The sequence below is a fragment of the Chlorocebus sabaeus genome, chromosome 22 (genome assembly GCF_047675955.1).
Source record: "Chlorocebus sabaeus isolate Y175 chromosome 22, mChlSab1.0.hap1, whole genome shotgun sequence".
Lineage (NCBI taxonomy): Eukaryota > Metazoa > Chordata > Mammalia > Primates > Cercopithecidae > Chlorocebus > Chlorocebus sabaeus.
The window spans coordinates 76498805-77433639 of record NC_132925.1 but is presented as its reverse complement, the minus strand read 5'-3'; the positions used below and the strand labels follow the sequence as shown (position 1 = coordinate 77433639).

Genomic DNA, 934835 nt, shown 5'->3' with positions numbered 1-934835 from the left:
GTGGGTAAGGAAGTTAATTATTGACAGGTGGAAAAGCATACGCAAAGGTCCTGTGGCTGAAAATGCACCATGCTGATATGTTAATAGACCCTTAAAAACACAGTTTCTAGGCCAGGCACAGGGCTCACAGCTGTGATCCCCTCACTTTGGGAGGCCTAGGCCAGCAAATCACCTGAGGTCAGGAGTTCGAGACTAGCCTGGCCAACATGGTGAAACCCTGTCTCTACTAAAAACACAAAAATTAGCTGGGTGTGGTGGTGGGCGCCTGTAATCCCAGTTACTTGGGAGGCTGAGGCAGGAGAATCGCTTGAGCCTGGGAGGTGGAGGTTGCAGTGAGACAAAACTGCACCAGTGAGGTGATAGAGTGAGACTGCATCTCAAAAAAACAGAACAAAACGCAGTTCCTAAAAAAAACTTTTTAAAATTTCTTGCTGTTCTCTAATTTATTGACCTGGAGGAAGATGGAAAGAATATAAATCGAGCACATACCTGAACACTTGACCTTGACATTTTGCCCCACATAATGCTATTTTAGTGGCAGACAAAGCTCTAAATCCATTCTGTTTGAAGATGACATTCTTAAAATTGAGACTGCATCTTCTCTTAGAGTGCCTAGTCTTGAGTCACTTAATAAAGTACCACAAATAGTCAAATTAGTAGGCACTAAGAAAGAAGAGCTAGGTATTCACAACATAAGAAAATTCTAATTAAAAAAATGTCAAAGCATTTCTTTAGTCCCACATAAAAGAAAACAAGCAGTTGATTGCTGAACAAGCAGTTGATTGATTCATACCTTATTGTATCTTTTTTGACATCAGTAGAAGCTGTGTATCTACAAGAGGAAAAGTTTGTTCCCAACTCCTGAACCAAAATTTGTCAATGCCTTCAGCAATGACTTCCTAAAATGTTTTTGACTACAACCCACATTAAGAAATCTATTTCAACTGTGACTTGCCACAAACAGACATATAGAAAGACATATAAATAAAACAAGTTTTGTCTTTCAAATAGAACAACTGGGCCAGGCATGGTGGCTCACGCCTGTAATCCCAGCACTTTGTAATCCTAGCACTTTGGAAGGCTGAGGCAGGCAGATCACCGGAGCTCAGGATTTCGTGACCATCCTGGCCGACATGGTGAAACCCCGTCTCTACTAAAAATACAAAAATTAGGCGGGCGTGGTGGCATGCGCCTGTAATCCCAACTACTCAGGAAGCTGAGGTGGGAGAATAGCATGAACCTGGGAGGTGGAGGTTTCAGTGAGCCAAGATTGCACCACTGCAGCAAGACTCCATCTCAAAAACAAAAACAAACAAACAGAAAAAAATAAAACAAAAACCTGTAAAAAGATTTTTAAGAAGAATCAATTTGGGAAAGTGGAATACAGATTAGATATTACATTAAATCATATCATAATTATTAATTTTTTAAAATGGGGTCTCACTCTGTTGCCCAGGCTAGAGTGCAGTGGGAAGATCATGGTTCACTGCAATCTCCAACTCCTGGGCTCATGCAATCCTCCTGCCTCAGCCTCCTGAGAGCCGGGACTCCAGGCATGTACCACCAAGCCTGTGAATTTTTAAAATCTTTTTGTAGAGACAGGGTCTCACTATGTTGCCCAGGGTGGCCTCAGACTCCTGGCCTCAAGCAATCCTCCCAAAGTGCTGGGATTACAGGTGTGAGCCACTGCACACCTGGCCTATTATTTTCACTAGTGATCATAATCAATACACTGTGGTTATTTTTTTTAAATGTTTATACTTTTTAAAGATACATATGAAGTCTATGGTGAAAAATGATTTCATACTTAGGATTCCCTTTAAAATATATTTCATAAAAGAAAAAAACAACAAGCTAATGTGAAAAAGCTAATATGGGAAAAACTTAGTTATTTGATCTGGGTGATGGATACGTGGGAGTTCATTAAACTATTCTCTCTAATTCTGTATATGCTTGAAATTTTTATAATATAAAACTAAGTTTGGCCGGGTTTGGTGGCTCACACCTGTAATCCCAGCACTTTGGGAGGCTTAGGTAGGTGGATCACTTGAGGCCCAAGAGTTCAAGACCAGCCTGGCCAACATGCAGAAACCCCATCTCTACTAAAAATACAAAAAATTAACCGAGTGTGGTGGGGTGTGCCTGTAATCCCAGCTACTTGGGAGGCTGAGGTGGGAGAATCACTTGAACCCGGAAGGTGGAGCTCACAGTGAGCTGAGAACATGCCACTGCACTCCAGCCTGGGTGACGGAGTGAGATCCTGTCTCAAAAAAAAAAAAAAAAAAATTAAGTTCACAGCCGGGCATGGTGGCTCATGCCTGTAATACCAGCACTTTGGGAGACCGAGGCAGGTGGAATCACATTAGGTCAGGAGTTTGTGACCAGCCTGGCCAACATGGTGAAACCTCGCCTCTGTTAAAAATACAAAATTAGCCAGGCGTGGTGGTGCCTGTCTGTAATCTTAGCTACTTAGGAGGCTGAGGCAGGAGAATCACTTGAACCCGGGAGGTGGAGGTTGCAGTTAGCCGAGATCTCGCCATTGCACTCCAGCCTGGGTGACAAGAGCAAAACTCCGTCTCAAAAAATCAAAAATAAATAAATAAAATTAATTTCAAATGAAATGAACCTACTCTATGTACAATGCCCTCTGATATTTTATGTTTCTTTTTAAACTAAATAATAGAAGAAAAAAAAAATGTTAATAATGAGCCCAGGTTGATTTCATGATGCACTAAAGCCTTGTGATGTACGGTTTGAGATGCTAGCTACCTCTGTCTCTGCTCTGCTCATACAAAATCACTGTAACACAAAAGACACTTTTTGGTCACTTGAATGCAAATTCAAAACAGAAAGCCTAATTCTGTTTCCAACTTCCAAAAATGTAATGCTTCTTGACATTTCCATAGTTGTCTATTTAAGTTCAATGTAAATAGCTGCTGCTACTTTGGGAGTGCCTGATAATGTCTATCACAGTACAAGGATGTATGTCTCTCTGGTGACATCTAAATGTTGATCTTGTAAATTCTGCAGCAACACATAATGTAGTACAAAGATATGCCAAGCAGCATCAAAGACATTTTTTTTTTCAAAATCTGAGTTTAATCTAAATGTCAAATTAAATTTAGAGGAAAACAAATTACAAAATGTCTGTAGATGACTTCAGCTAATTAATTCTCCCCATTGATAATATTTTGAACTTTGGACACAAAGGTTGTTAAATGCTTTATTTCTGTTGTTACTTATAGTTGCTAATTTACAAAGCAAGTTAACTGTATAACCCAAAATTTTTTAAAAGGCAAATTCTATTTTTACACTAAGTGGGAATTTCCAACATTAAATCAATCTATCTATACCCAGTGTTTTTATTGTGCTGAGATTTACATTTTGAAAAGAACCCTCTAGTTCAAAAAATAAATATATCACTCTCTACCTTTCTTTTGCTAATGGGGGAAACGTGTCCATCGGTTCTAAAATGTCACTCTGATTTTGTGACTACCTTTCTCGCCCTCTTTCCTAAAACCCTATGTAGCAGAAACCATTGGCTGGTTATCTAACATCCGTACTACTCAACTTCCCCTTACTTAACTGCAACTAAATTTTATTTACATGTCATCTTTTTCCAAGACATTGAGTGCTCCAGGGAAGCTGCTCCATCCTAATTGATAGTTACAGGGGCTGCACACCAACTGATCTAAACCAGTCATGCTAATCCCCTTCTCCTTGCCATTGATTGATTTAGGACTAAACATGTGATAAAATTCTGGCCAATGAAACAGAAGAGTAAGTTGTCAAAGAGGGTTTCTGGAAAACGTTTTCTGCTCCAAAAAAAAAGAATATTTTATTTACCTGGACATTCTCAGAGCTGCACACGAGGCCAGTACTCCTGCAGTGTCTTTCTATCAGCCTCGAGGAAAACCCCACACAGAGGATGACCAGTCTAAGAGAACACAGAAAGAGACTTGAAGCCCCTACTTCTGGGTTTCTTGTAACATGAAATAGTCAGTTTCCTTATTGTTAAGCCACTTGCATGTTACTTGCAGCTAAGAGTTCTAAATGATACATTCACTTTGTAGAACTTCAGGCAAAACTTCGAATCCATTATTTGTTAAGCAATTTGTGATATTAAACAGAGAGTGGATCTGTGTAACTCCCAAACAGCTGGTCATTTCAATTCAAAAACAAAAAAATGGCCAGGCACGGTGGCTTCCTCCTGTAATCCCAGCACTTTGGGAGGCCGAGGTGGGCAGATCACTTGAGGTCAGGAGTTCGAGACCAGCCTGACCAACATGGTGAAACCCTGTCTCTACTAAAAATACAAAAATTAGCCAGGTGCAGCAGTCCATGCCTGTAGTCTCAGCTACACGGGAGGCTGAGGTAGAAGAATAGCTTGAACCTGGGAGGTGGAGGTTGCAGTGAGCTGAGATTACGCCATTGCACTCCAGCCTGGGAGACACAGGGAGACTCCATCTCAAAAACAAACAAATAACTGTATGAGTTGATAAAGTATCAAGGAAAGATCATAATGCTACAGGTCTCTGAAAAGTTTAGGGGTACTTTGGCAAATGAAGTGAATAGAAAGAGCAAAAAAGATAGACAAGTAGAATGATGACTAAGTTAACCCTATTAGAACAAGGGGGAGGGAAAAAAACCCTCACACATCTGAATTTCACTCTTCATTATCCTCAGTGCATTTGAAGGCATGGCTATAAGATTGTCAGCTACTACTGGGAAAGAGTTTAGCATTCTGGCCAATTATGAGACAAGCTATACTCTTAAAAGATGTCCAAATGGTTAAAGTTCTGAACACATATACAAGATAGGTTGACCTACATATTTCATTACATGGTACTGCACAGTATGTATAAGTAGGCAATTTCTGAACTTAAGTATCAGCAGAGAGAGATGCTGCTCTAATGCCTGGAGAGACAGGATAAAAAGAAAATTGAATATTGACAACAGATCTTTTTATGGTAAAGGATAGACTAGGCCACTCTCATTCTGCAACTGATGAGCAATTACTGGGCAAAGAACTAGCAGAATTGCTGTATCACTCTGTCTTCACCAAGGACTGTATAATTACTCCTTTCCATTTCTAATTTTTAGAAAAGCATGCCTGGTGGAAGAAAAGGTAGGTAGGACTTGGTTTCCATTTTCAGGGGGATAATGTGAAGATAATGTGTTTTGACTCTAGAAACATCTTGAGCTCCTTGAAAGAAAGGAACTATGTAATTTTAAAATGAGAATAATTATATATTTTATGTAAAAGAGTTATATGCTTGGCTTATGATATTTAAAGCAAAATGATCACAGCATATGTTTGTTTTATATGATTTGGGAAGTGACATTCAATTTTAGAACATTGGCTGGCACATAGTAGGCACACAGATATTAGTTGAAGGAATATTTGTTAACTAATTGCCAGAAAAAAAGTTTAAAAGAATAAAAATACATTGTTTATTCATCTGAATAGGGAGGAAAAGCCTTTTTTAACTTCTAAAACTTCTAAATAAGTTTAAAGTCTTTTTTTTGCATGATATAACTTTAGAATAAATTATTTCTATTATTACCTTTGGGTTTTTTTTTAAGCTGACAATTTTTAAAACTAGCAAATATATTTTTAAACAGTTTCTAAAACTAAATTAAGCTTGATAATTAGGTGTAAATTGAGATGTGAGTGGCAATTCTATTTAAACTCTTTAAAAATCCATTCTATACTTGTCAGTATTCTTAATAGAACATTTGGATTTTAGAAGAATTTGAAAGGAGATAATGTTTAGGCATATCTGCCTGCTTATGGAGGCTTCCATGGATTTATTTCAAAAGGCTTTTGCTTTATTTTTAAAAATCCCATAAAAAAGTTTAATAATTCAATAGGATTTTCATTAATGTGGCAGGACATTATAAACCACATTTGAAACCATACACAGTACATTTAATTCTAATCTGACCCATACATGTACTATTTCTTAAAAGCTTATCAAATCCAGACCTTTGAAAATGCATACACTGTAACAGATTTTTTAAAAACATGATGGAAAATATATACCACCCAGCTAAACACTCTCTTGATTTAGAATCGAGGCCTATATGTTTCTATTTCCATAGTGACTATTGCTGTGGAATCGACATGTTTTAATTTAGATATGAGATTATAAACATCATTTGGAGGCAGAATTTATTTTTTTCTCCTACAATTTCTGAAAATTGATCAGTCTAACTGCTGAACAGAAGCAAATTCTGGAGCAGGATTTAGAAATTATTTGGCTTTTGGGGCATTTGTGACTAACAAAAGATGAGTTTTCACAGAAACTCATGGCTTTTAAATCTTTAATCCTTAAAAAATATAACTTTTCATACTTTATAAAACAAAGAAGAAATTCTTTATCAGGACTCCTTCAGAAGCATTTAAATTGTGCTAACATATTGTTTCAAAAAGGAAAAAATCAGGGCAATTAGATAAGTACAGATTCTGCTTGTATTTTTGTCTAAAAATATCCCAAAAAGTTGAAATGAGACATTCTACGGTCATCAATTACCTAAGAAGAGTAGTTAGGGTGTGACACACATTTAGGTCAAACAAAAGTTAGCAACCCAAATCACTCATGAAAGAAAAAGAAGGAAAAAAATATATTCATTAACTTTTTTCCAAGAATTTTTTTGAACCCCTACCATTCCTGGTTAAGAAGTTCATAGATGAGGGTGGGCCATGAAGAGGAAACAGGCAAGTGTAGCGGAGGCTCGTGAGTGCTCCCGTGGAGAGAAGCTGAAGGTGTTGGCAGAGCACACAGGAAGAATGCAAAGGGTGGAGGAAAGGGTCCTGAGGGCTCTACAAAAGAAAAAGTTGTAGACACTAAAAGGGACTCCTTCTTTAAAAGAAAAATAATAATAATAATAATAATAATAATAAAGACGAAACACTCAGACAACTCTGCCTGATATGGTGGAATCACAGAGCCCAGCTGGCACATAAGCAGACACCATCCCATTCCTTAGGACCGGAAGTTATTAAAAGCCATACTATTTCAATAACCCTTGAAATGCAGCTTTTGGATTTGGATGAATAAAGTTGGAAAAGGCCTTCATAAATTCATTCTATACTTGTCATTCTTCTTATAGTAACATTTAAATTTTAAAAGAATTTGAAAGGAGATTTTTTAAACATCTCCAACTCTTTCTGATCACTTTTTGTTTTCCCTCGTAAGGGTAGAGCAAATCCAAAAGTTTACACAACTCAAAGATTGCTAGAATTGCCCCGCCTTCAGAAGCCAGCTCCTTAGCCCAGGGATAATCTATAACAAAAAGAAACTGTGGGTCTGCAGAGGGGAAATCACGATAGACGTCAGCCATGAGGGGAGAAAAAAGATGGCAAGAGAAGACATTATTTTGTTTAACTGATGATCAGTCAGACTCATCAATGACAACAGAAAGCAAAAAGCTAAAGCTTTCACAGCATTATTTCGGGCTTGAATTTTCTCTGAAAGTCCTGCAGGTGTTTGCCGAAGATCTTCTCCAGTTTAATGAGGTGTATCTAGTATGCTCTTTGAAAAGATCATATTTAGGTCAGACATAGTGGTTCACTCCTGTAATCCCAGCACTCTGGCAGTTGTATCACTTGAGGTCAGGAGTTCGAGACCAGCCTGGCCAACATGGTTAAACTCCATCTTTACTAAAAATACAAAAAATTAGCCAGGCATAGTGGCACGTTCCTGTAATCCCAGTTACTTGAGAGGCTGAGACAGGAGAATTGCTTGAACTCAGGAGATGGAGGTTGCAGAGAGCAGAGATCGTGCCATTGCATTCCAGCCTAGGCAGCAGAGCAAGACTCCATCTCAAAATAAAATAAAATGAAAATACCATATTTAATATATATTGTCAGGCTTTTTTACTCATTGAAATGATATTAAATGAAGACTTGCTGGGACTCTGGAGGTTATGAAAAGCAATGGGGCAGATCAGAAGGGACAAGACAGTCGTTCATGAAATATTTACTGAACACCCACTATGTGTTGGGTACTATTCTGGGATCCAAGGAATGCAGAAGTGAAGAGAATGTATAAAGATCCCTGCCTTCATGAAGCTTACACTCTAGTAGCTGGATAAAGATAATCAATAAAGCAGGGAAGGGGGACAGGTAGTGTGTGTGTGGGAGGGGAGAGAGAGAGAAAGAACGTGCCATCAGGGTAGATTTCATATTTCAAACAGATCTGTAGAGGAGTAGATTGGTAGAGGAAAGCCTGCCAATATCTCAAAGGGCAAGATCTGAGCAAAGACATGAAGGAAGAGAAGGATGACCCATGGGGAAAAGGGTTCCAAAGAAGGCACAGCAAATGCAAAGGTCCTGAGGCAGGAATGTGGTTGGCATGTGAGAAGAACATAAGGAAGCCAGCATAACTGTAGTGGAGGAGAGGAAGAAAGTAGGTGAGCTCAGAGACATTCATTTGAAGGGATGGGGGTGAGGGCCTTGCAAGTCACAATAAGCCTTTTACTCTGAGTGGTAAATGGTAAAGCATTGGAGAGTTTTGAATGGAAGAATGACATGATCCAATATGTTTCAACAAAGACTGTCTGCACATCTACTGTGAGTCAAGTACTGTGCTGAGCCACAAACTTAGGTGCTAAGAATATACTAATAATCATGACAGACACAGTCCTGGTCCTGGTTGACCTTATATCCCAGTGGGAAAGAAAGAAAGAAAAAAAAAGTAAAACAACACACAAAAAAGAATTTCTACTTGTGATAAGGCTACAAAAAACAAAAACAAAAACTCAGGCACTTGAATAATGAGAGATGGGGTGAGAGGAGTGTATGGGGAAGTTTACTTTGTGTAGGAGCATCAAATAAAACTTTCCTGAGGAGGTGATATTTGAGGTGAGTCTTAAGAGATGCAGAGGAGTTAGCTCTAGCTAAATACAAAGTTGGGGAGAAGTATATCAAAGAGAGGGAACTGGATGTTCAAGGGCCCCAGGAAATAAAAGGATGTTTGTTCAAGGGCCCCAGGAAACAAAAGGTGGCTTGTTACAAGGAGAGAAAGAAACCAGTACAACTGGTCTGCAGAACATGCGGAGAGAGAGGAAGATAGGATGAGACTGTCGCTATAGGTTGGAGCTCGGCCAGGATAGTAAAGGGACCTGAATATGAAACTGATGACCCAAGGTAGACAAAATGTCAGACATCATAAGAGAGCTATAGATTTTTTTTTAAAAAAGTAAGTTTTGAAGAAAAACAGCTGTCATGGGCATTTGGAAGGAAGTAATGTTGAACTATACGTTGTGGATGCATAGAATCTGGCCATGTTCAGAAGGGAAGACGACATTATGAGAAGAAAACATGGGGGTGGGTCGGACTTGCCTTCAAATGCCTACTCAGCCAGTAACAGCTGTGGCTAAACTGACACTTTGAGAGCCTCTGTTTTCCCCCACCTGAAATGATGACATGTGCCTTGCAGGTGTGGGAGAATTAAAAATAGCATTCATAAAACTCCTCATGTATTGTAAGTGCCAAATAAATGATAGTTATGATAGAATATGAGTTCTGTTGATTTGAGTTTCTACTCCCCAGCTTGAGTGAAAGCACAGAGCCAGTGACAGCCACCATCTGAACCTTGCAAATCATTTTCAACACATCACTTTATTTGTACCTCCAGCCTAGATTTGTTAAGTGCCTACAAGGTGCCAGGCATGAGCTTGGCATTGGAAATACACTGCTGACAACAAGCCCCTGCCCTGTGGTACTTCCAATGTACTTGGGAAGCAAACAAAGGAATAAGGAAATATATGACTTGTGATAAGTACTGTGAAGGAAAAGAATGAAAGAAATGTGGAATCAGTGGATAAGGATGGAGGAAGAAGAAAGGAAATCTAGGAAAATGATGTGAAGTAAGGGGAGACAAAGGCTCTTTCTAAAGTAAGCCTCTTTGTAAGATAAGCTATCCCAAGTGTTACTACAATTGATATTATTTAACTCCCTCCTTTTCAGGAAAAGCTCTTCTGAGTACCCTATACTCTGAAGAGGAGAGAGAGCCAGCCAGCCACAGGAAAAGTGAGGTAGAGGAGGGAGAAGGATTCTCACTCCTTGGGCTCACCTCAAAACACTAGAGGTGGGAAACAAACTAAGGAGGAAATCAGCCTCCATTAAAGGGCTCATAGGGAAAACTGAAAACTCCCAAAGCTCTTTTCTCTAGCAGACACTTTGGCATTTATTTTCCCAGAGGACAGAGTATATAACACTGACTTCCAAAGCCATTGATTTCCCATGATCTAACCAGAAGTGATGTGATGAGTACTTTAAGCTTAGAGCAGCCACTTGTGAGTTCTACAAAGCACCCCTCGAGGGATGCAATGGCAAACATCAGTACGTTATTTTACAACACAATATTCCTTTGCAGTAGATAGTTGTCTTATGTCAATTTTATAGATATGAGAGAAAAACCGTAGAGACCTTGTGCGTCTTCTTCAAATTAATCCTAGACCTACAGCTTAAATCCCATGTTTATGCTGGCTCAGGCAGAACCTCCAACTCTGCTCTGCCTTCATCCCCAGAGAAATCCTGCAAATTTGATCATAGATGTATAAGATATGAGAAATTTATATGAGAGAAAATTTTGGCCAAGAGGGCAATTTTACTAAAAGTCATGCATTTTTATGAATCAGTCACAATAATCAGAGAGCTTGATTTCCTTCATTTCTTTTTCCACAAACTGTGTCATGACTGAAGTTGTCTGGCAGCTTCTAGCGTTATTGGGCAACACAATTGGTGCTAGCCTTTAAGAACTTCATCTTACAGGTTAAGGCTTATGAGCCTATATGAGAGCTTATGAACACATACTTCACAATATTTAAGGTTGAAGAGGTAACTTGAAAGAAAATCTGATCAAGGAAGCTGTTGTATTTGTTTTCTGATGTCTCTTAAAGATCAGCAGTACAATATAATCCATTGTCCTTTCCTTTTTCATCTTAGGCCTTAGGAGATTCAATGTCTATTGAACCAGCCTTCTTTCTCAGTAATCTTTGTAGCTACTGTATTTTTCTCTTATTTGTAACCTTGTTTTCTATTTATACTAACAACTTTATTGAATATATGGGATCCTTATTTGAATATATGGAACCTTGTTGAATATGTAGGACAACCTTATTGAAATATGTATTCATTTTTGGAAAGGAACAAAGGATAGATACAGAAAACTTCTTCCCCAAATGTACAAGGTTTTAGGATCTGTGTTCAGTTAACAAAGCACAGACTTCTAAACTCAGACTCTAGAAGCTAGTCTTCCTCCCATCTCACTGCTTGGCCTCAGGCAACTATCTTTCTAAAGTCTGGGTTGAGATGTTCTCTTTTTCAATAGACTACATTTAGCAACTTGTTCCTACATCACAGGAGTGCTGGGGTGGGGGGAGATAAACAAATTATTTCCTAAGAACTCTTTCTAAGAAAAACAATCCTAACTCCCATTATTGTTGTGCTATATTTTTAACTTCTCTCTTTCCTAAGCTGTTTGACCCAGTATCAGCCCATCTTACCCTAAAGACATTTTTATTCTGAATATAAATATGGGGTGTGAATAGTGTTTTCTTCCTCCAAAATTTTTTTTCAAGAAGCAAAGCAGAGCACTGAATGTGTAAGCGTGTAAGCCACGCTGCCTGAAAGACCCTCAGGAGTATAAAGAGGGATTCAGGTAGACAATAAAAATCCTGGAAAGGGAAATTTAATCTTGACTGTGAGATGTTCTGGTTCCAGGACCAGAAAGAGAAGGCGGGTCATGGAAGGAAGATGACTATACTCATCTGCATCTTTGGTGGCAAGCCATAGAGGACAACACTGTCCGATTTATGTGAAAAAGGAATTCACTGGAATGTTATTGGGCAGCTAATAGAACAAAACAAAGGTTGTAATGCCAGATTTGGAAAGGCAAAAATTAGAGCAACTCAGGATGTGTAACTAACAGGTCCACAGTCTTCTTAAAATGAATTGATTCACAGTCTCCTTGGAATGAATGAGCATCAGTTATTTATAGTCTTATCCCTCTGCTCATGGGTCAAATTCCAGAGAAAGCATCTGTATGACCTAGCTTGGGTCCCATGCCTGTTCCTTGACCAGTGGATATGGCATGGGGGGAAGGACAGACTGCTTCACAACAGTTCCAGTGGTCTGTGTTCAGTGAAGAAGAGCAGCTATCCCAAACCAAATTAGAATGCTGATAACCAGAAGAAGGAAAAGTGGATGCTGCTCAGGCAAAACCAAACAATAAATAAATCATCCTTGTGTTTAGGAATTGTTCATTAGTGACAGTCATTGGCCCTAAGACATCCTACAAACCTCATCATTCTATGAGCTTGTGTAACAGTTCACTCTGTCGTTCCCTTCTCCTGACACTACAGCTAGGTCTCCGACTTCTGTGACTTCAGGAAGTGTGAGAGAAAGAGTGGTATCCTGGAAAGCTCTCACCCAAAAGTCTGTTAAGAGTCTCAAGTTCCTAAGACAAGCAACCACCTCCTTGTGGAAAAATATGGCCTACCCAATATAACTGTTAAACAGTCACATTTAAGTCAAGGATGTGTTGCTTCGGTGATTCCATCTGGAGACTTGGCTGGGAAATGCACGGTTTAAAAACATGGCAGCAGTATCTCTTTCTATAAATTTTTTTACTTTGATCAATTACCATTCCATTCAGTGGGAAAATGGTATGTGGGTCAATGGCCTACTCCACCCACTGGCCAGGAATGCTCTTTGTTTTCTGTTGCATACCCTCAAAAACTCCTTTTCTGAGTCCTAAAGCAGATTTGAGCTGGATCAACCAATGGGCAATTTGGAGCTCTGGGGGAAGGGAGGCTTTTTTATTAAATCCAAGTGGATTAATTTGAGGGGCCAACTGGAGTTGTATTGATGCTTGTCTTAGTTCCTGGGTGCATCAGAGACTTAAATTGCACCAAAACTGGTACTGGCCACCTGTTTTAAAGTAGCCTTCTCCCAGATATGTCCTATCTGGTCACTCTCTTTTATTTCCTTCCTGGTATTTACTATCATCTGAAATTACTTCATGTTACTTGGCATGTTTATCATGTGTCTCCCACCATTAGGATGTGAGCTCCACAAGGTCAATCTGTCTTCTTTACAGTTGTGTCCCTACCGCAATGCCCAGCACAGACCAAGCCTTCAATAAATATTTGTTTTATTACTAAAGTGCTGCAGAATGGAGTGCAACATGGCTATTCATAACACTAGGTTTGGTAACCTCCCCACCCATGGGGAGGAGTGAAAGCTGATATCCACCGCTTAAATGTAGTATACCCACTAAATGCCAAATACAGGACAAAACATAGCCAACAAAGCAGGCACAGTCCCTGCCCTTATAGTTCTTATAGCATTTTATTTGCTAAAGAACACTGGAGTCCTATTTGCTCTGCCAACCAAGTATCCCAAGATTAGAGTGGTAATAACATTAGCAGTAGTAATTAATCATAAGAGTAAATAGCTATAATTTATTCAACATCTATGTGCCAGGTACTCTGCACATTTTATGTCATTTAAATCCTTCTAACAAGACACTGGGGACGCCAAAAAGTGGGAGGATGAGGAGAGGAGCAAGAATCAAAAAATTGCCTATCAGGCACAACATTCACTATTTGGGTAATGCGTATATTAGAGCCCAATTCTCACCAGATCAGTATGCAATATATGCATGTAACACACAAGCACATGTACCCCCCAAATATAAAACAAAATGAAATATCTGGAAAAAAATATTTCTAACAAGTACCCTATTAATATTTAAGATTTCAAAGATGAGACAACTGGGTCTCAGAATGTTAAGAGGAATCACCTACGGTCATGGAGCTGGTAAGTGTTGAAATCAGTTGGTTTATGTGACTCCAAAGCCCATGACGTTTCGCCTACCTCCTACTGCTTCACTCAGAAACAGGCAGGCCTCAGCAACTGTTCTCTCTGCCCTAAGACATCTCTAGCTCCAGAAGTCAACTCCACTGGATTACTCAGGAAATGTAGAATGCTGTCCAGTCACTCCCTCGTAAGGTCCCTCACCTTCCAGCAATAATAATTGCGGTCACTTAGCTAAATGCTAGCAATGGATCAGGTGTTAGACTTGTCCTATTGCATTAGATCATCGTAACAGTCCTGTGCAGCAGATGTTATTGTGCTCATTTTGCAGATAACGGACCTGAGGCTTAAAGAGGGCAAACCTCTAGCCCAGTGTCCCACAGCTACTCAGAAGCAGAGCAAGGTTTCAGAGTCAGATCTGTTAGCACTAAATCCAGCCAGGTCAAACCTCATCTAGTTGCCATCAACTTCCTGTCTTTTTTTTTTTTTTTTTTTTTTGCTTCTGTGCTTTCACTTAGGTTGTCAGAGATATCTTTTCCTCCATAGCGAACACCTGCTGCTCTTTGAAATCTCAATGTAAGCATCACTTCCTCAAGAGAAGTATCTTAGACTTCCCTGTCTTCTGCCCAGTATCAGTCAGGAATCTTGGGGTTAGAGCAGAGAGACTGCATTTAAGCAAACACGTAAGTCAACATGTGCCTTTGGCTTCAGTGATACCAGGATCCAGTGAGGTCAAGGACCAGGTCTCGACTCTTCTCACGCTCTACCTCTAACATTCTCAGCACAGGAAGGTCTTTCCTAACATTGTAGCACACCAGATCCCCAGACTAACATCTAACTATAACCTACTTATCAACCCAGAAGAAAGACTTCTGCTCTGGCAAAGTCCTGGGTAGAAATCTCATTGGCCCTATTTGGGTCAGGTGCCCAGTTCTGGGCCATTCGCTGTGACCAGGAAGGTGCTGAGCTCTGATTGGCCAGGCCTGGGTCACATGCCCATGTGGAGGGCTGGAATAGCTTCCACCTTAACCGTACGGAGTGAGAGTGGGGGAGGGGTGATTTTTCCAAAGGAAATATTGGGTGTTGTTACCAGACGGGAGAATGATGATTAGCAGGCAAAAATAACAGATGTCCACTACACACACCAACCCAGACTAGATTGAATGCCCAGTTTCATCTCCTTAACCACACACTGTATGGGGATTTTTATTGTATGTGTTTTTCTCCTCCACTAAACTATAAACCTCTCCAGGGCAGAGGCTATGTTCTCTTTTTTTTTTTTTTTTTTTTTTTTTTTTTGAGACGGAGTCTCGCTCTGTCGCCCAGGCTGGAGTGCAGTGGCGCGATCTCTGCTCACTACAAGCTCCACCTCCCGGGTTCACGCCATTCTCCTGCCTCAGTCTCCCGAGTAGCTGGGACCACAGGCGCCCGCCACCACGCCAGGCTCATTTTTTGTATTTTTAGTAGAGACGGGGTTTCACCGTGTTAGCCAAGATGGTCTCCATCTCCTGACCTCGTGATCCACCTGCCTCGGCCTCCCAAAGTGCTAGGATTACAGGCTTGAGCCACCACGCCTGGCCCATCCTCTTCTTTTTTGTAACTCCAGCACCCAACAGACTGCCTGACACATAAGAGATGTTCAAGCCATATTTGTAGAGTGAATGTCAAATGTATTAATTTAAGAAGAGCTGATGGTATTTCATCTTATGTCTTTCAAAGGCAGCACCATGGTGAAGTAGAAAGAACACAGATGCCAAATCAGTGTTTTTCAAAGTATAGTTTTGGGAACCACCTGCATCAGATCAAATGCAGGTTCCTGGGCCGTAAACCAGATCCGTTGACTTCGCATCTCATGAAACGCTAAGTTTCATGGGGTCCAGAAATCTCCATTTTTAGCAAAATCTTTATGTGATTCTTATGTACATTCCTGCTAGAACCATGGCACCACTATCAGACAATCATCTGAGTGTGAGTCCCAGCTTTATTGTGTTTATTGTATCAGTTATGTGAACTAAAGGGAGTCATACCCTCTCAGCAACTCAGTTTGCTCCCTTTTAAAATAGGGCTAAGAAAACTGCCTCATAAATATGTAGTAAGCCGGCTGCAGTGGCTCAGGCCTTTAATCCCAACACATTGAGAGGCTGAGGAGGGAGGATTGCCTGAACCCAGGAGTTCGAGGCCAGCCTGGGCAATGTAGCAAGACACTGTCTACAAAAATTTTAAAAATTAGCTGAGCGTGGTGGCGCATGGTGGCACATGGTGACGCAGGCCGGCACATGCCTGTGGTCCCAGCTACTCAGGAAATTGAGGTGGGAGGATCACTTGGCTGCAGTGAGCTGTGGTCAAGCAACCACATTCCAGCCTGGATGACAGAACAAGACACTGTCTCAAAAAAAAAAAAAAGAGTAATGAGGAGTCAACAAGATAACACTGGTAGTTTCTTTATAAAGTGTTGTATAAAAGTTTTAATACTTGAGTTTTTCTAATAGTAATGGCCTCTGGAATGCTTAGTATATACACACCAGTTGTTGTTCTACAGTTCTAATTGTAATGTGTTAACTCATTTAACTCTCCCAACAACCCTGAGAGATAGGTATCCTTAATATTTCTGTTTTGCAGATGAAGACACAGAGATAAAAGCTGTTTTCTGGCAAGTGGCTGAGACAAGATTTGAACTCAGCTTGCTCTTATGCCAGACCTCAGGCTCCTAACCACTCACCACTTTCTTCTTAAAGATAACATGCCATCCTTCCTTAGGCAATTAAGCACCAGCCACTTCAGTGGCAAAGTGAAGACATTTGGAAACTCTGGGGACACCATTGAAACTTTTTGAGGCAAAATAACTCCAAATAAAACCCAGGACTGAAAAACACTGAAGAAAGGAGAGAAACAATGACAGTCATGTTGGGCCATGTAGCTTTAACAGGATGCCTTGGTGAAGAATTAACTGTATCAGATTCTGGTCTCTCTGCAGTAGAAAAGTCTCATTTTCACCTCCCTTTCCTGAAACACACCTTCTTGATTCTGTAACACTTCTGTGCTTTGAAAACCAGAACTAGTCTCTAATCTTAGATGACTGTTTTTATTTTGAATTTGGTATACTTCTTCTTCCTCCTTTCTAACTTCTAGACACTAATATATTTTTTTTCCATGAAGCATGAGCAAAGCCTGGAAGTGCAAGCCAAGCCCTCAGAAATGTGATAGCTGTTACCAAGGATTTGAGAGTAAGAATACAAAACCTAGAATCAAGATTTAAATGCTGCACTCTAGTATCTGAGATGGCACCCATCCACCTCAATGATGGAATCAACAAGGCATTAAGAAACCAGAGAATTTGTTCTGGGTTGCTTAACTGATGGACTAAACTTAAAAACCCTGTTACACCTCTAGGTTCTGTTTACCTGGCTCTGCTGAACACCGAGTGTAAAAGAACTTCTTTAACACTTCTGCTGTTGGGATGCCTGGACGTTTATGTTTAATTAAAATGTAATATGTGTCTCATATAGACATATACTGTTGACCTACTTTGTTCAAAAAAGGAAACATTAAAATGAGGTAGTTTCTTAAAGCCAGAGGAACAGCTATAATAATTTAAATGCTTCATGACCTATTCCACAAAGCCGTGGCAGGATCAATGTCTTCATTTCCTTGCCATCTCTGCTCCATGCAGAATTAGGAAGGCAATCACCTAAGGGTGAGGGTTTTGAATGGTCACTAGGACAAAGGAGGGTAGAAAAACTGCATGTGAGCTGGTAACATATGGTGCCCTTGGGAGGCCTATGGGTCTAGAAGAGAGGGGGGTGGCTTGCTGATTGCCAGCAGCTAATTACCAAATTATCAGAACTTTTGGGGAACCTTCGAATGCTAGCCTGATACATTCATTTTTCACTCATGAAAGAAACATCCAGAGGGTGGGGGATGGGCACCAAGAGCTTCAAATCAGCACCTCCAAAGGCCTGGGGCCGGTGGCTGGAGTTTGCTCTGCCACGGAGAGTCAGTCCACCCTTCTGCTTATTTCCTAACTCTTGGCCTGTTGAGTTCTTCACACTATCTGTCCACTGTCCACCAAGAGGCCTGGCCGTGGTTCCCTTTTCTTGGGCTATGTACTTTCAACCAGTTTTGAGCAGCCCCATTTCAGATTGGCCTTTTTATGTTTGATATAAAGAATAGTTGTTGGCCAATTTCATCTTTTCATCGCTGTTCTCTAGGCCTGAATCCAAGCAGTTTGTCAGATGCTCATTAACTCCCCCTTTGGCTCTTTCTAGTGTGTCTCCTAAGCTCATTGTGCCAAGAACTAACGCTTTCTTTTACACGATTCTCTTTCTCTGCTCCATCAGGGAGACAAATTACTTTCCAAAAGGGATCGCCAGGGATGGTTTAATGAGAATTTCTTTGGGGCTAGGCATGGAACGCAATGTAGTTAACATTCGGTGGACTTAATTGGACTTTTCTTTTCTGCCTCTTTTAAAAAAAATCTGAAGCTATCCTGTTAATCTCTCATTTGTAATCAATTGTGTTGACTAAACAAAAGTCTAGGTCGTCTTTTCTTCCTGTCCCAGACAATCCTTTGTTGCCTCTAAATGCCTCATTCTTGAGTGATCCTGGTCGCGTAGATGGGCCCGATTGTTGACAGTTCATTATTGCGCTTTTGTCCATTTAATCTTTCTTGCTGTGTTTTGCATGTGCATGCCTTAATGAGCTCCGTTGGCAATTAACATGTTTCTAGGAGCAAACTGGTTGCTCAGACGTTTGAGAGGGAAGTGCAGGGAAAAGGGCAACGCAGCTGCCTTGAGGTTGTTTATTTCCCAGCGTTTTCTCAAGACTCCTGTCCTCTCTTTGGCAGCCCCCCCACCCTCCCTCTTATCACCTCTTTCCCTCCCCCGGCCCACTCACCACCAGCACACCTGGATGCCTCACTGCTGTAACTCTTGGGCCTGGCTCAAGCAGCCCCCTACTCGCTTGTGAGCCAAACAGCAAAATGGGGACCATCTAGACCCACTTCTGCGGCTAAGGCAAGAACGAGCACAGTGCCCCCCAAAATGTGTCTGGGATGTTGGCAACTTTTCTGTGTCACTCTTTGCAGAGAGGAACCTCTAACCCGCCTAAGGCAATAGGACTGTACAATCTGTTATGTACGAGGCTGTGGCTTTGGAAGAAGGTTTTTTTTTTTTTTTTTTTTTTTTTTTGAGTCTTGCTGGCAAGATTGCTGAAGTGTGAGCAGTCATGGACAGAACAAACATCTTGTAGGGGAAAAGATAATTGGAGTCTTTTTTGTGTCTGTGACAGGATTCCCCTCCCCCGCAATTTGATTTTTTAAAAATATTTTTTAAGGGCAGCCTCTTCAATTTAATCAAGGTTAGAATATTAATATGCAGCTGATGACTACCTTGTTTAAGTCATTTATTAATATTGTAAACTACAAGTCATGCAAACAGTTTAATTTTAAGAGAGAGAAAAATCAGAAAACAGAGCCTTTCACCCATCAATTCCGATGCATGGTGAATAACTAAGAAGGATGAATAGCTAAGATGGTTACTGAAAGGGCTTAGTGTTGGCTTTAAAACTTGTGCTGGCTGTGAAAGGTGTTTTGTAATTCAGGCAGAAGATTCCCTTTCTCCTCGTACTACTTTTCAGGTGAAGGAATCCTTTCCTGAATCCCACACCTGAAGGAAGCTGACATCTTAAACCTGGGAGTGACTTCAAATTTGTGGAAAGTAGAACTAAGCCCTATAGATAACAGAGAGCTCTATTTATCTACAATTAGCGCCAGATGTGAAATAACACCTTCTCAGGTGAGAGTGATTGACAGAAGCTGGTGTGGAGGTTAAGTAACAATCAACTTATGAGGAAACAACCTCAAGGATGTTGAAGTGTGCAAGAAACTCTACTCAGTTATACCCCTGAGCTACAGTTAATGTTCCTCCCCCCACCACTGCAGAGATGAGCAGTCCATGAGAGAAATGCCTCCACCTCTACGCATGAGTTTTTTATTATTTGCTGCCTAGTTTGCAAGCAAGCACGCCCCCACCCCTCTTCAGAATTGTAAGCCTGGAAGCAAATTTCTCCAGTTTTACGAGATGGGGGACCCTTGGAGTCTCTCTCCGTGAAAACTTAATACAGAAGTTCTCAAGGAATGTTCTCTCACTTGTAGGTTAGGAAGTTGTATCCCTGGGCGGTGGTGGGGAGGGCAGGCGTTCCCTCTTTTATTTATCTTTCCTTCTTAAAGAGAACTTGACCCGGATTTCCACATGCAGGCCAACTTTTCCCATAACTTTTAAAAGAGAAGACTTTGCATTAAATTTTGTGGTATCTGTCCCTCACCCATAGTTTTTGGAGCTATTTAAGAAAAAGGTGAGCTTGCCCTGGTCATTGTCTGGTCTTCAAGAACCGCGTTTGCAAAGGATCCTCTCCAGAGGAAGGAAAAGATTTTGGTTGACATGGCTGTCATAGGGCACTGTCACAGAACACCCAAGATCTCCCATACATAATGGGGGGGAGAGCGCTAATAAAACACTATTGTACTATATGAGGACAAGGAAAGGGAGCTGACTCCCTAAACCGGCCTGCAATCTCCCTGGGGATAGATGTCTGGGAAAAGCAAGGCGATATTTTCATATCCTTAGCCGCCAAGTCCTCCTCGCCCATCCTGGGGTTTCCTGGGGTTTGTGGCATCCACCGAGATTTCGGAGTTAAATCTGCATATTCCTCTGGGTCCCAATCTCCCCTCAGCGAACTGCAGCCAGAACGAGCTAACATTTAAATTCCCCCTCGCTTCCTCTTCCCCCCTCCCCTGGCTGCGTCTTCCTAGACTTGAGGGGAGGAGGGGAGGAATACAAAAAAACGAGGACGCTCTCCTTTCAGGAAATGGAATTCTAATGTACGCGTTCCTATTTCTGAATCGGAGGTACTAAAAATACCCCCGCGACAGCCTGAGGAAGCTGTCGCCGTCCTCTGTGCAAACAAAATCGACAATTCTCCTTCCCCGCGCAATGGGTCCGCGAATTGGGCGGCGGGCGGGGACAGAACCGTTGGCTGACCGGGACAGAACCTCCACCCTGCCCCAGAGCGTCTTTCTCCCAGCCCCAACCCCGAGATTCTTCCTCCATTGAAGCGTAGGCCTCCTAAAACCCCCGGAGTTCGAATCCTTGCTCTACCAAGCCTGGTGACCCCAGGCATGTCACATAGTTCGTCTCTGCCTCTATTTCTCCGTCTGTAGAGTGGGAATAATCACGCCCAGCTTGAGGGTTATAGTCACCGTTGGAGAGGATGTGTGTTAAGTTCCTGACATAGAGCAAGCCCCCGGGAGATGACAGGGTTTTCGCTCGTGGAAACCACTGGCACGCTCAGCACTGAGCGCCTACTGTATACCACGTGTTTGGGAAACCCGCACTCGAATCACTTTCCGAGTTACTTGGGGGACTGAAGGGGTGCCCTTTGCGTTAAGCATCTTTCCCTCCAGATAGTCGCCTCCCGCAGTGGAAATCCGCGTGGGGTCAGCTCCCAGTCACACTCGCCCCCTCAATGGGGAGGTTGCGTGGAAGCGCACTCCCGGGCCCCGCGCCGCACTTCCTCCTGGCGCTGGGGAACATTGTTCCAAAAGACGTGGGCTGAATCGCCGCGCGGATATTAAAAGTGTGTGTGGGGGGAGGCCCGGCGCGACGCGCCAGTAATCCGAGCTCTTGATTATCCAGATTCGGATCAAACGGGGCGGCGGCGGCCGGCCCCCTCCTGGGAATGATTAGATGATTAATGTAATGCTGTTTGAAGGGTCTCTGTTTTCTCTCTTAATTTGGGTCATTACTTAGAAAGCAAGCGTGAGATCATTTCATCAGCGTGCTCGGCGGCAGAGATAGCTATTCAGGAAATGGGCTAACGGAGCGGTAATCAGGACCCAGGAGGCGGCGGCGGCGGCGGCGGCGGCGGCGGCAGCGAGCTCTGGGAGCCAGGGCGCGCCCTCCGGCGGCAGGGCTCTCGGCACCGGGAGGCCCGCCCCAGACCGAGAGCGCAGGCCAGTGAGCCCCGAGGCTCTGGCTGGGCTGGGGGACCCTTACCCTCCAGTTCTTGACGCCAAGGGAGATTGGGAGCGGTGGTTGCCCTCCTTAGGTCTCCGGGAGAAGGGGACGTGCCCAGAAGCGCTCCGGTGGGGTAGGGCGTAGACCACTTACCCTCACGGGGCGTGGCGCTTTGCTCAAGGACGTTCCCAAAAGCTGCTCCCTAACACCCAGTCGCTTTTAACCCTTTTCTTTGAATTTGCTTACCCAAATAAGGCAACACCCAGAATCCCAAGCGTCTGAACAGTCACCAAATAAAAACTTGGCACCTGCTGTAGGCCGACGTAGGCCTGCTCGCCCTCACTCCTGGGGGCCTTAGCACACAAGCGCAGCAAGAACACCGGTTTGGCCTCAACCCTGGCCCCAGCGCCCCAAAGTTGGTGCATTTAGGAAGGAAATGCTATAAATGCCTAATTCCTTTTCGTTCTTTGGGGTTGCTGAGCTGACCTCGCCGCGAGGGGAGAGGGGGAAAAAAACGCGCACTAATGATTCTGTTTATTGAGTTATATACGTATATATTCCGTGTTCGCTTGTACAGGAGGATTTACATGGCTGTATAAAGATGGTTAGGGGCGCCGCGCTCTTCTGGGGCGCTCACGGTGACAGGCTGGGGTTAAAACTGGCTGCCCCAGGAGAAGCGGAGGCCTGGAATTAAACACGTTTCGGCGCACTGGATTTAAATAAGTTTCCTGAATATACAAAGGTGGGGGCCACGAGTTTGCTGCCAGTCATCGAGGAAACATTTAGCTTTCCAAAAATATGCTGGTTTCGATAAATAGATTTTAGCCTCTCTGCTATAGTTTTTTTTTTTCTTTTAATTTTAGAAATAAGTTTATATGTGTGATCTGTTTTCAGGTGGTACAGGGAGGGAAGGAAGGGCAAGGCAGTAGCTCTCAGCTCTGCACTGTCCTAGTCAGGTCCTTTGCGGAGGGGGCAGCAGGGCCCACGCTGTCGTGGAGTTTGCGCACATGTTTCTTTAAGTCAAAGTTTCTGCAAAACCCTTTGCCGCAAGTGGCGCACGTGAAAGGCTTCTTGTCGTTGTGGGTGTGCATATGGAAGGTTAGGTTGTAGACCTGGTGGAAGGCCTTGTTGCAGATGGTACATTTGTACTGCTTCTCGCCGCTGTGGGTCAGCTTGTGGTTCTTGTAGTTCCCTACAAGAGATCAAGAACAAAAAACGTGGGGGTATGGAGTAGAATGGTGGGGAGGAAGAGGCGGGCATCCCAGGGGCAGCCCAGGTGCCTGCTCAAAAAAGGCGACGCTTGGCTAGGCGGGCGCGACCTCTTTGAGTGCAGAAGTTGTCAAACTTCGTAAGCGTCAAGCCGGGTGCTCTCCCGACAAGACTGAGACTGAGTCCCGCAGAGCCGCTCTGCGCTCCTGCTCTGCGGGCCACAGAGGCTGGTGCAGCGTCCCTCCCGCAGCGCTCCGCCGGCCGGGAAACTTTTGCGTAGCCCAGAGACGCACCGAGTCCTTCTCCTGGCTGATGCCTCGCTAGAAGAAATTCGCACGAACCCGGGCTTCGTCCTTTTTTTTTTTTTTTTTTCCTCTTCTTATTTTTAAAGTTACTTCTTTCTCGCCCCCCAACTACCACCTGGAGATCCAAAAGTGCCTTGGAAAATCCGAGCCGGGGCAAGGATCATACCGGTTTCCCCCAGTCTTAAATTGTTCCCGGGAGGGTTATTTTGCCTCCAATATTTTTTCATTTGAAAGGGAAGTCCCAGATACAAACGGAACCCTTTTCTATAGGGCAATACCCTCTCCTTTTCCTACATCCCTTCCCTCTGTCTCCGTACTTCCTTCCCACCTCTCGAATTCGAGTCTCTCTGTGCACCCAGCCTGCATACAGCGTGGTCTACTAACCCCGCTAGGAGAGCTTCCCCCTACACCAGGCACAACCCGATTCTAAAGAAATGCTGCACCCGCGCCTGCAGCTTTCGCCTTCTCTCTCCAGATCCCTCTTTGCCTTCCTGCCAGCCAGCCGCGACCCAAGTCTTGAGGTGAGGTGAGAAGAGATGGCCTCGCCCGGCACGTTACCTTTTTGGTGAAAGCCTTTGCCGCAAAATTCGCAGACGAAGGGCTTGTAGCCCGCGTGGATGCGGATATGCGTGTTGAGCGTGGAGCTGCGGTTGAAGGCTTTGCCGCACTGGTTGCATTTATGCGGCTTTTCCTGCGGAGAGGGGCGAGCACACAGTAAGGCCAAGACCCTGGCCCAGAGGCCACCTCGGGAACACCTGGAAGGGACACCCCCTCCCCCCACTCAACCCTAGAGGGTAAGGGATAATCTTTGGCCATCCTATCCCCAGTGTTATCACTAAGATTCTGGGGGTTGCGCGAGGGCTGGGCCCGACCCCGGGGGCCACGTACCTGGGTGTGGATAATTTTGTGCCTGCAGAGCGTGCTGGCCTGGCGAAAGCCTTTGCCGCAGACTTTGCACACGAACGGTCTGGCTCCGGTGTGGACCGGCATGTGGCGGGTGAGGTTATAGTGAGCATTAAACACCTATGGGAAGACATGGGGGGCCTATGTGGTGCGTCTGTCCGAGGGCCTACAATCAGTCGCGGGGGGACCACAGCCTACCTCCCCCAACCAATACTCCCTTCAGAAACCAGAGCCTTTTTCAGTTTGGAAAGTGCTTCCCAAACTCCTGCTTACACCGATACTGTGTGACCGCTGACAAGGGCATCCCCATTTTACAGAATAGGAAACTGAGGCCCAACTAGGCTCCCAATTTGGGTAGTCAACTACTGGGGAGCTCCTCAGCTTGAAGAAGGGCATTCCAGACTGCCCCAAGGAAGCCGCCGCCGCCGGTCGCCCCTCCCGGCTCCCCGAACCCTGGGCCTCACCTTGCCGCACACCTCGCAGGTGAAGTTTTTGGGCTTGCCATCTGTAGAGCCCCCTGGCAGCTTGCTGTGGCCCTTGACGCCTCCGCGCTCGGCAGTCAGGGCCGAGTTCTCCTTCAGTACCTGCTCCAGTGGCGCCGGCAAGCGCTCCTTATGGGGATAGGGAGCCGGATGGGGGAACTTGTCCGCAGCCAAGCCGGCCAGCTTGGCGTTCTCCAGCAGAAAGAGCTTGGGGTGAGCAGCCAGAGCGGCGGGGGCCTGCGCATTGAGGAGGCCAGACGGGAAGAGGTGGCCGCTGAGGAGCTCAGACGGCGGGTACGCGGTCGAGTCCAGGTAGTTGAAGTAGTAGAGCGAGCCGCTGGCCGGCAGCCCCACAGCCTGGTTGATGACCTGCGGCTTGATGACCCTGCCCGCGGGCAGCGCAGACGGCGCCAGGCCCAGCTCGGCCTTGCAGCACACGCCACAGTTGGTTTTGCACAAGCCGCTGGCGCCGCACACTGGGGCCCCCCCGCCACCGCCGCCGCCACCGCCGCCGCCTCCGCCGCCGCCTGCCCGGAGGCTGCTTTTCCAGAGCTCGGAGTAACTGAGCAGTGTCTTTGACGGCACCTCGTAGCCTAGGGGCTGGAGGGGGATCATACAGGGCAGCGGCGAGCAGAGGTTGAGCAGTTTCTTGCCCTGGCTGCCGTCCGCCTCTAGCGCTCCAGGCCGGGGCTCAAAGGGCGCGCGGGGCTCCGACGTCTTGGCCATGATGCGCTCGATGGAAAAGGCTAGTGTCTTGGAAGTGGCAGGCGACGCTCCGGCGCGCGGGCAGGCCGGGGGCACCATGGTCTCCAGGGAAGCCGAGCTTGCCATGGCGCGCGGAGCTGAGCCGAGCCAGGCTGGGCCAGGGCGCAGCCTCTCTCCTCTAAGTCTGCATTCCGGAAAAGGCAGGGGGGAAAACTGCAATTTAATAAGCACCTAGTCGGGCCCGGGTCACCCATTTGCATTCAAATGAACGAGGGCAAAACAAAGTGCACCCAAGGGTACCAAATTACCGCCCATTAACCCGGCGCGCAAAGGAACCCACCAGCCCCTGCCCTGGGACTTTGAAAAGGGGAAGAAGGGGGAGGGTTTACAAAAGAAAGGGGGGGGCGGTGAGAAAAGAGTCTCAAATTAACCCCCCTGAGCCCTTCCCTGGACCCAGGCCTCTGCCACGCGTGCTGGGAGCTGGACAGTGAAGGGGCAAAGTTAAAGAGGACCGGAGAGCCACCTCGCATTTACCTCTTTCCCCCACCACCAAGGAGATGCGTTCCGAGCCATGCAGCGTGTCTCTTCTGTCACATTTTGATGGCAAACATCTTCCCCTCCGCGTGAGATCACTGTCTTTTACATTCAGCTGACATCACATGAAGTCACTTGAAGTGGAATGACATGGGCGGCGGCGCGGCTCCCGTAGCGGCCCCTGTGTTCCCCCGCGCCTGCCGGCCGCCGCCACCACCGCCCCTCAAACTTTAAAAGGAGGCAACTGGCGCCCGCGCTCCCCTCGGGAAAGTGCGAGCGGTTTGCGAATCGGGAAAGAGGGAAGAGACGGGAGGGGGAGGGGGAGGAATCGTGATGGTTTTGCCGGTGGAAGGAAAGGGGGGGGACCCAAACCCAAACCTAGGCAGAGTTCCGTGCGTGATTCACAACTTTGGAGGCCTGCAGGTTTGGGGGACGCGGGGAGGGCGGAGGGTCCCGGACGCGGCGCCCCCAAAGGGCCCCTGGGTGTAAGTCTAGTATCCGAAGTATCCCTTAGCCCTCCGCAGCCGAGCTGGGCATCGTGCTAATAAACTGCCATTTACCCACGGAACCGGCGCCAGCCCCGAACACGCGCAAATGATAATTACCTCATTAGGATGTGGCGCATGGACGCGGGCGCCGCGTTTGGAGGGGGGAACTTGTTAATGGGGAAATATTAATTTATGCAAAAGCAATGAGCTCGCCTTGGCTGGCGTCGGAGGTCGGGAGAGAGCTCCTACTGCCTAACTACGACCCCGAAGCGTCACGGAAAGCAAGGCCGCGCGCAGGGATCTCGGGGGCCTCCGCGCAGCGCAGGTGCGCCTACGGCTTCATGGCCGGCTCTGAGTCTGAGGCTGGGGAAGACTAAACCAAGAGGTGGAAGACTTTTGGAGATCCTAATAGATCAGAATTGTTGATTTATGACCGGGTTTCTGAGGCAAAGCCGGGTTCTGCTTCTGGTTTAGGGCTGCGTGCGGGAAGGATTCGGAGGGCAGCTCTCCCAGCTGATGGGTACTTACTGTTTGTATAATTGAGAACGTCCAATCTCCACCTGTTTAAGGAGCAGATTGAAACAGCAGAACCTCCCCTGGATCCTATTAAAACGTTTTTCCTCCTAAGGCCATTCAGTCGAACCAATTTTCCGAAGTGATTCATAGAGCTGAATTCTGCCAAGGCAGCTCTTTCACTTTTAGCCACTAAAGCACCGCGTGGAACCGGGTTTTGTGTTTTTCTAAAATAAAGAGAAGGATTATCAGAGAGGAGAGGGAGGGGGCCTGAAGGGGGGCGGGCAGAGACTTAGTGTGGCCAGAGGTACAAGCAGAGGGAAGAAAAGACCCTTTTCCAGACAGGCCCCAAGTAAGTTCGGAGGAATTCAGCGTTTTGTGCCTGGCGCACAAAAGCAGCGCGCTCCGCGCTTGGTTTGGAGGGGCTGAATTCATCTGTTTGCAGACCATTCCACCTGCGTATCACAACAAACTGCTCAAAGACGCTCCAGCACTTTCAACAGGCCGGGTGCTCTTGGCGACAACAAAAGTGGTCGAGGCTGAGGGTTCTTATGGAGGGGGATGGTGGTGGCTAGCAAGAGAGCGAGCGAGAGAATTAGGTTTAGGAAAGGGGGAGGAGGGGTGCAGGGGTTTTTTGAAAAGTTTTGGCCGGTTTTGTTCGCGGGACAATTATATCTTGCTAGCCAGCTTTTGCAAGACCACGAGCTTTGTAGCCTCAACCACAGTTTAAGAGGATTACGGTGGGTATAATATGAGCAAACAGGGTTTGATAGTGAATTCCATCTCCAAAGACACACGATCATGTGAAGCCAGAGAAAGTGGTGGTAGAGGTAAACCCTCTGTTTCTTCACCCAGGAACAAGTCTTGAGGGGGCTGAGTATCCCGTCCTAGGGCCCTCCGTGCTGCGAAACATCCCTGGAAAACGTTAAGGGACGGGGCAGAAAAGCTCTAGTTTTAACTTCAGGCAAATCACTCCCTTTTTCCCTTCAAAACGTCTCTTTCCTTCTACTCACCCATCCAGTTGCCGCTCCTTTGAGGTGTAATTTTAGACAGGATTTGGACATAGCAGGTAAGGAAAAGGAAAGGTGTACTTGGAAAGAAAATAGAGGGAACAGAGAGAGGTCCCTGAGGGAAAGTGGCTTGGAGGTGGACTGCAATAGGCTAATGCTCTCACCCTGCCAAACTCTGAAACTGCCCCTAAATTCCACAATCCTAAGGCTGTTCCGGTAACATCACCCTCCCACCCCCTCCCCAAACTACCAGATTTCTAAGCCAAGAGCCTTGCTCATCTGGAGGAGATCATTTCCATATAGCCCATTTAATTTAGAAGATGTTCAGAGAGACAGAATTCCAGACCCAGGGTACCCCCATCCCTATGTTAATGTGAACACAAGAGCACAGATTACTCCCTCCTCCCACCAAACATGAAGCAAACCAACTCACCCCAACATTGAAACAATATCAATACACCTGCAGCATCTCAAGACCCGATTTTCTATCCCGACTCTCCTGTGGATCCCGTTTGCCACAAGTACTGCACCCCAACCCTTTTTCCAAATTGGGTAATTGTTGCTCTCCGCAGCAGCTCGAAAGATCTGCTGGTTTGAAAGCTTCATCAGGCTGAAAGGCTTCCAAGGGCTTCCCATGAACCTGCCTTGCCATTTCTATCGCTTTTTGTGGCTGCATAAGCCATCTTTCTCTCTCTCTCCAGCATCACAAAGGAGTGCTACCTCCACAGAAAGAAAACATTTGGGTAAAAACAAGTTGCCCCTAATGTGCCTCTCTTTCCAAATGTTGGGTGAATACACTGGCTTTTATGAAAGTATTTAATTAGCTTCCACAAACTTCTCCTTCCCTCGCCTGCAGATTATATTGAAGTGGAGGGTTGGAAACTATTTTACACCTTGCCACTCACATGTTAATTAATCTCTATCTAACCCTAATTGCAGTTTATTCAAGCACCGCTCAACAGCTCACCCACACAATAAACACTGATCCTACTTTTATACATATTACTTCACGTTAACACATTGAGTAATTAACTCCAGTACCAACTAATAGTGCAAACAAATATTTTCTGTAAACGAGATGATTTCAGGCAGAATAATAGAGGACTGGGGAAATGTGGCGCATGGTGGAGGGAGTGCTGAGATTTCCGTTCGCTGTCCCCAAATCCTCCAAATTCATTCTTATATACAGCATCTTTTTTTGTTTGTTTGCTTTAAGGCTGGGCTTTCTTTTTCTTTTCTTCCTTTCTTTTTCTTTCCTTTTTTTTTTTTTTTTAAGAGGGACAACTACAGAAATTAAAAGTTCACAGTTTTAGGGAGTTGGTGGAAGGGTTCTGTGGGATTTGGGGTGACATTTTTTCCACCTACACATTTTCAGTAAAGGAAAATCCAAAATAACTCGACATGAAGGGCAACTTGGGGCTCCAGGGCTAAGCAGATGTTTCAGGGATGTGCATTCATTTACGGAAAATAAAGTCATCTTATCCCTCCCTCCCCAAGAAGTCTGTCCCTCAAAGCACGATTTTCCAGTAGAAGTGAGCTGAGGCTATGGTGACATTCTGGAAGTCCCAGTCTCTTTCCCAACGCAACAGGTACACAAGCTCCACGTTGGAGGTGTTGGTGCCTTCGGGTCAAGAGTAGGACCCAGCAAACCGCCTGACCCAGAGGCACGCGGTGGCGGCCCAAGCGAGGCCTACTAGGCCGCAGCACGCGCTCCGCTCCAGGGCAGGAGTCCTAGGATGCCCTGTGTAATCTCCGGGCGCCCAAGCCTGTGGCCGGCCGATTCGTGGGCTGCAGCCTGTCACGCACGGCCGCCGGACCCGAATCCACCTTGGCGCCTTCCCCAGCCCGAGGTCTCAGCCCCAGGCCTATTTCATTCGGAGCGCCTCAGCCGAGAGCCGGATGCTTTGGCTTCTTCGCCATCTGGCCCTAGGTTGGGCCTCAAACTCCCGGCGGCGGTAGGGAAACACACCATCAGAGTTAGGCCTGAGGCCCCTCGGCGGCCTCTGTCCTTCACACGCCGAAGAGCAGGTCGCCGAGGCCCGGTGCATCCGCGGGCTCTGCGGGGTCTGACCCGGGCGGCGACCTCTGGAATCCGCGGCGGTGCGACGCCGCGCCCTGGCCAAGCAACCCGCACACCACTGACTGGGGATCCAGGCCCAACCTCAAGGACTGGAGCGCAGTGTTTTAATTGAAATCGCAGGTTTAAGCACAGCTGGCAGCTGTCTATTGATTTTACAGGAGCTTCTCTTATGGGAAGCATATTAAATATGACTGGCGCGGCTAGAGCTGAGCCTCTCCTCCCGCCCCTTCCCTCTGGCCATTTTATGGTCACTAACCCGAAGCACTGTAATGATGACTTTTATTTAAAAAACATTTTTTTAAAAATGCCAGAAGTCGCCCTCACTTTAGGACAAATTAGCAGATGCCTTCTTGGGGTGTAGACAACCTCGGAAGAAAATCCCTTTATTGCGCAAAAAGCTCACACATTTGCACCACGGAAGAAAAAGGCAAGCATTTCCACTCCAAAAAGGTGTTCCAATTTCAGCCCCGGTGGCATGCATATCTTGGTTCTGGATGACAAGGGGCACTATTATTTTAAAAACCGTTATTAGTTTCTCATCTGGTTGCAATACATAACACATCGCCCTATATATGCCATCTCCCCAGGAAGCAGAGCAGCTTGGAGGGAGAAGGCTTGCTCGCGGCTCCCGAGTTTGGGGAAACACAGGCACTGGGGACTCCGCTCCTTCCTGACATTTTTTGGGGGGGGGGGGTGGAGGGGGGGAACCAACCCTGAAACAAACAAACTTTATGGTTTAAGGGATATCTTTTCCTGTTCCCTCCCTCCCTCCTTCTTCCCTCCAGCTCTCCTTCTTTCCTCCCTTCCTTTTCTTCCTTCTTTCCAAAGGAACATTTAGAATCTGATTTACTTGGTGCCGCGCTTAACCGCTGCTGAAAATAGATTAACTTCTAAAGAGAAATTCTTTTGCTATCCTCTCTTTTTTCCCCAGGAAGCATTTTATTGAAAACATTCGAACTGGCTTGCCCGTGGCGGGCTTGTCCAAAGCACCGGGGCCTCCGCCTTCGGTGCGCGTTGTTCTCAGGATTAATGCTGTCGGGAGACAAAGAGCCCCAGATACCGGAGGCCGGGAGCGCCGGAGAGCTCCCAGGTTTCGGGTACCCTCGCGGAGCACGCGAGCACAGTCCCAGGCCTTTAGGGACAGATGGGCCAGAGCCGTCTGCATCTGCCCGCATCCTTTGGGAGGCTGCGATGATCGCAGCCAGGGTGGCCGAGCGCCCGGCCCACTGCACCCGGCGGCTGTTTTGCAGCGCCCCTGGCATTCAGGGACTGGTTTGCAAATCTCAATGCACCACAGACTAGTTTTCACCCTGGAGCAGGAAAGGCGCGTATTAGCCAAGGGCGACCGGCTTTGCAGCCCGGGGCGGGGGCGTAGGGGGAGGGGCGGTGGTGCAAACCTATCATGATTTCCAGGATCCTCCCAACTCCCTCCGCGATCACATCAGAGGACATTCGCTGAGTCTTCGGAAATCTGGGCAGCGTATACACTTCTAGGCCAGAAGAACTCTCCTGAAAGAGCAGATCTGCAGTCTATCCGTGCAAGCTTAGTGCTCTCCTCTCTGCCCTGGATGCATATATATTCACAAACATATATATGCAAATCATATATATGCATATTGTTTATATGTATGTACGTATGTATATACTTGTATACTATCGACAACTCATCGCTAGAAATGCTATTTAATTAGGAATCTGATCCAATACCCGCGTGCAGCAATTTGCCAGCAGACGTGTCATTTTGTAAGGCGCAGTGAGGGAAGGAAGTCGTCTCGCCTACCTGGGTTTTCCACTTGCTACGCGATTTTGGTGTGCAACCCAAAGGAAATAATCGTTTAAAGAGAACGATGATGATATATTTTTATATATGATATAACACACACACACGTGTATGCATGTTTGAAATTAAAAGGCGTTTTGGTGACTGACTGGCCCTGCGTAGTTGAGAGATGTCGGTTTCCGACTCCCTGGGAAGACGGCTTAGGATCCTCCGCGTTATTTAACTTGGCAGCTGGTTAAACTCCGCGGTGGAGCCTGCCCAAAGGTATTAGCGTTAAGTGCTGAGAGCAGGAGTTAAGCCGGCAGGGAAAAGGGACCGGAAGGGGTACAGGGGTGAGGGAAACCGATTTCAGACTTCCCCCAACTTCTGTAAGTTTGCCAGGCAGTGTGGATCTGAGTTGGATGGTGCATTGAATAAGAACCTGAAGCGTTGTGATCGCCTTGCAAGCGAATCTCTCAGCTCTGTTTTGTTTGTTTGTTTGTTTTGTTTGGCTTTGATAAGAACTTCTCGTGTGTACCGGCAAACGGAAAAGTTCTCTCTTGCCCGCATCTCTGGAGCTCTCAGTCGAATCCCATTTTTCTTTACCTGGGTAAAGATCCCTGATGCTCCACCTGGGAGTTTATAGTCTGACTTAGGTGAAGACAAAATGAGAACTCTAAAATACTGCGAAGAGCCCATCAATCAATCAGAAAAGGAATCAATCTCTTCTTTCTGCTTCCATTGCTGCCTTCATCACACACACAGACTCTCCCTCTTTGCGGATGAATCTAGGGTAGCAATTAGTAGATGGTTACTTATTACTGAGGGCCTATTACATGTCACAGCACTAAGTTTAATACCCACCCTAGTCAGTCCTCAACATCATCCTGTGAAGCCAGTGTATATAATAGATATCTCCATCATACAAATGTGAAAATTGAGGCTCTTGGAAGCTGGGTAGCATGTCAAAGCTCGTGTAACTGGTAAGAGGTTTTCAGAGGTGTACTCCTAAGCACCATGCTAAAAACCCAAAACTAAACAACTGGCTTGTGCTGCTGGTGGAATGGAAATAGGGACAAACGCTTTGGAAAACTGCATGGCGGTATCTACTATGGTTGAGTGTTTGCATTATTTATGACCCAGCAACACCACTCCTAAGCACATACCAAACAGAAATGAGTACCCGTATTCACCAGAAGACATGTACTAGAATGTTTACAGAAGCACTATTTGTAATAGCCCTAAATTGGAAATTGACTGAATAACCGTCAAGAGTGGAACCCATAAATAGTGGTATACTCACAAAATTAAATACTATACATCAATAAGAATCAACAAACTACTGCTACACTCAACTTCATGAATGAGTTTCAAAAACAATGTTGAGCAAAAGCAGCCAGATCCAAATACTTGGTACTGCATGATTCCACTCAAAATAGGCAACATTTGGGGACAGAAGAGAGGGAATTCTGGGGTACCGAGAAAGGTGTGTTTCCCGATCTGGGTTCTGGTTTGTGAATGTTCATCAAACTGTGTACACTTATTATTTGTATACTTTTCTAACTATCTGTTAAATATACTTATTTATATTTCTATATACATATTATAATATCTATATATCTGTTAAATTAGCAGAGTTAGTTTGACTTGCTCCCATCCCTCAATTCCCCAAAGAGACACTACTCCTCACCTGCCTCTTGAGTTATGCTCTGTTAATTTCTTTCTCTGGACCAGACAACCACATCAATTAATTGGCCTCTCATCTAGACTTTTAAAAACAAGCTGCATCCAGACTTCTAACACAGTGTCTTTGGAGCCAGGCAGTTAATCCAGCTTCTCAGGGAACCTGCAATAAGCTCAAGAATGCTTAATCAAGGGAGCTCATTTGCAGCATTCTTCTCACCCACAACCTAAGCAGAGGAGTGGCAGCTGTGAACTTGAATCTGTACCCCTTGCCCCGGGGTTCTAGGTGAATGACTTCAGGCTAGAGACTGCCTCAAACTTTCCAGAGACACTAGCAGGTTGCCTTTGGAGGTGGAGGATCTGGTTGAGGTTAGGAGGACAGGGTCTGGGATGTTTGTAGGAACTGGCATTAATAGAAAGCCTTGGCAAGTCCTTAGAGCTCAACTCACTGGGTCTTGGCCCTAGACAAGACCAGGGAAAAAATGACAAAATCTTGGCTCCTTGGCAAGTGACCCAGTTAACAGAACTGGCAATTTTGCTCTGGGAGAGGGTGGGGAAGTTTATTTTAGCAAGAAAAAGCCTTGGAACACAGAAACCAAACCAAATACTTGACAATCCCTTTGTGCAAACCCATGGTGAATCCTGCCAGGGACACAGGTTACAAATCCGACTTCCACACTTCAAGAAAGATATCAAGAACCTACAGCTAAAGCAATTAAGGTGGGGGAAAGCAAAAGGTAAGAGCTGGTGCTCCAATTCACATAAATGAAAAAGATAATTCTTGTCCCAAAAAATTGAGAGGAGATAGGACCTAAGGCAATATAATTCATTCATTAGTTAGCCATCTTGAGCCTTTAGCTATCTTAAGCCTTTCTATACTGGGCACCATCTAGATGCCATTCAGAACAGTGCTTCCTGAGATAGACACAATCCCTGCCTTCATGGAACTTACATTCCATCATTCAACCAATAGGAATGCGTAAGTATCCTCTGTAAACCAGCTATTTGCTGTTATTGGAGTATTGGAGAATGGATGATGGGCATGGTGGGGTGATATAAGACTCTCAAAAAGGATGGAGTTAAAAAAAAGTACAAGCAACCAGAAATAAACCCAAAGAATTCCCTGGCAGTAAGGTTAACAAATTTTCAAAACTTCTCACTCCAGCAGAAGTTACAGGCTAAAATCACAAATAATGACTTTCTGCAGGCATTTCCATGATGTGTGGGTAGATTCACCCTTTGGCAGCTCATTGCTTGGTGCTTTTTCTAGAGACAGATTTCTGGCCTGGGTGGAACTTGGGTCTCCTTGGAGCAGGGCATTTCTTAAAACGTTATGACACAACATAAAACTCCTTTCTGGGCTTTGTAGGGCTAAGTGTCTTTGAGGCAGTGTGGCTTCTGCAATCAGATCAAGATAGAAGCCTGGCTTGTCCGTTCTGTGTGTTCACAGGCAAGTTAGTAAACCTCTCTGCAAGGCTGAGTTTCACATCTTTGACAGGAGAGAAATATCTGCTTCATCATAGGTGAGGACTAAAAGAAAATGCACAGAAGGATCTCAGCACTTGTAGCTGGCCAATACAAAACAGAGTATTCACTGTTGTGGTTATAACAACTATTTTTGATAACAATGGTTGTTCAGGCTGACTAGAGGAGGAGAGGAAAGAAGAGGGCAAACAAATTCTTATTCTGTTCTTTACTTTTGTTTGATTTTGTAAATAAGGTGGGGTTTTTTCTGATTTAAAAAGTAATCGATGGAGCAATTTTGGGAAAAGTAGAGAATTACAAAGAAGAGAAATTAAAATTGCACAAATCCTACCACCCAGAAACCACAGACAAGTCTTTGGTGTATATTCTTTCTATGCATTTACAAGATGACATCATATGATACATGCTGCTTTATAATCTGCTTTTCCATTTAATATAGCAATATAGAATATTTTCCCATGCTTTAAATATGCTACTAAGACATTATTTTAATGTCTCTGTAGCACTTCACTATATGTCTTTCATGTGAGTTAGTCCTTTGTCATTGGATATTTAAGCTGTTTACAATTTTTTTGCAAGAGTTCCATCAGGAACATTCTCACACATGAATTTTGTGCATAGCTAATCCTGTAGGACAAATTCCCAGAAGCAGAATTACTATGGTAAAAGATATGCACATTTTTAAAGCTTTAGATACCAACTGACAAACTGCCCTTCAGAGAGGGGATACATATTTAGTCCCGCTCCAGTCAGCAGGACGTGACAATTCCCTGTTCCCAGTACCTTCACAAATACTAGGTATAATCTTTTAAAAAATCCTTCCCATTGCTTGAGCCTGGGAGGTGGTGGTTGCTGTGAGCAAAGATTGCGCCACCTCAATCCAGCCTGGGTGTCAGAGAAGACCCTGTCTAAAAACCAAAACAAAACAAAAGACTGGGCTCAATGGCTCACATCTGTAATCCCAGCACTTTGGGAGGCGGAGGTGGGCAGATCACCTGAGGTTGGGAGTTCGAGACCAGCCTGGCCAACATGGTGAAACCTACTAAAAATACAACTGGTGAAACTCTACTAAGAATACAAAAAATTAGTTGGGCATGGTGGCGGTCACCTGTAATCCCACTTACTCAGGAGGCTGAGACAGGAGAATTGCTTGAACCCAGGAGGCGGAGGTTGCAGTGAGCCAAGATCACACCACTGCACTCCAGCCTGGGTAACAGAGTGAGACTCTGTATTTAAAAAAATAAAAAATAAATAAAAAATCCTTACCAATTTGATAGACTCCAAATGGTTTCTTATTGCTGTTTCTGCCCGTATATTCCTACCCAGGGCAGACTTGGGTGCCAAATTACAGAGAACTTAAAATGTAGAAAGAACAGTGCACACCTAGGTAACAGAAAAGAGGAAGACATGTGGGAAAAGACATCCAGAGAGAGAAGCATCCAGAGAAAAAGGAGACCAGTGTCACATCCCTTTTGGCATGCAGATGGTTACAGATTGCTTTAGGCTGTGAACATTTTCTTGAGAAGCCTTCTCACTTCCCTGCTCTTGAGAACCCCCTAGTCAGAAAATGGGCTGCTGACTCTACCCTTCCTTCCTTCTTTCCTCCCTCCCTCCCTCCCTCCCTCCCTCCCTCCCTTCCTTCCTTCCTTCCTTCCTTCCTTCCTTCCTTCCTTCCTTCCTTCCTTCCTTCCTTATTTCCTGCCTCCCTTCCTTCCTTCCTTCCTTCCTCTATTGCCCAGACTGGAGTGCAGTGGCATGATCTCAACTCACTGCAACCTCCGCCTCCCAGGTTCAAGCAATTCTCCTGCCTCAGCCTGGCGAGTAACTGGGATTACAGGTGTGTGCCACCACACCCAGCTAATTTTTGTATTTTTAGTAGAAATGGGGTTTCACCATGTTGGCCAGGCTGGTCTCAAACTCCTGACCTCAAGTGATCCCCCTGCCTTGGCCTCCCAAAGTGCTAGGATTACAGGCATGAGCCACCTTGTCTGGCTCCTCTACACTTTCTAGACCTTCTGTTCTACATCTTGCTCGTGGGTGCTCATCTGGCCACCTGAACTTGAGCCCAGTGAGCGGGAGCCCAGGGCTAATGAGGCCATGGTGGTCTGTGTCTCTTCCAAAGGGCTCCCAAACAACTGGGTTCTGGCCTTGGCCAGATGTTTTACAAATGCAGCCTGACTGGCCAAAAGGGAGGACACTCATGAGAACAGCTGGGCCAGTGCAAACCTCTCACCATGACTACCAAGCCTAGAAAAAGAATCAGGAGCTCCAGCCAAAGGAAGTACTAGAAATGAGAAGAGGGGTCCTGCCCATACCCCACAAATAGAAGAGAAGGTACAAACAGGAGGATTATTTACCTGCACGAGCTAGACTTTTGTGCTGAATTTGAGCTCCCATGTAACCAGAGAACTGCATGCTTGTTGTTGCTACTCTGATTTCTGCTGTATCTCTTGTTGTGATTTAAAAATAATCAAATCTTATTATGAGGAATTTCAAATATATACAAAAGAAGCACAGACTAATATCATGAACCCGTATACCATCACCGAGCCCCAATAAGATCAATCCATGGCCAATCCTGATTCATTTACATATCTATCTATTTCCTCCTCATATTATTTTAAAGCAAGCCCCAGACATAATACTTTGTTATCCACACATTATTTAAAGACCATCACCTAAAATACAATAATTCTTTAACATCATCAAATAGTGTTCACATTCCCAATTTTTAAAATAAATGTCATAATTTAAAAATCCTCTGTGATATGAACAGACATTTCTCAAAAGAAGACATTCATACAGCCAACAGACACATGAAAAAATGCTCATCATCACTGGCCATCAGAGAAATGCAAATCAAAACCACAATGAGATACCATCTCACACCAGTTAGAATGGCAATCATTAAAAAGTCAGGAAACAACAGGTGCTGGAGAGGATGTGGAGAAATAGGAACACTTTTACACTGTTGGTGGGATTGTAAACTAGTTCAACCATTATGGAAAACAGTATGGCGATTCCTCAAGGATCTAGAGCTAGAAGTACCATATGACCCAGCCATCCCATTACTGGGTATATACCCAAAGGATTATAAATCATGCTGCTATAAAGACACATGCACACATATGTTTATTGCGGCACTATTCACAATAGCAAAGACTTAGAATCAACCCAAATGTCCATCAGTGACAGACTGGATGAAGAAAATGTAGCACATATACACCATGGAATACTATGCAGCCATAAAAAAGGATGAGTTTGTGTCCTTTGTAGGGACATGGATGCAGCTGGAAACCATCATTCTCAGCAAACTATCGCAAGAACAGAAAACCAAACACCGCATGCTCTCACTCATAGGTGGGAACTGAACAATGAGATCAGCTGGACTCGGGAAGGGGAACATCACACACCAGGGCCTATCATGGGGACGGGGGAGGGGGGAGGGATTGCATTGGGAGTTATACCTGATGTAAAGGACGAGTTGATGGGTGCTGACAAGTTAATGGGTGCAGCACACCAACATGACACAACTATACATATGTAACAAACCTGCACGTTATGCACATGTACCCTAGAACTTAAAGTATAATAATAAAAAAAAAATCCTTTGTTTAGATTATGGTGCAGATAAGGTTCACATATTATGATTCGTTGTTCTGCCTTTTAAGTCTCTTTTAATTTATAGATTTCTCTCTCCGTTTATTTATTTTATTTTTTATTTTTATTTTTTGTCCTTGCAATTTACTTCTTGAGAAAATCAGGATGTTTGCCATGTAGAGTTGCCCACAGTCTATATTTTGCTGACAGCATCCGTGTGGTGTTGGCAATTTTAAAGACTCATTTCTTAGGATGCTGTCCTTCTTTCCACCACCCCTTTTGAACATTCCTTTGCAAATAAAACTTTGCCATTTAAGCCCCCTGGCCTGTGAACTCCTGGAGAACAGGGGTCTGTCTGGTTCAACTTTGGTCCTTGCAGTGTCATTCATCACCTGGGCCGTAGTTATGCTTGGTTTCTTGATGCATCAAATGACTCAAAGAATTTTGCTCTCTTTTCTTTATATTTCTAGCATGTACACCCTTGCACTCAGCTTATAGCAGTGTATTTTGTACAACTGCTTTTCTCCCCATATGTGTGTTCAGTGTTGAAGGACAGGACAAACTTCACGTTAGTTTAAATACGGAGACCTTTTCCCCACAGTCCTGTAGACAATGCTCAGTGCAAATCAAAATTTTTAGTCACTGTTGGTAACTAACAGGCTGACTGACTTTCCATTTTCTTCGGTTCCAGAATGTTGTATGCTGGTGCTTTCATTCTCCTTACTAATATTTTATTTTTTACTTTTATTTTTTTCCTTTTCCTTTTTTGAGATGGAGTCTCACTCTGTTGCCCAGGCTGGAATACAGTGGTGCAACTAGCTGGGACTACAGGTGCCCGCCACCATGCTCGGCTAATTTTTGTATTTTTAGTAGAGACAGGGTTTCACCACGTTGGTCAGGCTGGTCTCTGAACTCAAGTGATTCACCTGCCTTGGCCCCCCAAAGTGCTGGGATTACAGGTGTGAGCCACTGCACCTGGCCCTTACTAATATTTTAAAAGGTGCTAAGTTTTTAACTGAAGAGAAGGAAGTCTTCTCAGACTGTCCCACCCACACCTCCATAGGTTCCTTGGGAGTGGAAGTGGTACAAAGTAATGTACAGGAGGAACTTAACATTCTATGAATAAGGGCTTGCTAGGAGAATCAAAGGAAAGCCGATCAAGACCTTATTGTTTAATTAACTTTGAGCATCGGCTTATTTAACAGAGTTTGCTGTGGTAGGTATTCTCTTTTGATTTCTGTTTGTAGATGAAATTAAGTTTTCACTTAGCATAAAGGAGTAAATAAATGAATACTGATTAACTATGGGGCTATTAGTAGATTAAAGTTTTGTGTTTCCTCACTTTTTCTTGGATGCAATAATAATAATCGCTAACTCTAATTGAATTCAAACAATGTAATATAATATGTAGTGAAAATCAGGTCTCCCTTCCACCTCAAATCTCTAGTCTCTTTTTCCCCAGAGGCAATCACTGTTACTGGTTTCTGCACCTGTGGGTATGGTAATCATGTGCAATGATTGTTATTATTGTATCAACAATGTGACCCTATAAAGCAAGTGGACTGGTTATCCTCCTCTTCAGACGAAGTAAGTGAGGTTTGGTGGGTATTAGTGATTAGTCTAAGGTCACATGTTTATTTGAATGGCAGAGTGGAAACTCATAGTTAGCCAGTTGAGACCACCCTGCCCCCCTCCTTGCTCATAACCACTAATTTCATCCATTCACAGTTTCATCCTTCCAAGAAACACAAAAATATGACCTATTAATATCCTCAAACAATAAACCAGAGACTATCATTTGTTGAATTGTTATGGCCAGTTTGATGGTTTGACTTTCTTTCAAAAAAATGTCAAAGTAGGCCAGACACAGTGAATACACCTGTAATCCTAGCTAGTCAGGAGGCTGAGATGGGAGGATCTCTTGAGCCCAGAGTTCGAGGCTGCAGTCAGCTATGGTTGCACTGCTGCACTCCGGCCTGGGTGACAGAGTGAGACCTGTTGCTAAAAACAAACAAAGAAAGTAAAAGCATACAGCTTATGTGCTTTGTACAAAAAAAAAAAAAAAAAAAAAAGAAAGAAAGAAAGAAAGAAAGAAAGAAAGAAGAAGAAAAGGACACTGTTGCTACTTTATAGGTAAATAAATTAGGATAAGAGTCAATGGATAAAGCAAAAAGTGAGATGAGGAAGAGAAAGATGAAGAGCTTTGGCAGATGCTCTCAAGTTTTCTGTGTGTGTGCACACAGGCACTACACCATGGACCCCACTGGCAGTCCAGTAAGCCTGCGGACCCCTTCTCAGAATAATGCTTTCATTTTGAAAAATTTTGTTATTATAATTTTAGAGATAGGGTCTCCCTCTGTGGCTCAGTGCAATGATGCAATCTTAGCTTGTTGCAGCCTCAAACTCCTGGGCTCAAGCAATCTTCCCACCACAGCCTCCTACATAGCTGAGACTACAGGTGTATACCACTACGCCAGGCTAATTTTAAAATTTTTTTGTAGAAATGGGGTCATGCTATGCTGACCAGGGTGGTCTTGAACTCCTGGCCTCAAGTGATCCTCCTGTCTCAGCCTCCGAAAGTAATGGAATGACAGGTGTGAGCCACCATGCCTTGCCCAGAATAATGCTTTTAAATGTATAAGATAAAATATATAGGCTTTTAAAAGATATCAATTATATTAATAATGTAGCTATCAAAATCTTAAAAAATAAATGTGTGATACTGTGATATATATGCTTCTTTCTTTTTTTTAAATTAGATTTTAAACTTATTCATGTTGCCTAACTGAAACTTTGTACCCTTTGAAGAATATCTGTCTGCATCCCCTACCCCTTGTTCCTGGTAACCATTGCTCTACTCTCTGCTTCCATGAATTTGAGTTTTTTAGATTCCACACATAAGTGAGATCACACAGTATTTGTCTTTCTGTGCCTGGCTTATTTCATTTAGCATAATATCCTCTGAGTTCATCCATGCTGTTACAAATGACAGAATTTCCTTTTTTTCAAAGGCTGAGGAGTCTTCCATTTATATAGACACCAATTTTCTTTATCCATTTATCTATTTCTGGGCACTAAGGTGGATTTCATACCTTAGTTTTTGTGAATAATGCTACAATAAACAAGGGAGTGCAGATAGCTCTTTGGTATGCTTCTTTCCTAATGCATGAAATAAGATCTAGTGGCAGATCTAATAATAAAGGTAATTTAGCAGCACTGACCACTCAGAAATCATAACAACTGTAATGTGATAGAGATTTCCATTGGTCACAGAGTCACAAATACTACAAATGCTACTGTAGTTTGCTGCCTCCTGTCTCCACCCCCATTGAACTTCATGAACCTCTTGAGTCCTAGCCAAACTCTCCAGGTTAAGAAGCTCTTCTTTGTAAGAGGACCTGAGCAGAGGTTAGAGGGTGATACTTAACCTTCCATCCTGTGTCTGCTGCTAGGACTACACTTTAATTCTACATTTTTCTTGTCCAGGTACCGCCTTTATTGGTACACTTTTTTTTTTTCCTTGAGACGGCGTCTCACACTGTCATCTGTGCTAGATTGCAGTGGCACGATCTCGGCTCACTGCAACCTCTGCCTCCCGGGTTCACACGATTCTCCTGCCTCAGCCTCCCGAGTAGCTGGGATTACAGGCGCCTGCCACCATGCCCAGCTATTTTTTTTTTTTTTTTTTGTATTTTTAGTAGAGATGGGGTTTCACTGTGTTGTCCAGGCTGGTCTCGAACTCCTGAACCTGTCATCCGCCCACCTCGGCCACCCAAAGTGGTGGAATTACAGGCATGAGCCACTGCACCCGACCAGGACACTTTTTAAAAGCAAAGCTGTTTAAAATGCAATCTTTTAAAATGTTTTAAATTTGAAAGAATGGTAAGTGCACGGGGTTGAAATAATCAAACAATAATAACATTAAACACAAATTGAACTGAAAAATAAATCTCCTTTCCATCTGAAGTTTGCCATCCCCTTTCCCAGAGATAACCACTCTTATTAGTTTCTTCTAAATTTTTTTCCTACATCAGCCATTGCTCTCAGTTCCCAACAGTAGAACTTGACAGCAGAAAAGGAGTTTACACAGTAGCTCCCAGAATTGGCTGAAGGCCGGGACATAGGCTCCATCAGGAACCAATGGACCAGTGAGGTGAGGCACAGCCAAAAGCAACCACAAGGCAACTCTGCGTGGGCTGCTGCTGCTGGGCCCACTCACCAGTTCCTGGATGCCCCTTAATGATCCCGAGGCCCAGGGAGAGTTATTCAATGCTGCCATGCCTTTTGGTCCTTCTCTCAAGAGTCAAGATTCTGAGCTAGAGCATCTGGTTATTAGGCACATTCTAGTTGTCAGGGGCAGGGAGAGGGAACATCCCTTCCCCTTCAGTTTCCATGGATTTGGATTCTGGGAAGCCAAAATGATAACTGTTCATTTGATTTATTGAAAAAAAATACACACACATAAATAGATTTGCTTATTTTTTTAAACAAATGGGAGAGTTCTTTAAATGCTGGTCTGCCTCTTGATATTTTTTTAACTTAATAAAATATCAGCAATATATCTTGAACATTTTTCAGTACCAGTGTTTATATATCTACTTTGTTCTTTTTCCTGGCTCCATTGTATTCCACTGTATTGAAGGCTGGAATTTATTTCACCACCCTTGAGAGCCTTCCAAATCTAGCCTAGCCAGGCAATGCTTCCGGCAGGAGGACTGCTAATTCTGTCTTGCTGTTCTTAGACCAACATTGACCACAGACTGTCCTGGATTGCAGGGATGATTGTAGCAGATAATGTTGGTGTCCTGCCCACCTCTCTTACCGCTTCGTTGCCACTGGGCTTGACTTCTCATTGCTGTTCTTGTACTTATTTGTCTTAGGGCTTTCTGTGATGATCAGAGTCTGCTTTGCCCATCAGCCCTGCCTGTCTGAAATGCTGGAGAATTAACATCGCCTGCTCTCTCCCCTAAGCTGTCCTTGACCAATAATGAAAAAACAGTTGGAGTATAAATACCCCAGCTCTCTCACTCCTCAGGAGGAATAACTGAAAAGTATGTTCTACACTGGCTCCCAGATTTTCCCAGAGAAATCAAACTTCAGTTACCCATAGTGGCTGCATTTCTTCTCAATCTTTTTCCCCCATTCCTCTATTAGTGTTTCCTGGATCACCTCCCAAGTAAACCACTTGCTCTAGAATTCTTGTCTTGGGGTCTTTTTCTAGGGAAACAAATTAAATCAGTGATGATGAAGAAGGGGAGACATGGAAAGAAATTCATTTATTTATTCATTCCTTTAATAATTATTTACTGAGATCCATAGTCAAAAACAAGTGAAGGAGAATGTGAAGAAATGTAGACAAGGGGAACAAATCCTTCCCTTTCAAGGCATAAAAGCAAATGCTAAAAAAAGAAGTGGGTAGCAAGAATACCTTTCTTGACGCTGCTTAACACATTGCTGCCCAATCTACCGCTGATCATGCGCTGTTCTTTTGGGAAGAATTGGAATAAGAACAGTGAGTAGCAGAATTCAGCTTTCTAAGGGTAGTGACTTGGCCATATCTATGATCTGTTCAAAGCCTGAAACATGTGGCAGGCTCTTAAATCCTTAAGAAATTAACAGTAGGCCAGGCGCAGTGGCTCACACCTGTAATCCCAACACTTTGGGAGTCAGGTAGGTGGATCACTTGAGGTCAGGAGTTTGAGACCAGCCTGATCAACATGGTGAAACCCTATCTCTACTGAAAATACAAAGTTAGACAAGCATGGTGGAGGGTGCCTGTAATCACAGCTACTCGGGAGGCTGAGGCAGGAGAATCACTTAAATCTGGGAGGCAGAGGTTATGGTGAGCTGAGATCATGCCACTGCACTCCAGCCTGGGCAACAGAGTGAGACGCTGTCTCAGGAAAAAAAAAAAAAAGAAAGAAAGAAGCTAACAGTAAAATTTCAGCTAACATTTGTTGAGCACTTAGAATGTATGCCTTTTTTTTTTTTTTTTTTTAGCACTTCACACATGGAAATACTTTTAATCTTGATGACAACCCAATGAGCTTATAACAATGGGCAATACCTAGGGTATGATTCTGACTATTTATATCTTACAGATGAGATAACCGAGTCCTAGGGAAATGAAGTAATTTTCCCAAGGTCACATGGATAATGATTACCACTGATCATCTGAAATCTGGATCAAGGTCATCCTGACCCCAGAACCTATCAGAACCTATGCTCACAACCTCTTCCTTCTATTCGCTCCTGTGATACCTGTTGCCCAATGGTCTACAAATCCTGCGGTCTCTTGCTTTCATCTTTACTTCAATATTTAAATAGAATGGTTTGAGCTCCATCATTTGTAATAACAAGATCTAGCCCTCCTTATTCTGAGAGGTCATCTTTCTCTAATTTACTGGGAGAGAAACAAGTGCTTGTTTCAAGATCAACTCCTAAGTCTCTAGTTCCACCTCTGCCCTCAGTTTGCTTTGCGAAAGTTTCTTCCCTAGGACAGCACCAACTTTTCCTTGTGCTCTCCAAGAGCATATTAACCCAAGACTGTGTGTATAGCAGCCTTGTTATGGAAGTTTGGAGATGGCAAAGAGTAGACGCAACCTGAAGTTTATTGATTGTCATTTAATTAGAGCTCTGAAGAGTTCAGATTTTCCAAATACATTGTGATGTCAGTATCCTTCATATGCCTTGGAATTTTTAATCTATAGTCTTGATGTCTGATTTTTAAAATTTTATTCAAAATTAGACTAATCAAACCAAAAAATACTGTGGAAGAATTTATCATGCTCAAAGCCCTATTCCAGGAGGTGTAGGAGATGACTGAGTGAGGTGCATAGTTCAGTGGTCCTGTTTACAATAATATAGTGACATTAGAATTTGAAACCTCGCCATAGCTTCCACATAAACTGTACTTTTCTTTGCACCAAATACCACCAGTATTTGTCTTCTTATGTTGCCTTTGATTTCCTTTTAAACACATTCCAAAATTTCTGACACTTTCTCTGAAATTTGTACTATCTTTAATCACATGTTTCCTGCTTTAAGCAAAACCTTGTTTATTCTTTGCAATTGTATTTGCTGCCCAGGAAACAAGCCAACTTGTTTTTGATGGATAGAGGGAAATATGCCAACTTAACCATGTTTACAATTGCTTTTGGCCATCTCACCATCAATTCTTAGGAAATAAGAAAAATTTTATTTGTGTACTTTTTGCTTGTTGTTGCCTTTGCATTCCTCTTAATTTGTACTTGTGTGTATATATTAATTGTAATCGTTTTATGCCTCTGTTAGCGGGTGGCTGTGATTAATTTGTTGTTCAGTGTTTTTCTTTGACCTTCAATGTACTGTCAGGGTAGAGAACTCTGCTGGCAGCTTGCACCATCGTCAGCCCTTTTCTCATGTTTTGCTTAGTTACGACAAATGCAGAATTACCACTTTAGATGAAATGCATGGTTTCATAAGAAGGAAAACAGATGATAATTTTAGTATTTAGATGAAGAAGCAAAACAACCTTGAATAAAAGATGAATATTGATTTTTAAAAATTTGTTTACCAAGAATTACAGAATTGTGCCTAATTTGACTTAATTTCAGATTTGTTAATTATGTGTCTGATATAAATTAGCCACAAAGAGAACACACTTAAATTTTAAAATTTAAAGGACATGAACTTATTCAATTTCGTGCTTAAACACTAGTCACACAACTCTTGTTGTTTTGTTGATTTCCTAAAATTTTTATAGAAATTCAAATTTATGACAGTGTGGCTGTTCATACCTGCACTGAAAATTGAGGTGAGGTGGATAGATTTTCTAAAACCATCATGATTCCCCACCTTCTTCTGTAATTCCTTCTTTAGTAATTCCTTCCTTATAGACAGAATATATTGCAATAAATTTAGTTTATGTTTTCTTGGTCATGATCATACTCAGGTGTACATTGCTGATGTGCACGCGTTCAATTCAGCCAACATTTATTGAGTGCCTACTACATCCCAGGCACCAGACTGGCATACAGAAATGGATACACAGTCCCTGACCTCAACTAGTTGGCAGTAGTCTAGCAGGGAGACAGACACATAAACAGATAACTGTGATATAGTGCAGTTAGACTGGGTTGGATTTGGGGTGTTTCAGAAATTCTTTAGTCACACATTTTCAAACAGTCTTTTGGGTCACTTCCACAGATGGCTCATTTCCTCCATTATGTTTTGATCCATCCTAATTTCATCCTAGATTTTCAGTTTATCTTATTTTGCTCCTGTTTCTTCTTTGACCAGAAAATCTCCTTAAATACATTACATCCATTACCAAAGTACTGGTCTATATGTGGTCTATATGGTCTATATGGAAAGTCTATATGTGCAGAGGTACAAATGATCCTATCTATACTGATAAATGGAAAATGTGATTTGCCAAATAGTAGGCTCAGGATGATTCTCATTTATATATTGGGATCATTTATATATATATATAAAATCTCCAATATACTTGTATATGATTTGAACATATTTGGAAGAATATATGCCCATCTGTTAGCAATGGCTACTTTGGGGAAATGGGTGTTGGGGGGGGGAGGCTTGAACGTTTTGTTTCATATAATTCTGTTCTATTTGATTTTTTTTAACTTAAAAAATTTCTTTAAATGTTTTGAAAAAATTAAAAATAGTAGTTAGTTCTTGGCTATGCAGACCAACAAACCCAAACTAAGTGGAACTAAATGTCCTCCTTTGACACTTCAATCTACTCTTCCCATGATAATCTCTCCCAACCTCTTGCCTAAGCTTTCCCATGAAGCAGGCTCTCTTAACACACTGGGCATATTCATTAATGTCTTAAGTTAACATGTATATGTTGAGTGTTTACTGTGTGCACTGGGAATCCACCAGAGAAGAGAATAGTTTCCCATTTCTATGGTGTTCCAGTCAAGTGGCACGTCCCCTGGCCTCCATCTGGTCTTGTTCTTGTCCTTCCCAGTCTTCTCTACGGGCTCTTTAAGGCCTACCTCCTCAAGGAAGGCTTCCTCTCCCTCTCTCTCCTCTGAATCTTATAATATTTAGTCTGTGTCTTTGGAAGATTCATACTACCTATACTATAAGTTCTACAAGAAGAGCAACAGATCATCTCCATCCTTGTACTTTCAGCCTTCGTTATTTGTCATATATTTATTGAGTACCTTGGGGACAGGGTGGAGATGCTGGTAAAGACTGTACCCTCCTGAAGTAGAGAAAAGAGATATGAAACATGTGACAATGTACATAACCCATTCATGAGTAGTGTGAATACTAAGAGAAGTAGATACTGTCATGAGGATATATACTAAGGAAATAGATGCTGAACTGAGGGTGGTGTTTGGAAAGGCTTCCTTGGGGAGATCCAGTTTAGTGGGGATTTGATGGATGAGATGAGGTCATTTGGAGGCGGGCCCCGGGTGGGAAGAACTATGGTGCACAGCAGGAAGTTGAAGGTGGTGGGTGTGGATGAACCCTGGGAGTAAGAGGAGTAGGGTTAACAGAAGAGGCTGGAGAAGTAGGCAAGGGTTGGATTGTTCATGGCCTTGAATGCCACCTTAAGGAGTTTGGGTTTCATTCTAAGGGGAGGGGAAGAATTGGAGGCTTTTAATTAGGGGAGGAATGGGATCATACTTGCCTTTAGAAAGGTCTCTCTGACTGATGAAGGGAATGGAATAGAAAGAGTCCAGGTGTTCCTAGCACAGTACCTGCCTGACCAGTATGTACTCAAGTATTTGTGGACCAATTGTTCATAAAGTGAACGCCTTTCTATCAGGTTCACAATTTCCTTGATATCTCCTACATCTAACTGGCACTTTTTCCTGTGGTCTCTTCCTTATCAGCCTTCAAATAGCTCTAAATTTTTCCTCTTATTTAAAAAAAATAAAAAGGAATAAAAGGGTTAAACATGCACTTCACAAAAGAAGCTATCCAAATAAAAAATGTACTTAGCTCTCCTCCAGGGCTCCTGAACATTTTCCTACTTTTGCTAACTTTTATACACTGGCCAGATGCTCCCTCTTTTACTTTGCATGTTTTAAAAAGCCTTAAACTGGCACTTCACAAAAGAGGCTATCGAAGTTCCCAATACACAAGTTCAAAGGCAATCAACTTCATTTGGTAGAGAACTACAATTATAAACTACCACAGCACTTACCAGAATGGCAAAAATTAGAGTGACAACACTTAATGTTGTCAAAAATGTGGAACAACGGAGACTCTAATTTGCTGCTGGTGAGACAATAACTTTGTTCATCCTCTGTGGAAAACTGGCCACATCCTCTGAAAAGGAAAATACCTTTACTCCAGGACCCAGCAATTGCACCAAAACATACGTACAAGGAAATTCATGGCAGCATTATTCATAATACCCCAAAATGTAAAACAATATTTTTATATGGCTAAATCAATTATGGTGTATTTATACCTTGGACTACTATACACCAATGAAAATAAATGAACCACAACCACACCAACTATGTAATGTAGAGCAAAAGAATCCAGACACAAAAGAATATGTACTGTGATTGCAATGACAAAAAGGTTAAACTAAGCAAGTTGATCTATTCTATGCCATTAGAAATCAGATAGTTGTTACCTTTGGGGTGTAAGGAGTGGGTAGAGTTTGGGAAAGAGCATGGACATGGGGTCCTCGGGGGTCTTCGGTATGTTCTATTTCTCAGCTAGGTAGTTGTTCCGCGAGTGTGTTCACTTTATGATAAATCATTGAGCTGTAGGCTTAGGATTCATGCACTTTTTGTATGTATAATAAAAAACTAAAAAAGAAAAAAGAAGATCACTCAAGATACCATCCCAAAGAAACGAAAAGTAATATCAAAGCTGTCTTCTTGGCTTTGCATCTGTGGTCAGAATAAACTGAGGCCAGCAGTGGTCAAGGATAACGTGGTCAGTGCTTTCTGATGTGTTCTGATGTCATTTCCTTCCCCATACCACCTTTCCCAGGGTTGCTGGGGGTGCTATTTAACAGGATCCTCAGTGCAAGGCAGTGGAATCTTTTTTTTGAATGAAGTTTTTAATTTAACCTTGGTTTTGGAGACCAAGTCTTTTCTGGCTTAGTTTTCCTAATGACTTTTACCTCGTGCCCTTTGGTTAGTTATCTAACCCATTCACTTAGCCTTCCTGCAGGGCTCCTGAACATTTTCCTCCTTTTGCTTTCATACACTGGACAGACATTCCCTCTTTACTTTGCATGTTTTAACATTGTAGGCTGGGTGCAGTGGCTCACACCTGTAATCTCAGCACTTTGGGAGGCTGATGTGGGCTGGTCACAAGGTCAGGAGTTCGAGACCAGTCTGGCTAACATAGTGAAACCCCGTCTCTACTAAAAATACACAAATTAGCTGGGCATGGTGGCACATGCCTGTAGTTTCAGCTACTTGGGAGGCTAAAGCAAGATAATCGCTTGAACCTGGGAGGCAGAGGTTGCAGTGAGCAGAGATCGCGCCACTGCACTCTAGCCTGGCCGACAGAAAGACTCCATCTCAAAAAAAATGATAAAAAAATTTTAATTGTTACAAGATATATGATCTCATTTTGCAACTCAAAATATAATGAAAATATGTTTTCAAAAATCTTAGCTGTGCCATTCTGACTTAACTATGTGCCCCTGGGCAATCAAAGTTTTGTCATACCTGAAAGACATATCCCCACCATTTGTATTAATAGTTTTACGCTCTTATCTCTGGATTAATGTTTCTGCATAGAGTTAACTATTGGGCAAGTTAGCATAACCCTTTTGAACTTAATTTCCTAATCTATAATGAGGATAACAATAGTTCTCTCCTCTTATGGTTGTTGTGAGATTTAAATGAGGTAATATATGCAGAATGCCTGGCATAGCATAGTTGTTCAATAAATAGGACCTCTTTTTGTAAGCCCACAACAGCAGAAAGTACTGTTGCCTTGTACCTGCAGACCTCAAGTAAACAGAGCAAGACATGTTGTCTAAAGTGGTTATTTTGTAGAGAACACCTGGTGACCATTCTACCTGGGTCTGTTGGAAAAGTAGCTGTTTCCCTAAAGCCTCGGTCAGCTTCCAGGAAGGATCAGCCTGGTTTAGTGACAGACGCAAATAAAGCAAACAAGGCTACAAAATGTTTAATTTCTTACAAACTTAGGTGATTATATTGCTGACAGGGCCTGAGGAGTGAGTAGAGTACTCCATGTCTTAGAGAATCTTGTAAAATGCTTTAACAAATATATAAGAATCATATATAATTGGCACACACTTTGTTTGAATGCAAACACTGCTGTTAAAGTGGTGCTTAAAAACAGTTTGTTGGCCTTCTCTTCGTACAGGAGAAACATTTCTCTCGTTTACACTACTTACTTGCTTAGCAAACCCTTATTTATCCTATAATGCAAGTGTAATCTGTCCAACATGTCCAAATGCCCACGGATTCTGAATTAGTGGAGTCTGAATTAGCGGAATTTTAGGCAGTCTCTCATGGAGAAATACGAGCATTTGAAAACGACCCACTCCAACAGTTTCAAGAACACTCTATGAAAATTACCTCTTCCCTCCCTTTCCTATTTCTTCTTGTTGTGTTTCAGTTCTGGCATTCAAAGAAGACAGAGAAAAACAGACCCAAACGTATATTCTTAGGACATTTGAATATTTATTGAGAAGCCACAGTTTTCCACACTTCCATAACTGTAGGCTTTATATAAGGCAAAAGCAAGATGGATCCACTACTTTACATGGAAAGAAATAGCTCTGCAGCAAACCCCAGGGTTGTGCAGTTACAGATCAAAATGCAATGTACATGACAGATATAAAAAACAGTGTGGAACAAAATAATTTAAATTATGGTTACAATCTACTGAAGGAAATATCCACATCTTATTATAAACACATTTTTTAGTCTAGGGTTGTAATTTAAATATTCTTTTTTTTTTTCACATACACAGTTGAGACATAAAAGCAAAATAACATTTAAGAGGAGAAAACTTTGACAGAAGACAGTAGTTTTGAACTGTGTGCTTGATGTAAAGTCATGATAGGATTGCCCACTTGCCATGGCAATTAAGAGAATCAATCCATTGGTATGTAGCCATCCTTTTTTGGCTAATTATTTGCGTAAATGAAAGGATGGGTTAACAAGGACACAAGGGGTTCATTTTTTAGTTTTAGGGGAACAGAAAGAATCAAAAGTTGATCGTTGGAGACTTGCCTTTTGTTTTTCAAAAAATAAAAATAAAAACACAAAGCAGATCTATGTGCTTTAATTAATTTATTTATGTACTCATTTAATTAACTGGCATCCACATACGTGAAACACAGTGAATGTACTTGGTATACTTGCCCTCACATCCATTTACCACCAATGCATACACAGTACATGAATGAAGCATCATTGATCTTTGCTGATAACAGGGACACGCCTAGTGGTAAGACTATGTATTCTCCATGAACAGTATTTAAAGAATGGTGCTCCATATTGCTTGTAAACATATAGACATGGACATCAGGAAATCAGTGGATATGAAGGTCATTTGCTAATCTTGGTACCACATAGCTAAAATGGCAGTTGTATTGATAAACATCTCATGGGCATGGTAGTTGACAGAAAATTCCCTAATGGGTTTAACTAACAGACTAAGGACATGCACTGATTACAGGACTCTGTCCCAGCGGACTCTAGGACCAAATGGTCTAATCATCTTCTTCGTCTTCCTCATCGCTGTCCTTCATGCTAATCCCCTGCAGTCCCCCACCTTCGCTCACTGATGCTGTGGCTTCCTCCACAGTGAGACGGTTTCGGATTGTTTCATAGGTCTTGCTGTTTAAGGTGGAGTCCAGGACCCCTTGCAATCGGAAATCTCTGTAGGTTTTCTAAGGAGGGAAAAGATACAGTGATAAGAGAGATCTCATCTCCATGATGGGGTTGGAGAAGGTAAAAGCAGGTGTGGGTGTGAGAGCACTGACCTTCAGCTAAACATCACACTTTATGCATTGTCAAATAAAAAGCCACTGTGCTTAGATTTCACTTGTATTGAAAACTGAGATCCTTTGAATGACAGAAAATAAGAAACAGTGACAGGATAAACTATATTAGATGAGACAAAGCAAAGAACATAAGCTTGTGTTTATTCAGTTCCATAAAGGGAAATGTTCCATAATTGTTTTGGTTCCTTTTGTGGACTGGTTCTTTCTCTTAGGTTAGTGTAATGTAATACGATAGACACAGGAAAGGGCTATAACATAAAAATGATGGATTGAGCGATTATGGTATTTTGTGATTTCTGTTGCAGTCTGGTTTTAGTATTTTTGAGTCTTGTAACTGCATGAGCTGTACTGATATCCCTCTGTCTCATTCACAAGACAGACATATGTATGTTGGTATATGAAACCCATCACAGGCAGCAGCAATTATGAGAAAGATGGAGCGCTAATGCCTCATCAATATGTTGCAGGCATGTGACTCATTTCTTATCTCCTTGGGAAAGAACTGTATCTATTCCGTTCACAACTTTATGGTCTCAGGGAAGAAATTTGGCTCTTTTTCAAGAACAATGGCTCGGTATTACCGCATCACAAGTTCTTTCTTTGTTCCTTCAGGCGGTTTCTCTCAGATTTCCTTAGGTATCTCAAGGACTGTTTTTCTAGAAATCCTTCAGTGTTAATTGAATATGACCAGAAGCATCTGGCTGTTGTCTACTTCGTAATTTTTTTTTTTTTAAAAGGTCTCTCTCTAACTACAACTCTCCTCATCACACTGCATATCATTTCAGCTACTGATTCTGCTGTTTGTTTCTCCTATTGATATAGGAAACTTGCTAAAGAGGTAAGACAAGGAATGCTAACATACATCAACACCACTCCCATCATTATTTCTTTTTTCTTTTTCTTTTCTTTTTTTCTTTCTTTTTTTTTTTGAGATGGAATCTTGCTCTGTAGGCCAGACTGGAGTGCAATGGCACCATCTCGGCTCACTGCAACCTCCACCTCCCGGGTTCAAACAATTCTCCTGCCTCAGCCTCCTGAGTAGCTGGGATTATAGGCACCCGCCACCATGCCCAGCTAATTTTTGTGTTTTTAGTAGAGACGGGGTTTCACCATGTTGGCCAGGATGGTCTCGATCTCCCGACCTTGTGATCTGCCCACCTCAGCCTCCTAAAGTGCTGGGATTACAGGCGTGAGCCATCGCGCCCGGCCCATTATTTCTATTTTTAATAGTCCATCTAATGCAGTCATGATAGTAACAATCATAATGTCAACCCCTCTTGAAGGTCACATGTTGTAATGACTATAGAGTTAACGAGTGAACCCAGTTCAGCTTAGTGAAGTCCAATAACATAAAAGTAATCTGGTTTAGACATTAAATTACAAGGTTATCCTCAGTCATGCATCAACCTGCAAGACTTGCCGAGAAGAGGAAGCTAGATAGCTACCTGAACTGTGTTTTCACTTTGATGGGGACAGGTAAGAGACTGAGTAAATGTTAGGCATGGTGTGGACCAGATATCCAGACAATTAACTTAAATTTTTATACTTTTCAATCATTTGTTCTGTCGCCACTCAGAATAACATAATTGTTGCCAGAATATGATGGGGAAAATAAAGGTAAAAGCATTTGAGTATTCTCTTTTTTATTCAAACTCCATAGCAATGTGTATACCAACTAGACTCTCAATGCCTAAGTGCAGAGACCACATCTAGTCATTTTTGAATCCTCCATCTGGTAATATACAAGTAGAGGCTCACCTAATATTTATCCAATGTTGAATGAATAAATAAATGCTTTCTGAATAATGAATGAATGGATGAATAAATGAAGTGGCTGTTGATGCAAGAAAGAAAACCAATTATCCTTGGAAATTTGCCCTGGAGGAGGAGGCCTCTGGGTGATGTTCTTGGTTTAAAGGTTGTGAATTCTGCTTCATAGCTCTGAGTTGTGGCATTAGTTAAGCTGAACCCACTTTTTGCTAAAGTGAAGGGGTTCCCTTGGCAGTGACATTTCTGTATCCCTTCTCTGTGGTTCATATCACATTTTTTTTTTTTTTTTTTTTTGGCAAAAGGCTAAGATTAAACCTCTCCTCTGACTTATATTTTTCCTTCATAAAATATTGTTAATTTCCAATACTAATCTGGAAATAGAAATAATGGGAAGACAATTTTTAAGTATTAAAATTATATCTTCTTTTCACGTCTACCCAATAAGGGTCAAACAGAAAAATTTCCCAAAGTGTATTTATGCACAGAAAATGGAATTCAAGTGGTCAGGCGACCACTTGACTATTGAGCTGGTCCTAAGGAACTGAAATAAAAAAAATGTGAAAAGGAGGCTGGGTCCATAGTCTGAGTGTATACATTCCTTTTTTAAGAGCTGTAATATACTGCTATCTATAACTTTTCCCGGGCGGATGCTTTGTGAGATCAAATGCAGATAATAATAATTCTCCTTAATTACACACAATGGAACAGCAATTGGTTGTCTGTAAGCTCTGGGATAAAGTGAAATGGTACTGATCCAAAAGAGACTAAGAAATGGGGTGGGGGTGGGGTGCCCAGGAGTGGGTGTTGCAGGGACTTTTGGTAAACTGTTAAGAAATAAGACATTCAGCTACGTTTATTGTTAAAATATTTTAAAGGACTTTGTGCTTTGAATGAGATTTTTGCATACGAATGTTTTAAAACCCTCTATGGTGAAGCATCAAATGGAAACTGAAATGATCAAAAATGTATTTACCCCCTTCTGTGATCTTATTATTTCATGTAAACCACTGAGATTTCACGCTGAAATAATTATCATTAGTCCAAGGCGCACACACAAGAACAAGGGAAAACGCTACTTTCAGGGGATGTTATCTCACCTTTGCGAGCCTTTACATTTGATTGTATACACGCATTGTAAGAGGAACTACTTCAATTAACTATGAGAACAATATTGATTTGCATTCTGATAATGATCACAGGACATATTTAGAAATAGCTGGGGGTAAATATTTCTATTAAATTAATAGTGGCAAAATTTTATTTAATTAAACTATAAACGAAACTGGTAATGGATGTGATTAACATAATGGCACCAAAAGCCAGTTTTTGAAAGTCTAATGCAAAGACACGATGGCCTCTGCAGTACTTTTGCACGGCAAAAACAAAGTATTTTTCCTCTCTGGAAAATGATATCAAATTCATTTGTATTAAATTTCCCTCTGCTGTCTGAGTAACACGTTTATCATGCTTCACAAAACAATTGCATAGGTTTTTCTTGTATGAGATACTATTTTATATGTAAACTAATATTCTTTGTGTTAAGCAAGCTCTGCGGCTTGCCAATGAAATGTATTCCAGTAAGCTATTTGCAAAGAAGAATAATTATTTTTTTCTTTTACCTTTACCATCCTAATTAGTGTTTTCAACTGATAAATGTGAAGCTGTAAGTCCATCCGGTCCGTCAACCAGGTGCAGATCACGTTCATGGAGCTGTTGTACCATTGCTGAAAAAAGAGACAAAAGTTCTCCAGCCAACACATCATGGAGCATTTATAGGGCAGAGAGAGAGCAGGCAATGTTTGAGTACCCCACTCTGTTCCAGGAGGAAACAAAATGGTTAAAGAGAATTTGAGAGCATAGAGATTAATGAACGTTAGTTTATACAAAATTACAAGGTACTGGATACTGGACCAATCTAAGAGAGACCAGTTTGGACTCTGAATCTAATTGAACTCTTCCACGATAGACATTTCCTATGTTTCAATTCGTAAAGACCATCTTTCACTCTTCTGATTCTCTTTTTTTTATTGGTCAATTTTACACCATTTAGATTCAAGACACGAATTATTTCCTAATGTCACTGTCTTTGGTGCCAGAGAGACGAGGCTTCTCCACTGGATTAATTGATGTTCCTTGCCACTTACCATTTGAAAATTCCACATCCTGTCTGCTAAGTACAATACTAGAAATTGGGCTGACAGTCTTAGGAATTTAGGGGCAAGTTTATCTTCATTTACCTGATTGAGAAGTGCTGATAAAGACAATGAATGAAGATTTCTCTTTAAGGGCCAAACTGTACTCTGGGCAGCTTATGTGCCCTTACATTGGCTGTGCAATCTGTTTTAATCTTAACACCAAAAAATTATGGAAGATGAGAGAAAAAAAACCATCTACAAATGAGCTCATTTCAAGCTGTTGAAATCATACTTCCCCTTAAGGGGGTTAAATTTTGCTTCTTGTCTGTGAAAAATGCTTGAAGCTGTGTCACTTTAGACTGCCACCCCTGTGGTGCAGGAAGTCTCTGGTGCAGTATAATTTTGCAGTACTGCTCATATATTCATAAATCTCACTCGGAGACATATGAACAGTGTTATGAAGTGTCAGTATGAAAAAAAATCTAATCTTTTAAACTTCACCAGGTTTCATTACGCTCTGCCGCTTATACCAAACAATTTACAAATAAAATGAAAAGGTGTGGATGGACCTATATATTTATTTATAGGGGATCTATATGAACTGTGCACAGAAAAGATGCAAAAAAGAAAGATTGGTTAGAGAATTGAGATGATGCATACTCTCATGCTAACCAATACACACGCACATGCACGCGCGCGCACACACACACATCGCACACCAGTGGGGATTCGAAAAGCATAAATAAAAACATGTTTCTGATGGTAACTCCACCCTTTCTCACCTAAAGATCATCCAAAATCAGTTTATGCCTAACACTCACAGTTTTTCCGAAGCCTTGTTTCTGACTTAATTTCTTTTAAAAAAAATTAATTTAGGTTTTTACTTGCAAGGTAGAACTGCCAAGTTTCACCTTGCAAGAAATGACACAGTCTCAGCCATGGTGTACAGAAGCCCTCTTTGCAATCTTTCATTTCTAGGCTCCTTCCTCATCAGAGCCAATTGTGGCTCTCCTTGGAGCCCAGCCGCAGCAGAGACCACACTACCCCAATCGAGGCAGCACTGCAGCCTCACAGCCAACTTCTGCTCTTTTAAAGATCATGGAGGCGAAACTGTCAGTTTTAGGAACCTTCTGTCCCTCCCCAGGGAGCAGGAGGGGTAGGAAGTCCTTTTTTTTTTTTTTTTTTTTTTTGGAGATTTGCAGTTCACTCCATGGAGGCAGGGTGTTTGCTGGGGTCAAGCTGCTTCAGGCATGGACAGGTTTTCCCCTCTAGGGGTGAGAACATTTTACTGAAAAAAATTTTTTGATAGTGGTTGTTGGGGGGTGTTTTTGGCACCTCCTGCCTTGGGATTCTGGAGCTTTTGCTGTTACTGCATCTGGGCTTGTTAAGAAGGGGCCCAGGGACAGGGTGATCACTGGGTCACTGGTATTCCTGCAGCCCTGCCTTACTCCTGGCACCTGGGGGGCTCTCTTGTGCTAACCCAAGGCCTCAAATTCCACATTTACTAGCTGTAGCTGACATGTAATCGGGGGGGGCTCAAAAGATCTATTTTGAGAACTATGATCAACCTCCCCTTACCCCCAGTCTCCTGGGACTGGAAGATGACCTTCGAGCAATCCTGGCAACCTCCTGGCCAAACCTACAATTCCAGGGTCTCATCGTGGGTACATCTCAGGGACACAAAAGAGGAGTGTGGCACTCTGGCTTCTAGGCAGAGGTGGCATTTTGCTTTGGCTGTGACAACAGGCAAACCGGCGCTGGCTTATATCACTGCCAGCAAGCCTTGTGCAACATGCCTTTTTCTCTTTGCTGAGAGACGTGCCACCTTTCAGGAAAAAAAAAAAATAAAAAATAACACAACCCCCTGCCGCCCCTCCATTTTATGTAAGCAGTTCCCACTCTTGTAAATGGCTTCCGGATAGTAAAAAATAAAAATAAAAATAAAAAGGTAGGAGACTATCAACAATCTTGCTCGGCTGCCGAAAGGGTAGAGAGGTAGAAATTGCATACAGCAATGGCTCAGTGCACCACACGCAGCCTGCCACCCCAGGAGAACAAGCAAGCCCTGGAACATCCATGCTTTCCTTCCTGGATCTCACATCTAGCAAAAGAAGTGTAAAAAATGTATGATGCCCCATTGGCTACACATTTAAAGAGGCAAAAGGGAGTAAGTCACTCCTTTCCAAACCTTATGCTCAGGAGATGAAATTGGAGGCACTTTTGGATGCAGCACAGTGCTAACTTGGTTTTCCAGAAAGGCGCTTCAAGGCATTTGGATGTCGGAAAAAGCAGGAGGCACTGCCTTCTAGAACTTTAAAATGTTAGAGGTACAGGGGATCTTCCACATTATCTGTTGTAGAGGAGGAAACAAAGGCACAGAGAGGTGAAGTGACTTGCCCAGTGTCACACAGTGAGTGCCTCCAGAAGCAGGAGCTCTCCACGATAGCCACTGCATTGAAAGAGCGGACTGTCTTCCATTCCTCCTCCATAAGGGATGGAGTAGTGTGTTTGCTGGTCATGACAGCCGATCTTGCACATCTCTTCCCAACTCCGCATTTAGGGATATCACATTGATAGCTAGAAATAGGCCTTCGTGGGGATTTTATCATCATGGGAATTGGCAAATGCCACAAACCAGGGCTTTTTGCCTCCCAGAAAGCCAGTCATTAAACATTTATCAGCACAATCTTTGGTGTCTGGGTTGTTCTGCTCTTCCTCACGGGGCTTACAGTGCTTATTAACTGGATTTGTTTTATTTGAGATGGATGGGAATGCAGCAGATTTGTTATGATTCTTCAAAAGAGGAAATTAATAAAATATTGTAAGTCCTCCCCATTTTGTTTAGTCCTTGGTTCAGATATGCCTTTTCCAGAGCTACCCTAACACCTGGGCACTAACTTTTCGGTAAAATATACTCTAAGTCTGCAGAGATAAGAACTGTGGGCTGACGACATGTACTAAGTATTTAAGTATAATTTCTACTCCTTTACTGCCTTCCCTTAATTCAAGTATATTAATTTGAAACTTGCTAAATAAAGCTACTTTAATCCTAAAAAAACACCACTAAAGAAATAAAGCCCCCAACAGCATGGGCTCCTTTAAAATATGCCCTCTGGGGAAAATTCTGTGAAGGTTTTGAACTTGTCACTCAAAAGGATGCCCATCATAGACAACAGGGCTCTTGGAAAGGTGGGAACTTCTTCAATAGCTGAACTGGATCTGAAGGCTCTATTTAAAAGAAGCTGGAAGGCTGATCTAAAAATTTGCCACTTAATTCTTCTTTCTTTCTACAGTGTAGAGGTTAGGAGCACAGGCCCTAACATCCACCTGGGTTTGTGATCTTGGGCAAGTTACTTACATTCTCAGAGACTCAGTTTCCTGATGAAAATGGGGTCTAACCAGCCTTTTATAGGCTTTTTCTGATGGGTAAATGAAATCACGCTCACAAAGCACTCACAACAGTATTTGGCACATAAGGCCTCAATAAATGTTAGCTACCACCACTTCCACCACTGCAATCAACATCATCATCATCATCGTCATCATCATCACCATCATCATCATCGTCTTTCTTCTCTTTTTTCTCTCCCTCTCTCAACCTAAAAGATCCCCCAAAACAAGGGAGAAAGTGGAACACGTTACCAGGGAAAGTCATGTGGTGGTGAAGAAAATTATTCCCACTGGAATATTTCTGGAATGATATGCATGCCTTATAGGACACACAAGTAGCTCCTTAACTGTGCAATTGTGTTGTAAAGTTGTTTTCTGGTAGATCATAACCCAAACTTTGGGTTCCTAAAGCACATTTTAAACTATATTGACCTAGATGTAAGTCTTGAATTAAAAAGATTCAGACACAGAATGAGTGATTTTTCAAACCCTGTAGGGTGAGTTACAGCTTCAGCCTACGTTGGCTACTTATTAGCTGGGTAACCTCAAGGAAATTACTTAATTTTCTGGCCCTCAGTCTCCTCTGGGAGTTAATACCAGTACTTTCTTCACGGGATTACTGCGAGCATTAAAAGAAATCATTTATGTGGGGTGCCTAGCAGAGTGAGTCACATAGCAAGGACTCAATAAAATTTACCCACTTTGTTATTCCTCTCAGAAACATCATAGACACACTTTCTTTTTGTTTGTTTTTCTTTTTTTGAGACAGAGTCTCACTCTGTGTTCAGGCTGGAGAGCAGTGGCACGATCTTGGCTCACTGCAACCTCCGTCTCCCAGATTCAAGTGATTCTCCTGCCTCAGCCTCCTGAGTAGCTGGGACTACAGGCACAAGCCACCATGTCCAGCTAAGTTTTTGTATTTTTAGTAGAGATGGGGTTTTGCCACATTCACCAGGCTGGTCTTGAACCCCTGACCTCAGGTGATCTGCCCATTTTGGCCTCCCGGAGTGCTGGGATTACAGGTGTGAGCCACTGCACCCGGCCCATGGAAATACTTTCTTTTTTTTTTTTTTGAGACAGAGTCTTGCTTAGTCACCTAGGCTGGAGTGCAGTGGCAGGATCTTGGCTCATTGCAAGCTCCGTCTCCTGGGTTCACACCATTCTCCTGCCTCAGCCTCCTCAGTAGCTGGGACTATAGGCACCCACCACCATGCCCGGCTAATTTTTTTGTTTTGTATTTTTAGTAGAGGTGGTGTTTCACCATGTTAGCCAGGATGGTCTCGATCTCCTGACCTCATGATTCACCCAACTCGGCCTCCCAAAGTGCTGGGATTGCAGGCATAAGCCACTGCGCCCAGCCAGACATATTTTCAATATGTGACAGAAAGACGTTTTTTTTGATCCTCCCTTTCTAGTAGAAGCGTAGATCATTAATATGCAGATACACTTGGGTCACCCATTCTGCCCTGCAAACATACTGACTTCATGTAGAGAAATCCTTAAACATAGAATGTTTCTTCTTTAACATTCGGGTTCACTAAGGCCAGGATTAGGGTGAGGGAATAGGGCAGGGTTGTACAAGCGCAGGATCAGATCCTGTCTTTAATTAAAATTTTGATATTTCAGTCATCATGGACTTTTTGCACTAATTTTGATTTTATAAAAATGTTGTATTAAAATGTTATTTATCTTTATTGCTACATTTTTTTGGTTCTCCCTTAAATTTTGTGATCGAAAAGTTGCTCATTTACCTCTTCCTAGCCCTGCTCCTGGGTTCACTGTTCCCCTGGAAACTTCACCCCCTGGAAGGGATGTGGGCTTGAGAGACAAGATGAGTAATTAACACCTTATTGGACATTATAGGATTCACAGAAAATGGGCTTTAATTGAGTTCTGGATAATATCTAATCAGCTATATAGAGTGTTGCCACAATGATTGCTACTGCAGTTATGTCTTCTGTCATGAGAGCCACCCTCATTTACATGAGTCTTAATTCCTGACCCCCAACATCTTGATGTTAATTTGATATCCTAAAAAGACATTACTGTTAATGGTACATTTGTTTTCAGAGCAAGCTACATATCACAGATGAGTGGCAGTGGAAACAGGGAGTAGTGGCTGCGAGGAGACAGCACCGCTGACTGTATTTTCATACTCACTTGTCACAAGGGTAATTTATCCCTTTAACTTACACAAACCCCTGTCAGACCAGACCATTCCATAGGACTTTAGAGTCTACTGTTTTCAGCAAAGTACTATTTTGTAAGGATTCCTAATACACACCCACATGCACTCACGTGCATGTACAATTCATAAAAATAGTTGCCTACTCATTGAACATGGAGTTCTTATAATGTTCAGGCACTGCACAAAATATACTACAAGCATTATATAGTTCAATCATTGAATTGAACTCAAGATGTTGACACTATTAACAGCCTTGCTCTGTAGATGAGAGAAAAGGGCATAGATAGGTTACATAAGCAGCCTATCGTCACACAACTAGTAAGTGGTGGGACAAGTTTTAAGTTCGTTATTTGCCACTAAATCTGTATAGGTTGTTTGCATTCAACTTGGTACTTTATAGAAGTAATGGATTGGTTACACAGAAACAGCTCTAGTCCTAGGTGTCCCTAGAGCAAATTCATTCAACTCTGAAGTTCTCAAAGAAGTGTGTGGGTAGGACAATGCTGTTGAAAGTGTTTCTCTCAGAGCCTGAGCTTGGCATGGTGTTGAAAAGATTCTACATTTTATGAGCATAGGAAGCTGCTAAGCAGAGTGTGGGGACTCAGGGGCATCCCCATGGAAAACCACTCAACAGCCTTAAGAATTGATGGATGAGAGACAATCATTGCTGACTCTTAAGGGAAATGATTAGAAAAAGGTGAACGAGGCTGAAGGCTACTATTTCTTAACTAACATCAACACAATTTTTCTTCTCCCCTATCATTCTACCTCGTCTTCTTATTTTATTTTAGATTGGTAACTCATCAATTGCTAGTGGGAGAAACTAGAAAAGTTGCCTTCATCACAATGATTGAATATTCCTAACAGTTTCAGAGATAGAAAAGCTATAACATTGATCAAAATTTCTGAAAAATTATATATCATAGGCTTTAAAATTTTTAGTGAATAAAGGGAGCAAAATGGTAGAGCCTTTTCAGGTCAAGGGAAAAAATTGTCTCATGTGAAATTAAAAATGTCATCAGGAAGTACTAGAAGAGAAGAGTTTTAGGCAAAGTCACAAATCCAGTCAAAATAGTCTAATCCAAACTCAGTTCTTCCTGTGTTGCTTTTTTCTTCACAGGAAAATTTTACTGAAGTATAAAACACATACATACTGTAGTAAATCACTTTTAGCAACACACACACACATACATATACACACACACATACTCCCAACAAGATATGTTGCCCCATACCTGTAAGCGAGGGAAATATTTAGCCCAATATCATAAAAATGAGCTCTTTAAAAAATAATAGTGTTTGGCCTAAGAACAAATAACCATACCATGCAGAAATGGTATGGTTCACACCTTCACACACCTTCTTTGATTGAAAACTTGTGACTCAGTCCAATATATCTCCATCCTGAGTGATAGGAAATTCACTAGGAACTGAGTTCTCTTGTTAGCTCATTTCTAAACATGTATTTCCTTTGAAAGTGGCATGTTCAAGCCATCTATATTAGGAAAGCAAAGCATTAAATGCCTGGGCAGTTCATGTCTAAATTCTAAACAGTGCTGTAGCTGAATCTTTGCCATCATCCATAGTTTCACTTCACAGATGAGGAAACCGAGACCCAAAAGTAAAGTGGTCTAGCAGCTAGCAAGAGATGGAGCATCGATTTAAAATTCTGAAAGGCAGTGTAACCTGTGGCTAAGAAAATGCACTTGACTCAGACCACTTGTGTTTGGATCCTGACAAATTCCTAACACCACTGTGCTTCAGTTTTCTCATCTGGTAAGAGGAGATAATAATAAAACTTACTTAGGATTAAATGAGTTATTTAGGTGCTGAGTGCTTATTACAGTGCCAGGCACATACTAAGTATTGGGTATTATTATCTGAGCCATGCTGTCCTACCCCACTTCCCAAATAAGAAATCACATCTCCTTAAGTGTGAGCTACTCAGGGTTGTACAAAACTTTCTGAGCGGCAGGCCAAACACAGTGGCTCATGCCTGTAATCCCAGCACTTTAAGAGGCTAAAAAGGGAGGATCACCTGAGGCCAGGAGTTTGAGACCAGCCTGAGCAACACAGTGAGACACCATCTCTACAAAAAATTATAAATTAGCCAAGTATGGTGGTGTGTGCCTGTAGTCCTAGCTACTCAGGAGGCTGAGGTGGGAGGATTGCTTGAGCCCAGGGGTTTGGGGTTCCAGTGCTATGATTGTGCCACTGTACTCCACCCTGTCTCTGAGAAAACAAACAAACAAACAAACAAACCCCACTTTTTGAGTAGCTTCTGTTTTTCTAAAAATGCCTGAACAAGCAGGTAATTTGGTAACTGTTTGGTAACCATCCGGTGTTTTTGAACTGAATGCTGGAAGATTTTTATATTTTCTCTGGAAAGTTTTCTTTCTCTAACCCAACACAGCCACACCTCAGAGACTGGCACAGCATCTTGCCTAGAGGGGCTAATGAAATAACATTTTGTTTGTTGGCAAGGAGTCAAAAAGGAAGATAATACTTTGACCACACCCATGTGACTCAGTTCTTCATTTTGTTTTTGGTGACAAAGTGAACTATTATTTGTTAAGGGAAAAAACCCCTACAACCTATTTCAATTGCTATATTGAAATACTGTAATGAAATATTTTATGTTTGAAGCTTTCAATGCGTATTTCTTCCTTACAATTTGGGCAATTAAAGAACATGTGAAAAGCATCATTCAGGGTTTCTTTAGACTTCCACCAAAGTCGCTGTAGCTTCGTTAGCCTAAGCCAAAATTCCACAGCCCCCTGGGTCTCTCAGGTCTAATGATCACCAGGGATCTGGTTGTATTTGGTGTTCTAATCAAAGATTCACAGAGGGTCTGACAAAGAAACCCTGGCACGTTCAAGCCATCTATGCCAAGTGGGCAAAGCACTAAAGGACGGCATGCAGTTCATAGCAAGTTTCCGAATTTGTCAAAGCTCCCCAAGGGCTGAAGAAATACTTTCTAAAAGGGCATATCATCCAAATGCGTTCAAAAACCAGTATGCCGTTGAAAGATACAATCTTCTGCCTTACTTGAGTGTTGCTATAATTCAGGATTTCATCCTTCAAAACAACTGCTCTTAGAAATGGGTATTTCCCAGTCACAGCTTCAGGACGCGCAGCTAACAGCACAAAGCTATAATCAGACACCAAAACTCTAAACAGACACCGAAATCAGAGGGTACAGATAATCAGAATGACCTTCTCAGCTGCCCTAAGTGTCATTTTTAGTTGAGGGTAGGATTTTTTTTTTTTTTTACATACGTAATTCTCTGGATACCTAAAAACCCATGCCACTGAAGTCTTTACAAAGCTATCAGTGCTGTGGCTCTTCAGGATGGCCAGGTCCTAAAGTTTGGATGGCAGCTCCCTGAGGACTCACTGATGGAGGAGCCTGAGACAACGTGCTACAACCACAGTTTCAGATACTATGGCTTTCCATAACCTGCTGCCGAGAGAATTCAGCTCCTCCTTTGCCTTTAGCCTTTTCTCATTAGGAAGAGATAATGCAAAAGACATAATAATTTAAAAGATATATTTAAATTGTTACTGCTTAAAGTATTTGCTGCTTCTGTAGGAAGGTATAAGGGATTTAGCATTTGGGATCATTATTTTAACCTCCTTAGGAAGGTCCTAAGTATCTTGATTTTTTATTAAGATAAGCAGTTATCTATTCACGACCAAACTTCAACTCTGTAAAATGTGTAATAAGTAATTCTTTAGCATCAAAATTTCAAACGAATAATTAAAGGGATGAATCCACATGTAGACTCCTGACTTAATGCATTTCAGCCTTCTAACCCAAGTCAGTCCTGTTGCATGGGGGAAATTTCAAGGGGGAGGTAAGAGTCCGGAAAGATCCTTTCTAAAAGCAAATCAAGCAGGGGAGTTTAATCCAAAGTTTAGCTTCTCTGAACTGTCTAGGGGTCTCTCTCTGGAAGACATATCTTGTGGGGAATTTTTAGCTAGCCAAAGCCAGAATACAAATAACTATGTTGCTTCTGCATCAATCTGATTGTCTAAAACCCAACAAGTTACAAAATCCCCCTTTATTCTACCCAATCCCACTTTTCAATGTGGCAAGTGGTCATCAGTGAGGAGGTGTGATGGTCTCAAAAAGGCTATCTTTCCTAATAATCATGAGATATTGCTGGAAATGGTGTACCACCTTCAAATGAGAAAACTAAGCCAAAGTTCAACTCATTGATACCGACTTAAAGACACAAAGGCATAAGATGGGAAAGCAGAGGCACAGATGTGAATTTTCAATTAGGAATACTGCCTCCAACCCAAAAGCAAATATCACTCTTCCAGTTCCCACAACCTGAGTAAGTACCTTTATTCTTACTCAAAAGCGGAACTTTTGAGTATAGATGCAAAAACATTGAAAGTAGGATCTAGAAGAGATATTCCTGCATTCATGTTCGTAGCAGCTTTACTCACAATAGCCGGAAGGTAGAAGCAACCCAGGTGTCCATCAGGGGATGAGTGGGTAAACAAAATGTGGTATACGCATACAATGGAATATTACTCTGCCTTAAAAAGGAAGGAAATCCTGTCACATGCTATGATATAGATAACCCTTGAAGACATTATGCAAAATGAAATAAGCCAGTCACGAAAAGATAAAAACTGTGATTTATATGAGATATCTAGAACAGTCAAGTTCATGGAAACAGAAAGTAGAACAGTGTTGCCAGGGGCTAAGGCGAGGGGGAAAAGTGAGTTGTTTAATGGGTAGAGAGTTTCAGTTTTACAAGATGAAATGACGTCTACAGATAGGTTGCGCAACACTGTGAATCTATATAATATTATTGAACTGTACACTTGGAGATAGTTAAGACAGTATATTTTTTGTTACGTGCTTTTATGACAATTAAAAGAAAGATGGTAAATAAAAATCACTTCCCATACTTAAAATGAAACTTTGCCTAAGAAAGAACAGATACGTAGCAATGTACATAGTCTCATCTGGCACACCCAACTACACTTTAAAAAAGCAAACAAAAAAATGTCTTTGTAAGATGAGTTTGGTCATTTCATTTAATCCCAGGACCAAGGCAATTTCTCAAACTCTCAAGGCTCCACGGAATTTTGAGATTATGAAGAACAAAGAACAAATCTGGTAGCATTTGCTCAGTCATTTATTTGGTTTATTTAAAACATGCCACAGGGCCAACATTTCTAAATCTGTGAAATAGAATTAAATGAAGCCCAGAGATGAGAACTGAGAATCCTCATAGAGGATTGGGTCCAAACAACAAGAAAAGGATGCTTTTTTTTACACTGTGTACCACGTCACCTCATATGTTTTCACAGAGACTCCCCTGTCCCTTATCGACCAGCCCCCGCTCCAATTTTTCAAGCACAGATCTGCTCAAGCAATACTCAACCCTGAGACCCCAGTTGCCCAAAAGGGCAACAGCTCTCCATCCAGAATCACTCCCACCACAACAGACTTATTAAGGTTTGGAATGTGTGTTCAGGAAGCCCTTATTTTAGGAAACAATTAAGTAGAATTAGGCTAATAATGCAAGGCAGGCAAAGCTTTTGCCCTTTGCTGAAAAATAACTCCTACGTGGAACAGTTATACTAATAAAAATCATGTATTTCTTAAATGCCTCAAAATGATCTTTGCACCAAGCTCAGCAATTAACACTGTCCCACTGAGGAGCATTTATTCCCCAGGCTTGGGAGGATTAATCTCCCTGTTCGCCCAACCAATGTCTTCTGTTGGTGAAAATACAGTGTGAGGCTTTGGGGTCTGGGAATAGAAATTTCTGCAAGCGGGAATTTTGCAGGAGGCTTAATTCCCTTCTCATCTCAGAGGGTGGCAAGGTGGGAAGGAAGGGCTGGGAGCCCCCCAACTAGGCCCAAATAGAGGCCACACCAAAACTCTTCTCGGGCCTACCTGTTCTTGACCTCCAGGGAGGACGGGAAGGCCTTTCTTCAAGTGGTCTGGGCCTTGTCTACTGGGAGATTGTTCCCAACCCCACTATACCCACTCTCCTCTGAAAGTAGCCATTCATGGGCCTTCCTCTGGGCCAGAAGCAATAGATATCCCAGCTCCAAGTCTGGGCAGGAAGTGACCGCTGGGCAGAAGCGGGACACAGACCCTCCCGTCTGATGCTTTGTCTCCTTGACAACACCCCAGCTGGTGGCCTGAGGCACAGGCTTAATTTCTTTTCTTTCTCTGCCCACCCTCCCCGCCCCATACTTCTTTCCCTCTTTCTCTACACGCAAACGTACGACATCCAACATAAAGTTGCCGAAATAGCAATCTTGTCTCTGAATATATAAATTGCAAAAATTGATATGAATAAATCTGCAAGTAGCACACTGATTGTGGCACATTTTATCAAAAAACGGCGCTCGGTTGCTCGGTGGCTGGGGAGGGGGTTGGTGTCATTACACATACAGAAAAACATCTGCAAACTCCCAGTTTCTTTACTTAGAACTGAATGGAGGCATGACCTCCTGTTCCTTGCCATGAACCCTGAGTTCACACTCATATTTTACATGTTACAGGAAGCCACAGCTCGCCCCAGGGGTGCTGCAAACAGACACGCAGAAGCCAGATGTAGCCCCCCCACTCCTTAATGCACCTGAAGAAGCCGGCAACTCGACATTCAAAAGCTGACATGCTCGTAGCTTAAGGTCACTTCAGATTTTGTAAAGAAGAGGACAAAACCAGGAATGCTTCTAGGGCTGGGCTGTCAGCGGGGAGGCAGAGGGATTACAAGAAACCTGTGACTCTGCCTCTTTCTGCCTTTGCTGGTAGTTTTTTTGTGTGTGAACAAGTGCCATACAACAGATTGAGCCTCGTATAAAGGCCTGAGACTGTGCAAGGGTTCCCCGCTGGGCCTCAGCTGTGCTTGCAATTAGCAATAGGCACGGAGTGATTATTGTTGGGGTAGCGGATGGCAATGCGAAGTGACAAGTTTTATGGGGGAAGTTGGGAGTGGGGATGCTCTGCAAGTTTCTCTTTCTTTCTTTTTTCTTTCCTTTTTTCTTGTTCTGCAAAATACCCTTCCTTGGGAGGTTGCAACCTCCTGTTTCGGTGAAAGCTATTTTTCTTTTTCCCTCGTCATTCAAAAGAATCTTAACAAAATTGTTGAAAGAATATTTTTCTCAGTGCTTCAGAATGCGGGTTTTCTAGGTCAGAGCTTCCTTGCTGCCCTATTTAATGTCAGAAATACCCATTTGCCTCAAATTAGCAGAGAGCTTGGAGTTGAGGGCAGGAGATTAAGCATACAAAATTACTCAGCAGGTGACGGTGGGGTGGATTTGGGGGTTGAGAAGTCTTTAAAACTGACTACAAGACATTATATACTTCTGACAAAAGAACATAGTAATCCTACCTGCTTGCTTTAACCACTGTTGTTTGCCTATTATTATGTGCTTTAATGCTCATGAGAGCAAAACTATTGCTGATACTACTCAATTACCATAGTAACTCACACCAGTGACCTCTTATCACAGGGCTCCCAGCCCAGCTGAACCAATCCAGAGAGTTTGTGTCTTTTTATTTATTTAAACGGTGACATATACTTGGACTGGAAAGCTCCAAATAGAGTCGACTCCTTTCTTTGTCTAGGATAAGAACTTGTTTTGAAATTCTGAGTAAGGGCCTTTCACCTTTTGAATCTGAGGTGGTTCTGAAGTTTATGGATTTGAGGCTGTGGAACGTCTTCAAAAACATGAAGACACTGAACAATGCCCAATAAAAAGAAAAGAACATGTGTGCATCAGAGACCAGCAGTCTCCCAGCTGCAGGAAAAGTCATGTTTCCCACCCAGATCTCCAGCTATGGTCTCTCAAAGTTTGGTAGGAGGAAAACTGGAGGTTCTTCCTGGAAGACCATTGCTATTTTATCTTATCAGTGGGCTAAACACAGACAGGACAAAATGACTACTCAGAGGGATTTAACTCTAAGTTTTAAAAAGGAATTAAAAGTGACATTAGTATACATTTTTCTTCTTTTTTTGAGACAGGGTCTTACTCTGTCATCACCCAGGCTGCTATTACCCAGGCTGGAGTAGAGTGGCATGATCACAGCTCACTGCAGCCTCAACCTCCCTGGGCTCAGGTGATCCTCCCACCTCAGCCTCCTAAGCAGCTGGGACCACAGGCGTGTACCACCATGCCCAGCTAAACATACATTTTTCTAGCTTCCAATTTTTCACTGGCCTGTGAATGTACGTGTGAATACATGTGTGCATACTATATGCTGTAGTCTGTCTGAACACTATTGGTGATTCTGATTTGTCATGCCACATTAGCATATTAAACGCTCTGAGAAGTCCTGTAGTAGAGAAGTCCACTTAACTTTGTGTTTTTCCAAATGTATTTAACGAAATAACTATTTTTCTTTTATTCTTTTTTTTTTTTTTTTTTTTTTGAGACTGTTCTGCTCTGACGCCCAGGCTGGAGTGCAGTTGTGCGATCTCGGCTCACTGCAACCTCCACCTCCCAGGTTCAAGTGATTCTCATGCTTCAGCCTCCTGAGTTGCTGGGATTATAGGTGTGTGCCACCCCACCTGGCTAATTTTTGTTATTTTTAGTAGAGATGGGGTTTCACTATGTTGGCCAGGCTGGTCTTGAACTCCTGGCCTCAAGTGATTCACCTGCCTTGGCCTCCCAAAGTATTGGGATTACAGGCATGAGCCACTGCACCTGGCCAGAACAGAACTATTCTTCATGAGCCACCCATTAAATTCTCTCAGGATGTTTATGTCTCATTGAATTTGATTTGGAAAAAAGTTCTATAGTGACATTAATAATATTGCAATGACTCACACCTGTGATCCCAGCACTTTGGGAGACTGAGGCAGGAGGTTCACTATAGGTCAGGAGTTCCAAGGCTGCAGTGAGCTATGATTGCACCACTGCACTCCAGCCTGGGTGACAAAGTGAAACTCTGTCTCTAAAAAAAAAATAACAAACAACAATAAAAATAACTAGCAATAATAATAATAAAAGTATGCAGAGAACAATGACATGTGCCCATAGTCTCAGCTACTTGGGAGTTTGAGGTGAGAGGATCACTAAAACCCAGAAATTTAAGGCCAACCTGGGCAACAAGTGAGATCCTAGTATCTTAAAAAAAAAAAAAAAAGGAAAGTATTTAGTGAGCACTTATTATGTATCAGGCACAATTCTAAGCAGTTTATATGACTTAAACTCATTTACTTCTCCTAACAACCTTAAGGAGTAATGACTTGTTAAATCCTATTTTACATTTCTATAGTATTTTCTATTGTATTTTTCCTACTTCTGAGCCTTCAGAGATTGTGAAGCCTGAGTGTTCCATGCTTTCTTTTTCTTTTCTTTCTTTTTTTACCTCTTTTTTTTTTTTTTTTTTTTTTTTTTGATACAGGGTCTTACTTTGTCACCTAGGCTGAAGTACAGTGGCAATCTCAGCCCACTGCAGCCTTGACCTCCCAGGCTCAAGTGATCCTCCCGCCTCAGCACCCTAAGTAGCTGGGACTACAGGTGTGCAACACCATGCCCTTATTTATTTATTTATTTATTTATTTGGTGGTAGTTTTTGGTATTTTTTGTAGAGATGGGATTTCTCCATGTTGCCTGGGCTGGTCTCAAACTTCTGAGCTCAAGTGATCCACCAGCCTCAGCCGCCCAAAGTGCTGGCATTATAGGTGTGAGCCACCAAGCCCGGCTGATAAATAATGTTTTCTATAACTACATGAATGCCCTATTAATATCAAGTTAAATGAAGAGCAAGGCAAAAACCTTCAAAACCCTCCCACCTTTGAACTCAAGGTACCCAAATCTCAAAATATACCTTCCCTCCTCTATCTCTTTTGATTATCCTTCAAGGCCCTGCTGCCTTGAAAGAAAGAATCTAACTTCGATGTCAAAATTACATCTGTGTTTGCCTGCACACAACATAACTTCTGAAACTGCGCAGTGTCTAAGAAATTAAATAAAAATGTAACCAATGGTCAAACCCTGAATGAAAAACGGAACATGGGCCAGACACCAGCTTCTCTAATACCCCTGACTCAACAGCAGGACCTATCACAGCAAAATCGGGAAAACTGGATTTTGTGACACGTTACATAGAAAAGTTTTGTAGCAAACATCAGAAGCTGACACCTTACTTTCTGCAAGCAAACCAGGAAACTGTGATATGTAACAGAAAAGGAATGGCTCTCTTATGTACCTGAATTTCTCAGTTCAGACCATTTCTTTCTTCAAGAGACATAAATAATGAGCCCAATGTGATTAAGCCCCAATCAGCTTCTAATCAGGCCTTGTCTGCCACCTGGGTCTCCCAGGGCAGGTGTGCAGTTTGGACATGAACAGACTGACCACTGTTAACAATATCTTTTTCTGGGGCCTATTTTTCTCTGGATATGTTGGGGGATTTATTCATAGGCCTCCCTGTGCATTGAGAAAATGGACTCCCATGCCCTTAGCCTCCATCTTCTCAAAGGAACTTACTGTTTTGAGAAAATGTATGGTTACAATCTGAATTTGCATTTTCAAGTCATCTCAATCTATTAAAGCTCAATTATGTCAAAAACAAAATTCCAGTTTTGGTGGCACATCCTACCACCCATTATCCATGTGAGCAGTGGGAATAATTTATCTGAAAACTATTCTCTGATATGCATACAAGAACTTAAGATGTAGGAGAAGGATTCAGCGTATGAACTGAATTCAGATTGTTCACGAACAGCATCTGCCCACTCCCCTGATCGCTTCTTAGGTATGGGAACTGCATTTAGAGTGAACTGCATTAATTCGCAAGCAGATTGACGTAAGCAACTGAATAAGGAATTTGCATACCATATAGAAATGATTATAGAAATCATACTCTAAAATAAGGATCGTATCTCATGTACAGAACGGAAAGATAAAGTGGAGTGCCAACTTTGCCGTCTTAAAACAGGGTTGGTTAATCATATTAGGGCTAATTTCATAATTTGCACACATTAAACTTTCGAGAGTCATGAATCATTAGAGTTTTGTGAGCCAAAGTTGAAGTTCTTACTTAGGAAAATTCAAATTGACTTTAGGGTGTTGGTTTCCTGGGCTGAGGTGATTTTCATCATTACTCTCAATATACGAACACATGGTGTACGTATGTACATAATTTCCAGGCTATTACATGGAAAAAATTCAGGTGAATAGCTAAATGGAATGCTTTACATCAAACCACACAGCTGGTTTCCAAGCAGATAATGAAAGGACACAAATATACCATCTAGAAGGTACTGTCTGGAATCCCAGAATTTGAGGACAATAAGACCCAACAATTCTAACTGGGTTAAGAACACTTTCCAAAGTCCTCTAAGCAGTTTTGAAATTAGATCTATTTCAGTTCAGTGAACATGAGCTCTTTGGGGAATGATTTCTCATAAGGGAAGAGCATGATCTTTTTAGGAGCTGGATATGGCATTGAGTGGTTTCCAAAAAGCAGTCAACATACAAGGACTGGGTGCAGGGACAGTATTCAGATGGTGGCACAGGAGATGGGCAGGGTGTTTGGTTTCAGAAGAGAAGGCAGAGTGGCATGAAGGCTGGAGGAGGGAAGATGGCAGCAGATTGGGGAGAGCATGGCAGGCAGCACAGGCGGATGGAGAGGGCATCTTGATCTCTTAGGAGGAAACATTTGGGTGTCCATAGTGACTGCCCAATTAAGGAAGTCTAGAAAACAGGTTCTGATGCCTGGGGCCCAGGAATGAGGAAAATAAAGACAAAGTGCTGCTTTTTAAAAGTTAACATGTGTTTTCACGATGTACAGCTGGGTTCTGCCTCCAATGGCGCCCTTTCCTCTTGCTTTATTTTTACTCTCAGGAAACCGTATTCCCCTCTTTCTACTTCTCACTGCATATGACTCTATTTTTTTTTCTCTTTATGGGAGTGAGAATGAACACACACACACACACACACACACACACACACTTGCCAGATCACTTACCCAAACCTTACCCTGGGGAGCCAGCCATCTCATTTCTGTAAAAGGCACAAACCTCAGACCATTGTCCTTATACAAGATACACATTCAACATGCTGGGTGCCCTCGATAGCTACAGATGGTTTGGGATCCACCAGCCAGGAGGTAAGAAGTCTGCGTCAGGTCCCCCATTGAAGTGTTCAGATGGGTCTAGGGCCTGAGCACAGAGAGTTAAACCATAAATTAGCCATGAGTTAATATGTGAGGCCTGGATCACTCTGCCTTGCCGTCAATGCTTCCCGTCCACAAGGCTCCCTCCCCCTTCCTCCCCACACCCCCCACCCTTTTGAGGTGACAGAATAAGAAATTAAACACTTGTGGGTTCATTCGAAAGAGTGAATGAAATTGAATAAGCTCTCAGTACTTGAGGCGCACAGCGAGCGCCTGAATGGGGCAAACCTCCTAAGTTGAATGGAGTGTCTTTTGGGACCAATTTGTCTCTTTTCACTCTTTATTCTTCCCTTTTTGCTGACAGATGTACAAAGGCGGAACTGCGCCGTGCAGCTTATCCGCATGCACCCACAGCAGCTGTCACTTTTGTCGAGCAAGTTAATCAAGCAAATGCCACCATATCCCACTTTCTATAAGGAACAACATGTTATAGACAGTAGTCTTGCTAGAAAGAGACTTTATTTTAACTTTGATTGGCTTGGTTCCCCCACCCCTCCCGACGCTTCCCCCTTTTCCCCCCAAAGGAGGGGGAAGGGGAGACTGCCCAAGCCAAGGATTTGGCTATGACAATGTCAGATTTCATAATAATATTGTGTGTGAGGCTGGAGACGCATTTGGAGTTCTTTACTAGGGACGGAGGGATGCCCCGGGTCTGGATTTTTTTGGAGTGTGCTATTGTTTGTGCTGGACTGTTAGGCTGCTTGTCTCAAGTTATAAAAAGAAAAGCCGAGGGCAGAAAATAGTATTACGCCACGAATGTCTTGGATTAATTTTATTCTTTTTTCCTTTGTAAAGCAGGTTGTGTTATTTACATATTTCTTTTGATAAGCCTCCTTGCCTGGCCAAGCTTACAAAGACTGTGCTAAATACATAATAGCATTTCTTTGTGCATCTTGTCGTTAGTGAGTTCTTTAAGTTGAATGCCCAAATTTATTTCTAATGTGCACCAACAAATGCAAGCAGGCCTCCATTTCTCTAATTCTGTGTAAGCCAAGTGGGGAGCCTTTACAAGAATTCCCTCACGCCCACATCCACTTACCCTTCTGCCTCAGTTACCACTATTTGATGGTGTTCAGAAACCACAGGCAAGAGTGAGCTTCATTAAACGGTACGCAGTGCTGACCTCAGCTACTGCCCCTGAGCCCCCAGCCTGAATGCCAAAACCAGACATATTTTGAATAAACAAACTCTTTAGAAACAATGCATATAGACCACTTTCCAGTGGCCAAGGGATTTGCCACTTTCAAGAGTTGGCTAACAGCTGACGATCTATCTGGTAAGCTCTTTAAAGTTTCAAGAGAAAAAAACAACTCCCTTTTTTTCTTTTCTCCTTCCTTCCTTCCTTTCTCTTTCTTCTCTTTCTTTCCTCTTTTCTCTTCCTTCCTTACTTTTTTTCTCTTTCATCACCTTGTCACATTGTTTAGTGTAAGCTTTGGTTAGAAATAAATCAAGAAAGGACTTTGGTGATACCTGATCACAAATTTTCACATTGCTGACATCTTTAGGCATTATTGGATAATGACCACGTAATGATTTAGTTGCAACTCCATTTGTATTATGCACAGATTGTATAACCATGTTATTCTACAATTGTCGATTACTCACCTCCCCTCTCCATAAAGTACTACTAATCTGTGAAACCTCATAGTGCCATTGAAAACTTAGCTATGTAGGTAGGTTAAAAGAGTCAACAGTACCTCATTGGAAAATCTTGAGCATTGTTGTTTAATAATACCACTGTGTCAAGTTTTGCTTAAGGAACTTAAACTGCTACCCTAAACCATTTATCAACTGTCTGGGATGTAATGGTATTATGTTACCATCATTTTACTCCCCAAAATAAACCACAAAACTTTATTCTTATGGGATAAACGTTCTTAGATAGAACACAGAGGGAGAGATAGACTGAAAGCTGAGACCCACCCCTTAGTTAGGCCTAGGTAGAAGTAGATTTTGCAGCATATATGGTATGCAAGATTCCCTACTACGCTCTAGTCTTTTTCAGCTGAGGATGGGGTTTCACCCTGAAGTGGGTTACAGAAGTGCTTTCTGGGATCATTTTAGGACCAGGGTCTGCTGGTATTCATAGAGCTTGAGTACAGTGACAATGTCCTCACATTCAGGAAAAGACCTGCCTTAGTGGGGTTGAATTTTCATTAAGGGTTCTTTGTGATTAGCTATGCAACGCCCATCATTGTTAGTGGACAAGCTGTCACTAACAAGGCATGTTCTAGATAGAGGGTCATAGAAGCACAATTTCTGTCTTCTATCCTACAGTGGTGCCATGAGGGAAATAGTGATTACGGCAAGAACCCCAGTGGATGAATTTGGGACACATAGCACTTGGTATAGTGAGGGCTTTTAGGGGTAGGGAGAACATATTTGAATAGTGTAAAGTTTTTGCCTAGGACATTATAGTTACATGGCTACTCTTGTGGTCAGAAAGAAAGAGGTTGGAAAGACTACTTTCCAGGCTTCTGAATTTGGCGAAGTCTGTCTGCCAGTTAGTAACCCAACTTCTTCATCTATAAAAACCTACCTCACAAGGAGATCATGAAAATTACATGCATTATTACACTTAAGTGTCTAGAACAGTACCTGGTACAGAGTGCCCAGTGAATATTGGCTCTCAATGGCCTCAATACCTGTAACACGGAGATCACGAAGGTTCCTATATCCTAGGGCTGCTAAGAGGATTTAAAAGAAATAACATGTTTAACAAGATGGTGCTATTATCTCTAATGTACAGTTAGGAAAATATATATTTAAAAAACTCTAAATAAATGTTATAATTATTATGATTAAACAGTCATTCATTAGAAACTTCAATTAATTGGAATCTTTCCTCCTGTTTTCCTCTTAGGAGAATGCTGTATTTTTTCTCCCCCTAAAAGCCCTCTGTGGGATTTGTATCAAAAGAGCAGCTTTCAGAATGTGACTTGGGCTGACGAACACTGTAGCCCCATCTTCTAGAGGCACAGAGTATGGCAGAAAGAGCACTGTATTCAGAGTTGGGGAAATTATTCCTGGTGCAATTCTGGATAAATCAACTTTTTTTTTTTTTTTTTTTTTTTTGAGGCAGAGTCTCGCTCTGTCGCCCAGGTTGGAGTGCAGTGGCGTGATCTTGGTTCAGGTGATTCTCCTGCCTCAGTCTCCCGAGTAGCTGGGACTACAGGTGCCCACCACCACACCCAGCTAATTTTTTGTATTTTTAGTAGAGATGGGGTTTTACCATGTTAGCCAGGAGGGTCTCGATCTCCTGACCTCGTGATTCGCCTGCCTCGGCCTCCCAAAGTGCTGGTATTAACAGGCATGAGCCACCGCGCCTGGCCCAACAGTCCACTCTTTTAACATCTTCAAGACTGGATAGCGACACTTGGGGTTAAGTAGTGTGAAACCAGAGTCCTAAAAGGTCTTGACCCAGAGAATTAGACTCAGCTTCACATGCTCAATAAGGTGGAAAACAGAACTAAAACATGTACAAAATTGTTTCAAAAGTTGTCGAAACAGAAAAGGTTTTCTGATGAATCTTCAGATTCACCAAAAAATCAAGTGGGCCAAAGCGATTCATTCCCCATTACATGAACCAGAATACTATATTTGCAAGGCTTACAAAAAATCAACTGACAATTGCAAAACTCGACAGTGAGATTCTTTAAGAACTTAATTCACGTTTTTGAGTTAGAACTGGAAACCGAAAATATACTTGACAAAGTACACAAGATACTATAAGGGCTAGGAAGTCACCAATACCTATTTAACAAATGGTTATTGAAGCTTACATATGCCGGACACTAGTGGTGAATTAAGTAGACAATAACAGTGCTCTCAGAGGCGGGGATGAAAATACCATAGTTTCAGAAGTAAGGGCCCTGAGGATCTGGGCAAGTTCATTTCGGACCTCAAGTTTCCTATCTTAAAATGAAAATAATACTATCTCTTCCCATCTCTTCACAGTGTTGCTACAGAATAAATAAAGTTATGAAGTCTTGTAGGATACAAAGTAGGAGGGTATTGACAGAAATAAACATGTATTTCAGTATCTTTTATCCTTAAAATCAGGGTTCAGCCACCTCAGCACTATTGACATTTTTGCAGATAATTATTTATTATGGGAGGGCTGTCTTGTTCATGGTAGGATGTTCACCATCTACCTATTAGATGCCAGTAGCACCCTCCCACCACCAGTCTAAGCTGTCTCCAGACATTTCCAGATGTGCTGTAGTGGACAAAATCACCCACAATGGAGAACCACTGCTCTAAATTAGAGGTTCTTGACCAGATTAAACTCTTAGAACTTATTTTAAAAATAGCCATCTAATCCCTACCTTAGATCTACTGAATCAGAATAGTTAATGTACAACTGGGATTAGTACATCTTTAAAATAAAAAAGTGTGTATGTACTTCTGATGCACACCTCAGGTTAAGAAGCAAACATTAAAAGACAAAATGACACATAATATAAAAAGAATTTAGCCCTCAAGGTTCTCGAGCAGCAAATGCCTACAAAGCAGATACCTACATGCCTAGATTGGAGTCATCATAACCGGGTTGAAGCCATCCTTTGTTTAAAAGTGAATAGTGTAATTTCTGAAGGAATATTTCCAAGGAGAAGCCCTGTTAAGGCTAATGAAGATATGGTGTTGGTAAGTCAAGGATACTCCCAAAGGAAGCAATAATGTCTCCTTGCTTAATGCCTAAGCATAGACTCCTACCTCTTTCGCCTCCCCAAATCCTAGACATCTTTAGATCAAGCCCAGTCCTGTCTCCTGGGGCACCTTCTCTGAGGCTTCCATCTCACTGGAATCTTACTGTACTCTTCAGCAATACTGCGGTACAACTGAGCGCTCTGCTACCTGGTATCATGTTTTCTGATCATTTCATCACCAGTAAAGATCCCTGTTGGTGTGGAATGTATCTCTACTTTTCTCTCTGCTGTAAAGCCTACCTTAGTATTAGGAAAGGGTGTGGGGTGTGTGTTGTTGTTGTTTTAATTTTAATTTTTTAGATAGAGTCTAGCTTTGTCACCAGGCTGGAGTGCAGTGGCATGATCTTGGCTCACTGCAACCTCCACCTCCCAGGTTCAAGCGATTCTCCTGCCTCAGCCTCTGGAGTAGCTGGGATTACAGGCACATGCCGCCACGCCAGCTAATTTTTGTATTTTTAGTAGAGATCTACCCACCTTGGCCTCCCAAAGTGCCGGAATTACAGGTGTAAGCCACCGCGCCTGGCCATGTGTTGGTTTTTCACACTGCTACCACTACTGATGACAACAAGAAGAAGAAGAGATATTCATGGGGTCATTTCTATGTGCCATGCACTGTGGTTTGTGCTTTACAGGCATCACCTCGTTTAGTCCTCCTAATTAAAAAAGCTACCTACTGTTTTTATCCACGTTTTTTTACAGAAAAGAAAAATTGAGTTTTAGAGAGGGTAAACTAACTTACCTGATGTCACACAGCTAGTAAGTGGCAGACCCAGGAATTAAACTTAGGAATATCTGACTGCAAAGCCTATACTCCTAACATCTGCTTGATAAAAAGAAACGAGTCCCTTGAAAAGTTGACAGGGTGACCAGGCACGGTGGCTCACACCTGTAATCCCAGCACTTTGGGAGGCCGAGGCAGGCAGATCACGAGGTCAGGAGATCGAGACCATCCTGGCTAACATGATGAAACCCCATCTCTACTAAAAATTAAAAAAAAAAAAAAAAAAAAAAAAAAAATTAGCCGGGCGTGGTAGTGGGTGCCTGTAGTCCCAGCTACTCCGGAGGCTGAGGCAGGAGAATGGCATGAACCCGGGAGGCGGAGCTTGCGGTGAGCAGAGATCAGGTCACTGCACTCCAGCCTGGGTGACAGAGCAAGACTCTGTCTAAAAAAAAAAAAGAAGAAAAGAAAAGAAAAAGAAAAGTTGACAGGGCACCTTTCAGTAGAAGGAGGCTGTAGTGACTCATTGAACTGACAAGATCTGAGTTTTTGTTGAAACATTAATGCTCCATGGGAACTATACATGGGTAAGTGTTAAGTTCAAGCTGACGAAATTAGGTGTTAATGATTCTTTTTACTTTTTAGCTCCTAAAAAGATGTTTTTGGAAGACGGTTGTCAAAAAGATTTCTGAGACGAGTTTCTGAGACATCTACCAGGTAGAATATCCTTTAGAGACAGTCACTGGAGTCCCACAGATCATGCTCATGATTTAAACTCAAATAATCCATTCACTAAAGAAAAATGATTTGTGTAGGTGGAAGTATCATCTAGAGCATGGTTTTTCAATCTCTCTACACTATTGATATTTTGAACTGGATCATCCTTTACTGTAGGGGCTGACCTGTGCACTACAGGAGGTTCAGCACTGTCCTCTGCTTGCTAGAAGCCAGTAACATGTCCCCAACCCCCAAGCTGTAGCAAACAAGAATATCTCCAGACATGGTCGAAAGTCCTCTGTGGGACAAAAATTACCCCCCAGCAGAAGCACTAACTCAGAGTTCCCCAAACTAATGAAGCGCTTAATAATTGAGTCTTTTCTCTTTAACATGATGATTTCCTAGGCCAAAGAATGAATTTTCTGAACAAAAGGGAGTGATATTTCTCTTCCTTACAAGATGATTTTAAAGAATTCCACTAGAAAGCAACTCATGCATTTAACTTTGCTTACTTTACATATTATTTGTTCTTTTCTAAAAAAAAAAAATCTTTTTTTTCTACACAAATAATGAGAGGGGCTTTATACCTTGGTTGGCATACAGATCTGGTAATTAATAATACTCCCATCCTGGGCAAGACCTGGAGCTTTGTTGGTATAACTGGCTTTAGTCCAGGGATGGTCAGAATGGAAAATTCTGCCAAAGGCAGTCAAGGCAACCCAATATGGCAAGTGACACTATCATTGTAAGCCTTTTGATACAGGAATATTCACACTGGAGGCAAATCACTAGACTCTATTAACTGGATTTTTAGTCAACTCAGCAGGAGTTTAACAGAAGAACAGGAGGCTGTTAACTGTTCTCTTCTGAATTGGGAGTTTGGAATGAATGAAGTATTTAAGTTGAGCCTTCTTTTCAGGTTTCTGGACACACAAAAATAATTTGCAGCCACCTGGTGGAAGCAAGACTCTTTTTTTTTTTTTTTTTAAATCAAGGTCCGGGTGGAATTGTAAAAAGGAAAGGAAAGAGAAGTAATCAAGGGAGGCCAAAGCGGAAAGCTGTATTGCTGATCTAACATGCTGTTCCAGTTCCTTTGGCTCCAAGTGGGACTATTCTGGATACAGTCAGGGGAGAAGAGGGTCCTGGATGTCTCACAAGCTTTTCCCATTATGGCATGAAGTCCTCCAAACATAATCTCCTTCAGAGACTGGCACAGGCTCCCAAGCTAACTCCCAGATGGACACATGGACTTCTTGAGTAATCATTTTAACAATTCCTAAGCTCGACTTTGTTGTTGCTACATCATACTCATCATGTTTTTGTGTGATAATGGGGGTAGCAGAGGGCTGTATTGCATCCAGAGAGGAAGGGCTACCTGTACACATTTAGTGGTAACCTCTTTTCTAGCTTGTGCAGATCAGTGGTTCTCAAATGGGTATGATTTTGCTCCCCGGGGGAAATGTGGCCATATCTGGAGACATTTTCTTCATTTTGAAAAGGACAGTGGCTGCTACTGGTATCTAGAGTAGAAAACAGGGATGCTGCTCAACATCCTTTAACACACAGACTAGCACTCTACAACAAAGAATTATCTGACTCAAACTGTCAGTGGTACCAAGGACGAAAAATTTTGCTTTAGAAGTATTTTTGAAACTGAGTATCGTAATCTTATTTGTGTGTAGTAGAATCATTTTATCTGCTACCACTGAAATTTCTGAAAGAAAAAACAGGAAATATCAGACTGCATCACATAAATACCGTTTTATAAACTTTTGTTTCGTGTGTGTGTACATACAATCTGGGTTTCGATGTAAAATTTGTTTCTTATTGTGAGTTGGGGCAAATAAGTTTGAAGTAATTGATCTTGCCCACTATTTGTCAAACTTTTACATGCATTTGAATCAAAGAGACTCTTGTTAAAATGCAAGAGTCTGATTCATTTGGTCTGGGGTTAGGGCAAACTTCCAGATGATGCTGATGCTGAGGGCCTGTGGATCACACTTTGAATAACAAGAACCTATGCAAAATTTAAATTCATTCATTAAAATAATTAGAGCAGTAACTATGTATCTCGGTATTGATTGTGAAATCTTTTGATACCCTATCTGGAGCCCAGCAGGGGAGAGAAATAGTTACTTGTTTAATAAATGAGAAGTATTTGAGGATTTAGCACAGCTCGTCTCCTGAAATGCAATGTGATAATATTTGTTCCACAAAATGTGCTTTGGCTACTCTGTGTGTTTGTGTGTGTGTGTGTGTGTGTGTGCGCGCGCGCGCGTGCGTGTATGTGTGCACACGCATACTTGCACATGTGTACTGTGTTTGAGTCTGTCGCTTACTGCTTCCATGCCATAAGTCTGCCATAAGAAAAAAAAAAACCCTGTTCTAAGACACAGAAGTGTTGTGTGGGTCATGTTAACAAGAATACTGTGACCTTAACGTAACAGAGCAATCAGCTTGGCTTCTTAGAATGATTAATGGAACATTCTCCTCTGGAAAGGAAAACAAATTAACTGTCTTCACCAAATGTCTTCTGGAACACAGAAAGCTGTTCTGATAAAGACACTTAGCAAAACTCTTCATTGCCTACAAGCTCCAGAGAAAATTCAAGACTGGCTTTTTATAAGGTTTGCCCAAAAGCAAAAGAGATCTATTTCTATGAATGGCTTTGGAAGGAAATAGCTAGATTTGAAAACCACTTGAAGATATGCTACAGAAATGTAAATCTGTGAGGATACCAACAAAAAACTCCTCAGTTTCTTTTGGATAGTAATAACCCATTTAACATGATTAATCCAAATCTGTTAATGCCCCTTATCTTTTTTGTATGCAGGATTGCTGAAAGCTCAAATTACCCCGGCATGCAGTGAAGCATTCCCAAGTCCATGCGGAATGGAATGTGTTTCTATACCTAAGACTCCAAAAGCAAAGGAATTAATTGTTGTCATTTACTTGTTATTGTGAAGCCCATGGAGAAGAGGGGATTGACATTTGAATAGTATTCACTGCAATAGCGCATCAGAAAAGCACCAAAACACTCTGTTCATCTCCTCTCATCTAATAGAAGAGGAATTATCAAATCTGTTAAAAGCAGATTTGGACGGTGGGAGGTAGAGAAAGCATGAAGACACTGGGAATTTGAGTGGCACTGGAGGGCATAAGTCATGAAAATGAACTTGGATTGTTTTATAATTTTAGCTTGGAAGTATCCTGAGGTTCACTTCCAAGAATCCAAACAGAGCTTAGATTGGGACTGAATACACGGTTTTCCTCTGCCAAGGAAACTTAACTCCCTAATAAGATATATATCTTAACAAATACATATACATACATACACACCATATTTTAAAATATATATCTTATATACAGATACCCGTTATGTAACAATATTTAGTAGGTAATGTTACCAATCAAGGTGAGTGATGGGCTTCTCATTTCCCCCCAACTTGCCTCCAGTTTCTGTGTTCTTTTTGGGAAATGACACTCTGCAGCTATAATGCATGGCCTAGGGCATGACTTAACTGCCAGAGTTCACTTTGGGGCTCAAAAATAGGTGAAAGAATCAACTGTCTCTTCTTCCTCTAACTGCCTTTCCCAGTTCATTTGGATTAGCTTTCCGGTTTCAACATACATCATCTCACAGATTCTAAGGGATGTCCTAGCAGCCTGGCAGACATGCGCTTTAGCTTCATAATTGAGGATAGAGATGAGGTCACAGTTCAATTAAAATTTGATCTAAAGAGTATGGAAAAGCTCAGCTTCAGACTGATTGGGAGGGCTTAATTTCAGATTGATAACCTCAGGGAAAATCCCAGGAGAATTAACAAAGAAACCTTCCCAATAGTATGGGTATGTGTGTGTCAAAGTCACCAGTCTAATACTTCAAAGCAGTTACAGTGACACAAGAAATGCTGGACTGTGACCCTCTGATTTACCCACCCAGCTCAGATAGCTGTGCCTTACTCCAGTAAATAAAATCTCTGTACATCTTCACATGGCCACCTTGTACTCTGGCCTCTGTGAGTTTCTTACAGTTTAGCCCCCCACTCAATCTTTTTTTTTTTTTTTTTTAAACTAGCTTCGGAACTTTTCCTTACATACAGAGAACAGCTTAAAAAAAAAAAAAAAAACCCTGGTTGAATTCTGCTAAGTTACTAATTATGTTTAAAAGAACTACTTGGTTGAATTCAGCTTGATTTTTTTTTTTTTCTCAGCAAATCAGTTCTATGTTTAGATAGTAATAAACTCCTCCAGTCTGCAGAACAATTGGCACGGCAGTCCCTATAACAAGTCAAGATCATGAAAAAAGGGCCAGTGCTAGTTCAAAATAAATTTAAGGGGCATCACAACCTTACCCTGCATCAAATCCTGGTTTGCACAAACCAGCTATAAAGAATATTTTGGGGACAAGTGGGGAATTTTGAATACAGTGTATTAGAGGAACATTTACTGGCATGGGAAATAGTGATCATTAACTTTAAAAAGCAATTTTTTTGCTTACTCATTTTAGAAAAAAAGTACATAGTATATACATAACTATATAGAAAAAGATTTTTAAAAACCCACAGATAATAATCTGTGGGTGCTGGGAACACAACATTTTAATCTTCTTATTTTTTTGGTTAGCTATATTTTCTAAATGTCTACAATATACATATACAGCATCTTAATAGTAAAAGGTATTAATTACTCCCTCCCTCCCTCTGCCCCCACCTCCCAAAACCCTGAAGTTCTGAAGGTTAATTCTGATTTATTTGGCAATGCAGTGTAGTTTTGTTGAGGGGGTAGAGCTAGGTTATTTCAAAATCACTTGAAAGAACAAGTAGTTCTATGAGATGGTAAGGATGATGGTGATAAAAGACTCATTGAATTTTTAACTATGTCTATGTACGCTCATTACATCATTTTGTCCTCGCAAAAACTCTAAGAAGCCAGTTTCTTGACAGATGGGGAAATTGAGGCTCAGGGAGGTGAAATAACTGACCCCAGGTTAGAAAGCTCGAAAGGGGCAAAACCAAGTTTCCTCCTTCAGTCTGTCTTACTTCAAAGCCCCACTCCTGACCATCACTATTTAGCCTGTTTCAGAAAGATGTTTTACCAAAAGTGAAAAAGGTACCAGGCTGCTCTACATCAAGCAATTCTAAGCAAGCTTGGGGTTAATGTCTTAAAGTGATGGGGAGACTCTTATAGCGCTTTAACATGAATATGAAGCTTTGCTTAACAAGGAAAAAAAGAGGGCTGGGAAAAGCATTTCCATTTTGATGATGCTGATGATAGTGATGATGATGATGGTGGTGGTGGCTAACACTTACCAATGCTTCCTCAGAGCTCAACGCTGCAGATGCATATGGCATTTCACCCTCATAATAACTCCACGATTATCATCCCTGTTATATAGATGAATCAGCTGAGGCTCTTAGAGATTAAATGCCTTGTTCAAGGTCACCCAGCTAGTAAGGATCAGGTCTGAAGGTTCCAGAGGCAGGGCCCATGATCACTGCACAGTAAGTCCCATTCAGGGCACTCAAGTCTGCTTATTGCTTAGAGAGGAGATAACTCACTGTCTCAGTGTCTAGAATGCCATATGCCTTGATTTTCTTTAATCAGCCCCTTAGAAGTGCAACTTATTGTATTAGTGAATCCTATGTACCTCTCCCCACTTCATATTTTTGGAAGTGGTTTCCCTTACCTGGACAGTTGGTGATATACCTTGCAGATATAGTGTCATGCTCTCCTTGTAGCCTATTATTCGGTACTTTCATCCTCCAGCAGTATGATTCCTACTTTGATTGATATATGTTCACAGGTATGGTGCTTGAGTAATTTAACAAAGTTGTTAAAATAAGATTATCTGTGGTTTCATATATAAATATAGCAAATATATTTTAATAGGCAAAGGTTTCATGTTTCAAATTACCCTTTTCAAGGGAAACAGTCATACTCAATTATTGTTCTGCCACATAAACTGGACAAATACACGATTTGAAAATGGAACAGCAAATTAAAATCCGTGCGAGGCAAAGAATACCAAGCAGCAGCCCCTTCCGAAGCTGACCACACTGCCTGATTAAGTTCTTATGAGGCGGTTTGGTAAGAGGCCCTTTCCTGATCTGATAACTGCCACGGAGAAGCCAAATGCAGAGTCAATCTGCAAATACTTAATCCTCCAGAAGGCAGATTAAGTGTATAATTGACCTATATAATCCATGTATCATCTCCAGTCAAATGTTCCCTGGGCCTGGTTCACAACGACACGGGGCCTGAAGAAAGCCAGCGCGGATGCGGCATTACCACCAATGTGGATTCCATCCAAGTTCGAGATGGCTTTTTAATCACTCATCTCTGAGCCTGTGAGGTTTAAGCAGATGAATTCACCCTAAGCACATCTCTTTTAATCCCGATTTTCTTCTCAGTCTGTGTCTTCAAGAAGTACAAGGAGGAAAGAAAATTAATTTTTTTTAGACCTTGAAATCTTAGGTGCTTCTCTTGATGATCTGATCTCTAATTTCAAAAAGCATGTTTTTATTTTGGGGAAGATGTTGCATTAATCACTAGAGAAGGAGGGAAAAGCCATCTGCATGATTTATGGACACTCCAACTTTAAATCACTGTCTTCAAGTTATTTCTTGAGCTTGTGCTTTCCTCTGTAGCTGCTGCTTTAGGAATATGGATATTATTTCATATCCATGTTTTATATTTTCTTTGAATGTCAGTAATAATTTTCAAGAAGGCTAAGCTTCCACTTGAGTCTCATAGCAGTATGATCTTCTTTTAAAAATTCAGCATCTTTAATATATTTGAATTCATTGTTTTTATGTATATTGGAATATTCTCTTGCTTTAAATCTCAGAATGTTTTGTTTCAAAATGTTATAAACTGTTATTTTGTAGCAACTGAAAACCATATACAATTATACTTCATTTTTTAATGAAAAAATTATAAAAACGCAGACAAAAGATGTACAGCTGCACATCTGAAATATTATGGGAAATGGTTTGCCGATTCTTTTCTGATCAGCACTTTGTCTTGGATTGGTTAGTTTTTTTCTTAGGTGTGTTATCAAGAAAGTCATTAGTATTTTATAGAAAGACTAGGTAAACCAATTATATTAACAGACAAAGAAATCTTAACTGCAAAAGCAACCCAGTTAGGTAACATTAGGTCCAAATGTATTTCTCCAACAAACCTAAAGAATGCTTGGTTAAAAAAAAAAAAATCGGTGAAGATGAATTTGGAAAGTCTGTTCTTAAGTTACGTAATAAAATAGATAAAAATGCAGAACATCAAATATAGAGTCCCAAATGCTATGCCGATAATCTCCCACAAGCACCCACTTCCAGCCAAAAGTACAATGACGTGGCAAAGAGAAAACTAGCTCAGAGAGCACTGGGTAGGGGCCTAGTTAAAGCAGAAAATGCACCGTTAAATGACCAGCTATTAATCCAAATATTCTCAAATACAAACACACACTAAAACCATCCAGCCTTTTCTACAACGGCACACTCAGAAGGGCAAAAACAGGAACAATACCAAATAGCAACAACTTAAAGGACTTATCAGGTAAATAAAACTGAGACTTGAAACACAGTTAAAAACACAACAGGAACTCTTAGAACATGCCTCTGAATGACAGATGCCAGCAGGAACTAAAAACCAGAGAATGACACAACAATCAGAATCAACAACCCCCAAACAGCAAACAATCTCGGAGATATATGTTTTTTTCTTCATTCAAAATGTTAATTTGCTATTATTCATTTTTGCCATTTATCAAAATGCAACGATTTGGAAGAAAAATCTCACAGATCAACAAGTCTTTCTCACTAGGTTTCTGCCAATTGTTTAGAAACTTGCCCCAGGACCACTATGATTAAGCAATGGGATTTAAATAATAAGTTCATTTGCAGCAAGAAATTTAGAGTGGCAGCTTTCACAGACCCTTCTGCCTTGATATTCCTATTCCCTTGTTTAGTTTGGTGGACACACGAGTTTTGCAGAGCATATATACAAAGAAATAAACACCATGCTTGAGGAAACAGAAGCCGAAAATAATCAAACATGTTGGTAATCTGATGTTTTGCTGCTAGATTATAGAAAAACAGTAAGTACTGAATTAAATTACTGAGGCTGCATGGTAATGAAGCTTTTTGAGAAGCTCTGGGTTGTTAAAATGACAAATGTTTTAAATCCATGACAGATTCAATAACTTTTTTTGCACTACATCAGTTAGGTTGCCTAGCACCAATATTCTGTAAATTAGGAGATCAGGTTATTTAGAAAGTAAGAAAGTAAATGGCAAAGAAACTTGTTATAGCTAAATAAGCTCCTGAAATTTTTTTTTTTTTTTTTCCCATGGGGCCGGGAGTGATATGCAGTGAATGACTGTGACAGTTAAACCTTTACAATCAAATATACTCAGGACGGTATAACTAAGACTGTGTTGGGAAAACCAAATTGGGACAACATCAGACTAAATTGTAGGGGTTTCCACAATGTTACTGATGCTATTTTATGCTGGTCAGTGGAATTCAACAAGGGATTGGAGGTACTTGTGAATTTTTGAATGTCGCTAACTATAACTTGCTTTTGGAAAATAAATATGCTCAGTAATATTTCTTTTCACTATTAATTTACATTAAAGGCTGGAAGGCTTGAATTTTGCCTGTGGTCTTCAACAGTCAGGCAAGTCCAGTTTTACCATCTGTACTAGCCAAGGCTGTACCTTTACTTTTTAAATGAAGATTTGGTTGCACTTTCCTTTAAGAGCCACAAAAGAGATAATTTGCCTTGCTGCCTTCAGCAAGGCTACCTTGCTTGTACTTCTAATTTTAAAAAAAGAAAGTCAAGGGTGGATTATTTGTCAATGAAGTGACAAGCTAAACTGCAGATTAAACATCAAATTCAGTACTAGATTTAAGTTTTAGAGAACATAAGGTTATTGGTTATTTACACACACTCACACAGTAACACACACACACACACACACACACACACGGGCCACATAAAACTGAGAATCGGAAGATACTGATCAAAGGAAAAAAAAGGCAACCTAGGCATTGAAAAGAACAACCCACAGGCTTCTTGAAAATTTGTGGTTTGAAATTTAATTCAATGGAGATGGGCAGAGTGTCCACACTCCTAACTGCAGACCCGAGGGTCCTGCCTGTCTCTGTTTTCAATGCCTATTGGATGGTGATTGTGCCCCAGACATTCTAGGCTCAGTACTTTCATATAAGGCATGCATGCAGAGAAGGGGGAGGACCCGCTGGTGAGCTTTATGCATGTATGAGGCATTCTCAGTGGATGTGGGTCATGCTAGAAGATGTACACAGGAAGATTATTTGATTCTAATTCATGCCACTTGATATAATGTGATAAAACATTTGACATGAGAGATAAGTTCCATTTTTATCTGAGAGAGGACGGGTGGGAATTAAAAAGTAAGAAGGGTTTTATTGAGGAAAGGTGATGCAGGGGAAAGAGAGGTATCAAGCACAGAAAGGGGATGATTGGAAAAGAAAAAAAAAAAAAGAAAGGAGCCTTTCAACACACGAGGAAAGCAAATGAGCTGGAAGACAAAGCATATAAAAGTCAGAAGCCGCAGAATCAGAAAACGGTGCCAACAATGAGCTCACTTAGCTGTGGAACAAAAACACACACACATACACACACACACAAACTCAATATAAATTGCTGAACACAATCACAGAAAAAAAAAAATAGAAACACGGATTCCATAGTAGACCAAAACATTAATGTTCGCATTGGCACTAAAAATATGGAAACCTGGACAGGAGGAGCTCACGTTTCACAAGACAGAAGTAGGCTGCACACTCAGAGCCACAGGGAGACAAGAACATCAGCTTCCATGCACTCTGGCCGGGTCTATACTGGCAAATTCAGTGGAAACCCGAGACGAAATATCGGGCTAAATTAGGTAGCCCCATCTGCTTTGGCCTGAAAGAGACAGGCAATTTGAGACGGAAGCAGATTTCTTTTTTTTTTTTTTTTTTTTTCCTTTTTGCCTCAGTGGCTTGCTTTGCGTGCAGATGCAGTCCCAGTGGAAATAAGATTGCTCAAAAATTATTAACCCTTGGTAATCTGCATTTTCTGAATTTTGATCTGGGTCCACAGCCCAATGTACTCATTCTTTGTATACCTGCTTCTAGTAAATTTTCAGCTGGGTGGGTGGGCAGCGGGCACCGTGGTTTAAAGCTGCAACTGACTGAGCAACTGTAATGTAAGTGTTTGCCGAAACCCAGGGTAAGGATTTCGAGTCTTCCAGGAACGAAATTATCTTTGAAGTGATAACGATGTGACGTTTACTGCACATCTGCATGCCACAGCTGGTGTCAGGGAGGCGCCACCCCCAGGAGAGGGAATTGGTCTCAGCCTCCCTGATAAGAACATCTCCCTAAAGTGGGGCCAGATTGCAAGGAGGAAAACCATGACCAAGAAAGGTCTTTGCCAGTTAGAGAAAGCTGCCTCGCAAGCTTCGTGCAGGAATGAGCCTGCTTGCCGAGAGGCTGTGTGCCGTCCTACGTATCACACAGATTGGGACTGAGACACTGCCACACCAGAGTGGGTTCAGAACAGACACAAGACAGATAAGAGCCTAAGGCAGAGGGAGAGGAGAAGATTTAGTCTGAATCAGAACCAATCCATTTTCTCAAAATGTGACTTATCCTCCTGTCGCTTATTTTGTCACATTTTGGAGGGTCTCCTCCTTGGTTTTCAAGGAGGAGAAGGCATTTACTTACATCAAATAACCTTTCTATGTACATCTCCTCATTGACCTTATCACGCAGGACATCCTGAGAATGGCGGACGAAAGTCACGTAGGCGTCGGCCACGTCCATCCCAGGTTTCTGTAAAGAAACAGGAAAACATGAAAATGAATTTTCAGACAGCCACTCTTCCCTGTTTACCATTCACTTTTACCCTCTACTTGCCCTCACACACTCTGAGATGCTTCTGCTGGATCACCTTTGTAGGCATGGAATTGCTGTCCACAGCCTGGGCTGCTAGGAATTGATATTAGAACTGCTTCCTCTTTCCAGAAATCAAGCCTGGCTAAGAAGGGCATTGAGCTTGTAGGATTTTGTAAATATTTTTCTATGATTAATTCTTTCCTGGCAAATTTATCTAATGGATAAATCTTTACTGCATAACTCAGAGATGTTCTCTGACTTTGCCTTGGATTGAACCACCATTAAAGAATACCCAAACATACTGTTTTCCACCGTCCTTAATATATTATCAGAAGGGTGATGGAACTTCCCATTCCTTTTTCCTCTTTTAAAAACTTGAGAAAGCACTAAGTAAAAAAAAAATGTATTTCAATCTATACCCCTTCCTACTCAAGTCTCATTTTGTGTGTGTGTGTGTGTGTATAGTTTAACCTGAGTGGATATAGTATTTGCTCATTAATTAGTTCACTCAGAGGAGACACTAAACAATTTGTCTTTGCTTCCAGTGCAGCCTTAAAGTCTAAGGATTAAAAAGAAGAAGAAGAAAAGAAAAGAAAAGGCAGGGTAAGGAGGAGAGGATTTGATTTTTAAATAAATAAGATTTTCAGGAAAGGTAAGCAGGTGGTTCATCCTGCAGTTAGGAAGTGATTTATTGTAGGGAAGTAAAAAATAAATAAATAAATAAATAAAAAAAGATAGAAAGAAACTCAGAAAGCACACTGCTTGAGATGTCACAATCAAAGTTATCTCCAAAGAAACCTATTAAAACACTGTAATATAGGTCATTAGGAGAGTGGCCACAAACCCCTCAAATTTCCACAGTAGATATATATGTTTGCTAATAACTAAAAAGATTAGTTTTCATTACTGTGATTTACCTTAGATCACAAAGTATCATTTCTCTACTAGACGTGACTGTCAGGCACTGTAAATTGAAGTTAGTTAACACTTCTGTGTAATTTCCAGGGTGAAAATGAGGAAGGTTTAGAAACAGTAGGACTGTATTTTTGTTTCCTGATACAAAGCAAACAATTATCAAGCAAAGGGCCAATGCTTGGCCCCTGGGATGCTAGTAACATTTCTTAACACCTGCTGAAACAATGACAAGGTATTAATTTGAAAAACAATGAGGACAACCCAAAGCCACAGTAGTCAAGTGTTACACTTTCAAGCAATTTTCAGCGAATGGATTGAGCAGGTTCCATGATGGTCCTATAACTGTTGCAGTTTTATTATACAAAACAATAGAGGTTCTCCAATGAGATGTAAGCGATAGCTATCAGTTCTAAGCAGGCACCTCTCTCCTTCTCTCCTTTTGGCAACTGCGCATCAAAGGCCATTCTCAGTAGGGATGGGGATCTCTACCTGGGGGACTTGAGAAACTCATTATTATTGTTTCCATTTCTCCCCTGGTGATACTTGTGGCGATATGGCCTTCTCCTGGGCACATGCAGCCATCTTAGAGCTAAGGTGCAAAGTCAAATGCCGCAGATCTATCAGTAACCCAAAATGTTAGAAGAAACAGTTATCTACAGTGATGTGTATTTGCACCATTCCTTCTCTTTTCACAAAGTTTCACCGTCTTCCAAGGGGCATTTCATTCAAGTTTTAAAAACTCTGATATTTTAAAAAATCAGTGTGGTCCATCTTACCCAGGTAGTTAAGAAATCCCATGATTTGCTCTCTTATGACTCTTTCTTTTTCTTAACAGCACTTACCAATAGCTGATATTGCATTATATACTATTTGTTTGTCTGTTGCCTGTCTTATCCCACTAAAACATAAGCTCTATGAACACAGGAACTTTGGCCTATTTTCTATTGTATCCCCAGCATACAACATGGTACCTAACACATAGTTGGTGCCCAGTAAATATTTGCTGAATGGGCAAATTCAAGAATGAATGAGAAAATCCTTTCTCCACCTCCTTTTTCAAGCTCTTCAGTCATACTGCATGGAATTTTACTGGATCTCCCACAAACTGGAATTTGTGCATATCATTTAAACTTTTCTGTAAAATAAGAGTTAAAAAAAACTTCTCTGGGCCTTAATTATGCGATCTATAAAAATGGGATTACTAACAGCTCCCCTACTTACCTCTAAGGACTGTTATGGTCATCAGTTAGAATAGTATATGTAAAAATGTTTTGAAAGCCATATATTGTAATGCAAACATGAATTACTATGATTTTTCCCCCATAATATTATACCATTCCACAGCCTTACCTACCTTTAGAATCTACTCTAGAACCAAGAAGAAAAGGGGGCCTCAGAGGAGCTAACGTCAAAATAAAAATGATAAAAATCTCAGCACAAAATATGTGTAGTTTCCTCATAACAGAGTCCTCAAGCTCCCACTCCCATCCAATTCCAACAAGTTTGGTTTCCATTCCTTGATGGAGCAGAAATAGGGAAGAGGAGGGATTGTTTGAAAAAACTGCAGATAAGAGAGAGCTATCATTTTTCCTTATGCCTGACCGTGAGGGAGGAGGCTGCCCAGCTGCAACACCAGACATGTAGACTCACCAACCGCTGGGGTTTGGGACTATCGAGGGCAGAGGCAAGCCTCCCCTATATCTTGGGAGGCCCTACAGGGAAGCGGGTCACTATGCAGCCACTGGGGAAAGACACGGTCACAATAGTGATCCTGGGTCATTGAGAAAAGATTATAGTCAGTACCCTGTTTAAAAAGGCAGGAAGGATGTATAACGCATTTTAAGTAGATTTCCAATCAAAACAATTAAAATAAAAACTGTTCACAAACAAGCTAACCCCCTCATTATAGCTGGAAAATATACTTGACCAGACAGCTGATACTATTAAATTGTGCTTTTGTATCATAGTGCTACCTGCACACAGTGGGACAAACTTTTAGGTGTTTTTTAAATATCTCATAATGACATTGTATATTTTAAATGTGGCTTGGATAGACTGATAGGATATGACATAGATTTTAGAAAACCTTTAAACAAATATCTGTATAGTTAACTGCATCCATGTGCGGAAGACATAATTTGCGAATAAGCTACTCTGTGGCTCAGGAAAAGAAGAACATTTTAATCTGAACTTGCCCCTACCAGAATACTTCTGAGCTTGAGAAAAATGAGCTCAAATTTTCAGCATCCTAAGTCAGCCCTAATTATGAATGCAAATCTCCTACATATACCAATGGGTCAAAAACTATATCTAAGACAAAGACATATGCTTTGGGGATTATGCAATGTTTTAAGTGACTGGTACTAGCACTTCCCTCCAGTAGTGTGGATAGTTAAGAGACAAATCTCAAAGGTGACTAACTGCTGGTGCCCACATGGAACTAAACCACTAAGTGTTCTAACAAAAACCTCACAGGGAAATATAGGTGAACTCAGAGACTTCAGAGGTAGAAATTAGTTGAGAAATGATTTTATCGGAAGGTTCTTAAGCCTGATTGCAAATCTGAAGGACCTGGGGAGCTTTAAAAATACTGATGTCTGGGCCCTGACCCCCAAAGATGCCGTTTCCATTTCGTCTGGCAAGCAACCTGGGCATTAGTGCTTGCAAAAGCTCCCTAGGTGTTTCCAATATGTAGCCAAGGTCAAGAATCACTGATTTAGTCCATTGGTTTCCAAACTTGTACTACGTATCAGAATCATGTGAAGAACTTAATGGAAGGCAATATCCAGGCTCCACCCCAGAATGACCGCATCAGAATCTCTGGAGGTGAGGGCCTGGGACTCTCTATTAATAAAACAGAAACAATTATATGTCTATTAAAAAATAATAAAATAATAATAAAAGCTAAATAAGTTAATTAATAAAAACCAAACCAAAAAAACTTTTTTTTGCTAAGTATTACTGCTGCACATTCTGGTTTGGGGACTGCTGACTTAATAGGTAATAGTTAGTTTTATGCTGGTAAACTGGCTCTTCTTTTTTTTTTTTTTTTGAGATGGAGTTTCGCTCTTGTCGCCCAGACTGGAGTGCAATGGCACCATCTTGGCTCACTGCAACCTCCGCCTCCCAGGTTCAAGCGATTCTCCTGCCTCAGCCTCTCCAGAGGAGGTAGCTGGGATTACAGGCGCATGCCACCACATCTGGCTAATATTTTGTATTTTTAGTAGAGGCGGAGTTTCACCATGTTGACCAGGCTGGTCTCAAACTCTTGACATCAGGTGATCCACCCACCTCGGCCTCCCAAAGTGCTGGTATTTTAGGCGTGAGCCACTTTGCCCAGAAAAACCAACAACAAAACAAAAAACCCTGATTTGTAGTGCTTGCCAGTTTGCATGGTGTAAATACTCCCATCAATACTAATTGTGAGCTACCAATGTGCTCTCATTGAAGACAAAGTTGGAGAGAGATGCACATAATTGACTCTTGGGAGCCAGTGCTAGCTACTCTACCACACCCCTGGAAGTGCAGGCTTTATGGTCCAACTGACAGCACCTGATCTTCACACTCCGCTTACTCACCAGGTGACCTTGGATATGCTAATTAACCTCTTTGTGCCTGAGATTCCTCAGCTATAAAACAGAATGATAATATTAACCCCCTCCTAGGATTGATTTCAGAAGCAAATGATTACTATTATCTACCATATATAAACAATGTACATATAGAATATATGTGTATTATGTACTATTGTTTTCTATAAAATTATTTACTAAAAGGTTTATTGTAATATTATTAGCTATTAAAGTATATGTTAATCAACTTAAAGTTTAGCTTTGTCCCAAGTCATTAATAGCTGGAAAAAAAATACTTTTTCTAATATGCACTAAAATAATTACCACTATCCAAATCAAGGTGTTTGTTTATACACTAACTGAAATTATCTTGCAGTATGGCAGAATTTTTAAGGGCATTGGCTTAAATTTCAGCTCTTCCACTAACCCGATGTGGGGTCCTGAGCAAAATAACTTCTCTGTGCTTTAGTTTCCTCATATTCCTCATATTTAAAGCGAGGTTATTGTGAAGATAAAATGTAAACTGTCCTAGTGAGTGCTTTATCAAGCTTGGTTGTAGGAGCAGTAATAGTAGTAATTATATTTTGTATCACCAGTGGTAAATGTACCACATTTTGGAACATGCTGCATCAACTACTTCTGCCCTCCAGAGTGTGAAAACTCTACTAATTCAATTTGCTTCTTCATAGCCTAATGATATGGTTGGGCTGTATCCCCACCCAAATCTCATCTTGAATTGTGGTTCCTATAATCCCCAAGTGTCGTGGGAGGGACCCAGTGGGAGGTAATTGAATCATGGGGGTGGTTACCTCCAGCCTGTTCTTGTGATAGTGAGTGAGTTGTCAGGAGATCTCTTGGTTTTATAAGTGACTTTTTCCCTTTCACTCATTCTTCTTACCTCTGCTGTCATGTGAAGAAAGACGTGTCTGCTTCCCCTTCTGCCATGATTGTAAGTTTCCTGAGGCCTCCCCAGCCATGCTGAACTGTGAGTGAATTAAACCTCTTTCCCTTATAAATTATCCAGTCTCTGGTATGTCTTCATAGTAGCATGAAAATGGACTAATACACCTAATAAGTCTTCTAATTTAGCATAATTAATCCATAAACACTTAATGAGTAGAGATCAGGGCACCCTGCATTTTGATATGGAGTCCATTTACTGCCCTCCCATCTTTATAATAAATCTGAACCTAGCTTGTAGGAATTATTAGATTGAACCATATGAAATGGCTGATATTTGACTTCTTTGACCTCACCAATATGCCAATTTCATGTGATTCAATCTAACATAACCTGATGTTAGTACCAATGACTGGATCAAGTTTCTTTAGGTGTTTGGGCCTTGTCTATAAGACACCTGTTCAAACCTGCCTGAGGATACCCCCTCTGCTCTGGATCCTACAGAGAACAGACCACAACTACCAAATCTTTGGGTCGAAAGCCTAGAATTTCAATTTCTATCACTGTTGAAGATCAGTGGAGCCCAAGGCTGATGTCTGCAAATTCATCCCCCATCCACCTATATGCAATAGAGTGTGGACATCACACTACCACCACCACATGTGTCCTTCTCCTGGACTGAAGTTCCTAATAAGTGCCAGGTATGGTGCTGGACGTTCTATGTATGTTGTGTCATTTAATTTGCACAGCAAACCCATGACTTAGGTATTATTGTCATCTCCATTTTAAACATGGAGAAACAGGGCCAGAAAATTTAAGTAGTTAGTTCCCTGTGAAGGGAAAGTTTATACTTTGGGGGCTTGAGAAAGTAAATTACTTAACTTCTCTCCCTGCTGCAGTTATGTGAGCTTTTGCCATTCTCCATTATAAGAACTGTCTACCTGAAGGAGTCTGAGGTTTGTTGATGGGAATATTATATAAATTCAAAGCATAATTATTGATTGTACATTCTTTCATTAAACAAACAAAATATATACTAACACTAAATTCACTCCAATTTTCTATTTTGTCTTCCTTTGAGAAATAAGCCAATAAACCATTACACACTTAGCTTCCTGGGGAAATGAATTTAAATGTTAATATAAATCCTTTTAGAAAAAAACAAATTTTAACAAATAAGTATTTGAACAAGGAGGGTACTTAACCACGTTCAGAATGAGAAATGCTTAGTACAAGACCCTTGGTGGTTGTTGAGATAAGCTCTCTAAATTTAATATTTTATAATAGACTCACACCTCTTTTGTTAGAAATGGAGAAACAAAATCATTTTCTTTTTCGCTTTATTGGAATATATTAAAATCTCTCCAATTTTATCTTGCTAATAGGCAGGGCAAAGTCTGTCTATGAATGTATCCTGATTTACCACAGGTAATCCCACACTTTAGCATTCATGTGTTGTACTTAACCTCAATTTAAATGTAAATTTTGGGCAACTTTGAGTGCTTTATCTGTGAACTTTGAGAGCTCTCTTCATTAATGAGGCCTGTACTAATTATAAGCAGTTTTGTGAGGTTTCCTTAAAACAATTGCAAAATTGACCCCAAAATGAACAAATTTAGGATTTATTTGTTTTTTATTAGGTTGGTGCAAAAGAAATTGCGTTTTCCACATTTTTAATTGCAAAACCACAATTACTTTTGCACCAACCTAACAAAAAATACTGTCACCCTTGTGCAAGTTTCTAGCTTCATGGCTGTCCTCCGAAGGTGTGCACACAGGAGGGTTGGTGGACATGAGGAAAACAGAATGAAACACCAGAGAAACCGATGAAAATGAAAGTGAAAGTGAAGTGGGACCTTTCTTCCTGAGGAAAGAAACCATACCCTCTTCTTATCTGGAAAAAAAAAAAATTCTACTACAAAATAGTCTTGGCTTCTTTCTGATGATCCAAGTCAGGAACACACAGTTTAGCTAGCAGCAATTCATATGAGTAGCACTATCAAAATTCTCATGAAAACAAAAAGTAAAAATGAAAAATAAACAAAAAAACCCCGCAAGAAACAATTTTCAAATACTCACAGGTACATCCACATATTTGGAAGCTGCCTTCACCTAAAGAGGAAAGAAGAGGATGGAAGTGAGGCTGGTGTTTACGTTTAATTGTTCACTGCTCAATGCTGTATCCCCATCAGAATCAAAACAACAGGCTGGCACGTGGAGCTGACCAGGAAAAACAGAAAGGTACTAGAAAATAAAATCTGTTTGCTATTTTTTCAAGCCATAGCCACTGCTTTGCAGAAACAGAGAATGCACACTCAAATTTACTGATTCAGATTCTGTTGCTGGAGCGGGAGCTTTACATTTTCCTCCCTCCCATTGAAAAAGAGAAAAGTGACTAGCTAAACCCAAATGGATCAGTGGGGGGCTTACCAGTCTAGAGAAGCAACTAAGATTGCTGTTACTTCTCGTACCTTGGGTCTTTGTATAATTTGGCTGCAGGTTGTCCTAACTAAATAACAAAATACCTCAGTTCTCAGCTTTCATTAACTCAGATTTTTAAGAGGAGGATGGACATCCTCAACCCAGAGGGAGATGTTGTCTGTGGGTAGGGGAATGAGAACCTTTCAAAACTGTCCAAAGGCTGCTTTTATGTCTCCTGATTTTAGGTGCTAAAAATTCTAGATGGGAAGTGCAGCAAGTGGTTATAAAATTTTTAGTTTTGTGGGGAGGGAGTATGGTAGTGTGCTAGAGTGTTATGTTTGAGAGCATGGAGTTTGGAGTCAGACCTCGGTTCGAATCCCAATTCTACCACTTAGAAGCTGTGTGACCTTGGGCAAGTTACTTCATCTCTCTGAGCCTCAGTTGCCTCATCCGCAAAATGGAGTTATTATTAGTAATAGTGCCTATTTCCACAGGTTGATAAGGATGAATTCACACTTAGCCACAGGATGTAAGCACAGAACAAATGGCAGCTAAGATGATGAATTCATAAGCAAATGTGGGTGAGCTCTGAGTACTGTGAGAAGCCAATAAACAGCTGGGTTTGAGAAATATAAAGCCTATAGGAGTATGTTTAATATTCTATGTGTTTCATTTTGACTCAGGTCACACATGTTATCTAGGCACAATTAAGACCAAGGGGTCACATCTGGAGTCAGAGAGGGTTTCCTGTGTTTACTGGGAACTGCAAAGACTGCAATGCACAAAAAGCAGTTAGGATGTCTTTTCACATCTCAGCCAGGCTTCCTCCTGCAATTTGGCTGAGATCAATATTAGGAATCACAGCTTCACCCAAATGTCTCCCAGAAAAGTACCCAGGGGAGTGATTTCCTCTATTGCTCTTTTCTCAACGCTAGTTTCCAAAATGTCAGCTCTCAAGAGAAAACAGCCAATGAACCAATAGGGTGGGGTGGAAAGAGCCCAGAATTTAGAGTCAAAAGTTCTTTCAGTGCCAGAACTCATTGACCCTGGGGAAATCACGCCAAGTTCCTTAGCCTTGGTTTCCAGATTTCTAGACCAAGGTGACAATACTGTGTACTTTGCAGGGCTGAAAGCTTGATGAAATGAGAAAACACATGAGAAAGTGTTTTGTAAACTTTAAAGCAGGGAACACACATCAGTTAGGTAATTATCGAGAGGGCAATGCATTCTACCTTCTTGAATCATTGCCAGCCCCCAAGATGATTCCTGGAGTCTCCTGTTATAGATTCTCTTAGAACCTTATATTTGTTCTTTGCAGCATTGATTGCAATTCCACCGATTTTTTTTTTTTTTTTTTGCACAATGTCTATCTCCCATATAATGTCATGAGAGCAAAGGCTATCTTGGTCTTGCTCATGGCTGTCTCCTCAATGATTCACCTGGTACCGGCTTAGAAAGGGAACTCAGGGAAAAATTATAGAGGGAAGGAATGAGAGAAAGCTAATGACCAGTTCTGGCTTCATGATGATTGGGAAGTAAGCAGAGGCAAGACTGGATCAAGGAGCCACTTCACTGATCAGTCCAAAAACCAACATAGTTGTATAGAAAGCTGACTGCCTGCAGAGGCTGGTGGGTAAAGGAAAATACTCTTAGACCTTGCAGGGATTTGAGGCAGGCTCTCCAGATTTTGCACAATTATCATTTCTACTAAAAGATTCTAAACCTCAAATCTTTCCTCTTCATTTCTATGCTAGAACTTAGTTCAGGAAAGAAGGTGGCTTGCCTTTTTTTTCATGTCTCCCCCATGTATACTATTATCTAACGTTTCTGTGATATTTTTCATTTGCAAAACACTTTCACAAACAGTTTCTTCTTTAAGCTGCCCTGCAAAAAGGGGGTGATTCAATCAGATGCATTTACAATCAAGAACCTAAAATCCATAGAATTTAAGGAATTTATTTGCTCATGATCACAGACAGGAGGCAGAGAAGCCAAGACTCCCACGTGGTCATCTGAGCCCAACTTTCTCCCTTCGAACTCTTGATCTCCTCAATACTGGTAGAAAAGTATGAGGAATTCGAGCATCAGTGGTCAGAGCAGGTGCTAGCAAAACAATTCTTCTCAGCTAGAAATTCCTCCCGTACTCTGTGACGTTGATGCTTAGCAGTTGGTAGGGGTTTTGCTACAGCTGAAATGATCAACCTTTAAACACACCATTTACCATTTACCACTAACATGCAGTTACAATCTGGAGAATGACACCAGTATAATTCTATTCCTTTAAAGGCATTTTGGGAAGATGAAGCAAGTTTCTGTCACGAATGAAAATCATCCACTCTCCTTCATGCACCAGCCCTCGGTTTGCTAGGATTGTTCTTTTATTTAATAAATGATGACTTGCACTTAGTCTTAGTGATCCTCCTCCCATCCCATAATAACAGGAAAAAAACCCCAGGGTAAATTGTGGTCTATTATTTGTTAGAGACATGTGTGTATCATTTTTGATTCTGGATATTGAACATTTTTTTTGCGGGGGGCGGGATGGAGTCTCACTCTGTCGTCCAGGCTGAAGTGCAGTGGTGCGATCTCGGCCCACTGCAACCTCTGCCTCCCGAGTCGAAGTGATTCTACGGCCTCAGCCTCCCGAGTAGCTGGGATTACAGGCACCCGCCACCACGTCCAGCTAATTTTTGTATTTTTAGTAGAGATGGGGTTTCACCATGTTGACCAAGCTGGTCTCAAACTTGTGACCTCAGGTGATCTGCCTGCCTCGGCCTCCCAAAGCGCTGGGATTATAGGCAGGAGCTACATACCCAGCTGCTGGATATTGAACTTGAAGAAAGACGTTGATGATGAGGAAAAGGGGGAGTCTGGCTGTATATTCTATACGGAAAGCGAAAGAAAAGGCATCTTGCCTAGAAAAAGATGGGCTAATTGCAAAGAAAATCATAATATTCATGTAGTTAATTAAGGAGCTTTAGTGCAGAAGAACTGAATTTGTTCACAATGGTTCCAGAGCATAGAATCAGAATGAATGTGTAAAATTACAGGGCCCTAGAAAAAGGTCTAAACAGCTATCACAGTCCAGTTAGGAACTGGCCATGTCTGGTGATAGAGACCTCCACCTCACTGGAGAAGCTCAAGCAGAGGCTAGTTAGAAGGCTCTGGACCTGTTTTTCTTTTCTTTTCTTTGTATTTGTTTCTTTACCTACATGAGACGTTATCTCAAAGGCTGCTTTTCATTCTCTGATTCAAGTCCCCTTAAGAGGTAGGAAGTTGTCACCAGTTACATTCCTTAGAGTAGATAAATGTAGCAGAGTGGAGAAACTGACAGAACCAGGATCAGAATCTTTTCCTGTATAATGTCAGCAGTGCTCCCTTTTTAAGGATCACCTTTTCTTAAGTTATCCATATCCATAGGAATATGTCTTTTTGCCAGCTATACTCTAGGTAGTAGGGAATGACCAGATTCTCCCGACCCACTAGAGCTTTGGAATTTTTGCCAGAAAATCCAAGCATGCACCAGGCACTGTATCTAGATCAAATAACCAACAGCTCTCACCATCTATACAAGACTATTTTACATTATAATTAGATATTGTTTTGATGAATAAAACACAAATTTCTTTAAAAGCACTATATAATATAGTAGCTTTTTGTCTTAATGTATTTTTTTTCCATCAATGGTTGTTAAAAGAGTGTGTGTGTGTGTGTAATTTTCTTTTCTTTTTTAACTTAAAATCTAGCGAAGTGGCTTAGAGAATGGGTTCAGGATTAGCTAGGTTAAAACTCTGGCTTTGCCATTTTTTAGCCTGGTGACTAGCCATTACTTAATTTCTCTGAGGCTCCTCTGTAAATGGGACAATAATAACGCTACTCAAAGGGTTCAACTAAATGTAGCTATGCTTATCTTGATTACTGGTAATATTGGTTTACCAGTGTAGACAAAGCACATGCTCCTCAGCCAGGTGGTGATAGTCAGTTTCACTCTCCACCTCTGGCCCATGGGCAATTTCTTGCTATAAAAAGGATGCTGGAATCTCCCCAGGTTACCAACAGGTATCTGAGCTGATTCTCCGTCTGGCATAGTTTCTGCCAGTTCTGTGACACCCTATGCACTGAGAACTCACCCTCTAAATGTTGAGGCTGACAGCGAAGAACTGTTCTCTTCCCTAAGTATGACTGAGTGTGGGCATAAGTGAGAGGGCAGTTCCCCAGGCCAGTGCCCTGGGTTATAATCAGCAACACAATCCGTTACTCTCTGGGACCAAGTCATAGCCATGTACCCTAGGGCACAGGAAACAAAGGGGAGGGGGTAGGGCTTGCCCCAGATACCTGGTCTGGCATCGCTCTTGAGCAAGGTCTCAACTGCCTTCAAAGTAGAGGCAAGAACTGTGACTTCAGCAGAACTTCATCTCCTGGGACTCCCTGCTTTCTGACCATCCCTTCTGGTAGGACAACCCATATCCTTTCTCTAGCAGCATTCATGAACCCTCTTGTCCCCAACTCTCCAGATAGAGCCAGTTCTGGAAAAAGCTTAGAAAAAGAGACACAAATCCAGAGAGGCTGATGGAGGCTAAGGATAAAATTAGGGGGAGGTGCTGTCAGTGAGCAATTATTCATGTTTTCATGTGCCTGAAACAAAGAACACTTACTATGTACAGGTGCCACATTAGGAGCTGTAAGATGAACGTGCTTCATGATTTCTGCCTCAAAAACCTTTTGAGGGGGATCCCATTAATATTCCCATTTTACAGTTGAAGAAACTGAGGCTTAAAGAGATAAGCAACTTGGCTTGAAGGCACACAACTGATAAGTTACAGCTTTGGACCTCCCATTCCCTAAGCTGCCTATTATCCTATTATTCAGTTTTTTTAAAAAAACTATCAAACCACTTTTATTAACCAGTTATATTTAAGTCTTATTTTTTTCTTGTTTATGTAGATGTAACCTTAAATAGCTTCTCCAAAAAAAAAAAAATGTATGAGGGACTTGAATACATTTGAGTCAGTGCAGAAGGTCCAAAATAGTTACTCTGGCCTGAATGTCCCAGCTAATTACCTCGACCCTCCACCTCACTTAGCCAGTGTAGACAGGCTTAATGGTTTCTCTATTGAGCTCTTCCATTATTTTTCAGGTGCCCAAGGTAATCTTTTCATTGAACACTCACCATTCTGGGATTTTCACAATGCTGATGACTAAGGGATTTTCTTCTGCCTGGCCCTAAAAAGGGGACCTGAGTTAATCATTGTGCAGCTTTGATAGGGAGCGCGGCAGGGGCTTAAACCACTTCTCTTGCTTCATTAGGGGAAAAAGCAACCCAGGTGCAGACCACGAGGACCTCGGGGTTTGATACTATTAAATCAATGCACAGACAAAAAAAAAAGTGGATTAGGCCCTTTTTGCAAACAGAAATCTGGTGGGTAAGACTCAAAGATGGAAGAAGAAAGAAGTCTGAACAGATACCACCGCATTAGTGACTGCCCGAGCGCCCCATGGTCTCTCAAAAAAAAAAAAAAAAAAAGAAGGAAAAAAACAAGGAAATGATTTATTCTCTGCATGAGCTGACTCCACCCCTGCCTGTTTGACTTCACAAGAGCTCTGCGTTAATTTTTTTGTCCTTTGCCTAGAAACTGCAGACCACACCACCATTTCAAAGGGCTAGCAAAATTTACTTCAATGTTTGGCCTTTGACATTTCTGCTGCAAGGTTAATGATGCTACTTTGCTCCCTTTTCCACTTCCCTAACTCAAGCAATTTAGAAATGTAGATTTTTTTGCATCAAGGCAATTCAGTATGTAAAAATGTTACTCAGTACCATCCCTAAAATCATTTCATCTGTTGGTTTGATTTTTCATCTCTCACCAGCCTCATATCTAGACTGTAGGTGCTCTCTCTCCTTAGGGTCTACACTGCCTGGCATATAGTAGTGTCTCAATAAAAATATGTTGAATGAATGAACTTTAGAGAATGGCAGTCTTTACTCAGTACCCAGGGTAGAGGTTAGAGGTTTCTAGCACTTTCTTACGGTAGGTATTTGAGCTGTAGCACTCTTATAGGATGACTAAGAAAGTACCACTAGGCATGATCAGTTCAAAAGGAACTGGTATTTGGTGCCTGTATAAGAAGAGCTTAAAGGGTCTCTTGTTTTGGTATACCCTAATTAGTGCAGCATACAAGGTAAGGGCTTGGGATCAGCAGACAGATGCTTGATCTGGCATCTGGTTTCATCACCCACTAGCTGTGGGCCAGGTAATTAACCTTTCTAAGCATCAGCTTACTTTTTGGAAAATAGAGATAATGATAATAACAACAGTAGTTCTTCCTTATAGGGTGGTTGTGTGGATTATTAATTTTTAAAAAGATGAGTTTCTCAAGTGCTTACCACAGGTGGAATATTATTCTAAGCATTTTCCCTGTATTAATTCATTTACTTCATGTAAAGGGTTAAAGGAGCTAATACATGTAAACATCTTTGCATAGAGCCTGGCACACAGTATGTGTTTAATTAGTGTTGGCTATTATTTTTATACTCCTTTTCCCTCCACTTCCCAAGGGTGGTGATTGGTCAGGTTTCAGTGCACTGGCTGGGCTATGTTCCTGTAGTGGTTGGGGTCATTAAACTTTACATATCTGAAACTTGGGTGTGCTGCTTCAGTTTCAAGGTTAGAATGCTTCAGGTAAGAGCGTGGGACTTATCCTGCAGTAAAAGGCCTGACTATTCTACTTCCTCTCCTCTTTACTGGCCATGTTCCAGGTGTGCTGTAGACCTTCTCTCTGATTCTATTTCTCGCTGGCTTATCAGGCCTAACCTCATAAAAAGAGATCCCTGGAGACCACTACGGGTCTGTGGAGTTCTCTGCATTGGAATGTAGACCTGAAGTCCAGTTCACATTGTCATAGTTTGTTTCCAAAAATGCTTGCCATCAATTCTTTCGCTTCCCGTAGGCGCATGCTCTTCCCTCACTGAGAAATGGAGTCTATTCCTCCATCTGCCTGGAGTCTGGGCTGGTCTGCAACTGCTTTGACCAAGAGGATATAATGGAGGTGGTGCCATGCCAATTCTGAGCCTAGTCTTGAAGAGGTCTGGCAGCTTCTGCTTCCTCAGTCTTGAAAGCCAGCTGCCATGTAAATGTAACTACCCTGAGACTACCATGCTGCAAGAAACCCAAGCCACATGGAGAAGCCCAGGAGGATGAGATCTCATTTGGAGAGAAAAAAGCCACATAGAGAGACACCAAGTTATCAGACATTCAGCCCCAGCCCAGCCTATTCATAGGGAAGTGGTTAAGAGCATAGACTCAAGCTGGACTGCATGGGGCCATATTCCATTAGGTTGCTGCAAAAGTAATCGTGGTTTTTGCCATTACTTTCAATAGCTCTGCCGCTTACTTGACAAGTTACCTAACCTTTCTATGCCTCATTTTCCTCATGTGTAAAATGAGGATAATTGTATTGTTCATAAGGTTATTGAGTTATTGACTGAGTTCTTAGAACAGTCCCTGGGCATAGTAAGAACTATGTGCCAGCAATCATTGTCATTTCTGCTGGAAAATCAGGTTGTTCTAGTGAATTGTACGTGTATATTAAGGTTGGTCTGACCCTACACGTGTGGCTCCCTAAATTTAAATAAATTAAAAGAAAATACAACTAAAATTCAACTTTTTAGTTGCACTAGTCACAGTTGAGAGCTACATGTGGCTAGTGACAACTACTGTGGACAGCTCAGATACAGAATATTGCCATCATTTTAGACAGTTCTATTGGACAGTGCTGGTCTAGACTCAAGGGACACTCATAAATATAGGTTATTGCATTTTTAAGTGATATGAGTTAAGAATGCCTATGTTAGAAAATGAAATTGGAGGAGGAAGCAGGAGAAGAAAAAAGATACGGGTGTCATAGTCTCATTTCGTGGGTGAAACAGGAAATAAAGGTGGATGGGTACAGCTTAAAGTTATAATGGTACCAAGACAGGAAGAACAATACTGGTATAACTGTAACAGGAGGAGAGTGGAGGAGAAGTGGGTGATGTAAAGTGAGCTGAAGCTCTATTACAGTAGGGAGTCAAATAATCATTAAGACTGACCAATCAGGAAATGACTACAAAGGCTGGGTGCAGTGGTTCATGCTTATAATCCTAGCACTCAGGGAGGCTGAGGCAGGAGGATTGCTTGAAACCAGGAGTTCAAGACCAGCCTGGGCAACATAGGGAGACCTCTACAAAACAAACAAACAAAATTAGCCAGGCGTGGTGGTGTGCACCTATATTCCCAGTTACTCAGGAGGCTGAGGCAGGAGGATCACTTGAGCCCAGGAGTTCGATGCTGCGGTGAGCTGTGATCATGCCACTGCACTCCAGCCTGGGAGACAGAGTGAGATCCTATCTCCAAACAATAACAATAAAAAAATATAATAACAGTACTTAGCACTCCAGGGGTTAAAAAATTGTTAAAAAGTTTCCTTTTGAAGGAAGGGATTGAGAGCAGAAAGGAGTAGGACAGAGAACCGTGTCTTTTTAAAAAAAAAATTATGAATGTTTCTGTATCGTTTTATTTTTTTAACCATGTGCCGATATACTTTCATTAAAAATTATTGAAAAAAGGAACAAAAGTGATAGAATTTTCAATGTTCAATTCTAGTGGAGAAAGGGATTTTGCAGGAAGAATGTATCTTTCACAGGGTAACTTTCTCAAGGTGTTTGGTTGATGAAATCATGGTTTAGGGATATGTCCTCTATAAAGGCAAAACCAAAACCTAACAGAAACAACCCTCAATACATAATCTGGATGCTCTAAGTGCATCTTGGGAAGATGAATAAATTTTAAGTGCCAACTGAGGGACCGACTGCTTGGGTGAGACAGAATGTGTGAGTGGGTGGATGTACTGGGACTGCGTGTGCGGGTGAGCAGTTGAGCAAACCTCAGTGGCTTCTGCCTGGGGCCAAGTGACAATTACAGTGAAAGCCCCTTCCAATACTTTCTGAGGACTGGAGAAAAACACAACCCTTGAGGTGTATCTGGAATCATAGACAGCACGATGGATTCCCAGGGCTCGGTCACCAGAGGGCCTAAAATGTCTTCTTAGCTTACTGAACGTCAATACTGTGCTGGGCCAATTGGGAGCCACTATTTCCATATGAGCACTGGGTCAAATGCTACATGGACGCACATACATCACGAGGCCATTGTCCCTTGCTTCCTTTTTTAAGAAGGCCAGAGTTTATAAATGCCATTTTTACAGAGGTGGGAACGGTGACACCAAAAATTTCTCATGGGTGGCTCACCAGATATCCATCACTTGAAAAATGACCACTGGCTTTCAAAATTTGATTCCCATTTGAAAGAAAAGAGTTAAAGTTTGAGATGTTTAAAAAATAAGGTTTCTCTAAGTTGCCTATAAATGGATCCAGCGTTAAAAACATTTCAGATAATGGAAAAGAGAATACTGACCAAGTCTTGACTCTTACTCCTACTTTCTCAGTTAGTGTCTATGTGACCTTGGGAAAAGCAATGTACTCAGATTTCTCATGAACAATACAGAAATATTTAATAACTGATAGTCCTATGTAAAATCATGAATGCATTTACCAATGATCAAATACCTAATTTACAGTGTCCTATTCACATCTTCTAAGAACTTGTCTCCTCCCTTTACAAATGAGGAAACTGGGCTCAGAGAGGATAAGTTGCTGTCCTCAGGGCACACAGTCAAGAAGTAGCAGAGCTAGGATTTGAACCCTAGTGGGTGGGCCTGACTTCAAAGGATTCCCTACTGTATCAGGTTGTCCCTACACTGCCTTTTCACAAGACAATTTAACAAAGTGTGAAGGGAAAAGTCCTACCATGACTGTGGAAGTATTTTGAACAACAAAATGTATTACAATATTCACTGACCACAAAAAAGACCTCATATATATAACTGTAACCATCAAGGATAATATTCTGAAATGACCTCTGTGAACCACTGTAGAGCTTCACAGGGGGCCATGGGAAGGTGAGAGAGAGCCCAGGCTTTCCTACAAAGCATCCTTAGGCAAGAACATGAAAACTGAGTTGCAGGGCTACTGGTGGATTGCACGGCTTCTGTGCATGTGCATAAATATTGATTGTGATTAAACTATTATCATAGTAATGAGGGTAGTAATGCCTCCTACAGCCCATCCCACCACACTCCTCAAAGTCCCTACCTTTTATGAAACAAAGGGCTGCTGGCACTGCTGGGGAGTTGGGCAAGAGGCAAGGAAATGATCTCTATTAAGCAAACGCATTCTATTCCATGCTCCGATTAGGAGCCGCAGCCTCATTAACGATGAGAATTGTTCTCATCTCCTGTTGTTCAGGGTACTGTGCTCTGAGACTAGATCCAGGAAGTGTATGTTCTCATCTCCCCCCACCCCCCATCCCCTGGGGCTTCCAAACAGATGCCTGATTGAAGTAGACCTGTTTTTCCTTCCAGTTTTCCTTTTCCTCATTTCTGTCCCAATCCCTCATTCCCAGAGATGATTTTTCCAAGGCCCAAGGGCTCCTTCAGATCCACCCTCTTAACACTGCTGTACTTAACAATGGTTGCATGCTTACTCTTTGCCTAGCATGAGGCTAAGCAATTTATCAGGAATCCACCCTCACAATGGTGGGCATGAAATTCTCATCGCTTACAAATGAGGAAACTGAGGCTTGGAGAGGTTAACCGACCTCTTAAAAGATCCACAACTAGGCCGGGCGCGGTGGCTCAAGCCTGTAATCCCAGCACTTCGGGAGGCCGAGACGGGCGGATCACGAGGTCAGGAGATCGAGACCATCCTGGCTAACACGGTGAAACCCCGTCTCTACTAAAAATACAAAAAACTAGCCGGGCGAGGTGGCGGGCGCCTGTAGTCCCAGCTACTCCGGAGGCTGAGGCAGGAGAATGGCATAAACCCGGGAGGCGGAGCTTGCAGTGAGCTGAGATCCGGCCACTGCAGTCCAGCCCGGGCTACAGAGCAAGACTCCGTCTCAAAAAAAAAAAAAAAAAAAAAAAGATCCACAACTAGTGACATTATGGAGCTGGTATTTGAAACATGGTTCCCTTGGACTCCAGGGTTTGCCCTCCTAATGGCCACATTGTATGCTTTTCCATTTCGTTGATTTTTGTGACATGATCTTGTTTTAAGAGAAACTTGGAAGTGCAAATTGGAAAGCTCTAATTTTGTAAGATCTCCAAGCAGACATGTAAGCTTATTTGACTTTTCCTGCAGGCTGCTTTAGCCTGAATTTGAAGGTATAAATTATGTCACTGCTGCCAATGACAACTTATCTATCATAGCCTAGGTTTGTAACACAGTGGTTTGGTTTCTCTCTCTCTCTCTCTTTTTTTTTTTTTTTTGTTTTCATTTTCTCAGGAAAAGAGTGAGGAAAACAAGCAATCCCAGAGAGGATTTTTGCAAGGCTCAAGGGATGAGTTAAGAGGTCTGAGTTCTACTAAACTAGCTGTGCAAGTCATTCTCCTTCTCTGGTCTCAGTTTCCGCAACTGCAAAATGGAGTGGCTAGAAAGTACCAGTACTTCCCAGACTTGCAGCATCAATACACCTTCCTGATTTTGGCTACAACCCATGAACCATCCGTGTTATAGTTACTTATTATTTCTCTTTAAACTAGCTCACTTTAAAAATACTTAATTATAAAGGGAAACATATTACTACTATAAATGAAAAAGCAATATCACTCTCAATCAGAAAAAAGCCAGGGTGAAAATAAATACAATATCACTAAAATAATGGTAGCAAATTCTGGGTAGACATGGTTGCCTGCTAAAGGTCCTGATCCTGAAGCCTCCCCCCACTCTGTTACAAATGAAAAATTGAGATTTTTAGAAAGGTGTGAAAGACAAACAAGCACCAGATGGAAACTTTCTTCTTGATATAAGGATAAAGATGAAAAGGGAATTAGAAAAATAATAACCCTCTCACAATGTGATTGGTCTTATTTAATGATGAATTTTTGGAGCATCTAACACCAGCAGCATCTAAGGTCCCACGTGGTACATATCCTACACTTGGGATATACTCAGTGGTATGCTAGTTTCTGAAAGGCTCACTCTCTCTTTCCTTTCTCTTACTCTATATCTCTCTCAAAAAAAAAAACCCAGTATAATAATGTACTGAAATATAAGTAATAGAGTGTTTGCCAATTTCAGTAAAATACTCCTGCTGTGGTCAGTTTTAGGCTACCAATGTGACATCCCTAACTTTGAACATAGGAAGAGAAAAGAAGTGGCTCTCACCAGCAGGTAGGAGCCAAGCAGATTCTAGCATATCACTGGAAACACTGAACCAGAAAGTCCAGAAAGTTCCTTCTATTGAATGCACTCTAGACAGTAACTTCCAGACAGTAGAGTAAGATTTTTGTTTTAAATCTCTCTCTACCACTCTTAGTTCATAATTTACATACAGCAGCGGCTGATTGAGTAACTGATGCTAACATTGGTGCTCCGTGATAGAACCACACCAATAATTACAATAATCACAATATCTAACAAGTATCAAATACTTACTCCAATCCACCATTTTCTCATTTAATTCTACCCACACCACATAATGCAGGTCTTATAGTTCCCATTTTACAGATTAGGCAACTAAGGTCAGAGATTAATCAATCTAAGATTATACTTTAGGAAGTGGCAGAACTGGAAAACCGAGAAACCTCAGTGCACACTGAAATAAACCTGATTCAAACCAAAATATGCTTGGAGAATGAGATATTCAATTCTAGTTAAGCAAACATTTTGATTAATAAAGAGGTATTTTAGAGACTATGTAAAAATGAAAAATTCTTTTTTTTTTCTTTTTCGTTTTTTCTTTTTTTTTTTTTTTTTGAGATGGAGTCTCGCTCTGTCGCCCAGGCTGGAGTGCAGTGGCACGATCTCGGCTCACTGCAAGCTCTGCCTCCTGGGTTCACGTCATTCTCCTGTCTCAGCCTCCCTAGTAGCTGGGACTACAAGCGCCCGCCACCAGGCCTGGCTAATTTTGTGTGTGTGTGTGTGTGTGTGTGTGTGTGTGTGTGTGTGTGTTTTTTAGTAGAGAGGGGGTTTCATCACGTTAGCCAGGATGGTCTCGATCTCCTGATCTCGTAAACTGCCTGCCTTGGCCTCCCAAAGTGCTGGGATTACAGGGGTGAGCCACTGCGTCCGGCCGAAAAATTCTTTTAGTGTTAAAATAAAACACAAAATGCTAAAAAAAAAAATACTAAACATAATGGAAACATGTCTTTGATGAATCAAATTTTTGCATGCAAGAATGTGCTAAAATATAAGTCACAAGAGTTTTGGTTGACCTTGTCATGGATAATAGTTTGGACTGCTTACAGGAGAAATGATTGGTATGCTAAGACTGAACTGGTAAGAAAATGGAACCAACCCAAATGTCCATCAGTGATAGACTGGATAAAGCAAATGTGACACATACACACAATCGAATACTACACAGCCATAAAAAAGGATGAGTCCATGTCCTTTGCAGGGACATGGATGAAGCTGGAAACCATCATTCTCAGCAAACTAACACAAGAACAGAAAACCAAACACCGCATGTTCTTACTCATAAGTGGGAGCTGAACAATGAGAACACATGGACACAGGGAGGTGAACATCACACACCAGGGCCTGTTGCAGGGTGGGGGCTAGGGGAGGGAGAGCATTAGAAGAATTACCTAACGTAGATGACGGGTTGATAGGTACAGCAAACCACCATGGCACATGTATACCTATGCAACAAGCCTGCACGTTCTGCACATGTATCCCAGAACTTAAAGTATAATTTTAAAAAATAAAAATAAAAAAAGCACCAGGGTCATGTAAACTTTCTTACAGTTTTGAATAATTTGACAGTAAGGCTAAGAATGGCTATTTATGGAGCACCTACTTACTATATACCAGGTGTTATGAAAGGCCTACTGTTTATCTCTTATTAGCCCAGTGGCTCTCTGAAGCAGCTATCAGCATTCCCACTCTACGGATGAAGAAACCAAGGCTGAGAAACGGTCAATAGCCTGTCTATGTTTCTGTTAGTCTGGGCTTTACAGTCACACCTTTATCTTAGTCACTCTCTAACTTTCTGGTGATAAGCTTCCCACTGCATGTGATTTGGAGGTCAGCATAGAATCTATAGTTAATTTCATGACATCTATTTCCTGTTTGAAGCCATGTACCTATTCATTAGGTATTTCTTTTTTCTATTTCTTTTTTGAGACGGAGTCTGGCTCTGCCGCCCAGGCTGGAGTGAAGTGGCGTGATTTCGGCTCACTACAACCTCCGCCTCCTGAGTTCAAGTGATTCTCCGGGCTCAGCCTCTCAAGCAATTGGGATTACAGGCACCTGCCACCATGCCTGGCTAATTTTTGTATTTTTAGTAGAGATGGGGTTTCACCATGTTGGTCAGGCTGGTCTCAAGTTCCTGACCTCAGGTGATCCGCCCATCTCTCCCTCCCAAAGTGCTGAGAAATACCCACATTCATTAGATATTTCTTTTGTAGCTAGCATTTCTGTGACCTGGTCACTCAGACCACACAGCCTGGAGAAAATACTGTGTCTGTCTTACGTTTGTTTTGAATGATATCCAGCTGTTCACTACACAGTATTAAGTGAAATGGTTAACTTTGGATACTTATCTTTTCTCTTCTGCAAAGCTTCTGAAGGGTTGCTTCAGACAGCAAGTGTGTTAATTGTTAACTCCATTTTCATGGCATCAACTGGAAATAAGGATGTCCTACTAGGCAATAAAATGATCTGTCACAGACCCCAAAAGGGATGTCAAATTCTGAAACACTAGGGAGTGGCTGATGAAAGAAATTGATAGAAGATATGGCAGATCAGTGTTTTAGAGTTCTCTAAGTTTTTAAAGTGCAGCATTTTTTGGTTGGCCCATATGAACAAAATACTTTAGAAGAAATAAATGGTGACTTCCATTGGAAGGTGGCCCTTAGCTCCAACATCAGAAGACCAATAAGCCCAGCTGGCTTATAACAGGGAGCTGGTCTCTCTGTGACCTGTCTTAATTTCTCCAGCTGAATTGATTTTGGTAAATTCCCTGCTCAAAACCCTTAAAGTCTGTACCATAGGCAAGCTCCTTCATGATCAGGCTCCTGTACTGATTGCTCTTTAACTCTATCTCTGCCATTTCTCTCCCACTGGCCTGGCCTTTCCCTGAGTCACAAGGAACTTATAGTTCCTAAAGTGTACTAGACCTTCCCTTTTACCTCCAGGTCTTTGTATCTTGGAATACTCTTTTCTCTCTCCTTTGCCAAGCAAAACTCCACTTATTCTTTAGGTCTTGGCTCAAATGTCATTTCCTTCAATGGTCTCCCAGATGAGGTTGGGTCCCTTTGGTCCATAATTGCACTGCATTGGTTACTCTCTCTTTCTGAGTAATCACCATGCTTGTAAATTACTTATTGAGAATATGTATCTCCCTCATGCAAATGTCCAATAAACAGTATTTTATGTCTTATTCATCGCTAACCCCCCAGTGTCTAGCACATAGTAGGCACTCCATAAACAGGCATAGAATGAAGGACTAATGTAAAATGAATGATTATCTGGACAGCACAAAGGAAGTGGGGAATTCTGAAAGTCTGTTACTTCAGTGTTACGGTAAAATAGCTGGCTGTTGACTAAAATCTTTATAAATTATTTTTGCTGGTAATATATGAAAAACAGAGGACTCTTTTTCTTAGAAGTGGTATCAGCTAGTGGATAGTTTCTGGAAAAGCCACTAATTGACTTCACCTACAGATTTCTGTGTATCTATGGGGAAAAACATTTTTCTAATAATAAAGGAGCAATTTAGGGCAGAGTCTTAATAGCTATGTGACTTTGACAAATCACTCAACATCACTTATCTATAAAATGGGGATGATAATTAAATCAGTTGCATAGAGTAATTGTGAGGATCAAATGAGAAAATGCATGCAAACACTTAGCACAGTGTCTGGCACATAGTATGTGTACAATAAACGCCAGCTACTACTACTACAGTTGGTGCTTCTGTCCAAGGCAGAAACCTCCACTCTGAAATGTAGAAGCCAATTGACTTAAAAATTACATGTATCTGGCAGTGAATAATCTGGTGATGTTACCCTCTGGAGGGTAAACCAAAACCTCTGTCTGCATCACTCATCATCAACCCACACTGTAAAAAGCCATCTCTCCTACCCTGGACATTCCCTGAAGCCAAAGCATAAGTGAAATGCCATCAGAGAAAATACTAACAAACTCTGAGGGATATTCACCCCATTCTAGAATTCAGATTGCCTCTTAACCAAAATGTTCTGTGAACAGAAGTGAATTTCATTGATCCAGTTCCGGCTTTAGACGCAGGTGGCATTCTCGTTCTAAGGCATGGCATCAAGAGCTCTGCACAAAAGCAGTCGATGCTACTGATTTACACAAACTCCAACTCTTCTCACAGATGCTAGTGGGGAGAAACATATCTGTTTTGTTTCATTTCCAGGTGGCAAGACAATCAAAATGCTGGTAAAAGGAAAACAGGGCAAGTGAGGGCAACTTAAGACAAAGAAGACTGGACATATGGTAGGTTTCAGGCTCCTGACAGCCCTAAGATAGGTTTTATTCTTCCTGTTGCGAGTGGCTTCCATGTTGTGTTGTGACCACCTCAAATGGATTTGTTTGATCGGAGGAGGATGTCTGAATTCTAAGGGACTTCAGAGGACTTGATATAAAGTTCAGACAGAACTTGATACAGGTTCTATCTGCTTTGAGGTGGGGCCTGGGCTACTCCTACATCTTTATTCCTCTGCAGGGGCCCCAGGGTTTAGTGAAGGAAGAATTCACGTGAGCTGGGGGGGGCGCTTAACCCTTCCGAGCCTTAGTTTCAACATCTGCAGAAGAGTGTTGGAATGGGATTGTTCTGAGGATTCAGCAGGAAAAATACATCTAAAGCAGGTAGCTTTGTGCCAGGCACTTAGCAAATGTTTAAGGAATAGGAGCTGTAGCTCTTATAGTTATTTTAGACTTCTGAATTCATCTAATATAACCATCACCATATTACACTGAAGGAAATTAAAAGCCAAGATGTGGTCCCTTGTTCCAGGTCACACAGCTCCTTGGTAAGGGGCCGAGCTGGGTTACCATCCCAGTTCTCCCTACCCTGTGCTGTCTTTTTTACTGTACCCCATGGACTCTCAGGACTCATTAGCTCAGCTGAGCTCTTCAGTATATCATAGTTCTCAAGCTTTCCACCTTTGCCCTCTGCAGTCAAGTCTCCACCCTCAACATTCACTTAAACCCTAAACCATGTTTATGTGACCTCTAGAATATCCTGCAAAAATGCCTCCTGCTTTCCTGTCTCCTGGCTAATGCAGCTGCTATTCTGTCCAGAAGATTCTCCCCTCTTCTGTATCCATCACTGACTCCTTCAAGCTTGAGAGCTCAAGTCTCTCATGTCATCTGCAGAGAGAACTTGCCTGAGCATCCTGGCTGAAGTCATATCACCTCCCCACTTTCTCTTGCTCTTCAGTTTATGTCCTGTGGAAACGCTTCTCCCACTGGATAATTTTCTTTCATTTTTAATTGCCTGTCTCCTTTACTAAATGTAAGCTCCCAAAAGGGCCGAGAACACACCTTTCTGGCCTATTGCTGTGTCGCTAGCCCCTAGCACAGCACATGACACATAGGTGCTCAGTAAACAGAAGTTGAGTAAATGAATGAATGAATTTCAGAACCAGCACATTTGTTAACACTTGCAGAGGACAGAGGAAAGCATTGTCATTTTCTGTGGGTGGAACATGGGTACCTGCTTGTCCCTCTTCTTGGCCTCCTAAAAGAACAGCAAGTGGCTACCCACAAGACAGGGACCCTTCCAAACAGGCATCCCACGCAAAAGCACATCTTGCAGTCAAGGGAAATGGGCAGATAGTTGCTAATTGCGTCTTCCAACTGGGCTGATCTTTCAAAAGTTCGAAAGGCGCCTGCCTCCATAAATCCCAGGCTGCTACTGCTGCTGAAGCTGGTGAGGGAGGAGAGGAGGGTGCGCTTGGGCGCCTCTCGGGCTGGCACGAAGAAGCCACATCTCATCCTCCCTCCTCCCCCCAGCTCCTCTCCAAGAGAGGAAGCAATGCAGATGGAGACGAGAAATAAATATTCCTGCCTGCTCCGTGCCACTGCAGACGTTTTCCAAAATGTCTGGCTTGGACCATGAAACAAGCCCACCCAGGAAAGGAGGCGCTCAGCGGGAGAAAGAGGGGGAAAGGGTGGCATATTTGTCGATACTCGTCAGCTTTCTGGGGGGCAGAGCACATGGCTCATCCTTGGCAGCCCTGCTGAGGTGGGGACGTGGTAAGTGCACAGTAATACTTGAAGAATTGAATCAGAAACGGGAGCGGAGTTAAGGAACTCATGCCAGAGCGTCGGCACTCTCTCTGTGCCTCTGCACAGGGTCCTAGGACTCACAGCTGGTTCGTTCACAAGTTTCAAGCTCTTTGCACAATATACCTGCTGCCTCTGCTCAACCCTTTGACTTCCACTCGACTCCTGGGGAATTAACACAATTGGGCTGATGGAAGCCTTCAAAGGCCATTTGGAATTTGGGCAGGAACTCAGAATCCATGTGTGGAGATATTCCTGCCACCTATAAACACAGTTCACTTTCTCTAATACTGGAATACTGGCAGGAGATGAGAACACGGGCTGCAAATGATAAGTGGGTGCTTTTGGTCTGGGGTGGCCAAGTGTGTGGGAGAAGTGTCACTAAGGAGGGAAGTTACAGGCCCAGCAACAGGCACCGAAGCGTTCTGCATTACACTGCCTTTGCGAGGCATGCTGTGAGGCTGCAAAATGTCTCTGAAAAGGGAGATGAGAGGATGGGAATTTCAGTTTGAACACTTCTGCATAGGATGCTCTGGGTGTCCTGTCTCTAACCCTCCTGTGAGACTCCCTGATGCCCTGTTCTTGATATCACTGCCCCTGGACCACCTTCCCATAGTCCTCTTGGTAGGCCAGTAATTAGGGTGGGGCCCTTGGTGGATTGAATTCTGCTCAGTAAAGAGCAGAGGAGCTTTCCTGGGTTTTACAGGTTCAAGTCCAATGCAACAAAAACAGTTGCTCAAAATGAAGATGCAAAGAAAGCAATGTCTTCCGTGGGTGTCAGAGAAACATTTTCCAGAAATGTTGCATTGAATTCTGTTTCTTTTCACCATTTCCAGGACTTCACTGAGGAATGAAACATTGTCTAATATTTCCCACTCATGTGCCCTGAATCCTTCTTTATGAATCTTCCCCTCTCATTTGCCCATCTGCCGTCCAGTGCCAGGCAATTGCCAGCTGAATCCCACTCTCTCCAGGAAGCACTCAGTGGTGGGGGAAAGCTGGCAGGACACAATGGTTCCTGTCCCCACTCCGCCCATTGCTGTGTGACCTTAGACAAATCACTCCCCTCTCTGGGCCTTGGCTGCTTTGTTTGTCAAAGGATTGGGTTGGATAGGTTTCCTTTCAGCTGTGACATATTATAGGAGGTTCTATAGAGTGAAATTGGATGGAATTCCTACTGTTGTTATCCCCTTCCCACCTCACCTTCTCCAGTAAAGCTCCAGGGATGGGGGCCATCACACCTCTGGGATTGAATTCAATCCTTATACCTGGGAAGGTCAGAACTGCATATCAGAAGAAACTGTTTTAAATGTTTTCTGTCTGTATTTCCCTTAGTTCCCCAAAATATTAATGTATGGGTTGGGGAAAGATCAAAGTAGGGTCTATTTGGAAAGAAGTTGTGTGCATGTATGTTTGCATTTTATAATACTCATATTAGTTACTTTTAAAAAATAATAGTTGCCATTTATTGAAATCTATTATGAGCTAGGCCTATGCTAAGCTCTTTCACCTACATTACTATCTTCATGATAGCTCATTAGGGAAGATATTATCTGTCCCGCACTCCCTTACAAACGAGAAAACTGAGGTTCCAAGGGGATGAGACACTTGCTAAAGATCACACAGCTGTTAACATTGGCAATGGGATTCGAGCCTGGCTCTGTTGGATTCCAAGGACGATAACGTGCTATCCACTACCCTGTGCTGGGCCTTGTCTTGGCATTCAGTCACTATCTGGGAGATTCTTCATACAGTGAGGCTGTTTTAAAGACCCATAGGCAGTGGGTCCTAAATTGATTCCCTTTCCTATGGTGTTGTCAGAGGAAAACAGCTAGTCTCAGAGCCAGCAGGAACCTGCTGTCAGAAATGGCAGGGAGCATGCAGCTGTGGTGCCTGCCTAGCATCGGGAAGAGTGGGAGAACTGGGCCCCTAAAGCAGCCCATTTATAGCAACCATCTCCACTGATCATTTATCTGTAGAAAATAAGGCTGGTTTCCGCCCAGCCTTAGCTACCTCATTTCTATGCCCTTGTCCAATTCTGGCACAGAATCAGAGCCTCTTGGAATTTGCAAATAATGAGATCATATGTCCCAGAAATTGTAAACTTAAATGGCTCCCAAGCCCAGGTAGGTATGTGAATGAGTGAAATAGCCAGGAGGGAGTTATAGCAAACTGTAAACACATGTCCAGTCTAAGACCCCCAAGACACAGCTCCAGCAGACTTGCTGTGCACCTAGCATGCTATGCAGGCACCCCCAGAAATACAGAATTTTCTGTGAATTCTCCTGATTTTTAAATGTAGGCAATTCAGTTAAGAAGAACGTACTTGACACAGTCAGGACCGTATAGAACATATCTGCAGGCCTGTGTGCAGGTCTTCCTTTACAAACTCTAAAATTAATTTTTCTCATTTACAGATGATGAAACGGTGGCCCACATTAAGTCATTTGCCAGAGCTAGCTAAGGTGGGCTTAGGTAGGCAACTCTTTGGATGCATACATATAGAAAAGTGTGTGTGTGTTCATAAAAATACACACCTATTGTACATTTACAAATGATATAGAAATGATGTTGGATTATCTGCTGTTATGAAATGTTTGGCTTTTCACATAGTGTTAATATTATACAATAGTTGACGGTAATTAACACACACACCCATCCCAAAACAAAATGACACGACATAACTCCTCTCCCAAACCAAAACCAAAAATTAAAACAAAAGCCAGGAAAGAAAGAAGCTCTTTACTTACGGTAAATGACAGAAACGAAGAAAACAAAGTCCCTTCATCATATCTGGATAATTTTGCCAGCACTCCTTCCAAGATAGTAACGAACTAGAAAAACAGCAAAAAAGAAAAAAATGTTATTTCAAACTATAATTGTTCACCATAAAGCACATCATTTCCCAACCACATAAAGGCTGGGATCGAGCCCTCCGTTCATTTCTGCAGTCTATTATTTGATTCCCGCCTTCGGAGAAAGGAATAGACTGCCTTTACATAGAAATATTTGACTTATCCGGCTTTCTCTTCATTATTATGTGATTGCAAATATAGAGTGTTACAGAAGTGCAAAGTGACAAAATATTATTGAGTTGCATATAGCATGCGATAATATTAAATGCACTTTTTAAATTCCAAAACTGCGCAAAGCAGTTTCTACGTTACATATTAGCACTACATTTAATCCAATCTATTTTTATTTGTATTTTATCAGTAATTTGGGGGAAACAGAAGTTTAGCACTGGCAAATATAAATGTCTTCCCATTCAGCATTACTTAGTTAAAATTCTATAATTCATGAGGGTGACTGAAATAGCTTTATCTGACTTTTATGTTTTATTATGACTCTCACTGCATGTGAAACTAGAGGAAAAGGGGTTTTCATGATGGCAGAATTCCTTATTACCGTTTAACTTTCTGTATTTAAAAATCTAACTTTGTCAGTGCTGAAAAACAAAACAAACATTTCCTGTATAACCTAGCGCGACGTTTGGGGACAAATTCTTATTAAGTTAACATATGCCACTTCATCAATTTATCTTCACACGGCTCGAGATCATCGGAAAATCATTTAGAGCTGAGGCTGGGTGACGTACAATCTTGTTTCCTGAGAGACGCAAGTATCCAGCTCAACTTTTTAACGTGTTACATTTTAATGGAAACGGAGACATAACAAAGCAGTGTTCACAATGAAACATTTCACCTGAAGCTGGAGGTTACCTTTGCAACCAAGAGTGTTATCATTTCTTTAACAGTTTCTTCAATTAGTTCGTCTATTTTTGAATGGTATTGATGCTAAGAACACAGAAAGACAAATATTAGCATGTTTGGGAGGTGATGGCATTGCATCCGTCAGTAATTTTTAGACAACATAATTTATAAATAAAGCCTGGCCTGCAGACCCAGTTTATTTCCTTAGTCCCAGAAATATCTGTAAGATCCTGACTCCAGTTCTTTGATGGAGAGAAATCCGAAGCTCTTAAAAATATTACCAAGTTCATTGTTCCTCACTTAAGGCTTTTGATGCCTCTAATGTGTGTAGACACATAAACACTTTTACAAATAGCACACATGAATGACTTAATGACCCAGCAGTGTGTTGATTTGGATCTTACAAAGCAAGATACTGTAATAATTTAACACAGGAGATTAAAAATTATCTTTGGAAAACTGCTGGGGGTTGTGGCTTAGGTAGTAGATTCCCTTTCCAAAGGGAATTTGATGAAGACACTGTGACTAATTTTGTAAAAACTGTTCTGAAACCCTCAGGTTCTTTGGCTTAATACCTCAGAACTCCTCGTTTTATCTCCAAGTCTTGACTCAGTGTAAAGGCAAAGTGTGTCTTTCTGAACCCTTGTGGCAAGCCATCGTTTTCTCCATTCATGGATAAGCAGACCCAGTATTCGAGCCTACCCTGAGACCACTGCTAAGTTTTAAAATTTCTCTAACTGTGCCTGTCAATTACATTTAAACAGTAATGTGAAAACAAACCCCCACACAAATAAAAATCTGCTGTAAATGCCAGGGAAAAAGGAAAAGTGATTTCAACACAAAATATTATATGCCAGCTCCTTGACATTTATTAGATCATTTTAGTATCCATTTGAATTATCCCATATTTCCTTGACAAAAAATAACAATGCAAAACATTGTTATTTGAAAAGGAAAATGCACTTACCCACGTTTTAGCAAACTTTCAGAAGGATGATTAATTAGGAACAGAAAAAAAAGGATCAGTGCAAATAAAAATTAGGACAAAAGGACACATGAGAAAGTAAAAATTAAATAAAATATTCAAAAGTCTATGTAAACATATGGATATAAGCCATAGTAATGTGGTTTAATATTCTGATAACTGGCAATCAGAATTATTGAGAGTGAGCAAAGGGATGCGAATTAGGTAAATCCATTTAGAATCATAGGCAAGGTTTGTTTGTAATTGGAAGACCTGGATAAAGTGTCAGTGCAAAGTTGGGAAGTCATGTTACCTATGAAAATTTAACTCAGTTTCCTTATCTGTAAAAAAACAAACAAAAGAGATAATAATACTATCATCCTGGGCCAATGAGAAGGGAGAAACCAGTATGAAACTCTGATTTTGAAACGGGAACAAAGCCAACCCTGTATAAAGATTTTTAGTGGGTCTATGCTAATATTATTATTTTAAAAACCAGTGCCCGAGCCCTTTCCTGGCAGTCATGCTTTCAGACTCATAAGTCTCTGTTTTGGAGATCAAGTGAGAGTCTAGATGTGAAAATATTTTGTCAACTGTCATTGTGATTCAGATATTATTAGTTATTCAAGTTCATCAAGTAGAAGATAAGCGTAGAGAGAGACAGTCTTATTACTTAGTCATCTCCTCCAGTTTCATTTTAATTGATTAGAGGAAAAACAATACAACAAATGGCTTGTATGTTGTAGTCCCATTGAATCAGAACCCATGTTGGCTATACTGCTAGATTCAAAAAGGAATTTACTCCTAAGTGGCATAAACCTGAAGCTAAATGCAAAAAAATTATCTGCAGAATTCTTTGCTAGAAACACAAAGAAAGATGTCACAGCAAAAGAATTCAGGAAAATTGACAGGGCTCCAAATTCATTTTTAGGTCTTGAGATAAGATCCAGAATCGCATGCTTACTTTTCCTCCTCATGTGACTGCCTCACTCGTCTAGGTTTTCTTTGCATTGCTATAAATGATTCACATTTATTAATTATGGGAATAAACTAAATCACAAAAGCTAGCCGTGTGTAAAATAATATGAAATACAAAATGAGGGCCTTCTACCCCAAGCAAAGAAGAACATCATTGAGAAACAAAACACTCTCTTGAAAAACTGGGCTGAAGTGGCAAATAGAGACAAGAGTAATTGTTCTCCACACATCAACAAAGATTTAGGGTCTTACTCTGAGGAGTTAATGATGTCATTCTTTCTCCCAAGAGAAATAAGGTTTCTCTTCAGGAGCTAGGAACCTCAAACCCTTTCATAAGGAGACATGGTTGAGACACTGTGGCTTATGGAAATATGATGGTTTATGGGAACCTCTTCCCAGTTCAATTCTTCCATGCCAAACTTGGCCTTAATGTTTTCTCCAGGCAGTCCCACTATCTCTCCCTTTCACTCCATACAAATATTATCATCTCCATTCGTCTTCTGTTATAATGAACATTTCTTTTTTTCTGCTTATAAAACAAAGTATTTTGATATGATTATTCTGTCTCTCCCTCCCAGGGGAAACTTTAGCATGTCAATCTCTGTTGGTCTATTTCCTCATTTTTTGCAGTGGGGCTAGAATGATAACTTGTGAATGCAGACATCAGATTCACCTAATCAAATAATGAAACAGTTCATGGAAACGTGGTTTAGAAACTGAGAAGTGCTATGTGGCAGTATTACTACTACTACTATTATTAATAGATTAACATGGTGGTTGCATGTGTATATACATTTCTCTAAACTCATCTAAAATCTCTATATTTTATTGTATGTAAATTATGCCTCAATTTAAATAAAATATTTTTGGGGGAAGATAGCAGAGCAGGGTAATAATTACTATTTATCATGTAGCAAAGAGGTAAATATCAAAGCAGGCCTATTCCTATTCAAGTTATTACAGAATACGTGAATCCCTTTTGCCAGTTTTCCATGATACATGAGACTTACTGGATTAACTTGCTTTTCTGGAGCAATAGTGAGAACTCTGCTTTCACTCCTTGATCTTTCTTGGTAGATATATTGTTCTGTGCAGATGTGAAGCTCCGTGAAGTGGTATATATACCACTGGGGCATCTTTCAATTACCAAACATTCCTACTAGACAATGTGGTTATAAAATCTCTTGCAGTCTGATTGACTATCCAGATATGGTACAAAGAGGGAGCTTTACCATTTTCCAGTCCTCTCTGTTGCCCACACCCCCAATTTTTTTTTTTTTGAGATGGAGTCTCGCTCTGTTGCCAGGCTGGAGTGCAGTGGCACTTGGCTCACTGCAACCTCCGCCTCCCAGGTTCAAGCAATTCTCCTGCCTCAGCCTCCCAAGTAGCTAGGACTACAGTTGTGTGCCACCACACTCAGCTAATTTTTTTTGTATTTTGAGTAGAGACGGGGTTTCACCATGTTGGCCAAGATGGTCTCGATCTCTTGACCTCATGATCTGCCCGCCTGGGCCTCCCGAAGTGTTAGGATTACAAGCGTGAGCCACCACGCCTGGCCTCTGCTGCCCTTCTTGGATTAACTTGCCCTATACGCCTAAATTATATCCTGAGGGAACTACTAATATTCAATGGCCTGGAAAGTTTGGTCAGTTCACTTTTGCTTCTGATGGGCTGAGTTGCAAATTCACAATTACTGTGTGAAAATCATTCCACTTGACTTCCTGTGCTACACATTTTGCCTTGTCATAGAACAGATTGTGTGTATGTTGTCTTTCTGTTAAGACCATCTGACCTTGGAAATGAGATGAAAACACACTAGACCAAGTGAGAAACTATTTAATACACAATTTCCCTTCTATTGGTACTTCACAAATTTTAATGAAAAAAATAAATATTTAAGATGGAAAACTATGCTTAACAAATGTTTCAGCAGCTGCCTTTAGATGTGATATTACCCAATGATGAAATCCAGGATGTGATCTTAAAATTGGAGATTTCATCACCTGGCCAGTATCTAATCTAAAGCAGGTTGAGGGAGTTGGGACCCAGGTGGAGGCTGGTATTAGTAGCTAGGTCTACAATATGGGCTTCATATCCCATACTCAGAAATGCAGACTACATAAAACATTGGACTTTCGTCTATTCTTATCCCAGTTCCAGGATGTTTCCAGATATTCTTGTTAAATCTCATTTTAGCAACTCAGCTTTACTTTGGAGATGAATATTCCCATTCTACAAAGTGAGAAAAATCAAGGAGGAAACATTTCCATATGACTTTCCATTGAAGTTCTGATTAAGGTTACAGCCACTGTGCTAGGCCACTTAGAAGAAGTACATATTTACAGACAATTAAGTCAAGCTAGCTTTATTCTCACCTGTTCTCAACCACTTGGCATTCAAAGAAGCAGCCTCATTTCCCACAGCTGGTCATTTAAGTGTCTCTGATTCAATTATACTAAGGAAAAATGTCACAATAGCTCTCTCTAGGATGGCTTGGGAAAAAACTAACAGCCTTACAATAAGAATCACAGACTAGGATGCATTATTTAGATGGGCCCTTAATAAAGATATTTAGTCTAGACGTGTGTGTGTGTGTGTGTGTGTGTGTGTGTGTGTGTGTACGTGCGCGCGCTATTTTGGGAGAAACAAGAAATGTTTACAAGCCTCAGTTATTTGTTTTCATTAAAAAAATTATGTTGAGTCATATGGGGAGAATATGGGTAGTCTTTTCTACTTTATCAAATAGAACAATGTCTAGAAAGAAATAGACACTGCTCTTTCATGTCAAAAATGTTACTGCAAGTCCAAGACAACTTTCTGATTTTATATCCAGAATTAGGGGACTTTAATACCCAATTTTAAGAAACTACATACTTCCCACAGGTTGTGTGTTGTATGCTATATTCTTCATTCAGCAAATGATGACACATTGTTTGGCAGCTAAGGTATGGAGTCCATAGGATGCCATGATTAAACCAAAAAACAACTTATTCTTCTACAAAACCAGACTCCCAGGTCAAGCTAAGGTCATTCTACCTTAGCCCAGAAGTGATTAGTGGTAAAGACAAAAGAAGGGTCCACCATTGTGATAAAAGTCAACTTGTTCTTTCTCATCCTCTGTCTCCAACTGGGGTCTATGGTTTGGTCAAGGAGGTCCCCAGGTCCTCTGAAATTGGAGAGTAATAATACGTGAAAGTATTTTTTTCCCTGAGAAATTGCTCCATGCCTTTTTTTGTATTCTCAGTGAAGTTTGTGACAGCAACTCCCCCACTCCCACTACTCTCCCTAAACCCCCACCTCAAAAAGAAAAAAGCCCAGATCAAAGTGACTTGGTTTGTTTGGAAGAATTGTTTTGCCATCTGACCAGGTATGTGGGAACTTTTGAAACATGGCTATTATTGAATCAAGCTGGAGAGGGACTGCAGAAGCTGCTGAGGAGAAGGCAAGACCAGTCCTGTTGTATCAACCTGCACCCTGGCCTATTGCCATCCTTAGAAAACTCAGTGAAAATGTTCATCTCAAGAAGACTTAAGGGGAAATAGATCAATTGGATTTCATTTAATTTAAAAGAAACCTGTTGTGTTTTAAAGGATCCCATCGAGAAGATGAAAAAGAAAACCCACAGGATGGGAGAAAATAGTTGCAAATCATATGTATGATAATGGTCTAGTATCCAGAACATATAAAGAACTCTTACAACTCAACAATAAAAAGACAAATAACCCAATTTTTCAAATTGGCAAAAGATTTTGAATAGGCATTTCTTTAAAGAAAATATGCAATGGTCAATAAATATATACAAAGATGCTAAACATCACTATGAATAAAAAACTATAAGAGATACTTCATACACATATAGCTAGGATAGCTACAATAAAAAAAGACAGATAATGAATATTGGCTAAAATGCAGAGAAATCAGGTTTCTCATATAGTGCTGGTGGAAATGTAAAATGGTGCAGCCATTTTGAAAAACAGTTGGAAGTTCCTCAAAAAGCTAAACACAGAGTTACCATGTGACCCCACAACTCTGCTCCTAGGTATGTACCCAAGAGAGTTGAAAGCACAGGTCCACATGAAAGCTTGTACATGAATGTTCATAGCAGCATTAATCATAATAGAAGCAACTCAAATGTCTATCAACTGACGAACAGATAAACAAAATGTGGTATATCCATACAATGGAGTATATGACTCAGCCTTAACAAGGAGTGACCAATACAGGCTACAGCATGGATGAATCTTGAAAACATTATGCTGAATGAAAGAAGCCAGACACAAAAGGCCACATATTGTATGATTTTGTTTACAAGAAATGTTCAGAACAGGTAAATCCTTAGAGACAGAAAGTATTTTGGTGATTACCTAGGGCTGTGGAGAAGCGGAGGTGAGTGAGAGTTAATGGGTACTCAGTTTTTCAGGTGATAAAAATGTCCTAAAATTGACTGCGGTGATGACTGCATAACTTTGTGAATAAACTAAATCTTCTAAATGGCACATGTTAAACGGGCGAATTTCATGGGTATGTGAATTATATCTCAATTTTAAAAATAGTAGCTCCAAGGGGAGAAAAATTAAGGAGGAACAGGATTCTGGAAAATATGAACTCAAAGGGATCTCAATGAACTTTTGAGATCACCAAAAACAGGGCCTTTAAAGTGGGCTCTAAGAAGCCTAAGAGATTGTTTAGATATTCCAGAGCAGCTCAGGTGGGTGGTGGGCAGTGAAGAGGTGCAGAGCAGAGGGCAACCTGGCAGCTTGGACTCTAGGCCCCCTCCTCCCCTCTCCATCCAGAGCAGCTGTACTTGTGTGTTACATGCTGGCCTTCTTGGTTTGGTTTGAAAAACAGATTGTGCCACTAAAAACAGCCTGAATAAAACTAGAATAGTGCTATCATTTTACAGATGAGGAAACTGAGGCCCAAAGAGGTTGAGTAATTTGTCAAACTCCAGCTTTCAGCTCAGCCAGGGGAAGAATCTAGGTTTCTGAACACCGAACCCAGGTCTTCCCCAAGGGGGCCATCTTTCCTACCTGAGTTCTTCCCCTGACATCAGGTTTACATACTGAGTATCCAGCTCAGTGGTTCTCATAGTGTGGTCTCTGGAGCAGCCAGCAGCATCAGCATCGCCAGGGAACTTGTCAGAAATTCCAATCCTTAGACCACACCCCAGACCTATCTGAAACTCTTGGGTGAGACTCACTGATCTGGGTGTTCAGATGCTCTCTGGTTGAGTTTAATGTACACTGAAATACGAGAACCACTGCCGCAGATCTTTCACACGAGCACATGATGCTGGGACAGAGAACCAAGGGCACCCTGAATTTGACTCCAGTGCCTAGAACGTAACCCCCAGGAAAAGGTCCTCGACAAGAAAATCAGTCGGGAACAGAGTTAACCAGGGTGGGGGTGGGGGCTGAGGAAACTGACTTGTAGGGGAAACAAGGTTGAAGATGATCTTGCCAGGAAGAGAATACCACCAACCCACATTTAAAAATGGAAGGTGCCGAAAGAGAAAATAAATAACGAATAAGGAGCAAATATAATTTAGTAAAAATTCTGAACATGTAAGGCTGGTATCGAAAGATCTGATTTAGGAGCAATTTATGCCAATTGGCAACAACATAGAGTTGCCAGAAATGCTTCTGAATTAATTCTAAATTGGTATATGAATATCTAGCTGGCTTAAGGCCATCAGAGAAAAATGATCATGATAGTCTTTAATCAAGCCCAAGTTGCTGTTTCCTTCTCCTTTACATTTTAAATACTGCTTTGGAATTGCAAACTTAGCAAAGGACTAAACTTTTGGTCAGGAAAGATTCACGATCAATTCAGTCTAAGGAAAATTGAAAGTCTGCAAATTTTTTTTTTTTTTTTTTTTGGAAATTCAGAACCTGCTGGCTGGGGATTGGGTAGCAGGGTGATCTAACATTATACATCCTGGAAGTTGTTTGATGCAAGAAAAGACTCTCTTGCTGTCCAGATGTTCAAAGTGATAAAATGCACTTCAAATGTGTAAATGACTTTCATTCTGGCAAACACAGATCTGTTGGAGACACCAGCCTAATAAATAAGGTCGTCAAACTTCATTTAGCTTAGAGGGAACTTTATGGCCACCCCAACTCCAGCCAAGAATCACTTCCAAGTGACTGACATTCTCATCAGCACATGCCTTAGAAATCTACTTGACAAACAGATACTGAACACTCATCCATGGCTTAATCCACAAATGTTAGAGTGTATTTCTGAAACTAGCAGACTAGGGTAGATGGAAGGAATTTGTGAAGTTTTCTTCTACATGATCAATGAAGAGGGGAAAAAAAAATCTGTATTTTTTTTTTTTTTTTTTTTTTTACCTCTTGGCCCATTTCCATGCTGCAAAGTTTTGTTGATTGAGCTTTGGCATCAACCATAACATTAAACATGGTGCATATTGACTGTGGGACTCGAAAATCTGTTGATCGACTGGTTTTTTGCAGCTTAACTTCAAATGCAATCCTGGTTCTATTAAAACAAAGTAGGAAAAGACCAATTCAGTGTTCAGATGGCAGCAGGTGGAGGAGATATTTTCTGAGAGGTCAGTGAAAAAGAAAATTGAAGGCTGTAATCAGTTTCAGTCAACAATGACTTCACATGTGTTCCCTTTTAAATGACTTTCCCAACTAAGGAAGGCCTATTCATGGAGACAGCCATGCACACCCTTCTTTTCTCGGCAGTACACGGAACACCTGTAGCTTGGCATATTTCTGTCTATAGTTTACATGCTATGGAGAACCTTAATTGCAGGAGAATGAATGAATTCACAAAAACTCGATTATAGCAGTATAGCATATGTAAGTTCTCTCACGTTGGCAACTGCCTACCTTGAATTACTTCATTAATAAAACAAAACAAACAAAAAACCAAAGCAGTTTTTAATTTTCAAAACCTCGTGGTGGGGAAAAAAATCTTAAATGACGTTTATTGCTGTGGGTTTTTATTTTCCCGTTTCTGGTTTTGAAAGAGACAAAAATTTAAAATCCAGCAAGTTTATTACATTGCTTTAAAGACTAAAAAATTTTTCTTCCTTGTTAAAGGACATGAAAAGGAAATACACCAAGCTGTTAAAGACGGCTACCTTTGAGGAGGGGTGTGAAATTAGGAGACGTGGTATTGGGGAACTTCCATCATGTTTTGTTTTCAATGTCAATGCATTATTTTGCAATAAAATACATTATTTTATGATTTAAAATTATGCTTAATACACATATACAAATTCAAGAATTGTGTGATGGTGGAATCTGAATGTAACATAATTCTGACATTGGTCAAATTATGATCTCAGCAATGTGCTAACAACTCATAGAAAAAGCCTAGCCCTACATGGCCAGCTGGTAATACAGGTGTGAGATCTTATCCGTGACATCAGCATTGTAAAAGGGGCCTAATTATATTTTGAAAGGTTTCAGGGAAGTGAGTGATATCATCAAATGTCTTTAAAGAAAAGCACCTGGTTAGTAAGTGGCTTTATTAAAGCCCCATTTGTCTGATGCATCTTTTTAGCATTGTTCGCTGTCAAGTTCTGGAGATCATACAGCCACCAGGAAAGCATTGCTTTAAGAGGAATTTGTAGCAGTTTTCTAACAGTGCATAGGAGGACCACACAGCTAGTTAGCTCAGGAAAGGATGCCAGCTTGCTAACACACCCTGAGTGCATGCAGGGAAGCCAAGTATAATTTCTAAGGTTGGGAGCCCAGTTCTTAAGAAAAAAAAAAACCTAAAAAACCCAAACCCTTAAAACACCCCTATATATTATATGATCATGTTAAAGATAAATGTATCTTGGCTTTTGAAGACTCAGTGCACTGAAGTAGCTTTCTAATCATGATGATCATTTTAAGCTACGCTGAAAATACATCATTTGCCGGTTTTGTGAAAAGGAGGCCTGATGAGGACCGAGTTGGACAGGTCCCTGTGCTGATCTTCTGAGGCTTGTGTGCCAGTTCCGGCCCAATTTGAGAAATGGAAATGCTAAATTGCTCCCTTCCAATGAAGTAATCGTCTTCAGTTTTCACAGGAGAACTGTTCATAGCCCTTGGAGTGCAGGGCTGTGAAAAGAGGAAGCTGAATGCAAAATTAATATGACTGAGAGGGCTCTATAGGACCAAAAAAGCCAGAAAAGGAGAAGTCATTTAACTCAACTGACTGCTTGAGGGCAAAAGACAGCATGCCTTGTTTTATGTTCAGCACAAGTAACCTGATATAGACCAGACTGGAGACTGCAAATGTCTGTCAAATTGATGAATTAAATTTCTGGAGCACTGAAACATGAGGAGTGCCTTATTGACTTTTTGGCATTGCATATTCATACCTACGAAACAATGTCCTTACTATGTTGGCCTAGAACAAGGGTTATAGAATCTGTTCTACTGAGGAAAACAATGGTTCTAGGCTCTTCTAATGTACATTCTATGTATTAAAACATCCAAGAACTCCTCCATGCTCTGTCCTCTGAATCTGTAGGTCTGGGGATATTTCCACCCATTTTTGCTCTTGTCTGCTTTTGAGCTGATTTAAAAGGGACATTAGGAAATTTAAGTATCCAGGCCAGCCATCCGTGTGCAGTGGAGCAACTTCTGTCAGTAAAAGGTTGCTTAATAGCTACTGTGTGCCAAGCATGGTGCTGAGACCTGGGGAAGGTGAAGAATGCCAAATGAACAAGATCCACTCACTGGCTCTGTGCAGCTCACCCTCTTTAGGTGTCTGAACCACGAAGATATGATTACAGCATGGTAAGGGATAAGAGTCCCTATCCACCTGTGACATCCTCATCATATCTTTCCATTTTCTGTGAGCATCTTCCCATTTCTTGCTCCCTACCCAGGAGACTGGCTTCTCAGTGAAGGACACACATCTTTTTCTGCACAATTAAGTGCACAGTTTAGGAACTGATACACCTTTACTATAAAGCATTTCACCCCTAGGACAGATCACTCAAAGTTTTTTTTATGGAATGGTTTGGCCATCGGAAAAACATTGCTTTTCCTAAAATTGATATAGACTATCTAGGAAATCATGGAATTCAAGACCCTAAGGAAATATTTTGACCTTGAGTTTAAGAAGTAGGCCTGCCTTCAGTTCTAAGAGTGAGAATAAAAGAACAATTCTAAAAAATCTGGATCACTACAACTTTAAGCTTCTGGAAGTGGCCTCAAACACCTGCCCAGATTCTCCATTAGTGCATCGTTCCTTTCTCAATTCCTGCTGAGACGCTGTTCACCTACCTGGGATTGTATTATTCTTTTGCTTTTTTGGTTTCCAGTTCTGATGATATTACTTCACCTTTCCTCTTCCAAGATAGGAAATAATAAATTCAAAGAACTTCCAGGCAAACCCAGCCCCCATCACCCACAACTGATCCATCAACGAAGCTATACAACATCTGGAGATTTGGAGTAGCCTGTGCTGCTTGTGATCTATTTTTTTTTGAATGAGGAAAAATAATGGAACAGTTATGAACTAGAAAAGGAACTTGGATGTGTATCTGGGGGTAGACAGGGTGATGATGATGATGTCACATCAGTGGAATTTTATTTCTATATTTAATATAGAGACACTCCATGAGGAAAGGGATGCAGTCTCTCATTCTTCATTGTATGCCAAGAATTTAGCCCTGTGCCTGGCATATGGGAGGAGCTCAAATGATGTTTGCTGAATGGACGAATACTGTCCTCATTTTTTTCCCCTCACCTTCTCAGAACAGTCTGCCTGGGAACTCAAGTGCAGCATTCCTACCCTAGTCCTAAAAGCCACAGTGACAAAACAGGGAATCTGTGTGCAGGCAAAATGTCATGTTCAACGTCTCATGACTCCCTGTTGAAATCCAGCTAGATTTTCAACAAGACAACTACAAGGTGGCCCACATATATGCTCATCTTTTATATATAGAGTGAATGATGATGCTGAGGCCCTATCCACATGGTTAGAAAATCATTAGATTTCTGCTACCTATCCTGGCTATGCTGGCTCCAGAATTGCATATTCTTTTTTTCCCTTCTAATTGTCCACTTAGGCACACATTCATACATTTAACAAATACTTACTAGGTAAGTATTTTGTGCCAGACACTGCTAGATATCAGGGATACAAACAAGAATGGACAGGGATCTCTTCCTCTTAAAGCCAACAACCATGAAAAAATCGGCAGCCAGATTATTTTTGGGTTTGGGACAGACGGAGGGCAGGTGAATGGAAGTTAGATGTTGACAGCCACTACTCCAGCTGACTTTGACAAGCAATCACTTTCTCCAATTAGCTTCAAATTACAGCCAATCCAAAGAGCAGCCATCTACCCTTCCCTGAGTTTGTGTATGGTGGGGAAGGCGTGCAGAACCTGTCCAGCCACCTATGCTTACCTTTTGACACAAGATTCGATCATGTCACTTGCCATCAACTTCAGCCGTTGTTCCAGGTGCTTTCCAAACTCTTCTTCAGGCCAGTGCAAGTCCCGAATGAAGGTCTGAAGGGCGTCAAGTTTCCAAAACAGATCTTCTGAGGTGCCTGACCCATTGCTGGCAGGATAAAAATTAGAAAATGAGAGTCACCCAATGGCCTCAGGCTCTACACAAACGAACACAGAGACAACTGGGGGCTAGAAGGCAAACAGCAGCTTCAACATACAAAACAACGTGTGTTGGCGGTGAAGGCGGGGGCGAGTCTCCACCGGCAGATTTTGAGTTTTACCATACATGACTTAGTGTGCTTTGCTCAGCCAATTACCCCAGACGAGTGAGAAGTCTGGGGAAGGTGTTGCCCCGTAACAACCAGGAGAATGGTGTATGGTAAAAATCAGCCTTCTTTTAATAACCACATTAACACATGTGATGATTCAGATGAAGGCCACGAACCAGGGGGAGAAATAAGTCTCAACAGATAATAACTACATGGCAACATGCAGTTATTAAAATTCAGGGTTTCATGCATTTCCCCAGCTCCCCTCCAGAGTGGAGGCCTCTTGGAAATTGCACAAGACTTTTCGTTATCAAAGGACAGTGCTAACAAAGTGGTGAGCGAGGACCTGCTTTCTCTCTTGAAGAGCTGGAAAGAAATTAGGGTGACTCAGATCAAGAGGGGTACACCTGGATACCTTGATTCCAAAATTCTAGATCAGTTTGGTTACTGTTCCAATTTTCATAGACCAGCCCATTGCATAGGCAGGGTCCTCACCAGGATGAGGTGAGTTGGGGCAGGGGAAGTTAGTGGACAAGTGATATTGTCAATGCTTTAGGGCTCAAAACCTGAGCTCTTTTACCGTTGCACCATCTTACCCAGTCCTGTGTGCAGTTGGGGATATTGGTCTTGATGCCTTTCTGTATGATGACGTCTAAGAAACTTTTACCTTGGGCATCTACAAAAGCCTGTGTATGAGAAATGCTCCACCTCTCACCCTCCTGCCCTTCTCTAGCTGGCTGTCTCTTTTGTAACAATCCCATTTGGAGCTCTGAGGGGTGTCCTTCCCCCCACCCACTTCCTCGCATACCACTAATGCTAACACAGTAATTTATAAAATGTCCAACACACCATGCATTACCACTTGTTCTGACATCGTCTATAGAAACAGATGAGAGTGGGTGTTTCTATTGTGACAGATGCCAGCTGCATTGAATTAATGCTTCAGAGAGAAATATAGCTAGTGCATAAATGCATACACAGCTACTGCAGGGCGGGGAGGGGGCACACGCCCAAACATGCTGAGAGGGAGCCTACGGCCTGGACCAACAGGGTAGTTTTCAAGGACAGACCAGTCTGAGGTCAGTACGTAGATGTATCTGACACGAAGGAGCAGGTAACATATCAACACGCCCTTAAAATGAAAGGTGGCAAAGGAAGAAACTGGAATTATGAAAAGATATAGAATCAGGCATTTCCTGGTGGGTGATTGAGAATCCACGCCTTCTTTTCAGATACTGCCGTAAGCATTGTTCAAAAGTGGGGGAATGTGTTGTTTCTCTGTGAAAGTTCAGCCTTCCCCCTACCCCAACCTATGCTTGGGAAAAAGAAACCCCAACTTTGTCTAGTCTAAGCCCCGTTTTGGAACTGCATGGTTGTATGTTTTAAATCATTAAGTACATATGAATGCAATAATTGGTATTTATTACAACAACATTTTGACACCCATCTGGTTTCAGAGTTTCAAAAAATTCTTGTAGGGTTTTTTTTTCTTTGAAGAGCTTATTATTAAGTTTTGACATGAGGAAAAGAATATTTTCTTTTTATTTTTAAGATAAACTGTTAATGTTAAGGCAATAGCACCAAGATTATTTTGATTGCTGAGCAGTTACCAAAATGTGTTCCCACTCATGCCTTAATTAATTGAACGGAGACCATTATCTGCTTTATTACAATGTCTTGATTCATATCTTTTCAAAAACAATGTCACAGAGCATGCACAGAGGAAGATAAGAGAAGCTTTCTGATATTTTTAAATTTTTCACAGATACTACCTAATCTAATTTTTTCATATAGTCATCTTAGCATGAATATGATTTGTGTTCTTTTATGGATTTTTTTTCAGATATAAATTTTTGGAGGTTTTAATTTGCCTTTAAAAGAGAATCAGACACATTGACCATAGATTTCATTGTGAACTTGTGAGCAATTGTAGGTTGTAAAAATATTAGGCAGCTTTGGAGGAGCCAGATAGAGCAGTCATTTTAATGGTCTGTTCTCCACCTGGATTACTGCAAAAATAAAAATGCTGAGGGCCGTCTTGATGAATGTGATTCTGAGATTTCAAAACATCACTGCCAGTTTCAGACCATTTTTTATTCCTTTGATAATAACACTTCCCTTTGAAAATGTGCCAATTTATTCTTTCAAGAAAAAGCTTATCTGGCCTATAATTAGCTGTGGTCTAAGAAAAGGATCAAAGAAGGGTACAGAATCGCTAACCCTTGTTTCACTTATTAAATCATGCACGTGGTTCTAATTTCCCTGAGGTAGAATTTAGGGGTGCTCGATCTTCTTGCTAACCAAAAAAGCACAGAAGATTCATTTTCGAAGCTAGAAGAAATGGCTTCTCAACCCTCACTCGCCCAAACTGCTGGCTTTCAAGAAGTGGCCCATGCAACTCTGACATTCATGTGGATGAGTATATCAGATGATGTGGCTACCAAAAATTTAATTATTTGTTGTTTGAATCTTGGGTTTAGAGAATTATTGAACTTCTCATTACCTAGATCTCAAACCACCATATTGTATTGTGACCTTGGAAAGTACATAATACATTTTTTACATAACATTTACATGACTAAGGCTTGATCCATTCAGAAATTTTCATTTAGCCCTGAACATACTGTTACTATATCCTGCCATTTGCTGACACCAGAAATATGCTTTATGGTTTAAACATTCTCTAGGAATTTTTTATTTTTATTTTAAAAAAAACCACCCCAGATTCTAGGTAGGTGTGCTTCCTTCTTAGATTTGGATCAGGCCACAGATGACTGGCCAGCCCATCAAAGAGGTTTCCTCTACTATTTTTGGATGTCTAGCTCCTAAAGTCATGTCACCTGCCAAAAAGGGTAGAATCCTTTTGCAAAAGAATTCAGGAAGTGAAACATAGTCCTCCAGCATTCAGTGGGCGTAAGACAAATTGTTAGTGCTGTATATATAGCAAACATCTTACAAACATGATGTATGCCAGAAATAAACAATATTGTCTCTATATGATCAGCAAAATATGTCTAATTATCCATCTCCATCTCTGTTATATAGGATGTATAGAAATAAACAATACATATCCATGCCAAGATCACTTAAATTTAAATGAGATCTAATGTGAACTGAATACACACTCCGCATCATATATAGCAGCCATCCATGACGGTGCCGAAAAAGTAGGCATTTGTGGGATGCCTAGAGGGATGTTAACTGGTAGATTTGGTACTTTGGGAAGGTTCACATTGGGTAGGTTCACATTGGGTAGGTTACTGGTTAAACTCCTGTGGAAGAAACAGACAGAAAGAAAAAATACCATCACAGTGACAATGCAGATGTGGCAGAAGCACACGACAATTGTAAATAAATTGACCAAGTCCAGAGCAAGACAACAGCAAAAACTCAAGCGACACACTTCAGAAAGCAGCTTACAGATGGGAAGCTGTGGTGTGGCTCTGTATCCAGAGAAATGACAAAAATTAATGGAAAAAAAAATTAACCACACAGTGACTTAAAAGTGCGGACAGTTGCGGAGCACCCATACACAATGATCACATGCCTTTGGGAGGGGCCTTTGGTTTCCATATCCATTGCCATAAGAGTCTAGAACTTTTCTCATGCTAAGAACTTGAAGTTCCTGGAATTCTTGGTGTGGCTGGGGCTGGGGTTGCTGTGAAGTCACTGGGATTGATAGAAATGGTGGAGCGCTTCAATTTTCTTATTTTTAAAACAAATTATTGTTGATGGAGGCATATTTCTCAATCAGACATTAGATATCAAATAGAGTAGGAAGTTCACCCACATGGAGACACATATAATGGTGATGTACAGAAACCAAACTCTTTCCAACTGCTACTTCTAAAGACAGATATATGGGCAATGAGGTGTCAGTTGATGGTGAAATTACAAAATTGTATCAAGAAGAAGGATCAGATTTGAATAATTTTATAGAACATTTAAAGAAAATAGAAACTTTCTCTCCCAAACTAAGTTCAATAAAAATGCAGAAATGTTTATACACAGAAACAGAAACCAAGGAAATGAAAACAATCCCCAATTCAGCTCTTGTATTAGACTCTTTGACCAAAAGTGGATGTAAAACGTGGCTTTATATCATAACAGTTACCCTTGGAAGTGGGACAGGGACTGGGAGAAGGCATGACAGGGACTTCTGGAGAGGTCCTGCTTTTTGATCTGTGTGATAGCTTACATGGGTGTGTGTTCAATTTGTGAAAATTAATCAAGTTGTGTATTTTTCTGTAAAAAGTTAAAATAAGTTAAAAGTGACTAAAAAGTTAAAAATATTACCTCGTATCAGCCTTTTGTTTTTGGACAAAGATGGATCAACTGATGTGATGGAAGAGAGATGGATGGTTTTGTAAGTAGAGGGAGAAAATAAAACAAAACAAAACCCCCAATTTGAATCAACTGTATTTCTTTGGAAGGACTGTGTCATACACGGCTCCACAGGCTGGCACTGTGTGTCTCAGTAGTGGCATTTTAAGGGTGTTCCATCCAGCCAAAGTCACTGGCACGGTAGAGCCCAGCCTAACTCTGCATCTGAGAGGAGCCTTCCTGTTTAAGTGAAGTTGACAGCACTTTGGCAAAGAACTTGAGGTTCTCTTTTTGGATCTTGCAGGAGAAGAGCAAGTTTTGCCAAAGCAGCTCTGCCCTGGGCAAGCTGTGTTTGACTAACAGGACTCCTGCAAGAGCTGGAGCTGCCTCTGGGCTTGCTTGGGTGGGGAAGTGGGGGAGTAGGGGAGTAGGGGAGCGGGGGAGTAGGGGAGTGTGGGAGTTGGGGAATGGGGAAGTTGGGGGGTGGGGGAGTGGGGGTGGGTACATGCCTTCTGCTAAGTCAGAAATTCTGGACCTTGAAGATCACCTGAACGCCTGTCTCCCTCTAAAAACAAATTGTTCTTTCACAATGGCAATATAGCTCTGGCTCAAAGACTGAAAAACCTAGAATGCGAAATTGTCTACCTGGTATTCTCTTCCGTAATCAAAACAGGTGTCTCATAGATTTGTCCTTTACACCTCACGCTTTGGGAAAGCCAATTATACATCTCTACTTGAAACTAAAGGGTGCTCTTGTGGGAATGGTCAAGAAAAGATTAACTATATGACTATTAAATAGAAGGGAAAATGGAACTTTTCCTTTTATGTGTCTCTGTTTAACTGGGGAATTTGCCTTTGAATTCAGTCCCTGGTGGCTCTCAGTCTTAAACACTGCCATGTAACAAAACCGTTGGCGATTTCCACTGAGACATGTGTAAGCCTATATAAGCAAATGTGATCATTAAATGATACACACACTGAATAATGATCAAGGAATTAGAAGATCTTAGAGATGGCAGCCTGGAAAGTTAAAATGTCAATTCTGAGCAAATTAAAAGTAGCTAGGAGTGAATAACATACAAACGTATGCAAAAGCAATTTAATTTAAACATATTAGCGGGTGGCGGGTACACAAATTAGAAGCGAGCTTCATTTTGCACATGAAAATTAAAAAAAAACTTCTATTAATCAAAACATATTGTATTTGTAAAATATGACATTTCAGCTGGACTACTGCACTGGACTCATAGAAACATTTCCTTCATGTGACATTTTATAATGCTCTACTTTCAAAAGGATAAAACATGCTTGATATTTCTGCTCTTAGAAAAATAATGTAGTGTATTACTAGTGTTACTAATACTTCATTTGGATATTAACATAAATAATCAAGGAGGTAATTCTAAGCATAATATTTTACTAATATACATGTGAAAAGGGGGAATTTTCAAGTAGCACTTAGTTCCAATGAGGCTCCTGGAACTGCTGATGACTATAATGAATTATTGCTTTAAAGAGGGCTCTTTTAGCAGCTACCTTAAAACAAGTTAGTCATGCATCTCTGAGAGAATCATAATTGGATATCTCTGGATAGTACAAGAAGTATGAATTGCAATCCTAACAACTTGTACGCATTAAAATTTACACTCTTTCATTCGTTTTGGGGACTCTTGAAAAAGAATAGCTTCCATTTAGGCCAAAGTGCCCATCCGTGGATGGTTTAGAAACATTCTCATCTACTCATTCTTACATGGATGAATGTCACAGATGTGCGCACATCTCATCACTTCTATGGATGGAAATGAGTGGAGGTGAAGTCATTCCTGCTTCTAGAATTGATTCTAATCAAGACACTGACTCCACGCAGAAGGGATATTGTTGTGTCTTTCTCAAAGATTTCGACTTTAGATTTAAGGATTGGGTTGGGTTTAAGACACAAAATGCCTTCTACTTTTATGAATCAGTTGTTGCATGCATATATGCAGTACATCTTGTCTTTTCTTAGTGCTTTGAGGACTGAAGCCTCTGTCAGTATTTGTTCTTAGGTCCAATGCCTGCTTTGGGGCAGGAGCACTCTCCAATATCTTCCTAGAATCTAGAGCAGTATTTTATAATCTTTTACTCATTATCATCCTGCCTCACAACTTCCTTCTCCATGAAAATTTAATACCACAGATATATAGAATATCTGTTTATGTACTATATGTAGATCCGTGCTTTATATGTAAAAAGAGTAAGATGTTTTTAAGCCCCGCCCTCTCTCCCGAGTCAATTTTCACCAACTTATGGGCTGTAAAGCCCCCATTGAGAATGTATCACCTACAGAAAAAATTTCAGACTTCATGGGACTTTAGAATCTCCCAAACATCTCTCCAACTTTATGGCTTGCCTTTATTATAATCCATGCTGGCAAAAACTCAGCGTTTGCATGCTCTGCCTCCCTCGTATTTCTACCTTTGGACATCTTCTTTCCCAGCATTCCTACCCCTTTTGAAATCTTGCCCTCAAGCTATGCTTTCCATGACGCCTTAGTGGAAATTGATTCCCCTCTACTCTTATGTCCTCATAACTTTTCCTTATGGTATTTGTAAATTTGTACATTGGCAAATAAAGTCATTTTTCTTTTTTCATAATTTTGACATTTCATAAAGTCATTTTTCTTGTGTGTATGTTGCTCAGACCCAACTAGATTGAGACCCTCATCTGGGGAAACATCCCCATAGTTTTCCCATTACATCCTTATAATTTTCAGCCTGTGTGGGTTCTTTAACAAATATGGCAATTAATCAACAAACATTTATTGAGTACCTGTTATGTTCCAGGCCCTGTTGTAGGTATTAGGGAGGCAATGATGATCAAATGTGTATATGTGTCTGAATATGGAGAGTGATATTTTCAGGAATGTTAGTTTTAGAAAAGCTTTGGTTATTCAAAGTCCTTGTTTGACAAAGTAGGACACTGAACCTCAGGGACGTGAACTGAGGGAGGATCTCAACCCAGAAAACTTGGTGGCCCAAGATAACCCAGCAAATTATTGGCAGAATCGTGAGATGTGACACCAAGTACATTACTTGTCTATTTGACACCGGGCCACCTGCATATTGCTAAGGTGTCTTTGGTCTGATTGTTTATTATCAGTAAGATGATTGATATGCTAATATGTTTCACCATAGTAACAATTTTACTACATATGTCTCTTATGGCATTATGTTTTATATCTTAAATATACACAATAAAACTTATTTTCAAAAAAGATATTGATGGCCGGGTGTGGTGGCTCACGCCTGCAATCCCAGCACTTTGGTAGGTCAAGGCTGGTGGATCATGAGGTCAGGAGATCGAGACCATCCTAGCTAACACGGTGAAACCCCGTCTCCACTAAAAATACAAAAAATTAGCCAGGCGTGGTGGCGGGCACCTGTAGTCCCAGCTACTCAGGAGGCTGAGGCAGGAGAATCGCTTGAACCTGGGAGGTGGAGCTTTCAGTGAGCCGAGATAGCGCCACTGTACTCCAGCCTGGGCAACAGAGTAAGACTCCGTCTCAAAAAAAAAAAAAAAAAAAAAAAAAAGATATTGACATCTATGACTATTTGGAAAGTGACATTTAAAAATACTTTTTGTATGCATATCTGAGGCAGAGTGAGAAAGTGCATTTTGAGAAATGAGAATCTTGGATTTTACAGTGTGCATATATTAAGAAGCAGTGTTTAATTCTACCATTCAGAGCTGATGCAGGGCAAGTAAGCCCCAAAGTAGTGCTTAGCCCATGAGGGTTCTTGGCTTCACCCAGGAGAGAATTCAAGGGTGAACTGATATTATTGAAGTGGTAGTGTAAAAACTCCGGTGGTATTACAGTGCTGTGACTGCTCCTGCAGAGTAGGGCTTTCCCACAGGCAGTGTGCTTAGAGTAGCAGCTCAGGGCAGTTGTGTAGTCATATTTACACATGCTGTTAATTACATGTAGATTAAGGAGAGGTTTATGTAAGATATTTCTAGGCAAAGGGTAGTAACATCTGGGTCATCAGGTCATTGACATGGAAATGAGCAGTAACTCCATGGCAATGGTAAACTGACATGGCACACTGGTGGGCATGTCTTATGGAAAGCCACTTTTGCCCCATCCTTGTTTTAGCTAGTTCTCAATTTGGTCTGGTTTCTGAACCCCATGTCCAGGGTTAAGTCCTTGCTCTTACCTCAGGGCAGTCCTAACCTGAAGTGGACAACCATGTAGCCAAGGATTCCCCATGCTTGGAGGTGTTTAAGTAAAGATTGAGTGACCACCTGTCAGGGAAAAGGTAGTAGGCAAGGGTGGCGGAGGTACTAGACTCGGTAAGACTTTGAATGAGTTGCTTTCTAGGTTTTCTTTCATACTGAAGGCCACCATGGCTTATTACCAATGAGCTAACACTGAAGAGTTGATGGAAATGTCCATTTCTCGTTAGGACCAAAACCTCTTATTCACAGCTGCCAGAAGGATTGTGAGCAACCTGCCCAACTGTGAGTGGTGACCCTACTATATGTCCTGGTGGAAACCAATGAGAGGGCCACGGGCTCCAGATTTTATTGACACCTTGGGACTGTCTTTGAGAAGCTGACTATCTTCAGCTGTGGTTAGAAGCAATGAGATGACATTTTCCACCAATTCATAGAGATTCTAACCATGACTGTGTCTGGCTTAATGGAAACAGAGATGTAGCCTCCTTTTTCTCTTTTTGAAGAGGTGGAAGACTGTCTTTTTAGGGAAAGGCTGCCATAGGACTCAGCCATTTTACCCTTTCCATCAAATAACTTCAGTTATTTTTGTTGTTGTTGTTTTCGTTGTTCATCTTAAATAACCTCAATTGTAACAAGCTTAAATGATGATATCTCTATTTTCTTTTACAGGGCCATATTTTGAAATAAGCAAATCTGAAGGATAAAGAATATTTTTAATTCCCTTTTTAGCAAACTCAATACATCAGTAGTATTTTCTTGTCAGATTGCTATTTTTCTTCAGTATTTTGAATGCTAGTTATTTTGAAGTAAACATTATAATGCATTTCTCATTTTACTTATAACCAGGTGCTTATAAATTTTGAAAAGTAGAAGAACAGAACTATTTGAGGATAACAATTGTTTGAAAGAAAGGCTCTGTGTGTGTATGTATGTGTGTATTGGAAGATTATGTGGTAAAAATGGAAAACACTGAGCAAACTAAATCTATTTACCTAAGTTAGTTTCTTGTTTTGGGGTGAGCTTGATGAGAAGTATGCCAAAAAGATCATTCTTCACTTGGAAAAAAAATCCAAGAAAAGAAATGAATCTGCCTCTTCATCAACCCATCAATAAGTATTCAGATGGAAGTTCACATTTTATTTCTATTCACATGGTAGGAAGCATAGAGAGACTCACTCCTCTTAGCACATAACATGTCTCCAAGCTCTTTTTTACACTCCATTTTATTCCATTCTGCAAAGCTGTCCCATGGCATCCATACTCTGTTTAAAAATTGGCTGAGATAATGTGTGTGGTAGCTTGTATTTTAGTTAGCACTGTTTTTGTTTGTTTGTTTGTTTGTTTTGTAAAAATACAAATAGGGTCTCACTCTATCACCCCAGGCTGGAGTACAGTGGCAGGATCATGGCTCACTGCAACCTTGAACTCCTGGGCTCAAGCAATCCTCCCACCTCAGCCTCCTGAGTAGCTTGGACTACATGCTGCGCCACCATGCCTGGCTACTTTTTTATTTTGTAGAGATGAAGTCTGGTAATGTTGCCCAGGCTGGTCTTGAACTCCTGGCCTCAAGTGATCCTCTCGCCTTGGCCCCACAAAGTGTTGGGATTACAAGTGTGAACCACCACACCCAGCCCTTAGTTGGCACTTTAAAAGATCTCCACGTACTCTGAAAGGCATATACTATTTAGCAGGAATTGAACAAATCACAATCATATTCACTAACAGCACAATTTTGGATAGCAAAAAAGCTACTAAAAAACACACACATATCTGCATAATTCTCAGGTTATTATTCACAACTATTATTCCTTTATTCACAATTTGCAGACCTTTAAATTGCCCATGCAAGGGTTCAAATTTTATTTTTTTAATTGGTAAAAAAATTCCCAAGAAAGCATTCCTAGACTAAGACTTTCAGGTATGAAGATGATTTTGAGTCTATCTTTATTTCTGATAGTATTAAGAATATTTAATGCCCCCAAAGAAGTAGCACTCCTGTGTTTAACTTTTTTTTCTTTTTCTTTCTTTTTTTTTTTTTTTTTTTGAGATGGAGTCTCGCTCTGTCACCTAGGCTGGAGTGCAGTGGAGTGATCTTGGCTCACCGCAACCTCCGACTCCGGGGTTCACTCCATTCTCCTGCCTCAGCCTCCCGAGTAGCTGGGACTACAGGTGCCTGCCACCACACCTGGCTAATTTTTTGTATTTTTAGTAGAGACGGGGTTTCACCGTATTAGCCAGGATGATCTCCATCTCCTGGCCTTGTGATCCGCCCGCCTTGGCCTCCCAAAGTGCTAGGATTACAGGCGTGAGTCACTGCACCCGGCCGTGTTTGACTTTTAAGAAATTTAACAGATTATAAAATGACTTAGTGACATTATCACAAGGTTTTACAACAATTCTCAGACACCGGATAGGCACATTTTGAAAACTTCAGTTTTGCAGGGGAGCAAACAAGTTCATAGAGATTTGAACCCTTGACTTCTGGCTAGTAAATGGAAGACGGGGCACTAAACCTAGGGCTCTTCAAGGAATAGTGAAGGATACCAATCGTTCTCTTCCATGTGTGTTACTAGTAGTAGTCTCTGTATTTAAATGCAAGTAAGTAAATGTTATTTCAAGACCACTGTTATTTTAAAATGTAAATTTTACTCATTTTAACATTTTCCTCTTAATAGCTATTGTCCCACACAACTGTCTTGATTGTATTGAGCATTAAAAAAAAATAAAGTCTCTCATTAATAACTTTCCATCAAGGGACCCAGTTCTATCCTCATGAGTTAAAAGTCAGTAGGGCCATATTAAGAGACTGTTATAAACTGGAGAATAACAAACTAAAATTTAAATTTCTTGGTATTCGCAAAGGAAGAGCTACTGGTTATTAACCTCCTCTCAATAGGGAAACTTCTCTTGTGGCTCAGATGTGGAAGGGGGGCATAAAAGCCTATTTTGCATTAATTTATCAGTGAGAGCCTTATACAGTATAACATTAGAGGAGGGTCTCAGTTCAGAAAACTGCCTTAAAATAGGCTGCAAGTCAACGCTTTCAAACTGAGGAAGGCCTCATGAATATTTGTTCTGGAGTTCCTAAAATGTGCTTGTAACATCCGTCTACTTTACTCCATACTGTTCGCTGCATCCCAAAGATGTAAAAGACTAGCATGAACAAAATGATTTCCTTTAAAAAAAAAAAAAAAAAATGAAAGAAACTAATCTAATAGGGCAAATCCAACACTAGGCTTTACTGGAGCTTTTCAAACCATCAAACCATAACCACCAAACTCTCCATATAGGAGTCTCTAGTTTTTCAGAAAGGGGAGTCTGAGACTGACCCTCTGGAACCTCAAGTCAAGCCCTCTTCCCATCTGGGGAATGGAGATGGCACCAAGCCTGCCAAACATTTTCAAATAAGACCTAAAATTTGCCAAGCATTTGTGGAAATTGGCAAACTTGCAACCCACAAGATTTCCCATAATTTATCCTGCAGGGTATATGTCCCATTTAAAAAAAAGCACACTGTGGTCAAATACTTTTAGGAAAATCTGGGTTAAACAGAGTTACACAAAATTCTAGGTCAGTGGAGTAGGTATTGTTTCCTAAACATACTTGGCCATAAAGGTTTCTTTAAAAGGTGCATCTAAAAGGCCTAGACCAGGGAATGGCAAACTATGAACCTGTTTTGTTAACAAAGTTTCATTGGAACACAGCTACCCTCATTCTTTTACATACTGTCTATGACTGTTTTCATGCTTTCACACTACAGTGACAGAGTTGAGTTGTGACAGAGATTATGCGGCTCCAAAAGCCTAAGTATATATTATACGGCCTTTTGTAGAAAAAGTTTGCTGACCTCCCTGCCTAGACCCCTACCAAACACACTTTGGGAAACACTGATTCCTAGAGATAACACGATTAGAGTAAGACATACCACACAAATATCACAGCCAAGTTTATATTCCTTCTTCCTTATTTATCTTGTGCAATAAGAGATTTCATTTCATAAAATATTTTTTCAACCTCTTCCTGCACCCTGCCCACCTCCTCCATCCCCCACCCTCCTGCCATTTGGGCAAGGAAGCTATGAGCATCATAGTAGAAGAAATGTATGGTGTTTCTCTCTGCCTGTACTGACAATGAAACCCATATGACATCATTAATCCATTTCTGTATTACTCTCCAGCCATTTGTACCCAAACTCTGATGGTATCAAAAAAGGTTTCCTTACTTGACTGGTTCCCATGACTCCCGCTCAAAGCCCCTGTGAATGGATTGTGCAATTGAGGACTCCATCAGATCCACATATCTAACAACAAGTGGGGCAAACAGGTCTTGCAGGTGTTTGTGAAATTTTCCATTGCGCAAATTATCTAGGACAGATAAGCAAAAGCTTGTTAAGAACCCACAGCTACTTTATCAATGTACAACACACACATACAGAAGATTGATTGTCTTCTACATTAAATATACTGCTTCTAAGGAAGCCAAAAAGAGAAGAGAAGGAAAAAAGTACATAAAAACATTGAAATGGAATTCAAAAACACTTTACCCCTTGGTATTGATCTTCTAAAAGCAAAAATGATCACGCTACTTTAAGAAACAACAAAAACAACAATTCGCACCATTTTTTTTTTTCTGTTTTCCTTGCACCCACTTCCCTTCCTCCCATTAAGTTACTAGGAAGAAAGAACATTCTTTATACTCTGCCCTCCTTCATCACCCTCTCTGGGGAGGAAGGTCTATTTTATGGCTGTTGTTGCTATAACATAGTTCTGAAATGCTTGACATGTTATTCAGCTGGATTTTTTTTTTCATCTAGAAAGCATCTTTTGATAAAAATTGCAAAATATGAAGAGGTTAATTAATTTGAGAGCCAATAAAATATACAAAAAATGGATGCCTCTTCTCACATTACTCTCAGGTTATTCTGTCTAGTTAAGAGAGAGCTTCCCTAGAACAGGACACTTTTTGGAAGAAAGGGAATATCCTTCAGATGTATGTTTCTTTTTTGGGGTGGGGGGTTAACAATAATAAAACCATGAAGAATTATGTCAAGCCTGTAGTCTGCTTGGGATAAAGACATCTTAGCAATCGGTTTATCTGCACACTACTTAGGAAAGTCAAACAGTCAAAGATAATACATACAGTCAGTACGGAGAAAATCATTCAGCAGCTGAAACAGTGGAAAACTGTCCCATGTATCTGGAGGTTGCACCTCTAAGGCTGCATCCATGTCTACTGCAAAGAGTGACAGGAACGTCTCTGCATGCTCCACCATTAAATCTGACCACCACGCAAAGGCCTTTGAAATTTGGCAGAAAAACAACAGACAAAGAGGTGATGAGGTTCTTTCTCGGACATAAGATGTGAACTCTAGCCCTCACTTTTCAAAATTAATGGTGCATCCAGCAGGGTTTGGTAATTTTATTGTAAAGAGAACAGAATTTTTGATACAATTTGGGCGCTAAGTGTCTAAGGCAGTGCTTTGTGTGATTCCAGGCCTGCCATAGAGAGCCTTTATTCTGACCTGTGGGTCAGAGGATGCTGCAGTAGAAATGACAGACGTGGAATATCTGTTCAATTTACAATAACTCAGTACGTTTTGAGTCATGCTCTTTGTCATTGCTGTTGGCTAGTTCTTGCTCTAAGGTATTAAAATCTGGGAGTTTCTTCACTGTGTTTATGGGTTTTCTGCTGGTCTAACTTGAAAATTTGCAATTATTGTTCACTTATATCTACATATCTGGGGCTTGTCTATGGTCTCATACAAAAACTCAAGAACTCACGTTTCCTATACATTGGAAATGTTACTCCTATTTCATACTAAGTCAAAGAAAACCATTGTTGCAATTGTCACAAAACTTTTGAGTTGAAATCTTTTTAAGCAAGGAGCCTTTGGTTTTGTATCCAGTCTGGAGGAAAGATCAGGCTTAGGCTAGAAAACACTGAGTAAGATCAGGACTTATTTTTCTGGGGGTTGGAGACATATGTACATTGAAAACCAAAAAATATCAGTGAAGTAACTCATTTTCATGCACATGGGCCCTTGGAAATCATTGTGCGGGGTCTCAGGGGGTGACATTCACATCAGACTGAGCCAGATGTGAATTCAATTTAAAGGCATGCATGCATGTTGACTAATCATTTCTGGCAGGGAGCATGCAGAATGAGTGGCAGTGTCAACAGGCCCTGTTTTGCCGATTTCAAAGAGAGCAGAAAAACAAAAACAAATTGCCAGCCCCTTCTGGTCCCCCACATCCCCATTCAATGCTGCAAAGTATTTACATTGGAAACACTTTCCGGAGCATTCACCAAAAAAAGATGGGAAGGCATTTGAAAATATGAAAGATGATTATGGAAATAATTCCATAAATGAAAGGGTTTGTTCAATGACCAAGCTCTTTTGTGATCTATTAGTTATTAGAGGGATATTCTAACAGCCACTAGGAGGCAGAATAGGGGTCCACCTCTCTTCTTTCACCAGATTTCACTTTACTTACTTCTCCTTTATCAACATGTGGCTGGTTTGCAAATTAAATGAAAAAAATCAAGTCATGGACCATTCTGCAAGGTTGGCTTGGCTGGAAATAGACACCTGCTGTTTCCATTTTAATTTACAGTAAAACCTCACTGATTCAGAGTAATGGGAGAGGGGAGATGCTGGCCTGTCAGCAGAAAAAGCCTAACTTATTGGACTTTCTAAAAAGAGATATCCTTTTACTGTTTTTGAATGTAGCCTATAAATGGACACTAAAGTAAAAAGTATTCATTAAGTCTACATTAGTTATTAATGCATCATAAGTGTAAAAGTTTTTTATAGGTAAGTTGACTTATAAATTGAAGTCAAAGAAACAGTAGATTTAATTTCATAGATCCTAAGATGGAAAAAGGGTATTGGATTCCTCTAACTTGTAAGAAGAGTCATTAGAATTTCCTGAGAAAGTTGAGATCAAGTCAAATATATTACATAAGAAAAATTTAAAAAGTCACATCTGCAATTGAATTGTCACAGATTCCAATATTTGAGTCTGAACCGATGAGGTTTTATTGTAGTTTTACCACCTGCAGATGAGAGCCCTGGGGTTTAGGGCTTACTCCACTGATTACCTAGCTAAGTCCAGTAGATAAAGTAGCCCTCCATGCCACCCCCAGAACTTTCCCAGCCACCAGTCTTTTAGGCAGAGACCATCTAAATCCTGGAACTTGCTGGATGAAGTTCCATCTCCACCCCTATATGGAAGGCTGATTCTCATCAATCCTGATTCCAGATATTTGAAAAATTCACATAGGTACACTAAATGTTGGCTAGTACTTATTCTTCAGTTATTCAACTAACTTTACATCTTCAGGATGAGTCCAAGAAAAGTTACTGGGAAGATTGAGTTGCCTCCCCAGACACAATTTGCCCTAGAATGACAGGAAAAAACAAAACAAAACAAAAAAACGAAGCTTGAATGTTTGAAATTAAAAGTTTCTTAAGTTTCTTAACCCAATCTCGTATCTGGCTCTCATCAGCAATTTTTTTTTTTTTTGAGACGGAGTTTTGCTCTTGTTACCCAGGCTGGAGTGCAATGGTGTGATCTTGGCTCACTGCAACCCCCGCCTCAGCCTCCTGACTAGCTGGAATTACAGGTGCCTGCCACCATACCTGGCTTTTTTTTTTTTTTTTTTTTTTTTTTTTTTGTATTTTTAGTAGAGATGGGGTTTCAACATGTTGGTTAGGTTGGTCTCAAACTCCTGGCCTCAGGTGGTCTGCCTGCCTCGGCCTCCCAAAGTGCTGGGATTACAGACATGAACCACCGTGCAGGACCTCTTACCAAATTTTTTACTTAAAAGTTGCAAACCAGAGGTCATAAGAAGTGTCACTTCTACGATCTATAGAGAATTTAGTCCCTCATTGTAATTTAATATATTATTGAGCAACTATTTACTATCCTTGCATTAATAATCATTTAGATATTAATAGCCCTGCAAAGAATGATGACTACTGTTGTATGAATCATTGCTACTGGAGTCTGGTAGAACAGTTTAGGTATCTAGTGAACCAAGAGAATTTAAAGTTGGGGACTGTAGAATAAGTGAGGATCAGAACTATTTTTGTACATTCAAGGAATTCTTTTCAAAACCCTGTAATCAAACCTGACTCTCCAAGAAGAACAAAATCATTCTAGCAAGGGCAGCAACAGCCAGAAAGCCAAAGTGTAATTCCAATTAAATGAACAGAATCTGTGTGACTGGGTTGGGAAAGGCCAGGCTTAAAAAATATTTATTTTATGCTTGCTCACACAGGTGAATGCTATTTTTGTACTTGAGCTAACTCACAATGTTCATGGGCATCTAAAGTCTTATAAACCTTTTCCAAAGACAATAAGGAGAATAAGGAGTTATACTTTGGCTACTAAATACTTACCCAGAGTTTTTCATTATTCAAAGACAAAGATGTGTGCTTTAGGGGTACAGTCTACATCAGAAGCACTGTATATTTTGCACACAAACTAACATGTATATATGTACTCATCTAGATACCACAATACATATATACATATACATACGTATACATAGAGAGAGATTGGGAAGGTGTAGCAATCATACATGAAGGCATAATTTGTGTGTGTATGTTTGTGAATAGATTAGACTCTGGAAACAGAGTTAAGCTGCAATTAAGAGATAAATGTGACCACTGCTACCATATACTGCATGTGTGTACATACGATGTATTCTTAGCTGGAGAGATTTCTTTCCTTGGGACATTTAATTACTTTATCTTGGAATTTAAAATGTCTTTAAGGATTTTTTTTTTTTAGGTGGAGGAGGTAAGCCTACTAGTTACTTTGATTTGAGTGATACCAACAAACAGCATGGCCACACAGCCAAGATCCAAGCTTAGGATTTAGTCTTTTTTTTCTTTTTTTCTTTTTTTTTTTTTAGTTTACTGAGCACCCAGAGAACATGGTAGTGAGTATTGATCGGTAGAAAACAATTGTCGTACTTTTTCTTCTGGGAAAGAAAAAACCCATGTTCAGTGTGCCAGAGGTAATGCTATGTCTTCTACTGTACTCCAGCCAGTCTTGACCCTGGTTGTACACTGGAATCACCTGGGCAGCTTTTAAAAATTACCCATGCTCAGCACCTCCCTGGAAGATTCCAATAAATTGAGCTGGGGCAAGACCTGGGGATCTGAATTTTCAAGAGCTGTCCACGTGATTTCAATCTGTAAGTGAAAGTTGAGAACAGGTGGTAGTGCCTTTCTGGTCCACTGCACTTTGAAATGAATCTGTTCTCAACACATTCTGTTTATTCTATTCATTTGGTACTTTCCACACAGGTTTTGTCACTTTGATAATTAGATATTCTTATATTTTGTTTCCTTAGCAATTTGTTCCTAGCAACACAAGAGCCAGCCTTTGTGGGGTGCTCACTTTGTGCTGGGCATAACACCAGTTGCTTTACTGAACATGGCCTTCCACTCTAACAATGACCATCTATTGTTGTCTACACTTTACAGGATGAGAGAAGTTATCCTGGAAGAGAAGAGGCAAAGCTGGGATTCAAAGTCAAACTTCTCTGGCACAGAGCCTAAGCTCCTGGACACCCTGTGTTCTGTTGTTTGAAGGACAGGCTGTCCTATGCCTAGTTGTCTTTCAAAAAGCACCAAGGTAGTTGCCTCGCTGCTCAGCAGATAGAAGATGCCCAATAGGTAGCTTTTGATTGATGGAGAATATTTTGTGATTGGGTAAAATTATTAATTTTGGAAAGAATTCTGTACATTTATCTAAAAGAAAATTTGGTCTCAGGCACTCCAAAGTATGCTGAAGTTTTCATTACTAAGTTTTAAAGTTGGTAATGGGAATTGAGTTGATGTCTACCCTATTTATTTGCTTGGAATGGCTTTTGAATATATAAGATTAAAACATTTTGTGATGATGGTTATTAGGGCAGTTTAGGATAAGGATTAACACAGTGAAAAAGGGCTTTTTGGAAAAGTGAAACGTGCCTTGTTTAGCATATAAGCCCTCCTTTGGTGTTTCTTTTGAGTAATTTAGAAAAATATACATCCTTTCTTAGCCCTTAGCAGCCTCCAAAAATAACTTGATTATAAATCAAGTATATCTGTCATTTTTCTTCTCCTCTGATTCACTTAAAAGCACAATTGTGACTGAGAAAACTGTCCTCTTTGTATTTATGTCTTCAAGAATGTGTGGGTTTTGTCCAGCATCATGGGAAGAGCCTCAACCACTCAGATCAGAGGAGGGCAGGCCGGAGCCCCTCCATGCCTCTGGAGATGACTTTGAAGACACCTGAGAAGAACACACTTACCATCACTGGAACCCTAGATGCCTGCAGTCTGAAAAGAACATCCTATAGGATAGCATAGGAAAAATATTCTAACCCACTTAATTGTTTACATGTTTGGAGGTTATCGATTTGCTTTTCCTTATCACTCATGGCTGTGCATTGTGGATAGATGCTGTATGAATTAGTTCTACCTGCCTCAAGGGGTCTTACCCCCATTCTCTGAGGGTTTTCAGGGAAAAAATTCTTCAGCACTCTCTCTATATATAAATACTGTATATATGATTCACATAGAGACGGTTGTTGAGGAAGATTAGTATCACTCCGGCGAGCTACTGGTTACTCAGTTTGGTACTCATCTGCTGTAATAAAGGTAAGTACAGACAGACATAGGAAACTACACCAGGCTAAGGACAGAATCAAGGCAGGTAGGAGGCGTTGTGTTGGGATGTAACTGCAGTCGTTGTTAAGTATATCAATTGCTTCATGCACGCACAAGAGAATCACCCACATTGACCCTGATGTGGAGGGTCACCCGTTTCACAAGCAGTCCACTGGAAGTTGCTGTTACATTCCTTGGGTCAGTGTTAGAAAGCAGGAGCACCAGGAAAAGTCCCATTAGAAGACATGGTACTGGAAGGGCATGCACAAAGTATGACAGCAGGTGGCTGGTTCATTCGGTTTAGTCACATACCTCTTTCCCCTGCCACGATCAGCCAAGATTGAATAAAATAGTAGAAAAACAGGGAGGAAATTTAAATATGCAATCAGGCATTAGTCGGGATGGTTGGATTTATGGTGTATTATGTATTATTTAACTATACTGGCAATTTCCATTTAGTCATGGAATGGTCATTTTAGGTACTTGAGAAATTACTTTTAGGAAATATCATTTTTCCCCTTTGTTGTCAATCTGAGTGTAGAGATAGGGGGAGAATTATGCCATTTTCAAAAAGATTATTTTAAGACAGATGATTTTAAATCTCAATTTTGAGATGAGCATTGATATAACCATTTAACCATCATGAAATTTTGGAATCTTTTCTTGAAAGTGTTAGGTTAAGTCCTTATAGGTTTGGGATTTAGTTAGCCTTGAAATCCCTTGGTTTATAATTATTATCAAAAGGATCGTTTTCATAGTAGTTTGTTTAAAAAAGTAAGCTATATTTATTTAGATGTATGTTGGAGAATCGACAAGTTGCACAACACAGAATAATTTGCTTCTATCACTGTGTTTAACAACCCAGGCAATCTAAGATTAAAAAAAAAAAAAGAAGAAGAAGACTCTAGTACAAGCAGAGTAAGTTACAGAAATAAATTGAGAAACAAGGTCTCTTGTTCACACACTAAATAACTACTAATAAAAACAACAGTGGTGGCAACAAAAACAACCACAAAAAAACAAAAAATATTTTGTGTTCTGGACAATGATAACCAGATGCTGCTTGAATGATTAAAAAGCACTCACCTCATTTGTTTGTTGCTAGAAACATCTGAAAACTTAGGCTGAAACATACAACATGCAACCACTTTTTGGTTGTTCAAAATAACCTTCCAAAGACTTCTTGCAAAACTTCCACTTTCATTCCCTTTGTAATCCCAGTTAAAAGAAAATGGGTGTTAAGGCATTTTATTCACAATCCAGATGGGAAAATCAGCTCTGCAAGCTCAGCTAAGGTACAGTAAGATACACTTCCCACCAAGCCTGCTCACCTCTGCATGGTGCTCCTCATTTTGCTGAAGAACTTCAATGACTAGTTCAGCAAGACGTATTGTATCTTCAAGCTTTTTGGCAGGAGTGATTAATCGGCCTACATTTTCTGTAGTACAAGAGTTTGTGTTAAAATTCAGCGAAAGTGGCAGGCTAATTTTATGGCCATTAGAACTAGTGGATAAGAAATTGAGAGTAGTTATCAGTTTTTTTAAAAACAAAATTCATGCAAATGTTAAGTGCCATGTAATTAGTGAGCAAACCATAAAGCCATTTTATTATTATCACTATCATTATAATACATATTAGAAAAAAGCAGTGCTCCAGCTTCAAATTTGCATATGAAGCTATAGTAGGTCTATGACAGCCCATTTCAAATTTAGTGACATTTTGTACACATGTTCTTTAAAGACAGCATAAAGGTACTATATCACTGTCTAGATTATATTTACGCTACCTGAAGTGGGAAGGTTAACAGGAGTTTAATATTGATTGTTGTTACCTTTGTTTTTTAGATTAGTTATTAAATGCTACAGTGTAATTTTTCATTGCAGGCCCGCGTATGTTGAACGTTCATTTTGAAAATGCAGATTCAAATGTCTGCTTCAAGTTGTCCAGGGAGGAGACAGAAAAGAAAAATTGGATATGCCTGGGCCATTAGTCAGGAATAATAATTGTTAAAAGGGTGTTAGGAGTAGATTATTGAATGGGTTGTGGTAGTTTGTGCTACTGGTTGTTACAATTGAAATTTTATCAGTTAAATTGCAACAGTGTACTTAATTGTTTTCTTTGTTTTTAGTTTCTCTTAAACTGAAAGTGTTGTATTTTTACCCAGCTCAAGAAGAACCTGAACCCTGGCTTATTTTGCCCTCTTTTTAGAGCTGAGTTCATGAGTTTGACAATGTCATTATGTTCCAAAAAATTACAAACTGTTTTCCTTTGGGAAAAGAGTAATATTTAAAACATAAAGGAGGTTTTCTTTTTCTTTCTTGTGATGGAGTCTCATTCATTCTGCCTCCCAGGCTGGAGGGCAGTGGTGTGATCTCAGCTCACTGCAAATTCTGCCTCCCGGGTTCAAGTGATCCTCCTGCCTCAGCCTCCCAAGTAGCTGGGATTACAGGCATCTGCCACCATGCCTGGCTAATTTTTGTATTTTCAGTAGAGACGGAGTTTCACCTTGTTGACCAGGCTGGTATCAAACTCCTTACCTCAGGAGATTCGCCCATCTCAGCCTTCCAAAGTGCTGGGATTACAGGCGTGAACCACCGTGCCTGGCCAAAACATAAAGGTTTTCTTGGCCAATGAAACTGTTTGGATTCAACCAGTTTGAATTCCAGGGGAACTTGTATTTCATGTTTAGCCCCCTTCAAACCTTAAAGCCTCAGAGTCAGAGCACATGGGATATAGTGAAATAAACATCATTTAGTAGAATTCCCCAAGTAGGTACATACGTTTGCAAAAGAACTGGCAAAACTTATTTTCATCTCTTCATCTGAAGCAGGTATATTTTGGCTTCAGGATGTTTCTTGCTAGAAACAATTACCTATTACTAAATAGGACGGTTTCTGGCAGGCAGCAGGGGTTGGGAGGAAGTAGGCAGACTTAAACAAAATCACAAGAGATTGCTAATTTACAAAAACAAAAGTTTCTCAATATTCTTTTATGCATTTCTTAGTTGGTAATGAACATATCAGGTCATTAGTAATTTAGGATTTAATAATGAAAAATAAATTCGGTGAGACACTAAGCAAAAAGGGTGTTCTAGCAAATGGGATGTAAGAGTGATTAGTGGGACAGGGTAAGATTAGCCAGGTGTTGAAAGTCTCAGTCTAACAAGGCCTGATGGCTAGTGTGAAAATGGGCTTCCTGGATTCAAGTCAATGGAAAGCTCCATTATCTCTGCCATACCCAGATGGAACTGTGGCTGGATATGGTTAGAGCCTGAAGGTGGGGCTATGGGAAACATACACATGTGGATTAGGCAGAGAATAACCAACACTCAGAATAAGGAGATGTGGGAGCTTAGGTGCTGACATCCCATTGCCTGGTCTAGAGCAATATATATTTAGAGAAAGAGTGTATGACAAGATTGACTTCTGTGCTTTTGGGGGCATCTGACCTGTTAGTAATTTGATAAATAGACTATCATAATTTCATTCATAGACTTTCAGGCATTTCTACAAACATACTGTGTATATATTTTTGGGTAATATGTGTAGAGTGAGGTATTTGCATTTTGATAGTAAATATGCACAGGCTACTATTTTTTATTAGTTGATATTCACATTTACACATCAATTTGCAAATTCCTCATCCTATGCTTATTACCCATTCGACACATACACCCACATACACACATCACACACTTACATACATTTTCTAGTAACAGACAAGCCTGCACATTAATACAAATCTGCAGGAAATCCCACCGGGGGCACATCTTTGAAATCTCTTGCTTTACAAATAGAGAGCTTTGTCCTTTTGGGTGAAACACTCACCAAATCTAGGGGAATTCTGGCTGTTTATGACATATGATACATAAATAATTCCTACCAATATTTTTATGCACTTAAAAAAAAAGTCAATAATTTTTATGTTTGGAGAAATCCAAGATGTTGAAGTTAGGACCACCTGAAGATTTGTTTTAATAGGCAGTACTCTTAGATTGACTACAATAGATATCAATAGATACACATAAATTGTGCATGTGCATGCAGCCATTCTATGAGTGTTTGCACATGTACACAGATATGTGTATGCCTGATGTATATATACAGACAGTATGTTTAATAAAACTCTTTGCAATTTTACTTGAACAAAAAACCATTAAAGTGAGCAGGTTAAGGATTCTTTAATCTACAACACTTGATCTGCCAATTAACCCATGTAGTCAGTCTTTTATTTACTATTAATTAGCCTTGATTCCATCATCTGTAGATCGAGCCACGTTAGTGAGACACTGCACTATTTTCCTGTTTGTTTGCATAGCTGCTGTACTACTAGCTAAATGGCAAAATGGAACTAAAAGTAAATTCTCTAAGATGTTGTCTTTAAAGAAAACATTGTGCAAAATCCTTTAGCACTTCTTCCTTCTCCCCAACAGAAGTCAAGGAGAAATTTGTGCTTAGAAACGACTTTTTTTTTTTTTTTTTTTTTTGGCCACTTGTGCTGTCTTCAAATGAATTACAATATTCCTATCCCCCAAGCTTGCACTAGCTGGAGCACTGATAAAATGGAACTAAAAATATAGTATACTTAAGAACCATTTCATACAATAGAATTAAGCTCATAACACAGAAAAAATTGTCATGCAAAATGTTATGCAACAACAATGTTATTTTGTGCTGACATTGAGATTTGAAAATGTTGCATATGTCAGACATAGCTAGACAAAAAAAAATGTGGACATTTGGAAATAAATGCTCTCTTTTGAGTATCTCAAAACCCATAAAATTATACTTGAGAGCCCGAGTCTCAGCTTAGTGTTCCAAACTGAAACAAAATTTCAAGAAGAAAGGTGAACAGAAAAGCAAACTAAACTAGAAAGCTGCCAAGTAGAGGAATGATGAAAGTTTACGGTACTTGATTTTGGCCTAGGCATGCCTTTGAGCCTCTGATATAACATGCTGGTCTGCGTTTGGGTGGGTGGAGGAGGAGGCCCAGGAGGTGGCAGGGGAGCTGCTTGGGTAGGTGAAGAGAGACAGTAAAAAAGTAAAGACAAAGTGACTTTAACACAGGGTGACAAGTAAGATGACAAACTCTGAAAAGAACAACCAAATAAGCAAAAATGATAAAACACAAATGGAGAGCTGCTGCTTTCTTGGCGATACTTCAACACTACAGAGGTGTGACATTGTTCGACAAGGACTCTTACCAGTGTCACCAGCAACCCCCACCCACCACCACCACCACCGGGACACTCAGAGGCTGAATGCAAATACCAGATGCTTTATCCAGATGGATACACATGAATGATGGCAGCAGCAGCACTGACCAAAAAAAGATACACTTCGTACAATGAAGAACACCTATACGTTAATAGCTGCTTCTTCCTTACAGATGACCAGAAATAGGACTTGATATATTAATAGTTGGAAGATCTGGCTTGTCATCTCCCATATGTTACTTACTTTCTACGTAACCTTGAATCTGCTACTTGAGCCTCTCTGTGCTTTAGTTTCCTCATCTATAAATTGAGAGTATCTTTTCTGTATATCTTACAGGGTTGCTGATAAGAGCAAATAAAGCAATCTATGGGACAGATCTCTGTAAAGCTCGAGATGCCTACACATGTTTATTGTTACCTCCACATTGTGAGAAGGCTGCAATTAATTGCTTTGCAAAAGCAGATGAAGGGCCGTTATTAGTTCAAGTGAGCTAGGAAATATTCTTGCTCCCTTTGTGGAATTTCAACATGTCAAAATCTGTCATTTTGGGGGAAAATGTGTGGTATCTGATTGTTTCCAGCTCATTTAATTATTTTCAATTTGGAATTCTCGTGGCTTTTATATTGTGGGTTGAATCATATATAAAAACTTGCCAGCTTATCAAATATGTTACTTGCTATTCCAAATGTTAGAATACTGTAATCAGCACTTGACCCATCTGTCATGTGGTTTACAATATCAGCACAGCAAACATCTTATAACAATAGCCTCTCCTTCAATACAGGCACAGAGCACTATCAGCTTCTGCAATTCTCTCTCTTTAATGAGTGTCTCATTAACCTTGGACCTGCTCCTTTCTAATAGTTCTGGTTTATAAAGCAATCTGTATGGTGAGAGGGACATACTCCATTGCCAAGTTTGCTTTTTGGTTTGCTTGAATTTTCAACTGGGAAAATGAATTTTACTGCAGGCATATAGGAAATGGAATTCTAGTGACATTAATAAAAAAAGATTGAGAAATATGGATAAAATATAGTATTCTAGTAAAAATTATCATTAAAAACAAGAGTTGGTGAGATCCTTTTCTTGCTGGACCATTTTAATGTTTAGAATACAGGACAAAAAAACTACCAGTTTCCTCTTATTCAAATTGTTTGGGGAAAAATGTGTGCAAATAGAATTTGCAAGACTCAGTTTTAAATGATAATCATTTAAAAGGAAGCAACTACTAATCCTTTTATCATAAAAAATAGTACTCCGTATTTTATATTTTGTTAAAATCTGGTTTTCCACTGACAGTGCAGCCTAAAGTTAAGAGAATTTCTGGTAATTCATCCTCATGGCTCTTTCAATGAATGCATGTTACCTGCATGTGCAATTCTCATGGAAATTCCTGACTCATTCTCACCCAGTTAAGTGAGCCTGGGTAGAGAAACACTTGATCTGGTGGTGAATAAAACAATAAAGCGCCCCTGGGTTGATCCATCACCCATGAGGCAGCAGATACATATTTCAGCTAAATGGGTCTTGATGAGAAATTCATAAAGGGATTTCCTCCTGCCAACTGTCTGTCCAGAATTCTGACAGTGAGGTTTGCCACCATAGAAAAACAAGTTCCCTATTTTTTTTCCTCACAGAGCAAAACAAAAACATCATACCTTGGTTTCCAACTTCATTTACCCAATTACCATTGCTCATGTTTACACAATTAAATCTGCTTGGCTTCCAGAGAGAGAGTTAAATGTGACTGCAGAAAAACAAAAAGAGAATTCCGCTGCATGCTCATCTAAGCCAAGGAAGGGATGCATCCGGGAGTGAGAGACACTCCAATTAGCCCTTAAATAACCTGACCATCTCTGGCTCCAGCTAGTGAATTGCCAGTCTCTGAAATATCATATGAGAGATGAATATGATTGATGGAAACTCACTTGTTACCAAGTTCCAGCCTATTGATGTGTTGCTGAAGATGTTAGTGTTTGTATTATGCAATTACAGAAAATAACTAGCCTGTAGCAATTTGCTATGATTTGGGGGTGGGGGTAGATAAAAGCTCAAGTAGGAACAGAAAGCTAAGCAGATAGCCACATCATACTATCCTGAATACCCAGCTTCCCTAAAATGATGGCTACATAGGCTAAAAACATGCAAGGTTGAAATCTAATACAATTTCTTTAGTGAGATTGTGTATTATGTATACCTGATCCCCTTGATTCTCCAATATCCACTCCCTTTCAAAAGACTCCAGCTCTAGGTCAGTCTAAAGTATGTGTTAATAAAGGCTATTGGATGGATCATGGATTTTTCCTATGTTTTCATTGGAGCCATCATTGTCTCTTCCCTGTAAGGACTTAGGTGGTATAGCTTGTCTAGTCTACCTTCAAAATGTGTCTTGATTTTATCTCACACCATACTAGATCACGTGCTCATCCACACTCTTGCCGAGGGGGTGGGCATGTGACTCAGGTCTCATCATTTCCACCTCAACTGTTGCTAAAGCCTCCAAGGCAGCCTTCAGTCCCTTTTCTCTTCTGCAGTTCATTCTCTGCCATGCAGCAGTCAGAGTGATCTCTGTTAAGCACACATCTGAACTTGTCATGCTCTTGCTTAAAAACCTTTGAGAGCTTCCCTTCATGATAAGGGTTATGCCTTCATATGCCATAAAAAGAGAGTGCCATCATAGCAAAGGTTCAGCTCCTCTGTTGACTCTTCTACCTGAGCACTTCTGGCCCTTGATAACAGCAAATTATATACATTTGTCTATCTCCCCCTCTGCCAGGGAATTCTGTATTTCTAGGGCCTACAGCAGTGCTGGGGCCAAGGTAGGTCATCAAGTATCGGGAGAAGGGAATCCTCAGTGGATCCTGTCCAATGCAATGCTTTCATGAAAAATAAAATACTCTGTGTTTTCAGTATACACACAAACTACACAGGAGTTCTTATCTCTTATCCAAAGTTCCTGGTTACTTAACAAATGTACTAAGCTGAATTCTGAATAGTAAACATCATATCTTAAGCTTCCAAGCCAGAGAATAACGTCAGGTGTCTAAATTCAATTAAATACTATTTAAGACAGCTGGGCACGGTGGCTTATGCCTGTAATCTCAGCACTTTGGGAGGCTGAGGTGGGAGGATCATGAGGTCAGGAGTTTGAGACCAGCCTGGCCAACATGATGAAATCCCGTCTCTACTAAAAATACAAAAATTAGCTGGTCGTGGTGGTGTGCACCTGTACTCCCAGCTAGCTACTCAGGAGGCTGAGGAAGGAGGATTACTTGAACCCAGGAGATGGAGGTTGCAGTGAGCCGAGATTACACCACTGCACTCCAGCCTGGGTGACAGAGCAAGACTCCGTCTCAAAAAACAAAAACAAAAACTATTTAAGATAATTAAAAATAATTTTACTTAAGTTAATACAAATTAATTTAAATTAAAGAAAGAAATAACACTCTTGCGATGGTTTTTCTTCTCTAATTTGGTATCGTATGCCAACTCAGGCTTCGTTCCTAGGGCTCCAGCTGTTGCACATAAGAAAAGTGAGCTTAATTCTGCATGGACGTTGTGTTGGAAATCTGTCCTTTTATGTGCAAGAACCTTGCTCAGGGGAGTTACCTTCTCTACTCCATGTTATTTTGGTGGGACTTCCAAGGAAAGTATCCTTCAGAGACAGTCACATGAGCTACACCTGGCCAACCATAGTACCTCATACCATCATGAGTACTATTATTGGCTCTGGGGTTAGCATGTGACCCAACCTGGGCCACTGTGGCCCTTCTCTGGAATTGTATACAGTTGCTTGGAGAGGAATGCTCTTTTTCTTCTGGAGTCATTAGCTAGGATAAAAGGCTGGTGCTACCTGTGGTCCTGTTGCTTCCCAAACTTCAACCATTAGCTCCAGTCACATTAAAGAAGCCTGTTAGTAGTTGGAGATATGAAAACACATGAACATTTTTCATTTCTGAGGCCAACTCCTCCATGGATTTCCTAGCTACATGAGCCAAAAAATTCTCCTTTTTTGCTTAGGCTATTTGAGTTCTTTTTTTCTCTGATTCAGTAGTACTACTAAGTACCCACTTAGTCCCCAAATAAACTTTTATGTACATTGCCACAAGCAGTCTTGGGCAGGAGCTTGGAGCATCTGGAGGGATGGTGAATAGAGGAAAACCCTGAAACAAGGCTAGGGAACACCCCAGTCAGTTCTTGGGGGTCCAGTCTTTGACCTATATCATGCCCTTCTCTGGCACTATCCCCTGCTCTGCAGTGCATCAAAGACTCTGGCCGGGGTAAAATCACCTTGTACTGCATTCCTGTGATACCTTGCTTCTTCCCTTTACTATCATCATCAGATTGTGATTGCTTATTTCATGCCTGTGTTTTCTACCTTTTTTTTTGGTAAGTTCAACAAGGGTAGGGAGCATGACTGCTTTTGCTCATCACACACTTCCCTGGTATCTGGTATAGCTCCTGGAACCTAGTGGGTATTTGACAAATATATATGGAGACTGCAATGTTGTGTTTGAAATTCATGATAGAAAGACAATTTGAATACCTCTTATATTCCCCTTGACCCTCAAAGTGCCATCCCTGGATCAGCAGCTTCAGCATCACCTGGAAGCTTGTTAGGAATGCATATTCCCAGGCTCCACCCCAGACCTGCTGAATCAGAACCTACATTTCAACAAGATCCCCAGGGATTCAGATGGACATTAAAGTTTAAGAAGCACTGTTTTATGATTCATTTCTGAAATGAAATGATACCTTTATACTATACATTTCAACTTGGAAGAACATCCTTTTAAATACTTTCAAACAAATTATATATATATATATATATGAAATGAGCACTTACTATGTGCCAGGCATTTGTGTTAAGAGATTTATTTGGAATATGTATTTTAATCTTTGCAATAATCCTCTGGGGAGGAACCATTATTAGCACCTTTTACAGAAAATAAAAGTGAGGTTACAGAGGTTAGAAAACCCAGTGGAGGCAAGAGAAAGATTTGAATTTGGGGTATAACAAATCATTGAGTGCTTAGGCTGGTTTTGAGGTAGTGTTTTCTTGGAGTTGCACATATATGATTCTAACATGTGGATGCTGGATGTCATCGAGTGTCCTACTGGACGCTCAGACCAGTTAATGGATTGTGGATGGGGCCATTATGTCTTGACTGAAAGGTAAGGAGGCCTTGTGGGGTGGTGACGGCTCTTGAATAGCATACAGGACAAGAGACTAGAGAGTCACTGACTACTCATTTTATTTTGAACCTGGCTTCTTTTCTCCGGGCCTTGATTTTTCCACCTGTCAATGATCAAGAAACCTCTTTGTGTCATACAATTTCGTTGCTAAAAAGTCACAGGCATTTTAGAGTGTAGAAGTTGAAAATGTGGACTTTGGAATTAAACAGGGTCGTGTTCAAATTCTGACTCTACAACTAATCAGCTCTTTAACCTTGGGGAAGTGACTTAACATCTTTCTACTTCAGGATTTCCATGCATGAATGTGTAAGTTCTTATTTCATTGGAGTAAGAGGCACATTTTAACATTTCTGAAATCCGGATGCATCTCATGTTTGATAGCATGTCATAATATAGTATATGAATGGCGCATCTTATAATTGATGGACCTTTAGATTCAAGGAAATATGGTAATAAAACACTTATCTCACAGGGTCATGGTGAGAATTAAATGAGATATGCATAACTACTTAGCACATTTTCAGTTCTCAACAAACAATGTTTATCATCATCTGCAACATCACATTTTTTTTTTTCTGATAGAAGAGAGAGACACTGATTTCATATTTGTGGGTTCACGACATATTTTAACACATCCTTTTTATTTTTATTTTCCAAAATCTTTCTTGGTGACAGTGTTTAAAACACGTTTCTCTTTGTCCCCATCGCTTATTGTAAAGTATAGATGAGGTGCTAGTCCACAGAATAATCTGGTCTTGGAAACCCTGATTCATGCACCACTGAAACAAAAAGGGTGGAAAAGCTGGGTGTGGTGGCTCATGCCTGTAATCCCAGCACTTTAGGAGGCCGAGGTGGGTGGATCACTTGAGGCCAGGAGTTCAAGACCAACCTGGCCAACATGGTGAAACCCCGTCTCCACTAAAAATATACAAAATTAGCTGGGTGTGGTGGTGTGTGCCTGTAGTCCCAGCTACTTTGGATGCCAAGACAAAAGTATTATTTGAACCCAGGAGGCAGATGTTGCGGTGAGCCAGGATCCTATCACTGCACTCCAGAGCAAGACTCTGCCTCAAAAAATAAAAAAATAAAACAAAAGAGAAACACTTAGTCCCTCATGTATAAGACATGAAGCATGAGATGGTCCTCATCTCAGAATGGCCATCTCGTGGGGATGAGATTCATTATTATTGAATTCACTATTATTATTGGTCCCTTTTGGACGACTGTGGGGTGGTGGCTTGGCTCTATGTTTTAGTGGGTTTTACCAGCTTGGTTCTCTTTCTCTCTTTCAACAAGCCTTAGATCTGTAGGAAATTTGGCTGGAGACAGAGAAAGATACAAAACCTCAACATCACAGAATCTTTCTGGAAGTCCTTTGGATAGATTTGACCTGATCTAGAAGGTTTCTGTCAATTGGAGAGAAAAAAAGTCCACAGTTCTTTGACAGCCTTGGGGAAATCTCAACTGCCCTTGAGAAGACTTTACAATGTAAAGATTTTGTCAATGATTCAGTTCCAGAAAGGACTGCTCTGTTAATTTGTAGTCTTCCTATGTGAAAAGTGGTAGGTATTATACTTTTGACCTTATCCATTGAATGAATGGATATTGTCTAAATGCTCACCACACCAGCTAAAAAGTCTACATGGTAGAAAGAGACAAAAATGCATGGTATTTAAATTCAGACAGACCTGAGTTCAAATCCTGCTTCAGAAAGTTACTTATCCTGTCTGAATCACAGCTCCTTCATCTGCAAAGGGTGCAAAAATAAAGCCTTCCTTATGAGTCTAAGGTTAAGATTGAATCAGAAGCCCTTAGCACAGGGCCTAGGCCCATAGATTCATAGGAGGCTGCTCTCTTCTCTCTCTCTCTCCCCACCTACCCATCATTCATCCATCCACCCACCCACCCATCTACCCGCTCTCCTCTCCTCTCCTCTCCTTTCCTCCTACCTATCTATTTCTGTATCTATCTATCTATCTATCTATCTATCTATCTATCTATCTATCTATTATCTATCTACCTACCTATTTATTCTGTCTATATCTATCTGCTGTCTATCTACAAATCATCATCTGTCTGATTTTGCAAATCCTTGGCATATTTGAAGGAAAAAGTTGTTTTATTTCAAATTCCAGTGGAATCGTTATGATGCTCAGAAAATTATGCAAGTATTTAGCCAAGAACTGAGGCAAAACAGCAATAGTAGTGTAGACTTTCTCAGAGCTTTCTGGTTCAGAATGTGTGACGGTTTAAATGGAAATGTATTTAAAATAATAGAATTCATTTGCAGGAGTCACAGCTTTTCTTTCATAGACTAGCAGGCTTTTGCATCTTTTTTTGGAGGTACTGTAATTAAATTGAACATTTAATTTCTAATAATGCCACCAGACATAAAGCATAAGTCCACCAAAATGCCATCTGCATAGCCCTGTAGATTCTTAAAGCATAGTCTGACTAAAAGACTCAGCAGCTGTCCATATTTCAGTCCCCAGTATTCTATCCACCTCCCCACAATTTGCACATGTAACTCCGGTGGTGCCCTACCACCTCCATACAGTTGGTTATGCAGACCTATCCATAAATTTGTGCTCTATTCTCATTAAGAAAATTGAAAGGGAAGGGAAGGGGTATGAAGAAAAAATTTAAACGCCAGGGAAGAAGTAATTATGATTATGATTGCAATTGAGACCTGATATACTTAGAAAAAACTTCACTATACCAAGCTTCAAACCCATCTCTGCTTTAACCTTAACTTTTAAGTCCAATTCTACCCTATTCCCCCTCTTCAGTCCTTTCTCTTAATTCCTGCTAGTGTGATTTTTCTGCAGTGTAAACCACCAACCTATCCCTTTGCATAAACAGCCTTCAGTGACTCTTCATCACCTTTGCAGCTGAGACCTGTGGAATCTTTCCTCTGAAAAAATCCATATGCATGCAAAAGTTGGCATGATTTTCAAGTTAAGAAATTTTGAACCACGAGATACAGTCTGAACTCAGCATTATTATGGCATAGAAAGACCTTTGAAGTCCTGTCCCTGCCTACCTTGCCATCATCAGCACCCACCCACTACTATCATCATTTCACTCTGTTTTGCAGATATGTTGAATTAATTACAGAGTAGTTAAAAGGGTGGCTTCTGCCTGGGCTCAGATTCCAGCTACTCCACTTATACTTCTGGATGTGTGTTTTTAAAGTTCTGTGCCTCTGTTTGCTCATCTGTACAATGGGAATAATAATAGTTCCCTCTTATAAGGGCTTTTGAGGAGAAATAAGTTAATAATATGCTTAGAATCATACCTGGAACACGATATGCATTAAATAAGCATTCATTATTTTTTATTAGCTATCTGGTTTTACATATTTGCACATATTACTCTCTTGATGTAGGATGACTTTCCATTCCCAATCCTAGCTCCCCTTCGTTTATTCTAATTCATCTCTCAAGATACAGTTCAATCCTTACCATCTCTTGAAGACTTCCAAGGTTTTCTGACAATGCCCCATCCCTCTTACACATAACTCTACCAATAGGCTTTGCAATATACTTATTTACATATATACACCCATTTGCACACATACTCCATGAGGCTAACAGCTATTTCCCTCTTGTTTACATAGTCTCTGGCTTTTAACACTGTACCTGCTACAGGGTGGGCTCCCACTAACCATTTGTCTAATAAATGAATGAATGAGTGAATAAATGATTGAATAAGTATCTTCCTACCAGAGAGAAAGGTTCATATGTCTTGAACATAGGTTTATGAGTCTTCAAATATTTATCGGTATCCGTATGCTTGGAATGTACTCAGGAATGCTTTCTGAATTGTTTTGAAATGTGCTCAACTGTTAATTTGGATTAACTGATAGTTATTTTTGACAACCCTTTAGACTATAAAAACGATGATCTGCATTCTAATTTATTAAAGTTTTAAGTCAGACCTAGTCTCAAAATAGGATCAGAAGTTTTGGGACCAAACAAGAAGAAAATTTCCAAAGCCAGAACTTTCCAAGAGCTTTCCTCTAATAAAACTTCCAGCAACAGCCCCTGTTCGGTCATCCTGTCCATGCTTCCTGCTTTATCACGCGATACATACAAGAACAACATGGACACAACTTCTCTTTGTCTTGGCTGATAAACATTCATCAAAGAACACGAACTTCTCAATAGGGCAGAAAACAGAAAAAAGAAATGAAAAACAAAGAGGAAGATTTATTTGGTTAAATAACTTTTTAAAAAATGCACATGAGGCCAAATCACTGGAATCCCATAACCAAGGATGAAATGAAGCTCTGCAGCAAACCAGAATTCTACTCCTTTAAAGCTTATGCCTTTTCAGAAATTCTGCTCTATAAAGGTCAACATCAAATGGGCATGAGATGTATTTAGACAGCACAAATTAACTCCTTAAGTATTACTGCAACTCCACATGGCTCTCTGGGAGTACATACCTTAAGGAGCTATTGAAAAACAAAAACAAAAACTGAATATAACTCAACAGTCCTGATAATTTATAATGCATATACAATTGGTTCACCTGCATCCTTTTGATTCTCTATTTGAAAGAGAGAGCACAACAAGGAGAGAAGAGAGAGAAACAAGAACACATATGCAGAATTAATGAGCAAGTGGACCAAAATGCCCCCCACTTATGTGTGATACATGATATTGGAAAGAAAACGTTGCCCTTGGGTTCCCACCGCCCCGAAGTTTGGGGGCCAGCAAAAAAAGTCTCCTTCACAGAGGTGGAAAATGCTGCACAAATAGAAAATTAGTAAAATTAAGTTTAATGTGAAATCAAGCTATGAAACATACATGAACTCTCCAAGTGACAATTAAGTCATATGTTCTAGGCAAAGTTTAGAGGACAAGGACAAGTCAAAATCTCCAGAGGGAACAAGGAAAAGCTTCCCAGCTTGATAGAGAACAGACAGGAGGCATATAAGATCTAATTTTTTACAAAGAATGGACCACCTGATGTGATCTCATACCCATAATAATTTGGCATCTTAAACATGGAAAAGAAGGCATGATTTTGCCCCAAATGTCCTTTATCTGACACCTAACGCATTGCTCCCCGGCCTAGCTGCTACCTTTTGATTGTGTACCAGTGACAAGCACTTCACAAATTAGGGTTACACACAAGCAAAGTAAAAATGCATTCAGGTCACAGACAGAGAATAACTGAAAAACTTACAGACAAATCTGAGTTTATCACAAACAAATGGCTTAATTGTCTAACCTGTTTTAGGCTGCTAAAAAGTGACTGGACTTCTCACACTGGGTTTCACAGACAGAACCAACAGACAAGCCAATGCTAAAAAACTTGAAGCAAGGAGAGTGAGTTGGTTTGGATCTGGATTTTCTTGAAATAATGAAAACAGAAAGAGTGAAGACAGCATGGTGAGGAGGTGGTAGGTACTCACGAATGGTTAAATCCATCACTTGGGAGGCCAAGCAGAAGACAGGATGCTCATACATTTCTCTCTTTTTCCCTATAAAAGAGGATTTGGGCATGCAAGAGGCTTAGGTCAGAGGTAAAGAGGTTAAAGGTCATAGGTTAGAGGAAAACGTTACATTAGCTCAAAGAAAAATAGCCACAGAGTATTTTGGGATAAACACAGGATAAAAGAAAAAGGAGCTTCAAAATTGGAGATCTACTGGATTAACCATTCAGCATGCCGTGAGTCACGAGAGAGATTGTGACCATGATTTTACACGTCTCTTTAGAGCTGTTTGCAAGAATACAATGACCAAAACATCATGAGTAAAGGGAAACAAAATTTCATTGATTTAGGCTCCAAGATACTAAGGATTTCAGACTTTAGTATCTAAGGCTCTTGAGGTATTTCTTCATAAACATAGTCTCCAGCAATATTACTACAACTTCTTTCCAGAATTCTCAGATAACTAAGCTGTTAATTCTCACAGAGGGGCTCAAATGTAAAAAGTGAAAGATTTCTTCGCTGCGGGTAGGATCAGAGGCTTGTAAAAGAAAGTTGTCTGTTAGTAATATCTTTCAGGCTGCAATGTCTCAGCCTGTGGTGGACTATGTTCATGAAAGAAAACCTGACACATGCAGCCAGAGGATGTTGGGTTGTCTGAATTAACAATCCCAGCATGCTTTGAAATTGGTGTCTCAGACACTTTTGCAGAGGTCACATTAAAGTGGCTGAACCAATCACGGACAAGGAAGGAGAGAAGCGGAAGAGAGCAGGTAGTGTGCAATGAGGTACTTCTCTGAAAAGAGAGTTGAAAAAAAAGAATTGGTTTCTTCAAAGAATCCCCAGACCTAAAAGTCACAGTGCAAAAGATAATTAACACAACCAAGAAGAATTGAGGCACAAAAGGAAATTACAGACCAGCTGATCTACTTTGGAAATGAATGCATTTTTACTTACAGATCTTAAAGTTTTTGGATAGATTTATCTGAAAGAAGAGAGCAGATCTTACCAAAAGACTAGTAATAGCTAGACCAAGACCTCTGAGGCAGCAGCCATGGCAGCAGAACGTTTCTTGATCCCATCCCATCTCTGGCCTTGCCTAGAATTGTTAGGTACCTGGCTGACTTTACCAAATACAACCAATCATTACATCCTGGGACAGTAAATGCTGGAACAATTATTTGCTAATATAGCCCTTTAACAACCTCTTGTTCCTCTATTTTTGTCACTCATTACCAAGTCAAGAGTTGATAAACATCCTTTTGGTGCCCAATTCTTAAGTGTTTCTCCCTGGATGCATAACAATGAATTCATTACCACTGGTACACAATTTGCATTGTCAGACAGACAAAATTGAGAGAGGGAGGATGTGTAATGTACAGAACACTGTGAATTTGACATACTCTTAACCTAATTGTCTAAGGAAACAAGGATTTTGGCAGAGTAAGTGATGGGGTCTGGGTGGCTGGTTAGTTTCTTTTCCCCCCAGTTGTCTTGAGGCAGACAATGCGCATTTGCTAGTTTTAGTCAGGTGTCATGTTTCACGTGTGAGAGAACATCAGATTCCAGAATGCGGACACATTGAGTTTTGCACACAGAACTTCCACATTTATACACTTACACCACTGGTCAAGTTGGGTGTGGCTTTCAAATCACCCTATAGCAGCCAACAGGGTAACAATGAAAAGTGATTAATACCTTCGTGAATGAATAGGTCCCAAAGAACCATATCTTCTCAAGTAGAGTTTACTCAAAACGCCTTTGGTGATTACTGGGTCATCAGTGACCACTTCCCTAAAACTTGAAAGGGCAGTGGTAACAAGCATCTAAGGTCTGGTGTAACAACAATGAATGAGATCTAAAGCCAACCTGGAGCCATCATAGATGGCTCAGCACTAACCTGCCATTGAGTTTGAAACACTACCAAAGGACAAGGTACTTTCAGGGGCAAGAAAGAGGCAAAACCTTGATCTTGCTCTTTGCAATTCTTGTAATGCTTCCAATAGTATCAGCAGCGGACAACAGACTGCTTTATTTTCTTCTGTTTAAAGAAGGTGGCAATTCTAGAGAATTCCTTTATAGGAAAACATCAGACACAAAGCCGATACTTAGGGCCAACACAGACTCTCAGAAGGACCTTAGTTATCTGATAACATTCTGTTTTCAATATTGTTCCCTTACAAAGGCTGTTTTCTGAGCCCCTGTGATGTCTTTTAATTCATTTCCTTGGCCACAGCCAAGGAAACTTCCACATTTCAAGTGCTTCCAGGTTTCAGCTTAATATACTCAGATGGACCACTGTTTTCGGGTGCCCTTCAGAAAAGAGAAAGACTTCCCCAGGGAGGCATAGCGAAATTTAAATTCAAAACTGGGGGCAGAAGGGAGCCTTACCTTCGATTTTGGCATACTCTGAGAGCCGAGAATAGTTGACTAATGCAGCCTGTTCCAGACATTTACGGATGACTGTTTTCACCTCCTCTTGTGGCACTGGGGTAACAATATCTTTCATCAAAACCTTCAAGTAGGAAAAAGAGGGATAATTAAGAAGGTTCAAGCAAATGTGTCACTCATCCATACTTCTTGGAAGCGTGAAAGTTTAAAATCAGTTCTTTGTGACTTAATACGGATTGAGAGCCATGCTTAAAGAGAAAGCACCAGAATTGCAAAGCATTGGCAAAGGCCGCCCATTAATCAGGGAAGGGCTAGGAACATATCTTCTGTACATCCCATTTGGGAGTTTGAAGATAAAATATCAAGAGTTTTGGCAGTTTCCTCGCTTCTATTCTGATATTTGATGAATGGTAAACAAATCCTATAAAAATTACAACTAGGTCATTCAACCAAAACATTTCGTTACAATTATGCTTATGTCTTTTTATATATATGTGATCTATCTTTTACTTTCATTCTTACCCTTTCCAAGAGTGAGAGAGTAGCTTTCAAAGCACCTTCAGGTCGACCAAATGGAAAGCAATACCTAAAAAAGACAAAATTCTTCAGGTTGCCTAAATTATTACATTTTAGCATGAAATATGCTGCAATTTGATTCCTATAGCAACTCTCTCTGAGGAATGGAAAATGCTTTTTATTTTGTCACGTTGTGTTATGTTAATCTGAATTCACACCATATATGTGTGTATATAATGTATATATGTGTATGTGTGAATAATGACTAAAGAGGGACTCTGCAAATGTCTGCAGCAGAAAAGAATATTCAGAGTGGTGACATAAGGCTCTGTTTAGATTTCTATTGTGAAGGAGAACTATTCGTTAGCTCAAATGTGACCTTATATGTTATTATCGAGACCGGCATTAAAAAAGTATTAGTTAGAACAGGCTGAAATTCAAATATACTTACTTAAGACCCCAAAAGATCGATATATGGAATAGAAAAGTGGATTTAGAGCAAATTCATGATTCTGCTAGCCGTCCTTCCCTGCTTGTGGTTTCCTATTGTTATGGACCTTCTGCTACTGGTAATGCATTTTACACATAGTGTATGGTCAGTAAAGATTTATCCAGGAGGATTTTGATGCCACAGAAAAAAACTATGTCAGGTACCACTACGAGTTCCAGTGACTGGTTTCAGGTTGTCACCGGCCCTTCAGAACACTGTGCCTGGGACAGAGAGACTAGCATGGCTACTGAAACCCGGACTCTCTTATATAAGCATCCCACTTCTTCCACTTGCCAGCTGGATTGCCTTGGGCAAGTTCCTTAACCTCTCTCAGCCTCATTTTATTCCTGGTTTAAATGGGGATTATGATAACAAAGTTGTTATGACATGAGTTAATACTTCTCCAGCCTCCAGTTCTGTATCGGTATATAGGAAGTATTTAATAAACAGAAACCATTAGAAATGCTATTATTATTTTTCAGTTGCTATTTCAGGATCTCTGGTCCAGAACCACCAGGACAGCACTAAAAATACCTAATTTGCTCCAAGGGAGAAGTGGGCTATGTGGCGTAAGGTTCAAGCACAGAACCTGCTGGCTGTCTTGAGTATGCAGGGGAGATTCAACCCACCCAAGCTGATCCAAGGTTCACTCTTTCCCTGTGTAGCCAGCTAGTCCTATTTCTGAGGTAGTGGAGAAAGTGGAGACTCTCCTAGGAGTACCACTGCTTTCCTTCCTTGTTCACTATGTTCTGATTCACAAGATTTTTTATTTATTTATTTTTACTTAGGACCCTTGAAGAAGCTTCAAATTCAACTTTTTATAATAGACTGATGACCAGGGTGAGCTCAAACATGGAAGAATTTGTTCTTTAAGTGGAAATAACATGAACTTAAGAATGCGAAGTTTCCTGGTTATTGCGGAACCATGTCTGATTGATTTGCTTGTTCTACTCAGTTATTTCGAAATATCCAATGTATCCTCTGGTAGATTTACAGTTTTGGAAAAACTAAGCCCTTTAGTTTTCCTTCCCACTCTCATCTCCTAATTAAAACCCTCCAGCCCCAGATCCTTACCTAAAATGTGTAATCTGATTTTCTAGCAGAACTCGGAGCCTCTCTTTGATTTCTTCAAAACGTTCCTTTTCTTCAACAGTCACAGTTCCGATTCCATCAGGCCTGAAAGAAGACATGTCATGAAATGACGGGAACCTCATATGCTGACACCATCAAATCAAATCTCTAGCAGGAGGAAACTGTCCATTTTAGAAGAAACAACTACAATGATCGATGTGACCTAAGGAGAAGCCCAGCTATTCAGGGCTGGCTTCCAAAGCGGATGGGTTGTGTTTGGGTTATCATTTTGGAAACATGTGCAGAGCTGTAGCTCATTTCATGTGAAATGGTAAAATGTACAAACTGGTGGCTTGAAGGTTAAGTCCAGCCCCTGAACTTGTTCAGTTTGGCTCACAGCTTTTTAAGAAATTTGAACCAGTTGCCAACATTTTTTTAAATTGGGGAAGTTTGAGAATGCAATTCTGATTTCTGTTTTCTTGAAAATTTGGAACAGCTGGCATTATCAATTGGTGGCTAACAGCTTCTTCTGTACCTGGGACAGACACTCACCTGGTCCATATTGCTAAATTGTATTACCTATCTCTCTTGTAGGCGCTTGGGTTTGGGGTCCCTAAATTACGCACAAAAATTCCTACAAAAATCAGGTGACCTGTGTTTGTCTTTCCCAGTGTTAAACGTCTTAAATGGCTCAATTTCCTGCTTATAACTACAGATGTTCAGATTTATTTAAGTGCTCATGTGTTCATTGAAGAACAAACCACATATTTTCCAATTGTAGCAAACTGTTACTCATTGTAATAAAAAGGACTCCAGCTTAAATAAATGATTTCAGTTTGATCATTGTATTCTCATGGTTCTGTGCCACTTTTAGGTGTGTACATATATCCTCTATTTGTTATGGACCATTCAAGTTGAAAATATAAAGGGAGGATACATATTTATAGCCCAAATTTATCTGTTCCAAACTAAATGCAGGATAATCTGACCCATTCAGAGCCTTCAGCTTCCCAGATCTCATAGTGACTTGTTTTGACTACTGGCTGAGCCAGTTTGCAGATTGGTGTGTCACCATAAAACTTCTATTGGAACATTCTTCAGTTTGCAAATGCAAGTCATCTTGAGACCAAACAAATGGTCTTATTTATAGGCCTTCTCAAGGATCCAGCATAAGTTGGGAAAATCCTTTATACCAGACCAGTCTGACTGCACAAAAGACTTGGCAAATGACAGCAATGTACCTCCTGCTACGGGTTAATCGTCAGCTTTCCTTCTTTTTTGATAATAAAAACACCCTATTTGAAATATGAGAAAATTTCCTCTCCCCCACTTTATAAAAAATACCCCCAAACAGTAAAATCCTGTTCAGTCCATTTCTTCACACTCTTCCAAGGAAAGGAAGAATGATAAACCACAGGTAGGTTGTCTTCAAATTCTCTGGTAAATCTCAAATGTTAATTTACAAAGTTTATTTAAATATTTTTTTAAGAGACAGGGTCTTGTTCTGTTGTCCAGGCTGGGGTGCAGCAGTGTGATCATAGCTCACTGCAGCCTTGAACTCCTGGCCTCAAGTGATTCTCCTGCCTCAGCCTCTTGAGTAGCTGGGATTATGGGTGCAAGCTACCATGTTTAACAACAACAACAAAAGTTTTTCACATGAAATGTCCATGAATCTACAGTTAGATATCAGGATGAATTTATTGGCCTCCACAAAACACATCATGCTTTTATTTGTAACTTTTCACGTATATGCTACAATCTACAACTTCCTTAAGCTGTGGTTTTAAAATTTCTTTAACCAAAATTCAGCTTGTTAATGAACTGAACACCTATTTGTTTATGTAATTAGCATGTGCATGCACACACTCAACTGGGGGAAAAATGGAGCAATTTAAAGCATTTTGTTTCTTAGTGGGGAATTAACCTAGAGAAAAATGCTGTTAAATATAATTTTACAGTTCGGAAAGGGTTTACGTATCACAGCAAAAAGCATGGAGACTGTTTAACATGAAGAGCCAGGATATATGTGGTCACTGTTAGGAGATAAATCTCTCTGTGAATAAAACCATTCATTCATTACCCTACAAGCCTTCTAAGGCAATTAGGCAATTAGAAGGCAGCTTTCTGCTTTGTGTCTGAGATGATAAAAACTGAACATTTAGTGTATGCTTGGCCTTCTCCGTCAATTCTCACGATAAAGGATATTATTACAAACCTAACATTGGATTATGTTTTTTCCTTTTGTTCTCATGATTCCCATTTGTAATTATTAAAAGTATCAGATAGCAGCTTCTGCTTCCCTGATAACCTCTCCTCAGACTACTTTCTGAACACCATTAATCTTGCTATTCCAATAAAAGTAAACAACTAAAAATTAGTATTGTTGTCTCTTAAATTTGCTTCTTGATCACCCATGTCAGCGTGACTACTTTTATTTTAAATAAAACAAACTCACTTGACTAAGTCTGTAAGATACAAGTACAGAGTTCACCCATAAAAGCAGGTGATAAAACAATTTGATGTCGAATGATTTTGACATAAAATGTAAATTTGTTTGTAACTGCCAGAATTGCTCTGAAATGGTATTGGTAACAGGTGCTGCTGCTTTACCAAGTGAGGAAAAGACATGCAGGAATAGCAATTGGTCAAAGATCACAGGTTGTAACCAGGTCAGTTAAAAAGCAAAAAGATTCTCTTTTTTTGTTTGATTTTGCTTCATTGTTTTAGAAAATTCTGTCAAACATCAATTTCTTGTTCATTGACCCCTATAATTCGGCAGTGTTAACTATACAGGTTTGGATAGGTCTCTATAGAGTTATTAACTGAAAAACTCAGGTTTCGTGCTTTGGAGAGCACTGTTTTTCCACCGAAGCAACAAGATACTTTTTCTAGAGCAATGGTTCTCAAACTTGAGTGAGCCACAGGATCACCTGGTGACAACCTGGATTGGTGGGTCCCTTGAAGTTGCTGATTCAGTAGAGCTGGGGTGGGGTTTCAGAACTTGTATTTCTAACAAGTTTTCTGGTGCTGCTAGTGCTGCTGGTTCAAGGACCACAATCTAAGAACCATTGTTCTAGAGAAAAAAAAAAATATTAGGTGGGTGGTTCTTCCAGTGGCAGAGAGGGTTTTGATTCAGGGTTCCTGATTTCTCTTAGGTTGGAGGGGATTTGGAACCCAAGATATTCTGCAAGAGATACATGATATTATTTAACTATGAATCCTTTCCAAAAGTGGCATTTGTATTGTTTACAAGGTGCCATTCCAAGTAGTGCTGGTTGCAAAATAAATAGTAGAACTATATTGGTATCTTTCAGACGCCATGCTTTTGTTTTGTCTTTCTGAAAATATTTGGGGGTGATTCTACAACTGTCATAAAACTAGCTCTGTATCTTTTTCCTTTCTCAATACTAACTCACTTAAGGAGACACAAAGAGTGAAAGAAGAGGAGGAGTGAAGCTGGATTTTAATCTGCGAGCTAGAAAATTCCAGGCTGATATGTGTCTCTATATAGAACACCTATCTAGAAGCCTGACTCTCTCACCCTCTTGTGTCCTGACTGTGAATATTCTGGTCTTCTTGCTTTCAGGCTTCTTAGTATCCATTGCCACTTTCTAAGCCCTGGATTTGGAGGAGTGGCCTCAGCCACATTCTGACCACTCTCGTGTGAGAGTAAATGGAGCTGCCCTTCCCCTACTATTAATGCTGAAGGGCTTCCTAGAGGCCAGCCCCTCCCTTTCACAGCCACTCCATATCTAAGGTGGACTATGGCCTCAGTTCAGCTACCAGGACACTCTCCTCTGGAATCTTTACATTGAATAAATGATACAAGGCTTGAAGAAACAGATGGAATTTGCATGTTCCAGCAGCTGTGCCTTGACCAGACTGTCCTTACAGGTCAGTAGTTTTTGATCTCGTCTGTTAATTAGAATTATGAATGGTCCCATCCTCAAAGCTCTATCTATCTATCTATCTATCTATCTATCTATCTATCTATCTATCTATCATCTATCAAGACAGGGTCTCATTCAGTCCAAGGTGGAGTGCAGTGGCGCAGTCTCGGTTCACTGCAGCATTGACATCTCAAGCTCAAGCGATCCTCCTACTGCAGCCTCCTGAGAGGCAGGGACTGCAGGAGCATGCCACCACACCCAGCTAATTTTGTTTTTATTTTCTTCAGACACAAGGTCTCATTATGTTGCCCAGGCTGGTCTCTAACTCCTGGGCTCAAGCCATCTTGCCACCTCAGCCTTGCAAAATGCTGGCATTATAGGCATGAGCCACTGTGCCCAGCTTGACATTGGCATTTTTAAGGTTTCCCATGTTACTCTAACATACAGTAAGAACCATTGCATCAGTCCTGCTTTCTACTCTTCCATAGCTGACTTGATTCCAGCATTCCATTCCCTGTCTTTGAGGCCCCCAGCATCATCCTAATAAATTCTCCTTTGCTTAGATTATCCAGAGTTAGTTTTTGTTACTTATACTGAACTTGATGTAAATTCATAAAGCCCATATCCCTTCCTTCACAATGTTCCAAATTTTAATAGACGATGCCTTTGAACTTAGCTTTAGAAACCCATACACACGTGTGCACACACACACGAACATAGCCCCTGGTCTCTGGTTCCACCTAACTGCACACTGGCTAACAACTCACTTCTTGTATATCATGGTCCCGCAAACTTGAGACAATATGCAGGTCAAGTGCAGTCATTTTTGGAGCTGTGCTGAAGACTGGAAGCTCTCCCACCTGCAGGCCATCACTGGAGCCAGAAATGGGTCTCTCCAGCCACAGCAGACTATATCGCATCTGACACGGCGGGCATCTCCGGAATCCACCTTTCAAGTTTTCGGCAAACCATTTTCTCACTGTCCTTCACAAAGTTGACATTTTCGGCAGCATGATAGGAAAGATGTCATGTCGGCTGCTCTTCAAGTTCTTGTCACAGTGGTTAGCACCAGTTCTGTCATCTTCACTCTCCTCACAGTCTCCCATCTTGAGCCATGTCACAAATAATAATACATCTAGAGTTGTATTTTTCTGTTTTTTTTTTTTGTTGTTAAATTGAAACTACCATAACCCAGCTGCCCATCCTTTGAGTGACTGCTTATGCAAATTGTTTTCTTCTTCCCAAATGCTTCTGACCTGGAGCTTATTAATTAATATCGATTATAGGATTAATATAATTAAGTACTGAGCTTTTAATGTGAAACATTTTAATATTTGAAATTAAGTGTGAACAGTGTAGTCAAAGAATTCAAGATTCAATGTGTTTTGTGAAATGAATTTACCTCTTTAGTGTCATTAAATTGTCACTACACACCCAGGTGAGCACACAGATCCTTAGCAGTTCATTATCTTACTAGAATGGTTCTCCATATTATGTTAAAAGCTGGGCCACAAAACCTTCTTTTGAAAGGCAAGATGTCTCTTCAAGAGGGTCAGGATGCTAAATTAATTCAAAGCTTACAATGATCTATATGTTCTGATATTGCATCTATTTGGTGATTAAGGGCAGAATCCAGGTGTAAAAAAAAAATGTATGAATTCAACAGAAGAGGAAAGAGTGTCTGGTCCACTGCTCTGCATACAACCAGCTTTCAGGCTCCAGTCACTACCAACAAGGGGTAAAACTCCAGCTGAAGAGGGAATATACTTTCATCTCCAAATGCAAATGTCCACATATGCTGGTGCAGGCACCGTAAACATGATATATTCTCTCTCTCCAAATGGATGCATGCCTGCAGACCGCATTATGGATCCATGAAAATGTCCTTAAACAAGCATGATAACTGAATCCTACTTGCTACGAAATTGTTCCAGCCCAGAAACACGAGAGCTTAAAGGGACAGAGAGGGACAGAATATCTTAGTAGATGTTCTTTGCAGTGCTCCCTGAATAGGACACTTAGACCAAACATCCTCTTTTAATCTCTGACTTAAAAAGAAAAAGACTTCTCCTAGAAACTAACTCTTTATTACTTCTAGTTTTAGAATGATACCTTTGAATTTAATCCTTGCATGGAACGTTTTCCTTTGTCTCTTTCAAGTGCTTAACAACTACAATTTCAAGACAGCACCAAAGCATTATCTTCTCAAAAGGAGATATCCCTGCTTGCTCATCTATATGGTTTATACAATCCTATGTTAATTATAAATTATAATTAGGGCTCTCACATCCCATAGTTACTGCTTCATTATGAAAGCCAGCCTCACCCCTTCCTCTCCTTTCCTTCCAGCACATGCCCTTTTCTAATTATGCCCTGATGCCCTGGGGCTCAGACATGCTGCTAAAACAAATATATCAAAGTGTTTGTATCACAAAGAATAAGATAGGAAGCAACAATAAGCAATTTCTACAATATTACAAGTGTGCATTGTAGCTTCTTGGGTCTATTAGTTAATTTCAAAACCAGGCTTGGAAGGGGCAAAAATATACCAGTGAGGACTGTCTTGACTTATTTACAGTTCTTCTAAATATGTGGTTTTAACCCAACAGTATCAGAAGATGTCATTAACTCTATTAAAGGATGAAAGTAGTTGAGAAGTCTCTCTCTACTGAACAATCACAAAGAATATGGATGCTATGGGCACAAGGACATTAGTCAAAGTGGCTCAGGCTCAGTCCAGGTGTTGAATGAAGCAAGAACACAATAGATGATTAGAGAAATTGTATAAAATGCAGGAAAGCATGCATTTTACCCCCAAGAGGACCAATTTAAAAAATTGGCACTACATAGATTTTTCCCGTTGAGGAATAAGAGACATGTTTCTTTATTTTTAGACAAATATAGACAATTAATCTTTAGATTCCATTCTGAAGACATTATATACACAATTCTGAGTGGTCAGACCAGTAGTATGTGTGACTTTTTGATATCACACCCACTCTAAAAGGGGTGTGACATCTGAAAATATGTTTTTGTACCAGTTAATTCAATGACCATGGGATAAAGACACATTGTTGGAATTTTAAAAGGAAAAAACACATTATTTGATGGTTTGTTATGGGCCAGAAAGATTGTACCAATGGAAGAGGTAATTTAGCATATTTCACAAGATTTCTTGTCTCGATAGGAAAATCTGCTGTTCTCATGGGGAAAGTCAGGAGGAGAGTCACGTGGGTTAAAAGGAGACAAGTTCCAAAGAGAATTTCTCCTTGGACATCTGGGATGCCTACTTATACTTGAAATTTGTTTGAAAATTTTTCCCACTTTCTCTTCCAAGTACTTCCTATTAAGTAAAGCTGGCTCCTTAGAATTTAGAGAGCATGACTCAGCCATGTGCAAGGCCTTGCTCAGAATTGGAAGGCCAGCTAGCGACATGCTCATGTTCACAAGTGCAATAATCCTTGTGGTCAGTGTGCAACATGAGACCAAGAATGTGGGGGTGTCTGTTATACTGCATCCATGCCTGCCTGCTATATAAAGTGCTATATGCAGAGGTCAGTAAAACAGAGCTATCCCCACTACACAGTTTTTGCCCTTTATCTTTGTGGGAAGAAGAGCTGAGAAGCACCAGACATAATGTCGTTGTGTGTGTGTGTGTGTGTGTGTGTGTGTGTGTGGGTGCGCATGGGTATGAGAAAGAGAGAGGAGGGAGTTAGAGTGAAAGAAAAAAATGTGTTACTCGTTTGCTACTAGGAAGGCATTCACCAAAAAGAAATAAAAGGAACCATTATGTGATATGAATTGAAAGGGCCGCCCAACATTGGAGGCAAGGGCACAGTCAATAAGGCAATCATTGTGGTCCAGGGGAGAGAATATAGAGACCTAAACTATGGTAGTGACATTGAAGAGAGGAAGAAATGGATGTACTTGAGAGATACTTAAGGGCATTGTCAGGATATAGAAATTGAATTGTTGTGACATACTAGGGAGAAAGAGAAGTCAAGGATGGCTCTTGAGGTTCTATCTTGGGCAACTGGGAGGATGAAATCACTTACTTAGGAATCCTAGCAGAGTAACAGGAGAAAAGTGAGTTCCATTCGATTGTTTGTTTACTCAAATCTTAACCTACAAGGGATCACGTGGTCTCGGAACATGGGCAGCACCTTGGCTCCAAATACATCTCCCAAAAGAAATCTTTAGAGCACACTTTCAGAGATTTTTAAGATTCATGCCATCTTACATCTGCTTTACTCATTAATCTATGCAGCTTACTTTGGATTGGGGCGGTTGGCATTATAGATTTGTTAATTGCTGATACAATGTACTTTCTACACAGGCCATATGTGAAGAGCAGCACTGGCATTCAAGAAATGTTAAATAATAATGTAAATGAGAAAAATTTCCAATCCCAATAATAAAGGGATCCAAGGAACATTGACGCAACTTGTAATCATCAGAGCTGTTTGATTGCCTTGTCACTGTGGGATAGTGACCAAAGTGATGCTAATCTAAATGTCATCTAGAAAGAATACTAAAAATATTATGGTGAGAATTAAGTACTGCAACCTTAGAAGCTGATTTAAAAATTAGAAGATGTAGCAATTTACATCTGTGGATTTCATGATCGCCAAATGCAACCAGCTGAACATACTCACATTTTCCTTTTTCTTCCGTCTCTCTTTTCAGAAAATGGGTTCAGTTTTAAAGAGTTAGTTCAAACTAATGTTCCCTCAATCAGTGGGTCTTACACTTTGCTACATATTTGAATTACTTGAGATTTTTAACTCACGATGTTTGGGCCACTTTCCAGATTAATTAATGTCTGCAGGTGGAGCCCAGATATTAGCATTTTTAGCCTCTCCAAGTGATTCTAGTGGGCAGCCTAGTTTGACAACCAAAATTCTAAATATGTGTGATCTAAAGACCAAATGCTTTAGAATCATGGCAGAGAGGGGTTATTAAAAGTGCAGATTCCCAGCTCCATTTAAGACTTGCCAAAAGAAATTATTTGAGGATGGGACCTAGTACTCTGCATTTTATCAAATCCCCTCATGATTTATGTGCACACTAAAGTGTGAGAACCACTGTACAAATTGAAAATCAGTGGTGGTACCTGTTATGCTTTTAGACATAGGGTAAGTCTTGTGTAAAAGAAACAACAAATCCATGTAACAGAAAAATTCAGCTCATCACCAGGGAGTTGGGTTTAAAACAGGGTTTCTTGACCTTGGCACTATTAACATTTTTGGCTTTGTTTTCAGGAGTCTCTCCTGCATGTTATAGGATGTTTAATAATATCCCTAGCCTCTACTTACTAGATGAAAATGGTACCACTCCTCCCCAGATGTGGCAATCAAAAATATCTCCAGATATTGCCAAATGTCCTGTGTGTGTGTGTGTGGGGGGGGGGAAGGTGGTTACCCCCAGTAATTCTAAAAAATGCCAAACATGTGGATGGTTCCATATACCCCAGAGTTTGAAATTATGAACAGCAAACATCTTCCTGATTGACCAGATGTGTCTACTCTTGACTGCAGTAACTGTGATTCATAGAACACAGTTTTTCATAGAGATGGTGCACAAGCTTCCAAAACAGATGGGAGAAACTTGGTCACTGCCACCTCAGTGGTCATTAATGATTTCCAGCTGCAGCAGGGCGAGGTTCTGCCTCTGTCTGTGGAAATGCTGAGTTAATAATAAGGAAAAAACATCTTTTTACCTAATCTGAATCTGGTTGTGAGATCTCAGTGAGAATGGGCTCTATTCCATTAAAGGCAGTTAAAGGGCCATTGCAATTCCCTTTTTTTTTTTTTTTTTTTTGAGATGGAGTCTTGCTCAGTCCCTCAGGCTGGAGTGCAGTGGTGTGATCTTGGCTCACTGCAAGCTCTGCCTCCCGGGTTCATGCCATTCTCCTGCCTCTGCCTCCAAAGTAGCTGGGACTACAGGCACCCGCCACCATGTCTGGCTATTTTTTTTTGTATTTTTAGTAGAGATGGGGTTTCACCATGTTAGCCAGGATGGTCTCGATCTCCTGATCTTGTGATCCACCCGCCTTGGTCTCCCAAAGTGCTGGGATTACAGGCATGAGCCACTGAGCCCGGCCATTAATTCCTTTTAAATCTGGAACAAAGAATAGATAACATCTCCACATCCAAATGCTGGTCATGCTGGTGAAAGGTTTGGAATGTGGTTTCCCCAATCACAAAGGCGATTAATTAGTGTTTAAAGGAGACTCTCCCCTTAGGTGGTATAAAACTTCAGATAAACTCTGGTTTTCTCCACAGAGCTAAAATCTCCAGGTAGGCCATGTTAATTCTGGCCATCTTCAGGCTTCTCTTTAATTCAGATGACTGCTGTAGCATCTCACCTGGAAATGTTGAAACAAATATCGAATGGCTGGGTTTGGCATCTCACACCATATACAAGAGCTAATCTTGGACAGGTGGGAAGGTAGAGTGGTTACAAATGCAAGTGCCAAAGTCAGAATCCATGTTTGAATCAGGCTCAGACAGCTATTTGTTATGAGCTTCAGGCAAGTGGCTGAATTTATGTGAGCCTCAAGCCCTCATCTATTGGGTGAGATAATAATGATACTTATCTCATATGAATGTAATAAGGATAAAATGAGATAACATATATCAACAGCACTTCACTTAGTGCCTGGAATATAGCAAGTAATTATTAAATGGTAGTGATTATCCTTATTTTAATTAAACTTTATTTATGATTGTTTAAATTGCACCTTTGAAAACACTTTTATTTATGAAACCTGACGATGGACTACTTCATTTGCTATTGTAATCCATAGAAGATAATTTTAGAGGTTAAAGGGATATTTCAGATACTATGATTCAGTCTGCTCATTTTACAGAAATGAGAAAACTGAGGCACAGAAACAGGATCTGATACTCCCAGATTTATGCAGAATAGGCTCTAACATTCATGTCTTCAGCATATAAGTACAGTCCTGATATAGTGTGAAAGGAAAGAGCTTTGGACTTAGAACATCTAGGTTTGCTACTTAAATTTACAGATGTTTGACTTTATCATCATCTGCAAAATGGATATAAAAATAGCTAATCTGAACATTTTACAGCAAATGTCTGAAAGCACTTTGTAAACTGTAGAATATTACACAACTGCTACTTAATATTATAATATCTTCTTTATTAAAAAAATGCAATGCAAACACAGATTCTGAAACACACACATAAGCCTCAATAGGACCGGTCAAGATCATTTTGGTTATCTTTTCATGGCCTAGGAAACAGATCAGGTTCAAGCAAGTGTGCCTTTTAACAGTGGCCATTTGTTCTCTGCTCCCCTTGGATGTTGAGCCTTCCAAAAGCAGCACCTTGGACAGCAGCCAGGAAGGCTTCCTCTCTGAAGCCTTGTCATTGTGTCAGACCTGACCTTCAGGCACCTACAACATTCTGCAAGCACTTTCTTCCTAATTGCAAGTTACTGTTGCCTTGCGATCTAACTTTTACAGTGAAACACAATCAGAAACTGCATTTCACCTCTATCCTTAAATATTGTGGTGAAGGAGATGGATGGCCCCGTGGAATCAGAGTTTTCTTTGACCTTCCCTATTGGACCCGCATATAGTGACTGACAGCCTGCCACATTCTCTAGAAAGCAAAAGTTTGCATTTTCATTTGGCCTGTCAACAAGTGAACTGTATACATTTCAGGACTTAGAAATATTCAGTGAATAAATTTATAATGATGAAGCATACAGCATACACGCTTGAGAATTTTGGGTAGCTTGGCAATGCCAGGATCAGAGTCATCAGTTCTAAAACTACAACAAAAAACTTTAAATTGTCAGTGTTAATTTTGGGTGAGGGTATAAAAGGTGAAGAAGGACACAGAATAAAATTGGAAATAATTAGCAAACCTAGTTTAAAAGGGAAAAATTTTCACCAATTTGCCAATTTATAAACCCACAAAGAAAGGACGTAGGAAACAGGACAGGATAAACAAAATTTTTGAACTTAAAAGTGCCTTAAAGATGATCTCAGTATTTAAGTGATTCTACTGAGAAGCATTAATTTGGTAATAGAATTTATCTTGTGCCATTATTATAAATCATTATTTGAGATGAATTTCTTTTTATGAGATGAATGTAGAACTAATGGGTATTTGCTGAAAATGATGGCACTACTATAAATGCATAGGCCTATCTTATGCCAATCCATTTTTTTGCTCCTTAAACATAATTTCAAAATGATAAAGCATGGGTTGCTTATTATGAATGACTTGGTAAGGTACCAGGCCCCTAACTGGATGCCACTAAAAAAGCAATCTGACTTACAATTCTGTTTACATATTGCTCAATTAGTCTTTTCAATATAAACATATTTTAAAAGTTGCTGAACACTTGACTCAAATTTAGTCCCAATACATGGTATTTTTGCCCATTGCTAGAATTTTTTTTTAATTGCACCTTTGAAAATGCTTAAAGAAAGAGAGACTTTAGGAATACTCAAAGCTTGCAAACGTGGAAGTGATGGCATGGATGGAGGCTTGGGGAAAGGGTAAAGATATCACAAACACAAGCCAATACACACGTAACTTCTTACCTTTTCGGCTCTTGATTTGCCTGGGTTTTGGAATCTTTTCTTTTTTTGGATTCCTTTTTGGTATCTTTTTTAGCCTCTGGTTCAGGTGGGGAGGGAGTTTTGCTCCCTTCAGGGTCTGCATTTGGTGGCAGCCCACTAAGGTACACATGCATTTGTTGACTTTGGAGAGGGGGTGGTCGCATGAGGCATGCACAGAGTGTGGCCAGCCATAGGAGAATCAAGAGCACGCGCACATGCACAAACAAAAGAAAGAAAAAGAAGGGTGCATGAAAAAGCAGGCGCAAATGCATTCAAACTAAAATAATAAGAAAAAAAGATGCAAACTTGCATAAGGAAAATCAGAACTGAAAAGAAAATAAGATATCCAAAACTGTTTCCATGACAAGATGTATAAACCTAACTGTGAATCAAGTGGCAGTCTTACAATATGAAATCCAGACAATGTGTATCATAATTCATGATGATGTTTACCAGGGAGTTTACAAAAACACTTCATTATTTTATAACACTTTCTTATTCAGTAACATATGTAGAATACAGTGTGACAACCCAGAGAATATAATGCAACTTCTCTCTCTCTCTCTCTTTAAAAAATTCAGTCCAAGAGGCTGTAACAGATAGTCATCAAAGTGTACATATTTATAAAAAGCAGAATTATGCACAGATGCCCCCCAGGTATCAGAGGTTTCATGAGTATCTTTTATGCAAATAAAAGGTTACGTGCTGGGCTAGCAAACCTTATAACAATGGGAGGTGATGATAACCTTGTTGCCTGTTAAATATTCAAACCTACAATGCTATTGTTATCTAGCTCTAAATGTTGAAGTTGCATTTCATAAAAATATACCAGTGCTAGAAGGAGGAAAAGCACAGAAAAAATCCTACAGAGATTTTAGTTGCATAGCTTGGAAAGATGAAGATGACTGACACAGTTCTGATTTAAAATAAATGTAGTCAATTTTGGATTCTCCCACATGTGGATTTCTCCAGAGCAGCGACTTTTGCATCTGAGGCTGGGTTTGTGAAGCCACCTAGTGTTTCCTGGGTGTGGCTTCACTGGCTGTTGGTTGGGGAGCTTTGGGATAATATAGGCTTGTCTTTATACTAATGCAAGGCTACATACATTGAGATAGTAAACTGGCTGTGGCAGTGTGGAAATTTATTCCATGTCTCCAGAGCCAAATGGCAATGTTCTTAAATTATTTGCTGCTTTGCATTATTCAGAACATGGATCTTTTCCTCCAGCAGCTGGGCAAGGTCTAAAGAAAGAGAGTACTTAGTACAGAGTCAGGAGACTTGAGGTTCTGGGCTTGTATATAAAACCTACAAAATGAGGGGGTTGATTAGACTGTGATCTCAAAAGTTCTTCCAGGCTCTATGGCTAAATTAAAAGTGCTGTCATCATCTTTGCCTTCCAGCTTCACCTAGCTTGCTTCAGCTCTGGAAATGTACTTGGCTTCCTCCTTCTGCAGGACATTTGTACATGCTGTTCCTTTTGCCTGGAACCACTCAACTCCTACACATACTTTAGTTCTCAGCTCCAGCATCACTTCCTCAGGGAGGTCCTCCTTGCCATCTTGCCATTCCATCTGAGTCATGTTTCTTTATTAAATTTTGTCATGGAATTTTATTCCCTTTCCTCAGAGTCAGAGCACCAATCTGAATGTAACTCTGCCCTTGTTTGATGTCTGGCTTTTACTCACCACACATACTAAATGTGTATCAGAGTGACTGACACTAAGGACATAATCATTAAGCAATTATGAAATAAATAACAAAAACAAAGGCAAATATTTATTGTTTTTGCCATGTTTCAGGCACTATACTGAGCCCTTTATATGTACTTGCTTTCTTTCAACAACCCCAGGGGTATACAATCATCCCATTTTACAGATGAGAAAACCGTGGCACAAAGGGTTTAATTACCAACCAGGTTATTGCTAGTAAATGGAAGAACTACGATTTGAACCCAGATTGGTCTAACTTCCGAGCTTGCCCTAGAAAGCCCTGCTTGCAATTTATTTTAAGTTTCTTGAAAGCAGAAGAAAGTTAGTGCCCTTTGTGTGTGTGTGTGTACGTGTGCACATACTACTGAACGAATGAGGACAGGCAGATCCTAAAAGCAAGACCAGCCATAAACCATTGCCAGTACTATTTCTTAAGGATCACCTCTAGACACATGAACACACACTTACCTGTTCCCATGGACATGGGATGCACAGAAGGCAAAGCTGTAGTGAAGAAGGGTGGGGTCGATCATGGCGCCATTTTCTGCCCGTTCAAGCAAGTCTCTGAGGTAGCAGAGATGTCGGTGACACCCTCGGACTCCATTTCGGGCGCAATACTCGTCTAGTACAAACACCTGGCCAGGACTGAACCAGCCCTATATAAAGAATAAAGGAGAGACTTTCTTTTAAATACAGGTTGTTTTCTGGAGAGCTGCTAGATTTGGGAGTGGCTAGAGAAGGGGACTGAAAAATAGCCAGAGCTAACACTCCTTGATTGCCTATTATGTGCCAGCCACTATGCACAGCACATTGTGGTTTAGTCCTCATAATGGACCTATGAGGTACATTCTGTTATCCCTGTTGTAAAGATGGAAAGATCGAGTTCAGGAGGGCATAAAATTTCCTAACGAGTGATGGAGCTGGATTAGCAGACAGCTTGGTTCCAGAAACAGAGTCTCACCTACTGCTCAAACACTGAACCATACACGTTAAAGGAGTATTGGGGTGGGGATGTGGCAAAGTCGTGGTTACTGGTAAGAGGAAATCATAACATTAATGTTCTACATTGATATAGAGCTTTACACTTAACAGAGAACTTTCAGTTGAGCCCTATAGCAACTCTGTAAGGTAGACAGAGACGGTTTATTTTACAGACAAGAAAATGAAAACCCTGGTGGTTAAGTGACTCACAAAGATAATACAAAACAGAGGCAGGACTCAAATCCAGCTCTGTCTTATTCCAAGTGTTCTTATTTTCTCTACTCTAGAGCATGAAAAATTTTAGGGTTGGTCTACATACATGCCAGGACTTCATAAATCCTTTCAATTTGGAAGGAGTGTTTTTAAAATTTTTAAATGAAGGTAATAACACAACTCTCCAAAGAGAACAGCATGACTTAGTTTTCAAGTTGTGAATCAGATGTAATTCCACTAAACTGAGAGGAACTTCTTGTGTCTGGTTTACAGTTTTATTTTCTCTTCTGATAATTGTTTATATTCTTATTATTTACTGCTTGCTATGGGACCAGTCCAAACTCTGCTACACAAGAGAATGGGAATTCAGATCTCCAATTTAGAGCAGGTTTGGTGGCATGATGGTATGCAAATTGCTACCCCATTATGCACTTAAGAAAATAGGTGCTCAGAAAGGCCAAGTGAGTTGCCACTCAAGGTCACCCTTGAGCAGAGCCTGAAATAAAATTGTGTTTTCTGGTTTCAGTGTCTGTTCAAAGAAATAAATAAACCAATTTAGGTGGTACTTTGTAAGCTGGAAATTTGGGGCTATTTTAAATATAAACTTAATTTTACTTGGAGGGTCTTCTCTGAGTCATCCATTGAATACTGCTCCATCTTCGGAGAGAAAAGGCAAAAACAGAAAGTGACTAGGGAGCAGGTAGAGGCCACAGAAGTACAGCGAGAGAGGCCTTTGCAACACTCTAATCTTGTATTAGGGATCTGGGAATCTTCAATTGACAACATGCAGCTCAGTGATGCATCCAACGAAAGACGGCATCTTTCCTATTTCAAATTATAAGTTACTGCAGAGGGCGGAGAGTAGTCGAGGCAGTGGGCTGCCCCTATAGGCAACTTCTTTGCCACTCCATCTGCTACCCCAAATGCTAAATCTTAGAAACAACACTGCTGTGAAAGATTAAAATATATTTTCTACGACTCAGATGACACCAAGTCTTTTGTAGATGCCAAAATAGCTGCTTTGAAAAGAGTTGAAGAAATATCAATTAGGAACTCAGTCGAAGACACAGAAAAATTTATGTATCCCTGCTGGTCGGTCTCCAAAACTAACTGAAAAAAAGATTGTAATAATGAGAAAATGGAATATATAGAGGCAGGAGATAAGGTCCTTTTTAATTTCTGTTATTTTCTGAAATTTTGGAATAATGACTAATATATACAGGTATACAAATAGGGAAGGAAGCTATTTTATGCTATTCATAATTAATTTTAGATTCTGGACCATAATTTTAAGCCTATAAGTAACTAATGGAAAGCAAGTTTTAATATTTCATTTCTGGTTTAATTTTTTAAGAAAGCATTTATAAACTCTCCTTCACAGTGAATCTCAAAGAAAATTGTTGTAAAAAATGATAATGTGAAAAAGTCTTGAAAATAATATACCTCAAAAAAATTCCTTAAGGGAATAGTAATTACATATAAAAGGGAATGATTTAAGTTCAGAGGCATATTCTCACAAGTTTCATGAATGCCATTTATAATTATGTGAACAATCACGTAATTGTACAAAACACATTTGAGAAAAATTGCCTTGCAATGCAAGGTAAGCTTTTTACTTTTTTTTTTTTTTTTTTTTTTTTTTTAAGTCAAAATGATGTGTTCCCTTCCAATTTGGCAAAGTTCAGATTCTTTTGATGAAGGAATTCTAAACCTGAGATAATCAATGAATCTTTCATGAGATACAGATTAATAAATTATTCCACATAATTCTGTTTCTGTTTTTAAGACTATTTTATCTACTTTTTTTATATCTTGGCTTTTGGTACAAAAAATAGAGAAATTTAAAAATTAGAAAAGAGAAAGAGATTGTCATTTTACATATTAGTATCAGTAATATGTTAACCTTAGTTATTATGTAGTATAAATATTATATAGACATATATTTCTCAATTTCAGTGTTTAGAATCAGGGATGAGTATTTTCCTCTATATAAAGACATTTCATCATTTTCCCTCATCTTTCTCATCTATAAAGTGGGATTAATAGCATTTACTTTTAAGAAATGAAATAACAATTTATGGCTTGAGAAGGAAGTAAATTGGGTCTTTTTTTAGGCTTTTGAATTTGATAGTTTAAAGCCAAAAATGTATCTTCAGAAATCCAATAAAGATATAATAGCACTCCCTTGAATTTAAATCATTTAAATCATTTAAATCTAGCTTTAAAATAGGATTTCAGGAAATATTGATACTCCTGCTGGATAGATAGCTGAATTTCCAAATAACTAAAGCACCATAAAAAATTCCCTCAAAGGGTGAAAAAATGCTGTGAATATTGTGAAGAAAAAAAAAAAGCCATCCAAACAAACAAACCCAAATCAATTTAGCTTATGAAAAATAAAGTTTATTTACAAATCATTTTAACCTTTAAGAAAATACACAAAGAGAATACATTCATTTAATGAGATAGAATTACCAGATCTGGGATGGGGAGGGAAGGGCATCTTAAACTCTAAGCTACTGAGGCAATTTTTACAAGTTCTCCACAAGCAGGTGCCAAACTCGATTACCCTCTTGGGAATATTTCTCATGTAGCAGCTGAAAAGGGGGAAGCTAAGATAGGGAGGCTGGGGAATTGGATCTGTTTCTACTGATAACTTCCTCCCGCTCAGTCTTGTTTCTTTGGTAAGTAAAACTATCTCAACCCAGGAAATCGGGAACACATTTATAATTGTTAAACGGATTCTGTAATGGAGAAAAGAGCTTCTGACATAAAGGTAGATAAATATTTAAATGAAAAAAAAATGTTATGTTTAAATTGCTGTAGACCAAAGAATATACTTGCCAGGCAAGAATAGGAATCATTAAGTCTGTGATCCAAAGTAAGGCGTTGTACCATCTCAAAGAGGGAAGCGTGGTCAAAGTTACAGGGGTTGGAAGAGATAAATTCATCCATGCCATGTTTTTGAGCTCTATCTGCGTCTGTTCATTTATACATGTAGAGAGAGACACAATTTAGAGAAACACATCACATTTTCTTTGACATTTCAAATACACAGGAATTCACTAGACATTATGAACATTAGCTGTTTCCCCGTTGCCTCCCACCAACATCCCCAAGATATTCTTTTTACCTCCCATTGTCAACTTGCATCACTTACTGGTGAGTTTATTGCATTTAGGCAAAAATATATTGGCATCAACATGTTTATCAAATGATCACATTTCCAGTGCATTTATGTTGTTCTTTAAAAACTAAGCACAAGACGGTAACTTCGCCTGCATTTCACCAAACACTGAAAGCAGATCGGATCTTTGCTTAAGATAGCCTATTTAGCTTTGTTGGTTTTCAATAGATTCTGCCATTCCAGTGGTTATGTCTACAGCAATTTCTCTGCAATTATTGGGATTATCTGAAAAAAGGGTTATGCTGATTTTCAGCAAAGTGACAATATTTATATCCTCTTCTTCCAAATCCGCGTTGCCAATTTGGTTTCATAAAAGGTTTGAGTCCCCACCCTCCAAAATTAAAAATAAAAAAAAAGATTTTCATTGAAACCTGGAGATTAAGTTAAATGGGAATTTAGTTTATGATAATCAAGGACATTCCCTTATAGTGTGCTTACTCAGTTAGCAAAGCTTAGGAAAGAGACAAACAAATTTACTCAGCAAGGGCTATGATCTGCCATTTATTGTGAATTAATAGTCTCAATGTATTCACACTTTTCCTTACGGGGTGAAGGCTGTAGGCAAAACCTCCTAAGGGCTAACTAATTAATCTCAACACGTGTAACTAAAATACACTATACTCAACTGGCAAAATAACTCAGAGAATTCAACTCGTGTGTGACCAGGCAAATCCTAAAGAGGTAGAAATGAAGGTGCTCTCCATTAAAGAAATTGGCTTACTCCACCTCATCTTTACTGACTCTTCTGATATGCAGACTATGGAGAAAAAGAATCTTGTATGAAATCGAGCGAAAGATTTTATTCATCCTTTTGCAGGAAACATTCTACTGGAATACGGGGACCTGCCAGGAACTAGTGATGCTGTCAGGACACAGGAAAAACCGATTTCTGACTTGGGACTAGTTTGGATAATATTTTCATATGTGGCCTCGGTCCCAAGCAGCTTATTTTTTTTTTTTTCCTCTCCCATGCTTGGGGTATGGCTGTAAGCTTGGGTTATGGTTAGCAGTGTGACTTTCAGATGATGATTTCTCCTATTATTACTGGTATTGTATTAATAAATCACTCAAACCTAAATGCATGGTATTGTCAGATTTATATCTCCTTATTGTTTGAATTTTTTAAAAAAAATGTTGCCATTTTTCATAGAAGCAGCAAGTGGTCCGTGTTTGAACGAGCTGTGTCGTTTATGCCCAAGACTCACAGAAGCAACGGTTTCCAGAAGGCAAGTTGAAGAATGTGTATTTTAACAGCCAAATCGCTCCATTAGAATAATAAAACACAGCTTTTGGAAAGGATATCAAATGCGCAGGAATTATATTAGAGAATCTGAGAGAATCCTCCTTGCTGCATTAACTGCCTTAGATTTATCCTCAGGAAAGTGCTTTCAACTTGAGGTTGGCTGCTTCATCTAGGAGGCTTCTTTCAGTTCGGTTGTTTGGTCTCCAAACTACATTTCTTCTTTGACTTAGGATGACCAGGAAGTTGTTGCTCCCGGGAAAGCTAGCTGCTTCTAGGGCGTGTGTGTGACTCCTCTGGCCCAAGGCAAGTGTCTTAAACTTGCTCCAACTGTAGTCTCCCCTGGCATAATGACACTCCTGCAATCCAGGTGACATTTCCCTATCCCCTTTGATAGACTCTGTCCTCTCACCTCCAACCTATCAGTCCCAAATCAATTTAACTCAGGAAAAACTAAGCGTGGGGTATGCACGAATTGCTCATGCTGTTTCATCCTCATAAAAAGCCTCATCCATTCCTCGCCTCCCAATTTTAACAGATAGATCAGGCATTTTGGCTAGCAGCAGCTTCTTGCTCTCTGATTTCTCAGAAAAGGCTGCAAGCTGACAAACCGGCCGGGGCCTTACTCTGCCAGTTTGGCTTGGCTATTTTATTGCCTTCAATTATGATGGTACAACTGGTCATTTAGCTTAGAGAGAAGGGGGCTCTTTTGTAGCTGTTAAAAAAATATGGCACATGTTTCAAGTCTCTTACTCTTTGTTTGTTTGTTGAAACTCTTGAAAACTTTGCTGATGACCTATTTCGCTTTGCTGGCCACTCAGGAAATGGATCTGAAAAGGCGACTTGGCTCCTCTATGGAGACCTGGATTCAGACCCACTCCCCACCCCCCAGTCCATCACAATGGCTCAATGAATGCGGCTTTGTGGTGCTAATTCTAGGCTAAGAGTAAGTCTAACTAACAATTTCGTTTTTTACTAACATTTTAAAGCAAGCTTACAGAAAAGCCTAAAATCAGTCTGCTTTCGTTTTCAAAAAAGTAACCATGTCAAAACAAAACTTCCTTTTCCCTTCTTCCTTTCTCTCCTCTTTCTCCCCATCCACTTGTAGCATGAGCATAGGACTGGATTTAGGAGGTCTGGATTTTAATTTGAGCTCTGTTTTTAAATAACTGTAGGATGCTGGCTGAATTGTTTATCTCTCTGAGCATCAGTTTCCTTGTGTGTAAAAGGAGCAGAATTTTCAGTTCCCTTCCTGCCGTCATAGGCTGTAACTTAATGATCTTTAGATCCCTTGCGCACTATGTGTGGAATGGAGCTTAATGCAGTGGGAATTTCCAGCAAGTAAAGCGAGCAGCCTCTGGATTTTACTTTCCCCAAATTATCGTTTACTCAAAATTGGGCTCATTATTCTAATGGTTCCAACAACTCAAGAGCACTTACAAGGGTGGCTGGCTCCCACAAAATCTTTGAGTTTCATTGAGTTTATTATATTTACTGAGCTTATTATGTTATTAAAAAAAAGGAGGAGGAGTAAGCCGGGAGTGCTGTTTCAAGGTGCTAATGAAAATAATCTGATGTTTAAGCTCATCCAAGCATCGGTTTTCATATTTTTTGTTTTTGCCACATTCCCAGCCCTAGAACAGTACCTGGCACATAGTAGGCACTAAGTACAAATTTGTTAAAATCAGAATTTATCTTATCAGAATAAATACAGAAATTCACTCTATTAACAAATATTTTTCTTTTTTGATTTTATGGAATATTTATATACTACATTGATTGGAAACAGCTTATTTAGTGGGAGCTAGCATAGCAAGTGGTTAAGTGGCTGGCCATAGGCAGGTCACAAAGATTAGATTTGAGACTAGCTCTGCCACCACTAGATATGTGATATGAGGCAGGTTGCTTAATGCCTCCGGGTCTCCTTGGCCTCATTTGTAAATTGAAGGTAAAATTCAAGTCTACCCCCAGAGGACTGTTGAGAGGATCTGAAGAGAAGCACCTGGAAAGTACCTAGGGCCCTGGCATATATTAAGGGCTCGATAAACATTAGCGAGGAGTAAACAAGCAGGATCTTTAGTGTTTGAAAAGCCAGTTTGTTTCAAGTTGTTAGTGAGCCAAGGATGTCTCTGCATTTATAGCTAACGTTCTATTCCTTCTTTGCTTCTTAAACCTTATCATTTCTAGGAAGCTGGGAGTCCTTCCCTATCTCTCTGCTTTAATTCATTTCTGCCCCTGTATAACCAATTTCTACATACTGTCTCCGTGTTTTCACTGGGTTATTTTCCAATTTCTCTGTGGTCAAGACACATACATAAAATTGAATCCCTTGGTAGATAACATGTTCCATGAGGGCAAGTTTCTAATCTGTTATTTCCCCTGCCAGGTCTTAGAGGAGCCAGGTCCTCAGGAGGGGTTATTAACTGACTTACTCTGACACCTTCATCCCAGGAAACTTCTCATTGACTTTATTAAGGAGTCACACACATGGGGATTCAGATGGTATCTTGCAAATCCAAAAGTAGGAACATGTGCTCTTAGGGGAAAAAAATCTTATAGAAGGAAACAGAATTCTAGGTGCAGGTGTCTTTGGATACCATTCAGATTGTCTGCCTGTGTCTCCATACATGTCTAGGACCATATGCATTACATATGTTGTCTATTTTAAAATAAAACACTGCAGTGGTCCAGCTGTTCCAAATTCTGTTTCAAAGAACTTGTGGGCGCTTCCCAAGCAACACCATACAGTCATTCTTGCACTGTCCCGGTCTGTTCTTCCACAGTGTCAAACATAAAAAAAAATGTTCTTGCAACTCCATTTTTCCCTGTACAAACAGTTGGAATTGGTTGATTAAAGCAAAAGAAAACTCCAATGTTGACATTAGCAGAGGGAAAACAGCCCAGAGCAAGAAGTATGAAAGAGTCAATTCCCGAATTCAGGACATTCTGGGATCACTTCCTTTGCCAATATTTGGCATGTGTCAAGAGAATAAAAATGAATGTGAATATCAGGTTAAGCAAAAAGGAATTAGGAGGGTAAAGTGGCTGCTTAAAACCCCAGTGATGTTTGGATGATCTCTTGCTTTGGGAGATGCATCTAATGCTCTTTTTCGTTAGCTGTATTTTTCTAGAAATCAAAGATTGACATTTTAAGAACCAATTTCAATCATCTTTACCTTTGTCAGACCTAGCCTTAGGAAGTAGTTCCTACATCCTGCTTGGTCTTCAAGGGCTCCAGATGTACTGATGTACTGAGAGTGAGCTATGTGATTTTATAGGCTCTGCAGCTAGGGCATAATTCAACACACCTTGCAAACATTGCTACCTGTTTCACTTCGGGGGTTTACTTGCATAAGGATTTTTTAGTCCTTTATGACATGGGCATAGGAGACTGACTTCAAACTAAGCTTGGTTGGATAACGCTGATATTGGTACCTACATTAAGAAACTTCAAGAACTGTCAATGATATCCATGACACAGATGCAGGTGATGAACATACAGACTTATGGAGAGCAGATGCACTTTCAAGCGGAAACTAGTCTAAACCTTGCCCCAAGTTTGCTTGGAAACAATTTTGACTTGACATTTAAGGAATGTTGGGAAAACACTAGTTCCTAAAGTGATACTATTATGTGGGTTTTATACTCTCATGTCATTTAATCTACTTTATTAAAATTCAAGTGATATGGTCCCTAATTGACTACTCTGTCATTTATGTTGTTCTTTGATCATGATATTTGGGTTCATTTCATATTTGATAGGCTTTTCCTTTTTTCCTCCCTCACAAGTGAAAAACCATATACTGTTTTTCATGATCTATTATCTCAATATCAAGCATACTTGATGTGATCTTGCTTCTAACATATATATTTTTAGATAGACTTGCAATAATGTCTAGCAAATAAATGTAATTTTCCTGGAAGAATATAGTTTTCAAATTTTCATTTTATTGAAATTTTCCTATTATTCCAACAGGTTAGGGATTGAAGGTAAAAGGTCAAATCTACCTTTTTATTTTGTAATATTACATTTTGGAAATTTTTCTGGGCTAGTGAAAAATTCACTGTTGAAAATAATTATGATTATATTATTAACAAATTGTCTGAAAGAGGCTCTTCTCTCTCATGAATCCCTTTTGCAATAAGCTAGAGGTAGCTCTTTTAACATTGAAATTTAGAGCACAGTTATGGCTGTTGCTACTCCTGATGGATGCTAGAGGCAAGAGAATAGCTAATGCAACTCTAAAGTCATCTGTGAACCCAAACTGCAAATTAAAAGGTGACTTTGTATCTCTCTTATATGGAAAATGTGTGCTTGTCATATCTGCTTGACAGTACAAGAGGGAATGTATGGTTTGGACAATAACGAACAATGACAGTAGTCAGCCTCATCAGAAGACATGAAATAAAGAAATGACAATGATTGATGGCAGCTGGTTGTTTATGGATTTTTCTAGAAGAGCTTTTCTTGGAATACTCAAGTAACCAGGGGATGTTGTGCCCTGCCTGAGCTCTGCACAGCAAGCAAAAGACTGGCCTCACGTGCCTGCTGCCCAGAGGCACAAATGGACCACTTAATTGAGAAACAACTTAATTGCTTCGTGGTCCCTTCAGCTAAACTGGGGTAATATGAATGGCCAAGAGAGGATGGTTTCTTTGGAAGCTCTCAAGGCTCACATTGCATCATGCAGAAATCTTGAATTTAAAACTACTATGGCAATACCCCCAAAAGGATAAGTGTGTGATGTTTATTTCAATGTTAATTTCTATAATTGTCAGACAATTGCTTTGAGTAAAAATCATAATAGAGATTTTGTCAATGATCTCAAGCAAAATAAATAAATGATTTTAGTTTTTCCCTGCTGTTGTTATATTAACTTACAGAGTACTCGATGTTTTTACATTCACTTTAACAGGAGCAAAAATAAATTGTCTATACCTGATTAATAATCTTACTAGAAATCACTGTATGGCATGAAAATACTCAATTAATTAACTAGTGAATAATATGTTAAATATGTCTGAAGTAGTTAACAGTGAGGTAAACCTTCATTTAATATGGTCTGTTTAGATCAAATCATGGTATTTGGAAAATTTTAGACCTGATTGTGGGAATCTATTCTTTTAAAAAGTGATTTACTCTTACAGTGAGAAGGGACATGATTTACAGTATGGTTTTGGGTCATCCAAATTACATTAATATTGAATTAATTATTTGATATTGCATTACTGCAACGTAGCAACTGCAAGTTGACAATATAAGAAGAGATAGCAAAATTTTATGAGATAAAACTATAGAAAGGAATTAAGGCAAACAACTGTTTAAAAATCTACTAGGATAGCAATGCGTTGTTGTGCAAAATACATGTAAATTTGTTTAGAACAGAATCCATTCAGTCATCTATTCATCCATCCTTTCTTTCATTCTTTAAAAAAACTATAGCAAAATCCTAAATTCCCGCTAAGTTTACATTCTATGAGAAACCTTTCAAAATGCCTCATCAGACATTCAAGGAAAGTAAAGTTAAATTAAGTATCTGCTTGAAGTGGTGAAAAAAGTCTGTCTGCTAGCCAGGGGTACATTTATGCAAAATAAAAGAAAAAAGAAAGGGAGGAAAAAGCAAATTAAAGAAGGAAACAAAAAGAATTTGAAGAAAAGACTATTATTAAATGGTCAGGAGAAATGATATGACCTAGTTCTTCTAAATTGGCATTCAGAATACTCGAATACATAGTTGCCTGCTCTCTTGACCAATTTTTCTAACTCCCTCTCATGCCAAGTCTTTCCTCAACACATTTTTGGTTGATAGCTTTTTCCTACATAAATTAAGGAAGTGTGTATTCTTTTTTATTAATAACTCAAATAGTGAAGAGAAAGATTTTTCTAAAGTTTTAAAGTTTCCTTTTTCTCTTACATGGGCATTTTTAGAAAAATTAATACAAATACAAATGATGTCAGAAAAGTTATTGTTGTCATTGTTCTTAGGGGAGTAGCAGAATGACATTTGAGACCAGAGGTTCAAACCCTCCTTGGCATTGTAAGACTGTGAATCCAAAGCATTTGTAAATGAGCGACATGGATTCAGTCATGTCCTTAATTTCCTGTTTTTGTGTGTGGTAGTTCCATGTATTGTAGCTCTCCTTTCCAAATTAATACTCTATTGGATCTTACATTAGAGCACACCCTTAAGCCAGGTAGAATGAATTCTTTAGTGTTCAAACAATGCATTTGCTTTCTTAATTGTATTTTGCAATTTCTTCCAGTCTTGCTCAGTTAACATCTCTGGGTTTCCTACCCCACTTATTTTTTAAAGTATCCATGGTTACCACACCATTGGTACTCTGACCATTCGAATCTTTGGAATGGGAAAGGAAAAACAACAACAACAACAACAACAGCACATTATCAGAGTGCAAAATGATCTGTTTTCAGGCATTAAGCAGTCAGGTAGCTGTGAATTCCATGAAACAAAAGTATTATTTGCCATTTTGTTGTGATGTTAATTAATATTCTTGGAATGAACAAAAAATTAGATGTTAATGGTTGGCTTTACTCAGAGGATCATTTGATGCCAATATGAAAGCCAAGGAGAGGAGGCAATTATGCACACATCACATGCATCCTAGTTTCAGTATGGAAGCTTACATTTCAAACCTAAGGTCAGGAAAATAACATGAAAAGTTGTACTACAAAGTCTAGACATGAGGAAGATTTAAGGGGGAGGGAAGCACATTGCAGGTGTCAGATAATCTAGTCTGATTATCTGAGCTGTGCTAGCTATAGGGGAGCACTTACCCTTCAGTCCAGCTAGAAGTTAGCAGGGTAAGAAGGAACAAACCAGAATAACATAAAGACTAGCAACAAGGCTCAGGAAAGCAGACAGGAGTTCTAACCTAGCAGCCTAAGTTCTTGGGTTCGAGCAAAGATTGAACAAGAAAACTTAAACAAAACAAAACAAAAAACAAAATCAACCTCCCCCAAACCAACAGTAACCCAAATCCCCCTAACTGTTGAAGACGTTCAGGTGGTAGCAAAAAATAGAACAATTCTCAAAAATACCCAACTTTGGGGTTCTATGATGGGATTAACAGTTATTAGTTGAGAAACAGACATTAAAATGACTCATTGCAAGTGATATATTAAATAACCATTGACCAAATGTCAAAGCTTAAAATACCCTCTTCCCTCCAACCCACCCTAATCCAAATGAGAATTGAGGCACTAATTTTTACTGTTCCACTAACACATAATGGACAGGGGATAAAGTATCTCAACGAGAGGCCACTCGGCATAGTAAATCGTGGAACACTCAACTACAGATTTGGACATTGTTTCCAACGTAAGAAGCATTGGCCTTAAAAATTAGAGAATTGCAAGTATTTGTTTAAAAGCATTGTATAGCTAGGTACTGACTTAATTTTGTTAAATTTTAACAAAAAAGAAAAAAATAAATCAACAATGACACACACAAAAAAACTACAAAAGAACAAAAAAGTGTTAAAGGTTGGTGAAACCCTCCCAAAAATCTCTGTAGAGTCACACACAAACTAATGAATAGCAGGATCTATTTTTTCAGTTTTTACAATTCCACATAAATACCCCACTCCACTCTTCTCGATGTGTCTTTTCATTTTAAAATTGAGCTTTTGAAATTGCAAAAAATAAAAACTGTTAAACTTAATTTAGAAAGACCCAAATAAACTCACAATTACTCCCAAGTTTTCCAAACTATAAAAATGGTCCATTCTTAAGTTTCCCTTAAACAGACAGCGACATGACAAGACTGGAGTGTTTATTTTTCTCTACCCCAAAAATATTTCTATATTGCTTCCCTTCTCTATGTAGTTTTTCATTTCTATGTAGCTTCCTTTTGTCTTGTAAATACTAATAAAGTGATTATAGAGTTAAGTCACTGAAAGACTGTTGTTCTTACAAATTATTCACTAGCAAGAATGGCAAGTACTTTGAACAAATATTCAAAAATAAGATTTAATGAGATGTGTGCAGAGTTCAGTACTTAACAATGACCCTTACCTTTTGGCAGTCAAGGAAACCTTTTTAAAATGCAATACTTGATTTTTCTTTTTTACATTTTTGTTAGCTAGAGAATCTGTGATCGACTTCATTTTTGTGATGTGACTCGATTAAAATAAATCAATGTATAGATTGGCAACCAAATGTAAGTGAAGAATGAAAATTTGCTCTTCACAACTATGTTATGACTGTTTTTCATCTTTCTTGCTTGGTAGTACCTGGTGACCAATCCGTCCTGCTTTGCTCAGGATTGAGGGGTTTGCTGGGACACAGGATTTTCAGTGCTAAAAGGAGAGACGTCCTGAGCAAACTAGGATGAGTTGGTTACCGTAAGTATGAATCAACACCGTGGGTTTGACTGAGTTACCCATGCGTAAGGCTTGATATATTTAGTAGTGACGGTTCGAATTTTACAAATTACAGAAACTGTGAAGTAATTATGACCTTCTATGGCAGACTCCACTAATAATTATGATATACAGCCAGCTCTCCAGTATCCATGGGTTCTGCATCCATGGATTCAACCAGTGGTGGATTGAAAATATTCAGAAAAAAATTACATCCGTACTGAACATGTACAGACTTTTTTTTGGTCATTATTCCCTGAACAACACAGTGTAATAACTACTTATAGAGCATTTGCATTGTATCCAGTATTATAAGTAATCTAGAGATGTTTCAAATTATATGGGAGGATGTTTATAAGTTATATGAAAATACCATGCCATTTTTAAAAACGGACTTGAAAATTCATGGATTTTGGTTTCTACAGGGGATCCTGGAACCAATTTCCCATGGATACTGAGGGAAGACTGTATTCCCTCATATTTAGCCACTTTTTTCCCTTTTGGTTGCTGTGCATAACTACCCAATGATACCATGGAATGTAAAATTCCTGGTTCCTTTCTTGATCTTTTTGCAGATGCTCAGGCATAAAGTTTGGGTTGATTAAATCCTAACTGGATGTCTCTGCTGGCTTGTAAATTATAGGAACAGAAGCCACACTGGCTGGTACTCTGGCTGCAGTTTTTATTAAGTGCTTAAACTAGCAATAGATAGAATTTGGAGCAGTATTGAGGCTCTGTTGCAGGGATAATAAAGTAACCATGGGATGACTGGGATCCACACTATTGGACTGAAGTTCTGGGTGAGGGTTGCCATTTATTACATGGCCACTGTGTAGAGTTGTGCAGATTGGGTACTGCAGAACTCAATGGGTGCATTCACATTTTTGTGTATGTGCAAGGTGTTTCCTGTATTACACAGTCTCCATAGCTGACTGTAATGGCTTGTTCTTTTAGAACCTGGTAGATGTAGCAGAGCCTCATGCTCTCTGGAGAACTCCCATTCCTAGGCAGTAATAAAGGAGACAGTACAGAAGAAGGTAGATCTAACACCAGGTACTGATAAATCCCAGAGGCATGCATGATCTGGCTTTCTCACTGATCTCTCAGCCTACTTTACATATTCCCTAGGGATATCATTTACCCCCTGAAATTCTAACTCTTAGGAGTTTGCTTCGGATGCTCCATTTAATAAAAGTTCCTTATTTCAACTAGAGTAGTGATACACATCAAGCTGTGTGTATTCAATTGAATCTTTCTGCTGATGTCTAACAACTGGCATTCTAATTTCACAACTAAATGAATCCTATCCACAGAGAGAAATCTACATCAAGAGCCCCCATGCATTTCCATGAAGAGACATCTCTTCTTCAGCACCTTCCATCACAGGTTTTCTTTTTTAATCAGTGTCTTGTCTCTAATTTTATTCCTGAATGTCCTTCGTCTTATACTGGTGAGGAAAAAGTGGGGTCAATAGCAAACTATGTAGCAGTTTCTTAATCTGGGCAGATGATAGAACAGAGACACTGAATGTAGGGTGAAATGACTTTAGAAGAAATGAAGATTATTTGGAAATAAGACCAGTATTTTCCAAATATCACCTGAGATACATGCTTTATGAGGTTGATTTGAATGGTGATTATAGTTAGAATTTTTTTCTGATACACAGGTAATTCCTTTTCAAGAGGTTATGATAGGATGTGCTGTTTCCAAATGTATTACAAAGGAGCATGTTGGGCAAGGTGAAAGGAGGGATTTTTTGTCTTACTTTTTTTTTTTTTAAAAAACACAACAATTAAACAAATACTGGGTATGATTTATCTCAACTAATAACTATTACTCTCTTTACTGCTGTCAAGTAAACCTAAATGCAGGAAGATGTTAGAGAATACAAGAGTGGAGAACTTGGTGGTAGGTGTGGGCAGAAGGCTACTCCTTTTCCCTGAAGTCTTACCCCAATCTTTCTTATTCTTTCATGATTTTCTGTGTGGAAACTCACAGCAATTATATGATTATTTACACTGTTCCACAAGGGCATGCATCACCATCAGTACTGGACAGGAATTCTTGGGAGCATCCGATAAATAGAATTTGCGATCCAAAAGAAGTTGTATTTCCTGATCAACAAGGGTGTTGCAAGATGTAAGAATATAGTCTTGTTGGACAGAAATGGACATGGCAGTAGAATTCACCGAAATGCAAGTTTACCTCTATTTAGTAGTTATAGTTGCAAAATTATTCCACCCACTTTCATATTCTGTTTAAGAGCAACAGAGGAGAGATCGTGCAAGCACTGTGTTAGAGGTTAAGTCTCTGCATTTGCATTTGCTTTTCCTTCAGCTGCAATTCTCTTTCCTCAAATATTTGTGGGGCTGACTACCTATCATTTGAACTGAAACTCAGGGAAAACTTCTTTGATTGTCTAATGTCTCTCCTTCTCACTCAGTCACCACTAAATGACATTCTTCATGGTATTTACCAGTGTCTGAAGCTCTCTTATTTATCTGTTCACTTGTTTACTATCTAGGCTTCCCCATGGGGATGCAGGTATTATAAGAGCTGGTACCTTGTCTGTCCTTCTCATTAACATGTCTGATTTCTAGACAGTTGCTCAATGACCTAGAATGAATGAGTGCGTTCCACACTAAAGTAATAAATCATCATGATTATTGCTAAAAATGACTTGTACCCATGTTATCTCTAATTGACTTGATATCCAGGGTAAAGCAAAAGACTCTATTTAGAATGAATGTTTGGAACAAAAATGAATTACTTTATTTCTCCATTTTCTTTGTTTTAATAAATATTTCCAAACATGTACTGGCTTTCACCTCACCCTGTGTATCAGAAGTATTGACAGATAAAAGCCATTTTAGGTAGCAAGAAGACATGGAAAAGGGACAAGAAATTAAATGTACGCAGAGGTAAGAGGAGAAAAAACTTGAATATGAACTGGGGGTGTTTAAGGAGACAGTCTCATTTTTGGGTCTCTGGTATTTTAGCTCGGAATGGGATTTTAGGTACCATGTTTTGTGGTTTTTTTTTTTTTTTTTTTTTCCACTGCATGTGATAATGTCATCATTTATTTTTAAATGGTTCTAAATTGCAGATTTAAGTTGATTTCAAATCAATCCTATTTTTAAATTACTTTTAATAGGAAGAAATGAAGCAAGGACATACATAATCTACTATATTTGAAGGACTCAAACAAATACATGTTTGGCTGTGAATTCTGTACTCTCACCAAAACAGAGATAAAAATCCACCTAAAATACACTTTCCTTCATTTAGTCCTTGTGGGAGAAGGTCAAGTATTGCACTTTAAAATTACTTTCATCTAACATTTGTCCCAACTTTCCCCCTGAATTCACTATATGTTTTCAGGAAACACGATTTTATAAATTTTAAATACAAAAGCAACTAGGTTTTCTAATTCAACTTTGGAAGGTTTACTTTACTGAGCTATTTTTGTAAAATGGCATATTTACTTACAAAATTGAGAGATAGGGGCATCCAGCTGAGGCACATTTCCTCCCTTGGCGTTGAGTTTCTGGACTTGGGTCGGGGGCACAGGCTTGTGTGACTGCCCCGTGGCCCGGTACATGGCCTGGACCCACAGGATGCGGTCTTGTTCATCGTCACTGGCAAATATCACGGTGTCTCCCTCTTTGACGGCATTGAAGAAGGCTCGGCCACCCTCCAAACCTGGAAGAAAAGGGAGTAACAACTTCTACTAAGCTGAGCTGTGATGTTCTCAACTGGACTCAGTCCTTGAAAGAGTAGTTTCTGCTGCTTTTCCTTGGGACAGAAGAACGGGGGTAGCAATTAACCTAGGATGGGAAATCTGAGACTCACTTGGTCACAGAGTGGGATTGTGATGTTGAAGAAGTATTTCTGAGCCTGGATCTTACCTTTTTGTGTCCTGATGGGGATAGAACTGTCAAGCAGGCTGCCTGCTTGGGGGACAGACATCCGCTTATAAACATACTATTTTCTCCCTCATCTTTAAAGACAAACAGAACAACAAAAAAAACATCTCTTTACCCCATCTCTCCCTTCAGCTACTGTCCTATTGCTCTTCTCTTTACAATGAAGGGAAATCTCTACCAAGGCTTTTCCAATTTTAGTACCCATATGAATCCCCTGGGCATCTTGTTAAAATGCTGCTTCTGATTCAGTAGGTCTGGAACTGAGCTTGAGGTGCAGCATTTCTAAGAAGCTCCCAGATGATGCAGATGGTGCTGGTGTGAGGACCCCATGTTGAGTAGCAAGGGTCTCTCCCCTCCTTTTCTGCCTTACAACGCCTCCAATCAGGCTGCTGCCCCACTGAAACTTGTCCAGGTTTCAGTGGACACATTGTTGAATGACCAGTGACCTCCACATTGCTGAATCCAATGACTGATTCAAAGTCCTCATTTTATTGTGCCCACCCACCTATCAGCAGCATTTGCACTCCCCTCTCTTCAAGATGCTTTCTTTACTTAGCTTTCAGGAACCCTTACTTTCCTTCTACCTTCCTGGCCGCTGTTCCTCAGTCTTGTCTGGTGGCTCCTCCTCTTCCTGATTTTTAAATGCTGGCATGCCCCGGCCTTCTGTCCTTGCCCTTCTTCTCTTCTTTAGCTACACCCTCTCTCATGGTGATGCCATCCAGCCTTTAAGTACCATGAGTACGCTGATGGCCGTCACATTTCTCCCTCCAACCTGAACCTCTCCCTCGGACTCCAGGCTTGAATATCTTTCTTGACTTCTCCCCATGGACATCTGATAGACATCCCAAGCTTGTGAAACCCAACACTGAACTCCTGGTCTTTCTCCCTGACCTCCTCAGCAAAGCTGAGCCCATCTCTTTTGCTGCTCAAGCCCCCAATCTTGGGGTCAATTTTGACTCTTTACTTTCTTTCACTACCCACTTCCAATGAATCATGAAATTCTGATGGTTCTACCGTTAGGACATTACCAGAATTTGACCACTTCTTCCATCTCCAGTTGCGGCCATCAAAAATGTACCCATGATCATCCCTGGATTATTTTAATAGCCTCCTATCTGACCTGTCTGCCTCTGTCCTCACAAGGCAGCCAGAGTCCTGGATTTAGCACTAGAGTCAGGTCATGTCACTCTTCTGCTCAAAACCTGCCAGCAGTTCTGTGTTCCACTCAGAGGAAAAGCGTTGGTTCTGACAAGGCTTGAAAGGCCTCCATGAACTGGTCCTCTGCCACCTCTAACCTCCTCTCTTAATACTCTCTCTCTTCCTCTATGCACACATGTACTCACTTCATTGTAGCCACACTGGCCTCTTGCTGTTCCTTGAACACCCAGGCATGTGCTCACCTCAGGACTTTTGCAATTGCTTTTCTCTGTGCCTGGAGCACCCTTCTTTCAGGTATCTGCATGATTCACACCTTATCTCCTTTGTGTCTTTTCCTAAACATCACATTCCTGTTGAGACCTTCCTTGACCTCCACTTCTTGTGACCTATCTCTTATCTTGCTTAATTTTTCTTTATTGCTCTTATTACTTTTTAGCAAACTACATAATTTACTTTGCTTCATAAGTGCAGGTAGTTTTTGTCTGTTTTGCTTACTGCTGTATCCCTGGTGCCTAGAATAGTGCATGGCACATAGTGGGTATACAAATAATTGTTTAATAAATGAATATGCTCTAGATCCATCTGTTTCCATGGGCAGTTCTTGAGGTTAAAATTTAGAGAGAAGTAGGTGGAAACTTCTCTTTGGGTTCGGGCCAAAGCTATGTTGTGCCCATCAACATAATCCAGAAGCCTGTATTTTAGATCACTGGGTACTCTCTAGCTGGAAATAATACTTCATGTCTTCATTAGGTTCCTCATCACCTCCTCAATTATTAAAAACTAAGAGGGGAATGAATGAGTGATTAGCATCCCCAAATTTCCAATGAGGTCCAGCCAGTAATCTGTTTGATATTTGTCATTGGAAAAGATTTCTGGTAACATTAAGACTTCTTCTTCTTCTTTTTTTTTTTTTTAATTATACTTTAAGTTCTAGGGTACATGTGCATAACATGCAGGTTTGTTACATATGTATACTTGTGCCATGTTGGTGTGCTGCACCCACTTCTTCATTGTGCTATTTATTGAGGTGTCTATGCTGCAAGCACAGGTGTCTGTTGGTAGTTTTGCACTTGGAATGGCCAGGGATTTAGGACAATAAATAGCTACCTCTTTATATGGAGGGTCTGATAATATCACACTAATAAAGCTTTACTAAAAGATTTTTGGTGGCTTTTATTATAAGGGACTATTTTGCTTAATTTTGTATGGAAAGTTTTAAAATACGTAATTTGGTACGATGATGTGTAGCTAGCAAGTTGGGGAAACCTGATAAACCCAATGAACAGCACAATAAAAAGGAAAATTCTGAAAGGGGAAGGAGGAGGAAGAAGAGCTCTGAGAGTTGCTTTAAACCTGAAAAGTGAGCAATAAAGAGTTAAAAGGAAGAGAGGATCAATAGACCTGTAGCCTAGTCTCGTGGTATCCTTAGGAATAAGCTATTTTGCTACAGTCAGGGAATGCCAGGACAGACATGACCAGGTATCACTTTTACTAGCCCCAAGCCTTCCCCCTCCCCCAGGGTCTGCTGCTGGGGTGGGGATACTGTATTTCTGGAGCTACTGTCAGAAAGTCAGTTCATGGAGTTACTTTGGGGAAGTGGATAGCCCTCTCCACTGTGCAGTTATTTAGATGTAGAGATGGAAAGACACGAGGAAGTTTTTATATTTTTATTCAATCCTCCCAACAGCCTTATGATGTAAGTACTGTTATTCCATTTTTACAGATGAGGAAACTAAGTCATGGGGAAGGTGGTAACTAGCCCATGGACACAAAACTGGCTTGTATGTGTCAGAGCTGGCTTTTGACACCTCTGCTGTTTGACTCCAGAGCTGATGACTATAACCATTGTGCTACACTGCACCAAAGCATGAATCCAGGGCCTGGCCTTCACTAACAGCTCTCTTAAGAGTCATTATGAACAATAAAATGAAGCCTAATTTTGGAGTGAGTAAGGGCAAAGAGAAACATCTAAAGCAACAGCAGCAATGACAAGCACAGCAGCAGAAAGCAACAGGGCTTTTTCAGAAAGCACCAGAGGCTGAGGACACACCAAAGAAAGCAAGAAGGAGATAGAACAGCGACAGATGAAAGAGAACCAAGAGAGGAGAAAGCAAAGTGAACATTCACAAAGTGAAGACCCACATGTGCTGCAAGGCCATCAGTCTTAGAAAAAGCAACAATTCCTGGGGACTGAATCTGAAGAATGTGATATGTGACCTTGCATGGGCTCTCCTTGGAGAATGAGGAGCACAGTCCCACAGGTCAAAGACAAAGACACATCTGGGAATAGATGGAGGCAGACCAGGCAAAGGAATGCTGGCCAGCTCTCTAGGAGAAACGGAATTCACTTCCAACAACTTGCATGGCCGAGGTCCATTTATGAGGGTAAAAAAGGTCTTTATGAATCGTGTAAGAATAATTTAGTTGTTTGATAAACTGTGGCATTGAATTATTCTGGATTAATATTCTTTTATTTGAAGACTTCATTATCTAATCGGATAGAAATTGAGAGATTGCCTCAAACTTTCCAAACCATACACAGGGAAAGGTAAAGTGAAGCATTTTTAGTTTTAGCTTAAAAGGAGTAGCTTGTAAGTGAAACTTACATTGCCAGTTCACCAAATTAAACATCAAAGACCCAAACAGGTAGAGTTTATTTAGTGAAAATGCTTGTGTCAGGGGGAACCACCTAGACTGTAGGCTGGTACTAAGGCAACAATATTTAGTTGCATCCCTCCCTTCCATGGCAGAGAGCAATAGGCCACAGGGGTTCTTAGCCCATAAAATCACCACCAGTGGGGTCCACTGACAACCAGGATAAAATCAAGAGAAAGAGGGAGAGCGATAGAGTCTGAAGTCCTCCCCATTTGCACACTCACCTTTCAGGGAGCAGTTGAGGAGACTCCTCAAATCTGAGGACATTGGTTAAAATGCTTGGCTCTCCAGCTGGCAGATGTTCAGGAATCCCCTGCAGTGCTTATTTAAATACAAAGATTCTGACCTCTTCCTCTTTCTGGTTCACAGGTTAGAAGTGGGGCTCAGGAGCATTTATTTTTAATAATTACTTTTTTGTTGTTTGTTTGAGACAGAGCCTCTCTCTGTCGCCCAGGCTGGAGTGCAGTGGTGCAATCTTGGCTCACTGCAACCTCTGCCTCCCAGGTTCAAGCGATTCTCCTGCTTCAGCCTCCCGAGTAGCTCGGATGACAGGCGTGTGCCACAACATGTGGCTAATTTTTGTATTTTTAGTAGAGATGGGGTTTCACCATGTTGGCCAGGCTGGTCTTGAACCCCTGACCTCAAGTGATCTGCCCACCTCAGCCTCCCAAAGTGCTGGGATTACAGGCGTGAGGCACCGCACCTGGCCAATAATCACTTTTTTTTTTTTTTTTTTTTGAGATGGAGTCTTGCTCTGTCGCCCAGGCTGGAGTACAGTGGCGTATGGTCTCTGCTCATTGCAAGTTCCACCTCCCAGGTTCATGCCATTCTCCTGCTTCAGCCTCCCGAGTAGCTGGGACTACAGGCACCCGCCACCACATGCAGCTAATTTTTTGTATTTTTTTTAGTAGAGACGGGGTTTCACCGTGTTAGCCAGGATGGTCTCGATCTCCCGACCTCATGATCTGCCCTCCTCGGCCTCCCAAAGTGTTGGGATTACAGGCGTGAGCCACCGTGCCAAGTTAGACTTTCCCATGACAACTGGGAGAATTTAAGTCTCCATTTTCAATCAAACATTACTTGGGGAATAAATAGGACTTAGCACATGGAAAGATAGAGGAAGCTGCTTATTATTCTCAAGTACATAATTGATTTACATTTTACATCTTTCCACTTACATCTTTCGTAAGGAAATTTATAAATTATATCCTATGGGATCGATGTAAAAAGAAATAAGCTTTAAAAATATATGTGCACAGTTACTTCTTACACATGTAGATAGAATAGCTCTCTCCACTCCTGCCCTCCCCACTGAGGGAAGATAATTTTGCTTTCATCTGATAAAGTAACAACCATAGCTTTGCTATAGCTGTTCATGCAGCTATGCTTTATTGCAAATGCCAAAGCATGACATGGGTTAGACCCGGAGTTCCAGCTCAGCCACCAGGCAGTCTCAAACAATAGCCTTTGATATCTCAGAATCTCAGCTTCTTCATTTACAAAATGGGGTAATGATCTTGGTCTTATCCACTTTGTGGGGTTACCATGAGGGCTAAATACAATCACATGGGGGGAAAGGAAAATGAACTGGCTTAAAAGGAATTATTGTCATAAGATGGTATTGATTTCCCTTCTCATACTGGCCCTTTAGCTTCCCATTTTATGTTTTAAAATTTATTAATTTTTACAATTCTTTCTATTTTTTGAGTTGGGGTCTATCTCTGTCACCCAGGATGGAGTGCAGCAGTGCAATCATAGCTCATTGCTGCCTCCAACTCCTAGGCTCAAGCAATCCTCCCACCTTAGCCTCCCTAGTAGCTTAGACTACAGGCGTGTGCCTCCATGCCTTGGTTATTTTTAAATTTTTTTTGTATAGATGGTGTCCGGCTCTGTTGCCCAGGCTTGTCGTGAACTCTGGTCTCAAGCGATCCTCTCACCTTGGGATTACGGATGTGAGCCACCACGCCTCACCCGAGCCTTCTACTTAAACATAAAAGTCCTAAGGAGGACTGAATCTGTTTTTCTGAAGGAAACCCAATGACTTAAGAAGAACACAGACCGTCACAGAATGCCCTAAGGAGTGGTTTCCTAAGGCAGGAGCCCCATCCTTTCCATGAGAAGTTGCATGAAATTGTTTGTTTCCAACTCGTTGGTTCTACTCATTATGAAGGATTTCCAGGCAAAGCATTTGATTCATGCCTTATGTGGTCAGCTCTGTATTCTGCTCTGGCAGGATGCAAATAACATATGAAAGTCCGAAGGGGTGGGGCTGGGACCAGTCACTCGGTTGAGATTCTGAGGGTGCTAATTTTACTAAGTGGGCTGGGCTCAAGGTCTTCCCTGCCATACCTTTTCAGGTTAGCACCCCATCTTCTCTCAAACTCTGTTTTTCTTTTTTGTGTATTTTGTTGCATGTGGAAGAGCAATATGGGAGTAGAAAAAAAGGTTTTGGGCCAAATAATGCAGTATGGTTGGAAATGCTTTCCTTGTGCAGATTTGGCATAAAAATAAACTTCTCCGGGAGAGGGCTGTTGGTGCTTGTTGTTCATTAATATGCTGAAATGATTTCGCACCCCCCTCCCATTTTGAAGGTTCTTTGAGGCTGATTTCTATTCATTTTTTTTTTCTGGGAAAAAGATAAAATGGGTAGGGGGAGAGGTGCGAGGGGGCAGGATGTAGAACTTATGCAGTGTAGAACTTTTAAGAAACACTACCGTTTGTGTAGCTTTCTTAGTTACATAAGGCTTAAGGGCTTCATTGTCTCTGCTTGTGGATTGGTGTCTTCACAGGAAAAAAGACATTTAGGGAGGGTTTTCAAGTGCTGCCAGCTAACCTTATGAGCTCTTGAATTGTAGTTAGGGAATATGGATATATTGGGCAGGCTCACTTGGTCACTGAAACCTGCCAAGCTCACACATCACTGGTGAAACAACACACACTCTCTCTCTCTCTCTCTCTGGTGTACATGTAGGACTACTTCTTTTTCAGAATTTTTTTTAAGCATTGTATGGTGGAGTCCATATTTCATGTGGATACAGGTAGGTAAAAGAAAAATGCTCGTCCTTTTTGGTTTTAAATTAGAGAATCCCTTGAGTAAAACCAAAACCCTAGGTTAGGATGGCATTTAACCAACTGGGATGGAAACGGCATAATATCAGGGATTGTGCCATTGACAGCTGAAACCCTTAGTAAATTGACTTAGTGCCTAGCATGGAATAAGTGCCCAGCAATTATTAGTTGACCATTGATTTGGGAAGGCTGAGGGTTTGTGGGCTCGTGGCCTTGAGGGTCGGTGGGTACCTGGCTGGGGGTCGGTGTAATCCACAGTGTAGCCATCCAATTGTAGAAGTTCCTGAGGCTCCGCTTTCTTCTCCCGATAACTGCACATGGCAAATGTGTACTGACTGACCTGTTAAGGAAAAGCAGACTGTGAGGTTGACCCCTAGAGCCTGTCTTCTCCAAAAAACCCTCCCCCATGTTCTCTCCTCTGAGGATCTGGACTGAGTGGTTGGGTTCAAATTGAGTTTTGCTACCTCCTGGCTGTGTGACGTTGAGCATGTTACTTAACCTCTCTGGTCCTTTATAACCTCGTTTGTGGACTGGATACAACCTTAGAACCTACCTCATTGGCTTATTGTGAAGACTGAATGAGTTCACATGTGGAATGCACTTAGAGTCTGTTCCTGGCACTTACTAAGTGCTTGATGAAGGTTAGCTATTATCATTATTGCTTTTAATATAATTGGGTTAAGCTACATGCGATTGCCATTTTTGTAGGTCAAAAGTGGTTAAATGACAGCAATTTTGTATGTTCTACCTAATGTGACTGTGGCCTTGGCTGAGACTGCTATGCTTACAGATACAACATGGGCCTTTTGGTCAGAAGTTAGAGGCTAGACATTCATTTATTCATGCCTTTTTATTTTAGTATTTCATTTTTTGCACCATTTTGATCAGCGTTAATCTACATGTTTCATCCCCTTCTTCTTCCTGCTGAAAGAGTACTTCGGTTGCTTTGAAGTCTTCTTTTCATCTCAGACAAGTGCAAGAGTGACACGCTGTCACAAGCAATGAGTGCTTGATCGCTAGGTGCCAGTCACAGTAGAGCAATCCTCAGCCCCCCCAGTGGCGTGGCTGTTGTCACTGGTGCCCTAATGGCAGCCCTCACTCCACCGACACAAACCATGCCAGTGCAGGGCGGGTGCTCACAGCTGCAGGCCCGCCTTCAGGACCCTGTCGCTCTAGTGCATCCAGACCCAGCACATATACTTAGCATTTCTACATCTGGCTTGTCTGCAAGGAGCCCGTGGGAAAGCAAGCATCCTCCCAGCTTTGGGCTAAAAGCTCTCAGGCATATTTACTATCCATGGATGTCAAATGTCTTGGAGAAGGAGTGCCACATCCCTCATCCCTTAGTTTCCTTTATTAAAAGAGACACTTTCTAAGTGAACTTTGATCCCAGCGGGGGACATTTTTAGCCTCTTCTACGGTGAGATTTGTTTTTGCTGTTTTAATGATGATACGAAATTGACGTTCTTGAGCGCTACATGCATCTCCCCCACTGTCTGAGGCGTGAGGGTCCCAGTGGAGAGATGCAGGGTGTCCGCAGGAGGATGTTTTTGGTAGTTGGTTTGTCTGTTGCTGCCCTCTGTTGGCTCCTGATGGAAACTTTACTGCCCCACTTGGGTTTCTCCATAATGTAAAGGGTTTGCAGAACTTCTTCCTTATATCGCAATGCCAGGGGAAACCTAAGGCTGGGTCACTGAGAGTATTTTCATAAAGAAACACATATAAATTACTTGCAATAAAGAAAATAACCAATAACATACTCTTCTCCTAAAATGGAAGGATAAGAGTGTAGGCTGGGGGTTCCATGGGCCTGGGGTCCCATCCCAGTTCTGTTAAGCTGTCTGTTCTCTAAGCCTCAGAGTCTTCATCTGTATTTACCTGCATCTTATTGTTGCTAGAGAATTGAGTTTTACATACCATGTGTGATACCCATAGAGCAAACACTTCATATACATATGCATTTTTACAGGCAGCCTCCTTGCATTCGACACACATTCTAATATAGCATAGCTCAATAGGTGGATTTACCTACTGGATTATAAATTCATTGAAGGCAGGTCTAGGTAGTCATATGTCTTGATTGTATTTTCACTCCCATGAGCAAAATCTGCCATATAATGGACATTCACTAGTTGACTCTGATTGGTTCTAGAAAGTTGAGTACATACAATCCAATCAAGAGGTTTTACCCCCAGAATTTACAGGGTATTCCAAGTATAGCACCAGGCCTTTCCAACTTGTTATTATTGATTCTAGGGATAACAGATTTCCTGTGACCCTTTGCATGACAATGATCATAGATATTGCTGGAATGGTCATATGGAGTTTTTTTTTTTTTTTTCTTTTTAGATGGAGTTTTGTTCTTATTGCCCAGGCTGGGGTGTAATGGCATAATCTTGGTTCACCGCAACCTCCGCCTCCTGGGTTCAAGTGATTCTCCTGCCTCAGCCTCCTGAGTAGCTGGATCACAGGCATGCGCCACCATGTCTGGCTAATTTTGTATTTTTAGTAGAGATGGGGTTTCTCTATGTTGGTCGGGCTGGTCTCGAACTTCCGACCGAAGGTGATCCGCCTGCCTCAGCCTCCCAAAGTGCTGGGATTACAGGCGTGAGCCATCGTGCCCAGCCAGATTTTTTTTTTTTTTTTAACCTGGCATTTCTCATCTGGCAACATGAGAGATGACATAGTTTGTTAATGTGATTGGCCAAACAGAGTTGCCGACACTCGCTTGAGATTAAAAAAAAAATCACAACAGAAGGGTGTTATTTCAAGATTTATGCATTTACTATTACTACATGGTTTAGGCTTTTTGATTTTTTTTTCCTTTTCTATTTCAGTGGCTTCCTTCTTGGAGAGCTGTATGCTGATGCCCTCTTCTGGTTATATTGCTAAAGTCACTCTCCACAAACTGAACTGGTTTGAGTTGGTAAACCAAATTGAGTTGGTTTATTGGGAGCGTCTTGATTTAGGATTTTGCAATGTACTTTAGGAAATAAAGGAGGGGAGAAAGAATGATTTCTCTTTGAATGATTCTGATTATTGGAAATTTTTTGGGGAACCTCAGTTTTTCTAGAGCGCTTGAATGGTGGGAGAATTGCAAAGATTTGGAAAGCTTTACATTTATTTTTTAAACTTCCACAAGACCACACTCAGTAAAAGTCATTCCCAATGAAATGTATGTTCCTCTTTCATAGAATTCTTTTAAAACTGTGTTTTGTTGACGAAAAACTAAGGAGGCAGCGAGCACTGTTGTAATAAAGGCACGGCAGAGCCTGGAATGCATGTTAGAAGTGAGAAAGTCAGCCATCCTTGTCAGAGAGCCTGGCCTACAACAGAAAGCATAAAAATCTAGTGATCTTAAACAACCAGCAGATATCTGAAAGTGCACTTTGGAGAGAAGGGCATAAAGGACTATGTTTTTCCCATCCTTGGGATTTTCAGAGGGTAGGTACCTTCTCATAGAATCATGGGACAGACAGTTGGGACTTCTGAGGGAACAGTCAGCAAGGTTTTATTTTAAAGGTGGCTGCACCTCAGATACACCTTTAAAAACCCTTAGCTCATTTCCAGTCACTTGTTTAAACTAGAGAATGCTTTGAAATAATGTTCCTTAAAGAGCGGGTGGCGGGCTGGGCGCAGTGGCTCACGCCTGTAATCCTAGCACTTTGGGAGGATGAGGCAGGTGGATCATGAGGTCAGGAGTTTGAGACCAGCCTGGCCAACATGGTGAAACCCCCTCTTTACTAAAAATACAAAAATTAGGTGGGCATGGTGGCAGGCTCCTGTAATCCCAGCTACTCTGGAGGCTGAAGCAGGAGAATCGCTGGAAATGGGAAGGCAGAGGTTGCAGTGAGCTGAGATCGCACCACTGCACTCCAGCCTGCCAGAAAGAGTGAAACTGCATCTCAAAAAAAAAAAAAAAAAAAAAGAGTGGATGACAGCAGCTGCCTTTATTATTAGACAGTGTATGTGTGGGGTGAGGGGGCGGATTAGGTTGTTAATATGTAGCTACATTCTTTAAGTCAGACCAGAATCAGAAACTCAGTTCAGAGTAGGTCTTAGGATTATACATTTTTCATAATTGTCTCAGATTCTCTCTCTCTCTCTCTTTTTTTTTTCTCTCTTTCTCAAAATAGGGTCTTGCTGTTGCTCAGGCTGAAGCGCAGTGACACAGACATGGCTCACTACATCCTTGACCTCCTGGGCTCAAGTGATCTTCTTGCTTCAGCCTCCCCAGTAGCTGGGACTAGAGGCATGTGCCACCATGCCTGGCTTTTTTTTTTTTTTTAATTATTTTTGGTAGAGATGGCGGTGTGTAGGGGGCATGATGTCTCACTATGTTACCTAGGCTGGTTTGAACTCCTGGGCTCAAGTGATCTTCCCATTTTGGTCTCCCAAAGTGCTGGGATTACAGGCATGAGCCACCACACCTGGCCAGATATCTCTTAATACATGCTAAAGTGTGAGAACCACTGTTTTAATATATAGGAACTGTCCATAACCTCTAAGATTGATCCTGAGTTTCAATTATAGTTCGCAAGTAGATTCCAGTCATGAGATGAAAACGTTAGACCTTTCTTGTCCCCAACTCTCCCCTCCCCTTCTTCTTATCACCTATAGGAGACTAAAATACTTGGACATAGAACAGTAGAATGTATTTTGTCTAAATCCCCTTTCCTTGCTTTTACCATCATTCTTTGAAAATTAATCAGCTGTTATTTTTACTGAACCCTGGTCACTAGCCCTTGTCCAAAATTCACATACATATTTTAGAAAAGAGTTGTTTATAATAGATGCATTCATTGATTCAACAAATACGTAGGTAGTGTGTTCGGTTTGGGGACTATAAACATGCAGAAAACCAGACATGATTCCTGCTCTCATGTCTAGTGTGAAGGTAGACATTAATCATGTTATTTCAGAAATGTGTTATCTTAATAATGGCAAATATTAAAAAGAGAGGTATATCATACTGTAAGAGCTTGGAGATTTGGTCTAGATGGGTGGTTGGGCAAGGAATTCCTGAGGAAGCATTGACGGATTGAGCCAAAATCTGAGGATGGAGAAAATTTTTATGGTGTGAATCACACAGTTCCTGGAGACTAAGGACTATTTTTAATGTGATGTAGTTGCGAATGAAGGATCACAGTGTCTAAATCCCAGATTCCTGATTGGCACTGAAGTGAAGGCCATTTGGTGGAGGAGAAGGAGAATAGATTTTAGAGTCATGGAGAACTGGATTTGGTTTTCAGATCCATTATTTTCTATGTGAACCAAGACAGTTCAATTAACTTTTCTAGGACATGGTTTTGTGATCTATAAATGGGGATGATGATAACATCTGTGAGACATTTCCTTTTTTGATAATTAAAAGAGAATTTATTTCTTGTAGACATGGGGTCTCACTATGTTGCCCAGACTGGTCTCAGACTCCTGGCCTCAGGTGATCATCCCAGCTCAGTCTCCCTAAGTGCTGGGATTATAGATACAAGCCACTGCTCCTGGCCTTCTGTGGGGGCATTTCTTATGTGTGCATGCAGGGCATTCATTGCCCTCCCATAACTGAATCCTGGTCTTCCTCTGGGAACCACTCTTTTTTCAATTTTCAATGCAAGTGGTTTGTGTGGGCCTAACAGTATGTCTAGCTGGAAGTATGGTGAGTAAAACACTTGTACTGGAACAATTGGAAAAGAAAAGTTTTCTCTGGGGCTGGTAAACTTTTGTAAGGCTTGAGCTGCCAGAGATCATGCCTGAGGGTGAAGTCAATTCAGAGGAAATCAGAGCCAAGGGATTATATATATTGAGAGACAGAGGCTTGATAATATTGTTTGAGTCCTTGATCTAGCCACGACAGAAGACTCTCCAGTTAATTACTAGTTTAATTAGCTAACCAATACAATTCTTCCCCTTTTAAAACTTAAGGTTGTTTGGGTTGATATCTGCCATTTGCAACCAGAATATAAATATAAATGTCTTCTAGAGCAATTATGGAGTTGAGTGGCAAAAACAAACATTCAGAGCTACAAATTCTTCCACTACTCATATGTCTTACAATTCATTTTTGTGGTTAACTTATTTCAATATTGTATTCCCAGGTGACTACTACTGTATTCCAAGGCATTATATATTGTCTAACAATATTTTGTCTTGTTCTGATTTAGCTATTTTTCTGAAAGCTAGAACATAGTTTTTGGTAACATTCTTAGTTGGGAATCAGAAACAGAGAAGCCATGTTGGTTCTGAGTAATTCAGTTCTAGAACATTCTTTTAAAAATGTTTTATTTTAAAATATTTTATTTTCATAGGTTTTTGGGGAACAGGTGGTATTCGGTTACACGAGTAAGTTCTTTAGTGGTGATTTGTGAGATTTTGGTGCACCCATCTCCCAATCAGTATACACTGAACCCAGTTTATAGTCTTTTATCCCTCACCCTTTTTCCACCCTTTCCTCCTGAGTCCCCAAAGTCCACCGTATTATTCTTACACCTTTGCATCATCATAGTTTAGCCCCCACTTATGACTGAGAACATTTGATGTTTGGCTTTCCAATCCTGAGTTACTTCACTTAGAATAATAGTCTCCAATCCCATCCAAATTGCTGCGAATGCCATTAATTCATTTCTTTTTATGGATGAGTAGTATTCCATCATATATATAACATTCTGTATGCATTGATCTCTTCGGGTGCCGGTCCTGTCTAAGTGCTTGGAGTTACTGAAGGCACTTACAATCAAAAGACCTGTGTTAGGTTTCTTTCTTTTTTTTTGAGAAAAATTCTCGCTTTGTTTCCCAGGCTGGAGCGCAGTGGCGCGACTCGGCTCACTGCAAGCTCCGCCTCCTGGGTTCACATCATTCTCCTCCCTCAGCCTCCCAAGTAGCTGGGCATACAGATGCCTGCCACCACGCCCGGCTAATTTTTTGTATTTTTGGTGGAGATGGGGTTTCACCGTGTTAGCCAGGATGGTCTCGATCTCCTGAGCTCGTGACCTTGTGATCTGCCCGCCTTGGCCTCCCAAAGTGCTGGGATTACAAGCATGAACCACTGTGCCTGGCCTGTGTTAGGTTTCATATTTGGCTGCTTATAAGCCATTGACCTTGGGCAGGCCACTTAGCCACTCTGAGCCTTAGTTTCCTCTAATGTGAAGTTGAGAAAAGCCTTGTCCTCACTGTAGTACAGAAAGGTTGTGAAGACCAGCTTGACGAACACTTTGTAAACTCTAAGAAACCGTATAAATACAAGTGATTGTCCACATTATTAGAGGAACCACATAATATTACTATTTGTATAGTGCTAAAATGGGGGAAAATGTCTCAGAAATTATTTGAACACCCATCAAAACAGTAGATTTTAACCAGAAATCTTTTTTTTTTTTTTTTTTTTTTTTTTGAGACAGAATCTTCCTCTGTCACCCAGGCTGGAGTGCAGTGGAGTGATCTCGGCTCACTGCAACCTCCGCCTCCCGGGTTTAAGTGATTCTCCTGTTTCAGCCAACTGAGTAGCTGGGACTACAGGTGTGTGCCATCATGCCCAGCTAATTTTTGTATTTTTAGTAGAGATGGGGTTTCACCATGTTGCCTAGGCTGGTCTCGAACTCTTGACCTCGTGATCCACCTGACTCAGCCTCCCAAAATGCTAGGATTACAGGCATGAGCCACCATGTTCAGCCATGTTCTGGAGATCTTTTGATCATAGAATAAAAATATTTTTTAAATAAAAAGATGATAGCGTTAAGACTTTCTAACCTGATATGGGTGATAAGTTGGCCTGTTTTCACTGCTCTCCTTACACACACAGGGTGGGGCATTCTGGCTATCCAGTGGTGCTCTAAGGAATTGGCACCTTTATCATTAGTGTTGATTTGGTCACATTAGAGTTACTAACAGTAGTAATCAATGTGCTTGGTTCTCGCCATGGACCCAAGGGTTTAGAATGAGGCCCCAGTAATTTCTTGACTCAGGGTACTGAAGGCCCATTTCCCCTTAATCTCTGGATTAGGGTTTGCAGCCAACCAAGTTTATAGGACATATATTGGAATTTCAAGGAACATGGCAAGAGGAGGCTTTATCATGCCATTTGAACATAGTCATCTATTTAGCTACTCTGATGCTTGGTTCCATAGAGAACATAAACTCCAAGATGGTGTCCTCTGAAGGGAATAAGACCTTTCATTTAAGCAGGATAATGACCTCCAAGGCAGTGTTTCTCCAAGGGTGGCCTTTGGACCACCTGCATCAGTATCTCCTGGGGTGCTTGTTATAAGTACAGATTACTGGGCCCCACCCCAGACTTACTGTATCAGAGTCTTCTGGACGGCACCTTGGGGATCTGCATTTTAAACAACACCTGATGCAGATGGTCCAGGCCCACAGTTACAGACATCATCTCATCACACAGGAATGCTTGAATCTCTGGCACAGAAGCTCCTTGCAACTGCTTCATTCCCTTCACAGTTGGTAGGGTAGACTCTAGCCACATCTATAATAATTTTAGCTCTGATCCTTAAGAAATGGGAATTGCTACTTTGGTCCAGCACTCCTCTGAGTATGTCCTTTATCCCTGACTAGTAGAAAGTCCCCTTATAGCTAACATTTTGTTCCCGCAGACAGTAGCACTAATAGGAAATCTCAGTCAGGGAGAGTTTTAATTGTTACGTGTTATAAGCAAAAAAGTAGACTCTATGTGTACGTGTAGGAGATGAATTTTGAGGAGACTAATGTTCGATGTCCTCTCTTCGTCTTTGCTTTTTTCAGACAATTTTCCTTGTTTTAAATCTAATGTATTAAATCATAATTGTGTTGGAAATTGTGTGCTCCTAGCTCTCTATATAAATACGTTCCATAAGATCTAACATCTGAACTGAAAGACACAAAGATTCAGTAAGTCACTTAGGTAGATATAATTTCTGTTCGGTGGTTTCCACACTGTTTTCCAGGGAGTTCCCTCTAAGGCTGCCCAGGAGCAAGGGCGGGGTTAGGGGAATCTTCTCCCTCTCCCAGAACCCTCACCATTCTGCAAATTGAACCAGGGTGGTTCTCTGGGTTTCATGTTTGCATTTTGAATTTCAAAGTAAGTGTTGGTGGCTAAAGAGAAACTGAAAATTGCTTGTACATATGACTGAATTCAACATTGCATGCAGCTATTGGGGGCCAATTGTCACCACTTGGACTGACGTCCTTTTCTTCAAACAACCTGGGACATTTTAGCTTCCTCTGAACTGGACCAGCACTGGTGCCTTGAACTTTCCTCCTGCAGCTCTGATGGCATTGGGGTTGTTTCAAAGGGAGCGTGTTTTTTTCATTATGATATTGATAAAGTGCTTCTAAATGTGATCACTTAAATAGTGGAGAAGAAAAAAAATGGAAATAATTTAAAAATAATGCAGTATTTTCTGGGTGTGCCAGCAAATTGCTTTTAGACATTGTCGTGGTGAGTGGGATAAGAATTGAAAGAGAAGACCTGAGTTGTCACCCTGGCTCCCCCATTATCTTTGTGATGATGGGACTCTCATGTCACCTCTGTGTGTCACAGAGGTTGTTAAGGGAGAAATCTGATTCAGGCTGAAACAGATTTTTTTGGGGGGATGGATGTACCCAACATACGTTGACAGCTCTTTAAAGTTAATGAGAATCATATGTACGTGAAAAATTTCACAGAATTCTGAACTTATTTTCTCCTGCCTTTCTAGGAAAGATACTGAACTTTAGATGAGAAGTACCCTTTTATGACTCTTAGAAGTGAGCACAGAGCTTGCTTTTTAGCTGCTGTGTGACTTTCATCTTCTCTTGGTAGAAGGCTCAGTGTGAAGGCTTTAACACCTGTGTTCCAGTTGTCTGAAAAAATCATTCTCTCCCTTTTGGTTCTCCCTATACTTACTGTACAGACATGGCTTTACTGATGTTTTCCACACATTTCCTCTTGTTTTTCCTGAAGAGTTTCCTCTCCCGAAATAAGAGGTCATCTACTTCTCCTAAGTACTTAATCATATCAGAAGTTCTCAGAAATCTGAGAATGGTTGTCACCAGCCACTTCTCAGAGCACATGATCTCTTCTTTTTCAGCACCACCCAAGGTACTGCCTGAGCTTTTCTCCTCTCTCTTCCTTTTTCTTTTCTCTTCCATGAGCATTTCCTGACTGCCTGTGCCAGACACTGGGCTAGGGACTGTGTCTGAGTGTGGTGGAGGAAAGAAGGAAGGGCACAAAAAAGAATCAGAAACAAAACTGGCCCTGAAACAGTGCACAGTCTATCGGGGAGGCCAGGCATGCTCCCAAGTGATTCCAAGACAGACTGCTGTGCCAAGTGCAATGAGAAGCACTGAGGGGCGAGAACCATGCATGACTCAGCACTGCTTTTTTATTTATTTATTTTTTTTTTAAGACAGAGTCTCACTCTGTCTCCCAGACTGGAGTGCAGTGGCGCAATCTCCACCTCCCGGGTTCAAGCAATTCTCCTGCTTCCGCATTCCCCGTAGCTGGGATTACAGGCACAAGCCAGCATGCCTGGCTAGTTTTTGTATTTTTAGTAGAGATGGATTTTCACCATGTTGCCTAGGCTGGTCTCAAACTCCTGAACTCAAGTGATCCGCCCACCTCCGCCTCTCAAAGTGCTGGGATTACAGGCATGAGCCAGTGCTCCTGGCCAGCACCGTCTCTTTTGATGTGTCTTGTCTTCCCATTTACATTGTATGCTCTTTAAAGTGGATACCAGTTATTTTTACCTTCCCAGTATCCATTTCTCCTTCTGGTAATGGCATCCTGATTTTGCATGAAAGGCAATCCAGTGGGACTGTCAATCCAAGTGCCACCCCTTCTTCCTGCTAAAAGTTGGGAGTGAACAAGGTTGGACTAAACCAATTCTCCCTCTATGAAATTTGACCCTCAAGGAGAGATGCAAGGATGGAAAGTGGTCAGAGCCAGTCTGTCTCATGACCACACCAGCAGCACTGGCCATGGTTCCAGGACTTGTGATGGTTAATATAAGGTGTCCACTTGGTTGGATTGAAGGATGCCTAGATGGCTGGTGGAGTACTATGTCTGGGTGTGTCTGTGAGGGTGTTGTCAGAGAAGATTGACAGTTGAGTTGGTGGCCTAGGAGAAGACGACCCATAACCAGTGTAGATGGACACCATCCAATCAGCTGCCAGCGCAGCTAGAACAAAACAGGTGGAAGGAGGTGGGATAAGTTTGTTTGCTGAGTCTTCAGGCTTTCATCTTTCTTCCCTGCTACATGGTTCCTTCTGTTCCTAATGCCCTTGGGCATCAGACTCCAGGTGCTTTGGCCTTTATACACTGGGACTTGTACCAGTGGCTTGCTGGGGGCTCTTGGGCCTTTGGCCTCAGACTGAAGGCTGTACTGTTGGCTTCCTTTGTTTTGAGGTTTTCAGACTCAGAATAAGCCACTACCAACTTCTTTCCTCCCCTGTTTGCAGACAGCCTATTGTGTTGCTTGGCCTTGTAACCATGTGAGCCAGTTCTCCCTAATAAATGCCTTTTCTTATATACATATATTCTATTGGTTCTCTCCCTCTGGAGAAGCCTAACACAACTTGGATTTTTGGAACTATGCTGGCCCTGTTCTTAACATGGATGGGTAATTCAGACTTTTTTCACAATTCTATGAGTTAACTCCAAAGCCTTCCATAGATTCATTTTTTAAACCTTAATTAGCTTGAGTCTATTTCGGCTGTTTGCATATGTAGAACTCTAACGGATTCCTTTCTGGAAGCTAAATACCAGACCTTAGTTCTTCTCTATGTCCTCTCAATGTGCTCCACACAAAGTAGGTGCTGAATAAATATTGGTCAGTTAATAGTCTGAGGAAATGTACTGCAAGCTACAATAGCTTCAATTGCTTAGCCATGCATTATTTTAATTATTTATTTTTTTTGGAGACAGAGTTTTGCTCTTGTTGCCCAGGCTGGAGTACAATGGCACAGTCTCAGCTCACTGTAACCTCCACCTCCCTGGTTCAAGTGATTCTCCTGCCTCAGCCTCCCTAGTAGCTAGGATTACAAGCATGCACCACCACGCCCGGCTAATTTTTTGTACTATTACTAGAGACAGGGTTTCACCACGTTGGCAAGGCTAGTCTTGAACTCCTGATCTCAGGTGATCCACCCGCCTTGGCCTCCCAAAGTGCTGGAATTACAGGCGTGAGCCACCATGTCCGGCAGCCATGGGTTATTTTGAGGGATGGGCATCATTCCAAAATGTTCTTTGTGGCTAAATCACTTTAAGGTTTTGTTCTACCCTACAACAATATTGAAAGCAAAGATTACCTCTTGCTTGTTAGGGTCAGAGAGCTGCATTTTGCCTTAGTGGCACAGCAGAGACTTAAGTAGATCTATAGACAGTCTAGTCTTAGAAGTTCAGAGTTGGTGGAACGCTCAAGGTCATTTAGACCTAAAAGGGAGTTGCTTTATAGCCAGGTCTCCGAGTATAAAGTACTCTAAATATTGGTAGCACTCCAAATATTAATCCTGGTCAAGTAACCCAATAAGCACCTTTGTCACTCAGTTCCAAGTTGACTCACTTTGTGAAATCTTTCAGAGTACAGCATAAATTAGATTTCTGCAAATTGAATTATAGTTTAAATGCTCCGGTGGAGTCTGAAAATTAAAAAGAGGTACTGGAAAATTTCTTTGTAAACTGAAAAATCCTGATGCAAAAAATAAATACCCCTCCCCAACCAAAAAGATGGGGTCTTTCAAGGACAGGTATTACTATTTCTGGAAAAAAATTTAAGAAATGCTCAACAGTAAAGGTATTATTTATATATGACTAATGTATTAACATCAATATCTGCATCTACATTTGTATCCACATACACAGATGTTCCCTGCAGTATTAAGAATAGTCTAAATTGGGAAAGTCCAGAAGTCTATCCAAAAGGGAAAAGTTTACAGATATTAGAGCCAGAGTTATGTGTGTAAACATTGAAGGTATCTAAACAACTTGTGTGGAAAAAGCAAGTTGCAGAACAACTTGAAGAATTTGGTTTGTTTAAGTAAAAAAAAAAAAAAAAAAGAAGAAGTTTACTAGAAACATTTATTCTAGACATTAAACATAGTTACGGGACATTGGCTAAGACTTTTGGAAGCACCAGGCACCAAGAAGAGTAGAGCACTTCCACACAGGTAATTCAAATTCAAACACACTAAATAATAAAATAGAGGCAAAGAGTCCAACTAAATTCTGACTTTACTCATAATGCCTATCTCAGTTCTTTTCAAAATACTACATTGTTTTCAGCCAAAGTCAATGTCCCTGTAGCCCTCACCTGGCATGAGCTTGCTCCCTCCTGGAATCCTTCATCCCTGGCAGGAGACCGGGCAGTGGTGGGAGTCTACTCTCCCCAACTTATCTCACATATTTCTGTATTGTTCGAATTAAAAAATTATGAGTACCCATTAATTTTTTAAAAATTTAAAGTGATATAAAAATAGAGAATAGAGCACAAGGGAGCCCTTTGGGTACTGGAAATGTTCCATATCCTCCTCTGAATGGTGGTTACATGGATATATGTAAAAATTCATTGTGCTAAATGCATGAGCTCTGTGTATTTTATTAAAGTTATACTCAGTTAAAAAGCATTCATTCATTCTAGCAAATCTTTAATACTGATGTCTCTTAAGACTGATATTATTAGAGTTGAAGAGTTAGTTACCTGCACCAATACAAAAAATCTTTTCTTCCATCTCTTCCAGACATTCTTACCAATGGCCCATAAATACCTAAGGGAAAGGAGAAAGACCAGAGCTGCATTAATGCGTGAGTGAGTGAATTGTTGAACACACTTTGCCATGAAGCTTGATACTTATAAACATGGAAATGCACATGGCTCAGGAACAGGGCACAGATTTTGGAGCCTGTGGTTGAGCGTAAGCAACAGCAAGCACTGTTCACTTCCACTTACGGGAGGAATTGAGGCCTATCGTGAGACTTAGACTCCTTGACTGATTCCAGAAAGCACCTTGGAAAATGTTATGCTGCAACTTAATTTGTGTACGCGCTAAAAGTCTTTTAGGTAGGGGAACTCCTGAAAGACTGCACGCAAAAGAAAAAAGAGGGTGCTAAATCTCACAACTCTTTTGCCTCTTGTCAAGTTTCATTCAGGAAAACCTTCCCTTGTTTTCTTTTGCTGTATTGCAGGTGTATTACACGGAGAAACGCGGGTACATTACAGGGAGGATGTTCCAAGTCAACACAGGAAGTACTACCCACTTCCTTCCTCCTTCTCCAAAAGCTCTTCTGTTGAAAGAAATTAATTTTTTATACAGGAAAATAAAATAAAAAGGAGGGTTGAGAACTACAGAGGCAGAGCTCAAAGCTATCTGGATATGTTAAGATAAGTATTACTGTTTTTTTTTTTTTGAGAAGGAGTTTCACTCTTGTTGCCCAGGCTGGAGTGCAATGGTGCGATCTCAGCTCACCGCAACCTCCTCCTCCTGGGTTCAAGTGATTTTCCTGTCTCAGCCTCCCAAGTAGCTGGGATTACAGGGATGCGCCACCATGCCTGGCTAATTTTGTATTTTTAGTAGAGATGGGGTTTCACCATTTTGGTCAGGCTGGTCTCAAACTCCTGACCTCAGTTGATCCATCCACCTCAGTCTCCCAAAGTGCTGGGATTACAGGTGTGAGCCACCGCGCCTGGCCTAAGATCAATATTACTAATCAATTCATGTATTATCCTATCTGCTTTGTGGATTGTTACATATTGAACTGGCACCGATCTAGGAATCGAGACTGGCATTTTTCAGGCTCTATCCAACTAAGAAAGGAGAGATCTGGTCATACTGAAATACATTCAAACACTGAGTTCTAAAACTGGCTTTACCTGTTTATTGTCATCAATACCCACTGGAAAACTTCCAAATCCTCACTTCACCTCAAATCAGACAGAATTTCTGCTTTGGAACATAAAGAAGAATTCACCTAATTAAAATTTTTCCTGCCTGACAAATTTCGGCGGCCCTTAAGAGTGGCTGGCAGCCAAAATCTACTCAGACCTTCAAGCCAGAAACCCAGGAGTCATCCTGGGTCCTTCTGTTTCCTCATCCTTATTCCTCGGTAGCCAAGTGTAGTTGAGTTTTTACCTCCTGGGGAGTTCCTCACGGCGCCGTCTTCCCTCTTCCCACTTCCACTATTTCAGTCCCCACCCACATTTTTTGCTTCCATGGACAATTATAGAGGAACCTCTTAATTGGTTTCAGGGACACGAGAATGATTTTCATCCTATTCCTGGAAATGAGACAGAGCTTACCACCTGCAAATCTTATCATGCCTTTTCCATGCTAAAATTCCTTCAGTGCCTATCCCCTTCCCCTGCCATTTATATGAAAAGTGCCTCAAACTTTGGCCTCTTACATTTCATTTTTATGATTGGTCCCACATCTGTTCACCTATTCTATTGATTTACTTGATATTTTTCTTTAAATTAACTTACTTAACATGAATACATTTATTTTGAAAAGGAAACTATATTATAGGCTTGATATACTAATTATACATTATGTAGCACACATTAAAATATATAAATGATTACACTTGTCCCTCAGCATCTACAGGGAATTGGTTTCAGGACCCCTGCAGACACCAAAATCCACAGATGCTCAAGTCCCTTACATAAAATGGTGTAGTATTTGCATATAACCTAAGCACATCCTTTTTAAAAAAATTTTTTTCTTTTTTTGAGATGGAGTCGCACTCCGTCACCCAGGCTGGAGTGCAATAGCATGATTTCCTCACTGCAACCTCCACCTCCTGGGTTCAAGTAATTATCCTGCCTCAGCCTCCTGAGTAGCTGGGATTACAGATGTGTACCACTATCCTGGCTAATTTTTGTATTTTTAGTAGAGATGGGGTTTCACCATGTTGACCAGGCTGGTCTTGAACTCTTGACCTCAGTTGATCTGCCTGCCTTGGCCTCCCAAAGTGCTGGGATTACAGGCATGAGACACCTCGCCTGGCCCCTCCCATATATATTAAATCATCTCTAGAATACCTATAATACGTTGTACAATGTAAATACTATGTAAATAGTTGTTCTACTGTATTATTTTTAATTCACATTATTTTTATTATGGTATTTTTATTTTTCATTGTTCCCCCCCCCCAAATATTTCCCATCCATGGTTGGTTGATTTCTCAGATGTAGAACCTGTGGATAGGGAAGGCCAATTATATCTGATCCATGCTCGTCTGTATATCATTAAAACAATCTAGTGGCATGAATGCACTCAGGAAAACCTTAGCCTATAGGGACAAAGTCCAGCATCTTGACCTAGCCTAAACAACTTTTCATTTTCCATCTCTGCTTACCCCCCTGACTTGGTTCCCGCACATTGTATTATCTACATTGTGTATCTGTAATTCCTGACCACACCATAAAAATTCACACTTCTGTAACTTGGTACAACCTATGCTGCCTGGGATGCCTTCTCCCTGTTGCTCATGGGAAAACTCATATTCTCCCTCAGTTTAAACCTTTACTTTGATGTCATCATCTCCTAGGCCTTGTAGATAATTCTGCTGTTACAATTATCACACAGCTTTAATTTATTTGTGGTTATATTTATTGTTACTATTGAACTGTGAGTTTCTGGAGGGAAGGAACTCTGATACTGCTTTCTAAATACCTAGCACAGAACCATGTTCTTCTTTCTGAATTACTATCAGTTCCTGATATATGGTAACTGGTCAATAGACGTTTGTTATAGTTCAGTTGGTTGTAAGCGCCATGCTCTTGAGAGATCAGAGCAATCTTTCTAAAGATTTCTGATGAGATTTTAAAACACTGCATACAAAACATGTAATCCATTGCCAAGTTCTTCAAGCTTGCCTTCCCAAATGTACCCCATATCATTCCATCCCTATTGCAACTACCCAGTCAAGTCACCATCAACACTACCTGGACCATGACAGGAGTCTGCTAACGGACTTTCCTACTTTCCTTCTTGTGTCTATTCTCCATTCATCCTGCGGTAGCTAGACTGACCTCTTAAACGGGTAAATCAGATCGCCAGTATGCTTATTCTAAATATGAATGGGAAACTATGGAAGGGTTTTAAAAGGGGGGGAGGGGGGATACAATCATATTTCTATTTAAGAAGATCTCACTGGCTGCTGGATAGAGAATACACTGTAGGAGGAAGGGGGTGGCAAGAGAGAAAGCAAAGAGATCAGTGAAGAGCTGGTCACAGGGGCTCAGGCAAGAGAGGTGATGGCTGGACCAAAGCTGAGGCAGGGAGCACTGACCGGATGACTGATAAGTTTATCAGCCCTGTGCTGCGGCTGAGGCCGGTGCAAACAGCTCTAGGGTTACATAGATCATCTAGCTGTCCTGGTCAGTGCTTAAAATAATATATTAATGTATTCATGGACTAAATGGACATAAGAGGGAGGTTCAGCTAGGGCTAAGGAGAGAGATTATTGGCTTGTAACAGTTAAGAGTATAATCTTTCAGTTCTAGTTCTACCAGTTACTGTGAGATGTTGGTCAAGATGCTTAACCTCTTGGTGCTCCATAAGACAGATCAGTAATGGTTCCTCACTAATATGGTTGTTGTGAGGATTAAATGAGACAGTGGTTGTGAAGTATAAGCATGAGGCACGTCAGGAAGTAGATGCACAATAAATGCCAGCTTTATTACAAAATCTCTCTATGGGCAGAGGAAAATGTATCATTTTAGCACCAAACAGTAAGTTAAATATGTGAAAGGAAATCTTGAACTTAGGTACATAGGGAAGTAGATGATGTAAAAAATCAAATTCAGGAAGTGGGCAAGAAATTTTGTAGTTTTTTTAGTAATGACTAGCAAGATTGTAACAGCCTCACACTTTTCTGGAATTATATCTGGCAGCTACTAACGCTTTCCCTTTACTTTGCATCCATAGAAAGAGATTTGCAACAATGAATACAGCTACAACATCTATTGTGTATATAATCATAATACATGAGAATAAAAGTAGAAAAAGAAGTTCATAGAACCCATAAAGTGTAATTCATATTGAATCGTTAACTACTCCCTCATAATAAAAACAATAACTACTACTTAGTGAAGTGTTACAAGTTTTCTGTGCTGTGCCAGGCACTTTGTGTGAATTTATTACACTCATCTGGAGGAGTTAAGAGCTTAAATCCGGAGATACCCAGATTCATGTGCAACCTTGGGCAAATAAATTACTAGAGTTATCTCTACTTTGGTTTTCTCATCTATACAATGGGGATAATAATAATGGTATCTACCTCAAGGGTGTGAGGATTAAAGTAGAAACATAAAGTGCTTAGAACAACAGCTAGGTTAAAGTAAATACTTACTATTAGCTATATCATTACATACTATTAATCCTGTTTTACAGTTGAGGGAGCTGAGGCTGAGAAAGTTTAAGTAACTTTCCCAGGTTCCACAGCGGATGAAGGACACAGTCAGAAATTAAACTCAGAACAGTCTGACTCTAAAGCACCCTCTTCTTCACACTCTTCCTCCTCCTTTCTAGATGACAAACTTTGGTTTCTTTTTTTGAAGTAAGAACATGAGTCACGATTCTAATTGAACAGAGGGGATTTCTGGTTAAAGGCTTCTGAATGGGAAAGCTGGTGGGATCAGAGAAAAAGCAACAATTTTCCTTCGGAAAGTCTGCTTGAGGGAGGGGCTTTCCCTCTGAGGTTTTCCTCAGAATTTATTGCTAATTTGGCACATACCAGAAGGTGTCAAAACCAAGAAAAACTGAGGGCTGAGATGTACTGTTTCTGTCTAGTCAGCTCCGGCTCTGCATTTTCTTGGGTGGAAACATGCTCATTAAATAGGATGCACAGTACCTGGAGCAGATGGAAGTTCTGTTATTGCAGACATACAGGTGGCTTCCCTCCTAGCTCCTCACACTACAGGCAGATCTATTTGTGTGGGCATTAATGGCCCTGAACTCTCTGTCTTCAGGCTGTCCGGATATGTGGAAATCTGGATTTACCAATAGATAAAGCAGTATTCTAATGTACTAAGAGGCAGTTTAGACCAGTGGTTAGATCTCAGACTAAAGGAGAAACACCTAAGTGGCAACTTTGGCTCTGTCATTAACTTTCCTTTGGCTTAGCGGCCCTGTGCCTCAGTTTCCTTAGCTGTAAAATGGGGATAACATAATAGTTACTTTATAGAGTTCTTGTGAGAACTCATGAGGGTGATATGTGTCAAGCACTGAGCATGCTCACTGGCACGTGGTAAGGGCTGGATAAGTATTATTGTTGTTGTTGTTATGTGTGCTACTATTTGTAGTAGTAAAAACAGTCCTCACAGTGGCTCACACCTGTACTCCTAGCATTTTGGGAGGCTGAGGTGGATAGATCAGTTGAGGTTAGGAGATTGAGACCAGCCTGGTCAACATGGTGAAACCCCATCTCTACTGAAAAAAAAAAAATTAGCTGGGCATGGTGGTATGCATCTGTAGTCCTAGCTACTCAGGAGGCTGAGGTATGAGTATCAGTTGAACCTGGAAGCAGAGGTTACAGTGAGCTGAGATCATGCCACTGCACTTCAGCCTGGGTGACAGAGCAAGACTCTGTCTCAAAAAAAAAAAAAGAAAAAAAAAGAAAAAAAAAAAAAGCAGTCCTAGTAGAAAGAGTAAATAATTACCAACTTTGCAAAGGGTTTCTCTTTGGATTCTTTATTTGAATTCACATTCAACTTTTGGGTGCACATCTGTTGAGAAGGAAAGTGAGGTACACATGTCTGGGTTTGGAGCTCCAGGCCATATTTTGCATCATGATTTGAATATATCCTCTCTTATGACATTTTTGTAAAATTCTTGCTACTGGGTCACTGACATTCATGTTATTCACTGGGGACATTTTAGTTATATGAGAGGCCAGAGTGAGCGACCTACAAAGGATTAAAAAAATAAGAGGAAGATTCATCTGTGTTCAACTTAAGTTCCAGGAATCCCCCAAAATTGCTGAATCATGGAAGACCACCCTGGCCTCAGTGTCCCTCTGCTCTGGGACTACTTGGCAGTGTAGCACCCATGGCAATGCTTGTAACTTTTCATTTGAATAAAAAAAGGGACAGTCTTCTCTCATATGATATTTGTGAATTTAATGTGAATTAGTAACATAGCTCTCTTTATTAAATATCTACTCTTGCAACTGTCAAGTATACAATATATTGTTATGAATCATAGTCATCATATTGTACAATAGGTCTCTTGAATTTATTCCTCCTTGTCAGAAATTCTTCATAAGAATTTCTTATAAGACTAGAAGTCACAGTGAGACAAGAACCATGATTCCTACAGGGATGCTTTTGTCCTCTTCTTGGGTGTGAAGGAACATATGCAGAGCAGGGAGACTCCAGGTACCTCAGCTATCTTACAGCAGCCCAGCAAGAAGAAGCATGGGCTGGGGAAAATTACAAAGAATAGATGAAAGCAAATAACAATGATGATTACAACCAATACCACTAACAACAACTCTTCTATAGCTGTAGCTGTTACCATGTATCAGACCTTGTTCTAAATACTGTACATGTATTAGCTCATTTAGTCCTCACAACAACCCTACAAGACAAACACTATTGTTATTTCTGTTTTACATTGAGCAAAATGTAGTCCAGAGGGGTTAAGAAACTTGTCTATAGCTAGTACGTGGTTGTGGCAAGAATTGCATTCCAGGCAATTTGACCTAATTGGCATTTAGGGATAGTAAAGAAGACAAAGTAGAATCACAAAGATATTCGGCTAATTCCAAAGAAGGCAGAAAAATAGGAAAAAGGGAACAAAGATCAGATAGGACAAACAGAAAATAAAAAGCGAGGATGACAAATAACAAAATAAGTTTAAATCTATCAATAATAACATTAAATGTAATTAGGCTAAATATCTCAACTAAAAGGTAGAGATCTTCAAATCTGAGTTAAAAACTTAGACCGCATTCTATGCTGCCTATAAGAAATGCACTTTATAAAAGACACAAATAGGTTAAAAATAAAAAGATAGAAAAAAAAGATTTACCATGCTAACACTTTCTTTATTAAAAAAACTGGAGGGGCTATATCACTGTCATACAAAGTAAATTGCAGGAAAAGAATATTGCTGGGGATCAAGATGATTATTTCATAATGATAAAGGAGTAAGTCAATCAAGAAGACATAGCAATCTTAAATGTTTATGCAGCTAACAACAAAGCTGCAAAATATATGAAGCAAAACCAGACATAACTACAAGGAGAAACAAATTTAAAATTGTAGTAAGAGATTGAGAGCTTCCTCTAAATGAATGACAGAAAATCAGTAAGGATATAGATTATTTGAACAACACTATAAACTGACTTGATCTAATTGACATTTATAGATAAGAAGTCAACAAGGGAGATAAAATGAAACACTGAAGATATTTAATTAGTCTAGTCCAGTATCCTGGTTTTAGAGTCTGTGCCAGAAAGAGTGGTGTCTTGGAGACCTATGAGGAAGAGAGAAGTGTGATGATTTTGAAGAACAAGAGGTCTAGAACAGTAGCACAGCTACAGAAATGGAAGGGGAAAAGAGATTTTAAGAAGATAGCCGAGTGTTACAAACTGTATTCCTTTTGAAGTTTGTTAAAAAATAAAAGGATAATCAGAATTGCTGCAAATTACTCCTGGTTGGTGGACTGTGATTTATTGAATGAATTCAATGTGGAGCCATGAGGAACTCTCTATTTTAGTCAAGCTTCAGGCCCTCAGTTAAGGTTGGATTGCAAGCAATAACTCTGGACCCAGCTCTAATGCTTACTCTGACTTGGGCAAGACTTTTAACCACTTTAAGCTCCAATTGCTCTAAGTGTAAATGGGGGTTCATTTATTCACTTATTCATCTAAACAATAAATAATTCACTGGACTTTTGCTACATGTCAGTCTCTGTATGAAGGTCCTGTGAAAAAAGGGGACAAATTTCCCTTCTGACAAGGAACTCACAGTCTAGTGGGAAAGACAGACAACGAACTAACAAATAAAGAAGTATATGATATAAATGATAACAGCTCTGGTGAAAACAAAACAGAGTAAGAGAGAGAGGGAGGACACAGGTGGGCCAGGTAAGGCTTTCTGATAAGGTATAGAAATGTTGGAGATCTGGGTGAAAGAGAAGGGAAACAGCCGGGACAAGGGCCTTGAGATGGGGGTGTACTTTGTGCCTGGGAGGAAGAGCTAGGAGGCCAATGTGGCTGGAACAGTGATCAAGACCAGGTAGGCAGGGTCTCATAGTCATGGTAACAACATTGGCTTTTACTCTGAATGAGATGGGGAATCACTGGAGGTTTTCGTGCATTCAAGTGGCAGGATCTGACTTGCGTTTTTTAAAGAAAATTCCCTTGCTTCACGGTAGGAAATAGAATACGGGGAGGCAGGAGCAGAAGCAGGGAACTGCTTATGAGGCAGGAGCAGCAAGTGAAGGGAAGCAGCAATGGAGGCTTGGAGGCCAATGGTGAGATGGAGGCAGGGGTGAAGGGTTGAATTCTAGATTTATCTTGAAGATAGAAGGAAAAGAATTTGATGATGGCCAGGTTTGGTGGCTCATGCCTGTAATCCCAGAGCTTTGAGAGGCTGAGGGGGGAGGATTGCTTAAGGCTAAGAGTTTGAGACCCGCCAAGGCAATATAGTGATATCCCATCTCTATAATTTTTTTTTTTTTTTTTTTTTTTAAATCTTAGCTGGGCGTGGTAGTACATGGCTGCTGTAGTCCCAGCTACTTGCTACTTGGGAGGCTGAGGTGGGAGGACTGCTTGAGCTCAGGAGGTCAAGGCTGCAGTAAGCTAAGATTGTACCTTTGCACTCCAGTCTGGGTGACAGATCAAGACCCTGTCTCAAAAAGAAATACAAAAATTGATGGTGGATGAGAAAGAAAAATATCAATGATCACTTCAAGGTTTTTGGTCTGGGTATCTGGGTGAAGGGGGGGTTCATTTATTAAGATGGGAGAATGATAATACCTACTCCTTGTGAGGCAGTTTCAGTGATAAAATAAGAGAATGGATGTGAACGTACTTCCTGAACTTGAAAACACAAATACAGATAAAAAAGATGAAAATTAGAAAGGCACCTAGGAGTTGCTGATTCTCAAATATGCCCAGATACTAACATTTTAAGGTCAAGAAGCAGTGTTGATTTTTCCCATTGACACATTTCTATTCAATAAAGCTATTCTGAATGGCCCAGTGGCTCATTCAAAGAACCACAGTGCACACCAATATTCATAATTCCCAGTGATTCTTATGTTCCTTTTATGTTTACAAAAACCTTAATGTGGAAACAATTTATAACCTCAGCTATGCTTCTTAAAAATTCCTTTTTCGGCTGGTCACAGTGGCTTATGCCTGTAATCACAGAACTTTGGGAAGCCAAGGCAGGCAGATTGCTTGAGTCCAGGAGTTTGAGACCAGCCTGGCCAACCTGGCAAAACCTCATCTCTACCAAAAAATACAAAAATTAGCTGGGTGTGGTGGTGCACACCTGTGGTCCCAGCTACTTGGGAGGCAGAGGTGGGAGGATGGCTTGAGCCTGGGAGGCAGAGGCTGCAGTGAGCAGAGATCACGCTGCTGCACTCCTGCCTGGGTGACAGAGCCACACCCTGTCTCAAAAAAATTTGTTTTTCCTTTTTCTCTCCCATTTTCTAAGCTGTGACATTGCTCTCATATTTCTATCCTTCTTTACACAACTGGGCTCAGTAAAACTATTTTAAGTTTAAATGGAAACAATATTGTAGTCCATAAACATTTTTATTTTCCCTGAATAGTCCCTTAGGCAACTACAGTTGCTCACCCCTGATTTAGGCCACATTGGGTCTGATGGTGTTATTAAGGTATCCACCGTTCACTTTTCAGAGCTATTTTAAGTTCTCTTGGTGTATTTCCTGGCAGGGATAATTTTAAAATGGAGGTCTAGCAATATGAAATAGCTATGAAACCTGTCAGAAGTGAGTTACATATTTCTTCTGTCATCTGTAGGGTCAAGGTAGCCTGAAATATGTTAATAATTTTACAAACAAATCAACACAAAAATTCCCCAATCCAAATCAGTTAGTTCAGTTTCCAGCAGAGTGAATGAAGAAAATGTGGGAAATGGGAATTCATCCAATAGGGAAAATAATACCTGTGTCAAGTGGTTGCTGTGGAGAATAAGTGACAGAATAAAACTCCTAGTACAGTGCTTCAAAGGGGACTCGAATGTGGGTTGAGGCACTGATCATCTTTTTAAAGGAAGTTGAAAAAAAAGCAGTTTAGAGGACAGATACATTCATTCATATTCTGTTCTCTATTTTCTCTCTTTGATCTGCCCTATCCCCTTTGTCTCTCTCTCTCTCTCTTTTTATGTCTGTTCTGCTCACTCATGTGCTGGTTCCTTTAGCAAATATTTATGGAGTATTTATGAGGCAGGATTTTGCTAAAGATGCAGATCTTTCCTTGTGTACTACAGAAACCTAATTGAATTATCAACCCCTTTGTCTTGAAAGTAGGATGTTCATCACAGAGAAGGAAGACATATTAGGGAGAAATTCCATGAATATTGTCAGAATATATACCAGGAGCATGATAAGAAGGAAGAACGGTAGACCTCAGCAATGTTTCACGGCATTCTAATTTAATTGAAGAAAATCTGGTTGTACTTTATCCTGGACACTTGACAAAGGACTGAGTATATACTTAGGGCCCTGCATACGCTCCTATGGCGTTTTCACACCCCAGGTAGAAGAGCTTTGCCCTAATCCCATCTCAGGCTTGGAATAATTTGGCCTCAAGACAATGCAAAGCAAATTCTCTAAATCCAAACCAAACCTGGCGTTGAGTCACTGGTCTCCAGCTCACAGGTGACCTTTGCTTCCTCTGGAACCCTTCATACCTGAACCTCTCTGGTGCCCTGACTGGTAGGTCTTTGTTTTTCTCTGGAACCTTGGGCATTTTTCACTTCCTAGAACTCCGAGGTACTGTGGCTAGGCTCCCGTTTTTACTCTCTGACTGCATGCTGCTGTGGTCTGCTCATCTACTGGGAAGTTCAATTCCTGTCCTGGACTGCATGTGAGCTTCTGTTTAATCCTGTCTTAATTACGGCTAGGCCCTGAAATTGGGTTTCTGAATTCCCCAAACCTCTAGCACATCTAACCAACCCTCTTTTTTTTTTTTTTTTTTTTTTTTTGAGATGGAGTCTCACTCTGTTGCCCAGGCTGGAGTGCAATGGCGCAATCTTGGCTCACAGCAATCTCCGCTTCCCGAGTTCAAGCAATTCTCCCGCCTCAGCCTCCTGAATAGCCAGGATTACAGGCGCCTGCCACCATGCTCAGCTAATTTTTTTGTATTTTTAGTAGAGATGGAGTTTTACCATGTTGGTCAGGCTGGTCTCAAATCCTGACCTCAGGTGATCCTCCTGCCTTGGCCTCCCAAAGTGCTGGGATTACAGGCTTGAGACACTGTGCCCAGCTGTAACCCTCATTTTTAATGGTACTTTTAACACTTTGAGCCCTATCATCAATATATATACACCCAAAAAAGAATTAATGAGACCTCTCTAGGGCCCAGAGTGGCTGAGCAGAATGATAGCCAGTTGGCAGTGTACCTGCAGAATACCCGCCGAACACTCCATTCCCTTCTACCAGTTAAACTCTCCCTTTTCAGAGTTACATGATTATCATGTTTTCTGAGATAATGAGATCCATGTGATTTAGTTTAATAGGTCATGGCTCCCCATATACTCAGTCATCAACGAACACTTTCTAGAAAAATCACTGGTTTTATTTGTAAAAAAAATATATAGCATCTTACCTATTCTTTTTACTTCACTTGAAATTAATTGGTCATTTTTCTCAAACCTTAAGAAAATGAAAATGATCACAGATTTTCTATTTTTCTTCATTCATTTAAATGCTGCACTAAATACTAAAATATATTAAATGTGAATTGATTGAAGGTGGCCTGTCCCTGCTGCTCACACCGCGAAGATGTGGTTGCTGACTGAGGTGTGAGTGAGTCATATGCAGAGTCTAATGATCTGGATGCCTCTGACAAGGTACACAGAGCCTACAGGACCTCCCTAAACTAGAATCACCTAGCATGCTGCTTAGACATTTTTGAATTGTCCTAGAAATGCTATTAGAGAAAGAGAAGGACATTTTTCTATCTTGACAGCAAAAATGCAAATACAGTCATCCTAAGAATTGAGGGAGATTACAGTAAATATCAAAGTAAAATATTTTAATATGGCTCCTTTATATTTCCTTCTACATAGTTCTCTGAAGATCTTGTATTTGCTTCTGTTTTTGTTTTGAGAAATGAACAGATGTGTGTCCAAAACTGCTAGTTGGGGAAGAAACACTTACCCAGAATGCTTCATGTTTTGAGGCTTATCCATTCGGACAGCAAGTTTGATTTTCAGATCTTGGTCAGGGCAGTTTTTGGAGACTGTCATTTTGTGCCACTCTGACTGTTTGGGGCTGTTCGGGGTGGGATGGAGAATAACCTGTAGGGGAAAAAGGACAAGCAGCTAGGAAAGAGAAGCACCATTATGTTTTTATAGATGAGAAACTTTGATTCTGAGTAGTGGAGTGACTTGAACAGTTCTCACTGTGGAGCAGCCATGCCTGGGTACAGAAACACATTCTTTTGCTCCTTCCTTCTCTTCCTGGCAAATTTTATAAAAGTAAAGTTTTCTGTAATTCTGTAATGATCATTCTGTCATGAAAATCATGATTTCTGTGATTCTGCTTTGACTTTTCTAATGTTCAGACGTACTAAACAAACCCAGAATGCAGAACATTGTCCACACATTATTCTCTACATCTTTGTATAAGAAGATGGATGTATAAAAGGAAGAAATATGCTTATATATGAGAGAGTCCTTTTTCTCCATTCTTTAGGATTTCTTTCACTTTTCAAGAGGAGAAATTCTTCAAGGCCCCCAGGGGAAAATGGAAGGAACCTTATTTGATGGATGAGAAATGTGGGATTCAGGGAAGGAAAGGGACTTGCTTGGAGGCACACATTTCAACCTGATTTCACCTGGTCTGGAAATCTTATCACACAACACCCAACTTTGCCCAGGCATGGATGAAAGCACACATGACTTGAGGAAGGATGAGCTCTTAGGAAATGCCTTTCACCAGTGTGCTTCAGAGATGGCAGTTTAATTTGGGTCTTCTGCATCCATTCTTATTGTCTGGAATTCTGAGAGTGAAACAGGAAGTGAGTAACTCACTAAATCCACTTTTTCGCTTTGTGATCACAGAGTTCTCAGGAGCCACAAGGGATCTGGGGAACATGCATTTAGGGAGGAATGGAATATTTGGAAAATCCCTGAAACTAAGGGAACACGAACTAAATATAGGCACAACAAAAGCTGGGCTTGCTAAGATTTGCTTCTGTGATGGCAGCATGCCCTGGTTTGTGGCTGTTTTCAAAGTATTTATTTTCTCCAGGTGCAGGGACGGCAGGCCCCTTTCCTGGGCTTCTTTCACCTCTGGAGGTGGCCGTGAGGGGCTCACGGTCTCATGGGGGGACACTCTGGCCTTCTAGATGCTGTATCAGCTTCACTAGTCATGCAAGCTTGGCCCATGCTTGAAGGGTAGACACGTATGGCTTCCTGTGTGATTGTGGAATAAGACTGCTGAGAGGAGGAGGAGAAGGCCATGGCAGAGAGAAAAAAAAAAATCAGCCCACTTAGCTGTGCTTCATTTATGCTGATTTCTTAGCCCTTCTCTTTCTGGGCCTGACCCTTTTTCTTCATTAAATTCCTTATCTCCGATGAAATATACGTTCTTGCTAACCACAAATTTCAAGTCTTCCCAATGTCTTATGACATGATTGAAATACAGAAAAGCCTGATTTTTCAGAACAGAGGCTGTCAATGTTTTATGATCATGCACTATTTTAGTATAATGTTTTTGAGCAATTAGCCCAGTATCTATATGCTAACATTTTATATTACATAAGTTTACTTTGTGTTAATATATTACCTTATTGCATATGTCATAAAATATACACAAATCAAAGATGGGCTAAAGATTTAAAAATCCATATTTTGGAATAACTTGTGAATTGTGGTGGTTGTGGTATTATTAGCTATATTTAAGGTACCACATAACCTTTAGGGCAAGGTACATTGTTGATGACATTGGTTATAAATCCATAGTTCGAATAGTCTTCTAAATAATTTCATCATGTCTTGACTGACATCTTGTCCCATCTGATTACATTGGCATTGTTTTTATCTCATGATATGAGTGACAGAATGTTTGCTAGTAGGTCAGGTGTTGGCTCCACCATTTTCTTGTTTGCCAGGCTTGCTTTGCTAGTACTACCTCCAAATCAGAGCTTTTGTGCAGTTATCTTCTGAGGCCGCTTGTTTATTTTGTAAGGGTTCATTCAGTTCCAGTTCCAGCATAAAATGTATAAATTCACTTAACTGGCACCAGAGAACTGCAACATGTCATAGGACAGATGCTGGGAGGAAATGAGTGAGTTAGGGCACTGCTGGGTCGTGGAGACCTCTCCCTTTTCTCCAGGAACTGCCTGTTCTTACATGTCACCCTGTATCACGTGCCACATCCCGAGGCCCGACCCTTTGAGGCAGCTGCTGATCTCAGTGACGCTGACCCTGCATCCTGAGGTGGTCTGGCCTAAGAGAGGTAGTGGTGAGATGTGCTGGGAAGTCAGGAAGGGAGGTGCTGGTAAGAGACACCCCATCCAGGGCCAGAACAGCAGTAAGTAAGAAAGGCCCTGGGCTTCTGTCTGCTCCTGCCTATTTGGCAAAATCACAGAGGGAGCAGTGCTCTGGGCACCCGGAGCTCATTAACAGGCCTTTCGCCATATGGATTCTGGGCGTGCTTCCCACTGGCAATATGGTGTCCATTCGTGATGCAATGGCCGCAGCTCATTACCGGCTGTGCCACAAAGACTTCTTTCCGTGTGCAATTGCTTGCTGGGGAGACCTCCTTTCCAGGGTGGATGGAGAGATGAAGTGACCACAGCTCTCTTCTGTCTTTGCCCGCACCCTGGATACCCCTGACAGGCTGATGACTCATTTGTATGTGTCAGTGATGCTGAATTATGAGGGTCCTTCTGGGTGCACATGAGTCCCAAGCAGACCAGACACCTCATCTGGACATTCCAGGCTGCTAATCAAGTACTTTGTCAGTTCAGCCGCAGACCATGTGTGCTGTGCTTTGATGTGGGGATGCTGATGTGGCCGCCACGACCCACCCCCTGCAGTAGCTGCACTCCAGCCAGCCGTGGCTTCTCCTAGTTGCCTGGGCACACAAGGCAGGGCCTGCTGGGGGACTGCTTTACCTTCAGCCTTTACCTGATGGATGCCCTTCTCGACTTAGCTTATATCTCTCTCGGTACCTCTTGCATACCCCAGGAAGGAATCCCTGCCCCTCAGTCTGGATGACTGGATTCTGCCTTCTTGCTAAGTGCTTCATTTCCAGGTGTTTTTTTTTTTTTTTTTCTTTTTGGCCTAACAGAACACTTCCCATGTTGCACTATAATTTCTAGTTTTATGTCTGTGTCCCTTAAGCTTCTTGAGGTTAAGGGTTTTTACCTGTCATCATTCCTATTTGCTTTGTGCATAGCACAAATGATTGGACACAGCAGGCCTACAGTCCTATAATATTGCAGGGTTGGGAAGGATGCAAGAAAACAGGCACTCTCTTCCGCCTTTTGTGGAAGGATCAATTGGTGCATGCACTTTAGGGGACAATTTGGCAGCAAATTTCAGTCAGCAAAATATATTTTGAAAACTTATTCTATAGATATCCACACATATACAAAGAAATAAATTCAAGGCTAGTCACTGAAGCATTGTTTATATAGCCAAAGATGAAATAATCTAAAAAATCATCAACAGAGGATTTGTTAAATAAAATGGATCTACATAGTGGAATATAATGCAGTTATGTAAAAAGGAGATAGGTAAGTCTAGGGTCATATGAAAACTACTCACTAAATACAATGATTTCAGGGACCATGTAGAGAAGCGTGGATATAGAAACTTCCAATTGTGCTTTTTTAAAAAGAGGGGGAATATATGCTTACATATGATATGTTTGTACATGCAGAGACTATTTGGGGAAGGATAACCAAAAGTTGAAAAGAATTTTTTTTTTTCTGGGAAGGGATACTAGGGTGAGATAGAAGAGATAATCACTTTTCACTATATATCAATTTTAACTTGTTTTCACAATGTACCTGAATTTTTTTTTTAATTAAAAAGGTTATTAAAAACAAAACACAACACTAAAGAAACAAACCCAAAAGTGGTTGAATGAATACATGTAACACCAGGATTCTAAACATGGGTCTGCTAAGTGTGGGAAGAATTAGAGCATAGAAACACTCTCTCGTGAGGTCCAAGTGTGGCTTCACTGCACTCCTGGGTCACCCAGCTGCTGCCCATGAAGATGCTGCCAGCAGAGGGTGTCCAGCCAGCACAAGGGCCAGGCAGGCCAGCTCCACTGCAACTGGCAGAAAGTTTCTTTGGCACAAAGGAGGGGTAAACTAGCATCTGGGGGAATGTATGAGGGGCCTGAAGAAGAGAACGAATCATTATGAAATTAGTGTGTGTGTGTGGCTGTGGCAAGCCCATGACCTTCACCACAGCAGATCCCAGGGTTTTCTTTTTGTGTAGGGACAACATAGTGTAGTGCAAATAGCCCTGGAGGTGAGGCAACATTTCTGAAGGAACTGGACCCTCTGGGCCTCAGCATGCTCTTCTGTACAAAAGAAGTGATGACTGTGGCTGCCTCAGCAGGGTTGTCTTGAGAGAGCACTGAGGGGCTGTGCACAAAGTCTTTGGGATAGTGGCCTGGCCCATGCATGGGCCCCTGACTGGCTGGATGGCTCTGGAGAAGTCTCCTGCCTTCCATGGAAGCAAGTTTTCTCATCTATAAAACAAAGGATTTCAATATGCCAGTGGCCTTAACTTTTCTGAGTAGAAATGGCTTTGAGAAGTCGGTGAATGCTTTGGTAGCCAGTCCAGAAAAATGCATATAGGCCCAGGCACAAACATATTTGTAAACTATTTCCAGGCTGGGTGCGGTAGCTCATGCCTGTAATCCTAGCATTTCGGGAGGCCGAGGTGGGCGGATCACTTGAGGTCAGCAGTTCTAGACCAGCCTGGCCAACATGATGAAACCCTATCTCTACTAAAAATTCAAAAATTAGCCAGGTGTGGTGGTACGCGCCTGTAATCCCAGTTACTTGGGAGGCTGAGGCATAAGAATCACTTGAACCTGGGAGGTAGAGGTTGCAGCGAGCCAAGATCATGCCACTGTACTCCAGCTTGGACAACAGAGAGAGACTCCAGCAAAAACAAAAACAAAAATAAAAACAAAAAAACAGAAAACAAACAAACAAAAAAACAAACAAAAAAAAACCCCAAAACATCCAGGGCATTCTGGATCCTGGGTCTTCGGAGGCTCATTGTGGACCCAGGTTGAGCATCCTGGGCTGGTCAGTTACACTTGTTCCTTCTAACACTAATATTCAGGGTCTTTGAGACTCATGATTCTTAACATCTGCCTTCTTGGAAAAGGAGAAATTTGAAGAAAAATGAAAGGCAGGATAATTCCTCCACTCTATGTGTGTCTGTCTTTCCCTACGGACAGAAATGAGTATCTATCATTTCTCAAAGAAAACAACTAAACCTTTTCTTTCATCATCTCCTCCTCCCACTTTTCTGGGTAGGGACACTGTTTTTTGCTTTTGCTGTTAGCTTTATTTACTTTTCATTTTACCTCTATTTGCAGTCTATGCTGTAGTAATACGACTCCAGGTTGATTCTATAGATGAAAGCCAGATTGGAAAAATGGGTGAAAGAAAGGAAGAAAAAAAGGAAGCACAGGAAATGAATTATTGCTGGCATTGTTAGGCGTGTGTGCCTGTGTGCTTGTTAGGGGTGGTCTCTCATTATGCTCTAGATGTTATATCAGAGGCTCAGAGAGATTGTCTGGGCTGAGATCACTTAGCTTTCAGGAGTGATTATGCATTAAACCAGAATGAAATAAAATATTTATTTATTTATTTATTTTATTATTATTATTATTTTTTGAGATGGAGTTTCACTCCTGTTGCCCAGGCTGGAGTGCAATGGTGTGATCTCGGCTCACTGCAACCTCCGCCTCCCGGGTTCAAGTGATTCTCCTGCCTCAGCCTCCTGAGTAGCTAGGATTACAGGTACCTGCCACTATGCCTGGCTAATTTTTTTTGTATTTTTAGTAGAGATGGGGTTTCGCCATGTTGGCCAGGCTGGTCTCGAACTCCTGACCTCAGGTGATCCGCCCACCTCGGCCTCCCAAAATGCTGGGATTACAGGTGTGAGCCACCGTGCCCGGCTGAAATAAAATTTATTGAAAGCCTATGTGCTGGGCTCTGGGTATAAGGTAGTGAACAAAATAGTTTAGGTTTCTATCTCCATGGAGGTTTTACAGTCCAGTGGGGCAGACAGAAGCCTGAATTTCTGTCAGTTCTGTTCCTTTCTCTCATTGGTGGTCACTTCAGTAGTGCATGTGAACAAGGAGCTGAGATAGCAAATGAAGGGGACTGAGCTGTCAGGAAAGGACTCTCCAAGGAGGTGGCGTTTATGCAAAGAAGGCATTTATGCTTTTTGAAGGTTGGGAGATGGGGAGATGACAAGAGATAGAGAGAAAGTTCCCCGAGGAGGGAGAGAATTTGGTTTATATGAGGGATTGAAATTTGGCCAATGATGCTGGGGTATAGTAGGCGGGGAGGAATGTGGCAGCAGATGGGGGTGAAGAGGTGAGCAGAAGCCAAATTAAACGAGTTCGGATTTTGCCATAAGCAGGTGGGGCAGGTTATTGGCAAAATCAACTTGTGAAAATATTACTGGCTTCTTGGGGCAGAGTCAATGGTTCAGATGCAAACAGAAATTTCACTATTATCTCAGTGGTTTTCAAGGGGGTTGGTACCACCTCTCGGGGGTGTCTCAGAAATTTTAATGACGTTTTGATTGACAAAACAATGGGTGCCAGTCCCTGTTGGCAGTGAGTGGGTGGGTCCAGGGATGCTAAACATCCTGCAAGGAATGAGATGACGCTCCCTAGTGAGGCAACTTCCTGCATCCCTTCTGACTTTTGAATATTCCCATGGGATATTAGTGGAGGTGAAAAAATCTGTTTATAATGAACTACATGGAGATCCTAACTCTTGTCTTACATTTCAGATCAAAGTCTTTTTGGCACACTTCTAAGGAAATTAAGGACACTTTACTAAGTATTGTTTAACATTTCAGTAAATCAGTTTACTGATGCTCAGGCTTAGGAGTCACCAGTACAGCACATCTCCACACCTCACAGTGGGTTTTGTAGCTGTCACCCTCACAGTGACTCTTCACATGGGAACAAGCAGAGCACTCCTCTATTAGATCTTTGAGTATTTACATTTTGAAGTTTTTTACTATTAATTTACTTCCTTTTGCTTCTCTCTTATGTCATTGTGTTGACTTTAACATTGTCAGGTGGGTAGGCAGTTACATCGTCTAAGAATTCCACTTTAAGACAGTAAAAGACATTACAAATCTTAACTCTAAAGGATGTTTGGGTCTGATAGTATTGAGAACTCCTGCTCTATCTCCTGTAGGGCACACTCTTGTTATCCCAGCTTTGTAGAAGAGAACCTGAGGCTCAGAGTGGTTGAGGAACTTGTTCAAGGTCACCCAGCTAATGTAGAGTGGAGTCCAGGATTTAAAGTTCAAAACTGAGCCTCTCAGCACTTGGCAATGCTGCCTTTTGGTGACCTGTGCACTGGAGACCTAGCTGGGGAAATCCTCTCTCTGGAGTCCCCCTTGTGATGGGAAGCACTTACCCGCCCGAGCTCCTTATCCTCCAAGGCCAGGACGCCTGTGCTCTCTGTGAACAGCTTCACCTTCACAGCTGGCAGTGCATGGGTTGTGGAGAAGTCACCCTGGGTGCCCCAGCTGCAGACAGAATCAAAGCGGTCATTGTAGACATATCTGCCTTGATGAGTCTAAACTATTCCACTGTTTCCAGGTCAGGTGAATGCAGGGTTAACCCAAGGCAGCATTAGCTGTCACATCTTTCTCTCCTCCCCTTCAAAGCTGCCAGAGTAACAAAAGTGTTAATTAACTTGTTAGGCAAATGCAAGACAGATGCTCAGAAAGTTGCCATGGTCTTCACAGAGCACTATAAGGAATGACTTGAAATTAGCATAAACTCAAGTTGGTGAGAACTTGTTCCCATGCATTTGCTGTATCTACAAACTATTCCAGGGAAATCACTAATATTTCATTGCATCCTTTGACTTCCTCATTCGTGAAAACTGCAGTTGTAGATTTTGGGATGGGGCTTCAGTTGGTTCAAGCCAACACCTGACTTTCAAATGAGACTTCAGCAGTAGTGGTGGGGAGGTGGGGAGCCCCATTTTCACTGGCATTCAAAGATGAATTGAATAAGGAGATTATGGAGCTCCACCCTGTTAAGGTCAAAGAGAGATTGAAGGGAGAAGGATGAGGATGTGGGAATGCCATTCCCTGCTCATAGTTTGTGGATATCTGAGTCTCAGTTTTCCCCAGATGGGAGCCTGGCTTACCCAGAATCTGGGTAGAGCACCAGGTGTGGCTCACATGAGCCACAAATGCAGCCTCTTCATTCACTCATTATTATTTTTACAGAGAATTAATCTCTCTCCATTCTGTGCCTGCAAGCAGTGTGATCTTCCAGAAGTGTTAACTGGATTGCATTGAGCCCCAGGTCCATGGCACCTGTTCCATTCCTGTTGCTACCTATGGACTGTCACTCATCTGCTCCAATTTCACAAGCCTCCTGACTCTGCCATCTCAGGCCTGTTACATGTATGGTTCCTCTGTTGGCAATGTTTCTCCCCACCCCACCCATTCACTGGGCTACCTCTTTGGGGCTCAGCTTAAAACCACTGTCCCTTGATCTCCCAATCTACACTGGGTTCTGGTATTAACCTCTCTTTAGCATACTACTTAATTTTGCATTCTAGCAATCATTGGATTTATAATTATTGATTTGTGTCATTATTTTAGAGCAGAATCCCCTAATATTCTGTAAACTCCATGAGCATAGCGACTGTGTTTTTATGTTGCATACCCAGAACTTAGCACAGTGCTGGACATATAGAAGGAACTTAACAAATATTTGCTGAATAAATGAATGATGCCAAATATAATGTCTTTTACAGAACTAGAAAACAGCATAGATACTCATCATTTACAGAAGTTTTTCATTTTACTTTATACAATGACTAACTTCTATACTTTAAAATGTTCATTATAATTTTTAATGATTCTATATTATATTTTCTCTATGTACCATAATTTATTTAGCCATTCTTCTATTATTGAAATAGAATTGAACATTAATTTTGTTTTGTTTTGTTTTTTGAGATGGGGGTCTGGCTCTGTTGTCCAAGCTTGTCTTGAACTCCTGGGCTCAAGCGAGCCTTCTACTTCAGTTTCCTGAGTAGCTAGGAGTTAGATATTAATTTTTGATTTCATCTCTGACTGTTTCCTCAGGATAGAGACCTAGCTGGGAGATCATTTCTTCTTTCATCAACAAAAATTTAGAGATCTTACACTGTTGCAGGAGCTGTGCTCATCAATGCACACTTTCAAGGCTTGAGATGCCTATTCCCAAAATGCTTTCCACAAAGGCAGTGACTATCCTGCCACCATTTGGGAATGAAAGTGCAAATCACAGGGCTTCCTTCTTGCCTGTTCTGAGTGTCATTACTCACTTTTTCTTCCGGCCTATTTTATCATTGTTGTTTTCATGGATATTTTGTTGACTACTAGCGGGCTTGAACATTTTACCCTGTTTGTATTCTTGTTTTGTAAATTATGGAAATCTGCATCCTAGTCTCAGTGTTGTCTTCAATCAAATAAATGCTATTAACTCAAAGACACAGGGAATCTAGTGAGAGTTGACAAAAGAAGACCAGAAAAATTGAGATGAGGGGAAACCAGATCCATGGGGATCTCAGTGCATGAAACCACTGAGAAAGCACAACAGTCATAGTAGAGAAAGAGAGGACATGGAGGAGGCCATGAGATATGACAAAAAGTGACAGGTTTCAAACACATCAGCAAAATGTTTGAGGTACAGATAGAAACTCCTAAGTGGTTGTCAGCAACTGCAGCAAGACCCCAAGACAGGGAAATCTTTGTCTTAGCAACAGCAAGGGTTTTGAACCAGATACCTTTAGTTCAAATCCTGGCTTAGTCACTTGCAAACTACGAAATTTGGGGTGAGGAATTAACGTCCTTGTCAGTTTCCTCAGCTATAAAATAAGCTAATTTCACAGACTAGTTGTAAAGAAGAAACAGCTGCAAGTTTGGAACAGGTTGGGAACCCAACAAATTTTGGCTACTTTCCCTTCCCAAGGTAAGGAGATGTATTCTAGTAATAGTGATTATTGCTCATCACTCTATATTTGTTTATTTAATGATTAGGTGACATGTAACAACTGTACATATTTATAGGTATGATGGTTAATACTGAGTGTCAACTTGATTGGATTGAAGGATACAAAGTATAAATCCTAGGTGTGTCTGTGTGGGTGTTGCCAAAAGAGATTAACATTTGAGTCAGTGGGCTGGGGAAGGTAGATCCACCCTAATCTGGTGGGCACAATCTAACCACCTTCCAGAGAATATAAAGCATGTAGAAAAATGTGAAAAGGAGACACTGGCCTAGCCTCCCAGCCTACATCTTTCTCCCATGCTGGATGCTTCCTGCCCTCAAACATACTCCAAGTTCTTCAGTTTTGGGACTCAGACTGGCTCTCCTTGCTCCTCAGCTTGCAGACAGCCTATTGTGGGACCTTGTGATTGTGTAAGTTAATACTTAATAAACTCCCCTTTTTACATATATGTATACACACACACACACACACACACACACACACACATATATCCTATTAGTTTTGTCCCTCTGAAGAACCCTAATACAATGGGGTACAGAGTGCTAATTTTTTTTTTTAGACAGAGTCTCGCTCTGTTGCCCAGGCTGTAGTGCAGTGGCATGATCTTGGCTCACTGCAACCTCTGCCTCCCGGGTACAAGTGATTCTCCTGTCTCAGCCTCCCAAGTAGCTCAAATTACCCGCCTCCATGCCCAGCTAATTTTTTTGTATTTTTAGTAGAGACAGGGTTTCACCATGTTAGCCAGGCTGGTTGCGAACTCCTGACCTCAAGTGATCCACCCACCTTGGCCTCCCAAAGTGCTAGGATTACAGGCATGAGCCACCACACCTGGCCCAGAGTGCTATTTTGCTACATGTATACAGTGTATAATAATCAAGTCAGAGTAATCAGCATATCCATCACCTCAAATATTTATCATTTTTTGTGTGTGTTGGGAACATTCAAAATCCTCTCTAGCTATTTGAAAGTATGCTATAAATTATTGTTAACTATAATCACCCTGTAGTACTATAGAACACTAGAAATCAGTCCCCTTATCTTGCTATACTTTTGTATCCTTTGTGGCTTCTATCCAACACATGTTTATCAAGCACTTACTAAGTAACTGACCCTGTGTAAAGGAAGCAAGATTGACACTGCCCTTTCTACTATACAGATGAATGGTAAAATAGCTATTATCATTGCCATTTCATAGATGAGAAAACTGAGGAGACACTCAAAGATCTTGCCTATTTTATTCCAGGGAATTATGACCAAGTTGGGCCAGAACCCCAAATCTCATTTTAAAGCTATTGCTGCTATTATTGTAAAAATGATCAGTAATAAGCATTATTAGTGATTAGCAACACTGGCAAAAAATGTGACCATGAATTTACTTACGATTAATTGTACTATTAATCTCTTTGCATGGCTGGGTGTGGCGCCTTACTCCTATAATCCTAGTGCTTTTGGAGGCCAGGAATTTGAGAGTAGCCTGTGCAACATAGAAAGACACAGGCTTTTTATATTTTCTACAAAAAACAAAGTAAAATAATTAGCTGCATCTGGTGGTGTATGCCTGAAGTCCTAGCTACTTGGGAGGCTGAGGCCTAAAGATCACTTTGAGCCCAGGACTTTGAGGTTACAGTGAGCTATGATCACACCACTGTACTCCAGCTTGGGTGACAGAGCGAGACCCTGTCTCTAAAAGAAAATAAATAAAAATAACATAAAAGACACCTCTTTGGGCATTCATTATACTTGGTCATGGGTATGAGAAACGTTTCTGCTGGAAACCAAAAGAGTTCTGAAATAAGAAGCTTTAACACTAAGCCACAAAGAGAACTTGAGCCCAGTGTCCTGGTGATACCCCACTGTGTGTTTCCATGCTACTGTCCTCAGTGTGGATGTATTTCCTGGCATGTTCAGTGGGTACCAATCCAAGATGCCTGAACCCCTGCTGCTACCAAAAGATGCGCAGCTCATAAGGCGTGTAACAAGAGTCCAACTGTGGGGCAGTCAATGCTTCCGAGAACCCATCAGCTGGACAGAATTCAGGCCGCTGGAGGCTGCCCTGACAACCCCCATTCTATTGGACACTGAGTTACTTTTCCCTTCCACCAGGCCTGCAGCTGTGCTTCCCACCATGATCCTTGGCTCACCTCAAGCTGTCAGGTCACTAATGAATCCCACTTTAACTATTTAACTATCAGATTTCAAAATGGTAACCTGGTCCAGAGAAGCAAGCCAAAAGAGAAGTTCTCTCGTCTAATCAGGACTGGCTGTGTAATTTTCAGGGCCCAGTGCAAATAAAAAATGCAGGTCTCCTTGTTAAAAAAACAACAAACTCCAAAACTCCAAAACAAAACACACAGAAAAAGTGCCATTAAAGGTACTAAAATGTAAAGCATTTTCATTTTCTTGATTATTTCCTCTGCTCAAATCCACACCCCATTGTTCCATGGGATGTCACAAACACAAGCTCAAAGATAAAATTATTAAGAATTTCCATGGCAACAAAACAGCATTAAACCAAATGGGGGCCCCTTCTGAGTGTAGGAGCTGTGCAGCTGTACAGGTCACATGCCCATCAAGCTGGCTGTGATCCAATGCCACCCCAGTCTGGCTAGCCTGGACTAAGGAGTGGGTGTTGGCTAACACTGGCTGTTGACATGAAACTTTTGGTCTTAGCCACAGTCACTGGATTCTGTGAAAATTCTGGCCTCTTTTTGTCAATGCTTCCTACTCTTAGGAGAATCAAGAAGGTTTAAATATTTGCACCCTTCTTTATATTCCTTTCCCCTGTAGAAAAAAATGTCATGAAAAATATTCATTCTTTGTCCTTTTCTAGCCACAGAGAGATCTGGCTATATTTGTAATAGAAATAGCTAATATTTATTCAGATTACTATGTGCGAGACACAAATTCCTATCTCAAAAGTGTGACACAGTCATACGTGCATTTGATCATTTGAAAGCCTCTTGGCCATCCTGTGAAATGCCTACAATTATCACCTCCAGAGTTATAAGTGAGTCACAGAGAGGCTGGGTAATATGTTCAGGGTCACATACCAGGAGTAAATGGCAGTCAGACCTCAGAATTCAAACTCCTAATCAAGCCACCATGTTGCCTCCCTTGCTCATTCCGTCATTCACTGCTTTATGTCTTGATTAAATCAAGAAGAGTTACCTCTGTAACTGAAAGGGAAAGTTCTGTTTCAAGACTGGTGGGACTTTGGGCCACGCCGGCTTTTTACTTTGAATTTATTTCACGTGTTCAATATACTTCACAGAGCATTATATCCCAGATAGACAAATTAGCCAGTGGAGGAAGCATCAAAAACCTTGGCCTTTGATGGGGCTACACACCCCAAAATGAATCTATTTCTCATTGTTACATTGTTCTCTGCCCATTTATTTGCCCTTGTTGTACAATTGATTATGGCTATTAAGATGAATACCTCTTTAAAGTGTCCCAGAACTGAAATACAATTGCATTTTGATTTGAAAAGACCAGAGGTGGATAATATTTATTGCAAGCTGAAGTTGGAAAGGTTAACTGACTAACTTCTCTCTGAAGACAAAGTAGATAATGTAAAACAGGTTAGGTGTCCCTATTCTGTGATCCCATCCTTTCTACCACTGTACTCACACTGTATGACTAGCTTACATAAACATTAAAAATAGCCACCAATTATTGAGTACTTACGATTTGCCAGGCCCTGGGCTTAGTGCTTCTAATGAATTATCTCAGTTAATCTTTCTGACAGCTCTGTGAAGTATATTCTGTTATTACCCATACTTTATAAACAGAGAAACCAGGGTTTAGGGAAGTTGAGTAACTGGACCAGGATCTCAGGTGATCACAGAACTGGGCTTCAAACTCAGAGTTTCTGACCTCAAAGCCCACGCATTAAACAAGAGTGCTTTACTGTGGTTTTTTGTATGTGTATATACGTATATATACACACACATATATATACATATATACATATGCATGTGTGTATATGTGTATATATACATATACATATACGTATATACACACGTATATATGTATATATACACACATATGTGTGTGTATATATGTGTATATATATAGCACCCAACACAGGGCCTGGAACACAATAAATATTTGCTCAGTAACTAGGAAAGTGACAAATTCAGAATAACCATGTCACTAAATTCAGGGGATTGTAGAGGGATGAGACATGTGAAATAACCAAAGGTGTGACTGCCCCTTTCAACTGAGGAACTGAGGGCTTTATCTCTTTGAGGAGTTGATTTTTTAAAATTTTTATTTATTTTTTATTTTTTTAGCAAACAAACTCTCTGAAGTGCACACAGCAGCTGCAGCATGCAGAGGATACTCAGCATACGACAGCTCTCTAGGGAGCAAGGCGTCAATCCATGAAGGCTGAGGAATGGTTCTCCAAGGGCTGGCAGCAATGTGGCTGCCAACGGTATAGTGATGGAAAGTGCCACCAAGTTATATAATAAGCTGCTATTATTACTTTTGGTCTTTTCAGCCACAAGCACATAAGCAGAGACTGTAGAAATGCCATCACCCATAGTGGCACCTCCAAATATGAAGGAATGTGTATTGGGACATGTGTGTCTATTCCAAACCAAATACTTCCTGTAAGAGGGTGGCAAATAAATAGATGAACAGCGTAAGTGACTAACCTAAAAGCGCCATATTGGCATCAGATGAGGCTCTAACTTTCACTGCTTAGGGATTAGATCTCCAAATAGTGCTTCATTTAGGAAACACTTCCTGAATGTCCACTGTGTGGAAATCACTATGATAGGCCCTGCTATGGATCCAAAGGTGAGTGAGATGTAAGTTTTGCCCTCATGGATATCACATTCCTTTGGGGGAGATGCCGTGTGCAGAAATAACACTTATAAGGTGTGAGAATGTCTCCGTTTTCACATCTATAAATTGGGGATGATATTTAGTTTTATTATAAATATAGCCAGATGGGAATGGTGGTCTGCACCTGTAGTCCCAGCTACGCAGGATGTTGAGGTGGGAGGATTGCTTGAGCCCAGGAGTATGAGGCCGGCCTGGGCAACATAGTGATACCCCCTCTCTTAAAAAAATAGAACTGACCCAGAAGATGGAGTCCTTAATGGAAGGATATGTAGGACATACGTTATTGCGTATGCGGTGTTTACCTCACTACGTGGCACATAGAAAGCACTAAAAAATGTAAGTCTTCATTTTAGGATTATAGACCAGGGGTTGTTAAACTATGGCCATGGGTATGGGCCTGCTTATGTATGGCTCATAAGCTAATAATGGCTTTATATTTTCAAATGGCTGAAAATAATCAAAGGAATATTTGAATATTATATGACATTCAAATTTTGATGCCCATCAATAAAGTTTTATTAGAACATAGCTAGCTTACTCATTTATGTTTTGTCTATGGCTTCTTTTGTGCAGCAATAACAGAATTGAGTAGTTATGACAGAGACCATATGGCCAACAAACTGAAAAGTTTTACTTTCTGGTCATTTATAGAAAAAGTTTGCTGATCTCTGTTACAAACAGGTAAATTGCTGACTTGACCTAATGGAAATACTTACATTTTCATTAGCAGATTAGCAGTATGCTCATCTGGGCATATTCACAAAGACAAACTATAAACATGCATTTACAAGGACAGCTCACTCCATGGGGATCCAATTTGCTGCTCTAAATTCTTCATGGAGCTCTTTCTAGCACTGTTAGTTTATTAGAAAATTGGGGCTTGTGTATTATAGCATTTCAGACACGTGGTGCCCAAATGCTGCTTCCTGAACGACTTGAGCTGGCTGACTCATTTCGTCACACTACATCATTATTAATATCAAATAATAAACATGAGTAGCAGATAATTCATATTTGGGGGGATGGGGATGACTTTTAAAGTCACAGCACATTATTTCTCCAAACCTGTTCCACAGTGCCACCACTTTGAAAGTGAACACTTTGATCTGGGGGAGAAAAGGAGGGAGAGGAATATGGTTTTGGGAGAATGGAGCTCAGAAAAATCTATGGGTAAAACAACCTTGTTCTGTGTGTTTGGGGAGCATCTGCTTGATCACAGTCACATCTCTGTTTACTATTTAAAGCCTCCTATTTGCGGAAGCCTCCTCAGACCATATGTTATCAACAAATGTTGCTAATCAAATACACACAGTAATTTTCATTAGAATTTTCCCCCCACGAACAAAAAACAACATTTGCCACATAGGGAATAAACCTCCCAAAATGACAGTAAACATCCACTGCAAACCTTTGACAACAGAGTGATATTTACGAATGCATATGTGAGTAAGCCAAGAACACATCCACGTTAGGCAAATAAGGACCCTTGGAGAATTGGATTTTGTGCAGGTTGGTGCTGGGGTCGGGGGTGGGGGGACGTCATTAGTTGCCATGGTGATGCCCAGCATAAGGCCATAATTCATGTCTCAGAGACTGGATTTGCATTTATTCAAGGTATATGGCTCATGTGAACTGGGTGTTAAATTGGTGCGGTTCATAAAATTAACTGCAGGCTTTAACGAGAGAGAAGTGTCATTTCAAGGAATGAAAGTGCCGTGGTCCTGTTGCTAAGAAGGAAAGTTAATAATTGCCTGGAGACAGCTGCATTAAAATCTTCTGGCCTGCCTTTGAGGCAGACTGCATGATATTCCATTCCAAGGGAATCAATTGTGCCATCACAGTGTGTCTCATGCAAACTAATTGATAGGCTGGGCTTTGGGTTCTTTAGTGTACTAGAAAAGCTAAGCTACTTCTTATCTACATAAGTGAGGCATTTGCTTTGTAGAAATAGGGCTGTCTGAGAGGCAGAGATGAAGGCTTTGGTTTGCCTCCTTGACATTTCCACTGGAATGTCTCCTCTCCAGGAGTCTGAGATCAAATGTGTCCAAACCTCAGCTTGAACTGTTCTCCCTCACATCTGTTCCTCTAAGGCTCCCCCGGCTTAGTCAAAGGAACTGCCAGCCACCCAGACATCATTCTTGTTTGCCTCTCTTTGCCACATGTCCATCTTGTCACCAGATCTTTCATATCCCCTACATATATCACAAATCTGATTATTGCAATGAAGGAAAAGAAAGCAGAAAATGGAATTTGGAGGTACCAGGAAGCAGGCGGGGGGGATATTTAAATAGGGTGGAACATTAAAACTTCTCCACAAAGCAATTGTCACTTGTATGATGGACTCCTTTATTTGTTTTGTTGGTTGGTTTGTCTCTGGCCAGAACGTAAACTCACAAAACTCACAGGGCAGAGATCTATGCCTGTTTCCCCCATTACTGTGCCCCTGGCTTCTAGCACATTGCGCAGCACATGAGCACATTCAACGGGCATTTGCTGAAAACATGATTTCACGAAATTCTGATTTCCTCCACACACACACAAATGTGTGGAGATGAGATTCAAGTTGAAAATGAAATTTAACAATGTTTAATAATTCATGGACATTATTTGGTATGGTTAAAGAGGAAGTGAGTAAAATTCTATGCTATAAACTTCATAAGGACAGAGAGCAAGTCCATCTTACCTATTGTTATATTCTAGTTGTTTAGCTCAGTGCTCAGTACAGAGGAAACTTTCAATGAATGCCTATGGAATCAAGGCTGGAGGGAATAATGTATACCACACTTTATGCACATATAGAAGACCCGCATCTCAGTCCTTATTTTCTCACTAACTGTAACCTTGGCCAAGTCATTGGCAGAGTCTGTTTGCATACCTGTATAATGGAGGAGGCGGTTGATGTTTTCCTGTCCTAAAACCAATAGCCTGGTGTTTGATTTTTAGCATTTCCTTTTGGTTCTTTCTTAGAGCTTCCATCTCTTTGCTTATATCACCCACCTCTTCTTGCACTTTTTCCATTTGAACTCTAAGCATATTGATCATAGTTTTTATACATTCTTGGTTGGATAATTCCAACATCTCTGCCATGTCTGAATCTGGTTCTGATGCTTGCTGTCTGTGTGCTGTGGGTTTTTTTAAAGTATGATTTCTAATTTTTATTGAAAGCAAATTTTTGTTGATGCACTGAGCAAAAGAAACCCAGCACCAGCTTCAGTGGCAATTTCTGCTCTTGGGCTTCTGCTCCAGTAAGGTGTGATTCTCTGTACCAGCCTGCCTGTCTCTCCAATTTTGGGGGCAGTGGTTTGCCCTGTAACCTCGATTCTCTGGCAGATCTAAGAAGAGATGCTGATTTTCAGTTTGTTCAGCATTTTCCTTGTGGTGAGGTCAGGAACAATGACTTCCAAGCTCTTCACATACAGGACTGGGAACTGGAAGTCCGGCTGAGCCTGTATTATTTTGAGATCCTATTCAGCTGTGAAAGCTTCGATTGCATTATTCATTGAATGTTGACTCATAAGAAAATACAGAGCTGGGCAAGAGGAAAATCTACATTTTCCAAGGTTGGAGCTAAGTAACAGGATGGCATAGGGAGGAACTGTCAAAGGCTAAATTAGAGAGATGACAGCACATCACCTGATTTAAATGTCAGTGTTGCCTTCTCTGAAATGGAGCTCATGGTGTAGCCCAAAGATCTCCCCTTTTGTTGTAAAAGGAGATGAGATTTTTGTCCTTGGAAATATTGGCTCTGTCTTCCCAGTCTAGGGCTCTTCTGCCCCATCTCCATCATCTAGCTGCCTTCTTCTAGACATCTGTTTATCCTTAGTTCCTGAGTATCTTAAGAGAAAATGAACTGCTCACTGCATGCCAGACATAAAAAGGAGCTCCCATGAAGTTACAGGGAAAGCATTCTTTTATTCCCTCCTCTCAGCGATTCTGCCAACCAACTCCTATTTAATTTCCAACACTGGGTGTTTTCCTATAATTACTTTTGTAACCTGAGCTGGTTGTTATGGTTGCAACTATGGTTCCCATAAATAACTGGGAGACTGGCTAATTGTGTCTTTTGAACTTGAATCTGCCTTAAGACACCTTACAGGCTCCAGAAGACTCAAAAGTTTATAAAACCTACCCTACAGCCAGCTAGGCAAAAGCCACTGACAGGCTTGGGCCAGGGGAATTACAAAATGTATTGCAAACCCCTTTGCATTCCAACCAGCTTCTCTGAAAGCATGAACCAAATGAGGGGTGGGGGGAGGGGAAACTGGGAGAGACAGAACAACAGCCTCTAAGCTGAAAGAATTCCTGAAGACAACTTTAGCTATGCCCCTCATTTATAAATGAGGAAGCTGGTGCAGTGGGGAGGAATTTTGGAGTAAGACTGTTCTATATGTATCATCTAACAGCTTTATGATCTCAGACATATTTATTAGCCTCTCAGGTCTCAGTCTTCGTGTCTGTAAAGTGGTCACATGAATAGCACCTACCTTATAGGGTTTCTGATCTGCCTTGCCCCCAATTAAGTGGGAGAATGTAAGTTCTTAATACAAAGCAGTCAGCATTATCTGAGCAGCACAGGATTAAGAGTGCAGGCTCTGGAATCTGGCAGCCTAGCTTCTACATCCAGCTGTGCCACTTTCTACCTGAGTGATGCTCAACAGCTGACTCTCCTGCAGACTCTATTTTCTTACTTGTAAAATGGAGATGTCTATAGTGCTTCTCTCCTAGCTTTCTTTTGTAAGATGAGGAAATATGTCCTAGCCTGATTCTCAGTAAATCCTAAAAGTATGGTGATAATTATTCAGCGACATCTCAAAGATGTACAAGTAGTCCAAGTGCCAGTACTGGAATCAAACATCATGAAATGAGCTGACCTTGCAAATGTTTTCCAAACCATCTGAGCAATGGCTTTTGTGTTTTCTCAGTCTGGGAAAAATAAAATTGGGGCTTGAATTTGGGTCTGATTTTTTTGGCAGCTATGGCAAAAGGATTGTTCTCATTTTTCTGACTTCCAACTCTGAGTGCCTGAAACACTTCCTCTCACTTCCAATCCTCTTATCTTCCTTCACTGGCCCTTCCTGACCCCAGGGGATAGATGAGATTATTGTTCGATGGGATTCACACTCTCCTGCCTTCTCTAAGAGAGGAGTTTTCTTCCTGCCAAATTGATGTTGGATTTGTTCATGGGATTACTTCTTCTGGCCTCTGCTATGGTTTGAATATCGTCCCTTCAAAAACTCATTTTAAAACGTAATCTCCAATGTGACAGTATTGAGGAGTGGGGCCTTTAAGAAGTGACTGGGTCCTGAGGACTCTGCCCTCATGAATAGATTAATATATTTATGGATTAATGGGTTATCAAAGGACTGAGACTTGTGGCTTTATAAAAAGAGGAAAAGAGACCTGACCTAGCATGCTCGGCCCTTTTGCCATGCGATGACTTGTGCCACCTTAGGACTCTGCAGAGAGTCTCCACGAGCAAGAGTCCCTCACCAGATTCAGCTCCTTGACCTTGGACTTCTCAGCCTCCATGACTCTAAGAAATAAATTCCTTTCCTTTATAAATTACCCAGTTTCAGGTATTCTGTTATAAACACCAGAAAATAGACCAAGACAGTCTCCTAGGCAGAGTATACATCCCTGCAGCTTGACTTTAAAATTACTCCTGTGACTTTCTTTGGCCAATGGGGCATTAGCAGACGTGATGCAAGCACAAGCTTAAAATGGTGCTAGAGTAGTTGAGCTTTTTCTCCTTGTCTTTGTCACCACTGTGAGCAAAGCCTCCTCCAGGTAGCTGCTGTCCTTTCAGCCTGGATCCCAGAATGAACCATGTGGAGTAGGTCTGGGCCCAACCCACAGTGAGAATCCAAGGCCAGCCAGACCCAGAACTTAAAGCAGAGTCATTCAGCTGAGGCTGGCATGGATCAGCCAACCTCCAACTGATTTTCAGATGACAAATGAGAGTAAATGACTGTGGCTTTAAGCCACTGAGTGTTGGGGTGGTTTGTTACACAGCAACAGTGAACCAATACAACCTCTTTATCTATCACACCATCCTGTTTCTGCTCTATGTTCTGTTGGTCTGTCTGCAGTCCTTAGTTAGAATATCACATTATGCAGTGCCCAGACATATTTTATAGCCCTTGCATATTATATAAAGTCCATGGCAGTCACTCAATAAACACCTGCCTAATGACTTTAGTGGCTTGAAAATGATAGCTCTGTTTTGCCAGTGTCAAATGAAGCAGGATCTACCCACAGTGTGAGAGCTGCACTGAGGCCTGGTTATGCTGGCCAAGCCTGCCACAGGCACTGTCTAGGTTCCCGAATAAGCAAGTGTGTCAACACCTCCCAGGGCTAAGGCAGGCAGCCAATGTCTCTCAAATCACGAACGGTCAAGTGCTCCCAGGAAAAGCCCTAACCACATCAAAGGCACTCCCGATCAAGCCTCCCACATGGAAGCAATGACAACAAAGCCAACCTCAGTAGCACTTGAGTGTCCCCAACATTTGTGTCTCTGAATGGGGACCCAAATTGTGGTGGGCACACAGAAGCAGTGCTTAGGGGTACTCAGGGATAGCCATTCAGGGCTTTGGCTGCCCTCCAAGCAGCCAGCCCCATCCCGTGAGACCTCCCGGTTGCCTTTGATAGAGGGGATTATGGAAGCTGTTGTTGGTTTGCATTGGGGCGGGGGTTGGCTGCTTTCATGGGCTGGGTTCCCATCGTCCTACTGAAGGGGACCCCTGAGGACACTGTGAGCCATGCTTGTCTCTTTCCCCAGGGACTGGCTTGTGGGTTTGGTCTTTATTTTCTCTTTTCAACACTTATGAGAAACCACTGGGAGTGGCCATGAATGCCAGGAATCTCAAAAGGAAATGATGAATGAGGCCAGCTGGCTAAATGCCCTTCAGTAAGGACTGAGGTGTTGTCTTAAAGAATTGGGGAAATGGCTCTGGAGGCCAAGTGCATGACATAGGCTCAACCTGGAGCCAGAGAGTTGTTCTTGAAAAGTGATGAATCTCAGTTGTAGAGAAATAACTGGACCCTGGTATACTGACACCATCACAGCACAGTGAAAATATTACCTGAGTTCCCAGTTGCATCTGGGGCTCCTTACACTGACCACTGGGGCTATGTTAAGTTCATCACAAGGCCTAGTCACTCTTACCGTGGGACCCCACATCCACAAAATAACAAACATACTAAAAACTATCTTTAAAAACAACAACAGCAACAAAAAACTGCATGAAAGTTGTTTGTTGCTGCTTTTTTTTTTTTTTTCTTGAGACAGGATCTTGCTGCGTCACCCATACTGGAGCATATTGACACGATCTTGGCTCACCTCAACCTCCACCTCCGGGGCTCAAATGATCCTCTCACCTCAATCTCCTGAGTAGCTGGGACCGTAGGCATGTGCCGCCATGCCAGGCAAATTTTTGTATTTATAGTAGAGATGGGGTTTTGCCATGTTGCCCAGGCTGCAAACTCCTGGGCTCAAATGATTCACCAGCCTCGGTCTCCCAAAGTGCTGGGATTAGAGGCATGAGCCACTGCACCCAGCTGAAAGTTGAATTGAGTTGTAATTGACTAGTTGATATAGGTTAAATTTAAAAGACGTATAATTAAATATTTTTTATTTTATAGTTATCTTTATATATTTTGGAGTTTATACAGTTCCTTTTAAAATTTAGCTTCCTAAGCTCTTGAAAAACATTTGGGCCCCACTGGCCAAATGTCTTAAGCGCACACATAACTAAAATTTGATGACCGATACTCAATTTTTCCTCTGAAATAATAAATTTGAAGGCTTACCAACTGATAAGAGCCAGAATTAACTTCAATTTCCTTGAATGCCAACTTGTACGTCTTCTTCCAACAAAAATTATCTTCATGTCCTTTGCCCAGGTAAAGTTAGTGAGCAGATATTTTTGTCATGCATGTTCTCCTAAAAGGTATTCATACTGTCCTTTATCTCAGTCCCAAGGAGACATAAACATAAGGGAGGGTAGGTTCAACCAAGAGTGTCTGAAATGCCCAACACAAGAACCAATCACTCACCCCTGGAACTTTTCTTTCAGTGAATTTGACAATAACGAAACTTGTTTTCTTTAACCCTTGGGATAGATGATTGTAAAAAACCTTTTAATGCTTCTAAGGGTTAGTCGATCTTTTTTCAGTGGATGCTCTTTTTTTTTTGGTGACACTTCCAGCCTGCCTGCTTTCTTCTTTCCTGCATCCTCCTCTCTCCTTTCTCATGTTAGAGATGGATTCACAGTGTACAGTTAAATCACCTCTGCATTCCCACTGCTCTGTTTGTCAGGTACTTGGTTTTACCTTTTAAGGTTTCCACCACACTGAGTGAGGCTCAGGGCTTTGGAAAATTAAGTGGCATAGAGTAAAGCCAGGCATAGCCAGTGGGGAAATCTAGAGAGGCTGTGGTTAGAAATGTGGACTTCGTAGGAACTGGGTGATTGTGGCCAGGAAATGTAACCTCTGTGACTGTCAGTTTCCTCATCTGTACAATAGGAATAAGCAAAGCACCTGCCTCATGGGGTTGTTAGTAAAGATCGAATTAGATGATTCAGGCAAAGCATTAACACATGAACACATGGTATGGCTTGAGTGAAGAAATGTAGCGACTTTAATTAACAAGGTTCTAGAAGTGACAGAAGTTTAAAAGGCCCTTTAAAAACCCAAGTAGAGGGACTGGGTCCAGTGGCTCACACCTGTAATCCAAGAACTTTGGGAGGCTGAGGCAGGTGGATCCCTTGAGCTCAGGAGTTAATAGAACAGCTTGGGCATGGTGAAATCCCATCTCTACAAAAAATACTAAAAATTCGCCGGGATTTGTGGTGTGTGCCCATAGTCCCAACTACTTGGGGAGCTGAGGCGGGAGAATCGCTTGAGCCCAGGGGGTCAAGGCTGTAGAGAGTCAAGACTGAGCAACTGCACTTCAGCCTGGGTGACAGAGTGAGACCCTGTCTCAAAAAACAAACAAACAAAAACACCCCCAAAAAACAACCAAACAAAAACAAAAAAACCCAAGTGATTGAATTTGGAGGTTTTCTTTTCTCTCTTCTCCTTCTCCTTTTTTTTTCTTTTTTTCTCTTTCTCTTTCTCTTTCTTGTTCTCTCTCTCTCTCTCTCTTTCTCTTGCTCATTCTCTCTTTCTCTCTCTATTTCTTTCTTTCTTTTTGGAGTCTTACTCTGTCACCCTGGCTGGAGTGCAGTGGCACAATCTTGCTCGCTGCAACCTTCGCTTCCCAGGTTCAAATAATTCTCTTGCCTCAACCTTCCCAGTAACTGGGATTACAGGCACCCACCACCATGTGTGGCTAATTTTTGTATTTTTGGTAGAGACGGAGTTTCACCAGGTTGGCCAGGCTGGTGTTGAACTCCTGACTCAAGTGATCCATCCACCTCAGCCTCCCGAAGTGTTAGGATTACAGGCATGAGCCACCATGCCTGGCCAGAGGTTTTCTTGAGGAAGGCCATAACTAAACTTAAAAACACCTTTCTTTGGTACAGCTGGATTGTTCAGTACCAGCCATAATCAGCTTACCATCTATGCTCCATGATGGACTTGCTTGTAGAGGTCTTTATCAAGATAACTACTAAGAATCATTTGAATAGCAAGGGGAGTGTGAGACTTCCTCTTCTGGCTCTCCCCTGTCTCACCAGCCAGGCCTCCTCAGTCCCCTCTGCTGATTTTCCTCATCTCCTCTCTAAACCTTAGCACACTTAGCCGACTTTAGACCTCTTCTTTTCTATCTATACCAATGGTTCTCAATTGGCAGGAAGGTGTGTGTGTGGGGGTGATTTTGCTCTCCAGAATACATTTGCAGTGTCTGGAGACTCATTTTTCGGCTGTGACATGGGGGTGTGGGGGAGAGAATACAATTACTACTGGCATCTAGTGAGTGGAGGCCAGGGATACTGCTAAACATCCTACAGTGTACAGGGCAGTCCCCACAGCAAAGAATTACCCAGCCCAAAATGTCAGTAGCACTGAAGCTGAGAAATCCTGGTCAGTACTGACCACCCCACTGTCTCATAGGCACCCCACATAACACTCGGCTTCTGATCTTCCCCATCCCAAACTCACACTGGCTCTTCTGATGGCTTCCTCAGGTCAGCAGTTGGCAGCTCCATCCTTCTAATTACTTAGGCCCAAAGTGTAGAGTCATCCGGTACTCTGTTTTGTTGCCTACATCCCACACCCAATACCTCAGCAAACCTGTTGGTCTGATCTTCAAATTATAGGCAGAATCTGACCACTATCCACCACTTACACCCATTCCAACCTGGACCAAGTTTCCATCATTTCCTCCCTGAATTATTGCAATGGCCTTCTAACTTGTTTTTCTACATTTGCCCTGTTTTCCCTAGCCCCCAGAAGCCAGAGTAATCCTTTAAAATGTAAGTCAGCTTTCACCACTCTTCTGTTCAAAACCCTCAGTGCATTCTTTTCACTCAGAATGAATGACAATGTTTTCACCATGGCCTACAAGGCCTTACATGAGTTGGACCTTCAGTGTCTCAGACCTCATCTCCTACCCCTCTCATTCTGGTTCATTTAGCTTCACCTACATCAATCTCTTATAGCTGTTCTTTAAAAATGCCAAGCATGCTTTCCATTCAGGGTCTTCATACTTGCTGTTCCCTGTGCATAATCTGCTCTTCCCTCAGCTCCCTGCATGAATCACTCAGCTTGTTCCAGGAGTGCTGGGGATGTTACTGTATGCGAGGATGGTCAGGAAAGCAAAGTCTTCCCTAGCGGTCCTTATTCTCTTTCCCTGCTCTTTTTTCTCCTTATCACTTATTGCCACCGGACATATGTTTTATTTCTGTTTTTGTTTGCTTATTGCCTGTTTCCCCCAAGTAGAAGCCAAGCTCTGTGGAGGATAAGGACTCTTGCTTGCTTTGTTCTCTGTTCTACCTGTGTCTAGGTCAATGTCTGACACATTTCAGACACTTAACAAATTTTTTTGAGTGAATCATCAATTTTGAAATAGTTCTGCTGAAGAGTTACAATGTCAGAATGATTTTCATTCATTACATACAGAATGTTCCAAGTGGGAATCACTTCTTTGCCACTTAAATGCTATATAACTATGAGAAGCTACTTAAATTTTTTGGGCTTCAGTTTTCTCACCTGAAAAGTTATCAGAGTTCTTATGAAGTTCAATAAAATCACATATTAAGGTGTTATGAGGTTAAATGAAATAAAACGCATAAAGCATTGGGCGCATACAAAGCACTGAATAACTAGTAACTGCCACAGTGATATTAAATGGTGCTACACGTAGGGATTTTCTCTAGTCTGTACAAGAGCACACTAAGAATTTCCCCTCTAGCTGCCCAACCTCAATGGACTCTACCAGAATGGTGCCACTTGCCCCTTCCCCATTCATCCCTTGTGGGACTTTCCAGGCTAGTTCCAGTGTCCCCTAGGCTCCTGAACCCTCTGATTCCACTTATTTTAATCTAAATAAATTAATTGAGTAAGGGGCTCATTGCTGAAGGCAATAGTTAAGTCTGTAATGGAGATGAGTCACCAGGTACCAACCAAATGACTTCTACTGTGGGCTTGTGAGGAGCACAAGATGAGAGCTGGAGCAGTGATAGAGAATGGGAGACAACAGGGATTGATTGGACAGCTGTCCTTGTTGTATCCTCTGGGTTTTCCAGTGAATGGGGGCAACAGTACTGATTTAGCCTCCTTAGTCCACATTTGTTGATGTTCATCCATTCATCCATTCACCTACCTGTCTAATCCATAGTGAGCACCCAAGGCACTATTCTGGGCTCTGGCGAGACTCAATGAATAAGACAGAAAATCCTTGCACTCGGAAAGGAGTTCACAGTGTTTGGGCAAGACAGACAATAATCAAATAAATGAACAACAATGACAGAAGTTGTGAAGACAGTAGAACAGGGTCAGGACACAGGGAATGACTGAGGCGGGGTCACATTTGGTGGGGTATTCGGGGAACATCCTGCCTGAAGATATGGTGCTCAAGCTGAGACCAGATGGAGGAGGGGTCCCCATCAAGCTGCTCCTCCTTCTCTGTTCCCTCCTTTAGTGACCTAAAGGGATAACAGGGTGTGGACACACAGCTTCAAACTCAACAGAAGGAAGGGATCTACTTTTAAACCCCTGATCTTCACTTTGTCTCTGGAGTCCAGCATCCTAAAAGTATTTGTTGAGTGACTAAATCCATTTGATTGATAATCTCTCTCTGTGGCTCAGCTCCAGAGTTCCTAGGTGGTAATACCCAAGCATGGGCAGTTTAGTTAGCAGGAGATACAGGTGTTTATGAGAAAGAAGGGTCTTATGAGGAAATAAGTTCAGAAAATGCTGGCTTGAACAAAGATCAGTTCCTTCATGTAGGATTTCTCAGAGCCTTTATTACGTTAATGTGCCTTCCAGATTTTCAAGAGAGGCCACAGCATACAACATTTCCCAAATTTTTGTGACTATAAAACCCTTTTTCCAAAAAGCATCATGAATGAATAGTGTTTGGTGGAGGACACCTTGACAAACCTGCAAGAGTTTGACCAATGTACCAAAGAATTTCTCAGGAGCTAATAATCAGTTTTAGATAACCAAGATAATCTCTAAGGGATGTTGAGACCAGGGGTATCCTCTCCTAGACATATATTGGTGTCTTGGTGAAATTTGCTAAAACCGATAGCTGAAATGCAGGAGAAAATAATCAGACCACTTAAAAGGCTTGGTTAGAAGAAAGGAGGGCAGCCATTCAATTTGCTGTGGGTGGAGTCATTGGTGGGATTTATCTGGGAGATACAGAGAAAGGAAGAGGAGAGACCTCTATCTATGCATCTTTCCCTACTCCCCTCTTTGCTCCCCGAGTGACTGCCAGTCTGCTTGACCCTGAGAGAGTGCTCCCACCTCCAACTCCCTGCCTGCTACAGAGGAGGGCCTGGGAAAATCTCAGATTGTTAAACTCTAGACTAAGATAATATTTTAATTATTAATCACTACCATCATTGTCAATTCAGCCTAACAGCTTCTATTTATTGAACACTTACTATGGGCCAGGCAATGTTTCAAGAGGTTTCCACATATTATTTTATTTAATCCTCACAGTGATGTTTTGGGTTGGTGAGAGCTGTTAGTCCTATTTTACAGATGAGGGAACTGAAGCTTAGGAATAAATAATTTGACAAAAGTCATATGTTTTCTAAGTATATGTGACCCTCCGCTTGTTCCCCATCTTATGTTCAAGTCCCACTCTTACCCACTTTACTCTGATGAATCCACTGCAGGATCTCAGGGTGGCTTACTTCAGTCAGTGATCCTTGTTGAGCGTGTTTATGATGATTTTCTGAAGGCAGAGAGGCAAGGATCTGGCCGCTATGTTTGAAAAGCATCATACCTGGGCAAGCAGGAAGCTTACACACTAAAAGTATAGCTCCTATATCTTGTCCCCTGCCCCAGCTTCAGGCATCTGTATTCTGTATTTGTTGTCTGGTCCTTGTAAACATTTACGTTTGTGATCCCTGTTGAAGGGAATAAGGTGTCTTTGGCAGGGGCATGATATATTGATTACTGTGTAGATATGCGCATGATGTATATGCATATAATGTGTACATAATGATGTAATTATCATCATGTAACATTTTTAAGCTGTAACTCTGGAATCAGACATACCTGGGTTTCCTGTGCCAGGCATTGGTGTCTATACAGGTATGGCAAAACCAGATATATGCAGATCACTAACTAGCTATGTGATCTTGGATAAGTACCCTCACCCTTCTGGGCCCCTCTTTTCTTGTCTGTAAATGGGAACATAACATCTCTGTCTCTTAGGGAGGTGAGAATTAAATGAGAGAATGCATGTTAAGGGCTCAGCAAAGTGTCAGATACCATTGAGAATTCTCAATAAATGTTAGCAATATGTGATTTAGGATGAAAATTTGTCAAGGATACAGGAGCTCAGAGTAAGGAGAGGCTGGGAGCATGCAATAGCTTAGGTGGGACAAGAGAATGGTCTGAGAATAATGGTTTGCAGGGAGGATGGATGTTGTACTGAAAGAGATTTCTAGGTTCCATTCCATACCTATCATGCAAGACAGGTCTTGGTCTCCCAATCATGAAGGAAGGAAAGAGTAATTACTCAGTTTTCTTGAGATGCTGACCCCAGGCAAACCATCTTCTCTAATTTTTAGCCATTAATGGGCACGTTAGAACATGTGGGAATGGCAGCTTTGAAAGGGTTACTACAAGAGTGACTCTTAGTTGGGAATTATACTAGTGACTCTCCCACTTCCCAGCAAATGATCATGACAGTAACAAAGCAACGGCTGAGTGCTTACTCTGAGCCAGTGACTGTGTTAAGTGCTTTTACATGGATCATCTTATTCAGTAAATTAAGAATTGAAGCCGAGTTGAATGAACGTTGACTATTATATGTCTCACAAGGTCAGCCACAGTCAACAAGGCTTGATTCACGAAGCACATCTGGGACCCCAATTTAGACTCAGTTTCTGAAAAACAGCTGGATGAGGAGAGAATGCTTTGGCTAACAGTGACTGTCTGTCTCACGTCATTGTGGGAATATCAAGTACCCAATGGATGCAAGGTCAACCACACCCCCACTACACACACACACACCCACACACACAGAAGAATGAGAGAAGAGAACGAGAAAGTGGAAGAAAAAATGCATTTGTCCTAGAGTAAAACATTATGATAAGTAAATTTGTTGAAAATCAGAATTCTGTGACTATTCATATTTTGAACTCTCCTCTTACAACTTTCAGATTTATAGGAATAACAAGACAACCCTGCAACCTTCTGAGTGGTGTCATATAGCTTCACCTCCCTTCCCATGACGGAGAAGAACAGATTCGATACTGCATCACTTTACAGCTAAACTCCAGTCTCCATCCCTCTCTAAAGACGTCTAAGTGTTTTTTTTCCCTTTGCCTACAAATGTTTTTCCCCTTTTCTATCAGTAGCTTAGGCTCTGACAATTCATTATGAGCGCAGTAAAATCTGGTTTATTCCCTCCATCAATCATCAAATAAAATTCATAGAATTGTAGTCATTAATTTCATCACTTTAAGCACAGAATGATAATTTCATTATCCATTCTGATTGCTTGTAAACTTTTATGAATTATTTGCACCATTAAAAATTTGACATGTGTCCAACATGAAAATTCAGAGCTGTTTGGATTAGACAGACTTATTTTTTCTCCTTCTGTCTTGTGTCAGGCACGTATATTGATTATGCTTAGTGTGTTGAAACTTTCTCTTCTCTGTGGAGGGTGGCAAAAAACAAAGTTACGTTCCTGGTAAGTGAGAGAAAATGCCAAAAAAAAATCCGATACATGACACAAATGAGTGACTGATATATAGTTTAGCTCTTCCTACAGCAGTGGTGTTCAGGGACTTATATTCAGATGTTACCATGTGGAGTCAGATTGCAATTTGCTGGTCATGTCCAGGGACCCCGGCTTGGTCAATGTTTTATCTGTAATCACGTTACAGCACGTCTTGTTTGCAATCCCACATTTTTGTATATTAACATCAGTAACATGCATTAAATGTTTACTATGTTCTCAACATAATGCTCAGCACTGTACATATAGCATATGATATATGTGCAACAGTCCTGTGATTGGGATATGATTCCTTCTATTTTTACATATGAGGTGTCAAAGAGACTCACCAAGGCTGAGGAAAGTTTCTGTCTAATGCTACAGATACTTATCATAAGATATTATCTATATATTGTTATTATGTCCCAAATTTTAAAAGTTTGCATTAACTTAGACATGTTCTTTCTTAGAAATAATTTGTTTTAATCAGATGTTCCTTTAGTCCTGTAAAAAAAATCCTGCAGACAAAAACTGACATCTTAGATTTTATAATTTTATTTTATCCCGGCATTTTGGGAAAAGATGTATGATCAATCTCTCAATAAACATTAATTGATAATCTACTCTTTGCACATCACAATGTTAAGTTTCAGAGTGCTGCAAAGATGTCTAGCTCCTGTTTTGTCTTATTTTATTTGAAGAACTGAGTAATTACCTGAACAATTAGAGAGCAACACAGAGGAACTAAACAGTTTGATATAGTTCAAGAAATGTCCCAAGTCAGAACACAATGAGCCAATAAATGAAAAATAGTGCTAATGAACACTGTGGTGCAGAGAATGAAATTGATGTGGTAGCAGGGATTTGGGAACCCATTACTGGGGGTAAGGGGCAACTAGAATGGGTCTTAAGAATGGAAAAAAATGTATGGATGAACAGAGTAAGTATATTGGAGATGGGAAGTTGAAAGCAATTGTTATTGAGCATCCTTAAGTATTTTCCTTTTGCTTTCAAGATAAATTTCAAAGTCTGTGTTTATTTCTTCAATCAGTAAATATTTATCAAGTACCCTCTGTGCTTAGAGTTAGTGTGGACATGGTTTCTACTTTCATGGGGCTCATAGGCTGGTGGAGAAACCCCAAAATGAAACAAGATATGTGTGATGAGATTTATGAAGGTGAAATTTGAGGGGCTAAGGATCATATAACGTGGGAGCTTATTTAATTTGGGGATGAGAGAGGGGAAGGCTGTTCAGTATCCCTGTAAGGACACCTAACACACATGGTGTCAGTTCTTTCCTTTCACAGAGAAGTGCTTGTGGTTATGGAGGTTGGCTGACTTAGGTTGCTGAAGAAAGGGTAGAAACCTGTAGGTTGGGTAGGATGAATGAGCTATGAGAGGGTAGGCAGAGTTTGGAAAATTGGTGAAGTAGGCAAAGTTCATGAACATCTGTTATTTTTGCCTGCTCAACATCCTTGCCCCTGCTTTTGTTCACGGCATTCTAATTCTTCTTTGGGACTACCTCTCCATGAACTTGGTACACATGGTTTGGGTGAAGGTGACCCCACCCCTGAATTGAGAGGTGGTCGTTCTTGACACTGCATTTCCTAGGCCATGGACTGGTTAATGGGTGGATATCTGACTCAGGTGACTCAGTAAGGGTCAGCCACAAAATTTAGGCTGAAACCACAGGGAAGGGAAAGCTATTCCTACTGGAGTTAGTCCATTGCAGAATGCAAGTCATGAGTTACTGGTAGCAACCAGCTTGCCTCCATGAGGAGAAAGGCTGCCTAAGACTAAAGACCACCCAGAGGAAAACAGCTGAGGGAAGCAGAGAGAGAAATTCTTAAAGTCATCATTTGAGTATCTGGATCCAGTCATGCCTATAGCCCTAGACTCTTCATTTGTATGGACTAATGAAATCCTGTCTCAGTTTAAGCCAATCAGAATTGGGGTTCTGCAACTGTTGGGTATGAAGTTTATGGCCTGAGTGATGGCATCACTGGGACCCCAAGCCTCAGCATCGTGCAATTTACCCATGTAACAAATCTGCATATGCTCCCTTTATAATAAAAGTTAAAATAAAGAATTGGAGTTCTGTTAATTGCACCAGAGGAAAACCAGTAAAGCAGAGCCCCACCTATCTGTATTTCTTCACCTGACTCCTGATTTTTCATTTTCTTCTTCCCATCTTCCATGTTCCATGCTTTCCTTTCTTTCAGATGCCAACTGTTTCATTCTCAGAGGCTGATATTTTGCTCTTCCCACTGGGCTGGCACTACTGCATTATTTGGAATTTTCTTAAGAACTGTTAAGCAAACCTCACCTCTCTTGAGTTCCATTCCTTCAGGCTTCTAATAAAACATAGAGTAGTTTGAGAAACTAAAATTTCCTTTATATATGCATTCGTTTGTTGGCACCTAGCAGGCCTAGGCATTATGCTAGACATTTCAAGTACTAGATAAAAAAGATCCCTGCTCTCATGGAGCTAACAGTCTGGATTGTTGTACAATAATCTTATCTTAATTAGGTATTGATGACTAGGGATGGTCTAATACAGGAAATGGCTAACTAAGGCCCTAGGGCCAATTCTGGCCTATTGTCTGGTTTTGTAAATAAAGTCTAATTGGAGCATGTCCATGCCTATTTACTTACATAACCTCTGTGGCTAATTTCACACTACACTGGCAGAGTTCAATAGTTGCAACTAAGATCGTATGGCTTGCAAAGTTGAAGTATTTGCTATTTTGCCCTTATAGAAAAGTCTGGTGACTACTGGTCTAATTTGTTTCCTTATAATGGTACCTGCAGCATAAATGAGATCCCAAGATATCTAGTGTCTTAGTTCAGTTCTTAATGGTGAAGGTGAATAAAAGGTAAACTTGAACCCTCAGGAGCTTGGTGGCACCATGTGAAATCCCACACAACAAGCACATCTATTTGAAATATTCTGGTCTTACCAGCCCTACATGTGTTGCATTCTACCCCATAACATGATTGCTTGTTTCAATCTAAGAATGTTTCAGATTTTACCAATACATTGATATGACAAGAAGATGCTCTCTGTTGAACTCCATGACCTCAGGTTCCAGCTTGAAAAAACATGGCCTGAATTAGAAATAACATATCTCTAATGTGGGACTTTTCACACTGTGGCTTAGAGAAGAGGAGGCTTTCTCTAGTCCCTGCAACCCCTCTGCCTCCCATTAGAGAGACAATAGCAATCAGGAAAGACCACTGTTTCTAGGCAATTTTTGGCCTCAGTATGTCCCATCTGCCTCTTTGGAATACTTGGAAATTACAAGGGACAGAGAAAAGTTTTTGTTGTACTATTTGTTTAGGTTTTTAAAGTGTTACAGTTTTCCTAATGAGAGGAGACATTCTGATATTATTCAACATACTGTGTTGTCTTTTCTTCCCCCAGTGACCGCTCTTTGAGGTGCTTTGTTGGAGACCATCAATATATTATTTGTGGACAGAGGCTGCTTCAGGACACATCTCTTGGTTTGAGGTTATGATTATGGATTATTTTGTTGCTGTTTTTTGGCGTGCTTGGTGGTAGAAAGACTGCTGTGTGGTTGGAGCATTGCATTTGTTATTGATGCACAAAAGGACATTCATTATATATTGGGTGCTATTGATTTTTTTTTTAACTCTTGGGAAACTGGGATCTGTTCCTATCATTAGGTTTCATTTAACCGTATTGGAAAGATAATCACTTAATTAGAAAGAGCCAGCTTTTCCTGTTGTTGGAACAGGGATGGCAGGCAGGGCTGAGAGACTGCTGTCATTTAGGAATCTCTTCCAGTTCACTCATTAAAGACATTGATTGAAAGCCTATTATGTGTTTGGTGCTGTGCTAAGTGCTTGTGCTACAGGATCTCATTGACTCAGCACCACAATCACAGCAAGGTGGAGCTTTTACTCCCATCTTACAGATGAAGACGTCGAAATTTAGAGTCTCTAAGTAACTCGAGCAAGGTCATTCAACCAAGCAACAATGAAAATAATGATTATAATTTAATGTTTACTGAACACTTAATATACTAGGTACTGTACGAAACACTTCAAACACAGTGTCTTGTTTAATGGCCACAACAATCTTATAGAGCAGGTACTATTATTGCTTCCATGTTTTAGAACAAGACACTGATGTCCAAAGAAGTCAGAGATCCTGCTCCAGGTCCCCAGACCAGTGAGGAGTGAAACTGACATTCAAGCCCAGTTTGACTTCAGAGTCATTTTTAAAAAACCTGTGCTAGTATAGATGTCCTTGCTTGTTGGGAGTGGAACTGGCTTTCAGCAAATGCAGCACCCTTTGAAATCAACACCTTTGCTCTCCCATTAGAGCTGGCGTCCACCACCTGGGAGAGCCTGGTACCTGTGGCTGAGGGCCTGGAAGGGATTCCTCACTTCAAGCAGGAATTCCACAGTGGGAGACAAACTCAGCCTCCCTTTGCCTCTCTCAGGATGCAGAGTGATGGATTAGAAGGAACACTGGACTGAGAGTTTGGAGGCCCAGGTTCTAGCCCCTCTCCAGTCGTGTGTAATGCTCTGGCAGTCATTTCATCTGTAAAGTGAGAAGGTTGGACAGGACAAACTCAACACTCTCTTCTGGATCCACCATCTTTGTTCCTGTTATTTAATCTCTGTCCAAAGTGTCATAGGTTTTCCTATAAATCTTGTGTGAATTAAAAGTTAGACAAATCTCTAGATATAGGGGCACCACAGATAGCTCTGTGAAGTGAACTTTGATTGCTGTGTTCTTGGAACCTTGGTGCCATTCCCATGTCCAGGGGACTATTACCTGGAGGGAAGCATGGAGGATCGGGGAGAGGAACAGAAAGAGGATGCTGGTCCGTGAAGCTGCTTAGAGGAAGTTGAGTTGTGTGTGTTCCTGTGGCAAATCACAACGTCCACCTTCAAGGCATGGGAATGTTTAGTGGGTTGGCCGAATCCCAGTGAGCAAAACTCTCCTTTTCTCACTCCGAATGGTGACTTCATTCCACCACAAGCCCCAAAGTCCTATTCACTTCTTTTTTAAGAAATAGATATTATTTTGTAATTTTAAAACTTAATGTATTATATGTATACATATTTATGTGATACAGTTTTTAACATCTATATACACAATTACAATTTTCAGGTGTTCTTTTGGGTGTTTTTATTTTTTTAAGTTCAGGGGTACATGTGCAGGTTTGTTACATAGGTCAACATGTTTCATGGGGTTTTTTTGTGCAGATTATTTCATCACCCAGGTATTAAGCTTAGTATCCTTTAGTCATTTTTTCTGATCCTCTCCTTCCTCATACCCTCTACCCTCCGATAGGCCCCAGTGTGTGTTATTCCCCTCTACACCTCCATGTGTTCTCATCATTTAGCGCCCACTTACAAGTGAGAACACGCGGAATTTGGTTTTCTGTTCCTGTGTTAGTTTGCTCAAGATAATGGCAGTCCTACTCATTTACAAACCTTTCTGGAGGCTGCCTGCTCCAGCAGTAATGGCTCTTCACTTCCTTCTTATGTAAATCCCACTCATCCCACCCATCCTCCTCCAAGTTTCACGTCCTCTGTACACCTTTCTGGATAATTCCAGCCCTTGCTCATCTCCTCTTGCATTCAAACTTCCCATGCATATTTTATTTCTCAGCTGCCTTTCATTGGTTCCCCGGGTTGGTTTGGCCTGCAGCTGGTCTGTATCTCCAGGGAATCAGCCCTGGGGTGTATGCAGGGTGAGCCCTCCTGGCATCTCAGAGGGTCTGGGGTTTAAAAGGGAGATGGGATGGAGTTCAATGTCTCTGACTTTTGGATACTTCTCACTCTCAACTACAAATGTTTGTTGAATTTCTACGACGTCCAGGGTTTGGTGCTAGGGATTCCACAGGGAGCAAGACGAACATAGCATTGTTACTTGTTTCCCAGACCTTTTAGTTTTTTTCTGGGCCACTGAAACTTCTTCCCAAAGCTGAACAATCAGGCCCATATGAATATGCACATCTGATATGTTTTCCAGACATGGCCATTGTAGGCTTTCCTATTTTAGCTATGATTTTAAAGTTAGGGAGCTAACCTTGATGAAATAAGAAATATTTTTAAAAGTCTTAGAAATGGAAGGGGCCAAAGAAACATCAAGTGCTAGTATTTTTAGGGATCCTGGTTCCTTCTTTTATAATTCCATGTTGTTTATCCCTGAGCTGAGCTGCATGGGTACACTGGTCCACTTGATGATTTGTTCCCTGATTAGACGCCGAGATATAAAAGGTGGCTGAAACCCAGGAGAAAAAAAAGAGTCATGATATAATTTAGCCACTAGATGGCAATCCCAGGCTGTAAATGTTCCCCTAAGTTTGACAATAGCCAACTTCAAAGACCTGCGCTAAAATTCAGCCACCGTGCATTTTTAATCCTGCGCTTCCAAGTACATTTCCATTTGCTGCAGAAATATGTCAGCCGATTTGGAAATGTTCATGAACACACTAAGTCCTTTGCATTCTTCACTACTTTTTAAATTCAACCAAGTAGAGTTAATCAACCAATACAGAGGAATTGTAATTACGGCTAATATTCAAATGTAATTTTGAAATGTACCTTTGTGGCCAGGCGCAGTGGCTCACACCTGCAATCCTAGCACTTTGGGAGGCCGAGGCGGGCGGATCATGAGGTCAGGAGATCTAGACCATCCTGGCTAACACGGTGAAACCCCGTTTCTACTAAAAATACAAAAATTTAGCCGGGCGTAGTGGCGGGCGCCTGTAGTCCCAGCTACTCGGGAGGCTGAGGCAGTAGAATGGCATGAATCTGGAAGATGAAGCTTGCAGTGAGCCGAGATTGCACCACTGCACTCCAGCCTGGGCGACAGAGCGAGACTCCGTCTCAAACAAACAACAAAAAAAGAAATGCACCTTTGCTATTTTTTTAAACAAACTTTGATTCTGTTTTATGACAATGATATGGATACAGTATAATAGTGATAATGGAAGGTAAGTGTATCTCAAGAAAAGTCCATTCCCTTTTTCTGGGAGTAAGCCCCACATGTGGCATGAAGATAGGCTCTTGGGTTTACATCTAGGCCATGTGGCTCTGCCCAGAGCTGACCCAGAAGAGAGAGGTGACCCAGAAGAGAGAGACACAAGGTCAATACAGAGTGATTCCAGGTCTTATTCTTTAGAGAATAAGAAACTTAGATCAAGGAGACAGAGAGACGGGGAGTAGACTTTTTGGAATGGAAAGCTCTACTAGATTATTCTTTATTGGTGGCTGATAACTCCTTCTGATTTAATTAGCACTGATATACAATCCCTCCATTTCCTCTGATTGAATCATTTAAATCAAGTCCTATCCCTGGATACCATTAGGAAATAGATGACACAGGAATGGATTTCTATTTATTTTTGGTATATAAGAGATAATATGACCCAAGAATCAAGCCCTAAATTGATTTACAATAAATTCCTAGCCCTCCTGCTTGCTACCTGTACCTTGGTCCCTATTTGTCAACCGTGTGAGGAGTGTTAGACCCTGGAAGGATGGTTTTTTTGAGCTAACCACTAGGTAACTAGACTTTTCAGCACTGTCTTTCATGAAAATGTTGTCAACAAGGACAATGACCATAAATTGTAACTTCCCATGGCTGAACAATCATTGTCTTAAACCACTGTTTCAGTCAATAAAAATAAATTTCAATGGTTTGATATCATAAATAAAAAGAATTCTTGGCTAAAAGAGATGATTCTCAATTGGGGGTGATTTTGCCCTTCCACTCCCTGGGGACATTTGGCAATATCTGTTGACAAGTTTTTTTTTGGTTGTCACCACTAGGGATGGGGGTGCTCCTGGCATTTACTCAGTTTATATTTACAGATTTCTTTCTTCTCTAGTCTTTTTATGCCATCTGAGAACCTTCTAGAACTTTTTAAAGTCCAGAGATGCTGCTAAGCCTCAATACAATGCCCAGGACTGCCCCCTGGAACTGCCCCCAAGAATTAACTGGCCCAAAATGTCAACAGTGCTGAGGCTGAGAAACCGTGGGCAAATCTTTCACTTTCATCCAGTGGTAGGGAAATTTTAGGTAGTTCTAAGAGTTGCACAGGTCCCTGAAGGGATGATGGGGTTGTTTGTATCTGACTGCTTTGGTGGAATACAATGTTTGGGCCCTAAATCTCTGTCCTTCTGAATCTCTTCTCCTCATTCCCGTTCCAGTGTATTTACAAACCCTTCCCAGTTCCAGCTGTTGGTGAGTTGCACCAGACCATCCATATGTTTCAGAAAAAAAAAAGATGCCAAAATGCAAGTGAATTCTTCTCTGTTAAGTATACAGCTTTGCAAAGAACCATTTAAACTAGGGCTGATAATAGATTTTTTTTTTTTATAAAAAAAAACTATTCCAAAATATCTCCAGTCTCTTAAAAGAGTCGCTGAAAAAAAAATCTCTGGTTAAGAGATTAACTTGCCCATCTTTTTTCAGATGAACTTACTTCCTGTTTTACTGAGAATTTGGAAATCCCAAGACACGGATTTGCTTATCTTCTTTGCTTTGTGCTTTCAAGTTTCTTCCCCTTCCATAGGGCAAGCTACCTGATGGTACTAAGTCTTGGTTTTCCCTATTTGTAAAGTGGAAATGATAATATCTACTTCACAGAATTGTTCTGAAGTGTGGTGTGTAGATCAGAGTTATCCTTTCTCTATGATGCCACCTCCATGCCCTGGCTTAGACCTCCAGGAGCGATGTCTGTGGTACACGATCTTGCCCTCCTGGCCACAGCTGCTTGATCCAGGTATGAGCACCTGACTCAGGTCGAGTCAATCATTGCCTCATTCTGAAATTTGTAACTTACAATGGAGAGTCTTATTTTGTTTGGTGATGAGCAGAGAGGGCGTGTGGGATCCATGGGAGACAGAGTGGTCCCTTCTTCTTGGGTTGACTAAGCTTGTTGGAGATGTGGGTAAGGCACTTAGAGTCTTTGCTCCTTTGTTAGTCTGAGGCCCCATGCCAAGTTTCCCTATGTAACAAAACTGCACATGTAAACCTGAATTTTAAATAGAAGTTAAAAAAGTGTTTTCAAAGACTACACACACACATAAAAAAAACAAAAAAAACAAAAAAACCAAAAAAAACTAGTCAGTTCCCACACCAAGAGAAAACATGGTTTTAGAGCAGAAACAAAGAAACAGATTATTCAAGTATAATGGCTGGAAGCTTAGATGCATAAACATTGTAAAATTCAATGTCAAAATGTATGACTAACAATGTCATTTCAATTTTGTCATAAAAGTTTCACATACACACACACACACACACACTCACATAAATGGAGAGGCACAGAAACAGGACACCACTGGAGCCGGGTCACACTGGGTCAGGAGCTCTCTGTCCCCAGTGTTTATCTTATCTCTGCTAAATGTACTTGTTTCTTTAAGCTCTCTTCCTCTTAGTTTCATCTGCAAAGCTCTTTTATACCTTGACTCAGCCTATATTTATAGATTTCTTTCTTTTCTCTTCCTCCTTTTATACCTCCTTTTTAGAACCTACGCTCCCTACACAGTACAGCACTTCTGAGACTATAGGTGTTGGCAGATACTACTTCATTTTGCTGGAATGCCCTTCCTACCCTCTCTGTACTTGCAAATGCTGCCTAGCCAAATTCAAGGGCCATTTTCAAGGGCCATCTTCTCCAGGACAATTCTTTGGTTTTCTCAACAAGAAGCAATCTGCAGTTTTCCCCATAATTGAATCTTTACTGTTTTATATTTAGTACTAAATGTACATGATTTATTTCCCTGTTAAGTATGCTGCATCCTGAAAACAGGGTCTTTGCTCTTTATTTTTTAATCATTGGCATCTATAGTGTTTTACACCTTGTAGATAATTGAAATTTATCAAATAAACAATTTATTCATTTTATTTATTTGTGTCCTGGGAACTTTGTCAATAATTGTCATCTCATCTTTTTCAAGGCTGTAATAAAATGCTAACGTCTATCAAAATAAAATTCGGAGAAAAGTGAGAGCCTCTGTTAAATGTTTTCCTCCCCGAAGCTTTCATTGGTATTTCCATTAAGAATTAACACTTTCACTTGACATTTCATTCAGGTAATTGAGAAGACAAAGCCAGCTAAGGAAAAAAATGTTTTCTTTCTTTTGTCTTGAGTGTTCACATTCAACAACATTACTAATTATATCTTTCTCATTCACTTCACTTTGCAAGCTGGCATGGAAAGATTTACTGAGAAGAAAAGAAACCATGGAATGCTGTAGGAAAACCACCCAAAAGGATAAGTGTAAACCAGAGAAATTCACAGACTATAGTGAAATTATTCAGCAAACAGAGATTGAGTATTGTGACTCTCAAAGCACAGATCTTGTACCCCTGGAGATGATTTGAGGTGGCACAAAGATGGGACATCAAATGGCACCGTGAGACAGTTATTCTCTTCTGTTTCTCCTGATTACCCCAGGAAGAAGTTCTCAGTGTGAAAGAAGAATGTCTTAAATTTGCTAAGCCTTTTTTGTTCTACAAAGAAGGCAATTTTGTTGACGTTTGGAGCTCCTTCTGCAGGGAACAGAATAAATCTAGAATTTACTAACATTGTTTTTACTGAAGTTATTTTTATGGCTACTCTATATTTACAATCAGGCAGAACAAGATTCCCTTTAAAATCTAAGTTAAAAAGTGAAAATAAATTTAAAGAAAAATATAAAACAAATAATAGTATCAATGGTGTGCCAGTATGTTGTGAGGGATAGACTGAAATGATTGAAGTTTTAGAAAAATGTAGCTAGTACTTTACCGTGTATATTTAACTGCAGTGAATGTTAAAGACGTGTCAGATTTGAAAAAGAGAGGGCGTCTTACAAGTAGATATATGTCATAATTATTTTCAAAGCCATATTTGGAATAGATTTTCCTATGAAACCTCATCATTAATATGTATATATGAGGATTTATTCTTAATGTTAAATTCCTAATTCCTTTGAATCATTTCCACGTTACATTTTACTTTTCAGTTGTGTGTGTGTGTGTGTGTGTGTGTGTGTGTGTATCCTGAGTTAACAGAAGAGCAAACATTAATTGTCATATTCTGATTCTGAGAAATTATGCAAACCTCCACCTAATCCAATTATTCAGTATAATTAAAGCAGTTAGTTTTAAATTATAACTGAGCTCAATTTTAAAGGAAAAAATAAATCTCTCTTTTTAATTTTCTAGTGCCTTAGTTTTATCCAGCTTTGCAAATTGTACTTATGGCCTGTCTATAAAAATAAACATAATGTAAATTATGATTTAAATCCCCATGGGCAAGCTGTTCTGCCTTCTTTGTTAGAAAGCAAATAAGACCTACTTTATGGCCTGTTTACGAAACTGGAAATTTCAAATGTAGGGATTTAAGAGACATCAACTATATTGGTGTTGTAAGTATAGAAATGACTACACAGACTAATTCTTTCAGGATAATCTGAGATTCTTTAAAACAGACCATTATTTGATATTTTTCTTTTAAATTATATGGTAATACAGAATTTTAAAAATGTACATATCCACATTACTTATGCTCACCTCCTAAGCTGTTAAGAATCTATATATTCAGAAGACTCTAACCTGTGAAGTTCTGGTAATTTAGTTTTGATCCTCATGCTCACTCAAGTCTGCCTTTATTCCCCTCCCTCCCTTGTCTGGATTGTGTCACTACTGATGCTTCCAAAACCAATGGGAAGAAACAGGATTCCCCTTTCCTCAAAAAGCCATTATATTTGAGGTCTCAAATATATTCAACCTCAAACTGTCATGTGAAATTCGAATTGAGGAGCCTCATGGTAAGCAATGTGTTCATAAATCAGTCAATCCATCCCTTGGCCTCACAACATTTTAGCAGGTGAAATTCTCATAGTAATCCTATCTAAATACCTAGGTCTTCTCTATTGTGGATAAAGTAGAGTGTTCCTCCTCTGTTCAGATTCACGATTTAGGAAGAAACAAAGTAGGAAGGTGTTCTGCTGTGTGACTTGCTCCCGCAAGCATAACCAGATTGGAAAGAAACACTCCCTGACACGTGCAGAGGAGTAAAGCACTAAACCAGTTTGTATTACTGCAACAGGGAACGCTTCCTTAGCTGCAGTCACTGGCTGGGGGCCTTCACACAGATATGGAAGAATGCAGCTGAGATGAAATTCTTTGTACATGTTAGCCATCATTCAATCATTTTCTTCTGGGCTCAAAAAAAAAAAAAAAAAAGGCTTATAAAAGTACAAGAGAATTACAGAGATCTTAATATAGAGATAACTGAAATTTCTATATTTAATAAAATTTTTTGTATGTCTGCAAAATCTAGTAATATGCTTTGTACTGATAGTGACTTTTCAGGTGGGGTGACAAATTAGTAACCTGATCTTTTGCAACTGTCTGGTTGCTCAACCTCCAAACCTAGATGCTGTCCTTGATTCCTGCCTTGCCCCTACTGCTTCTACTCCTTTACACACCCACCCACACACACAAACACACACACTCGCTCGCTCTCTCTCTTTCTCTCTTAATTCAATTCAACCATAAGACTTTTTTTTTTTTTTTTTGAGACGGAGTCTCGCTCTGTTGCCAGGCTGTAGTACAGTAGTGCAATCTCGGCTCACTGCAACCTATGCCTCCCAGGTTCAAGTGATTCCCCTGCCTCAGCCTCCCGAATAGCTGGGGCCACAGGCACGTGCCACCACGCGTGGTCAATTTTTATATTTTTAGTAGAGATGGGGTTTCACCATGTTGGTCAGGATGGTCTTGATCTGTTGACCTCGTGATTCACCCGCTTCAGCCTCCCAAAGTGCTGGGATTACAGGCATGAGCCGCCACGCCTGGCCAACCATGAGCCTTTAGTATCGTTCTGTAAAACATCTATTTGTCTTCACTGTCAATCCAGCCTAAGCCACCATTGTCTCTTGCTTGGAGGACTGCAACAGGCCCCCTACTTCTCTCCTTATGTCTACTCTCTTAAGAAAAGAACATATGTAACATGGATAAAATTTTCTCTCCTGATGATTTTTTTAAATAAAAGCTTTAGTGAGAGATCATTTACATATCATAAAATTCATGCTTTAAGTGTATAATTCAATGACTGTTTTTGTAAAAATATAGCATTGTGCAACTATTGCTGTACTCCAATTTTAGAATATAACCATCACCCCAAAAAGATCCTTTGTGTCTGTTTGTAGTCAACCACACTCCCACCCACAATCTTAGGCAACCACTAATCTACTTTCTGCCTCCATAGATTTGCATTTTGCTTATAAATGGAATCAGATAATATGTGGTCTTTTGCCTCTGGCTTCTTTTACTCCGCATAATTTTTTGGAGGCTTATCAATGTTGGAGCATGTGTGAGGACTTCAATCCTTTTTATTGCTAAATAGTACACCCATAGATGTAATTTCCGAAGCACGATAGTTAAACATCTGGGAGGCCATCACTCAACTTTGAACTAGAATATTACAAAGCCATTAAGTACCCTGCGTTTCCCTGCAATCCTTTTCCCACAAAGGAACCAGTGCCATGGCCGTTCTCTGTATAAGACTCTCTGAGGGCTTCCTGTTACAGTTAAAATGAAAATCAAAGTCCCTTCGTGTCCTACAAGGCCTCCACGATGTGGTCCTTCCGTATGTCTCTTATTACTTTACCTCTTGCTCACAGACTCTGGTCCACTTTTATTTATTTATTTATTTTCCTGTCCCTTGAACATTACAAGCTTTTTCCCACCTTGGGGACTTTAAACTTGCTCTTTTTCTTCCTTGACTGTTCTTCCACTTGATCTTCAGGTGAGTGGATCTTTGACATTGAAGTGTCAACTCAAATAGCTCCTCTATAAGGAGGTACTTTGAAACCAATCTCAAGGGAGATTTTCCCATCATACCAGTGATTTCCCATCATACCACTCTGTTTAATTTTTTTTCATAGCATTCATTGTTGTCTTAAATTATTTCACTTGTTTACATACTTTTTTTGTCTCCACCCAGTAGAATATAGGGTTGCTGAGGGTGGAGACTGTGTCTGTCTTGTTCATTGGTGTACCCCTTGTGTCTAAAGCAGTGTCTAATACATATTTTGATGTAAGCATGTACTGAATATGGAAACAGGTAACAGGCTAAATCAGAATGCAGAGTGAATCTGGAGAGTTAAAACACATAAACAGTAAATCCACATCAAACCATAGTCTTCAATTTGGTTGAATTGATAATATATTTGAATCTGAATCTGTACCTTTCCCCCACCTTTTTTTTTTTTTTTTTTTTTTGGGAATGGAGTCTCACAGTATCACCTAAGCTGGAGTGCAGTGGTGTAATCTCTGCTCACTGCAACTCCCACTTCTCAGCTTCAAGCCATTCTTGCATTCTTGTGCCTCAGTCTCCTGAGTAGCTGGGATTACAGGTTTGCACAACCACATCGGCCTTTTTTTTTTTTTTTTGTATTTTTTGTAGAGACAGGGTTTCACCATGTTGGGCAGGTTGGTCTTTGAACTCCTGGCTTCAAGTGACCTGCCCACATTGGCCTCCCAAAGTGCTAGGATTACAGTCATGAGCCACCGTGCATTTTCTTTTTAAAGTAAGTATTCCCATAAAGAAAATATAATCACTTGTCCCTTGATTGGTTTGACCTCATGCAGATAAAGTATGTACTTGTGATTTGTACTTTAGGCATAAAAAAATCGTGCAAATAACATATTATAATGCTGATTTGGAGTTTTGTATGATTTACTCCCACTTTTTAACAAGGTGTTTGATGTAAATTTTAAGAGACTTGTGGTTTCAGTCACTCTGACAATCTAGGCTTAGAATTAAGCCCTATTAACTGATTAGCTGCCTCTCTATTTTGAGTGTCCTCAAGGTTATGCAGGTTTCTCATCTTATTTCCCAAGTGCCTGAATTTTTCATTTCAAATATGGGTCAGACCTTTTTTTTTTTTTTTTTTTTTTTTAGTTTACTTTAAAAAGGAGTCAATAAAAGCTGAAATGAAGAGACTTCTTTCCTCAAATTATAAATGCATATTTTAAAAACTATATCTGTGTAATACACACACACACAAATATACACACACACTTATTTTTTCTATATGTAACACTTTTTCCTAGAGCCTGAAAAAATTTAGGTGGTAGGTAATGAAGTTGGTAGCTAATCTGAGTTTACTGTAATTAAAACTAATTGTATTAACCTTGGTTTTAATACTTTCTTGGCAGACCCATTGTCACTTAAACTTAACATGTGCAGTATGGATTTGGTGCCCTGATCACTGATGGATATTTAAAAATTAGGAAGAAACTAACAAAAACACTCTATTTACAAAAGAACTTATACTGTTACTAGTTCTTGTGAAAGACCTGGAAAAGTCCCACAATGACTGTGTTTGTTTCATATGCATTCTTTCTCTGAATATTTTAATCCATGGCTTTGTTTTCTCCTGATGCTTCCACCCAACATCCTGCACAAATATAACTAAGACATTCATTGCCCTCACTTCCATGTACAAACACCACAGTGGAATCTGCTTGCTTAGTTACATGAAGTATCACTCTGCTGTTTATATAATAGCTCTAATTGTGCAGCTTTTTATGTATCCAGACAAATGGAGCAAATTGAGATTGCTCAGTGAGACTGGGCAGTGACCTTCATTTGAGCAGAATGATTTGCTTGCTGTTTGTATACAAACAGCTGAACCACATCTTAATTCCAGGCTCAAATTTAAAAGCTGCAATGAATTGTCTGAGGCTGCAAGACAGAGACAGTTTCCTAATGGTGGAAGCTGAAGGGATAGAGGTCTCCCCAAAACAAATACAGCAAGTGACCTTCAGCCATTCACTTTCTCCCAGTATACAGGATGATAGAGGTTGAGCAGATGTGATGTATTCACTAAAATAAGGTAACCAACTGTCCCAGTTTGGAATGAAAAGTCCTGGGTAAACTATAATGATTTGGTCACCCTATTCACCAACATACAGGAAGTAACTAGCTGTGAACTAATAATATCATTTCCTAGGAATTGATGCAAAAGGAATAATCATATGAGTATACAGGTTTTCATACAAGGTTATCTATCATATGCATATATCTGTGGATGGATGTGGACACACCCACATATACAGAAAAACAAACTGGAAAACAATGCCAAAACATATACTGTGATTATTGCTGGATATAGGGGATCATGAGTAATATTTAATTTTTCCTTACACTTTTCCTCAATATTCTGCAACAAGGATTATAACTTTTTGGTCAGAAACACATAAAATATTATTTAAAAAATGTAGCCAATAATACCGATCACACTACTTTATATAAAATAGTTATCAAACAAATATTATTCGAAGTGTATGCACAAAATATGCATTTTTCCTCCAGACTTTTTAGCAGTTGTGTCTGTTGCGAGAGTCCTGGGTCCAAGATTCCACTGTAGAGTTGGAGTCAAGCCTGACTTATTTACATGTAATTAAACATCATCCTCATGAAAGACTTCAAGTACCCAACACTAACATTATCTACAGAGAACAGCTCACTCGCTCAGTGGGACTGGGCTCACTGTAGGTTATTTCTCAAAATAGTTTCCCGTTAATAATACCTCCCTACCCAGCAGCGAGCATGACCACAAGCACAGTGCAATCTGACTTATAAACCAAGCAGGAAAGGAAATCTAGAAGGGGAAGGGAATGTGTTTTCTTTTTTTGGTTTGGTGTCAATGTCACCCTGATGTCAGCATGTAACATTCTGTAAAAGACACGTCTCTGCTAAAGTGGAAAAAGAACAAATTTGGTACAGCTGTAGAGTAATCATTGTAGGGAATAAATCGGCCAGCTTGAGAATTCACTGCCCCAGTTCACAGCTGTACATCCACTACTCACATGGTTGTGAGAGATGCCAGGTGACTTCAACTCACTCAAGGCCATTCACCGAGACACTAGCACTACAACTTACAAAGTGGCAAGCAGTGTGTGCAGAGCAGCATTTGGTGGTAATAAACAATTGCAATTCCGGAGAGAAGAGCCAAGTGTTGTCCACTGCTAGAATGCAACCTCCAGAGGGCATAGTACCACCCTTGGAAAAAGAGCAGACAATGGGAATGAAAAGGAGAGAGTTTGGGCTCTACATCCCAATGTATCTTGACCCTGTCGCTCTCACTTGCTTTCCTCTGCCATCATCGACCACCATCCTCTCTTACATGATGACAGCCACAGCCTCCCAACCGGTGTCCCCACTCCCATTGCTGCTCATGCCTCATGCAGTCATTCTCCATATAGCAGCCACACTGATCTGTTAAATACGTAAATCCAACCAGGTTACTTTGGGACATAAAACCCAAACCTCCTGCCTTGACCTCCAGATTCTGTGGGATCTGGCCCCGCCAGCCTTGCTGACTTGCTGTCTTCTCCTTTCCCTCTCCCTGTGCTCCACACTCAGGTCTTTTTCTTGCCCTTCACAGGCGCCTTCTTGCCATAGGGTCCTGGGACTTGGCGCTTCTCTCTGCTCACCATGCTCTTTACATAACTGGCTCCCTCTTGTTTAGGTTTAAGGGCAAATGCCACCTCTTGGGGATATTCTCTGACCCCTCTAATTAAAACAGCTTCTCCCCAACTTGGTAAATCTCCACCAAATCACCACCCTACATCTTTGCTTCATAGCAGTGGTGGAGGGGCCCTGAACCCACATTTTGGCTGAATGCTAAATAGGTTGAGGATTAAAAATGAATATTTGGCCAAAGCCAAATATGGATGTCACTGAATAAACTTCTGAGGGTACAAGAATAAACTGAAATTAACACTTTAGTTATTATTACAATGTTATTATTAAAAACTTAATTAGCTTAAATTTAAACTTTTGTTACTTCCCCCTGCTGCCTCTATACAACACATTTAGGACAGATGCCAAATGGATATCTACTTTGACTTGAGCTCGGTGGGAAGTGAAATATTTTGGGGCCAGCTCTTTCAGTATGGCCGATTTTTGACAGTGACATTGACAGTGAGTTGTTAAGCTTTTTCTCCTTCCAGAGAGGAAGGAATTAAGGTAAGCCTTATCTTATTTCATTTAATATGATGAATGCTAGTGCCTCAGACAGGTCTAGAGAGATTAGCATTATGATATAACCTCATCTTTACTTTTCTGCTTTGCATCATTATTTAAATTTTTTTGAAGATTTCTTGGCTCAAAAGTGATATAACATTCTTCTTAAAGATATCAAGTTGTATTCTTTTACTATGTATCTTCTTATTCATTTGTTTACACATATAAAATAGTTTTAATGAAAAATTTTTACATGTTAAGATGCTAATATATATTTGTATATATTTTTGGAGCTCCACTAATATAATTCAACATATAAAGCACATATGAAGATTTTTTACCCAAACGTGCATTTGGAACGCTCACCTATTTTAAAAATGAATATTCAGATATTAACACTAAGTCAGAATGATATGCCTTGCTTGTGTTACAGACATTATCACATTGATTGGGTATGATGATTATCTATGTGTTTCCATGATCACTGAGCATGCACAAGCCCAGAAATTTCAGAAATGACTTTGAAGTAACACTTGACTATTTGGTCTCCCAAAGGCAAGTTGAAGACAAAGGTATATAAGAGATTTTAACTGAATAATAAGACCAAAGCCAAACTTGACGGTATCTCCATCCAATGACTTAAATGTGCCTTGTATATTGTTTGTGCCATTAGATTGTGGGTGCCATAACAGCTACATTTCTGCTTTTGTTCACTGTTGTAGCCCCAGTGCCTCAAAGGCACAGTGTTTATAGGACACGGCAGCCACCCAGATAAGTGAGATGAAGGAAGGGCTGACTGAATGAACCCAGGAGTCTGGCCAGTAGCATCTTACGCACTTCTCTCTGTGATTTGATTCTCCCCCTGATTTATAAGTGTTTGTTAGATCTGCGTGGGATGCTCGGTTCTGATTACAAATGACAAAAATTGCACACTGAGTTCTTCTAGAGGCTGCCATTTCTAGAGACCAGACTGTTTTTGAGATTCATTTCATTTGAGGTCTCTTTAAAGCAGGAAGGTAAAAGAGAGAGAAACATTTTCTAGGTTCCAAGACCTGCTACATTTGGCTCAACAGAAAATCACCTAATTCTGCTCTTGCGGTAGAAATAGGTTGAGTGATTTGACACAGCAGGGAGAAAAACAAGGTGACATCACATGGCAGGGCAGAACTGGGACATCACACCCAGAGCCTCCTGCCTCTAATAGTCCTCAATGATTGATCCCGCAACTCTATTGTACTACTGCATGTATAAAGTCATGGGAGACAAGAGCCATTATTAGATTGTATAGCATCTTACTTGCTGAAAGTCAAATTTACAGAGATTTACTTGTGTTGGATCCAGCAATTCCTTGGTGTGTATATTTGTAGGTGTGTGTATGTGTTTTATTCATTACTTAATAAGTGACAGTGATTTGGTGTCAAGAACTCATACAATGGATTCATTTTACTTTTTGGGCTTTCTCTGTTTTTTTTTTTTCCCCTCCCCACATATTTTGCAGCCATCTTCTGTTCTTTTAGGTATGGAGCCTCATTTAGATGGAGAGATCTGCACTATAACTATCTTTATGGTCATCAGTACTGTAAAGAGGTTTTCAAGCCCATCACATTGGGCCCCTTCTCAGCTTTTCCATAACCCTTTACCACTTGCTGCTAAGGTTTAGCTCTGAATCAACCAATATTTATTAATCATCTTTACATGTAAGGCATTATAAGAAAACTAGCCTGATATATAGATTTTTTTCCAACTACAAGTAAGGGATCTACATATAAATGAACACATTCCAAAGGAAACTAAAAAAGGCATCTGAGAGATAAAGTGTCTTTAGCTTCTTTAGTTCACACCAACTGACTTTGATGGTCTGTGCTGTTTTCCTTTTTTACCCTGGGTCCACTGACAGCAATAATGATTAAAATAAGAATAACATCTCTCACATCTGTGCCAAGTGCTTTGCATATGTGAAATTTGAAATGTTATTAAGCAGCCTATGGTGTAGGTATCATCAGTATTATTTTGTAAGCGAAGAAACTGGGGTTAGAAGGATTTAGTAGCTCACCCACCATAACAATGACAGTGGCACAGGTGAGATTCAAACTAGGGGTTCTATCACCCCAAAGTTTTTGCTTTTATGCCTATGCTGAACCTTTATTTTTTGTATAATTACTGAAATGTTTCCACCCAGACTGCAGCTGTTAAAGACTGCCTGAAATAGCTGCCTCTTTCCAGACCATCTAAACTGGAAGCTACAGGCTGGCATGAGAGCTTTTGAATTCTTACCAAGGAACCCAGGTGACTCTGAAGGACTCCAGAGTTTAAATAGCAGAGCCCTAGAAATTTCCAAAGCCCCTGATAATTGGCATCATGCCAAGATGCTGTGTCCTCCCTGAGGGCCCACATCCATCTGCACCCTTATAGTGAGGCGAGTTCCATATCCACAGCACAGGGGCATTGCTGGAAGATAAATAAGTAACTGACAAACACATAGAAAGTATTACCTTAGCTGCACTCTAGCCTCTTGAACAATGGCCCTGATCCAGAAAGAAGCCAGAACAACAGGCTTGTGGAGACCCAGGCTGTAGAGGGCTGTGCCTCTGGAGGAGGACTCATGGAGGATGCTGCCTTTTGGATTCCTCTTGCCTTTGAGAACTAGTTCTTTCATCATCAAATCAAACGCAGTCCACCCTCAGAATATGTCCTCTGGCTCTGGAAAGCATTTTGGCAATGGTACTCACTTCTACTTTGGCAGCCTTGGCCGTTTGATTTCCAGGTGTTTGGAGTCTGGGTGTGTGGAGCTGTAGGATTTGGGGGCAGGCTTCCTAACTTCTCTGAGCTTCTCTTTTTTCCATCTATTTCTTAACAGTATCATGTGGAATTCAGTGACATTATAGTGAGTTTTTAGCTATTAATACTATTTCCTGAGAGGGTACAATATGCTGGTCATTGAACTCTGCCCTTAACATAGATCAGATTGATTTTCAACAACAACCCCATGGGGCAGTTGTGTTCTTGTCTTTCTTTCAAATTCAGGGAAATAGAGACTTAATGGGGAGAAGCTACTCGGTCAAGGTTACCCAGCTGGTGAGTGGTGAATCTGTGATTTAAACCCAGGTCTGTCTGACTCTTAGCCTATGGTTCCAGCTAGTTCAGTGCCTGGTACTTAGATTTCAATAAATGATAGGGGCAGTTGTTATTGATAATGATTCCCTTGAGGATGATGATCATTATCATTAGTGCCTTTCTGGGACTGTGTAAATGTCTCAAGGGCAGAGATCCTCTTTTTAGACTTGCATGTGTTACACCTCACAGTGCTGATGTATGTGGGTCGAATGACGCCTGCTGAGTGTGTACACTGATGTGGAACACCTGTGCCGGTGTGTGCGTCAGCACATTCATCTCCATTTAAATATGGCTGGGTTTTAATCCACAAAACAACTGAATTTATGGAAAGGAAATGCACACTTTTAGATAGTTTTGTTGAATATCCAATGCTAATTAAGTGACTCTGTTTTAGAGATCTAATTTCTTTTAGAAAGGTGGGGTGGCAGAATGGATAAAAAGTACAGGCTTTGGGTTTGTCTTTTGGCTTAGCTATTAGATCTGCAAATTGACTAAATCACTTCACCTTTCTGGATTTCAATATTTCCATTAGTAAAATGGGAATAACAATAGTACCTATCTCATAGGTTATGGCAGGGCCTTAAATAAAATGATGACTGTGAAATACCTAGCATGGCACCTGGTCCATAGAAGATACTGAATCAATGTTAATGATTACTGTTTTAGACTCAGGCCACCTTGTTTCCCGCTATGTCCCCTTCGTCATCCAAACAAGAATAAAGCCATGATTATAATAGTCAATAGAACTACTATCTGCCCAAGCATTGTTTTAAGCATTATATATATATGGTAATTAATTTTCATAAGAATGTGGAAATGGAGGCACAAAGAGTTAAGCAGCCTGCCCACAGTCACACAGCGGAAATATGAACCCAGTGCTCTGGTTCCCAATTTTGTACTCTTGTCCATGACACTATACTGCTTCTGAACACTGATGAATCTAAATCAAGTGTCTGTTGTTTTCTTATTAGTGAGGATTTAGAATTTCTAGACCTCATTCTGTCATTACAGGCAAATAACTCCATGACATTCTTTCCTATGTTCTCCCTGATCACTAAATAACAAGTACAGTGGCTTTTCACACTTGGGAGAGAAATGTATTAAATTGGATTTCTTCTGAACAGTGATAGAAAAACAGTCCAGTTCTTAGATTACTCCAGATATCAGTGGCAGGTAATCTTCTCAGGCAAGGTATTAGAGAAGCTGAATCAGAAAGGAAATGACCTATAGTCACTTAGTCCCTAAGGGTTTTTTAAAAAGAGTACCGCCTTGTTTCATAGCTACACAAGATTAGACTACTCGTGAAATCAGAACTTTCATAGATTTTTCATGTTTAGATGGAGTGTCAATGTCTGACTGACAAACTCCAGCCACTACTTGATCATCTAATTCTGAAACTCCAACTAATTCCAGAAATTTCATCAACTCAGAGTTAGCTGCAATTTCTGAAAACTCTGTCTTAAGTTCTGTCATTATGGTTCTTCTGTGGGTCAGTTAGTTGGATGAAATAATTACAGAATTGTTGAGGTAGAAGGGACCTTCGATTCCACTTTTCAGGACTTGGAGAAGTTGGAAAGCTTGGTGGCTTACATAAGACAGGTTGGCAAATTTATGATGGAGCCGGGAGTGGACCTAGGAGCTTTCTCTCCAAAACTTGTTCCCTAGCACCTTGATTCCTTCCCACTGTCTATCCTACTGTCTGTTGTCCTACCAGTCTGCCCAACTTCACCCTTCAGCTCACAAACACACACAAACTGGTCTTAAATAAACATTGGGAATTCTGGACCAAGCATTCTGGTCTGAGAGGCAGGACAGTGTCTGAGCATCCCAAACTATGATTATAATTTTACTTCCTCCCATCCTACGTATCTTCTGGGAGCCTAGCAAAATTGAATTTCTGGGTCAGTGTTGACTTTTACCATTTATGATTTAATTAACTTGGAAAGAAATTAAACCTTTTTCCAGAAGGAAAAAACAGAAGAAATGGCATCTAAGCTCCACGTTCTCACTACATAATGTCTCTACATAAATATCTCCTGGACTGTGAACTTGAGCATGGAGTGTCAAGACAGGAAAGGAGCTGATTCTCAGGAAGCCTCATTTCCTTTCCCATTCAGTGGCCTTTGAAGTTCTCAAAAGCTACCGTGGCTCCTGGAATATAGACCATGCCCAGGCACTCAGATATTTCCAATCAACTCCCCTCCATGGGTGTACAACTTCAAAGGTCACATCTGTGTTATCCCTCAGTCTAACATTAAGGCCTGGCAAATAGTATGTGCTCAATAAATACTAGTTGACCAATATATGGTTCCAGGTTTACTCCAGTCCTTAAAGATATTTCAGGTTTCAAGATGGAAATACAATCATATTTTCCCTGGCTTAAACTCCAGCAATAGCTTCTCCAGGGTCTTGGAATAAAGTTTATTCTGTGTGTGACCCTGTGTGTGGCCCCTAGGACCCCTAAGTTGTCTGGTCCTGCCCTGCTCTCTGCACTGTCCCTGTAAATACTCTCCTTCAATGACCGATGTCTAGGTACACTGTCCCCCTCTCTGGTTCAGGACACTTCAAGCCTCTCCCTACCTCAAAGCCTCACACTTGCTGTTTCCTCTTCCCTATGCCCCCGCTACTCTCTATCACAGCTGCCTGCTCATTTCTTTCAGAACACAAATTAGAATCTGTTGTTACCCTTATATATTCATTTGTTCATTTGTTTATTGCCTGTGTCCCTTACTGGAATGTTTGATCCACAGGCCAAGGCTTGAGATATGTTATTCATAGCTGTAGCCCCAGCACCGGTTGGACACAAGGAAAGCATCCTGTGCATGCACTTGCTGAAGGAATGCAAGTATCTACCCTTTCATATCATCATGTCACATCTAAATATCAAAGAAGCCATTTAGGACAGATATTCTGCCTCCTATTTAAACTATTCCAAGGCCCAGTACACAGAAAACATTTTGGTTAAATTGAAAAAGGAAGCACTATTAAGAACATAATAGGTGAGGCAAGCAACTGGAGGGAACAACTTCCTTTTCTGACTTTGTAACTGACTTAATGTGGGAACAATTTAATAGAACTCCATTTCTATGAATAATTTGGGCATAATAAGCCTGGCCCATTCTGCACTCTACCATGAGGATGAATAATATATTTCACAGAAGAAAAATGTTACAGGAAGTTGTTGTGTTTTGTGTTGTTTTTGTTTTTTGTTTGTCTCATCAGATGAGATGTCGTTGAAGAACACTAGGGCCGTGACAAGATTTCCCAGTTAGGGCATTTTATTTTCTCATTCCCTTGGAAAATACCAAGTTTCCAAGTTTGGTTGTGTTTTCTAATCCCTGGCAATAATGAAATTCATATGTCACGAAGCCCATGTCCTGTCAGGAAGTAATGAACTTGCTAAATAATCAAATGCCAAGTGGCATCTTTGGTTTCAATTCAGTAGAATATAATTTCAGATACATTAGCACAATCCTGGGTTGCTAATTAAACTTCCTTTCTTTTCAGCAAAATTATTTAAGTGTTCCAGTATTTAATCCTTGGGGCATGGTTATTATAGAGGGTAACTTACATTGTACAAAACTACCAATACATATAATTTTGGAATATATTTTCTACTCAGGGAATATGTCAGGTTTCTTTACATCAATTATTTTTCAAATTAACACAATTTGCCTACCATCTTCCCAATCTCTACCATTTCTGTATACCAATGCAAGATACTTTCATGATTACTTTTCATCGTACCCAGGTACCACCTGTGCTATTATGTACTTAATATATTTTATTTAAATTGATTCACTTTTTAAGTGTTACCGTATTTCTTTAAAAAGAAATCTTATGTCATCGCTACAAAAGACAAAACAGCACCACCAGCCATGAATGGAAGGTAATCGTAATGGGATCTAAACAAGGCTATGAAATCTTAACTGGATGCTGTTGTCTGCAGAAGGCTCTGAGCCTGAGACCCGTGGAGGTGTTAATGACCTACTAGCATCATATTAAAATGTTCTCCTTGATCTTATCAGAAAAATTGAAAAATAAATGGAAAAGGAGTGCCTTTCTTTTCACATAATTTCATCTCACAATGCCATGTTCTGGTATTACTTAACATAATCTCTGTTCTTAGTAAAGGTAAGAGTGCCACCCTTTGAAATATATCACCTTAGAGCAAGAACAGCCCTCTGCTCTAGTTCAAAGAAAGTGGGAAAATACATTCCAAATGCTTTGGAATCCCCAAAGCATTCCCCTTCTCCATCTCCATGCCTTCCTGAGGCTGCTGACCTAATGGCAGGATTTGAAGCACTTCTGCCTAAGTATCCCCATCGGTTTCCCATCAGAAGCAAAAACAACCTGTTGCAAATGGAGACCGTATTGTAAAATAAACACATCTCATGAAAACTTGGCCATACATTCTCCTGGCTTGCTATGTTAAAAACGCAGGAGAGGAGGACAACAGAATTGAGAGGACATAGTCTGCTTGAAAATAACTCACAGGTATCAAACAGATTGATCAAGTGAAGGATGAATATAGGCCACAATTTAGCTGAGAGTGTAAGAGGCTGCCCCGCCTTCACCACACACACCATTTTTTCCAACCACAAAGTATTAATATATTTAACTAATGAACACAGTGTTGTTATATTATACAACTGATTCAATATGACCATGCTGAGCAGGGTCCTGGCTATAAGTGATGAGATGGCACTCTTAAAGGAGGTGAAGGATGGGAAATGTCAATTCCATACATGAGGATTCCAAATAACATACTCTTAGACAAACTGGGTTATGTTATGTATGCATGAATTTTTGGCTATACTTGAGAAAAAAAAGACAACAGCCAAATTCCTTGTAGACATGTGCTATGGTACAATGTTAGGGTTCCAGTTATGGGGTGTAGTACTTGGTAGCAGTAACCATGGAATTTGAGTAATAAGCACGCTCAAATGGAGTTTTGGTTTTAGAATATATAAATAAAGCATGGGCACCAGCTGGCTGTAAAAATAGTCAAAGACAAGATTCAGAAGATGAATAGGGCAGGAAAAGGGCTAAGCTTGTCAGAGGATGAAGTGGAGTTATTAGGACAAATTAAAGATAATCCCTGAAAGGGAAATTTCTGGAATAATCAAAATCAAGTAGCAGAGATGACAGCTGGAGATTAGTAATAGGAGAAAGTGTAAGTGGGAGGGGAGAGAGTGGAGAAAAGGAGAAGAAATAAAACTTCAAAGAAAAGAGATGATGAAGAGGCTTCTGAGTAAGTTAGAACTAGGGAGGCAGGAAGAAAATGGAACTGCACAAACAGGCTGGTTCATCCTAACAGATAAAACTGGAGGCAAGCCAGGTGCAGTGGCCCATGCCTGAATCCCAGTACTTTGGGAGGCTGAGGCGGGAGCAGATCACTTGAGCCCAACAGTTCGAGACGACCAGCCTGGGCAATATGGTAAAACTCTGTCTCCACAAAAATATACAAAAATTAGCTGGGTGTTGTGGTACATGACTGTAGTCCCAGCCACTCAGGAGAGTGAGATGGGAGGATCACCTGAGTCCAGGTTGGCCAAGGCTGCAGTGAGTTGTGATTGCACCACTGTACTCCAGCCTGGGTGACAGAGTAAGACCCTGTCTCAAAAGACAAAATAAAATAAAACTAAAACCCCAAAACAAAACAAAACAACTTGGAGGCAGAGGAAAACTACTGGAAGTGAAGTGTGACAAAGAAAAATGGTTAAAAAGAGTCTTGAGTACAGAATTGTGGATTTAGAAGGAAAATAAATAAAGGATATAGGAGAGTCTACACGTAAAGGATAGACAGGAAGACACATGAGTGTTGTACATTTCAAGCTTCCAGTATATCCCTTTGGGATACTATAGAAATGGAAAATACAGGGCACTTGTACTCCTTCCTCTCCCACGGCAGATATTACAAGTTGACCTTGGCACTATTTTCCTCTGAGTATGGATTTGGCCTCGAACACTTCTCAATACAGCACTTTAGGTAGCTACCACTGATTGATTTGACTTGACTCTGGTCACGAAACCTGAATCCTTAAGGTATTACAAAACAAACAAATCAACAAACTTATTGACTGAAGAGGAATCAAAAATGTATACTTCTTGCTGGAAAAGCAAAATGTTTCAATGTGAGCTGTTTCTGTTTATAGACATCATAATCTGCATGTGTAGTTATGAGTAAGTATGTGTATGAAACATGAATATTTCAAGCAGGTAGGCCCAAGCATTCTGTAATTATTTGTAATATGAAATTCTGTTTTAACCATTTACAAGCACAGGAAAATCAACTCATCATTTACCCTGGTAACTGAAACCATTGCATCTGATCAAATGTTACAAACTGTGTTTTGAATTGTAATAGCTCATATGAAACAACAGTCTGTTAGAATAATCAGAACTTTCTCTTTCCTTCTTAATGTTATAACACCATATTGGGCCCAGCATCTTAAAAAGTAGGCAGAAATACCAAATAGGTTGTTCTTCCCCCATATATCATACATTTTTAAAAAGCACAAATAAATAGTGCAGTATAACATAAGAGCATGGAAAATTATCAGACCGTTTGAGGAATAACTGGGATTTCATCAATGGCAGTAAAAAAGAAAGCACATTCATTGTCAGTTTGAAACTCGGTTGTAAAAAAAGGGAGGAAGGGTGGTGTGTGACAAGGTGCACTGGTTTCCATTTCCTCTTGTACATACTCATTAATTTCTCCCAGCTTCTGAGCATCTAAGGCTTTTGCCTATTCATGCAAAGAGCCACTTGAAGGCATACAATGCCATCAGATTTTCTCTAGTCCAGGAAACATTCAGCGCTTTCTTTGAACTATTTTGTTTGAACATCCTGGTAAGTTATTCATGTTCTGCCAAACAGCTCATAATGCTCTGGGGGAGGAGAGGCAGTGAGCTACTGGTTGGGGTTTCTCTTTTGATGACTCTCTTATGAATTAACACCAACACAAAAAGATGCTCATTAGTCTAGATGGGCTTACTGAGATAGAAAAGGAAGGGAGAGAAAAGTAGTGGGTAGGGAGGGAAAGGAGCAATGATCTCTCAAGAATCTTTGAGGTCTGAGAGTCTATTGACCCTAATGAACGAACCCATTATTGCTCCTGTGGACCACTGAAACAGGACCCTAACTGACCTCCTGCACAACCCTGCCCACCCACTCTCCACCCACTGCAGCGAGAGTCATCTTTTCAAAATACATCTCCAATCCATGTTTTCCTTGCCAAGGCCTAACAACTTCCCCGTGGTATGGCCCTGCCTGCCTCTCTGGCAGCTTATGGCACCCCTTATTCTCCAAACTCCAGCCCCACTGGCCACCTTTTAATTTCTCCTTGCCCAGGGCCTTTGCTAACCACAGGACCTTTGCACAAGCTGTTTACTCTGCCTAGAATGCTCTCCACCCATCCCCACTCCCATTGCTCAACTTTAATAATATTAGCTCAGATACCTCATATGTCCTAAGGAAGGCCTATTCTGCATCTGTCCTCACAAACTGGTTCAGGTCCCTCCTGCTATCTCCTCTCAAAGCGTCCTTTGTCAGCATTTATAACTATCTGTAATTATATATTTGTGCCATTACTTTTCTGATGGTCCCACGAAACTGTGAGCTGTGGAGGGCTACACCAGTGACTACTTTCCTTTCCACCATGCACTAATACCTTGTACACACACATAGTAAGCATTTGACACAATTATATTGATCCAATGAATTAATGTATTATGTAACATACTACCTTGCTAATACATTCAGAACTATTACATATAGGAAAAAATTTAGACAAAAACCTAAATATTGTATGTTCTCACTAATAAGTGGGATCAAAGCTATAAGAATGCAAAGGCATAAGAATGATACAATGGACTTTGGGGACTCAGGGAGAAAGAGTGGGAAGGGGGTAAGGGATAACAGACTACAAATTGGGTTCAGTGTATACTGCTCAGGTGATGACACCAAAATCTCCCAAATCACCACTAAAGAACTTACCAATATAACCAAATACCACCTATTCCCCAAAAATCTATGGAAATTAAAAAAAAAACTTTAAGTCTTATACTGAAAACCAAATATTTAGAAAATTTAATAAAGTAAACTTATATCAAACGTTCCTGCACATTATATTGATGAATGGAAACTGTGACTAATCTCTCGAGGGTGAATACTTAAAACCACCAGAAAGGAGACTGCTTCTTTAATTTTCTTCAGTTCTCTGCTTTGAAGGAACTAGAATCTTTGCTATGGTTGCCAAATAAAAAGGTAGGCAAATCATCTTTTGAAAAATAATCAAGGTTTATGTCTTCTAGGATCTCCTGGGGAAACCAGATCTTTACCTCGGAGTTGGCCAAAATGGAACTAATGGCAGCAACCCTCTATAAGATGGACCCTGGAGAAACATAACTTACGTTGGTTTAGAAGCCTCGGCCTGATCAGTCTGTAGTTTCTCTCCTCCTTCCACCTCCATTGTACAATATACGATGCGATTTGGAGCCAAAGATTTCAGGCCTTGGACTTCCATGATTACCACCTGAAAAGATAATTCCACATAATCGAGGTTATTGGCAAGGCCCCTGGCAGCATCACCCAGAGGAAAATACATAAATGGGAAGCTACAGAGAATACCAACAGGTATCTGATGGCTTCTATTAGGTTTGTACCAGTCATGCTGGGACCAGTCTAGCACGAAAATGCAATTCCTCATAGTGTAGCTGATTGCCTGCCAGACAGAAAGACAAGGCTCACTAATTCAAATGCTCACAGGGGTCAGACAGGCATATAAAATGGGCTACTCTTTCTGTGTTAAGCAAATAAGATCAGTTTTTCATTTCTACCAAGAAATAGGCTCTTCTTTTCTTTTTTTTCTTTTTGAAATGGAGTCTCAGTCTTTTTTTTTTTTTTTTTTTTTAGAGTGTGGGGTGGGAAATCAGGGGTCTCACAGCCTTCAGAGCTGAGAGCCTCGAACAGATTTACCCACATATTTATTGACAGTAAGCCAGTGATAAGCATTGTTTCTATAGAGTATAGATGAACTAAAAGCATTTCTTTTTTTTTATTATTATTATACTTTAAGTTCTAGGGTACATGTGCACAACGTGCAGGTTTGCTACATATGTATACTTGTGCCATGTTGGTGTGCTGCACCCATCAACTCGTCAGCACCCATCAACTCGTCATTTACATCAGGTACAACTCCCAATGCCATCCCTCCCCATAATAGGCCCCAGTGTGTGATGTTCCCCTTCCAGAGTCCAAGTGATCTCATTGTTCAATTCCCACCTATGAGTGAGAACATGCGGTGTTTGGTTTTCTGTTCTTGCGATAGTTTGCTGAGAATGATGGTTTCCAGCTGCATCCATGTCCCTACAAAGGACATGAACTCATCCTTTTTTATGGCTGCATAGTATTCCATGGTGTATATGTGCCACATTTTCTTAATCCAGTCTGTCACTGATGGACATAAGCCAGACTATTTTTAAAGAAAATAAGAACCTGGCCAGGCACGTTGGCTCATGCCTGTAATCCCAGCATTTTGGGGAGGCCGAGGTGGGAGGATTGCCTGAGGTCAGGAGTTTGAGACCAGTCTAGCCAACATGGTAAAACTCTGTCTCTACTAAAAATACAAAAAAAAAATTAGCTAGGCATGGTGGCCTGTGCCTGTAATCCCAGCTACTGTAAAAGTGTTCCTATTTCTCCACATCCTCTCCAGCATCTGTTGTTTCCTGACTTTTTAATGATTGCCATTCTAACTGGTGTGAGATGATATCTCATTGTGGTTTTGATTTGCATTTCTCTGATGGCCAGTGATGACGAGCATTTTTTCATGTGTCTGTTGGCTGTATGCATGTCTTCTTTTGAGAAATGTCTATTCATATCCTTTGCCCACTTTTTGATGGGGTTGTTTGTTTTTTTCTTGTAAATGTGTTTGAGTTCTTTGTAGGTTCTGGATATTAGCCCTTTGTCAGATGAGTAGATTGCAAAAATTTTCTCCCATCCTGTAGGTTGCCTGTTCACTCTGATGGTAGTTTCTTTTGCTGTGCAGAAGCTCTTTAGTTTAATTAGATCCCATTTGTCAATTTTGGCTTTTGTTGCCATTGCTTTTGGTGTTTTAGACATGAAGTCCTTGCCCATGCCTGTGTCCTGAATGGTATTACCTAGGTTTTCTTCTAGGATTTTTATGGTATTAGGTCTAACATTTAAGTCTCTAATCCATCTTGAATTAATTTTCGTATAAGGAGTAAGGAAAGGATCCAGTTTCAGCTTTCTACTTATGGCTAGCCAATTTTCCCAGCACCATTTATTAAATAGGGAATCCTTTCCCCATTTCTTGTTTTTCTCAGGTTTGTCAAAGATCAGATGGCTGTAGATGTGTGGTATTATTTCTGAGGACTCTGTTCTGTTCCATTGGTCTATATCTCTGTTTTGGTACCAGTACCATGCTGTTTTGGTTACTGTAGCCTTGTAGTATAGTTTGAAGTCAGGTAGCGTGATGCCTCTAGCTTTGTTCTTTTGACTTAGGATTGTCTTGGCAATGCAGGCTCTTTTTTGGTTCCATATGAACTTTAAAGCAGTTTTTTCCACTTCTGTGAAGAAACTCATTGGTAGCTTGATGGGGATGGCATTGAATCTATAAATTACCTTGGGCAGTATGGCCATTTACACGATATTGATTCTTCCTATCCATGAGCATGGTATGTTCTTGCATTTGTTTGGGTCCTCTTTTATTTCACTGAGCAGTGGTTTGTAGTTCTCCTTGAAGAGGTCCTTTACATCCCTTGTAAGTTGGATTCCTAGGTATTTTATTCTCTTTGAAGCAATTGTGAATGGAAGTTCATTCATGATTTGGCTCTCTGTCTGTTACTGGTGTATAAGAATGCTTGTGATTTTTGCACATTGATTTTGTATCCTGAGACTTTGCTGAAGTTGCTTATCAGCTTAAGGAGATTTTGGGCTGAGATGATGGGGTTTTCTAAATATACAATCATGTCATCTGCAAACAGGGACAATTTGACTTCTTCTTTTCCTAACTGAAGACCCTTTATTTATTTCTCTTGCCTGATTGCCCTAGCCAGAACTTCCAACACTATGTTGAATAGAAGTGGTGGGAGAGGGCATCCCTGTCTTGTGCCAGTTTTCAAAGGGAATGCTTCCAGTTTTTGCCCATTCAGTATGATATTGGCTGTGGGTTTGTCATAAATAGCTCTTATTATTTTGAGATACATTCCATCAATACTGAATTTTTTGAGAGTTTTTAGCATGAAGGGCTTTCTGCATTTATTGAGATAATCATGTGGTTTTTGTCTTTGGTTCTGTTTATATGCTGGATTACGTTTATTGATTTGTGTATGTTGAATCAGCCTTGCATCCCAGGGATGAAGCCCACTTGATCATGGTGGATAAGCTTTTTGATGTGCTGCTGGATTCGGTTTGCCAGTATTTTATTGAGGATTTTTGCATCGATGTTCATGAGGGATATTGGACTAAAATTCTCTTTTTTTGTTGTGTCTCTGCCAGGCTTTGGTATCAGGATGATGTTGGCCTCATAAAATGAGTTAGGGAGGATTCCCTCTTTTTCTATCGATTGGAATAGTTTCAGAAGGAATGGTACCAGCTCCTCCTTGTACCTCTGGTAGAATTCAGATGTGAATCCATCTGGTCCTGGACTTTTTTTGGTTGGTAGGCTATTAATTATTGCCTCAATTTCAGAGCCTGTTATTGGTCTATTCAGGGATTCAACTTCTTCCTGGTTTAGTCTTGGGAGAGTGTAAGTGTCCAAGAAATTATCCATTTCTTCTAGATTTTCTAGTTTATTTGTGTAGAGGTGTTTATAGTATTCTCTGATGGTATTTTGTATTTCTGTGGGGTCAGTGGTGATATCCCCTTTATCATTTTTTATTGCGTCTATTTGATTCTTCTCTCTTTTCTTCTTTATTAGTCTTGCTAGCAGTCTATCAATTTTGTTGATCTTTTCAAAAAACCAACTCCTGGATTCATTGATTTTTTGGAGGGTTTTTTGTGTCTCTATCTCCTTCAGTTCTGCTCTGATCTTAGTTATTTTTTGCCTTCTGCTAGCTGTGTTTGCTCTTGCTTCTCTAGTTCTTTTAATTCCGATGCTAGAGTGTCAATTTTAGATCTTTCCAGCTTTCTCTTGTGGGCATTTAGTGCTATAAATTTCCCTCTACACACTGCTTTAAATGTGTCCCAGAGATTCTGCTATGTTGTGTCTTTGTTCTCATTGGTTTCAAAGAACATCTTTATTTCTGCCTTCATTTTGTTATGTACCCAGTAGTCATTCAGGAGCAGGTTGTTCAGTTTCCATGTAGTTGAGTGGTTTTGATTGAGTTTCTTAGTCCTGAGTTCTAGTTTGATTGCACTGTGGTCTGAGAGACAGTTAGTTATCATTTCCATTCTTGTACATTTGCTAAGGAGTGCTTTACTTCCAATTATGTGGTCAATTTTGGAGTAAGTGTGATGTGGTGCTGAGGAGAATGTATATTCTGTTGATTTGGGGTGGAGAGTTCTGTAGATGTCTATTAGATCCACTTGGTACAGAGAGGAGTTCAATTCCTGGATATCCTTGTTAACTTTCTGTCTCGTTGATCTGTCTAATGTTGACAGTGGGGTGTTGAAGTCTCCATTATTATTGTATGGGAATCTAAGTCTCTTTGTAAGTCTCTAAGGACTTGCTTTATGAATCTGGGTGCTCCTGTATTTGCGTGCATATATATTTAGGATAGTTAGCTCTTTCTGTTGAATTGATCCCTTTACTATTATGTAATGGCCTTCTTTGTCTCTTTTGATCTTTGATGGTTTAAAGCCTGCTTTATCAGAGACTAGTATTGCAACCCCTGCTTTTTTTGGTTCTCCATTTGCTTGGTAGATCTTCCTCTATCCCTTTATTTTGAGCCTGTGAGATCTGCATGTGAGATGGATCTCCTGAATACAGCACACTGATGGGTCTTGACTGTTTATCCAGTTTGCCAGTCTGTGTCTTTTAATTGGACCATTTAGTCCATTTACATTTAAGGTTAATATTGTTATGTGTGAACTTGATCCTGCCATTATGATATTAACTGGTTATTTTGCTCATTAGTTGATGCAGTTTCTTCCTAGCATCGATGGTCTTTACATTTTGGCATGTTTTTGCAATGGCTGGTACCGGTTGTTCCTTTCCATGTTTAGTGCTTCCTTCAGGGTCTCTTGTAAGGCAGGCCTGGTGGTGACAAAATCTCTAAGCATTTGCTTATCTGTAAAGGATTTTCTCTCTCCCTCACTTATGAAACTTAGTTTGGCTGGATGTGGAATTCTGATTGAAAATTCTTTTCTTTAAGAATGTTGAATATTGGCCCCCACTCTCTTCTGGCTTGTAGAGTTTCTGCCGAGAGATCTGCTGTTAGTCTGATGGGCTTCCCTTTGTGGGTAACCTGACCTTTCTCTCTGGCTGCCCTTAACATGTTTTCCTTCATTTCAACTTTGGTGAATCTGAAAATTATGTGTCTTGGAGTTGCTCTTCTCCAGGAGTATCTTTGTGGCATTCTCTGTATTTCCTGAATTTGAATGTTGGCCTGCCTTACTAGGTTGGGGAAGTTCTCCTGGATGATATCCTGAAGAGTGTTTTCCAACTTGGTTCCATTTTCCCCCTCACTTTCAGGCACCGCAATCAGACGTAGATTTGGTCTTTTCACATAATCCCATACTTCTTGAAGGCTTTGTTCATTTATTTTTTCCTTTTTTCTTTAGACTTCTCTTCTCGCTTCATTTCATTCATTTGATCCTCAATCGCTGATACTCTTTCTTCCAGTTGATCGAGTCGGTTACTGAAGCTTGTGCATTTGTCACGTATTTCTCGTGTCATGGTTTTTATCTCTGTCAGTTCATTTATGGCCTTCTCTGCACTGATTATTCTAGTTATCCATTCTTCCATTCTTTTTTCAAGATTTTTCGTTTCTTTGAGCTGGGTACGTAATTCCTCCTTTAGCTCTGAGAAGTTTGATGGACTGAGGCCTTCTTCTCTCAACTCATCAAAGTCATTCTCCATCCAGCTTTGATTCGTCGCTGGTGATGAGCTGCGTTCCTTTGGAGGGGGAGATGTGCTCTTATTTTTTGAATTTCCAGCTTTTCTGCTCTGCTTTTTCCCCATCTTTGTGGTTTTATCTGCCTTTGGTCTTTGATGATGGTGACGTACTGATGGGGTTTTGGTGTGGGTGTCCTTCCTGTTTGTTAGTTTTCCTTCTAACAGTCAGGACCCTCAGTGGTAGGTCTGTTGGAGATTGCTTGAGGTCCACTCCAGACCCTGTTTGCCTGGGTATCAGCAGCAGAGGCTGCAGAAGATAGAATATTGCTGAACAGCGAATGTACCTGTCTGATTCTTGCTTTGGAAGCTTCGTCTCAGGGGTGTACCCTGCCATGTTAGGTGTGGGGTGTCGGTCTGCCCCTAGTGGGGGATGTCTCCCAGTTAGGCTACTCAGGGGTCAGGACCCACTTGAGCAGGCAGTCTGTCCATTCTCAGATCTCAACCTCTGTGTTGGGAGAGCCACTGCTCTCTTCAAAGCTGTCAGACAGGGTCGTTTGCATCTGCAGAGGTTTCTGCTGCTTTTTTTTTTGTTTTGTTTAGCTGTGCCCTGTCCCCGGAGGTGGAGTCTACAGAGACAGGCAGGCCTCCTTGAGCTGCTGTGGGCTCCACTTAGGTCGAGCTTCCCAGTGGCTTTGTTTACGTACTTAAGCCTCAGCAATGGTGGGCGCCCCTCCCCCAGTCTCGCTGCTGCCTTGCCGTTAGATCGCAGACTACTGTGCTAGCAATGAGGGAGGCTCCGCTGGTATGGGACCCTCCTGGCCAGGTGTGGGATATAATCTCCTAGTGTGCCGTTTGCAAAGACCCTTGGTAAAGCACAGTATTGGGATGGGAGTTACCCAGTTTTCCAGGTGTTGTGTGTCTCAGTTCCCCTGGATAGGAAAAGGGATTCCTTTCCCCCTGGCGCTTCCTAGGTGAGGCGATGCCTCACCCTGCTTCAGCTCTCGCTGGTCAGGCTGCAGCAGCTGACCAGCACCGATTGTCCGGCACTCCCTAATGAGATGAACCCGGTACCTCAGTTGAAAATGCAGAAATCACCGTCTTCTGTGTCGCTTGTGCTGGGAGCTGGAGACTAGAGCTGTTCCTATTCGGCCATCTTGCTCTGCCCCTGGAGTCTCACTCTTTCGCCCAGACTGGAGTGGTGCAGTGGCATGATCTCGGCTCACTGTAACCTCCACCTCCCTGGTTCAAGCAATTCCCCTGTCTCAGTCACCTGAGTAGCTGGGATTACAGGCACAGGCCACCATGCCTAGCTAATTTTTTTTTTGTATTTTTAGTAGAGACAGAGTTTTACCATGTTGGCTAGACTGGTCTCAAACTCCTGACCTCAGGCAATCCTCCCACCTCGGCCTCCCCAAAATGCTGGGATTACAGGCATGAGCCAACGTGCCTGGCCAGGTTCTTATTTTCTTTAAAAATAGTCTGGCTTATGTCCATCAGTGACAGACTGGATTAAGAAAATGTGGCACATATACACCATGGAATACTATGCAGCCATAAAAAAGGATGAGTTCGTGTCCTTTGTAGGGACATGGATGCAGCTGGAAACCATCATTCTCAGCAAACTATCGCAAGAACAGAAAACCAAACACCGCATGTTCTCACTCATAGGTGGGAATTGAACAATGAGATCACTTGGACTCTGGAAGGGGAACATCACACACTGGGGCCTATTATGGGGAGGGATGGCATTGGGAGTTGTACCTGATGTAAATGACGAGTTGATGGGTGCTGACGAGTTGATGGGTGCAGCACACCAACATGGCACAAGTATACATATGTAGCAAACCTGCACGTTATGCACATGTACCCTAGAACTTAAAGTATAAAAAAAAATAGTCTGGCTTTTGGTTCAGCACTTAAAAGGCTCACAAATTCACTTTTTTCTTCACAATAAGATAAGTAGTAGTGCAAATACTAAAATAAAGGGCAAGTACTATTCAGCATTAGATTCAGAGCTGCAATAGGGAGTAGTGGGGACTATGGCAAACTGGAGAGCACATGCTTCTTCTAAAGGGAGCAGCTACCAGTTACAACCCATTGTTGCCTTGTCTTTTCTCAGTTTAGAGTTACCAGATACTCCAATTTTGCCTTCCAGAAAATGGAAAACTGAATCAGAGTCACAGTGAGAAAGCTGATTTTGAAATGTTGACAATAATTCAAATAGAGAAAAATAAAATACACAAACTCTGTACAGGCCAATATTATTGAGTCAAAACAAAAACATGTCTGCAGCTGCATAGTCTCTGGTCCAGACTGAGAGAAAAAGCTGGTGTCATGACGGACCAAGATGTAGCATTTACAGTTTCTGGCACTTCCTACCACCTCCCCAAACTCCGTGTAATCACCTACTATTCTGATATTTAGCAGTATACCTTGTCACAAGAGAACGGGGAGGGAGAAGAATGAGCAAAGTAGAGAAGAAAGAGATCAATTAAAAAATCTGAAACAAGTGACTCACATCAGAGATATACAATTAGTCATTATATATGAAAAAATCATTCAGTTGTACTCCAAAACAGGTAATGGCATTACACAAGAAGAAGAACGTGAGTGTGCAAAATATGTATACTTCCTTAGTGGATCAGATTCAAGAAAGTACAACAGGGTTAGCGGTGAACCAGGATTTCACAAGTCACAGTTTTGCTACTGGTTCTCAAACTTAATGTGAATCAGAATCACTTACAGGGCTTGTTAAACCAAAGACTGCTAGGCTCTATGATCCCCAGAGTTTCTAATCAGTAGGCCTGGGTTGGAGCCTAGGACTTTCCATTTCTAACAATTTTCCTTGTGATGCTGATGCTGCTGGCCCAGCAGCCATACTGACCCAGAACCATTGTACCCAGAACTGACCCAGAACCATTGTACTACTTGCGTGATGTTGAGTAAATGATTTGATGTTGAAGTCACTTCATTTTTTTTTCAAATCTCCAGGCCTTCAGTTTCCTGATCTGTAAAGTGGGGGTAATAATATGTATCCTGCGGCTGTTGTGTGAGGATCAAATGAGATGATGTATATAACTAACATTTTTACACTGGGAAGAACATATGAATAGAAAGAAATGGAAGGCACGATGAAAGAGCACAACTTTTGGAATTTACAATATCTGACTTCACATCCTGATTATGCATCTTCACAAGCTGTGTCATCATGTACAGGTTTCTCAACCTCTCTGAGGCTTAATTACTACACCTGCAAATACCTGAAAAGACTATTGTGAAGATTCCCTGTGTTACCATGAAAAAGCACCTGGCCCATAGTGGCATTCTACAAACACCTGTTGCTTTCTGTTAGCGCATGTCCTTTGCCCAAGGCCCAGCTGCTGGGCACCCTGGACCTTCCTTCCCTCACTGTAAAGTTCATTACTACCTGGTGTCCCCTCCAGCCATGAAAGTGTATAATTACATAAAATATGTCTTGCACCAAGCTGCAAATTCAAATCCTAGTCTGCCCTGATGAGATGGAGATGACAATCCTCTTTCTCCCTCTTCTTGCCTCCCCCATTGTGCCCGCCAAAACATATTCGCAAACAGATGTGCAATGGTTTTTGCTGGCAGTTTTCTATGATGTGCAACTCAGTGTTCTCATTAAAAATTATTTGGGAATCCTAGGACATTTCTTTCTGAACTTTCAATTACAAGTCAAACCATTTGAATCATGTACACATAGGAATATGGACTTGTCTACATCTATATTTCAGATAATCAGCTGTGTAATATTGAGTATTGACAAAGAATTAGAAAATTACAGATTTAGCAGGGCATTGTGGTGCATGCCTACAATCCCAGCATTTTGGGAGGCTGAGGTGGATAGATAGCATGAGTCCAGGAGTTCATGAACAGCCTGAACAACATGGCAAAACCCCATCTCTACAAAAAATACAAAGATTAGCTGGGTTTGGTGGTGTGCACCTGTAGTCCCAGCTACTTGGGAGGCTGGTTGAGGTGGGAAGATCACTTGAGCCCAGGAAATTAAGGCTGCATGCAGTGAGCCAAGATTGCACCTGCACCACTGTACTCCTGCCTGGGCAACAGAGTGAGACCTTGTGTCGAAAAAAAAAAAAAAAAGAGGAAAGAAAATTACAGATTTAAAATATTCATGAAAATCAACAAACCACTTCCCCCCCCTTTCTGTAGGAGGACAAGAGGCAGTAGGGAATAAATTGACGCCTTTAATTGGCAATAATCAAATTCAGACACCTAAGAAAATACACTCAGTATCTCAGGTGGCAGTATTGCTTTTTAAAAAAGAAAGTTTCTGTGAAATTACACTGATGATTTTTTCACACACTAAGTGCTATATATTTAATTGAATACTGCCTCTTCCAACTGCACAATACATGTTGAAAACACTAATGTGAGTATCTCCATCCAAACTTAGCACAGAAAAACAAATTACCTGCAGTTAATTCACAGCAGGCTTTAATGATGTTCTAGAAAATTGATTTAGTCTTTACACATTCTAATTAATTCCACAGAAATTTGATCTCTTCTTTTGGTCTCCCCATATCTAGGGTTATCATAAAACCCTTGTGGGGTTTTGAACTTTAGTAAGTTGCAAGTGGTTCTCAAATTTTGGAGTGGATAAGAAGCATGTAGGGGTTGTTAAAGTATACAGTCCAGGGCTGAACCCTGTCTAGAATTTTTTTTTCTGATGACTTTATTAAGGCATGTTTTATATATCATATAATAGACCCATTTTAGATGCACAATTCAGTGATGTTGGTACATTTACTAAGTTGTGTAACCATCATCATAAATTAGTTTTAGAATGTTTTTAGTTCTCCTAACAAGATTTCTTAAGCCCATTTCCACCCCCTGCCCCAGGGAACAATAATCCACTTACTATTTCTGTAGATTTGCCTTTAGGACGTTTTATATCAAGGGAATCATACAATATGCCATCTTTTGTGTCTGACTTTTTTTTTTTTAGACAGGGTCTGTCTTTGTCACCCAGGCTGGAGTACAGTGGCACGATCATGGCTCACTGCAGCCTCAATCTCCCCAGCTAAACTGATCCTCCCACCTCAACCTCCCAAGGAGCTGGGACTACAGGTGCACACCATCACACTCAGCTAATTAAAACTTTTTTTTTTTTTTTTTTTGTAGAGATGATGTCTCATTATGTTGCTCAGGCTGGTCTTAAACTCCTGAGCTCACGCAATCCTCCCACCTCAGCCTCCCAAAGTGCTGGGATTACAGACATGAGCCACCATGCCAAACCTGGCTTTTTTCACCAGGCATATTTTTGAGGTTCATCCATGTCATGGCATATATCAGTGGGTTGTTCCTTTTAATTGCTGAGTCATATTCCATTGTATGAGTATACCACATTTTGCTAACCATTCATCAGTTGATTGACATTTAGGTTGTTTCCATTTTGGGCTATTATAAATAATGCTGCCATAAATACTTGCAGTCAAATCTTTGTGCAGACATGTGTTCTCATTTTTATTGGGTATCTGACAGTGGAGTTGCTAGATTATATGGTAGTTTTATGTTTAACTTTTTCAGAAAATGCTAACTTATTTTCCAAAGTGGCTGCACTATTTTATATTCCCATCCCCTCGAGATCCTGGCTTAGTCGGTCTGGGTGGTACCCAGCAATCTGCATAGTGAACTACCTTCCCAGGTAATTCTGACATAGGTAGATCAGAACTACTTCTTAGATTGTATACATATGAAAAGAAAATGTGTGAAGAGAAATGATAGAGAAACTTATTGACATGTTCAGCATTTTGCCACAATACTAGCCTGAATGGGTACTTACTTTGGGAGCTGAGATAAACGTAAAAAGCCTCCACCACAGGGGACTCTCTACCTTGTAGCCAACAGGAAGGATGATGGGAAAGAAAACTTACAACTCGCCACAATATGATGCTAGCTTGCCTCTCTTATACCTGTAAAACTGGTTGCCAAAATTTTTAACTTTCTAAATTATACCAGGTCTTTATAAAATCCTTGAGCACTGTTTTAAGACAGAAAGTAATGCAAGATTAAATTTATTAGGTGGCTTTCAGATTGCACTTCCTTAAGAAAAATGTGGGCTCCTGGAGATGGGGAAATCACTTGCTGATTAGCTGACCTAAGCTTAGCATGCTGTTATTGTAATAACTGCTCCTGGGGTGCAAAAGAAAAAACAAGCTGATTGTGATGCATCTAATCACCCATGTCCTACTCGCTGTGCCAAGAAACTTTCAAGGGCTCAGGGCTTTTTACCTCCAATGAGAAAGACAGCACGACGTCTGACTTGGAGAGTTGGTTCTCACTCTCCTCGCCCATGTCGATGATGGAAGCATTGTGGCTGCGTTTGAGTTTCTGGAGCTTGAACTCCCCACCTTTGGATACTGGCATGCTCTCCAAGTTGGCCATGAGCAGGTTGACAGATGACTTCAGCTCCTCAATGTACATGTTTTCCATTTCTTTGGATACAAACTTGGGAAATTTGCGTTCCTTGGGAAGAAAAAGAGAAGTATGAGCAGAGGAGTAAATAGGGAGCTGATTTATATAGAAGGTCTTTGTCTCATGGCCCAGAGTTAGGATCACATCTACTACTAGTGAAATTCACCCAGATTTCATGGCCTTGTGCTAGAAAAATGTTCAGCCTAGTTGAGTAGACAGCTGCCTGCCTGCTTGTTATTTATACATCCTAATAGGTAAGAAACACACACATATAGTAAGAAACATTGAAATGCTTTATTATAGTTCTATTTTTCCCCCAGTTTTCTTCAGCAAATTTGATTTGTAGGAAGAAAAATGGGGTGTTATTTTTCAAATCTGGTTTCAGTTCAGGTTTTCTTTTTAGTAAAATGCAGTCATTTGTTTTTAAGTGAGGGAAACAGAAAGAGACCCTATTTCTGGATATCTACAGAGATTTTCTCACATGAATAATTCAAAAGAAGCTCATTTGAGATGTTTCAAACATAGTCTGTATCTATTTCTAAGAATAATAGTTACTGTTTTCAAGAAAAATTGAACCAAATTAATGAAGTGATGAAAAATGTGATTAAAATTATTTAGAAGATAGAGCAATTTGGTATCATAACTGACCTCTATGTTTTCCTTTCTTGCTTATAAATTTAGATGTAATTGCAACATTGCTAACCATGCTATTTGTTTCTTCATACTTCTAAGTTCCCTGGAATATGCTTGGGATCAGTCACCTTCCCAAACAGTCATTTACCACTTGAAACATAAACTTGCCCTCCCAAGCCCTATTCCATAATTGATGGAGCGAGAAGCAAGCCAAGTCAGACTGACTTTTTTTTTTTTTTTTTTGGAAGTGACAGAAAAATCCAACTCAAACTGGCTTAAAACAACAAAAGAAAAATATCCTAGGGGTAGACCCAGCTTTAGGAAAGGCTGGACACAGGGCTCAGGTGATATCACCCAACTGAGATTTTTGTTAAAATCTTTGGTTTGGTTCCTCTGGGGTGGCTTCATGCTCAGTTTAGCTCCCTTATTGTCACAGAAATGTTGCTAAAGATGTGAACTGTACAACATCACATCATGTTGTCTAATGGAAGAGTGAATATTTTCTCTTGTAATATGCAAGGAAGATGGAGGCAGTCTTTCATCCCCAAATTCTCACCCAAAGTCTTACTTATGTACATGTCCAATTGGCCATATTACTGGCCAATTTGTATGGCTGTGCTGATTTGCATAGGCATAGGTTATGCCCCCTGTCCTTGTGGCTGGGAGTAGAACTAAACCTAGATCCCACGGAACATGAATTAGTATGCCAATTTTGTGTGGCAAAAAAATAAGCTGCTAATACACGGGCATCTGAGTCAAGATGAACCAATTAATTTTATCAAGTGCCCAGTCATCAATCAGATTTACTCTGTCAAGCAGTTGAACTAGCCTGAGAGACATTGAGACTACAATTGCCTGGTAGAACTGAAACAGTAACATCTTGCAGACTCAGGGTTGGCTGCCACACTGGCAGAAGAAGACACTTAAAAAGGAGAGAGAGAAAGAAGTAGAGACAAAGAGAGAGAAGTAATGGAGGTACGGACTGAAGGAGGGAGGAAAAGGGAGAGAAAAGAAAAGAAAAGAAAAGAAAAGAAAAGAAAAGAAAAGAAAAGAAAAGAAAAGAAAAGATGCTGTCTAGAGTTACAGAAAGGAACTCTGACTTTTATCATTTTCTAATTTCCACAGGCCTAATTATTTCTCCTGTACGTTGGTTCCTTAAGAATTTATTTTTCTTTCAGTAATTCCCCCACCCACCAGTTAGTTAAAAGGGTTTTTCTTCCTTGCCACCTCACAGCTTCAGTCAAATACAGAGAGTGGTTCTTCTCCATGGAGCTTAGAGATGTCGTTGTGCTGGTCCAGTGCCAGTCTTCTTCCTACATGAAGGCTGTCATAAGTCTTGTTCCCCTCTCTCCCTACCTCCCTGCATAACTAACAGCCTTCTTGTCATCTTCCATATTTCAGCTTCAAAATTTCACTTCCCTGGTTAGGTCCTCCTATTATACTTGCTAACTCACTTTCTTGGTAGCAGTTATTGAAATGGATTGAATGTTTGTGTCCTTGCATAATTTATATGTTGAAATCCAATCCTCAATGTGATGGCATTTGAAGATGGGCCTTGGGAAGGTGATTAGGTCATGAGGGCTCTCGTGATGGAATTAGTGCCTTTACAAAAGAGGCCTCAGAGAGCTGCTCATTTGTTCCTGCCAGCATGTGAAGACCTGGTAAAAAGACAACCGTCTGAATCAGGAAGTGGGCCCTCATCAGACACTGAATCTGATGGTGCCTTGATTTTGAACTTCCCAGCCTCCAGAACTGTGAGAAACAAATTTCTCTTGTTTATGCCAACTATGGTATTCTGTTATAGCAGCCTGAATAGACTAAGACACTTGCTATAATTATAATTAATGAATCAATTGTGAAATTTAATGTCTGTCTTTCCTGCTGGACAATGATTCAGGACCGTATCGATCTTAATACTCCTGTTGAATTTTCTGTTTCTAGCATAAAGTTTGACACATAATAAGTATTCAATACATACAAATTGAGTGAATGGATCAATGGCTTGTCAAAAATGTCCATATTAAATATCAATGTAGCTAAAATTCAGTTGTGAGGAGGAGGTGGAGAGATGATAAATTAAGTTCTGGAAGAACACCGAGATTCTGCTTTTCCATGTGAATAAATACAGGGGTTTGAAATCCACTCCACAACCTCACAGTACCAGTTCCTTCTGGAACTTCTTAGTATAATCACGTCCTGCTTTTAAGACTGGGCTCAGCCCACTGTGTGGTGCTTTCTGAACACGCTGTGGGTGAATGTGAGAGAAGGAGCAGGATGGATGCTTCTGAAATGAGATGATAGGCTGATGATCTTAACAAGAGCTACTAATGATTCATCACAAAAGAATCTCAAAGGTCATATTTCTCTAAAACTTCCTGTGCAGTGGCCTTGAAGTTTTATCATTCTTGGACTTGATCAGGGACAAGTGTGAACCTCAGAACTTGGATATCTTTTATGCAAATCCATCAAGATGCCAGGACTTGGTTGCTGGGTCCCCATCACTTGGAAAACATTTACTGCCACATACACTGTGTATGGCACAGAGTTAGGTATTAGGGGGATCACGTTGAGAGGACGTAAACTATCTTCCTTGTGCTTACAGCCACTGGGGAGAAAGATCTATAATGGAACATCAAAGTAGGCACTGTAATGGAAGTATAATATGATGCAAATCCTTTCTGAGAGAATCAAGGGTGGCTTCCCAGAGATAGTGACCTTTGGGATGAGGGTCTGATGGATAAAGAAGAGTTTGCCACTAGGTTGAGTTGGCTGAGATAGGGTCACAGCTCTTTTTTCCTTCCCATGGAAAATATTATAGGCAACCATGAATCCAAGAAGGTCTATACAACTGTACATAGTCACACAATATTTCCTCATATTTTTTGGAGAGAGAAGGGAAGAGTGAGGTAGGTTAACTCTCTGGAGAGAGAAGGGAAGAGTGAGGTAGGTTAACTCATGGTCTGAGAGTAGTCCTTAGGCCCCATTAAAGGCTGTCATGGAGCAAAGTTTACGCCCCAAGAGCTTGAAGCTCATTACACTGACCTGTATCTTGCCTCCTGATACTGGGGCCAAAACCTCAGTGAACTTCATGGTATTTGGTGCGGGTGGGGGAACTTCGTAAGTGGGGAATTTCTGATTTTAATGCCAGTTGCTGGCTTGGTAGTTGCCAGGAGGATGAAGAAAAGAGCTAGTATTTGTGAAGTGGGTTCTTCTTGCTAATCAACTTTGAGAGACTGTCTTGTCAAGTGCAGTTCTTTCTATCACAACTTGTCTTAGGGACTCACTCAGTGCCTTTTAACTCCACAGTCCTGAGATTTTTGAGGAGACCCAGTGGTTACAGATACCACCATGCTGACTGAGAGTTAGCTCCAGCAAATTCTATCTAGCAAAATATTGGAAAAATCCAAAGAATGATCACTCGTCCCAGAACTTGGACAGTTCCTAATGACACCATAAAAAGAGGCTCATAAAAACTGAAGTCTGCAAGGAAAACAAGGAGATTTTTCTGGTCCAAGTACTTAAGCCTTGGGAAGAAATAGCATTCTATCAATCCAGGCTGAGGTTCTTGAGTGGAGCTTTTCAGTGGCAGACCCATTACAAACACATTTCAAAGCTGAAATTGTGCCAAAATAAGGAAAATGCAGTCGTCCATCTCTATTGCTACTTTTTCAAGCACAAAAATAGATTAGTCTTGATAGAAGAATTGTTTATTCATATTGCTTTATGAGAAACATAGCATATGGGTGGGCAAATTCCTCCAAAAAAAAAAATCTTTGCTGGCCATTTATTTTTGTTTTGGGCTGATAACATCCCTCAGTGGAGATAGCCTCCCAAGGACAATTCTCACTAGGGTTATTTATGCTCTGAGAGATTTTGGAACATCTTGAAAAATAGCATTTGAAAGTTCTAATGCCTCCCTTAGCTATTGGCTTTTCTTTTCTGGTTTTGGATTTTTACCCAGAAAGGATGAATGGGGTATGTGTAAATGATGACAAGCCTGCCCGCACTCAGAGTGAGGTTCCCTATAGACCCCAAAGGCTCAAATGACAAAAGCTGGTGGGTGATCAGAAGGAGGAATGTGACAGAAGGCCCATGCAAGACACTGGAGCTCACTGACAGTGCTGCAGCTATTTAATTCAATATCTCAGACACTTCCTGGGCTTCTGTCATGTGTCCGGTGGTATGGCTGTCACTGGAGATGGAAAAGCCAGCCGAGAGGTGATGGTATGGGGGGGCATGCCAGAAAATGACCAGTTAGTGACACATGAAGTAACAGAGGCGTGCAGAGTACAAGGAGGGTACCAAGGAACTCATCCAGTCCATGACAGTGAAACAGACTCGACCCTGAATGCTGGGTCTGCTGCTCACTAGCTTTGTAAGTTTGGACACATTTCTTCACCCATCTGAATTTTGGTTCCCACATTTGAAATGAGGACAATAAACCTCATAGAATGATTGTGAAAAGTGAGAGATCATAACATGAATACGTTTTGATCACTGACACACACAGCCTCTCTTTATACACACACACATACACACACACCCCTTGCAAGCACTATGCTACTTACCATCACTACTACAAACAACAATACTACTAATAATGATGGTGCCTACAGTAAAGATAATAATGGTAGTTGGCACTTACTGAGTGCTAACTATGTGCTGGACACTAGGTGAAACACTTTACATGCTTTATTTTACCTCGTCTAATCCTTCCAACAACCCACCGATGCCCATGCTGTTATTTATCCCTATTTTTTGGAAGAAAATGAGGCAGAAATGTTAAGCAATAATTAGTAGAGTTAACCTTGAATCCTAGCAGAGTTTTTGTTCTTAGCCATGATAGGATAAGGCAGAACTATCTGGCTCCAAATGTCTATAGAGCTAAGGTGACTCTAGAGGTTCTCTCTGCATGGTGCACCGTGTATGCATCGCCTCATTTCATAGTGGTCAGCAGAAGGCTGGTGACAGCTGAGTCCTCCACAGCAATGGCTGTTCCACCATTGCCCAGCCAATGTGCACTGTGTAGGGTTAAGCACAGGGAGTAATGAGGACGGGGCCAGCAGACTAAATGAGAGAAAGAGGTCTTGGTATTAATTTGTCAAAGTCAGCATCACAGACATTAAAAGGCACTTTGGACTCAGGCATTATAGTTTTCTAGGCTAGCTTATTTACCCATTTGGTCTTATTTCCTCAGCTTTTATAAACTGGATGGACTTCCTTCCACTTGAACAAGCTTCAGAGGACCTCCCTGGCATTTATATTTTTCCATGAGCTCAGGTTTCCCTGGATTTTTAGCTACTGACAAAGGCCAGAGTCAAAGAGGGGCTCCCTGCACACACATTTTTTTTTTTAACTTTTCAGGCAACAAATTGAAATAAGTTCCTACTGTGTACTGGACACTTATGTTACTTCAGAACACAGCATGGATGCCACATCCAACATTATTTTGAAAGTTGGGGGTTAGTATCTTTCTCTGGTAGGAGAGGATTCCATTTGCATCTGATTTCTGGCAATGTGTGGAACAGAACTTTTCCATCAGAGAAATATTTGGATATTATTTCTTATTGATATTTGCAATAGGGCCATGATATGAGCTACTAATTGTGCTCTGCATGGAATAGGGGTCTAAGTGGCATTTCCATATTTAAAACAGTGGCTTGAAGAACCAATGGTGTTTTGCCTCTAGACCTCTGCCATTGACACTACAAAAACTGTATGATTTGTCTTAAATAATTAGCCCAAGAATTTTGGAATTTTACACTAAAATTCGGCCAAAAGAACTGGCAAATATCACAGCAGCACTAATGCCACAATCTGTCTGCTTAAGCTCAAATGTCAACTTTTGATCACACAGTTTAAATAACTTAGACTTAATTCCTGGGTGAAATTTGGGAACACTTTAATATCAACATGAGAGGATTTGGGAAAATGTTTGAGCAGGGATTACTAAGTCTTTTCTACCAGATTTAAAAAAATGCATTCATATCTCTTTCTGGAACTTTTAAGGCAGCATGACTGATGTTCACAGTGAGACCGTCTCAGTCTGATGTTCTTGTGCAGCCGTCTCTGTCTGATGATTCGTGAGATGCTGGTGTGATTGAATTGATAGATTACAGTGCAAGGTCGTGGGTAAGGGAAAGTCAGCTTGCTCTTGCCTCCCTTTCCTCCTAGGAAGAGAGGACAAACATGTCTTTCAGTGGAAATATGTGATGACGAGGATGCTACTGGCAAAATAACCAGGGTCCCTACAATGTCTTTCCCAGATTCTAAAAAAAATCAAAGTAGAGAGGATTCTGAGTTCTAGGAGCCAAATCTGCCTAATGCTGCTGCTTCATTTGGGCTTCTGGATAAGCTGCAGGGAACACACAACTTCTAGTGGAGAAAAGAAAGCAGTTTCCAGGAGAGGGAACCAGCAGGGAGTGAAGAATGGTGGGGAGTCCTGTCCTGGAGTAAATTCCTGCCTCTCTTCTAAGGATTCTAAAGAAATAGCATGAAACGTGGAATTAGACAACTCAGTTTTCTGTGTACTAGCTGTGTGAACTTGAACATACGTACACTTCTTGATTTACCTGTACTTGGGAGAATTAATGTAATGCCAAAGATTGTTCATCACGGATCTAAATGAGATTTTATGTGAATTGCACAGCCAGTGTCTGACTGACACATTTAATAAAGGACTGATCAGCAGAGAGAGAGGTCAGGATGAGGCAAGGTAAAAGCCTGGGTAAAGGGCATAATGGATCCTTGGATTGGTATGAGGAGGAAAGTGAGGGCCTATATTTGTGAAGATATTTTGTAATGATAGTATGCATACTGGTTAAGAGTGCAGACTCTGGGCCATTGAGTGACCCTGGTCAGATTCTCTAATGTCTCTGCTTTAGCCTCCTCATCTGTGAAATGGGGATAATAATAGCATCTTTCTCATTAGGTTGTTGGAGGGTTAGATTCTCAAATGTAAAATGCTTAAAGGAGTATCCGGCACATAGGAAAACACTAGGTAAGTGATAGTTATTACTATTGGGTACACCTGGAGTGTTTCCCAATTCATAATGTCCACTCCACCCACAGTCCCACTTCTTCCCACCCTCACCCTAAATGATACATCCCCAGCATCCATGTATTCAACAAGACCTTCACCCCTTTTCCACAGTGGATTGGTTAACTGCACCAGGGGTTGGCCCTTGAACCAAGTTGGGCCAGTGAGAGTTCTGATTCTTAGCATTGTGAATTTGCAGGGGATAAGAAAGAAATGATAATGAATGTGACACATGGAGATGGGAGATGCAGAGAGAGTCCTGATCACTCTGCATGTCCTGGTTGTTCTTTCCTGGGTTCTGGCTGTAGTTTCTCTGCAGGCTCTGTGAAGTACTCCTCCATCTTTGATCTCCTCTTTTACATAAGCTTGCTTGAGTTGGTGCCTCTTATTTGCAATCAAAAGTGCTCTACCCATCTTTTAATTCAGAGAACAGAGTGAATTACATATGATGGATGACATCTATATCTAGGAATTTCTGGTTATGATATTTACAGGAGCTGACGTTCAGCCATATGGGTTGAATTGCACATCCTCACGAAAATTCACTGATGCTGGAAATAGAAAAATCGGGGCATGCTGAAAAGAAGCAGAGGTGCTTTGTCTCAATATCTCTTCATGAACTAGCCAATATCTGAGATCTTGATATTTTATTTAACATTTAGTGGAGGAGATATTTCACAATTTTCATCAGTATTAGCCAGGCTGGTTTAGGCAAGGGAAGAATTTATTTTTCTTGGGATCTGACTAAACTAAGGGAAAAGCAGGTACACGGCTGAAGCTTAAGAATAATTAGAATCAGGGACTTAAACGGATGTCCTCAGGATTGAGGGCTCCTTGACATCTCAGTGTAGACTTTGTCTCTGTTTCTATGTGTTGGCTTTATTCTCTCATCATCTTTTCCCTATGTGGAAGAATTGAATATTGCTACAGGTATCTTTCTACTACTGGAAAACAACAGCCTTGCTGACTCATAGTCCACAGGCCCTATAGAGGGATTCATTGGTTTAGTTTGCATCAAGTTTCCATTTCTGGACCAATCACGTGTGGCCAGGGCAGGCCGGAAACTGTGACTGGTCCCACTTGGGTGAAGAAGAGCTCACTCCAGGACCAGTTAGCTATAGCAAGGGGGCCACTGGCATGAACCAACATTGCAGAAGAGAGTCAATTTCTGCAAGAACAGGAGACAGTAGAGGGCACTCTATCTCATAGAAACCCTCAATACCCTATACAAGGACCCTCTGTATATACTGAAATCATTTTCCATGCTCTGTAAATAATAATCAAGATCCACTTTAATTGCCTACTTCATTGTCTAAGAATGCTTAGTTATAAATTCTTAAAAATATCTCATTTAGCTTCAGAATACTTAGTGTTGGGAGTTGGGGGAGAGAGTTCTTTGATTTACCATTCAGAGATGAGCATCTTGGCTCATCTACGGTCTATTAAAAATTAAAATTACCCTAACACCAGTTTCTTAAATTACCATGTTAAGCCTTAAAGTAAACAAAGCAACTAAATGAAAGGTGCCATGAGCTTGTTTTTGAGGTGTGTGTGATTTTTATTTAGACGGGATGAATACTTATTAGTTGGGAATATACTCGTTCTCTAAAAGGCAGATGAATAGACCAAATGACCTCCATTTTCTGGATAATCCACCAGTAGAAAACATTTTTACAGGAGAAGTAAATTCTAAAGCTTTATTAATGTTTACCCTCACATTAAGTGGGATTTTAAAACATAACCTTTTATAATACTTTTAGCCAAATCCATAAGCGCATACTATTTTTAGCCACCAGGCTGACTGGATTATAAACTTTAAAGATGTCCAAAAACAAGATGCAAAACATTTCAGTAAAACTGCTTAAGCACAGGGGGATTTCGATGCTTCTTGGACTCTCTCTGGCTTCTCCTCCAGTAGGATCCTTTTCTATACCTCCAAGTCCAGAGAGACCTCTTTCCATAAAGAGAAAAGCTCTACCCTGTGCCCACCCTCCCTGCTGTTTCTAATAACCCCCACTCTCATAGGCACACGGGGCCTGTGAATACAGTAGGAATCAGCAGGAGCCTGTTGCTATTTACAATTTTTATATTTTATTATTCATGGATTTTTTTGGTATTAATTATAGTTTAAAGATACTTTACTAAAATATTGCTTATTTTGATTACCGGAGGTCTGCTTAAATTTTGCACCTAAGAGAAGCCTGGTGCCAGCCCTGATATTCAGACAGACTTGAGCTTAGGGTGTGGCACAACCTCTTTGCTGGTGCCCAGCAGGTTCAACCTGGACTTCCCCATCTCTAAACCAAGAATGATAACTGAAATATCCTCGGAGGGCTGTTTTGAGGATTGACTGAGTTGGTACATGTGAAGCATTTAGCATGCTAGACACAGAATCAGCACTCAACTAATATGACTGGCATGACTACTATTAATAATACCACAGATGGCAGGGATAGCAATAATGGTAGATAACATTTAGCTGTAGTCATCAACAGTAAGACATAACCTCAACCCTTGAGGAGTTCAATATACTGGGAGACTCAGACATATAAACGAATGATCACCATTCAATAAGCTGCTATAATAAAGGTTGATATGCAGTCTGACGAGAGCACAAAGGTGGAAAGGACTAACTGCTAAGCTCTTAGAGAAGGTGTTTTAAGTCAGGTACTGAAGGCTGAGTAGGTGAGTTTGCTAAGTGGAGGGGAGAAAAATGGTTACTCCAGGTTGAGACACCAGTGGGTATAAAGACACCAAGCCCGGAAAGGGTCTGATATATTCGGAGGGAAACATTCTCTGTGGTTGGACTGGTGAGTTCTGGTGGGAAAGTTGTGCAAGGTGAGGCTAAATGAAAGGGTAGAGTCTGTTGGTTAAGAGTCTTGAATATCATTCTAAAGAGGTTAGATTTTTTCCTGGGAGCAATGAGGGAATCTACTGAAGGATTTTGAGGTTCCCTTTTGAGGTGTTTATATATGAGTTTTAGTATGGCAACTGTGTGCAGGATGGATAGAAAATGGGGGAATTGGAGCCAGGGATACCCATTAGGAGGCTATTGTAACACCCAGGTGCTGAAGATGAGGGCCTGGATCAAAGCACCAGTAGTAGGGCTGGAAAACAGTCAAGAGATCTGACCCAAATTTAAGAGGCAGTCACTGGAGGGAGGGTGGCTGATTGAGTGTGGAACATTGCAGGGAGGAAGGAGAAATTGACAATGGCTAGGAGGTTTCATCCACAGCGATTGGGTAAAGAACACGAGAAGAGGAGTAAATATAGTTATGTGTGTGGGGTGGGAGGAAGAAGACAAGGAGCTAGATTTTGAACACATTCAACCTGAAATGCCAGGAAAATGTTTAAGTTGAAACGTTCAGTAGACTGTTGGAACTGTGAGTCTGGAACTCAGAAGGAAGGTTGGAGGTCTGAGCTTGGGTATTCACTGGAGCATAGGAAATGCATGAGGTATCTCTGGGAGAGCTTGCCTTGAGAAAGGAGGGTTGAAGGCCCAATGAGGGTGATTGTCCTCATCTCCTCTCTGCTTCTCAGCTTTATCCTTTAGAGGCTGTCAATAATCAGTGTGCTTCCTGAATGGGACTTTGGCCTGGACCCCAGCAAACAACCCCGATGTCTCCTTACCCTGGCTATTTGGTCTGCCATTTGTAGACGTCCATCCAGCTCTCGTCTGATCTGGGCTGCTTGCTCGTCTGGATTGTCCAGCTGCACAAAAGCACAGACATTGAGACTTTCAGTTTGGGTTACAAATGCCAATAAACTCAGGACATTCCATTTTACACCCCCTGCACTGTGCTCCATGGACATATTTCAGTTACAAAAAAATTATTGCAACCGACAAATCCAGTCTGAGTGAAATCCCAAGTTAATTCTTCTAGGCAGAGCATGATGTGGTAGGCAGTTGCTAAGACAGGCATTTGAATGACCTTGAAAAAGAATCATGAATCTCTTCTGAACTGTTAGGGAGCAGTGTTTCTAATGAGGACCCAATGCACACTTCTTTTTGGCCCAATGAAGAAAGTGCTTATACGGCAGATGTACAAGGAAGGAGATGGGAATATAACTATTAGAAATGTCAGAAGTGGACATAGTGCATATCCCCAGTGCACACATGACACGGGTCCAGCCGTTCTCCACCTCTGGACCATGGAAGATTAATAAGTCATTGCATTCCTTCTCTTTGAACCCTGAGACCTCAACCAGCCCTCCAGATGGCTACTTCCAATCAGCTGGTGTTGATATCTAAGTTGAAATCTATTCCTGTCCTCCCTGATGATGAGAGCTATTTGGATATAAAGATCAGAACACCCGGGCACAAGTAGGCCTGGACAATTCCCTAACTTCTCTGTTTTCAGTTTTTCTATCTAAAGAAAAAGGAGTCAGGTATGTAATCTTCATCCCTTTTACATATTTCTATGACTCTTTGAAAGGACTAGCAGACATTTCTGTAAAGGGCCCTATATTCAAAACTTTAAGCTTTGAGGGTCATAAGATCTCTGTTGCAATAAATCGACTCCTTCCTTGCAGATGAAAACAGCACTAGACAATATGTAAGTATAGATAATATATAAGTGAATGTAAGGGCTGTAAGTGAATGAGACCCACTGTATTCTAATAAAATTTTATTTACAACAGGTAGCAGGCCATAGTTGCTCATTTCCATTTTATGAGTTGAAACTATCATTTCCAAGCAAAGCTAGCATTGTCTTTCAAGTTGTATTGAGTCTGCTTATTCAGCAAATTATATTTTATTCACAGAAAAGTTTACTAAGGAGCAGTGGCATTCAAATAAATTGGTTTTCATTCCTCTTCTTAGTATGTATTAATTCAAAACAAAAAGTAGCATAAGAAATATGTGAGTTTTCTAAGTCCCTTTCTTCTAAAATCAGTTTTAGAAGAATGTTTTAAGCTCCCTGCCTACAAAAAAAAAAAAAAAAAAAGATTCTCACCTATGCTGTGAAATGATATAGCAAATAAGTTATTTGGAATATGATATAAACAATAACACTAGAAAATGTATGGTCATACTTTTGAAGCATCATGATTAATCTTCTTTGGTTTATTTTACGAAACATATTGAAAATCCATCTGGCTTTACGCTGTACATTTTAATCACCCTGTTCAATTCAGGAACCGCATCACTTTATCTTCCCCTTTCCACAGTTTGGGAGAAGGACTATTCCTTAGATCATGAAAACTAGATTGCAGCATTTGGCTAAGTATTCTAAGGTAGCATTTTCCAAAGGGTGTTCTGTTACAAAGTCTTTGAGAAACTCTGCAGTAAGAAAATTTGTTAGACTTTGACCAACTCAACTATTTATTTTTTTCCCCCCAAGATTGAGTCTTGCTCTCTTGCCCAGGCCGGAGTGCAGTGGTGCGATCTCAGCTCACTGCAACCTCTGCCCCCTGGATTTAAGCAATTCCCCTGCCTCAGCCTCCTGAGTAGCTGGGATTACAGGTGTACACCATCGCACCCAGCTAATTTTTGTATTTTTAGTAGAGACAGGGTTTCACCAGGTTGGCCAGGCTGACCTGCGAACTCCCGACCTCGCGATATGCCTGCCTTGGCCTCCCAAAGTACTGGGATTACAGGTGTGAGTTACTGTGCCTGGCCCCAGTGCAACCATTTTTAAACTGAAGCTAGAATTTTCATTTTTTTCGCATAATGCTCATAGAACATGAGTTGGAAATTCTATTCTAAACAAATGTAAAGCACACCACCCAAAAGCAGTCACATGACTGACCAGTGGTCCATCCCAATAACCACTTGTTGACAGATACACACACGTGGGAAATACAGTGTCCTCAGTGCTGTTTTTAGGCTCCAATGAGCTGCATTTCTTTTTATTCCCTTGGGAAGCCCAAGAGTTCTTCAGCTCTAAGTGCAAATCCACTGGGAACACTCAGAAATGTCTTGTTCAAAATACATATGCAAATGAAACATTCAACTGTTTCACTGGGAAGCAGCAAAATGATTTGGTTATTGGCTAAAGTTGGTTAACAGCTAAATGATTTGATTAGGAGAATTTCATCAGAAGATATGGTGCTCATACAGGTTAAAACAGAAGCGGTAAAATACAGCCCAACAGAACCAGTTCCGTTACTAAATTTTCCAGAGGCATTTGGGTTCTCCTACTGGCTTCATAGAATGCAACTGGAAACAGCAGAAAATGCTGGTAATGAAGACGAGTAGGCAAGGTCTACATTAAGCTTAATTTATTCTTTTATTCATTAGTTCACTGATTTACTCATTCATTCATTAAATTTTTATGGAATATCTTGATATGTCACGATATTGGAATAAGAATGGAACAAGTCCCTGACTCCATGGAGCTTAAATCCAGCAAGAACAGACATGATTTGGGCATAAAGAAGAAGGGATTAGCATTTATTGATGCCTGTACCAAACACCAAATACTCTATGACCTGTTTACAGCCTTTTCTAAAGGGTACCAAGAAACAGAGGCTAAAGTGCATTCACACACGAAAAAGGATTCTGGGGTGAGGAAATGAAGATTCCTCTTGAAAATTAGTAATATGTCAGCATAATCAAGACTTTGAGAAATTCTAGAGTAAATAATTGTTTTTAACTGCATTTAACCTTGTCTTTTACACAGTTATTCCACCAAAAATCAAACATTCCACAGAGCAGTTTAGAAAATTCCACATGTGAAACAACAACTTTGTTAGGTTGGTGTCATTATCCCGATTTGACAGATGAGGAAACTGAGTCTTGGTAAGGTAGAGGAACATGGCCCAAATCACACATCTGGTTAAGTGGTACTAGTCACCTGAAACCAAGTCTGCTCTGCCTCAAACTGGAACTCTTGCTCTGCATTATGCTGGCTTCATACTTAAGTGCCTTGTTTGGTTTTTCTAATTGATCCTGACAGTTAACTAGCTCAGCAACCTCGCTTTGTTCCTTGTAGACACGTGCCAGTTTTACCCATAGAGCCACCACTGGGGGCAGAGAAATGTCAACCCTCTGTCATTTCTTTTGGAGAGGCTGTAGCAGTGCTGGATTCCTTCTTAAGAAATAATAGCAATGGGTGTGTCCTTATCCTGGTTGTGCCACTTAGTAGCTGTGTGACCTTGGGCAAGTTACTTAAGCTCTCTGTGCTCCAGCTCTTCTTATCTGAATAATCAGGTTAATGAGACCCGAGGTTGTCATGAGAATCAACGGAGACAATGGATATAAAGTGCTCAGTCCGTGGCTTGTCATGCAGCAAACCCTCATGAATGGTGGCTGCTGCTCCTTGTGTTGTTATTTTAGAGCAGTCCATGTTGGCTGCATTTCTGACATGGGCCACAATGGGGCGTCAAAGGTTCAGAAGAGAAGGCACCAGATGGGACAGTGTCCCTCGCTGATGTGAATGTGGGGTCTCGGTCTGACAGTCTGTGCAGCAGAAATTATATGATCAGAGGCTCCCATTTCTTGACAAATTTCCCTGGCTTTTCTGTCGCCTACTTTCTCTGGGGTCGAGTCCCCTTGCTCTGTTAGACTTTAATTAGCAGGAGTGACCAGAAGGTGGCCACTGCTGCCTGACAGCTAATGATCTGAAGAGAGGATGAAAAGGGAAATGCAACTGAAGCTCCCTAAAATAGCTTGGCATGATAGAGAAGGCCATCCTCGCGTGAGGAGCTTGACAGCTCCACTGTATGAAATCCCAAAATATAAAGAGAAATCAAGTAATTACCTTTTCAAGGACTGGAAAGAAAAAGTTAGAGAGTGAGCTTCCATGGAAACGAGGTTCTGTTTATTGCGCTGGTCTTTTCCACCGAGGAAAGGAACGATCAGCTGGAGAACCGAGCCAAGGGCAAGCCTTTCACATTGACAGCTCATTAGGGTTCAAAAATGTACACGTGCATAAAGGCTCTTTACCTAATTAGACAAATAATCTTCCTACTAGAAGAGGTCAAGCAGAGGCTGTGTGGTTGTTTTGACTTGTCAGTCAAGCAAAGGGAAATATTTCCTTGGGCTTTTCCTTTAAAGTGATGGAGAACTAAGCCCAGCACTGCATAAGTATAGACAGGTATTGCTTGAGCCATCAGTTCAAGCCTACCAGAGGCAACTGTCTCTAGCTCACGGGTGGTACTCTTTCATCAATGCAGAGATGAAAACTCTGTCCTGTCATTGTAGGGCCAATTTAAACACAGACTTGAGATATAGCAGAGTGGAGCTGCACCCTTGCAACCTTGTCAAGTTTCTTAACCTCACCACGTCTCAGTTTCCTCATCTGCAGAGTGGACATCATTTTGTCTTGCATAGCTATCTGAAAGGACAAAAAGACAAAATGTGCTGCATTGTCCAAGGGAAGTTAGACTGACTTGGTTCCAATCTTGGCTTTTTTTTTTTTTTCAATTTCCATACTGACAGGGATTGAACAAGCAATTGAATGTTTCTGAGCCTCAGTTTCCTTATCTGTAAAACTGGGAAAAGATACCTACCCTGGCATGTTATGAGGATTAAGTCAGATGATACACGTTCAAAGCACCCAGTGAGGTAGGTGTTGGCACATAGAGGTCCTGCAGTTTAGAAAAGTTTATAGAGTTATCCCCTATTTTAGAATGGGGAGTCACCAGATGTTAATTCTCCTCCCTGCCTTTACGGTTTATGAAAGAAATCAGACCAGGGTTGGGAACCCTGGAACCCTGGAATGAATGTTAGGAACCTGTGTTCTGATCCTTAGTCTGCCTTTAGCTGTGGGATCTTGAGCCAAAGTCATGACCTCTCTATGTGCAGTCCCTTCATCTGAGAGAAATGACAAGGTTTCAGCTATTATGTTTCAGGATTATCTGAAAAGCCTAGACTGGTATTTCCCAAAGTTATATTCTAGGGAATATCAGTCCTGCAGGTTCTCTAGATCCTCGATGAGAAAGGATTCTGTGGTCAAATAAAGTCTGGAAACTCACTCTATCCCATTCCTGGAGACACACAACACACACGAGCAAGAAATCCTGCACCAAGGCAACCTCATGCAGCCCCACATTCCCAAAAGGATCTGATCATGTGTTCCCAGGAACACATTCTGGGATGTGCTCACCGAGGCAATTTTCCTGTGTGCTTCATTTTTCTCATGTCTGAAGACAGATTTTAGGGGTGGGGGGAGACAGGGAGGAAGCAATCCTACTATGCAAATAGGTCTATGTATCAGCAGAAAAGAATTCACACCTGGGAATGCCCTGTCTGACCTCTAGGGTGATGAAGAAATTGTCACAGGTCCTGGGCCTGGAGTCTCCTCATTAGCTTCAGAGGCCTTGGAGAATTGGCCTTGACAGCACACCCGGGAGACATCCTTGGGTACCAGCTACCTCCGGGGATGCCTGAATTTTCTGGTGCTCCTGTGCTAATGATGATAAGGAGACAACTTCAACACTAGACTCTTCCAAAGTCATCAGTGTCGCTGGCAAGAGGCAGCCTTCGGTCAACCAAAGAGAGGATGTGATTCAAATACATAGAAAATGTAAACAGAAACAGGCAGATTACTTTATGCATTATTTGAATAATGGTTCTGTTTTCTGGAAAAATCTATCGTTCTCAGCCTCAGAGTAAATGAACCAACTTCAGTCTCAGGACTAAAATGATTAGTGATCCAGACTGGCTGGAAGGATTTTCAGGGATAATGTAGTAACCTCAGACTGGGGGTGTGGCCCCCTGCTGAGCTCTGCAGCCTTGTCAGGCACCACATCCTCTCTCAGTATGCTCCACTGGATACTTCGCTCAGGCTTTTGGGAGGGCTAGCTTTCTTCTGCTGCAAGGTTTTTGCAGAGGCTGTTCCTGATGTTCGGAGCACTCTTCCTTATCTCTCCCCTGACTGGTAACCCTTTCTTATCCTTCATCCTTCAGCTTTGCAGCAACTCTGCTCTTCTCACCAGATTTGTGAATTTCTCCTGTCTCTCCTTATAATTAAGCACCTTTTCCTTTCCCTTACTAACATATATCACCACGTAATTTACATATACTTATGTGATTTGATGTTTGCCTACTAGGCTGTAAGCTCCATAAGTGCAGGGATGTGTGTTATTTTGCTTACCTCTGGATCCCTGGTACCTCCTTATGTAGGTGCTACTTGTACATTACAGTGGCAAATACAGAGTGGGCTCTGGGTAAATGCCTGGCAGATGAATAAAATGACTGCATCACTGGCTACAGGACTGAGTTAATCAGCTGTGACCCGAAAAGGGAGAATGACCTACCCACAGTCGCACAATGATCAGTGAGGGCTGGGACCAAATTCCCAATCAACTCACTTCTACCTTGCTCTGTATTGCTGCCTAGTGGCTGCGTTCCAGCAAGTGCCATTCTCTGCAGAAATCGGTAAAGACTGAACTTTGCTGGCCTATAACCAGTCTCTTTCCCGATTAAATCTTTCCTTATTCTGGGCTTTGGGGGTAGAGACAGGGTTCTCTACAAGCAGCTGCAGTGCAAACCACCTGCTGACCTGGGTTTAACTCAGTCTGTTCACTTTGTTTTCTCTCTATTTCCCAGTGTGCCCCCTGGGTTCCCAGGGATTAGTGTCTGAGATGGAGGCTGCCAAGAGCCACTGCAGAGGAGGGTGGAGGCACCTCCCCACAAAGCACTCCCATCAGCTGGCAGGGCCCTCCTTTCCTCCACAGTCCCATGTTTTTTTATCCTCCTTCAGAGACAAGCTGCTCCAGCAAATGCTGCCTTCCTGGTGCACTGCAGTCTGGAAAGTTACAGCTGGGACAGTGTCAGTTCCCAACCAGGAGATGGGGGTGCCCAAGCTCCTGCCACAAGACTGCACTGGGGTTTGAACTGTGGCTGTTTTGCAGCATTCAAGGCCTGGCTGCTGCCTCCAAATTCCTTCCTCTTATCTCCTAAAGCCTGTCTCTTGTGTGTCCACCTTTAATGTAGAGCCTGTAAAACACAGTCAGCAGGTGCCCCCACTCCACTGTCCAGGTTCAAATCTTTGCCTTTCCACTTTAAAGCTCAGCAATCCTAGGAAAGTGATTGGACCTCTCTGAGCCCTAGCTTTTATTTTTTTTCCAACTCTTTTAACTCTAAAATGGGAATAATAATGATAATACCTACCTCACAGGATCGATAAGAGATTAAATAAAATGGATGCGTATGACAATTAGCAGAGTTCTTGGCATGCAGTCACATTCAGTAAATCTTAGCAGCCATTAGTCCTTGGCATTCCACAGCCTGCATATATTCTCCCTTACACAAATTCTGATTCTGTAGCACTTAAAGTAGTATAACAGATTTCCTCCCCTTTTGGGTAAGAAACCAAGCTTTAAAAGGTTAAGTAGTTTGCCTGTGGTTTCAGAGATAATTAACTTGAGATAGAGGGAATAATCCTTAGGAAAAAAAATCATAGATTTCAGAATCAGAAAACCTTGAGATCTAATGTTGCCTGTGACACATATTCACTGTGTGATCAGGGCCAGATGCTTAACCTCTTGGAGCATCTATAGCTGCAGCACTAAAATAATAACCTCAAAGGACTATTGTAATGATGACAATAAATATTCTCAGACAGCAGAGGTTCAATACATTGTAGGTGTATACAACTCTATTATTATTACTGGAAGAGAATCTGATGAAATCTGCAGCCTTGCCATCCATCCGAGGCTTCACTAAGGGCTCTGTTTCAGGGTTATTTGTAGAAAGAACATGGAGTTTGGTCTCCCATGCAGTCAATTACATTCTGTTTTTACAAAAAATCATCCAAGGAGATGATACTACCTAATTTGTGGAAGAGCTAAAATAAGATCATTTGTGTCTTTCTTTATCATGCCTTATTTCCTCTCCAAGAGAAGACCTTGGGTAGGTCAAAGTTTCCATTTTGAACAATGTACTTCTCCTTGATTGCAAAATGCAGGGTTTAGCTCCCAAGTTTTGCCAGCCAATGACAACCCTGCCTGCATTTGAGTCACCAGTTTTATGTCTTTGCTGGCTTCTGGCAATGCAGTAAATATAACCCAAGAGCTCCAAATGCAGCAATTTTCTGAGCAAGCAGCAAATAAATACATTAAAAAAAAAAAAACCCAAACAGAAAACCAATCCAGTTCTTTATGATCCTGTAGTGCTCAACCAGTCTTCCCCATCTTCCCCGCAGTCCTGAAATGACCTCCCCTCTTCTTTCTACTATTTCAAGTCTGATGTGTCATTCAGAATTTGGCTTCAGGCCTTTCTTCAAGAAGCCCTCCTTGATTACTTTAGACAGGCATCAACCCACTTTTATAGGAATTGCTAGCAAGCTTTCTATGTGTCCTGTGCCTTAGTTCTCTCTTCCACTCCAGAGCAGCCATAGCAGATGGTAGTCAGAGACCCAGGAGCTGGAAACAGATCTGGCTTCAAATCCTTGCTCTGCCACTTTCTAGCTCTGTGACATTGGACAATCTACTAAGCTCTCTCTGTCTGTGGCCTTATTTGCAAAGTGGGAGTCCTAACAGTAACAATGCCAATAGCAGAGGCTAGTTATGAAAATGAAAGAAGAGAGTACTCATAAAGTACTTAGCATAATGCCCCAAATATGATGGGTTACAAGGTTAAGGCTATAATTTAGTACCATCGAGGCCAGAGACTATGTTTTTTATCCAGCATAGAGGACGCAGCTGTGTTTTTTTTTAATGGATTATCTTAATGATCTTTATATCTGGGGCTGGGAGACTGTCCAATTCACCTGCACTATCCTGAAGACATAGGGAACTGAAGCCATTCAAAGAAGAGAGTGGGTGTTGTCTTTCTGTGTGAATGTGGCAGCCGAACCCCAGGGTATAGAGGAAGCAGGTGGTTTAGTGAAGAAAAATGCAGGGGACTATGCCTGGTCTATCCCTTCCTAGCTGTGCAGTCACCTCCTAAATATCTCTTGAATCCATCTATGCTGTGTATTCACTTCCCTAAGCCAGGCTGCCATCATCTCCATCCTCAATCACCAATTCCACATTCATCCTCTCTTGCTTCCCTATGATACACAGCAGTTCTCCCTCCTGGCTGCATATTTGAATCCCCAGAGAGAAATAAAAGGCAATCCTAATGTTGAGGCTGCACCCGGACCAACTAAATGTGATATTCTGGATTGGGGCCCAGGCAGCAGTATTTTTTGTTTGTTTGTTTGTTTTGAGATAGAGTCTCACTCTGTCACCAGGCTGCAGTGCCAGTGGCGTGATCTCAGCTCACTGCAACCTCCGCCTCCTGAGTTAAAGTGATTTTCCTGCCTCAGCCTCCAAAGAAGCTGGAACTACAGGTGCATGCCACCATGCCTGGCTAATTTTTTTTAAATTTTTTTATTTTTAGTAAAGACGGGATTTCACCATGATGGCCAGGATGGTCTCGATCTCTTGACCTCGTGATCCACCCACCTCAGCCTCTCAAAGTGATGGGATTACAGGTGTGAGTCACCACACCCAGCCAATTTTTAAAAAGCCCTCCAAGTGATTCCAATGTGCAGCCAAGGTTGAAAACCTCTATCAAAATCCAGTGGTTCTCAACTTTGATGCCCATAAAAATCAACCAGAGAACTTGTTAAAACACAGAGTCCTGGGCCTCACCCTGGGAGAGTTTTGATTCAGTAGGCTTGAGGTGACAACCAAAAATTCATCCTTGTAAACATCTCCTGGGTGGTGCTGATGCTGCGAACCACATGCCATGAAGCAAGAATTTAACTCATGCTCTGCAAGGCAGGCTGCTCATCTTTTTGGAACGTGCATTTGCTCATGTTACTCTCCTGCTTAAGACCTGTCAATAACGTTCCATTTCCCTTGGTAGTAGGAGCCTGAGATCCTTATCAAAGCTTTGAGAGTTGTTGCCATCTGGCTCCTGAACAGCTTTCCAGGCTCATCTCCCACTACTCCATCTTGTTCTCTAGGTTCAGACCATTCTGTACTTCTAGGTTTGCAAACATGACATACTCTTGCTTGGCCTCTGGTCCATGTGAATTCTCTTTCCTCTTCTGTCATCATTCCCCCCCTCCCCCCCACCCCGAGACAGGGTCTTTCTTTGTTGCCTAGGCTGGAATGCAATGTTGAGATCATAGCTCACTGCAGCCTTGACCTGGGCTGAAGTGATTCTTCCACGACAGCCTCCTGACTAGCTGGGACTATAAGCATCATCATGCCCAGCTGATTTTTGTATTTTTTGTAGAGACGGGGTCATGCTACATTGCCCAGGCTGGTCTTGAACCCCTAGCCTCAGACTCCCACATGGGCCTCCTAGAATGCCGGGATTACAGATGTGAGCCACTGCACCTGGCCCTCTGTCATCTTTGTCTGGTTAACACTAAATCATTAACCCAAAGTCTAGTCTCAATATTACTACCTTAGGGGCCTTCTTGGTCTCAGCCAAGGTCACCTCTTCTAGGTCACCCTAACATCCTGAATCTCCTGTTTTATCACTCCCATCACATTTGTGTGATTTGCTTCTTGGCATGTTCTGTGCAAGACTGTAAGTGCCTTTGGCAAAGACCTTGTCTGTCTTGTTCATTATAAAAATAGCCAATAACTGATGTATGGTAAGGGAGTAAGAAATATTTGCATAGTTAAATTTGAGATAGAGACAATAATATCTATGTAGCAGGGATGTTTTGAGGAGTTAATGAGATGTTTTTCCAGGCACTTAGTGTGGTGTCTGACACTTAATAGGTGCTCAAATCATGACCTAAACAGAAATCTGAACGCAAATGGTTTAAACCTATTAAATTCTGTTGAATGAGTAAATGAAAGTGAGTATTTAAGTGCAGAAAGGACAGAGAATAACTGACTAAAGTGGTGTGAATAATAGAGGTGTGAACCAGTTAAACTCTGGGAGTCTCTGCTTCCTCACCTGGAAATTGGAAATATTAGTATTCAACTAACCATTTAAAATATTCACTAAACATTTGCCTTGTTTCAGGCATTATGTTATTAACTGTGAAAGCAGGATAAACACAGAACTTGATAACTTTCAGAATTCTTTCAACAAAAAGAAGAGTTATTTTTTTCAAACTAAAACATTACATATATTTAAATAATTATTTTCATTGCCATTCATTTTTGAATTTAGTTTTTACTAATTTCTGAAATTTAGTTTGGGTAGTTGATTTGATGGGTAATGTTCACTTTTTCAAAACAAGCCAAAGGGGATTATATTCTCTGGATATTTTGACATAAACATTACAGGAAATAAAATGCCTTTTTGTACTGTTAAATAATTTTGCTCTTTAAGCAGCATCAAGTCATGGTAAAAAGCATTTTATAAATGGCAAAATAATGTGCTCAACAGGAAGTCCAGAAAAACATCCAGTGATGTTTAAAATACCTCTAATCAAATCGAATGCTTTTGCTAAAAAAAAACCCTGCTCTTTATTTTAAGGAGAAGTGAATCTCATTTTCAAGCACTGGTAGCACAGTATAAAATTACTGACAAGGTCAAAATGAAATTGAATTTTCCAGCTTCTGCAATTATGGCTTTAGTGAATGTGTATGTGCATGCAGGTGAGTGGTGTGTGTGTGTGCAGGTGTGTAAGAAAGCTCTCAAATAGTAAAAAACATTCAGATCTGTAAATCACAGAGCTGCCCATGTCAATTAAAACTGAGGTGAATTAATTAAATTAAAACATTTCCAGGGTACTTGAGAACTGTCACATGCACCAGTGTTTCCTTTGAGCAACATGTCACAAATATAAGATGTGCTTAATTTCCAGCCCCAGGCTGATCATTAAACAGTAGCTGGTAGAAACTGGGTCTATTCATAAGTCTACCCACATATATCATTATCTCATTTTGCCTGCTCTGAAGAGTACGTCTGCTGTGGGGTTGCCATTGTTCAAAGTCAAAAATATTTAAAAAGGGTGAGTTTCACCTTGATTAAGACCTGTCAAAGGAACAGTTTGTTCCTGGTATCAAATCCATAACCAAGTAGATTTTTTTTTTATTAGTTCTTTCAAAAGTATCTGTGCTTAAGAAGAGGAGGTGGTATTAAAAAGAGTAAGCGGCCAAATTCTCCAACAGATGGGAGAAAAAGAATGAACTAAAAAACCCCAAATTACATTATTGGCGTTTATCAAGTATGTCCTGCTTATAATATACTGCACTGTGTGCAAATGCACAAAGGTATCAGGGTATCATCTACTCTAACACATGAGACCGTTCTTATTTGTTGGACTATATAGATGCCTACTCTCACTATATTCAAGAAGTTGGAAGTAGATTTTATATGTTTGACGAAGCTGAGGTCCATAACACCATGTCAATCATAAGCAAGGATAATCATGTATTATACTGAAAACAAAATAAATATTGAAAAATAAATTTATAAGGGAAAATCAATTAATTATGATAGGTTAATTTATTCCATGGTAACAAGTTAATCCTGAAATCTCAGTTGCTTAACACAATAACCATTTATTTCTTGCTTACTCTACTTCCCCAGTGCCAATTATGGGGGACTCTCTTCCACAGAATCACTCAGGGATTGAAGCACATGGAAGCACCACCATTGTGTGACTCTGCTACCTCAACATGTGGCTTTTGGGCTCAATGTGACAGGGAAAACACAACACGGAGGAGTCAAAGCCAGTTTGCTGAAACTAATCATATGGCCCTAACCTAACTTCAAAGAAAGTTAGAAAATGAAAACAAAAAGACATAAAATATTTTATAAGCATTAGTGTGTCTGCCTCAAAAAGATTGTAGATTCTGGTTAAAGTGCTTAAAATATAGAATCTATTTGAAAATCTAGAAATTGCTTGATTCTGTAGTTTACCTGGCCTATGTGGACACGTATACATCTAATTTAAACTTAGCTTGAGTTTAAATTACCTCAAGTGAACGTGGTGTAATATAATTTAATTTGCATTGTGAAAGGCAAATATGACCTTGGCTTAGAGGAGGGAAATAGAAGAACGTAGTAATCTCCTCGGAGAGAGAAACCTGCAAATAAGCAGTATTTTAACCAGTATAAATTAAAACAATATTGGTTGCAATACACACATTCAGCACTGGGGAAGTTCCAATTAAGGTGGCCCTAGGGTCTCGTAATCTAATTTACTTCTAATGTATCTACAAGTTCCCAGCCTGAGAAACACTTTAAATGGTAAACCACCATCAAGACAGATGACTTCTCATGTCTTGAAATTGTATTTGTAATCCAGACACCAGGCTAATCCTCTGTGAAACTGTTTTTAAGATTAGGTAGTTCACCTGATTATGTAGTCTTTTTATATTTCAAAAGCTAAGAACATGCTTTTTAGGGTCTTCGGAGAAAACATTCTGTAGTGATTATAGCAAATCTCTCCTCTCCTCCTACCCCAATTACTGTAAAATCTCAGAAGGAACAAAAACATATCCAGGAACCTTAAGTAACCACCTTTACAAAAGGAACTTGTTTTCACAAGAAAGTAAATGTACGATGATGGCAATTGTGTTTTTAAAAAGCAATACCAAATATATATATCAGATCAATACACTGTCCTTTTATGCTAACATTCCTAGACACAGAATTGATTTGTAAAATGATGCCTTTCAACAAGAATGCTTTTTGCATTGTAAGGTAAGAGAGTGGAAAAATACATTTTTGAGAAATGGCTTCAAGATGAAGTGAAACCCAAATGATTTTCAGGTTAATATCTCAGCAAGTACCTGACACAAAAGGGGTGTTCAATATATATTTGTTGAGTGATTGCCTATAAATATTTTATCCTCCATGTAACAGGGAATTTTCAATATCCTAAGATGATCTATGTGATTTTTTAAAATTGAAAAATTATCTATGCTTTTATCATTCAACCCATAATGGCCATCATTATCAACTCAATTGATTAAGGATGATAGGATCAGATACCTATTCATTTTATTTCATAAAAATAAGTGGGTGATCTGAAAGTATAGGGTTTGGGGAAAATCAGATACCTAAATGGATGTGAAAATTTTTCCAGAAGTTGAAAGGACCGTTCAGAGATTATTATTGCTGTTGTTGATGGTGTTTCACTTCCTTTAAAGTCCTGTGGGCATGTTGCTGACATTTCAGCAAACTGTGTACTCCTGTGAATTTTTTATTGTGAAATTCTGCCATAGAGATATCAAATCATGATGCCACAAGGCCCCTGCTGGTTTCTGACGGTGCTTAATAGATTCTGTCTCTACAGCCTGACATGTGCAGTTGAGTTGGAAAATGGCTGATTAAAAAATTTAGAGTCAACATATGCAGCCAGCCTGCATGGAACAAGATAACGCCCTGGGTGACAGGCTGGGGCTTTGATGCAGGAGGGTTGGAAGGGATCTTACACTCCTGATAGGAAGTCAGACAGGCACCCCAAGGGGAGAAAATTCTGAAAAATTCATAAGCTTCCTTATCATTAATAATTAATCTCTAAACCAACAGGCACTGGAAATTTATACTGGCCAATACTGGAGAACAGCCAAGGGTTGGAGCTATACCTCCCTCTGCAAACCCCTCTAGAGTGATTAATTTCATGGCAACCTTCAGTTTCTTATCAGAGAAGCAGAGTTGCAGAAATTCAGGACAGTCTTCATAAACTGTGACATTAGCCATCACAATTTATAAGACAAAGGGGTCAAGTCTCCATTAACCAGTCTCTTCATCTTCCTCCTCACCACTAGCACCAAAAACAAAAAACCAAAACAACAACAACAACAACAACAACAAACCCCCAAAAAACAAAAAAAAAATCCCACAAAGGTTTAGATTTGAAACTAGCTCAGATTGGGATTTTTCTTACAAAATTCTGTGATCTCTATGAGTTCTCAGTAGTTGTCATTTGGATAGGGAAGGGGGAGCAATTTTGTCCCTAGGAGACATTTGGTAAAGTCTAGAGACATTTTGGGTTGTCACAATGGAGGGAGAGAGGTGCCACTGCCAATAGTGGGTAGAGACCAGGGGTGCTGTTCAACACCACGCAATGCACAAGACAGTTCCTGCAACAAGGAATTATCCAGCTTAAAATGTCATTGGTGCTGAGGCTGAGAAACCCTGCTGTAGATGCTGACCTCAGGAAAGTAAGATATTTGCCCTGACAACATTTGATTATGGGGGCAAAGAGAACATTACTACACTGACATGGAGGCTTAACTTCATAATGTTAATCCTCTAGCTGTTAAACCCTTCCCAGTATTACCAGCTGGGCTGAGATCTAAAATAATTTGAGGAAGAAAAGAGATAAGAATGAGAATTTTGACAGTTCATATGTGGTGAAAAAATTTGTTCAAGAAGGCACCACATTTGCAAGAACAATCCAGACAGGTATTTTTGGAATTCTGCTTTGGAGTGCTTTGGAGTTTTTTTTCACTGAGGTATATAATGTCTTACACAGGGGTTAAACTACTAGGGTCTTGCTGATCCCTGTGTTGTATGCATATTTATGTCACAAGTCTCCTAATTCCAGGAGACAGCTGCAATAGAGTGACTGGAAGCATTCACTGTCTTCTAACATTCTGTCACACGGATGCTGATCCCGACACACTCACAAATCACACCTTCACAAACCACACCCTCAACCTGTTGCTTGCAGGGAAAGGGTCATGCCAACACATAATCCCCTCTCCTTGATTTAAAAGCCTGAGCTGCTGCACAGAACAGAATCAGAACAAGAGAGGTAGAAAATCTGGGGATGGGGTAGAAGTAGGGGCAATGAGGAGGTTTCTAGAAGGCAATCATACTATTTCGTTATTTACTTCACTTTAAGATAAAAGTAGAAAATCCCCACTCTTTTTCCAGTAAGGCAAAATATATATTGCCCTCCTTTCTCACTAAATTCCATTTTTAGTTAACTTTTTAGGTTTGCTAATGTCACTATTTCATAAGGAAGAAAAAAAATTAATGCTTGAATCTAACATCTGTGTTTCTCAGGAATTTTTTCTTTTCACTGGAATGAGAAACCACACTTATCTTGTATAGAAGAAAGAAATTGCAATGAATTCATTTTACAGAAGAACGTCTTAAACTAGTTTCTCTTCCCTGATAAGTGGGGGAGAAGTTGAGATTTCTGGGCCCCAGGTTTATAGCATTCTTTCCCTGCTAAAAAATGTTTTAAGCCTAAATGCATGCATATTATTACACACAATTTTTACATGAACAAAATTGCAAAAGAGAAACCGTGTTGACCTCAGGAAACTTCTGCAGCAGGGTATTGAATGGAATTCTTCCTGGTGTTCAGGAATTGGAGACATGAATTTTGGAGGAAAATTCATACCCTCCAGGGCTTGTTAAAAGGTGTCCAGCCTGGCCCTACTATCCCCAGTTATCATTCCAGTGACTTTCCTCACCAGTTGTATATGAGAAGAAAACTGTGAAAGGAGAGGAGAGGGACCAGTTAGAAAGAAAAAGAAATCCCTCAGGGTTCCCAAGGCGTTAGCCTGAGAAAAGAGATTGCTGTGGCTTTTCTTTACCCCACCTGTGGTGCTTCCTGTTGCTTCCCTTCAAGAAAATAACCTTTAGAGATTGGGATTCCGAAAAAAAAGGGAGCATCTTGTTTTCATGGTTCTTTGGAAGTCTGCTTTGCAGCCAGCTGGTTGACCTGCCCTTGTGTCTAGTTGAGCAGATCTAAAACACAAAGAATTGGAGGGAGACAGCCAGCTGGAGTGAGGTACTTGTGGCTCTATTTCTACTGCCACTATTTGGTGTGTCAACGTTGTGTGGGTTTCTTATGGGTCAAATGCACACTGAGGAAGGTACTGTAGCTGAACTAGGGCCATCTTACTGGAGCTTCATCCTAGAGGTGGATGCTGGCCCACGGAGTCCCAGCTATAGGAAGCTCTAAAAAGAAGTCGCAGAGATGGGAGCTCACGTGTGGTTGGAAGACAGGAAGCTGATGAATATCTCCCTAAGAGTAGGGGCTCCCACTGATGGGTTCCCAAGTAACTCATCCATGTCTCTCATGAGAGCACCAGCACTTAGCTGCCACCACACAGTGAGACCAATGGAGAGGTAGTGAAATAACTGGAGAGGAGATCGCAGTCACCAGCCCAGTTAAGTAAAATGAACTTTGCCTTTTCCCCTCAGCACTGCCCACCACTTTTCAACTCCCTGCATTGACCCTGGAAAAGCTAGTCACAGAAGAGGCAGGGAGGTGATGAGCTTTAAGTTGGACATAAGATTGACATTGTAAATGAGACTGTGTTTTTGAAAGTGACTGGAAAGCTAAGAAGTCTATACAAGGAGTCATTAGGAGATGGAAGAGGGAGTTCCCGCACAGCAATGCTGAAGGTAAAAACTGGAAAAAAATAAGGCTGTCTCATATTGTCCTCCACTGGGTACAGAATCATTGATAAATTAATTATAATTTATATCAAGATCCTTCCATAAACTTTCCTTTTAAAAAAACTGTTATATACCTCTAAAAATAGAAAACTACCTCTACAGGCAATGGGGAGCCATTAAAGGTTACTGAGGAAAGGAGCACCATAATCAGGTTTGTGTTCTGGATTACTCTGGGGGCAGTGGAAGACGGAGAGTAGGCAAGGAAAAAAAAGTTGAGCAGCTGCAGAAATTGTCCAGGTGAGATATAATGCACAGTGGCTAAGAGCCAAGTTGTGTCAGCCATTTGGAAATTCTGTGCTTGAAAAAGTGGCTTCATGTCTATAAGCCTAATTTCCTTTTCTGAAAAATGGGGGTAAGCACAGCACCTTCCTCTTTGGGCTGGTATGAGGATTCAGTGAAATCATACAGATGAAGTGAACACATCAGCCCACCCTACCCCAAGCTGGCCCTCAGGCAGAATTATCTATTGTTATAAATGGCTTTGGCTCTTCCAGGCACTTAGGCCTGAAACCTCAGCATCTCCTTGACTTTCTTCTCTCATTGTCACACACATCTAATCATTTGCCAAATGCTCTCCTGTCCTCCTCTGTCTAGCAGCTCTTCATACATTTGTGTCTTTCTCTTTATTACCTACTTCTTCCTTACTTCAACCCTTTAACATGGCTCCCCTGGACTACTGTGATAGTGACTCAACTTGTCCCCCTGCCTCCTATCTTCCACTGCCACAGATTGATCTAAAGCACACATCTGATCCTGTCTCCCACTGTCCATGAAGATGATTTTCAATTTTTAAAAAAGCAGTGTAGCTCTTTTAAAAATGGAAGTACCATCCAGATGCTCATAATACAAAATTATGAGAGCAAGAATTTCTCTGTGTGAAATAGTGACAATATTGGTGGTGGTGGTGGTGGTGCGAGTTTAGAGGCTCATTCCTATACTACAGCCCTGAGAGGTTCTGAAAACATGTAGATTCCACGAGACAATCTTTAAAAATGATGAGGACGTATTCTGGTTCTTTATGGTCTAGGCTCAGCGCCCACCTTTCCAGCCTCCACTCCCGCCATGTTCCCTGTGATCCTGCTGAATTGGTCATTTGATGTTTCCCTCACCCTCCTCCGTGCTTTCCCCTTCCTTACCTTTGCTGACACAGTTTTCTTGGCTGGGAACTCATCTCTGCCTGATTAGGATCTCCTGGCTTCAGAACCCACCTCCGATGTGCTGTTGCCCTGTCTAACAGGCTCCTCCCCTACACTTCCCTAAGTTGGCACCTGTCATCCTTCTGCCCTAGGGCAGGCTTTTCACCAAAGCTTGTCTCTCTCAGACTCTTCTCAAAGACTTTCAAAAAAAACCATGCCCTCTCCATCACAGAACCAAGGTTAGTTTGTAATTGTACATCTGTTGGTGTGGTCACCTGACTGACATCTATTTCTCCATTAGGGTATGCATTCCATGGCTTTGCTCAACATTATAACCTTAGAGACTGGCACAGGGCCTGGCCTGTGTTAAAATTTCAATAAATAGTAGTAGTGGAAAGAAAGAAGAAAATGGATCTTCTTTCTATTGCCCTTCCACTAGCCCTCACTTTGTTCTATCTTGATGTTATTATTATTTGCATACACATCTAATCCTCCTACAAGACTAGAAACTTCTGAGGGCAGAAACTATAACTGGCTTCTCTCTTGATCTTCATAGGGCCTACAAGAAAGAAACAAATGGTGGGCAAGATTTTTGTTGTTTGACATGTCTACATGAACAAAACCTACACTGGATTCCCATGTAGTACAGTCCCTCAGGGGCCTTGTTACAGAGTGTCATTTTGAAGAGCTCAGGTTCTCCAGTCACTGACTCGATGACTATAACATGTCTGCATCATCCCCAAGATTCCTCCACTTTATTCTACATTTTATTTCAGACTGACTTCTGTAACAGGTAGGGGAAAATAAAGGGTGCTGGGTGTGGATGAAAACTGAGGGAGAAAATGGCACTTCAGGCCTTTTGTTCTTCAGAGGACCTCATTTGGGGGAAAATCATGACAAAAGAGACACATAGTGTTTGTATCTGTTGATGCATTATGAAGTATTTATTGTCAGGCTGCCTTATTAACTAACAAATTCAAAGGCACTAAGAAAATAATCAGAGGAAATACTATCGAGCAATTTTTGGCAGCACAAGGGACAGACACAATTTGGAAAGGTGGAGCCTTCCTTCTTAAGTAATTGGAATCCTATTTCACAGTCCACAGATTCTGTGACTGTACCACAATACAAATATTTCTGGAATCAAAGAAAGAACTCCACTTTTTTTGGAAATTAAGGATAAGTGCAAGAGCTATTTTTTTCACTGTTTATTCTACTTTAGCACACAGAATCTACACCCCTAGGAAGCAGTGAATCACTAAATGACCAGAAAATGCCAGAATGGACTGGAGCTTAATTGGGAATTCTTGCAAGGAAGCCCAAAAAGCACTAGAGATGCTAACTACTCATGACTGCCTTGTGTACATCTTCTGCAAGCACTTTCTTCCCACTCTAAAGTTTAGTGCTTCAAAAGTCATCTGTGAAATCTCTAGTGTTCAGTGAGTGACAGGATTTTCAAACTAGTCCATTTTAATATTCTCCCTCACTTTGCTACTGAAGAGAATTGGAAGCTGAGAGGTCAGGAAACTAGTTTAACATTTCAAAATCCTTATTTAAGAGATCTGGATCTCTAGAAAATAACCAGTTTCTAAAAACGATGGTACCAGAGGCAGTTTCTTCTTTCCTTCCTTCTCCTTTCCCTTTTTTCTCCAAATGTTTATTAAGCACAGACTGTTCCAGACAAGGTACGGGTCCTGAGAATACAATGAAGAGCATAGAAAGAGCCAGAAACTATTCTTTCCTCATGGAATTGATAATCTAGTGAGGAATGCAAACATTAATCAAATAACCATGTACATTAATGTAAACTTATTAAGAGATAATTGCTGCAAAGGATGAAAACAAGATTCTGTGAAAGACGTCTGGCCTAGCAGCTCTTGAATTGGGAACTAAAGATAAATAGAGGTTAACCAGGCAAAGAGTAGTGAAGAGCAATTCAGACAGGAATAGCATGTCTTAAGGGCCTATGGCCAGAGGAAATGTTGGAAGCAGGCCAGTGTGGCTGGAGTAAGGGTGAGGAGGAGAGTGAAATGGGGATGGTCTGGGAAGGCAGGCAGGGCCAAGTTGTGTGTGGAGTCTTGTAGGTCATGGGAAAGCTAAGCGTCGCTATGAACATGCTAGAAGTAATAAGACGTCATTGAAAAATGTAAAGCTAGAGAGTAGGGTGAGACATGTTGGGAGGATGGGTGAGAAGTTCAGATGAGCATTACATAAACATCATTCTGGCTCATGCAGAGGATGGATTGGAAGGGTTAAGGGTGAATACAGCTATTGCCAATGGTGGCTGAACCGACTAAACATAAAAAGTGCCTATCATGCATAGGCTAGGCACTTTATAGCATACAAAGGCTCATTTGTGATTACAATTCTGTAAGAAAGATTCTTTTTTTTTTAAATTAAATCAGCTGTTTTAGAATCATTTTGGATTTACAGAAAAGTAGCAAAGATAGTACAGAAAGTTCCTGTCTATCCCACGCCCAGTAGCCCTTCTTGTTAACATCTCACATTACCACGGTACATTTGTCAAAACATATGAACAAACACTGATACTTCATTATTAACGAAAGTCCTTAATTTATTTGGACCTCATTAGATTTTTTTCCAGCATCCTTTCTCTGTTCCAGGATCCTATTAAGGACACCACATTACATTTTGCTATCATGTCTCAGACTCCTTGGGCTGTGACATTTTCTCAGACTTTCTTTGCATTTGATGACCTTGACAGTTTTGAGTACTGGTCAGGTATTTTGTTGAATGTCCCTTGATTTGAGTTTGTCTAGAGTTTCTCTCGTGGTTACGTTTATTTATGGGTTTGGGGGATGAAAACTACAGAAGTGAAGAGCCATTCTCAATACATCAGATCAAAGGTATATGTCGTCAACATGACTTCTCACTGATAGCAAACCTGATCACCTGGATAAGGCAAAGGTTTCCAGATTTCTTTACTGTACAGTTACTTTTTCTCTCCCCCCACTCTATACTGCTTTCTTTGAAGTAAGTCACTACAGAGAGTCCAAACTTATGGGGCAAGTTTCGTTCCACGTCTTTGGGGTATATCTACTTATTTGAAATTCTTTCGGATGGGAACTTTGTTTTCCATTTCTGTCTCCTTTCTAATTTATTAATTCAACCAATTATTTATTACAGTATGGACTTAGGAAAGTTTATTTTATATTTTGAGTTATAACTCAGTATATTATTCAATTTCTTGCTCAAGTTTGGGCATTGAGAATTCTTTCTGTTGGCTCCCAGATCCCCTTGACACATGCCCATCATTTGGGGAGATTTTTTGGAGCACTTTTCAACTTTTTGGCTCTAATGATGATCCAGGCTCAGCTTGTGTATTGAGTACCCCAGCCCTAGAATCAGCCATTTCAAACAAGGAGCCCTGGCTCTTTTTATGGGAGAAGGATATTGCAAACTAAGATGTGGACACTGAATGTACTCACTGTTACTGGAGAAAGAAAGATTTTTTATCCTCAATTCAGATGAGAACATTAATGGTTAGGGGGTTTAAGAGACTTGCCCAAGTAAAGGGCACACCCAAGATTCAATTAAACATCCTTTTCTCCATTTTAATTTGTAAAAATATCCTAAATTTCAATCCATATCCACCATTTCTCACGTGGCCTATGCACTTTGGGGAAAGCTGAACCCATCCTCAGTTCTAGGTGAGTGTCTTCCCCAGTTTAAGCCATTCAGCAGATTCTGTGCACCTGGTCACAGTAATGGAATTAGGGACAGGATACTTTAGTAAAGTACAAACACCAATCAGATGCAAGATGACATTTGCTAGAGGGTTTCTGGGAAAGGGGCTTTCAGACTCATCTGAGAAAAATTCTCTCTTCCTGGTAGAAGTGAAAGGAACTGTAAGAAAATCCTATGGCTGGTTAAGACTATGCAGCTCACTGTGAGGGAAACTCTGTCCCTGAACTTAATAGTTCACAATCAAAGTAGATTGATTTTACTACTTTGATTTCATAGAGTTGAAAATTCTGCTATCAATGAAAGACAGTAAGGGATTCACTCATTTGATAACTATTGAAATTCACAGCACATCTACTTTGCTTCCACAAAAGCAAACAAGGCACAGTGCAACAGAGACCTCTGAATTAGATGAAAACTGGGAGTGGTGATTCACTCAAAAACTTCGACTAAGGAAACTTACTGAAATTGAGCAAAAACAAAATTTTGAGTTCCTAACTTGGCCTGGCAATACACACTCAGGCACACACACAGATAGACATTCCTGACACAAGTGATCAAGATTAAGGAATCTATAATCAAAGAAACAATGCATAGAGTTTCTATGGAAGTGTTTGGTGAAGTATAAACGTACCATATAAATCAAAAAAGTGGTGATAATAATGTTAATGTTTAGAAGAGAGGGGGACCTTAAAAACAGACTAATCCTAATGTTTCAGTTGGAGGGTTAATCAACTGAAGTCCAGAATGTGAAGTGACTTATCTATATAGCTAGAAAGTGGTGGAGTCAAGAAAAAAAGCATACAAAATTACAGCTAGATAGGAGAAATAACTTCTGGTGTTTTATAGCAGCAGTCCCCACCCTTTTTGGCACCAGGGACCAAACTTCGTGGAAGACAATTTTCTCATCCGGGGGGTGGGAGGATTGGTTGGGGAGATGAAACTCTTCCACCTCACATCATCAGGCATTAGATTCTCATAAGGAACACACAACCTAGCTTCCTCACATGTGTGGTTCACAGTAGGGTTTGCACTTCTATGAGAATCTAATGCTGCCACGGATCTGACAGGAGGCAGAGCTTAGGCAGTAATGCCTAGTACCTGACTGTGGCCTGGGGGTTAGGGACCCCTGTTTTATAGCACTATAGGATGACTATAATGAACAATATGTTATATAGTTTCAAATAGCTAGGAGGAGGATATTGAATGTTTCTCAACACAAAGAAATAAAATCTGACATGATGGACATACTAATTATCTTGATCTGATCACTATACATTGCATATAGCAAAACATCACTATGTAACCCATAAATATGTACAATTATTATGTGTCAGTTAAACAAATTTTTAAGCAAGACAACTACAAAGAATGAGTCTAAGAAAATAAGTTAACTATATTCCAGTGAACAAACAAAAAACCCTGCATGTTTTGGCAAACAGAACATTTTTTTCTCTGTGTATTATAACATTCAGAGGCATAAAACATCTACGTCTTCCTGCAGAGGGAAAACAATAATTTAAAAAGCCCATCCATTTAAAGTTCTTTCAGAAAGTCAGGTAGGGGAGGAAGTCAATGGGTCAGCTGACATCAGTGGGCAGAAAGGCGTCTTTGGCCCCCAAATAATACAAATACATTTAAATGCTAAATGTGAACTTGAAGTTATTTCCCTTGAATTTCTGAAGTTTTTCTCTTTTTTTCTGTGACTAGAGGGGAGAAATGGAGCTAATGTACATTATAAGTGATGATATAAGATAAAAATATTGTCAATCTGCAGATCTGCAGACAAGCAAAGGCTAACATAATCCCCAGATTTCATAATAGCATGTACTTAAGGATGTGCCATTCCCATTCTTTCTGATTTTGCCTTTTTGAATGTCCTGTTTATGGAATATACTTCATAATGTACCTTGTCTTGTGTTGGTGACTCATAATAAGTAAAGCCCAACTCAATTGTATTTTAGGATTTTAAAATGACCTTTTATTTAATATTATGCATTTTGATAGCATCTTTCGCTTAGACAGCCTTCCCAGAATGCATTGGGTAGTTAGGCAGAAATGTATTTTAAGCCATCAGGGACTAGAGAATTTGTCATTACTACATGTATCCTTTGCTCCTCCCCACACAGTAATGCTCAAAAGGTGGTGCTAGCCTCATGCTAGTTCTTAATAAAATGATTGCAATCATGGTGATAGCTGTGCGCTGCCACCAAGTAGCACATCTTCAGCAGCTGTAGCAACAGCCTGGGAACAGCCACAAGCATGGCTTGCTTCCTTTATGACCAAGGGCAAAACACCAAAAGGAGATTTGTTATGGAAGAGAAGAGGGATCAACAGTGTTATTTGCTTAGATCAGGGTTGAGGGGGCCCAACGCGGGGGTGGCAAATCCCTCCCATCTGTTCTTGTTTTTCTGGAGGGCTGATGTCACTGAGCAATTTAAAATGGCTAAATTCACTGCTTGAATCAAGGACAGAAAACTGCCTTCAACATCAGATCATAGGTTTGTAAGTTCACGATGACCACCTCAGGGAATTTGTGAAATAGTCCCAAATGGGGCAAGAAATACTGCAAAATGCCATTTGATTCAAGTAGAAATAATTTCTATCAACAGCCAGGGGCATTTTATTGAGTGACTGTTAATAAGATATAAGAAAAAGCACTTAACTGCTGCCAATGAAAGGATTTTCTCGTTTTTAATTAAATGACTAGGAAGTAAATAATCAGAAAGGGAAGGCTGTGAGACCCCAGGGTACCAGGGACTTAGGGCCAGGATGAATTGGTTTGAAGATTTTCAATTTTCAGGGGTGATTATCATGAGTACTTTTTCTTTCTGCTAATATTATCTATTGTGTATACTGAAATCTTATCCTTAAATTTCAACATTATGTGTTGAGTTTTCATTGCTACTTCCTGAGTTCCCTTCACACATACATATATATTGGCTTCTATCTTAACACTTGCTTCTATGGTAAAAAGCTCTTATTATGCATTCTTTTTCTACAATTAATAAAGAACTTTCAAATACATTAGTCCACCTAAACTGCATAACAACACTGTGAAGTAGGCACAAGTGAAGAAAGTCACTAACCCATTTTACAGCTGAGGAAATTGAGACCCAGAAAGGTAAAGAAAAATTCCTAAAGTGAAACAATTCATCAAATTCTTTTCATCATTTATTCAACAAGTATTTATTGAGCATGTGCTATGCTAGGTGCCCATTTATATTATACTGGTCAGGTGGTAAAGCACTGTGGTTAGAAGAAAATGCTTGGAGGCAGAGATTAGGATTTAATAAAAAGTTTCCATCAGTTAATTAAGAATCAAGGTTTTACCATTGCAGCACTACTAACATTTTGGAATGAATAGTTCTGTGTTGCAGGGCCTGTCCTATTCATTGTAGGATGTTTAGCAGCATAGTTGGTCACTACCCAATGTAAACCAGTAGCTTTCCTTCCCCCGTCGTGCTAACCAAAAATATTCCTAGACATTGGCAAATGTACCCTGGGTGGGGGGGGGGGGGCAAAATATTCTCAATTGAGAACCATGGAGCTAAGTGAGTTTTGTGAGTCTCTGTTTCTCATCTTTAAAATGGGAATAATGGTCTCTAATAGCATTGCTATAGCTAGTGAATTGTCTGGAAGTAGTCAATATGTGGGAGATGTTGTTACTGTATTGCTATTACTATCTAGGTCATCAGATATTTTTAAGGTGCCTACTATGTGCCACTGCAAACAGGAAGGTGGAGACAGACTCAGGTGTCAAAGTCAGGTCTTAACTTCCACACAGAGTGTTCCATCTGCTCTGACAGTTGCCGACTCTTCTAAGGCACTTGGCTAGTTAAGAGCCTCCTTTTATTCTTGCTCTTGCCATCTTTAAATACCTTCCTGTCCTAGTCTGTCATCATCTCTTGCTGCCAAAGTTGTAAGGAAATGTTCAAGTTTTGAAAAGATTTTTCTCGGGCTGACCTCTAAGAACTTGCCATCCTCAGACACTCAGTGTCACCTTGCTCTCCCTTCTCACTAATAACCCTCACAATGGATCATAAAGCCCTCAGAGTGTCTGGGTGGCAGAAGGGATTCAGGAGACTGTAATCCACTTTCCACAGGGCATCCATGGTACAGCGATGGGTGATGTGTGAAGAGAGGAAGAGGACAAATCAAGTTGACATTGACAGCAATGTTTTCCAGATGAGTCTCAGAAAAAAATCTTTCCAGCGTGTGAATAGGAATAATAAATAGTGTCACAAATGATGCTTCTTTTGACTTCCTTTGTTACTAGGCTGTGATTTGACAGCTTTCAAGAGTTTTGGTGATATTTATTTGTAGAAAAATTTCTTAGTTCTAACAATGAACACACATTGAATAAGGAATGGCTGACATTTGATTTCCTTCAAGCATTAAAATGTTTTTCTCTAGGCAGAACAGCGCAATTAATTTTTCCATGCTGCACTTGAGCTGGAAAAAAAAAAAAGAATTCCTCCATTCCATTTATTTTCCTGTTACGACCTCAGGTGGCCTAGAAACATTTTCCTTATAAGAGGAAATGTGAATCTAAAGAGACCATATACGATGAACTTTCAAATTGTAATGTAAACATAATCAAGAGATAATGCCAAGAGAATAGGATGACATCTTGAGGTTATGACCTCCAACTGCTGAAAAAGTGTGCAAGGAGAAGCAAACCGATGTCTAGAAATACAGGATGGGTGTTAGCCAAGACTTTCACTTGAATGCCGTGTCCTGGGGCTCCCTGAATGATAACTGAATCACTGCTTTATAAAATGTAGTGTTTTTATATACCATTCTCTGGAGAGGCGTTATAGGGCATAAAAAGTTAGTTTGTATTTGGATGACATGTTTGTATAACACTTTGGACACAAATGTACTTGACATCATAGAATTTCTTCCTGCCAAGTCACCGAAATTTATCAGACCCTTGTACTAATCTTTTAAAGCCTTAGGTTTTGCTTCTGGTTGTCAAATCAATTCACACAAATGTGTTAATAGCTCCTTGAGTCATCTTTCCCAGGAGATAGGTTTCCCTTTTAATCACTGGAAAAACTTCTAGAAAGAAGTAGCTCCTGAGATGGGAGGATGGATAAGATTTCAAAACGTGACAATGAGAGATGAGGGGAGGCAGCTGTTCTAGCAGGAGAAAACAGGATAAGCAAAGTATGTTTGAGGAAATTCCATGGCAAGTTCAGCAGAACAATGACTAGTCTGGTTTGGACACAGGGCAAAGCTGGAAAGGAGTAATAAGCATTTTAACTGGAGAGGTACTGATTCTTCTCTGGACTAGAGTCCCAAGCAGCTACCATGTCAACCATGTTTGGAGTAAAGGTGTGTTTGACCGTACTGGGCAATCTACATTTTTTTTTTTTTAATGGAAATTTTTGGCTTCTCTTGCCTTTCTGGAAGATCTGTCAGCAATGCTGGAGCTGGAGCTGATTGGCAGCTGCCCCTGTGAAGTGGGATACTAATTGTTCAGTTGGCCACAGTTCCTACCATTCCAAGGTGTCCTCCCAATACACTGAGAGCGGAAAAAAAAGTTATGGTTTATTGTCAGGTTTTTCTTACGACAGATTATCATAATCTCCAAGATGATGTATGGTTGTCTTGCTTTGTTCTTACGCCGTAGGTCATGGAAAATAAAGTTAACTTTTATTACATCAAACTCACTTCACTTGTTTATGCGAACTTTTTCAGCATTAGAGATCATGAGCCCTGCTCTAGATAGGGAAAAGCTAAGTAACTTTCCAAGGCCACAGGGAAGTCAGTGCCTGACTTGGCAATAAAACGCAGCAGCTCCATTCTCATCTCTGCTAAGTTAAAAAGAGCACCTGGGCTGTCGCTCTGTTCATGCGGCATCGTAGGAAGCACACTCCTGCCCACCAAATTCTGCTTGGTACCCACCAACCTTGCTGGGTCCTGGATCTTAAGATTGCCATCCAGAAACCTAAATTAATGCTTAAGCTGGATTACTGCATGAGTCTAATAGAGGGGTGATGGCGAGAACCCACCCGCCTACTCACAGAATTTCCTAAAGGTCCATCCACCTGCACACAGAAGAAAACACACGTCAACAATGATTCCTTCTACTCCTTGGTATTTACCCAAAGGTGTCAAAGCTTGTGTCCACACACAAACCTGTACACAGATGTTCATAGGAGCTTTATTTGTAATTGCTAAAACTTAGAAGCAAACAAGACATTCCTTAGTAGGTAAATGGATAAACTGTGGTACATTTAGACAATGGAATATTATTCAGCACGAAAAAGAAGTGAGCTATCAAATCTTGAAAATATGTGGAGGAAGCTTAGACGCATGTTGCTGAGTGAGGAAAGCCAATCTCAAAACGCTACACACTGTATAATTTCAACTATATGACACGCTGGAAAGTGCACCTATGGAGCACTTTACTTAAAGTATGGAGCACTAAACTTAAAACTAAGGTTTACTTAAAAGAATATTCTTTCAACAGCAGTCAGTAATGGTGCTTCCTTTCCTGGAGGTCCCTGAGTTAAGACAGTGAATAAAGAGATAGCAGACAGCCATAAAAAGGAACTAGATCATGTCCTTTGCAGGGACATGGATGGAGTTGGAAGCCATTATCCTCAGCAAACTAACGCAGGAACAGAAAACCAAACACCACATGTTCTCACTCATAAGCAGGAGCTGAATGAGAACACATGGACCCATGGCGGGGCAACACACATTGGGGTCTGTTGGGGTACAGTCCGGGGAGGAAGAGTACCAGAAAGAATAGCTAATAGATGCTGGGCTTAATACCTAGGTGATGGGCTGATCTGGAGCAAATCACCATGGCACACATTCACCTATGGAACAAGCCTGCACATCCTGCACACGTACTAAACTAAAACTGAACTAAAAATAAAAGTTGAAGAAAAAAAGATAGGATTTTTTGATAATAATATGGTCTTATCTTATGAAATAAATTTATAACTCCAGAGGCATGTGATTTTCTTATAGAAACATTGTCATTTAGTATCCATCATCTGAAATTTTCAACACCACTGTCTACAAAAACTCTTGAAATATGGACGATGGTATTTTAGATCAGGTCCTCAAACTGGTCAACATCGGAATTGCCTTGGAGTTTGTTAAAAAATTTATATACAGCTACTCAGAACTCGCCCCAAAGCTTTCGATTAAAATTTCAAAAGGATGAGGTGCCAGTTCCTGCATTTTAACCCCACTTCCAAGATAATTCTTCTGCTCAACAAAGGATAAGAATCACTGAGGTGAAAAGAACCATTTAATCCAGAGAAGGCAAATGCCTGGCACACTTAAGAGTACATTTTTCCCTGCATAGCAGCAGACATCACTAACTCATCTGCATTCTTTCCCATGAGCCTCAGAATTGCTCACCACAACTACCATTTGAAGAGAGAGTTGGCTTAGGAGATAAACCTATTTGTTGGCCCAGGAGCTAAAACTTATGCATATATTATTCTAGTCTTTTGGAAATCCATAAGCCTACTTCTCACTGGCCTCTCACAAACATAAATCTGACCCTATAGCCATATTTTAGAAAGATGCCATTCCTTTCAACTCTCACTGCCATCAACCTAGTCCAAACTACCATAATTACCTACTAGGATGGTTACAATACCATCTACCTGGTCTCCCTGTTTTGATGCTTGACTCCTGTAATACACACATGGTCCAAATTAGGTTTTTAAAACAATAAAATAGAATCTGCTGTTGCTTTTAAATTAGGATGACTTCAAATTTTAGATTAATTTAGGGAGAGCTGACATCTTTGTTATGTAAAGAAGGTCATGTCATGCCCATACTTCAAAACCATCCAGGTCTCTTCTCATCTGTATCTAGAATGATCATGGACTCTTAGTAGATGATGTGACCTCTACTAAGCTTGCTAATATCCTCTCTCATCTCGAGGCACTCTCTCTTTCGCTGGTTGTTTTTTCTTCAACCTTTTATCAATTTTTTGGCCATCAAGTTTTCCCCCATCCCAGAGCCCTGCCTACAATTTCTCATCCCCCTCTCAGGAATGCTCGGTCCCTCCCAATTTCCACCCTAGTTCCTGCCCCTCCCTTCAAGCCCCTGCTTCAGTCCACTTTCTTAGAGGGGGTCCTCCCTGACCATTTCATCCCCAAGAGTGCTCATCACCCCCACCTCATTGCCCTTTGTAACTCCCTCTGTTCCTTTCCTTCACAGTCCTTCTGATGAGCCACGATTATTTTGTGTATTCACTTGCTCACTTTTAAATGGTCTGCCTCTCACCCTGGGTTCTAAGCTACACACGACAAGGACAGGGACAGTATACATCATGCTTATCAATTGTATATACAGAAGCCAGCCTCATGCCAGACACAGAGCAGGTTCTCGATGCATATTTGATGAAGAAATTGATGGGAACATATTTTAAATTCTATTTTTGCTGGGTGCAGTGGCTCACACCTGTAACCCCAGTACTTTGGGAGGCTGAGCGGGGGAATCACCTGAGGTCGGGAGTTTGAGATCAGACCAGCCTGGGCAGTACGGTGAAACAAAAAAAAAAAAAAAAAAAAAAAAGATTGCATCACTGCACTCCAGCGTGGGTGACAGAGTGGGACTCCACCTCCAAAAAAAAAAAAAAAAAATTCTGTTTTCCTTCATTTCTACCACCAGGATGAACTAACGATAAAAACTCTTGAGTTTCTTCACTTGCTATTTTGTGACCCTATCTGCTAAGTTTATGTTCATCAGTTCTAACACATTTCATTTGTGTTCTGCATGAAGGCTCACCAAAGGACAACCACAGTCACAAAGGATATCACAAGACAGGAGGACAAAGTTACATGTTCTGCTGATGTCACTAAGCCTCTTTACCTGGTCACCCCAGTGCTTGCTCAATGGGCCCAGGTACTCAGTGGCCATGGTGGCAGGGACAGAAGCTACACACGGACTTAACCCAGACTTCCCCTCACTAAGGCTGGCCTAGCTAAGGCCACTGCTGAGTGCCTAGTGATGCTCTTAGAAAATCTCTTTGGCAATAATATTAAGATATCAATAATCATGTGAAAATAATAATGTTTTGATTATCAAAGTCCATTGGATCAGGTCATAGATAAATCTATGTTTAACTGAATTCTGTGCCATAATTGGTTTGATCATGCTCTAAGGTATTTATCTTATTGGTGCATTTATTTAATGGTGTCCTAACTAATTCTATCACTGTCAATGTTGTTTAAACTTTTTAATTGTCTTTGTACTTCAGTTAGCACAATTAGGCAAACCCACAGCCCAACACTGAGTCCTTAATGTGGCACCATATCCTGGAGGAGTAGCCAGTCAGTCACACGGGGGCAGATTGATTACATTAGACCCCTTCCATCATGGAAGAGACAGAAATCAGCCCTCATTGTAATATTCTGGATATGAATTTGCCTTCTTGGTGTACAGTGCTTCTGCCAACACTACCCTATGGACTCACAGAATGCCTGATCTACTGAAAAGCATTTTGACAGCATTATGTCTGATCCAGGAACTTATTTCACAGCAAAGTAAGTGCAGCAACAGGCTTCTACCCATAGAATTAACAGGTCCTTACCCATACCCCAGTATCTGAAAGGAAATGACTTAACTTAAAGGTAGAATGGTTTACTGAAGACTCAGTTATATTGCTGGTTAGGAGATACTACCCTAAAAAATGGGGCTCTGTCTTACAGAATGAAGTAGATTCTATCAATCAGAGAATTATATGGTGCTGTTTTCTCCAGCACCACAGAATTCACGGGTCCAGGAATCAAGGGTGCAAGTGGGAATGTCTCCTCTCACTGTTAAGCCATTCACAGAATATTGTCTTCCCATCCTGTAACTTTGAGATCTGCTGGTTTCCACGTCTTAGCTTTTCCTTCCACTCATTATATTATATGAGTTTTATTGGAGATTAAATTTACAGTTTAGTCTTTAGATAACAGAAAATTCAGCTTTTAAGGAATGCACAGAACCCAAAGACAGATGTGATGATTCCTGAGATTTTTTTACCCCTTGATTTTGGGGTTAGGGAAAGAATATTTTCAATTGTACAAAGGATAGTTGCATCTTATAAGGAGAAGACAGTTGTTTTGCTGTTGTCTGGAAATTCAAATATACATATGAAGGAAATAAAAATATTCTACCCCCCAGTATATTTATTTGACATATTTTGAGATTGCTGCCAGAGAGCCAGAAAACAGAAGTGGCCCTGCAAAGCTGTCTTTTATAGGGGAAATTTGCCTCTCTAGAGAATCTGCATTAATGCAGCCAGGCCTTTATCCACATTTAGGAAAGATAAACTGAGTCTGACACCTTAAAGATCTGAAAGAAACATTTACCTGACTATCCTCTCTAAGAGTTGGTACCTGTGAAATTTCAGCTATGATACATAACAAGATCACCTTTGCTAGCCAAAGCCTCCACCTTTCTCCTTCCTATAAGTTGTCTTGTCACTAAAACCTAATTTGTCATAACTTTTTGGTTGTTTTTTGTTTTGTTTTGTTTTTGAGACAGGGTCTCACTCTATCACCCAGGCTGGAATGCAGTGGCATGATCATGGCTCCCCACATCCTTGACCTCCTGGGCTCCAATGATCCTGCCTCAGCCTCTCCAATAGCTGGGACTATTGGCATGTGCCACCAGCCGGGTCTTCAAACTTGTTTTTGGCCATGCTCTGAACCCATATTATTTCTGCAACTTCAAGTTGGTATATAAGCTTCTGAACCTCTTTTGGGGGGTTGGGTCTTTATTCTGAAGGCTACCACGTATACACGCTAAATAAATTTGTATGTGTTTTCTTTGATTAATCTGCCTTTTGCCAGTTAATTTCTCAGGGAAACTTCAGGGAGCCAAGGGCCTTGGCCCTTACATATAAAATAGTGGGTCTTGATGTCCAGTAGTCAAGGAGGTGACCTGGGCCAGTAATTGAGTTACTCTCCCTCAGCTACAAACCCTGTATTTGGCTCTGTGACACTGGGGCCAGGATTCTGCAAACCAGGCTTCTGCTCTGCCAGCTGCTCCTTGCTGGGCTCTGTCAATAAGTGATGCTATGGGGAAAGCTGCAGGGTGGAAGAGGGAACAGGTACTTGCTCCTTCCTGGTTTCTTCTTTTGTATCCCAGCAAACCCCCTGCCACTGGCAGCAGCAGTGCCTTCCCCAGCAGCAGTGGACTCCAGTTTGCCACATTTTCAACACTTGTAGATGCAGCCTCTTTACACCTCATTGCATCCCTACCTCAGAAGTCTGGGTATTAGAACCATAGGGTCCTGCCTCTGAGGTCAGAGGCACCAGCATCAGTGCCCAGCATCTCTCCTCAGAGGGCTGGTTTTCCTCTTTGTGTGTCTCTACCCTCCCTTAAACTAAGTTTAAATAATTCCAACCTATTCCCTTTGTTTCCTCAACTCTAGGGGAGCTGCCTGTCACTGCTGCCTATACGATATCTTAAAGTTATCCTTTTACCTTTGTAGTTACCCAGTTAACTACTTTATATATTGCTAACAATTCTTGATGTTAGATTCTCTCTGTTCACATAACAGACTGGCTTCTCTCTCTCGACTGGCCCTTACTGACCCAGTAAGGCATCCTCATCAATTAGGGGACACGGGATTGGCTGACCAGAATAGGATCATTTGCGCATGAGGATGTTCTTATCAATAACATTTCTAGAGCACCCCTCCTCGAAATCCTGGAAAGTGAAAATTGACCTTCTGTGACAAAGCCTGACATATGTACAGTACCCTAGTATTTATAACACATATTCACAAATTATCTGATTCAATCCTTGGAAGAACCCTGAGAGAGGTAGCAAGGCAGTCAAGTATACTGACTTTGGAGACACAAAGGCTTGAGTGCAAACCTTGCCTCAATCACCTCCCAGTCATGGGATCTTGGGCAAGTTACTTAAATGTATTTTTTACATTTTTTATTTCCATAGGTTTTGGGGAACAGGTGGTGGTTGGTTACATGAGTAAGTTACTTAGTGGTGATTTGTAAGATTTTGGTGCACCCTTCAGCTGATTATTATACACTGAATCCAATTCATAATCTTTTTTCTCTTACCCCCTCCCCATCCTTTCCCACGGGTCCCCAAAGTCTACTGTGTCATTTTTATGCCTTTGCATCCTCATAGCTTAGCTCCCACTTATGAGTGAGGACATACGATGTTTGCTTTTCCATTCCTAAGTTACTTCACTTAGAATATTAGTCTCCAGTTCCATCAAGGTTGCTGAAATGCCATTAATTCATTCTTTTTTATGGCTGAGTAGCATTCTACTGTATATATACCATAATTTCTTTGTCCACTTGTTGATTGATGGACATTTGGGCTGGTTCCATATTTTTGCAATTGTGAATTGTGCTGCTATAAACATATGTGTGCAAGCATCTTTTTCATATGATGGCTTCTTTTCCTATGGGTAGATGTCCAGGAATGGGATTTCTGGATTGAACGCTAGATCTACTTTTAGATCTTTAAGAAATCTGCACACTGGTTTCCATAGTGGTTGTACTAGTTTACACTCCTGCCAGTAGTGTAGAAGTCTTCCCTTTTCACTGCATCGACACCAATATCTATTTTTTTTTTTAAATTTTTAAATTACGGCCATTCTTTCAGGAATAAGGTGGTATCACATTATGGTTTTGATTTGCATTTCCCTAATCATTAGTGATGTTGAGCATTTTTTCTTGTTTGTTGGCCATTTTCATATCTTCTTTTGAGAGCTGTCTATTCATATCCTTAGCCCACTTTTTGATAGGATTGTTTTTTTCTTGCTAATCTGAGTTCCTTGTAGATTCTGGATATTAGTCCTTTGTCAGATGTATAGATGGTGAAGACTTTCTCTCACTCTGTGGGCTGTCTGTTTGCTGACTGTTCCTTTTACTTAAATATTTTGATCCTTAGTTCCTTCATCTTTAAAATGGACGCTGCAGCATCATCCACCTTAGGTCTGTTGTAATGGCTGAGAGACAGAAAGTATCATTCAGAGAGAGAACATAAAGCACTTAGCATATTGCCTCATACAATAAATGCTCTAAAATGTTTGCTATTGTTTCGTGAATGAGAAAAGAGGGAGCTGAAGAGCTGAATATACTTGCCCAAAGTTACTACATGAGGCATCCAGGACTTGCACTTGTCTCTTTGCACTCAAGTTACTTCCCACTGTTTGATCTGTGACGCAGTTCTTCTGGAAGCCCTTCTACGAGGGGTGCAGGACCCTGGCCTACCCATGTACGGTGTTCTGCATAGGCAACACTTTACATTTATTTTCTGTTTGTAAATACCTGCTCAGGTGCATCTTTCTGGTAAACATCAGCTGGTCCAGGCACACCAATGTGGGTGTGACTCAGGCCTCGTCTTTTGTCCTGTGGGATCTCAATTTCCTTAAGTAGAGTCATTATCTCCCACATTAGTGGTCGTTCTTGTTCCTGTTCTTGCTCTTCTCCTCCTTCTCCTCCTCCTTTTCCTTCTTCCCTTCTTCCCTTCCCTTCCTTTTTATTTCCTTCCTCCCCACTTTTCTTTCTTTCCTTCCTTCCTTCCTTCCTTCCTTCCTTCCTTCCTTCCTTCCTTCCTTCCTTCCTTCCTTCCTTTTCCTTTTCTTTCTGTTTTCCTTTTTCTTTATTATTATTATTTTTTTTGAGACAGCGTCTTGCTTTGTCACCCAGGCTGGAGTGCAGTAGTATGATCACTGCTCACTGCAGCCTTGACCTTCTGGGCTCAAGCAATTCTCCTGCCTCAGCCTCCCATGTAGCTGGGACTACAGTCACATACCACCATGCCCAGCTATTTTTTTTTAATTTCTGACAAATAATAATTTTGTTTTTTTGTCACTATGGCACAAGCACTTTATTTTTACTTCAATAGGTTTTTGGGGAACTGGTGGTGTTTGGTTACATGAATAAGTTCTTTCATGGGGATTTCTGAAATTTTGGCACACTCATCACCCAAGCATTGTACACTGTACCGGATGTGTAGTCTTTTATCCCTCACCCGCCTCCCACCCTATCCCCCGAGTCCCCAAAGTCCATTGTATCATTCTTATGCCTTTGTATCCTCATAGCTTAGCTTCCCCAGCTAACTTTTTAAGAATGTGTTTTGTAGAGCCAGGGTCTCACTATGTTGCTCAGGCTGATCTTGAACTCCTGGGCTCAAATGATCCTCCTGCCTCAGTCTCCCAAAGTGCTGAGATTACCAGCGTGAGCCACTGTGCCTGGTATCAGTGGTTCTTCTTAGCTCTGGCTGCACTTTGGTATCACCAAGGAACTTTCTTTAAAACAAATATTGATATTTGGGTTCTCACCCCCAGAGATTCTAATCTAATTGAACTGAGGTGTGACCTAGACTTGGTCATTAAGAAAAAAACCTTTGAGTCTACTGTAAAGTCAGAATTAATAAACATTGTTCATCAATGTCCCCCTGGGTCAAATCTGGCTGATGACCGGTTTTTGTAAAGTTGTTTTGTTTTGTTCTGAGACAGAGATTTGCTTTGCTGCCCAGGCTGGAGTGCAGTGGCGCCATATCGGCTCACTGCAGCCTCTGCCTTCCAGATTCAAGTGATTTTCCTGCCTCAGTTTCCTGAGTAGCTGGGATTACAGCCATGCGTCACCATACCTGGCTAATTTTTGTATTTTTAGTAGAAATGGGGTTTTACTATGTTGACCAGGCTGGTCTCAAACTCCTGGCCTCAAGCGATTCGCCCACCTCGGCCTCCCAAACTGCTGAGATTACACCATGCCTGGCCTGTTTTTGTAAAGTTGTATTGGAACACAGACACACCTATTTGTTTACATATTGTCTATGGCTGCTTTTGTGCTGTAACAGCAGAGTTGAGTAGTTGCAACACAGACCATGTGGCTTGCAAAGCGTAAAATATTCATTAATTGTTCCTTTACAGAAAATGTTTGCCAACCCCTATTCTACAAGTCTGTGTACACTCTATGGGTCCTCTATCTCTACCACGATCTATGATTCCTATGTGATAAGTTAAATAATATAAACCACCCAGAGGAGTGGCTTTCAAACTTTTTAGGCTACAACCTACGGTAAGAAATATATCTTACATCTGTAGTGGTTTAAAACACATGTCTACAAAGTCTTTGATGGTCTTCCCTTCAAGAGGTGGAGCTTAATTCTTCTTAGTATGGGCTGGACCTGGCGATATGCTTCTAAGGATTGTAATTCTTCAGCAGAAGTGATGGTTTGTGACACCGAAAACTTGGTCATAAAGAGGCATTTTGGTTTTCATCTTGGTAACTATCTCTAGGATTAATCAGGTTATTAAGTTAGATAATGCAGGTCGGACGTTTACTATTGTGTTTGGTAATAGTAAGTGTTCCTTAAGTAAAATCTTAGTTCTCATTACTATAATGGTCTTAACGAAATCCCTAATAGTGAGTCATCCTACTAGAGATGATATGTACATTTTATAGGGAGGAATTGGGGACCTAATCTTATGACTCGTTGGTGACATTAAAGTGAGAACTCTAGAACTGACACCCTCATCTCTATTTACCTCTTGCCATGCCTCAAGAAATGCACTTGCACCTCACGTGCTTTGTTTCCCTTAATTGTCACAGTGACTCTATGAAGGATACACCATTCTTATCCTCAGTTTAGGGTTGGGAAAACTGAGCACAGGATTTTTAATTAAAGTCCTCAAGGCTACACAGTTAGTAGTAGAGGCAGCATGGGAACTGTCTCAGTCAGTTTGGGCTGCTATCACAAAATACCATAGCCTGGGTGGCTTATAAACAACAGAAATTTATTTCTCACAGTTGTGGAGGCTGGAAGTCTCAGGCCAGGCTGCCAGCATTGTCAGGATCTGGTGAGTGACCCCTTCAGACTTGCGATGGCCAAGTTCTTGTATCTTCACAAGATGGTGGAAAGAGCAAGAGAGCTCTCTGCTCTCTGGGGTCTTTCAGAAGGGCACTAATCCCATTCATGAGGGCTCTCTTCTTATGACCTAATTATCTCCCAAAGGCCCCACCTCATAATACCATCACCCTGGGGGTTAAGATTTCAACATATGAATTTGCGGGGAGGGACACAAACATTCAGTCTAAAATAGAAACCCTTAGTTGGATCCCAGAAATTGCCATTTCACGCACATTACTCTTTTAGGACAAGAAAGAGAAGCTATTTTGGGGAACTGTCATTAATGCTAATGTCAGTGGTCGTGGGGAGTGGAGCTGCAGGACTAGAAGATCCCAATACATGGGCCGAAAGCCACCCCACTTAAGGTACAGGTATGAATGGAATGTGGATAACAGCACTGCTTCTGGACTATGACAGGGAACTCTGCGACCACTGAGGAGTCTCTTTCCAAAGCCCAAGGGCAAAGTGATGCTTAGAAAAGATGCTCTGAAGTCCCAGTTACTCAGGAAGAATCGCTTGAACCCGAGAGGTAGAGGTTGCAGTGAGCCGAGATTACACCACTGCACTCCAGCCAGGTGACAGAACAAGACTCCGTCTAAAAATAAAAAAAATAAATAAAATGCAAAGAAAAGAAAAGAAAAGATGCCCTGCTTGTCCTCTGATTTCAAAGCACCTGCAGGCTCACACCTGTAGGCACTGCCCCAGGGCATAGATGTGGTTTAGCGAAAGATGCCTTGTAGAATGAATATGAACCAGATAGAGCCTCCTATTCCCTGGCAGAGCATGATTTGCTCATTTATCCATAAATCTGTGAAAGGAAAACAAAAACTCGGACCCCAACTCACTATGTCAAAAGGAAAGGTTAAGCTGAAAGTTGAGTCATGCAAAAGACTGCTTTTCCTTTTATTCCTAAGCAGATACCTATAGATAAAAGTTAAATATCTCCACAGGTACTCTATGTTCACCTTACCTTATGTAAAATGCTTATTTACCAAGTGCCAGATGTATACCTAATTGACTATTCCCCTACCTGCTTCTTTTGTCTTGCAACATGTGGATTCAGTAATGCTACCGTACCCTCACTTTTTCCCCTCCAGCCTGCTTTTCCCTTTTAAATACTGAAGCCCTCAAAATTACCTTTGGAGAAAGTCACAAACCTCTTTCCAGGGCATGTCCTTAACCTTGGCCAAATAAACTTCTAAATAAATTGAGGTCTGTCTCAGACACTCTTGCTTTACAGATTCATTCATTCATGCAAACATTTGAATGCTTACTATAAGCCAAAGATTGTGGGAGATACAGATATAAATAAAATGTGGCCTCTGCCTTCAAGGAGCATGAAGACCAAGGCTTAAGTTGCCACTTCCAATTCCAGGAACTGAGCCTGTCAGGGGAGGAATGATAGTGGGGTTCAGGCCTGGGAGACTCTGGAGGGTGCCACAGAGGAGGAGAGACATCAGAAGACCAGTAAAGCAGTATCATCAAGGAATAAATGAGTTGGTGATGATGGGAACACAGAGAAGGGAACAGACATGAAAGGTAAGGACTCAATAGTACCTGGTGACTGACTGCATGGGAACAAAGGAAATGTTGGAGTTGTTGGGATGGTTTTAAGTCTGTTCTGGCAATCTCTGTCCAATAGAACTTTCCGCAATGGTGGACATGTTTTATCTGCCTTGTTCATTATGGCAGCTACTAGTCACACGTGTCTGTGGAACACTTGAAATGTGGCTAGTGCAACTGAGGAATTAAACTTGCATATAATTTTAATTAATTTAAGTTTAAATCAGTTCTGTATGGGTAGGGGCTACCATGTTGGACAGCATAGTTCTATAGTTAAGCACTTTACATGAATTACTTCATTTAATCCTCACAATGATCCCATCCAGTTAGGTATCACCATTAGCCCCATTTCATGGGAGAGGAAGCTGAGGCACAGAGAGGTGAAGTCTCTTGCCCAGGATGACATAGCCAGTAAGTGGGATTTTAGCTGAAATATCCTGGTGCCAGAGCCTATGTCTTCGATTGCTTCATAATTATGTCAGAATTCTGTTCATACACATATTTTTACAGATAGAAGCACCATTGTATAACAAATATTAAAAACTTGTGAGATTTTGACATTAGAATTATTTATAAGGTATTAAAGCAGCTTACTCTTTAAATAAATTCACTGTGTACTCCCTTCAACTCTTTGGGAAATCTATGAGCATTTACTTGAGACAGTTCACATCTCTAGCTGAATGACCCTATGAATGAATAAATTCTGGGAACTCCAGCTGCTTTTCTACCAAAAGTCACTTAATCTAGGGAGGAAGCTCTTGATAGGAATAGAGAATGGTCCTTAGTTAATCTAAGGAAAATCAATGGGTGTTTTTTGACTTCTAGTGTAGGGAATTGGCATTAGAGCTCACAGCCAGGGACTCTGTTGTGTGGATTTGAGAAAGCTTCTGGGAACGTCTTTCTACGGTCCTCAAAGATTGCTGACATTTGGTCTGTCCTACGAGGAAGCTAAAATTGAATTCTAATGCCAGTTTTTTCTTCAGTGGGATTAGTGGCAAGTTGAAGAGAAAAATCTTAGAGGTGACATACCCTGGGGAGGGAGTTAGAATGAATCACAAGCTCTAAAATAGATTTGAACCAGTGGCTCCTAGGGTAATGTGGCACAGCTACAGGAGACCAGCAAAGGTCATATAATGTGTTACTTCAGGATGAAAAGCAGGAAAATTGTGCTGAGATGAAATGCCCGGTCATATTTTCCCTTAGTGGCAAAAGGTGTAATTTTGAAAGAAGAGTAAAGATCCCCAATGCAGCAGTCGGTACTCATAAAAAACAATGTTCAGTCCAGTTGACCCATCTTCATAGCAAAGCATGTTCCTCTGAAAGTTCCCTCATCTATAATACGGTGTACACAAATGAATTCCTGGGAACATAGGGAATTTTTAGTCAAGCAATGTCAACTCATCATGCCGCAGGACTTAACTCTGACTTCATTCCTTCCTACCACAAGGGATATTAAGTGCAATTTTAGGTACTGGGGACTTGGCAATGAATGAGTCAAACAAGGTCTCTGCTTACTTGGAGCTTATATCCTAGCAGGGGAAAAAAGGCAATAAACAAGAACATTAAACCAAGAAGAAAATTTCAGATAATTATACCTGTGCTGCAGAAAATAAAATCGGATTTGAGACAGTAGTTGAATTGTATAGAGGCATTTCTCCTGGCCTGAGTGACAGAAAGTAACTTCATTCTTCTTTACCCTCAGAGAATATTCCTTCCTTGCTCTCTCAATCTGTTCCACCAATCACTCCTGGTAAATTATAGCTGTGAGATGCTTGTGTGTGCTATAATCATGTGAGTATAAATTTGACTTTCATTTGATTCATCCTGTTGCTCAGATACGATTTAATGATATCTAAGGAAATGTGGTGGCATCCATTGGGGTTCTATTTACTTCACTACCATTTTATTTATTTACTTTTTGTGCCCCCAACTAGAATATCTAATTTGGTCTACCTTTTACCTGGCAGGCTTCCTTTCTTCTGCTCACTCTGCATTGGATTTGGTCATGATGATGGATTTGCTATATGGAAGTTGAAGTTATCATCATTGACAAATGCTGGGGATTATTTGGAATGGTTTATTCCTCTTGTACAAAGTAAATAACATCAACCAGCCATAGCACCACTGGATGTGTAAAAAGTTGCCATCAAATTTTATCAGGTATGGAAGGATCCAGTATCAAATAGCACCTGATAATTTCTGCCTTTTCAGAATTTGTGGGTATTCTGTAGACTATTTTCTGACAATTGTCCAAATCAATTAACAAATCACAGCACGGAAATATCTCTTTCCCTCTCTTTGTTGTATCACTCCTGGAAGGCACTGTATGGGAGAATGCCCCAGTGGAGTCAACAAAGTGGAAAGATCAAGCACATAGGAATGCCCCTCATCAGTGAACCAAGCCCACCGTACCTGCACCTTGATGATGTTTGGGATTCCAGCTTAGCCTTAAAAGTGACCTGTGATAAAATGTAAGATTCCTTCAAGTAAGACACAGGAGGGGCTCTGGGAGACACTGACGGAACTGGTTTCCTTTGCTGTGCCCTCACTTGATGATAGACTTTGAGTAACTAACTCTCTCACCATTTGTGTCCTGTGCTCTAATTGAGGAAACCAAACAGTGTCTGGGGTGAGGTAGTTTGAGATTCTTCTCTCCCCTTTGAGGCGGTGAGTGTCCTTATCCTATAGGTAGCTCCCACAAAAGACAAACTGAGGAATCCTCCTTTGCCCACAGATATCCATCTCTTCCAGCATCTTTCCTCAGTTGCTCCTCATTTCCTACCAGACAGGTAGAACAAGGGATATCCCAGGTGTGATGGTTAAAATTGAGTGTCAACTTGATTGGACTGAAGGATGCAAATTATTGTTCCTGGGTGTGTCTGTGAGGGTGTTGCCAAAGGAGATTAACATTTGAGGCTGGGAAAGTCAGACCCATACTCAATCTGGGTGGTCACAATTGAATCAGCTGCCAGTGAGGCCAGAATAAAAGCAGGCGGAAGAAAATGGAAAGACTAGACTGGCTTAATCTCCAAGCCTACATCTTTCTCCTGTGCTGGATGCTTCCTGGCCTCAAACTTCAGACTCCAAGTTCTTCAGCTTTGGGACTCGGACTGGCTTCCTTGTTCCTCAGCTTGCAGATGGCCTATTGTGGGACCTCACCTTTGTGATCGTGTGAGTCAATACTCCTTAATAAACTCCCTTTTATATATACATCTATCCTATTAATTCTGTCCCTCTAGAGAATGCTGACTAATACACTGGGATTCTCCTCCATTCCTTTCTGCTTTCAGCAGCCAGGGTGGTCTTTTGAAAACATATCACATTATGTCTTTTGCCTCCTTAAAAGCTGTTCTGCTGCACTTAGAATAAAACCCACATGGTTAGTGATGGCGTCCAAGGCCCTGCTGTGTGGCTCCTGGCTTCTCACCCACCCTCAAGTCATGTTGTCACTATCTGGGCTGCCACCCTCGGGATTACATGGCTTCTGACAGCTTCTAGAGTGTGGCAGCTGCTTTTCCACTTTAGGGGCTTTGGTAGGCATTCCTTTTGCTTGGGATTCCCCAGATTATTGCTTCCTTTAGATAAAGACTTGAATGGCACCTCTCCAATGAAGACTACCATGATGTCCTCATCACAGTAAATTTTCTGCCACCCCTAATATTATTCTCAGTCACTATACCTTATTAACATAATTTGTGATTGTATATTTGTTTATTTACATATGCATTGCCTTTGTCCCTATTCACTTGCAATTACCTTTACTTTCCTCATTAATTTGATCACAGACTTTGCAGTAGGGCCCTTCACCACTTGTGAAGGTGGAGGCCTCCCTATTTTGAAATAGGAGAGAAAAGAACTATATGGGTTTGCTGAAACTGCTGTCACAAGTACAACTGACTGGGTGGCTTAAATAACAGAAATGTATTGTCTCTCAGTACTGGAGGCTGGAAGTCCAAGATCAAGGCATTGGCAGGGTTGCTTCTGAGGTCACAAGGAAGAGTCTCTCTTCCATGCCTCTCCCTGGCTTCTGATGCTTTGGCAGCCACCCTTGGTGTTACTTGGCTTGCAGAACTAACACCCTCCTCTTTGCCTCTGTCTTCATATGGTGTTTTCTCGGTGTATCTGTATCCAGATTTCCCCTTTGTATAAGAATATCATCATAATGGATTAGGGCTGACCCTAATGGTCTCATTTAACTTGTTTATCTCTGAAAAGACAACAACCAAGTGTGTGGAATAATCACTGCGGACTTGGAAAGGTGGAAGTGGGGTGAGGGATGAGAAATTACTTAATGGGTAGAATGTACACCATTCAGGCAATGGCTACACTAAAAGCCCAGACTTCCTCACTATGTAATATATCCATGTAACAAAACTGCATTTCTATCCCTTACATTTATACAAAAAAGGATTCTATCTCCAAGTAAAGTTATATTCTATTACTGGAATTTAGGACTTCAACATATGAATTTTAGAGCAGGGGTCCCCAACCCTCTGACCACGGAGCCACTACCAGTCCTTAGCCTGTTAGAAACTGCGCTGCAGCAGAGACTGAGCATTACCTCCTGAGCTCCACCTCCTGTCAGATAAGTGGTGACACTAGATTCTCATAGGAACGCGAACCCTACTGTTAACTGCACATGTGAGGGACCTCCGTTGTGTATTCCTTATGAGAATCTAACTAATGCCTGATGATCTTGGGTGAAACAGTTTCATCCCGAAACCATCCCCTGCAACCCCAGGTCTGTGAAAACATTGTCTTTCATGAAACCAGTCCATGATCCCAAAAAGGTTGGGGAGCACTGTTTTAGGGGGACAAAATTCATAGGACTACATCACCATTACATCCATAACACTCAACACGATGCCTAACACAGAGTAAGTACTGAATAAACCCTTTCTGAATGAATGAATCAAAAGCTGATAGTGGGACCTGAAGGGAAAATACTGGGTTGGAAAGTTTTTATGAAGTTGGGTGACAGAATAAGGTTGTGTTGTCCATTATGTCGTCAGTGGTTCAGTGTAGCTACTGAGCACTTGTAATATGGCTAGTCTAAGTTGAGTTGTTATTGCAAAATATATACCAGAGTTCAGACTTTAAAAAATGTCAACATAAGACAATATAAAATTTCTTAATTTTCCTACTGACCATTGGAAGTAATATTTTAGATATGTTAAATATGTTACTAAAACTAATTTTACCTGCTTATTTTTATTTTCTCTAATGGAGCTACTAGGAAATTTAAAATGACATGTATGGCTTGCATTATATTTGTATTGAACAGTGTTGGTATAAGGAGAGTTGGGAGCACAGACACAGTGTTGTTTTTGTTCGGAGACAGAGTCTCTATTTTATTGTCCAAACTGGAGTGCAGTGCCATGATCTTGGCTCACTTCAACCTCTGCCCCCTGGGCTCAAGTAATCCTCCCACCTCAGCCTTCTGAGTATCTGGGACCACAGGCACATACACCACGGCCAGCTAATTTTTAAATTGTCTGTAGAGGCAAGGTCTCACCATGTTGCCCAGGCTGATCTTGAACTCCTGGGCTCAAGTGATCTGCCTGCCTCAGCCTCCCAAAGTCCTGGGATGACAGGCATGAGCCACTATGCCTGGCCTAGCAGAAGGAAGTGTTAAAGTGGAGAGAAAGAAAAAAAGTAGCCAGGAAATAACAATGATGATATTTGTGTATTATATGCGTTTGTGTGTGCAATGGTATGCAAGTGGATATAGTATTGTTGATGTATATATTATATATGTGTGGATATATATTGTAGTACATATCCAACATTGTGCTAGGTATATGCAAACTGTTAATTTTTATGATCTGATGTGTTATTATTATTATCCTGATTTCACAGATGAGAAAAGTGAAGCACCAAGAAGTTGGGTAACTTGCCCAAGATTACTATATGTAGAGATGAAAACCCAGGCGTCCTGTCCTCTGAGGCCTCTCCTACCGGCCCTGCTTCCTTTTCATAAGAGAGCTATCTCTGTGGAGAGGGTAAAACACGAAGAGGGGCTGAGTTGGGGAATGTAGAACCCTGTAGGAGAATCCTGTCTCCTTCTCAGTCTTTTTTAGGAGAGAGCCAAATCAGACGTAATGAAGAAGCTGAGCCAAGTTGCTTGTGACCCTGCTATAATTGCCTCCACTGTGGGATCAATGAGGAAGCCAAATGCTGAGCAGCTGTGGCATCTGCAGTAGCTGAACAGGATAAAGAAAGGGGTAGAGGCGGAGTAAGAGCATTTCGACTTTCAGGGAAGCCTTGGGACTGCAAGTGAAGCAGAAAGCAAGTGCAGTCACAGAACACAATTAGCTATTGGAGCCTCTCTCTTTGCAAGGGCTCCACCCTGGGAGGAGGCTCCCAATGTGCAATGTGAAGAAATGAGCTCCAATGCTGAAACACCTTCCCTTTCACTGCAAAGGCATTTGAAGGTACTTATAAGAGCTAATTCTAACCACAGCTTCTAGATTCCCTATCCCAACATCTGACAGTTAATACTGGCTTCATTTAGGGTACCTCCAGCTCTGGCTCAAACAAAGGGTGTGTCAAGCAATAATCTAACAAATTGGGTCACTCCCTCTTCTCTTCTCCTAATGCTAACTTTCCTCAGGGGGAAGCCAAACAAAACCACATTTCTTCATGCTTGATCAGACTTTGAAAATTTATATAGACTTTTAGAATTGTAGAAAACGTGTGGCAAAGCTCTGGTTCAGGGTGCAGGGCTTTGCTTTTGGAGAATTAAAGAGACATGTGCTTAAATCTCCACTCCCTGATTTTATTAACTGTTGGATCTTGGACAATTTTTTTGTTTGTTTAATGTCTCCAATCTACAGTTTCCTCCTGTGAGTTTTCTTTAGTACATACCCTTATTGGGTTCTTGTTTATCATTCACTTAGATACTGTATAGAAAGCATTTGGCCCAGCAACTCCTATATTCAGTAGATATTTGTTGCTCTCCTGCTATGCATTAGGTATATGCCAGACCTAGCTTACTTACTGTTCCCTTAAGCAGATTCCTGAGGCCTCAGTCCAGACCTATTGAATCAGAATCTCTGGGTGGAGCCTGGAAGCCGTAATTTCAACATGTTTCCCAAGTGATTCTGAGGATGGACACTGAAGATGGAGGACCACTGGGTTTTATTTTTATTTTATTTTGTTTATTTATTTAGTTATTTTTTTGAGACAGAGTCTCATTCTGTCACCCAAGCTGGAGTGCAGTGGTGTGATCTCGGCTTACTGCAACCTCCACCTCCTGGGTTCAAGCAATTCTCGTGCTTCAGCCTCCCGAGTGGCTGGGACTACAGGTGCCTGCCACCACACCTGGTTAATTTTTTTGTATTTTAGTAGAGACAGCGTTTCACCATGTTGGCCACCTGGTCTCCAACTCCTGAACTCAAGTGATCCGCCCACCTCCCAAATTGCTGGGATTACAGGCATGAGTCACCACACCCGGCCAGGTTCTATGTTAATATCTCAATAGTGGTAATTATTACTTTATTCCCTTAATTAAAAATCTTGAGAACAGAGATTATCTTTCTCTCTGCCCTTACTACTTAGCACTGAAATCTCTGTGAACTTGTTGACTGAATGAATGATTCCATCTCATGAAGCGTGTGAGTGGTTCTCAATCCTAGAGGCACACTAGCGTCAACTGGTAGGGGGAGGGGGCAGATGTTTTTAAACAAATACTGATTCCTCCGCCTTGCTCCAGACAATTAAATTAGACTCTTCAGGGGTGGGGCCAGAAAATTGCTATTTTTTAAAAAGTTGAGATAGAATTTAAAAAAATTGAGATAAACCTTGGGAAAGTTACCCAATGTCTCCATGCGTCACTTTCTTCATAAGCTCAAATCTTAAATATAGAGGTTAATGAATTTTTATATATGGATCCACACATTTAACCACCAGTCAGATCAAGATATGAAATATTTTCAGCCTTCCTGAAGACCCCCACATGCCTCTCTCAGTCAGTAATACACATTATCCCTATTCCCTCCCACTGAGAGAGTTTTAAAACTCCCCAGGTGATTCTGATGCACAAGTAGGGCTCTGAGTCAGCAATTTAGATTGTAGAACAGTGGACTTCCCACCTCTGCCACCTCCCACCACATTTGTGAACTTGTCTCTGGGCAATTTCTTCATGAGGTGATAAAGAATAGGAAATAGTAAGATTAGTCTTAATTAAATTGATTATCAGAGCAAAGAGGAAATTAAACACTCAGGCTAACCTGAGCTTATTATCGCTGCCTCCTCCCTGTGCTTATCACTTCTTTTAATGCCTGACTTATGACTTCCTCTGTACCTATTCCTTCAGGATCCCCCAGTGAATTGCTACCTTTGCAAGGTTTGTGTCACTCCCCCAGAAGCCAGTCACTGTTGCTTCTGCAACAGGAAAGCAAACAATAAAAAGCAAAACATTGGGATTTTTAATTTCTTTGGGGCCAAGAATTCCTCAGCACAGTACTATTTAGCTTATAGAACTCTTTTCAGTGTAAGGTTTCAAAATGCATAAAATATATGATATTATAAAGGCAACCAATTCTATTGATATACATGTATCAGAGTAATTTTAAACATCGTTTTAAATAATAGGTATCTGTTCATTAAATTACAAGATCTAGCAACAAACCTAATATCTATGGTAATCTGGTATAGTGATAAGTGTAAACAATATTTCAAGGTATCAGCAGCAATTGTTAACACGATGTAGATGTATCTGCTAGTATTATTTTGGTTTGTTGCCTACATTCACAATTGAATGAAATGTTACATTTCAGGTAAAGGTTAGTAAAAATATAGATGCAATTTGATTTTCAGTTGAATTCATGGACCTCCTAAACATAATTCATAGACTTCCCCAATATATCTCTGAATTCTCTGTGTAAGATAGTTTCAAGTTCTTGTCTAATTATGATTTTCTGGATTATGAGCCTTAGCTATTGAGGGTCATTAGCTTGGCCAGCTTGGTGATTTTCCCTGCGAGGAAGTTGAGATAGGAAGGCTGAAGTGATTATCCACTGATAACTGAAACTAGTAGGTGAAACTGAATCCCAAGTCTCCCCTCACGTCAACTCTCCTAGCAGCTTGGTTACGATCTGATCTTTCGGTTTGTAGCAGGTTTGCTTATTTCATTTGTTTGTTTATTGATTCATTTATCTATAGTATTGCTTTATATTCTAACAGCTACATGCATGACTGGGGAATTTAGTTTTCTTCTGTTACCTCACTAATCCCATCATGGCCACTCTATAGCAACTTAAAAAACCAACACAATCCCAAGTAAAAGCTTTTCAGTCTTTCTAAAACATCTAGAAACACATATTTATAATACTGGATCATACTGCCAATATATTTTTGACGTTTTTCTATTTCAGGAGATACATACACTTCTTTAATGATGACTACACAAAATTTCAATTGTATTGTTGTATCAAAATTTTAAACAACTTAATTGATGGCATTTTAATTGTTTTAATTTTTTTGCTATTAAAAACAATGTATATTGTATATATATATTTCTTTGATCACATATATGAATATTTCTTTAAAGAAGACTACTAGAAGTGAAATTCTTGGGTCAAATGGTATTTTATAATTTAATTTTGATAGATACCATCTTATTTTTTCTCCAGAAAGACTGTGCCTATTTATATTACCCCCTAGCAAGGTGTGAGGGTACAAGTCCCCTGCACCCTTGCTAACACAGATATTGGTAGTCTTTATTTTAAATCTTTGCCAATAAGGTGAAAAATCTGATACTGCTGTCAAATATGCATTTCTTTGTGTACTCACAATGTTGAAACTTTTTTCATATGCTTGTTGCATGTTTATACTTATTCAATGTTTATGCCCTTTGCTCACTTTCTATTTAGGTTATAGATATGTTTCTTAAATGATGAATTAAAAATGAAGCCTTGCTGTTCACCTCTTAACGTCATTTCTCCAGATTGCATCCTTAATTTGATTAGTTAAGAGTCGAAACATTTGCTACTTATATAAAATATGAGCAGCCAAAAATTCTTTTGGAAAGAGGTAGGGTTATAAATAAAATGCACTTTTAAAAATATGTGAAACATGGTTGTGTGTAACTTGCCTCAGTTCTTCCCTTTGATTCCACTGGAGATGTTTGGCACTAAAATCCATGGATTTCCCTGAGACTTTGACAACTGGTCATAAATCGTGCTCTAGAGCAGTCCTCTGACTTAGCTTGGTATTATTACCACCTTTTGTGAGAGGAGAAACAGGCCAGAAAGGTTAAGACTGAAGGTCCTAAAGTTAATGGATGCAAATGAGCCAGCCTCAAACCTGGCCAATTCTGAGAATTCTAGAGTAAGCACATCAGGACCTTCTCATAGTGAAGGAACTGCTAATGATTATATACCCTTGCAGCATGGCTGAATTGTTGCTCATTTTCTCTTTTATGCTGTAATAGTAATACTGACTACAATTTGCTGAGCTTTTACCAAATGCCACATACTGTGAACGTTATGTATTAACTTCTTTAATCCTCATTAAAACTCTGTGAGATAATGTGATGGGAGTTTGTTTTGTTTTGTTTTTTTGTTGCCCAGACCATTTCTCCTTCTCCTGGTAAAGGACTACCATTTCTTTTAGGGGGATGATCTCTTCTTCACTGTATTTATTTGTGGCGGTGAGGTAGGAGGCAGGGCTCAGGCTCCGGATCAGATTGAAGACTGGCTGAAACTAGGAAGAGACAAAAGCACCTCTCCATAAGACATGACCATCAGGGCCTTGTCAGTTTACCATTGCCATGACAATACCTGGAAGTTATCACTCCTTTTCAGGGCAATAACCTGGAAGTGACCAATTTTTTCTAGAAATCTCTGCATGATCCACCCCTTAGTTTGCATGCAATTAAAAGTAGGTGTAAATATGACTGCAGAACTGCCCCATGGCTGCTATTCTGGGCATGCTGCCTGTGTGTTAGCCCTGCTCTGCTGCTGCTGTACCCTGCTGCTTCCATTAAAGTTGCTGTCTAATACCACTGGCTTGTCAATTCTTTTATGGGTGAAGCCAAGACCCCTCCTGGGCTAAGCCTCAGTTTTGGGGCTCGCCTGCCCTGCATCACTGGGACCTGTCCATTAAGGAGCCTTGTCAAGGAGAGATACTGTAACCCAGCCCTGGTGTCACTCTCCAGGGACTTGGAATCTTTCCTGTTGGAGTTGATGCTTCTCAGGGATTGTGCCCTGAGATCATTCATTCCTGCTACTTATAGCCTTATAGCCACTTGAATTTCTGCCTTTTCTGAACCTCATTTGCAGCTTAAAAATTTTTTTTCTCTATATTCTTTATATTATTTCAATACCTCCACCTTTGGTTAATCAACCTGAGTATTTATATAGTATTATTATCCCCATCTTACAGCTGAGGCCATTGAGACTCAACCAGCTTATAAATTAAGGAGCTGGGAACTACAAAACATCTGTTCAATACCAAGAAACTCTTAAATGCAGGTAATGTAACCAAGGTCACAGCTAGCTGATACAAAAGAAAAGCAAGCAAATAAGCAGACAAGCAAGCAAAAAATCTTGGAAGTTTCTATTAATTTCTTTGTTACAAAGCAGTTGAATTAAAAAGTCATTTTCATAATAAGGGAATTATATATACATTAAATAACTTTGCATCATAGTTAATTCATTGCTCATTTTCCTCATTTTTGTGACTGGGTACTGTGTGTGTGTCTAATGTGGAGAGATCTTTTGGGGAGCCAGAATCTCCATGAGGTCAATTCCGGGGTCCTAATAAGGGAATACTCTTCCCTTCCACATACTGTTTTGGAACTACTGTTCAGCTTTGGTAAATGGAGGCCAGAAAGATCATGGGAAAACCACTTACTGCAGGGCTGTGATTCCAAAGGCAAAGGGAAGAAATGAGGGTGGGGAGCAGTGTGGGGGAAGGGAGGAAGGTCATTTTGTGTAATGTAAGACATAGAATGAAGCCTGCCTGCAAAGTATCAGGTGGTTCAAAACATAAGGTACCCACTTAGAAGGGTAGAAAAAATTAGCTAAAAAAGAAACACTATTTGGCAAAATTCACAGATATAAATGAGATATGACTGGGTTAGACTCCTAAAGAAAAGATGCTTAGGAGCAAAATATTATTGTCATTTTAATATTATTGATGATGATCTCCCAACATGTATGACACAAATTTTTTCTGGGGTCAGTAAAAGTTTTATTAAAAAAATTAAGTTTCTACCTATAGACAGAAAGAGCTCGAGAGAGATAGTACCCAATTCACCATGTATGAACCTCATTCAGAGAACAATTTAAACGAAGTTTCAGAAAATTTCCAGATATACACAAAAACATGGAAATGTGACCATATTTGATAGCAAATGATAAGGAATGTTTGTAAATTTGTTATAGGCATCATAATGGTTTCCTGCCTATGACTATGGGTGGTTGTTCTTGTAAAAATCCTATCTTTTCAAGATACATGCTGAAAAAAATACAGATGACATGATGTTTGAAATCTGCTTCAAAATCATCTGAGGATGGAAAAATGGGGGGCGCCAAGATGAAACAAGAATGACCATGACTTGTTAGGTGATAAAAGCTGGATGATACCTACATGGGGTTTATTATACTATTCTCTTTATTTTAGCATATGTGAGGCATTTATCTGGGACTACAAGTGTCTGCCACCACTCCCAGATAATTTTGTATTTCTGGTAGAGATGAGGTTTTGCTATGTTGGCCAGGCCTGCCTATCTATCTATCATCTATCTATCTATCTATCTATCTATCTATCTATCTATCTATCTATCTCTCTCTCTCTCTCTCTCTCTCTCTCTCTCTATCCATCTATCTATCTTATATATAAATATATATTTACATATATAATATATATATATTTTGCTGTGGAATTAAACATTATATTACATTTGCTTGAGTCACAAAAGATACCATATTTTAGTAAAAAATGGTTTATATGAACTTAAACATTGCCACATATTAACACATGCACATTAAATATCATAAATGCTATAATACTTATGGATAAAGTCTTTAAATAATATTTAAAACATTTCCCTTAGTTGTTTAAAATATAGTGTATGACATTTGGAATACCATCAGACTATGCTAATTCACATTTATCTCTTGCTTGTGGATGACAAGAAAATAATAGATTGTAATATGTGGTACCACATTTCAATTTATAATGATTATGAATATATTTTTTTAAAAAACACTTTTTTTTTTTGAGACAGAGTCTTGTTTGGTCATCCAGGCTGAAATGTAGTGGCATGATCTTGGCTCATTGCAACCTTCGCCTCTCGGGTTCAAGTGATTCTCATGCGTCAGCCTCCCAAGTAGCTGGGACTACAGGCACCTGCCAGCAGCTAATTTTTGTATTTTTGGTAGAGACAAGGTTTCGCCATGTTGGTCTCAAACTCCTGGCCTCAAGTGATCCGTCCACCTCAGCCTCCCAAAGTGCTGAGATTATATGTGTGAGCCATTGTGCCTGGCCTCTGATAATAAGTCTAGATTTAGTAGAGAATGGTAGAAAAGTTTCTGGAAAAATCTAGAAAGCTTAGGGTTCACACCTAATGATAGTTTTGGTTTGGTTTTGTTTTTAAAAATGTGAAGCCAGACCTTTATGCAAACTCAGAATGTTCCATATCATTTGCTTGCTACATGGTCTGACAGATCAAAGCACTTTGCCCTTTTCTAAAGGTGCCATTACATTAGATACTGTCACCCAAACAAGATGACTTTACTGTAATTTTCTACCACTGTCTATATCAAAACCAAATCTTTTAAAAATGACAGAATTGGGACAGAGCAATGACATGATCTTTATCTTTTACATCAGATTTATGGGGTATCAGACCAATTAACCAAAGAGTATAATTGGTCCTCCATCATCTGCTTATTTTGACTAACACCTATCATGTAGTTTGATTTTTTTTTTTTTGGTTGAATTAGTAGATACTTTGAAGACAGTCAAGGCATCACAAGATCTTGAAAAGCTAGTGTTCTTATCCCAAATGGAACAATTTTTCTACTTTCCTGGTGGTACACATACATGGTTCATAAGATCAACTTTAGGAAAGCAGAGATAATTAAAAGACTAGTGAAGCTCATGATGTAGACCATCCAAGCCACCCTTTTAATTTTTGGTTATTTCATAACTTCTTGGTGGCAAGGCAGTTTTCTCTGTCAGCAACAGCCACAGAAAATCTACATACTGGAACAGATTGATTTTGTACTTTTCCTCTATATGCAAATATCTCCATATCATTCACCTGTCACTCAGTATGCCCACTACATTGAAGACTAGACAGATAAAATAACCAATGAAGAGTTGGATTACTAGCTCATCACCAGCCAAGATGAAATCAGATCTGCTAGGGTTCAGTACAGAATCATATGCCATTGTATTAAACACATCTTTGTTGAATGAAAGATAAATGCCAAATGGTCTGGTAACAATGCAAATGAGTCCTGTGATGTTTAGCATTTATTACACAACCCAATAACCCAATCATATTTCTGGCCCTGAGCTTCATGTATATTTAGATGTCCACTTAGATATCTAACCAAAATATCAAAGATAACTTGTACAAAAGAGAAATTTTGACTCTGCCCTCCTCCAAACCTGTTCCTTTCTCATCTTCGAAAGTAACACCTACATTCGACCCATTGCTTATATTTAAAAACCTGGGAATCATGCTTATTTCCTCTTTCCCCTTGCATTCCATATCTAGTTCAGCATTCTTATTGGCCCTGTTTCCATATTGTTCTGCTGAATTTGACAGCTTCTCGATATCGCAAGACACCATCATCTCTCGCTACGTTAGATTCCTACCTGGTCTCCCTACATCCACATTTCAGACCACTTTCCTTAAAACAGCCAGGGTGATCTTCTCAAGGCATAAATGAAATCCTATTACCATTCTGCCTAAAATTCACCAATGGTGTCCTGTTGCATCCAAACTCATCATCATTAACTACCTGATTGACCCCATTAGATCCTACTCACCTTTCTGACTTCATCATTTACTACCATCCTCCCTGTTGCATGTGTTCCCATAACACATCACACTCAGTTTCTTCTTGCTCTTCCTCTACCTGCAAACTTATTTCCCATCTAGCTCACGGCTGCCTCCTTCTCAGTGTTTATTTCTTGAGCCATATGTCACATTTTAGAGTGATTTTTTTTTTCTCTTGACCACTCTAGCTAAAGAAATCATTCCTCCCTTTTCTTGACATTCTATCTATTGTCTTCTTTTACTTATTTCATAGCACTTACTACCATCTGCAATCTTACTTCATTAGTCACATGTTTATTGTCTGTGCTTTCTTAGCAGAATGAAAGCTCCCTAGAGCCAAGAACCCATTTATCACCTTTCCAGCACCATGTCTGACTCATTGTAGGTGCTCAATACATGGTGTCTTGGTGAATGAATGAATGAATGAATACATTTTTTTAAAAAAAATCTACTCATGTAAATGTTTGAGAGACCACTATGAACTAGGAACTTTTTTTCCGAAGCTACATAGGTCAAACCATTTCTACCTGGAAAGCCTTTCTAGACTGTTATCTTTGAACTCAAAGAGAAATGACCAGAGAACTTGCTGTTTTTCTGTACAGGTCCAAAGGGCAAAATCTAAGCTTCTTGTCTTCTCGAGAACAGCCAGGTGGTATTCCTAGAATGCCAGTTGGAGAATCCTAGATGTTTCCTAGTTGAGTAACTATGGCTCAGTTATTCTCATTCATGTGTAGACATGAGACTTGGGTGGGCTCAGTAGGTTGAGTCAGCTTGGCAGCAGATCTACAACCTCCAATCCTCCAAGGTTAAGGAGATGACACATTCCAATCCTACATTTCTGAAAGACAGAGTGCAACCCACATTCCCAGGAGGGAACAACATATTGTCAGCCACATTAGGAGAATTTTGCTCTCTGCAGGCAGTGGCACTGCTGTGCGTGGATATCACATTTCCTTCCCAGAGTCCGTGGGAGGCCTCCTTGAATGTGAGAAGTGCAAACAGAGAGGGACACGTTTGTTGTACAGATGCTGGCTCTGGGCTTTGGGTTTGGAGAGAGGCTCAGGATATTAGCTTTAAAATGTCACAGGTAAAGAACGGACCTGTGATTGCAGAAGGGTTTTGGTGAGGGAAAGGAATCAGAAGGCCTTCCAAACACAGGGACTCCTTTGTACATTCAGAGGTCCTGGTGAAGCCGTCTGGGTTTATATCAATCCCTCACATGAGCTGAGTCCCTCAAAGGCTTCAGATCAGTAGAGATAATGACTCAGATCCTGAAGAGACCTCAGCTGGGATCCGCATGGCTTAGCCCCTGTCTGCCTTTCTGGCACTGTCTTTTATCATACCCCTCCTGGGCCCTGTTCTAGCCATACAGACCTTCTTTCCACCCCTGTGACATCTAGGCACTCTCCTGGCCCAGGGCCTTGGCACATGCTGTTCCTTCCGTCCTAAATGTTTCTCCTGCCCTCCCTACTTCACTTGGTGAAAGCCTACTCATCCTTTACATACCAAACTCAAGCACTAATTAGGAGAAACTACCCCTGACCCCACAGACTATAGCAGATTCCGTCACAGAGCTCTGTTTCTTTCCTTCAGCGTTTTAATCTCAATTTATAACTATAAACTCCCTGGTGTGGTATTTAAATTAACTTGTGTCTTCCTCAATGATCTGTACGGTATGCAGTGCAGGGACTTCACTTGTGTTTGCTTACCATTAGATCCTCAGGGCCAAACACAGTGCCCACCTTTAGCAAGGATTTGTTACATATAAATAATTGGGTAATCTGCAAATAAGGGTGCATTCCTGGAAAATACATATCGTGAAAAATGTAGCCATTGCCTAAGGAAAGGTTCATCCTACCATTACACTAACTAAATGGCTGTGATGGTCATTCATCATTCAGTTGTTAGGAAAGCATTTCCAGCTCTCCACCTTCTGGGAGCATGGTAGGATTTGACTACGTTTAACCTTGGGATTTGGTGGGGTTACATGACTACTTCAGGCCTATGAGTTGTGAGCAGAAGTGCTCTGTGTCCCTTTTAGGCTGAAGCCTGTATTTTCTGGTGAAAGACCCTCCAGAGCTTTTCTTTCCCTGGCACAGTGGGAGCATCATTTGAAACAGGGGCTGCACCATCAGCCTGGGACATAGGCTAACAGAGTCTCTGTCAACTGACGGTGGACACAAAACACAACAAATAAATAAATGCTTCTCTTTTAAGGCGCTGAGAGTTTGAGTTGTAACTGATGGAAGAGCTGAATCTAAACTTCCTTAATCAAAAAGTAACCACAGCAACAACAATAACAATCATAAAAACTTGTTGAAAAGTTATCACATGTCAGATATAGGCTTTATAGGAATTATCTATTTCATTTCAACCTCACAATAATGCAGGAATGGTATCAGGGAGTATTTTTGCTTTTTTTTTTTGAAACATGGTCTCGCTCTGTTGCCCAGACTGGAGGGCAGTGGCAAGATCATAACATTGAATTCCTGGGACTTCTGGGCTCAAGCAATCCTCCCACTTTAGCCTCATGAGTAGCTAGGACTACAGACATGCATGTACCACACTCAGCTAATTTTTAGAAAATTTTTTTTTTTTTGTAGAAATGGTGTCTTGCTATATTGTCCAGTCTCATCTCAAACACCTGGCCTCAAGTGACCCTCCTGCCTCAGCCTCCCAAAGTGCTTACAGGCATGAGCCACTGACCTGGCCCCAGGGAAAAACATTTTTAATTTCAGTATAAGATAGAGAAACTAGGCTTAAGGAAGCCAAGTAAATTATGCAAAATCAGCTTATTTGTAAGAGATGGGGCCCGATTCTGCTTTACTTCAAAGCTCACATATTGTTAATTACCATTCTATCCATAGTGTCCATCATACTGTTAGGTTGTTTTTTTGTTTTTTGTTTTTTTAAAGGTAGAAGAAAAAAGAAAGAAAGAAAGAAAAAATAGATATCCAGGTCTCTGTGTGAGGGAAGAAGGCATAAAGTGCTTCTGCTCATCAGAGCGGCCAGGATCTCAGGATAGTGGGACCATTCTCCCACAAGAGATTTTTGTTGGTGAGAAAACCACCAGGACCCCTAACTGCATATGCCTAACAATACTGTTCACCAGGGGGCATTTTAGCCAGGGTTGACTCCGGAGCAGATTTTATGGAGGAAATTACTTTACTGTGGAGGAGAATTTGTCCTTGTACCCAAACAACAGTAGGAAAGTTGGAAAATTGAAGTTCAGTGCTCCAAGCTGTGGGTAGGTGAGCATATAGATTTGGAGACCACCATATCACTGCCTCCTAAGGAATTCAGAAAACGCTTTAACTGGATTGCTGTGAAGCTTCCTGAAACATACAACTTCCAGACTGTTCTGCTGCTTTACAACATTGTCAGTATCTAGTTTGACAGATCTTTCCAACTTAGATTTAACAAAAAAGCCAAACAAAGCATTACTTACTTTTAGTGAATAATTATTTAAATAATTTATATGACAGTAATTATTATTACTATTGCCAGGCACTATGCTAAAGGCTTTATGCACATGATTCTATTTAATTTATTTAATGTTCACAACAACCTTATGAAGTAGGTACTATTTTAAAACCCCATTTTGCAAATGAGGAAACAGAGGCAGGGGAAGTTTAAGTAATTGCCCAAGTCATGCAGCCAATAGTGCCAGATCCTGGTTGTGAATCCCCGTCTGGCTTTAAAACATGATGCTGATGACAACCACGTAAGAAAAACACCACAGTAATAGAAAGCATTCAACAAATATTAGCTGTGAGGTGCTAGAAACTCCACTACGGATACATGCATCTCCTCATTCAGTGCTCATAACCACCTGATGAGGTTGGCACTGTCATTATAGTTGAGGAAATGCAGGCTTGGAAGGGTTAAGTATCTTGTCCAAAGTCACAAAACCGGTAAGTGGCAGCCTCTGAGTTTTCACTTAGCTTGTCTGGCTCTAGAATGTTCACTGTGGCCTGTGTTGAGCAAAGATTTCACACAGAATTAGGGAGAGGGGCTTCTTCCTACCTCTCTGTGGAAGATGGCCATGCCGACTTGGTAAGGCAAAGGCTGCAGGGCACCTCAAGGCTCTGCAGCTTTGGAAGTCCCTGCAGACAGGATCCTGGAAGGGAGCCAGAACCTTTATGGAGGACAGTGGCCACAGCGGTGTGGTGAAGACCACCCTCAAGTGGCTTCACAAACAAGGACATAAGCCCAAGTGAACATCTCATGAACATCTCAGAAGTAACTGAGGGAGATTCAGGGGCTGGCTGAGATCCTGTGTCACGCAGGTGGAGGCTGGAGCCAGAAAGTGAGTTGTTGCAGTGCTTTCACAGGCTCATTTGCCTTTGAGTAAATCAACTTCTGTCTTTGCTCCATTGAGAAAAATCTAAGATAAACAGCTTCTTTTCTGGCGAAGGTGATTGTCTCTCCAACTATGACCAAAAAATTATTACCCAATAGTTCCCATAATTGAAAGAGAAAACCTGCCCTACTTAGGCATAACCACACATGAACAGATTGATCCAGCATATAGTTTCTCGACCTCATCATGACGGACATTTGAGGCTGGGTAATTGTTTTTTTGTGGGGGTGTGTCTGTGTGTGTGGTGGGGGCTGTGAGGGTCTTGTGCCCTGTGAGACGTTTTGCAGGATGCTGGCCTTTGGCCTCTACTAGATGCCAGTAGAAAAACCCCCATACCCCCAGTTGATAAAAAACTGACACATGTCTGGGAGAGGAAGATGATGGTGTCAAAATTGCCCCCAGTTGAGAATCACTGATGTAGCAGCTACTTTTATTCATTTGTTGAGGACTTAATGTAGTACTAGGCTTTGAGGATGGTAATGGGTGCAAACTGGGGCCATCGGAAAGCTCCCCTGTTTGAGAAAAAGGAGTAGATATTAACCACACAATTATGGGAATAATTTCTTGTAGAAAGTGATACAAAGGAAAAGTACAGTGCCTTTAGCTAGGATGAAAAACATTCTTAAACCCAGCTGCAAGGAGGCAATTCATATCCACTAGATTTTTATCAAGAGAAGATGTTATAGGTCTCCGATGAATGCCAGTAGATTCTGCTGAACCCGAGTGTGACCAGGCTCTAAATCATCTTAAACTCCAAAGCTTTTCCAGTTCAGAGGACCCTGATGCCAGCCTTAAGGTTGCAGATGGGTGGAGGAAAATGGACAGTGTAGACAGCCTTCCTTTCACACAAGAGGGCATGTGGGGCTCACCTCTGCTATCTGAATATACATGAGCTAGACTCTACTATGCATTTGATCTATCAAGTAGCTGTCAGAGACTCCACAGGTCTGGGGATAATGTACTTGGATGTTTATCAGGCCAAATAGAAAAAAAAAAAATCCAAAGGAAAAAAAAAAAAAACATCCACTGAGACCAAGGCAAGGGGAAATATACCCCTCTAAAAATAAACCTGATTTTAATTTCAAACTGGGTCAGTTTGGCTTGGGAATTATTGGGGAGTGTGTCTGAGCGGCTCAGGAGATGAAGTGGAACCCTTGCTAATTTAATTTGCATATGCTGCTTAAAATGCGAGAAGCCTGCTGCTCTGAGCCTGGCAGCTCCCTGCACACTGACACTTCGCTGGCTTCCTCTCCTGCCTCTGCAGGCTCTGTCTAGAGAGGCACTGAGGTATCCACGGTCTCAGAGAGGTCATAATTCAGTGGGAGGCCTTGGAAAGCCTTTGCCTACGGCCACATGCCCAAGGCAGGGTGGAGGAAGAGCACTGGGTGGAGGCTGTCACAGTTCAGATGGCCTCATGTGGGCACTGCTGTGTCCAAGGAAGCTGTGCCTGTGGCTTGCTGGTGCAGTAAGATGGGCGCCAGCTGTTTCCCTGCAAGCACTTAACCTTGATGTATCTGTGCTCAGGAAGAATGCTCAGGAGCTCTTCTGAAACAGGGGCAAAATAGAAACAGGGATGACTCTGCAGCAGGGCTCAAGGTCCTCACTCACTGTCTCTGCTGCACTTTCATTCACCATGGGCTCTTTGGAGACCACCGCCTTTCCTGTATTCCCTCCTCCTTGATTTTTTCCTCATCCACATGTCTACGAGCTTCTATCTCAGTCACTCTCAAACCTGCCTCCCTTTTACCTATAAACTCATCAGCTCTCACCCAGGTACCACTGCGATGGCATGCAGCTCAGAAATTCCCAGGTTTGGGGATTTCATGCACTAAGAAACAATAACAGTTTAAAAACAAATGAATCAAGGCACAGACATACATTTAATTTTGTCTGGTAATGACATAAAAAATTCCTACTATTTACTATTCTACTGTGAACATTGTTTCATAAACAAAAGGAATTTTAGTGCCAAAAAAGTAGAAAAGCAGTAGTTTCCAAATAAAAAAGCATTCTCAAGAAAGTACAATTGGGACTGTTGGTATTCTCATGTATGTGGTGTCACGCATCACACACACACAGCCTTTACCTTCCTCATTTAGCAATGCATCAGTGAAAACTCTGCCAAGAACTGTCATCAGCCCAAGGGCCCACACATGAGAACCAGCATCCTCATTTCCCCAACTCATATTTGTCTCTTCCTCTCCACGAAACCTTCAAAAGATAGCTTCCGAAAAGACACATCTGATCATACCTCTCCACTGCTGAAAACCCTCCAAGGACCCCTCAGCTATCCTCAGGATAAGCTGAAACACACTTGGGGAAATAGATGCAAAATGATCTGCTTGAATTTCATGGCTAATTCTTGGCAGAGCCTGGGTTTGAACCCCAGGCATGTCTGACTGTAGTGAGAGTGCTCTGTGCCAGTGAGCCCCAGGCTCCCCAGGTGGCCTGGCCAGCCTGTCTGCCTGCTGGAAGACTTCCAGTTGTCTGCCTTTGTTCCTTTCCCATACTTCTGGACTACCAGACTTGGAATTCCCAATCTCCTCAAAACCCAACCTGAACTGCTCTCTCTCTTGCATCCTTCATTAAAAATCTAAAATCTAGTAGAACTGTCTGCAGTGATGGAAATAGTCCATGACTGCACTCTCCAAGATGGTAGTTAACAGCCCTATGTGGCTAGTGAGCATCTGAAATGTGTACAGTGTGATAGAGGAATTACTTTGTATTTTGAGTAAATTTTAATTGAAGTTGGATTAGTGACACATGACTAATGACTATGGTACTGGACAGTGCAGGTTTAGACATTTCTCTGTACATTTAATTCCTAACAATAATCTTCAGCCAGGATCAGTTATTCCATAAATGTTCAAAGGAAAAGTTAGTATAGCAGGGCTAGACCCTCCGGGTTTAAACCCTGGCTCTTGTACTAATTAGCTCTATGACCATGAACAGTTTATTTAACAACTCTGTTTCCTCAACCATTCAAGCAAGAATGATAATCGCACCCACCTCACCGGGTTGTATGATGATAAAATGAGTTAATATGTGCAAAATGTTTAGACATTGCTGGCATATAGGAAACACTGGTACCTTCGCTATTATTATTATTTACTTAGTTCATACTATGTGGGAAGCTCACAAGCAAGTCTATACTAACTGCTGAAGAAAAATACACTAGGTCTTGCTCCTAAATCAATGCTTTAGAGCAGTCACCCTAACTCATGGTAGCAGTGGCCAAGGAAAACATGTATCATGGCATTCTACAGGATCTCACTTGACACTCAGGGCCTTACTAGCAGGCATTCTCACCACTCTTCATTTCAAAGACAGGGTAACTGAGGCATTGAGTCATAAGCAGTTTGCCCAAGGTCATGTTGCTAGAACCTGCCAGAGTCTGGCTTGGACACTAGGCTTACCACATGGTGCCAAGTCGCCTGCTCCCTGACCACTGAGAAGGGAGGAGGCTGATGGCCTATGATGAAGAATGCTACTGTGACCAAAGGCAGAGCATAGAACGAAAAGACGAGGGGAATCAACAGGGTGAAGGAGGAACACAGATAATTTTAAAGCTCCATCCTTGGGTAATTGAAGCCTTTGGGCAGTCACTGTCTGCAGCTATTGTTGGTAACTCTGGCCTGGCATAAATCCACCTTGGGAAGGACAACAGGGACAGAGATGTCCACTTCAGGTCCGTGGAAGGGCTTTTGAATCCATTTGGTTGGAAGAATTTCCTTCATTTCTCCTCATAGCGTAAGTAATGGATTTGTTCCTCCTTGACTCTCCTCTATTCAAATTTGTAATAAAATGTTGGTTCCAGACTAAAGGGTTATACCCCTTGGACTGAATGAAAACAACCCTCAGTTTCTCAGTAGACCAGGCCTTAGCCACAAATATCAGGTGGATTGAGTATTTTACCTACTTCTGTCAGGGCCCATGGACTCAGCCGTCACTAGAGAAGACATGGAATTATCTCTACTAGGAAAGCTAATTTGCTTTATCTTTAATTACAGGAACCCAAGATTGCTCAGTGTCTGGTTATGCAGGGGATGTGTGATAGCTTTGAGTGACCCATTAAGTGTATTGATCAATTGCTAATAATAATAAAGGATCTGGCCAAAGGAAGCAAAAACACTATTTACCAAAAGTAATTAACCTTTCTGCTTCCTACCAACCAACAAACCCTCACACAAAAATTCTTCTTTCTGAATGGCATAGTAAGATTAGTAAAACTTTCCACAACAGAGTCAAGTTCTTGCTCTATTAAAGTTTCTATCTGGCTTTGGTAGGCATCTGGGAGTTACATGGACTTATACAGGTTTTTGCATGCAACTCTTTAAAAAGAAGTCATTGCTTTAAGATCACACAGGTAAGGCCTATTTTGGAAATGAAAACAGAAAGCACCTAGACTGTCTTAGATTGCTGGTAGCTGTGCTTATTAGTAAAAGCACCTTGGAAAACTTCCTGGCACTATTTACTAAAGCTGAGTATCTATTTACAGATATCTAGATGTCTGTCTCCAGAATTCCATTCCTGTGCTTCTATCCAAAAGAAATAAGAATTGAGTGCTAGCATATACCGAAGAGCATGTATAGGAGTATTTCAGAACAATTTTATTAATAGTAGCTTCAAACTAGAAGCACCCACATGTTCATCAACAGTAGAATGAATAAATACATTGTGGTATAGTCACACAAACCAGAATACTGCATAGCAGTGAAGGAGAACAAACTACTGTTACCTGCAACAATATAAATAAATCTCATAGATGTGAAGTCGATCAAGAGAAGGCAGACACAAGAGGATATTTTACAATTTCATTTATATGAAGTTAAAAACAGGCAAAACTAATTTGTAAGAACAGGTTTAGTTGGTGAGGAATCTGTGGAGCATTGTTGATTTTACAGGCCCAATACCCAGCTTTTCTCTGATTTTGCAGTTGTCTCCATAGCAATAGTCACAGACTCTAAAATGGGTAGCCTCTTCAACAAAAAAAAACCTGTCATTCTCAACAGCTGTCTGTGAAAGTGTGCAATGCCCTGTTAAGGAGGCACCTGCAGAGATGTGGGGCTTCCTGCTTTTCCTCATTTAGAGGAATTATTTTGCAAACAATAATACGAATACAACACTGGATGAGAAAACCATGGAGGCCTTTTATAACCATTGTCTTGAGGGACAGAACTAACATTCACTTAGAAGCTAACATTTCCATTCTGGGAGTTGTGATTCATCTGATGGGAACTGGATACAGGAAATGGAAATTCTGATGAAGCTTCCCCTCAAATACTTAGCTCACTTATACCCAGAGTGACACTAAAATGAAATGTTCTGGCTGATAATCTTGTTCTTTTTCTGTAAGTTCAGGAGCAAGAGTAGGTTTTGAGAAATGACACAAACTCAATTTTTATTCCGCATGTGTTTGTTTAGCTCTTATCAGATTAGAAATGGCCATATATACATTGCGTCCTTTGATTGTGTTTATAACTTTACAGGGCCAATAGAGCATATGGTACTGTTATTTTTCAGGTGGGGAAATTGAGGCTTATCAACATGAAGTTGCTGTCCAAGGTCAAACAGCTAATATTTAGGCTGCTGCAAAAGAAATTGCGGTTTTTGCAATTATTTTTAAGGGCAAAACAGCAATTACTTTTGCACCAATCTAATAAATGACAGAGCTGAAATTCAAATCCAAAAGGGTCTGTTTGCAAAGTCCATGTTCTTTCTACCATCTGGGCTGTTTCCCCCAGCAAAGATTGTCCTCTTCTGGGACATCTGCAGGGAGGTGGATGTTATATGTTCCTTACTACCTTTAACAATCTGTTTACAACCTAATTAGGAAAGTTTTTCATACATCTAACACTCATCTCACTTTTTCCTTAAATAAATTCATTTAATTTTTCTGGAAGATACTGAGCCAAATCTCAGTTTTCCTTTTTCTGACTATTTCTTCATTTCCTTAACTTTCTCCTTTACAAATAATTGTTACCAAAGGTCTTCCACACCCACCTCAAATATGGCATTGAAAACTGGAGCTGGAGTTTGAGGGAGATTTTGGACTCATTGTTGTTTCATTTCCAAATGTAAATGTTCTCTTAGTGATAATAACATAAGTGACTGAGTTATCTCATTCTGGAGGCTTCTTGGCAAAGCCTGACTGCTTGTGTTTAATATTCTCAGATAACCCCTTCAACCAAAGGAAGAAGAAAGTGAAACATAACTGTGTTTTACTCTCTGTTATCTTTAAAATAAATATTGTGAGCTTGACTTGGGGGCAGGGGGAAATCTAGACAGAGATGACGGGGTATGTTTAAAACTTTAAGCAGCTTCTTCTGCCCAGTAGGGTGGATAACTGTTTGCAATTTGGAATGAAATCTGGAATCCCTCCAAAAACCTGCTGGGTGACCTTGGTTAGTTCACTTTTCACAACTTTTCTCATCTATAAAATGGTGGTATTAACACTAAGATAATGCAAGATAATGCACACTTATACTAAGACCTAGCATAAATTCTAATCCTTTCTATCATTGCTTTTGTATTTAACCCCTTGGCCTTAGCATCTGGATCTACTTCAAGTAGGGTGGTCATAGCATCCAAAAGATTCACATTCCTGACTCCACTATCTGATTCAGTGTGTCAGTTTTCTTAGTACCCAAATTGATGTGGAGCTCATTGCTCTCTCTTTCTCAGTGTTTGGAAACAGATTTTACTTGTTTCTCTGAGCATGATCACCCTCATGATGGAGTGACTAAGGGCTTCCTCCAAATGTTCTAGGAATGGTGGAATCCACTAAGAAAAATTGTCAGGGAGTGGAAAGATAGAAGGCATTTGCAAATGTCCTTAACTGAAACCACAAAGGTGCAGAGCAGGTTACAGGGGAGATAACTTGTTCATTCAACCCCATAATGAGAGAAGGTGGTTTGCACACCAGCCAAACTGATTTATAAAGTGGGGTCTAAGAGCTCAGTCTTTAACATCAGACAGACCTTGGATGAAATCTCAGGTCTGCTACTCACTAGTGTGGTTTTAGGCAAGTTACTTAAGCATTTTGCATCTCAATTTCACAATCTTTAAAATGAAAAGAATAAAAGTATTTACCTTATTGGGTTGTTGTGTGAGAATTGAGTTGTCTGATACATAATAAGCATAATCCAAATTGTAGTCACTATCACCTCAATGTTATTATTGTTGTTGTTTTCTGCCAAGTGCTGGGTAGCCTTGTATATCCTGCCTTTAACACTTTCTCATTCTACATCAACAAGGAAGGGAGACCTTCTTTGCATCTGTGGTGGCCATTAGTGTTGCCTGCCAGATATTTCTGGTTCTCCTTTCTGCTGGGTGTGCGGTAAGACTATACTCTCTACTCTCCTTATATTGAGTGAGTCTAGTTTTGGCCAGTGGGTTGAGAGCACAAGTAATATAAAACTTTTGGCATAAAGCATTTAATTTCTGGTTTGAGACCCTTCAGAGCACTCTCTTCCCTCTGGCATGGCAATTCATGATATTGGATACATTGGCTGCTCCATCAGCCAGAGTCTCTGAAGTAGACTGTGAATCTGTGAAGTATCTGTGAAGCAGAGTCCTTCTGTCACTTCATGATGGTCTTCTTTTTTTTCTTTTTTTTTGAGACGGAGTCTCACTCTGTAGCCCAGGCTGGAGTGCAGTGGCCGGATCTCAGCTCACTGCAAGCTCTGCCTCCCGGGTTTATGCCATTCTCCTGCCTCAGCCTCCCGAGTAGCTGGGACTACAGGCGCCCACCACCTTGCCCGGCTAGTTTTTTTTGTATTTTTTGGTAGAGACAGGGTTTCACCGTGTTAGCCAAGATGGTCTCGATCTCCTGACCTCGTGATCCACCCATCTCGGCCTCCCAGAGTGCTGGGATTACAGGCTTGAGCCCCCGCACCCGGCCCCGATGGTCTTCTTTTTAGCCATTGAAATGATGGGGTTGTAGTTATGGCATATCTGGTCTATCCTGACTGACATCACATCCCTACCCATGGTCCAGTGCTTCCCAACTGGTGGTGATTTAGCCCCTCCCACATCTCCTAGGGACGTGTGACAATGCCTGGGGATATTTTGGTTGTCACAAATAGGAGGCTGTGTTACTGGTATCTAGGGAGTAGAAGTTAGGGATGCCGCCAAACATCCTACAATGCACAGCACAGTCCCTAAAACATCGAATTATCCAGCTGAAAGATGTAGGTAGTATTCTAGTCAAATACTGAGCTCCTCTCAGCCCCTCATACTCCTCACCCTATCTCACTTCCTATGATTGGATAATATAGCTGGAGTGGCAGGTACACCGCAGGGACATCCTCATTTCTTACTAAGCTTCTAAACTTGGTGACCTGGGTCATTGAGAGCTAAGATGGGGCCAATAAACATTCTGCCATGAATATTCTGCAGGCCACTCCTTCAAAGTGTACCTTCAGGGTTGCACCAGACTGGGAGACCAGACACTGCAAGAGAAACAAAACTGCTTTCTCCTGCAGAGGTCTCTTTCTGTTCTTCCATTGCAAAGCTGTTACTTTTGCCACTGAGTTGTATACTTTCCTGATGTCCTCTGACAAAATTGCACAAAAACCATGTTCTAAATCATGACACATTTTAGTTTGAAGGCTTGGAATGGAAGAAGAATTTGGCATAGGTATGAGATGGCCATTTGGGCCCAGGCTTCTGACAGTCCAATAACTGTTAGCAGTTTGAGTTGAAATTCTAATAGACCTCTTTCAAAGACATTGACTAGCAGAAGTTTAAAAATGACATGTCCAAAGTGACATGATTAGAGATATAACCATGACCAGAAACATGACCTGCTCATTCCCTCATCTTTAGTCTTTCTAAATCTATGTTGGAGAGGAGAGAGGGTTTGGTGAGTGGGTGTTGAATACAGCGCATAGAGTAATTAGTTTGGCCTTCCAATTCTGATGGCTCTGAAATTTTGATTTTACTTTATCTGTATTTCAGTCTCCTGTATAAAAGTTGTGATGAGAATTGGGAAGGACATGTGTAAAATCTTTAGTCAATGCCTGGCATGTGGTCATCACTCACTAAATGGTGGCTATTACAGCATTGGGAAATTTAGCCCTACTTCTGGAGTGGAGGGTGGGGCTGAGAGGGATGGCACAGAGGTGTAAGGCTGCTGCCTACTTTGGAGGTATAAAGAAGTCTGGAGAAGGCAAGGTAAGGAGATGGCAAAAATCTCAAATTCAGTATCGTGTGTGATGGTGTCTCAATATTGTCTCATCCTCCAAACTGAGGTAGTCCACATTTGTCATTGTAGTTTATTAACAATTTGTACCCCAAATTAGTTTGCTTTGTTGGCATGTATACTCTCTAATCCCAGAACAAGAAAGAGTCCCCTACACTGGTGCGGTTTTGGGTCTAAACTTCTGAAAAGCCATCACAAGTGCTATCTCTCCAACTGGCAACAATTTTACAAAGCAAATAAATTGCAATGTGAGATAGGAATACAATTTGCCAACACGTATTTCCTGAGACATATTATATGTAAGACACTGGTGAATGAGGAGTGAATCAGACAGGCCAGCTCCTACCCTCATGGAGCTGACTTCCTGGTGAAAGAAACTGGCCATATGCAAAAAAAAAAAAAAAAAAAAAAAGAAAGAAAGAAAGAAGGAAGGAAGGAAAGAGAAAGAAAGAAAGGAAAGAAAGGGTTATTGGTGCTGTAAAGAAAATAAAAGAGTGCTGGGCTAAAAGCATGGCTCAGGGATCATGCCTTCATATTCAGTGAAGGCCCCTTAGAGGTGGATCCATGTAAGCTGAAACATAACAGATGAGAAGGATGTAGGGGCAGTGCATTCAAGGGGGAAAGAACAATCTAGAAAGAGCAAATGGCAGACCTATCAGAACTTTCATAAACATTGTCTCATTTTGAACTTCCTCATAGTCTTGTGAAATAGGCATTCATGGTAGGTAGCTTCTAACAGGCCCCTAATTGTCTCTACCTTGGTATTCATGCCCTTGTGTAACCTCTTCTTGAGTGAGGTCTGGACCTAGTGACTTGCTCCTCACAAATCAGATACAATAAAAGCCATGGAATGTCACTTCTGTGATTAGGTTAGAAAAGACTGTGACTGCTGTATTGCAAGCAGACTCTCTCTTGCTGGTGCAAGCTGTCAAGTTGGAAAGTGTCACACGGCAAGAAAGTGAAGACCTCAGTCCAACAGCCCACAAGGAACTGAATCCTTCCAACAACCACTGAGTGAGCTTGAATATAGATCCAGCCCTAGTTGGGAGGATAGTGACTCCAGCCAACACCTTCCTTGCAGCCTGTGAGAGACCCAGAAGAAGTGGAGTCAGCTGAGCTGTGCCCAGATTCCTGACCCTCAGAAATTGTAAGATAAGGAAAGTGTGTTGTTTCAAACCACTATGTTTCAAGAGAATGTATTACACGGCAAGAGATAATATAGCATTCATGCACTTATTCACTGATTTACTTATTCAACAAACCCCTTTTGAGATTTTCTGCAGGCCAGGCAATGGCCTAAGGAAATAAACATGCATCTTGCAGTCTCATAAACTCGTAGAGGGAATGGTATGCCTGGTACTAAATGACAGGACAAGTGTACTCTGTACTTTTCCAGTGGTCGCAATGTCTTATGGTGGAAACAAATATAAGGGAGATAATAACTCTGTCAGGCAGAGTCAGAGAAGGCAGGAAGTGAGGAGATTGAGGCTCAGAGAGGGTAAGAAGTTGCCCAGGGTCACAGAGCTCTTCTGACACATTCTGCTCTGTTCAGTTGTGATGGAGGGTGTGTGTTTATTTCCAGTGCAAGACTATTTTGACCTACAATAGTCGATGGCTTTTCTCTTATACTCTTTGATAATCTAGAAAGTATATGCTGAAATGCATTATTTCTTGCAAATGTAAACTAGGCAATGGGTTAATCAGGGTTCTGTGACAAAGATTAAGTATACTTCCAATTAACTTTCATAAACCAGAAATCAGGCCACTCTAACCTAACTCATTACTCTGTATGCATTTGATCAGAGTTGGGGTCACCCATCTCTACATAGGCAAATATGCTGGTGTCAGATAGAAAATGACTGAAACCATACTTCATGATGGAATCAAATTAGTAACAGAAATTAGTTACAGAGAAATGTAATGAAGGCAAAGATGCCAGAAGAGCATCTATGGATGCTTCAGAATTTGAAGAAACTTACCTGAGAGAGGAGCCTAATGTTTCTATTTTGTTTTGATAATTTGCCAAATCTGCAAACCTAGAAGGAGTCTAATTAAAGTTAATGAGAAAAAATCTCCATTTTAAAAGTCTTAATAATTTGTTACTTTTGTACAGAGCTCTTGTACATTTTTCTCCTGAGGTCATGACATGTATTACATTCAAAATTCAAATTTAAAAGGCACTGAAATATTTTGTTTTATTCCTTTCCTTTTTTTCTCTTTCTTTTCTTAGTTTCCTTCCCATTTTATGAGGTATATTTATTTTGAAGCATATTTTGTTTATAAGGCATACATACGAGGCAAAATTTTTTTAATTTTTAAATTTTAATTTGGGTAGTTTTTGAGGAAAAGGTGGTTTTTGGTTACATGGATAAGTTCTTTAGTGGTGATTTCTGAGATGTTGGTGCACCTGTCACCCGAGCAGTATACACTGTACCCAATATGCAATCTTTTGTCCCTCACCCAATCCTACTCTTCCTCCCGAGTCCCCAAAGCTCATTATATCATTTTTATGACTTTGCATCCTCACAGCTTAACTCCCACATAAAAGTGAAAACATATAATAGTTGGTTTTCCATTCCTGAGTTACTTCTTTCATTCCGTTTTATGGTGAATAGTATTCCATGGTGTATATGTACAACATTTTCTGTATCTACTTGTTGGTTGATGGACATTTAGGTTGGTTCCATAATTTTTGCAATTGTGAATTGTGCTGCTATAAACATGCATATGCATTGTTTTTCATATAATGACTGTTCAGTTCTTACTAACTTCTTACCCTCTCTGAGCCTCAGTCTCCTCACTTCCTGCCTTCTCTGACTCTGCCTGACAGAGTTATTATCTCCCTTATATTTGTTTCCGCCATAAGACATTGCGACCACTGGAAAAGTACAGAGTACACTTGTCCTGTCATTTCGTACCAGGCACACCATTCCCTCTACGAGTTTATGAGACTGCAAGATACATGTTTTTCATATAATTTTCATATTTCAAAAATAATATTCATTATTTTTCATATAATGACTCCTAAAAGGGCAAGTTTTAAGGGCACAGTTTGATGAATTTTTACATATGTACCCATTCATAAATACCACCCAACTCCAGATACAGACCAATGCTGCACAAAAGAGCTTTCTGTGACAGTGGAAATGTTCTATGTCTGTGTTGTCCATTTTAGCAGCCACAAGTCACATGTGGCTACTGAGTAGTAGATATGTGGCTAGTGTGATTGAAAAACTGAATTTGAAATTTATTTACTGAGGTAGTGGCTACCATTTTGGACATTACAGACTTAGAACAGTTCCATCATCTCAGAAGCTCCCCGCTGTACTTTTAAATCATTACTTATCCGGTGCCCCCTCGTTTTCCCTCTCAAGTAGGTACTATTCTTATTTCAATTGCCATAGATTAACTTTTCCTGATCTTGAATTTCATATAAATGAAATAATAGAAATATCCAACTCCTTGGGTTTGGACGTTTACTCTCAATACAATGTCTATGAGATTCATCTTTTCTGTTGAATGTGGCAGCAGTTGTCCTTCTTTTTAAAATTTATTGTTACTGTATTCTATTGTATGACTATGCCATAGTTTGTCCATTCTACTACTGATGGATAGTTTTTTTCTAACTTTAGAAATAAAACTGCCACAAATATTCTTGTGCATATCTTTTGGTGAACAAATATGCTCATTTCTCTTGGGTATTTACCAAAGGATGGAGCTACTGAGCTTTATCCTCCCCATAGCAATGTAGGAAACATCCAGTTGATTCATTATAATAAAATTTTACATTTGGAACATGGCTATTGGTAAAAAGTAAAATAGTTACTTATATTCTATTCAAGGGAATGTACAACTAATTGAAACATTATGGATACCAAATAACTAACATGCAGATACCTTATGTCCCAGTAATTATACTTCTAGGTATGTTCCCTGGAGAAATTCTTATATATGTGCACAAGAAGTATTTATAACACATTTTTTGTAATAGCAAAAAAAAACCTTATTTCATTAAGTAAATGACAGTATATCTATAGTAAGATATCATCCAGAAAAATAGAGCTACATGTATCAATGTAAATTAATCTCTCCAATATAATGGTGAGTGAAAAAGGCAGCGGCAGAAAATTACAGTTCAATATAATGTATATAAAGATTCAAAAGAGTCAAAACACTACTACAGATCTGTTAAGGGTATGTATATTGGTAATGAAAATATTAAGAAATGTAAGAAAGGGATTAACAGCAAAGCAATAAATGGTTACTCTGTGCTTGGGGCAGAGGGGAGGAAGGAGACTTCAACTGCACCACTACATTTATTCATTAACCTGTGTAATGGGTACACAGGTGTTGATACTACATTAGGTATCATTTTGCATGTCTTAAATATTATATCATAATAAAGAATCCAGAAAGTGATGGAGACTGCTAAGCCTGTGCTAATATCCATTTTAACTCCCTTCTTTTCAACGCTTGAAGCCCTCAACCCGTACAAGAGTTCAACCCAGTACAGAGCTGACCAGCTAGAACTACACTTCTCAGGTTTGCTGTAAAGAAATGCGGTCATGTGACTGAGCTCTTTCCAATGGGATCTGAGCAGAGGTGAGTACAGCTTCTGGGTTATATCCTTAAAAGGAAGCATCTTGCCTATCCCTGCCTCCTTTTCTTTTCTTCGAGCTGAATATGAACATGTTGGTGGTGAGACAGCTTTGGTCGCATGCACACAGATGATACTGTAGCAGATGATAGTGTGATGAAATTGAAGAACTGCTAGCTCAGACTTTTACATCACAGAAGAATAAAGCTCTCTGGGTCTCTTAGGTTATTGCAGCTTATACTATACCCAGCTATTATAATACAGTCAGCTTGACCAGTGGGATCTAACTGATATAACTTATCTCCCTGATTACCATAAGGGGGAGTCAGTTTTAGGGATGAGGCATGGGAAGCACGGCAAGACTGCAAGGATTCACATGTGGAGGCTGACATGTCGGGTTCAAGTTCCAAGGACCTGTGTTACCTTGAGCCAGTCCTTCAACTGTCCAGGTATCATTTTCCTCATCTTTAAGGGGAAATAGGAAGATGTTCTCCTTGCCTTGCTGTGGAGCTGTGAAGACCAAATAAAATAATGCCAACTGCCTAACCTGGTATAAAAGCTAAATGAGCACGAAGAGAAAGATACCGCAGGACCTGATACCATTTCCCCAAAACATTATGTTTTAAACAAATGAAAAACACAGTTCATTCCAATAGGTTCATAAAGAATTAACAACATGAACATATTATTTAAAAGATGATTTACAGGTAAGACATCCACAGAGCAAATCCTGAACACTTAAATGATCATCTGGGGCAGTTTGCAGGCAATTCTCCTAGTAAGCGAATGTTTGAGTAAGCATTTTTTTTATAATTTCTTGCATAAACATTCTTGATCCATAAATTCTACAACTTTCTATCTTACTCCATGAAAGAAACAAATACTTAGAATAAACCTAAGGAAAGTGCTGAGTCATTATACAGGAAAAATTAAATTTCCACCTTTATGTTGTTTGTTTCTTTAAAAGAAGTTAGACTGAATTAGATAGAAAGACTGGGGAAACAATGTCAGAATATGAAAAGAAGTCCTTATTTCTTTCTAGTGGATTTCTTACTATATCCTGCATACCTGTACAACTTGCAGAAATCCAGAAACCATGGCAAACAATTCTATTTCCGAACTACGGATTTACTAAACTTAAAAAATCTAAGTAGCTGGGCGCAGTGTCTCACGCCTGTAATCCCAGCGCTTTGGGAGGCCAAGTCAGGTTGCTCACGAGGTTAGGAGATCGAGAGCAGTGTGACCAATATGATGAAACCCCATCTCTACTAAAAATACAAAAAAATTAGCTGGACATGGTGGCACACACCTGTAGTCCCAACTACTCGGGAGGCTGAGGCAGAAGAATCACTTGAACCCTGGAGGCAGAGGTTGCAGTGAGCCAAGATCACGCCACTGCACTCTAGCCTGGGCAACAGAGAGAGACTCCATCTAAAAAAAATAAACAAACACACACACATACACACACACAAAAAAACCCCAGAATCAAAGTAAATAAGTCAATCTTATAGGAAGCCAAGGTGGGAAGATCACTTGAGGCCAGGAGTTCAAGACCAGCCTGGGTAACATAGTGCCACCCTCTCTCTACAAAAATTAAAAAACAAAAAACAAAAACATAGTAGCCAGATGTGGTGGCACATGCCTGTAGTCCCAGCTACTCAGGAGGCTGAGGCAGGAGGATTGCTGAGCCCAGGAGGTAGAGGCTGCAGTGAGCTGAGATTGCACCACGGCCGTCTAGCCTGGGCAAGAGAGTGAGACCTCTTACAGGAGGTCTGCCTCTTACAGGAAAAAAAAAAAAGTAAATGAAAAAGTCATATCAAGATTCTATAGACGTTGATGGTGTTCTCATCTTTCCTTCTACTGGGCAAATCAGATCTGTCAGTCTCTCACTCATAAACACCTAAGAGCTTCTTATAATCCTTGGAGTAAATCCAAGCTCTGAGCTATGGCCTAAGATGCTCTGTGTGATCTGTCCCCAGGGCAGCCTTCCAAATGCACTTCATTTCTGTTTCTGTTTGGTCTCTGTGCTCCATCCACACTGATCTTATGTCTTGGTATCTTTTGAACCAAGCTTATTGCTTGGTTTCATCAAAAGCACTTCCTTTTCCAGGTGTGATCTTCCCCAGACTGTTCCTTCATTTCCATCAGACCTCTGCTGAAGGGTCACAAACCCACAGAGACTTCTCTATCTACATAACTCAAATACCACCATTATCCTCTGTCCCCTCATTCTGATTTGTTTTTCTTTATAGCCCGTATCTCTCTTTATATGATATTGTACACTTTTTTGTGTGTGTGTGTTGCCCATTAAACATCAATTTTTTGAGAGGAGAAATCTCATCTGTTACATTTGCTGCTATGTCCTCAGTTCCTGGAACAGTGTCTGGCGTATGATAGACACTCAATTCACATTGAATAAGTGCACAGTTGAATGTTGTTTTATCATTAATAACGCATCCAGTCTTACACACCTATTTTCACTCTCACCTCACGTTTGTATGAGGTTTTGCTGATTTTATTGTAATCAAGACAGTATTTTAAGATGGAAAAGCAATGCCTGCCCATTTCAGAGTGACATAATGAAGTAGCTAGTACTTCTTGATGACAAAAGGATCAGAGAGAAAATATGTTCTTTCCTCTTAAAGGTATTTGAAATAACAAACTAATGACTCTCAAAACTGCCAATTAAAAACATGATTAGACTATCTTTCTACATTTGCTAATAATCTCTGAAAAACAAAAATACTTACACATTAAAAAAAAAAATTGATGCCTGGCGTGGTGGTTCACACCTGTAATCCCAGCACTTTGGGAGGCCGAGGCGGGTGGATTACCTGAGGTCAGGAGATCAAGACCAGCCTGGCCAACATGGTGAAACCCCGTCTCTACTAAAAGTACAAGAAAATTAACTTAGTGTGCTGGCAGGTGCCTGTAATCCCAGCTACTCAGGAGCCTGAGGCATGAGAATCACTTGAACCTGGGAGGCGGAGGTTGCAGTGAGCCAAGATTGTAGCATTGCACTCTAGCCTGGGCAACAAGAGTGAAACTCCATCTCAAAAAATAAAACTAAATTGAATTTTAAAAAATGATTGCTTTTTCATTAGGAGTGGCCAATTACCTTCAGGTCTTAATTTCATGTTATATGTAGTGGTTTTATTTACTGTAGCAATAGAAAACATTATTTTATAATAAAACATTGCCTGTTTACTAAAATAAATTGGTAAAATAAGTTGGGTATATATTGGCTTTAAACAATTTTATGCCAGGGCATGTCAACAATAATCATAGTTTGAGGAATTACGGTAGATTCAAAAGTGGCCAAAATCTTTCTCTCTGATTATAACCACACCATTTGCAATGTGAATTTATAGCTCCTCCCATCAAGAGATGGAGTCTGCTTCTCCTCCCGTGAATTTTGGCTGGCCTTGTAACTTCCTTTGCCAATAGAAAACAGTGGAAGCAACAGTATGACAGTTCTGAACCAAGACTTTCAGAGTCCTTGTACTCTTTCACACTTTTACTTAGAACCCTGTCCAACAGCCATGTGAAAAAGTCCAGGGTGTGGAATCATTCCCACTGAAGTTATCCTAGATCAATCCACAGTCATCTGGCCTTCTAATAGAGCAAAGCTTCCTACCAAACCCCACAGCTGACAACAAATACAACAAACTCAATAAGTGAGCCCAGCCAAGACCATAAGAACTACCCAGCTCATTTGTAGGCTTGTGAGCAATAACACATGTTTCTTGTTTTAAGCAATTGAGTTAAAGGATTGTTTGTTATGCAGCAACAGCTAACCCATACAGGTATTATCACAACAGTAAAAGAAACACATCCCTTGTAAAGGCAAGGCTTTGCAGCTTTCTAATGATTTTTGTTAAATCTTTTTGGCTTCCCTATACATAAGGATTTCAGACTTCCTATCTCTTGTCCAGTTTCAGAATCTACTCAGATTTCACCCTTATTCTTGAATAAGGAGGAACTCTATCTAGCTTGAGTTCCTTTACCTCAGCCAACCTATCATCTCCTCCCTTCCAATTTCAAAGAAGCAGTCTTTTAAAGCTAGCATATCAGCATTGATGCCAGGAAGCAAGCACACCAGTATAGTTCAGAAAAGTGGACAATTTAGGTTGAAGACAGAGAATGAAAGAGACAAAGGAAGAGATTCCAGATTAGGACAGTTGCCACAGTAAAGAGAGGTTGGTGGTTAACACTAGAACCCCACTGTAGTTATGCCTGTATCTTACTAGTCATCTACTACTCATAATGCTTACCCATTTTAAATGCTGTCTATGTTCATAAGCTATTTACACAATAATGCTGGATAACAAACAACCCTTGAAATCAGTTACTTACACTAATATATGTTGATTGCCATGTTTATGGGTCTGTGAGCTGATTGGGGGTCTGTTGACCTAGACTGAGCATGGCTGTAGGTTATAGACTATGGGTTGCTTTAGAGTTGGCTTAGCTGGGCTTGGCCCCAGGCTGTGGGTCCAGTTAGATTTGTTTCATTTGTATCATGCAGAGGCCCAGGCTACAGGGGTAACAACTGTCTAGGTCATGGTCTTCTCTTAGAAGATCCCCAAAGTGCAATGGCAGCAAAACCATGTGCACAAGCACATCTCAAGACCTCTGCTCATTTAGTCTGCTGAGAGCCCACTCACAAAAGAAGCATGATGGCTGGGACCAAAGTTAAGGGGTGGAGAAGCTCACTTAATGCCCACTGAGCCATAGTAGGGTGTTTAATTTTAATACACAGCAGCAAAGAATTGAGGTAATTATTTCATTCAACCACATTACACTTATGATACAATTTTGTCTCTACCCTGGTCTATCATTGGTTAAAAGAAGATACCAGACATCTCAGATCATCTCTCTTTATTCAGTCTAAACAATTTCTTCATTATTCAAACCCAGCTCACCTAGTACCTTCTCTGTGAAGCAGCAGCTGACCAATCAAACCCTATTGTCATCTGATAGCTCTAAAGTGCTCCAGCTGTTGAAACTTATACCACTCTGCTATGTCCCCTACTGCCCCCATCACCATGCCACTAACTACCATCACCAACCCAGGCTATCATTTACTGAGTTCCTATCGTGTGACGGGTTCCTTACATACCTTACTTCTATCTGATAGTTAGTAATATCTCTTTGGAGAAAAGTTAATTAACTTGCTAAAGGTCACATAGATAATAAATAGCTAAGCCTGGATTTACACTGCCACTATATATTACAATTGTCTACTGTTTTACATATTGACTTTTAACAGTTAGAATGTATTGTGGATGGATTTTATTCCTTCAAATTGCATTGTATACTTATTGAAGGCTCTTCTTCAGATTGTTTCCTGCCACAATTTGATTAATTGTTTCAATAACTGATTCCAGAGAACCAGCCCACCCTATACTTCATTATTCATTAGAAAGGAACTTTCTTAAGATGTGAGAATTGGATTAATTAATGGTAGCTAATAAAGCTAGCATGAACCACCTTATTAAACAGGTACTATCGTAGTATCCCAGCTGTACAAGGAAGAACTGGTACCATTCCTACTGAAACTATTCCAAAAAATTGAGGAGGGGGGACTCCTGCCTAACTGATTTTATAAGGCCAGCATCATCTTGACACCAAAACCTAGCAGAGACATAGCAAAAAAGGAAAACTTCAGGCCAATTTTCTTGATGAACATTCATGCAAAATCTTCAGCAAAATACTGGCAAACTGAGTCCAGCAGCACATCAAAAAGCTAATCCATCATGATCAAGTAGGACTTATACCTGGGATGCAAGTTTGGTTCAACATATACAAATCAATAAATGTGATTCATCACATAAGCAGTATTAAAGGCAAAAACCACATGATTATCTCAACAGATGCAGAAAAGGCTTTCAATAAAATCCAACATCCATTCATGTTAACAACTCTCAATAAACTAGGTATTGAAGGAACATACCTCAAAATAATAAGAGCCATCTATGACAAACCCACAGCCAACATCATACTAAATAGGCAAAAGCTGGAAGCATTCCCCTTGAAAACCGGTACAAGACAAGGATGCCCTTTCTCACCACTTCTATTCAACACTGTATCGGAAGTCTTGGTCAGGGTGATGAAGCAAGAGAAAGAAAAAAAGAGCATCCAAATAGGAAGAGAGGAAGTCAAACTATCCCTGTTTGCAGATGACATGATCCTATGTCTATAAATCCCCCATAGTCTCAGCCCAGAAGTTTCTTAAGCTGATAAACAACTTCAACAGTCTCAGGATACAAAAATTAATGTGCAAAGATCACTAGCATTTCTTACAACAACAGTGAAGGTGACAGCCAAATCAGGAAAGAACTCCCATTCACAACTGCCACAAAAAGAATAAAATACCCAGGAATACAGCTAACTAGGGAGTGAAAGATCTCTACAAGGAGAACCACAAATCACTGCTCAAAGAAATCAGAGATGACACAAACAAATGGAAAAACATCAATGCTCATGGATAGAAAGAATCAATACTGTTAAAATGGTCATACTGCCAAAGCAATTTATAGATTCAATGCAATTCCTATTAAACTACCATTGAGATTTTTCACAGAACTAGAAAAAAATATTTAAAAATTCATACGGAATCAAAAAGAGCCTGGATAGCCAAGGAAATCCTACCAAAAAAAGAACAAAGCTGGAGGCATCATTCTACCTGACTTCAAATTATACTACAGGGCTGCAATAACCAAAACAGCATGGTATTTGTAGAAAACCAGATGCAAAGACGAATGGAACAGAATAGAGAACCCCAAAATAAGACTTTACACCTTCAAATATCTGATCTTCCACAAACCTGACAAAAAGAAGCAATGGGGAAAGGATTCTCTATTCAACAAATGGTGCTGGGATAACTGGCTAGCTATATGCAGAAGATTGAAACTGGACACCTTCCTTACACCATACACAAAAATTAAGACAGATTAAAGACTTAAATATAAAACTCAAAACTATAAAAACCCTGGAAGACAACCTAGGCAATACCATTCAGGACATAGGCACGGCAAAGATTTCATGATGAAGACACCAAAAGCAATTGCAACAAAAGCAAAAACTGACAAATGGGATCTAATTAAACTAAAAAGCTTCTGCATAGAAAAATAAACTATCAACAGAGTAAACAGACAACCGACAGAATGGGGAGAATTTTTGCAAACTATGCATCTGACAAGCTCTAATATCATGCATCTATGAGGAACTTAAACAAATTTATAAGAAACAAACAACCCAATGAAAAAGTAGGCAAAGGACATGAACACTTCTCAAAAGAAGATATGCATGCAGCCAACAATCATATGAAGAAAAGCTCAACATCACTGATCATTACAGAAATGCAAATCAAAACCACAATGAGATACCATCTCACAGGAGTCAGAATGGCTATTAATAAAAAGTCAAAAAATAACAGATGGGCCGGGCGTGGTGGCTCACACCTGGTAATCCCAGCACTTTGGGAGGCCAAGGTGGGCCGATCATGAGGTCAGGAAATCGAGACCATTCTGGTGAACATGGTGAAACCCCGTCTCTACTGAAAATACAAAAAAAATCAGCCCTGCGTGGTGGTCGGCGCCTGTAGTCCCAGCTTCTAGGGAGGCTGAGGCAGGAGAATGGCTTTAACCTGGGAGGTGCGGAACTTGCAGTGAGCAGAAATCGCACCACTGCACTCCAACCTGGGCGACAGAGCGAGACTCCATCTCAAAATTAAATAAATAAATAAATAAATAAATAAACAAAATAAAATAACAGATGTTGGAAAAGTTGTGGAGAAAAAGAGTGCTTTTGGGTGGAAAAGGTAAGATCTAATGTCCATGGAATAATTTTTTTTTTTTTTTTTTTTTTTTTTTTTGAGACGGAGTCTCGCTCTGTCGCCCAGGCTGGAGTGCAGTGGCCGGATCTCTGCTCACTGCAAGCTCCGCCTCCCGGGTTCACGCCATTCTCCTGCCTCAGCCTCCCGAGTAGCTGGGACTACAGGCGCCCGCCACCTCGCCCGGCTAGTTTTTTGTATTTTTTTAGTAGAGACGGGGTTTCACCGGGTTAGCCAGGATGGTCTCGATCTCCTGACCTCGTGATCCGCCCGTCTCGGCCTCCCAAAGTGCTGGGATTACAGGCTTGAGCCACCGCGCCCGGCCCATGGAATAATTTTTTGAAAGTAAATAATTATTGCTGTTATGATGTGATAATTATTTAATTTAGAGGTTAACAAACTGCAGCCCTTGAGTCAGATATGCCAGCTGCCTGTTTTTGCAAATAAAGTTTAACTAGAACACAGCCACGCCCATATACCTGACATATTATATGTGGCTGCTTTCACCACAATGAGAATTAAGTAGTTGTTACAAAGACCATGGGGTTCACAAAGCCTAAAATATTTACCAACTCCTAGTTTACTTATTAACTGAAAAGCTTTGCAATTTGGAATTTTATGTGTGATGTTGTATGTTCTTCCTCCAAAGAACAACTTTTTAAAAATTTGGCCCAGCTAGGAAAGAAACAACATGAAATGGCTACATTTTTCAGGTCATCCAATTGGCCAGATCACACATAAGCATGACAAGATAAGAAAAACAAGCATTCCCTATCCTTCAACCATCCTCTGAAGGCTGCAGGGCTTTGTTACCTACGTTTTAAAAAATTAAATCAGGAAACACTTGGATTGCTATGATAGAACATAAATGAGCAAAGCAAACAAACCTAACGAGTCTCCATTGAATAGATGTGTCCATTAAAATAATTCTTAGCCAATATACAGAATTGAGTCTCCAACTAAGCTTTCTTTTCTTCCAACAAATTTTAGGGGAAAAAAGAGCAGACCAAATAAAAGAGATTCATAAAAGACTTAGCAAAATACACACATACTTACCACCGTCCTAGAGTCTAGACAGGATCAATAAACTTTCTACTTAATCCAAAAGCTTCTCTATGGAAAAGATGACTACTTAGGAGCTTGCTTTGAAGTCTTGAAATGTTGAGTTCAAATCCAAGCTTTGTTGCTGACTGACTGTTTGACCTTGGAAAAAATTGTCCAACCCCCATTTAGCTTGTTTATTAAAATGTAGGTACAAATGTCTGCTTTAAAGACTTGTTATGAGGATTAAATATGATGATGCATATAAAGTATTAGCCTTACTGTCTGGCACATAGTAAGTGTTTAATACTTGGTAGGTAAAATTGATGTCCAAACTGGAGATCAGAACATAAATTATGAAGCCTCCACTAAGAGTTCACTCTAAAAGAATGATGTAGAATCATTCACTAGCCACCAAGGAAAGGGAATTAATGTATTTTATTCATATTGTCAAAAAAAAAAAAGGATTGAAACACAAAGGGTTAACAACAAAATTTAATCAATACACTATACTCCATTACCCAAGCTTCTGCTAATTCTGGGTCTGAATCACCGAGGAAACCAAAAGGCTGCATGTTGGAAGAAGAAAAATTCAAATTACTAGCATGGGGAATCTGGACTGGTGAAACGTGTTCAAAGGCTAGCAAAATATCTCTATTTGCAAGGCTATGCTAGATGGCTTATAGACTTTGTCATTTGGCAAAAGGTAGAAAAAAGCAGAAAATATTATTTTTTATGTATTTTTCTGAAAGTACACCTCTTTTACATCTCTGATTACAATTTTGTGGCTCAAGGCATATGAAAAGACTGAATAAACGAGCATACTTATGAATCCATTTTGGCAACAAAGGAAAGAGATTGCTGAAATGTCTATAGCAGTTTTGAAGGCTGCATAGAAAATGCCCAATTCCCCGCTCCTTAGATGCAGGATACTCACTATCTCTCAATTTCTACTTTCCACTGCTGTTAGCTTCTTGCTAACAGCAGGTGCAATCAGATAGAAATATCTGGCCATGTGTTCTAGAAACAAGTGATAGAGAAGTAAGAAAAACCATGATGGGGTCTTCAGAAAATTGTTGCTCTGGGAAATTAAATATTGCCCTCTGGCCCTGTACCAACCACATCTTTAATGCCTCTAAATTTGTCGCTAGTAACTGAGTATATGCATCTTTTTGTTTTCTTTTTTTCTTTTTCTTTTTTTGTGAGACAGGGTCTTGCTCTGTCACCCAGGCTGGAGTGCAGTGGCACAATTACAGCTCACTGCAGCCTCGGCTTCCCAGACTCAAGTAATTCTCCCATCCCAGCCTCACAAGTGTGAGCCACCACGCCAAGCTAAATTATTTCGTATTATTTTTTGTAGAGATGGCATTTTGCCATGTTGCTCAGCCTGGTCTTGAACTCCTAGTCTCAAGTGATCCACACTCCTCAGGCTCCCAAAGTGCTGGCATTACAGATGTGAGCCACTACACCTGGCCAGTATATACATATTGATCTATTTTCACATTGGAAGATTGCTGAAATTAAAGTACATCTGACAAGCAAAGTCATTTAAAACTGGCAGTCCCTTGACTATCTAACGACTTTTAGGGGCAGTGTATGACTTTGAAAAGACAAGGTTAATTTCTGTCCTCCTTTGGTCAACCATGTCTTGGAAGAGACAGATTGAGTGTGGTCAGAAGGAAAGTTTATGCCTGAAAGATTACTGTGTCCCTCAGGTAATATCCACATTATAAAACAGGAGTACTGGCAGGTAAATTCAAGCTGAATACTGAAGACCTGTGACACTGCTGCACTTTGTTGAACCAGAAAAAAATGACCAAATGTGCACCTTGTGTGATGTGGGCATTTAAGCCCCTTGAGGCCGTAACTGCCTTGGACTCTGCATTTACTGATTTAGTCAATATTTAATTGTGTATCTATTTTGTGCTGGGCATTGTGCTAAGTGTTGGCTGTACAGTGGTGAACACAACAGACATCACTCTTCCTCATAACGAAATCTAGAAGAAGAGATAGACAATAACAAAGAAAATAAGTGTGCAAAGCAATTTCAGATTGCATTAAGTGCTATATAAACAGGGTATATTTTCAGGAAGGAAAAGAGCAAACACTGAGTAACCCATTTTAGGCAGAATGGTAAGGGAAAACTTCTCTACAAAGGTTACATTTGAAATGATACCTGAAGGAGCCAGCCTTATGAAAGCCTGTGGGATGGGGGAGGGACAATGTGGCAAACAATGTTTGGATGCCTCACACAGTGAGTTCTGCCCTACTACGGTCCCACCCTTGAGTGGGGGAGGAACCTAATCAATAGTATATAACTTCTATCAAGAGTATATGCTTCTAATCAATAGTATATGCCAAGAATGAAGAGATTTTACAGATGTAAAATTCTTAATCAGTTGACTCTAAATTAATCTAAAGGGAGACTAATGTCATGGGCCAGACTTAATCAAATAATTGATTGATTGATTGATTGATTGAGACAGAGTCTCGCTCTGTCAGCCAGGCTGGAGTGCAGTAGTAGGTGTTATCATGGCTCACTTCAGCCTTCACCTCCTGGTCTCAAGCGATTCTCCCACCTCAGCCCCTCAAGTAGCTGGGACCACAAGTACATGCCACCATGCCTGCCTAATTTTTTAAAATTTTGTGGAGACAGAGTTTTCCTATGTTTCTCAGGCTGTTCTCGAACTTCTGGCCTCAAGCAATCCTCCCTCTGCAGTTTCCCAAAGTGTTGGGATTTCAGATGTGAGCCACTGTGCCCAGCCGGGTGATCCTTTTAATAGTGCATCTGGAAATAAAAAATTTGATGCACCAGAGACTCTCTCTCTCCCTGTTGCTGAATCTGGAGATTCTACAGCTGCAAGGAAAGGAGTTTTGCCAACAACATGAAGGAGCTTAGAAGTGGATCCTTTCCTGTTGAGCCTCCAGATGAGAACACAGCCTGGCCAGCACCTTAATTCCAGCTTTGTGAGACCCTTAATAGAGGACCTGGCTAAGTCATGCCTGGACTTCTGACCTAGAAAAACTGTGAGATAATAAATGGGCATTCTTTTAAGCTGCTAAATTTGTGGCAATTTGTTACATGGCCAAGACAACACAAACAATAATCTAAGCAGGACAACTATAAAGTCATTGAGAGATGTGTAGTGAACAAGGAGGACAATTAGTCAGGAGCCACATCGTGGGCCATTGTAAGACAAAGTAGAAAGTTTAGGCTCTATCCTCAGCATACAACACATGATGCCTAGTGCACAGTAGATGCTAAAATCTGTTGAATGAATGATGAAAGTATGTTTCTAAATAAAAGGGTTTAATATTAGCCTTCCATCACCACTTCCCATCTCCAGATTTTAAAATATTTCTTCTGTAGATATTCAGTGAAAGACCATTCATGCAAAGAACTATATTGTTGTTTTAGGATCAATAAAAGAGGTGAAGAAATAGAGTCTGGCCCTCAAAGCAAATGTTCAGTCAACAGACCTACCAGAAACTTCTGGATCAGGAAAAAGCTATGTAGTTATATGGAGATTAAGGGCTCTGTAATGAGGTATGGATACAACCCAGCAATCTGGGTCACAGCTGAAAGCCTGATAATTTGAGGTTTCTCTTCAGAGTCTAATAAACTGTCTGAAAAGCTGCCAAGTGCTCATCAAGTTCAAGGAAGATAGTACTGTAATAAGATAACCACATCATCAAAGGCCATGCTGATGATGGTTTGGAGGAAAGGAAATTAAATGTTAAGAAAATTAGCAGTTCAATAATGATAGAGAATCCAATATTGAAAATGCAAAGGTGTTTATAAATTGAGAAATCAAGTTTCTTGATTTCTTTCTTCTTCCTTCCAGACTTACCTGAAAAGCCTCTAGAAATTCAGAGAGAATAAATGAAGAGATTATTGTCATATCCTATTAGTTGGAGTGTGGATGTTATCCCTGCTGCCAGTTGGGCACATGTAATGGCCAAGGAGAAAGTTGGAGTCATGCTGCACTTAGTTTAGAAGGGAAGAGCGTGATCAGTAACAGAAAAACTAGAAATGTCATTTCAAAGAGCAGAATGGAAACATCGAGATACAACTGACATCCTTAGCTCATATTGACTACATCTCTTCAAAATTAGCTGGATTGCTTCACTAAGAAGTCTATTTGCATTTAAAAATACATGAAGATGTAGACCCTACTCCTTCTAAAATGCACCTCTGAGGTATTTTTCAGGGGAAAATATCCACACAGTTTTGAACGAGGTAGTTAAGGATAACTCACAAACTTACAAAGAGGAGTAGAAAGTAGCAGACAGCTGGTACCACTGAGAATCAAATTTACACCAAATTTGAAGGTCACTAAAGGGAAAGGGGAGAGATGGTGCATCTTGAAAATGTTTTTAAATATCATATTATCATCATCACCATTGCTGTCAGCTTTGCATTTCATGAAGATGGAAAGCAGGTCTGTCTTAGCCTCATTTCTCAGATAATACAACCTATTCTGAAATTATCTCACTTAAAAATTTTTTTTTGGCCGGGCACGGGGGCTCATGCCTGTAATTCCAGCACTTTGGGAGGCCGAGGCAGGTAGATCACGAGGTCAGGAGTTCGAGACCATCCTGGCTAACACGGTGAAACCCCATCTCTGCTAAAAATAAAAAAAAAATTAGCCAGGTGTGGTGGTGGACGCCTGTAGTCCCAGCTACTCAGGAGGCTGAGATAGGAGAATGGCGTGAACCAGGGAAGCAGAGCTTGCAGTGAGCCGAGATTGCGCCACTGCACTCCAGCCTGGGTGACAGAGTGAGACTCCATCTTAAAAAAATAAAATAAAAATAATTTTTTTTTGAGACAGGGTCTCACTCTGTTACCCAGGCTAGGGTGCAGTGGTGAGATCATGGCTCACTGTAGCCCTGACCTCCCAGGCTCAAGTGATCCTCCCACCTCAGCCTCCTAAGTAGCTGGCACTATGGGTACATGCCACCACACCCAGCTAGTTTTTAAATTATTTGTAGAGGTGGAGCCTAGGCTGGTCTCAGACTCTTGTACTTGTGTAACCCTCCCACCTTGGTGTCCTAAAGTGCTGGAATGGAGCTGTGTGCTCAGCCTACCTTACATTTTTTGAGTTACCTTTAGAATTCAACTCAAATAGCTACATAATTGACTGCACCTTCCCAAGGGTCTATGAAAAATAAAAACAACACTGATTCATAATAAAATTTGCCATTTTACTTTGGATATTATGTTGCGTATGAACTTCTTCTATGAGATTTATCCACTAATTCTCAAAGAAACAGAATAGATGCTAAGAAACTCCGTGTGCCAATTCAGAGACATTTGTTAAACTCTCTTGCTTTTCTCTTATATTTTGATAGACATGGTTCATGTTACAACAGACAACTGATATGCAACTGATATAATCGCCCTTTGATAAATGTCATTTCTCATTTGAGAAAAAATGGCAGTTACTGGCAGAACCTTATAAAGAGAGAGCATGGGAACTTTCACAAAGCAGCAGCAGAAATCCGATTACGGCTTCCCCTAGGATATGATACGCATAAGAGGAAAACATTAAGCACATTTTGGGTTTGGGAAGCACCTAGAAATTGCTTTGTTTGGTAAGCAGAAGAAGGTCTGGAAAATTAAAAATTAAACAAGAAACAATTTCAGCAGAGTGAGAATGAAAGTGTTATAATATCGTTTCTGTATTCTTGCTCCTGTGAGTTGATGTGAGTTGGGCAGAACTGAGAGTGTAGTCTGCGAGAAAGTGAGTAAATCTATAATTTCAGACACCTGATGGTAAGGCATGACAGGTACACTATCTTTGCTGCCTGTCTACATACAGCCTGCCAGCAAGGAAAGAGGAGGGAGGTAAATTAAATCTCTGCTTTGCTGCCTGCCTATGCAGACTTCAGATGAATGCTGTTGTGCTCAGTCTGGGGCTATCTTCAGGGATGGAGTCAGAGAGCTCTGTCCCACCAGCCTCAGTGTATCGGGGCACTGGCTACTATCACCATGCCTTCTGCCTCACTGTGGTGTGAGATGATCTAAGAGGGCCAGCCAATGAAAAGTTTCTATTTTAATAGTTAGGTTTCACTTTAATGCATATTATTTTTTGTAAAAAGAATATATCAAAGCTGTGATTTTATGTACATTACCTAAAATAATGACAGGTTTAAAAAGTGAACTTGGGGCCAGGCACAGTGGCTCATGCCTGTAATCCCAGCACTTTGGTAGGCCAAGGTGGGTGGATCACCTGAGGTCAGGAGTTCGAGACCAGACTGGCCAATATGGAAAAACCCATCTCTACTAAAAATACAAAAATTAGCCAGGCATGGTGGTGCGTGCCTGTAATCCAAGCTATTCAGGAGGCTGAGGCATGAGAATCGCTTGAACCTGGGAGGTGGAGGTTGCAGTGAGCTGAGCTTGTTCCACTGCACTCCAGCCTGGGTGACAGAGTGAGACTCTTCATCTCCCAAAAAAACAAAAACCAAAAAAGGTGAATTTGGGAGTTGGTTTAATAAGAAATATTAAATAATCATCCAGGTAGTTAGTACTCAGAAATGGCAAAAATCATGAAGGTGGTACGTCTAGAAGTCTAGAAAACAATTCAGAAGATAATTTTCTTCATATCCCATTCTTCTGATGGTTTCTTTGTTGAGACTTTTGGTATTTGTTTTCATTTACAGAATAACTGTGTTTAAGGTAGAAATTTGGAGTCAGAAAAAAGTATAAATGAAAATCATAAAAATCAACCATAATCCTATCCTTTAAAGAGAAGCACAGTTAACATTTTGTTATTTGCCTGTCCAGTACCTTTTTCCATCTTTTTTTTCCCATAGAAATGGGATTGTGTCTGCATACTGTGCTTCACAGCCAGATTCTCTACTTAGCAATATCTAAGGAACATTTTCCCACATGGCAAGCTTTCTTCTTTAACAATTCTTTTATTGCTGTCCTATTGGATAATGAATATTCCCTTGTATGGTTAAATCAAAATCTAATTAATTAATCCTATACTGTTGGGAATTAAGCATGTTTCCATTTTTTCGCTGTCATATAAAAGGCTGCAATGAACATCTTTGGACTTCACACTCTTGCACACACTTCTGAGTACCTACTTGTAATGAACTCCTAAAGGCAGAGCTCCTAGGTCAAAAGGTTTCCCCATTATAAAGGTGTTCTGCTGCAAACTGACAGATTACAGAAAGGCTGCATTAAGAATTTATTGCCACAGTAAGTTTGGAGAATAGTCATTTCTATATTGTCATAGAAATGGGTATTACATGTTGTGAAATATTATCATGACCAATGTTTTCTTTTAAAATACTTTCATTTGCTAATACACTCCTTAAACTTAGATTACTAAAGACATACAAATCAAAACCATATATTTAGAATTCATGTGTATTTTTGTATGTGTAAATTACATATCTTCTTTTGCCCTAATTCCTATTGATATGAAACCCTGAAACAATAATCAGATTTAGATATGAATAGAGAGTAAAATACTAAACAATAGAGAGTAAAATACAGTAGCCCTGTCCCAAGAAGAAGTACTTTCCTTTATCTTGTAATTTTTTTGTTGGACACAGAGTCTCGCTCTGTTGCCCAGGGTGGAATGCAGTGGCATGATCTCGGGTTCAAGCAATTCTCCTGCCTCAGCCTCCCTAGTAGCTGGGATTACAGGCATCCACCATCATGCCTGGCTGATTTTTATATTTTTAGTAGAGATAGGGTTTCACCATGTCGGCCAGGCTGATCTTGAACTCCCAACCTCAGGTAATCCACTTAGCCTCCCAAAGTGCTGAGATTACAGGTCTGAGCCACTGTGCCTGTCCTATCTTGTAATTCTTTTTGGCTAAGAGTACAATCTTTATTCTGGGGAGAGAAAGTATTATTCTTTAATATTATTTTACTTTTTTCTATTTCACAAAAAAGATGTTGAGGGTAAAATGAGTTGGATTAATTTATTTTAAGAGTACAGTCTTTATTCTGGGGAGAGAAGACAATATTCTTTAATATTATTGCACTTTTTTCTATTTCACAAAAAAGATGTTGAGGGTAAAATGAGTTGGATTAATTCAATTTTTAGGAGAAAAGAGTAAAATATGATCCTGTCACTCAATTCAACAAGTGCAAAAATAGTGAGACAAGACAAGAAGTGGCATAGCAATGGATTCATTCCAATGATGCTGAGGTTTGGGCAAGCACAGAAAATATGCATGATAAGCTGTTGCAATAAGAAGAAAAATTAATCCCTAGAATAATTTTGTACCTAGAAGGTTTAGGAACACTTGACTCTCTCTGTAATTCGGAATCTTGCTTATAATTCAGGTGGATGACTTTTCAATATGGAAGCTATGACACCTTCTTGTGGTGGACATGCTGGTGGAGGTGATAGTGGTGGCGGAGGCTGACGCCACCTGCTTATCCCATTCTAAAACTGCTACATGGTGGGATGTAGTTACATTTTAAATAAAAATGATTAAATTTAATTTTATATTGATATTTGAAATTTCAAAATACTTTTTGACCCATCACAGAAATCTTTCATCTCCAGATTTGTAATCAATGTTTTCAATTAAAGTTGGAGGACATGAAAGTAGACACCACCAATATCTTTGAATGTGATGCATGTGTTGTATTATGAAATGCTAAACAGACTCTTACTAAAGCATCCAGAAAATTCTAGGTTATATATCATAGTTGATAAGACCCTACGTACTAGTTAAAATAATTTTCCATTATCCATTTATTAATTCGATAAACATTTACTGAGCATTCACTATGTGTCAAGATTTTATACACTGGGAATATTAGCAAACAAGGCAAAGATGAATCTCTCTGATAATTCATTGAAGGCGAAGGGCAACATAATTACCAGGAAGGAAGGCCCTTGTTTAAAATGCAGATTCCTGGGCCATGCTCTGAGGCTGCAGAATGAGAATCTCTAGGGCTAGGGGCTGGGAATGTGCATTTTTAAACTGCTCCTAAGAGACACCCAGTAAGAATTCCAGACTGCAAAATAGGCACATAATAAATATTTGTTGAATAAATGAATATAATGCTAAGGTTAGGTAGGATATCAAGACACGAGATACCTCGCTTTCCCGGTCCTCCATCTAGAGGAAGTACAGGCCCATTTTGGGGTGGACCCAAGCACAGCCTCAGCTCTCACTATCAGAACCACTCAGAAATTCATGATGTGACTAATATACAGGTATTAGGCCTTGTGCAAATTTCCCATTTTAAAAAATTTCTCTTGACAGGCAGGTGCTAAGTTCAGTTGTCTTCCCACCTGAGGAAGCACAAGCCCTTCCACTGGCAAACACCAAAGGCAGAACCATATTTTTTTAAAAATTGATTTTTAGCACTTTTGACACATGGAAACCAGACCTTACTCATAGGGCCAACTTACCCATTAGACACAATGAGCTCAGTGCCTAGGGCCCCTGAGACTTTTAGGAGCTCACAGAATTTTTTTTTTTTTTTTTTTTTAAATAAGAAGAAAAGCATGAATATAATGTAGCCTAAATTGTATTCAACTTTTTACCAGTAGAGTAATAAAATATAACTTTTAATCCATTAAAAAAAAATCAAGAAGCATCTCATAGAAGTTGGAATGCAGCTCTGCTTACCCACAGCTCTGGGCCCAGGTGAGAAACGCCTTACCTGGCAGGCATTGTACAGGAGTTGATGTTCGAACTTCTTGATCCCAAGAATGTTCTGGAACATCTCATAGAGTTGCTCCTTGCTCAGAATCAGCTCGGAGGCTGCGCTGGCTGTCATCCGGGCCTGCTGCTTCCGGGGGTCCTCTTCTCCACGGTAGATGGCATCAAATTTGGCCATCCAGGAGCTCAGCACAGTCTCCTTGCTGAGGCCGTCAATCTCGGGCAGGCTGCGCACCCTCTTCTCAATGTGCTTCTTGAAGACCTCCCGGGAGTCATTGGCAGAACAGCCTCCACTCTGCACCATGCGGGCCACACGGTCGCTCTTCAGGAACACCTGAGCAAGAACAGGGACAGGAAAGACAGTAAGAGAGTTGGCCACAGAGGGACCAGTTTCCTGGGGCTGGACACTGGGCCAGCCCACCTCACGTGCATCGCAGGAGGAACCACTGTGGGTCTCGTCTTGCCCTACCACCTCCTGGCTGTGCAAACTCAGACTAGTTACTTACACATTCTGCTTCTGTGTCCACATCTGTAAGATAAGAATAACAATTGTACTTACCAGGTTATTGCAAGGGTTAAATGAGATGATACTATCATGAGAGGCAGCACATAGCATAGAGACCTCTGCCCAGGCTGCATAGGTCTTGCCCCTTAGTGGCTGTGTGACTTTGGGCAAGTTATAAAATGGGGATAATAGTATTTATTTAATGTTCAATTTTCTTTTGAGAGAGTCTTGCTCTGTCACCTAGGCTGGAGTACAGTGACATAATCACAGCTTATTGCAACTCCGCCTCCCTGGCTCAAGTGACCTCCAGCCTCAGCCTTATGATTAGCTGGGACTACAGGTGCATGCCAGCACATCTGGCTAATTTTTTTTAATTTTATTTTTGTATTTTTGGTAGAGTCAGGGTTTCACCATGTTGCCCAGGTTGGTCTCAAACTTCTGGGCTCAAGTAACCCATCCACCTCGGCCTCCAAAAGTGCTGGGATTACAGGCATGAATCAATGCACCCAGCATTTAATTTTTTATTTTAAATAGAGGCAGGACTTTGCTCTGTTATCTAAGTCAGACTTCAGTGATGATCATGATGCACTGCAACCTCAAACTCCTGGGCTCAAGCCATCCTCCTGCTTCAGCCTCCAAGTAGTTGGGACTATAAGTGTGTGCCAGTATGCCTTGACAATTTTTAAAACTTTTTGTAGAAACAGGGTCTTGCTGTGTTGCCCAGGCCAGTACGTAGTTTTAAATGAGGATTAAATGTGTTAACATGTAAAACACGCACAAAATAGTGCCTGGCCCATATTACACTTGTTGCTGTTATTATTATTATATGTAAATGCCTGGCATGATATCTGGCACATAGCATTAAACATTAACCACTATTTGTATCTCCTTTTATCCCTTCAATGACACTTTTAATTGGAAGTATACAAGTATCAGGTAAACATATATTTAATTATCTATCTTCCTTCCTGAAATGTAAACTCTACTTGGGCAAGGAATGTGTCCTTGTTCCTTGCAATGTCTTCAGGTCCTAGAATGTCTTCAGCAGTTGACACTTTAAAAGCGAATTAACGGTGAACATAGGTATTATGTTAAGTTTATTTTGTAGATGAAAAACCGAGACTTCAGAGAGGGGAAGGGACTTTCTTTTGGTAACTCAAATTGTCTAACTACCAATGGATAGTCTTTTTACTTCACCGTGGTTACCTTCCTTCCCGCAGGGTTCTCCTGCTTGATGAAAACCTCTTCCACCTGGTGGAAAATCCCTGGTTGGTCTGCTGGTGCTGCCTGGTTGAGTCCTGGGACCAAGCTTTCTATTAAGAATGTCTTACTTTCGCTCCACTGCCCACCATTCGGAAGCTTACATGAGCTACACGGTTCTGGGGTGTAATACAAGGCAGTGAAGCCGCCATTTCATATTCATGGAGAGGAAGCATCTGACACGTTTGAGCTGTGTCCTGGTCACACTTCAGAAGGTGCATAAATATCCTTCAAGAGGCAGAGCAAACGTTCATTCCCCTGTCAGATTTCAGGAAATGCACTTGTTGGCCATGAGACAGCATTGCCTGGGGGCGTCTCATTGCCTCATGCTTCATTGCAAAGCCTTTCTGGGGTGGAGAAATGTTTTTTTTTAAAAAAGGCTCCAGTTTATTGTTGACTTTAATGAACTAATTTAGAAAGAAGGGCTGAGGGTTTGCCTCACAGGGTAGAGGCCATGGCCTGCCCCCCTGTGAGTGGGAACTGGTACTCAGATGAGACCTTAGAGTTAATTTGAAAATTAATTATAGACAAAAAAGTTTCAAATGAATCCTCAGGCCTTATGAGTCTTAATGAGCTAAATAATTCACCTGAAAACCTGTAACACTTAATGGGGATGGTTTCTCCATCTAACCAACACATTACGGATCTCAAACAACAGCACTTTTAGGCTAGTGGAGGAAGTCTCTGGAGAGGCAATGGAACATTGTGGCAGAAGCTGTAAATCATGATCTCAGGCCAGCTCTGCCTTTAACTTGCTGTGTGACCTTGAGTAAATCATCTCCCCTCTCTGATTCTCTAATTTCTTTCTTTTTCTTTTTTTTTTTAGACAGAGTCTCACTTTGTTGCCCAGGCTGAAGTACAGTGGTGCGATCTTGGCTCACACACAGCAACATCGCCTCCTGGGTTCAAGTGATTCTTCTGCCTCAACCTCCCAAGTAGATGGGATTACAGGCATCCGCCACCATCCCCAGCTAATTTTTGCATTATTATTATTATTTTTAGTAGTAGAAATGGGGTTTCTCTATGTAGGCCAGGCTGGTCTCAAACTCCCAACCTCAAGTGATCCACCCGCCTCGGCTTCCCAAAGTGCTGAGATTACAGGTGTGAGCCACCATGCCTGGCCTGATTCCCCAATTTCTTGTCCATACACCAAAGGAGTTGAACTATAAGATTTGGGGCTATCCTTTTAACTATAATGATTATAAACTTCTCCATGAAGCCATTCATCCCTTCTTTGGTTACTCCCTAGGTGGAAGACACTGGAATAGGTGTCAGGAATACAATGGTGAGGAAGACACAGATTTAGCTCTCATGGAGTCCAACTGACATAATCCTAATAATGCCATGCAAATATGATTATGATCTGGAAAACGTGCTCTCAAGACAAGGGTCCACAGGAACCTATAGCTAGGAATCTATTCTAATATGTGGTCAAGAAAGCCTTCCTGAAAGAAAACACCTTTGAGATGATGTGTGAAAGATGGATAGGTGAATGGAGAACTGTAAGTTATTTTAGAGAGAAGGAAAAATACATGTGAAGACCCCAAGTGCCTGAGGAAATAAGGAGGAGTCAGTGTGGTTGTGGCAATGAGGGCTGGGGGTGATAGATGTGAGATGGGAAGGGAGGGGCCAGAGAGCCCAGGGTGGCATTGAGGAAGAGGAGGTATTCAGGAGGAGGAGGGGATTAGGGTTGTTGGTCTTCATTTTAAGGGCACTGGAAAGCCATTGAAAGTTTTAAGCTGGGACACAGCACAAACCAGTTCACATTCTTTGGCTTTAATGTGGAAAACAGACTGAAGGGAGCCAAGAAAATAGGCAGGGAGGCCAGTTGAGAGGTGCTTGTAGGAGAAGAGGTGAGTGTGATGGCAGTGGGGACACTATGGGGTTAAGCCTTTGTTGTCAGCGCTAATAAACACAAGGGGTGACATGAAAACATTCAATCACCAATGAAGCTATACTCTCCTCTACATCTATGCACAGCAGTATCCCACAAACCCGAAATGCGCCTCAGTTATAAGCTCTCAGCCCCAGATTCTTTTTTCCCAAAGCCCTTCCAGAGCTGCCATCTGCCACTGTTTTTGTGACTGTTTGGTAAATATCTGATCTCCAGCTAGACTATAAGTTCCCGGGAGGCAGGGTTGTCATTGTTTGTTTCTATTACTTCTTAGTGCCTGAGACAGGGCCTGGCATGTAGCTGGTGCTCAGTAAATACTTGCGGAATGAGTGAATGAACTATAAGAGCAAAGCAGACTCCTCTAGCTGGAAAAATATGGAGTGAGACTATGCCTGGATTGGGGTGAGAAGGTCAAGTGGAAAGCAGCACACAGTATATTGGTCTCTTAAAACAAGAGACTTAAGCTAGATTTTCCATGGGACCTGATAACAAGGGGTAAGAAATAAAGATGTTGGCACTTGGGTCCCAGCTGGTGTAACTGGCTGAGTGATGTATTAGTCTGTTCTCACGTTGCTAATAAAGACATATCCAAGACTGAGTAATTTGTGAAGGAAAGAGATTTAATGGATTCACAGTTCCACATGGCTGGGGAGGCCTCACAATCATGGTGGAAGTCAAGGGAGAAGCAAAGGTACGTCTTACATGGCATGGCAGCAGGCAAGAGAGCATGTGCATGGGAACTCCCCTTTATAAAACCATCAGATCTCTTCAGACTTATTCACTACCATGAGAACAGCATGGGAAAGACCTGCTCCAGTGATTCAGTTACCTCTCACTGGTGACACATGGGAGACACGTCTCCTCCATGACACGTGGGAATTATGGGAGCTACAATTCAAGATGAGATTTGGGTGGGGACACAGCTGAACCATATCAGGTGAACCCTGAATCCTGGACATAGCATCTGCTTCACATAGCCCCTTCCTTTGTACGTAGTAGCTTCTCAGTAATATTTCTGAATTACCCCAGTGGAAGACAAGTCACCTAACCTCCACCAATCTCACTCTGCTTCATGGTAAACAATATAGGAATCCAGCCTTTCTTCTTTGATGAGGATCAAACTGAGAAGACTTTGAAAAGTGGAGGGATCTATCTGTCCTGTGTTAAGATACAACTGCCAGATCCTAGAAAGAGGAGAGATGAGTGGAATGACAAGAACATGGAGGAAGGAGTCCAAAGATTGGGGAGACAGTGAAGATGAATTGCCCAAGGGAGATAAGACAGCCATGAGGAGAGAAGGTGGAAGCAGGAAAGTATTTTTCTAGGCACATTATCTGTCTTGGCTTCTCAGTCTGTCAAAGAGGAAGTGGGGCCTGGGCCAGCCTCACCCTATAATGAATACAAACACTAAATACTGATGTGCCTGTGTGTCTCTAAAACAACTGTTCAAACTCAATTGTGCTGGGAGCTCTGTCTGTAGTTTGTATCTGTGTTTGTTTCTGTTTTTGCTTTTTAGTGGCTGCCACAAGAGACTTTAACCCCAAGCCCAGTTCTATTTGGGCACATCCATAAATCCTCCCTGCTTTTCTGCCAACTTCCAGACAGGTCATAATGAGAGATGGAAGATAAACAATAAATATGGAATTGTGAAGGACAGTCAATTCAGCAACTCGACCTCATCCTTCAGTCCTTCCCTCCATCACCAGAGCCAAACAACCTCAAGGTCATTTTAGAAACACACAAACACATCAGTACTTAGTGACTGTTCACATTACGGATGAGGTTGGCCTAGCTCCCATTTGCTTGCTGATAGGCTGAGAAGCCAGGGCAGATTCATTCCTGCTCTGAAAAAGCATATCCTTTCAACATAAAGAAGAAAAACACCTAGATGTTGGAGTAAATAATATTTACAAGAAACACAAACCTCATTGCTATTAACAAATGGACACATAAATAATGAAAGGGGTAGACATCATGGTTAGGAGGATGGGCCCCGGAATTAGAACACCTGGGTTCAAATACTGGCTCTGTGGCTTGCTAGCTTTGCCATCGGAGCAAGTTACTTAATCTCCCTGGGCTTTAATTTCCTCACCTTTAAAATGGGGGTTATAAAAACCTTCCTTTGTAGGATTTTGGTGAGCCCTGAATCCTGATTCAGTGATATTATGCCTGCAAGTTGGTTAGCCTGTTGCCTACTACAGGCTAAATGTAATACAAGTTAGCTGTTATTTTTAAATGGAATATCATGCAGCCATGAAAAAAGATACATATTTTTTCATTAGCATCCAAAGATGTCCGTGATATATGGTTATCATGGACCAGAGTCTTCCAATGGCAGGGGTGAGGTGGGATTGGAGGATAGGAGCATGGATCTGGATTTTGAATACCATAGGAAATAAGACAGTTTACTGATGAGAGTATGTCATTTGTGTGACCTTTGTAAAGGTAGGAAGGAGGTTGAAAACAACTGTGTTAAATAAAAGAAGTGGGTTCTTAATAGTTTGTGGTAATTTCCCACCTTAATATGCAAGCCAAATAGTTATCTTGACAAGCATAGATACATTAAAAGTACCTGGAAAGATATAAACCAAAGTTTAATTGTGGTTATCTAGGATGATGGGATTGTAAGTATTTTTTAACTGTGTAAATGCAGAGATTTTTCTACATTGTTTTATTTTTATAGTGGGCATGTTTTACTCTCACGGTCATTTGAAACACACCATTTCTACCTGGAAAAATACAAATTTTACCTTCTTTGAGGCAAGGTGCATTTTCATTTCTAAAATAAAATGTATTTTCAAGTCTTAAAAATATTCTTCACCAAAAAATAAAGGATTCTGGGCAAAGTTTCAGAAGCAGATCTAGGACCATGACCTTGTGGTAGGTGGTGCTAGGTTAGGAGCAAAAGTACTTTCCCTTCTCTTTTCTATATCCTTCTTCCCTGCTCCATCTTGCACCTCCCTTCCACTATGCCCAGGGAGTGAATTGATTCTATCAACTTTCAACCATCTTCTTCTATTTCTATGCAGCATATGGACACCATACCACTATGCTCATTTCTAACCTTAATATGTTAATATATTCTAACCTCAATGTATTAATAATGGAACTGTCCAGGTATATATATTTAGTCTTGAGAGCAATTAGGCAAGGAAGGCCCTATTACAGATGAAGCAACTAAGGCTCAGACTTGGCTGAGGTACCACAGTCAGTGTGTAACAGGACTAGAACTCAACCCACCTCTATTGGGCACAATTTTTATTTTTAATTTATTTAGAGAGGGTCTCATTCTGTCACCCATGCTGGAGTGCAGTGGTGTAGCTCACTGCAGCCTTCAACCTCTGGCCCCAAGTGATCCTCCCACCTCAGCCTCGCAAAGTACTGGGATTACAGATGTGAACTGCACCTGGCCTTGGACACTAAACTCATCCTTTTAATCACTCTGCCTTCCGCCTCCTGCCTCCTCTTTGCTGGGCTTTCCCTATAAGAATCAATGCTTTAGAGTGGGTAGTGACTCTTCCTCTAGGGATGTACCTGTTTATCATGGTATCTCAGGTACCGTGGAGTAGTTGTAGCCATTCTACTTATTAGAAAATATATTGCTTCATTTTAGAAAAATAGCCAGTGTGACCTGATTTATACTCCTCTTAAATAAAAACGTTCGACCATAAGAACTAAACAAAATGTCTTCTTGCATAGAAGAAACCTGCAGTTTTTGCCTGCCAACTGTTCTTCCTCTTCTGATAATAGTACCTCAGCCTTTCTTCCAAGAACCCCTTTCCCATTGCACATAGTTACAGTGGAATTGTCAATTATAGGACTTTGTCCTTCTTTAGCCAAGTGATGGGTTGGAATTTGAGCTTGGTCAATAAGACCGCTACTTCTCGAGTTCACATTCTGAGTGGGTTGGCATGAGAATGGATTGGGCTGGAGTAGATTTATCCCAATGATGAAGTGTCTGTTATATCTTACTGTCTGGCTTCCTGAAGTTAAACTGCTCTGGTTTCCTTCTTTTCTGAAGCTTAGCTGTTTCTTCTGATAACAACAATACCAGCAACAACAGCAAACTATTGTTTTTGTTGTTGTTGCTTCTGATGTTGTTAGGATGATGATGATGATTAGGGCTCAATTTAACCACAGTTGGTTTCTGTTGGTAGCAACTAAAGAATTCGGTCTGTTGCAACGTTCAAAGCTAGTTTGACAAAAATGAACTGGCATTTATTAAAAAACAAAAACAAAAACAAAACAAAACAAACAAAAAACTAACAACCAAACAAAACAACACTCACACACCCCAAACAAAGCTCAATCATAGCAGCTTCACTGGCTGAAGTTCAGACATAAGATGCAGTGTCCTGAAATGAATTTGTATGTCTTCTGCCACATTTGACACTCCCACTTTCTTGCAAATACCCCCATGTTCACTTCCAGGAAGAAATCTGAGTTTTGTAAAGCTTTTTCATCCACCTATTTTCTCTGATGCCAGGATCAGCATGTGAAGAAATTAAAATCAAGCAGGGAGGTGAGGAGGTGAGCACGAGGAGGTGAGTGTGAGGAGGGAGGGAGGGAGAGAGGGAGGGCTTATATTTTGGACATTTGTCTTAAAAATAGTTAGAAAAGGTGTGGGGAACACAGAGAAATGGCTCTCTGATGCCGTATCTCAGGAACAGGGGTGTGAGACAGAATTGCTGGGCCAGATCTCAGGGCACCCACCCCAGCCCCCAGCCCTTGGCCCTGAAAGCCAGAATTGAAGAGATTAATGGATGAATCTGCTGCCCTGCTTGATCCACTCTGACAATCAGGGCCATCAGGAAAGGACAAAAATAAACCTGTGTGCTCTTGAGAGCCATAGGGACCTTGGTCTCCTTTCTCCCATCCCCACTCATGGCCCAGGCCTCACCAACTTGCTGTTAATGGTGACTAGCTTTGCTCAGACTGGGCTGGATGGGCACAGATGGAAAAGGAATAGCACCTCCTCTCTCTTTTCATTTATTAAAAGGTGATCTTTACTACTGTAGCATGCTGAGAGATCACTGCAGCACTTGGCCCTCTGTATCTGCAGATTCCACGTTCATGCATTCAACCGACTACAGATCCAAAATATAAAAAATAAGAAATAACAATAAAAAGGAATACAAATAAAACCAATATAGTATGACAATAATTTACATAGCATTCACATTGTATTAGGTTATATGAGCTATCTAGAGATGATTTAATGTATAAGGGAGAAGGCCAGGTGTGGTGGCTCATGCCTGTAATCCCAGCATTTTGGGAGGCCAATGCAGGTGGATTGCTTGAGCCCAGGAGTTCAAAACCAGCCTGATTAACATAGTGAAACCTTCTCTCTACAAAAAAAATATAAAAATTAGTCTGGCATGATGGCATACACCTATAGTCCTGACTACTTGGGAGGCTGAGGTGGGAGAATTACTTGAGCCCAGGAGGTGAAGACCAGCATGGGCAACATAGCAAAACCCTCTCTCTACAAAAAATACAAAAATTAGTCTGGCGTGGTGGCATGCACCTGTAGTCCAACTATATGGGAGGCTGAGGAGGGAGGATCACTTTAGCCCAGGAGGTTGAGGCTGCAGTGAGCTGTGATTATATGACTGCACTCCAGCCTGGGTGACAGAAGGAACCCTGACTCAAAAAAAAAAAAAAAGTATATGAGAGGATGTGCATAGGTTATATGTAAATACTATGCTATTTTATATCAGGGACTTGAGCATCTGAGGATTTTGTATTTGAGAAGTCCTGGAACTAATGCTCTGTGGATACCAAGTAATGAATATACTGCCTTAGCAAAACAAGACCAAGATCAAAAACTGACTTTTTAAAGTACAGAAATCCTAGAACATTTCGAGATTACTGCTGTTACACTATTTTTTAATGTCATTGCTGTTGGTAAACTGGAATGTGAAGTTGTGGCATTGTAGGGTGGAGTGTGTGTGTATGTGAAAGAGAGAGAATCTGGAAGGAGGATATCTGTTGGTTTTGTCTGCTGAGCATATATTCCCCCCGTTTTGGTAAAAAGCAGCCTAATGTTTTATTAAGAAACCATTACATTCTTCCTGAAAATGGTTCCATTGGGGCTGAGACTGTACTCAGGTGCCAGAGATGGTGGCTGTCCTAAGCTTTATCCCCCAAGTCTATTTCACCGCCATCCACTGTGATTGATTTAAGAAGGGACAAATGATCCATGTCAGTCCAACTAAGTCACCCCAGGTCTTTGCTAGGGAGCTCCGTAGGGGTGTTCTCTTTGCTACTAGAGTTGCTGAACTGGTAGGATGTGCCCTGGGGCTGCTAAGGTCTTCCACATGGAGAGAAGCTGACCAAGAAGGAAGTCAACACAGGGATGAGCACAGTGGAGAGGTGCGGGGCAGATACCCATCCCGCTGGTAACTTTGGAGCCTCTGGATCCAGCCATGGCTGAATCCAGGCCTCCTTGTGGACTTTTAAGTTACTTGAGGAAATAAATGTCTTTTTAGGGTTATCCAGTATGACCTAGGTATCAGTCACTTATAATCCAAAGAGTCCTGACTAAGACAGGGGCCAACGGAGAAGCAATTGGAGCCCAGAGTTAGGTAGAGGAAGAGACACCAGCTTCTCCATAGCCCAAGAATGAAGGGGAAAGGAGAAAGGAAGGTGTAATCAACTTGGAGAGCTCCCAAGTAAAGTGTTAACCCAGATCTCCTGATAGAGAACCTTCACTTCAGAGGATTAGACTTCCCTGGAAAAGTGAATCTAAGGCTCTGCAAAGTATTTCCTAATGAAGACAGCAGTTAGATCATTAATACCCCACATCTTTTCTTATGTTACTCAAATGCTAACATTAAATATTCAGTAATTTCTCAATGTCTGTGTTCTTACCAGACAAAAACAGAAACTGTTTCAAATAAACTAGCCACTATAGAGGAAAGCATTGGGATCACTATAGATGTAATGGTAATTTCCAGAGACTCATTAGCACGTTGATGACTATTAATTTTCACATTTAATTAATAGATGGAAATGACACTTTCTTTTAATTTATGCCATTAGTCAAATGAGCTTTCTAATTAAGATTTGCAATCTATAAATTTATAAACTCTGGTGAATGACTCTAAATATGGAGAACTATTGATAGGGGTCTGCTTGGCCTGACAAGGCTTCTGCCATTACTCTCCCACTGGCTTTGAGAACTTGAACAAAGAGGGAAAATTAATTTCACCCCTGGGCAGTTTCTAAACAAAACCTTTGTTAAATATATTCAAGTTATTCACTATCATATATCACTGTGATTCCAAATCTCATTTCTACTCCCCATGAAATTCAACCAAAAAATTGTACCACATCAGATAAAGCAGCAAGTTTGACACTCATTGGCGATAATGAATGATACTTGTAAAATTTTTAAAGATTTAAATTTGGACAACTGTGAAAACAAATTTGACTTCTAAAATAGATCCAAATAAAAATTTCATGAAGAAAATGGTGTGTAAAAGGAGTCTGTGGTTGGTCCCAGGAAACATCACGAAGATTATTTACTATTAAATGCTAATTAGCAAACCAATCAATAATATTTTCACAAGATCTAATTGCAGTCTTACTCTCTCCATGAAGGAAGGAGTCAAGTGCTTTAGCAAGTGGGAAGAAGAGTTTTGCCAAATCAGGATTTTGCCTCTACTGAGGCTTCAATCAATTAACATATTGAAAGCATCTGTTGTGGGCTGAATCGGATGGGGAGACTAAGTATGTACTTAGAGCACCAGCAAAGTAGGCACACCAACATTTTTGTTTTGAGATAATTTTCTATCTAATAAATAAAGGAAAGAAGGAAGGAAGGAAATCAGTGAAACAATCCTGGGGGAAAATCAGATTTTGTTAGGTTTTCCTTATACCTAGCTTAAGGTTTATCATTATTACTGTGAATTGTATATAGCAGGATATCATAATCTTTCAGTGCTTAGGAGCTGGGCTCTAATGGTTGTCATCTAGCCTTTACAACACATCAGACATTTGGGGCATGGATTCCAAACACAGAGAGAATTTACCTGGTTCACATTAAAATAGATTAATATAAAATAAAATATCACTCAGTGACCAAATAATCATATTTGAAAATATGTATATGAGGAAAGCATTGCCAATATGAAGGTTTGGCATGTCCATTTCATAATCATGTATAAATAATAGCCAATATACACACTAAGAAAGAACAATTATAAAATTTAAAAATATTTGCAGAAATACAAATCCACTTTACTGATAAACTTCTGAGGTCTAGTGGTGACAATTTACCCGTAATACATATTCAGAACATGTTCTCTCTTTTGTAGATTTTCTCGAGAGAACGGCACTGCATTTTGGACAGTGGTCCCAGCTCCAGATACGCAAGCAGCATTTTAGAAAAAAGAATAAGGAAGTTCATGAAGCCACCACCCTTGGGAGGTGCTAACATCCTTTAAAAATGGTATTAAGTGGTGAGAAAAATACTCCTGACTCAAAGTCATAGGTTGTGATTTTTCATAGCTGTGTGACCTTGAGTAATTAATTTAACGTCTCTGAGCCTCAGTCTCTTCATCAGCAAAATGAAAATACAATCAGACCTAATTCATAAGACTGTTATATCTTGTATGAAATACAATCAGTATATCGTCCGGTATAAAACTCCGTTGTTAAATAGTAGCTTACATTTAGTTTTCCCCAAAACAAAACACTGTTATTTCTTAACATTGTAACCAATCACCAACCCCTTTGCCTTAGGAGGGATGATCTTGTAGTAAACCAAAGCGATTGTCCCCATTGCCCTGCAGCTCAGACTCCCCAAGCCTAGGGCTTGAGTAGTTTCGCTGTTCTTCCGCGCAGCGATTCTCACCTCATAGTAACTCTGCACAGCGTTCATGAAGGCTTCGTCAGCCATGATCTGGGTTTCCCCATTGAGGAAAGCCTGAAACCTGTCCTTGACTGTCTGCAGCTGCTGTTTGCTGATCTGTAAGAAACAGAAAAAGAAGGAAATGTGAGTACTTGTTCCAGACAAGGATCATGGATGTTTTATGCTGAAGATGCCAGGCCCTTTGGTGTACTGGAGCTGGCTTGTACAAGTGTGTGAGAGCTGATTAGGGAATCTGCGGAAACTTCTGTGAGCCAGTGTTAAACACAGCCATTATTTTAAAAATAATATAAATACATTATATTAAAAACAAAGTTAATACACTTTTAATACTTAAAATTCATTGCCTCTTAGTTATTTTACCACATTTCACTTTTCTCAGTGCTTCTGAGGTTACTTACACCTGTGGCATTTGCATGAGGGAAACTCTATGTAAGGGAGTGCTACCACCCATCTCTTCCCAGCTCCACATTCAGTGTTGTCTCATTGGCAGCTTCATATCAGCCAAGGTGGGAGTATTTATGCCATGGAAATTGGCAAATACTAAAAAACAGTTTTTTTTTTCCCCCCCCGAGAGATGGTTGTTAAACATGTAATAGCAAGCACAGCACTGCACATGCCCCTCTGGTGGTCTGAAATACCTTGATAAATGAAGTATGACCATATGCAGTGGTTTTCAAACCTTATTGTTGTTGGTACATCCATGGTCACATGACAGATGATGTTTGGGTACAAGATACACCTCTGGGTTGTGGCATAGAGAATTTGGGTACTAGGTTATGTGCAATTCCTTGCCCATCAATCCCACGTTTCTTTCCTAGGAAAACATTCCTAAAAGATTCATACTCATTCCTCCTCCTCACCCCTTATCTGGTTCTATGTCACCATCCATCAGGTATCAATGCAGGCAGCACTAATTTATGAAGCCCTTCCCAGCCCCTAGGCTAGGGGCAGATCTTCCTGCTTTGTGATTCCACAGCACACTGTTTATTTAACTGCTTGATGATGATTAAATTTGTTACATGATGTGTCTTTTCTTGCTATCTTACTCATCGATGTTTTCCCAGGGCATAGCTAACTGCCTTACATGTGCCAGACACTCAGGGTTGATTGCATGAATGAATGAATGGAGTGTACGCAAGACATGTTATTTTCAGGTATCTTTTCATTGATTCTAATTTATATAAAATATGTATATTAAAAAGTCAGCCAAAATTTTGCTGTTTTAAAAGTTAAAAACTCTTAACTCTGAAAAAGTTAAACTTTTTATAAAAAGTTATGCTTTATAATTGATCATGACAAATTACATCTGAGAACCACTGTTCTAGTGGAAAAAGTAAGAAGATCAGTCCAGTACCAGTTCTGCTGGCCACTGCGTCGTCTGGGAAAAGCTACTTATATTCTGCATTGACCTGTGAAGAGCCAGCCTTTCTGGATCAGGGCTGGGTTTAAATAAATTTTATCTCATCCTTAGTTTTCTCACTTGGAAAATGGTGGTGATTCTAATTACCCACTGTCCTGGATAGTTATAGTTATTCAATAACATAATGAGTTCTTTTAAAATATTAAAACTTTTTATATAAATCCAAGTGATTTTACCATTAGAGTCAATATAATTAGAAAATAAAGTTTAAAGCCTTAGGAGACGCAAAGCCAGCATGAGTTTTGACTCAGTCAATAAACAAAACCAAAACAGAATTTTGTTTGTGACACAGATGGAAGCTGGGTGCTTTCATTAATTTTTGTATCTTTGGAAGAAGTTGGGGAAGAGTGAAATCAAGGGTAGATTAAAAGGGGTTAGAAATTTATCAGACTCATATTTGTTACATTCTAGGGCACCACTATTTAATATTAGCCACATGTATAATTTTAAGTTTTATAGTAGCCACATTAAAAAATAGAAACAGGTGAAATGAATTTTGGTATACTTTATTTAACCCAGTATAGCCAAAATAACGTTTCAACATGTAATCAGTATATAAATTATTAATGAGACAGTTTATGTTAAAAAAAAAAATGCTATGCCTTTGGAATCTGGTGTAGTTTACCCTTACAACATATCTCAATTCAGAGTAACCAAATTGCAAGTGTTCAATAGCCACAGTGGCTAGTGGCTATTGCACTGGACCAGTTCAGACCTAAAGCATGGAATAAACTCACTTCTAAGTTGCTTAAGCTTTCCTGCTCTGACCCATGGCTACTGATATGTGAAACTGAAGAGAAAATTATAGTTATTTTTTATGTGTTTGAAACCATTTGAACTGAAATATTAGGTAGCAGTTGATTTGCTCATAAAAATGATACCTATAACATAAATTTATTTTAAGCAGACCAGCCTTAATCTAGTTCACAAATCCTAACAGTATAGGACCAACCAAGGCATCTCACAGGATTTCTTGCTCAGAATTCCTTTTAAAACAGTGTCAATACCAGCTTTGCGTGATTTTGGGAGTAGGGTGGGATGACAGGGCAGGAGAGGAATGGAGGCCTATAGACCTCGCTTTTGTCTTAAATGATTAAGTAATTGAAATAAAATTATGCACATACCATATGAATGTTCAAGATTGATTGTTGACCCAGACCAAATCTATTATCTCTCTTACCTTTCCTTAAATAAGCATGATACTCAATTAGTTAAGAAATATTTGGCCGGGTGCGGTGGCTCACGCCTGTAATCCCAGCACTTTGGGAGGCCGAGGTGGGTGGATCACGAAGCCAGGAGATGGAGACTATCCTGGCCAACACGATGAAACCCTGTCTCTACTGAAAATATTTAAAAAAAATTAGCTGGGCATGGTGGCAGGTGCCTGTAGTCTCAGCTACTTGGTAGGCTGAGGCAGGAGAATGGTGTGAACCTGGGAGGCGGAGCTTGCAGTGAGTGGGAGATCGCACCACTGCACTCCAGCCAGGGCAACAGAGCGAGACTCCATCTCAAAAAAAAGAAAAAAAAAAAAATTATAGAGCACCCACCCTCTGCCCAGCCCTGCACCAGACACTAAGGGTTCAGTGGTCAACACACACAACCCTGATCTCACCCATTATTTCTTAGGGCTGGGCACTAAGGAATCAAAAGAAATAAGGGCTTTTCTTCAGGGATCTTATAGTCTAAGTGGAGAGGAAAAGGCAAACAAAAAAGCACATAAAATTATGATTCAGGATTTCAGAGAAAAGAAATTACAGAATATAAAACTCTCAATGGAGAAAGGAGCTAAGGAACTTCAGGAACATTAATTTTAGTCAAGTTCAGAGAACACACATCACAAAGCCACACAAAGCATCCCTTGCTTCCCTAGTCACATTAAGCTGTCAGCAGGAGAGTTGGGGGCATGGACTTCAGTGGCAGAACTTTATGTCTGGGTTTTGCCACCTACTGGTTTATAATTCACTACTTTTCTCACCACTAATTCAACAAGCCTAGTGTTTTATTTACTCAACTCACTAGCTGAGTCTCCCTGGGCAAATGACTAACCTCTCTAAAGCTCAGTTTTCTCACTGGTAAAATGGGGCCAATATTGACCTCACAAGGTTGTTGTGAGGATCAAGATAAGCAAAATACTCACTGCAGAACTTAGTACAGGATGAATGCTCAATACATCTTCGCTACTGTGATGATTCATTCTCATCTTTATTTTTTTAAAAACAAACAAACAAACAAACAAAAACAGAGTCTCACTGTTGCCCAGGCTGGAGTGTAGTGGTGTGATCTCGGCTCACTGCAACCTCCACCTCCTGGGTTCAAGTGATTCTGGCGCCTCAGCCTCCCAAGTAACTGGGACTATGGGTGCGCACCTCTACACCTGGCTAATTTTTGTATTTTTAGTAAAGATGAGGTTTCACCATGTTGGCCAGGCTGGTCTCGAACTCCTGACCTCAGGTGATCCACCCACCTTGGCCTCCCAAAGTGCTAGAATTATAGGCATGAACCACTGTGCCCACCCTAATTCTCATCTTTGAGTGTTTGCACATACTGTTCCCTTGAGAATGCCTGCCTCTGGGGACATTTCACATGTACACGTCTTTAAATTTAGTGCATGCACTCCCTTCCAGACTCCTCAGGTGGAGGTCGCTCTTTTCTCAGCATTTTGTTCACAGTCCTATGGGTGCATGTTTTATGTGGTGAAGTAGTTATTTATTTAAACTCAAGTGCTCAGAGGCAGAATCATATCATGAGTCAGGAGTTGAGAGCACAGGCTTGGCGTCCAAGAGACGCAAGTTCAAGTCCTGGTGATATCACTCACTTCCAAGCTGGATGACCTTAGGCAAGCTACTTTCCTTAAGCCTTGGTTCCTCCTTAAAAAATTTGGATGATAAAACCGACCTCCTAAAGTTACTAAAAAGGTGAAAAGGAAATGAGGTAACATATCTCAAGATCTCAGCACATGGCCTGGCAAAAAAGAAGAGCCAAATGATAAGGGGCAGATGATAAACTCAATGGCCTCCAAGGCCCTGCATGACGTACCCTGACTTTGACTTGCTCCACTCTGCTCTTTACTCACTCTGGTAGCCAGCATACTGGTGTCTTTTTTACTTCTCAGCTGTGCCCCGACTTTTCTTGCCTGAGAGCCTTTGCCCTTGCTGTTCCCTTCGCCAGGGATGTTCTTCTGGTTTTCCCCGTGGCTGGCCCCTTAGGATTCAGCTGAGCCAGCGTATCCTGGGAAGCGCTTCCCTGACCATCCAGTCTACAGTAATGTTCCCCTAGCTAATCTCTGTCACAGTGCCCTGAAACCTGAGCATTTCCTGCAGTCATTATCACAGTTAGCACTTATCTTCTCTAAGGTAAAATTATTTAATTATAACATGTACATAGAAAAATATACTTTATCAGCACAGAGTATGAAGAATTCTTTTTTTTTTTTTTTTTTTTTTTTTTTTTTTAAAGACAGAGTCTTGTTCTGTTGCCCAGGCTGGAGTGCAGTGGCACCATCTCAGCCCACTGCAAACTTTGCCTCCTGGATTCGAGTGATTCTCCTGCCTCAGTCTCCTGAGTAGCTGGGATTACAGGTAAGCACCACCATGGCCAGCTAATTTTTGTATTTTTAGTACAGATGGGGTTTTGCCATGTCAATCAGGCTGGTCTTGAACTCCTGACCTCAAGTGATCCACCTGCCTTGGCCTCCCAAAGTGCTGGGATTATAAGCATGAGTTGTTATGCCCAATCAGTATAAGAAATTCTCACGAAGTAAACTTTTCCAGATAACAAACTTTCATATCAAGATAAACGTTACCCAGACCCCAGAAAGCTCCTGCATACTCCCAAAGTCATTCCTTCCTCCAAAAGTGACCACTAGCCTGACTTCTATTATCATCGATGAGTGTTGCCTGTTTTTGAACTTGATACCAATACGATCATACATGATGAGATTCATCCATGTGGTTAGGAGTAGCAATAGCTGGTCCCTTCTCATTGCTGGGTAGTATTCCATTTTACAGGTATACCACAATTTATCCATTTTTCTATGATGCATATTAGGGCCTTCTTTAGTTTAAAATTATACCTACTTTTCATTATCTCTCTATTCACAAGAATGTATGTTTCACAAATACAAGGACCCTATCTGTCTTGTTCACTATTGTGCTTCTTGTTTATAGCTGTACACATCTGTCTCGTTTACTGCTATGCACACAGTGGGCTCTCAACAAATGTTTGCTGAATGAATACATGAGCTTATTAAGGGCTTAATGTATACCAGGCACAGTGTTAAGCTCTGGCGATATGACAGTATCAAGGCACAATCTTAGCTCTAGAGTTTCTCACAACTGAGTCAGAAATCATGTACTCGTCTTTGACTTCTTAATACCCTTTGCCAATTGCATGAGTGAATAAAAATCTTACTTAGAAGCTTGCAAAAGCCAGTCTAAGAATCAACTGTGGGACAGAGTTTGTCTCTGGTTAAAAGTTAACTGGCTTAGATAGGATTAAACCCAAAAGGTGACCTTGCATGAATAAACTGAAATAATTGGCCCAGAGTACCTGACAGTACAACTCTAAATAAACAAATGAGCTTCGATGAGCTGCTTACAGAGAGAATCCTCCTGAAATAGAAGTCCACCTAAAAGGATTGAATATGTATAGAAACCACTTGTGCATCAAGGTCAGAATTCAGAATTGCAGTAATGAATTCCAAGCAGAAAACCTGAAAAGATGGAAGGTGATTATTGTAGAAGAAAGTGCTGTAGCAGCGTTTGCTAGAACTATTCAAGCATTCTTGGTTCCATCTACCTCATTAACCAAGGCCTGAAAATCCCCACTGCATTTCAGGCAGTTTGTAATTTACTGAAGCCTTCTGGAGAAGAGTGAAATGTGATCTACAGTGAGGAGAAAACCACATGTTCTAAGTGTTGGTCTCAGGAGGGGCAATGTTGAAGTCAGAGCAAGCTCAGGTCAGATCCTAGCTCTGCTATGAGACCTTGGTCAAGTAGTTGGTTTTGGGTTTTTCCTCTGTAAATAGGGGAAGGCAATATCTACTTTACAGAGTCTTTGTGAAAACTAGGTGGGATTATATATGCATAATATATATATTTATAAAACGTACAATAATATATAGCATAGTATCTGGCATAGAGTAAGGACTCAATAATAAAAACAATATAAGAAGTATTTTTTTCCCTATCATTTATCTTTTATCTTCTTTCAATCCTTTTTTTATTCACTCAGTCTTTGCACTGATGTGGTATTCCTTACCTCAGTCTTTCTTGGCCCTTCTATTTTAGAGGCTGGAAAGCCAATTACCACCTTCCCAGTTTCTCTTGCAATTATAGGTGGCCATGTAATAGAGGCAGAAAACTACTGGGGGCATCTTCTGGAGAAATATTTGAAATCCTCATGAAAATGAGCATACTCGGTGGTATAACACTTTCCTTTACTGCTGCCCCTTCTTCTGCTGAGAATACAAATCTATTTCTACAGCCATGGTATCTAGCTCATTACCCTCCAGGAAAGGCCAAGAGCATCACAGAAATGTGGTCCTTACATTTTTGGGTGGCTGAACAAATGTTCGTAAACACCCATCTCTGGCTTTTTCGTTATGTGAGAAAAAAACGAATTTCTACTTGTTCAAGTCACTGTATGTTTTCTCTTACTGGCAGCCAAATGCATTCCTAATGGATACACGTGGTTTACAATAATCATGGAAGAATGCATACTTACTAAGATGCTTATTGGCTAATACGTCTCCTATTGCAACAGCAACTGTATCAGAAAGAAAGGGGAAGCAATGCTTACTGTAAAAGAAGGAATCTCAAATACCTGCATTCTAAGCATAGGCAGCAGTGAGTAGAAAAATATCTTTGGGCATATGGAGATGTTCCAGTTATATACATAAATTAGGTCCTTTTCTACTTAAAGTATAACGTCAGCATTGTATATTATAATTTTTTTTTTTTTTTTTTGAGACAGAGTCTTGCTCTGGTGCCCAGGCTGGAGTGCAGTGGCACGATCTCGGCTCACTGCAAGCTCCGCCTCCCGGGTTCACGCCATTCTCCTGCCTCAGCCTCCGGAGTAGCTGGGACTACAGGCGCCCGCCACCACGCCCAGCTAATTTTTTGTATTTTTAGTAGAGATGGGGTTTCACCGTGTTAGTCAGGATGGTCTCGATCTCCTGACCTCAGGATCTGCCTGCCTCGGCCTCCCAAAGTGCTGGAATTACAGGCATGAGCCACCGTGCCCGGCCTACAATTTTTAATATAAGCCATGCTTTTTCTTTTCTTAAAAAAGAAATCATTATCTGGGAAAAAAGGAGACAGGTTTTAAAAGCTTTTCTTTATCATAGGTAACTGGAAAAATGTCAACTCAACAAGTGCTTAAAATCATCAGCTAATCTAGAGATATTATGGCAATGTTTATTTAATTTCTTTTTCTTGAAGACTTCAAAAATTTATATTAGGCCATGAATTTTATTAACAAATAAAATACCCCCTTTCTACAACCAGACCAAATATTTTCTACTCTAAATGAAGTCCTGCTTTTAGAAAATTTAGAAATCGCCTCATCTTAACCAAATATTTACTTATTTACATAAAGTTCTTCTCAGCTTTTATATTATATATATATTTACACAACATACTCTGAAAAAGGCATTTTAAGTGAGTTTTATTTAGCTTGAAGAAAAAATCCGAAAGACTTTATCATGGCAAAATATAAATGAGTAATTCTGAAATGCAAGTTGAAGGGGGAAAAACATATTGAAGGTGGGAAGAATTACGATGAGGCTGTCACCCTGGACTTCCCTTTGGAACATGGTTTCCCAAAATTCAGCAATTCAAATAATAATTCAATTATTTAAGTAATACTCCCATGAGTATATCCTCCCCATGTACTAACTGTACTATTTACTTTTTGTTTTTGCATTAAACATCAAATCACTTTCTTTTTCTAAACTAAAACTTGTTCTAAGCAATAATATCTGAAACCATAAGCTTTATGTAGTTTTATGTAGCAGCTATAGTTAAAATAGATATGTTCCATCCTCTTGCATACCTATACCACATTTTACAAAGTGCTTCTTTAGAAAAAAATGTCAAAGTCTGCTATATATAACAGTTTTTGTTAATTTTTAAAAAATTTAGGGTAGCAGCTGAATATAAGTTAATTACTACTTTTAAAAATTAGCTCAATTTTAAAATTATTTAATAATAGAAAGACCAATCAGCATGCTATTCCTAAAGATCTATTTTGGGGCAGAAGAGAAAGAATAAAGACCTGTAAGTTGGCCACATGATAATCTAACAAAGAGTTCTATGACCTATAGGGAAAGGAACTTGGAGACATAATTTGAACATTGATTAAGATGGGATTCTCCCAACCCACAATTATCTAGTAGAAGAGGAAAAAAAAATAGGAAAAATGCATCTAGAAGGTGAGTTGGGGCTAAAGATTGGATTGAAGATCAAAAGAGAAGAGGAAAAGGATCAAAGGGGAAGAAGAGGAAAAGGAGGTCTATTTTTCACCCTTCCACCCACAAAGCTCTTAAAAGTTGTTCTTTAGTAGGACAAATTTTCTACCCTTGAACCCAATAACATTTTTTAAAAAAAGATTATATTTTTCCAAGTCGGAGGTACTCAGGCAGTACTCACATGGATTCTTCTGGCATGTGGTCAAATAAGGAGTTCTAGAGCCAAAGATCTCATTAAGAGTTAGTTGGCAAGTTGCCATCATTCTCAAACTTTGTGATTTCAAGTCTCTTTCCCCTGCTAAAAATCACTGAGGACTGCAAAGAGGTTTTGTTTATGTAAGTTGTTTTATAGCTATTAACAAATACTATAGTGATATTAAAACTGAGGAGTTTAAAATACTACCTTGTTAAAAAAAACCAAGAAACTCATCATATGTTAAACTGAAATAATACCCTTTTATGAAAATAATATTTTCCAAAACAAAATAATAGTGAAGACTGGCAACATTTTATAGCATTGCAAATATCTTTTAGAGATTGGTAGAGGACAGTTAGATCCTAATTTCTTTCTCTGCGTTCAGTCTGTTGTGAAATGCTGTTTTGGTTGAAGTATATGAAGAAAATCTGGCCTGCCACAGATAGGTTGTTGGAAAACTGAGAGAGACTGTAAGAGCCTTTTCAGATAAATGGGATAGTCTTCCTGATACTATACCAAAGCCCAAGTGGTGGTATTTTCTTGAAAGTTAGATGCAATGTAAAAATCAGACACTATATCAATGAACTTTCTATACTCAATTAAAACCCATTGATCTGTCTTGCTATTTGAATGAATCTTTTACCCATAAGTGGTTTTTTAATTTTATTTTTATTTTGTTTTGTTTTTGAGACAGAGTCTCTCACTCTGTCACTCAGGCTGGAGTGCAGTGGTGTGATCTTGGCTCATTGCAACGTCTGCCTCCCAGGTTCAAGTGGTTCTCATGCTTCAGTCTCCCAAGTAGCTAGAATTACAGGCGTGCACCACCACACCCAGCCAATTTTTGTATTTTTTTTTTTTTTAGTAGAGATAGGTTTTCATCACGTTGGCCAGGCTGGTCTCAAACTCCTGGCCTCAAACAATCTGCCCACCTTGGCCCCCTAAAGTGCTGGGATTACAGGCATGAGCCACTGCTTCTGGCCCATAAGTTGTTTTATTTTTTAAAAATCATACATTGGTCATATCAAAAATGAATTGAGTGAGTTATGTTAATTTTCCAAATGTTCACACATTTCATCACACAATACATAAAAAATCATATGACTATTGCCACTGATATCAAAAAAATCTTTAGGTATTAAGAAACTGTCCAGATTATGGTGGTGATTGAAATCTCAAACTTTATTATTGGCAAAAAATATTGTCAGTTGTTTTTCTTGAAATAACAGGCTGTCTCCATTTACTTTATAGAGAACATGTATGAAATACCTACATTTGTGTGTTGTTTTTCCAAGTAAAAATGATATTCCATTTTTTAAAAAGGCTTGTTTGGTTGACAACTCAGTCAGACAAGTCCCTTCCCATGAGACAACCGTTGTCCTTCCTCATGCTACCTAAGTGCTTTATGTAGTTACCATTTCGTTATATAGAATATTAAAAAGGTGTGTGCCCAAGAATCAACATTTAATAAAATTAACACTTTCTATGGTTTCATCAAGGAATTCCGTGAAGTTGGCCATTTTTAAGCAGGAAGTACATGGCCACGAGAGATATAATGATTACTAGTACAGTTTGGCACCACTACCTTCGTTTGTGCGAAAGTACCAGCAGTCTTCCTCATCATTGCTTTTTCATCATTATTGATAATGTTAACATAGTGAGAAAAAAAAGCATATAATGTCTTGGCATTACTAGGAAAATCACCTTGCAGACTTCCAGGGGCATGTGGACTACGCTTTGAGAGCCACTGCTCTAGTGAATCAATGAATCTGCTAGTAGTGAATCTACTACCAGCAAGGTAGTAGTCAGGAGGAGAGTGCTAGGGTATAGTCTTGGAGAAAATAGCATGAGAATATAATAAGCAGAGAACAGAACACGGTATAGGGGCTTGCATGCCAAACTGAGGAGTTCGGCTTTAATTCAAAGAATGGTGGGAAAGCATTGAAGTGTTTTACATAGGAGAGTGACATGGTTTAAGAACATGTAGAATTGGCCGGGTGCAGTGACTCACGCCTGTAATCCCAGCACTTTGGGAGGCCGAGGCGGGTGGATCACGAGGTTAGGAGATCGAGACCACCCTGGCTAACACAGAAAAAACCCATCTCTACTAAAACTACAAAAAATTAGCCAGGCGTGGTGGTGGGAGCATGTAGCCCCAACTACTCAGGAGGCTGAGACAGGAGAATGGCATGAACCCGGGAGGCGGAGCTTGCAGTGAGCAGAGATTGTGCCACTGTACTCCAGCCTGGGCCACAGAGCGAGACTCCCTCAAAAAAAAAAAAAAAAAAAAAAAAGAACATGCAGAATCAGGGAATAGGAATAAGTTCTAGGGGTTAGCGTAGAATCAGGAGAATGTTTCAGGCTTGCTGTGATATTTGAAGAGAGGAGGGTCCTGAATAGTATCTAGAATCTCAGTTTGCAGAGACAGGGATAGCTAGGAAAAGAGGAAGGCCGTAGGGAGAAAAGGTGAGAGACAGATGAGGAGGGCATTCCAGGTTGAGGGTACAAAATGGGCGAGGAAAGACAAAGATGAGAAACTGTGGGTCCTTCTTGGAGGATACAGCAAGAATCTCTTTTGTCAATTACAATCTATACCCTGCCGACTCCAAAAACAAGGATTAGAGGCGGCTGTCTGAGTATGCACAACAGAGGAGTCCGAAAATAAAGTCCCAGCTATTAGAAACGAAACTGCAGATTGTTCCATTTGGCTGGAGCTCAGATTAAAATACTAGTACAGCAACATATGAAATCACTAAATCTCCACACACCATCTTGGGTCTTATAAGGTTTAATAGTGAACTTTATCAGTAGCAATTATTTCCAGAGAAAAAGTTGAAAAAATCTGAATGCAGTCTGTGTACAGGTTATACGCGGCACTAATGTAACATTCACAAACTGTGACCATGAGCTTCACTGAAATTGATTTAGATAAGAACCTTATCGTGTCAGCATGAACAGGGAGAAGAGGTACAAGTGATTGGCAGTCACTTTTCAGGCTGCTGGGGGATGTGGAGGAATGTGGAGACTTTGACTGGTTGTTCTAACAATCGCCATTCGGGATCCAGAATAGCAGAGAGTAAAAACAGGACAAAGAGTGAAGGTGATCTGAAACTGGGAAATACAAAAAACACAAGTGCACACCCTAATGTAAACTAGGATCTTTAGTTAATAATAATGTATCTGTATTGGCTCATCAACTGTAATAAATAGAGCACACTAATGCAAGATGTTAATGATGGGGGAAACTGTTGGAGGTAGGGGGATACGGAGTATACGGGAACTCTGTACTTTCTGCTCAGTTTTTCTAGAAACATAAAACTGCTCTAAAAAATAAAGTGTATTAGTTAAAGAGACACACACACATGCACATGGAGACCTTCTATAAAGGGATCCAAATACAGCAGCACATGATGCAGGCCTAAGCATACCCAGGTAAGAACAGAAAATTCTATCACTCAAGCCTGTTCTGATATTCAGAAGCAGGGAAGAGTAAAAAGCCATCAGCATTTCTGAGTTTCACCATCTCATGTCTTATGGCAATATGAGCCGACTGAATTGTACTGAGGTTTCAGAGACTTTTCTGCACCCGCAAATGAGTTCTGGTTTGTTAAAATGATATTTATCATTGGCTCACTTCTCCCGCTGTTATTTTATATTATTGATAATTTAAAGGCACAGTGATTTAATGACTCTTGCTCCATTTGACAGAGAAATAGCTTTGGTTCCTTTTGGAAGCAGTGGAGAGGTTGAACTTCCCTCAGGTTGACTGGCACCACTGATCCTATCAATGGACAAACAGTGTATAGTTCATGTATTGGTAAACACGTGGGGATGCTTCATGGAATATTACTGCAATCACTTTGGAGATAGCTCCTTTTCCCCCTTATAATATTTGGTTGCAAGAAATGTTGAGATCATTGTCCCTGTAGTTAGTTAACAATTGTTCAAATTTCATTTTTTAGTATGTCGATTTTTTTTACTAACTCCGCTGATGCATTTTAAAGCTATTAATGCCATTTAAAAGCCTTTCTGCATTTTCCTTTCACTTTCTTTACTTGGCAAAATCTTGTCTATCAAAATACTACTTCAGATCACTTCTCTCTGATGGCTCCTTCCAGCCCCTGAATGATACCTCTTTAGTCTGAACTCCCTCATCCCTGACTCTTGGTATTTATTATATGATTGATACATGGCATGAACTTTAATGTCTATCTTGCATCAGCATTACCCATGAAGCTTGCAGAAAATATTGATGCCTGTACACCCACCACAGACCCACTCACTCAGAATGGCTGGGAATAGAAACCCAGGTATGTACAAGTTTAGAAACTTCACAAGCATTTCTGACATATGCCAAAGTTAAGAGCCATTGCAAGAAACACCTGCTGAATGAACTGAACTATGGTATATTTTTATAAAGGATGAAAGGTATTTCCTATTCTCTTTAGTATGAGTTAAATATTCTGCAACTTCATGTGAAATAGAAACTAGGTTTTTCTTTTTCAGAAAGAACATTTACTTTTTTTTTTTTGAGATGGAATTTTGCTCTGTCACCCAATGGCATGGTCTCAGCTCACTGCAACCTCCACCTGCCAGGTTCAAGCAATTCTGTCTCAGCCTCTCAAGCAGCTGGGATTACAGGCACATGCCACCATGCCTGGCTAATGTTTGTATTTTTAGTAGAGACGGGGTTTTGCCATATTGGCCAGTCTGGTCTCGGACTCCTGACCTCAGGTGATCCACCCACCTTGGCCTCCCAAAGTCCTGGGATTATAATAACCTCTTTTGCTTTCTTGCCAAATGCCTTTGAAGCTGGTGCTTTTGGGGCTGGAGTGTTTTGACCCTTCTGAGAGTCCAAAGGAGGCACTGCCTTCTGGTCTTTGTTTTTCTGGGCAGGAACCTTCTGGGTTGCAGCCTTCTTGCGCTCAGCGGTCATCTTTTTTTTCTGTAACTTTAGCAGCAGCACTCTTAATAGCAGGTGCTTTTTTGGGAGATGTTTTCAGGAGAGCTGCCTTTGAAGCTTCTTAATTTCATTCTTGATTATTCTGTTCCCCATTTTGCCTTCATGACTTTAAAATGATCAAAATCTGCCATCTTGGCTTTCCCTTCTCTGGCTTCAATCTTCTTTGCCCATCATATGGCTGCCCATTTTGTGTTGTCTGCCTTCTGCCAGGCTTGTGGGACATAATTCTGGTGGGTACTGTGTGGAAACTTGAGGATGAAATCAGTGAGCTGCACGCATGTGAAAGGCATAGCCTGTCTCCTTACTTGAGTGCAAGGTCCTTCGACCAAAGCCCCATTCTGATCAATAACATCTACAGTTGTGACCAATTTTCCAACATAAGGTCCAAAGAAGATGTAGGTTACCTGACCAACCTCCACGAAGCTCCTCAACACAATGTCAGTGGCATTCAGTGAGAAGGAAACTAGATTTTTCAATGCAGTTTTAGAAGACTAAACTAGGGGACAGTAGATGGTACAGTGAAGCAGATTCAGGGGTAACATAAAGATAAAATTCTGTTATTTTGAACACTTTAAAAATGAATTAGGTTGCCATTTGATGCAGTTTCTTGTCATTGAGAGTATTTGTTTGTTTAGAAAGGATTTACCATTGAACCAGGGCTAGTGGCTACCGCAGCCCCTTGCACACAGAGTTTATGGTACTTTATTTCATAGGGTTTTTTTTTTTTTTTCTTCTTCCAGGCTGGTCTCAAACTCCTGGGCTCAGGCAATGCTCCTGCTTTGGCCTCGCAAAATGCTGGGATTACAGGCGTAAGCCACTGTGCCTGGCCGCAGAGGTATTTTCCAAATAGAAAAATGATCCAAAACTTGAAAATATAGACTGGGCAACATAGTGAGATCCCATACCTCAAAACTTTTTCAAAAAATTAGCCAGGCATAGTGGTGCATGACTGTGGTCCCAGCTACTTTGGAGGCTGAGACGGGAGGATTCCTTGAGCCCAGCAGCTTGAAGTTGCAGTGACCTATGATGGCACCACTGTACGCCAGCCTGGGTAACAGAGGCCCATTTCAAAAAAAATTAAAATTATAAATTAAACTTGAAAATAAAAATAAAAGATGAACGTGTCACCTAGTTTGTGATGAAGGACATTGTGTAAAAAGTTTGGAGAATGAGGTCCTCTCATTCTCCAGAAAAACTCTAAGTTTGTTTGACTTACTTTTTTTCTACTGATTAGGTCCAGACTCTATGAAGCTAGAAGTTAACTTGTAGAATACTGATAAGTTGCAAATGATTTCTGTCTAGTGGAAAAAAGATGAGCCCCCAAATTATAGCATTATTTATCTAATGAACATGAACCAATTTTGAATATAACTCAGCAAACTTATTTTTGCATTCCTTTGCTGGTTGCCTATATAAATCTCTCATCATTTACTGCTCTTTGAACCAGCTTTTCCATCTTGCTAGTTTCTTCATTAACGAGTTAAATAAATCTTTGATAACGGCTCATTAGATATTTATATGAGTCATGTTTTTAACTTTGTGAAAAATATACTTTGACAATATATAAAGGACATCATAGGGCTTGGCAGTCAAGTGCTCTCCAATAAATGTTAATCATTACCTATATCTTAGGACTCATACATTTATTTTTTAAAAAGATACTATTAGGGTTGATGCTATTAGGGTATAATTTGCTTCATTATCTGTGATTCTCGCTGCTAATATGAATGAGATCTACTGAGATAAGCAACCAAACTTGTGTTGCAGGAGGTGTATTTTTCTGGGGTAAGAGGACAAGTATCACTATATTCACATAAAACATAACTGGGAGGCTCGTCCTAGGGCAGACTCCACAATCTCTCTCAGGAATGTTTGCTGCCCTGAAGGCTTACAGCAGAGAAAGCCACCAGCCCTTTTGCAGCTGGGTTGGCTGCTGCCAAATATAAGAGCAGTGAATCTACTAGCAGGAACAACTTGAGGCCCTGTCAGAATGCATACTCCATGGATACACTCCCATTTAGAAATATAAAAGTCACTCTTACACAAACCTCCTTTCAAAGAATAAGTGGATTTGAAGTTGGGTGCGAAGCCCAGAGAAGAGTAGATATGCTGAATCAGTCTCCTGGGCCTCTGACACATCAGCAGAGAAGGGACAATGACACATGTGACTCCCAGCATGGGCAGCCAAGAATCCATGAGCAGAAATGGACAGGGGAGTAATGTGGGACAAGTCTTCTGAAAAGAGCAAGTTCAGTTTTGTCGGGAGAGACCAAAGGGCTAGACAGAAAACTAATCCTGGGAGTGAGAACACACCCATGATTGTGTGTGGGGGGCAGATGGCAACTGAGGTGATCTGAGATGCCCCATGGAAGCCAGTACTCAAAGCCAAGCAGATGGCAAGATGGTAGGGGAGATACAAAAGCTGCACATTCCAAGTCTTTGCACCTCAAAGACCACCTTTTAGAAGCTTGTCTCTTTGATTACAAAAAAATAAAATAAAATAAATAAAGGACCAGAGCAGACCTTACAGCCTTCACTTCATTGAAATTCTTCATTTGTGTTTGGTCCCCAGAGCCCTCACAATTTGACTGAGACTTTTGAGTTCTAAGAAGCTTCTAGAAAAAGCTAAACATCAATTTCTAGTCACTCATTTCCTAATGTCTCCCTTTACCTACACTCAGTTGACATCTGCACTACTGAGAGATCTGGATTTTTGGTGAAGGTTTAGAAGGACAGAGTCATCATTCTGGAATGTTGGTTAAAAATATACAGGGAAAGGAGAAGATATCTAAAGGTGGGAGACAGAAAAGAAATACCATAGGGGGAAAAAAAGACTTTTCCCCCTCCTGGTAATTTTTGTACAAGGTGGTCATTAATGAAGCCTCTCTAAAGTTTAACATCAGGACTTACTATTCAAATTTCAGAAGCCCTAATCCATTCATCCATCCATCCATCCATCCATCCATCCAAACATCCATCCACTCATGCATCCATCCATCCATCCACCTGTTCAGCCACTTATTAAGCATCACTATGTGCCAAGCACTGCTCTAAGCATTGAAAAGTCAGTGATAATTTAAAAAGCAAACAGCCTTGCCCTTTTGGAGCTACCATTCTAGTTGATGATCGTGAGGCCCAATGGATGATATGGGTTCATGCCCAGCACTTTACTTAATGTGTCATTAAAAGAGGTAAATTTGGACTCACAGTTTTTCATGAAGACACCAAAGGGCAAAATGGCTTCTAAAAAGAATGCAAGCAGAAAAAAATAGGGAGAGAGAAATTCTATACATTAAAATTTGGCCATGACGGATGGTCACATTTCTTTCTCTAAGAGGATGTACAGCATTTAAAGAGCAGAAATATTAGATTACATGGGGGCTAAACCCTGGATCAGAGGAAAGTGGCCTTGAAAATTATCTTTGGTGCATAAGCATGGGATTTTAGGAGTTTTGCATATAGTCTAGTTTTTGTTTGTTTTTGTTTTTTGTTTTGTTTTGTTTTATTTTTTGAGATGGAGTCTTGCTGTGTTGCATAGGCTGGAGTGAAGTGGCCCCATCTCATCTCACTGCAACCTCTGCCTCCCAGGTTCAAGCAATTCTCCTGCCTTAGCCTCTCAAGTAGCTGGGATTACAGGTGCCTGCCGCCATGCCTGGCTAAGTTTTGTATTTTTAGTAGAGATGGGGTTTTGCCATGTTGGCTAGGCTGGTGTCAAATTCCTGACCTCAGGTTATCCACCTGCCTCAGCCTCACAAAGTGCTGGGATTACAGGCATGTGCCATTGCATCTGGCCTAGTCTAGCACTTTTTAATATTAATTTAATATTAATTTAATCTTACATTCCTCCGGAAGATTGCTATGGTTCCAGAAAGAAAACAAACACTAAAAATGTGTGGCTTTCCTTGCACAAAGGTGACCTAAGTGATCGGTCTGAGACCTGGGCAAGCAATGTCAGTGATGTGTGTTCTCTCTGTTTCCCAGGAAAAGGCAAACTCTAGTTTCAAGCATAGGTGGGAATGGTGTACCTCAACTTTTTTTTTTTGAACCACTAAGAACTACTATTGTTTCCTTCTACAGACCCAAGTTCTGAAAGACAACTTCCTAAAACTCTGTATTATCAAGTAATGGTAAACCAAGACTATTTCTTATTTTTATTACTCTGAGCCTCAGGTTAGCATTACCTCTACACTGAACTGATATAATTCCAGGTTTGATGTGTTAGCGGTCCTGGGAAAATTGAAAGACAGCAAATATATATTGGGGGTCCTAGGGTCTGGAGCTAGACAACCATGTGGCACTTGAATTCTGACTCAGCACTTACTAGTTGCGAGAGCTTAGGCAATTCTCTTAACCTATTAGACACAATCATAAAATTAGAGGAGCAAGTTAAAAGATATATGTGCAAGGCTATTTGTTAAATTATTACTTATAATAGCAAATGTCTATTGCTGGGGACTGGTTAAATAACAATTGTGTCTCCACACAATCAAGTACTATACAAGTATAAAAGGAGTGGAGAATAGCTTTAGATACCGATATGGAATGAACTCCATTGGATATTGTTAATTTAAAAATATGAGGTGGAGAAATACATGTATAGCATGGTACTATTTATCTAAGAGAGAAGGAGAGAAATACACACAAGTGTATACATGTGTGAATGCACACATGCATACTTACATTGTAAAAATGGAAGGCAAACCAAAGCTTAAAATGAAATGATGTCTAGACCTCTGAATACCATTTCCTATGAAACTTAACCAGGGTTCCTTGGAGCAATGGCTGATTTCCTGTCTCAAGCATGAAATGTACATGATGACCCTTATCTTACCAGAAATTAAGGAAGCTCTCAAAGACTGCTGGGATTCTATTTAAAAAGAACATAGGAACCAATTAAAGGAGGCTCTCACTGGCCATAGATGGTTTGAGAATGTATAAAAATAATGGCTACATAGTATGTGATGTCAAATTATTTAAATCATAACATTACTCATAAAACCAAATATATAAATGATCACCTTCCAAGGATGTTAAGGTACCAACCCATTATTTTGATAACATAAGTATCAAGCTTTTTGTGTGTGTTTGTGCATGCCATATGAATTGCATCTGAGACTAACTAAATAATTCATGAGAAAAACTTTCTCTTTATAGGCTTTTTCCAGCTAATACATGAAAAATAGAATGATACTCTTCACCCTGTTGCAACTCCCAATGAAATAATGGATGTAGACAATTGTCACTGATGGATATTAAAAGAAAGAGAACTAGTTATTATGTATCTACTGATGGAAGTACAAATACTGCCTCTGAAGTATTCCTGTAGAAGAATCAAATATTAATGTGATAATCACTGGATCCTATTACCAATTTATGGGGGAACAGAGAGAACTATGTTAAATAATATCAAGGGGTGTAACCAGCAAAATCCAGACGGTGGGAAACTCTCCAAGAAAAATGATCTAGTATTTTCAAGAAAAGAATGCAAGTAGAAAAAAATAGGGAGAGAGAAATTCTATACATTAAAAGATACACAAGGGCCACATCAATCCATTACAATGTATGCACCTCATTTGGAATCTGATTTGAATGAGTGAACTAGAAAATATTTGTGAGATCTTTAAGGAAGTTGGAAACTGACTGAATATTTGAGGATATTAAAGGGTTACTGTTAGGCTTTCAGGTATAATAATGGTACAGTAGGTTATGTTTGAAAAACAGATCTTTATATTTTGGAGATTCATATTATAATATCTATAATGTTATGTCTGGAATATGCTTTAAAATAATTCATTTCAGGAGTATGGGGAGCACAAATGAAAGAGATTAACCATGAAGTGATCATTAATAAGCTGGATGATGGGTACAAGAGAGTTAAACTAACCTCTCTACCTGTTTATATGTATATATATTTGATATTTTCATAATTTAGAGTGTTTTAAAAGTTAGTGAGTGATATAACTCTGGTGGGAGTGGTGGCAGGGTCAAAGGCAGGGAATGCCAGTGACCAGGTCTATTTATAGCAATGTAACTTTCCCACCATGATCATGCTTCATCTCAACATGCTAGCACTGTGAGAGTTTCATTTGTTTGTGCCACACTGCAAACATTTTGAAAAGCTGCTTTTTGAATGTCATACACCTTGAGCCTTGCTTTGCCATCCAGCATTTTTGTTGTTGTTGATACCAAAGTAACCTTCTTACAGGACTGCATTACTCACTCAGTACATAATGGTGAGATCTCTGGCCATTCCCAAGACTGAAAGAATGTAATGCGATACTATTCAAGACCCATCAGCTTCCCTGCTCCCATACATGCTCAAGGTGATTAAGTTGGTGATAAGAAGGTAAGCACAGTGAGTAGGAAAATGGCAGAGTCAACACTCTTCCTATTTCTCATTGGTCATATTATGAGGTTAAAACAGAAGAGTTCTTCAAATCTCTCAAGACCAGCCCTTCCCAGTGCAAACAGGAAAAATATTTTATATATGGATCATCATCAACACTGAACCATGCCCTGTGCATACTGTGTCTTGAGACATCAGCTAATGATAGCTTGAAACCATCACAATTAGTAAGTCATAAAAAACCAAGCATCTAGGACAAAAAGAAAAACTCTTTTCAAAAAGAGAAAAAAAGGGCCAGGAGTGGTGGCTCTAGCCTGTAATTCCAGCACTTTGGGAGGCTGAGGCAGGCGTATCATTTGAGACCAGGAGTTCAAAACCAGACTGGCCATCATGGTGAAACCCCGTCTCTACTAAACATACAAAAATTAGCCAGGCATGGTGGTGTATGCCTGTATTCCCAGCTACTCAGGAGGCTGAGGCATGAGAATCGCTTGAATGTGGGAGGCAGAGGTTGCAGTGAGCCGAGATTGTGTCACTGCACTCCAGCCTGGGGCATAGAGCAAGACTCTGCTTAAAATAAAATAAAAATAAAGTTAGTTATTTTCTTGTTAACCATTGAAAAAAAGGATGTTATGCAGAAAGCAATGTGAAAGTAGAAACTCTTTTTGGAAATGACTCTTCTAATGTGTGATGTGAGGATGTACTCAAATATTTGATGTGCCTATAAAAATGTCTAATGGTAATTCCAGCATTTAGGGAGGCTGAGGTGGGGGGATTGCTTAAGGTCAGGAGTTCAAGAGCAGCCAGGGCAACATAGCAAGACCCTATCTCTAAAAAATTAAACACAATGGCTAGGTATGGTGTCACATGCCTGTAGTCCCAGCTACTGAAGTAGGAGGCTGAAGTAGGATAATAGCTTGAACTCAGGAGTTTGAGGTTAAAGTGAGCTATGATCGTGCCACTGCACTTCAGCCTGGGTGACAGTGTGAGAACCTGTCCCTACAACACACACACATACACAGACACACACACACATACACACATACACACATCTTCCTAAAATATTGTAAATGATCTTATAAACTTGATTAATCTGCTCTCAGAGGTTTTGAACTAAGTTTTAAAGAAATTTTCAAAAAAATATAAAGACAAAACTTTTATTGAATAATAACAATAGATTGACACTAGAAAAGATGGCAATTTGCTAGCAGATGTTTTAAAAATCCTGGAGTAACTGGTGGGTAGAATTGAAACACAGATATCTTGGTATCAAAAGCACAGCCAGCAATGGCTATCTTCCATTTCAATCTAAGGATCTTTCTGAGGCATCTTTTTCAGTCATGATCAAGTAATGTTTTAAAAACCTCAAGCGGGGCATACTGGCTCATGCCTGTAATCTCAGCACTTTGGAGGCTGAGGCAGGAGGATCGCTTGAGCTCAGGAGTTAGAGACAAGTTTGAGCAATATGGCAAAACCCTGTCTCTACTAAAAATATAAAAAATTAGTGGGGCATGGTTGCGTGCACCTGTGGTCCCAGCTACTTGGGAGGCTGAGGCGGGAGGATCACTTGAGTCCAGGAGGAGGAGGTTGCAGTGAGCCAAGATCGCACCACTGCACTCCAGCCCAGGTGACAGAGCAAGATCCTGTCTCACATACACACACAAAAAACCAAAAGCCTCACAACTGTGCCTTTGAGTTACTAATTCAGAAAGCTTGAAACAAAAATTTTCAAAAATACTAAAGCACATTCAAGCATATTTTTGATTAAAATATTATTTCATTTTCATGAGAGTGAAAACACTTTCTTACCATTGATAAATATAATATAACCAAAACATTATTTTATCTATGGCTCACCCTTTTAAATGTATACTTTTATCTATATTTTTCCTTGCATAGTATATTAGCATAAGACTAGTTATTAATAAATGAGTGCAAAGAAGAGGGTATCCTCAAAATGTTTTACTGACAGGATGTGTGTTCAAAATAGCTTGGAAACCATGGGTACAGCGATTTAGGGTCTTCTTTTTGGAACTGGACTGCTTACGTTTGAATTTTGAATCTATTGTGGCCTTTGGACAATAGCTTGGCTTGTCTAAGCCTCAGTTTGTCTATAAGACAGGTGTATTAATAGTATCTGCATTGTGACTGTTCCAAAGATTAAATGGGATAATATGTGAAGTTGTAGCTGTGTCTTGGGCACATGGTAAGTATACGACAATGTTAGGTACTAACACCATAATCATTATCATTGTCCTCATCCTTATCATCGTCATCATCATCATGAAATCAAGCTATCAGGTCACAATCATTTATGTTCTAAATATAGTAATAAAATATAAGTAATCTTCAATGTGTCTTTAATGTGTTTCTCACAGTTGCGTAAAAAATGTCATACTTATTTTGGTAGTTTTATTAAAGGTACAGCTGCTCAACTAGGTCAGATGTCCCTCAAGGCCTGCTTGAATGATGCGATAAGAACACACCACACCATCAAATCTGAAATAACTGAAGGGCAGACAGTGAATGCAATACGTTTTCTGATTAGATACCTCCCTTAATTATTTACAAAGTGCATGAATGAAAACTAAGAGGGTCTTGGAAGAAATCGGGCAGGACATAGGCCAAATACTTCTCACCACATGTATCCTCCCTTCAGTTTCCTCTAGGGTTCTGCTTGTGTGGCTGAATCCCTAGTTTTTCCTCAAGTTTTCTCAGATAAAAACAAACTGAGTTAAGAAGAGGTTGAGAAAAGCATGCACTTGACCAGGAAGTCAGTGACCCACGGAAAGTTACACAATTCTCAATGTCTAGATCTTAAATAAGATCGTAAATAAGGTATTAAATGATCTTAAATAAGATCCATGCCTTCAATCCACGTGTTTTAAAGACGTATCAGAATGACCTTGGGACCCCACACAGCTGTATTTGTAAAATTTGCAAAGCTATTGTATGTGTACTTTAGTCCCTGTTTTAGCTTTTGATGTGATATTACTTGTTGGTAGGGATTTCCTGTAGACAGGGTTTTTCTTAAGTAATGGGATTATTAGTATATTTTCAATCAGATGACTTCTCTGTTTGAATGAACTGCTGTCTTGTCCCTCTTTCTGTACTCTACCAGAGAGCTAACAAATATGGGCAAAATAAATATCTCCTTATGAAGGAAAGCAGGATTTTGCCCATATATTTTTCCAAGAGGATTTTAAAAATAAACTCCACTGAACTTTAAATTTGAAAGACTAAGGGCTTAGGGTATGTTTCACTCATCTTAAATAGGACAGCAAATAAGAAACAGAGTTCCAATATTAATCAGGTTCCATATTCAATGCTGGTGATTTCAAAGACATTCTTTCAATGATCACAAAATATGTTCCCCCTGATTTTTTGCTGAGAGCAGGTATTAGTTTCTGAATGATTGATTTTATTGGCCAGATTGTGGTGGTTCAAAGCACAGATTTTGGCATCAGATGGAACTGGTTTCTGGTTACATGTCTGCAGTTCCCAGCTGTATGATCCTAGACAAATAAATTCAAATTCTAGGAAACATAGCACCTATATTCATGGTTGGATTAAATGAGTTAATGTGTATAAATGCATATGGCCTGGCCAAAAAAAGCACTCGTTATATGTAAACTTCCATCAGCATCATGATGAACATTATTATCACCAGCACCATTTGCATGATTACTATGAAGTAGTCTGACACTTTAAAGTGGAAATGGAGATGGCTTGATTGAAGTTTCAGTTCCAACATTTTTCTGAATCTCTAGCACACCGGAAGCATTTACTGTGCAATTTGGGGTCTCATTTTTTCCAAGCAGAAAATGGGCTCAATAAAACCTGCTGAAAGATTTCCCCAGGTGGTAAGCCCAGCAAAATCAAATGCACGAATATATCAGAATTTGGAAGCAAATGTCAAGTCCGTAAAACAGAACTGTGGCAACATAAAACTGACACATATTCATTGTCAATCACTGGTGTTTATGAAGTTCTAGTATCAATGGCAACTATCTGAGCTAGAGTTGGTGCCAAAAGCTTTATATGCACTATCCTAGGCGTTCTTCTTGTCAATCCTGAGAAATAAGCACCGCTATTACAAGTGAGGAAACCAAGACTTAAGGAGACTGAGGAACATGTCCAAAGTCACACAGCCAGAATGGAAGAAGACTCCAAGTTCCAACCTAAAGCCAATGTTCTTAACCCATTATATAGTCACCCCAAAAAGGGAGTAGGAGTATGTGAGTCTAACCAGCACACTTAAAGCATTTTATTGAGAATGGCAGGCCTGTTAGCATTTTCCTTGTTTTTCATAAATGTAATAGTATTTTGCTCAGGCTACTTTGCCCCAGTATGTTGTTCTTCGAGACTCAGTAAATATCAATTGACAACAAGGAAGAAGTTTTACAAATATGCTGGCAAAAAAGTGGGGAGGGGTACAGAAGCCAGCTTCACACTGAACATGTTCCAGAGATATTCAACAACAGAAGTAATCCATATGAGAAAACAAAGGAAGTAACTGGAGTTTTTCGAAAGTTTTATGTTTATTCTTAGATATAGTTTCAAATAAACCTATCAAAATATTGTGGTGTAGTGAGAATGTGAATAATAATAATGCCAAAGAAAGTAATAATTGTAATTAACATGTATCAAGCCTCATTATGTGCTAGGCTCTTGGCCAAGCCCTTAACATATGTTTTCCTGCTCTCACTCCCTTCAACAAACTTTTATTGAGGGTCCACTATGTGTTTGGTCCTATTCTAAACTCTGTGAAATAGAACCTTGGAAAAATAGCCACAGTCCATGTTCTCAGGGAGTTTACTTTTATATATTGTCTTTTAGATACATGAGTACAAGCTTTTTGGAAGAAAGTTTGAAACTTTGCATCAGAAGGCTTAAAATCCTTTAAAATATTTGATTTTTGATATCATCATACAATGAAATAATACTTCAGACACTAGAAACGATTTAGAATTTTATGAAATGATGCAGGAAAATGTTCATAAAGAATATGCAACATATATTTTTATTAATTATGGACACAGAAAAAATAAGAAGGCTACATAATCACCAACTTTATAGTAGTATCTCTGAATAACTGAATTGTGGGTGATTCATATTTTATGCATTTTTATTTGTTTTTTCTAAATTCCTATGATGAATAAGTACTACTGATACAAGAGAAATTACTTTATAAATATTGTAGCCTTATTCATTTCTATTCCAGACAATTTGTTTCAGAATCTAATGTCTCCATATATATTTTGAAAGAGTACAAGGAAATGGAAGTAAACAGTGCTATATTTCAGTGATCACTGTGTCATTTAGAGGCAAAGAGTACAGTGGGGAGTCACAGAATTAGATTCATACTAGTTCAGCAAATATCATTTTGCACCTAGGACCAGCTCTAACTACCAAGAACTTCAGATTACATCTCCTGTTCGAGCCTTCCTTTACCCATCTACAAAATGAAAGGATTGGAAAAAGTGATGTTTAAGGATATTATCAATGATCAAAAGTCATTTTCCTTGCTCTGTTGACAATGACTATGGCTTCTAGACCTTTGGGCATTCCTGCAAGTTCAGTCCTTAACAAAGCTACATATGGAGAAAATTCACATTGTGATTCAAAGGGACCAGAGAGTGTCTATTTGCAGATACACCCTCAGATGTTTTCTGAGTCTAATTAGAACATTTTCAATAAAGTTCTGGTGCTTCTGTCTCTGTCGTGATAATTTTGTGTTATTTTAAAAATGGCGACTTTTTTTTTTTCCTCAAGCTTGGCTCCTAAGTAAAAAAAAAAAATATGTATTTATCAGGATTCTTTGTGCAGTATTTCTGTTTCCCATCAAATGTTCAGGTGACTTACATATGAATAGGACAAAACAAGAGGGGAGACAAAATTCCAGGGTAATTAAATGAGATATGAATGTAATTGGGAATCTTAAAGCAGATTCTTTTTCTATACTCATTGAATATTCTATAGCAGTGTAGTCCAATGGGACGTTTTGGAATGGAAAAAGTGCTGTATATCTGCACTGTATAATACGGTAGACAATAGCTACATGTGGTTAGTGAGTGTTTGCAGTATGACTAGTGTGAATGAAGAACTGAATTTAATTTCAATTAATTGAAATAGCTACCTGTGGCTAGTGACTACCACATTGGGCAGCTCAGGTTACAGCCTTGCTCTACGGAATATGGCTCATGGGCCAGCAGCATCAGCATTATGTGGGAATGACTAGAAATGCAGAATTGTTAGAAATGCAGAATCTCATTCCCCATTGTAACCTACTAAAACAGAATCTGCATTTTAACAAGATCCCCAGGTGATTCATACGAAAACTCATGTATGAGAAACATTGCTCCAGAGAAAATCACTCTACTTTCCATTTCAATCGAGCAACCAGTTGATCTTTCAGTAAGTCAGCGGGTACCAGTATCTGCTCATGGTACCAGGCACTGGATAAGTCACAGCAGGAAAACAGAAAAGATTTAGGAATGTGCACTATGCAGTACAACATGGCAGATAAGACAATTACCTTGGGGTCAAACTGTTCTGGCAATGCCTTTCCTAAATGTGTTACCTTAAGCAAGATAGTTTACCTCTCTGTTTCTCCATCCTTTAAACAGAAACAATTTGTGAAGATTAAATTAGGTAATGTACTTTACGTGCTTAGCACATGCCTGGCATATAGCATGCACCCAATAAATCCTCATTTCGCTGTTGTTTTACTTATCAAGGCTCTTATAACCAAGCTGCAGGAGATTCACATCCTTAAACCAGCTGGACCTTTGCAGAAGATGAGGGTACTAACTACAGCCTATGCTGAAAAGATGCTGAATCTTATGTGGCTTCATTCTCCAGGAATGCTCCACTCTAATCAATATCAGCATGTAGGAAGATAAAGCACCTCAGTACGGATATATTGTTCATTAAATAAAAGGTCACAGATGCTGGAGAGGATGTGGAGAAATAGAACACTTTTACACCGTTGGTGGGACTGTAAACTAGTTCAACCATTGTAGAAAACAGTATGGCGATTCCTCAAGGATCTAGAACTAGAAATACCATTTGACCCAGCCATCCCATTACTGGGTATATACCCAAAGGATTATAAATCATGCTGCTATAAAGACACACGTACATATGTGTTTATTGTGGCACTATTCACAATAGCAAAGACTTGGAATCAACCTAAATGTCCATCAGTGACAGACTGGATTAAGAAAATGTGGCGTATATACACCATGGAATACTATGCAGCCACAAAAAAGGATGAGTTCATGTCCTTTGTAGGGACATGGATGAAGCTGGAAACCATCATTCTCAGCAAACTATCACAAGAACAGAAAACCAAATACCGCATGTTCTCACTCATAGGTGGGAATTGAACAATGAGATCACTTGGACACAGGAAGGGGAACATCACACACCGGGTCCTACTGTGGGGAGGGGGGAGCAGGGAGGGATAGCATTAGGAGATATACCTAATGTAAATGACAAGTTAATGGGTGCAGCACACCAACATGGCAAATGTATACATATGTAACAAACCTGCACGTTGTGCATGTGTACCCTAGAACTTAAAGCATAAAAAAAAAAGGTCAAAAGAGAATCAATTCATGCAACTAATGAGTATGTTTAACTTTTTTTTTTTTTTGAGATAGGGTCTTGCTCTGTTGCCCAGGCTGGAGTGCAATGGTGTGATCGCAACTCACTGCAGCCTTGACCTCTCAGGCTCAAGTGATCCTCCCACCTTAGCCTCCCGATTAGCTTGGACTACAGGCATGCACCCCCATGCCTGGCTAATTTTTAAATTATTTTGTAGAGACAGGGTCTTACTAAGTTGCCAGGCTAGTTTCAAACTACTGGGCTCAAGTAATGCTCCTGCCTCAGCCTCCCACAGTATTGGGATTACAGACAGGAGCCATTGTGCTCAGCCTTATTTAACTTTTAAATGTCATGTCCTCTGCCACAGGACCTTAGTATGTTCTCTGAATTAAATCTCACATTATAATTAATTTACTTAAAAAACTTATTTTTTTTAGAGAGAAAGACACACTCTGTCACGTAGGCTAGAGTGCAGTGGCAAAATCATAGCTCACTTTAACCTTGAACTCCTAGGCTCAAACAATCCCCCTGCATTAGCTTCCCAAGTAGCTAGGACTACAAATCCATGCCACCATGCTTGGCAATTTGTTTCTTATGTTTTGTAGGGACAGGGCCTCACTGTATTTCTCAGGCTGGTCTCAAACTCCTGGCCTCAGGTGATCCTCCTACCTTAACTTCCCAAAGTGCTGGGATTACAGGCATAAGTCATTGCACACAGCTTGCAAATATTTATTGATAACATAGATTGGGGAGAAGGTTTAAGGATGGATTCTGCAATCAGACTTCCTGGATTGGAAGCCCAGTTCTGCCACCTAGTAGCACATTTTAAATCTTTTCTGTACCTGAGTCTCTTCATCTGTGAAATGGGAAAACCACAGTCATGAATGACTTTTTAAAACACTGCCTAAAGGTTGTCAGCATAAGAAGTGTTTGGAAGTACTTTTCTTCACAAATTAGTATTACCCCTACTTTGCTCAGCTTTCAGACCAAATGCTGCAAGAACTTATGAATGCCAAGTGACAACAAGTATTTATAATGCTTGTGAAACATTAACAAACACAATTTAATATGGTGTAGAATGTGGCATCACTATTTATTTAAAATAGGGTCCTTTTGGTATTCTCTGTAACTGGATCTTCTTCAAAGGAATCCAAAACAGACCTGAATTATACACAATCAGTTTCAGCAGTGCTGTTGACCAAATTTATCCATGAACTGAACTAAAACAAAACAAAACAAAACCAAAAAACAGAAGAGTTTGGAGGAAGACATTCAGCATTTGAGCTAATATGTGCAGCAGATCACTCCATTAAGCATCACTTCTCATTTTGCAGCATCACAGTTAAACCAGAATGTGGACTTTTGATATAAACCATTGCTGGAAAATGACTGTATCAAGTAACCGGGTTCTTTCCTCTGACTCATCCTGACCCCAGCTACAGAAAACCAGTTATCTCATATTGATTAGGGATGGGGTTATTTTTGGAGGGTAATTAATCTGCTTTTAAAGAGAACTGATAGTTACATTCATGGAATTTCAGGTACAACTTTTTAAAAATTGAAACCATCCTGAGCATATGGTATGTGTGTGTGTGTGCATGTGTGTGTGCATGTGTGCATGTGTGTGCATGCATACTTATTTGTTTGATGATTTTGTTCCTCAATATCATTGTTATAAAAATTGCAGATAACACTGTGGAAAATCCCTAGAAGAGAAAGAGTTCCAGTTAACATCCAATTTGTTGTTGGGACCTGTGGAACTCCCTGGGGTGTCCTACAGACAAGAAGTCCAGGCAAAACTAAAGACCCTTGGGCTTCCAACTCAATTATCCCTCACCCTCTCAAGTGAACAAGCAAATAAAATATACAATCAAAATCTGCCAAGATACACATGTGAATAAATAGTCTAGCTGAATCCAGTGATAACTCGAATTTAAATAAAAAATATGATGGAATGATGAGTAACAGCTTGGGCTCTAAAATCAGTCTGGGTTCAATTCCAAGCTTTGCCAGTGACTACTAACCATGAAACTTTGGCGCATGATATAAAGCCTCTGAAGTTTTCCTATGTGTAGAATGCGGATAACAATTGTGTCAACTACATACATTTGTTATAATAATTAAATAAGTAGTGATGGAAGCTTGCATTTACATCAGCATGTATGAAGTGCTCCTTTAAGCACTTTTTGTGTATTCCCTAGTTACTCCTCACAGTGGTCTACAGAATATGCAGTTCTCTCCCCTCTGTCTCCACCATACAGATGAAGATATAAATGCCCATATATTTAGTAACTTGCAGAAAAACAACAGAGCTAGTAAGTGGAACAGGTAGTATTTGAACTCAGTAGGCCGGACTCCAGAGCCCACATGTAAACCATACTGCGTGAGATGTTTGCTATAGTCACAGGTATTTAGTAAATAATCATAATCAGTAAATATTAGCTATTCTTGTTAACAAATTTATGGTAGATGGCAATGAAAAATATAACAAAAACTATTGCTAATGTCCCTCATTCCATCATCTTTTTTCCCTAAGGATGGGAGGGCCCTGTGGATACATTTCTGTGGGCTAGAGAATCTGTTGTTCATGTTTACAAGACAGAGGCAAGGTGGTAAAAAAAAAAAATGCAAGAGCTCTTCCTGATGAGTATTCTGGTTTCAGTAGTTTAGGTAAAGAATTTTCAAACATCTAATTTTTCCCTTCTCTTGCACATCAGTTTGGAGAATGTGGATGCCAGTAATTATCCTGTGGTAGGCTCTCATTCAGATCACCATCTCTTTGCCAGAGCACTATGGGTTCTCAGGGGACCTTTCTCTGCAGGCTGCTGAGCCCTTTTGGTCTCAGAGCTACCCACAAGCCACTCATGTTTACTGACATCTTCCTAAGCACTCAGACTCTCCATCTCTCTTGATGGAAAACGGCCATGTAATTAAAGATTTCTGTATACTAATAGATCTCCTCTTCCTCAGAATCTTGAACTCTGTCTCACTGCAGGGCCTTTGCGCACACTAGGATACTCTCCCACCAGCTCTTGGCAAAACCTTCTCACCCTTCTGTTATTTTTGAAATCATCATCTCTAAGAGGCTTGCTCTTCCTAATCTAAACCTTTTCCATTACAACCCTTTCATCACCCTCCCTTTTTCTGTTTCCTCAGGATACTTACTATTCAAAAATACTCTTGTTAGCATATGCCCCAGATGTAAGCTCCATAAGATAGGGCCCTTGTTTTTCTTGTTCGTCACTGCACATTCTATCTTAGCATGTGATGTTCAATAAACATTAAATCAACAAATACATAAATTTGCTTCTCCTTACATTAGCTGGATTCTTCAGACTGTTCTTGCTTACTAAGGCTTGTATTTTTAAGGTCCATCCTACTTTACCAACTTTCTGTTTCAGGTTCTTCTTCGTAGGCCCTCATTCATTCAGTCATTCGACAAATATTGAGTGCCCACAAAGTGCCAGACATTGGGGGTCAAAGAGGAATAAAACATATTCTGGCCCTTGAGGAACTTTGAGTCTCTTGGGCAAGGCACTTGTGGACAGATGATTTCCACAGAACCTTCTGTCTACCATGCATATTATGGAGCACAGACGGGCTCCTAACCAGACTTGGATAGTAGGGAAAGGCCTCCTGCAGGACATGAAAAAGGAACTGATTGCAGAAGGATCAATGGGAGGTAACTGAGAAAACTGGGACCATATTCCAGGTGGAGGGAACAACCTCAGCAGGGGTGCAGAAATCATGATGGTGGGGTCACTCTAAATGATTAAATGTTAGATAGTTAAGTGTGAGGAAGGGATGGCATGGGCCAGGTCATGGAAAGTCTTGAATCATGTGCTAAAAAGCTTCAATTTGATCCTATAAGCACTGGGAGCTATGAAGGCTTTATTCAGGAAAATGAAGGCATTATGTCATTGGATTTTTTTTTTTTTTTAAGAGACAGAGTCTCACTACATTGCCCAGGCTGGAGTGCAGTGGCTATTCACAGGTGCAATCCCACTACTGAACAGCACAAGAGTTTGACCTGCTCTGTTTCCGATCTGATCAATTCGTCCCCCCTTAGGCAACCTGGCGGTCCCTGCTACCAGGAGATAACCACATTGATGCTGGATTCAGCATAGACACCAATTGGCATAGTGCACTACAGCCCAGAGATCTTGGGCTCAAGTGACCCTACTGCCTCAGTCTCTGGAGTAGTTTGGAACACAGGCACAAGCTACCATGCTGGGGCTTATTTGAATTTTTAAGAAGCATGCTTACAACTTCCTTTTCTTGAGCTCATGAATGGCAGCAATTTGCACCTGGTCAAGTTAAGAAAAAGGATGATGAAATCCATGAAGGAGTTACATAAGAAGACAAATGATGTGTTAAAAGACATTAAAAAATTTTCCGGAGAAGGCATATAGCAGAGAGAGTCTAGGCATGGGCATAATTGCAACTCTTATTTATATGGGCATCATTTGCTTAAATTAAGAGATGATTTCACTGATTGGAAACCATTTCTGATTCAACTTAAATGACCTGCGTAGATATTTTATAAACATTCAGGATCAGCATATTTGCAGATAAGCCAGACTACTTAATAAAATGTGTGTTTTAGTGCTGTAGAGAGAAAAAAATTGAATAATTGTAGGAAATGTTGGAATAAAAAAATGTGTGACTGAAATTCCTTGGGTAAACAAACTATTGCTATGAAAACACTGCTTCCCATAATTTAGTATTTAGTAATCACCTACTAATTAAATAAATGCTAGAATATTTCTAAGCTTAAGTCATCATCTTTCTTAAAACTGTAAGCATGCTTATATTTACAATTTCACCAACTGCATATTCTTTCCTTTATTCTAAGAGAAAGAGAGAAGTGAGATGGCTCTGAGACAGCCTGGAGAAATTATTGAACAGAGCTAACCTGTATTATCCAACCCAAAAGTTTTTCTCCCAGAAAATCAGTTTGAGATACTGTATGGTTTTTTTCCTCAGGAAATATCCATGAAATAGCCCTTTAACTCCATTCTTTTCTTGAGGGATGACAGTTACGTTTCTTTGTTCTGTTCTTTCTTATATAAGGGGCCCACAGATTGTGTCCGGTGACTATGTTTGGTTTCCTCATGGGTAGAGACCAAGTCTTGCCTTCTGTGTGACTGCTCCTCTCCCAGCACTTTGCACGCAGTAGACGCTCATAAAATATTTAATGAATAATGAACGAAGTATCCAATCAACTCTCACTCCACTTTGTCTTCTGTTTGATAGAGAACATAGATATTTCCAGAAAGGCAAATTTAAAAGATTTCCTGATCATGTCCTTTGCAGGGACATGGATGGAGCGGGAGGCCATTATCCTTAGCAAACGAATGCAGGAGCAGAAAAACAAATACCACATGTTCTCACTTATAAGTGGGAGCTAAATGATGAGAACACATGGACACATAGAGAACAACAACACACAATGGGACCTGTTGGAGGGTGGAAGGTGGGAGGAAAGAGAGGATCAGGAAAAATAACTAATGGGTACTAGGCTTAATAACTAGGTGATAAAATAATCTGTGCAACAGACTCCCATGACACAAGTTTACCTATGTAACAAACCTGCACTTGTACCCCTGAACTTAAGTTAAAAAAAGAAAAAAATAAAAATAAAAGGTTTCTTGAAAGTAATCTATAACAAAATAATCTTTTGAGACTGAAAAATGTAACACATCTATTTTTTAGAAACCACTATGAAGAAGAATAAATGCAAAACTTAATGTTTGACATTCATTCATTCATGCATTCATTCATTCAACAAACACTGGGCATCTACTGTGTTCTAGGCACTATACTTGGAGCTGTGGATACACAAGTGAGTATGACAGACATGGCAGATAGACAATATACAAGTAAGCATTAAATAAACTTTCCAGATTGAGATAAATGCAATGAAGCACATAAACAGTGTGATGGCTAATATTGAGTGTCAACTTGATTGATTGAAGGATGCCAAGTATTGTTTCTGGGTGTGTCTGTGAGGGTGTTGCCAAAGAAGATTAACACTGGAGTCAGTGGACTGGGAAAGACAGACCCATCTTTAATCTGGGTGGGCACCATCTAATCAGCTGCCAGTATGACTAGGATAAAGCAGGCAGAAGAACGTGGAAGGACTGATTTGCTGAATCTTCCAGCCTTCATCTTTCTCCTGTGCTGTATGCTTCCTGCCCTTGAATATCAGACTCTAAATTATTCAGCTTTTGGACTCTTGGACTTACACCAGTGAAGGCTGCACTGTCAGCTTCCCTACTTTTGAGGTTTTTGGGACTTGGACTGGCTTCCTTGCTCCTCAGCTTGCAGACGGCCTATTGTAGGACTTCACCTTGTGATCGTGTGAGTCAATACTCCTTAATAAACTCCCCTTCAGATACACATCTATCCTATTAGTTCTGTCCCTCTAGAGAACACTCATACAAACAGGGAGATGAAACTGCTACTCATCTTTTAAAGTTCAGCCCAAACGTTACCCCTATGAAGCTTCCCTCAATATCCCTATGATGTGTCAGGTACTTTTTCCTGCTTCCTGTCATTAATCTTTCTACATAGCTTCTTTACACAGTGTTTCACTTTGTGTCCCAGTAACAGGTTGTCAGTATTTATACCAGATTATGAACAAGGATCTCACAGATAGTAGACATTCATTAAGCAATTGTTGAATAAAGAATGAATGACCTATAATGGTTCTTAAAGCAACAGAAGCTCCCAAGTACTGATGGAGAATCCACTACCATGAGTCTCTCTAGACATCAGCAGATATTTTGGCATGAACTTCAGCAGCCATTCCTAGTGTTACCCTATAGAGCTGCTTGTCCAAGCTTTACCTGATGGTCATCTTCCAGCACTCTGCTGTGATGACCCTCCTCTAGATCGCATATGTGCATCATGTGTGCCTAACTTGCCTATGTTCTCCAGGAGAAGATCTGTGCTTCACAGATTGCCCACCACTGTTGACAGCACTTTACTTGGGTGCTCTGAGGAACTGTGCATTTCTTAAACAAAAAGGTTAAGACCCAAATGAGGGGGTTACTGGTCCAGAGCTAACTCTAGATTCTGGCTTTTGTAGCTGAGGGTGCCTCTGTCCAGTGTTAGTCATAGAGCCTGTTGGTGTGCTCTAACTCTGGAGGCAGACTACCTAGATTCAAATCGGCTCTGTCACCCACTTTCTCAACAAGTTCACCTATGAAACACTCTTCCTTGATAACTTGGTAAGAAAAATTATACCTTCACAGACCAATTCTAAATTTATTTCTATTTTTAAATAACTTGTTTCCTCTGTGGAATATATTCAGATCCAAATACATTTTGTCAAGCAGCAAGATAATGTTACAATTTTACAGGCACAAATTCTAGAGTCAAATCAACCTGCACTCCAGTGTTGGCTCTTCCAGTATGTGTATGTGACCCTGGGGCAGTTGCTTAACCTCTCTGAGCCTCAGCTATTTTTTTATGTATAAATGTACATAATACTATATAATTTGGGGTTTATAACGGGGTTGAATGAGATTAGGTATGTAAAGGGCTTGATCATGCCTGGGAAATGGGAGCTCAATAAATGTTAGCTACTGCTACCACCACCACCACCACCACCATCACAGTTGGGAAGTGATTATCCATGATATTTCTACATTTCTTGGGACCACTTTCATTCTTGACTGTCCTTTCAAGGATATTTACACGTCAAACAGTCTTGGAATATAGAGATAGAGCTTCTCTGCAGGGCAGAGGGAAGATGTATTTCCTGACTAGGATAATAAGGATAATGCTTCTCTCCAGACTGAGCAGGTTTGCTAGCAGTACCTCGTAAGACTGGGCTTTCCTAAGCTCAGGGTTCCTTAGCTGTCACACAGACCCACACTGTTTGTAGTATCTGCCTGGGCTCCTCCAAGTTACCCCCCAGGACTTGGGAAACAGGGAAAATGGGTGCCGACAGAAAGCACATGCCTTCTGCTGTGCTGTGAGTAGGACAGTCCTTTGTCACTTTCACAGGAGTTTTGTGTCATCTGCCAGCATTTAGGAAGGTCAGTGGGGTAAAATTGTAGACTCTTCTCAGTTCCTTAAAATGATAGTCATCATCATTATTACCATCATCACCATCATCATCATCCTTTTGGGTGACAAAAATGTTGAAAGCAAATATTAAAGTTACTATCCTAAGTGAAACTTGTTGTATGGTTCAGGGGTACCACTCCCTTCGAAGGTACTAATCGTTTGACTTTAATATATAGACTATGACTAATTTATTATATGCTCTTCCAGAATCATGTAGAAAAAATGAAAACTAAATTTACTGGGAAGAAATTTTAAATGTGAGTTTACTGTGTGTTTACTGAATGTGAGTGAACATGACTTATTAAGTATAGAAATATGTTTAAGTTATAGATTACAGATTTGCATTATCCTTGTTAATATAAACATGTTCATTTATTTCTGCTGGTTTTGAAGGCACAGAATTCAAAATCAGAGCCACCCATGCAATTTGGTATGTATATTGTTGTGCCATGATTTTGTTAAATGTGTTTCTTAATATGCTTTTTATCTATGTCATTTTAGTTAAATGGTTTGGAATAAACCAAAACAACAACAAAAAGATTAAAACATCTCTCCCAGAAAACTCATTTGCAAAACATTCTTTCTCGATGTCTTAGTAATAAAACAATTTTATACCTAGAGCCCCCAATTTTCCTTCTTTCTGTTTTTATAGAAAACCATTATTTTCCCTTCAGGGGAAAACAGAGCTTAGCTATATCTGTTAAGGTGGTAGGCTGGGGTAGATGGTAAGAGTAGAGTCAAGTCAATCAAATGGATCTTGATTTAAGTCCTGTTTTCCTCACTTCCTAGTGCGGTGACTAACCTTGGACTATGAACCTGTTTCTTCATCTGTAAAGTGAGCATTATACTACAAACCTTGAAGAGTTACTGAGAGGCTTAGCAGGTAGTGCTTCAAGAACACTAGTTAAATATGAGCTTATAAAATAAGAAAAGAAAGAACAGATGATCTACTCCATAAATGCCACCGATGCAAGAATTTTTTGGCAGATTTAAAGTTGAATTAGAAATAATCCCTGCCCCACAACTGTTCTTTGGTTTTATGCCTTTGGCTTACTCTGAAAGATTAAAAAAGAAATAAGCACATAGAATTTCTATTTATTTGCCACAGGGATGATGGTAAAGATATTGTCTCCTATATTTCTCAGTGAGACTTCAATGAAAACCCAGGAAAAACATGATTTCATGTATAAGGTCCCAGATAATCTTGTCTTTCCTTGAGGAATTTTTATGCTTTTATTCATGAAAAATAGAATGTGACTTTCCTGTTGTGCTGTGGCTATCAGGAAGCCGTAAATTAAATCTGTGGTTCCACACTTAAAATCCAGCAAATTAGATATTGTTTGATTTTAATTTGATATTAATAACCATAATAGTAGCTACCACTTATTTAACACCAATAATGTGTTGTTCACAAATCATCTGTAGTCCTAAACTGACCTGTGAAGCAGGTGCCATTACCCTGGTTTACAGATAAAAAAAAAAACAGGCTCAGCTGAGTGAAGCTACTTTGTTCAAGGTCACACATAAGGTGAAGCTGAGATTTAAATCCAGGTAGTTCTGACCTCGAAATCTATGTTCTTTCCACAGTTTTAATCATTGAGACTGTTTAGATTTCCCTGAATCTCAATTTTTTTCTTTATAGTTATTTTGTTGGACACAATCGTGCAGACATCACTCTTTGTTTTAACACACTTTGCTTGTGTTAAAACATTGTTTTGTGGCTTCTATCCAGTGAAGTCTTTGCGAGGAGAAAGATTCAGACTGGCAACTTTGCCTCCCAAAGTTGACCTACGCAGCAAGTCTGTTCTGTGTAAGCAAATAACATGTATCAGTGGAATGTGATTAAGCCATAGGACACATAAGGCCAAGTCAAATTTTGACTATAACCTAGTATTATGGGGTGTGGACAGTGCATCATGATGCCAAATTAAGACACACATGCACACATGTGCACACACACAAACCCACATACCTGTAAAACACACTCTCATGAGTTTCTTGAAATATTGCCCCAAAATTCTGCACCTACAAAACCAGCTTGTCTGCGGGCCCATTGTACATGCTGTACTCTTTGCCTGGAATGTTTTCCTTCTTACCACTTTCTTTACCTAATTCACTTCTACTCATCCTTCAAATCTCTGAACAGCCTTCACATTCACTGAGCCACCCCTGACTCACCCCTCTTCAAGGTTAGGTCAACCTCTCCTAATCTCTGTAACAGGTGCCCAGCATCTTCAAAGTGATAGACACCTAAAACATTTTAATTGAATGAATCAGTGAATCTCTGGCTGATGGATGTTTGATGGGGGTTGATTTAGAGACCCTGGATGAAGGCAGTGGTTTCAAAGTGAAAAGAGCTCAAAACATACCTTTAAAATCCCAGGTATGAATGAATTGAATGAATAAACAAACACTGATGGGTTACTTATCCAGTGGACATTCATAATGCTTGACAACTTCACAGTTTTTCAAATCAAGAATCTGAAGTTAGTTCACTATGGTGTACAATATTTTCCAAGGGTCACTAAGCAATTCCCAGCCATCCTTCTCTTTCCTACTATTCTCTGGTCTAGTTCAGAATGTTGATCCAGAGAAAAGAGGCACTCTTCTGTGTCCCCAAATAGGTCATTGCCAGCAATACGTCCGCACTGCTAAGAGGCACTAGTTCTCAGACTCAGATGGCAGTCACCTAGTAGTGCTGAGTGGGCTTTTAAGATGAGCAAGAACACTTAGGAAAGGACAGGACTGAGGCAGAGAACACTGGCCTCTTCTATGCTTTGCCTCCTCTTAGCAACCTCCACTCTTCTGCCTTCCAGATGTGTTTTACTGCGTAGGAGAACTGAACCATGCAACTCCACATTGCTATACCTGCTGGGTGATTTATTGAGTGGGTAGACCGGTAAGATCAAGTATCCACTAGCTGGGGAAGGAGAGAAGCCTTGCTCTGAGATGACTGATCCTTGAAAACACAGAGAAAGCTTATTAAAGAGCCTGTAAGACATTAAGGTAGGGTCATTACTGAATCATGACATTTGAGATGCTTTCCTTTTATTTTTTTATTTTAATTTTTTTCTATATAGCAGGGATTCTCAACCAGAGAGGATTTTGCTCACCTCTTCCCCAGGGCTATTTGGCAAAGTCTGGACATGTTTTTTAGCTGTCACAACTGGAGGTGAGGGGGAGACTGCTACTGGCATCTAGTGGGGAGAAGCCTGTGTTGCTGCTAAACATCTCAAAATGAACATGATGGCCTTGCCCCACATGTCAACAGTGGTGAGATAAGAAACCCTATATATAACTATACGATCCTGGGTTTCTTACCCTCCTTGTGCCTCCATTTTTCATCTGTAAAAGTGGGTATAACAATCATTCTTGTCTCACAAGGTGAATGTGAGTGTTAGCATTGCCATGTGTAAAGTGTTTTTGGCTCATAGAAAAAGCACTCTAAATGTTAACAGAGAGTAAGTTGCCGTGTAGCTTAAAAATCCTCTCATTTTCCCAGGACATGAGAGGATAACTTTCAAGATAACTTCGAGTTCTTCTCCTGCTGATCTTGTCCTACATCCTCTCACCAGTGAAGCCTCATTTGCCAATTTCTAGTCCCTGAACAGATCCAACTTTTCCCTGCCTTGGGGCCTTTGCCCAGGCTGCTCCTTCTCCCTAGGTACCCTTTTCCCGTTTTTCTTTTGGAAGGCCTTCTAATGTCACCAGGAACATCATTACCTCAAAAAGACTTTTCCTGAGTCTTTTTGCCTCAGTAGGACTCTGATTGTATTTTCTCTGGTGCCTCCCTGTTCCTTGAACAGCCCTGGTCACAATCAGGACATATTAATTTGTTTGCTTACTTGATGAAGGTCTCCATCCCCCTACATGTGGACAGGGACCATTATGTCTGTACTGCTTAAGTCAAGGACCACAATAAATACTTGACAGATGAATGAATGGACAGATAAATGAATAAACTGGGGAGCTGGGAAAACTACTCCCCCTTTGAAGTTGGAGGAGATGAAACACACAGTGAAGACTCAGAGCCATCTTGAGGCCAAGGGTATTCTGTTTTAATAGCGTTCTCAAGAGGAAAGGCCACTGTTTCCAGGGGCAATTCTGGGTAGAATAGGGCTGAGTTGGGTGATAGGGGTGAGTGACTGAGAGAGAGGAAATACATTCACATTATGTTGAAGGACAGCCCTTATTTATATTAATGTTTAATTCCACTGACCTAGTTTAGGCTCACTAGCTTTATGAGTTTATTTTTGGCTTTTTTTTTATTTTGGGAAGAGGCTCATCAGAGATTAAAGCTGCAGTAACAACATGTTTCAATGTGTTGCTCCCTGGTGATTTGAAACACCCCTAGAAATCGCTCTGTATTGTGTATTATTGTTGCCTTACAAATCTATAACATGTATTTGACATAAGTGCTTTAATACTGGGTGACTGTAGTTCTGATTACAACATATCACAGTGATTTATATTTTACATTTATTTATATATTTGTTCATTTACTTGAAATTGTGAAAAGACAAAATCACATAGTGTTGAAATGCCATATACACAGTATGTCCTGACCTTTCAATGGGAAGAGGAGAACAAAAATCTCAAATTTACTGAGAGTGAATAAAGTATAAATAATCATGAATTTTAAGAACCAGTATCAAGAAATATAGAGGCCCAAGGATGGAAATACAGAGATGAAATCAGTACAGGGAAGGAGTTCTCACCTCAGAGCTATTGACATTTTGGGCCAGATAATTCTTTGCTGTGGGTGGCAGTCCTAGGCATGGTGAGATATTGAAGTAGGATTCATGGCTTCTAACCACTACATGCCTGCAGCACTCCCCAGCTGTTACAACCCAGAATGCCTCCTGACACTGCAGAATGTTCCCTGGAATGGGGTTAGGGGTCAAAATTCCCCCAGTCAAGAACCGCTCACTGTTATTGAGAATTCATTTGCTAACATTTCTGAAGCACTGCTTTCTGTGCCCAGTGTACTGTATCCATCCTCTCAGTTGCTCCTCAAAGGCAACCTATGAAGTAGGTATTAACCTCATCTCCCTTTGTCTGAGGAAGAAAGTGAGGCTAAGTCATTTAGTAACTGCCTTTGATCACTCCATTAGGAAGCACTAAGGGGTTGGTCTGATTTCACACTGGGGTTGGTCTGATTTCAAATCTTACCTCTAAACTACTATGCTATTACGTAGTGTTTTTCTCAATCTTCATTTAAAGATGAATGGTCTATAGTTTATGAACTGCCTTCAATCAGTTTTCCTTTCCCTTCCTTCCACAAACATGTATCAGCACTAACTATACGTCAAGCAGCTGTACTAACTGAAGGCTGAAGAGGCTCTGCTGCCTATGCTCATTTTACTTCCCTAGATCCATTCTCTTCCCCTTTCCCCTCTGCTCTGCTCAGGGATGCTGATTTCTATAGACTGCTGTAACCAGCTTTCTTGCCTGATGCTTTTCTGTTGAGCTTAGTTAATGAGAGGCACCAGCAGGAGATCAGGGTGGGAAGAGAGAGAGGTTGGAGTATTTAATCTACTGACTCCTTCCTGCCAGATAGACTTTGGCACTTCTCTGTCTAAAACCACAGTTCTTGTTGAGTGGCCTGTCTTTTGTGCTCCAAGTTCTCACCGGTAACTTCCTCCCCTGCCTCTACAAGCTATGGGCTCCCTGCTGTTGCTAGCCCCAGGGTGTTTCTCCATCCCTTATAGCTTTTCCTTGCTCTGTCCAACCTTTTCTAAATAATCCCTTCATTATGTACCCCTCAATTACCCAGTCTGGGTGAGGCAGCTGTGTTCTGCCAGCTGTGTTCTGCTATGACTGATACAGAGGAATGAAAGACACTAATACAGCACAAGAGCCTAACCCTTGCCTGGGAAAATTTGCAAACTATTTGGGAGACAAATTGTTCAGACCAAATAGCTAAAGTAATTACATTCTGAACATAGAAAATGTACAGCATACTAACAATAGTAGCAATAGTAAAGACTTTCATTGAGCATCCACTTTAAACCAGGGCATTCAGCCTGGGCAACATAGCAAGACCTCGTCTTCAGTTAAAAAAAGAAAACGAAAAAAATGAGCCGGGTGTTGTGGCACGCAACTGTAATCCTAGTTACTCAGAAGGCTGAGGCAGGAAGATTGCTTGAGTATGGGAGATCAAGGCTGCAGACAGCTGGGATTTCCACTGCACTTCAGTCTGGACAACAGAGCAAAATCCTATCTCCAAATAAATAAAAAGAAACAGGGCATTAAAGTCTTCCTCTCACTTAGTTGTGACAATAACTCTGTGGGGTGTATGTTACTGGTCCCCTTTATGGTTGAGGAAAAAGGATTAGAGAAATTAGGTAACGTATTTAAGGACATACAGCTAGTAACTGGCAGAGTATGTTACTGAATTTAATGATCAAAGTAGAATTTAACTAATATTAACCTCAATTGCAACCCAATGTGATTTTTTTTAAAAAAGGAAACAAGCAAGCATTTTTGAGAGAACTGTTTGCAGTTGAAAAGGCACTAATTCAAATGACACTAATTTAGAAATTGTCCTTGCTCAGGCAAGGAATCAGGAACTTTTCCTGAATAAGATTCTGGAATAATTATTTCCTCTCTAATATTTATAGTCTCGGGACAGTGAAGGCTACAGTCCAAAAGGGATCACTTTTTCAAATCAAGGGCTTTGAAATTAAAGATGATTTCAATGAGTCTTTAATTCCCATATTTTAAAGATAGTTTGTGTTCCTGATATATTATTGCACAAAATGGGTCTATCAGGGAATAAGACATTTTGACCCAAGCATTTGACCCTGCCATTTCAATGCTACAAATGTCTAAATGTCTTGATTACAAACATTAATCAGACTTAAATCAACACCGGAGAATCTTCATCAAGGCAGTTGTTTCTTGGACACATATCAGTAAGCCAATTTAATTATTTAATCAAATTTCCTTTTTTTTTTTCTGTCTCCCAAGCTGGAGAGCAGTGGCACTATCTCAGCTCACTGCAACCTCCGCCTCCTGGGTACAAGTGATTCTCCTGCCTCAGCTTCCCAAGTAGCTGGGATTACAGGTGCCCACAATTACACCCAGCTAATTTTTGTATTTTTAGTAGAGATGAGGTTTCACCATGTTGGCCAAGCTGGTCTCAAACTCAGGAGTTCAAGTAATCCACCTACCTCGGTCTCCCAAAGTGCTGGGATTACAGATGTGAACCACTGAGCCTGGTCATTATTCTTTAATCAAGTTTCATTTCCAATTTCTGAATCTTTATTTTTATCAATTATTTTCATAGGGCTGAGCTTATTTCTTTTGAAAATCTTTTTTTTTATTTTTTGAGACGGAGTCTCGCTCTGTCCCCCAGGCTGGAGTGCAGTGGCGTGATCTCGGCTCACTGCAAGCTCCGCCTCCCAAGTTCACGCCATTCTCCTGCCTCAGCCTCCTGAGTAGCTGGGACTACAGGCGCCCGCCACCTCGCCCGGCTAATTTTTTTTTTGTATTTTTAGTAGAGACGGGGTTTCACCGTGGTCTTGATTTCCTGACCTTGTGATCCGCCCACCTTGGCCTCCCAAAGTGCTGGGATTACAGGCGTGAGCCACCGCACCTGGCCTGAAAATCTTTAATACATATTTACTTCATCTACCAGTTTTTATTCACAAAGATTTCAAATATATATTGCCACAGTGATTTTTTCATTGGCCATTATTTCTACTGAGGTTCATTTTTCTGGGTCAACCGTTATACATCTAGATTTTGTCAAGAGGGTGCTATTTCCCATCAATTTTTAGGTACTACCAACTTGATATTTCTTTTTTCCTTTTTTTTTTTTTTTCTTTTTGAGACAGAGTCTTGCACTGTTGCGCAGGCTGGAATGAAATGGCATGATTTCGGCTCATTGCAACCTCCACCTGCTGGGTTCATGTGATTCTCCTGCCTCAGCCTCCCGACTAGCTGGGACTATGGGCACACATCACCAAACTCAGCTAATTTTTTGTATTTTTAGTACAGATGGGATTTCACTATGTTGGCCAGACTGGTCTCGAACTCCTGACCTTATGATCTGCCCGCCTCAGCCTCCCAAAGTACTGGGATTACAGGTATGAGCCACTATGCCCTGCCCCAACTTGGAATTTCTAAATGTTGAACATTTCTAAATGGAATAAAATGCTGAATATATCTAAATGGAATAAAAATAATAAATGAGATAAAAAAATGCTAGCCTTATGAGAAAACTGTGGTACAAGATTTTGAGTCTGACTCTCCAGGAAAATGAGACTTAGAGAGGTCAAGAGGCAGAGAATGAGAGAGAAAAAGTAAAAGTGGAGAAAGAAAGACAGGCTGAAGCTCTCCTGGTGGTCTGGTTACCTATTCTTAAAAGTCTCCCGGGTCAAAGGGTGGGATCAAAAAGTCCCGCTTTGGGCCCAGGTTGATTGCTATTTGTCATCATCATTCTTTATTTTCCTTAGTGGCATCCAGCTATGTCTTATTTGTATAACTTCTCTTAGGTTCCAGGGTACCATTCTCATGGTTTTCCTTCAGTCTCCCCGACCTTCCTTCCCAGCATCCATGATTTATTCCGCCTCCTTTGTTTGATGTCAAACGTTGGGGAGTGCCAGGGCCCTGTCCTGGGTATCCTTTACTCAGTGTCCTTTCTCTTTAGATATTATTGTCCAATAGGTGGCCTTAAGTGCCACCTCTTATGCAAATGACACTCAAAACTGTATCTCTAGCCTTGACCTTCCACTAAGCACTAGACTCTTAGACCCAATGCTTAATGGGTGCCTCTACCTCCATGGTGGAGTACAATATGCATCTCAAACCTAACACAGCCCAAACAAAATTCTGAATTTTTCCATCCTAAACCTCTTCCTCCTGCAACTCAGTAAACAATACCACCATGTACTCAACTGCACAAACCAAAAAATGTAGACACTATTCTTGATTTAGCTTTTTCTTTCTTTTTCCTTCACTTAATCCATTGTCAAGTTCTGTTGAGTCTATTGCCAAATATACCTCAGATCCTACTACCTCTGTATATCTGCATTGTTGCCACTTGAGTCCTTGTCACAGTCCTTTGCTGATCAATTGTCCTGTTTCCTCATTGAAATCCCAGCTCCTACTGTTGCTTTTCATACTTCCCAGATGTTAGTGATCTTTTAAAAAAATATATTGAATCATGTCACTCCTCCTGCCTGAAACATCCAATGGCTTCCCATTGCACTTAGAATAACATTCAAACTGTTTCCTCTGGCTCAGAAATATCCACAAGAGCAAACCCCTGGGCACCTCTGTGATGTTATTACCTTTGCCCTCTTTTACTGGATGCCAGTGCCACAGGCCTTCTTTCTGTTTCTCAAGCAAGCCAGTCTCAGGGTTTGTCCTATTTCAGAGCTTTTCCACAGCAATCATCGTTACATTTGCCGGGAACACTCATTCCTCTTATCTCATGTGACTGTTTCCTTCTGTTGTTCAGGTTTCAGCCTAATTGTCATCTCCCCAGACTGCCCAATCTAAAGTAGCTCCCGGAAGGTCTCTATTGCACCACCCAGCTTTAACATTATACAAAGCACTTATCACTATCCGGTATTTTTCTTATTAATTACTTGAGCAGTCTTCTGTATTATTCACTAGAATGTCAGGTCCATAAGAGGAGGGATGAGGTTTGTCTTGCCTGTTGCTGTATTTCCATCCTCTGGCACAGTGCCTGTCATATCATAGATGATACATAATATCCATGAAACAAATATGTGTATGGTAATACCATACACATCAGAATATAAAACTGTGGATGTTTCTTTGATAGACTCTCACCCCCACCATTCTGAATACATACAATTACATCTTGACATAAAACATTGCTTTTTAATTTTGCTGCAATTGCCACAATATAGCCATATCACTCACAAATAATCTTTGAATACCAGGATTATTTTCGAGTGGTCCACATTGGCCTGCATATTTTTTGAATCTACTTACAGCCACAGACCAGGATGCAATTCTAACTCTGCTGCTAAGGACCTGTGTGATGCTGGTCAAGCCACTACCATTAGGGGCCCCTAATATGGGAAATGACCTTCCCTGAGATCCCTTTCAGCTCTAAACAAGCAATGGAGAGTAGTAGTTAACAGCATGGTTTTGGTACCAGATGGACCTGAACTAAAAACCATTTTCCATGTAAGGGAACATGGGCCTCAGTTTTTCCTCTAAAAGGTAAGGACGATGATGTTATCTATGGCCAAATAATTGAGCAATTTTATTCACACAAGCACCCAATATAACTACCAGTTTATAATGAGCACTCAAAGCATATTAGTAGTAGTGGTCATATGATATTATTATTATTATTAATATCATCATCATTAATGAGTATCAATTTCTAAGAAGCAGCTTTTCAAGTACATGCCAACTAAATATTAAAATCATTGGGGGAAATTCTCATGAAAGTATCTTATTAACTTCTTTATTACTTGGATTGGTTTTTACAAATGGTCTGTTGTCTGTTCTTTCCCAGAGTATGAATTTCTGATAATCATGGAGAGAACAAAATGACTTCCATTATCCAGCTAAAATACAGCTCTGTAGCAGAATTAATCCATGTCTTTGCATGCTAAGTCATAGAAAACTGAATAGCTGTATCCTAAAACCATAGCTTCACTCTTGAGGGTCTTTGTTCCCTGTAAGCCTCCTTTGCTGAATATCCCACTGTCATTTCCTGGGTTTTCCACTTCCGGTCCACAAGTAGAAATGCTGCCCATTTGTGATTGTGATGGTGATTGTGAGGATGCAGGGCTCTTATGTGTGTTTGGTGCCTAGCACAGAGCTGCACACAAAGCGCAAAGGAGGCTGTCAGTTAAGCTGAGCTTTCTTCTCCCCCTCCAATTCAAATGAACCTGATACAAAATCCAAAGGAACTGGTACTGGTGGTGGGGAAACAAACCCAGAATAGAGGAATAGTAGTTTATGTAACCAGATTCTGTTTATAAACCAGCCCTTCTTAAACTGGGACCCGTGGTTCTTAGCTTTCATCAAGCTTTCTTAGAGGTTGATGCCCCAACAAAAGCTGAGTCAGTGATGTAAATTGCAAAAGGAGTTGGAGGGAAAGCACATTTGAATAAATCAAGTCAAACGCTCCACAATATTGTTAATATTTAACTAAGAAAGTAGCCTAACATTTTTACCTAATTGCTCTCTCCTCTTTTTTCCACATATTCTACCCACTCCTCCTACCAGCCAATCTTATTAAAAAAAAAAAAATCTGTAAGCCAACATTCTCCTGCACTCCTCCAGAACTGCTCATTGCATAATCACTTCTAGAGTTATCTGCTTGTCATTTCCATCTCTCAGAAGTACACACCATCCACACTGGAAGCCTCAAGAAAATGCATGCATTTGGCACTATGGATTTATATTTGTTGTTTAGAAATAATTGCAAGCCCGCCATTTGTAGATTAAGGAATATGGCATATGACTGCCGAAAGCCCTGCATTATAAAGTCTTATTTCAATCCTACCCCATCCTTCAAAGCCCAGTTTAAGGCTTCCTAAGACCTTCTCCAGCAGTCACTTCTCTTCCTTCTCTGACAGGTGTGCCACCTCATGTTTTGCTCAGGCAGCTGAACAATGGCATCGATGCTGTAACTGGTAATTCACAATTCTTTCATACGGGGCAAGGGCTGGTGCTTATTAAATCCTCATCAGCTGATTTTTGTTAGAAAGTATCTTTCTCCCCAAAATGAGGACATCCGTTGTCTCTAAATTTCATAATTTAAGCAAATTAATTTATAAACTCAAAACAACAGAAAGGACATTATGTGAGAGTATGAATTAAACTTTACAGATACTAGTATTTATTTGTCTTTAATATTTTAAGACCGCTTTTATCTACCTCAGTGTTTTTTAATGGCTTAAATGTCTTTTACCTACCTATATTTCCTCCTAAGACTAAATAATATGTTTATCTTATCTAATGGTATATATAAAAGCAAATTACATTAAAAAGATTTTCATTATGAGGTAAAGTATTTACACAGTAACGCCAAGTAAAAGAGGCAAAATACATAATTATATAGATATAGTTTGGCTTCCACTGTTAAAAAATATTCAAAAACAACTGGAAGGAGGTACACAAAAAAGTTAACATATGATATTTATTTTTGGCGGTGGAAAGACAGGTGATTGTTAAGTTACTTTTGTATACTTTCCTGCATGTGTACATTGTATACAATGTGCATTATTTTACTATATAATCAAGTAAATGCCACTTTTTAAAAAGTCTTTTTGCCTTAATACATAAGGTGGCCTGCAAGTGAGGTGATGCTGCTCAAGCTGTCTGGCTAATACGTCCAAGTTTCATCAGTGAGTGAGTACTAGAGCTGAAATCTGAACACAGAAACTGTCACTCCTTAGAAATGATCCCTTCCTGCTAGAAAATGAGTTAATTAAAAAAGCCATCTTTTCTATTTAGAATTGGGGTAAAGGTATAATCACACATCAGGAGCCATTCAGCTTCAGATGCGCAGGCAATTTCATTTTAAAGGCAGCAAAGAAAATAACTGGCATGTGCTGTTTCGGGCAACATGTGCTGTCTAGATGGTTATATAGGCATTATGCAAGTCACTCATAGGAGCAATTAAATGGTTCAAAATGCATCCTCTCTATCTTCTGAAAGAAAGCTCTTTTAGGAAATTGACGTTGGACCCCTTTCTGAATTATAAGTGAGTGGATTATGCATCTCTCCATATGAGAGAGCATTTGAAAGCATCAGACCGAGGGCATGGGTCTCCAGGCAAATGATTTATGTATGTATGTGTAAGACCCTTTTAGTTAGTGACCCTCCTGATTCTCTGACTTTCTGGTAGAAATTAAATGAGCTGTTTTCTGAGGCTGTGGATGGCGGATAAAGCACAGGATTAGAAGGGCCCAGGACAAAAATGTTTAAACACAAACAAATGGAAAAATATTCCATACTCATGGACTAGAATAATTAATATCATTAAAATGGACATATTGCCTACACCAATCTACAGACTCAATGCTATTTCTATCAAATTACCAATGTCATTTTTTACAGAATTAAAAAACTATTCTAAAACCTATTTGGAACCAAAAAAAGAGCCCAAATAGCCAAAGCAATACTAAGAAAAAAGAATAAAGTTGGATGAATCACATTACCCGACCTCAAACTATACTACAAGGCCACAGTAACCTAAACAGCATGGTACTGGTACAAAAACAGGCACATAAGCCAGTAGAACAGAATAGAGGACCCAGAAATAAAGCCACACACCTACAAGCATCTGATCTTCAACAAAGTTGACAAAAATAAGCAATGGGGAAAGGACTCCTTATTCAATAAATGGTGCTGGGATAGCTGGCTAACCATATGCAGAAGAACAAAACTAGACCCCTACCTTCTACCATATATAAAAATAAACTCGAGATGTATTAAAGACTTGACTATAAGTCCTAAAATTATTAAAATCATAGGAGAAAACCTAGGAAATACCATTCTTAACATCAGCCTTGGGAAATAATTTATGATTAAGTCCTCAAAAGCACTTGCTACAAGAAAAAAAAAATTGGCAATGGGACCTAATTAAACTAAAGAGCTTCTGCACAGTGAAGGAAACTATCAACAAACAACCTACAGAATAAGATAAGGTATTTGTGAACTACGTATTTGACAAAGGTCTAATATCCAGAATCTACAAGGAACTTAAGCAATTGAACAAGCAAAAAAACAAATAACCCCATTGAAAAGTGGGCAAAGGACATGAACAGACACTTCTCAAAAGAAAACATACAAGTGGCCAACAAACAGTAGAGGCTGTGCTTTGTTTACTACCAAATCTCATGTGCTTTGCCTTGTTGCCAACACAGAGTAGAAACTCAATAAATTTTTATCGAATGAACAAATGAATGAATGAATGAAATGTGTGGAACTTTTCAATGAGAGACAGTGGCCATATATCTCTCTTATCTCTGCACACAGTTAGCACTTACTAAATTTATATTAATCTTACTATTGAAGCTTTGAAATAACAAGGTAAAAGATAGTTGCAACTGCACTAAATCTATATAGGCCCTGAAATCCACTGGTAGATGCCAAAAGTAAGCACTTGTAATAGATCACTTGAGAAATTCATTTCCCCAATCCTGTCAAACTCATTGCTTTCTGGGCCAAACCACCAGTCTTTGAAAGGTGATGTGAAGATCTAAAAACACAGTAAAAATGTAACAAAAGTCACATATGTAACTTTAAATTTTTATAGCTCCCTTAATAAAGTAAAAAGAAATAGATGAAATTTTCATAATATGTTTAACTTAATACATTCACAATATTATCATTTAAAAACATAATCAGTACAAACACTCGCTCACTTGGGCAGCACGTATACTAAAATTGGAATGATTACAAAGAAGATTAACATAGCCCCTAGGCAAGGATGACATAAATTCGTGAAGCAGTTCATATAAAAATTTCTTTTACCTATTCAGGTGATAATTTACTTTTTTAATACATAATTTCTTCTAAATCCGTGTGTTTCACATGTATGGTTCATCTTGGTATGGGCTTATAATTTCCACACGTCTAATTCAATCCTGGGAAGAAGTTACACTATGAGAGAACCTGGATTATGGTGGTTCTCAAACTTACAATTCCTTCAAAACTGTCAAGCCATATTCTGAAAATACAACACAAATTTGTTGCTGCAAGACCATGTTTCAAATGAAGCTGGGGTATACTTTATCCTCTGTCATCCTTAGGAATTATCTCCATGAAACTTAATTGCTAAGCACAGGGAGTACCCACTCTTTTCCTCTTTCAACTCTTTTCATTACTCTAAAGATCAAAGCAATTAGTCAATGAAATGAATCACTAAACAAATTGTAACATTTTAAAAGTTAACTCCATTTTGACACAAACTTCACAAGACAGGTTTTGTGGGACTTCCATCTTCTTTTTGGTCTCTCTCTCTTAGCAGAGCTAGTCAATTCCTTTGAAATTGTACTGTCCTTTTTACATGTATATAGTTTCGTAAGACAAATTAAATTTCAATTTCTTAGTATTATGGGAGACTGCTGTTCTTAAAATAAATGAAGATAAAATATGTAGGTAAATATTCACTAACAAGGTACATACAAGATTAATCATGGCAACACAGATTATAATAGCCCTGTACTGGAAACAAGCAAAATGCCAATGAGCAGTAGAATGGGTGAAATATTGTGTGATAGTCAATGGAATTCTACACATACTGAAAATCAACTACTGTTACATAAAAAATTTAACTCACAAATTAGTGAGTGAAGAGGCCAGTCACCGAGACATCACACTATGATTTCATTTACATAAAGTTCAAAACTAGGAAAAATTAATCTATGGTCTGAGAAATCAGGATAATGGTGACCAGGGGTTGGGGAGAAGTGATTGGTAGGGGGGAAGGATGGGTCTCCCGGGGGACAGATAACATTCTGTTCCTTGATCTGGGTGCAGCCTACATGGGTGTGTGCATGTAGGATTTATACAATTCTCTAACATTCATTATGCTTCAATACCACTTCCACAAAAATAATCAGACACATGAGAAAGTTAGAAGCTTGCTATCATATACTCCCGCCCCATGTGTTTCTGTTAAAAATTGGTCCTATTGTGCTGCTTCCTGCTTCTACCTTTTTGAGTTTCTAACTAAATCAAGGCAAAACAACTGATAGGGCTTTTAAGTAAAAGGCATGTTTTTCTCTGAGGTTGTGTCTTTCCTTCTCTCTCACTCTCCCTTCTCTTTCCCATGCCTTCCTGCACCCCCTAGGTCCAGGTCTTTCTCTTCTTCAAGCAAATTTACTTAAAAGAAGGAAAGATAAGTAATAACTATACTTTTCTGATTGGATGAGAACAGCTTTGGGATGTATCTGCAATCTTCAAATTGATCTTTTTATGATGATATGAAGAACTTGAATGGTTAAAGTATTTATTGTTGATTTCTCATTTCATTCTCTGATTTGGGCTATAAGAGAGATCAATTTTTCTCTACCCACTTAACTCCTGTAGAGTGTGGCCATGGGAGATGCATATATTTTAATAAAGCTTTAAATTAACAATTGCATGATACTCTGACCTGCTCTTACTATGAAACTTAGCATACTTATAAGAAATATTCTTATGGCCAGAAGGAAGACAAAATGTGTTATGCATACCAAAGCCTATATGTAGTGGGAAAAAATTCTTTCCTATGTTAACTGTTTCTGAACTGGTGTCTCTTTAGGAAAAGGTTGAGCTAACTGAAGGCTTTGGAGGCAGTCCCCAAGGAATTGACTACTTGTGGGCTTAGAGGTTGTCTCTCACTCACCACCCCCACTGATCCTCAAATACATTTGTTTACAAAAGTGTGTATGTTATTATTCTTCCCCATCCAGGGAAGTAAGTTGGGTTAAAACAACCTTATTTCCAAACATTATATAGAAATTACAGGAGATGACTTAACAACAACAAAAAATTCAATGTGCAGCTTAGGACAGCGATGTAGAGCAAACACATTACTCTGGGGTGAGGAAAAGGAAGAAAACTTCCCCTTGATGATAACTTTAAATATTTATATATATATTTAAAGCAGCCATGGCTAAATGAAGCCTTCCCAGCACTGCTAGATAAACATGACCTCACTACCTTTGCAGGAACCTACCTTAGTGCAGAATTGTAAGAAGCTGTGCATTCAGAAAGCCTCACATTTTTCACAGGAGAGCTTTAAAAATGCAATTTCTCTTGGAGCAAACCAAACAGAGCTGACACATAGTAATCACTCTTTTCACATTTCAGTAACTTGTGCTAACCCTCCTAGTTTTCAAATCTCTTTAGTCCATAGTAACAACGATCTGCTAGTGACCCAGATGCTAAGCTGAAGCCCAGGTTTTCCTCCTCCTCCTTATCAAAATATTCTAACCAGAGTTGTGAATGAAGTTAAGGATCTAGTAAAACTTTTTTTGGCCTTTCTCCACCTCAACCTAGGAGGAATCACATAAAATAGTCCAAGGCCAGGAAGTAAAAGCAAAGGCATATGAAGTCCCTAGAGCAGAGGTTACCTGGAGTCTCTAAGGATTTGAACACCTTACATCACTAGGATTTAAAATATCTCCTCTCTCTTACATAGAGAATCAAAAGTTGACTGAAGAGGCTTTGTAAACATCATGATAACAGAATATTTGATAGACACTGCACCATTTGTTTGCGTTTGCTCTCTAACTTCAGAACCTCATATCTTGAAAGGTCAGGTACACAGTATTGAGAAAGGTGTATTTTTGCTGAATGATGGTGAGTATCGCAAATCAATTTCAGCACACTTTCTTGAGGAACAGGGAAGGGTCTCTGCATGATCTTTCAGGAAGTCACACCATTCAACATTATCATATGAGATACAATCTACACGCCATCTTTGTATTGCCTTAATTAAGGCAGCAGGGCTCCCTGGAAAAGGAAAAAATCTACTGCACAGTTTGGATGTTTAAGTTTGTGGAAACTTTTTGATTCTTTGAATACTCTGATTTTTTTTTATTACACTTTAAGTTCTAGGGTACATGTGCACGCAGGTTTGTTACATATGTATACGTGTGCCATGTTGATGTGCTGCACCCATTAACTCGTCATTTACATTAGGTATATCTCCTAATGCTATCCCTCCCCCATCTCCCACCCCATGACAAGCTCTGGTGTGTGATGTTCCCCTTCCTGTGTCCAAGTGTTCTCATTGTTCAATTCCCAACTATGAGTGAGAACATGTGGTGCTTGGTTTTTTGTCCTTGTGATACTTTGCTGAGAATGATGGTTTCCAGCTTCATCCTTGTCCCTACAAAGGACATGAACTCATCCTCTTTTATGGCTGTATAGTATTCCATAGTATATATGTGCCACATTTTCTTAATCCAGTCTATCATCAATGGACATTTGGGTTGGTTCTAAGTCTTTGTGATTGTGAATAGTGCTGCAATAAACATACGTGTGCATGTGTCTTTATGGCAGCATGATTTATAATCCTTTGGGTATATGCCCAGTAATGGGATGGCTGGGTCAAATGGTATTTCTAGTTCTAGATCCTTGAGGAATCACCACACTGTCTTCCACAATGGTTGAACTAGTTTACAATCCCACCAACAGTGTAAAAACATTCCTATTTCTCCACATCCTCTCCAGTACCTGTTGTTTCCTGACTTTTTAATGATTGCCATTCTAATTGGTGTGAGATGGTATCTCATTGTGGTTTCGATTTGCATTTCTCTGATGGCCAGTGATGATAAACATTTTTTCATGTGTCTGTTGGCTGCATAAATGTCTTCTTTTGAGAAGTGTCTGTTACTCTGATTTTTAGTCCTTTAATCCCTTAGAACCATTAACTATGAGTCAAAACAACTTCCAAACCTGGAGTTTCCTTTAAAGAGAAAATGTCCATGGTTTATTAAATAACTGCATAAAATTATTTGTTTAATCTCTTCTCCCTGTCTTTAAGCAGATAGCTTGTTCAGTATACTGTGTAAATCAGTATGAAAATTCAAGAAATTACCTAGTAGAAAGAAGCCAACATTTTGGGTCAGGGAGGTCGTTTGCTAGGTAAATTGGCACAATGTGAACATTAACACAAGGTTCAAATAGTTTCCAAATCAATTTGATTTAGAAAAGAATGCAGATTGCATGTGGGCTTCCAAGTTCAAATGTCTACATTACCACATTTCCCTTGGAGGGAAGAAAAACAGGATGTGGTTTAGGATGCTGCTGTAAATCAACTCAAGGACTCTTTAATAATTTCAGTAATACCTGTGTGCAGCCCACATTTGGTTTAAGTGACTTTGTCCAATCCTAGGAATTTTCTAGCTTTAGGTCGATGTTAAAACTCAGCGCCAAGTCCGGAGCGAGAAAGAAACCACCTACTGAGAATTGTTTTTCTAATGTTTTCCTTAACAATTTATAATAACCACCAAGCAAGTCTTTGGATGGGGAAATTTCAAGTTAGGGCTGCCAAGTACAGTTGAAGTCTTAGCAAACTGACATCGGACCCATGATTCCACTGGTACTTAAACTTATCTGCACGTCAGAGGCCTTCAGCGACCTGCACTCGATCTACTGTATCAAAATCTCAGGGGAGGCTAAGTCAGGGACAGTATTCCTACAACTCAATAGCAAAAAGTCAAATCACCGAATTTGTAAAATAGAAGACTTGACAACACACCTCAGAAAGGTAGGTGCATGAATGGCTAATAAGCACACAAAAAAGTGCTCCACATCAATAGTTATCAGGAAAATGCAAATGAAACTACCATAAGATACCACTCCACACCTGTTTGAACAGCTAAAATTAAAAAGAGAGACTAATGTTGGAAAGGACGTGAAGCAACCATAACTCTCATACATTGCTGGGAGAAGGGTAAATAGCCCAGCTACTGTACTTTGCATAATGGTTTGGCAGATGAGATAAACATATACCTACCTTACAAGATAGCAACTTCTCTGCTAGCTATTTACCCGAGACATGAAAACATATGTGCACGGAAAAACTTGTATGAGAATGAGCATAGCAACTTTATTCCTAATAGCTAAAAACTGGAGACAGTCAAAATGTCCATCAAAAGGAGAATGGATACATAAATTGTGTTAGAGCCAAACAATGTAAAAGTACCCAGCAGTTAAAAGGGACAATCTACTGATACAACGTAGTTGAACTTCAATAGTATTATTCTGAGTGGGGGAAAAAAAACCCAAACACAGAAGATCATATTGTATGTTTTCATTTTTATGAAATTTTATAATAGGAAAACTAATGTTTAGTAAGAGATAAGAACAGTTACTGGCTCCAGGGGACGGTGGTAGAGGTGGGTGGGCAGGCAGACTGTGGGGGACATGAGGGAACTTTCTAGAGTGGTGGAAATGGTCAATATTTTAAAAGAAGTGTGGGTTATGTGTGTATTTGTCAAAACTCAGTGAACTGTACACTGAAGATCTGTTTGAACAGATGTAAATTATTCTTCAATAAAGTAAAATTAAATGAAAAAAGTCTCCAAGTATATTTACATATTTACAATGTGAACCTATGTTTGTAAACCACTACATCAAGGAATATTAAAAAAAAACACTGCAAAATGATTTTTATTTTTTGCTACAATCCGAAGGTTTTAGTGATGATGCTCACAACATGTTGGAAGATCAAAGTTTGGGGTGAGGGTTAAAGCAATGACAATCTGTGTGTGTGTGTGTGTGTTACAGTAAAGGGTGGATTCAGCAGGTCTATGATGTTCAAATTCTACACATTCCAAAGAAAGGCATGCCCCACCCCCTTCATCAGTTTATGAGAGATAACTTCTAAACCCTTAAAATATCCTGCCTGATAACAGTGTCTTTGTATACCTGTGGCATTGCGCCATGGCAGATGGTTTATGCTAATGATGTGATTAACAGTGGGGTGCTTGGGCTGGAGACTATGTAACAAAGGTCAGTCATATGGGCACTCAATCCCTATGTAACCAATTCCTAATTTTAAAAATCCTGGACATCAAGGCTTGAGTGAGCTTCCCTGGTTGGTAGCATTCTGTACATGTTGTCATACATTGCTCCTGGGAACAGTAAGTACTGTCCTATGACCTCACTTGGAGAGGAAAACTGGAAGTTTGTGCCCGGTCTCCCGTGAACTCTGCCCTATGCACTTTTTCCTTTGCTGATTTTAATCTGTATCTTTTCTGAAATAAACTGTAACCATGAGTATAACAGCTTTTCTGATATCTTTGAGTCTTTCTAGTGGATCATTGAACTGAGGATAGTTGGGGACCTCACACATATGCATGCGTGCACACACACATACACATGCACACACACGATACAAATAAATTGAAATTAAAGAAACAATAAAAAGATGCAATGAAAATGGGTGCAGTGAGTTTTCATAAAAGCCCAATGATCCTGAACAGGCCATACAACCCCAGGAGTATAATCCTGTTTTGGGTTAGGGGAATGGTCTAGAATTTGGTACATTGGCTTCAATCTGAAAAGGTACAGGTGTATACCACACAAGGTGCTGAGATGATCACCGCAGTATAGCTACTGTGAATTTTCAGTAAGGGAGACAGCACTTTTCTGAAATATTCCACAAATAGAGAAACAGACAATCACAGCACCTTCCTTGATCCAACATTGCCTACCCCTCCAGATTCATGGTACATGACTCTCCCTCTCATTTTCAGGATTTTATCCAATACTCTGGGATTTTCTGCCTCTTTCCTATATTTTATCCTTCAGAGCCTACTGTATAAAGTGGAATTATTATTTCTTAGCCTGGTTATGTATTTTTAACCTCTCTTACTAAAATATGAGCTCCGTAAGGACAAGGAAGAGGTCTACAGGTCCTTACTTTGTCTCTAGCACCTAGTTTAGGCCTGACATTAATAACAACACTATCTGAAGGGTGAAAGCCTGAACAGTTGAGTTCCTTGAATGCAGCTGGTGCTTTTCAGTTTCAGGGCCTTTGCATATACCATTCCCCCTTTTCGGACCAATCTTCCCTTTTTCCTCTTTACTAGACAATTGCTACTTACTCTTTCTTCCTCATCTTTTTTTTTTTTTTTTTTTTTTTTTTTTTTGAGACAGAGTCTCACTCTGTCGCCAGTCTGGAGTGCAGTGGTGCGATCTCGGCTCACTGCAACCTTCGCCTCCCAGGTTCAAGCCATTCTCCTGCCTCAGCCTCCCGAGTATCTGGGACTACAGGCACGCACCATCATGCCCAGCCAATCTTTGTATTTTAGTAGAGATGGGGTTTCACCACGTTGGCCAGGCTAATCTCGATCTCTTGACCTTGTGATCCACCCGCCTCAGCCTCCCAAAGTGCTGGGATTATAGGTATGAGCCACCATGCCCGGCCTTCTTCCTCATCTTAAGCATCCCTCTTGGAAAACCACCCTCAGATTAGCTAGATAAGACACTCTTTTCATACTAGTCTGTATTTGTTTGCTATTGTTATATAACAAATCACTTCAAATTTAGGGGCTTCAAACACCACTTATTATACTCATAGTCCTATAGGTCAAAAGTTTGGGCAGGCTTACCTGGGTTCTCTGCTTTAGAGTCTCCGTATTGGTTTTCTAGGCTGCCTTAACAAAATATCATAAACTAGGTGGCTTAAAACAATAGAAATATATTATTTTGCAATTCTGGAGTCTAGAAATCCAGACTCAGGGTCTTGGCAGGGCCAAGCTTCCTCCAAAGGCTCTAGGGAGGAATGTTCTTTGCCTCTTTCAGCTTTTGGTAACTCCAAGAATTTCTTGCCTTGCAGTAGCATATCTCCAGTCTCTGCCTCCATCTTCACATGGCTGTCTTCCCTCTATGTCTGTGTCTTTACATGGCATTCTTCCTGTGTTTCTGTGTCTGCGTCAAAATTTACCTCATCTGATAAAGATACCACTCAGAGTCATGCTGGATTAAGGGCCACCCTACTGATCTCATCTTAACTTGATTAACTCTACAAAGATCCTGTCTCCAAATGATGACACAGGCATAGGCACCAGGGGTTAGGGTTTCAACATACACATTGGGGGACACAATTCAATTTTTGCTGGATACAACTCAACCCATAACAGTCTCACAAGGCTGAACTCAAGGTATCATAAGACCTGGACTCTTATGTGGAAGCTGTGGTGAAGAATTCATTCCCAAGCTCAGTTTGTTAGCAGAGTTTAGTTCTTTGTGGTTCTAGGAATGAGGTCTCTGCCTCCTTGCCGTCTGTCAGCTAGGGGTTGCCCTAAGCTTCTAAAGACCATCACCATGCTTTATCACAGGACCATCCATCCTCAAGCCAGTGTTTGTGCATCAAATCCTTCTCATGCTTGGAGTCTCTCTGACTTTCTCTCTGCTAAAGGCTGGAGAAAATGCTCTTCTTTGAAAGGGATCCTGTAATTAGATTAGGACCACTGAGATAATTTCCCTTTTGCCATATAACTTAACCTTATCAAGGGAGTGCTATCATATTAACAGGTTCTACTCACACACAAAGCAGAGGGGATTATTTAAGGGCAAGTGTCACTGGGGGCATTCTTGTAATTCTGCCCACCACATTGCCCTTGCCAGGCTCTTTTTCACCTTTTCTCAAATGCCTAATTACTTATTAAACATTTGCTTTCCATGTTAGATTATACACTCCATGAGGGTAGAGAATAAATTCATGTTATTCACAGCTGGTGTCTTAAGCACCAGGCATGAGGCAGAGTAGGCACCTGAATAAATGAATCAATGGATGGATGGATGAATGGACGGGGAAAGTGGGTGGATTTCTCCTAAATATTCGAACAGACCTATTAGCTTGCTCATTTGATATAGAAACATTAAGAGACAAGGTTGACCAGGCACAGTGGCTCACGTCTGTAATCCCAACACTTTGGGAGGCCAAGACGGGTGGATCACTTGAGGTCAGGAGTTTGAGACCAGCCTGGCCAACATGGTGAAACCCAGTCTCTACTGAAAATACCAAAAGGTAGCTGGGTGTGGTGGTGCATGCCTGTAATCCCTGCTACTTGGGAGGCTGAAGTAGGAGAATGGCTTGAACCTGGGAGGCAGAGGTTGCAGTGAACCCAGATCACACCACTGCATTCTAGCCTGGGTGACAGAGCGAGACTCTGTCTCAAAAAAAATAAATTAAAATTAAAATTAAATTAAATTAAAAAAATAAAAGAAACAGGTCTTGACTGATTGGACATTTCAGGCAGGAAAATGATGAAAAGAAATTGAGTTTGCAGATTAGGAACACAGATGTCAAGGTCGAGATAATGAACCCAGAGTCTTGACTGACAATAGTCAGAAACTTGCAAATGCTTAAGTTCTGCCACAACATGAGAAATGACCTGCCATTTATTCTGCCACTTTGTCTTGGTTTCTCCAAGAATATCTATTATCTTTTCAAAAATTAATAGGTACAGACAATTGTGTGACAGCTAATGAGAAAACAGAATGTGTGTGTTGTGGCAGCACTAACTCAGGTGGTACGATTTAAACCAACAGACATACTTGTGCTGCTAAGATTAAAAACCTATACTAGGCCCTCAGCTAAAATGCTAAATAGATAAACAGCCTCCTCATAAGTACAAAATTCCAAACCTGCTGGAAAAATATATTTTTAGACATACACTCCTGCAATTTCTGATGAAATAATCAGACTTGTATATTCCAAAGTTAAGCACACTTCCAAAGTTTTTTCTCATTGAGGGCAATACAAATGGCTACTTTAATTATATTTTCCCTTTGGGTGATTCAATGCAGTATGATTTTTAAATGAGTTTTTAAAATATGTTTTTTAAAAAATAAATAAGAAAAGTGGTTGGGGCCAGAGAGCCTGTAGCTAATAGCAGACTTCAAAGAGGGGGAAAGATCAATGTGTATCTTCAGGATTAAAATACACAGCTGTAGTTTGCAAATTCAAATACATTTTAAGTCCACCTCCTCTTTCTACCCCCCAAAGGCTTAATCCTTTGATTGACAGTTACAGTCCTATCAGAAAAGCAGACTACATTTATTCTGGTGCACTGAAGGAGGTAAGCCTTAATCTCTGTAATCGTCTCAACCATGATGTCTTTGAATAAAGGAAAGCAATTACTATTTCAATTCCTGCTGGTTGCGTTTCCTGGGAATAAACTGATTGGGGATCAGAAGTCCTGTCGGTTGCTTCTTGCTGGACCTTAGGGGGCTGCAGGTTTACAAGTTGCATGACAGCCTAAGTTAACACTGCCCATGTTTTTCTGCCACGACTCCTGCTCTGATCCTCCATCTGACTTCTCCTCTTTGCAGGCATTACATAATGTGCAAGGGGAAAAACAGCCTGAAATAATCTCACATCAGGAGGATTTGGACAAAAAACCAAATTCAAACTGATAATCCAAGGCTGAGATTGTCACTGTCATTCAACTATCCTTCTGAAATACTTCTCAGCTTGTGTTTTGGTACCTGTTGCAATAACTTTAAACAAACAAACAAACAAAAAAAAAAAAAAAAAAAGGAAAGAAAGAAAGAAAAAGAATGTCTTCATAGATAGATTTCAAAGCACAGCCTAGATATTTGATAGAAAATTAGAGCTAGTGATGTTTGTTTGATGTATGAATATTCAACAGTTATCATCTGCTAAAAATGGAGTCAACTATACTGTTTATGGCAGCAACAGATTTAATAGCACCTTGAATCTGGAAGTCACGTTTGAGGCTAAGAGAATAAACATAAGCTTTATCATGGGTTGTGAGAGTGTTCCCTCCAATGTTAGAAGTCAGAGAATGTAAGGAGACTGCAGGGGAGTGAGCTAATAAAAAGAAATCAAGGGTTGCATGCAATGTCAGCAAATTTAGGGCACCGGAGATTATTAAAATAATTCTTCAGGTTTATACCTGGGGATCCGCCCTTGCCAAAAACAAATGAACGAACAAACAAACCAACCAACCAAAAACCCAAAAACAACAACAACAAAACCCATCCACAGTGGCAAAGAAAATACTTCGAGTAATTTTCTTTATATTGCTCACAGCACAAGTGAAGTATACCACCAACTGTTTTTAAAAAAAGATAACTCTATAAAGTCTGCAGTTTATTCTTCCATTACAAACTGATGTAATTTGGTGTATTTAAAAAGAATAGCCCAGGGACTGAAATATTTTAATTTGCTTCTCTAATGAGAGGTTCTTTGCAGTTCTTCTAAGAACGCTTGTTTTCCCAAGCTTCCTTCTCCCACATTCTCTCCCACATACACATGCTACAAAACTGTGTGTTATAGTCCTGCTTGGTTAAAATATTACGTGTCAGGGATGAAGTCGGCTTTATGTACCAGCACACACATACACAGTCACATATATCCAGGGCAAAGCCCCTAACCCTAAATTTGTTTTATTTTGTAAAAGAAAATCACTCTCACACTGGGAAATAAGAAAATTGGCTATGGACACTTGTCATATATGCTTGATAATTTCACAGCCTTTTGTTCTACATTGGTTGTTTAGACATGACTTTCTGTCAACCAGGAAGTTCCATCAGTTTCTAGAAAGTCAGAGAACTCAGTTTACTTTATGGGTGGGAGAGGCACCTTTTCCTTATTAGCTTGGAGGGGAACTAGCTTCTCTTGGGTAAATACCCAAAGTCGGATATGTTATTAGGCATTTAATGTCCTCATTTTAGGGGTTCCCAAAGTGTGATCATAAACGGGATCACAAAGGCTCTCAAAGTGTGATATGCAAACCAGCAGCAGCAATGCAGCACCTGGGAGCTTGTTAGAAATGCAAATGTCAGGCCTCAACCCAGACCTACTAACCCTGAAACTCTGGGCGTGGATGTACAGCGAGCCCCTCAAGTGATTCCAATGCAAGCTCAAGTTTGAGAACCACTGTCTTCTATCATGTAAACCTCAGAATGCCTTATTAAGTAGGCACTGTTATCTCCATCTCCAATCCCTTATTGGTGAGGAAAGTGAGGCTCAAAAAGTAAGGCCATTTGTCACATAGATGGGAAATAATGGGGCTGGGATTTAAACTTCAATTGTTCTAGCTTCTAGCCTTAAGCCTTTTCCATGCAACCTTTCATATTATCACTGCTGGCCATAGAAAATAACTTTAAACTTTGAAAACAGCTCTTCGCAGCCTTGCCCTGAAGCAAAGCAGCTTCCTATGCATGGAGGTACGATAGTGCTTCCTATGACTACACCTCCAAGTCAAGCTTTCTCTCCTACTCTCAGGCATCATTCTGACAGAAATACAGAATTATACACTTGAGCTGGGAGGTTTTAGCAGTGCTTAAGGCATCAGGGGAGAAGCCAGGGTGACAATAAGATCTTCAAATTCCTTGACCTCAAAGAATGTAGACTTTGCCAGTCTGTTTATGCACAGGCCATGGACTTATAAATAACTGATAAATGGGCTGCTGTGCTTGATCCTAAATCCTAATGTGACCTTGGGACATAGCTTTTGCCTTATCCCAACAATTCTGAGGCAGATGGTAGAAGATGCAGTGGAGGCAGAAGAGAGTCAGTTTCTTGTGGAACTATTGAGAATTTCTGAGACATAAGGACTTTTGCTTTGGTCATGTATTCAGTTGATAAGACTTATCAAAAAGAGAAAGGAGATCCTCCTAGAAGTTAGGAGAGGGGTTTGTTTCAGTAGGAGATCAGTAGGAGATTACATTTTCCTGAAAATTGGTGTCATGGTACACATAAAACTGGTACACTCTGAGTCAGGTTGATGGACTGTATCAATGTCCATTTCCTGGTTGCGATATTGTATGGTAGCTATGCAAGATGTTATTGTTGGGGAAAAATGAGGAAAGGGGATATAGGATCTCTGTCTTATGTCTTACAACTGCATGTAAATGTACATATATTTCAAAATAAAAGTTTTTTTAAAAGTTGGTGTGATGGTAAGAAGGGCAGAAAGTGGTCTGGGAAAAGTAACTTGTAACTGTGCTATTTCATATCTTTAAATATCATCCTTGATAGGTCTTCAAGTCTCCATAGCTCTTGAGCAACTGAAAGGAAACTCATGACAGAGGGGGCTTTCACATCATTCTTAACCTTTCACGGAAGTCACTGGAACATAATACTCTTACAGTTTAAGTGACACTCCGAGGGAGGGTCTCCTTGCACTGGTAACATGTCTAGCACCCATCCTTAAGTTTGGTTGCTAGGTAACATGGTCACTCTGCTATTTAGGTGCAGCATCTCTAACCTATTCCTTCCTTGAAAGGGGTGGACAGGTTGTAGGGAAAGGATCTTTGTTGGAAGAAAATCTGCTGGTTGCTGCCTTTTTAGTTTTTTTTCCCCTTCTGAGCTGCCAGACGGAATATTTAAAAATACACCTAAGCTGCTGCTGGGAGCCAAGAATTTCACATCAACTGTTAACTGCCTGTTAATGGTTTTGATGGAAGGCTTGATATGAAACACCACATCCCAGTAGATAATTTGATTGCAGACAAGATCAGACAATGTACTGCAGACGGTGTGGGGGTGCTATTTCTTGATTCCCCCCACCCAGGTGTATAAAGAAATCTATCCCATAGCTGGAAATACAATATAATTCCTAACTATATCTTTCCAAGAAGTCTGAAAATGGGATATTTCCATTGGTAGTGAGGTGTGAAAAACAATTCGGGATGGCCACTTTTCAAGCAAATGTTGTAAAGATGGTTGGGTACTGGGGGACACCTAATACCTTACGGGGGATGAACAAGATAAAAGTGTATTTTCATTGAGAACACTCACTGTGCCAAAGACTATCATTTAACCCTCCTAACCCCCATGAGGCACGTACTTTAATACCCATTTCATAGATAACTGAGGATTTGAGAAGTGAGTTAATTTGCCCAAGGTCCCAAAGCCAGTGAGGAAGGGGTGAAGTCAGGTTTCAAATTAGATACCTTTGGTCTCTAAAGTCATACTCCTAGCAGTTATGCTGTGTGTGTTCTGCAGACTTTTCCAAGCCTAGATTTCTAAGACTCTATGAATAATCAGGAAACCGATCTTTCAAATAGCTTTGATATACAATCACATACACTGAGGGGTTTCCAGAGTAGGGAGAACCAAAAGCCCTTAATGAATCAAAACAACCATTTTGTTACAGATGGTGCAGATTAAGCCATATTTTTTTTAAAAAGAGGGAGATTACAGATCTGTACAGTTCACAATTTGTTGTAAAGAGCTTTGCCTCTCTTTGCCACTTAGTGTAATCATTATAATACCTCCCATGTATACAGTGCTTTAGGACTTACAAAGCACTTTCACATATATCATTTGATCTTCATAATGATCCTGGATCATTATGAAATTCAGTAGAACAATTTTACAAATAAGGAAAATGTGGTTCACAGAAGGTAAATAAATTGCCTCAGCAATGTGTCTCAAAAAGAGAACTTCTATATTTTGGCTAGGACACTGCTTCATTGTGTGGGGCTATCCTGTGCCTTGTGGGGTCTGTAGCAATGGTGAGTTCCCAACCATTAAATGCCAGGAGCTCTGCCCAGTCACTGTCATTCAACATTTTTAATAATTGTGCCCTCTGGGAGTTAAACCCTCCATTCCCCATGGAGATCTACTGACACATGGTGCAGGTAAGAGGTTCAGGGGTTTGGGTGTCACGCTTCTTCTAAGTCGTGGAGCCGGGGCTCCAGATGGCAATTCCAGCACTCTTCCTACCATGGCACTATTTTAAACTATCAAATGTGCAGTAGCCTAACCGGGGTTGGGGTGGTCTTCACAAAACTGTTCCCATTGTTTCAATCATCAGATAAATTCTTTTAAAGTAACTGGGCAAAAATGTGGAACTACTGACAAGGAACTGGGCAAATGGCCAATTAGTAACTGAGATAATAGCTTTTGCCATAATGGCTTTAAAAAGAAAAAAATACGTTACCAGAATCTGCACCAAAGGGCAAACACACACAGAAGAGCCTTGTGTAACACAAGGGTGGTTACGCATAGGTTTATCTTGCACATCAGAACATTTTAATATTCTATTTAATTATATATTCACAGTTAAGGGCCAAATTTGATGTTATAAAAAGCATACTTAATTTTAAAAAGCACATTTATTTAAATATGCTTTTAATAACATGTAAATATATACCAGCAGATTTTTAAAAATTATCTTCTACTTATTCTGCTTAGGACTTATTTTAAATTTCAGTTTTGCTGATGAAGTTGCAAACTGGCTGCTTATGGACCCAGTCCTACCATTAAATGGGATGCTTACTTTGGTCTACCTGTGTTCTCTCTTTAATAATTTGATTTTGATTTTCTTTAGTGGACATAAGCACACTCCATTTCATTACCACTTCCAACTGTATTACATTCAGTTTACCTTACTCCTACCTTACATGTGTAGTCCCTGTACTGGATTTGATGGCCTTGTGAACATGCTTAGTCTAGGGCTAATTATCCAAGAAAAGAAGTTTGAGGATTAATAAAAATGGTGGCATATCAACATCTTAGGGACCTGATGACTAATGGTTTAAAAGCGTGCCAACTTTTCACCTTCTGAGACCTTGGTTTCCCAGCATAAAAAATGAGGCTCATAGAGTTGGGCCTTTGTATTGGTGGAATGTGCGTCTGCAGATTCAACCAACTATGGATTAAAAATATTTTTAAAAATAAAACGTAATAATCAAAAATACAAAATTTTAAAATAGAGTATAACAACTATACAGCATTGACATTGTATTAGGTATTATAAGTAATCTAGAAATAATTTAAATCATATGAGAGGATATGTGTAGGATACATGCAGTACTATGCCATTTTATATAAGAGACTTGAGCATTTATAGATTTTAGAATCTGTGGAGGGTCCTGGAAGCTATATCCTCCATGGATACCAAGGGATGACTATATTATAATTTCATCTATGTCACAGGTTATTGTGAATATTGTACAAATAGATAAAGGTAAACACATCTTGATGAAGCTCCACGTGCAGCATTTGTCTACCTATTCATGGTCCCTACCATTTACTAGACACTCTTACAGGTGTAGTATCAAAGTGCAGCATTCACCCTACCCACCAATGGTCTACTATTTACTAGACACTCTCTGGGTTCTGGACCAAGAATAATAAACAGGTAAAGCTTTTGTTGGGCTATTATTGGCTCTCTGGCTTTAAATTCAATGTTAATGAATACTCATTTCTGACAGCCATCGCTTTGATACAGAGCCAAAAAATAGTTCCTACTGAGAAGAATGCAAAATGGAGACAAGAGAAGTCAGAGGATATGCTGCATTTCCACCTCCTACTTGACTGTAACATTCAGGACCTATCCCCGCCCAACAGCCAACTTGTTGTCAATTAACAGGGGCATATCCTCTGCTGAGATTTCTTCCCTTTCTTCTGTCTACCACCACCAGGTGGGTAAGTGGGTGGCTAGGTGGGTGGTTGGGTTCCACTCCCACCACCCATGCCATCCTGTGCTTAGCTCTATGAAGACTCCTATCACCTCATTTTGAAATTGTTCCATTACAGGAGAATACAAGCATCTTCACGTAATATATGTCTCAGATGGAGGTCTGGCACCTAGTGGATCTCCACCTTTGAAATCTGTTGGAAGATCCAACTAGTGCTTATCTTTGAAAATAATTCTCCCCCTCCTCTAGCCCACAGCAAAGCACGTAATCAAAGTTGCTTTTCCGGGTTTGGACATTTTTACAAATCAGGATCTTCTTCAACATTAAAGAGAACATTTACCCCCATCTGAGTTAAAAGCTTTCTCCTAGTCCACTTTAATAGCAATCATCTGCTGACAATCTTTTTCCCTCTTGGATATACTTATCAGCCAAATTGGTACACCAAGTGAGAAAAATGCCGAAAATACTTGTGCTGTGTCTTGGTTCTCCTTGTTTTTCCTTAGAAGAATAAATACAAGAAAAGCAAGTTGAGGGGATAATGGCTACAGGTGCTAGAAGCTGAAGTAATTAGAAACCCCACAATACCACTCGGTCATAAACAAAGTCTCCCTACAGAAAATTGGAGCTTTATAGCTAGCTGCACAGACCTGACTTAAGAAATCTTTCAATACGTGGCCTTGTCAATGATGTTAAAACTATCACACTGACTGATGGGGTGTGCTGGGCCCAGATATTTCTAAGACCCCATATGTTTTGTGGAGACTTGATTAGATTATTCTTACCTTAGGAAAACACATGGACACAAGAGATCTTCTCAACAAATTCTGGGCTACAGACACTGTAGGATATTTCTATTATCCAGTCAGTCTTTTTACAAGTGGATATGTAACATCCTTACATATCCTCATGCAAATTGTGGACTTTGCCAACTGTCAGCCATGGAACAATTCCAATTTGCTGGGGAGGATTTATTCCATCATACTCACAAATGTCAAAATTATTCCATTTGCTAGACATAGAGTTATAGACATATATGTACATTTCAAAGGTTATAACCCAGGAAATGTGCTTGATAACAAATCACCACCATTTTAAGGGGAGGAGTGTATGGACCTCTTTAAAGTCCTGGGAAGTCTTAAAACAGACTACTCACTTCTAATCCTAGATGAGTATTATAATAGCTAAGATCTCTTGTGTGCTGTATGCCAGTTGCTGTGCAAAATTTTACATATACTTAAATCTCATGAAAACTCTTCAGAGTAAATATTATCTTCATTTTCCAGATGAAGAACCTAACACAGAGAGAGGTTAAATAACTTTTCCAAAGCCACACAGCTAGTAAGTGGCAGAGACACTGTCATACCTAGGCAGACCAACTTCAGAAACCATGCTCTTATCCCCTGCATCAGGCTGCTTCTGTAACAACAGTTCCATTGTCACAGTCACTGATTAGGGAATTGGGATAATGGGTTTGTCTTCTGGAATGAGCATTGAAACCTGGACTGCTGGCATGGTTCTATTACCAAATTACTGTGAGGTCTTGGCTAAATCACTTAATCTCTCTTAACCTTCAGGATCTCATTTGATTCAGTATAAGGAAACACATGTATCTCTAAAAATTAAAGAGTCACAGATGTAGTATTTTAGAATGTAAATTCCATCAGTATATTCTCTACAGTATCCTAAATACCTAAAACTATAGTAGGAAGTGCTAAAAAATATTTGCTGAATAAATGAGTGATCCAACAAAGGAAAAATCACTACATAAAAAGCAGTAAGTTCAGCAAAACTATTGCACAGCTGATCTGAATTGAGCACTTACAGGGTGCTATAAGCCTAACTAAATCTTTTTATTAAACTGTAGTACCACACCCTGCAGTGTATTTGAATTCTTGTTCATTTGGAACAGGTGAGAAAACAGGGATACAGACTAGTTAAGAGTCTTGACAAGATCTCATGGCCAACAAGTATCAAAGCTAATCTTTGAATCCAGGTTTCCTCTGGGCAATATGCTAAGCAGACAAAGATAAATTATACATCTGTCTCTTTCCTTAAGAAGCTTACATTTCATTGTTGATAGGTAAGCATGCATGGAAACAACAAATTGGGACCTGTTGGGTTAAAAGTTATAGAAGAAAAACAGAACCAACACAGGAGGGTGAGAGTAATTCTGAATGGGTTTGTCAGGGTTAGTGTTTCTAAATCTTGGCTGCATTTTAGAATCACTGGGGCTTGGTACTACCAGTTTTAAAAATACTCCAGGTGATCCTATTGTACAGTTAAGGTTGAGAGCCACCAATCCACACAAATCTCCTTGAGAAGTGTTTATGTTAAGCTTTAAGGGATAAGTAAAGTGGCATTATGATCTCAGAGGAATAGAGAGCTTAAAGGACTTGTCCAAGGCCACACGGTATAATAATGTCAAAGTTAAAACAGAATCCAGAAACCTTATGCCTAGATCTTAGGGAACATTTGTGAGATAAAGACACTACCATTGCATTAGACAGCATAAAACGTGACCAGGAAGGTAGTTTCATTCCACCAGAGGACATTGTAGAGAATGAATGTGACCTGCAGAGCAGAGTTTTCCCCTAGTGCCATAAATTTCAGCTCGACGCACACTTGTTACCAGTAGGACTAAGACACAGAGAGTGGAGAGGAATCTATTTAGCGCTGCCTCTCCTCACATCGCTCATCATCAGCTTCTGATGTGAAAACACAAAGCTTTGCTTAGTCCATATCTATAGATCCTAAATGTAAGAAGACAAGCTGCTGCCGCTGAGGCGTTGCCTCGCGTGATGGATGAAGCCAACTATTGCAACTGCTGAAAAATCTCCCAGTCTCGCAGTCATAAAACTAAAAGGCAGAGAAGAAGGGGGCCATCTGCTTCATGCTGGCTACAGATTTAGCTCCGCTTGGATGGAATGAAGAACCCCTCCACTCCTTTAGAAAAACAACAACAACCAACAACTTCTTGTTCATTTTTGGAGGAATTGCCTCCTCTAGGTATGGAGTGTTTTAAACATAGTTGTATGTCTGAAATTAGGAAAGGGTAAGAAAGTCACAAGGTGCCTTCTTTTTGGCCCCAGTTCTCTTTTAATGTCTGGTTTTAGGGAAAGTCCAGTCTACTTTTCTAGACTGGGAGAAGGTACGGCACATAATTTTCTACTATTCTTTGATTGATTGATTTGAGACAAGATTTTGCTCTATTGCCCAGGCTGGATTACAGTGGCATGATCACAGCTCACTGCAGCCTCAACCTCCCCGGGATCCTCCCACCTTAGCCTCTTGAATAGTTGGGACAACAGGCACACAACACCATGCCTGGCTAACTTATTTAAAAAATTTTTAGTAGAGATGAGATCTGACTATGTTGCCCAGGCTGGTCTTGAATTCCTGGCCTCAAGCGATCCTTCTGCCTCAGCCTCCCAAAGGGCTAGGATTACAGGCAGAAGCCACTGTAATCCTAGCCCTTTGGGAGGCTGAGGTGGGAGGAGGCTGAGGCTGAGGCACGGAGAGCTTATTGTTAGATTTTTAACAAACGATAGTTTCAACTCTCATAGCTACTGGTACCTTTTAATACTATTTTTATTCCAGAGGAGATATTCATTATCAATGTCCTGGGATTTACACTGGTATAATATATAATGGGATCTTAACTGATTATTAAAGAAGAAGAGTTTTCAAAATGGGTTTCTGCAGAGCCCTGTAGTGCTTTCAATTTCCCCATAGGGGGCATAAGGGAGACAAAGAGAAGCTGGTGCTGAACCTGGGCTCACCACTCTCCCTCCACACCCCTTGCCCCAAAAGGGAGTGTCTCCATCTTTATCTGTTTATCTATTGAGGTTCTGTATAAGATTGTTTTTGAGAAAACTATTTTGGTTACCAAAAATGCTAATTGGGAAAAAATCAAATTATAAATCATGTGTATAGTACAATCTCATTTTTCAAAATAGGTACATACATATGTGCATTTATAACACACAGAAAAGGGGGCACTAGAAATATGCACAGCAAATGATCTCTTCCTGATGTGATTATAATGATTCATATTTGCTGTTTTGCTTATTTGTATTTTGTAAGTTCTCTGTCATGGGTTTTCCTAAGAAAAAGAAAATCACGTGTATTAGTAAAAGTCATGTTTTCAACAAATGTGGACCTTTGAGAACTCCCCAGTGAAGTAAAGGTGTGGTGCTGTCAGACCCCACACAACATGAAGAGGTGCTCTTCCAGACATGTCAGTTGAGGATAATACCCTACTTCAGGCCTGGAAGCACCTGCTTTGGGGCATCTCCAAGCTTACATTTCCATAAGGGGGACAAGCTGGTGGTTTTCAATTGGCCCCATCTACCATCCCTAGAAAGACTGACCATCATTTCCAACTAGATGGGGAACTCCTCACTGCTTATAGAAAATTAGAACTAGATCCTTGGTCCTCTGAGTTCCTCTAAATCAAGTGGGTACTAGCCCTTCATCAGTGATAAACCGAGGCAAGAACAAGTGGTAAGGGCTTCAACTTTGGATTTAGACATTTGTCAGACAGAGCCTTACCCTAATCGGCTGTAACCATGGGTAAGTCGCTTACTCTCTCCACACCTTACTTTCCTCATCAGAAACATCAAGGTCATAATATTACTATACAGAGTTCCTGTGAGGCTTAGATCCAATATTTCTACATATGTCTGCTAACATGTGACGGACCTAGTCCGGGCTCACCAAGTATTCAGTAGTACAAGTATTATTACCAAATTTTATTTGCTCCTCCTTTCTGTCTGCTTTCCCTAGAAGCATCAAAATTGTATTTAATGCTAGGCCCAGCCAAGTAAAGAGGATGATCTAATGGTATAGTAAAGGGCTTACATGGCATTTGGGAAAACTAAGGCAAGAAACTGTAATGTTCTCCCAATTACAATTCTTACATGAATATGCACTGGTAACAGTGAGTAGTATCATAATCTGGCCTGTTATCAGAGTTCAAATAGGGAATTTTACTTCCATTTTCCATGGGTTTGGAAGAGGGGATAATATTTAAAGGAACAGATTCATTGTTTGGAATATAAAGTATAAGAAATCAGACTTTAATATAATTTAAATGGAAAGTTTTCTAAATCTTCGCTAAATATATATTCACTTTATGAAGAAACAATGTCCTAGTAATAGTTTTTGAATTGGAAATAATGTAAATTAGATCACTTTTTTTTAGTTTCATGCAAATAAATGAAGATGTATAAGATAAAGTTACCTTTTCCCATTAAGTACTATCTTGAAATAAAAAAAATAAAGAACGGATATTGCAGGCTACCTTGCAGCAAATTAAAACAATCAGGGAATGATAGGGAGATTGGTGGGTTAAATCTAGAAAATTATTGTAAAATGCCACACTTCAGTCAAATTATCAAAAAACCTATTTTCATCCAGGTGTTCATACAATCTTCAAATTCAATTCTCTTTCACAATGTGTCTGCAAAATGGTACTCAAACACATCCATCTTATTTTTCATAATTGAGTCTGTGATTGGGTATGCTTAGCTCTTTTATGAGAAAACATTGGGCCTTGTAAATTAAACATTAGTTCCCTTTATCATCATGTGTATACACTTTGTAATCATGAATTATGCAGGCCAGTACTGGCTGTCCTATTAGGAGAGAGAGCAGCTACATGAACCTCAAAGAGGGGACGTGGCAAATCATAGAAGGGGCAAAAAATTGAGCTGCATAGTATTGCCAGGAGAAAGTGTCAGACATTCTCCTGTTTACTGTGATGTTTCTCAAGATACACTCACAACATTTCAGGGAAACACAGCTTCCCTATTCTGAGCCTAGGCTTGACAATGCCCAGCAGAATTGAAAGAGAAAGCAGAAACTGAAACTGTTTACATTATTTTTGAAAAATATTTTTGTTACTGGGGGAGTCAAATTCATTAGATGACTTCATCTAAAGCTAATGCAGCTCCCTTCTCTCTCTCTCATCTTTTCCTCTTCGTACTTCTCCTCTCCTTATTTATCTGCAACTGCATGTGTTTAGGCGTATTGCCCAAGTGAGATGTATTGATCAAATGACTGAATCACTACAGTTTTGTTGAGCACCCTCTGGTTAATCCAGTGTTTTCTAACTTTGGATGTGCACATTGAAATCATCTGGGAAAATGTTAAACCTTACAGATGTGTGGGCTTCTGGATCTTTTAGGGCCCCTGAGTGAATCTGACATGCTGCCAAGGTTGAGACTCACTGGTCTAACACGAGCTTTGAAGAGAAATAAGGCATTTCTCTTGTTCTCAAGGAACATATTAAATTATCAAGCTAATCTAGATCCAAATAAACAAAAACCTAAGCTAAAATATTCCTGGAACCATTTCTGCCTTCATTCTATTCTATTCTAAGCCAGAAAAAGAGGCAACCAAGACAGTGTCCCTGTCCTCCAGTAGCACTTGGTCTGGTAAGGACACAGGCAATAAAACTAAGATAGGGAGAAGAATACGCACTGGATTCAAAAGGACCACAAAAGGAAGGCTCCTTGGCCAGCAAGGATGTAAGCTAAGGGAAAAGTGTCCCCTAAGGAGGTAATATGAGATGGAAATTTTCAAGGTTGAGTTGAAGTTAACCTGTGTGTGTGTGTCTCCATACAAAAGCATAAAGGTGAGAAAGCATGTGCATCTCTTGAGCCACAGGTTAATCAATGGGGCTGTAGTAAAAGGTGTCTTTGGAAGCTAAGCTGGAGAAACTAGATTCAGGTTATTTGTAAAGTATCCTGTACCATGCCTGGGAGGTGAAGCTTCCTCCTGAAGGCTGTGGAGAAGCTTCTGAAGAATTTTAAACCAATAAGGTCTGGGCTTTGAGACCAATCCTGGAACTTTCCTTCCCCCTATCCCCCATTGTCATCAGAAAAATGACTGGAATCTTCTTTTGATAAACGAAAGTATCAGGAACACTTTCCTCTATGCCAGGATGTCTATAGAAATTAATTTTTCTGGAAGCTAGCTCCCTCCACCCATCTTTCTACCAGTATAGATGCCTTGCTTGCTCAGCCTGAGTTTATTAAATATTTTTGTAGGTAACTCTTCACAATGAAGGGAGAGGCTTCACACCTTTTCTTAGTAACTGAAAGACATTAAAGCTCCTCTTGCAGGTAACTATAGTAATAATATGTTAATATTGATAACTTCTATTATATTCTATGTTTCAAGGAATTAACATACACTTAATCCTTACAGTAACTTTCATTAAGGTGATGTTTTTATTCCCATTTTACATCAGGAAATTGAAGCTCAGTGAAGTTAAGTAACTTCCCCTAAAATCGCACAGCTTGTATATGACTGAGCTGTGACGAAAGCTCCTATCTGACTGCAAAGTTAGGGCTTTTTCATCTTACACTGCTCAGTTCCCCAACCCACATGGAGAACACCCTTTTTTCCCACTGACCTCACAGGATGGGTTAAGTTGAGAGAACTACAGCATCAGCAATGTGCCAGGGCACTTAACAGCCCTGCAAAAGTCAGTCCAAAAAAGAAAGATGAGGAAAGCGTAGCTGTGGACTGGGCACCTCTTCCAGAAACAATGGTGAATGGCCCCTGATTCATGGCTGGGGCTACTCAGTGTTCCTCCCTCTTTCTACAGCTGTTTCCTTTTGATACAGTGCTGCCCTGTGTCATGTTTCAGAATGAATTATTTGGTGACCCTGTGACAGGATATGAAGATATTGCCATGCAATAGATATCAACATGAGAAGGTCACAGCACAGGCTATCATAGAGCAAAGAGTATGAACTTTAAGTCAAATACAGATTTAAATCTCTGTTGCACCACTTACTAGCTGAGTTGACTTGGGGTAAAAGATTTACCCATTCTGATTGTTTCTTCTTCTGTAAAAATGAAGGAAAATTGTAACTATGAGACATAATGCATGAAAGTCCGAGTGCTGCCACACAGTAAGCCCTCAACAAATATAGAATTTCCTTCTTCTAATGTGATTAAAGATGGATTAATTAAGCATTAGTGAAACAGCCTTCAAAATGCACATGCTGACAGAGGGAATTGGCTTTATATGAATGGGTTAGTTTTTAGGAAAACGAATGTCATTCTCTGTTATGGGCAAGAAATCCATCCATATGCTCTTCAAGTATGCCATCAGGAGTGAACTATGAGATCTCTGCATGAGGTCTCTACATGTGTCCATATTGGAAAAGATGTGGCAACTTGTGGGGCACCCCCAAGATCAGCCTAGGGACTGGTTTCTTTCGGTGTATATATCACTGACCTCACTAATGAATGGGTAATGCCATCATGAGGCTTGGAGATAGCTCAGAAATGCATGTGTCTCCTGATTTGACAGGTGAGCAATACAACTGAAGGTGTTATGGAGAGACAACACTTGATTTATAGAAGGTAACTTTAGAAGTCAAAGTCAGGAGGCAGGAGGGAATGAGTATAAGCCATATGATACTCTCAAGGTCCAAGAACTCTAAGACAGAGGTAGGAAAATCCAGTGTTGAGGTCATTTAGCTGGAGTTCTCAAAGGATTCTTCTCTAGTTTTTAGGGAATCTGTGAAATCCCTAAAACTGTGTGAAAGGGTATGTGGGTATGTGTGGTTTTGGGGCAGAAACTCTACTTCTCTAGATTTTCAAAAGGGTTAAGAATATAGACTCCAAATTCAAATCCTGACTTTGCTAATTTCTAACTGTGTAATTGTTACTTTGTAACCTCTCTGGAAAAAATAATAAAAAGTATTTCATACGACTGTGATGATAAATGAGTTAATATTTCTAAGGCACTTAGAATAGTACCTGGGATATAGTCAGTGTTCATTAATAATCACTATAATATTGAAATATAGAAGGAATTGCTTATGTCCTAGATTACTGGGTGCTGGAAAAATCTTGTCCTAAAATTAATGAGCAAGTCATTTGAGGAATCTGGGCATCAGATGTCCAAAATATAAAATGAAAACCTCCCAGCTCGAATACATTTGAACACTGCTTTGCTCCAGGCTCTGGGGCAGTCCTTCTAAAGATAAAGGTGAATAAGAGAATGTTCTTTCCCTGAAGAAACTCATGACCTAGGTTAGGAAGATAAGTATAAAATAAACACAGATAATTATAATTAGCTGGCAAGTCCAATGACAGATTTATTCAGAGGATTATGGGGATACAGATGAAGATGCTTATTCAGTTGACCTTCAACATTTATCCAGAAAAGTTTTAAGTTGTATTTCTGGGGGAGGAAATCATCAGGGACTTTTTTGTTGTTATTTTGAGACAGAGTCTTGCTCTGTCACCCAGGTTGGAGTGCAGTGGCACCATCTCAGCTCACTGCAACCTCTGCCTCCCGGGTTCAAGCGATTCTCCTGCCTCAGGAGAGTAGCTGGGACTACAGATGCAAGCCACCATGCCCGGCTATTTTTTGTATTTTTAGTAGAAATGGGTTTTCACCATGTTGGCCAGGCTGGTCTTGAACTCTGTGGTCAGGGACTTTCAAGCAGAAAGTATATGCAAAGGCCAAGAGATGTGAAACACCACTGTAAGTGTGAAGGGCCATAGTGGATCCTTGTCACTGGAGTTCAGAATATGGGATAAGAAGTGGTAAGAAGGGCCTGAATGCCTTGGTGAGGAGCTAAGACTCACCTGTAGGGTTTATGTAGAGGAATGAATCTGGCAGGGAGTGTGAAGAATGGGTTGGCAAAAGCCAGCATGGGAGGGAAGGAAACTAATTAAGTGAGATCTGTGAAGTAGACAAAGAAAGAAAGGAAAATGGCAAGAACTAGGGCCAAAGCATTAACTGGATTCATGGCTCAGGGGTTCGTTCCAAGAAGGAAGGCAGATGCATCAAACAGTTAAGAGATAAACATGGAATGACTTGGTGACTGATTACACATGAGATGAGAGGGAGACACATTCACATAAAATTGCTGAGATTTCTAGCTTCGGTGACCAGATGCATGGTGATTTCACCATCTGGGAGGGAGAGCTGAAGTGTGTGTTTAGGGGATGGGCAAGGAATGATGAGCTCAGTAGGGGACATACTGAGTTGAATTAAATTGAGTAAGACATATTGAGTGAATCCAGAATAGGTCTCTAACAAAGATTAAATTTGATAATGTTCATGGACTGCTTCATAAACTACAAAAAAGCTAATTATCTTCATTATTAATGCCATTAGCTTATAGTATGGGCCTCACAAGTTCTTATTTAACCTCTCTCACCCTTAAATTTTCCATCCACTTCAATGGGGATAAAAATCACTTTCCAATTCTAATTCATAAGGATGCATGGGTATAAAATGAAATTGTCTATGAAACATCACATTCTTTCTGGGAAAGATATACAAATCCAACATAATACTATTAAATGACATTAAATTCAAAGAGATGAGACAGTTTACAACAATGATTTATACAATGTTTAATAATGAGAAGACAAGTATATCTCTGAAATACACGGTTTAATACAAGAACCAGATCACTATGATACTTTTAATCATATAAATGAAAACTTAGTTTTTTGAATTGATATATGTCTATTTCTGAGGAGTCTCCCAGAAGACAAAATGTTTTGTATGTTTTTGTATGTGTACACTTTTTTATATATGTATATATGTGTATTTATATATGTGTACACATATATGTGTGTATATATATGTGTGTATGTATATGTATATATGTATGTGTATATTATATATATACACGTATATTAAAAAGTGTACGTGTTTGTGCTTAAAATTGTGCAATCTTTCATATGTACAGATGGGAAATAAACAATTTAGTCAAAAGCCTGAGTCCCTGGAGTTGGTTGCTATAATAAAGCTGAGGCAGTAATACTTTTTATAAAATGTTTTCACACTTTAATATAAACCCTTGATATCCTGGAGCAGCAGAACTGTCTCATAGGAAATAATCAAAAATCATAATTAAGCACTGACAATTATTCAAAGTATTTGGAGAAATCCATTTGGGTCCCAAATGATACAGATTCTTGTTCGCATATCTAATTTTTTGAATTACAGTTAATCCCTTATGATATACTGATGAGGAAATCACAATAGAAACAGTTGGAATCCTGTTTTGTAGTACTAATAATCTTGGTGGCTCCAAAAATCAGACAGTTCTTGTATTCATTTATCTAAAAGTCCATTTTTGTTAGAGCAAATGGGACCTCATTTACTCCATTCCCCATTTCCAGGCAGAGATTCCTAAATTTGTAACACGTTTTACTATTTAACAGTCCTCATCATTGCCAAATATGTCCTCTGAGTCTCATCTAAATCTATTGTTAGGCACTAACCAGAGCTAGAAATGGTGAGAAAAAAATATTGACTAGTAAGTAAGAGAAGAAAACTCTTTAGTCTAAAACAAACAAAAGAAGTTCACTAGGCCAGATTCTCACTGTATATTCCTCACAGCCATATGTGCAGAGGGCATGTGCACCTTCACACAGTGCATGGGCATTTTCCCCTTAGAGAGGGAAAAATTCTTTACTATCAGGTACTTATTTTGGCACTTGGGTCTGCAAAATACAAAATATTTCATATCAAGCCTGGGCATGATGGCTTACGCCTGTAAACCCAGCACTTTGGGAGGCTAAGGTGGATGGATCATTTGAGGCCAGGAGTTCAAGACCAGTCTAGGCAACATGGCGAAACCTTGTCTCTACAAAAAAATACAAAAATTAGCTGGGCGTGGTGGCACATGCCTGTAGTCCCAGTCACTCAGGAGGGTGAGGCAGGAAGAGGTTGAGGCTGCAGCGAGCCCTGATGGCACCAATGCACTTCAGCCTGGGCGACAAAGTGAGATCCTGTCTTACAAATATCTATTTCATATCAAGAGGGAATAAGATGGAAAATCCTATGGCCACATGACATCCCCTTGTAATATTGGTACCTCCCTAAGAAGGCATCTTGGAACTATGTCTGCCAACTATAATTCTCTTCGCCAAATTTGCCAATATATTATTTCCCTCTGGCTTAGGGTTCTCTCTCACTAAAAATGAGGGTTAAAAGGAAGATTTTCTTGAAGTGAAAGCTATTGTTCACTTGCTGAAAATGTTTCCATGACAGTTCTATTTGTGGATCTTAGACATGAATGTAGATTTAGCAACATACATCCTCAAACTAAACATTAAAAATTATTGAAACCACATCTAAGCAGCAAATAACTCTATTTGAAATAAACCAAGATATTTGGGAAGTTTTATACAGAAGGCAAATCTACATGGACCTCATTCATTATGGGTTAAGAGGGTAGAGTGCTCATGTATCCATTTGGCAAGAACAAGAACACTAACAATAGTCACCAGTGCCAACGCTTTACATATATTATCTCATCTAATTTTCAGAAGAACTCAGTGAGGTGGATACTATCGTCTCTGTTTTTCAGATGAGGAAACTTAGGTAAAGGGAAGTTAAGTAACTCATCCAAAGTGACAGAGATGATAAACGGTAGGGATAGGATTGGAACCCAAGTTGTCAAGTTCCAGAATCTGTACTCCTAACCACTATGGAGTGAGGATTTTCTTCAGTAATCTGTCCAATATGCAGCCAATCAAGATAATCTTTTTAATTTCACAGCAAGACTATGTGTTTAATTTTCTGCATGATTGCCTCAATTATCCATTTAATCATCATATTAACAATAACGATAATCAAAGTGTTTTTATTGCATGTCAGTGATGTGCCTTGCACTATAATAGGCACATTGCCTAGATCATCTCATTTAGTTGAATCCTTAAAAAAGTCAATGAAGGCAGAAATTTGCAGAGAGAAGAACTGAGGCAGAGAGGAGGTTTTATCTTCTTTCATAAAGTCAAATACAAGGTGATAGCCAGAATCCGAGCTTTATGACCCATGCCCTCTGATTAGAATGCACTGCCCCATCTCACTCTCTAGACATCTGGAATGATGCTAAAGTTTTATACTTATTTTCATGATGTGCATGATTAATGGTACCTTTGCAAACACATCTGTACTGCATAACCAAGGTTTTCTCTGAAGGTTCACAGACCTAAACCTGAACATAATTGAGTTCATTTTCTTCCCAGTCTCTGGAAAGCATGGTATTTTGTAAAGCACATAACAAATGTGTTTAAAATAAAAATGATGATTCATTATCAAATTTAGTGACACTATCAAGCTCTGGTATAATGTTTTTTTATCTATGTTTCACTGGATAATTAATTTCCAATTTTTTTCCTGACCTGTGAAAACATTAACAGGTAATTTTATGAAGAATGATCTTCCCTGTGACAGAAATGATGCAGTTTAAAGTCAAAATGAATTAATCTTCTAAAATACTATAGGCAAATATTCAACCATTTCAGTGATGGTTAATAATATTAAACAGAAAACAAGATTTAATGATATTTTCTTATTCTTTGTTTATAAGTAAAGTCACAAGTATTTCTGCGTTATTAGTGAAGTTACTAAATATTGAAGATTCAAGGCTATGAAGCTGAAATATCTGAGATTTCTATGTTAAAGACAATTATTTCATGTGTTTTTGTAATAGAAATATAACTGAATTACATAAACCCCCAAATAATCATGATATACACAAGATGGCAGTTGATATGTGTGTGTATGTGTGTTTGTGTGTGTGTGTATATACACATGAAAACTAAAGCTGGAGGAAAGCAGCATAATGTTAGACTCAACCTCATCTGGGTGCCAAGTTACTTCCATTATGTTGCTCCATTTTCAAAACAAAACTCCTGCCTTATAGTACAAGACGCCACTCAAGCTCCAGCCAGTCAGTCCTGCTTTCTAGCCAGCTAGAAGGAGGAAGGAGGGGGAGGCCACTTCCTTAAATGATATTTCCTGGAAGTCACTCAGATAATTCTGCTTTATCCCGTTGACCAGAATCTAGTCCCAATGCAATATCTAACTACAAGAGCAGGACTGGGAAGTTTTGCCAGCTTAAAAAAAAATCAGTGAAAAGAAGAGGAAAATGAATCATTAGAAAGCAATTAAAAGACTACCAGGGCTTAAAAATGTGAAAAGATCAATACTTTCCCTTTAAAATGAGACATTATCCTAAGGCTCTGTAGGTATCCTTACCCAAAAATCTAGTCACTTGGCAAGTATATAAAATCTAAAACCTTAATTCAAATTGCATAATCCAGAACTAAAGATAGGCTTTTGTATATGGGAGTTATTATTATTGTTATGCTGTTTAAAAATGCTCTTTTGTTGAGCCTCTACCACCAATGTCTAGGAAAGGATGCGGGGAAAAGTAGAGACAAATCACAGTTGTAAGGTAAGACTTCTTCTGGTGAAGTTCACGGGCATCAACATCACCCATCAGCACAAACTAGTTCATTTAGTTTACAACATGGAACTGACAAACAGCAGAAATCTTAGACTTGACTAAACTCTAAGGGAAGGGGAAATATGAAACAGTAAAACCATCTGGTTGAGAACAAGAATTCAGGCTGGAATAAACAACCAAAGGAAAATCTGAGGTTGACGCACCTACTTTTTGACATAATTGCCTGTTCCCATGGCTTAGTTCACATTTTTTCATGTTCAACTCACATGTACATTCTCCTGTTCTTTCTTCCCTTCCTTTTATACTTTACTGAGGAACAAGTCACCACTCCCCCAACCCTCATGAATGCCTGTGAAAGCCAAGGACATACAACATCCAAGTTTGGTGAGGAACAACAAATAATCTAAGCGTGAATGCAAATTTAAGCATAGGTATCAGGGTCCATAGTTATCATGACCAGTGAACTATTTGAAGACCAAAACTAGAGACTTAAAGATCTCAGTGGACTAGATTATTCAATACACTAATGCAAGTGGGAAAATAGATTCTTAGTATAATGTGTAAACTAGAGAAAGCAGTCACTACTGTTTTAATGATGAGACAAAGTGACAGGCCCATTTTCAGACAAAGTTGTGGTCAAACTCTGGCTAAGCTAATTAGGGTTCTTGGTTCCAAACAAGAGAAACTAATTCTGGTTAACTAAACTGGAAAAGGAGCTTGTTGAAAAAATATTGGCTAGACCACAGGGTCTTTAAGAAGGCAGAAAGGTTTGGAAAGCAGCCAGGAACCAAAGCTGGGCTGCTGAGAAAAGAGCCATATTATAACTAGAAACAGTCATGGAAACTCGTCATCATGGGGTGGTAGTTTTAGCTCTGCTACCTTTAGCTCCACTGGACACAGGATGCTATTACTGTGGGTGGATTAAGTTCTAAGTGGCTCCTGCTCCTTTGTTTCAACTGTTCTACACTTTTCATCTCAGAAGGGAATGTCTGTCAGGTTGGCCAATCTTAGGTCAGATTTTCAGGCTCTGTCAGAGTCTGAGAGAACAAGTACTTGCCTTCTTGAGCTTCTGTATTAGAAGACTGAGCTGCATATCCCAAGGCTCACATCATCGCGATTTTCCCCAGATAGAAGCGTTAAGGTGTTGAACAGCCAAAAATGGAGCCCTTCACATAGAATCTATGACTTATCAGATGTGTGATTTGAATAAGTTACTTTAAATCTGTGTCTCGGTTCCACCACTTCTAAAAAGGGGATAATACATCTCTCATTAGGTCATTTTGAAGATGAGATAAGATTATATAAGTAAATGTAAGTTATGAGGCCCACAGCAAGTATTCAATACATTGGCCTAAAGTACAGTTGTGAAGAAACAGCCTTTATCATAATTATAGAGGGGATTTGGAGGATTTGGATTAAATGCCAAATTCCATTTACTTTCTGTTGTCCTGAAGGTTTTGGCATGTGATTTGTTATGCCCCTTAAATTTCTTTTAATCTATCGATTTATCTTTCTGTTCCCTTCCCACCTCCCACTATCACCTATCTCTTCCTGTGATATTGTTATTGTTGAAGAAACTTGGTATTTTATTTTGAACAATTTCTGATAGCCCAAATTTTATTGATTTCTTCCCCATTTTGCATGTGGCATGCTTCTCTCCCTGTATTTCCTATGCTTTGATAGTTATATCTAGATGAGTGATATGGTTTCACTCTGTGTCCCCACCTAAACCTGATGTTGAATTGTAATCCCTAATGTTGAAGCAGAGACCTGGTGGGAGGTGATTGGATTATGGGGGTGGATTTCCCCCTTCCTGTTCTCGTGATAGTGAGTTCTCACAAGATCTGGTTGTCTGAAAGTGTGTATCATTTCCCCCCTTGCGCGCTGTCTCTCTCCTGTCACCAAGTGAACACATTTTTGCTTCCCATTCTCCCTTCCACCATGATTGTAAGTTTCCTGCAGCCTCCCAGCCTTGCATCCTATACAACCTGTGGAACTGTGAGTCAATTCAGCTTCTTTTTAAAATAAATTACCCAGTCTCAGGTAGTTTTTTATAGCAATGTGAGAACGGACTAATACAATAAGTGATCAGATTCAGGTTCAATTTTCTGGGAAGACTACTCCATATGCAATGTGTTGTGCTTCCATGTGTAATGTATGAATGTATAATGTTTAGTTATTTCTCTTTTTATGATGTCACTGATCATAATCATTGACTAGACCTATTTGTTCTTTAGGACTTGCAAATGCTAATATGCCAATTCTATCATTCCTTCTTCATGTGTTACTTGAAGCGCTCCTACAAGGAGAAACTTCTCCTTATCTGGTTGGTCTGAAGTACAGTCATGAGGAAATACATGATAAACGCTTGATTCTTTCCTGTGGTTCATCAATTTGCAAAATATGTTAGCTTTCTGTCATCTTCCAAAAGTGACCAAAGAGATGGGTCTTTTTTTTTTTTTTTTTTTTATGAGATGGAGTCTTACTCTGTCGCCTAGTAGTACAGTGGCACGATCCCAGCTCACTGCAACCTCTACCTCCTGAGTTCAAGCGATTCTTTTGCCTTAGCCTCCAGAGTAGCTGGTATTACAGGTGCCTGCCACCATGCCTGGCAAATTTTTGTATGTTTAGTAGAGATGGGGTTTTGCCATGTTGGTCAGGCTGGCCTCAAACTCCTGACCTCAGGTGATCCACCTGCCTTGGCCTCCCAAAGTGCTGGGATTACAGGCATGAGCCACCGCACCCAGCTAGAGGTGGGTCTTTTAGTTAGTATTAAAAACATTTGAATATATTTGATGTGTTTTAAACCACTTTAGTTATTTTCCTTTCTAATGCTCAAACTGTCTGTCCCCTCTTTGACAGTGAGGGCCTATTCTAGTAGCCTCCTAAGTTCTTTTGATAGGACGTTAGTAGCTTTTGATAACTGTTAATTTTTTGACTTTTCTCTTATCAACCTGCGAGAATAAACTTTGCTTTTCTACATGCCAAAATGTTCCTCCCCACCACCTCCAGTTACAAAATCCCATCAGCATTTCCTTTGAGATTACTTTTGCATCTGTCTCTTTCATTTTCCTTTGCCTGGAGTCAAGTTCAATTCATAATGGCCCAATCATGAGGTTGTTAACAGTTCTTCCTTTACTTGGTCCCCTTTTAAAAATCTTTTCTCCTTACCTGAACCAGAGAGACTTATCCAAAAAAGAAAAGAAAAAAAAAATCTGGCCCAGCTGGCCCCCAGTTTACTCTGAATTTCCTGACACCTGTCTCCATCTTCATGACTTTGTTGAAGACGATCCATAATTTCCACTTTGAAACTTCCAGGAACATTATCAGGCCTCAGTTCAAAAGCCACCTCCCTCCAGGAGTTTTACAGGCCATGAACCACCTTTATTTGCCTTTTTCTTCTGACATTTTTCCCTCAACACTTCATATCTGAGTTACTTATTTACATGTCTATCTAGCATTGAATGAATAACTACAAACATAAAATAACTCAGATCAGAGATATGTTACTGTTATTTCCAATATTCAATTACTCCTTTATTTTAAAAAATGTTTAAAAGATACTCGACTAATAACATTTTCTGGCACCCGTTTCCCAATTCTCCAGTGAGATATAAATGAGCTACAGCCCCTAGAAAGTTCATCTAAGCAGTGGCTCAAATGCTTTATCTTGCACTTGACATATTAATTTTGCACAAAGGAAATGAGCTGAATTCCTAAATGAACAGTAGGACAAACGGGAAAATATCACTGTGATCAGTGCCACTTTTATCATGTCTTTCTGGAAGCAGAAGAAAAGAAAAAGAAAGAACTTCCAGAAAATAATTCTACCAGGTCAAGTCAGAATGAGTTGTATTATACTTAATAACATTGTTTTCAGTCTTTATGGCCTATGGTCAAGAATATAGTGATATTCTTGTGAGAAAGCATCTAGGGCCAGGTGTGGTGGCTCACACTTATAATCCCAGCACTTTGGGAGGCTGAGGTGGACTGGTCACCTGAGGTCAGGAGTTCAAGACCAGCCTGGCCAACATGGTGAAACCCCTCTCTACTAAAAATACAAAGAAGTAGGTGGCACAGTGGCAGGTGCCTGTAATCCCAGCTACTCGGGAAGCTGAGGCAGGGTTATCATTTGAACCTGGGAGGCGGAGGGTGCAGTGAGCCGAGATAGTGCCATTGCACTCCAGCCTGAGCAACCAGAGCAAAACTCTGTCAAGAAGAAGGAAAGGAAAGGAAAGGAGAGGAGAGGAGAGGAGAGGAGAGGAGAGGAGAGGAGAGGAGAGGAGAGGAGAGGAGGGGAGAGGAGAGGAGAGGAGAAAGAAAAGAGAAAAGAGAAAAGGAAAGGAGAGAAAAGAAAAGAAAGCATCTAATACATACATGACAGCCAGATCCGGTAGCTCATGCCTATAATCCCAGCCCTTTGGGAGCCTGAGGCAGGCAGATCACTTGAACCCAGGAGTTTGAGACCAGCCTGGGCAACATGGCAAAACCCTGTCTTTACAAAAAATACGAAACTTAGCCAGGTGTGGTGGTGCGTGCCTGTAGTCCCAGTTACTCAGGGGGCTGAGGTGAGAGGATCGCTTCAGCCTGGGAGGTTGAGGCTCCAGTGAGCTGCGATCTTTCCACAGCACTCCAGCCTGGGTGACAGACAGTGAGCCTGTCTCATTAAAATAAATAAATAAATAAATAAATAAATAAATAAATAAATAAATAAAACATACATGACAAAATTAGTAAAAAGAAAGATTGAATTATCTCATATTGGTGTCATTTCATGCTCAACCTACTGCCGCGCCATTCTCTGCATCTGAGCATTTTCAAAGCCATTAAAAAAATATATTTGGAATGAACTAAAATGCAGAAATGTCACTTCAGAAAGTTTTTATAGTTATTTGCTTGTCATCAACTCCAACTCACAAGCTTAACACTTCCTAAATTATATAAATTGAGAGAGAACTTGTGCGGTTGGAATTGATAGAGTAAAATTACGAACCTCCCTGTTAAAACAGTAACTTTCTCTCTATGCATTCCTTTTGTAGTTTTGCCTTGTGAAGGTCACGGCAAGCAATCAATGTATCTGGTGGCAGGAACATTCATCTTTTTTGGTGCGTGAATTTTACTCTATAGTTTCAAATATAAAGAGTGTAATTTTAAGCTTCAAATCACTTCTCTGAAGGAAGACACTCTTATTAAAGACAATACAATGTTGGGATATGACTCTAGGATTGGGTACTCTTTATAGTTGCTTTCCTATGTGATGTGGGTGAGAACTATCACTGGGTGGAGAAAAATCTAGGTTGCAAAAGATTGCATATTATCTTTTGGTTTGCTGGGATTGTGTAGTTATGAGTAACAAGAAGTTCCATTTTTCTGATCTTCTTCCCAATATAAAGCCTCTACATTGAGCCTGAAAATTATTTCCTGTTTGTGCATGATAAATTGTTTATTTGAAAAGGCAAAGAGTAAAATTAAAATAGAGATGGAGTGCTAGTTTTCTAAACTTTTTTTAAAAGTTGACTGTCCTTTATATTTCATATGTTTTTATTTCAAAGATTCAAACATGGAAATATTTATTCAATACAATATATTTTAGTCTGAGATGTGTTTTCATTTATTTTTGGAAACAGAGTCTCACTCTGTCACCCAGGCTGGAGTACAGTGGCGTGATGTCGGCTCACTGCAACCTCCACCTCCTGGGTTCAAGCGGTTCCTGTGCCTCAGCCTCCCCAGTAGCTGGGACTACAGGCACGTGCCATCATGCCTGGCTAATTTTTTTTTTTTTTTTGTCTTTTAGTAGAGATGAGGTTTCACCATTTCACCATGTTGCCCACGCTGGTCTGGAACTCCTGACCTCAGGCAATCTGCCCACTTTGGCCTCCCAAAGTGCTGGGATTACAGGCATAAGCCACTGTGCTTGGCCTAAAATGGGTTCTTTAGAATGAACCCTATTCAAAACAAAATATATATCTCAGCATGGAAGTTGGATTCCTCTCTCTTAAGACATCCTTGATTTTCACTAAATGTAAGTTCTGATTATTTTTCAAAACACCTATAATAAAATTATCCTGATTTTAAATTTTTTAAAGATTTATGTACTGTGTTATCATGCCATGATTAGTAGTAATACAGAAGTAAATATTAGCCAATGGAATTAGAAGAAAAGGTAAAAATATATTAGAAACCAAGCAGTTATTATTTTCATTTACTATAAATGATTGTCAGGAAGCACCAAGAATAGCTTAAAACTATTTGGAATGCCAAGCAATAAACATTTTTTAAAAATTATGGTTAACTTAAAAACATTTAGCTGAAGTAGTGAATCACAAAACGTAAGGAGTCAAATGTCTAGTTTTGCTTATAATTGATAATTATTTGCCAATTTTGGGGGTATAGGATTTCAAGTTTGCCTTTATGTATGAGTTCACTGATTGAAGTTTCATACCCTCCTTAACACACAGCATATCTGGCTATGATTTCCAGTTTTTGCTTCTTTAAAGAAGAGGAAAAAAATTAAGATGCTTGTAGGGCAATATTATCAAAAAATCCTTTAGATTTTTATACCTTTTCCCTAAAAATTTTACTGTAGTTTTGCCCAACTGCAGTTGAATATTTTTAGACAGAATTGAATCTTCCCAAAGATTCAAAAATTGAATCTTTCCCAAAAAATCAACTTGTTAAATATAAACAAAGACTATTCCTTTTTTCCACAATAATATGCCATTAAGTTATACAATATTTAATTACGGAATTTCAGTAACAACTGAAACAGAAGCTAGCGGAAACAGGCTTGGAAAGTATAATTATTCTTGGTGCGCATACAGCTCAGCTGATAGGGACAGAAGTGCTCCGGTGTATTAGAGAATAGCCCATTAGCCCCGAGCTCCTATGTTTTGCAGAGGGAATAAAGAGCTTTGGTTAATGCGAGAAGTTAGTGAAAGAAGATCAAGTAGTAAATGTTACAATTTACTTAGGAATAAATTTAACAATAAATGTATAGGCCATGTACATTGAAAACCACAAAAGTAAATTGAGGTACATCAAAAACTTTTGAATCAATGCAGAGATATTCCTAGTTCCTGGGTGGGGTTTCAATGTCATAAAGATATCAGCTTTCCTTACATTAATCTACAGATACCATGGAATTTAGGTGAAAATCCAAACAATTTTTTATTTTAAAACTGGTAAAATCATTAAAAATTATTTTTCCAAAGAATAAAAAAATGCAAGAAGAGTCATGGATATTCTGAAAAGTGTAATCAAAGGAACTTCATAAATGTAGCCAAACTATCATAAACTTAAAATGATGGAATCACCATAGTTATGATACAGGAAGAGAAAATTAGATCAATGGCTTTCTACCGAGAGCTCAAAAATAAATTCAAATATTAATAATATTGATAATAAGAATTGAGTGCATTTGACATTTGCATTATGCACTTAACACAACTAGAGAGCAAATAGATTTAATCTATGATGTTGAACAACTGGCTAGTCATTTGAAAAGTCATTCATACATCATTCATTACACCAATATAAATTTCAAATGAGTAAAAAATGTAAAGGTAAAAAAATAAAACACTATAAGTAGTAGAAGAAGATATGTATGAGCAGTTTTATAATCTTTGGATAGAGAAGGTCTTTCATTGCATGAAACCCAGAAATTATTAAGAGGAAAAGTAGATTTTACTGCATTCAAAAATTCTGTTCAGCTGAACAAAAATATGTCAAACAACATAACAAACATAAAAACGGTCCACCACAAATGACAAAACTTAAATTGCACAAATATGACAATGTTAATACCACTAAAATAGAAATAGCTCTTAAAAACTAATAAGCAAAACAATGGATGGAAGGTAACAGAATTTGTGAAACAAAAAATATAAAGGGGCAATAAACATGTAAAAAGGAAATGCAAATACAGAATTTTAAAAATAATGCATCGAGTTGGCAAATCAGAAAATAATGTCTAGTTTTAACATGGGAAATGAGACTCATGCTCCACTAGTGGGAGTGTAAAGTTCTACAGATACTTTGGAAATTGGTAACAGTATTTTAAATGTATATATTCTTTACATTAAAGACACATATATTTGGAGAAGTATAGAAAGATAAGTACATAAAGATGCTTACTGCAGAATGTATATAGTAGTAGCAAAAAAAAAGAGAAATCAGTACAACTGGTTAAATAATCTTACATCCATAAAATGGATTGCTACAAAGTCATTTAGAAGGATGACATGGTTTTATATTTACTGACATGGAAACATTTCCTATATATAATGTTGTGCAAAAAAGTAGGTTGCAAAGTAATATATGTAGAATTATTACTTTTATATAAAATTATATATATTAATCTCTATATATCCATGCAGATGTATATATATTATGTGCATAATGGATGTATTTGTGTGGTAAGGTTGGGTGATTATTTCAAATTTCTATTTTATGTATTTCCATATACTTTTCTATAAAATGTTTATTTTTGTTTTTAGAAACTGTAAAATTTAACAATATTTTAATGAATTCATTTTGCTTATCTTTTTAGTTATAATAAAAGTTATTGTGTGCTAAAACATGATTTACATCTACAATGAAGTTTTTGCTTTTTGGTTTTAACTAAATTAAATTTAGAGTTAGGAAGAAAAAAGAAGTTGCTTGCTACAAATAGAATTCTATTTCCACTTTTGTCTAAACATAAATATTCAAAATAAAGAGTTAAACTAATAAATCCCAGAATTCCTGTTTTAAAGAGAAATACAGCAGGAGGTCAACAAGTTTTTACTGTAAATAAGAAAAACTACAGTTCAAACTGACTTACAACAAGAAAATTTACTATTTTATTGGAAGTCCAGATGAAAGGTGGGCTCCAGATCTGGCTTGATGGTGTATGTAGCCCATTATTGTCATCAGGAACTCAAGTTATTTCCATAGCTCAGCAACTTCACTATCTTCAGCCTTGGCTTCAGCCTAAATTGAGTCTCCTCATGGTTCTAAGATGGCTGCCAGTACCAATTATGGTACATGCTTCCTTTCATCGAATCCATCAGGAGAGGAGGAGCAAAACCTCTCCCTTAAGCATGGAATACAAGTCCTCCACTTTGGTCTGATTGGATCAACTTAGGTCACCTGGGCACCTGACCTGTGAGTCAATTGTATTCCAGTATAGTGCTGTGTGTGGATGAGTCTGAACTCAGCTGTATCTACTTCTAAAGCTGGGAATGGGGTATAATTTTTCATACCTGAAAAAGTTACAAGTCTGTTTGGAACTGGGGAGTGAATAACAATTAGGTAACCAATTGTGTCTACTAAAAATGGGATATATAGATATTATATTTAAAATGTACAATAAAAAGCTTCATTTGAATTTCAATTGGCTGTTCATACTGATTAAACACACTGGGTAAATTTGTAGTTTATCCACTTTAATGATATGTGTTGAGTTCAAGGTTATGAAACAAGTGCAGATTCTCATCCAATGTAAATGTCTTATATCATTATTTTCCTCAAAAATCTGCTTTATGATAGGCCAGCTAATTTGCAAATAAAAAAGAAATTACTGTGTTCTAGATACCTTTGTTGCTATCATATTTATAGAAAATGTTTGGATTTTCAAAAAAATCTTAGGAATGAATTGTTATTGTTCTGTTATCTTTGTCAGTGACAAAGGTAGTATTGAGTAATAGATTGTGCTGGAAACAAAAGACTATGCCAAAGGATAGTGATTAGAGAAAGCTTTATATAAAAGCGTTTGGATGAGTACATAAGACAGAAATGCACAGAGTTCTTGCTGCAATTAGGGAAAGGGGAAATGTTCTGGATCACAAATCTCCCTAAATTTGGGCATATGCAATAAGTCTAATGTTGAATTTGGTTTTTCCTTTCCAGCTATCCTTACACTATATTTATTGCCAGATCATAAGGAAGTAAACACATGCTATTAACTTGGTTTAATATTTAACTTATGCTGCAACAGACCTAGCTTTCTTTAGTGAAAAGTAATGGATTGTTTTCCACACACAAGCAAATGGAGGGGGGAACAAGTGACACATTACACCCCTCTTTAAGAGCTCAGCATGGCCTTCTGACTCAAATGCTAATTGAATATTGACTGAAAGATAGCTTTGGGCTCTCCACATAGAAAGAAAACTATGAAAAGCTCTTCGGACTAAATGGCAAATCTACAATTGTTTAGAACTGCTGCTTCAGGGGGAGACATGCTTCTGATTAATTGAAACAAGTGCACATCTTAACCAGTGTCTGTTCATTTTGAAGGTCTATAGTGCTGAATCATAATACACAGCTGTACATAGGCTGCCTGTGGAAAGAAGATAGTAGAAAGAAATCCTTTTCTTTGCTCCACTGCTAGGCAAACAGGAAGGCTGACAAATTATATGGGGCTTTTGTCAAAACTCACAGGGAGTTGTTTCCAATCTGGCCATGGAAAAATGCTGGAGCAAATCATGTACTTTGCAAATGAGACATTGGTTTTTGTTGACAATATTCTTCACAAAATATAAAGCCTCAAGGTGCTTTATGGGAAAACACATCACTTCAAGACAAAGTCAAGGCCAATCACTCTCTATTTGCCAGTCACCCAGAAGTCTACATTATCTTTGATGGACCCTCTGCCTTGGTTTAGTGTTATTTCCATTGGAGCTACTCAGGGGTACAGATCATTTTCAAAGGCTCCCCACTGCCTACCAAATAAAGGACAACTGACAGTCTAGTAGCATTCAGTGTTTACCACTACCTGGTCCTAAGCTACCTTTCTGATCATGCCTTTTGTGTGCTCTTTACTGCAGTTTTGCTTGGCTTTTGTCTTTGCTCATGCTGTGCCTAGCATACCTGTTCTCCTTCCTACCTATGTTCAAATCCTACCTATTTCTCAGCTGCAAATGCAGCCTCCTCTAGGAAGCAGGCCCTTTGGTAAACAGTGTAGTGTTTGGAAGCCTTTCAGATGATGTAATGACCTGGTGACCCAGGAATATCTGAATCTTACCGTAAACCAAAATCTCCTGTTCTCTTAAGAGAGCTATACTGATAGATGATGATGACAAATGGAAAATACCATCATCTCTCAGTATCTGCAGGAGATTGGTTCCAGGACTGCCCCATTCTGGCATATACTACAATCCCCAAATCTGCACATACACCATTGGCCCTGTGGAACCTGCGTAGGAAAAGTCAGCCCTCACTACGCATGGGTTTCACATCCTGCTAATATATTTTCAATCCTCGGACTTGCACAGTTCAAACCCATGTTGTTCAAGGGTCAGCCATAAAATCACTATATTAGAACTTCTGAAGACTGGGCTGGAGCCTTTCTCTACTCCCATGCCCAGATCCAAATCTTACCACTTCTATTAACACATAAAAGATAGAAAAGATGGTACCAAAGAATGTACAAAAAGAGACAAATGATTGGGAATCTTATGCTTCCTATTTATGCAAATAACTCTAACCATTAAATGTGGTCCATCCAATAACTTTTCTGTAATCTTACCACTAAGATAAGATTCTTTCCACTTGTGGAGGAGTGAGAAAGGGCAGGGAGTTTGAAAGTACCCTATTCTCTGGGTGCCTATGCAAACTTAGGTTGGTTTGGGGGATGAAATCATATGGGAGAAAGGACAAATCCAATATTCTATTTTAGTGTGGTTGGGCACACTGAAAGTTTTCTCCCCAGATTCCAAACTGACACCACAAGTCAGGCTTCCTCCTCTCTCCTTCTATGGGCTTGACATAAACCTGGGTTTATTGTGGGGCTCATGCTTTCTTGGGGCTGGATTAAACTCCATCTGGATCCTTTAGGTCAGCTGGAAGCCAGATGGAATCACATGTTCATTCTCTGAAATGATGCCAGGTTCAACCCTATGAGCTTTGTCCAAGTGTCATTATGTGCTTCACAATGTTATGCAGAAGAGTTTTTGCACCTGCAGGGGCGTATCAGAATATCGGTCACTGAAATTAAATATAACTTAAAGGGCAGGCACTTTGCTTTACATTTTTAGAATTTGTGGAAAAAAAAAAAGGAACATTCATAGCCCACACATTGTGACAAGTACATAAAAGTTACTATAAGAAAATGAAGACAAAGGTCAACAATTGCTGTAGGGAAATGCCTTTGAACTATTGATTCAAGACACTTCTACATATAGGCATTGATTTTCTGAGATTTTTCTACAAATCTCCCCACAAAATTATAAAACTGATCTGTGCTGGATAAAACATTCAAGCCTAATTCATGACCTTTTCTTACAGTGTGAAGAAATTTATATCTTCTTTTCTCTCTTTTCCCCATACCTTCCAGACATTTCACTTAATCTTCTTAAAATGCTATGTTGGTCATGTCATTGTCCTGCTCAGAATTCTTCAGCAGTTCTCTATTGCCTACAATGTGAAGCCCCCCACTCCTTAATCCCCTTACCTTGGTGAAGGGCATCTACCATCATGAACCAACCTTTGTTCTTATTTTCTGTCCAATATTGGAATCTTATACAATTGTATTCATCTGTTCATATGTCCTCAAACTTGCTGTGCATTATCTCATCTCTGAAGAGAGTTGAAAGTATCCTTCCCTTCTCTCAAAATATATCACACTGCTATGACTTGATCTTCTCAGTCAGCTTGAGGTTTAGTTCAAACACCACTTCTTCCACCAAGCCTGGCCAAAGGCTATTTCATTCATTAGGCAATAGAGGCATGGGGACTGGAGCCTTGAAACTCTCCAAGGCACTAAAAAAATATCCAAGATCCTAAATATTGTCTTCAAAATGTAGGAATAAACATGAAAAATCTAAATTAATATTCAATTAAGTGACTTCCAAACACATATTGACTCCATTAATTGTTAAATTTAGTCCTCATAAAAATACTGATACCATTGAAAACAATGGTGGTTTTTTGTTGTTGTTTGTTTTTAGACTGAGTCTTGCTCTGTCACCAGGCTGGAGTTCAGTGATGCTATCTCAGCTCACTGCAACCTCTGCCTCCCAGGTTCAAGTGATTCTCCTGCCTCAACTTCCTGAGTAGCTGGGATTACAGGCTTGCACCACCACGCCCAGCTAATTTTTGTATTTTTAGTAGAGATGCGGTTTCACCACGTTGGCCAGGATGGTCTCAATCTCTTGACCTTGTGATCCACTCGCCTGGGCCTCCCAAAGTGCTGAGTTTACAGGTGTGAGCCACCACGCCCTGCCAAGGTTTTTTTGTTTTTGTTTTTGTTTTTGTTTTTTTTTTAAGTTTTCACGGATTCCTCTGAATGCACCATGATTCCTGATAAATCATAGTCATTTATTATATAGACAAATAGCTTCGAAAGCAAGATTGAAAAACATACATTCCAGTCTTTTCAATAACCAAGTAGATGTGTAATGTGACATACATTTAAATTTTTTATGAGGTGAGGTGGACCCTCTAAAAATGTGAATCACTATGACTTTCACAATTCTGCAATAAAATAAAGATTAAATAAAATGAAGCAATTTTTTAAAAAGTCTAAAATGGCCCAGGCCATTCTTATTGTAAATCCAAGACTGACAGTGCAATGGGAAGAAGCCCTAGGTGCAGTTAAGTGGTCCAGGTTGGTGCTCTGTAGCCCATTCCAACCAGTGGGACTTCTCCAGACCTCACTTTTACTTATTACAAAACAGGAATTTATAACTGTCTCACATATACTCAGAGGGTTGTTTTAATGAAGCAATGAGATAATCTCAGTGGATAGGCTACAAATTGTAGAGAATATGTATTACTATTCTGAATAGTTATGAACCAACAATCATGAACTCATGTATCACCTATTTATTGAACACCTATTATACATACATACAATCTGTCAGACACCTGGGGAGACTAAATGATCTCTGCAGAGTCAGGAGAAAGAAAAACAAACAGTTATACATTGAAGTAAGGTGTGCTGAATGCCTCAACGTACTTAACATAGCACACGGTTAAGTGTGAAGGCTAGAGTCAGACTACCTTGGCCCCAACCCATGTACTGTATCTGTGACCTAAGACAAGTTTCTTATCTGCTTTTCCTCTTGGTTTCCTCTTCTGTAGGATTGGGTGATTGATTAGTACCTATCTTATAGCGTTGCTAGAAAGATTAAATGAGATAAGGCTTGTAAATATATAGAAGGGACTACACAGGGTAAAGGGCCAATGAATGCTATTTATTCCTGTACTTTATAACTGAGTGTTACCTTTTACCTAGGAAAGTAATGGAAGGCAAGGTAGAGAGGGCTTTTCAAGCAGGAGTGCAATGATACTGAGGCTCACAGAGAGCAATGAACACCACAGGGATGTTAAGTGGCTTAATGGGCTGAAGCGAAGGGTGTGTGCAGGAAAACTGCAGTAAGTAAGCCTGAATGGGGAGTGAAGATCTACTTTTGTTATGCAAGTAAGTTTCTATTTTATCCTGTGTAGGCAACAGAAAGCTACAGAAGAATTCTCAGCCATTGTTTGAAACAATGGTATCAAATACAAGCCATGACTGTATTTGTGTTTCAGAAGTATCACTCTAGTAGTGGGTAAAGTATGGGCAAGAAAAGGGGCAAAGAGAACAGTGAGAACTTACTGCAAAAGTCCATGCAAGCAATCATGTGGGCCCAAGGCAGGACATTAGTGATGAAGATGAAGTGAAGGAGAAAAACAACGATTTCCTCAGGAGAAACATGGAGAGGACACATGCATTCTTTGGTGGTGAGGATGAACAATCAAAGATTTTTTTTTTTCTTTTTTTTTTTTTTTTTTTTGAGACGAAGTCTTGCTCTGTCGCCCAAGCTGGAGTGCAGTGGCCTGGTCTCGGCTCACTGCAAGCTCTGCCTCCCGGGTTCACGCCATTCTCCTGCCTCAGCCTCCTGAGTAACTGGGACTACAGTCTCCCTCCACAGCGCCTGGCTAATTTTTTTGTATTTTTAGTAGAGATGAGGTTTCACTGTGTTAGCCAAGATGATCTCACTCTCCTGACCTCATGATCCGCCCACCTCAGCCTCCCAAGTGCTGGGGTTACAGGCGTGAGCCATCACTCCCGGCCTGAACAATCAAAGATTTTAAGATGAATTGTACATTTGTGCCTTGGCCAGCTCAGTTATATGGTAGCGCCACTGGGTGGCCATTCACTGAGTTAGAAAATACAAGGGGAAAGAATCTGGATGAGAAGAAAAATTGTATCATTGAATGGTGTGAGGACATTGAAAGGAGATGCCATGGAGGTCAATGCTCCTTCAAGTGTGCTCTGTAGGCCTGTGTCATCTGTGAACTACTTCTTATTGGCCGTCACTGAGATGAAGTGCTTATACCAGAGATTACATCAATTTAATCACCATGCATACTGCTCAATACAGCTGACAACTTTTATAGCAAGACTTTCCTTGCAGAAGAAAGTAATGAGTTGATTTACATTCTAGTCCAAGTTCTTTACAAAGCATTTACTGACCTGCACCTGTCTGTGGCCACACCTTTAGCAGCCCTGATGCAAATGGCTAGATGTATGGGTCTGGCAGTCTGGCAAGAGGCCTACGCTGGAGACAAAAGATTCGCAAATTTTAAGTGTAGAGATGTTAGTAAAGTCATGGTAGCAATGGAGTTGCTGAGAAAGATGGTATGGACAGAAGAAGAGGACTGGGTTTTCTAGGACTGCCATAACCAAGTATCGCCAACTGGGTAGCTCGAGCAACAGACATTGTCAGAGGCTAGGCGATGATCAAGGTGTCATCAGAGTAGGTTCCTTCTAAGATGGAAGAATCTGTTCCATGCCTCTCCACTAGTCTCTGGTAATTTGTGGACTATCTTTGGTGTTCCTTGCTTGTAGAAGCATCACCCCAATCTGTCTTCCGTTTCATGTGGCATTCTGTGTGTGTGTATATCTCTGGGTCCAAATTTCCCCATTTTACAAGGACATCAGTCATAATGGATTATAGCCCACCCTAATGATCTCATCTTAATCTTTCAAATAAAGTCACATTCTGAGGCAGTGGGGGTTAGAAATTTGACATATAAATTTGGGGGGAACATAACAAACCCATAACAAGAGCCAAGAATGTAAATCTAGGAAACACCAATATTTACAATTCAGACACTCACCCTGTCCTGACTTAGTCTACATCAGTGTATCTCAACTTCTCAACCAGATTGCTAGGTTCCTACAGGTCAGGAAGGCCATCTAAAATGACTTTACATGCTTTTTCTACAGGATCTAGTGAGTTTCTTGTACATAGAAGTGGTTCAAACAACATTGTCTGATGATGTATAACAAACAAAACTTGAATATGGAAGAACCCCCAAGAAATGTTTTGAACACAGTATGTTATGACACACTGCCTTATAGACAACAGTTGCTATACTTGTCAGAAAAATCGCCAATGTACATGTTCAGGATGTATTTCAACTCATTTGCTTAAACAACTCTATGCCTACCATTCACACCAAAAGGCTGTTTTTCTACATGGGCAACAGAAGGCATAATTATTTGCAAGAATTTTCAATGTTTTCCCTTTGCTTTCCTAAGAGGCATAGTAGATCCTTCTCTGGACCACTCAGCATGTTTGCCAAAATCCCATTATCTTTTTAAAAGCATTACCACTCCCAGAGGATTTGCAACTTAGCATGTGCTCCTGGAACACTTAGGGATTAAAAAAAGAAAAAAAAAAGTTAACTTCAAAGTATCTCAGAACTTTTTTACTGCACAGAAGTAATTCTGAGAAGCACATGATGAGTTGATATTTTCCTCCCATAGGCTGCTGAAAAGACATCAATACATTATCAATTTATTTCATATCTCTTGATTTTAGAATGGTAGACAGCAGATTGGAACACTTGAGGGCTCGATAATTCAATTTATTTTCAAACCTTTTTCCCACTTGTTAAAATAAAAGGAATAACACAGCAAAACTAATTTTCTTTGACTAGTGAAATGTATCAGAGAAGTCCATATCTAAGAAGCAGTTTTACTTTTTATTGACGTTTTATACATAGCATATTCTTATTACCATATCCAATATGCAGTAGCTCTATAGTTATTATTTATTTATACCTTAACTATACCCAGAAAGGACTTTAGGCAGCTTACAATAAAATAACAGAAAATAATGCCAAAATCTTGTAAGAGAATAAAAGTAGAGAAAATAAGCACATTTATTTATGCCTAAATATGTAGAACTTACAGGTTCTGTGATATAACTTTGGCAACATTGTGGCTGATGGTAAATTAAACAGCCTAATTTTCACTAAATCAAATGAAATGTCCTAAAAAATGCATACCCAGTATGAAAACTTATTTCTTTGGCTTCTGCTGATTTTAATGTTTGATCACTTAAACACACACTATGGTGATTCAACTAGGATTCACCCATCGCAAGAGATTCATAAAGAACATTTCTCTCTATAATGGATCTAGAAATTTGTTACTTTTTGGTATTAACAAAGTTAAGAGGTAATAGATGGAAGGTTTCTGCAACATAACTTATTTTGAAGCCATTTGATAATTGGTTAACTCTGAGAAGCTTTTGTAAAAGTAAAAATTATAGAGACAACGTCTCTGTAATAAAGGTGACTGCATTTAAGACTTTTATTTCCTCTCTTTGGAAGCTCTCTAGGAAATAAAGCATCAGTGTGAAATCTCAACAGTTGAACACTTACTGAACACCTACCACATGTCAGGTACTGTTTTGGGAGATGGGAATCTTACAGTCTAGTGAGTGATAGGCATGTGTAAAAAGGGTAATTTAAATATAAAGTAAAGGAGGTAAAAGGAATGATTGACTAAGGAGTTACGGTAGTACTTAGCCCACTAAAAAGCTTTGAGTAAGGTTTCCTAAAGGAGATAACACTTGAGTTATAATAATTAAAGGATGAACAAGAGTGAATCGTGTGAAGAAAGGTGAGAAAGACATTTTGCAATAAGAAACAGTATGAGCAAAGATACTGTAGTCTGAAATACTGTGGAGGAGTTTGGGGAACTAAAATGCAAGAACACTATTTTTACTGTTACTGATAATATTTGCCCATACACCCCATATTAAAAATTTTAGATAAAGATTTTAAGCAACTAACATGTTTTTTCTCTTACAATGCTTACTATTTTTTCCCCATTTTACCGATCAGGAAACTAGGAAGTAAAGACATGGATAATGTTCCCAGGGTCACAAAGTCAACATGTCACAGAGCTGACCAGGAATTTGAACCAGGGACTGATAGTCTACAGAGTTAGAAGTCTTAGTCTCTGTACTCTATTGCATATTACCTACTTATGCAAGTCTTACTCTATCTAGATATATAAAGTTTTGAACATATATGCTTAGAATTTACTCTCTACACAAACATAAAAGTATTTTATGAGTTCATTTTTAATGGTCATGGTAATAGTCAATATCAATAGTCAATATGGTAATAGTCAATATCATTAGTATAAACCAACATATTTTAAAAGAGCTATTTGGATCGAGGACAAAAATATTAGGACTTGAAAAAGGCAGGTGACCTATTCAATGATAACAAACATAGTGTTTTTCCTCATAGTGGTTATGAAGAAAATAAGGAACTCTGAGGATCCCATCATTTACCAGTTGAGTGACCCAGCACCCCCTTATCTGAGTCTTCTGATAAGCTTGTGGCAAATCTTCCCGTGTACATGTGCTTGACATTAGCCATTTAAAATATCTCCTATGAGTTCTATCCATGTTCCTTTTGTTCAAAGTGAGGTTTTGAAGCCAGACAAATGGGTCCCTGTTTTTTGTTCAAAGAAATACAAGTGAAATGTCTCAACAAAAGTGGAAGAACAGAGATGTATTATACCCTGGACCCCATCTGATTTATAGGTGATACTCTAATCATAACTACCTGCCTTCTGGTATTCTTGCATTTTAGTTCACCAGACTCCTCCATACTGTTTCATGATGATCATCATGATAATAGCAATAATGAATATAAGACTTGTGATAGCTAGTACTTCATATATATTAACTTGGCCAGTCCTTTCAGATAAAAACATTGCACATATCAACTTAGCAATAACAAGAGCTAACACTTGTATTGCACTTACACATTCCGGACGTTGTTCTAACTGCTTTACTATATTATTTCAGTTAATTTTCACAAGAACCCAATGATCAAGGTACCACTGCAATTTCCATTTCATTCATGAGTAAACTGAGCCTCAGAGAGGTTAATTGTCTAAGATCACAGAGCGAGTTAGGGGTACAGCAAGAAAGCAAACCGAGGCATTCTAATTTCAGAGTCTATGTCCTTAACCACTGTCCTTCACTGTCCATCAATATATCAATAGCAAGAGATAGACTCAATGCATTGGCTTAATTCATCCCCCTTTCCTCATCTATTAAAAACAGAAAAGTAATCATATCACATGCCTAGACTGACAAATGAAAAAGTAATAATTCTGATAATCGGCCCTCCAATTTGGCAAAAAGTATAAATCTAATACCAACAAGAAAACTACTATAGTTGCCAGAGACAAGGAACACAGAGTTCTAAATTTCAGCTACTCCTCTTGGATGCTTTACAGGGGCCAGGGTCAGATCACTGATATTTGTTAAGCAATTGTAAAAGGAGATGGTGTTGGCAAGAACCAGATAGCTGGTATCCCACCATCCAGATTTATGTGGTGGATGGGTATCTTGGGCCAATTTAGTTAAAAGTGATTAACATTATATTATTTAAATGATGGTTGGGTAGTCTTATTTCCATTGCTTTTTGCAAATCCATAAAAACTCAGGCCCAGTGTTGTCATATCTTCCACTTGTAAGAGAAGCCAGAAATCCAGATTTTTTTATGTGAAATATTTTGATAGCTTTAAATGTTGAGAACTAATTCAAAATTTGAAAAGTGCTTTGTGGACAAAATACATTTGTGGATCAGTTTCAGCCCATAGGCCACAGTTTACAATCTCTCATGTAGTCTGCAGTCTTATAACCTTTTGAAATTTCACCTTATGTGAAGATTTAGACAGTTGGACTAATGAAATCTACCTTCATCTCTAACCATCTTGGATTCTTTAAGACATTGACTTGTTTTGTAATGTAAAATTGTACCAAACACAAGTTTGAATGAATTTATAAGTCTTGGTAAAAAGTAATCTCATTGTTCAGAAAGAACTATCAACTCCTATATCTGGAGAGGACATTAGAAATTATCTGAAGCTTGTCCATCCCCCTCTCCACATGAAAGATTAAGAAATTATCCCAGAGACTTGCCTACAATCAGTGGTTCATTAGTGGCAGGGTTTGAGCTAAAACACAGGTTTCAAAATACAGGTTGAGTATCCCTTATCCTCAATGCTTGGAGCAGAAGTGTTTTGGATTTTTACAGGATTTTAGAATATTTGCGTTATACTGGTTGAGCATCCCTAATCCAAAAATCTGAAATCCAAAGTGCTTCAATGAGCATTTCCATTGAGCATCATGTCATGATCAAAAAGACTGATTTTGGAGCATTTCAGATATTATATTTTTGGATTAGGGATGCTAAATCTGTATATCCTTTCCCTTCATCATCTAGCTTTTTTCATTCTGTTATGGAGGTCATTTAGGCTCCTAGATCCTGCCATTCCTGCAGTCACTTCTATACCAGTCTCTTCACTTACATGCACCAGTAAGTCACTCACCCTCTTTTTTTGATTTAGCCTGGGTTTCTGTCACTTAGAACTAATAGAATCTTACTGACATTGTCTAACAGGGACTCTTTTCCACATTTCTGCTACCTAGTGTTCTTCTCCAGACTGGAACACCTGTTTTTCCTATGCTTACTCAAATGAAACTAATTTTTAAAGACCTAACCCCAGTCTACTTTCTCTATGAAGACTTTCTTCTACTGTTGTATCCAACTGTGTGTGCATGACTCTTACTTCTTCCTTCCCCACTTTAGTACTTCTAATTAGCGTCTTACAACTAAAACTTTCTTATTCAGCTTATTTAACATATACGTATGTTATCTTCCAAACTAGAAATAAGCTCTCCCAATTCAGGAACCGTATCTCACAGGTACCAATTGCTTCTGTCATCGAGCCTGGGTGAGCACTTGGTGCAATGAGCAACTGGTTAGTTATTTAGAACATATTTCTAAGTTAGAACTGTCATCATTCCAGCTCAAGTTTTATAGACACCTGTCCCCAAATCACAAATACTGGTTATATTTCAATATGATAGCTTATGATTGTTTATTAAATTTGCTTTTACAGTGGGAAGATCCCTAAATCATTTGACTTTTATCATTTTAGTCAGTACAATTCTTCAGGGATGAAACATTTCCTTTGTTCTTCAGTCTAGTTTTAGGGAATCACAAGCCTATTCCAGGTGTGTAATGAAGCAAAAACCTCTCATGGTATTCTGCATCTTCAGAAAGTCTCTGCTATCAGTACATAACAGCGGCTTCCCAAAGCACCAAGGAAAATGGGGAGTTGGGGAATGCCAAAAAGCCCATTTAAATAATTTGGTTCTTCCCCTGATCAAGAGAAAGAATTCTTTTGAAGAAAACTTGGTTTAACAGTCTCTTTGTTCTCTCAAAAGGTAGAATTTTTTAAGAATGCAAATCATATGTTGCACTAACAAAGCAAACATTAAGAATTTTGACTGGTCGAACCAAGTGCCTCAAAATATATCTGAATAGACAACTTTATTATTGATTCATAACACACACATACTTGCACTCTCTCTCACACACATATATAGTTAGCTAGTACTAGGTCTTGATTTTTATGAAAGGTATGGCTTTTGAGTCTTGTCCAAATAAAGCCAAGTAAATGAATAAGGAAAGAATTTCTATGATTATGACTCAACATTAGCCATAATTTCATGGGCAGATATAAGCTGAATCATATGGAAATGAGTAGCTTGAACTTACAAGACATTTGTCCTCTTGAATGAAATAGGAATTGCTGTGTAATAGACAGTTTTAAGGATTACCCTTTTCCCCCATCATACACAGACACACATGTATACTATACCTATGTATGTAGACACAATACTCATTTTAGGCTATTTGAATAACTCCTACCTCATTTAAAAAATGGTCATGTCAATCTAAATATTACATGAGTTGCTAACACTGCCTGCTTTTACATTCCCTAACTATACGTAGCTAGTTCACACAAGGTAGCCACCCATCACCGTTACTACATAATTTAGAAACATATGGTATAGCTTTGCCATGCCAACTTCTAGGTATTCACTCTACCATTCTGACAAAAGAAGAAAAAGCAAAGAACTGCTTTCCAAATTGTCATTTCCGAGCTACTGAAACATACATTATTACATTCTGGTGGGGAGATTTTTGTTTTGGTCATAAATTATTATTGCCACCATGTTATATTTAGATTCACAGTAATGTAACATAATATACCAGTAAATTATAAAATGCTTTTTTCAAATAGTCTGTTTAAAGTCCCCTCTTTAATTGGGAAGATTGTTGGACTGCTTTTTCTCAGTAAAAGTGAAACCAAAGTAATTACCAAAATTATCCAAGTGATGGTAGTCTCCCTCTGTTCCTTCCGAAGTGTTCTTCTGAGCTAAAATCTTTTTCCTTTCAGCTTAAACGACAGAGTAAAGTTGGTATAGTCTAGTGTTCAAATTTACCCACTAACAGCCCATCCCTCTCCTTCATATTCTTTAAGAAGTTAAACCTAAGCATCCACTTTGCCCATAGTGACTATATTTGATGGGTGTCCAGAGGAAGAAAGGAGGACCTCTCTCAATTCAAAGAGAAATAACTCTGGGTAAAGAAGTACACCTGACCTGTTGTCAGGATTCTAGGGTTCTTTTTATCCTAGACTATTTCTAGCCAGTATCTCATGGGATCAGAATGCCTCACACTTCAATTGCCATCTTTTACCCATCTACATGGTGCTTTAGGCAAATAAAATTTCTGAGTCTCAGTTTTTTAAAAAACAAGGATGGCAATCTGTACATTGTTAGAGTTAGGAGATTTAAAAAATGATTTAAGAACAGAAAAAATAACTTCGGCTGAAAACTAAGGAAATCTGAATAAACTACAGACTTTAGTTAATAATAATGTATCAATATTAGTTTATTGTAACCCATGTCCCATACCACTGTAAGATACTAAGAAGGGAAATTAGATATGTAGTATATAGGAACTCTCTGTACCTTTTATCAATTTTTCAGTGAATTGAAAGCTGTTCAAAAAGAGCCTATTCAAAAAATGATCTATGTGCCTTTCACATAGTAGGCACTTTCACATAGTAGAAAAAGTGGTAGTCAGTATTGTGATATAGATTATTTGGTTTCACACGGTGCATTATACTCTGTACAATATGCTCTTTTCTCCATAATTCAGCAATTCCTTTTCATAGATTCTGTCTCTCTGACCTCCATGTCACCCTATCCCTTTCTCTACATTTTTCTTCTTTTTCTAGTTCATCCTTTTCTATCCTACTGCAAACTCACGTTTAGTTTACAACTAGTTTATCTTTCTTCAAGACTAACTTTAGCTCATCAACTCTATTTGTTGGCTTTAAACTTTACCACAGTGATTATGCAAACCTTTTAATTACTCTCAATGATTGCTTATTTTTTAAAAATCAGAGTTCCAAGCTTTCTACTTGAAGGAGCAAAACACACTTTTCTAGAAAGGCATTAAAAACTTACAAATATAGCAGTGAAAAATCTTTTTGTAATAAGGAGATATATATATATAATTTTTGTCAAAATTTAGCTTCCCAGTATAGCCAACAGCCCTGGGATAGCTTCAGTGGGATATGTATTTAGCAACAGTTTGTTGTGATAACTAAAAATAGTTTGACCAAATGCCAGTGTTATCAGTCTGTCCTGGAGTCTCTCTGATGTTAAGGTCACGCGTAAAAATGGAACCAGCATGCCCCTCAAAACCACAGCTTTGCGTGGATTCAGGTAAAACATACAATCAGATCAGAAAAATCTGGCCTCATAATGATCTCTAAGGTGGCTGAAGGTTCTGTTTAGAAGAATGTGTCTCTGTGGGATTTCTTTCTCCATGCTAGCTCTGGACTTAAGCATCTATTTAAAGGACAGCACTCTAGAGACTTTGATAAATGTGTCTAGACACCCCCACCCCCCACCCCTTTCAACCTAACACTTAAAGTCACAGTTTTCATTGTCAAAGGAATGGGATATTTTTGGCTGGTGCTGTTATTACTGGGATAGATTTTGGAAGTTGAAGTTTCCATGCTATAAAGACGCAATTACAACAGGAATTCCAAACTGAAATGTGAAACATTAGGCCCCGTGAACTCAACATCCAACCTTAAAATAATATCCCAAAAACTTTTACTGCTCTGAGGATACTTTTGCTCTACTGCAGTCCAAAATACGAACTGAAAAAACAAGGGGCCACAGATAGAGATGGAGAGCCGTGTGTGTAACCCATCTCCTGTCTCTCACCCTGGAAATGAGTTTTATCTTTTAATGAAACGATATCCAAGCTCATGATGGCTGAAATAAATCATCAGTGCTGGGTGGTGTGTGTACACATGTAAGCAAAACAAACAGAAATCTGTGCTAACTCAGGGTAAGGGTGGAGAAATGTGGAAAACCTAATGCTACTACAGCAACATGTTATTTGGTCTTAAAGGGCAGCAACCGAAAAATTCACTATTTTAAGACACTAGTCTCACAATCTTGATGGGGTTACGACTGGCCTCTCACACTGCCTCTCTGACTGGCTTTTCTGATAGCTCAAGTGCTGCAAATTTATTTAAAAGAATAGAACGCTGACTTTCTTCACTAACTCACTTCAACGGGGTGCCTGACTGCTTCTCTTCTGCTGCCACCCTCCGCCACTGCCCCTCATTTTTCAGTACCCCTCATCCCTTCCTCCAGCTAAAGAACAGCTGATAGAAATAGGCGCCTTAAAAAAAAAAAAAAAAAAAAAATCAAAGGCAGCCCAGAGCTGCTTCAGCCTTGCCCCAACCTCAGACAGAAAAAGCTTTTGATGCCTCTGATTGCGAGGCTTTTTGCAGCTGTACTTTATCAAGGCAGCAGTGGCAGGGCTTGGAGGACCCAGGCGAGCCAGAAGGTGGCGGCGAAGTCACCTTGGGAAGAGGAGAAGAGGGTCAAAGAGAGGAAGGCGGAGGGGCTGACCCGGACGGAAGGACCAGAGGGCGTGCCCCTGCTCTGGGGTCAGTGAGGAAGGGTCAGGGGGACTGGAGAGAACTCCAGCCATAAGGAAGCAGTGCCCCAGGACCCTTTGGCGACGCTAGTCGGTGATCGGCTGACCCGGGCAGGGAGAGGAGGGTGTCCTTCTCAGAGTCACGGGAAGCTTCGCCTTCCGGGCTTGTTTTCTCCCGCCTGCCCCTGCGCTTGCTCTCCGCCCCAGCGAGCGGAGCGCTGCTCCAAGACGCTCTTCTCCCTCCACCTCGGCGCCCCCGCCTGCCGTTGCCCCCGCCCGCCGATCGCACGCCCAGGAGGGCGGGCCCGGAGTTGAGCGCAGCCGCCCGCCGCTGGAGAGCGCTGGGATCCCTGCAAGCGAGCAAGGCCTCTCTGGGCGCCGCGGGCTGCAAGTCACTACCCGAGCCTTTCGGGCCACAAAGCGGGACCTGCCTGCCTCACTCTCCCCAACGCTCCCGGGCTGGGGGGCTCAGGCACGCGGCGCTGCGCTCCGCGGCCCTAGCCGGTCCCAGGCAGCTCCAGGAGCGCTCCAGGCTGGGTTGGGCCGGGCCTGCGCGAGCCCGGCCGCTGGGAAGGGGCCTCGTAGCCCTTTCCCCAGGGCGCGGTCTCCACCTTTCCTGCTCCTCCTCGCCAGCTGCGCCTCCAGCTCCCATTGTTCGCCCCGCCCGCCTGGCGACGTCCGGGTGCTGCTCCCTGGGCCTCCCAGGCGCACCTACCTTCTGCTGCCGGCGAGCCATGTCGGTGGGCTGCTTGGCATTAAAGGGGTAGGCGATGCAGCGCATCACGAACACATACAGCTGCAGCCTCTTCTTCCTCTCCTCCTCCTCTTTCTGCAGCCGCTCCAACTCTTCCTTCTCCTTCTCGCTCACCACCGACGGGCTGGGGCTGGAGGGCCGGCCGCCGCCAGCGCGGCTGCTGGGTTGCAGCCCCCCGGCCCCGCCGCCGCTGCTCGCGCCGCTGCCCCCGCCGCCGCCTGCGCCCACCCCGGCTCCGGCGCCGGCGCCGGCGCCCCCTAGCCCGGCGCTGGCGGCGGAGCCCTCGCTGGTACGGCTGGGAGACAGGCGCGCGCCGGACGCGGCCGAGCCGAGCACCTCCTTGCCGCTTTCCTCCTCCACGATCTCATCCGATTCTTCTTCGCTGGACGAAGGGTCCAGCATAGTGGCGCCTGGGGAGCGGGGTCTCTGGAGCCCCCGGCTTGGAGTGCAAAAGGTGGGGGGCGCTGGAGGCAGCCGGGGATCAGCTCTCCCGGGTGGGCGCTTCTCCCCAGGTCAGGGAGCGAGAGGGCTGCTGCTCAGCCTCGGCCGCCGCGACTGATCCTCTGCCCGGCGGTCGCGAGCTGGGCTCAGACCCAGGAGCGCAAAGGGAGGAGGGGAAGGGAGAGGTGCGTCCGTGGACTCGAGGTGGGCAAGTGGGAGAATCAATTGCAAGCCCTGAGCCCGCAGCCGGATGCCATCTGCGGCCGCTGAAGGAGGCGCCTCCAGAAAAGATGCCGAGTGTTGCAAGCTGTCGATGCAGCCAAGAGCCGAAGAGGCATCTTGCCGATTGGGGAGGGAGCGGCGCTTACGTGTTTATTGGCTTAACTCTCCCGTGTCCGCGGCGTAAAGGGCTGCTGCAGAGGGCTGGAGCGGGGAGAGCGCGGAACGTCCTCAGAGCCTCAGTACTTCTGACCCCAATACCTTGCCACCCTCCTCCCCTGCCCGCTTCGTGGATATTTTTTTTCTTGATCTCTGGCTCTCATTGCCTCAACCCCATTTCCCCTCCCGCGGACAAAAAGTTCTTGGGGGAGGGAGAAATCCGGAAACCAGCCGAGCGGGCTGTTTGGAGACGTTAAATCGAGAGGTCTTACTTAGGAGGAGGAAGTCCGTGAGATCTTATGCGGGAAAGAAAGGGTCCATATCCTTTCCCCAGGCTTCTTTACACCTGGGGCGTGGGGGGGGGGGGGGGGTGGCTGGGCAGCGTATTTGTCCCACCTGTGAAAACTCTGATTCCAGCAACTTATTCCGCATGTGCCCAGTCTAATTAAAATATAAGTTAATCAAATTTTGACTGGATTGGTGTTTCGACCGGGCAACTCAACCATTTATGTAGCGCCCCCGCCCTTGCCTACCCCCCACCCCCAAAATCTGTGATGAATCTTCTTCAGTTCCTAAGACCTGGGAATGCTTTCTGCTGAGGTGAGCCTACTAGAGAAATAGAAGGGTTTCTGGTTGCTTAACCCTCTCTCCATTCTGACTCAGTAGAGGCTTGGGGACCCCGCGATCAGACAAAGACACCCTAAGAACTCAGCGGCGTCAACATCTAATGCGTCGACTGTCGCACTCTCTTCACCCCTGCCTCTTGGGTAAACTATTAATACAAAGCAGCAGATGGTGCCTACCTTCTTCCCCCTGCTCCTTTCACTTAGGCCAATAAACCCAGTAAACGAGGGAGCTGGCCAGCGTGCTGAATGTAACCTGCGACCCGCAGATGGATGAAAACAAACCACCAGCCACCTTCAGAACTTAGGCTATCTAGAGACCTCTCCACTTCATCGCCTATATTTATGTATTTTCTAGTTCCCTGATTATCTGTGGATACTCGTGGGAGTGACTTTAATAGTGTAGAATGAGTTTAAAGTTTAAATCACGTTTGTCTTTACGTATTTTATAATTTACCGTGAGTTTCACAGTAAGCTTTGAGAGTAAACTGACCTGTTTGAGACCTGCAGAGGAACTCAAAACAACTCGTTTCACATTAACCCCAACAATTCTGTTTGATCTTTTGAGTTAAGTACTTGGATGGCTTATATTTGACTTCACCACCATACCTCAAGGGCACAACTTTTGTGACGATCACACATTTGGTAACAATATAAAATTTTTTTAAAAATTGAGCAATGTGGGGATTGTGACAGTTTTGCAGCCTCATTTTTTAATTCTTCTAAAGAAGTAAAGGATGTTCAAATCATGTGGTATTGGTTTTTCTGGAACAGAAAATATAGTAAGCCAATCAATTGATCAACAACCTTTATCCAGCACCTTTTAATGAAGTAATACATTGTTCTAGGTGCTTGGGATAGATAGAATTTTTAGAAGGCATTCTCTTAAAGAGTCTATAATCTCCTTTGGGAGTTACAACATAAACATGTGAAAAAGATTGACAGCACTTATTTTGAGGCAACATATCAACAAATCCAGGTCAGTAAACTGCAAAAAGCTTGCATGAATGAAGCAACTTGAAATGAAGGGAATCATAATTCTCAAAGAAGAGAATAAAATCTTAAGGGAAGAAACCATATACATGGGTGGTGAAAAGAGAAGGTATTGCAAGTGGAAAAAGTGGTTTGCAATGCCATAGTAATAGGGCAAGGGATCAAGTAAGGTTAAAGAGTGTTATGGAAATTAGGTATGGGTAGGTGACAGGAGGAGGAAAGAAAGAGCTGAAATTATAATCCATTTGGCAAAATAAAGGGACCATGTTTAGGACACAAATTAAGGAGTATGTGATTATTTGGGGAGGAGATGCTGTTGAAGGCCAGAAACAGGTCATTTACTGATTAAATATTTCTTCTGAAGTCTCTTTAGGCATTTAAATACTATCACATCAGACATTGGTGGCAAAGTGACCATGAATTCCATCTACAAAAACACTTGGAATTTCGCGATTGCTGTAATAAAGTTTTGTTTGGTATTTTTACAAATTCCTTTGGGATTATGTGGGGTTTTTCCAGGTATAGTCATTAATATAGAAACTTAATATCCACCTTTGGTAAATTACATAAACCTGTTATTTGGGTATTAAACATAACATTGCTTACATAAATCTAACAATCTTCTCAATCCCCCCCAAGAGTATTCAATCAAAGAGACTTAAATAGATTTTACCAGAAATACTTCCATATTTTTTTTCAAATGGTGAGCATTGCTGTCTTTCAAAATATACACCCTTTCAAAGACATCTCTTACCTTAGCTGAAAGTCAACTCAGTGTCCTTGGAGATACTCTAACTATTTGTTAGTGTTGAAGATAAGATATGCCAACCAGAACTTTTGAGGCATCTGAAGTAGGAATTGTGATTTATCTAAATGTACATTTTGATAACCAAGGGAAAAAATGACCATAGAACACATGCAAAGGCTCTTAACTTTTGTCTACCTCTTGTAAATATTTGTGTTCTTATTTTTAAAAATACAATTCCACCATAGATTATGATACATCTAAGAATTTATGTCCTTAAGCTATTTTACGTGCTTGCATGTTTGCCCCATATCCAGTTCTGCTTTGTAGAAAACTTGGATAACCTCAAGATGATGGAATAAGTTTTAATCTACTATCTGGAGACCATATCATGAAAGTAGAAGATATAACACTGAATTTTGTAATCCTACCCCCAAAATCAAAGTCTGCAGAAAATGGAAATGACTGAGACACTAAGCCAGGATTTCCTAATCTAAACCTAGATGATCTCCATCCTTCTATGAAGTGTTTGCCTTGATGTGTCAAAGGCCACAAGTATGGGGAAATATCTGACTTGCTGGCAACTGATAGTTCAGTGAAAACCAACCTCTTCTTTATGTCACACATAAAACACATTTCAATCAAATATAACTGAATTTAATGCCCATTTTGATGTTTTTGTGGGTTTGTTACTAAAAAATAGTTTAGCTAAGTTAAATCTTTAAAAAATCTCAGTAGACTTCATATTATCTAGATGTAATCAATCTCATCTAATCAATATTTAATTTTGTTTAAATTATAAGACTAGCTTGCAAGCTCCAAAAATGGGTTAATTTGATCTTATAGTGTGCCTGTGCCTTAGGTCAAGTTACATGCTTGGCCTTTCAACCCAAACAGTTCGGACTCTACCAATCAATAGCAGAGCTATCCTGAACAAACTAATGACTCACATTCACTATCCTCATCTGTGAAATGGGGGGTGGGGTGGGGTAATAGTACTCACTTCCCCTGGAATGACAAAAAAATAGATGATATATAAAAAGCAATTTTCAACTGATTTTAGCTTTACATTTTTTTCCCAGTGATCGGAGAGGGATGTGCCATAAATGAGATGACAAGAAATTGGACATGAATAATTAGAAGGAAAAGAACATGAAAAATCAAATAATTCAGAAGTTGGTCCTGAAAAATAGAAGAGTTGCTTATTTATTGACTTGATGCCTGTCTGGTTTTAGATAGTATTGTCAGAGACTTAGAAATGGTCTATTTTGTTTGAGAAACCTACTTTTCATCATTACTCTTTATATCATATGAGGATTCTTACTAAAGTAAAATGAAGCAGGTTAGGATGAAATTAAAAGATCATCATAAGGCTAAAAATATAAAAATCAAGCCACACTAAAATATCTTTCACTCTATGCAACAAAACATGTTTTGAAATGATAAATAATATTACTTGCAAGAATTGGTCTTGGAAAGCCACTCTCATTACTTAAGAAGATGAAAAAGAAAAGTGGGACAACACATTTTACAGTAAATATTTAAGTCAAATTCTGAAAGCCAACTATTCACAAGAGTAATCCTGTTTCTTGTGTACACAATTTCTTTTGATAGAAGTGAGAAATAGATGTGGTATGGATTGAAATGCAGTTTACACTGGTATTTACATGGACAAGATGGAGGGTTTTGTCATTTTGCATTGACTCTGAAATACAGTGTCATACCAGCAAATAAAAGGGGTAAAAAGTACCCAAGTAGCTGTTTCCACATCATAAAATATTGGGTAGATAATCTGCCTAAGTAGCCTAACTCTCCAATTAGGTTTGCCTTGATAAATGCTAACATTACATCTTCACCTTCTCAAAAGAATTTTCTGGTTTATGGTTATTTATTTTCACAAACTACAGTGGCTTTGGACTGGAGGCTTTCTTCAGATTGTAAATAGGAATAACTGAAATCAGGGTATTTTCATAATAATCAGTTTGTTTTCAGTTTTAAATAACTGAAATGGAGAGTTCCTTTGTTTAGGCTGCCCTAAAACAGAGGGATCTTACCCAATTTTTTGAAGGAAGAAAGTAAATAAGAAAAGGAGATTGAGAGAGGCTTCATGAGTAAAGGAAAACTAAGAAAATGTAAGGATGAGTCCTGATCAAAGAGTAGATACTGTCATCTGGGTTAGGGGACATTAAGGGCAAATATATTGGGGAAAATTCTCTAAACCAGCCCTGGTCACCTAGGTGCCAAACCAAACTAACAAAAGAGAATTTCATCTATTAAGGCCTGGGCCCTGCTCTTGGGAATGTACTTCTTCCTCTTCCTCTTCTTCTTTTTAGAGTGACACTGACCTTCCATTTTAGAGTCCACTATTCCAGCCCATTGTCATAAGAACTCCATCACTCTTCTCGTTTCTTTCATCAATAAGAGCCTTCTGTCCCAGTCTTTTCCAAAATAGTATTTGTGGAGATACTGACATGCTGTTATTTTTCACTCAGAAGTTGTACCTAATGATTTACCATGAGAATCAAGGGACTTCTAAAAGAACTTGGAGTCACATTATGATAGTTTCATATATTCCAACCAGGCATTTATGAGTGTACCAATCCTATTCTTTTATTGTCTCTTATCCCATGTGGGTCTTGAGAGAGATATACAAAGAACAGTTGCATATAAAAATCATAATGGCATTATGATAACTGGGACGGGGCTCAAAGCTCCCCCAACACAGAACTCTGATAATTCTAAAGTGAGTCATGTATTTTTGGCTTTATATCTAAGCAGAATCTCTACCTTCATCAGCCAGAATTCATATCTTCATGTTTTATCATCCTCTGCTCAGTGACAAGGTACAGGAAATGGAAATAACAGTTCAGTAAGGCAATGCCTGCAAAAAGAGAGAGATTGAAGGTCTTGAATCCACTCACCCCAGTCACATGGGGTGACAAACATTGATGACACACCTCCTTAATGCACAGAGTCCTACCCACTAGCAAACATGCCTCAACTGGCACATGTCACCTAATAAATCTAATTTATATTCCTTCTTCTTGAGGAGGAGATAGAAGAGGGTAGAAAAACAGGCTGACAGAGAATCAAGAGTTTGCTTTTTGTACGGGAGGAAAATATTTCTTTTTTCCTCACCTATTACTAGGTTCATGGCTGAGGCTCCTCTAATAAAAGACAGATTAACAAGAGAAAAGCACACAAATTTATTTAATACAAATTTTACATGACACAGGAGCCTTCAGAAATAAGGACCCAGGCCGGGCGCAGTGGCTCATGCCTGTAATTCCAGCACTTTTGGAGGCCAAGGGGGGCAGATCACCCAAGGCCAGGAGTTCAAGACCAACCTGGCCAACATGGCGAAACCCTGTCTCCACCACAAACGCAAAAATTAGCGAGGCATGTTGGTACATGTCTGTAATCCCAGCTACTTGGGAGTCTGAGGCAAGAGAATCATTTGAACCTGGGAGGCAGAGGTTGCAGTGAGCTGAGATCACACCACTGCACTCCAGCCTGGGCAACAGAGTAAGACTCTGTCTCAAATAAATAAATAAATAAATAAATAAGGAAAAGAAATGAGGGCCCAAAGAAACAGGGAAACCTGTATATTTTTATGCTTAGTTTTGATGAAGAGTGGCTAGTCATAGAGAAGTATAACTGGACAAAGGGAGTATGATCCAATGGTAGTAAACTGAGAGGGACTTAGGAAGGCCTGTTGGTTCATATTCTTCTCTATTTCACTGCATTTTCAAAGATAAGGCCATCCATTTCCTATGAATATATGATGGGTCCTTTCACAGGAGGATCTTATGACCTGCTTTAAAGGAAGTTCAAAGTATTCTTTCCAGGTTTTATGGCTTGCTTTAGGGAAAAAGGGTGTGGGAAGGTGAAACTGACCTTCCTGCTTCTGCTGTTTTCTCAAAAGCTGAGGTGCCATGTTCTGGGGTAACGTGTTCTGAACTCTATTGTGGGAAATGGTGGTGTGTGCCTGTAGTTCCAGCTACTTGGGAGGCTAAGGCAGGAGGATCACTTGAGCCCAGGAGGTGGAGGCTGCAGTGAACCTCCAGCCTGGGTGACAGAGTGAGACTCAATCTTAAAAAAAATCATAACCAAAGCTGCTACTTTTCACTAAGTGGGTTAGCCTCTTGGACTTCTGATTATTCTGCAAACAAGAAAGAATGGGTTTCTCATTAGTTGTATTTATTTGGAATTTTGGCCCTATGCTTGACAATATCTTTGAAGGAGATAATAAGCTAATGTATGCATGTGCTTAGAACAATGTGTAGCACATAGTAAATTTCTCATAAATGCCAGTGGAGATGGTGATACTGTTGAATACAATCTTTTGTTTCAGACAACAAGTCTGACCCTTATTATCTGGAAAGGAGAGGGGCTGAATTTACTAAGGTCAGTGAGAAACCTTTTGCCCCTTAAAAGGGAGGTCACCTAGGACTTACAACATGCAGTAGGCTATGAGGGTCAACACCAGGGCTGCAACACAGATTTTAGAGGGAGTGGGCAATGTGTTCTTTCAGGACAGATTTAATATCTTCTTCTTTACCCATTCTGATATCCTAGACTACTTTTACATTTTTGGAAGGTACCAGCATAAGGAAGAGATTTAAGTGAATGAAAATGACAACTAGTTAGGCTGGAAGACTTGAACAGGACTCTAAGGGGAAGCCATTGGAGTGTGTTTGAGGAGGTACATCAACTGCCATGGAGATACTTTTCCACCTTTTGCTGGCAGGGCATTATTTCATGCCATATAAAGACCAGTATCCAGACTTTCCTTGGACTGGTGAAAATCAATCTCCATTTAAATCAATTTATCATAGGAAAGGCAACAAATGTTTAAAGAATATCCTGCACCCAAAGTCAACTCAGTGAAGAGGCTGCAAAAAGTCAGTTCTAAACCATATGGTCTTATCTTTCCTTGCATTATTATTTATACTGCCCAACAAAATGAGAGTGCTCTGAGTCACCAGGTCACTTGTATTGCCAAGCATGTAAGCAGCACATTTACCACGCAGTAGCTTTAATCCATTTGATTACTTCAGAAAATGTGTGGAAAGGGAAAAGTTTATGTGTGCGATGATGACTTCAGACAGTAGATTCAGTAATCACATAAAATGAAGTAATCACTTTCTTTTCCACCCATGCATATGCATAACCTCTGGTGACTTCATTGTCAGTGGAAACAACCTCATCATGGAGTAACTTCATCCTGTGGTTCAACTACATATTCAGGGTTATTGCAGGTAACTGTCTTCGGTTCCTTGCTGACATTTTACTGGTTGGGTGATAAAAACTGATGAATGTTCAAACTGTACCCAAAGTCATGATACAAAGTATGTGACTTTAATTTCCCTTAGGAGTAACTAGTTCAAAAATACAAGAGAAATTGTAGCCTGATAAGGGTTTTTTCCCCCTAAATTTTTCCAGGTTGAGTGTAATCTAAATGAAAAAGACAAACATCTGACATCCCCTTGATCATCTTGATATTCCACAATAATTACTATAGTCCCAACGTCAACTATCTGGTCTCTTTGTCCCCATAATTACCCTCGTTATTATCGTGCTTTGTTTATTGATTTTTAATTCTTGCAGACAAAGTTCCATGGATAAAACATGTCCATGTACCTTCATTTTATTCATTTAGTTGTCTCTAGAAAGGAAAAGGTCACTTGCCCCAAGACTCGAAAACAGTCAATATTGCAAAAAGAGTACAAATTGTGCCACTGTAATTGGGCCAACCTGAGTTCAAATCCTTGCTTTATTAGCTGTGTGACCTTGGAAAAGAGAGTTGATTCTTTGATTCTCAGTTCTTCAATCTTGAAATTGGCAATAAAATATCAACAACGCATAGGGTTTTTGTGAAGATGATTCAAGTTAATGCATCTAAAATGCTTAGCACATCGAAGTTCTTTGCACACTAGAAAAGAGAAAAAAAAACAAATAAAATGCTAAACACAATGTCTGGTGCATGTTCAGGAAATACAGGTCATTATCAATATTATGCACGAACTTGTGTCCCACTGACTAGGATAACTACAAGAAGAGATATGACCAGCATTTGCCTTCTGCAGAGAGGTCAAGTCCTGTTGGAAAGGCCTCTGCAAAAATTCTACTTTGTTATCAAGAACTTAACCTTCTATCCCTGAACAAAGAGCTACATTTGAGATAGCTTATAAAAATACATGAAGTTATCATTATATATTTCATCAAAATTCATCTCAGGAAGAACTTATTTGCCAAATGGCCATGAAATAAGATGTTATAAACAGACTTGTAATGAGGTTGACATTCCTGAAAGAAAAAAGAAAGAAAAGGCCATTCAAACATTGCTTTTTGAGGGTTCAGCTAAATAGCTTTCAGAAAGAGCTTCCACTAGCTTGTATTTGCATAACAAAAAGATTCCTCCACCTTCCTATAGTCTTATTTGCAGATCCCCAGTAGAATATTTATTAAAGTCTAGATGCAATTAAACCTTTTGTGAAATTTGTGTTTGATCATGAATAGGGGTGAGTCAGAAAGTCTGAACGAGACAGAAACATAAAGGGAAGTATACAAGAAAGCACTCTCATCTTATATTTAGCAATGACATTCAAATGACAAAAAAAAAAAAAAAAGAGAGACAATTTTGGAGTAAGATGAAGTTTTCCATTGAGTGTGTTCATTGCTAATCTTGGTTTCTTTGTTTATTGCTCTCATTAATTCAACTAACTAACATATGCTGGATGTTGGAAGATTTGTTTATAAAGTGGTGATGGGAAAGGTAGTCTTGGTCTAAACTAATCTGTCTGGATTTCAAAAGTGCTTTATTATAAAAGGAAAATATAGTGAGTCGTCAAATAGTATATGTTTCATTAACATAACAAAAAATGGGCTTCAGACTGCTACAGAAATATGCCATAAAACCTAAGATTTTTAAATTTCACTCCAGAAACTTAAAAGTCTGCTCTCACCTCTATTATTGTTCTGAATTAGAAATTCTTTTTAAACTGTCGCTATTTTACTATGAATATTTCAAAGACGTGGTTACTAAAGAGTTTAGCTAACCTGGAGAGGTATTTGGAGGGTCAAACAGGGTGATTTTTTTTTTAACAGAAAGGAAGGCCTGAATTAGTCAAATAATTTTTTCATAATTTCAAGGAGACCAGAGGAGAGCTGTGCATTTGAATGATTTGCTTGAGTAAAAGAGAACAAATTTTATTTTGCTATGATTTTGTAGGTTTAAATTTCTCGATGTAATTTTCCTGCCACCTGACCTTATTTTCTTTTGCAAAGGCAAAACAAATAAACTTGAGAGGAAGAGAGAAGGAAAACAATAACCTATGTTTTCATGTTCTGGGATTATTTGATTTTCTGGTAGGCTTGTCTTGCTTACTTATAATCATACCAAAATATTCATAATTTTTAAATTGGCAGGAAATGAAGCTGCAATCCTTCTGTCCCTGTTGGAACATATAGGGGAATCAGGATTTTCTCCTACCCCAGAGATTCCTTTCAGCATGCGCCAATTTTCATGCCTGAGGATGCTAAGTGACAAGAATTCTGTGTGAAATCATACAGTGAGCCAAGAGTTCTGGTGTATATACCCTGAAAGTGCATTCCAGGACCTCAAAGGCATTTCGATTCTACTAATTGAAAATGTAGATGTGTTTTTAGCAACTGGAAGTAGCATCGCCGTCATTTAAGTTAGATTTTGTGAGCAGAGGCTCTGATAATCCTTATTTATGGCAGGTATATGGGGACTTGTTAAGTGACTCTTGACTTTAGAGTTCAATTATTTTTCCATTGACTTAGTACACATTGGGCCCCTATTCTGTACCAGCTTCTGTGCTAGATCCCAAGAATACAAAGTGAAACAGGTCAAGTTTTCTGCTTCCAAGGAGCTCACAGTATAGTTGTGAATACAGACAATAAAAGGAAAAATGATAGTGTTCTCTGGAATGTCCAAGGATAAAGCTATGTCTTGGGGGTTTCCTGATCACTGAGGAGGAGTACCTGGAGTTGGTATGTGAAACATCATGAGGAAATAGAGAAGAGGTGTTGACAATGGCCAATATCTGTGAAATATGTACGAAACACGGAAATTGGACCAAAGAACGTGATCTGGGGAGAATCTCTGTCCAGTTGAAACATGTCTCTATGATAGTGCCAGAAACATTTTAAGGTGATATATTTCCTGAAGAAGGACAGAGGGGGTTTTCTAGGCAGGGAGAACCCTGGGAACAGAGGCTCAGGAGCAAAGAACTGTATGTACATAAAAGGGTAGGCTCAGATATTGAAACCAGGTAGGTTTGGGTTCAAATCCTGACTGTCACTCTTTAGCTACCATCGAATCATGTAGAAATTTTCCAGAGCAGGTGAATCTACTTAACAGTCTGCTTTGCTATGATTCTACTTTTAATGTAGATTTTTATCATTAGCTTTAGCAAGCTCCGAGATTAAGTAACCTTTAAGATTTGCCATTATTTGGAGAAAAATTATAGTCATAATAATGAAAAATATTGAGGATAATAAAAAAGAAGATGATACACACAATGTTCCTGTATGGAGTATTTGCTTAATCTATGCAGACACTAAGAGCTTGTGATGGTTAATTTTATGTATCAACTTGACTAGGCCATGGGGTACCCAGACATTTGGTTAAACATTATTCCGGGTGTATCTGTGAGGCTGTTTTTGGATGAGATTAATACTAGAACTGATAGAATGTGCAAAGCAGACTGTCCTCCCTAATGTGGGTGGCCCTCATCCTATCTATTGAAGACCTGAGTAGAACAAAAGGGCTGAGTAGAGGGAACTGCACCTGCCTGATTGCTTAAGCTGAGACATTGGTCTTCTCCTGCCCTCCAACTAGAACTTATAACTTTGGCTCTACTGGGTCTGCAGGTTGTCAGTTGCAGATCTTGGGACTTTTCAGCCTTCATAATCACGTGAGCCAACTCCTGACAATAAATGTCTTTCTTTTGTATGGATATAAACATAGATATAGATAGTTAAATATATAATCTCCTATTGGTTCTTTTCCTCTGGCGAACCCTGACTAATATTGCGCTTTAAATGTTTTCTCTAACAAGTTTCCCATAGTCTGGATTTTTTTTTTTTTTTTTTTTTTTTTTTTTTTTTTTTTTTTTTACAGATAGCATCTTGCTATGTTGCCCAGGCTGACCTCAAACTCCTGATCAAGGGACCCTCCCACCTCAACCTTCCAAGTAGCTGGGACTACTGACACCACTGCACTTGGCTCAATTCATGGTCTTGATTCGAATCTGTGCTCTTAGCCACCTCAGCATACTATAGAACAAATGAGATCTAAGAGTACTTCTAGCTTGAAATTTGAATTCCTTTCATTATAAAGGTCATAATTAAAGGCATTATTCCATGGGCATTATTTACTTTCAGAGCTCAAAAGGCATAGCTTCAAAGTAACCATTGTTCCCATCACCTAAAATGCAGATGATGGGTCCATAGGAAAATAATTTTCACAATACATTACCACCCCTGGTGGCCTGAGGGAGAGCCCAAACTCTCAAGGCCATAAAACAACATAAACAAAAGATTCCATGAAACTGAGGGAGTTGAGTTTAGAAAGGAGCTTGGAGCCTCTACAATTTTCAAGGTAAGTCTCTCTCCATGAACTAGGGGAACCAGGACCTATTGCTTGGACAAAAAAGTGGGAGAGAAAATGTAGGATTCCAGCTACTTCTGTCCTTTCTTATTTCCCACCTCAATCAAGTTTGAACAGCACACCTGTTTATGTGGAGCCTTCCCTTGGAGATCACAGGGCATATGTTGGCTGGAGGTTCTACTTTGCCATCTGCCCATGGCAACTCAAGACATTATCTGAAGTAACTACTGGACTATGGTTTTCAAATTTTAGTGTGCATAAAGGATGCCTGAGTACAATCTTTAACATGGAAATTTCTGGTCTCTGTTCCCTAAGATTTTGATGCAGTAGGTCTGAGATAGGTTTCTGGAATATGCGTTTTTACCTTAGGGGAAATTGATGCCTATGGCTATGTCCCTAGTTTAAGAAATGTTCCTTAGGGAATCTTCATTCCCATGACACATGATGGAGGAGATGGGACATAGACTTCAAATTATTCCTGGTGCAGCAAGTGCTGAACAGAACCTGGAAGAGAGAAAGATATTTTCCTCTACATAAGTAGGAAAAGAAAATCCATGGAGGAAAAAAAAAAAAAAAAAAAAAAAAAGGAATCTTAATGACAGTGGCATTCTGAGGAACTTAAAATGAGGAAATATCCAAGCCCAAGAAAATGACAGTGTCCACCCATGTCAAATCACATCCAATCCTGAAGGGTTTCCCTTTTTCTGAAGAATTGGTTTCCTCCCTCTCTTTTCTCTGCTCAGCTATGGAATAACCTAAGTACTACTCCTCCCAGAGTAGGAGAAGGAGAAGCTGTTCATCAAGGACAGCTGGCAAACCTGGACTGGAATATTAGTTCAGGAGTGGGAACTCCCAGGCACAGCATTCAGGTGAATAGCACCTACTACACCAAAGCTTCGGTCTCACTCTTGTTTTAATCCATAGAAAAATGAGGCAGGGCCCACATAAAAATTTTCTTCTGGTTGCTGCTCAATGGGAAATGTATTTTAAGAACAGAAAGCTATTTTTAAGAATTACTTTTATTAGTCTATTGATTCCATACTTAAAAATGGGTCAGCTTTCCTCCTGCGCAGCTGAAGGTATTTTTGAGAAGTCGTTAAATAAATGCAGTCACTAATTTGCTGCTTGGATTCGTGACCCACTCTTAACCTCTGCTGAGGATAAGAGATAGTTTTGTTCTTAGCCTATTTTTCATTTACTGAGAATCTCTGACCTCTCCATCCCAGGTTAGGCAGTCATGAGCCCCTGTGGGATTCTCAGACTCAATCTGTAGTTATTTTAAGAATTTAAATTACATAAGCAAGGCTCTTTTTAGAATCCCTTCTTAGGGTCAGTCCTACACAGGATATCCTTAAAATTGCTGCCATGAGCATGTGAGAAGCTTTTACCATTTAGTCTTTTGTGATTAGGGCTCCAGAGGCTGCTACTTTGAGAAGGAGAGTGCAGGTCATCTGGCCTCTCTACTCTTCCTAGAGAGTTGCTGGGCACAGCCCTAGTAGCACCAAGGAAATGGCAGAGGGAACATCCTGCTTTGGTTGTGAAAAGCAGAATCTCAACTCAAACTGGCTAAGCAAGTAAAGCAATGTTTTGGCTCCTGTAAGCAAAGTGCAGCAATAGAGCTTCAGGCACGGTCTGGTCCAGGGCTCAAGACATGTCCCCAAGTCACCCTTTTCCTTTCAGTTATGCTTTGTTTCATGCAGATCTTATTCCAGGACAGGACTTCTTCATGTAACCTGGCAACTCTAGACAATGTTCTTTCAGTTTAAGTGCTTTGCAAAGAAATATTATTTCTTCTCAAGATCTCCCAAAATTTTGATTTGAAACTCATTGGACTTATTTGGGCCAAGTGCCACTTTTGCTTGATCACCTTAACGAATGGCATGCAGTGCTCTGATTAGTCCATTCAAAATCCCGTGTCAATCTTAGAGTCACAGTCACCTCCCCGAAGAACATGAACTGGGATGGGGAATGAATCGTTTTTCAAGGAAAATATGGGTTTCGTCCTCACAAAAAATATCACTGGATGTTGGAGGAAAAACAAAAAACTTATTATGTATTACTTGATTAGATAGGACAAATAATAATTATGAGTGCCTTGCTGGATTTGAGGGGACAGCCACTATCCCCAGGACCCTTACACCCTCAAATCTCAGGAAGCCTCTGAAATCCAACCAGAGGAAGTAGAAAAGCTAACCCTATCATGATACTACCTGCTTGTCCTGCCCAAGAGTCCAGTGTGCAGGAGACTGAGAATACAGCAAAAGTTCAGTCCATTCTGGTTTTGCAACTCATATAATTTCATTCAAGAGAAAAAAATGCAATTATTTAGTGCACGCCTACCATGTACAGGTGCTATGCTTCGTGCTGCTGCCTCCCCACTGACAGATACTGCCGGCCTGTGCATACCATTTAGAGTCATCAGGATTAGAGGAAGTGGAAGAAGTAAAAATGCTAAAGGCGATGCAGTGATTTTAAAAAAAGCTTTTGAGAGAAGTAAATATATCTTGTTAATTTCCGTATCCATATTATTTAACTGAGCACAGGGTCTGGCCAGTAAGAGAGTCTCAAATGCTGACTGAATTAATACATGCCTGACTAACATCCATTTGGTTTTTTGCTATATTCTGGACATTATGTAAAGTACTTTTTAACCCTTAATTCATTTCATCCTTACCACAACCCAATGAACTGGTTGCAGTTTTTAATCTCTGTTTTACAAACAAGGAAACTGAGGCACAGAGAGTTTACACAGGCAGGAAAGAAAAGAGCCAGCACTCAAACCCAGGCAGTGAGTATACTGGTATACAGTGTGAGTACACTGATATACTCCTAGAGAATATACTAATTCTCATCCATGTAAATGCGGAAGTAGGGATCTAGCTCTGTCACAGTTTTGCCAAAACCACACTGGGCAGAAGGATGGTCCATACCTACACTGCCCAATACATCACTGGCCACATGTGGTTATTTAAAATAAAATTAATTACAATGAAATAAAACTGAAGGTGAGTGTGGTGGCTCACACCTGTAATCCCAGCACTTTGGGAGGCCGAGGCAGGTAGATCACCTGAGATCAGGAGTTCTAGATCAGCTTGGTCAACATGGCAAAACCCCATCATATTAGTCTGTTTTCACGCTGCTGATAAAGACATACCAAGACTAGGCGATTTACATAGAAAGAAGTTTAATTGGACTTAAGTTCCATGTGACTGGGGAAGCCTCACAATCATGGCAGAAGTCAAGGAGGAGCAAGGCCTGTCTTACATGGATGACAGCAGGCAAAAAGAGAATGAGGAAGATGCAAAAGCAGAAACCCCTGATAAACCCATCAGATCCCATGTTGGCCAGGCTGGTCTTGAACTCCCGGTCTCAAGTGATCCGCCCCCCTCGGCCTCCCAAAGTGCTGGGATTACAAGTGTGAGCCACTACGCCCGGCCCCTACTAGAAGTTTTAAGGCAGAAAATCTGGCTGCATGATTGGTGGGAAACCCTGGCAACAGAGGGGCTGGAAACACAACTCTGGGTTTAATATCCTACAAGATACTATCTGTGTGGTAAGCAGCCTAGTCTTTGGAAATATATAGACCTGGGGTCTGAATTCCAGATCACCACATACTAATGACACGACAGGCTCAAGACTCTGAGCCTCACCTGAAAATGGGGTCAACTCCACCTACCTCATATCAGCATATGTCCTTGGCATAGTGCCTGCTGACCAAGAATTGGCAGCTGCTGAGGTCACTATTATGAGGATAACATAACTCAAATGACTTGTAGTTCTCCAGCTTTTGGGGGTCACCCTTATATTTAAAACTGTCAGGACAATACCCTGAGCAAACTCCCAGTATACCATTGTCTTCTCCCTATAGGTGATTTCTGGGACACACTGAAATCTATTTTTCATGGCACCCCCAAAATTTCACTTTACTCTGGACTACAACTTCATAACAACTTGGATCAATTTTGTCATCTTGCAATATTTATTCATTACTAATGTTTTCTCCCTTTCAAGCATGACCATAAACCCTTCCCTTAGTGCTTCAAAGCACAATGACAGCCAGGTTGTGGTATTTAACAGAATTAACTGGAGGCTTGGAGTTAAGGGGATTACAAAGCAGAAAAGAAAATGTCATATTGGATAATAACTATTACTAAATGTAGAGCCCATACATGAAGCATCTCTAGAGGGGTCTCCCAGTTTTCTGGTCTATCACTGTGTTACATGGGCCATCCCACCTCTCTCATATGATAATTATTTTGACCATGATCTTGTTATGCATGATCTAAAGCCAGAGCTGTCTTTTACTCCAGAATCAGTGTAGAATGATCCTGTTCCAACCCAGCTAAATACAAACCAGCCCCCATTCTTGCACTGGGATGACTGATTTGGACAAATAACTTCTATTTCTGTGTCTTAAGAGCAATGGGTAGAAAGCAAGATGGCATGTAGCTGATGAAAGGCCAAGGCAAGGGAGTATATTTTGCTGATTCTTTAACCTCCCTAAACTCACACACTTTATCTCAAAGCGAATTGAAGAAATTTCTCTACCGGTACCCAGCCCTATATACTGCTCTTTGACCTCTCCGTCTGTCCTGGGATGCAGTGCAATTAGAAGTTAATGCATTCATGCTGTGACCTGCAAAGGTGGAAGGTGTCTGGGGGCTCCTGAGTACTTGGCTTCCAATCAAACCACAAGCTGGATCTCTTGTTATCAACACATTTCTGCATCCTTGATTCTAGTACTGAGGCCCCTATTTATCTCTCAGAGAAAGGACAAATGGGCCTTAGCAAAAACACAGGGCTCTGGAGAGGCAAAAATTACAGCTACCCAGTGGAAGAAAAAGCTTAAGTGACCTTTTAGTGAGAAACGCTAGAACTTTCTGAAGAAATTATCATATTCGAGTGGCACTTTACAAACAATAGTTCTCATTTATTAGGTCTCACAATGTGCTATGCACTATGCTAGCACATTTGAAGGCATGATCCCATCTCATTCTTAAATCAGTCACAAAAGTAGGTATAGTGGTCCCCCTTATCCATGGAGGATATATTACAAGACCCTTAGTGCATGCCCGAAACTTTGAATAGTACCAAACCCTGCATATGTTTTTTTCTATACATACATATATGAGATAATGATTAATTTATAAGTTAGGCCAGGCATGTGGCTCATGCCTGTAATTTCAGTACATTGGTAGGATCACTTGAACCTAGGAGTTCAAGACCAGCCTGGGCAACAAAGTGAGGGCCCATCTCTATAAAAACTAGAAAAAAAATTAGCCAGGTGTGGTGGTGTGAATGGGTAGTCCTAGCTACTCAGGAAGCTGAGGTGGGAAGATTGTTTGAGCCTGGGTGGCTGAGGATGGGTGACAGAGTGAGACCCTTTCTCAAAAAATAAAATTAAATAATAAAATAAAATAGGCACAGTAAGTGATGAACAACAATAACTAATAATAAAATAAAATTATAACAATACATCACATCATGACTCTGTGGTTTGAGGTTGTTATTAAGTAAAATAAGGGTTTCCTGAACACAAGCACTGCAGTCCCACGACAGTGTTCTGATAACTGAGCTGATTGCTAAGTGACTAATGGGAGGGTAGTATAGACAGTGTGGATCCACTGGACAAAGGGGTAATTCACATATTGGGTGGGAAGAAGCAGGATTATTTGAGACTTCATCCTGCTACTCAAAATGGCATGTAATTAAAAACTTATGAATTATTTCTGAAATTTTTTATTTCATGTTTTTGTTACTGACATGCCAGGGATTAAGTCTAGGTCCTGCTGCTCATTGCACAGAAAGACAATCACTGAGACAATGGACATTGCCAGGGAAGAAGGCTTTCATTGGGTGCGGCAGCTAAGGAAAATGGAAGATAAAGTCTCAAATCCATTTCCTTGACCAACTGAAATTGGGGGGTTATAGAACAGGGAAGGCAGGAAAATAGGATTTGGGGAAGAGTATGGAAGGAATCATGATTGATGAGAAGTCTGGCATCTCATTGTCTGGATGCGATGATCTAATGAGTTTAAGTTCCTTGCCTGAGGGGTGATTTCCTGAGGAAGGAACTCAGATGAGACAAATGTAAGTTTCAAGTTTTATGAACAGAGAGGGTTAATTTCTTTTTTCTTTTTTGAGACAGAGTCTTGCTCTGTCACCCAGGCTGGAGTGCAATGGTGTGATCTTGGCTCACTGCAAACTCCACCTCCCAGGTTCAAGCAATTCTCCTGCCTCAGCCTTCCAAACAGCTAGGATTACAGGTGCCTGCCACCATGGCCAACTAACATTTTTTGCATCTTTAGTAGAGTTGCGGTTTTGCCATGTTAGCCAGGCTAGTCTCAAACTCTTGACCTCAGGTGATCCACTGCCTCCACCTCCCAAAGTGCTGCTGGTATTATAGGCATGAGCCGCCACGCCCAGTGAAAGGGTCAATTTTTATGTTTATTCAAAAAACCCTAACTATTGGTTACATGAGACAGTTGGGTTGATTTCATTTTCTGATTTCAGTTGACAGTGGGTAACAAACTTTGGAAAGTGAAACCTCAGATAAGAGGACTGGGGAGTGGTTATTACTGTATATTATCCCCTTTTGGGAAGCTGAAGTTTAGAGGGTAAGTAACATGATCAAGATTATCCAGGTAGTAACCAGTAAAGCCACGGTCTGAGTGTGGTTTGACTCAGAGTCTGAGTTCTCAACCTGTATCCTTGTGTTGGCTTCAGTTCTTCCAGGCATGTTATTTCACTGGTCAATGTGAGAGAAAGAGAGCAGGAGGAAGTATTAGTCCTATTTGGAAGACAAGGAAATGGAAGCTCAGAGAGTTTACATAGCTGGCTCAATGTTACCTAGGTGTCCTGGGTTCTAGTCCAAAGTAGTTTCCATTGAGCAGCAAGCGGCTGAGTTGGGATTCCAACTAGAGCTTCCATAATACAAATTCCTCTCCACTGGGCATTTGGAAAGCCTTTAGAGGGTTGATCTGTTTTCATAGCCATCTCTGTGCCAAGGCTTCTGTTGAAGTGTAACATTAATAATCATATAGAAATTGACATTTATTATTAGAAATCTCTGTTGAGCTCAAATTTAAGAGAATAATCTCCCCTTTCCCTAGCAAGTTTTCTGGAAGTTAAAGAGTACTACATAGCTGTGCAGATAAATTGTATTATCATAAATTTTATTATTTGTATTGCCTCCAACTAATTGTTTAGAAAATTACTAGTTCTAAAAGTTATCCCTACCCCTAAAAAAGGAAAGGTTTAGCCTTATGTCTTTTTTTTTTTATTTTTTTTAAAATATAGGTACTTTGATTCTTCAAGATAAGTATCATTAGTGATGGCAAATCTTAGCATTTCAAAGGAGGAGATATGCACCCTGGTTAAGATACTGATGCAGGACACGTGAGCCCCATAATTGGGGCTTAGCCCAGGAGGGTTCTTGGCTTCACCCAGGAACAAATTCACAAGCAAGCTGGTGGTGTTAGGCAACAACTTTTATTGAGGCAGCAGTGTACAGCAGCAGCAGAGGTACAGCTCCTTGTGGAGCAGGGCTACCTCACAGGCAGTGTGCTCAGAGTGGTGGCTCAGAAGCAGTCCTGCAGTCATATTCATACCCACCTTTAATTATATGCAAATGAAGGGGTGGATTATGCAGACATTTCCAGAAATAGGGTGGGAGCTTCCAACTGTTCTAGGTTATTGTACCTTTGTCAGAGAGAGGGGTGGTAACTTCTGGTTGTTGCTATGGCAATGGTAGACTGACATGGCACACTGGTAGGTATGTCTTCAAGGGCAGTGCTTTCACCTCATCCCTGTTTTATCTATCCTCAATTTGGTCCAGGGTCCAAGTTCTGCCTCCAGAGTTGAGTCCTGCTTGCCTCCTACCTCAATACAATCAGAAACCTTTGTTCCTATCCCCTTTTACTAAGAAGTTGTCATGGTGATGAGAGTGGGCCATGAAAGGGCCTAGTGGAGTTACCATCACACTTTGGTTATGAAATCCTGTGAAAAGCTCATCAAGTTTAGGTGGGGACTTTCATCCTGTGACATGGGTAGGGTTTTCTGCCAATAAAATTACTTTGGATTTCATCAGTCTTTGTGTGACTGTATGACTCTTATTGGGGATTCTCAAATATGAAAAGAAGAAAAAATAGATGTTTTTAGTTGTAATAGTTCTAACTGCCTGCACATCTGGATTGCAAATTGGGTTTTCTCCTCAAGCTAGTTCTCTCACTTTGGGGTATCTCTCCTAGAAATAATGCATCTATGCATATCTATGTATATAAAAATGTAGACTTTTCATATATAAATATACATAGATGGATATAGATATTTCTTGTAATGTTGTTGTAGTGAAAAACAATACTAGAAAAAAGCCCACCAATAGAGGGATAGTTGATTAAATTATGACACATTTATACCATGATGTATTATAGCACTGTGCACATATGAAAGACATAAGTTAGATCTGTATATATTGGCCTGGAGGGATATTTATGATATAATTGTCAAATAAAAAAGCAAGTTGCAGGGTAGAGTGATGGATATAATCCCATTTTTGTAAAATATTGTGTCAAAACATGTTTATGAGAATTTATGTTTTTATGTGCTTGAATGAGCATAGATAACCGTGTGGAACAATATCCACTAACCTATTAACATTGCATTGATGATCTGGAGGATGTGGGGAAGGATGCTTGGAGGAAAGAGAATATTATTAACTTTTGTTTGGCTTATTGTGGTAAATACATATTATATTTATACTTAAGAAAAATCCACCCCCCCCATATAAACACAATGACAAGGGCAGTGGCAGGGGAGGGCTTTTAAGGCAAAGGCAGTACCTGTATGTTGCTCCCAGACAGAATTATCTGGTAGGCTATCACAGGTACTGATGAGATTCTTCTGATCTTTAGAACCAACATCTTATCACTAAAAATAATAACAAACCCCAAGAAAAAGGAGGGGAATGAGATGTTTTCTTCTAAATCTTTCCTTTATGATGGCATTTTCATTAAGGAGCCAGTAGAATGGTTACTGTTTAATAAAGACCAAATAGACAAATCTATTATTTTTCTTTCCTCTTAGAAGGCATCATTTAACTGTGGGAGTGTTTCCTAAACTCAGTATTTCTGGAAAAGGAACACTGTCTGAAGCATTTTGAGCAAGAGAAAAAATGCTGGCATATTAAACCAAGCCCCTGGCACTATCTGTTTTTAACAGACCTGTTCTTCCCTCTCTTCATCCTTCCTTCTCTCCTCCCTTCCTCCCTTGTCTCTCTTTTCTGTTTTCTTCGTTCTTTTAAGGAAAATGATTTTCTTTACTTGATGTTTCAAACCGAGACAATGTTAAACTAATGGACTTAATTCTCTGCTTTGCAGGTAAAGAATTAAGTGGTTTAGTCTTTTAAATTATCTTCTTCATTGATTTGTAGTAAGAATGATAATGTATGTATATTCACATAACGATGAAGAGTGAGTATACACCCTCTCTATCCCAGACATACTCCAAAGGGAGTCACAGAATATTCTGTATCATACCTTTAAAATCAAAAGTCCTTTTACATTTCTATCATATGCTAGAACTTACTTTCCTCAGTTTATGCTGAATTCAGCTTGCATTATAATTTTTTTGTTTCAGCTCACGTTTGGGGGAATTACATACATTTCAGCAATTTTGGTGTCTTTGTTGGGCAGTTTATTATAGACACTTTTACAAAAGTGTTAATCACTCTTTAGGTGAAGGAATGATGTATCTACACAACTCCAATTAGCACATGGTAGAGATTTAGTAAGTAACTGATTGATACTAAATAATAAAAATTTCAGAAAACATCCAATGTTCTAAATTTTTTTTTATTTTTTCCAATTGTGAGAGTTTTTGTGTCTTTTTTCCTCTCTCCCAAACAGAGTTAGAATTTGGACAGTCATTTAATTTTCTCTTTCATCTCTAAGTTAGTGCCATAACAGTTTTCTACCTTCTGAAATCTCCATGTTTGTGGTTAGGGCCCTTCCATAGTAGCTTTTTTCTTAGAAACGTCAACTGAGAAATCACAAAGTTCGTAAGTTTAGAAAGGAGAGCTTTATTTCTCATAAAGAATTGCAGTCTGAAGAATAGCCATTCTGTAGTCTGGAAAGCATAGCCTCCTGCCAGAAGTCTGAGACAGGCACTTTGAGGGTAGGCAAGATAAGATATGAATGTATTCTGAACACGTTAACTAAGTATACATATTCAATAAGCTATAGAAGGAGTCATGAATAATTATGACAGGAGAAACATGCATATGTACAATTGAGTATCATGCCTTTTCATGGGTTGCCTGTTCAAAAAATGGCGGCATTATGCTAAGGGTGGTGGCTCATGCCTGTAATCCTCATACTTTGGAAGGCTGAGGCAGGAGTATCCTTGGAGCCCAGGAGCTTGAGACCGGTCTGGGTAATATAGTGGTACTCTATTCCTTCCAAAAAAAAAAAAAAAAAAATAGTCTGACATGGTGGTGCTTACCTGTGGTCCCAGCTACCTGGGAGATTAAGGTGGGAGAATCACGTGAGCCCAGGAGGTCAAGGGGAACTGAGATCTTCCCAGTGTACTCTCTAGCCTGGAAAACAGAGACAGAGAAAAGAAAAGGTAGTGTCAGCATGATCTGAGGGTGGAGTTTTCCGCTCTCTGATATCAAAAGATAAAACAGAGCACATGAAAGCCTTCTCTGCACATCCTCACATCCTCATAGACTGTCCAGAAGGGCTTCAGGGTTGTCAATCTCTTATTGGGAGGGGGTGCATTGTGAAACTGGTAAGCTGTCACTGCAAACTGCAAAGAAAGCGGTGGGGGGGAGTCTGACTGCAGCTTCAGATGGTTGGCTAAATGTTATTAAAGGAATGAGTTGTTCATTTCTTGTTTTCTAGAGCTGGTTTCTGCCTACTCCTTAGGAAAGGATTCTGGATAAAGGTTAATAAAGGGGCATACTGAAGCATGTCTGACCTCCTGTCCTGCTATGGCTGGGAATTCTGTTTTTAAGGTTTTTCTGGCGTCTCCTTGGCCAAGAGGAGTCCATTCAATCAGTTGGGTACTTAGTATGCTATTTTTATTTTTCAGAAAGTTTGGCCTTCTTCCTCCCTATAGGAGGAATATTCATTATGTATTATGAATATTTTTATGATTGTAGATTCTTGAAATCAGGCACAATGCTTATGGACTAAGAAATATCCTTAAATGCCAAGAAAATCAGGAACACTAACTGGAATATTTCCCATGTTCATGGGTGGGTGTTACATATCCCCCAAGGTGACAAGTACTGACAATACAAAGACAAAGTTGCCGGAGGAGCCCTTTATGGACAATGTCTCCTGATTGTGAATCAAGGTCATATTTGCCTCTTCCTCCTCTCTTGGAACCCCACTACATGTTATAGGATGCAGGTTACTATGGTGATAAGGGAAGAAAACACTGAATTAGATGAACATTGCAAAAATATTGTAGTGGGCTATAAAGGGTATTTTACAGTGACTTTTTATTTTTACAATAATTTAACATTTACAGAAAAGTTGCAAAGATGGTACAGAGTTCCTGTACATTCCTCACCCAGTTTCTTGCATGGTACATTTGTCAAAACTAAGAAACTGACATTGGTACATTACTGAACCAACTAAGGACTAAGCTCTGGCTGTATTTGAATTTCACCAGTTTTCCCATTAATGTCTTCTTTCTGTTCCAGGCTCCAATTTAGGGAACTATGTTGTGTTTAATTATGCTTCCTAAGTCTCTAGTTATATTCTCAAATCTTCTGCATCTGGTGACAGTTTCTGATTCTTCCTTTGTTTTAGAAAGATCTTAACCCACACAAAAAGGTCTACTCCTTTGAACTGGGCTTAGATTGTTGCACGACTACCTTCCTTCGTATTTTTAATGGCTCTTATGAAGACAAAATTTCTCTTAGAACTCTTATAACTCCACAAATAGTGTTTTGGTTTTTGTCTTCTTCATATTAATTCTTTAACCCTAGGAGGTCATGACCACTAGGAAGGGAATGTTTCTAGTGGATAACGTTTTCCTTCTGCTAAACGTATAATCTCAGTTCTGACTTAATAAATTTTATAAATAACTTAAATTTCCAATTCCAAAATATTCAAACAGTTTTGCACCACCATGACATATTGTGTAAAATAGTTTTTCCCTTCTCTCCACCTTTTGGCACTCTAAAAATAGATAGTAGTTTCTTTTAACAAGGTTCTTTAAACAATCTGTTTCGTGCCCCACCACAAACCCCACACCCCAATCTGTTGTTTTAGTTCCCTGCTGTTGTAGAGCCCAAGCCTTTGCTGAAGCAGAATGTCCGTAGTCAATCTTGCTGCTTGATTTTTGTTACCATGTCTCCATAAGATTTGTTCTGAATTCTAAATTGAACACTTATTTTGGAAAGCTTTCAGTTTTATCCTCTTCATTTTGAGTACGGGCGCATGCTTTGGAGGCAGAGCGATCTGAGCTCAAATTCCAGACCTGCCACCCACCATAGGACCTCAGGCAAATTATTTATCTTCTCCCAGCCTCTGTTTCCTAGTAAACGAAAGGGAAGAGACAGTTTCTCTCCTGGATCTGATTTTCAAAGCCCTTAATGTTTTCTGGAGTTTTTCCCTTTCTAGCCGTTTGCTATTACCCCGAGGCTAGCAGAAAAGAAGCAATCTAAAAGTAGAGATTGATGTTTCTGGCTTTCTATCTCCTCCCACAACCCTCCAAAACACCAGAAGCAAGAGGGATGTGAGACTGTTAGCCAAGTGTTTGCAAAGGATGGCTTTGAACGGATATCTGGAAAGGTATTGGAGCTGCTGGTAGGCAGATGTGAGGGGCATTCGACAGTAAATTTTAAGGGAAATGTTAGCAGACCTGCTCCATCTGGCAGAGCCATGCTTTAAGTTTTTGTCCATGATAAATCTGGCCTCTGTTTGGATTCTCTCCCTTTATCTCTTTGTGTCAGTGGGACTACTCCAACCATCTTCTGTGTACTTTGGGACCCCTATCTTGATAAATAATCTATAAAATTTGACTCAAGACCCTGTCTCAGATCCCACTTATGTATAATATATATTTTTTTTTTTTTTTTTTTTTTTTTTTTTTTTTTTTGAGACGGAGTCTTGCTCTGTAGCCCGGACTGGAGTGCAGTGGCCGGATCTCAGCTCACTGCAAGCTCCGCCTCCCGGGTTTACGCCATTCTCCTGCCTCAGCCTCCGGAGTAGCTGGGACTACAGGCGCCCGCCACCTCGCCCGGCTAGTTTTTTTGTATTTTTAGTAGAGACGGGGTGTCACCGTGTTAGCCAGGATGGTCTCGATCTCCTGACCTCGTGATCCACCCGTCTCGGCCTCCCAAAGTGCTGGGATTACAGGCTTGAGCCACCGCGCCCGGCCATGTATAATATTTTAACTAACACATTCTTGGCCATTATTTCTGGTGGTTTATAGAAGTAAACTTCAGCTACATCTAGTCTGAAAAATATGTTCACATTTTTACATTATTGTCTTTTTATTGAAAAATTCATGTTCATGAATCCATTTTCACAGCTCTCCTGATTGGGAGGTTGAGTCATTACAAATTTTGCAAACAGTGGGCCCTTTGGGTACCCGCCTATGATGGTTAATATTAAGTGTCAACTCGATTGGATCGAGGGATGCAAATTCTTACTTCTGGGTGTATCTGGGTGTTGCCAGAAGAGATGAGCATTTGAGTCAGTGGACTAGGAGAGGATGACCCATCCTCAGGAAGATCCACCCACAGTGTGGGTGGGCACCATCTAATCGACTGCCAGCGCAGCTAGAAAAGGCAGGCAGAAGAAGGTGAAGGGAACTGACTTACTGAGTCTTCCGGCCTTCATGTTATTCCGTGCTGGATGCTTCCTGCCCTGGAACATCAGGCTCCATGTTCTTCAGCTTTTGGATTCTTGGACTTAACAACAGTGGTTTGCCAGGGGCTCTCAGCCCTTGGCCACAGACTGAAGGCTGCACTGTCGTCTGCCTTACTTTTGAGGTTTTGGGACTTGGACTGAGCCCCTACTGGCTTCTTTGTTCCTCAACTTGCAGAGAGCCTATCTTGCGACTTCACCTTGTGATCGTGAGAGTCAATTCTCCTTAATAAACTCCCAGTTCTGTCCCTCGAGAGAACCCCGACTAATACATTCCTAGATCTGTCACCTCATGCTCCCTACTTTGCAGTAGGAGTTTGACTGTTTGATTCAACATATATTTATGGGGGTACTGTGGAAATAAGAAACTAAAAATCCAAGCTGTTGGAACTTTAAAATATTTTGAGCCTTAAGGGAATGTGATTATGAGATCCCAGTCACATAACAGGCAATTGTAACCCAGGCAGATGTAAACTTTTTTTCTGTGATTAGATTAGCCTTCTTCCTTACACACATTGTTTTGTAAAATGCTGTAAGTGACTAAAGAAAGCCAAGGAAGACCTCTTCCCTCTTCATTGTTGATCTTCATTATAGAAAAAGTTCCTTCTTACCTTTCTCACACAAAATCTTCATGACTATCATGTTGTCTAAGACGAAACATGAAGTACACTCTTTTCAATTGAAAAGGAAATGAAAACAAGCTGTAAAGAAAAGAAAACAAGAGGTATGAAAAAGAAAACAAACTGTAACTAATTAAATTTGTGTAACTCATAAACCAGCCTTGTATAGAAAACGTAATCATCCTACTAGATTTCTTTGTTTTCTGCTTATATAAGCCAGACCGTAACTTTTAACTTTGGAGCACTGACTCCATTTCTCTAAAGTTTGTGTTTCCCAGAGGGCCAAGCCCAGTTTTTCTCTTGAACCCTTTAAAACTAGATTCTGATCCTTTCAATTATTTCAGATTGACAGTACTTACTCTGTGGTAGGCACTCTGTCAGGGGTGGTGCTGGTGTGTTGATTCAAAGAAATAATTATGGAAAGCATGTACTATAGCACTTGTTACATGTTGAATGCTATTTTTTTTTTGCTTTCACTCCCCTTCTCCAACGTTGTCAACATTCATTAATCTATCAATCAGAGTTCTTAACAGTGTCCAGTGCAGAGACTTGCAATATGTATAGAATGAATCAAAGAAGAAATACTGAAAGACTCGTGCTAAGCAAACAGAAAACACACACACACACACACACACACACACACACACCCCACACACATTTCTTTCCACCGTTCTGCCATTTAGAGAAAACATATAGGGTGAGTATAACCAGGGATTAAAAGAGCAGGTGGTCGTTTCAGACGGCTGCTTGAATCACAGTCTGCTTTTTGCTATGTGGGTGACCTTGGGCAAGTTACTTAACATTTCTAAATTTCAGGTTACTCATCTATGAAATAGGGATTACAAAAGTGAATACTTTATAGAGAGGTGAAGAGTAAATAAATAGATCATGTACAACCTTTAACATTGTGGCTCACCTCCAAAAAAGTACTGTACAAATAGTAGGTATATTATTATTATTATAAATGTTATATTCTGGAAAATGGTTACTAATTTCATAAGGTCTTAAGAGTAGAGCAAGCTTCTACTCAAAAGCGTTGTGTAAAAGTTTAGCTCTCCAAGGTAGTTATTTTAGTCGAAATGTTCTTTTTTCAAAATAGCTGCACATATCCATTTTGTTGCCACATGCCAGACAAGGATCTCAACAGGCTGAATGATGCTATTTGCTCCTGGGATCCCCATTCTCCTCCTGATTGTTTAAATTACTTGAAATAAAAACAGAGTGAAATATATATGGCTTGAGAGGGACGTTTGTCTTTCTAGCGAAACAGCACATTTCTGAGACATTTCTACCTTAGGCAGAGAAATCACAAGTTACCTACACCCATTGAAATGGAAATATTAGACTTTAAAAGAATGTTATTATTGTCTAATTAAAATACTTGATGAATGACTCTAAGAAGTGAGGAAAAGATATGATAGGTGATGCTAGGAATAAATTAATAAAAGATTAAATTTCAAGAAGATTAATTTGGAGGCGATTTGTAGTATATAGAGAAAAATAATCCCCAGAGGAAAATCGTTAAGGTAATTATTTGTAATCTAATCTGATTTCCTTTTCTTGAGAGAACCACTAGACTGGTAAACTGGGGATTTTAGTAAATGAATTAATATCCTGCTTTGATCCTTAACAAATTCAAACTGGCTTAAGACCTGCAATATTTTTTTCACTAGAAAATTTGGAATTCGTTGTATTCTACTGCATTCATTCATTCATCCCACACATATTTATGGATGGCCTACTGTGTGCCAGGCACTGTGATGTAGTGTAAATATTTGTTAATGATGTGATCATGGTCCTGGCACCTTTGGAGCATACAATCCAATCCAGTTCTTTCAGTTCTAGTTGAAGAGAAATTTTGTGTACCATTTCGTAATTTCCTGGGTTTAAGCTAAACCTGTTGCACGTTGTAAAGTTCTTAACCACCTTTTTTTATTCAGAACACTAATGAGCTTCTAAGCATCTGAAGCTGGCAATATTTTGGAGAGAAACAATTATCCCAGGAAAGTATTACTCAGGTTAGGAGATAAATGGAAGATTCAGCTCCCAGGAAGTGGGCAGCCGTCATGGCTCAGATTTCCAAATAGCTAAGGTTAGACTGGAGATGAGAGCCAAGTTAAATATGATTAAGTAAGCCAAGAAGACTAAATATAATACTCATTACAAAAACACATTTGATCTATCCATTTCTTAGTAGTAAACCTTGACATTTTGGATAACACTTTAATCATATAAGCAAAGGGTTCTTTCTAGTGCAACTCACCAGTGTAGTCCAAGTAAAAAAGCCAAAGAATGAATTGGTGAATTTGACTTACTTCATTCGCCAGAGACACTGGGGAGAGGAGGGAAGAAGGAATAAATTACTATTAACATAGAATATGATTCCTAGGGGCAGCTATAGCTGTAGCTAACATTTACTGAATACTATGTGCTAGGCACTGTACTGCATGCCTTATGTACATTATTGTATTTAATCCCCAAGAAAACTCTATGAGATAGTATTTTACTTAACAGATCATACATTTTAGGTTCAGAGGGTTCAAGTGACTTATCCAGTCACAGAGCTTGTGAATGGGTGAGTTGGTCTAACTGCCAGGACTTTGCCTAAATATACTATACTACTTCCCTCTGTGGTCTTTCCTCTCTGCAGTCTTCTCCTAGGGTTGGCTAATTAAAAACAATTCCTAATACCTTCTAACTTTCATGTAATCCTAGATTTAGAAACATACTTAACCTAAATTACTTGCATTTATTAGCCAGTGTTAATAAGTGTTTTAGAAGACTCAGGAGAAGTCTGGGATGGCTACAGGAAGGAGGTAAGACTTGAGCCAAGATTGGAAGGATCAGTAGGGCTTGAATGGTGAGAGAGAGACTGCACTGCTCTTGAGAGCTAAGATGCTGAGGCCACAGAGGCAAAGGCTGGAGCCTGAGCTAGCCAAGATAGAAGGCACATGTTGGGGAATAAAGGCAAATGGCATCAGATCAGCAAGATGAAGACAGAGTAGCAAAGGCTTTGCATGGCAGGAAGAGGACATGTATGAAGAAGGAAAAATACATGTATTTGTAGTAGGTTGATTGCATTTTGACTCTGATTAATGGCTTTCTTGTATCCACTGCCTTGGGATGTGACTATGCAGCATCTCTCATCAAGAGATGAAGTCAGGTATGTGCACTCCCTTGACTATTGGCGATCTTTTAGCTTGCTTTGGCCAATGTATATGGCAGAACTGATGGTGTGCTATTTCTGAGTCTGGGCCTCTCAAGACACTTTACATGTTTCTGCTGTCTCTCTTGTGCTCCTAGCGTGCCATGAGAACCAGCTCAGGCTAGGCTGCTGAAGGAGAAGAGATCATATGAAGGAGAGACCAGCTGGTCCAGAGGAGGCCATCCTAGACCAATCAGCCCCCAGTGAATTCACCAGGTGACCTCAGATATGTGAGGGAGCCAAATTAGACCAGCCACACAGTCTGGAGCCACAGAATCACCCAGGTGACCCATAGACTTATGAGCACAAGTGAATGTTAATAGTTATAAACCATTGAAGTTTGGGGGTTGTTTGGTATTCACTATGATTGTGGCAGCAGAAAACTGAGATAGTATTGATCCTTATGGACAAAGATGAAAAACTATAGTTTTTAATCATTTTTTAGTGAGAAAAGTGTAATAAATGGCTACAATTTATTGACTTTTTTTTTTTTTTTTTTTTTTTTTTTTGAGATGGAATCTCGTTCTGTCACCCAGGCTGGAGTGCAGTGGTGCAATCTCAGCTCACTGCAAGCTCTGCCTCCCGGGTTCACGTTATTGACCCCTTTTTTGGGTACTTAACAGTTACTCATATTTTTATGAGATAGTCTATTTCCCCCATTTTATGAACACACAAATCCCCCAAAACAACAACAATAACAAGATCAACAAAACACTTGAAATTTAATGTGTTTTGCCCCAGGTAACATGCGAGATGTGATGAATCAAGGATTTGAACTAAGTATTCTGACTCCAAAGCATTCCTTCCATGAAGCTCTAGGCAATTCAGGAGAATGCCATAGATATACCATGACTGGATTATATTAAATGAATGTACAGATTCTTCCATGAAATCCCAAAAGGAAAAAAAGAATAATCCAGACAGGATAATAGTAAAGCCAGTTGGAACTGATTAAGCACACTTTTCCAGGAGTAACTGTGCCAATCTAGAAATTTATCAGTAGACATGTCTTTAGTATGACTCTGTGGGTGACTTGTTACTGACTAGATTCATGGGTTACACAAAACTGGGAGGAATTCTCTAAACACCCTTATAGATGCTGAGTACCCGAGAAGAGGAAATCAAATACATTTTAAAGAAAGGTAATGGAGAATCCTCCAATTGGTTTGAGTAAATATTCAATAGAATAAATGTGAATTGAGAGTTATTTAGGCTACAACCTAAAGGTGCATGGTGTGTTTCAGTGAGTGGCAGCAGGCCAGAGTTGATGAGAACAGAGGCTGAGTGTTTGGCCCCTAGCACAGGGTTTGGTACTTGGCAAACACACCTGTAGGAAGGAAAAAATGTGGAAGATACAGGGGTGGCGGTGGGAGTGGGAGAAACATAGCAAAAAATAGAAAACAATCAAGTTCCAAACTGATTCCTGAAATGAGTTAAGCAGAGAGGACACTGTCTGTGCCGCACCCAGCTCCCATAGACTCTCCTTTACTGCGCCCCTCAAGGTCATCTTCCTGTGCTGCTGCTTCTAATGGCCAGCACCTGCAGCTCTCTTTGGCCTGGAGCTTCCAGAGCTACTTCAGGTGCAGAAGTGGAAGTGCCTGGGGGTTTGTTTCACTTCCAGGGCAGTGCTTAGCTCAGGACTGACTGGGCTAGGGATAGGAAAGCCCAGCTCCTTGGCCTATAGGCAGGACACATTCTGAGAGGTAAGTTAGACTCCAGACCTCCCTGACAGGATCAGTATTTTTGCCCAAAATAGCATCTTTGATTGACTTTGTTCCACCCACTGTCCTGATTTTCCAAATCCTTTACTGGTTTTCTTCCAGGAGGGCTGAAGAAATCACTAGCAAATGAACCCAGGACTGGGCATCTTCTTCAAAGACCATGATCTTTAAGAGGTCAAAGATGGTACATTTTTCATCATTTCATTGCCAGAAACTGGTAGAGTGCCAGGCTTGTAGTAGGTGGCTCATCACATCTTGGAAGGAAGGAAGGAAATCTTAAAGATTGTGAAGAAAAATGCTGAATGTAAATATAATATTGTCAAATTCTAAATAAATACTGAGAGATATTGGAAAGATTTTTGTGAAACATGATTCAGGCATGTGAAAACCTGCAAGCATAAGAATAGAGAAGAAAGAAAGGTCAGCTGGGCTTGGTGGCTAACACCTATAATCTCAGCATTTTGAGAGGTTGTGACTGGAGGATCCCTTGAGCTCTGGAGTTTGAGACCAGCCTGGGCAACATTGTGAGACCCTGTCTCTCCAAAAGAAAAAAATAAACAAATAAAAAATAAAGGAAAAAAAAAAGAAAAAAATTAGCTGGACTTGGTGTGTGTCTGTAGTCCCAGCTACTCGGGAGGCTGAGGTAGGAGGATGCCTTGAGCCAGGCGGAGGTTGTAGTGAACCAAGATCATGAAAAAAAAAAAAAAGAAAGAAAGAAAGAAAAAAGAAAAAGATGAAAGGAAGACAGTGTGGCGATACCTCAAGGATCTAGAACTGGAAATACCATTTGACCAAGCAATCCCATTACTGGGTATATACCCAAAGGATTATAAATCATGCTACTCTAAAGACACATGCCCCAGTATGTTTACTGCGGCACTATTCACAATAGCGAATACTTGGAACCAACTCAAATGTCCATCAGTGATAGACTGGATGCAGAAAATGTGGCACATATACACCATGGAACACTATGCAGTCATAAGAAAGGACGAGTTCATGTCCTTTGTAGCGACATGGATGAAGCTGGAAACCATCATTCTGAGCAAACTATTGCAAGGACAGAAAACCAAACACTGCATGTTCTCACTCATAGATGGGAATTGAACAATGAGAACACTTGGACACAGGGTGGGGAACATCACACACTGGGGCCTGTTGTGTGGGGGATGGAAGAGGGATAGCATTAGGAGAAATACCTAATGTAAAGGACGAGTTAATGGATGCAGCAAACCAACACAGCACCTGTATACATATGTAACATGTATAACATATACACGTTGGGCACATGTATCCTAGAACTTAAAATATAATAATAAATAAATAAGTAAATAAATAGTCAACCTGGTTGAAGAGATTAGGGTGAGTGGAGAAGGGGAGGCAGTTTGTAGTACTGAAGAGGTCAGAATATGTTTCATTGAAGAGGTGAGATGGTGCAGCCATAAAAAAGAATAAGATCATATCCTTTGCAGGAACATGGATGGAGCTGAAAACTATTATCCTTAGCAACTTAATGCAGGTACAGAAAACTAAATGCTGCATGTTCTCACTTATATGTGGGAGCTAAATGATGAGAACACAGGGACACAAAGAGGAAACAACAGACAGTGGGGCCTACTTAAGGGTGGAGGGTGGGAGGAGGGTGAGGATCAGAAAAAATAACTATTGGGTCCTAGGCTTAGTACCTGGGTGATGAATTCATCAGTACATCAAACTCCCATGACATGAGTTTACCTATATTACAAACATGCACATGTACCCCTGAACCTAAAATAAAAAAAACCTTTTTTTTTTTAAAAAAAAAGGAAATAGAATTTTAAAATATATATAAAATCAAGCCTCCCTTTTAAAAATTTTTTAGATTCAACAGTAATGCAATTATCTGATCCATTGCTATTTTAAAAAACAATAAAAGGTGAAATGTGAGCAAAATCTTGAAGTAAGAGAGCGATTCGAGGGATATTTTTGGCTGAAATATTCCATGTTTAGAAAACATCTAGAGAAATGGCCTAAGGCAAGGCCATGCCTGGCATCTTTAAGGAATATTAAGGAGGCCAGTGTGGTTGAAATGGCATGAGGGAGGGAGACAGAAGGGTTCAGAGAGGAAACCAGAGGACCAAACACCCAGGGCTCTGCAGGCAGCCACAAGGATTCTGGAGTATGGACCCAGTTTCCCACAGATCTTGATAGCATAGGTTTTAAAGCCAGGTAGGTCTTAGTCTGAATCTCAGCTTTGATCTTCCTATGCTACCTTGGGTAAGTTATTTAATTTCTCTGAGCCATTGTTTTCTTGTCTAGGAAATAGGTACAGTAATATCACCTACTTCATAGGGTTGTTGTGAGGATTTGACAGAGCACTTAGCAGGTAGGGGAGCTCAGTAACATTTTGTTTAAAGCAGCAGGTGTCCACTAACTCAGATTTCTGCTCAGACAATGTCAAGACTTGATGTCCCCCTAATGTCACCCACATCTGGAAGTGGTTCTGTGGGAAGAGACAAGGGATTTCACTTAGCTTTCTATAGCTACCCTATATAAAAAGATTTAACAGAGAAGTCAGGGAAAAAGGGCCTCTGTCTATCTAGATGAAGATTATGGGGCAAACACAGAGGAAATCATCAAGCCATCCATGATGAGGGATGGGAGCAGGAATAATGAGCCTTCTCCTTTCTTAAAGAGAGGCAGGATAGTTCATGCTTTTTGCCAAGCTTTACTTTTTCCAAATCTGCACATCCTTTGGGCTGCTTCCTGTCATCCCTCTCCCTACAGCCTCATTGCAGGGAAACTACCCAGCTCAGTACACTTTAGACCATAGTTCTTATAATGTAAGTTCAACTTTTCCCTCTTCCCATCCTCTAGTGTCTGTAGGAAAATGGTTTGTCAAAGCAGATTCTGGGTGGCTCTTTCAGCTAATGATAACTGCAAATGCAGTGCTTACAAAAGGGGGAAAAAAGAGCCTTCATGATGGAGATGTCATGGCAAAGAGATTGGGTATATGGCTTTGGAGTTTGTGTTTCTACTCTACAAGCAGAGGTTCATGGCTGTTGATGCAAATAATTCTTTGTTCAGCGATGCACCAATATTTAGTGGATGAATCTCTTGCATCACAATAACCACAGCTAATATGTATATAGCATTGTTATGTCCAAAACACTGTTCTAAATGCTTTATATTTGGGAATTTTCATGAGCTTCAGACAAAGCCATGAGTATATAATTATCCCCATTTTGGAGACTGTGGGACAGGAAGCTTGAATTATTTGCAAAGTCTCAACAGGTAGTAGATGATGGAGGGGCTGTTGAGGGCAAAGTTAATGTTTCTAACCACTTGGATCTATTGTTGCTCTCAAGCTTTGTCTTGTCCCAATATTCTAACTGGGAAATGTTGCAGACTTTGCTCTGACCTTTGATTTATTCTCTGTCTGCTCTAGATGATATTTAACAGTATCATCTAATACTAACTTGCTAACAAATTGGTTTAATTAGATGACATAAACACTGTGCAATGTTCTGAAACCAGGACCCTAACACATCGCAACCAGCCTCGCAGTTACTTTCTAAACATACATCGCAAAGGAGCTGCACAAAACTCTATCAGGAGTCCCATGCAGAAGTTCTTTTGGCTTAAATTGCTTGAAATCCTATTTAGAGGTCAATGAATGGTCCTTCCAAAATATTACAGCACTGGGTTCATTGCCACCTCATAACACAGGACAATCCAAATCTCACTGGATTGAGTCATAGGCAATCAATTCTGTAATAATTGTTCTCTAGGCCTCTGCTATTTCTATGACTATGGTGCACTCCTACAAGTTTCTTAACAACTAGCAATTTATAGTACTGATATTTTGATGGGAAGAAGGGTTGTTACTTGTAGGAGCTCTCTGGGAGCTTCAAAACAAATCAAAATGTAGTTTTTACTCTTGACTTTTCCCAGTAACTTCATCCAAGAGACTCAAAATTTGGGGTGTGGAAAGAATGTGAGATTGGAAGCAGGAATTCCAGGTTTAGTCTTGGCTCTGTCTTCAGGCAGTCCATTTTCTTCAGGAGGCCAAAGTATTTGATGAGTTACAGGTCTGGCAAACTGTCATTCTTTCATTCATCCAACAAAAATGAACTGTGTTTACTGGGGGTTAGTTCTGTCCTAGACAAGGGAACCAACGAGGGAACCAAACAGGCAGAATTTCTTGCCCTGATGGCACTTATATTCTGTGGCATGCTGTATTTCCCCCAGATAGTTACAGCAATATTTCTGGTCTCACACGTTCTTTTACTATCTTGTCACTCCCCCATCCAAAGTGGAGTCTGATGCCTCTCCTCTTGTTCCTGGGTGAGCTTGTGACTGCTGCAACCAATAGAGCATAGTGGAAGTGATGCCACGTAAGTTCCAGGTGAGGGCACAGGGCCTGGTGCTCTAATTCTGCCAAGATACTTGCCCTTGGGACTCTACCACCATTCAGTGAGAAAGCCCAAACTCACACATGTGCAGTGACCACACAAAGAGGCCCATATAGCTGGGAATGGGGTAAGTGCTTACTAACTATTGGCTATTATTACCTTACCATATAGTAGACAAAAATGACAATATTTTTAGCATGAAAGCAGAAATACACATTGTAAGTTAAATAACAAGCTAAGGAAATATACATCAGTTATCCAAATGACTGGCTAAAATTATAAGTAGTCTGGCAATTCACAGGAGAAAGTGATGGCTGTGGGTGGGACTGGTCAAGGTAAACTTTACTGAAGAGAGTCTTGTAATAGACCTGCTGGATGTGGAAAATTTAAGCATTCAGGAGGGTTTTCCAAGCATAGCATAGCATAAGCAAAGATGTGGAGGGCGGGATGAAGAATAATAATAGCTACCAGTTTTGGAATCAGACATAATATAGTTCTTCTTGTCAAATACCAACCTTGCATCCCTGAGAGAGATGAGCAACCAGGCTCAGAGGGGTTAATTAACTTGTCAAGGCCACACAGCTGGCAAGAACAGAGTTTTGATGCAAATCCCAATCGTGGTTCTAAAGGCCCTTTCCACTACACCATGGAGCTTAATGACTATGAGAAGCCCAGTACTTTATCTTACAGATGTGTAATTCCTATGCCTTTGTTTGTAAATTTAAATTTTCTTTAAATACCTAAGAATTGACTTAAAGTAATATTTTAAATATGCGACTGGAAATGTAGCCATGGACTAAATACATCAGTGGTGTTAGTAAATAGGAAAGTTGAGCAGCATGTTACTCAGTAACTGATGAGGAATAAATATTTAATATTCCTCAACTCAAATATGGCATGGAAATGATATAAATGCATAGTGTTCCATGCACTTAAACGAAAACAAGGATTTCAGAGACACTGCCAACCTTTCATGAGAATCTGTCTCTAATTAAAGACATTTTCTGTAGGTGTATCCCTCTGCAGCTTGCAAGCGGGCACCCAGTCTGTCGGGACTGAGTAATTGGCATTTTACTTTCCTTCTCCTTCTCGGCTTACTTGGATTTCATTTACCATCATTTCTTATGATTGGCAATAGATGATATGGGCAGGCTAAGAATGGGAGGGTGTGAGGCAGGAGAAAGAGCTCTGGAGTGGCAGGGAAGAGAGCTTATTTCTAGATCTAGGTCTGTCTGACTCACTGTGTGACCTTAGACTGGTTACTCAAGCTCTCCAAGCCTCAACTTTCTCAATTGTAAAATGAGTCAAGGTAGTTTGACTGTGAGAGACAAAATACATTTATATTATGTGCCAATTCCAGTTACAGTAGTTTCTCCTTATCTTCAGGGGAACCGATTCAAGACTCCCCCAGTGGATTTTTGAAACTGCCGATAGGACCGAATCCTATGCATACTGTGTTTTTTTCCTACGCATACATATCTTTGATAAAATTTAATTTATAAATTAGGCACAGTAAGTGATTAACAATAACTAATCATAAAATAAAAAAATTATAATACACCATAACAAGGGTAAAATAAGGATTCCCTGAACACAAGCACTTTAACACTTTGGGAATCAATCTGATAACCATTAGGTGACTATGGGTGGGTAGCAGAGACAGCCTAGAGCTGCTGGACCAGGGGATGATTCACACCCTGGGTGGACAAAGTGGGATGGCATTAGATTTCAGCACATTACTCAGAAAGGGGCACAGTTTAAAACTGAAACTTTTTTTATTTCTGGAATTTTTTATTTAATGTTTTTGAACTGAGGTTGACTGTGGGTTACTGAAACCAAGGAAAACAAAACCATGGAGAAAGGGGGACTTCTGTGATTAATAGCAGCTGCCTTGAGGATAGTGCTGAGAAGGATTCTGAGATAAGCATTCTGAGAAGGGTTCTAAGGTGCATATGTGCTAATGTAGCAATGTGGTTAGACAAACTAGATAGGTTGGAAGTGGACCCCAGTGAAGGGAGATCTGTGAGCAAAGGCAAAGAGTAGAAATTTGCTACTGGTGCTTGGGGGATAACAAGTGATATGATGAGATTGACCCTTTTTTTCGTACTTTCATTATAATACTCTCCATTTGCATTTAATTGTGTTTACACATCTATTTCTACTTCTAGACAATGAGCTGCTTGTGGACAGGAGCTATGTAGGTCTCATTCTAGAGATGCAGTGGGAACAACAAGGAAGGTAAACACCCTATTTATGCCTTGGTTTCATCAAATGTAAAATGGATGACAATGTTACTCATGTCCTGTATTTATGATGAACTTAACATTGTTTAGTGCAGGTAAATAGCTTAGCCTAGAACTTGGCCTATGTCTGGCACATGATAAATGTTTGTTGCGTTATTATTAAATTTTTGAGTGTCCAATAAGCTAAAACGGGTCTGGAACATAGTAGAAACACAAACGTTCTTTGTACAAATACATACATGAATAAATGCATGCATGAATGTAAGAATGACCTGTGGAATGTAAGTTGGGAATTCTTATATTTCAGGTCAGGTCCGGGTTCTGGAGGGTCCCGAATATCATAATGTGAATTGTTTCCTGAAGGAACTACAGCCATTAATGGTTTAGAGCAGGAAGATAGTACGCAGCAGACTTGGGTCCCCCTCAATCCACATGGGAGGAAGGAAGAAAGGTGGGCACATTACTAAATGGACCAAGGGAATAGGTGAGGACTGAAGGGTCCTGCCATTCTGCACCTGCACCTGTTGATGGCCTCCCCGGGGTCTTGTTGGACTTACACATGCAGCCAGTACTGAACTGAAACCAGCAATCAGGGAAGACAAATCATTTCTAAAGAAGGTTTTTTGTTTGTTTGTTTGTTTGTTTTTGTTTTTATTATAGCTTAAGTTCTAGGGTACATGTGCACAATGTGCAGGTTTGTTACATATGTATACACATGCCATGTTGGTTTGCTGCACCCATTAACTCGTCATTTACATTAGATATTTCTCCTAATGCTATCCCTCCCCCCTCCCCCTATCCCATGACAGGCCCCAGTGTCCAAGTGTTCTCATTGTTCAATTCCCACCATGAGTGAGAACATGTGGTGTTCGGTTTTCTGTCCTTGAGATAATTTGCTCAGAATGATGGATTCCAGCTTCATCCATGTCCCTACAAAGAACATGAACTCATCCTTTTTTATGGCTGCAGAGTATTCCATGGTGTATATGTGCCACATTTTCTGAATCCAGTCTATCGTTGATGGACATTTGGGTTGGTTCCAAGTCTTTGCTATTGTGAATAGTGTTACAGTAAACATAACGTGTGCATGTGTCTTTATAGCAGCATGATTTATAATCCTTTGGGTATATACCCAGTAATGGGATGGCTGGGTCAAATGGCATTTCTAGTTCTAGATCCTTGAGGAATCTCGACACCATCTTCCACGATGGTTGAACTAGTTTACAGTCCCACCCCCACCAACAGTGTAAAAGCCTTCCTATTTCTCCACATCCTCTCCAACACTTGTTGTTTCCGGACTTTTTAATGATCGCCATTCTGACTGGTGTGAGATGATATCTCATTGTGGTTTTGATTTGCATTTCTCTGATGACCAGTGATGATGAGTGTTTTTTTATGTGTCTATTGGCTGCATAAATGTCTTCCTTTGAAGTGTCTGTTCATATCCTTTGTGCACTTTTTGATGGGGTGGTTTGGTTTTTTTCTTGTACATTTGCTTAAGTTCTTTGTAGATTCTGGATATTAGCCCTTTGTCAGATGGGTAGATTGCAAAAATTTTCTCCCATTCTGCAGGTTGCTTATTCACTCTGCTTGTAGTTTCTTTTGCTGTGCAGAAGCTCTTTAGTTTAATTAGATCCTATTTGTCTATTTTGGCTTTTGCTGCCATTTCTTTTGGTGTTTTAGTCATGAAGTCCTTGCCCATGCCTATGGCCTGAGTGGTATTGCCTAGGGTTTTTATGGTTTTTCTTCTAGGGTGTTTATGGTTTTAGGTTTAACATTTAAGTCTTTAATCCATCTTGAATTAATTTTTGTATGAGGTGTAAGGAAGGGATCCAGTTTCAGCTTTCTACATATGGCTAGCCAGTTTTTCCAGCACCATTTATTAAATAGGGAATCCTTTCCCCATTTCTTGTTTTTGTCAGGTTTGTCAAAGATCAGGTGGTTGTACATGTGTGGTATTATTTCTGAGGCTTCTATTCTGTTACATTGGTCTATGTATCTGTTTTGGTACTAGTATCATGCTGTTTTGGTTACAGTAGCCTTGTAGTATAGTTTGAAGTCAGGTAGCGTGATGCCTCTAGCTTTGTTCTTTTTGCTTAGGATTGTCTTAGAGATCTGGGCTCTTTTTTAGTTCCATATGAACTTTAAAGTAGTTTTTTCCAATTCTGTGAAGAAAGTCATTGGTAGCTTGATGGGGATGGCATTTAATTTATAAATTACCTTGGGCAGTATGGCCATTTTCACGATATTGATTCTTCCTATCCATGAGCATGGAATGTTCTTTCATTTGTTTGTGTCCTCTTTCATTTCGTTGAGCAGTGGTTCGTAGTTCTCCTTGAAGAGGTCCTTCACATCCTTTGTAAGTTGTATTCCTAGGTATTTTATTCTCTTAGTAGAAATTGTGAAAGGGAGTTCACTCACGATATGGCTCTCTGTCTGTTATTGGTGTATAAGAATACTTGTGATTTGTGAACATTGATTTTGTATCCTGAGACTTTGCTGAAGTTGCTTATCAGCTTAAGGAGATTTTGGGCTGTTTGTTTGTTTTTTAAATCTGAATTACTGTATGGTTTGACTGTTGATCAAATTATCTGTATTATAGTCATTTCCACTTCATTTGGGGTTTTATGGAAGCAGTCTTATGCTGCAAGATCAATTGACTGCTATCAGAATATAAAGTTGAAGAGAGAAATTAAAAGGGAAAGAACAACATGACTTGAGTTTAAACAACTTTCATAGTCACGGGGCTAGGATCTTGTCATCTTGGCCTTGTCTTTGCTCTTTACTCACCACATCAAGTGATATGGTGGCAAAAGTACTGATTGTGGAGGATGATGAGCCTAGGCAAGTCCCTGCTGTCACTTAGTAGTCAGGTGATCCAGGGCTATTTGCTTAATCTCTTAGTGACTTAGTGGTTGTATTTGTAAAGGTATAGAACCTATAGGATATTCGAAGGATTCACATTTATGGTGGCCACGACCAGTGAATTGTCTAGCCTATGGTTTCTGGGCACAAAGAGGCACCAAATAGTTATTATTATGTATTTACACAATAAATATTTACTTGTTGATATTATCACTGTCCAAGAGTCTGCCTTGGTGAGAGAGCAGTTGGTAACAAGGAACTGGACCTGCTCCAGCATGCTTAAGAAAAGAGGAAATTTATTGCAAATAAAAACACAGACACTGTAGGCAATCTCTCACATATCCATGGGTCAGCAATAAAAGCCTGGCCACATAAGGACTAGAGCTGGAAATTTGGAACTCAAAATCACTCTCTTTTTCCATAAACAGCTTCAGTGGGTCTCTCTCCATCTCTTGGGGACTGGCTAGTGCTTCTTTCGTTCTTGCAGCTGCAGCCCACAATTCCATGTAACCTCAGGTGATGTCTTTTGGACGTCTCCTCAGGATGGGATGATTGGCTCAGGTTGTCCATATATTTCTTTCTCTTGGGTTAGATATTCACCCTCATCTAGGTGTCTTTGGTTGAGCTGGAATCATATAGCACATTGAACTGTCACTGCCAAAATCAGTGAGAGAGAACTGATTCCTTGAGAAGGTAGCATGGACAAGGCAAAGAAATCAACTGACCCATCCACAGCATAGACCAATGGCTTTCAAATATTTTGGAGCCCAACTCCGTTAGAAGCACATTTTATATCACAACCCATCACTTACCACCCACTCCTTCATGAAACAAACAAGGGTTTTTTAAAGCAACACTGAACTGTGATGATTGCTGATATACACTATTTTTTTTAAATGTTTTATTATGTGTGCATTTTTTAAATGCTTGCCATAACCAATTAATTTGATTTTACAACTTGCTAACTAAGCTGCAACCCATATTTGGAAAAACACTGACATAGACCAGGAAATAGCCCTCTAATTAAACTTCTCCTTCTAGTCCATTCTATAAACTCTTGCTAGATTAACCTTCCTTGAAGCCCAGATTCAATGAAACCATCAGAGTTTCCCCAGTCCCTGTGGAACTGATTAACCCTAAGTGCCTTATCTCACTGTGACCTCTGTACCCTGGCTTCATCACCCCTTGAGGCAAAATCTATACTCCTGTGAACTAAATCTACTATATATTTTCCTGTCTTTGTACCTTTGCTTTCAAGACAGGAGCACTCTCCTAGATCTTGCTTCTTCTAAATCTTGCTTTCTTTTCAAGACTCAACTTTGATTATACCTCCTGAATCATCTTCTTTTAGTTTCTCAACCAGATGTGATTTTTGCCTCTTCTGAAACCACTTCCTTTGTAATTCCCTTGAAGTAATTATCATTGTCCAACCAGTATCAGAAATGCATTATAACCACATAGATACTCGCTTACTGCCCCACTTAGGCTTGTTGGATATAGGTGGAGAGAAAACAGGATGCCTAGTTAAATTTTAATTTCAGATAAACAGTAAGTAACTTTTTAGTATAGGTATAATCCCAAGTGTTGCATGGGATATTCCTACTTGATATTCAAATTTAACTAGGCATTCTGTAGTTTATCTGGCAAGCCTAGCCCCACAGGATTGTAATTTCCTGAAATTAGGTATGAATGATATCTGAGTCACCTTTTAATCTGCCATTCAGGAATAACATTGACCTTCATACCCCTGAAAAAAAGTAGATTATCCTTTGATGTTCTTATTGTTTCCCTGACTGATATTAGAACCTTCTCATGTATTGATTCAAACAAGCTTTTAAACTTGTCACCAAATTACCCCAACAGCAGAAAAGATACTGTAATACTTCTGGTTGGGATTGTGTGATGGTGGGGAATGATTCATTTATCTCAAGCATGAGGCTCACCTGAAGTCTGTGTTTTACCTTAAACACACCACACACATACATACACAAACTCTCTCTCTCTCTCTCTCTCTCTCTCTCTCACACACACACACACACACAGTCTATAATGGCCCTGTTTTTAATTTAAAAGTGTCTTAAATTGCTCACCAAGGAATAAAACTTGATGTTCAAAAAAAAAAAAAAAAAAGGGAAACAATAAAAAGGGAAAAGGACCCTTTTTACTCTGGAACTTTGCATAACTGCAGCACACTATTGCTCATCTCTGGAGAGATCCCAGTAGAAATACCAGGTAAGTTGGTTTGTGTCATAGTTCAGTGATGGAACAGCCTCGGGGTAGCTCAGGCGAAAGATGGGGCCAGGGGTAGTCCCAGTCACAGCGTTGTGTCTCTGGGTAAGTAAAGCCAGTGCATTGTTTTTCAAACCCAGTTCATCAGGAGACTTGCCTGTACAATTAACAAATGCCTTCAGCAATTCTTTCCATTTGGCAAGTTAGAAGCACAGCTAAAGGGTAATCAGGCTTTGTAATCAGGGCTGGATCTCTTTCTTGACTCTGTTGCTTACCAGATAGCTGGATGGTTATGCTTCTTCAATTCCGATTTACCTTTCTGAACCTCAATTTTTGTAAAAGTGTTATTACAATAGTTAGAATAGTTCTTTTTTTTTCTTTTGCAAAAAAGCTACTACTGAAAGATGCTCAGACCCCAATAGGCTTTCTGTGGTTCTGCTTATTCTAGGACAGAGTTACTCAAAATGTGGCACCTCAACCAGAATTGTCGGCATCACCCGGGAACCTAATAGAGATGCAAATTCTTGAGCCACATCCCAGGCCTACTTATAGAAACTCTGGAGGTGGGCTTACCCTAGTCCTATAAGCACTCCTGGTGATTTCAATGCACTCAACTTTGAGAAGCACTGTTCTGGGGTGTTCTGATATAGCTGATTTTAATCCAAATTATCACTTGTAAATTACCGATATTTCTACATCTTTGAGGGATCGATTGAACGGACAAAGCTAAGTCAAGATTTTAAAATAAAAGAACATCTTGTTGATGGTAAGCAGCTATCCAAATTCAAATGTCTTTACCTACTGGAACAAGGGAGTAAGATATTTAAAATAGTCTGCTAGGAAACAGCCCTTTGAGTCATTTGTTCGTATATTCATTTATTCAAATACTTGTATCCAGGGTGATCCAGGAACAGTGTTGGATGCTGGGCAACAGTTGGGAAAAATGAGAATCGAAGAGCAAAATAAAGCTGGTCCTGGTCCCTGTCCTCAAGAAACAGACGGCCTAGTGGGGAAGAGAGACACTTATCAAAAATCCACAGACATATACAAAGTTTCAACCAAAATAAGAGCTAAGGAGAGAAGAGTGGCTGTAATAAAGAATGCAACCCATACAGGAACTAGGTTCCTGCAAGAAAGGACAAGAAGGTCATAACACAGAGAGGCACCAACTGCTGCTAAACCCCATGAGAGAAGTGAGTGTGGATGGAGAGAAAGAAGCAGGGGATGGATGGATTGAAATCTAAATTATCTGGCAAACTGTGGCCAGACCACATTAGTGATAAAGGCCAAGATTAGATGCTGTGCCTTATTCTCAAGAGCAGTGGGAAACACTTTTGTTTGTTCACGCTTAAACCCACATATTGAGTACTTACTGTGTGAGAGCCCTGTCTCTTCTCTATGTCTCAACTGGGGTTGCTTTGCCCCACTCCCCCCAGTGGACATTTGGCAACCTTTGGGGATACTTTTTGGTTGTTATATATTGGGGTGGGAGGGAATTGACATCTACTGGGTAGAATCCCAAATGCTGTTAAATATCCTGCAATGAAGGCTGGGTGTGATGGCTCATGCCTGTAATCCCAGCATTTTGGGAGGCTGAGGCGGGAGGATTGCTTGAGGCTGGTCAACAAAATGAGACCTTGTCTCTATAAAAAATTAAAAAATTAGCCTGGTGTGGTGGCACATGCCTGTAGTATTAGCTACTCAGGAGGCTTAGGTGGTAGGATCACTTGAGCATAGGAGGGTCAAGGCTGCAGTGAGCTGTGATCATGCCACTGTACTCTAGCCTTGGTGACAGAGTGAGACTCTGTCTTAAAAAAACTTATGTATATTTATATGCAATGCATAAGACAGTCATTCACAACAAAAAATTATCCAGCCTTGATATGTTTTGGCTCTGTCTCCCTAGCCAAATCTCATCTCTAATTGTACTCCCCACTTGTCGAAGGAGGAACCTGGTGAGAGGTGATTGGATCATGGAGGCGGTGCCCTCATGCTGTTCTTGTGATAGTGAGGGAGTTCTCATGAAATCTGATGGTTTAAATGTGGCAGTTTCCCCTGCACTCTATTCCTCTCCTGTGCCATGTAAGATGTGCCTTGCTTCCCCTTTGCCTTCTGCCATGATTGTAAGTTTCCTGGGCCTCTCCAGACATATGGAACTGTGAGTCAATTAAACCTCTTTTGTCTATAAATTACGCAGTCTCAGGTAGTATCTTTATAGCAGTGTGAAAACAGACTAATGTAGACCCAAAATGTCAGTATGCTGAGGCTGAGAAACCCTGGGCTAGGTGAAGAAAATATATGTGTGTCTATTTTTTGAGGCCCCCAGCCCAAGAAAAAATTCCCCCAAAGAGAAAACCACTGTGCTATTAAAAAAGCAAAACTTACTGAATCAGTGTTGTTTTTCTTTTTCTAAAAGACAGGCAAACTCTGGCTAACAAAGAATTTGGCCTTAATAAACACACACACACACACACACACACACACACACGCATACACACAGTGGTTCTAACATTCAAGTCGCATTTTCCAATTCTATAACTGATAGGGGAGAATTCAACATAGATCTGATACAGTATGTATGATGGTTAATATTAAGTGTCAACTTGATTGGATTGAAGGATGCAAAGTATTGTTCCTGGGTATGTCTGTGAGGGTGTTGCCAAAGGAGATTAACATTTGTGTCAGCGGGCTAGGAGAGGCAGAGCCACGCTCAATCTGGATGGGCACCAGCTGATCAGCTGCCAGCATGGCTAGGGTAAAAGCAGGCAGATGAATGTGGAAGAACTAGACTGGCCAAGTCTTCTGGCCTTCATCATTCTCCCATGCTGGATGCTTCCTGTCCTTGAACATCGGATTCCAAGTTCTTCAGCTTTTGGATTCTTGGACTTATACCAGTGATTTGCCAGGGGCTCTCAGGCCTTTGGACACAGACGAAGGCTGCACTACTGCCTTCCCTACTTTTGAGGTTTTGGGACTAGGACTGGTTTCCTGGCTCCTCAGCTTGCAGATGGCCTATTGTAGGACTTCGTCCAGTGATTTCTCCTAAAAAACTCCTCCTCAAATATACATCTATCCTATTAGTTCTATCCTTCAAGAGAACCCTGACTAATACAGTGTGTGACCCTGCTTCTGCAGGGAATTTGTTCCCTGAAAACCTATACATGCAAACATAAAAAGAATATGCTGGAGTTTGAGAGAAAGAAAGAAAAAGGCCCTATGCATTTCTGTTATAGAAGAATTGCAGTTAGAAATAGTGATAGAAATAGTGTAGTAACTATTTTCTGGTAGGGAAAGACAGGAGGATGGGGGATGGATTTGGAACATATTTGCACATTTCTTCTTATCAAGGCAGAGAGCAGGAGACAGCACCATGTGCCACGGGAGGGCTTTGCTGAGGGTGAGAGGCAGACAGTCACCTTGAACTCTTTAGTTTGTGTTTAGGTGGAGATATTCAAATGCATAGTGACCAAGGAGGTCTCTATGCCATTCTGTTTTGTTTTAGTTCACTTGGCAGCTTGTTTCCTTGCTGTGTTAACCCTTCCTTCCCTCTGATCGCTGAGTGGACTCACCCAGACATAATGGCCTTTGACCAGGTCACAAAGATACACCAGCTTCCTCAGAACCTGGGGCCAAACCCTCCAGAAAGAAGAGATTAGAGCACTGAAGGAAAAGGTCATGGCAATCACCCACAGCAAGGATTTTTAAAGGCCCCCAGATGCATGTCTGCTTTCATATTTTAGCATCTGCACAAATTGCTCATGCTAATATCTTGGCAGAGAGGCTGTTGCCTCTGCTGCTTGCACAGTTGAAGCTACAAGAAAGTGGCTCAGACATGGGGTCACAATTATTTATTCTTCTTTTCTCCTTCCTTCCCTCTCCCTCTCTTTCTACCCCTCCCCCTCCCCCTCCTCCTCCCCTCCCCTCCCTCTCCCTCTCCTTCTGCCTCTCCTTCCTTCCTTCCTTCCTTTTTCCTTTCGCAGACAGCTTTCTGATGTGAGCCACAAAATAAATGCAATGGGAGTTCAAGAGTTCTTGGGTAAGAGAGACCCTGAAATGACCAAGGACATTTTCTTGGAGGAGGGTAATTTTTCACATCTTAATATCAGATGAAATCTGGATTGGCCTTTGCTGTTCCCCTTTGACAATCAAGGACCCAGATTGCAAGAGAGAGACTGAATTGTTTTTGTCAGTGTACTCCTTCACTGCTTTGTGGAGAGTTTATTTTCCCAACCGCCATGGAAAGAAGACTCTAAAGAAGACTTCTTTAGAGTATCCCCAGGGTCAGACACTTTAACTGCATCTTGAATATTGTGCTGCCACTTAGTTTTAATGGGGAACACCCTCCATCCTTGGCTGTTTGTTTGTTTGTTTAGGAGCTTGAAAAATATTTGGTTTATCAGGGATCAGAAATTCCAAAGAAAAACAATAACTTCCCCCAGTTCCTTTTTCTGAATGATATCTTTCCTTCTTCCTTTAACAAACTCCACAACCCCAACCCTTATCAACTTCTAATGTATGTCATGGTTAAGAGTGAAGATTGGCTGTGCCTCAGTCTCTTCATCTCCAAAAAGGAAATAATACTCCATAATGGGAGCCTACTTCATAAAGCACTTCAAAATGCGGGCCCATGTGATAAAGGTATTATGTAGCAGTGTGCAGAACAATGTATGTAAAGCCTTTAGAATAGTACTAAGTGCATAGTAGGGGGCTGGCACATGATAGCTATTGTTTTTATTAATACACAGAGACTTAAGGCAAAACCTGACCTAAACATGCCCATCCTGGTGGCTACCACAGCTTTTCCTAAGGTAAACCAGCCCACCTCTGCCCCGATGGCTGTGGTGAGTTGTATAATGCTTGTTCTGTCTCTACCACTCCCCCTACAAGCCCCCCAATACACACACACACAATACCTAGAAGTGGATGGATCAGGGATGATCATCCGACCCAGGGGCAGCTGGTCCCCTGGACAGCTCTGACTGAGAGGACCTGGCCAACAAACCCACAAACAAATAAACAAGGCTCTGTCCAAGTAAAGATGAGCTCAGGAAGTCAGACTGTATCTCCAGGGCTTTGAATTGGACAGTGTGAAGCCAACCAGGCTGCTAAGAGTCCCGGGTGAAGTGGAAAGGTACTATTAAGAGGAGCTGGAGCCATGGGGCCCATAACTATGTAGGAGAAGGTATGAGCACTGTATGCAGAAGTTGTGAGAAGCAGAAACCATGAGCAACAAGCTATGAAGTAGAGAAAAGCATAGATTTTGTGGGCAGGGAAGCTGGTTGGCGGTGAGAGGAGAAGCACAAATATACAAAGAAGGAACAAAGAGTACCCAGGTCCCATTTTGGGTGGAGCATTGGTGGGAATAACTGCCAAGCCCACTGCCAAGGTCTCTTGGGTCATTTTGGCTTCTGCTCTTGACTCTCCGATGCCCATTCATACTTAGGTTTCTGTTCTGAGATCCCTGTTTCCCTGAATAACAATAAACTTTCCTGTCTTAATCTGAGTCTCTTCCTCGTGGACAAAAAGCTAGAGTAAAGCAAGCACCAAATATAAACGTAGTTTTGCATGCACTATTCTTTCCTTTATTCTTCGTTCATTTCTTCTTTGTTGCCTCTATTTTCCAAATGATGGACTTTGTAAGAACAATGAGCCTTATAAGAAAAATGTAGCCTTTTAAGAAAAATAGAAGCAAGCCACTGTCATATTTTGTTTGTACCTTTATAATTTACAGATGTCAAAGTTTAGCTTTTGAGCAATATTTATCAGTTTCTGACAATTGACAGTTTCTTTTTCTTGATTTTTAGGTAAGAGAGAGAGCTTGGGCTCTAGAGTTCACGAGGCCAGAGCTGAAATCCTGACTTCTCCAAATCACTGAAACACTTTCAACTTGATACTTCCAGGGAAGAATATCATGAGAATTAAATTAAGAAAATTAAATATCCTACCAGGTAGTTATCATTTAATATATACAAAATCTGTCCCCTCTTTCTTATAGAATTAGAACATTTTGGGTTGCAAGCAATAGAAAGCAACTCCAGGCTGGCAAGGCAGGAGGACTCCTTGAGCCTAAGAGTTTGAGACCAGTCTGGCCAACGTGGTGAGACCCCATCTCTACAAAAAATATGAAAATTAGCCAGGCGTGGTGGTGTGCACCTATGGTCTCAGCTACTCAGGAGGCTGAGGCAGGAGAATCGCTTGAGCTTGGGATGTCAAGTCTTCAGTGAACTGTGGTCACACCAATGCACTCCAGCCTGAGCAACAGAGTGAGACCCTGTCTCAAAAATATAAAAATACTAAAGAAAGAAAGAAGAAAGAGAAGAAGAAAGAAAGAAAGAAAGAAAGAAAGAAAGAAAGAAAGAAAGAAAGAAAGAAAGAAAGAAAGAAAGAAAGAGAGGAAGGAAGGAAGGAAGGAAGGAAGGAAGGAAGGAAGGAAGGAGAAAGAAAGAAAGAGAGAGAGAAAGAAGAAAGAGAGAGAGAAGAAAGAAAGAAAGAAAGAAAGAAAGAAAGAAAGAAAGAAAGAGAGAGAGAGAAAGAAAGAAAAGCAAGCAATTCCTGTCATCTTAAACACAGTGGGAAATACATTGTACAGGTATAGAGACAAATCCTAGGACTCAAAGGAAGTAATGCAACCAGGTTTATGAGGGATTTCAACTACTGAAAAGCCAACAAGAGCATGGGTAGTATTTTCTTAACTTAATGTTTATAATATTTAAAAGTAATTATAAAAAACCCAGCCCTGGACCCTACAGCCGCCGAGATGTTGATGCCTAAGAAGAACCGCATTGTCGTTTATGAACTCCTTTTTAAGGAAGGAGTCGTGGTGGTCAAGAAGGATGTCCACATGCCTAAGCACCTGAAGCTGGCAGACAAGAATGTGCCTAACCTTCATGTCATGAAGGCCATGCAGTCTCTCAAGTCCCGAGGCTACAAGAAGGAACATTTTGCCTGGAGACGTTTCTACTGGTACCTTACCAATGAGGGTATCCATATCTCCGTGATTACCTTCATGTGTCCCCGGAGACTGTGCCTGTCACTCTATGCCACAGCGATCCAGAGACTGGCAGGCTTCAGCCTAAAGGTCTGGAGAGTGAACGATCTATAAGACTCACAAGAGTGGAAGCTGAGAGCTTCCTGTGCCACGGCACTCCTACAGACGGAGTGCCGTACCTCCTGGTGCCGACGAGAAAGCCGAGGCTGGGGCTGGGTCAGCAACCAAATTCCAGTTTAGAGGCAGATTTGGTCATGGACGTGTTTAGCCACCTCAGTAAAATCAGAAAGGATTCTTTTGCATTGAATAGACTTACAGTCAAAAAAACTTAAAAAAAAATTGGAGGCCACTGACGAAGTTCTATCATATAGAAAAATGCACCTTATTTTAAAAGGACACCCTTAAAAATAATGAATTAAGTACCAATACTTTATTCAGAAAAATAACCTACAAGTAAGATACTTCTGGGGCTGCTAATATGAATTAAGTAAAGTGCTTAAAAATGTCAATTAGAAGCACAATAGCAAAGCAAATAACAGGTACATGTTCTGGCAGTATTATCTAATTTATGAGATTCTACAGATTTTCTTGTGTACTGAAATAGTTGTACCTATGAAAATCTGGGATGGAATGTCTCTAATATTGCTATTACCATTGAGGTTGCCATTAAATCTTTGTTTTGCCAACTGCTAATTAAACAAATTAAAAAATGGTGTAAGAAATATGCAAAGCTCCTCTTGGCATGTCTTGTTAATTATTTTGCTGTCTGCTATTCAGATTTTCCTATTACTCAGCTCCATATCATGTGGAGACTGTGTCTACCCAAACACTTCTCAGATTTGGAGACCATGTCTACCCAAACACTTCTCAGATTATACCTCATCCATGTTTTGAAGATAACACAGACTAAACAGCAATCTGTTAATCTCAATTCCAGATTTCCAGTAGAACTACCCCAGTTGGTCCTTGGATGAGGCATCCAACCTTGATAATATTAATCAAGATAATGAGGACAAATATACCAGTCATGGCTGCCAACGAACCAACTCTGTTAAAGAGAGACAGAAAAATGGATCTGCAAGGCTGTATAGTGGTTGAGCATACATTCTAGACGAGGACTACTGGCTTTGATTTCCTGTATCATCATTTACATGTGTGAAGTTAGGTAAGTAGCTTATGTTGCAGGTCTCAATTTTCCCATGTATAAAATGGAAAAGAAAAAAAAGCCTATGTCATAGGTATTGTGAGGACTGAATGAACTGATTTATGTAAATATCTTAGTATGGTGCCTTGCACCCCTTACATCAGTAAGGGGTGGGAAGTAGACGCAAGAGTGTGTCTGTTACAACTGCATTATAGCACATTTTGGTGACTGAATTATGATTCCTGAAAAACATGACATTAAAATGCCAAAACTATGAACTCCTCTAAAATACAGAATCTTTTGTGGGGGCTGTCATAATAGGGGCTCCCAAGGGCTAATTTGGAATTTTACTGAAGTATAATGTGATTTAAGAAAAAAATTTGAGTCAGTTCTCATACGGAAATTACAAATTAAATGAGGTTATTAGTTCCAGAAGAAAGACTTAAACTCTGCTCAAAGTGTTAAATACGGCTCAGGTAGAACAGGAGCTTAGTAGCAATGGCAACTCATTTGGTTCTGTAAAGAGAATTTTAAGCAGAATTTGTACACACAGTTTGCTTTTTGTATAAATTTTTAATCTGAATTTGAGAGTGACATTCTTGCTTTAGAGGCAGTAGATTTGAGATTTGACCAAAGCCATTTTGTCCTGTTATCATAACAAACATCTTGCTTTATAAAATGTAAGATCCCATTCACCCTGGGGCTGGAGTCAACTCTTTTGTATTATGTTAGGCATTTAGGCAGGGGCTCTAATTCCTTCAAGTCAATTATTTTCAGGCTGCAATATTTTTTTATCTACTGCTCAGGGAGACATAAGCCTTGGGGAGAATTAGGTCCATAAAAGCTGTCTCTGAAAGTCTCATTTTTAATGGGCGCTTGGATATAAAGAACTTGATTGAAATCTGGTGATGTGTGTTTATTGGCAAATATGTATGTATGTCTGTGTGAGTGGAAGGATGAATGGATGAATAGATGGATGGGGGGGATAGGTGGATGGATGGGGAGATGGATCATATAATGAATAGTTATTATTATTATTATTATTATTATTATTATTATTATTTTGGTTATCCAGTACCCAGTCATGGCAAGGTACCATGACAATTAAAACTTCTTCTCCTGTTAGAAATGTGCCATTGTGTGCATTCCTGGGACCTGGGAAGCAAGTGGAACCAAATTCATTTTCTTTAGCTCAGGGGCAGGCAATCGACTTCAGCTTGGCTACAGACAGTCTCTTGCTGGAATTTGAATAAGTGTTCCAGGGTGTGGTAGCAATTGGAGGAATGCAGCAGCGGAAGTGACCTGTGAATCTATAAATGGATCTGGTCTGCTGGGAGAATTGCTCTGGTTCCTGAGGTTGGCCCCCTAGAGGTTGCTCGCTTTTTGCTTGTTTTCTAAGCCTATTTCTGCAGACCTCCTGGTCCCCTTCATAAACTCCTTTTTGCTTAAGTCAACAAAATTGTTTCTGTTGCAACGCAGAATTCTGAATGATACAGATATTGAGAAGTAACTAAGTTCCAGGCATATTCTAAGTTCCTTATGGGCATTCATTTATTTGCTATTCACAAAAACGCTATGAGAAGGTACTTGTATTATTCCTGTTTTACAGAGAAGCATATATAGAAAGCTCACACGGTTGCCTGAGATCGCATAGCTACCAAGAGCAGATCCTGAATTTGAATTCTGGCAGTCTGATGCTAGAGCATACTTTACTCTGCATCTTAACGTTTCTGCAATATTGCTTCTGTAAGGATAATAGAAGGAGAGAAAGAGAGAGAGAGAGGCAGTGAAGCAGAGTCTATATAACATGTTAATCAGCGCCTGTTCCTTTTCCTCCTGGCACACAGACTATATATATTTCCCTGCCTCCTTTGCATCTCAATGTAGACATATGACTGACTTCTGTCTGGTAAAATGTGAGAAGTGGATTTGTGTCATTTCCAGGCCAAAGAAGTTAAGTCATGGGTGTGCCTTCCCTGTGGCTCTATTCTGCTCAGCTGAATGAAGAGGAATCTGAGGATCTAAAAGAAAGAAGAACACCAAATGGACAGTAGAAGGCTGCCTGGGCAGGAGTACTCTTATTGGACTGTGATGGGAGTGAGAAATAACCTTGATTTTGTTACACCACTGCAATGTTAGTGTTATCCGTTAATGCCTCTAACTAAGCCTAAGAGGCTATATTAAGTTGATGGTAAGTAGAGAGAGATGACAGAGCAAAGCAAACTTGGATTCCAATTTAGGAAACTGGAAAAAAAAAAGTTTTTAAATAAAAATGGAGTCTCCCTATGTTACCCAGGCCAATCTTGAACTGCTGGGCTCAAACAATCCTCCACCTCAGCTTCCCAAAGTGCTGGGGTTAGAGACATGAGCCACTGTGCCCCACCCCATGGGTAGAATTTTTTTTTTTAATTTATTTATTATTATTATACTTTCAGTTGTAGGGTACATGTGCATAACGTGCAGGTTTGTTACATATGTATACTTGTGCCATGTTGGTGTGCTGCACCCATCAACTCATCATTTACATCAGGTATAACTCCCAGTGCAATCCCTCCCCCCCCACCCTCCCCATGATAGGCCCCGGTGTGTGATGTTCCCCTTCCCAAGTCCAAGTGATCTCATTGTTCAGTTCCCACATATCAGTGAGAACATGCGGTGTTTGGTTTTCTGTTCTTGTGATAGTTTGCTAAGAATGATGGTTTCCAGCTGCATCTATGTCCCTACAAAGGACACAAACTCATCCTTTTTTATGGCTGCATAGTATTCCATGGTGTATATGTGCCACATTTTCTTAATCCAATCTGTCACTGATGGACATTTGGGTTGATTCCAAGTCTTTGCTATTGTGAATAGTGCTGCAATAAACATACATGTGCATGTGTCTTTATAGCAGCATAATTTATAATCCTTTGGGTATATACCTAGTAATGGGATGGCTGGGTCATATGGTACATCTAGTGCTAGATCCTTGAGGAATCGCCATACTGTTTTCCATAATGGTTGAACTAGTTTACAATCCCACCAACAGTGTAAAAGTGTTCCTAATTCTCCACATCCTCTCCAGCACCTGTTGTTTCCTGACTTTTTAATGATCGCCATTCTAACTGGTGTGAGATGGTATCTCATTGTGGTTTTGATTTGCATTTCTCTGATGGCCAGTGACGATGAGCATTTTTTCATGTGTCTGTTGGCTGTATGAATGTCTTCTTTTGAGAAATGTCTGTTCATATCCTTTGCCCACTTTTTGATGGGGTTGTTTGTTTTTTTCTTGTAAATTTGTTTGAGTTCTTTGTAGGTTCTAGATATTAGCCCTTTGTCAGATAAGTAGATTGCAAAAATTTTCTCCCATTCTGTAGGTTGCCTGTTCACTCTGATGGTAGTTTCTTTTGCTGTGCAGAAGCTCTTTAGTTTAATGAGATCCCATTTGTCAATTTTGGCTTTTGCTGCCGTTGCTTTTGGTGTTTTAGACATGAAGTCTTTGCCCATGCCTATGTCCTGAATGGTACTACCTAGGTTTTCCTCTAGGATTTTTATGGTATTAGGTCTAACATTTAAGTCTCTAATCCATCTTGAATTAATTTTCGTATAAGGAGTAAGGAAAGGATCCAGTTTCAGCTTTCTACTTATGGCTAGCCAATTTTCCCAGCACCATTTATTAAATAGGGAATCCTTTCCCTATTTCTTGTTTCTCTCAGGTTTGTCAAAGATCAGATGGCTGTAGATGTGTGGTATTATTTCTGAGGACTCTGTTCTGTTCCATTGGTCTATATCTCTGTTTTGGTACCAGTACCATGCTGTTTTGGTTACTGTAGCCTTGTAGTATAGTTTGAAGTCAGGTAGCGTGATGCCTCCAGCTTTGTTCTTTTGACTTAGGATTGTCTTGGAGATGCGGGCTCTTTTTTGGTTCCATATGAACTTTAAAGCAGTTTTTTTCCAATTCTGTGAAGAAGCTCATTGGTAGCTTGATGGGGATGGCATTGAATCTATAAATTACCTTGGGCAGTATGGCCATTTTCATGATATTGATTCTTCCTATCCATGAGCATGGTATGTTCTTCCATTTGTTTGTGTCCTCTTTTATTTCACTGAGCAGTGGTTTGTAGTTCTCCTTGAAGAGGTCCTTTACATCCCTTGTGAGTTGGATTCCTAGGTATTTTATTCTCTTTGAAGCAATTGTGAATGGAAGTTCATTCCTGATTTGGCTCTCTGTTTGTCTGTTACTGGTGTATAAGAATGCTTGTGATTTTTGCACATTAATTTTGTATCCTGAGACTTTACCGAAGTTGCTTATCAGCTTAAGGAGATTTTGGGCTGAGACAATGGGGTTTTCTAAATATACAATCATGTCATCTGCAAACAGGGACAATTTGACTTCTTCTTTTCCTAACTGAATCCCCTTGATTTCTTTCTCTTGCCTGATTGCCCTAGCCAGAACTTCCAACACTATGTTGAATAGGAGTGGTGAGAGAGGGCATCCCCGTCTTGTGTCAGTTTTCAAAGGGAATTTTTCCAGGTTTGCCCATTCAGTATGATATTGGCTGTGGGTTTGTCATAAATAGCTCTTATTATTTTGAGGTACATTCCATCAATACCGAATTTATTGAGCGTTTTTAGCATGAAGGGCTGTTGAATTTTGTCAAAAGCCTTTTCTGCATCTATTGAGATAATAATGTGGTCTTGTCTTTGGTTCTGTTTATATGCTGGATTATGTTTATTGATTTGCAAATGTTGAACCAGCCTTGCATCCCAGGGATGAAGCCCACTTGATCATGGTGGATAAGCTTTTTGATGTGTTGCTGAATCCGGTTTGCCAGTATTTTATTGAGGATTTTTGCATCGATGTTCATCAGGGATATTGGTCTAAAATTCTCTTTTTTTGTTGTGTCTCTGCCAGGCTTTGGTATCAGGATGATGTTGGCCTCATAAAATGAGTTAGGGAGGATTCCCTCTTTTTCTATTGATTGGAATAGTTTCAGAAGGAATGGTACCAACTCCTCCTTGTACCTCTGGTAGAATTCAGCTGTGAATCCATCTGGTCCTGGACTTTTTTTGGTTGGTAGGCTATTAATTATTGCCTCAATTTCAGAGCCTACTATTGGTCTATTCAGGGATTCAACTTCTTCCTGGTTTAGTCTTGGAAGAGTGTAAGTGTCCAGGAAATTATCCATTTCTTCTAGATTTTCCAGTTTATTTGCGTAGAGGTGTTTATAGTATTCTCTGATGGTAGTTTGTATTTATGTGGGGTCAGTGGTGATATCCCCTATATCATTTTTAATTGCGTCTATTTGATTCTTCTCTCTTTTCTTCTTTATTAGTCTTGCTAGTGGTCTGTCAATTTTGTTGATCTTTTCAAAAAAACAACTCCTGGATTCATTGATTTTTTGGAGGGTTTTTTGTGTCTCTATCTCCTTCAGTTCTGCTCTGATCTTAGTTATTTCTTGCCTTCTGCTAGCTTTCGAAAGTGTTTGCTCTTGCTTCTCTAGTTCTTTTAATTGCGATGTTAGAGTGTCAATTTTAGATCTTTCCTGCTTTCTCTTGTGTGCATTTAGTGCTATAAATTTCCCTCTACACACTGCTTTCAATGAGTCCCAGAGATTCTGGTATGTTGTATCTTTGTTCTCATTGGTTTCAAAGAACATCTTTATTTCTGCCTTCATTTCGTTATGTACCCAGTAGTCATTCAGGAGCAGGTTGTTCAGTTTCCATGTAATTGAGCGGTTTTGATTGAGTTTCTTAGTCCTGAGTTCTAGTTTGATTGCACTGTGGTCTGAGAGACAGTTTGTTATAATTTCTGTTCTTGTACATTTGCTGAGGAGTGCTTTACTTCCAATTACGTGGTCAATTTTGGAGTAAGTACGATGTGGTGCTGAGAAGAATGTATATTCTGTTGATTTGGGGTGGAGAGTTCTATAGATGTCTATTAGGTCTGCTTGCTGCAGAGATGAGTTCAATTCCTGGATATCCTTGTTAACTTTCTGTCTTGTTGATCTGTCTAATGTTGACAGTGGAGTGTTGAAGTCTCCCATTATTATTGTATGGGAGTCTAAGTCTCTTTGTAAGTCTCTAAGGACTTGCTTTATGAATCTGGGTGCTCCTGTATTGGGTGCATATATATTTAGGATAGTTAGCTCTTCCTGTTGAATTGATCCCTTTACCATTATGTAATGGCCTTCTTTGTCTCTTTTGATCTTTGATGGTTTAAAGTCTGTTTTATCAGAGACTAGTATTGCAACCCCCGCTTTTTTTTGTTCTCCATTTGCTTGGTAAATCTTCCTGCATCCCTTTATTTTGAGCCTATGTATGTCTCTGCGTGTGAGATGGGTCTCCTGAATACAGCAGACTGATGGGTCTTGACTCTTTATCCAGTTTGCCAGTCTGTGTCTTTTAATTGGAGCATTTAGTCCATTTACATTTAAGGTTAAGATTGTTATGTGTGAACTTGATCCTACCATTATGATATTAACTGGTTATTTTGCTCGTTAGTTGATGCAGTTTCTTCCAAGCCTTGATGGTCTTTACATTTTGGCATGTTTTTGCAATGGCTGGTACCGGTTGTTCCTTTCCATGTTTAGTGCTTCCTTCAGGGTCTCTTGTAAGGCAGGCCTAGTGGTGACAAAATCTCTAAGCATTTGCTTATCTGTAAAGGATTTTATTTCTCCTTCACTTATGAAACTTAGTTTGGCTGGATATAAAATTCTGGGTTTAAAATTCTTTTCTTTAAGAATGTTGAATATTGGCCCCCACTCTCTTCTGGCTTGAAGAGTTTCTGCCGAGAGATCTGCTGTTAGTCTGATGGGCTTCCCTTTGTGGGTAACCCGACCTTTCTCTCTGGCTGCCCTTAAGATTTTTTCCTTCATTTCAACTTTGGTGAATCTGGCAATTATGTGTCTTGGAGTTGCTCTTCTCGAGGAGTATCTTTGTGGTGTTCTCTGTATTTCCTGGATTTGAATGTTGGCCTGCCCTACTAGGTTGGGGAAGTTCTCCTGGATGATATCCTGAAGAGTGTTTTCCAACTTGGTTCCATTTTCCCCCTCACTTTCAGGCACCCCAATCAGACGTAGATTTGGTCTTTTTACATAATCCCATACTTCTTGCAGGCTTTGTTCATTTCTCTTTCTTCTTTTTTCTTTTGGTTTCTCTTCTTGCTTCATTTCATTCATTTGATCCTCAATCGCTGACATTCTTTCTTCCAGTTGATCGAGTCGGTTACTGAAGCTTGTGCATTTGTCACGTATTTCTCGTGTCATGGTTTTCGTCTCTTTCATTTCGTTTATGACCTTCTCTGCATTAATGACTCTAGCCATCAATTCTTCCACTTCTTTTTCAAGATTTTTAGTTTCTTTGCGCTGGGTACGTAATTCCTCCTTTAGCTCTGAGAAATTTGATGGACTGAAGCCTTCTCCTCTCATCTCGTCGAAGTCATTCTCCGTCCAGCTTTGATCCGTTGCTGGCGATGAGCTGCGTTCCTTTGCCGGGGGAGATGCGCTCTTATTTTTTGAATTTCCAGCTTTTCTGCCCTGCTTTTTCCCCATCTTTGTGGTTTTATCTGCCTCTGGTCTTTGATGATGGTGATGTACTGATGGGGTTTTGGTGTAGGTGTCCTTCCTGTTTGATAGTTTTCCTTCTAATAGTCAGGACCCTCAGCTGTAGGTCTGTTGGAGATTGCTTGAGGTCCACTCCAGACCCTGTTTGCCTGGGTATCAGCAGCAGAGGCTGCAGAAGATAGAATATTTCTGAACAGCGAGTGTACCTGTCTGATTCTTGCTTTGGAAGCTTCCTCTCAGGGGTGTACTCCACCCTGTGAGGTGTGGGGTGTCAGACTGCCCCTAGTGGGGGATGTCTCCCAGTTAGGCTACTCAGGGGTCAGGGACCCACTTGAGCAGGGAGTCTGTCCCTTCTCAGATCTCAACCTCCGTGTTGGGAGATCCACTGCTCTCTTCAAAGCTGTCAGACAGAGTCGTTTGCGTCTGCAGAGCTTTCTGCTGCATTTGTTATTGTTTACTGTGCCCTGTCCCCAGAGGTGGAGTCTACAGAGACAGGCAGGTTTCCTTGAGCTGCTGTGAGCTCCACCCAGTTCGAGCTTCCCAGCAGCTTTGTTTACCTACTTAAGCCTCAGCAATGGCGGGCGCCCCTCCCCCAGCCTCGCTGCTGCCTTGCCGGTAGATCACAGACTGCTGTGCTAGCAATGAGGGAGGCTCCGTGGGTGTGGGACCCTCCCGGCCAGGTGTGGGATATGATCTCCTGGTGTGCCTGTTTGCTTAAAGCGCAGTATTGGGGTGGGAGTTACCCGATTTTCCAGGTGTTGTGTGTCTCAGTTCCCCTGGCTAGGAAAAGGGATTCCCTTCCCCCTTGCGCTTCCCAGGTGAGGCAATGCCTCGCCCTGCTTCAGCTCTCGCTGGTCAGGCTGCAGCAGCTGACCAGCACCTATCGTCTGGCACTCCCCAGTGAGATGAACCCAGTACCTCAGTTGAAAATGCAGAAATCACCGGTCTTCTGTGTTGCTCGTGCTGGGAGTTGGTCTGGTACTCCCCAGTGAGATGAACCCAGTACCTCAGTTGAAAATGCAGAAATCACCGGTCTTCTGTGTTGCTCGTGCTGGGAGTTGGAGACTGGAGCTGTTCCTATTCGGCCATCTTGCTCCGCCCCCCCGGGTAGAATTTTTAAAGGGACCCAATTTCAGTTGACAAAATAAATAGCACTGAACATCTTTGCTCTCTTTATAGATAACAAAAAGTGAATCCTAATTTAGTCATAATTGAAGGGGTATTGAGAGGTCATCTAATCGTCTTGCCGAGTCTCTGACTCTAAACAAAAAATTTACAAAGATTGTTTTATATATAGCATCCTCATTTTTATGGAACTCAAGGGCAAATGTTCGTGTTAACTTAATCAAAGATGTTACTGGCAACCTATATCATGACCCTAAGTATTCTTGCCCTTATTTGATGAATTACTCTGGCAGTTATCTACTTTAGTTTCCCACGTATTTGATGAAATTCTACTTGTACAATTTAGTAAATGCAAAGGAAAAGCTCTTTTGTGTAATCCTTCACACTTTAATAATCCTTTGATAGACAGCATCCATATCCCTTGCTAATTATTTTCCCCATAAGGCAGGGTATTATATTTCCCAGAATATGTTTCACAGGTAGGAAAGCTTTCAAAAATATATAATATTTTGACCTTTAAAGATAAAAGATTTGTTGTGAAACTAGTCCTTTTTATTACTAGGGTGTCATTCAAAATAAAATAATACGTTTAGACATGTTGCAGCAATTTACTTGCTATTACTCAAATCTTACCCTCTAATTAGAAGAAGAAATATGAAGCCTCATCAGTGCATAATTTAACAAACTCAATGTCAGGAAATTACCATATTTTATTCTTGTCTAGCACCAAAATTTGTGGGCATGGAGGGAAAATATTCACTTCTAAAAGTGCAAGATATGACTTATAACAAAAGAGAGCTTGAGAGGTGATAGTACGGGTTCAGGCTAATCAAAGATTTTGGACAAGTTCCAACAGCCAGATTTTAAAAATATGACTCAATTTCCAAGTTCCTTCTGCTTTAGGATGAAGTGGAAAAAGAAATGAAGTCATTTGGGGAGAAAGAAAACTGTGAAAACCAGGACTTTTTAAAACTCTGATGGAAATTATTATGGAGCAATAGGAATTCCAGGAAGATGGAATAAGTCAAGGGAATACGAATTTCACCTGCAGGTTGAGAAACACACATCCATGTAGGTGGCAGAGAGCTCCCTAAATTGGAATCCAAGTTTACTTTGCTCTATCATCTCTCTCTAACCACCATCAACTTATATAGCCTCTTAGGTTGAGTTAGAGGCATTAACAGGTAACCCTAACATTACAGTGGTAAAACAGAATCAAGGCTACTTCTCACTCCCATCACAGTCCAGTAAGAGTACCCCTGGCCAGCATCCTTACTTTCCATTTTGTGGCTCCTTCTTCCTCTAAATGCTCAATGTCTTCTCCATTCAGCTGGGCAGAATGGAACCACAGGCAAGGCACACTCATGACTTAACTACTTTGGTCTGAAAATGATACAAATCCACTTCTCACATTTCACCAGAGAGAAGTCAGTCATATGTCTACATCCAGATGCAAAAGAGGCAGGTAAATATATATCGTCTGTGTGCCAGGAGGCAAAGGAATAGGCACTGATGAACATAAACATGGAGCCACTAATGAATGGTCAATTGCAATATCAAGAATGTGAGATTTGAAACAGGTCTTAGGCAGTCATCTTATCTCATGCCTTCATTTTATAGATGAGGATGTAACAGTTGTCAGAATCAAAATAGAGTCATTAATGTTAAAAAATACTCTTGACATATAAAGCCAGGGAAAGCCATGAAAAGAGGGTTCTCACGCTTGTATGCCTGATAATAAAAACGTTGTACAAAACCCACAACCTTGCACAAAGGCCATTGCAACCTAATACAAAATAATACTCCTGCAAGGACATTTGCTTACCAACTGCCTGTCCAGCCTCAGACTGGCATCACCCTTATTATTGACATTTGTAGTGAAGTATAATTATTTCAAAACAATTATGTCATCCTCTTCATTATTTTTTCCTTTAAAAAGCTCTGTCTTCCTCTGAATACGCAAATCATTTACTATGGAATGAGTATTCCCATTGCAATGCTCTATTCCGAGTAAACATCTTTTTCTTTCAGAGAGCTTCTCTCTATTTGTTACTTTGGCTGATGAGAGTATTGAAATTCAGACAAAATCATTTACTCAAAGTCATCTATCAAGTTATTGCTTGACATAATTGAGAATTCCAGCAGTGAAATCCAACAGAGTTCAGTAGCAGCTAGATCCAGGTGCTCAAACATGTCATCGGTAATCTGTATCTATCCATCACCTGGCTCTGGTTTTCTCTGTGTTGCTTTCTTCTAGGGCAGCTCTTCTTATGCAGTGCGAAGGTAAATCCAGCTTATGTCTTTCCATGTTGGTGGCTCCAGCCAAAAGTGAGCTTCTTTATTCTACTGGTTGCAGTAAAAGTCATGAGCTCAGTGTAGGTCATGGTCTAGTTCTGAACCAACCATTGAGGTCAGGGCACTCCATGTCCAGATTTTCTTGGTCTGGGTCAGGGTGCCCCATCAATAAGGCAGAGTCAGTCCAGCTTCACTTAAGCCATATGGGACTTTAATTGGGAGAGGGTAGTAAACAGAGGAAACTCCAGCCAGTGCAGCCAGAAAGAGAGAAAACAATGCTGATGAATAATGAACAAAACAACAAACTTCTATTACATAGAGCAATGTATCACAAATCCTTCATCAGGTTAATAAATAACTTCATTATTTCCTCATGGCATATCATTAAAAGTGATTTTATTTTTTAAAAGACTTAGGTATATTGTATATAATAAAATAATTTCAAAGTGATCAGTAGTAATCACATTATAAGTAAAAAAGAAATACCATTTTTTCTCCTTTAGAAAAGGGCAGAAACACTAGTTAGTTGACTTTGAATGAATTCTGTAGCAAACTACATTGTAAAAGGATATCAGATCTTATTTTGTTTGAGGATTGTATGGTTGTTAAAACAGAGATTAGAATTTAACAGGTGTTCCAGCATCAAAATAGATTTTCTAAGATGGTTTCATGACTCGATTGTTTGGAATGCCTGAATTTTTTCACTTTAAATAAAGCTAGCGGTTTTGTTTTTAATGTTTTTGTGTTTTTTTCCAAATGACAAGTTAATAAAAAAATTCAGGGCTTCTATTTGCAACATACTTCTGCAAATAACTCATTTTATGGATAGTTCTTATCTGTAATAAATCAAAAGCAAAATTAACTAAATCAACACAGAATTTCCTTTATCAAGTGGTGGGAGTGGACGTGATAGAGACACCCCAATGAGTTCTTTAAAAATTATGATCAGATAGATCAATGCATGAATCTAGAAGATAAGAATTTGATCAAGTAGATCAATATATGAATCTAGAAGATATCAATCTTTTAGGCTCTAAGAGGCTTATCCTTTTCATGGTCATTAATTTCTTGCTTTTCTCATGCTTCCTATCTTTATTCCGTTTTGTTAGAGTGTAACTTATGCAATATGTGAATAAAAAATAAGTCAAGTCAATCAAAATGGTGTAATTGTTGGTCAACACCATTTAGCTCAGTGAAAAACAACTACATATCTTAAAATTACCAATGATAAGAGCTGCAAATGCTCAAACTGTTCTTTTTTCTTTTCTTCTTTTAAACATAAAAAGCTTTACCTAATTATTTTATCTTTTAAAAACATCAAAATGAGGCCGGGCACGATGGCTCATGCCTGTAATCCCAGCACTTTGGGAGGCCGAGGCGGGTGGATCAGGTCAGGATCTCGAGACCAGCCTGGCCAACATAGTGAAACCCTGTCTCTACTAAAAATACAAAAAATTAGCTGGGCATGGTAGCTCATGCCTGTAATTCTAGCTACTCAGGAGGCTGAGGCAGGAGAATCACTTGAACCCAGGAGGCGGAGGTTGCAGTGAACCGAGATCGCACCATTGCACTCTAGCCTGGGCAACAAGAGTGAGACTCCGTCTCAAAAAAAAAAATAATAAAATAAATAAATAAAATAAAATAAAATAAAAAATGAAAGCAAAACCTCAACATCCATAACAACCTAAACCCTCAGAATATCTCTAGGTACCCCTGGGTGGTTATAAAATGCAGGTTGGCAAACACTAGTCTACTCCTTGCTATTTTCTGTGCCACTATGACAACTTTCCATAATTTCTAAAGATGTCTGCTCCCCCACCTCAGGTGATAACCAGTTGAGTACTTCAATTAGTACTGTTGGGGTCGTCATTTCTATACTTTGTTATTATGAGGAAAAATCTCAAGTGTTTGCTTTTCATGGATTCCTATGTCATGGGTGCTCATATGGCAGAACTGGGAAATGCTAGTCCTTTCTTTTGAGATTGGTCCAGCTTTTTACCTGATTAAGACTTAATCTCACCTGGGAGTGGTGGCTCACACCTGTAATCTCAGCACTTGGGGAGGCTGAGGTGGGTGGATCACTTGAGGTCAGGAGTTTGTGTCCAGCCTAGTCAACATGATGAAACCCCGTCTCTACTAAGAAATACAAAAATTAGCTGGGTGTGGTGGCACACTCCTGTAATCCCAGCTACTTGGGAGGCTGAGGCAGGAGAATTGCCTGAACCTGGGAGGTGAAGGTTGTAGTGAGCTCAGATGGCACCACTGTACCACTCCAGCCTGGGCAATAGAGTGAGACTCCATCTCCAAAAAAAAAAAAAGACTTAGTTTCTTTACCTATAGGAGAGGTGTCATCTTTACATTTGAAGTGAACCCCATAGCTTATGACTCGGACTGTCTAGACTCAGAGCCCATGACAATTAGTATAACCATTCTAAGCTTCAGTTTCCTCCTCTGAAAATGGGAGAAGAGTTCTACACATCCCCTAGAATTGCGGCAAAGATTATGTAATCAGTTATGTGTGCAAGATAGAACCACTCCCTCTCAGACCCTCTCTTCGCCCTTTTCAACCTGCAAAGCTGACTTATACAGACTATCTCAATGGGCTCCCTCACCCTCTGAATTCTGCTTGTCCAGTGGAAGCACCAGCAGACCTGAGGGTGAGAGGAGCATGAGGTCAGAGTGTTTATTTCTCTAGCTCCCTCCCTTCTGGCCACCTCTGAGAAGGCCACATCTCCTCTTAGTTCACTCTGTCTACTTTCCAGGTTCTGATGACCATTTCCTTCCTCTTGTTACTCTGGGCTTACTTTACCTTTGTTAATAATATCTTTCTTAATTTCTCCTCAAATTTGAACGTGCCCTCTCTTTCCTGTATACAAACAACGTGTTTCCTAGTACACACAGCACAAAAGCTGCTTAGCCTGTTATATGACAAGCACTTGGATAGCTGTTGGGTGGATTAAATAAAAGTATGTGTGTAGAATGATTGGTGTCAAATGGAGTCACTTCATGATAATAATTACATCATCAATAATAAATAAAATACTATGAATAGATTCTCAGTTATTATTTATAAGTCCTCACTATAGCCTAGGCACTAGGCTTGTACTCTGCATTCATAATGTCATTCTCCTCCCTACTCTTACCTACACTCAAATCTACAAGTAATTACTATTTTTCCCAGTTTACTGACAAGAAAACAGAGACAGAGTTTAAGTCACTGGCCCCAGGACACAAAGCAAGTTTGATTTTACTCTAAAGCTCATTCTCCTTATCACTTTACTGTCCTCCTTAGAGTTTCTGCTTCTGCTTCCTGAACAGACTTTTCAAACAGTAAGTGATGTTAATAAAAGATTAAAACAAGAGGACAAAATTATCATGAAAACATGATTATTTGACAAACACTTGCTCCAAGTGTTTAGAGAATCTTCAGAGATCTTGTGATTTTACATTGTGAATTTTCTGGACCATATTATAGGGTTTCACCAACATAACTTCTCTTATCAGACTTGAATTAAGTATTGGTGTATATGTCATGATACCTCCATAGGACATGCTCCTACATTTGCACAAATTTGTGTGTGCACAGATGTTCATTGCAGCATTATGTGCTGTTGCAAAAAGAGAAAAGAATTAAATTCCCTTAATAGGTGAAACATTAACTACATTTTGGTATATAGTAGGCATGTTGGTATATTCATTCTATGAAATATTAAAAAATAAAATACATGCATATGCACTACATGGAAAGTCCTGAAGATAACAGAGAAGGGGAAAATTAAGTTGTATGATAATGGAAATAATAGAATTCTACTTGTTTTTTAAAAAACTATGCATGTGTGTTAGCAGCGGTGAATCCATGTAACCTCAGTTCTTCACTCCTCAGAAGAAAGAATTCGACTGAGGGGCATAAGGCAGAGTGAGAGACTGAGGCAAGTTTTGGAACAGGAGGGAAAGTTTATTAAAAAGCTTTAGAGCAGGAATGAAAGGAAGTATACTTGGAAGAGGGCCAAGTAGGTGACTTGAGAGATCAAGTGTGCCTTTTGACCTTTGACTTGAGGCTTTATATGGTGGCATGCTTCTGGTGGTTGCAACCCATCTCCCCTGATTCTTCTCTTGAGCTGTATACATGCGCAGTGGCCTACCAGCACATGGCCACATGTGCAGTGTGTTTACTGAAGTTGCATACATACTAATTTGAGGTGTTTTTCCCTTACTACCCAAGTGTTCCTAGAGGAAGGCCACACACCACTTACATATACAATTTTGCCTCTTAGTGCGCACGCTCAAGCCCACTTGCCCGACTCCTGAGATCTTACTGGGAAACTGCTGATCACCAACTTCGGGGGTTTCTATCTACTGAGAGACAGCCTTTTCCTGGTGCTAACTGCAGCTAATTATTATTTTAGAGAGACAGTTTAACAGTCACCTGACCATCACCTGATGGTTGCCTGACATTCCTAGTTGGGCGTGGCGGGGGGCACTCCCCTGCCTTGCTCATGTTTTACTAGCTACCTACTGTAACATGTGTTTAGATAAGTATACAAAGGGATAAAAATCTGAAAGAACATGTCAAATTATTTGTAGTTGCTACTGCCTGGGAGAGAAGTTAGATTAAGGAATATGAAAAGAGACATTCAAGTTGTATTCTATATACTTAACACATTGCTTGAATCTTAAAAATAGTAAGAATGCATGTGTTACTTGGATAATAAAGAAATAAATAAAAATTTAAAACGATTACAATATTAAGGGGCATATTACTTTGTCCCAGGAGATACTTTTGACAAAACTTGGATGTTTAATGAGAAGATGAGAGGCACAAATGGATAGGTGGCATTAGCTTCTAGACACATCTATTACAGAGCTATGATGTGGAGGAACGTTTGGGATAGTTCTGTGTAAGCTTAGCAGGCAGTAGGAGAACCAAAGCCACATAGTGTCTGACAGGATATGTTAAGAAAGTTAGATGCCATTCTAAGTCCTTTAGAAGTCACTACAGGATTTTAAGCATGGGTGTGATAACCTCTATAGTAATTTTTATTTTTTTTTAGATTACTTAAGTGGTATCTTGAGTCAGCTTAGGTTGCTGTAACACAATAGTACAGACTAGGTGACTTAACAGGAATTAATTTTTGCATAATTCTAGAGGCTGGAAATCTGAGATCAAGGTGCCAGCAAGGTTGGTTCTGGTGAAGATTCCTTTTCTGGCTTGCAGATAGTTGCTTTCTTGCTGGTTCTTATTCTCTTTCTTACTGGGCGGGGGAGGAGGGGAGAAGGCAAGCGGGGGAGTGTGTGGAGAGAGAGAGACAGAGAGAGAAACAGCCAAATTCTGGTCTCTTACAATAGCACTAATCTCATCACGAGGGTCACACGTCCAAATACCGTCACACTGAGGATCAGGGCTGTAGGATGTGAACAGGGAGAGGGGTGCAAACATTCAGTCCACAGCAAGTATCTTGCTGGAGAATTATCTGTTCAGGATGAATGGGGGTTGCAGAGTGGTGGCAGGGAGCTAAGTTAGAAAGCTCCTTCAGTGGCCTAGAAATGAATAGTAGCTTTGACTGGAGAGGTAGCAGCAAAAATGGTGAGACATCATCAAATTTGGATATATATGGTGGCAGAACCAAAAGGACTTGTTGAAGGATTAAGAGCCACTGCAAGACAAACAGAAGAATTAAGAAAATCTCCTAGGTTTGGGACTTAAATAATTGAGTAGATGATGAATCATTGACCAAAGGGGGGATGGGACAATAAAATAGATGCATAGATCTGATAATGGATTAGTATTCAAAATATATACAGAATTCCTATAAGAGGAAATAAAGATATGCCTTTCTAGTTTTTTCCAAAATGTTTAAAAAATTGTTTTTCATTTTAAAGTCATTAAGAACATTTGTTGACATTTCTCTTTATGGCTTGTGACTTTAGGACATTGTTTGAATATAGCCTTGTATTCATTCCCTAGGGCTGCTATAGCAAGGGATCATAAAGTGGGTGCCTTAAAACAATAGGACTTTATTCTCTCGAAGTTCTGGAGTCCAGAAGTCTGAAATCACAGTGTCAGCAGGGCAATATTTCCTCTGAGGGATCTGAGAAAGAATCTTTCCTTGCTTCCTTCCTTCCGGCGGTTGCTGGCAAGCCTTGACTTCCTTGGTTTGTATCAGCATAATTCCATCTCTGCCTTCTCCCTTGCATCTCTCTCTCTCTCTCTCTCTGTGATTAGTCTAGTGTCCACCCTAATCTCATATGAACTCATTTTAGCTTGATTATATCTATAAAGACCCTATTTCTAAAACAAGGTTACAGTCATGGGTATCAGGGGTTTGGATTTGGACATATCTTTCTAAAATAAGGTATGTTTATTTTCCCAACAATTCTCAAGTGTTTCTAGTTTTGCTATGCTGTTATGTTTTTTGTCTATAACTAAGACAAACCACACTGTCATAGTGACTATAGATTTATACTACCTCTTGATATCTAGATGGCATCTCGCTCCCAACTCTGGTTTCTTTGAAAGTGTCATGGCTTATTTTTGTCCTCTTCTATATAAATTTTAGTATCAGCTTTTAAAATACTTTTTAAAAAAGCCTACAGGAGCTTAGATTGGAATTGTACTGATCAGTCATTTTAGAGAGAATTGATGACTTTATGATGTAGAATCTTCCTATCCATTAACATGGTAGTGTTAGAGTAGGTAACTAGGCAGACATAAACGGGGCAGAGAGGCTCCCCTCTACCCCAAGATTGTCAGATGACCATCGGGTGATGCTAAGGTGGTTGTTAAACTGTCTCTCTAAAATAATAACTGGTCACAGCTGGCATCAGGAAAAGGCAGTTGCCCAATAAATAGAAAACACCTGAAACTGGTGATAAGCAGCTTCCCGATAAAATCTCAGGAGTTGGGCGAGTGGGCCCAAGCATGTGCACTAAGAGGCAAAGTGGCAGAATTTAACTGATAGGTGACCTTCCTCTAGGAACACTGGACCAGTAAGGAAAAAAACGCCTCCAGTGAGTATGCGCTCAACTTCAGTAAACACATTGCACATGTAGCCCCTCCTGAGTGCTGGCAGGCCGCTGCACATGCAGACAGCCCACCCCAAGGCAGGAAGAGATGCAAACCCCAGAACTGTGCCAACCTATAAAACCCAAGTCAAAGGCCCAACACTGTACTTGGATCTCTCAAGTTGCCAGCTTGGCCCTCTTCCAAGTGTAGTTTACTTCCTTTTGTTCCTGCTGTAAAGCTTTTAAATCAACTTTCACTCCTGCTCAAAAACTTGCCTCAGTCTCTCACTTTGCCTTATGCCCCTCGGGTGAATGCTTTCCTTCATGGAGGCAAGAAACGAGTTGCTGCAGACCTATACAGCTTCCCTGCTGCTAACAGTGGCACTTCTCAGTTTTATTCCCCAGTACCATAAAAATGTTATAAGTGGAGACTTTTAAAATGAATTTGCTAAATGTTTGATGCTGGTGTATAGATTTATTTTTAACGTTTTCATTTGATTTGATATCTTACAACCTTTCTTAAACTCTCATTATTTCTAATTATTTGAAGATTATTTTGAGCTTTTTTGTGTTTTTGAATGACAATTTCATTCTTTCTTTTCTAATCCTTATACTTTGCTTTCTTTTTCTTATCTTGCTGTAATCACTGACACCTCCAGGGTAATAGAAACAATAAGAGTGAATTACCTAGTGTTTCTCTAGATTTTAAGAGGAATGCTTCACCGTTAAGTTTGAACTTTCTCTAGGTTTTTGGTAGGTGTCCTTTACCAAGTTAAGTTGTTCCTTCTATTCCAAGTCTCCATTCATTTTCTACTGTTGTCCTTTGAAGAAACTTTTCCTTTTTCTTTGTTTACCAGTACTATCAGAGACTTTAAAAATACTTTTACTTCATTTTAAACTGTTTAGGATAAAAGAACTAGGTAGATTTGTACCCTCAAACACATAAATACTCTCAGCATTTAGCTTTTGAACTAAGCAAAAATAAGTACATTATTTATATGTCAAGAACTCTCCCCACCGCCTGAACAAAGGGCAGCAGAGTTTAATTGAAAAATGTTATAGACTTACTTTGAATATGAAATTGAATACTGGGGCTCAGTATTCTCTTCTTGAGACGCTGACACAGACTCTTCCAAAGACCTCTTTGTGAGTCACCTATTTTCACTTCAGTTGCATCACCCTTTGGGGATTTGTTTGAATTATTCAGAAAGCTAGTTTTCCCAGCGACGTGATTGCACAGAATATCCTGGACCCTCAGCTGCCAGGAGATCTTTTTTCCCTTCTCTCTCCTGGCACATAAACGCAAACTAAAGCCCTAACTGGATTCAGGAGGAAGAGGCAGTTCTGAGGGGGAGGGCTCCCCTCGGTCTGAGAGGAAGCACAGTTCCCAAAATGTCAGGCTTTCCTTCTGGGCGAGAGGCAATCCCATACAGCACTGCTAAGTGTACTGGGATCAATCTATTGTGAGCAGGAAAGATGTTTCCTTCAGAGGTCTTAGGACCTCTGAAGCAAGTAGCTGGAGGGAACACAATGACAGTTGATGTTAGCTGAGGTGTGATTCTGAAAAAAGACTGACTCAGCCCTTTTCCAAAGAAAAGAGGCTGTGAGCACACAAAAATAATGTCTGAAAGAGGGGATTTAGCACTTGTGCTCCCAAGGCAAGGCTACTGTATTTAGGAGTGAGTAACAGGCACTGCTTGTTCCCTGCTTTTTCAGTGTCTGCTGACACCACTAATTGCAAGTCATGTCGTGTCTCTTGCTATATAATGCTAAGCCACCAAAGTCCACAGAAAGCAGAGAAGTTGCTTAAATCCACCCAGCATTTTGGAATGGAGCATTTCATTTCTTCTTCAGATATTTTTGGGGGTAAACACAGCTCATTTTTATGATTGTTATGTTTTTGCAATCAGAAAAGCTTTTTCCCCTCTCACTTTAAAAGCACCCATGTGTTTGTTCATTCACCTATGTATCTAGACATTTATTCACTCACCATCACTGAGTCAACATTTATTATTATTATTACTAAAAGTTAACATTCATTGAACTCTAAAAAATTTCACTAATTTCCAGGTACAACTAATCTTATTGTACTCTCTCATTCATTTTTCATGTAACCAGTGAGACACTATTATTCCTTATATAGGTAACGAAAATGAGGCACAAGGTGAAGTAGATTTGCTCAGTCTCAAAGCTAGTAGTTGGAGAAGACACGACTCAAATCCAAATCTTTTTGACTCTATATCCCTTTCCAGTAGCAACGGAAGTCATGTCATACTGGCTGACAAGAAACCAATTGTTAAGTGTTCAGGAATTTTGAGTATTGGTTTGTTAAATACAGCTATTATCATAAATTAAATTATACAAATTTTGATTAAACTACATTAAAAACAAAATAATAAATACTTAAAATTATCGCTTTGGAGTTATTTTATACCATTCTACTTTATTCATATCTTGAGGTTATTTCTGTCTTCTGATCTTAATGACAGGATCACTATAGAATGGTAGGCTATGACACATCTCTTTACAACTCTGCATTCAGTGACACCATGCTAAAGTTTGAAATTGACCATGGTTGACTGTCTTCACCATGGAAATTGGCAAGTACTACAAATAGGGACTTTCTTTCCCCTAAAGAGTCACTTGTTAAACACTTACCAGCACACCGGTGACCCTGTGTCTTGACTACCAAAGCAGATAAATTCCACAGAATGCTGTGATGTTATATACAGGCATCATGCTGAATGCAGAAGATGCAAAGCTGAATCAGTCACAGTGGAAATAAGGAAGAGGAAAGCTCACCCATTGGAAATGGAAAGATTGTGGAGGCTGAATAATTCCAATGTAAAGCATCACTTCAAGTAAATTATCCAGGTACAATTGCATGTACAGCAAAAGAAGACCCAAGATACCCCCCAAAATATATAATCTAGAAGGTTTCAGTATGATAATCTCCTCAGTCTCTTCTCTACTTTTATTATAGAGAACACAATAGGAAACAACTGTGCTATGAAGTACACCATTTCAGGTCCAATGTTTCATGAACTTGAAAGTTCAGGAGTTGGTGGATTTTGATCTTCTGAATGTTGTTCTTTGACTAAGAGAAACACTATTCCTTATCTGGGATGCTTTTGTTTGAGAACCAACTGACTATGCATTAAACCAAACAGAAGCTTTGTATGGCCAGAAAAAAACCAAATTCTCTAAGGAACAGTTAAAGCCCATTGATATGGTAATTTGACAACCAGACATGTTTCTAATAGAGTTTCATACCAGTTTTGATTATCTGTCAGCCAGATTCATTCTCAATAACCCTACAGAAATGGGCACACAGAAAGGTGGAAAGCAAGAGAGGAGGTAAGAAAGTCTAACAATCAGTATGGTTTAAATGTAAATTTAATCCCAGTTCTGCCATTTATTGGCAAATAATTTCCCTCTTCTATGCTTCAACAGCCCTGTTAATAAAATAAGGGGGTTGGATCATCCACCTTTTTCAAGTTTAGTCTGCAAAAGCATTACCACCTGAGCTAATTTATATATGGATTTTTTTCAAATCCCACCTGCAGGTCATTAGATCATTAGATCCAGGTTATGGCCAGCAATTTGCATTTTAAGCCAGCCTCTAATTTGGCTCTATTGCTAATGATCTGGTCAATCACATATCCACATGACTAGACTAGGTGATCTTTATTTCAGTCGGCATCTCCTGTAATATTGACATTGAAAAGAATATATTTTCAGTGTTAGTCAATATAGTGAATATATATATTCACTTTTAATGTCAATTAAAAAGAACATATTTTCAATGTTAGTCAATACAGTTAGTGAATATATATGTATGCATATGTTGCTTGGAATTTTCATCTTAAGGAAGATATGTTTTGCCTTGCATAACCTATTGGTTTACATCTTCTATTTGAGTCTTACCTCTTATTTCTCTAATTTGATGGAAGTCATCTGATAGGGCTTAGGATACATGTTATCTGGGTGATGGGAAAATTTAGCTGCTAGTTTTAGCAGCTAACAGTATCTACATTCCAGTAATGGGCTTTCTGAAACGCTGAAAAATATAAAGCTATCACCATGTGTTTGCTGGGAATGGTTTTGAAAAGCAATTGGAAAAAGACCAAAATCTAAATTATTGTACTATTGAATTCAAGTCAGTATTGTAGAAAGCAAGAATATTGAACTGGCTTTTAGGCAGATAACTTATCACCATGTCTGACTGAGGTTTATCCTGTAATAAGAAATAAGATTTGAAAATAAACAACTATGTGTTGTTAGAGAGGACATAGTTTCCCCAATCTTAGGCATAACTAGTTTCTACTGTACAGGAAGAGATAATGACTCCCATCTTTCTCCTAATTAGATGAGTGCAGTGAACTTCTGTGATTCCCATCTGCCTGTAATTTATCCTTCTTCTGATAATAGCACCCCAATTTTCCTCTGGGTGATACAATTTCCCTCCCTGTTTGACCACACACTTTGGGAGTTGGGGGGGGGTGGGCAGGAGAACATTCCTCTTGGCACAGTGATTGGCTTTTGGATGGGAATGAGACAAGTGAAAGAGTAAGAATTAATTTTCAGACTTTTGTTAAATAGCTGGAGAAGAGGAGTCCTTTTTCATTTCGCTGGATTTGAAACTAGGAGGAAGGTGGGGCTAGACCTGACAACTATTTTGTCATTCTGCAACCTCAAGCTGAGTTTGAAGCTATCAGATCTATGCCCTAGAGATTTTCCCGTGAGCATATAGAGGATTAAAACAGTTTTTTTTTTTTAAGTCACCTAAAACCAAACTAATCCTAATTGAGTCACTGAACAACTGCACAAATCATGTAAATTCTCTAGGCTGCAACGTTTTCGTTTTTCAAAAGGTATATGCAAAACGAGAGTAAAAATCTAAAAAAAACTTTAGTACTCCCAAGCTGTATACAATTATAAGAGTGTATAAGCACATACAAGAAAAGAAAGAATATATAAGAAAGTGGTAATGTGTTTCATCTGAGGAATGAGGACTTAGAATTGGGAGGGAGACTCAGTTTTCACTATGTATTGTTTTGTACTATTTGAGTTTTGAGTTTTAAATTTTTACGTGTGTGTTTCACCTATTAAAAATCCCAATTGTATGTTTCTAGGAAGATACTTTGTTTGTTTGTTTTCAGAGACAGAGTCTTGCTATGTTGCCAAGCGTCTGGTCTTAAACTCCTGGCCTCAAACAATTCTCTTGCCTCGGCCTCCCAAACGGCTGGAATTACAGGCATGAGCCGCCATGCCTGGCCAAAGACAACATCAACATGTTTATATTCATAAAACAAGTTCACTTTTTGAGTTTAATATTTGGTAGCACATAAATGGTATAGTATATCTTTCCATTTGTTAAGATTCTTTTCCTTCAACATGTGCTAAAATAATGGTGATGACACAAATATTAAAATTAATGTTCAGATGCTTCAAAATATATTAATAGTATACACCTGATTCTACTTTTAATACTTTCTGATTTTTATATACAATTTCTCTTCCCTCATTTTCAGAGTATTAATTCCATTTTTCAAGGTGCCATCTGTTCAATTCCTCTAATCCTCAGCTCACCCATTTTGAAGATGAGACATCTCAAAGTAAATGAATCATTCAAACTGAGGACATAGAGGCAGCTTATGTAATTCTATTTCATTGCCTCTTCTAGCCTCGGGAATGGGCTATTCCATTTCATTTTATTTCCCATTCTCCTCGCATTGTCTTATTTGTTTTTTTTTTTTTTTTGGTGAACAGAACTTATTGAAATTATTTAAGTGAATCTTCTACTGAAAGGCACAGAAATACAAGACCTAGAAATGAGATATATGGAGATGAATATTAATTGGGTACATTTTGATCCTCCTGTATTTTCTTTATCCTCAGGGAATTATGTATCAGGGTCAGAATGAGGTTATCTTTGGAGGCTTGTTCTACTGCCCTGCTATTAATATTTCACTCCCTTCTCCTTTAGGTCTTGGTTGCAATATCATTAATATTTTGAATCTAAGAAATGGACTTGAAAGGACCTGGTTAGGATGTAAAGATCTGTATGGTTTTTCTTTTCAATCTAGACCCTATATTATAAAGTTACTTTAAGATGGTATAAAGTCATCTAAATAAAATTAAAGATAATAAAACTATAATTGCAAGTAGCTAATTTACAATACTCTGTGTCCAATGTTTTATGTTTTTAATGCTCACCTAATTCTCTCAATATGCCTTTTAAGAAAGTGCAATTATTGCTTCCATTACACAGATGAGAAAATGGAGGCACATAGAGTCTAAGATGAATAACTTGTTGAAGGTTACACATGCAGTAAATGGCAGACCTGGGATTTGGACATCGGCAACTGATTCCAAAACCTGTGCTCTTTACTCCTCTTAGTGTGTTCAGACTCTGGAGAAGCAGGTCCTAGCCTTAAAAAAAAAAAAAACAGAGAAGAGTGAAAGCAGAATTAGGTATACGGCACAGAGGTAAATCAGAGACGAGCATGATTAATTTTATCTGGAGAGACCGAAGAGGCTTCCTGGAAAAGGTGACATAATAGATGGAACTTGAAAGATGGATTTTATTCAGTTTTATTCACTGATCTCTGAAGTTTAACTTCAAACTATGATAGCATATATATACAAATTAGAGGACAAGATACTAGAAATAAAATTAAATTTCAGCATTGAGACAACTCAGCTGTCCTAGTGAAAGAATTAACTTTCTTCAGTCCTTAGGGATGTGTTTAGACATATGAAGATGTATGACGATTCTTTTCAAATGACACAACATCACAGAGAAATATTAGTTCTTATTATTTAAGTTCATAAGGCATAGTATTTGCTTTAATGGCCTCAATTCTTTATCCTCTCTTGTAACTCCAATTTTTGCTGTGTAATCTTGAAGTCCCTTTCACTAAACAGGCAGGGTCTAATTCCTCATCATGAATCTGGGCTGCCTTAATTACTTGCTTTGGCCAACAGGATGTTAGCAGATAGGGCACAAACAGAAGTTTAACAAGGTCCTCAGAAAAAAAAAAATGAAGGGAAAATGTAAGACGCATTTTGAACAAAATATGAGGAAACAAAAAAGCACTTGGGCATTTTGCTTGTACTTGCTCTTCTCCCATCAGGAAACTGTATCTAGGACAGCCTGCTGCAGGGTGAGAAACATGAAAAGCAGAGCAGAGCCAAGCCCCTGGCCCCTTTATTTCAGCCAATACCACTACTGAAGGAACCACAGCCAGTGACCCCCTGGACTTGTGAGCAAGAGTTAGTCCAATCCTGATCAGCCAAGTCCAGCCTAATCAACTGCACCCTGCAGACTCATAAACTAAACCAATGCTTATTATTGTAGGCTACTGAGTTTTCCATGAGGATTTCCTCTACCCACAGATAGCCTGAGGGTTGCAGTAACTGACCTTGCAGTAGCTCCAGGGAAAAACAAAAAATATTTTATTATTTCAAGCAATAGTAAACAAGGAATCTATGTTGCTATGTCAATTTTGCCCAGTTACGTAGCATCGCTGTGGCAATTAATCACTGATACAGTAGATGTGACCATTCCATAGCAGCATCAACATCAAACACTCCTGGGGATCAATGGCTTCTATTTATTTTATGTTCCTAATAAAAGGAGAGGCAACGGGCACATGATACATGCTTTTTAGGCAAATAAATAAATAAATAAATAAAAATTTAAAAAACCCAGGAATCTAGATTCTTTGACAGTAGTAGAATATTTCATGTTTATCCCTGAGGAAACTGCAGGGTAAATTACTGTAACCCATCACTTGTCAAATAAAATCACAAACTAACTTTACACAGGAATGGCCAGCAGCTAATTTAAACACTGTTGGAACCAACAGGTAGAAGAGATCAGTATATTGTAATTTGGCTTGTTTTCTTTTTAATTGCTCTTCAAGGGAACATCAAACCAAAGATAATATTCCAAAAACCTTTAACTTCAGACTGGGAGGAATTAAAGTTCAATCATTAGGAATGTTTTTAAATCTTTTTGAGGTCCAAGTTTTTCAGACTCCTCCACGTATGGGTGAAAACGAGCCAACATTAATTTCAATAAAGATTTCAGATGAAGATTATTTTATTTGTTCCAAATTATAAATGATATACATGCTCCATATAGAAAATGAGAAAAATAGAGTTAAAAGAAAACAAGTACAAATAATTCCACCATTCAAATACAATTATTGTTAATATGTTGGCATTTTAAATGTATTTTTATCTTAGTAACAGTAGCACGCTTTTGGGCACAGGGCTTCCTTTAATTGTCACAATCCAGTGAGTTGGTATTATCTCTATTTTTCAGAACAGGGGAACTGAGAATATAGTAACAGGAATTTTGCTGACATTTTAGCCTCTCCCTGCTGATATAGAAATTCAGCAATCCTTCTTAAGAGTCTCCTACTAATTTCTACTTTAGTTACTTTTTATTATGGAAAATTCAAACTTACCCACCAGTAGAGGAAAAAGCACCATGAACCTTTATGCACCCATCACTCAGCTTCGATAATTAGTAACGCACATCAATTCTGCTTCGTTGATAACCTCATCCATTTTTCTCACGTCCACTTGCTCTAATTTTCCATGTGGACTTCTCTATCTATAGACCATTTGAGGACAACTCACCCTGCAGATCCTCAGGGATAAAGATGAAATATTCCAGTACTTTCAAGGAGGCTCAGAATCTGTGTTAATTTGGTCTGAAAAAAAATGTGCCTTGTGCATGTTGGAGTGGGCTAAACTCTGTTTACCCTAAAGCACAAGGTTAATAGAAGGAACTGAGTTCAAGGAGACGAAAATGTAGACATTACCATGAAATCTACTTATACACCTACAAAGTAAGAATGAACAGGGTGCTTTATGGTTTACAAGCCACAGTCATGTCTTTCATCAAACATGATTGAATGTCCCTGTTTGAGAAAACTGCTTTGCTCAGAACATCATATTTCTAGCCCCCAGAGAAAGTCTTTGCGGTGCCAAACTCGACTGCCCTCCTTTCGGTGCTCCTCGCGCCACCTGCAGTGTCCCCCGCATCCCTTGCCTCAGGGTCAGGCTCTTCTCCAGGAGTCAGGCTGGCATGCTAGGTTGTGCCACTGTTATTCACCCTGAAATGTATGATTAGTTAATATTCATGAGGGCTTCTACCCAGTGGAGTTTGTTGGGGCATATGGAAACCACAGCCTCTGTTCTCAGCAAGTTTGCACCAAAGCGTCTGAGTCTATTTACTCACAATTTGCCGATGTTTTGACATTTCCTTGCTGATTTGCCTCATGAATGAGTGCCTGGTGATACTTTCCTGATCGGAAGTAATACCCCAATGAGCCAAAGATTGGCTTCTCCTGTTGCCATGGGGCATCCTGTCTCATTTTTCTCACAGAATAAATGTTGCACTTGAGGCAAAATTAAAAAAAAAAAGGTGGCAGCCCTAAATGTCTCCAGTTTCTGTGTCTTATGCATCATCTCTGTAGCTAAAAAAAGTAAATTTGCCACCCAGTTCTATAGCACTTACATGTGGATGATAACATTTTTTTCACCTCAATCTTGTGAGATTAGGGATAAAGACATAATTATTTTTTTAGTTTGAAATTTAAAACATATTTTCTGCCACTACTATGCAAAAAGTGTAAAAAGTATAAAACCTAAAAACCAAAACTACTCTTCCTATTTCACTCTCCAATCCTATTTACTTAATTTTTCTCTTTGGAACTAATTATCATTTATTTGGTATGCACATTCCTAGATATTTCTCAATGCTCTCATATGTACACTTATACATGTGTGTATGTTTCTAAGTATAGACATACACAGTGTAAAGAAACATATGAACACATCTATTCACATATATATGTGGTTCTTTTTGCACAAATGTATTAAATCTAAGATACCACCAATTGTACAATGTGACATTATTTTATGTACAGCATCAAGACTACTGCCTGGCCAGTAAAAATTATAAGACAACAGCAATTATAAAACTCATAATAATGTGAAAATGTGCAAAATAAGCATCTTGAAATCAATGAAATATGGCAGCTTTGTGTTTGTTTGTTTGTTTTTTGAGACAGGGTGTCTCTCTATCATCCAGGGTGGAGTGCGGTGACATAATCACAGCTCACTGCAGCCTAGAACTCCTGGGCTCAAGTGATCCTTGAGTAGCTGGGACTACAGATGTGTGCCACCATGCCATCTTTGGTTTTTAATAGTACAGCACAGATGTATTTTCACTTCAGTGCAAATAGTTCTTAATAGTTTTTAAACTACTGGCTATTATAACATAGTCAGCTGTCTTATAATTTATTTAGCTATTCTTATATTGTTGAACATTTAGTTTGCTTCCAGATTTACTATTAAAGAAGCATTGAATGCATATATGTCAGTATAACCCTTTGCATACATATGTGAAAATTATAGAAAACATATTCTTAAAAGCATAACTAAGGGTTAAAGACTACAAGTGATATGGTTTGACTGTGTCCCCACCTGAATCTCATCTTGAATTGTAGCTCCCACAATTCCCATGTGTTGTAGGAGGGACCAAGTGGGAGGTAATTGAATCATGGGGGTGGGTCTTTCTCCTGCTGTTCTCACGATAGTGAATAAGTCTCATGAGATCTGAAGGTTTTATAAAGAGAAGTTCCCCTACGCTAGTTCTCTCTTTGTCTGCTGCCATCCATGTGACTTGCTGCTCCTTGCCTTCTGCCATAATTGTGAGGCCTCCCCAGTCACATGGAACTGTGAGTCCATTAAAATCTCTTTATCTTCTCAGTCGTGGGTATGTCTTTATTAGCAGTGTGAAAATGGACTAATTGAGTAAATTGGTATTGGTAGAGTGGGGCACTGCTGTAGATACCTGAAAATGTGGAAGCAACTTTGGAACTGGGTAGCAGGCAGGGGTTGGAACAGTTTGGACGCCTCAGAAGACAGGAAAATGTGGGAAAGTTTGGAACTTCCTAGAGACTTGTTGAATGACTTTGACCAAAATGCTGATAATGATATGGATAATGAAATCCAGGCTGAGGTGATCTCAGAAGGAGATGAGGAACTTGTTGGGAACTGAAGTAAAGGTGATGCTTGCTATGTTTTAGAGACTGGTAGTATTTTGCCCTGGCCCTAGAGATTTGTGGAACTTTGAACTTGAAGGAGATGATTTAGGGTATTTGGCAGAAGAAATTTCTAAGCAGCAAAGCATTCAAGAGGTGACTTGGGTGCTGCTTAAAGCATTCAGTTTTAAAAGGGAAACAATATAAAAGTTTGGAAAATTTGCAGCCTGATGATGTGGTGGAAAAGAAAAACCCATTTTCTGAGGAGAAATTCAAGCTGGCTGCAGACATTTGCATAAGTAACGAGGGGACAAATGTTAATCAAAAAGACAATGGGGAAAATGTCTCTAGGGCATGTTAGAGACCTTTGACGCAGCCCTCCCATCATAGGTCCAGAGGCCTAGGAGGAAAAAAATGGGTTTGTGGGCGGGGCTCTGGGCCAACCTGCTGTGTGTAGCCCAGGGACTTGGTGCCCTGTATCCCAGCTGCTCCAGCCATGGCTAAAAGGGGGCAAGGTACAGCTTGGGCCGTGGCTTTACGGGGTGCAAGCCCCAAGCCATGGCAGCTTCTCTGTGGTGTTGAGCCTGCCAGTGCACAGAAGTAAAGAATTGAGGTTTGGGAACCCCTGCCTAGATTTCAGAGGACGTATGGAAATGCCTGGATGTTCAGGAAGAAGTTTGCTGCAGGGGCAGAATCCTCATGGAAAACCTCTATTTGGGCATTATGGAAGGAAAATGTGGAGTAGGAGTCCCAACACAGGTCCCCACTGGGGTGCTGTCTAGTGGAGCTGTGAGAAGAGGGCCATCGTCCATCCTCCAGACCTCAGAATGGTAGATCCACCAACAGCTTGCCCGTGTGCCTGGAAAAGCTGCAGACACTCAACACCAGTTTGTGAAAGCAGCCAGCGGGGAGGCTGTACTCTGCAAAGCCACAGGGGCAGAGCTGCCCAAAGCCATGGGAATCTACCTCTTGCATCAATGTGACCTGGATGTGAGACATGGAGTCAAAGGAGATCATTTTGGAGCTTTAAGATTTGACTGCCCTGCTGGATTTTGGACTTGCATGGGGCCTCTAACCCCTTTGTTGTGGCCATTTTTTTCCATTTGGAATGGCTGTATTTACCCCATGTTTGTACCCCCATTGTATCTAGGAAGTAACTAACTTGCTTTTGATTTTACAGGCTCATAGGCAGAAGAGACTTGCCTTGTCTCAGGTGAGACTTTGAACTGTGGAGTTTTGAGTTAATGCTGAAATTAGATAAGACTTTGGGGAGTGTTAGGAAGGCATGCTTGGTTTTGAAATATGAGGACATGAGATTTGCGAGGGGCCAGGGGTGGAATGATATGGTTTGTCTGTGTCCCCACCCAAATCTCATCTTGAATTGTAGCTCCCACAATTTCCATGTGTTATGGTTGTGGGAGGGACCCTGTGGGAGGTAATCGAATCATGGGGATAGGTCTTTCCTGTGCTGTCCTCACGATAGCGAATAAGCCTCATGAGATCTGATGGTTTTATAAAGATGAGTTCCCCTGCACAATTTCTCTCTCTTTGCCTGCCACCATCCACATAAGATGTGACTTGCTCCTCTTTGACTTCTGCCATGATTGTGAGGCCTCCCCAACCACATGGAACTGTGAGTCTATTAAAACCTCTTTATCTTCCCAGTTTTAGGTATGTCTTTATCAGCAGTGTGAAAATGGACTAATACAATCAGCCAGTAAAATTTTGATAGGTGCTGAAAAATTAGGAGCCAATGTTTTTTTTGTTGTTGTTGTTGTATGTTTGTTTGTGACAGGGAGTTTTGCTCTTGTCACCCAGGCTGGAATACAATGGCGCCATCTCAGCTCTGCCTCCCAGGTTCAAGTGATTCCCCTGCCTCAGCCTCCTGAGTAGCTGGGATTAGTGATGCCCACCACCACACCTGGCTAAGTTTTGTATTTTCAGTAGAGACAGGGTTTTACCATATTGGCCAGACTGGTCTCAAACCCCTGACCTCAGGTAATCTGCCCGCCATTGCCTCCCAAATTGCTAGGAGGAGCCAATGTTTTTAATCCCCATATTCTGGATGAGAATACTGTGGTTTTGTGGACTCAACTGACTTGCTGAGACTCTTGTGGTTAATAAGAGGCAGAGCGAGTTGGCAACCGCTTTCTCACTCTAGGGCAGTATTCTCAGCCCCACACTCTCTCCTCTTGGTTCTTTCTGCTACAGATTCATCTTTGATAAAACAAAAAGTGATCAGTGAGTTTAATAATCAGATATTTCAGTCTTTGGAGACAGGCATTTAATTTTCTTCAAGACTTTGTGCCGGATGTTTATGGAAACAGTCCTGTACTTTTTGGGTATTTAATGGCCTGTGATGGCAAAGACATCTAAATTATTTGTACAAACATCTGACCAATCAGATTCAGGGTTGATTGGTTTGGGTTTTGTTCAGTAGAAGCTATTTCTACTGAGTTAGGAAAGGAAAGGAAGACCTGGGGGCTTCTTGTTTCTCTGGCATAGTGTGATTACCTGTAAGTTGTTCTAAATTGCACTGTTCAGATTTGGTGGTCTGTTCTAATTTTGTAGGCTTTAAATGAATCCTCCTCAGCTTTTCCTATTCTTTTCTTCACCAGTGGGGAACAATAACCAGTGCAGACCTGAATAATCACATGAAACCCAGCAAATTTTGCCATCACACACCTGATATTTGAATGGAAATATATAACATTTTATTTAAAAACTCATATAGTGATTCTAATTGACAGTCAACACTATTCAAGTCTCCTCGACCTGTGCTTACCTGATATTATTGGGAATATAAATCCCTGGGTCTCTTACAAAAAGGTAGATTTAAATTTAACTGGTCAGGGATGGGGTTGAGAGGCTGCATTTTCACCCCAGGTGATGCTGATGCTGTTGGCTCCCAGACACCACTTTGGGTAGCAAGCTCCTATATTAGAGGTCAACAAACTATGATCGGGGAGCCAAAGCCTGCTCTCTGCCAGTTTTATAAATAAAAATTTTATTGGGACAATAGCCATGTCTATTTGCTTATGTATTGCCTATGACTGCTTTCCACCGCAATGGTAGAGCCAAGTAATTGTAACAAAGACCTTATGGCATACAAAGCCTGAAATATGTACTATCTGGTCCTTTATAGAAAATGTTTGCTGGAGCTGCCCTAGATGATTCCTCTGATTTTGAATACTTGCTACTCAAGATAGACTTTCAACATTCATCCAACATTGAAAAAACATTTATCTGTCTGGACGCAGTGGCTCACTCCTTTGGGAGGCCGAGGCAGGCAGCTTATTTGAGGTCAGGAGTTAGAGACCAGTCTGACCAACATGGTGATACCTCATCTCTACTAAAAATATAAACAAAAAAAAAATTAGCCTGGCATGGTGGCACATACCTGTAATCTCAGCTACTCCCGGAGGCTGAGGCAGGAGAACTGCTTGAATCCAGGAGGCAGAGGTTGCAGTGAGCCAAGGTTGCACCACTGCACTCCAGACTGGGTGACAGATTGAGAGTCTGTCACAAAAAATAAGAAAGAAAAAGATAAAAACATTTATCTAACACTTATTTTGCACTGAACATTGTACTAAGAGAATACAGCTGTGAACAAGATGTAATTTCTACTCTCGTGGAACTTGTATTTGTTTGCTTTGTCAGTATCTGGGCAACTGTATTTTGTAAGCCTCCATTTACTCGTTCATAAAATGGGGCTTAAAAATACCTAACTCTTAGGGTTTGTTAAAAGAAAAACTTAAGACATATTTAACAGACTTTAATTGAGCAAAGAATGATTCTTGACTCAGAATAGGTTCAAAGCAACTCTGGAGCTGCTGATCATGGTTAGAGAAGATTTGTGGACAGAAAACAGAAGTGAGGTACAGAAACAGCCAGATGGGTTACAGCTCAGTGGTTTGCCTTATTTGAACTTGCTTTGAATAGTTGGCTGCCTATGAGTGGTTGAAGTATGGCTGCTGTGATTGGCTGAGACTGGACTACTTGTTCCAAGACTGGGTTGCTGTCTGTTTACACATCCAGTTAGGTTACAGTTCAATATGTACAGAGAAACCTTTGGGCTATTCTTAAATGTAAGGAGGCAGCTTTGGGCTAAACTTAACAGATTCTTGCGAGCAGAGTGCTAGGCACCCAGAAAATACTCAAGAAAAGTTAGCTGTTAGTATATTATCTTTACTATTTTCTTACTCTCAAGATTTCTGGACAATGAACACTTTTTTTTTTTTACACTTGTTAGTTTCCTATGTGTTGTGTATGTGTGTATTTCCTCCCTGGCTATTCAGAGAGAACTAGAGCTGAAAGTGACTTTTCCTTCAACGTTAAAGCTTTAATAATTTAATCAAAGCTTCTGACATTGAAACCTCTCTTTGATTCTGAAACCAAAGCAGAACAGTGTTCTTGGTTCCCCAAACGAGCATTTCTGTGTTTCTCTAGTTGTTTAATCTGCAGTCAGAGAGGTGCTAATGGTGATCTGGCCCCTGGTGGGGAAGGGTGTAGAGGATGGGAGGGGTGGTTACTCTTTCAGCAACAGCCTTTGATGGGATTAACAAACAACTCTCTATGGTAACCACAGACAGCCATTATGCTAAACAACTGAGGTAAAATTTTAATTCATTATTTACTCAATTTCAAAGAAAGACCGAAAGAAATAGAACATTCTGTTTGGATCACTGAAGCTTGCATGTGTCTTTTTGTGTCTATATGAATGTTTAATAGTTTATACAGTCTTCATAGTCAGGAATGACATATGCCTTAATTTTGATCCCTAAAAAGGAAGATCTTGAAGCAAAAGTTCAGGTGTACATAGTTTGTTTGAGAGGTGAAGTAACTAGCAGGGCAGCGGAAAAAACAAGATAGGGAAGGGAAGGCAGTGAAATTCACGTGTGTTATCCTTAGGTAAGTAACATCTAGTTACCCCTAGAGTGCTCTTGGAGTTATTACTGCCATTGGACTGGGGAATGGTGTGGACGACAAACCTCAGAATTATCCTGCTGAGGGCTGAGGGTGTGAGAGTTTTTATGTACCAACTCCTATCCCTCATTGGATGGTTAAAGGTACATGGTAGAGTGTGTATTGGTTTGCTGGTATTTCTGACTAAAGGGAAGCAGCTATTATCCATTAGAGGAAGCCAGACGACACTGAATTGGTAAGGCAAGAGGTACACATACACAGGGCACTGAGAATGTCCGGATTGTTTAGCTATTTCTACTTCCATTGCCTGACATTTGTACAAACAAGGTGGTTATTAAGTGTTGCCATATTCTGGATGAATCTAAACATGCAAATCAATTACAGGGAGAGAGGGATGTGTGTGTGACAGGGTTGCAGTTGTTTAAGTAAATTTAATGATCAGTGGAAAAATGAATGACAGAGAATGTTTCATTATATAGAGATTTTGAAGAGAAAGAATAATTTACTCTGATGCTCCAGGTAGAAGAGGAAGAAACTGACACCCTCATAAAACAAATAAATTGAAGTTCTAATTCCTCACAGTTCCCCAAGTCAAGTATGTATTTTTTTCCTAAGTAAAATGTCATACCTGAGGTTATATTTGACATTAGAGATAATAGCCAACAGATAATATAGGAGGACGTGGTGCAAAAGTGATCAGGGCTTGTATAGCAAAGACAGGAATTTTGAATATCTGTGTGTCAAGTGCTGAGTTCTCTAGGAAGTATTTGCTGAGATAGAGTTTATCATTCGAGGATTATCTAAGGAGTGCCCTTGGGATCAACACTTGTGGAAGGTAGGAAAATGAAGCAGAATTGAACAGATAGAGAAACTGAGTCACAATACAGGCCTGACAACAGTTCCGGCCAACTCTACAGGGAGCTCAGAAACTAGAAAGGCACTACTTATCTGCCCAAAGTGGGGCTAAGGGGCTAAGATGGCCAGGCATTTTTTATTTTTATTTTTTAGACATAGCTTCATTCTGTCACCCAGGCTGGATTGCAGTGGTGTCATCATAGCTCACTGCAGCTTTGACCTACCGGGCTCAGGTGGTGACCCTCCCATCTCAGCCTCCTGAATAGCTGGGACCACAGACATGCACCACCATGCCCAGCTAGTTTTTTGTATTTTTCGCAGAGATAGTGTTTCACCATGTTGCCCAGGCTGGTCTCAAACTCCTGTGGTCAAGCCATCCACCTGCCTTAGCCTTCCACAGTGCTGGGGCTATAGGCGTGAGCCACTGTGCCTCTGGTTTAAGACAGCCAGGTATTTGGTACTCCTGGCCATTAGATAAAGGTTTCCCCAGGAAGGTAAGGTGATGTTCCTATAGCTGAGGTCATCTTGAAGGAGCTAATAGCTGAAGGCCAACTTCTGACAGCACTCCTAGCAGCCGGGGCTGGTGTGCCCTAGCAGCTTGGACAATGAGTCCTCCACTGAAGAGGGATCCTGGTGGTGCACTAGTGTTCACTGTATTGTATCTTCTCAGCTTTCCCACTCTCCCAATACTTTGCCTCTACCATAGGCTTCTAAGATTCTCTGCCCTGGGCCACCAGGCATGATGATCTAAATTTGGATGTGATTCTCATACATCACAGTCATTTAGTTTCATGACCTTTTCACTTTTCATTTCTTTTGGAATCTGCTCTGCTCTCACCAATATTTGGTGTTGTAAGATTCTACTGTGGATCTGTTGGAGGCTTGATTCATTATGCTTCACAGTAGATCACCTGTGATGAACATGGGCAGATAGAAACCTAAATCTGCCACTCTTCCCATCCAAATTCTGATATTCAGATTTCTTCAGTCTTAGTTACATCCTCTTGGACAGTCATGAGTTGTCTGAGTGGGTGGTCTGTGTTTAGAAACCACATCTTCTGTAATCCAGATCATAAAATCTCACCACTGTTTTCATTTTCCTGGAGCTTGAACTAGCTTGAAGGCTGTGTGAATGAGTAGTTTGGATTCTATGAAATCAAGGATACAGCATACAGGAATGGCGATTGTGTGTGTGTGTGTGCAGGTGTGCATGTATGTCTGTGTGTTGGGGGTAGGACACTTAGCCTAGCAGAAGTGCAAGGGTCCCAAGAAGAGCTGGGGCTAAAACTCGAGCAGTACCAGGTGGAACAGAAGCTGAGATACATCAACATGGACCATGCTTGAAGAAGGGAAATATTTATAGTCTTGCTTTACCACGTGCAACCATGAAAAGTTTTATATTCAATAAGGCTTTATCTAGCCCAAGGTCACAAAGATTTACTCTTATATCTTCTCTAAAAGTCTTATGGTTTTAGCTCCTATATTTACGTCTATGACCCACTTTGAGCTGAGCATTGTGTGTGGCATGAGAAGCTGATCCAACTTTACTCTTCTCTGTGTGGACGTCCGGTACTCCCAGCACTTTTGTTGAAAAGATAACTCTTTTCTCTCATAACTGTATCAGCATTTTTGTCAAAAATTAATAAACTGTAAATGTAAGGATTTATTTCTAGACTTTCAATTCTATTCCATCTGTATGTTTCTCCTATGTCAGTACTACACTATTTTATTACTGTGGCCTTGTACTAAACTTTGAAATTGGGAATCATGAGTCTTGAACTTTGTTCTTCTTTTTTAAGAGTGTTTTTTCTATTTGGGTTCCTTAAATTTTTATGAATTTTAAAATCAGGTTGTCAATTCCACAAACAAAAGACAGTTGAGATTTTTATAGGGATTATGTGGAATTACAGATCAATTTGGAGAATATTGCCATCTTAACTATGTTGTTTCCTGATTCATGACCATGGGTGTCTTTCCATTTATTTTGTTTTCTTTAGTTTCTTTCAACAATGTTTTATAGTTTCAGAGCATATGTTTTTCCCTGCTTTTGTTAAATCTATTGCTAAGCACTTTATTCATTTGGATGCTATTTTAAAATAAGTTGCTTTCTTAATTTCATTTTGGATTGTTCATACTAGTTATCTTAGTTTAGTATAACAAATTAAGACCAGGTAGTTTAAATAACAATCATTTATTTCTCACAGTTCTGGAAGGTGGGAAGTCAGATCATGGTGCCAACATGGTAGGGTTCTAGTGAGGGCCCATTTTCTGGCTTGCAGACCACTGCCTTCTTGCTGTAGCCTCACATGACAGAGAAAGAAAGTGAGCACATGCTTTCTGGTGTCTTTTTATAAGGGCACTAATCCTATCATGAGGATCCCACCCTCATGACCTCATCTAAAACTACCTCCCTCTCAAAAGTCCCACCTCCAAACATGATCATATTGGAGGTTAGGGTGTTCACATGTGAATTTTGAGGGGACACAAACACTTAGTCCGTAACACTAGTGTATAGAAATACAATTAGTTTTTGTATATTCATCTTGTACACTGCAACCTTGATGAGTTTTTCTTTTTTTTTTTTTTTTTAATTTATTTATTATTATTAAACTTCAAGTTGTAGGGTACATGTGCACAACGTGCAGGTTTGCTACATATGTATACTTGTGCCATGTTGGTGTGCTGCACCCATCAACTCGTCATTTACATCAGGTATAACTCCCAATGCAATCCCTCCCCCCTCCCCCCTCCCCATGATAGGCCCCGGTGTGTGATGTTCCCCTTCCCGAGTCCAAGTGATCTCATTGTTCAGTTCCCACCTACGAGTGAGAACATGCGGTGTTTGGTTTTCTGTTCTTGTGATAGTTTGCTAAGAATGATGGTTTCCAGCTGCATCCATGTCCCTACAAAGGACACAAACTCATCCTTTTTTATGGCTGCATAGTATTCCATGGTGTATATGTGCCACATTTTCTTAATCCAATCTGTCACTGATGGACAATTGGGTTGATTCCAAGTCTTTGCTATTGTGAATAGTGCTGCAATAAACATACGTGTGCATGTGTCCTTATAGCAGCATAATTTATAATCCTTTGGGTATATACCCAGTAATGGGATGGCTGGGTCATATGGTACATCTAGTTCTAGATCCTTGAGGAATCGCCATACTGTTTTCCATAATGGTTGAATTAGTTTACACTCCCACCAACGGTGTAAAAGTGTTCCTATTTCTCCACATCCTCTCCAGCACCTGTTGTTTCCTGACTTTTTAATGATCGCCATTCTAACTGGTGTGAGATGGTATCTCATTGTGGTTTTGATTTGCATTTCTCTGATGGCCAGTGATGATGAGCATTTTTTCATGTGTCTGTTGGCTGTATGAATGTCTTCTTTTGAGAAATGTCTGTTCATATCCTTTGCCCACTTTTGGATGGGGTTGTTTGTTTTTTTCTTGTAAATTTGTTTGAGTTCTTTGTAGGTTCTGGATATTAGCCCTTTGTCAGATGAGTAGATTGCAAAAATTTTCTCCCATTCTGTAGGTTGCCTGCTCACTCTGATGGTAGTTTCTTTTGCTGTGCAGAAGCTCTTTAGTTTAATGAGATCCCATTTGTCAATTTTGGCTTTTGCTGCCATTGCTTTTGGTGTTTTAGACATGAAGTCTTTGCCCATGCCTATGTCCTGAATGGTACTACCTAGGTTTTCCTCTAGGATTTTTATGGTATTAGGTCTAACATTTAAGTCTCTAATCCATCTTGAATTAATTTTCGTATAAGGAGTAAGGAAAGGATCCAGTTTCAGCTTTCTACTTATGGCTAGCCAGTTTTCCCAGCACCATTTATTAAATAGGGAATCCTTTCCCCATTTCTTGTTTCTCTCAGGTTTGTCAAAGATCAGATGGCTGTAGATGTGTGGTATTATTTCTGAGGACTCTGTTCTGTTCCATTGGTCTATATCTCTGTTTTGGTACCAGTACCATGCTGTTTTGGTTACTGTAGCCTTGTAGTATAGTTTGAAGTCAGGTAGCGTGATGCCTCCAGCTTTGTTCTTTTGACTTAGGATTGTCTTGGAGATGCGGGCTCTTTTTTGGTTCCATATGAACTTTAAAGCAGTTTTTTCCAATTCTGTGAAGAAGCTCATTGGTAGCTTGATGGGGATGGCATTGAATCTATAAATTACCTTGGGCAGTATGGCCATTTTCACGATATTGATTCTTCCTATCCATGAGCATGGTATGTTCTTGCATTTGTTTGTGTCCTCTTTGATTTCACTGAGCAGTGGTTTGTAGTTCTCCTTGAAGAGGTCCTTTACATCCCTTGTAAGTTGGATTCCTAGGTATTTTATTCTCTTTGAAGCAATTGTGAATGGAAGTTCATTCCTGATTTGGCTCTCTGTTTGACTGTCACTGGTGTATAAGAATGCTTGTGATTTTTGCACATTAATTTTGTATCCTGAGACTTTGCTGAAGTTGCTGATCAGCTTAAGGAGATTTTGGGCTGAGACAATGGGGTTTTCTAAATATACAATCATGTCGTCTGCAAACAGGGACAATTTGACTTCTTCTTTTCCTAACTGAATCCCCTTGATTTCTTTCTCTTGCCTGATTGCCCTAGCCAGAACTTCCAACACTATGTTGAATAGGAGTGGTGAGAGAGGGCATCCCTGTCTTGTGCCAGTTTTCAAAGGGAATTTTTCCAGTTTTTGCCCATTCAGTATGATATTGGCTGTGGGTTTGTCATAAATAGCTCTTATGATTTTGAGGTACGTTCCATCAATACCGAATTTATTGAGCGTTTTTAGCATGAAGGGCTGTTGAATTTTCTCAAAAGCCTTTTCTGCATCTATTGAGATAATGATGTGGTTCTTGTCTTTGGTTCTGTTTATATGCTGGATTATGTTTATTGATTTGCGAATGTTGAACCAGCCTTGCATCCCAGGGATGAAGCCCACTTGATCATGGTGGATAAGCTTTTTGATGTGCTGCTGAATCCGGTTTGCCAGTATTTTATTGAGGATTTTTGCATCGATGTTCATCAGGGATATTGGTCTAAAATTCTCTTTTTTTGTTGTGTCTCTGCCAGGCTTTGGTATCAGGATGATGTTGGCCTCATTAAATGAGTTAGGGAGGATTCCCTCTTTTTCTATTGATTGGAATAGTTTCAGAAGGAATGGTACCAGCTCCTCCTTGTACCTCTGGTAGAATTCAGCTGTGAATCCATCTGGTCCTGGACTTTTTTTGGTTGGTAGGCTATTAATTATTGCCTCAATTTCAGAGCCTACTATTGGTCTATTCAGGGATTCAACTTCTTCCTGGTTTAGTCTTGGAAGAGTGTAAGTGTCCAGGAAATTATCCATTTCTTCTAGATTTTCCAGTTTATTTGCGTAGAGGTGTTTATAGTATTCTCTGATGGTAGTTTGTATTTCTGTGGGGTCGGTGGTGATATCCCCTTTATCATTTTTAATTGCGTCGATTTGATTCTTCTCTCTTTTCTTCTTTATTAGTCTTGCTAGTGGTCTGTCAATTTTGTTGATCTTTTCAAAAAACCAACTCCTGGATTCATTGATTTTTTGGAGGGTTTTTTGTGTCTCTATCTCCTTCAGTTCTGCTCTGATCTTAGTTATTTCTTGCCTTCTGCTAGCTTTCGAATGTGTTTGCTCTTGCTTCTCTAGTTCTTTTAATTGCGATGTTAGAGTGTCAATTTTAGATCTTTCCTGCTTTCTCTTGTGGGCATTTAGTGCTATAAATTTCCCTCTACACACTGCTTTCAATGTGTCCCAGAGATTCTGGTATGTTGTATCTTTGTTCTCATTGGTTTCAAAGAACATCTTTATTTCTGCCTTCATTTCGTTATGTACCCAGTAGTCATTCAGGAGCAGGTTGTTCAGTTTCCATGTAGTTGAGCGGTTTTGATTGAGTTTCTTAGTCCTGAGTTCTAATTTGATTGCACTGTGGTCTGAGAGACAGTTTGTTATAATTTCTGTTCTTGTACATTTGCTGAGGAGTGCTTTACTTCCGATTACGTGGTCAATTTTGGAGTAAGTACGATGTGGTGCTGAGAAGAATGTATATTCTGTTGATTTGGGGTGGAGAGTTCTATAGATGTCTATTAGGTCTGCTTGCTGCAGAGATGAGTTCAATTCCTGGATATCCTTGTTAACTTTCTGTCTCGTTGATCTGTCTAATGTTGACAGTGGAGTGTTGAAGTCTCCCATTATTATTGTATGGGAGTCTAAGTCTCTTTGTAAGTCTCTAAGGACTTGCTTTATGAATCTGGGTGCTCCTGTATTGGGTGCATATATATTTAGGATAGTTAGCTCTTCCTGTTGAATTGATCCCTTTACCATTATGTAATGGCCTTCTTTGTCTCTTTTGATCTTTGATGGTTTAAAGTCTGTTTTATCAGAGACTAGTATTGCAACCCCCGCTTTTTTTTGTTCTCCATTTGCTTGGTAAATCTTCCTCCATCCCTTTATTTTGAGCCTATGTATGTCTCTGCGTGTGAGATGGGTCTCCTGAATACAGCAGACTGATGGGTCTTGACTCTTTATCCAGTTTGCCAGTCTGTGTCTTTTAATTGGAGCATTTAGTCCATTTACATTTAAGGTTAAGATTATTATGTGTGAACTTGATCCTGCCATGATGATATTAACTGGTTATTTTGCTCGTTAGTTGATGCAGTTTCTTCCTAGCCTTGATGGTCTTTACATTTTGGCATGTTTTTGCAATGGCTGGTACCGGTTGTTCCTTTCCATGTTTAGTGCTTCCTTCAGGGTCTCTTGTAAGGCAGGCCTAGTGGTGACAAAATCTCTAAGCATTTGCTTATCTGTAAAGGATTTTATTTCTCCTTCACTTATGAAACTTAGTTTGGCTGGATATAAAATTCTGGGTTTAAAATTCTTTTCTTTAAGAATGTTGAATATTGGCCTCCACTCTCTTTTGGCTTGAAGAGTTTCTGCCGAGAGATCTGCTGTTAGTCTGATGGGCTTCCCTTTGTGGGTAACCCGACCTTTCTCTCTGGCTGCCCTTAAGATTTTTTCCTTCATTTCAACTTTGGTGAATCTGGCAATTATGTGTCTTGGAGTTGCTCTTCTCGAGGAGTATCTTTGTGGCGTTCTCTGTATTTCCTGGATTTGAATGTTCGCCTGCCCTACTAGGTTGGGGAAGTTCTCCTGGATGATATCCTGAAGAGTGTTTTCCAACTTGGTTCCATTTTCCCCCTCACTTTCAGGCACCCCAATCAGACGTAGATTTGGTCTTTTTACATAATCCCATACTTCTTGCAGGCTTTGTTCATTTCTCTTTCTTCTTTTTTCTTTTGGTTTCTCTTCTCGCTTCATTTCATTCATTTGATCCTCCATCGCTGACATTCTTTCTTCCAGTTGATCGAGACGGTTACTGAAGCTTGTGCATTTGTCACATATTTCTCGTGCCATGGTTTTCGTCTCTTTCATTTCGTTTGTGAGCTTCTCTGCATTAATTACTCTAGCCATCAATTCTTCCACTTTTTTTTCAAGATTTTTAGTTTCTTTGCGCTGGGTACGTAATTCCTCCTTTAGCTCTGAGAAATTTGATGGACTGAAGCCTTCTTCTCTCATCTCGTCGAAGTCATTCTCCGTCCAGCTTTGATCCGTTGCTGGCGATGAGCTGCGCTCCTTTGCCGGGGGAGATGGGCTCTTATTTTTTGAATTTCCAGCTTTTCTGCCCTGCTTTTTCCCCATCTTTGTGGTTTTATCTGCCTCTGGTCTTTGATGATGGTGATGTACTGATGGGGTTTTGGTGTAGGTGTCCTTCCTGTTTGATAGCTTTCCTTCTAACAGTCAGGATCCTCAGCTGTAGATTGTAGCTGTAGGAGATTGCTTGAGGTCCACTCCAGACCATGTTTGCCTGGGTATCAGCAGCAGAGGCTGCAGAAGATAGAATATTTCTGAACAGCAAGTGTACCTGTCTGATTCTTGCTTTGGAATCTTCCTCTCAGGGGTATACTCCACCCTGTGAGGTGTGGGGTGTCAGACTACCCCTAGTGGGGGATGTCTCCCAGTTAGGCTACTCAGGGGTCAGGGACCCACTTGAGCAGGGAGTCTGTCCCTTCTCAGATCTCAACCTCCGTGTTGGGAGATCCACTGCTCTCTTCAAAGCTGTCAGACAGAGTCGTTTGCGTCTGCAGAGCTGCTGCGTTTGTTATTATTTACTGTGCCCTGTCCCCAGAGGTGGAGTCTACAGAGACAGGCAGGTTTCCTTGAGCTGCTGTGAGCTCCACCCAGTTCAAGCTTCCCAGCAGCTTTGTTTACCTACTTAAGCCTCAGCAATGGCGGCCGCCCCTCCCCCAGCCTCGCTGCTGCCTTGCCGGTAGATCACAGACTGCTGTGCTAGCAATGAGGGAGGCTCCGTGGGTGTGGGACCCTCCCGGCCAGGTGTGGGATATGATCTCCTGGTGTGCCTGTCTGCTTAAAGCGCAGTATTGGGGTGGGAGTTACCCGATTTTCCAGGTGTTGTGTGTCTCAGTTCCCCTGGCTAGGAAAAGGGATTCCCTTCCCCCTTGCGCTTTCCAGGTGAGGCAATGCCTCGCCCTGCTTCAGCTCTCGCTGGTCGGGCTGCAGCAGCTGACCAGCACCTATCGTCTGGCACTCCCCAGTGAGATGAACCCAGTACCTCAGTTGAAAATGCAGAAATCGCGGGTCTTCTGTGTCGCTCGCGCTGGGAGTTGGAGACTGGAGCTGTTCCTATTCGGCCATCTTGCTCCGCCCCCCGAGTTTTTCTTTTTTGTCTAATCATTTTTTAGTGAATTTCTTAGGATCATCTATATATAAAATAATGCTAATCTGCAAATAGAAATAGTTTTACTTATTCCTTTACAACCTGGACCTGTTTTTGTTTCATCCTTTTGCCTAATTAGCCTGGCTAGAACCTGCAATGCAATGTTGAATAGAAGTAGTGAAAATGGATATCTTTGTCTCATTCCTGATCTTGGGGGACACATTCAGCTTCCATCTTTAAGTATAATGTTAGCCATGACTTTTTCATAGATATACTCTAACGGACCGAGGAAGTGTCCTTTCATTCCTAGACTGTTGTGTATTTTTATTATGAAAGGGGATTGGAGTCATGCTTTTTGTGTATTTATGGAGATAATTATGTTTTTTTGTTTTTTCTTTTTACTATATTGCTATATTACATTGATTTTTGAATGCTAAATCAGTTTTTGCACATTTGGGATAAATTCCACTTGATCATGGTCAATCAACATTTAAAACAAATTTGACTGGATTTCAGTTTGATAGTATTTTGTTAAGGATTTTTGTCTCTATAGGTGTAAGAATGTTGGCCTGTAATTTTCTTTTCCTTTGGGTATTTACTCTCAGTACCTGGGTGATGGAATCAGTCATACCCCAAACTTCAGCATCACGGGACATACCCCAGGTACAAACCTGAACCTGTACCCCTGGAATCTAAAGTAAAGACTGAAATTATTTTTACAGAAGGATTTTCTTTTCTTGTGTAGCCTCTGTCTGGATTTAGTATCAGGGTAGAATTTGCCTCATAGAATGAGTTGCACACTGCTCCATTCTTTTTTTTCTTGAATTTTATGGAGAATTGTTATTAATTCTTCTTTAACTATTTAGGAACATTCACCAGTGAAGCCATCTTGGCTTGGGCTTCTTTTTGTGTGAAGTTGTAAAATTAGTAACTCAATCTCTTTGTTATAGGTCTATTTAAAATTTTAATTTCTTTTTGAGTGAGTCAATTCCACCAGTTTGTGGCTTTCCAGGAATTTGTCTATTTCATCTAAGTTATGCAATTTGTTGGAGGAAAATTTTTTATAGCTCTATTTTGCAATCCTTTTTATTTCTGTAAGATGCATAGAGATGCTCCTCTTTCATCCCTGACTTTCATAATTTTTCTTCTCTGTTTCTCTCTTCTTTTTGGTCAGTTCCCAGGATTTCGGTTAGAAAAAGTATGGTCTTTGGCACTAAGCTGATCAAGGTCCAAGTTCTATCCCTTCCACTATGTAACTGCCTTCTCAAACCTTAGTTTTTAATTTGGAAAATGAAGATAATTCAATTGACTCATTACTTAAAAAAAAATTCTGAAGACATTTTATTCTGATCATTTTTTCATTCTTTCTTTTAAAAAGCACACATAATTGTTATAAAGTCATCTTCAAACCATACATTTATTTAAAAGTTAAAGTTATCTTTTACTGCAACTCAGTAGCAAATATCATTTGTGAGTATGATTAAATTCTTGGAAGATAGTTATGTTAAACACCTGAGTATGGAATGTTATTTTCTTTTATAGTGATAAGGTTTGTGTTACAGAGCTGGAAATTAGAAACCAGAGTACTAGTTCTAGGCCTTCATTCAAGATACTCCCTGAAAATAGGGGTAGATAATTAATTATGTTCCAAAATTGTTATACCCTATACTGTTGGCCCTCCATATGCCTGGGTTCTGCATTGGCAGAGTCAACCAACCACATATTGAAAATATTCAAAAAATAAAAAATAACAATAAAAAATAATACAAATAAAAAAGGCTTTATAGTTATACTGATAACTAGTCACATAGCGTTTACATTGTGTTAGGTATTATAAGCAATCTAGAGATGATTTAAAGTATATGAGAGGATGTGCCTATGTTATATACAATTACTGCCCCATTTATATACAGGACCTGAGCTTCTACAGATTTTGGTAACCTTAGGTGGGGGAGAGGGTCCTGAAACCCATGAGTCAGGGACAACTGTATTCCATTTTTGGAAATGGATAGTACACATTAGCATAGTAAGAGCTCTCAGGTTAAGGAATCTAAAAAATACAATTCCCATATTCCTTTGCCACTATGACATCCTGTTCCCCCAACATATTCATTTTTCAGACAAATATGTATAGAGCACACGCAGTATGCCAGGAACTGTTCATGGCTATGGGATGCAGCAGTGAAAGAAACAAAATCTCTTCCCTTGAATAGCTCACATTCCACCTTTTTGTGAAGTTTAAATATCATATAATAAAGTTACTGGCGGGAGGCCGAGATGGGCGGATCACGAGGTCAGGAGATCGAGACCATCCTGGCTAACACGGTGAAACCCCGTCTCTACTAAAAATACAAAAAACTAGCCGGGCGAGGTGGCGGGCGCCTGTAGTCCCAGCTACTCGGGAGGCTGAGGCAGGAGAATGGCGTAAACCCGGGAGGCGGAGCTTGCAGTGAGCTGAGATCCGGCCACTGCAGTCCAGCCCGGGCTACAGATAGCAAGACTCCGTCTCAAAAAAATAAAAAAAAAAAAAATAATAAAAATAAAGTTACTGGCACGTAGTAAATGCCCCATGAATGGCAGCTACTCAGTGCCTTTGTTTCTCCTGTGCTGTTTGATGCCAATGCGGGCTCTCTTGAAAGGCTTGGTGGCCTGTGATACTTCTTGCAGCCTTGTCTTTCTTGCATCTCATCATAATAAATTCTGCCCAAATACGAACATTGCAGCAGCAATATCCTTTTATGTCTAACTTCTCTAATTATCTATAAACACATGCTTTTATGAAATGGAGCTCACCGTTTGATATATGATATCAGACGTTTAGCTAGTCGAAGCCCTACTTGACTACTAGCTTACTGCATTTGAAACTCAAGTAGCCCAGAACTGTGGTGCAATCACTTATAGACGTGCTTATTTGCATAGTTTTTTTTTCCTCAAGTATTTTTCTTTTCCCTTCCCTCATTCAAGCAGGCAGCAAGGATTGCTCTCTTGCCTCAGGGCAGGTTAGCAGCAAACTAGAAAGCAAAGGGGAGAGTTCCGTTTTGGGTTTTGGATTTAGTAGATGGGGAGGGGGACAAAAGAACAAGAGTAGAAAGCAGAAAAAAATATTTTGAAGGATAAAGGGACTTTTGGAGGCTGAAGAGAGACAGAGGGGGTGTGTGTGTGTGCACCCTAAGCAGCAGAGATTCCATCTGTCCTCCATGGAAGAGCCCTGGAGAGACGTCCAGACCTCCAAGGGGAATGAATGTGTGTATTCCCTGGAGACTGCAGAGGTTCCAGCCTTTCCAAGGGTTGCAGGTCCCACGCATGGCCCTGAAGCAGCATTACCACCAGAAATGGGGGTCTATGTAGACTGGAGGCACTGTGGGCTCTTGATGGTAACCAGGGCAAGATTAAAGTCAATGACCAGAGAGGCTTCTCTGAGGATGTGATGATCCACAACCTCCAGCATGTTGGTTGTCTGAAAGAATTCCAAATAACCAATCCTACTACCAGTCAGTCAGAAGGTGTGGAGTCTGAGTTGGAACCAAGTTGACTTTAAAGCACATAAAGAAATATAGATTTTTATTTTATTTATTTTTTTGTACGTCTAAGTTCATGAACTGAGAGTCATACTTGCTGCCTTAGCCACAGGACGGGAACTAGTTAAAACTTGGGATTTCTGGCTTTGTCTTCTTAGCCTGTATTCTTCTGAGAGTCCACAGCCTAGAAGTGTGGGAAATTTTCTGCCTATTTGATTCTGTGTTCCAGCACTTTACTGAATCACTTGGCTTTGATAAATGCAGATTGATCCAAAATGAGAAAGGGACAGAGAAACTCAGCACAGACCATGATTCACATATTATCCTAAACAAAGCTGTGGCTAAGTGATTTTCCTGGAACTCATAGGAGAGTGACGAGGCAATGAGGGTCACTGTAACCCATGGCCAGGGGACAGTCAGAACTCAAGAGCATTTCAAATGTACTCTTTGATTTATAAACCCATCTCCCCCACTGGCTGGGACTCTTTGAGTCCAGCCACTATCTTTTATTGGGTCCCTCCCTGTGTTATTGCTTGTACAGTGGCTGACATAGAGCAGGCACTTAGCACAGTCTCCAACTTACAATAGTGCGACTGAACACTTTTGCCTTTATGATAATGCAAAAGCTATGTGAATTCAGTAGAAACTGTACTTTGAGTATCCATTACAACCATTCTGTTTTTTACTTTCAATACGGTATTTAGTAAATTACATGAGATATTCAGCATCTTATTATAAAATAGGTTTTGTGCTAGATGATTTTGCCCAACTACAGGCTAATTGTAAGTGTTCTGAGCATGTCTAAGGTAAGCTAGGCTAACCTGTGATGTTTGGTAGATTAGATGTATTAAAAGCATTTTTGGCTTATGGTGTTTCCAATGTACAATGGATTTATTGGGAAGTAGCCCCATCATAAGTTGAGAAACATCTGTGTATATGTTAATTAATAAAACAACTATTTATTGAAAGCGTATGTTTCCGAAATTGTCCCTGGTACTGAAAAAAATATTTTTTTATTTGATCCTCTAAATAACCCTGTGAGGTGAGATGTTCAAGTTCTCAAGGTTAATAAGTGGCAAGATTCCAGTCCTTGGTCTGACTTCAAACACACCATTTCTTTACTCTACTTGAGTCTCTTTGGTAAATAGTGGTGGTTGTCATAAGTTAGTCATTTTGGTTTTAATTAGCATTATTAGGGAATCAATAAAGAAGAAATTCCATTTTCTCCTCACTCATCCTTTCAGTTATTCATCCATTCAGTAAAAAAAAAGAAATATTGAGTTATTTATGCCATGTACGTATTCCTCTAAATTACTTTGCAAATTACTTTGCAAAATTTCCTACTTTACAGTAGGAAATTTATAGAACTCAATAAAGTAAGAGAAAGACTATTTAGGTTTCTAAAATGTCTGTTTCATGGGCCGCTTACAAGGGTGCTTGGGCTGGTGAAAATGTTTTTGGTTTTGTTTTGTTGTGTTTTGTTTTTGAGACAGTGTCTTGCTCTGTTGCCCAGGCTCCATCATAGCTCACTGCAGTCTCAAACTCCTGGGCTCAAATGATCCTCCCGCCTCAGTCTCCCCAAGTGCTAGGGTTACAGACATAAGCCACTGCACCAGGCCCTTGAAAAGGTTTTAAGAATTGGAATTACGAGATCTGCGTTTAAATATTGGATTAATCACATCCTAGCTTAATAGCTAGTTTCACTTCGGGCAAGTTACTTATCCTCTCTAAGCCTCAATTTTCTCATTTGTACAATGGGAATAGTATCCACCTGTGAGAACCCTGTGAGGTAATGTATGATATTGGAAACAAAACTTAAACATATGTACCCTTTATTATAATCATTGTCGTTGTGTATAAGAGGTTTATGCAAATATTCCCACTACGATGGGAGAAAACAGACTTTTCGGGGATAGGTTGCTTTAGGATTTGACACGTTTGGTAAACCTTAGAAATGTTTTTGTTACATTAGAAAGACACTTTCTGTGCCTAGGGGCTAGGGCAGAAAGGCCATGTACTTCTGGGCTGCACAGAATCACCTGGGCTAGAAGGCAGGCGACATGGGCTGAGTGAAATACAGGTTATGCTTGTGGAGGGCCTATGGCAGTACAAAGAAAGAAGTGCCTGTTTTCTTTGACTTTCCCACCAGAGAGGGTTCCTCTCTGCATTCACACATCTCGGAGGATCTTTGGGTAATTTGCTCAAAGGTACCTCTGAAAGCAAATCCTGAGATAAGGGCTTGGGTGCAGGAAGGAGTTACCAGAAAGCAAAGTGAAAAAGAAGAGAGACAGAGAGGGGGGAAAAGCCAATAAAGTTTACATTGTTAAGTGGATTCCCACTGTGAGTAACTAGACTTCAGTCTTGCTGGGGCCCCTCTGAGGAAAGTTTGGATAAATTGCCAATCAAAGAATGGGGGATTGGGGCACTTAGTCACTGACTCTGTCCTCCATTGGCTGGGCTTTGCCCCTGGAACTTTAGTTACTCCACATTTTAGGGCCGAGTTGCCTTCTGAGGCAGAAAAGTGGGTAAACTTCCCCAGGCTTGCTCTTGAGGTGGGACATTGGCAATGTACATAGAAGTGTCCATCTCTGCAGTTCTGAAACGAGGTGGGCTCAGGTCACAGATTTGGGTTGAGAGTTTTGCCAAGAATGCTCCAGCAGAATTGGGATTGGGGAAGGAGCATGCCGTGGAGGCCCCCTGAATTTATGCAGGCCTGGCCAAGGACTGGTCTCTTATTCAGCACTCATTTTCATTCCACTTCCTCTCCCTGGTCTCCTTGTGCCCATGAATCACAGAACCTGAAATCAACTTCTTCTGTTCCCTTAAATAGCTGTCTGGGTAGCCATGCATGTGACTGGATCCAGAGGACATTTAAAATGATAAGTTGGCTCTTCACAGATGAATGCAGACCTGCTGACTCATCAAATTGCTTAGGTGCCAGCAAAACAAAGCTACCAGTGATCATGCCTTCCAAGAGCTCTAAAGTGTCTTTCTTTATCTTTTCATTTCTCTCCCTACTTTATTTCATTAATACACTTAATGGGAGTGAGATTATGATCTAAATAATCATAATCATTTCTAATTAATTGAGGCATTCTTTTGTTCAAAAAATTCAAATGTTTATTGAGAGTCTACCTATGTCAAACTCTAGGCTGGGTACTGAAAATATAGGAGTGAACCAAGTTCAAGGTTTCTGCCCTCATGGAATTTATATTCTAGTGGGGAATAAATACAGAATGAGAAGAGTATCATGTAGTAAATAGGGTGATGGGATAAAGAGTTCGTGGGAGTGCCTACTTTAGATAAGGTGGGCAGAGGAGGCCGTTTAAGAGGTGTTAATTGGCCTGAGACACGAATGATATGAAGAACCTTTTTAGGCAAAGGGACACCTAAGTTAAAAGGCTCCAAGTGGGAAAGGGCCTGTTGTGTTAGAGGATCTGAAAGGAGACATGTGATCTTAGGGATTATAATACATTAGCTAATTGTGTGTGCTTTAGAGGCAGAATCTATCACTTAATAGTTCTATAATCTTGGGTGCATCATTTAACCCTTCAGAGCCTCAGTTTCTTCACCTGTAACATGGGATAATATAATTACTACCTCACATGGATGGGGTAAAAATTAAAGAAAATCTTGTGTGTTAAGTGCTTATCAACATACTTGCACATGGTAGAAGCCCTACATAGGTGATTTAGTTTGTCATGACTCTTTTTCTCCAAAAATCCCAACTCAGACAATAAAGAAAATATGCTGTTTCATGTGTCAGAACATTCTAGGGTGAGTTAAACTTTTCGGGGTGTCTTGATCCAGGCATTTACGGCTCTGGCTCTCATTCCCTTCTTCTCTCAGTTCCATCCTCTAGGTGAATCTGTATTTCATCTGACTGACTTCATACATAAGGATAAATATGGCTTCAGCTGCCACAGGCCTTATTCTGTGTGCCCTGCAGGTGTTCCAGGCTTCACACCACACTCCATTCTGTCCAGAGAAAGAAAGCATATATAAGAGCAGTTCTTGTTGTATTAGTCCGTTCTGACACCGCTATAAAGAACTACCTGAGACTGGATAATTTATAAAGGAAAAAGTCTTAACTGGCTCACAGTTCTGCAGAAGGAAGAGAGCAAAGGTGGAGGTGCTACACCCTTTTAAGCAACAAGATCTCGTGAGAACTCACTATCACGAGAACAGCAAGGGGAAATCTGCCCCCACGATCCAGTCACCACTTATCCAGCCCCTCCTCCAACATTGGGGATTACATTTCCACATGAGATTTGAGTGGGGTGGGGACACAAATCTAAACCGTATCACTTGTAGAGGTTTTGAGGGTCAATCACATTGCATTAGCTTAGGACGCCTACCTACCCTGCACCAATCACTGCAATCAGAAGGTAGAATGCAATTATTGACATAACTTAGGCCATGTGCCCCTGGAGTTGAGCATGGTGTCAACATTTTAAAAATTCTGTGGATATCCAATGAAAACTAGGAGCTGATGGGATAGCTGAGAGGAAATGATGCTGGAGATGGAAGCAATATGTCTAGGGATGTTATCCTTGATTATTCTCATTCTAATTAAATAATAGAACATTGGGAAGGGTAAATCAGAAGATCCATGCTGTAATTTTGATCTGCTCATAGCTTTAAGACTTGCATACTCACTTGACCCTTAGAACATCAGATTTCTCACCCTAAATTTATTTGTTCAACAAATTTCTTAAACTCCTATGTGGGAGAAACATAGATACAATGGAAATAAGCAGAACCACCCCTGTCCTCATTGAGTTAATGTTCTAGCATAGAGGGATTTAAATATGAATTATATAGGCTCATCAAGCAGATGTTCTTAATATTAAGGTGAAAGAAGATATGGTGCATTCTGTTAATTTTATCCTTATAGACATAAGCAAGTGAAAGAATGAAGGCAGAGAGAAGAAAGAAGGCAGAGTAACCTACAAGAAGTTTTACTTTGCATAAACACAGAGACTAAAATATAAGGTCAAAACTGTGAAAAGGTGTATTTTTAAACTTTATTTTTTAATTTTAAATTTCTCAATCCAGTGAAATTTGGATCCTACTAGAAACTGTTCTTTCATTGTTTCTTTTTAATCTGTTTTATTAACTACCAGTTTCTAAAAGCATTTGCTATAAAAAATATTAGGAACTAAAAGTAAAAGCAATACCACAAGGAAATACAATTTATTTGTTGAGAAAGATAAAAAGGCACAGTAAAGATTTATGGTATTGCTTGGGGGAAATGTTTCATTTAATAAGGACTCATAGGACTCATTCTAATTAGCAAAAATCAATAATAGAAAATAAAAGATGTAATTCATAGCCTGAAATTCAAATTTTAATTTCTCTGTTTTGTTTTGTTTTAGAGCTAACTTCCCTAATTGGAGATGTTTGCTGGTTTTGTTTCACAGAAATAACCTTATTTTTTTTTCCTGTTGAAATTTATTGCTACTTATAAGAGCAGAGAATGGCAGTTCATTTTGCTGTAAGTTCCCAACACAGAGATTTTTACTGTCAGTATAGAAAAGGGCCAACCAATTATGGGGATGGAAAATGATGGAATGTCTCCTTTGACCATGGCTACAATTTTGAGGGAAGATTAATGAATTTCTTCTTCTGACTATTATCTATGATGAATTACAACCAGCATAATTCTCCCTTTGTTTTCTACCACTCACGCCTTTCCTCTGCCCTTTATTTAGCCATTGACTCATCAACCACAGTATCATGTGGAATACTTACTACATCTGAAAAATTCTCCTTTTAAGTTACATTAAAACTTAAAGCTTTGGTATGTGGTATGTGAGGCAAAGATACACTCCTAACCTGGTATTGTCTGGGAGTATAGAGTAACTAACCTCTTTAGATTTCTTTAAGAGAAAAATGTCTCATTAGGCCAGGATTCTCGATTTTCTTTGAGACTCCTCTCCAATCTCAGTTGAGTGCTTCATGGTGAAGTTGACTTTACCCCCAGCTCTAGGCATTGATCTTGTAATTCAGGTCTAAGTCAGTTAATAGACTGCATTTCTCTGGCCTATAAGTTCGAAAAGGGATGTATTATCAAATCAAGGCAGAGGTTAGGCCTTTCTTATATGCTTCCAGAGAAGCAAGCGCTCTCTTTTCCACTGGACATAAACAAAGAATCATGTATTCTCAAAACTGCTGACACTTACCTTGGGAGTATGTAGAGAAAACCTGCAGAAAACAGATCCAGTAGTGAGGAATGGAAAGAGAAACTGAATTCTGATAACACTTTTTGAGCACCTGTGTCAAAGCTTACCTGTAGCACGCTGGACTTTTGATTACATGAGCCAACACATACTCATTCATGTCTGCAGTTGCATTTGGTTTTCTTTTTTTTCCAAAAATTAATTCTTAATATACTATAAAGCACCAATAACATTATGTCAGTCTCCTGTTCAAATGTCCCCTAATAACTTTACATTTTTCTCAGGATAAACTCAAAGTTTTTGCTTAAGTAAACACAAGATATGACCTTTACTTCTTATTTTCAGCTTTTGCCACATGTTCATATATACTTTCCTTCTGGGAATGCCCCATTTCTTTGGATTCCTCCAATGCACTGTGCTGTGCTTTTTTCTTACCTATGTGCTTTGTAAGAGGAAAAGCACTACATATGCTTTGTGTGCATCTGCATAGCGTATCTTCAGATCTAGAGAAATACAGCCACAGTTTTATCATTTATAAACTGGGATTAATCCCCGCAAGTTCCCCGTAGGGTTATTATAATGATGCTCATGAGATAGTGAGTGTAAAGTATTTAACACATAGTAGCTTCTCAGTAAATGTTTATTGAATAAGAAAAAACAGAGTAATTGAATAAATTAATTAAAGAAGGAATTATCTAAAGTTGTGGACCATTTGTGTGATGAGTTAAACGCTCTATGGGTAACATCTGTGTTTGCATCTGCCCCCACCCCTGCTTCATGTTGGCATTTTTACACTGGAATGGTCAGAACATGAAATTTCTAACTAAACATTCTCTTGACTCGAAAGGTGAGAGGTGACCCATCGTTTTCCTTAATTCTAGAGAAAATTGTGGCCTCTCTTTGGTCTAGTAAGTTCTGTTATCTGCTTCAGAAGTCCCAGATATTAGTATCTTTGCAAAATAATTCATTTTAGTAGCACATCTTCTTTGTTTCTACTGAGGTTCTATCCTTAACTGACTTCACTGAGTTCTCCATATAAACCCTTTTCAAATGAGTCCCCTGAGCTTCATGGGAATACCCCAAGGCTCAGTTAGCTCAGTTAGGGAGAACCCAGGATTCATGAAGTGGCCCTGGGTGAACCATATCATAGAATCCAGTTCTTATTTTCCTAGATTCTATAAACTTGACTTTGCAGCACTGTGTTTATGTTAGTGTAATATTAAAAGAGGCAAAGTGGCTAGGACCTGCACTCAAGAGCTATGCTCTCTGATGGGCTAGCTACAAGTCACATGCAATTACTGAAAACATGAAATGTGGCTGTAGAGACTGAGAAACTGAATTTTAAATTTCATTTTATTTAATATTAATTAAAAGTAAAATTAAAAAATGGATACTCAGTTCAGGAATTGCAAGGCTTTTAGGTATGCTTAGAATAACTTAAATCTTTTCCAACTGTAAATTTTATAACATCTATATATTAAGTATTGCTATTGAATATTTAGCATTCAAATGGATGTGTGCTGCAAGTGTAAAATGTACATTTAATATGATAAAAGAAATGTTAAATACTTTATTAATAATCTTTACCTTGATTATATGTTAAAATGATAATATTTTAGATATTGGGTTAAATCACAAATATTGTTAAAATTAATTTCACCTATTTTCACTTTTTAAATGTGGCTACTGAAAAATTAAAAATTGCATGTGTTGTTCTAATTACATTTCTGTTGGACAGAACTGCTCTAGAATAGGACTATCAAGTTCAAATCTTACATCTTATAAGCTATGTAGCCATTGGCAAGTCACTTAAATGCTCTAGGCTGTGTGAGACTTATTCATAATAGTAATGTTCATCCTTGGCTTTCTATTTTTTAAGAGCTAATGTGAGATAATATATACTGTGTGCTTCACACAATGCCTAATATAACATAATATGCATTAAATATTAGCTCTGAATGTATTTAGTTTGTATAAATATTATTGCATTGCATATTTTTAAAAATCTATGCCACAGCTTTCATTTGAGGATATACAAAGATGCTGTTACCATACTTTTTATTCCATTGTTGGGCCACATGCCTCTGGTTTTCTTCAAAAATGAAGAGCAATACAGTATTAATTCAAGCAATTAAGAAATAGAGTGGTGTGTTTGAAAGAATACTGTTCTTGGAGTCAAGGCATGTGCCTGTTGTTTTCTTTTCTTTTTTTTTTTTTTTTTTGGAGACGGTGTCGCACTCTGTTGCCCAGGCTGGAGTGCAGTGGCATGATCTTGGCTCACTGCAAGCCCTGCCTCCCAGGTTCAAGCAATTCTCCTGCCTCAGTCTTCTGAGTAGCTGGGATTACAGGCACGTGCCACCACGCCCAGCTAATTTTTGTATTTTTAGTAGTGACAGGGTTTTACCACATTGGTCAGGCTGGTCTCGAGCTCCTGACCTTGCGATCCACCCACCTCGGCCTCTTAAAGTGCTGGGATTACAGGTGTGAGCCATCGCGCCTGGCCAGGCATGTGCCTTTTAAGGAAGAAGTCCCTAGATAATCTCCATGTGTCCCTAATCTGCTTTAGTCTCACAGTGCGAACTTGTTTCACTCACCTTTTGTCTCTACACCTCAGTTTCTTTATATGTAAGTCACTAATGTTGTGCTGAATAATTATTAAATTTATTTTCAGATATAAAGTCCTGAAATTTCTTTGAAATTGATGAGCATGGAGCTATATATAGTTGGAGAGGAACCAATTGGTAAAGTGGGAAGAGGAAAATCAGAGTTTGGTGTTTAATAGTGCAAGTTTCTTCAAACAGGCTCTCAATCTAGGCCTTTTTCTGATGAGTCCTGCTAAGGTTCATGGACCTACCCCAAGGCTCAGCTAACTCAACTAAGAAGGACTCCGGATGCATGAAGGGGCTTTGTGGGAACAACGTCATAAAATTTTGTTCTCATTTTCCTGGATTCTATAGAGAAGGCCTCACGGCACTAAGATGTTATTAAAGGAGACAAGGTAGAATAGTAGTAGTTGTTGAATCCCTAAATAATCATGATAGTTAATGCATAAATCTCTTGCCATGAATTAAACACTGTTCCTTTTGGTTTATAAACATTAACTCATTTGACACTCATAACCCTGAGATAAGTTTTGTCACAGTGTCTACTTTCTGATGCGACATGTAGGCAAGAGGATTTAGACAACCTGGCTGAGGTCACACCACTAGCACTGAATTCAAACACACACAGTCCAACTCCAGTGCCTTCACACTTAACACTGTACTACGGTGGCCTACTGAGGACAAGCACCATGTCCAGTCCTGGGATTACTGGGTAAAATGTGACATATGGTCCCTGCTTTCATAGCATGAAGACTGTTTTGTAGAGACAGATTTAAAACAAGTGAAAATGATTATACACCTTACATGCATTAAGAGCTAATGTGTATTGCATACTTATGTGCAAGGCATTGTGTGAAGCCCATGGTTTACATCATCTGAATGGTGTCTTTACCAAAAGGAGAAACATCTACAAATGCAATGAAGAAGATGTGAGGAATAATATAATAGCATATAATGGAGGGCCTTGATCTACTTTTGATGCATGGAGAATATCTAGGGATCTCTTCCTTAAGAAAAATAAATTTCAGCTGACATCTGAAGGTTGCATAATAGCTATACAGCAAAGTACATGTGTGTGTGTATGTGTGTATATGTGTGTGGTGGATAATAGTGTAAATAGTGGAGAATATTATAGACAATGGAACCCTGAGGTGTTACACTCAGTTTGTGTATATGTAGTTTGTAATATTTTAAGGTCGTTTTTAATCTCACCATCATTCACTTGTCATCTTGCTTTTAGTTATGGGCTCTACCATCACTTCCTTGGGGAGACCCTCTCTAACTCTTCCAAGCAAGTTCTCCTCTTGGTATGCTCTCAGTAGGAATGTACCTGCCTCTGCTCAGCCCTTAGCATTAAATTTAAATTTATTTGCATTATTCTTTGATTAGTGTCTATCTTGCACCAGACTGTAAGATCTATTCGGGCAGAGACCGAATTTGGCATTGCTCAACATTACGTTCCTAGAACTCAAAATTTATTGAATAAATGAATCACAAAGTATTTTAGATTAATATTGTTATTAGCCTAAAATTATCATTGTGAGTTCACATTTAGCCTTTAAACCATACACCCCCAGTTGAAATAAAAATGAATTTTAGATTTTGGACTATGTAATTCACTAGTAAGGCACATAGAGTTCGCCTGACCTGCCTTTGCAATAATGCCTTTCCAAATAATATATATTCATGTTGTTTTCTAAGAAATATGCATTATGCAAAAGCACACTGACAAGTGTATGAATGAGTTGGTAAAATAGGTAATCTAAAAGTTTCTCTATTCTTTGAAGAAAAATGGATAACTATCTTAAAAAAAATAAATTACAGAAACTTTTACTTTTTTTCTGACTTTCCTATGTAGTGAATCAAATATATCATTTATAATTAGTGCCTTTGACTTCTTTTCTGCATGGCTTTTCTTTTAATGCTTTTTAAAAATATAAATAATAAAAGTAAGGTATATTGTACTATGTCAAATAAAGTAGCCAGATGAAAAATTATATATTCTAGCATTTTATTTATGTAAAGTTGAAAAGCAGGCAAAATTAACCTATCAAATTAGATGTCAAGTGAGTAGTTACCTTTGTGGAGGGCAAAGAGTGTAAAAGCCTGAGAGAGGCTTCTGGGGGGCTGGTGATGTTCTGTTTCTTGATATAAGTGCTTGTTACATGGGTGTGCTCGGTTTGTAAAAATTCATCCTGCAGCTTAATTATGATTTGTGCATTCTTCTGTACATATATTGCACTTTAATGAAGTTTTACAAATTAAGACAAATTAATGAAGCAAGGAATTACCATTTATTTGGACATCGTCAAAGACAAATGAAAGGTTATATTAAAGTAACTAAGAGTTAAATACATTTCAGAACAAAAATGCCCAAGTTAGATTAGGCTAATTGAAGAGGTAGCATTGTGTCTGATCAATATCTTGGGACAGATATTGATTGAAGAGGTAGCATTGTGTCTGAGAAGAACTTCTGTGCTATTCATCCTGGGTGGCTGAGTCTGGTGTCTGGGGAACACTAGAGACTATAGATTTGGAAACAGGATTCAGATTCCAGCAGGCTTGTGAGGCTGATTCAAGACTACTACTTTCTGTCATGGGTAATATCTGCTGGTTCTCAGACCTGGCTGCCCATTGGAAGAACTTGGGAGCTTTAAAGAAACAATGTTGGGGTCCCATCCCCAGAGATTTTCAAATGAAATTCTTATGGGGCCTGGACAACTGGAATTTTTTTAAAGCTCCCCTGGTGATTCAGATATGCATCAAAGTTTGAGAATCACTGTTCTCTACTATACGATTAAACTATACTATCATACTATACTATGCAATGCTGTGCTATAGTAAAGTGTACAACTATTTCAGTGTTACATATTGCTTGGGAATACATATGTTTGTAATATAAAGAAATACATGGAAATGATAAGCACCAAATTCAGGATAGTGAGTACTTCTTGGAGACAGGGAGGGTACTGAATACAGGAAGGATACATGGGTCACTTCAGGACACACACATACATAATTTTGTATGATCTTTTATTTATTTTAGATATGTTTTTGTATTTTTCCTAACCTGGATGATGAACACAGAAAAGGTTGAACTCATTCATTCATTACAGTTATTGATTAAGCCCCTGCCCTGTCTCAGACTATTTTCTAGGTTCTAGGACTATAACAAGAAAAAAAACAAACAGAATTCCTGACTTTTAGTTAGGGCAACCAGATAATAAACACACAACAAAATATACTCTATAAAGTTGTGGTTCTATGGAGAAAAACAAAGACAGATAAGAGGAGATGAAAGCTGAGACCAGAGTGGGAGGCAGATCACTATTTCACTCAGGGTTGCCAGGAAAATGGTCTTTCTGATATGAAGACATTTCAGAGACCCAAAGAAATTGGGAGAAGGAGTCAAACAGATATTTAGGAGCAGAGTATTGAAGGCAAAGAGAGCATCAAGTACCAATACTGTGGGACTGACACAGGGACACAGGTGTGCCTGGGTGGAGAGAGAGGAGGAGAGTGGTTGGGAGGTAGGGACAGCATTTCATGTAAGACTGCAAGGCCAGTGTCAGGAATTTGAATTTTATTCTCTATGAGATAGGAAGTCTTCTGAGGATATTGTACAAACATCTTTTTCTTTGTGTCATTTGTATATACCTTCAACATCTCATAGTAAGTTAAAAAATAGAAAAGTGATATCAGACACTAATATTGCAATGTAAATTGATGTATTACATTTATTTTCTATAATAAGAGAGGCTCATGGCACCTTGAGGGCACTATGAAGGTAAGTTTGTTAAGTATGGGTCTAAAGGACCCAAAAAGGAAGAGAGAGAGAGAGTGTGTGTGTGTGTGTGTGTGTGTGTGTGTGTGTGTGTAGGTTAGGGAACAGTCACTGAAGACAAGTTGTGCCTCCCCAACTTGATGTCAGATAACATTATCCAAATGATGTACAAATGTGCAAGGAGACCTGATCTCCATGAGGTAGGTTGGTACAATTCTTAGGAGACTAGAAAGCATGATCAATGAAGGCAGAGAGAAATAACAACTCAGGTCAGCACACAAACAGGAGGGCAAATTTCTGATTCTACCTTTTAAAACCTTCCATTGTAAATGCCTCCTATTTCTTCTGTTTCAGTTCAGGTATGGTTGTAGAAGGATAGAAATGTTGCATTAGAATTTAAAATAACTCGATGGTTCTTAGAAGAGACTGCAGTAAATTAACTTTTTACAGCCTGGCACCATCTTCAGTCCATTTGCTCTGGGGCCAGCATGCTGCTCTGAAAAATTTCGACAGTTTGAACTTTCTATTTGAAACTCATAAAGAATGCATTGCTTTTCCTATGCTCCCAGCTTTCTATCCAAGGGAGATGGAGAATTCTTAAAGCCAAATACTGAACTACTTATTTCTCTTAGAGGTTTTCAGACAACACACACAAGTGTTTGATGCAGGGAGAGAAAAATTCATGAGGAAAGCATTGTTGTCCCCCACTGAACATACTCTGTCTCCAGTCTGTTAAAATAGGCTCAAAGGAACTAGAAATGATGCCCTCTTACATTTTTACCCTTTATTCTTTACGTTTCATCTTTTGCTGTCGATTTTGGGTGTGGAAAGCAGTGACTAAGCTTCCAGAGTGTGAAGAATCCATTTAAAGCCAATATATGCTATTCAGGGCTGTGGGAAGAGAAAAAGGTCAATTAGTAATTTCATTTTAACACCAGCCTGCCCATTTTGATAAACCTGTAAGTTTGTAGTCCACAAAGCAATCTGGCCTGCATTTTAGGTGATGAATATCTACTATTGAACCCCAGTTTTGCAAATGACCATCAAAACTAAGAAAGCAGGTGTTCATGTTGAATGCTGCATACTAAAGGGTCATTGATCATTGCAATGGTGAAGGAATTCTAAGATAAAAGACGTGTATAATATGGGAAGGAAATGCACCTGACTATCCCCTTGGAGAGAATAAAACCACATTGTAATTATATATATATATATGTATTTTCTCTCTTTCTTTCTTTCTTTCTTTCTTTCTTTCTTTCTTTCTTTCTCTCTTTCTCTCTCTCTCTTTCTTTTTTTTTTTTTTTTGAGACGGAGTCTCGCTCTGTCACTCAGGCTGGAGTGCAGTGGCCGGATCTCAGCTCACTGCAAGCTCCGCCTCCCGGGTTTACGCCATTCTCCTGCCTCAGCCTCCCGAGTAGCTGGGACTACAGGCACCCGCCACCTCGCCCGGCTAGTTTTTTGTATTTTTTAGTAGAGACGGGGTTTCACCATGTTAGCCAGGATGGTCTCGATCTCCTGATCTCGTGATCTGCCGGTCTCAGCCTCCCAAAGTGCTGGAATTACAGGCTTGAACTACCGCGCCTGGCCGTAATTATATTTTTAACATTTTTTTTCATGGAGCAACTATAACTAATAGTTACTCAAGCCTTTACTGTGTGCCTGGCATTTGTAATAGCTTAAGGTCCACATTTCACAAACTGTAAGATGCATGAGAGTAACCTGGAGATCTTGATAAAATGGAATTTATGGTTCAGTAGGTCTGGGATAGAGCTTAAAATTCTGTAGTCTAAGCTTTCAGATAGCGATGATGTGCTGGACTGCCAACCACAATTTGTCTGGCAAGACACTATAATATATAATGTAATCAGAGTGCAATTCAGTAAGGTTATGAGTATTACCACCTCTTTATAACTAAGAAACTAAGGCTCAGAGAGGTTAGGTGGATTACCAAGGGTCTCAGGTAGGAAATGTCAGACTTAATTCTATCTGACTCCAGAAACTGAAAGCTCAATAACTATCTTTTAAGTGCCTCCCATCAAAATGGAATCACTTTTGATGGCTTTATCCTGTAATTAATGAATACATTTTAATAGGCAATAATATGTCTAAGTATTTTAGTGAAGTCAGTCTCCCTTCATTTTAATAGGTTTCTGCAGCCTGTACAAAGCTCGGTTTATTAAGGGGAGCTTGTTTTCTTCACTTAGACCAGCTCGTAATCGCAAACCACACTGACATTTCCCAGACTGCTTCTGGCATACTAACTGTTTTAAATGCTGGTCTGGTTTCATGGGAGACATTAAGGAGAACATCAATCTCTGCTCAGAAATGTGCCCTGCATAAAAATGCAGGCTGGGTAAGGGTTTCACTTAACAGCTCCCAACTGCACATTGTAAACATTCATATTTGGTATTAAAGCAATTTATCTATATTCACTTCAATTTTGGGAATATTTACTGAGCACCTACTAGCTTCTAAGTGTTGTGACCCAGGCTACAGTGAAGGCAGAGATAAATAAACCTAAGCCAAGTTTTCCTAGAAAGTGACAGTAGTAGTATCCTTAGCTCTTCATGCATCTGAGTTTTTGGTATTAATTAACATTAGTGCTAAGACTAATATCCAACCATGGACATGTTTACAATTGGGGCAATGTCTGCTCATTAGACACATTTGATTTTAAAGGATCCTGAGAATACACTGGTTTAGTGCTCTTGATGATTTCTTGCCCCTGTCCCAAATAAATTATTTGCCTTGCATGTAAATATTTACTCACTGCTGTCTCCTGTCGGCTCATATTGATGCCTACTCTAAATTTTTTTAAAATCACATAAATATTGCGGGAAGAGACACTGAAGATAGAACAACAGGTATTGTCTATGAACGTCAGAATTCATCCAATCAGCTAATGTGTATTAAATACCTACTACATGCCATATATTTCAAAACTGAGACTAAGCTTTGGAAAGTACAATAAATGTATGTGGCATAAAAGCCACTAAAGCTATAGTCATACAATGAAATTCTGCTTAGAAATAATAAGGAATGCACTATTAATACATGCAACAACATAGATGCATCTCAAGAACATGCTGAGAACAAAGTCAGACACAAAAGAGTATACACTGGATATATTCATTTTTATGCAATTAATTGTTGTGAATAAACCAGAAAACTATCAGATAGTCTCAGAATTTTTAAGCTGGTTTGTGGGAAATTACCCTTGGCCATACAATCTAAAGGAGACCCTCTCTATTTTTTTATAACACTATAATTTATAATTATCTATTAATTTATTGATTTGCATGCTGATCAACTCTCTCTCTACTCGATGGTAAGTCCCAAAGGGCAAGACTTACGTGTTCATTGTTTGCCACTATATACCCAATGGTTTATATGGTGCCCAGCATTAACAAAATGCTCAATAGATATTTGTTGCAATAATAATTGCAAGCTTCTTGAGGAGAACAGTGGCTCATTTTTCTTTATATCTCTGATAACTAACAATAAGTACACAAAGGGAGGCTCTCAAAAATACTATTTGAAGGAAAAAAGGAAATCACTAGAAAAAAAATCCATGGCTCATCGTCTAGAAACAAGTTAAGTGATGTAGGGACCTTCATTAAAATTTGGATGGATGGCTTTCTAAGAAAGGAACTTGAGTTTATTGAGTACATGATGCAAATGAGTTTTCATTTAAGCTACTTTCAACTAATTCATGGAATAGATAACGTAAAAGGTGAATTAGCCTTTAAGTTAACCTTTATTTTAGACATTTCTGAGAGAGAGCACGGTCTAGATGAGCGTTCTCAGCCCTGACTGGAATGCTTTACAAATTACAGGTGCCTGGGCCTGCCTCCATCCCTAGACATTATGATTCAGTTGTTTTGAACGGGTTGTGGGTACTGATAGCTTAAAAAGCTTTCCATGTATTTCTAATGTTCTGTCAGGGCTGAGAACCATAGTCAATGGAAGAAATGACATATAAGATGGGCTTTGGTCAGAAAGCAGGATTCAAAACCCATCTCACTTTCTAGCTGTGTAACCTGGTGTAGATTACTTAATCTTCCAGAGCCTTTGGTTTCATATTTATGAAATAGGATAATACTGTTCTTTTAAGGTGGTGAACATTAGAAATTACATGAAGTACCAACACATAGTAGGTTAATCATAACTGATCACTTTACCCATTTTTATATTTAAGGCTATATAGGTAAATTTTTTAGTTTGTTTTATTCAATTTTATCTCAAGCAAATTGAGTACATTTATATTGAGAGTATAGTAATAGCATCTTATCCAGGTTGTGGAAATAGAACTTGCATCTTTAAGAGATCAAATTGGTAAATAAGGTGACAGCTTTATTACCAAAGGGTATTACTATCCTTTGAATGGTAGACCCTCCTTAACTCACATTATTCCAAGTGAGATTTAAAGACATGGATAAATTTGAAATAAAAATTAATAATATCTAACCTTAAGTATTTACCATGAGCCAGGCACTGTTTTGTATGCTCTATATGTACCATTTCATTCAGTCTTTAGAACATCCCTCTGGTTCTTCAGATTTCTTATTTTCATCTCCATTTTACAATTAAGGAAAATAAGGCACAAAAATACAAAATAATTTGCCTGAGTCACACAGTTGTTAAATGACAAAGCAAAGATTTGAACTCAAGCAGTCTGATTTTTGTTGCTTCATTCTTTCTTTGCCTTCTCTTTTCTTTTCTTTTCCTTTCTTTCCTTTCCTTTCTCTCTCTTTTTTTTTCTTTTTTTTTTTCTTTCCAGGGTCTCTTGCTCTGTCGCCTAGGCTGAAGTGCAGTGGTGTGATCACAGCTCACTGCAGACTCTACCTCCCCGAGTTCAGGTGTTCCTCCCATCCCAGCCTCCCAAGTAGCTAGGCTACGGGCAGGTACCACCACACCCGGCTAATTTTTTTTTTTTTTTTTTTTTTTTTTTTTTTAGAGATGGGGTTTCCTCATGTTGCCTAGGCTGGTCTCGAACTCTTGGGCTCAAGTGATCCATCCACTCAGCCCCCAAAAATGTTGGGATTACTGGCCTCAGCCACTTTGCACAAATTTCTCTTGTTATTTTAGTAAGTACCTTCAGTTGCAGCTCTCCTCTTCATCCCTCAACTGGATTATGTCTAAGACAAAGCCTGAGAAGCTGTTATTAGTGGGCTGGAATCTCAATTAGGTTCAAGTGTTTTGTCAAGGACAACCTTATAATGACCTTGAACTCCTTCTGTCCACTTGCTGACTGATGTACATGTTAGGATGGGTGAAACGTGAATGACAATTTGGAATGACTCTTCCTTTTAAGTGAATGCATGGATATTTTTGGAAGCCAAATTGTCCTGGGAACTTCTGATATATCTAGACATTGGTAGCATTGTGTTGTTTACTTGAAACTTGAAAACTGTCTATGGGAACATGACTTTGAGTCAAATTCATTCATTCTCTTATCCAGTAAACATCAATTGATCAATAACCTAAGGCCTGAATGTAGTCGGTGTTGGGTGTACAATAGGAAGAAACATAGTGTCTTACCTAAGAAAATCATCATCTTGGAATGAGCTGAAAGATACTTATGTTCTTTTCCTGTGTCTCTGTCAGCCAACATTCTGTATGAGGATAACTAAAGGGAGTTTGAAAAACTGGGTCTTCATTCTGGCCCCACCTGCATTGTGGTCCAGCCTTGTGGCTGGAGGGCAGGGTCTGTAGTCCAGTAGATCTTGGTTTTAATCCCTGCTCCACTTCTCAGTGGTGTCATCCTGGACAGTTTACCTAGTCTCTCTGGGTTTCCCACGTCTAAAATGATGCTAATAAAAGGCCTTTTCTCATAGAGTTGTGAGAATTCAAGAGTTGTCATCTGAAGCTTTTATCATAGTGTCTCACACATATTGAATGCTTGGTAAATGCTCAGGATGATGATAATGATGATTTATCTTTAGAATGTTTTGTTTTATGTTGATCTCCTCTACCAAGAAGGACTCTAAGATTTCTTCCATTTATTGCATCCTTGGATCCTAAAACATAGAACAAGTGGAAGCAAACTAGGAAAGAACTTTTTAGCTCCTACAGGGGTCATGTGCATGAAAACCTTGAATTTTGTCTAGCTGGAAACAGCATTGACCTACTACCAGGAAATAAGGATAATTATTTGAACATTTTAAGAAAATAAGCAAATGTATCTGCTAATAGATTAATAGTACAGAAGCACCTCCCTGCTCATCAGGGCTTTATTTATTTATTTGAGACATTTTCCAGTTTTTCTTCCCACACAGTATAATGTGTTAAACAGGTTGGTGAAGCTTTATTTTGCCCAATTGAAAACAGACTTTCCTGAGGTTTTGGCCAACAGCCGAACTTGGTGTTCTTATTTATGGCATTCTCTGCTGCATTCCTGCTGCCAAACACACACACACTGGAGGCCTGATTAATTTTGTGCTTGCCTTGCAAAGTGATTTAGAATAATTAAGGCTCTTCAGATTCTCAGGAGTCATTTCCTTTGGAAATGAGTACAGTTTGGGTCTGGGCAGAGTAGAGCAATTTGAAATTAATGGAGTGCCTTAAGTTTTTAAAGAGGGCTACATTTTGCAAACCTTTGAAGTTTGGGAACTGGTGAGCATCAATAACTGCCAAGGATCCGGGCCACCATAATAGTAAGATTGCCATGCTTAACAGCTGGGATCTTGAGAAGGGTAGCCCCTGTGCTCCTACCCTCATTTTTCAATGTTTTTGGTTGGGCACATAACAGTTTGCTGAAGAATAAAGTGCAGTGATGTAGTATATAAATCTACTGCTAAAAATTCAACTCATCAGCTCATTTTTTTTTTCCCTCCCTGATATTATTCCAAATGGTGCTTAAAAGGCCCATGCTTGCAAACTATGGTGCTTTGTCCCATTTGCCTGGCCCTCAGATGGTCTGGATTCTGAAGAGAGAGAAGGCTCTGCCCCCTTGCCTTCAAATTGGCAATCCCCAGGGATGATTTATCTCCTGAGACTGACAGCACAACTCTGCAGCTCTGCTTTAGTCTTGGAATTTGCTGATTAGGTACAGTTACTGATGGAGAAGATACAAAAGCAGGAAAAATTCAAAACCATGGAAACACGATCAAGTTTCTAAACATAAGCTCAACATACCCTTTCACACACCTTTTATTCATGCAAAGAATCGTATTCCTCTATCAAAGACCCACAATCTGACCTTCTTTAAGTAAACTTCTGCTCATTCTTCAAGATTCAATGCAAATGTCACCTGTGCCTAAAGACTTCTTTGAGAGCCGAATGGAGAACTTTAATATGTTCAAAGCAGTTATTCATGTACTGTCTCTCCCCCTTAGCAGCAGGTCGTCCTTTTTCAAGGCAGGGACACATTTTGTTCAACTTTCTATCTCCAAACCATTTACTGAAGAGAGAACAAAATCTGACACTCAGCAGGTCCCTGCTTGCTGCTGCCATGCCTGGAGGTGCAGGCTCTTGCTTCCTCTCTCAGGGCAGGAAAATTGGGCAGCTCGGGGGCTGAGCATGAAGGATTTTTAACCCATCTCTTGCTTTTGTTATTTTCCTTGTCACTGATAGGTATCCTTTGGATTCGCTTTTCTTCATATCAGAGTGGTCAGCTCTGACTCATGTGGGAAGGGGGATCTGGACAAATGGACACCTCTCACCTCTTGTTTAATTCCATGTATTTAGGTGTTTTAAAATCTAGCTGGGATTTGTTTTAATCAAGCATGGAGAGACATGCAGATGTGGAAATGGCATGGAGACCTTATGTATTCAGATACCTAGAAACAGGAAGCCCAGCATTCCACATAGGGCCACATGAGGAAGCCATAGGATCAGGAGGAGGCAGAGAAAGTAAGGAGGGAACACGGCAAGACAAGCACCCTTATTGTGGTTTCTGCGGGAAGAAATGTGAGAGGTGGGGTAAACAGGGTTAGAACTGGCTAGTTTGGGTACTTTGAGTGGGCTTTTGGCCTGGGTGCTGTTCCTAGTTGTCTGGTACCTGGCCCTGGGGTGATTAGAGAAGGTGAATATTAGCCCAGAATGTAAGAGCTCCATAAAGAAGACTGGGAAGTATGGGCTTTGGATTGGTTGGTTTGCATAGGAAAAGTGTCCTCTCTGGGGCCAGCTGTCTGCTGTCTCTAGGAATTAGCTAGCTCTGGGAGGGGCAGTCCCTTCCAGTGTCAGAAAGGCCCCAAGATGTGAAGACATCAGAATAAAAAACTTTGCTTAATATATTAGGCCCAACTAACTCAGTAGATGACACCTTTGCTTGGTCCTTTCTAACTGCTAAGAGTTCTGCATTGAGGTTTGTAGCTAGCATCATAATATTACTTTAGATTGAAAAGTAACATTTAAAGGAAGATGAAGGAATTAAGGAAGAAAATGAAAAGCAAAGAAAGAATATTTTTTAAAAGGATAAAAGGTAGTGGAAAGAAAGGAACAAAGCTCAGGTAAGTGCTCAGAATATATTTGATGAATGGAGGAATAAATAAACAAGCCAGGCACAGTGGCTCACAACTAAACCTAGCATTTTGGGAGGCCAAGGCAGGAGAATTGCTGAAGGTTAAGAGTTTGAGACAAGCCTCGGCAACTTAGTGAAACCCACTCTCCACAAAAAAAAAAAAAAAAAAAAAAGTAAAAGAAAAAATTAGTCTTAGCTACTAGGAGGCTGTGATGGGAAGATCTCTTGAGCCCAGGAGTTCGAGGCTGCAGTGAACTATGGTTGCACCACGGCATTCCAGACTGGGTGATAGAGGGAGGCCCTGTCTCTAAAAAATGAATGAATGAACGAATGAAACAATAAATGATCAAATCTCTATCTTCCTGTCTAATCGTATCATTTATATGAATGCAAATCCTTGTGTTAAAGCCAACAGAAATATTTGCAATTTTACCCTTAATTTTAATTATGTAATAAGACACTTCGCACACTGTCAGTTTCAGCTATCACTGAGCAGATGGATAGATGTGTTTTCCACAGCCCTAAAATTACAGCTTGTAAGAAGACTGCCTAGTTAGTCGACTTGGAAGGTGGTTTCTGCACAATCTCTTAAGGAACTGTTCAATCAGTTGCTCAATCACTGAGCAATAGTTTGTTGATTTAAGGGTGGTGTTTTTTATTATGCTAGTTGAAAACCTCAGTGGAAACACTGTTCAAACTGTTATTCTGATTTCCATCTCCAACAGTGACTATGTCCATGGGTGCCTCCATTTTTAAAAAATCTAATTTTCCAATGTAGACAAGAGACTTAAGCAAGGATTGGTCACTGAATTGCCTTACAAATAAGCACTACCAATAAATGGAAGTATTTGTTTACAAATCATTACAAATCAGCTTGTCAGAGAGGCTGGGATCAGAGAAATTTGGGAGCTAAGGGTCAGAGGATAGCAGACTCACAGATCTTGCCAAGATCAATCAAAAATGATGAGAACAAAAATAATAAGTCTCTGGGGAAATAGGATTGGTTTACAAATCTGCATAAAATTTTTCCAGATTGCTTCTGCAAAGCGGGGATCTCTGATATTGTGGTGAAGATTAGACAGGGGCCCTGCATCCAAAAAGCTGAAAACTCAATTTTTCAGTCATGAGAGGGGATGCAAATAACTGATGATGGACAGTCACTCTGTCATAAATTTGTAGCAGGGAGATTCATCTGAGGACAAGAGGAGATTGGAGTTATGGGCCAATACCCTTTCCTCCCTGTGCAAACTTCGACTTCCATAACTTGATGTGTGTGGTACATTGATTGCAAAAATATGCTCAGTTCTCATCTCCCTTTTCCCTGTAGCGACACCTATTGCATGGCCAATTGTCAATAACTTGCTCTGGCCAATAGAACATGATAGAAGGGAGCGTGTGTCAGCCCCAAATCTGGCCTCTAGAGGCTTAGGCTTATCTGCTTCTGCTTTTTCTCTCAGGACTCTGCTTACCCTTTGTGAATAAGCCCAGTGAATCTGCTGAGTGATGAGAGAGACAGTGGCCCAGTCACTTCATTGTTCCAGGCAACACGCAGTTATCTTCCCCCAGGTAGGTCATAGAAGACCTGCCAATTGACTGGACACGCGTAAGTGAACCCAGCTGGGTTAGCTGAGTCTGGCTCAGGTCAGCAGTGCTAGCCAATGGACAAACAACGTCATGGGCAAAAATTAATATATCATATGCCACTGAGGTTTTTTGGCTGTTTGTTGTGGTGCATTATTATAGCATTAGATAACTGATGCAAAGTGCAGAACAGCTTTATTTGGCAGGAAGAGTAGGGGATATGTGTGCTCACTTTCCATTTCTAGTCAATCACCAGGTCTTACTCATCCTATATCCTGGATGAATATTTCTAATTCATCCCCTTCTCATCACTGTCCCTGCCACTCACTTAACCTAGTTAACTTCACCACTTGAAACTTCTCATGCTGTCGTACACCACTGTATACTTCCCTCCCAAGTATCATTCTCATTTGCTCCAGTTGTGAAAGATTCTGAAGCCAGTTTTGTTGAGAGAGGAGGGCAACAGGTGAACAATTATTGGGCATCTACTTTATTCTGTGCACTTAATTAAGCTTATTAATAAGGTTCATCATGGACCTAACCAGAATCATAATAAATTGGCAAACAATGTTTATTGAGCACTTCTTATGTGCCAGGTCCTTAGTTCAAGAATTTACATGCTTTATTTCACTCTTCATATTCATTCTACAATCACTCTAAGAGATTGGTGTTATCAATGTCCCCACGATACAGACAAGGAAAGAAGATTTTCCAGGTTCGGTAAATTGGCCTAGGTCACATAGCAGGTACTTGGGAGAGTATGCGTGCGCACACACACACACACACCCACCCTCATGTAATGATCTGTGTGAAAGTAACTGGCCCCAAATTGGATCACTCCTTTGAGTTGTGGTGGGTACTAATGATCCACTTGGATATGTAGCCACATGCTCATGCATATAGAAACCCAGGATTCCCCTTAAGGAGAAAATGTATGCATTTTGGTAGAGAGGGAGAGGGAGAGATTAGGAGGAGGAAATGGCTTTTTCCCAGACATAGAAGAAAAACTAGGCTGAGTGGGTAAGCTTTTATATTTTCTGCAGCTTAAAAAATGTAGAGTAATTAAAGCAAAACTGGTAGCAAAACTCCCAAGATAGATATTCCATGTTCTATCAGTGGCTCCCACTTCCCTCTCAGACTGAACAGCTTTGCATGTGTCTAGGAGCCTGAAAAAAGTCTATTGTTCTATTTGGGCCAATACAGCAGCAGAAATTCCCTACTGTCAGTGCTGGCATTCTACACTGGTACTCCTGCATTCCTTTGCTCCTTATTTCTACTGTGCCCAGGTTATTACTGCAAATGTGAGAGCGCTAGAAGAGAAGTTTTCCCTCTCTTGATGTAGTAAGCTGGTCAGTGGGGAAGAAAACAATGAACGGAGTACCACAGCGCAATCTTGTTATGGAGGTCACCAAAATCCCTTGGCCTCATTATCAACTCTACTTTCTTCACTTATCCCATATTTAATTGATCAGAAAACCCTACTGGCCCCACCTTCAACATACATCCAGAATATAGCCGCCATTTAAGCCATCTTTGTTTTGCCTGGGTGGCAGCAGTAGCCTGCAAACGGGTCCCCCATCCTCAAAAGCACAAGCAGAGGGATGCTGTTATAAGATCATGTCATTCTTTTGTTCAAAACCTACCCATGGCTCCCCACTCACTCTTAGAGAGGCCAAAGCCCTTACTGGGCACATTATACAAGGTGTAAGGCATGGCCTTTATGACTTCCCTGCTCTCACGCCTGGCCCATCTCCTCCTAGCCCACTCTGTTGCAGCCACAATGACCACCTTGCTGCTTCCACAACAGATCCCACCTGCTCCCACCTCAGGGTCCTTTCATTTGCAGTCCTTCCCTCCAGGAAGCTCTTACCCCAGATATCCTCACAGGTCTCTCCCTCGCTTCCTTCAAGTCTTCATCCTATGTTGCTTTTTCTATGCAACCTTCCGTGATGGCCATATTTAAACACGGTAACACCCTTCTATGCTCTCCACTGTCTGTTCCAGCATTGTTTTTGCACCATAGTACTCATCATCTTTCAAATTATTATATACAAGTTACTTGTTTGTTTATCGACCTTCTTCCTGTACAGAATGTAAGGTTTATGAGGCCAGAGATATTTTTCCTCTTTGGTTTACTGACATTGCCTAGCACATCCCATGTGTTCAATACATTTGTGTCAAATAAATGTATGAATTTCATCCATTTATCCAGGGCATAATTTAGTATAGTGTTTAAGAACCTGGGCCATGGAATCAGCCTGCCTCTCTCAACATTTCTGCTCTAGATAGTTTTGGGACATTTACTTCACCTCCATAAGCCTCAGTTTCCTCATCTGCAAAATGGGTATAATCAAAGAATATGATTCATGGAGAAGATGCATACAGAATACTTAAGTCTGGAGTCCGGCATGTATTGAACATTCAGTAAGTGTTAACTGTTATTATAAGTTACAAAATTGGTATTCAAATTTGTCTTTTGTTTTCTTTGGAGGTACAATGTTTTCAGAAGAATAACACGATGTGGGAGAAGGGTATTAGCATTAAACGAACACCTCAGCTCGTTTAATCCTCACAACTATCTTATGAGATAGGGCTGTCTTCCTATTCAAAAATGAGGCCACTGAGTCTTAGCAAGGTTGAATGACATGCTCAAGGTCACATGGGGGCAGAGTTGGGATTCACATCTAGATTTGTGTCATCCTATTATTGGTCTTAGTCTTGCCACTGTAACACCCCCCATCTCCTTACTTTAGCAGTCATGACCTTGAGCATTTTCATTTAGACTGAATATGTCTGCTCTTTCATGGCTCTCTGTTTGCTTATGTTTACTCTGTTTGGGTCCTCCTTTACCTTCATTTATGCTCCTTGACATTCTACCTATCTTTTCAATTCCTGCTCAAAGCCATCTCCTCCCTCAGCCCGCCAATTTAACCCCTTCCACTGCTATGCTGCAGACACACACTGCCTTCTGCCCACGCATTAGTTATTCTGTACCATGTTTCTTCCACAGAAGATGGGGATCTCCTTGAGTGTATGAACTGCACAAGGCTCCTCTTTGTGTCTCTGTGGTGCATGGCACAGCATAGTGCAGTCACAACATGGGCAAACTTGACTTCCAGGATCTTAACTGCCAGCTTGCAAGGCCACCATCACATTTCCTGCTTTAAACAGTCAGTGGGTGCAAGTAAGCCTGCCACAGACAATGCATTTGTCAAAACAGGCTAAGGTGTTCTACCCAGTGGCCAGAGGTAAAGCGTATTAGTCAAGTGGCCATGTGAATAGGTGGTGATCCTATGTCAATATCTTCAGGGAAAGACATTCAGGTATTACTTGTGAGTCATAGAGTAATGCTGATCAAGAAAGAGATAGATAAACTGATACGGGGCTCTAAACACAAAAGTCATACATACATTATGGCACACAATGGTACGTTAGGAGCATTTTAAAGGTAATTTTACTATATGCAATTTATGTCTGATCCTGGTACAGAATAGGCATTTGATAAATGTTTACTAGTTGTGGAGTTGATTTGAATTAAAATAAACCAATACTGTATGACTTTGAAATTGAGGGGATACAACATATCAGAAAAAGAAAATTCCTTTATTGCCCTTACATAGTTTCCTACAATTTGGTATATATTTAGAAATGTATCTTGAATGCTAAAGATAGCACAAGTAATTGAAGGTGGACTGAAGGGTGACAAGTGACTTGATGGGAAAGGAAATTTCATCTTGTCACTTATTACCTGAAATCCAAATTTATGCAAGATCAGCCAGAAGGCAATTTTCATTTTATCCAGGATAAACCAGAGCTTAAGCTCCCAAAGCCTGTCATCTTGAATGTCTCCAATAGTCACTCAAATGGTTGGTGCACTCTTGTTTAGCATGTTTATTACAATTGTCAGGCTGTCTTGATTTTTCTAAAATATTACACAGTACAATCTCATTGTTACAGGATTTTCTATTGAATGACACTTCATGAGAAAGACTTTGATTGCTGAGTTACAAAGACAACTGTATCTTCTTGTAAAGCATACAATCTTGGTGGTCCTACCCCATGAACTGCCTGTCCCAGGATGGTTTTACGGTGAGGCATTAGTTGTGTATTGATTTCCTTCAATCTTCAGTAGAATATTTGTAGTAATTGCTGTTTCAGCAATGGTGAACCACACAGCATTGTCAGAACCTGACTCATTCTATTTCATGATGGTTAGTCTCTGTTGACCCTCCATATACATCTCTACCCTCACTATTTACCTTTGTGCCCTGGGAGGCTGATCTCTGTGAACTCAAACATCTAAGATCCCTTGGTGCTCAGTTTCTGGTTGGGTTTCACTAATTAAGGGGCACTGAGGGAGGATGAAAAACAAGAGGAGAGTGAGTTTGGGGGTCTTTGTTACCCTGGCTCATACTTTGCTAGAACATGATCCAGTTGTGGTTTCTTGTTAAAGCCACAGGTCCTGTTGAGCATCTCTTACAACTATAGAAACCCTCTCCAAGTTCCAGAAACTCCTCCCTCTTTTTGTGCCTTCATGACTAGATGTGGTAAAGGAATAATCACGAACTGTTTTTGGTTTGAATCACGAATCATTTGAATCACAAATTCTACTCACAACTTAGTAGTCCCTCATTATACTCTCCCCAATACTCTCACCTAAGTGTTTCCTAGTAATTCTGTTTCACAAATGTTCCAAGATCTGACTATGACAATAAAATGACAATAAAACACCTCCTGTTTATACAGCTTATGCCATTCCTTTTCTCCTCAAAACAACCCCTGCTCTTCTCTGGCTACATCCATAATAGGGGCCCTGCCATGATCTTCCATTATTTCATCCTGTTTATTTTCCTTATAACACTTATTAAAGTCCAGAGGTATATTGTTCATTTGTTGTTTATCTGTTTTTAGTATTTTTATTTCTCCAAAATGCAAGCCCTATTTGAGTAGGGATCTTGTTTGTTAATCACTCTCTAGTAATTGATACATAGTAGAACTCAAATGAAGGAATGAATTTCTATCTGGGGAAAGAGTGGGTATAGTAGAACTAGTCATCAATTCAGGCCTGCTTAGGAAACCTGGAGCCAAGGTACCCAAGATTTAAGCTTTGGTAGCCATGCAGGTCCTGGGCTCAAGCTCAGCTTTGGGCAGAATAAGACAGCAATATAGTGGGGCCCTCTGAATTCTAGATTTATCTTCAAGTATGTACCAGTCTATTCATTGTTAGATGTTACATGTAAGTAGCAGTTCTTCTAGGCTGGAATGGCTGCAACTGGCTTTGGCATTTGGAGATAACAGTGAAGCTAGTGACCTTTAAACTCCAGGGGCTTAGAAAAGAGGTTTAAGAGATGTCTTACCATTAGAAACTTGAAACATCATAGATACATGAAGTTTCAAAGAGAGAATCAGTTATAGCATTTGTAACCAGCATGGGAGCCCAGGGAACTCACTATCATGTCATTCCTCGATGATTGAGTTAAATGATTATAATGAACTGTATGCTTTGAGGATGTTGAAGCTGAGTGGTACGTGATGGTTTTATACAGGAGATAAATGGTATTCATATTCCTGCCTGACATGGGATAATCTTTCAACTGTGACAATTGCAGATTTTTCTTTCCTAGCAAACAAAGAAACAACAACAACAAAGAAAACAATGTGAAGGTGACAGACGAAAAACCCTAGAAATAGGGTGCAGGGAGGGCTCAGAGAGATCCTGAAAACTGTCACGTCATGCACATTGAAAGGGAAACCATTACTAGGTAATGGGAATAAAGCAACTTGCAGAATGCATAAGAGGGAAGCAACCTCACTTTTAATTTAGTTGATCAAGACGTTATTGTAGTTCAAGTGAACTTACAACACAGAGATTCATAATATGAATAGAAAAGCATATTGTGAAGCTCAGATGAAAGGAAATGAGGACTTCAGTCCCTAGAGTTTCTCAGAAACAAGATAATTTAAGTTCTTCCCTTAGTGTTCCCTTGAGAATCTGCCTAATCAGACTAAAGGCTTTAGAAATGCGGCCCATTGTGTTTAGGCTCCTTTATGTAGGACTCTTACAGCTGAACCGTGTCTCTCAGTAAAAATGAGAAGCACTTAGCAGCATCTAATAGGGAGCCCTTTGTCTCTTCTGCATGACCTTCATCGCCACCATGGATGAGATGTTTACTGAGCCTTTCAGAGAAATGCCAGGTAAACTCTGAACCTAGTACATTAGAGATACTGAAAGCTTAGCAGGGCCCCAGAGAAGAGGTGAGGGTGCAGAGATAAAACTGAAAGTTATGGATGAAGATAGAAATTGGGATGAGACTACTAAGGGGATTCACTTTCCTAATAGGTTTTTATTTAAGAGCTTTTTTTTTTTTTTTAGATCATAGACTCAATGTTATTTTAACTTCTACTTCAAGATACATTCTTGCAAGTATTGGCTTGCGTTTTCAGCTTGAAATAGCTTTCCAATTTCTCATCTAACTGCAATGGGTGGCACTGGTTAAATTATGGCAAGGTACAGCAGCTTTCGAAATTGTTGGGAAGAATGCATTCTCCATCATTGGGTCTGTTTCAAAAACGTCTCACCTACCACCTCTTTTTCTTTCATGGGGTAGAGAATAGAACATCTTAGGAATCTTCTGAAAATGAAGATGAATTGGCATTCTGTCCATCACACTTCATCTTGTGCTTTCCTAGGAATGGAGACCATTTAAATTCTTATTTCCTTTGGTTTGTGGAAGTTTATCAGTTGCCTTGCTCAGCATGCAATTTCATCATTTCCAATCTCAGAAAAGTGTCATACAAAGGAAATATTCAAAGACTGAGAATTCATTACAGTTCCCACTCATCCCAAAACTCCCTCAAGTTAAATGGTTTAACTTTTATACTATCAACCAACTTGGCTGTGAGCACATCAGCAGCAAGGACGCATTCTATTCATCTTCAGTGTTGCTACTTAGATTCCGTAAGTGTGTTGAATAAATGAAATACAAATCTCTATTTGATACAATTAATCTGAACTATCATCTTATAAACACTGGATTCATACGACACAATTTCCCCATTATTTTTCTTGTTATTGAGGCTGATCTTAAACAGCATGAAGTGAGATAAAATGTAACAATTATCTGATAAATTGAGTAAGAGAAGATGGCTAAAGCTGATAAATATATTATACTCAAGAGATTGATATATATATATGAAATGTTTTCTATATAATAAAGTCAAAATCATTTATGTTCATACAAAGATTGTACAAGAATATTCATAGAAGCTTTACTAAGAATAGTTCCAAGCTGGAAACAGTGCAATTGCCTATCAACAGGAGAGTGAATAAGCACATCGTGTGTATCCACACAATAGAATAGCACTAACTAATAAAAAAAAAAAAGAGCTAACTGTTGATATCTACAACTAGTTGGATAAATCTCAAAAATGTTTTGTTACAGAAAGGAAGGCAGCTACAAAAGGATACATACTGTATGATTTCATGGAGCAGAGGTACAAGAACAGGTGAAACTAGTCCCTGGTGATAGTAATCAGAACCAAGCTTCCTGGGTTGGCCTGAAGACACCACCTTGCCGAAGATTTGAGCGCTTCCTGCTTCCATTGGGCCAGCTGAGGGATGGAAATTTAGCTTTTAGTGTGGCCCCACTGCCACCACTGGGTGGGAGAAACAGAGGTTGACTTGTTTGCTTGGAGTGTAAGCACAGCTCCCTGGTTGACCCCGCTAAACCCTGGGGTGGAGGTGAGGTTAGGCTTGGGGAGGGTGCAGTGGTTCTGTTGGTGTTTGGCTAGTGTAGGCTGTGCATTACCAAAAAGGTTTTCTGTTGTTAGTTTCCTCTTTTCCTGGTCCTTTGGTTAGGGAAAATGGGCTTTTGTTGGAGCTTCTTTGTCTATGCTACTTGGTGGTTCAGAGCTGAGGCTTCTGCAGTACCCTGTCCTAGATATATGAGAAGTAACCAAGAAGGCCAGGGAACTCACCACTGTGTCATTCCTCAATGCCCAAAGTTCCTAGGCTGTATTCCTTCTTCTCTCCGTTTTTTCAGAGCATTCCATTGCTGTTTATTATGTTATGTCCAGGAATTTTAGTTGTATGAGGGAAAGCCTGAACAGAGTGGGACTACTCCATCTTCTCCACAACCAGAAGTATTCTGCTCCATTCTATTTTCATATCAACATTGAATAACATAACCCAACTGAGAGCTGGCACATAGTAGGTGCTCAGTAAATGCTGGTTGATCTGGAATCTAAGTCTTGGTCAATTAGACCCATCTACATGTTGTTGAAGGGTTGGAACTTGGTTATTTGCTTTCAATTTGCCAATTTCCATTGATACTCTTCTCTACTGTATAATATTGTTCTCACTATTTTGATTAGAAGTCTATAGGCTATTGAATTCTAGTACCCAAATAGGCATGGCACCTCAGTTATTCTAGGGTTGGCCGAATTTCTGGATTTCTGATCCTGGAATTTGTTTCTACCTTTTCTGACCTTTTACAATAATCATTTATTTTAACTTGTTGCTGTTTTTTGTTGTTGTTTTTTGAGTTTTCATTAACTTCATGCTTTGTTGCAACCAAGGAATAATAGAATTTGGATTTTTAAAACGCTTTGAGGTGTCTGAGTTACGGGTCCTATAAAACTGTAAATTGTCATAATTATTAGTATTATTTAGCTGCTAACCAAATAAAAGCAACAGTCTGGGTTTTCAGAAATTGTTTTTGTTATTTTTTTTCTTCCATAGAATGTTCACTTTCAATAGGTCCTTTACAATTTTCCAGAGACTTCTGCTTTTAACATTAGTAATATTCTTTCACACATGTGTGAAAGGGATAACTTGTAAGGTAAAGCACATTCTGCCTCATTTTTACGTGTAGTGAAAAGAATAAATTCTTCAGGGAAACCCCAAATGAGGGCTCTTGAGACTAACAAACCTCTGTTACCCTATGTTGAAAGCAGCAGTATACTCAGGGAAAAACAATAACCAATTTGTTTATGGATTCATTTTGAATCGTATTTCACTCATTTCATTGTATTTTATTTGAAAAGGCTTTTGTGAAATTGTAGAAAGCTATGTCTATTATAGAATCCCTACCTATAGGTGTTATTAGGCACAACAGATTCAATTAGAAAGTTTAAAAATATTTAAATAAGTAAGGACTGCCCACCTGGTCTAGTGACCCTCCCATGGCTTTGATATCTTCATGACTGTCACTGAAGAGAGAACTCCTGCTCCATGGGCTCCTTGTGTATTCCTGCCTCCCAGGCTCACCATAATAATCTGACTTAGGAGACCACCAAAGCCATTCCTGTGATACTCTACATCATTGGTTTGCAAACAACAGTCCACAGGCCAGATTTGTCCCATGACCCATATTTGTAAGTAAAGTTTGATTGAAACATAGCCACATTCATTCATTTACATATTGTCTAAGGCTGCCTTCATGCCACAACAGCACAGTTCAGTAGTAGCAGCAGAGTCCATATGGTCCACAAAGCCAAAATCTTTACTCTCTGTCCCTTTATAAATAAAGATTTCGGACCACTGCTCTACATCTCACTTACGTTAGTCACTGTCTCCTTTGCTGATTCTGCCCCATCTTCCTGATTTGTGAACACTACCATCTACCAGGGTTTAGTTCTTAGACATTCGTCATCTCTTCATTGACTCCTTAGGTCAGTGGTTCTTAACCCCAGCTGCTCTGAAGAATCAGTTGGGATGCTTTTTTAAAATATCGCTGCCTTGGTGTCACCCCCTAGAAGTTTCGATTTAGTTGGTCTGGCATAGGGTTCAGTCCTCAGTACTTTCTAAAAGTTCCCCAGGTGATTACAATGTACTTCCAGGGTTCAGAACTATTACTGTAGGTGATTTTTGTCTACTCTCAAGGCTTTCTATTAACTGTATCTTAACAGCTTCCAAGTTATATCTCTAGTCCCCACATCTCCCCTGAATTTCATATTTGGGTCTCCAACCCCTTATTTGGCATTTCCACTTGAATTTGTCATTGGTATCTGAAACTTGATGTGTTTAAATCAGAACTCTCACACTGCTCCTCCCATGTCTCAATAAACAGCATTCCATTCTTTCAGTTGCTCAGGACAAAATTCTTAGTCATTCTGGACTCCTCCCTTTCTCTCATGTTCCATTTCTAATCCATTAGCAAATCCTGCTGTGCCTTCTAAATATATTAGCATCTCTCCTGCTATCACCTGGTCCCAGCTAGGGTCATCTGTCACCCAAATTATTGCAATGGTCTCCTATTGTCATAGTGTCCTTGTTTCTTCCTTGGCTCTCTGCAGTCTATTGTTAAAACGGAAGCTAGAATGATTCTGACAGAACAGGAGTCAGATAAAGTCACAAAATATTACCCTATCAGGGACATTTACTCTGACCGCAAAATCTGAAGTTGTTCTCCTAACTATTCTTTCTTTCATTTTGCTTTATTTTTCCCCAAAAGACGTCCATGAGATACTGTCTTCCCTTCACTGGAATGCATGCTGCATTTAGAGCAGAGCTACTGTACTGTACAGCCCTAGAGGGTGCACATCATAGTTTATCTGAATGTGCTCCTGAAAATTATTGTGCAGTGCACAGCCTGAGCAGCCATATGAGGTAAGCCTGGAATCAAGCAAAGGGCTTGGTTCTGTTCACTGTTGTGTTTCCAAAGCCTTGATCTGTGCCCAACACAAAGGAAGCTCTTAAAAATGATTATTGGAACATATACCACTCATATAATAATTTTGCCTGCATCTATAATCATGAAAAAGATGCTTTGAGGTACTTTCAAGTATACTGTTGATACTATAACATTCTCATTCATCTGACCTTTTCATATAACTGACAAGTTTTTGTCCCTTCCTTTTTTTAATTTTTAATTTTTGTGGGTACATAGTACCCCTCATTTAAAAAATGCTCCTCGTATCAATCCCTATTTTTCTTTTTCTTTTTTTCCCCTTGGGACAACAGTATATTTTCTGTAACTTATTAGATGCATAGCCCCTATCATTCTTTATCACCAAACTCTGATTTAAAAACAAACACACACACACTTTTAACCTAGCATGATATAAGTATTTTTTTGTATCTTTCTCTTATGGGACTGTGAACTCCATAGATATAAGGATTTTTTTTGTTCATATCTTGACCCATAGAAGGTGCTTGGTAAGTATTGGTTGCAAGGAAGGAAAGAAGCAAGGGAGGAAGGGAGGAAGGCAGGCAGGCAGAGGGACATAGTACAACTCAAAGGGACAATAAAATCAGAAAAATTGGAACTGAATGTGCTGAAGCGTTGCTTATTTGTCAGCATGTCTGATCCACACAGACAGCCAGAGCAGGTTCTCAGTAATATGGATTGATAGTCTTCATCAATTAAAATCCAAAGATTGTCTCCAAATGCTCATTTCTGGACAAACAAAAATCCGTATAAAATATGTACTCATTAAAATCATAAACATTTTCTGGTTTTAGAAATAAAATCAATAGGGATAGTAGAATTTAATGAATAATTTTAATATTCACATGTGTAATTAACTTGAATAATACAGGAAAAAAGCGAATACCATTAAATAAGTAGAAAAATACCACATAAAAATTATTTTAAAATTTCACAACAGAATGGAACATAGGTCCTTTACGGCAAATAAAAGTCTAGAATCCTAGTTTTGGAAATCACATTTATTTATTTGTTTATTTTTGTTAAGCATTGTATTTATATCAACTTACTATCGTTATCTTTTTTTAATATGCTCCTTTTTTTCCTTCTACCTTGAAAATAAATATTCCTTGAATTAAAATACAAGAATGAACAGAAATGAATACTGTTCCAAAATCTGAAAATACATTTTTCCCCATTACCAGCAGATCTTGATCTGCTCCAGAAATTCTTTGTGATGATGGAGGGAAGAGCAAACAAATTGATAGGTAGGGACAGAAACATTGACTACAGTTGAATAGAAACAGTCGTACTTTCTAAAATTCTTTCCAATGTCCTTATATTTCTTGAATTATGCATCATGTACCTCTTCATAAAGTATCACCAGTGTCTCCTCCAGTCAGTCTGTAACTGCTATATCTGTGAAATTATTTGTCTTGAGCCACATAATTGCATATTGTGAGCAACTCATCTTTTAGAAGCTAGAGGAAAGAAACTCAATCTCAAAATTACACCTTTCTTATCTATAGATGAGGGGGAAAAGTCTTATATGTACTGTCACTTTTTCTCAGCAAAACTGCCATATCTTTAAAAAACATGGTTTGAAAGCAGTAAATGATGCAGAACAACAAGCTGTCAGAGGAAAGACAGGGGACATTTAAGACCTTGCATAACATTTGTAAAAATTCTCAGCATCAAAGCAGAAAGCATCATCTTGAGAAAGATTGCACTGAATTCAAATGACTGACTTTCACATAGCTAGAAGAGTATCTTTATTTTAAAGAAAAATTTTTCTTGGATAGAAAATTATTCTGCTCAAGTTATGCCCTTTCTAGTTTCTTTGCTTCAAAGAACTTGTTAATAAAAAGCCTGGTAAACTGATGATATTTTTAATTTCTTTTGATCTTAACTCCTTTACTCATCTGAAGCACAGCAAAGACTAAACACCATTGGGAAATTGAGAGTAGTGGATGTAGTTTTCCTTGGAAGAGGAAAAATATATATATATTTCCTGGAAGAGGAAAAAAAAAATATATATATATATATGGAAGAATAAACTGCCATTAATGGTTGCTTTTTCATTTGAACAATGAAGAAAAATGAGTAGAATGGAGTGAATTCAAATGAGAAGAAAGTTGTTTCTTCTCTTAAATACATTTTCAACCTTTCATAGAAACACATAATTAACTATTTTATCTTCCACTAAGCAAAAGAAAAGTTAAAAATGAAGGAAAGTAAATATTAAATCATGCTGAAATCATCCAGGAGTAAAATACTAAATAAATCTATAAAGAAAATGACTTGCACTTAAAAATAAAAGAATTACAGAACTAAAACAAGATAAAGAATTTTCCTTTTCTTCTTCAATTAACCAACCTCAGCTGGCAGCAAGATAAGCTGGGTTCAATGTATTTAAAAAGATTGAAAATGATTCAGTTTAGCTGTGTGATCTTTTTTACACGGACAGGCATTAAAGAAAATAATATCATTTCTCATGACCAAGCTTTCTACCCTTGTGGTGTGTGTTTCATCTGAAAGTCTCTATACATATTGTTATCGAATTGGATGAAACAAAGGAAGAAAAATATCTGCAAAGCTAATGTTGATGAGTAATTTAAATGATAACTAAGTTCTGAATGGCATTTCAATTTCTGTTTTGCCCATTCAATGACATAAGTGGAGATTAAGTCCAAAAATTTAATTACTTATTAATTGGCAATAAAACATATCAGTGGTTTTTGCCCAGTTCTTTTCTTATTTTAGATACAGTTGTAAATTTTATATAAAAAATGTATCCTCTTCCTCTCCACTCCTACACCCTCCTGCACACACACAAACTCATCTAAGTACTTATGGTGTAGTATAGGGTTTGCAAACTCATTGCCTTGAAGGACAAAGCAAGTAATAAAAAGGAAGAGAGAAAGCTCTGTATAAGACAATAGGGAGTATTGAGGACTGTGGCAAACTTGACTAAGTAGTTCACTGGAAAGGGTAGCCCCTAATGATCTCCAACCAATTATTGACACATGAGAATGTAACACTATATTACCTTCTCAAAATAGATGTTCTTATTTTGTAAGAGGAGTTATAAATCCACATGTATTACGAGATCTCCCTATGTTGGAATATTGTCAACTAATTCAACTAAATGAACTAACAAGCAAACAATGACTTCCTCGCTAAAAGTTCTTGCCTGTAGGCTGTCTTTAATCAGCTCCCTAGTAGGATGTTGCTTCTGGCTTGGCAACCAGTGGCAGAAGGCTTAGGTTTCAATTTCTACTTTGCTTTTGCTAACTGGGGAGGACGTTGACGACTCCTCATCTATAAGAAAAGTGACTTGCATCAGAGACACAAACTGATTTGAAGTTTAAGAGTGAGAGAGAATTTAGAGACCATCTTGTCCCACCTCCTTATTTTAGAGATAAAGATGCTGAAGCCTGCATAGCATCAAGTATTTGTCCAAGGTCCTAGGAGAAGGTGATATCAAAGCTGGCACTTGAAATGAGGTTTAGACTCCCAGTTCTCATGGTTACCCAGTGCCACTCTAAGTGCTTCCTCTACCCTGCCTCAATTGTAACTTTGGGCTAAAGCAATTAGAATAACTTTCAGTAGGTCAGGTCATGAGGATGAAATTATGACCATAGTTTTCAATTTACTAAAAATTTACTTTCTAGAACTCCTGGAGGGCATAGCTTATTCCATACCTGTCCAGCAAACAGCATAGCCCTCATCATAATCATATTCTTAAGTATATTGAATAAATAAATGAACAAAGAAATAATTCTATTTTGGACAAAGAGGTCATCATTCAGAAGGTGGTAGCCCAAATAACATGGAGGAAAACTGTATTTCAGGAATAAATAAGCTGAACTCAGGTAAACTGCCTTATCATCCACTAGAAACCACCTTAAAAACAAAGCAAAGCTAAACTACTTCCTGTTAGCTCTCTGACTTAGAACTGAACAGAGATATAGTCTTTCTTGGATCTGATTTCTGATTGCTCCCTATTAATGCTGAAAATTCAATTCATTGGCTCCATCAAAGTACCCTGCAGAGAGGGGCAGAAGTCCTGGCTGAATGTAGGAGATTAAAAAATAAGCCTGATAGTAAAGATAGTTTACTTGATAGTCCACAGAAAAAGATAGCCAAGTCAAGCATGCCCTTACTTGTGGCTTATTAAAGACAATTTTTTTTTTTTTTTGGGAAAACATATGTAGTTTATGGAGCTCTGGCCTAAGATTTAAAGCATGTTGTTTTTATCTCCCCTGTGAATGTCTGCTGCTCCCAAGCTCACAAAGTTTGTCTACTGACTTCCTCTCTAGTTGCTCTACTGATTATTTTTTCTCTTTTATGAAAAATTAAAATATAAGATGAATAACACAAGTGTTTAATTCTTATAAAGTTAAGGATTTGTTTGACATATTTTATAGAGTATCAAGCAGAATATATAAACCATACACATGACAGTAAATAAATATAAAGTATGGCATCAATATTCTGGTTTTGATGTAACGGGGTATATTTCCCCTCTATAAAATATTCCTTGTTGCATAACATTTTTAACAACCACCTTTTCATTTTTTTCTAACATACTCATAAAATGAGGTCTCAGCAGAACATGTAGGGAAAGACCGTGAATTTTATTTATGATTATTTGGTTCTAGATTTCTAGGTAACTGGTTAAAAGGTCAGGTAGTCAGTGGGTGAAAATAGATGGAGTGTGAACAGAGACTTGCTCAATGCTGTGGTCCAACATCCACGTTGATTATGGCTACACCCAGTTTAACTGTTTATGTAGCTTCTGCAGATTTTAGTAGAATCCCAGAAACAGAGATTTTGAATAGAAAGAGGTTTCAGTCAGTGAAACCATCAGAACACACACAACATTTAGCTATTAAGTTGCCCTTTTATAAGATAACGGTTTGTAGTGCTCCACAGCAAATAGTAACACCCAAGGTTACGGATCACAGATTATCATAACAGACACAATAATAATGACAAAGTTTGAATATTGAAAGAATTACTAAAATGTGACACAGGCACATTAAGTGAGCATGTGTTATTGAAAAAACGGTGCCAATAGACTTGCTCCACACAGGGCTGCCACAAACCTTCAGTTTGTAAAAAAAAACACAGTATCTGAGCAGAACAATAAAGTGAAGTATAATGAAATTGAGTATGCTCGTACTTACAAAAAAAACTCCTGTTTGTGCTAAAAATAGAAGAATACAACTAAAAACCCAACAGTCCCAGATTGCTTCTCTTATCCTCTGCTGGTATCACAATGGAGTGAATTCTCATCATCTCAAGGCTGGACCAGTGCAATAGCCTCTGCCTGGCTCTGGCTCCATGATCTCACCTTGTCTGGCTCTATGCTTTCCTGCAGCCCACTGGGTTACCACTTGGAACTGCAAGTCAGATTAGCCCTTTCCAGTGGACAAAGCCCTTCAATGGCTTCCCATCACATTAACACTCAATCCTCAACCTCTCAGTTGATTGCCTCTATTTTCAAGTCCCATATCCCCATGTTCCTCCCACCCCCAAACTCCAGTCATGCCATTCCTGCTTCTCCTAAACAACACCAAGCTTTGTCCTACTTCTGAGCCTTTCTACTTTTAGGATTGCTAGATTTAAAAAGCTGTTTGTTACCTGGGGTATAAAAAACTGTTTGTTGTTTATCTGAAATTCAGATTAAACTGGGCATCCTGTATTTTTGTTCCCCACACCTGGAGTCCTCTATTTGTTGTTCCTTGGTCTGACAGCAAACTGAAGATGGAACCCCAAATTACAAAATCTTCCAAGTTTAACCTTTCTCCTTTCCTTTTTTACTTTTTACTTTTAGTTTTTAATTTATCTAGAATTTAAAAAACAATCTACAGAGAGAAGTAATAGTACTGAACTTCTATAAAAGTCACAATCAAGTTACCCAGCAGCTATGATTATTTCATTAGGAAATAGTTGACTCCCAGGAAGCCCCGTGCACTGTAGTCTCTTCTCTCCCCAATGAGGGCAGGATAATAGACCATTTTCCAAATCTAATTTGGTTTGTATTTTCCATCTGAAAGGCAGGCTGGACACAATGGAGACTTGGCTTATTGTTTTCCTGTTTCTGTTTGAACAATGAATGGATTTGTAAAGAATCTTCATTGTTCCTTTCACTTCTCTGACTCCCTCAATGTTCCTTGTGTTACCTCCAGTATGACAATGGGACCCATGGGCCACATGAGCTTATCACTTAGAGAGGCATCGATTTCTCCCTTTTTTAGAATAGCTTCATAAGAGCCATCAACATTTTAATAGAGTCAGGTATCTATTAGGAGGTTTATAAACCCGGGCAAATGAGTTTGTGTTCCACAATGTAGACATGGATATTTTTTATTAATTTAGAGAGCTGATTCCCCCAGGAAAATGAGATTCTGCTTGAGTGTTCAGCTTGTCTTTCAATAGTTCTAAAGACTTGTGCTTGGATTTGTTGAATAGGCCTATGGGGCCCACAGAAAGATGCAGCGTTTTTATAATTTAGGGAAGCTTGGAGCCAAACATAAGGTGAAATTGAAAATACACAGCACTATGACAAGAATCGTTGACAGAACCAAGAGATGGAGAGAAAGAGAGTGAGAAAGGAGGAGACAGGAAGAGACAGAGAGCAACAAAAGATCCTGTGACTGATAAGTCCAGAGGTGGGTCTGGCTCAGGTATGGTTTGATATAGGGGTTCAAATGATGTCATCTCACTTTCTCTGTCACTAAGCTTCACTTTCCTCTTGGTTTTATTTTCAGTGAGGTTGCTTCTAAAATGGTGGCATGATGACTGCCAAATATTCCAAATTTCTACTCCACACAGCTAATGGCCTCAGTAGAAATGAAAACCTCTTTGCTAATTTCATCAACAAATGACCCAGAATTGATACTCCTTGGCCTGACTGTGCTCAAGTGCCCATTCCTGAACCAATCTTTGTCACCATGGAATAAAAAGTGCTCATTGGTTAGCCCTGGGTCTATTCCTACCTCTCAAACAGGGAAAAAGTGATAAGTAATGTCAGCTTTACTTAAACCATATTGACGGCCAGTGGGGAAGGAGATAATTTACTGAACAAATTTGGAATGCTATTTCTAAATAAAGAGGGAAAGATTGTATTACTTTATTTGGAAGTTCCTTTTCCCTTTTCTCCCTCTTTCCTTCTTTCCTTGTGATGTAGTACTGCTCTCACACTACAAATGAATTCCTAATAACTCAGTGTGTTGGGGGAACCCAGAGGCTGCCATCACTTCATTGTACCATCAAGGGAGACTCTGCAAACATATTAACATAAGCCAGACAAGACATAGACTTGGCTTTCATGACTGCCAACACCAATAGGCAGAGCATATATTTGAAACTATTTTCCTTCAGGTAACAAAGCAGAGAGCAGATGAAAGATCCACCTTTGAAAGGTCTTCATACACCATGTTTCTCCTTGTGTTCGTTCTTTCAATTCTGTTATCTTCAGGTGCTTTTGGAAAAAGCTGCGCATCATGAGGTATCAATAGGGGATGCCTACACTGCAGATCTAAGTTTGAATTATATATGAAACAATGATGGAACTCCATTTCTAAATGTATACATCCTTCATAGTGCACGGGATGGTGATGGTAGTCCATATTACTATGTGCTTCCTCCTATTCCACAGTCACTGAGTGTATAATGCTATCAACAGCCTTGTGCAGTAGATACTGTTATTATCATTTTTTTCTTTTTGAGACAGAGTCTTGCTCTGTTGCCCAGGCTGGAGTGCAGTGGCACAATCTCGGCTCATTGCAACCTCCGCCTCCTGGGTTCAAGCGATTCTCCTGCCTCATCCTGGGATTACAGGTTTTTATTTTTTTAACTGAGTTATTCACAAGCAACATCATCCTCATTGAAGCTATTTACTCAGGCATCATTAGCCATACCTCACAATGAAGAAATTAAGGCTTAGAGAAGGAAAGGAGGGCAGGTCCCAGATTTTCTGAGCTCCACATCAGCGTACTCAGGAAGTTGTGGCTCACCTCTAAGCTTCACTACCCATATTGTGCTCTTCCATCTCCCTACAGGTCCTTTAGGGCAAGCCTAGAATGGAAAAGCAAACATCAGACCCACACGCGTAGCTGTTTAGAGCTAAGTCATTGGTGCCAGACTGCATTTGTTCCAATACAAACTCCAGCTTTTGTTTACAGGTTATATTAAATTCTCTGGGGCTTAGTACCTGCCCCAAGGAGCTGCTACTGTGCAGATGAAATTAATCACTTTTAAGCACTTCTAAAAGTGCTCAGAACAGTGCCTGACACATAATATATATTCAAAGACACCATTTGTACAGTGTTCTTTGCTATCACTTGCCAGGGCTTCATATCATACAATACAGAAAGGTCCCTGAGGAACATCTGGTAGTGCATGCCCTTTGTCTCATATGGGTGTCCCTCTTTCATCACTTACATCTATACCGAGTTTATTTTACTAGTTTGATCCTACACCAATAGACAGTTTACTTCAGATGACTTTGGACACTTCCTATAGAGTTAATCAGCTGGCTTACAATAAAGAGCATGAGGGTAGTATTAAAAAGAAAAAAAAAAAAGCCTGGATGTGGTATGGTCAGTAGAGGTGAGATTGAATCCAGGCCCAGTGTGCTCAGGACCTGTGTGACTTTAGGCAAGTTACTTGACTTCTCCGAACTCCATTTTCTTATCTGAAAAATACCAGTAGAAACCTTTTCCTAACTGAGATGATGTGAGGATGCCTACTGTGGGCAGTAAATGCATGGCACATAGGAGAAAGAGGCAGCCTTCTTAATCATAATTTAACAAACCTCAGATCTTTGTTTCATCATTGTTTCCTCATTATTTGCTTTTGCCTGTGAGAACAGCCTCTGCTGAAGGCCTTTCAGAAGATTTTGCCTGCTTTGTGATTGTCCCTGTGAGCAGACTGTTCACAACATGACTACTTACTAGCCAACTCCTCAGTCTCCAGACATAAACATTTATATATTTACTTTTTAAGAACAGTGCGGATATATGTGATGATTCAAAATAGTCAGAATGCCAAATTTTGCCCAGTGATAACTGCTTAGCCGGTACATCTCCCTTTTATTGAATCACTATGTGCCAGATATTTTATTCCTGTGTCTACACTGAGCTGAGGAAACTGGTGATCAAACCAGAAATGTAACTTGCTCAAGGTCAGAGTTCCAAGTGCATTGAACCAGCCAAGCTCATGCTTTTGTGTCCTATCAGCTCCTTTCCCTCCCTCCTGTACTCTCTCATCTTTTCCTTCCTCCTTTCCTTCTCTCCTTTACTTTTCTCCTCCTTTCATCCCTGCTTCTTTCCCTCACCTTCTACCTTTTCTCCTTTTTCAGTCAACAAGGATTTTCTAAGAACCTACACAATGCCAGTATCTTGTAGATTTTGGGAACAGAAGAATGAAAAGATGAAGGAAACATTTCCAGATGCAGATGACTTACCAGTCTCAAAAAGAACTGGCTGGATAAACCCTGATCTTGAGCAATCCGTTAGGTGTCCATCCCAATTGATTTCAAGTAAAGTTCTTTGGTTTCTTTGGAAACTTCAACATAGAAGGTCTTGCCAGGGAATTTGAAATTGGGGTATGGATTTTTTTCAATGCAAGAAACAATGCAAATATAAAAATATGGAAAAAACTGAAAGCTAGAATTAGGTTATGAAACTGTCAATATTATTGTTGCTTAAAAAGATAGTGCAGTCGGCCGGGCGCGGTGGGTCACGCCTGTAATCCCAGCACTTTGGAAGGCCAAAGAGGGCAGATCACAAGGTTAGGAGTTCGAGACCATCCTGGCTGACATGGTGAAACCCCGTCTCTACTAAAAATACAAAAAATTAACCGGGCGTGGCGGTGGGCGCCTGTAGTCCCAGCTACTCGGGAGGCTGAGGCAGGAGAATAGCGTGAACCCAGGAGGCAGAGCTTGCAATGAGCCGAGATCGTAACACTGTACTCCAGCCTGGGCGACAGAGCGATACTTGGTCTCAAAAAAAAAAAAAAAAGAAAAAAAAAAAAGATAGTGCAGTCATATCATATACTGTGTTAACTTACCTAAATTCTTACCTAAATTTATCTGCATATGTTTGGCAAAGAGAGAGAAAAGTGGAGTGGGTGGGAGGGAGACCATAGAGAGAGTGAGCAATTTAAATAATATAGGAAATTCAGGCCATGTTCCATCAGAGTGTCTGCTTGAGGGTGACATTGAGATATGATGGGTATCTACTGTTTTCATGTTTATTTCATACTGTGGGCACATTACCATGCATAATGTAATTCTGGTGTTTAAAAGTCATTATTTTTAATTTACCATGCCCCAAAATGCTAAGGATCTGGTACTCAATTGAAGAAAGGGTCATCTGGAAAACTGTGCAGGGCTAATGGACTTCAATGTGTCAGTCTCTAATGCAATGTCATTTAAGGACTTGTCAAGGGGCTAATTTTGACAATGCACATTTTTCATCTTATGCACTTACTTTGGAAGCACAGTCTCTCAGGGTAAGGGACACCCCTGCATTATGTTTAAATTTAGTCTACTAAGCCCCCTACATAATAAATAATGGCTTTGTATCTGTGAATTGTAATAATATCTAGAAGGAGATAATTTGCAAGGACATTAACTTGATAGGCAAGCTACTATTAATTAGAAATCTTAACATGTTGGCTTGTTAATGGCTAATTAAGCCTTTACTGAGATCTGTTGCAGGTAAGAGGAAATGAAGAACAATCCAGGAATATGAAATTCTGTTCGCCTTTGAATTTGATTCTGTTCAAAAAAGCATAGAAAGTCTAGAAATAATTATAGGTAAGACAAAAACAAGCCTCCAGCAAATTAAAAAGGAAATCACTGGAAAAAGTAAGAGCCATCAAAATTAAAAATAGAATTCATTACCTGTTCAAACAGTTGTATTACCACGCAATCTGAAAATACTCTCAAGATTGCTTTGTATTTTTATTTTATTTTATTTTATTTTATTTTACTTTAAGTTTTGGGATACATGTACAAAACGTGCAGCTTTGTTTCACAGGTTTACATGTGCCATGGTGGTTTGCTGCACCTATTGACCTGTCATTTAGGTTCCCTTCCCTCACCCCCTACCCTCCAACAGGCTCCGGTGTATGTTGTTCTCCTTTGTGTCCATGTGTTCTCATTGTTCAACTCCCACTTATGAGTGAGAACATGCATTGTTTAGTTTTCTGTTTCTGTGTTAGTTTTCTGTGTTAGTTTGCTGAGGATGATGACTTCCAGCTTCATCTATGTCCCTGCAAAGGGACAAGCGCTCATTCCTTTTTATGACTGCATAGTATTCCATGGTGTATATGTACCAAATTTTCTTTATCCAGTCTATCATTGATGGGCATTTGGATTGGTTACATGTCTTTGCTATTGTAAATAGTGCTGCAATAAACATACCTGTGTATGTGTCTTTATACTAGAATGATTTATATTCCTTTGGGTAATGGGATTCCCTAGTAATGGAATTGCTGGGTCAAATGGTACCTCTGGTTCTAGATCCTTGAGGAATCACCATACTGTCTTCCACAATGGTGGAACTAATTTATATTCCCACCAACAGTGTAAAAGCATTCCTATTTCTCCACAGCCTCGTCAGCATCTGTTGTTTCTTCACTTTTTAATTATCACCATTCTGACTGGATTGAGATGCTATCTCATTGTGATTTTGATTTGCATTTCTCTAATGATCAGTGATGTTGAGCTTTTTAAAATATGTTTGTTGGCCACATAAATGACTTCTTTTGAGAAGTGTCTGTTCATATCCTTTGCCCACTTTTTGATGGGGTTGTTTTTTTCTTGTAAATTTGTTTAAGTTCCTTGTAGAGTCTGGATATTACACATTTGTCAGGTGGATAGATTATAAAAATTTTCTCCCATTCTGTAGGTTGCCTGTTTGCTCTGATGATAGTTACTTTTGCTGTGCAAAAGCTCTTTAGTTTAATTAGATAAGATTTGTCAATTTTGGCTTTTGTTGCTATTGCTTTTGGTGTTTTAGTCATGAAGTCTTTGCCCATGCCTATGTCCTGAATGGTATTGCCTAGGTTTTCTTCTAGGGTTTTTATGGTTTTGAGTTTTACACAAATATTTAATCCATCTTGAGTTAATTTTTGTATAAGGTGTAAGGAAGGGGTCCAGTTTCAGTTTTCTGCATGTGGTTAGTCAGTTTTCCCAGCACCATTTGTTAAATAGGAAATCCTTTCCCCATTGCTTATTTTTGTCAGGTTTGTTGAAGATCAGATGGTTATAGATGTGTGGTGTTATTTCTGAGGTCTCTGTTCTGTTCCATTGGTCTACATGTCTGTTTTGGTACCAGTATTATGCTGTTTTGGTTACTGTAGCTTTGTAGTATAGTTTAAAGTCAGGTAGTGTGATGCCTCCAGCTTTTTTTTTTCTTTTTTTTTTTTTTGCTTAGAATTGTCTTGGCTATATGGGCTCTTCTTTCATTCCATATGAAATTTAAAGTAGTTTTTTCTAGTTCTGTGAAGAATATCAATGGTAGTTTGATGGGAATAGCATTGAATCTATAAATTACTTTGGGCACTATGGGCATTTTCATCATATTGATTCTTCCTATTCATGAGGATGGAATGTTTTTCCATTTGTTTGTGTCCTCTCTTATTTCCTTGAGCAGCGGTTTGTAGTTCTCCAAGGTCCTTCACATCCCTTGTTAGCTGTATTACTAGGTATTTTATTCTCCTTGTAGCAATTGTGAATGGGAGTTCATTCATGATTTGGCTCTCTGCTTACCTATTGTTGGTGTATAGGAATGCTTGTGATTTTTGCACAATGATTTCATATCCTGAGACTTTGCTGAATTTGCTTATGAGCTTAAGGAGTGTTTGGGCTGAGATGATGGGGTTTTCTCAATATACAATCATGTCATCTGCAAACAGAGACAATTTGACCTCCTCTCTTCCTATTTAAATACCCTTTACTTCTTTCTCTTGCCTGATTGCCCTGGCCAAAACTTCCAATCCTATGTTGAATAGGAGTGGTGAGAGAGGGCATCCTTGTCTTGTGCTGGTTTTCAAAGGGAATCTTTCCAGCTATTGCCCATTCACTATGATATTGGCTGTGTGTTTGTTGTAAGTAGCTCTTATTATTTTGAGAGATGTTCCATCAATACCTAGTTTACTGAGAGTTTTTAATATGAAGGGATGTTTAATTTTATTGAAGGCTTTTTCTGGATCTGTTGAGATAATTGTGTGGTTTTTGTCTTTGGTTCTGTTTATGTGATGGATTACATTTATTGATTTGTGTATGTTGAACCAGCCTTGCATCCCAGGAATGAAGCCAACTTGAACATGGTGAATAAGCTTTTTGATGTGCTGCTGTATTCGGTTTGCCAGTATTTTATTGAGGATTTTTGTACCGATGTTCATCAGTAATATTAGCCTGAAGTTTTTTTGTTTTTTCTCTGCCAAGTTTTGGTATCAGGATGATGCTAGCCTCATAAAATGAATTAAGGAGGAGTTCTTCCTTTTCAATTGTTTGGAATAATTTTGGAAGGAATGATACCAGCTCCTCTTTGTAACTCTAGTAAATTTTGGCTGTGAATCTGTCTGGTCCTGGACTTTTTTTGGGTGGTAGGCTATTAATTATTGCCTCAATTTCAGAACTTGTTCTGGTCTATTCAGGGATTCAACTTCTTCCTGGTTTAGTCTTGGGAGGGTGTATTTGTCCAGGAATTTATCCATTTCTTCTAGATTTTCTAGTTTATTTGCACAGAGGTGTTTATATATACTCTGGTAGTTTGTATTTCCATGGGCTCAGGGGTAATATCCCCTTTAAAATTTGTTTATTGTGTTTATTTGATTCTTCTCTCTTCTCTTGTTTATTAGTCTAGCTAGCAGCCTATTTTGTTAATTTTTTCAAAATACCAGCTCCTGGATTCATTGATTTTTTGGAGAGTAGTTTATGTCTCTATCTCCTTCAATTCAGCTCTGTTCTTAGTTACTACTTGTCTTCTGCTAGCTTTCGGATTTGTTTGCTCTTACTTCTATAGCTCTTTTAATTGTGATGTTAGGGTGTTGATTTGAGATCCTTCTAGGTTTCTGATGTGGGCATTTAATGCTATAATTTTCCCTCTTAACGCTGCTTTAGCTGTGTCCCAGAGATTCTAGTACATTGCCTGTTTGTTCTCATTGGTTTCAAAGAACTTCTTGATTTCTTCCTTAATTCCATTATTTACCCAGGAGTCATTCAGGAGCAGGTTGTTCAATGTCCATGTAATTATGTGGTTGCGAGAGAGTTTCTTAATCCTGAGTTCCAATTTGAACTGTGGTCTGAGAGACTGTTTGTTATGTTGTTAGTTCTTTTGCATTTGCTCAGGAGTGTTTTACTTCCAATTATGTGGTCAATTTTAGAATAAGTGCCATGAGACACTGAAAAGAATGTATATGCTGTTGATTTGTGGTGGGTGTCTATTAGGGCCATTCGATCCAGAACTGAGTTCAAGTCCTGAATATCCTTGTTTTCTGTCTCATTGATCTATCTAATGTTGACAGTGGGGTGTTAAAGTCTCCCACTATTATTGTGTGGGAGTCTAATTCTCTTTGTAGTTCTCTCTGAACTTGTTTTATGAATCTGGGTGCTCCTGTATTGCATGCATATATATTTATGATGGTTAGCTCTTCTCATTAAATTGATGCCTTTACTATTATGTAATGCCTTTCTTTGTCTTTTTTGATCTTTGTTGGTTTAAAGTCTGTTTTGTCAGAGACTAGAACTGCAACCACTGCTTTCTTATTGCTTTCCACTTGCTTGGTAAATTTTGCTCCATCCCTTTATTTTGAGCCTGTGTGTGTTTTTGCATGTGAGATGGGTCTCATGAATACAGCACACCAATGGATCTTGACTCTGTATCCTCTGTATCCATTTTGCCAGTCTGTGTCTTATAATTGGGCACAGTTAGTCCATTTACATTTAAGGTTAATATTGTTATATGTGAATTCGATCCTGTCATCATGATGCTATCTGATTATTTTGGACACTAGTTGATGCAGTTTCCTCATAGTGTCATTGGTCTTTATATTTTGGTTTGTTTTTGCAGTGGGTGGTACTGGTTTTTCCTTTCCATATTTAATGCTTCCTTCAGGAGTTCTTGCAAGGCAGGCCTGGTGGTGATGAAATCCCTCAGCATTTGCTTATCTGGAAAAGATTTTATTTCTCCTTTGCTTATGAAGGAGTTCGGCTGGATGTAAAATTCTGGGTTGAAAATTCTTTTAAGAATGTTGAATATTGGCTCCCACTCTCTTCTGGCTTGTAGGGTTTCTGCTGAGAGGTCCGCTGTTAGTCTGATGGGCTCCCCTTCATAGGTGACCTGGCCTTTCTCTCTGGCTGCTCTTAACCTTTTTTCCTTCATTTTGACCTTGGAGAACCTGATGATTATGTCTTGGGGTTGAACTTCTTGTGGAGTATATTAGTGGTGTTCTCTGTATTTCCTGAATTTGAATGTCGGCCTCTTTAGCCAGGTTGGGGAAGTTCTTTTCTGTAGTATCCTGAATTGTGTTTTCCAGCTTGTTTCCATTCTCCCTATCTCCTTCAGGTACTCCAATTAATCACAGGTTTGGTCTTTTTACATAGTTCCATGTTTCTCCAGTGTTTTGTTCATTTCCAGCTCCATCAGTTCATTTCTGTTCCTCTCTAAACTGGTTATTCTAGTTAGCAGCTCCTTTAACCTTTTATCAAGGTTCTTAGCTTCTTTGCATTGGTTTAGAACATGCTTCTTTAGCTCAGCAAAATTTGTTATTACCCATCTTCTGAAGCCAACTACTGTCAATTCATCCATCTCATCCTCCATCCAGTTCTACGCCCTTGCTAGGGAGGTCTTGCGATCATTTGGAGGAGCAGAAGCACTCTGGTCTTTTTGGTTTTTAGCATGTTTTTGTTGATTCTTTCTCATCTTCAAGAATTTGTCTATTTTTTATCTTTGAGGCTGCTGACACTTGGACAGGATTTTTGTGGGGCCTTTTTGATGTTGATGCTGTTGTTACTGCTTTTGTTTGTTTGTTTCTTTTTCAATGGTCAGGTCCCTCTTCTGTAGGGCTGCTACGGTTTGCAGGGGGTTCACTTCAGGCCCTATTCATCTGGTTTGTTCCTGTGCCTGGAATTGTCACTTAAGGAGGCTGGAGAACAGCCAAGATAGGTGCCTGCTCCTTCCTCTGAAATCTCTGACCTCGAGGGCATCAACCTGATGTGTAGAATTGCCCCTGTATAGGGTGTCTGATAAACCCTGTTAGAGGGTCTCACCCAGTCAGGTGGCACGGGGAGCAGGACCCACTTAATGAAGCACTTTGACTGTCCCTTGGTGGAGGGGGTGTTCTTTGCTGGGGGAAAACGGACTTGTCTGGGCTGCCTGGATTCTTCAGAACTAGCAGGAGGAAAGGCTAAGTCTGCTAGTCCACAGAGATTGTGGCCATCCCTCCCTCTGGGAGCTCAGGCCCAGGGAGATCAGAGTTCTGTCCTTGAGCCCCTGGCTGGAGCTGAAGTTCCTGCAGGAAGGCCCTGCGCACTGAGGAAGGATGGGTCAGGGTGAGGCCTAAAGAGGCGCTCTGGCTGCAGTCCATTGCCACAGCCAGTGTGTTGGGCTGTGGGGGACACCTCTTGGGACCAAGCCGTCCAGCCTCCCTGGCTCCAGCAGGGGAAAAGAGCAACCTAGAGCTATAGAGATGGCTGCCACCCTTCCCCCACCCATGCAGCTTAGCGTGTTAGGCAGCTATTATTCCCAGTGATGGCTGCTGACCCTCCCCCAAGGAGCTCAAATGGCTTAGACAATAGGCAGTCACAGCTGGTCGGTCACCCTTCCCCCAGGGAACCCAGCAGGCTTAAGTGCATTCTAGCTGACAGGCTGTTGAGAATCCGTGTGGCTCTGGGGTTGGGACCTTAGGCCCCGGTGGTGTGAGTTCATGACTGGAATCTTCCAATTTGTGGGCTGCACAGTTCCATGGGAAAAGCAGTTTCCCCTGCTGCATAGCACGCTCACTTACCACCTCCCTTGGCTGGGGGGTAGGGGCTACCCTTCCCTGTGTGGCTCTCAGGTGGGTCTCCACACAACACTGCTCTTCCTTCCTCTCTTTGGGTCACGCCAGCTGCCTAGTCACTTCTGATGAGAGAACCTGGACACCTCGGTTGCCGGTGCAGGATTCACACATTATTGTGGTAACTTTTCAATGGGCACCTGAGATCGCTACTGCTTCTAGTCAGCCCAGGATTGCTTTTTAAAGATAAGTGTGTAAAAATGTCCTTAAATACCCCAGAGACACACCAGCTATCTTACCAGAATTAAATATTTCTTATGTAATTTGACATTATGTTTTTTCCAGACATAACAAGAGTGTAAAATGACACCATTTTAACTGTCAAGAAACACAGAAGCATCATACTTACATTTCAGTCCTACCATTTTGTCACTTCTCCTTTTTTCTAAGAATTTGATGGGCAAAATTAGGAAGCTCCGTTCCTTAGTTTTCAACCTATCCACCATAACTTGGATTTAGGCTTTTCTGAATAAATGGCTTTGAGCAGTAAGTTTTGATCTCTTTAAACAATAATCATTTGCTTCAGTGTCCTGAAAGCAGGATGGACTGGAAGAGACAGGTGTACCAGCAATCCCAAACAAGGAGAATGGTGGTTGGGTAACATCCTAAAGTTTTCTTATCTCTTTCAATGACCACTCTCCAGAATAACACTTGTCAGTAAAGACATAAGACCCCTTTTTCTCCTGACTCACCCAACCCTAGGTAAAAAAAAAAAAAAAACATGATAGGGAAGCCCACAAACAAAAGAGGATCCTTTATTTTAGTCATCTCATCATTTGGCTTCCAAAGAATCCAATGGTCAGTAAAGGCTTAAATGGCTTCCAAATGATGGGATGTCCAAAAGAAGGTGATGTATTGGAGGGCCATCAGCGGTTCATGAAAACTCTGCAAGTTTGCAGAACTGATCCGGGGCTTGAGGAGGCTCTAAGGCAAGAATGTCCAATCTTTTTGCTTCCCTGGGCAACACTGGAAGAAGAAGAATTGTCTTGGGCTACACATAAAAGAAACTAACACTAATGATAGCTGACGGGCTAAAAAAAAAAAAAATCATAAAAAATTTTTATAATGTTTTAAGAAAGTTTATGAATTTGTGTTGGACCACATTCAAAGCTGTCCTGGGTCATATGTGGCCTGTAGGCTGTGGGTTGGACAAGCTTACTCTAAAGCAACTCTGGAGAGCCAGGACTCAGGGTGCCTCATTATAAGGCAGGGACAGTCTGTCACAGAACCTTTCCTGGACTGGGTCACCATCATTCATTCCTTCTGCTTTTTTGTCACTTGCTCAAGCTTTAAACTCTTGGACAGAAAGCCCGAATACCTGAGTTTAAGTAATATAACTGTTCAGCCTAGTCTAGCTTTCTAATTGATTCTTTTGGTTATAAGGATTCTATTAAGTTCTTCTTTTTAAAGGTAAAAGCTAAAGTTTTGTACTTTTGTTTCAGTTGCCTTTTATTTCAGGGTTTTATTTGCCATCAGTATGCTTAAACATTTATTTTGTTGGATCAATAAGCTTGCAGATAATGAATTGGAAAGGTGTGTGTTCAATGATAATAAATAATCCATTACTAATTAATTCTCCTGAATTAGAATTCATTTATTGATGTTAGAAGTAAGAGTTTTTGCCAGTCACTAAAGATAAAGTAGTTCTCTAAAAGAATAGGAATAAAAATATGTCACTCTTTATAGTTTTTTAACCACTTTTTTCAAATGATTATGGATAGCAAAAAATCATATTTCACTGGTTTCACATAATCTTCTATTAAAAGAGCTGATTTGAAAATACCAAAAAAAAAAAAAAAAAAAAAAAAAAGTGGTGGGAGGATTACTTAAAGCCGGGAGTTTGAGACTAGTCTAAGCAGCAAAGCAAGACATCATCTCTTCAAAAAAATAAAAATAAAAAAACATTAGCCAGACACAGCTACTTGGGAGGCTAAGGTGGGAAGATCACTTGAGCCCAGAAGTTTAAGGTTGCCGTAAGCTATGATTGCATGACTGCGCTTCAGTCTAGGCAACAGAGCAAAACAAAAAGAAAGAAGAAAGAAAAAGAAAGAGAAAAAGGAAGAGAGAGAAAGGGAGAAAGAAAGGAAGGAGGGAAAGAAAAGGAAAAAGAAGAAAGGGAAAGAAAGAAAAGAACAGGGAGGAGAGAGGGAAAGAGAGAAAGAAGGAAAGAAAAAAAGAAAAGAAAAGAAAGAAAGAAAAAATATTATAGCATGACATCTTCAAGCTTCTGTCTAGCACCACTCATGCGATTTTAGGCAACATGAGGCTGGAGACATGTTTTAGCTTCAAGCACAACACTGCTTGCTGTACAACAAATAGTAAATTGTCCTAAATTGAATTGACCCTAAAATGCTGAACCAAGAGAAAATACTGTTTTTCTGTGGTTCCTCAATGCAGTTCTGAAAGAAGCATTCGTTTGGGATCAAGTATAACTTCCCACTTGTTCCTTGTCCAACACCGGGCTCTCAGAGTTAAAGTAAAAATGCCAGGATTATTCCTTCTGATTCCCCTTCATCAGCACTAGACTTAATTATTTACAAGTAATTTGTTGGAATGTCAGTGTTTAAGTTTTAAAGCTAGTGATTATCAGTGATTTAATATATAATAATGTCTAATACCAACAAAGGAGTAAAATGTATAAGCTATTTGACCCCCTGTTTTTCTTTTTCTCTTTCTCTTTTTTTTTTTTTTTGAGACGGAGTCTCACTCTGTGGTCCAGGCTGGAGTGCAGTGGTGCAATCTTGGCTCACTGCAACCTCTGCCTCCCAGGTTCAAGCGATTCTCCTGCCTCAGCCTCCCAAGTAGTTGGGACTACAGGTGCGTGCCACCAAACGTGGCTAATTTTTTTGTATTTTTAGTAGAGACGTGGTTTCACAGTGTTAGCCAGGATGGTCTTGATCTCCTGACCTCGTGATCTGCCTACCTCGGCCTCCAAAATAAAATGTCAAAAATGTCATGTATTGTCCATGATCTTATTACAATTCACTCTCTTACTTTCTCTTTACTGTTAGTATTAAAATTGGCATAAAGCTGGTAGGATCCACTATTCAGTGTGTTTTGAAGAGAAGGCCATAGAAGGAGTCCTACAATTATGTCTGAAGAACTTGTCCTCCGGATCTCTCCCACCTCTCCTTGGCCAGGCAAGAGTGGGGAGCCTGCCACAGTAGCATTTCTAGCTAACTACACAATATTGCAATCTGATAAATAGAAACTCCACTGCCTTTTACCCATCGTCCTCTGTGACTTTCAGTACTTTCCAAATGGTATGTATTATGAAAAAAAATAAATAAATAACAAAAATGTGGTCACATCTGACACAGGTGGAATGGGAGGGAGCTTTATTTATTAAATAAGAATATATTAAAATGTGTTAAATTATCTTTTAATTTGAACATTAAATTTTGTCAGCCTGTAGCATGTCAATTCAACATTTCTGTTAAAAGTGAGATTTTTAGGATGTGTAATTGCCTGATGTGTAATTCTAAGAAAGAGGTTGCGAACAGTGTTCCTTCTCAGAAGCATGTCCTCTGTAATCATATTGTTATCTGGACTAAAGACAGAGGCCTAGTGCTGGGACTTCACATTTTTATTTTGGCATTTTAAAGGCTGCATATGTCTTCTCCCTGTCAGACTCTTCTCCATTTCCTTTCACTCTGCCTCCTGGTTTTCTTTCTTCTGTCACATCTCCTTAGACAAAGTTCCACTTCTCATTTCCATGAATCCTTGGTCTAACATCAGTTAAACATTCTCGACAGTGCCTGGGGCTCTTTGGAAAAGAGCTGTTATAGAAATCTAATGAATAAATAAAAGACTAGCTCATACCCTCAGGTCCTTGTGTTGCCTAGTGCTGATGAAGTTAGCAATTTTCTAGGATTTGAATAAGTATATTACTGAAATGTAGACTATGAAACAGTAAACTTCATTTAAATGAGGAGAGGCTACTTTGGGGTAATTTCATCCACAGTAAGGGCCTAATCACATCTTCTGTTTATTTTTTCTTCTTAGTAAGGTATATGTGCCCAATTCTAGGTCTAATATTGTTGTTCTTAAGACATTAAAATGTATTTTATAGACCTTCATTCACTCTTTCTGCGTTGCACAGAAAATATATTTTTCTGTTGGCAAAACACACACATAGTTAGGAAGCCTGTGTGTTTATGTAATTATATTTGGGTTTCTGGTGAAATCCTCTAAGGACACTTGATTGATTTAAAATAAATGGAAGATCATTTGTAAGCTTAAGGGAGGCTTAGAGAGTTAGATTCAGTGGTGTACTGAGCACTGACTCTAGTATTATTACAAAAAGAACATAGTCATTGCAATATTTCAACTTTGTTGATCCCTTAATATCAGAAATTCTTCACTTAAACATATATTCTGATGTCAAAAGATTAGAAAGAACTCATTTCCCCCCAATTTTGTCCCAACACACAAGGCCTTTTAATCGCCCTAGCACAGGACAGTGATCTCTTTGGAAAATGACATTTTAGTTCATGCCTGCTTCTTTCCGCTGGTGCTGGAGCAATAGGGAGAATGGTGCAAATTGCACTCTGTGAAATAATGAAGCAAATAATGTCTCTTCAAATGGGAGTGAGCATATTTACATCTGGAAATATGTTCTATATCAATGCTTTTATTGTGCAAAAATAATTCACTGACATGGAGATAATGCAGAGTAGAGAGTGGAGGAATAGGGAGGATTTTATAGACTTTCCCATTGAGACAGTTTTCCTGAAATGAGTCAGGCTTGGTCTTCTAAGCTATATGGATGATGTATTTTATTGGCTTCACTGTCATTCTAATAAGATGATTTTGGTCTCAGATGTATCTTTTATTATTTATTTATTTATTTTGGGTAAAGACAGTGTCTCACTCTATCACCCAGGCTGAAGTGCAGTGTGCAGTGGCATGATCATAGCTCAGTACATCCTGGAACTCCTGGCCTCAAGTGATTCTCCTGCTTTCCTCCCTTTTACCAATGGTATACCAATTTTTTAGCACCAACAGCTCATTACCATATTGGCTATAGACATTTCCAAAAAAGCATCAGAAGCCATTGGTCAATATATTTTTTAAAAACAGATAAAGCTAAGCCATATGTGGGGACTCATGCCTGTAATCCGAGCACTTTGGGAGGCCAAGGCAGGAGGATTGCTTGAAGTCAGGAGTTTAAGACTAGCCTGGGCAAAAAAAAGAGACCCTGTCAACAACAATAGCAACAATGACAACACAATTAGCCAGGCGTGGTGGTGCACACCTGTAGTTGCAGCTACTAGGGAAGCTAAGGTGAGAGGATCCCTTGAGCCCAGGAGTTGAGGCTGAAGTGAGGTATGATCGTGTCACTTACTCCACCTTGGGTGACAGAGCAATACCCTATCTCTAAAAATATAAAAATATAAAAAAAGTGGAGGCAGGGGAGGGGGCAAAATTTAAAACATTTAAAAACATTTTTAAAAAATCTCTTGGGAGTTAAAACTGGGAAACAGAAGAGAAGGAGGCAATTAGTTGGGGTCAGGGTGAAAGGTTGAATATAGAAGTCCTAATATGGTTAGAACATAGTAAGCTATAACTGGGAGGGATTGATCTAAAACCATGCTAAGCATGAGATATAAGATAGATAATATCAACAAGACAGAGAGTTAGGAAGTTGCAGTTGAACCAGGAATGTAGTTCAGTCACAAGTATCTGATATACTATGATTCCTTCCTTCCTTCCTTTTTTCCTTCCTTCCTTCCTCTCTTCTTCTGACACATAGTTACTCCCCACTTACCGTATCCCAGCAGGCAGACATACAATGACAGACACAGTTGCAGCCATCATTATGAAAGTTTCAGTCAAATGAAGGTGATAGAATAGCACCACAGCCTAGTTCTAACCTTGGCCTTGTTCTAACCTAGTTCTAGTCGTGGGATAAAATTAAGAGAGGATCATAGGTTATACAATATAGACAGTGACACAGAACAAATGTGAAACACCAGAGAGAACTGAGAAGCTTCAGAACAACAACTTCCTCCATTGCACTCTCAGCAATCCCAATCCACTCTTAATGCAACACTGTAAACATATAATTTTCCAGAAAGAGGTAGATCATTGCTGTCACATTTTCCCTGAGAGTTCATAATTTACTCTTTAATATCATAAAGAGGCAAAGGTCAGACTCCTTGGGATCCTGTACCAGAATTAAACAATTCCTACATTTAGTATAAACCTGATGAATTACTGGAAGTGCACTTAATATCTAAAATAATGTGTGGCACATCATAGGTGATCCTTGTTGCTTCAGAATATTTATGGAATGAATGCATGAATAATGAGGCTCAAAAAGCAAGCAGAAACCAGATTGTGCATCTTAGAAGAAGACTGCAGTGTTTCAGCAGAGTGGAAAGCCTCAGGTCATTGCAATAAGAGTATGCATTCTTTGAGGTACATAATCCATGGAAACTTAAGGGCAAAAATCTCTGCAGATTGTGTTCTTGTTTCTAATTCAAGATTTCAAGAAGTGAAAATGATCCTTTTAAGTGTAATCGGCTTCTTACACCAAGAAATCTACTGTATTAGCCATCTTTCCAAGAGTGCAGGTTGAACCTGAAATTGCCCACTAGAAAGTAAAAATATATTGAATACATCTTAAATCTAGCTTTTGTCTATTTAGATCCCATTAAGATGGCAACTGAACATTTATCTGGATAATGCCATCAATGCAGAGTCAGTTTTGGTACCTCAGGCCCATGATTTTTTTCTCTCTCTCCCTCTTTTTTAGAAAGAGGGTCTTGCTCTGTCTCTGTGTTCCCCAGGCTGGAGTATAGTGGTATCATCACCACTCATTGCAGCCTTAAACTTTTGACCTCAAGTGATCCACCTGCCATGGTCTCCCAAACACTGGAATTACAGGTGTGAGCAACAGGCCTGGCCCTAAAGCACATGTTTTCTATGGTATGTTTTTTAGGTTTTAATTTTCCAGTTAACTACCTCTACTCTCCCCTGTAGTGATTTGGTATGGACACAAATTTGTTTTATTGATGGACCGACAATTCCATAATTGGAAATACTTTGCTAAAGAGAACAATAGTTATAATAAGCATAACATTTATTAGACACCAGCTGTATTAATCTGTTTTCACACTCTTTTATATAAATACCTACCTGAGACTGGGTATTAATCTGTTTTCACACTCCTTTATATAAATACCTACCTGAGACTGGGTAACTTATAAAGAAAAGAAGTTTAATTCACTCATAGTTCTGCATGGCTGGGGAGGCCTCAGGAAACTTACAATCAAGACAGAAGGTGAAGGGGAAGCAAGGCACGTCTTACAGGGTAGCAGGAGAGAGAGCACATAGGGGAAGCTGCCACTTTTAAACCATCAGATCTCTTGAGAACTCACTATCATGACAACAGCATGGGGGAAACCTCCCCAATGACCCAATCACCTCTCACCAGGTCCCTCCCTTTACACATGGAGATTACAATTCAAGATGAGATTTGGGTGGAGACACAGAGCCAAACCATATCATTCTGCCCCAGCCCCTCCCAAATCTCATATTCTTCTAACATTTCAAAACACAGTGATGCCTTTCCAACAGTCCCCTAAAGCCTTAACTCATCCAGCATTAATCCAAAAGTTCAAGTTCAAAGTCTCATTTGAGACAAGGCAATTCCCTTCCACCTATGAGCCTGTAAAATAAAAAGCAAATTAGTTACTTCCAAGATACAATGAGGGTACAGGCACTGGGTAAATGCCCCCATTGCAAAAGGGAAAAATTGGCCAAAAAAGGGGCTACAGGCCTTGTGCAAGTCCAAAACCCAGCAGGAAAACCACTAAATCTTAACGCTCAAAATCTCCTTTAACTCTGTATTTCACATTGAGGGCACACTGATGTGGGTGGGCTCCCACAGCCTTAGGCAGCTCTGCTCCTGTGGTTCTGCAGGGTACAGCCCCTGTGGCTGTTTTCACAGGCTGGCATTGAGTGCCTGCAGCTTTTCCAGGTGCACAGTGCAAAGTTTTGGTGGATCTACCATTCTGAGATCTGGAGGACAATGGCTCTCTTCTCACAACTCCAATACGCAGTGCTCCAGTGGGGACTCTGTGTGGGGGCTCCAGCCCTACATTTCCCCTCCGTACTGCTGTAGTAGAGGCTCTCCATGAGGGCCCTGCCCCTGCAGCAGACCCTTTGCCTGGACATTCAGGTTTTTTCATACATTCTCCGAAATATAGGTGGAGGTTCCCAAACCTCAATTCTTGCCTTCTGTACACTTGCAAGTACAACACACGTGGAAGCCACCAAGGCTTGGGGCTTGCACCCTCTGAAGCAATGGCCCAAACTGTACCTTGGCCCCTTCTAGCCACTGCTGGGGCTGGAGCAGCTGGCACAAAGGGCACCAAGTCCTGAAGCTGCACGGAGCAGCAGTAGGGCCCTGGGCCCAGCCTCCGAAAGCATTGTTCCTCCTAGGCCTCTGGGCCTGTGATGGGAAGGGCTGCTGTGAACATCTCTGACATGACCTGGAGACATTTTCCCAATTGTCTTGATGATTAACATTTGGCTCCTCATTACTTATGCAAATTTCTGCAGCTGGCTTTGAATTTCTCTCCAGAAAATGTGTTTTTCGTTTCTACTGCTGGTCAGGCTGCAAATTTTCCACACTTTTATGCTCTGCTTCCCTTTTAAATGTAAGTTCCAATTTCAGACCATCTCTTTCTTCACACATGAGTGTACACTTTTAGAAAAAGTCAGGTGACATTTTAAATGCTCTGCTGCTTAGAAATTTCTTCTGCCAGATACCCTAAATCATCTCTCTCAAGTTCAAAGTTTCACAGATCTCTAGGGCAGGGGTAAAATGCTACCAGTCTCTTTGCTAAAGCATAGCAAGAATGCCTTTACACCGTTCTTACTAAGTTGCTCATCTCCATCTAAGACCACTTCAGCCTGGACTATTGTCCATATCACTATTAGCATTTTGGTCAAAATCATTCAATAAGTCTCTAGGAAGTTCCAAACTTTCACTCATCTTCCTGTCTTCTAGGCCCTCCAACCTACTCCAACCTCTGCCTGTTACCAGTTCCAAAGTCACTTCCATATTTTCAGGTATCTTTGTAGAAGTGCCCTACTCTCCTAGTACCAATTTTTTTGTATTAATCCATTTTCATACTACTATAAAGAATACTGGCCAGGTGTGGTGGCTCATGCCTGTAATCCCAGCACTCTGGGAAGCTGAGGCGGGTGGATCACCTGAGGTTGGGAGTTCAAGACCAGCCTTGCCAAGATGGTGAAACCCTGTCTCTACAAAAAATAAAAAAATTAGCCAAGTGTGGAGGCATGCACCTGTAGTCCCAACTACTCAGGAGGCTGAGGCAGAAGAATCAGTTGAACCTGGGAGGCGGAAGTTGCAGTGAGCCGACATTGCACCACTGCACTCTAGCCTGGGCAACAAGAGTGAGACTCTTTTTTGGTTCTGTGTGACTTTTAGGATGGTTTTTTTCAAGTTCTGTGAACAATGATGGTGGTATTTTGATGGAAATTGCATTGAATTTGTAGATTGCTTTGGGCAGTGTGGTAATTTTCACAATATTGATTCTACACATCCATGAGCATGGGATGTGTTTCTATTTGTCTCTATCATGTGCTTTCTTCCAGCAGTGTTTTGTAGTTTTCTTTGTAGAGGTTTTTCACCTCCTTGGTTAGGTATTGTCCTAAGTATTTTATTATTATTATTTTTGCAGCTATTGCCAAAGAGGTTGAGTTCTTGATTTGATTCTCAGCACTGTTGGGTGTACAGAGTTACTGATTTGTGTACATTAATTTCATATCCTGAAACTTTTCTGAATTTATCCGTTCTAGGAGCTTTTTGGACAAGTCTTTAGGGTTTTCTAGGTATACAGTCATATCATTAGCAAACAGCAACAGTTTGACTTCCTCTTTACCGATTTGGATGCCCTTTCTTTTTTTCTTTTGTCTGATTGCTCTGGCTCTGGCTTCCAGTACTACGTTGAATAGAAGTGGTGAGGGTGAGTGTCCTTGTCTTGTTCCAGTTCTCAGGGGGAATGCTTTTAACTTTTCCCTGTTCAGTATTAGGTTGGCTGTGGGTTTGCCAGAGATACCTTTTATTGCATTAAGGTGTATCCCTTCTATGCCAATTTGCTGAAGGTTTTAATCAAAAATGGTTGCCGGATTTTGTCAAATGCTTTTTGTGTGTCTATTAAGATGATCATGCAATTTTTGTTTTTAATTCTGTTTATGTGGTGTATCACATTTATTGACTTGTGTATGGTAAGCCATCCCTGCATCCCTGGTATGAAACCCACTTGAACATGTTATATTTTTGCTATGCTTTTGGATTTGGTTAGCTAGTATTTTGTTAAGGATTTTTGCATCTATATTCATCAGGGATATCGGTCTGTAGTTTTATTCTTTTGTTATGTCCTTTCATGATTTTGGTATTAGGGTGATACTGGAAGCTACATGCTTTTAAACCATCAGATTGTGTGAGAACTCACAAGAGAACAGCATGAGGAAAACTGCTCCCATGATTTAATCACCTCCCACTATGTCCCTCTCTTGACACGGTGGGATTACAATTCGAGATGAAATTTGAGTGGGGACACAGACCCAAACCATATCACTGTCTGTGTGCCAGTCATATGCCAGGGTGCCATATATGTTTTTATTTAATCCTCTGGACAATCCTAGATGATTACCTTTTGTACATTGTTCAAAGTCAACATCGAGGAAGTGGTGGAAGTGGATTATGAGTCAAAGCTTTTTGATTTAGGGCCTGAACTCTTTACAGCTCACTGTAGTGGGTTGTATTGAGGCCACCCCAAAAGATATGCATTCAAGTCCTAAACTCCAGTGCCTATGACTGGGAGCTTGTTTGGAAATAGGGCCTTTGCAGATGTAATTAAAAACAGATCTTAAGATGAAATCATCTTGGACTTAGGGTGGATTCTAAATCCAATGACTGGTATTTTTATAAAAAGAGAAACACAGAGAGAAAAAGGCCTGTGAAGACAGAGCCAGAGATTAGAGTTATGCTACCACAAGCCAAGGAACGCCTGGGGCTATCAGAAGCTGGAAGAGGCATGGAAAAATTCTTCCCCTTTACAGCCTTTGAAGGAAGTGTGTCCCTGTCAACAGCCTGATTTCAGACTTTTGGCCTCTAGTACTGTGAGATAATAAATTCCTGTGAGATAATTCCTCTTTTTTTTTTTTTTTTTTTTTTTTTTAACTTTTATTTTAGGTTCGGGGGTTCATGTGAACATGTGAAGGTTTGTTATACAGGTAAACTTGTGTCATGGGGGTTTGTTGTACAGATTATTTCTTCACCCAAGTATTAAGCCCAGTACCCAGTGGTTATCATTTTTGCTCCTCTCCCTCCTCCTACTCTCCCTCCTTAATTAGACTCCAGTGTCTCTTGTTTTCTTCTTTGTGTTCATAAGTTCTTATCATTTAGCTCCCATTTATAAGTGAGAACATGTAGTATTTGGTTTTCTGTTCCTGCATTAGTTTGCTAAGGATAATAGCCTCCAGCTCCATCCATGTTCTTACAAGTGACATAATCCCATATTCTTTTTTATGGATGCATCCTGTTGTTTTTAAGCCACCCATTTTTGGCACATTAAACAGACAACCAATAAATACTGCATGACTAAACAATTGAATGGATTACTTGAGGACTCAATGAGTGACAATCAATTCTCTGGGTCAAACCACAGAATTCTAGAAATGTAGTGTTGTGGTTAGATCTTACCAGGTGGGTAAACTGAGCTGTAAAAGAATTGAAAACTGGCCAGGCAGGGTGGCTTATGCCTGTAATCCCAGTACTTGGGGAGGCTGAAGCAAAAGGATAGCTTGAAGCCAGGAGTTCGACACCAACCTGGACAGCATAGTGAGAGCTTATCTCAAAAATAAATAAATAAATAAATAAATAAATAAATAAATAAATTAAAATTAAAAATTAGCCAGGAGGTTAATGCTGCTGCAGTGAGCTCTGATCATGCCACTGAACAACAGAGAGAGAAACACTGTCAGAAGAAGAAGAAGGAGGAGGAGAGGAGGAGGAGGAGAGGGAGAGGGAGAGGGAGAGGGAGAGGGGGGATGGGGGAGGGGGGAGGAGGAGGGGAGGGAAATAAAAATGGCCTCCCAAGCACTTGGATTACAGGCCCAAGGTCCCAAGGTGAGTTAAGAGCCTAACCTCCTGATCCCCACTCCTTCCCACCCACCACCAGGTACTACTGTAGCTGTTTTCTTAGAGTATAAGTCAGATAAAAGTAATTAAATTTGAGCTGTGTGAGAACTTCATAATGCAGGCAGAGTAGAATAGGCTAGGCATTGCAGCAGCCGAGCTAAAAAATAAAAAAAAAAGGTACAATTAAGAATCTTTTAACTCTAGTGTCAGTTGCAAAAACTCTCCCACAGTCTTGAAGGCTGCAGAGTGGGAAGCTGATGTGTCAACCCTTTTCTCTTCTTTGCTTATCTCTGCCAATTTGATATTTTGTTCGTGTAGGGGAGCATGCCTGCCCTGAATGTCTCCACCTATCTGCCTTTGCCCACGCTGTACCCTGCTTTGATTGCCCTCATCTTTGTGTCTGCATCCCACCCTTTTTAAGACTTAGCTCAAATACCAGCTCTCCTTTGACTCCTTGAGCTCTACTCATCTGTGTTCCCCAGCACTTAGAGATTTCAGCACTTCCTGGTTCTTGCTTACTGATGCTGACTTCATGTTGAACTAGCCACAGAAGTCACAGATTAAGTTCTATATAATTTCTCTGAGCCTTACTTTGTGCAATCTTTATTCATTCAATCATACAATCATCAATATTTTGTAAGTAAACTAATACGCTCCAGGTCATGTTCATAATGCTGGGAAATGAAGGAAAAAGACAGCTAGAAATTATATTTGAGATAGGGAGAGGCAGATAATAAGTAAGTAATAGATGTTAGACTATCAAATAGTGACAAGTGTTGTGAAGAACAAGACCAGGGTGGCTAGGGGGATGGGGTCAATGTGATTAAGGGTTCAAAGAAGGGTTCATGGAAGAAAATATGTTTTAAGTGGAACCTGAGTAAAAAAAGCAGAGACTATGTTGAGAAGACCTGAATGAAAAGCACTACCAGCAGGGGGCAGAGCAATGACCCCAAGATGGAGAAATTCTTGGGTTATTCAAGGAAAAGAAGGGCTAGTATAATCAAATGAAAGTGTGATGGGATAAGAGCTACTGCAGATGGGTGGGGCACAGTGGTTCACACCTGTAATCCCAGCACTTTGGGAGGCCAAGGTGGGTGGATTGCTTGAGCTCAGGAGTTCGAGATCAACCTGGGCAACATGATGAAACCCCATCTTCCCAAAAAAACACAAAAACATTTAGCTGGGCGTGGTGGTATGTGCCTATAGTCCCAACTACTTGGTAGGCTGCAGTGAGAGGATCATCTGAGCCCAGGAGGTCGAGGCCACAGTGAGCCGAGCCATGATCCTGCCATTGCACTCCATCCTGGGTGACAGAACAGGATGCTGTCTCAAAAAAGAAAATTATTGCAGATGATTTTGAAGAGGTAGACAGAGCAGATGCTGAAGAACCTGGTAGGCTGTGGAAAGGATATTGGATTTTATTCTAAAAGTGATGGGAAGCTCTTGGAAAGTTCCAAATAGGGTAGTATCATAATCAGATGTACTTTAAAAAATTGTCACTCTGGCTGCTAAGTGGAGAATGAGTAAGAGGTCAAGAGTGAAAGCAAGGAGACCATCTAGAGACTATTGCAATAGTCTAGGTAAGAGATGATGGCTTCTTGGAGCCAGGGCAAAGCAGTGGAGCTGGAGAATGGGTATCAGATTTGGGATACACTTTGTGGGTAGAACTGACAAGATGGACTGGAGGCTTAGGATACATGGTAAGAAAGGGTCACTTAGGGATTACTCCTAGGGTTTTGTCTCTAGCCAATTGAGCTGCTATTTACTGAATGAAGACTAACTCCACACACCTGTGCTGTCATGATCCAAGCAGTCTCAACCCTCAGATTTGTGAAATCTGTTTTTGTGAGGGACTAGAATGTAACTCTAAGTTCATTTAATGACTCTACCATTTCCCAGCTTTATGTGTCTTTGGGAAAGTCAACTTCTCTATGGCTCAGTTTTTTCAACTAAAACCTGAGGAGCAGTACAGAAGGGTTATTATGGTGAGGATTTAGTGAACTAATCTATGTAAAGTGCTTAGTGTGTTTCCTGGGACATTATGCATTCACAAATGGTAGTATAACAATGTTATATTTTTATAATTTGCCGTATAACAATGTTTTCATCAAAGGCAGACCACATATACAGCAATGGTGCCATAAGACTATAAATTCAGTGTACCTAAGTGTGCAGTGTTTATAAAGTCTACAGTTGTGTACAGTAATGTCCTAGGCCTTCAGCTTCATGCACACACTCACTCACTGACTCGCCCAGAGTAACTCGCAGTTGTGTAAGCTCCAGTCACATTACGTGCCCTATGCAAGTATAACATTTTTTATCTTTTATACTGTATTTTTACTGTACCTTTTCAATGTTTTGATATGTTTAGATACACAAATACTACTCATTGTGTTACAATTACTTGTAGTATTCAGTATAGGTTTGTAGCCTAGGAGCAAGAGGCTGCGCAATATAGCCTAGGTATGTAGCAGACTACACACTCTAGGTTAGTGTAAGTACAGCCTACAATGTTTGCACAATGACAAAATTGCCTAATGATGCATTCCTCAGAATGTATCCCCATCATTAAATAACACATGACTGTAGTACCAGTCATGGCTGTCATCATTTTTTTCTCTCCTTTTCTCGAAGGAGTCTCCCAGCTCTTTAGGATCCCAGTGCCCCCACATTGCTGCTCCTGGTGATAGCTCCGTACTGCCTATTACAGTGCTTCATGTAAACCCCCTCCCTCTCACAGACCTCTGTTGCCCCTTATCAAAGTTTGTTTATCTCATGGCTAGCTCTGTGTCATAGTGTTGACCTTATCAATTCCACTTGTATAACTTTAGAAGAGGCTATCATCTCATTCACCAGTGCAGAAGCTGGAACTTCGGATTTTGATAAGACAAAAAAATAAATAAATAAATAGCAAATTCTTATGAATTTGGAAACCTGAAGTTTCAAGAATTTAAGAGAGTTGTGCTGGGATAAAGGAATGACTCTCATTTATTATTTTCACTATTTTTAAAAATGGACTATGAATACAACCTTGAATTCCAATGACACCAAAATGGCCCTGTGAACTAGCAAGGCTGTGTGTATAGTAAGCACTGAATGAATACCTAATGAACTGGTTTGAAATAAATTTCAATAAAGTTTTTAGTATCTCTTTGCACTGCATAATTGAACAATGATCAAAGGATAGGTATGACTACAAATATTCAAACAAGAAGGGAGACTTCATTTGTACTAAGTATTAGGGCAAACTTTATCCTCTTGCTTTACAATTTTAATTTTCTTGAAGCCTTGAGTCAACGTTATTTAATATCATAGACATAGTTTTTTTGGCATATTCCCCTTGATGAATTACTTATCTGCATAATTTATAATAATTTCTACTCCCATGAAGAATAAATGGTAATTAAATGAGGTTCTATCATTTATCATGCCTTTGAGATTTGGTCAGTGTGAGTGACAGTTAAATCTCGTCACTGTAGCTAAAGCTCTGCTTACTGAAATTCCAGCTCAGTTAGCACAGTGGTTTAGTGATTGTACCCCATCTAAGATAATTAGATCATGTCTTGGAAGTCAAACGGGGCTTGGAGCAAAATTGGAAACTCTGAAAATGTTGAGCTCAAAATGTAAATGACTTTTTAGTGATAACTACCAAAAGTGAAGAATGACAGATAAGTGCCTTACCTAATTAGGAAAATTTTTTTTTACTGTTATAAAGTCCTCTAGATTTAAAATTAGACTGCTTGTCAGCCTATGGGAATTGGTTGAGTCATGTGGAATTCTAATACAATAGAATCTGGATTTGGGCTTCTATATTTAGCCTCACTCAAATTCAGTCCTTTTTTATTTTTACATACATTTGACCCAACTTAGCAACTGGTAATGACTGGGTAGAATGAGAGATATCTAGGGTTTTTCTTAGATTGCAAGAAGGGCCTACAGAATTATCTTTCTCAGCTAATAAATTCTAATGTGGTTGAAACTTGAATTTGACATTTTTAATGGTTAGTAAGATCCACGTGGACAAAGACTAAGCCTGCATGACCCCTCACGACCTCCATAACCTCGGCTTGCCATGTTGAAAACCAAACAATTGTCATGGCAGTTCAAGGCCTTGTCAGAAGGTTTAAACTAATTTAATAACACTTTAAATACATTTTTGTTATCTATAACTACTAATGAAAAAACATTCAATGCACATGTATTGGTTACGATAATGGGTCTTTAGCTTTGTCTTTATTTAGGAAAGACCATCTACTTTAGATGAGGTTGAGATGGTCCTGCATTCTATCACAGAGCTGTGGTGTCAGATCAAATGAATCGTAAATGGAATAAAATATGGACATGTACAGTATGACCTTTCGGAGTCAAGCATTCTCTGCTACATTAATGGCATAATTTAGAATTATTTGGGTTGTTTTATAAAATGCCTCCTTATTTATTAGTCATTTATACTTCACAGTAAGGTAAGCTAGGATTTCAAGATGACAATATGATTATGATAATCAAATAAATACACAGGGTATGATACTATTGCCAGCATATAATATGATCTTTGCGAAAGCTCTGAATGGACAACATGCAATATTTATTTGATTTGTAATCCCAATTTTTTTTCAAATGAACAAATCTTGACCACATGGGAATGCCACATAAAGTTTATAAAGACTCTTTTTTAATTTTGGTAACAGAGCTAGTTGTTTTCCATTTTATTCTAATCTAATTATTTTACCTGGTATTGGTGATCATTTCCCACCATAAAGAGAAGCTCATATGTCTGAAACAAAAATCTTAAATTTGGTGGCATCATGCAGAGATGGAAGATGGAAATACTTCTAAAATTGAGGGGCATGGACAGGAATTCCACAAGACGATCTCAGCTTCAGATTGCCAAATGGAGAACACACAAGCCTCAGTTTGAGAGACCAAATTTTATTCTTGAATCAAAGGAATATGCTGTTTGCTCCTTGAACGTATTTTATGTTACCTATTCATTTAAAAGATTGGACTAGTATTATTGGATACCCTTAAACTTGGGTACAAAAGTAGTTTTCCTGTACATTAATAATTACTAAACCCTCTCACCTGAGGCATGGATGAACCAGGATGAATAGCAAGAAATTTTTTTAGTTTTTTGAGACGGAGTTTCACTCTTGTTGCCCAGGCTGGAGTGCAGTAGTATAATTTCAGCTCACTGCAACCTCCACCTCCCAGGTTCAAGCAATTCTCTGCCTCAGCCTCCCAAGTAGCTGGGATTACAGGCATGCACCACCATACCTGGTTAATTTTGTATTTTTAGTAGAGACAGGGTTTCTCCATGTTCGTCAGGCTGGTCTCGAATTCCCGACCTCAGGTGATCCACCCACATCGGCCTCCCAAAATGCTGGGATTACAGGTGTGAGCCACTGCACCTGGCCAGAAACGGTTTTAAGAAATAAAGACATGGAAAATATTTATTGGAAATGAACAAAATAAATTCTACATTAAATCATTGGATAATTTCTTCAATTGAAACACAGTCTGTTTTGTTTTTGTTTTTGTTTTTCTTGGCTGGGTAGCATTATAGATCTTAGTTTCTAAGCTTCACCCTGTAATACTTTCATCTAAAGATCTCCAACATCTCATTGACAAAGACACTTTATGCTTCCACTAACACCCTCTTCTTTCCCTGCAGATGTGTATGTATGTGTCTTCTAAATTCTCAATCCTTAATAACTTTGTCAGGCTACTCAACTAGCCAGAAAGGATATCTATTTCCAATTATCTTCTTTATCTCCAACCCTAAATTCCTAAATTCCTGGTACCTTCCCGTTACCTTTGCCACCTGGGGCTTCTCAATAAATTCCAACAATTTCAGGCAAGTCAGCAAGGCTCCTGGGCATGCTGCCTTACAGATCAGATTAACCTGGCTCCAAACACTGGCACTGCTACATTTTAGTTTGGGGGCTTTGAACAAGTCACTTTAATCTCCATGTGATATGGTTAGGCTTTGTGTCCCCACCCAAATCTCGTCTTGAATTGTAATCTCCAGGTGTTTAGGAAGAGACCTGGTGGGAAGTGGTTAGATTATTGGGGCAGTTTCCCCCATTGCTGTTCTCCTGATAGTGAGTGAATTCTCATGAGATCTGATGGTTTTATAAATGGTAATTTTTCCTGCACTGACACATACTCATTCTCGCCTGCCTCCATGTAAGATCTGCTTCTCCTGTGCCTTCCAACATAACAAGTTTTCTGAGGCCTCCCCAGCAATGCAGAACTGTGAGTCAATTAAACTTCTTTCTTTTAGAAATTACCCAGTCACAGGTATTTCTTTATAGCAGTGTGAGAATGGACTAATACACCATGCTTCAATGTCTTCATCAGTTTAAAATTAAAAAAAAGGAAATAATAATAATCCCTACTTTATTGTAAAACATCTAAAACACTGAGTATCTGCCTGATAAATTTTAGCTCTTCGTCTAAAAGTGTTTTTATTATTTTTAAGCATTTCCCTGGCCCACCCCAAACTTCACAGTATAGTGGAGCATGTAACAATAATAATGGTAATAATGCCTAACATTTATTGAGGCTTTACAATGTATTAGGCTATTCTAAGCATATTAAAAGTACTGACTTAATTTTTACTATTCTTTTAAGTAGTTCTATTACTATTCATATTTATAGATCAGGAAACTGAGCCTCAGAAAAGTTAAAAACTCATCCAAGTTCACATCGTTAGTAAGTGGTGAAGCTAATAATTAAATCCAGGCAGTCATCTGCTAAGCTGCCCAAGTATACAGTTGTGAAATTCCAGACTAGAAGTCAGCACTCTTGGGTTCAGGCCCCAGATTGGTCACTTGCAAATTACCTTCAGTAATTCACTGGATCTCTCTGCATTTCAGATTCTTCATCTCTAAAATGAGATAATTGTTCTTTATCTACAGAATGTGATAAAGATCAAATTAGAGAAATCATGAGTACTTGACTAGCATTTGCAAGTAATTACTATTATTATTAACTTCAAATAGTGTTTATGAATGTGTTTCATAAATTCTGGAAGACCTACTTAAATGTAGAGATGCCACTGCTGCTGATCATGATGCTTCCCAAAGGGTTTTGTTTGCCCCAAAAGATTGAGAAATGAATTAATGCTAAAGTGTTCTTAGGTCTTGGAGGCTTAGGATGCCATACCTATTTTTCTATTTATATAAATTGAAGGGGTGCAAGTGCAGTTTTGTTACATGGATATATTGCATAGTGGTAAGTCTGGGCTTTTTGAATATCCATCACCTAAATAATGTAACCATTAAGTAATTTTTCATCTCCCACTTCCCTCCCACCCTACCACCCTTTGGAGTCTCCAGTGTCTGTCATTCCACACTCTATGTCCATGTGTGCACATTATTTAGCTCCCACATTAAGGGAGAACATGAAGCACTTTACTTTCTGTTTCTGAGTTGTTTCACTTAAGATAATGGCCTCCAGTTCCATCCATGTTGCTGCAAAAGACATAATTTCATTCTTTTTTATGGCTAAAGAGTATTCCATTGTGTTTCTATATTTTCTTTATCCAATCGTCTGTTGATGGGCACTTAGGTTGATTCCATGTTTTTGCTATTGTGAATAGGGCTGCAATAAACATATGAGAGCAGATATCTTTTTCATATAATGATTTATTTTCCTTTGGGTAAATACACAATAGGGGGATTGCTGGATCAAATGTTAGTTTTGTTTTTAGTTCTTTGAGAAATATTAATTCTGTTTTCCCATAGATGTTGTATTAATTTACATTCCCACCAACATTGTACAAATGTTTCCTTTTCTCCACATCCTCACCAACTTCTGTTATTTTTTGACTTTTTAATAATAGTCACTCTGACCGGTGTAAGATGGTATCTCATTGTGGTTTTAATTTGCATTTCTCTGATAATTAGTGATGCTGAGCATTTTTTTTCATGTGGTTGATGGCCATTTATACATCCTCTTTTGAAAAATGTGTATTAATATCCTTTGCCCACTTTTTAATGGGGTTATTGGGTCTTTTTGTTGCTATTGTGTTGTTTGAGTTATTTGTAGATTCTAGATATTAGTCCTCTGTTGGTTGTATAATTTGTAAATATTTTCTCCCATTCATAGGTTGTCTGTTCACTGTCTTCTTTGTTAATGACATAGTATTTGGGGAGATTCCTTCACTGCACAATTCAATGGCAAGGGCTAGGGTTCCTGAAATCATGCCACTGAAGCCAACATCTTCTCCACGTACTGGAAAAAATTTGTTTGAGTCTTGCTGAGTAGTGTCAAAAGCCAAGATAATGAACAAAGTCTTTCCATGGGGATTTTTTTTTTTAATAAATCATTACCACTGCCATGATCCTTTCCCAACCCTAATCTTTGTGACCTATATTCTTGATCCATATCGTTCAATGTGTGCATTGTTTTGGAGATAAAATCCAAAATCCACATCCTGGTCTGGATGGTCAGGCATGGCCCAGTCCCTGTCTCCTGCTTTAGTCATGGCATACTCCTCGTTTTCTGCCCTAGCCATATGTGTCTTCTTATAAATCCTCTCCATAGGGCCTTTGCATATGCTGATCTCACCACCCAGTACATTCTTGACCCTATCCTCTCCCCCTTCTTCTAGTTAAATTAGCTCAAGTGTCCCTTTCTCAGAAAAGCTCCCTTGACCTTTATGATTCATCAGAGCTTATGAGCTTTTTACTGAACCCTAAAAATCTCCTCCCCACAACTCTCAATGCAGCTATACATTCATTGACATGATTACCTGGCTAATGTCTCTCCTCCACTAGACTGAAGCTTCAATAAACCTGTCAAAGGGCCAAGACCTTTGTGATCAGTGCATATGTGTTTAACGCATGAATGAATGGGAATATTCCTCCACCTTCAGTGATATCTTCTCCAGTCTCATTTAAAAGACAAATACTTGAAGCCAAACTCCCCTGCTTTTCTTCCTCTAGAATATGCTACATTTTTTTTTTTTTTTTTCTGGAAAAGGTGGAATTTGAAAAAGTAAAGACAAATCATATAAAACTTTCTAAGGCTTCCTGAAATAGAAACATACAGTAAAAGAAAAGTGATATTTTTCTTCCTTTGTATACAAAAGTTGAGAGAGGAAAAATATAAAATGATTAAAAAGAAGATAAGTAAATCGAATTACAGTGACTTCCAAGAAGCTGGTAATTGAAACTTCTGTTTATGAAGGAACTGGAACAAGAGGAGCAATAAGTATAATGGGATTGTGAGTTTTGATGAAAAAATGTAAGGAGAAAGAACCAATGTTTCTTTCTTTTTCTTCTCTTTTTTTTTTTTTGCATGGTTTTAAATTTGATTTAACACTGTGTCATAGTTGCTGTTTCTTAGAAGAATGTCTTTCTGGAACTTGCTTATCTTTCCTTTGTGTTAATAATGCCTCGCCAAGAGGTTATTATAGCACACTAGTGTGGGGTGGGGAATTTGGAGTCTGATCTACGTGTACCCTGAATGGTTTTGACACTCACTAGCTATGTGATCCCTGACAAGTTACTTAACGCCTCTAGAACCTACTTTCTTCATTCATTAAATGCATTAAATGGGGATAATATTAGTGCTTATCTCATGGGGTTATTATGATGTGTCAGTAAGATAATGCAGGAACACCTTGACACATTGCCTGACACATAGTAGGCACTTAATAAGTATTAGTTGTCATCATTACTATTGGTGATCTATGGTTATCTTTCAATATTTTAATCTAGGAGCTTTGGTTTGCAGGTGACTATATGGATGTATTGTTTTAATAATGCTGCAAAGTCTTTCAGAACAGGATCCATGGCTTATGCCCCAGGGAATATACCAGTTAAATTACCTTTCCCTGAATCTGGAATCCTTCACCTTTCTCCTTTATTTACTCTGAATGCCTAAGAGAATCTTCTTTTTCTGGCTTACTTATTGCATACTAATAGGAGAATTTAAAGAGAGAATCCTAGGTTACTCTAAGTGCTGTGGGTGATTCATCTGAAGATTCACATGCATGTTCACATGGAATTACCTACAGATAGAACATGTTGTCATTATTCAATCAAACAAAAGACTAAGGACAATGCTTCACTCAAAATAATCATGGGATACAGTTGGAAATCACCTCAGAAATCACTCAGTCTACTGTTTCCAAACCTGTCTCAACATAAGAGTCACCTGGAAAGCTTTCAACCAATACAGATTTCTAGGCTGATCCAAATTTACTGAATGTGATTTTCAAGAACCAGGCAAAATGAAGTTCTACACCTCTCCCTGGGTGATTTTAATAATTAGTCAGGGTTGGGAACTGCTAGTTTAAAACAGTTGGCAAATGGGTGTTATCCCACTTCCAACACTATGGATGAAGGGTAGCCCCCAGTGTGTTGGAATGAGAAGCATTCTATCAGGTTTCTGGGTTCAATGAGAAAGTGTACTGTAATCTGTTATTAATGTTTCATATGGTCTTTGTTAGGAGGATGGTGGTACCTGTGTCCTGTACTTACCAGTACAGATCTAGTTCAATACCCACATTTTCAAGATGCAGGAAGAGAATCAGAGGGGGAAAAACCTGACTTACTCTCTTAGTTGGCTTTAGCAACTTAACAAACTATTCCAACATTATTGAGTTAAAACAACCACCTTCTATTTACCTATAATTTTATGGGTTACCTGGGTAAATTTTGTGACCTAGGTTGGCTTGACTTGGGCTGGGTCACCTAGAATAGCCTCATTCACATTCTTGGCAGTTGGAAGAATGGATGGTCCATTGGGCATCATTCACTCAGTCTGGCTATAGGTTTAAATTCAGCATCATCCAGCAGGCTAGCCTGAATTGTTCATACATGACAGAATGGGTCTCAGCAGCCAGACGGAGCAGAGTCCAATGGGCAAGCACTTTTCAAGCCTCTATTTGCATTGTTTTGCTAATGTCCCATTGATTGAACCATGACATGACACTTAGGAGAAATAGATTTACACCTCTTGATGGTGACAACATCACTTTACAAATGAGTATGCAAACAGAAGTGAGAGGACTTTGATTATTTTGCCATCTATAGCACTTGTACAAAATCATACATTTTATTTGTAGAAGAGCTAGGACTAGAACTCAAGTTGCCTACTTCCCAACTCAAAGAAGAAACAGAAACCAAAAGAAGTGTCATGCACATATAGCCTCTGGTGCACATTTGGATCTTAAAAGTAGGACAGGCTTGGCAGAGCTGGGGCTAGATGGCAGGCAATCAGATTGTAGGATGTAGGACTTGTCATTCCCAGAGATAATTTCAAGGAAGATGTTCAATGGGTCATAACAAACTCAGGATAATTTAAACTGAGGTCATATCTAAGGAGGTTAAGCCTGGTGAGTAGGGTATGGCAACAGGAGAATTTCAGGCTGTGGCTTCTTGGAGCCATAGGGTGACAGCATCATGATTCCAGGTGGTCCCAAATCCTGCCAGTAACTGGGAGTTTAGAATGGTTTCAGCCTGGAAATTAAGACAGAGACTTTTGAGGTCTATGTAGGTTATTGAGTTGAGGGTAAGTTCCTCTCAGTTGCTTTCAAGGGAGGTGCTTTCTATAGACTACGATGTGAATTGCATATTCTGAAATGCTGATGTGTAACATAGTGGCTCTGGTTTCCTCTTCCAACAAGAGAATTGTAGTGCAATCAAAAACAAAAAGCATTGTCTGAGTCAGAGGAATTGAATAAAATCTCTCACAACAATGAAAATAGCCCACAGCCCATTTTCTTCAAGTAGTTTGAATGTAACACAATATGCACTGGTTTGGAAGCTAATACAAATAATAAGAGCTGTCATTTATCAAGCACATACTATGTGCTAGACACCATCCCTAGCACTCACCTCTAAGATTTACAGAGGATTGATTTTTTTGTTGCTGTTTAAATACATTTTCTAGATGAGAGGAGTAAGGCTCAGAGAAGATAATGCAGCTAACTAGTTCATGAAGGCAGTTGGCTGCTAACTCAAGTCTGTCTGATGCCAAATCCTGAGCTCTTTCTTCCAGGGCATCTTTCTTAACTTCAAATGTGCTTTCATGTGGCTCTCTGTGCCTGAATTGGACCATCACCCATGACCATTAATAACCTTCTCTGTAGGGTAAAGTCAACCATTTTCTCTTCAAATATAGACACCTAAGTAGCTTGAAAATATATTACTTTGGCTTTCATTTAGGAGGGCAAATGCACAATATTTTATTAAAATCATGAGTCTTAAAAAAAGTGAAAAGAAAAAGCTAAATAGCATTTTTGCCCAGTTACTTGGAAATCAGGCAATTATCACATGATTACTCAGGCTGGTAATGAAATTAAGATAAAGTTTCATGAAAATAGCATATGCAATTTTACAGCCACAACAGAATTTGTGTAAATAAGAGCAGATGTGTCTGAATCTCTTGGATTTATAAATACAGAAACATTGTTCCTTTGGGGGTAAAACATCATTCTTTACTCTGGATGTGGGAAGAGTATGACTCAGGGCCCTGGCGGTGACAGAGAAGGCGGGGAGTCATAGCTAGGAGGCCCCTGCATTCCTGTAGCTTCCAACGCAGATGCTCTCACCTGGGAGAATATGTCTCTTTCCAACAGCAATTATATACACTGGGGAGCTGAGACAAAATGGTGAAATATGTTTCGGGCTCAGCACAGGGATTTTTAAATCTGGATAGCACACTGGTTTTTCTCTCCTAAGAAAAGAAGCAAATTCATACTAACCATGGGTTGAGTTCAAAATACAAGCAAGTTTGCAGCTCCCAACTCTGTATCAAAGGTAGGTTTATAAAGGGCAAACAATTTGTCTAAAAGTGTCCTTTGCCTTTTGCCCACTTGAACTTGTCTCCTTAGAAAAGAGTGGGCAGCTGAGCCATTACCCTTCTTCCCTGAAAGGGTCTAAGGAGGAAGAAAGGCAGAGAGAGAGAGAACGAGAGAGAAAGAGAGCCTTGAGTTTTTGATGTAAAGACCTTCTTTCTTGGAGGCACCAGGAAGAATCTGTTTCCGCTCAGAAAGGCCAAAGTTGTAGCAACTTGTAGTGGTCAAGAGCACAAGTTCAGAACCACCTTGAATGCATTACCTGACAGCTCTATGACTTCTTTTCTCAGCTATGAGATGGCACTTTGTATAGGTGATATACCATGCTTGCTGGAGAAAGATGAGCCATTATTATGTAGGTGAACTGGGGAAAAAAAAAAAACTGCTAAAGGTAGAAGTCCTGACCACAGAATCTTCCTGTGCAGGTGCTCTGTCCTCACTGTCTGGAGCCTCCTTCAACTCCCTCTTGAACAGGAGCTTGGCAGAAGACCAGAGAAGCTGAGTCATCCTCAAGGAGGAGTTTTTATCACTGCATCCACTATGAGCAGTTCTCTAGTGGAAAAAAACAGGGCTTTAGCATAAGTCCTGAGTACAGGAGTGGGAGAATGGGCACTTGGGTGACTGGTGCTGCTTTCTTTATGTCCCCTACCCCTAAATAAACAAGTCATTTTCCCTCCATTGTGCCTGAAGTTAAGGGGCACTAAGTCAGTGGCAGCTTGGACTTGAGCTGCAGAAAACTAACATAGGTGTCTGCTATTTTGCCTCTGCCTTGCCCAAGAACCATTCTTCAAGAGCCAAGATTTCCATCTGGGCCTTTCCTCAACCCTACAGAGAAACCGTTCAGGAGAGAACACACTTTGGGGAGAATACAAAGTCTAAGATCGCTGTAGATCATAAAAAAGACACAAGTGAGGCTGTTAGTGCTGGTTCCTTCTCATTTCACCATTAACAGTGAAAGTCCAGAGCTCAAGCCCTGCTCGTCACATTTAAATTTCTTGTCTGGCCCACTGCCCTAAACTTCAGACTCCTATACAACTGCCTCTTTGAAACCACACTTGGTTGTCTAATAAGAATTTCAAATTTAATATGTCTGAAAACTCCTAACTTCCCATCACCGGTATAATAGTGTGTTCTCACGCTGCTAATAAAGACATACCTAAGACTGGATAATTTATGAAAGAGGTTTAACAGACTCACAGTTTTACATGGCTGGGGAGGCCTCACAATAATGGTGGAAGGCAAATGAGGAGCAAAGGCACATCTTATATGGAGGCAAGCAAGAGAGCTTGTGCAGGGGAATTGCCCTTTATAAAACCATCAGTTCTTGTGAGACTTATTCACTATCATGAAAACAGCAGGGGAAAGACCTGTCCCCATGATTCAATTACCTCCCACTGAGTCCCTTCCATGACACATGGGAATTATGGGCACTACAATTCAAGATGAGATTTGGGTGGGGACACAGTCAAACCATATTACCTGGCTCATGCAAATCTGCCCCTCACATAGTACTTACATGTGTTGCTCCCTCCTTCTAGTTGCTCCAGCCAAAAACTTGGAGTCACCCTCAACTCTTCCTTTTCTTTTACTCCCCTCATCTGATCATGTTTTGTTGGTTCTACCTTCAAAATATTTTCCATAATTCTCACTAGCTCCACTATTACCACTGTGGGACAAGCCAATGTTATCTCTCACTCGGATTCTGCAGTAGCTCTCCACCTGGTTCTCCCTTTTTCTATCCCACATCCCCTCATCTATTCTCAACCCAGCAACCAGAATGACAGAATGATCTTTTAACACATACATCAGACCATACCACTTCTCTTTTCCAACTTTCCCATCTCACTTGGAGTAGGAGCCAATGCCTTCACCATTGCCTGCAAATCCCTCACAATCTGCACCTTCCATACATTTCTGGCCTCTTCTATTACTCTCTTCTGCTAACATCCCTCGGCCACGTTGACCTCTTTGTTCTTCCTGAGTCATAACATCACAGCTTTGCTTCTGGTCCCGGGCCTTTGCACTTACAGTAGCCTATACCTGGAACACCTTGATATCTTAACTCTTTCAGGTTTTTTCTTAAATGTCACTTTCTCAGAGAATTCTTCTTAAATCTCCATATTTTAAATTGCACCCCCCTTCAGCAATCCTTATCTTCTTTCCCTGCTTTTTAATCACAACACTTACTATCCACCATCTGTGTTTTAATATAATTTATTTTCTCATTTATTATAGCATCTCTCCCTGTCCCCTGAGATTTAAGCTGAGTGAAGGTAGGGCGTTTTGTCTTTTTGTTTGTTTATGCTATATTCTTGGCACCTAGAATCGTGCCTGGCACATAGTAGGCATAGTAGACATGTGGCAATTATTTGTTAAATGAATTTTTAAAATTCTATAAAGGATTTGAATTTTTTTTATTCTATAGAGTGTCAGTGTTACTGGTGAAAATTTACTGATTTCCAATTCCTGATATATTGCTAGTATGTTTTTCTAATGATATATCTCTATCTGTGATTTTGTAGGTACTAAAACATTCCCAAAGGTTTTATTTGTTGCATGGTTGCCCTGAAATGAGAAACTATGTACATCACGAATTTGGAGTCATGCACATCTAGCCACCAAATTATGTTGATCTTGGGCATTTTACTGTTTCTAATTTTACCTCAATAAAAGTAAAAAATACAGAAAAAAGTTTAAAAAAAAGTAAAAAATCAAAATAAAAAATATATATATTCACACGTGTGAAGAATATATATATTCACACTTACATGTGAAGAAACTGAGGCTCAGAGACTTCAAATCACTTGCTCTGTGTGTCACTCTTGGTGGATAGGAGAGCTGAGATTAGAATTCAGATTAAATTTACTCCAATATTGACACCTTGTTCTTCTTAGCACGTTGTAGCACGTTGCCAAGTGTTCTAGGGAATAGAATCTTTTTGAAACCACTAATCAGCCATGGGATCTTTGAACAATACTTTCCCCTTCTGGGTTTCTGTTTCCTTGGCTATATGATCAAGGTGTCCTTTATCCCAACTGAGAATGTCTCCTTTCTTGGAGCAATATTGTATGTGATAGTTTATTTATCTTACTCAAAAACATTAAGAAGAGACAGAGACTTGCCAAAAGGGATTTGCTATACCTTTATTCCCTATCAAATCCAGTGCTCAGCAATATCTAGAAATTTTCTAAAGCTGTTTTTTTTCTAAATTCTTCATGTTCTCAGTTGGTCTTGGGCACTAGGGCAGGCAAAGTGGTCTCCATGTGGGAAGTGGGAAACATAGGGTTGCCTTTGACTCTGCAGTTGTGACTGTGAACAAGACCAGGTAAATGCAGAGAAGCTATCCCAACCCCCTTACTGGTTCCTTCAGGGAAGAAATTGTGGGCCTGCATTCACTGAAACTGCAATTTTTATTATCATTTACAACCTTGAGGGATGACTATGTGACTTTGACTTTCCTCTGTAAAGTCATAAAAACTGAGCAAGTGGATTTTCTAAACCAGGAAGGACTTTGAGCATGGAATTTGTAAAAGCAATGTGTGTATCCTTTTGTAGATATTTGACCTATCTTCAAGTAAAGGGTGTGTAGATTTTATTATGGCTTACTTAAATATAACGGCTTATAGGGTCTGTCTATCCCATTGGTGTCTCAAGAAGAACAGAGACTCCTGGGTCCTTGGAGTGGAAATTTCCCAAGGATATTACAAGGCAAGACCTAAAATTAACATTATATGCTCTCTTGACATCTGGTAAAGTCAGGGAGGCCTCAAATGGCCTCAATGCAAGTTATTCTCCCCACTCTTCTCTTGCAGGTAAAATCCCTTGGCTAAACAATCCTTGTTAAATGGACCAAATGCAGTTCCTGCTTATCACTGAGTAACAGGTTTCAGTTCCTTGTAGTGCATGGAAATCTTCAAACAAGCTAACCACACCTTCCCACCCTCCCACAGAAACCAAGGGTCACCCCACCCTCTTGAAACTACAAAGCCTGCCTCCCACAGCCCCTGGTTCACTCTGTTCTCAAGTGCAGCCCATGTGGCCCTGTGTGGCCTATGGTGTCCCCCTCCCCTAGGCTGTGAGTATATACCACTAGTAAACTGCTGTCAATCTTACCTGTCCAGTGTCAAGTGATGTGTGTTTGACCATCCCCATAACCCTACGATGGGAATCCCTCCCTCAGTAACAAAGTGAAGAGAAGGCAATCAAAGTAGGTACATTCCATAATACTGGCTTACTAAATATACCTTTTTAGCACAAGGTAGAATGTTCAAGCTTGACATACGGGTGACTCTGTGCTTCGTTAAGAAACAAATCTCTCTGACCTCAAACTTATAACTTCTCAAACTGTATTTAATACTGTAAACATCCAGACTTCTTGTCATTTAATGACTGTTTTCCTAGCTTTAATTATTTCAGAAATAAAAGTAGCAGGACTAAAGGTTTTACTCCATAGCTTTGAAAAGCACATACTAAACACTAAGAGGCAAGAATCAATTGTGTAAAGTTAATTGATTCTCATTTGTCTGTAACACATTTTAGTTCAAATATTTTTGTTCAGGTTATAACTTCAGTTACTGTGACTGATACACAAGTCATTGTTCTAGATGGTAAGGCAGGCCCAATTCAATCAATAAAAAATACAGAAATTTGAGCAAGATCACCACTGACTTTCTTAAATTTCTTCTCTGGAAGTCTTACAGGCAGGGCATGGTGGCTCGTGCATTGTAATTCCAGCACTTTCGGAGGCTGAGGTAGGTGGATTGCTTGATCCCAGGAGTTCAAGACTAGTCTGGGCAACAAGGCAAAACCCTGTCTCTACAAAAAATACAAAAATAAGCCAGGCATGGTGGTGCATGTCTGTAGTTCCAGCTACTCAGGAGGCTGAGGTGGGAGGATCACCTGAGCCCAGGGACGTCAAGCCCAGTGAGTCGAGGTCGCACCACTGCACTCCAGCCTGAGTGGTAGAGTGAAATGCTGCCTCAAACACAAAACAAAACAAAATGAAAAAAGAAAATCTTACCAAAACTATAGACAGTGTGCCTCAATAATAGAGACAAGCCAAGACTTCTTCTGAAGCTCTTACTTTGTCATCAGAAAATGATCAAAGTTTTGATCATTTTCAAATATATACTAATATAGCTGCACTATGCAGCTATATTAGTAATACACTGCTGTGTATCAAATTACCCTCAAACTTAGCAGCCTGAGCCAACAAATATTTATGATTTCATAGTTTCTGGAGGTCAGGAAACTGGTACTTTTGCATGGTGCCCCTGGCTCAGAATACTTCACAGGCTGCCACCAAGCTGTTAGTCTGGGCTTCAATCATCTTGAGACTATCCTGATGCTGTCAGCATTCACTTTCAAGCTCGCTTGAATGGTGGTTGACAGGCTTTAGTCTCTCCAGGCTACTGGTCTGAGAGCCTTGGTTTTTCACCATGTCACATGGTCCTCTCCACAGGGCAGCTCATAACAAAGCAGCTAGCTTTTCCAGCCTGGGAGAGTGATCAAGAGTGAGCAATACAGTCTTCTTATAGCCTAATCCCAGAAGTGACATCCCATCACTTTGCCATATTCTATTCCTTAGAAGCAGGTCACTCAGTTTAACCCACAGTCAAGGTGAGAAGATCATCCAAGAGGGTGAACAGCAGGAGATGGGGACTATTGGGGTCATTTTGGAAGCTATAGCAAACATGCTTACATTCTGGTACAAATGATGGCATCCTATCCCAGGAACGCGCAACTGCCCGGGCTTTCTCTGGCCACAGGAGTGTGCCTGGCTCACACATAGGACAGACTGGAAGTGCTGGAAAGTTCATGCCACACCTCCAGGAACAGGTCTCAAATAAGGAAGGATGGGAGGAGATGAATCTCTAAGGTCTGCACTGTTCCTCACTGTTCCTGAGGGCACCTAACTCCAGTTGCCCACAGTGGTCACCTGTGCAAAAAGCACCATTTGTTAGCTTTCTGCCTGCCATATTTTACTTCCTCTCTGTTTTTATTTGGTGCTTCCTGAAATTGCCTCTCCAGCTACTTAATTCTAATCCTTGTCTCATGAACTGCTTATGAGGAAACTAAGAAATTAAACATTACTTACACACTACAGCAATGTTAGAAGAAATTGCCTAACTCTAAGGAATTGCATAGCTGTATAAGTTGTTCTTTCTCTCACTGAACAATTATTTATTGAGCAGATGCTATATGTGTACATACTACTATGCACTGGACACCAAACATTTTACAAAGCCAATTTCTGTACTTCATAGACTGCTTTAAAATGAGGAAAGAATGGGAGTTTTTATTCATTGTTACTTCTTGTGTTGGTTGTAGGCTTGAGAGAAAACTCTGTAGGCTGAAGATATCATGTTTGCTATTAGTTCTACTTTTGCAGTCTAGCTAGTGAGCTAGCTGATATACTCTGTGTGTGTGTGTATGTGTGTGTGTGTGTGTGTGTGTGTGTGTGTCTTTATGCCACCTCACACACATCAGACAGGCTCTTTGTGAATGGACAATGTCTGCTTTCTCACACTTGCTTGACTCAAGGTGGCAGAATTTTCCTCAGCTGTTTTAAAAGCACCCAGCCTTGAGCTGAGATGGAGAGGGAGACATTCCAATTCCAAGAGGGTGGTTGCTTGTTGAAAGTGGCAGAGCCTCAGCAATTGTGAAACTGCTTTTTCACCTGTACTTGGTGTCATTACAAAAGATTCCATGTGTGGAGACTCAGATTCATTCAGGACCATTCTACCTCCTTAACAAAGCACTTCAAATATGGGAAAAGGAAGAAAAAAGGGAGAAAACTATTCATGGCTCTTGCTGAGAAACGTCATGGCCAACTGTTGTAGGAAAAGTATAAATTTTGGAGTCAGACAGGTTTGGATTAGAAACACAGTGGACCACATTCACACTTCCATGGCTTTAGTAATTCACTTAAATTTGCCAAGCCTCTGTTTCCTCATCTGTAAAATGGTGACACAGGTTGAGCATGCTCATCGGAGCATTTCAAATTTCAGATTTTCAGATGAGAGATGCTCCACTGGTAAGCATAATGCAAATATTCCAAAATCCGGAAAAATCTGGGATCTGAAACAATTCTGGTCCCAAGTATTTTAGAAGACATACTCAGCCTGTAATAATACCTACTTTTCGGGGTTGAGAATTAAATAAAGAATGTGCACAGAGATGTAGGCTGTAACCTTTCCACAGGGGAACTGTCTCTTCAGACTTCTATACATTTAGAAGTGAGTTTAACTGAACTGTGAAATGCCATCCTGTATGTGGCCAGTCATATTACAGCAGCGGCCTTGAAAATAATTTAAAATAGTCTAAAGATGATTTACTTGACTCAGTGTATTACGAATGAATTCAGATTGGAGAGTGGCTTTTAGAAAAAGGAGACACTTCCTGTCATCTTTCAAGTTTTCTGATTTCTGCATGATGAATCACTTATCTGTCTTACACTTTACATCTCGAGCCAGTTTTGACTCCTGGGGACTTGAGTGAACATCTGCTAACTTTGCATTTCTGTCCCCCACTTCTTCTTCTGGTAGTGGCATCTTAATTTTATTTTGGGGATGCATTTCTCTCCTACTCTCAGACCATAGAATTCAAGTGGAGTTTGTTCTATCCCACCGTCTCTGGGCTGTGAGATTACCCAGGCCTGGTCAGTAAGAGCCACAACAATTAGTAGAGGATGGTTAGGTAAGACTTTTAGCCCAGGATGTGATAGGCCTCTGGATTTACTGAAACTGTTAGAACATGACAATTCTCTTTCCAAGGATAAATGTGAGCTGCTCATGAGTACTCAGATTTTGATGATATAGGTTGAGCTTCTGACTCCAGCTGTCATTGAACCTGATAATTTTCTAGACCTGTAAATCAATGTCACCAAATTCTATTTTATTATTTTTATTTTTTGGTAATTCTGTTTATGCTGGATTCTCTTGTTTACAACAAAGAGATTATTGTCATATACCTGGATGATCACAAGGATAATACATAACATTTGTTGAGCACTCATTATGTGCCAGATGTTGTTCTAAGCACTTAACACGCTATGTATCTCATTTTATCTTAAAACATCCTATGAAGTAAGAACTAATATTAGTCCCACTTTGTAAGTAAGAGAAATCATGTGAGATGTTTTGAAGAAAATTCTGTGTACACAGCTAGTAAATGGTAGAGCCAGAACTTGAACCCAAGTCTGTCTGATTTTAGTATTTGTGTTCTTAACCTCTACGTTATAATTAATAAAATGGAGCAAAACTCTTCATGTAATGAATAATAAATATTTGGAATTTCATGTATTTTTCCAGGATGTAAGAATTACTCCAAACCACATTCTTTTCCATTCTAGAGGTGATTTCTAATTTTAATTTTCTGAGATCTTCACCTGGAGTAGACTTATGAAAAAGATTGTGGCTAACAGAGTGAGAATATTGGCAACTATAGGCGTCAGTTCACCTATTAGTAGGAAGATGATCCCAGTCAAAGGCTATCCTTGGACCTCAGCAATTTCCTGTGTCTGTGAAAAGGCAAAGAGGGGTGGGGTGGGGTATTTATGGGAAGATGTGGGCAGCTTGTTGAATTTTAGTGGTTTAAAAGCATTTGCTTTACAATATTTGAACTAATTGAAATAAAAGGTTTGAGGCTCCTGAGAGTTGACTCATTCCCATCATCCTGATGTAGATGAATCAAGTTTCATTTGGCTGATGGTCTGTACCAAATTTCTCAGTATTGGCTGACAGCCTCGGAAAGATCTGTTCATTTTTACAACGTTTCAGTGAGTCATTCCACACACGTTGCTGGTATTGGTTACCGTTTCACCGCGAGAGTGAAGGGCTTGGAAGTTCACTGGGGAACAGGAAGCAGGTCAGCAGCACTTTTATCCAGAACAAATCTGGGGCTCAGGGTTCTGGTTTTCACTCCTGAGCTCCGTGTTAATTAGCATAGACATTGTACTCTTGGAAGAATGATACAAATCATATGGTCTCCAGCAGTCAAAGAAAATAGGGTTCTTTTTAATAAATTCAGCTGAATAGTTTTAACAAACTACATATACACACACATGCATGTGTATACATATATATCTACTGAAAAAATAAAGCTACTATGTATAAATAGACATAATCTACTAAAAAAAAGTGCTATGGAATCAGACTGCTCCAGGTTTAAATCACAGCTGAACAATGTTTTGTCTGGCTTTAGGCCACTTAACCTCTTGGCGACTCAATTTCCTCCTTTTTAAAATGTGCATAATTTTTACTTTTTGTGTACTTTTGTGAAAGTTAAAAATCATGTATTCTAAGTGCCAGTACATAGTAGGCACTCAATAAAGCAAAAACTTGTGGTATTTAGATTCTGAGAGACCTGAAGCTATTTCTGACTCTGCCATTTACTAGTAGTTTGGATTTGGGCAAGTTACTTAGCCTGTCTCACTCTCAGTTTCCTAGTCTATAAAATGGGATCATAATGCTCTGTAGGATTGTTGTGGGATTGTGTGATACATTATTTGTTGTTGTAATTATTACCAACAATTATTAATCTGTTCAATTATGCTGAACACTTTCATATAATGCATGTCAAGCATTTGATAATTCCTAACACATAGTAAATAATGAATAAACATTAGTAGTTATTCATAGGTTATATAACATAAATTACTATTGAATATTATTGTTCCTAGAGGATTGATTTATTGTCATCAAAATTCTGTATCTAGTAACCTAGTAGCCTAGATGCTTTTCTTTTGTTTGGGCAGTAGAAACCTGAGATTGATTGCTGCCTTTCCTCTCAGGGCTTTCAGTAGTGATTGATTGAACTTCACAAGAGTCTAATTAATTCACCATGTTCCCCTGAACTTCTCATGAGCTTAAGAAGCCTGGTCTCCCTCCTGGTGTTGCAGAAGTAGGAAAATAACATCAGAAAGAATGGCTAAGGTTGGAAGAATATGTGACCTGGTGCCATGTGATGTCAGCCCACGCTTTTCTATCATGACATTCAGATTTCTGATTCTCAAGAAATTTTCCTGCATTAGGAAAATTCATGACACAGTGCTTTGACTTTTCTAGCTTGCAGCAAATTTTCCTTGGTTGAATATAATCTTGAAGATGCACGATAAAAAAAAAAAACAACAGTCATGATGTTGGAGGTCAGTCCTGTTGATATCAGAAACAACTCATGATAACCACTTTTGGCCAGCTCTGAACTCAGTAATAGACTAGTTGAGACTTTAGGAGACCAAGTAAGAAGTTATGGTGGCTTGAACTAGGGTAATGACATTGGCAGTAAGAAAAGAATATGGGGTACATAATATATTTAGGAAAAGTACTGATGACTTGAATGGTTATGGGAAATGAATAGAGGAGAAAATACGTTGGACACAGGATAGATATTGGTGCCATTTTCTCACATGGGGAAGACCAAGGAAATAATGGGCTCAAGGATGTGGAGAAAATCGAGAGTTCTATTTCTTTTGTGTTAAATTTGATGTGCACAGTGGACATGTAAGTATAAATTTGAAAGTAGCAGCTGGAGGTACAATTTGGGAGCTCAAGGCATAAGTCTTGGAAGAGGATTTCGTGAACACTACTCCAGCAAGCATGTGTTCTCCAGCATGCTATAATGTATTATGGGAGGCTGGGAGTGGTGGTTCATGCCTGGAATCCCAGTAATTTGGGAGGCCGAGGAGGGCAGATCACTTGAGGTCAGGAGTTTGAGAACAGCCTGGCCAGCATGACGAAACCCCGTCTCTACTAAAAATACAAAAAGATTATCTGGACAGGGTGTCAGGCACCTGTAATCCAAGCTACTCAGGAGGCTGAGGCAGGAGAATTGCTTGACCCCAGGAAGTGGAGGCTGCGGCACCACTGCACTCCAGCTCAGGTGACAGAGAAAGACTTTAAAATAAATAAATAAAAATTTAAAAATTAAAAAAAAAAAACACGATATGGAACACAAATAAGGTGAGAGAAAACTTTGATAAAGGAAAAAATAACAAGAAAACCAAACCAAGAGATTAAGAAATAACATGAGAACAAGAAGGAGATAATAGAGGAAAGGGGACAAAGTGCTGAACACCTCTTGACTGAGCTTATACAGTACGTGTGGCATCGTGCTGCACACTTTTACACACAGTACCTTGTGGAATGCTCACCAGAACATGTATTACTTCTGAGAAAACTGAGGATCTTGGGGTTTTAAGTAACTTATCTGAGTATTATCGCTAGTTATGTACATACCTTGTTATGTACGGAGCCAAACAAAATCTACCTGATCCTAAATCCTCCTTTTTAAAATGGGCATAATTTTTACTTTTTGTGTACTTTTGTGAAAGTTAAAAATCATGTATTCTAAGTGTTCAGAATGGATAAAATGTTTGTTCCTCCTTGCCAGTGAAATAATGTAATTTGTTAACAATGAACAAGAAACAAGACGTAAGAAAGAGTCAAGGTTTTTCTGGCTTGTAAGATGCCTGTTCATGGAGCTCACCCACTGGAGGTCATACCCTTGTGTCTGCAAAACACACATCTTACTTGGAGGTAGAGGGGGGAAAGAAGAGTGAAAAGAAGACAGACAGTTCAAGATAGGGACACTTGTTAAAAATATGAAGCAGGGATATTTGAGTTTCTTTAATTATCATGTATCATCTCTATATACTGCATTACTTATTTCTTTTGGTTGTAGCTCCTAAAAACACTCCTTGTCCTTTCCTTGACTATTTTCTAGCAGGCATATAGATTAAAATGGCTTTTCTATAATTCTCTGCCATTAATTATGGTTTACATTCAGTTGCTTAATCATAACCTTTTGTTACCATTCTCTAGCAGTATTTCTCCAGCAATTCATTGGCTTACTTAATTGAAACATCCAAGGGGTAAGCTTCTTTCAGACACAGTTACATCCAGGAATTTAAGTGCTGTCATCTGGGCTTTGGCTCTGTCCCCAACTCTAGGCTACACACAAATCACTTGACTTTTCTTTTTTTAAGACACGTTTTATGCATGCGATGGTTATGTGGTGTCTGGTATTGCACAGCACTCTTCTTCACAGTTTAAGGTGATGGAGGAGGCAAGAGACTATTCTTCTCTGTATATACAGTGATGCTCATAAAAGGGACTCTGATTTTCCCACGTGCCCATCTCTTTGACCATGCCCATCTTCCTACATGCCCATCTCTCCAACCAATCACACAGGAAGATAATTGGCCAGACCTGGGTCGTGTGCTTTCCCCTGCGTGTATGAGGTAGGCAAGTCCCTGGGATTTACAGTTTCATCAGTACCACATGGAGCAGGAGAGGGCAGTCTCCCAATATAAAAACAACAGAGATACATTTCAATGCTTTTATTGGATGGAGGCCATTGTTGTTATTATTTGCTGTTGCTATCATTGCTGCTATTTTTATTCCACTCAGGGGCAGTATCTGAAGCCACACAATAAACCTGGCAGTAGCAGGAGGTCTCTGTTTTGGTTATTGACATATAAAGAGCCTTCTATTCTTCCTGTTTTGATGAGAGTTGCATGAACCCTGAGTTCCAAGTAGCTCTGTAATCAGTTTCTGAGATAATATCAAAAGAATGACAAATCAGTTTGGAAAAAAGACCCATTGAAATGTCTGAACAGATTCAATCTTCTCTGACTGAATAATTCAACTTTCTTTTTAAATCCCAGCTTAGTTTTATGGAGAAATCATTCCTTTTCTTCTTGAATCTAGGAAGGCAAATCTGGATTATTATATCTGCAGGATTCAGCGCTCATAATAATTGCTTTTTGACTGTATTTTTTTTTTGTGAGGTTTCTGTACGACCAACCAACAAACAGGGTGATTAAGTTAAGGCAGAGTTTACAAACTTGATATGTACACCCCTCAAGAATTATAGCTCTTTGGCCTGATGGTATCATTTGTGGGGTATGGACAATATTTTAATAATTTGATTTAGTTGCCAGTATTTTTAAAACAGGTGATTTTACATGTTAGAAATCCAGATTTTTAGCTTGTTAGAAAATGTGGCAACTCTGGGCAACTCTGGGCAAATGTGGCAACTCTATCCCACATTCGATAGTCAGAGAGGCCTATTTTTGTTGGGAAACAGAGCAATTAGGAATATATTCTGCTGCAAGTAATGGAGGTTTAAACCATAGGGATATTCATTGCTTGCTCAACAATGAGTCTGGAGATAGGGTTTGTCTGGTTTCCATTCAAGAGATTAACAGTGGTATCTTCTATCAATCATTTGCTGCCATCCTCAATGTATTAGGGGGTTTTTTGCTTATTGGTTTGGTTTGGTTTGTTTTTGTTTTGTTTTGTTTTGTTTTGTTTTGTTTCTTATCACATCAGTAAGAAGGAAAAGAGGTCATCCACGGGAGTGCTGCAGGAGTGCTCTGGCCAAGCCCAGTGGCTCATGCCTTATAGGGAGACCCCCGGAAACTATTGCTACAGAATAAAAGATGAAATGCTCCTGATTATTGTAAATACAAAATTGCATGCAGGATTGTGTAAAGAGAATGCCAGGTTGGACTGCCAGAATGAACAAACAGCACGTGATGTGCTTCCCCTGCAGAGAGCCTATCAATGGACGTGCAGTCAGGGAGGTTTCACATCACAAGATTCCTATCCCAGAAAAGCAGATGTTCATAGCTCTGGGAATGGAATGTGACCCTCGTGGAGAGCCTATAAACAGATGCAAGGGGGGGGGCACCTGTCCATATGGATAAGATAGGGCTATAAATGCCCTCATCTTGCCACGGCTCTTCTAGGCCTCTTTAGGGTTAAGGCATACTCCCTTCTAGGAAATTCTGATCTAACCGGTTGTCTAACTTCACGTCCTGTTTCTATGAATTGTTTGTAACCAACTTTTGCTGCAACTGTTACTGCTGATTAATATCTTGCTAATCACAGGTTATGGAAAGACTGTGTTCCTGTTTTAAGGCTCTGTTGGAAATTACTGATGCACACACTATATTGTAAATTCTTATCTCTGTATACTGTACTTCTGCATACAGATGTTATGTTAAAGACTTACTTCATCCCCATGTGACCATCTCACCTCATAATCAAATGACCCTAAATCCCATGCTGGCATATCCAATGCATTGTTGGCACCATGAGACCAGAAGGCAGTGACCCCCTGGACTCAGATTTCACTATCTTCTGTGTGTCTATTATTTCTCGACCTGCCGATCTGCCTGGGAACAAAGAGCCCCATTGCATTGCGGGTGGCTAGTCAGATCCCACAATATCTGGCACACAACGTGGGCACCTGCAATGCAATGGGGCTCTCTCTTTGTTCCCAGGCAGATCAGCAGGTCGAGAAATAGTAGACACACACAAGATAGTGAAATCTGAGTCCAGGGGGGTCACTGCCTTCTGGTCCCACAGTGCCAACAATGCGCTGGATATGCCAGCATTTATTATTAAGTTTAGTGAGGGCAGGGGTAGGTTAGTGAGGAATTTAGGATCATTTGATTATGAGGTGAGATGGTCACATGGGGATGAAGTAAGTCTTTAACATAACATCTGTATGCAGAAGTACAGTATACAGAGATAAGAATTTACAATATAGTGTGTGTATCAGTAATTTCTAACAGAGCCTTAAAACAGGAACACAGTCTTTCCATAACCTATGATTAGCAAGATATTAATCAGCAGTAACAGTTGCAGCAAGAGCTGGTTACAAACAATTCATAGAAACAGGATGTAAAGTTAGACAACCGGTTAGACCAGAATTTCCTAGAAGGGGGAGTGTGCCTTAACCCTAAAGAGGCTTAGAAGAGCCTTGGCAAGATGAGGACGTACATAGCCCTATCTTATCCATATGGACAGGCGCCCCCCTTGCATCCGCTTATAGGCTCTCCACGAGGGTTGCATTCCATTCCCAGAGCTATGAACATCTGCTTTTCTGGGATAGGAATCTTGTGATGTGAAACCTCCCTGACTGCACATCCATTCATAAGCTCTCTGCAGGGGAAGCACATCACGTGCTGTTGGTTCATTCTGGCAGTCCATCCTGGCATTGTCTTTACACAATCCTGCATGCAATTTTGTATTTACAATAATCAGGAGCATTTCATCCTTTATTCCATAGCAAGTTTCAGGGGGTCTCTGTGCATCTCCCCCTTTTCTCTGATTTGCATGAACCATAGCAATCATAGCTTGGTGCTGATTATGATTGGATTGAAGAATATTTTTTCCAATTTTACACATGAACAATAAACCAACAGCACAAATTATACATAGAACAAGGGTCCTGCAATAATGCCTGTAATCCTAGCACTTTGGGAGGCTGAAGCAGGGGTGGATGGCTTGAGCTTGGGAGTTCAAGACCAGCCTGGGCAACATGGTGAAATCTTGTCTTTACCAAAAATATACCAAAAAAGCCTCAAAAACCTTTAGTTGGGCTAAAGTTTAGTGTGCACCTGTAGTCCCAGCTACTTGGGAAGCTGAGGTGGGAGAATTGCTTGAGCCTGGGAAGTAAAGGCTGTAGTGAGCTGTATCGCGCCACTGTACTCTCGAGTAGGTGACAGAGTAAGACCTTGTCAAAAAAAGAAAAAAAAAAAAAAAGACAAAAAACAAAAACAATGTGAGGGTGCTTCTTGTCCATCTATTCTTTTATTTTTCAGGAAGAGAAATTTTCCCTAGAAGTAATGTCTGGTCTTTCCTTTGTTCTCACTGACCAGAGCTATGACAGATGGACACCCCTAGCTGTCAGCAAAAGATAACGGGATTACCCATGATTTGTTTACACTAGTGCTGATCTATCCCCTGGGGTTGGGAACACTATCACCTGAATAAAATCAGGACTGTGTTAGCAAGTCAGGAATAACCTGTGGATGGGCAGGCAACAGTGCCTGCCACAGCAATTGCCTTTCCATTTCCCCATGGTCCTCTCCACTCCCTGTGGTCTGACCCCAGCCACCTCCACTCATTTACCTCACCTGAATGACTCTTGTAGGTGTTTATGTTTATGACTGTAGGCCCAGAATAACCTTGATCACTTTCCTAATTCTGACCTGATGCCGGCAAAACAAGATACCCAATTTGTTGGGTCAGGAGAACCTTGATTCTAAGACTCCATTGAACATTACTAGCTGTGTAACCAGGGACATTGCAAACACTGTGATTTACTTAAATGTGTGATCTTAAGACTCCTAGAATTAGGCAATTAGTGCTTGGTATCTAGATACTTTGTCCCTTTTTACTGTTAAAACCTTCAAAATTATTTATGAAAAAGAACGTTTTCCTTGTATACTCTAGAATATTATTTTAGCATATAGGAATTTTTCTCTATCCAAAAGCTTTCTTTCTGCTCTGCATTTAATTTCTCAGGTTAGAAGGATCAGAAGCAAAGAGAACAAGAGAGAAAGAAAATTATATGTTATGTTGGGGGGGGGGGTTTGGTTTTGTTTTTAAAACAAGTTTAGGATTCAATAGATAATTTGGAATATAAAAGATGTCAACGAGAAAGGTGGTAAAATGTTTACTAGGTTTTAAATTAATTTCCTTGCTCTGAAAATAAAATTAAACCTCAGATTTTATTTGTTGGCAATCAATTATGTAACATGAACAATTATGGGTAATGTCTTTCTTTAGTTACAGATGATATATTATTCATAGGACCACATGATTTTTCTCCCATTTTTGTTTTAATATCTCATTGTCTGTTTAAAATTTTTTCACATATCCACATAGTAAAACTCATAATAGTAGCTAACTTACATTTAAGCAATGGGTGTTTACTGTATGGCAGATTCAATGCATGCTATATAGTAAGTATTCAATAAATAGTTATTAATATAATACAAAAGAAATCAAGATGAGTAAAAGAATAGGATCTAACCCTTCCACACTGACATAAATGAGAACTCAGAAAGGTAGTGTAGCATGTTGGAAAATGGATATTAGAATCAGATTGCCCTGGATTTAAATCTCAATTTTGCCACCTTTTAATTGTGTGACTTTAGGCCAGTCATCTAACTTTTTAAATAGGAAAACACAACCCACCCCTCCAAACTTTGTAAGAATTGAAACAAATAATGAATCTCAAGTCCTTAGTCTGGTGCCTTGCACAAGGTCAGGGCTCAACTGGCATAGGCTGTTGTTGTTCATCTGTCAATTTATGTTTAATTATTAACAATTATTGTTCAATAAGGCTGCATAATAAGTCACCTCACAACTCAGTGGCTTGCAATAATAAACATTTAGTTTACTTTTCCAGGGGCTGAAGGTAAGCAGAGATGGCTCTGTATCCTGCTGTGCACGGGCTGGGCTTGGTTCACTCAAGGTTGTGGGTTTGGTTCAGTTCTGCTCACAGTCTTTGGGTCAGTGCCTACCTGGGGAATGTTCCTCTCTTGATGAATGGCAGGAGACCAAGACAGCAAGCCAACACATGAAAACATCAGGGAGGCCTCTACTTCTGTCACCACCACATTTTATTGGAGAAGTGAGTTACATGGTCAGGTCCAAAGTCGTTGGGGCAGGGAAGTGTTCCACTTAAAGTAGGGTGAGAGGAAGGATGTAATTATTTGCTGAAAATACTCTCATTTATCATAATTTGAAAATTTGCCATCCAAGTGGAACAATATTTTGTGTCCACTCAACTATCTCAATTACATTTCTTTTTGCTTTACAGTGTCACCACCCCTCCCCTCAATACTACAGATATATGTATTTCTATATATTTTCCCCTTTTGGGGAAATGGCTTTCGGTTGCCTTGAATTAACTCATAAGGCAATGGTAATAATGTGTTTCATCTTCCCAGGGGTATTTGTATTTTAAATAAAGATCTAATGCAAGGAGAATGGGTAACTTCAAGGACTGAATGAGTAATGCTGCTATGTTTTGGTGCTATGACACCTGAGTGTAGAGGTGGAGGGATGTTTTGATCATCATCCTAATTAATAAAACCCAAGGCCGTGTGGAAGGGCTCAGTAATAGATCAAGTACATCTCCACAGATAGAAAGATACTCCTCTATAGTGTTGCCAAAGAGGTAAAATGCTTACTAGTAAATTTCCCTCTTGCTAAATCTGCAGGGCCTCTCGGGCTGAGAAGAGTCCTTGAGAGGAATATTTATTTGACGTCTTTTGGTTCCTTATTTAACTGGAGTCACATATCTTCCCTGAGGCCACTTATAAACTGTATCACTTTTCTGTTGAATGCACATTCTGTATATAGACAGGCTCTGAGTTTGAGTTAGCATTTGTAACTTCTCATTATGAACTTGGGAGAGTATTTCCCATGAAAATGAATGGGAAATCCTGCCACCAAATAGCTGTTATCAGTTAGTGTTTTTACGATACTTTTGTGTTAATTTATTAGCAGTAATATAGACTTTACCATGAATGTGTTTTCCGCACTTTAAAGCCAACCGTCTGATGAGAACAAGCAATCGTGAGACTATTATTTATTTTTTATACACTACCTCCATTTCTGCAGCTTCAATGTGTTTCCTAGGAAACTCTACATTATCATTGTGGAATGATTGCTTCAGTGAATTGAACTAATTGGTCTTGTATTTACCCTGAAGTTTTAAGTCACTCAGAGGATTATATCATTTCATGTACAGCATTCTGTAGCTTGGTTATGTTTGAATTACTTTGTTGCAAACTTTAATATGTTTTTTTTCTTTGTCACAAAGCAAGGTTCTATTTCATGAACATTCCTTCTAAAAGTTTGCTATCTGACTCTCCAATTTTTTGTCAAGTCTATGTTAGATCCTTGGTGCATATGGATTTAGCATTTCAGTTGTTTATTTGTAAGTGATTGGGAAGGCTGATGCCATAAAGAAATTTTTAATTTTGTTAAGACACAAATATGCATTGTGTTAGGGAAGGAGCCACCTACTTAGTAAGGGAGGCTCACTGAACACCCAGTACCGTGTATATATTTCAAGGTACTTTGCTGTTCTCTACACACCTTTGAGAAAAAATGGTTCCCTAATGTAATTATTTTCAAGAGTTTTTTTGAAAAAAGTAATATGTAATATGTATTAAGCATTTATGAAATACCAGTTTATTAAGTGTTTTAAATGAATTAGCTCATAAAAATATTATCATTACCCCATTTTACAGATGAGGGAAGTCATACAAACAAGGCTTATGAAAGTGAGGTCTTCTCAAGTTCATGCAGTACTAAGTGTCAGAGCCAGGATTTGAATCTGGAAAATCTGACACCGGAGCCCAGCTCATTTTATACTCCTCTCCCCGTATACCCTCCAGCACTGGCGGGGGACATGAAAAGGTTTGCAAAATTGGGAGTTATTATCTGGACATGACATGTATTGGAGACATCAAAGAAGGGAAGGTTATATTCAGCAGTGAGTTAGATCTCTACATTCTCTATCATGAAAACAAGAAAAAGTGATCTGTGAAATTGCTTCAGTGAGTGTTCCAGCAAATATTAATTCTAATGGCTTTATAAATTACTTTAGTCCCATATTTATAAAATCATTAAAGACCGAGGGGATTATTTATAGTTTACCAGTTTTTTTTTTTTTCATTTTGCGGGGAAGGTATAATTTGAAGAGATATATTTGATAGTTTGGTGGTTTACAAAGGCCTTGGAATATATCTAGCTGGACACCAAGGACTGTTGTATTGCCATTATTATTTTTAGTCTTAAACTGTTGGGTTTACCTGCACAGAGGTGACTAGAGATGTAAAATACCTGACATGGAGAATATAACATCAACTTCTTAGCATATAACAATTGGTCTTGTATTAGAACTCAGAGATTCTCAATTTGATCTTCAAACCCAAGTCTTTAACCACCATATGCACCAGTAGAGGCAAAGCAGGTTGGCAGGGCAGCTCCTGTGTTTAGAGTTTGAAGGGATAAACAGGAAAGGAAAGCAGAGCTTCAGGTTTGGGGGTGCACAAGTCAGTAAGTAGTGACAGGTGGATGAGGAATCATAGTCTCCCAAAATGATGCCCTTCTGCAAATATTTTAATGTTGGCATGATGGCTATGATGGCATTAAAGAAAATATTTTAGGCAAGACAGCAAAGCAGCAAGACCATGAGATAGTGACATGAAGTGGTCAAATGCTGGTATCCTTTTAAAAAACCTGTTACTCAGTAATCGTTAATCATTTTTCAATACCTCTAGCCTGGTCCTGAGACTCTGCTGTATGGTTCCCCTTGATCTGGCTCCTGTACCTAATTTTCTTCTGGAGAATTTCTCCGCCATTGCATACCATCTTGGTAACTCACATTCCAGATATCCTGCTGTCCCTTTGCCAAAGAGGTGGTTTGTGACCCAAGCTGGACAGGTGATTATTTCCTGGTATTCCTCATCTTTAATGAGGTGACATGAGGGAGGGCAGCAAAAGCAGTGGAACTGGTTCATCCCAGCAGTGGTGGCTGATGAGTTTGTCAATCTGTTCCTGTTTTCAGCCTTCCCAGAGCATCACTGGCCTCTGGTAGCCTTCTGTACAGTTCTTCAGTTTTTCTCTTAATTCTGAGTTTCCCCCAGTCCTGCCAATGAATTACTTTGTGCTTACATTAGCCAGACTCATCAATATTTCTGTTGTTTGAAAGCTAAGAATCCTAATGGAAACAGTTGGTTTTGTTACAATGAGATGTCAAAGAATGGATTTAATGATGTTTTTTAAAATATTGAATAAATGATTTCAGAAGAGTATCACCTATCTGAAATTCTCAGAAAAAAAAAAAAAAAAAAAAAAAAAAAAACAGTAAAGTTGTTTTTACAAACTTTTCAACTATGTGTTTTCTTCTCCAACCCAACTGAGGTCTGTATTGTTGAACTGAAAACAAATTTCTAAACTGATCTCTCCCTGGAGGTTATAGTGGGAAGCAAAAACAAATTCTGAGTGTTTGTCTGAAAGAGCTCTCCTTCACACACACACACACACACACACTTATCCTCCAACCTCCTTCTCTGAATACTTATTTTGTCTTCTTCCTTATTCATTCAAGAAGTATTTTTATTTTTTTTTTCTCATCATATCAGGGGACAAAGCATTGAAGTTACTATTTATTCTGAGTTCTTCTGAAAACCCATTAATCATTTTGGAAGGTAATCAATAGAATGCAAAATGGGATGATCTCCATGGCTATCAGATTGCCATAAATAGACATATTCTGCAATTATCATCAGAATGATTTGTTATCATTTGAAAGTAGATAAAGAAGGGAGATGCAGTTCTGCCTCAACATCTAAATCCCAACAAGCAGTTTTCTATCTATTCTTTAAGTAAATCTTTGGGTCTGGCTGTTCTTTGCTGGGCTTTTTCCACTTTTTTCTTCTTTCTATTCTGCCAAACAGCTAATCATGCTTGAATGCATTCTGCATAATAAACCCACTTTTTGCACTTTCTATGACTATTTTAGTACAATAACATTTTAATATTAGTTTGTTTCTTCCCCACTTCCTTTTTGGAATAATTGTTTAACATGATTTGGGCTGAGAACTTTTTCCAGAGTTAATGGTAATAATAATAATTGCAATGGTAATAAGGCCTTCAGCTTCTGCTTGATAGCTGAGGACATGTTGTTTGTGTATTAGAGATATTGAGGAATCTCTTCTAATGTAAGCCTTGGCTTGATTCTTTAGATACTTGACTGGAAGGAATTCTTTGGTTATGTAATCTGAGGGCAATTGTCAGCACTTAATCTTTCTAAGAACTATGTTAAACACAGCACATAACCACATGACTTTTACAATTAAACATAGAAGGGTGTTCACTTTGGTCTTCTCAAGATGACCCTGATACAAGCATTCAGGTGCTAGTCAATTACAGAGGAAGTGATGACAAGAAACACTAGGAGAAGAGTGGAATGTGAGATGAGATAGGGAAGAAAGCCAATGAAGGGAATCTCACAAGCCGGTTGCCACTGTGGGCAGCTGAAGCTTAATACCTTTGGGTAACTCAGAGACCATGAGAACATTTCTCACATCTCTCAATGGAAAGGAAAATAGTAGGCATTGGTTGAAGGCTATCCTAGGGGCATTCACTATCCATTTTTTCATCTGGACCTGCATGGGCCAAATGTGCTCCCATGGCCAAGAATAAAACCCCAGGCAGAGAGGCACATGTGTTCACAGTAACACTCTCCATTATGAAGAGATTGATACTACAGGGATGTGGGCAGGGCACCAAGAGCATCTGCTATAATATGTCACATGCCCATAAGGAATCATCCATCCATGTTGCAAATCCCAACTTGGAGGAAGTGGGTGCTTTATGAAAAGGCAGGATTCGATGCTGCTTATGCAGTATGTTTTGAAGGGTAAGGTATTGCTCCAAGATTTCTCTTTTTTAGGAGAGACTCGATGGTTCCAGAAATGTAGCCTCTAGAGAATAATCCTTTTGGGTTAAGCCAGAGGAACTCAAAGTAAGATCCTCTGACCATCTTCATCAAAATCACCTATGAATGCTTTATAAAATTCAGGTTCCTGGATCTTTCTTCAGACCTGTTGAATTAGATCTCTGGATTTGGAGTTGGGTGACAGAAATCAGCTCCAAGCAATTTTAATGAACTCCTTAAGTGTGAAAATACTGGCATATTTTCCCTCTCCCTGATGACTTTAACATTTTAAAAATGAAAATAGTTTGTTTTTTCTATTACAATATTAATATGTTTATAAAATATGCCTTTTAAGGCATTGCTTTATTTTTGTATTTATATTTTTAAAGATGTATAATGGTTGTACGTATTTTGGGGGTGGTATTTTGATACCTATATACAATGTGTGATAATCAAATCAGAGTAAATGGGATATCCAGCACTCCAAATATTTATCTTTTCTTTGCATTGGGAACATTACAATTCTTTTATTCTAGCAATTTTGAAATATACAATAAACTGTTTTTACTATAATTTCTCTACTGTACTATCAAATACTAGAACTTATTTCTTCTAGCTAACTGTATGTTGGTACCCCTTAAATGCCTGTCTTATTTCACCTCTGTATCTTCTGTGGTTCCCTAGCACGAGCCTGCCAAATAGTGCATGCTTAATAGATATGAGTCAAATGAGTGAATTCTCATTATAGAAACTAGAATGCAAGGATTCTTGGTGATTGAGTGACTCACACTTTAGTGTGAATAAATTTGTCAACTCTTTTCCTCTAAGGAAAGAGGAACAGATGCAATAATAGAACACTGGGAGCCAGAGGGAAGGAACAGATAAAAATGGAATAAGAATCAGTCTTGCCAGCTACAAGCTTATCCATCTGCAAAATGAGGATGTAGTCAGCACCTGATGTTTTTGCCTGCCTAGTGTCCATTACTTTGCCATTGGACACTTCACTCTGATATTCTTTTGGGAAACTCCTCCCCTATGCACAGTCTGCATTTCTTTTGAAGGCCTGACTCAGGCCTGGCCAACCACTTTATTTCATCTCCCTCCTCACATGGGATTGGTGTGAATGAAATGGGCTGTAAACCAACTGAGAACAATTAGAGTTTAATTCAGATAAGGCATAAAAGAGACTCTTCCTCAAATTCATAGGGAAAGGAAGATGAATATATGTTGATTTTGCTTAAGTGGTAGGATATAAGCCTGTAGCTGGTTGTGGTCATCTCTATCATATGAGGAGTGCCTGTTTAAAACCAAAAAAAGAAGAAGCAGCGATGGAGAAAAATGTATGATGTTATCGTTGGAGCTTCTGGATCTATCCATGCCTGAAGCTCCTATAACTGGTATGACTTGCTACTTATATGAACAAACTTTGGTTGTTTATTTTGTCACCTGGAGCCAAGAGTCCTGACTGATAAAATGAGTTTGAAACTAACTGATCTCCAAGGAAGATTATCACTGAATGGCTATGGTTGTCTGAAAGAGTTGGACCAGAATCCTTGCTCTACCACTTTTTATGGGTGAAACTTGACCTGCTACCTAGGGTCTCTAATCCTCAATTTTCTCATTATTATAAAGAACTTGGAATATAATTGACTCCATTGGCTTGTGAGAATTCTATACATGTCAAGAGTAGCCTTATAGGTACTCATATGTGGTAGAGTTATTCAGTAAGGCTCTTTTAGATGTCAGGACTTCCTTGATTTTATTTAAGAAAGACCCCTTAGAAATTCCGAAAATCTCTATTAAATACTATGGGTCATGTCTTGAAGGCAAGCTACATAGGAAAGTGTATTTTTTTTCCGAAGGGTGTTCAATACATTAGGTAAGTTCTTTTTCTCCTCATTTCTAGAAATTTCAGGCTGGCAGGAAAGTCTACTGTAAGACATTTGATGTTCAAGATGATGATGTATGATGAAACAGGGAAAGTGTAGAGTTGAAGGTTACAGCAAATTATATACTTCAAAGATTTCCATGAAAATACCTCCAATCACACAATCAGTACCAGCCATTGCAAAAACATGCCAAAATGTAAAGACCATCAATTCTAGGAAGAAACTGCATCAACTAATGAGCAAAATAATCAGCTAACATCACAATGACAGGATCAAGTTCACACATAACAATATTAACCTTAAATGTAAATGGACTAAATGGTCCAATTGAAAGACACAGACTGGCAAATTGGATAAAGAGTCAAGACCCATCAGTTTGCTGTGTTCAGGAGACCCATCTCACATGCAGAGACACACATAGGCTCAAAATAAAGGGATGGAGGAAGATCTACCAAGCAAATGGAGAACAAAAAAAAGCAGGGGTTGCAGTCCTAGTCGCTGATAAAACAGACTTTAAACCAACAAAGATCAAAAGAGACAAAGAAGGCCATTACATAATGGTAAAGGGATCAATTCAACAGGAAGAGCTAACTATCCTAAATATATATGCGCCCAGTACAGGAGCACCCAGATTTATAAAGCAAGTCCTTAGAGACCTACAAAGAGACTTAGACTCCCATACAATAATAACGGGAGACTTCAACACCCCACTGTCAACATTAGACAGAACAATGAGACAGAAAGTCAACAAGGACATCCAGGAATTGAACTCAACTCTGCACCAAGTGGACCTAATAGACATCTACAGAACTCTCCACCCCATATCAACAGAATATACATTCTTCTCAGCATCACATCGTACTTATTCCAAAATTGACCACATAGTTGGAAGTAAAGCACTCCTCAGCAAATGGAAAAGAAGAGAAATTATAACAAACTGTCTCTCAGACCACAGTGCAATCAAACTAGAACTCAGGACTAAGAAAATCAATCAAAACCGCTCAACTACATGGAAACTGAATAACCTGCTCCTGAATGACTACTGGGTACATAACAAAATGAAAGCAGAAATAAAGATGTTCTTTGAAACTAATGAGAACAAAGATACAACATACCAGAATCTCTGGGACACATTTAAAGCAGTGTGTAGAGGGAAATTTATAGCACTAAATGCTCACAAGAGAAAGCAGGAAAGATCTAAAATTGACACCCTAACATTACAATTAAAAGAACTAGAGAAGTGAGAGCAAACACATTCAAAAGCTAGCAGAAGGCAAGAAATAACTAAGATCAGAGCAGAACTGAAGGAGATAGAGACACAAAAAACCCTCCAAAAAAAATCAATGAATCCAGGAGCTGGTTTTTTGAAAAGATCAACAAAATTGATAGACTGCTAGCAAGACTAATAAAGAAGAAAGGAGAGAAAAATAAAATAGATGCAATAAAAAATGAAAAAGGGGATATCACCACTGACCCCACAGAAATACAAACTACCATCAGAGAATACTATAAACACCTCTACGCAAATAAACTAGAAAACCTAGAAGAAATGGATAATTTCCTGGACACTTACACTCTCCCAAGACTAAACCAGGAAGAAGTTGAATCCCTGAATAGACCAATAGCAGGCTCTGAAATTGAGGCAATAATTAATAGCCTACCAACCAAAAAAAGTCCAGGACCAGATGGATTCACAGCCAAATTCTACCGGAGGCACAAGGAGGAGCTGGTACCATTCCTTCTGAAACTATTCCAATCAATAGAAAAAGAGGGAATCCTCCCTAACTCATTTTATGAGGCCAACATCATCCTGATACCAAAGCCTGGCAGAGACACAACAAAAAAGAGAATTTTAGACCAATATCCCTGATGAACATCAATGCAAAAATCCTCAATAAAATACTGGCTAACCAAATCCAGCAGCACATCAAAAAGCTTATCCACCATGATCAAGTGGGCTTCATCCCTGGGGTGCAAGGCTGGTTCAACATACACAAATCAATAAAAGTAATCCAGCATATAAACAGAACCAAAGACAAAAACCACATGATTATCTCAATAAATGCAGAATAGGCCTTTGACAAAATTCAACAGCCCTTTGTGCTAAAAACTCTCAATAAATTCAGTATTGATGGAATGTATCTCAAAATAATAAGAGCTATTTATGACAAACCCACAGCCAATATCATACTGAATGGGCAAAAACTGAAAGCATTCCCTTTGAAAACTGGCACAAGACAGGGATGCCCTGTCTCACCACTCTTATTCAACATAGTGTTGGAAGTTCTGGCTAGGGCAATCAGGAAAGAAATAAAGGGTACTCAGGAAAAGAAGAAGTCAAATTGTTCCTGTTTGCAGATGACATGATTGTATATTTAGAAAACCCCATCATCTCAGTCCAAAATCTCCTTAAGCTGATAAGCAACTTCAGCAACGTCTCAGGATACAAAATCAATGTGCAAAAATCACAAGCATTCTTATACACCAGTAACAGACAGAGAGCCAAATCATGAATGAACTTCCATTCACAATTGCTTTAAAGAGAATAAAATACCTAGGAATCCAACTTACAAGGAATGTAAAGGACCTCTTCAAGGAGAACTGCAAACCACTGCTCAGTGAAATAAAAGAGGACCCAAACAAATGGAAGAACATACCATGCTCATGGATAGGAATAATCAATATTGTGAAAATAGCCATACTGTCCAAGGTAATTTATAGATTCAATGCCATTCCCATCAAGCTACCAATGACTTTCTTCACAGAATTGGAAAAAACTGCTTTAAAGTTCATATGGAACCAAAAAAGAGCCTGCATTGCCAAGACAATCCTAAGCCAAAAGAGCAAAGCTGGAGGCATCACGCTACCTGACTTCAAACTATACTACAAGGCTACAGTAACCAAAACAGCATGATACTGGTACCAAAACAGAGATATAGACCAATGGAACAGAACAGAGCCCTAGAAATAATACCACACATCTACAACCATCTGATCTTTGACAAACCTGAGAGAAACAAGAAATGGGGAAAGGATTCCCTATTTAATAAATGGTGCTGGGAAAATTGGCTAGCCATAAGTAGAAAGCTGAAACTGGATCCTTTCCTTACTCCTTATATGAAAATTAATTCAAGATGGATTAGAGACTTAAATGTTAGACCTAAAACCATAAAAACCCTAGAAGAAAACCTAGGTAATACCATTCAGGACATAGGCATGGACAAGGACTTCATGTCTAAAACACCAAAAGCAATGGCAACAAAAGCCAAAATTGACAAATGGGATCTAATCAAACTAAAGAGCTTCTGCACAGCAAAAGAAACTACCATCAGAGTGAACAGGCAACCTACAAAATGGGAGAAAATTTTTGCAATCTACTCATCTGACAAAGGGCTATTATCCAGAACCTACAAAGAACTCAAACAAATTTACAAGAAAAAAACAAACAACCCCATCAAAAAGCGGGCAAAGAATATGAACAGATATTTCTCAAAAGAAGACATGTGTACAGCCAACAGACACATGAAAAAATGCTCATCATCACTGGCCATCAGAGAAATGCAAATCAAAACCACAATGAGATATCATCTCACACCAGTCAGAATGGCAATCATTAAAAAGTCAGGAAACAACAGGTGCTGGAGAGGATGTGGAGAAATAGGAACACTTTTACACTGTTGGTGGGATTGTAAACTGGTTCAACCATTGTGGAAAACAGTATGGCGATTCCTCAAGGACCTAGAACTAGAAATACAATATGACCCAGCCATCCCATTACTGGGTATATACCCAAAGGATTATAAATCATGCTGCTATAAAGACACATGCACACGGATGTTTATTGTGGCACTATTCACAATAGCAAAGACTTGGAATCACCCAAATGTCCATCAGTGACAGATTGGATTGAGAAAATGTGGCACATATACACCATGGAATACTATGCAGCCATAAAAAAGGATGAGTTTGTGTCCTTTGTAGGGACATGGATGCAGCTGGAAACCAACATTCACAGCAAACTTTCGCAAGAACAGAAAACCAAACACCGCATGTTCTCACTCATAGGTGGGAATTGAACAATGAGATCAGTTGGACAATGGAAGGGGAACATCACACACCAGGGCCTATTATGGGGAGGGGGGAGAGGGGAGGGATGGCACTGGGAGTTATACCTGATGTAAATGACGAGTTGATGGGTGCTCACGAGTTGATGGGTGCAGCACACCTACATGGCACAAGTATACATTTGTAACAAACCTGCACGTTGTGCACATGTACCCCAGAACGTAAAGTATAATAATAAAAAAAAAAACAAAAACAGAAAATACCTCTGATCACACATGCTCTTCAACACTGTGATCTTACTTCCCCCATCAAGAGATAGTGTCTAATTCTCTTTTCTTGAATCTAGCCATTTCTTATTGATTTAATTGTACCACAAAATACAAAACAAAAGTGACACTATATGATTGCCGAGTCTGAGAATGCTTGTTCTTCAGCTCCTCCCACTTGTGATATCACCTTTCCGAACCCAGCTGCCATGCTCTGAGGAGCCCAAGCCACATGGAAATCCTGCATGTATGTGCTCTGATCCATGCTCCTAGCTCAGTTTAGCTTTTGATTCATCCTAGTTCATGTGCCAGGCATGAGTGGAGATGCTGCTAAACCACTCCAGCTCCTAGATGTTAGAGTTGTCCCTTAGTCCCAAGTATTTTTAACTGGGGTCCTAGATGATGTAGGAAGAGAAGAGCTCTGCCTACTTTGCCTTTTCAGAATTCCTGACACACAGAATCTACTGTCGTTTTACACCACTAAATTTTGGAATGGTTGATAGTTGTCAACAGAAAACTGGAATGTAAAAGACAACATGGCCATCAAGAAGTGTCCTTGGGAATGGAAGTCATGATGTTCATGGGACCAAAGTGCTATCAAACAGGACTTTTTAAAAATAAAGACAAGAGTTAAACAAACAAATGGAAAAGAAACTAACAAAAACCACCAGAATAGAACTGGGAATCTGGTTGCCAGACCTGGAAGTATGGAAGTTTAATGGCCACTGGTCAGAACTCTAACAGGAGAGAAAGCCACCCAAAGAGTTGGTGTTGTGCGGGAAATATATCCTGTTTCAGAGTTAGGACATTTAAATCTATACTGATATGTATGAAATAACAAGCAAGGTAATATAGCATAGTGGTTAAGAACTGGAGCCTGAAGATCAGCCAAACCAGGGCTCAGGTCTTTAACCATATTAGCTGAATGATCTTTAAAAACTCTCTTCACCATCCTAAACCTCAGTTTCCCCATCTGCAAAATTTGGACACCAATATTCACTTTATAGATTTAATTTCAGGATTAGATGAGAGAAATTAACACAATATATTGCCTGATGCACAGTAAGCATTCTATATTTTAATTATTATGTTAAAATAATTGTGTTAATCATATTCAAAGCAACATTGCAAACTCTAGAATGTGAGATAACTTTCAATAAACAAGACAACAATATTCTATGATGGAGCAGAATAAGAATTCCAGCTAATATTCATTAATATGTACATTTGCCATGCACTAAGCCATGTTCTTTAGAGGGATTACCTCCCTTAATCATCACAACAACCTTCAGTGTCAGGTTTCATTATTATCCCATTTAAAAGGGAGAAACTGAAGCATTACAATTGTAGGTAGTATGGTGAAGGTCACACAAAGATTGAGTGGTAATCAGACTCCAGAGCAATAGCTCTTAATTACTCTGCCATATTGTGTTTCCCTGTTGGATACATTCCCTTTCAGTTGTGAGGTACGGAGTCCTCTTTCAGGTCATCAGCACCATATAACACTAGCAGTATGGTTGGTGGCCCTGCAGAAACATGAGGTCTTTCAGAGTTATCACATTGAAGTGTAGAGCAGGTAACTCTCCTAATATATGCAATAGAATGGTTGAAAGAAAGACATGACTGAACACGGAATGAAGACAGATTGATTGTGGTTCCCCATGAGTGATTCAGCATTTTCAAGGTGAATTTAATATGGAGAATGTCGCCAATTCCCTTTCATTGAAGACCTGGTGCCTGAGGCCAAAACCACTTAAGTGACTCAGGAAAATTTGTCCTTATCATTTTGCATTGGATGTGCCTTTTAAGGATGGAATTGCTTTCTCACTTTGATCTTTGGCTCAGGCTGCCACAGATGGCTTTTGAAGGATCCTCAGTCTACATTCCACTTTCTGTCCTGGAGGTGAGTACATTTTTCTGGCAGTCAAAAGCATTCACTAGACCCTCACTGCTCAAAGTGTAGTCCATGGGCCAGCAACATCAGCATCTCTGGAGAGCTTGTAAGACATGCAGAGTTTCAAGGTCCTGCCCCAGACCTACTGACTCAGAATTTGCATTTAAACAGTATCTTTAAGTGAATTTGATACACACTAAGGTTTGGAAAGCACTGTTCTAGACAAATATTTATTGAAAACCTTCTATGTGTCATATCCTTTTCTAGATTTTGAGGAGGCTGAGAAACTCTCTGGAATCATAGGGGAGGATGTACAAGAATCAGGTAAAAGAAACAATTCTAGTTCTTAATAAATGTTGTGGAGAAAACAGAGAGGCTGAGGCTTCTGGGAAGGTTTGTTTAGGATTATCAGGAAGGGCTAGTTTAAGGAGGTATCATTTGATCTGAGATCTGAATGAAAGGAGGATCTCCTTTCATTCCCTAAATATAAGGGAAGAGGATGCCTCAAGAATAGGGCAAAGGCGGATGCAAAGTTTAAGAGGCAAGAATGAGCCTGAAGTGTCTTGAGAACTGAAAGGAGCTCTGGGTAGTGAATGAGAGCAGAAGTAATCGAAATTGAGGTCATTCAATTCAACACTTGCCAAACAGACATTATGCACTAAGAACTGTCCTAGGTGCTGAATACATTGCAGTCAACAAAATGAAGATCCTGTCCTCATGAAGGCTACATTCTAGTAGCTGAACCAGGTAAGTAACAAATGTGAAAATATTCTACAGCAACTAAAGCAGGATATGAGGATACAGTGTGATGGGAGGAGTCTTATCTTAGGGAAGGATTTGGCAAATTATGGTTCACAGGCCAATTCCAGTTGGTTTCCTGTTTTTGTAAATAAAATTTTATTAGAACATAGCCAATTGGAAATCATGTATATACACATTGTCTGTAACTGCTTTCATACAACAATGGCAGAGCTGAGTGTTGTAGCAGAGACAGTCTGGCCCCCAAAGCCTAACATATTGACTATCTGGCTCTTCATAGAAAAAGTTTGCAGATCTCTGTCCTAAGGGATAAAGAGTGTCCACTGGGGATGGGAAAGTGAAAGGGGATGGTTCTTTGAGAAAACAATAGCTGAGTAGAAAGGTAGTCAGGACTCAGATCAAAGGGGGCCTTTTCAGTTATGGTGAGGAGTTTGGATTTTATTTTAAGTGTCACAGAATATCATTGGGTAGTTTTAAACAGGGGGTAAAATGATCTAATTTATTTTTAAGGGCTCACTAAGCAGTTCTAAACGACTTGAGTTGCTGCCAATTTTCAGCCAACAAAGGCACCTGGAGATGAGTGCCTAGGTGTTTCCCCTTTGATCTTGGCTCTGTCTAGATGACATGGATTTTTGGCCAGAGTAAGAACCAAAAGACACTCAATGCAGAGGCGACAGTCTGCTTTCCCACCCTTGTGTTTTCTAATAGCATTCTGATAAATAGGGCTTTATACAATTCCTTATGAGTGACTGATTTGGAACAATTCTTTGAAAGGGATGTGGTAATTGAGTCCCAACTCATGTCTACAGAGGAACAAAGCTGCCTTGTTTTTAGCTTAATGCTAAGATTACTTTTGCATGTCTTGGCTGCATTTATTCATTCATCTTTTCAACAAATATTTATTGAGTGCCTATTATGGACAAGGCCCCGTACTTGGCAATGTAGATGAAAGGGCCATCTTAAAAAGGTCTTATTAAGTGTTGCCAGAAAGATTGAAGAAGCAGCTGTAGGAGAAGTTGCCAGGTGACTACAACATTTTGAGGGATGAAAGAAATGTAGACTTTCTAGGATTATGGGTTTTATTATTTGTTTAAAAATAAATAGAGGTCAAAAGGGAATATAACTGAAACCTTTCCAAACCTAAAGGGCATGGGTTCCTTTAACAAATCTAGGAATATTATAATGAGGGTTACAGAATAGGATAAGATGCTAAGAGTTCAAATGGCTGACATGCAGCGCTTAGCATTTTTCAGATACTGGAAAATGAATTGACTGATTAAATCTTCACAATAATTCCATTAGTAATTATTACAAGAATGATTAAACAGAAACGTAAATAATTTAAGTGACTTTTCCAAGATCACACAGCTTATAATGGTAACTTCAGGACTGGAAACCAGGTGTGTCGGACCCCTGAGCTGATATAAAACATTCCTCATTCAGCTTTCATATCCATTCAAAAAAAAAAAGATTTGGAGCCTGGGGAGGGGAGGAACTGGAAGTATTATACTTAATTTTTAAAGCTGATTTTTAAGAAGACAACTGTCTTCCTCTACAGCTCTCCTCTGGGTACCTTTAACAGGGAATGAATTTTGGCATGATGTGCAAATCTTTATACTGTGTGGCAAAGGGAAGTTAGCTGCGTGTGAATCACTACATTCTCTGGCTCAGAATTAAAAATCCAAGCAGTAAAATTCCTCTCTACTGACCCAGCTAAAGGTAACTGGTGGGTACATGCCAACTCTAGGTATATTATTTACAAAAAATAATGTACAAAACATTAATAAATGTGATGAAAAAAGTTTGAGAAGCTTATGAATAACAAAGCTAGCTAAAATGTGTTGACTGGTTAATATGTCAGCATTATACTAAATGCACTATGTGCAATATGTGCAACAATTCTAAGAATTATTTACTACTGTAGTGCCTGTTTTCAAGATGAAAGAACTGAGGATTAGAGGCACTGATCATGTAACTCAGAGTCAGGTGACAGAATCAGGGCTTACCCCCACCTCTGCTGAATGCAAACAAAGCTAATGCATTTAAGCACTCTCTATTGGGCCAGTGTTGTAATTCTCTATGCTGCTGACTGCCAATTTAACCCACAGACATATGCCAAAGTGTTTTTAACCTTTACTCCAACTGACCTGCCAAATCCTTGGCAAGGGGGTCAAGAAAACCCAGATGAAGTGGGTTAATCTCTCTGATGTGCAACTCCTGATCAATAGCTCCTGATATGCCTTCAGTGGTGAATTGGAACCAAGCTGACCTTTCTGTCAGTGGATTGGAAAATGAGTCAGCCTGAATTACACTCCAGAGGAGGCAATGCCCATTGCAACTCCAGATAGAGCAAGACATAAATAGGGAAAAGCAGCTTGATTAATTTTAGCTGTACCATTTTTGTTAATGATGAGTCATGTTAGTGACCACAGAGAAAGAAGAGGTAGAATTTTTTATAGCTAAGCAATAAATAAACCTTTGTAAAATCCATCGTTATGGCCTCCTTTTATAAGGGTTTTATACAATTGATGTAATGATAAATTTATACTAATTGACTGATTGATCCATTCTTTTATCCATCCAACCAATACTTATTAAGCTCTATGAACTATGTTCTTGTTTAATATTCTACTTCATCCAGGTCAGTGGTTTTCCAAGTATGGTCCTTAGATCAGTAGCACCAACATGACCTGAGAACTTGTTAAAAATGCAGAAACTGAGACTCACCCAAGACTATCAGAATCTAGAGGTGGGGTTTAGCAATCTGTGCTTTAACAAACCCTGCAATTGATTATGATACATATTAAATTACTGATCTAGGCAACTCTTGTGCCAGAAAGAATCCTCTAACCATCCTCTTCTCTCCAATTCTAATTGAATCTCTTGAAGGCAAAACCTTTTTCTCCAGATCATCAGTGAGTCCCCAGTGCCTAGCACAAATGGGTTCAATCTATGCTCTCAAAACTATTTATGCTGAATGAATGAAGAAAGAAAGATATGGAGTTACAGATATGTTGAGTATTCTCTGTTTGATCCATCCAGTTTCATGATGTGTAGAGAGGAGACAGAAGAGCAGAGAGTTGGAAGGACTTGGTTAAGATATCAACACAATCATCAAACACATCAGGGTCCCCAGTACTAGTCTAATGCCAATGAATAGAGGATGTAGACGACTTTATTTCTTACCCCTCCTTGCTTTTGGAGTTTGACACTGTGACCTAAGCCTTTTTAGAGAAATTCAGCAAGATTTTCAAAATAAGCATTTTGGTCATGATTTATGATTATATAAAGGGCTCTGACATTGAAGTTGCTAGCCATCTGTTTGTCATACATTTCTACTGAGGACAAAGTAAGTGGTGAAGTGCTTTATGTACCATAAGAGAAAACTTCTTAGAGAAGAAAAAAAAATATCTTCCAACAATGAAAAAAGTAACAGGCTGTTTATGAGGCTCACCTATTCATTCATTCATTTATTCTTTTATCTACATGTTAATTTAACAATATTTAGTGAGCATCCACTGTGTTCCAAGCATTGTGCCAGGTGATAGAGATACATTGGTGAAAAAGACAAATAATCACAAAAAATGATTAGTTGTAATTAGACAAAATCCTATAAAGGAATATTATATGGTTCTGTGAAATTTTGTAATATGGGGACCTAAGCTATTCTGGAAGGGTTAGAGAGGCTACCCTGGGGAATATTTAGTCTGAGACCTGAAAGATGAGTTGGAGTCAGTGAAGTAATCAATGTCCTTTTATTTGAAATATTGTAAGTGTTCTCATCAGAATGGCTTATCTGGGTTAGAAGGAAGGTATAGGCAGAAAGGAATTTGAGGCAAAGGCAAAGTTTGCCATCTGAGCTTTTAGATTTTCTGGTTACAGCAGTCAGAGGGAGTGAGAACTAAAGGCAGGATGTGGGCCAAGGTTAGTGCATCTTTTGTTTGTTTATAAAGGCAAACTTTGGCATAATGACCATGGTCAAATAATCAATAACCACATTTTTAAGAGACAGAGTGTGCTGTGAAAGATAAAGATGATTTGCTTTGACTTTCTATGTCAGCTGGTGTCTTGGTTATCGAAGGTGCCTGGGGACAAAGATATGAGCATACAGACCTGTTCTGGAAATACACAAAGTCTAGATTCTGCAGAGATCTTGCTTTGTTTATTTACTTCAGAGCAAGAGTGTTAAGAGAGGCACAGGAAATAATAAAGGGGAGGGAAGAAAGCCTAATTTTCTCATACTTCTGGCAAAAGACAGACTAGAAAAAAGATTATAATACTTATGCTCAGGAGATCATGTGGTGTTGACTGAGAATAGGACTGGAAGTGGAATGGTACTTATGTCAGATTCAATTGAAGCATTGTGCAGGTTCTAGAATCCTGGTGCCAGTAACTCAGCTTATTATTGTACACACTCTGTTATTCCTGGGGTCAAATGGAATCCAATATAATCCTAGGCAATTAATATATGTTAAAATAGAATTTGACCATAATATGGTCATGTCCTGTGCACCAGTACTACAATTATTCAAGAAGGTTATGTGAGTATTTGTTTGCACTTATAATTAGTGATAACTTCATAATTAGGGATAATCTTGTAACCACTGCATTGTAGACAGGTGAGTGTTATGGTCAGGAGACAGGCTGAAGTTAATTTACAAGAAAGTCTTTAGCTTCTTGAAGGCAAGGATGATAGCTTTTTCTTTTCTGTGTCTTTTGCACCCAGAACACTGCTTGGCACTTTGGAGGCAGAGAATTTGGAAGAGGACAGCATGGTGGGCAGAGTGAAGAAAGGAGGAAGAAAATGAAGGAAGGAAGAAAGGGAGGAAAGAAAGCTGATCTGAGCTCTGGACCAGTGGTTCTCAATTCTGGCTATATATTAGAATCACCAAGGGACTTTTCTGTTTTAATTTTTAGAGTATAACACACACAACGGAAGTACCCACATTGTCAGTGTGCAGCTTGATTGACACACCACAAAAAACAGAACACCAATGGCCTCTCAGAAGCTCTTCGTGTGTCCTTTTCCAGTCACTACCCCAGTAAAGGATAACTACTCTCTGTAATTCCAACACTACATCTGAGTTTTCGCTGTTTTTGAAATTTATGTCATTGCTGTAATCAGAATATGTTCTTTGGTGTCTGGCTTCTTTCACTCAACATTATGTTTGAGATTTGTTCATTTTGTTGTGTGTAATATTAGTATGTTTATTCTCACTGTTTATAGTGTTCCTACGTGTGAGTATAAAACATATCCATTCTACTCTTGATAGGCAGGCAATTGGTTCCTTTTCCAGTTTTGACTGTTTTGAATAGTACTGTGGTGAATATTTTTGGGCATGTCTTTTGGTGTACAATACGGACATTTGTATTGGGGATGTATTTCTGCTGGGAGTGGAATTTCTAGAACACAGGGCATGTATATGTTCAGCTTTGATAGATATTGGCAGTTACTTTTCCAAAGTGGTTGTACCATAGTACATGTGTACTTCTGGTGTGTAAGAGTTTCACTTGCTCCACATCGCATTCGTACTTGGTTTTGCATGTCTGTCATTTTCACCATGTTGGTAGGCGTGTTATTAGTATTGCTTGGTAGTTTTAAGGTGCATTTGCCTGATGATTAATGAAGTTGAGTACCTTTTCCTGTGCCTATTGATCATTTGTTTAACCAATGTTTTAAAATAATTACTCTAGTCTTTTGTCCAATATTCCTTTGAGATTTTTGTCTTTTACTTCTTGATTTGTAGGAGTTCTTAATACATTGTGAATATAAGCCTTTGTTAGATATATGCATTGTAAATCTCCTCTCTAAGACTTGTTTTTTCACTTAATGCTATATTATGATGAAAGGGTCTTCTTAATTTTAAATAAAATCTTCATCAGATTTTTCCTTTCTGGTAGGGCTTTTAGTGTATATTCATGAAATTTTTACCTATTCTAAGGTCATAGATATATGATCTTACCTTTTTTTCCAAAAGCTTTATTATTCTACCTTCTTTATTTAGACATACAATCCATTTGGGACCAGTATTTGTATATAGTATGAAGCTGGGGTCAAGATACAATTACATTTTCCATTTGGATGTCCAGTTGACTTAGCTTCATTTACCTTTCCAAACTGTACTGTAGTATTTCTTCATCAAAAATCAGGTGACTAATTATGGGTGCGTTTGTTTCTGGACTCTCTATTCTGTTCCATCTTTCATTTTGTGTATCCTTGTACCAATACCAACTACACTGACTTAACTATTATAGATCGATAATAGGTTTTGTTATATAAGTAAGTGTAAGTCCTACAGATCTGTTCTTCTTCAAGACTGTCTTGGTTATGCTTAGATCTTTGCATTTCATTCTGATTCTATCATCATCTTGTCAGTTTATACCAAAAACAACATACTGAGATTTTGAGATTACATTGAATATATAGATCAGTTTGGGAGAACTGACAACTTGGAATATTGTCTTCTTTGTATTCATGTACATGGCATATTTACTTAGGTTTTCTTGTATATTGTTTTATAGTTTTTAGTGGTAAACAGTTTTGTGCAGCTTTTGTTTGATTTATTCTTTGGTATTTGATACACTTGATGCTACTAAATGGTACCTGAGTTGCTTTTTAAAAATGCCAATGCATATGCCATGTGCTCTAGAGATTCTTATATAATTAGCTTTAGTATTGTAATATGCAGCCAAGTTTTGAGTACTTCTGTTGTAGATCTATCTTTTTGCCTGCTTTAGGCAAATCAGTTGACCCTTGGAGCTATCATTTTATTATTTAAAAATATGCAATAAGATTATCTGCCTCACCAGTTCAAGAATATTTTGCTTTTAATTTGATGCTGAATGTAAAACTCAGAAGCATAATAATTTGACCTAGATGCTTTATTTTTAAAGGTAGATGACAAAATTAACTTTATTTGTAAAATACGGTAAAACTGAACTAATTTGAAGTTGATTTGATCACATTAGCCTGAGGCCTCAAAACTCTGAAGAGTAAGAATAGCAGTCATCAAGACGATGTGACTTTTTCCCTTACTAATAAGCAACCCCTCCTATGTTTCATTTAGGCCCTGTTTATGCTTATGTCCTAAACAATTCTAACTAGCTTGATTATCAGAATTTCCAGACTTCAACATAATAGAAGAGGCAAGAAGAATAGTGTAAAAGGCAAGACCACCAGAGATAAACCCATAAACATCAGGAAAGCAACTGTGACAGAAACAGCAAAGACAGAAGGGCTTAAAAAATAGAAGGCTGGGCCCTTTAGTGTAAGCATAGGAACAAAATGCATCAAGAGCATAACATTGGAGAGGATTATTTTATTACACACAGTTTTGTATCTAGTTATCAGTATTTAAGCCCCAAATTAGCATCAAAAAAAAAAAAAAAAATGCTGTGTGCTTTTTTCAAAGATAGGAAAATGAGTAACATATTTCAAAGAATTTTCAAAAAGAATAATTAAGGTAGAATTTTGGCTTTTCTTCTATGTGAAAATACACTCAAATGGTATTGCTATTGCTCATCTCCTGGAAATATTAGACAAATGGTATTTTCATTTACCACCTCTCATTGAATAAAGAGGTAAGCCCTTTCAAACCTGTCTCATTCTATTACACTTTATGAGAAAATGCTATTAAATACCACCTGCGCAGCTCTATGTGTATGTGTGTGTGTGGAGGGGGGCGGGGAGGAGGTGGAGGGAGGACATCTGAAGTCCTCTCTTGAAGAGTGAGTGTCCCAGATTTAACCCTTTTCTTTATAACCTTATTTGTCATTTAGATGGTTTAGACCTAATGGTTACGATCTTGCCTGACTCCTTCATTTGATTTCTCTATGTTGTCTTCAGAAGCAAATTTGGAAGCAGAATATTTCCATGGGAAACTGAATTATTTTTCCCTGGAGCTGCATTTCACCAATTTCTGCCCCAATACCTCTATACCAAATTCTAAAATAGAATGATCGATACTGCTTTTTATTTGTAAAGTTAGACTCTATGAAGCCATTATTTGCTCACATATTTGCTCACATTGAGATAAACTAACGCTAGACAAAAGTCCCCCAAAATATCTGGGAAAATCCCAGGGATCTGGCTGACAGATGTTGCTTTGTGCCTACAAATAAGCAAACACATCTGCAAGAGCCAGACCTTTGAGCATTTCTGTGCTTGAAATCAGCAAACACTAATTCAGTCAACAAATATTTATTCAGCTATCTGCTCTGTGTCTGAGGCTGGAGATAGACATCTGGTCAACTGAATCATGGCCCTGACCTATAGGCCTATGAGACTGGGTTGCCAATTACTACATTGTAAGAGTTTCCCAGTGTTAGCATTACAAAGAAATCTACTCAACATTGGAGTTGCTCTATTTACTGATTGAAAGAAGCCTAGTGCCTTAAAAGAATTGAGATATGGTTCCTCAAAAGGTTTTCTTAGCTGTAATTTGGGATAGCAAGTGGCATATTACGGAAAGCCATCTGGCTTTGTGGCTGTGATGGACAGAATCTGGAGCATGACTCCTCAGTTCTGGTCTCAGCACTACCACCTATTAGCTGTGTGATTGTATGTCCGTTTATAAACTTCTTTGGCTCTCAGTTTTCTCATCTATCAAATGGGAGTAACATTAATACCTTCCTCATAGTTTGTTGCTGAAATGAGTAAGTGAGTTAATACATGTAAAGCATTTACTCAAGTGCCTGGTTCTTAACAACTATCACACGTAGTGGCATAGCGGTGGGAGAGGCTGTGGATGTGATATGGCCCAGGGGTGGGGGGAAGTGTTTGATTGATAACACTGTTTAGAATTTCTGATGCTTGATGATAACAAGCAGCAGGCTGATTGTAGTCCAGTTTATTATTGTTTTTAAATTGCTCACAGGCAATGCACCCTCTTCGTGCCGGCACCTGGGCAGTCTGCACCTGTTCCCCCCAGCCCCCAACACTAGGTCCATCAGGACCACTTATCCATTTAAGGAAGTTGTTTTCTCCATATTTAATCATCAAAATCTTTGGTCTTTAAATTATAGGTTGGTGACTATGCATAAAAAATTGCTTCAATAACTAACACTCACTAAACATTTTCTATGTGCCAGACATGGTGTGAATTTCTTTAAATGCTATATTTCATTTAATCCTCACGTACATTTTATGAGGCAGATAACTTATAATCCCCATTTTACAGATGAGGAAACTGAAGCTATAAGGCAAGATTTTTCCAGTCTTGGCAATATTGACATTTTCGACGGGATGATTATTTGCTGTGGAGGCTGCCTTGTGGATTGTAGGATGTTTAGCAGCATCTCTGGCCTCTACCCACAAGAGGCTAGATTGTGACAGGCTGTCAGTTGTGAAAACAAAAAAAAATGTCTCCAGATATTACCAAATGTTCCCTGACAGTAGGGAAAGGGGGATAGTAAACCCCATTTCCTCACTCCACTAGAGAACCACTGTTATAAAGGATAAATAGCTTCTCCATCTTCTCTCAGCTAGAAAACGAAAGAATTAGGATTTTAATTCAGGCAGTTTTAACCATATGTACTATTACATTCTCATCCAGTGCAGTGGGATCTCAAATTGTTGTCCTGAGACCAGTAGCATCAGAATCTCCTGGTATTGGAACTGCAAATTCTTGAGTCTTGCCTCAAACATATTGAATTAGAAATTCTGAGGGCAGGATCCAGCTCCGAGCGATTCTGAAATATGCTAAAGTTTGAGAACCATTGGTGTAGTTCAATGTTTCTTAATGTAGGCTTTACATTAGAATTACCTGGGGTAGCTTTTAAAAAACACTGATCTTCAGACCTTATTCCAGACCAGCTGATCAGAATCCCTGGTGTTGGACCAAGACAATCAGTGTATTTTATGCTTTTTTTTTTTTTTTTAATTTTTAAGCTCCCCCTGGTAATTTTAATGTGTAGCCATAGTTGAGAGTTGTTGGTCTTGTGGGAAAAGTAGTGTCTGTTCAGGACCAGGGCTTCCAGTCTCCATCCAAATCAATCTTGGACAACATTCTTACTCTTTCTGGGCTGCAGTTTCCTCGTCTTCCATATAAAGGCGCTGGATTAGATGCTTCTTTCACTTTCTGGCTTACATTCCCAGATGCTAAACTCCTTGTATTTTAAATGATTAATCTCCTCCATCTGATAGTGACCCTGGATAAATTGCTTATTCTTTTTGTGCTTTGATATTTTCATCTGTAACTGGAAAGAAATACTGGTGTTGGTTTTTTAAAAAAAGTATATGACTAAGACAGAGAGAATTCTGACCAAGAAAGCACAAAAGAGATGAGCCTTCTTGTTCTGTGGTTTGGTACTCTGCAACTGACTGAATTACAAAGCAAGTGGTCTGGTTCTTTTAGCTCTGCCTGCATGGCCTTGATGTGGGCACCATGACAGTTGGTACTGTGCCACCCAAGAGATTCAGAGGAGATTTTATAAAAACAAACACAAAACCTCTTCCATAGGCAGTCTGGGTAGACTATGCTATTCTGGGTGGGGCAATACCTATTATCCTGGATAAATATTCCTGTGGGAATCTTAGATAGGAGCAGATGACAGAGATCCACACCCCAATCCCTAAAATACTGAGCTGTTGTCCTAGCAACCTGGTTAAGATTTCTTCCTTTATCATTTGTCTGATGCCCTCTATTTTTCCTTCTCAAGATGTTCATGTAGTGGAGAAATCAGGCTATATGGATGCAATGCCAAAAGAAAGAGATGAATGGAAGCCATTTTCATTGTATTCTTGAGAAAGAGATGAAATAAAAAAGGAAAAAATGGAGTAAGGGAAGGCCCATGTAGGTTGACATTGACTTTTTCATTTCTTCCTTTAAATAAAAACATACCCAGAGCTAATATTCCCATATATTGCTAAAGGAAATTCATTTCCAGCAACGGAATAGCAGTAGAAACTCTCCAGAGGCAGTGCCCAAACTTACATGCATGAGAATCTCCTAAAAAGCTTGATAAAATAAAAGTCTCAGCTTTCCCCAGAAATTCCATTTTAACAAGTGCCTAAAGGTTTCTGAGGCTTGGGTCTGAGGAACACTTCTCTAAAACCACTTTCCTATGACAATGTTATCATTGCAAATATTATATTGCATTGGTAATTTAAGTGACCTGTAATTTCCATCTATGCGACGCTGGATGAATAGCTTCCCTTCTTTGTGACTTGGTTTTCTCCTCTGTAAACTAGAGAGAAATATTGGTGTTGGCAAAGAGCATATGGCTTGGTAAGAGAATTGAAACTGTTTTAGTCTTTCTCCTTTATTAGCTCCTTAGCTACTTGGTGGCAAGAACTAGATCATACGCTGGTAAACAGCTGGCGCTTTAGAGTTGTTTGCCAAATGAATGAATGCACAAATTCTTGTATGAATGAATGAATAAAAATGATGGGATGGCAGAAGCCTTAAAGAACATTTTTTCCCCCTTGGCTAAAGCACGTCATCAAGATTTCCAAATTGTATTAAAGTTACTAGCCCACATACTTTACCAGATCACCTTCCTAGAGAATCAAGATAATGAACACTATCCTTTTACTTTCTTTGAAAAATCTGTTTTTGTTTTCCAGATCACAGGGGTGAACAATTCTTAGTCACAGTGACCTGATCATATATTAACAGACATCAAATTATTAGACTCCTGAGCTACATAAAGTTCTTCTCAGTTCACACATTCCCAGGCAACCAATGACACATTTTTTTTTCTTCCTTTAAAATAGGTGATTTAAGAAGCAAGTATGGTTTCACTGGTATATATACTCTTTCACTGGTATATCTCACTGTTTTAACTCTACCCTCTGATGCAACTATCACATTTTCCTTTTTTATAACAGTACTTTTAAAAGTATGTGTATGAAATACTACTTGGCAATAAAAAAGGAATTGACTGCTAATGCACACAGCTTGGATGGATCTCAAGGAAATAATGCTGAGTTTTAAAAGTTAGTCTGAAAAAGTTACATATTGTATGATTTCATATATTTAGCATTCTTAAAATGGCAAAATTATAGAGATGGAGAATATATTAGTGGTTGCCAGGTGTTAGGAAGATGGGAAGGGAGGGAGGTGGCTACGGCTATGCAAGAGGTAGCGTGAAGAATCTTTATAATAAAACTCTTCTGTATCTTGACTGTGGCATGAGTTATATGAATCAACACAGATGATAAAATTGCATAGAAGAAAATATACATCCACATACATAAATGAGTATGTAAAACTGATGAAATCAGAATCAGACGTATTGATTATATCAATATCAATTTCCTGGTTGTGTTATTGTACTACATAGAAACATAAGATGATACCACTGGAGGAAAATTGGGGAAGGATATGTAGGATCTCTCTGGATGACTTTTTACAACTGCATATGAATTATTTTGAATTATCTCAAAATAAAAGTATATATGTGTTATGTATGTGTCTATGTATATCTGTATGTATACACACAATACACACATACAAAGTAAACCCCATTTACACAGTTGCCTTAAGAAAGCAGAACATTATTACACCACTAATGGGTCTGCATCCTTCTCCCTGATGCCAGTTTCCCTTCCTCATCTCCAAGAGAAAACCCTCTTCTGAATTTTGTGGTTTTCATTCTCTTGTTTAAAAATAAAAATATTTTTAACACATACATGTACAGGAAAGATTTTACCAGTATAGTTTGAAATAATAAAAAGCTGGACATAATAAATATGTTCACCAAAAAGAAAATGACTAATAAGTTGCAGTCAATTCATACAAAGGAAAACTAGGTATGAATGAAATAAACTACAATTATATGAATCAACAAGGGTGAATCTCAAAAATATAATTTTGGGTAAGAAACTAGTAGCAGAAATATATCCATATGATTCCATTTATATAAAATATAAAACCTGTGTGCAGCCAAAAATATTGTTTAGGATAAGCCATATTGCAATTTTACTTTAGAAACTGAATTATCAAAACCCTGCAGCTTTGGAGGAATGTGGGAGAATTGGATCAATTATCTTTAGGATGATCATGGAAGTGTCATATATATGGCTTTTAGAATTTTTCTCCTAGTGACCCTGGTTTTATTTTTAGAATTGGCTTCACATCACCAGAGAATGATTTGAAGTGGAAATGGTGTAATTTCTTCCATTTCTGAGAAGTCATTTGAAAGATAGTGCTGGTTGCCACTTGAAATTTTCTTTACTAGTTCCAGAGTGATAAAAAATCACCCAAAGTTCATCTCACTGGATGGCTTGAAGAGTACCTTGTTATTTTGGAGAGGAACTGAGAACCTAGGTAACACATCATGTGGACTATGTAAATGCTAAATATCAGTCACTATTATGCGAGCAAGGTCTAGCTAGTACAGATGCTGATACGCATTGGTACGATTTAAAGAAATCAGTTGGTTTGTCTTTTTCAATATCAACCTTTTTCTTTCCTCTGAGGATGTGCATTTCTCGGGCTATGACTACCTTGAGGGTTAATGATATAACAGAAACACTATTGGGGAACTCATTACTATTCTAAAGACTTTACATGTATTGACTGACTTAATCCTCACAACAACCCTGTGGGGAACCTGAGGCATGAAGGGTTAGAGAACTTGCTCAAGATCAACACAGCTGGCTAGGGGCAGAGCTAGGATTTAACCCCGGGCAGTCTGTGCTCACAACAATTATAGTCAACTATCTATACAAAGCTAAAGACATATTTGTGTGTTTCATGGGTAGACATTTTGAAAGAGGTAATGGAAAAAGTCAGTCTAAATGGTGAACAATCTGAAACATGTATTTAACACACACGACTTTATAATTATTCAGTTCATTAAGATCACTCTCTTTTAAAAATATTTTTAATTTTTGTGGGTACATAGTAGGTGTATATGTTTATGGGGTACATGAGATGTTTAGATACAGGCATGCAATGTTTGATAATCACATCATGGAAGATGGGGTATCTATCCCCTCAAGTGTTTACCCTTTGTATTATGAACAATCAAATTTTACTTCTAGTTACTTTAAAATGTACAAATAAATTGTTATTGACTATAGTCATCCTGTTGTGCAATCAAATAGTATGGCTTACTCATTCTTCTTATTTTTTGTACCCATTAACTATCCCCGCCTCCTCACATCCCCCTAGTACCCTCTCCAGCCTATAGTAATCATCTTTCTACTCTATATCTCCATGAGTTCCATTGTTTTGATTTTTAAATCCCACAAATAAGTGAGAATATGCAATGTTTGTCTTTCCGTGCCAGGCTTATTTCACTTAGAATAATGACCTCCAGTTCTATCTATGTTGTTGCAAATGACTGAATCTCATTTTTTTGTGGCTGAATAATGCTCTACTGTGCATAAGTACCAAATTTTCTTTATCCATTCATCTGTTGATCAACAACACTTAGGTTGCTTCCAATTTTTGGCTATTGTAAACAGAGTTGCAATAAATATGGAAGTACAGGTAACTCTTCGATATACTGAGTTCCTTTCTTTTGGTTATATACCCAGCATTGGAATTGCTGGATCATATAGTAGCTGTATTTCTAGTTTTTTTGAGGAGCCTCCAAACTGTTCTTCATAGTAGTTTGTACTAATTTACATTCCCACAAACAGTGTACAAGGGTTCCCTTTTCTCCACATCCTCGACAACATTTGTTATTGACTGTCTTTTGGATATAAACCATTTTAACTGGGGTGAGATGATATCACATTGTAGTTTTGATTTGCATTTCTGTGACAATCAATGATATTCAGCACTTTTTCTTATGTCTGTTTGTCATTTGTATGTCTTCTTTTGAGAAATGTCCATTCAAATTTTTTGCCCATTTTTTGATTGATTAGAATTTTTTCCCTGTAGAGTTGTTTGAGCTCCTTATATAGTCTAGTTGTTAGTCTCTGCCAGTTGGATAATTTGCAAATATTTTCTCCCATTCTATGGGTTGTCTCTTCAGTTTTTTTATTGTATCCTTTGTTGTGCAGAAGCTTTTTAATTTAATATGATCCCACTTGTCCATTTTTGCTTTGGTTGCCTGTGCTTGTGGGGTTTTGCTCAAGAATCTTTGCCCAGACCAATGTCCTGGAAATTTTCCCCAATATTTTCTTGTAGTAGTTTCATAGTTTGAGATATTAGATATAAGTCTTTAGTGCATTTTGATTTTATTTTTGTATATCATGATAGGTAGGGGTCTAGTTTTGTTCTTCTGCCTAAGGACATTCAGTTTTCCCAGAACCATTTATTGAAGAGACAGTCCTTTCCCCAGTTTATGTTATTGGCACCTGTGTAAAAAATAAGTTCACTGTAAGTGTGTGAATTTGTTTCTAGGTTCTCTATTCTGTTCCCTTGGTCTATGTATCTGTTTTTATGCTAGTACCATGCTGTTTTGGTTATTATAGCTCTCTAGTATAATTTGAAGTCAGTTAATGTGATTCCTCCAGTTTTGTTCTTCTTGCTCAGCATAGCTTTTGCTATTCTGGGTCTTTTATGATTCCATATAAATTTTAGGATTGTTCTTTTCTAATTCTATGAAGAATGGCATTGGTATTTTGATAGGAATTTCACTGAATCTGTAGGTTGCTTTGGTAGTATGTTCATTTTAACAATATTGATTTTTCCAATCCATTAACATAAATATTTTTCCATTTCTTAGAGTGCTCTTCCATGTCTTTCATCAGTGTTCTATAGTTTTCGTTATACAAATCTTTCACTTCTTTGGTTAATTCCTAGGTAGCTAATTTTATTTGCAGTATTTAAGTGGTATTTATATTTGTGAAGATGAAGCAGGAAGGTTTGCTAACTAAAGCTGTTTTCTTACAATCCCACTAGATTTTAGGCTTCCCTAGGCAGAAAAAAAATCATTATAAAATTGATCCTTAAAAAGTTCATGGGAAAAAAAGTTTTTAATGAGCACCTATGACAAGAAGCAACAGTAGTCAGGAATCTCTGTTTTTAACAAGTACCTCTCCTCTGACCCTGCCCAATTAATATGTTTAGTTATAGTTAAAAGCAATATATCAGTTAATTGTGCTTCCCAAAGAGAGATCCTTGAATGGCCAGAGCCAGAGTCATTTAAGGTGCTTGTTAAAAAAACACTTTCCTGGGACTCCTGAATCAGATTCTCTTAATAACTCTCACATGGGAGGATCACTCTTTTAGAACAAGCTCCATCTTCAGATGGGCAGATGTGGTGAGAAATAGTTCCCATCTGTGAGCAGAGTAGGGACAGGGTGTACAGTACTAGTAGTACAGACATTTTCTTCATTTCAGATGAGATTGATTACCTTTTTATTGGCCTCACAAATTTTTTCACCTGTGAAATGCCAGTTATTTCCTTAGACCAGGTTCTATTAGCTTATTTGCAATTGGCAGATGTTATATATTTTGTATTCATATCTGGTAAATATTTATTGAGCATGTACTATGGTGCCAGAGGCAGTTCCAGGCACTGGAAATACAACAGTAAAAAATGGCAAGTTTTCCACTGTCTTGAATGTCTATTCTATTGGTGTATGGGGGACAGACAATAAAGTACAAAATAAATGCTATAACGTTTGACTTTTATAAGTACTATAATGAAAATTACCTCAACATAATGAGAAAAAAGTAACTAGTGCAAAGGGAATAGTTTGTTTGCTGAAACCAATCATAGCAGGTGCCTTTGGAGACAAACTTTGGTTGAACAAGCCTGCAACTAGATAAATAGAGAGTAGATAGATAGATATAGATATAGATATTTCAAATAGCTTTGCCCAGGACTGTGCTACAAAATGGGAAATAATTAAAAACATGAAAAACCAAGGTGTCTATTTTCTGAGTTATTCAGATCGAGTTGAGACATGCTATGTTCGTGTATAAGTTTAAGGTGGTTTGAATGGCAGGATTGAACAGTGTGTACGAGAACTTTGGTTCAGAAAATAATAGTGTCGCTATGAACTAAAACAATCAGGTATAGTCTAAGTAACGATTTGACTAAAATCAGAGTTTTAATCAGGATTTTCCTCCATTAACAGGATGAAAATGCATAGAAAGAATATTCTAGGAAGAGAAAAAAGACAACATGAGCAGAGAGACCATGAGCATGGAGGGGGAAAGGTGTGGGAAAAGGGAAACAGGATCGATTCATGCTCTATTTACTTTTTGTTTGACTCCCCATCCTGTCTTTAGTTCTCTCTTTTTTCCTTAAGTTTTTTTTCTTTCTTCTTCTTTCCTTTTTTTTTTTTTTTCTCAGAGGCAGGGTCTCACTCTGTCACCTAGGTTGGAATACAGTGGTGTGATCATGGCTTACTGCAGCCTCAAACTCCTGGACTCAAGTGATCCTCCTGCCTCAGCCTTCCAAGTAACTGGAACTACAGGCTACTCCCAGCAACTGCTCATTGCTAATATTTAACGGTTTTTGTTGTTGTTGTTGTTGTTGTTGTTGTTGTTGTTGTTGTAGAGATGGAGCCTCACAATGCTGCCCAGGCTGGTCTCAAGCTCCTAGCCTCGAGCAATCCTCTGCCTCAACCTCCCAAACTGCTGGGATTAAAGGTGTGAGCCACTGTGTATGGCCCTTTATTTCTTATCTTGCTTTTCTGCTTACTCAAGGCATCAAATGGGGCATTAGTAATAAAATATACCTTTCTGAAGTTATGAAAAGAAAACAAATTTCTCTAAGTGTGAAGGTAATTCTCTTTCATTTCATCTCACTCGTAGTGCAAACAGCCTAGGATTTGGGGATAGATTCTAACCTAGGCCTTTCTGCTTATGGGATGTGTGGCCTTCTGAGTGGTTTTTTTTTTTGTTTTTTTTTTTTTGTTTTTTTTTTACCTCTGGGAATCTCACTTAATTCATCTGTAAATGGGGATTAATATTTTCCTTGGATCACTGGAAGGATTGAACACATTCATGTTTTGAGTGTGTTCAAAATCTGCCACAAACACCAACTTTTCTACTTGTAAGATTCATTCATTTATAAATATATTGCTGGAGGCCATTCTCCTACAACCTCTCTGTTCAGTTTTGTTCTTCCAAGTTTTACTTATCTCTGTTTCTTTGGCAGAGAATCTGCTACATACATGATAGATGGCCATGTGATGCTTAATGGATAAATGAATGAATGGAGTAGGACCACCCCGAACTCTTGTTTCTATGGAGAAGATCTGAGAGAAGACTGTGAGTTGCTGCACTTCTTCATGGGTCCCAGTTACCCATTAGTCTTTTTTTCTTTTCTAATTCACAAGATTACATTAGGTCTCTGATTACCATTCCTGCTATAATGTTGCGAAATGGCTTCCAGGATGTTGGCTGGGAGAAAATAACAGAACTTGGCTTTGAATCCTATGAACAAAGAGCTCTGAACAGATTCTAACAGTGTTTTATGACATTATTTCTTCCATTGTATACTGTTTTCTGTATCCTTGCTAATATGTATTGGTTAAAAGTGTCTCAAAAGAGTAGTGAGAAGAGAAAAATGAAATCATCCTAGAATATGTCTCTTACAGAACAAGAGACAGAACAGTGGGAGGGGAGTAAGATAATCGGATATGAAATAAAGCAATTTGGACAAGGGACAGTAAGGGAGAATAAAAAAGAAAAAGAATATTACAGTAGTGGGGATAACGGAGAAATTTGTGGAAAATGTTCCTTTGTCAGTTCTAAGACTCCCAGGCCCCTGAGGGAGATTCTGAATTCTTTTTGCCTGAATGTTAAGATGAGAAGACCTAGTTTTATTCCTGGCCGGAAGGCTAGATAGGATTCTTAGGGTTGTACGACACTGTATGTTCAAATGATGCAACCACCAGCAGCGACATGGTCTCCTCTGAATCACCGCCTGCTAGGTACCTAAGCTATGCTTGCTTGCCTCCAATGGTGTGGAGTTTGCTATGCACAGCAGAGACCCATTTCATACTTATTCTTCCCTATACAGAGCTGCAATCTGTTTCTCTGTCATTTCTATTTGCCAGGATCCTATGCAAATGCCAATGCTTACTGTTGGGTGACCTTGGAAATGTAATATAATCAAAGTCAGTTTTCTCACCTCTAAGATTGGGATAATAGTATCTAGTTTATGAAATTTGGGTAAGAAATAAATGAAAACAGTCAAGCAATGAGCATCCCCAGGTCCTTACCTGTTTTTCCTTCTGTAGATTACCATTTTCTCACCAATCTGAAAGTCTTTTTGTTAATCTACCGTCTTCCAAAATTCTTCTCAGTTTTCAGATTTTATCAGTATTATTTGGTGACCATCCCCCCATACCTCCAATCTAATCTTTGCATGGCCTACACAGGGAACTCACAGAGTTTCATGAATGCCAAAGGATGTAGTTCACCTGATGTATTGGTTCAGGTTCCCTGCTAATAAGTTAAAAGTCTAAGTGCTGCTTGTCCCTTGCCATCCAGGTCCACAAATCCACGGAAGCCCTAAGATCATTTGGATAAGTTACCAGTGATTTCAGGGAAACACATAGAGTGAGATCTAGCTGCTCAATAGCCTAAGTTCATATTTTATCTGGTTATTTTATTTACATACTTGTAATCTTATTTTGTTAGAAAAGCAATACACAATTACTGAAGAAAAATGAGAAAATAAATGTGAACAAAACATCCAACTTATATAAAATACCCATATATAGTTGTGTTAGAACTATTGCTTATTTTCCTCCAGAATTTTTTTCCATTTGATATACAAATAGAAAATATGTTTTGTAACTTGAGATTATGTTAAACAAACAGATGAATAAATCTTCTGTTTGACTCAACCACTTATTTTGAAAGTTTTTGAAGTTCGATGTCACCATTGTCTATTATTGGGCAACTAGGATTACAATGTTTTGATTTTATACACAATATCCTAGTGAACATTCTTGTACCTATATCTCTCTGCACCTGGATGACTATTACCTTAGAGCAAATTTCTTTATGTGGGACTGGTGGGTCTAAATGTATATATGTATGTGGGGGGTTTTGTCTGTTAATTCATACTGACAAATTGACACCAAGAAAGGACACACCTACACAGTTTACAAATGTGCTTTACTTTCTCATATATTCTATGATTGTGTATTACTAAATAAAAATAACTTAAAACCATGCCTCACTCAATAAATGTTAGCTACTGTGCTTACTGTCATTATTATTCTATTACTGTTGTTTTCTTGATGTTGTCATTATTTTCCATTTCTTCCCAGTGAATATCCTGTGATTTAATTAAAATGTATTATTTGCTTTTTCTTGGAAGTATCCCACATGTCAAATCTCTGCATCTTGCTCATGGTGATGCTCTGATTAGAATGTCTGTCTCTTCCTCATCTGTCAGTGTTCTATCCATCCTTCAACGTCTATGTTACATAAAGGTCCTTCATTAAGCTTTTTAAATTTTCCCCCGAAGCCATCAACTGCATGATCTATCTCTTCATCTTTTGAACCCCGAATCGCATTTGGGACATCCCTTTTTGAATTACAGGCATTTGTATTCTTGGTTTAGGATGTAACTATTAGAGTATAACTTGTTTCTTTGACTGAGAAATGTGTGCTTCATAGGTGCATTGCCTGTAGTGCCTGGTATCATGATAGGGATATAGTAGGTGTTAAACAAATGACAAACTGAAGGGGCCAGATGTTAATGAAGTGTGATAGTCTTAAGCATCTTTACAAAGAACCAGTTGTTTACTAAAAAGAAACGAATTCATAGGCAAATCATCACAACAGGAGTTTACTATTTCTTTTTGCGATATATACTGCTCTTAGACACTTTCAGCAAGGCACAGGCACACTTAATAATTGTACTTGAGGTGGCCTTTCTGGAAACTTATATCCCAGGAGACACATTTTTGCTTCATTGGCTTCTGCAGGGGTCACAAATCTGACCACTCTCCTACTTTTTGTTGGCCACAGGATGTTTGCATAGAATGATCAGAGATGATTTGTTACACAGAAGTCAACAAAAATTGCTTTTGATAACAGGGAAAATCCCTCGCATTAGCATAGATATATGGAGTCCATAAAGTGATTTCACAGATGTTATTGCACAATTTCCAAGGCCAACTGAAGAGGCTTAAAACTCTGTGGCTAGAAATTAAAAAAAAAAAGATTAACAAAATTCTCCATTTCTTTTGGTATATCAGATACCACTGAGTATCGTGTTCTTAGTGGGTTCTCAGTAAATAAGGTGTCCACCTAGCAGGACCTAGAAACCCAGAGTGGCATCTCAAATATATATATATATATATATATATATATATATATATATATATATACACACACACACACACACATACACACACACACAATGGTTACACTGATTTAAACACTTACCCTGAACCCTAGGTTTGTACTCATTTCTCATTCTCCAGCTGAGACAAAAGCTTAAGAGTATGACTAAGGACTTGTCAGGTAACTTCAATATCTAATGACTTATAGTCATTCCTGATAGCCAGAGATGGGGATCATGACGAATCCAGCCCGAAGATACGCTTTTTCAGGTTAATCTCCCAGGCTAAAGTTGTTGTTGTAATAGTAGCTGACACACTGGGATTTCTGAAAAACCTGAAAGGAACTTAAAGGATTTATGGATAGAAGCTTGGATCTAGATGGCACCTAAACTCTAGTTCCAGTCCTATTATTTGATGATTTGCCATTTTCAGGCAGTCCCACCAGGATCTGTCTCAGCTTGAGAGATGATTGCCATAGGATCAATACTTAGTACTGCGGTGTTTCAGGCTGCATTCTCCTGAGTGGGGGTGGAAGGCAGCTCCCGGTGTTTACTCAGCCCCAGGGAAAAGAGGGAGATCAGGAGAGGATGAGTGTGATTTGCAGAGCCAGGAAGCCTTGCGGCCCCAGCAGTATTAAAGAAAAGCTTTATCTCTCTTCATATGGAGATGTTTTCCCTGTGGATTAAATAATTTTGAGGGAATGAGTGAAATGCCCACTATACTATGCCTTCTGTTTCTCCTCAACTCGGGTAGACCCACTTTAAGAAAATGTAATGAAAGGAAGCTTCAAGTATATTCGTGATGTTTTATTTCTTATGCCAAAGGATAAGTATGCAGTTTTCTTTGTATTTTATTTCATACCTTTTGCTCTATTTTGAATGTTACATAACACAACAGTTTTTAAAGGAAGAAAAGAGAAAAATATAGGGCTTTGCGTATTTGGTTAATAAACTGTTAATCTGTGATGCTACAATATTTTTCCTTTACACAAAAATTATGTTTCTGGTGATATGGAACTAGCATGGGGTGGGTAAGGGAAGTAAAGATCGGGGAAAAGCCACGGTACCTGGGGTTCACATTCATGAAGGATCTGAAACTTGGTCATTTGAGATTATGTGGAACTAAGGTTATCTTATAGTCACAGACGTAGAGTTTCAAGATCAAAAAGGAGGCTCATTTATCAATTTTATGCTAGTGTCCCAGCACTGAACCACAGAGCCTGAAGTACATTGTGAATTGTTAATGTAAAAATTATACATATTCATATGCACATCATTACTTAAAATTATACGTTGGCATTTCTTATATTTTTACATATGAAAATATTGGAGGAGTCTGTACTTTCTCTGACTGTAAAGGAGTCCTGTTGAGGAGCTGCTACAGCACAGAGACAGATGATAAACTATGAGTTCAGAGAGGAAGGTTCCAGTCTCAGATTCACAGCAAATGGACCATCGAAGTCAGGGCTTAGAGCCTTCTTTTCTAAAGAATCAAATGTGATCAAATGTGTGACTGTGATGAAGTGAGACTCCTTAAAGGCTGTAAGCATAGATTACATGTCTTATGAGACTGATGCACTGCTGGCTACACTAAGAGGGCAGCCTCTTGTATATTTTAATGTTGGTTAAAGTTTCATTGAGTCCTTTCTTTGTTCCTAAGCTCTTTACCTATATTTTCTCATTTAATGTTCCCAACATCCCATGTGATAGCCCCTGTGATTATAACTATTTTACTGATGAGGACATTGAGGCTTAGGAGGGTTAAGCAACTTGTCCAGGTTCCACTATTATTAGTTTTCTGAGCAGGTATTTGAGCTAAGGACTGTCTAACTTCAAGGTCTATGTGTTTAAACCATATGTCATGCTACAGTCATTATGGGCAGTCAGAAAGCTCTCATGGATCAATGTTTTGACTGGCATAGAGATAGAAGGCTCCAGCCAGGCCCAAGTAGAGGCAGAGACTTCTACAACCCCCTAGGTATTTCAGCACTACCTGCTTTTATGAAAATCCATTCATATTAAAGTAGAAGTGAATGGTCATTTACTAATATGATTCTTAAACTGTTTGCCAAAAATCTAGCCTTTTTGTAAATGTTTGGCCTGAAGTACAAGAGGAGAAGAGAAGTTCTGGCTGTAGTACAATTTAGAAAACCATTTTATAATGTTTCTCTTAAGATTGTTCAAATATATTTCGATTTAGCAATAAACAAGAAGAGAGAAAAGGAAGACATTTCAATCATCTGACAAATATTGTTAAGAGAATGCATTGGGATATTTAATTCCCAACTAAATGTCATCTTTTAAATTTCAAATGTCCTTGGGTGGGATGACTAATGAAGCTGGTTTATGGGAAGGCAAGTTTAACAGAATGGTTACATATCCGGGCTGTAGAATTACACCACTCTGGGTATGAATTCTACCATTTCATAAATGGTGATGATATAGAAAGGAGATAAATAAAACAATTCAAGCTATCCAGTAATCCAAAGCATTTGCCCTAGTCATGATTAGATATGTGCCATACATAGCTATCAAATTTTTCACAAATGTATGTAACAGAAAATCCAATTCAAACTCATTTGAAAAAAAATTGGTTCAGCTTTAAGCATCATGAGCTAGCTTCAAGCTAAAAATTTATTTCATCAGGATCCAGCAACCTGCCTTTATCTCTTGACTGCCTTTTGTTCTTTGTTAGCTCCATTCTTAGATGATTGTCCTAATGGGGTGACAGGATGGCTGCAAATGAGTTCAGTCTTAGATTCAGTTTTAAGTTAAGAATTGGAATACCTTATTTCTTAGTTTTTCAAGGTACAGTACTAGGGTTAACTTTGTTGAATCAGTTGTCTTGGTTTCTGTTATATCCCTATAACAATTAATGGAGTGAAGAGGATGGGGTGTTCCAGAAGCCAGTACTGTGCCCCATTTCTTGCAAAATCACATCATGCTAGTATGAGGAAAGTGATTTCCTAGAGACAGTTGGAGTACTTTTACTAAAGATGGGGTTGATAAATTGTAGGCAGGCAAAAACAACAGAATTCTATACGTACATCTTTTTAAAAAGATCTGTGCACTACTGGATACAAACAAGGTGCATTTCCTCACTGGGGGAATATGCATTCTTCCAAAAGGGAGACTTGCCAGCCACCTGACAATGGATTGCTGCTTTCCAGGCTGTTCTGAGCTCTGGTTTAGCTGCTGATTTGAAAAGTCCCCTCTTGCATAACAATTACACCTGGCACACCCACTTGGGAGCAGGCGGGAGAATTTTCTTCATCCTTTCTTAAAGATGCAATTGTTTCTGACAGCCAGTGTCATCTGCAGTGACAGATGTCACTTCTGACTCTCATTCCCTGCAGACAACTGAGCTCAAGGAGACCGCTAGGCTCTGACAATAGGTTTAACTCTTACCTAGAAAAGCCAAAGCACTGAAATGTTTAGGTTCATGGGATTCTTATGGTAATATAAATAGGAGGGTGAGGGTTCTTTGTGCAATAGCACATGACTCATGTACTTCCTGGTCACCACTAATCATGTGGTCTTCAAATTATTTGTTCAAATACACTACAATGTAGACTCTAAGAGAAGCAGACATTGAGTCTTGTGCTTTGCTTTGCCCTTGGTGACTAGCACAGTGCTGGGCACATAGTAGAAGATAACTATGTAGTAGAAGATAGAGAAATATTTGTTGAACAGCTTATTGAATGACTGAATATGGCAATTTTAAATGCAATTTAGCACTAATTTGGTTATCGCGTGTGTGTGTGTGTGTGTGTGTGTGTGTGTATCTGTGTGTAATAATATAACCAGGGCCTGTCATTTGTACCTGTTGTTCATATGGGAAATCGAGGCACAGAAGTTAGGGAATTTGTATCAATCCCAATAGGTAATTAATACCATGACTGAAATATAGATGTTTTAGCTCTATTTGTGAAATCTCTTATTGAAATTTCAGCTCTCTCGAATATTTCTTTTTAATAGTATTTCCCTTCATGTACAGCCTAGTTCATTCAACATACATTCATCACATAATTACTGTTTTTCAGACATGTTTACATTCTCATTTTGATTTTGAACCTCACAACAAAGAAGATATTATCCCAACCTTCACCCTATATGAAAAGGTGGAGGCCCAGTGAGTGATGTGAATTGTATATAATCAGGAAAACAAAGGTTAGCACCAAGAATCAAACTGAGTTCTTCTAATCCCAAGTCTGATGTTTGTCTCCACTGGGAAATGATGCCTTGTAGTCTATAGAGTGTGTGGGCATTGGGGGCTCCCTTTAAGTCTCAGAGGCTCTTCTGTCTAGTGAACTTAATGACTGACATGCTTATTTACTGAGCTTTGTTGATGTATGGTTATAAAACAGTAACAGTTTGGTCCAGTATTTTTCACAATTATGACTGCTGTTGGAACTCAGTCTAGACTTTGTTGTTGATTTCTCATTCATTTTTTTTTCCAGAAATAAATTAATGAAATGGAATAGAAGGCTGAAAGATCACCATATGCACAATTATCTTTGGATCTTAAGATCTCTGAGTCACAATTTTTCAATGACTGAAAAATGGCAGAGGCACAACCTTTTATTTTGATCAGCTCATCAAAAATAAGAACAAGAGGAAAATAAATTTTGAGTACATGGAGCATCAGATTTCTTTGTCTAAATACCTAACTTGGAATATTTTCTGCTGATGGCTCAATGCCTGGGGCTGTCTGACTTCTTAACTGAGGTTATTAGTAAAAGTAATATTTTTGAATTCTCAGCTCCACCACTATGGTATATATATTTTCTTAAATATGAATGCTTTAGAATTTTTAATCATAGATGATAGAAATAATAGTCACAGTGTTATGAACAAATAAATATAATGCTTTGATGACTCCATTTAGTATTTTTCTTCTAATGATCTCAAAAAAGATTTCCATAATCTATGTTATTTTTCATGTACTTATTTCCCAGATGAGCAAACTGGGGCATGTAAAGTTTGAGAAATGTTTCAAAAGAAGATATTTAATTAATTTATTTAACTTTTATGTTCAGTTCGGGGGGTACAAGTTCATGTTTGTTATATAGGTAATCTCATGTCACTGGAGTTTGTTGTACAGATTCTTTTGTCACCCAGCTATCAAGCCTAGTACCCATTAGTTCTTTTTCCTGATCCTCTCCCTCCTTTCACCTTCCACCCTCCAGTAGGCCCCACTGTGTGTTGTTACCACCCCCAATGTGTCCATGTGCTCTCATCATTTAGCTCCCACTTATGAGTGAGACCATGCTATATTTGCTTTTCTGTTTCTGCGTTAGTTTGCTAAGGACAAAAGCCTCCAGCTTCACCCATATTCCCACAAAAGACATGATCTTATTCTTTGGCATGGCTGCGCAATATTCCATGGCTATCTTTACCACATTTTCTTTATTCAGTCTACCATTGATGGGCATTTAGATTGATTTCGTGTCTTTGCTATTGTGAATAGTGTGGTCATGAACATATGTATACATCTGTATTTTTGATAGAATGATTTATATTCCTTTGGGTATACACCCAGTAATGGGATTGCTGAGTCAAATGGTATTTCTGTTTTTAGGTCTTTGAGAAATCACCACACTGTTTTCCAGAAGGGTTGCACTAATTTACACTCCCACTAACAGTGTATAAGCATTCCTTTTTGCCTGCAACCTCGCCTGCATCTCTTATTTTTTGACTTTTTAATAATAGCCATTTTGACCTGTGTGAGATAGTATCTCATTGTGGTTTTGATTTGCATTTCCCTAATGATCAGTGATGTGAGCTTTTTTTTTTTTTTCCATATACTTATTGGCTGCATGTATGTCAAAAGAAGACATTTTAGATTCAAAGGCATGACTCTGAATTCTTTATCTTCTCCACTCTGCCAGGCTGCTGGCTTTGGCTATGCATTTTTGGATATGAGAAATAGAGTCTTAATTAAGACAATTCAAATAAAGTGAATAGCAAGCTGTCATAAGGATTTTTGTGAAGGTAATAAATGCGATAGGAAAGGTTACATGTAACCTCCATGGATAAGATGCTTTGTTTTGCTTCCATGATGCAGAGGTTTTATTTTCACTCATCATTGTGAATGAAAATGTTAACATATATTTAAATGAATAATTATAAAAACAATAGTATGAATAAAAATAGCTACCATTTATTGAGTGCACACCATGTGCCAATCATGATGCCAAGACCCTTACATAGATCAGTTTATCCTCTTAATAGTCCAGTGAAGCTAGTATATTGATATCCCATTTTTACAGGTGAGAAAAATGGCAATTTTAGTAAATTAAATGTCCAGCTCAAGATTATAAAGCTAGTAGGTAAAGGAACTGAGATTGGATTATAGAACTACAGAGATAAAAGCCAGTGCCCTTAGCCACTACCAGAATCCAAAAACATGAGCTGCTGGAGACAAGCTAAATCTAGTGAGATGCTTAGTACTATCTCAGACCTTATTTCTTTTTCAGTCTTTCTTTCTCTCTCGTGGACCACACACGTGGTCTTCTATTGCATTTACTAATTTTCTTCTCTTCTCGCACTCTTGACTTGCTTATTCCTTCCTTCTTCCCTGAATGTTTTCTATTCAGACTATGACTTCTTCTTCCTTATGGACTCTGCTTCTTCATAACTTGGGATTGCCATGACCTCTTGCATCTTATATCTATCTCAGAGGATTAAATCTATCTTATACTCTCATATTTTTAAAAAATCTATTTAATACTTTAAACTTCAGTTCCTGTTGCCAATCACCTCATTTCTTATGAGTTTTAAAATTCAAATTATCAAGAGCAAGAATCCAGTTAGTCCAGTTCCTTTTCGGGGGCCAGCCTGTGTTACTGGGAAGCCTGCATATGCATTGACTGTCTCTACATCCAGTGCCTAACCGGGGTCCACTCCACTGGAATTTGGGTAGGATTAGAGCTGTTTCAACACCTCTCTGGAGTTTGGGCTTTGTCTATAATTTTTAAAATTAATCTCCCATAACATTTACGTGACTGTAACGTCATCCTTATCCACTGGGACTTTTTTAATTTTTATTTTTATTTCAATAGTTTTTAGGGAACAGGTGGTCTTTGGCTACATGGATAAATTCTTTAGTGGTTGTTTCTGAGATTTTAGTGCACCCATCACTCTAGCAGTGTACACTGTATCCAATATGTAGTGTTTTTGTTGTTTTGTTTTGTTTTTCTGGCAGAGCTAGCTGAGCTTTTATTCTGGGAGAAAAAGAACAATTGAATTGTTTTATACCTGCAGGCATGGGCAAGGCAGGTGCCCCAGGTAGTAAACTCCCCTGAGGGTGGGCTGAGGGCTAGGGCTGAGCCTCAGGTGGGTGGTCTTTTCCCTATGCTTCCCTGCACAGCAGCCTCCCTCATAGGCTCTGGGGCAGCCGCAGGAGGGGCAGGCTGAGAGGGACTGCCGCAGCTGTTCACATCAGAGGACTCGGACACCAGCTTCCCATTGCGGGTCTCAATCATCTTCACAACTACGGCCCTGGCGGAGCTGGTGCGGCTTAAGAAGCGGGAGCCCGCGCCAGAGCCAAAGCTGGAGTGCAGGCCATAGCTGAGGCCGGACTTGTGAGGCCCCCATAGGCCGAGCTCAGCACACCTCCATAGCCACTCTGTCTTCCTATGGATACTCCTGTTCTCATCCCAGACTCCAGCAAGCTCTCCTCGCCCTCCAGCAGCTTCCTGTAGGTGGCGATCTCTATGTCCAGGGCCAGCTTGACCTTCATCAGCTCCTGGTACTCAGGCAGCTGGTCTGCTGGTCTGCTGCGGGGCGGCCTCCAGCTCGGACAGCTTGGAGTTGGCATCCTTAACCGCCAACTCCCCTCGCAGCTCGGCATCTGCGATGGCAGCCTCCAGGGAAGCCCTCTGGTCTTTGAGGCCCTCAATATCAGCCTGGAGCTAGCTGATGTTCCGGTACATCTAGGAGATCTCACTCTTTGTGCGCCGCAGGTCATCCCATGCTTAGCAGCCAGTGTCAGCAGTTCCTCATACTTGATCTGGTACATGCTCTCGGCCTCAGCCTAGCAGCAGTTGGCGATCTCCTCCTACTGCGCCTTGACCTCAGCAATGATGCTGTCCATGTCCAGGGAGCGGCTGTTGTCCATGGACGGAACCACAGACGTGTCCGAGATCTGGGACTACAGCTCCCAGATCTCCTCTTCATACACCTGCCTGAGGAAGTTGATCTCCTCAGTCAGCCCTTCCAGGTGAGACTCAGCTGTATCTTGCTCATGTAAGCTTCATCTGCATTCTTCTTGATGAGGACAAATTCATTCTCCATCTCTGTACGCTTATTGATCTCATCCTCATACTTGTTCTTGACGTCCTCCACCAGCCGCTGCATGTTGCCATGCTCCGCCTCCAGCTTCTGCTTCTCCTGGCCCAGTCTCCAATTGCCACCTAAGGTTGTTGATGTAGCTCTCAAACATGTTGTCCCTGTTGCTCTGAGTCGTCTTCTGCTGCTGCAGGAGGCTCCACTTGGTCTCCAGCATCTTGTTCTGTTGCTCCAGGAACCTAACCTTGTTGATGAAGGAGGCAAACTTGTTGAGGGTCTTGATCTGCTCCTCCTGTGTGCACATGGCCTGGATGTTGGGGTTCACCTCCAGGTTAAGGGGGCTCAGCAGGCTTTGGTTGACTGGGACGGTGGTGATGCCTCCCATACCGCTGGTCCCGCCATAGCCTCCACCCAGGTCACCCTGGAAGCTGCTGCTGCCCACTTCGGAGAAGCTCGAGGAACTGAGCGGGCTAAACTAGGCGGAGATTCCAGGAGGAGTGGAGAAGCTGCTTCTTGGTCCAATATGTAGTCTTTTATCCTTCACCTACCTCCCACCCTTCCCCCTTATGTCCTCAAAGTCCATTATAACATTCTTATGCCTTTGCATCCTTATAGCTTACCTCCCACTTAGAACATATGGTATTTAGTTTTTTATTCCTGAGTTACTAATAATGACCTCCAGCTCCATCCAAGTTGCTGCAAAAGACATTATTCCATTTCTTTTTATGGCTGAGTAGTATTCCATGGTAGTATACACACAACATTTTCTTTATCCACTTGGTCGATGGGAACTTAGATTGGTTCCACATTTTTGCAATTGCAAATTGTGCCATTATAAACATTGTGTGCATGTGTCTTTTTCATATAATGACTTTTCCTTTGGGTAGATATCCAGTAGTGGGATTGCTGGATTGAATGGTAGTTCTTTAGTTCTTTAAGGAATCTCCATACTGTTTTCCATAGAGCATTTTTTAATATGTTTTTTGGTTGTTTATATATCTTATTTTGAAAATTGTCTATTCATTCCTTTGCCCACTTTTTTGATAGAATTATTTGTTTTTTTTTTTTTTTTCTCTGAATTGTTTGAGTTACCTGCAGGTTCTGGATATTCTTTTTCAGATGCGTAGTTTGTGAATATTTTCTCCCACTCTGGGATTCTCTGTTTACTCTGCTGATTATTTCTTTCGCTGTGCAGAAGCTTTTTAGTTTAATTACATCCCCTCTATTTATTTTTGTTTTTGTTGCATTTGCTTTTGCATGCTTAATCATGAATTCTTTGCCTGAGTCAATACCTAGAAGAGTTTTTCTAATGTTATCTTCTAGAATTTTTATGGTTTCAGGTCTTAGATTTAAGTCTTTTATCCATCTTGAGTTGATTTTTGTATAAGGGGAGAGATAGGGACCCAATTTCATTCTTCTACATGTGGCTTGCTTAGCTAGGACTTTTTAAACTGTATATAATATACATTTTATGTAAAAAATAATATGTAACATATAGTTTAATGTTTTATATATATATATAAAATATTTATATAGAGAGAGTTTGAAAATAAAAGGAAATGTTTATGCTTGATTCAGCAATGCTACCAAGTAACAGGGTCTTTCTTTTTCTCTCTAGCCTTATCTTCCCTTTCTGTTAGTATCACTCTCAAGTACAATTCTTCCACATACAGCTCATGGAAACTGAGACCTTATATTTCTACATGTCCAGGTTTAGCAAAAAGAGGAACTATACCTCTATTTTTCAACAAAATACACAAGTCCTAGTAATAAAACCCAGATTGTGTCTCAAAGGCTCATATTAGCTATGGACCCATTCTTGATCCAATCATAGTAGTTGGGTGAGTAAGGAGGCAATGAAATGCTCACGTAAGCCAAATAAATAACTTGTCCCCCATAGAAGCTGGAGTTGAGATGAAACCAATACTACATAAACATTTTGGACTCTAAGTAGGGTACGGGAGATTTTTCAGAGGAAAACTAGGGGCTCCCTCTGAAGAGCAAATGAATCATGAGCCTACAGATTTTTCCATCACAGCTTGGACCTGCTACGCTGGGTTTTGAGCCTGGAAAGGGAGTAAAGACTCATGCTTTCTATTCTAGGTCACCAGTAGCCTTATCATTAATAAAATTAGTAGAGAGAAAGGAAATTAAACTTTTCATATGTAAACCTTGGTTTAAGACCTACAGTAAGATTTCTATTTCAGAACTTAGCAGTGTGACCGCTCCTCAGCTGAAATGAACAGGTACGCTAGGTCAGACAACTTCAGGAAAGCCCAGTTTCCTCATCTCTCCAAAAGATAATTGGATGGATTCTGCTCCCCATTACAGGAAGAAACAAGGTCTTTAAAGAAAATACAGATGGAAAAACAGGAGGCTAAGGTGTGATAGGAGGCAGATCATCTGGGAAAAATGGGTTTTTTAAAGTTTTGGTTATACTTCTGATTAGTTATGTGACCTCAGGCAAATTACTTAATAACTTTGGGCATCTTCATTTGAAAGATGATGAAATTGAATTTGTTTTTTTATTGTTCCTATTACTTTGCTGAAATTCCCCATCTGTTCACACATCTTGTCCACCATTTATTCTAGATTTTTAACCTACATTTTATCATTCTTTAAGTTATCTATGTTATACTGCTAACATTTGGCTTATCTCCGAGTATGTCTCTATTGATTAGTTCTTATATTGACCGTGGGTCACGTGTTCTTCCTTCTTCAGTGTCTCTGTCTCTCTCTCCCTTTTTTTTTTCTGTGTGTTACATACTACGTGCAAAAGAGCAGGAGAGACATAAAGAAGCAATATTTGCCTCCAGAAAATGACATGTTCCTTATTCTGTGAGGCTAATGGTATTGGGAGCGAAGTCGATCTAATCTAGTTTTAGCTTTGATGAAGCATTAGTTTGATTCAGTTTGCCTGAACAATTTCAACTTCACAACGACTTGAGATGTGAGTACTGGTGAGACTTCTGGGGTCTCTTTTTGTCTCAGAGCCTCTCCTAGCATTTTGAATTTGGGTGCTGTTTAGAAATTTATTTATTTCCTACAATATTTACATGTCTTAAAAACATCATCCTTATCAGCTGGGACTTTTTAAGTTGTATATGATAATACATATGTTATATAAAATATAATATGCAATATGTAGTTTAGTGTTTTATATATATATATACATAACAGAGAGAGAGAGAGAGGGTTGAAAAATAAAAGGAAATGTTTATGCTTGATTAAAGCATAAACTTTGTGGAATTTCTTTTAGTCCTCCTGCCCAATATTCAGCCTTTGGAGCACCACTGAAAGTTGGAGAACCAACTTGTTGAAAACTTGAGATGACCTGGGTAACTTTCTCTTAGCTCTCCTGCACTGCTCCTATTCATCAGAATAACACCCTTAAGCACCCAGAAAAAGCCTCTGGGAAAGAACTGGAGAATGGATGCAAAGTTTCTCTGTGTTTGAGCTTTCTTAGGATTATAATTGTTCATGCTGCTTGCATACAGTCATTAAAAATTCGTTGAAAGTTAGGCTAGTTTATGCTCATTAGCATTTTACTAGATTTTTCTTCCTCCTCCAATTCTACCAGGGTTAAAGTAATTGTTTTCCTCTCTTAGGAAGGTCTTACCACTTTCTGGAATTTAGCGTTTTGGGTTTCCTTACCCCCTCAGCCTTCTGTAGCTTATCCAGTGTACCCTTATTAGGGATACATTGGAAATGGTGGTCTTCTAGGCCCTAATCCTAGGTCATTTTGAATGATACCTTCTAAATCTAAAGTCATTGGCAATCTAAATAAACTGTTAGAGACAATGTGGATATTACATATTTGTGTAATCAGAAACTGCCTCATAACTTCTCTTTTTGGCTTTTTGATAGTTGAATAAAAGACTCAGCAACATAGCAACTAATAGGAAACAGGGGATGATGTAAGGTGATATACCAACACTTGCTTAAGACAGTCCTAGTCAGGACCCAGCATGGCTAGAGCACATAGTGGTTTTGTTCTTGTTGGGTTTTGGCTGCTTTATTTTTGTTATAATTTTGTTTTCTAAGTATTATTTTGTTTGAGGACGATAAAATGTCTTCTTTATATGACAGGTATTAAGGTGGTTACTTTTGCTTTTAGCAAATGCATAGGAGGAAAATCTAAGCTACATTCTATGAAAAAGAGGTAATTTTGGCCAAATATCAAGCAGTTAGGTCATGAGTGGAGTTAGCATCGCTGATGGGTCTCTACACTAGGGATAGAGTTATTTTGGATCTGCTGCTCCATTGTTGCACAGGGAAAAGAGAAAAAAACACTTTATACCCCAGAAAAGTGGAGGACAGAGCTTTGACGGGTATCTCAACCTTGAGGCACTGACTCTCTTGCTGACTCAAGAATTCATATCCCTGAGGATTCTAGGTCTAACTTAAGCTCCCAATATTCCTGTTCTATTAATTAAATCATCCACTTCACACAGGCATAAGGAGATTCTACTTAATTTTGAAAAGTCTAACCTTTCTAGCACTTTCTAACATTTCTTAATGTTGGCCTTTTATAGGATGGATAGTTCAGTCCCCAGAAAGTCTATTAAATCATCTACAAGGGCAAATGAATGACATTATGTGCAAGGTGAGTTTGCAGAAGAATTGATTATTTTCTCAGCTGATATCAGTGGAAATCTACTGAGTCTCTACTGTGTTCGTGAAAAACAGATCATGTTTGACAAATGTGGCTGGATATTTTTATACATTTCCTCTATTGCCTGATAAGTGGGAGTGAGGGAGGTGGAATTTATCTGAATATTTGTAAAGTGCATGACACTGAGCACATAGGTGGAATGATTTATGAAACTAGTAATGCTTCCTTTCTTGTGAGAGTAGAAGTCATCTAGATCAGTGCTTAGAAATATAGGCTTTGAAGTCACTTACCTGGGTTTAAGTCCTGATTGCACCATTTGTTTGGCCTAATTTCTATGTCCTAATTTTCTCATGGTAATAGAGATATCTATTATTTATCTCTTGTTGCTCTTTTGAATATGTGCAATGGTATTTGTATAGAATTTTGCACAGTGCCTGGCACACAGTTGGTTCTTACTAAGTGGTAATGACTACAATAGGAGGAAATTAGAAGGCTTCAAGAAAACCCAATAGTTAGTATAGTAATAACTCTCATGGACTTTCCTCAGTTGCATACTCATTTTATTCTAGCCTGGAGGTGTGATTGGATATTTTCTGCCAGTACAATTGACTAGCAGAGAATTAGTTGCTCAAAATATGTTCAACTTTCTAATGCATGATAAGATTTAGCCTGAGTATCCGGTTTGATATTCTATTTAGGTCCTGCACAGTTCAATATTAAATGGAGTTTCTACCCTAGCGTGAAAGGAAGAAGAGAGAAAATTGGCTCCAAGAGGAATTCGGCTCCAAAATTCCCCGAATGTTAGAGTGAGACCATCTGGAATTCAAAATGTTACTGTAGGTAACTGACAGTTGAATATCGGAAGACATAGGAAATAGAAGGCTAAAGTGAACATTATTTCTATGCCTATACTCAGGTAAGAATGTTATCGGGGTCATGAGTTACAGATCCTGCATAATAATGCCAAACAGAGAACAAAAGAACAGTTATTAATATTATATCTGATTATTTAGCTATTTCCTTACCCACTTCCCATTACCAAGAAGAGAGGCAAGAGGCAGAGTGTATAGTGGTTAAGATAAGCCAAGAGGCTGGAATCAGGGAGTCTGGATTTGAATCTTTGTATTGCCTCTTTGTAAATCCTCAGCCTCAGTTTCCTCAAATGAAACACGGTAGTAACAATGCTTACATTACTGGGTTCTTGTGAGTTAAAAGAAGATAAGGTATGTAAAATATGATGCTCAATATAGCTTAACTTTTCTTTTTAATTGAGAAGAAAAGCTCAGTCTTATATATTCCCCCTCTTAAGGCTGACGGTGCATGAAGAATTGGATGCCAGGTGAGGTGATTCTGGGCCATAAACCACATTTTCAACTATACACTCACAGTGGTTATTATCTGGGGTCTGCATAGAAGAATAGAAAAGGTGATGAGGTGGTATTTCTTACTTTATTTTCTGAATTCAGGCTAAGTATCTAGCTGTGTGTACGAGCTTTGAAATCTGCAAGGTATCATTGGTGTCAGTGCCAAGAATAAAACTGTGCCAAACCACCAATGACTGCCGTGGCTTAGCCAAGCATTGATCAGTCAAGGCTCAAGGCTTTGAGATATGTGCTAGGAGCTGTTCTGGGGAAAAAGAATCACTGGCTATAGAGTCAGCAAGCCAGCAATGTGCTCATCCTTTCATCAGAGGAGTCAGAAGTGCTTATAGGTACCAAGGGGCTTGCTTGCAGCAAATACTCACACTCAAGATATCTCCCTTTATGAGCCCTTTTGTGGTCCCCCACCATTTCTGTCCAACTGTAGAGTAAAATTTCTTATTTCTACAGAGAAAGTTTTCAATTACTGGCTGCTATCCTAATTATATAAAAAGTTAGATGCCCAGAACAACAGAGTGGAATCTTAACACACTGTCTAATTTATCTTTGTGGTTCCCTGGGCTTAGCACAAAGCTTAACATACTGATTCTTTTAAAAAAGCTTGTTGACCATCTCATTTATACTGTCACATCTATTCATGTACAGAGACATCCAACCTAATTTATAATGCCCGTTATGTAGCTAAGAATATTGATGTTCAAAGAGGGGAAGGAACTTGCTCAGGATCACATCCCTACTCAGTAGTTGAGCAACACTAGAGTTGTATGATTGCAAGCAACAGCAATCCACTGCAGTAACTTAAGCAAGAGGCAGATAAATTGACAGACAAGTAAGAAGATACTAGTCAACTTGTGGAATTGAAGGGAGAGCTGAAGGTTTAGGTTTTGGAAAACACATGGATAAGCATCCTGAGGGGTCCTGATGGCAGGAACTCACAAGTAGTCTCTCCATGATTCTGCCATCAGGTCTTCCATCCTGAACCACCTCATGTATGTGACTCCCCAAGATTCAAAATTCTGGAGGGAGATTCTGATTGCCATCAAGTCAAATCTTCAGTCCTCCACCTAAGCTGTGGTCAGGGACTCTGGACTCCATGATTGACATCCCTCTAGAACGCATAGGGTCAGAGTCAGGGTCAAATTCTCAAAGGATGCTGAGAAACCAGAAAGACAAACAAAAACATGTATGAAAAGAGTATACACTGCCTGTTTAAAACAGGACAAACTCTTTCCCAAGGGCAAAAATTTAACTTTAAAACATATGCAATTTAACTTTCTAAAAAGTTTAGAAATAGGCACCCGCTTGATATAAAATGATTCCTTTAATGAATGTAGCTTCAGACTGATGGGTAATGATCAAGGCCCTTGGGGCTACCTCCAGCTTTTCTTCCTGATGCATGGCCCTGTTTCCATGTTGGAAGTAAGGAAACTTGCTGTTCCAGAGCTTAACCTATATCTAGAGAATGATTCAGACATAATGAAGAAAGCACCTGGTGTATAATATCTTAGCCCTTGCTGTGCATTTCAATGCCTTAAAAAATCCTATTTGCAGGATTGTTAAAAATTGTATTACTCATATCTTGGACAAAACCAGGGTTATTCTGAAGTAAAACTTTGACCCAGGGAGAAAGCACATTAGCCTGAGGACGAAGAGGACTGGGTTTGGGTCTGTCATTTGCTAGTTTGGACAAGGCTGCTTTACCTTCCTTGACTTCAATTTGTTAATATATATTATTAATGAAGATGTTGAACTACACACTTTTTATTGAAATAGTATGACAAGTGAATGTGAAGATAAACAAATGCCTTAAAACTTAATAAAACTAAATTTCACTTTATGGATGAGCCTGACTTTCATCCTTTTAAACACAATTTTGAGACATATGCAAACAGACAAGATAGATACCAATCAAACTTCAAAAAAAATTATTTAAATTGCGTATCTATCCTGGCTCCCAGACAATGCAAATCATCATTGATATATTATGGCCAGTACCTCTGCCCTCTGTTGAACTGGTTGTTCTGAACGCCTGAGCACTCTCAAAAGCCCCCTGTCCTCACTACTACTTCCCCAAGTTATGAGTAACTTGGATAAACTGGTGGACACAGAGGGTTAACGGTCCACCCACCCTCTTTTTAATGACTTTCTCAGAAACAGAAATGTGAGGCAATGATGGTATTCAATCATAACTCTTGGATCTCATTTGAGGCACTTGGGCAAGTTCCTCTCTGAATATAAACATTAAACAGCAAATAAGCATAAACAAAGAGAACATTATTAGAGAGATTCTGCAAATATCTTATACATTCTTTCTTTTTATATGTATAATTAAACTTCTTTGGTGGTGCCTATAGAGTTTAATACTCATATTTTATTTCCACCACTGCAAGGAGATAGGAAGTAACATTGGATATCAGCAGGTCTTCTTGAATAACCCAGACACTCTTCTGAATTCTAAGGATAGAGCCTTAAGCCTTGTTCTCAAGCTGGGGTGTGGAGAGGGAGTGCTTTCCATTATCCCTTCAATGCATAATAAATAGTTGTAATCAATATCTACCTGTAAGTTTGGCTAAAAACCAGCTTCTGCAAAGCCCAGTCAGGAGCTCAAGTGTTCTGTTCCCCCAGCTGTCTATCAGAGGAGGGAGGGCATGAAGGAGACATAGAAGACAGATTCGTGAAGCATACTTGTTACTTTTATATGTGATCTGCAACTTTAAGAATTTTTTTTTCCTGATACTACCAAAATGAATTCATCAAAAGATAGCCTAATGATGACACTTTTCTGCCACTTTGCTGTTATTAGACTCCAGGGAGTAAATGTCTCTCATTATTATAAAGAGGGAATTATGGGCTTTTTCTCCATGAGCTATAAGACAATCTTATCTTCATTTTCATTCTTCCAGGTGGTTATGCTGAACATGTAAATATTCTCCCTGCTGTGAAGATTAGTGCAGCTGGCCAAAGATGTTTTATTTTAAATATGTGGATGCAGGAAGAGAAAAGCATCAGAAACACTGCATGGGGTAAGACTGTCCTGGCTGCCAGGGTCTTGGTTCAGATGGTGGTAGCAATGCGACTTTTGCTGGGACCACGTTGAATCTGTACTTTGTCTTAGTCAAGGTTTGTTTTTTGTTACAATTATCATGTGCCTCCTCAAATGAGCTGAAATATTAAGGGGCTGTAGTGTAAGGATACTGGAGCATTTTATGGGGTATTAATTATAATCTGACCTCTAAAGAGTCTGGGTTGAAAAATTGAGTATCTATTCTCTGTCTCTCCTTCTCTCTCCTTCTCTCTCTCTCTCTCTCTCTCTCTCTCTCTCTCTCTTTCTCTGAGACCATATGGTCTCTCATTTTCATTTATTTTTGCACCTCCGCTTCATTCTTCTCTTTTTTCGACACTCCTGCTGAATCTCCATCTCTGCCCATATGGCAGAAGACAGCTGCCCCTGGCTTCCTTATTCACATGCCCTTGACATTCACATGTCAAGCGAGGAGTGAAGACTAAAACTCTCATATCTTTTTCTTTAAGCTCCTAGGAAAGAGTCTCTGGTCAGCCCACTTGGGCCCATTTTATCTACCTATGGTTTAATCAGGAATTTCATAGAAATCCTAAAGGCCAAATACGGACCCCCAAGAAAAAAAGAACTCCTTAGTTAGCACTGTGGTGAGCCCTTCATGGACATTGTCTTTGTCTAAAGTTTACAGAAATCCTATGAGGTTGCTATTACAATATAATTTTATATGTAACAAAGCAGAGTCTCAAAACAGTTAAGTAATTTGCTCAGGATCATACACTGATTTTTAGTTGTTTTAGTTGATTGATTTAGTTGATTTAGTTGATTTTTAGTTGATTGTGCAGTAGTACAGTCATAGCTTGCTGCAATCTCAAACTCCTATGCTCAAATGATCCTCTAGCCTCAACCTCCTGAGTAGCTAGGGCTATAGGCATTTGTCACCACAACAAGATAAATTTTTGTTTCAGTATTTAATTTTTTTGTAGAGATGGGTTCTTGCTCTGTTGCCTAGGCTGGTCTTGAACTCTTAGCCTCAAGTGATCCTCCTACCTAAGCCTCCCAAAGCACTGGGATTACTGCTGTGAGCCACTGCTCTCTGCTCCCTCACCTTCCCCCACAAGCTTTTTACCACTACCATCTCTTGCTCCTAAACAAAGTTTCTCAAATTTTAGTCAGCATCAGAATCACTTGCAGGGCTCATTGAAACCAATATATCTGGGCCCTATATTCAGAAATATTGATTCTGCAGGCCCAGGGATGAGGCTGGATAATGTGCATTTCTAACAAGCTCTTTTGTGAAGCTGATGCTGTCAGTTCAAGGTCCAAAGCTACTTGGTCCTTGCTACTTCGAGTAGTACTGCTCTAAATGATCAAGAAGTTAATGTTCTCATGAATTAAGAAATCCCTTTGAATTGTAGCTAAATCCCATAAATAATCAGAATTAAAGAAGTTCCTGTGAGCTCATTTATTTGCTTTGTCTATTCCTGATATTTTGCTCATTCTGTTTTTAACTCATCTTCCTAAGAAAGAAAACCCTTTCTGACTTGGGACACTTGCATTTAGAGGGAATCTCAGTAGTCCTGGATACATACATAATTTTGGAGGCTATTATAGAAGCCACTTACATAATTTTCCCCTTAACCCTCCAGTGAGATTTTTAAAAATCACTGCAGTGCTCATCAGAGAAGTAATTCTGAATAACATTGCCTCCCTAGGAGATGGCAGAGATCGGTTTCCTGAACTAGGGTATATACGAACTTCACTCTTCTAATCCCATATAGTTTCAAACAGTTTTGCAGTCAGCAAGGAAAACGAAGAAACTACTACTACGCATAGTGATGAATCTCACATGCCAGGTGTTGCATGAGAAAAACGAAGCATACTTCATGCCTGCATTTATATAAAGTTTTAAACAATCAAGATCTATGGGGATGGATGTTAGGACCAGACCGTGGTTGCTGTTGGAGCAGGATAGAGACTGCAGGGCACAGGGTGGGAGTTGGGGAGGTGCACTCCCAGGAGTTGGTGATGTTCTGTTTCTGATCTGGAGGCTGGTTACATGGGCATGTTCAGTTTGTGAAAATTCATGAGCTTGTATACTTATGAGCTGAGCACTTTTCTATGTCTATTGTTATAGCCAGTATAAAAGATTCAGAGGTGTTTAAAAAACGAGTCATTTGTAGAAAAGCAGTATATGAACTGTATTGACAAACCTATTGCCAATGTGCTATATACTTTGACATCCAGAAAGAACAAGCCTGAAAGGAAACATTCCAAACCATGACTGCCTCTGGGTGGTGGAAATGTGACTGGATTGACTTTTTGGGCTTTTCTGTACTGTCTACATTTTCTGCAATGTGCGTACATTACATTTATTAATATATCTTAACATATTTAGTTTTTATTTAAAACATTGATTTTGTTAAAGTAGGAGTAAATAAGAGGACCCAATCCCACCAAATTCAGAAACAGACACATTCTGCAAATGTCTATTTAATACAAATGTCAGAATAAAAAAGTGGCCCTGGTAATTGTGGGGCCTTGACAATTACTTTATCCCATGTAAATGGTATTTCCCAAGGGCCTCTTTCAGGTTCTATTGGTATTTATAAAGCAGGATTCATGAGGAAAAGTTACTTAGGAAGCAAGGAAATGATCATTTTGTGAGGTTTGCAAAACAGGATACAAACATTCAAGGGACAAGTGATAATGATAAATTAGATTTTTGACCAAAGCTCAGAGATGCTAAAAACTCCAGAAGATTCATCAAGTGTTCTCCAATATTTTTAGTATTTGTGACAGTGACAAAACTGAATAAAAATATAGATGTGTTTGTGGCCGGAATTTATAATGCATTCTTTCATTACTTCCCCTTGAAACTCTAGTAGGATAAAGCTTTTCAGAAAGGTTATACATTTTATGTTAAGCATCTCAATGTTTTTGATGAAAGAAACAATTAAATTTTCTTGAGTATTAAAGAGGAAAAAAGAATGATGATGTGATCTTCAATTCTGGTCTGTAACTATTTCCTGAAATTTCACTATCCCTGACTATATCAAACACCTAAGGAAAGGAGAGGAGCCATGGATAACAGAGCCCGGTGCTAATCTGGTTGGCTGGGTGTAGACTGCACTTGCTATATTTTGGAATCAGTTTCCTCGGGTTTGAATCCTGGCTCTCCCAATCACTGTGTATGGAACTTAGGGAAAATCATTTAGCCTATCTGAATCTCAGCTTCCTCAGCTATAAAATGTGAGTAACTTTTATTCCTTCCTCATAGGGTTATTATAAGGACTATAAAAAATTAACATGTGTACCATTTATCATTTTTTTGCTTTTCATCTCCAAATTTACCCTTCGATACCTGCTCTGTAATAATGGTGGACTTCCTTGAAGCATTTATCCTTTACTATAAGCACAATGTTAAGCTTTCTTAGTAGCAGGCACTGGAGGCACATCAGAGGAAAAACGGGGCTCTCTTGTGTGTTCTAAGAGCTGCACTGACAGTCATTGGTGTGGATGGGAAGACATGTGGTGGGGTTCTGCCCTTATCATGAAGCCAGAGCATGAGTCCCTCCATGACTCAGCAACCCCGGTTAGTCTCACCTGTCCATGGTCTTTTCAACAGAGCACTACACATTCAAGCTTTCTGCCCACACCTCTCCAACACCCTCTGCAAGCCTGCATGTCCAGTTACCAGCCATACCACATCTATGCCCCAAGGTTTACTTCCTGCTTGTCCAGCAACTGTGGACCAGCTCTGACCTAGCAAAACAGCAAATTTCTCTACCACCTAGTGAGTTGCAAACCTTCTCCAATTAGGTCTGAATCCCAGCCTTGGGAAGGTGGCCCCCTTCCAAGTTTGTCCTCTTTTGGGTACTCTCCCTCAGCTCTGCTACCATTTGGAGTTCTCTTACAATTATTTGCTTTTACTTGGATTCTGCAAACTTTTCTTGTAAACGATACAGTGAGTTAAACAGGGGAAGCTCAGAGTCAACAAAAATACAGCCTAGGGACAAATTCAGCCAGTGACTTGTTTTTGTGCAGCCTATGTTTTAAGAATGTGTTTTTACATGTTTAAAGGCTTGCTTAAAGAATGAGGAGGAGGAGGAAGAGAAGAAGGAGAAAGAGGAGGAGGGGGCCACAAATGAGAAGAAAAGAAAGAGGAAGACTAGAAGGAAAAACAGACCTTACCTGGCTTGCAATGCCTAAAATCATACCATGTGGTCCTTCATAGAAAAAACATCTGAGACCTACTGAAGTATACCCTAGCAGTCTGTATTTTAACAAACCCCCCTGGTGATTCCGATGAGAGCTAAAGTTGAGAACCACTGGATTCAGAGAGTAGCTGAACCACTGACCACAGTGTTGGTCCTTCACCTATTGTACAAATTGACCAAAAGTAATTGAGGATTTGTGTGGGAGCTAGCAGAAAATAATTCTCTTCTCTTGAGTAGCGTGGTGTGAAGATGGAAGTTCTGCAGCTGTTTTGATACCACACAGGGTGTCTGGAGCTGGCAGGTGACAGGCAAGATCCTGAGGACTAAGCCAACACCACAGTAAGCAAGACAAAAAGGCAGGCAGAACTCAGGGCCTGGTGGCTTCCCTGGAGCTGCTAGATCAAGCTCACCTGACTCAGGACTTGTCAGATACACTTGTCCCAACAAATTCACTCTAGAGAAGTGTTTTTCAACTTCAGCACTGTTGATATTTGGGGTCAGATAATTTTTTATTGTAGAGGGTTGTCCTCTGTCTTGTAGGCTTCAACCACATCCTGGGCCTCTGCTTTCTAGATATCAATCAGCCCAGCTCCTTAGTTGTGGCAACCAAAAGTGTCTTCGATATTGCCAAATGTCCCCTGGGGGCAAAAATCACTCATAGTTAGCAAACACTGCTCTAGAGTTTAAACTGGTTTGACCAGTTGAAACTGGTCTTGCTTTGAAGAATATTATAACCTAAATGTCATCTCAAAACCCACATTCCATATTATCCCCAGAATTTCTGGGCATTGTTTCTAGTGGGCTTGTGCTCAAGGTTCCTATTCGCAGTGGATGTTTAACTTTGATGTGTGTCTTTCTCTCTGTTCTGTGTAACCCACATGACACTCTGTTCTCATTTTCTGATTTCCATGAAATCACTTTTGTGGGCACAATGGGCATGGAGAGCAACCCTACAAGGGTAGTCAATAAAGGATAGACATTTGATCTTAGCCAAAAGGCTGAGAATTGATTAATGAAGGATAGAAACAAGGTATGTGTGCTTACATGTATTCTATCACTGTTGGGTATGAATCTTGGAAGGGAGAGTAAAATGTAGACTGGTCCAGATTGGATAATTACCAGGTTTACTTGGGGATGCCCTAGTTTTGCTACTTAATAAGATTCATCTTTTCTTTTCTCTTCTCTTCCCTTCCCTTCCTTCCTTCTTTTCTTTTTTCTTTTCTTTCTTTCTTTCTTTCTTTCTTTCTTTCTTTCTTTCTTTCTTTCTTTCTTTCTTTCTTTCTTTCTTTCTTTCTTTCTTTTTCTTTCTTTCTTTTCTTTTTCTTTCTTTCTTTCTCTCTCTCTCTCTCTCTCTCTCTCTCTCTCTCTCTCTCTCTCTCTCTCTTTCTTTCCCTGTTTATTTCTTCTCTCTCTCTGTTTCTGTTCCCCCGCCCCCCCCCAGAGACAGGGTCTTGCTCTGCTACCCAGACTGGAGTGCAGTGGCATGAACACAGCTCACTACAGCCTCAAACTCTTGGGCCCAAGCAATCCTCCCGCCTCAGCCCTAGAAGTAGCTGGGATTACAGGCACTTTGCCACCATGCCTGGCTATTTTTTTTTTTTGGTAGAGACAAGGTTTTGCCATGTTTCCCAGTCTGGTCTCCACCTTGACCTCCTAAAGTGCTAGGATTACAGGTGTGAGCCCCCGTACCCGGACCATTTCATTTTCTTATATCCATAGACTTGTAAGCTCCTCTAAGTTTGTTGAGTAGTTTTTCCATATTTCTGGTTAAGTCTGTGTTCCACATTCTTAATACTAAGTGTATTGGTATTTGCTTAAGCTAACATGTGTAGCGCTTGATTTTAAAAATGTACTCCAATGGACAACATAGAAACATGTATATATGAAGCATATATTTAGTAAAGGTACAGAGTAATAGGCACCAGAGGTGGGAAGTGATGCTGTAGGTTTATAAGCAGATAAATTAAATATTTGTCTCTCAGGGCTTAAAAAATCTTATAATGTGTGGTAATTTAGGCCTCAGGCATAAGTCTTTAGCTCAATTTCTTGGCCCTCACCACTGTCCTCCAGCAAATTAAAAACAAACAAAAGAACCTCTCCTATTGTATTATGAAGGCAGTTCTTCTCTCTCGATCACCTTTAAACTCAGTTTGAGGTCTCTTTGCACATTCAGATATTCATCACTGTGCTCAGCCAACACAGAACCTTCTTCTCCAGGTCTTACCCTTTGTCTCATCTCTACCAGGGAGCAAAGTAATATAATTCCACAAAATGCACCACCCTGTAACCCCTTCAAGGAAGGACATACTGCTCAGCTGTATGAGAACAAGGTCAGCAGACAGCCTCTAGGTGTCAGCTCCTTCAAGGTTGCCATTAGCTGCAGAGCCTCCCTGCCCGAAGTCATGCCTTTCCTGAAACAGCCTGTATCCATTGGATTGTATTGAGCAAAGTGGAGACATAAAAGGACAACTAGTTTGGTTTAATAAAACATTTTGAAAGTCTAAACTTGCTCCAAAGATTTCCCGGCAGGTTGGCCAAGGCTGTGTAGGGTGTGCACCTCAAATCTTACTCAGCATCTGCTTCTGGGGCACATAATCTGTAACAGAGACTTATATTCCCATAACATAAAAGAATCCATGCTTATTCATTACATTTTTGAGTGCCTACTCTATGCCAGACACTGTACTAGGTAGTGGGGTTACAACAGTAAAGTGATACACCTGTGGTTTTGGCCCTGTGGAGCTTACAGTCTTTTGGAGGAAACTGACAAATCACACCCAAACAAATGAAGATGGATGGGTGAATGAACTGGAAGCCCTCTAGTTTATGTGTGGACCAGTTGGTATTTTGACCAGTTGGTATTTTTTATACCTTCAGTAAATTGACCCAAGCAATTTTACTCTGGAACTTCTGACAGAATTTGCTTATAGAATATTGGACAGCCAGTTGTCATTGGGATTTCTTTCAGTTCAATGAATTTTCTCTTTTGCCTCCTCATTCTTTATTAAGAAAATCGTTCAGACTGTAGCTTCCTGGTTTTAGACATCCCCACTGGCAATTGGGACATCTATTTTGGAGATGTAATTGAAAAGACTGAAGAATGCACTGAGGACCTTCTGGCTGATAGATGCTGAAAAAGAAGCTAAGATAGTTTGGTCAAGATTTCTTTAATACCTGAGTTTCTAATCACAACAACAACAAAAAATGGCATTTACTTCCTATTGACCCAAACAGTGACAATGTTTTAGTCAAGGTGATTTAGAGGAGGTTAGAAAGAGAGGTGGACGTTTGGGCCATATTGAAGGCAGAAAATGGGTTATTCTGCCATTAACTTTTACTCGGTAATTTTTTATCTCCCCAAACACTTTGAGTTGAGCTTTTTGTCCCCTGGGAATTGGACAGGCTGTAGAAATAACATACATGGATTTGTGGTACATTTTCTCATTGACCATTATCTTTCTAAGCTCCCTAATGGCGAATTAGCTAGGTCTAAGAAGTTATTATGGCATCCAAGCCATCGTGTATGTTTTGGAATTAAGATGTAATCTAGAAATATTAACTCCCTCATGTGGGTGCCTAGTGTCTTGGCAAAGTCCCCTTTAGCTAGCTAGACAGTGTTCGAAATAAATCCATAAATAATAATAATAGTTAACAATTACTGAGTGCTCACTATGTGCTAAGCAGTGTGCCAAATGTTTGATATACATTTTCCTACTTAAGCCATGCAAGTATTCTATAAGGTAGACGTTATCATCATTTCCCTTTTACCAATATAGAAAATTAGCTTTGGGTGTGTTAAATAATTTACCTTAGAGACATGTAGCTCTGTAACACCATTAACTTCATCATAAATTAAGATTCCATTCATCTGGAAGCCACTAAAATTTTATAATATAATTGTTGCATCTTCAGCAACTCACAACATCTTGTTTATACATTACTTCTGACACTGTTCTAATCAGCCTCTGTGCCTGGAATTAAAAATGGTCCAGTCCATTTTAATTCAATCCACTAGAAGATTCACATGGCCCATGAAATGTTTTAGTTTCTGGGAAGGGAAAAGAAGACAAAAATAAAAAGAAGCACTTTTTTCCCTCAGTGAAGTCACAGTCTATTAGGCGATGCTAGCCCTTATTTTCTTTGCATGTATGACTCTATTCTTCATTTTCTCACTATAGTTTATGGAAGTTGGACCAGGAAAGTAATGGAAAGCAAGTCTTACCCAAAGAATTATTGACATAACTATTTAGAACTCAGTTTCTTTGCTATTTGGCAAAATATCAAGCAAAAAGTTTCCCTGACCAACATAGGGATAGAACCTATAGCCTCTATCTCATTAGTACTGTTAGTATTAAGTAGGCAGAGCCAGCCTGGTACCTAATTAAAGTATAATGGTCCCCATTTATCTAAGGTATGGCTCCAGTCACCAGCTGATAAACCCTGTCTTTTGGGGGATACTCTTGTCTTCATATCCACAGAAATATGTCCCTAGAAGTCATGTTTGAATTGCATAGCACTATGGGCCATGGCCGGTTAGTCAGTAGGTTAAGACTATCCAAGCAAAGCCAACCAGATTGTTTTCCCTGGGATTCTCAGATGTTCTACCTCTGTTCTTGCAAGTGGTTAAACCAGTAATACCTAAACTTGAGGGCAATGGGAGAGCCGTTAATGTGTATGTGTCAAGGAGCAAAGAAAGCCTGTCTGTATCTAGTAAGACAAATACTGATGTGCAAAGGGAAACAGCCATAAGAAATGAAGAGAAAGTCATGAAAATGTTTGGATTTCTGGTTCTAGTCTGGTTTCATAAATTCTGGTTACAAGCCATTCCCCAAGTCATTCCTTTATTCTTATAATAAATTCCCATTCTTGCCATAAGCTATCCTGAGTTGGTTTTTGTTACTTGTCATCACTGACACTTAAGTGATACATAAACTGAACAATCTTTACCACAGTTGTCATGTCCAGTTGTATACTGCATAACACTGGGGAGTGCCAGTCACATCATTGATTGCATTATATAACCATATGCAGTGTTCTGACTTTTATGGTCATTGAGATTTTGAGCAATATATTTCCTGAGTGCTTAACTCAATTCATCAAATATTGATTGAGTACCTATTCTACTTAATCAATTCTATTCTAGAGATTGTACTAGTTATAGGATGCAAAGATTAAAAATAAAAACAGGCCCTACTCTCCACATAGTCACAGTCTAGGAAAGCAGATCAACTAAAAGCAATCACAACATAATGTAATATAGATGTCAAAGAAGCATTTCAGAGGGGAAAAAAATACGATAACTTTCTCAGGAAGTATCAGGGGAGGCTTCACAGGGAAGCAATACCTAAGCAAATTCCAGGTAGCAGGAACAGCTTGTATAAATGTATGAGTAAGTGTGGGAGGCTGAGGCAGGTGGAGCACCTGAGGTCAGGAGTTCAAGACCAGTCTGGCCAACATAGTGAATGAAAACCCATCTCTACTAAATATACAAAGAAATTAGCCAGGTGTGGTGGTGCATGCCTGTAATCCCAGCTACTTGGGAGGCTGAGGCAGGATAATCACTTGAACCTGGGAGGCAGAGGTTGCAATAAGCCGAGATCATGCCATTGCACTCCAACCTGGGTGACAGAGTGAGACTCCATCTCAAAAAAAAAAATTAGTATAAGTGGAATAGCATAGTATGTTTGCAGAACTGTGGATGGTTTTCAGTTGAAGAAGGTGGAAAGAGAGTAATAAATAAAAGAGCGGGGGCCAAATCACAAGAAGCTTTGCATACCAGGCTAAAGAACTTGTACATTATGCAGTAAACTAAAGCTTTTCACATTCTGATAACTGAGTAATAAAATCAAAATCCTAAGCTCCACATCTGACTGAGCAAGCCCCCTTTTGGTCAAGGGGACCTCAGAGAAACCTTAAACATTGAGTTCCCAGTAATAATTGGATAGGAGGTAGGACACACCTTAATATGTTCCTTGTATTAGTCTGTTTTCACACTGCTAATAAAGACATACCCAAAACTGGGAAGAAAAATAAGTTTCATGGACTTACAGTTCCACATGGCTGGGGAGACCTCACAATGGCGCAAGGCAAAGAGGAGCAAGTCATGTGTTACAAGGAAGGTGGCAGGCAAAGCAAGAAGAGAACTTGTGCAGGGAAACTCCCATTTTTAAAACCATCAGATCACTTGAGGCTTATTCACTACCATGAGAACAGCATGGAAAAGACCTGCCCCCATGATTCAATCCCTCCCACAATACATGGGAATTATGGGAACTACAAGATAAAATTTGGGTGGGGATACAGAATCAAACCATATCACTCCTCCTTATTAACCTTTAACTAGAATTCTTTCTTAAGGAGTACACAGAAACCAGTTCTAGAAAACAAGAAACAGATGCTTTATTCCTTTGTCACCTTTAGCCAATCATCTGAGGCTGTGACCAGATTCTCCCTCCCTCTTTATAGTTTCCAGGTGACAGCTTACCAGCGTCACAATGCATCCCTTCCTAAAGACTGACCTCCATCTTTGGGCCAGTTTTGGCCAACTCTTGAAGGATGTGCAGTGACGGTTTTCATGTCCTCTGCTTCACCTTTTGATGTCAGAGGGTCAAGAACTCCACCTTCGGATCATGCTAATGTCCTTTTGGAACACACTACCCAGGAAGAGGCATGAAGCTCAATTGCACATGTGCATACTTCTCCTTTCATAAATATTCATGACTCATATAGCTTATTAAATATGTATACCTGGCCAGCCCATTTGGCATAAATTCCTATATTATTTTCCCCTTCCTAGAAATGCTTGCTCTTGGCTTTTGCTCAAGAGTTCAAGAGTACACGTCCCAGCCTGTGGGATGACCAGCCTGCACGCTGCAACCTTTTAGGAGAAATAAAGGTCTCCTTTCCAAATTTATGAATCTGGTGATTCTTCAGTCGACATAATATATGAAGCATCTTGGGAACTTGCTAATACACTGATTCTGATTCAGTAAGTCCAGGATAGAACTTGCATTTTGCATTTGTAACAAGCTCTGTGATAGTGCCAAAGCTACTGGTCCATAGATCACCACACTTTGAGTAAGAAGCCTTTAAGCAATGTGGCATTGTAGGCTATTAAGCAGGGAATAATATGGTATTGCAGAATGATCCCCCAATGTAGTGGGATGGTCATATTAGGCATAGGATGTGAGGAAGCATTAAGGCAGAAGGCCACTTAGAAAGCCATTTCAAGATTCACATGAGAACTGAGGAAGGCATGAATTAGACTCACTATGTCAACTTGAGTGTGTAGTGCTAGGGAACAGTAAGAAGTATTCCTCCTTTCCTGCTTCTGTCTGGATTTGTGCTGCAGAATAATGGAGAACTTTAAAATTATCTTCTCTATTATCACAATATGTTTGCTGAGTGTTTACTTTTGGATCTACTGCATTCTTAAAGCCCATTTAAAATTATTTTCATTTTGATCTGCAAAATCTACTCTTGATCAAATAATTTGCAATCAAGTGGTAGTTTCAAGTGGGCTGGATTCAGTGCTAAGACAGGTTTATGATGAAAGAAAGTATTCACAGGGAAATGGAGCATTGTATTTTTAACTGGGGACAAATTGTAGCTCCAAACTGTGCTCAGAGACAAACTGTACTCTGTATAGCACACCAGAGATGAGGAGGCACCTTGGTTTGCATAAGAATTGTCTGGAATAGTTATTAAAAATGCAGACACTTTACCTATCCTTCACATATCTCATCCTTACTGGGCTTACTTGGGGCTAAGACAACTGCATTTTTAACCAGCACCTCCAAGAGATTGTGATGCAGTTGAAAGATCCATGAGAATTGAGAAATACCAGTCTAGCTCATTTTGGCAAAAATGAATTGCCTTCTTATAATGTAAGTCATTGCCTGTTACTAATCAATAACACCAAACACACAGACAAGGTAAGATGGTCCCTGCCTTCTAAGAGGTTATAGTCTCAATGATGTCAGTGACCAGGAAGTTTTATAGATCTCTACTAAAGATCCTTACTTCCACATCATACTTGTAAAGACTTCTGTATCTGGCAAGGTCCACATTGTGTAACCATTGTTAATAACCTAAAAGCAATCTCAAATAGTTTCAAACAGGTCATGAAACCTCTATTTTCCAGACCTGGATAGAAAACCTTGGAGATAGTACTTGATGGGCATCACATAGCTGGTTGCTGGCAGAAACACTGAAGCAGAACTTGTAATATCTTCAAAACAAGTGAAGGCCAGGAACCAGAAATTCTTCCGAAGGTCAGTTGCCTCTCCAGCCATCCATGAAGAACTATGGTTCTGAATCCTGGCTAACATCAGAATCATCCAGGGAGCTTTTGAAAATCCTGACGCTCAAGTCACACTCCATACTCAGGTGGAAGCAATCATCAGTAAATCTCCCCATGTGCATCCAAGGGTGGGAATCCACGGATGTAGAGCTTCTGCTACATGTGGATTTACTGTGATGCTAATGAAGCTTCATTCTCAGGGATCTTCATATTGCATGGGTTATGCACAAGGATCAATATTTAAATTTGTAGCCAGAATTGTGATTTATTTTTCTCAAACCAGGCCCCTTGTGTCAGTTTGGGTTTTCTGAGAAGTAGACACCAAGATGAAATTAGGTATATAACATGTTATTGAAGGAAGGATAGAGAGAGACTGCAAGAGTAGGTGGGGAGAGCATTTAGATTGTGGTGCCAGTCTGACTTTGAAAGGAGAGAAAGAAGGAATGGGAGTCAGTGTTGGGTAGGAAGAGCCTCAGACTCCAGAGAAGTTTTTAGAAGGTCTTAGCTTGGCCAAAGGGGAGTCCATGAACAAGGGTAGTCACCACAGGAGTGCTGTATCAAGGATAAATGATAAGCAATATGTTATGGCTCACACCTGTAATCCCAGCATTTTGGGAGGCCAAGGTAGGAGGATTGCTTGAGCCCCGGAGTTCAAGATCAGCCTGGACAATATGGTAAAACCTTGTTTCTACAAAAAATTCTAAAAAATTAGCCAGGCATGATGGCATGCACCTGTGGTCCTAACTACTCTGGAGGCTGAGGTGGGAGGATAGCTTGAGGCCAGGGAGGTCGAGGCCACAGTGAGCTAAGATCATGCTACTGAACTCCAGTCTGGTTGACAAAGTGATACCCTTTCTCAAAAAAAAAAAAAAAAAAGGAAGAAAGGAAGGAAGGAACGAAGGAAGGAAGGAAGGAAGGAAGGAAGGAAGGAAAGAAAGAAGGAAGGAAGGAAGGAAGGAAGGAAGGAAGGAAGGAAGGAAGGAAGGAAGGAAGGAAGAAAGAAAGAAAGAAAGAAAGAAAGAAAGAAAGAAAGAAAGAAAGAAAGAAAGAAAGAAAGAAAGAGAAAGAAAGAAAGAAAGAAAGAAAATCAAATGATAGAGATTTGAAACCTTTCCTGTTCTCAATCAGTGGCTGAAATAACCAGAGGAAGCATTACTACTCAGTGGATGTCACTGGGGAGGCAGGTTGGTAGGGTGCGAAGGTCCTGCAACTGGAGGCTGTTAATCCACCCTGGATCCCATGCCAGTTTCTCTCAAGAAGAGATCTGAGTGGCACACCTCTATGGTCACCACACCCCTCATTCATATATTAAGTTCATACCCCAAACCTAGATCCATCCCTTTCTCTGAATTCATGGCTGAGTGGGGGAGAGAGGGAATTAATCTGACAGCCACCAGGGTTAACTTTGAGAATTTTCAGTAACAATTCGTGGGCTACATGCACAGCATTTTCTTTCCTTTTAAAATTCACTGGGAAAGCTTGGCTGTGATGCAGAAGTGTTTTCTCGCAAGTGAATAAACACTGAGTGAATAAACACCACCGAGGCTGTCATCAATCTGCCAGCCTGTTGTCTTTAGGGACCTACCATTTAGGAAAACAGGTGAAATTTGGGTTTATTCATTTTGTCAGTTGTACAACGATTTTCCTTAAGTGCTTTTCTATGTGCCAAGCATTATGCAATGCTCAGTTTTCAGGATACAAGACCTGGTTCTTGTTCTCATGGAGCTTGAATTTTAATAAGGTGTGATATACCAAAGGCCAGTGAATGTATAAATAAATACAATCGTTACAACTTGTTATAAATATTTAAGGACACAAAGTACTATGACAGAGAGTAATGGGATTGGGAACTATTTTAGCTAGGGTTGTCAGGGAAAGCCTCATTAAAGTGGGGGGTATTTAAATAGCTGAATTTTGGGGATTGAGGTAGGATAGGCAGGAGAGAAAGGAGTATCTCAGGTGGAGGGAAGTCCTCAGTTTTTTCTAACTCTTTTCTAGGCATCTTCAGTTTTTTTCTAAGTACCCAAGCACACAGAGTGAGAGGAACCCAAGCATAGAATAATTTTGGAGAGGTGGAAAGGTCATGGAGATCCTGTGGGCCATGGCAAGGAGCCTGAATTCTATTTTAAATGAAAGGAAAAGGCATGGTGGGATCATAAGCAATATGGTGACACTGGTAAGGGTGGAGGTGACATAAGCTAACCTATGCTTTAATGGTATCACTTTGGCTACTGTGTATGGAATAGATTGTTGGGGGGAAAGAAGAGGAGAAGTGGAGAGAGACTAGTTAGCAGGCTCAATCTTGAGATCTGGTGTTGGGTAGATGGCCCAGAGAGAAGGAGAGGACATGAAATATTTCTAATAACATTTTTCTGTAGAGGTCAGTGGCTTCAAGAGCAACAGTGAGGGTTGCTCTAGGGATAAAATCTAACAAGCATCTTTTTCAGAGTGTATTTGAGAGCAGTTTTAATAAACAATACTTAAGAGTTCATACTACAGATTTAAAATGCTTCACATTGTTTTATTTTTGTTAATTTTTAAAATTTTAATTATTTGAGTATCACTTAATATTTCAATATTTGTAACTGCTGGTTAAATTTTCTTAACTCTATGCCTCAAATACACTAAACCACTGTGATTTATTGAGCTTCTACTATATGCCAGGTACTACATTATATGTTAGATAGGCATTCAGCTATCTAAATATCCGCCACTTTAATGAGGCTATCCCTGACAACCCTACCTAAAATAGTTCCCAATCCATTACTCTCTGTCATAGTACTTTGTGTCCTTCTTAAATATTTGTAACAAGTTGTAATGATTGTATTTACAAATACTACACCTTTACAGACACTAATAGAGTAACAGAGAGAGAGAGAGAGAGAGAGAGAGAGAGAGAGAGAGAGAGAGATCCTTTTTGGGTAAGAAAAATTAGGCTTAAACAATTGAGAACATGCTCAAGATCCTTCTACTTTTATGATACAAATCTAGGATTCAAACCCTTGTTTACTTGGTTTCAAAGCTTGTTTGTTTTGAAACACTAAGATATGTTGCCCAAAGATCATTTTTCACCTTTGTTTCTTCTTGAACTACAGAAAAGAGAGCTTCTCATGTCAACATGTACTAAGTATAACCTTTAACAGCATTCCTCTGCCCAAATCTGATTCTGCATGCATTGGGAAAAGCCATACTTCCAGTATAAATGCCTGCCTCCATAAAATGGAATTCACCATCCACAGGTATTTGTTGCTGATCTTACCACAGGTGGGCTGCCTCCTGAAAATGAGCCATGGGGGCTGCCTCCTGAAAATGAGCCATAGACTCCTTTTTTATGACAAGAAAATGAATCTCAATATCCCTTGAGATATCTCTTAATATCCTATTGGTAAAATGTGACCTGCTTGGAGTTTACAATAAACTCATCCCAGAGATATATTTCATGGTTCATTTAAAACACACTCCATCTTATTCCCTAAGTAAAGTCATCTCTCTAAACACACCTTATATTTGTATAGTGCTTCACAGCTTACAAAGCACTTTTGCTACATATAATTTGATTCTGAGGGGCAAGTAAGGCAGGTATTATCATCCTCTTTTTAATAGACAAGAAGCTGAGTCTCAGAGAGAGAAAATGACTCATTCAAGCAAGGTTTGAGACCTAAGAAAGGTAGGGCAGGGCTTAGGATGTCAACACTTTTACAAATACTAATAGTAAAGAAGATGAAAATGGCTCTAAGCCACTTTTTTTTTTTTGAGAGTAAGTTAGCCTTACATATAGATTCACCCCCATATCAGGATGAAGTTTAGCCCTCTTGGGAAATGGGCTGGCTGGTAACATGTCCACAGGTATTTGCAAGAATGGTACAAATAACATAAATGTGGGTCTCTTCTATATTTAGCTGCTCCTGGCAATATTACTGTATTGATTTCTTGTCTTTGTTTTCATTCACAGCTCCTTTCATTCACAGCTGGCCTCTATCGGGGTTCTCTTCCTTCTATGCATTAATTTCTATTCCATTCAGAATCAACTTGAATCAAATATACCTATAGGAGGTGCCTTTTGGACAATACAGAGGCCATGCTCATGGAACACAAAAGGAACTGAGGTTGTGTGAATTACAAGAGAGTCCGATGTGTTATAAATTCATTATGCAGACAACGAATGGGATCTCATGAAAAGTAGAACTAAGCATGTTTGGTAAAGCCTGCAAAGTGAAATCAAAAGCAATGAGTAGAAATCATTTTACCCATGCCATCCACCTACCTATCTACCCATCCAGACACCCAACAAATTCTAAAAGTAGAAAATCAGGATTATCAGTAGTTTAATATGATTTGGGGGTTCATTGAAGGCTTTCCTTTGGAAATGACATTTAAACTGAGACCTGAAGGATGGCTTCTGTCGTTAGCCAGATTAAAAAAAGGAGATAAGCATTCCAAGCAGAGGGAACAGGAAAGGTGGAAACAAACTGAGCACATTCCAGGACCTGAAAGGAAGCAGTAGGTAGCTTAAGTAGCATGAGGAATACTTGCAGAAGAGTTTAGAATGAAGCAGGAGCCAGACCATGGAGGTAGGACATTTAGCTGAGTGTGAATAATACAATTCTATCATACAGATCTGCCCCAAAACTGATTTGGTTTCTGATGACCAAGGCTGTGTAAGCAGAAGCTGGAAGACCCTTGAAAAGAGCATTCATTCAAGAAATGAAGCATGAAATAGGGTGGAAGGAGGGAAGAAAGACAAGCACATGGCATGTCAGCTCTCTTCCAATGCTAAAGGTCTATAATTCCATTATTCCAACAAATATCCAATGAAGCCATTTTAATTTCTTGGAAATTTTAAAGTTGCCTATCTTCCTACACTGAATTTTACATCCATTAAATCTTCAGGCTTTAAATGTTATAAACAATAAAAAATACATACAATGGTGAGAGGACAGGGGATGTATGATGGGAGGTAGGGAAGGATAGATGGTGTGGTATGGTGGTTAAGGTTACAGACTTTAGGTGAACGCTCTTAACTTGGGGTCCAAACTCCAATTGCTAGACATATGACCAATGATATTGTAATCTGGCAACTGAGAATAGGGGCTCTTGTTTCTTTACTGTTGTACCCCCAGGCCAAGAACAGCACCTGGCACTATAACAAATATTTGGTGCATGAATGAATGAATGTTACTGCTATGGGTGTACCCAAATCTGCCTGTTGGTTGCTGTGAAATGACTATAGCTCCAACTCTATCCATACATTCCTAGCAATGCCTGAGAAAGGCAGAGAAAATAGAGAAATAATGAGCTTATAAACATCATCAGCCCATAAACTCTTCATTCCCAGGGAAAGTAAATCAAGCTGTTCTTTCTCCCTTTGTGTGTCCCTGAGGCTCAGCTCTGATCATTTCTCTTTTTCTTCAAGGCTCCCTGTGATACTCATCTGACCTGATTTCTCCTGCACAGTGTTGCAACTGACGAGGAGCAGACTTGCTCTTGCCTGCATTTGGGGGGATGGCTGAGACTTTCCTTATAGAAAGCCCTATTTCCAGCATGAACACTAACCTAGTTTATTGGCTCAGAGTGTAGAGAGTTGCCTTGTCACTGGCGAAGTCAGATGCAGCCAGTACAAGAGCTCTGCACTAGCTGTGAACACTAAGGAAGAACAGCTGAGTGAGGAAGCAGAGTGCCAGGCAGCACATCCTTCTTCAGGTGCTTCCTGCCCTGGGCCAGATCCCAGGCACTGCAGCAATATCTCTGCATGATCTAGAGCTCCTGGAAATAGCCCATTAAAGGCAAAACTCACTGCCCAGAAAACATTAGAACATTAAAAGAGCAGGGTCTCATCTGAGTGTCTTGGTTTTCTGAAGCTCATTCAGTCTGTGTCCACTGGTTTCAGTTTGAGTTCTCTGCACTTTGAGGACGTAGACAGTGAAGTTCTCTCATGGTTACAGGGGGAGAGATCATAGGAATGTTGTGGAAAGAGGCCTGAAGTCAGAGCCAGCTAGTGGTTATTATTTATTAATTGCCTGTGAGGTGCCAGGCGCACATATTAGACCATATGTGATTGCAGTGAGCCACCCGGATCCCCTTCAAGCTGTTGCTGCAGCTGCTGGAAGTCCTACTGGCAGACAGCCTTCTTTCATCAGCTCCTTCAGGACTTTCCTCAGTTGCAGAGAGCTGCCTTCCCCAAGACCACACGCTTCCCTGGGGACTCACAACCAATGGCTGATCCAGGAGAATCTATAAAGGCCATATCATTTCAGCCCAATTTAGGACAGCTTTGTTGAGCCATTGGACCTACATGCAACTCAACTTCTCCTTCTACCCAGTTATTCTTTCTTCCCTTTCCTTCCATGGTGTCTGTTCCAAGCACTTGCCTTAATAAACATGTTACAGGTTAAACTCTGTCTCAATGTCTGCTTCAAGGAGAACCCAATCTGTGACAGTGATAACAGATAAAAACAAAGGACATCACTTTTCCCTGCCTTACTTTCCACCTACCACTAAAAAGGGTCTTGGGCTTGCCCACTCAGTTTCTTCTCTTTCTTCACTCTTTGGAGATGGTCCCACTACTACCACAGACACAAAAAAGAAGAGTTGGGAAGAGAGAGGGGTGAAAACATTTGGGGTACTGCAGACCCAGTGCTAGGTGATTGAAGACTACCTGGAGGGTACAGGAAGTGACTGTTTTTCCATCATGTATTGTATTGCTATAGTGACTTAAAAAACAAGTAGATGACTTGTTTTAAAATTACTTTTCAATTGCTGGACTGTGTTCTTGGACCATGACACTATTCTTAACCCAGTCTATATGGGCCATGGTTTCAACAGGATTACAATTATAACAACCTTCACATCATGTGTTATTATTCTCATTTTATAGGTAAAGAAACTGAGGCTCAGAGAGGCTGCATTTTAGGATCCACTTTGCTTCTGTGTGACCTTGAGATATTTATTTAAATTTTTGGAACTTGTGACCAAAAGATGCCAAACAAGCAAGGAAATGAACGAAATGTTGAAGTGCCTTCCAATTTTAAGATTACAAATCTTTTATAGAATTAAAAATTTTTACAGTATTTTTCCATATTAATTGTGACATCATGATATGACATTAATAAGGTAATTGCAAGATTAGTTTTATTACCTTAAGGTACACCTAGATTGCATAGTTGGATTATCTTTAGTCCCCTGTGAAATATGCAAGGATGTACTGTTTTCCCAATTTACATTTGGATAAACCAAGGCTCAGAGAAATCAAGTCATTAATGTGAAAATATTGCCACTTAATGTGAGATCCAGGACACAGACTCAGACTTACTCACATCTCTTCTAGTGCTTTTCCTATACTACTACACAGATTCCTTTTGGCCTGAGGTTCTTGTACTGTTATCTATCACTACATAATAAATTACCTTAAAACCGAGTTCCTTACAATAACCAACATTTACAATTTCACAACAGCTTCTAGGGGGTCAAGGAGAGGCTTACCTGGGTGGTTCTGACTCCAGGTCTCTCATGAGGTTATAAGTAGATGTTGTCTGGGGCTGCAGCTGTGAAGATTTGCCTAGAACTGAAGGATCCTCTTTCAAGATGGCACACTCTCTTGGTTGTTGTCTGAAGGCCTTTATTTCTCACTGTCCAGAGGAATCTCCATAGGACTGCTCAAGTGTGCTCTCAACATGGCAATTGATCTCTCCAAAAATGAGCAATTGAAGAGGAAGTGTGAGAAGAAAGCTGCAGTGCCCTTTATGACCTGGCTCAGAATCACACATCAGCACTTTCTCCATATTCTATTCATTAGTAATGATTTGCTAAGTCCAACACATATTCAGGAGGAGTAGAATAAAGCTCCAAATCTTGAAAGGAATAATATCAAAAAATTTCTGAACTGTGTTAAAAAGACCACAGCTCTGCTCTTTGGGTGGCTTAAAATTTCTATATTAAGGGTGGGAAGTGCTTTTTTCCCGCAGGAAATTCAAGCCAGAAGAGTGAACCAGGCTAGAAAAACTTTATTACATAAGAAGTTTATGCAGGTGTCACATTAGATAGCAGTCTACAGGTCTCTTTATTTCTTGGTTTCTTAAAAAATTCAGACAATACCGTAAAAATAATGCAATAGTAGATGACATCTGCAGTTTTTGCCTTCTTGGGATCCATTCCTCTTTCTTCTAATTTTACTTTGGGGAACCTCCATTCACTCCTCTTAGTCCATACAGAACTGATTATTTTAATCCACTTCATTCATTTCTTAAGATCGACATGTGAGCCAGGCCTGACCAATGAGCATATTCCATTACCCTGGACATAGTGGTTAATACTGGGATAGGCATAGAAACTACATAGGTTCAATTAAAGTTAAATTTTTGTTGGAACTATTGGGAGCAGTTTTCTTTCTGTAGGGTTTCTTATGTTCCTTCTATGGTATCAGGAGGGTTTGCCTGAGAATGAAGTCAGCACTGAGGAGAAATGGCACCAAGAAATGGGGAAAGGGAGAGAGACAGACAGACAGAAAAAGACAGAGTGAGAGTGACAGAGAAAGAGTGTGTGTGCCTTGGTGGTATTATTAATCACATCTAGAAAATCTTACATGACTCAGGCCTGCTCTGTTGCTGGAGTTTTTAAGCCACAAGCCAATATAATTCATAATTTGATTATTTGGCAATCAAAAAATTCTAATATACTATTACAAGTAATAATATCTATCTCTTATTATTTATTACATATTAGGACATGTGCTAAGAACTTAATACCATCTTATTTATTTCTTAAAATAATAACATTTTGAGAGAGATACTATATTAATCTTTTTTAAAGAAGAGGTTCACTGAGAATGAGAAACTTATCATCAATCATCCTTCTAAGGAATAGATAAGTTGGAATTAGAACCAAGTCTTGTGTGACTAGGAAGCCACTCTCATCACCGTGCTGCCTTGCCCATATTTATTGGGGGAATTTTCAAAAACCTACTGATCCAATTATTTAGTTAAGAGTAGTGATTACTACCAATTACTCAGGCCCCGGTCTTCTGCTAAACTTATATGCATTATCACATTCAATCCTCACGTTGACTTTAGGATGGAAATATTACCATGCTCATTTCACAGATGAGGAAACTGAGAGTCAGAATAGTTAGGCAGCTGATCCAAGGTTACAGTTAGTAAGTGACAAACTTGGGTTTTGTCCCAGATATATCTGACAAGAGTCCACAAATATTTCCTTGAATTCCAGTCATGATTCAACTAATAGAGTCTGTGGCTATTTTTAGAAAGAACATTGGGATCCAGTTCAAAATGAGTTTTCAAAATATTTCCTTTCTGTTAGGATAGCCAACTTATCTCGGTTTTCCCTGGACTTCCCCAGTTTTAAAACTGAAAGGTAAGTTGTTCACTCGACCTCCCACAGGCAGTGGCAAATGGAAGGACTAGGACATTTGTCTGTTGTTGGCAGATATTTTAAAAAGAGAATTAGGGCCCAGAGACTGCTTCCCACCCAATCAAGAGAGAAAACAGACCTCCTTTTAGGATTTGGGAAAGGCAAGAAACCGGGAGAAGCCTGGCTTCTTTAATAGCGCATCTACAGGATGAGCTTAAAAGGTTGAACCTGGGGGTGTTCCAGTGATGAAGATGCCCTGCACATCTGTTCCCAAATTTCCTGCACCTAGAAGACATGCTCCAGTTAATCAGCACTTTCAGTCCCAGCAGGTGGTGGCCTTTGTCAATACATGAACCTTGTGAAGTGGGAACCTTTCTTTAGAGTAGCTGTAGGTGATAGACAGGGTGCAGATCACGGAGCCAGAAGTCTTAGGTTTGCACCCAGCTCTGTCACTAACTCTTGTGTCACCTCTTGGCCTTGGTTCCTCTCATCCTTAAAATAGGTTGGGTAGTGAGCACCTTAGAGTTTTGTAGTGTAGATTAATGAGTTAACATGCAATGATACTTTGAATGCTGACAGATTTTTGAATACAATGGATTCTGCTAATGATCACTTTTAAAAAGCCTACCTCTTTGAAATCAATACCTCTATAGCTTAGGTTTTCATTTGTTTTTTTAATTATGCACACTTCTGAAGGATTCCATCCATAGACTGCAAATTTACAAATAACTCTGTATGGCAGGAAAAATATTATCCCTCACAAATGACCGTGTCGTAATCCCTAAAACCTGTGATTATGTTATGTTACTTGGCAAAGGAGAATTAACGTTGCAGATGGAATTAAAGTTGGTAATCAGCTGACATTAACAAGGGTCCTTAAACGTGGAAGAGGGAGGTGGAAGAGTCAGTGTCAGAGTGATGTGGCATGAGAGAGATGTGACTGACCATGGCTGGCTTTGATGGTGGAGGAAGGGGTCACAGCCAAGACACGCAGGCAATCTCTAGAACTGGAAATGGCAAAGAAGTGGAATCTCCTCTACAGCCTACAGAAGAAACATAGCTCTGGCGACGCCTTAATTTTAGCTCACTGAAACCCAATGCAGACTTCTGAACTCCAGAAATGTAAGATAATAAATTTGAGTCATTTTTAGTCACCAACTTTGTAATGATTTGTGATAGCAGCAACAGAAAACTAATACACTCTCTAATCAAAATAATCCACAAGAAATATATGTGGGATTGTCATGGGAAGTGAAGCAATCATTCATTGGGAGATGGAGTATTTACTCCTGCTTCTCTGGGCAGCCTGGGAGTGAGCTGTTTAAGAACTGAAAGCATGCTTGATGGATGCCTCCCCTGCATCTCTTCTAGACTACTGTGATCCACAGGAAGTCAGGAAGATCTCTTTGAAGATAAAGGTTGATAAAATCTGGCTGAGTGTGGTGGCTCATCCCTGTAATCCCAGCACTTTGGGAGGCCAAGGTGGGCAGATCACCTGAGGTCAGGAGTTCGAGACTACCCTGGCCAACATGGTGAAACCCCGTCTCTACTAAAAATACAAAATTAGCCGGGCATGGTGGCACACACCTGTAGTCCCAGCTTCTCAGGAGGCTGAGGCAGAAGAATCGCTTAAACCCAGGAGGCGGAGGCTGCAGTGAGCCTAGATCATGCCACTGCACTCCTGCCTGAGTGACAGAGTAAGACTCCATCTCAAAAATAAATAAGGCTGGGTGAGATGGCTCACGCCTGTAATCCCAGCACTTTGGGAGGCCAAGGCAGACGGTTCACAAGGTCAGGAGATTGAGACCATTCCGGCTAACACGGTGAAAACCCGTCTCTATTAAAAATACAAAAACTTGGTCGGACGTGGTGGCACACGCCTGTAGTCCCAGCTACTCGGGAGGCTGAGGCAGGAGAATTGCTTGAACCAGGGAGGCAGACGTTGCAGTAAGCCAAGATTGTGCCATTGCACTCCAGCCTGGGTGATAGAGTGAGACTCCACCTCAAAAAATGATAATAATAATAAAATAAATAAATAAATAAATAAATAAATAAAGTTGGTAAAATCTTCACCCATTTCACTTCTAATGTATACTCCCAAAGCCATCTCAACCACTCTTGGCTCCCCCTCTCTAGGTTAACTGGGATTAATGTTTGAGAATAAATGACAAGGCAGCTGGTGTTTCTTGTGAGGTAGTTTGAAACGTGGCATTTTCCCCATTTTCTCTAAGGGAGAGGCAGTGTAGCAAAATAGCAATAGGGGGGCAATTTGAAATTCAACTGACAAGGGTGAAATTGTGCCCCCAACACTTACAAGCTGTGTGACCTTGTGCAAGTTACAGAGCATCCCCAATAATGTTTTCCCATTGATAAAACTGGGCTGCTTAGAAAACCTGTATGAAGATGGAGGGAAATTAAACAAAGTAATGAAAGTAAAGGGTTTTTCATGATGCCTGCCCCATAGTAAATTCTCCAGAAATATTAACTATTTTGCTATTGCCCACTTCTAATATGAAGGATTAGAAAAGGAAATTAAGAAGGAAAGAATGAAAGCACCCCAGCATGCCAAATGTCCTGTGAGAGAATGGGCACAGCAGGATAGTAAGAGGCTGAGAGTGAAACCCAGAAAATGAAGGGGAGTAGGCAAATACCGCTTCGGTGCTGGCAAATCTTTGCTATGTGGCTGACTCAATCTTTAAGAAAGGGTTGCTCCCTCTGCCATTCTTTCCAGGCATATCAAAACCTGTGTTTAAAAAAAGGCCAACTAGGTGTTTGTGTGTAGTAAGTAATCATTAAAATTCATTTGCAGCCCCCGGGTGCTAGTTTCTTACAAAATGTCTTTATGCTGTTAAGAGGATTGAAGGGTTCTATAAGGGTTTGTGTAATTTAGTGGGCAGGGCAGGGGCTTTGGAGTCACACAGACCTCAGTTCAGATCCTCACTCTGCTACTTTCCAACTGCCCTGCCTCTTGTCTATGAAAAGCAGATAATGTTACCCACCTTCCAGAGATCTTTTCAGGATTAAATGAGATACACAGATGAGGGGCTTGCACAACACCAGGAGTGCCTGTCATGGTAGTAGTTATGTATTATTGGTATGTATTATTTGGGATAAAAAGGCTTGATTCTAGTACTGTCTGTATTACTTAATACGACCTGGGGGAAATCCTAAACAAATTCTGAGGTTGTTCCTCCTTCTGTACAAATAGGATAATGAAAAGTGATACTTTATGAGGCTGTTGTGTGTCAGATGAGGCAATGCTTGGATATAAAAGTCTTATGTTTTGAGTCAATTGGAATATAATTGTCCTACTTGTGCCAGAAAGCCCTGTTGTCCCCATTTCTGTCTCCTATTACCCTACCTCAGTGGCTGGCACATCCACCACTGACTTGTGTTAAGGTGGGGAAATTCTAGCACTTTACGTCTCATTGACAATGCTTCATGTGGTTGAGCTCCATAGACACAGGTGAGGAAGTGATAGAAGTGTAGGGAGAGGGTAAAGTGAACAATTGATGTCCTCCTCTGTAACTGGCAGGACTAAATTTCTGGATTCTGGCGGTAGAGCAGGGGCCATTAGCACAAGTAACATAAAGGCCTGAATACATCAGGAACTACCAGGAATAACTGCATATGTATCTGGTACTATATCATTTGCTTTCCCCAAATATAACCCCACTTAATCTTCCCAACTATCTTTTAAACTAGAAATCATTTTCCTCACTTTCGAGCAGAGAAAACTGAGGCCCAGAGAGGTTGAGTAAACTATCTACGATCACACAGAGAGCAAAGAGTAGACCTAAAATGTGTTCTGGCTCCAAAGTTGATGCTCTTTCCACTCATCTATATTGTATCCCTGAAGTTCCAGTTTGATTATATCATGACTCTTCTGAGACCCAGGTTAGCTCAGACACTAATAGGATTAAATTCTATAAATAGCATGTTTAAACCATTAAAATAGATAAGTTTAGGGAACATATTAAAACTTTTGATGTACTGTAAGTCTTGTAATAATCTTAGAATTTCCCACTTGCCAGGTTTCATTGGTTGTAGTGTGCAACCACTGACATTTCCACATAGCATTTTCTAAGGTGTATCCCATAAAATACTATATTGTTATTATTAATAACAACAAAAACTACAACTACCACAATTAAACTACAATTAAACTACCACAATCCAAATTTACAGAGGGTTTATCATAAGCTAGGCACTGGTTAAATGATTTAAATGGACTATCTCATTAAATACTTAAAATGCTCTTTTGAAGTAGATGCTTTTATCTTCATTTTATAAAAGAAAAAACGAGTCTTGGAGTAATTAGTTATTCATCTGAGAGAAGTAAGTTACATTCTCAGATATGTTATGGACCAATTTAATGAAACCAAGTTGAGATTTGGATGTCAGCATGACGATAGAATAGTTTGTCTCTTGCTCACATCTCCCACACAGACAAGAATCTGGCAGCCCTTCACCATTCACAAGCAAGAGTGCCCTTGTGGGAGCTTTTGGATCTAGGGTAGAGGTTGTGAAACCCTGATGAAGCCCCAAACTGAGAAGAGCTGATTTGAGAATAGGGACCCGAAACCCTGGTATCAGGCTTGCCAAACATGGTCCTGACAACAGACTGAAAGCAGCCTCATCCCCTTCATTTGATTGTAGTCCTAAAACCAGTCCCATCTACCAAAGGGCTCTGGAAAAACCATACCTGTCCATTCCCTGTTACAGGCCCACTCGTGGCAGACCTAACCACAGATACAGAAGTAGCCCTGTGAGCAGCTCTAGCCCTGCTCTTTGTCCTGCCCACCCAGGGACCTAAAGAAACGCATCTCTGCCTCTAGTTGCAGACTCACTGACTTCAGTTCCAACTGTGGATGCTGAATGCAGCCTTAGCTGTGAACCCTGAAGTGGCCCAAAGACTTGGTTCCTGCCTTGCTCTACCCAGGTCCCAGGGTCTAGTCCTGTCCACATGGGGATTCAGCAGAAACCATGCCCATTTGTGACTCCAGTAACAGGCCTACCAACTCAGACCTGGCAACAGCCCCACGCCCTGGCTCTAGCACCACTTAAGTGTGATCCCAGAAGCAGTTCCATTACTCTGGGGACTTGGTGTAAGAATGTTTTTACCTATCTGTAAAAACCATCTGTAAAGATAGGAAGAGATGTTTGCTCCTTGAGATGCATACACATCAACATAAGGCCACACAGATCATGAAGAATCAGGCAAACATGATGACACTGAAGGAAACTAATAATGCTTCAGCAACTGACACCAAAGAAATGGAGATCTACAAACGACTGAAAATAATTCAAAATAATTGTTTTAAATGTGTTCAGCTAGCTATATTACTTACTACGACCTGGGGGAAATCCTAAACCAATTCTGAGGTTGTTCCTCCTTCTGTACAAAGAGGATAATGAAAAGTGGTACAAGAGAGCACAGATAAGACTCCACCAAGAAACTGTTGTAACTAATAAGTAAATTCAGTAAAGTTACAGGATATAAAATCAATATTAAAAAATCCGCTGTTTCTTTATACTAACAATTCACTATTCAAAAAAATAAATAAAAACAACCCCACTTACAATACTATCAAAAACAAAATACTTAGGAATAAATTTGAGGAGGTAAAAGATTTGTATACTGAATACTGTAAATCACTGATGAAAGAAATTGAAGAAGACAAAAATAAATGGAGCGATAGCCCATATTAATGGTTTAGAATAATTAATATAATCAAAATGTCCACACTACAGAGAGCAATCTATAGGTTTAATGCAATCTCTATCAGAATTACAATGGCATTTTTTCACAAAAATAGATAAAATAATTCAGACACAGAAAGAAAAATATTGCATAATCTCACTTACATGCGGAATTTTAAAAAGCTAATGTCAAAGGAACAGAGAGTGAAAGAATGATTACCAGGGTCTGGGGTAAAAGGGGACATGGGGAGATGTCGGTCAAAGGGTATAAACATTCAATTACAAGATGAATAAATTCTGGAAATCTAATGCTTAGCATGGGTACTATCATTAATAATATTTGAAATTTGCTAAGAGAGTAGATCTTAAATGTTACAACACACACACAAATGGTAACTATGTGAGGTGACGAATATGTTAATTATTTAATAGCTTCATTATGGTAATATCTTCACAATGTATATGTATAACAAAAAAATCAGATCGTATACCTATCGTATAGAAAATATTTATTTGTTAATCACACCTCAGTAAAGCTAGGAGAAAAAATAAGTTGAGCTGGTTGCAGTACTTTTCAGAGCCTTCAATATGATAGTAGACTCTATGAATCTCCAAGAAGGGGACACTTACTCAGTGACTGCCAAATGTATCTGACATGGGATGCTTTCTCTTCTGGCCATGTCTTTGGGAAATTCTGCCCTTTTCTGCCTGCTAACTTGTCTGTTCTTTCTGATGAAGCAGAGCTCTTGTATTCTGCTTATGTGTTACCTGCCTGATCATCTTTTAACAGGCCATGAAGTTTTTTCTCTTTCCCCAGAAGCTCTTCATGTTTGTCAACTCTAAGAGGGGTAGAAAGAAGTGTGAATTGCTTTTTATAGAGGACTGAGTCACTGATAGTTTGTACTTAACATATGAGGCAGTGGTCGTCTGTTTCCTTAGGAGACATAGAGCTTAGGTCTGAAAAAGGAGATCAATTATGCTCTCCCTCTTGCAAACCACAGAAGAAAGAATGGGAAAAATGAGTTTGCAAAAGTTGTGAATGTAGATGATGGTCTGGGAATATTTAATCTTAAGGAAAATTGTGGGCAGGTATGATTTTAAAAAATCCATTCTCAATTAACTTTAGATGATACTTATCAAACATTTCTTATGCCCAGCATTATGCTAAAGATAGCGTGGAAAATAATAAGGAGTGTTTTTTTTCCCTGCCCTCAAAGACTTTATGATTGTAAGAGTAAATGCAAAAAGTAATGAGGGGAATACAATTATTTAAATCTTCCTATTTTTAGTTTAGACATATTTATAATAAATGTAAAAATTAAGAATTACTTGCTTGGAAATCGATTGCCTTTGCCACTTAAAATCTATTTTCTGAACTTCTAGCCTTAAGGTAATTATGTAAAATCGAACTCCTCCTTTTGAAAATCACTCCCAGAACATCACGGAATACAGCAATACAAATTCCATCTTGCATCAAATCATCTTCCATTAAATTAAATATAAAACTCCCAAAGTATAATGTATGAAGACAGAAGGCAGATGTAGGAATGGTAAAGGACTAAGCAGAGTACAGTAGTCATTTACTCAGGTATGAGATTGCCCTGAAGAACCTCATAAAGGCTTAGGAATTGAAGGAACCTGTTTGTTCAGATGGTGGTAGTCAAGTGGTGGCTAAAAATAGGGAGATATTTTGAATGTCAGTGGGAGAAGCAATTATGCCTGTAGTTCTCTAGACTCCTACCTCCATGACCCCTCACAAGATGGAAAGAATGGCCCCTGATAGAATTAAACCACAGAGGCTTTAGACTTGGAATCCCAGGGACAAAGAAGGGTAGAGGGGAGGTGTAAATGGAAAAGAGAGAGCTAAGTGAAAGCCTGGCTTTTACAAGTTTCACAGCCCCATACCTCTGTCTAATTCAAAGCTATTACAAGCCGACTTATACCCTTAGCCCCACACATAAGACTGAGGATTCCTTGTCTGGAGAAACTGAATGACCCCCCTAGAAAGATCTTCTTGGGGGAATCCCGAATAAAATATTCAGTTGGCCATGAAATCTAAAATTAGCCCACCAGATAAGCCTCAACCATGCACACAACATTTCCCTTCACTTTTTCAGCACTTAACTAAAAAAAGAAAAAGAAAAAGAAAGTGAAGGATCCCCACATATTCAAGAGAAACCATTAATTTATGAAAGAGAGGGAAAGATAAACTAACAAATATTAGAATAAACAAACACAATGCAAAGAAAGAGAACTTAGAAACTTTTTAAAAATCTTCAAAAAGATAAGACAGTGCATCTATGAAACAAGAAGAAATACCTATAAAAAAAGAACATTTCTCAGAAATAAAAACTATGATGGTGAAAAAAATAGTTAAAGGGTTAGAATATAGAGAGAGGAAATCTCTCCCTCTAAAAACAATAACAATCGCAACAAACAACAGAAGGTGGACATCTGGGGGTAAACAATAAGAAAATTGGAAGCCCTATTCAGTAGCCCAATTAGTTGATTAATTAAAATTCTAGAAGAAGAGAATTAAAGATATAGTAGAAAGACACTTGGTTTGGGTTCCCTTGGAAACTGACTCTTAATTATGGATTTGAGTTCAAGTCTTTTTTGGGACATGATCCCAGGAACCACAGTAGGATTGTAGGACAGTGAGATAGGAAGGAAAGAAAGCTAATAAAGCCAATTGGGAAGGAAAGAAATCTTTCAAGCCAATTATTATGATAGGCAACTGGAGCTCAATCCAGTTAGGAGAGTTTGGAATACACATGAGAGTTATCAAAACAAAAGATAAGGAAGCTGTAGCATTAATCTACCACTTCTCTTATGCCACTGTTTGAGGGAAGCTCGCAGGGATATTTGGCTCGTTCTTAGGCAGGCAGAATATGCTCCCCATGGTCGGTAGGGGAAAAAATTCCTTGTGCATGCAGAGTTACAGGAGTCCAAAATCAGCAAATAGATGTTTCTTAGGTCTTCTGTAACAAATTACCACGCACTGGGTGACTTAAAACAACTGAAATTTATTTTCTCACAGTTCCGGAGGCCAGAAGTCTAAAATCAGTATGTCAGCATGGTTGGTTCCATCTAAAAGCTCTGAGGGAGAAATCATTCCATGTCTCTGTCCTTGCTTCTAGTGGTTCTTGGCACTCTTAGGCATTCCTTGGCTTTGCAGATACATCACTTTAATCTCTGCCTCCAGTGTCACATTGCCTTCTCTGTGTGTCTCTGTATCTCTGTGTGCCCTCTCCTTTTCTTATAAGGACAGCAGTCATTGGATTTAGGGCCCATCCTAATTCAATATGATCTCATCTTGATCCTTCACTAACTGCATCTGCAAAGACTGTTTCCAAATAAGGTCACCTTCTGAGGTTTCAGGTGAACATGTATTTTGAGAGAATACTATTAAACTCACTATAGTAGCCTTCTGCATGGAGGTGATGATGCTGAAGTGGAATAAACAGGGAAATACTACCTGCTACAAAAAATTTTCAAACAATAATGTAAGGAAATTTTCAAGGTCTTGTGAAAACATGATTTAAAGAACTCACTAAGTATACATCACAATAGAGGTAAATAGACCTATGCTGAGATACACCATGGTGACAGATGTCAGAATCCAAATGGAGTCACTAATGTTAAGAAAACTCTAACACAGAGCCAGGGAAGGCTACAAAGAGAGCATTCCCATGCTTATTTGCCTGATAACACAAACTATCATGAAAGACTGCAAAAAGCACAACCTTGCACAAAGGCCATTGCAACCTTACATCAAAAATATTTTTGATGTAAGGACTTTTGATGTGCTTTGGCAAGGACATCTACCCAGCAACTGCCTGTTCAACCTCGGACTGGCATCACGATTTTTATAGCCAAGGATAATTATTTCAAAACAATTGTGTAGTCCTCCTAGGTTTTTCCTTTAAAAACCTTTGTTTTCCTTTACCTCTCTAGTAAGTTTACTATGGCATGTGTATTCCCATTGCAATGTTCTAATCCTAAATATACATATATAACAAGTAGAGACTATAATTATATATAGTATATGTAATACATATATTACAAATATACATATGTATTATATATAATATATAATACGTATATAACAAATACATATATGTATTATATGATATATAATTATATATCATATATATTACATATATTACATATGTAATATATATGATATATTATATATCATGTAATATATATGTAACAAATATAAATCAAAGAGAGAAGCTCTCTAAATATGTATATATATTTAATTCTATTTAATTTCTAAGGATTAGAATTAAAATTCCATTACGATTAAATTTATATAGAGAGCCTTAGAATTAAATTTATTAAATAGATTAATTTATTAAAGTAGATTAAATAAATTAAATTTATTACATAAATTAAATAGATTGTAATGGAATTAAAATTCCATTACAAAACAAACAGAGCCTCTCTCTGTTTGTTATTTAGGTTGTCACCATCATAACATTTCAGGAGACCAGAGATAAAAAGAAGAGAATGGAGTTCTCCAGAGTGAATGCAGAGACATTTCACACACACACATAGACACACACACACACACATATATAAAATATGTATGTATTTATTTGGGATCAGAACGACATTGGATTCTCAATAATGACATTGAAAGCTGAGACAATGAAACAAGAGGTTCAAAATTCTGGGAAAAATATTTTCAACCTAGAATTTTATGCCTTCCAAACCATCAATCAAGCACAAGGATAAGAAAAAAAAAAAGACTTTTTTAGACTTTCATATTTCAAAATCAGTACCTTTGATGTGTACCTTTGATTCAGCCTTTTTCTTTATTATAGTAAAAAGTAAGAATGGACTAAAACAGAGGAAGAAAATCCAATAAAGAAGGGCTCCAATCCAGATTACAGGAATTTCCAAAATGGTAGCTGAGAGAAAACCTGGGTTTCAAGTCATGTTACAGAGACAGTGTTCCAGATTAGAGAGGAATAGTGGGCTCAAGAAGAGATGCCTTCAAGAAAAGATTGAAACCAGACACTACAAGTTTGACATTGGAAAAGTTGAATTGAAAAGTATTTTGAAGAGTTGTTGGAAGGTATGGAAAGAGTTTATTGATTTACATAAAACTGAGCAATAAAAATTGAGGCATCAGTTTTAACTCCAGGTGAAATAAAAGTGGTATAGGAAATTAAATGTAATGATGGTACACCATTTGACTGAGCATTGAGAAATATTTATAGAGTCATAATAATAAAAACACTGATGTGTAATCAAAAATTGTGATAGAATATGATTGAAACAGTAGAGACAAGGAAAATGGAATGTAAAAGAACTAAAATCTTCATCTCCCTAAAAAGGAGTCAGTAGACAATGTCTAAATTTGAAGATTCAAGAAAAAGTAGTGTCAGAATTTTTTAAAAAAGAAATATAGGGTAATGACCAGAAGAAACAGCTAAAGGGTTTAAAGTCATTGCCCCTACAAGATCAAGAGATAATAAGCAAATGTGTCTTGGAAGTGTTGAATGTCTTGGTGATTTGGGGTTTCTGGTTCTCTTCTTTGAGTCCCAGGTTTCTGGAGCTCTTCTTCTAATGCTGTGAGTTGCCTCTGTTTCTTCCCTCATGATTCCTAAAATATTCTTTTTCACTTAATCCACTTTGAATTAAAATTCCATTATAATTAAGAGTCCAAGCTATTACAATGATAGATGTGGAGCCCATTGATGTATCTATCCTGACAATTCTATTTAAAACGTTAGTTCTGATCCATGCCCAATGTGCAGTCTGTTCTATATACTGTGTAGACCAAGATCCTTATTATGGCATGAGGTTAGCCATATTCTGGCATCCTCCCCGGCTTACCTCCCCTCATTCCTAATCTCATGTCACACTCCAGTCACAATGAAATTCTTTCAGTTCCCTGACCCTGCTCCCATTCCTGCTCTTATCCCCATTATATCCTCCACTACCCTCACCATCACCATGCTTTTTATAACCACTGTTCTTTTTACACATGGATAATTCTTACTTATTTTTGTAGACTAAGCTGAATTGTCCCCTCCCTCAGCCTTACTAAATTTATGATTTAGTAAATTCATTTTAATAATTCTCAGTGTTAGCACTTAAAACATTGCATTAATAATTTTGCAATTCTACTTTTGTATTTTTCTTTAGAGAAAAAAACTTCTTAAAGACTAGAACTGTGAAACAATCGTCTTTGTACCCCCAGCACTTGTAGTTGTTGTTCAATAAGTGTGTATTAAACTGAACAACTTAACTTGTGTATATACAGCAAAGATGAATGTGATTATGTTGGTATTTCAGTTGTCTATTGCTGCAGAAAAACCATCCCTAAATATAGTAGCTTAAAACAGTGTGATGGTTAATTTTAGGTGTCAGCTTGACTGGATTCAGGAATATCCAGATAACTGATAAAGTATTATTTGTGGGTATGTCTGTGAGGGTGTCTCTGGAAGATATTTGAATCAGTGGACTGAATAAGGAAGACCTGCCCTCAGTGTCACCAGGCAACATCTAATCGACTGAAAGCTTGGATCAAATGAAAAGGCAGAGGAAAGGTGAATTTTATTTTTCTCCTGGAGCTGGATACTCTGTTTATCCTGCCTGTGGACATCAGAATTCTAGGCTCTGTGTCTTTTCAACTGTAAAACTTGCACTAGTAGGCATCTGGTTTCTCAAGCCGTTGGCTTCAAAACTGAGAAGTACAGCATTCTCTTCCCAGGTTCTGAAGACCTCAAATGGACTGAGCCAAACTACCAGCATCCATGGTTCTCCAGCTTACAGATGGCCTATTACAGGACTTTTCAGTCTTCATAATTATGTAAGCCTATTTCCTTAATCTTCTCTCATCTATCTACCTCTATATATCTCCTATTGGTTCTGTCTCTCCAGAGAACCTCAACTAGTACAAGCAGTAACCAGTCATTTTCTTATGGTTCTGAAATTTGGGCATGGCAAGTAGGTACAGTTTATTACTGCTTTATGTGGTGTTGACTGGGGCCACACATGTGGATTCATTGAGTTGAGAATTCAGTGAGAGCTGGAACATCTGAAATAGTTTCACACATGTGTCTGGCACCTCAGCTGGGATGGCAGGAATGGCACAGGCTGGTTGGCCCTATATCCCTGTCCATAAGGGTTCATGCAGTCCCCCATCAGTTAGTTATATTGCCTGAGTTCCTTTAGATGGGATCCCAAGGGAACAACAGCATCAACAAAAAGCTGCTAAGATTCTTAAGACCTCATTTCAGAAGGTATAGTGTCATTTCTGTTACACTCTGTTGATCCAAGCAACTCATAAGGCCAGCCCAGATTCAAGGGAGAGAGAATAATAGTTTTCACCTCCTGGTGGGAGGAGAGACATGTACATTCAAGGATGACAGCTATTGTTGCATCCATCCTGACAAACGATCTAATTTTGATCATTCAATCGCGTAGCTTACCCAGATAATTTCAATCTTAAATTTTTGAACTAAAATATTTATTTGTTTGTGGATTAGATTATCATTATGTAAGTCAAGCAGTGTGACTGGGGAGGAGGCACTTTGTTTTGTAGGAATTGTTATTGTATTTTAACTTCGAAGATAAAAATCAATCAATCAAGGAAGCATGATATTCTATGAGTGATGCTCAGCCATGGTGCTGATGCACTTTTCTGCAAATTATAAGATGATTTGCTCCTGTAGAAAGCTAATGGAGAAAGAAGCAACTAATGTGGCTCCAGGATAGCAGAAACTTTTCATTGAAAATTACCTAAATGAAATTTCTGAAAATATTAACTGTCTTCAGCCAAAATTTAAAATAATGTATATGTTAAAAATAATCCATAATATTCAGTCAGTGTGTCCTGGGACATACTTTTGCACACTAATGTTTTAGAAAATATAGAACTGTAACAGAATGATGAATGGCTATACCTGCATTTTAGACATGTCCATTACACTAACTAAAATCTAGTATGGGCTGGGTATGGGGGCTCACGCCCATAATCCCAGCACTCTGGGAGGCCAAGGCAGGTGGATCACCTGAGGTCAGGAGTTTGAGACCAGCCTGGCCAACATGGTGAAACCCTATCTCTATTAAAAATACAAAAGTTAGCTGTGCATGATGGCGTGCACCTATAATCCCAGCTACTGAGGAGGCTGAGACAGAAGAACTGCTTGAACCCAGGAGATGGAGGCAGCAGTGAGCTGAGATCACGCCACTGTACCCCAGCCTGGGCAACAAGAATGAAACTCCATCTCAAAATAAAATAAAATAAAATAAAATAAAATAAAATAAAATCTAGTATGGACACAGCTTTTTAATTACTTTCCATCATTGCTGCAGTTAATGAAGCCAGCTTCATTACCCACTATAATGCCTTACTTGTAATAAATCTTTTTAAAACCCAAAAAGAGTTTCCAATTCTAAAATTCTAGCAACAGGCCTTTCTGCCTAGCTTTGCCTGGAGCTGAATGCATAAATGAGCATTACTGGCTTGTTACCTGATAAGACAAATGAATGATGCAAATAAAATAAGTAAATAGAACTTACGCCTTTTCCTATTTTTATTTGAATATGATTTTTTGCATTTCAATGTATTTTAAATTATTTGTTAATAACAACCACTTGTACAGAAGAGTCAAGGCACTGATGTGGTTTAAGAGTTAGGCAGGTCTCTTAAACTCCCTGAACCTTATTTTCTTCAGTTGTGTAAAAGGGATGTGCTCAGATTCTCTGCTTTCTTCACAGATGAGAGAAAGACAATGAAAAGAATTTGCAAACTATAAATCTCTAAGCAGATGGGAGGAAAGAAATTGATGAAACAATAAATGAGACAATAGAAACCACAGAGAACCAAAGGTAGGTCTGGACATTCATTAATTTACTCTTGTAATATTTATTGAGTAGCTTATACTTGGTAGGTACCATACTCAGGGCTGGGGATTAGTGATGAGCAAGACAGATGAGCTCCCACACCTCGCCACATCTTGCTGCCAGACAGGAGAGACATAAGTTACATATGTAAGCAAACAGTTAATATCCCTATAAAAAGTGCTATAGATAAAAGGAGCAGGACACTAAGAGAGAAAGAAACAAGGAGAACCAACGCGGTAAATTTTTCTGCCTGAAGAAACTAAGCCTGGAGGGTGGGATGGAGTTAGACCAGCAAATAAAGCGGTATAAACAACTCAAGGATGACAAGTGTGGCAAGAGCACTGGGAGGAAGAGAGAGAAAACAGGCACCTATGACAGCAGACATGTAAGCTATGAAAGGGGTTTGACTTTGATTCTAAGTGCAAGGAAAGCCACTGAAGCCTTTTAACCAGGAGAGTGATGGGATTTAGAATTATGCTTTAGAAAATTCATTTTTACTCTTTGATTGTGAGGGTCAAGAATGGAAAGAGGAAGCTACTGCAGAGGACCAGGAGAGTGATGATGATGGCTTAGATTAAGGGAGGCTTTTCTGTCTAGTTTTACTTGGAGCAGAATGCATTAATGAGCCTTCTTGCTTGTTCTCTAATAAGACAAGCAATGCAAATAAACTAAGTCTAAATAGAAAGTATGCCTTTTCCCATTTTTACTTGAATATTATTTTCTTGCATTTCAGTGTATTTTAACTTCTTTGTTAATAGCAATTAACCACTTGTACAGAAGAGTCGAGGCATTGAGGTGTAAGAGAACTAGAAATAATTATCTCATAAGCAGTAGAAATAGCAGGAATTAGACAGGTTCAAGATACATGTTGTAGATGGAATTAACAGGATTTGTTGATAGAATAGTAATAATTGGGAAGGAGAAAAAGGAAATGCTAAGGTTTCTGGCTTGAACAACTAGGAGGGTGGTTCTGCTATTTACAGAAATGGGGAAGCTGGAACATGTTTCTAAGGGAAATAAAAATATACCATTGTGGCATGTTAAATTTTGACATCCAAATGAAACTATCAACAAGGCAGTTGGCTAGGCAATCGAAGAATGAACTAAAGAAATATGAGTCATGATAGTACAGATTCATTCTTCCAACTGCCCACTGGCATAGATTGGGTGAAAAGTCATCAACCCATGTCATTTTAGGCTGCCAAGCTTAGACATGCCATGCATGATTGGCTGAGTAAGTGATTTTCTTTTCAGGCCAAGATCAAGTCTTTTTCATTTCCTTTCAAATGTCCCTATCCAAGTTGCCACCTCTATTCATATACCATTGATATCAGGGTAGGGCATAGGTTTTAGATAAGCGTAGTGTTGCTCTGTTTGTGGAACAGGGAACCCAAAAGCACTGGGTTAAGAAGTAATAAAAATGGTGGCTGGTTATAAAGGCCAAGGTTAAGCTCTATTGGACACTGAGTGTAAAGGCAGAGGCATGCTATACAAATTTCAAACATGTTTTACCCATTTTCTGAGTTTATATGTTGGTGCAGAAAATAATTATAGCCTTCTGTACTTGTCTATGCATAGGTGCCACTTGGTGATGGTCTCTATTTCTTTTGCTAATCTTATGTTATGATTGAGTTAAAGAAAATTGATTTGAATGGGAACACTTGATTGATTCCCATATTCGTTTTTTTCCTGATCCAGTTAACATTCTTTATATGATACTGCTTTCTTTATATGATACTGCTGAGGACTTAAATGACAAAGCTTTGTCCTTGAGAAAACTCCTATGTGAGTCACTCTTGGTCTGGATCAAAGCTCAAGCACTTATAAACTTGGTGACCTTCAGCTTGTTGTATAGTATGTCTGGGCCTTAGTTTTCCCATTTCTGAAATGGTGCTAAGTACCTTGCACCACAGAAATGAAATATACATGGTCTTAGCGTGATGTTTAGCACAGTGTTAGTAGTTTATGATTATTATCATTAGATGGAACCTAAGACAGTGATTAGTTTTGGGGCTGCGTATTTCAGGATATTAGAAACTCTGGTAAGGAGCACAAAATAATCAGGTTAACAGTTATCAGTGAATAATGTGAAATAGGTTGCTATGGTAATGGGAATGAGGCTGACTTGGGAGGGCATGGTGAAAGAGTTGTGATAATCAGAAAAAGTCTAATCTGTACAGTTTTTGAGAACTTTCTCCAATGAACTAAAGCATTGCCTACTCCCAAGAAGGCAGTTGGCATCTTGAAGCTAGTCTGTTTCCTGGGCTCCTCCAAATCGGATTGGTGTGCAAGTTTACCATGTTACCCTGGTAACCACAGGGAGGACGAAAGAAGAGCCATAAACACTAGTAAGCTATGGAAAGAAATGACAGACAAGCAAAGAGTTCCTTATGTTCTATAGCATATTGAAGTTAGAAATGGTCATAATCTGCTATAAAAAACAATTTGGACATTTAAAATGTTATTAATTGACAAATAATAATTGTGTATATTTATGGGCTACAGTGTGATATTTCAACCCATGTATACATTGTGGAATTACCAAATCAGGGTAATTAGCATATCTATCACCTCAAAGATTTATCATTTCTTTGTAGTGAGAACATCTAAAATCCTCTCTTTTAGCTATTTTGGAATATATAATACATTGTTATTCATTACAGTCACCTTGCTGTGCAGTAGAACAACAGAACTTATTCCTCCTGTCTAGCTGAAACTTCATACCGATGGAACAACATCTTCCCACTCCCCGTTCACTATTTAAATTTTTCATCACCGCTTCCTTTTGTTTAAGGATTTTCCCTTCATAATGCCTTTTTATTCACATGAAATCCTTAATTATCTTACAAACATTTAATGAGCACCTATTCAATACCTAAATCTGCACCTCACCACAGCTTTGTTAGTAGGCAGGGCAGGTTGGGGAAATTGAGTCTCAGGGAAATGACATGATTTGCTTGTCAGTGTCGTGTCTGTTCAGTACTATCGTTTTGTTTTCACTCTCAGTGCTATTTCTAATACCTTTGGGACTAGCAGGAATGGAATATAGTACACTCTTGGGATTCAAAGTTATCATTTGAGTTTTTGACTACTTATGAACAACTTGAAGCTCCATGACTTTGTGTGTGTGTGTGTGTGTGTGTGTGTGTGTGTGTGTGTGTGTGTGTTTAATTTTGCTGAAGCACAAATCTGAATTGCTGCAAGGCTGCTGTGTGGGAGTGTGTGTATGGCACAGCTGTTGTTTTCCCCTGTGTGGCACCTATTCTCCATTCTTCAGTAAGAGCTCCTTAGGTTTGCTTTGGGGAACTGTTTCTCACCCATTGGACACTACCTCAGCCTGGGGAGTGTCAGTTAAGGGACCTGGCCCTCCCCTGAGAAGAGTCTGGCCATGTGACCCAAGTTTAGTCTGCCAGACTGTCTCTCCAAAGAATTAGAAACTTGAAAATAGAGACACGTGGGTTGAAAAATGATTTGGGAAGATCTAGTCCTGTCATGATACCATGAAAGTGCTGTCTACACATTCCCATTATATAGAACACAGACTGCCAAGGCTTTTCTGTAAAAGGCCACAAAGTAAATATTTTAGACGTTGTGTTCATAAGGTCCCTGCCTCAATTACTTGGCTCTGCTATTGTAAAGGGAGAGCAGCCATAGACAACATGCAAACAAGTGGGTAAGCCTATGCTCCATGGAAATTTTATTTATAAAAACAAATGGCAGGCTAGATGTGCCCTTGGGTCATAGTTTGGAAACCTAGAGCCTCAGAGCTGTATCAATTCCTGCTCTTTCCTGTGTCTAGTTTTTCAACTCTTCCTTTTTCGTTCTGTGTGCTCCCCATTTATTTTTTAAGCAAATTTCTTTTGCTATTCAATGTTGTCAGAATTAATTTCTGCTGCTTGCCACCAACGAACTCTGACTGATACAGAGTGAGCCTCTTGGCTAATGAGTGAATCTAGCTGAGTGCCTAACATCCGCATTCCAGTGAAGCTTATCTTTTTGCTGTCCACCAGCATTTGGGATAACATTTGGGAAGCAGTTGATAAAACAGTGTCTTAGGAAAAATAAATAGGCTTAGTGATGTAAGTAAAGATGACATGAAGAGTCTACAGTAAAGAAGATGGTCCTTAGACAGATGTTTAGGCTAAATTAAAAAATAGAAAGTTGAATTTGGCAGTGGCTCAATTCTATGATTTGAATTAGCCCTTTAAAAGGAAATAAAAAATGGTGAGCTTGTAACACTGTTTTAATTAGTTTTTCAAAGAGATTTTTAAATGATCAAGAGAGAGATTTAAAATGTTTTCTTTAAACAAGCTTAAAAAAATGTTAAAATGAGGTTTATCTGTGGTCTAGTTTAATCCTAGGAAACTTGAGCTTTTCATGCTAGATGTGAAGTCTGTGCCCACCATTTCTTGTGAACCTGGGTTTATGTGAAGGTCTCAGAGTCTATTCTTCTATAGTGAAAAGATTTTACCTCTGTCAATGAGGCTCATTCATTCTGTCCCCCACTGTTCTAACAGGAAGTAAATACTGTTGAGCATCCTATTTAGATCAAGAAGATAAAATCATCAAGTCTTTTCATAGCCTGGGACTGGAGGATATATAAAATGAACACTGTCCCTGCCCTTATATAACTGTCTACCTAGCTGAGATGAAAACATTACCCAACTAGGAAATCTTGAGTAGTCCAAAGTGGTCAGTTCAATTCCACAAAGAATGAATGGGTCACTCAGGGATTCTGTGATGGTGCTAAACAGAGACGCAGTAAAATACTGTATCTCAAGCAGCATGAGAATCCTTGCATTCCAGAGATAAAAGGGATCTTTAAAGCCCAGTTTCTTCATTTCACACAGGAAACACCGAGGTCCAGGGAAGCTAACTCACTTTGTCTAATGGCCAATCTCTAATTAATAGTGTCCGTGTGGCCAGAGCCTGGTGTTCCTAACTCCATTTCTCCAGTGCTCTCCTCTAGATGCAGAAGAGCTGCTTTCAGGAAGTACATAGACCTAAGACTGAATCATAAACTGAAAGCATTGTTCTGATTCTATGAAGAAAGTCTCCATCTAGTTCTAGATCTCTTTGAACCTTTCTTGGGTACTTGAAAAATTCCCTTCAACACATGCACACATATGTCTATTGCACCACTATTCACAATAGCAAAGACATGGAACCAACCCAAACCATCAATGATAGACTGGATAAAGAAAACGTGGTACATATGCACCACGGAATACTATACAGCCATAGAAAGGAATAAGATCATGTCCTTGGCAGGGACATGGATGAAGCTGGAAGCCATTATCCTCAGCAAACTAACACAGGAACAGAAAATCAAACTCTACATGTTCTTTCATAAGTCGGAGTTGAACAATGAGAACACATGGACACAGGGAAGGGAACAACACACATGGGGGCCAGTCAGGGGGCTGAGGGGAGAGAGGAGGGAGAACATTAGGACAAATAACTAATGCATGAGGAGCTTAAAACCTAGATGATGTGTTGATGGGTGCAGCAAACCACCATGGCACATGTATACCTATGTAACAAACCTACACGTTCTGCACTTGTATCCCACAACTTGAAGTAAAATAATAATTTTTAAAAAAGAATTGTAAGAGCCAGAACTCAAACTTACATTTACATAATGATTTTTAAAGGCTAGCAAATATAAAAATTAAAGAATAGACTTATTTCTAAAAAAAAGAAAAAAAGAAAAAATTCCCTTTGAACAAAAGATAAGGCAGGTCTCAGGCTCATTGTCTTCAGCATGCAGTCACATTTAGCTGAATTTTTATAACATTGCTTTGATTTTGTTGTGTTTATTTTTAACAATTACGGTTTTTCATTTATAGACATGGTATGAAGTCTCCTTTTAAAATGAATGTATCTAAGCTTTTAAAAAAAAGGTCAATTTAATTTAAAGGAAAGTATTAAGCAAAAAATAACAAACATTATACCCAAAACAAACCTTAGTAAATTGGATATATTAACTCAATTAACCTGACAGTAATACTGTGAAATAAGCACTATTTCCATTTTGCAGATCAGACAGGCACTGCGAATTTAAATAACTAGAAGAGGTTAAGCAGGTTTCAGACTCAGGCTATCTGGTCCCAAATTTTGTTCTTGAACACAAATCTCTACTTTGATGCAAAGTGTGGGGAATAGTGAATTATATCACATTGCATCCATACAGTTTTGAAATAACTGATCTAGAGGGAAAGTCTATTGAATATAAATTTCCTTCTAACAATATAGACAACTTTGATCAAAGAAGGTCTTAAGAATTTATCTGGTAAATACCTGCTATGCATGAGATCCTCTGCTAGGTGTTTTGCAGACAATGTATTTGATTGTTGCAGCAACATTGCAAAGTAGGTATTATTTTATTTCTTTTCAGAGGAGAAACTTGGGATTGATTTGTTCTAGAACACCTTAATAATAAATAGCAGAACAAAAATTCAAACCAATCTCAAGCTGGTTCCAATGTCTGTGTTCTTCACTGCCTTCCAAATTCAAGACCCTGTTTTTTTCAATGCAATGCTCCCACTTACTGAGCATTTTCTATACCTCTACCCTTCTGCCTGTAACCAGAAATGAGTTGAATATGCTTGGTCAACAAAATGCATCCTATTCCAGCCAAGTAGCTCAGTCCCCCAAGACTCCTCATAACCAAATTAACCAGTATTTGGAATGGAAGTCAGACAACAAACCCCAATGCACTGGATTAAAAATTACAACCTCGCTGGGCTGGTGTGGCTGGAAAAATAATGTGAGACACACAGATAATAAACAGCAGATTTTGGACAGAAAAGCATGGCATTAAATAATTGAAGCCAGTGAAAGTGGAATGTGAGGCCAAGTCCACACAGCTATTTATGAAACTGAGAAATGGAATATTGATGTTTTGTACCAGAACTGAGAGCTTTCTGGTTAATTACATTCCTGAGTGAATTCAGAGAAAAATATGATACTTACATTTTTCAGGGAACAAAATAATTTTCAGTCATTCACTGGGAAATCAGTTAATTCTATTTCACCTGCTTTCTGTAAAGTCTGGAAGAGCATTCTGTTAGCTGTGAAATACTGAAACCTGTGGTTCTTATATGTTCTACTTTTATTATCAATTTATTGGTCACTTGCTATGTGCCAGACAAAGATGTTTCTCAGAGCTCATAGTTTGGTGAACAAACATAGAGATTATTAGATCTAGCATATAAAAACTACTAGAATAAGGTCCCATTCCCTTCCCCATCAATCGCTATCTTATAAAAAATAATTTTATAAATAGGACTCATCAGTACTGAAAATCATATATGTGTGTGTGTGTGTGTGTGTGTGTGTTTGTGCGTGCGCGTGTGTGTGTGCTTATTTGCCTACCATCTGTCTCCCAAAGTAGAACGAAAAGGCCAATGAAGCAAAGATTTTTGCTTATTGTTTCCAGTACTGTAGAGGACTATGTGCCCACAAACAGGGTGTTCCCCATAAGTCCTGCTCTCGCAAACGAAGCAGGGCGTTGGGGGCCTGTTTATATGTAAACATCTTGAAAATCCAGAAAGTCAGGGAAAGGTCAGAAAAACAATGTGTCTTGTGACTTTGCAACATTCCACAAACGACTGTATAAAATAAAGCAGAGCGCGCCATTCGAGGCAGCCGCCATGTTTGTGTTGTCTTGTGTTGTCTTGTGTGTTCATTCCTTTGTTTAGGAAACACGCGGACCCCAACACAGTACCTAGAATGGTCCTAGAATACATAACATAGTATTAGTGCCAAATGCAATGGAGGCCACAGGGGAAGAAGTGAGCAGATTTGTTCAGGGTGGACTGGAGAAGGAACCAGAGGAAACAATGTTTCAAGTAGGGACTTGGAGGAGGCACAGCAGTTTGTGGAGGAGTAAGGCAAGAGCATTGCAGGCAAAGGGAAAGGTACAAACAGAGGGAGGGATGTACGAAAGTGCATGATGTGTTTAGGCAGTGATAAAGCCAGGAGTGAGTTTAGGAGAGTGACTGTGAACAATATGTAGCGTGGCAAGGTGATGCCAGCACATACAATCTACAGCTATGATACAATGTGTCAGTTCCCGTTCATCTGTTTCCACCTGACAGGGCCCCACCCACCTTCCCCAATGCCATGGCCCTCGTTTTCCAAAGACACCTTCTCAAGAAAGTCTCAGCACCATTGGCTGGGTTTTGGTGTGTTGACTGAGCCTGAAGTTCTCCTTGGCAATCTTTGTTCTATTTCCTTCAAACCTGGATGTATTAATTATTTGCTCTACCCATCATATGGTTATAACAAAATAATTTTTAGTTGACTCTCCCAGTTGCAGAGCTGAGTTAAATTGCTTTTAGTTGTGAAGGTTTTATTAACCTAAGATAATTAGCCAGTGTTTGAATGGGCATGGGGAAGTATAGGCAGTCTCTAAATATGTCAAAATCCATCATGTGTCATTTTTTGGCTTATAGTCTTTTTCTTTTGGCTTTTTAACTAACATTGCTTTTTGAATGAGTATCAAGCTGTTTATAGTTAAAACTCTTACTTGTAGTTAATAGAAAACAATGAGAGCTCAAATTATAAGAGGGAGAATTACCGGAAGAACACTGTGTTATGCATGGAACCCTGAAGCAGCTGGGCCTCTCAATGACTTGAAACAGAAATTTGAAACTCAGGCAGTATTCAGTCTGTCAGTCTTGCTCCTCCCTGCCCCTACCTCTCCCTTAATCTTGGCCTCTGGTTCTGTCTGTTACTTCTCTCTGTTTCTTCCTCTATTCCTCTCCTTCCTCCCCATTTGCCAGTTTTTCCCTCTGTTGGCCACTCTGTCTCTCTCTTATCTCTCCCATTCTCTCCTTTTTTTGCTTTTCTTTCTTTTTTTTTTTTTTTTAAGACAGAGTCTCGCTCTGTCGCCCAGGCTGGAGTGCAGTGGCCGGATCTCGGCTCACTGCAAGCTCCGCCTCCGGGGTTCACGCTATTCTCCTGCCTCAGCCTCCCGAGTAGCTGGGACCACAGGCGCCCGCCACCTCGTCCGGCTCATTTTTTGTGTTTTTAGTAGAGACGGGGTTTCACCGTGTTAGCCAGGATGGTCTCAATCTCCTGACCTCGTGATCCGCCCACCTCGGCCTCCCAAAGTGCTGGGATTACAGGCGTGAGCCACTGCGCCCGGCTCTCCTTTTTTTTTTCATTATTATCCTTTCCACTGGCTTTACTTGCTTTTTCGTATTCACTGTAAGGCCTTCCTGACAATTCTCCAGATTATATTTCCTCCATTTAAGAGACCAGCTCAGATAATTGGCTAGTTCCCTAAGTCCCTAAGTCTCTCAGATTTCAAAATCCATAGAAGGGGATCGGATTGTTCCAGTTTGAGCTAGGTATCATCCCTGGTCCAGTCAAATGTGAGCAGGGGCTTAGCCTGGTGGCTCTCACCTGTAATCCTAGCACTTTGGGAGGCTAAGGTAGGTGGATTGCCTTACCCCAGGAATTTGAGACCAGCCTGGGCAACATGGCAAAACCCGCCTCTACAAAAAGTACAAACAAATGTAGCCAGGTATGGTGGCATGTGCCTGTAGTCCTAGCTACTTGGGAGGCTATGGTGGCAGGATCAGCTAACCGTAGGAGGCCGTGGCTGTGGTGAGCCATGATCTCACCATTGTAGTCTAGCCAGGGTGACAGAATGAGACCCTGTCCAAACAGAAGAAAAAAAAGTGTGATCAGGAAAACAGTCACAGGATACAAATGTGCCTGGAGAGTAGGGGTATGGCAGCCCTGTGGGGTGTGGGGAGGACTATTTCTCAGAGAAAGGATATCTCCGTAACTTTAATACTTAAGGTAAAAGATGCTCAGTCCCTGTAATCACAGTGTCTGAGTGAATATTAATGGATGAATTCATATTCTTAAACTAATGTCGGTTGATCAAGATTTCTTGATGAGCGATACCATACAGAAATTTAGCACTTCATGTGGAATGATTCTTCCTTGGGAAAGTTGATCAGACTTTTTGAAAGTTGGCCCATTTTATAGATTTGTAGTGTTCAGGTTCCTATGTCAACAGCGTTGTGGCCTCACCAAAAGCCAGAGAAGCAGAATTGTACAACCCAATGCCGCTTTAGGGAAAACAAAGGTACCCATTAGCTGTCAGGAAGATGTTCTTGTCTGGTAATGGATCTTGCTGCCTCTTCTTTGTAAAGTGGTTTCTTTCCTGTCCTTCGCTTGCTCATCTGTAAAATAACAGGGTTAGATGTGACGATCTGAGTTCCCATTAGTTCTGATGTGCTGTGATTCCCAGTGGAAGCAAGAGAGGCCCCTCAAGTTCTGGGCTAGACTGGGAAGGAGCGGCCTGACTGGTCACAGCTCCCATAAACACTTGTGCTTTCCAGGCCCTCTGAATCCTCCTCACAACTGTTCCAGCTGAACTCAGGATCCTATTTTTATTTTCTAGGTAGTTCTGAAATTAGATTTGCCGACTTTGCAGCTCCTGTCAAATGTCTGCTCCTCTAAGGAATGGTTTTTCAGACTTTTAGCAAAAGATTTTCATCTCTGAAGGACTGTGGTTACCTTTTCTCATCTCTCAGGGCAGATCTTTGAAAGCACTTGGCCCTCTGAGTAGGGGCTCTTGGCACTTCTTTCCTGGATGTTAACTGCACCAGAGATGCTGCACCAAAGTACGGAATGGTATACAGCTTTCTCCTTTAAGAGGCTGTCAGCAGGAGAACCCAATGTGATGAAAGGGAGACTGTAAATGGTTTTACCTGGAAATGGCCAAATTGTCTAAGTGTTCTTGTGATTACACTCAGATTCATCTGGGCATTTGGTGGAGGGCATAAAAATAAAGAGGGAAAAAGAATGGAGATGCTGGCAGTGTGAAGGCATCGTTAATTCCTGTCCCTCCCTTGAAATGGTTTCTTTATTCATTATACAAGCATCCATTGAGTACCTTGTATATTCTAGGTACTCTTCTAGATGCTGGAGAAGCAGGAATGTAGGCAAAGAAAAGATAGGCTGGCAAACACATGAACATTAGTCTGGGGTTGGGACGGGGATGTCTGTCTTCTCTCTTGATCTTCTTCCTTTACTTTTCATTTCCATTAATCCTGTTCCTGAAGCCCAGATGGGACCTTTATGGGAAGATCGTGGCCTTGGTGGTGGTAGTGGTGATAGAGTGCTGATGGGCATTTTTGGATTTGGGATTTAGGAGAGCATTTAAGCTTCTAGACTAAGAAGGTGATAGGATTTATATATATATATATAAAAATATATATATATATATACACACACACACACACTTTAAATTCTGGGATACATGTGCAGAACATGCAGGTTTGTTACATAGGTATACATGTGCCATGATGGCTTGGTGCACCCATCAACCCATCATCTAGGTTTTAAGCCCCACGTGCATTAGATATTTGTCCTAATGCTCTCCCTCCCCTTTCCCCTACCCCTCAACAGACCCTGGTGTGTGATATTCCCCTCCCTGTGCCCATGTGTTCTCATTGTTCAACTCCCACTTATGAGTGAGAATATGCGGTGTTTGGTTTTCTGTTCCTGTGTTAGTTTGCTGAGAATGATAGTTTCCAGCTTCATCTGTGTCACTGCAAAGGGCATTCTTTTTTATGTCTGCATAGTATTCCATAGTGTATATATGCCACATTATCTTTATCTAGTCTATCATTGATGGGCATTTGGGTTGGTTCCAAGTATGTGCTATTGTGATTAGTGCTGCAATAAACATATATGTGCATGTGTCTTTATAGAATGATTTATAATCCTTTGGGTATATACCCAGTAATGGGATTGCTGGGTCAAATGATATTTCTAGTCCTAGATCCTTGAGGAATCACCATACTGTCTTTCACAATGGTTGAACTAATTTACACTCCATAATAGTGTAAAAGCATTCCTATTTCTCCACATCCTCTCCAGCCTCTGTTGTTTCCTGACTTTTTAATGATCACCATTCTAACTGGTGTGAGATGATATCTCATTGTGGTTTTGATTTGCATTTCTGTAATGACCATTGATGATGAGCTTTTTTTCATATGTTTGTTGGCAGCATAAATGTCTTCTTTTGAAAAGTGTCTGCTCACATCCTAAGAAGGTAATAGGATTTTTATAGATTAAAAGGAGAAAAGGCATTCCAGCTAGAGGAACTGGCATAAGCAAAAGTGTGGGGCACCAAGACATGTGGAGAGGTCCTGGAGGATGGGAAGCCATGTGGAGAGAGAGAGAGCAAGGAACCCCAAGACATCAGACATGTAAGTAAAGAAGTCATCTTGGAAATGAATCCTCCCTGCACCAGCCACTCAACTGATACATAGCAGAGTCTTCCACTGTAAGCAAAATAAAATGTTTATTTAGGGTAGGATATGTTTGAGGGAGCAAGAGTGTGAGAACAATTCATTGCAAGAATATACTCCATATCTCTTCCTCTTGATTACTATCTACTTGTATACTAAATGTTTGAGCACTTGTCTGTTTAGTTAATATAAATTGATGTTAAAATGTAAACACAACAGTATATACATAAAAATATACCAACCCAATCTCATTGTGTCATTCAGGGTCCCCATTTTATGCAGTGTAAAGCAGTTCTGGCTAACTTCAGCAAAACTAGAATTTGTTAAATGATACTGAAAAGCTCAGATCATCATCAAGAGAACCAGGCTTGGATACTAATGCTCAGGAGTAATGCTCAAAATCAACAAGCAAAAAACAAACAAGCACATTAACAAATGGGCAAATGACATGAACAGACACTTCTCAAAAGACATAGATGCAGCCAAAAAGCATATGAAAAAATGCTCAACATCACTAATCATTATGGAAGTGCATATCAAAACCACGATGAAATATCATCTCATACCTGTCAGAATGACTGTTATTAAAAAGTCAAAATATAACAGATCCTGGCAAGGTTGCAGAGAAAAGGGAATGCTTTTACACAGCTGATGGGAATGTAAATTAGTTCAGCCATTTACATTGAAAGCCATTTGGAGATTTCTCAAAGCTCTAAATGCAGAAATACCATTTGACTCATCAATCCCATTACTGGGTATATACCCAAAGGAATATAAATTATTCTACCATGAAGACACATGCATGCATATGTTCATTGCAGCACTTTTCACAATAGCAAAGACATGGAATCAACCTAGATGCCCATCAGTGGTGGACTGAGTAAAGAAAATGTGGTTCATATACACCATGAAATACTATGCAACCATAAAAAGGAATGAAACCATGTCCTTTGCAGCAATATGGATGCAGCTGGAGGCCATTATCCTCAGTGAATTAACACAGGAACAGGAAACCAAATACTGCATGTTCTCACTTCTAAGTGTAAGCTAAACATTGAGTATACGTGAACACAAAGAGGGGAACAATAGACCTTGGGGTCTATTTGAGGGTAGAGGGTAGAAGGAGGATGAGGATTGGAAAACTACCTATCAGGTAACATGCTCACTACCTGGGTGATGAAATCATTTTTATACAAAATCCCAGAGATATGCAATTTACATATGTAACAAACCTGCACATGTACCCCTGAACATAAAATAAAAGTTGGAAGAAAACTAATCAGGAATTGAAATAGGAATTGATCCCACAAGGTGTTACAGTTGCCCCTACTAGACACAAACACGACCTCATCTCATGGACACCCCAGAACTTGTACCATTGGATATTGCCTCTACCTTTGTCATTGAGGCCTCCAGCAAATGGTAATGGCTACCACAACTACAATACCTCCCTGGGAATGTGTCAGAGCAGTTCTTCCACATAGTACCAATATTCTGAGTCTGGGGTAGCTCATCTGATTGGTGGGATCTAAGTCATGTGCCTATGTCCCAGCTCCGAGGAAGGCTAGGAAAGCCAGTAACTGGCATTTTCAGTTAACTCTGGGAAAGACTCTGCCCTGGGGAAGGGGGATGATTCTTCCCAATCACAATAATGGATCATAGGTGCTGGGCAGCTAAAAAGAAAAAATAAATTAAAAAGAAGATGAAGAAGAAGAAAGGCAAGTTTTCAAAACACCCATGTTTCAGCGGCAATGGATGCTATCTGTTTATTCACCCAGATTTACTTTCTTATGTACAGCTAACATTTGTAGAATGTGGGTTTGAATTGTGTGGGCCCACTTATATGCAGATTTTTTTTCAATAAAAATTAAACTAAGTGTGCCTGCCTCTCCTGCCACATAGTCCATCTCTTCTGCCTCTGCTACCCCAAGACAGGAGGACTGACCCTTCCTCTTCCTCCTCCTCCTCAGCCTACTCAGTGTGAAGACAAGGACAAAGACATTTATGATGATCCACTTCCACTTTATGAATAGTAAATATATTTTCTCTTTCTTATGATTTTCTTAATAACATTTCTTTTATCTAGCTTACTTTATTATAAGAATACAGTATACAATCCATATAACATACAAAATATGTGTTAACTGGCTATTTATGTTATTGGTAAGGCCCCAGTTAACAGAAGGTAATAATTAAGATATGGAGGAATCAAAAGTTATACGTGAATTTTCAACTGTGTGATGGGTCAGCACCCCTAACTTGTATGTTGTTCAAGGGTCAACTGTATATATATATATATTTGTAATATATATATATATATATACACACACACACACACACACACACACACACACACACACCCCTACTGTGGGGGTGCCTCCCAGTTAGGCTACTCGGGGGTCAGGGACCCACTTGAGGAGGCATTCTGTCCATTCTCAGATCTCAAACTCTGTGCTGGGAGAACCACTACTCTCTTCAAAGCTGTCAGACAGGGACATTTAAGTCTGCAGAGGTGTCTGCTGTCTTTTGTTCGGCTATGCCCTGCCCCCAGAGATGGAGTCTACAGAGGCAGGCAGGCCTCCTTGAGCTGTGGTGGGCTCCCCCCAGTTCGAGCTTCCTGGTTGCTTTGTTTACCTACTCCAGCCTCAGCAATGGCGGCGCCCCTCCCCTAGCCTTGCTGCCATCTTGCAGTTCGATCTGAGACTGCTGTGCTAGCAATGAGCGAGGCTCTGTGGGCGTGGGACTCTCCGAGCCAGGCACAGGATATAATCTCCTGGTGTGCCTTTGCTAAGACCATTGGAAAAGTGCAGTATTAGGGTGGGAGTGCGTCTGTCACAGCTTCCCTTGGCTAGTAAAGGGAATTCCCTGACCCCTTGCACTTCCTGGATGAGGCGATGCCTTGCCCTGCTTTGGCTCAAGCTCGGTGGGCTGCAGCCACTGTCCTGCACCCACTGTCTGACAAGCCCCAGTGAGATGAACCCGGTACCTCAATTGGAAATGCAGGAATCACCCGTCTTCTGTGTCGCTCACAATGGCAGCTGTAGACTGGAGCTGTTCCTATTTGGCCATCTTGGAACCGCCCCTCTTAACTAACTTTTTGCCCTCTTCAGAGGTGGTACACTAAGGCCTGAGTGTCTGGAGGCCAAGGATGTAGGCTACACTTTCTCATTTACTGCCTCTCTGATCTCGAACAAAGTACTTTGCCTATCTGGGCCTTAATTTTCCTTTCTATAAAATGAGGTATCAGAATTAGATGATTAATAAGATCTTTTCTGATTTGATAAATTCATAATTTAGATTAATATCTGCAATGAGTAGCTTTTCTGGTTCCTAAGACCAGAATTTATTAGAGAATTGGTTAACTCAATCAGGATATATCCATGGAGTTTAAAATTAGATAGCTATTGAAAATGATATTGTATAGCAATGTTGATAAGGAAGGATGTCATATGTTTCAAGTTATTTTCAAGCTTTTAATTTTGAGATAATTTTGATTCATGTGTAGTTGTAAGAAACAATATAGAGGGGTCCAGTTTACTCTTTTTCCAGTTTTCCCTAATGGTAACATCTTGCATATAGTACAATATTACAGAAATTGACATTGATAGAGTCCACCAACCTTATTCAGGTTGCACTCATGTGTGTGTGTGTGTGTGTGTGTGTGTGTGTGTTGAGTTCTAAGCAACTTTGTCACATGTGTACATTTGTGTGACCACCATCTCAGTCAAAATACAGAACAGCTCTATCACAAGGTATTCAGAATATTTTAAGGAAAAAAAATATCAACTAAGAAAATAGTATTATACGTATTTTTTTTAAAAAATGAGACATGTAAGCACCAAGAAATTAAGCCTGGCTGGCTCTGAGTGCTGGGATGGTAGCTGACTTAAATCTTCCTCTGTGCTGGTGTGTACATCCTCAGTGTTTTCCAGCAACTGTGTAGGTAAGACATTTTTAATCAGAAAACTGTAACTATTTTTCTAAGATATGGAGGTATTGCAGTGGGAACATTACATTTCAGAATGTACACGTCAACACATGTTTTGTTATCACATTATGAGTTTATTTAAATCCATTTTTCCCCAGAGAAATGGGGAAAAAAAAGGATTAATTATGACTTTCTACCACTCTAAGGAATTCTCAAAAGCCATAGGCCTCACAGTATCACAAATACTATTCTTCCAAGAAATGCAGGTATTCCTCAGGGAGGCACAGGGCCTGCTATTCTGTAGAAGAAATGTATCTTTCTGGATAGTCTAGGTTTTTGAAGGCCTATGAAGAAACACAGAAGAGTTGGGTTGAGTCTCCTGAGAGCCTTGCTAGTCATCTTTGAAGAAGGCCAGTGGCCCTTACCCTCTGGCCTGACTGTCATGAAGGGCAGCTGTGCCCTCCAGCGATCCTCCCCTGTGGTCCGAGTGCTGGGCAGATGCTTCCTGGGTCTGCTCCAGCTATGACCCCCAGTGAGTGTCTTAAGGAAATGCCCAGGCTGCCTCAAAGGCCCTTTCAGGAGCTGCCACTAGCACTGCTTTGCTCCATCCCTCTTTTAGTGTGTCTTGGATACAAACTGTTTCTTCGTGCAGAGAGAGGCAGTCACCTAGAACAGAAGAAGCCCCTGGAGTCAGGAGACTTGGACTTGGGGTCCTGCACTGGCAGTGTAACCCTCACACGTCACAAAGCCAATCCTGGCTTCAGTTACTTCCCACCTGGAGACTCAGGGTCGGCCCCTCTTCTGGACTGGGCTGTGCTTTGGCATCATTGAGCTTCAACTTTAAACAGATCAGAATTTCAATCTTTGCTGTAACACCCACGTGACTTTGGGCTGACTCCTCAACCTGTTCATGTTTCACTTTTTAAAATATGTATTATAAAATTCATAATGCTAAGTCCTAGCATTGTTGTAAGGGAAAAATCCTATATAAACAAAACTGTTTGTCTCCTTGCTATTTCAAGTTGTAACAGTTGCCTGGATTTTCCACCCAGTTTGGATCGTCTGTTAGTTAGATGGTCTGATTTAAAATGTAAGCTATATGGTATATGCAGGATTCATTTTGGGAAGTACTAAGGAGCAACTGGGAGAGAAAAGTCATCATCTGCCCAACCATCTGATATTGAGGAATAAAAGGTGCATGTGCCTGCTGAGCTGAGGGGCATACCTTGTGAGTTTGCATAATGCAAAAATAGAAAATGACAGCGGCAAACCCCAATTGTGTAGTATCAAACGTGAACCCCACTTCTACCCCACCACCTAAAATTCTCCAGGGCAAACTCTCCTAAAAGCAGACATTGATTTGTGATTATATTGCCGGGGGTATGGGCACCTCTTCGTGGCATGTTCCAAGGGTGAGAAGTGACTATAAGGGCAAACACACACTGAGCATTTACTGTGCTCCAAACACTGTACTAAGTACTTTACGTGTTATATCTTTTTTACTCTTTACCATGCCAGAAGGTGGTTATTGTCATTACTCATCCTGTGCAGAGAAGGAAGTAGCAGCCAGGGTTTATTTGCCTATCCCTGGGGTGAACAAGTAGTAGGTTAAATAAGTCTCTAAGCAGGTTAAATAAGTCTCTAAGCACAGTTAGTTATACAAGTCATTTAGCTGAGTGCTCAGAAACTAGCAGTAATTATTAATGAAGCTAGTTGGAAAGCAACTTATTCTAATGCCACATGAGAAACAGTCCTCTGTGCAAAATGTGAGTCTTTTGATTTTATAGAGATTCAGAGAAGATATTATAGAAGAAAGGACATCTGAAAAATAATTAGGATTTTCCTTTGAAGACAAGAGGGTCAAGGTTTGTGTAGGGTGAAGGTGTAGAGGCAGCAAGAATGGCAGAAGCAAAGGCACAAAGGCAAAACAGTGCAGGATGTGTTTGGAGAGCTGCATGTGGTCCCAGGTTGCTAGAGCAGAGCACACTAGAGAGGAACTGCAGGAGGCCAGCCTGGGCTATCTGCAGATCTCCTGGGGCTAGGTTGGAAAAAAATCTGAAATTTATCTTGTGGGTCATAGGCCTCAAATTGGTGAGCCTCTGATCACATCTGGCCAACATATATCTTTCATTTGTGCTATCCAGAGTTCTTTTATAACAAATTTTGAATTATCAACATTTTAAAATATGATGTTTTTATCTACCCAATTTCTGACGTTTCTTTAAAAAATGGAACTATTTGGCCATATTGATACTCTCTTCAATATGGCAATATCATCTGGGGCTGAAAAGCCACTGCCCCTTTAGATAGCTTACTGCAGTTCCTACCCTTCCCTATTGTTGTGCTCAGGAAACTTCCCTCATTTATATTACCTGTCCATTTCCTGTAGGCATATGAATTACCAATGACTGCTGTGGGCAATATGGAGTCATTAAAGGCCATCTAAGAATGAATTATTATGTAGTTAGTGCCTACCCCTCTACTAGAGGCAAAGAACTTTACTCATCATTGTTTTCTTTAATAAACTAAAATTCTGGCCAGGTGGGGTGGCTCACACCTGTATATTCCAGCACTTTGAGAAGCCAAGGTCAGGAGATAGAGACAATCCTGGCCAACATGGTGAAACCCCTTCTCTATTAAAAATACAAAAATTAGCCGGGTGTGGCAGCTTGCATCTGTAGTCCCAGCTACTCCAGAGGCTGAGGCAGGAGAATCGCTTGAACCCAGGAGGCAGAGATTGCAGTGAGCCGAGATCATACCCCAGCCTGGCGACAGGGCAAGACTCCGTCAAAAAAAAAAAAAAAAAAGAAATCTGAAATTCTAGTGCTGTGTTTACCAACATTGTAGCTACTTGCCACATGTGTTAATTAAAATGAAATTAAATAGAATTAAAATTCCAGTTCCTCAGTTACACAAGCCACATTTCAAGGGCTCAGTGGCTACATGTGGCTAGTGATGACCATGTTGGAAATAGATATAGAAATTCTCTTCACTAATTAATGGGTGCAACACACCAATATGGCATATGTGTACATGTGTAATAAACCCGCATGTTGTGCACATGTACCCTAGAACTTAAAGTATAATAATATTTTAAAAAGTAAAACGAAATAAAAATAAATAAAAAATAAAAGGTACTGGGACAACTGGGTATCCTTATGATAAAAAGTAATATTAGACATTTACCTTATGCCATTAAAAAAACAAGTCTAGGATTATGGGTTTGAGTATTAGAGGCAAAATAATAAAGCCTTTAGAAGATGAAAAAAAGAAAAGAAAAGAAATTCTCTTCACTACAGAAAGTTCTACTGGACAATGTCATTCTAGCAAGCAACCAGGGCTGACAAATATTAAACAACCGGAAGAATACACAACATAATGTAGCCACCGATTGGATTGGATGCATGCTGGAGGGGCTAGCTGCAGCAGTGAAGGAAGCTTCATGAAGGAGTTAAACTAGGATGGATAGGATTAGATTAGAGGAGAGAAAGTGGATAGGGTATGAGTAAGGACTAAAGGGAGATTCTGTTAGAACTGCTTTGGCTGCAAATTATAGAACAAATAACTAACACAGTAGCTTAAACAAATAGAGAACTGATGCTGACTCTCACTATATTAATCTGAGAGTAAACTGTATTAGCTTTCCATTGTCACCATAATAAATTACCACAAACTCAGTGGCTTAAAACAACACAAATTTATCATCTTACAGTTCTGTCGTTTAGAAGTCTGACACAGATCTCACTAGGCTAAAGTCAAGACGTTAGCAAGACTGTGTTCCTTTCTGGAAGTACTAGGGGAGAATTCATTTCTTTGCCCTTCCCAGCTTCTATAGGCTGCCCACCTTTGTTGGTTCACAGCCCTTTCTGGCATCTTTAAGCCAACAACCTCACATATCTCTGTGCCTTTCTTCTGTAGTTACTTCTTCCACTGATTCTGTTTTTCCTCTCTAGTCTACTTTTAAAACCATGCACTGGGCCCATCCAGATAATCCAAGATATTCTCACTCTTTTTAATTTATCTGATTTAGCAACCTTAATTTCTCTTTGCCATGTAACCTAATATTTTCTAAAGTTCTAGGAATTAGGACCTGAACATCTTTGCACATTGTTCTGCATACCACATGGATGTTGGAACAAACTAATTGGAGAGCAATCCTGAAATTCCACTTTTGGGAATTATCCAAGAAAATAATGAGTATTATGCATTAGAATTAATTGCACAGATATTTATAACAGCAAAAAGTTAAAAGGAAAATCAATGCCCATGAAAAGGCTGGTAGTCAAACAAATTATTGTTCATCCATATGATAGAAAGTGCCCAAGCCATATCTATGTATTGATAAGAATGATGTCAATAATATGTGAAGTGAAAAACACAGAATATATTGAAAGTATTTGATACATATGTCAATCTATTAATAGTGGTTATTTCTGAGAGTGGTAGATTTGGAATGTGAGAGATTTTTCACTAGGTTATTGATACTTTTTATAATAATCATGTATTATCACAGAAAAAATTATGCCATGTCCTTTTAGGAATAAAAACTTCAAAGTTGTAAAGAACCATTTGATCATGGCTAAATTATTTACCAGTAAGTACTTCTATTAACAGAAGTTGTTTTCTTTTTTTCCCAAATGTATCCAAACAATTGGGTCTAAAAGAAAAACAGGGCGCACTGCCACGAGGCATTGTATGTGTGTCTGAATTTAAAAATCATATAAAAATCTTTGTTTGCCACTTTAATTATCTGACTCTTCTGGGTTTTAATAATCTTCCAAATGCTGTTCCCATTTATTAGGCCAATGCATCAGATTTCATTTCACTTAGAGTCTTGGGGTTCACTTGCTTGTCTCACTTATGAAATAGATTGCAGTTCTGAAACCTTAGGCAGCTTGACACATTCAACTTCAGGTCTTTAGACAGATGCATTCATGGTGTCAATGACAGACAGTGAGAAAGGGCCTACTATGTGCTAGTCATGATGCACAGCAGGTACTGTCCTGGGAGGTGACATGTTAAGGGAGATATAAAATGAGTTAATTGCTGGATGTCAAAGAAGGCAGACTAGAGATTATCATACATGAAGGAGGCCTGACTGTCAGGCCTGCTAAAGTCTGACTGTCATTTCTGTGCTTGATTCATGGGAGATTTCGTGTATTTTTCCCTTAAACTTCTTTTTTGCATTAGTTGGTTTGAATATATTTCCATTTGTAATAGTATATATCCTAATTAAGACAGTCAGCATTTCCCAGTTGTGTTTCTCAGAACTAGTGCTCTCCGTACTGATGCTGGATGTTCTGTTGAAAGATCACAGCATTAGAAATATTCAGCAAAGGGCAGTGGCTAATTGTGCCACACCCAGGAGTTAAAGCAGTGCTCAGCCGGGACTCAAAGTCCACCCCAAATCCTCTCATACGCAAGGAGACACACCTCAACTGTGTATTTCCACTGTGCAAAGCAGCTGGTTCTGTTTATCCCAATCAACAGCTCCACCTAATTTCAGGGAACCTCCTACAACCCAGATCAACTGCTGAACTCACATAGTAATACTACCTGGCCAAGGAATATACCCTGTGGTTTGGCCCAATCTGAGGTAATTGCAGTGCCTATCCAGAAGCTCAGCCTGACTGCAGGATTCAGTCAGTTGTCTCACTGGATAGCAGAGCCTAGGTAGCTTCTCCATATGAACTCAGAGCAAAGGCAGCAGTCCAGCCATCCAGAGAACCTGAAAGCAAGTTCTACCCCCTCAGAGCTGTCACCAACTGGCCCACTTCAAATCATAGACTAGACTAAATAATGCAAGTCTATCCCTGCCAGAGCACATCTATAAAAGCTGGGAAAGGTGGCTGTTTCCTTAAATGTACAGATACCAATACAAAGATGCAAGAATTGCAAAGACTCAGGAAACCATTACACCTTCAAAAGAAACTAACAAAGCTCCAACAATAGGACCTAGGAAATGACAGGTGAAGAAGTTAGAATAACCTTCTGAAGGAAGTTCACTGAACTACAGAATATATGGACAAAAAATAAAATGAAATTTTGAACGAAACATGAACACAACAAAGAGTTTGACAAAGAAGTAGATACAATTTTAAAAAAGAAATCCTCGGGAGCCTGAGGCAGGAGAATCACTTGAACCAGGGAGACGGAAGTTGCAGTGAGCCAAGATCATGCCACTGCACTCAAGCCTCGTGACAGAGCGAGACTCTGTCTAAAAAAAATAAATAAATAACGAAAAGAAATCCTAGAGATTAATAATACAATGACTAGGCTGGGCGTGGTGGCTCATGCCTGTAATCCCAGCACTTTGGAAGGCTGAGGTGGGTGGATCACCTGAGGTCAGGAGTTCGAGACCAGCCTCGCCAACATGGTGAAACTCCATCTCTACTAATAATACAAAAATTAGGCAGGCATGGTTGCACATGCCTGTAATCCCAGCTACTTGGGAGGCTGAGGCAGGAGAATCACTTGAACCTGGGAGACAGAGGTTGCAGTGAGCCGAGATTGTGCCATTGCACTCCAGCCTGGGCAACAAGAGTGAAACTCTGTCAAAAACAAACAAAACAAAACAAAACAAAACAGGAATACAATGACCAAAAATGCAATAGAAAACTTCAAAAGCAGGCATGATCAAGCTGAAGACAAAAATTAGTAAGCTTGAAGATAGAACATTTGAAATTACATTAACAGAGGAACAAGAAAAAAGAATGAAAAAGCAATGATAGTTAAAAATAATTTGTTGTATATTTCAAAATAGGTTGAAGAGAACAATTGTAATTTTCCAACACAATGAAAAAATAAATGATTTGATCATTACACATTGTATACATGTATCAAAATATCTATGTATCCCCAAAATATGTACAGCTATATCAATTTTTTTAAATACAGAAAAAAAAAAAGAAAGCCTATGGGAATTATGGAACACTATCGAGAGATTTAATCTACATATACTGGGAATTAAAGAAGGAGAAGAGATAAAGGGCCAGAAAGAATATTTTAAAAAATAACAGCTCAAAACTTCCCTAATCTGAAGAAAGATGCCAACATCCAGCCACAGGAAGTTCCTACCAAGACTGAATCATGAAGAAATAGAAAATCTGAACAGACCAACAACGGATAATGAGATTGAATCAGTCACACTCAACCCAAAACATTCACAAAGACATATAATGATCAAACTGTTAAAATTAAAGACAAAGAAAAAATTATTAGCGCAGCAAAATGTAAGAAACACATCATATACAAAAGGATTCCAATATAAGTATCAGTGAATTTCTCAGTAGAAGTCTTAAAGCCAGAAGAGAATGGAATGCAATATTCAGAGTGCGGAAAGAAAAAGTACACCTACCAACTAAGAATACTCTACCCAGTCAATTAATCTTCCTGAAATGAGAGAAAAATAAAAACTTTCCCAGATAAATAAAAGCCAAAGGAGTTTGTCATTACTAGGACCGCCTTGCAGAAATTGCTAAAAGGAGTCCTGTAAGCCGAAATAAAAGGCTGTTGGTTCTTAAAATAAAAGTGATGAAGACACAAAATTCATAATAGCAGCGTATGAAGCAATGTTATCCCTAGTACGAAGGTTAAAAGACAGAACTACTAACAACAGCTATAGCTAAAATAAATTGTCAAGGGATACATATTATAAAATGGTGTAAATTCTGATATTCAAAATATAACATGGAGGAGGGGAATAAAAGTGTAGAGTTATATGCAATCGAAGTTAAGTTGTTATCTGGTTGATATTAAGTAGTATCAGTATAGGATGTTTTATGTAAGCCTCACAGTAACCACAAAGCAAAAATGCATAATAGATGCACAAAATGAAAATAGAAACGATTCAAAGCATATAATTATAGAAAGCCCTCAAACCACTTTGGAAGACAGCAAGAGACGAAGACAGAAACAAAGTATATGCAAAAAAAAAAAAAAAAATCTCAAATAATATTATGCTTCACTGAAATAGAAAAAGAGGAACAAAGTTAGCTCAATGTCAGCAGCAGAAAAAGATAACCCAGTTCAGAGCAGAAATAAATGAAATAGAGATTAGAGAAACAATACAAAATATCAATAAATTTAAATTTAATTTTTTTCTGAAAAGATAAACAAAATTGACAAACCTTTAGCTAGACCTAGAAAAAAAGAGAAATGATTCAAATATATAAAATCAGAAATGCTCTATCAAAAAATACAAAAAATGAGCTGGAGCTTGGTGGTGCACATCTGTGGTCCCAGTTATTCAGGAGGCTTGTGAGGTAGGAGGATCACTTGAGCCTGGATGGTGGAGGTTGCAGTAAGCTGAGATCATACCACTGCACTCCAGGCTGAGTGACAGAATAAGTCTCCATCTTACCAAAAAAAAAAAAAAAAAAAGCAGAAATGAGAGAGAATACATTACAACTGATACCACAGAAGTACAAAGAATCATTAGAGACTATTATAAACAATTATATACCAACACATTGGATAATCTAGAAAATATGGATAAATTCCTAGATACACACAACCTACCAAGACTGAATTATGAAGAAATAGAAAATCTGAACAGACCAACAATGGGTAACGAGATTGAATTGGTAATACAAAGACTTTCATCAAAGAAAACCCCAGGACTTAATGACTTCACAGCTGAATTCTACCAAACATTGAAAAAACTAATACAAATCCTTCACAGACTTTTCCAAAATATCAAGGAAGAGAGAACACTTCTAAACTCTAAGACCAGCATTATCCTGATATCAAAGCCAAACAATGATATAACAAGAAAGAAAACTACTGCTCAGTATCCCTTAGGAATATAGACGCTAAAATCCTAAGCAAAATACTAGGAAACAGAATTCAACAACACATTAAAAGGATCATTCACCATGATTATGTGGGATTTATCCCTGAAAGGCAAGGATGGTTCAACGTACACAAATTAAGAAATGTGGTACATCACACTAACAAAAGGAAGAACAAAAACATATGGTCATCTCATTAGATGCAGAGAAAGCGTTTGGTAAAATTCAACATCTTTTCATGAGAAAAACACTCAACAAATTATGTATAGAAGAACTGTACATCAACACAATAAAAGTCATATATAATAAACTCAATGCTAACATTATACTTAATGGTGAAAAATTGAAATCCTTTCTTCCATAATCCATAACAAGACAAGGACACTCACTTGCACCATTTCTATTCGACATTGTATTGGAAGGCTTTGCCAGACTAACTGGGCAAAAGAAAAAAAATAAAATGCATGCAAACAGGGAAAAAAAGAAGGGACACTGTCACTGTTTGCTGACAATATAATCTTATACATTAAAAACCCTAAATATTCTACCAAGAAACTGCTAGAATTAAGAAATGAATATAGTAAAGTTGAAGATTTAAAAAATAAACACACAAAAATCAGTAGTTTCCATATACCATCAATGAACTATCTGAAAAAGAAATCAAAAGAACAATCCAAATGATAATAGCTATAAAAATAAATTATTTAGGAATAAATTTAAATAAGGAAGTGAAAGACCTATGCCCTAAAAACTATAAAATGTTAATGAAAGAACTGAAGAAAATACAATTAAGTAGAAAGATTATTTTGTGTTCTTGGGTTAGAAAAAGTAATATTTTAAAATGTCCATACTACATAAAGCTAACTACAGATTCAATGTGATTTCTATCAAAATATCAAAGTTAATTTTTTGACAGAAATAGAAAAAACAATTCCAAATTTCAGATGGAACCACAAAGACCCCAAAGAGCCAATGCAATTATGAGCAAAAATAACAAAACTGGAGGCATCACACTGCCTGATTTCAAACTATACTACAAAGCAGTAGTAATTAAAAGACCATGGCACTAGCATAAAAATCGACTCATCAACCAATGGAACAGAATAGAAGTGGAAAGGTGATGGTCAAACGGTACAAAATCTCAGTTAGACAGGAGGAATAATTTTTTTCTTCAATATTGTACAGTGTAGTGAATATAGTAAAGAATAATGTATTGTTCATTTCAAAATTGGTAGGAGAATAAATTTTAGATGTTCTCACCATAAAAATGATAAATATTTGAGATGATGAATATATTAATTATCTTGATTTAATTTTTTCATGTTGTATTCATAAATTATAACATTACTTTGCATTCTACAGGTATGTACAACCATAATTTGTCAACTTACAATTAAAAAAAAATTTTTAAATAAAGCTATAGAATTATTTTGTTCAAAGCTTTTCTAATATGCATGCATGTACACATATCAGCATATATATTTCATAATAAATAGAGGAAACTGAAACTGACATGCAAAATGTTAGGCTATTTCCAAGAACAGCAAAAAAAAAAAAAAAAAAGATAAAGAGAGGCTGCACCCAATTCACCAGTGCATGATATTAATCTGTAAATTGATGCTTGAGACGTACTTTCTAGCTCACTCTAGACTGGTATCCCATCCTACTGATCTCTGTTATGTTATGTTGCTTTACATTTTAACATATTTGTGATGTCACTTAACATTTATTATATATTAACAGAATGAGCAAATGATAATAGTTTCTTGCCACAATTACTTTATCTGCAAGAACATTTTAATATTATGAATTATGTTTTATAAGCATTTGATGCTACATCAATTCATTTTCAGTTTAGGAGTTCTAGGGTCAAATCTTGAATTGTTGGCTACAAATAAGAGATGTAAAGTTTAAGAAAGATGCTGATAGGTGTGTACATGAGAGTCATAAAGACAGTCTCATAATTACACATTACAGTGGTACCCAGGCCTGACCACAGACTGGACTCATCTGGGCAACCTCTGCTAAAATACAGATTCTCAGACTCTAGATCAAATCTAATGAATGTGAGTCTCCTATGGAAGGAATACAGAAACCTGTCTTGCTCAGATGATTCTTCTGCAGTATGTCCACAGACCTGGTTTATAATGTACAAGTATATTCTAGCTTGTCATAGTTTTAAAGAAAATTACACAAGATGAAAACAAATTAAGGCTTTTACAGACTTGAAGGGTAGAGTGACATAATAAAAATGTAGCTCTTGTTGGAATATACAATAAATAATTATTATTATTACAGCATGTTTGATACTTGTTATTGAAAGTTACAGCCTGCAACATAGGCCTTAATCGAAGTCTGTTTATGCCAGAAAATTGAAATGCACCCATCACAGCAACTTAGAGATAATTAACTATATTATCCAAGTTGGTTTCGTAATCCGTTTAGTTGCTGTGAAAAGTGGCTTGGCCATATGTGCCAAGGGCCTGAAAAATATTTATCTTTGCACCAATAATTTTCACTGCTAGGTAGGTCCTCTAAAGAAATAATCAGAGAAGTGGACACATATTAATATTTCAATGTAGTTATTTCAATGACAATATCACAAAATGGAAAAGAACCAAAATGTATAACTGTAAGGATCTGTTAGATGATAATGTATACACATGGTCACATATTACAGTCATTACAATTACATTTATGACAAATATTTAGTGGCAAGGGAGAAAATGTTGCACAGTCTAATGCTGAGGCAAAAGCTTTAACACTCAAGGGATGCCTAAAGCTGTTGAATTTGCTACATATAATAGAAAGCTCTAAAAAGGAAGCCAGATTTTATTTATCTATGTAGGATGAGGGGACATGAACCAGAAAGAAAATGCAAAAGAGTCAAAGAAAACACATTGGGAAATAAGGGGAAAAAAGGAATTACGGGATAGATGGAGCATTTACAGAGACCTCCCCTACCCCACCCCCATTCTATCATACACACACATTTAAAGATCTAGGCTAGTTGTTCTCAATCTTATCTGCACCTTGAAATCATCTTAAACATCCTGATGCTGTGTCTCTATCAAGCCCATTAAATCAGAATCTCTGGGAGTTAAAACCCAGGCATCAGGTACATTTTTTAAAGTTCCCTAGAGGACTCCAATATGCAGCCAAGTTTGGGAACCTGATTAAAGACAGTTAACAGTGAGAACTCACCCCTTGTGCAGCACAAGGAAGGGGTGTAATTAGGTTACAGCACTGAGTATTTCTTTTCTCATTCCATTCTCCTGTCCTATCAGTAGAGCTTTGAAACAGTATCTGGAGCACTTCAGTGAATAACTGCTTAAATTTTCATCAAACTTATGTCCTGGGAAAGAGGAGTGGAGTTTTACCAAAGTCCTCCCTCTTTAGAAGCCCCCCTTATCATGGATAAGAGCTAGAAAATGAGTCAGGCTTATCCTCTTAATAGTCCTCTCCCCAAAGGTAGCTAAAGGCATGTCCTGGGGGGTTCAATTAAGTTTCAGGCCTTAGCCTGCCCTTAGAGTTACAGCCACATTGATTTACAAATTCCCTATTATGTTAGATTTACAGGAGTCAGTTCATAGTCCCCAAACTGGTCCCAAGTGCACAAACAAGCTTGGAATTCAACATTTCAAACTCCAGGATAACATATCCACTCTGTCCTTTGCTTCAGTAGAAGAATTGGATCTTTGTCATAAGGAACAATTGCACTCATGTTAGTACAAAGAAATATTGGAAAGATGGCTCAACAGCAATATGAATGAATGAAATAAACTGAAAATAGTTGTAAAGTGGAGATTCACTGCTCCCCTAAATAAGGACTTGCAAACTGGCATCCCTATGCCACATCAAGCCCAAAGTGTATTATGGTAAGCACACACAATGTTTACAAAAAAAATTGAATTTAAATCCTTTCAAAGGAGGTGTGCAGTCTCCAGCCCATCCCATCACAGTCCTCACTACTACCCCCAGGCCACTTGAAGCATTTGTGTGACATGCTTAGCCTCAACAGTCATTGAGTGTCTGATTGATGACCACCAAACTCTCAGTTTCTTGGTATTTTTCAAACTTGTGGGGGTGATTTTTGTCTTCTTTTTCCCTTTTTGTGGAGAACAGGGTCTCACTATGTTGCCCAGACTGGTCTTGAACTCCTAGGCTCAAACTATCCTCCCTCTTCTGCCTCTCTAAGTGCTGGGATGATAGGTATGAGCCACTGCACCAGGCCATGGTATTTTTAATTCTGGTTTTTCTACAAGGGTTGACATGTAACACTAATCAGTGTTGCAGAGATTCCAGCTAAGAGCCAACTTCTCTATCCTTGAAGAAGTGTGGACATAGGCTTGGACCAGCTTGTGAATTATTGGCCAATGTGACTCTGAGAAACAGCTTTCCAATTTTATAGAAACTAACCCAAACAAATTTTGAGACTCACCAGGGACAGGGCCTGTAGCTCCATTTGACATCACCTCATCAGAGTACCAGCTGCCTGGTTCTTTTTTTAGCCACACAGAGGCTGAGCAGCAGATCATCAACAATTGCACAGCAGAAGTAAGACAAGAGGGAGGCAGACAGAATCATCCAGAGTGCTAGTCCCCTGAAAGGGGAGCCATCATCTCCCATGTGAAACCTACTCCTTTTGCACAGAGGTCCACGTGGAAAGTAATACATCTCCTGTTGTTTAAGTAACACAAAACTTTGTAATTTTGGCTTTCACTTTTGGAGAGTCCATAGAAAGGAAATGTAAATCTTCATTTTCTTGTTTGCTCCTTGTTCAATAAATAGAATTCAATATAAACACGGTTTACAGTGGCAACATTGTCTCCCCACTGATCCCAGAACATGAATTCACACCTAAAAAATCTCAACAAATATTAGCTGAATAAATGAATGGGAACTATATAGAATCTTTCCTGTCTAGCCTATGTACTCGAGCAGCTATTCCTCAAGGCTGCTTATCTGAAATGTTTCATAGTTGCTACAAAGAAAATCTGCCACGTCTTTGGAGGAAAAATATTCCTTTTCACTAGAGAAGGTTGAGAATAATTTTTGCAGGAAGTGGTATTTGAGCTGCACCTGGAAGGATAAGGAGAGTCACAAAGGAAGTGTGCAAATCAGCAGGAATAGAGTAGTACAGAATATTTTGAGATATAAACAAGGACCAAAGGAAACTGCTATCTCATTAAAGGGAATCCGCTTAAAGCGAGGACCAAAATTTCATAGTAGGTAATGCAGAAAAATCTGGTTGGAAATTTATTTCATAAATAAAACAAAAACCTTTTTTTAAAGTTTAATGTTTTATAACTTTAAGTTTAAACTTAAACTTTAAAGTTTACTGTTTTACAACTTAAACTTTAAAATTTAATGTTTTACAGCTTTTCAATTATAATCACAGGTATATTCTAAATATTAAAACACATGAATCAAGGATGGGGTGTGTGTGCGTGTGAATCTGAGAGAGACAGATAAACTCTTTTGATACAATTTTATGGTAACATGAGGTGACCTCTTGCACTTTATACTTGACTTTCACAGGTTGGTCATGAAGAGGTTTATCTTAGTCTATTCAGGCTGCTATACCAGAATACCACAGACTGGGTGGCTTATAAACAACAGAAATTTATTTCTTACGCTTCTGGATGCGGGAAAGTCCAAGATTAAAGCACTGGCAGATTTGGTGTCTGGTGAGACCTTGCCTCCTGGTTCATAAACAACACCTTTTTGCTGCATCTTCATATGGCATAAGTGGTGAGGAAGCTCACTGGGGTCCCTTTCATGAAGGCACTAATCCCATTCATGAGGGCTTCACCCTCATGGCCCAATCACCTCCTAAAGGCCCCACTTCCAAATACCATTATCTTTGGATTTGGTTTTAACATATAAATTTTGAGGAGAAGGAAACATTATTCCCTTTTTGTTAAAGAAGGTGATGAAAAGTTTTTAGAAGTGGAATTTGAACTGCATCTGGAAGGATAAGGAGAATCACAATAGGATGATGTGCAAATCAGCAGAAAAGTACAGAATATTTTGAGACATAAACAAGGACCAAAGAAAAGTGCTATCTCATTAAAGAGAATTCACTTCAAATGGGGACTAAAATTTCATAGTAAGTAAGGAAATGAAATTTAATTGAAAATGTATCTCAAAATAAAACAAAAACTAAACTAAGTTTAAATTATATTTTACTACTTGTCAGTTATAATCATTGCTATATGCTATTAGATTGGGGCAAAAGTAATTGCAGTTTTGCCATTAAAAGTAATGGTAAAACTGCAATTACTTTTGCATCAACCTATTAAATCTTAAACAATGAATCAAGGGTAGGGTGTGTGTGTTTGTGTGTGTGTGTGTGCGCGTGCACCCATGTGAGTAAAATACTTTTGATACAATTGTGCAGTAACATGAAATGACCTCTTTCACTTCTTACTTTACTTTAATGGATCACCATGAAGTGATCACACAAAAATATTTTGAAAGCTACAATAATTTCTTCTACACTACTTTTATCAATCCCATAAAATGTCATGTCTTTTGCAATGTTGACAATTCTATTTGCAATCAGTTCATGTTGTATGGACCCTGTATTGTGAAAAGCTGAAGGAACTGATAATCATGGAGAAACCAAGAGATTGACTCAATAGGCAGATATGTTAGGGGAAGACCTAAGTTATAAATGTTTTCTTCATTGGTAAATCTTTATCTACAGTTATAGCTTCGACTTCTTTTTGCAGTATCATCACTTTTATTATTATCAGAAAGGACTCATTATTATCAGACAATCTCTGATAATATATACTCAGTAAGAAGAATCCCTTGTAGTTGACCTTGCCTGGATGTAAGAAATAGGTTGAGAAGTTCTGGGAAATAAGGTTGGCAACATCGATTGGGGCCTTGAACTCTGAGGTGAAGAGAGAGGGCTTTATCATTTACTTAATAGAAAGTCATTGAGGGTATTTGAGTTTAGAAGTGAAGTGAACAATGCTTAGAAGGAATATTTGTCTGGCAGTGCTGGGGAGGATAGGTTGCAGTGAAGGTTACAGGTGTGCGTACAGTCAGGAGGCCAATGTAATCCATCAATACTTGTGTTTCCTTACAGGATGTTTGTCAATGAGGAAAGGCAAAGTTTGCTCGTTTATCAATGCTTTCTGTCTTCCTTTGACTTCCATTGCAATTGATGGTGATGTGCACCTTCATTTATCTTTGTAGAATGAGAGACATTTTTTTCAGAACCATTTGCATGTTTTAAGAAGCCCACACAGAGACTAATGTGACTGGCAATTTGAAACCTACTGTCTCTATTTAGCTTCAGCATCATGCCTAAGGGAAGAAGGGTTAAGTAAGAAGGAAAACAGATTCTCCCCATCTTTTCCTACCTCTATGAAAACTTGAAATTAATTTTTTCTTGTAATGTTTACTTTAGAAGTTAAAACAAATGAAATGGCTAGACTTTTTTTTTTTTTAAGACTAAAGGCTTGGTTAAGTTTCTGAGATTAAGATCTGTGAAGAAAGTCAATGGTAGCTTGACGTGAATAGCATTGAATCTATAAATTACTTTGGGCAGTATGGCCATTTTCACGATATTGATTCTTCCTATTCATAAGCATGGAATGTTTTTCCATTTGTTTGTGTTCTCTCTTATTTCCTTGAGCAGTGGTTTGTAGTTCTCCTTGAAGAGGTCCTCCATATCCCGTGTAAGCTGTATTCCTAGGTATTTTATTCTCTTTGTAGCAATTGTGAATGGGAGTTTGCTTATGATTTGACTGTTTGTCTATTATTGGTGTATAGGAGCGCTTGTGATTTTTGCACATTGATTTTGTATGCTGAGACTTTGCTGAAGTTGCTTATCAGCTTAAGGAGTTTTTTGACTGAGATGATGGGGTTTTCTAAATATACAATCATGTCATCTGCAAACAGATAATTTGACTTCCTCTCTTCCTATTAGAAAAAAAGTACTTTAAATTTCACATGGAACCAACACAGAGCCCATATAGCCAAGACAATCCTAAGCAAAAAGAACAAAGCTGAAGGCATCACGCTACCTGATTTCAAACTATACTATAAGGCTACAGTAACCAAAACAACATAGTACCTGTACCAAAACAGATATATAGACCAATGGAACAGAACAGAGGTCTCAGAAATAAGATCACACATCTACAACCATCTGATCTTCGACAAACCCAACAAAAACAAGCAATGGGAAAAGGATTCGCTATTTAATAAAATGGTGTTAGGAAAACCAGCTAGCCATAAGCAGAAAACTGAAACTGGACCCCTTCCTTACACCTTATACAAAAATCAACTCAAGATGGATTAAAGATTTAGACATAAGACCTAAAACCATAAAAACACTAGAAGAGAACCTAGGCAATACCATTCAGGGCATAGGCATGGGCAAAGACTTCATGACTAAAACACCCAAAGCAATAGCAACAAAAGCCAAAATTGACAAATGGGATCTAATTAAACCAAAGAGCTTCTGCACAGTGAAAGAAACTATAATCAGAGTGGACAGGCAACCTACAGAATGGGAGAAAATTTTTGCAATCTATCCCTCTAACAAAGAGCTAATATTCACAATCTACAAGGAACTTAAACAGATTTACAAGAAAAAAACAAACAACCCCATCAAAAAGTAGGCAAAGGATATGAACAGACACTTCTCAAAAGAAGGCATTTATGTGGCCAACAAACACATGAAACAAAGCTCATCATCAATGGTCATTACAGAAATGCAAATCAAAACTACAATGAGATACCATCTCACGCCAGTTAGAATGGCCATCATTAAAAAGTCAGGAAACAACAGAGGCTGGAGAGAATGTGCAGAATTAGGAAAGCTTTTACACTGTTGGTGGGAGTGTAAATTAGTTCAACCATTGTGGAAGACAGTGTGGTGATTCCTCAAGGAACTAGAACCAGAAATACCATTTAACCCAGCAATCCCATTACTGGGTATATACCCAAAGGATTATAAATCATTCTACTATAAAGACCCATGCACACGTATGTTTATTGCAGCACTATTCACATTAGCAAAGACTTGGAACCAACCCAAATGTCCATCAGTGTTAGACTGGATAAAGGAAATGTGGCAAATATATACCACGGAATACCATGCAGCCATAAGAAAGAATGAGTTCATGTCTTCTGCAGGGACATGGATGAAGCTGGAAACCATCATTCTTAGCAAACTAACACAGGAACAGAAAACCAAACGCCACATATTCTCACTCATAAGTGGAAGTTGAACAATGAGAACATATGGGCACCGGAAGGGGAACATCACACACCAGGCCCTGTCTGGGAGCGGCGGGGCAAGGGGAAGGATAGGATTAGGAGAAATACCTAATGTAGATGATGGGTTGATGGGTGCAGCAAACCACCATGGCACATGTATACCTAGGTAACAAACCTGCATGTTCTGCACATGTATCCCATAACTTAAAGTGTAATAAAAAATGGTATGTAGTATACATTACTTTTTTAATTAAAGAAAGGAGGAAATACGTATATATATAAAAAGAAAATCTGAGTTTATTTTTTAAACCTCTTTCTAAAGCAATTTAATGTGACTATATGTTATCCTTTCAGAGCTGCAAATGAAGTGAAATAAGTGGTGCACTTTTCCCAGAATGGTACATGAAAATACGTTTTAACTATGGCGTGTGGTACTTAAATTTAAAAAGTGTGAATACATGCACATTTCCTTTCATTCTTCTACAGTTTCTGAACCTACACACACACACACACACACACACACACATTCTAGTAGGAGGAGAATAAATGGAAATTTAGTAGAAGGCAATTAATGCTGTCCAAATAATTTCAGAACTTAGGCTCTTGCTCTCTCAGTAGGAGGTTTTGAAAGTTTGTATTTAGTCACCCATGAGCCAGTAATGGGTCTATTTCCTAAGTGAATAATAACAATGACAGGGAGAACAAGGTAATTGCCCCTTTGAAATGTGAATGTTTCAAAGGGTGTTGCTAGCTTACTTCATCTCTCACTTTCTTTCTTTCTTTCTTTTTTTTTTTTTTTGAGATGGAGTTTCGCTCTTGTTGCCCAGGCTAGAGTGTAGCAATGTGATCTCGGCTCACCACAACCTCCACCTTCCAGGTTCAAGCAATTCTCCTGCCTCAGCCTCCTGAGTAGCTGGGATTACAGATATATGCCACCACGCCCAGCTAATTTTTTATACTTTTAGTAGAGATTGGGTTTCTCCATGTTGGTCAGGCTGATCTCGAACTCCTGACCTCAGGTGATCTGCCCTTCTCAGCCTCCCAAACTGCTGGAATTACAGGTGTGAACCATCATGCCTGGCCTCATCTCTCACTTTCTAAACCTTCTGGGGCTAGAGATTTTGCAATGATTTCTACAATTCTTTATTGCCTCCTATCCAGTGCCATTCTACCATAAACAATCTGAACTCCATGAAAACTAGAAAAATCTTAACTTGAATATGAAGATGATATCTTCATTTTATTTTTATTTACTTTTAGTTGACACATAATAATTAACACTTTTGAGATGCAGAGTGATATTTTGATACATATACAATGTGTAAAGATCAGGGTAATAGCATATTATCACCATAAATATTTAACATTTATTTCTGTTAGAAACATTCAAAATCTTCTTCTAGCTATTTGAAAATATAAAATAAATTATTAACTATAGTCACCCTACAGTACTATAGAATCCAGAACATATTCCTTGTATCTAGCTATAATTTTAAATCGATTAACCAACCTGTCTCTATCCTCCCTCCCTACTACGTTTCTTAGCCACTAATAGATATAACTCTACTCTCTACCCCTATCCACTCAACTTTTTGGCAACCACATATAAATGACAATGTGGTATTTATCTATCTGTGCCTGACTTATGTCACTTAACATAATGTCCTCTAGGCTCATTTATGTTGTTGTGAATGACAGGATTTCATTCTTTTTTAATGGCTGAATAGTATTCCATTCTGTATGTATACCACATATTCTTGATTAATTCATCTATTGGTAGACATTTAGGTCTATTTCATATCTTGGCTGTTGTGAATCGTGCTACAATAAGCATGAAAGTACAAACACTGCTTCAATGTACTGATTCATTTCCTTTGTATAAATAGTCGTGGGATTGCAGGATCATATGGTAATTCTATTCTTAGTTTTTTGAGGAAGCTCCATGCTATTTTCCATAGTGGTTATACTAATTGACATTCCCACCAATGTTGTATAAGGGTTCCCTTTATTCAACTTTCTAACTAGCATTGTTTTTTCTTTCTTTTTGATAATAGCCATTCTAATGGGGGTGAGATTATATCAAATTATGGTTTTTATGTGCATTTCCATGATGATTAGTGATGTTGAACATTTTTTTATATGCATGTTGGTCATTTGTATGTATTCGTTTGAGAAATATCTATTCAGGTTATTTGTCCCTTTTAAAATCAAATTATTTGTTATATTTGTTTTGCTGTTGAGTTGAGTTCCTTGTATATATTCTGGATATTAGTGCTTTCATGAAATGATTAGTTTGCAAATATTTTCTCCCATTCTTCCACAGGTTATCTCCTCATGCTGTTCATTATTTCCTTTGCTAACTAGAACTTTTTTTCCCTTGTTACAGTCCCATTTGTCCAGTTTTGTTTTTGTTGCCTGAGCTTTTGAAGTCTTTTCCATAAAATCCTGCCTAGACCAGTATCCTGAAACATTTCCTTTAGGTTTTCTACCAGTATTTTCATAGTTTTGTGTGCTACATTTAAGTCTTTAATCCATTATGAGTAGACTTTTGTCTATAGCAAGAAATAATGGTCTAGTTCCATTCTTCTTCATATAGATATCCAGTTCTACCGGAACCATTTACTGAAGGGATGATCCTTTCCTCAGTGTATAACCTTGGCATCTTTGTCAAAATTCAGTTGACTAAAAATGAGTGGATTTATTGATAGGTTCTCCATTCTGTTTCAGTGGAACATGTGTGTATTTTTATACCAATACCACATTGTTTTGATTATTATTTCTTGGTAGTATATTTTGAAATCAGGTAGTGTGATGCCTTCAGCTTTGTTCCTTTTGTTCAGTATTGCTTTGGCTATTCAGGGTCTTTTTTGGTTCCATACAGATTTTAGAATTGTATTTTTATTTCTGAAAAGAATGTAATTGGTATTTTGATGGTGATTTCACTGAGTCTGTAGACTGCTATGGGTAGTATAGTCATTTTAACAATATTAATTCTTCCAGTCTATAAAAATGAGATGTCTTTCCATTTTTTGTGTCTTAGTCAATTTCTTTATTCAGTTTTTTATAGTTTTCATTGTGGAAGTTTTTCCATTCATTGGTTAAATTTATTCTTATGTATTTAATTTTCTGTAACTATTGTAAATTGGATTGCTTTCTTAATATCTATTTCATCTAGTTCTTTATTGAAATATAGAAATGCTACTGATTTTGTATTTTGATTTTGTATCTTGCAACTTTACTGAATGCATTTAGCAGTTCTAATAACTGATAAATGGTTAAGTCTTTAGGTTTTTTTAGATCTTATCTGTATATAAGATCATATTGTCTGCAAAGATGGATAATTTGACTTCCTCTTTTTCAGTTTGGATGCCTTTTATTTTTTTCTCTTGTCTTACTGCTTTGGCTAGGACTTCCAGTACTATGTATTAAGACTATGTAATAAGAATGGGGCATCTTGTTCTGGATTTAGAGGGAAAGCTTTTATCTTTTCCTTGTTCAGTATGATGTCAGCTGTGGACTTGTCATTTTAGACCTTCAATGTGCTGAAAATGTTCTTTGTATACCTGATTTGTTAAGAATTTTTATCACAAAGGCTGTTGAATTTTATCAAATGCTTTCTCTGCATCTATTGAAATTATCATTTGGTTTTTATCCTTTTATTCAGTTGATGTGATGTATCAAGTTTTTTGACTTGCATACGATGAACCATCCTTGCATCCCTGGGATAAATGCCAATTGAGTATGGGATATTATCTTTTTGATGTGTTAGATTTGGTTTGCTAGTATTTTATTAATAATTTTTACAGCATCTATATTCATAAGGGATATTGACCTGTAGTTTTCTTTCTTTTTTTTTTCTGTGTCTTTACGTTGTTTTGGAATCGGGATAATGCTAATGCTGGCCTCATAGAATGAGTTAGGAAGAATTCCCTCCTCTCTATTTTCTTTTAAGAAAGGTTAGAAGAATAGTTTATAGAATAGTTTGAGAATAATTGGTTTCAGTTCTTCTTTAAAAGTTTAAATGAATTCAGCAGCCATCCTGTCCTGGGCTTTTCTTTTTTGGGAAATTTTATTATTGATTCAATCTTGTTACTCATTATTAGTTTGTTCAGGTTTTCTATTTTTACTTGTTTCAGTCTTGATTGGTTTTGTGTGTCCAGGAATTTATTCATTTCCTTTATATTTCCCAATTCTTTGGCATATTGTTGTTCATAGAAATCTCTGAAAATCCTTTGTATTTTTGTGGCACCAGTTGTAATGTCTCCTTTTTTCCTTTCTGATTTTATTTGGTTTTTCTCACTTTTTTCTTAGTCAACCTAATAGTTTCTTGGCTTTGTTTCTCTTTAAAAAAATACTAACTTTCATTTTGTTGATTTTGTGTGTGTGTGTGTTTTGTCTCTATTTCATTTACTTCTGCTCTAATCTTTATTATTGCTTTTCTTCTACTAATTTCCAGTTTGTTGTATTCTTCCTTTTCTAGTTCTTCCTTTTCTAGTTCCTTGAGGTGCACCATTAGGTCATTTGTTTGAAATCTACTTTTTTGATTTATGTGTTTATTGCTATAAAATTTCCCATTAGCACTGCTTTTAGATTTTGGTATATTGTGTTTTTTATTTGTTTCTATAGATTTTTAAACATTTTCTTCTTAATTTGTTCATTGACCATTGATTGTTGAGGAGCATGTTGTTTAATTTCCATGTATTTGTTCAATTTTCAAAGCTCCTCGTGTTAATGACTTCTACTTTTATTCTGTTTTGGTCTGAGAAGGTACTTGATATGATTTCAATATTTTAAAATTTGTGGAGACTTGTTTGGTAGCCTACCACATGGTCTATCATGGAGAATGTTCCATGTGCCACTGAGAAGAACATGTGTTCTGTAGCTGTTGGATGAAATGTTCTGTAAATGTCTGTTATGTCCATTTGGTCTATCGTGTGGTTTGTCTGATGCTTCTTGTTTATTTTCTGTCTAGATGATCTGTCCAATGCGGTGAGTAGGGTTTTGAAGTCCCCAACAATTACTGCATTACAATCTCTTTAGCTCTAATAATATTTGCCTTGTATATATAGGTGCTCCATTGGGTTCACAGAATTAGCAATTCTTCTATCCTTTTGCTGAATTGATCTCTTTATCATTATATAATACTCTTCTTTGTCTCCTTTTACCCTTTTTTTTTTAACTTAAAATCTATTTTGTCTGATACACTATAGCTACTCTTGCTTACTTTTGGTTTCTGTTTACGTGGAATATCATTTTCCATCCTTTCACTTTTAGTCTATATGTGTCTTTACAGGCGAAGTGGGTTTCTTGCAGGCAACATGTAGCTGGGTCTTAAAAAAAAAAAATCCATTCAGCCAGTCTATATCTTTTAATTGGAGAATTTAAATGGTTCATATTAGAGATTATTGATAGGCAGGATTTACTTCTGTCATTTTAATTATTTTCTGGTTGTTTGACTTTTCCCAGTTTAGTGACTGGGGAAGAGTACACTTCCACAATCTCACTCATTGTTGGTAGTCTTCAGTCCTATGGGCTCTTGGCCAGAGATACCAGTTTCTTGCCATATGAACCTCTCCACAGGGCTGCTCAAGGACATGGCAACTTAGTTTCCTAAGAGCAAGGACTCTAAGAACTAAAAAGAGAGAAGGAGAAAGAGGGAGGCAGGGAGGGAAGGAGGAAGGGAGGGAGAAAGAGAGACAGGGAGAGAGAGAGAGAGAGGGGGTGGGGAGAGAGAGAGAGAGAGAGAGAGAACACATATACAACAAGTAAACCAGAATTTTTTTATAATCTAATCATAGAAGTGACATCGCACTGATTTTGCCATATTCTATTTAGATCTGAGTCATTGAGTCCAACCTATATCCAAGGAAAAGGGATCATACAAAGGCATGAATACAAGGAGGGGTGACTGGTAACAATTTTAGAGTCTGCCTAAAAAAAAAATGTTTTTAAACAAGTATGTGAGTCAAAATAAGTTTTTTATCAGACAACTACTTAAAAAATTTAATATTATATTTTGGAGTTCATGATTCAATTGAATAGTTCATCAAAAAGTGATTAGAGTTAAAAATAACTTCATTATTAAAATATAAATAATAACAGAATTAATAATAATGCTAATCTGAAATTGAAAGATTCAACCTGACAAGTGAAACTTAAAACATGCAAATATCTTTCTATTACCTTTCAGAGCAGGTTCTTATTGGTCTCATTCTACAACTGAGGGCACCGAGGATGAGTAGGTAAGGCAACTTGCCCAAGGTCAACAGCAAGTAAATAGAAAAATTGGAACTGTAACATGGAAAATATAACTCCAGAAGCAACACTCTTAACAATTTTGCTGAAATCTTAAGCTCATTAGCATAATAAACTTTTCAGTTAATCATAGGTTGCCAGCTCACCTGTGAAGAGATCTCCCTATACCTACTATTGAGGTCACTAGTTGAGAACCAGACAGGATCATTTCTACTTCCATTTTCCTTCAACCCAATGGCACCCAGTTTGTACTAGTAAATAATTAACCTAAGGGTATATCTCACATGGACACTCCTGATTTATGACACATTTCACCATTGTCCAACCATCCATTTATTCAACCATCCATTCATATATTCATCCATCTATTCAATACTTCCAATTCATCTACACACCTGCCAATATATTCATCTACCCATTCCCTCATTACTTCAACACTCCTAATTTATCTACACACTCACTCAACCAACCATTAATCTACTCATCCATTCACCCATTATTTTTTATCAAGCATGATTACTCATCTTAACTGTGCTATATCCTAAATCATAATTTCTCAAACTTCAGCCATTCATACTCTAGCCTCAATATTTATAGTCATCTCTGCATGCTTTTGTCTTCTTATAATTTTCACATATCTATTTTACTTTAAAAAATATAAATGTCTCCTTTGGCTTCTTTCTAATATTTGCAATATTGAGGGCTTTATATGCAAGTTAATTTTTCTCCAAATATACTTTAAAAGAAATTCATGAGTTCATTTAAAAAAATATTTTATCTACCATGGTTAGCAAACATTGGGATTAAATTTATTCCTGTTCTGAAGTGTTTAGAAAGCAAGGAAACAGATGCCCTCACCCCTCAACCCACCTTGTATTTATTTCAAGACCTGCCCCACCTAGTAGGGGGTAGAATCTAGATCCAAAAATCACTTTAGTCTGAGACTCCGGTTGGAAGTAAAGGAAGGGATAAAGGGCCATCTCCCTCCCCACCCACCCACCCTCCCATCTGTCTCTGTGCAATTGACAGGTTTGAAATGAGATTGCTTTCCTAACTACCTGTGGGGCCACCCGTGAGTCAATGTTTCATATTCATTAACTAATGTACAGCTGGAGACAGTAAAACCTTTCAGTGAAGACTGATTTCAGAGCTTGCTAAGTCAATATCCCTCCTTTGATTGTTCTCCTATCTCACAGCAGCATTTGCTTCCCTCCTAAACATTCACTCCTAGAAGTGGATATTGTAGCCTATGTTGACATTGTCTGATGCCATTTTGCAGCTTCTGAAATATGTATATTTGGACTGTTGGAGTGTATAAAAATAGAGAAAAGGTTGGTCACTCAGATTCATGAAGGGTTTTTTAAAGGCAGCTCAGGAGAAGCTTTTATTTTTATTTTTTCCCCAATCCTACTCCTCTGCTTCTGATCCCTTTCTCTCTGATGCTCTGCTCTGTCTCCTCATTCTTCTCCATTCCTCCCTTCCCCCTCTTGCATTAGTCTGTTCTCACACTGCTAAGAAATACATACCTGAGACTGGGTAGTTTATGAAGGAAAGAGGTTTAACGGACTCACAGTTCAACATGGTTGGGGAGGCCTCACAGTCATGGCGGAAGACTAAGGAAAAGCAAAGGGACATCTTACATGGAGGCAGGCAAAACGGTTTGTGCAGGGGAACTCCTATTTATAAAACTATCAGATCTTGTGAAACTTATTCACTACCATGAGAATAGTATGGGGAAACTGTCCCCATGATTCAGTTATCTTCACCTAGCCTTGCCCTTGACGCGTGGTGATTATTACAATTCAAGGTGAGATTTGGGTGGGTAGACAGCCAAACCATATCACCCCTCCTTCCTCCATTTCTTCTATGCTTCCCCATATTATTCCTTATTTTACCATCATCTTTCCTGCCTCCTTTTCTATTCCATCTGTTTAATTTAATAATGATTTCTTAAATGATTTTCCTGTTTATTTCAGGTCTATTAATACTGAGAAAACCATCTGGATTAACTGCTAGTTAAAAATGACTAGGGGAGAGAATTGCTTAGTTACTGGAGGTTTGAGGAAAATTTTGAGTACCTACTTTTTAGGTTGTTATAGAACATAAAATCATGTTCATAAAGCATGTCTTTGGCATATAGAAATTATTTCATAAAAGTTTGTTTTATTTTTCCTTCTCTGACTCTCTTTTCATATTCAGTTAATAGAAGCAATAGTTTCTGATCACTCTTTTTCTCTAAACCATTGCGACAATCAAATGAGGTTATGTTTGGAGGAATATCTTGTTTCTATTTGTCACGTTTGACAGATAGTAAGCTTCATTTAATCTTTGCCTTTTTCTCAGAGATTGACTTAGGCACTCTTAATCTTTATCCCTTAGTCATGTGCTCCATAGAATAATTTTAGTTGGAAAATTGACCATGCTTTGTTTTCCTATGCTTGAGAGAAAGCATTCATTGTATTTAAAGATGTTAGAGCTACTGTTTACAACTACTAAATATTCTTAGGGTGCCCCCTTCTGTTTCCTGACAGTAACAGTATAGTTTATTTTTATTTTAGTCTGGGAAGTTTAATGCCGTTATTCTTTGTAGGAGATGTATTAAGGTGGGATAGTGTAGCATCAACTCTGGCTGGCCAGGGAGCCTAAGAACAGGGGGTGACCTAAATGGTCTACACAGGGTTGTCAGACCATCACAACAATCATACTGCTCATTATCTCTGGCAAATACCTTAATAGCCTTAGGTTTTTTTCTACAGATTCGTAATATCAGCAGGGAAGAATAGTATTAGAATACCCTTATTATATGTGAGAAAGCTGAGACAATGTTTTTCCATTTATAGACCCTCCCAAGTGAGAATTCCTTGATTACTTAAACCATGGGTAGGTGAATATTTTACCCACATTTTTAAGGATCTTTTGATTATAAGCAACTGAAAACAATTAGACTTCACTTGAGCAAAATAAAGGATATTATTACAAACCACAGGGGTTCCTCACAGACCCCAAAGACTGTGGGCCTTGGGCAAACAATGGAATTTGGCACCATTGTGCCATAAAGACTAATATTCCAATTCCTGCTACTTCTCACTCAGCTTCCCTCTGCCTGGCTGCTTTCTTCTTTTTCTGCTTTAAGTTTTCTCTGGTGCCTCCAATTCTAAGTCTGCATGTCTGAAACCACTGGGGCCCACTCTTTTCATTTCAATGACAAATTCCTGGTAGACAAAATCAGTTTGCCTTCCTTTGAGTTAGGTGTCAGGTATGAGCAGATACGGCCAGAAGTACACGGTGATATCGCAAAAACATGGAGCTTACTCCTCAGATAGTTCCTGGAAAGACTTTCTGGACAGATGACCCAACAATTGACACCTGAGCTACCTGAACAACTGCCTGTGAAAGCATATTTCTTCTGTGCTTTGAGGAAGAGCTTGTGAAGCTGACAGCCCCGCTGCTCCATTCCATGCTAGCTCTTGAAAAAGTAATGCTTTGATGGGTGGGGCCCCTTAGGAGGGGGCCAGAGACAGGGGCAATTTTCATAGGCAGCAGCTACTGACTCATCCGTAGCTCCAGTGTACCTGGACACATAGTCCTAGAACCATCAGGAGAACAACAAACAGGCTCTTATTCAAGTCTGGGAGGTTGTCGAAGGATTACTGACAACTTAAATAGAAAGAGCTATTTCTGTGGGTTTATTGTTTTTCCCTAATGGTAACATATTATTATTTTATTACAAAAGCAATGCATATTTTCACTTTTCTCAAATCCTATGGAAAAGCTACACAAGTAATTGAAGCCTTCCTAATTTCTATCCCATTGCAAGAGACAGCAACCAAACACTTACAGGTATATCATTCCAAAATAATTTCCCTTGAGTATACCAAATTATAAGTTGGAATTTACCATGAATTTGTGGTATAAAACCAAAGGTGCATGAAATATCACATTCCTTTATTTTTCTAACCAAATTCGGCCACTTGTCAGGGTTGATACAAGATCTGGTCTTGGGCATTTTGATGTCATTCCTTGGAGGAGATGGGGGGTAGATGGGAAGGTGATAAGTTGGAGAAGTTTTATTTTTTTCCATTTTTTTTTTAAAAAAAAAAAAACAGGGTATCATTCTGTTACCAAGGTCGGAATGCAGTGGTGTGATTAGAGCTCACTGCAGTCTCCATCTCCCAGGTTCAAGTGATTCTCCTGCCTCAGCCTCCTGAGTATCTGGGACTATGGGCACATGCCACCATGTGTAGTTAATATATTATTATTATTATTATTATTTAGTGTTTTGTAGAGAAGAGGACTCACTTTGTTGCCCAAGCAGGTCTTGAACTCCTGGCCTCAAGTGTCCCTCCCCTCTTGGCCTCCGAAAGTGTCGGGATTACAGGTGCGAACCACTACACCCAGCTGAGACTTTCTTTTTCTACCCTGAAATCATACAAAAATGTTTGGATTTATTTTGTCCAGGAGGAAGGGGAAGCATGTCTGTTTCCATCAGTGTACCTCTCTTTGTTGTGTCATCTTGAGCTCCACCTTTTATACTAAGCTTTGGGATGAGGCTCCTGAGGACTTCAAGTTCCATGATCCAGAACCAGTCTCCTTGGGACATAAATTTCTGCAGCTTTCCTCTTTCAGGATTTTGTAACATGTGGATGGTTCAGAGGAGTGGGCTGCAGGTCCCTACCATTCAACACCCAATTCTCCCAAACTCTGGAGAACTGACTTTCTTCCTCAAATAAAGTCATTCCATATATCCATGTGAACAATTGTCACCACTATGCTCTTTGGATGATAACTCACACTTGCCCATAAGGCCACTTGAAGGAATAAGCTTTTTAATGAATTATAAAACCAGGTAATTGAACTACATAATCTAGCTCTACTCTAACTAAACTCACTTCTCTATATTATGGGCATTTAATAATTTGTCATTTTTTGAATGCCCTGAGCAGCATATAAACAATTACTTAAATGTATGGTTTTGTGTTAATTATATTAATCTTAACCGTTTCTGAAACTCCCCTATGATCCAGACACTATATTAAGTTCTTAACTTTCATTTACTAATGAAGAACACTGAACTTTGGTAATTGGCCAAGGTTACAGAGCTGTGCTGCCCAACATAAATACAATGTGAGTCACACAGGTAATTTTAAATTTATTTTATTTTTATCTTTTTGAGACAGGGTTTCACTCTGTCACCCAGGCTGGAGTGCATTGGTACAATCTCGGCTCACTGAAATTTCTGTTTCCCAGGCTTAAGTGATCTTCCCACCTCAGCCCCCAAAGTAGCTGGGAACACAGGTGCGTGCTACTACGCCTGTCTCACTTTTTAATTTTTTGTAGAGATGAGTTTCTCCACGTTGCCCCAGGCTGGTCTCAAACTCCTGGGCTCACAAATTTCCCCAACTTCTGCCTCCCAAAGTACTGGGATTACAGGCATGAACCACCGCGCCTGGACACTTCTTAAATTTTTTTTTTTTTTTTTTTTTTTTTTTTTGAGACTGAGTTTTTCTCTTGTTGCCTAGGCTGGAGCACAGTGGTGCAATCTCAACTCACTTCAACCTCTGCCTCCCAGGTTCAAGCAATTCTTCTGCCTCAGGAAGAGAAATACTCTTCCTGAGTAGCTGGGATTACAGGCATGTGCCACCATGCCCAGCTAATCTTTTATTTTTAATAGAGACGGGGTTTCTCCATGTTGGTCAGGCTGGTCTTGAACTCTCGACCTCAGATGATCTACCTGCCTCAGCCTCCCAAAGTGTTGGGATTACAGGCATGAGCCACCGTGCCAAGCCAATTTTAAATCTTTTAGAGCCACATTAAAAAGCATTTTTAATTTTTTTCTTGTAAATTTGTTTGAGTTCTTTGTAGGTTCTGGATATTAGCCTTTTGTCAGATGAGTAGATTGCAAAAATTTTCTCCCATTCTGTAGGTTGCCTGTTCACTCTGATGGTAGTTTTTTTTTGCTGTGCAGAAGCTCTTTAGTTTAATTAGATTCCATTTGTCAATTTTGGCTTTTGCTGCTGTTGCTTTTGATGTTTTAGACATGAAGTCTTTGCCCATGCCTATGTACTGAATGGTACTACCTAACTTTTCCTCTAGGGTTTTTATGGTATTAGGTCTAACATTTAAGTCTCTAATCCATCTTGAATTAATTTTCTTATAAGGAGTAAGGAAAGGATCCAGTTTCAGCTTTCTACTTATGGCTAGCCAATTTTCCCAGCACCATTTATTAAATAGGGAATCCTTTCCCCATTTCTTGTTTCTCTCAGGTTTGTCAAAGATCAGATGGCTGTAGATGTGTGGTATTATTTCTGAGGAAAAAAAAAAAAAAACAACCCCATCCAAAAGTGGGCAAAGGATATGAACAGACATTTCTCAAAAGAAGACATTCATACAGCCAACAGACACATGAAGAAATGCTCATCATCACTGGCCATCAGAGAAATGCAAATCAAAACCACAATGAGATACCATCTCACACCAGTTAGAATGGCGATCATTCAAAAGTCAGGAAACAACAGGTGCTGGAGAGGATGTGGAGAAATAGGAACACTTTTACACTGTTGGTGGGATTGTAAACTAGTTCAACCATTATGGAAAACAGTATGGCGATTCCTCAAGGATCTAGAACTAGATGTATTGTATGACCCAGCCATCCCATTACTGGGTATATACCCAAAGGATTATAAATCATGCTGCTATAAAGACACATGCACACGTATGTTTATTGTGGCACTATTCACAATAGCAAAGACTTGGAATCAACCCAAATGTCCATCAGTGACAGATTGGATTAAGAAAATGTGGCACATATACACCATGGAATACTATGCAGCCATAAAAAAAGATGAGTTTGTGTCCTTTGTAGGGACATGGATGCAGCTGGAAACCATCATTCTTAGCAAACTATCACAAGAACAGAAAACCAAACACCGCATGTTCTCACTCATAGGTGGGAACTGAACAATGAGATCACTTGGACTTGGGAAGGGGAACATCACACACCAGGGCCTATCATGGGGAGGGGGGAGGGGGGAGGGATTGCATTGGGAGTTATACCTGATGTAAATGACGAGTTGATGGGTGCTGACGAGTTGATGGGTGCAGCACAGCAACATGGCACAAGTATACATATGTAACAAACCTGCACGTTATGCACATGTACCCTAGAACTTAAAGTATAATAATAATAAAAAATAAATTTAAAAAAAAAAAAAAAAAGCATTTTTAAGGGGGCGGTTACAAGATGGCCGAATAGGAACAGCTCCAGCCTCCAGCTCCCAGTGTAAGCGACACAGAAGATGGGTGATTTCTGCATTTCCAGCTGAGGTACCGGGTTCATCTCACTGGGGCGTGTCGGACAGTGGGTGCAAGAGAGTGGGTGCAGCCCACTGAGCGAGAGTCAAAGCAGGGCAAGGCATTGCCTCACCCGGGAAGAGCAAGGGGGAAGGGAAATCCCTTTCCTAGCCAGGGGAAACAGTGACACACAACACCTGGAAAATTGGGTCACTCCCACCCTAATACTGCACTTTACCAAGAGTCTTAGCAAACAGCACACCAGGAGATTATATCCCGTGCCTGGCTCAGAGGGTCCCATGCCCACCGAGCCTCCCTCATTGCTGGCACAGCAGTCTGAGATCTAACTGCAAGGCAGCTGGGGGAGGGGCGCCCACCATTGCTGAGGATTGAGTAGGTAAACAAAGCAGCCAAGAAGCTCAGAGTGGGTGGAGCCCACCACAGCTCAAGGAGGCCTGCCTGCCTCTGTAGACACCACCTCTGGAGACAGGGCATAGCCGAACAAAAGGCAGCAGAAACCTCTGCAGACTTAAATGTCCCTGTCTGACAGCTTTGAAGAGAGTAGTGGTTCTCCCAGCACAGAGTTTGAGATCTGAGAATGGACAGACTGCCTCAAGTCGGTCCCTGACCCCCAAGTAGTGTAACTGGGAGGCACCCATGCAGTAGGGGCAGACGGACACCCCACACGGCCAGGTACCACTCTGAGATAAAGCTTCCAGGGGAAAAATCAGGCAGCAACATTTGCTGTTCAGCAATATTCGCTGTTCTGCAGACTCCACTGCTAATACCCAGGCAAATAGGGTCTGGAGTGGACCAATAGCAAACTCCAACCGACCTGCAGCTGAGAGTCCTGACTATTAGAAGGAAGACTAACAAACAGAAAGGACATCCACACCAAAACCACATCTATAGGACACTATCATCAAAGACCAAAAGTAGATAAAACCACAAAGACAGAGAAGAAACAGAGCAGAAAAGCTGAAAACTCTAAAAATGAGAGCGCCTCTCCCCTTCCAAAGGAACATCGTTCCTCGCCAGCAATGGAACAAAGTGGAACAGAGAATGACTTTGACGAGTTGAGAGAAGGCTTCAGATGATCAAACTTCTCCGAGCTAAAGGAGGAAGTTCGAACCCATTGCAAAGAAGCTAAAACCCTTGAAAAAAGATTAGACAAATGGCTAACTAGAATAAAGAGTGTAGAGAAGTCCTTAAATGACCTGATGGAGCTGAAAACCATGGTACGAGAACTACGTGATGAATGAACAAGCTTCAGTAGCCAATTCGATCAACTGGAAGAAAGGGTATCAGTGATTGAAGACCAAATGAATGAAATGAAGTGAGAAGAGAAGTTTAGAGAAAAAAGAGTAAAAAGAAATGAACAAGGCCTCAAAGAAATATGGTACTATGTGAAAAGACCAAATCTACATCTGATTGGTGTACCTGACAGTGACGGGGGGAATGGAACCAAGTTGGAAAACACTCTGCAGGATATTATCCAGGAGAACTTCCCCAACCTAGCAAGGCAGACCAACATTCGAATTCAGGAAATACAGAAAATGCCACAAAGATACTCTTTGAGAAGAGCAACTTCAAGACACATAATTGTCAGATTCACCAAAGTTGAAATGAAGGAAAAAAATGTTACGGGTAGCGAGAGAGAAAGGTCGGGTTACCCACAAAGGGAAGCCCATCAGACTAACAGTGGACTTCTCAGCAGAAACTCTACAAGCCAGAAGACAGTGGAGGCCAATATTCAACATTCTTAAAGAAAAGAATTTTCAACCTAGAATTTCATATCCAGCCAAACTTTGTTTCATAAGTGAAGGAGAAATAAAATCCTTTACAGACAAGCAAATGCTGAGAGATTTTGTCACCCCAGGCCTGCCCTACAAGAGCTCCCGAAGGAAGCCCTAAAGATGCAAAGGAACAACCAGTACCAGCCACTGCAAAAACATGCCAAAATGTAAAGACCATCGATACTAGGAAGAAACCACATCAACTAACAAGCAAAATAACCAGCTAACATCATAATGACAGGATCAAGTTCACACATAACAATATTAACCTTAAATGTAAATGGACTAAATGCTCCAATTAAAAGACACAGACTGACAAATTGGATAAAGAGTCAAGACCCATCAGTGTGCTGTATTCAAGAGACCCATCTCAGGTGCAGAGATACACATAGGCTCAAAATAAAGGGATGGAGGAAGATCTACCAAGCAAATGGAAAACAAAAAAGGCAGGGGTTGCAATCCTAGTCTCTGATAAAACAGACTTTAAACCAACAAAGATTAAAAGAGACAAGGCCATTACATAATGTTAAAGGGGTCAATTCAACAAGAAGAGCTGACTATCCTAAATATGTATGCACCCAATACAGGAGCACCCAGATTCATAAAGCAAGTCCTTAGAGACTTACAAAGAGACTTACATTCCCACACGAGAATAATGGGAGACTTTAACACCCCACTGTCAACATCAGACAGATCAACGAGACAGAAAGTTAACAAGGATACCCAGGAATTGAACTCAACTCGGCACCAAGCAGACCTAATAGAAATCTACAGAACTCTCCACCCCAAATCAACAGAATATACATTCTTCTCAGCACCACATTGCACTTATTCCAAAACTGACCACATAGTTGGAAGTAAAGCACTCCTCAGCAAATGTAAAAGAACAGAAATTATAACAAACTGTCTCTCAGACCACAGTGCAATCGAACTAGGACTCAAGATTAAGAAACCCACTCGAAACCACTCAACTACATGGAAACTGAACAACCTGCTCCTGAATGACTACGGGGTACATAATGAAATGAAGGCAGAAATAAAGATGTTCTTTGAAACCAATGAGAACAAAGACACAACATACCAGGATCTCTGGAACACATTTAAAGCAGTGTGTAGAGGGAAATTTATAGCACTAAATGCCCACAAGAGAAAGCAAGAAACATCTAAAATTGACACCCTAATATCACAATTAAAAGAACTAGAGAAGCAAGAGTAAACACATTCAAAAGCCAGTGGAAGGCAAGAATAACTAAGATCAAAGCAGAACTGAAGGAGACAGAGACACAAAAATCCCTTCAAATAATCAGTGAATCCAGGAGCTATTGTTTTGAAAAGATCAACAGAATTGATAGACTGCTAGCAAGAGTAATAAAGAAGAAAAGAGAGAAGAATCAAATAGACACAATAAAAAATGATAAAGGGGATATTACCACTGACCCCACAGAAATACAAACTACCATCAGAGAACACTATAAACACCTCTATGCAAATAATCTAGAAAACCTAGAAGAAATGGATAAATTCCTGGACACATACACTCTCCCAAGATTAAACCAGGAAGAAGTTGAATCCCTGAATAGACCAATAGTAGGCTCTGAAATTGAGGCAGTAATTAATAGCCCACCAACCAAAAAAAGTCCAGGACCAGACGGATTCACAGCCAAATTCTACCAGATGTACAAGGAGAAGCTGGTACCATTCCTTCTGAAACTATTCCAGTCAATAGAAAAAGAGGGAATCCTCCCTAACTCATTTTATGAGGTCAGTATCATCCTGATATCAAAGCCTGGCAGAGACACAGCAAAAAAAGAGAATTTTAGACCAATACCCCTGATGAACATCGATGCAAAAATCCTCAATAAAATACTGGCAAATCGAATCCAGCAGCACATCAAAAAGCTTATCTATCATGATCAAGTAGGCTTCATCCGTGGGATGCAAGCCTGGTTCAATATACACAAATCAATAAACACAAGAAACAATATTCACAAATCCAGCTTATAAACAGAACCAAAGACAAAAACCACATGATTATCTCAGTAGATGCAGAAAAGGCCTTTGACAAAATTCAACAGCCCTTCATGCTAAAAACTCTCAATAAATTTGGTATTGATGGAATGTATCTCAAAATAATAAGAGCTACTTATGACAAACCCACAGCCAATATCATACTGAATGGGCAAAACTGGAAGCATTTCCCTTGAAAACTGGTACAAGACAGGGGTGCCCTCTCTTACCACTCCGATTCAACATAGTGTTGGAAGTTCTGGCCAGGGCAATCAGGCAAGAGAAAGAAATAAAGGGTATCCGATTAGGAAAAGAGGAAGTCAAATTGTCCCTGTTTGCAGGTGACATGATTGTATATTTTGAAAACCCCATTGTCTCAGCCCAAAATCTCCTTAAGCTGATAAGCAACTTCAGCAAAGTCTCAAAATACAAAATCAGTGTGCAAAAATCACAAGCATTCTTATGCATCAATAACAGACAGAGAGCCAAATCATGAGTGAACTCCCATTCACAACTGCTTCAAAGAGAATAAAATACCTAGGAATCCAACTTACAGGGGATGTAAAGGACCTCTTCAAGGAGAACTACAAACCACTGCTCAATGAAATAAAAGAGAACACGAACAAATGGAAGAACATTCCATGCTCATGGATAGGAAGAATCAATATCGTGAAAATGGCCATACTTCCCAAGGTAATTTATAAATTCATTGCCATCCCCATTAAGCTACCAATGACTTTCTTCACAGAATTGGAAAAAACTACTTTAAAGTTCATATGGAACCAAAATAGAGTCCACATTGCCAAGGCAATCCTAAGTCAAAAGAACAAAGCTGGAGGCATCATGCTACCTGACTTCAAACTATACTACAAGACTACAGTAACCAAAACAGCATGGTACTGGTACCAAAACAGAGATATAGACCAATGGAACAGAACAGAGTCCTCAGAAATAATACCACACATCTACAATCACCTAATCTTTGACAAATCTGACAGAAACAAGAAATGGGGAAAGGATTCCTTATTTAATAAATGGTGCTGGGAAAACTGGCTAGCCTTAAGTAGAAAGCTGCAACTGAATCCCTTCCTTACACTTTATACAAAAATTAATTCAAGATGGATTAAAGACTTAAATGTTAGACCTAAAACCATAAAAAACCTAGAAGAAAACCTAGGCAATACCATTCAGGGCATAGGCATGGGCAAGGACTTCATGTCTAAAACACCAAAAGCAATGGCAACAAAAGTCAAAATTGACAAATGGGATCTCATTAAACTAAAGAGCTTCTGCACAGCAAAAGAAACTACCATCAGAGTGAACAGGCAACCTACAGAATGGGAGAAAATTTTTGCAATCTACTTATCTGACAAAGGGCTAATATTCAGAACCTACAAAGAACTCAAACAAGATTTACAAGAAAAAAACAAACAACCCCATCAAAAAGTGGGCAAAGTATATGAACAGACACTTCTCAAAAGAAGACATTTATGCAGCCAACAGACACATGAAAAAATGCTCATCATCACTGGCCATCAGAGAAATGCAAATCAAAACCACAATGAGATACCATCTCACATCAGTTAGAATGGCGATCATTCAAAAGTCAGGAAACAACAGGTGCTGGAGAGGATGTGGAGAAATAGAAACACTTTTACACTGTTGGTGGGAGTGTAAACTAGTTCAACCATTGTGGAAGACAGTGTGGTGATTCCTCAAGGATCTAGAACTAGAAATACCATTTGACCCAGCCATGCCATGGGGATATACCCAAAGGATTATAAGTCATGCTGCTATAAAGACAATGCACACGTATGTTTATTGTGGCACTATTCACAATAGGAAAGACTGGAACCAACCCAATTGTCCATCAATGATAGACTGGATGAAGAAAATGTGGCACATATACACCATGGAATACTATGCAGCCATAAAAAAGATGAGTTCATGTCCTTTGTGGGGACTTGGATGCAGCTGGAAACCATCATTCTTAGCAAACTATCGCAGGAACAGAAAACCAAACACCACATGTTCTCACTCATTGAGGGAATTGAGCAATGAGAACACTTGGACACAGGAAGGGGAACATCACACACTGCGGCCTGTTGTGGGGTGGGGGCAGGGAGACGGATAGCATTAGGAGATATACCTAATGTAAATGATGAGTTATTGGGTGCAGCACACCAACTGGCACATGTATACATATGTAACAAACCTGCATGTTGTGCACATGTACCCTAGAACATAAAGTATAATAAAAAAAAATAGTAGTTATGGCTCTACAACCCTGTGAATATACTAAAAACCACTGAATTAGATGCTTTTGTAAAAAGGTGAACATTATGGTAGGTAAATTACATCTCAATAAAGTTTTTTTAAAGTATTTTTAAAAGGTGAAATTTTTAAAATATTTTAACTCTAACCAAAAGATTAGCATTTCGATATGAAAATCAATATAAAATTGAGATGTTTTACATTGTTTGTGCCACGTCTTCAAAGTACAGTTTGTATTTTTGCAGTTACAGCACCTCTCAATTTGGACTAGCCACTGTTGAGGATGAAAACATGCCTTCAAATAGTTCTGCCTCATGGCTAGGCCAGGGGCATTTTTCATTCTTTTATTTTGCTTCTGTGTAGAGTAGGAGAAAGAAGACGATTGCCTGGGAATTCCTGAAGGAGAATGGAATATATAAACATCACGGATTAAGGTGCTGAGATATAATATTACGTCTCCACCTCAAGTTAATGTCTGTTACTTAACACTAAGCCTTAATTAGTACATTTTTCATTGAGTGGCCTTGGGAATTCATCTTTCTCGTACACCTCATCCTTAACTCTGCTCTTATTTTCTTCCTATGATTTATTCTGGCAAAGAAGCTGATCTTTTGCAACAATTGCAGAGTCTAAGGCCTGGCAGGGTCCTAGAAATGTTTGTAGTTGTGGAGCATTGGTTTCTCCTGCCAGTGCTTTTGAAATAGAAAGTCTGAGAGAAGTCTCGAGGAGGAAAGTGCCCAGAAACCAGGGCAGCATCTGAACTGCATCACTCACTTTCCGAGGCTGGGAAGATGCTGTGACATGGAGACAAGAAGTGCTCAATTGGGCCTACATGGGTAAGAGGGGAACTCAACGTGGAAGATAAGAGAAAGTTGATGTTTCAGGAGGGTATTGTTGTTGCTTTCACAGATGTTCATGGCTGTATGTTGAGGCCACATGGAGGCAATTAAGGCCTGGTAGGCCAGCAACTCAATAAAGCCTCACTTAGCTAACGAAGTTGCCTCAGATAGGGGCCTCAGCTATTTAAAGGTGCATTCCTTCAAGGAATTGTGTTGAGCCCAGAGGCATTTTTTTAAATTGAGATATAATTTATATACAGTGAAGTTCATTTTAGTTTATAGTTCTATGGTGTTCTATAAATAACACCTCCTCCCAAATTATCATGCCCCTTTGTGGACAATCTCCTACTCCCACTCCTGATCCTTGGAAATCACCAATCAATGTTCTATTCCAGGAGATTTGCCTATTCCAGAAAGTTCTAGGAATGGATTCATAGAGTGTGCAGCCTTTTGACTCAAGGCATTTTTCACACAGCCTAATGCTTTTGAGATTTATTCATGTTGTTGTGGGTATTACTAATTTGTTCTTTTTATTGCTGCCTAGTATTTCACTGTATGGATTTCCCACTTTTCTTTATCAGTAGCTGAAAGATGTTTGGATTGCTTCCAGTTTTTGACAACCACAAATAAAGCTGCAGTAAACATTTGTGTACAAAACGCAGAGGCATTCTAATTTTAATTTAATCAATTCCATATTTCCACACTACTTCAATTACGTGTTATACTGGCCTCCCCAATGTGTCAAATTATATATATATATATAATGAAATATTTTATATATATATAAAATGTATTAATACACATACACAAACACATATGTAAATAACATGAATACCCATATACACCTTCTAAAAAAATGTAAAAAGATTAAAATATTTTTCATCATTGATTCTATAACATGTAGTCCAGGATCAGCAACAGCTAACTATTTGGGGTTTTTAGTTCATTCATTAGATTTTTTTCCCTCAAATATTCCTTTCCCAACTGATATTCACACAAACCAGTAATATCATAAATGCTTCCCTTTGGTTTCATTCCATATCACATTCATCTTATTTGCTAACCCCTGTGCTGCTCTAGACTGAGGGCTGAGATGTTCAATCTTGATGATTTACAGCTTCCTGTTGATGTTCCTGTGGAGTAAAGAAAAACTAGAGGACCCTCTGAAAAAAGTACTTCATTTTTACCCAGGAAACTATTGGTACATCTGGTAGATTTCACTTTAAGTACTTTTCACTGAACACAAATCCAGGATTCCTATCTTTTCTAGATATCAAAAAAGAATGACATTGAAAAGTGCTATTATTGTCAGGCCAGCCAATTGGCTAGGATGAAGACAAAAGCTTTCCCACTGGTCACAAGACTAAGTATCTTTAGCTTTGCTCTAGAAGAAAAATTGGCAATTAAGCTGAAATAAGCATACTTTACAACATTCACATCTCATGTGTGAAGACCACAGGGCATAGACTGTGGATGTCTTGACAGCTGGAAATTTTTCCTTGGATTTGTCCCACACTACCAGTACCCAGCACATTATTTCCTGACTGCTTAATGGAGGGGGAGGATTCATCAGAGACGAACATTTTTTTCTTCTTTTGTTTGTTTCTGTACCCAATCATTGGGTTCCTGTTATGCATTTTTGAGTGTCGGAGAGCAGAAACTCTGATTAGAAGTGATTCACACTTGACCTTAAGTGTTTAGAAAAAAAAGAAAAAAGAAGAACAATGATAATTGATTCCATCTATTCAACATTTGCTCCTTGCCTGATATTGTGCAGAGCACTATGTATTAATTACAATATTTATTACTCACAACACCAACCCCATAAATTAGATACTATTACCTTCCTTACACAGATGAGAAAATTGAAGCTCACAGAAATACAATGGCTTACTTAAGATGGTGCAGCTAGTATATTTCAGAGCCAGAACTGGAAATAATTGTATTTGACTTGCTGTTAACTATCACATTTTATTGCCTGTCAGGTCTGTCCAATATCCCCATGACTTTCTTGTCTGTAGGTAACAATGGAATTGATGTGACCTACATGCTGGACTGAATATTTTGATTTTATCTTACGTTCTTGCGCATGGACATAGCCCCTACTATGACATTCTAGGGAGTGCATTTCTTTTCTCTTCTGTATTTTCCCCTCAATGCTTTGCTTTAAAGGCATTTCATTGAACCCTAGATATTAAATAGATTCTGGATGAGAGATTCTTTTAGGTTAAATCATCACAAAGAACTTTCTTTTAGACACACAGATGGCATTTGATTTCTGAAGCTACCATGGATTGAATGCTGAATTCAAAAGGAGCCAGAAAAGTGAAGGTAAAGTCTGAGAGCTTTGATATGCCAGAAACCATGAAGGATATTTTGTAAAACTTCAGTTGCTCTTCTCAACATTTTCAGTACATTTTATCAATCCTATTTTACAGGCGAGGAAATGGAAACTCATGAAGATAAAGAAACTCATCCAAGGTTTCTCTGCAAATACATGGTGAGATCATGATATAGACTGTTGTTTCTCTTTTTAATTTCTCAATCTTTCCCTACATCAAGCTGCTTCCTGAATTAAAGAAAGGATATTGACTCTAACCTCTTTGTGATACTATCATCAAAGGAGTGGCAGCATTTTGAAGCCAGCTCCCTAAGCATTCTAAAAGATTCATCTGTTTTCTGAGATGAGAGAACACTGGGAGCTGGATGTGTTTGTAGTTTAGCCCAAGTGTAATGATATCAATGGGCTGTCTCAACAAAAGAAGCAAAATGGGCAGATAAGAGTTGGGTGGGGAGAGGTAAATCTAGATGTACCCAGGCAGTGTCACTCCTGTTTAATCTGGAAATTACACCTGGAAATGTATTTTGTGTGGATTAGGTTCTAAAATTAGCTAGTAAGTAGAAATATAGCATAGAGCCAAAATTATCCTCTAAACTTCCCTAAAAAGGAGAAATAAGGACTGAACAACTGTCTCAAGATTCTCCTTAGCCTGTTTATGCTTCAATATTGTAACAGATCGCTTTTTCTTGAGTTGATTATAAGATAAAAAATATGTCTTGGGGGAAGGAGCCATGTTGCATGAACATTACCTTTCTTGAAGTGTCTGCAAGATGTGTTCACCAGCAAAGGCATCATATTTAGGTCTCCTAGCTCAAAGTCACTCTGGGCAAAGTCATCTGTACTGGTGCCATCTTTCTTTCTGCCTTTGCCTATCACATTGTCTGAAAGGCTGCTGCTTAGGTACAGAATCATGTCTGCAAAATATGTGTCTCTGTGGGACAGACAGCAATGACAGGGCAAACTGAAATCTACTTCCATAAATGCATTAATAAAGATCACTAGTAGGATAACACTATAAAGAATGGAGACAGTAAAACATGATTTTCCTGCCTTAAATGTGTGGTGCCAATTGGGAGGTATCTTTCTACCTGCTTTATATTTACAGATACTTGATGGAAGGGAAGGAGACAGAATAAAAAAGAAAAGCCAAAGGAGGTATTTTTCTGAGTCATTTAAAAAATCTTATTGTTTGAAACATTTTAAAATATTTTGTTGTTTAAAAGAAAAAAATTACACCAAGAATAAAGAATTTACAATAAATACATGAACGTGTCAAGAGGAATCTTTAAAATAATTTCAAGAAAATTATGTATGTGGAACAGAGATAACCAGAACATAAAACTTGAATTATAGGCTATTATTTTTACTATTTACAAATTTACCCTTCCCCCTTTTTTTTCCTGTTGAATTGGTTACTTTCACTCACCAAAAGAGGTATACACTGGTTGAGATTCTTAAATTAGTTAGAATGCCTTTTTGGTAATCTTTATATTAACTATTAATATCTAGATTCAAATGCTGCCAGGAGTTCAGTAAGTTTTTAAAAAGCCCCAGAATATATATTCAAAAGAAAGTGGGCCTGGGATTGAATACCTCTGATCTCCTTCCAGCTGTGTGATAGGATCAGCTGTGTGGTTTTGGCCTGTTCTCTTTGGCTTTCTGAACCTTAGTTTATTTATGAGCAAAGTGAGCATTTTAAACCAAATGACTCCTAGATTCCTTTCCAGGTATAACATTCTCTGTATTGGTGATAATGACCAACATTTTGAAGTTTCGGATATATGTTTCACATCACATTTGAATATGCCATGTTTTTTAAAGTGGTGTTTTAAAAATGGTTCATAAATATTTTCTCCACACCCTGCTTGCAGAATTGCTTCAGGGCAGATCTCTCAAATGACGCCCAGATGGGAGAAGAGAAGGGGAAGGGAGATTTGAGCTTCAAAATAACCACCACTTCACAGATTGTCAGCAGTTTATCCCTCAGTGGGCCGTGAACACAGGCAAGAGAAAAATTGCAGAGCAAAATTTAAACTAAATATTGGGTAGAATTTCCTGGCTCTAAAAGTGGGGTGAGGAAATGAAAAGATTATTTTTAAAAACCTCTCTGCCCTGCATTTTCAAAAGTGAATTTCTTAGAATGTTAACAGGTAATCCCAACCATGTTTGGTTTGGGTTTGGCCCAAGGATATTTCATAATCAAACACATTTGAGAATTGGAGTTATACTCTTTCTTTATCGCAGGACTTCCTAGAGATTTTAATATGTTAATGCAAGTTTTGACTCTCCAAGAAAGAAGAAAGCTCCCAAGGGACTTAGAACTTCCAAAATTTATTTAGCCATGGAATGTTTTCCAAAACAGACTTCCTAGAACTTGGGTTTCTTGGAACACAGTTTGAGAAAGTTTGTTTCAGCTGTCCAATGTTAATGAATACAGAAAGTTTGATTTCTTTAATCTGTGGTAGTTGGAAAGAAAAATGGGATCTAATTGGATAGCTATTTTGTTGTTTCTTTGTTTTTTCAATTTTTAAATCTGTATATATATATACATATATATATACACATATAATATGTATATGTACATATAGGTACATATGTACATATATATTTGCCACATCTAAGTCTTGGGTGAGTTTTTTAAAACAAGCATCTATACCAGTGTTGGGGGTGAGGATGCAAGGATGAGAGAGGACAGTGGAGCAGCAGAAATATTAGTATTCTAATCCATTGAGAATAAAGCTCCAGGTTCATCCCATCATGGATTTCATGGTCCCCCAGAGTCGTGTGGTCCTTAAAAATCATGTACCACTTCTTCAGGATAATCTTTTTACAACGGGTGACCACTTGGACTGCAATCAGCTTCTTAAGGTCTCTTAAGGTCTCCAATAGTGTCATCTGTGTTACATTTAACACGGACCTGAAGCCCAGACAGTTGTTGCAAACAACCTCCATCATCCTAGCTAAAGCTCAGATCGCCTTGAATCTGCCGATACCACAAGCTTCTCACCCGAGCACTGAACCTCAGTCGCGGTCGATGCTGGGAACCAGAAGCTGGGTGACTATTTTGAGACATCAATGATTTGGAACGTTGGTGGCCTATCATTCTTGCCTCCTTCCAATTCATTCACTAAAGAAGTCCAGGTGACCTTTTCTAAAGGTGAATCTGATCCCCTCACACGCTACCTAGACATCACCACCTCATTGCTTAAAAATGTTCTTTGGGCTGGGTGCTGTGGCTCATGCCTGTAATTGCAGCACTTTGGGAGGCCAAGGTGGGTGGATCACCTGAGGTCAGGAGTTTGAGACCAGCCAGGCCAACCTGGTGAAACCCTGTCTCTACTAAATAATACAAAAAATTAGCCAGACGTGCTGGTGGATGCCTGTAATCCCAGCTACTCTGGAAGCTGAAGCAGGATAATTGCTTGAACCTGGGAGGCGGAGGTTGCAGTGAGCCGAGATGGTGCCATTGCCTTCCATCCTGGGGCAACAAGAGCAAAACTCCGTCTCAAAAATGAAACAAAAACAAAGAAACAGAAAAAAGTTTTCTGGCTGGCTATTGTTCTTAAGAGAAACATCTTTAATAAGATCAAGGCCTTGTGGGGCCTGGCCTACTCTACTCTCCAACATGGTTTAACATTAGCCTACTTCACCCCCATGTTAGTTTCCTGGGGCTATTATAACAAATTGCCACAAACCAGGTGGATAAAAACAACACAAATGTATTTCCTCACAATTGTAAAGACTACAAATCCAAAATCAAGATATTGGGAGGGCCATGTTCTCTCTGAAGACTCTAGGGGCGGGGTCCTTCTTTGCCTCTTCCAGCATCCCCGGGTGTTCCTTGCTTGTGGAAACACAACTCAGACCTCTCCCTACATCTTCACGTGGCCATCTTTCCTGTGTGTCTCTACCTCCTTTTCTTATAAAGGCCCTGGTCATAGTGGATTAAGGGCCCACCCTACTCCAGCACAATCTCATCTTAATCAGTTCTGTCCATAAGGACACTATTTACATATAAGGTCACATTTTGAGGTACTGGGGGTTAGGACTTCATCTTTTTAGAGGGATACAGTTTACAACACATTTGCTCTCTCCTCTAGGTAGGAGTCTTCATCAACTTCTTGAATTACCTAGATTCTCCACTACCACAGCCCCACCTAAGACCTTTGCAAAAACTCCTTGAGCGACTTTTTTTTTTTTTTTTTTTTGAGACAGTCTTGCTCTGTCACCCAGTCTAGAGTGCAGTGGCACAATCTAGACTCACTGCAACCTCCACCTCCCGGGTTCAACTGATTCTCCTGCCTCAGCCTCCTGAGTAGCTGGAACTACAGGCATGTGTCACCATGCCCAGCTAATTTTTGTATTTTTTGTAGAGGTAGGGTTTCGCCATTATGGCCAGGCTGGTCTCAAACTCCTGACCTCAGATGATCTGCCCACCTCAGCCTCCCAAAGTGCTGAGATTACAGGCATGAGATATCGCGCCCAGCCAGAGTGATTCTTTCTCTGCTGACTCTGACTGTTCTCTCACCTCTGTTTCACCATCCTTTTCTGACCTCTATAACGGGGTCATTTCCCTACTTTATATATTTTGTAGCATCCCTCAAATTTCATTCCACAGCCCTTGCCTGAGTTGTCATTTTGTACTATGTGTGCGATTATTGTCTTTGTATTTGTCTTTCTCACCTTCGTTTTTCACAGACAGGGGCCATGTCAGTTTTTGCATTCTATTGTATCCCTAACATTTAGCAGACAGTACCTGGGAAAGCTTAATGAAAATGATCCCTTAATATTTTTTGCAGTAACATTTTTGAATATGCAAATGAGTCAATAAATTTCAGAGCTTTTCCAAGCAGGTGTCCCCACCTGTCCAAAATATTCTCTTCTACCATTTTCATGTAACACTAATTCTATCTTTTCATGTAATACTTAGCCTAGTGCCTAAAGCGAAGCAAACAAAAACTCCCTTTGTATGATACGTTCTCCATCACTTACAGGGAGAAGGGTGCCTCTGAAATTTTGGAGTTGCTGTCAAACCCGTCTCTGTTAAGGTTGGCTCTTGCCAAACAGAATGAAATCCTCATCACACTCTCTGCTACTGAGTGAAAGCTCATTGACATAGCCCTTGGTTAAATGTCTATATTCTTCCCTTGACAGGTGCTTGGAAAGAAAATACGTACTATTCAGCTGATCTCTGAGAATAACTGAGCTCTGTTTTGGAAGCTGGCTTCATATTTTCATAACCTGTATGCACGATAGCTATCTCTATTTTGTTACCTGCTGACAGGAGCATGCAACGTGTTACTTTCCTCAGTTAGAAAATGCACTCATCTGAAATATGATGTTGCGCATCTTTTTATGGAAATAACTGGACATTTCTGGCCATGAATCCCCATAGTATGTTAAATACAGTGGTGAAAATCTACTGAAGAAGTTCGTTTTCAGGATGAAGTTTTGACAGTTCTTCTGTTGGTTCAGGAAGTTTATAGCAAGGAAAGGAGTCCTCAGAAATGATGCTGGTTTTCTTCTGTTTTCCCCTCTATAGAAGACCCTTCTGTCAAATTTGTAGCCCCTGCTCCTTTTTTGCTTGTATGCAATTTAGTCCTGTGTTTCTCAAACTGTGACCCACTTACAACTGAATCACCTGGACAGCATGTAAAAATCTTTATTTCTGAAGTTCTCCCCAGACTTCCTTAGACTTTCTGAGATGGGGAGATTTCTCATTTTTAATAAGATCTATGGGGGATTCTTAGGTGCCCTAAAATTTAAGAACCACTTGCTTAGAATTACCAGTTTAGGGGGGAAAAAACTCTGAAAAGATTTATCCAGGGGACATTTCTGAACATATTCCAATAGAAAAATCACACAATATAGGCTGGGCACAGTGACTTACACCCATAATCCCAGCACTTTGGGAGGCCAAAATGGGCAGGTCACTTGACGTCAGGAGTTACAGACCACCAGTCTGTCCAATATGGGGCCCGTAGTCCCAGCTACTTGGGAGGCTGAGGAGAATGGCTTAGCCCAGGAGGCGAAGGTTGCAGTGAGCTGAGATCGCACCACTGCTCTCCAGCCTGAGTGACAGAGTGAGACTGTCTCAAAAAGAAAAAAGAAAAAGAAAAAGAAAATAAAAATCACACGATATTTAGGTTTTATGTGATTCATTCTATTAATTTAAATTTTGCATTATGTGAGATAAAATTTTTTGAATGTGACATAGAGATGTATTCAAATTTAGATGTGAAAAAGCATGAAAAGTATAATGGACATGTCACTTAGCATTCCTGGCCTCTTCTTGTGTGGACAGAATAACACATGGTCCATTGATCCTAGGCATAGCTAATGGTACTAGAAGTAGACATCTGAGCTGGACCAATGAGTTTCTCTATTCTAGAAGATTGAAATTAGGTCAAGATCAGAAATTAGGGTTATGCGAATCTGGGGCTGTGCCTGGAGTTGTTGTTATGGCTATTATCTTGCTCTAATTGCCTAAAGTAGAAAAAATGGTTCTGCAGAAACAGGACAGAATGAAGTTGACATGTGTGCATAAAGGGAAGCATCAGGCTTTCAGGGAGAAGGAGAGAGGAAGTTTGGTTCCTGATGTTTCAGATCCTATTGGCAATGTGCAGTATTTTCTGGTAAAGGAATGACACTTAGTTCTTGTATTCTCGTCATTCTTGTAACCCAAGCTATTGCTCGTAAAAATGCAGAATTTAATGGGTGATGAATGAGGTGGGAAGGCTGGAGGATCAACGAATTTCATTGAGTGTTTACATTCAGTGACGTGTGCTGGGACCCACGTCAGCTTAACACATATTCAGATGTTCTGACTCAATATTAATTTTCCTCTATAAAGCATTCTGGTATGATTTCTCCTGTCATTTATCTGATAATGCTAATTGTCTTACAAGTGGATTTGAAATCAGGAACCAGAGCAGGTGGATTTAATCCTTGGTTTGACTAGCTCATGAAGGCATTGTCACCAAAGGGAAAATGACTCATAGGAAACATTTGTCACTAACATGATTGAACAATTTGATAAGTATTCATGAGTACCTTTTATGTACTAAGAACAACTTCTTTATATGGACTTATCTAAAATAAGTCATCTTCTATATCCTTCTAAACAAAATCACAACACAATAGCCATAACTCAATATAATATGAATCATGAGGCTCTACAAGGAACAGAACTCTTGAAAGTCAAATAATTCATTAGAAAGGAAAACTCTGAGATACTAGAATGAAAAGGAAAATCATCTTCTCCTCTTCTTAACACCAATAACAGAAAATCTCCTGTCTACTTACCATCTGCTGCATTGTAAAAAAAGGAAAGAAAATATTTTGATGTAAATCTCAGAATCAAGCATGTTGCACTTTAATGAACCTAAAATTATATAAAGCCCAAGAGGCTTCTTCACTGCTTAGCTCCAGTAAGATATCCATTCTCTCCAGTTATTTGAGAAAAGCCAATTTGGTATCATCCTCCTAGAAGAGTACTTCAGAGAAGATCTTGGTTTTGAGATGGTCAGACATAAATAAATAAATACTAAATTTTTCATTAGTTCTACATGCAAACACACACACACACTCATAGTCAATAACTTCCAGAATATACTTCTGAAAGTCAGTAACTTCCAGAATATACATCTCTTCCATAGTGAAGAGATGGTTGTGTTAATTAACCTCACACCTAGAATGATGCCCTTCTTTGAATTAAAACTTCATCAGCATAGATACTACTACAAGACCCAATTATTGTATGATTGGCATGAGGTTTAAATTGTTTGAGAAAGATAAACTGCTCTGCCTCCCGAATTGGGGTATGAGGAAAGATATGGGCTTCTGATGCTCCTCCTGAGAACTCCCTGATGCTGCTGTCAAATCCAGCACAGAATGAGTGAACATTTCTCACTCCAGGGCACATATGGTCTTCTAATGTTGCTGATACTTCATTTATTTTAAAAGACCATCCTACCACAGTCATCTGATTTGTCCTCTAGGAAACAAAGTTGTGTCTGTCATTTTTAAAAGTACTTTCCCGCAGAACTCAATCTAAATGTTTTGGAGATGTCTGGTACTGATTCTTCTAGATAGGACTAGCAAGTGTTTCTCAAATACTGTTCCGTGAGATGCTCTGCTGAAAGAGTATTCCGTACTCAAATAGGTTTGGGAAGGCCTGCAAACTGTTTCTCTCTTGGGGATCACAACCCCTGTTGCATAGACTGTAAGCTCTGTGAAGTCAGAGACCATGTCTTTCAAAGTCATCCTATATTCCTGGGCTTGACACAAGATTGGCATAGCTGGTTAGTAAGAAACATTGATTTGGTAGAATACTAAAGGCTATGAGAAATCCCTCAATAAAGAAATCTATTTACCTTTTACAATGTACTATTTCCGTCAAAGGTTTGACTATAGGAATCTTTTGTTTTTTAAGGTAACACTTTTATTATCTCCACAGGATACAATTCCTAGGTCATTGTCACTCCATTCTCCTCTAAGGTTTACCTTATTCCTCAATAAAATAATGAAAAAAATGTATACACTCATCATCATTAAAAATATATCACTCATCTGGAAATGTAGGCATCCTTTTGTGTTTTAAAGGTCAGGAAAGAATAAACAATGAGTGAAAGAATTAAAATGAACAAGTCCTTATATCCCAGAATCAGTCATGTCACAAATTCAAGTCTTTAGTGATTTTCATATACAGTCCAGAGCTTACTAAAGATTTTCTGAATAGTCTAGGCGGGGGGGTGGGTATTAATTTAAACAACAAAGTGAAACCATTATCAGCCTTCAAAAACCTATAGGTCTGTGCCATCCTTTAAGTTAATCCTCATGATTAGGGTTTAGCCACATTGCCTTTCTTTGGTTTTACCAGCATGTTCTGCTCCTTCTCACTTTAAGGTCTTTAAATAAGCTGCTTGAAAAACTATTCTTCCTCTCCCTATTTACCTCGTTAATTTTTCCTTAACCCTCACATATGGGTTCAAGCATAATTTCTTTTTCAAAGAAGAGTCCCCAGGTCTCTAACTTACACACGCTCATAGCATCCTAAACGTCGACATATTGGCATTCATCACAATTTTAATCAAATAGCTAATTAGGCAATTAGTTACTTAGCATCTGTCTCCTCTAAAGATTGGAAGCTCCATGAAACATGGAAGGTGTTGGTCTTGCTCAGTGCTCCCTATAATTGTATGCTGGATGGGTGCTTGAGAAATATGTGTTGGATGAATTTAGATTGTATTTTGTAATTAAATGAGGTTTAGAAAACCTCACAGAGTCCGTATTAGCTAACATATTTTTTCCAAACAGGACATTGGTCTTACTATGAGAACAGTCAAATGAATATAACTGTGGAAACTATTGGAGTATTTAACTGAATTAAGAGTGTTAGTTTTGTGTAATTAGAGAGATTCAATTCACTATGTAGCTCTAACTCATTAATGAGAATAATTATTTACTTATATATCTTGGCCAGTATTAGTTGTTAACTACATTTATGTAATTCAGATGCAAGGCCTACTATATGCTGGGTGTTGAGAATGGTGGAAAAGCTGATTTTAGTGGTTTCTTTCCTCAAGGAGTAGGTAATATAGCAGAAAGCTAGCAGAGTCATCATGGAAGTTAGAACCCATCAGAGCCTAAAAGAAATTTGATTCCATCTAACTGAAATAGATTGTGGACAAAAGTGATTTTACACAGACCTTTCCTTTTAGTTTCCTTTTCCTCTTTATCTGAGGATTATTAGTTGCTCTAAATAATGTTTGCTGCAAGCAAAGTTGATTTGGTTGGTTGGTCTGGTTTCCTACAAATCTTACTTGTTTTCCATTTTCTTTCCCTTCCCTTCTTAGTTATTCTCACAATCACCACTCCTAACTTTTGATGCTCCTGTCCAGAAAACTGAGCAAAAGACTGGTTGAAGAATAGGAATGATGAAGAAAGAAGTAAAAACACCTGGTAACTGTTAGATAGACAAAAATTATGCCATCCATATTTATCTTCTATAAGTTGTTTCAAACTATCTTTCCCTTTCTTTCCTTTATCTCTCTCCCTCCCATCTTCCTTCCTTCCTTCCTTCTTTCCTTCCTTCCTTCTTTCCTTCCTTCTTTCCTTCCCTCTCCTCTTCCTTTCCTTCCCTCTTCCTTTCCTTCCCTCTTCCTTTCCTTTCCTTTCCTTTCCTTTCCTTTCCTTTCCTTTCCTTTCCTTTCCTTTCCTTTCCTTTCCTTTCCTTTCCTTCCTCTCTTGCTCTCCTCACTTCCTTTTTAAAAACTACTGACTTAATTGCATACTAATTGTAGTTGAATATCACTTTGGGCAATTCACCTTCATACCTGACAACTTCACAGATCCTTTACTGGTTCTTCAAACTTAATATGCAACAAATAAACTCTTGCTGCCACTATCAGCCTCTTCTCCAGATCCTGCTAATCTAACTAGATTTGTTTTTATAAATTAGGCTGTTGGGAAAGGTACCGTAAGACCTTCTCTTTTTTTGTTTTTTGTTTTTTTTGTTTTGTTTTGTTTTGAGATGGAGTCTCACTCTGTCGCCCAGGCTGGAGTGCAGTGGCATGATCTTGGCTCACTGCAGCCTCCACCTCCTGTGTTCAAGCAGTTCTCTGCCTCAGCCTCCTGAGTAGCTGGGATTACAGGTACCCACCACCACGCGCAGCTAATTTTTACATTTTTAGTAGCGACGGGTTTCACCATGTTGTCCAGGCTGGTCTTGAAGTCCTGACCTCAAATGATCCACCCACCTCGGCCTTCCAAAGTGCTGGGATTACAGGTGTGCACCACCATGCCCAGCCAAGACCTTCTTTTACTTCAACTTTTTCTTCATGCTTTAGAATGATGCCATGGCACAAGAGCAAGGAGAGTCAAGGTTACAGTTTTTTGCAGAAATAGTATTCTGTTGAATCTTTGCAAGTGCTCACTGTCCCTCTATAGGCTAATCCTGCTATTATTTTGTTATAAAGTTGTTCTCTTCTCTAGTTTCCATCTGCCTCGATAGATGACAAGGACTTTAGAGAGCTCAAGCTGTTTTCAATTTTAAGGAAGGAGAAAAATTAGCCTGCCATTTCAGCTTCCCAGGGTCTGTAATGAAGCACTCTGCTGAGAAGTCAGGTTTTAAGAAGAAGCTTGAATCTTTCTTTAGTCGGGGATTTATGAGGACAGAGTCCTTAAAATGTGTTGTGGTCTTAGAAGGGCACATTGTTAAATGAGAAGTTCATTAAATTTTGGATAGAGTTCTCCAACTCCACCCAAAAGCACTTGGTTAACTATTCAGTATTTGGGGCCACTTAAGAGGAATTGCATATCCATGCTCTCCAGTATCCTTAATAAGGGAAACCTTAGATACTTCACTCCTTATATCTATAAGGATTTCTTACAACTCTTGTTGATTATTGTTATTTACTTCTCTCTAGCTATTTCTTTGGGGTTGATTGTTCTTCCACAGCTAAGTTTTAAAATTCTCAAGGGCAACAGGAGGTGGGTGCTGCAGTGAGCCAAGATCATGCCATTGCACACCAGCCTGGAAACAGAGCAAGACCCTGTCCCAAAAATACATAAATAAATAATAAAATAAAATAAAATTCTCAAGGGCAAGGCCATGTCTAATATTTACAGGAGGGTGGAGCAAATACTAGAAATGAAAAATCATAAATGATACATTAGTTGGTAACCCTGTTCACTGGCAGTCAGTATAATCCACACTAGGGTTTTGCTATCTATGTTTCTCCATCGTTCTCTAAAACTTGCTAGAAATGTATTTCTCCAATAGAGGGATGAAGGGAGTAGTTAAGGTGTGGGAGGAACATTTATTGAGAATCCACTATGTGCCTCACATTGCACCCAGTGCTCTGTATGTTCTATTTATTTGTGTCCTTCAAACATTCCTGAAATGTTGGAATTATAATCTTTATTTTATAGAAGAGAGTTAGAATTGAAATCCAATCTCTTTATAATTCTAAAATCCCACCTTTGCCTCTTAACCTAGGATGCCTCTCAGGCTATAAAGTGAAATACCTGTAAACCGTTTGCTTTTTGCCTCTTAAGAAAGTAAAGCTTCAATCTCCTGACTTCGTGATCCGCCCGCCTCGGTCTCCCAAAGTCCTGGGATTACAGGTGTGTGCTTTCTGCCTGAAAGGTGTTTTTTCGTAAAGCGATACGAAGGGCCAGAGAGAATGTCAACTGAAAGTCTGTGTTCCTCAAATTATATTAACAGGACATGAGCTCTTCGGGAGGCTTGAAAGATATTATGTTAAGATTGGTTCTGCGGCTAAATAAGTGTGACTATTGCTGGGTTAAACAACACTAACCTGACTCCTTGGAGCTTTTAATTGGTTAATTCATTTTGCAAATATTTATGGAGCACTAGGCATGATGCTATATGCAGGAATATAGACATGATCGCTGCTCTTACAGCAGTTCTTGCTTACAGTCTAGTGAGAGATACATCTGCTTACCAAGAAAATAACCAAATAAGATATTTGCCTAAAATTTTAAGTCAAGATAAGTTCTATGAAGGAATTGAAGAGAAAGAAGTCACAGAGACTAATGAGGGAGAGGACTTCCTGTACATATACATAGTAGTCAGAAATGGGTATTGACATTTTAGCCCAAACCTGAGTAGTGGGATGGAGATGTGCCAAGCATGAGTTGAAGATCTTTCTAGGCAGAGGAAAAACAATGTTGTAAGTCTGTGAGCAGTAAAAGATTTTGGCATGTCCAAGAAATGAAAAGTTGGCCAGTGTGTCCAGAGTACAGAGAAGGAGGAGGACACTACTCTGTAGCAAGGTGGGCAGCTGTCATCAGGTTATGCTGTGCTTTATACATCATGGAGAGTTTGACTTTTCTTTTATTTGGTATGGGAAACCTTGAAGAGTTTTAAGTACAAATAGAAATATACAGTTGACCTTTGAACAAAATGGAGTTAGGAGTGCTAACCTCCCACACCCAAAAATCCGAGTATAGATTTTGACTCCCCCAAAACTTAACTAATAATAGCCTACTGCTGACCAGATGTCTTACCAATAACATAAACTTGATTAATGCATTTTGTGTATGTTATATGGATTATATATGCTGTATTATCACAATAAAGTAAGCTAGAGAAAAGAAAATATTTAAAATTCATAAGGAAGAGAAAATATATTTACTATTTATTAAATGAAAGTAGATCATCATGAAGGTCTTCATTCTCATTGTCTTCACATTGAATAGATTGAGAAGGAGGCGGAAGGGCATGGGTTGGTCTTTTTCAGGGGTGCCAGAGGTGGAGGTGAAGGATGTGGAAGGGGAGGCAAGGGAGGTAGGCACACTTGGTATAAATTGCATTGCAAAACATGTGCATATAAGTGGATCCATGCAGTTCAGAACTGTGTTGTACAAGGGTCAATTGTATTTTTTAAAAAGCAACCATTCTGCTTTGTGTCAATGTGAGTGGCTACAATTGAAGCTCTTCAAGCTTCAACATAGCACTTTGTCCATTTTGTTTACTGTTGGAACCCAAGTGCCTGGATCAGTGCCTGGCACAGAGCAAGTGCTCAATAAACATTTATTGTATACATGTATAAGTGGCAGTGAGCAAGGGTGAAATTAAGAAGTCTAGTGACACAGATACTGCTGTAATCCAGGTTAGTAGTGACAAAATGTAGGACTCAAGTTTATGGTCAGAAAGAAAGAAAAACAGTCAACAAAATTAAAAACCATTTTGTAGATAGTGATATCAGGACTTTCTGATGGATCTGATGTTGGAACTCAGCAAGGAGAAATGACTAAGGATAATTCAGTTATGAGGGGTTAATAACTGATAGACTGGTTACTAGGTTCCTGGGACTGTCCTTGAAGTCTTCCCTCCTGCACTCTGCTATGTGATGCTGGGGCTGGGGGTTTGAAAATCACATTTTTGCTTTGCCAGCTGCTCCGTTAGGCTCTGTCAGTGTGGGGGTGTGTAAAAGAGACTGAATAGCAGAAAGGAGGAGAGAATACTTGCTCTTTCCTGGTCAGTTTCTGTGGGATTTCTGGTCCCATGAAAGTCACCCCAGCCTCCCTCCTCTTCACTCCAGCAGATGCACTTCTTTCCCATGGCAGAATAAATCCAGTTTTTGGCTTTCCAGTACTCATAGAACCAGCCTCTTTGCATTCCTGTCAGAGACACCAGCACCAGCTGTACACCCTCTTCAGATACCTGAATTTCAGCTCTGCAGGTCCCACCCCTTTAAGCTTTATGTTTTAATAAACTATGCCCTTTTCCCTTTGTTCTCCAGGCCTAGAACTGGTTATGCTATTCCTTCAATTGCTACTTCTGTCATAACTTAGTGTTATTTGGTCTTTTCTGTTAATTTAGTTAACCGTTTTATAATTAATGTATAATTCTTTATATTAACCAATCTAGATTCAAGTAACTGATATGTCTTCTCTTTCCCAATTGGACCCTGATCAATGCACTAGGGTTCTGATTTGATTGATAGGAGCATGGGAAAGACAGAGAGATGCAGAGCAAGTACAGGGGAAGAAATGAAGAATTTGGATATGAACATCTTACATTTGAGATGCCTGTGATAACAAGTAGAGATGTCAAACAGGCACTTGGGTAAATGACTTTAGTGTTCTAAGTGGAGGGTTGAACTTGAAATATAATAAATAATATTATATTCAAGAATTTGGATGGTATGTAAAGTCACAGGGTGGATTGGTTTCACCTAGGGAAAGAATATAAAGAGATTAAAAGGCATTTCATCTAGAGAGAGAAGAAAAGGGGGCTCTAGGGTTGAGTATTCCATATGCTTATATGCATTATATATGATTCAGTATACATCAATAATTGTTATGGAAATACATGTTTCCTAATACATGTTAGGAAATACTGATGTAATCTTTGAGGATAAAATGCAAGAGTGTGCACCTCAGGTCACTCGCGTAGAGAGCAAGCAGGGAGTGGGAGTAGAACTCCCAGGAAAGAATAGAAAGCATATATTTGGCCCAGGAATCTCCTATGCTGTACCTTCTATGACCTTAAGAAAAGTAGTACACAGCCAGGAAATATGAAGACCTGGCTGAGAGAAAGAATATTTCAGCACTGTGCCTGTGACTCTCACAGGTTCACAACTGGAAGCCAGCAGAATTCTGTGCCTAAATGCATGGACTCTTTAGTCAACAAAACCAGGTTTGAATCCTGGTATTAACACTGCCTAGCTGTATAACTTCAGGAAAGTTTACCTTTTCTGAGCCTCAGTTTCCTTGCTTGTAAAAATAGGTACAAAAATTTATACCACAAGGAGCTATAGGGATAACTAAATTAAATATCTCTAAAGCATTTAGCATAGAACCAAATACACTGTTGATGATCCATAAATGGTAGCTGATGATAGTAGTTGTAGCAATCAAAGCAGTAGTAGAAGATCATCTAACATGTCCGTGCAAGAGGCCATGCTCATTTTTATTTTTATTTTTATTTTTATTTTTTGTGAAATGCTGAGTAGAGAGTGGTTTAACATAACCTTCAGGTTTAATGGTAAGTGATATGTCAGGCCCCCAACAGTTTAGATAAGACCCTTTAAGCAACACATTCTTCCTGATGGAATAGGATTGAGCAACGATAAGCCTAACCTTAGACAAAAGAGGCCAGCTCATGATACAGTGTACTGCAAAGCATCCAAATGATTCATGGCTCAGCCAAACCCTGATACAAAGGTGATAAATGACAGAACCTAAGAATAGGACCATATGAAAATTTAGATAAACTGATCCAGAGGTAGTAAGAATTGGCATTATGCCTTGAGTTTGAGTAAAAGAGTCTATTTCAAATTTTAAAATGATTTTTATATTTTAAAAAATGCCTACATCCTTGATTTCTCACTCTAAGGGTAATGGGGAATATATGGGTGGCTTAAGAGAGGATAGTACCATTATTTTTCCCTTGACGACACAACCACTTTTTTTTTGTTGTTTTTTTTTGAGACAGGGTCTTGCTGTCACCCAGGGTAGAGTGCAGTGGTATGATCTCAGCTCACTGCAACTTTTGCCTCTCAGGTTCAAATGATTCTCCTGCCTCAGTCTCCTGACTAGCTGGGATTACAGGTATGTGCCACCATGCCCAACTAATTTTTATATTTTTAATAGAGATGGGATTTCCCCATGTTGGCCAGGCTGGTCTCAAACTCCTGATCTCAGTCGATCCACCTGCCTCAGCCTGCCAAAGTGCTGGGGTTACAAGCATGAGCCACCATGCCCTGTCTGAGAAAAACACATTTAAAAATAAGTGCCAGCAAGTATTTGTTGTATTTGTGTGGCCAGAACCTTGTATTTGGCAAATTAGGCTAGATTTAGGAATTGGTAACGCCCCCCAAATCTCAATGGTTTAACATGTAAAAATGTATATCTCAATTCCTCAAAATCTGCTGTAGATCAGGCACTCTCCCAGGCTGCTGTGTTCCATGTGGTCACCTAAGCGATCTTGTGAAACTACCATCTCAGCACATGGACTCCACGCTACTCAAAGAGGAGGAAGAGAGTCAAGAATTGTGCAAGGAGGTTTTACTGCTTGGGTCTGGAAGGGATTCGCATCCTGTCCACTCCATTTCATTGGCAGAATCAGTCACATTGCCCTGTTTAAGTACCCAGTGATTACAAGATTTACTCTTCTCTGGCCCAAACAGGAAAAGAACACAGTGACAGGAGCAAGTCCTCATAATGTCTACCAAAGACCCTGAGGTTTTTGGACATCAGTTTCCAGTACAGAAATCCTATTCTTTGTTGATGTATGTGACGTTCATTGTAAAGTTCCTCCATGTTTTTCCCTGGTAGTGGTAAGACTTTGGTTGCTCGGTGTCTTGAATGCTTTCCCATGTTTTTGAGTTTTCCACCTGATGAGGCCTGGTGGGAGACGGGCTTGGCACCACCTATAACATCTCATGATTTGTGGCAGCCACAGTGGTATTCTCACCAGACTATCGCCATGGTTTTGGCTGAGGTTCTGCCCCCCATTTTTTCCTGTCCATTTTGTCAGCCAGCCACGATCATTTCAAGAAATTCCTTTTTAAAACTTAAATCATTTAGAGCTGGTTTCTGGTTTCTGCTTGCTTACACTCAAGAACCTGACTAGCATGGCCATGTCATAGGCGCTATGCAGATAGAGACTACCTAGTTAAAAGGACTACCCCTTCCTCTATATTCCCATAGCATTGTATTTCCTCTCACTGTGTCATTTAACTTTTTCTACTTTCTCTTGTGGTGTTTTGTGTATACAATGGTTTTCCTCCGCTAGACTGTAGGTTTAGTTCCTTGAGAGCAGAATTTGCGTCTGAATTTGTTATTTATTTATTTTTTTGCCCACCTCGTGATGCATGCATCCTAGTGCTTTGCCTTTGGTAGGGGCTCCATATATCTTCTTGTTGAGTAAATAAAATTTATTTACTTCAAAAAATGAATAAGATAGAGTCCTTGCCCCAAAAAATTTACAGTCTATTAGTGAAGTTAGACTTCAAATGCAAATTCATTATGGTTCAAAATGGAAACAAATGAGAATTTTCTGTTGAAGGAGTGTGATAGAATGGACCAGTACTGTTCCATGGCCTGTTAGGAACTGGGCCACACAGCAGGAGGTGAGTGGCGGGCAAGCCAGCATTACCGCCTGAGCTTTGCTTCCTGTCAGATCAGCGGCAGCATTAGATTCTCATAGGAGCGCGGACCCTATTGTGAGCTATGCATGCAAGGGATCTAGGTTGCATGCTCCTTATGAGAATCAAATGAATGCCTGATGATCTGAGGTGGAGCAGTTTTATTCCAAAGCCATCCACCCCCTCATCCCTGTCCATGGAAAAATTGTCTTCCAGGAAATCAGTCCCTGATGCCAAATTGTTGGGGACCACTGTGATAGAAGATTGACTAATTTTTACCAGGAGAGGGAAGTAAGGAAAAATAAAGTTTAATACAGCACAGTTGAACTAATGAACATTTTCTTAGGCAGAGAAAGGTAAAATAAAGGAACAACCTAAAATTTTTAAAGGAAGCATGAAACCTCTTGGAAAGTTTAATACACTTCAGTTTGTCCAGAGTGGCCATAGCACAGAGTCTGTGCCCTGGGACCTAATCAGGAACAAGACTATGGGTTTCCTTGAAAATTACGTAGAGGAGTTTGGTCTTTACTCTCTACATAGTGAAGAATGCTGGAGAAATTGATGAGGGAAGGATAATAGGGTGGCATGACCCAGGTGTCTGAGACCCTAGCTGTCATACCCTCCTCAGGCTGTGCCTACTACAATTGTCCTTGACAGCATTTTGAGGAACAGAGTCCCAAGAGGCCCTCAAGATAGATTGCCTGGATGGCACTGCATATTCCCTCTCTTGCTCATTGTGTAACAGCCCCAGATCTCCCTGATGAACAGGGTGGATTATCCTGCCAGGACAGTGATATCCTGTCTTACTATGTTCTTGCTATTGATCCCTTGGCATGAGGATTCTGAAGTTCCCAGATTGCAGCCATAACTTTTGCTTAAGGAGACTTTCGCTATGTCCCCTAGCAGAAATTTCACCCGTGGGAACCAGGACCTCTGAGCCCACAAAACCCACAGTTGCAGGGATGTGAAATATAATTTCCCCGAGTGCGTCACAGGGAGTGATGGGAGCAGGGACTTAATGCATTCTATGTGTTATTGACACAGCATCAATAAGTGTCATTGGTTTAGTGTATACACTGTGACCTGGAGGATGGTCTCTGAGCTGCCATCTCTCCTGTGCCTCTTAAAGGTCATTCATTCCATTGCTCTGTGGAGCTACCAGCTTCTGGGTGGCACATCATGTGATATGACCAATGGGCAATCTGTGCTTCATTTACCAACAGTGATGAGATTCTCACTGCTATCTGGCTGGCAGGGAATCCAATTACAGAATCTCATTTTAGCATCTATTTTCTAAATCACCCTGGCATCAACTCTTGAAAGCTAAAGTCCCCCAGAAGAAGGCCCTGAGACAGAGATTGGAAAGCAGGAAGCTTATTAGGGAGCGGTTTTAGGATTAAAATCTTTGAAAGGAAAGGGAGCAGAAGGGAAGGGAAGAGAAAGAAATAGGATTGTAAACTGGAACCCATCTCCCATCATATACAAAAATCGACTCAAGATGGATTAAAGACTGAATGTAAGGCCTGAATCTATAAAACTACTAGAAGAAAACATAGAGAAAACAATCCCTATTGGACATTGGTCTAGGCAAAGATTTTATAGCAAAGACCTCAAAAGCATAGACAATTAAAATACACATAGACAAGTGGGACTATATTAAACTAAAAAGCTTCTGCGCAGCAAAGGAAACAGTCGACAGAGTGAAGAGACAACTTATGAATGGCAGAAAATATTTGTAAACTATTAATATGATAAGGGACTAACATCCAGAATATACCAGGTACCCGAAAACTCAAGAGGAAAAAAAAAATCCCAGTAAAAAGTAGGCAAAATAACTTGATCACTTCTGTAAGGAAAAACATAAAAAATTAAAAGTAGGCAAAGGACAAGAATAAAGATTTTTCAAAAGAAGACATACAAATGACCAACGGATAAATGTTCAACATCCCTGATAATTAGGGAAATGCAAATCAAAATCACGATGAAATAGGGTTAGCCAATCTAACCCCAGTTAGAATGGCTACCATTAAAAAGACAAAAAGTAACAGATACTGGAAAAGATGTGGAAGAAAGGGAACTCTTATACATTGTTAGTGGGAATGTAAATTAGTGCTACAATATGGAGAAACAGTATAGTGATTTATCAGTAAACTAAAAATAGAACTATCATACAATCCAGCAATACCACTACTAGTTATTTATCCAAAGGAAAAGAAATCAGTATAAAAAAGGAATACCTGCACTTTCATGTTTATTGCAGCACTATTCACAATAGCAAAGATATGGAATCAACATAAGGGTCCATCAACAGATGAATGAACAAAGAAAATGTAGTATATATACACAATGGAATACTATTCAGCCATAAAAAATGAAATCATGTCATTTGCAGAAACATGGATGGAATTGGAGGTCATTATATTAAGTGAAATAAGCTGGGTACAGAGAGACACATACCTCATGTTCTCACTCATACGTGGGAGATTAAAAAAAAAACTTGATCTCATGGAGATGGAGAATAGAATGACAGACACCAGAGATGGGAAATGCTGGGACAGTAGGAGGGGGAAATGAAGAGAGATTGGTGAATGGATACAAATGTACAGTTAGATAGAAGAAATAAGCACTAATGTTCAATAGCAGACAAGGGTAACTATAGTTAACAAAAAAATACTGTATACTTCAGAACAGCTAGAAGAGAGTACTTGGAATGTTACCAACATATAGAAATGATAAATACTCAAGATAATGTATTCCCTGAATACCCTGATCTGACTTGATCATTACACATCCTATGCATGTAAAAAATACTCACATATACTTCATAAATATGTAAAATATTATGTATTAATAAAATAAAAAATCAAAATAAAATAAAATACATTTTTTAAAAAAGAAGTAGGATTGGGAAAAGAGAACAGTTGAACTATAATACATCTCAACAAAGGCCTCATTCAACCCCACAGGGACTTCAAAACTGGGATAGTCCTTCATAATTATCCACTTTTGGGAGGGGCTGGGGCTGGGCACATATATCCCAGAGTCTGTTAGTGATTCCATATGGATTGCTCTAGACAGAGAGTGCTCCTTTGAACAAGATGGCTGTCTTCGTGTGGGGCAATGCCCCAAAAAGTCTAAGAGCTAAGATCTGTCAGTTGACAATCTTCCCAGAATCTGGGAAAATCTTTCTGTTTTAAATAGAGGATCTGGGATACACAACGCAGCCCATCTACAACAAGTAGGATGAGTAAGGGGAAAATGTAGGAGATAAAATCAGAGAGAGAGTATATTACATAAGATTACTGTTGGCAATTTGAAACAGAAACCAAACTGTGGTCACTTAATCTAAAATAGGTATATTTTTCTCACATTGGAAAAAAATCTAGAGGGCAGGCAGTCCAAGCTGGTATCACATTCCATGTTATCAGGGTCTCAAGATCCTTTCATCTTTCTGCTTCTCTATATTTGGCATGTAGGCTTTGTCCTCATTGTTATGAAATAACTGCTCTACCTACAGGTATTTCATTACTATTTGAGGAAGAGAGAGGAAAGATAAAGAGTAAAATGCCCATGCAAGCTGAGTCTGTCCTATTCTAAAATGATTTCTTTTTTTAATAGCATTTCCAGGGTTCCAGCAGTAGCCTTCCACTTATATCCCATTAGCTAGAAATAGGTCACATGGCTGCTTCTAACTCCAAGAGTTAGAAGAGCTGAGTTTGTAACTGAGCTCGTGCTGTCACACACAATTGGAATTCTGTTCCTAAGGAGTAAGGAAAATTGATATGATATTGGATAGTCAACCAGCAGTGTCTGCCACAGGCCAGGAAGAAGTTTGGATTTTATTTTAAATGCAATGAAGGGTCATTGAAGGGTTTGGAGGAGGGTGACTTGATTTAATTTATTCAGGCAGCTGGAAGCAGAATGGATTATAGAGAAGAAGAAGGGAGGCCAGGTAGGAGGCCAAGAAAGAAAAATTGCCTTGGATGACTGGAATAGCAGTGTCTGTGGGGTTTATGAAGACTACCTGAGCTTTAACATGTGACTGCCAGCTTGGCTAGATAAACCCATGCTGCTTAAGAATCTATCTACCACGTGGGAGGAGAGGATACTGACAGGTAAATGTAGTATCAGTTTGATCAGTCCTTAAACAGACTCAGTGGGCTTGGAGCAGGAAGCTAGTCTAAATGATCATGTCATTCTTACTCAGGGAGGTAAGGAATTATCTTCATTTTACATAGCAAACAGTTGAAGCTGCAAGCAACCATGCCACTCCTTTAACTCATAAGTAAAGACAATTAATTGAGTTTGCTTCTGAATCTGATTATAGCACAGCTTCACATTTGTGAAACTTTTCTGGGTATTGTATTTGTTTCTTTCCTCTATTCAGATAGTTTCTACCTTTCCCCTATGTTGTATTTCTTCTTCATTTATTTTCTCTTCAGTTTACCACACTCTCAAGATTTCTAGACCCACCCCCTTTTTCATGGGTTAAACCTACGCTGAAAATAATTTTAAAGAACAAAGAAAGAGAATTTCCTGGTAGCCTTATGTAGAGAAAAATACTTATTTATGGGATTTTTAGTGTGTGTCAACAAAAATACAGTTAACCATCTGGCACCACCAAGTGGCTACTTCAGAAATTGCATGGGAAAAAGAGTCAAACTTCTAGTTTTGCTTTCTGGTCATCTGAGACCCGGGCAGAAAACCAGAAACTATTGATGGCCGCCATCTTGAAATGATGCTATTTCATGAGCTTCTCCAAAACAAACAAACAAACAAAGAAACAAACAAACAAACAAACAAACACACATTTAGATGTTCTCTAAAGAACATTCTGCAGAACTTGCTACTTATAATGCTTACTCCTATGCCTCTGTCTGTTTAGAATACTCAATTTTTATTTTATCAAAAAGCAAGGTAGCATAGTAGAAATAGGTTGGCATTTTACTGGATTTGAATCCTGATATGACCACTGATAAGATTATAGCCTTGGGCAAAAAACTTGACTTCCCTAACCTTCAGTTCCATGAACTGCAAATTAGAGATATTCATACTTAACTTTTGGAAGCATTGAAAGATAAGAGATATTTGAAGTACTGAGCACAGCAGCTGATGTACACACACATCCTGTGTGTTAAATACATGAGAGTAATTCCCATTATTATCATTGTTACTATTAATATAATTTTCATCAAAAACTATTGTCCAAAAATTTACTTTTTTGGGTGCATGAAACTGTTAGGATGATTGTAGCTCTTCTGGGTACAGATATTCTAGGTCAGGAAAATAGATCAGACGAGAATGTTTTACCCCACATCACTGTCATGTAACAAGGGAGCTAATTATCTTTTATTCATGATCCTTTAGGACACCCTTTTGCAATGTACACGGTTTTTTTTTTTTTTTTTTTTTTTTTTTTTTTTTTTTTTTTATGGTTTGGAAGTGTAAACTGTGTTAACAGCTGACTAGTCCATTCAGAACCCAGAAATTGGACTCAAATGTCTTATGCCTTTATCATTTACTGATTCTGCCATACTGAAGTTTACAAGACTCCAATCTTTTGTGTATAATATCTCCAAATTTTTGTCCATATTTGTTTATCAGTATTATTATTCACTCAATACTTTTGTTCAAATTAAATTTAAGTTTGCTCACTTCTTAACACTTAGCCTTGTCCTAAGAACTATTATGTTGATTCAAAAGTAATGTTTTGGCCATTACTTTTAATGGTGAACACTGCAATTACTTTTGCACCAACCTATTAATATCCATGAAATCACTAGTTTTAAAGTCTTGATTTTTTGCTTTAATATCAATTAAATTAATTTACAACTATTAAATTTTCTTTATAAAAATGTATTCATGTACTACCTAGAATCAACTCAGATACCACCAATGGTATATGGACCACGCATTACACAACCCAGCCCTGTATCTCCTTGCTCCCTCTGCAGAGCAGAAATTTCAGTGTTTTTCTTTCCTTCTAGTGGTTTTGTTTTCCCTCTTGCATGTTTCAGTGGGTGCTCGGGATAATCTTGTAAAGTTGGAGCTTTAAACTATTGTGAATTGAGGCATAGGTTTTTATGTCCCAGAAATGTTATTTAACATATATCTGAAATAACACTTTTGTCTCCAATGTGAATAGGCACAGCATGTCTAGGTCCTGGTCCTTTTTAGATGTTTGCTATTTATTCTTGCTGTTTACAGAGATTGTGAAGGAAGGATTCTGATCTGCTACAGTAAATAGAGCATGAAAATCAGGTCTGGCTTGAATTTTGTCCTAGACACTAGTCCTACCTCAGATTTAAAGGCTTAGTTTCACTAGTTAAGGTGTGGCTAATAATTGATCCTTTTTCCCTTCTCACAGCACCTTAACCTTAAAGAGAAGATAGATGCACATTATGTAAATATCCAAGACTAAATGAGGTTATCCACAGAGCATTTGCTGAATACATTTCCTTCTGAGTTGCCTTGGCAGGGGCTGTATGTAAATTAAGCATGATGGAGCAGAGTGGTTAAGAGCCAGCACTTGTACTTTGCCTTCCTGAATTTGAGTAAAGACTTCTACCTCTAGTTTGCAATATTAACTCATGACCTCACCTGAGCCTCAGTTTCATCATCTATAAAATGGGGATAATAACAGCAACTACCTCATAGGGTTGCTATGAAGGATAAATAAGATTTTATGGATAAGTTTCTTATCTCAGTGCCTGACACTTATTGGGAGATTGGCAAATTTAGTGACTAGTATAACTATAAGGCTGGCTTGTACCTTGGAAATTTGGAATTTAATAACCTATATTATATATAAGGAGGATGCAAGAGAATCCATTTTAAAAGGCATGGAATGACTCATAGTTTCCCCTTAAAAAGAGAGAAATGCACTACTGGGTACCTACCCAAAGGAAACGAAGTCATCATATGAAAAAGACATATACACATGTTTATAGCAGTACAATTTGCAATTACAAAGATATGGAACCAAACTAAGTGCCCATTGACCAACAAGTGGATAAAGGAAATGTGGTATGTGTACACCATGGAATAGTACTCAGCCATAAAAAGGAACAAAATAATGTCTTTTGCAGCAACTTGGATGGGGCTGGAAGCCATTATTCTAAGTGAAGTAACTCAGGAGTGTAAAACCACTTATAAATGGGAGCTAAGCTATGAGAATGGAAAGGCATAAGTGATATAATGGACTTCGGGGACTGGTGGGAGGAGGTTGGGAGGGGAATGAGGGCTAAAATACTACATATTGGGTACAATGTATGCTGCTTAGGTGATAGGTGCACCAAAATCTCAGAATTCACCACTAAAGAACTTATCCATAAACCAAAAACCAACTGTACCCCAAAAACCATTGAAATAAAAGTTTAAAAAGGGGGAAATGTTCAATTACTGCTTAATGACTGCCTCTTATACCTCATTTAAATTCTTAAGTCTTCCATCTCAAGAATTTACTTCCACAATGATAAATAAATAATGTTATTGCTTCTTCTCATAGGGCTAGCACTATTGTTGGGCCTGCCAACTTCTAGGCCCCAGGTCAAAAGCAGTCAGCATCCTTCTAAGAAAAGGCCATTTTTTAAATTTTAGCAGCACTTGAGGGAGAGAAGCTGCCAAAAAAGCACATGGTTCACCAGAAGCTAAACCATTCAGTGAAACAAATGGCACATGTCAGGAACAAAAGAAGAAAAAGTTCAACCCTTTTGCACAGATTTTTTTAATCAAAGCCAAGATCACTTAAAATATAAACTGGCTGTTTGCCTTATTTTAACAAGATCCATGAACCCCGCTGTTGTTCTTTTTAACCCTGATTTGTTTTGTCCTTACTTGGGAAGCTATATTTCTACCATTAAAAACAAACCTGTGATCAAGATGAAAAGGCAGAAATCAAAGGGTTATAACTCAGAGCTAGTCTAATACAGTGGAAAAAAGCAAAGGAGATATGAGGTACTTCATCTGCAGAAGGATATATGGGATTTAGAAAGATATTAAATAGAGTTACTTCACAAATTCTCAAGGGCTGTCTCAAATGAATATTTCAGAGTCTGAGTTTTTTTGATTTTTTGAGACAGAGTCTTGCTCTGTTGTCCAGGCTGAAGTGCAATGGCATGATCTCGGCTCACAGCAACCTCCCCCTCTTGGGTTCAAATGATTCTCGTGCCTCAGCTTCCCAGGTAGCTGGGATTACAGGTATGCACCATCACGCCTAGCTACTTTTTGTACTTTTAGTAGAGACGGGTTTTCACCATGTTGGCCAGGCTGTTCTCGAACTCCTGACCTCAAGCGATCCACCCGCCTTGGCCTCCCAAAGTGCTGGGATTACTGGCGTGAGCCACACCGCACCCTGCCCCAGATTCTGACTATATTAAAAGAACTAAAATGTGATAATGCAGAATTCTTTTCTCCATCTTCAGCACCTCCAAAATTATCTAATGTTTTTAGGATGGCTTGTAGGAAATACTATTGAATTGATAGGGCACCTGGAATCTAGGCCCAACTGTGCTGTGAAGTGTAGAGTCCTCGAGCTAGCTACCTCCCAGAGCTTATGTCCCTAGTCTGTAAAATGAGAATGGGCTCAATTATCTTTAATGTCCTATAATTGCTGTCATCACCCAGAATGAGGTTGTGTTAGCAACTGAAGAAATATTTTAATTTGATATGGTCATTTGATTAAACTAGAAAAAAAAAAAAAACAAAGATGTGGAAAGACAGTTTTCCAAAGAATGCTTTTTGTTTGAATATTTCCATGTTTTAAAAAATCATATTAAAAATGTTTTAAACTGATTCTTAAAAGAAAAAATTGTTCAAAACTAAAATTTTTGATATGCTACCCTCTAGTGGTGACTAGAACTTACTTTACTAATTTCATCTGAAAGTGCATTCAGACCTTTTGTTCACAGAACAGAAGTAATGAGAGTACTGTTTAATTTTTAATCATCTCAAAGTGTGGTTCAAAGACTTAGGGACTTGGAACTAAGTGGTTAAACACACAGCCTCCCAGAGTCCCCTGAAGATCAAATCAACCATGCTGTTCAAGAGTGGGGCCCAAATATCTGTAAGGTTAACAGACAGCCCAGCAGATTCTTAAGCCGAATGGAATTTGAAACCACTGTTCTAGCTCCCTGGAAGACGTAGTACAGATGGGGGCATTATTATAAATCTAGTAAATTCAAATTCTCTTTTCTTCACCTCAAGGTTTAAAACAGGTGGACAGTAAATTTTCTGTTTCTTGTTAACTTCAAGATAAGGATCATGTTCCTTAGCATGGCACACAAGGCCCTCCATGGCCCAGACCCTCCATCTCCAGCCAACAGGCCCTGATACTCCCATTACTCTTTGACTTCACCACATATGGATAGCACTGTCACTTCTAAATTCCATGTGGAACTCTAGATTTCCTAAAAGTATCTATACAATTGATTCTGCATTCTTGAAGGGGCTTTTTACTCTGCATGGAATATGTCTGCACTCAACCTAAGTTTGATTAGAAACATCACGTTATTTTTCATAATTATCAATAAAACTGAAAAGAATACTACTATATAAACTTGAGATAGATGACAGAGCTAAGAGTTGTCTTCCAGGCTGTGTTTAGCCTATTCCATCTCCACAAGCCACTTTTCTCAAGTCATCCTGTATAGATATGCAATCCAAATAAAACAGTATGTGTCTTATGAGATAACCTTAGGAAATGTTGCCATTGTCCGTTTCCCCTTCCAATTATATGGCTGACCCAAAGTCCCTTCCTTCTTTACCTAAGTTTAGAAATGACTGAGGAAACAGACACAGGAGAAAGATAAACAAAGATTAAAATGCCAACTTTCTTTCTGACAAGAGCCTGTTCTGGAACAATACATTAGGTGTGTGGTGAAATTGGTGTATTATTCCATTTTCACACTGCTGATAAAGACATACTCGAGACAGAAATTTATAAAAGAAAGAGGTTTAATGGACTTACAGTTCCACATGGCTTGGGAGGCCTCACAATCATGGCAGAAGGGAAGGAAGAGCAAGTCACGTCTTACATGGATGGCAGCAGGCAAAGAGAGAGTGTTTGTGCAGGGGAACTCCTCTTTATAAAAACATCAAATCTCATGAGACTTATTTTATCGCAAGAGCAGCACGGGAAAGACTTGCCCACGTGATTCAATTACCTCCCACCAGGTCTCTGCCACAACACATGGGAATTCAAGATGAGATTTGGGTGCAGGAGGACACAGCCAAACCATATCAATGGGATTGCATTCTTCCACAATCCCCAGATCTTTGGGTTTCCACTGGAGGAAAGGTTTAGAACTACATAGCAGGCACACCAACCCAGAAATGCTGCCTTCATTGTTTTGAGGTCAAGATGGAAGAAAATGAATCATATTCTAATGCTGTATACCCTTTCAGAAGCTTCATTCTCCCCAGTTTAGGAAATGAACAAGAGTTGTCTGTAGCAAATCTCAGCCATATAGAAATTCTGGTGCTGCCCCTGTGTGGAAATGAAAAATGAAAGAAGTAGACTTTCTAAGCTCCAAAATGTATTTTTCAATATCTATTCAAATGAAGGCTTGCCTGTAGTCAGAGTTTTTGTTACTAGAATGTAGCATGTTCTGCTTGGGGCCAGTGGGCCTGTGCCCATCTGCTGTTTCTCATAAAAGATGCTGTTTTGTATTTGTTAACAGGAGATGACATAGTTTAACGCAGTGGCAAAAACATGTTAATGAAATAATGAGAGGCTCTATCATTTTTTAAATGACATTTTTATTGGGATAAGTATAGATTCATGTACAACTGTCATCAATAATACACAAAATCCTTTTACAATTTGCTACAATCTCCCCCGATGGAGGATGTTTGTAAAACTATAGCATAACATCACATTCAGCACACTGATATTGATACCATCTATGTATCTTATCAAGATTTTCCCAGTTTTTACTTGTACTCATCTGTGTGTGTGTGTATGTGTGTGTACTAAGTTTTTTACAATGTTACCACCTGTGTAGATGCTCTTTATCAAAGTAAAACAACATTTTGAATCACCATGGTTGAGATACTGAACAGCACCAACACAGCAAGGATCTTTCATATTTCCTGTTTTTAATATAACAGGAAACAGGCCTGTTGGCTGGAGAGGTAGGGTCTGGGCCATGGAGGGCCTTGTGTGCTATGCTAAGGAACATAATCCTTATCCTGAAGTTGATACAGAACAATTAGAGAATTTACTGTCCTCCTAGTTTAAACCTTGAGCTGAAGAAAAGAGAATTTGAATTTGCTAGATTTATAATACCCACATCCATACCATATCTTCCAGTGAGCTAGAACAGGGGTTTTAAATTACACTGGGCTTAAGAATCTGCTGGGCTGTCTGTTAACCATACAGATTTTTGGGCCCTATTCTTGAATAGCATGGTTGATTTGGTCTTGAGGGGACTCTGGGAGGCTGTGTATTTAACCACTTAGTTCCAAGACCCTAAGTCTTTGAACCACACCTTGAGAGATGATTTAAATTGAAACAAAATTTTAATAACACCTACCTCTCTCCTTCCCCCATGGACTCCCTTCTGTACCTAACCTTTAACGGCCGCTCATTTGCTCTCATTTCTAAAACTTTATTTTGAGAGGTCTTTATATTTTAAATATTAGCCCTTTGTTGGATACGAGGTTTACAAATATTTTCTCATAGTAACCTTTCTTTTCATTCTCATCATATGGGCTTTTTTTTTTTTTTTTTAAACAGATGAAACGTCGTTTGTTTTGATGAAATCCAATATATCAATTTTTCTTTTATTAATCATGTTTTTTGTTTTAAGTATAGGAACATTTTGCTTAGCCCTGGATCCTGAAAATTTTCTTATATTTTTTCCTAAAAGTTTTATAGTTTGTGTTTTACATGTAACTCCAAGATCCATTTTCAGTTAATTTTTGTACAAGACATATTAAGCTGGGTTTTTTTTTCCTTTTTGTTTATGGATGTCCAATTATTTTGGCACCATTTGTTCCATTTGTTGAAAAGTCTGTTCTTCCTCCAATGCATTGCTTTTTTGCCTCTGTCAAAAATTAGTTGGGTCTTTTGTACAGATATAGATCTGGGTTCTCTATTCTTTTCCAAAGATCTATACATCAATCTCTCTGCCAATATCACACAGTTCAGATTACTGTAGCTACATAGTAATCTTTAATATTGGAAAGAGTAATTGCTCCCACTTTATTTTTCTGATCCAGATACTTTCAACCATTTTAGGGCCTATGTTTTCCTACATACATATTAACATAAGTTTGTCTATATCTACAAAAACCTTGCTGGGGTTGTGACAGAGGCTATGTTAAGCCTATAGTTCAATTTGGGGAGAATTGATGTATTTATTATGTTCAATCTTATTACACAAATATGGTATGCCTCTCCATTTAATTAGGTCTTCTTTGATTTCCTAAGTTAACATTTTGTAATATTCAGCATACACATCCTGTACATGTTAAGTATACACCTAAGTATTTCATTGTATTTGATTTTAGAGGTATTGGTTTAAATTCTGATTTTCCTGTATTTGCTGTTAATATATAAAAATGTCTGTGATTTTTTTGTGTTAATCTTATATCCTGCAAGCCTGTTATACTCACTTACCAGTTCTAGTATTTGTGTAGGTTATTTGGGAGTTTTATGTAGATAATTCTATCATCCACTAATATGAACAGTTTTAATTATTCCTTTCCACTCTGTATGCCTTTCATTTCTTTTTCTTGCCTCATTTCAGAGGCTAGAATTTCCAATACCATGTTGAAGAAGAGTGGTGAGAGCGGACATTCTTGCCTTACTTCTGATGTTAGGAGGAACACATTCAGTGCTTCACCATAAGTATGATGTTAGCTGTAGATTTTTCACGGATGCCCTTTATCAAGGCAATTCCCCTTAATTCCCAACTTGATAACAGTGTTTATTATAAAAATGAGTCAGATTTTATCAAATGCTTTTTCTATGGCAATTCATACTATCATGATTTGACTTGTTGATATGGCAATGTTGTATATACTGGGTATTTTGTTCTTGTCTTACAGGTCCCTGATATTCTGTTCATACTTTTCAGCCTATTTTCTTTCTCATTCAAATTGAGTGAAATTCTATTTCTGTGTCCTCAAGTTTACTGCTTCTATCCTCTGTCATCTCCACTCTACCACCGAGGCCAAACAGTGAGTGTTGTTCATGTTTTTGTGTTTTCAAGTTCTGTGATTTCCATTTTGTTCTTTTTAATTGACAATTTTATTTCTTTGCTGAAATTTTCATGTGCTTCAAAATAAGGTATAATTTGTTGTTGTAACATTCTTATGATGACTGCTTTAAAATCCTTGTCAGATAATTCTAACACCTGATTTATCTCGGTGGACTTGGCATTGGCTGGTTGTCTTCTCTCTTTCAAGTTGAGATGTTCTTGGTTCTTAGTATGACGGATGACTTTCAATCCTACTGTGGACATTTTGTCTATTACGTTGGGAGACTCAGGGTCCTATTTAAATCTTCATTTTATCGGGTTTATGTTTAATACAGAGATCTTTGCCTGGTTTTGTTGGCTGTCATGTCAATGACAGCTTAATTTTCAGAGTTTTTGAGGTGCTGTTTTGGTCTGCTTAGTTTAAACGGTGCCTGTGAAGCTCCCATTGGTTCTGGTTGGTGCTTCCTGAGGACCTGGAAGGGATTTCTCCAGGCCTGGCCTCAGGTGCCTCTGGGAGGGTTGGGGCATCTAAGGCTTGGCAGAGAAGGAGAGTGCTGCTTCCAGATGCTAATATTTGGTAGAATTCTCAATTGCTCCTCCCACCAGTGCCATTGGACTTGCTTGATGTTGTTGGTGGGACTCCTTTTTGGTCCAGGGGAAAAATCAGCCAACTTGAGATGCTTTCTCTTGTTAGGTCAGGGGTTGGGACATGATGTGTGGGTCAGCTCCCTAAGTTGGGTGAGGGGCATGACACCCTGGTACTATGTTGTTCCTTGAGTCCTGAGGTCTGAAGCTGTCTCGCCTTCTTCTTACCGTCTCTCAGCATTCACCTTTGGTTGTCCCTTGTGCTATTTCCAGGGTTTATGGTTGTGCACAGTGAAGAGGAGCAGAGAGAAACTCTTCTATGCCATTTTATCCTGACCAGAAATGAACCTATTTCATTTTAATGAAAGAAAGAAACTCAGTTTGAACAAATCATTCAGTTTTTTTCTGTGATTAGTTTCTACCTGCCAGAGAGAAGAGGGTCTACTTGGTTTGGGCTTTCTTTTCTCCTCAGCAGTTCCTTTCATTTCCCTTCCACCTTCTACTTTCCCCATCCCCCTTCCTCCTCCCATCTGCTGAGATATAATTTTGGAATGACCTTTAGACATGAAACACTAGTGGTAGAGAATGCAGAAACACAGAACAGGAGAACCTTCTTGTTAGGTTAAACACAAATGGAGCTGTAAATAGGAAGCAAATTTTCACGGTTTTCTTAGTGCTATTAAATTAATTCTGTGATATAAAATAAGAGATCTGACATTCATTCACTTAATTTTAATGACTAATGGAGATTATATGTTTTGACATTCTTGTGGTTATTTGTGTTTAATACGGATCAAAGTGAAACAAAATAGAGCCCTGAAGGCATAATTTCAGAGAGCTAGTAAATGAGGATGTTATTTTATAGCAGTGATTTTGATGTGTGGTGGTAGGGTAATTCGGTATAACTATCTTGGAGGAGGCTGTGTTATCTTTAAAGAATGGATTCTAAAATTATTATTGCTGTGTTACACTTTAAGTCATAATATTGCATTGTTTAATTTTTTTAAAAAGGAATTAGTAAGATTTTTAGGTTTTAACAAAACCAAGATTGAACAATATTATTTTGGATAATGAAATGACACAAACTTCATCTTCCTATGGAGCTGACCATTAATTAGGTTGTTTGTGCACAGGCTTCTCTCAATTGAGATTGAGCTGTGATATCTGTTTTAACACTCTCATTATAGATGTGGATTCAACATATGTCTTTGCTGACATTTTCATCTAACACTCTGGCACAGTTTCTTCAAAATTTACATTTCTTGACCCTTGACTAGTAACGTGTGACATATGTCACACACACATCCTACCATTGTCAAGTGTGTCATGCACCCATACTACCACTGTCACTCATCCTACCATTGTCAGGTGTGTCATGTACCAATCCTACCATTGGTGCTCATCCTATAATTGTCAAGTGTGTTATGCATCCATCCTACCATTGTCACCCATTCTACCATTGCCCAGTGTGTCACACACACACACCTTGCTATGAGTGCATGGTAGGATGGGTACATGACACACTTGACAATGGTAGAATGGGTGACAATGTAGGATATCAGGTGTGTCATGCCCCCATCCTACCATTGTCACCCATCCTACCACTGTCAAGTGTGTCATGCCCCATCCTACCATTGTCACCCATACTATCATTGTCAGGTGTCATGCACCCATCCTACCATTGTCATCCATCCTACCACTGTCAAGTGTGTCATGCCTCCATCCTACCATTGTCACCCATCCTACCATTGTCAGGTGTGTCATGCACCCATCCTACCATTGTCACACATCCTACCACTGTCACGTGTGTCATGCCCCCATCCTACCACTGTCACCCATCCTATCATTGTCAGTTGTGTTATGCACCCACCCTACCATTGTCACCAATCCTACCATTGCCCAGTGTGTCACACACACACACCTTACCATGAGTGCATGGTAGGATGGGTGTATGACATACCTGACAATGGTAGAATGGGTAACAATGGTAGGATATCAGGTGTGTCAGGCACCCATCCTACCATTGTCACCCATGCTACCATTGTCAGGTGTGTCATGCCCCCATCCTACCATTGTCACCCATCCTACCACTGTCAAGTGTGTCATGCCTCCATCCTACCATTGTCACCCATCCTACCATTGTCAGGTGTGTCATGTGCCCATTCTACCATTGTAATCCATCCTACCATTGTCACCCATACTATCATTGTCAAGTGTATCACACACCTATCCTACCATTGTCGTGTCACACACCCACCTTACCATTGTCATCTATCTCACCATTGTCAAATGTGTCATGCCCACAACCTACCATTGTCAACCCCTCTTTTTATTGTCAAGTGTATTATACCCTCATCCTACCATTGTCAAGTGTGTCACACACCCATCCTACCATTGTCAAATGTGTCACACACCCACATTAACATTGTCATCTATCCCACAATTGTCAAGTGTGTCATGCACCCATCCTACCATTGTCAAGTGACTGTTTAACAATGAAAAGATTTATAAGATGGAAATAGATTATCAGATAGATTTAGGGCCTTGATAATCTTATTTATCTCTTCATATCTCTATAAGGCTAAGTAATTCAGCTTAATTCGGCTGGGATTATATGTGAGACAGGGGAGGTTATTTGATCTACTGCATCCGTTTCTTCCCTTTGTGTCTTGTCTCCTTACTCCTCATGAGTTTTATTAGTTTTTGAAAATATAAAACACATTAGAGACATAACATGCAAAGCAGTACAACCTGACAAGAGTCAGAAACAGAAAGAGTTCTAACTGACAATAAATTGGCTTATTTAACAGGATAAAAATATTCAATCTACTTTAACTTAAAAAGTTACTTTTGTTATTATACGTTTTACTTTTTTCCTGCATCAGAAGCACCCATCCCATTTTAGCAGGGCACTTGCCTTCATAGATGGCATTCTAGGAAAAAAAGCAAATGTTTTCTCTCACCATCTGGAAAATGTTACAGCATTCCCTGTACTCATGAGAAGGGAGAGGCTTTTTCCTGTGGCTAATGATCTATGCTCTTGCTATGGGGGCCTCTGAAGTCTAGAAGGAAATGAAAGAGGAGACAGGTCTTTTGTGTGGAGGAATAAATAAGGTGTGGCAATATGTCTGGAGGTAGGGGAATAAGTGAGAGGATTGATAAATGACAATTACCTCATCCAAGGGGACTTATCCAAGAAGCTATTGTCCTGTAACTCATAACATGAACTGTGAGTGAAGGGAGACATCAATCATTGCAAAGGACATTATTGCAAGGTCCACGACCTGCAATGTGCTGGAGTCATTGCCAGTTACACACATACTGTTTGTGTGAGTGAGAATATCCCATTTTTCGTAATACAAGTCATGCAACCTGTCCTAGCTGGGACTCAAGTCTATACAAGGAGGAAACCCTGCTCCATTCATGCCAGCACATCGCCAGCTAATTGCCCTGTGGTAGAATCCCACTGTGCCATGAGACTTTGTATTCTCCCCATTAACCACATCCATGCATGCATCTCTTGACAGTGCCATGGAACATCAGAAAGACCAAGTTCTAAAGCCGGATAGTAATATGACCCTTATTTATCTTATAGATAATTCAGTCTGAAGACACTAGAAAAATCCAGGCTTTGCACAGGCTATAAGAAGGTACCAACTATCAGGATCCACCTTCACCCTTACAGGACAGAGACAGAAACAACTGTAGTATCCCAGCTTGCTCAAGAGCATTAGGAGGGGCTTGGGTTGGAAAGATCAAAGGAGGAAAGAGAGATGGCAAATTGAGAGATCAAGGAGACCAGAGAATGGACCTCCATATTCTCCCCTAACACTGGCTCTGAGTACGGTAAAAGGTGAAAATGGCAAATATTATTGGCTCTTTACCCAATAGCTATTTCCTCTTTTCCACGGTAACAGGTTCCTGATATTGTTCAGTCATTGGGCAGCCTCGTGCTTCAGGGAAGCCCGGACTTCTTAACAACCCCAGAATGAGACTAATGTGATCTTTGGCATTTATGGTAATTCTAGTTCTCTTGCCAGTGATTGGTTTGAGAATGGGTATATGATGCACTTTTAATCAATGAGATTTAAGGGTAAGACCACCAGGAATTCTGGAAATTCTTCCTTGCACTTAAAAAAAAAAAGGAGGCCTAAAGAATAAATAAAGTATTTTCCTTCCTTTCCTATATCTTGATATACATTAAAGTTGTTATGCCTGGAACTGCTACAATCATCTCATAAGTGTAAGAGGAAAGCTAAGAGATTTATGAGGAATTTAAACTCAGGCAATAATGAGCCACTCGGTTAACCAATCCTGAAATGATCCTATTTTTATCTTTTGGTTAGATAAGAAAATATATCTTTCTTATTTTTAAGCCAATTTTAATTGCGTTTTTTGTTATATCCAGCCAGAAGCATACCAAGTGAATCAATAATCTGATGGAAAATTTTAAAAATTTTGGATCATGTCACAGACTCCTTGTGAATTCATGATCAGCTAAAAGTTATATTATTTTCTTCCTGGTAATGGACTATACTTACATCCACTTTCAGATGTTTCAGAAATTACAGAAACTACATATTGTGGAAGAATCTTTCTATAATTATATTTTTTTCTTTCAACATAATTAATATGAGGAATAAAACCAAGGAAAGAACCCCTTCTAATTAGAATCTGAATTCATAAAATAGATAAGAAAATAAAAGATAATGTGAATTCAAATTCAAAACCAAGAGACGGAAATACCCATTTCCAGAAATGGAAAGCAAGCTCAAAATCAAAGACATGAGCAGAGCTTTGGTTAAATATATCAGAGTGTTATGACAAGCAGATATAGGCCCTAATGGCTGGATATGGGAGTTAGCATGCCTGTACTGAGAGGGTAGCCCAGGACACAGGTCCTATTTATACAGGCAACTAGAGCTGAGATACTTGCAACAAACCAGGGTTCCTAGGAACAGGGAAAACTCTGCCCCTACCAGTTAGGGGAAGCAGCAAGCAAACTTGCTACATATCCAGGGTTGAGGATAGAAAAATTAACCTTGGAAATTTGAACCCATCACTATGTGAATGAACAGGTGCTAATTCACATCACTAGTATGGAACAGAAACTCCTAGTGGAAAAATCAACCGACTTCAAATGAGTGAAACTCACAGACCCTCAGAAGAGACAGTCACCCAATAGAGATATTTCATATCTCCAAAACCCAGACCACACATAGAAATCAGTCTCAGCTGAAGATAAGTCCCTGATTGGAGATTCAAAACATGAAAGGAAGTGAATGCTGGATGAAGAGTGAGATGATGCAACAAAAAGGAAGAACTTGCACACTAATAAGAACGAATAGAATTATCTGAAAAAGACTTATTTTAAATATGTTTAAATAGGTAAAAAGGAAATAGAAAAGATAAAACAAGCACAAAACAGTATGAATAGTACAGGTTTGAAAAATGAGAAAGAATGAACTGGAAATCTGAAAATAAAAATTACAACTCACTGAAAGAAAAGATCAGCCAACTGGTTGAACAATAACACATATATCCATGAGTAAAAATGTACATATTAGAATATAGATCCAAGGTAATGATCTAGAATATGAAAGAGAAGAAAAAGCAAGGAAAGTTAAGACGGAAATAGGAAGACAGCATCCAATATATGTCTGATGGAAATTCTAGGGGGAGAGAGTAGAGTGAATATATGATATCTAACGTTAGAAGAGAAAATAATCAAGAATTGTCCAGAATTGACAAAAGTAATCAATTCTAAGATTCGAGGAGCACCCTAAAATCTAAATAGCACAAAGAAAAACAAGCTCACATCTAGAAGAATCATCATAGTAAAACTGCAGAATATCAGAAACAAGTAAAAAATTTTAAGGCTACCAAAAATTAAGACATATTTCTACAAAAGAATGATGGTTAAACTGACAAAAGACATAGTCAACAATAATAGCTATTATTTATTGAGTAATTGCTATGGACCAGACATTATTTTAAGTATGTCTTATTTAGTGTTCTCAACAATCTAATGAGGAAGATACTTCTGCTATTCCTATTTCAGATAGATATAGAACAATGGGAAAAAGACAATCGAATAATGTATTGAAAGTGGTAAGGCATGAATAATTCTTCCTATAATGCTAACTCCTGCCAAACTTTAATCAAACATGTAGCTTGGAGGTTGTTTCTTTCTTTCCTGACTGATATATTTGATAGTCCATTTAAAGAGTTTTAAATAATAATGCAAAATATGCATTCAGTGTAACCATGTAAGGAGTATTATATTGTCATAACTTCCTCAGAATTACATATATGGTCATTTTGTGTGTGCAATGAAAAGGATGGAAAGTGCTGAAGAAGCTATGTTTTTAACCAATTTTTATTTTGTTTTTTACTGCCCACCCAGATTGAGTTAAAGGAGCTGTGGAATAAAATAAACAGGCTAGGCTAGGAAGGTGAGTCCTTTAAAAATGGTCTTATAACACAAACTATGGATTCTTATATCAGGGAAAAGAGCCCTTTAACTATTTCAAACCAAAGGAATCTAATACAGGGACTTGCTTACAAAGGTAATAGAATAGCTAAGGAATCATGCAGCATTATGAGGCAACTCTGAATTTAGTGAAAGCAAAGAAGCCACCACCAACCTAGGAATGGAGTGAGAAAAACATCAGAGCTCAGGGGGCAAGGTCACCTGATGGGCTTGCGTGGTGGGAACTGAGGCCATAGAGGTAGGGGCCAACCTGCAAGAACTGGAGCCACACAGATAATGTGTCTAATATGGATTGGGGTGGGGTAGATATCCTGGATCTTATCCTTCCCCTGCTCTCCACACTTCCATTAGAGTCTTCCCTTAGCTAAACCCATCTGGAATCAGAAGACAACAGAGGCTGGAAAATGTAGTTTCCTGCAATACACAACCAGGTAGAGAGGGACAGAGAATGGATCTGAGAACAGTCAAGTGATGACAACTCACTCCAATCTGTGAATTGAGTAGAGATGCTGTAATGGCTCTTAGCCTAAGGACAGACTTGTTTGGTGTCACAGTCCTGTTCAATCCCTGCTCTATTCTCTAACTCATCCAACTGCCTGTGTTCCTCCACTTTAGCTTGGTAGTCAGTGTTGGCTTGAAAATGGCACACACATTTTGTGTGTGAATGACTAAGCTGACTCTTTTCATGCAAAGGCACTGCTTCTTTCCAATGATAGCCCTGTTCCACAAGCTCTGCAAGATGGCAACTTCATTTAAGACTATCAATCTATTGAGCTTTTTGGAATACAGATGTCCTCTTAAATCTGCTGTGCCTAGAAGCTAATAGTGGAATGTAAAAATAGCTTTCGCTGTCTGCACTGCTTTTCTTATTTGTATTCTAAGTAAAATCACTTAGGCAGACACAGAACGCTCTTATTTGCATTCATTTTGCCTACAGAAAATGTACAGTTCACATGACTGGTCTGCTTCAAAGAAATAATCAAAATACAAATTGCTTGAACTATAAAAACAGGAGCTCAGAAAACCTAGCATAAGGAAAAGAAATTAGGACACATTTTAAACATGAAAGAAAGATGTTTTCTGCCATGGCTATCTTCAACTTACATCTCGAAAGCATAAGGAAAAGGGATTTTGAGAATTACTTGGTTTCAGAAGCTTTATTCTTTGCAAAATTTTATTTTTGACGATGTGAACTAGAAAAGATGCCAATGTCAAATCTCTGTTTTCATTTGGAGTACATAACCAGAATCTAGAATATGATTTTTCCTGAATAAAAATTAAGCAATATTTGGTAATCATCTTTATTTACCCTGAAAATAAAAGTCTTTGAATAAAGAATATGCAATTAATCAAATGAAAGAAATGTTATTTTTATTTAAAATCTGTCATTGACTATAATATTAAATGTTAGCCAAAATGTTTATATTTGGTTCATCTCTCAGCTTTCATAAAGGTTTGTATTTTAATGAAATATTATAACATTAACTCTGGTGGGCATTTTTGGTGATAGAATATATATTATTTTCAGTGGTGATATTGTTAATTGTTAACTAATCTGTCCAGAATTGGGGTAAATTTTATAAACTGCCCCAGTTTTTAAGAACTTCAGTGCTATCAATGGGCAATGATTTTGACTTTCTGAATTGTTCGTGTTTATATTTTCTACTTAATGCTCAGTACATACAGTTAGTGTTGATTGCTCAGTTACATAAGAAAGCTTGGTCGAGTGTGTTTGTGTGTGTGTGTGTGTGTGTGTGTGTGTGTGTGATATTTTATAAAGAACATTAGCACCCTCTTCTGGGTGACTTTTGATTCTGTAATGGGAATATTCTGACAACCTTTTCCCATTTTCTAACAATGAACAGTCTGAATATTCATTAAATTTGCTCCTGATTAAAGCACGACGTCTGAGTAATTTAATTATCCTGTATATTTCAGAAACACTGATAAGTGCTGGAGTCAAAAACACTTCATTGCTAAATGTTACCCACTGGGAATAAGTGTTTGGCTTATGAGAAGGAAAAAAGTGCTTTTTCTACATTTCTTAGGATAAGTGTCTCCAGTGACTCTTAAATATACAGAGCTATGCAAGAAAGAAGGAACACAAGGACAGACAAGGAGAGTAGACTGGTGCATTCTTCTCCCAGCTGTCTAGGCTCAAAGAAAAAATGTTTCCCCTTGCATGCTTTAGTATCAGGCACTGACATAATTAAATACTCTTTTATTAAATTAGGTGTCTTTACAAAATCATAAATCAAACTCCCTGGAGACCCCACATAATCCTTTGATTGACATCTTATGGGGCTGATGTTGGAGATGTGATTGTACTTTTTTGATCCATTTATTTACTCATTCATTCCTATATTCATTCTAGAAATATTTAATGAGCACCTACTGTGTAGTAGGCACTCTTCTGGTACTGGAGATGCAGTGAACAGATTCAAGTTCCTGACCTCATGGAGATTTTATTTCTAATGATATGATAATACATTCTACATAGAAATATGAGACTGAGTGAAGGAGATAAGAATCTCCTAATCTATGGAGTAGATGCAGGGGTAGGTATTTTATACCAAGTGGTCATAAAAATTCTCATTGATAAGGGGACATTTGAGCAGAGACCTGAAGTGAGAGTTTAAACCTTGTAGGTATTTGGAGGAAGAGCGTTCTAGGTGGAAGGAATAACATGTGCAAACCCTCAGAAGCAGGGCCCTTTATTCGCTGTAAATACTTCAAATGCTGTATGGGGCCTCAGGATGTCATAGTAGTTGAGAAGTTGCTTGAGCTTTGGAATTCAAAACTTGGATAAGATTTTATATATTACCAATTTATAAATGATTTGTAATCTCTGAGCCTTCATCACCTATACAATATTGATTTATACAATTTTCTTCTTCCCAGCATTATTGTAAAGATTAAATGACATAGTATAGGCAAAAAGTTTAGCATATGGGCTTCATACTTGGGTGATGGGATGATCTGTGCAGCAAATCACCATGGCACACGTTTACGCCTGTAGCAAAACTGCACATCCTGCACATGTACCCCTGAACTTAAAAGTTGGAGGAAAAAAGTTTAGCATAATACCTGACATTGTGCTGAGTTCAATAAACGTTAGCTATTTTTAGGAGAAAATGCTTCTCTAAGAAACAAATTTTCTGCAACATTTAGACATAAAATAGATCATGAGTGTTAAACTGGATCCAAATTCAGTCTTCTAAATACTATTTGAAAATTATTACATGAGAAGACATGTTTTTTTTTTTCTGTCTGGTGTTGGACAACTTGCTTTTCCTTTATGAACCTTAGGTTTTGCAAATTAGGAAATCAAATAAAATCAGGGATGTTCAATCTAAAGCCTCCAAGTAGGATGAGAGCTACTCTCCCTGTTTTAAAATCCCTGGGTGAAATTTTAGACTTACTTCTGGTAAGGAGAAAGAAGAACTCAACTATCAGATTTGCTTAGAGCTGAATTATGAAGCATAGAGTTCAGTGGTTAGGGCCTCTCTGCCTATGGAGTGTGCTGATCTGGGAAAGCGCTATCCCAAAAGGTCGCCCAGTGGATGTATACCTGAGAGTGTTGCTTTCCCCAAATTGTTGGCTTGAGATATTTACAAAGGGCTCCATCATCCAGCTGTAATACTTGGACGACCACTGGTCTGTTTCCACTGGATTCATTCTCCTTCCAATTCTTCCTTCCTAAATCCCATTTCTTCCCTTTCTGCCTCTTAAGGGAAAGGCATTTTCCATGCTCTCTCAGTGAGTCAGCCTAAATATTGTGAGGTGAAGGGTCAGAACACTGTGAAGTGCAGTTTCTGACCAGCAAGGAGCAGCTGCAGAGAAAGGAGTCCATCTAGGGCCATTTCCATCATGAGGAGAACGTGGCCAAAAGATGCGGCAGAGAATCGGGAACCCAGCTGATGCCTCACGTAGTCTCTTCCTTCATGTTTGAATTATTTAACACAGGCTGCCTCACCCACCTTAAAATCTAAGTAGGATTAAACAGAACTGGCCAGAGCACTGAAGGGATACTTAACTGCCCAGGGGAAAGGCGATGCACAGAGGAGCCTTGGGATTGAGAGCTATCAAGTAGCAGTTCCAGAAAGGTCTCTTCCAAGAAATGCCACAGCTTGTATTAAAAACTCCCTCCTTGTTCCTTGCAGAATTCATCAGACCCCCAAAACCTGTTAATGCTGACTCTGCAACTTACCAAATGCTGACTTGGGGCATGTTTTTTTAACCTCTCTGAACATGAGGCTCCATTTATAAAATAGGACTTGCAATAAATACCTGGCAGAGTTGCCTGGCACATGGTATGGCTTCAGGACATGGTAGCAATTGTGATGAACATAAGGGTGAAGTGTGGTGGTTGCAAGGAACCTAAGTGTTTTTCAGATTTTAAGGTGCTTTCTAGATGGAAGACAGTATGCTAATTTGGGTAAGATATGCATAAGTATGAATTACAAAATATAATAAATGGACACAGAGAAGCTTTAAAGAGTGAGAAATCAGATATTTTTATGTTACAGAATTGAGGGGTTGAGAAAAAATTAATCATACAGTTGGTAATCAGTCCTCATTTGTTCATTCTGAAGTTCGTATGTATGTTCTCTTAGATTCTCTTTGTGGAGTTCTATCAACTGTTGTGGAAACTGAGACAGTGACAACATAGGATACGTGAAATAGATGTTCTGCAACATTTGAATTGAAACCAAAATCCATTGTGCTAATTAGTTATTGGACTCTTAGCATAATTACACATGCTCAAGGGACATTCACTGATTACGTTAGCTGTCTCTCATGGCTGCTATCATGTGAGTATTAGAACAAATTCCATTTTAATGAGAATTAGCTCTGCATTTGCAGTGTGAAGATATGATAACATTGTCAAAGCATAATTGTTAGCTCTGTGTTAGTGACTCAGTTTTTCATCCTCAGTTTTGTTTTTTTACCTATCCCTATATAATATTCAGTTGCTGTCAAATGAAGGAGAAACTGGGAAGTAGTTGCCTTAAATTCTATGTATTTTGTCTTCCCAAACAGTAGTAAATAAATATATGATTTTAAAAATTCTATTTAATGCACTTTAAGATTATATAACACAACTTTTGCACATCAATAAGGAGTTCAGGGAATGTAAGATGCAAAAGGCCGGAACATCTGTGAGAATATGTTCAATCACTCATATAACTAAAGACATGGAAAATCAGAAAACCAAGAGATAATATTTTCAGCTGTCAGAGTGAAAGAAGTTTAAATATGTGATAAACCCCAGAAAATGAAGCTATGGAGAGACAGGTACTTCTATACAAGATTGTGATAGTGTACTCTTTTTGAAGGGGAGATGTGGTGATATTCATCAATATTTAAACAACACTTACCCTTTGTCCCAGGAATTCCAATGCTAGGATTTGTATTGTCTATATTCTTACATAAATTCTTAAGCTGTATGGGCAAGGATGTTAATTGGAGCTAAACTATAAGGATGCAAAGGTATAAGAATAATACAATGGACTTTGGGGACTTAGAGGAAAGAGTAGGAGGGGGTGAGGGATAAAAGACTACAGATGTGTACAGTGTACACTGCTTGGGTGATGGGTACAAAAAAATCTCACAGGTCACCACTGAAGAATTTACTCATGTAACCAAATACCACCTGCACCCCAACAACTTATGGAAAAAAAATTGCAACAAAAATGGAAACAACATAAGTGACTACCTATAGGGAATCATAAATAGGACATATATACATGTAATGAGGTAAGATTTTATAATGTCAGCTTTTTTATTTTTTGCTTGAATTTTTTTTTTGGCTGGTATATTGATTGCATGCCTTGCTTCGGGAGATGAATGACACAGTAGAATGCAAATAACACATCAATAGAGAATATCTGGCTTTTGAGTTCCAAAAGCCTAGACTGACATCAAGAAAATATTTGGAAGCTTGAACAGTGAATAAGAGAAACTTACCTACCTGCAACCATGGATTAAAAATTCGCTGGCCCAGAAGGGTAAGGAAGAGGGGAAAATAGGGAGAAGTTGGTTAACAGATACAACATTACATCTAGCTAGGAGGGATAGGTTCTAGGGTTATATAGTATTGTAGGATAAATATGGTTAAACATAAATCATTGTATATTTTCAAAAAGCTAGAAGAGAGAATTATGAATGTTCACACTACAAAGAAATTGTAAATGTTTGAGGTAATGGATATGCTAATTGCTCTGGTTTGATATACATGTATCAAAATATCAGTCAGTATCCCATGCATATGTACAATTATTACATGTCAACTAACAATACAAGAAAATAAATAAAATAAAATAAAATAAAAAGAAAATTATCCAAGATCTCCTTGCCTGGGGCAATCATTCATTCCTAACAGGACTGAAAAAGAGAAACTAGCCTTTCTGAAATGCCTGCTATATACCAGGCAGTTTTACATATCCATATTTCATTAAGGGAATCCCCACACATGAAGAGAGCTCTTAAGATTCCCAGTTTTAATGATGTCTGAGAACAAGTCCAAGGTGACATTGCCAACATGTGGTTAGTAGGTGCCATAAGTGGATTCCAAATTTTGATGTATTTTACACCAAAGACCATTTTCTTTAATTCAGGAAAATTTTACAAACTAGGTATGATTTTAGTTTGATTTTAAAGATGAGGAAAATGAGTCTCACAGAGACCAAGATTGCATAGTCAGAAAGTGACAGAGCCAGAATTACAACTCAGACTGCCTGTAGAGTTCATGTTAACCATGATGTCAACCTGCCTACTCAGACTTTTGGTTCAAGATGATGTGCTGAGTATATGTTTAAGCTTCTGATCCATCCTACGGACCCATTAAATTAATGCTACTCATTATAAGTTGTTTTTTTTTTTTTTTTTTTTTTTTTTTTTTGCTGTTTTATTTTTAGCTATGGAAACTAATGTTTTGATAAAGACTTAAAAATAAATAGAACAATAACACTTAAAATTACAATAGAAACCACCAAAAGAACAAAAATAAGAAATTGTTAAAAGTTATGGTCTCTGGGGAGTGGCACAGAAAGGTAAAATTTACTTTTTATTTTACATAGTTCGAACTTTGTATTACTGTGTACATTTTCTGTATCTATATTGTTTCATTCAGAGAAAAAAATTAAAGGAAGGAAAAATAAAACAAGGAAATTGAAGGACGAAAGAAGAAATAAATATGCATGAAATTCCACACAATAGAATATTAAGCAGCTGCCCAAAAGATGGGGACAGATTTATTGTCCTGCCACGAAAAAGTCTCTAAGACATATTGCTAAGAAAAAAAACAAAAAAATAATAATCCTGGTATCAAAAAAAAAATAATAATAATACCTGGGTTGGGAGAAGAGGAGTTAGAAGGAAAGCATATATGTGCCTCAGAAAGGAGCCTTCCATTTAAGACTGAATTCAGGGGTTCAAGAGTGGGAGGTAACGAAGTCTGAGAGAAAAGAAAACTTGCTTTTTGTTAAATGCTTGCAAAATGACAAGATCCACAATTTTGGCAGTATCCTGACATAATGCTGAAAGAATAGAGTAGGAAGATCTGTGTGGTGTAACTAAAATATGAGAGAGCTTGCAAGATTTTCCCCAAATCCAGCATGGCAGAGTAATTCCCTGTGTCTGAGAGCAACGTAGACATAGCAAAGAGATCCGCAGGTTCTGAAGGGACTGAAATGTGATCCAGGGATGATCAGCAAAGATCTATGTGAATCAGTGACCGAGGACCAGTTGGGACAATATACTCCTCTGCATCTGTCTGCTTGGAAAGACAGCAACCAAGGAGATGATGCCATACTCATGCCCTATACCCTCTGTTCTATATAAACCTCAGGTAACTCAGACAAATGCCATGCAGGAAAACCCTGAACTCACACAGATCACGTTTTGACTACTCAGGAGAATAGAATCCTAAGATGAAATTAGGTTGAGTAAAAGAAAAATAAAGGCAACTAAATGTCTTCCATACTTGAGTTAGTGAAATGAGATAGTCTCTATGAGGTACCATGGACTATTATGTATCTATTAAATATAATGAAGCACGTAAATATACTGTGATATAAAAGATCTGCAAGATAAATTTTAAATTAAAAAAGACAAGATGAAGAACAATTTGAATAATGTATATTCTATTTGCAGAAAAATGCTATATGTTCTAAATATTCCAAGGATATGAATGACACAATCAACTGTGAATTTCTCTAGAGACTGAGATGTTCTATTTTATATTATTTTATAAAGGTTCCTTTTAAACTAAAATCATGTATTCCTTTTATAATAAATAATAAAATATCCTTTTTGTCTTTACATCATGTTTAATGATCCATTACATTGAATTCAAATTCCATTTTTGAAGCATTTATTTCTATAATTTCAGAATAAAGGACGAAAACATTGTATCTTAAATATTTTTTGGCCATAGCATAAATCTGCCAAAGAGAATTAATTTCGTTTTCTTCTTCTTTAGTTACAAAGAGTGTTACACTGTACCTTTGAGGAAAATTTTCCTTCATCATTCCTGTAAACGTGGACATGCAACTTTTCTCACCACAGAGCTACAGAAAACATTTCTAAAAATGTGCTGATAACAGAACAAGGAGGTATCATTTGAAGAGCTGAAGAGCTGCACAAAATCATGCATTTTCATATCCCCTAGCATATGGTCATGCATGCAGTTAATGGACACTGAGCAAATCATCAGAATTTACATATGCAGATAAGAATGGTTCCATTCAGGCTGGGCCCAGGGACTCATGCCTGTAATCTTAGCACTTTGGGAGGCTGAGGCGGGTAGATCACCTGAGGTCAGGAGTTCGAGACCAGCCTCGCCAACTCTGTCTCTGCTAAAAATGCAAAAATTAGCCAGGCATGGTAGCACACACCTGTAGTCCCAACTACTTGAGAGACTGAAGTGGGAGGATCGTTTGAACTGGGGAGGTGGATGTTGCAGTGAGCTGAGATTATGTGACTGCACTCCAGACTGGGTGACAGAGTGAGACTCTGTCTCAAAAAAAAAAAAAAAAAAAAAAAAGAATGGTTCCATTTGTATTTTTCAGTTATTCTAAACCACTGATAATATTTGGCAAGTCCATTTATAGGACTGTTTTTAGAGTTTATGGGACATTCTTTTGAATGTTTAGATGCCAAATAATCACCATTTGAGGGTGGATTTAAATTTTAATAGCAGCCAAAGGCCATTTAATATATGGTAAATAAGAAAGTCACTCAATTTGGATAATAAATTCACAGAAAAAAAAAACATATATAGTAACTAGAAAACATGGTTGTTCTGTAAGCTCTGAAGGAAACAATGTCATATCCTCCAAAATAAACTATTGAATGTTTTAAACAACTGTAGCATCATTTGGACAACTGCATTGCCTTCCTAAAGACTACCTTAAAATAATAATTTTGATGAATAAATCCTAGTCCCTGTTAAAAATAAGCCTAACTGACTTATAGCAGCATTCTATATATTATATTTGTTTAAAAATATTGATCTATAAGATTTTCAAAGCTGGTCAATACTTTAGATCAGCACTTTTTAAACTGTAGGATAAGATCTACTAGTGGGTCATGAGATCAATTTAGTAGTTGCAACCAATATTACAAAATTAGAAGAGAAAATAACAGAGGACATCAGAAGTTGCTGCACTATTATTTTATCAAACTTTTGTTTCAGTTAAATATTTTTATGATATATTATGTATTTAGTGAAAATTTATTGAGCACTGAGTATGTGTTCGACCAGGGTTTTAGACAAGGGTCTTGTCATTGTTGGAATTTGAAGCCAGATAATTTTTTATTGTGTATGTGATTGGTGGGGAGGCGGGTCTGTCATAGGCATTATAGGATGTTTAGCAGCATCCTTGGTATTATGAGCTGAATTACGTTTCTCCAAAATTTATACGATGGAGTCCTAATCCCTAGTACCTTGGAATGTATTTGGAGATAGAGTCTTTAAAGAGGTAATTAAGTTATATATAATTAAGTTATAATGAAATCATTAGGGTGGGCCCTAATCCAATATAAATGTTCTTTTTGTAAGAATGGCCCAGACAGGAACAGAGGGAAGATCATGTGAAGACACAAGGAGAAGATGGCCATCCATGGAAGAGGCCAAGGAGAGAGGCCTCAAAAGAAACCTGCCTTTAGACACCTTGATCTTGGACTTGCAGCCTCCACAACAAAGAGAAAATACATTTCTATTCAAGCTCTCCAGTCCAAGGTACTTTGTTATGGCAGCCCTTGTTGGTTTTTACCCACTGGGTGATAGTAGCACACCTTTGTTTGTTACCTGTCGTGACAAACAAACATCTCTCCAGACATTGCCAAAAATTCTCTGGGGGTGTCAAATAACCTCCAGTTTGAGAACCATCGCCTAGACGTATCTGGTTGTACTACTAATAATATCAAAGCGAATTTCTCATTGTGTGTTGCTGTCAAAAAACTTGAAAATCTCCAGCTTTGAACCCTGCCGCGGCACTCTGGTTACCTAATGATTGGGTGGCAGATGTATTAAGATACTGACGATCATTTAGCCTGAATAGCCTAGACAGACAGAATCCCTGGGCCTGCCATGGCTGGCCTTGAACCAGTTATGCCAAGGTACTATACAAATACAAATTTTGTGTATGCTGTGATATAAAAAGGGCTCAGTAATACTGATTTATGATACTCCCTTTCACTTTTTAGATGGGCAAAATGTGAAGTAACTTAGTTAAATAATCATTTGCTATGATTCATTGCCTTAATGGCAGAGGTGAGATTAAGAACTCATGACTTCTATCAGGGATTTATCATTACAGTGGTCATTTTTAAAGAATTGTTTCTTGAGGGTAAAAAAAAATCATTTTACAAGGATGGTGCCTCAACCTAAGTTTTCTGGAATGCAAAGCCTGAGGCAAAATTTACATGCCAATGCTGAATTGGGGTATGCAGTTTTAGGACTGGAACAGTGGGAAAAGGGAAGTGAGGAAGAAACAGGTGGAAAAGCAAATACAAAGTGATACATGACCATGCTGGCCACAGCTTGCCAGAAAGCACAGCTGTTTGGTTGGTCATGCAAGACTTTTCTTGAGAGACAAAAAGAATCGTTGCTCTGAGGCCCAGTGTGCTTGGGAGTGGTAGGGAGAGAAACCGTAAGGAAGTTATCTAGTGTCTTCTTCCTTTGTCTTTTTTCCCGGACAGATTTTGCTACATAGGGCATTAACTCCCCTGTACTTCCAGGTTGTGATACTGGATCCTTCCAGGACACTGATGGTGAAAATAGATCCTACTTTCCACAGGGCAGGGTGTTACCTGGGCCCAATAGTGGTGGAAATGTGAGTCCACTCAGGTGAACCGACTGCTGTGATTTTCCCTGTGGCAAAAGTGATGGGAACCATGCCAAAACCTAGCCCTAGTCCCACAGAAGACAGAGGCAGCCACCAATGTATGGAGACAGTGGCCAAGCAGCCAAAGTCCAGAGCCAAGTAGGTCCAAGTATATCCAGGGAAGCACAGACACAAGGTTCACTACAAATGATATGCATTGCCTAGCTGAGTTAGAGACCACCATAACTCCAATGGTAACACTTATGTTGGGCTCACCGTCAGAAAATCTGACCCAAGGCAGGTTTGCCTGCAATACGCCTTCTCATTTCTCTGGGTCTCCATTTGTTTATTTGCATACTACTAAAATTGGATAAGAGAAGAGATTGAAAAGTCAAATGCTAGTGGCCAGACAATAAATACAAATTGAAGGATTGGCTACCTCTGAATGTGTTAGTCTGGAGATGGAGTAAACTTGAGTGAATGTGTTTTTCATGAAGAGGGCAGCCTTACATAGCTGCAGCTCCTGATGGGAACATGGACTAAGTATTGCCAAATATGCAGTCCTTTTTAAGGGGAGAAGCTGGAAGTCTGAATTTTCATGAGATGTATCCATATTTATAAATGTTTGTTCAATTTTTTTTGGAAAACACTGTGTGAGCCAAGCAAAATACATCTGTCAGCCACTTGGACAACCAGTTGGTCATCTCTCACCTAGATGATCTCGAAGATTCTTTCAGCCTTCACATTCTCCAAAGTGTAATGTCCTTTTCATGGTTTTCCCTGCCAGATGATACTTTTTAAGTGCTTACTGTGTACTGGAATTGTGTGAGCACTTTACATAGGTTATCTCATTTAATCTTTATGCCAATTAAAATTGCTGCATAATGAACCGCTCTAAAACTTAGTGACTGAACAAAACAACAGTCATTTATTTAGCTCATGAATTTTGGGCAGCAATCAACAGAGGAGGTTCACGTCTGTTCCACATGGCGTCAGTTGGGGCAGCTTTACCAAGGATAGAGGATCCATTTCCAAGATGTCACACTTCCAAGGTTGGTGAGCTGGTGCTGACTGCCAGCCAGGAGCTTGGCCGCAGCTGAGGGCGAGGGCCCCAGATACTTTTCCTGTGGGTTTCATCATGGGCATCTAGGACTTTTTCTTACCATGGCTGTGTAGTGGGGTTCCTAGAAAAAGCATCTTTTGATATAGCAAATGGGAGCTGCCACTTCTCAAGAGCTCAGAAACTGACGCAAAACATTCCATTGGTGAAGTAGTCACAGAGCCCAGATTAAACAGTGAGATAAATCAGCTCCACTTCCTGATGGGAAGTGTCATATAATTTGGGGGCTATGTTTCAAAACTGCCACATCTTTAAACAACCACAAGATATATACTGGCTATTAATACATCCCAATGTTACAAACAAGGGAACTGACACAAAGAGGGACTAAGTAATTTACCCAAAGTCACACAGCTCTTACATGTCATCTAAGGCCTAAGTCCAGGTCTTTCTGTCTCCACAAACCCCAAGCTCCAGTGACTCTGCTGTTCTATGTCTTCTTGTGATTAATATGTATAAAACTCCCCATAGTTCAGAATGTATAGCATGTATTTGTTGCTTGAGGGTAAAGAACCCAGGGGTTCCATACATTGAGAAAAATATAGGTAGGGACTTTATCTGGTATTGGGTAGATAAAAAAAGTGAAGGAGCTCAGTAATCTGCCAAAGAAATAGTGGAAAGATTAGCCGACCAGTGATCAATAAGATGCCTGAATTTAAGCGAAACAATAATATACCTGAAAGCCACTCTTACAAGCCTGTTTGAAAAAAATCATTTCAAATAGAGATGCACATATCCATTAAGCATGCAGAGAAACTTTTGAACTTTTAAGAGAGAAAGTGCTCTATATGAAGGGCAATTTTATTATAAACGGAAACAACTCCTACCAGCGCATAGCAGGCATAAGTGTGTATTTTTAAAATTGTGTCTCCAGAACTAAATGTTAAATAGGGCCTAATATTTTTGTTTTTCTTGATGTAAGTGGTAGTGTGACATTCAACAGAAGTTCAGTATATTAGTTAGTTCTCACGCTGCTATGAAGAAATACCCGAGACTGGGTATTTATAAAGCAAAGAAATTCAATTGACTCACAGTTCTGCATGGCTGTGAAGGCCTCAGGAAACTTACAATCATAGCGGAAGGCAAAGGAGAAGCAGGCACCTTCTTCACAGGGTGGGAGGACGGAATGAGTGCAAGCAGGGGAAATTCCAGAAGCTTATAAGACAGTCAGATCTCCTGAGACTCACTATCACAAGAACAGCATGGGGGAAACCGCCACCACGATTCAATTACTTCCATCTGGTCCCGCCCTTGACACGTGGGGATTATGGGGATTAAGATGAGATTTAGGTGGAGACACAGCCAAACCGTATCACTCAGTTCTACCCTATCAGAATAGCCCTTGCTCTCTAAAAGAAACTATAAAACGGTTTAAAATTCTGTAGCGTGCAGGCACGTTACTGGCTTGTTGATTGAACAAATTTCTTCTAAGAAGGAAGATATATGAGTCTTTCAAAACTATAGAAATAACTTAAATGTGTTTTTAAGTATACAGTATTAGTGGCAATTTGGTTTCTAATGACATTCTTTTTTTCCCCCCCCCCCCGAGATGGAGTCTCAATCTGTGGCCCAGGCTGGAGGTAGTGGTGCAATCTTGGCTCACTGCAACCTCCACCTCCCAGGTTCAAGTGATTCTTCTGCCTCAGCCTCCTGAGTGGCTGACATCACAGGCACCTGCCACCATGCCTGGCTAATTTTTGTATTTTTAGTAGAGATGGGGTTTCACCATGTTGGCCAGGTTGGTCTCGAACTCCTGACCTCAAGTGATCCACCTGCCTCAGCTTCCGAAAGTGTTGGGATTACAGGCGTGAGCCACTGACCCCAGCCAATGACATTCTTTAAGTTTGAAATGTATGACTTTTAACAAAAGATATACATTAACAAAACCAAACAAAACCTTTCCTCCTTCCTTAGCTTTAAGAAACAATGTAAGGACAAGTTTTATTTTCTAGTAATAAAAATATATGCTTTCATAATGTTCCATACACTAAAATGTGGGAAGCAGGAAAATTTATAATCACTAGACTTTCACATTCCATGTGGGCTGTGAACATCACCACTGTTATCCTAATACCTAGTGAAGTGTTTATGTTGAGTAGACATTCAATAAACCATTATTGAATGAATGAGATTTTTCATTTAAGAAATGATATTTAGACATATAGTCCACGTCCACTTAATGGATTTAAAGTGGATGCATCAATATTTAATATTGCATTTTACCTCACTTCCTTTATTTGCTATAGAGCAGGAAGAGTATTAAACATCATCTCTCCTAACTTTTTCTACAAGTGAAAAAATTGATTCTAGAAACACAGACTCTAGCAAACCTGGCCAAAGTTCACAGATGCTGCAAAGATCCAAACCAGGTAACTCCCAATCCAGGTGAACAAAGTAATACTCATTGCTGATGTGAAAGGGAAACATGGCTATCCCTTACCAAACCAAGTGTGCCCATGTTCCCTAACTAGAAGTTGGCCCAGGAAAGAGAAGAAGTTATAAACTAGTTTAATTATTTCTGATTTCTTTTTCTATTTTTTTTAGCACCATTGCCCTGTTACTATTTTCACCACTGTTACATTGCCTATTTGACTTAGAACATTCAAATGTTGAAAACTCAGGTGTTTGTTGTATTTAGTATTATAGTGCCTAGTATCTTGTAGCTGCTCAATACATTATTAATGGAATAAAACAAAAATAAAGTAGTGTTGTTGTAGCATCCGCATGTGTCTCACTTGTCAACATACTGGTTATATTTATGGAGGCTCACTCAGGGCTGGCTTCTCCACTAGACCCGGTAGCCACGGTGCCTAGAGTCCATGGTACTCTTAGGGAATTGTGAAGGTATTTTTATTTTGTAAGTCTAAAGGAAAAAAAAAATGAATGTAATCAGCTTAGGTTATATTCATCTTTATACCAATACAGTCAAAAAATGCAACTGTTAATATAATTTTGTGGAGATAGGCCTTATGAAAGTCATAATGTGGCCCTGGGCTTTTCTTGGGTGCTTTAAGAACTGATGTGCAAAGTTATAGAAGTGCACTGAGCTCGTTGAGAACTTATAGGCATAAAAATGGAGCTCAATGTGTGTCCTCAAAAGTTGGAAAAAGTGAGCTGATATTTGAAAATATATCAGGCTAACTAATGGTGGACTAATCAAAGGAGAGTTGGAAAGTCTGAGTGAGTTGCTGTCTCCGTTTGTTGGGGAAAAGGATACATGAGTTTTTCCCACCAACCACCATGGGCCACATGTCAAAGAACCATCTTGGATCCTCTTAGGTTCTGCCTTAAAGGGTTTTCCTAGAGTGTCAATAGGACCTCAAAAGAAGGGAACCTGAGGGGACTTCCAGCTGCAGAAGGAGTAAGTGACCCGTGAAGCAGAGTCACCTTTGCTGAAGTCAAAGAGGGGCAGGTAAGTGGTCCCCAATAGTGGAAGTTGAGAGAATCTTTCCGAATAAGAGAAAATCTTTTAGGATGGGAAAGAATGGAGCCAATTTATAACAGTGTCAATCAACTAAGGGCCTTCTTGCTCCACCACCCCTTCTTTATTCCTATCAGAAAGCTGTTAGTTAAGAGAGAGAGGAAGAGAAACCAGGAGAGAAAGAAGAAAATCCCAGCATCTTCTACTATGTGCAGGCTTCTCACCTCCATTAGGCCCCGGCTGCAGGATAGGGAAAGATTTAACTTTCAATCAGTTTTGCAATTTTTATTATTATATAGGACTGAGAATTACAAATTTTAGATTCACGATCATTTTAAATGACCGTACACCTTTTTATTAAGACAGTAATCAAGAGTCATGCCTGAGGTTTCTTTCAGGAGCCTGAGGAAACTTCCCTCCACCAGCCCCCTACTAAATAAATTTTAAAAGAATTATGGAGGTCTGAAACAAAAAAGCAACTTGTTCAGTATCACTAATTTCAGCAAAAATAAAAAAAATATTATAAAACAGTTTATAACTTCAGACATGGTTTCACAAATTCAGATTTCCTGTCACTTGAATATTCATTGTTTCACGCTGTGGAATAAGCACTCTTAATGGAAAAAAGGAAGCAAAATGAGCACAGAATTTAACTTATGATTGTATGTGCCAAGGTATAAGTGAGAGGGGAAGTCCCCAAAGACAGCCTTTATTAAAGATTCATTGATAACATGCCATCTAGACAGCAAAAGGAAAGGCCTGGGTGACAGTGAAGAAATCATTATGTTAAGTTGTGGATAGATGATCAAATCACTTGATCCATTGTTGACACATGCAGCATATGTGTTTAATTGTGATAACTTCTGTTTCTATTTAAATATTTATAGAAAATACGGAAAACAATTGACCCTTGAATAACATGTGGGTTAGTAGTGCTGACCCCCCACAAAAACTCATGTATGACTTTTGACTCCCAGAAACACAACTACTAATAGCCTGCTGTTGACCGGAAGCCTTATCGACAACATAAACAATCCATTAACACAAATTTGTATGTTAAATATATAATACGCTCTATTCTTACAACGAAGTAAGCTAGAGACAGGAAAATATTATTAAGAAAATCACAAAGAAGGGAAATATATTTACTATATTTACTATACTTTAAGTATATTTACTATACTTTAAGAAGTGGATCATCATAAAGGTCTTCATCCTTGTCTTCATGTTGAGTAAGCTGAAGGAGGAGGAGGAAGAGGAGGGGTTGATCTTGCTGTCTCAGGGGTAGTGGAGGTGGAAGAAAATCCACATATACATTAACTCACATAGTTCAAACCCATGTTTCTCAAGGATCAACTGTAGTTTGAAAATTTAGAAAACTTAATATGAGACTTATTTTATTACAAGGGAGTTTATGGAATTATTTGGCACCGAAAGTGAATTTTCCAATTGTACTACCTTTTGAAATTTTTGCACTGTGTCAATGCTAGAAATTTATTTCAATTTTTAGGTAATTTTACTCACATGAAATACTTGTGAAGAGACTTTTGTTATAATTTTAATACTAAGACCACTGAGAAACCATTATATATTTAAATATCCCTCATATTTATTCCCTCAATTATGATATAGGCATAAATTCTATTTTCCTAATAATATAAGTATATAATTTGCTTATGAATAAAAAATTATTCTCACAAATGCTTGACCATGGAAAGGTGGGTGTGGGAGTTCAAGTTGAAACAAATATGTGCACAACTGCTTTTGAGAAATGAAGACCAGGCTGAGTGCAGCAGCTCACGCTTGTAATTTCAGCACTTTGGGAGGCCAACGTGGGTGGATCACTAGAGGTCAGGAGTTCAAGATCAACCTGGCCAACATGGTGAAACCCTATCTCTACTAAAAATACAAAAATTAGCTTGGCATGGTAGCGGGCGCCTATAATCCCAGCTACTTTGGGAGGCTGAGGCAGGAGAATCACTTGAACCTGGGAGGTGGAGGTTGCAGTGAGCCACTGCACTCCACCCTGGGTGACAGAGTGAGACTCCATCTCAAAAAAAGAAAGAAAAAAAAAGAAATGAAGACCAATCCTAGAATTTATGTAACAGCCACTCCTCTTTGGTTCTTTTAATGTGATTATTGTTATTACCAACAATTGTGTCTCAGATGAAAAGGAATTTTAAAATATTTGCTCATAGAAACACTGCTAGATAAGCCTTTGTGAGGACATTCTGTACCACAAATATCTACCTACTGCTCTACACAGAACTGATATTCTAAGCACTCCATATTGCATTTCATCCTATTTCATCCAATGTCATCTTATTCAAACTGAGTTTGTTGCATTGTACTTTTATCGGTCACCTAATATGTGCCAGACACTGAGCTTAGCAACTAATGGGCTACAAATATGAGTAATCCATATTTTCTGGAGATCATATATTCATTCAACAAACATTTTCTCTGTGCCTATTATGTGCCAGATTTCTTAAGGGAGTTGGAGGTACCTAATTTAGAGCATTAGGTAAGACTTCTAAGGTTAGAAACAGACACTAAATTAAGATAACCATAGTAAAGCCAGAGGATTATAAATGCTAAAATAATATTTTCAAATGCAAAGAGCATAGGATAAAAATAACTAAAAGAGGTAGAAATCTGGAAGCCTTTACAAAGCAGATGCCATTTGAACTGAGCATTTAGGGGCTTTGTATTAGGGGACAGTCTAAAGTACTCTCAGAACCAAAAAACCAATCCCAAAACATAATAGCATGAACAAAGTACTACCTTATTACAAATACAGTGTCAGATAAACCTATGAACCTCCAGATATGACTTTCATCTTTGGCTCCAAGGTGGCTGCTCTTGCTCCCCAGCTATCAGGAAGAGAGAATAGCACTAAGATAAAACAATAACTCCTTAAGATGTTTTAAAAATTTTTCTTAAGATCAAATGATTTTGCAAAAATCATCAGTCATAAGATTAAAATAAATCAAACCAAGGGACATAACGCTGATTGAGAATGTGGGTGAACCAGTTCTCTAATATTTAATTAGGCAGCTGGGACTGACTGGTAGCTAAATGAAAGTCTCATCAATATCTTCAGATTCCAGTTGTGATCTGAGAGATGTATATTTCATACCTTATACAATTAGAAGGTATAAAATTTGTTCAAATTCTTGAGAAATACTGACTTCAAACTTGCCTTGGTTTTTAGTTGTATGAATGTGGGCCAGTAATTTAACTTATCTATGCTTCAGTTCCATTATTTATAAGATGTAGATAATAATAACTACTTCATAGTATTATAAAGAGATTATCACAGTGCCTGGCATGTAGTAAATTCTGAATAAAAGTGACTTACAATGAGACTGTTGATAATATCTGTTGACCACGATTTAGAGATAAAAATTCTCTTTTCCTTCCCTTCCTTCCTTCCTTCCTTCCTTCCTTCCTTCCTTCCTTCCTTCCTTCCTTCCTTCCTTCCTTCCTTCCTTCCTTCCTTCCTTCCCTCTTTTTAAGTGTTTATCATTTTAATCTGTTTTCTATTTCTGGCGAAGAAACTATGTAATTTTACCTTTCTTCTGGGTACTATTTGCCAAGCAGGTGTAAAACTGCAGTGCAATATAATTTAGTAAAAACCTAATTTTAGGTATTGGATTCATGCTTCTTCTCTCTGTGTGAGTGGATTGGGCAGTATCCTCACATGTTAGCCCAGCTATGTGAAAGAACTTAGGCAGGCAGAGTTTATAACCAGGAGTGCCAAAGGAGTCCATTTTCTATTATCTTAATGTTTAAATTAATGTGAATTTTACTTTTCTTAAAGGTTTAGGTTGGGAAGGAACAAGGAAATTATCTTTTTAATTGCTGAGCAGGGTAAGGTTTTCTTTTACCACATTCAGAGCAGATGCAAAAGCTATTTTGTCATATTGAAGTGCAAGGTCTAAAGACTGGAGAATATAATAAAGTGAATGCATGCAGTACACTTTGGATTACATACTTTTATTAAGTATATGGTAGAATCCATTGATCTTTCCTATCTTCATCATCTATATGTTTTACATATATAAATCTCTCTTCCCTAAAACAGAAGTAAAACTATTAGAGATGGTACATGTTGCTAAGCAAAACTTATTTTAAGAAAAATGAGCTTTTAAAAGACTCTGCCAAAGCTCAACTTATAACCATCAGGGAAATAAAAAATCTGCTATATTATATAATCTTATGATTATATGTATTTCATTTATATAGCATCTACATATATTAATATATTTAATCTATAGTTTTAGGATTATCCAATAATGTATGTGTATGTGTATCTATACATCCCCCAAAAGAATGTTTTGAATGACCAAATATTCTTGCTAACCTCCAAGGAAAATTCCCAGATCAACTGACAGCGTAGGGGTTCAAAGAGAAAGGAAGAAAAGAGAATTGGGGGAAAAAGGAAGAAATGAGAATTTTGAAAGAAGTAAAGACAAGACAATAAATGACTTCTTAAAAGTATATGTTGTGAGCAGTGGTGTGTGATAATCACACAGGGTGTTAATATCATAGACCATCTCCTTTCCATTGCTGTTGGTCATATTTCTTAGACTTTTAGTAGATGTCTACATTAACTCATCTGCTGCCAGATATTCTTCTGGGTGCCTTACTGTATTAACTCATTTATTCCTTCTTGCTAAGTGATGGGGGTGATAAAAATTATTACCTCCATTTTACAGATAAGGAAACTGAACGACAAGAGGGTGGTGACTTCCCAAGGTCATACAACTAGGAAATGATAGAGCCAGGATATGATGAACTCAGTTGAACTGACTCGAACTTGTGTCAACACCTTTATGGAGACTCTTTCCTTGGGATGAAGACTAGGCAAGAATGGAGGCCCATTCTTTGGGCTTTGTTTACATCACTCAAAAATTGCAGTGTGTGGTGTTAAAACTGACCCAATCGTTCCATAGGCATTTTTTTGGGATAAACATAGAAATTGTCCCTTGTGGTCTTAAAACTTGAAAGTAACATTTGTTTTATCTAGGTTCCTTCCTCAGGAAATCACCTCAGGCCTCTCAAAAAAAAGTACCAAAGAATTGAAACTCACCAGATCACTGCATCCAGACAATGAAATGCCATACCCTTCATTCCTCAGTCCTTATCCCTCCCTAGTTCCTGTTTTCCCACACGTGGCTTTGTTTCTTCCCTGCTATATAAATGGTCAGGGAGCTGGATTTGAGACTAATCTCACATCTCTTTGGCTGCAGCACCAGATTAAAGCCTTCTTCCTTGGCATACTCATTGTCTCAGTGACTGGCTTTTTGTGTGGCAAGCAGCAGGACCTGGACCAAACCTCTGGTGTTTTGGTAACAATGTGAAACTAACTCAAGGATGTTGTGCTTCATGAATCTGCGAAAACATGGGAGTGATCCCAGGAGAATGTCAAAAATGATGAGCATTTTGGAAATACACAGTTAATGATGAAAGATAAAAATTACAAGGATTGAGCCTTTGAGAAGGGGGAAGAGATTTTTTTCTAATTGTGTTCTAGTACGTTCCTGGAATACTAGCAGTAGTCATAGAAAATGGTGCCCATCTTTACTTCAGTTCTCCAGAGAAATTTTGTTTATGTTTCAGCAAGAAAAATATTTTTGCCTAAAGCTTGTGACATTTTCAAAATTGCAATGAAAACTGCAAATCATCTTTTTCTTGGAAAGTTATGAGAGTAGGAGGAAAATCCTGACTCTGCTGTTTACTCTCTATAAGACCTTAGTTGAGATTTTTAATCTCTTTGAACTCTTTTCTTATCTGCATAATGGAAGCAACAGTAGTAGATACTTATAAGGTTGATGAGGAAAGAAAGAATTTATGCCTATAGAGGCACATAGCATTCTGTCCAGCATCTACTTAATATTAATACTTAATGTATTATTAGAGCCCTTATTAGCATCTACTTAATATTAATAGTTAATGTATTATTAGAGCCCTTATTATAATTACTGTTGCTATTATTATTCTCTGGGGTCAATGGATTCAATCCTTTTGTGTTAGTTTTGGTCCTCTAATTTGCATGTATTCAAGCCTAACGTAATTAACAAAAATCTATTTCATTTGGAACAAATATGAAAATAGAAATAGTAAAAGCATTTTATAATTTAAGTTCACATTGACCATCCATATATGAATTTTTTTTTTTTTTTTTTTTTTTTTGAGACGGATTCTTGCTCAGTCGCCCAGGCTGGAGTGCAGAGGTGCGATCTCAGCTCACTGCAAGCTCTGCCTCCCAGGTTCACACCATTCTCCTGCCTCAGCCTCCTGAGTAGCTGGGACTACAGGCGCCCACCACCGCGCCCGGCTAATTTTTTGTATTTTTAGTAGAGACGGGGTTTCACCGTGTTAGCCAGGATGGTCTCGATCTCCTGACCTTGTGATCCACCCACCTTGGCCTCCCAAAGTGTTGGGATTACAGGCGTGAGCCACCACTCCCGGCTCCATATAAGAATTTTTATATCAGTTATATTTGTTAATTAAGAATGATCCTATTTGAATACTAAGATTTTCATAAGAAGCCTATGAAATCTTATGATGTGATGAAGTTTTAAACCAAACGAACATGTATACATATTCTTGCATGTTTTTTTGCATCCATTTAAGACACAGGAGCATAAAAAAGTAAAAATGTTTTATTTCATCTTTGGATTGAGAGATAATACTATACTTATTCTAAAATTAGAGTTTTTGAAACTATTTCTACATGATCTCCTGTCCTGTGTACCAGTGGCCCTATGCAAAATCAAACACACAAACAAATAAATGCACAAGCATGCTATTGGTCTTTGCTTTCATATTTACTTACTTAAGGAAAGATTTGGACATTTCAGGTTAGCAGCATGAGCAGAGAGTTAGATATACAACATTTTGACAGACTTCCACTCTTTTCCATTATTTTAGATTTCAAAACATATGGGTACTGTTTCCTCTTGTATTAAGTTGCTGCAGATAAAGTTTTAAATTAGTTTTTTCTCTTTGTCACAAGAGACATAGGAATATGAAACCCAGGTATATTTTCCTATGAGAACAAGGTTTAATTTGCCTGAATAATGCAAGTTCTTCTATTATAGCGTGGTACTTTGGTTTGTATAGTTTGACTCAAGATTAACCCTCTTTGAGATTCAAAATGGTTGGTTTTGTAACTTGATTTTCATTTGCTGATTTAGCAAATGTTGAGTTTTACTAAATTGGGCTGAATGTATTTCTTACTATAGTGTAAGATTTGTGAAGGCAGGAACCTTGGCAAGCTGTTTACAGTACCTAGAACAGTACCAGGGCACGATAGGCACTCAGCCCTTACTTACTGAAGTTTCTCAACCTTGCACCATTGACATTTTCCAGATAATTCTTTGTTTTGAGTAACTGTCCTCTGAATTGTAGGATATTGAGCAGCATCTCTTGCTTCTGCCCTCTGGAAGCCTGTAGTGTCGTCCGCTGCCCCCTCCCCCACTTCGCTGTGACAATCAAAACGTCTCCAAACATTGTTACATGTTTTCCAGTGGAGGGAAGGGTCCAAATCACCCTCTATTGAGAACCAGACGACTGCAGTAAATAAATGGATTGCCTTGCATATCAAAGGAAGTATTCACAGCTATGGGTGCCTGGCCTAAAACAAAAGATAATTTGGAAATTATTTGATTTACATAATCAATACAGGCCATCAAAATGGATCATTTATGCCCACCAAAGTTAACTTTATCCTTCATCTATTGTGATAGATTCGTTATAGTAAGAGGGAAATTACTTTTCATCACCCTGGGGCAAAAGAGAATGGGTCACCCTTAGCCACTAATAGTAATATTGTGGCAGTGTTTATATCATCTGTCCTATCTCCCCCAGCCTAGTTCTTTAGGGAACCCAATGTTATTTCCAGGTCTGAATACAGAGGTTCTAACCCAAAGTCTACAAAATATTTAACATTGCAAATGTGATACGAAACTCTGGGTTATTTTGGTGATGCAGCTGTTGGAAGCTCATACATTTCTGGAATGGGAAAAGCATCCTCTGACAATGTGCAATTGTTGCCTAGCTATTACACTGCCATTTGCCACAATTTTGACTTCCTTCACATGGTGTTTGGAGAAATGGAAAAAAATATGCCACCATATTAGTCAGAAGGAACACTGGGTGTGAAGAGAGACCTGAGGGAATAGGCTCAGTAATCTCACTTCCTCTGTGCCAAGTTTTCAACTCAAATGATCTGCAAGTAGGCAATATTTTAAATAAGTCTCTCTCCCTGTATAAAAAGATATAAATATGTAGATGACCTTAGGCAAGTTACATAGCCATTCTAAGGCTGGAAAAGGGGAAATTATTATGATACTTAAATGATGTGTGTAAAGCACTTAGCACAATGCCTGGCAGGTAGCAGGAACTCAACTGGTAATAGCTATTACAATAATAATTACCATTATTAAATATATGGAGGAGATCTCGTACCCTGTAAGCCAGTTGACTACCATGCAAAGAGGATGAATACAAGGACCATGAGATCATAGGAACCTAGGGTGGAATTTTGGTTCAGCTACTTTACTAGCTGTGTTATCAGTCAGCTTAGGTTATGTTGTGCTACAGTAACAAAAGACCTAAATTTTTCAGTTGTTTACACCCCAAAATGCATTTTTTTTTTTTTTTTTTTTTTTGCTCAGTTTCATGTCCATCAAGGTCTGGTTGCAGCTCTGCCTATGTCATCCTTACACTAGGACCCAAGTTGTCAGAGTAACCTCTATGTAGAAATCATGTTCGTCATGGTAGAAGGAAATAAGCTGGCAAATCACTTGGTGGTTCTTAAAACTTCTGCCCAGAAATGCACACATTACCAACAAAATGCCCATATTTTATTGGTCAAAACAATTCACATGGCTACCACTGGGTTCAAAAGGCAAGGATATGTAGATGGGGAGGGGCACTGCAAAGGGGGACAGGACATTGCTACAATCTACCATGCCTCTAATATGGACCTCTGAGTCTTCACCTTTGCTTCTGTAGAAGTGATCTGTAACTTACACATGCTGAGGGATTGTGAAATGCAGACTGCCCTAGATATGCTATCTGCAAAATCTCCCTGGGTTCTCATAAAAAACAGTTAAGATAGGTATTTTGGCTCCATTTTACAGATTAAAACAAAGAAACAAACTGAGGTCTTGAAGAGGTTAAGTAACTTCCCCCATAAGATCATATACATATATGGTAGGGTACACACTAAGTAATTGATAGTGTTAGTTCTCCCCCCACCCTTCCCCCATAGTTGCATAACGGCTTATTTTTGAAACAACTGTTTCTAATTGTTTCAGGCTCTATCTGCATGTAGGAAGAGCAGTAGGAACAAAACTGCCTGACTGCAGATGGTGCAAACAGTCCACTGGAGTTCCTACTAACTACATTTCTAGTTTTTCTGTAGCAAAATTCACTAGCAGGGGGCATTTACTCTAGAAGCTGCCTCCCCCTCCCCAACAGCAAATTACTGGTTTCCATATTTCCCATCCACTTCTACATATCAAATACCTGCCCCCCAACACACACACACACACACACACACACACACACGAACTCCAAACCTTTTTGGCAAATCTTTGTAGTAAACAGATGGACTATCTGTGTTGCTGGGAGACCACTCATAAATGGAATCCAGTCCAAAGGGAGTGAGAAGGAAGAGGACATATCACTACTTGACATAGTAGCTAAGAACTCTCCTCTCTCCTCCTCTTCTTCCTCCTCTTCCTCTTTCTTTTTCCCGTTCTTCTTCTTTTCTTTCTCTGATTTAAAAAAAATCAATTCTGACTTCACTACCTGCTAGCTGGGCAACCTTGGGCAGGCCACTTTCCTTCCATGGGCCTCAATTTTCTCATCTCTAAAATGGGAATAATAGTATTATTAACTTATGGGGGTTTGTAAATATTTAATGAAGTAATGTTTGTAAAGCCCTTAGCACAGTTTTCAGCTCATAGAAAGAACTCAGTTGTTTGGTGGTGGTTGTTTTTATTATAATCAGCAAGATTAGCCCACTAAGAGGAAACAACATGAACCACCTTTCACTAAGTTTCAAGAAAAGAGTCTAACTTTGGAGGAGAGACCCAGAGTTATAAGTTTGGTGGGGAAGTTCATTTGGGGGTCAGATCTCAGGCAAAAGATCTCAGTAGAAATAAAACGAGTTTGAAAGGTACCTAAATTTCATTCCCTGTTTAGCCTTTCATGAGATGTTTTACCTTGGCCAATTCATCCTTGCTAA

The 934835-nt window shown here is 39.7% G+C and overlaps 2 protein-coding genes, 1 long non-coding RNA gene and 4 pseudogenes across 16 annotated transcripts; 3 read left to right on the top strand and 4 right to left on the bottom strand.

The window, feature by feature from the left end:
• Positions 1 to 22371: 22371 nt before the first annotated feature.
• FEZF2 (FEZ family zinc finger 2) lies at positions 22372 to 27204 on the bottom strand. Of its 2 annotated transcripts, XM_007984827.3 has the most exons (5): positions 25982 to 27204; positions 24725 to 25631; positions 24246 to 24380; positions 23916 to 24048; positions 22372 to 23035 (listed from the first exon to the last, which is right to left on the bottom strand). In XM_007984827.3, the coding sequence occupies exons 2-5, from the start codon at positions 25571 to 25573 to the stop codon at positions 22776 to 22778; spliced, it is 1377 nt and encodes a 458-aa protein (XP_007983018.1). In that variant the 5' UTR covers positions 25574 to 25631; positions 25982 to 27204; the 3' UTR covers positions 22372 to 22775. The 2 variants fall into 2 exon arrangements, with proteins under 2 accessions (XP_007983018.1, XP_072865727.1); XM_073009626.1 differs by lacking the exon at positions 25982 to 27204 and having other exon boundaries at positions 22376 to 23035; positions 24725 to 25773.
• A 24025-nt stretch (positions 27205 to 51229) lies between these two features.
• On the bottom strand, positions 51230 to 534289 carry CADPS (calcium dependent secretion activator). 13 transcript variants are annotated; one of them, XM_073009971.1, is made up of 31 exons: positions 533091 to 534289; positions 426046 to 426159; positions 413528 to 413860; positions 321935 to 322015; positions 310450 to 310683; positions 298568 to 298689; positions 246207 to 246318; positions 238709 to 238848; positions 226045 to 226111; positions 212612 to 212720; positions 205062 to 205274; positions 191608 to 191744; positions 188038 to 188225; positions 185843 to 186001; positions 173372 to 173473; positions 171814 to 171877; positions 171292 to 171415; positions 168883 to 168951; positions 167994 to 168011; positions 154377 to 154483; positions 147516 to 147672; positions 146599 to 146740; positions 136964 to 137110; positions 133523 to 133678; positions 129485 to 129632; positions 121199 to 121273; positions 120227 to 120310; positions 98777 to 98809; positions 91140 to 91247; positions 55970 to 56074; positions 51230 to 52466 (listed from the first exon to the last, which is right to left on the bottom strand). In XM_073009971.1, exons 1-31 carry the CDS (start codon positions 533529 to 533531, stop codon positions 52287 to 52289), a joined length of 4269 nt encoding a protein of 1422 aa, XP_072866072.1. In that variant the 5' UTR covers positions 533532 to 534289; the 3' UTR covers positions 51230 to 52286. The 13 variants fall into 13 exon arrangements, with proteins under 13 accessions (XP_072866072.1, XP_072866073.1, XP_072866076.1 ...); XM_073009972.1 differs by lacking the exon at positions 167994 to 168011; XM_073009975.1 differs by lacking the exon at positions 136964 to 137110 and having other exon boundaries at positions 533091 to 534288.
• On the bottom strand, positions 438938 to 465863 carry LOC140709802 (uncharacterized; annotated as a pseudogene).
• Positions 476511 to 476623, top strand: LOC119626026 (U6 spliceosomal RNA; annotated as a pseudogene).
• A 49580-nt stretch (positions 534290 to 583869) lies between the features above and the next one.
• On the top strand, positions 583870 to 584554 carry LOC103227831 (small ribosomal subunit protein eS10-like; annotated as a pseudogene).
• A 182757-nt stretch (positions 584555 to 767311) lies between these two features.
• LOC140709754 (keratin, type II cytoskeletal 8 pseudogene) lies at positions 767312 to 770840 on the bottom strand (annotated as a pseudogene).
• Positions 770841 to 773578: 2738 nt separating this feature from the next.
• Positions 773579 to 796194, top strand: LOC140709784 (uncharacterized). Its single transcript, XR_012090507.1, has 7 exons — positions 773579 to 773690; positions 777167 to 777286; positions 784509 to 784706; positions 789643 to 789887; positions 793405 to 793468; positions 794455 to 794580; positions 795215 to 796194. It is a non-coding gene; the product is annotated as an uncharacterized lncRNA (long non-coding RNA).
• The last annotated feature ends 138641 nt before the right edge of the window (positions 796195 to 934835 follow it).

Coding starts and splice junctions, on each gene's coding strand:
- CADPS (XM_073009971.1), bottom strand. CDS start 533,531: ATGCTGGACCCTTCGTCCAGCGAAGAAGAATCGGATGAGATCGTGGAG. Junction 137,111..146,598: donor GAGTCATGGGAACCAGTCAA/GTAAGGAAACCT, acceptor TTTCTTCCACAG/GAGTTTAACCAGTAACCTAC. Junction 98,810..120,226: donor CTTCGTTTCTGTCATTTACC/GTAAGTAAAGAG, acceptor TTTCCTCTTTAG/GTGAAGGCAGCTTCCAAATA.
- FEZF2 (XM_007984827.3), bottom strand. CDS start 25,573: ATGGCAAGCTCGGCTTCCCTGGAGACCATGGTGCCCCCGGCCTGCCCG. Junction 24,049..24,245: donor ACAAAATTATCCACACCCAG/GTACGTGGCCCC, acceptor CCCTCTCCGCAG/GAAAAGCCGCATAAATGCAA. Junction 23,036..23,915: donor CAAAGGCTTTCACCAAAAAG/GTAACGTGCCGG, acceptor GATCTCTTGTAG/GGAACTACAAGAACCACAAG.